Raw genomic sequence first — 1049709 nt, forward strand, 5'->3', positions numbered from 1 at the left:
TCACCTGAGAGGACAGTCATTACGGTGGGTGCCTCCCATGGAGGCAAGTTGGTCACGTTTTTTTTTTGGTCCGTCAGCGGAGCAAGAGAAGAAGAAGACTTTGTGGGACAGTTTTTTTTTTTTTTTCTAATAAAGGACTTGTCCCCAAGCTGTGTCATGTCATTTTTACCATTTTCACATTTTTTTGGTGAAATGGAAGGGGTACATATGTACCCCGTTCCCATTTCACACAAGGGGGAGGCCGGGATCTGGGGGTCCCCTTGTTAAAGGGGGTTTCCAGATTCCGATAAGCCCCGTGCCTGCAGACACCCACAACCACCGGGCAAGGGTTGTGGGGATGAGGCACTTGTCCCCATCAAGGTGTTTTGGGGGTACCCCAAAGCACGCTCCCCATGTTGGGGGAATGTGGCCTGGTACGGTTCAGGGGGGGTGCTCTATTGTCCCCCATCTTTTTCTGCAGCTTGCCAGGTTGCTTGCTTGGATAAGGGTCTGGTATGAATTTTTGGGTGGACCCCACACCATTTTTTTTACATTTTGGTGTGTGGCTCCCCTTAACATCCATACCAGACCTGAAGGGCTTGGTATGAAATTTGGGGGGACCCCCACGCAATTTTTTTTTAAATTTTGGTTCAGGGTTCCCCTTAAAGGGGTGTTCCAGCTGGGAACAAATAAATAAAAGTCAGCAGCTAAAAAAAAGTAGCTGCTGACTTTTAATAATGACACTTACCTTTCCAGGGCGCCCGCGATGCCGAGGCTGACCTATTCATCGGCTCTCGGGTTCCAGCACCGCCTTTATCACTAAGAGAAACAGGCAGTTGAGCCTTGCAGCTTCACTGGTCATTTCCTACTGTGCATACGCGAGTCGCGCAGCGCTTTGTGAATGGGACGCGCTGTCTTAGGAAACACACAGTTCCCAGAACACAGCGTGCCCCATTATCCAGACGACAACGCGAGGAGGAGAGAAGACTGAAAATCACCGCAGAGTAAGAGACAGAGGCAGATTAGAAAGACTGCCTAGTAACAGGGATTTCTGGTAAGGTAAAAAAAAAAATTTTTTTTTTTTTTTTAGGGTGGCCCTCCACTTTAATATTCATACCAGACCTGAAGGGTCTAGTAATTGACTGTGGGGGAATCCCATGCCATTTTTTTCAATGACTTTTATGTGTATTTCCGGGACTGATAATTCATTATAGCCACGAGTACTTTTAAATTACTTTTTTTCCTTTAGAAATGTAATTTTGCTCTCGGACTGTTCACTAAACACGGGAAACATGCAACACTTTACAGGCATACTATAGACACCCCCCAGGTATGAAATTTAAAGGAATATTTCACTTTTATTGTTTCACTTCACTTTTTTTTGCATTGATACATGTCCCCTGGGGCAGGACCCAGGTCCCCAAAAACTTTTTATGACAATAACTTGCACATAAGCCTTTAAAATGAGCACTTTTGATTTTTCATGTTCGTGTCCCATAGACTTTAACAGTGTTTGCGTGTTCGAACAAATTTTTTTCCTGTTCGTATGTTCTGTTGCGAACCAAACCGAGGGATGTTCGGCTCATCCCTACTCAGTACTATGCACCGTAAGTACACTGAACTTTTCCTTTTGATTTATAATTTGTCACTTATATACTAACTTCACTGTATAAATGACCCACCTGGCATGTCAGAAAATGAATTAAATTGACCAGGTAAGAAGGAACATTTTCCCCTATTGTTATCCATTTTAATCAAAAATATGATCTACCCTTTATTTTCACTCTGTAATCTTTTGATGCATATTTTGTAAAGCATCAATTTAGTTAAATACTTCTAGAATCAATTTATTTAAATACTTGAAATAGAAAAAGCAAATAGCAAGTCATTATGAGAAAGTGCTGTAACAATTAAAATCAGTAACAAATGAAGCTGGTTATCTTGGAGTTAGGGAATAAAATCTTAAAGTAGAGATCCAGACAGAACTTTTTTTATGTAGTTTTGGATATAATGGATAATGGGTTAGAACTGCATGCTATGTTTGTAGTGCTGACTATGGCTCCATTGGGGGAGATTTCCCCTTAACGTCTGTTTCTAACAGGAAATAAAGAAATAAAAAAACTTTTACTAGTAGAATTGGGTAAGGATAGAACCTCCATTAGAATTTATTGCTGTATGTGTCTTTGTTGAAGACTTCCCTTTACTTCCTGTCTTGTTTATAGGCCTACATGTTTTTTAAACAGAAAAAACACACTATGGGGGTCATTTACTATAGCGCTGGGAAGTACTGGGTGCTATTACAGGTAATAGCACCCATTTTAGCCAATTAACATACGAACATGCAAATGAAAAAGAGCGCTATTAGCGGCGCACACATGTAAATTCGGTAATCAGTCCTAATTAGCAATTCCACAGATATGCAAATTTCGGTGCAATTGCCGATCACATGTCAAATTACATGCCAAATCACACCAATGTGAACCAGGGCTGACACATACAACACTGCCTATCCACCAGCTGAATTCATTACCTGCAATTCTCCACAGCTGTTATATACAAAGATTCCAACAAAACACCTTTATCATTTACTTTCAGGTGTGCGGAAGAGATTCCTTTTTTTTATGCACTTCCCCAAAACCACCACCCCAAAAACGAATTAAAAATTAGAAAGAAAAGAGAAAAAAACAACAAACCAGTTCAATAATGTACTTTTATTTTGCCAGCAGAAATCAAATTATGCACATTCATTTACTGAAAAACAAATATTATACAGTATATATGGTGCTACATCTAGCAAAACAGTTAGCAATTGGGTTTTAAGGGCCCTACACCTAGGAGCTTACAATCAAAAATGTGTCTAAACCTTAGAGTGGATACAGCTTTACTTTCAGTGCATAATGGGCAATGCATTTCATAGTACAACTACTCACCCACCAACTCACATCATATCTTTATATGAAAGATTATAGAAACATACTTAACAGTCATTATTCTTAGAAAACATTCTAACATAATATTAAAAAATGCACATATTCAAATTATAACACCCCCCACCACCCCACAATCCACACACATACTGTCAGGGAATCCCTGTGAGACCAAAACAATATAATGTAGCGCTAAAACATACTGTGAAAAACACATGTGACAAGTAATAAAGGAAAAAGTGAATAAAGTCCAAATGCTAAGTGAATACAAAGAGTCCTTAGAGTCCTCACAGGACATATGATGTGATATTTCACATAGTATGGAGACTGAAAGGTGATCTTGAAGACACTTTAAAGCAGTGGATTCTAGGTAGAAACAAACAAGATGGGTACTCTTACCAAAACCATAAGGTCATGCATGCATATAGAGATGGATGGATCCCCACGGGGCTATCAGCTGTTGAAGTTACTGTAGATCCTCTGGTCAAAGGAGGAATGATCCGTATCGTCCCCAGGATTCCTATTTCTCCAGGGTCCCTATGGAATGGACGGAAAAAACTCAACTCGAACAAAAACCAAGGATAGTGGGTAAATATGATGCAACAATGTCCACCCTTATCTAGAAGGAGCCAATCAGCATTCTTGAAACTAAACCCAAAAACAACCTAAATGGACCTCCAGCCAATCATAGAGACCTGGAGACAATGACTCACATGTACAAACCCCGCGAAAAACAAACATGTACAAACCCCGTTTTTCGTGGGGTTTGTACATGTGAGTCATTGTCTCCAGGTCTCTACGATTGGCTGGAGGTCCATTAAGGTTGTTTTTGAGTTTAGTTTCAAGAATGCTGATTGGCTCCTTCTAGATAGGGGTGGACATTGTTGCATCATATTTACCCACCATCCTCGGTTTTTGTTCGAGTTGAGTTTTTTTCCGTCCATTCCATCAGGACCCTGCGTCTACAAAATAGGGAATAGTTTTACTGCATTTTTATTATTCATTTTTTTTTTTTTACAAGTAATGGTGGCGCTCTGCAATTATCATGACTGCGACATTGCGGTGGACAGATCGGACACTTTTGACACTATTTTGGGACCATTGACATTTATACAGCCATCAGAGCTAAAAATAGCCACTGATTACTGTGTAAATGTCACTGGCAGTAGATCCTGTCATGTTGCTAGACAGAACAGGGAAATGTCTTGTTTACAAGTTTACAGTCTGCCTCTCCTCACCGCAATTGCGGGCCGATGACGAACATCGAGTCCACAGGACCCACAGGCATGCTCCCGTGGTGCGGAATTTCAAAGGGACGTACAGGTACACCCTTTTGCCTGACCATGCCATTCTGACAATGTAAATCGTCATGCGGCAGTCGGCATTTGGTTAAGGGTGTACACCACATTCTCTAAGTGAAACAGTTTTAGTTATATCTGTTTAATAAGTTTAACAAAATACCTGTAATAAATCTTTTGAGTTGATAATTTTCTGTGGTCTCTGCCTGTGCTGCACTCAGTTGGAATTGTTTCGAGGTGCCTCTGTGGGCTACAGAACACCTCTCACTTCTCTCTTATAGAGAAGAGAAGAAGTAGAATTGCTCTGTAATCCTAAAACACTTCCTGTCCTACAGTAGCAGCATGGCATGTGACAGCATGTGATATTTGTCACTCTTGGACAAGAGGTGGAAAACTGTCAGGATCACCAGGTGAAAATAAAGGAAAAAAACTGAAAAAAAGATGTAGCAACCACATGTAAGGACTGGAAGCTGCAATATATAGAATGTTTGCTTTTGAATTTAGATATACATTTTTGCTTTTAATTTTAGATATGCTTCCCCTTTTTAAGAAATCACCCACAAAACACTGAAGGCTAACACTAAGCTAACCCCTAAACGACTCTCTAACCTTAGGGCTACTACATTTTCACCTTTTCTTGTACTAGGAGTCTGTGCACCAATAGAGGTCTCCCTGATGGTTTGCATGATGGATAAAAAGATCATGAAAATCCCCATACAATACTATTTGAACTTCTAAATGCCAAAATCTCTCGAATTATGATCAATGAATGACTCTTTGCTATTCTTGAGGATAAGATGCCCATATTTGAAAAACATGTGTAGCGACCACAACCCTGTACACACAGTCGGAGATTCTGCCAACCAAATTCGTCGGATTTTGTCCGTTGGATTTAGTCCGACGGATTGTGTCCAAAACTCTTGCATACACACGGTCGGACTAAGTTGTCGAAAAATCCGATCTTTCAGAACGTGATGACGTAATTTCGTTACGATGGGACTACATTCAGGCTAGTAGCCAATAGCTTTGATGTAGGAATTTGATCTGAGCATGCGTGGCACTTGGTCCGATCAAAATTCGCTACACATGATCGGAGTATGTCCGATCGAACCAGTTGGTCGGGAAATATTTCCAACATGTTGGAAAATTGGGTCCGACGGATATTCGGACGGAATCAGTCTGATGCATACCACACACAGTCGGATTATCCGACGACACGGTCCGATAGGACACATTCCGACGGATTCTCCGACCGTGTGTACAAGGGCTAAGAGTTCCCAGAGTTAGTACCCAACAACTTTAGGCGCTGACACCATAAAAGTACTTTAGAAAATGTTTTTATTTGCAGGGGTAACATCCAACAACACAGTCTTGTATGGGAACAGAGAGCAAGGGTGAAGAAACTCAGGCACCTTGAACTGCTAATATCAGGTAGTCTCTAATATCACCCAGAGAGTAGCCACTCGCAGCTGGGTGCCTAAAGGCTGAACAAATCTCTAGCCAGAGATTATGGCAGTCAGCATTTTGATCCAGAACTTGTAATATCTTTGACCTTGAGTAACTGGTAATAGAAGTGAACAGGAACCTTTTTCCGCAGTACCAGGAAAGTTCTCTGTCTCCTTGGTATTACTGGAAAAAGCGTGGATTTGTCAATGTCCTTCACAACTCAGCAGCCAGGCACTTCTCAGGATGCCAGCTTGTTAGCCCTCCTCCGAAGAGTCCTCCCCCGGTCACTTACACAAGCTGCGGTGCTCCTCCAAGCTGAAAGCACACCCGGACGTCTTAAATCCTCACTCAGTTACTGCACCTCGGACCAGCCGGTTCCGAGACTCGGAAACAGACGGATCCTTACCCCAGACCAGGCGGGTCTATTGGGGCTAACCAACTGAAGCATGTTGCGGAGCGACGAACGCTCCCGTGACCGGGACCCCTCGCGGGGCTACCCCAGTCCAGAATCAGGAACAGACCACTAGGACCTCACAAACGAACCTAGAACATGTGATTTCAAAATCTTAAGTACCCTTCCCCAGACTCCCCAGCGGGGCCCGGCGCACCCACTGATTGGCTCCGGGGAAGCTGATACCCAAAACGTCCAACCAGGCCTGGTTCTGAGCCTGTCATGTGCACCTAACTGTACACATGACCAGATGGAACTCTAACACAGCCCAGCCAAACTGATGTTAAAGTTAAAACTACACAATTAACCCTCAGAACCCCTTTACTGTTCGGAGGCAAAAAACGTAATTTATACATGACTGACACTTTGTCCAAAGTGTCATCGCTACACATGGGACCCTTGGATAAAATATTTGAGAGGGTGCTACAGCTTAAATACACTTGGAAGGCCATTGGGACAGATGGGGTACTTCCTGCCTTTTCTAATTTTCTTTCCTCTTCTCGCCTTTTGTACTTTCTCTTTCTTTTTACATGACCTTCCAGTTCATGTGGGAGAGCCACAAGGTCACTGGCTGGCCACCTTGGGTTTTACTACCCCTTCCAGGGGAATGAATAACAGTTTAGAGAATTTTCTTGAATTGCTTATTAGATAGACCATCACGTCCTTGGACCTCGTTTGGGGGACACCCATTCCTTGACGATGCCCACATGTGTTATGTTATGCAGAACTTAGGGAACATTATCACTGTTGTAATTTACCAAAGCATTTGTTTAAAATTGTGATCAGTTTATACAGCTTTGTAATTTGGTACTCTTATTTTCATACTTAAATTCCAATAAGAAGATTGGAAACAAAACTAGAAAAGCTGCTGGTTTCTTAAAGTTTTTTTCTTTCAGGCTGGGTTCACACTAGTGCAAATTGGATGTGGGTTTCCTCGCATCCAATTTGCACAGCAGTAGATTGTGACCAGCTCTCTATGGAGTCAGTTCACATATCTGCGCAGTGGCTGTTGTGCGCTTATTGGGCAAAAATTTGGGCTGAAATCATACCTGAAACGGTGAATGAGGACACACTGGACTCCTGCTGTGTGCTCATATGTGAACTCAGCATTAAAGGGTCCATTTATATATAAGTATGAAGTGGATGTCCACTCTAAATAAGAATTTAGTAAGTAACCTAAATAACTGGCTAGCTACAGTACAGTTAAGAAAAATACTGAAGGCAAGCAATATGGATACAACATGTGAAGGGATGCTTAAATCCCAAGCTCATTTCAAGCTGAGTTCCAGTTGGATTATTCTAGATTAATTTGCCCATCTCTGCTTCTTACTTCTCTAACATATTCTTTTATGTTTCTTTTTTGTGATTTATATTTATTATCGGTTTATTTTAATTCTACAAATGAGGTGTGCCTGTTCTGTTATGCATTCTGTCAGCAGTTTTTTTAAATATCTTAGTCTTTTAGTTCTCTCAGCAAGAGAAAGCTTTCAGATGATTATTCATAGTTCTGACGGTGGGAGGGCTGGGATAATAAAATACTATTATATTTTTCTTAAGGAGTTTAGAAGAAATAGCTAAGCTGGTTACTCCCTTTTATTTTTCTGCATATTTTAGCTTCTAAGAAAAAACAAATACCTCTAGAGAGAAAAAAAATATCAAGGGAATAGAATATAAGCTTGTGATTTAAAACGTATTTACATTTAACTCTATAGGGCTGATTCATGGCCACATAGGTTATTGGGTCAGCATTGCACAATAGGCAGGAATAAATTCACAGATTAAGCTACCTCTATGCATTGAACATTGTGGTGTAGGTATTTTAAAAGCCATTTTGAACTTTTTTTTAATAGATCGTTTTTTGTAGTTTAACCCTTTTGCTGCCATAGCTGTTTTTGTTTGTTTTTGTTTTTCTGCACACATTTAAAAAATAATTTTAGGCTACAAGATAGTTAAAACCCCCAAACCAAAAATATTTTTTGAAAGAAAAAACCCCGGAAAATAAAATAAATAAAAATGTAGCATTTTTTTATGTTATATACTATTTTTAGCCTAGTGACAGTAGCAATTTTAGTGAGATCCTGCTAGTACAAATGTTTATCAAGCACAAATTCTTTGTAAAAAAAAATACACTGAAAATACACTAAAGTTAACATTAGGGCACACAGATGAGGTTGTGCAGAATAAATAGATGCCCAATATGTCCTTAAAACTGTGCATGCCAAAAGGCTAGGTGAGTCCAGGAGACTGGGAAAGCCTTGGCGACTAGGCAACTCCAGGGGACTACAGAAATCTAGAAATCTCAGATGAATGCGAGAGCACATGGGTGGCAGGAGATCCTCTATTGAGTGGCCTGGAAGTGGGCCCATCCTCCACTGTTCTGTGACTACAGGCTGGGTGAGCCAGGAGAGCTAGATGTAATGGTCTGAGGGACCACTGAAAAGTGGAGCGGCCCTGCTGAAGAGGGAGCCAGGTAGTTTGTCCTTATCTTGTGTTGCATGCTTTGATGGTGGAACCTCCTGCATGGGGGTTATTTTTTTAACTTTTACTTTCACGTTTAATAAAAGAGGGTTGACAAGCCCTAAAAAAAAGTTTGTACAAGCAGGATCTCACTAAAATTGCTACTGTCACTAGGCTAAAAATCCCTGAGGTTCACAATATATATTTCCATCTTTGTAAAGTTTCATTACCTTGTTACGCAGGTCTTTTGACTTAACTTTTCTACCTCCTCGTGGCCCAGTATCTAGCCTGCTTAGTGCATCCATGTGAGAGCTAACAAACTTGTTCACTATTCATACACAGACACTAATTGTGATTTAAAAAGCCACACATGTGGGAAATTAACCTTTAAAGTGGTTGTAAACCCTTACAAACCACTTTGACCTACAGGTAAGCCTAGATTAAGGCTTACCTGTAGGTCCAAGAAATATCTCCTAAACCTATACGGTTTAGGAGATATTTGCCTGAAGACAGGCACCGCTGTCTACGGCGCATGCGCCGTAGACAGCGACGCGCAGGCGCACTGAGCGCCGCATTTCCAACAATGGATCTGCCTCGCGTGTCGGCTCCCGTGCGCATGCGCGGTAGCGACGTAATCGCGGCTCCGCCGAATGACAGCGGCGGGGCTGCGAGACGCCACCAGCAAGATGGATGCGGCGGACTACAGGGGACAGCGGCGACTTCGCTGGCTCCTGTGTCAGGTAAGTGACACATAATGGGCTACTATCCGATGCATAGTAGTCCATTATGCTTTGCCTTTGCAGGGAATGAAAGAGGAAGTAAACTCATCAGGGTTTACTTCCTCTTTAATTGCCATTTTAACCTGTGTGTACCACCTTCTGTGTCTGTACCAAGGCCAAACATTCCAGGGTATGTAAACTTTTTATCAGGGCCATTTGGGTGATTTCTTTTATCATTATGATTTAAAAAGGATCCAAAAAACTATGTGATGGGAGGGGGCGGAGCTGCTGGGGGAGATGGCTGTTCCGTAGAGTGAACCCATTGCTGCTGCTGCTGCTGTTTAAGCCTGGTGTATATGGCTGGACGATGAGGACATTACCCTAATATGCCTTGATGAGAGAAAAAGACCCTCAAACACTAGCATACCTGTGGACCAGCAGCGGCTGTCTGTATCTTCCTTCGGGGGGCTGTGCGGACTCTGGAGAAGTGAGCCGAGAGGACCGGAGCCTGCTTGTGAGACTCGTGGAGCCAGCGTGTGGAACACGCCAGCGTGCAGAGCACCGCGGAACGGCGCGAGCCGAGCTGAGCCGAGTCGAGCCGAGTTGAGCCGAGTTGAGCCGAAGAGGTGGAGGAGGTCCGGCGAGGGCATCGGTGCGCGGGTGGAAGCCGGCGTCCGATGCCGATAGCTGTTTGACCATCCACGCGGCAGGGCGGTCCCGGAGGAACCAGCGGGGACCAGGAGAGACCCCAGGGGGAACAGCGGAGGTGCCCATGGTGGAGGGGGAGAGCAGAAACCGCAGATCCTTAGAGGAGCCCCAGATGAGGGATTAAAGCTCCAGAGGGATTCAAAGACACAGCGTGGACACAGCAAGACACAGTAAAAAAATTTTTTTTTTCCCTATCTACCTTTCCTGTTGTTTTGGCTCTAAAGCTCTAAAGATAAGATAAAGATAAATGAATTGTATGAATATTATTTAAAATTACAAAGAAAGAAAGAAGAAGAGAAAAGACCCTGGGAAAAAAAAAAAAAAAAAAGTAAAAGGGAGGAGTTTACTTAAACATAAACATAAAAGTGTTTAAATCTTAGACGGATGTTTGTTGTTGGGTCTAATGCTCTAGTTATGGGAGTTTAATCGTAAGCCAACTAAACCAAAAAAAAAAAAAAAAAAAAAGTTCAAAATGAAAGGACTTGGTATAAGTTAGGAATGACCCATAACGGATTGGTTAACCAGATATACATACAAGAGGATTATATCTAAAGTACTATTGTGATATGCTGGATGGTATACTGGACGGTCGATAAATTATTTAAGGCTACTGCTGATAAACAGTGCAGAGAAAGGGAAGGAAGGGAGAAGGAAAAAAAAACGGTGTTTAGAAAAAGGCCGATACCCCTACAGAAAAGCTCCATAGAAATACTGAAGGATAAAATTTGGCACCAAAAAAGGGTAGCAAAACACCACAAAGCCAAAAAAATAAAAAGGATAAAAAAGAAGGAATTAAAGGTACCACAGAGGCCCAAGCCACTCAAACCACTGATATTAAGGAGCTTTTTCAGCAAATGCATTCACAGAAAGAGATACAGGGTCAATCTCAACCTCAATCTCAATCACCCCAACAAACATCACATATAGGACATACATTACAAATATCGCAGGAAGTACTAGAAATGACAGAAACAGAAACATCAGCGTCTTTGGGGACACTAGGAGAAGAAACAACAAATCACCCCAGGAACAGCTCACCGATAGAGATAACGGGATTATTAACAGAACAAAGGGAAGGGGATAATGAAAGTTGGGACATAAGGACATATATTCGCTCCCTCCCTACTAGGGTGGACATGGATCAATATGTACACAGATTGGAGGATACTTATAGAGCTGAAATACAAGAGGTTAAAACATCCACCCAAAAAACGCAAGAGTCAATGGGTAGATTGGATGTAAGAATGACAAATATGGAGCAAGAGATGTTTCAACTAAAAGAGAGATTACAGGAACAAGAAAAAGAACTATCACAAGCTAGAACTGCTTTAGATGAATATGAAAATAGAAGCAGAAGAAATAATATAAGAATTAGAGGTCTGGATGAAAAGGTGAACTCAAGGGACCTGACCCCGGTTTTACAGGGGATCTTCCAAGGACTGGACGAGGATTTGTCCATAGATGATCTGTTGATCGATCGGGTGCATAGAATAGCTGGAGTAAGAAGAGAAAAATCTGGTGGAACTAGAGACGTTATCTGTAAATTACATTATGCACGAACAAAGGATAAAATAATGATTGCAATAAGACATAAAGAGAATATAGAATACGATGGGAAACAACTGACATTTTTTCAGGATCTATCTAAATATACTTTGGACAAAAGAAGAGCGTTAAAACCGCTGCTGGAACAACTTAGAAAAAGGAACTTACAGTATAGATGGAAATTTCCATTTCAATTACAAGTTCAGTATGAAGGTTTGACAGTAGTCTACAGGAATTTAGAAGATCTACCGGAATTTGTAAAGACTCTTGGTCTCTCATTAGTAGATTTACCAGAATGGCCAAAACCTTACAGAAAATGAAAATGAGTAAAAGATGTATAGGGAGCTGAGGAATGGGGTGGGGGGAGGGGGGAGGGGGAGATTACGAAAGGGAGGCTTGATTTGCGATTTATGGTTTAAATTTTTTTTTTTTTTTTTTTTTTTAAATAAGGGGTTAAAAGGGGATATAGGTTTTAATATGTTGAATATGTGGAATATTTGTAAGCTTTTTTTTTTTTTTTTTTTTTTTTAAGGGGTTAAAAGGATATGTAGGTTTTGATATGTTGAATTAAGGTTAAGAATTTTTTCACAACTAGGGGTAAATTGGGGGAACAGGTTTTCGATATGCTGAAGTATTGTTAATTTAAAAAGGAGAGTGAAGAGAAAGGGGAAGGAAAAAGTTTTTCTTTTTTTTTTTTTTTTTTTTTTTTTTTTTTTTTTGTTGTTGGCCTCACCATAAATAAAGGGATAAAGGAGTGTATAGGTATAGATTTTAATATGTTGTAGTATTATAAATTACCTGCAGGTTTTTTTTTATTTATTTATTTATTTATTTATTTTTATCATTATTATCCACTATAGATAAGGGTAAAAATGGGTGAGTAGGTTTTTAATATGTTAATTATCATCAATTTATGTATGTATTTATTTATTTGGCGTTCCTTTTACCTTTTTTTTTTTTTTTTTTTTTTTTTTTTTTACTGAAGTATCACAGAGGAAGGGAAAAAAAGGGAAAAAGAAAGGAGAATGTTTCTCTTTACTATTTCTTCTTTCTTTTTTATTTTTTTGTTTTTTTTTTCTTTCTATCTCTCACTGTTAATTGATTTAATAGTGAGAGATGGGGGTGTCCTATAGAGTAATAAGGGTGGTATAAAACACGTTTTTTTTTTTTTTTTTTTTCTCTCTCTCTTTTCCTTCCTCTCTTTCACAGGTAAAAGATTAATTAAAAGGGAGGTGGGTATGATCTAAAGAGTAATTGAAGATGAAATAAAAAAAAAAACGATTATTAAAAATAATACATATATATGGGTGTACACACACAGATATAGAATTTAAAAGGGAAAGGAAAAAGAAGGGAAAAAAAGAAATTTTTTATTTATTATCCACTATAAATAGGGGTAAAAATGGGTGAGTAGGTTTTTAATATGTTAATTATCATCAATTTATTTATGTATTTATTTATTTGGCGTTCCTTTTCCTTTTTTTTTTTTTTTTTTTTTTTTTTTTGCCTCTCTCTCCCCCCCTCTTCTTTCCCTCCCCCCTTGCCTCATACTTGTGTCATCTGCTCCCAGAATATAATTGGGAGATCAAGGGCGAGAGGGGAGAGAGAGGAGAGGCCTAGGGATATAAAATAAGGGATAAGGTGATTAGCAATAGAAGCCATAAGTACAGAAATAGATGAGAATAGATAGGTAGCATAAGCGGTATGGGAAAAACTGACGGACAACTAACCTGAACCAGTGGTTCCGATATTCCCCCTCCTAATAGGGACCTTACTTATTAAGTAAGTTAGACTTATTGAAGTCATTAGTTATAGGGAAGTGAATGAGGAGTGAGTGGGGTGGGGAGCGAATGGAGTAGAGATTTAGGGGGTGGGGAGGAAAGTAGGGATAAAGTGTATTAGGTTTAAGTGTGTAGAATAAATATAATTTTTTTTTTTTTTTTTTTTTTTTTTCTTTTTTCTTCTTCTTCTTCCTTCCCCCTCTTTTTAATACTAGAGAGGATCCCCTTGGGGAATAGTACACCTCCTCCTTGAAGTATAAAATGGAAGGGTTAAAAATCTGTTCTTTCAATGCAAGAGGCCTTAACTCTCCCTCAAAAAGAAATCAAATCTTAAACTTCTTCCATAAACAAAAGGTAAAAATAGTCCTATTACAGGAAACGCATTTCCGTTCTGACCACATTCCGAAATTAACTAATAAGAACTATGTTAATTGGATTCACGACACATTCCCATACTCCAAATCAAGAGGGGTATCAATTGCATTTCACAGAGATATGTTACATCAAATAGTTCAGAAATATAAAGGGAAGGATGGTAGGTCTTTAGTGGTAAAGGTTAAATTATTTGAGAGGATGGTTACAATTATCAATCTTTACTTACCAAACTATGAACCAATTAAGACAGGGATAAAAATCCTGAGGGAGGCACTGGACAGTGCAGAAGGAACAATAATAATTGGGGGAGACCTGAATTTTATAATGGATATGAAAAGGGACACCACTAATACTAATTCCCAAAGAAAAAATAAACAACTAAAAGAATTTAAAGAACTATTAGATAAACACCAACTGATTGATATATGGAGGGTACAACATCAAAAGGATAAGAACTACACATACTACTCAAATATTCACGACTCTTATCATAGGATAGACTATTTCTTTTTGAATCAAACTGGGCTATTGATGAATCCAACAACAAACATAGGAGGATTTTTATGGTCTGATCATGCACCGATATATCTAGAATTAGAAATAACAGAATATAAAAAAACAAGAGGAAGATGGAGTTTGAATGATAATCTGCTTAAAGAAAAAAAATGTGTGGAGGATATTCAACAAGCGATAAAGGAATTTCAGCTAATCCATGATAAAGATGATACCTCACTCCCCATGCAGTGGGAAACTTTAAAATGTGTGTTAAGGGGACTGTTCATCAAGCACGGTTGTAGGTTAAAAAGGGAAAAAGAACAAAGGAAAACTCAATTGTTGCTGGAAATCGGGAGATTGGAAAGCAAACACAAACAGAATTTGAAGGCAGAGGATAATATACTCTTAAAAGATAAAAGAATTGAGCTGCAAACCGTGCTTGATGAGGAGTCTCTGCGTATAAGGGACAGGAATAGAACACAATGGTACCAACAAGGAAATAAAACGGGGAAATTATTAGCAAAAACACTGAGGGAACAACAGCCCACAACATCTATAGTAAAGATTTTAAAAACAAACGGGGAAATAACATACGACCCAACTGAAATTATAAAAACATTCCAAAACTATTATGATAAATTATATAATATAGAAATTCAACAAGAAAAGAAAAAAGAGGAAAGGGCGGAAAAGATTGGAAAATACGTTAACGAAACAGCTTTGCCTAGATTCCCTAGAGAAATAATTGAGGAAATGGAAGAAGAAATTTCAGGGGAGGAGATACAGCGGGCAATAGCTGAAATGGCCCTGGGAAAGAGCCCAGGACCAGACGGCTATACAGCAAGATTTTATAAAGAATTTCAAGATTTAATTATACCCTTACTCAAAAAAACATATAATTCTATAACTAAAACGCAAACCTTTGTACCACAAAGTACGGAAGCACATATTATACTTATCCCAAAACCAGAAAAAGATCATACTTTAAGTAAAAACTTTCGTCCTATCTCATTAACAAACATTGACATTAGATTATACTCAAAAATTATCTCTAATAGATTAACTTTAAGAATGCCAGAATATATAAACCTAGATCAAACAGGGTTTATAAAGGGGCGAGAAACCAGGGACAACATAATAAAGACATGCACACTGATGGAGCATGCTCAGAGGGCCGCCGTCCCAGCCTGTTTACTAACTATAGATGCTGAGAAAGCTTTCGATAGGGTGGGATGGCAGTTCTTAGAGGAGGCACTATTACAGATAGGACTAGGCCCTAGAATGTTAGGCAGGATTATGGCATTATATGCCAATTCAAGGGCCAAAGTTAGAATAAACGGGATGTTTTCAGAGTATATAAAAGTGTCAAACGGGACCCGTCAAGGATGCCCTCTATCCCCGTTATTATACATAATAGTAATGGAACATTTAATTAATGCAATAAGGAATAATAAAGATATACAAGGGATTAAAATTAAGGATAAAGAATATAAGTTGGCAGTATATGCAGACGATCTATTGCTATATATAACAAACCCTATTATAACAATCCCTAATATAATAAAAGAACTGGATAGATTTGGGGAACTGAGCAATTTTAGGGTAAATTACGATAAATCAGAAATGATGAATATTACTCTAAAAGAAGAAATGCAATCACTTTTACAAAAAGATTTCCCTTTCAAATGGCAGAAAGAGGCGATCAAATACCTGGGTACTATGATCCCGAGGGATCTGAAACGGTTACAGGAATTAAATCATAATGTGGTTATACGTAAAGCAATAAAACAACTGCAAAAATATGAAAAAATAACATACTCATGGCTAGGGAGAATAAATATAATAAAAATGGAGCTATTACCAAAAATTTTATATATCTTCCAAACACTACCCATTGTTCCACTTAAGAGGATAATGATAGATTTAAAGAAGGCCATAAATAGTTTTATATGGGCAAAAAAAAACTCCCGAATAAAAAGGGAAACGTTAACTAGAACAAAAGAAAATGGAGGTTTAGCACTACCTGATTTTGTAAAATATATGCAGGCGGCCTCATTGGTTAGAATAATAAACTGGCAACACGATGGTAAAAATAAACAATGGGTTGTTTTGGAAGAAGATATTGCGGGGACACAGCTGAAATTTTTGCCGTGGATAAAACCTGAATTAAGGGAAAAAAATAGGGATCTGCCAATTTTTGTAAGAGCTACTTTAAAAATATGGGATGCTGTGTTAAAAAAAGGCAAGCTATCCTCCAGGACTGGACCCTTGTCTCCATTGATGTCCAACCCAGAATTTAAGCCAGCATTGGAAAGCGTCAGATATTTGAAATGGAACAAGATGGAGAATATAAGATTGGTCCAGATACTGGTGGATGGAAATATGCCTAACCTAACTGATTTTGGATTAGAAGTAAAAAAACACTGGCTACAATATCATCAATTAGAAACATTTGTTGAAACAAATAAAAACCTAATAAATAGACCACTAACTAAATTCGAGCAGATAATATTAAAAGAGCAGAATCATAAGAATAAACTATCTAAAGTATATGTATCGCTGTTACCTACAGGAGATATTAGAGATTTAATAGGAATAAGAAAATGGGAAGAAGAACTAGGAGAAATAATTACAGAAGAGGAATGGAAAAAAATCTTAGGAATAATACATAAAACCTCAACGGCGGTAAAATATCAAGAACGAAATTATAAAGTGACAATGAGATGGTATTGGAGTCCAGTGGCATTAAAAAAAATTAACAAAGGAAATACAGAGAACTGTTGGAGGTGTGGGATAGAAAAAGGGACAATGGAACATATTTGGTTCAGCTGTAAAAAACTAAAAAACTTTTGGTTAAATGTTTTTGAGATATATCAAAAAGTGACTGGAAAAAAATTGGCTCCAGATGTGAAGGTAGCATTATTCTCTCTTACATCAGATACCGTGGATAGTATGAAAAATGGGATAATACAACATATGACAACAGCAGCTAGAACAATAATAGCACGTAAATGGAAAGAAACAGTGAGTCCAACAGTGTGGGAATGGGTATGTGAATTGAACGAAATATGTTACATGGAAAAACAAATAAGAGAAGAAGGATATATAAATAATCAGTTACCAATGGTGTGGAAGCAGTGGGAAGAGTTCAGGCTCTCAAATGGACTGAGGGAATATTTATAATGTAAAAAGGGAGGGAGAGGTAAGAGGAGAGAGAAGGGTAAGGTGGATTTTTTTTTTATTTTTTTTTTTTTTTTTTTTATTTTTTTTGTGTGTATGGGGGTATGTTGATGATAATAAAGGTGGTATATATTGAATGGGGTTTATGTATAATGTTGTAAATGTACTAGAATGTATTATGGTTGATTATTTTATTTATTTTTTCTAAAAAATAATAATAAAAGGAAGATTTGAAACAAAAAACTATGTGATAATAAATGGCTTCATGTGCTATCCTTTTTTCTTTATTTTTTTTTTTAATACTTTTTATTGAGTTTTTGTGTGAAAAAGAGGGTTACATAATAAAGCCTCTGGGCATACTCCAGCTTAAACAACATACATTGTAACAGTCCTATAAGATCAAATACATTACATATATATATATATATATATATATATATATATATAAATAACTACAAACAAACTACTCATGTCGTCAAATTGAAGGGATACGGGGAAGGATAATGGATCGTATACTTCAGGTGACCACTTCAGGGAGAGATGCTGGAGTTGGGGATAATGCACCTAGGTGCACCTCCAGATAACCGCAATATTAGGTTTTCACCGCTAAAAGACATTTAGTTAAAGTAAACAAACTAAGGGATCCGGATCCTATTGTGTTGCATTCGTGATGTCTGATTCTAACCACATGTGCCAAATTTTGACAAACGTAGCTGGGCAGCATCTGGCAAGATAGGTCACTTTGTATAGTGGCACTGCTGAGTTGATCAACGATTTCCATGGGTACCTCTGGTTGTTTCCATCTTATGGGTAAAGCTTTCCTACCATAGTTCTGGTTGCTCGACAGCGGGCCAGACTCCAGACACAGCAAGCAGGTCAACACATTCGGGGGAACATGAGTCATGATCAAAGTTTCAATGACGTTTGTGACCTCCGTTCAAAAGGCCTTGATACTGGAACAGGACCATAACATATGGTTGAAGTCAGCATCTGCTTTACCACACTTCCAACAGTTGGAGGAGGAATTTGGGTACATTTTGGATAATCTTTGAGGTGACAAATAAACCCTGTGAATCAGTTTAAATTGTATCAATGGATCTCTGACAGAGATAAGTTGTAGAAAAGCGTCTTCCCAGTCTTCCGAATCCAGATCAGGGATCTCGTCCTGCCCCTCGGAGAACAAATTCTCCAGACCAAAGTGAACTGAGAACAATAAAGCTTTGTAAATGGTAGAGGTGGGTTTGACCAGAGGGACATCCCCTAATGGGGATTCAAGGTTGGACCAAAGGATAAGCACTGGGATGGATCCAAGTTGGGTAGCAAAGGCGTGGCGAATTTGAAGATATCTAAAGAATTGCCGATTAGTAAGCCAAAGTTTCTCCTTAAAGGAATCAAAGGATAGAAGGGAGCCACTAATACAGATATGCTCCAGATTTTGATACCTGTAGCAGCCCAGAACCCTGGATCTGAGACAGTCAGAAACTGATAAATGTGGGTTGAGCCACAAGGGGGTGTCCAGAGATCTAGTGTGAGGGTCCCCTTGGAGTTTACATACCAATAGTTGCCAAACCCTGATCACCTCCTTCATGGAAAGTGTGAGAGGAAAGGGGACACTACAGCAGCTTTGGTATCATCAGAGACTATACAATTATGGGCGTGTGATAGTAGTGCAGCAAATAAATATTTCTGAAGATCCAGGCAGGCTAGGCCACCCTCTGTCCAGGTCCTTTTGAGTATAGATTTATTTATGGGGGGGTTTAGACTTCCACAGAAAGGAGGTTATAGTGGAGTCAAATTTTTAAAAGAAGGCTTTGGGGATCCAAATTGGGGAGTGCCTCAGAGCATAAAAAAACTGGGAATAATTTCATTTTGAATAGGTTTATCCTGCCTATGAGGGATAATGGCAGGTTATTCGAAGCTCAATGTTTTAGTTTGAGTTGGGTGAGTTAGGGATATAGATTTAATTTAGCAAAGTTTGACACCTTAGGGGTGTTAATGCCCAAATATCTGATAGAGGTCCAGGTCAGTGAAACAGAGGGGTCTGCATGAAGTTTTGCCTGAGAGTCAATAGGTAGTGCTTGAGATTTGTCCCAATTGACTCTCAGCCCAGAAATAATATTCAGAGCAGCATGGAGAGAGGATCCCGGGTCATTGAGAAAAAGCATGAGGTCATCCACGTATAGAGTGAGTTTTTCAGTGATAGTGCCTACTTTAATGCCCTTTACTGAGTCTGAGTTCCTGAGGGCCGCAGCCAGGGGTTCCATGACCAGAGTGAACAAAAATGGGGAGAGGGGACACCCCTGCCTGGTACCTGCCTCTACTGGGAAAGGAACAGACAGCAGGCCCCCTAATTTGATGTGTGCTATTGGGGATTTATACAATATATCTATCCACTTGTAGAAAGAGGGACCGAATCCAAAGGCCTGAAGGACTGATTTCATGTATTGCCAGGTTACCATATCAAAGGCTTTTTCAATATCTAATGCAACCATTACACGGGTTTGGGAATGAGAATTTGGAAGCTGCAAATGAGTGAAAACTCTTCGCAGGTTGATGTCAGTGGATTTTCCTGGCATGAACCTGGTTTGAGCAGTGTCAACCAGTTCAGGCAGAACTCTAACCAACCTAGTGGTGAGGATCTTGGCCAGAATTTTTAATTTGTACTTTAATAAAGAAATAGACCTGTAGGAGGCACAGAGTTTTGAGTGTTTGCTCAGTTTAGGGATGAGTATAATGTGGGCACTGTACATAGTGGGTGGTAAGGCGTTAATCTCTAAGCAGTGGGAGAAAAGTAGCTGAAGTTTGGGAGCTATAATCTTGATGTATCTTTTGCCCCAGTCGCCTGGGAGGCCATCTGGGCCAGGGGTTTTTTATTGGGGCATCTAGAGCCCCGATCTCTGCAGATGGCAGGCTGGGGAGATGTAATTTTTATAGTTCAGAATCGATAGTCTCAGGAGCAGGGAAATGGGGTTGTTGATATAAGCTCCTAAAGAAAGCAAAAAATTTGTTGAGGATTGCGTCAGGATCAGTAACACTGGTTCTGGTCCCCGAAAACAATTCGGGGACTATAGTTTGAAGATGCGGGTCAGCCACCAGATTGGCTAGCAGGCGGTAATTTTTATCGCCCTTTTCAAATATTTTACCGGACAACAAACAGATATCAGTTTGGGTTAGAGAGGTATAATATAGAGCTATATTCCTCCTTGCTTGGGCTATTGGAGATTAGGGATGAGCCAAACACCCCCTGGTTCAGTTCGCACCAGAACTTTCAAACGGACCGAAAATCCGTACAAACTTTAGAACCCCATTGAAGTCTATGGGACTCGGATGTTCGAAATAAAAAGTGCTAATTTTAATGGCTAATATGCAAAATATTGTCCTAAAAAGGGTTTGGGGACCTAGCTTTTGCCCCAGGGGACATGGATCAATGGCAATTTTTCTTTTTAAAAACTGAAGTTTTTTCGGGAGTACTGATTTAATGACGATCAAAGTGAAAAAAAGGTGAAATATTCCTTTAAATATCGTGCCTGGGGGTGTCTATAGTATGTGGCCTGTGAAGTGACACGTGTTTCCTGTGTTTAGAACAGTCCCTGCACAAAATGACATTTAGCGGGAAAAAAGTAATTTAAAACTGCTTGCTGTTTTAATGTAATGTCTGGTTCCGGCAATACGGATGAAAATAATTGAGAAAAATGGCATGGGTAGCCCCCCTGCCCATTACCAGCCCCTTTGGGTCTTGTACGGATACTAAGGGGAACCCCGTACCCATTCCGATCGGACAAAGTGCCATGCATGCTCAGATCAAATTCCTAGACCAAAGCTATTGACTACTAGCCTGAACGTAGTCCCCTTGTAACGAAATAACATCATCACGTTACGAACGATTGGATTTTCCGACAACTTTGTCCCACCGTGTGTATGCAACACCAGTTTCAGACAAAATCCGTCCGAAAAAATCTGATGGATTTTGTTGTCGGAATGTCCGATCATGTGTACAAGGGCTAAGACCTTCATTGGAGTGTATTCATTTTTGCAACATGGTCTTGAATAAATTTGATAGGAAAAATTATTTTTTGTGTTAGCAAATGAACAAATCTTGGTTGTAATCCATGGCCCGCATTTGTGGGAGTATTTTGTACTATAGTGTCGCATAGAAAATGTTGATTCTTAAAGGTTTTCTGGCAAATCTCTTGGGGTGTACTAATTTATGCTGAACACTGTATAAATACACTAAGCAAAATTATAAATGCAACACTTTTGTTTTTGCCCCAATTTATCATGAGCTGAACTCAAAGATCTATGACTTTTTATATGTACACAAAAGGCCTATTTCTCTCAAATTTTGTTCACAAATCTGTCTAAAGCTAAAGGCCAGCAGTCTTTATTACAGGCAGCATTGGACCAACTAACAGGTGAGGTTGGAGGCTGGTAGTCTTTTCTGCAGGCAGAGGTGGACAGGCTATCAGGGGAGGGTGGCAGCCATCAGTACGTTGGGGGTCAGTAGTGTTTTTTTTGCAGGCATGCTTTGGACCAGCTATGAAGGGAGGTTGGAGGCTGGTAGTCTTCTCTACAAGAATGTGTTAGGCCGGCTATAAGGAGAGGCTGGAGTCCGGTAGTCTTTTCTGCAGGCAGCATTGGACCAGCTATCAGGGGAGGTTGGCAGCCGCAGTCTCTTCTGCAGGCATGCTTAGGATCGGCTATGAGGGGAGGTTGGTGTTCTCTTCACAGGCATGCATTGGACTGGCTATGAGGGGAGGTTGGCAGCCATCAGTCTCTTCTGCAGGCATGCGTTGGATTGGCTGTGAGGGGAGGTTGGAGGCCCGTAGTCTTTATTGGAGGCAGCATTGGACCAGCTATCATTTGAGGTTGGAGGCTGGTAGTCTTTTATGCTGGCTATGAGGGGAGGTTGGGGATTAGTGGTCTTTTCTGCAGGCATGCTTTGGACTAACTATGAGGGAAGGTTGGCGGCCGGCAGACTCTTCGGCAGGTGTGCATTGGACTGGCTGTCAGGGGAAGTTCAAGGTTAGTGCATTTTTTCCAGGCATGTGAGAGAAGGTGATATCACACGATTGCAAATATATGCAACCAAAACCTCAGTTTTTTAAATGATTTTTTTAAACTAGTTTAGACTTTCAATGTAGGTAGAAAAGAAAGAGATGGCGGCACTTCCAGAGAATAACAGCTTCTTTTATTATGCAAAAATAGAAGTGAGAGACATGTCACACACACTCAACCCACCAGTGATGGCCCATCCATAGGAGGCACATGAGCGCACCCCCCCCCACCTGTAAAAAAAACGTGCCCTTTAAGAGTATCCGGTCACCAGGACACATGGCAGTCTATGGGAAGCTTACCAGCTTGCAATTAGCTGATGCATGTTCAGGGCGCAAATGATGCGCCCACAAACACTGCCACACTACACTGATTTGTCTCTGTCCTCCCTTCCTGTATTTAAATTGCTGGTGATCGGAGAACGGTGGGTGGTGCTTTTTTCACCACACCCGCATCATGTACGGTTTTCCAGCTCACTGCAGTGTGAAGTGGACCCAGATCGACAGACTGAGACTGCCAGCACAGCTCCGTAATGGCAGAGGTAAGCCCCTATGCTGGGAAGCAACAAGGCATGGATGGAGGAGAAGCATATCTGTATAATTGCAGGGGCAAACTTGGAGTTTGAGCAGCTTGTCCTCTCAGTAGCAACAAGTAAATGCAGGGAAGTAAATCTTTTACTCATTCACATGATAACAGAGCTCACTGCACAATAGGCTCAGCCTTATTTATTGCTGGAGAGACACTGATCTGTGACAGGTTGCCTGAGCACTGCTATCTTCACCTATCACTGCACTGTTTGTTGAACTTGTCTCCAGTTACAGAGTTATACTGTCCCAGCAGTAAATAGAGCTGAGGCTGCTATGCAGTGAAGGTTCTGTTATCAGGTGAGGAGGTTAACCCTCTACTTACCTGCATTTTTTTTGTTGGGCTCTCTTATTACCTATGGGAGGTAGGGTATGAGCCCAGGTTCAGACTACTGCGATCTAAGACATGGCATGTGATTCGCACCCGCACCTGCAGTGCTGATCACATGCGATGTCTGTGAGATGCGAGTTCAGCCATATATTTGTATGGCTGAACTCGCATTAGATTCACAGGAAAAACAGCGCCAGGGACTCCCCCCCCCACAATGAAATCAGATCGCATGGGTGTTCTCACCTCTGCGATCGGATTCTGTGCAAGTTCACAGTTCACACTGCGACCTATGAACCAATCTGGGGGTGTCATAAACATTGTAATGACACCTGCAGTGGTTTGCAGAGGGCAGTGTGAACTGCCGGCGGGAGAGATGCAATGCAAGAACCGGAGCTGGAATCTCACTGGTTCCCACATCGCATCAGTGTATTATACAATGATGAGGATGATAATAACAGGTGTCTTATACAATGAGGATGATGATGACGGGTTTATTATACGATGATGAGGATGATGATGACGGGTGTATTATACAATGATGGTGATGATGGGTGTATTATACAATGATGAGGATGATAATGGTGATGACAGGTGTATTATACAATGATGATGATGATGGCAGGTGTATTAAACGATGAGGATAACGATGACTGGTGTCTTATACAATGATGATGATGGGTGTATCATACAATGATGAGGATGATAAAGATGGGTGTATAATATGGGGGTAAGCATAGTGATGATGGGTGTATTATATGTGTGTAATGTGGGGATGACGATGAGCATCAGGGTGTCAGACAATGTCAGTGAGTGTGCCACATCATGTCTCGCTGGCTTCTTTAAAGTGGTTGTATACTCGAATTTTTAACTTTTACCTACAGGAAAGCCTATAATAAGGCTTACCTGTAGGTAAAAAAAATATCTCCTAAACCTGTACGGTTTAGGAGATATTCCCCTCGGTATGCGCCGCTGACTGCAGTGGCGCATGCGCACAAGGGGATACTAGGCCTGAAAACCGGCAGTGGCCGGCCGGCCGGAATGAAATCTCCCGTGCGCATGCGCGGGAGTGACGATATCGCTGCTCCGGCCACTCACAGCACCGGAGCCGCGATACCCGGAAGAAACGCAGAGGGAGCATGTCAGCTCCCTTGGCGTGGATCGGGCCAGATGTCGGGGCCTCGTTCTAAGGTAAGTATTTCATAATGAGCTAGTATGCGGTGCATACTAGCTCATTATGCCTTTTGCTTTGCAGGTTTAAAAAAAAATAAAAAATTTGCGGGTTTACTACCGCTTTAACCACAGCACAAAATGGGCATGGTTAAACTATGCTAAGTATTGGGCATGGCTTAAAGGGGTGTGATTAAATAGAGTTTGAGATGAAAGAGGGGGAGAGGGGGAGAGGGGGAGGGAGAGAGGGGGAGAGAGAGAGAGATTCTCTGCCTTAATTCACTTTGTTCTTTGCAGACAGAGAGAGATTCAGTACAGCCATAATAAACATAATAAAATGTGTTCTTTGTTCTTGCTCACTTCAATCAGTAATGCAGCTGACTTCTTTCCAATGCAGCTCCATACCACAACACGGGCAATACCAGGGCAGTGAACAGTGCACCCATTGCCTGGGAGGCGGTGCAGCCCCCCTCCTGCTATCTCCTCAGCCAGTAGCTGGCTGAAGTTTTCCATGTCATCCCTCTCTCTCCCTCCATCACCCAGTCCACCCAACTTAATATGTGGGCGGCCCTGGATGACTCTTTTGCCGACCATGCTTACTCCGCACAAGGTGACAGTGGAGCGATGCGGCTTTATTATGGGGGATCAGACCCCCTGACCCAGTCCAACCCTGCCCAGGACAAAGCATATTTTGCAGGATTTTGCGTGGGGGAAACGGTCAGACCGGGATATGGGTCTGAATTCCGTGAATGTGCCGGGCAAAACGGGACTGTTGGCAACTATGCAAATGTCACTTACCTCAAAACAGTAACACATCTTGTTGAGGAGTTACAAAATGTAACTACTTCTCTCACTTTAACTCATCAGTAATTATTTCTTACAGAAATTAATGCAGATCAAAATCTTTGTTTAAGCTGGTGGGGTTTAACGATGAAACCAGGGGATCCACCTTTTTTCCCTTTAACAGTAAAACCTAATCACTCACTCTCTTGGGTCTAGGTATCTCATCAATTATAATAAAACTTAAAGTGGAACTTCACTCTCTCAATCAACATTATTTATTTGTAATCCTTATGCTGCTAGCTTAAGTAACTAGATAGGAAAGTACCGTATTTATCGGTGTATAACACGCGCCGGCGTATAACACGCACCCCAAATTTAGGAAGGAAAGCCACGAGAACGGCCGAAAATAGCCGTAAGCAGCCGAAAATAGCCGAAAGCTGCCGAGACCGGGCAAAAATAGCCGAGAGCGCCAGAAAATAGCCGAAAATAGCCGAAAACCGCCGAGACCGGCAGAAAAGGAAGAAGAGCTGACAATCGGCGGGGATAGGCGTATAACACGCACCCACGATTTTCCCCTGATTTTTTTGTAATTCCTTTATTGAATGCAAGAAGAAAAACAGGAGCATGGACAACAGTGATATAACAGACATAGTTCCAAAACATAAACATCCTAATAGCACCTGGGAGGGAGATATAGAGACCATCCCAGACTTAGGCTTAAACATAACCTGAAAGCATTCCCGGACAGGGGGCTAAATTCCCCTCTATGACCTCTGACACCAATAGGCAATATGAACCCACCCAGGTGAGCTGTAATCATCGCATGGCCATGCAGTACAGTGAGATGCACAAATTTTTTGTTATTTTATAAAGAAAGGGAAGAGGAGGGAGATGGGCGATGGGCCGGGCCCCAGGCGGGCAGAGCTTACACTATTAAAAACTAGTCATTTCCGGAGAGGCCCACAACCCACCTCGTCCTACATAGATTAGCTGGCAAAATCTAACTGTGAAAGAAAAAGGACTGAATAGGTGGAGAAATAGAGGGGAAGGGGTTGTTGAAAAAAGGGGACTACAAGGGTGGAAGGGGGGTCAGAGAGAAAGGGAGAGGGACCAGAACAGAGAGACAGAACAAGTATAGGAAACAATAGGAGACTTCAGGCAGGCTGAAGCAAAAGAACCTGACACAAAAGAAAAAAGAGCAGAATAATGGCCGTGGGCGTCATCCGGCCGCAGGGGGGGGGGGGCAGGGGGGCCCAGGAGCCAAAGAAAAGAGACCCTCTCTCAACGGGCGTACATAGCCACCTCCCGGAGATAAGCCTCAGTGTAAGTGAAATGTTGCCATGGTCTCCAGGTCTCTCGGAAGGCCTCCTCCCCATTATGAAGCGTCGCTGTGAGGTCTGCCATATCTCTTAATTCGTTCACTTTAGAGAACCATAGAGACTTAGCCGGTGGGTTCTCCGATCTCCAGCACAAAGGGATGCAGGCCTTCGCCGCATTCAGCAATTGAATAGTCAAAGAGTTCCTATACTTTTTAATGGATCGCTCCGACAGGTGCAGCAGACAGGCCGCAGGGTTCCCCTCCAGGGAGACACCATTCAGGTGACCGTTTCCCCTGATTTTAAGTGCGTGTTATAAATAATATGGTATATCATATTTACTTGTTTACATTTTTTTTTTACATTTCTTCAAATACCTCCTGGTTTCCAGGCCTAAGCAAATGATGTCATACATCCCAGGAGTCTTCAGAGGGAGGGGAGGGGTTTTCTCAGCTAAGCACACCCTCATGCCTGCATGCCTGAGGGCATGACGGATTCCAGTATGTAAATGCTATATGAATCATCTGCCCTTACTCAAAATGACTACAGCCAGAAATGCTAAGGGGTGTTTTTCAAATTGATTTCTTAGCAAAATAAAGCATGAAGGCGTGAATGGGTGGGATAATTTGCTTTGAATCTTAAAAATGAAATAAATAGCATTTTTAGTTTTTGGTGCTCAGATGCTGTGCAGTTCCACTTTAAGATCACTATCCCGATGTTCCTGTTGGTGAAATGTCTAGAAACAGGGAGATTGGGTTGTCTATGTCGTATCAAGCTGATCAAGTATTGTGACTATGAACAAATATGTCTGCAATCTTTGATGTGGTTTGATCCACATACTAGGTGACATTGCAGGGGCATACAATGATATAAATCACAGATGAGGAGTGACAAGTGAAATTATTTTTCATGTGGAATGCCTCATTTGTAATGGGATGCATGAATGTACTGTTTTTTATTAGGAGAGAACACTAAATACATTCAAAGTATGGATAAGAACTGCAATTCTTGGGTCCTGAAAAGTGCTTCTCAGTTGAAACTTTTCTATGAAAGTTAGCTCTAATTAACCTATTCAACAAACTACCATTGCATCTGAATGCCTGAAATGATAGTTTTTTTTTTCATTTCATTTTTATTCTTTTTTAATTTACAGCTTTCATTAGAATAGTACCAGATGATCTTGCCATGATGGCCACTTCAGACACTTCTTGTTATTGCTTGACATATTCCCAATTGTTCTTCTGATTTGACATTCTGTTTAATACATCAGTGTGCAGGAATGTTCTACTTTTGCTACCATTTTGAAGCCATCCTGAATAACAACATGCTACTGCAGCAGGAAGTTGCTGTAAAGATTAAATAGATCAGCAGCACTAAAATGCAAATAAGGGAGGAAAAAAAATATGGCAAATGTTTATTGTACCCAGTGCTTTAGTAAACTGAATGTCATCCAGTTAGGATTTAGATCTACTTTAACCCAGGTCCTGCTGCAATCACCAGACTGTATGCCTCTTGATACTATTTACCATTACAGGGATTTTACCAAGAAGACCGAGAAGCTTTGTCTGAATTTATTATGGACAAGGGGGGATGAGGCAAGAAAACAGAAAATTGAATATCAAATACTTAACGCAAATTTATTTTCCTGACAAGCTCCATGTCAGCCTACCACTGGGTATGCCCCATCCATATTCCCAACTGCAGGACCTAACTCATAAATTTAACTCCCTCTCCTAGCCTGGCATTACGTAACTAGATTTTCGCACCCTGGGTGGGAGTGTGTCCTGACATGGAGCTTGTCAGGAATGGAAAATTGTTGTAATTGTTGTATTTGTTGAAAATTGTTGTAGCCTACCACTGGGTATTAAATAGCTAACCAGGGTGGGATAATGTGGGAACAAAATAGGGTTAATTATGGCCTCTGGCTGAACAGATAACAGTTTTTCCAAAATTAACAGTTATCAAAAATGACGGACCTGCACCATGATGATAAATAAAGGTATGTATGGATCACCACATTGCCGCCTTGCAAATCGACTCCTGTGAGACTCTACAGACAGCTGCTCAGGAGGTTGAGACACTTTTTGTGGAGTGCACTGTTATTCCCTCCAGAAGGACTAACCCTATATCCCCATATGCCAGGGAGATCATTTTCACAATCCAAGAAGAAATTGCTCAACCCAAGGATCTGGCCCACTTAAGTGAACCTCTGAGAATCAGAAACGAGCAACCCAATGACCTGAAGCTCGAGGTGGCATCAATATTAGTATTCTTCTCCCCGACATCCAAAGGTTTTTTTATCCATCTTCCTGATGGAAAGTAGGCAGCCCAATTTTTTGACTTAAATGGAAACTTGGGGCCACTTTTGGAAAAGAATCCAGCATTGGGAGCAGAACAATTCTGCCTGCCAGGAAGGACATATAGGGTTCTTTATACCCTAGAGCCACCAACTCAGAAACCCTTCTGGCTGAGGCTACTGCTACCAGGAAAGCTGTCTTTAATGACAATTCCCATAGCAACAACTCCATCATGGAGTTTTGAAGCACACAGCTAACTGAGTACTATTGTGAGGTCCTGTGTAAAAATGTGGGGGTTGTGGGAGGCCTTATCTTTGACCAGACTTAAATAATTAAAGAATCAATATCAGAGGCCCATTGTGTCTCGGCTGTTCAGACCCATGGCGAGACCTCTTTGAAGATAACTGAAGACATGACATACTCAGGTTTCCTGGAGAAAATTTCCCTGATGTAGCATATTCTTGGAATTTTAGCCAGACTTTGTTCATGCTGCTTTTCCGTGCTCTCATGCGGGTGTCTACCACTCTTGAAGAGCAACCTAAGTCCACGAACCTTCACCTCTCAAAATCCAAGTCACTAGCTTGAGCTTGCCCAGATCCAGATGGAGAACTGGACCTTGGGCCACTGTCTGGCAACATATTTTGTACTATGTGTCTATGAGATATGAATAGATTGGTGCATGTCCACTGTTGAAGAAAATCCTGGAAAGTGTACCTTCCCACTTAATACAAGGACAGGAGAGACCATGGTCCTGATAATCATCAGGCATAATCATCAGGCATGCAAGCTCTGACAGGTGAAGAGAGAATTGCCAGGATAGTTCAGCACCTTACCACCAGTATGTTCTCTAGAAGCAGAGAAAGGCATACTTTAACTGTAATTAGTTGGGCTTCTAATTACAGAAGGACTCTGTAGGGGTCAGAAGACCCTGTTCTTTTTTTTCCAACCAGCCAACCAGCCAAACACCTATCCCATAACCTCATCTGCTGGCATTGGAAATATCATCCCCCTGTTGCTAGAGGAAGGAATTCTTGTAGCACGATCTGAGATAAGAAGGATGGATGGCCTTTCAAATATGGCCTTAAGTGCTTGCCCTGAGGGCCCAAACATCCAAGACCAAGACTGTACCCATTCTGAAAGAGCGGCAACCAAGGATCCTAAGACATGTATGGGTGATACAATCCCAAAATACAGAGAAACACTGTTGCATTGAGAAGTTTGCTGCCTTTTGGATGGTGTGTTGGGGTTCCAGTTTTCCTGGACTCCGAGCCAGGACTGCAAAGTGTAACCATTAAGCTTTTGGCAGGAAGCTAAACCATCCAAAATAACAGAACCTTGCTGTTAATTTAAGCTTCATCTTCTATGAGCAGTCAATGAGTACTTCCTTGAACTTCGAGATACTTGAATTATTCTAAAATGAGCTTTAATTCATTCATCATAGGGAAAGTGCAAAGCCGTCTTTGGAGGCACTGGAAATGCTTTCACTGCATTACTTCTGTCTTAAAGCGGAGGTCTGCCACCGCTGCAAAACTTAAAAACCAGCAGCTACACATACTGCAGCTGCTGGCTTTTAATAATATGACACTTACCTGTCCTGGAGTCCAGTGATGTCGGCACCGCAGCTGATGTTTCCATCAGTTGTCGGAAGCTGCTGCCACCTTTGCGTGTGAGGGAACCCGGCAGTGTAGCCTTGTGGCTTCACACCAGGAACACTACTGCACATGCGCAAAGCTCCGCTCCTCTTTTCTACTGGCTCAGCGGCAGGGGGAAGAGGAGGGAGCCGAGCCATGACATCAATATCCGTGGCTGTGGCTCCCAGAAGTGGGAACAGGATATCTGTCAAAGACAGGTATCCTGTCCCCCTCCCCCAAAAAGGTACCAATTGTGGCACCTGAGGGGGGAGGAAACAAATGAGCGGAAGTTCCACCTTTGAGTGGAACCCCGCTTTAAGTAATCTCACTAGCCTTACAAAGGAGAGAACAAAAACTGGACAAAGGTCATCCTCATCTGCATTATCTTCTATGGAAGAGTCTGAAGAAGGTTGGTTAGCCTAAGAAAGCTCTGAGACCAGTTACTGGTTTTGGAAGGAAAACTGGACCTTCTCAGAAAAGATGACGCGTTTCGTTTAGAGAAGTTTTTCTTTTTTGACTATTTGAAAAAAAAAATACACTATACACAACAGCTGCAGACAAGCTAGATTGCTCTGCTTGGAGTACTCTACCCTCTGCTCTACTGGTCCTTAGGTGTTGGCTTCAAGTAGTCCATGACCAGCTCCACAATCATAGCATACCAAGAAAAAAAGCCACTCTTCTTCATAAAAGCCTGGTATGAAAATTTGACTCAATAATTACGTTCTTGGAGGAGTAAAATGCCAGAGGAGCAATTGGAAATGTCTCTATGCCAGACAGTATTAATATTATTTCATACCAGGCTTTTATGTAGGAGAGCAGCTTCTATACACAACAGCGTGTTGTAGAGCAGTTTGCAATGCGTTGCGCTTTGCATTGGACAAAAAATCAGATTCTGCATTTGTATGCAATGCACACCTACATATTTGTATGAAGTAAACAGGACAAATATAAAACAATTGTTTTCTCAATGACCTTGCATTGAGCCTGTATTGATCAATGCAGATAAATGCAGCTCAACACACCTGGTGTGGAGAAGCCCTTGTTCTTGGTTCTATAATGAAGTTTTGCTTTTAAACATGTATTTTTTCATATTTTAATTTTTTTCACAGTTTAGCTGTTTATGTTTTGTGGGTTTTAAGACTATGGAAAAAAAAACGTTAATTACAGAGAACAGTGGTAAACAACAGATAACATCTGACGGTTGAGGACACATAAATTTACTCCCTAGCAATTGAGAGATTTGTTCAGAGGCAGGAAAGCAATCTCACAGATGCAGAAAGAAAAGTTGATAATGCCATGATACAACACAGACGGCGATCTCTCTTAAGGGAAGAGAAATGCACCATAAACATTCTACAAAATAAGACTGATGATTCTGGGAATGGAACAAGAAGAAATAATTTGTGAAATGTGGAATTTCCAGATGATGCTGAGGGGAGAGACACCATTACTTTCAGAGGACAAATCGGCTGTTATCCTGAATTTGACAATCAAGCCTGCTTTAAGTACCAAGAGATTGCATAGATCTGTCTTCCTCCCTCTGAAAAAATACTGCACATTATTGGCCAGACTTCTCTTCTTCAGCAATGAATTGCTAACAAGCTACCAGCTCTAACAAATGATGTCTGGTTTAAATAGCAAAGTTAATTACTATTAGAGTCTACTGGTTTAATTTCTGCATTTAAGGGGTTTTGCTTTACGTGGACCACTCGCCACTGTTCCCTCTGAGCTAAATGATTTACAAATGATTTTTTCTTTAATCACAGAGAAATCAAATGTATGGGATTACACTAAACAATAGGTTTTATTGCATAACTTCAAAATGAGTTCTTATTAGAATACACTTTAACTTATTTGTTTTCAGATTGGTAATTGGAAAGTAAAAGTCTGATTTGAAGAAAGCACCAATTAGTGCATTCATTACATTTTCTTTCACTTTACTTTTGTAAAATCTTTAGGAAATGTGTAGAGTCATAGAAACTATGAGCTCTGCATAAAAGCAATATGTAATTAGTTAATACATATGTTGAATCAGTTGGTTTACTCCAATGGACACCATGTTATATTATTATTGTTAATAATGATAATGTAGCATATCATATTGTATATATCAAGTTAAACACTGAAAACTTTAAGAGAGCTGTGCAGGGATGGTTTAATAGAGCAAATTACAACATGAACTTAGGAAATAAATGCTAAAGATAAGTTTTATTCAAGAAGATCTAACTTGTTGATGTCCTGATTCACAGGATGATAAAAATAACATAATTATTCCTATTACCTTCCTTTCATCATTCTTAGCACCTGTTTCCATAAATATCGGCACTTTAACCTTGCCTATTTCTAACTATACCCGATGGTCTCCTATTTATTGTATATCTGAATTATTTACTACAACAAAGGCATTCAGGAATGCATACAGTCTAACTGTCCTCAGGGAACATTACTGCCTGGTGAAAAATTAAAAGCTATGAACGCTCTGCACAGATTTCCTTCTGTGGACTGCAGAATGTCTCCCCCTATCTGGGCTAATATAGTACCTGTTCTGTAGTCTAAACACAGTACAAGGAGTATGCATTGTCACCCTAGAAAAGGAAGTGTGTTACTAGCAGGATCACAAAGTGAAAATAAGGGGGAAAAAAAAGAAAATGAATTTAGCCATTACATCTAAGGACTGGTAAGTTGAAAGATATTAAACTATTGTTCTTGGGTTTAGCTACGCTTTAAGTAAAGTCCCAAAAAATCCAGGCCCATTTTCCAATTTAGAACATGTTGGCACTCTTACTTCAGTGATTTGCTGCTTAGGTGTTTAATGTATGCTCATTGGATTATGTTCATTAGATTCTCTAGAGGACATTTTGGCTTTTGGCAGATGTTCCTCTATACACCATGCTGCTTCCTACCCTGCCGAAAGACACTCCATGATTGTCACTAATTTACATAACAAACAAGCTAATGCTACATCATATTTTTTTGTTTTACTGCAGCTGAAGACTGGATAGCAAATGATCACTCCTCCTTTCATGAAAATGAATATTTGTTTCACACAAACCTTTCCATATTTATGATGCAAGCAGTTTATAGATGGATTACCTCTTATATCCTATGGATGCATTATGTCTTCTGTTAGGTAGACTTGTGGACTGCAGATCCCTAGGCAATGATGCATTTTGGGATTGGTGGTTATTCTTGCTCAGCTGGAGGCTCACACAATTTCGTGACCCCCTGTTGAATACAGTGCTTTGCAATCATTGAATATACATGGAATTTTCCCCAGTGTAATTGAAAACGTGCACCGTACTGTTCAAACATAGTGTTATAAGCAAGGATGAAAAGAAATAACACAATGCAAACAAATAAACAAAGTACGGGTGTTTCGTGGGTAAGTAAAGTACAAATAGGTTTGATGTTGGTACTGTGTCAGATATATACTTATTATCACTGCAGGAACGTGCCATTTAGTTGATCATGAATTACTTCTCATGAGCCTGTTTTTAATTGAATCCCTGGTTGGCAGTGGAATTGGAAGTGTTCATGCTGCTGCACCAATGATTTGTATTATCAAAAGACACAGTCACGAGGATGGCTTCCAAGAGAATATAAATGCATCCCATGTTTGAATAGACTTTGCAAAATAAAACTGTAGATGTACAAAATAAAAATGGTCTGACTTTTACACATACCTAGTTAAATTGACAAAAAAGTACAGTTGCCGTGAACATAATGGATGTCAAGGACCATAACAGTGTCATCTGAGTAGTATGGTAATTTTGCTCTGGTAGTTTTGGTGGCAGTCAAAAAATATTTTGAACACCAAAGTATTGGAACAGACATAAAAAATAAAAAAACATTTAATTGTATTTAAAAATTACCATAATCCAACTTCTCAACTTGGACACTTACTCTGATAATAGCTGAAAAACCTAAACTATTTATTTATCTATCTATGACCCATTTTGGAAGATTGCACCTCAGTTTCTTTGAGAGCAGGATAAGAAATGCAAAACAATTGCAAGTGGACCACTAAGGCACATGTGGTCATTAGAATATGACAAAGGTTCTAAACCTTCTCAATTTCCTTAAAAAAGTTTTTGGTCACACTCTGGGGGTTATTTACGAAAGCGAAATCCACTTTGCACTGCAAGTGCAGTCGCTCTAAATCTAAGGGGTAGATCTGAAATGAGTGGAAACTCTGCTGATTATATTATCCAATCATGTGCATGCTAAAATTCTGTTTTTTCTTTCCTTGCATGTCCCCCTCGGATCTACAGCGACTTTACTTCCAAGTGCACTTTCGGTGTAAAGTGGATTTGCCTTTAGTAAATAACCCCCTCTGTGTCCCAACTGAAGGTTTCTTATCACTTCTTGTTCCAACAAAAACAGAATGGGAACACCGACTGCAAATAGAATCCTAGCAGGGATCCTATACTTTCCTGACGTTGTACGAAATAAAAAAAAATATTTAGTGTGGCTTTAAACTAAACCTATTCCATAAAAGGTTTCACAACAATATAAATAGTATCAGGAGAAAATACCAAAAAACTCTAGCAACATGATCTTTGCCTTTATGTTATAAAATCCATCAAACCAAATCTTTATGATGATGAAAACTTAACAGTCAAAAAAAGTCAAGGTCAAAACCAGTGACTGCACATTGAAGTGAAGTGAGCAAGCAGCTGAGGAACAGCAAAGTTAAACAAAAGAAAAAAACAGACTGAAGTCAAAGTAAATATATATATAGTTTGTGTTTGACTATCAGGTACAAAGTGTCTTGGAAATTGGTCAGCACAATAAGAGAGCTTTTCCAAAAATATATAACTACCCAGGTAATGTTGCTGTAAGCTCTCCTCAGCAAAAGTAACAAATTAAGATATAGATGCCTTTAATCACAGATAGGGTATACCCTCCATACTGAGAATGAGGCCATGATGGATTCTGCAGGGAATAAAACAAGCTTTGCTGAGTTTAACTTTCTTCAACACCTTTAATAGCCTGCACTGGGTGCAGGATGGTGAAAATACTAATAAATTAATCTCTGTAGTACATTGATCTTGCCAAATGAAGAGCGCAGAATGCAACACACTACAGTAGTATTGAAAGTAGGATAGTTGCGCGCTATTATGCAAAGAAGTATTTAAACCTGAGATTGCTGCTGCTGTCACTTATGTGCTCCCACAGAAAAACAGTAAATAAAGTGTAAATGAGACAGCGCTGCATAGCTATACAATCACAAAAAAATAATAAAAACTAATAAGAACTAGTGTGCAATATAAGTGTTCAAACAAAAGTCCAATGATATTATATATACAGTTATAATTTCTTCCGCTGACATGAGGGGAGATGTGAAGTGTTTCTTTGCTTAAAATACCCTCCATATGCATAGTGCTCCCGTTACCACATGCAATGCTCGCTCACCTCCTTACAAGACCCTACTAGGGGTCAAACACGCCTTGCACTCTGTGCAACTCTCCCTTCAGGAAATCCACACTGGTTCTTGGTAACCTCTGTTGGACTCTCAAGAAACACGTAGTGATCTATAGCTGATAAGGGTTCCTTCCACTGTGCTACTTCAGACTTGAATCCAGTGTAATCCACATAAGATGCTGGTAGTTTCAAAAATACATGGAAAAAACAGAAGGTGTGTTAGGGTCTTCAGATAGTGAGTCTGACTTAGTGGAAGGGGACCTCTCTTACGGCTCTGGTTCTAGTCTCTCTGGAATGGGAACAGGGAGACTGGAGCGCAGCGGGGTAGGAGAGTCCAGCCAGGTGCAGCAGCAGATGCTAGGTAGATGAGGATCCTCTGGAGCAGGAGCTCTCTGTAGCAAGAAGGCAGCTGGGAGAAGGCCACGGACCGTGGAATCAGGATAGATGGATCTCTGGATGAAGAGGTAGCAGACACAGAAGCAAGCAGGAGCCAGCAGAGGAATCAGGTAACAAGCAGAGGTTCGGCAACAAGAATCAGTCCAAGAAGGGTCAAACAAGCCGGGGTCGGAGCAGGAGAGATCAGCAAGTTAGACGGAGCCGGGTCAGGTATCAGATAGGGTTCAGGCAGAATAGCAGGTAACTTCGGGTACAAGCTGCAGATGAGACAGCACAGAGCCCCTGCAGCTGTGCCTTTAAAAAGGGCCACTGGCGCCAACCGTGCTAACGCTCGCCCGTGCGTGCGTGTACCGCGTGCACATACGAACGACGTGCACCCGCGCGCGTCGGAAGACGCTCGTGCCCACGACGATCCGCGGCACGAACGCGCGTGTGCGTACGGAGAGCCGATCGCACGGAACGGGCGGATTCCTGACATTGCCCCCCCACAAGGGGCAACCTCCGGGTGCCCCTAGTGGCTCTTTTCTCCGGGTGTGCAGCAAAGAAGGCCTGGATTAGTCTATTAGCATGTAAGTTAGTAGCAGGTTCCCATGAATTATTTTCCGGGCCATAGCCCTTCCATTTAATCAGAAACTGACCTTGTCCCCGTCGTCTTCTGAAATCCAGGATGGCCTCCACTTCAAATTCCTCACTGCCATCAATCAGCACAGGGTCAGGTGGCCTTGTTCCTCTACCAGGGAAGGGATCAGGTACAGCAGGCTTAAGTAGAGCTACATGAAAGACTGGGTGTATTCTCATGGAATCAGGTAAGGACAATTCATATGACACCTCGTTAATCCTCCTCTTAACAGGAAACGGGCCCAGAAACTTGGGTGCCAACTTCCTGGAGGGGCATGCTAATTTTAAATTAGAAGAAGACAGCCATACCTGGTCCCCGACTTGAAGGATCAATTCTCCCCTTCTCCCTCGATCGAAGCTCCTCTTGCTGTCAGCCTGAGCCTTGGTTATGGCCTCCTGCAGGGTCCGGTTATTCTGCTGAAGAAAGGATACTGTGTCCTGTACTGCTGGAACATGAGATTCTGTAAGGATATCGGGAAGAAAAGACAGGTTAAAACCGTAATTGGCAAAGAACGGGGACTGCCCAGTGGTAGCATGGCTGGCATTGTTGTAGGCGAATTCCGCCAGAGGTAACAGGGAAACCCAATAGTCTTAGACAAAGGAAGAGAAACATCTGATATATTGCTCGAGGGTTTGGTTGGTGCGTTCTGTTTGCCCATTGGTCTGTGGGTGGTAGGCGGAGGACAGGGCCAATTCTATTTTCAAAGCTTCACATAGAGCTCTCCAGAAACGGGAGGTGAACTGAACCCCTCTATCAGATACAATGTTGGTGGGTACCCCGTGAAGCCTGATTATTTCCTTGATGAAAATGTGGGCAGTCTCGGTCGCGGAGGGGGTTCCCTTTAAGGGTAGGAAGTGGGCCATCTTGGACAAACGGTCACAAACTACAAAGATGGCAGTACAGTTCTCAGAAGGGGGAAGTTCCACGATAAAATCCATAGTAATCATCCGCCAGGGGCGGTCGGGTGCGGGAAGAGGTTTAAGCAGCCCCCAGGCCCGATTTCTGGGGACCTTATTCCGGCTACAGACGGGGAAAGAATTCACGTACTGCTTGCAGAACTCCCTCATGCCTGGCCACCAGAAGGAGCGTTGTACCAGCTCCAAAGTCTTGCGGACACCAAAGTGCCCAGCGAGCAGATTGTCATGGAGGAGACCCAAGACCTTTACTCTTACATCTTCAGGGACGAAGATCAGGTTGTCCTTCCAAAGCAGGCCTTCCCTGGATGCTAATGAAATTCCTGGGGGACAGGAAGATGTGGAGGAAGCACTCTTTAGCAGAGACACTAGGTCTGGTTGGATGAGTAGAAAGGTGTTAGCAGGGAGGATGGTATCCGGGGGTGCGGTGTCCTTGGGGCTGTCAAACATGCGGGAGAGTGCATCTGGCTTTACGTTTCTTGATCCAGGGCGATAGGTTATGTGAAAACAGAACCGGGAGAAAAAGAGGGCCCAGCGGGCCTGCCCAGGTTTTAGGCGTTTAGCGGTACGGAGGTACTCGAGATATGGACCAGCAGATAGAGAGGAGAAGCAGGCGGAACTTACATTGCACAGGAGGGACAAACCAGACTGCTAATGTATCAGGAGTGAGGCATCAACCATGTACGGTCACATCTAGCGCTCCCAGGACGCCGGCTCCGCAGTGTGGGCTTTTTTAACGTGTCCACTGCTGACAATAGTTTTGCCATCTGCAGCCTTTGCAGTCAACGCATAAGTCGCGGTAAGCCCAACACTCACCTAGGGATGATCGCCTTAAGAAAGCACATGAGCTGCCATCACCGAGCCCAGTGGGATCAACGGAACCCACAAAGCCACACTCCAAGCTTTCACCGTCCAGCCTCTTCTACTTCTCTTTCTCCTATCTCCTCACAATTATCCTCCACTCCACCTTCCATCATGCCGTCCTCATGTTTTTCTGGAAAAAGGCAGACTTCCGTGGGCCAAATGTTCGAGCGTAAAAAAATTATGACGCCGGATAACCCTCCTGCCAACAGTTGACCGCTGGCTTGTCAGAACTCATAGCCCGCCAACTACTGCCATATAAACTGGTGGACTCGGAGGCCTTTTGAAAATTTGTGGCCATTGGAACACCACAATGGAAGGTCCCAGGAAGGAAGTATTTCTCACAGAAGGGCATCCCAGAGCTATATGGCCATGTTCAGCGGCAAGTGAATGTATCTCTGGCACACAGTGTCAGTGCCAAGATACATCTGAACACAGACACGTGGTCTAGCAAATACGGGCAAGGAAGGTATATAACTTTTACTGCCCACTGGGTGAACCTTCTGACGGCCATCAAGTGTATAACCCGTGGCACCCGTGTAGATTTGGTTTTACCACCACGGATTGCATGCAGGCCTGGCTCTTCTTCTCCTCCTCCTACTCCATCCTCCCTGTCCTCCTCGTCTGACTCCTCCTTTTCTGCTGCTAGCGTCTCTTCCGCTGCACCGCCCAAGATCCCCAGAACCTATTCGACATGCCAGGTGAGACGTTGCCATGATGTGCTGCGTCTGTTGTGCCTGGAAGCCAAGAGCCACACTGGCCCTGCACTCCTTTCAGCTTTGCGTTCACAGGCAGATCAGTGGCTAACACCGCTCAATTTGACAGTTGGTAAAGTGGTGTGTGACAACGGTGCCAATCTGCTTAGCGCATTGAAACAGGGCAAAATTACACACGTGCCATGCATGGCACTTGTCCTAAACTTGGTCGTGTAGCGATTAGTTGTCAAATACCCTGGGGTCCAGGACATTTTGCGTCAGGCAAGGAAAATCTTGCCCCATTTCAGAAGATCTTACACGGCCATGTCTCACCTTGCTGACATTCAGCGGCGACACAATCTGCCGGTCAGACTTCTTATTCGCGATTAGAGGTCGACCGATATATCGGCCGGCCGATATATTGGCCGACATTTGCAGTTTTTTAATTAATCGGCATCGGCCGATTGCGCTGATAAAAAGGCCGATTTAGAACTACAGCGCGACTTGGAAATGACTTCTGTAATAGAAGTCATTGTAAGTTGCCTGAGTTGTCATAGAAACGACTTTCCTCCTCTCTGGGCAGTCTGCCAAGAAAAGAACAAAAAGATACAATGTTTACACTTGAATGAATGAACTCATCTCAGTGTGTAGAAGTTCTCAGTTTAACCATTTAAACACTAAATCTTTTCTGACACTTGTTGCTTACAAGTAGAAATCCTGTATTTTCTGCCAGAAAATCACTTAGACCCCCCAAAAATTATAAATATATTTTTTTAGCAGAGATCCTAGGGAATAAAATAGTGGTTGTTGCAATATTTTATGTCACACGGCATTTGCACAGAGGTCTTTCAATTGCATTTTTTTGGGAAAAAAAGACACTATTTAAAAAAAATAAAAAAAATTTCGTCCAAAAGTTTTGACTACCTGTTTTTATTTAATATATAGGTTTTTTTTTTTTATCTAAATCATACATACAAGTAAACTGATTGGAGGTTTGTTTTTTTTAATAAATGTTTAAATGTAAGAAATTTTCTGTATCACTTATGAAGGCTGCTTTCACACTGGAGCGGGCAGGCGTTGATGGTAAAATGCTGCAAGTTTTAGCGGCTCTTTACCATCATTTTAGCGGTGCTATTTGGCTGCTAGTGGGGCACATAAAACCCAGCTAGCGGCCGAGGAAGAGGTTAAATGCACCCGTGAAGCACCGCTGCGCATTGCATGCGCTTCGGCAGTGGTGCCCATTCATATCAATGGGCAGGAGTGGTGGAGGAGCGGTTTACACCACTCCAAACGTGCTGCTTGCAGGAATTTTTTTTAAGATCCTGCCAGCGCATCGCCTCAGTGTGAAAGCACTCTGTCTTTCACACAGACTGCAGAGGAGCCACTTTACAGGCGCTATTTTTAGCCCAAAAGCGCCTGAAAAGCGCCCCAGTGGGAAAGGTGTGTTAGATTTTTAGAGATCAAGGGGGATTAAAAAAAGAAAAGGAAAAAAAAATCAAAAAAAAAATCGGCCTAACATATCGGCCCCAAAAAATCGGCATCATATATCGGCCATCGGCCGCCATGATTTCTAAATATCGGCATCGGCATCAGCCAGAGAAAAACCCATATCGGTCGACCTCTATTCGCGATTGCCCGACGCGATGAAACTCAACCTTCTATATGCTTGATAGGCTGCTCCAGCAGAAACGTGCAGTTAATGACTACCTGTACGAACTCTGCGGCAGAACAGGTTCTGGGGAGCTTGGTTTTTTTCACCTCGTCAGTGGCTGCTCATGCGCAACGCATGCAGACTTCTGCGGCCATTTGATGAGATCACCAAACTGGTCAGTCACAGCCATGGCACCATCAGTGACATCGTACCTTATGTCTTCTTTATGGAGCGTGCATTGCGTCGTGTCATTGATCAAGCCATGGAGAAGCAGGAGCAGGAAGATGAGGAAGTCGCAATGCTGGATGAATTCCCAGGGGGGGCTACTTTATCTGAGACAAGTCAACAACAGGAGTCTGAAGAGGAGTCAGAGGAGGATGATGACGGGGCGGATGAGGAGGAGCAAGAAGAGCATGCTTTAAACCTTTCTGGGATCCCTGTTGTTGTCCGTGGATGGGGAGAGGAGAACGAGGAGGACGACATTATCCTGGATGATGAGCAGGAGCCAGGCCACCACACCGCTTCCAGTTTAGTGCAAATGGGGGCCTTCATGTTCCATTGTTTTAACAGGGACCCCGTATAAAAAGCATAAAGGTCAAGGACCAGTACTGGGTGGCAACATACTTAGACCCCTGGTACAAACACAAAATGGTGGAAATGTTACCACCATCAGAGAGGGCTGTCAGAATAGAGCACTTACAGGCCTTGCTTAGAGAAATGCTGCATTCTGCTTTTGCGTGCGCTGGCAGAGGAATTCCCACTCCCAGAGAAAGAGTTGCGGGTACCAATCCAACAGCGCCTGCAAGAAGAGGGCGGTTTGAAGATGTGTTGGTCACTTCAGATATGAGATCATTCTTTCAGCTGACCCATCGACAGGTCTCATCCAGATCCAGCATCAGGGAACGCCTAGACTACATTGGGTTAATGGCCGATGTGGACACTCTGAGAAGTGATGAACCCCTGGACTACTGGGTGGGCAGGCTTGACCTCTGGCCAGAGCTTGCACAATTTGCAATGGAACTGTTGGCTTGCCCCTCGTCCAGTGTCCTGTCCTAAAGGACGTTCAGTGCAGCAGGGGGGATCGTGACTGATAAGCGTACTCGCTTTCTCACGACAGTGTTGACTACCTCACATTTATAAAAATGAATGAGGCATGGATCTTGGAGGAATTCAACACATGTGACCAGTAGACCATGTATATGCATAACTCTATAAACGATTTATATAATCTAGCACACAGACCTTTTTTCTACCTTTGGCTCACTTGTACAAAAAAAGCACGCCGTACTATATGCCCTACCCTCCTGTTTGAAGATGTTGAGCGGTGTCATATTTTTGGGTCCTGCAGTGAGTTGCTGGTATCAGTGTTGGTGTCAGTGATCTCTATCACGGTGCTGATATGGTATCAGTGCTCTCTATCACAGTGCTGGTGTCAGTGCTCTCTATCTCAGTGCTGGTGTCAGCGCTCTCTATCACGGTGCTGGTGTGGTGTCAGTGCTCTCTATCACGGTGCTGGTGTCAGTGCTCTCTATCACGATGCTGGTGTCAGTGCTCTCTATCTCAGTGCTGGTGTCAGTGCTCTCTATCACGGTGCTGGTGTCAGTGCTCTCTATCATGGTGCTGGTGTGGTGTCAGTGCTCTATATCACGGTGCTGGTGTGGTGTCAGTGCTCTCTATCCCGGTGCTGATGTGGTGTCAGTGCTCTCCATCTCTGTGCTGGTGTCAGTGCTCTCTATCACGGTGCTGGTGTCAGGGCTCTCTATCACGGTGCTGGTGTGGTGTCAGTGCTCTCTATCACAGTGCTGGTGTGGTGTCAGGGCTCTCTATCACGGTGCTGGTGGGGTGTCAGTGCTCTCTATCTCGGTGCTGGTGTCAGTGCTCTCTATCACGGTGCTGGTGTCAGTGCTCTCTATCTCGGTGCTGGTGTGGTGTCAGTGCTCTCTATCACGGTGCTGGTGTCAGTGCTCTCTATAACGGTGCTGGTGTGGTGACAGTGCTCTCTATCATGGTGCTGATGTGGTGTCAGTGCTCTCTATCTCGATGCTGGTGTCAGTGCTCTCTATCACGGTGATGGTGTCATTGCTCTCTGTCTCGGTGCTGGTGTGATTTCTATCATCTAACCATGTTCAAACATTGTTCTTGCATGTCCCCCTCATGTCCCCCTCAGGTCTACAGCGACTACACTTCCAAGTGCACTTGCAGTGTACTTGTAGTGTAAAGTGGATTTGCCTTTAGTAAATAAACCCCATTGCATGCTTATTTAACTTCTGGACCCCTAATCCATTATTCCCACTTAAATAATTCTTGTATATAATAAATACCTTTTTTAGGTGTCATTTGGCAGTTCATGTGATATGGAGGATCCGCTTCTTTTTTTATGGCTTATTCCCATTAGCGGGCACTCCTCATGTGACATGGAGAAACCTCTTCTTTTTTGTCAGGAACCATGAATCAAACTGAGACAGAAGTGCAGTAAAAATCATACTATGTTATAAAATGGTATAAACAGAGCAAATGTAGTCAAAACATAGTCAGAGTTCGGAAACAAGGAAGGGAAGTCAGAACAAGCCAGAGAAACAGGAGTAGTCCAGAGATCAGTGAAGTCAGGTGCAGCAAACAGGATCAGTAACCAGAAAGGAAGTCAGCCAAGCAAAAGTCTTTCACAAGAAAACACAGCTGAGAGAGTCCTGATATGTTGACCAAGGCAAATGCACAGAAGATCTGATCAAAGGAGTTTATATAACCAGCAGCTCTAGCTGACGAGTAGGAAATGAAGACCAGATTAGTCACTGTGGAAGGAGGAGTCTTTTACAATTACCAACAGCTGAGCATAGAGCTCTGAGACGGAAGGGCTGAGCCCAGCCCTGACAGTACCCCCTCCCCCCCTCAACAACCCCTCCCCCCCTCAACAACCCCTCCCCCTCGGTTTGAGGGTAAAACGTCTATGGAAGGCATGGAGGAGAACAGGAGCATGTACGTTCAAGGATGAGACCCAAGAGCAGCCCTCCTGGCCATAACCCTTCAAATGAGCCAGGTGTGGTATGTGCCCACGGAAGCTACAGGAATCAGTGATATATTGTATCTCCTATTCCTCATGGTTCTCAACCTGAACTGGATGAGGATGTGGTACCGAATTGGTGAAACGGTTGCATACCAAAGGTTTTAATAAAGAGACATGAAATACATTTGAAATATGCATATTAGAAGAAAGGTCTAAAGGGTAAGACACTGGGTTGATCCCACGGAGAATACAGAAAGGCCCAATAAACCATGGTGCCAGTTTTAATGAGGGAACACGGAATCAGAGGTTGCGGGATGACAGCCAGACCCTGTCCCCAACTTGGTAGGAAGGCACAGGTAGGCACCTGTGGTCCAAATGGAGTCTGTACCTATCATTGGCACGTTGCAACGAGTCTTGGACCTGTACCCAAGTGGAACAAAGACCACAGAGATGCTCTGCCAATGCAGGAATGCTCTGGGGAACAAATGAGTCAGGCAACATGGATGGTTTGAAACCATAATTCGCCATGAATGGAGACAATCAGGAAGCGGTATTGATGGCACTATTGTGAGCACACTCCGCCCAAGGTAGGAGGTCTGACCAGTTGTTATGGTGGTCAGAAATGTAGCAACATAAAAACAGTTTCAAGGACTGGTTGGCTCGTTCTGTGGCCCCATTGGACTGCGGGTGATATGCAGAGGAGAAAGAAAGTTGAATTCCAAACTGTACACAAAAGGCTCGCCAAAACTTGGACACAAACTGGCTACCCCTGTCTGAGACGATCACCTTGGGAAGCCCATGTAAGCAAAAGATCTCGTGAGCAAAAATGGAAGCCAGTTATTTTCGATGTGGGCAACATCTTAAGAGGAGTACAATGAGACATGTTCGAGAACCGGTCAACCACCATAAAGATAACTGTGTTGCCCTGAGATTTGGGTAACTCCACAATGAAATCCATTGACAGGTGGGTCCAAGGCCTCTCTCCATTGGGTATGGTTGTAGGAGGCCCACTGGAATGGGTAGTGGTGTCTTACTCTGAGCACACACAGAGCCAGCAACCAACTACGAAGGCAGCTACATCAGCATGTAGACTAGGCCACCAGAATTGTTGGGAATTGGCCCAAAAGACTTGATTCTTCCCTGGGTGGAGGAAAACTGTAGTGACAAAGCATCGGCCCTTACATTCTTAGTACTGGGTAAGAATGAGACTATGTAATTGAAACTTAATAAGAAAAGAGCCAATCGTGCCCTTCTGGGAGAGAGGCATTTAGCCTCAGACAAGAATGTCAGATTCTTATGGTCTGTCAGAATAAGAAGCGGCACAGTGACCACAACAATGCATAGCGCTCTCAGAGGTAGAACGTTAGGACAGCAGGGCACCAACTTCAATCTCAGATGCATCAAACTCAAGGATGAAAGGTACCATAGGATCAGGATGTACCAACACAGGAGCAGAAGCAAAGGCAGCCTTGAGACTCTCAAAGGCATTATTGGAATCTGGAGACCAATTCTGTAGGTTACCGTCCTTTCTGGTCATATCAGTCAAGGATTTGACCAGGGATGGGAAGTTACATATAAACTTCCGATAATAATTGGCAAAGCCAAGAAAACGCTGCAATGGATGTAAGCCCATGGGTCGGGGCCACTGAAGTACTGCCGAAAGTTCCTCTGAGTCCATCGAAAAACCAGCAGTGGAAATTACATAACCCATGAATTTAACCTGTTCGCAGTGGAACTCGCACTTCTCCAATTTGCAATACAGGTTATTATCTCTCAACCTCTGCAGCAGACGGCAGACATCTGTGTGATGGCTCTCTAGGGACTTGGAAAATATGAGGATATCGTCGAGATAAACCACCAAAGACCAAACAGCATAACTAGGTACTCATAATGGCCTGTTCTGGTATTAAACGTAGTTTTCCATTCGTCGCCCTCCTTGAGCCTCACGAGATTGTATGCCCCTTCGCAAATCAAGCTTCGGAAAAACCATTGCTCCCTTGAGGCGGTCAAATAACTCTGTAATCAAAAGAATCGGATACACGTTCTTAATGGTGAAGCGACCCCTATAATCAAGGTCTCAGTTTACCATTCTTCTTTTTCAGAAAGAAGAAACCAGCACCAGTAGGACACCAGGATTTACAGATGAATCCTCGAGAAAGTGTGTCGCCCACATACTCCTCCATGGCTTTGTCTTTTGACAGACAAAGGGTAGACCCAACCACGGGGTGGGGTATGGCACCAGGTTGAAGGCCAATTGCGGAATCATACGACGGGTGTGGAGGCAAACTATCAGCTTGACCTTTGTCAAAGACATCGCCAAATTTGTGGTACTGCTCCGGCAGGGCGGAGAGTGAAGGGGTACACAAGACCTTAGCCACTTTCAGAAAACATGTCTCCCTGCATTGTGATGACCAGGAAAGAACCTCAGCACAAAGCCAATCAAAAGAGAGGTTGTGCCTCTGTAACCATGGATAACCAATATGAAACTCATATGCAATGTCTTTGTTTCCTGCAAATGGGCAAGTGGCCGCTCAACAATCCTGCAATCAAGGCCCAAAAGAAACGTCCTGGAACAGGCAGGCTCTTCAGGTAGCCCAACTGGCTACCTCACAACTGGACACTTCATGCTGTTGGTGCAAGTGCACCTGGGATCCTCCTCTCAGGCAGGATGACCCCCAACTGGCTGTGGATACCTGGCAAGAACGGTACATCAACCTGGGAGGCAACACCTCTCCCCAGGTCTGATCTATTCCTCTGCATTGTGGTGTCTGACTTGCTCCCAGTCAGACCCTGGTGTCCTTTTCTGATTTTTCCCCAAAGTATGAAGGGGCTAAATGTGCATGTCCAGAGTCACAAGCATAGAATCCAAAGACAAGCAAGGATGCGCATTGCCACATACGTGGAAGCACATTAGCGTGCGCACGCATTCACAGATGCCTGCCTTCAGTGCTGGATTGTCTTCAGCTTTGATTCCTGTGTCCCTGATTCTAATCTATGTTTGCTAACCTTGTTCCTGACCCAGCTACGTCTGACACCTCTCTCTGATCACCCCTGCCTGCTATATCTGCTTTTTTCTTATGTTACCAACCCCGGCTTGGATTTATGGCCACATCTCTGTCTCCTGATTTGGTACCCCACCGCCAGCATGTTACCAACTTCTACCTGTTCCCGACCTTGAAACTGATCCCGATTCTCTACCTGTCTGCCTGGCTCCTGGTGAACAAGGCTTGTGACCAGACTCCACACCACCACTTTAAGGACACCTGTTTCTTCTAGCTACAGCTCACTCCTACAGCTGCCAGGCACCTGCACCCTTCCACTGCCTCAGCAGTCCCTGTCTGCACTACCAGGGGTGCTTGGATGGGAATTGTGCAAGAGGCCACCCTCGTTCCATGGTCAGATATGTGACACTCTCTCTCCCTGAGAGCCTGTGTAATCATGACGGTGGCCGGAGGGAGATGGGGGGCCGTGGGGCACCCACTACATGTGCGTTGTGACTGCAAACTGATATAACTACTATGCTCATGTTTGCACAACATGTCTCGAGAATCTGTGCAGTGACTATAGTTGAACTGTAAGAAACCTTTTCTTTTCCGAGATGATGCTGATGTGCAAAAAGTAGAGTTATCTGCTAGACCTAAATGCACAGTTAAGTCTTCGTTGGAGCTTAAAAAGAATTATGAAATAAACTGGGCATAAATGTCTGATAATTCATTGATTAGATAGAGCAAATTGTTAGTGGAAAGGAGTTTGTATAAATTAACGATAGTGACAAAGAGGTGTCATCCCAATATAATAGATATGGGAAAAGTAGAGTACATATTTGGGACTTTAAATACACCTCTATGTACACTCAAAAAAGGAGAAAAGAAAATTATACCCACTCATAAAAGAAGAAAATATTTTGCCCAAAAACGTTTCTAAAAGAACATAGTTTTATTTTTATACATTTTTAAAAAACGCAAAACTAACATGGCTGCATACATTACATTACAACTATAGGTTCACTAGTCCTTAGGATACGTCAATACATTTTATGGATGCGTCGCTTCTTCAGGACTGCTTAGGTATAGTGCATTAGAGGAGTCTATTGATAATAGTAAAAACAAATCTACAAAAACTAGTAAATCAACTAATTAGACTTAGAAATGTCTCTGCTAGAAAGACTGGAGTTAAACCCACTACAAGTGGTGACAATGAAGAAAAGCAAAAAGGACCCAAACTTCTAGTGTCTGTTTCACAACACCCACATCCTCTCAGAAATCCTAATTCAAGGGAAAGCCCTTTGAAGAGCACAAGGGGTTTAGAAGGGACCCTGACATTTGATTCAGATGTTTCGCTTCCAAAGAGCACTTTGTCAGAGTCTGTAAGGCCACAGTCAAGTGCTTAGAATGTGACAGATACAGATACATATCGGCCTTATAATGAGGCCCCTTCAAATGAGACTCTTCATCCACTAAAGGCAATATATCTCCAACAATCAACAATCATATCTAAACATAGTGAGTTATGTAATGGAAGACTCTTAAAGAAAACAAGGAATAAAATATGCCATGCCCCAGAGGTCGTTAATTCTAATGAAGCACGTCGGTTGGAGTATATGTCAGTGAGGTTCCACACACACCAATCCTGTATAATGGTCAACTGACTTCTAGGATGTCTTGGATCTATTAATGCTTGTTTTATACCAGATGTCTGTGATTTAGCACTGATTTCTTTTAATAAACTATCAAGCAGTTTTACACTATGTGGCTGTTTTATCTTTCCTTCATGGGCCCTAATATGGAGTAAACGTTATCATCAACCATGACAGTACCACCACCTGCATTATAATAGAGGAAGCTTATTGGATCTTCTATGCTTCATCGCCTGTCTAGACTCTTATAGCTTGGAGTCTAGACCTCTGGTAAAGAGGAATTTTTTATTAATATCAGTAGAGGTGCACTGTTGCCAGCAGCCTGTATTTTTATATTCAGTAGTCTGTATAGCTGTATATATATATCTGTATATCTATAGTCTGTATATCTGTGCAGTATTTTTTGTTTTTTCGTTTTTTGTTTATGGAGTACTAAAATATGTCTAGTGAAAGTGTTTCCTCTGGAACAACTGAAGAAAGCTGTTAGAATCAATGCTGCTTTAGAGACCAAAACAGTATTTAATTTGCCAATTCATTTTTAATGTAAGAAGAAAAGCACTGTCTTTCAGCCAGCACACATGTCCTGGCAAAGTAGAAACCACAAGATGAATTGCCCCTGCTAGAGAATTCATAATTTCAGGCATAAAATGAACTGAAAGAATAAATCTTCTTATTTATCGAGTGCAATCCAATAGCTAATGGAAGCGAGGAAATCTTTACACTGGATGCAAGACAAATCTACATATCACGATTAGACGATAATGACAAAATTAGCTTTCTATTGGGAAGAGACATCCCAAGAATGCACAAGGTACAAGGACCAAACAATGTTGTGCCATTATCAGTGCTCCTTTCTCCAGTAAGAGACATAGTTCAATCAGTATGCACACTTGTAGAACTACGAGGGGCCTTTGAAATATTTCTGCACTTTTATATTTTCAATGGAATAGATGAGGGGAGGGTGGGAGGAGTAGTAATTGGTTGTGTCTGAGAGTGTCATGTGACTAGACTGTCTGGCAAGACAGCTGACCTTCCAGTTTAGTATAAGAGTTGTCATGCTGCGGTAAAGATGTTTCAGAAACATATAAATTGCACCAAAGAGGAACAGCGTTCTGTCATACCCTTTTTGTGGGCAGAAGGTGTGCCGATAGCACAAATTACTCTGTGCTCAGTATGGGAATAAAGTTCTCTCTCATAGAGTCGTTTATGAGTGGGAGGTATGGAACACCAAGCTTAAAGTCTGGATTTAGCACCATCTGATTTCCATCTTTTGGGACTGCACAAAGAAGCTTTACGGGGAAGAAGATTTTCATGCGATTATGATGGGAAAGCAGCAGTACATTAGTGGCTACGAGCTCAACAAAAACATTCCAAAAGGTGGTGCAATGCTGGGAAAAATGCATCACAAAGGAAGGTGACTATGTAGAAAAGTGATGTCATTTGTTTTTGAAATTCTTAATAAATAGAGTTAAAAAAAAGTGAGGTAACTTTTTGAAGACCCCTTGTATTTGGAGAGAATTCAAGACATTCCTTTCATCTCTCAAAACCCGTGCTATGGGAACTCAAAAGAGATACTTGCTCCGAAAAATGGACTTCCTGTGGGTGATCAAGTTTACATCTGAGAAATGTCCTACATTAGCAGTGAAACTTCTCAAAGTACTACTGACAGCAACACTGAACTTTCAATAGGTGTCCAGGATTCTTCTAAAACTGAGATTCTGTATGACTATACTGATATTAATCAATTAATGCACTGTGTAACTAGTGACTCTAAATCATCACCTTTTTCAGTAGATACTGCAGAGTTGCTCAGGTGAACCAGCTACACATCTTTGTATGTATTTTCAAAATCTTTTTACAACACAACAGCAGGCAACTAAGAACTTTAGATGTGGGTACTCAATGGCAGACTACTTGCTTTTCAGGTATACTTAAGAGAGGGATTCCACCAAAAAAAAAAATATTAAAAGCCAGCAGCTATAAATACTACAGCTGCTGACTTTTAATAAATGGGCACTCACCTGTCCCGGGTTCCAGCGATGCCGACAATCGAGGCCGATCGATCGCTCAGCTCTCGGCTGCTGCCGCCACCATTCTAGGTGAGGGAATCAGGAAGTGAAGCGAATCGGCTTCACTTCCCGGTTCCCTACTGCGCATGCGCGAGTCGCGCCGCGCAATAGGAAATCTCCGCGCTGTCACTGGGACCCGTGTGTGTCCCAGCAGACAGCGCAGCAGGGCAGGAAATGACGTAGACTCCCACGGGAGTCTATGCCCGGAAGTGGGTGTAAATACCTGTCTTTGACAGGTATCTCCACCCCCCTCCCCCCTGAAAGGTGTCAATTGTGACACCGGAGGGGGGGAGGGATCTGATCAGCGGAGGTTCCACTTTAGGGTGGAATCCCGCTTTAAGCATATCTAAACTCAAAAACATATATTTTTTTTTTTTTACCCGGTGAGCCTAAAAATAACACACTTTCTGTCCCTTCATCTTCACTCACGTCTCTAAAGAAGCTATAGAAGGAGCTATGGTTGTTATATAAGCTGCACTTCTACCATGTCTGCCTTTGCTCATCACCAATACAAACTGGATTGATGAGACCAGTATTTAACACAATACATTTAAATTGTTTGTTCATGTAATTCATTGAAAACCTCTCCTGTTCTCTATGTATTGTTTCTTTATGTGAAATCCCTGGTGATCCTACCAGTCCCTCTACTTCCCTACTGAAAACTGACCGCACTAAGCTGGGGAACACACCATGGTCAGTTCTTTATCTATGCTGGGAACTCAGCCTGCTCTCCTCCAATGATCAGACTTGTACTTAGACGCCCCCCTGCACTGCTGTTTCTCCTCCCCCAGCTCTTATGCAGATAAGAAGAGAGGGAATGTGATTACTTATAAGAATGGGGGAAAACGTATGTATAATGTTTTTTTCATAACCATACACAAATGTTTTGCCTTTTATTTCTATTTTAAACGGAATGGGTTGTTTTACAAGGTGGTCATTTACAATTACTTTAACCACGTCAGCCCCGGAAGGATTTATGCTCTTCCTGCCCGGGCCATTTTTTGCGATATGGCACTGCGTAGATTTAACTGACAATTGCGTGGCTGTGCGACATTGTACCCACATAAAATTTACGTCCTTTTTTTTATCACAAATAGAGCTTTCTTTTAGTGGTATTTGATCACCTCTGTGTTTTTTATTTATTGTGCTATAAAGAAAATATATTTTTTACTTTTTTGCTATAATAAATATCAAAAAAAAGTCTTCATCAGTTAAGGTCAATATGTATTCTTCTAAATATTTTCGGTATAAAAAAATTGCAACAGGCATATATTGATTGGTTTGTGCAAAAGTTTTTTTCTTACTAGTAGTGGAGGCGATCAACAATTTTTATGTGGACTGCGACATTGTGGCAGACACTTTTTTGGGACCATTGACATTTATACAGTGATCAGTGCTATAAAAATGCACTGATTACTGTGTAAATGTCACTGTCAGGGAAGGGGTCAACACTAGGGGGTGATCAAGGGGTTAATTCTGTTCCCTGGGCGTGTTTCTAACTGTGAGGGGATAGGATTAACTAGAGGAGGAGCCAGATCGCTGTTCCTACTTAGTAGGAACAGACGATCTGTCTCTCCTCCCCTGTCAGAACCAGGATTTGTGTGTTTACAAACACAAATCCAGTTCTGGCTTTTGTGCCCACGGGTGGCCGGCGCCGATCACACCTACCGGCCATGCGCAGCAGTCACGCTCCTGCTACAGTTCTTAAAGGAGCCGCCGAAAGGGTACGGCAGTTCACCCAGCGGTGCGATTCTGCTGATGTATTTCGCCGTGAGCTGGTTGGCAAGTGGTTAAGGATGTTTGCATTGTTTTTGTAATTTCATAGAAAATGACAAGGACACTGCATTTCTGTTAATATCAGTATTTTTTTAAGTTGCTGAAAATGTTCTTAGTCTGAGAAATGAAAATGTATGCAGATATAATATATCAGAACTGGAAAGTTGCAATAAATTAACATTTGTCAATGTTTAGATACTTTTTAAACCACTATTTTTTGAACCTTATATTACCCACTAAATAACTTTGTTTCATGGTGCATTTTAGTTAAACCTAAACGTCCCACTGTGCTGTAGAATACTGCATTCATTGTTTAGTTGTTGCGATTTTCATTTTACCTGATATTTATGTTGATTCCTTATTTTATTTTTCTCATTCTATAGCTACATGCGCCACTCTTGTAATAGCTTCATTATACCCTGTGCTGCAATCTAAGGCTTATTTATGCACCTTAGCTCAGCAAGTTGTTTGAATGGCTGTACTTTTATTACACCTTATGTAAAGTGAATGTTTTTTACCAGAAGCAGAAGGATATGTTGGGAATTTTACTATATCCACAACCAGAGTCTGTATTCTGAACACTTTTGCCTTGAAAGACACCCCTTCAAGCATTGTCTTTTATGTGCGTTTTGACAATTTACATTGTCAGCTGCTGAATTTTTCAATGCAGCTATTTCTTTAGGCTTTTTTTTACTGATTACTTGTAGTGGCATTTAGGTAGGATTAACTCTCTCACAATAGAATTGTTTTGCACAGTTGAATAAGAAAGACCAGCAATATTTGTTTAGAACATGTAGGGCAGAGGAGAGAAACCCCCAGATAGCTCAGTGGTTTTGCATTTCAAACCTCAGGGGAGAACCCTTGATTCTGTGTAGGGTCGAGCATATTGGGTGCTAGTAACTTTAGAACATATAGCAGAGTTTATTATTCACAACAAAGGGAAAAAGGGTTAGGGCACAAGATACACAAAGAGTGGAAAAGTGACTCCAGTAATTTCTTTTAGCAACAGTCAATACAGAAAAAAGAACCATCAAGCCAATACCAATAATCTGTACTCTTCAAACTGTTTAGCTGCTTCAGGCTGCACAAAAATGCTTTTCCAGTTGAGCCACCGACAAGGTTCTAGCTTCTCTTCTCCAGGATGCAGGCTCCAGCAAGGCAATGTCCCACACTCTAGCTCACTCTGTTTTATAGCAGACCTAGAAGACAAGGGCTTCCAACACAGCCTCCCTTTCTAGATTCTCTACTCCTGGGTGCAGGCTCCAGCAAGGCACTGCCCCAGGCTCTGGCCCACTCTGTTTTACAGCAGGCCTGGAAGACAAGGGCTTCCAAAACAGCCTCCCTTTCTAGATTCTCTACTCCTGGATGCATGCTCCAGCAAGGCACTGCCCCACACTCTGGCTCACTCTATGTTTTACAGCATACCTGGAAGACAAGGGCTTCCAACACAGCCTCTCTTTCTAGATTCTCTACTCCTGGATGCATGCTCCAGCAAGGCAATGCCCCAGGCTCTGGCCCACTCTATGTTTTACAGCAGACCCGGAAGACAAGGGCTTCCAACACAGCCTCCCTTTCTAGATTCTCTACTCCTGGATGCATGCTCCAGCAAGGCACTGCCCTATTCTCTGGCCCACTCTATGTTTTACAGCAGGCCTAGGAGACAAAGGTTTCCAACACAGCCTCCCTTTCTGGTGACAACCAAGGAGCAATGACACAAGGACAAAATAATCTTTCTGGAGCCTTTTGGAGAATTTATATCCCTCTCCAGTATGCTCCACTGGCAATACACATCCTAGTAGTTGGCCAGGTAGACATAGATATTTATACCTTAGAGTTGTTGGTGTTGATTTAGTATAGACAAATACACTATCCATTTTGAAAGGGAAGCTGCAGTTCCCCAGAGCTTAGGCAATGTGGTGTCATTTCACTTTGCAAAGAACACCCAATCACATGCAAGTAAAATTAAAAAAAAATGTGTTTTGCTTGCACATGAGTGGATATGATGAAAGTGAGCAGAGCTGCACCTTATTCACTAAGCTCTATGGCAAACTCCCTTTCAAAGTGCAACTTCCCTTGCAAAGTAAATTTGCCTTTGTATTTTATTTGTATTGTATTGTATATTTGCCTTTAGTAAATCAACCCCACTGCACCTTCTTGATCTATTGCCAGGCACACTCCTCAACAGCAGGAAGCAGCAAATAACAAACTGAGCTTTAGGGAAACCCAACAACAACAACAGCCTGGACTATAAATACTCTGAGCTCAGGCTGACTGCAGCCTAGCAGCAATGCTATTTTTTTTTCCCCGAAAAAGAAAAACGTTTATTGAAGAAAAGTAAGAGATTCCAGTACAATATACTGTGAAATACAAAATGATACCAATATTACATACAAACAAACTAAACAAAAGATAACAACCCCCTGGTGGCAAGAGGAATATGAAATAAAGCAAAAGAGAATTGCAAAGGCCTGCATAGGTGGCCCTTTTGCTGGCAACAATAAAAAACAAACACATCCCCAAATAACAGAGACATGCTTTCCCCATCCCATCAAAAGTACACAATGCAGGCATACACAAATATCAGTACTTACTACATTACAAGTCAAATACAGAACCCATGTATAAGGCGAGGCTAAGCCCTCAGGTCCTTCAGAACAGGTGTCTGCAGTTTGCAAGCAACGGTCCCAAACTTTATTATATTTTGTAGGGCAATCTCTAATAACATATATTAACTTCTTAAGAGGGAAAGTGTTATTGATATCTGCTATTCACTCCTCCAGTGTGGGAGGAACCCCTGCATCCAATGACGGGCCACCAGTTTCCTGGTGCTAAACAGAGTTTTGTGCAGGAATGCGGTTGGATTTATATCAATGTCTCCAATGAGGTGAGATATACCCTGTGCACAATATAAAGTTTGGCAAGGAGATAAGAGACTTTTGGCAAGGCCTTTTTACAGGAGTCCAGCACCTCCACCCACTTCAATAACCCCTATATCACTCTCCCAGCGAGATTTAATGGTGTAAGGCAAATTGGAGGCCAATGGGATAAGGAAGAACTCAGTGTAGAATTCAATTTATGGGGTTTTGCCCTATAAACACCATCTCTCAGAGAGGGGAGGATTGGGTAGGTGTCAGCGAATTGTACTGTTAAGGCATGCTGCACCTGGAGGTAGGTAAAAAAACATATAATTTGGAAGGAAAAACTCTTGCTTCAGGACATCAAATGATTGGAGTTCCCCATTTGATAATACATGGGAAAGGAGGTATATACACTATATTACCAAAAGTATTGGGACACCTGCCTTTACACGCACATGAGAATGTTATTGCATCCCAGTCTTAGTCTGTAGGGTTCAATATTGAGTTGGCCCAACCATTGTAGCTATAAGAGCTTCAACTTTTCTGGGAAGGCTGAGGTCAGTCAAGTTCCTCCACCTAAAACTCACTCACCCAAATCTTTATGGACCTTGCTGTGTGCACTGGTCCAAATCATTTTGTGGAAGAGGGATTATGATGTGGGGTTGTTTTTCAGGTCTTGAGTTTGGCCCCTTAGTTCCAGTGAAGGGAACTATTAAGGCGTCAGCATACTAAGACATTTTGGACAATTTCATGCTCCCAACTTTGTGGGAACAGTTTGGGGATGGCCCCTTTCTATTCCAAAATGACTGTGCAACAGTGCAGAAACAACTCGATAAAGACATGGGTGAGCAAGTTTGGGAGTTTTTTGCCATTCCACGAGCATGCACAATTTTAAAGTCTTACATGTTAGGTATCTATTTATTTGGCACAACACCATATTTTATATTTCACAAATTTTTTTAAATTAATTAAAGTGTATTCCCCCCCCCCCCCCAAAAAAAATGAAAAACGACTGCGCAAATACTGTGTGACATAAAACATTGCAAAACCCACCATTTCGTTCTCCAGGGCCTCTGTTAAAAAAAAAATATATATATATATATATATATATAATGTGCGAGGGTTCTAAGTAATTTTCTAACATAAAATACAGATTTTTACTTGTAAACAAAAAATTGTCAGAAACAGGCCTGGTCTTCAAGTGGTTAAAGGAACACGAACAAATAACACACCATTGCTAAATTCTTAAGATTAAAAGTTCATTATTACCATTGGCATATCTCTTTGTGTCTAAGCCCAATCAAGGAAAAAACACAATGTTGGGGAGATACATCCATGGCAGTAAAAAATTTCATTTTTAGAATTTAGCTCCGGTGCAGTTATTTATTTATGTTTCTTACTCTGGTTGTTGGATAGGCCATACACTGATTCCCATATATAATAAAAGCCTGCAGTGGTACATAAGACAAAACATTTGTCACTTTTTAACATGTATCTAAACTCGTGGACAAAAATTTAATGTATTTCAGTTTACCTCTCTTTAAATACTGTGGCATTCGTTTTATTTTATTTTTTATAGTTTGACTGGTTTAGGTTAGTAGGCTTAGATTAAATGTTAAGGTAAGGGGGTTGATTTTTAAGAGTTAAGTGCTAGTATTGGGATTTGAAATACATCTAAACCCAAAATAAAAAGCTGAATATATTGCAACTTACCAGTACTTAAATATGGTGGCTGCATTGATTTCCCTGTTTAATGTCTTTTCCTTTTTTTTTTAGCTGGTGATCCTGCCACCAACGCTGTTTCTGTTCTAGGGTGACAACACTCACCATACTGCATCTATGGAAGAGCAGCATTGTCAGCATAGAATAGGAAGTATGTTAGAGCTACAAAATATCTCCCACTCTTCATCTCTATAATGTGTGTGGCAGTATCTTGTAGTTGTCAGAGCTGAATTGGGAAGGGCTGAGAAAACTGAATTTCTGGCATGATTAAGAGTATTTTTTTGCACGTAATAAATTGATTTGAGTATAATTTAGATAAGGTTAGACTCTATCCTAATCTAAATCAATTTTAGATTAACTTTAGATTGCACCTCCAGTCTGAAATCTTCAAAAATGATTGTGTTAAAAATCATTGTCTTAAATGTGTTGTACCCCTACAGTACAGATGCTGGGGTACAACACCATTTAAATATATGTGAAGTTATTATGCAGTCATGGGCAGTGCAAATAATATTTTGGGCAGAAATCTGTAACAGGAGGAGACCATCACTGTCAAAAAAGAGATACCTAAACATCTAGGTGGCGGTGGTGGGAAAGATATTTTTTTGTTAAAGAAAAATTTTCCTTCGCTCAAAAATGGGACTTCTGCTTTACCCCCTGATATGCTACATTTGGCATGTCATTTTTTTTGGGGGGGGGGGCGGTACCCTCTTTTTAGAGGCTCCCAGCTCCCACTTCCTCCCAGCATACCGCGGCACCGGAAGGGAGATCACCTCTCCCCCTCTCCCTCTCGGCAATCATCTGGGACATGCCACAGGTCCCAGATGATTGACCGGCCAGTCACAGCGCACATGTGCAGTGGGTTCCCAGCTGTAAAGACACAGTCAGGCGCCCACAATTACAATGCCGGTGCTGCAGAGAGGAGGGGGAGATGAACAGTGCTCTGTTCACCCCATCGCTGGACCCTGGGACAGGTAAGTGTCCGATTTTTAAAAATCAGCAGCTGCAGTATTTGTAGCTGCTAACTTTTTTTTTTTTTTTTAAGCAGAACTTTTTAAAGTTATTTTTCAGACATAAGCTTTGTGGTTAAAAAAAAAAAAAAAAGATAGCTCTGAGAGCCCACCATCATCTGCTACCCTTAATGCTGTCACTGATTCATCTGTTAGTGTAATATCAAATCACAAAAGATACCAACTATGTATTCCTAGACTTTTGGCCCTGTTCAATATAAAGTTATTTTTCTTCCTTAGCAGCCAATTAGAATTCATTCTGCTGAATTCCAACCAGAAGAACATGATGTGATTGGTTGCTATGGGTTATTGGAGCTAAGAATAGGAGTTTTTTGCTGAATAGGGATGTTTGTCCTATTAATATTCCATATTTCCCATAAGATTTCAGTCAGAAGTCATATTTTCACTAATAAACTGAAAAATATTTTGGAATTGGGACTTTTTTCCAATGTATGAAATAACACCTATTACAATAGCTCAGGGTATATAAACATAGATCAATTTATTTAATCCGTTAGATAAAAACAATATTTTAATAAAAACCTGACACTGCATTCGATTTGTTCACATGCAACAATTTCTACATGATCTGTGGTACAATGTGTTATGCCCTGTACACACGGTCGGACTTTCCGATGGAAAATGTGCGATCGGATTGTGTGGTCGGAAAATCCGATTGTGTGTGGGCTCCATCTGACTTTTTCTGTTAGAATTTCCGAAACACAAAGTTTGAGAGCAGGATCTAAAATTTTCCAACAACAAAATCCGATCGTGTGCAGACAATTCAGACGGTCAAAGTGCCACGCATGCTCAGAATAAATTACGAGACAAAATCTGTTGGCTACTACCCTCTTTATAGTCCAGTCGTATGTGGTTTACGTCACTGCGTTCTGAACGATCTGATTTTCCGATGAGCCGGCTGGCTCTCTCTCACTGCCCGTCGCTTCCTGGACCGATGGGTAATGGTGGTGACGTCAGCATGCCACTCAACCCACATGGGTTATTGAAATAATTGATACAAATGTGATTTGGATTAATCAATATTTTTGCACGGTAGCAGTGGTTAATTATACTGTAATTTGTAGCACTTATTGTCATATAAGTGTGTAGTATATCACGCACACTTATGATTTTTTAGCGCAGCTTTTTCTTTTGAATAGTATTGTATTGTGTGTATCTCACATTAAGTTGCAGCAGAAATCCATTTTTTATATATAATTCTTGTATTTGTTTATTATTATTTATTTTTTAGGATTAATAGACAGCGCTGTTTTCCCACTATTCACATTGCTGGTCCAGGCTCTAAAAAGATCCTGGACATTTAATCGGTATCCACCCAGAAGCCTGGATTGGCACCTGGCTCAGCCTCACGACGATCCTATGAAAGCTTGAGCCAGGCTCTCCAGCCCCTTCACAGCCCAGCACTCCAGTGAGCGCCGGAGGAGAGAGCAGAGTGACGCTGACTAACAGTCATGACTCACTGCTCAGAGCGAAGGGGAGAACTGAGCGATCAGTGGTGTTTGATCGCTCAGTTCTCACTACAGAGCCAGCAGGGAACGGTTGTTGCATCGTACCGATGTTGCATTCACCTAGGTGAGTATAAATGTTTGTAAAACCCTGAACTTCTCTTTTAAGAACCATAGTTTAATAAGCACATTAAATATAAAATATCATTGTAGCCTGGATATGAAGGAGGAATGAGTCGTGTTTGTAAATGGGAAATTTATTGAAACTTTACTTTTATGTATCGTAATTACTTTTCATGAACTAGATGAAAGTCACAATTTTAAAATATTTTTTCTGCTGTGGTGAAATTTAATAGGGATGCCAATGCAGCAATAATAATTGGCTGGGCTCCACTCCTTTGTTCTGTTTCAAAGTGATCTTCACTAATCATTTAATAAGTGAGCAAAACTTGGCTAGGTGAACTATCAGTCTGTAAATGTACTTTAAATTGTTTTTAGAATATTATTTTGTGAGCATAGTGTTAAAGTAAACTTTTTCATTCCCCAAGAATATGAACACATTTGTACATGCATAATCTGCTCCTAAAGCTGTTTCAAATGCAAAACATGCAGCATAAGCAGACTTAACAGCTTTCTTACTGATATGCAAATTTTAACTATTTGTTAAAAGTCAGAAGCTAAGCCTTCATCTCTATCAGTGACATATGGCTGTCATAAGAAGGACAAATGCAAGATAGCAACATCCATATTGAGAATAACTGGGCCTTAGGGAACAGGCTGGATCAGAGTTTTTCTTTACTGATTGTGAACCTAGGAGTTTTTGTAAGTTGTTCATCTGTGACAGCTATTACTGTAAATACTGTGTAGCACTTAACCCCGAAGGAGCTGCTAGTATTTGATTGGGCCTGCACTCTGCTATTACACCCCTAATAACTTGGCTCAATCCCCTTGACATAGCTGTGGTGCAGTGTTGGTGTGAAGCTAATAACAGAGGATGTACAATACAACAGTAGTGTACCTGGGTATCTGTTTCTTCACCTCTGGGAAAAGGACAATACAACAACACTGCACACCAATTGTAATTAACCAAAATGTATTTTACTGAAACTGGTATAAAATAATAATTCCAAAAACTACACCGTCACACAAACGTAATGTGACAGTACAGTGGGTATTTACAACAATTTTAACATGTAAAGAATTCTTAGATAACCCCTACACACGTGTCTCCAAGTGGGACCAATGCTCAGAGTGACAGTGCCTTAACTCCAGGCACCTTCCCACTTCCAGCACGCTGTGAAAAAATACAGAAATGCAAAGCTATCAGCACTATGCAATACAACTGCTAGGGAGCTCCCCCTGCTTTATAATGCAGTCCTTTCCTATAGTAATTGAATGCAAGGCCCTACAATAAAAGATGTAGTCTTTGTTCTTCTGTCTTCTGCTAGCTATTGTATTGAAGTAATTGTAATCCAAAGGGTTTAACAAACAAGAATAATGTAGAATGAATATTGAAACTGTTCTTGTAACTACCTCCAGTGTAGTTGTCTCCAAATCACACAGTGTCAGTTCTCAGTGGAGTATAGGCTTGAGGCCTGCTTGAACTCAGTCTAATGATGTGAAACCTCTTTTGTGGGACTACAGGTCCCAGTGACACTAAGTGTGTAAAAGTGTGTTAAGAGTTATGGGCGCAGCCCTCTCACCAAACCAGGCCTGGAAGAATAGGAAACCTCTGCTCCGGTTGTCTCAGTCCTGCTTTAAGCCAGCACCGTCATGCTGCTTCTGTTCCGCAAGATGACTGGTACCCTCTGAATGTCTCCGTCAGATGTCTCTGGATCCTTCCCGATCTAGACACACTGTCTCTCCAGCACACAGGTATGAGGCAGAGTCACTGGTTGTTCCGCTCCGCAATTGTTGCAGGCCGCTCTCTCTGGAACATCTCCTCACAGATCCTTGCAGGCAGGCCACGCATCCAGAAAAGAAAGAAAATGGCTACGTGGGGCTTTTTATAGCCTATCCAGCATGCAATTCAGTACTGAGTGTTCATGGGTAAGTCACTTGGCATTGTGGGTAGGTAGGTCCTTGTATAATGTAAACAAACAGTCACTTCCTGTAACATTTCTCTATGTTCTTGAAATAAAAAATTAATTAAGTCCATTTCACGTTTAGGCCACTAGATGGTGGCAAATACCAATTTATAACACTGCCCATAGATTAACATTACATAGCACTAACATGCAAAAATACCAGCGTTACACTGAATAAGGAAAGGTTGCTTGCTTTAAGTTATAATTTTAAGGACTTCTGTCAATGTGCATTTGTGAGGTCAGGCACTGATGTGGATGCGAAGGGCTGGCTCAGTGTCTCTGCTCTAATTCATTCCAAAGGTGTTTTATTGGGTTGAGGTCAGTCAAGTTCCTCCATTAAAACTCACTCATCCATGTCTTTATGGACCTTGCTGTGTGCACTGGTCCAAATCATTTGGTGGAGGGGGAGTTATGGTGTGGGGTTGTTTTTCAGGGGTTGGGCTCGGCCCCTTAGTTCCAGTGAAGAGAACTCTTAAGACATCAACATACAAAGACATTTAGGACAAGTTCATGCTCCCAACTTAGTGAATAAAGTGAAATTGTGATTATTTGAAATACGCAATCATATGTACAGGAATTAAAAAAAGAAGAATTTTGCCCTTATTCTGGTTGATTAAAGTAAATACAGCTTCACTAAGACTCTGTGGGTGTGATTTGCTAAAGGCAAATGGGCTCTTCACTTTTCACAAAATGAAAACTAAACTAAAACAAAAAAGCACCAAGGTTGCAGTGGGGCTGTGCTGTTTAACTACTTGTTTAGGCTAGGGCAGTGATGGTGAACCTTGGCACCCCAGATGTTTTGGAACTCCATTTACCATGATGCTCAGCTCCATTGCACAGTGCATGAGCATCATGGGAAATGTAGTTTCAAAACATCTGGAGTGCCAAGGGTCGCCATCACTGAGCTAGGGAATAGGAAAAGCACATTTACATACCCAATCTTCTTCTCCCCCAGAAAAGAGCGCTCCCCTCCATTCTGGAAGTGGACTGTCACTCTGCATCCTCAAGTCCAATGTGGGGCTGTGATATCTGCATCAGTCTTGATTATGTCATTCTATCCACAGGATATTATACATGATAAAACATGTCAATGCTAATTGCTTCATCACCCCCTAACATAGCTATATGGTACAAATAGAAAAAATACTTTTACTAACTACAGATAAATTTCATGTAGCAAAAATTTCTATTCTTGGTAGCCAGTGAGTCTCAATGCGTTTGGTGGTTTGCTCCATGAAGTGAACAAGAAGCAATCAAGGTTAATAACAAGCTGGTGAGTATAAACACAAACAACAGTTAGGCTGGGTTCACACTGAAGCGATGCGGGAACGCCGCAAATCCGCGGCGGGTTCCCACATCGCATGCCTCCAGCCGGCAGTTCACACTGCCCTATGCGGACTGCTGGGAGTGTCAGTGAAACCTTAATGACACCCCTAGATCAGTTTGCATATCGCAGTGCGATCTGCAAACTCGGACAGGAATCGGATCGCATGGTGTGAACACCCATGCGATCCGATTCTGCTGCGGACCAAAAAAAGGGACCTGTGCGAGTTTGCGGCGGGTGCGATGCGAATTCAGCCATACTATCTGTATGGCTGAACTCGCATCGCACAGAGATCGGATGTGATTTGCACTGCAGTGCGGTGCGAATCACATCTGGTTCTCGTAGCTGCTCCAGTGTGAACCCAGCCTTATATAGCCTTTAACCAAAACATAGCTACCATATAGCCATATTAGGTAGTAATGAGGACATTAACGTTGAAAGTTTTATTTTTCTTATGAATAATGTTCTGGGGATATAATGACTCATTACTAGGTCATTCATTTTTTTGTACATGTAATATCAAATAGATTATGATGCATTTTATGTAACAGTTTGTGTGGGGTATGGATTTCAACAATCACTGGTGGAGGATTGTTTATGATCACTGTTTGAATCATTCAACACAGAGGGAGAAGATTGCGGCATTTTGTCATTTCTTCTATTTGAAGAAATAAACCACTGAGTTATTATTATAACCATTTGCTTTTTTGTTTAGACTTATTTTCACAGTTTAATTTGTATCATTTATTTATAGCAATTATTTTTTTTGGATTATCAATTATGGCACTGTTATCTATATATTCACTAAGAATTGTGTTTGTTTATTGCTAGTTGCGCTGTACTAGATGATATGATTTATTTTAGATTGAAATGAGTGAGAAAACTTTTGAGTGTTAAGCAGCAACTGGATTATTTATTTGTATTTATGTGGATATTTTCCGAATATTGAATTTTTGAGATTGTATTATTTATTTGCACTGATTAAGGTAGAGGTATTTTAATGTTTATTACATACAGAACATGGCTGCCTTACGTTCTTGTAAACCTTTACATATACCCAGTGATGTGATTAGATTCAGGTGATACACAGAGATGAAACAAATCTTCCTACATATGTTGCACCTGTTTATCTGCAGCATTCTCTACTCTACAGCAATTCAAAGTGCAGAATTTCTGCAGCTTGTCTGAGCTTTCAGAAAGCAAGGGGTTGGGAACTAAAGTAAAGCTGGCCATACACCTATAGATAATCTGCAGATTTTCTATGGTTAGATGGAAAAAGTGGGAGATTCCTCCATCCACACAGTTTAGCGAACATAGAGAAAAATCAGTTGCACTTTTTCCATCTAACCTTAGAAAATCTGCAGATAATCTATAGGTGTATGGCCAGCTTTACACTCAGTGAGGAGAGCTGAGAGCTGATTGGAGGAAAGGTATACTCCCTTCACACTGCACACAGGAACAGAGCTGGGGCTGTCAATCACAGGCTGTGTACTGGAACTCACTCCCAATCACATTTTTCTCTTGGTGTCATGAAAACTTGCCAGAGGCCTTTCATGGAGATAGCAGAAGAATGGAGTAGCAGACCGAAAAGACACATAATGCTCTGGATTGAGACAAGTGCACGCTATAGAGGGATATGGTTTGTTCATATTTCATGTCTGAGGTTACACCCACTTTAAAAACATTTTGAATCTGACCATCTTGGTACTGACTATTGAATTGTGGGAAAATTAGTATCAAGGTATGAATTCAGAAGACAGGAACACAGTTGAGGATTCAAGTTGAAGTTGGTAATAGCCAGGCAGTGAGGTATAAATTCAGGAGACAGGACCATTGTCGAAAATGTAAGCTTAGGTCAGTAAATGCTGGGTAGCCAAGTTACAAGTCAGGAGTCAAGTCGGGCAGTACATAGGAAGACAGAAATAGCAGGCCATATTGTTTTAAACAGGGACTATCCGAAGACCACTTAGCAATTTCTTCATGCAAAGCTGGAGTTTATATTGTATATGTATATATATTATATTGTCTGTTTGGCACCAACACTAGTGCCAAGTATAGATGCATGCTCACAAACACGCCACAAGGTATGCAACGGTCACATTACATAGTAAACATATGTCTGGTCTGCTTGCGCTGGGACAAACCAGACCTTCTTTACATCCAGCACTGATAATACTGAAAAAGAGCACAGCTGGTTGCTCAGGACTGAGAGCCTCTACTCCCTCAGGCAGATAACCACTAGCACCAGTTGTTTATTCAAGTCCCATTAACTACTAGCATAATGGAGCATATTATTACTGATCACTGACATAGGAGAACTTCAACACTGAACAATGCACCAGGTAGTGTCTGCAATCTCACATCATTGTGCAATTTCATGTAACCTGCCCCAGGTACGCCACTGCAGAGAACTAAGATTATTAAAGATTGAGTGGTCTGTCTGATTGTACCATAGCTACATTTTTCAACTGCAGCATTTAGATATTTAAAGTACTTTTGCTTTCAGAATCAATGTACACAATGCAGCAATCAAAAGCATCAGCAATCAAAGTGGTGAAACACTAAAGTCAAATGAGCCATCCAAAGACTGACGATTAAGTGATGATATATTTTAGTTGCATGGATATGTCTATTTACCATAAAAATTGCATTACATTGAATATAGACAATTTTCATCATTTCATTTGTCTCTTGCATAATGTTAGAGATAAGGTTAGCTTTTTGTCACATCTACCTTAACCTGTATATATTTAGTTACTCTGCTATAGAAATATACAATATATACAGTAAATATCTTACAACCCTAACTACTGTGTAAAAGTAAAAACCATAATTGCCATCAGATGGTGTTTTACTATAAAATTAAGTCACATAATGGTGACTGAAAAATATACCTACACTGTATCCAAAGCCTAACTTTTTTAGGTTTTGAACAGAGTAAAGAAGGATTAGAACCCAAGTCAGATTTTTATTTTTATCTGTGCCCCAGATTGGGAGATTTACCCTTCTTATTTGTCTTAGTGATCATTGTAAAAAGGACTGAAGATAAGGAAAAAACCCAAATTTTAAGTTGTCACCAGAACAGTAGTAGAGCGGAAATTCTCTAATGGGGCCTGTTGCTCTCACTTTGAGGACATTTCCTCTTATTGTGTTTTCAAGATAGGAGGCACAGGAGAAACCTTCCCTATGGGACACAAACCACAAAAAGATATAAGAGGTTTTTAGCCTTCTTTATACAATCCATTTAGGCTCCCACAGAGACACAAAATTCGAATATGCATATGACAGAATAAAACCTTAACCACGGAAAAACCACTAAAATCAGCACCACATCCTTAAATTGAATAGATATATGAATACTTGTGGGATTTTTAAGGCGCATGTACTAATAAAGGAGGTATGTTAAAAATATACATTTTATCTAAACAATGATTGCCAAATGTTCTAAAAACAATTCCACAACAAGTACATAAAGTACAATCCTTATGTATACAGCAGATTTTATGGAGTTCCCAACATGTTTCACCCTCAATATGGGCTTCCTCATGGGGTTCTGTCCACTTGGAGCACAAGCCTTCTAATAGAGAAAAAAAAAAAAAAAAAAAAAAATATATATATATATATATATATATATATATATATAGATATATATATATATATATATGCATTGATATCAAATACAAAGCATTGTTAGAACACCAACAACAGAAAATACAACAACAGCAAAAAACACATAAGGAGGTTGGATTTAAATACATGTACATATTCAACTCTAAGGTATCCCTACTCAACCCAGTATTTAAGACAAATGTGTACACTACAATCAATGATATTTTAAAGAGTCTACAACTGCTACTTAGTACATTCACCTTAAAAATCCAACAAGTATCCCTATATCTATGCATATGACAGAGTTTAAAGTTGAATTCTAGGTGTGGATTTTTTTGCATAATTACACTGTTGCAGTTTGGGTCAAGTCAAGTATGCATTTACGATATCTATGGGATCCCTGTGGAAGCCGAGAATCATTGTATTAGTTGCTGCTACAGTGATAGGTGTTGTCTTCTGAGTTGCCTGCTATCTGAGTAACCCCTTTTACAAAAAGAGCATTCAGCCATTGTCTCTAGGGTGGTTTCAAAGGTGGACCCTCTTTATCAGAACTCTGCTACAGGGATTACTCCCATGCAGTGAACATTCAGCGGGTCTCTTTCTGAAGGTTATTTTATATGACAAAGCATGTTTGCAAAGAATAGTTTGTAAGTATCAGTTTTGAATATTTTCAAATAAAGGTTTAATGAAGGTGTTATAAGATGTGTATGCACTTTATTTTTGTTCCATTGGGACATCATAACCAGATCAAAGGTCATCCCTTTGATCTGCTATGAACCAGCCACAGTACTATGTAGCAAAATAACTTTGATACATTGTAAAGCAGCAAGGTCAATGTCAGTGTGGAGGGGGAGATGTGCCTTTCCTCCAATCAGCTCTCACACAGTAAATGCCCAGACTCCAAACCTGCTGCTGAAACAGGAAACATGATATGCACTTTCTAAATATTGTAGAAAGCTGAAAATAGCAGACATACAAGTAAAACTTATGTAGGGAGATTTGTTTAATCTCTGTGCATCATCTGGGGCTGGAGAAAGAGAGGAGGAAATCCATGATGCTACACATCCACGTAGGTGTTCAGTAGTATAATGACCACCTCAGCCTGGGCTCCCACCAGGCCATGCCCCCAGTGTGTTTCACTCCACCCCTTAGATTCACTTCACTGGGTAAAGGAAATGGTTTGCATCAACTTTTAAAAAAATTGGGTGTGCGTGACATGCTCAAAGACCAAGGCTGGTTAACGTAAACCTTTCATAGGAGAAATTGTTATTGAAGACCTCCTTCTGAAAATGTTAATTGTCTGGCTTTTATGTTGACCACTGGCTTCAATACATTAAAATCAGAACTGGTATGCAGATCAAGAAATTTATATTTCAGTGCAGTTACCTGACCTAGAAATTTGGACCAAGAATTGGAATAAGTGGGTCAGCTGACAAGTGTGTTGGATCACCTGGCACCCCTTCTGGGTGCCTCAACCAAGATACAGCTTCCTCTACTCTGGAACCAGGAATCAGGTAATATAGCTGAATATTGCACCCAAGAACCAGACAACACTAGATTAGGTGCAAACTGGAACTCAGAATTTATACCACACAAAATCAGATGCGAGCTTGGTCAAATTATCCTTAACAATGCAAACTTTAAACAGTGATAAATAAATTATGTGGCGCTGCCTACCTACATAAATAAATTAAAATACATTTTAATATTTTTATGTAGGTAGGTAGTGCCAAATAATTTATTTATCACTATTTACTCACTAGTGCAAAGATCACTATATATGTTGGTAGCTTCCTTTTTTTGATTAGTTTAATTATTTATTCACTTGCACGTTTAGTTTTAAGGTTACCAGTGAAGGGCCGTGCGCAGTAGTACCTTCTTTTATACTTTTAAACTTTAAACAGTGATATTATCAGTACATTTAACAGTACACCTAATGAACAGCTAACATAAACACATAAACATCCCACAATGGTTTGGTAATAAGGTAAAGTGGAAACAATACTAATCACATCAACAGACCCTCTAAATGGGACATTTTAGGGCAAGCACAACTTTATAAAATTTATAAAAAGTACATTTTATTAGTACAATTTAAAACATATAACACAAAAGTTAAATATGAGATGCAATTCAATGACAGATGATCAGTCGAAATACAGATATAATGAGGAAAAAGAAAGTCCAACGCATTTCAAATTTAACAATAAATACAGCTTTTTCTTCTTCAGGGGCAAGTTATTTGTCAAGAAATAGTTATCTACTATATAGAAGTTAATATTAGAATATAATATAATAATAGAATATAATATAATAATTAGAACCATCATAAATTTACCACATTTGTAGTTTAGTAATGGTATATATATATCCACTGACCTGTTAAGGGTAAGAGGATAGAAACACAAGATCACATCAATGATTAAAATTAAATGCTTATCCTTTGCTGCTGAATATCATAAAGAGACCAATAGGGAGGGGGCATGACGCACCCGCTTCTCCAGCCACTGAGGGATAAATGATCCTCACATCTCCACGAGAATTAGCAGACAGACAGAAACAATAGGTGACTCAACAATTACAAAATACAATGAGAGGAAGATACCCTAATAAACAGATTTACACAAAGCAGCAAGAAACACCAGCATCTAGTTGTTTGAACTGATTATAATCTTCTGCTGTGAGTCTCTCAGACTATAAGGGGGGTGAAGCAAGCAAGACTGGCTTGGGCTGCTGATTCCATACCCCAACAAAACACAGGGACTTCAAATCTGTATCCAGGTCTTAGGTTTCCAGAGTCTGTGTGTTTTGGGTAGACATAGACTCAAATCCAAATCAATACCGCTCAAAAGGTCCCCCAGGCACACACCTTCAAAAGAAAAGGGCCCCCCAAAAGCCAGGGCCCATAGCCAGTAGGCAAGAAGCTAACCTGCAGTCCCCTGCAAAAGCCCATGTCCCTGTCAGGTCTATCACAACAAGAAACTTTTTTTTTTTAGAAGAAAAGGTCAACAATAGCCTTCATGTTTTTGTCATGACAGGTTTCCTTTAGGCTTAAGGGCTTATGTATGCAAGCATTATTTTTATGTACTATGAACACTTAGCTTGGGAGAAGAAAGCTGGATGGTGCAGATGTCCTTCCAAAGGTAAAGTCTGGTTGTTGGTCTTGAAAATGTGGCAATTTTTTAAATTTCATGATATGAGCACAGAATGGTTTGCTGAGTATGGGGGTGTTTCTTTCATCATTGGAATTATGCTGAGCACTGTATTTGTTTTGTACTATATTTAACAGTAGAGCACTGGGCTATACTTGAAAATAATCATTTTCTCTGTCCTTAAAAGCACAGGCATTTTATGTTATTTGAGTTCATTGAGTCCTTATTTCTTTATATGCCAACGTTCACAAATAGTAACGTTTCTCTAAATTTCAATCAAGCTCACTGTACCAAGGTGCTGTTTGATAAATTCAAACCCCACTGAAGTCAAAGATGAAGCATATAAGACATCAGTATTGGCCATTTTTTGGGGTAATAGCCAAGGGCTTGACTGAGTTTATTTTCAGCCAGCTTAAAAAGTAACTTGGCTTTGTTGAGAAAAATACATTCTTCTCTGGGTTATCTACTGTACAGTGAGAGAAAAAAAGTATTTGATCTCCTGTTGATCTTGTACATTTGCCCACTGACAAAGAAATGATCAGTCTACAATTTTAATAGTAAGTATATTTTAACAGTGAGAGACAGAATAACAACAACAAAAATATCCAGAAAACCTCATTTCAAAAAAGTTATAAATTGATTTGCATTTTAATGAGTGAAATACGTTTTTAATCCCCTCTCCAACAGCAAGATTTCTGGCTCCCAGGTGTCTTCTATACATGTAACAAGCTGAGATTAGGAAAACTCTCTTAAAGAAAGTGTTCCTAATCTCAGCTTGTTACCTGTATAAAAGACACCTTTCCACAGAAGCAATCAAACCAATTCCAATCTCTCCACTATGGCCAAGACCAAAGAGCTGTCCTAGGATATCAGGGAAAATATTGTAGACCTACACAAGGCTGGAATGGGCTACAATACAATCTCCAAGCAGCTTGGTGAGAGAGTGACAGCAGTTGGTGCAATTATTCACAAATGGAAGAAACACAAAATAAATATCCCTGCAAGATCTCACCACGTGGAGTTTCAATTATCATGAGAATGGTGAGGAATGTTTGTGTCCATGTGGGAAAGTGAGTCTAATGAGAGTGGTTTCATAACTATCAATCAGCTGCAGCACCTGCAGGGCTCTAATGAGGAAAGCTGCTGGGCCTGCATACTTTTAGACATGATTTCCTATAGGGAGTATCTCACCAAAAATGCAATTTTTCTTGCAGGGCATGCCTGAAATCTGACTTGTATCTTAGTGCAGACTTCTGGGAAAATTGGTCAGCCAATCACATAAGCAGGAAATTATGTTTCTGGCGGGCGTGTACAGACTACCTCCAGGTAGCCATATTGCATTGCATTTTCAGAAAATTACAGAGCTGCAAATTGAAAAGGAACTACTGTTATCAGGATCTACTACGGATACAAACAACAAATAATATACACATATGTAGTATCACTGCAATCGTCAGGAACAGGAGAATTTATTTTGGGTTCTTCGTTGGTGATAGGTTATGGTATTAGCAAGAAATATACAGTTAAATAAAAAAAAAATACTCTTTTACTATTTTGGGCCAGATTTCTTTGACAATAAAAAAAATCAGGAGATATCCATTACCACCAAATGAAAGCCTAAATTGTATTGTAAAGACAAAGTATAATCCATTTGGATAGACTAAGCAGTTGCAATAATATGTAGAGTATTATTAGCACATGGAAGGGGTTATATTTAAAACAAAAACATTTATAGCCTTTTTGGAAAGACAGCTATTTCTGGGGGAGAGAGCAGACACATTTTATCATAACATTTAAAAGTAGACATAATCTTTACATAGACATACTATAAATATTGTACACTTATGCCGCAGATAATCTCATCCTTGGTAGAAAATGTTTGAGGCAGAGGTTAGGCTTATTTTAGCCAGTAATAATACAGACACTATATAAACATTGAACATATCTGAGGCAAAGAATCTCATCTATTCAGTACAAGGTAATTTGGCAAGCAGGGTTTAAAAATGTATCAGGTCTAACTCTAAAATTAACATTTAGTTCCGCAAATATTATAAAAAAAATTGGACAGATTTGATGCTCGGAATCTCATCTTTTTCGATCCAAGGAAATGCTAGGAGCAGAAAGAAGCCATAAGTATTGTAATTGTCTGTTTTTTTTTTTCAAAGACACTGTATCATAATGATATAGATGTTCTGCCCTTGATCGCCTCTTTTTTTAGTTGAAGAAAATATTCTTAATACAGCCATAGCAAAAAAAAATGACACAGTAATATATTTTTAGTCAGGTTAAAAATTATAAAGATTTAATGCACAGAATATCTGCCAAAATGTAAAGTTAGGGAATGAGAATGGGTGGTTTCCTATTGAAGAATCACGCCACTTTAAAGAGCATTTATTCAAAAATAATTCTGAACTATGGCAATATACTCAAGCAGAGTCAAAAGATCGATAAAAAAAAACATGTTATAGCCTGCACGTTTCAAAAGAAGAGAACAATGTGGTAACATAAAATGTTGTCCATTTGTAATGACAATGCACTGTAATTAATGGCCAATGCAGTAGCTACCCAGCCAAATAATATGTAAGAAATGTTGTCTTGGGAAACAGCTATGTAAAAATTAGGTTTGCGGTTTATTGGTGAAAGCACACTGTAAAGCAAATACAAATATTCTTGCAGAGAAAGTTACCTGCCCAAAAATGTAACACCTTTGCAACTGTGAAAAGGCTGTGGAAAAATTTGATTTGGGTTGGATGGAGACCTACAACAATGGCAGTGCAAGGCCAGCATAGATTAAGGTGTTAAGTGTTCCTCATGTACCTGCCAGAGGTCAGTTGCAAGACTTTGGCCAATGCCAGTTTTCCATGCATTATGGGATGTTCAGTGAAAGGCCTGAACTTAGGTTTGAACCAAACTCTCAGCTCAACCCTATTTAGCACATTTAATGACAATTATTTTTGAATTTCTTAACCCTATAGATAAAAATTTCACAGTATGATGTGGACAGTTTTTCTAAATATATATTCTATTTATTTTTGAAGCATCACATACCAGACAGTAATATTACCAGACAGTAATAATTTTGTCATTAAACACTGCATAAACTAGATTTACTATTTATCTCTGTCTAACAAACAACATCTTAGTATACAGATTGTTCCCAGAGGTATTCCATTTATGTGGAGTTTTTGAGTTAGACAGATACAAAATAGTTTAGTTAATTCTGCAGCTAATGTTAACATAAACTGTGGGCTAAATGCCTGTGGCAACGGCAAACAATGCAGTTTGAGCATAAAAAGGGTCATTAAATTGTTCAAATAAGGTTAGCAAAGACAGTGACATCAATGCTTGCAGGAAAAAAAAATATACAGAAAACAGTTTCATGTTTTCTGCAAATAGTATAGTTTTTGACACCAATGTCAGATTCTGGGAAAGTTGAATTCAGAGTTGAAACTGTATATATTTACTTTTTCACATCTCAAAAGAATTGTAATCCAGTAAGCTAATGTTGTGATTTACTGGACACATGTGATAACATTATGTCCAATGAACATACTGGAGCTGGAAAATTGACAGTGGAACATGCTAAAACAGGAGTGTGTTGCCTAATATTTTAAATTTTGAAATTCTGGGGGTTATTTACAAAAGGTAAAACCACTTTGCACTGCAAGTGCACTTGAAAGTGCAGTCGCTATAAATCTAATGCCGCATACACACGACCGGACTTTCCGGCAGACTAGGTCCGACGGTCTTCCCGAAAGACTTTCGGCAGAATTCCGACGGACTTTCCGAATGAATGGACTTGGCCACACACATACGGACTAAGTCCGTTCGAAAGTCTGTTCGTTTTGAACGTGATGACGTCTGTCGCACCAGCATACAGACGAATAGTTTTCCCGATAGGAATTGAGTCCGTCGAACAAATTTGAAACATGTTCTATTTCTAGGTCCGTCTGATTTTTTAAATAAAAAATGATTGGATTAGCCCACACACAATCAGATTATCCGACAGACTGATTCCATCGGACCTAGTCTGCCGGAAAGTCTGGTCGTGTGTATGTGGCATAATGGGTAGATCTGAAATGAATGGAAGCTCTGCTGATTTTATTATCCAATTATGTGCAAGCTAAAATGCTGTTTTTTATTTTCCTTGCATATCCCCCTCGGATCTACAGTGACTTTACTTCCAAGTGCACTTGCAGTGCAAGGTGGATTTGCCTTTAGTAAATAACCCCCTTTATGTCCTGTGCACATCTGACTTGCTCTCAATGCCTGTTGGTGCTTCAATGTGCACGACTCATAGCTAAAGAAGCATGCCCCTTATCAAGGACATGCCCAAGGTATACTGCACTACACATTACATGCAGCACTGATAGAAATTAGGCTGGAGCATGGGCACATAAGCTGTAAAACCACAAATAGTGCACGCTACTCCTGCCTAAAGTGATAGTTGCCTTAGGACAGGAAGCTGCAGGAAAAGCTCTTAGTTGAATGATCATGAATTAAAGGAGTTCTATGGCCACAGCATACATTTTTGTTTTATAACATCAGCATTCTAAAACCAATATTAACAATAGCAATTTTTTTGACAATCTAAGGCCCCTTTCACACATGCAGATCCATTTTCATGGACTCTGCTTGCTCAGCAAGGATCGATCTGCTGATCCCCGTTGATCCAGCGGATGACAGGTCCATCTCCGCTCACTGTGTAGAGATGGGCGTGTCAGATCTCTGCTCTCCTCTATGGAGAGTGGAGAAAATGGACCGCCTGTCCGTTTTCATCTGATATGTTCTGCCAGACGGATGGAAAATAGTGTTTCCATCCATCTGGATTTAGCGGAGCAGATCGGATGTCAGCAGACATGTCACAGCTGACATCCATCGCTCCATAGAGGTACATGGAGCGTCCATTCTGGTCCATCTGAAAAAACTGACAGGTGGACCTGAACAGTCCGCATGTGTGAAAGGGGCTGTTATGGAAAATAAGCTTCCCTTTATAAGCAAATAATTCTGTGCGCTAATAAGCACAATCATAGCTCTCTCGTATAATGTCGGGAAAGGGTGCTTGTATATCTCCAAGTAACACAGACCGATGCTGGTATCACATTGAGCTTAGCAAAATCCTCTCTAGCATGATCTGCTGCTTTTACTTATACTGTAAACATGAAAAACAAAGGAAGGTGGTGGCTTCAGAATCAGCTAATCAGACACTTGTATTCTTTCAAAAGAACCAATCACACACATATATATATTCAAATAGAATTCCAGTAGTGACGTGTGCAGAGCATGCGGTCAGCTTCTTGTGAGACATAAAGTGTCTCACAATTTGAACACTACTTACAGGGCTCTGAAAATGATCATGTGCACATTCCCACTACTGCCAATGACATGAGGCTCAATGGGCCATGATTTTTGTATGGTTATGCTATGGTTCCCATGAAAGCAGATCCGTTTGCTAGGAGAATTAATGCAATCGCCATGAGGTGGTCAGTCTCTGAGTCGTATATATGAACATGCCTAAAAGAGCAAACAGATCTGCCACGTCCACAGGAAGGTTTCCGCAGCCAATGGTCTTCCACTAAAGTGTGTATGTGCGAATACGCTCACATGAGCGTATTACAGCAAAACTGACATAGGGGACATCTGACAACATACATTAATAAAAAATTTCACAACAGTCCCTCCTCTTGTCATATGCTTCCATGTGTCCCTCAATGAATTTGAGCTTCTTCTTACACCTGGAAATAAATCAGTCTTTACAGTCCATATGAGTTCATAACACGGCTTGATTTGTAGACTTTGTTCTTCAGGAGAGATGACTTAGAGGGGGACATGAAGGCCGGTCAGTCTGAGATCCTCCGTGTCTTGTATGTGGGTTGGGATTCGGGGCGTCTCATCTTAGCAAGTAAGATGTGGTAATCTGCTCGGGCTCTGTTCACTCGTCCGATCAGGCAACAGGAGCAGGGCATATAGAAGGAATAGAAATAAAAACAACATGAGTATATATACCCCTACTTCCTTCAACCATGATGGAAAATAAAAAATCCCCAAAGTTTCCCAAACCCTTAAAAGGATTCCAATATTCACTAGTTATAGCTCTGGCTTTGCCTTGCAGGGATCTAACCTTATCCATATGGGCCTGAACTTTTTCACTAGTATCCCTGATCCAGGTACAACAATATTTACCTATGAATTCAAAGAAACACCCCTTGGATGCCAACAGATAATCATGGGACACCTTTTAATAGAGGCGTCTTGATCTTCCGTTGTTCCTGTGGGATCTTCCTTGCAGCTTCAACAATTACACTGAACATCCCATCCACACTGGATGAGAAATAGTTCAGTCGTTTCATAAGCTCAAGCCCCCACTTTGTACAAGCAGGAAACCATGCCCAGACCTGGTCGGGGTTGGTGAACAATTCCCTTCTAGCTGTTCCTGCCATTCTTACCTTCTCTCACATCCTCACAACTGACCGCGACATAAGATGCTGGGACGAGTTTCACCAGGACGCATGAACCTCTTGCATTAGGGCTTATAAGCTGTAGACCCACATAAGTAACAAACTAAAGTTGAAGCACATCTGTGGGCTACCTAGTTGTCCTCATACCCAAACTGATAAGAACCAGAGCTCTTGTTAAAACTATAACTAATTTTACCCTCTAGAAATGTATCATTAAGTTCTATTGACAAGTGTCTGTTTGGAGTTGACTTATTTTTTTTTTTAACATTCCTCTTATCAATATGAACATCAAGCTTCTTTAAAATTACCCAGTCACTTGGTTGGAAAGAATGCAAACTGGTTATTGTGTCAGGGTCCAGGAGGGACTCTTGATCCTGTGGTGGACCTTTTGAAGTTCACATTACAGTGACTGCACCCACCCGATCTGGGATGGGAGCCTCCTTCACCGGACTGCTGCTTGCTGATTCAAATTCCATCAAGGAAAGACAGTTGTGGAACATGTCATCCTACTAGGTCACAAACTTGGTTAGAATAAGAGCAGTTAGCATTATTGGTTTGAAAATTGTCATTCTTACCTTTATCCACCCATTTTCTTCCTCATTACAAACCGGAGTAAGAGATGTAAGGTTTAGAATGGTGCAGAAAAAAAAATGAAACAATGAAAACAGCCTATTATACATTTACTTTCTTTTAGGCGTGTGTATTTATGCATGTGTACAGCTATCTACATACACCTGCTTTCTATGTACATACACTTTCAGAAACTCAATGGACCTGAAAAAGATACTTAGAAACAAGAGTTATTACTCTATCCTTCATCTTTAACCTGTGAGGAATGGCAAACAATACAACATTCGTATACATTGGTAAACTGTCACTGACATTCCTCAAAACCAACAACAACAAAACCCCTTGTAATTCTTAGTTTCACGTTCCTACAAAAATATAACAGCTGCGATGCGTAGGAGGGCCACCGTGGTGGGTTCTAACATATTGCTACATACAAACAATGAGAAAACTAAAACATGAGCCCAACATTTAGATATGACTGTGAGGGAGATATGTCATAGTTTCCAAAACAAAAAAAAAAAATAAACAACTGGATGGAATGCTGCCTTCACTCTTTTAGCAATAGAAAAACAATACAATGGAAAATAGGCTCTTCCCCCGGTCCAGATGGTTTTTCGACGGGTTACTATAAGAAGTTTGGTTCCACCTTAGCACCTCACTTGGCCTCTCTATTCAACTCCCTCAGGAAGGGGACACCTCTGAGTTTGGACCTTAATTCGGCCTATATTTCGGTAATACCCAAACCAGGTAAGGACGACAGTGAAGGGGGCAACTACCGTCCAATATCTCTCATAAATAACGACATTAAAATTATGACTAAGATATTGGCCAATAGGTTAGCGAGCTTTATTCCCTCTTACATACATAGAGACCAGGTGGGTTTTATTCCCGGGAGACAAAGCCCGGACCAGATAAGACGGTCCATCGATATCATATCTCTCCTCCATTCCCGATGGGATGGGGGTTCCCCTTAGGAAGGGTTCCTCCTTTCGATCGATCTACATAAAGCGTTCGATTCGATCGACTGGGATTATTTATCGGATATTCTAAGCAGATGGGGCTTTGGCCCGTGTTTTCTTAACCTGATCAACTCACTTTACTCCACCCCTTCCGCTCAGGTTCGCTTGATGGGTAGGTATTCTGCCCCGTGCCACATTAGAAGAGGTACTAGACAGGGATGTCCACTCTCCCCCCTGCTGTTTGCGGTTGCCATTGAAACCCTAGCTATAGCTATCCAAACGAACCCTGACATTCGGGGGGTGGTTTGTGGGGACCAAATTCATAAATGTGCATTATATGCAGATGATCTCCTTCTGTATATTACCTCTCCACTAATTTCTTTACCAATTATCTACAAAGTGTTAGGTAAGTTTAGTGAGATTTCTGGACTTAGAGTAAACATACATAAATCGATGGCATTGAATATTAACATTCCGCCGGACCGCCTTCTGCAGCTTGTTAAAAAATTTGACTTTGTCTGGGCGCCCAAAGAGATCTCTTATCTGGGGATCACACTGACTCCTAACATCAAAGACCTGTTTAATGCAAATTATCCCCCTATGTTATCCAACTGCAGAAGAGATCTGGATCAGTGGTCGAGATGTGGTCTGTCCTGGCTGGGTAGGGTGCATGCTGTCAAAATGACGCTCCTTCCCCTTTCTCTGTACTTGTTTCGGTCTCTTCCCATACCGGTCTGAAAGCAGTTCCTCAACAAATTACAATCTGAGATCATTCGCTTTGTCTGGGGGACAAAGGGTTACCGATGCCCATCTAGAATTTTGCTTCGCTTGAAATCTCAAGGAGGGTTGGGTCTCCCAGATCTTTGGAGCTATTATCTAGCAGCACAATTGTCGCAAATTTCTCTAATCTTCTCCAAAGGCACAAAACCGGATTTGGCTTTCTATGGAGAGGAAAGCCGTCCCCCTTCACACGATCGACTTCCTTCTTTGGTGTGATCCGAAAGTGCGACCAGCCATTATGTCTCCTACACTATCCCACTCTGTAGCGCTTTGCTCGAAGATATTTAAACGTAACACTTTGACCTCTCCATTGAAACCGCTGGCCCACCTATTTCACAATGCAAATTTCCCGCCAGGGTTAAATATTCAGGCTTTCAAATGGTGGACTGACAAAGGGCTATACCGCATAGGCCACTTCCTTTCTCCTGTGGGTCCCCTGTCCCTTTCCCACTGTAGAAAGAAACTGGCAATGCCAGATACGGAATTATTCAGATTCTCCCAAATATCTCATTTTTTAAAATCCATTTGGTCTGATCAACAGACACCCCCCTCCATCACACCTTACGAACAATGGTGTGTTAATACTTCAGACCAGAAAGGCGGCATCGCTCTGATTTACACGGCCCTCCTGACGAGTGTGGGAAAGCCAACGTACGCTCAGGCCTGGGAGGAAGACACGGGAAGTTCATGGTCCCTGACCGAGTGGTTCCAGGCATCTACACGTTCATTCAAAGGTATTTGTAATATTTCATTAATAGAAGCCAGCTTAAAAATTTTATTCCGTTGGTATTATGTCCCCGCTAGATTGGCACGGATTTACCCTGGTACTGCACCCCTATGCTTTAGGGGCTGCGAGTTGGAGGGCACTATGATGCATATTTGGTGGACCTGCCTGCACATCCGTTCATTTTGGCAGAAAATTTTCCGCACTATCAGCATAGTATCCAATACCACTGCACATCCTAACCCAAATGTAGCTCTCCTTAACCAATACATCCTCAACCTATCCAAACATCAACAGAAACTTGCCTTCTTTATCTTGTTGGGAGCTAAAACTACTATAGCGAAAGCCTGGAAGAAGCCTGCGGTCTCCCCCCAGTGTTGTAAAAGGAAAATCTCTTGGATTATGTCACAGGAACACCTAGTGGCTAAATTGCATGATAAGGTTGAGAGTTTTTATGCCACCTGGGATCCCTGGGCTGCATATTGCCACTTTCCCCTTAGACCTGGTATGTAGTGTTGATTATGGATCCACAAGTCCTACCCTCTCTGTCTCTATCCTCCTTTTCGCTCTTTCCTTTCCCACGTTTTCTTCTTTCTTCTTTTGAGGGGTGTTTATACCTCCCTCTCTATATATTCTACAAAACCTGTTCTGGCACCCACACACACTAGGTGGTAAGAGGTGGGTTGGGGGGTTAGGGGGTTACAGTCTGGCCTCCTACCTCTCTGTACTTGTTAAATAGTTTATCTACCTCTGATTCAGATACCCGGGAAGCCCGTTTTGTGGACAAACTTTTCCAGAGGGGGGTGGGTTTGGTTGATGGTTCAGGGGTGATTCCTGGGATTGCTAGGCTCTCACACAGTTAGCTCCCATTGGGGTGGGGGAGCCTGGACTCTCGGGGGTCTCTCTGGAGCCTTATACTAGATCCCCCGTTTCTTCTACTCTTGCTTTTATTATACTTCTGGTTTTCTGGGTTGGGTTGTTCTGAGCTGGACAGGTTTCACCTGACAGATCAGACCATAATGCGGGTGATCATTAATACATTATGTTATCCTCAGTGTTTGGCTGATTCACTGTGTTCTGTATGTTTAAATAGCACTTACTTCACTTATTTGGAGGTACATGTGTACCGGTTGACTTTTTGTTATATGATTCTTTATTATACTTGAGTCATTGCTCTTCTGTTTAACTATGAAAATACAATAAAATATTCTTAAAGTAAAAAAAAACAAAAAAAAAAACAATACAATGGGAAAAACACGAGAGCAGCTCAAAAACCTTGCATGGACCAGCCACACAAAGTTGAAAAACAGGCAGGCGTTTAACCACACAAGTTTGTTCTACACATACAACCCACTCATCATTACAGGTTTCTGCAGCCACAGTCAAGCTATTTCCAAGGTATTTATATACTGGGGTCTCGTTCCTCCAGACATCAAAAGTACCTTCCAAAGGAATACACCTTACTGTACCCTCTGCCCATATAGGCCAATCTTTAAGGGGTCTGATGTCCGGAGGCCCAAACCCAGATCTCATTTTCAGTGCAGCTGTCTGACTGGTGTAGAGCCTGATTTTCTTTCCCTCCAACGCATGGACGGCACATTACCCATGACGATTTGAAATGCTTATGGCATGTCCCTGCATCAAGGGCACCCTTGCACTAGCTTTCGGAGCAGTACTGCCTAGTGCCCAATTTTACAGTATTGGCACCTGGCGTTTCCCGATTATTATACACGGCCTTCAGTATGCTATAATCTACTCCTCCCGTTTATGCTAATTCAATCGAGCACTGGAATTCTGACCATTATACATGGTCCGACCAGTCTCACAATATACAGCCCTCTAAATGTGTTTGGCAGACAACTACAAAGCACCATTAAATCCTCCACTATTCAGAACAATATTATGGTTTCTTTCTACCTGTGATATTTAGAGTGAGGGGCCCTAATTAACCATATGAATACCACTGTGCATGGATAAATATAATACTTAAACCAAAAAACAATGCATAGATATTAACAAAACTGAAATAAAAACAACCAAATCATACTTAATATGAATACTCCATATTCCATACAGAACTCCATTCTCCATACTTAAAAAAAAAGTTCACTAAACCATTTTTAGGTGAAATATATTATTACAAATTTATGGGGACATGTGTCTTGTTTCAGTTAAACAATATACACAACTGACTTGTTTCCCATACATAGGTAATACTCACAATTCATATATTTCTATTTCTCACATACATCACAAACTTATTACACAACATACAGTTACTTATCAACCTGCTCAGTTATAAACAGCATACACTTTAGGTTTGTATTTAATGGAACCAATAGAGGATTTAAATATAGGTACTCCCCCAGTTAATAGACCTACTTACAATGACAAAAATATAACCTACAATTAAAGTCCCACCATTATGCAGAAAGACAAAAAAAACAAAAGGTTAGTTTTCCTAGCAGAACTTACCCCATACAGCAGACAGAGAAATCAAGATCCTGAACACAGAACAGCAAAAATGTTAAAAAAAATAAGAATGGTTGTCCTACCATAGGCCAGCCTTTGCTGCTCTGGTTCTAGATCATTTTTTGCCCCTCGAGGTCCGCTGGATAAGAAATTTCTGTTGGCTCTGAAATACCTGGTCCGCCATCTCTCTTATGGAAATTTTATGAGCTTCTCTTTATAAGCAAATCACTCCATGTGCTAATAAGCATAATCATAGCTCTCTTGTATAATGTCGGGAAAGCGTGTGTTTATATCTCCAAGTAACACAGCCAGACGCTGGTATCAGGTTCAGCTTAGCAAAATCCTCTCTAGCATGATCTGCTTCTTTTATTTAGATTGTAAACATGAATAACAAAGGAAGATGATGGCTTCAGAATCAGCCAATCAGACACTTGTATTCTTTCAAAAGAACCAAATCACGCACACATATATATATTCAAATAGAGTTCCAGGAGTGATGTGTGCAGACGGTCATGTGCAGAGCCATGCGGCCAGCTTCTTGTGAGGCACAAAGTCTAAAAATTTGAACACTACTTACAGGGCTCTGAACACGATCGTGTGCACATTCCCACTGCTACCAATGATGTGAGCCATCCTCTATCATGGCTCAGTGGGCCATCATTTTTGTATGCTTATGTTATGGTTTAACATGTATGCAGATCCGTTTGCTAGGAGCATTAATTGAATCACCATGACATGGCCAGTTTCTTGGCAAGGCATACATGAACATCCCTAAAAGAGCAAGCAGATCTTCCGTGTCCACGGGAAGGTTTCCGCAGCCAATGGTCTTCCACCAATGTCTGTATGTGCGAATATGCTTGCATTAGCGTATTACAGCAAAACTGACACTGAGGGACATCTGACAACATACATTAATAAACATTTCCACAACAGGGGCCTAATATAGATTTACTCCTTCATGTGAGTTCTGCCTATCTGCTGGCCATTTCTTTCCACAACTTCCTGTATTCCCTGCTTGCTTTTTTCCTTTGCTGTTTACATTTGATTTTTAAAGGCTATACATCCCATGATACCTTGCTGTCTGCAAACAGTGATTACTGTACTGACCCCACCTCCTGAAACTCCATCTCCCAGAACCTCTGTATTTCAGAAGGCAGGCTCTGTGAAATATGTGACACAGCAGTCAATATTCACAGGGCATGGTAAATATGTTTAATGAGATTAGAAACATAGAAAAGTGAAGGCAGAAAAAAACTGAGTCCATTGAATCTGCCTGTTTTATTTTTGTTGTTTTTTGGAGGTTGTTTTTCCATTAACCTTGTTGTCTGAGTATAAAACTATGTTTATCCCAAGCATGTTTGAAGCCATTTACTGTTGACTGTCTCTAATCATCAACTACCCTTTCAGTAAAATAATACTTTCTAAGATTTGTTTTGAACTTTCCTCCAGTTGGTTTGAGGTTACCCCGTGTTCTTGATTTTGTTTTCCTATTGAAAAGACTGCCTTCCTGAACCTAATTCACTCCCTTAATGTATTTAAAGGTTTCAGTCATGTCTTCCCTTTCCCTTTTTTCCTCCAGACTGTACATATTAAGTTCCTGAAGTCATTCTCAATATGTTTTATCCCCCAAACCTTTCACCATTTTTGTTACCCGTCTCTGGACTCGTTCTATCTTATCAATATCTTTCTGTAACTGGACACAGTATTCTAAATGAGGTCTCATTAAGATCTATATAGTGGAATTAGGACCTCCTTCTTCCTGCTGGTGTTCCCTCTCGTGATGCATCCTAGTATTCTATTCACTTTTCCTATTGCCTGGTCAAACTGTTTTCTCATTTTGCAATCATCTGAAATAAGCACCCCCAAAACTTTTTCTTCTGTAGTGCTGGCTAACACTGTACCCCCAACGTTGTCATCTCTGAGGGGATTCTTTTTCCCTAGATGCATTATTTTACATTTAGAACTGCTGTCTCCACTGCTTTGACCAATCTTCAAGGAATGCCAAATCATGTTCCATATTGCAGACGCCTCCAGGGATATCAACCCTATTACACACCTTTGTGTCATCAGCGAAAAAGACATACCATATATCACTTACATATAGGTTAAAAAGAGCAGGATCCAGTACAGTACAAATTCAAAAGTAGTAAATGTGTAGGGATCTTCACAAAGTAAGTTTACAAACTTCACTCAGATTAATAGGAGTAGGCAACGAGAAAAAATGTAAATACAATGTGGAAATGAATAGATGATTAAAACAAAAAAACTGAGAAAAAAACTCCCAGGGGCTTTTGGGCAACAAAAAATACAAAATAAGTCAATTGAATATATAAAAAAATATATTTTATTGACACAAAATTACATAACATTTCAAAAAGAAAGTGCAATTATAAAAACATGAGCTCTGGTATATGTGCCCTCTATACTACACAGGATGTCCTAATGGCATAGATAAACAATATTATATACTGTACATTATTTTTTTCAAACTTGATATACTGTTTTTTGAGCGGTATATCAAGTTTGAAAAAAGTTTTTCATGTATATAATTTTGTTGATCTATGCCATTAGGACATCCTGTGTAGTATACATATACCAGAGCTCCTGTTTTTATAATTTCACTTTCTTTTGGAAACTGTCATTTTGTCAATAAAATATATTTTATATATATTCAGTTGACTTATTTTGTATTTTTTGCTTCCTAAAAGCCCCTTGGAGTTTTCTTCTTTGTTTTTGGTTTTGTCACATAATTTGGGGTGAGCAGCACTTTTTCACCCATATGGATGAGCTCCTCTATCTATGAATAGACATTTTAATCATAGATACACAAAATCCCTGCTATCTGGCTCCCACCTGGAGACTTCAGCTAATCAGTTGGCCTAATGAGTCTTTAGACCAGCATGAGGTCCATCTGGCTCTGACACCAGTGCACCACGAGCAGTGACATCAGTGTCAATACTCTAATCAGCCAGTGGGTAGAACAGTGATAGAACTAAGGAGAGGAACAGAGTGTTTAAGCCCCATACACACTATCAGATTGTCTGCTGATTTTTTCCTTCAGATTTACCAAAACCATGTAGTACAAGGGCCTGCCTGATTGCATACACATTGAAACCCCTAAAGTTTGACCTCATATTATATGGTTTTGGTAAATCTGATGGAAAAAATCAGCAGAAAATCTGATAGTGTGTATGGAGCTTTAGAAGACGTGTGGCATTTACTCTCTCCCCCTCTGGCCACCGACAAGATCTGTCCAGATGGGAATCCCTACATGCAGCTTTCTGGAAGCCTGGGAGAAAGATAAGGGGGTGGGGGCAGACTGAGTTCCAGTTATTGTCATTTCCCATGTGTTGTCACTATTCTAACTTTCCTGGTTGTTGCCTGCTGATTTCAACAGTTGCCCATGCATGATTGCCTTTTTGTTATCTGTGATTTGTCATGGTTGCCTGTTTGTTGCCTGTGTATTGTTGTTATTGTCCTTTTATTGATAAAAGCAATAAACAAAATAATTGTGTTGTGCTAACAAAGTGCTAATAAATTAATAATTGAGGAAAAGTCTGGAAAATCAATGCGCTACCAAGTGAGTGTAATAAATAATATGTGAATGAAACTGTGTGCAAGAAAAAATGCAATAATCTATTTAGGAAAGAGCAGCCAATCTCTATAGTGTCACTACATATCTAGATACCAAAATATAAATACATGGGACAGTGCTCAATCTAGTGAGGTGATAAATTGAATAAAAGTAATAAAAAAAGCCCCAATATCATATATCATTTGTGGGAAAACATTAAACTAAAAATAAATAAAAAATCCATATAACATAAAAACAATGATGGCTGACATCAACAAGGGGTGAATGGGGTTAAGTATAACTGTATACTCTTAGTATTAGACACACTCTCTGGCACACAAAGAAAAATAATGAACAGCTATAAGTTATCCCAGAGCTCCTAAATGGAGTTTTACAGTGAATTCCACAAGTAAAGACCTTGTAAAAAAGGTTTATAGTGACACTTTGATGAAAATATTGGTGCTACTGACCACATTAGCTAGTGACTCTGAGAAGTCAGCCTAGATTCTCAGTCGAAAAAAAGTATGCTTATGAAGTGGGGGTAACTGCAGTGCTATCTGCAGGCTGGTGGGCTAATAGTAGTGGAATACAACATAGGGGATAATTGCAATGCACATAGTGCCCTATAACCCACAGGCATGAAGGGGTTGGCACCGCAGTTGTACACGATATTAGGGCTTTTTTTTTACGTTTGTCTGAATTTGTAACAATTGCCATTTTGCTGGCCACCCATTGTCAGAATTTCCTATTTGCTCCCACCATATTGTCGCCTCCATTTTCTGATTGCACATTTGTTGCATGAGTATTGCAATGTGTGGCCATTTATTACATGTGTATAGTAACAGTTGCTTGATTATAACACAGGTATTGTCAGAATTGCCATTTTTGTCTACATAACTGCAATGCCAACCCCTTCATGCCTGTGTTATGGGGCACTATGTGCATTGCAATTATCTTCTATGTTGTATTCCACTGCTATTAGTCCACCAGCCTGCAGATAACACTGCAGTTACCCCTACTTCATAAGCATACTTTTTTCCGAATGAGAATCTTAGCCCTTGTACACATGGTCGGACATTCTGACAACCAAATCCGTTGGATTTTGTCCGATGGATTTTGTCTGAAACTGTTGCATACACACGGTCGGACTAAGTTGTCAGAAAATCCGATTGTACATAACGTGATGACGTTATTTCGTTACGATGGGACTGTGTTCAGGCTAGTAGCCAATAGCTTTGGTCTAGGAATTTGAATGTGAGCATGCGTGGCACCTTGTCCGTCGGAGTAGGCTACACATGATTGGAGTATGTCCGATCGGAGCAGTTTGTCGGAAAATATTTCCGGCAAGTTCGAAAATTTGGTCCGACGGATATTCCGACGGAAACAGTCCGATGCATACCACACACAGTCGGAATATCCGACAAAACGGTCTAATAGGACACATTCCGTCGGAATCTCCGACCGTGTGTACAAGGGCTTAGGCTGACTTCTCAGAGTCACTAGCTAATGCAGTCAGTAGCACCAGTATTTGCAGTAAAGTGTCTCTATAAACCATTTTTTATAAGGTCTTTACTTGTGGAATTCACTGAAAAACTCGATTTAGGAGCTCTGGCATAACTTATAGCTTTTCATTATTTTTCTTTGTGTGCCAGAGAGTGTGTCTAATACTCAGAGTATACAGTTATACTCAACCCCATTCACCCCTTGTTGATGGCAGCCAACTTCTGGAAGATTGGTGATACACTTCTTAGGCACAGCCAAATTCCCAATGGTCAGCAGTGCTTAGCTTTACAGTCAGTACCTTCAGGTGTCATCTACACTAATGCAACACCCTGTGCTGATCTCTTCTGCACTGAGCCAGAGCACCCAGTGGGGGAAAGAACTGACTTGTGTCACTTCCCAACACTTTTGCACTACCACCCAAGAGAAACAACACTCCCGTTGTCTACTGGGTCAGATGTCCAATTGACTACCACCCACAAGTCATATAGTCTGGTAATGAGAAAAAAATAACTCACATATTCAGAGATCTAAACTTATTTTGTATTTTAAGTGACTCTATAGCAGTACATTAACTGAAATAAATGCAGTGTGCTTACTAACTTATGTTAAATAAACATATAGCTGAAGCCAAGTTAAGGTCACAAAGAAAAAAATTGGACACTGAACAACTTAATAAAACCATTAGCCAGTCCGGTATAACCCCTCCCACTCCCATCATGTCTTGTATACATCATGTTTTGTATAAAGCAACGTAGGAGTAGCTAAAAAAATACAGAGGTGTGGGACCTGTGTGCCTTAATGAATTCCAAGAAACATATTTTCAGTAAGAATGTGCAAAAATAAGGTTTTATTTATCATTCATTAAATCATCCAATCGTGTGATCGGCACTGCTCTCTGTGCTAGCAGTGGTTTCATGGAAGAGGAGGGAGCTTTTACAAAGGCTGGCCCATAGCAAGTCTATGGGTGATGTCACCATTCAGCCATTCCAGCTGTTGTCGGATCACTCTCTCCTCTCCCCTCTCTCCCCTGTAGCCGGTGCTGGCTGACACAGGGGAGATGATGTGATTGAACTGGAGAGCACTGAGAATAGATAAGTATAAGCATCTTTCTTCCACAGGGCATTTAATATAAGAGCTTTAAGCTTAGTTAATATATGACCCTGGAATTCTACATTAAAGAAATATACATTGCAAGGATTTTAACCAACTTTGTTGCAGATTCCTACCTTTTGATATTCTGAAGAAATAGCTGTTTGTTTGTCTGTGTCCATGTGCAAAATGAATGTGCATGGGAGTGATGTCATAATTACCAATCAGCTGCTGCACTGCAGGGCTCTAATGAGGAAAACTGCATGGTCTGCATCCTTTTTTACATGATTTCCCTTTGTGAGTATTTTGTTGTAGGGGATGTAAATTTTTTGTTGCAGGGGATGCCAAAAATCTGACTTGTATTCTAGTGCAGACCTCTGGAAAAATCAGTAAATAAATCACACAAGCAAAATTACATATCTGGGGGCTTTCTGTAAACCATTTAAGTACATATCGCCTCCAGAGTGCCATATTGCATTGTATTTTGCAGAAAATTGCAGCGTGCAGACTGAAAAGGAAAGGTAATTTTTAATAACATCAAATTACAAAATGACTTGTTCAATTGTATATGTATAGTATTATTTTTTCATTTCCTTTTTTTTTTTGCCACAAAATTGGAGTTACCCTTTAAGGGAGACAGCATAAGATGTAAATGAGAGACAACTGGAATGTCAAAAAGCATTACAACTGATGGGTAAGTAATCCACAGAGACATCCAAGTCAAGTGGAATTTACACCATGCATGGCCTAGAAAAGTGCAAGCCTGATTAGAGGGCTAGAATAAGAAGGATCAAACAAACAGAAGAAACAAAAGTAAGTAGAGAGTGCCAAGACAATAACCTGGAGCCACAGTTTAGGGCAACAAACACCTGAAGAGGAAAAACTGTACCTAGGAATAATGGGCATTAAACTGTGAAGGAGCGTATAACAGTCCACTTAAAAAAGATACAGTAGGTGGAGTAGTACAACTTCCGAAGAGTGGTAGCAACATGGTCCACATAAAAAACAAGTGTTCAATAGTTATTTGGACACCTGCAGAAGAGACTTAAGCCTAGAAAGCCTAATTGTAGACCTCAGGTGGAGAAACAGAACACGGATGTCTAGATGAAGGTCAAGTGGAGAGCTTGTCAACGCCCGATAGGAAAATCATAACGCTAGAATACAGAGATGAGGAAAAACCATGCAGAAAGATTGTTCTTTAGAAATACCCAGAAACTCTTCAGAGGAAGAGGGTAAAGACATGTCTACCCCTGTAAAACAAAGGGTTAAACAGGAAATGAGGGCAATGAACATTATCCATTCAACACTCAATGAGTAACTGAACACACAAAAGTCCCATTGCTTCTGACATACAGTATGTCCTTTGACTGCATTTAAAGCCAATTAGCAAAGCTTGAAAATTCAACTACTTACATTGCTATCTTCGCCTCTTGCAGAGGCAGTTCACAAAGGTATCTTTAGTGTCTTTTTGGTTTGAGTTTCCAAAAGGCGACATTTAGCCATTCTAGTGCTGCCACCATGTATAAACACAGTTGCAGCACCATGGAGAGCTCCTATAGCCAGATTTACCTAGAGGTTAAATGCCTGTTTACATACAAGATAGATAGATAGATAGATAAATAGATAGATAGATAGATAGATAGATAGATAGATAGATAGATAGATAGATAGATAGATAGATAGATAGATAGATAGATAGATAGATAGATAGATAGATAGATAGATAGATAGATAGATAGATAGATAGTATATATGAACCAAAAATTAATTTCAACAACATTACGCTTGGTATTTTTTCAGATGTATAAAATCACCTAAAATCACAAACAAAACACAGTCACAATAATGTATAGAGAATAAAATGTACTCATATAGAGAAGGATTAATCTTCCCCTGGCTAAGACCCAGGTCTCAAATATCTATGCAATATAAAACAAGTGCAGTATAAAATACAGTATTAGTAAAGTATCAGAGTGACCTTGCTCTAATACCCCTTTCACACTGGGGTGGTGCGGGCGTCGGTGGTAAAGTGCCGCTTTACTGTTGTTTTAGCGGTGGTATGTGCCCGATAGTGGGGTGGTTTTAACCCCCGCTAGCGGCCAAAAAAGGGTTAAAACCCGTATAGCCGCGCTGCCCTATTGATTTCAATGGGTAGGAGCGGTGAAGGAGTGGTGAATACCAGCGCACCGTTCCAGTGTGAAAGCCCTCCGGCTTTCATACTGGAGTGAAAGGAGACTTTTTTTCAGGCGCTATACAGGCGTTATTTATAGCGCTGAAGTGCCTGAAAACTGCCTCAGTGTGAAAGGGGCCTTATAGAAAGAATGCATTTATGAGTGAAAAATGCCAAATATGAGAATAATACAAATGACAATATTAAAAGATTAGTCAGGGGTGTTGGGGAGGGGGGGGGGTGTAAAAAAGAGCAATGTACAAAATGGTTCACTTTGAAGAAAATGTTCAAGCAAAAGTTAAAGAAAAAACAAAACAAATAACAGTCGTTTTTGCTTCTGAAAATCAGCTGAGATTTGCTTTATTCACTAAGCTAAGCTTAGTTTTGCTAGTTGAACATCTCATTTTCCTTTAATAAATTGACCCCACACTGCCTATGGCCTTGGCCCATGATTCCTAAATCAGCACTTTTTCAACAATTGTTCCTTTTATAACTTGAAATAGAACATGGACAAAACAAAAATGTTCCTTTTTTTTTTATGCACAAATCCAAGTCAATGATATCCATGGATTCTGTACATAATATAACACAATATTTTTTATTTTCACAAGTGAATAACCCTTTAGCCTTAAAAAAGTCAAACCTTTAAACAAGCTACTGTATTTTCTATCTATCTCTTGTAGTAAATTATCCATCTGACTTTTCATAATTCCAAACAGGCTCTAGCAAAACAATTTCCAAGTACGTAATACCTTACAAAGCCTTTGAAAAGTCAAAAAAGTCTGCCACATAATATTGACATTAGTATGCACGTCTTGCGAAGATATATAAACTAATGTTGGGTTCAGAAGTATTATTTCATATTTTTCTAGCCAATCAAGCAATGCACCCTTGGCACATTTAGCAACATGATCCTTAAACTAATGAATATTATGGTAGTATAAATTTGTACGGCACTATGAATACGTGCTGCCTATGAGGTCTCTTCACTTTCTGCATCCTGTACAAAATCCCCTAAGAGAAAAACTCTGAATTGCAATGGTATTCATAATTCCTGCTGTGCTCCTATTCCTACCAGGAATTGTGTCTTTTTATTCTGTAGTAGAAGTGAATCAAAGTTAGGATTTTTTTTTTAAAACTGAGCCACAGTTTGACAATGAATGTGTTACCCACAGTCTCCTGATGTTCTAAGTCTTGCACCACACACAAAAAATATAACCAAAACAAATTCACATGTCCAATCAAGTGCAAACTTTTCAAACACTGCTGTATGGATTCCAGTTCATAAAAATACATTTCAAATTAAACACAGGATGATTTACAAAAGGGACAGACTCTGTTTACTGTAAATGTTCACTGAACTTATTAAAATAAACAGAGCTGCATTTACTTCAATCGACCAATCATAAGCTAGAAAAAATCCTGACTTATTATCTCCCTGCGCACAATTGTGATTCAAAGTAGGTACAGCTACACGCTACACCAAATCTACTATCATTCATTTTGTAAATTAGACACATGACTTTTTAAAGACAAAGCATTTGTGTATTTGTAAAAAAAAAAAAAAAAAAATATATATATATATATATATATATATATATATATATATATATATATATATATATATTTAAACATTATAAATAGGGTAATTAAATGCTTTAATGCAATGCACATTAACACATGCAATAACAATTATTACAGCGCCTCACTAATGCAAGTGGACGCTAACTTTGCTAAGTGTGAAGAGCCTCTACTCCTTTAAAAAATGAATGCATATGCAGCACTACCGCTAGAGGCACCACTGAATTGTTTTGTGATTTCTCTGCACACATATAGGTGACACACCTCACTCACCCAGCACTTACCGACACACCTTGAGGTATTTCAAGAACTTATTAGGCCAAGCATAACCTAAAAGAAGAGAGGTTTAGCAAGTGTACTTATATTAACAATCAACAAAACAACAACATTACTTTGAGAGATATGGTTAAACACCTGTAGTATTCTAACAATAATTAACAGAACTGAACTGCATTCACCTAGCAACAGCATATAAAGACAGTCCTCTTGGCTTCTTTGAGTTCAGGCCCAATTTTCATTCATTCAGAAGCAGCTCAGTTCCTTTTTCACATACCTGCTGGCTTCTAGGACCATCCCCTCACATGTTGCACTGTACAGAGTATGATGGCCGCAGCGGTCTCTGATCTGCACTTTTCTCCAAGGCAGCACAGTGACAGATAGCTCCAGTAAACTCTACATGCAACACTGTTTCCCCTTCACTGCAACCTTGTGGTGCACTCTCTTAGCTGCTCAGCACAGGAAAATGTCTGCAGCAGCGTATGGTCCCCACAGTGGCTTCCTCCCTGAATTCTGCTAGTTAGTGACATAACAGCTTCCTTTCTCCAGCAGCCCAGATCACGGGCCCCTTGCTCTGTTTCATCAGCCAATCAGCACCCTCTAGATCCAGTCAACATGGCTGATCCCTGCACTGGAGACACTCCTTAAACGAACATTCCAAAATGGTGTTCTTAAAGATGGCTTCTGCATTTCTGCATTAGAGAATATTCAATTTAAGCTTGTCCACACCAAGGAAGGATAATACAGCAGCAACAAGGGAAGAGGTTCCAGAGCAGTTATCAGCTACAGTTTAGGTTACACATATACCTCTGGGAACTGCTGTGCAATTTCTATGAAAACAGTTAATATTCTGTATCACTAGAAGAATTACCTTGGAGATGGAAATTAGATTAGGCATGCATCTTGTTAATAATTTTGTTAAGGGAATCCCATTACACTTACTTATAACCCTGAATAATATGATGGCCTTTGCAAATCTTTTCCATATTGTGCATGCAGCAGCAAAAATGGAAGATTCATTCTTCACAAATTACATATTTTCTTTAATTATAGTACATTGCCCAATATGGATTGCCTTACGCTTAAAATAAAACTGGAAAACATGCTTTTAATTTATTTTATTTTTCCAAATACACACTAGCATAGCTGAGTTTAGTACCGGTAATTCTCTCACAAGGACAAAAGACTCCTAGTTTCTGGAGAGGCTTATTTTCCAGGTTTATTTCAGAGTCAAAGACACAGAATGAGAGACAACTAATAATAGGAAGATATCTATACTGTAATTCTAAAACCTCCAAGGCAGCTCAATTTTCTGCTGCTAATCTGGGATCTGGAATGACAAATTCCCAGACAAAGGCTCCACTGATGCCAGTATCATGATAGAGACACCAAGGGACACCTTTCTTTATATTGTCTGGTAAAGGGTAGTAGAATATTTGTCTCAGTACTCTTATATTGACTACATGATAAACATAACATTTCCCCAATTCCACAAACAAATTTTAATCTTTTTAAAATCTGCCTTTAAATATATTATGTAACATCAGGTGTCTATAAAATAAGATGCACAATGTCATTCTGGATTTTAGTGATTGCAAACCTGTGCTTATTTTTACCTATGCAAACCAGACTTAATCAAATATTAAGTGCCACATGAAAAGTATATGTGGGTGACTGCAGATTTTAAAAAGTACCAACATACCATAAATTAGTCCATATTCTTTTATAAAATATAATAACAGGAGTTGTGTTTAATTAAACTGAAAACACAATCTGTTAAAGTCACAATATTTATTTTCCCTGACAGACTCCATGGCAGGATACATTTGGGTAGCCCTGCCCTCGCTCATACCCCATAGGACCCCACTACCATAATTTTTCAGGCTAAACCTGCGGCCGTATTCTTTTTTGTCCTCCTCACTCATAGGACCAATTTTTTATGAAGTTTTCCTACCTTTTGGAAGTATCAGCAGCCAGGTCTCATGTGGGACAGGTGTGCGGATGTCAGAAGCGCCCTGTGGTATCCAGAAGTCTTCCAGGATGGCTCAATTGGTAACTGAGTCCCCAGCTATCAGTGGGGGGAGGTGTTATGGCACACATATTCAGAGGATCGAGAGTGGGCCCTGCCATTGGCAGGCATTTGCATTAGCGGGTGGCCGTTAAGTGTGTCCAGCACAGATACAGCAGCTGCGTTCCTGCCTCTGGGATTCTGTTAGGGGGTAACTCCACTTATGTTGAAAAAATAAATAACCAAAATGAAAACATATGGAGATGACTATGCTCTCTGGGTGATCAATGTACATTGCAGCATTTTATCAAAGTTTGGTGCTATCACCTGCCTTTTTTTTGTCTTGAGCTAATAACTGTTTGTTTAAGCAAGGCTTGCTTTCTGTATAGCAGTGGCTGTTTCATTAATCACCTGCTAGGGTTGTGCTCTGATGTGAAAAGTGTCAGTATTCCTTTAGCAGTAGTTAACCCCTTAGGGCTTTTTCTCAACTAGCAAACAGAAACAACCGTTCCATTGTCGTTTTTACCAGGTTAGGAAACATTAGCAGCTGCAGTTTTAATTGGGAATGTTATTTTATAAATTGTACATGTTCTAATATTTTTTTTCTTAACAATGGGGAGTTCTCTCTTAGACCTATTTTATTAAGGATATTTACAACCACTGGTGATGGGTACTCCATCCTTCTTAAAAGATACAAAACATGTTATTAACATTCTAAGTACAGTCAAAAGGAAACCAACATATCTGTTGATAACCGTGGGTGTAACATCCCTATATACAGTGATCTCATATCAATTAGAACATGAGCAGTACAGCATTTTTTGTTTCGGGATTCCACTGGTTGAATTACGCAAGTAATGTTATAATGGAACTGTTGGATTTCTCAATGACACACAATTATTTTTGGCATAGTGGGGCCTATTACCTGCAAATTAAGGGAATGGCCATGGGAGCTAAGTTTGCTCCAAGCATGGCCAATCCCTTCATGTCTAAGTGGGAGGAGGACAGTTTTATGTGAAAGGCATCTGGAGCTTGTCATGTGGAAAAGATTAATCAACTACATACTCTGGATTTGGGATGGCGATGCTCTTTCCATTTGAATAAAACCTGGAGAATAATTCTCAGCTATGAGATAAATCCCACTGAAATTAATTTACTAGATCTGATGATTTCAATTCAGGAAGAAAGAATTGTAACATCTACTTTCTTCAAACCAACGGACAAGAATGGGTATATTCCCTTGGATTCCTGTCACCACGTCGCCACTTCCTAGTTGTTGGCGGTCCCCAAAGGCCAGTTTTTAGAGCTACAGCAAAACTGCACCAATTTGGAGATTCTTAGATAAAGGATATGACAGCAAGACTCTGGACCCTTTGATAGAAGAGATTAGCAATAGAGATCATCAGGAACTCTTAGTTGAGAGACCTCCTTGAGTGAATAACAAAGAGGATTTCTTTCTTTTTTTTTTTTTTTTTTTTTTTTTTTTTTTTTTAAATTTTTCTCAGCCGTAGGCAATTTTTATGGTTGAATTGCATTTTTTAGGAGGGTATTCATAAAGCTTTGTGTACAATTGGACCAAAAGACATAACAGATTGTACATTGTGGTTGTAATGTGCGATGTCTTGGATTCTTTCTAGGGATCCTTGATCTAAACAGTTGCTTCTCCGATTAGGATTCACCTGTAAGTGGATGTAGAATTAAGGAGGCGTGATTTCCTCACACGGGGCACCAAAAAAAAGAAGTGTCGTGATTTCCTCACACGGGGCACCAAAAAAAAAACAAAGACGTGGTGTGATTTCCTCACACGGGGCACCAAAAAAAAAAAAAAGCGGCGTCATTTCCTCAAACGGTGAACCAAAAAAAAATTTAAAAATGGTGTGACTTCCTCACATGGGGCACCAAAAAAAAGAAGTGGTGTGATTTCCTCACACGGGGCACCAAAAAAAAAAAAGAAGTGGTGTGATTTCCTCACACGGGGCACCAAAAAAAAGAAGTGTCGTGATTTCCTCACACGGGGCACCAAAAAAAAAACAAAGACGTGGTGTGATTTCCTCACACGGGGCACCAAAAAAAAAAAAAAAAGCGGCGTCATTTCCTCAAACGGTGAACCAAAAAAAAATTTAAAAATGGTGTGACTTCCTCACATGGGGCACCAAAAAAAAGAAGTGGTGTGATTTCCTCACACGGGGCACCAAAAAAAAAAAAGAAGTGGTGTGATTTCCTCACACGGGGCACCAAAAAAAAAAAAAAGAAGCAGCGTGATCTCCTCAAACGGGGAACCAAAAAAAAATTAAAAATGGTGTGACTTCCTCACATGGGGCACCAAAAAAAAAAAAAAAAGAAGTGGTGTGATTTCCTCACACGGGGCACCAAAAAAAAGAAGTGTCGTGATTTCCTCACACGGGGCACCAAAAAAAAAAAAACAAAGAGGTGGTGTGATTTCCTCACACGGGGCACCAAAAAAAAAAAAAAAGCGGCGTCATTTCCTCAAACGGTGAACCAAAAAAAAATTAAAAAATGGTGTGACTTCCTCACATGGGGCACCAAAAAAAAAGAAGTGGTGTGATTTCCTCACACGGGGCACCAAAAAAAAAAAAGAAGCAGCGTGATCTCCTCAAACGGGGAACCAAAAAAAAATAAAAAATGGTGTGACTTCCTCACATGGGGCACCAAAAAAAAAGAAGTGGTGTGATTTCCTCACACGGGGCACCAAAAAAAAAAAAGAAGCAGCGTGATCTCCTCAAACGGGGAACCAAAAAAAAATAAAAAATGGTGTGACTTCCTCACATGGGGCACCAAAAAAAAAAAAAAGTGGTGTGATTTCCTCACACGGGGCACCAAAATAAAAAAGTGTGACTTCAGTTTCGGGGCTTAGTTTCCAGCCCTCCCATCGTATCCGGTCATTCTGGGAGGGGCGAAGTATAATGGGTTTTGTCTTCTTTCATTTTCCGTATTCTAAAAACCCTTATTACCTGCTTGGAAAACTGTATTTTTATAACGTTCGGTATGACCAAATCCTCCCCCAAGTTTCTCACCTGAAGCCCACCAACCTGCAGACCGCGTCATACACAGGAGCCGCCACCTCCCTCGCCCCCACCGCCCCTCGATTTAACACCTCCCTCAAGAACCCCTCATCAGCTCTAAGTCTCTGGATCTCCTCCCGAATCGGCGTCAGTTTCTCAATAACCGCCTGCGCCACCACCAGCTTGTACTGCGCCGTCTCCAGTCCGCGGCTCTGTTCTACCACGTCCTCTGGCGTCAGCCCCGTCATGGCGCTGTGGATGGCCACTAAGTTGGAGACTCCTGGGCGGCCCTCTGGGTCATAGGTCACCTCGGAGGTGAAGTCCGTGACCGCCTTGCGGAACTTAAGCGAGATTTCGTCCGGCGAGTCCGTCAGGCGCACGGTCGCCAGGTTCTGGGGGTCCGACTTGGACATTTTGGCCGAGGGGTCTCGAAGGGAACGGATCTTCTTGGAGGTGGTCGTCAAGGTTTTGGGAATGGGAAAGAACTGTCCATATCGGTGGTTGAAGATCCGAGCCGTGTCCTGAGTGAGCTCCAGGTGCTGCAATTGGTCATCTCCAACCGGAACGTGGGTGGACTTGTACAGGAGGATGTCGGCTGTCTGGAGAACAGGATATGTAAACAACCCGACGCTGCCTTCGTTCTTCTGGGTCTGACTTTTTATCTTCCACTGAGGCAAATGGCGGATCCGCGGCATCGACGTCAGACAGCCGAGAACCCAACCGAGCTCAGCGTGCTCCGGCACCTGAGACTGCTGGAAGAGGACGCTCTTCTCCGGGTCTATCCCGCAGGCCAGCAGGCAGGCAGTCATGTCCAGGATGCTCTCCCGCAGTCTGTGGGGGTCCTGGGGGACGGTGATGGAGTGCAGGTCCACGATGCTGTAAAGTACCGAGCTGAACTCATCCTGCAGCTTCACCCAGCTCTGGAGTGCGCCCAGGTAGTTCCCCAGGTGAGGGAACCCGGTGGGTTGTATCCCGGAGAAGACGCGGGGGGTGGCATCCTGGGGTCCGGTGGGGCTCTCGGTGCTCACAGCCCGGTGCCCTCTCCGCAACCGGAACACCACCGCACGCCGGAGTATGGGCAGCGCCATCTTGGTGACGTCACGTCGGCGACCCAGAGCGGCCACACCTCCCCCCCCCCCTCGGGTCATGTGACCCGCACAGATCCCCACAGAGCTTCAGAGTTCTAGGATTTCTTTCTTTACTACATACTCCAGCCAGCACTGGGCAATAAACAGAATTATTAGGAGACACTGGCTGGTCATTAAGAATGATCATGTCTTAGGCCCTCTACTGTCTGACTAACCTTGTGTCATCTTTAGGGGTGCTCCTCCAACTTGAGGCAAAATCAATGCCCACAATGGTAGAAAAATAACAGAATTCACCTCAGTTGGCACATACCGTATTAGATCTTTCATTACATGTACAACTAAATGTGTTGTTTACCTTTTGAGGTGTCCTTGTGGGCTTGAATATGTGGGGTGCACCATTCGGATGTTACATGTTAGGTTGGGAGAACATATAGCCAATATTCAAAAATGTTTTGACAAGCACAATGTTTCAAAGCATTATGACCTAAAGCATAACAGAGACCCCAGGGGCACTACTTTCATTGCACTTGAGAAATATATACTGCATTGGCGGTGTAGCAACGGAAGACATACCATATCCAGATCTGAAACAAATTGGATATATAAACTGGGGTCCCATGTGCTGAATGGGGGTGCTAACACACCCAAGTGAGCTCCCATGCACTATTCCATGTGACCTATGGCAGCGTTTCCCCGTTTTGCCAGTGAGGTATTTAATGCGCAGGTGTGGATGTCTGGGCGCACACCTGATGATGTCATATTTGACAAAATGGTCGTCAGGACACTACACACACATGTTCTATACATGCGCAATTGGATTTTAAATGGACCTGTATGTCCGTTTTTCCTTGCAATGACTATTACCGCAATTTTTTATATATTTGCTTTGGAGTTTTTGTACTGCAACTCCTGTGTTTTAATAAAATGTCTTGAGAAGATACTCTATATTATTGGAGCCTTTTTATCTTTTTTATATTATCCTGCTGTTCACATCACTGGGGATTCAAGTGGATGTCCATGGATCCTTCTGGAGAGGAATGCTGAAGTCTCCCATCTACGAATCTTGGATTTCACTAAAAGCGCTGTTTGACCCCCCTGAATAAGGGAGGTCGCAGGCTTTCTGGTAAACCTTTTATCTTAATGAGGTGACGGGAAACATAGTGATGATCACTCAATCTATGTTATATGCTGCACTGTGAAGTCACATATTGGATTTCAGCAATTTATGAACAATTTTTTTCATCTATATCGTTTTGCACTTTCGTACGTTTTTTTATGTGTAGCAGCCATAACCCTTGTCTCCGTAATAGATGTAGCGGCATCTCCCTCAGGAACATCAACAATGACAGGTGTCACCTCTGAGGAAGGCCTCACCAAAGGAGCAAAAACCACCGGTTCATCGGTTATCATACCCATGGCCCAGTCCATGGGGTAGGCCCTTGGTGACCCAATCAGCTGTTCCACCTTGAAAATGTACCCTCCACACTTGCTACATCTAGAGAACGGCCGAGGGTTGGCAACCAGGCCGTCGCACTTCCCGCACAGCATACCCAGGCCATCGATGTCTCCAGTAGTGTAGAGTATGAGCCGCCCCTGCAGCAGCAAACAAAAGCCTGTGTCCGTGAACACTGAACCAAGTGGCTACGTTCCTATGGGACCCCTTCCAATAGGCATCCTGGGTCCTGGAACAAGTTGCACTTCCGGGACACAGTACATTCTGAGGCATTTTCTCTCATACTCAGAGAAAACTGGACTCGCCTCTTCCTTCCGCAACACACACTCACGCGGTGCCTCGTGCGGGGAAAACATCGGCTTAGACTCCTCCCATTGGGCGCTGGCTCCTGTGTATTTTTGCAGGCTTTTAATACAGGCTCCTCCCATAATTACGTACCTCAGTGAAAGTCTCTCCAAAATGGTGCTGATCCTTGTGGCGCAGTTCAAAAACATTCTTCACTCTCTGTTCCAAGGCCCTGCAAAGTAAATGTAAATCCCGGACTGCGAGCCCCCACATGTAGCGGCCATAACCCTTGCAGGGCGGCCATGACTTATTGGGCTTACCGGTTACCTCCGCTTAGCTTGTCCTTCCACGTCTATGGGTTCCCAGGGTTGAGACCCAACAACTTGAACACTGACACAAAAAAAGTCCTTTTGAAAGGTTTTATTTTTCAGTAGTAACATTCAAATAACACAGTCTCTCATGGGAACAGAGGGCACGGGTGAAGAACAGCAAGAGGCACCTTGATCTGCAGGTCTAGCAAAGTCTAATTCCACCCAGAGAGTAGCCACTCGAAGCTGGGTACTTCAAGGCTGAACAGATCTCTAGCCAGAGATCATGGCAGTCAGCACATTGACTCAAAACTTGAAGCAATTCTATGAACGTGTACAAGTTGTAACTAAGGGCAAACAGGAACCTTTTCCTCAGTACCTGGAACATTCCCTGTCTCCTCAATGGTACTGGAAAACGTGAATTCGTCAGTGTCCTTCCCAACTCAGTAACCAGGCACTTCTCAGGATGCCAATTGTCGGCCCTCCTCTGAAGAGTCCTCCCCCAGTCACTTCCACAAGCTGTGGTGCCTCTCCAAACCGGGAGCACATCCGGACACCTTGAATCCTCCCTCAGTTACTGCGCCTCGGACCAGCAGGTTCCGAGACTCGGGAACAGATGGATCCCTACCCCAGACCAGGCAGGTCTATCAGGGGCATCTAACAGGAACATGTTGCGGGATGTTGAACACCCCGTGACCGGGACCCCTCACGGGGCTACCCCGGTCCTGGAACCAGAACAGACCACACGGGCCTCACAAACTCCTCTCTTGAACCACGTGACCCACACTTCTTAAGTACCCCTTCCCAGACTCCTCAGCCAGCCCCAGCACTCCCACTGATTGGTTCCGAGAAGGCTGATACCTAAAACATCCAACCAGGCCTAGTTCTAGCCTGTCATGTGCACCTCACTGTTCACATGACCAGGCAGAACTTCTAACACAGCCTGGCCAGACTGAAGTTAAGAGCAACCTATGTAATGAACCCTCAGAACCCCTACTGTTCTGAGGCAAAAACTAAATTTACATGCATGTGACATTTTGTCCAAAATATCATCTGCTACATATGCGACTGGTTTCGTTCTGCATTGTTGCATGGGACTGCACTAAATTAAATAAAATTAAATTAAATATTTTTGTTGTATATACCAAAATCCATCACATTTGCACTGTATAGTTGCAATTTATTTGAATTTATGCTACTTAAGATTATGGTCACATTACACATCTATTATTGTGTTATATTTTCTTCATATATGTTCTCATTCACAGAGTCTTTTTGTGCACAAACTTAGTGTTGCACTTTAAAATTTGCATATTGTTTGCACTTTTGTGCGTTTTTATGCAACTTTGTTTTCATCTTGAATTTTTCGCATTGGGATCGCATTAAAACGAAAATTTTGGTTGCGTATAATACAATTCATCATATGTGCACTGTTTATGCCCTTTATGTGAATTTATGCTATTTAATGTTTATGGTCATATTGCACTTTATTAATATAGTGTTATATTTACTTTCATATATATTTTTATGCACAGGATCATCTTGTGCTTAAACCTAGCGCTGCACTTTATTTTTTGCATATATGAGTACAGGTATATGAAGAAAATATAGAGGAAAATATAGAGGAACATATAGATAAATGTGTTATAGGTATATAAATGCATATATACATATATATATATGCATATATATATATATACGTCAAAACAAAATATACAATAACTCTTTAGTATATCTTGCTATATATACTCCTCTATACACTTATCCTTTCTTATGTTTAAATAGAACCTGTTGTGGACTATAAAATTAGTGCTTTAGCACTCCATACTCTGTCCATCTCCCACTTGTCTGCTCTCTGCTCTTTCTCCTGGGGGGCTAATTTGCAATATTCCATCGCCTTCTTGATCAGGTGACATTTGCTTTCATTTAAGAGTTTACTGCCCCCCTATTATTCATTTCTTGCTGCCTGCATGCTCCATAGACATTTTTTTTATCACAGTATTCTTGAATCTACTTTTCAAATTTCAATACCAAGTGTTTCATCTGCCTTGGATATTAATCCCAGCAGAACTTCCCTTTTACCTTTGACAGCATTCATATGGATGGTATATATTATATACTATGGTCCCTGCCTATGCATTTATATATACACCTACTCGCTTTATATATGTCAAAATATAATATATAAAAACTCTTTGGTATATCTTGCTATAAATACTCCTCTATACACTCACCCTTTCTTTTGTTTAAATAGAGCATGACAATTTCCATAGTGTTATAAGAAGCCCTCTCCAGTACCTGTGTGCCTTTTGTGGCTGTGCTTCACGCTATGCTGGTGTTGCTGGTTGCTCACTGCTGTTTCCATCTGGAGGACTCTGGATGCACCAATCAGATCATTGTTGGGACATGGCTGCCAAATCACTCTATGGCTGTGACATGTATTTTCATTTATTTTGGCAATATGTAAGTGTTCCTCTACAATTTTCTTCATATACCTGTACTCAGATATGTTTCTGAATAACTAATGGTTGTATATTCTGCATACATGTATATACACATGTTTTTCTGTACATATTATTCATTACCATTTTTTGTCTGTTTTTAAAGATGGAAACAAACTTGCTCTACACAGCCCTGAAGAAGGAGTTTTCTGAAACGCGTTGGGTATGGTCCATGCGACTTACCGTGGTGACCCTATCACGGTAGTCCCTGGACCTCTCTAGAGTTTTGTTCTTCGTTTTTTTGCCATATCTATGTAATCCAGATGTCTCTAGCCACCTATTTCATTCAAATTTTAATTATTTATATTTCAATACATTTTGTATACTCCTTTTACATACTCTTTGTGTACTACTATTTGGGCTATTAAAGTACCATAAGGGGGAGTTCCTTCTCCACACTACTATCTTTTTGGGATGTAGCCCAGCCCATCAGTCAACCTCACCACCCCTCTCTTCTTAATCCAGCTAAGCTGTGGCTGCTGCATGCAGGTTATACCTTTGTTATTGGTGCCGTTTCCTGGATTGGCAGCCCTTCTGCAGGCCTCCTAAAGCTGGTGCATGGGAAGCTGACTAATGAGCACTTGTTAATAAGCCTCTCCAGATCTACATGTATTATGAACACCGTAAACTGGGCCCTTGATGCTCGTGCCTTGGCAGGCAAAGCCCTGTATCAATTTTCTCCTTTGTTCAGGCAGCCAAGGAGGGAGATGACAGCGACAAATAGATTGCCACAGGTAGTCATGGTACTCAAGACACTCTAAATGAGTCTGTTATAACTCTCCCTGTGCAAGGATTCTCTACTCTGACAATGTCAAGCTTTTTCCTTTCAGGACCAGTTAACTGGCCAATTTAAACCTATTCAAATAATTCCTAAAAGGAAGATGTGGAGGAGGATGATCTATATGCAGGTTTTTTGCACCTCCTTTTTGTAAGGCTGTTAGGATGCCTAAAATGTAAGATCCTGCAATGATGATGTTTAAGCTAGAAGCTCGTTCTAGAAGAGTGATGGAAAATGGAACAGAAGGACAGAGAAGCAGAATGTCTTAGTGGTCAGCACCTTGCACCTTGTACCTTGCAGCACTGGGTTGCTCTGCTCAGTTCAAAACCCCAACCAGGACACTTCTACCTGCACTGCAGGATGTTAGATTAGGCACTATGAGAATATATTGCCTCTAGCCTCCTATGCAGCCAATTAGGCACAGATTGGTCTGATCGGCTACTTTTCTGGCTGGCCAGGTAGACAAAGAGCAGTACCAGAAATGACAAAATACTCGTCGTTCCCAGTTTCCGGTGTTACAAAGAGAGAGGAATGATGTCAGTTGCTCTCTCTCTCTCTCTCTGTTCAGTGCAGCAATTGCCGCAGGTCACAGCGCCTAGAGGCGATTCAGTTCGCATTGTGCGCTATACAAGTATTTCATTCATTCATTCACATCACTCCCAGGCTCCACAATGGGACAGTAGAGCCCATCAAAGGCGGCAGCGGATGTGGGAGGGGGGTGGGACCACCTTCCACCACCTGCAGAAGTGATCAATTGGCTAATAAAGTCTCAAATCCCTTCTGGTAGAAAGGTAATCACTGGCTGAAAAGATCCATACTGGGATGATGCTTGTAGGTGTAGGCATCATCCCTGTATAACTATTTTAGCCCGAGGACATCCATGAAAGTTGTCATGAATCTGCAGTAATACTTTCATGCCCAGTCTCTCTGCTTACCTCTGGTTGTGTATCAGCCTTAGGGCCAGCCCTCTCCTACCTGTCTGTGTAAGTAAGTTTCCCTCAAGCATGGCTCCACCCCAGCCTCTAACTGGGAACACTATATTAACCTGTGCACTGAAAGCCAGCCTCGTCGATCAATATTGTGTGTTTGGCTTCCTGTGTGTGTCTGGCCATGTGCTCTATGTCTGATACCGTTTACCGCCTTTGGCTTGTTCTTGACTATCCTTGTCTGCTTCGTACCCTGACCTTTGGCATGTTTTTTGACTACCCCTGTCTGCTCGTTGCACCTACCTTTTGGCTTATCTCCTGACTATCCCTTGTTCCAGTATGCTGCTTCCTCTCTATCCTTCAATAGCCTACTGTGAGCGTGAACTTGGAGACCCCGGGGGCCACGACCTGGAGCCAGTTGCAGTGAAGTCCACCCCCACCACTAGGGGCTCTAGCGTCCCGTGTGTTTCTTGTCAGTACTCCAGAGGACCTGCCTTCCTGAACCACCCAGAGCCCCATCTGTGACAGTCAGCCATAAGGTCCACTACCTTAGCAGTGCAATCTTGAGCCCAACGGCGTGCATCTGTCACCTGGTCTTAGGTGACCTGACAGAAGTCCTACGGGCAGCAAGTAGTTAAGGCTGTTCTGACTCATTGGGAGGTGTAGCTAACTTCCATTTACTGTTAATATCCATCCATAAGGTTTCTGTTGGCTAAGTAGTATGATTGAAACCCTACTTTTCCCACCCTTGTTTTTTATTCTAGTTAGTTCCCAAAAGTATGCTTTCCTTTCCTGATGGACTTCATGGCAGCAGGAGTTTCCTCCCAGTGTCATGAGTAAGCTAGTTGCAGAACACAGCCTTTGGCTCAGCTTGAAAATTTATGTGGGGTGGGGTCCTATGAAGTACGAGCAAGGTCGGAGCTACCCAAACATATGCTTCCATGGAGTCCATCAGGAAAGGAAAATTACAGTAAGCATTCGATAAGAAATTTTCCATTGTTTATCATTAAAAGACCATATAAAAGAGAAAAGAGACATCCATCATATTCTTTCTACACCATGTATGTAAACCTCCTCCTGCTTAATACACTAGCATTCATTTATACTGTACATATAACTTATGTTATATCTAAAGGGACAGTAAAAAGGTCAGTGGTGGAAAGAGCCCTAGTTATCTATGCGTTTCACAGAACATTTGCCCATTTCTTCAAGAGATTAAAAAAAAAAGCTATCATATATATATATAGTGTTAAAGCAATCAATTAAAAAAAAACTCTTGTAGATCTACAGGCATCAATCCAGTTGCAAGAGGGGAACTGCACAAGGCATATTAAGAGCTGCTATCTATCCTATGCATATATGTAGACTGAAAGTACATCCCATCATTAAAATGAAGTATCAAGCCAAAAATCAACCTTATATTGGTCTGATATGGATGCCCAGGTAACATTCCATATCCTCCTAAATAGAGCACCTTCCAGAGCTCACATGAACACTGCTTCCCATTTGTATATAACTATTTAAAACAGATGGTTGGTTGATCAGAGTACAAGGTCTATATAGAGTACATGCATCAAAAAGAATATGATACCTGTTTCTCCCTTTGGGTCTTTTAATGATCTATAAATAAGTATTGTGACTTTTAACACAACGTGTTCTCAATTCATATTGGTACTATGAAATTCCAAGTGTAATGTTTGATAAATGAATATCGATCTGATATTAATCTTACATTAACTATTTAGCAAGCTTTGATTTTCAGCTTTACAACATTGCTCTTTTACATGAAAATCACATTTATGTGTTATTCTTCTATTAAATATCTGGGGCTTTGAGTATGTAGGTTATGTAAAAGGTGCTTTGGGAAGGAATTACACAAAAGGCATCTTTTTAAATGTATAAACTCCTTAAAGCTAATCCATCATCCATTCATATTATATTATTGTATTACTAAGACTTCCGAATTCCACCACCTTCAATAAACAAGCACAATTTTGCTATTGCACTTAATAAAATATTATTCTCTGGTGTCATTAATGTGAATTAGTAGCCCAAGGTGTAAAAATCCATACCTGATAGATTTTTCTTTTCCCTTTTACATAGAGTTCAAAATAACAAGACTGAAGGGAATCTACACAAACCAAGCACAAACAGTCAGGCACTGCCCAACAATCAATACTGTCAGAAGTTCTTAAGTAATTTCTAACAGGTCAAAAAATAATGTAATCTTTAACAAATGTAACAATACATTATTTTATTTTTTTTGGCTTTTTTTCCCTTTATTTTAACCTGTTGGTCTGGCCAGTAAGTCTGTTATTTTTCAACTTTCTTTAACAAACCAAGATGTCCAGTAAAAGTCGATGTTTGAGGGTTGAGATAAACTATTTAACACTGTTAGGCCGCGTACACACGCGGGGACTGTTCGCCCAACTTTGTCCGTCAAACAGTTTCGGCAAACAGTCCGCTCAAAATTAGCATGGACGGACATGGCCACACACGACGGACGAACAGTTTGCTGAAACCGTGCGCGATGACGTGAACGGCACGTACGACGGGACGAAAAATACGACGTCCTATACACTGCATTATAACTTTCGGCGTGAAAATCCTTTCTGAGCATGCGCGCAACTTTGTTTGACGAACAAGCCTACACACGCGGGGACTGTCCGCTGAAACAAGGTTTCAGCGGACAGTTTTTCGGAATTTCCGAAAAACCTTGTTCAGCGGACTGTTCACTGAAACTGTCTGCTGAAAGCCCACACACGAGCGGACTGTCCGCTGAAACTTGGTTTCAGCGGACAGTTTCAGCGAACAGTCCCCGCGTGTGTACGCGGCCTTATGTATGCTGAAAATGGTCATCTTTTATTCGTTTATGTAAACCTTTATCCCAAAAGGAAAAAAAAAAAATGTTGATGTAACTGCTGAAGAAGTGTTACCTTTTTAGTCAAGTCCATCTAAACCTACTAGTGTATCCAACACTACCCTCTCCCAAGATTGACAATGTTGTTATCCAATGGTGTCTCCATTGCTTCTCCATCCAGACAAGAGACAACCTAAGATGAGAAGTGTGTTACTAGTCAGATCATCAGTTGAAAATAAAAAGGAAAAAAAAAAAGCTTAAAAAAAAAAAAAAAAAAAACGTATGCAGCCACCACATTTAAGGAATGATAAGCTGCAGTATTATTGGGGGTTTAATACTTCTTTAAGCTGAACTTTTTAAATTTTATTTTTGACTCCGGGGGTCTACAAATATGTTTTGAAGTCTTAAAGCATTTCATATTCCTGATATGTGTCTCCTGTACCATGTACTTGTATGAGAAAAATCCTGTTCTCCTTGTATTGCTTCCTTTAAGTGAAATACCAGGTGTTCATGCCACTCCCTCTGCTTTCCTATGAAAAACAGACCACACTAAGCAGAAGATCTCATCGTGGTTAGTTCTCTAGCCATGCTCTCCTCCAATGATCAGGCTTGTCCTGGCATGCCCCTGCTGCACAGCCATTCACTGGAAAGCTCAGTACTGTTGCCCCCCCAGCCCTTTTGCAACTGAGAACAGAGGGAATGTGATCACTTATAAAAAAAAAGGGAAAGGGGGTATTTATAATGTTATTTATATCTATAAAAAATGTTTGCATTTCATTTTGCTTTTAAACTGAATGGGTTATTTTACAATGTAATCTTTTACAATCACTTTAAATTACCTATATTCTATGAGAACATAAATCAAAATACTTAATCATTATTCTTTGTGCAATAATCCCATAATCTCATCCCTACCCTAAGCTGTCCGACCATCTCCAACTCTATCCATTTTTAGGCGATCCCAGAGAATGTCTCTCTTCAGAGAAGCCTATCCTGACTCCACCTAACAACTGTACTTTCATTTTCTTTATCAGCTCATCCCCACAGTTTTTACCTTTTGTATCACTTGGCTCTCCCTTTTTTATTGTACAGGGATGGGGCACTGTAAAGTTTTTTTTTTAAAGTTTATTTTATTTTTACACTTTCCCTTTACTTTTTTTTATCACTTATATCAATTACAAGGTATGCAAACATCCCTTGTAATAAAAATAGTGCATGGCAGGTCCTCTTTACAGAGAGATCTGAGGTCTATAAGACCCCACATCTCTCCTCTAGGCTGGAAATCCTGAGATTAAAAAAATAAAAAATATTTTAGCCTTTCCAGCTAAAAACACAGCAGTGTTTACATCTGCCAAGGCCGGAAGTGACATCATAACATCGCACCTGGTCCCCAAAGGTCATAGAGATGGCCAGGGACCATCTGATCCTTGGTCTGCTCTATGGCAAATGGCTGAAACTGACCAATGCATTCTCCAGCTCACTGATCACACAAGAGAGGAGGAAGACGCACCGGAGGGCAACGGGAGGGGGGGGGACAATCAATCGGCTTAACAACTACTATGTACGTTTTTACTTTGCAGGGAATCATCGGCAGAAAAATAAGATATCGGAATCATGCCTGTAGCTGCACCCATCATTCAGATATATCCACTCAAAGTCCAGGACGTCATATGACAGCCTTGGGCAGGAAGTGGTTTTTAATAGAGAGCTTGTATCTGTCATTTGAATGCACATATCCACACAAGCTGTGGGCATACAGAGTAATCCACCCAACATTTTCGGTGTAGTTTCAGTGCTGAATAAGGTCCCTTCCCCTTGGCAAAACAGGGGAGTGAGAACACCTGGCACCACAACTATTCAGGCAGCGGTGACAGTGATGTCCGCTGCCATTAGGACAAACACAAGTCAACAGCACTTGTCTGTGGTACACACTTTTCAGCTCCTAAGAAAATGCAATGAACAGGATAATAAGGTAGAATAGGCTTAAGACCCTTAAGACCCTAAACAGATGCACAAGTCCCTACTCACTGCCATTGCAGCTGCACACACGACCCTGCATACTAGTACAAAACTAAATTAAGCCTCACCCTGATGTACATAACCTGTCTCACTACTAATGCACAGACACACATAGCAAAGCTCAACCTCTCTACCCCTAATGCACGCAACTCCACTTACTGTCACTGCACAGCATGCACTTTACCACTCTCCACCACTGATCCACCATGCCCACTGTATCCTATACGTGCTTTACCCTACTTTCCTCCATTACATCAATCCACACTTTTGCACTCACCATCTATCCTAACCTCCTCCAATTTACTCTCTGTAACTGCCCTGATGTGCCCCTCTTCACTTTCCCCCAGTGCACTAGTGCACACTTCTACAATGACTGCCAATGTACTCACACTTACTTTCATATTCATCTTGTGTTATGGGCGAACACACACTTGCATGAAGTCTGAATTACAAAACTGACATGATATGGTAAGACCCCGCGCTTAGCAAGTAGAATATTCAAACATATTAAACATGAATAAGTGAATCAAACATGTTATACAATATAAAGTTCCACTGGGGAAGTAAAGTGCTTGTGCATAAATAAATGATAAGTGCTGCAATATTCGGTGTTCAGACAGAGGTGCCCCACATGGATGTGCACTCACCCCTAAACATTGAGCACCTATCGCTAGAGTGGTCACTTGCACTTTTTGGGGAGTAAAGACGCCTACATGACTTTATCCAAGGTCAGCTTTGCTTAGGATATTCCTCCATGGATGGGAAGAGAAAATGACAGACGGGGGCTCCCATAGTGTAAAACAGTATTTAATAATAAAAATCAAGAGTTGAAGATAAAAAATGCACTCACATGGTTTAGTGCCTGTGCCTGGCACCCGGTGTGATCGGCATGTGTTTTTTTAGGTAGGGTAATCCAGCACCTCTGTCTAAACACCGAATATTGGAGCACTTATTTATTTATTTATTCACCAGTGGGACGCTTATATTGTATAACATGTTTGATTCACTTATTCATGTTTAATGTAGTGTAAATGTGAGCTGACTAGCGTCACTGAGCAATGAAATGGTAGTACACTGTGCTTAGCAAGTACAAGATTCAAACATATTAAACATGTTTGAATCTTGTACTTGCTAAGCACAGTGTCCTAACATTTCATTGCTCAGTGACGCTAGTCAGCTCACATTTACACTGCTGCTTGCAATTATTTGTTTACAAATGATTTACTTTCTTTGGCGCAAGGTCTTTTTGTTTACAAAACTGACATGTTTACTTTTTACTAAATTATATTCTACCAATTAACAATTGTAGGGATCTGATACCCTCTACTGTCTGAATTTGTAAATGCCTGCAAATATATTATGCACGCACTTCCTGTCCCTGAGTTGTTGGCTTTAAAACCCCAGAAGCAGGAAATGTAGAGAGATAGAAAGTCTCAGCCACATTAACAGCTCATACTGCTACACCCCAAGCCAGATGGGAATATATTAAAACTTTCTAATAGTTTAACTGCAGTTGCTGAGTGCATATCTAAATCCTTGTGACAGACAGAGTGCACCAATGTGCATCTATATACTTATGGTTAATGTTGTATGTACATGCTGGTGGCAGTAGTTTGTCTGTTTACAATTACTTTGTTTGGAATACTGATTAGTTTCCCAGGAAGGGAATCCCCTTTGTTCACAGAGGTCATGTCCTGGTTGGAGGCACTGCCAACTTTGTCAAACCCACTCTTCCACTTAGCTAATGGTTCCAGTTCTCTTATTTATTGACAGGTTTCGCGAAAATAGGTCTACACAATATACACCAAAATACACAAATTGTATTAAAAAGTAGTATACCAATGACAAAGTCTGGTGTTTGTCCAGCATCAAATGCACCAAAACCTCTCTTGTATTAGTATGCTTCTTTATTCCATAAACTTGCGTCTGGTTCATTATAATTGCAAAAAAGAAAATTAACACACAGTTGAAGATGTTAAAGTTTAGAAAATAGTTGAATCTGCACTTTGGGATAATCAAATATTTTATAAATGTGCAATGCTGGTGTGAAGCACTTTCAATAATTATCACTTAATATTGACCATCAGTTTATCAGCAATGTCAAATATTTCACATGCTGCTCCAGGTGAGATATGGTTCCTCACTCCACAATCACATCTCAGGTACTGGCTCAGCTCACCTCCACCAAAGCAATCCTTTGTACCAGCAACAAAAATGCTGCACACTAAGAAGCAAAATAATATTCTTCCTTTATTAAAGTAGCCAGCAGGAACACATTTTATTATTTATGTTCCGTGCTGGGCATAACACTTTCTGAAAAGATTACCAACAGCTACATTGTGACTGTCCAAATTACTTGTCAATTAAGTTCCAGACACATTCATCTAATTTCATTTTTTCTGTAGTTTTATAACTCCAGTGCATAGAAAACAGGATGAAGGGAGAAGGTAGCACAGGATAGTTTGAAACCTGAAGGTTTCTACATTCCTTGGCCTTCTGCACCTCTTTATAACTTTCTGGGTCCCTCTACCACAGCGCTACAGTATAGTGGCAGCACATTTTAAATGTGGCTCCTTGACAACTGAGGTGCTTGTGGTATCTCAGTGTAATGCCGAGTACACACGAACGGACATTCCGACAACAAAATCCATGGGATTTTTCCTGACAGATGTTGGCTCAAACTTGTCTTGCATACACACGGTCATGCAATGTTGTTGGAAATTCCGAATGTCAAGAACGCAATGACATACAACGAGACGATAAAATTGAATTTAAATAGCCAGTGTGGCTCTTCTGCTTGAATCCGAGCATGCGTAGAACTTTGTGCGTCGGAATTGTGTACACTTGATGGGAATTTCCGACAATGTATTTTATTGTCAGAAAATTTGAGATCCAGATGTCAAATTTTGTGTGTCGGAAATTCCGATGGAAAATGTCTGATGGAGCCTACACATGGTCAGAATTTCCAACAACAAGCTCCGATCAAACATTTTCCATCATAAAATCAGACCGTGTGTACGCGGAATTAGTATTCAAAACAGGACAGCATGGAAAGGTTCCTGATTTATTTTTCCACTTACTCAGTCACTCGCGACCTTCAATGTGGGAGAAAGTTGCAGTTTACTTCCTCTAGGCCCAAAGTAGATCTCCATGGCAGATCTCTCAACAACATAAAATACTGCTTTTCACCTTCACAGCTGCTAAGTAAATTATAACCAAGAATGGAAACCCCCTTACAATGGTCTTTTTCAGCCTTCAAAAATGTTTTATCTTTTATGATTGCCAGTGAGATTCTATTTGCTGTCCTTACAGACTCTGTCCCCAAATATATGAAAATATGGTCTCTATGGATAGGTAACCATCTGCCAGCAGACTTTGACAAGAACTTAGTGAACTTAATAACCTTCGAGGCTCTGGTCCAGATTCACACAGTAGACCATGGGACTTTCTTCAAGCCTCACAACCCCTTTCCCCCCTTTAACCCACCCCTTTCCTAATTTGTTCACCTACTGCACCCCTTTTTCCTTTTCTCTGGACATTCCCTCACCTGCTTTCTTGACCCTTTTCACTGCAGTCCACATCTATCTTTATCTGCTCTCATCTATTGTTAAAAAGTTGTTCTGACTCAAACAACCACATTTGATAAAGCCCACAGTAAGAAACATTTAACAATTGACCATACTATACACACAGTCTTTGTACAAAACTTGATGCCTTGGACCATATTATGTATTAAATGACAAAACAACAAGATCCACATACAGATCTCCTCATGAATGATCAACCTTGATGATTGCAACATATTATAATCAATTGTTTAAAATTCTACTAAAAAAAAATTAACAACCGTAAGTACACTCTAAAAGTATGTTATATATATATATATATATATATATATATATATATATATATATATATATATATATACACACACACACACACACACACACACACACACACACAGTATTTAACAAAAGTGAGTACACCCCTCACATTTTTGTAAAAGTACAGCCGCTTTTTCCTGCCGTTGATAGTGGCTTTGCAGCTTTCTTTTTTCTAATGTCCTGTGTGCATGAGGTCTTAATGTGTCTTTGTCTCTATAATAAAGAATTTTTTACATTTTTTAATCTGAAAAAGCCTACTCTGTCTGACTAAGGAAATGGTCATGCACTAATTTGCTCTGCAGACTTCTCTCATATGGGATGTTGCCCAGTTTTGCTGTCCAATGTATAGTTGTTCAGTGTGTGACTAGAATGGATTTATTGAATGAATCGTTCATTATATGACTATATTTTAGTCAATATACAGTATCACACAAAAGTGAGTACGCCCCTCACATTTTTGTAAATATTTTATTATAACTTTTCATGTGACATCACTGAAGAAATTACACTTTGCTACAATGTAAAGTAGTGAGTGTACAGCTTGTATAACAGTGTAAATTTGCTGTCAATTTAAAATAACTCAACACACAGCTATTAATGTCTAAATCACTGGCAACAAAAGTGAGTACACCTCTAAGTGAAAATTAGCCATTTTCCCTCCCCAGTGTCATGTGATTCATTAGTGTTGTAAGGTCTCAGGTGTGAATGGGGAGCAGGTGTGTTAAATTTGGTGTTATCACTCTCACTCTCTCATACTGGTCACTGGAAGGTCAACATGGAACCTCATGGCAAAGAACTCTCTGAGGATCTGAAAAAAAGGATTGTTGCTCTACATAAAGATGGTCTAGGCTATAAGAAGATTGCCAAGACCCTGTAACTGAGCTGCAGCATGGTGACCAAGACCATACAGCAGTTTAAGAGGACAGGTTCCACTCAGAACAGAATTCTCCATGGTCAACCAAAGAAGTTGAGTGCACATGCTCAGATCAGCGTCATATCCAGAGGTTGCCTTTGGGAAATAGCCCTATGAGTGCTGTCAGCATTGCTGCAGAGCTTGGAGGGGTGGGGGGGGTCAGCCTGTCAGTGCTCAGACCATACCCTACACACTGCATCAAATTGGTCTGCATGGCTGTTGTGCCAGAAAGAAGCTTCTTCTATAGATGATGCACAAGAAAACCCGCAAACAGTTTGCTGAAGACAAGCAGAAGGACATGGATTACTGGAACCATGTCCTGTGACCTGATGATACCAAGATAAACTTATTTGGTTCAGATGGTGTCAAGCGTGTGTGGCTACCAGGTGAGGAGTACAAAGACAAGTGTGTCTTGCCTACAGTCAAGCATGGTGGTGGGAGTGTTATGGTCTGGGGCTGCCTGAGTGCTGCCGGCACTGGGGAGCTACAGTTCATTGAGGGAATCATGAATGCCAACATGTACTGTGACATACTGAATCAGAGCATGATCCCCTCTCTTTGGAGACTGGGACACAGGGCAATATTCCAAAATAATAATATAATAATAACGCCAAACACACCTACAAGATGATCACTGCCTTGCTAAAGAAGCTGAGGGTAAAGGTGATGGACTGGCCACATGTCTCCAGACCTAAACCCTATTGAGCATCTGTCGGGCATCATCAAACGGAAGGTGGAGGAGTGCAAGGTCTCTAACATTCACCAGCTCCATGATGTCATCATAGAGGAGTGGAAGAGGACTGGTGAACTCCATGCCCAAGAGGGTTAAGGCAGTGCTGGAAAATAATGGCGGCCACACAAAATATTGACACTTTGGGTCCAATTTTGACATTTTCACTGCGGTTTAGACATTAATGGCTGTGTGTTGAGTTATTTTGAGGGGGCAGCATATTTACACTGTTATACAAGCTGTACACTCACTACTTTAGAGTGTAGCAAAGTGTAATTTCTTCAGTGTTGACACATGAAAAGATATAATAAAATATTTTCAAAAATGTGAGGGGTATATATATATATATATATATATATATATATATATATATATATATATATAGTATTTATTTTTTTTTCAGAACAGAAAGAAAGGGCATTGAACAATTGACCACACTATCTACACTATCTATGTATAAACCTTGATACCTTCAACCATAATTGTATGACAAAACAATGACATCTACTTACAAAGTTCTCCTTATGAATTGTTACCCTTAACAGATATCACTTATTGTAATTTATTCTTTGAAATATAACTAAAAGTATTAAAACAAAAAGTGAGTCCACTGGTAGCACATGTATTGTGTTTTTCAAAGCAAACTGGGCTTTTTTAAGCCGCATTATCTTCCAAAACATATTTTGTTTTCCATGTAATCTAAAAGCACAAAAATATATTTTTTCTAATTTTTATTATTTGGGGTTAGTAAGAGGTTTAATAGGAACCATTCCTTTTCCAAATGATGTGGTTGCCACGCTGACATTATCTTCATTCAAACCAAATTCATCTGATGTGCACATATGAATACTAAATATACTTCAATAATCATATTGTTACATTGTGTGGATAAGTGAAGCCTGCAAAAGCTTTGTGCAGGTTTTATTTGTGCAGGTGCCACTGTCTTCACTCCTGCTTAGAATTCAAGAGAGTATTTTAGCAAAATCTTATGGGTAAAATTGCATTGAATATAAACAAAAGAATAAAAAGGACACTAAGAGCTTGTTATATATCTGTGCTTCAATGCAATTTAACACACTTGAACATTGCATCTACATCTGAAATGCCTCTTTGAATTACTGTAGACTGCAGGCACATGCAGTGTGTTGTAATAGAGTATACCCAACATTATGGATGTAGTTACCAGACTCGGGGGGGGGGGGCTATGTGTGATGTAAACAGCAACAAGTACCCTGGGATACTTCACCAGGGGTTACATTATTGATATTAGCAGAGTATAAAACTACTTACTGGGCAGTATGAATACAGATTCCTCCCAAACTCCAAACTCGCTCATCCATGTCTTTATGGACCTTGCTTTGTGCACCTGTCCAAATCATTTGGTGGAGGGGGGATTTTGGTGTGTGTTTTTCAGGGGTTGGGCTTGGCCCCTTTGTTCCAGTGAAGGGAACCCTTAAGGCAGTGATGGCGAACCTTGGCACCCCAGATGTTTTGGAACTACATTTCCCATGATGCTCATGCACTCTGCAGTGTAGTCGAGCATCATGGGAAATGTAGTTCCAAAACATCTGGGGTGCCAAGGTTCGCCATCACTGCCTTAAGGCATCAGCATACCAAGACATTTTGGAAAATTTCATGCACCCAACTTTGTGGGAACAATTCGGGGATGGCCCCTTCTTTTTCCATAGTGACTGCGCACTAGTGTGCAAAGCAAGGTCCATAAAAACATGGATGAGGGAGTTTGGGGTAGAGGAACTTGACTGGCCTGCACAGAATCCTAACCTCAGCCCGACCGAACACCTTTGGGATGAATTATAGTAGAGACGGCGAGTCAGGCCTTCTCTTCCACATCAGTGTCTGACCTCACAAATGCACTTCTGGAAGAATGGTCAAATATTCCCATAGACACACTCCTAAATGTTGTGGACAGCCTTCTCAGAAGAGTGGAAGCTGCTATAGCTGCAAAGAGTGGTATATTAAGATATTAAGATCATGAGGACGCAAGGTTTGTGAAACGTGTTGACTTCCTGACACAATAGCAAAGAAATACTGTTGGAGTGTAAATATATGGCCTGCATGATCTTGAATGAGCACTGACCTTATGTTTTTATCAGGACAGTACATTTTAAACTTTTTGTAATAAACACTTTTTTTAGGAATTTTTGTGTCATTGTCCTTCTCTGGTACCAGTAAAGTCCGCAAGGTTCTATTTATTCTTTCCAGTAAAAAAAGGCATCATGGACAGGACTTCATTGAATAATTGTCCTTCTAACTATGGGTTTAAAGGGGTTGTAAAGCTTTGTTTTTTATTTTCTAAATAGGTTCCTTTAAGCTATTACATTGTTGGTTCACTTACCTTTTCCTTTCGATTTCCCTTCTAAATGTTTTTTTTTCTTTGTCTGAATTCCTCACTTCCTGTTTCTCCTCAGTAAACTTCACACCATCATCCGAGCGGTGTTTAGTCAGCCAGAACAGCTTACTGAACAGCTTACTGAGGAGGAACAGGAAGAGAGAAATTCAGACAAAGGAAACAAAGAAAAAAAAACATTTAGGCCGCGTACACACGCGGGGACTGTTTCTCCCAACTTTGTCCGTCAAACAGTTTCGGCAAACAGTCCGCTCAAAATTAGCATGGACGGACATGGCCACACACGACGGACGAACAGTTTGCTGAAACCGTGCGCGATGACGTGAACGGCACGTACGACGGGACGAAAAATACGACGTCCTATACACTGCATTATAACTTTCGGCGTGTAAATCCTTTCTGAGCATGCGCGGAACTTAGTTTGACGAACAAGCCTACACACGAGGGGACTGTTCGCTGAAACAAGGTTTCAGCGGACAGTTTTTCGGAATTTCCAAAAAACCTTGTTCAGCGGACTGTTCGCTGAAACTGTAAGCCCACACACGAGCGGACTGTCCGCTGAAACTTGGTTTCGGCGGACAGTTTCAGCGAACAGTCCCCGCGTGTGTACGCGGCCTTAGAAGAGAAATTAAAGGAAAAGGCAAGTGAACCAACAATGCACTAGTTTAAAGGAACCTATTTAGAAAATAAAAAATGAACCTTTACAACCCCTTTAAAGCTGTTCAAAACCATAAGTTTGTTGCTTTTTTAGAAAGAAATGTGCAATTTGAATTTTTCAGTTTAACTGTGAAGTTCATTGTCTGACTGTTGGAATGCCTGAGATTCACTGAGCTGCCACAGTACCTTATCTCAGAGGAATAGAAAATCAGTTAGTGAAAAGGAGATAAGAACATGGTCAGACCAGGCTGTGGGAAGTGTGTCATTTGATCTTATCTAGTAGAGAAGGGCTTATTAAAGAGTAATCAATTCTTAAATACGATTGATGCCGGGAAGAAAAGTTAGTTAATGTTTTACCTAGAACAAATGTAAATTGTAATGGGTCAGCAAAAAGAAATGTATTTACTATCCCACTTACCATTTAAGTTAGACTTTGGTAAATAAAAGTTGTTATATTGTACAAGATGTACCTGCAACAAGTTTAGTATTAGTTCTGCCTCAAATACTATTTCTAAGACATTTAGAAAATCTAAAATAAAATGTGAGACTCTTATTTGCTTCGTACATAACTTCTTCACTTTACCCAGGTGAAGGCTAAAACATATCCGCCATCTTGGGCTGCGCGGCCCCCCCACCCCAAAGCACCTTGTCCCCATGTTGATGAGGTGGTGATGATGTGGTGATGTCCCTATATAAGTCCCTTGTCCCCGTCATTGTGAGCAGAGAGAGCGATGAGGCAACATCTGAAGAGAAGAAGAGAAGAACAGAAGATGTCGACAGCGGCGACAGAAGATCGGACCACCACCTGTAAAAGAGCTAGAAGAAGGCGCGGTGGCCCAGCAAGAAGAACTGAAGAGAGAGACAAGACCCCCGAAGTTGGAAGAAGAGGGCGGCGGCGAAGAAGAAAGCCGGCTCCTCCGCTAGCAAAAGAGCTAGCAGAAGATAGAGGAGGAGTCCGGTGAGAAGACCCCTGAAGACAGACAGAAGACCCTCGGAGCTGTGCAATAAACTATTTTAACCCTTGTGTGTTGTGTTTTTTTTTACTTTTATTTACAGGTGAATGGGTAGGGATACATTGTACCCCATACTCATTCACATAGGGTGGGGGGCCGGGATCCAGGGGCCCCCTTATTAAAGGGGGATCCCGGATTCCGATAAGCCCCCCGTCTGCAGACCCCGACAACCAACGGCCAGGGTTTTCGGGAAGAGGCCCTTGTCCTCATCAACATGGGGACAAGGTGCTTTGGGGAAGGGGGGCCGCGCGCCCCCCCTTCCCCAAGGCACCCCCCCATGTTGAGGGCACGCGGACTGGTACGGCTCAGGAGGGGGGGCGCTCGCTCGTCCCCCCCTTTCCTGGCCGGCCGGGTAGCGTGCTCGGACAAGCGTCTGATGTGGACCTGGGGGGAACCCCAAGCCAATTTTCAGCGTTGGGGTTCCCCTTTAAGTCCATACTAGGTGAGGGGGCCAGCGATGCCTCCTTCGCTGGCCCCGGCTACCTGGAGACGTGCTCAAAACGAGCAGACTTTTCTCCAGGCGGGAAAAGTCAGTTAATTTCAAAAGTACGGTGGACTGGCATACACACGACCGGATTGTCCGCCGAAATGCGAGTCCGACGGAAAGATTGGAGTGCAAAACTACTTTCTAAGTCCACCATACTTTTGGGTAAAAAAAGTCTGCCGGAGGCTACTACACGGGGGGATTGTTTTCTTTTCCACCGGATTGTTTGATCGTGTGTACGCGGCATTAGAAATTCCTAATAGTATATAACTCTTTTTGTGCCAGTTGCAGATATTGTTTAAAATATACTTAAAAGCCCATAAGAATTGCAAGAGTATGAGATACGTAGATGAAAGTCTTAAGGTAGGATTCCAGTTATTCAATTTTTAACATAGTTATATTGGACCAGCTTGTAACTATGCATATAGCATACCTTTGGGATCCCTCTCAAAGCTGGAAATCACTTTAGTACACACCTCTACAGTTGTCTCAACTAGCTTACATGTCCCATGATGAGTTGCATTGTAAACACAGGAGGAGTTTTCATTTTAAATCTTTTCTTAACTATTTAAAACTTGATCTGTAATCTTTAAAGAGTTGTAGCATTTATATCTGTTTAAGTATTATGCCAGTGCTAATAAGTCCACAGCCTAAAAGGTAATGGAGGATCCATAAAAGATGTTTCATGCATGTGATTTAAGTTCTCTGGAAGTTATTAAACCAGATGCTATCAGATCCTAGCAGAATAGCAGCGCTAAAGAGGTGGGTCATTCTGTATAATTACTCAGTTGCAAATTCAAAGTCTTGGTATTCATCCATTAAAAGATCACTCAATGTTACTGATCAGACAGCATCTGATAGCTGTTGTATGACCAGCACATGACTTCAATACTTACTCAAAGTTGCTTCTGTGGTCCTTTTGTCTAGACGTCATATGTTAGATTTACAGTATGTGAAAGTGGCTAAGAAATGTATTTTATCAACTGCAACAGTATACATGTAAATGTCAATGGGGGATGAAGCAAGGGTGAGTTAGGGCTAGTTTACACTTGCTTCAAAACATGGCTTTGGACACGCTTTGTTAAAGCTCTGTGAATACAGGTGAAAGCCCCTTTCACTGAATAAAATGGTTAGCTTACAGTCCTGTTTACACCTCGCATTTTCTTTTCTTTGGCTTTTCTTCAAAAATGATACCCTATGTAGCTTTAGTGGTGCTTCCAAGTGTCTTCAAAGGTCCTATAGAAGTCTAAGGCAAAGCTCGTTTGAAGCGCCTAAAGCTTTTGAGATGCTTTAATTCAGCTTTAGTTTCGCTTTATTTTGGAGAAATTGCAGGTATGAGATATACACACACACACACACACACACACACACACACACACACACACACACACACACACACACACACACACACACACACACACACAATGCACCTGCCAAGCTTCAACAAAGCATCACCAAAGCATCACTGAAGCTTCACCGAGGCATCATTGAAGCCTCGCTGAAGCATCACTAAAGCTTCATCGAAGCACCAGTAAGCATCACTGAAGCTTCACCGAGGCATCATTGAAGCCTCACTGAAGCATCACTAAAGCTTCATTGAAGCACCACCGAAGCATTAAAAACACACCATAAAAGCATGTTGAAGGGGTAGGTGCTTTAATGTGCATTGAAGCTGAAGCAATAGTTAATGAGCCCTAATAGCATTGTAAGTCACTGTAAAATGGAACATGAATTCTCAATAAAAATATTCTTTGTGTGTAGGTGATTAGCTATTGTTATTGACTTAGAAGCAATGGCAAAGGTAGCACCAGAGTGTCGATGGAAAAATCAGCTGTGGTGCTGACATTGTGGGATCCCCTGGACAGGTAAGTGTCCTAATACAGTGGTGTGAAAAAGTGTTTGCCCCCTTCCTCATTTCCTGTTCCTTTGCATGTTTGTCACACTTAAGTGTTTCGGAACATCAAACCAATTTAAACAATAGTCAAGGACAACACAAGTAAACACAAAATGCAATTTGTAAATGAAGGTGTTTATTATTAAAGGTGAAAAAAAAACCAAACCATCATGGCCCTGTGTGAAAAAGTGATTGCCCCCTAAACCTAATAACTGGTTGGGCCACCTTTAGCAGCAACAACTGCAACCAAGCGTTTGCGATAACGTGCAATGAGGCTTTTACAGCGTCCTGGAGGAATTTTGGCCCACTCATCTTTGCAGAATTGTCCTAATTCAGTTACATTAGAGGGTTTTCGAGCATGAACGGCCTTTTTAAGGTCATACCACAACATCTCAATAGGATTCAGGTCAGGACTTTGGCTAGGCCACTCCAAAGTCTTCATTTTGTCTTCATTTTGTTTTTCTTCAGCCATTCGGTGGTGGACTTGCTGGTGTGTTTAGGATCATTGTCCTGCTGCAGAACCCAAGTTCGTTTCAGCTTGAGTACACAAACACATTCTCCTTCAGGATCTCTTGGTAGACAGCAGAATTCATAGTTCCTTTTATCACGGCAAGTCTTCCAGGTCCTGAAGCAGCAAAACAGCCACAGACCATCACACTACCACCACCATATTTTACTGTTGGTATAATGTTCTTTTTATGAAATGCAGTGTTCCTTCTACGCCAGATATACTTGGACACACACCTTCCAAAGAGTTCCACTTTTGTCTCATCGGTCCACAGAATGTTGTCCCAAATGCCTTGGGGATCATCAAGATGTGTTGTGGAGAAATTGAGACGAGCTTTGATGTTCTTTTTGCTCAGCAGTGGTTTTCTCCTTGGAACTCTGCCATGAAGGCCATTTTTGCCCAGTCTTTTCCTGATGGTGGAGGCATGAACGCTGACCTTAACTGAGGCAAGTGAGGCCTGCAGTTCCTTGGACGTTGTTGTGGGGTCTTTTGTGACCTCTTGGATGAGTCGTCGCTGCGCTCTTGGGGTAATTTTGGGCGGCCGGCCACTCCTGGGAAGGTTCACCACTGTTCCATGTCTTCACCATTTGTGGATAATGGCTCTCACTGTGGTTCGCTGGATTCCCAAAGCTTTGGAAATGGCTTTATAACCCTTTCCAGACTGATAGATCTCAATTACTTTCTTTCTCAATTGTTCCTGAATTTCTTTGGGTCTCGGCATGATGTGTAGCTTTTAAGGATCTTCTGGTGGACCTTACTGTGTCAAGCAGCTCCTATTTAAGTGATGCCTTGATTGTGAACAGGTGTGGCAATAATCAGGCCTGGGTGTGGCTAGAGAAATTGAACTCAGGTGTGGACAACCACAGTTATAGTATGTTTTAACAAGGGGGCAATCACTTTTTCACACAGGGCCATGATAGTTTGGATTTTTTTTCACCTTTAATAATAAACACCTTCATTTACAAATTGCATTTTGTGTTTACTTGTGTTGTCCTTGACTATTGTTTAAATTGGTTTGATGTTCCGAAACACTTAAGTGTGACAAACATGCAAAGGAACAGGAAATGAGGAAGGGGGCAAACACTTTTTCACACCACTGTATGTCCTAAGTCAGCAACTATAGTATTTTTATTTTTTTCTGAAGATCGATTGGCAGAGAAAAGCATCTGACATTCCTAGATGGCTTTTGAAAGCATAAAACTAAACAAAGAAGACGTGTATCAAAGGAAAGGTCATGAAAACAGTGATTAGGAATATTCCTGTACTACAGCAAGGATTTAAAGCCTAAGTTTATATAAACCAAAAAAAGTCAAAACCAGCACAAGGGATTTTACTTACTATACCTACATTGTGATATGTCCCTTTGGCTGCTGTCTTATGGCTTGGTAGAAATCTTCTTCTTTCTTCGATGGCCCTCCCCTGGGGCGGTAGGGTGACAATGCTCACTTACTGTACTGTAAGTATAGAGAAGAAACATTGTCACCCCTTAAACAGGAAGTGTGATAGGACTTAAAGCTTGTGGGCCCCCGATGCGAAAGTTGACCTGGGGCGCCCCACTATCACCCGCCTCTTCCACTGGGCGCCAACATAATCCAACATCCCACCAAGATACTCCAAGTGGCTTTCAGATTTCAGAGTTATTTCAAAACTTTATTTACTTATTTACAGGGTAATCCAAAAGACATTGGAAAAACTGTCCACATTTTGACAAACATTTTCAATTCTTTTGAATATCTGTGCAAAGTGTTGCCAGATGCCTGGATAGAGCAGGAGTAGGCAACATTCAAGAGTTGAAGATCTACCTAAATAACATTGGCGAAGTCAAAGATTAACGGGCACAGTGTCACTCAATATCGCCTCCTCACACCTGATTTAAAGCGGTTGTATAGTATATTTTTTTACTTTTGCCTACAGGTAAGCCTATAATAAGGCTTACCTGTAGGTAAAAAAAAATCTCCTAAACATGTATGGCTTAGGAGATATTCCCCTGGCAGTGAGCCGCTGACTACAGTGGCACATGCGCACAGGGGTTTCTCGGCTGGAAGTCAGGCAGACGCCGGACCCTGCCGGAAAGAAATCTCCTAGGAGTGACGATATCGCTGCTCCAGCCACTCACAGCGCTGGAGCCGCGATATCTGGAAGACACGCCGAGAGAACATGTCAGCTCCCTCGGCGTGTATCGGGCGAGATGTCGGGGCCTCATTTTAAGATAAGTATTTCATAATGAGCTAGTATGCGGTCTCTTTTCCCTTGCAGGTATGAAAAAAAAATATTTCAGGGGGTTTACTACCACTTTAAACCTCTAATTGCGACAATATGTGCCACAATCATGTATATTGCATGGAAGTTAAAGGTTCAGATCAGGCTGTGAAGATACAACATATTGCCTCCTCACCAAACACTCTTGGATTGGTTTTCAGAGGAGCAGCAGTGCCTGCTGCTATTGTTAATGAGCCCTTAGTTGCATTCAGTAGCAACATGATGATATGCAAGGATAATAAAACCCTGCAGTTGAGCTGCAGTTTTACCGCCCCCAATCCCCAACCCCTTTAGTTGCAGAGGCAGCAGTCAAGGGTGTACATATGCCACAGCAGGAATTATACCCCCTGACACTTTCTGTGAGTGCTACTGCCCACTAATCACAATCCCTTCAAGTAAATGGGGCCTCTCAGAAAGTACCCCGCAACTACATGCTTATTCACCGGAATGAGTTCTGCTTGTTGGGCTCTACAGCTGCCAAGTGTGACAGGGGTTATAATTCCTGTTGTGGTCGCAACATGTATACAACCCTAGCCACTTCAGTTAAAAGGGGTGTGTGTAAAAACATGACTTAACTGTGGCTTTTTACTACCCCAAACCACAAAGGTAAACAAGCCCTTACTGTTCTGACCCCCTATAATAGTTGATTTCCTGCTTTTAGAAGCTATTACGACCCATCCAATAATGCTTGTGTAAGGCACACTGACCTGAAGAACCTATTAAAGGAGAGAAGAGAGTCCTCTTTCAGTTCAATACAGAGCTTTTTTTAGTTTCTGTCTTGCAGCTGCTTCTAGCACCTCTCTGGATCCTACTAGCAGGGATAAGAGGTGGAGTGCAGTTAATATCACTCTGCCTGGAACTGGGACTGCAGCTGGCACTAACGAGGAGGGATCAGGCTATGTGGCTGCTCTCGGCTCCCTCCGCAGCCGGCGCTGGCTCAGGTGAGCAACACCACTGCCTATATAGCACTGACCGCACTGTGTTAAATTCTCTGTGGACAGTGAGTCATTAAACTGAGGGTGCAATCTACCAGCCACCTGGTCATGATTGACTGGCCCCCTAGAGCACAGATGGGGTCACCATTGTGACCCCTCAAGCTACATACATGATATAACCACAGGACACCTTCCGGTCTTCTGTTCGTCATAACATGTGGGGAGGGGGGACTTCCTGATAAAAAAAATTGACATAACAGTGCAGCGTGCACAGAGCTACACTGGGTTTTTGATAAGATCAATACGTACAGTATATTTGTTAAGTATATTTTGCACTTATCATATATAAAAAAAAAAACACTTTTAAGTATACTTAACAGAAAAAGGGACCTAATAAGAGAACTTCATTCTCATGGCTTACATATACTTTAAATACACTAGCAATGTTTACTAGATAGTAGATGACTTTAACAGTTACTGATTTTCTCCTTAACTCCTTCACGCCTAAGCCCTTGTACACACGGTCGGACATTCCGACGGAAAATGTCCGATCGGACCGTGTTGTCGGATAATCCGACCGTGTGTGGGCTCCATCTGACTTTTTCCATCGGAATGTCCGACCAACAAAGTTTGAGAGCTGGATATAAAATTTTCCGACAACATGATCTGATCGGACAAAGTCCCACGCATGCTCAGATCCAATTACGAGACCAAAGCTATTGGCTACTAGCCTGAATGTAGTCCTATCGTAACGAACCGAACAAACGTCATCACGTTTTGAACTATCAGATTTTTCGACAAATTTGTCCGACTGTGTATGCAACACCAGTTTCGGACAAAATCCGTCTGAACAAATCTGACGGATTTTGTGGTCAGAATGTCCGACCGTGTGTACAAGGGCTAAGGGTAAAACAAATCTTATTGCCTAAGCACAATTTTTCAACTTTGACATGTGCTCTTTGACATAGAAAGAAAAACCCAAAATGAATTCTCCTGCTCCTGATAATCGCAGCGATACCACATATGTGTGTTAGTTGTTATTTGTAACCATAGTATAGCGCAGAAACAATAGTGCACATTTTTTTTATCCTATCTAAAACACACTGACCCTGACACTAACTAACACTGATACTAATAAAAAAAAAATCCTGTCAAAAAAAAATCCTGTCAAAAAAAAATCCTGTCAAAAAAAAATAAAAAAAATACTGACCCTGACCTTGACCCAAACACTAACCCTGGCACTGGCCTAGATCAAACCTTAATCTATATATTTATTTTATTTTATTATTATAAATATTATGTCATTTGTTTACACATACTTTTTTTTTCTCTGCAAGGAGAAAGAGAGAGAGAGACATTGGGGGCCAGCTTTACAGTGACTGATCACTGTGATAGCCAATCAGAGGCTATCACAGCGAACAGGTGACTCCCTGAGATCCAGGTCTCTGTGTGGGGAGCGCAGCGCACTCCCAGCACAAAGGAAGGAGCACAAATATGCATCCCCACAGAAAAAAGCCCAGTCCAATGGGGCCACATATTTGCATATGGTTGACATGAAGGGGTTAATAAAAAAAACTAAGAACAGTGTTGATGTGTAAGTTATGCTCCAAGCCAAGTTGGACATTTGTATACTGTTTGGCCAGGTGCTGGTTGGTTGTTTGCTAGTTTATGGTGTGTTTCTGTTCACTTATCTGCTGCTTACAAATTCTTGCATCTTGCGAAGGTACCTCCTCCAAGCTATTCTCATTGCCCAACCTCAGTTAGTCATGCTCTCAGGCACCCACTACAAAGCCCTGGAAGCATTCTTGCACATAAAAATGCACACTGGCGCATGCTCTGTTTGTTTTTTAACTCTAGTACTATATGTTCAGTCCCAGTATATTAGCTAATAAAAAAAGTAGAGGAACCTAATTACAGATAAAGCTCATGAAGGTGGCTGCAAGAAGGCTGAAAGTTCTTTAAATTAAAACAGTGGCTGACTTTTAGCGTGTCCATAGAATGCTTGATCCTGGACCTTGTCTGTAGCCCTGTACTGAGTTATTGCTTACTGGGGTTTTCAAAATTATAGCAAAATAAGGGTGATGTGGTCATATCTGAGAAACAAGAAACAACAACATGCCAACAAGGATATATCTCCCTTACCATATTTTTTGGGAGGGCATCTGTCCAACTATAGCTTACGTACAAAATCAATCAGATTTACTGTGGTAATGTTCATAAAATAATATTTCTGATACTTAGCTTTTGTTGAATGCACATTGCTATTTGTGCTGCCTTACTAAATTATCTTCCTGATATACAGTATCTCACAAAAGGCAGTACACCCCTCACATTTTTGTAAATATTTTATTATATATTTTCATGCGACAACACTAAAGAAATTACACCTTGCTACAATGTAAATTAGTGAGTTTACACCTTGTATAACAGTGTAAATTTGCTGTCCCCTCAAAATAACTCAACACAATGCCATTGGTGTCTAAACTGCTGGTAACAAAAGTGAGTACATCCCTAAGTGAAAATGTCCACATTGGACCCAAAGTGTCAACATTTTGTGTGTCCACCATTATTTTCAAGTACTGCCTTAACACTCTTGGGCATGGAGTTCACCAGAGCTTCACAGGTAGCCACTGGAGTCCTCTTCCACTTCTCCATGACGACATCACGGAGCTGGTGGATGTTAGAAACCTTGCATTCCTCCGCCTTCCATTTGAGGATGACCTACAGATGCTCAATAGGGTTTAGGTCAGGAGACATGCTTGGCCAGTCCATCACCTTTACCCTCTGCTTCTTTAGCAAGGCAGTGGTCGTCTTGGAGGTGTGTTTGGGGTCGTTATCATGTTGTAATTTTGCCTTGCTGCCCAGTCTCCGAAGGGAGGGGATCATGCTCTGCTTCAGTATGTCACAGTACATGTTGGCATTGAGGGGTTCCCTCAATGAACCGTAGCACTCATGCAGCCCCAGACCATGACACTCCCACCACCATGCTTGACTGTAGACAAAACACACTTGTCTTTGTTTGCGGGATTTTATGTGCATCATCTTTAGGAGAGCCTTCCTTCTGGGATGACAGCAGACCAATTTGATACAGTGTGCGGCGTATGGTCTGAGCACTGACAGGGTGACCCCCCACCCCTTAAACCTCTGTAGAAATGCTGGCAGCACTCATACATCTATTTACCAAATACAACCTCTGGATATGACGCTGAGCACATGCACTCAACTTCTTTGGTCGACCATGGCAAGGCCTGTTCTGAGTGGAACCTGTCCTGTTAAACTGCTGTATGGTCTTGTAGAAAGCAAAGCCAAGTTGTTCCAGGTGAGAGCAATCCCATGCTTTAACCTCATGGTGTAGGTCCAGTCTGCAATCTGGATAGGAGCCACTGGAACAGGAAAATGTTTGACCGCACTCACAGGTTTGAAGCAAAAGTGAAGACTTTATTGAAAATAAAAATCATCAGACAACATCGTAGACATCATGACATCAATGTAGACCTGGCAGAGATTAACAATGTTGTCTGATAATTTTTATCTTCAATAAAGTCTTCACTTTTGCTTCAAACCTGTGAGTGTGGTCAAACCGTTTCCTGTTCCAGTCGCTGTATGTCTTGGCCACCACGCTGCAGCTCAGTTTCAGGGTCTTGGCATTATTCTTATAGCCTAGGCAACTGATGGCTAACCTTGGCACCCCAGATCTTTTCGAACTATGTTTTCCATGATGCTCAACTATACTGCAGAGTGCATGAGCATCATGGGAAATGAAGTTCCAAAACATCTGGGGTGCCAAGGTTTGCCATCACTAGCCTAGGCCATCTCTATGTAAATCAACAATTATTTTTTTTCAGATCCTCAGAGAGTTCTTTGCCATGATGTGCCATGTTGAACTTCCAATGACCAGTATGAGAGAGTGAGAGCTATAACATCAAATTTAACACACCCTCCCCATTCACACCTGAGGCCTTGTAACACTAATGAGTCACATGATATCGGGGAGGGAAAATGGCTAATTAGGACCAATTTGGACATTTTCACTTAGGGGTGTACTCACTTTTGTTGCCAGTGGTTTAGACATTTATGGCTGTCTGTTACGTTCATTTGAGGGGACAGACAATTTACGCTGTTATACAAGCTGTACACTCACTTCTTTACACTGTAGCAAAGTGTCATTTCTTCAGTGTTGTCAAATGAAAATATATACTAAAATATTTACAAAAATGTGAGGGGTGTACTCACTTTTGTGAGATGCTGTACATGATTTATTTTCCCTTAAATATATCATCTCTTTTCACATTGTGTTGCATAAATGCACAGCTATCTCTATTTTAGTTTTGCAGTTTCCACTTCCCCAACCTTGTCTTGCTCAGCTGAAAGCATAGGTCGTGTAATACCATCACTACCACATAGGACAGGATTTGCCAGCTTAGGGTCAATGTATCCTTCACTCAGAACAAGTGATCAATCATTCTTAGAAGAGGTCAGTAGTGTGAATACACAGAAGGCTGAAGCAATATTGACTAAGAAAAAAGAAATAAGATTAGCTCCTCCTAAACCAAACGAAATTCAGAAACCTGCTATGCCTGTAATTGATATTGAAAATAAAGTAGCACAAAAACAGCCTCTAGCGTTCAATAGAAGCAATCGTTTTAACAATAGTTCTGACGACTAGATACCGTAAAGCAAGAGGAGAAGATATATCCTCTTTTATAAAGTTTGAACAACAACATTATTTTAAAATATACCGTTATGGATAATGTCAACATTCAGCAATATACATGCATCTGTGTATATTTCTTCTCTTTAATAATCCTTCCATTCTATAAAGGAACACTAGCCATACTGCTCAGATTTTAGTGCATATGTGATACAAAATAGTTGAACCTATTCTTGCAAAATCCAATAATGCTTCACATTTTTTATCTGTATCAAAGGACTACGAAAAATCAATTCAACTCCTCGAACTCTAAGTCTGGGATCCATATTTATTGCTAGATCATTGCACTTCTCAGTGATTACAAATTTTAGGTAAGCCATTTTATTATTGAGCAATGTTCCATTGTGTGAATGTTTCTTTTCAGGAAGACGCAAGACTAATTTAAACTTATATTCTTGAAGCTGGAGAAAATTACTTATAAAGCAATGTAAACCAATTGGGTGATTTTTTTTTTTTTTTGAGGGGCTAGTATGTGAATAGAATTTTTAGTTACCGCAACAATTTAGCAATCTATCAAAGCACAATACAAAATGCAATTTGAAGAAACAAATTATTGTAAAATCTCTATTGTCTGCTGTTTGTCATGTGATGAGAGTTTCCAGCTGAAATAACTGCTGTTCAGAGGAACAAAGGGGAAATTGTATTAAAGGACTGAGTAAGGTGATGTAGGTAGATTAGTAGATTGCATACTAACATTCACAAACATTTTTATGCCATTGTTTTATTCCTTGTATAGGAATAAAACCCATTTCTTACTTTGTATCTCTATTTGTTATCAGCTGTTACCTACCTATGCTAGGCATACATTGCTTGAATTCTCTCATTCAGCCCCACAGGTAGGGAGATATTAAAGCTGACTTGCTTCTCTGCATGGGTAAATCACAATTGTTGTTTTTTTAGACTGCATCCATATTCTTGATGAAATGTATAAATGCTGCACCAATTATCATGGTTATTATGCTGGGCATATTCTTAGTATACAGTGCCTTGCAAAAGTATTCACCCCCCTTGCCATTTTTCGTGTTTTGTTGCCTCACAACCTGGAATTACATGAATTGTTTGAGGATTTGTATCATTTAACTTACAGAACATGCCCACAACTTTGAAGATTTTTTTTTATTATTGTGAAGCAAACAACAAATAGGACCAAATAACAGAAAAGGGCAATGTGCATAACTAGTGACCCCCCTAAAGTCAATACTTTGTAGAGCCACCTTTTGCGGCTATCACAGCTCCAAGTCGCTTTGCATAAGTCTCTATGAGCTTGTCACATCTTACCGCTGGGATTTTTGCCCATTCCCCTTGCAAAACTGCTCTAACTCTTCCAAGTTGCTCTAGTGAACAGCAATCTTTAAGTCTGACCACAGATTTTCTATTGGATTGAGGTCTGGGCTTTGACTAGGCCATTCCAACACATTTACATGTTTCTCCTTAAATCATTCAAGTGTTGCTTTAGCAGTGTGTTTGGGGTCATCGTTTAGCTGGAAGGTGAACCTCTGTCCTAGCCTCAAATCACACACAGAGTGGTACAGGTTTTGCTCAAGAATATCCCTGTATTTAGCACCATCCATCTTTCCCTCAACTCTGACCAGTTTCCCAGTCCCGACTGCTGAAAAATGCTGGAGATGGTGTTCTTTGGGTGATGTGATATGTTGGGTTTGATGGCCAAAGAGATGAATTTTAGTCTCATCAACCCAGTGCACCTTCCTCCTTACATTTTGGAAGTCTCCCACATGCCTTTTCGCAAACTCAAAACTTGCCATTTTGTTTTTTGCTGAAAGTAATGGCTTTCTTCTGGCCACTATATAAAGCCCAACTCTATGGAGCACACTGTTTGGAGAGTTCCTTGGTCTTCATGGCAGTGTTTGGTTATTGGTGCCTCTTGCTTAGGTGTTGCAGCCTCTGGGGCCTTTCAAAAAAGTGTGTATATGTAATGACAGATCATGTGACACTTATGCCGCGTACACACGGTCGGAGAACCTGTCGGAATGCGTCTTATCGGACCGTGTCGTCAGATAATCCGACTGTGTGTGGTATGCATCAGACTGATTCCGTCTGAATCTCCATCGGACCCAATTTTCCAACATGTTGGAAATATTTCCTGACCAACTGGGCCAGTCGGACGTAATCCGATCATGTGTAGAGAATTTTGATCGGACCAAGTGCCACGCATGCTCAGATCAAATTCCTACATCAAAGCTATTGGCTACTAGCCTGAATCTTGTCCCATCGCAACGAAATTACGCCATCACGTTCTGAAAGATTGGATTTTTCGACAACTTAGTCGGACTGTGTGTATGCAACAGTTTCGGACAAGATCCGACGGACAAATTCCGACGGAGAAAATCCGACGGATTTGGTTGTCGAAATCTCCGACCGTGTGTACAGGAGCTTAGATTGCACACAGGTGGACATAATTACACTAATTATGTGGCCTCTGAATGTAACTGGCTGCACCAGAGCTTTTCATGGGCTTCATAACAAAGGGGGTGAATACATACACACATGCCAATTATCAGTTTATTTCTGAAAAACAGTTTTATGTATATATTTTTCTAATTTTACTTCACCCACTTAAACTATAGTGTTCAGATCCATCACAAATAATTCAGATTAAAATAAACATTGAACTAAAGGCTGTAATGTAACAAAATAGGTAAAAAGCCAAGGGGGGTGAATACTTTTGCAAGGCACTGTATATTGTTATTCATGATTGGACACTGCATGGTACCACATCTTTTATATTACCTCTCACTTTTCTATTGTTTTCTATTGTTTCTTCCTACATCTTACTGCATTTGTATTGCTATTGAATTTAAATAATTACAGTAGGTCCCGATTTTTGCTGCAACGTATGATAATTTCTTAATCACTCTAAAAACCCTATAACCTGTTCTCTTAGATTGCCATTTCTGTCTAGTTATTCTCCATTTATTTGCCTCCTGCTACTGAGACTGTTTGAAAGCAAAGGGAAAAAATTAAGGTGTAGGATTGGGCTGGAAGTGCCTAATGAATATAATACAGGAAGCAGAAATTCTTTAAATTGACACTTAACTCTCAAAAGGGGCTTAGTTCCAATTTAACACCCCTCCCTCCCAAAGCAGAATTGCTTGACAGTTTTAAAGGGTTTTTTCTAGCTTTCTTTTTTTTCACAATTTTTTTGGCCCAATCTTCCAACATTATTTTGACCTAGTAGGGATGAGCCGTTCGACTCAAACATCGGGTGTTCGCCTGTTCGCGAGGGCATGCTTTGGCATGCTGTGAGAGCCATGATTGGCCAAAGGCAGAGTGCCTTCGGCCAACCATGGCCCAGGGGATGGCACATGTGAATGGGTGCTCCTACTCATTGACAAAAAAAGTGTCAAAAAAGTAAAAATGACAGGAGACAGTTTTGGACAAGTCCTTTATTAAAAAATAAAAAGTGTCCTGCGATGTCCATTCATCTTCATTTACAACATCCGATGTTCCAGAGAAAGGCATCCCCACGACTGCAGCTTTTTCACGATGACAGCTGTTATATAGCTGAGGGCTGGGCCACCCGGTGAAGTAAACGAGTTACTCCGGCCCTCTGACATCACGTGACATCACATGACATCAGAAGGGGCAGGGTCACTCAGTTACATCACCTGGTGGCCCTGTCCTGAGCTATATAACAGCTGTCAAAGCAAAAAGACAGCAGTCACGGGGATGTTTTATTCTTGGGATCTTCGGACACTGTGATTGAAGATGAATGGACACCGCGGGACACTTTTTTTAATAAAGGACTTTTTTTAGCCACTTTTTTGTGAGTGAGTAGGGGTACAATGTACCTGATACCCATTCACATGGGGAGGGGGTGGGATCTGGGGGTCCCCTTGTTAAAGGAAGCTTCCAGGTTCCAATAAGCTCCCCGCCTGCAGATCCCTCAACCACTGGGCAAGGGTTGTGGGGATGAGGCCCTTGTCCCCATCAATATGGGGACAAGGTGTTTGGGGGGGACCCCAAAGCATCCTCCCTTGAGGGCATGTGGCCTGGTATGGTTCAGGAGGGGCGGCGCTCTCTCCTCCCCTTCTTTTTCCTGCGGCCTGTCAGATAAGGGTCTGATATGGATTTTGGGGGGATCCCCATGCCATTTTTTTTTTCATTTTGGAACAGGGTTCCTCTTAATATCCATACCAGACCTGAAGGGCCTGGTATAGATTTTGGGGGGACCCCCACACCATTTTTTCAATTTTGGAGCAGGGTTCTTCTTAATATTCATCCCAGGCAAAATATTTAAATGAATATTTAATTTTTATTGTTTCACTTTAAGCATAATTAAAGTCACTGCTTCTGAAAAAAAAGTCAGTTTTTGAAACTTTTTTGCATTGATACATGTCCCCTGTCCCCAGGTCCCCAGGTCCCCAAACACTTTTTATGGCAATAACTTGCATACAAGCCTTTAAAATTAGCACTTTTTTGTGTCCCATAGACTTTAACCACTTGCTGAATGGCTTATGCCGATATATGCAGAATGGCACGGCAGCGCAAAACAACGTATGGGTACATTGTTCTCTTTAAGAGCCTCCGGAGGAGCATGCACGCACCCGCGGCATGGCAGGGGGACCCAATGCGTGTGGGTGGTGGGCGTGGTCACTGCCAGTCACGTGCGATCATGAGCACAAGAGCAAGAGCGAGGAATTTGTGTGTGTAAACCCATAAATCTCTTTTCTGTCAGGGGAGAGGAGACATATGGTGTGTTCCTAGTAAGTAGGAACAGCAATATGTCTCCTCCCCCAGTCAGTCTTATCCCCATACAGTTAGAAACACTAACTAGGGAACACATTTAACCCCTTGATTGCCCCCTAGTGTTAACCCCTTCCCTAGCAGTGACATTTACACAATAATCAGCGCATTCTTTTAGCACTGATTGCTGTATAAATGTCAATGGTCCCAAAAATGTGTCAAAAGTTGCCAATCTGTCTACCACAATTTCACAGTTCTGCTAAAAATTGCAGATCACTCCCAATACTAGTAAAAAAATAAAATAATTAAAATGCCATTTGCAGACACTATAACTTTTGTGCAAACCAATCAACATACGCTTATTGCGATATTTTTTTACCAAAAATATGTAGAAGAATAGATATTGGCCTAAACTGATGAAGAAATTCGTTTTTTTTTTTAATTTTGGGGGATATTTATTATAGTAAAAAGTAAAAAACATTGTTTTTTTTTAATTGTTGCTCTTTTTTTGTTTATAGCACAAAAAATAAAAAACGCAGAGGTGATTACGCCAGCGCTGCGGCCCACACTGTGCTCCATGGAGAGTTACGCTTTGAGCAATCTGGAGGAGAGTGGCTAGTCGTTTCTCTCTTTCATCATGAATTCCAGTTTGCGGATTTTGAGCATTTTACAAATTGATGTCAAGCAATGTTCATGAGCCTTACCTTTTCGCATTGTATGTGAGTTGCCCCCTTTTAATAGAATTAAATAAAATGACGTAAATAAAAGTGTTAATAAATTGTATGAAGATACTATACTTAGAGGCACTTTTCTGCTTTCTATTTGCTTGTGACATACACATGGCCTCTTGCACAATTCCCAATTTTGAAACAGGGTCTACAGGGGTGAAGGAAAGGCACAAGTTCCAAGGTGTAGTCAGGAGTCAGGAACAGGCAGAAGTCAGCAATAATTAGGCAGCAAAGTACAGTCACTAGACAGAAGCGTGGTCAGTAGTCTAACCAGGGATCAGTCGTGGAGACAGACAGCCAATATGAGCAGACAAGGGAAATCTGAGAGCAAGGTCAGAGAGGAAGCAGGGTCAGTAATAGGATCAAGAATGCATATCAGGAACTGGATCACAGGAACGAGGCTGAAGACCATACAGCAAAGAACTAGTGCAGAGTTCAGGTTTAAATAGCCTGATTGGCGGCAGTGTACATGCACGCACGTCTGCTTGTGCACATGTTCATACGTAGGCAATGATGTATGTGCAGAATTAATTGTAAACATAATAAAAGCATGAAGGATTGTTAAAAAAATTGTATATGTGTACACATATTTATATGACCAAGTTGGTTCTGTCAATTCATATTCAAGCCATATGTAAGATTCTCAATGTAAAAATGGGAGTGTAATTCTTGTTTTGACTCATATGTATACACCACAACCCTGTAAAGATATGTGCACACGTGTACATGGACATGCATTATAAAGACCATGCATTGCTGAGAATATCCTTCATACTCAAAAATAAAGATATAAATAAATAAATATATAGTTGGTCTTGCCAATCCATATGCAGGACCATCAATACAAAATGAGAATAAATTACTTGTTTTTAACAGACTAATATACATAAACTCAGTAATATGGAGAGATCATTAGCTCTAGTGGTAGATGTACGTGATTCACATCAGTAAGGAACTATATTTTAAGGGCCTGGCAGCCAGTGTTTATTAAAAAAAGGCAAAAACAAAGCAAAAGTCCAACATATAATGTCTCCCACACAGGGGTTCTTCTCCAGTAAAAATGCACATGAAAATACTAGCCCACTGACTGTCTCTTTAGCAGTACCTCTGCTCTTTTCACTGGTCACACAGACCACAGGTTCTTCAGTGTGGACAACTTCACACTGATATACAACTCCTCTAGCGTGGACGGCTTCACACTAATGTACACAGCTACTCTGGCCTCAGTCCTCAGGCCATTTACTGTCTCTTGCAGAAACACAGGATTTGGCTGCCACATGCAGCCTCTCTGACTCCTGGGGTCCTCCTGTCTCCCTTGGGTGGAGCAGTCATCAACTGGGAGCCCTGAGGTATTCCTAAACCTCCATTATAAGGGCTGTGTTCACCTGAGCATACACCCTGCTGGCCCTCCACCAAATCTGGACACAGGGTTGGAGATTCTGTCCCACCCAAGATGCTATGGAATCTCCAAACTACAGAGCTCCATCCAGGTATACCAAAACTGGAGAAGATGCAAAAGCAGTGTAGCACCCTTTACTTTAGGTAGGTGCTAGAAGTAAGATTTTTGTCAGAGCAGTTAAATTTAGGCAGGTCTAGCTGGAATCTAGGCCTTTTTTTATCTGTGTGAGTGGGGAGTGGCCTAGAGTAACAGCAGGTGACTCACATGCAGCATCACTTCTCATTTACCTCCCTCTGGCTTCTAGAAGGGAGGAGGGGAAGAGAGGTAGAGCTGACTGAGGTGTTTTAAGGTGCTCTGACCAATCCCCAACTTGGATTGGCAGGGGACAGGCTTCCTTAAATACCTAGAGTCAGTCCTACTGGGGAGGAGTTGTCGGGTGGAAGAAGCTGGAGATGGAGCACTAGGTTGTCGGGGCCATTCAGGTGCTCCCCGGTGGGGGGGCTGTGACCTTGGACCTGAGGGGTTCAGGTGCAAGTTGGAGCCTTTCTGAGTAACAAAGAAGGATCTGGACAGGAGGCACAGAGATGAACAGAGGACAACAACGGGAGCTAGTGTTGCCAGGCAATTCTCAAGGAGGGATCCACCGGAGTGCAGCCAGGAGTGCTGGTGAGTGACAGGCACACTTGGGAAAGCTGAGGAGGCATGTCGGAGTGGACTGGCAGAGTGCAGTCTGAGATGGATGTAAAACCAGCAGGAGAGACTGTGATGTCATTGGCAGTAGAGTTAGGCAGCTGCAGCCAGGAGGGCTGGAAGGGCATAAAGAAGTCTGACTGGGAGCAGTAGTCCACCAAAAGGTCAGTTAGCTTTAAAGACTTTCCTGTTTTTGTTGCTACACTAAAAGGAGCCTGCGGTCCCTCCCTGAAAATGGCAGTTGCTAAGGCCTGACAGAGTTAGAGTTGGGCCTACCATGTGCTAGCTGTACCAGGAACAAAGTATCTTACAGGAGAGAGAAGAACACTCTACAAAAAAGCGTTGTGCTGGAGTAGACTGGAGCTCTAGAAGTGTAAATAAAGGTTCCAACTAAATCGATTCTACTATTGATCTACTATTGACTTTGGGCATCCCATAATTTCCATTACCCTACCCAAGTTCAAAATCCCTCAATAAAATACAAAACAAACATATGGACTGTTCATTGTCTCAAGTGTGACTGGGAAATGAATGGCGGGCTGGGCAGGGTGACAGATGGAACACAATATCCAGCAACCCCTACGGGGGTACCGCTACAGAAGTTTTCTCTACTCCATATCTACACTCTGTAGTCCTTCACGGAGCCAATGTGCACACCCTGTGTCCTTTAACTGACCAGTTTTGTAGTGACTGAGTCTCGTCCTGTCACAACAGGTATACCAGTTTCAACTCTTTTGGGAAGGCTGTCCACAAGGTTTAGCAGTGTGTCTATCAGAATATTTGACCATTTTCCCAGAAGCACATTTGGGAGGTCAGGCACTTATGTTGGACGAGAAGGCCTGGCTCGCAGTCTCCACTCTAATTCATCCCAAAGGTGTTTTATCAGGTTGAGGTGCAGGCCAGACAAGTTTCTCCAAACTCGCTCATCCATGTCTTTATGGACCTTGCTTTGTGCACTGGTGCGCAGTAGGGATGAGCTTTATGTTCGTAGCAAATTCGAAAGACACGGAACACCCTTTAAAAGTCTATGGGAGAAATCAAAGTGCTAATTTTAAAGGCTTATATGCATGGTTTTGTCATAAAAAAGTGTTTGGGGACCTGGGTCCTGCCCCAGGGGACATGTATCAATGCAAAATGGCAATTTTTCCGGGAGCAGTGAATTTAATAATGCTTAAAGTGAAACAATAAAAGTGTAATTTTCCTTTAAATTTTGTACCGGGAGGGTGTCTATAGTATGCATGTAGAGGGGTGCAAGTTTCCCATGTTTAGAACAGTCTGACAGCAAAATTACACTTCTAAAGGAAAAAAAGCAATTTAAAACTACTTGCGGCTATAATGAATTATCGGTCCGACAATACACATAACAGTTCATTGATAAAAACGGCATGGAATTTCCCCACAGGGAAACCCCAAAGCAAGATTTAAAAAAAAAATGTGTGGGGGTCCCGCTAAATTCCATACCAGGCCCTTCAGGTCTGGTATGGATATTAAGGGGAACCCCGTGCCAAAATGTAAAAAAATGGCATGAGGTCCCCCTAAAAATCCATACCAGACCCTTATCCGAGCACGCAACCTGGCAGGCCACAAGAAAAGAGGGGGGAACAAGAGAGCGCCCCCTCCTGAACCGTACCAGGCCACATGCCCTCAACATTGGGAGGGGGCTTTGGGGTAGTGACCCCCCCAAAGCACCTTGTCCCCATGTGGTTGTGGGGGTCTTCCGGCTGGGGGCTTATCGGAATCTAGAAACCCCCTTTAACAAGGGGACCCCCATATCTCGCCCTCCCATGTGAATTGGTAATGGGGTACAAATGTACCCCTACCATTTTACAAAAAAAGTGTCAAAAGGGTTAGAAAACACAAGAGACAGTTTTTGACAATTCCTTTATTAATTTCTTCTACTTCCATCTTCTTTCTTCTGGTCTTCCTTCGGTGCTCTTTTTCCTCCATTTTCTTCATCTCCATCTTCTTCCTCCATTTTCTTCGTCTCCATATTCTTCCTCCATTTTCTTCGTCTCCATCTTCTTCTTCCATTTTCTTCGTCTCCATCTTCTTCTCCATTTTCTTCTGCCTCCGCTCTTCTTGTCCCGCATCTTGCTCCAGCTTCTTTTCCTCTCCTTCTGCATGATCCATCTCTGTGGGAGTCTTCTGCCGTGTGATGCTTCTGTTCTTCTGACACTTGTTATATAATGGAGGGCAGGGCCTCTGACACACAGGGACTTCCCTATGGCTTTCCCCATGCATCAGAGGGGGCGGGGTCACTGGGTGGCTCCGCCCTCCATTATATAAGAAGTGTCACAAGAACAGAAGCGTTACACGGTGGAAGACTCCCACTGAGGCGGATCATGCAGATGGAGCAAAGAAAAAGCCAGAGCAAGATGCGGGACGGGATCTGGGGGTCCCCTTGTTAAAGGGGGGTTCCGGATTCCAATAATCCCCCGCCCGCAGACCCCCACAACCATCGGGCAAGGGTTGTGGGGATGAGGCCCTTCTCCCCATCAACATGGGGACAAGGTGCTTTGGTATGGGCCGCTACCCCAAAGCACCCTCCCAATGTTGAGGACATGTGACCTGGTACGGTTCAGGAGGAGAGGGCGCTCTCTCGTCCCCCCCTCTTTTCTTGTGGCCTGCCAGGTTGCGTGCTCGGATAAGGGTCTGGTATGGATTTTAAGGGGACCTCATGCCATTTTTTTAAATTTTGGCACGGGGTTCCCCTTAATATCCATACCAGACCTGAAGGGCCTGCTATGGAATTTAGGGGGACCCCCACACATTTTTTTTTTAAATCTTGCTTTGGGGTTCCCCTATGGGGAAATTCCATGCAGTTTTCTTCAATGAACTGTTATGTGTATTTCATTATAGCCGTGAGTAGTTTTAAATGACCTTTTTTCCTTTAGAAATGTCATTTTGCTGTCAGACTGTTCTTATATTACACTTTTATTGTTTCACTTTAAGCATTATTAAAATTGCTGCTCCTGAAAAAACTGCCATTTTTAAAACTTTTTTTGCATTGATACATGTCCCCTGGGGCAGGACCCAGGTCCCCAAACACACTCTTTATGACAATACCATGCATATAAGCCTTTAAAATTAGATTATGATTTTGATTATTCATGTTCATGTCCCATAGACTTTAACTGTGTTCAAACACATTTTTTGCCTGTTCATAAGTTCTGGATGCGAACCAAACAAGGGGGTGTTCGGCTCATCCCTAGTGCGTAATCATGTTGGAACAGGAAGGGGCCATCCTCAAACTGTTCCCACAAAGTTGGGAGCAAGAAATTGTCCCAAAAGGTCTTTGTATATTGATGCCTTAAGAGTTCCCTTCACTGGAACTAAGGGGCTAATCCCAACCCTTGAAAAACAACCCCCCACCATAATCCCCCATCTACAAAATGATTTGGACCAGGGCACAAAGCGAGGTCCATAAAGACATGGATGAGTGAGCTTGGCGTGAAGGAACTGGACTGGCCTTCTAACCTCAACCCGACCGAACACCTTTGGCATGAATTAGAGTAGAGACTGCAAGTTAGGCCTTCTCTTCCACATCAGTGCCTGACCTCACAAATGCGCTTCTGGAAGAATGGTCAAACATTCCCATAGATACACTCCTAAACCTTGTGGACAGCCTTCTCAGAAGAGTTGAAGCTGCTATAGCTGCAAAGGGTGGACTCAATATTGAACCCTATGGACTAAGACTTGGATGCCATTAAAGTTTATGTACGTGTAAAGGCAGGTGTCCCAATACCTTTAGGTAATATAGTTTATGTGCACCTGTATACAAGCAAATACACATGCATACATGGACATGGGTGAACACGACTGTGCATCAATAAGGAGTTTATACTATTTCCTGAAATAACTTATTATTTTGAGGAAGGAGGAAAGGACAATTGTAAACAAATGTACACAATGAAGTCATAAAGGATTGTTAAAACTTTTTAATATGTGTGTACTCTATATTTGTATAACGGAGTTGGTCAAGCCAATCCAACAAAGAACATATGGAATGATTTGGCTCCAGTTCCAAGAATTAAAGTGTATGATGTATATGCCATCCATCTTTTATGCTCAAGACAGCAGGTCTCAGCCTGATAACTAGCACCATTCTCCTGACAGTAGGTTAGTATGTGTTTTAAAAATATGAGTTGGGGGGGGGGGGGGGGAGTTCGGTACCACTTTCGTTTATTGCAGGGAACAGGCTAATATTAATTGCCATAGTTTTTTTTTGTTTTTTTGTTGGCTCTAGCTGCTCTCTGGTTGTCTATGTTATTCTTGATTCAAAGTATACCACACTTAAAATGAGGTCCATATATGCAAGTGTTCTTTAACCACTTGCCGCCCGCCCTATAGGGAATTGACGGTGGCAAAGTGGTTGCATAATCCTGATCGGACGTCATATGACGTGATCAGGATTATGAGCCGCTGCGCGCCCCCGGGGGCGCGCATCGCTGCGATCGTTGTTGCGGGGTGTAAGTCTGACACCCGGCAACTACGATCTCGGTAAAGAGTCTCCGACGGAGACTCTTTACCACGTGATCAGCCTTGTCCAATCACGGCTGATCACAGTGTAAATGGGAAGAGCCGGTGATCGGCTTTTCCTCACTCGCGTCTGTCAGACGCGAGTAGAGGAGAGCCGATCGGCTGCTCCTCTGACAGGGGGGGTCTGTGCTGATCGATTATCAGCACAGCCCCCCCGAGGATGCCCACACTGGACCACCAGGGACACCACCAGGGAAAAGGTAATCCTCCCTAGACCACCAGGGATGCCAGTCAGCACAATGGATGCCAATCAGTGCCCATAATGGATGCCAATCAGTGCCCACAATGGGCATCACTGATTGGCATGCATTATTGTTTGGCACTGATTGGCATCCATTAGTACAGTATAACACCAATGCCGCCTATTAGTGCCCATCTGTGCCGCCTATGAGTGCCCACCTGTGCCGCCTATCAGTGCCCACCTGTGCCACCTATCAGTGCCCACCTGTGCCGCCTATCAGTGCCCACCCATGCCCATCTGTGCCGCCTATCCATGCCCATCTGTGCCGCCCATCCATGCCCATCTGTGCCGCCTATCCATGCCCATCTGTGCCGCCCATCCATGCCAATCTGTGTCAGCTATCAGTGCCAATTTGTGCCACCTATCAGTGTCCATCCGTGTCGCCCATCCGTGTCGCCCATCAGTGCCGCCTATCAGTGCCGCCTATCAGTGCCACATATCAGTGTCCATCAATGCCACCTCATCAGTGCCACTTCATTGGTGCCACATCATTGGTGCCCATCAGTGCCGCCTTATCAGTGCCCATCAGTGTAGCCCCATCAGTGCCCATCAGTGAAGGAGAAAACGTACTTATTTACAAAGTTTTGAAACTGAAACAAAAAAAAACATATTTTTTTTCAAAATTTTCGGTATTTTTTTATTTGTTTAGCAAAAAATAAAAACCGCAGAGGTGATCAAATACCACCAAAAGAAAGCTCTATTTGTGGGAAAAAAATGATAAAAATTTCATTTGGGTACAGTGTAGCATGACCGCGCAATTGTCATTCAAATTGCGACAGCGCTGAAAGCTCAAAATTGGTCTGGGCAGGAAGGTGTTTAAGTGTCCGGTATTGAAGTGGTTAAGGACTAAAAGTGAAGTTGTGTGTACTGCATTATGTATGCTTTTTTTCTAGAAATTATTGCAGGTTTTTTTTTCTCATTTGCATTGTTTTTTAAACCAGTGAGTTTTCATTTTATTTTAGTACTCCCTGCTTAATTAATTTATTTTTTACTTGGGGGCAATCTTTTCATGGAGAAAATGACAGCAAAGTAAAGACAAAATAATTTTTGTTGTTTTTTTCTAAAAAAAACAAAAAAAAACAACACATATTCTCAGACCTTGATCTCAGGCCCCCACTATCACCTTTTGTAGCGTTAATAAAGCTGTAATAGTGATTCCCCCTGACCTCCTTGATTGTTTCATCTCTCTTTGTCGTTCTGTATACACTGGGGTTGATTTACTAAAACTGGAAAGTACAAACTCTGGTGCAGCTCTGCAAAAAAACAATCAGCTTCCAGGTTTATTTGTCAAAGCTTAAAGTGGTTGTAAAGGCAGACGGTTTTTTATCTTATAAAAGGGGGAAAAAGAACTGTGCTGTATACTAATAATACCTAAATAGCTGCAAACTCTGCTGTTAGACATGCACAAAGACAGTATATATATATATATATATATATATATATATATATATATATATATATATATATAATATATATATAAGAATAGAGTTGCTCTCTAAGCCCTTGTACACACGGTTGGACATTACAACGGAAAATGTCCGATCGGACCCATGATAAATAGGCTATACATAACAATGAACCAGTTATAGCATATGATAAATGTATGATAAACAATATTCCTCAATGATAAACAGTATTCCACAAGGCACATATGACATCATATCCACCAAAAGAATGTAAATGCAAAAAAGTCGGTGAGTGTAAATCCTCCTCGTGATGTATCAGATCACACTGACAAACAAAGTGAGTGTCCACCACAACATACATTTTGTGCTTACCAGCTTACACAAGCTGAATCACTTGTGGCTAATACTCAACTAGGGTTTTTTCCTCACAAGATGTCAGAGAGATAGCACTCAGACCGGGTAGAGTTTCACTGCGCAGAGGAAACTAGATAATCATAACTTTCTACTGGGCATGGGATCGTCACTCAGGCACCGTGATTGTGAACCCGAAAAGATAGAGACTCGCCATAGTGTAAAACTAAACAAATCTTTTAATGAATAAAACGTAATGCAATTACATCAAATTGAATGATACAGAGCAGATTTTGAAAAAAGCCGCCTGGCTGAAACAAACGTCCCGTCCTTCCGGGATAACAAACAACACGGTGACGTCAGCACGTCCCTCCTACCAACGTGTTTTGTCACAATATGATGTCATCCTGTTTTTCTTTTTAACTTAATGCATTCTATGCCATAAGATAAAAAGCCTTCTGTGTGCAGCTCCCCCCTCAGCCTTCCTCATACTTACCTGAGCACCCTCTCGATCCAGCGATGATGCATGAGAGACTTGGCTGTCCGGGACTCTCCCTCCTCATTGGCTGAGACAGTAGCAAAGCGCCATTGGCTCCGACTGTTGTCAATCAAAGTCAGTGAGCCAATGAGGAGAGAGGGGGGCAGGGCTGCAGCTCCGCATCTGAATGGACACAGGGAGTTTCAGCTCGGCTTTGGTGCCCCCATTGCAAGCTGCTTGCGGTGGGGGAACTCAACAAGAGGGCGGTGCCAGGAGCACAGAAGCGGGACCTGAGAAGAGGAAGATCTGGGCTACTCTGTGCAAAACAATTACACAGAGCAGGTAAGTAAAACATGTTTGTTATTTTTAACCAAAAAAAGAGACTTTAGTATCACTTTAATTGAAAAAGCTTAAGGTCTGGTTCACACCCGTGCCGTTTTTAGTGCGTTTTCAGTTTTGCAGAAACACACTACAATCCATTTAACATGGTTTCCTATGGATGTAGTTCACATCTGTGCATTTCATGGAAAAGGCCAGGGACTTTTTTCTGTGTTTTGGTTTCATAGACTTCAATGGATCAAAAGCATGTATTGAAAAATTCGAAATTCACCTGCAATATGCAAACTTTAACCTGCATAGGTGTGAATCAGGCCTAAAGGGGTTGTAAAAGCAGAAAGTTTTTTTATCTCAATGCATTCCATGTCCTGAGACACAACAGCTGAGCCATTGACTCCCACTGCTGTCAATCAAAGTCAGCTAGCCAATCAGGGGAGAGAAGGGGTGGTGGCGGGTTGGGGCTCCATGTCTGAATGGACACATGGAGTAAGCTGCTTGCTGTGGAGGCACTGAACAAGAGGGAGGGGCCAGGAGCACAGAAGAGGAAACTGAGAAGAGGAGGATCTAGGCAGCTCTGTGCAAATCAGCTCTAACAGAGCAGGTAAGTATAACATGTTTGTTATTTTTATAGGAAAAAAAACAAGATTTTACAATCACTTGACGTTAGAAGCGGATTGGCTACCATGCACAGCTGCACCAGATTTTGTACTCTCCAGTTTTATCATCACTATTGTAAAGTCAAACATATTTTGACTTCTCTGCCTATTCCTACTTCCTACTACTTAGTATAAAGTATGAAGTATGAATGAGTGTTCTGTTACAAATAGAGTAATGTAGGAATGTGGAGGAAAGCCTTGACTAGTGATGAGGTTCAGATTCACCACTACTCTTCTGGTTCAAAGCAATCATCTTGCAGGTTTAAGATTTGCCTTCCCGGTTAATGTATGGCAGATCCATCCAGGGAAATTTTTTAAAATCGTAATGCACTGCATAGTTGAACTATTGTAGAAATTTTTACAATTCCATTCAAATCAAAACTGAATGTTAAAAGCAAAAATAGCCCCTGAGAAAGTCATGTGACCGTGACGTAACACGTAGGGCACAGTGGACAGACAGACTGGAAGTGATGTATTAGGAAGTCACACTGGTATTCTTCTCATGGTGTTTACAAGGTTTTAATCAAAGTTATTTTGATGTAAGTGTGTTTTTACCTGAAATACTACACCAGGGCTAGGCAACATCAGCCCTCCAGCTGTTGTGAAACTACCATCATGCCTCTGCCTCTAAGAGTCATGCCTGTGAATGTCAGGGTCTTGCAATGTCTCATGGGACTTGTAGTTTCAAAATAGCTGGAGAGCCCTCAAGGTTGCCTACCCCTGTACTACACTATGGGATGATTTTATATGTTTTCTTAAAACATGGGTGAGGTATTTGGACCAAAAATTAAGAGATTTGAAGGTACCTCACTCCATATTGCCTGAACCATTACTGATTCCACCAAGGGAGACCCTAGTGGACAGGAGGCTTGGAGCTGTCCAACCCAAGGAATGTACTGTGGTTATCAGGGCTGCTGTTAGAAATCATGGGGCCCCATACAGCCTACCTGATGGGGCCCCCTTTAACCATGCCCTTGACCCCACCCCTGCCCCCCGATCCTGGCTTGAAACAAAATGCAGGTTTGTTGCCGTTTACATATGCGTGCGGGGCCAACGCATGCTTTTTCAATCAATAAGCACAAAGGAGTGGGGGGGGGGGCATTTTAAATTCCTTTTAAATTGTATTTAATAAAAAAAAAAACTTACACTGTATCTTTACATTTTTGTTGTTTTTGATAGCATGAGCCATGACAGGTCCTCCTTATGGAGAGATCTGGGGCCTTTTGGACCCCATGTCTGTCCTCTGGCCTTCAAAGACCTGATCAGGGATGTGGAAATATGGGGCAATTTAGGAAACAGCGATCACAGGTCAATTGGCTTCAGTATAAATCACACAAATAGGAAATATAAGGGGAATACAAAGACACTGAATTTCAAAAGAGCCAACTTCCCTAACCTTGTTAGAAGGCACGAATTGGGATAAAATGTTAGGAACAAAGAACACAGAGAAGAGATGAGTTTGCTTTAAAAGCATATTAAATAAGGGCATTAGCCAATGCATCCCATTGGGTAATGAATTTATAAGAGCGAACAAAAGTCCTGGATGGCTTGACTCCAATGTAAAAATGCATATAAAAGCAAAGGAGAAGGCCTTCAAAAATACAAGGTTGAAGGATTATCATCAGCATTCAGACTTTATAAAGAATGCAACAATAAATGTAAGAGTGCAATTAGGGTGGCTAAGATAGAACACGAAAGACACATAGCAGAGGAGAGCAAAAAAAATCCCAATAAATTCTTTAAGTATGTAAACAGTAAAAAAAAGGGAGGACAAACCATATTGGCCCCATAAAGAATGAGGAAGGACATCTGGTTACAAAGGATGGGGAGATAGCGAAGTTATTGAATTTATTCTTCTCCTCAGTCATCACAATCGGGAGGCTTCAGTAACCAAAACTGCAATTCCATGATTAACATAAGACAGAGTTAAAATTAGACTTGGGAAACTTAACGTTAATAAATCACAGGGATCAGATGGCTCAGATAAATCCGAGAGTATTTAGGGAACTAAGTCAAGTAATCGCCAACCATTGTTCCTAATTTTTACTGACAGTCTACTGACTGGAATGGTACCAGGTGATTGGAGAAAAGCCAATGTAGCACCAATATTTAAAAAGGGCCCAAAATACATCCCTGGGAATTACAGACCAGTTAGCCTAAGTTCAATAGTATGCAAGCTCTTGGAGGGGATGATAAGGGACTATATACAAGATTTTAGTAATGAGAACGGTATCATTAGTAGTAATCAGTATGGATTCATGAAAAATCGTTCTTGCCAAACCATTCTATTAACATTCTATGAGGAGGTATGTTGCCATCTAGATAAACAGAGGCCTGTAGACGTGGTGGATCTGGATCTTGCAAAAGCATTGGACACTGTTCCCCATAAACGTTTACTGTACAGAATAAGGTCCATTGGCATGGACCATAGGGTGAGTACATGGATTGAAAACTGGCTACAAGGGCGAGTTCAGAGGGTGGTGATAAATGGGGAGTACTCAGAATGGTCAGAGGTGGATAGTGGGGTCCCCCAGGGTTTTGTGCTGGGACCAATCCTATTTATTTTGTTCATAAACCACCTAGAGGATGTGGTAACAGCTCAATCTCTGTATTTGCGGACGATACTAAGCTAAGCAGGGCAATAACTTCTCTGCAGGATGTGGAAAACTTGCAAAAAGATCTGTACAAATCAATGGGGTGGGCAACTAAATGGCAAATGAGGTTTAATGTACAAAAAATGTAAAATAATGCATTTGGGTGGCAAAAATATGAATGCAATCTATACACTGGAGGGAGAACCTCTGGGGGAATCTAGGATGGAAAAGGACCTGGGGGTCCTAGTAGATGATAGGCTCAGCAATGGCATGCAAAGCAAACAGAATATTGGCATGCATTAAAAAGGGGATCAACTCCAGAGATAAAACAATAATTCTCCAGCTCTACGATACTCTGGTCCGGCCGCACCTAAAGTATGCTGTTCAGTTCTGGGCACCAGTCCTCAGGTAGGATGTACTGGAAATGGAACGAGTACAAAGAAGGGCAACAAAGCTAATCAAGGGTCTGGAGGATATTAGTTAGGAGGAAAGGTTGCGAGCACTGAACTAATTCTCTCTGTAGAAGAGACACTTGAGAGGGGATATGATTTCAATTTATAAATACCGTACTGGTGACCCCACAATAAGGATAAAACTTTTTTGCGGAAGGGAGTTTAACAAGACACGTGGCCACTCATTAAAATTAGAAGAAAAGAGGGTTGACCTTAAACTACGTAGGGGGTTCTTTACTGTAAAGCCCCGTACACACGAGAGGACTTATGTCCGACAGACTTCCGAAGGAGTTCTGTCAGAGTTCTGCCGGAGTTCCGACAGAGTTCTGACGGACTTTTCGGCTGAGCGGACTTGGCCACACACAATCACACTAAACTCCGACGGATTCGAACGTGATGACGTACGACTGGACTCGAATAAGGAAGTTCATAGCCAGTAGCCAATAGCTGCCCTAGCGTCGGTTTTAGTCCGTCGGAATAGCATACACACGAGCAAATTTTTCGAAGGGACCGGGTCCGGCGGAGTTCCTTCGGAAAAATTTGAAGCATGTTCCATATTCTAAAGTCCTTGAGACTTTGGCGAGTCAAAAGTCCGTTGCAGCCCACACACGATCGAATAGTCTGACGGAATCAGTCCGTCGGACTTTGGATGTTGAAAAGGCCGCTCGTGTGTACGGGGCTTTAGAGTGGCAAGGATGTGGAATTCCCTTCCACAGGCGATGGTCTCAGCAGGGAGCATTGATAGTTTCAAAAACTATTAGATAAGCACCTGAACATACAGGGATATACAATGTAATATTGACATATAATCACACACATAGGTTGGACTTGATGGACTTGTGTCTTTTTTCAACCGCACCTACTATGTAACTATGTAACTATCAAACTAAGATCAATTTGATCAGATGCTTGTTCAAGCTGGTAATGGCTTAAGTTAAAAAATCCTCGTCATTTATAGTTTCTGACATCACACAGTGGGAGGAACAATATTCATCCCTCTAACTGTGTCCCAGTAACCAGATGCTACTGGTCACATCTTAAAAGCAGTAAAGGTGGTGGTGGGATCCCCTTCCACTGCCTGTAAAAGTAATCCAGTGGCTTCTTAGCCACTAGGATTACTTTTACTTTGTGCAGAATTGCTGGGGCTAGAAAATTATATCTTGATCATTGCTGTAGTGAAGACCAGGATATCACCATTCCAATCCAGTGAAGTACTGGTACAAATGAAGTGTAAAGTAGCATCTCACTATTTCTTATGATCATCAGCATTATGATAATCACACAGGCAGCACAGGAAGCAGGTGCTCTGCCATGTCTCTGTTATGTCTCTGTGTCACATAGCTTTTGGATGCTGACTTTGTTAACTTATGGCTGTACTGTAAAAGTCAGCACCCAAAAGCAATGTGACCTAGAGCCATGATAGAGCACCTGCTTGCTGTGCTACCTGTGTAATAATTGTAATGCTGATAACCTGCTGTGCTGTGAGATACATAATACGACACAGTGGGGGTTATTTACGAAAGGCAAATCCACTTTGCACTGAAAGTGCACTTGGAAGTGCAGTCACTCTAAATCTAAGGGGTAGATCTGAAATGAGTGGGAGCTCTGCTGATTTTATCATCCAATCATGTGCAAGTTAAAATGATGTTATTTATTTTCCTTGCATGTGCCCCTCAGATCTACAGCGACTTTACTTCCAAGTGCACTTTCAATGCAAAGTGGATTTTCCTTTCGTAAATAACCCCCAGTGAGTATTTTATGCTCCATTCCCCACTCACTGCTGTGTCCAGTGCAGCCACCCTCGCCTCTTGCTCTTCCCTGTCAGCCACTGAACTTCTTCACATCTCGTGAGGACTGCAGCCGGTGTGGTGCCGAGATCGGTTTCCCCAACAAAAAAGGATAGGTTTCCCCTGGCTCTCTGCTGAGCTTGGAACTCCGCCCTTCCAGACCTCTGCACTGATGCTCCTCCTACTCTCCCCCGAATGCTAATCGTCCTTCTACCGCCTCTGTGCGCGTCTCCAGTTTTCTGGGGAAACCTATTTCGGTATAGACACTGGAAGTTCTCCCCGCAGTTCCGCATGTCATCATTATTAGTCCAACAATATCACCTGGAAGGATGAAGACTCTCCTATTGTTATTATTACTCCTCCCACATATTTCTCCTCCCCAATATAGCTTTCATGGCATTTCAAGGGTTAAAATCACTTGTATTTGGTTTCCCTGACTGCTCCATACTCCGTATAGACCATCCTCACACGTCTTTCTTACCCCAGACCCTGTCTGTCCAGGGGAAACTGATTCTGGTAGTAAGCTGACTATTGTTATCAGATCTGGTCCCCCCCCCCCTCCCGAATATAGCTTCCACGGCATTTCACAGGTTAAATTCACATGTATATGGTTTCTCTGACTACCCTACTCTTTGCATTAATCATCCTTAATCAACCACCATCACTCCAAGTTAGAGTATACAGCCATTTAACATCACATGTGCATGTATGTGTGATGCTACAGTATAATGGATGCTATATATCCTATGCATTAAAGTGAAAAAACTTCTGGCAAAAAACACAACCCCTTTAAGACATGTATATAAAACCTAGTTAAAAGAGAAGTGTGTTTATTTAATTTTTTTATTTTCTTTGTTTCATACTTACCTCAGTGGATGTAGCATGGGACCGATGCTGCATTTGTCCCCTGCTGTCTCTACACTGAGAACCGAGCCAAACACCGCCGATGGCTCGGTTCTCTCCCCTCCACGAGCAGAGAGCTGCTACCTGTCAATCAGCAGCTCTCCTGCTCTTCTCCCTCCTCGCTGTGGACGGGTGGGAAGCGGCCATCTCAGCAGCTCGCAGATCTGATAGCAAAGTCAGCTTGCTATGCAAAGTCAGGTATGCTTTGAGTTCCTCTGAGCCCTACACCACATTGGCTTCACATTAATTATGGACTGATTCCCTTCCCTTCTAATACAGGTACATCTTACACCTCATCTTCACTTAATTCTTTATCCATTGAATGTTTCGGTGATGATCTCTTACCATGGTCTCCCACCGTCACTTCTGTTTGGACTTCATTTCCTCACCTTTACATTCATCACTTTTCCTACCAATTTACTCCTTATTCACTGGTTTCACACCCCATACACTCACCCTTCAACATTGTTGTTTTGTTCTTTTGTCGTGGTTTGTTTTTTGTTTCTTGTTTTCAATTATTGTTTTCACTACACCTCACCATTTCCCACATTCACACTAGGGGTGCTCGGAGTTCGCCCAGACGCCTGCCTGTGATGATCGCCGCCCCATACATGCCCTCTCGGCTCCCGACACTGATGCTCTGGGGTGGCTCGAGGTCCTTGGCGCCCTGCCTTCCAGCACACACATATTTGTAAGCCATCTTGCTTTATACAGGCTTTTGGGGGGCTTTATCCATCCTCCCCTACCCTGACTTAGTATACTTACCTACAAATATTTTCCTATTGCAGATATCTTACATGTCTGCTCTTGAAGAGCGGTTTAAAGCCGCGAAACGCATCGAGCTACTGGTGCATGAGCTACACAACCATCATGATATGTGTTTATACTTCTTCTAACATATTTGGGTTTTTAAGCCTATTGACAGTGCAGATGCTATTATCTTAACATATGTATCCAACTATGAGTATGGTGGTCCCTTTTATTTTACCTTGAATATCAATGGTTGTAAACATGTTATTATCAATTATTGCCAGGTTACAAATTGGCACCATGTTATGGGTGCATTTCTGTGTACATGGAATGAATTGTATTTAAACTTGTTTTTACGCATCATTAAACCTTTATTTTCCACCATTTTACTCATCCTGAGCTTCATTTAAAGTCCCACTTTCTTCCTTTTTGTACCACCGCTGCCCCCTGCCGTGGTGAAGCTTTTATTTACAGAAGAAATTGTGTCCACTCTAATGTTACAAAATGAGATCTATTTTATTAAAGCCCACAGGCTTTTTGCCCATCTGCCCCAGTCTACTTTCTCTGTGCTCCCAGCAGAGGTACTAAGCAGCACTGCTCCAACTGCCCCAGGAGACACAGGGCGGACTGGCTCAGCAGCATCTGAAACACTTGCCAGTACTATATTTCTCAACAACATTATCAGAAATACATTGCTCATTAGCATTCCTGACTTCCACAGTTGCTAGGCTAGAATGGCATCCATCTCTGAGCAGTCACCCCTGTCCTAGCTGACTGCAATACAACACTTTCACCACTGTGCACTGACAATGTTTCATTAGCTTGATATGACCCTGCTGTTTCAGCAGGTCGCATTAACCCCTTATTTAACACATCATTTTTAATCTCCTCATTAAGCAACACATTATCAGTTTGAAATGTAACATTTGCCTCCCCACTGAACAGGGCACTGCAGCAAGGCAAGTCCTTTTTAGCACAACCAGTGGATCTCCCATTTGGGGTCACTTCCACTCCTGTGTGGGCAGTCACATAGCCAGTCCGTCACTCCTTCCAGGCACTCAGATCAGGCTCCCAAACTGCAGAAACTGACCTTTGGCTCTTGGCACTTGGCTCCATGCATTGTCAGGGCTTCTTACAATGCATCCGCTTTTAGGCCTCTGCACCTCAGTAACTGGTCTCCTTGTACCAGCATTGCTAGGGGCAACAGCAGCCCTCCTAGGCATCACAGACTCTCGGGTATCCCATTCTTCTTTGTGGGAATAGTGTGCCACCTCTTCATGGCAGCCCCATCATCCAGATGACACTTTGTCCCTTGTTGTCATGGGAGACCACACTCTCCCAGCCAAACTTTTCCAGCACTCTTTACTTGGCTGTAACAGTTCCTCTCAAGCCCACCAGCCATGACTCTCAACAGGATCACTCCTTGTGTCTTTTAGGAGCTTTGACCGCCCCATAGTCACAGCCACTCCAGACCAACTTTGCACAATCCAGCAAAATAAAAAGTAGAGCATTGTCTCTTTAAATCACATTGCTTTTTTCTTGCAGGTTCACCCAGATTGTGCAGTCTCAAGCACTAACACACACAGTTCACATAAACAGATAAACGTCCTTTATTGCAGGGATCTCGGATTCTGCCGAATTCTCCATCAACTTTCAGGGGTTCACTCCAAGTGTAGCACTTTAAGGATACCACCGCTCACTTTTATCCATTTCAGGGCTGGTTTTGCCCACTTCTATTTAAAAGTGGGCACTTTTAAAAATTGAATAGAACATTCAAAACAATACCAGAAGATTCCCTTGCAGGGGTATTCAGTATTTCAGCCCTGTTACCAAAGTAATGATTTTCAGCCCTCCTGGATTGTAAACGCAGCTCTCCAGCTCAGGCCTTACACTTTAGGGCCTTGGTCTGTCTCCCACAAACCAGACACTCAGCACCTCTGTGCATACAGCAAGTAGCCTCATGCTACACTGTCTCCCACCTTTCTCTCCTAGGTGAAGCCCTACTGACTCCCATGCCCAGACCTCCTGTCTGCAGGATGGAGTACTCTCCAACTCCTTGGTCTGGTGATTACTTAAAGCCCAGAACATGGCTGACTCATTAGTGAACTGGCTGTTTATTAGACCTGGATCCTGGCAAGGTACCACCCTGCTACAATATATATATATAATATGTGGGAGAAGTAATAATAATAACAATAGGGGAGTCTTCATCCTTCTAGGTGATATTGTTGGACTAATAATGATGACATAATAATAGGGGCTGCGGGGAGAACTTCCAGTGTCTGTACCAAAATAGGTTTCCCCAGAAAACCGGGGGCGCGTGCGGGAGCAGGGGCAGTAGAAGGATGGTTAGCATTCGGGGGAGAGTAGGAGGAGTAGCAGTGCAGATGGGTTTGAAGGACGGAGTTGTGATCTCAGCTGAGAGCCAGGGGAAACAGATTTTGTTGGGGAAACTGAACTTAGCACAACACCGGGAGCCAAGCGGAGAATAACAGTATTACTCCGCCAGCCGGGACTAATAGAATAGTAGGGCAACATGATGTACATGTGCCCCAAAAATAAAGAAATAGTCCCTCCACTGCACTCCCCTCCGGGCTCCTGTGTTGACCTGATGGGGCCCAGGAAAATTATGTCCCCCCCTCCATAAGCAAGTAGGAGAGGGGGAGGAGTTTTGAAAACTCTTTTTTTTAATGCAGTAATGAACTGTAATGATATCCAGGCCCCACTGTGTAGCTGATGGGGATGGGCCCAGTACAACAGGGCTGGTCATACTGCCCTATCAGCGGCCTTGGTGGTCATCCCAAGGAGCTGAAAGAGGCTGTTTTATCTATTTACATTTTTTAATATGATTCAACTGTTCAAGTAATGGTGTTGTATACTAGCACACAGTTGGTTTATGTAACCCGTTTGTTATGCTGACATTATTTACCACATATATTTACATATTGGATTATTATGTTATTTAAGATTTATATGGTCGCTAGACATTGAGCTGGCAGCGTAGCACTATTTTTATAGTTTATTCTTTGCATTTTGGGAACACGCTTTGTGCTAGCAGCAGCTGGTACCAACAATAATTTATTCACATTGGCTTTATTTATTTATTTTTGTAATTCACAATTATCTATTGATTGATAGCACAGGAGTTATACTTTCACATTTAAATTACCTATGGTAAGTAAGCAGCCTAACAGAGTAATATCAACCTAACTAGCAAACTAACTATATACAAATGGATAACAGAAAAGCAGGGTAAAATTGGAGGTTTGGGGCACATATAGGAAAGGAGAACCAAACTGGGATGAGGAACAAGCAGAAGCAACAGGAGTAGGAACAAAGCAGCAGGGTACAGTGAATAGGTAACGTGCAAAGAGCACAGTCAAGAGCAGGAACAGGATAAATGGGTAGAAGTATCTGGCAGCAAAGCAAAATACTAAACGGAGAGGATAATGTAGAGGAGGAATTAAATACCCTCCCAGTAGCCAGCATCAGGTGGAAATTGACTACTGAGATCTGCTTGCTGCGGGGAGATACCCGCTGGTGGACACCAGAACTACAACCTTCCACTCTGGGTGAACAGTTCCACCAGCAGGTGATCAAGGTCCTAACAGTTCCCCTCCCCTTAAAAAGCATCTCCCCTTGCAAGCAAACTGGGTACCTCCTCTGCCAGGGTCTGAAAGCTGGCTGGGTTCCCTGCTGGACAGATCCCTGAGAAAGTGCAAGGCTGGGAGCTTACAATTCCTAGTTTAAGCATAAGGAAATCAAACAAAACAGCATGATTCTCAATGCTGGGATTTCAATGGCATTCTGAAGACTTAACACTGAAGTCCTTATTCCAAAGTACCCTGATGCCATGGTGTCCCATCACAATTGGACATTCCCCATCCAAGTAGCTACACACTGATTCTCATTTTAACTGCCATTTAGGTCTACCCAAAGCATAGGTTACCCAGCCTGGGTCCCCTAAAGCACCGGGAATCACAGAGATATCACCTAGGTCATGACAAGGTGGTTCAAATGGAACTCTGTCCTTCCCCAGAAGAATTCTACAGATGCAGCTCTCACATTTAAAGTGGGTATCTGGACCTACTGGCCTTAGTGCAGCATGAGCAAATGAGTGAAAAAAGAATTTGGGACAGGCAACATAAAGGATCTTAAATCTAAAAGGTAACCCATACAAGCCACATGAGAACAATGGAAGTTCGCAAGTTTCAGACCCATCAGCAGGTGGAAGCTGAATCCTGTTAACAGAGTCCAGCTGGAAGCAGGTAGGGAATCAGCGGAGTCTGGCTGGGCAGCAGCCTGGGAATCAGTAAAGTCCAGCTGAGCAGCTGGAAGCAGATCACAAGCAGGCATTGCAGTGGAAAGTGAATCACCAGAGGCAGGAACAAGATAAAAGTTGTCTCTGAGGTGGATTCGCCGTGAGATCATGTTTGTCAGCAACGGGAGAGGGCCCCCCTCCGCCACGATCCGGTGCCCTCCTCCGCTTACTTGCTTGTCGGCAGTGGCAGAGGTGATCGGATACTTCTCAGTGCTGTGCATGGAGACGAGTGAGGGGAAGATGGCCCCCACCCATCTCCATGACACTGCAGGGCAGAAACGATGTCATAATGTCACTTCCGCCCATAGCTCTTGAAGGGTCATATTTTTTAAATTTTTTTTTTAAATGACAAATTTTGGTCTTTTTGACCCCAGATTTCATATTTAAAAGGTCCTGTCATGCTTTTTTTTCTATTACAGGGGATGTTTACATTCCTTGTAATAGGAATAAAGGTGAAACAATTTTTCTTTAAAAAAACAGTGTAAAAATAAAAGGTAAAATAAATAAGAATTTTTTTTTTTTAATGCGCCCCGTCCCGCCGAGCTCGCGTGCAGAAGCGAACGCATATGAAAACAGTGTTCAAACCACACATGGGAGGTATTGCCGCAATCGGTAAAGTGAGAGCAATAATTCTAGTCCTAGACCTCCTCTATAACGCAAAACATGCAACCTGTAGAATTTTTTAAATGTCACCTATGGAGATTTTTAGGGGTAAAACTTCCACGAGCGGGCGCAATTTTGAAGCCTGATGTGTTGGGTATCAATTTACTCGGTGTAACATTATATTTCACAATATCAAAAAAATTGGGCTAACTTTACTGTTATTTTTGAATTCAAAAAAGTGTATTTTTTAAAAAAAAAGTGTGCTTGTATGACCGCTGCGCAAATATGGTATGACAAAATGTATTGCAATGACCGCCATTTTATTCTCTAGGGTGTTAGAAAAAAATGTATAATGTTTGGGGGTTCTAAGTAATTTTCAAGCAAAAAAAAAACAGTTTTAACTTGTAAACACCACATCTAAAAAAGAGGCTGGTCTTAAAGTGGTTAAAAGCAAACGGTGGGCGTGGCTTGGCGCCCGAAGAGAGATGGCCGCCTAACTCAGAGCTCCCGGATACAGAGATCCAGTTTTCATCAGCCAGACCCACATCTCACGGTGTAAGATGGGGAGCACACCGCCGAATGCTTCAGTGATCCGCTCCGGGTCGCCACGGAGTGCAGATCCCCCTTCTCAGCAGCACATTCCGGATATATTCCGGTCAAGGACTCGAGGAGCGCATCAGGACGCGCAGGCCACAGCTCACGAGGCCTCGTCACTCGGCAGAACGGCACCTCGTTCCAGAAGCCGCAGCCCTCAGAATCCCCCTGCTGCCTCAGACACACATCATGCCTTGAGCCTGGCTGACCTCCGCGCAGTAGCTGCGGACATCAAATCCGCAATGTCAGCTGCCATTTCAGAGCTAAGGGTGGAGGAGGTGGAAGAGACACAGGCCCGCCATGATGCGGCCCTGTGTCAAGTTCAACAGATCTCCGAATCGCACGCCATTCACCTGCGAGATATGAACAGACATTTGGAGGACCTCGACAATCGCGGCAGGAGGTGCAACTTAAGGGTAAGAGGACTCCCCGAATCCATCGACTCCCCTCAACTTCTGAGATAAGTTACGGCAGTTTTTAATGGCCTGCTCGATCGACCCCCTGATACACCAATATCAATGGAACGTATCCATAGGGCTTTGCGCCCCAGGGGTAGAGAAACTGACCCACCTAGGGATGTTATTTGTTGCCTCAATGACTTTATTCTTAAAGAGGAAATAATGAGGAAAGCTAGAAATACTGGGAGACTGGTACAGATGATCGCATCCCCTAACGCTTCAAGTTCTGCTACAAGTTAAGTAACTCTTTTATGATCCTGACCTTCTGATCATCATCTCATAAGGAATATCTCTGACTTCCTACCATATACTTACCCTCTTTCCTATCGTTTCTCTATTATTGACGACTATGCTTGTCGACCAGATTGTTAGCACGGTGCGCTATGTGATGCCGCTGTCATTTGCTCTCTAATTCCTTCGGATTGACAAGTCTTACCTGGACCGCTCCGCGTACGGAATAACGCAATCTGGTCTTAGGTAGTAACTATGCTTTTGTTACAGGTCTGTGAGAACTGAGAACACGACAAGCGTCAAAAGTATGGGTTTAGTTATTGTATTCGCCCTCTCATTGCTATAGGAGGCTCTGATCTACGAACTGCTTTACCTTGACTAATAGTTGAAATGCAACTTGATCTAATATGATATTGCCGATTCCTGTTTCATGACCACTATCGGAGAATGGTCGGCTGTGTAATGCTCGGCTCCGAATCCTCCCCCTTTCCATTGAGTCATGCATAATACTGCATTTCTTTCACCCACCATAAGTAACCATTAAGCATTAAGGTGCAACTCTATGCATATAAGAGGCCCACACCCTTGTTTGCAGAAAGTTCTGTCTGACCACACTATCCACCTAACATGGAGCCGTGCATTCACAGCGGATCACCGTTTTACAATAGTTTCTTAGTGATATAGCACGCGGTCTGATAAGTATAGGCGACACTTATCAGGCGGTTGAAAGGAAATGTACCGTAGAAATATCTATATTTCTACTGCAACAGTTGACCATATGTCAGAATTCAGGTTAAAACAGGATCAGATGGTTGGTCTACTTTGTTTTGTTAAAGTTCATTTCGTTAGTTATTAAGGAGATTATAACAATTGCATGAAGAACATGGATAACCAGATCTTCCTTAAATTCAAGTCACTTATAACTTTAGACAGTTTATTGTCGTTTACACTCAGGGGGTTATTATCCGTATTCCTTTTTACTTTACGGGTTAGACCCCTCTTAAAGGTTATCATACATACGGTCTCCCACTCCTAGTCCCTTCCACTAGCGAGTGTATGTCCTCCCCCCTGCAAAATCACTAACAGTCTTTTAGTCGGCTCCTCCCCTTATTATTCTGATTCTAATTAATGGGCTGAGGTTCGGTCCCGATATGTAGCATCATAGATCTCTCGGGACTCTAGTCCCTAAACTCACGAACAACTTCTCTTTGTCCGCCAAACACTCCTACACACAGGTGATTCTTCAGTGACTCACCTGAACCTCACTGGGTTTCTTTGTCGGCAAAGTCCGTTTGTGGCTACCGACCCCAGTAATATAAATTCTCCTCCCGGGGGATATCCTTTCCCTCCCTGATCAGATATCCAGTGGGTGGATACCTATCCATCCTAATCCCACTCCCTTTCCTCCCTGTCCTCCATTTCCTCCCCTTCCTTTTCCACTCGTATTTACCCAACCCTTATTCCTCCGTAGGCCCTAAGACGATATATCAAACGACATCTGGGGATAGTTCAGTTTTTAGCTTATTTACCACACTAATCCTAGCTCACCATGGCCTCCTCGACAACCAGGTCTGCTCCTTCCTCTCTGAAACTGATTTCTTTAAACGCTAAAGGTTTAAATCTTCCTGAAAAAAGAACACGTATATTAAACAGTCTAAAGAGTATGCGAGCGGACGTGGTTTTCCTACAGGAGACGCACTTCAGTTCTCAGGCGACACCAAAACTATACAATCGACATTACCCAAACAGCTATCATGCGACAACGCCTAATTCAAAAACAAAAGGGGTCTCTATACTCTTGTCCAAAAATATATCCATACAGGTTACAGATTCGCTGATAGATACTCAGGGCAGATTTCTTTTCTTAAAGGGCACATGGCAAAATAGACCTATAACGTTAGCTAATATTTACAGTCCGAACTCAACTCAAGTTTCCTTTTTTCGGGACACCATTTACCAACTTGCAACGTTCCAGTCTGGAATAGTTATACTTGGTGGAGACTTCAATGTGCCCTTGGAACCCCTAATTGACACCTGGACAGGTACCTCACATTTACCGTACAGAGCTCTCCGCCAAATTAAACTATCCTTACAGTCACTTATGTTACATGACACTTGGCGCACCCTACATCCCACAGACAAAGACTTTTTGTTTTTCTCGGCCCCCCATAACCGGTATTCTCGACTTGACTACATCTTTCTTACCCAATCCGACCTCCCCCTTCTCTCCGCAGCGAGGATCGAACCCATGACCATATCCGACCATCACCCGGTATCGATTACATTGACACTACCTGAGATTCAAGAAAGCACACATATATGGACACTAAACCCACATATCCTCACAGACTCTATTCATGTTGCTGAACTGCAACAATGCTTAAATGACTACTTCAAATGTAACGACACTCCTGACGTATCGCCCATGACACAGTGGGCTGCCCACAAATGTGTAATGAGAGGTAAACTGATTTCCATTTCTGCTAAGATTGCAAAAGACAAAAAAGCATATCTTTCGGATCTTTTTGATAATCTCAAAAAGTTAGAAAAGGTACACAAGCAAACTCTAGCTGCTCAGACTCTCTTAGAACTACAAACGGTCCGTACCTCCATCCAAACAGAATTGAACAAACGTGTAAAGAGAAAATTTCTATTGTCCAAAAAACAATTCTATGAATTTGGTAATAAGAGCGGCCGTCTACTGGCCAGAGCCCTACAAACTCACAACTCCAAATTCAATGTCCATTGTTTGCATTCTCCATCAGGGTCCAAGATCACTAGTAACAAGGCAATCGCAAAAGAATTTGAGAATTTTTATTCACAATTATATAATTTACATGGAACCACCGACTCAACCACGTCACAATCGTCCAGATCACAATTGATGCAACAATTTTTGACACAACATTGCCCACGTTTGACTAATGCTGACCTTATCAATACTTTAGATGATCCCATCAGCAACCTAGAATGGGATAATGCTCTCAAACAAACAAAAGTTGGCAAGAGTCCAGGTCCCGACGGGCTACCGACGGTGTATTATAAGACTTTTTGAGACACCTTGAGAAACCCTTTCGTAAAAGCATTTAATTCCCTAGACACACAAAATCGTATTTTGCCTGAAATGTTAGAGGCCCATATAGTAGTTATACCCAAAAGTGATAAAGACCCCACGCAAACGGCTAATTATAGACCAATATCCTTACTTAATGTAGACGTGAAAATATTTTCTAAAATCCTGGCTAACAGACTTCAAACGATTCTTCCCTCACTAATAACAACGGATCAAGTTGGTTTCGTTCCGGGCAGGGAAGCCCGAGACAATACCATAAAAGCCATCAATATTCACCATATAATCAAGACAACTAAACAGAAAAGCTTTTTTCTGTCCCTGGATGCGGAGAAGGCATTTGACAGGGTAGCCTGGGACTATATGTACGCGGTCTTACGTCACATTGGCCTTGGACCACAATTACTCAACTTTATCCAATCCCTCTATCGACATCCCTCAGCAAAAATTAGAGTCAACCGTACCCTGTCAAATGCCTTCTCCATCGGAAACGGGACAAGACAGGGATGCCCCCTGTCTCCGGTCCTATTTATACTGACGCTTGAGCCCCTACTTAACTGCATAAGACAAAATCCTGACATCACAGGGGTCAATACAGGTGGCAGGGACAGCAAAATAGCCACCTACGCGGATGATATCTTGATGTTCCTTTCGAACCCACATACTACCCTCCCAGTTCTTCTATCAGAGTTTCGCAAATTTGCCCTGATTTCCAACCTTAAAATTAATTTTGAGAAGTCGTATGCACTCAACATTTCCCTAACCCCAGAGATGGTGGCTCTATGTAAAGTCAACTTCCCATTCCATTGGAATGATAGAGACATAACCTACTTAGGCATCAAAATCCCAAAAAATCTTGCTCACCTTTATACTATAAACTACCCGGACATCCTCAAAAAAATTAATATGGATTTAAAACGATGGACTACAATCTCCTTCTCATGGTTTGGCAGAGCTGCTATTATAAAGATGAACGTCCTTCCACGCCTTCTTTATGTATTACAAACAGTACCAATACATCTCCCCCCTGCCTTCTTCAAAACATATAAATCAATTTGCACCAAATTTTTATGGGGTATGCATAGGCCCAGAATTAACTACTCACAGCTTACTCTGCCTAAGCATCTGGGGGGAATAGGATTACCTGACCTACACAGTTACTATGTAGCCACACACTTGACCAGAATTGTAGACTGGAATATTCACGCCCAGATGAAAGACTGGGTAAATTTGGAAATGAACTTTACCAAAATCCCTCTAAGATCGCTCCCGTGGATGAGGTACTCAAATTATAAGAAAGACGTCGAATCACATCCTCTCATTGCTCCAACACTGCAGTGCTTCCGCAACTTATGTGCGAAAAACTTAGTTTCCTCCATACCGGGTCCGCTTACATCGCTTAAGCTGAATCCAGACTTTCCCCCAGGGATGCAAGAAAACTTTCTCCAACAAAATTGGTCTCTTGACCAGATTTTAATACAACACTTTTACTCTACCGGACGACTATTGACGGCCGCCCAATTAGCCACGATTCACCAAAGACCACCCATATCTGTATGGACCTTCCAACAACTGGCACATTACATAAGAGCCACTGCTAAACTCCAAGATTGCTCTAGACCGTTAACACTTTTTGAATCTCTATGTACATCTAAGACACCCCAATCTCACCTAATATCTCAAACATACTCACTTTTATTCCTAAATCTTAAACCCAATACCTCCAAAGCCTGTGCCGTTTGGGAAAAAGAGTTAGGGATAGTTTTGTCGCCTGAGGACTGGGAGAATATCTTTCTAAACATACATAAAGGTTCCCTTAACGTCTCCACCCAAGAGAACGGGTATAAACTTCAATCACGATGGTACAGAACACCAGTGCTCTTACACAAATGGATCCCAAGCAGCCCAGAGACATGCTGGAGGTGCCTTCTATCAAGAGGCACTTTATTACACATCTGGTGGGAATGTCCCAGCATTCAACCATATTGGAAAGATGTCCACAATCTTATACAAAAGATCACTACCTATGATCTACCTTTTACTCCGGCCCAATTTCTTTTACATCATACTACTGTACATAATACATCTTACAGAAAATCATTAATCATTCATCTTATCAACGCAGCAAAACAATGTGTTCCACTATTGTGGAAATCCCAAACTAGTCCTTCCCTCTTCGACCTTTGCATAAGAATATGTGAATTTTACTTACGATTGACTATTCTTTCCTTCTATAATCAACGCCATGTACTGACGATATGTAAAAGGATCGATAAGCTGAAGCTTACTAGCTTAGCTAGAGATGTATTTCACAAGAGAACTGTAATGAATGGAGACCTCACAATAGCATACATGACTCTTCTCCTTTATCCCCTCATTCATCCTTGTTCATGTCACGGATGTAGGGGATATAGTCCGACCTGCAACGCTCTTGAGATTATCTCCTCTACATCTCTGTTTTCTATTCGAAGAGACCAGAAGTCCCATTAGTATCGTCATCAACCTCTACAGGAGGTAGATGACGATAATCCCTCTTCAGTAATGCATATGAAACCTTACTATACCAATATATAACAAATTAATGATGATGTACAATTTCTGTTACTTTGAACATGTTGTTGATTTCAGTTTATGTTTACAATTTGATTTGTAAGTGAATATGTATGCTACCCTTTTTGTTCCAATAAAATCTTTGAAAAAAAAAAAAAAAAAAAAAGCAAACAAAATTTTCATCAAGTCTCAGTTGGCATTCTCAAATGTACTGACATGATTTTTCGTATGAATGTTGGTTTAAAAACCTACTGGTGTATTATCAATTTTGGAAGGGGGCTTTTATTATTATAAAATAGGGGGGCTTTTATTATTATAATATTATAAAATGTGAGGCACAGGGCAGCCTTAAATAGAAGTGCCCATAATGGTGAAGCCATATTGCAATCACATGACATAAAAAAATCCCACGTTATTTTACCTTTGAAAGGATGCACAGAGTGTCCTACTTGGCCCTAAAATATTAGCACCAAGATGTGTCTCCAATATGCCAGCTATATGGAGCTGGGGGGGGGGGATGATTAGCTCTCTCAAATTATATAACAGTTTATCTAGTTGGCCAGGACTGCCCATGACTTACAGCACCCTTGGGCATTGCATGGAGATACATGGGAGGGGCTTAAAACTTGTGTCGACAGTTTTAGTGCCCAGAACTATGTTTCAATTACCGCACCACAAGCAAGCCTAACAAACACCTAAAAACTCAACACAATCATTTGCAAAACAATTACTCTTCTAATTCATACAGTATACTTTTCTGCATGCACATCAACAGCTGACCCCCCCCCCCCCCCAACCTTTTCCCATCCACAGCTCACCCCTGCACTCCTGCACCACAGATGACCCTGCAACTCAGATAAACAGCTTAGCTCTGGTCCCCCATCCACAGCTCACTTCTACATCCCCACCCACAGATCACCTCTTCACTCTTGTTCACAACTCACCTCTGCATCCACCCTAATCCACTGCTTACTTTTTCACCCCCTGTGTACAGCTCCCCTCTGCACATCCACACCACAGCTTACCCCTTCACTTTCTGCCCCCCCCCCCCCCACCCAATGCTCCCTTCTGCACCCTCTGTACACAGCTCACCTCTGCACCCTGGTCCACAGTTCAGCATTGTTGTCCCCTTTTCCCATCCACAGCTCACCCCTGCACTCCTGCACCACAGATGACCCTGCAACTCAGATAAACAGCTCAGCTCTGGTCCCCCATCCACAGCTCACTTCTACATCCCCGCCCACAGATCACCTCTTCACTCTTGTTCACAACTCACCTCTGCATCAACCCTAATCCACTGCTTACTTTTTCACCCCCTGTGTACAGCTCACCTCTGCACATCTACACCACAGCTCACCCCTTCACTTTCTGTCCCCCCCCCCCACCCAATGCTCCCTTCTGCACCCTCTGTACACAGCTCACCTCTGCACCCTGGTCCACAGTTCAGCATTGTTGTCCCCTCCCTAATCCATCACCTCTGCAGCAGCATCCACAGCTTTCCTCACTTCCGCAGCTCATCTGTGCACTTTTCCCACAGCTTACCTCTGAAGTTCTTGAATCCCTCACTCTCCCAACTCTGTCTTAATTCCAGAAGCCAGGCCACCTCTTTTACCTCCTGTTTTGTGAAAATCTCACAGGTGGCACCAGATAGGAGATGCAGGCATTTGTCCTGGGTGCCCAGTGCTAACAAAGCCTGCAGCCTCAACATTATAGGGAGTGTTAAAACTCCCTTATCGCCTCCTGTATCTATGCCTCACTTAAGAAATGTTGGCTTCATTTTGAAGTACCACTCTATGCTGGACGGATTTAACCAATTGTCTGAAAGGGGAAATTATAATGACTATGGGTCAATTTTATTTTCATTTTTGCTATTTTTGCTTTTAGTTGACAAATTGTTAGTGATGATGTTTATCTTTTTTACTTTTATTTTACAATTAAATAGAAAATAGCACATTAATCAACGTAAATTATAAATCCAGCAGATACAAGGAGTGCAGCATTCATAAGGTAAACAATGCCCATTTAAAGCATATAATCGGTTTAATGTTCATGATTTTATCACAGGTTCTTTCTCAGATACTGTAAAACAGTATTTTAGTCTAGTGCCTTTTTTGCAAAACAATTTATTTGTTGTAATGACTCTTTATTCATCCAGCAGTACTGCACATTTTTGAAATCCTACTTCTTATAGAATGTAATCATACCAAACTCGTCCCACTCTTGCTCACAGCACAGTTTTAAATCTACCCATGATCCATTTTCTAACTAATTCCCTTCCATCATTTCTCTTTTACCATTCTCATCTCCCTACATATCTCTTTGCAGCCAGAGACAGTCTATGTATTAATCATGTTAGAGATCACAAATCAGTCTGTCGCAGAGAGCAAGGTTTGGGAAGGAAAGTCATTTGTCATTTTGTCTTATTAAATTGGAAAGGTCATAAAAGGTACATGGTTTTACAGTTCTTTCACCTGTGATAAGTGGAGCTGTACACTGATCTGGTCATCATGTAGCCACCATGTAATTTTTCAAACGTTTCAATTTTAATTGTTGACATATTGGAACATGTGAATATTAAGTGTCAAGATGCAGCATACAATTCCAATTAATAAACATCATTTTAAAGACGTAATGGCAGGCAGTCATACATCATAATCAAGAAAGCATTGGTGAGAGAGCGAGTAAGATTCAAATGAACCCGTTTTTGGACTAAACAGTATATTCAACAAATATCACCACTTTGGCAGCCCCACACATGTATGCATCTAATTAATAGAAGAGCTTTATATTAAAAAGGGCGCAAAGCTAGTAAATGCAGAAATATTTTAATAAGTATAAAACTCCCAATGTTTGCAATGTGATCAGGAATTTGATTTAGAGGAAGAATGCAGTAAGTAGGAGGAAAGCACTGAAAGTGAAAGATTATATATGTGGTGGTGGTTGGGGGGTCATGACACTTCTTGTAAATTCATTGGAAAGGGAAGGGACAGCAAGGAGCACTTGATGCTGCAGCTTATGTTATTTTTATCTAGTAATGCTACATTGTTATGCTTCTGACTCTAGTAATAATGGTGTATCAATAGATAGGATTAGATCAAAGCAAGAGATTATAAGAAGGAAGAGGAAGAACAAAAATAAGTTGGAACACAGTAGCTCATTTACTATTCATGGCCAGCCTTGCCTCTCCTACTAGCAATTGACTAGTTGTCATTCTTCTCGTCCTCCTCTACAACAACCAAAGATGAATTTATTTCCTGCCCAGTTTTTATTTATTGTCTAGTATTCCTATTGTTTGCAAAATAAAATTGTATCTGGCTAAAAGGTTCCTGGTACAGTAAGTACTGTGCCAGTTTTACAAGGTCCTTTCAGAAACATATGTTCCAAGCCTTTCAGAAACTTATTTTCCCAGCCTGGATGTTAGATGTCAGTTTACCATTATTATTTGACAAGGTTTTCCTTGCTTTGGAACCTTACATTGTCAATAACATGGTATTTTACCTGAACTTCTATCTGTATACCAAGACGCATGCTGATGCTGACATCTTGAGCAACATCTACAATAACACAATCTAATTGTCTTTTTGTTTTCTTGTTCAGCAGCAGTGACCAGTAAGCAGCAGTAACAAAACCACACAAAGACAAGAAATGGAACTGATTTCTTGTGTAGCGGTACCCCCAAGGGGACTGCTGAGTGATGTTTCCCACCTGTCACCATGCCCAACCCAGTCCAGCATTCACTTCCCAGGCGCTCCAAGTCTGTTAGCTTTGTTTTTTGTTTTTATTGAGGGATTATAACTTGGATCGGTTTAAGGAATTAATGGGATGCCCAGAAAGATTTTTTTGCATAGCTTGGGACAAATGATAAATTCTCCTCTTCCTTCAGCACAACTCTTGCTACAGACTATACCTTCCTCTTCCTCTAATACAACTCTTCAGGCACAGCTAGCATGTGGTTAGGCCTGACACTGGCTTCAGCCAGGCACTAGCAACAGCCCTTTGCAGGCAGGGGCAGCGGGCCCCTTTGGTGTATCAAAAAGAATGGAAAGTTGTGGTGCTAGCTGTCCTAGGTGGACCCAGTCAGCCCTCATCAGGCCCTGCCAGCCCTTTGCACGCAGGGACAGTGGGCCCCTTTGGTGTATCAAAAAGAATGGAAAGTTCTGGTGCTAGCTGTCCTAGGTGGACCCAGTCAGCCCTCATCAGGCCCTGCCAGCCCTCCTGGCTGCAGCTGCCTGTCTCCACTGCCCATGACACAACAGTCCTCACTGGCTCTACATCCATCTCAGATTGCATCCACCCAATCTGCTCCGGCATGCCTCCCCAGCTTTCCTGGCTGCGTGTCACTCACTGACACCCAGTGGATCCCTCCTGGAGACCCCATCCGGCAGTACTCTCCACTGTCCTCTCCTGATCCTGGTCAGAACACCCCTGGGGTTTGTACGAGGGTCCCTTCCACTCCCGGGGTCCTGGCCTAAGGTCACATCCCAGACTGGGGAGCTTCCTCAAAGGCCACGACAGCTAATACTTCTGAGGCACACCCCAGAGAGACCCACCTCTCTTATCCTCCTTCCTTGTAGAAGCCTCTAGAACCAGAAGAGAGTTAACCAAAATATGATGCTATCTGTGAGTCACCAGCCTACTCTGAGCCATTCCCACAAATCAAAACAAACTGGCCTAGCTTACAGCTAGGCCTGATTAAATTAACCTCTATTGAAAAATATCCTATTACTAGCACCTTCCTAAAGTAAAGGGTGCTATACTTGCATACTGAGAAAAAATTTATTTTCTGTTATGAAAAAAAATATTATTATAACAGTTTTTTTTTTTTTTTTGCATGCGATAAATAAACTTATCTTGATGAATTAGAAGCTGGGGTTTAATTCTCCTCCTTGTTACCTAAAGGAGAAGTTACTTAAAGGAGAAGTACAGCCAAAGCTTGTTACTTAAAGGAGTTGTTACTTAAAGAGAAGTACAGCCAAAGCTTGTTTGTCTGTACTTCTCTTGTGGATCACAGGAGTGCAGATCATTTTGCACTCCTGTGACCCATCCTCAGCAGACAACGGGGTGAAGCTCACTGGTGGCTGGCATCACAGAGCCAGTCCAGGTTCAAGAAAGATCACAGCCATATGGTCGGGATCTGCCCATATGCCTGGGCTGGCACCCGGCTCAACCTCTCAGCAAGCCACTGAGAGCATGATCCAGCCGCTCCCACCAGCTCTCTACTTAGGAAGCAGTGAGAACTGCGCGATCAGCGGTGTTTGATCACTAATTTCTCAGCCTTATAGCCGGCGGGGGGACAGACGCAGCTTTGGTCCGACGTAGAGATATGATTTAAAAAAAATCCAGACTTCTCTTTTTAAAATGGAAGTAAACTCCCCTATCGTTTTCAGCCAAGGAAGCTGCCATCTTTGCCTCTGTTTAATCTTCAACTGCTATGGTGCTGCGCATGTGATTCGTTATGACACCAGCCATTGGATGGTTTGATAGTTTGGCTGAGAGCACAGTTTAAATCGATGGGTTTACTTCCACTTTAAAGTTATAATAACAAAAAACATTTCTGTGATACAGCAAAGAAGAGACCTGGCTCCCTCCTTCTTCAGGCCGGACTCTGCCTGATCTCCTAAGAAACCAGACTATACAGTAGAAGCATCTTCTATGCTGTGACTTCACTGAAAACGGCTGACTGAAGAATGCACTGAGCACAGTGTAAGCAGAGCATATTCCTGGTGATTTTGAAATGTTTTTTTTTTTTTCAGGTGGTTTACAGAATTTTTTCAGCCATGCTCCAAGTATATTACAGGCATTTTATGTTATGTTATTTTTATCTAGTAATGCTACATTGTTATGCTTCTGACTCTAGTAATAATGGTGTATCAATAGATAGGATTAGATCAAAGCAAGAGATTATAAGAAGGAAGAGGAAGAACAAAAATAAGTTGGAACACAGTAGCTCATTTACTATTCATGGCCAGCCTTGCCTCTCCTACTAGCAATTGACTAGTTGTCATTCTTCTCGTCCTCCTCTACAACAACCAAAGATGAATTTATTTCCTGCCCAGTTTTTATTTATTGTCTAGTATTCCTATTGTTTGCAAAATAAAATTGTATCTGGCTAAAAGGTTCCTGGTACAGTAAGTACTGTGCCAGTTTTACAAGGTCCTTTCAGAAACATATGTTCCAAGCCTTTCAGAAACTTATTTTCCCAGCCTGGATGTTAGATGTCAGTTTACCATTATTATTTGACAAGGTTTTCCTTGCTTTGGAACCTTACATTGTCAATAACATGGTATTTTACCTGAACTTCTATCTGTATACCAAGACGCATGCTGATGCTGACATCTTGAGCAACATCTACAATAACACAATCTAATTGTCTTTTTGTTTTCTTGTTCAGCAGCAGTGACCAGTAAGCAGCAGTAACAAAACCACACAAAGACAAGAAATGGAACTGATTTCTTGTGTAGCGGTACCCCCAAGGGGACTGCTGAGTGATGTTTCCCACCTGTCACCATGCCCAACCCAGTCCAGCATTCACTTCCCAGGCGCTCCAAGTCTGTTAGCTTTGTTTTTTGTTTTTATTGAGGGATTATAACTTGGATCGGTTTAAGGAATTAATGGGATGCCCAGAAAGATTTTTTTGCATAGCTTGGGACAAATGATAAATTCTCCTCTTCCTTCAGCACAACTCTTGCTACAGACTATACCTTCCTCTTCCTCTAATACAACTCTTCAGGCACAGCTAGCATGTGGTTAGGCCTGACACTGGCTTCAGCCAGGCACTAGCAACAGCCCTTTGCAGGCAGGGGCAGCGGGCCCCTTTGGTGTATCAAAAAGAATGGAAAGTTGTGGTGCTAGCTGTCCTAGGTGGACCCAGTCAGCCCTCATCAGGCCCTGCCAGCCCTTTGCACGCAGGGACAGTGGGCCCCTTTGGTGTATCAAAAAGAATGGAAAGTTCTGGTGCTAGCTGTCCTAGGTGGACCCAGTCAGCCCTCATCAGGCCCTGCCAGCCCTCCTGGCTGCAGCTGCCTGTCTCCACTGCCCATGACACAACAGTCCTCACTGGCTCTACATCCATCTCAGATTGCATCCACCCAATCTGCTCCGGCATGCCTCCCCAGCTTTCCTGGCTGCGTGTCACTCACTGACACCCAGTGGATCCCTCCTGGAGACCCCATCCGGCAGTACTCTCCACTGTCCTCTCCTGATCCTGGTCAGAACACCCCTGGGGTTTGTACGAGGGTCCCTTCCACTCCCGGGGTCCTGGCCTAAGGTCACATCCCAGACTGGGGAGCTTCCTCAAAGGCCACGACAGCTAATACTTCTGAGGCACACCCCAGAGAGACCCACCTCTCTTATCCTCCTTCCTTGTAGAAGCCTCTAGAACCAGAAGAGAGTTAACCAAAATATGATGCTATCTGTGAGTCACCAGCCTACTCTGAGCCATTCCCACAAATCAAAACAAACTGGCCTAGCTTACAGCTAGGCCTGATTAAATTAACCTCTATTGAAAAATATCCTATTACTAGCACCTTCCTAAAGTAAAGGGTGCTATACTTGCATACTGAGAAAAAATTTATTTTCTGTTATGAAAAAAAATATTATTATAACAGTTTTTTTTTTTTTTGCATGCGGTAAATAAACTTATCTTGATGAATTAGAAGCTGGGGTTTAATTCTCCTCCTTGTTACCTAAAGGAGAAGTTACTTAAAGGAGAAGTACAGCCAAAGCTTGTTACTTAAAGGAGTTGTTACTTAAAGAGAAGTACAGCCAAAGCTTGTTTGTCTGTACTTCTCTTGTGGATCACAGGAGTGCAGATCATTTTGCACTCCTGTGACCCATCCTCAGCAGACAACGGGGTGAAGCTCACTGGTGGCTGGCATCACAGAGCCAGTCCAGGTTCAAGAAAGATCACAGCCATATGGTCGGGATCTGCCCATATGCCTGGGCTGGCACCCGGCTCAACCTCTCAGCAAGCCACTGAGAGCATGATCCAGCCGCTCCCACCAGCTCTCTACTTAGGAAGCAGTGAGAACTGCGCGATCAGCGGTGTTTGATCACTAATTTCTCAGCCTTATAGCCGGCGGGGGGACAGACGCAGCTTTGGTCCGACGTAGAGATATGATTTAAAAAAAATCCAGACTTCTCTTTTTAAAATGGAAGTAAACTCCCCTATCGTTTTCAGCCAAGGAAGCTGCCATCTTTGCCTCTGTTTAATCTTCAACTGCTATGGTGCTGCGCATGTGATTCGTTATGACACCAGCCATTGGATGGTTTGATAGTTTGGCTGAGAGCACAGTTTAAATCGATGGGTTTACTTCCACTTTAAAGTTATAATAACAAAAAACATTTCTGTGATACAGCAAAGAAGAGACCTGGCTCCCTCCTTCTTCAGGCCGGACTCTGCCTGATCTCCTAAGAAACCAGACTATACAGTAGAAGCATCTTCTATGCTGTGACTTCACTGAAAACGGCTGACTGAAGAATGCACTGAGCACAGTGTAAGCAGAGCATATTCCTGGTGATTTTGAAATGTTTTTTTTTTTTTCAGGTGGTTTACAGAATTTTTTCAGCCATGCTCCAAGTATATTACAGGCATTTTATGATCATGTTTGCATATGTAACAATCTATAGAGGTTTTTTTTCTGGGCTGGGTGTGGGGAGGTAGAGAAATTCTACAGATTGAGAGGAATTCTTCAGGCATTTCTGTTAAATTCTATGAAGCCAATTATAGGTTGAGGTGGTTGCCATTTGTTTGTACTGTTGGTAATTGATGAGGGGACACACTGGATATCTTTGCTGCCATTGTGCTATTGCTGGGTGTCCAGTGCATCACTGCACCTTTAAGTAGGAGTGGGCTCCCTCAGGCATACAAGCCCTTAATCTTTCCATTAATATATACATATATATTTGCCAATGTGTGCAAACAAAATCCCTGGTTTTAATGTGAACTGTTAGACAAGGTTAATTCAATCTGTTGCAGACTGGCTTGTAAGTGAGCTGAGATTTTTTTAAAATGTTTTTTGACATGTCGCCCTTCCATGTATTATTTGTTGCAAAGGCCAGTTATAGGTTGGGGTGGTTGCCATTTGTTTGTACTCTATGGAGCCAGAAAACACTTGACTACACTTGAAAAAAAAAATAGAACGCAGGGAGACTGAGCTTGCAAGTGTGAAAAGGGTCAATTAGAAAGAACGAAATTGTGCCTAGTCAAGCATAGGAAAATAAGCAGAAAAATAATCAGGTATTGAATGGGGGCTTAATCTACAACTATGGCTGAACAACTAGTAGGTGAGGTTGAAAAAAGACACAAGTCCATCAAGTCCAACCTATGGACATAACAGTTATCTATTACATTTTGCACTATAAAATATATAAATATTTAATGTCATGGTGGGACCCCCCTTTACATAAATTTTGCAACTAGCCTGTATACCTTATGGGTTTTTACTGGCCATATATTTGAAAATAGAAAAACCAACTTGTTTTAAGATCTTTAGCTTAATAATATTGATACTATGGTACTATTCATGTAAAAAAAATATTTTATAAAGAGGAATGAAAAAATGTGCCTGGGTTCAGTTTGAGGGTTGTTGGCTGAATTCTGCCTCCAAAAATTCCAAACTTATAATTGAACTCCTTTGAAGTCTATAGATGGTGAATCTTGATGATCAGTTCTGGTCATTTCCAAGGCTAATAGGAAAGGTATTGTTAAAAAGGTCATGGGTAGCTGGTCACTGCCATGTGGGACATGTACTGATGCAAAACAAATGTAAATAGAAAAAGTATGACCAATCATAGTGATCACATGATTACATATAAGAAAAACTGTCTTGAATGGCTTCAATTCATGACAGCTTGCTTACCATTATGATGCAGTGATTGGCCTACACCTATCACATGGTACCTAGCGCCCTGTAAAATGTGATTAGCTGTAGCCAATCACATCATCACAATAATAAGCAAGCTGTCATGAATGAAACCAGTCATGCCAGTTAAAACTATTGCTTAAAGAGGAAGTAAACTCTCCCACTCTGATGCTTCTTTTCATTTAGTCTATTATAATAAGTCATTATCAAACTATAGCCACTGTAATCCAGCCCAAATTGCATATTACTTACTGTTTAAAGAAACTTTAAAAAACTTGTTTCCAGGGGTTAGGCAGCACCATCTTAAGTATTGTTTTCTGAGTCCACAGTGGAGTGTATTTCTGCCCTTGCATTGAGCACTTCCTGTACTGTTAACCAAGCCTCCTTCCCAATCCAACGTTTCTATGGCAACCCTGCTTCCCTGTTCATAGCTGACTTGTTTTGTTTCATAGTATTTACTTGTGCTGTGTATTTGCCTGTGTGAGTCCTATCATCTTCAGCTGATAAGACTGCAGTAATTCTGCCCCATTCCCTGCTTTACACTGTATGTGAGGTCACGTGGTCACATGGTGTGTAGGAGGAAGCTCTGAGTGATTAGCAGCCTCCTGGGAGTTCAGTGCTGTGCCGTAGGAAGTCCTGATAACAGATAGATAAGCACATAGAGAGAGTGTCGTAAATCAGGGGAGATCTGGGCATGCTCAGTGACATCATTCTAAAGAACAAAAAAGATAACAACAATACTAAGCAAGTAAGGAGATATCTACAAGCAGTGTCCATTAGGGTTTTTATGCTGATTCACATGGGACAAATTTGTAGGGGAGGGTTTACAACCACTTTAACAATGATCATTGTTACAAGAAATAACAGTGTTACAAAAAATCCCTGATCACCACCCGTCCCCCGCCACCCTGGGTAGTGCAGCATCACTGTGGTAACACTGAACTACTCTGATGACAGTGTGTACAAAAAAATTGTAATAAAAGAAACAAATGTTGAAAAAGATGATTTTTTTTTTATAAAGAAATTGAATGAAAAGTATTTTTTTATTTATTTTTCACATACTGTCACTAGTCAGTATACCTAAAAATGTCCACACCAGTCATATCATGACACTGTACTGCACTACTAACAGCATGTTAAAAAAAACTTGAAAAAACCCTACATTTTATAAAATTTCTTAATTTTCCAAAAAATTGTGACAAAAAAAATGATAGCTTCAAAAACCTTGTTATATCTTTTACTAAATACCTTGGACTATCTACTTTCCAAAAGGGTCCATTTGTACTGTCCTGGCATTTTAGGGTCTCAAGAAATGTACATCAGGACTGATCAATTTTCAAATACTGTATATATATCATAGTTTGCAGACTTTATAACTTTCACACAGACTAAATAATGTATGCTGATTTGTGTTATTTTTACCAAAGAAATGGAGCAAACTACATTTTGGTCTACATTTTTGAAGAAATATTATTTGTTTGCACATTTTTATAACAGAAACTAAGAAAAACGATATATTTATACATTTTCTGTATTTATATAATTTATATAGCACAAGATAAAAAAAAACGTTTTAAATGGTAGTTTACGTTTTTTAATTAAATGTCACCAAAAAAAGCTCTATTTGTGTGAAAAAAAAAGTTCTAAATGTAATTTGCATACAGTGTTGCATGGCCAATTGATTGGCAGTTAAAGTAGCACAGTGCTGATTAGCAAAACATGCTCTGGTTACTATATGAAGTGGGTAAGACCATCTGGAGGTCAAGTGATAATAAAGTAAAACTAAAGCTTTGAACTTTGTACATATGGGCCAAATAGCTCCATAGTATAATTTGTGAGCTTCTTTTTTTCATGGAATCACACTGTATGTCTTAAACATTTATTAAATCTAGAAAAATGTGCACATTCCATGGGAAAGCAATGATTACCTCTGGATGAGAATCAGTGGAGATGAGACTGATATTTAGTGTAGTGAATGTGAGAGTTTATCCCAATTACGCTGAAGACAGGGTGGTAATTGCACAGGGTGGTAATTGCATATGCACTGGGCACAGAAGTAAATTATACTGGATGATTGGTACTACCAGCTGAGGGATTAAAATACATAGGCAAAGAATAGGTGGTGAGAGGTTAAAACACATACATTGAGCGAGGGGCTCAATCTTTTAAAAAATGGTGGATGGACTTCAATGATTTTCAGGTTTAGAAATAAAAAATAAATTAAAAAAAGAATTTGTAATCTGATTTAATAGTCGTTGATACTATTGGTTTTCTCATTTTAAAAACTGAATTAACTCTTTCAATTTCATCACTGGCCACCAATTCTGGTTGAGAAGTGAAAGTTCACGTTGAATCTTTGTTGTGATGCTATAGAATCCATAAGAATCTCTGCTAACAAATAAAATAATTACATAATTTTTTCTTGCATAGCTGGCTATTCTACACATCCCACCTATAAACAAAATAAGGTTTTGTAATTCATGTAGTTCATTATTAGTATGGACCTTTCATAAATCTTCTCCTTGAAGTAAGTCTGATACAATAAATCTCTAACAGTAAAGAATGAATCATGTAAATTATAATTTATTCACATCCAGTAAAGCATTTTCATTGAAATGCAGCTGAACTTTTATGAAGGCAGCGTGTTTTATTAGGGAAATTTCGAATCTGTAATACACTCCTTTTGAAAATATTGTGATCATTCTGCTGGGGTTTGCAAGAATTGTTTGACATTTGCAGATGAGGAACACTACCAAAGACACATTAAAAGTGAGTTTGTAGAGCATATCTCTAATTCTCCAACTACAAATGTGAAGAAGTGATTTATGGCAATTTAGTCCATCAAACAATGCTAGTGGCTGTAAATGTAAGCATGTCAACATAAATAAAACTTTTCGTAAGATCTGTCTTTACAAAGACTGTACCGCAGAATAGTAAAATAAGAAGAAGCTGGAAAACTTTGTACATTGAATGGATAATGAATATGTTATATTAAAAGGTCATCTCAAATTCCTACAGACAACTGAAACATCACCTTTCAGGTGCAAATACAAAATTCTGTCATAGGAAAATGAACTTACAGTAAATCTTTTAAGTAAACTCTGGAAAAAATATAACCTTGTGTGTGTGTATATATATATATATATATATATATATATATATATATATATACTGAAGGAGCATGTTATGCACTGTATTGTCAAAAGTATTGAGACACCTGCTTTTATACGCACATGAATTTTAATGGCATCAGTCTTAGTCCGTGGAGTTCAAATATTGAGTTGGCCAACCCGTTGCAGCTATAACAGCTTCAACTCTTCTGGGAAGGCTGTCCACAAGGTTTAAGAGCTAGAGCGGAGACTGCGAGCCAGGCCTTCTCATTCAACATCAGTGCCTGACCTCACAAATGTGCTTCTGGAAGAATGGTCAAACATTCCTATAGACACACTCCTAAACTTTGTGGACAGCCTTCTCAGAAGAGTTGAAGCTGTTATAGCTGCAAAGGGTGTGCCAACTTAATATTGAATCTACGGACTAAGACTGCAATGCCATTAAAGTTTATGCGTGTGTGTAAAGGCAGGCGTCCCAATACTTTTGAAAATATAATGTATATAAAATGTAATACTGTGTGTGTGTGTGTGTGTGTGTAAGGTCTGATTCACAACATTTCATTTCAATTTAAAATACTACTAAACCCTCCACGTCTATTAAAATACATTTTTTTTTCTCTTCAATAAGTGTGTTAAAAAAGAAAAAGGTATGTGCAGCGTTAATCCAAATTGGAAGTACCTGTAATGCTACAAGGTACAATCTAAAGTGTAAACCAAACCATGTAGTGTCCTTGTGATAAACATAGTGTCATGAGTAGTATATAACCTCATATTCATATATTGCAAACATGTGATCTTGAGGGTTAGATAACCTCATTCAGAAAATATTAGGTGAAAACAAAAGTAATGCGATAAAATCCAATTAAAGTTCAAAGAAGAAAACAAATAGTCAAACAAGTAATCTGAAAGGAGGGAGTCCCAATGCCAACATTAAGAGTCCCCACTGCAGATGCAGAAGATTTAACCACCACCAGCTCCGAAGAGGAACGTGTGGACTAAATTAGGCTTATGCCCAATGAGTCAACACAAGGTGTATGTATACCAGATGGAGCTTCCACACCAATTCTTCCTGGCCACTATAGGGAATGATCCGTCTGTCTGTTCCACGGCTCAATCATGAGACAACTGTGTAGAAATGGCAACCTCAGACCAAAGGGTAGGACAATATCTTCCTTAAACAATTCAAACTGTGTATCCAAAAGAGACAAAAAATGTTCCACATAGTGTAAAACTGTAAGGTATAAAATTTAGTAGTAAAAATTCCAGATCACATTTGAGAAACTGTTTGGAGGCTAAGATGGTAATGCACTGGCACAAAATGGGCAGCCAGGGTGGCCATCTGCCCAGATCGGGACAGAGGCCCAGGGCATCCCTGCAGTCACTACCCACAACCAACCACCGCAGTGGACAACCCGAGATGAGTCGCATGTGTCTCTATGAGTGTAGGGGGAGGGAGAGAGAAAAAAAGGGAAAACTATGTATAAGTGTATCCATATACTGGGCCATTTGATGTGTGATTTTAACTAAATGTCTGTATTTCTGTTCATATCGATGTTGTGCACTCACTGGTTGGTTCGCCAGTGGATGCACTTATACATCGTTTTCCCTTTTTTCTCTCTCCCTCCCCCTTTCACTCATTGAGACACATGGGACTTGCCTCGGGTTGAGACACATGGGACTCGCCTCAGCCTCACCCACTCCTCCTGGAATGGTTACTCTGCGCCGTGTGACACAATCACATCACATGACCACTTCCTCCCACCGTTTGGTATTCTGGTCCCTGTAGGCATGGGCTGGTCCATCAATGTCTAAGTTCTCTGCTGTTTTGAAAACTGGTGGTCCATATATTCCCCTGAAGAAGCTATTGATGGCAAAACATGTAGGGACGTGACACTTATCACTAACCACCTTATGTATACGGATACTATGACCAGTACAACAGTCTGGATTCCCAAAGCTTTGGAAATGGCTTTATAACCCTTTCCAGACTGATAGATCTCAATTACTTTCTTTCTCAATTGTTCCTGAATTTCTTTGGGTCTCGGCATGATGTGTAGCTTTTAAGGATCTTCTGGTGGACCTTACTGTGTCAAGCAGCTCCTATTTAAGTGATGCCTTGATTGTGAACAGGTGTGGCAATAATCAGGCCTGGGTGTGGCTAGAGAAATTGAACTCAGGTGTGGACAACCACAGTTATAGTATGTTTTAACAAGGGGGGCAATCACTTTTTCACACAGGGCCATGATGGTTTGGATTTTTTTTCACCTTTAATAATAAACACCTTCATTTACAAATTGCATTTTGTGTTTACTTGTGTTGTCCTTGACTATTGTTTAAATTGGTTTGATGTTCCGAAACACTTAAGTGTGACAAACATGCAAAGGAACAGGAAATGAGGAAGGGGGCAAACACTTTTTCACACCACTGTACATGGACATTCTTTCTTATAGAAGATTTTTTCTTCTGAATTTATTCACTTGTAGGGCGGCCTTAACTTTTTGGGCTTACCGGTTACCTCCGATTGGCTTGTTTTTCCACGTCAAGGGGTTCCCAGGGTTGATACTCAACAACTTTGGACACTGACACCAATAAAGTCCTTTTTGAAAGGTTTTATTTTGCAGGGGTAACATCCAACAACACAGTCTCGTATGGGAACAGAGGGCAAGGGTGAAGAACTCAGGCGCCTTGAACTGCAGACATAACAAAGTCTCTAGTACCACCCAGAGAGTAACCATTCACAGCTGGGCTCTTCAAGGCTGAACAAATCTCTAGCCAGAGATTATGGCAGTCAGCACTTTGATTCAGAACTTGTAAAATCTCTGACCTTGAACAAGTTGTAACTGAAAGTGAACAGGAACCTTTTTCCTCAGTACCTGGAACGTTCTCTGTGTCCTTGAGCGTACTGGAAAAAGCGTGGATTCGTCAATGTCCTTCCCAACTCAGTAACCAGGCACTTCTCAGGATGCCAGCTTGTTGGCCCTCCTCCCAAGAGTCCTCCCCCGGTCACTTTCACGAGCTGTGGTGGCTCTCCAAGCCGAGAGCACACCCGGACGCCTTGAATCCTCCCTGAGTTACTGCGCCTCGGACCAGCCGGTTTCCGAGACTCGGGAACAGACGGATCCCTAGCCCCGACCAGGCAGGTCTATCGCGGTAACCAACAGAAGCATGTTGCGGAGCGTCGAACCCTCCGTGACCAGGACCCCTCACGGGGCTACCCCGGTCCAGGAAACAGGAACAGACTGCTAGGGCCTCACGAATGAACCCCCCGTAACACGTGACCTCAACTTCTTAAGTACCCCTCCCCAGACTCCTCAGCGGGGCCCGGCAAACCCACTGATTGGTTCCGCGGAAGCTGATACCCAAAATGTCGAACCAGACCTAGTTCTGGCCTGTCATGTGCACCTCACAGTACACATGACCAGGCAGAACTCTAACACAGCCCAGCCAAACTGATGTCAAAGTTAACCTACATAATTAACCCTCAGAACCCCATTACCATTCTGATGCAAAAACTAGATTTACACATGAATGACACTTTGTCCAAAATGTCATCCGCTACGCACTTATTGCACATTGCACTTTATTTGTATGGTGTTGTTATTCATTTTAGTATATACTGTATGTGTTCATGATTACCGTATATACTCGAGTATAGGCCGACCCGAATATAAGCCGAGGCCCCCAATTTACCCCCAAAAAACTGGAAAAAATTATTGACTCGTGTATAAGCCGAGGGTGAGACATGCCTGTCCATCCCTGTGTGTCCGTCCATCCCTGTGGGTCCATCCATCCCTGTGTGTGTGTCCATGCATCCGTGTGTGTGTGTGTCCATGCATCCGTGTGTGTGTGTGTGTGTGTGTGTGTGTGTGTCCATGCATCCGTGTGTGTGTGTGTGTGTGTGTGTGTGTGTGTGTGTGTGTGTGTGTGTGTCCGTGCAGCCTACCTGTGTCCAGCCTGCCTGTGTCCGTCCAGCCTGTGTCCGTCCAGCCTGCGTCCCGTCCAGCCTGCGTCCCGTCCAGCCTGCGTCCCGTCCAGCCTGCGTCCCGTCCCGGCCCGGCCCGTCCCGTCCCGGCCCGGCCCGGCCCGTCCCGTCCCGAGCCGAGCCTCCGTCCTTCAGCTCTTCGTCGGCGGCCATTCTAGGATTCAAAAGCCGCGCCTCCGTCGGTGATAGGCGGAACACTCAATTTCCCACTGACTGCTGTTCCGCCTATCGGATGTCCGTGATAGGCGGAACACTCAATTTCCCAGCAGCCTGTGTTCCGCCTATCACGGGCATCGTCTCATCCTCGTCCGTAGTACGAGGATGAGACGATGCCCGTGATAGGCGGAACACAGGCTGCTGGGAAATTCAGTGTTCCGCCTATCACAGGCGAAGGCGGAGGCGGAGGCGCGGCGTTTGAATGTTAGAATGGCCGCTGTCTGTCTGCTCGATACGCTGATCGAGCAGGCAGACAGCGATGACTCGAGTATAAGCCGAGGGGGGCACTTTCAGCCTCAAAAAAGAGGCTGAAAATCTCGGCTTATACTCGAGTATATACGGTAGCTGTATATTCTTAGCGCTGCATTTTATCACATAATATGTTTTGCACAATTTTCTGTTGGGTTGTTAATGCTAGCTGCTAATTTATTCACATGACCTTTAACACAGTAATTTTTGGGATTTTTATACATTTTGTAAACTTTGGGGATAATAGCTCCGCGGGACTAAGTGCATAAACCGTTTAAATTTGAAACCAAAAGATCTTTATTTATAGCAAATCAAAAATAAGGCTTTCTTCAGCACACAGGTCAAAATATAAAACAAAGTCCGCTTATCTTCAACATAAAATAAAGTACGCTTTTTCTTCATCACAAAGCAAAAATGAAAGAAAAAACACATACAGTTTTGTAGCCCGGTCTCCGCCCCAGAGTTTTGAGAGTCCTTATCGAATCTTTAGCAGCCTCCAAACAGCAACACAGCTCATCAGACAGGTGTAAATCACCTACTCCTCCTCACCACCACCTCTTCACTACTTCCTGTCTTCCTGGAGGCCTTTAACCCCCTGTGTTCTGAATCCCTGTGGTCAGGGAGGGAGGCTCTTTCCCACCCAAATATCAATTCAGAGCCTCCCAAATTCCGGGTCCCAACTAATTCTCTATTAATATAGAGACGACTGCGAGTCAGTCCTCTCCTGATTGACTACACCCGGAATTCTTCACCCATTCTGAGTGATCCCCTGAAGGCTACCATGACTCCCTTAAAGGGACCACAACCCGAATACTGGAATACTACATAGCACCCTTCCAGGAACCAACCTTGGCATCCTGTACATATCCCCCCCTCTGCCTCAACTTGGAGGTGTTGGAGGCACCACTCAACATCATACAATGGACCCGGGAGAGGGCATCGGTGCTCTGATGTTGTCTCCCAGATCTGTGCTCTACCACAAAATTGAACTCCTGGAGAGAAAGGAACCACTTTGTCACCTTGGCATTGGTGTACTTATTTTACCTCATCCAGGTCAGTGGGGCATGGTCGGATACCAGGCAAAACCTTCTACCTAGGAGGAAATACCGTAAAGAGTCCAAAGCCCACTTGATGGCAAGACACTCCCGCTCCACCACCGCGTAGTTTTTCTCTGCTGCCGTCAGCTTCCTACTTATAAAAACTACGGGGTGCTCTTCCCCATTGATCACTTGAGACAGGACTGCTCCTAACCCTTCACTTGAAGCTACTGTCTATACTATAAAATCCTTAGTAAAATCCGGAGCTATGAGCACCGGATCCTGGCACAATGCCGCCTTAAGCTTCTGAAAAGCTTTTTTGGCATCGTCATTCCACTTTACCATCACTGACTTTCTGCCTTTGGTCAGGTCAGTCAATGGTGCAGCAATGGTGGCACCATGTCTTTACCTGCTGCTTGCAGCGTCTTCACCCAAGACATTCCATTTGTACACTGTCTCTTTTAAATGTCAGTTTTTAGTTTCACAGATTCACGTATTGCACATTGCACTTTATTTGTATAGTGTTGTTAATCATTACAGTTTATATATATATATATATATATATATATATATATATATATATATATATATATATATATATATATATATATATATATACAGTATATACATACATATATATATATATATATATATATATACAGTATATACATACATATATATATATATATATATATATATATATATATATATATATGTTCATGATTGGCTATATATTCTTTGCACTGCATTTTATCACATAATAAGATGGTGTCAACTCAGTCACCGCTACCCCCTCCTCTTCAATGTTCTCATCCAATGAATCATCAGCGCTGCCAAGCAACCACTTACTGCTTGTTGTAATAGACTGGGTACTGGAGGCAGAATAGCAAGAGGAAGAAGATGAATTCCTGCAGAGTCAGGGCCTGTGGGATTCTCATCAACTGACCCTATCCCTGTGAGACAGCAGCATACAGAGGAAGAAGAGGGCTGGGGTGCTGGCAGTGAGAATGAGGGCATAGGCCAGGCTTTCAGGGATATCCTTCACCCCTCCCAAACCCCTGGAATTGTATGTGAGTGGAATGGAATAGTTGGGGTCACTGTTTTCCTCAGTGATACAATATTATCGGAAATAAACTTATTCAAGCTGCAGTTCCTGTGCAAGGACCCCAGGATTAGGTCACTGTCGGCAGCAAATGACAAAATATGACAATATATGGGCAATGATGAGCAAACGTGACAATATACAACTTTCAAGCAAAAATGTTTCCTCCCTTCCCCCCTGCAAAAGCCTTCCCCTCTTCCAAGTAAAAATGTGTTCTCTATGTCCCACTTACAAAAAAAAAGTGCTCCCACCACAACATAGAAAAATTTCTACAGTTCCCTATCAAAGAAATCACCCTGTCACCTTCCAAGACCCCCCCCCCCCCCCCTAAAGATCTCACTTCTCCTTCCATACAAAAAACGTGATTTGAAAATTATGCCAAGGATCAATCCTTCGCCTGTACAAGCTACTTGTCTGCAGTGTCTTCATCAGCTTAAGGGTCTTAGATCTATTAACCTTTTTCTTGCTTGAGTCCGCATTTGGATTTTCCAAATGATTAGTTGTTATTTCAGTATATTGAAACTTTAAAGTGACAATATTATCCAGCTGGGACTTTATGCAATACTTGGATATATCCGTACATGTATTCTTCGGTTGGACTTTCCATGCAGGTGGTGGTCATTATTAACAGATAGTGTTGGTCACTGCTGTGCATACATGTTTATTTGCCATTGCATTGTCCATGAGAGCTCTACATAGGGAAATAGTCTTGCAATCACATTAGGGCCAATTCAGGATTAGGGCCCTTCTAGCTCAAAGTTTTCTTTGCCTTTTTGGATTGCAGTTCTACTTTTTGTGATGTGATGTCCTAACCTGTTTGGTGCTATGAGACTTTACCTTGTTTTAATATTGAGTGTAGGAGTATCGTCATATCTTTGCCATTTTTATACTTATATATAAAAATTTTGTATTTTCATAATCTTAAGCCACGTATGTCCTTAGAAGCAGCATTTGTTTTGGGGCCAAGACTTGCTATGGTCTCTCTGTGTGGGTCTATCTGCGAGTGCCACACTGATTTCATGAGTTGGCCTACAATCTTTGATTACCTCTCCAATTTGTTTTTTTGTGAAAAAAGAAAAAAATAGAAACCTCAGAAGCAGGGTGGTGCCCTGCATGTCCTATTAGGCTTTACCTTGGCTTTGGGTCAAGTAATTCATCACAGCTGAGTAGGCATCAAGGGCAATTTTAAGTCACTCTGAACCATTCTGCATTTGAGGGCTGCACATGGCAGGGATATTACCACTAAGCAGGTGGTCCTGCGAAGCCATGGGAAACATTGGACAGAAATTTTCAGGAACCCCTGCATAACAGTAATTTGTGGGGTGGGTATCCCTAACCTGGGACACCTACCTCGTGATCTTATAACACCCCTTAGCTGGCTGTATCCAGGGTAGCACACACCCCTTGCCATGACCTAGTAACACCACTGGAGTGGAGTACAAGGCAGAGCACAGTGCAGGCAATGAGAGTAGAAAAGACAGATAGTACGGGCATAAACCTATAGGAAGAGATAGCTGCCCCAGTTGCAGCCAATAGTGAGAAGATGAAGAAAGTGACAAACTTAGTGCCACCAGTAGGGGGAGATAGTGGTGCAGGTATGGAAGTATATAGAGATTTGTGACAGAACAATTCCACATTAGTTAGGGCTAGACATGAACAATTTTAAAGAACTTGGGTCCTGAAAAAAAGTAAATTGTGGGGATAAAGCATATGCCAAAACACCAGCACCATTTCCCAGGTGAGTACCATGTTTAACTCAGTATCAATTTTAAAGTAAAAATCTCACTGATGCAGTTGATGCAACATAGCTATTATTTAGTGTTGTTCAATTGAGAAATCTATAGCTTTTCCACAACTTCCCTCCAATTTCTGAGCTTGACCTTGGGGCAACCACTAAGGAGGATGTGAGGGCAATATGTAGTTAACCACAGAATATGTCATACATGCTTACCAATGGATTGTGTACGCTATGTGATATGGGGGTTTGTCTGGTGATCAACTTTAAATTATAAAATCGTATCATGGCATAAGATGCCATGTGACCAGAACAACATGACTTCCATAACAGAGGAACCAAAACAAATGTATGTGACCTAATACAGAGAGGTTATATGCTGCAAAACTCAGAATAATGGCATAGGGGCAGCTCACAGGCTTAGCAATTAGCAATTCTGGTTTATATCTTGGCCAGGACATTATCTGATAGCCCTTGTACACACGGTCGGAGATTCCGACGGAATGTGTCCGATCGGACAGCTTTGTCGGATATTCCGACTGTGTGTGGTCTACATCGGACTGTTTCCATCGGAGTATCCGACGGACCAAGTTTTCCAACTTGTTGGTAACATTTTCAGACAAAATGCTCCGATCGGACATACTCTGATCATGTGTAGAGAATTACGATCGGACAAAGTACCACGCATGCTCAGATCAAACTCCTACACCAAAGCTATTGGCTACTAGCCTGAACGTAGTCCCGTCGTAACGAAATAACGTCATCACGTTGGATTTTCCGACAACTTTGTCCGACCGTGTGTATGCAACAATTTCAGACAAAAGCCGTCGGACAAAATGTGGTTGTCGGAATCTCCGACCGTGTGTACAAGGGCTAAGATGTTTGCATGTTCTCCCTGTCCTTGTGTGAGTTTCCTCCGACGCTTCAGACATACTGGTAGGTTAACTGTCGCCTGTCTAAAATGGTCCCAGTATGTATTTGTATGTATTGTACAGTATGTGTGATAGGGACCATAGAACATAAGCTCCCTGGCAGGGCAAGGACAAATTTGAATGTCTAGATTGTTGACTCTATATAAATGCCTATAATAATAATAATAATAATAATAATAATAATAAATAATTGAGTTGCACTGATACCATTCTGTTATTGGGGAGTACGAGTACTGATACTTTCAGTATCACTTTGTATCACTTTGGGATGTGATTGGCGTCAATACAAAAAAATTGGAGCAAAATGCACTGCAAAGAATCGCATGCAATTTGGCCAAGAATACAGTGTGATTCCTGTCTGAATTGCATGTGATTTCCCCCACTGCTCCTGTGTGTGTGTGTGTGTGTGTGTGTGTGTGTGTGTGTGTATAGAAAGGGATAAAAGCAACATCTAGTGGGCAGTTTTTTTAGAACTCACAGTACATATCTGGTGGGACTGCCTTATCTGGTAGGACTGCCTTATGCGACAGAGGCAGAGCTGTTCAACCAGATCTTCCAAACCTGATCAAACATCTTTGGGCAGCGCCTGCTGAAATATGTAGCTTTATAGAACGGAGTCACTTTATTCACAAATTAAGGTAATCTGCAACACTTGCAGATGTGCAAACCCCTAAACATGTAAAGTGAGTGACCCACTGCAACGGTAATGCTGCATCTGCCACAGCCTTAGTGTCAGAGTCAAGAGGGAGAATGGTCGACTTGTCCCAATTCACTTTAAGGCCCGAAAATGTATCCAAAATGTTAAAAAATGCTCACAGAGATGAACCCGGATCCTTCAAAAATAATAACATATCCTCCGCATAGAGTGCCAGCAATTCTCGGAGTCAACCTCCAGTGCACCTGGTCAAGGCCTTTGTAAGATTTTTTAGATCAGCATTGAGGAGGGCTATTGGTCTACATGAGGAGCAACACATATGTTCTTTGCCCAGTTTGGGAAGGAGAACCACATATGCTTCCAACATAGAAGGTGGCAACACTTCATGTTCAAATCAGTATGAGTATAGTGATTGTAACCTAAAGGGCAAGCGTTTCGGAGTACTGTCTATACCACTCCACCAGGAACCCACCAGGGCCCGGAGATTTGTGCGGCTGGAACGAGTGGACAGCTGCCTCTATTTCCTCAAGAATAATGTCTCTATCAAGCCCGGCCCTGTCTTCAGCTTCTAAAGCGGATATGGGATGTCTCATCATATGCAGGTATTTGAGAATATACCCCTTAGTAGTACTCTACATAAATATTCAGGATGGCCCCAGGATCCTTAACCAGCTCCCCTGCCTGAGAAGGAATACAGGGAACACTAATCTGTGCCCTCTGATCCTCCACAAGCATTGCCAATAATTTGCCATTTTTGTCACCCTTTTCAAAAAGAGACTCGGCTCTGTGAAGCAAAGTAGTATGTGCCAAGTTAGTATAAAATAAGGCAAGTTGGTGTTTGGCTCACTTTAGGGCTGCAGTTATATCACCAGGGGCAGCTGCATTTCCCCACACCAGCCTATGTTCTTCAGTCTGCAAAGCCTCCCTCTCTGCATTGTGTTCCTTGCTGACTGCCTTAATGACCGATATGTGTGGTCCCCGCATTACAGCTTTGAATGTGTCCCAAACCACCATATCTGTAGGAGAGGAAGAATTTTTATCCCTAAAGTTTGACATATGTGGTTGTACCTTTGGTATGACCTGGAAGGGGCCTATGTTACCACTGTGTACTGCGGTTGGTGAGAGGAACCACAGCAAGCAGCATGTGATCAGGCCTTTGACACACCCAAAAGGGTGTTGGATGTGGAAGCAGCTCTGGAAGAGAGTAAATATTGGCGGTAAAGCGGAGTTAAATCCAAAAACAAAAATTGCAGCTTGCTAATTCTAAGCCCTTTACACACGATCGGAGATTCCAACGGAATGTGTCCGATTGAAGCGTTTGGTCGGATATTCCGTCTGTGTGTGGTCTGCATCGGACTGTTTCCGTCGCAATATCCGTCGGACCAACTTTTACAACTTGCCGGAAATATTTTCTGACAAAATGCTCCGATCGGACATACTCCGATCATGTGTAGAGAATTCCGATCGGACAAAGTGCCACACATGCTCAGATCAAATTCCTACATCAAAGCTATTGGCTACTAGTCTGAACATAGTCCCATTGTAACAAAATTACGTCATCACGTTCTGAAAGATCGGATTTTCCGACAACTTTGTCCGACCGTGTGTATGCAACAGTTTCGGACAAAATCCGACGGATTTGGTTGTCGGAATCTCCGACCGTGTGTACAAGGGCTTAGATGTGGTGGCTGAATTAGTTTACTTCTTTTTGCTTTATTTTCACATGGTGATCCTGCCAGTAAGTCTGGTATTATTCAGTTTGCTTAAAACAGACCAAGCTTTCTCAACAAAGTAGCAGTTGGAGGGTTGAGACAAACCATTTCACAATCACAGGGGTGCTTACAATGGTCTGTTCTTTTTCATTCAGGTAAAACTTTTATGTTCACTGTAAGGCTGGGTTCACACTGCTGCGGGGGGAGATCCGGATGTGATTCGCACAGCAAATCACATCCGATCTCCGTAGCACTGCGAGTTCAGCCATACAGATAGTATGGCTGAACTCGCAGCTGTCCCGCAGCAAACTCGCACAGGACCCTTTTTTGGGTCCGCAACGGAATCGGATCGCATGGGGGTTCACACCATGCGATCCGATTACTGTGCGAGTCGGCAGATCGCACTGCGATATGCCGACGGATCTGGGGGTGTCATTAACATAACATTGACACCCCCAGCCGTCCGCATAGGGCAGTGTGAACTGCCGGCGGGAGGTATGCGATGCGGGAAAACGCCGCGGATTCGCGGCGTTCCCGCATCGCAATAGTGTGAACCTAGCCTAACTGTTTATAAAGTGTTATGCCGTGTACACACGGCCGGACTTTTCGAAAGCAAAGGATTTGTTCTGTCGGACAATTCAACCGTGTGTGGGCTTCATTGGACCTTTGCTATCGAAAAACCAAATGGACTTTAGATTTAGAACATGTTTCAAAGCTTTCCGACAGACTTGAGTCCGGCCAAAAAATCCGGTAGTCTGTATGCTAGTCCGATTGACAAAAACCAACGCCAGGGCAGCTATTGGCTACTGGCTATGAACTTCCTTATTCTAGTCCGGTCGTACGTCATCACAATCGAATCCGTTGGACTTTGGTGTGATTGTGTGTGGCCAAGTCCATTTTTGTTCGGAAAGTCTATCGGAACTCCGCAGAAAGTCCGTCGGGAAGACCGTCGGACCTAGTCTGCCTGAAAGTCCGGTCGTGCGTACACAGCATTAGATGTAGCTCAGCTTCATTTTGTTAGTCAAGTCCATCTAAATGTACATTTTTGGGGGGGGTTAATACTGCTTTAAGGTCAAGTTAAGTATTAATTTTACTTTTTTACAGGAAACTGCTTTTTACATTTTTTTTAATGGCACCAGATTACCTTTAAAGTGTTTCTTACTATTATATTTTGCACGTAAGTTCCTCTTTTTTTTTATTTATTTTTTTAAATCCTTTTATTGCACATCATTTTTCTCAAAAGAAAAAAAAAAGAAAAACACAGTTTATGTTTAACCATAATTCTATTTTAGGAATTAAGTGGTTGTTTAGTTGTAATCTCTAAATGTAGCTTCCATTATTTATAACTGTAATATTTCTAGACCATATGGAAGTGCAATAACATAATAATGCTTCTCAACAGAGAAGCTGAAAAGATCAGCGAAAAGTTCAGCTCAGCAAGTTGTAGCTCTTGCCCTTTACGTGAATTCCAGAGGGGCTGTATTAAATTACGGACAGAAGCCAGCCAGGCTCCATAGGCATAGTGACCTTGTACCTCTTGTCACTGGTAAACAAATTGAACAATTTCTGCTAGATTTGATATAGGTTACGCATTTTACAGTGGTGGCTTTTATGGGCTGCTGCCTTCTTTAATTGTTTTTGGCAGACCTTCAAAAACAATGTTCATTAAACTAAATGTGACAAACACACAGGAGACAAGAGACAAAATGTAATACTGTGGATCTGTCTGTTATGTGTGTTGCTGTTTTATAAAATGGACAGGAGGAACCTGGCAGGAATGTGATGATAACAGATGGAAGAGAAGAATCATAGTATCATTTAACATTGAAAGCAATATACTGTATACAGTGTTGTGTAATATTCTAATATGCCTTTGATTAGGTTATGACATCTCATGAAAAGAGTTTGGAAGTAGACCTATGTCAAAAGCAGCCTAAATAAATTCCAGCAAAATGGATCAGTGAAGTGATAAAAGCTGGTTTAGTGTGGAATATTAATTGCTCTTGTACTTTCCCTGTTCCCCACTTGAATGTCCCATTATTTTCACTTTACACATTCACTTTAAAATAGGAATGAAAGGCAAAACATTTGTGTGTGTGTATATATAAGAAACGTTATAAACACATTCATTCCCTTTTTTTATAAACGATCACATAATCTCTGTTCTCAGCTGCATAAAGAGCTCAGAGAGCTGGAGGAGGTGAAACTGCAGCACGCTGATCTTCCCCATGAATGACTGGTCGGAGGGGAGGAGGGGGGGCTGTCAAGACAAGTCTGAATATTGGTGGAGAGCAGGCTGAGTTCTCAGGACATGCCTAGTTTTGTCAGTTTTTGATAGTAAAGCAGAGGGACTGGCAGGAACACCAGGGATTTCACACAAAAGGAAGCAATGCAAAGAGAGCAGGATATGTTTTCACACTAAATACATGGTACGACAGGCACATACCAGGAATATGAAACATTGGGTTTACATATTCTTTAGGTTTAGGAACTATTGGTGCCAGTGAGCTGCAAACTTGAAGACTGTAAAATGTAGACACTAAAAGAGAAATTTGTTTTAAAACTTTAACATAAACTTACCATTGTACCTCTAAAGTCGAACCAACCCCTGGCCCTTAATTGAAGTCAACCTCTATAAAAATGCATGTCACCCCTAAACTCAACCAAAACTGAACTCCACATCTATATGCGCAGAAAATATAAAGTTACGTTTTGTATTGCTGTCCACACAGCCGTGCCAGAAAGCACAGGCAGGTTGGTGACTGGTATACACAAGTAAAGATATATAGACTGATGATATATAAGTTCTCAAAAATAATTTCTTGAAACTTTCAATGCCCCCCCCGCTGAGACCACCGCCTATGGAAGGGAATTCCACATCCTTGCTGCTCTTACAGTAAAGAACACTCTATGTAGTTTAAGGTAAACCTATTTTCTTCTAATTTTAATGAGTGGCCATGAATCTTGTTAAACTCCCTTCTGCGAAAAAGTTTTATTCCTATTGTGGGGTCACCAGTATGGTATTTGTATATTGAAATCATATCTCCTCCGAAGCATCTCTTCATCAGAGATAATAAGTTCAGTGCTTGCAACCTTTCCTCATAACTAATATCCTCCAGACACTTTATTATCTTTATTGCCCTTCTTTATACTCGCTCCGTTTCCAGTACATCCTTCCTGAGGACTGGTGCCCAGAACTGGACAGCATACTGTAGGTGTGGCAGGACAAGAGTCTTGTAGAGCAGGAGAATTATCGTTTTATCTCTGGAATTAATCCTCCTTTTAATGCATTCCAATATTCTGTTTGCTTTGTTAGCAGCGGCTTGGCATTGCATGCCATTGTTGAGCCTATCATCTATTAGGACCCCCAGGTCCTTTTCCATCCTACATTACCCCAGAGGTTCTCCCCCTAGTATATAGATTGCATTCATATTTTTGCCACCAAAATGCATTATTTTAAATTTTTCTACATTGAACCTCATTTGCCATGTAGTTGCCCACCCATTAATTTGTTCAGATCTTTTTGCAAGGTTTCCACATCCTGCGGAGAAGTTATTGCCGTGCTTAGCTTAGTATCATCCGCAAATACAGAGATTGTACTGTTTACCACATCCTCCAGGTCGTTTACGAACAAATTAAACAGGATTGGTGCCAGCACAGAACCCTGGGTGACCCCACTACCCACCCCTGACCATTCAGAGCACTCCCCATTTATCACCACCCTCTGAACTCGCCCTTGTAGCCAGTTTTCAAACCATGTACTCCCCCTATGGTCTATGACAATGGACCTTATTTTGTACAGTAAACATTTATGGGAAACTGTATCAAATGCTTTTGCAAAATCCAGATACACCACATCTACGGGCCTTCCTTTATCTAGATGCGCAACTCCCCTCCTCATAGAAGGTTAAGAGTGGTTTGGCAAGAACGATTCTTCACAAATCCATGCTGATTACTGTTAATGATACCGTTCTCATTATTAAAATATTGTATATAGTCCCTTATCATCCCCTCCAAGAGTTTAAATACTATTGATGTTAGGCTAACTGGTCTGTAATTCCCAGGGATGTATTTTGGGCCCTTTTAAATACTGGTGCTACATTGGCTTTTCTCCAATCAGCTGGTACCATTCCACTCAGTAGACTGTAAGTAAAAATTAGGAACAATGGTCTGGCAATTACTTGACTGAGTTCCCTAAGTACACTCGGGTGCAAGCCATCTGGTCCCGGTGATTTATTACTGTTAAGTTTCCTAAGTCTAATTTTGATTCTGTCCTCTGTTAACCATGGAGGTGCTTCCTGTGATGTGTCATGAGGATAAACACTGCCTTTTTGGTTACTGTAGCCTTTCGATTCCCTTGTGAAGGCTAAGGAGAAGAATAAATTCAATACCTTAGCCATCCCCCCATCCTTTGTAACCAGATGTCCTTCCTCATTCTTTATGGGGCCAATATGGTCGGTCGTCCCTTTTTTACTGCTTACATACTTAACCACTTGCTTACTGGGCACTTAAACACCCTTCTGCCCAGACCAATTTTCAGCTTTCGGTGCTCTCACACTTTGAATGACAATTACTCAGTCATGCAACACTGTACCCAAATGAATTTTTTGTCCTTTTTTTCCCACAAATAGAGCTTTCTTTTGGTGGTATTTGATCACCTCTGGGGTTTTTATTTTTTGCGCTATAAATGAAAAAAGACTGAAAATTTTGAAAAAAAAAACGCATATTTCTTTGTTTCTGTGACAGAATTATGCAAATTATTAATTTTTCTTCATAAATTTTGGCCACAATTTATACTGCTACATATCTTTGGTAAAAATAACCCAAATTAGTGGATATTATTTGGTCTTTGTGAAAGTTAGAGAGTCTACAAGCTGTGGTGCGAATCGCACAAAATTGATCACTTCTGATGTACTGGTGGACTATCTCGCTTCTTGTGACCCGAACAAGTCAGGAAAGTACAAATACCCCCCAAATGACCCCTTTTTGGAAAGTAGACATTCCAAGGTATTTAGTAAGAGGCATAGTGAGCTTTTTGATGTTGTCATATTTTTCCCACAATTCTTTGCAAAATTAAGATTTTTCATTTTTTTTTCTCCACAAAATTGTCATTGTAATAGGTTATTTCTCTCACATGGCATGTGTATACCACAAATGACACCCCCCAAAAAATTCTGCTACTCCTCCTTTTTCACAGCTTGGCCACATAGAGAGGCCCAACATGCAGGTAGCGCCATCATGTGTTCTAGGAACATAAATTACACATCTAACTTGTTGACTATTTATTACACTTTTGAAGCACCAGGACAATGACACGTGACACTGATGACAGATGGCACTGATACGTGGCAATGATGACACTTATATGTAGCACTGATGACACGTGGCACTGATGACAGATGGCACTAATATGTGGCACTGATGACAGGTGGCACTAATATGTGGCACTGATGACACGTGGCACTTATACGTGGCACTGATGACACGTGGCACTAATACGCGGCACTGAAGACACGTGGTACTAATACGTGGCACTGATGACAGATGGCACTAATACGTGGCACTAATACGTGCCACCGATGACAGATGGCACTAATACATGGCACCGATGACGTGTGACACTGATGACAGATGGCACTGATAAGTGGCATTGATGACACGTGACACTGACAAGAGATGGCACGTGACACTGACAGGTGGCACTGATGACAAATGGCACTGATACGTGGCACTGATGACAGATGGCACTAATACGTGGCACTGATGACAGATGACACTATGTGGCACTGATGACACGTGGCACTGATGACAGATGGCACTTATATGTGGCACTGATGACAGATGGCACTGGCGACAAATGGCACTGACAACAGGTGGCACTGGGGGCAGGTGGCACTGGGGGCAGGTAGCACTGGCGTGGATGGCACTGGGGGCAGGTAGCACTGGGGTGAATGGCACTGGGGGCAGGTAGCACTGGGGTGGATGGCACTGGGGTGGATGGCACTGGGGCAGGATGGCACTGCTGGGGGAGGATGGATGGCACTGCTGGGGGAGGATGGATGGCACTGCTGGGGGAGGATGGCACTTTTTTTTTTACTTTTTTTTTTTACAAAGCAAAGCAGAACGGCTGCCGCTGCAGCCGTTCATCTCTCCCCTCTCACACTCTGTGTGAGGAGGGAGAGCGGCGCTGAGAGATGATCTCATATGTTTACATATGAGATCATCTCCCATTGGACATGCCGACCACGCTGTAAGCGGCAGCGTACCCGCGGCAGCGCGCCCGCGGCAGCGTGCATTGCGGAAGTAAACAATAGGACGTCCAGGGACGGCCACCCGGACGAACGCGCCTGCTCTACGGCCATCATTCGGCTATAGGGCGGGCGCGAGGTGGTTAAAGAATTTCTTGGGATTATTTTTGCTCTCCTCTGCTGTGTCTTTCATATGCTATCTTACCCGTCCTTATTGCACCCTTACATTTCTTGTTGCATTCTTTATAAAATCTGAATGCTGATGATGATCCCTCAACCTTGTGTTTTTTGAAGGTCTTTTTAGCATTTTTACATTGGAGTTACGCAATCCATGACTTTTGTTTGCTCTTTTAAATTTATTACCCAATGGGATGCATTGGCTAATGCCCTTATTTAATATGCTCTTAAAGAAAACCCATCTCTCCTCCATGTTCTTTGTTCCTAAGATTTTATCCCAATTTATGTATTCTAGCAAGGTTCGTAGTTTAGGGAAGTTGGCTCTTTTGAAATTCAGTGTCTTTGTATTCCCCTTATGTTTCCTATTTGTGTGATTTATACTTAAGCCAATTGACCTGTTATCGCTGTTACCTAAATTGCCCCATATTTCCACATCCGTGATCAGGTCTGTATTGTTGGTAATCAGTAGATCCAGCAACGCTTTATTTCTAGTCTACCATCTGACCCATAAAATTGTCCTGCAAGACATTTAGGAACTGGCGAGCCTTAGATGAATGTGCGGTTCTCTCCGCCCAGTCTAAGTCTGGATAGTTAAAATCCCCCATTGTGACATTTCCCATCCTTGCTGCTAAATCAAATTGTGATAGGAGATCTGTCTCCCCTTCCTCCCTCAGGTTAGGGGGCCTATAGTATACTCCCAGTATTATTTTCCCCTTAGCTTCATCCCTTTGGAGCTCCACCTATAAAAAATTCCACCTCCTCCCTAGCTCCCTTAGTGATGTCATCTCTCACATTCACTTGTACATTAGTCTTGATATATAGCTATACCTCTCCCCCTTTTTTACCCTCTCTATCCTTGTGATAAAGGGTATACCCTTGAATGTTTGCCAGCCTCTGAAATTCTCGCAAAATCCAAATCCTCCTCGTACAACAGTATCTATAGTTCACCCATCTTGTCTGCCAGGCTCCTGGCATTGCTGAACATGTCATGTAGTTTAGACCGGTCCCATATTATCCTCTTATTGGGTGTTGTGAGATTACAACTATGACTTGCTACTATACTTACCTTGGGTTTATGTGTTTTGGTCAACCTACCACTAATGCCCCCAATACTACCCTCTGGAATATGTTCCGCGCTGACTATCTCTACCTCTGGACCCTCCACCCATCGCCTAGTTTAAAAACCCCTCTAACTTTTTGGCATCCTCATTCTCAGCTGATCTACACCCTTCTCATTTACCCTGTTTCCCCTAAAATAAGACCTAGCGTGATTGTCGACGATGGCTGCAATATAAGCCCTACCCCCCAAATAAGCCCTAGTTAAAGTCCTTCTATAGCCCCATACACACTATCAGTTTTTCTGCTGAGTTTTTCCTTCAGATTTACCAAAACCCTATAATATGAGGTCAAACCTTAGGAATTTCAATTTGTATGCAATCAGGCAGGCCCTTGTACTACATGGTTTTGGTAAATCTGAAGGAAAAAGTCAGCAGAAAATCTGATAGTGTGTATGGGGCTTATGTCTTATTCTCAGGGTAGGGCTTATTTTTGGGGAAAAAGGATGGGGTTTATTTGGGGGGTAGGGCTTATATTGCAGCCATCACCGACACTCATGCTAGGTCTTATTTTAGGGGAAACAGGGTAGGTACAGTCCGTCCCTTCTATAGTACTGGTTATCGACTGAGAAGTCAGCCCAGTCCTCCAGGAACCAAAACCTCTCCTTACTAAACCAACTCTTCAGCTACTTGTTTACTTCCCTAATCTCCCTCTGCCTTTCTGGAGTTGTTCAATGTACCGTTAGTATTCCTGAGAATACTACCTTGGAGGTCCTTTTCCTCAATTTAGCTCCCAAGTCCCTAAAATCGTTCTTTAGGAATCTCCATCTGCCTCTGGCTTTGTCATAGTTAGGAGACTCTCAGGTTGGTGACTGGACTGTTCTCCAATGCAGTTAGTATGTTCATGTAGCAGTGTCTGATTGGCACTAGAGAATTCCGGCCAGAAAAAGACAAATGAGAGCTTTTCATCGGAAAATGCGACCGTGTGTATGCGCCATCGGAATTTGGCTGTCCAAATTCCCGCCAGCCAAAAATTTATAGCATGTTCTCAATTTTCCCGACAGAAAATCTTTCTATCGGTAATTCCAATCATGTGTATGCAATTCCGACACGCCAAAAAATCACGCATGCTCAGAATCCAGTATGAGATGGAACCGCTCGGTCTGATAAAACTAGTGTTCATAATGGAGATAGCAGATTCTTCACACTGCAAATTTTTAAATTGTTCAATGCCGCGCATTCTCTTCTTTACATAATGCTAGAAGAAAGAAGTTGTTTTGCTGCTCATATTCACACAGAGTTATCACAAACTTTTTTTTTATTATTTCTAGGTATCTCCTGAATAATCTTTATTTTAATTTAAGCCAGATCTACATAATATAGATTTGTTTTTCATTAATATAAATTTTTGGATTATTGTATTATTTTCTAGTGCTCTCCTTTTTATTTTTTTATGTCACGTTTCCACAACACCATTATTATGTTGTATTTGTAAACCTGTTTGTTGTTGGTGTCCCTTGTTAATTTTGACATTGTATTTTTGAAATGTACCTGTCTACTCACCCAAAAAAATGTATATTTGCTATTTGAAGAAAAACACATAGGCAAGTATTTTCTGAAAAAAAAAACACAATTTATTTAACATCATAAAAACAAAATAAAGATGAAGGCAACGCTGGAGAAAGTGCATGAATATGTGAAGCCTTTGGCCCCCAATGCACACATGAACTTTGTAGCTCAAAAACTTGGTAGCTTGAGAAGTCCATATAGAAAGGAGGTCAATCTGGTCCAGGAATCCCAGAGAACAGGAACAGTAGCAGATGATATATGTACCCAGGCTGTGGTACTACAACAGGCTGTGTGTTCTGTCAGACCAGACTGAAGGCAGGCAATCACTTTCTTGTCTACTGTACAGCCTTCCCTGCAGCCTTTCCTGGAGGCTGTGGCTCTGGAGGTGGACCTGTGGCAAGAGGAGGAGAAGGAGGAGGACGAGGATGGGGGAGGCGCACACAGGTGGTCATCGTCAGTTAGTTCACTACTCAACCCCTTGTGCATGGTTGTAAAAATGAGTTTCTCACATTTGCGCCGTTGGCCCTCCTCGAGGGGGATTTCAGGGCATCATTAGCCTCCTTGATGAGGGCCAGTGCTGCCTCCTCTGTTTTAGTCCCCTTCCTGGGCCTTTTGTATGGAAGGATGAGGGGAGGCACCTGAGACTGGGTGTTACTGGGCCCTGCCACCTCCTGGCTGCCACCTTCCCCCGCCTCCTCCTGTGTGCCACTTGCCAGAGCCTCGTCCTGGCTGAGGTCTTCCTGTGTATGAAAAAGGGACATAGTTTTAGTTTTTTGTTCATCAAACACACACAATTTTCAGCTCATGACTGTTGCAAATTTAACGTTACTATATAGAAAAGACTATCATTCTGAGCCCAGCATTTTAATTCTTGTCCCAATCATTTTTGGCCACTACTGTCTATTGATATGTGAAATACTTTTTTTTAAATCATTCATTTCTTATCAATAATAACATCTAGTTAACAACTGTCATTTTCACATAAAAAAATATGTATAAAAATCCTATACCTGGCTCCAACTGGGCTCCTCAATCTCCTCCTGGATGGAAGGCCCAGGTTGGTCCACGAAAGCCTCAGCTGGGGTTTAGGGAAGACTGGATGGAAGGCTGGAGGGAAGGGGTGCCGTAAGAGTTGAAAGCGATTCCCTGCCCTCAATCTGGTCATCCAGAAAACGCATCCTGTTATAGTTCCACAGACTGGGTACATACACCTGATCTGCTGCTGTTCCTGACCTCAGGGATTGCTGGCCCTTCTGATACTCCATCCTATAGGTGCTTCTCAAGCTACCAATTTATATTTCCAGAGACCTCATGTCTGCATTGGGGGCCCAGGTCTTTTACAAATTCAAGCAGCTTCTCCAGCATTCCCTTCCTAGCTGCTTTATTGTGATATAAGGGGTTTTTCACCTCCCATAATTTGCGCATATCACAATATTTATCCAGGAATTCGCTCAGGAATTCTTGGTCTTTAAATGGATACATTTTCTTTGCAAGACCAAACAAAAGACAAAAACACTCATCTCAGGATAATCTTAAAAGCCAATATCGGCATCAATCTAGATTCAGTATAGTCCGCTCATGTCACCAAAGTTAAAATCTTACCTTCGTTATATCATTTGTCGCTTCCGTTCCTCCTTCTTCTGTACACAGAACGTAGTTACGACACACACGTGTTTAAGCTTTATATACACTGCGAATGCGTGAAACTCCGCCCACGTCGCCCACCCCTTACATTCTTTCTAGAATATTCCTCCCCCCGTCTCTTTCATCACAGTGGGAGAGGAACATGGCGGAGACTAGGGATAAGCTTCGTGTTCGAGTCGAACATATGTTCGACTCGAACATCGGCTGTTCGCCCGTTCGGGGAATTCCGAACGTTATGGGCCGTTCGCGCCAAATTCGTGTGGCGCTCACGGCCCACAATGCACTGTGATGGCGCAGTGCATTGCTGGCTCATGATTGGCCAAGCGTGCACTGTGACCCCGCATGCTTGGCCAATCACAGCGCCGGCAGCGAGGAGAGCCATGATTGGCCAATCATAGCTCAGGCTGTGTAGTACAAGCCCCACACTATATAAGGCCGCCAGTGCGGCCGCCTTGTGTAGTGTGTTGGCGTCTGAAGCAGTTAGTGGGTGTTCTGTGTACCTTCAACACAGTATATACCGATCGTTATCGGACGATTTTTCGTTCTTGTTCTTCTGTAGTGGTTGTTGTCTGCGTGCCCTGACCGCAGTATACACCGCTATATTCACCTATATAGCTAGCGATATATCTATCTTTTATAATAGAGCTTGCAGTCAGTGTTAGGAGCTTGTGCGTGCTGTCTGCGTGCTCTGAACCCAGTATACACCACTATATCCACCTATATAGCAAACTATCTTGCTCGTTTTAAATAGAGCTTGCAGTCAGCGGTAGGAGCTTGTGTGTGCTGTCTGCGTGCTCTGAACCCAGTATACACCGCTATATCCACCTATATAGCAAACTATCTTGCTCGTTTTAAATAGAGCTTGCAGTCAGTGGTAGGAGCTTGTGCGTGCTGTCTGCGTGCTCTGAACCCAGTATACACCGCTATATCCACCTATAAAGCAAACTATCTTGCTCGTTTTAAATAGAGCTTGCAGTCAGCGGTAGGGGCTTGTGCGTGTTGTCTGCGTGCTCTGAACCCAGTATACACCGCTATATCCACCTATATAGCAAACTATCTTGCTCGTTTTAAATAGAGCTTGCAGTCAGCGGTAGGAGCTTGTGTGTGCTGTCTGCATGCTCTGAACCCAGTATACACCGCTATATCCACCTACATAGCTCTTCTCTATTTGAGCCATCTGCAGGAGTTAGTGGAAGTTGTGTGTGCCTCCAGCACAATATACACTACCCAATTGCTGTTTTTCCCAACTCCCTTCAGGCCATTACCATGTCTGGAAGGCCAGCAAGGAGAGTCAGACAGGCGCGAGCCGATAAAAGAGGGCAAGCAGGCTCTGTGTCTAGAGACAACAGTGCTGGTCGTGGACATGGTGCATCGTCATCATCAGCACGTGGCCATGGGACACGCTTGTCCTTCTTTTCGGCAGCTGGACATGTTGAGCCGCAACATGCCAACGACTTGGTAGAGTGGATGACCAAGCCCTCTTCATCCTCCTCATCCTCTCTCACCCAGTCTCAGGGTGCTAGCAAAGCAGCTGCCAACGCATCATCTTCCCTCCTCTCAATGTCATCATCAGTGACTCCTTCCCTAGACCCACCACGTCCTCCTGAGGAGTCTCCTGAACTCTTTGAGCACAGTGTTGGGTACATGCTCCAGGAGGATGCCCAGTGTTTTGTAGGCTCTGATGATGATACTCAGCTAGAGGAAGGCTGTAGCATGAATGCAGAGAGAGGGGATGCTCAAGAAGGACAGCAATCTGGCAGTCGTGTTCCACAAGCTGCAGCATACTGCCAGGTTTGCTCCAGCGATGAAGAGGGAGGGGATGATGAGGGCACTGACTCCACGTGGGTGCCTGGTAGGAGATAGGAGGAGGAGGAGGAGGCACATGTCAAACGAGGCAGGATGCCCTCCGGGGGCCAGCTTAGGGGCAGCACACCGACTGAATCACACCGCAGAGCTCCGCCTGTGCAGGGCGCTGCCTCTGCGCGTTATTCTAAAAGTTCTTTGGTGTGGGCCTTTTTTGAGACGAGTGCATCAGATTGCACCGCTGCTATTTGCAACATATTTACAGTGAAATAATAGTCCTGCAAATCTACCAAAAGAGGCCTTTAAAAGTGCTAAGTGCTAGTGAAAAATAGAAAATATAATATATCTAAAAAATATATATATAGCCTTCCCTCTCTCTCCATGTTTTTTATTATTTATTTGAGCCGCATACCTCTGTGAACGTCTTGCTGGCTACTACAGTATCATTTACATGCATTATATGGCCCCTTTGTGGCCCGGTGTGGAGAACATCGCTTTTTAGCTTACTGCAGTGGAGGACCCCCCTGGTGGCTGGAGACAAGGAGTGGAGTTGGCCAGTTTCTTTCCAATGTGCCTGTTTCTTGTATTGTGAGGTGAGAGTTCTGAGAGCCTATAATCCTGGGATTTTATTACTGCTTTCATCCACCATTTTTTCATCATTTGTGCCTGTTTACTACATTATATGGACTTTTATATTTTTGCTCTATATATATATTTTTTAGATATATTATATTTTCTATTTTTCACTAGCACTTAGCACTTTTAAAGGACTCTTTTGGTAGATTTGTGCAGGACTATTTATTCACTGTAATCTTGCTGGGTAGTTTGTGTACACTATCAGGTTCAGCTGCATTTCTTGCACCTTATGTTTGCATGTGCAAATTTTTGATCATTTATTTATATTTTCCATATTTTGTTTTCACATTGATTTATTGAAGAGGTATTTTTACCCTGTTTATAGTTTTTGGATTAGTAGCGCGAAGGCCTATTTTCACTATTTATTTGCAACATATGTCTCAAGCGTATCTCGCGTGGCCAAAACATCAGCTGCTTGGGCACCACATGCTTGACCAGACATATGTTGACCTGCCATGCAGCTCGTTGGCAAGCGTACCTCAAAGACCCACACCAAAGAACAAAGCGGACCTCTCCTTGCTCCTCAATAGCTGGGATCTCAAACCCCACTAGACCTTCAGTCCTCTCTGAAACCTGCTCTGAGAGGAATGAAGGTGTAGAATTAGGTGTGTCACAGCCAAGTGCTTCCGGGTACTCTGCTAGCAGTACACCCACTTCCGATTATAGCAGGCAAATGTCCCTGCCCCAGCTGTTGGACTGGCGAAAGAAGTTCACTCCCAGCCATCCACATGCCCAGCGGTTGAATGCTAGCTTGGTTAAATTGCTAGCACTTCAACTGCTGCCTTTTCAGTTGGTAGACTCGGCCCCCTTCCGTGAGTTTGTACAATGTGCGGTTCCTCAGTGGCAGGTCCCCAAACGCCACTTTTTCTCACGGAAGGCGATTCCGGCTCTCTACCGGCATGTGGAAGGCAATGTCCTTGCCTCGCTGGACAGGGCGGTCAGCGGTAAGGTGCATATTACCGCTCACTCATGGTCCAGCAGGCATGGACAGGGACTTTTCCTGTCTTTCACGGCCCATTGGGTCACTCTTCTGGCAGCTGGGAAGGATGCAGGACAAGGTGCAGTAGTGTTGGAGGTTGTTCCACCACCATGCCTCTAAAATGCTACTATTGGTTGTGACACACCTCTCTCCTCCACCCCCTCCTCTTCTTCTTCCTCTGTGGCCTCTTCCAGTGCTCTGTCCTCAGAACCAGCGGTGCTCCGTAGGCGTTCCAGGGGCTACGCAAGTACGCAGGCAAAATGATGCCATGCCGTGCTTGCGCTGTTTTTTTTGGGGGACAGGAGCCACACTGGGGCGGATGTTTTGTCAGCTCTGCAGGGGCAGGCCGAGAGGTGGTTGACGCCACGCCAGCTTAAGCCAGGAATGGTGGTTTGTGACAATGGCACCAACCTCCTCTCCGCCCTCCGACAGGGACAACTGACCCATGTGCCCTGTGTAGCTCACGTCCTTAACCTGGTGGTGCAGCGGTTCTTGGGCAGGTACCCCGGCTTACAGGATGTCCTGAAGCAGGCCAGGAAAGTCTGTGTGCATTTCCGCCGATCATTTAATGCCTGGGCTCGGCTGGCTGAGCTCCAAAAGGAGTTGAACCTGCCCAAGAACCGCCTTATATGTGACATGCCCACCAGATGGAACTCAACGTTGGCCATGCTGCAGCGGCTGCACACGCAGCAGAGGGCCATCAATGAGTACCTGTGCGACTACGGCACCAGGACAGGGTCAGGGGAGCTCGGTTTTTTCTCACCACGCCAGTGGGGCATGATCAGGGATGCATGCACTGTCCTGTCACCGTTTGAGGAGGCCACAAGGATGGTGAGCAGTGACAGTGCATGCATCAGCGACACTGTACCTCTTTTCCACCTCTTGGAGCATACGCTGCGTGGAACAATGGACAGGGCACTTGAGGCAGAACAGAGGCAGGAAGAGGAGGACTTCCTTGCCTCTCAAGGCCCCCTTTATCCAGACAGTGTTCCTGCTGTGCCACCCATCACACAGGAAGAGGATGAGGAGGAGGAAGAGTAGGAGGAGGATGATTGTGTCAGCATGGAGGTGGAGGCTGGCACTTAGCATCAGCAGCAGCAGCTGCAGCAGCTGCAGCAGCAGTCTTGTAGGGATGATTTACAGTCCCAAGAAACACGTGCACTTGTACGTGGCTGGGAGGAGGTAGCTGCGTATCATGTTGTCCTTAGTGACCCAGAGGACTCCGGACCGAATGCCTCAGCTAACCTATGCTGCATGGCCTCCCTGATCCTGCAAAGCCTGCGGAAGGATCCTCGTATTCTTCGGATCAGGGAGAGGGACCATTACTGGCTGGCCACTCTCCTTGATCCACGGTACAAGGGTAAGGTTGCCGACCTTATCTTGCCATCGCAGAGGGAGCAGAGGATGAGACATCTCCGGGAGGCCTTGCAGAAAGGTCTGTGCAACGCGTTCCCAGAGACTGGGAGGTTACAAACTCCTGGTCCTGAACAACGTGTTGCTGAGGCATCGGTCAGAAGGAGCGGTGGAGAAGGTGGCCGTCTGACTGATGCTTTCAGACAATTTTTTAGTCCGCAGCCCCAAGGTATGATCGGTTCCAGCACCCATCGCCAGCGTCTGATTTACATGGTGCAGGAATACCTAGGGGCAAGGTCAGACTTGGACACCTTTCCCACCGAAAATCCTCTGGCTTACTGGGTCTTGAGGATGGATCACTGGCCAGAGCTTGCACAGTATGCAATTGAGCTACTGGCCTGTCCTGCATCCAGCGTTCTTTCGGAACGCACCTTCAGTGCTGCTGGTGGCTTTGTTACCGATCACAGGGTGCGCCTGTCCACCGAATCAGTTGATCGACTGACCTTCATCAAGATGAATCAGTCTTGGATCACCCACAGCTACCAAGCACCTGAAGCTGATGTAACAGAATAATTTTTTTTGAAATATCACATCCCTTCAAGACTGCCTATGCTGATGCTGAGTGACTGTCCTGTTATGTTGATTGTCTATCCTCTTCCTCCTCCGCTGATACGTTGGAAGAACATTTCTGGTTCTGGTTGATGCCATCAGCACAATTTTTCTGCCCCTGTTTAACAGGGGCGTTTAAGTACAATTTTTGATGCAATACTTTGCAGCAGGGCTAATTCCTGCAATCAAACAAGAGTATATGGGAGAGGTTGCAGTGTGGTGGCACCAGCACCAGTGCCTAAGGCCCAATTTTTCTGCCCCTGTTTAACAGGGGCGTTTAATTACAATTTTTGATGCAATGCTTTGCAGCAGGGCTAATTCCTGCAATAAAACTAGAGTATATGCAAGAGGTTGCAGTGTGGTGGCACCAGCACCAGTGCCTAAGGCCCAATTTTTCTGCCCCTGTTTAACAGGGGCGTTTAAGTACAATTTTTGATGCAATGCTTTGCAGCAGGGCTAATTCCTGCAATAAAACTAGAGTATATGGAAGAGGTTGCAGTGTGGTGGCACCAGCACCAGTGCCTAAGGCCCAATTTTTCTGCCCCTGTTTAACAGTGGCGTTTAATTACAATTTTTGATGCAATGCTTTGCAGCAGGGCTAATTCCTGCAATAAAACTAGAGTATATGGCAGAGGTTGCAGTGTGGTGGCACCAGCACCAGTGCCTAAGGCCCAATTTTTCTGCCCCTGTTTAACAGGGGCGTTTAAGTACAATTTTTGATGCAATGCTTTGCAGCAGGGCTAATTCCTGCAATAAAACTAGAGTATATGGCAGAGGTTGCAGTGTGGTGGCACCAGCACCAGTGCCTAAGGCCCAATTTTTCTGCCCCTGTTTAACAGGGGCGTTTAAGTACAATTTTTGATGCAATGCTTTGCAGCAGGGCTAATTCCTGCAATAAAACTAGAGTATATGGGAGAGGTTGCAGTGTGGTGGCACCAGCAGCAGTGCCTAAGGCCAAATTTTTCTGCTCCTGTTTAACAGGGACATGTAATTACAATTCTTGATATAATATTTCACAGGAGGGCCCCTTCCTGTGCCCACCCAGAGTAACGGTGAGGACTTATAGTGTTGTGGCACCAGCACCACAACCACCAAAGGTCAATTTTTCTACCACTGTTCAACAATGGCATGTAATTACAATTCTTGATATAATCGTTCACAGCAGGGCGCTCCAGCGCCCACCAAGAGTCACTTTGAGGGCTTACAATGTTGTGGCAAAAACCAACACCTTGTTCCGCCATTTCTGCAGAGTATATAGGGCAGGCCCCTACTTTCAAACATCCAATTTACAAACATCTCCTACTTGCAAACGGAAGGAGACAACAGCAAGTGAGATGAAAAAAGATGGACGACAAAACAAATTATACAGGGGTGATAACCCTTCCCTATGTTTTCCAAAAAGCTTAAAAATAGTTTTTTTGACTGGAGCTACACTTTAAAAATGTACCAGTTGAAAATTACAAACAGATTCAACTTAACACAACAAACCTACACAGTCCCTATCTTGTTTGCACCGCCTGTATACTGCTGTTCTGAGTATATAGGGCCTGGGGGCCACACACATTTCCTTTTTTAATATGGGTACTGGGTTCCCTTTAATATGCGTACAAGACCCAAATAGGCTGGTAATGGGCAGGGAGGGCTACTCATGGCATTTTTCTCAATGATTTTCAACCATATTGCAGGAACCAGATATAACATTAAAACTGCAAGCAGTTTTAAATGGTGTTATTTCTGTTTAATGTAATTTTGTGCAGGGACTGTTCTAAACACAGGAAACACGTGGGACTTCACAGGCATACTACAGACACCCCCCAGGCACCATATTTAAAGGAATATTTCACTTTTTTTTCACTTTAATCGTCATTAAAATCAGTGCTCCCGCCAAAACGGCCATTTTTAAAAACATTTTAGGCATTGACCCATGTCCCCTGGGGCAGGAGCCAGGTCCCCAAACCCTTTTTAGGACAGTATCTTGCATACTACCGTTAAAATTAGCACTTTTAATTTCGAACGTTCGAGTCCCATAGACTTCAATGGGGTTCTAAAGTTCGTTCGAATTTGGGGTCCGTTCGAAAGTTCTGGTGCGAACCGAACCGGGGGGTGTTCGGCTCATCCCTAAACAGGGACATGTAATTACAATTCTTGATATAATATTTCATAGAAGGGCCCATTCTTGTGCCCACCCAAAGTAACTGTGAGGACTTATAGTGTTGTGGCACCAGCACCACAACCACCAAAGGTCAATTTTTCTACCACTGTTCAACAATGGCATGTAATTACAATTCTTGATATAATCGTTCACAGCAGGGCGCTCCAGCGTCCACCAAGAGTCACTTTGAGGGCTTACAATGTTGTGGCAAAACCAACACCTTGTTCCGTCATTTCTGCAGAGCATATAGGGCAGGCCCCTACTTTCAAACATCCAACTTACAAACATCTTCTACTTGCAAACGGAAGGAGACAACAACAAGTGAGATGAAAAAAGATGGACGGCAAAACAAATTATACAGGGGTGATAACCCTTCCCTATGTTTTCCAAAAAGCTTAAAAATAGTTTTTTTGACTGGAGCTACACTTTAAAAATGTACCAGTTGAAAATTACAAACAGATTCAACTTAACACAACAAACCTACACAGTCCCTGTCTTGTTTGCACCGCCTGTATACTGCTGTTCTGAGTATATAGGGCCTGGGGGCCACACGCATTTCCTTTTTTTAATATGGGTGCGGGGTTCCCCTTAATATGCGTACATGACCCAAAAGGGCTGGTAATGGGCAGGGAGGGATACCCATGCCAGTTTTCTCTATGATTTTCAACCATATTGCAGGAACCAGATATAACATTAAAACTGCAAGCAGTTTTAAATGGTGTTATTTCCGTTTAATGTAATTTTGTGCAGGGACTGTTCTAAACACGGGAAACACGTGGGACTTCACAGGCATACTACAGACACCCCCCAGGCACCATATTTAAAGGAATATTTCACTTTTTTTTTCACTTTAATCGTCATTAAAATCAGTGCTCCCGCCAAAACGGCCATTTTTAAAAACATTTTAGGCATTGACCCATGTCCCCTGGGGCAGGAGCCAGGTCCCCAAACCCTTTTTAGGACAGTATCTTGCATACTACCGTTAAAATTAGCACTTTTAATTTCGAACGTTCGAGTCCCATAGACTTCAATGGGGTTCTAAAGTTCGTTCGAATTTGGGGTCCGTTCGAAAGTTCTGGTGCGAACCGAACCGGGGGGTGTTCGGCTCATCCCTAAACAGGGACATGTAATTACAATTCTTGATATAATATTTCATAGGAGGGCCCATTCTTGTGCCCACCCAAAGTAACTGTGAGGACTTATAGTGTTGTGGCACCAGCACCACAACCACCAAAGGTCAATTTTTCTACCACTGTTCAACAATGGCATGTAATTACAATTCTTGATATAATCGTTCACAGCAGGGCGCTCCAGCGTCCACCAAGAGTCACTTTGAGGGCTTACAATGTTGTGGCAAAACCAACACCTTGTTCCGTCATTTCTGCAGAGCATATAGGGCAGGCCCCTACTTTCAAACATCCAACTTACAAACATCTTCTACTTGCAAACGGAAGGAGACAACAACAAGTGAGATGAAAAAAGATGGACGGCAAAACAAATTATACAGGGGTGATAACCCTTCCCTATGTTTTCCAAAAAGCTTAAAAATAGTTTTTTTGACTGGAGCTACACTTTAAAAATGTACCAGTTGAAAATTACAAACAGATTCAACTTAACACAACAAACCTACACAGTCCCTGTCTTGTTTGCACCGCCTGTATACTGCTGTTCTGAGTATATAGGGCCTGGGGGCCACACGCATTTCCTTTTTTTAATATGGGTGCGGGGTTCCCCTTAATATGCGTACATGACCCAAAAGGGCTGGTAATGGGCAGGGAGGGATACCCATGCCAGTTTTCTCTATGATTTTCAACCATATTGCAGGAACCAGATATAACATTAAAACTGCAAGCAGTTTTAAATGGTGTTATTTCCGTTTAATGTAATTTTGTGCAGGGACTGTTCTAAACACGGGAAACACGTGGGACTTCACAGGCATACTACAGACACCCCCCAGGCACCATATTTAAAGGAATATTTCACTTTTTTTTTTACTTTAATCGTCATTAAAATCAGTGCTCCTGCCAAAACGGCCATTTTTAAAAACATTTTAGGCATTGACCCATGTCCCCTGGGGCAGGAGCCAGGTCCCCAAATCCTTTTTAGGACAGTATCTTGCATATAACCGTTAAAATTAGCACTTTTAATTTCGAACGTTCGAGTCCCATAGACTTCAATGGGGTTCTAAAGTTCGTTCGAAATTAGGGTCCGTTCGAAAGTTCTGGTGCGAACCGAACCGGGGGGTGTTCGGCTCATCCCTAAACAGGGACATGTAATTACAATTCTTGATATAATATTTCATAGGAGGGCCCATTCCTGTGCCCACCCAAAGTAACTGTGAGGACTTATAGTGTTGTGGCACCAGCACCACAACCACCAAAGGTCAATTTTTCTACCACTGTTCAACAATGGCATGTAATTACAATTCTTGATATAATCGTTCACAGCAGGGCGCTCCAGCGCCCACCAAGAGTCACTTTGAGGGCTTACAATGTTGTGGCAAAACCAACACCTTGTTCCGTCATTTCTGCAGAGCATATAGGGCAGGCCCCTGGGGGCCACACGCATTTCCTTTTTTAATATGGGTGCGGGGTTCCCCTTAATATGCGTACATGACCCAAAAGGGCTGGTAATGCCATTTTTCTCAATGATTTTCAACCATATTGCAGGAACCAGATATAACATTAAAACCGCAAGCAGTTTTAAATGATGTTATTTCCATTAAATGTCATTTTGTGCAGGGACTGTTCTAAACACGGGAAACACGTGGCACTTCACAGGCATACTACAGACACCCCCCAGGCACGATATTTAAAGGAATATTTCAGTTTTTTTTTCACTTTAATCGTCATTAAAATCAGTGCTCCCGCCAAAACGGCCATTTTTAAAAACATTTTAGACATTGACCCATGTCCCCTGGGGCAGGAGCCGGGTCCCCAACCCCTTTTTAGGACAGCATCTTGCATATTAGCCGTTAAAATTAGCACTTTTATTTTTGAACGTTCGAGTCCCATAGACTTCAATGGGGTTCTAAAGTTCGTACGAATTTGGGGTCCGTTCGAAAGTTCTGGTGCGAACCGAACCGGGGGGGGGGTTCGGCTCATCCCTAGCGGAGACACACCAGGTGCATAATAGCAGTAGCGAGGAGGAGGAAAGCCTGGAACCAGGAACGTCACGATCCCCGAGGAGATTTAAGGCCACAGATATGTCCTTTGCTGAGATGGTGGAGATGGTCGACATCTTGAGGAGGAACGACTATGACGGGAATTATGGTCCATACCCAAACCCAAATCTGAGAAAGGCCAAGATCATGACTAAATTTGTGAAGAGTACAGGAATTTTGGGGTACGACGATCCAAGGATCAATTGAGGAAACGCTGGTCAGACCTCAAATTAAGGGAGCAGGATCAGTATAGAAAGATCAAGAAAGTTCTTTGAAAAAGTAAGTATTTGTCGTGTGTTCCTATTATTATTAATATTGCATGCTGCGCTATGTGTTTTTCTTTATGGTGTTGTATATTTAAAAATGGCTACTTTCATGTTCATACGCACAGTAAGCGGTCGTATGTAAACATCGTTTGTTTCCTAAATAAATACAATGTTTTCCCAGATACCTGATTAAATACATTTGTTCCTGTTATTTTTGAATTTAATAAAAGAGGTTTAGGACATTGTTGTCTAGATGTGTTTGAACCTAGAAGGAATAGCAAACTAGATTATGTGTAATGTATGATGATGACAGTCAGCAGCTGGACTAGGTGCACTAGTGTGGGACACAAGAACAAACTTTTTAGGGTGTCAAACACAGGTACTCCATTGGATACTTGGGGGCCCAAAAAAGGTAAGTAGCTTTAGTAAGGGCATAAATCATGTCTTCAGCTTGTAATTCTGCCCAAACAGACAATTGTACCCCACTTCCAAGCAATGTTTCTCATTCATATTTGTTGCCTCAAATATCTGTGTGCTAAGTATACTTTTTGTTTCATTCTCATAGGGGAGCAAAGAATTGGGAAATATGAGGTCACCAGGGACCCCTCACCTCCTGAACAAGGGGAACAGAGGTCACAACTAGAGGAAGGAGAGGTGGTCGAGATTGAGACCACAACAGGTGAGTGTCGGACACCCCAGCTTCAGGTAATAAGAGATGTATGCTTGCATATTTCTAATACATGGTGTGTTTTATTTTTTATTTTTAGGTGATGTACAGGTTGTGGAAGAACAATCAGATCATTTCACCAGTGACAGTTCCCAAAGGCTTATCCAGGACATCATGTGGTGTAGTCAGGATTTACACATTATCAAACAGAAAACTATGGATAGTGAAGTAAAACTTAAGAACTTGATTGATGTCCTTGGAAGAATTACATTTTCCAAAAAATTGGCACTATTTTGTGTTTTTTCCCAAAATTTTAACATTTTAAAAAAGCCTAATTTTGAAGATGCACACAGTATGTCAACATGTGGTATCTGCCATCAGGGGATATCAATGTACGCGTATTGTGCCTGAAACCCCTTCCTCAAAACTCAAGTAGATGAGAGGAAGAGGTTGCACCCCCAAAATACGTCCATTTGTCCCCCATGATGGGAGATAGCACATGTTGACATTAGGCATGGGATCAGAATGTAAATCCCCAGTTTGACTCCCAATTTGTATGCATCTTCAAAATTAGGCTTTTACAGGGGTGACTTCACCTCAGCTGTTGAAGGCAAGAGCCACACATTTTGGACAATATAATGTGTGATCTTTCCTTTTAAGTTTTTCAGTGTTGAACTTTGTAAGTTCCAGAGATGTTCTGTTTTGAAACATGGCTGTTTGTGTAACCTTAAAACAAAAAAATATGTAGATAACTCAAAATGTTATATTTTTTTACAAAAAAATGTTTTACAACGCACATTTGAATGTGTACGGAGTAAAAAGATTTTTACTCAACAATGTGTGGCTTCTTCTTTCAATGATCAATACCATTTTTTGTGTTTAAATTAGTGTTTACAGTGTCAGTGGGTTTAGATAATAATGTACAAACCACTTGGTACTACAAGTGCACTAGGAGACAGAAAAAAGAAACACAAGCAGGAATTCAAAATCCAGATTTTTGCAGATTAAATGTAAAATGTATTCAACATGTGCTGGCAAAGAAATGCCCCCCCTTCCCTGAAAAATATTGCACATAATTTTGTTGCACTTTGCGGGCGCTTTGGGGGGCAAGCCAGGACGGGCCGCTTCTAGGGACGTCATTGTTTGTTGAAGTCTGGCATCAGGCCCAACTGTGACCACATAATTTGGGTTGTTTCTTTTCATAAAGTTATGCAGGATGCAACAAGATAAGATGATGGTATTAAGTTTGTATTCCGCCATATTAATGGCCGTTTGAAACAGGCAAAACCAGCTGGCCAGAATCCCAAACGCGTTCTCCACAATTCTTCTGGTTCTGGCCAGCCGGTAATTAAAAACCCTCTACTCAGGGGTGAGGGTCCTCTGAGGGAATGGCCTCATGACATGGTTTCCCAGACCGAAAGCCTCATCTGCTACAAAAACAAATGGTAGTCCTTCGACATTCTCCTCCGGGGGTGGCAATCCCAAGCCACCACTCTTAAGACGTCGGTAAAACTCGGTCCAGGTAAATACTCCTCCATCCGACAACCTGCCATTCCTCCCCACATCCACATATAGAAACTCATATGTCGCTGACACCACCGCCATCAACGCAATACTATGAAACCACTTATAGTTAAAATATTATGACCCAGAATGGGGTGGTGGGATGATGTGGACATGCTTCCCATCGATTGCCCCTCCGCAGTTAGGAAAATCCCACCGCTGGGCAAACTGGGAGGCCACAGTCTGCCATTCCTGTGACGTTGAAGAAAACTGTGGAGTCAAACAAAAAAATCTAATTAGTAATTTTGCACAGAAACATTACAAGCAGATTATACACAAACATTGTTGGCCAACATCAGTATAACATTTCTTGTAAAGAGTATTTAAAGGCTAAAATATAAGGTCCACTTATCAGATTCATCACCCCCTCTGATGGCCCCATGAAAATATTTTTTGGGGGGGGCGGGTATGTTTTGGACAGGTAACCACCCTCTCCACTATGTAATGGAGTAATAACAAAGTAATGTGTGTTACTTTGGCCAGCCCCTCCTTAATTACACTATTGGCAGCCCACTGGGCAGTTAATAAGAAGTGGCATCAAAACAAATTAATAAATGGAAGCACATTTGTAGATTCTGGAATTACCTATCAAGATAATAATATGAGAAGAAAAATTTAAACAGTAGCATTTGAAAGTATTCAGGCAGGCCCTTGCACTACATGCTTTGGAGAAATTCATCCATAAATCTGACCACAAAAGAGGTAGGTATAGTGTGTATTGGGTTTGGCAGCAGATAGAGGATTGCTATCAGCTGACTTAGCGGTTGGGGGGAGGGGGGTTCCAAATTATTTTGGGCCCCACAAAAAAGCCTCTCCCACTCTGTATGAATTTAAAGACAACAATAACATTTGTAAACATTTTAGGGGGTCTTTAGGGTAAACCATTACAATGGAGCTGACAAAATACATTGTTAATTGACAAGACTATAGGAGTATATGGGCCTCGGATAGCATGCTGGGGGGGGTTAGTGAAGGCAAATATGCATGAAGGACGAAAAAGGAGCATACAAAAATCCAACATGCATGCGGACAAAGAGGAAATTCCCAGCTTATTACAATTATGTTATTATAAATTATAAATTATAAAATATATAAAAATATTATAAAATGATGAAAGAAATACAATAAATTAGCAAACATTAAATACATAGAATGTGATGTTAAAGGAGAAAACCTACCCTCATATATTCCTTCTGCAGGACCTGTATGATGGCAGAACAGGTCTCTGGGATAATGATTCCCAGAGCCTGGGGGGAGATGCCTGTCGAGAACTTCAGGTCCTGAAGGCTTCTCCCTGTCGCCAAGTACCGCAACGTGGCAACTAGCCTCTGCTCCGGAGTGATGGCTTGCCGCATGCAGGTATCCTGCCTGCTGATATAAGGGGACAGCAAAGCCAGCAGACAGTGAAAAATGGGGTCCGTCATCTGGAAATAATTCCTGAAATCATCAGGATTATTCTCACGGATCTCACGCAGCAAAGGCATATGAGAGAACTGGTCACGCTGGAGCACCCAATTCTTGCTCCATGAACTCCTCCTCACCCTGTTCATGGACCGGGCTTGTGTCAAAGTAAGAACCCCAACACCAAGTCCCCACACAGCACAAACTCTACGACGAGTACGTACACGCAACATGGCTTCAAAACGGTCGGCTGGTCAGAACGGACAACAGAAAGCACTGATAAACAGCAAGGCCTGAAAGAACGAAATGCAAATCAGCAACGAGCAGACAATAAGCACTGAAAATCAAAGTGTGCTATACCAAGATATAGTCCGCAATGACAAACAAATGCGAACTGACTACACGCACTAATAGGCAGATATGCGCCGACAAGCACAAACTGTAGAGTAGGAACGATCTGAAGCACAAGTCTGAAAAGCATGAATCGTCTCTAACCAAACTACTAAACAAGTGATAAACACGAGATCAGCAGAAGGAGCCCAAAGGGTGCCGTAAGTGGTGCTGAACTTCCCTTTTCTAGTCCCATCGTATGTGGAGGACGTCAACGCGTTCTAAACATTTGGAATTTGGTGTGACCGTGTGGAGGCAAGACAGCTTGAGCGGAATTTCGTTGAAATTCCTTCGGGAAAACTATCAGAGCTTCTTCTGACGAGAATTCCGATCGTGTATACGCGGCATTACAGTTTGAGAGCTGCTGAGAGATTTAAGTCAAATTCAGGCATATATGCTAATTGCATTGCAATGACTTTCTTAACAAATAATTATCACATTTATCGGCGTATAACACGCGCCAGCGTATAACGCAGTGCAGCCTTGCCCCAGTGCAGCCTTGCCTCCAGTGTCCATTACAGACTTGTCAGTGCAGCCTTGCCCCAGTGCAGCCTTGTCAGTGCAGCTTTGCCCCAGTGCAGCCTTGCCCCCAGTGTCCATTGCAGCCTTGTCATTGCAGCCTTGGATGAATTTAAAATTGGCGCCACTGAGATCGCCGCCGAGACTGGGCGGAGTGGAGCGAGCACTGCCAAGACTTGCCAGAGCAGAGCAAACACAGCAGAGATCGCAGGGACTGGGTGGAGCTGAGATACACATAGCCGAGTGTACTCGGCTCTTCTTAGCTCCGCTCACAGTCACGCCCAGTCCCGCCCTATGATGGACATAACACAGGTCCAATGGTGGGACTGGGCGGGACTGTGAGCGGAGCCGAGAAGAGCCGAGTAAACTCGGCTATGTGTATCTCGGAGGCGATTGCTCCGCTCCGCTCACAATCAGTGGAGATCGTCGGGGATCAGCGTATAACACACACCCACCATTTCCCCTGATTTTAAGGGGAAAAAGGTGCATGTTATACGCCGATAAATACGGTATATTAATTGGTGTCTTTTATCACCTTTAAACCTAAATGTAATATTTAATCATAACATAAACCTAACCCCAAAACATATGCGTAAACAATACATGTAATCTAAAACCGAATTCTCAAACCTAATCATCAAGTTTTAAGCCTAAGACATTAACCTAAAAACTTAACCTTTACACGAAACTTAACCTAGTAACCATAAACATGAATGTAGAAACTGGCTGGTATGGTGATAATGATGATGGAATTTTACCATAAAAAAAAAAAGAGTGGTAGTGAACTTTGTAATATGAAAAAGATTGACACTTTGGGATATGGAAGACATGCAGAATGTTCAGTGCACTACACCACAATGGGACGTGGCTTATATATTTTATACACTGTACACTGTCTGCAGTTATCGTACCCATTAAATACTCCATAATTCTTGTGCTGCAAGTGAGTTTCACATAAACCTAATATATGTATATGTATATGTATATATATACATATATATATATATATATATATATATATATATATATATATATATATATATATATACAGTCCTGTGCAAACGCTTTAGGCCCCTTTCACACATAATCCTTGTCACTTCCATTTTAATTCATCATAGATGGATGGGCATGGATCTTCTTGCCTTTTACTCTGTGATCAGCTGGAACAACAGCTCCCGACTGCCCTGGAAGGCCCAGGAATGGCAGCAGGCAGCGGCAGAAGATGGGGAGCCCCTTCGTGTCTTGTAGAAGTGTATATATCCAGGTTTTTACAGCAGCATATGATGAGGCAAGAATGGGACAGCATTCCTCTCCCAAAACTCTAGCAACTGGTTTCCTCAGTTCAAGAGTTTACAGAGTGTTGTTAAAAGAAGAGGGGATGCTACACTTTGGTAAACTTGGTCCTGTCCCAACTTTTTTGGAATTTTGGTTGTACTTTGCCAGCTTTTTGTTGTGCCATCCCAACTTTTTTGAGATATGTTACCTTATTTTTTTCCTGAAATTATATATTTTCTCTGTTTAAGCATTTGAATATATATTCTCTTGTGAATAAAATATGAGTTTATGAGATTTGCAAAATCAGTTTTTTTGTAGATCTTACACAATGTCCCAACTTTTTTGAAATTGGGATTGTACAATTGACAGCAGCAATCGCCTGAACTGTCAGTGCAATAATTCCTGGGTCCATGCTGACAGGTTTTAATGGGCCACAATTTAACTGCCATTATGTCATTAGTTCATTAGTTTCACAAATGCAAGCACCAGATGCCGAAAGGTAGACATGTGCAATTTAGTTTTTTGACAAATTTGTTAATTCGGAAACATCCGAATTAACGAAAACCAGTTTAACAAATTTTTCCTTATACTGGTAAATTCATAAATTTGTAAATTTTAAAATTATTATTATTTTCATTATTATTTATTATTAATTTGTTCTATTCCATTTGTTTAGCTGCGGCATTTCTTATTTCGGATAATTCGTAACTTCGGATAAATTTGTTTTCGTTACATTTACTAACAGCCAAATTTGAAAGGAAATTCCAATACCTATAATTTAATAGTTAGTTATTATTAGTTAGTTTGTTAGTTAAAATTTAGAATTTTTGGATTTTTGTTCTTCTGAATTTTTGGATTTTCTTTCTTATTTTCAGATTTTTGAATTTACATATTTTCAGATTTACAAATTAACGAATGACCCCCAAAAAAAAAGGAATGAAACTAAAATAAAAACTAACACATTTTTCGGCAGTGCATGTCTACTGAAAGGAGTATTCTAGCACCAAGAGCAAGGGCGTGGGGTGAGTATGCAGCACCTTGATATTTATTTGAAATCCCCAGGCAGTTCTGCAGAAACCAGGATAGTTGGGAAATATAAAATGTCAGGTGGCCAAGATATTGCACCGAAAACTCCTGATCTATCCTGAAGACCCAACAGTAGCACTATCTGCATGGAGTTTGCATTTGCTTCCCTTGGATGTTTTGGTTTTCTCCCATGAATCAGCAGAGTTTGATCCAAATAGGTCTTATCTATTCTTATTGCATAACTGTAGTAGAAATATTTGATTTTAATCTGCTCCGAAGTATATGATTTAATCTATATACAGCATTGTTTTCTGGCACCATTTAAATGACTAAAATGAACAACATGACCATATATAGCTAGTAATCGGGGAATATACACTTTGCAAAAATTACTTTATTTTCTGGGGTGTCTATGCCCACCCTTTGTATACTGTGATCCTGGCAGCTTCAAGAAATATAATCATATTGTGGACTGGGCTTGTGCAATTTGTTTCGTAACAAATCGAAATTTGGCTCAATTTTGCATCTTTCAGACATTCGGATGCATCCGAATAAAAAAATAATGAATTTCAACTAATACGAAAGAAATTATAGTGGATATAACGAATGAATTCGACATGATTCAGTAATTCTTTAAAGATCTAATGAAACAAAAGGTCAACTCAAAGTAAATCTTAGCCCTTGTACACACGGCCGGACATTCCAACAACAAAATCCGTTGGATTTTGTCCGAAACTTGTGTTTCATACACACGGTCGGACAAAGTTGTCGGAAAATCCGATCGTACGTAACATGATGATGTTATTTCGTTACGACGGGACTATGTTCAGGCTAGTAGCCAATAGCTTTGGTCTAGGAATTTGATCTGAGCATGCATGGCACTTTGTCTGATCGGAATTCTCTACACACAATCGGACAAAGTACGATCGGATCATGTTGTTGGAAAGTTTTATAGCCCAGCTCTAAAACTTTGTTAGTCGGATATTCAGACGGAAACAGTCCAATGGAGCCCACACACAGTTGGATTATCTGACAACACAGTCCGATCGGACATTTTCCGTCGGAATGTCCGACCGTGTGTACAAGGGCTTACAGTCCAATCAGCTGATTAATTTTGTGCTGGAAGTTGGATTACTGGCAAAGTTCACTTCTGAGAACTGAGTGAGAAGGGTGTTGTATTGTATTTGAGCAGAGTAGAAGAGATATTATCATTGTGTGTGTTAATAGATTCAATAAACAAACAACTTTCCAAACTACGAATCATTATAACGAATATATATACATACATATATATCAAATTTTGACGAGAATTACAGCGCATATAACGAATGAATTCGACATGATTCGAGATTCAGTATAAACAAATATCGACAAATATCGAGAAATAACGAATTATCCGAAAACATATTAATGTAACATAACGAATATAACAGAACAAAATTATGTATTTACGAATGACAATGAAACTAAACTAAACAAAAATTTTCGTTGTGCACAAGTCTATTGTGGACCACTACAACTAGCAACTCTCATATAATAATACATAGAGTTTACTATCTATCCAAGCACCCATTTTAAGGTAATTTGACCTCTATCTGGGGAATTTAATTTTATTTGTGCCATTGTCCTAGCTATACAAAGAATATAATCTCTAAACAGCAGACGGCAATATGCTTAATTTCCACAGTATTTTCTGCTAAAGTTCCAGCATCTGCTTCCTGTGTTGCTTGTTAATGTGTGATACGCATTCAGGCATGCAGGTACATATGAGGGAACAGTGAAATGTCAACATTGAGATGAGCTGGCAATAGAAACAGATGGCTCATTCACCTAAACCTGGTGTCTTGTCAACTTTGGTGGAACAAATGGTACTTATGAAATTCCCCTTTCCTACATAAAAATGTGTTTTCTTAAATACGAACACAAAAACGGTCATATCTATTTTCATTTCATTGGCTTTAGATAAAGCTGTTTAATTATGCTCCCACACCTGAATGTTGCTGTCTAGTGTATATGATACATTAATTACTCTATATTAAATAAGACACTGTTGGCAACTTTGCATATGTCAGCATCTAGTAATTTGCAGGATACGACATTTGCAGAGTCTCCTGGGGCTTTTCACTGCTTTGGTAGAGCAACAATTAGCTTCGACATTAAAATTCTGCAGATTTCAATAAAACAACATAAAATTACCTTTGTTTTCATTCTAAGCATGTTATTTTGAAGGAGAAAAGCACTTGGTATAAAGTTAGCAAATCCCAGCTATGGCCATGATCCTTTGCCTGTGGTTGAACACGGGGTAAAAACTAGGGGGACACATGCCTCAGGTGCTGCACCCAGAAGGGTGCAGCCCCCACCCACACTGGGAACCGCTGCTCTAAGGGTGTCACTGCAGCCTGATCAAGTGTAATAGACAGGCAGCGCCTGCTGCATAGTTTGCCAAATACCAGAGAATCAAATAGAAGAAGGGATATTGTACAGGTGCACTAGTGCTGAATCACTCCACTCTTCCTGTCCTGCTATCCTGTAGAAAGGCATTCCAGAGAGACGCTTCAGCTATTGTTTCTACATTGCTAACTGGGAGGAGAGGATTGATTCAGTACTAGTGCGGTCTCCCTTCTATTTGATTCTCCGGTAGTTGTCAAACTATGCAGTGGGCGCTGCCTTATTCATTACACTTGATCAGGCGGCAGTGACACCCTAGAGCAGAGGCATCTGGTGTGAGCAGGAACCCCGAGGAGTGCTGTGAGGTCTCCCTCCTAGTCCTGCCCAGTGCCCAAATGGCCCATGTGTCCAAACAGCCCAGGCTTTTCTCAGTGAGACACCCAAACTACAATACATTTCTATGAGAGAGTCTGCCTAGAATTGGAAGGTATTTATTAGGACAAGGAGGTGGGTTTGTGTGCAGAAGGCCCTGGACTAGAAATGTGGGGTTGGTATGGCAAATGATTGGGGGGCTGGGGAGAGGTGCAGAGAAGGTTCTGGACTGGGGAGGGGGTTGCAGATGAGGTCCTGGCCTGGAGGGGTGCAGTGGAGGCCCTGGGCTGGGGTGAGTGGTGCAGAGGAGGCCCTGAACTGGAGGCATGCAGAAGAGGCCCTTGACTAGGGGGTGCAGTGGAGGCCCTGGGTTGAGAGGGAGTGCAAGGGAGGCCCTGGGCTAGAAAGGGGGAAGGAGACCTTGGACAGAGGGTGCATAGGAGGCCCTGGGATGAGTGGATGCTGGGAGGAGGCCCTGCACTGAGGGAGGAGCAGAGGAGACCCTGGGCTGGGAAGTGCAGTGGAGGCTCTGGGCTGGGGGGGTTCAGGGGAGGCCCTAGACTGGAGGGGTGCAGAGAAGGCCCTGGACTGGGGGGTGAAGAGGGGGTCCTCGACTTGGGGGTGCAGAGGAGGCCCTGGGATGAGGGGGGTGGTGCGGAGGAGGCCCTGAGCTGGTGGAGGGGTGGAGGAGGCCCTGGGCTTGGAGGTGTAGTGGAGGCCCTGGCCTGGGGGGTGCAGAGGAGGCCCTGGATTAAAAAAGGGTTGGTGTGGCAAGACCCTGGACTAGGAGGGGAGTTCAGAGGAGACCTTTTGCTGGGGGATGCAGAAGAGGCCCTGGACTAGGAGGGAAGTACACAGGAGGCCCTGGATTGGGGTGCAGAGGAGGCCCTGGACTAGCAGGGTAGTGCAGATGAGACCCTGGACTGGGGGATGCAGAGGAGGCCCTGGACTAGGAGGGTATAGAGGAAGCCCTGGACTTGAAAAGTGGGGTTGGTGTGGCAAAGGACCGGTATTTGGAGGGCAGGGTGCAGATGAGGCTCTGAACTTGGGGGGGGGGGCTGTAGAGGAGGCGTTGGACTAGAAGGGTGGTGCAGAGGAGGCCATGGACTAGGAGGGGTGCAGAGGAGGCCCTTGACTAGGAAATGTGGGTCTGTGTGGCAAAGGCCCTGGATAAGGGGTGTACAAGAAAGATACTGTACTAGGTAAGATTGGTGCCTGGAGGTTTTCGATTGGGAAGGGGTTGTCTGGAGACCTGGACTAGGACAGCAGGTGTCTGGAGGCCCTGGACTATGAGAGAGGGGTCATAGAGGCCCTCTGGACTAGGAAAGAGGGTGCCTGAAGGATCTGCCAGCTTCAGGGAGAAAGAGCTTGGATCTAAAGCCTGGGCTAAGTTCAGAACATAAATGGGGAAATGTATCTCTATCTGCTGGAAACAATTCCCGACAACAGGCAGAATTAAACAATAATGCTAAATTTGGAAAAGCCCATTGAATACAGAAACAATTAGAGCCCAAACTGACTGCAGCCTAGCTGCAACATTAAATTTAGATTAGAGACAGATTTTGGCCTCTACAACTTCATGCATAATTTTCAATTACTCTACAGCAGGGCTCTCAAAACAGCCCTCCAAGCTGTTGTGAGACTACAAGTCACAAGAGGCATTGCAAGGCTGACAGTTACAAGCATGGCTCCCACAAGCAGAGGCATGATGGGACTTGTAGTTTTGTAACAGCTGGAGGGCCGCCAGTTTGAGATCCCTGCTCTACAGGCTTAATTCACATGGGTGCTGTGGTCTATACAGTTTTTTGTGGCTGGAGCCACCTGAAGATGTTTCTCTACAGGGATGCAGATTATAACTGTTCTAATTTAACAGGCATGAAACAGGTGCAGGTCCTCGAACATGCAATATCTGCATCTGGAGGAGTTACACAACCACTTCTGCATTCCACCCAAGTTAGGACCAGTAACTGTACAGCCATTGAATTCCCATAGAGAAATATAGGCTTCCTGCACACAGCTTCAGCTGCATAAACAAAGTGCTTATTCACACTGCGTGGGCCACAGGTTCGGTGTGAACTGAGCCTTAATTGGGTGGTATGACAGGGCTAAAGAGCATCTTTCCTTGGCTCTATTTCTCTCAGCTTACTCAGCTGCACAGCATCCCAATCCACTTTTCCACTTCCACAATTCTCTTGAGTCTTGAATGTTTGCTAATACTTCATTTGATGTCTGTTATTTCTTTCTACTTTGATTTTTATGGCCTCAATCACTGTCTTTATAACAGGATCCAGCTGTGCATTTCCACTCCAGATCCAAGGTTATAGATTTTAATTTAATCAAAGTTCTTTCAGTAAGCTGTACATCTGTAGGATAGGTGGTCAGTTTGTAACCTAATTTCTACACTATATTCAAAGTGCACATATAGGAATTAGACCAGAACTGAGACAATTTGCTGTCCTGCAAATCCATCTAGCAATCTTTTACCTGTTTCAAGATCCCTCTGTAAAGACCCGTTTTCACCAGCCACTGCCCACAACACTCAGTTATTTTCATTAACATTTTTGCTGTCCTTCTGTCCTGTTTTTTGTTTCATGAACGTTAAATTCTAAAAAATCTATTTTTCCCCAATCGTTTTTTTTTTCCTTTTCTCACATCAAAACTTTGAACTATGAACCCTCATTAACATATACCAAATTTTATGCTCTCTGTTCATGCAACTTGTCCTCTCTGAAAAAGCCAAATGGTGTGTAAAAACTTTACTCACATCCATAATTTTCTTCATTTCTAACACCTTTACTTTCCTGGAACTCACAGAAACAAGATGACCTCCCTTCTCACACTGTCTGACTTGCTGTGCTCTTATTTAAAGATGTGCGTTTCAGCCTTACCCACAGACGTGAAAAAAAAAACATGGTTGTCTGAGCACCTTTCTTCAATCCACTTTCTCTCATACCTCAACTATCTATTTTTTACTTTTTTTTTAAGATTCATTTTTTCTCAAGATTGCAGCAATCAACCATCTTTCTATGTCTAACTACTCATTTCTTCTCATCCTTTCTCATAATTTACTCCAGTTCTTTTCTTACATTGCAGCAATTATTATGGGTAATTTCCTTAATAGCCCCACTGCCACTAAACTTGTCTCACTCATCTCCTTCTTGTGCCTAACACAAAGGTCCCCTACTTCCACTTACAATTATGGATACATGCTTAAAGTGGTTCTGCACCTAAAAAAAAAATATTAAAAGCCAGCAGCTACTAATATTGCAGCTGCTGACTTTTAATAAAATCACACTTACCTGTCCCAGGGTCCAGCGATGTCGGCGGCAGATGACGAGGGATCGCTCATCTCGTTGCTGCCCCCGCCGCCATCCTCTGTCAGGGAATCGGGAAGTGAAGCCTGGCGGCTTCACTGCCCGGTTCCCTACTGCACATGCGCGAGTCGCGCTGCGCTTCTCTTCAGATCCCCCGCTGTGTCCTGGGAACTGTGTGTTTCCCAGAACACAACGGGGGTGGGGCGTCTGCGGGGGTCTGCGGCGGTCTGCCCGGAAGTGGGTGCAGATACCTGGATTATCCAGGTAACTGCACCCCCCTCCCCATTGAAAGGTGCCGATTGTAGCACCGGAGGGGGGGAGGGATCAGATTAGCGGAACTTCCCCTTTAGGGTGAAGAACCGCTTTAAAGAGTATGTAAACCCAACATTTCATATTCCTGATATGTGCCTTCTGAACCATGTACTTGTATGAACAGTATTCTGTTCTCTTTGTTTTGCTTCCTTTTTGTGAAATCCCGGAGCGGAGAACAGAGGGTACACGGTCACTCATAAAAAAAAAATAAAAAAAACAATAACATGCAAGCAAAATAATAAAATAACACTTTTGCTTGCACACGATTGGATGATGGAAGTTAGCAGAGGTCTCCCTCGTTTACTAACCTCTGGAGCAACTGCACTTGCAAAAATACACAGTCTATTTGCCTTTAGTAAATCAACCCTTCTATCTCTGTAGTTTACCAATGAACAGCCTCTAAATTCTGCAGTTTATCTTGGTATCTCTTTCTCCATGCACCCACTTCTCTTCTCCCGCCTCAAGTGCCTTTTCTATTTTTTTGTCATTCTGATGCATGTTTGATGAACTGAAGAAACTTTACTCAAGCTCAGCTGGGCTGTTACCAAATACAGTAGATTTCTGAGGCCCGGTGTTTATAGCTGGAGTGTATGCTCCCAAGGCATCAATCCATAGAAGAAATTAGCAGGTAACCTGGTACTTTCCGTGTTCCAAATTCTTTATTATGCTACATTAAAAGCAGAACAAGATTGCTAACATGTTTCGGCCATGATGGCCTTCTTCAAAGCATAAGTAATAATGAGAAATCACAACATTTATAATTACAAAAAGGTCTGCTCCACAATAAATAATTTAAGAAGACAGATTCCAATTAAGAAAAATTAGCATTATAAAAACAGGAAGGAGGAGAAAAACACAGCATAGTCTCCCTGTGAAAAGCAAGGATCCCCCTCTAAAAAGCGACACATGTTGTCTGCTTGTTGCATAACAAAATATCAAAAATTACTTTAAAAATAAATCAATGTCCCATCTATGGTTAAGACCTGTTGGTGTCTTTGTATCTAGAGTAACTATCCACTGTACTTCTTGCTGGAGTAGGATGCAATATAGGTCGCCCTTCTAGGTAGTCTATTAACCCGCTCTATGCTGGAAAAGAAAACATATCCAAATTACCATTATGCACCTCTCTGAAATCCTTTGGAACATTGTATATACAGTATTTCTGTCCCTGAGGTTATCTCCATATGGGGTGCAGGGGCGCCATCCCCCCAATCCATGCGTCCAGCCCCTAATCTATATGCAGGGCACTGTATGCATGGATTTCAATGTTTTGTTTTTTTTAGAAGCAAATGATTAGAGCCTGAGGCTCTAATTTGCTTAAAAAAGGGTGGGTGGTGGGTCCACCCAGTTGTGTGACATTAGCAAATGAATGTTCGCTAATGTCTTCCTGTTTCTTCTCCCAGCCAATCAGGAAGTGAGTCCTGAGACCCGATTGGCTGGGAGTTCTAAGACCCAATTGACCGTGAGTCCTAAGTCCTGATTGGTTGGGAGGAGAAGCAACTGCTAGGACTCAGGAGGAGACGTAGGGGGAAGGCGCCGAAGGCACGACCTGGATGTGGTAAGTGGCGGGGGGCCTGATGGGCAAATGGAGCAGCGATCTATCGATAAACGGGTGAAATGGATCGATTGCCGAGGGGTGGGGGGTGGTTGGCTGGCTGGGGAATGGGGGGCGGCTGGCTGTGTGGGGGCCATGGGCCGCCCTCCCCCAAAGAAAGTTATGCACCAGCCACCACCGATCATTATAATATTCAGATATTCTCACCCTTAGGGAGTGGGTCGTACATCCTACATATTGCATCCTACAAATGCTGCACTCTTGGTAATGAACAAATTAAGAACTATAATATATATATAGTTTAACTGGATAGCTTTTACCTGTAGAAAAAGATTTAATTTCAGTGCATTTTTTATGTTTTCTACAATACCTTCATGTATTTTTCCCACAGCAATACGATCCTTTATTTGAAAGCCAAATTTTGTGTCCAGGAGTACTTCTGGAATTATATAGGCTAGGAGATAACATGCTGCCCAAACCAGGGACTCGCCTATTGATAAACCCACATCTATTTTTGAGAAATGTTGTGTTTTCTTATATTTAATTATGGTTTGAATGTTACCTATATTGTGCCGCTTTTAATGTAGCCTAATAAAGAATTTGGAACTTGAAGCATACTGGGTTGGTGGCTAATTTCTTCTATAAATTGAGAATAAAATAAAAATTCTCTAGCAATACACACCAAACTGATCATGTGCAGAGTGTGCCATAAGGCTCTGTACTAACAGCAGATGGATTGGGGACAATAAAAGAAGGAGAGAATCAGAGAAGACAGGATCAAGCACTTTTTACACAATGCAGAGGATTAACCCCTCAGGTTTCACAGTGAATATAACAAGCATGCTTTACTGCATATACAGATGAACTGATTTTACTGTTGCAGCTTTAGTAACACTTTAGGGTATCAGTGTCATCAGCATAAAGATGGTATTGTAAGACATAGGAGGGTATCAACTGAACAAGAGACTGCGTTCAGGTAGAAAATAGGCCCCTTTGGGGCCCTTCTGGAAAGAGGGAGTAGTAACAGTAACAGTAACAGTAACTTTAATGTAACTGCCTACTCCCAAACTGTCATTTGAAGTAAAACACACAGCCAAGTATTATTCTCCACAATGTTTTTTATTGTGCATTCAAAAAAGAAAACAAGTAAAATTAGACATGCTATCTGCCAATAGAACTTAACCAAAAATGCATTCTATGCATCCAAAAATATAGAAAATATACCAAATCAAATCATTATTCAACCAAAAAATAAAATAAAAGCCTCATGCATGTGTCCTGCTTCTTAACCACTTGACCACTGGGCACTTAAACACCCTTAATAACCAGACCAATTTTCAGCTTTCGGTGCTCTCACATTTTGAATGACAATTACTTAGTCATGCAACACTGGACCTATAAGAAATTTTTGTCCTTTTTTTCACACAAATGGAGCTTTCTTTTGGTGGTATTTAATCACCGCTCGGTTTTTATTTTTTGTGCTTTAAAAGAAAAAATACAGAAAATTCTGTAAAAAAAAGAATTTTTCTTTGTTTCTGTTATAAAATTTAGCAGATTAGTAATTTTTTCTTCATAAATTTTGGCCAAAATTTATACTACTACATATCTTTGGTAAAAATAAGTACAAATTGGTGGATATTATTTGGTCTTTGTGAAAGTTATAGAGTCCACAAGCTATGGTGCCAATATCTGAAAATTGATCACACCTGAAGTACTGACGGCCTATTTCAATTCTTGAGACCCTAACATGCCAGAAAAGTACAAATACCCCCCAAATGACCCCTTTTTGGAAAGAAGCCATTCCAAGGTAGTGATGGACGAACTTCCGACGGGACGTTTCGCGAACGCGAAATGCGAACGGACCCAAACGTTCGCGAAACCGACCGTTCGCCGCGGGCCCCATTGACTTCAATGGGAGGCGAACTTTGCAAACCTTCATGTCGAATTTGCGGCCACGTGGTAATTATTAGGGGGTAAAACGTAGTCCCACCATCTGGACAATGACATAATACATGTATGAGGTGAATTTGGGATCGATAACTACAAGCATTTTTATTTTATTTGGGAAATTGTTCTAACAATTCAGGACTATGGAGCTAATGAAGGCAATGGAGGAGAGGGAAGGTCAGGGACCAGGGTAGGCAAAGAAGAGGGTGCAGGAGATGATCACCAGCAGCGTGACATACCGGAATGACACATGCACCGTGATAGAGGCATCTGACAGCAGCACCGTAATACAGAGCACTGACAGCAGCACCGTGACATACAGCGCTGACAGCAGCACCGTGACATACAGCGCTGACAGCAGCACCGTGACATACAGCGCTGACAGCAGCACCGTGACATACAGCGCTGACAGCAGCACCGTGACATACAGCGCTGACAGCAGCACCGTGACATACAGCGCTGACAGCAGCACCGTGACATACAGCGCTGACAGCAGCACCGTGACATACAGCGCTGACAGCAGCACCGTGACATACAGCGCTGACAGCAGCACCGTGACATACAGCGCTGACAGCAGCACCGTGACATACAGCACTGACAGCAGCACCGTAAGCAGCCCCAGGAGGAAGTCAGCACAGCACAGGGATGGTGTGATCCCCTCATAATAAGAACCCCCAGGAGGAAGTCAGCACAGCACAGGGATAGTGTGATCCCTTCATAATAAGAACCCCCAGGAGGAAGTCAGCACAGCACAGGGATATCATAAGCAGCCCCAGTAGAAATATGACACCGCTCAACCTCTTCAAAGAGGAGGGTAGGGGCATATAGTACGGTGTGCTTTTTTGGGTCAAGGAAGTGAGCCAAATGAATTAAGAAGGTCTGTGTGCTTGATTAAAAAAATAGTTTATAGACATATACATGGTCTACTGGTCACATGTGTTGAATTCCTCCGAGATCCATGCCTCATTCATTTTTAGAAATGTGAGGTAGTTAACACTGTGGTGAGCTAGGCGAGTACGCTTATCGGTCACAATCCCCCCTGCTGCGCTGAACGTCCTTTCGGACAGGACACTGGATGAGGGGCAAGCCAACAGTTCGATTGCAAATTGGGCAAGCTCTGGCCAGAGGTCAAGCCTGCCCACCCAGTAGTCTAGGGGTTCATCACTCCTCAGAGCGTCCACATCGGCCGTTAACCCAATGTAGTCGGACACCTGACGGTCTAGGCGTTCCCTGATGCTGGATCCGGATGACACCTGTCGATGGGTCGGCTGAAAGAATGACCTCATATCCGAAGTCACCAACACATCTTCAAACCGGCCTCTTCTTGCAGGCGCTGTTGGATTGGTACCCGCAAATCCTTCTCTGGGAGTGGGAATTGCTCCTCTGCCAGCGCACGCAAAAGCAGAATGCAGCATTTCTCGAAGCAAGGCCTGGAAGTGCTGCATTCTGACAGCCCTCTGCGACGGCGGTAACATTTCCGCCATTTTGTGTTTGTACCGGGGGTCTAAGTACGTTGCCACCCAGTACTGGTCCTTGACCCTCATGCTTTTTATACGGGGGTCCCTATTAAAACACTGGAGCATGAAGGCCCCCATTTGCACTAAAGTGGAAGCGGTGTGGTGGCCTGGCTCCTGCTCATCATCCAGGATAATGTCGTCCTCTTCATTCTCCTCTCCCCATCCTCGCACAACAGGGATCCCAGAAAGGTTTAAAGCATGCTCTTCTTGCTCCTGCTCATCCGCCCCGGCACCATCCTCCTCTGACTCCTCATCAGACTCCTGTTGTTGACTTGTCTCAGATAGAGTAGCCCCCCCTGGGAATTCATCCAGCATTGCGACTTCCTCATCTTCCCGCTCCTGCTCCTCCACAGCCTGATCAATGACACGACGCAATGCACGCTCCAGAAAGAAGGCATAAGGTACCATGTCACTGATGGCGCCATGGCTGCGACTGACCAGTTTGGTGATCTCCTCAAATGGCCGCAGAAGTCTGCATGTGTCGCGCATGAGCAGCCACTGGCGCGGTGAAAAAAAAACCAGCTCCCCAGAACCGTTTCTTTCGCAGAGTTCATACAGGTAGACGTTAACTGCACGTTTCTGCTGGAGCAGCCTATCAAGCATATAGAAGGTTGAGTTCCATCGCGTCGGGCAATCGCAAATAAGACGTCTGACCGGCAGATGGTGTCGCCGCTGAATGTCAGCAAGGCGAGCCATGGCCGTGTAAGATCTTCTGAAATGGGCCGAGATTTTCCTTGCCTGCCGCAAGATGTCCTGGACCCCAGGGTATTTGACAAGGAATCGCTGCACGACCAAGTTTAAGACGTGTGCCATGCACGGCACGTGCGTGATTTTGCCCTGTTTCAATGCGCTAAGCAGATTGGCACCGTTGTCACACACCACTTTACCAACTGTCAAATTGAGCGGTGTTAGCCACTCATCTGCCTGTGAACGCAAAGCTGAAAGGAGTGCCGGGCCAGTGTGGCTCTTTGCTTCCAGGCACAACAGACGCAGCACGGCATGGCAACGTCTCACCTGGCATGTGGAATAGGTTCTGGGGAGCTTGGGCGGTGCAGTGGAAGAGACGCTAGCAGCGGAAAAGGAGGAGGCAGCTGAGGAGGAGAGGGAGGAGGATGGAGTAGGAGGAGGAGAAGAAGAGTCAGGCCTGCATGCAATCCGTGGCGGTAAAACCAAATCTACACGGGTGCCACGGGTTACATGCTTGACGGCCGTCAGAAGGTTCACCCAGTGGGCAGTAAAACTGATATACCTTCCCTGCCCGTGTTTGCTAGACCACGTGTCTGTGGTCAGATGTATCTTGGCACCGACACTGTGTGCCAGAGATACATTCACTTGCCGCTGAACATGGCCATATAGCTCTGGGATGCCCTTCTCTGAGAAATACTTCCTTCCTGGGACCTTCCATTGTGGTGTTCCAATGGCCACAAATTTGCGAAAGGCCTCCGAGTCCACCAGTTTATATGGCAGTAGTTGGCGGGCTATGAGTTCTGACAAGCCAGCCGCCAACCGTTGGGCAAGAGGGTTATCCGGCATCATCATTTTTTTACGCTCAAACATTAGGCCCACGGAAGCCTGCCTTTTTGCAGAAAAATGTGAGCTTGGCGTGATGGAAGGTGGAGTGGAGGACAATTGTGAGGAGAGAGGAGAAGGAGAAGTAGAAGACGAGGCTGGACGGTGAGAGCCTGCAGTGTGGCTTTGTGTGTTCCGTTGCTCCCACTGGGCTCGGTGATGGCTGCTCATGTGCCTTCTTAAGGCGGTCGTCCCTAGGTGAGTATTGGGCTTACCGCGACTAACGCGTTGACTGCAAAGATTGCAGATGGCAACGCTATTGTCAGCAGCGGACACGTTAAAAAAAGCCCACACTGCGGAGCCATGTGCCGGTGTCCTGGGAGCGCCAGATGTGACCGTACATGGTCGATGACTCGCTCCTGATACATTTGCAGTCTGCTTTGTCCCTGCTGTGCAATGTAAGTCATTGCTGCTTCTCCTCCCTATCTGCTGGTCCATATCTCCCTCTGAACTCCCCTCCTCTTCCTCTCTTGTGGGCACCCACGTGACATCACTAGACACGTCATCATCAACGTCACCTTCCCCACCGCTATAAGTAGAGATCTCGGAGTAGGCAGCAACACCGGGGACCAACCTCCTCCTTGGGCTGATCTGGGTACTGGCGTCAGACTGCTGAGTAGCGCTTGTTGCTACCTCCTCTTCCTGATCCAATACCAAGAGTGGCTGCGCATCAGAAATGTCCTCTTGATATGGATCGGAAAATAATTCCAGTGACTCAAGCGGAAGGTATGTGGTGGTGGTGGTGGTGGTCGTGTTGTTGGTGGTAGTGTCTTTGGGGGTGCACATAGCAGAGAGTGAAGAAGAGGGTGCAGATCGAGAGGATGAGGAGGGTGCAGAAGAGTAAGGCTGAGCGAGCCACTCAACCAAGTCTGGTGCATCCTTTAAAGTAATTGAACGCACCTTCTGCAACTTCCCACTTTGGCTCAAGCCTGTTGCTCCTGCCCTACCCCTACCACCCCTGCGGAAGGGCCTGCCTCTTCCTCTGCATGTCATTTTTTAAATGACCCTGTGACAAAACTCTTAGTCCCTATACCGCTGAAGGACTGCTGCAGTATAGGTGAGCGGTCAGCAGTGGTGCACGTCAACCCTATCTATTGTGGACCGATAGCGGTCCTTACAGAACAGCAGACTGTACCGCACTCAAGCCTATGTACCGTAGCACCCTATACCAAGTTACCAGTCCTTATAAGAACTTTTGTGGACCAAGCAGGTTGTGTATTAGTGTTTAGCAGACTGTACGTCAGTCCCTATACCGCTGAAGGACTGCTGCAGTATAGGGCAGCGGTCAGCAGTGGTGCACGTCAACCCTATCTATTGTGGACCGATAGCGGTCCTTACAGAACAGCAGACTGTACCGCACTCAAGCCTATGTACCGTAGCACCCTATACCAAGTTACCAGTCCTTATAAGAACTTTTGTGGACCAAGCAGGTTGTGTATTAGTGTTTAGCAGACTGTACGTCAGTCCCTATACCGCTGAAGGACTGCTGCAGTATAGGGCAGCGGTCAGCAGTGGTGCACGTCAACCCTATCTATTGTGGACCGATAGCGGTCCTTACAGAACAGCAGACTGTACCGCACTCAAGCCTATGTACCGTAGCACCCTATACCAAGTTACCAGTCCTTATAAGAACTTTTGTGGAACAAGCAGGTTGTGTGTTAGTGATTAGCAGACTGTACGTCAGTCCCTATACCGCTGAAGGACTGCTGCAGTATAGGTGAGCGGTCAGCAGTGGTGCACGTCAACCCTATCTATTGTGGACCGATAGCGGTCCTTACAGAACAGCAGACTGTACCGCACTCAAGCCTATGTACCGTAGCACCCTATACCAAGTTACCAGTCCTTATAAGAACTTTTGTGGACCAAGCAGGTTGTGTATTAGTGTTTAGCAGACTGTACGTCAGTCCCTATACCGCTGAAGGACTGCTGCAGTATAGGGCAGCGGTCAGCAGTGGTGCACGTCAACCCTATCTATTGTGGACCGATAGCGGTCCTTACAGAACAGCAGACTGTACCGCACTCAAGCCTATGTACCGTAGCACCCTATACCAAGTTACCAGTCCTTATAAGAACTTTTGTGGACCAAGCAGGTTGTGTATTAGTGTTTAGCAGACTGTACGTCAGTCCCTATACCGCTGAAGGACTGCTGCAGTATAGGTGAGCGGTCAGCAGTGGTGCACGTCAACCCTATCTATTGTGGACCGATAGCGGTCCTTACAGAACAGCAGACTGTACCGCACTCAAGCCTATGTACCGTAGCACCCTATACCAAGTTACCAGTCCTTATAAGAACTTTTGTGGAACAAGCAGGTTGTGTGTTAGTGATTAGCAGACTGTACGTCAGTCCCTATACCGCTGAAGGACTGCTGCAGTATAGGTGAGCGGTCAGCAGTGGTGCACGTCAACCCTATCTATTGTGGACCGATAGCGGTCCTTACAGAACAGCAGACTGTACCGCACTCAAGCCTATGTACCGTAGCACCCTATACCAAGTTACCAGTCCTTATAAGAACTTTTGTGGACCAAGCAGGTTGTGTATTAGTGTTTAGCAGACTGTACGTCAGTCCCTATACCGCTGAAGGACTGCTGCAGTATAGGGCAGCGGTCAGCAGTGGTGCACGTCAACCCTATCTATTGTGGACCGATAGCGGTCCTTACAGAACAGCAGACTGTACCGCACTCAAGCCTATGTACCGTAGCACCCTATACCAAGTTACCAGTCCTTATAAGAACTTTTGTGGAACAAGCAGGTTGTGTGTTAGTGATTAGCAGACTGTACGTCAGTCCCTATACCGCTGAAGGACTGCTGCAGTATAGGTGAGCGGTCAGCAGTGGTGCACGTCAACCCTATCTATTGTGGACCGATAGCGGTCCTTACAGAACAGCAGACTGTACCGCACTCAAGCCTATGTACCGTAGCACCCTATACCAAGTTACCAGTCCTTATAAGAACTTTTGTGGACCAAGCAGGTTGTGTATTAGTGTTTAGCAGACTGTACGTCAGTCCCTATACCGCTGAAGGACTGCTGCAGTATAGGGCAGCGGTCAGCAGTGGTGCACGTCAACCCTATCTATTGTGGACCGATAGCGGTCCTTACAGAACAGCAGACTGTACCGCACTCAAGCCTATGTACCGTAGCACCCTATACCAAGTTACCAGTCCTTATAAGAACTTTTGTGGAACAAGCAGGTTGTGTGTTAGTGATTAGCAGACTGTACGTCAGTCCCTATACCGCTGAAGGACTGCTGCAGTATAGGGCAGCGGTCAGCAGTGGTGCACGTCAACCCTATCTATTGTGGACCGATAGCGGTCCTTACAGAACAGCAGACTGTACCGCACTCAAGCCTATGTACCGTAGCACCCTATACCAAGTTACCAGTCCTTATAAGAACTTTTGTGGAACAAGCAGGTTGTGTGTTAGTGATTAGCAGACTGTACGTCAGTCCCTATACCGCTGAAGGACTGCTGCAGTATAGGTGAGCGGTCAGCAGTGGTGCACGTCAACCCTATCTATTGTGGACCGATAGCGGTCCTTACAGAACAGCAGACTGTACCGCACTCAAGCCTATGTACCGTAGCACCCTATACCAAGTTACCAGTCCTTATAAGAACTTTTGTGGACCAAGCAGGTTGTGTATTAGTGTTTAGCAGACTGTACGTCAGTCCCTATACCGCTGAAGGACTGCTGCAGTATAGGGCAGCGGTCAGCAGTGGTGCACGTCAACCCTATCTATTGTGGACCGATAGCGGTCCTTACAGAACAGCAGACTGTACCGCACTCAAGCCTATGTACCGTAGCACCCTATACCAAGTTACCAGTCCTTATAAGAACTTTTGTGGACCAAGCAGGTTGTGTATTAGTGTTTAGCAGACTGTACGTCAGTCCCTATACCGCTGAAGGACTGCTGCAGTATAGGGCAGCGGTCAGCAGTGGTGCACGTCAACCCTATCTATTGTGGACCGATAGCGGTCCTTACAGAACAGCAGACTGTACCGCACTCAAGCCTATGTACCGTAGCACCCTATACCAAGTTACCAGTCCTTATAAGAACTTTTGTGGAACAAGCAGGTTGTGTGTTAGTGATTAGCAGACTGTACGTCAGTCCCTATACCGCTGAAGGACTGCTGCAGTATAGGGCAGCGGTCAGCAGTGGTGCACGTCAACCCTATCTATTGTGGACCGATAGCGGTCCTTACAGAACAGCAGACTGTACCGCACTCAAGCCTATGTACCGTAGCACCCTATACCAAGTTACCAGTCCTTATAAGAACTTTTGTGGAACAAGTGAGTTGTGAATGTTTAGCAGACTGCAGCAGAAGGGCAGCAGTCAAGTATAATATCCTTTCTATATTTGGAAGAAAGAATATTATACATGTACAAGCCTATTACTGTACCACTGATACCAGTCCTGAAAAGAACCTTTGTGGAACTAATAATAACAGCAAGTCTTTAAAATTACCCTCACTGCCTGACAACACTGCTTCCTTCCTGTCCCTATACAAATTGGCAAAAAAAGAGAACGATTAGTGGTTACTGGAACAGCTCTTTTGTGGACCTTGATAGTAACAGCTAATGATGATGATGATGATGATGATGATGAAAGACTAATCTGGCTGTCCCTGTAGCATACACCGTCCTTTCCCTTTCTCTAAACTAACAAAAGACACTCAGGCTGCTGCAAGAATCAGCAGCACAGCAAACCTATCAACACCTAACACCTATACCAGTCCTGAAAAGAACTTTTGTGTACCAAATAGCTAGTGGTTTATCTCTCCCTACTCCACACAGGAACCTGTCCCTATCTTAACAGAAGAAAGAATGTAAAATGGCCACCGGATCGGGTGTATTTATAGGTTAGGGGGAATGTACAAGTGTCCATGTGCTGTCATGTCTCAATTGGCTGTCCTGTATCACATGATAAACGTGTCACCAAAGGTTAAAGTTCTTGTATACATTAAACACGTAAGTCCGCCGCGGCGAACGACGGAAAAAGGCGTTCGAACGTGCGGACCGCGAATGTCGGAAATTCGCCGCGAAACGACCGCCGGGCGAACCGTTCGGCCATCACTATTCCAAGGTATTTAGTAAGAGGCATGATGAGTTTTTTGAAGTTGTCATTTTTTCCCACAATTCTTTGCAAAATCAAGATTTTTTTTACTTTTTTTTTTTTTTCACAAAATTGTCATATTATCAGTTTATTTCTCACACAGCATATGCATACCACAAATTACACCCCAAAACACATTATTCTATTACTCATAAGTACGGCGATACCACATGTGTGAGACTTTTACACAGTGTGGCCACATACAGAGGCCCAACATGCAGGGAGCGCCAGCGTTCTGGACCACCCAGGACAATTCTGACATTTCTCTCCTACATGTAAAAATCATCATTTATTTGCTAGAAAATTACATAGAATCCCAAAACATTATATATGTTTATTTAGTAAACACCCTGGAGAATACAATGGTTGTCATTGCAACTTTTTATCTGGCACGGTATTTGCACAGCAATTTTTTGAATGCTTTTTTTTGGAAAAAAAACAGTTTTGTGCTTAAAAAAAAAACACAGTAAAGTTAGCCCAATTTTTGTATAATGTGAAAGATGAAGTTACGCTGAGTAAATAGATACCTAACATGTCACTCTTCAAAATTGCACACGCTCGTGGAATGGCACCAAACGTCGCTACTTAAAAATCCCCATAGGCGACGATTACATTTTTTTTTACTGGTTATATGTTTTGAGTTACAGAGGAGGTCTAGGGCTAGAATTATTGCTCTCGCTCTAACGTTCGCAGCGATACCTCACATGTGTGGTTTGAACACCGTTTTCATATGTGGGCGGGACTTACGTATGCGTTCGCTTCTGCATGCGAGCACATGGGGACAGGGGCGCTTTAAAAAAATATATATTTTTTTATTGTTCATTTTACTTTATTTATTTTAGTTTGACATTTTTTTCCCCAAAAATTATTTTTTTGATCCCTTTTATTCCTATTACAAGGAATGTAAACATCCCTTGTAATAGGAATATGGCATGACAGGTCCTCTTTACAGTGAGATATGGGGTCAATAAGACCCCACATCTCACCTCTAAGCTGGGAAGCCTGAAAAAAAAAAAAGATTCTGGATTTGATCGTATTGGCGAGTCGGTAGAAGCACCGGAGGGCGGCGGGAGGGGGGGTGTCTATGGCTGGGTATTGCAGGGTATCACCGACTATGGCTGGGTATCTCAGAGTATGGCTGGGTATCTCAGAGTATGGCGTTGCAGAGTATTGCGTTGCAGAGCATTGCAGGATATTGGCGGGTGTTGCAGAGCATTGCAGAGTGTTGCAGGGTATTGGCGGGTGTTGCAGAGCATTGCAGAGTGTTGCAGGGTATTGGCGGGTGTTGCAGAGAATTGCAGAGTGTTGCAGGGTATTAGCAGGTGTTGCAGAGCATTGCAGAGTGTTGCAGGGTATTGGCGGGTGTTGCAGAGCATTGCAGAGCGTTGCAGGGTATTGCAAAGTGTTGCAGGGTATTGCAGAGTGTTGCAGAGTGTTGCAGGGTATTGAAGAGTATTGCAGAGTATTGCAGGGTATTGCAGAGTATTGCAGGGTATTGCAGGGTATTGTAGGGTAATGCAGAGTATTGCAGAGTATTGCAGAGTATTGCAGAGTATTGCAGGGTATTGCAGAGTATTTCAGAATAATGCAGGGTATTGCAGAGTAATGCAGGCTATTGCAGAGTAATGGCAGGGAATTGAGGGGTTAGTTTTCGGTGAGCAGCGATGTGGGCACTGCAGATGCAGCCCACATCGCTGCTGACACCGATCTCTTCCCCCTCCGCTGTTCCGATCGGTACAGAGAGGGGGAGGGAGGAACCGGCGTCAGGTTTGTTTACTAGTGATCACTCCATCATTTGATGGAGAAATCACGTGGTAAACGGCCGCTACGAGCGGCCGTTTACCGTGATCCGTGGATCCGTGATCCGTGATGCGAGTGCGCACCCCAAGGGGCGCGCAAGAGCGGAATTCTGGGAGGACGTCATATGACTGCCAGAGTTAAGAAACCGCCCTGTAGCCGTCATTCGGCTATAGGGCGGTTATTAAGTGGTTAATATAGGGGGTCAACAATTCCAAGAGTTGGTGAAAGCAGGGGTCCATCACCCGGAGATAAATCCTAAAATCATCCGGATTATTCTCCTGGAGTTCCCGCAGCAATGGCATATAACATAATTGCTCGTGATTAAGAAGGCAACTAATTTTTGGTCCAAGAAATCCTCCTCCTATTGTTCCTGGACTGGACTTGGATCAAAGAAATAGCTCCAAGGCCAATAATAACACGTTTTCTCCTCTGATTCCGTAGCATGTCTGGTTGACGAACAGCCAATCAGAAACCATCTGAAAAGCACAAAATGAAAAGCGCAAAATAAAAAGAGCGAATCAACACTCACTAAACTTCTACTAACATGAAATTAGTAGAAGGAGCCAAAAGGGTGGTGCATGACAACTGAACTTCCTCTTTATCAGCTCGTAGTACATCTAGTACGTCACTACATTAGTGTTTATTGGCCGACAATTGTGTACCGTTTGTATGCAAGACAAAATCCAGGCACACGCCTTCTGACAAAAGTCTGACGCTTTGTCTGGGGAAAATCCGATCGTGTGTACGTGGCTTAACTGTGGCTTGGTGGCTCTTTGCAATTTTTCCAATCGGGGTATAAGTACTATATTTATATCATTCCTCTTTGGGGTTTTTGTGTAAGGCTATAAAATATTAATAATAATGATATATGCTATTGTACTTTTCATGTTCTGAGTTTTCAGAGCTGAGTTTTCTGATGGTGGTTCAATATTAAAGCGAAGCTCCACCCTAAAGTGGAACTTCCGCTCATTGGAACCCTCCCCCCCTCCGGCGTCACAATTGGCACCTTTCAGGGGGGAGGGGAGTGCAGGTACCTGTACTGTACAGGTATTTGCACCCACTTCCGGCATAGATATCCGCAGAATCTGTGGATATTTACGCCACTTCCTGCGGGTCCCCCGCTGTCCGCTGGGAAACACACGGATCCCAGAGACAGCGGGGTCCATCCTTATTGCGCAGCACGACTCGCGCATGCGCAGTAGGGAAACCGGGAAGTGAAGCCGCAAGGCTCCACTTCCTGATTCCCATACCCAAGATGGCGGCGGCAGCACCCGAGAGACGATCGAGAGATTGGCTTCGGGTGCCGACATCGCGGGTGTGCTGGGTGGGTAAGTGTCCTTATTTTAAAAGTCAGCAGCTGCAGTATTTGTAGCCTCTGACTTTAAAAAAAAAAAAAACGGTGCTTTAATTTGATGCAATTTTGTTAAACAATAATTTACGTGGATACACATAAGACCAGATAAAAAGTGTGTGTAAGGGCGCTCTGAGTATTAGGACTGAGCAGATAATAGTCCATGTGAAATGGAAAGAAATCTTCATACACTTAAGGCAGCACTTGAAGAGGAGAGAAGACTCTGGTAATTAAATAAACAGAAAGAAGGCACCTCTAAGTGCAGAAATAAAAAACTTTTAATATCCCAAAAGGATTAAAAACACTTACAAAATGGTTGTCTAATAGGGTTGTCTCCCTAGTATCCTGAGAGCCAGATCTTCCATCTTCCAGCCGCTTTGGAACAGTGCTGCCACACAGTTACACCTTTGGATATCCCTGAGACACACTGGGACCACCAGGATGCCGGATCACCTGCCTTAATTTACACATGATGTGCTCCTTTTCATCAACCCTTTTGGTATTGTTTTTAACCCTTTTGGGATATTAAAAGTTTTTATTTATGTGCTTAGAGGCACATAGCTTGGACACACTTAAGAAGATATTTACTGGTCAGGTTGTATCTTAGTCTAGGTTAACACCATGCTAGACTATTGGACTTGACCATTCTGCTTAAAACATTTTTTTACAAAAAGTCCAATAGATGAGGCTTGATAAACTTTTAATAGTTTGTGACTAATATTAATAAATATATATACCGTGCCATAACCCCAGTACTGCTAATGGAAAGAACTACCCAAAAATAAATATATACAGTATATACGAACTCTAAATTTAAAAAAAATAAGTAATTATTGAATTGAATTTGGTACTGCATATAACAATGCCATTGACATCTTCTTCTATAATAATTGGTGGGGGCACCTAAAACAGATTGAAATAGGTAATAGAATTTTGTCTTACATATTCTCCTTAAATCCACTGAACACAAAAGTACAATTTTTGCATTCATTTACCGTATATACTCGAGTATAGGCCGACCCGAGTATAAGCCGAGGCCCCCAATTTACCCCAAAAAACTGGGAAACCTATTGACTCGTGTATAAGCCGAGGGTGAGATATGCCTGTCCATCCCTGTGTGTGTGTCCATCCATCCATCCATCCCTGTGTGTGTGTGTGTCCATCCATCCCTGTGTGTGTGTGTGTCCATCCATCCATCCATCCCTGTGTGTGTGTCCATCCATCCATCCATCCCTGTGTGTGTGTGTGTCCATCCATCCATCCATCCCTGTGTGTGTGTCCATCCATCCATCCATCCCTGTGTGTGTGTGTGTCCATCCATCCATCCATCCCTGTGTGTGTGTCCATCCATCCATCCATCCCTGTGTGTGTGTGTGTGTGTGTGTGTGTGTGTGTGTGTGTGTGTGTGGCCTTGTGTGTCCAGCCTACCTGTGTCCCGAGCCTCCGTCCGGTCCCGTCCCGTCCCGAGCCGAGCCTCCGTCCGGTCCGGTCCCGTCCCGAGCCTCCGTCCGGTCCCGTCCCGTCCCGAGACTCCGTCCGGTCCCGTCCCGTCCCGAGCCGAGCCTCCGTCCGGTCCCGTCCCAGGATCACCGCTCTTCGTCGGCGCCCATTCCCCTGTTCAAATGCCGCGCCTCCCTGTCTGTGATAGGCGGAACACAATTTCCCAGCAGTCTGTGTTCCGCCTATCACGGACATCCTTTCATCCTCGTCCGTAGTACGAGGATGAGACGATGTCCGTGATAGGCGGAACACAGGCTGCTGGGAAATTCAGTGTTCCGCCTATCACAGGCGAAGGCGGAGCCGGAGGCGCGGCTTTTGAATTATAGAATGGCCGCTGTCTGTCTGCTCGACACGCTGATCGAGCAGGCAGACAGCGATGACTCGAGTATAAGCCGAGGGGGGCACTTTCAGCCTCAAAAAAGAGGCTGAAAATCTCGGCTTATACTCGAGTATATACGGTAGTCCATAAGCAAAAATTTTACTTTTGGTCTGCTGTCCCTCCCTGAACACAGGATTACGGGGAAGTGAAAGAGGAGACAGTGGGATCTGATTATGAATGGAATAGAAAGGAGGCAGTAGGACCTGAATATAGATGGAGAAGAGAGGAGAAAGAAAATTTCAGCTTTGCTCTACATGATTCAAAATTTGCCACAGTGTACTGCCTCCTAACTAATACCATCCCCCTATCACTGTCACTGATCCCATTAACCCCCCAGCATTGACACTGATCACCCCCCTCCCCCAGCAGTGCCACTGATCCCAGGAGTCCTAGGATCCCTAGGAGTTTTCTGACTATTGATGGGTCCCTTCACCTCATCAATATTAAAGATGGCCCTGAGGGAGACAGAGGAAGATGTAAGACAAGATTGTGGAGGGGACAGTGGAGAGAAACTGGGGCCTGCATAGTATACATCTCACAATCAGCGAGATTGGATTGCTAGGAGACAAATTGTGGAAGAAAGAGGAAAAAAAGCAATGGCACTGTATTGTGGATGAAGGAAGGTAGAGCGAGGAAATGAAATCAGATTGTGAAAGATGGTAGACAATGGAAAGAAATAAAAAAATGGACGGGTCCACAAGTTCAGATATATATCCTTTGATCCTTTGTAAAACTACAGAAGTGCACAAGTACACATAATGGGCAAGCAGATTAGATGAATCCATTTTATAGGAGCAGGCTGCACAGTCAGCTGCTGGATGTTATATATTTACTTGTTTCCTGTTCAGAGCTGTGAACAGAGGCAAATCTTCAAGCTCTGACTTTGCAGCTCTCTGCATTCAGTCACCGGACATCTTAAAATAACAAAAATACTCAGATCTGGAAGCCTTATGTCCGTCATGGACTGTATCTACAGGTATGAACAGGGAGCAGGTAGCTAAATAACATCTAGCAGGTGTCAAAGACTGCAGTTCTTAAAACCTTAATGAGCCACCAACATCTTATTTGCATTAAAAAATATATATATTAGTGCCTTAAAAAACAAACACACTGGGGTCAACTTACTAAAGGGAAATCCACTCTAGTAGGTGAAGAGGAGAAGCTCTGAAATTAGTGGAAGCTCTGCTGATTTTATCATCCAATCAAGTGCAAGCAAAAATGCTGTTTTTTATTTTCCTTGCATGTCTCCCTCAGATCCACAGCAACTGCTCTTGAATGTGCACTTGTAGTGCAATGTGTATTTGCCTTTCATAAATAACCCCCACTGTGTATATATACCGTATTCAAAAATATATATAAGTGCAGATCCTACCAATGTTTTGCTTAAGCATTCTATAGCAGTTCTCTATGAGTGTATATATCACAAATAAAATTACTGTATTTATCGGCGTATAAAACGCACCGGCGTATAACACGCACCCCAAGTTTAGGAGGGAATTTTAAGGAAAAAAACTTTTAGGAGGGAAGATTAAGGAAAAAAAAAACTTACAAATGCACTAAATGCCCACCAAAATAAAGTCTAAGTGGACATTTTCACTTAGGGGTATACTCATATTTGTTGCCAGCGGTTTAGACATTAATGACTATGTGTTGACTTATTTTGAGGGAACAGCAAATTTACACTGTTATACAAGCTGCACAATCACTACTTTACATTGTAGCAAAGTGTCATTTCTTCAGTGTTGTCACATGAAAAGATAGAATAAAATATTTACAAAAATGTGAGGGGTGTACTCACTTTTGCAAGATACTGTATATATATATATATATATATATATATATATATATATATATATATATATATATTACTGTTTGCTTGGTCAGGATGTACACAATACTTCAACACAGATTCCATTACACAGTTTTTTTTCAATACAAAAAAAAAGGAGACACAAACAGAAAATATGTTGGGTAGGCTAATGGGCCAGAAACTCAATTTCTGTTACATTCTCAGAGGATATATTCCTTAGACCATGGTAAACTACCTAGCCTGATTCGCAGGAGATCAGAACTGTCACATTATGATGACATTCAGGGAGCATCAACTTACATTCTGCTATCTTCTTGAGTGAGCTGCTCAAACAGACTAAATAAACCGAAAGCAACTTGTTGACCTTAAAAAAAAAAGTTAGTTGCATTTTCTCTACAGTATTTGTATGATGCATCGCCGCCAACATGGGGACCACATTGGGACAGTTTGTGTAAACAGAACATATTGTAGAACAGTACAGTACATGGCATTTCAATGTGTATTTCTAATTCAAAGACTTTAAATTGCTACTGATCTAATTCTGGCTACCAAAGACATCGTCATGATGCCGACCTCTGTTCACTATGTAGCTGTTTTTTAACTCGCAGGTCATTTGGTTTATTTTGGCACATGGACATAATTAACTATTTTTGTATAACAATTTCAATCTACTAAAATGTTACTCTACCCAAATAAATATATGAGTGCTAATGGCTTGAATTGGATTTTTAATCCCTCAGAAATTCAAGCAGGATGATCTTCTTTTTTTTTTTAGAAAAAAGTAGTCTAAATGTTTCTTGTGTATTATTCATAATGTAACATTAATTAATATCCCAATAGTATATTGAGTACACACTACGATGCAAACGTCTCTAGACCAGTGCAGTTTCAGAAATATACAAACCCTTTCTATCTAAAACACACACAAGGGAATTCACTAATGCCGCGTACACGCGACCGGTTTTTCCATCAGAATAAACTCGGAGTTCCGATGGAGTTCCTCTGAAATGGAATTGCCTACACACGATCAAACCAAAGCCTGTTAGTTTAGAACGCGATAACGTACGACGGGACTAAAAAAAGGACGTTCAATAGCCAGTAGCCAATAGCTGCCCTTGCATCATTTTTGGTCTTTCGGAATAGCATACAGACAAAGGGTTTTCCCAATAGGAATTGATTCAGTCGGAAAGATTTAAAACATGTTCTATTTCTAGGTCCGTCAGAATTTTTGAAAAAAAAGTCAGATGAAGCCCACACACGATCGGAATATCCGATGAAATTATTCCGTCTGAACTTTTCTGCCAGAAAGTCCGGTCGTATGTACGCGGCATTAAACATTAGAATCACTTTTCTGGTGGTATTGTCCCCCAAAAGGTTTACTGAAACATGTGGCAAATTAAGGTAGTTCCTAAAGTGGTTCAAAACTCTCAAGGTTTTTTTATGCATTCAATGCATGAAGGTAAAAACTTTCTGCGTGCGCCCCCCCCCCCCCAATACTTGCCTTAGCTCCCTTGTGATCCAGAGATGTGCATGAGAGCCTCGGCTCTCTGGGGACTCTTCCTTCTCATTAGCTGACAAATCCCAGCAACAATAGATCCCCCCACAACAAAGTAACCCCCTAGCAACAATAGACCCCTGCCAGCAACAATAAATCTCCCAATAGCCAGCATCCATAAACCCTCTAGCAGCCAGCAACAATAGACCCCTCATTTATTAGTAGATTGCGCTCATCAACAATTGATTGAACTTCAGACCCTACCAGTAGCAGTAAACCTCCCCTGCAACAATAGATTCCCCTAGCAACAATAGCCCCCACCCCAGAACAAAACCAAGCAACAATAGATTCCCTGCAAACAAAATGATCCCCCAGCAACAATTTGTCTCCCAGCAGCCAGCATCTATAGACCCTCCAGCAGCCGAGGGCAACAATAGACCCCTGCCTCAACAGCAGATGGCTTTCAGTAACAATTGATCCCCTAGAACATCAGACTCCACCAGCAACAGTAGACCTGCAACAACAGATCCCCCAGCAGCTAGCATGAATAGACCCTCCAGCACCCCTTGCCATTATATACAGTCAGTGCTGGAGATGCAGCTGAAAAAAGCTCTGCTTCTGACAAGCTTTCCTAACATCAAGAGATAAAAGGTTATGGGGAGGTAACTTCAGCACACAGCCTGCGATTGACAACCTCAGCTCTATTCCTGTGTCCTATGTGAAGTGGGGTGTTTCCCTTCTGTCCAGTCAGCTCTCAAAGCTCTGCAGAGTATAATTTCAGCTAGATGCCCCCTGCTTTCTGAAAGTTCAGACAAGCTGTATAAACTATGGACTTTGAACAGCTGCAGAGAAGAAAACACTGCAGATAAATATGTACAACTTTTGTAGGTGGGTTTGTTTTATCAATGTATATCTGCTGAGGCTAGGCACTTCACTGGGTATATGAAAGGCTTTACAACCACTTTAAAAGGCTTGCTGTCTTTCAAAGCATTACCTTGGATAAGTTGTGACATTGCACTATAAAATAATGTTATTTTATATCTATGTAAATGGTTATAATAATCAAATTATTACAGTTACTGTTTCCAAGTATTAGCATAGTTATCTTTTTACACTGAAAACATGAAATGCCTACTGCTGATTAACTGAATTCACTTGTATTCAGGCAAACATCCTCTAGTTGTTTAGTTCAGTTCACCCTTTCTGATTTTGTGTCATTATCTTGATCTCTGGCAGTATTCATAACATGGCAATGAGAACGGGGAAACACAACGTCTTTTGCAGCTGCTTCTAAATGTCACACAGCTAGCTGCCTGGCAGTGGGAATGGTGAGTCGTTTGGCAATCTCCCCATAGACCATGTGTCACTTGGACTCCAAATCAAGAAGACCCAGGATACAAATTTCTGTGTCAGTTTGGAAATTACTTTTTAAATTCATTTCAGTATGTTAACCAGAAAAGAACTATATAGCAATATGTTTAGATTGATAATAATACACTTATTTTCATGTAGATGAAAAAAAAATGATTAAACTAGGTGGAATAAAATTATCACCAATTATAGTCCTGTGACCTTGGCATGAAAAGACATTTTGAAGCAATTTTTTTTACAAAGGGCAGGATTAGATGACAATGACTGGTTCATCCGCTACAACAGACAGAGCAGCTGCACTCAACTGTAGCGTCAAATTAGTTAAGGAGAGATATCAGTAACAGGCCGTCACACAGCGCCACGCCTGGACTGTCTTGTGTAATTTGCACTATTCATTACATTTATCGCTTTCATAAAGTATTAAAGGAAAAAAAGAGGGACAAGTGAAGTTTTTCTTGCAAAAACTCAAGTGTTAGAGGCGAAATAATATAAACTAAACTGGCTATTTATTTGAATAATTATGGAATATATCATTGTGAGAATAGTCAAAGTTAGCGTTACTATTACTTTTTATTTAGAATTTATGCCATGAAGAAAATTCTAATTGGAATTACTGTGTTTTCAAAAGCATCAATTCTGTCACGTTAGGTTATTCGTTCCATGATACCTGTGCATTGTGTATGTTGACATCAGAAGAGAATCTTTTATTCATTTTAACAAAAGACTGACGTCTGCACCCTAGTGCACCAAGGACACTTATGTGAAAAGAAAGAAACGTATGCAAGTCTATTTTTTTGCCATATTTTTCGTAATTAGCATCTGTTTTTTAAATATCAGTGTTTTGAAGACATCTTATTAACTTTGTTGCACCTTTAAGATTTAGAACAAAACTGTGAATTAATGAATTTCAAAAATTACCTGGAGCACATGAAACTCGAAGCATTCTAAAAGTTAACGTTTGCAGAGGGGTAAGCAAACTTCTCTGCCCCTTGGCACTGAAAATTTGTCCTTTCTGTCAGGGATGGGCTCAGCTCTTCCTTCTCTGAGCTGGCTGCTAAGCTGTTGGCTAATTACCAGCTCCTGTCTCTCCACAGTGACTCACCTGTTGATGATCCTGCTCATCAGTCTTGCCTTCTCAAGCCGTCCAGTCCAGATGATGTCTGCCTTCGCCTTGGTCACATCTCTAGAGATGCTCTCCTGTGTTCCTGTTAAAGACTTGCTTGGCTGACATTCCTTCTGGCTCCCTAGCATCTTGGCTTGTCTGACTATCCATTTCGGTTCCTGAATTCTGGCTATGTTTTGACTATGTTTACTTTTTTTTATTATTATTAAACAAGTGTGATTTAACTGTACTTCTGTCTCAGTCTGATTCATGGTTGCGTCTCAAAACTCAAATTGACTTGAGCTACTCTTTGAAATATTTTAAGTGCTCCAACATACTATGATGGCTGGATGCCAACTCACTGAATGATGGCACGTCTGGGACCAAAGTTTAAGTGGTATCTTGGCAGCAATTTCCCAACATAGGAGAGACGGTTCCAATGTTCAGATTCTCCCTAAGCCAGTCACTCATTACTTCTCTTGAGACTGTTTATTAATTCAGCATCTTGGAGCATTTTTTTGCAAAAGGGGAAAAATCTTTAACACACAACCCCTCTGGGACAAAGCCCAGATATCATAGAGTTCAGCACACAAATGGCAGGAAACCAGGGTACCAAGAGAACTCTCTGGAAGGTTGTCCCAAATATGTAACCTCTTCCCAACCTACACCACTAGAAAACAAATCCTCAAAAATAGGCTTGCTGATAAATATTCATAATTCAAACTGACCCTTCTGACACAGACTAATAAAAATATGCGACAGCAGGTGGCATAAGCAATGAAAAATCTGAACTCAGGCACACGCACGTGAAGGGACATTAAGGCATTATTGCTCCATGCAGACCACAGAATTATTAATGATACTTATTGAATGTAGCCAGATCCCAACACAAATACAATTTTTGGTGGCCACTCTTCTAACATTTTTTATTTTGAGTCACTAGTTAATGACCTCAGGTCTGACTGTTATTAGGATGACACTTTAAAATGGTTATTCTGAGCTTAGTGGAAAACATTGCTATTTAATGTTGCCCAGTGAAAGTTGCCTTTCTAAATCCCCTGTAACCCAATGCCAGATATTACAACTATATTTGCCAAACACTTAGTAGATCAATACCAGGCCAGTCTTTTGGAAGATACAGAGTGACCAATTTCCCCCATCTTTACTACATCTACTGTACCTTTGTGCTTCCATTTACATTGAGACCTTTTTGAACACCCTTTAGCCAATGTAAATTCAGGGCAAGACAGGAAAATAAAGTAATCTGTTTCTGGATAGAAGTAGAGAAAATTGAGTACTGTCCGTGATACTTTTTTTATTTGCACTAACATACAATTTTTCAGGACAAGCTTTCGGGTATGTCCCCTTCTTCAAGGTCCAAGCAGTACTGATTTACAAATTTTTAAGCAGAATGTAAAAACAAAACAAACAAAAAAAATTAATAAATAAAAAAAACACCTCTGAGGGAAAGAAGAGAAAAAAAACAACAAAAAAAACCACATACAAATCAATGGCGATAAAGATAAGAGAAGAGTTAGTGAGATAAGACAAAGGGAGAGCTATGGAATGGAGGGGGGGTTGCTAGTCACAGAGGGGGTTGTAAAACTTTAGTATAATGAGTAAGGAAACCTATATTTAAATTCAGGCCATTATTTTTTGTGTCAAAAAGAACTTTGAACTAAGAATGATAATTCTTTTTGACACAAAAAATAATGGCCTGAATTTAGATATAGGTTTCCTTACTCATTATACTAAAGTTTTACAACCCCCTCTGTGACTAGCAACCCCCCCCCCCCCTCCATTCCATAGCTCTCCCTCTGTCTTATCTCACTAACTCTTCTCTTATCTTTATTGCCATTGATTTGTATGTGTTTTTTTGTTGTTTTTTTTTCTCTTCTTTCCCTCAGAGGTGTTTTTTTGTTTGTTTTGTTTTTACATTCTGCTTAAAAATTTGTAAATCAGTACTGCTTGGACCTTGAAGAAGGGGACATACCCGAAAGCTTGTCCTGAAAAATTGTATGTTAGTACAAATAAAAAAAGTATCACGGACAGTACTCAATTTTCTCTGTCACAATTGCACTAATACGGCTACAATCACATTAAGTATGGATAGAAGTAGATATTTTATTGTTGTCTTTAATTTGTATGCAAGGAAAAACAATAGATTACAAATGTCAGGGGAGCCTCTGCCAGTCACTCATGTCACAGAGCTTTAACAACGTACATAAGGTTCATGACAACAGATTACATCTCTCCTACTCTTCTCTTAGAGGAGATGGATACACTGCAGTACTCATATATCAGGTTCAGTTAATCTTTTATCAAGGTTAAAGATGCAGCATTAAATAATGCAGGAGAAGTAAATTAACTTTATCAGGTGCTATATATCCCATTCTCTTGTACAAAGTGGACACAATCAATAACTTAAGCAGTGTCACAGAAACATAAATCAGAATATGTTTGTGTAATTTATTTGGAATGTAGTTGCTTACATTTTAGACACCTTAGAAAATGTGCCCTAAAGTTGGAATGATTTTAAGTGGACTTATCATCAAAAGTCACACTTTACATAAATCAGTCATGCACTTGTTATTGTAAAGGGTTTTACAAGTACTCTTATAACCACCTGTTCCTTTATTAGAAACTGTGAACACAGAGCTTCTCATTTCTGTCTTCCTCTTCTAAAGTGTTAGTTACCTGATTGTTACGCTGTAAAGGAAATTTCTAAGGTCTGTATATAATTGTATTCTATTTTATATGTATTGCACACTGCACTCACTGCGCACATGGCACTAATAATGTTTTCATTACATGTTTGCATTCTTTCAAGTCCTGATTAGAATTAGCCTGCCTATGTTACGCCCCTTGTTACCATAAAAGTACAATTGTAATATTAATGTAATACCTACGTAATCATGTGTATAAAAACCTTCCATTACGTCAAATATAACAGAACAGTTATTTGGAAAGATACTGAGTGTATATTTTGCATCTGTTCCCTAGTTATTCATTTGGAACCACTAATCAATATGAGGATAGGAGTTACCTATCTATAAAATATCCAGAGCACACGCTAACTCTCTTGTGTCAATACTTTCAGTCACTGGGGTTGATTTATTACAGGCAAATAAGATGTTCACTTTGCAAGGGAAATAGCACTTTCCAAGGGATTTTTCCCCCTAGACCTTAGTAAATGGGGTGAAATTTCACTTTGCAAAGACTACCCAATCAAGTGTAAGGAAAATTTTGAAAAAACAGTTTTGCTTGAACAATTGGATGAAGAAAGTCAGCAAAGCTTCACAACATGCATTAAGCTCTGAGGAAAATTCTCTTGCAAAGTACAAATCCCCTTGCAAAGTGAACAGCCAATTTGCCTTTAGTAAATTAAGCCTATTCACCTGCAACAAGTATGCAACTGGAGTTTTACTTTCTTTGACCTTCTTGATCGATTTCATTCAGGTCAATGGCGGTAGGATCAGGTCAAAAGGTCAGCACAACAACCGGCCAAATAGCATTTTCAAAAGCAATGGCAACCTTAATTTTTTTCTCATGACTTTAATAAGTAAGGTGTACTCTAAATGTAAGTCCATGTTGAAGGTTCTAATTGTTTTAGGATTTGATTGTGTGCTCTCTATGTTACTATATAGACTTGTTTCAAACTTTGATGCATAAAAATGTATCATATAATATTAAATTTCACCTAAAAGCTTTAAATAATTTAAATTGTTCAAATGTGATGGCAACGAAGACTTGTATCAGTAGTTGCCTAGCAAACAAGAATAGCAAGTTCAGTGTGTCATCAGCCTATGCAGCAGTCGACCTAGACCACTTTTGACTGTACTGAATAGCAGTAGATAGGAGGACTTGCTGAAATAGTCACAGCTAGCCTTAGGCTGGCCATACATTTTACAATTTTCTTGTTGAATTTTCTTTAGATTTACCTTAAACTATGTAGTGCAAGGGCCTGCCTGATTGCACACAAATTGAAAGTGTTTAGGTTTGTCCTCATATCATATGATTTTGATAAATCTAAAGGAAAATTATACAAGAAAACTGTATTATGTATGGCCAGCCTTAGTCTGTAAAGAGCATGTAGTGTGTTTTTTTAAGTCTATAGGAAGCAAACCTTAATCACTTCAGCCCCGGAAGGTTTTACCCACTTCCTGACCAGGCCCTTTATTGTGATACGGCACTGCATCGCTTTATCTGACAATTTTGCGGTCGTGCGATGCTCTTACATAAACAAAATTGACATCCTTTTTTTCCCACAAATAGAGCTTTCCTTTGGTGGTGTTTAATCACCTCTGCGTTTTTTATTTTTTGTGCTATAAACAAAAAAAGACTGACAATTTTGAAAAAAATTTTTTTTCAACTTTCTGCTATAATACATATGCAAAAAAAATTTAAATAAAATGTATTCATCAGTTTAAGCTGATATGTATTCTTCTACATATTTTTGGTAAAAAAAAATCCCAATAGGTGCATATTGATTGGTTTTAGCAAAAGTTTACAAACTACAGGATAGATTTAGGGACTTTTATTTCTTTTTATTGTTTTTACTGGTAATGGTGGCAATCTGTGATTTTTTAGCAGGATTGCGACATTGAGGCAGACATATCTGACCTCAAATTACTCTTTTTGGGGGACCAGTGATATTATTACATTGAATAGTGCTATATGCACTGATCAATGTAACAATTACACTGGCAGGGAAAAGGTTAACACAAGGGGTGATCAAGGGGTTAAGTGTGTTTACTCAGTGTGTTCTAACTGTATGGGGGATGGGCTTACTGAAACATGACAGAGATCACTGTTCCCGATCACTGGGAGCAGTAGATCTCTGTCATGTCAGTAGGCAGAATGGGGAAATGTCTTGTTCTGCTTCTCCTCACCGCGATCGTGGTCCACCTGCAGACATTGAGTCCGCTGGAGCCGCTAGCACGATTCCACGGCACGTGGCTGGTGTGCCTGTGCCTGCTATCCTGCTACAGGTATGCCCCTTTGCGCATGAGAGCCATTCTGCAGACGTACATCAGCGTACGCCGGTGTCACGTACCTGGTTGGAGAGCCCAGAATGCAGGGAGCGGCTCCTCGTAAGCCTCCGGCTCGAGAGTCCCTGGAAGTGGGAACAGGGATGCACGAGTTCGGAGGGCACAAGTGCCAGGCCGGGTATGCAGCAGCAGAGATCCACAGAAGCCCAAGAGAGTGGAAACCCGATGGCAGACGGGATGCGGTCACAACGTAGGCACAGGTGGGTGACTGGAACAGCCGGCAGAAGTCCGAGAGAACAGCAGGCACAGGTGGACGGGCTGGAGCAGTCAGCGGGCACAGCAGACACTGGCAATCTGGCAGGAACAGCGGGTACAGCAGGCACAGGCAATCAGGCAGGAACAGCGGGTACAGCAGGTACTGGCAAACAGACAGGAACAGCGGGTGACAGCAGACGAGGTCGGGAACAAGCCGGGTCGGTATCAGGCGGGCAGCAGAAGTACACAGGAGAAGGCGGAGACGTAGTCAGGCAGGCAGGAGGTCGGTGGCAGGCAGCAATCAAACGAAGTCAGGAACAGGCCGGGTACGGTAATCAGGCACAAGCAGGAACAGATAGCAGAAGTCACAGGTAACGCTGTAGGCAGGACAGCAAGAAGGAACAGAAGCTGATTCCTTAAGTAGCCCTTTGGGCGCCAAGAACGGTCGCACGACGAGTCTGCGTGCCCCCGCGGGTAACCGTGCTCCCGTTCGTGACCCCGCGTACCCGCGTACGGCCGTTCACTTCGTCGCGCACCGCGTGCGCTCGTTAGTGCCGACGCGCACCCGCGTACGCCTGTTGGAATCTACATGCACTTGCGTGCGTTCGTTCGCGCTAACACACGTCTGAGGATACCGAAGAGCTCTCCGTAAAGGAAACCTGCGGGCAGGTCTCCCATGTACGACCGGAACGACAGATCGACCGTGACAGCCGGTCGGCAAGTGGTTAATGCAAATTTCTGTCCATTTTCAAGGCTAATAAGCTAGTTATTGTCCAAAAAAGGGCACGAGGAACTGGGCACTATCACAGGGAACATTTAAAAAGCAGGAAAAAAAATTAAATACCATACAGCAGGGGGATGGTTCTGCAAGAGTGACATGGAATAAAACATAAATCCTTTAAATTACATGCTTCAGAGATGCCTTCAATGTGATTCTAAGGGCAAAAGTTTTTTTTTTTATCTTAATGCATTCTCTGTATTGTTAAAAAAACTTCCAATGCCTATCTTCCCCAGCTATCCCTAAACACTTACCTGAGTCTTCTCAATCCAGCTCTGTCCTGTGTGCAGCGCCCTTGCTTCTCTCTCTTCCTGCATTCACAGAAGTCTCTTGGTGGCCATAGGCTTCTGCTGCTGGCAGTAAAATCCTGTGAGTAGGGAGCGGGGGTCTAAGATGAACCAAACTGTGTGTGTCTATGGATGCACACAGACCAGCTCAGGAGCACGCCCACACTAGTGCCCCCTCAGCAAGCAAGCACTTGGACAAGAAAAGGAGCAGAAATCGCCAGCAGGGACACTAGAAGGGGAGGTAAGGGACCACTCTGTGCAATACCATTGCATAGAGCAGGTAAGTACAACATGTTTTAGAATTTTAATGTAAAAAAAAAAGCATTTAAACCACTTTAAGTTGTATGTGGCATTACGGAACAGTACAGTTTCCACAAACAGTACAAGCAACACCCTTTTTCTGGTATAAAATATTTTAGAAGTGGAATACATTTTTAACTTTTACATTTAGCTTGGTTTAAATACGTGAATAAAGTTCCTTTAAGGTGAGGATGGTCCTAACATGGCTTAACCTCCTTGGCGGTATGATTATGTTGTATTTTAGGTGCTGAAAGTGGTACAATTATTTTGCATGGAAATTTGGCGTTTTATATTGTGGGCCTGTAATTCTTAGGAATAACTCATTTAAATATGTCCACACCAGAGTCTAGTAGACATCCCGGGTATGATAAAGTTTGAAACACAAAATCATAAATTATAATATAATATATAACTATAAATAATAACAAATAATATATAATAATAATACATTTTATTCAATACAGTTTAGTCAATAATATAATCAAATCAAAAACACTGAAATTTTTTTGGGCCAAACAATGGTGCAATATTACTAGTCATATTGCTTCAGGAAACATCCCGGGTATGGTAAATTTTGAAACATGGGACTGCACAAAGTCCAACGTCATAATCAGGACAATAAAACCTGGTTTCTTTTTGGAATTTCCTTCCAGTGTCATCACGCTTTGAGCAACAAACTACGCAGATCCTTGTTGGTGCTGCCTTTTTTTCAGCTGGTGGGATGTGGTCCATAAAGTGACGACCAGTGAGGCGTTCTGGGTTGACAACACCAGCAGCACGATGTCCAGCTCTGTTTGCAGCCATTGGTGTTTGGTGGTCCAGAAAGATACGTTCTGCAATTTTCCAAACAAAGTCAGCATGAACCACAGGCTTGTCATTCTTTTTTTTTTATAGTAGAATGAAGGCATTCCATAGGCATTTTTCAAGAAGATCTTTTTATAATTTTTTTTTGTTGTTTTCTCATGGCTGGATAAAATGTCATTGCCTGGTCGGCTCTGTCAACACCTCCCATGGTATTGTTGTATACTATAACCACTTGTGGTTTCATGATGTCTTTCCCACCTTTTGTGTGTACCATGACAGCAGAGGTGTTATGGAATGTACTCATTAAGCACACATCTTTTTTGTCACGCCATCGCAGTGCCATCATTTTGCCTTACTGCGAGGCAACCATTTCTCCCATCTTGAGCTTCTTATTGCCAAAGGTTGGAGGCATGTTACAGAGGTTAGCCATAACGGTTCCATTGGCTATTGGCTACTGCCCTCTTTATAGTTCCGCCATAGGCAGAGCTGGAATCCTACGGGAACGCGTGGGAACGGCATCCCTGCACTTTTTTCACAGCAGGAACGCCGTTCCCTTTGCAGGACTAGAGCCGCCCGAGCCGATCCTTCACTAAGCGGCGATTGCCAGCATCACTGCATAGTGAAGGACGGCGTTCTCCCCTCCCTCGGTCCTCCTCCTCCAGCAGCCGCGGCTATACTATACAGGACCGTGCCTGCCAATCTGCAGAGCTAGCTTCCCGCTGCAATACTGTCATTGGCTGCTAGAACTGCCATTGTCCTAACAACCAATAATATCACCTGTGCTCCCCACCCTCATCAGCATGTTCCTCCGCCTGGCTTTTGCATGCTCCTTCTTCAAGGACTTATCCAAGTACACGTTTTTCTACTTTGTGATGGCTCAGTCACAACTCTGATGGGGAGCTCTGGGGACACTCTGATGGGGATACCTGCTCTCTGATGGGGGGCACTCTGATGGGAACACCCACTCTCTGGTGGAAGGAATAGTCCCCCATTATTGGTGTCAGTGGGAGGAATCGTGCCCCATCATCATCATTGGTGTCAGTGGGAGGATTAGTGCTCCATCATTGGTGTCAGTGGGAGGAATAGTGCCCCACCCATCATTGAGCACAGGTGTGTCAGGTGGAAGGTGTCTGCAGCTCCTCCAGGTGATCGGTGTGAGAGGGGAGTGGTGAGGAAATCTCTCCCAGCTCTCCTGGCCCCTTTCTGGGGAAGCCATGGAGGCCAGCAGGGCCTCTCCTGCTGGAGGTTCTCAGCCTTCTCCTGGGCCGTCGGGTGACATGCCTTCTGGTGGACAAGCGGATCTCTCTGCCCCTGGAGAGGACAAAGGCTCGCATGCCATTCGGGAGCGAGTGGTGGCCGGGATAAAGGTCCTGAATAGGGAGAGGGATAAGCTTTACAAGCTGCGTGCGGAGCTGAAGCGCCCGAGAAGGCAGCGTGAGGGCTTACACAGCCAGAAGCAAGGATCCATGGATCCGGAGATCCAATTGGCTAAAGTCCGTGTGGACCACCAGGAGACCATTGTGGCCATGATGGAAGGTAGAGATGGTCCCTTCAAGGAAAAGTTTGGAAACGACAGGAGGTTTGGAAGGGTGACAAAGATGGAGGTGGAGGAGGAGGAGACCACCAATTCCACCCCCCTGCCCCCCCAGGGAGAGGTAAGCAGCCCCATGCCTTCCCAGGACTCAGGAGGCATGCTGAGGGCCATCCAGGTAATGGAGTCTCCTATGCGGGGGGATCGGTTGGTTTTCAATGAGGAGGACATTACAGACAATGTACCTAATAATGTAAAGCCAGTGAAGCCCCATGTTGTGGACAAGACTGTGTTTGTGTCTTTTACTGATAATGACAATGTGCCTGATAACAGTCAGACTCTTTGCTTTAACTGCGAGCAACAGACCTGCAGCTTCATCACAGTCAGGTGAATTTGAAAGTCTTGTCTCTGAAACTGACATCCTGAATTCACAATGCTGGCTAATCAATGTGGACAGTCCGTGGTTTGAAGATGAAGTGAAGCTGGAGCAGCTTTGCAAAAGATTCCGTCTCAGCTATCTTCCATCCATCTGTGAAGGTTTCAGAGACAACTTTGATAATGGTGGTGAAGAGATTCCCGAAAAGCTGAAACCAGTGGTGACAGCAGCTAACAGTCTTCCACTGACATCCGGTGATTGTGAAAGGGGCTTCAGGACAGTGAATTTGGTGATGTCACCCATTAGGAGTGGGCTTGGCATTGAACGCCTGTCTTCTCTTTTGTTTATTAGTCTCATTGGCCCCCCTGTGCATTTATGGTATCCTTTACCATATGTCACAAAATGGCTGACCACACATCGCAGCGCAGATAATACTAAATCTTGTAAAGTTGATAATCTTGCATGGCAAGGGCAACATTATTTCAGTTTGTGGGATATTTTCTAATGGACCGTGTAACATAGAATTTGTATAATAATTTGGAACAGGGTGTATTTGTGTTAGAAATTCCCTGCAAATTCCCATTATGGTGATTATTCTGTTAGTTTGACAAGTTAACTTTTTGTTTTTGTAAACTAGCACTTTACAATAAATGTTGCACTGTATTTTCTTTGAAATATATATGCGTATGAGCGTATCATTTTTTTTTTTTTTGGTGGGGGAGTAGATCTTGGGTGGAGTTCCCACACTTTTTTCCCCAGGACTTGACCCCTGGTCGTACGTGTTTTACGTCACCACGTTCAGAACGATCGGATTTCTCAACAACTTTGTGCGGCCGTGTGCATGCTAGACAAGTTTGGGCCAAAATCCATTGGAAACAATCTGATGGATTTTGTCATCGGAAAGTCCGACCGTGTGTACAGGGCAATAGAGTTCAGGAGATGTGTAAAAATTGTCTGTAGTTTCACAATAGGCCTGATTCAACAATGGCTCAATCAATGAAACAACTGAAGAGGTTGGCATTCCATAATGACTGTATTTTTGCTTGAATTTGGTTCCTTTACTGGTGTATAGTACAAAATTCCAAATATAACCAGTGCTCGATTCACATAGCATGAAAGATTTTACGACAAATCGTGCCCTCTTTGACGCTATATATTGTATCCAGCTGAGCCTTCCCTTGTAGGCAATTAGACTGTCATCTATGCTGATGTCTCTATCTGGCACATAGCTCTGTTGGAAATTTTTCATAATCATCTGATATACCTCCCAAATCTTCTTGCGTTTGGGAGCTGGATGAGTAGTTTTGTTAAATGTTTCATTATTTTCAAAATGCAAATATTTCCTTATCATCAGGGAAAATTTGTACTCTGACATGACCGTGCCAAAGAATGGAGTGGCTAGTAATTTATTGGTTTACCAATACCACTTCTGCAGGGGTTTCCCCAACATTCCCTGAAGAATTATTAGGCCCAGAAATTTCCAGATGTCTTCTTTGGTCACTGGTTGCCACTTTCTGCTCCTTGAAAACCTGGTGTAGCAGCTTCTTGCTCCTGGTACTGGTTTGTCTCCGTAACAATTTTTTCAATAACCTCATCATTCAAAAGTAGTTGGAGGTATGCCAAGGTGTTGTCATCTTCAACATTCACTTTGATACCAGGTGCTTCAGTAAATGGAAATCTTGGGGGCACTACGTGATCTATGCTGCAGTCCATAGAGCACCAAGTCCGCACACCACTGACGTCAGTCAGAGGATCATCACAGAAATCACTTTCTGTGTCTGGTGATGAACTTTCCCACAAATCGCTATCACTCAATTCTGCAAGTGATTTGGTATCGCTATCGCTGTTTTCCAGCACGTCATAAACCGTTTTTGAGGTAGAGGTGTGCTTTTTTGATGCCATGGTCATTCTACAGTTTCCAGCCAGAAAGTACAGTACAGTACAGGGCACTGGATAAGGCACTGGGGGGGCAAATTGAGGTCAATTTATTAGATACAGTAATGTAATCCACCAAGATTACAATGTATGGTGTGTGTGTTGTGTGTTTACACTTTTTGAATCTGCAGCCGGTTCCACCCCCACGTTGCAATGCTTGCAGGCAAGGGTAGCCGGAACACACAGAGGATGGGGCAGAGGAACCAGTCACCATACACAGGGGGAGTACATCACTGGGTCCCGGGGACAAGGTAAGTAACCTCTTTCAGGATCCAGCAAAGCAATCCCGAGTGTGGCTCGGGGTTGCCGTTAATGGTACTGAAATCTCACCCCGAGCCACACTCAGAAATACCACCAAGGAGGTTAAATATGGCAGCAGCATTTCAGTCTGATTCACTTCAATTGCGAAAAGGGCTTTTTTGGTAGTTTTGGCTGCGACACCTGATTTTTTATCAAGCTATAATAAGCCCAGAAATATGTAGAAGTAGCAATCATAACAGATCTAAAACGTATTTTACTATTTAAAAAAAACAAGCAAAGAAAAAAAAAATAGTAATAATAAAAAACACTGCTTTTCAGGGAGCAGTGAATATAATAATGCAAGTGCAAGATTAAAAATGTATTATTCCCTAAACAATAAAAAAGGGATTGGTGGGTCCCTTATACAATGTAAACAAAACAGTATCAAAGATGACATCAGCTACAAAGGAAAAAAGGTGTTTAAAATGCCACAAATTTACATTTCCCTGCAATCTTCCTTAATTTGGAAATAATGCAGTGGGGATTCACCCAAAATACATATCAGTACCAATCAAGGAGGATGAGGGTTTGGTGTGTACTTTGGGGTAAGGGGTGCCATTGCTTACAGAGTACCCATACTCAGCTACAAAATAAGTTCAGTAAATACACACACACAAGTACTCTAATTTAAAAAAAAATACATAACAAATCCAGCTTTGTAAATCCAGCATAATTTCGTAGTGACACACGTGACAAGAAATGTGCTGGATTCTAAGGGAAGGGCTATGTGAATTAAAAATTATTCATAAAAGGGGTGGTGCCTGAATCATAAATATAATTGAGATATAGTGCCTCCAGTCATTATGGCAAATTTAGAAACTGTTACAATATTAATGAATATTAGGGATAGTTTATTTATATACAAATAATATATACAGTATATATATATATATATATATATATATATATATATATATATATATATATACATACAGTATCCCACAAAAGTGAGTACACCCCTCACATTAAATATATATATATATATATATTTTCATGTGACAACACTGTCTAAACTGCTGGCAGCAAAAGTGAATACACCCCTAAGTAAAAATGTCCAAATTGGGCCCAGTTAGCCATTTGACCTCCTCTGTGTCATGTGACTGATTAGTGATACAAGGTCTCAGGTATGAATGGGGTGTGGGTGTGTTAAATTTGGTGTTATCACTCTCACACTCTCATACTGGTCACTGGAAGTTTAACGTGGCACCTCATGGCAAAGGACTCTCTGAGGATCTGAAAAAAGAATTGTTGCACTACATAAAGATAGCATAGTCTATAAAAAGATTGCCAAGACCTTGAAACTGAGCTGCAGCATGGTGGCCAAGACCATACAGTGGTTTAACAGGAAAGGTTTCACTCAGAACAGGCCTCGCCATGGTCGACCAAAGAAGTTGAGTGAACATGCTAAGTGTCTTATCCAGAGGTTGTCATTGGGAAATAGACGTATGAGTGCTGCCAGCATTGCTGCAGAGGTTGAAGGGGTGGAGGGCCAGCTTGTCAGTGCTCAGACCATACACTGCACACTGCATCAAATTGGTCTGCATGGCTGTCATCCCAGAAGGAAGACTCTTCTAAAGATCATGCACAAGAAAGCCTGCAAACAGTTTGCTGAAGACAAGCAGACTAAGCACATGGATTACTAGAACTTTTTCCTGTGGTCTGATGAGACCAAGATAAACTTATTTGATTGAGATGGTGTCAAGCGTGTGTGGCGGCAACTAGGTGAGGAGTACAAAGACAAGTGTGTCTTGCCTACAGTCAAGCATGGTGGTGGGAGTGTCATGGTCTGGGGCTGCATGAGTGCTGCTGGCACTGGGAAGCTACAGTTCATTACGGAAACCATGAATGCCAACATGTACTGTGACAAACTGAAGCAGAGCGTGATCCCCTCCCTTCAGAGACTGGGCCGCAGGGCAATATTCCACCATGATAATGACCCCAAATACACCTCCAAGATGACCACTATTTTGCTAAAGAAGCTGAGGGTAAAGGTGATAGACTGACCAAACATGTCTCCAGACCTAAACCCTATTGAGCATCTGTGGGCATCCTCAAATGGAAGGTGGAGGAGCACCAGGTTTCTAACATCCACCAGCTCTGTGATGTCGTCATGGAGGAGTGAAAGAGGACTCCAGTGGCAACCTGTGAAGCTCTGGTGAACTCCATGCCCAAGAGGGTTCAGGCAGTGCTGGAAAATAATGGTGGCCACACAAAATATTGACGCTTTGTACCCAATATGTATATTTTCAATAAGGGGTTACACACTTTTGTTGCCAGCGGTTTAGACATTAATGGCAGTGTGTTGAGTTATTTTGAGGGGACAGCAAATTCACACTGTTATACAAGCTGTACACTCACTGCTTTACATTGTAGCAATGTGTAGTTTCTTTAGTGTTGTCACGTGAAAAGATATAATAAAAAGATATAATAAAATATTTACAAAAATGTGAGGGGTGTACTCACTTTTGTGATTTTTTATATATATATATATATATATATATATATATATATATTTATTTATTTATTTATTTTTTAAGAAAATTTTTTATCCATACTTGCCATAATTTTCCTTTCCTGGATCCTCCCCATGTCAGCCTACTATGGGTCAGGTCTGCCCTCTCTGACCCCTCCAGGACCACCTCTTTCTCAGCCCATAAAGGGCGGCTGTCTGCCCACACCAGTGTTCAAAAAATACCCGCCTTGCAACAGATAAACTGGGTGGGAATCCTCCAGCTGAAAATTACGGTAAGTATGGATAACAATTTTCCTTATTTCTGGACCTCCCCATGTCAGTCCACTATGGGATGTACCAAGCAATATTAAGCAGGGAGGGAAGACAAAAACTAAAAAATAAGCCAAACCCTCAATGCAATGCTACTTTTTTAATGGGCAACAGACGCCCTAATAACCATAGACCCAAATGTTTCCTTAGGCGGACAAACTGCATTAAGCCTGTACTGCCTAAAAAGGTGTTGGGCGCGCCTCAGCTTGCTGCTCTGCAAACTACCTCAGGGGCGACCTTTGCATATGCTGCCCAGGATGCTGTCACACCCCTCGTTGAATGTGCTTTGATCTCTGAAGGAGGAGAAAGGCCCAGCATTCTTTATGCAAATATACCTGGTCTTGACAATCCAGGAAGACAACTGTAGATGTTGCTGGCATACCATTTTTAGGCCCCGTTGGGAATACATACAGCTGATCTTGTTTTCAAAAGCTTTACGTCCATTGATACCGCAGAGACTAGGTCTAAGCTACTCCACTCATCATCAGCTGTATCCGTCAGAAAGGCTGGGAGAAAGATCTCCCAGTTCATACGAAATTATGTGGCCACCTTAGGTAGAACACTCGGTACCAGCCTAAGGACTATCTTGTCTGCGAGCACCAAACAATATGGTTCCTTAGATGAGAAGGCGACTCTTCTGGCCTGGGCAATTGCTAGCAAAAAACTAAAAAACTGTTAAAAGAAACAATGAACAAGAGAAAGCTTGATCAAACGGAGGAACCATCAAGGTTCTCAAGACTAGCGTTAAGTCCCATTTTGGAAAAAAAAACAATTTCAAAGGAGGTCTGAATTCTATGGCTGCCCCTAAAAATCAGATCAACAATGAATGTAGAGCACATATTGTACATGACATAGCCGACAAGGCAGGGATTCGGCCCTTCAGGGAATTATAAGATAACCCCTTATCGAGACAACTCTGCAGAAACTCCTGTAGTATTTCAGATCTGGTGATAGGTTATACTCGTGGACCTCTTACAAGCCTGTCATAATGTCTCTACTACACAGCCAGAGAGATCCAAGCCAGTTAAGGCCCCTCTCACTTGCAAGTCATTAACTTCAACCTCCTGGGGTTCAGGTGTCAGGCCGCACTCTGCAGACGGAGATTCTGACAATGAGACAGTGGGATTGGTGAGCCCAACTTTATCCTCCAATCCAGAGGGAACCACGGCTTCCTGAGCCAGTAGCGTAGGACTACTATTGCTGTGACCCCTTCTTGCTGAAAGATTTTGAGAGCCAATGGAAGCGGCAGGAACACATACACCAAGGGGAAGCTCCAAGGCCTGGACAGAGCACCCTGGCCCAATGCCTGTGAATGCCAGGTCCGGGAGAAGAACCAAGGAAGTTGACAATTCTCCTCTGATGCCATAAGATCTATCAAAGGGGTCCCCCAACCATGAAGATCTTGTGTAGGTACTTGGGGTTGAGGCCCCATTTGTTGTGATCCCCAAAGCTTCGACTCAAGCGATCTGCTAAAACATTCTCGGGCCCTGGGAGATAAGATGCTGTAAGAGAGCTGAGATTCTTCTCTGCCCACAGGAAGATTTGACATGGCACTCGAAGGAGAGGGCAACTTCATGTGCCCCCTTGATGAGACACATAAGCCACTGTCGTTTTGTTGTCCGAAAGGATCTTGACAGCTCAACCTTGCAACATAGGTTGGAATGCTAAGGGAGTGCATCTGACAGCATCCAATCCCAGGAAAGTTGACCTCGTTGGGCCACAAAAGTTCCATTGGTCTTGAACCTGCTGTCCCAGGCAGTGTGCCCCCCAGTCTGCCAGACTGGCATTGGTCGTCACCACTACTGGTTCTGAGGCCTTCAACGGAACTCCACGGGAAAGATTGTGATCTTCTGACCATGAACCAGGGACCAGATCATCAGAATTGGCAGACAGATTTTCTGGAACAAGAAGTGACTGAAGAAAAAAGTTGCATTGAAACTTACTTCTCCGCCACTTGACCCATGGGACTATTGGATTCGTGGCTGATAGAACCCCCAGATACTGCATGTATTCCTTCACCATCACAGAAGACCTGGCCATCACTGCTTTTGTCTGAGACTGGATCTCCTGGACCTTCCTTTGAGAAAGAGAAACACGACCCCGATCCGTGTCAAATTGTACTCCTAAATACTCCAACGTTTGGGTCGGAAGCATCTGTGTCTCCCAAAACTTGATCAACCAACCAAACCAAGGTAGTGTTTTGCAGGTGAGATTCACATGAACTAGAAGGAGCTCTTTAGAAGGACCCAGAAGTAGCATGGCGTCTAGATAATGGAATATTTGCACTCCTGACCCTGAGAGACGCGACAACAGCAGATAGTAGCTGCTTTTGCAGGTGAGATTCACATGAACTAGAAGGAGCTCTTTAGAAGGACCCAGAAGTAGCATGGCGTCTATATAATGGAATATTTGCACTGCTGACTCTGAGAGACACGACAACAGCAGATAGTAGCTTTGAAAACTTTCTTGGAGCCATGCAGAGACTGAATGGGAGATATTGAAATTAAAAATGAGAGCCTTCTATGGAAAACCTGAGAAAGCGATGGTTAGATGTGTCTATAGAAACATGAAAATACACATCTGCCAGATCGCTGGAAACCATCCAGTCTCCTGACTCCACAACCGAAATGATCACCATTTTGAATGGTGAAGCCTTCATGTAATGCCCCGTACACACGAGCGGACTTTTCAACATCCAAAGTCCGAAGGACCGAGTCCGTCAGACTATCCGATCGTGTGTGGGCTGCAACGGACTTTTGATTCGCCAAAGTCTGACGGACTTTAGAAATGAAGCATGCTTCAAATTTTCCCGAAGGAACTCCGCCGGACCCGGTCCCCTTCGAAAACTCCGCTCGTGTGTATGCTACTCCGACGGACTAAAACCGACGCTAGGGCAGCTATTGGCTACTGGCTATGAACTTCCTTATTCGAGTCAGGTCGTACGTCATCACGTTCGAATCCGTCGGAGTTTAGTGTGATCGTGTGTGGCCAAGTCCGTTCGGCCGAAAAGTCTGTCAGAACTCCGTCGGAACTCCGGCGGAACTCCTTTGGAAGTCTGTCGGACATAAGTCCTCTCGTGTGTACGGGGCATAAGAATTCCAGACTTTGAGGTCCAAAACTGGTCTGAAACCCCCTGAAGCCTCTGGGACCAAAAACAGAGGGGAACATGCACTTTGACCCAATTCGTGCTTTGGAACCCGAAGGATGGCCCTTGTTGCCAACAGCTCCACTATATATCCTTGCAAACATTGCTTTCTTTCCAAATCCATAGGAAGTCAAATTTCTATGAACAAGGTCTGAGGAGGCCTTGTTCTGAACTCAAGATGATAACGCAATCGAACGCAATCCTCCAGCAGAAGCATAATGTGGCAGGCGAATCTCTGTAATGAAGCATCCACCTTAGGCGTAGTGGCCCAAGGGGTACAGCTTCAATACTCTATTATGCACATTGAACTTCTTCTCAGGCCTAGTATCTCTGCTGTTTCTTTGAAGGCGATAATTCTTCCTGCCACTCCATCACATCCTAAAAAGTCTCCACCAAGGTGGGAACCAGAGCGTATGCGATTCCGAGATCAATTCTGCCTCCGATGGATCCGAATTGCTATTGACTTCAGAGTTAAAACGCACTGAAAACATATGACCCGAATCTGTAGATGCTGAAGATACAGCAGGAGGAGCAGGATTCCTAGAAACACTCTTTAACCCTTCCTTGACTGTGTGCTTAATGAAGGATTTAACCTGGTGTGCTTTCGCAGCATTGTCCCGAGCTGCCCCCTTGAAGCAAGATGCACATACCCGCTTTCCTCTGAGGACCTCAGCTGAGCAGGCCCAACATGATCTTTCTTCTGCCTGGGCTGGCGATGAAGACCTATCCGAAGAAGGATCCTCTTCTGTGTCTGCGCCTGGATTTGATCTTTCTAGAGGCTTTCCGATGTCTTGACCTCTCTTGACTCACATCCGAGCGACTAAAGTGAGGTAAGAGCGAGAGAGATCTGGAATGCCGCAACAACAGGCGTCTATCCATCCACATGCGACTCTGCAATTTGTCATGTCTAGCCTCCTTTTTTATTCCTTTGAGACTGGAATGTTGATTTGGAACCTCTTTGCGGGCATTTATCCCGCACTAGGCCCTTCTCTCTGTAAAACACAGAGGATGGGCTCTCTTTTAACCACTTGCTTACTGGGCACTTAAACCCCCCTCCTGCCCAGACCAATTTTTAGCTTTCAGCACAGATGCACTTTGACAATTGCGTGGCCATACAACACCGTACCCAAATGAAATTTTTATCATTTTTTCCCACAAATAGAGCTTTCTTTTGGTGGTATTTTATTACAGCTGGGAGTTTTATTTTTTGCTAAACAAACAAAAAAAGATGCAAAAAAAAAAAATCATGTTTCATAGTTTGTTATAAAATTTTGCAAACAGGTAATTTTTCTGCTTCATTGAAATGCGCTGATGAGGCGGTACTGGTGGGCACTGATAGGCTGCACTGGTGGGCACTGATAGGCACGGTTAAGGTGGCACGATAGGCACAGATAAGGCGGTACTGATAGGCACAGATAAGGCAGCACTGATGGGCACAGATAAGGCAGCACTGATGGGCAAAGATGGGCATAAATAAGATGGCACGGATGGGTGGCACGGATGGGTGGCACAGATGGGCATGGATGGGCACGGATAGGTACCACTGATAGATGGGACTGATGGGCACTGATAGGTGGCACTGATAGGTGGCTCTGATAGGTGGCACTGCTGGGCACTGATGGGCGGCACTGCTGGGCACTGATGGGCACTGGTAGATGACACTGATGGGCACGGATATGTGGCATATGAGGTGCAGCACTGTTGTTGAGGCAGATTGTGGGCACTGATAGGTGGCACTGTGGGCACTGATGGGTGGCACTATGGGCACTGATGGGTGGCACTAGGGCACTAATGGGGGGCACTATGGGCACTAAGGGGTGGTACTGATGGGTGGCACATTTAATATATATATGTTGCACTGGCAGGGGGCAGGTGGACACTGATGGCTTGGCCATGATCGGGACTGAAGTCCCTCTCACGGCCGCCAGTGATCCGCTTTTTTTTTTCTCCTCGCGCTGTCAGCGCGAGGAGGAAAATAGCCGATTACCGGCTCTGTTGTGATCACATGATTGTCTGATAGCTGATCACGTGGTAAGGGGTCGGAATCGACCCCTTGCTTCGATCCATGATCAGGCGAGTCTCATAGACTCGCTGATCACAGAGCGTGCCTCGTCTTTCAGGAAGCTCAGAGTTGGGCAGGAGAGGTCAGAGGCAGCTTCCTCTTTGGGTTGCCTAGCAAACACCAGAATGCTCATTGCTGATTTGCAGCGTCTATTGACGTCGTCCCGGCAAAGGAGGTCCGCGCTGTAGCTGAGATTCGAGTAGTAGAGCAGTGATGAGTCCTCCTGCACACAGAGTGGCTCAGAGAGTGACCCTAGAGGACAGAGCCTGCTGCAAATCAGCAATGAGCATTCTGGTGTTTGCTAGGCAACCCAAAGAGGAAGCTGCCTCTGACCTCTCCTGCCCAACTCTGAGCTTCCTGAAAGACATCCACATGGGGGGGGGGGTGAACTACCAGTCCCAGCGAGCCAAACCACTGTCTGAACAACAAAAACACGGAAGGAGAGAGTGCCAGCACCTGCCTAAGGAAAGTATATACAGTAATTTATACTGCCAGTGACCTTTGCCAGTAATACACAGTCAATTTACACTGCACCTTAATATCCCAGCACCACAGGAACCCACCTCCTCAGGATATTTACAGCCTATATGGGGGGGTCTTCTGAGACGGGAGAATTGGTGATTTGCAATTTATATACACTATACAAAAATAAAAAATAAATAAATAAATAAATTCTTGTGCATGATCTTTAGAAGAGGCTTCCTTCTGGGACGACAGCCATGCAGACCAATTTGATACGGTATGTATGGTCTAAGCACTGACCGACTGACTACCCACCTCTTCAACCTATGCAGCAATGCTGGCAGCACTCATATGTCTATTTCCCAAAGACAACCTCTGCATATGACACTGAGCACTTGCACTCAACTTCTTTGGCCGACCATGGCGAGACCTGTTCTGAGGGGAATCTGTCCTGTTAAACCGCTGTATGGTCTTGGCCACCATGCTGCAGCTCAGTTTCAGGATCTTGGCAGTCTTCTTATAGCCTAGGCCATCTTTACGTAGAGCAACAATTTTCTTTTCAGATCCTCAGAGAGTTCTTTGCCATGAGGTGCTATGTTGAACTTCCAGTGACCAGTATGAGTGAGAGCGATAACACCAAATTTAACACACCTGCTCCCCATTCACACCTGAGACCTTGTAACGCTAATGAGTCACATGACACCGGGGAGGGAAAATAGCTAATTGGGCCCAATTTCGACATTTTCACTTAGGGGTGTACTCACTTTTATTGCCAGCAGTTTAGACATTAATGGTCGTGTGTTGAGTTATTTTGAGGTTGACAGCAAATTTACACTGTTATACAAGCTGTATATAACTCAAGTGATGTTACAAGTACAGTGTTGCTTAGGCTGCCAAGATGATTTAGGTCATATGGTTACAACAGACATACACTTTCAATATATATATATCAATATTTCAAGATAAGTCCTAAGAAAGAAATAATTTGATATAGAAAAGAGACATACGAGAGAGAGAGAGAGAGAGAAAGAAATAGGGAGAGAGAGAGATACGTTACATGGATTTCCGGTCGCTCCCCATGGTCTAGAACTCAAGAGAGATATCAGCTAATTCTTGCCCTATTTTATATGCATTCTGGGCCAATCAGAAGATGGAACGCACCCATTGGCTCTGAGTTTGCATCATCCTCTTATTGGCCGATTCTCAAGTCTACATGCTGATTGGTTCAGGATGGCTCACACTCTGATTGGTTAATTCTCAAGCTCCCAGAACCATGCCTAGGTCAGGCCTGAACGACCGGTGCCAGCATGTCTAACAGTTTGCTTTTATCGTTAAACCCCAAACAGTTTCGACATTAGCATGTTAATGTCCCCTGGTGGGATGGTGCCTTACTGTCTACACAGGTAAAAGACAAAACAAAAGGGATTATGCTGAACACCTGGGGGCATTTAATGGTTCCCATCAGATAGAAGACACTAAAACTTCTGTATTAAAACCTCTGAAAATATTAAGTCCTACATTCAGAATGGTTTCCTTTAAACTCCTTGCTATAAATATGATATTTCAAAATCGCCACCACAACACTCACTACTTTACATTGTAGCAAAGTGTTTTCTTCAGGGTTGTCACATGATTAGATATAATAAAATATTTACAACATATTTAACTTTAAAACACAGCTACCAATATAAAGAGGAGTTTCAACACTGGCCAGTAATAGAGGTTTACACTGACCACTAATGTAATAGAAGCATTCACAGTAACCACCAATGTAAGGAGGGATTTACACTGACCACCATTGTTAGGGGGACATTCACACTGGCCACTAGTGTGAATGAAAGGATTCTACACCAAGCATCAATGTAATGAGAGGATTGACACTGACCACCAATGTAACTGAGACCAGTGGTGGCCTGGGCGCCCCCCCCCCCCCCCCCCCTGTGTAGTAAAAAAAAAAAAAACATTTTTTTTCTTTAAATTTAACAATTTTTTTTTAAACTGCCCCTTTCAGAAAAAAAAGTCCTTTAAATAAGTGCACTGTGTTCGAGTGCCAGACACAGTGCACTATGGGAAGCGCCACGTCAACGCAATCATGAGATTGCAGACATGGCATTTCATTTGTGGGCATTTAGCCCGCCTTGGGGCGCTTTCTGAAGCGCTGAGTAGCTTCCGTCCGGCGCTCGTAGTATGTATTACTATGGCCGGGCGGTTTGATTGACATCTTACTCAGATGTCACTTCTTGTCTTCTCTCTCCCATTGTGCCCGAGAGAGAAAACAGGAAGTATGAGGAGCGGACTCCTCCATCACCACTGGAAGGACACCACAACACAGTCATCAAGGTTTGCTCCCATGGAGAAGGGGGGAGTATCTGTAACATTTTTTTAAAGCTGCTGGATTTTTTGTGGTTTTATTTCTCTCTCAGAGCGATTGAGCCCACCCCTGCCTGTGTTGCAAAACATTCGGAGCCAACACATAGAGAGAGCTCTGCTGTTCTGATCTGCAGCTTTCCTGGGCAGCGGCAACTTTGCTCTCCCTCCCACACTAACTTAACAGCAAGTAGAAGAGCCATGCGAGTGAGTACACTTGATATCACATGGCTCCAGCCTGTCCATGACAAATCGCCTGCCTGACAAACCTGCAGCCACAAAACAGATGCCTCTGATCCTTCCCATGCGCTCCCCCCTCCTCTCCCTGTGTTTGATAATGGAGGTGAAGTCCTCTCCAGCCAGCTACTGTCTCTGATGTTCTCTCAACTACTGCACGTGCCTCTCTGGTCCCCCCCCCCCCGTACTCTCCCCCTCCTTTACTTGGGCTTGATAACAGAGGTCACTGCAATGGCTCCTTTTCAGCCTCACAGACTGCACACCTCCCATCCCTGCTTTCTCTGCATGCCTGGTTGCTGTTAATCTTCCTGAGATCCCTCAAACACCACAGTAGAAGAGGGGCACATTTAGGGCCGGTTCACACTGCTGCAATGTCAGACATCACATGTGAGTCGCAACCTCACTGCTGTGCAAATTTCATGTGATGTCTGTGTGATGCAAAATTGCATTCGGACCAAACTCACACAGGACCCATTTTTTGGTCCACACCAGAATCGGATCACATGAGTGTTCACACCCATGTGATCCGATTCCTGTCCAAATTCACAGTTCGCACTGCGATATACAAACTTTACTGGAGGTGTCATTACCATTGTATTGACACCCCCAGCAGTTCGCAAAGGGCAGTGTGAATTGCCTTCGAGTTGTATGCTATGCAGGAACCCATACTGAATTTGCAGGGTTCCCGCATCGCTGCAGTGTGAACCAAGCCTAAGAGTACCTGTCTTGCTCGGCAGTAGCCTGGCCTGTCATCACAAATTCTGGCCCTGCTACCCGCACTACCTTCAATTTCTGCATGGAAGCAAGTATCGAGTACTTCTGGCTCCCTTGCCAGCCTGGCCAACCACAACTCACAAATGGCTGTCAGTAAAACACTTTGGGGAAAAAAAATGTATGTGATTCTGAACTGTGCATGCGCAGTCTGAAGCCAGCCATTTAGAAAATGAAAATGTAAAAAACTTAAAAAATCAGACTGGATGGATCCCTGGAGTCCTGGAGAGAGACGCACAGTGGGAGCTAGATCTTTGCAGTGATCCTATGGGGAGGGCTATCTGCCATTTTAACCCCTAATTTGGTTAGAGACTAGTTCTGGCAGTGGTGGCTGGAGTTTATTCTTATTGCACTAGTTCATCTAATAAGTTATTAACTTTCTGGGACTCGGTTTATTTATATTTAATTTCACATGAGCACTTTGTTGGAATTTGTTTATTACACGTAAGGGCCGGTTCACACAGCAGGCGAGGCGAGGCGTCTCCGACTTGCCTCGCCGCGACCTGCGGCGACCTCAGAGGCGACTTGCAGATAACTTCTGTATAGAAGTCAATGCAAGTCGCCCCGAGGTCGCCCAAAAGTAGTACAGGAACTCGAGTCGCTCCTCTCAGAACGGTTCCATTGTACAGAACGGGGGCGACTTGCGGGAGCGAGGCGAGGCGAGTCGTGTCGCCTCGCATCGCCCGCTGTGTGAACCGGCCCTTAGTGTGGATTTCTCACAGTATCGGTTAATTTTATGAAGCCAGCTGGAATATTTTTATTAATTTGGAATACACAAGAGTACTTTATTTTGTTTTTGTTGTTTAATGGTGTTTTAATGTGAAATAATTTCCACTGTAGCACTTTGATAATTTGATCATTTATGTATGAATTTTGAAGTTATTGCACTAGAGCACTTCTATTGAGTGCAGTATGCAGCTTTTTGGTGTTTAACCACTTATGACCAGCGCACGCCGATGTACGTCCTATTTTTGAAGAGGGATATCTCGGTAATGGCAGCAGCTACTTCCACAACCATGATATCCATCTCTTCAGGCGCTGGTCATCTGTACGATACCGGTGGTCTCCGCGGCGGGTTCACCACAAGATCACCGTTATCTGCGGCAGGAGAGGTGCTACCCCCCTCCCGCCGCCCACCCGTGCCTTCCGCCGCTTAATGGAGCCGTCGGTAGTGGCGGAGGCGATCGGGTCCTTTTCCTAGCTGGGTATAGAGACGAGTGAGGCTAAGATGCCCCCACTCATCTCTATACCGTAGGAGGGCGGAAGCGACATCAAAACATCACTTCCGCCCATACCTCTTAAAGGTATATTTTTTTAATGTCATTTTTTCAAATGACTTTTTTTTTTTGCATTTAAGTACAAATATGAGATCTGAGGACTTTTTGACCCCAGATCTCATATTTAAGAGGACCTGTCATGCTTTTTTCTATTACAAGGGATGTTTGCACTCCTTGTCATAGGAATAAAAGTGATCCATTTTTTTTTAAAACAGTGTAAAAATAAATAAAATCAATTAAAATAAATAATAAAAAAAAGGTTTTTAAAAACACGCCATCACGACGAGCTCACGCGCAGAAGCGAGCGCATGCGCGAGTAGCGCCCGCATATGAAAACGACGGTCAAACCACACATGGGAGGTATTGCCACGATCGGTAGAGTGAGAGCAATAATTCTAGCCATAGACCTCCTCTGTAACGAAAAAAATGCAACCTGTAGAATTTTTTAAATGTCGCTTATGGAGATTTTTGAGGCTAAAAGTTTGACACCATTCCACGAGCGGGCGCAATTTTGAAGCGTGACATGTTGGGTATCAATTTACTCGGCGTAACATGTCTTTCACAATATAAAAAAAAATAGGCAAATTTTACTATTGTCTTATTTTTTTATTCAAAAAAGTGCATTTTTTACAAAAAATGTGCGCTTGTAATGCCGCGTACACACGATCAAACAAGCGGGTGGAAAAGTCCGGCAAACTCAAGTCCGCCGGACGATCCCCCCGTGTGTAGCCTCCGGCATACTTTTTTGACCCAAAAGTACGGCGTACTTAGAAAGTAGTTTTGCACTCCAATCTTCCCGCCAGACTCGCATTTCGGTGGACAATCCGGCCGTGTGTATGCAAGTCCGCCGTACTTTTGAAATGAGCGGACTTTTCCCGCCCGGAGAAAAGTCTGCTCATTTCGAGCGGGTCTCCAGGTAGGCGGGGCCCGCGAATGAGACGTCACTGGCCCCGCCGCCTGGTATGGACTTAAAGGGGAATCCCAACGCCGAAAAAAACGGCGTGGGGGTCCCCCCAGGTCCACATCAGACCCTTGTCCAAACACGCTACCCGGCCGGCCAGGAAAGGGGGGACGAGCGAGCGCCCCCCCTCCTGAGCCGTACCAGGCCGCGTGCCCTCAACATGGGGGGTACCTTGGGGAAGGGGGGGCCGCGCGGCCCCCCCCACCCCAAAGCACCTTGTCCCCATGTTGATGAGGACAAGGGCCTCTTCCCGACAACCCTGGCCGTTGGTTGTCGGGGTCTGCGGACGGGGGGCTTATCGGAATCCGGGAGCCCCCTTTAATAAGGGGGCCCCCGGATACCGGCCCCCCACCCTATGTGAATGAGTATGGGGTACAATATACCCCTACCCATTCACCTGTAAAATAAAGTACAAAAAAAACACAACACACAAGATAAAATAGTTTATTGCACAGCACCGGGGGTCTTCCGTCTTCGGGGGTCTTCTCGCCGGACTCCTCCGCTATATTCTTGTAGCTCTTTTGCTAGCAGAGGAGCCCAGCTTTCTTCCTCGCCGCCGGCCTCTTCTTCCGACTTCGGGGGTCTTGTCCCCCTCTTCGGTTCTTCTGCTGGGCCACCGCGCCTTCTTCTAGCTCTTTTATAGGCGGTGGCCCGGTCTTCTGTCACCGCCGCCGCCTTCTGTTCTTCTGTTCTTCTCTTCTTCTTCTTCTTCTTCTTCTTCAGATGTTGCCTCGTCGAGTCCTCCGCTCACAATGACAGGGACCGGCACACGGCGACTTGTATAGGGACAAGGGGCGGGGTCTTCGGTCTACCTGGAGATGCGCTCGAAATGAGCGGACTTTCCTCCGCATGTGTGGACGAGTCCATTCATTTCAAAAGTAGGGTGGATAGTACGACGGACTTAGTACGCCGTATTAGTCCGCTGAAAAAGTGCCGTGTGTGGGCAAGTAGCCCGTTCGGAAAGTCCGACGGACAGTCTGGCGGGAAGTCCGCCAGACTAAGTACGTTGGACAGATGGCTACGTGTGTACGCGGCTTTAGACCGCTGCGCAAATACGGTGTGAAAAAAAGTATTGCAATGACCGCCATTTTATTCTCTAGGGTGAACTGTTTTAAACATGTAAACACCAAGTCTGAAAAAGAGGCCTGGTCCTTAAAGAGGAGGGCCAGCTTTAAAAAAATGTTTTAAAAGTCAGCAGCTGCAAACACTGTAGCTGCTGACTTTTAATAAGCAGACTTACCTGTCCAGGGCGCCCGCGATGTCGGCCGCCTATGGCTGACCCATTCCTCGGCTCTCGGGTCCCGGCGCCGCCATTTCAACGAAGGTAAACAGGCAGTGGAGCCTTGCGGCTTCACTGACCGTTTCCACTGTGCATGCGTGAGTCGCGCAGCGCTTTGTGAATGGGACGTGCTGTGTTCTGGGACACACAGTTCCCAGAACACATAGTGCCCCATTACCCAGAAGACGCCGCACGGAGGAGAGAAGACAGAACATTACCGCGGAGGAGGAAGAGGCAGATTAGGATGATATGCCTAGCAACAGGCATTTCTGGTAAGTTTAAAAAAAAAAATTTCATTTTTTTTTTTCAGATTTTTTGCTAATTTTTAATGTACTTTTGTTTTTCAGGGTGGCCCTCCACTTTAAGTGGATAATTCAGCCTTGTGTCCAGCAGTAGGGATGAGCCGAACACCCCCCGGTTCGGTTCGCACCAGAACTTGCGAACGACCCCCGCGTTCGGTACGAACGTTAGAACCCCATTGAAGTCTATGGGACTCGAACGTTCGAAATGGAAAGTGCTAATTTTAACGGCTAATATGGAAGGTAGTGTCCTAAAAAGGGTTTGGGGACCTGCCTCCTGCCTCAGGGGACATGGGTCACTGCAAAAAAAAGTTTTAAAAACGGCCGTTTTGGCGGGAGCACTGATTTTAATGACGATTAAAAAAGTGAAATATTCCTTTAAATATGGTGCCTGGGGGGTGTCTGTAGTATGCCTGTGAAGTGCCACGTGTTTCCCGTATTTAGAACAGTCCCTGCACCAAATGACATTAAACGGAAATAACACCATTTAAAACTGCTTGCGGTTTTAATGTTATATCTGGTTCCTGCAATATGGTTGAAAATCATTGAGAAAAATGGCATGGGTAGCCCTCCCTGCCCATTACCAGCCCCTTTAGGTCTTGTACGCATATTAACCACTTTCAGACCGGACCATTTTGCTGGTAAATGACCAGAGGTCTTTTTACACTTTGGCACTGCGCTGCTTTAACTGGTAATTGCGCGGTCATGCAATGTTGTACCCAAACAAAATTTGCGTCCTTTTCTTCCCACAAATAGAGCTTTCTTTTGATGGTATTTGATTGCCTCTGCGATTTTTATTTTTTGCGATATAAACGTAAAAAGACCGCAAATTTTGAAAAAAAATGATATTTTCTACTTTTTGTTATTAGAAAAATCCAATAAACTCAATTTTAGTCATACATTTAGGCCAAAATGTATTCAGCCACATGTCTTTGGTAAAAAAAAAGTCAATAATTGTATATTTATTGGTTTGCGCAAAAGTTGTCACATCTACAAACTAAGGTACGTTTTCTGGAATTTACGCAGCTTTTAGTTTACGACTGCCTATCTCATTTCTTGAGGTGCTAAAATGGCAGGGCAGTACAAAACCCCCCCAAATGACCCCATTTTGGAAAGTAGACCCCCTAAGGAAATTGATAAGAGGCATGTTGAGCCCATTGAATATTTTATTTTTTTGCCTCAAGCGATTGAATAATGACAAAAAAAAAATTTTTTTTTTTTTTTTACACAAAGTTGTCACTAAATGATATATTGCTCACACATGCTATGGGCGTATGTGAAATGACACCCCAAAATAAATTCTGCTGCTTCTCCTGAGTACGGGGATACCACATATGTGGGACTTTTTGGGAGCCTAGCCGCGTACGGGGCCCCGAAAACCAAGCACCGCCTTCAGGCTTTCTAAGGGCGTAAATTTTTGAGTTCACTTCTCACTACCTATTACAGTTTTGAAGGCCATAAAATGCCAAGATGGCACAAAACCCCCACAAATGACCCCATTTTAGAAAGTAGACACCCCAAGCTATTTGCTGAGAGGCATGTTGAGTTCATGGAATATTTTATATTTTGCCACAAGTTGCGGGAAAATTACAAACTTTTTTTTTTTTTTTTTTTTTTTCACAAAGTTGTCACTAAATGATATATTGCTCACACATGCCATGGGCATATGTGAAATGACACCCCAAAATAAATTCTGCTGCTTCTCCTGAGTACGGGGATACCACATATGTGGGACTTTTTGGGAGCCTAGCCGCGTACGGGGCCCCGAAAACCAAGCACCGCCTTCAGGCTTTCTAAGGGCGTAAATTTTTGAGTTCACTTCTCACTACCTATTACAGTTTTGAAGGCCATAAAATGCCAAGATGGCACAAAACCCCCACAAATGACCCCATTTTAGAAAGTAGACACCCCAAGCTATTTGCTGAGAGGCATGTTGAGTCCATGGAATATTTTATATTTTGCCACAAGTTGCGGGAAAATTACAAACTTTTTTTTTTTTTTTTTTTTTTTCACAAAGTTGTCACTAAATGATATATTGCTCACGCATGCCATGGGCATATGTGAAATGACACCCCAAAATAAATTCTGCTGCTTCTCCTGAGTACGGGGATACCACATATGTGGGACTTTTTGGGAGCCTAGCCGCGTACGGGGCCCCGAAAACCAAGCACCGCCTTCAGGCTTTCTAAGGGCGTTACAGTTTTGAAGGCCATAAAATGCCAAGATGGCACAAACCCCCCCCAAATGACCCCATTTTGGAAAGTAGACACCCCTAAATTTAGGGGTACACTAGTGAGACTAGGTAATAAATGGCGGGTGCCCTGAAACTATAAAAAAATAACTAACCAACCAGCGTCACCTGTAACAGTTATATGGTGATCACTGGTGAAAGGGTTAACTAGGGGGCAATCAGGGGGCTTTATGCGGTAGTATATGGGGGTCCCTGGCGCTATAAAAAGCTGCGGCGAACCTAAATACCTACCTGCCTAACTAGCGTCACCTGTGACACTAATACAGCGATCAGAAAAACGATCGCTTATTAGGCTGGGTTCACACTGGAGCGATGCGGGAACGCCACGAATGCGCGGCGGGTTCCCGCATCGCATGCCTCCCGGCGGCAGTTCACACTGCCCTATGCGAACTGCTGGGAGTGTCAGTGAAATGTTACTGACACCCCCAGATCAGTTCGCATATCGCAGTGCGATCTGCAAACTCGGATCGCATGGTGTGAACACCCATGCGATCCGATTCTGCTGCGGGCCAAAAAAAGGGTCCCGTGCGAATTTGCGGCGGGTGCGGCGGGTGTGGCGGGTGCGGCGGGTGCGGCGAATGGCTGAACTCGAATCGCACAGAGATCGGATGTGATTTGCACTGCAGTGCGGTGCGAATCACATCCGTTCTCAAACCGCTGCAATTTGAACCCAGCCTTAGTGACACTGGCGACGGGGGGTGATCACGGGGTTAAACCTTTATTGGGGGGGTTAGGGGGGTACCTTAGAACTAAAGGGGGCTAACCCTAACTGCCCTAACAGTTATTAGTCACAAATGACACCCGCCGGGTGATCAGGGGGTTAAACCTTTATTAGGTAATAAATGGCGGGTGCCCTGAAACTATAAAAAAATAACTAACCAACCAGCGTCACCTGTAACAGTTATATGGTGATCACTGGTGAAAGGGTTAACTAGGGGGCAATCAGGGGGCTTTATGCGGTAGTATATGGGGGTCCCTGGCGCTATAAAAAGCTGCGGCGAACCTAAATACCTACCTGCCTAACTAGCGTCACCTGTGACACTAATACGGCGATCAGAAAAATGATCGCTTATTAGGCTGGGTTCACACTGGAGCGATGCGGAAACGCCGCGAATCCGCGGCGGGTTCCCGCATCGCATGCCTCCCGGCGGCAGTTCACACTGCCCTATGCGAACTGCTGGGAGTGTCAGTGAAATGTTACTGACACCCCCAGATCAGTTCGCATATCGCAGTGCGATCTGCAAACTCGGATCGCATGGTGTGAACACCCATGCGATCCGATTCTGCTGCGGGCCAAAAAAAGGGTCCCGTGCGAATTTGCGGCGGGTGCGGCGGGTGTGGTGGGTGCGGCGGGTGCGGCGAATGGCTGAACTCGAATCGCACAGAGATCGGATGTGATTTGCACTGCAGTGCGGTGCGAATCACATTCGTTCTCATAAACCGCTGCAATGTGAACCCAGCCTTAGTGACACTGGCGACGGGGGGTGATCACGGGGTTAAACCTTTATTGGGGGGGTTAGGGGGGTACATTAGAACTAAAGGGGGCTAACTCTAACTGCCCTAACAGTTATTACAGTCACAAATGACACCAATGCAAAAAAAAAAATAAAAAAAAATAAAATGACATTGGTGTCACTGTGACTGGGGGGCAGGGGTAATTGGGGGGGTGATCGGGGGGTAAAGGGGGGGTGTGAGTGTGCCTGGCATGTTCTACTGTGTGTGTAGAGTGTTGGTGCAACTCACCGATCCGCTCTCCTCCGTGTCGGAACGGAAAATACCGACACGGAGGAGAGAATACATCACTTCCTCTCCTGTGTTTACATTACAGGAGAGGAAGTGATGTCACGGGGGATTTCCATTCGTCGAGAGCGATCGCGAGGGGGTGGCCATGAATGAATGGCCGCCCCCTCATCCCGGATCGCTCTCGAAGGAATGCCGACCGCCGCAGGCACCGGGGGGGGGCCCGATCGGGCCCCCCACCCGCGGGCAGGCAGGGACTTATATATACGCCCATATGCCTGCCCGTGCCATTCTGCCGACGTATATCGTCGTGCGGCGGTCGGCAAGTGGTTAAGGGGAACCCCGTACCCATATTAAAAAAAGGAAATGCGTGTGGCCCCCAGGCCCTATATACTCAGAACAGCAGTATACAGGCGGTGCAAACAAGATAGGGACTGTGTAGGTTTGTTGTGTTAAGTTGAATCTGTTTGTAATTTTCAACTGGTACATTTTTAAAGTGTAGCTCCATTCAAAAAAACTATTTTAAAGCTTTTTGGAAAACATAGGGAAGGGTTATCACCCCTGTATAATTTGTTTTGTCGTCCATCTTTTTTCATCTCACTTGCTGCTGTCTCCTTGCGTTTGCAAGTAGGAGATGTTTGTAAGTTGGATGTTTGAAAGTAGGGGCCTGCCCTATATTATAGCGGTATGTACTGGGTACAGAGCACGCAGACAGCACGCAGACAGCACGCAGACAGCACGCACTATCTCCTAACACTACTGACTGCAAGCTCTATTATTAACCACTTGACCACTGGGCACTTAAACACCCTTAATAACCAGACCAATTTTCAGCTTTCGGTGCCCTCACATTTTGAATGACAATTACTCAGTCATGCAACACTGGACCTATAGGAAATGTTTGTCCTTTTTTTCACACAAATAGAGCTTTCTTTTGGTGGTATTTAATCACCTCTCAGTTTTTTATTTTTTGTGCTATAAAAGAAAAAAGACCGAAAATTCTGCGAAAAAATGAATTTTTCTTTGTTTCTGTTATAAAATTTAGCAGATTAGTCATTTTTTCTTCATAAATTTTGGCCAAAATTCATACTACTACATATCTTTGGTAAAAATAAGTACCAATTGGTGGATATTATTTGGTCTTTGTGAAAGTTATAGAGTCCACAAGCTATGGTGCCAATATCTGAAAATTGATCACACCTGAAGTACTGATGGCCTATTTCCTTTTTTTTTTTTTTTTCACAAAATTGTCATATTATCAGGTTATTTCACACACACAGCATATGCATACCACAAATTACACCCCAAAACACATTCTGCTATTACTCCCGAGTACGGCGATACCACATGTGTGAGACTTTTACACAGCGTGGCCACATACAGAGGCCCAACATGCAGGGAGCGCCATCAGGCGTTCTGGAGCACCCAGGCCAATTCTGACATTTCTCTCCTACATGTAAAAATAATCATTTATTTGCTAGAAAATTACAGAGAACCCCAAAACATTATATATATTTTTTTTTTTGCAAAGACCCTGGAGAATACAATGGTGGTCGTTGCAAATTTTTATCTCACACGGTATTTGCACAGCACACGCGTTTTTTTGGGGGAAAAAACAGTTTTGTGCTTAAAAAACAAACAAAAAAAACAGTAAAGTTAGCCCAATGTTTGCATAAAGTGAAAGATGAAGTTATGCTGAGTAAATAGATATCAAACATGTCACTCTTCAAAATTGCACATGCCCGTGGAATGGCGCCAAACGTCGCTACTTAAAAAATCCCCATAGGCGACGCTTTAATTTTTTTTTTACTGATTACATGTTTTGAGTTGCAGAGGAGGTCTAGGACTAGAATTATTGCTCTCGCTCTAACATTCTCGGCAATACCTCACATGTGTGGTTTGAACACCGTTTTCATATGTGGGCAGGGCTTACGCATGCGTTCGCTTCTGCATGCGAGCACATGGGGACATGGGCGCTTTAATTTTATTTTTATTTTTTTATTGTTCATTTTACTTTATTTATTTTAGTTTGACATTTTTTTCCCCAAAAATATATTTTTGATCACTTTTATTCCTATTACAAGGAATGTAAACATCCCTTGTAATAGGAATATGGGGTGACAGGTCCTCTTTACAGTGAAATCTGGGGGTCAATATGACCCCACATCTCACCTCTAGGCTGGGAAGCCTGAAATAAAAAATAAAAAAAAGATTCTGGCTTTGATCGTACTGGCGAGTTGGTAGAAGCACCGGAGGGCGGTGAGGGGTGGGGGGCGTCTATGGCTGGGTATTTCAGGGTATCACCGAGTATGGCTGGGTATCTCCGAGTATGGCTGGGTATGGCAATTTATGGCAGGGTATTGCAGAGTATTGGCGGGGTATTGGCGGGGTACTACAGAGTAATAGCAGGGTACTGCAGAGTATTGGGGGGTACTCCAGAGTAATGGCAGGTTACTGCAGAGTAATGGGGGTTACTGCAGAGTAATGGGGGGTACTGCAGAGTAATGGCAGGGTACTGCAGAGTAATGGCGGGGTACTGCACTGCAGAGTAATGGCGGGGTACTGCAGAGTAATGGCGGGTACTGCAGAGTAATGGCAGGGTACTGCACTGCAGAGTAATGGCGGGGTACTGCAGAGTAATGGCGGGGTACTGCAGAGTAATGGCGGGGTACTGCAGAGTAATGGCGGGTACTGCAGAGTAATGGCAGGGTACTGCACTGCAGAGTAATGGCGGGGTACTGCAGAGTAATGGCGGGGTACTGCAGAGTAATGGCAGGGTACTGCAGAGTATGCACTGGTATTGCAGAGTATTGGCAGGGAATTGAGGGGTTAAATTCGGTGAGCAGCGATGTGGGCACTGCAGATGCAGCCCACATCGCTGCTGACACCGATCTCTTTCCCCTCCGCTGTACCGATCGGTACAGAGAGGGGAGGGAGGAACCGGCGTCATAACATGACGCCGGTTTGTTTACAAGTGATCACTCCGTCATTTGACGGAGAGATCACGTGGTAAACGGCCGCTATGAGCGGCCGTTTACCGTGATCCGTGATGCGCCGGGTCCTGTGGACCCGGCGGTCACGGATGCTCTCGAGTGCGCGCCCCAGGGGGCGCGCGAGAGCAGAATTCTGGGAGGCCGTTAATTAACGGCCTCTCAGAGTTAAACAACCGCCCTGAAGCCGTTAATCGGCAATGGGCAGTTGTTAAGTGGTTAAAGCTAGATCACTAGCTATATAGGTGAGGTGAATATAGTGGTGTATACTGCGGTCAGGGCACAGACAACAACCACTACACAGCAGCAAGATAGTAAATCAGCCAAAAACGATTGGTGTGTAACTGTGTTGAAGGTACACAGAACACCCACTGCTTCAGATGCTAACACACTACACGAGGCCGCCTCAAAGGCGGCCTTATATAGTGTGGGGCGTGCACTACACAGCCTGAGCTATGATTGGCCACAGGCAGGATGCCTGTGGCCAATCATGGCTCTCCTCGCTGCTGGCGCTGCGATTGGCCAAGCATGCGGGGTCACAGTGCATGCTTGGCCAATCATGAGGCAGCAATGCACTGCGCCACCGTAGTGCATTGTGGTCCGCGCGCGCGCCACTCGAATTTTGACGCGAACGGCCAAAACGTTCGGAATTCGCCGAACGCCCGAACAGCCAATGTTCGAGTCGAACGTACGTTCGACTCGAACACGAAGCTCATCCCTATCCAGCAGCATTTGCCTGTAATAGATGATATATTTGTAGCAACTTTCAAGCAATGAAATTATAACAATTTAGGTATTGAGGTTTAGATTACTACAGTTGCCCTTGTGACAATGACGGGTTTAATTAATAACCACTTGGTAAAATTGATGGTGTAATTGACAATGTAATAATAGAAATAATGCGCGTTAATCATCCTGACACCACAACAACCATGGTGACGGGATGATTGAAGTGCTAACACCAGGTGTTTGGAGTATCTTTATGTGCTGATTGTTAAACTTTCTAGAATACACATTTCTAGTGTTGTGTAGGATCTGGGCCTGCTGTCCCTCCCTCTCTCCCTCCCTCTCAGATGCTAACCACACTACCTTAGAGCCACACCCACTATTTCACTGAAACCACGCCCATTTCGCCAAGTGGGAGGGGTCATAAAGGAAGGGCAGGGTCTGGTACCCCCCCATCCAAAAACTGCACCAGCCGCCACTGACTGAGACATTTAGTCTGCGTCCACATTTGTGTGTGTTGGGAAGGTATGGAAAATCACTTTCCCGACACCACAGAAATTGGCTGCCATTTAGCAGATACATAGCAGTGCCATTAATTGTTAATGACACCCTCACGCATCTGCTGACGTGCTGTGGCACCGTGTGATTTTGAAAAAGGTTTGGGACTTTCTTCCATATTTGTAGCGCGTAGAGCAGCCCATTGAGATGAATGGGCTGTCCTACACGTGACCTATATCTTTATCCACCCTGTCAGTACACCTTTGCATCCTAAAACCCCTGCTAACCTCTGCACCCCAAACCTCCCTTATCCTCTCCACTTCAACCCAGCCTCCACTGTTCATCTTTGCACCCACCTTCCTTACCTCTATACATCCCCTCCTAGCTCACCTGTGCACCCCAAACTATAATTCCTTCTCTGCCTACCTCTGCACACCCCACCACCACCAGTTGTAGGCAGGACTTTTGAGCATGCTCCTTTATCTGCCCAATGGGCAGAATTCAGTATAGGTGATGGTGGATATGACCTCAGGGGGGCATGATATACATTTGAATAGCACCTCTATTTACATATGAATGCTGCCAATCCAACCTTATTTACATATGAATTCCGCCACTATTTACATATCAATGCCCGTATTTACATGTAAACACAGGGTCTGCAGGTGAGTCATCTGTACACAACAATAGGGCAGAGCTGGGCAGCATTGGCAACAGAACTTCACACTAAGATATCAGGATATCAGGACACAGCACAGGACTAAAACCTCAAGGGTGGAGGGAATTTAAACTGGGATAGTTGACAAGTATGAGGCAGCTGTTTTGGGCCCCACAACAATGACAGGGCCTTTTGCCCTGCCTTGAAGGTGTATATAAACCAGAAAAAAGGTTTCAGAAAAAGAAAAAAAAGTACATGACCATAGAATTGGGGATATGCCCCAAGAGGAGTACCTTACAGTAATATAATTTGTAATATCATATTAGCTAGGAAAATACCAGGGTTAGTGTATTTCAGAAAAAAAAAATTATCAAATGTAAAAGCGAGAAAAAGAAAAAAAAGTAAAGAAAAGCAGAAAGAAGAATGGAAGGGGATGAAAAAGAAAGGGAGGGGAGGGAAGGGGAGAGGAATACCATGGGACGAACCCGGACAAAACAGGGATCTTAGACATTAGCGGAGATAAAGGAGTCAAAATCAGAAGAATACGAAATGGGACCATTGTGTTGTATCCTCGTATCTGAAATTGGACTATTCTGTCCACATAAGTTTATGTGATTCATATTTATCCTCATCCCATGCGGTCATACGTTCCATGAGCTCAATCCTGTCCAACTCACAAGCCTATTCAGTCATCGATGGAGCCTCTGCCTGGCGCCAACACCTGGCTATCACATAACGGCTGCTGTGATAAAGTGTCTTGCTAATTTTTTTTTTTATTTGTCTGTAAGAGCCTGGCAACATATAACACTATAATATGAGGTTCATTCCAACTGCATAATTTAATGTTGAATGACAGGAAAAGGGAGAGGGCAGTTTCTTGCCCCCCCCTTTTCCTCATGGGAGAGCGGCTGGATCAGCTGTTTCAAGTTCCCCTGCAGAGCCTGTGGCCAGTGGGGAAACAGCTGTTAGTCACATGTTTTTGAGGAGGGGTACAGGTGACCCCTCTTCATGACATGTAAAAAGGCCTGGGAAGAACTGGTTTAAACCAGTTTTCTTGGGGCTATATAAAGGAGGTTCTGCTGAGGGGGCTCATTCGCCTCAGAAGAAGAGCTGTGGTGTTCTCTCTGGGTTCTGCCCTGAACAAACAGTCTCTTCTGAGGCCGGAAGATGAGAGAGGAGGGAAGCCTGGATTCGTCAATGCCTAGACCTACCCGCCCGTTGTGTCAAGAGGCTCTGGTGGGAGCTACACCGCCTGTCAGCCATCCTGGTCCGGAGGAAAGAAGAGGAGAGTGGTCAGCGGTGGAAGCCCGGGAGCCGTCGCTGCGTCAGGAAGAAGCGGATCCCGAAGATGTGGAGGAGGAGCCAGCGCGTCAGCAAGGAAGCGCCGCCCCCGGTTCGGTCGGATGGGGCGGCGAAAAAGAAGAGCAACCCCTGCCGGAGCTATTCGCCTACCTGCCGCGCCCTGCTATTCAGAAGAGCTGGTCCTTCTCAGGACTGTACCAGAGGGCAGGTGGGCGGGGGAAGGCTTGGAGCAGGCAGGCAGAGCGGCCAGCTGAGCGGAAGAGCATCTACGTCTGAAGCGGTGGGTGGGGCCAGAGGTGGTACGGAAGGCGGAGCAACCTCTCTGAGGGAGTGGTCTCCCCCTCCACAGCGTCAGGCATCACCTAGGCAACCGACCATGCTGCCTTTCACTGAAGCAGGGCTTGATAGTGGGCCTGCTTTACATCAAGGGAGTGCAGGTATGTATGAACCTTCTGTTAATGAATTATTAAATGGTGTGGTAGATCTATTATCTAAAGTGTCTAAAGAATTAGCTATTCAGAAATCGTTTTGTCAGCCAGCTATAAGTAATGTTTTAGCCTCTGACGTTTCAGCTATGGAAGTTTGGTCGCCACCTAGTGGCGTCTCTGCTAATGGCACTCCAGCTTTGCCAATTCATTTAGAACAGAATATCAATGTGTATTATAGTAATGCTAAATCACAAAACTTGCTGGAAATTTGTTTAACCACTTCAGGACCGCCGTATTGCCAATGTACGTCAACACAATGGCACAGGCAGGCACAATCACGTAGATCTACGTGATTGCCTTCCAGCGGGTGGGGGGTCCGATCGGACCCCCTCCCGCTGGTTACGGCGGTCCGGTTCGCTCCAGGAGCGCTCCGTGATGAGGGGATGGCCGTTGGTTTTCGGCCACCCCCTCTGGATCGCTCCTGGCCAATGAGAAGCTTCCTCCCACTGTGTATTGTTTACACAGGAAGGAGGAAGTGATGTCATTCTCCTCGGGGCGGTCTTTTTGACCGGACTACGAGGAGAAGACTAATAGTAAGTGTGCACCAACACTACACTGACATGTAGGTACACACAGGCACACAAACCCCCCCCCGATCCCCCCCCGATCGCCCCCCGATCCCCCCGCCCCCCCTCCCCCCCAGTCACAGTGTCACTGATTGCATTGATCATTTCTTTACTGATCAATGCATTCAGTGTCAGTTGTGACAGTAAAAACTGTCAGGACAGTTAGTGTTAGGTCCAGGGTAGCCCCCTATCACCCCCCAATAAAGATTTAACCCCCTGATTGCCCCTAGAGTTAACCCTTTCACCCCCTTTTGCCAGTGTCACTAAGCGATCATTTTTCTGATCGCTGCATGTGTCGCTAGGTAGCTAGTTATTTTTTTAGGTTCACCGCCAGGTTTTTATATCGCTAGGTACCCCGATATACTACCCAATAATGGTTTTAACCCCCTGATTGCCGCTAGTTAACCATTTCACCCCCTTTTGCCAGTGTCACTAAGCGATCGTTTTTCTGATCGCTGCATTAGTGTCGCTACAGTCGCTAGGTAGCTAGTTATTTTTTTAGGTTCACCGCCAGGTTTTTATAGCGCTAGGTACCCCGATATACTACCCAATAATGGTTTTAACCCCCTGATTTCCGCTAGTTAACCCTTTCACCCCCTTTTGCCAGTGTCACTAAGCGATAATTTTTCTGAACGCTGCATCAGTGTCGCTAGTGTCGCTAGGTAGCTAGTTATTTTTTTAGGTTCACCGCCAGGTTTTTATAGCGCTAGGTACCCCGATATACTACCCAATAATGGTTTTAACCCCCTGATTGCTGCTAGTTAACCCTTTCACCCCCTTTCACCAGCGATCACAGTATAAGTGTCACTGGTGACGCTGGTTAGCCAGTTAGTTATTTAGGTTCCCCGTCAGGTTTTTATATAGCGCCAGGGACCCCCATATACTACCTAATAAAAATTTGAACCCCCTGATTGCCCCTAGTTAACCCTTTCACCACTGATCACCGTATAAGTGTTACGGGTGACTCTGGTTAGTTTGTTTTTTATAGCATCAGGGCACCCACCATTTATTACCCAATAAAGGTTTAACCCCCTGATCACCCGGCGGGTGATATCAATTAGGTTTTAGGGTCAGGGTCTGCGTCACCCCAGGCAGCGCTAGGTTAGTGCCAGTACCGCTAACACCCACACGCAAAGCATACACCTCCCGTAGTGGTATAGAATCTGAACAGATCAATATCTGATCTGATCAGATCTATACTAGCGTCCCCAGCAGTTTAGGGTTCCAAAAAAACGCATTGTTAGCGGGATCAGCCCAAATACCTGCTAGCACCTGCGTTTTGCCCCTCTGCCCAGCCCACCCAAGTGCAGTATCGATCGATCACTGTCACTTACAAAACACTAAACACATAACTGCAGCGATCGCAGAGTCAGGCCTGATCCCTGCCATCGCTAACAGGTTTTTTGGTAGCATTTTATATTCAAATCCGGAAGGCAGTGCTTGGTTTTCGGGGTCCCGTACGTGGCTAGGCTCCCAAAAAGTCCCCCACATGTGGTATCCCCGTACTCGGGAGAAGCAGCAGAATTTATTTTGGGGTGTAATTTGACTTCTGCCCATAGCATGTGTGAGCAATATATCATTTAGTGACAACTTTGTGCAAAAAAAAAAAGTTTGTAATATTCCCGCAACTTTTGGCAAAATATAAAATATTCCATGGACTCAATATGCCTCTCAGTAAATAGCTTGGGGTGTCTACTTTCCAAAATGGGGTCATTTGGGGGGGTTTTGTGCTATTTTGGCATTTTATGGCCTTCGAAACTGTGATAGGTAGTGAGGAGTTAAATCAAAAATTTGCACCCTTAGAAATCCTGAAGGTGGTGATAGGTTTTCGGGGTGCCGTGCGCGACTAGACTCCCAAAAAGTCCCACACATGTGGTATCCCCGTACTCAGGAGAAGCAGCAGAATGTATTTTGGGGTGTCATTTCACATATGCCCATAGCATGTGTGAGCAATATATCATTTAGTGACAACTTGGTGCAAAAAAAAAAAGTTTGTAATATTCCCGCAACTTGTGGCAAAATATAAAATATTCCATGGACTCAACATGCCTCTCGGTAAATAGCTTGGGGTGTCTACTTTCTAAAATGGGGTCATTTTGGGGGGTTTTGTGCTATTTTGGCATTTTATGGCCTTCGAAACTGTGATAGGTAGTGAGGAGTTAAATCAAAAATTTGCACCCTTAGAAATCCTGAAGGTGGTGATTGGTTTTCGGGGTGCCGTGCGCGACTAGACTCCCAAAAAGTCCCACACATGTGGTATCCCCATACTCGGTAGAAGTAGCGGAATATATTTTGGGGTGCAATTCCACATATAACCATGGCATGTGTGAACAATATATCATTTAGTGACAACTTTTTGTAAAAAAAAAAATTTTTTTTTTTTTGTCATTATTCAATCCCTTAGGACAAAAAAAAAATAAATATTCAATGGGCTCAACATACCCATCAGCAATTTCCTTGGGGTGTCTACTTTCCAAAATGGGGTCATTTGGGGGGGATTTGTACTGCCCTGCCATTTTAGCACCTCAAGAAATGAGATCGGCAGTCATAAATTAAAAGCTGTGTAAATTCCAGAAAATGTACTCTAGTTTGTAGACGCTATAACTTTTGCGCAAACCAAAAAATATACGCTTATTGACATTTTTTTTACTAAAGACATGTGGCTGAATAAATTTTGCCCTCAATGTATGACTAAAATTTAGTTTATTCGATTTTTCTTATAACAAAAAGAAGAAAATATCTTTTTTTTTCAAAATTTTCGCTCTTTTTCCATTTATATCGCAAAAAAAAAAAAAACGCAGAGGAAATCAAATACCATCAAAAGAAAGCTCTATTTGTGGGAAGAAAAGGACGCAAATTTCGTTTGGGTGCAATATTGCATGACCGCGCAATTACCAGTTAAAGCAGCGCAGTGCGAAATTGCAAAAAGACCTCTGGTCCTTAAGGTGTTTATTGGTCCGGAGCTGAAGTGGTTAAAGGAGTCCATGCCCTGTGATATTTTTCCGTTGGGATTTCATTTGTGTCAGGTTGTTAAGGAAAAATTTGGCGGGGGGGAATTTTTAGATATTCTTTCATTTTTCCTTCCGCTAAAGATTTTATTATTAAAAAATAAATAAAAAATAAGAGGATGACGACAGACGTAGACCTGTATCAAAATTTTTTTTTTAATAACTGGTTACAGGCGTTTTGTATTTTTGCGAGTGTTTTATGTGAAATATCACCTGAAAAAAGTACGGGTTTATTTCAACACTTAGACATTAAGTGGCATGGTTTAATTTTGATTAGGCATTTCGTCAGAAGTAAAAAAAAACAAAAAAAAAAAACAGCAACAAATTTGTAATCTGGAGATTTTTCAAACCGCACACACACCAGTGATATTAGCAAACATGCTCCCATGGCTTCAGGCGTTTCCAGACAAGTTGAAGGCCCATCTTCTCATTGTAGGTTTTAGGGATGGTTTTTTATTGCCTATATTTCAAGGTCAGGGTTGTACCATAGTTAATAATTCAAACCAGTATCTGAATTTCCTCAAGTAGTTTTAGATAAGGTTAATTTTGAAATTTCAGAAGGAAGGGTTGCAACTTTTCTTTCCCTCCATTTTCAAATTCCCCTTTTCTTTCCCTCAGTTTTCAAATTTCAGGATTTCTCCTTTAGGTGTAGTTCCAAAAAATAAATAAATAAATAAATAATTATTTTAGATTAATTCATCACTTATCTTTTCCCAAAGGCAATTCCCTTAATGACCAAATTGATGAGAGTATGTCATCAGTTTCATATGCTTCTTTTGGAGGTGCTCTAGTAAAGTAAAGAATGTTGGGGAAGGGAGCTATTTTAGCAAAGGCGGATGTCAAGTCAGCTTTTCGCTTACTTCCCATTAATCCTTTATCTTTTATTTCCCTTGGGTTTTTTCTTTACTGATGATTTTTATTTTGATAAATGTTTACCTATGGGTTGTTCCTTGTCTTGCTTTTATTTTGAGTCTTTCTCTTCATTTTAGAGTGGGTAGTTTTTGCCATTTCCAGTTCACAATTTTTAATTCATTATCTAGATGATTTTGTTTTTAGGCCCTCCCGATTCTTTCCTTTGTATTAATTTATTACAGAAAAATTTTGAGGTTTGCGACCATTTTGGTATCCCATTGGCTCAGTAGAGGACTATTTGGCCTTCAACTTGTCTGGAATTTCTAGGTATCGTTATTGATACTGGTTAATGGAGTTTAGGTTATCAGAAGAAAAAATTGAGAAAATAGCCTCTTTATTGTTCAAGTTAATAAAAAAAAAAAAGCAGTGATGTGAAGGAGTATTTGCTGGTTTGGTTGCAATTTCTTTCACATTTAACAATGGTAGGGCCTTATGGCAGGGGGATTTCATTCTAGATTCGGATTTCCTTCTCTTCACTGATGAAGCAGGGTTACATGGCTTTGCCGCAATTTGGCAGAAGCATTGGTGCGCTGAACGTTGGCATGTTTTTTGATTAGTAAAGTGTTACATTAAAAACATAGTCTTATTGGAATTATTTCCTATCATTGTTGCACTTGAGCTTTGTTCTTTCTTCCAAAATAAAATAATTTTGATACGTACAGATAATAAAGGAGTAATGTACGCTATTAATTGTCTAACATCCAAGTCTCCGCCAGTCATTGTCCTTATAAGATACCTGATTTTTAAATGCTTACGTTTGAACATATTGGTTAAAGGCTTTACATGTACCAGGTAAGGACAATGATTTGGCAGATGAGTTGTCTCGTTCACAGGTGGAGCGTTTTTTCAAGCTACTTCTGGAGGCGGATCGTGTGGGACACTCCTGTCCAATCAATTTATGGGACCTGGTTTAAGGCCTATTTCTATTTATATTATCAATTCTGCCTGGTTTCTGTATAAAAAAAATAATAATAATAATAATAATAATTTTGAATATGATAGGTGAACCGTTGGGTTCCTTGTCTGAGTTGTTGTTGCTGCCTGAACTGTGGTGGTTAGGCTAGCTTTAAGTTTATTTGTTGTTGCTGCCTGAGCCGTGGTGGCTGGGCTAGCTTTAAGTTTATTTGTTGTTGCTGCCTGAGCCGTGGTGGCTGGGCTAGCTTTAAGTTTGTTACTGTTTATTAAAGTTTCTTGGTTCTGCTTTGCTTCATGACAGCTACAATTTTTATTTTTATTTCCTTATTTTGAATATTATCAATTCTTTGGCACCTTCTTCTTGGGCAGGATATCAATCTGCTTGGTTTATGTATCAAGAATTTTTAAACATATTAGGTGAACCGTTGGGTTCCGTGTCTGAATTGCTGTTATTGAAGTTTGTTGGTTCTTTGTTTGAGCAGAATTATTTCTTGGTCGTACATACATAAAACCCTGTCGGGAATTTATTTTTTCTTGAAATTAAATAACATGCCATCTTGCATGCAGTATTTTTCTATAAAACAAGCTTTAAAAGTTTACAAAAGGATTAATTTTAGGCCTGATTCAAGGAAGCCCATCACTCCTCTAGTACTGGGTGAGCTTTGCTCCGTGACGGATAAAAAAAAAAAAAAAAAAATTCTCATTTTGAATCGGTTCTTTTTTGGGCGGTTTTTTCAGTTATGTTTTTTGCGGTGCTTAGGGTATCTGAGCTGGTTCACATGTCTGAAGTTGTTATTTTTGAAAGTTCATTAAAAATTTTAATTAGCAGATCCAAAACGGACCAGGTAGGTAAAGGTAATTGGTTAACATTAGATATGTGTATGAGTACTAGCATTTGCCCGGTGGCTCTGATACGTCAATATTCATCAATTAGGCCTTTGGGGTTTTCTACATTTTTTCATTCATGAATCAGGGTTACCCCTTACTAAATACCAGTTCTTATGTGTTTTCAGGAGATGTTTGAAGGCCTTAAATTTAGATCAGGAACATTTATCGATGCATTCTTTTCGGATTGGAGCAGCAACAGAGGCCGCTAGATTGGGTTTTGATGTTAGATCTATTAAACATTTTGATAGATGGAAGTCGGATAGGTATTTGCTTTACATTCGTCCTAACGCAATACTATGATTTATTTCAGGTAACACTCTCATTGTGTGGATGATTGGACACTCCTTCATCTATTGGGCGAATTTGAGAGCTTAGCAACGAGTTTATACTAGCAATTTAGGATTGGATGCTTCTAAATTTAAGATTTTTTGGTGTGGAAAGAGGGGAATGTTATGGTCAGACCTAATTTCTTTTATTTCACAGCTTCTTCTTCATTTTCCCTCTCTGGATATCTTAATTATTCATATAAGTGGTAATGATATTGGTTACCATAAAACTTTGGACCTTAATTTTCGGATTAGGGATGATCTACAGAAGATACAGTTATCATTTCCCAATTCAGTAGTTTTTTTTTTTTTTTTCAGAAATTGTGCAGAGGATAGGTTGGCTTTCCTATCCTTCTGTACGTCCTTTTGAAAAAATCAGGAAGAGAGTGAACAGGGCAGTATCCAAGTTGCTATCAAGATTGGGAATGCTATCCTTAAGGCACACGGAGCTGGAAGGGGGTATCCCCGGCCTTTTCAGGCAGGATGGTATCCATCTGTCTGATATTGGCTTGGATATTTTCAATGTAGGTTTAAGTTACTGCGTTGAGATGGCCGCGGGTTGGGGTTCTGTGGGCAGTTGGCCTTAGGTCCTCCTGCCCTTTTGGGTATTTTGTGTTGTTGCCTGAGCCGTAGTGACTGGGCTAGCTTTAAGTTTATTGGATGAGTTTTGATGAGTTATGTACAACATTTTGAAACCAATAATAAACAACCGCGGCCATTATTATCCAAACACCTGTCTGCTTGTCTTATTTCAAAAGTTATTGAATAAAAATTCCAGCCTGCTGTCCCATGACAGGAAAAGGGAGAGGGCAGTTTCTTGCCCCCCCCTTTTTCTCATGGGAGAGCGGCTGGATCAGCTGTTTCAAGTTCCCCTGCAGAGCCTGTGGCCAGTGGGGAAACAGCTGTTAGTCACATGTTTTTGAGGAGGGGTACAGGTGACCCCTCTTCATGACATGTAAAAAAGCCTGGGAAGAACTGGTTTAAACCAGTTTTCTTGGGGCTATATAAAGGAGGTTCTGCTGAGGGGGCTCATTCGCCTCAGAAGAAGAGCTGTGGTGTTCTCTCCTTTCCCTCCCTCCCTAAAAAATAAAAAATTTGTATTTAAATGTATTTTAATTCTGTATGGTTATGTTCATTTATTTTGTCGTGGTTGTTATGTGGTAAGTCACCTTTGCAAAAAATAAAATAAAAAATAATACAGAATTGTAACAGCAAAGGGGGACAAGTTATTATGGCTTTTTACTTATAGTGTTTCAAGTGTTGGGTATTTTGTGTTGCTGCCTGAGCCGTAGTGACTGGGCTAGCTTTAAGTTTATTGGATGAGTTTTGATGAGTTATGTACAACATTTTGAAACCAATAATAAACAACCGCGGCCATTATTATCCAAACACCTGTCTGCTTGTCTTATTTCAAAAGTTATTGAATAAAAATTCCAGCCTGCTGTCCCATGGAATGTACCTTTAAGAGTAGTGTTTGCTTCTTTTTATTTCCAACTAAATCTACTTAAATTCCAGTCGCTTTTACTGGATAGAATTCAAATCCCTTTTAAGTTAAGTGAACCTCTATATATGGCAGTTTGATGAAAAGAAAAATGATAATAGATAGACTTCACTATATAAAAGGATTCCTGCCTGCTGTTGAAGTTTAAATATCCCAGATGGCAATAGTTAAGCTAAAATGCAGCCATATATGAGATAAATGTATTCTATAGGATGACAGTCAAAGCAGAATTTTATAAATTTACATAATTATTCTGCCATGTCTATTAAAATGCCATAATTAATGCCACAATTTTAAGCCGTAAATGTCATAAGTGAAATATTGCCAGCTAACACTCTCAAAATCTTAATATTTACAAGATATTACAATAATAATAAAATGGCAGCACAAGGGAGTTGATACTAATTCTAATATTATATATATATTTTATTATTAGGGAAAATGTAATAAAAAAAAAAATCAAATGAATTAATGAGTATTCTGGTAGTCATTTGCATTTATGCAATTATGTTTTGACAAATTAGCTGTCATTCTGTAAGAACTTTTCTTCATGTTTATTTTTAATAATTATCATCCCTGTAACATCAGTGCTCTCATACAAGACAACATTCTCTTATGCTGTGTACACACGGCCAGACTTTTCAACAGCAAAGGTCCGACGGAACGAATCCGTCAGACAATTCGACCATGTGTGGTCTTCATCGGACCTTTGCTGTCGAAAAATCAGATGGAGTTTAGATTTAGAAAATGTTTCAAATCTTTCCAAAGGACTCGAGTCCAGTCAAAAAATCAGTTTGTCTGTATGCTAGTCCGACGGACGAAAACCGACGCTGGGGCAGCTATTGGCTACTGGCTATGAACCTCCTTATTCTAGTCCAGTCGTACGTCATCACGGTCAAATCCGTCGGACTTTGGTGTGATTGTGTGTAGACAAGTCCAATTCAACGGAAATCTGTCAAAAGTCTGTTGAAAGTCCTTTGAAAAGTCTGACAGAATTCAGCCTGTTGAAAAGTCCGGTCGTGTGTACACTGCATAAGTCTTGTGTGACTTCTAAAACCAACCTGCACTGGAGGAGTGAGAAGCCAAAAATAAAATGTGGCTTTGTGATTCCTGCAGATAGATATCCATGTCTATTTGGTGGCAAACTTGCAACTTTTTCAACAATAAGCAGTGGTTTATCTCCATCTGTGCAATGTATGCAGGGTACAGGGCACTGACTCACTGCACACATTTATGTCATCCTGACTTCTGAGCTGCACCTGTCACCTGTGAACGCAGCTCAAAGGAGATCTGCTAATGGAATATTGGCCATTTGGCAATTGGTAATGGCATAGAGAGACATTTTTTTCTTTCCACTGACATCATTGGGGTGGACATTTTTTCTTCCGGTGACAATACTAACATGACAGCATTTTCCCTTCCAGTGACACTACCAATGCAGGGCCCTTTTTTTCTTTATTTCCACAAATACTTCATGGCATTTTGTTCTTTAAGTGACACCACCAATGCAGGGGCAATTTTTTCTTACAGTGACACCACCAATGCAAGACCATTATTGCCAGGGCATTTCTTTTTCCCCACCTGACTCTGATGCAGGGACATTTTCCCCTTCCATTGATATCAACGCAGCACCATTTTTTCCCTCCAGTGACACCAGAGACATTCATTTCCCACACTGATAATAGGACATTTTTTGCTTCGCCATGGTTAGCATTGTGCTGGGTACAAGGACTGTGGCATATTTGTGCATTGTACTGTATATATAAAATATGAAAAAGCTCTGTTTATCCAGCCCTCTTCAAGAAACGTACATGGCTAGGCACAATTTTGCTATACCCACAGTTCACCATGGCATGCTTTGCATGCTGCAGGACTTATTTCAGATTTTTCACAGGGTGCCCCAGATCTTTCATTATCTTAGTCATACTCACATTTCATCACACTGTATTGACTTTCTAGCTGTAAAGACAAAAAGACAAACAGTTTACTTGTATGGGTATTAATACCAATTTCAAACTGTTTATACTGTTTGAACGTTGACTGAAATTCCCCTGAAAAAAAGCCCCTTTGACACTTTACATTTTTGTTAGAGGGGACATTTGGAACTTACACAAGGTAAGTGAGCCTCTTATACAGCTACAGGCAAAACTGGTAAGGTACTTTTCATCATCCTGCAACTCTGGTGGCCCCTCTGTGATTCCTCCTAGGACACATGAACTCATAAGTATACTGCTCTTTACCTCACCATGGCTTATGACTTTCGACAAGCTCTGGTATACTGGATAATTGCTACCTAAAAAGGTTGCATGACTCCCTTACTAGATATATACAATATATTGTCAAAAGTATTGCGACACCTTCCTTTACACACAAATAAACTTTAATTGAATCCCAGTCTTATGCCCCATAAACGTGGTCGGAAATTCCGACCACAAAATCCGTCTGATTTTTTCTGACGGATTTTGGCCGAAACTAATCTTGCATACACACGGTCGCACAAAGCTGTCGGAAAATCCGATCGCTCGGAATAAGGTGACGTAAAACAAGTACGACGGGACTACATAGAGGCCAGTAGCCAATAGCTTTCGTCTCCAAATTTTTTCTGAGCATGCGTGGCACTTTTCAGAATTCTCTACACATGGAAAAAGTCAGATCGGATTTTGTTGTCGGAAAATTTTAGATCCAGCTCTCAAACTTTTTCAGACAACATAATCCGATCAGACTTTTTCCATCGGAATTTCCGACCATGTGTATGGGGCATTCGTTTGTAGGGTTCAATATTAAGTTGGCCCATCCTTTGCAGATACAACAGCTTCCACACTTCTGGGAAGGCTGTCCACAAGGTTTAGGAGTGTGTCTATGGCAATGTTTGACCATTCTTCCAGAAGTGCATTTGTGAGGTCAGGCACTGATGTTGGACAGGAATGCTTGGCTTGCAGTCTACACTCTAATTTACTCTTATTCATCCCAAAGGTGTTATATCAGGTTGAGGTCAGGACTCTGTGCAGGCCAGTCGAGTTCCTCCACCCCAAACTCACTCATCCATGTCTTTATGGACCTTGCTTTGTGCATTAGTGCACAGTCCTGTTGGAGCAGGAAGGGGCCATCCTCAAACTGTTCCCACAAAGCTGGGAGCATGAAATTGTCCAAAATGTCTTGGTATGCTGCCGCCTTAAGAATTCCCTTCACTGAAACTAAGGGGCCAGGCCCAACTCCTGATAAACAGTCCCATACCAAAATCCCCCTCCACCAAATGATTTGGACCAGTGCACAAAGCACTCAGACCATCTCACCCAGCTTTCCTGGCTCACACAGCCTATAATCATAGCTCTCTGCTGTAAGGACCCACTCCTCTAGATGCCCTCAGCCCCCTGCACTCTCCTAGTTACCTCAGTTCTCCCAGACTCTCTCAACTGTCCCAACTCTCAGCCCAATGGCATGAAATCTCTCCAACATGGAGTACTGTCTCTTCAGCATCTTTGTATCCAGAACAGGATTACACCCCTGCATTCAAATGTGTCCTCCCTCCTGGCTAGAGCTCTAAGTTATGCCCAAGCCTTCTTTATATGCACCTGAACACACACCCACTATTCTTCAACAAGACCTAGACACTGGGTTGGAGATTTTGTCCCTCCCAAAGCACTTTGAAATCTCCAAACTACGATCAATCAGGATTGGGATGACGCAGAGGCAGCAGACATTTCTGTCATTGGTGCTGTGGTAATATCAGAGTGCAGCGGGGATAGGTGCTTATCCTGTCTCTATGTCAGACACCATGAATCAGACCAAGACAGAAGTACAGTTAAATCACACTTGTTTAATAATAAAAGTAATTAGCACAAATGTAGTCAAAACAAAGCCAAAGTTCTGTAACCGGAACAGATAGTCAGACAAACCACTAAGTCAGGAAGCCAGGAATCAGCATACTGGAACAGCAAGGAGCACCTGGAGCCAGAAGGAATGTCAGCCAAGCAAGTCTTTGACAGGAGCACAGGAGAAAGTCTCTTTTATGTTGACCAAGGAGAAGGCAGAGATCATCTGGGCTGGATGGCTTAAGTAAGCAGGACTGATGAGCAGGATATCATCAACAGGCGAGTCACTGTGGAGAGATAGAAGCTGGCAATTGGCCAACAGCTGAGCGGCCAGCTCAGAGAAGGAAGGGCTTAACCCAATCCTGACACTCTATGTGTTGGCTCTGTAGAGGAGATGACTATCGCCAGAGAAGAGACAGATTGTCATGGTTATGCAGTGATCTTCCTGTGTTTGCTTACCTTCCCTCATGTCTTCAGACTAAGAAGCCAGCTACTTCCACCTGGTGGTTTTTATAACCTCTCCTCTAAGCATGGCTCCACCCCAGGCCCTATCAGGGAGCCTATATAAACCTGTGCACTGCAGGGCTCAGTGCTGATCAACCATTGTGTATTCCTTTGTGTATTAGCTTCCTGTTTCCTGTCGTGTGCTCTGCTACTGATTTCCGTTACCGACCTTGGCGTGTTCTGACCATCCCTGCTTGCCTGTGACCCTGACCTATTGGCGTGTACCCGACTATTCTGTTCTGCTTGTGGCCCCGACCTTGGCTTTGTCCCTCACCATCCCTATCCTCCTGTAGCCTACTGTGGGTGTGAGCTGGGGGACCCTGGGGGTCGCGACCTGGAGCCAGTTGCAGCCAAGACCATCTTCACCACTCGAAGCTCTGGTGAACACCAGCTGGCTCTTAGACTCCGCGCCCCAGGGAATCTCACGCTCTATCCCCAGTGGGATCTGTCCCCGTCTGCAGCAGTCAGCCGTAGGGTCCACAACCTCGCGGTGCACTCCGCATCCCTACGGTGTGCACCTGTCACCTCGCCTCAAGGTGACCTGACAGTTTGATCAGCCATGGACCCAGCTGACGTGCCGCTTCCTGCAGATGATCCATTGCAGAGCTTAGTTCGGCGACTTGAGACCCAAGAATCGCATCAGACGCAGGTGATGCAATTCCTTCAGGATTTGGCATCCCGTTTTGAACAGGTTCAGGCCTCATTAGGACCCCCAGTTCAACAACCTCAACCACTATCTGCGACTGCACCTATCGCACCAGTCGCATCCACGCACTCATTAGTACTGCCAGCTCCGTCCCGTTTCTCTGGGGACTCCAAGGCCTGCAGGGGCTTCCTCAGCCAATGCACAATTCATTTTGAACTTCAGCCCCAAAACTTCCTGTCCGATCGGGCAAAAGTCGCATATATCATATCCCTCCTGTCCGGCGAGGCGTTGGCTTGAGCCGCCCCTCTGTGGGAACTGAATGATCCAGTGGTTTCTAGCCTGTCTGATTTCTTGAAACTTTTTCGGAATATCTTCGAGGAACCAGGTCGTGTCTCCTCAGCGGCTAGCGCTCTTTTAAGTCTCCGTCAAGAGGCCGCTTCTGTGGGACAGTATGCTCTTCAGTTCCGTATCCTCTCAGCTGAATTGAGCTGGAATAATGAGGCCCTAGTTGCAACCTTTTTACATGGCCTCTCTGATAGAGTGAAGGATGAATTAGCAGGAAGATCCCTTCCTGCTGATCTGGACAGTGTCATCACCTTGTGTAACCAGATCGATATTCGCTTTCAGGAGAGGGCCCTGGAAAAAAGACGCCAGCACTCCCCGTTCTTTAGGCATCCTGAGTCCCCAGTCCCTTCTCCTCGATTCGAGGAGCACCCCCTGCCTACCGAGGAACCTATGCAGTTGGGCTGGACTAAGCTATCTCCCGAAGAACGCGCTAGGCGCAGAACTCTGGGCCTATGCCTCTATTGTGGGGCTAAAGGTCATTTCCGTGACACTTGTTCTCTTCGTCCAGAAAAATGCTCAGGGCTAATACATCTGGAAGGTGGAGTATTAGACCCTGAAATATCACCTTCACCGTCTCGTCTTCTCCTTTCTGTGTTGCTTCATCTCGGTGCTTCCTCTCGTTCGGTCTCAGCACATCTTGATTCCGGAGCCGCTGCCAATTTCATGGATTGGGAAACTGCATCCTCCATGAGACTTACCCTTTTGCCCCTTACAACACCATTGGTGGTCTTGGCGATTGATGGCACGGTTCTCCCAGGGGGTCCTATCCGCTTCCAGACTATTCCTGTTAAGATGTCAGTAGGGACACTCCACCAGGAGTGGATATCCTTCCTCGTCTTACCTAAGGCTTCATCTCCTATCATATTAGGTCTTCCTTGGTTTCGGCTCCATTCTCCACACGTTGACTGGTCTGCTGGACGGATCCTGGCTTGGGGTTCCTCCTGTTCCTCTTCCTGTCTACTCAAGGGTACCCCAAAGGAGAGACTTCCCGTTACCACCACCCCAGTATCTTCTGCTTTTCCTGCTGTATATGGCGATCTCTGGGACGCGTCCTGCAATAGTCGGACTGGTGCACTCTCTGGGTCATGTGATACTCTGGATGAGGAGCCCACCTATGAACCTGAGTCGATCATTCGCTCCAGTTCGCATAACCATTTACCTCTGCCTGTCCCTAATCTCCCTTGGACGCACAGCCAGGCTAACTTGTCTGCAAGTTCCAGAGTCGCTATGCCTTGTGATGCGATTGAGATGGTCGCTACATCTGACAATACTAATCAGTCGGCCTCCACACCACTTATGCCAGTCCAGCCCATGCCCTATGAGCTTCCTGCTTCTTGTTCAGGACCTTCTGTGACCCAGTCTCACCCTACTACTACTATGTCCGTTCAAACCCATTTAAGAGGCTCAATCCATCCTTTGGATAGAATACCTCATTCGGCCAAGAGGGGTTTTCAATCTTTTTCTCAGGGTTCTGTTTGTGTTTCTGCTATCCAGCTTAAATCTTGCGACATGTCACCCTCTAACCAACCTGACCTCAGGGATCCACTGACCTCTGCCCAGTTTGGTGGTCCTGTGATGGATGCCCAACTCAACTTTAAGGGTGAGGGGGTCCCTGCTCAGACTCCTGATCTTCTCATGCCCTTACCCATTCCTAAAAAGCCTTTAGTCCTCAAGTCCTCTCGTCCTCTCCCTACCTCTGCTTTGGTTTCTGAGGATAATCTAAAATACGAGGTTAGTCAAGTTTTGGATTCCCGGCTCCGTAAAGGCATTCTTCAATACCTCGTACTTTGGAAAGGGTTGGGTCCTGAGGAGAGGTCTTGGATCACTGCATCTGAGGTCTTTGCTCCCTGTCTGTTAAGGAGGTTCCATCTGGAGTTTCCCTTTAAGCCTGGACCCAGGCAGGGAGGGGGGAGGCCTCGTAAGAGGGAGGGTACTGTCATGGTTATGCAGTGATCTTCCTGTGTTTGCTTACCTTCCCTCATGTCTTCAGACTAAGAAGCCAGCTACTTCCACCTGGTGGTTTTTATAACCTCTCCTCTAAGCATGGCTCCACCCCAGGCCCTATCAGGGAGCCTATATAAACCTGTGCACTGCAGGGCTCAGTGCTGATCAACCATTGTGTATTTCTTTGTGTATTAGCTTCCTGTTTCCTGTCGTGTGCTCTGCTACTGATTTCCGTTACCGACCTTGGCGTGTTCTGACCATCCCTGCTTGCCTGTGACCCTGACCTATTGGCGTGTACCCGACTATTCTGTTCTGCTTGTGGCCCCGACCTTGGCTTTGTCCCTCACCATCCCTATCCTCCTGTAGCCTACTGTGGGTGTGAGCTGGGGGACCCTGGGGGTCGCGACCTGGAGCCAGTTGCAGCCAAGACCATCTTCACCACTCGAAGCTCTGGTGAACACCAGCTGGCTCTTAGACTCCGCGCCCCAGGGAATCTCACGCTCTATCCCCAGTGGGATCTGTCCCCGTCTGCAGCAGTCAGCCGTAGGGTCCACAACCTCGCGGTGCACTCCGCATCCCTACGGTGTGCACCTGTCACCTCGCCTCAAGGTGACCTGACACAGATATTAATAAAAACTTCAGTGGCTCTAACCCTTCCCCATTATGTCAAAATCTAAAACTTATTGTCCATTGCATACAGAATTTACTGACATGAAACTTCATATTGGCTACATGACCTCTTATAATCTCTAGTACAATATTTTTGCATAGACTTTTATCATGCTGAAAATGAGAAACTGCAGCTAATGATTTTAAAAATAAACAGAATAATCCCCCCCCCCCCCCCCTTTTCATGAATCAGCTGAAATATGAGCCATGGGTGCCTGTGCTAGCAAAAGTTTGAGAAATTATCAGCTAAACAAACAGTCAATGTTTGGCAGTACTGCAATTATAGTGGAATTGAATAGTCAACCACAATGTCTTCATTGCTTAGGGATCCTAAAGTGTTATCCTCGCAAGTATCTTCAACACTGTCGATTTATACCTTTGTAGGTGGTCAAACTGACATAAGGTGGTCAAACAAACATAAACACGCGCATGCAATCATCTCCTGCTAAAGATGCGCCCACTATCCTCAGGAGTTTAGCCTTACATGGCTGAGTTGCTCTTTACAATGCCTGAAAGAAGTAAAGCTGCCACAGATTTGTCTCCAGCATAGATTGACTCAGGAACACCTTATGCTGTGAGCAATCCCCTTTACCCTCTTCTATCACCTGGCTGGCAGTAGCTGGTTTTATGCAGCAAACTCTTGTTGGATAAATGTTATCATTTATCCAAGGATTGTTATATATTGACCTTGAGTGTTCAGTTGCTTGTGCAGTGTTTTAGTATTAGTTTTGCGCTGATTAAAGCCCCACTTCCATTTTAATTATTATTATTATACAGGATTTGTATAATGCCAACAGTTTGTGCAGCGCTTTATGGTTGCATATATTGCCTGGGGAGTCTCAGGACCCCTGTCTCCCTCCCTGATAGCCTGAGAACAGGCTGACTGACTGTGTCTGACAGGATAAAACCATTAGGCCACTTTCACACTGAGGCGCTTCATAGGCTTTTTAGCACTAAAATAGCACCTGCAAAGTGCCTGTAAAGCGCATCTCCTGTCACTCCGGTGTGCTTGTGGGGCTTTAAAAAAGTCCTGCAAGCAGCATCTTAGGGGTGGTTTAGAAGTGGTGTATACACCTCTCCTAATATTCCCCTGCCCATTGAAATGAACAGGCAACACTGCCCAAGGCGCTTTGGCACCAGCACTACACGGGTGCTACTAACCCCTTCTATGGCCGCTAACGGGGGTTAAAAGTGCCCCGCTAGCTGCCAAAAAGAGCAGCTAAGTCGACAGTAATGCCCCGTACACACGAGAGGGATTAAGTCTGACAGACCTCCAAAGGAGTTCCGCCGGAGTTCCGCCGGAGTTCCGACGGAGTTCTGGCGGACTTTTCGACCGAACGGACTTGACCACACACCATCACACCAAACTCCGACGGAGTCGAACGTGATGACGTACGACTGGATTCGACGTAGGAAGTTCCTAGACAGTAGCCAATAGCTGCCCTAGCGTCGGTTTTAGTCCGTCGGAGTAGCACACACACGAGCGGATTTTTCAAAGGGGACCGGGTCCGGCGGAGTTCCGTCGGGAAAATTTAATGCCCCGTACACACGAGCGGACTTTTCGACATCCAAACTCCGACGGACTGAGTCCGGCGGACTATCCGATCGTGTGTGGGCTGCAACGGACTTTAGCGAAGCTAAAGTCTGACGGACTTTAGAAATGAAGCATGCTTTAAATTTTCCCGACGGAACTCCGCCGGACCCGGTCCCCTTTGAAAAATCCGCTCGTGTGTGTGCTACTCCGACGGACTAAAACCGACGCTAGGGCAGCTATTGGCTACTGTCTAGGAACTTCCTACGTCGAATCCAGTCGTACGTCATCACGTTCGACTCCGTCGGAGTTTGGTGTGATGGTGTGTGGTCAAGTCCGTTCGGTCGAAAAGTCCGCCAGAACTCCGTCGGAACTCCGGCGGAACTCCGGCGGAACTCCTTTGGAGGTCTGTCAGACTTAATCCCTCTCGTGTGTACGGGGCATAAAGCATGCTTCATTTCTAAAGTCCGTCAGACTTTAGCTTCGCTAAAGTCCGTTGCAGCCCACACACGATCGGATAGTCCGCCGGACTCAGTCCGTCGGAGTTTGGATGTCGAAAAGTCCGCTCGTGTGTACGGGGCATAAAGCGCCGCTAAAACTAGCCGCGCTTTACCTCCGACGCTCTCACCACTCAAGTGTGAAACTGCCCTTTCAGGTAAAAAAATCGCTCTCTCAATATATATACATCAATTTTACTTTGGAAAAAGAAGTGCTAATAAGTGATTGTTGGCTCCCTTGTTCATCTTGGAGACTATGTCAGTTTCTACTTGAAGTTTGCTGAGTTTAAAGATCTGTAATCGATATTGTCCTCTCCTTGCTTTGCGGTAGGTCCTGAATTTTAATATAGGAAATTTGCCATGATTAAATAATTAATTACATTTCATGTTTAAATGTATTGAACTATGACTTAATATTAATTATCATTATGAATATTATCACCATTATCATTACTATCGCCATCATTGTTTTATAGACTCCACTTGAGGAAGCCAAATTTAATTTATAAAGAGGGCTCATTAACCATTTGCCCCATGGACGTTTTCCACTATGTTTAGCAGTGAGGACATAAATGTTTCACCACACATTATAAGCTGCAACATAGAAGGTAAATATGACATTAATAACAACACAGGTTTAGCTATGCAAAACTTGTATTTATATTGCAGGATATAATATATATGCCACTACATTACCCTATTGGGATCTTGCAAAAATAAAATGAAAAGTATGATTAATCATTAAAAGCTTTGATATAGAGAAATAGTACCTTGCTAAAATTGCCAGATCATCATTATTATTATTATAATCTCATTTATTAGTTCTTAATATTATTATTTTACTATGACTAAGATATAAAATGATAAGAGTCAGTGATATATTCCTTCTATACTAGGATAAAGTTAACAAACTTCTGCATTCTTTTGCCCCAAATGGAATTGCGACATTAACCACTTCAGCCCCGGAAGGTTTTAACTCCTTAATGACCAGAGCCATTTTTGCGATTCGGCACTGCGCTGCTTTAACTAACAATTGCACAATCATGCGACATTGTACCCAAACAAAATTGACGTCCTTTTTTTTCCCCACAAGTAGAGTTTTCTTTTGGTGGTATTTGATCACCTCTGTGGTTTTTATTTTTTGCACTATAAACAAAAAAAGAGCAACAATTTTGAAAAAAAATAACAATATTCTTTACTTTTTGCTATAGTAAATATCCCACAACAAATGTCTTCATCGGTTTAGGCCAATATGTATTCTTCTACATATTTTTGGTAAAAAAAATCGCAATAAGAGTATATTGATTGGTTTGCGCAAAAATTATAGTGTCTATAAAATAGGGAAAAGATTTATGTCATTTTTATTATTATATTATATATATTGTGAGGGGTTAGCTCGGCAGCGGATGTGTGTGACCCCCTGGATGGGTTCACAACACAAAATCAGGCACAGCAGACAGCGTTGTAGGTGCAAAAAACAAAAGATGCGGTTTATTTATGCTACATGCAGTGAAACATATAACAGCCAAACAAAAATAAAACATGAAAATAAATCCTGGTCAGCTTGACTTCTAATTACACACTTTGATTCCCTGTCTAACAACTGAGTGCAGCCTTGTGCTGCACCAGTCCCTGTCTCTGTTGTAGAGGTTTGCCACACAGGCGTTAACTCACCGCACAGAACAGGTGTCACACTCCCCAGTCTATACAACACAAAACTGGTTCCAGGATGGAGCATCTCCCTAAGCATGCTGGGGTTTTTTATAGAGGTCTTAATGAGCCCACTTACTTCAGCTGGGCTCATTAACTCTTCCCCTCTAATTGTAAAAGTCTGCATAAAGCCTGAATCTAGGGCACACATATTTCCAATCCTGGATACAACCAGGTGACTTTACCTGCGTGCTGCCACATACCCCCCCCCCTCTTGTTTCAACACAAGCAGTCAGACACGCATGTATCCGAGACAAAGCATCCACATTCCCCATTTTAACACCAGGGCGATGCTTAACTGTAAAGTTAAATTCTTGTAGGGCCAGGAACCACCTATTTACCCTCCTATTGGTCTCCTTGTTCTGAGCCATCCACTTTAAAGGAGCGTGATCAGTCACCAGGTCAAAGTGCCTACCTAGCAGATAGTACCGAAGGGAATCTAGAGCCCACTTCACTGCTAAACATTCCTTCTCAATCGTGGCGTAATTTACCTCATGGGACTTCAACTTCCTGCTGAGGTAAATGACTGGGTGCTCTTCCCCGTTCCAGACCTGGGATAACACTGCTCCTAACCCAACGTCTGATGCATCAGTTTGTACAACAAAGTCCTTAGAGAAGTCTGGTGAGTACAACACTGGCTGGCTACATAAGGCTGTTTTTAAGGACTGAAATGCTTCTTCAGCCTCTGGGGACCATTTAACCATAACAGACTCTTTCCCTTTTGTCAGGTTGGTGAGGGGCACAGCCTGAGAAGCAAAATGGGGAATGAATCGTCGATAATAGCCAGCGATTACCAGAAAGGCTCGTACCTGTTTCTTGCTGTTGGGACGTGGCCAACTCTGTATGGCCTCGACTTTATTGACTTGGGGTTTTATCACCCCCCTCCCAATAGTGTACCCAAGATATTTGGCCTCCTCCTGTCCAATGGTACACTTCTTTGGATTGGCCGTAAACCCAGCTTCCCGGATAGAGTCTAGGACTGCTTGTACTTTTGGCAAATGTGAGACCCAGTCTGTGCTATGGATAATCACATCATCCAGGTAAGCTGCAGCATATTTCTGATGGGGCCTCAGAATCTTATCCATTTTCCGCTGGAATGTTGCCGGTGCATTCTGTAACCCAAACGGCATTCTCTTATATTGGAATGCCCCATCTGGGGTTACAAACGCAGTTTTCTCCTTGGCCAACTCGGCCAGGGGAATTTGCCAATACCCTTTGGTGAGATCAAGAGTTGTCATATATCGGGCTGTTCCCAGCCGGTCAATCAACTCATCTATACGTGGCATGGGGTAGGTGTCAAATTTTGTAACTTTATTTAATTGTCGAAAATCGTTACAAAACCGCCAGCTCCCATCAGGTTTGGGCACTAGTACGATAGGACTGGACCAGTCACTCTGGGACTCCTCCATTACACCCAATTCCAGCATCCTTTGAACCTCCCCACGTATTGCCTCCCGTCGGGCCTCTGGTATTCTATAAGGTTTTAGTTTTACCCTTTCTCCTGGCGGGGTGATAATGTCATGCTCTACGCCAGATGTTTGTCCCGGAAGCTCAGAGAAAACCTCTTTGTTACGAAGTACAAACTCTTTAACCTCCTGTTGTTGGGGTTTCGACAAGGTGTCTGCTATTCCAACCTCAGGAACTAAGCAATCAGGCTGTACTTGTGACAAAGTCTCTGCGACTAGGGATTCCCTATCCCTCCAGGCTTTCAGCAGATTGACGTGATATATCTGCTCCGGCTTTCGCCTTCCTGGCTGTCTAACCCTGTAGTTCACCTCACTAATTTTTCCAATTACTTCATATGGACCTTGCCATTTGGCCAGAAATTTGCTTTCAACCGTAGGGACTAGCATCAAGACCCTATCCCCCGGGGAAAAAGTACGGGTCTTGGCCCCACGGTTGTACACTCTCTGCTGTGCTAACTGCGCTTGGGTTAAATGTTCCTTTACAATTGGCATTACCTGTGCAATTCTATCTTGCATCAGGGCGACATGCTCAATCACACTCCTGTGAGGAGAACTCTCATTTTCCCAAGTTTCCTTGGCGATATCCAGCAGCCCTCTTGGGTGTCTCCCATAGAGCAACTCGAAGGGTGAGAAACCCGTAGAGGATTGGGGTACCTCCCTAATGGCAAACATCAGATAGGGTATTAGACAGTCCCAATTCTTTCCATCTCTATCCACCACCTTCTTTAACATTTGTTTTAGGGTTTTGTTGAATCTTTCAACCAGCCCATCTGTTTGGGGGTGATACACAGATGTACGCAATTGCGTCACTTTGTACAACTTGCATAATTCTTTCATAACCCGGGACATAAAGGGTGTACCTTGGTCCGTAAGCAGTTCCTTACAAATACCCACGCGGCTAAAAACAAGAGACAGCTCTTTGGCTATGGTTTTGGCCGAGGTATTTCGGAGAGGAATTGCTTCCGGATAATGGGTGGCATAGTCCAATATAACCAAAATGTACTGATGCCCCCTGGCGGACTTCATTATCGGACCTACCAAATCCATTGCGATCCTTTCAAAGGGGACCTCAATGATAGGAAGAGGTACCAGTGGGTTACGGAAATGTGGCATAGGTGCCGACTTCTGACACACAGGGCAGGAGGAACAATAATTTTCTATTTCCTTCATGACCCCAGGCCAATAGAATCTCTGCAATATCATCTCTCTGGTTTTCTCTGTCCCCAGGTGACCTCCCAGAATGTGCCCATGAGCCAATTCTAACACCAACTTCCTGTAAGATTTGGGCACTACAAGTTGCTCAATGGTTTCTTCTGCCCTTTGAGCCACTCGATACAGCAGGTCCCTTTCCATAGTGAAGTAAGGATAAGTGCAAGTCTTATCTGGGTTCACTAACTCGCCATCTATTTTCACCACATTTTCCCGTGCCTTTATTAGGGTGGGGTCTTTTAACTGTTCTGTGGCAAAATTTTCCCTGTGAACTTCAAGATCCGAAAACTCCACAGACGGCATGTTTTCATCTGAGGATGTTGGCTCCTCCCCAGTTTCTCGAGTTTCCCCCGCCAATACCGACAAGGGAAATTCAGGAGAGTCCTCACCACTCCCAGAGGAATTCTGGCCATCTTCCTGGTTTATAGGGGCACCAGTGGGGGGCTCAGGACAATCCCAGAGTTCCCAGAATTTTGGAAAATCCCTTCCCACAATAGCATCATGTGGTAAGTGAGACACTAACCCCACCTGATGAGAGAGGTTACCTTTGGGGGTCTCAAAAAACACTGAAGTTACAGGATACTCTCGGGTGTCCCCATGCACACAAATAACAGCCACCCTGTTCTTCCCAGAGACCTCTGTAGTAACTAATTCAGCTTTTATCAATGTTACCAGGCTACCTGAATCCAGCAACACATCAACATTTCTACCATTAATACACATTTTACATAAATGTTTCTCAGGTCCCCGAATGGCAGTGCATGCAACTGTCGCAAACAGCGACTGACGTCTCTCCCTTATAAAGTCACATTGCATAGGCTCATCCACAACGGGGCAATTGGCTGCAATATGTCCCTCTTGCCGGCAGCGGTAGCAAATAATCTTTTTCGCTGCCTCTTGCAGCATGGGCTTCCTGGGCTGCTCCCGCCAGACCTTAGGTAGAACACCCACCCACTCACTCTCTCCACCCTCACCCCTTGGAGTCATCTTACCCGCCACTGGGGATGATCTGGTCTTAGGGTAGAAAGTCCGTGAGTCCCTGGAAGAGGTGGTCAGGTTCTCTGTAGCCAAGTACCTCTCAACCAGATCCACAAGTTTATCTGCATTTTCGGGGTCTCCATGGCTTACCCATTTTTGGATGGCAGTAGGAAGAGCTCTCAGGAAACGATCCATAACCACACGTTCCACAATGTTTGGTGCGGTCAAAGTCTCTGGCTGCAGCCACTTTCTGCTCAGGTGAATGAGATCATACATTTGAGACCTGGGGGGTTTTCCAACCTGAAAAGTCCAATTATGCACACGCTGAGCCCGGACGGCCAGGGTGACACCCAGCCGTGCCAATATTTCTGTTTTTAGCACCACATAGTCTTTTGCTTGGTCAGGCTCTAGTTTATAATAAGCTTTCTGCGATTCCCCAGTTAACAGAGGAGCCACTAGTCCAGCCCATTGCTCCTTAGGCCACTTTTCCCTTTCAGCAGTCCTTTCAAATGTGGTCAAAAACACCTCCGGATCATCCTCTCCAGTCATTTTTGTCAGTAAACGGCTCACACCAAAGGATGCGGTATTATTGTAACCACTTGCTTCATTGGTCTGCGGACGTTGCTGTATTAATGTCTCTATTTGCTGTTGAAAACTCTGCTCTTGCTTCTGCAACAGGTCTATAAAGCGGGCTTCAGATTGCTGCTGGGCTTGTTGCTGAGCTTCCAGACTCTGCTGGTGAGCCTTCTGCTGAGCTTCCAGACTCTGCTGCAAAGTTGCATTTGTCTGCTGCTGGGCTGCAAGGCTCTTTTGTAAACCCGCATTTGTTTGCTGCTGATTTGCATTTGCTAGAGCCAGCTGTCTCAGTATCTCCTCCATGCTGGCCTTAACAAAAAAATAAAAAAAAACTGCCAAAATTCTCCACCAACTGTGAGGGGTTAGCTCGGCAGCGGGTGTGTGTGACCCCCTGGATGGGTTCACAACACAAAATCAGGCACAGCAGACAGCGTTGTAGGTGCAAAAAACAAAAGATGCGGTTTATTTATGCTACATGCAGTGAAACATATAACAGCCAAACAAAAATAAAACATGAAAATAAATCCTGGTCAGCTTGACCTCTAATTACACACTTTGATTCCCTGTCTAACAACTGAGTGCAGCCTTGTGCTGCACCAGTCCCTGTCTCTGTTGTAGAGGTTTGCCACACAGGCGTTAACTCACTGCACAGAACAGGTGTCACACTCCCCAGTCTATACAACACAAAACTGGTTCCAGGATGGAGCATCTCCCTAAGCATGCTGGGGTTTTTTATAGAGGTCTTAATGAGCCCACTTACTTCAGCTGGGCTCATTAACTCTTCCCCTCTAATTGTAAAAGTCTGCATAAAGCCTGAATCTAGGGCACACATATTTCCCATCCTGGATACAACCAGGTGACTTTACCTGCGTGCTGCCACAATATATATATTTTAAATGTGATCAGAGATTTTTAGCAGCGGACAGAGTGGACACTTTTGACACTTTTTTGAGACCATTGACGTTTATACAGCTATCAGAGTTAAAAATAGCCACTGATTACTGTATAAATGTCACTGGCAGGGAAGGGGCTAACACTAGGGGGTGATCAAGGGGTTAACTGTGTTCCCTATGAGTGTTTCTAACTGTGGTGGGGATGGGCTTACTGGGACATGACAGAGATCACTATTCCCAACCACTGGGAACAGTGGATCCCTGTCATGTCACCTGTCAGAATGAGGAAATGCCTTGTTAACATTGCATCTCCCCGTTCTGCCTGTGTACAAGGCAATCGCGGGCCGCTGGAGGACATTGAGTCTTCCCAACCCGCGGGCATGCTCCCACAGTGTGCAGTGGGAGTGATTATTTGCCGCCGCCAGCAACTGAGCCTGCGGGAGCCGCCGTACACCTATGGCGATTCACGCAGGAGAGCTATTGTGCTGCCATCACAGCGGCCGGTCCTAAAGCGGTTAAAGTATAAGGTAATCCTTATAATGAATGAAAACTATCCAGAAGACAATTAAGTAATACTATAGGGAGGAGAGAGGGGCTTTTGCGCCCCCTAGAGACATATGTGTGAGCCCATAAGTAGGAACTCATATGTTGAAATCCCTTGGAAATCCATTGAAATGCTATTATATGTAGTGTGTGAATTTTTTTAAATATTTTTTTAATTATTAAAAGTTTGTAATTTCATTTAGATGGTACAAAGTCTATACTGATAGCTGCTGATGAAGAAGACCATGTCCAAGAAATGCGTTGAGATTGAATGACTATCATATGCAATTACCACAGGACTTGGGATTGATTGTTTTACAATTGTATTTTACTATAGTCTGCTAATGTGTGGACCGATTTTGTCTAATTTTAATTGAACCAAATAAATTATATTTAAAAAAAATGCTATGCCTCAAAAGTCACACAAAAGTTTCACTATAAATATAGTTTCAATGCATCAATTATATTAATAATAAAAATAATAATTAATATGGGGATGCAGCATATACATTGAATTATCTTTCTGATTGAATTACCCTATTACATTGATGCTTGCACATAAATTTATGATCAGATTAATGCCGGTCATACACAAGAATTTCCTTTCGAAAATCGTATCTAAGAATTTTCGTACGAATTTCGCACCATTAGTGGGCTGCAGCAACAACCGATTTTCGTGCGGCAATCAAATTTGAGGAGTCGGAAATTTTTTGAAAAACAAACGATTTTCTAATCAATGATGGGAGAATCATGCGAGAAATGTAATAATAATAAAAACACTTAAACTTAATAAAACCGCCAGTAGTTATTTTATTCCCTCAGAACATTAGCACTGGATTTTATATATAATTACTGGATATTTTTGAACATAAAAAAATAGCTACTGGTATCGTAGCCTGAGTGTGCAAAAACTAAATTTGCTACAAAGACTAGAGACAATTGAGTACTGTTCGTGATACTTTTTTTATTTGCACTAACATACAATTTTTCAGGACAAGCTTTCGGGGTATGTCCCCTTTTTCAAGGCCCCAGCAGTACTGATTCTACAAAGACTAGTAAGCTATCACTCTGAGTATAGGCCTTTTCTATTTAACCATTTGTCGACCCCCCACCATTGTTATATGTCAGCTGTTAGAAGAAGAGTATAGTTGTTATGGCAGCAGATAGCTGCCATAACCCCGGTATCCTCTTCTGCGGATGGCTTTCAGATAAAAGTGGTCTCTGCGGCAGATTTGCCGTGAGATCCCTTTTATCAATGGCACTCTTGTGCCCTCCGCTGCTTACCGGAGCCGTCCGTAGTGGTGGAGACGATCGGATCCTTCTCAGTCTGTGGTATGGAGCTGACTGAGGGGAAGACGGCCCCCACTCGGCTCCATACCATTGCAGGGCGGAAGCAATGCCAAAACGTCACTTCTGCCCATAGCTCTTAAAGGGACTTCAAACAACATTTTTGTTTTCTTATCATTGCATTTTAGTGTAAATATGAGATCGGGGGTCTTTTTGACCACAGATCTTATATTTAAGAGGTCCTGTTGTGCTTTTTTTCTATTACATGGGATGTTTACATTCCATGTAATAGGAATAAAAGTGAATTTTTTTTTTTTAAGAACAATGTAAAAATAAATAATATAAAAAGTAAAATAAATAAGAAAAAAAAACTGAGCTTGAATGCGAAGCAAACGCATACGTGAGCAGTGGCAGCATATGAAAACCAGGTTTAAAACGACACATTTTGACGTATCACCATGATCGTTAGAGTGAGAGCAATAATTCTAACCCTAGACCTCCTCTGTAATTCAAAACATGCAACCTGTAGAATTTTTTAAACATTGCCTATGGAGATTTTTAAGGGTAAATGTTTTGTTGTCATTCCACGAGCGGGCAAAAAATTGACATGTTGGATATCAATTTACTCAGTGTAACACTATCTTTCACAATATAAAAAAATTTGGCTGACTTTACTGTTATCTTATTTTTTAATTCGCAATAGTGTATTTTTTCCAAAAGAAGTGCATTTGTAAGACCACTGCACAAATACGGAGTGGCAGAAAGTATTGCAACGACCGCCATTTTATTCTCCAGGGTGTTATAATAAATATATAATGGTTGGGGGTTCTAAGTAATTTTGTAGCAAAAAAAACACAAATTTTAACTTGTAAACACCAAATCTTAAACGAGGCTCTGTCCTTACGTGGTTAATTCTTTTCAGTATAGAAGAAAAGGAAAATCATAAAAACACCATGGAAATAACAAATAAATGTGAAGACTGACTAAAAGTTTAAAAAGTACTCATGTATCCTACATGGCTCTGATGACTTTTAATGCTAGCAAACACTTTATAGGGCTTGTTTGTCAGGGTCCTGTAACAAGCAGCATGAAAAATATCATAGCCAGCTGAAGGCCTAACAAACCTCAGAAACTCCTAAAATTTCAGCTCTGCAAACATTTTAACCTACTACAATGTATTATTATGCTGCCCATTACAGGTACCCTAGAGCATTACTCCCTTACCATGGCTCATTTTGCACTGTGTAGAGGACTCTTGGCGGGGGGGGGCTTTCTTCCTCATGTCAGATCTCCATAAGGAAGTACAGTGAGACAGCAAAGTAGTGACATCAGTGAATCTCACTCCAAATCTATTGAGACTAGCAGTCAGAGGCTGCAGTGCCTTTGATCTCGCACTGCAAAAGTACAGCTATGTAGGTAGTTACAGAAATGCCTACACACTCATAGAAGGAAATGCACTGCTAACTTTCAGAAGGTATTCCAGACAAAGGGTACATTTTGAGGGTACTGTGTGTGCATAATTAACCACTTCAGGCCGGAAGGATTTTCCCACTTCCTGACCAGGCCATTTTTTGTGATATGGCATTGCGTGACTTTAACTGACAATCGAGCGACGATGTACCCAAACACAATTAAAGCGGAGTTCCGCAAAAAAAATATATTTTTTTAAAGTCAGCCGCTACAAATACCGCAGCTGCTGACTTTTAAAATATGGACACTTACCTGTGCAGGACGCCCGCGATGTCGTCACCCGAAGCCGATCTGTCCCTTGGGTGGAGGCGCCACCATCTTTGGTAAGGGAATTCAGAAGTGAAGCCTTGCGGCTCAACAGCCTGGTTCGCTACTGCACATGTGCGAGTCACGCTGCACGATCCCACTGGCCCCTGCTATCTTCTGGGACCTGTGTGGCTCTCAGGAGACAGCGGGAGGGGGGCAAAGAAGGTGCCGGATATGGCATACAGTATCTCACAAAAGTGAGTACACCCCTCCACATTTTTGTAAATACTTTATTATATCTTTTCATGTGACAACACTTAAAATTGACACTTTGCTACGTTGTAAATTAGTGAGTGTACAGCTTATATAACAGTGTAAATTTGCTGCCCCCTCAAAAAAACTCAATACTCAGTCATTAATGTCTAAACCGCTGGCAACAAAAGTGAGTACACCCCTAAGTGAAAATGTCCAAATTGGGCCCAATTCGCCATTTTCCCTCCCTGGTATCATGTGACTTGTTAGTGTTAGTATGAGAGAGTGAGAGCGATAACACCAAATTTACCACACCTGCTCCCCATTCTCACTCTCTCATACTGGTCACTGGAAGTTCAATATGGCACCTCATGGCACAGAACTCTTACTCTGAGTATCTGAAAAAAAGAATTGTTGCTCTACATAAAGATGTCCTAGGCTATAAGAAGATTGCTAAGACCCTGAAACTGAGCTGCAGCATGGTGGCCAAGACCATATAGCAGTTTAACAAGACATGTTCCACTCAGAACAGGCCATGGTTGACCAAAGAAGTTGAGTGCACATGCTCAGCATCATATCCAGAGGTTGTCTTTGGGAAAAATACGTAGGAGTGCTTCCAGCATTGCTGCAGAGGTTAAAGGGGTGGGGGGCAGCATGTCAGTGCTCAGACCATATGCTGCACACTGCTTCAAATTGGTCTGCGTGGCTGTCATCTTCAGCTTCTGAAGATGAAGAACAAGAGAGCCCACATACAGTTTGCTGAAGACAAGCAGACTTAGGACATTACTGGAACTGTCCTGTGATCTAATGAGACCAGATAAAGATAATGGTAAACTCATTTGGTTCAGATGGTGTCAAGTGTTTGTGGCGGCAACCAGGTGAGGAGTACACCTACAGTCAAGCATGGGTCTGGGGCTGCATGAGTGCTGCCAGCACTGGGGAGCTACAGTTCATTGAGGGAACCATGAATGCCAACATATACTGTGACATACTGAAGCAGAGCATGATCCCCTTCCTTCAGAGACTGAGCCGCAGGGCAGTATTCAAACATGATAACGACCAAAAACACATCTCCAAGAGGACCACTCCTTGTTTAAAGAAGCTGAGGGTAAATGTGATGGACTGGCCAAGCATATCTTCAGACCTAAACCCTATTGAGCAGCTTTGGGGCATCCGTAAACTGAAGTTGGAGGAGTGCAAGGTCTCTAACATCCACCAGCTCAATGATGTCATCATGGAAGAGTGGAAGATGACTCCAGTGGCAACCTGTGAAGCTCCGGTGAACTCCATGCCCAAGAGGGTTAAGGCAGTGCTGGAAAATAATGGTGGCCACACAAAATATTGACACTTTGGGCCCAATTTGGACATTTTCACTTATGGGTGTACTCACTTCTGTTGCCAGTGGTTTAAACATGGCTGCGTGTTGAGTTATTTTAAGGGGACAGCAAATTTACACTGTTATACAAGCTGTACAGTCACTATTTTACATTGCAGCAAAGTGTAATTTCTTCAGTGTTGTCACGTGAAAAGATATAATAAAATATTTACAAAAATGTGAGAGGTGTACTCACTTTGTGAGATACTGTAGATATCAGAGGATACTGCAGCTATCTATGCCCAGAAGTGGGAGCAAATGCCTGGATTAGACGGGATTACGAAAAGCGGAAGTTCCATTTTTGGATGGAACTCTGTTTTAATATCCTTTTTTTTCCCACTAATAGAGCTTTTCTTTTGGTGGTATCTGATCACCACAGCGATTTGAATTTTTTGCACTATAAACAAAAAAAAAGACCAAAATTTTGAAAAAAAACAATATTTTTTATTCTCTGCTATAATACATATCCAAAAGAAATATATAAAAAAACTAATTTATTCATCAGTTTACGCCAATATGTATTCTGCTACATATTTTTGGTAAAAATTGAAATAAGCGTATATTAACGTTTATGCAAACGTTATAGCATCTACAAAATAGGGGAAAGATTTAGGGACTTTTTTGTTCTTATTGTTTTTACTAGTAATGGTGGCGGTCTGTGAAACTTTTTGGTGACCAGTGACACCAATACAGTGATCAGTGCTATAAAAATGCACTGATCACTGTATAAATGGCACTGGCAGGGAAGGCGTTAACACTTGTGGTGATCAAAGGGTTAAGCGTTCCCTAGGGAGGTGCTTTCTAACTGTCAGGGGGATGGGCTCGCTGTGAGTAGCGAGAGATCGCTGTTCCAGATCACTAGTAACAGCTGATCTCTCTCTCCTCCCCTGTCAGAACAGGGATCCTCCTTGTTTACAAAGGCAGATCCCCGTTCTGCCTTTCTTTTCGTGCATTTTAATGCACTGCAATTCCCAATAGAATAAGGAAAATGCATGAAAATGGACGTATTACACACGTATGGATGAAAATACAGACACAGATAGCTGTGAACCTGACCCAAGTTTATCTATTACCATGAAAAGTGCAGGGGATTCTCATGAAGTAGGAAATGTCAATTACAGTCTGTAATGCCACGTAAACACAATCGGACTTTCCGGTAAACTTGGTCCGGCGGACCGGAATCTGTCGGACAATTCGATCGTGTGTGGGCTCCAACGGACTTTTTTTTCCCAAAAGTCCGGCGGACCTAGAAATAAAACATGTTTCAAATCTATCAAGTCCAATGGACTAAAAATCGGGAAAACCATTCGTCTGTGTGCTAGTCCGACGGACCAAATACGACGCAAGGGCAGCTATTGGCTACTGACTATTGAACTTTCTTATTTAGTCCCATTTACGTAATCACGTTCAAAATGAACAGACTTTCAAAGGGACTTAGTCTAGTCGTGTGTGTCCAAGTCCATTTCATTCAGAAAGTCTGTCGGACCTCCGCCGAAAGTCCGTCAGGAAGACAGTTGCACCTATTCCGTCAAAAAGTCTGGTCGTGTGTACGTGGCATAACTCAGTTACACACAGGCACGCACACTCAGATTAGTCTTAATGGGGCTTTAACTTCCACTACCTCATTACTTCCTGTTTGTGAATCACTGCTCACTGCACTTCTATTGTTTCAATCATGGGTTTCGATCCATGTTTAGCCAATCCAGAAGACAGACAAAGGGACTGAGGAAATTCCTAAGTCACTTTCTCTGCACACCTTAGCTTCAGTGGACATGAATGAATAGGAAGAGCCTGTTTGTTCACAAGCTGAAGCATTGTAAACACGGCTTACAATTCTTCAGTTATGAATGAACACTGTTTTCATGAATGAAACAAAAGGGCCAGTTAATATAACATATTTATCCTCCCCAGTGTTTTATACTCAAACAATCTCTCTGTGCGCCCTGCACTAGCTGCAGCTGGTGAAAGGTTGAAGAGGAGGAACCAATAGCACTGGGGGGGGTGGGGTTCGGTCAGATATCAGAATAAAGGGAGGTTGGGGATCAGAGCAGCAGGGGATGGGGGAACCGCAGATATTAGAACCGATTTTCCAGGGGGAGCCACAGGAAGATCACTTCCAATGATAAGGTAGTACAGCTGGTCCTCCTGCTTGACAGGTTCCAAGGGTCCCCTGTCAACTTGATGTAGCCTAGTACAGGAAGACTGGCTGTACCCACTTTTTGGCAGCTCTGGGCTGAACGTATTTTAGCAGAGGCACAAAGGGAAGGTAAGTATAAGTGTAGCACCCCCTAGCGTTGCTAGAGTGCTAGTGATAGGATTTTTGTTTTGTTAGCGTAGGTACATTTTCAGGCTTGAGGTTTTCAGGCATAGAGTTCGGGTGGAAGCAGGAGATGGAGTGTTAGGCTGTCGTGGCCCAGGAGCTCCTCAGTCTGGGCAGGGTGACCTTGGGCCTGGGCTCGGGTGCGGACAGGACCCTCTTCAAGAAACACAGAGGTATCCTGGTCAGGAGACACGGAAGCAAGGAGAGGACAACGGGAGAACACTGCCAGGCAAGTCTCCAGGAGGCAAGGAACAGTTAAGAGGGCTGGTGAGTGAAACAGTCAGGAGGACTGGGAGGCATGCTTGAGAGGACTGGGATGGAGCAGTCTGGGATGGATGCAGAGCCAGTCAGGAGGACTGTGGTGGCATGGGCAGGAGAAAGGTACAGCTGCAGCCAGGGGGGCTGGCAGGACCTGAAGAGGTGTTGCTGGGAGCAGTAGCCACGGATAGGACAGATATCACCATAGACTTCTATATTTGCTACACCAAAGGGATCTTCAGCCCCTGCCTGAAAGGGACATTCTGCCAGTTCAGTCTGTGTTTGATCTAGAACCTGTGCTAGATGGACCTAGGAGTAACAGTCTGCAAGCATGTTGTGCTGAAGGTAGAAGAGGAAAGAAAGTGTATACCGGATGTATATAGTTCAAGTCTCTAAAGAGTTCTACTGATCAAATGGGCATCCCATATCAACTCATTACAATTCAAGTTCAATTCCCCTAATAAAAAAAAAAACAAAGCTACAAGGACTGCTTCTTGTCTCTAAAGTGAGTGGAAATTTATGTGCAGGTTGGGAGATGACCATATTCATCAGCAGCCCCTACGGGGGAGGAGCTACATAAGCAAATGGAGAGAGTGGCAGTTATGTGAACTTGTTGCTTTTCCCAGCAAGTACAATGTACATATTCATTTGGATTTGTTTTAAATGCTTTGCTTGAAGACAGGTATTCTATATGGTAAAATGTGAGTATAGCTCTGCTGTAAAGTGCCTGCATATGCAAGATTAACTTTGTCTGATCTGTATATCTATAAACAGTTCCTGACCTTGCCAGACATCTCCTGGGTGAACCTCTCTCGGGAAAGAATGCCAGGTTTGACTTTTTCTGCTAATCACTAACTAGTCTCACTCCTCCCAAACTCTACAAATTCCCATTTGGCTGATCTACATGTGTGTTTGTGGAAAGACTGTTTGCCTGTTACATTATGGATGCACATCTGATTGCAATCAAATACCTGCATGCAGTTTTAAACTTTGGGATTTTTAATAATTCACCCTTGCAGTGCCCCCACCCCAAACTGCAAGGGTGAAATGCTCATTATGTCTAAAAATTTAAGTGCAGGCTGTAGCACATACCTTACAGATACCTACCAACTTTTTGAAATGGGAATGAGGAGACACCTATCAGTAAAAGTATGCATGCATGGGACACACCCCTTGGCACACCCCCTTAAAGGAGAATTGTACAAAAAAACATGATTGGTAAACCTAGAAGTGCTTTAATTACCACTACTATTCCTTTATTTTGTCTTTTGGAATTTACAAATGCAGCAATTTAGAAATCAGATGAAAGGTTTAGCGCTGGAAAACACTTTTTGATAGATAAAAAATGCATTTTATATACATCTATATAGATCAGATCAAAATGAGGGACAAATGAGGAGGAATGAGGGACGGAGGGACATTGACTCCAAATCAGGGACAGTCCCTCGAAATCAGGGACAGTTGGGAGCTATGATCTTACACCCTCATCCCAGCCAGCTCTGGTATTCTCCACCTCTGCTTGAATCTCCAGTCTGTGGATGTAGCCTCAGCATCACTGAATGCAATACAGGAACATTAGCTGTGTATTGTATGATGAGGAGGCCGGGGTGCAACCTGAGGCAGTTGCAGCTTACAGAGCAGGTTGTGGGGGACTAGATGCAGCACTGGAGTGACCCGGCTTAATCGACCCTGCGGGAGTGAGAAATAAGGTGAGTATTTACAGCACATTCACGCACCTTTAGACGTAATAAGCATTTAAAGAATCCAGGTTTGAATATTTTTACATAGTTACATTTGTCAACTTGGACCAATTTAACTATGCATATACCCTACATGTGGGATATTATAACTGTGTTTACCATACTTCAGTTTGTGTATGAACAGGAATCCGCTCAGCACAGAGCACTTCCCATCCATTCACTGTCCAGTGCAGATGAGGCTGCGTCAAAAGGGACTGGAGAATCTCTGTCCTCAATCCCTTTCTCTTTCTCAAAAGTGAGACATCAGGAATTTGTTTAGACTGATATTTCACCAAGGCCCCCAATGGGGCTCCTAAAAAAGTGGTAAAAAAAAGTTATTAAAAAAATATATAATAATAAAAATAAAAAACTACTAACACCATCCCCTGCCCTACTGATATCGTTTACAGCCTTATTGACAAAGTCCACTGCCCTCCTGACATGTCCACTGCTCTACTGACTGACACCATCCACTGTCCTACTGACACCAACCTGACATGTCACTGCTCTAATGGTACCGTCCACTCTCTACTGACACTGTCTGTGTTTTAATACATTTTAAAATGTTTGTTTACATTTATTTATAAAAATGTGTGTGTTTATATATAGCTATATATATATATATATATATATATATATATATATATTTTATACTGTATATATACACATACACATGTGCATTTGAGCGTTAAGGTGCACACCCTAATGCAATAGGCTGCACACACCTATGGTTCCATTTTATTTCTGGTATTGTTCTCACTGTATTCTTTATTTATTTTTAATACTGATTGTATAGTATATGCTGTCACTATCTTAACAATGATACTAAAAAAAAATAGAAAAGCCATAGTGAAAATATTACAAAATAGTATAAAAGAACATGTTTTGTTGTAAAGACTGAGCCTTTGTAACTGCATTACAAATGTACATTTTGTTCTAAACATACCTTCCTAGAAAATGTTCATTCAATAGTAACTTTATGTTCCTCCAAATGTCAGTAATATATTCCACTGGATTTTAGTATCTTAAAAGAGCTAAATAAAGCCTTGTCCCTGCAAGAATTACATTTCAGGGTGAACATGATGGCTTTAAATAAAACTGCCTTCTCTATAAAACAAAGACATTATCAGGGTGTGTACTTGACTTGGTCCAGCTATGGATTAGCTGCTGTACAGCAGACTAATACATTTCTTGTTTTAATGAAATACTGTAAGAGGTAACAAGTAAATGCTGTACATTTTCAGCAATTTAATTGTGGAGCTTCTGTCTGTGCTTGTTCTTACATTCATCACGTATTGTGTTTGAAAAAAAAGCTTGAAAAAAAATACATATTAAGTCAAAAAGCATATTATACTTATAACTGCTATCAGGACCAGATCAGCCATCTGACATTTCTGTCATTTGCCAGGAGGATTTGATGTGTAAAGGAAAACCATTTGCTAAGTTAACTTATCAAATAAACAAGTGTTGAGCTTTCTTTTATGAGCAATGATTTGTAATCCCTGTATATACAGTGGGGCAAATATGTATTTGAGCCCCTGCATGTTTTGTAAGTTTGCCCACTTACAAAGAATTGAAGGGTCTATAATTGTTATCATATGTGTATTTTAAATGATAGAGACAGAATATTAGCCCAGAATCCAGAAAAAACACATGATACAAATGTTATAATTTGAGTTGCAGTTCAGTGAATAAAATACATATTTGATCCCCTACCAACCAACAATAATTCTGGCTCCCACAGACTGGCTACAGTATGTGCTCATATGGTACACAGATTAGTCAGTTTAAGAAGGTACTCCTCGTTATGTGTATAAAAGACACCTGTCCACAGAATCTCTTTCTTCCATTTACAGTAAACCCACCATCATGGGCAAAACCAAAGAGCTGTCAAAGGACATCAGGGCCAAGATTGTAGACTTGCATAAGTTTGGAATGAGCTACAAGTCCATCAGCAAGAAACTTGGTGAGAAGGAGACTTGCTGGAGCGATTATTTGCAAATGGAAAAAATACAAAATAATCATCAATCACCCTAGGTCTGGAGCTCCATGCAATATTTCACTTCATGGGCTAAGGATGATCATGAGAAAAGTGAGGGATCAGCCCAGAGGTACACGGGGGGGGGGGGGCTTGTGAATGATCTCAAGGTAGTTGGGACCACAGTCACCAAACAAACCATTGGTAACACAATACGCCCTTATGGATTGAAATCCTGCAGCACCTGCAAGGTCTCCCTCCTCAAGAAGGCACATGTACAGGTTCATCTGAAGTTTGCCAATGAACATCTAAATGATTCAGAGAAGAATTGGAGGAAAGTGCTGTGGTCAGATGAGACCAAAATTTAGCTCTTTGGCATTAACTTCAATGTGTTTGCAGGAAGAAAAATGCTGACTATGACCCTAGGAACGCCTACAGTCAAATACGGAGGTGGAAACACTATGCTTTGGGGCAGTTTCTCTGTTAAAGGTACAGGCTGATTTTACCGTATTGATGGGCCAATGGATGGGGGCTGGGGCCATCTATTGTAAAATCTTGGATGAGAACCTTCTTCCCTCAGCCAGAACACTGAAGATGGGTCAAAGATGGGTCTTCCAGCATGACAATGAACCAAAACATATTGCCAATGAGTGGCTCAAGAAAAAGCACATTAAGGTCATGCCATGGCCTAGCCAGTCTTCAGACCTTAATCCTATAGAAAATGTGTGAAGGAAGCTGAAATTTTGAGTTGCCAAGCGAAAGCCAAGAAACCTTAAGGAGAAGATCTGTAAAAAAGAGTGGACCAAAATCCCTCCTGAGATATGTGCAAACCTGGTAACCAACTACAAGAAATGTCTTACCTCTGTGCCTGTCAACAAGGGTTTCTCCACCTAGTACTAAATCATCTTTTGTTTGGGGATTTTACTCACTGAACTGCAACTCAAATTATAACATTTGTATGATGTGTTTTTTTAAGATTTTTGGTTGATATTCTGTCTCTATCATTTAAAATACACCTATGATGAAAATTATAGACCCTTAATTTCTTTGTAAGTAGGCAAACTTACAAAATCTGCAGGGGATCAAATAATTATTTTCCACACTGTATTTAAAGCGGATCTTTACCCTCTGAAACGTTATCCCTCCATTTCATCCCTCTTCTAGTCTTCTACATGGATAGAGAACCATTTCTTTTTTTCTTTATTTACTTTTTTTTTTAACACTTCCTTGCACTGTGCTCAGTGTATTAACCACTTTAAGACCAGGCCTTTTTCTGCCATTTGTTGCTTACAAGTAAACATTTTTTGCTAGAAAATTACTTAGAACCCCCAAACATTATATATGTTTTTTTTAGCAGAGACCCTAGAAAATAAAATGGCAGTTGTTGCAATATTTTATGTTACACTGTATCTGCGTAGTGATGCTTTCAGAAGCATTTTTTTGGGAAAAATACATTTTAGTGATTAAAAAAAAACAGTAAAGTTAGTGCAATTTTTTGTATAATGTGAAAGATGATGCTATGCCAAGTAAATAGACACCTAACATGTCATGCTTTAAAATTGCGCACACTTGTGGAATGGCAGCAGACTACGGTGCTCCATAGGCAATGCTTTAACATTTTTTAAAGGTTACCTGTTTAGAGTTACAGAAGAGGTCTTGCGCAAGGATTAATGCTTTAGCTCCAACTTTCGTGCGATACCTCACATGTGGTGTGGTTTAAACACTGTTTACATATTCAGGCGCTTCTGTGTGCGAGCTCGGAGGGATGGGGCGCTTTATTTTATTTTTATTTTTTTACACTGTTCCTTTCATTTTTTTTTTTATTACTTTTATTGTTATTACAAGGAATGTAAGCATCCCTTGTAATAGAAATACGCATTCATGGGTCCTCTTTATTGAGAGATCTGGGGTCAAAAAGAATCTCTCATTTACCTTTAAAAGCAAAAAAATAAAAATTACATTTTGCCTTTAAGGGAAAAATACAAATGGTCCCTTTAAGGCCAAGAGGCAGAAGTGGCGTCAGACATCAAATCCGCCACTGAGACCACTTTAAAATAAAAGCCAGTCGCTAGCTGTAAATTAATATACTGGGGTTATGGCAGCTAGCTGATGTATATTATAGTTAGATGGTTGGCAAGTGGAGTAGAACTATAGGTAAACACATTTTTTTTTCATTTTGGATAGAGTAAGGCAGGGATGTCCAAACTTTTTTCAAAGAGGGCCAGATTTGATGAACTGAACATGCGCGAGGGCCGACCATTTTGCCTGACATTCTTTGAACCATTAAAATTCGGTCTAAGCGTGTCCATCCGAGCACTAATACACGGCCCAACAAGAATTCTCTTGCCTTTGTGGCTGTGTGTGGTGAATAGATGAACTCAAGTGTATTATTTGGATACACCATATTTATTGACGTATAACACGCACCTTCACTTTAAGAGGGAAGCTTCAGGAAAAAAAAACTTAAAATTTTAAATAAAGAACTGTGAAGCAAAACAAGGGTCAGTGTCTATCTGCAGACCCACAATTGCTAGGAATGCAGCGCCCACCATTGCTAGGAATGCAGCGCCCACCATTGCCAGGGATGCACCCACCATTGCCAGGGAATTCACCCACCATTGCCAGGGAATTCACCCACCATTGCCAGGGAATTCACCCACCATTGCCGGGAATGCTGCCACCATTGCCGGGAATGCAGCCACCATTGCCGGGAAAGCAGCCACCATTGCCGGGAATGCAACCAGCATTGCCAGGGAATTCACTCACCATTGCCAGGGAATTCACTCACCATTGCCAGGGAATTCACTCACCATTGCCGGGAATGCAGCCACCATTGCCAGGAATGCAGCCACCATTGCCAGGAATTCACCCACCATTGCCAGGAATTCACTCACCATTGCCGGGAATGCACTCACCATTGCCAGGAATGCACTCACCATTGCCAGGAATGCAGCCACCATTGCCAGGAATGCACCCACCATTGCCAGGAATGCAGCCACCATTGCCAGTTATTTCACCCACCATTGCCGGGAATGCAGCCACCATTGCCGGAAATGCAGCCACCATTGCCGGGAATGCAGCCACCATTGCCGGGAATGCTGCCACCATTGCCGGGAATGCTGCCACCATTGCCGGGAATGCTGCCACCATTGCCGGGAATGCAGCCACCATTGCCAGGTATTTCACCCACCATTGCCGGGAATGCAGCCACCATTGCCGGGAATGCAGCCACCATTGCCGGGAATGCAGCCACCATTGCCAGGGATTCACCCGCCATTGCTAGGAATTCACTCACCATTGCTGGGAATGCAGCCACCATTGCCAGGAATGCAGGCACCATTGCCAGGAATGCACCCACCATTGCCAGGAATGCACCCACCAATGCCAGAAATTCACTCACCATTGCCGGGAATGCTGCCACCATTGCCGGGAATGCTGCCACCATTGTCAGGAATTCCACCCACCATTGCCAGGAATTTCACCCACCATTGCCAGGAATGCAGCCACCATTGCTAGGAATTCACTCACCATTGCCAGGAATGCAGCTACCATTACCATCAGTGCAGCCATGGAGGGCATGACGAGCGCCAAAGACATCTTACAGGAGAATCTCCTGTTTACACAACGGCCTCTTTAAGAGAAAGTCCCGCCTCCTTTGATGGACAGCACAGTCATCCAATGGCAGAGGCGGGACTTCCTATTACAGCTGCCGTGTAAACAGGAAATTCTCCTCCTGTGTGCACAGCACTCGTCCCGCCTCCTCCCTCCGAGGCATCCGGACTATATATCTTTTGTGGCCCCGGCGCTGGGAGATCGCCGGGGGCCACAAAAGATATATGTGTTTAAACAACCAGGCGGGCCGTTCAAAACCAGACCGCGGACATGAATGAATGAATGAATGAAATACTTATATAGCGCACAATGCGAACTGAATCGCCTCTAGGCGCTGTGGCGAGCTTTGATCATCTGCTAAAAGAGGAAGGTCTTGAGTTTTTTCCTAAAAGCCAGGTGATTTTCTTCCAGGCGGATGTTGATTGGTAGAGCATTCCATAGCAGAGGCCCTTGGACAGCGAATCTCCGATCACCCTTGGATTTATACCGGGCTTTGGGCACGAGGAGGAGGTTTTTGTTGGCTGATCGAAGACTGCGGTTTGGTGTGTAATGATTTATTTTCTCCATTAGGTATTGCGGAGCTTCTCTATGCACGCATTTGTGGGTGAGGCAAAGGGTCTTGAACGTGATCCGATTTTTTACGGTTAGCCAATGTAAGCTCCTCAGTGAAGGAGAAATGGATTCCCAGGGTTTTTTTCCTGTTATCAGCCTTGCCGCCGTGTTTTGGATCAGTTGTAATCGCGCAAGTTGATATTGTGGTAATCCTATGTAAAGCGAGTTTGCGTAGTCCAGTCCTGAATTAATGATTGTTCCAACTACCACTGCTTTGTCATTCTTTGGGATAAAAGGGATGAGTCTGCGAAGCATGCGCAGTAGATGGTGAGATCGACTGACTACAGATCCTATTTGCGCATCCATTGACATTTGTGCGTCTAAAATAACCCCGAGACTCTTCGCTTTGGTCTTTGGGGAGATAGTCTGCCCAAAGACGGTTGGTGGAGACCAGGAGGTTTTGGTTGCGGGCTTATGATTTGGGTGTAAGATAAGAAGCTCTGTCTTTGATTGGTTCAGCTGGAGGGAGTTGGTGGTCATCCAGTCCTCTATTGATTTGAGGCAGTTTTCAAGTTGTTGTTGGTGATCTTTTTTTCCATTGATCCGGAAATAAAGTTGCGTGTCATCAGCGTAAGAGTGGAAGCAGAGATCTGAGCATCTGATGATTTGAAGGAGTGGGCGAATGTAAATGTTGAAGAGAACGGGTGACAATGGAGAGCCTTGAGGGACTCCGCAGGTGACTGCCCGAGTTTCGGAGAGGAATTTTCCTAGTTTCACTGTCTGTGACCGATTTCCTAGGAAGGACGCGAACCAATGGAGATCTATGTCTTGGACTCCGGCTACTTCTGTGAGGCGGACGAGTAGAGTATTGTGATCTACTGTATCAAACGCTGCACTTAGGTCTAGCAGTACGCGGAGACACGGCTCTCTGTCATCTGCTGCTTCGAGGGCGTCATCCCAAATCTTGAGGAGAGCTGTTTCTGTTCCATGACCCGGGCGGAAGCCTGATTGCAGCGGGTCCAGGAGTTTGTGAGTATCCAGGTGAAGTTGTAGCTGATGTACTACAGCTTTCTCCATGATCTTAGAAATGGTGTTGAGGCTTGTAATCGGCCTACGGTTGTTTGGATCCTGAGGGTCCAGGTTTGGTTTCTTGAGTAGAGGTTTGACAATGCCTTGTTTGAGGATGCTGGGAACAATCCCTTCGTGGAATGATCGGTTTATGAGGTGGGTTATGGTTGGAGCCACGATGTCGGAGCATTCTTTCAGTAGTTTTGTGGGGATGATGTCAATAGGTGAGGTACTGTCACGCAGTTTATTAATGATGTTTTTTGCGGTGTCTACGGTAATTGGGGATAGTGAAAATTTTGGCGGTTGCGGTATGTTGGTGCGGACATCCTCTTTATGTATTTGCTGGCTGAGGTTGGATGTTTTCTTCTGACAAATTGTTTCCCTGATGGTTTTGACTTTATCGATGAAAAAATCTGACAGTTTGTCACAGTAATCCTGGGATTCGCTTTCTGGGGGTTCTAGGCACACCGGATTCATTGATTGATTAACCAGTTTAAACAGTTCCCGTGGTTGGTTTGCGGCCGTTGAGATTGTATATGAGAAGTGGTCCTTTTTGGCTTTGAAGATTGCTTTCCGATAATTCTCTGTCAGACCTTTGTAGTTAAATAGGTTTTCCTCGGTGGGATTTCTTCTCCATGTTCTTTCCGCTCTTCTGCGTTCTTGCTTTAGTACGGAGAGGGAGCTATTAAACCATCCAGCATTTTTCTTCCTGATGAGAGCCCTGCGTTTTGGTGCTACCGAGTCTGCTGATTGCAGTAATGCCTTGTTCAGGGAGTTAAGTGTTTCCTCCGTAGAGTGGTTTAAGGTTATTGTAGATATTTTTTTGGACAGAGTGGTTTTGAAGGCTTCGGAGTACAGTTTTTTATGCGATCTGGTCCAGTGCGTTGTTACAGGTTTCCGTTTTGCGTTGGTGATGTTGGTAGCGATTTTGAATTTGATGGCGTGGTGATCCGTCCATGGCAGAGTTATGTTGTCGAGTATGTTGACGTCGATGTTCTGTTTGAAAATGAGGTCCAGGGTGTGTCCTGACCCATGCGTGGGAGTCTTTATCAGTTGCTGTAGACCCAGTTCTTCTAGTTGATTGATGCAGGCAGTCGCGATGGGGTCTTTAGGCTCGTTTGCCCAAAGGTTGAAATCTCCGAGTGCCAGGAAATTTTTGAATTTTAGGGTGTGCATTGCAAAGGATTCCGTGAGGGGTGAAAGAAGATTGGACTTTGGTCCCGGTGGTCTGTAGCACAGTAGAATATGAGTGGTGTCATGGGGTGTTGGTTGAAAATGTAGCGTCAGGGTTTCCATAAAAGACACTGGGTTCTGAGCTGATGGTTTAGTGAGATCAAGGTGACCTTTAAAGATCACTGCTAGGCCTCCTCCTTTTTTCCCTATCCGGTGTTCGGTTATGATCCTGTAGTTTTCCGGCACCAATTCGGTGAGGATGGTGTTGCAGTCAGAGATTAACCAGCTTTCGGTGATGAAGAGGCAGTCTACATTGTTCTCGATGATGAAGTCGTGCACTTCCAGTCTATGTTTGACTGCAGACCTGGCGTTAATCAAGGCGCAATCTAATTGTAGTGGTCGTAAGGGGTCTACAACCCCTGTAAGATTTTTTTTTTCATAATCTGTGTCCCATTGCAGGGATTTCCCTTTACTTCCTGTCCCAAACAGGAAGTGAGTGGAAATTCCTGCAAATTAAGGGAATTCCTTAGGGACCCCAAGCTCAGTGTCCCCATTGGAAGATTTCCCCTCTATTACTTTTCTGGGGACAACCAAAGATGTGGGATTTTCTTTTACTTTCACTTTTAATGATACTGGTAAACAGAACAAATAGAGAGGGAGAATCTACCTAACATGGGACAGGCTGCAATAAAAACTGGCAGGTGCTCTAATCCCTCTCCACTCTATACAAAAGTTAAAAAAAAGTTTTGCCTTCATTTATACTTTAAGCCAGGGGTAGGCAACCCTAGAGTGGTGGAGATCTACCTGAACAACATGGGAGAAATCAAAGATCACCAGGCACAATGTACTATTTTTAGGAGCTAACCTATCTAGGCCATTAAAAAGGCAGTTTTGAAGAAAACTTGGGGCCAATTCACTGCAGGATCACATGGTAATGCGCCACATACCACACGTGCCTGTGCATTTCCCACATTTTTCCCGTGTGGTGCAATTTGACAGCCTATTCATTTGAGTTGGCTGCAAATCACACTGGAATGCAGAAAAAGTAATGCATGCATTACTTTTAAAAGCAAACTGCAGCAAACAGCATGGTACTGCGGATATTGTGCCCACAAACGCACTGCATTTGCGATCTGCTTTTGGGGTGCTGTTACCAATACACTGGCACCTGCATGCAGATCGCAAAGGTCATTTGCTCACTGGTAGTGCATGGAATGCGTGTTTCTTGTACCACATTCTGGTATGAACCAGCTCTTAGAAAAATCTAATAATACAAATGTCAATGTAGAAATATGAACTTATCAGGGTCAGGAGTAACTAAAATTCACAGATCAAGAGTATATAGCCCAGCATTACAGATCAGGAGTACATAGCCCAGGATTATAGGTCAGGAGTATATAGCGCAGTGTTCACAGGTCAGGAATATAATGCTCACCTTTAGAGGTCAGGGGTAAACAGCTCAGCATCACAGGTCAGGAGTATACAGCTCAGCATCACAGGTCAGGAGTAAACAGCTCAGCATTACAGATTAGGGGTATACAGCCCAGCATAACAGGTCAGGAGTATACCGCTCAGCAATACAGGTCAGGAGTATACAGCTCAGCATTACAGGTCAGGAGTATACAACTCGGCATTACAGGTCAGGGGTATACAGCTCAGCATTACAGATTAGGAGTATGCAGCTCAGCATTACATGTCAGGAGTATACAGCTCAGCATCACAGGTCTGGAGTATAAAGCTCAGCATCACAGGTCAGGAGAATACAGCTCATCATTACAGGTCTGGAGTATACAGCTCATCATTACAGATCAGAGTATACAGCTCAGCATTACAGATCAGAGTATAAAGCTCAGCATTACAGATCAGGAGAATACAGCTCAGCAATACAGGTCAGGAGTATACAGCTCAGGATTACAGATCAGAGATTACAACCCAGCATCACTGATCAGAGAATACAGCTCAGCATCACAGATCAGAGTATACAGCTCATCGTTATAGATCATGAGTATACAGCTCAGTAATACAGGTCAGGAGTATACAGCCCACTACTGTTTGCCCTTTCCTAACGATTAGTTCCTTACCTGCTTATTCAGACATGCTGCTTTCTGTCCCTCCCTTCACATCTATACAGAGTGCCTGTGTGAGATGTAGAAAATGGACAGGACGGATGTGAGAGGAGGATCATAGAAGTCAGTGAAACCATGCTACAGAGCTGGCTGCTTGTGTGTGCTGCTTTGCTCGGGAATCGGCAAGGAATTGTTTTGACAGCGAGGTTGGCACTGCGGACACAACATGTAGATCGTGATCCAAGGGTTGCCGACCCCCGTTTTAAGGTAAAGAAATGTTGGGGGTTTCATATTATTTTAATTGCAGCAGAGGAAAATCAGGCCACTGTGTAGCCTGTGCAGTGTGCAGAAATTTCAGGACTGGGTGAACAAAAAAAAGTAAAGCATTAAATGTGTTTTAACTGTGTAGCAGTTTGCCCAGGTTTACCTTTAAGTTGACACTTCTTTTGTTCATTATTGAAGAAACCTCAGAAATCTTGTTATAGTGTGGTGGTACAAGTGGAGGAATTATGTGACTCCCTCTGCTCAAAGATGTTTACTAAGAGTACTAAGAGAATCATTTGCGCAGTAATGGTGTGTGAGGTGTTTAGTGGATGTAAAATTACCACACCTCAGCAAGGGTAATGAAGGAAAGTAATCAGCTACAATGACATTAACACAGTAGTAGGCCTTAAAACACTCATACACTGGACTGAAGGCTTGTGCAGAAATTGCCAACCCTGCTGAATTTAAAAAAAAGGTTTTCTGATTTCAGAGGGTGATATAAAATAAATCTAGGAAACAGAGATTTTAGAGAGGCTTTATAGGAAATACTATTTTGTTTTTGTACTTTTTTTTATAAACATAGCACAAATCAGTCCCCAAATTACCTAACACAACCCCTTAAAAGTTGTGAATAAAAATTTTACTTTTTCAGTGTTTTAACTATCTTTAGTTTTTGTAGACTGAAACTTAAATAATAACAATGATGATGGCATATAGTTATATATAAGAGGTTGTTCGGTCATAGTTTTTCTCCAAAAATATAAAAGCAAACAATTTTTTAAGATCCTGACAAGAAATGTAAAACATGTCTGTTGATCACAGGACCCACCTGTTCTGCGAAAGAGAGCATATGGTGACTTACCAGATGTACAGTAGTTAATCAAGAAATGAGGGCAAAGATTGTCAATTTAAGCGCTCATTATATAATATAACCAACCCCAAATGACAGAAGATGTCTACATTAAATGTAACCCTAAAAGACGATTGAAAAACTATCGCTAAACAAAATTAAAAAGTATTAAATGAAAAGCAGGGTATTTTGCCAGAATATAAAATTAAAACTTCAAAATTACTTAAAAATAAATAGTAATGATCAATTAAAAGTAACATTAATGTGTAACTCCATCTGCCATGAATTCAGTTTGCTATATTTTAAAGAAAACTCATTACTATAATTTTTTCTTATGTATAGTAGTACATTTTTTTGGCTGACTATAGAGCGGGAGACATTTCAAAGCATTATCCAAAAAATTATCCACACCTATTGGAATGCTGCCTTTTCTTTAACACTTTTTTTTGTGTATTTGAAACCTTGCTCCTGATATTCTGGGCATCCAGTGAGACCATTTAGCTGCTGTAAGGCAATGTGCAATCTTATAGTAAGTTTGTCTCATATCTGTCTCATAATATTTCTCACTGTTCCTTTTTAGCACTTACGCGCATGTGACAATAGGGCTAAAGTATAACATGGGGCTACAGGTTCAAAAGAAATAACGCAACACCTAAGGTTTTGGTGAAGGCTGAGGAAGGAAGAAATGAAGCAAGGTAGGATGCAAAGAGAAAGATTGAGCTTGGACAGCACTTCTGAAGTAAACTGTAGCAAGAGGTCTCAGGGCTTGTTCACATCATGTGCGGTGCAGGAATGCTTGCAAAATCGTGCATTTTCCCGCACTGCATGAATATATGCTACCTTCTGCAGAAGCGCACCAGTGCCATCTGGAAAATGTCAGGCCTTTGTGCCTGTCAATATGCAGTATACAGTGCCTTGGCATTTTTCGTGTTTTGTTGCCTCACAACCTGGAATTAACATGGATTGTTTGAGGATTTGCATCATTTAATTTACAGAACATGACCACAACTTTGAAGATGTTTTTTTTTTATTGTGAAGCAAACAACAAATAGGACAAAATAACAGAAAAAAATCAATGTGCATAACTATTCACCCCCTAAAGTCAATACTTTGTAGAGCCACCTTTTGCAGCTGTCACAGCTCCAAGTCACTTTGGATAAGTCTCTATGAACTTGCCACATCTTACCACTGGGATTTTTGTCCATTCCTCCTTGCAAAACTGCTCCAGCTCCTTCAAGTTGGATGGTTTGCGCTTATGAACAGCAATCTTTGAGTCTGACCACAGATTTTCTATTGGATTGAGATCTGGGCTTTGACTAGGCCATTCCAATACATTTACATGTTTCCCCTTAAACCACTAAGTGTTGCTTTAGCAGTGTGTTTGGGGTCATTGTCCTGCTGGAAGGTGAACCTCTGTTCTAGGCCTCAAATCACACACAGAGTGGTACAGGTTTTGCTCTAGAATATCCCTGTTTTTAGCACCATCCATCTTTTCCTCAACTTTGACCCGTTTTCCAGTCTCGACTGCTGACAAACATCCCCACAGCTGGGGATGGTGTTCTTTGGGTGATGTGATGTGTTGGCTTTGCGCCAGACATAGCATTTCTTTGATGGGCAAAAAATGAAATTTTAGTCTCATTGGACCAGAACACCTGCCATTTAGTTTTTTGCTGAAAGTAATGGCTTTTTTCTGGCCACTCTGCCATAAAGCGCAACTGTATGGAGTGTACAGCTTATTGTCGTCCTATGTACAGATTCTCCAGTCTCTGCTTTGGAACTCTGCAGCTCCTGCAGGGTTACCTTAGGTCTCTGTGCTGCCTCGCTGTTTAATGCCCTCTTTGCCTGGTCCGTGAGTTCTTGTGTGTGCGGCCATCTCTTGGCTCGTTTGCTGTTGTGCCATGTTCTTTCCTTTTGGTTATGATAGATTTGATGGTGCTCCTAGGGATCATCAAAGATTGGGATATTTTTTTATAACCTAACCCTGACTTGTACTTCTCAACAACATTGTCCCTTCCTTGTTTGGAGAGTTCCTTGGTCTTCATTGCAGTGTTTCTTAAGGGGTGTCTCTTGCTTAGGTTTTGCAGCCTCTGGGGCCTTTTAAAAAGGTGTGTGTATATGTAATGACACTTGACACAGATTGCACACAAGTGGACATCATTTCACTAATTATGTGACTTCTAAAGGTAAATGGTTGCACTAGAGCTTTTTATGGGCTTCCTAACAAAGGGGGTGAATACATACACACATTGTTATGTCTCCAGGATACCTTTCTCTCTCCTAAGATTCAGAAAAGAGAATTCACCTTGTCATTTAATTTGTATATTGTGTTGTTGCATTATTAATGTATAAATTATGTTTGTTCTAGGTTAGCTGTTACGCTTGCGCCGCCTACTGGCCAAACATTAATATAGTTTATGAGAGAGGAAGTGATGTAAAAATTGTCATATCCTCTTTAGTCAGGAAGTGAAACAGCCACAGGGATAAACATGTTCAATCTCATGGCAACAGCCTAGATGTTATCTCTCCCCATCCATGGCATCGGAGGTAAGCAATATTAATTTTCCTCCTCCACAGGCTATCAGGGAAAGGAGTTAGTCATTTTAGTTATTATTTTATATGATGTTTACTATTGTATGGTAATGTTATATTATTCTTGTTGTTTTCAGTTTTACCGCATATCACATGTGTCATTCACTTGTATATTAAATCTGCAATGTGCCAATAAAAGACACAGACAAGAAACAGCAGTCAATTATTGTGTGTGCAGAAAAAGGTTTTATGCCTGGATAGCTACCCATAGACTCCGGGAGTACGGGGGGCGAGGCCAGGACAGTAAAACTCCATCCAGGAACACTACGGATAGTGCAGAAGGGGAAGAGGTTTGGCCACAAGGAAGAGCTACAGTCTGCAATCGACTATACAGCCACTTTCATACAGCCAAGCAACATACAGAGACTGCACCTCTATACATTTACCGCTCCCACAGGCCGCTACTCAGTCAAGCAGCCATGTCACGCAGTAACACATCCTCACTCAAAACCAGATCACGAGTTTACGGTTTCAGTAAGTCGGTGACAGCCAGTGTTGCAGCCGCCATTGCCTGTGGGAAAGCTGAAGCAGCAAAGACGCAAGCTACCTTTGCCGAACAAGAAATGCAGTTGAATGCAGTTGAAGTTAGAAAAGGCCTTGTTAGAAGCCAAGCAAGCGCAAGATAGGGCCGCAATAGAAGCCAAGCAAGCGCAAGATAGGGCCGCAATAGAAGCCAAGCAAGCACAAGATAAGGCTGCAATAGAAGCCAAGCAAGCGCAAGACAGGGCCTCACTAGAAGCCAGGGAAGCCTCTATAAAGCTTGAACAAACACGTCTAGACATCGCACTGGAGAAGCTCACTACAGAAAAGGAAGCTGCAATTGCCATAGCTGAAGCAGAAGCCCTGGAAGCAGCCGTGAGCCTCAGTGGTGAACGCATCAATGTGCTTGGCTCCGAACAAGGAGAGCCGAATCCCTCGCAACGCACTTCAGAGTACTTGCACCAACACTTCAAATCAACCTACGATACCTCTTCTCTACAGGCAATAGATGATGTCCTAGGAGAAACAAACCAAGCACTGCAGGTAACAGAGCATGAGACCAACCAAATTCCTCAGAGCTGCAAGCAGCAGAACTCCTGCCAGCACATTACAGACCCTCAACCTCCAAACCAGCATCAGAATAACCCTTCTACTACACAACAATACGAGACGAGAGAGCCTAAAGCAGAAACTTCTGACAGGTATGGTCGCACACTACACTCCCACTACAGTAGTGAATCGCCAACATGCTCTAACACCAACCATGTTATAACAGACTTTGCCAAGTTATTCGCCAGACATGATTTAATCACAAAAGGACTTGTAAATCGGCCAGAAAATTACAAAGCCTGTCTCACGCCGACGAAATAGACCTCCTAGTCCAATGGCTTGGGAAGGACTCTGCCGAACATGCCAGTAGAATCAGGAACATTAACATAAAACAACCAGAGACTGGTCTTAAAAAGATTTGGAGCAGATTAGTACTATGGCTCGACAGAGACTATAGAGCATGCACTTCTTAAAAGGATTGAGGACTTTCCCAGAATACCTAGCAAGGGTTATCACAAACTACGAGAATTAGCCAACTTGCTAGAGGAACTACTTCTTGCTAAAGAGGAGGGAGACCTGCCGGGTCTCGCCTCCCTGGATGCGGCCAGAGGGATTAAACCTTTAATTCTGAAGCTTCCCTACGACCTACAACAAAGGTGGGTCACATATGGTTCTAAACATAAGAAAAGGCACCAGGTACCATTTCCATCATTCAACGTTTTTGTAGACTTTGTTTCACAGCAAGCTAAATTCCTGAATGATCCCAGCTTTGACTTTATACTGCCATCAGCCACGTCCCCTAGCTTCAAACAGCACAGGATGCCAGTGATAGTGAACAAGTCTCATGTTTCTCCTACAGATTTTTCCTATAGGTCTTCCAACATCGTTCACCCAGAGGACAAAGTCGGAGATACTAGCAAACATTGCCCTCTACACAGGAAGCCACACCCTCTACTGAAATGCAGGACCTTCAGGGAAAAGTCTCTAGAAGATCGCAAAGCCTTCCTAAGAGAGAACCGCTTATGCTTCAGGTGTTGTTCATCCACATCACACTTTGCCAAGGACTGCAAGGTTAGTGTATCATGCACAGAGTGTGACAACACAGACCACAACGCAGCACTACATCCAGGCCCTGCTCCTTGGACCGCCCAGCAAGCTAGCGATACCCACGAGCATGGTGGGGAGCAAGAGAACACTGGTTCAAACATCTCAGTGGTCATCTCACAGTGTACTGAGGTATGCAAAGATCCTGCAGGCGGTAGGTCTTGTTTAAAGATTTGTCTTATTAGAGCTTATCCAATGGGTCACAGGAACAAAGCTGTCAAGATGTATGCACTCTTAGATGACCAAAGCAACCACTCTATGGCTAAATCCACATTCTTTGACAACTTCGGTGTCAGGGGTCCAAGCTCCCCTTACTCCCTAAAGACTTGCGCGGGTACTGTTGAGACGGCGGGGAGAAGAGCCACCGCCTTCTGTGTAGAGTCCATAGACGGTCGGACTCGCCTACCTTTACCCACCATACTCAAGTGCAACCAGATCCCAGACAACCAGTCAGAAATCCCTACACCAGATGCAGCAATTCACCAACCTCATCTAAACGCATGGCCCATCTCCTACCAGAATATGACGAGCAAGCTCAGTTAATGCTGCTCCTGGGAAGAGACATTTTCCAGGTTCATAAAGTAAGGGAACAGATTAATGGTCCCTGCAATGCTCCCTTTGCCCAAAGACTTGACCTGGGGTGGGTCATCGTAGGAGACATCTGCCTAAAGACTGTGCACAGACCCACCACGGTCAGTGGCATGTTCACTAGTGTGCTTGACAAAGGACGTCTTTCTTCCTTGCAACCATGTCACAACAGCTTCATTACAAAAGAACTTCCAGGTGGTATTCACATACCTTGTTCCTCTGTAGACCCAGACACAGTTGACCACGCTTGTGACAGTGACCCAGACCAACTAGGGTGTACAGTCTTTCATAGAACAAAGGAAGACCAGCAGGTAGCAATGTCCTTTGAAGATAGACTTTTCTTGCAAATAATGGAAAGGGAGACAGCCAAGGAAGAGTCAAACAATTGGGTCGCACCTCTCCCATTTAGACCCCATAGACAGCATCTACCTAACAACAAGGAACAAGTCCTTAAACGCTTTTCCTCCTTCAAACGCAATTTCCAGAGAAAACCAGACATGAGAGATCACTTCTTTGCCTTTATGGGTAAGATATTTGAAAATAATCATGCAGAGTTAGCTCCTGCCCTTAAAGACAACGAGGAGTGCTGGTACTTACCTATATTTGGAGTGTATCACCCCAAGAAACCAGGTCAGATTAGGGTGGTGTTTGACTCTAGCTCTAGAAAAGAAGGTGTGTCATTAAATTACATTCTTCTCTCAGGGCCAGATCTGAACAACAGACCCATTGGGGTACTCCTCTGTTTCCGCAAAGACTCTGTGGCATTCATGGCGGACATCCAGCAAATGTTCCACTGTTTTCTCGTTAAAAAGGAACACAGGAACTTTTTGAGATTTTTCTGGTTTAAAGATAACGACTCCAAAGAAATCGTAGAGTATCGCATGAAGGTCCACATATTTGGGAACAGCCCTTCCCCCGCAGTTGCCATTTATGGGCTTAGACGCTTGGCTCACGAAGGTGAATCCATCTACGGGTCTGAAGTGAAACACTTAGTAGAAAAATACTTTTATGTAGACGATTGCTTAAAATCTCTACCCACCGCTGAAGCAGCTATCAGTCTCCTCAAGAGAGCGCAGGAGATGCTAGCCTGTTCCAATTTGAAGCTTCACAAGATCACCTCTAACAGCGTAGAACTGATGAAGGCCTTTCCCTCTCAAGACCACTCGGGTGAGTTCAAAGACTTAGACTTGGGTTCTGACTCTCTGCCAACACAACATAGCCTTGGACTACTCTGGGACTTAAAGTCAGACACCTTAGCCTTCCAGGCTAGTCAGGAAGAAAAACCCTTTACACGCAGAGGCGTTTTGTCAACCATAAACTGTCTGTATGACCCTCTAGGGTTTGTAGCACCATTGAGGGTAAAGCACTTCTCAGAGACCTGACTCAAGAGACAGTGAACTGGGATTATCTACTTCCCCCCCGAGAAAAGAGATCAGTGGACAGTAGACATGCGCATTCGTTTTCGTCCGAATGCATTTTCGTCCGAATTTCAGGTATTTTCGTTTTCGTTTTGACAAACGATAAAGAAAGCACAGAATCCGAAAAACGAAAGATCCGACATTAAATAAATGCTTTATTTTCGTTTTCCTTGTTACAACAGTTCGATATAGAATAGGAGATTCGACGTGACTCTGACAATAACAATCTGTGTCTATAGAACCTGTGGTCGAATGTGCCTAACCTTACCTCTATTAGTCCAAGATTATATAGTGAAAATATTCAACAGAGAAAAAAGATTTGACAGAGAGAAAAGATTCTGCAAGTTACTGTTCTAAAAAGTGTTTGGGAACCTAAGTCCTGCCCCAGGGGACATGGATCAATGCAAAAAAAGTTTTAAAAACAGCCGTTTTTTCAGGAGCAGTGATTTTAATAATGATTAACATGAAACAATAAAAGTGTAATATTCCTTTAAATTTCATAGCTGGGGGGTGTCTATAGTATGCCTGTGAAGGGGCGCATGTTTCTGGTGCTTAGAACTGTCCCTGCACAAAGTGTCATTTATGCAGGAAAAAAGTCCTTTAAAATCACTCGCAGCTATAATGAATTGTCGGCTCCGTAATACAGAGAACACTCATTGAAATTTATTGACAAAATAAATAAATAAATAAATAAAGCGTGTGGGTCCCCCAAATTCAATTACCAGGCCCTTCAGGTCTGGTATGGATATTAAGGGGAACCCCACGTCAAATTAAAAAAAAAATTGACGTGGGGGTCCCCCTAAAAATCCATACCAGACCCTTTATCCGAGCATGCAACCTGGCAGGCCACAGGAAAAGAGGGGGGACGAGAGTGCGCCCCCCCTCCCTCCTGAACCGTACCAGGCCACATGACCTCAACATTGGGAGGATGCTTTGGGGGTCTGTGACCCCTCAAAGCACCATGTTCCCATGTTGATGGGGACAAGGGCCTCATCCCCACAACCCTGGCCGGTGGTTGTGGGGGTCTGCGGGCAGGGGGCTTATCAGAATCTGGAAGCCCCCTTTAACAAGAGGGCCGCCAGATCCCGCCCCCCCGTTTGAAATGGTAAGGGGGTACAAAAGTACCCCTACCATTTCACAGATTTCACTTCCTTGTGCCGTATGGGTGACCCCGCCCCCCTCTGATGTAACGGAAACCTGCCTGTGTTACATCAGAGGGGGACGGGGTCACCCATACATCACGGGGAAGCCTGGGTTTCCCCTTGCGTCAGAGGGGGCGGGGTCAGGTGACGGGTGGCCCCACCCTCCGCATATAACAAACGGCAGGCCACCGGGATCCCCGCAGTGTCTCCTCCGTGGAGACAGAAGATGGATGAATTCGCTGCGCTGGATCAGATCAACCATCGCTGGAGAGATATCATCCGTCGCTGGATAGCAAGAGTGGATTACCACCGCTGGAATCTTTTTGTTTTTTTTTTATTTTTAATAAAGGAATTTTTCAAAAGTGTGTTTGTCTTATTTAACTATTTTTTACACTTTCTTTGTGAAATGGTAGGTGTGCTTTTGTACCCCCTTACCATTTCAAACAGGGGGGCCGGGATCTGGGGGTCTCCTTGTTAAAGGGGGCTTCCAGATTCTGATAAGCCCCCCGCCCGCAGACCCCCACAACCACCGGCCAGGGTTGTGGGGATGAGGCCCTTCTCCACATCAACATGAGGACAAGGTGCTTTGAGGGGTCACAGACCCCCAAAGCATTCTCCCAATGTTGAGGGCATGTGGCCTGGTACGGTTCAGGAGGGAGGGGGGGCGCCTCTCTCGTCCCCCCTGTTTTCCTGCGGCCTGCCAGGTTGCGTGCTCGGATAAAGGGTCTGGTATGGATTTTTAGGGGGAACCCCACGTCAATTTTTTTTTCAAATTTGACGCAGGGTTCCCCTTAATATCCATACCAGACCTGAAGGGCCTGGTAATTGAATTTGGGGGACCCCCACGCTTTTTTTTAAAATGTATTTATTTATTTTTTTATCAATGACTTTCAATGAGTGTTCTCTGTATTACGGAGCCGACAATTCATAATAGCTGCGAGTGATTTTAAAGGACTTTTTTTCCTGCATAAATGACACTTTGTGCAGGGACAGTTCTAAGCACCAGAAACATGCGCCCCTTCACAGGCATACTATAGACACCCCCCAGCTACGAAATTTAAAGGAATATTACATTTTTATTGTTTCACTTTAATCATTATTAAAATCACTGCTCCCGAAAAAACGTCAGTTTTTAAAACTTTTTTTTGCATTGATACATGTCCCCTGGGGCAGGACCAAAACACTGAGTTCTACACTGACAGTAAAGTAGTCCTGGGGTACATTTAAAACGAAACCAGGCGCTTCTACGTCTACGTCAGTAATAAAGTGTTGAAGATTAGGAGATCCGTACACCCAAAACAGTGGCATTTCATTCCACCTAAACACAACCCTGCAGACCTAGCGACCAGAGCTGTCCTGGCCAACTGTCTTAAGGACACAACATGGTTTACTGGCCCTGCATTCCTGTACAATTCAGAACACAACACTTCTGAATTAGAGACCTTTAGCTTGATAGATGCAGTCAAGGATGCAGAAGTTCGTCCACAAGTGTCTGCATTAGTCACGATGGCTTCACAAAACCGACACAGATCTCATCGGTTCTCCAGGTTTTCCACATGGAAATCACTCATTAGAGCCATTAGTTCCTTCCCAAATAGCCCGTTCCTTTGGGGAAAGGGCTAACTGCAAAGGCTGGCACTGCTGTAAAAATACCTACTCAGTGACTGACCCAGAGCAAAACATCTGATCATTTACACTGTGCAACAAGAGACCTTTGCTAGAGAAATTGACTGTATTAACAACAAAAAGCCGATCCCTAAAGACAGCGTCTTAAGGAAACTCAATCCATTCCTCGACAGCAGTAACCTGTTGAGAATAGGAGGGCGCCTTAAAGAATCTACCTTGGAGTACGACTAGAAGCATCCTCTCATTCTCCCAGCTCAGCACCATGTCACTACCCTGCTTGTACAACACTATCACAGTCAAGTTAGACACCAAGGCCGGCTATTCACTGAAAGAGCTTTGAGTTGCTGGACTGTGCATAATAGGAGCAAAAAGATGTGTGAGCAAGTGTATCTTTAATTGCATTACCTGCCACAAACTCCATGGACTCTTACAATCCCAAAAGATGGCTGACCTTCCACCTGACAGACTTAACTCAGATTCTCCCTTTACAAGTGTGGGCCTTGACGTATTTGGTCCTTGGTCCGTTACTACTCGCAAAACCCGGGGAGCTCACGCCAGCAGCAAACACTGGGCAGTTATTTTTACTGTTTGAGCTCTTCACATAGAGTTGATTGAATCAATGGACACTTCCAGCTTTATCAATGCTCGCGGGTGCTTCATTGCCATTAGAGATCCCGTTAAGCACATCCGCTCTGATAGGGGCACCAACTTTGTTGGTGCGGCCAAGGAACTTCAGATCCTTTCCAATCTAGACAACAACAGCATGGAAAGGTATCTCAACCAACAGGGATGTACCTGGACATTTAACCCTCCTCATTCTTCCCATATGGGTGGTGTGTGGGAAAGAATGATAGGCGTAGCCCACAAGATCTTGGATTCTATTTTCCTTCAAATGGGAAATGTCAGACTCACATATGAATGTCTGTCCACCTTCATGGCCGAGGTCTCAGCCATCATAAATGCTAGACCTCTGATCCCAGTTACTAATGATCCAGAAGATCCCATGTTGCTGACACCTGCAACTCTACTGACTCAAAAAACCAACATGGCCAGTGCTCCAAATGGAGAGTTTACCTTTTCAGACGTCAATGGAGACAGGTGCAATGCCTAGCCAACACTTTCTGGGACAGATGGAGGAGCTATTACATCCAAACCCTACAACTCCAAAATAAGTGGCAAGTTAACAAACCAGACCTGAAGTCAGGAGATGTGGTGCTCGTTAAAGACTGCCAAGCACACAGGATTGACTGGCCGTTGGGACTTATCACACAGACATTCCCAAGCAAAGATGTACATGTCAGGAAGGTTGAAGTTAAGATTTCCAAACAGGGTGAAGTAAAGACATTTCTCAGACCAATATCGGACTTGATTTTACTTGTGTCCAATGACGTTGTTAGTGGCGTTGGTTAACGCCAGATGGGGAGTGTTATGTCTCCAGGATACCTTTCTCTCTCCTAATGTTCAGAAAAGATAATTCACCTGGTCATTTAATTTATATATTGTGTTGTTGCATTATTAAGCTAGAAATTATGTTTGTTCTAGGTTAGCTGTTACGCTTGCGCCGCCTACTGGCCAAACATTAATATAGTTTATGAGAGAAATTATCCAGCCACTTAGGAAGTGATGTAAAAATTGTCATATCCTCTTTAGTCAGGAAGTGAAACAGCCACAGGGATAAACATGTTCAACCTCATGGCAGCAGCCTAGATGCTATCTCTCCCCATCCATGGCATCGGAGGTAAGCAATATTAATTTTCCTCCTCCACAGGCTATCAGAGAAAGGAGTTAGTCATTTTAGTTATTATTTTATATGATGTTTACTATTGTATGATAATGTTATAATATTCTTGTTGTTTTCAGTTTTACCGCATATCACATGTGTCATTCACGTGTATATTAAAATCTGCAACGTGCCAATAAAAGACACAGACAAGAAACAGCAGTCAATTATTGTGCTTGCAGAAAAAGGTTATCTGTCGGGATAGCTACCCATAGACTCCGGGAGTACGGGGGGCGAGGCCAGGACACACATGCCAATTATCATTTTTTTATTTCTAAAAAATATGTAATAGGTTAAAAGCCAAGGGGGTGAATACTTTTGCCTTGCGCTGTACATGCATGTGTGTGTATGTATTTTATATATTATATTATATGTATACATGTATTGTGATGTGTTCACATACAGACATTCTAGGACAGGCAATTGACAAATCCACTTTACACATCAAAAGGATGTTAATGTTGTGCAAGGCCACATTTGCTATCTCTTTATCTAATTAGGCATTTTGAAAGGGACTTGTTGATTAAAGAGGAGACTGCCCAAACCAGGTTTACTCTACATATCAAAGGGGACAGATAATGCCTCTTTGCTATGCTAATGTTAATAAAAGACTACCTTGGCCCTGGAGGGTCAATATAATTAGTAGAATGCAAGAATGCAAATTAGGCTGTTTGCGGCTAAGGGTCATTATCTGTCACTCAGAAGGACAAAAGCAGATCAAAGGCCCAATAGAACTGGCCAATCAAATTGCTTGTCCTTGTCACCCATGGGAAAAAAAGGTGTATAAGAGGAGTGAATGTTCGGGTTGGCTAAAATGTGACAGGAGAAACTGGGTTCTCTGAAGGTGTCTGAATGTTGCACGAATAGTCTGTCACCTATCTTGTCTGTACCTCTGTTGGATTCATTCTGACGTTTCAATAAAGTGCATCTCTCTGAAAGAATTGGGTTGCTGATGGAAATGATTTCCATCATACTAATAATTAAATAATCATCATACCTACTACTTAATTGGTGCCATTCAAGGGACCACAGGTGCATTTTTGGACTTAGTAACAGAAGTAGGTCATTGACAACAGTCCTCTGAGGTAGACAGAAGTCTGGTGGAGACCCAAGACCTGTGCTGTGACTCCAAAGTAACAGAAGTAGGTCATTGACAACAGTCCTCTGAGGTCCTCTGTGACTCCAAAGTAACAGAAGTAGGTCATTGACAACAGTCCTCTGAGGTGGACAGAAGTCTGGTGGTAATTTCTCAAGCAAAACACCTGAGCGTGGCAGAATTACTTTGTATCTTGTTTTGGTGACTTAAGAGAGCCTGATATACACATTTAAAACAAGTTTGAAACCCCAGAATTATTGTCTGAAGACTGGAAAATAAACAAAAATACTGCACCCTGTACCAGAAGACCTGAACCGGAAGCCTCAAATACAGTGAGTAAAATATTTCCTTTTGATAATTATTAGTAATATAGTCAAAATGCTTACTCAGAGTGAAGGTAGTGTCAGTTATGATAAAGTGAACAGATGGGTATTAACATGTATTAGACGTCATGGTGGTCCTTATGAAATTCAAGAAAAATTTAAGCAGACGTGGACTTTAATAAAGGAATTTTTAAGAAAATAGTTTTTAAAGAAAATTGTTGACAATATCAACCAGGTCTGTGACATGTTAAGAAACCAATCAGAAACTGAAGCTGTACATTTAAAATTGCATGCAGTTATAACTGGGGGAGTTTTGATTGAGAAATCTAAATGTGATGAATTACCAGAGGAAAATGAGAGATTGAAACTAAGAATTATGGAATTAGAGAAAAGATCTCAGAAATGCAGATATATCAAATCTTGAATTCAGCAATCTGCAGCAATCGATCAATCATTGCCAGCCACACCCACTGTGACTACTACAGTTTACAACAGTAATAATAATACAGGTGAAGTTCAGCTTGTAATGAAACCTTTAAAACCAAAAGAATTATATTCAATTTTCTGACTTAGAAAGAGTTTTGCAACATTCTATAGGAAATGGAATTTGGATGAGAATTAAACAGATCTGTATTCAGCCTCTCAGGACAAGGGACAAGGATCAAGTGTTTATCCTCAAGACACATCACAGGAAGCACCTCCATGAATAACGGAGGACAGAATTAAAATTAGACTTGGGAAAATAAATCACCGAGACCAGATGGCTTGCACCCGAGGGTACTTAGAGAACTCAGTCAAGTAATTGCCAGACCATTGTTCCTAATTTTTACTGACAGTCTACTTACTGGAATGGTACCAGCTGATTGGAGAAAAGCCAATGTAGCACCAATATTTAAAAAGGGCCCAAAATACATCCCTGGGAATTACAGACCAGTTCACCTAACATCAATAGTATGTAAACTCTTGGAGGGGATGATAAGGGACTATATACAAGATTTTAGTAATGAGAACGGTATCATTAGCAGTAATCAGCATGGATTCATGAAGAATCGTTCTTGCCAAACCAATCTACTAACCTTCTATGAGGAGGTGAGTTGCCAGCTAGATGAAGGAAGGCCCGTAGACGTGGTGTATCTGGATTTTGCAAAAGCATTTGACACAATTCCCCATAAACCTTTACTGTACAAGATAAGGTCCGTTGGTATGGACCATTGGGTGAGTACATGGCTTGAAAACTGGATACAAGGGCGAGTTCAGAGGGTGGTGACAAATGGGGAGTACTCTGAATGGTCAGGGGTGGGTAGTGGGGTCCCCCAGGGTTCTGTGCTGGGACCAATCCTATTTAATTTGTTAATAAACAACCTGGAGGATGGGGTAAACAGCTCAATCTCTGTATTTGCACACGATACTAAGCTAAGCAGGGCAACAACTTCTCCTCAGGATGTGGAAACCTTGCAAAAGGATCTGAACAAATGAATGGGGTGGGCAACTACATGGCAAATGAGGTTAATGTAGAAAAATGTAAAATAATGCATTTGGGTGGCAAAAATATGAATGCAATCTATAGGCTGGGGGGAGAACCTCTGGGGGATTCTAGGATGGAAAAGGACCTGGGGGTCCTAGTAGATGATAGGCTCAGCAATGGCATGCAATGCCAAGCTTCTGCTAACAAAGCAAACAGAATATTGGCATGCATTAAAAAGGGGATCAACTCCAAAGATAAAACGATAATTCTCCAGCTCTACAAGACTCCCTATGAATTGTCACACAGAATAGTTACTATTACGGAATTTTCGGTCGGTAATAATCTTGCATTTGAGTCTGGAGGCTTGGTACATATGAGTATGATTCTAGATGCTTTGAATGAGCATATCAGACCAAATATTTTATTAGTAACCCCAAATCCTCATGATTTAAATGACATATTGTTAAGAGCAGATCATTTATGGAGAAAGTCAAATGCACAGGCTGTAAAAGTTGATGTAGCTACATTGTTTAGGACAAATACTGAACATAAAGTTACAAAGATAGTATCTAATCCAAACAGCCAGACGGGAGACGCCAGGTCAAACAGGTGATCTTAATGCGAAAAACAGAGATGATCAAAATAATATTAAGAAAAAGTCCAAGACCTGGATACCATTTAATCAGATAAAACAAGAATATAACCATCTGAAAAATTGAGTATGACAAGACGACAGGGAAACGTGACACATTATTAGAGCAATTAAAGAGGTTATAGGGTTTCATAAATGTGAACAGCAGAAGGTGGGGGTCCTTCAGATCTGTTTTGAATGCAAATTACACTTCTCTGGCAGTGAGGGTAAATTAGCTTCAAATGTAAATAGTACTTTGTTTTAACTTTAAACAATGTTTAAGGACCTTGCTAATGAATCTTTGCTGGAGATTTTCTTGTTTTTCAGATATTGCCGGAGATACTCGTTTGCATGTGAATTACAGAAGCACAGAAGTTTCTGACATTGTTGTTTCATTATGTTTTATCTTTATCTTAAAACCAGAGAGAAGCATTTAAATCTAAAATAATTTTCATAACATCTGTACATATTACAAAATACATATTGATATCAATATATTTGACATCTAAGGTGAAGTGCTGCACAATGGCTTGGCATAGCATGAATAACTGGGTCTCTGAGTATTTGCATACTTAGACTGGATAGAACAACAAAAGTTTAGGATATAGCACGTTGGGTGGTTTCCCCTACATTTATAAGAGGGATGAGTAAAATGTATCAGTCATGATTTGAACTTTGTTGAAACAGTTGTTTAGAATATGCTGAAGGCTATGACATATATGGAGATAAAGAACTTTCTACCTTTTATGGCGAAGACACTTGCAAGAATGTCTACTGCTCCTTTGTCTGGACAGATGATTTGATAAACACTGGTGTCAAGCTGATACTAAACCATCTAAACCATCTTATGGTCCCATTCAGTGGAATTAAGGACAGCATGATCCAAGTAACTGCTCTATTGAAGGCAATGTTGGGTCAACTAAGATACTAAACTGATGGTTAACATCAGCTGTAGTACCAACTTGTCTAAAATCAACCATCATTACTCCAATCCCCAAAACAGCAAATGTGGTTAATCTAAAAGATTATAGGCACTGATCTCGATAGTAATGATTTAAAAGATTGGTGGTAAAGCATATTAAAACAGTTTTGCCAGAGAATCTCAGTCCTCATCAGTCTGCATATAGGGCAAACAGGAGCACAGAGGATGCCATTGCCCTTGCATTGCATGGGGCCCTAAGACATTTAAAGCCCCCTGGCAACTATAATAGGATGCTGTTCATTGATTATAGCTCAGCATTTAATACTGTATTCCTGGTTTATTAGTTGCTAAAATTCTGAAACTAAATTTGCCTGGGTCCCTTTGTTTGTGGACAAGGGATTTCCTGGGAATTGTCGATAAGTGGTCAAATTGGCTAAACATGTCTCCTTCCAATGCATTATTAGCACAGGCGTGTAACATGGTTGTGTATTGAGACATCTTCTCTATTCATTATATACGCATGATTGTGCTCCTTACTTTTCAACAAACAACATCATCAAATTTGTGGATGACACTACCATAGTCAGTCAGATTCAGGGTGGGGATGAGAAGTATTACAGGAAGGAGGCTGGAAGAATGGCAGAGTGGTGTGAGAATAACAACCTGTCCTTAAATAGAGGAAAGACCAAGCAAGTGATACTAGATTTTAGGAAGAAAAAAACTGATTTGGCACCACTCTATATTTTTTTATATTAAAACGTTTTTATTTCTCCAAAAAAAAAAAATTGTACAATTTTCCAATGCACAAAGATTATATCTTTTGTTCAGTGCAATTATTATACATATTACTCACGTAGGTGATAGCCAGAAGTCTCTGGTCAATTATAAAGACAGTTACAATATAGCAATACATTAGATGTATGGGGTATCAATATATAATTTGCTATTATACAGATTTGAAGAGAATGAGCCGTATGGTATAGGTCTAGTAGGATGGTACGCATAAAGAAGAAGGAGATGCGCTCTGCAGCGTTAGACACATGGCAGTTGTGTTTAGCCAACGGTCCCAGACCTTGTTATATTTTGCAGAGCACCCTCTATTAATGTAGACACATTTTTTATAGGGCAATGTGCTATTAACGTCAGATTTCCAGTCAGATAATCTAGGGGGAACTTGTCTCATCCAGCAATAGTTTTCCAGGCAGAAAATAGGGTCTCCTGCATAAAAGTTTTGGTGTATTTGTCAGTGTTCGCATCTGGGAAAATACCCAGTAGGCATGGTTTGGGGTCTAGGGTCAGCAGAGATCCCATATTTTCATGAAGAAAATCTACCACTTGTTTCCAGAAGCCCTGTATGTAGGGGCAGGACCACAGGAGGAGGTAGAATGTGCCTGTTTCTCGACTACATAGTAGACATGTGGAGGGTTGTCCCTGGGTGAATTTTGCTATTCTTATAGGCGTGAGGTATGTGCGGTGAAGGATGGATGTTTGGGTCAGTTTGTCAGATAGCTTGGGTGAACCAGCTTTGCATGCGTCCAATGCTTCACTCCATTCCTCGTCTTCCAGGATTCATAAGTCTCTCTCCCATCTTGATTTTATATTGTAAGCTATTTTAGTGGATGAGGGAGTATGGAACATATTATAGAATATTGATATTAATTTCTGGGGATCTACACTTTTGACGATGTCTATTATAGGATTACAAGTGAGGCTAGGTAATGATTCTGGAAGTTGGAAGCGAATTGCATGTCGGACCTGTAGAAATCAGAAAAACATGCCATGCCACACGGTCGGACATTCCAATAACAAAATCCATCGCATATTTTCCGACGGATTTTGTCTGAAATTGGTGTTGCATACACACGGTCGGACAAAGTTGTCGGAAAATCCCATCATTCGAAATGTGATGACGTTCGTTCATTGCAACGGGACTACATTGCGGCTAGCAGCCAATAGCTTTGGTCTCATAATTTGATCTGAGCATGCGTGGCACTTTGTCCGATCGGAATTCTCTACAAACGATTGGAAAAAGTCTGATCGTATTTTGTTGTCGGAAAATTTGAGGTCCTGCTCTCAAATTTTTTCCGTCTGAAAAAGTCCGATAGAGCCCACACATGATCGGATTTTCCGACAATATAATCCGATCTGACCTTTTCTGTCTGAATTTTAGACCGTGTGTACAGGGCATTAGTATATCAATTGTCTTCAATGTGCCGGCAGTAAGTAAGTGTGATAGGTAGAAGATTCCACTTCTGCACCATGTTTCTGAGTCTGGTATAGTCAAGAATTCCTGTAGTGTCTTATTATGCCAGATGGGAGAATAGTCATTATGTGTAGGAATGTCTAGTTTGATGGATGCCAGTCTCCATATCTTCCTATAGTAGCTTAATAGGGAATTATGCTCCTCTGATTTAGTAGTACCTTCAGCGCCCGCTGCTATAGCGCATATGGGATCATTTGTAAATTGGGCCCAGGTGGGGCATAGCAGCAAAGTAAATCTCTTTCTGTCTGTCTTATCTATATGGAACAATTGGGATGCTAGGTAGTATGAAGCGAGGTCTGGTAGGGCTGTACCGGCCAGGTCAGTGGGGTTTTTAAGTACTCGCCATGCTAATTTATGTTTATTCTTCCCCCAGAAAAAGGGTTTGAGGATTGCATCCATGGTTTTGAAATATTTCAGAGGGAGATACACAGGGGTGTGCCATAAGATATATAGAATTTTAGGGAGGAGTATCATTTTAATAAGGTTGATGCAGGCCAGTACCCCGAGAGGGAGACGCGCCCATATTTGTGTTTTGGATTTGATCAGGGCAAACAATGGTTCCACGCTGAGAGAAGCGTAATCAGTCGGGGACCTATTAACGTTCACACCCAAGTATTTGATTCTGTCTACGTGCTGTAGGGGCAATCTGGTCTGAAATTCAGTCTGGGGAGCAAAATCAAGTGGAAGAATTTGTGACTTCTCCCAATTAATTCTAAACCCCAAAAATGAACCGAAGTGTTCAATAGTTCATATGGTTTCAGCCAGGGAGGGGCCTGAATCTGCTAGATATAGTAATGTGTCATCTGCATACATGCTTATTTCTTCTTCTAGGCCACCCACGCGTTACCAATGGGTATGTTACCTTTCACCCGTGCCATGCGCAGCGTCGTGTCTCAGTCTCTATATAATTCAGCAATTTAGCGATAAAGGTGTGAGGGGATACGCCCTGTGGTGGTGGCCTGGCGGGCATGTGGTGTGCTCTTTCGACTGCAAACGTGGCCAAGAAGGCCTCTCTGCCATACGTTGTGATCATTAAAGGTTCCAGGAATGTAGTAGGGTCTTTCCCCTCCATCCCCTCTGGCAAGCCAATAAAGCGAAGGTTGCACCTATGGAGCCTCTTCTCCATGTCATCTTGCTTTGCCAGGAGTTGGTTGATCTGGTATTGCATGCATTCAGAGGTATTCTGTAATGCCGGGGTCGCGTCCTCCACTTCTCCTAGTCTGGTCTCAGATATCTTAACTCTCTCCTTGAGCTTATGTAGGTCTTGTCGGACCAGGGAGACATCTACCTTCACCTCCTTGATTTTGGTTGTAAGGGCAGCCTGGAATGCAGAGATAGCTTCCAGCACTCTATCCGTATCTGTACCCGCCACCTCCCTCCCCTCCGATGCGGTGCTGCCACCCTCTTCTGGGTTGTCTTTATCATGTTGGCGGTACTTATCAAATTTGGCAGCTGCGTCCGGCTTGGTTTTCGTCTGGGCCATGACTGTTAATAAGAAGTGGTAGATATAGCTGGCTGAGTGGTTTTGGAGGTAGCACAGAGGGTAAGCTGGGCGCTGGGGGAGTTTGGAGGTCAGGAGCAGCAAGATGGGTGCCATACGTGGCACCAAAAGCAGGGCCTCAATCGCCGTTCACCCCCAATGGACCCGAATACCCCCAGCAAACTTGGGTGGGGACAGTGTTCTGGCAGGCTGAGGCACTGAGATGGTCAGCCGGGTCCGGGTCAAGCAGAGGAGAGGTGAGAAAGTCGGGGGTGTCTGTCAGGGAGTATCAAAATGGCTGCCACTCACCTGGAGGATGCAGGAGTCGTCTGTTTGCCCAATCTCTGTGAGGTCCCTGGGAGGGCTGTGGGGAGCGGTATGTGGGCTGGGTAATCCACTATTTTGAGTGCAGAGTCCAGGAAAATAGGGATGCAGTGCTGGAGGGGAGGCCGGGAGCGCCAAGATGGCCAGCGGAGCCTGGGATTAGGCCAAAGCCGTGGCCTGGATTTGGGACTGCCGCTGTGCAGGGGGGTCACCGATCTGCTCAGACCCCTGGTCAGAAGCTCGTGTGTGATGAGGGAGTCATTTACCAGAGAGGACAGAGCAAGGTGCAGAGGCTGGGAGGAGCAAGATGGCCACCGGAGCTCGGACCCAGGTCGCGGCCTGGATTTGGGGCTACCGCCATGCGGGAGGGTATCGCTCCGGTTGTAATCCCATGCAGTAGGTCATAATCCCATGCAGCAGGATCCGCATGCGCCGATGGAGCTAGGCACCAGAGAGGCCGGGACACAGTGCTGGTGGAAAGGCTGGGAGGCGCAAGATGGCCACCGGATCCACTAGCTAGGCCGAAGCCACGGCACAAATTTGTGGCCGCCGCTGTGCGGAGGAGCGTCGCACCGCCCGGTCTGTGTTCAAGGATGTTTCTGTATAACAGGATTAATGTAAAGCAGTAGTAATGGACGGAGCTCGAATCCTCCACGTCCTGCTCCATGCTTTACCAGGCCACACCCCGGCATCACTCTATATTAAAAAAGAATTGGTAGAGCGAGTCCCTGTTTTTAAATCCTTAGGTGTTCATATCACTAAGGATTTAAACCGAGACCTCATCTTGGTCAGTGAACCGCATCTTTATTATCCAGGAGATTTTCCTTAAATGGCGATAAAAGAGAAAGGAGATCAACATACTCACCTCTCCAAATTTTGTTTTTAATAGAAGGCAACAAATGGAAGCCAAGCGGAGAAATCTTACATGCCATGGCCTTTTTAAAACAACTTTCAGGCACTGTATGTGTGGACGGATGTAATTTACACCAGCAGAAATAAAAAAATGTAATTATCTGCAAATAAAACAAAAGAAGACATCCACATATAAAATGCACAGTCAAAATGAGGGTCAGACCCATCAGTAAGCTTTTTAGAAGTAACAAGCAACACTGAGGGAATTTCTTGTGAAGATCGTTTACCATTACCTTTTTTCTTACATTTAGAGGTCCCTGGGTTTCAATCCGGCAGACCGTCTTGTGATTCACTGACCGCTCAATGCCAGTAATGACTGCACATGTGCCGGCTTCCATCGTCAACTCCGGACCAGACACCAAAGCGAATGGAGGCTCGGCCAGTGTCATCAAAGGAGCCCAGGAAACAGCCGGAGGACGAACTGGAGGAGGGGCCCTAGGAGGAAGTGACACACCGGAGGGACCTGAAAGAGAAGCCATAATGGGAGGATGCCGTAGGAGAGAGAGAGGGGGAGAAGGAGGGGAACAAGAAGCTGAGGGGGCCAAAGGAGTTACAGATGAAAGGCAGAACTGCATCCAGGAATCCCAGAGGCCCGTTCCATCATCTGATGCAGCAAATTTTCCATGGTGAGGAGACAGACACAGGAGATGCTTCTTCTTGAAGTGCTGCTGTTAGTCTGACGACCGTTAAATATCTTCTTTCTTCTTATAGGTTCCTCTAGTCACCTGACCTTCTCAAAAACTATCAGAATTTTTTTTAATAAAGTTTATTGTTAACAGGTAAGTGATCAATTATATTAATTTAAATTAACTGCTTTTTTGTTTCAGTCCCTGTTTCAATAGGCAGGGGTCGCTATTGAGCTTCTCCTGCCTTTCATTCCTCGCTGTTTCCTTTTGATATGGTGTACTTGTCACTCTATCATCAACACCCTTCAGGATGGTTACCTAGGAAATCTAGGAAAGCAATCTTATCTGGGTCCAATTGCACAGTAAATTTGAAATCAAAGTCAGTTTGATTCATGGCCATAACACATCTGTTTTAAGACTCAATGGTTCCACTCTATATGACAAAAATGTAATAAATTATTCTAAACCAGGTTAAGATGTTGTCAGTCAGGTCTGTGAGGTCATCATTGGCCAAAAATGATGTTTCCCACTCCCCCAGGCATAGGATGGGGCACAACATGTTCCAGCGGATTCTTTAAGAGGGACAACCCTTTACACATTGCCGATGATGTATGCATTTGGCTCATGCTTTATCATTACAAAGAGAACTTGTGGTGGAGCTGAAAGCAACAAAAGCTGAGCTGTGCACCCTTTATGCCTAGTACATAAGATGAGAAAATCGGATGAAAAATCCTGCTTTCGGAGCAACCTAATCTGATAATCTGATTATTAGAACACAGCTTTCGAGAGCCGATCACGACAGTTCATGCTAAATTATACAAAGGCACAAGCATGAAAATTTTTCTTGTACTATAACAGGACAAATGATTTTCGTTTAATGAGTACAGTATCCGTCCATAAGCAACTGAGTTACTAAGACCACGCATGCTCAGAAACAAAACAGCACATTACAATACAATACAATAGATCATCATGGGAATTTGTATTCTGTCGTATGAAAATTATCATAACTTTTGTAATCTATTTGTATTTTGATTTGAGACTAGTATGCAAAAAAAGGAAGATCATTCGTCCAATACGCCCATCGTGTGTGCAAGGTTTTAGCATCTGAAAAATACATATCAAAGTGATTGACTTAATGTCAGAGGCTCTCTGAATTTAAATTATAAGATATAACTTCTCAATGAGTTATGCTGAACAACCTCTGGGTGAACCTTTTAACACAGAAAACAAAAAGACCCTGAGAAATTGTTGGGAGTCATGGTAAACAAGGTTATTTCTCAAGCAATGACAATGGGTGAGATTTGTCCATAAACAGATAGAAGAAACTCACTTTTACTGAAACTTTTCTACGTTTACCAGGCCTTGTACACTGCAAACACTGACCAGGGTTATTGATAAGAAATATGCAAAGAATTACAGGTGATATCGACATTTGCCTTGTTCCTTATATGTACTTTTTGTAGCTAAAAGGGCGCTGGCTTATTGTTTATGCAACTTTCTTAAGTTCCGAACAAAGCCTAAAGCAATACTTAAAGAACTAGCAGATGTTATCATAATAGGAAACCTTGCAAAGGCACTCTGGATTTGGCAATAAAGCTGACAATGCACCATGAGTCACCAGTGTGCCTTAGCCAATGGCAGGTTGCCAAATACTACTATAAAGTAACTGTGTACATATTTCCTGGTGTGATTTTGCTGTGGAACTCAGTCCTTGCTGGAAGGGTTCTGTTACCCCTTTGTACTGATACATCTGTAATAAATCTGTCTTCTAATCAACATGACCGGAGTTGACTGATCAGTAAGAGAATGGAATTTTACTGACATCATGGTCCTTTTGAGCCGGAAGCAAGGATTAGGTGGTGGATCGAACAGTTCCGTCCAAAATATCGGTGAGTATCAGACTCCCTGCCGAGACCTAGGTTCTCCCACTCAAGTTAAGTGGTAAAAAGAGGCTGGCCGGCTCTGGATCCACACCTAAACTCTGCTATACTGGACTCATTCGATCCAGTCCTCCGAGTCTGTGAAAGGTAAGACAGATCTTCTCTTTTCTCTTCTACTTTGGGTTTTTCAATTTATTGAGTATGCCAGCACTGTGATTGACTGTATAAGAGCTAGGTGACACAGGGGCCGAAGACAGAGGCACTTGGGGGCGTTGCCTATGGTTAATAGACGTAGCCCGCTGTCCAGGACAGATGACAAAAAATTTTGTTGAAGGGTATATAGAACGTCAGAGGTTGATTGCCTGATGATCTAAAAGCTCTAAAAGCAGCTAAGTGATCTAGAAAGATCGCACAACTAATTTTATTCTGGGTGTTTAGTCTTCTTTTGCGTGTTTAACTTTACTGCAGAGAGGGGTTTTCTTTTCTTGTATTCTTATTGTTCTAGTCTGGTGGTTTAAGTTGATAAAAGGCTCCACTTGGAGTATGTCTGCTAAGGCAGTTATATGATCTGTCTGGCTTTAAACTTGTGGTTAAAAAAATTCACTCACCCCTTCCCCCCCACGGACATCTAAGTGCACTTCCTCTTTTGTCTGCGCGTGTGTGTGTAAAAATAATTTCTGATCAGAAGAATAATACTAATATTTATAATATAATATTTATTTTGACCAACCATACTTTGTGGTAAATAAGGTAAAGGTAAAAGTTGTTTTTATATGTGTATATGTATGTGTGTGTATATGTATGTGTATGAATGTATGTGTGTGTATGTATGTGTATAGATATGTATATTTCCTGTTTGGGAAGTTTAGACTTTGCTGTCTTATATAGATTTTGGCATGGTTCGAGAGAATTACCAGTCTTGCATTCTAATAAAAAAAATTAAAAAATGCCAAGCCCAATTGCCCCTAGTGGACAAAGAGGATGATCTCATTTGATACCCCGAGAGACCACCTCCTTATAATGGTCCTTCCCCTCAAGTGCAGGCCACTGCCCAGAGTACCATCCTCCCTGTGACATCCACCACTTTCAGAGGAACCACCTCTGAACAAAACCCCAAGCCCATTTCCCCAATCTCCATAGATGACAGTCAGCTCCAAGCGATGAGCAGATCTATATTAGAGACCTTGACTGACGCATGGTCCCAGGGATGGGGAGTTCCAGAGGGAACTAAGAGACCCAGAAAAACAGTAGATTATAGTGAGGAGGATGTGGAGGATGCTGAAGGGTATCCCCTAATAGAAGTTCCAAACCCTAGAGGTGAACAAAACAGCCAGCCCCTAACTATGACTGTTTTTTAGACCATGGACTGAGAGTGACGTGCAGAAGGCTACCGACCATATTAAACATCCTAAGTTTGGGACCCCAGAATTTAAAATATGGAAGGTCTCAGGAACAGTTATAGGTTGAATGGTGTTGAAGTAGAAAGGGTCTTAAGGAGGGTTCTAGGATAAGATTGGGCATCAGTAAAAGGAAATTGGGACCCCTGTGTAGCCCCAGTGCCCCCTCAACATAAGAGGGGAACCACTGGCCCATGATTGCCAAGATTTGACAGACAGATTGACTGCCTTCTATCAGAGATGCAATCTCCAATGGATACAATGAACTGACTGGCAAAAGATTAATATGACTGTACAGAAAGACAAGGAAAGTGTCAGTGATTATCTGAATAAACATGGTAGACGTTTTTAAAGTGTTTTCCAGGCTCCCGGAAGCTGAAGATATGAATAGTGCATATCAGCAACAGCTAAAGATAGCTTTTGTTAATGGATTAAAACAGGATCATAAGGATTATATTGTTAAAAACATGGTTACTTACCGAACTGCATCAGTTTTAGATGTTTGCAATATGCTAAGCATTCTGAGAAGTATTTGAAAGTGATGAAAAAAAAAAAGTGAAAGTAAAGTTTTTGTGCAAGGTGATGAAGGAAATACCCCCTTAAGAAGGGAGCAGAGGAGGATATAGCCCCGTAATAGACAAACTTTTACAAACAGGGGTGATCATTCCGTGTCCTGATAGCCCCTGCAATACCCCTCTTTTCCTGTTAAGAAGGTTCTAGACATCCTAGTGGCGTCTCCCTCAGAGGAGGTTTGTAGGACTGACACAATGGCCCTGTTGTATTTCCTCCATGACCAAGGGCATATGGTAAATATGGCCAAAATCCTTATTTAGGTATGATACAGTATTGACACATGGAATAACTCATGTGTCAAACAGGGGGGTGACTGAGATGTTAAATAAGGTATGTACAGCCTATGGCTTCACAAACTACTAAAAAAACTTTTTGTTCTCATTGCATTATATGTGCAAGACACAATACTCAGAGAGGCATACGACCACGGAAAGGGAAGTTCCCCACACCGCAATATCCATTCCAACACATTTGCATGGATTTTATTGAATTAGACAAATGTGAAAGGAAGAAATATTGTTTGGTAATCATTTATGCATTGACCAAATGGGTAGAGATATTCCCCACAGGAAGTGCTGACGCCTTAACAGTATCCAAAGCCTTACTAAAAGATATAATTCCACGATTTGGAATACCAGAGAAGATTTATAGTGATAATTGTCCACATTTTGTAAATCAGACCATAAAACACCTAACAGAAGTGATGGGTATAGTAGTAAAGAATCACTGTGCATATCACCCTCAGTAAGCAGGGCTTGTAGAAAGACATAATGTGATACTAAAGAGCAAGCTAAAAAAAGGCTATGGAAGAGACGGAAAAATTGGATGTACTGTCTCTCACTAGTTATTTTAAGCATGCACATCATCCCCCACTAAAGAGGGGCTGAGTCCATTTGAAATTATGTATGTTAGACCTTATAAAATACCGTTATTGCCACATCGAACCCACACAGAGGAAGTGGAGAGAACCTCAGCAGAATACATGCCAAGATCATTAAAATAGAAATAAATTAACCAAGTGTGTTCCATTCCAGAAGGAGAGCCCATAGGAGAAGATAAAGTACAAATCAGAGACTGGGTCCTCATCAAGGTGATCAAAAAGAAACATTGGCACTCCCCTAAGTGGGACAGGCCATATCAAGTACTCCTTACTACTCCAACCGCAGTAAGAATTGCTGAAAGGACTATCTATGTATGGCTTGAATGGTTAATATATACTGCTGACACCCTTAAAAAAGAGAACTGCTTGGTCTGTGCAGGGGCTAGACCCCAGCTAGCTACAGTGCCTTTTCCCTTAAATACCAATACAGATCCAGATGGTTTAGGGTGTATACTGAAGCTGTATCAAAAAACATATAAACCTGACACCAACACTTCCTGTCACACATTAAGTTTGTTGTTTCCCCGAGTTCAGAGACCTCAGATACCCACTGCTGTCACGGCATACCCTGGCAACTTTACTTCTTTTGCACTTCCGGGGGGCTGAGAGTGGCACAGATTTGGGGTCTTTACCGGATGACTACTGCATGGAGAGGATTAACAAAATTGTAAAGGGAGAGGGTGATGAGGGTTGAAACACCCAGAGGGCGCACATCTGGTTCTTATGCGGGCATAAGAGGCTCAGAGCGAATCTCCCAGCCAATTCCCGAAGGGATTGTGCCCTGGTACAGCTGGCAATGCTTCTGCGCTTACTGTCAGAGTCCCCTTGGAAGAAGGGTCACCGGAGGAGCAGAAGGGACACCTCTCCTTCAGGGTCTTTTGACCCCCAGATCTACATAGATGAAATAGGGGTTTCCGCGTGAAGTGCCAAGCGAGTTTAAGGCTAGGAACTAAGTGGCAGCTGGATTTGAGTCTCTTCTCTGGTGGGTGACAGTAAACAAAAATGTTGACTGGATTAACTATATATACACTATAACCAACAAAGGTTTGCAAACTACACCAGGGATGCAGTTAAGGGATTGGCAGAGCAATTAGCCCCTACCTCTCTGATGGCATGGCAGAATAGGATGGCATTAGATATGGTCCTAGCAGAAAGAGGAGGGGTCTGTAAAATGTTTGGCGGTATGTGTTGCACCTTTATTCCTAACAATACAGCTCCTGGAGGAACCGTGACTAGAGCCCTCAAAGGATTGACAGCTTTATCGAATGAATTAGCAGGAAACTCGGGTATTAATGATCCATTCAGAAATTGGCTTGAAGGTTGGGAAATGGACTGGACTTGTCACCTCATGTTTGATCTCTATTGCCGTGGCTTCAGCCATCTTAGTCATTTGTGGATGTTGTTGTATTCCCTGTATTCGAGGACTCTCTCAAAGATTAATTGAGACAGCCATGACCAGGATAATGTACCACGCAGTTCCCCAAGGAGAAGATATCTATGATGATGTGAGTACTCCTCTCAATGAAGTAAGGTCTGAAAACCCAGTTGTGGAACGGACCTGCACTGAAGTAATAAATTGAGGAAGCAAATATAGATATCAGAGAAGGGAATGATAAGAAATATGCAAAGAATTACAGGTGATATCGACATTTGCCTTGTTCCTTATATGTACTTTTTGTAGCTAAAAGGGCACTGGCTTATTGTTTATGCAACTTTCTTAAGTTCTGACCAAAGCCTAAAGCAATACTTAAAGAACCAGCAGATGTTACCATAATAGGAAACCTTGTAAAGGCACTCTGGATTTGGCAATAAAGCTGACAATGCACCACGAGTCACCAGTGGGCCTTAGCCAATGGCAGGTTGCCAAATACTACTATAAAGTAATTGTGTACATATTTCCTGGTGTGATTTTGCTGTGAAACTCCTTGCTGGAAAGGTTCTGTTACCCCTTTGTACTGGTACATCCGTAATAAATCTGTCTTCTAATCAACATGACCGGAGTTGACTGATCAGTAAGAGAATGGAATTTTACTGACAGTTATATGGGGAAAAACATAGAGCATATTTACTTCAATTTACCAAACAAGCAAAGGACAATCCTACACCTGTCTTTCCTGGTCCATCATGGCAGCATACATATGGGTTGTGACTCCCCCACAACCTGATAGGACTGGCTAGCTATAAATCAAAGACAGACTCGGCTCACAGCATTCTCCGTTTTTTCCTCACTTGATCAGGACTGAAATCGTGAGGTATCCCTTAACGTTTATCGCCCCAGTCAGGTTCAGCCTCTCCTGGGTGGAAGTCCTTCCTGTACAGCCTCTAAATGAGCTAGATGGTTGGAGCCCCATTCTGGTGGTCTGGGGGGCATATTGCAGCCTCTCCTGGTGGAAATCCTTCCTGTACAGCCTCTAAATGAGCTAGATGGTTGGAGCCCCATTCTGGTGGTCTGGGCATATTGCAGCCTCTCCTGGTGGAAGTCCTTCCTGTACAGCCTCTAAATGAGCTAGATGGTTGGAGCCCCATTCTGGTGGTGCAGGCTTCTCAAAGAAAGCTTTAAACAAGCTTTGACGTAAGTGACAGCGTTCCCTTTTTTTTATTTCCATATGCTTCTTACTTCTTTTTTCTGTGTTATGGGCGTTTGCCATTCCCAAGATGGCTGCAACAGTGCAAGTATACTCTGAGCATGAGAGGCAGGAAGTGATGCAGCCTCTGTGTTTCCTGGCTAGACCTTTTCCAGGATGGTGATCTGAACAGGCTCAGGCACTGATATCATCAGTAATGGAAAATGTGAGTTTTAAATGGTTTTATGGCATTTTGGCAACAATGGTGGAGCTCTCTACTCATGCATGCTGGATGCTTATGTGGTCATTGTTTGCACATATGTTTTCCCTTTTCTATGGCTTTCACTTATGTTTTTTCCCATCTCCTCTCAGTGTTGCTCTAGGTTCATTGTGCTCTTTATGGCATTCACCTGGGCTCTTCCTATCCCCTTTTCAATGCTTGCTCTGGGATCTCTGTGTTGGGCTCAGTTTCCACTAGTGCGACTTGTCACTGCAAAGTCGCATGACCAGCCGTACCCCAAGATTTCCAATGAGTACCGTTCATATCTGTGTTCATAGACCTTAAGAATACAACAGGCGTTGCTTCAAGTTGCATCAAATTTGTGTCAAAATCATGCGACTTTCAGTTCGCAATAGTGGAGGTTTAGCATTATGCTGTTTTTCATTTCAGTCTGCTGCTTTGCTCTGTTTCTATGGGAAACGCTGTTCATTCAGACCACCCATTGCATTTAAGGTGTAGGGATTAGGTAAGTAGTGAAGATTGAGAAAAAGAGAGCCAATATCTATAGTCCTGTAAGGACTACAAGATGGAGGGAGCCTTCTGACGGTCAAGACAAGTCACCATCTAAGAACAGACATCGAGGCAATGTTGATTAAATCTCATCACCTCACCCCTCATTATCATTGCTCCCCGTTTACAAACATCACAAGTTACCAGCTCTAATGGCTGCTGCATTTTTTGTAGAAAGTCATTGCCTGCCAAGCTAGTATGTCAGATCTGCCTGGAACAAGCACTATACAGCCTTGCAAGGACCTCAAGACGAAGAGAGCCTGTTAAAAGCCAGAACAGTCACTGCTTAAAGCGCAGACATACAGGCAACATTGATCAATGCCATCATCTCACCTCTCATTTTGTTTGCTCCCCGTTTACAAACACCACAGATTGCCAGTCCTAATGGTTGCTGCATTTGTGGTGGAAAGTCATTGCTTGACAAGCTACAGTGCATAAATTACCTAGCATTTCCAACCAGAACCAGTAGGTGGTATCCAAATAGGAAAGTTTGCCATGAGAAGAAAGCGTTAAAGGGGCCACAAGCTTTGAAGATTGCCTTATAGAGACTTTTTGCAAGGGCAGCTACCAAGTCAAGTGGCTACCAAGTCAAGTATGCTCAGTGCAGGTAGTGCCTACCTTGTGTCAAACCAGAGAGGTCTTCATGAATAAGATCTACCTAAGAATATGGGAAAACGATGCAGATCTCACACCGCAAAAGCCTGGAGTACTTTATCACCTAAACCAGCCAAAGTTCCACAGTTCTTACAACTAGTACTGAACAGGTGCCTAGGTTCAAATATGTTTAAAGCTCAAAGTTCAGCTTTGTCTGCATTTGCAGGGGGTGAAGGAGTCCTTGACTTGTGATGTAATTCTTAAAAGGTTTGCATGAAGTTATAGGCCTCCCAGGAAACCATTGTTTCCTATGTGGAACTTGCTTATGGTCCCCATTTCTATCAAGGCCTCATTTCTATCCTACAGAATTGACTACACTCTGCAAACCCTAAAGACTGTATTTATGGTAGCTACAACCTCTGTGAAGGATGTCAGAACTGCAGGCTTTGTACTCAGGGAGCCTCACTTATCATTATACCCGGACAAAACAGAATAGTCCTAAAACTCCAGACTGCTTTTATCCATGGGGTGTCTTTCTCCTTCCGATTTAACCAGGAAGTAAATTTGCTGTCTTTCTTGGTTAAGTGAGAGAACCACATGACCTGGATATTGAACTAATGCTGGTGACCTGCTTGGCAGCTACCTTTCCATTCAGGAAAGCTGAAATATGTTCTTGGTTCCAGCATGGCTTAAGACAGGTACAGTCAGCATCAACACATTTAATCACCTCCTAGATTGTTAAGACAGTTAAAAGAGCCTACTCTTCAGGGCCTTCCTGTTTTGGATATCTTAGGAGCACATTTTAACTAGGGCAGTGCCAGCTCTGTGGACAGCTCAGCGTTGAGTGTCTCCTGAGGTTATCTGCAAGTCAGCAATATTGTCCTCCCAGGACACCTTCATTACACTTTTATAGGTGAACCCGGCTCGCGACAGTAACATTTGGAAAAATCATGGTGCATACTTGTGCTACTGATGATTACAAATTTTTCTTGCACCCTCCCATTTGGCGAGTTAGTCCCCATATGTATGCTGCCATGATACACCAGGAAAACTGAATATTGTATACTCACCTTTCTGTAATTTTGCTTTCCTGGTGCATCTTCATGGCAGCATACAGATGCCCACCCAAATGGTGAGAGTTACAGAGAATGCTGTGAGCCGGGTCTGTCTTTGATTTATAGTTAACCAGTCCTATCAGGTTGTGGGGGCGGAGTCACAACCCTTATGTATGCTGCCATGAAGATGTACCAGGAAAGGAAAATTACGGAAAGGTGAGTATAAAATTTTCAGTTATTCAGCTGCTTGTCATTTTCCCAAGAAAAGTACACAAGAGACAATGAAATAAACTGCCTGAAAAATCTCTACAGATGAGAATGAAACTGTCTATATTTCAATATTACTAGAACAACATAATTTAAACTTCATCATTTTCTATTACAAATAACAACTTTAAAATATTAGGGCATATATATATATATATATATATATATATATATATATATATATATATATATATATATATATATATATAGAGAGAGAGAGAGAGAGAGAGAGAGAGAGAGAGAGAGAGAGAGAGAGAGAGAGAGAGAGAGAGAGAGAGAGAGAGAGAGAGAGAGAAAGTTCAGAGGATGAGGTGCACGTCAGTCGTTGTAACAAGGGCAAGCGATCAAGCTTTCCCTAGGGATTGCTGCACAAAAAATATTTTTATGAAAAAATATTTAAAACATCCAAGAGATACAGGCAGTCATGTTAATGGTTTCGGGTTAGTACAGATCACACGCTTCTTCAACACTTCATGCCTATGCATGACCACATACACAGTACAATTTATATACAGAAAATTCATCTGCATTCTATTAGGTAATCAACCAGCCTGTCTGGAATCAATTAATCACTGGATCACAATTAGCCAAAACATTATAGTAGAGTACAAAATGTAGTATAACATAAAATAATCCTGGATCAACAGATGTAACCGTATTCCCACACTTCACGGATTTTATCAATCAATCAAAAATCCTAAATGATGAAAATGATAATGAAAATAAAAATAAAAATTATAATGAAAATAGCACATATCTGTATATATGTGCATGTGTATGCATTAAAATGCACATACATACACAACAGAATACGTTATACAGAAAATCTGTGCATGATAATAAAAGCATTACCAAACATTTAGAGAAATAAATACAGAACAAAATCAGAGTTTAACCCTTTTGGTTGAAGGGTATCGAGTCAGTGTATTCAATTACCTTCTCTAATTTTCAACTCTAATTCTCTATTACCATCCCGTCTATTTCTTGGTACCCATAATTACCCATTATGATCACCATAAATCTAAGTTGGGAGACCGTTAGAATATTATTCAAAATTCATAATTCGGCACTTATAGGTGTTATAATATATGTATGGCAAGCTTGCAAAACATATTTGGTTTTATGATTAATCATAATAAATAGTATATGACCTTGATCAAGTGTTCAGTGAAACATATCCTCATCTAAAGCGGAGTTAGTAATAAGTTTCTGATGTAGCCAATATGAGTATGACATATATGGTATCTTGGTACAGAATGTCATGAGAAGACAAAAATATGCATGTGTCTATGTAGCTAAAAGCAATAATACATTGTGGATTATATCCTGTTAAAATAAGTTTAGAGTAGTCTCGGTCATATTAATACATATTGGTATAAAGTTACTTAATGTAAAGTTGTTAATATGTGTTCATATTATGTAAATTTTTGGTTATATGACCACACGGACATTTAATAATATAGATGACATAGGTAGACTTACATGTACAGTAATCTCTAATTGGTATATCGTAACCCTTTTGAGGATGAGAGAAGCCCTTGCCCTTCATCATGCTACTACATTGCATGGATGAGAGACAAAGGAAAGATCACTTATTTTTGGGTACCAGGAAGGTCACATGGGAGGGCAGAATACTGGTCCGATTTAACCACTTTATCATAGATGCTCTTGCCCTGACGATACGGTGGTAGTGGAGGGTGGTAAAATTCCAGAACTGATGGATAGCTATTGTTCAAGATAGACCAATTTTTTTTATGATGTTATTTATTTTAGTTGAAAATGGATGGAACTGAGAGATGAAGGGCATTCTGCAACCAAACAAAGGTCTTCCATCTCTCCCAGAGTATCAGGATTACTCACCCTGGCTACTCATTTAAATTGACTGTAAGGTATGGACTTAAATATAAATTCCTGGAGGGTGAAAACTACAAAATTTCAATAACTGATTGTGGTCAGTTGGTTTCCTTTACAGGTCACTGATGAATTTTATTTCTATTTAAAGATACCTATTAGTTGCAGCTTGCTGGAATAGAAATGGGTTCAAATGTGGCACTTCCATAGAGCAGGCATTTATCTACAATTGTACACTTTTCAATAACAATTGTACAGTATGGTACAGGTTCATTGATGATGCCATCGCCATTTGGACAGGCAACCTTGAATCTCTATCTCTGTTCAATAAGTATTTAAATGTATTGTTTCCAGGCCTTAAATTCAATGTCGGTCAACCAGGAGGAGACTCCATTTTTTTAATTTTTTTTAACACAGGTAATGTTTATTAAATGACCTGCACATTACACTTTGAAATAAAAAAAGTACATCATAGACAGGAACACAGTTAAACAGTATATAAATCATGATAGTATAACCTCAGGAGTACAGCTTAGGTAGGGAATCTTTTTATCCAAGTTGCTATCCAGCTAATTCAATGTAAGAACCATCTCCATGGCTAACTTATTCTGCAAGCTTCATATGAGTCAGTGTGGCTTACTTGCAAGGGAGCCAATTTTGAGCTCCAGGATCCTTTTGTAGTAAGGGGGGAAAGGGGGGGGAGGGAAAAGAAGGGGAAGAGGGGAGAGACAGGGGAGGGGGGAAGGGTTCCCACAGGAGAACAAACCGATAACTATCAATCAGAACCATGAGGGAAAAGAAGGGAAAGGGAAAGAAATTAGGGAGAAAGCAGGAGAAGGGGAAAGAGCTGGGCCTAATATTATTCTGCAGAGTATGATGCCTCCATGTGTCTGTGTCTCTTGTAATGAGGGGTAGGGTCAACACACCTGTCCCCAATCAGTTAGTCTCCTAAGGGAGAATATCAGAATTCATTTATAGTGTAAGGTGTCTGGCTTCCACCCAAGCTACCCATATTTTGTCAAACTTCTGGGAGCAGTTTCTGCCCGTGTAGGTGAGTTTGCACAGAGGTAGTATCGCATTAACTTGGGCTCACCACGCCTTTACCATGGGGGGATCAGGTAGCTTCCATCTGAGCAAAATCTCTTTCCTGGCATAATAGACTGTATAAAACACGAACGGTTTTGTATGCTTAATAGTTGCCAGGTTGTCTGTAATACTCAGGAGAAACACAAGTGGATCTATATCTAGATGCAGTCCCGCCACTCCATTTATATCAGCCACCACTGCGCTCCAATAGGTCTAAAGGACTGGGCACGACCAAGCCGCATGAAAGAAAGTCCCCACCGACTGTCTGCATTTGGGACATGTATCCTCCATTCCAGGATAAATAGTGGACAGTCTATGCGGGGTATAGTATACTCTATGCAGAAACTTCAACTGCACAAACCTGTCTCTTGCTGAGATCATAAGTGAAATTCATTGCTGCAATCCCTCTGACCAATCCTCCTCAGTCAGAGCCGGGATATCTAGTTGCCATTTAGTGAACAATGGGAACATTTTGAAGGTGTCTTTACATCTAAGTCTTAGGTACATGGAGGACAGTGAATGATCTATATTTGTAGCCGTAAGCAAGGATTCAACAGAGTGGATGGCGAGTTCTATCCCATTAGGGAACTGCGCTCGGGCAGCAAGCAGATTGGAAGTGCGACATTGTGGGGTCACCCCACAGCGGAGTATATGGAGTGATAGTATTTAGATTATTAAGATGTAGAGTTACATGTTGCCATACCTTCACCGTCACCTTCATGGGTGTAGTAACTTGGGGGCTATATCTTGGACCTCTGTACACCAAATTACTAAGTTCTGAGTATGAGCCTAGAATTGCTGCCTCTAGATTGACTGCCGGGTTAGTGATATCCTGAGTGAACCACCAACGCACAGAGACTAACATCGCTGCCCAGTAGTATTTCTTAAAGTTTGGTAGGGAGAGGCCTCCTTCTGTAAGTGATAACTGCAAGGTGTGTTTAGCTACTCTGGGTGTTGCCCCTGCCCAGACAAAAGAGTTGATAGCTTGATCCAATTTGACAAAGAAAGAGTTTGGGATGGGGACTGGGGTATGATGAAAGGCATATATAAATTTAGGGAGAAACAACATTTTAATTAGGTTCACCATCCCCACCGGGGTCAGTGGAAGTGTTTTCCACACAGAGAAACGCTGAGTAAATTGCTGAAGGATGGGGTACATTATATCAACTAAGTAGCTCTGTAGATCAGTTTGTACCTGGATAACTAGATATTTGAATCTCGTAACCCATTTAAGAGGGGGGGAGCTTGTCGGGCTCGCAATCACAGTAAACATTCTCCTCAGATTAATATCCGTCCCCTTGCCTGGCATGAAGCCGGTCTGATCTCCGTGTATCAGGGACAAAATAACTGTGTTGAGCCAGGTTTCCAAATCCTTTGCAAAGATTTTTGCGTCCACGTTAAGGAGTGAGATGAGCAAAGTTCAGGGTCCTTGCCAGGCTTAGTAATCACCACAATAACAGCTCTGGACATGGAGGGGGGCAGGGAGGCAGAGTCAAAGGAGGCAGACAGGACCTCAAGTAGGCTTACAGCAAGGGTTTCAGCATGTGCCTTGTAGAATTCTACTGGGAACCCATCGTCTCCCGGCGTCTTTCCCAACTGAAGGGAGCTAATGGCATTTTGGAGCTCTTTGAGGGCTAGCGAAGCATCGAGTCCACTACAGGCCACCTCCGATAAGGAGGGCAACTCAATGGCCTCTACGTATGCATGGAGTTCATCGGTAGAGTATCGCACTCTGGATGTATATAAGTCTTCATAGAATGAGGCAAAGCAATTATTTTTGTCTCTGGGATCAGTCAGCAACCATCCCAAGGCATCTTTAATATTGAACACAGAGGTCATCATTGATTGCTCCCTGGACAGCCATGATGGGAGTCGTCTGGTCCGCTCACCCTGCTCGAATAATCGCTGTGATCGGTGTAACAGCAACTTCTTTGTGGCCACTACCCGAAGGAGCATAACTTCACGTACGGCACATTGTAGATCTGCCCTATGAATCCCGTCTCTACTAGCGGAGTATTGGGCCTCTAATTCGGTAGCCCTTCACTCAGCCTGAAGCAATGCCACTCCAGTTTGGCATCGGATGTGACTTATGGCTATCTGGTAATGCTCTCTAGCGTGGTATTTAAAGGTCTCCCAGCTAGATGCGGGTGCTGTAGCAGGTGGGTTGTCAGTCCAGAATTCCTGCATAGCCAACAGCACGATTCACATTCAGCCGGAGCAGGATGGGGGAATGATCAGATATACCCCTAAGTAAGTGAGAGATCTCCTGGACCATAGCAAGAATGGTACCGGTGGCGAACACCAAATCAATATGAGACATGGCTCTATAGGAACCTGATTGACAGGTAAAGGCTCTTAGAAGGGGATTCTTCCACCATGATGCAGTGATGCTGGCGAGAGTAAATAAAGCCCCACTACCACCATAGGCACATTTGCAATAACCGCATGAAGTACTACAAATCTACCCTCAGAATCCAAGTGCAGATCCAACAGTGTAAAGGATAAGGCCTTATGGACTAGTATACTTACCCCCCTGGCATATGAGGAAAAGTTGACATGATAGTAGTGACCTACCCACGTTTTTTTAAGACTAAGGATCTGTCCCTCGGTGAGGTGGGTCTCCTGTAATATGCAAATGTCTGGGCAGTGTAGTTTAAGAAAATTGAACAATAGTGAATGTTTTATTTGGGAGTTCACCCCCCGAACGTTCCATGAAATTAATGTTATGGGGGCCATAGCAAACCTGGGCAGTTCGAGTCAGCCTGTAGGAGGAGTGCACTCGGATCCCCAGGGGGGAGAGCCCGACCCATCCCCCACAGCACATCAAAAAGCATTGCATAGGTTAGTGACCAACATTGTAAACTAAGAAAACAGTACAATTTACATTCCTGTGAATAACATGTGTAACATTTCCCCTTCAAACTTAATCCTCCCCTCCCCTCCCCACACACCCCCAAACCAGGGTATGCCTGTTCCCCAAAACTGGACATGGTCAATGACCAATTGGGTTCATGAACCAGAGAACTGGAAGTAGGTAATGTCTACTCAAGGCACAAAGGTCTAAGTCTGAAGAAGATGCCGCCATCAAGCAGGAATTCACAGAGTTTTCTCCCGGGGGCACATACTTAAAGATTAAACTGTAAATAAACCCCCCAAGACACTCCATTCCAGAATAAGGTGAGTGAGTGAAACAAGACATTGCATCCCTTTATCAAAGAGCCAGAAGGCAGCCTCCCAAATAAACATCAACTAAGGACTGCGATGGCCTAGTCAGCAGCTCCCCCAAACGGTCTTGTAAGGGTCTCTGCCTCCACACCGACACCCCATGGAACAGGGCAGCCGGGTGGCAAAAGTCAGGGCAGTCAATGGAGCTATAGGGTGAAAGGCGGAGATTCACTACCCACAGGTGTGCCATTTACAGTCCCCATCACCTAGTTGTATGGGGGAGAACTACCGAACGGGGGCCCGAGTCTCCACACCGAATACAAGCCTCACCATGAGGAAGCATCACCGCCCGGGCCAAATTAATAGTCGAGGGGATCAATACATGTTAGCATTTGTTGAGTGGGGGTATTGGGGGCAAACCACAGGGCTAGATATCGGAATATCCTCAGGGAGCAGTTAGCAGGTATCAGTCTGATATCTCCACTAGTGATGGGGCAGAGTGTTCAGCCCCGTTGAGGCCTCATTGAGGGAGGTAAAGAACCGGACACTCTCACCATCCTGTACACGGAGTCGGTCAGGAAACAACATACTGTACTGCATTCTCTTGACTCTGAGGGCTTGTGTCACTACATTAAATGACTTGCACTGCCTCTGGTTGTCCACTGAGAAGTCTGGGAAGAACATCAGACGGGCTGCCTTATGTCGGATGTCCGCCATCTTGCGAGATTCACGAAATACCAGATCACGGTCTCTGAAGTTGAGCAACCGAAATATAAATGTGCAGCGTGGAGCCCCTGGAGGGCCCCCGGGCAGGTGGCATCCTGTGGGCCCTCTCGACAGCGAAGTATGTCAAGAAGGTCGCCTGAGGGAAAAGTGATCGGAGCAGCCGCTCCTTATAGGCGGGTGTGTCAGAGCCCTAAGACCCCTCAGGCAGTCCGTTTATCCTCAAATTGTTGTGCCGATTTCGGTTTTCAGAATCTTCTGCTCTCCCAGATGTTTCACCCTCACTTGCAGGGTATGTAAGGAAGCTGAGTGATCCCTGACCACATCCACCGTGTCCGCCACACAGCGCTCCAGCTCAGTAACCCGCTGTTTCACCTTCCAAAAGTCCTGCCTGATGAGGCTAATCTTCAACTGCACAGTGTCTATTTTCATGGTGAGGGTAGACAGGGAAGACTGGCAGCCCGTTATGGCTTGCATTAGGGCAGCAAAATTGCTCTTCTCTGTGAGAGCGGGCTCCGCACCGTCTGTCTGGGTTGCCCTGCTGTTTACTGCTCCCACGTGTGCGGTGGTACATCCGGGACTAATATGAGTATTTCTCAGGTTGCGATCATGACCGCATCCACAGGGGGAGATCAGGCAGTGCTTCAAGTGGTTCAGGAGGTTACCAGAATGGGATAATGGGACAAGTTCCCCGCGATGGCTGCAGAGCCTCTTGACTAAGCGCCCTGCACCATCGCCATCTTGGTCATGCCCCCCCAGGAGACTCAATTTTTACACACATTACTATCGATCAAAGAAGGACACATTGTTAGTGGCCTATACAAGGAACCAGTTGACCGCGATCAGTTATAGAATCTTTGTAGTTTTCACCCACCAGGAGTTTTTAAGTCCATTCCTCGCAGTCAATTAAAATGAGTAGCCAGGATTGTGAGTAATCCTGATACTCGGGAGATTTGACTGGGAGAGATGGAGGACAGGCTGCAACAAAAGGGATACCCTGGAGACGTAGTTCGTAGCGAACGTAGGAGTCTATATGATAATACTAAAATCTCTTTGTCTAGTCGCAGAATGCCCTTCATCTCTCAATTTCACCCATTTTTAACTAAAATAAATAACATCATAATCATCATCACCTTGTGTGACCTTCTTGGGCCCCAAAAAAAAGGGATCTTTCCCTTGTCTATCATGCTTATGTACTATTTACTAGCATGATGAAGGGTTTCTCTCATCCTTAAAAGGGTTACAATATACCGATTAAAGATTACTATACCTGTCAGTCTACCTATGTCATCTATATTATTAAATGTCCGTGTGGTCTCCTCTATGTGGGAGAGACCACACAGAAAATAAAGGACCGTATAGCGAGACATAATTATTCCATTAGGGACAAGTTAGAAAACTTTCCACTATCAAGACATTTTGTAAAAAAAAAGTCATACAGTCTTCCAACTTAGATTCATGGTGATCAATGGGGTACCAAGCAATAGACAGAGTGGTAATAGAGAATTAGAGTTGAAAAAGAGAGAAGGTAATTGGATACACCGACTCGATACCCTTCAACCAAAAGGGTTAAACTCAGATTTTGATCTGTATTTACGGAATGTCTCTAAATGTTTGGTAATGCTTTTAATATCATACACACATTTTCTGTATAATGTATTCTGTTGTGTATGTGTTTGTGTGTGCATTTTTATACATGCACGTGCACATATATAAACATATATGCTATTTTCATTGTCATTTTTATTTTCATTATCATCTTCATCATTTAGGATTTTTGATTGATTGATACAATATGTGAAATGTGGGAGTACGGTTACATCTATTACTCTATCGTTCCAGGATTATCTTATGTTATACTACATTTTGTACTCTACTATAATGTTTTGGCCCATTGTGTTTACAGTGATTCATTGATTCCAGACAGGCTGGTTGATTACCTAATAGAATGCAGATGAATTTTCTCTATATAAATTGTACTGTGTATGTGATCATTCATAGGCATAACGTTTTGAAGAAGGGCATGATCTGTGCTAGCCCGAAACCATTAACTATGACTGCCTGTATATCTTGGATGTTTAAATCCCTCTTGATTTTATATATATATTGTGAGGGGTTAGCTCGGCAGCGGGTGTGTGTGACCCCCCTGGATGGGTTCACAACACAAAATCAGGCACAGCAGGCAGCGTTGTAGGTGGAAAAAACAAAAGGTGTGGTTTATTTATGCTACATGCAGTGAAAAATATAACAGCCAAACAAAAGAAAAGTATGAAAATAAATCCTGGTCAGCTTGACCTCTAATTACACACATAGATTCCCTGTCTAACAACTGAGTGCAGCCTTGTGTTGCACCAGGCCCTGTCTCTGTCTCTGTTGTAGAGGTTTGCCACACAGGCGTTAACTCACCGCACAGAACAGGTGTCACACTCCCCAGTCTATACAAACACAAAACTGGTTCCAGGATGGAGCATTTCCCTAAGCATGCTGGGGTTTTTTGTAGAGGTCTTAATGAGCCCACTTACTTCAGCTGGGCTCATTAACTCTTCCCCTATAGGACTCCCAGTACTCCCCTCTAGTTGTACAAGTCTGCAAAAAGCCTGAATCTAGGGCATACATATTTTCCATCCTGGATATAACCAGGTGATTTTACCTGCGTGCTGCCACAATAAATATATAAATATATATATATATATATATATATATATATATATATATATATATATATATATATATATATATATATATATATATATATTTATGGTCGGAGCCCTCCGCTGTAAGAGATATGAAAGAACACATAAACACGTCACAAGACTAACAACATAAAATAGACCTGAATTGTGCCCTTGGTCTGCTGTAAGGTAAGCCCTGGTGAGCTGGGCGGTGAGCCCTGGTCTGCTGGGCGATATGCCAAGAGAAGGCCGCATACCTTAAGAAAGTAAATGGATGTTTCTGTAGAGAAACGTGTTTTAAGTGAAGTACTCTGAGAAGGGAAATGGGTGGGTGGGTACCTTGCACTGGAACCGACACAGACCGTTGTGGGTGGTCTGATTATATACCCTCCGGGCTCCTTCCATAGTTACGGGCCACCATACTGGCCCTCTTATTTATGGTCGGAGCCCTCCGCTGTAAGAGATATGAAAGAACACATAAACACGTCACAAGACTAACAACATAAAATAGACCTGAATTGTGCCCTTGGTCTGCTGTAAGGTAAGCCCTGGTGAGCTGGGCGGTGAGCCCTGGTCTGCTGGGCAATATGCCAAGAGAAGGCCGCAAAAGAATTGGTTTAGGGAGGTAATTATTAATTTATGTACAACAAGACACTACGGGGCAAAGTTGCTGAAGGCTCGGGACATTTCCACTTGTGGATTGGAGATGTATCGAGTAAAGCAGGTGGATTCCCGCCTGCCCATCTTTGATCGCGTGGACTGGGACCCCGTTTCGTGAGGCTGCTGATGCTGCTCCAATGCGAAAGAATGTCCAAGAAAATGACCAAGGTCCTGGCCTAATTTGCTCAAAAGGAACCTGACGTGACTAATGAACTGGTTGCTGCCTGGGGTACTAATCGGGAACGGTAGTAATGGGCTGTCCTGCGAGGGATCAAACATTTGGGCAAAAAATTGATCTAGGATGGACACGGGGCACCAGGCTTTGAGAGTTTGGAAAGGTTTGATGTCAACCCCTGGACCGGACTATTGTGTTTTGGACACCCTGAGGAGCAAGATGAAGTAAGTCTGATGGCGTGTGAGGTGGCGTCTACGTAACACTTTACAACTGGGATGGTGACAGTATTCACTGGGGCGTAAGAAGCTGTAGAAAGCCAGGTAGATGGCTGCTTGAACGACCAGGCTGAATTTAGCCAAAGGGGAATGTGACAGGATGAAAGACACGTCTCGGAATATGGCGCTGGTGACGGGTAGCCGTTTGATACTGATTTGGGGTCATTGCCTGTGAATACCACACAACATGGTCTTGACCGTATGGGCGGCAAACAAGACGGTTTGTTAGGATCTCATAAGGGGATGAAATACTGGATGTCAGCTGAGTGGGGTCTAAGGTATTGTGTGACAATGCCAACTGTGTGTGGTGGCATAATATGAAGACCAGTATGTGATGGAGAACTCTTGGTATTGCTCTGGGGTTTGAGGCTAGTAACCTGACATAGAACCTCTAGGCTGCACGGTAGGCCTACAGGGTGTTGTGAGATAGTGAAAGATTAATAAGGCAGGTAGCGTCGTGAAAGTGTTGTTTGAATCCGAGGTTAGCTACGACCAGTGTGGGATAAGAGACATGGTCGGGTCGGTTCCAGGTTCCTGCAAAATAATGAAGCAAAGTTAACGGGTAGTGCGTCGGCCAGATTATTGCGTTTGTCTGGGATGTGGACGCATAGGACGTTAGATTGGTGCTGTGGGGATAGTGGCACCAGCCTGCGCAGGAAGGCCACAATGGCAGGCTACTAGGACCTCCTTTATTCATAATACTGGCTGTGGCTTGGTTTTCTGTGGCGAACGTCACTGTTTGTCCTGCCCAGTTGTTGCACCAGACTTGAGCTGCTGCGACAATGGGGTAGAGGTCGAACAAAGAGGAGGACTAACTGAACCCAGGAATCAAGAGAATTTCTGACGGCCATGGCCCTATAAACCCAATTTGGCCAAAATTGAGGCGAGGACCTGTGGAGGCTGTGGTGACCATGACTACCTGAGATGAAGAGAGAGATGCTGAGGGAATACACATTGGCATGCCATTCCAATTTGTGAGAAATTCGACTCCCATGGGCACATATGCTATAGCAAGGGGTTTGCACAGGCATGGGGTTGCATTGGCTACTAACATCTTGGATAAAGTATTTCATATTGGATTAAGTATTGCACTTCTGCTCAGCACTATCTAACATAACTCCTTCTCTCCTCCCACAGGTATGTGTCAGCTCACAACTTCCACCTTTAATTGCAACTAGGAACATCCTGCTAGTTCTGTGTATGTGTCAGCTCACAACTTCCACCTTTAATTGCAACTAGGAACATCCTGCTAGTTCTGTGTATGTGTCAGCTCACAACTTCCACCTTTAATTGCAACTAGGAACATCCTGCTAGTTCTGTGTATGTGTCAGCTCACAACTTCCACCTTTAATTGCAACTAGGAACATCCTGCTAGTTCTGTGTATGTGTCAGCTCACAACTTCCACCTTTAATTGCAACTAGGAACATCCTGCTAGTTCTGTGTATGTGTCAGCTCACAACTTCCACCTTTAATTGCAACTAGGAACATCCTGCTAGTTCTGTGTATGTGTCAGCTCACAACTTCCACCTTTAATTGCAACTAGGAACATCCTGCTAGTTCTGTGTAATGTGCTTTTGGTGATCTATGCTGCTGTCAAATTCTTTACCTCTGTCCATATCAGAATGATGTTTATTTAACTTTCTTATTGTCTCACTATACCTAAAATTTAGGAGATGTTCTTATCTTTATGGCACTGACCTTTTCTGCTCTCTTGCTGTGTCTTGTAGTGAGTCTTGGTGTGAGAAGTTCATTCTGTTAGCCATGTGTTCCTCCTATGCAATCCTGACTAATTAATTGGCAAAACCCCCACCCAAATTCAGTATAAAATCAGGCATACCATAGGGGATGCCCAGGCAAGGGGTTTGCACAGGCATGGGGTTGCATTGGCTACTAACATCTTGGATAAAGTATTTCATATTGGATTAAGTATTGCACTTCTGCTCAGCACTTCAGCGAAAATACACAGCAGACTACAGGTGACCTGATTCTCCAAACTTTTTCTTCTCTTATTCATGCTTCCTCCCAATCTCACCACTCTGTATCATGCACTCTCTATTCTTCCTTCTCACAGTTGCATCGTCTCTGCTTAAATTCTCACTCCTTCACCCACCTTCTCCACCCCACAGCTTATATATATCTCCCTCACTCCTGTCTTCACCTTATTACTGCACTCATCAGCTCCTGCTAACGCTAAATCCTTATACCAATAAAGCCTGCAGGCCATTGGGACGTGTCCCCCCACATAAGTCACACTCCCATATCACCTCTCTCACCCTTCTGCTTCTCCTAACTTCTGGAGATATTTCCCCAAATCCTGGACCACAATCATTTACTTTCGGCCAACATACCCAGCACAGCCCATCCTCTGCTAGCAGCCGCAATCCACACAATCTCATTTCTATTCCTCTTCAGCCTAGAGCCAGCCTCCCCTTCTCCTGTGCCCTTTGGAATGCCCGCTCTGTTTGTAACAAACTCACCACTGTCCATGACCTATTTATCACTAACTCTCTGAACCTACTTGCAATTACTGAGACCTGGATTCAAGAATCTGACCTTCCTTCTCCTGCGTCTCTCTCCTATGGTGGCCTCCTGTGGACTCACTCTCCCAGGCCTAGTGGACGGAAAGGAGGTGGTGTTGGAATTCTCCTATCCCCTCAAAGCACTTTCCAGGTTCTTCATCCACCCCCCTCTCTGTCCCTCTCTTCATTTGAAGCTCACTGTATTCGCCTATTTTCTCCGGTTTCATTGAGAATTGCTGTGATCTATCGCCCCCCTGGACCGGTATCAAACTTCCTTGATGACTTCTCTGCCTGGCTACCCTACTTTCTCTCCTCTGAAATTCCAACACTCATTCTTGGTGACTTTAACATCCCTGTTAATCTTAACACTCCTGCCACTTCTAAGCTGCTGAGCCTAACCTCCTCTTTTGATCTAAAACAATGGACAAGTGCTTCCACTCACTCTGTTGGCAACTGCCTTGACCTTATCTTCTCCTACCTATGCACTCCGCACACCCTTTCCAATATTCCTTTTCCTCTATCTGATCACCACCTTATTAGTTTCAATCTCTCCTTGTCTGCCTCCTCCTTGCCTTCCAACTACCAAACTATTACCCGTAGAAACCTTCGCCATCTTAACCCTTCTCTTCTTTTCTCTGCTACAGACTGTCTCTACGACAAAATCTCCTCCTTGTCCTGCCCCAACTTGGCTACTTCTGTCTACAACAGTTCGCTGTCATCCACCCTGGATACCTTGGCCCCCTTTACTACGCACAGAATCAAGCCCCGGCCGCTGCAACCCTGGCAGACAGACAATACCAGAAGCCTCAAAAAACTTAGCCGTGCTCTTGAGCGTTTGTGGCGTAAAACGAAGTCACAGCAAGATTTCAGCCAATATAAATCTGCCCTCCAAAAATACCATTCCTGCCTGCACGCTGCCAAACAGACCTACTTTATCACTCTCATTAACACCCTCTCACGCAGTCCCCGTCAACTCTTTTCTACCTTTACCACTCTACTTCGTCCTCCATTACCCCCACCCACTAACTTACTCACTGCCCAGGAGATTGCTTATCACTTCAAAAATAAGATTGAGACGATTCGTCTCGAGATCTCCGCTCTACAGACATCTCCCTCACCTTACACTCCCTGTCCTCCTGCACAATCAATACTTTCCTCTTTTGACCCAGCTACTATAGAGGAAGTCACTAAACTTTTTTCTAATGCCCGCCTAACCTCCTGCCCCCTGGACCCTGTTCCTTCTCAAATACTACGGTCACCATCTGACTCAATCCTACACTCCTTAACTCATATCTTCAACCTCTCACTCTCTACTGGCATCTTCCCCAACCCTCTAAAACATGCACTAGTCACTCCCATACCAAAAAAGGCCTCAGACCCCACCAATCTTAACAACTTAAGACCCATCTCTTTACTCCCTTTTGCCTCCAAACTCCTCGAACGTTTAGTCTATAACCGACTGAGCAACCACCTCACTGAAAATAACCTTCTCGATCCTTTTCAGTCTGGATTTCGCCCACAGCACTCCACAGAAACTGCCCTTCTAAAACTCACCAACGACTTACTAACAGCCAAAACCAACGGTCATTATTCCATACTCTTACTCTTGGACCTTTCTGCTGCCTTTGATACAGTTGACCACCCCCTCCTCCTCAAAAAACTCAATTTGCTTGGTCTCCATGACTGCACTCTCCGTTGGTTTGAATCTTACCTATCTCATCGCACCTTCAGTGTCACTTACAACTCCACTTCCTCTTCTCCAACTCCTCTTACCATTGGGGTCCCCCAAGGTTCTGTCCTTGGACCTCTACTATTCTCGATCTACACATCCTCCTTGGGTCAGCTGATAGCCTCCCATGGCTTTCGCTACCATTTATATGCTGATGACACCCAAATCTATCTCTCTACCCCTCAGCTCACCCCATCAGTCTCCTCACGCATCGCTGATCTACTAACAGACATATCAGCCTGGATGTCACACCACTTCCTCAAACTTAATCTATCTAAAACCGAGCTCTTAATATTTCCTCCCCCACGTACCCCTTCACCTGACTTCTCTGTCAAGATCAATGGCACATCTATCAGTCCATCCCCACATGCCAAGGTGCTAGGGGTAACCTTAGACTCCGAACTGTCCTTTCAGGCCCACATACAAGCCCTGTCCAAATCATGCTGCCTTAGCCTCCGCAACATTTCCAGAATACGCCCCTTTTTAACTAATGACACCACCAAGCTTCTAATTCACTCCCTGGTCATCTCTCGCCTCGACTACTGCAACTCCCTCCTCGTTGGATTACCTTTACATAGGCTATCCCCCCTCCAGTCCATAATGAATGCCGCTGCCAGACTCATCCACCTTACCAGCCATTCAGTGTCCTCCACCCCTCTCTGCCAATCCCTGCACTGGCTTCCACTCACCCAACGAATAAAATTCAAAGTACTAACAATAATTTACAAAGCCATCCATAACTCTGCCCCCAGCTACATCACTGACCTGGTCCCAAAATACCAACCAAACCGCCCTCTTCGGTCATCTCAAGACCTCCTGCTCTCTAGCTCCCTTGTCCCCTCCTCCCATGCTCGCCTCCAGGATTTCTCCAGAGCTTCTCCTATCCTCTGGAACTCCCTACCCCAATCTGTCCGACTGTCCCCTAATCTATCCATCTTTAGACGATCCCTGAAAACCCTTCTCTTCAAAGAAGCCTATCCTGCTTCTAACTAACACTGTTTTACTTCCCCCATCAGCTCATCCCCCACAGTAATTACCTCCTGTATCAATTGCCCCTTCCTTTTTAGATTGTAAGCTCTAACGAGCAGGGCCCTCTTATTCCTCTTGTGCCAAATTGTAATGTAAATGTAATGTCTGCCCTTATGTTGTAAAGCGCTGAGCAAACTGTTGGCGCTATATAAAACCTGTATAATAATAATAATAGCTGGCACATCTTAATTTAAGGATTTAGTCAGGGTCTTTACCTGGAAGAGAAACACTAAAAGATGGGAAGTAAAGGATCCCCTTGAGTCTGGCTGCTGCCTTGGCTGAAAATGAGCGGTGATAGTCAAAGGATGGGCACCCTGCGTACTTGTGACCTGCTGCATGCAGATACGGGTCCAATTCTACCCTCCTGTTGGGGTTGCTCTGCCTAGCATGTCTCTGACTGTCCCCAAGGCCAGCACAAACTCTGGGACAGTGAGCTTGCGATTAAGTAAAGGGTCTCTGGCCTTCAGGATGACGGAGACATCTCCCCGCGAATATGATTTGTTCTAGGCCAAGTTGTGTACTGCTATGAGGAGGGATGCTAAGTTAACGTCGTTGTCATCCAAGATGTCCTCCTAGATGCCCTGCTAGGACAAGGTGCGCAGGGAAGACGATGGTGCAGAAGTTGGGTGTATCTGTAAGTGAAGGTACGGGAAGGACGCGGTGACTGGAGCTGGTAGGGGCACGGCTGGGCGTACCTCCAGGGCTGTCACTCTGCTTGGACTTCGGCGACTGCTGTTGACAGTGTGGTTACCCAGGAGTGCAGCTGAGTAGTCGCAAAGAAGATAGACTGAAGTGGTGCCTGGAAGGGCTGCCACTGGCAGTGGAAACAGTAGCCTAAAGGCTTGGTTTCCTGGCTGCGGCAGGGTAGGATATACTCCTGCGACACCGTTCTGCTATGAGTTTTTTTTTTTTTTTTTTATTGGTCCAAGCTCTTGTAAGACTGTAAACCGCCGCTTGCTGAGCCCGTAAAGGGTGATGGCAGGGCTGAGGCAAAGTCCTCACTGTCTGCCTGCGACATGGCGTCAACTAAAAGCAAGGGGGGGTGCGTATGTTTGAGGTAAGTTGCAAAGGTAGGAGGGGATAGTTGCATTGGGTAGATAAGATGAAAGGCGGAAGGAAACAAGAAGAATAGGACAAGGAACGACAGCCATAGTGACAGTTGGTTTGCGCTCGAGCGCTGTTGAGTGTGACTTTAGAAAACTCAAAAGAATGCGTGACAACCGAGGTGAGCCAGGAGGTGACTGGCTAGGTAACCGATAGCTCGGGTGTCAGTCTGTGCTCGGCACAGACTAATGAACCAGAGCGCCCCAGGGCGGACTGGGGTGGGTAGCTGAAGTCTGGTATACTAAGTAGGAATGTTGCGATCTGTAGTTAATTGATGTGGGTTCGGTCTACTAATGCTTGCACTGCCAGCAAGTTTGGAGATTAGGCGACCTTGTCTGCGTATTGAAGGCCTGTGCTTCGAAAACAGAGTGAAGTGCACAGAAGTATGTGACAGTTGCTAACGCCTCAGGAGCAGGTCAAATTCTGTATGTGAAGTAAAAATATGTAGTGAAGGAGTGTTTAAGAGAAAGGGGGAATCCCATTGAACTAAACACCTGACTTAATGCACTAGTTGTGAAGTCGACTGGTTGGGGTCGAGAACTGAGTTGACCGGGAGCCTGTAGTAAGGTGACATGAGAATTTCGTTTTGACAAGGGGGATTTCAAAGAGCTCTTTGGGGCAAAGCTGGCCCCCTGGTGAAGATGCGAGCCCTCGACAATGTTTTTTTTTTTTTTTTTTTGGGAGATACTGTCCAAACCTGGTGCAGGGTGGACTAACTGGTGTTCTAACTGGCCTAAAAAGGGGAAAGCGACAGAGAAAATGATGAGCAGCCATGTTGCTACTGGAGACGATGAGTGGCAGTTTGAGCCACTTGCTGAAATGCTTGCAGCGATTGCAAGGAAGCGGCCTTATTTGAATTATGAGGTGAGAATGAATGAATGGATGAATGAGGTGAGCAGCTGTGTTGCTACTGGAGATGAGTGGCCGTATTAAGCTATTGCAGAGATGCTTGCAGCGATTGCAAGAAAGCAGCTTTATTTGAATCTATAAATTAAATTATAAGTGTGTAGGAATGAGGAGAGCAGCCGTGTTGCTACTGGAGATGAGTGGCCGTATTGAGCCATTGCATTGATGCTTGCAGCGATTGCAAGGAGCTTTGTTGAAAGGCGAAAGAAAAGGTTATAGAGGAAATGTGATTATGTAGGAATGACCGTGCGCAACACTGAGCAAATTGGTGGAGAGAATTGTGTATGATCATGTATGGATAGACTGAGAAAGTCAAACGTAAGTACTGCTGAATTCGTACAGTCGATGTGACTAGTTTGAACTGGGTTATAGCTATGGAATAGTCTGCGAAAGATTTGACTCATTTGAGTCGGAGATGCAACAGGATTCGGCTTGGTTGTTAGAGTTGCGTTTGGCAAGGACTGGAATCGTTGCGCCGATGCTGCGACTAGACTCGAATCCTCCGTAGATGCAACTGAGAGGCTCATATATGGGATCCGACCATATCGCTGAGGATATGGCTGGGTTCGGATTGATTGAATTGTGATGGTGGTTGAAGGGGCTGGTGATTGCCAATGATCCGAAACATAGAAGAGAAGTTGCGACTAGATTCGAATCGGCCGTAGATGTGAGGTGACTACAGGGCTCATATGACAGATCTGCCCTTATTGCCGATGATATGGCTGGGTTTGAATCGACTAAATGGTGATGGTGGTTTGAAGGGGCTTGTGATTGCCGAGGATCCGAAACATAGAAGCGAAGTTGCGACTAGATTCGAATCGGCCATAGATGTGAGGTGACTACGGGGCTCGTATGACAGATCTGACCGTATTGCCGATGATATGGCTGGGTTCGAATCAACTAAATGGTGATGGCGGTTGAAGGGGCTTTGTGATTGCCAAGGATCTGAAACATAGAAGCGAAGTTGCGACTAGATTCGAATTGGCCGTAGACGCGAGGTGAGTAAGGGGCTTGAATGTCGGATTTGACCGCATCGCCATGAAGTGAACGGCTCGAGTAAACCCGCGTTGGGTAGAAAGCATGAAATACATGAAAGATGACATAGAAAGACTTACAGTGGCGTAAGTGCGACTTTTTGCAAAACTAACATAACAAACATGATATCGTAACTACTAGAGTTTAGAGGAGCGGTAACAACAAAGTCCTACCTGCAACAGCGAGTGTGTAGCGGTCTGAGCGTGGGACAATCGATGAAGATATACAACCGATCTCAAAGGTACAACTACGTGGACACGCAGTGAGTTGGCAGAGTCAGCCTGTGCAATGCATTTGACACGAATCAGATGAATCTGATATAAATTGGCAGTAAGGAGTATCTGATACAAATTGGTTGTAGAGTGTATGCCATTCCTTACTGTGAAACCAAACACCTATCAACCACCCATCCCCCCAGGCTAGTCAAGTGCAGGAAAGACATCAGGTGGGTTTAATTACACCCCAATCAGCCACAGAAACCCATACAAACAATACCTGTTTATCTCAAAAAAGGATGAGAACAGTGAATCTTATAACTAGTGAAGCCTATGGCGAGTGATATTGGAGAACGACCGACAGCGACTCGGAGGCTTGGATCTATGAATGAATCATATGTTTGGTAGAAGGAATTTACAAATGTACTATGCCTGTGCCGAAAGATGTCGGGACATGAGTGTCAACAACTCAGAGGTAGGTTTTGCGAAAGGGGTGCCGGATAGTAAGCATGATAAGCCGCAAGTTTGCACATGATATGAAAAGATTCGGATACTACTTATCTGCGACCATGAGCGGGAACCGCCGATGAAGACCACGAATGAAGAAGCCGAAGTGCACCTGCGATTGGACGCACAGATAGTCGACCGTGAGGGAGCTGAGAAGAGTCAACCCCTTGATGTGCAGTACCTTGCACTGGAACCGACACAGACCGTTGTGGGTGGTCTGATTATATACCCTCCAGGCTCCTCCCATAATTACGGGCCACCATACTGGCCCTCTTATATATATATACACACACAGTACACTCACTGACCTCTTTATTAGGTACATCTGTTCAATTACTTGGTAACACAAATTGCTAATTAGCCAATCACATGTCAGCAAATCAATGCATTTTGGGCATCTAGAAGTGGTGAAGATGACTCTAAGTTCAAAACAAGCATCAGAATGGGGAAAAAAGGGGATTTAAGTGACTGAATTTGGCATGGTTGTTGATGCCAGACAGGTTGGTCTAAGTATTGCAAAAACTGCTGATCTACTGGGATTTTCACGCACAATCATCTCTAGGGTTTACAGAGAATGGTCTGAAAAAGAGAAAATATACAGAACATTGGATATATATATATATATATATATATATATAGAACATTGGAAAAACATTGCTTGATCTGATGAGTCTCAATTGTAGCTGCGACATTCAGATGGTAGGGTCCAAATTTGGCGTAAACATCATGAAAGCTTGGATCAATCTTGCCTTGTATCAACAGTTCACGCTGATTGTGGTCATGTAATGGTGGGGGGATTGCTTTTGCCACGCTTTGGGCCCTTTAATACCAACTGAGCATTGTTTAAACGCCACGGCCTACCTGAGTATTGTTGCTGTTCATGTCCATCCTTTTATGACTACAGTGTACCCATCTACCAATGACTACTTCTAGCAGGATAATGCACCACGTGGGTGTACCTAATAAAGTGGTCATTGAGTATATACGTATATATAAGGCATACCAATATACAAAAGGATTCAAGCATGATGAGATAATATTACCATGCTTTTGTTTGATTGTAATCTTTATCATAAGAATTTATTGTGTTTAATCATTTAGACATGCTCTGTAGTGAAATGGAAATGGTATAATGGTATATAAATAAAGGTATATACAAAATATTTTAGGAAGTTAAAAATATATTTTAGAAAGTTAAAAATATATATTCCTATATACGCCTAAATACATATGCCTATAGCCAAGGTTTCATGTTTAGATGTTAATATACCAAAAAATCTTTTGTAGGTATATAGCTATATGCCCTTTAAATAATAATAAATTACATGGATAAAATTTATCCTATAAAGACTGAATCCAATAAAGCTCTTCTCTTCCCAAAAAAATAGATATCTCGTCTCAGAGTGCCATCTGGTGGACAAGTAAGATATTGTCTATACAAAGCATGTAGTTAATTGGTATTATGGCCCTCCAATCAGAGGTGGGTATTACAAGCTAATATCCTCTGGGATGATCCCTAATTAATGTAGTTTCTGGGAGTATAAATGAGAGAGCTCAGAGAGAGAGACCACCATTCATGAGGACAATTAATAGATCAGTATTCATCATCAGCATAAAATGTATATATAGGGCGATCTGAGTTGCAGATTTAGCAGATAAATGCCTTAACTGGAGATAAGCTTCAGACAAGATACATTCATAGGAGATAAAGTTCAGCAACATGGAATCTTAATACACTTAAGGCAGCACTCAGAGGAACAAAGAGATCTCTAGTGACAGGATAAAAATAAAAGAGAGACACCTCTAAGTGCAACATCTTAAAACTTAATATTCCGAAGGGATTAAAAACACTTACAGGATCAAAGTTAAAACGGCTCATCATGTGTGGTAAGGAGGTGATCTGGCATCAGGTTTTGTCCCAGTGTGTATCTCTGGAGTTTCCAGGAATATCCAATAGCAGTGAGAATCCCAAGGAGGGTCATTGATGATCTCACTTCCGTTTGAGGATCACCCTGGTTTTCGGTCCCCTTCCTGTTGACATCACTTCCGGAATCTGCGGTCCAAGTTGTTCCTGGATGTGCGGCTGCACCTTTGGCATTCTTTTAGCAGCAGTTTCCCTCTGTTGGCCTCCTTGGGATTCTCACTGCTAATGCATCACCTCCTCACCACGCACAATGAGCCAGTTTTAGCTTTGATTCTGTAAGTGATTTTAATCCCTTTGGAATATTAAATGTTTTAATATATTGCACTTAGAGGCGCCTCTCTTTTGATTTTATCATAGCATCATCAGCATCACCACTAAGGGTCTCAATATTGAAGTTCAGCTCCATCTGAGATTGACTGTCATGGTTATGCAGTAATCTTTCTCTGTCAGCTACCTCTCCTCATGTGTTCAGACTAAGAGGCAAGCCACTGTGATCTGGCTGTTTTTATAATCTCTTCTCTAAGCATGGCTACACCCCGGCCCTATCAGGGAACCCTATAGTAACCTGTGCACTGCAAACCAGAGGTGCTGATCAACCATTGTGTATTCATTGTGTGTTTGGCTTCCTGTTTCCTGTATGCCGTGTGCTCAGGGCAGGACTTAGGGTGGTGGGGGCCCCTGGGATTGAGTCACTTTCGGGCCCTACCTTCTACAAATTACTTTAAATAGAACAAAATTATATATACACAAGCTATATATTATAAAGATCATGATTCTGAACAAACAACTAAACAAAATTACATAATTTATGTCAATTGCTGAAGTCTATTAAAAATGTTAAATTAATCTGAATTAATTCCTCAATCAAATACACTTGTTTCATAGATGAATCAGCATTTTTGGCACTGATGACACGTGGAACTAATACATGGCACTGATGACAGATGGCACTAATACGTGACACTGATGATAGATGACACTAATACGTGACACTGATGACAGATGGCACTTATACGTGGCACTGATGACACGTGGCACTGATAACAGATGGCATGTGAAACTAACAGATGACACTGATGCGTGGCACTGATGACACGTGACACTGATGACAGATGGCACAAATAGGTGGCACTGATGACACGTGACACTGATGTGGCACTGAGGACAGATGGCACTAATATGTGGCACTGATGACAGATGGCACTAATACGTGGCATTGACAGATGCCACTAATAGGTGGCACTGATGACACGTGACACTGAGGACAGATGGCACTTATACATGGCACTGGGGACAGATGGCACTGACGGGTGGCACTGGGGACAGGTGACACTGGGGACACATGGCACTGACAGATGGCCCTGTGAGCACTTTTTTTTACCTTGACGCTGCAGCCGTTTGCTCTCCCTCCTCACACGCAGCTCGCATTGGGGAAGTAAACAGGAGGATGTCCAGGGACGCCCTACCCGGCAATTGGCATCCATGCTTTGCTGACAGTATAGTTGTGCTGCCCCATTGATTTCACTGGGCACGAGCGCTGTATACACCGCTTCTTCACCACTCCAAAGATGCCACTAGCAGGACTTTTTTTACCGTCCTGCTAGCACACCGCTCTAGTGTGAAAGCCCTTCCCATTGGAGAGACAGCAGCGGCTGTTTCCGGTCAGTTTGCAGGCACTATTTTTAGCACTGTAGCGCCTGCAAAACGACCCAGTGTGAAAGGGGTCATCCAACTGAAGGGGATTTACAAGTATAGCTGGTCAAATGCAGATTATTGTCTGCTAGATTTAGTTATAGTTGGCTATGGTATCTATGAGAGGAAATTAATTATTAAATTCAATATAAGTTCCCGATATCTACACTATATATGGCTGTAAAAAAGTTAGGAATTTGTTGTTGAATATATCTTCATTGTCTGGATTTCAATGTCAGTCTGACTGTTATACATGATTGTTAGTAACTTAAGTGTAAAATAAATCTTTATTTGTTTTTCTAGTTTCGCAGTCTGTAGTTTTACACAATTTTATTGTGCTTAAAAGAAAATCTGCATAGAGCAATGAGTTTCAGGAATAATGAATTCATCAACATAATTATCTTTAAAAAAAAAGTTCATATTGGAGGCACTGTCAGGCATCGATTGAGTAAACAATCAATATCACTGATTTAATTACTCTTCAAACATTCTGATATTAATCACAAGTAATTGTTCTCTGTGCAAGTACTTCTGAACACCAGAAGACAGTTGCAATGTCAGCCTGTATTGCTTTGTACAGGCCTCTCGGTTGCAGGTGTCTGCACACTCCTAGGCTCGCCGCAACAGTTTTTGAGACGATACTTGTCAAACTACAGCCAAGTTAGCCGTGTGAATAAGGCGTAACACCATAATTTGTGCCCCCCACCCCCAGGCAGTCCAAAAAAAAAAAAAAAAGTAAAAAAAAAAACGTCCGTATGTGCACTGTGTGCGATATGTGAAGCTCCAGGTCTATGCAATCACGAGTTTGCACACGAGATGCTTTATTTGGCCCAAAAGAACTCGCTCCTTGTACCAGCTTCCGGCTGTCTGACTGGCCAGGCGAGTGCATAGATTCATTGAGAAGCAGTACTACTAACATCACTCAAGGAAGTGACATTGGCACTTGTCTGCTCCGGTAAGCAGAAGCTCCTGCTGTTGATGTTTGGCATACTTTTAGTTTCTTGGTAGTTAGATGGCAGCAACCCCCCGGTTCTAAACTACTTTATTTTCTTATTGTGGATGACAGAACCCCCATCCCCCCCCCCCCGCTTCTTAACAACATGTTTTTATTTTCTTAATCAGGATGGCAGCAACCCCCCCCCCCGTTCTAAACTACATGGATTTTTTAAATGATTTTGGACGGCAGCAACCCCACCCCCAGTTCTAAACTACATGGTTTATTTTCTTAGTCTGGACGGCAGCACCCCTCACTTCTAAACTACATGTTTTATCCCCCCCCGGTTCTAAACTACATGTATTGTTTTTCTTAGTGGCAGCAAACCCCTCCTGGTTCTAAACTACATGTATTTTTTTCTTAGTCTGGACGGCAGCACCCCCTACTTCTGAACTACATGGATTTTTTTATGATTTTGGACGGCAGCAACCCCCAAACCCCCCCCCCCCGCTTCTAAATGGCATGTTTTTTTTTCTTAGCCTGGATGGCAGCACCCCTCACTTCTGAACTACATGGATTTTTTTATGAATTTGGACTGTAGCACCCCCCCCCTTATCAACTTCATGAATTGGGTTGTATAATGTGCCTGGTATATGATGTGCAGAGCCCTATGTATAATGTGCAGCCTGGTATATGATGTGCAAGCTCTGTGTATAATGTGCAGCCTAGTATATGATGTGCAGAGCCTGGTGTATAATGTGCAGCCTGGCATATGATGTGCAGAACCCTGTGTATAATGTGCAGCCTGGTATATGATGTGCAGAGCCCGGTGTATAATGTGCAGCCTGGTATATGATGTGCAGAGCTCTGTGTAGAATGTGTAGCCTGGTATATGATGTGCAGAGCCCAGTGTATAATGTGCAGCGTGATATATAATGTGCAGCATGATATATAATGTGCAGAGCCCTGTATATAATATGCAGCCTGGTATATGATGTGGATTCTATAGGGGTGTGGCTTATGAGAAGTGGGATGGGCCAAACATGGAGGGGCAGGGTCTTGCGCCCCCCCATCCTAAAACTTCACCAGCCGCCACTGTCACTCATACTTGAGTTGATCACAATCAATGCCTGGCCGTATGGTTTGTTTGGTAAAATTGGAATTGTCTAATCTCAAAACTGACCTTATGTAAATCTAAACTCCAGGTAGATACATAAGATCCCAAAAAATAAAGTCCTTGTACCACAGAGCTCAGACTGGGAGAGAAGCAGCACAATGAGCCAATCAGCTTAAACAACCAGAAAACAGGAGCTTGGGATCATCATTAGCATGACAGTAATAATTTATTCAAAGAAAAAAATTATTAATAATTTATTTATTATAAATGATTAATTTATTACTAATTTACATTTGCTTTGGCTTCAACACACATTAAAGCACATTTTTTTACACAAAGTTGTCCATTTATAAGGTATTTCTAACACATAGCATATTTATAGCAAAAATAACACCCCCAAAACACATTCTGCTACTCTTTCCGAGTATGGCGATACCCCATGTGTGAGACTTTTACACAGTCAGTCCACATAGAGAGGCCGAACATTGAAGTAGTACCTTCAGGCATTGTAGGAGCATAAATTACACATCTCATTTTATTCCTACATATCACACTTTTAAGGTCCTGGAGCACCAGGGCAGTGGAATTACCCACAAAATTACCCCATTTTGGAAAGCAAACACCCCAACGTATATTCTATGAGGCATGGGCTGCAAATAGGTACTCAGGTACTCTGATAGGCTGCAGATAGGTACTCGGTACTCTGATGGGCTGGTGACAGGTACTCCGGTACTCTGATGGGCTGGTGACAGGTACTCAGGTACTCTGATGGACTGTGACAGGTACTCAGGTACTCTGATGGCCTGGTGACAGGTACTCGGGTACTCTGATGGCCTGGTGACTGGTATTCAGGTAATCTGAAGGGCGGTGATAGGTACTCAGGTACTCATATGGACTGTGACAGGTACTCGGGTACAAAGATGAACTGTGACAGGTACTCGGTTACTCTGATGGACTGTGACAGGTACTCGGGTACTCAGATGGACTGCGACAGCTACTCGGGTACTCTGATGGCCTGGTGACTGGTATTCAGGTAATCTGAAGGGCGGTGATAGGTACTCAGGTACTCATATGGACTGTGACAGGTACTCGGGTACAAAGATGAACTGTGACAGGTACTCGGTTACTCTGATGGACTGTGACAGGTACTTGGGTACTCAGATGAAGTGTGACAGGTCTTTGGGTACTCAGATGGACTGTGACAGGTACTCAGGTACTCATATGGACTTTAACAGGTACTCAGATGAACTGTGATAGGTACTTGGGTACTCAGATGAACTGTGACAGGTACTTGGGTACTCAGATGGACTGGGACAGGTACTCGGGTACTCTGATGGACTGTGACAGGTACATTGGTACTCTGATGGACTGTGAAGGTACTCGGGTACTCAGATGGACTGTGACAGGGAATTCATCAAGGCCGATCACGTGGTAAACAGCCATACCCAATGCCAGTTCACCCCCCTCGGTGGCAAGCGGTGTCTCCATGACACACCGCCACCGAAGGAACACGATCACGTGCATTCCCTGTTTAAATGGGAGGACGTCATATGACGCCCTCCCACAACAAGAGCCGCGCCGCCTGCCGTCATTTGACAGCCGGCGGTCGGCAACCAGTTAAAGCCTCTCAAAAGTCGCAGGTGCTTCGAGCGAGCTTTCTCATAGAGTTCCATGGAGGCTTTGGAGATGCTTTGAAGCACCACTAAAGCGACATGGGATATTATTTTTGAAGCAAAGCAAACGCAAGGTGTAAACAGGACTGTAAGCTAACCATTTTATTTAGTGAAAGGGGCTTTGACTGGCATTCAGAGAGCTTTAATGAAGCCTGTCCGAAGCCTTGTTTTGAAGCAAGTGTAAACTAGCCCTTATAGTTTAAGTACTTGACATTCAGCATGAGAGGTCGGATTACCGAGATGGAGACACCGCAAGGCTATGTGTGTGAATCGGCAGTTCTCAATCCCCTGGCCGGCATCAAGGTGAACCACATAGACAGCGGTCAAAAAGGCGCCAATTAGCAGCGTCCATCACCGCTACCACCTGCTTCTTAGCAAGTCACTATACACAAAGAAGCTTCATTGAGCCATGAACCCTCCCTTACACAGCACTAGAAATCTATATTTACTGTATGAAAATAAATATAGCCTGCAACCCAGACATTCACACTACTCACTAAGACCACATTCATACCTTCACATAGAGAGAAGTCACATCCCTGCTCGTGTTTTTTTGCTGAAAAGCATGGCTCAACCGCCTGGTTTTACCTCCCTCTGGATGTTCATATGAACAAGGCCTTAAAGTGGATCTAAACCCTCTCCTATACCCAGTGAAGTGAACAGCCTCAGATAATGCACAGAGATGATACAAATCTCCCTACACACGTTTTACATGCATATCTGCTGTCTTCAGCTTTATAGATTCTTTAGAAAGTGCACATCATGCTACAGATTTTCTCTTCCTGTTTTAGCAGTGGGAGGGGAGTCTGGGCATACACTGTGTGTGAGCTGATTGGAGGAAAGGCACCCCCCATACTGTGTGTGAGCTGATTGGAGGAACGGTACAACACAACCCCCCCCCCCCCACACACACACACACACACACACACACACACACACAAATTAAGGTATGTTTCCTAACTCTATTAAATAAGCCTGATGTACTGTAGGCCTTTGTACACACGGTCGGAGATTCCGTCAGAATCTTTCCTATCGGGCCGTTTTGTCAGATATTCCGACTGTGTGTGGTCTGCATCGGACTGTTTCCGTCGGAATATCCAACGGACCAACTTTTCCAACTTGCCGGGAAAATTTTCCGGCAAAATGCTCCGATCGGACATACTCCGATCATGTGTAGCCTACTCCGTCGGACAAAGTGCCACACATGCTCAGATCAAATTCCTAGACCAAAGCTATTGGCTACAATCCTGAACGTAGTCCCGTCGTAATGAAATAACGTCATCATGTTATGTACAATCGTATTTTCCGACAACTTGGTTCGACCGTGTGTATGCAACATCACTTCCGGACCTCTTCCGGAATTAATCCGTCGGAATAACTCAGACGGATTTGGTTGTCGGAATCTCTGACCATGTGTACAAGGGCTTAGAGTTGTACTGAAAATCACAAACTACATTGCAGAATGCACAGTATGTACCTATGTTTTCAACATTAGTTGTACTCTTTAAAATCTAGTCTATACCTGAATTAGAGTTGCCCTGAAAATAATATACCACTATTATGTGCATTATTGGTATGTGAAAGAAGTGTGAATAAAATTCTATTGGACTTATTATATTAAAAAAAGGAAAAGGGAATAGTAGCATAATTAGCAGTAACCTCAGCAACCAATTACATGTCAGTTTGCTAAATTCAGATCAATACAAGGCCACATGTGATTGGATGCCATAGTACTTTATACATCATCATTCATCCTACATTAAAAAAAAAAAAACGTTTGCGTTAAATCAGTACGAAAAGTTTGTCGTAACAATTTATTTCTAGATGTAATGATCCTTTCACAAAAACAAATGGATGATCGCTTGTGTCAGGTCTCTACATTAATTTCTCTTTAATGAATTACACTTCTAGAACACAGTGAAATAATTTTAATTAGAATGGAACAAGGAACTACTATGTATGCCTTCTTTGTAATCACTTAGCTTGTCCTTGGGGAAAAATTAACTTTGATTTTTTTTTTCTGTAATTAGAAAAGCAGTACGATGCCCAGGCAATAAATTTCAACCTTCCCCTAAAAAGCAAACATGGAGAAATAGTCTGTTATCGTCACCTCAGGAACGACGCAGTGAACAAAGCATTTTATCTGATAACTAAAGTTTAAAGCTGATTACTTTTTATTGTATTGCTTTTCATAGAACTGCAATCGAGATTTATGTGTCAAAAGATTGATGACATATTTGGCATTGTATTATCACAGCGGATATTGGTGTCTCTAGATACATTAAAAAAAGTATTTACATACATGGATTTAGTCACAAAAAGCATCACTATTCATTGTAATATCTTGTGATTTGTTACCATATAAACAGAAAAGCACAAACCAATCTGACATTTGTTCAGAATGTCATAGAAAAAGTGCAAGGTTCTGAAGCCACCCAGGTTTTCCTTCATCGGGCAGGGTACTTAAAATGTAATTGAAGGCAAAACTTTTTTTTTTTATATTATATTGTTAGGTAGAGAGGAATTACAACACCTGACAGGTTTTTATTACTGTATATTGTGATTTCAAATTAATAAAATAGTAGCGGTGTATTCACAAACATTAAATTAATAAAACCTAAATATTATAAAACAAACAATCACCCTGTGAACAAAGTGACCACTGTTATATAAATAGAGTGTCCATAATGTTCAAAAAATGATCACAATCAAGTCCATAAATAATATGTTGATCCATGTAATTAAACTTGAAAATAAATAAATACTCTTCTTAAAGTGACTTGAAAATATTCTACCACACCATATGTGTTCAGTGCCTCGACTCCCTTAAGAAATGCACTCACCAATAGATCATGCCTTGCACTCTCATGCTCGGCAATATCGCTTAGTATCCCCCCAGGGGTATCAAACGAATCCACCGATGCTCCTCAAAAAATGAAATTCCACATGTAAAAATACAAAGTGCTTCCAATATTGAAGTATAGTAAAACTATTTATTAAAACAGCACACGAACTTCAATTATTGCACTTACATCCTTTAAATCAAACAAAGGCACTTCAACGTAAAACTTTCAAAAGTGGGGAGCTTGCAGTGGTACCACGATGTAATGCTGTCTTGGCGGACCCAGATTAAACCTGTGAATCTCACCCTTCACTCAGCCCACTCTCCGTTCCACTCCAAAGCAACTGCACACTCGGTGGCTAGTAAATCCGAACGTCAAACAATCCTGATGGTTGCCGTGTAACCACGCCCAGACATGTTTCGTCAGTAAGACTTAATCTTTGGGATTGTTTGATGTTCGAATTTACCGGGCACCGAGTGTGAAGTTGATTTGGACTGGAACGGAAAGCGTGCTGAGTGAAGGGTGTGATTCACAGGTTTAGTCTGGGTCCGCCGAGACAGCATTACAAGTCACTTTAAGGTTTTACAACCTGGGAATGTTCATTGCAAAGACTGCTGGACATGCTTCCCAAGAATCTTCCTAAGCTTCCCAGAATTGTGCAAAAACCATCATGCAAACCCCCCACCTCTGATAGTACTGATGGTTTTAATCTGAAAGATTGCTGGAAAATGCTTCTTTAAGATGTTCCTAAGCTTCCAATCACTCTGAGAGAACCATCAGATGTTAGAGGGGACAGACCTTCAAGCTGAAGCAGATTGATCTGTAGGCTTAAATTCCTGGGTTGCCAAGGACCTTTAGAACTTCCTGAAACTGAGGGGGTGGAAGAAAACTAGTTAGTATGCAAACTGGAAACTGACTTGGAGGAAAAAAAGGAAAAAAGGAATGTTTGAAACAGGATAAGAGGCTGAAGTAGGATAAGAGTAAGGTAACTGAGCAGGAGAATGTGTTTCCAGCACAATCCCTTCATGCTGGTTCTCGGCACAGAGCACTGTAAATCTTGCGCTGGCTGCAATAGGAAAATGTCACCTTTTCCTATTGCAGCGAGAGTGAGAAAGAAGCGACACTGTCTCCTCTCTAATAAAACCGGCACCGTGTGCGAGGTGCGCGACCACTTATATAGGCATGGGGAGTGGTCACCGGGTGATGTCACACGGTGACCCCACCTCATATGGCGTCACATTCCCAGCATGCCCCGGGACTTGGCATCACACGGTGACCATGCCTCATGCCTATATAAGTGGTCAGGCACATGGTATTACAGCAGGAGAGAGCGTTGTGTCAACATCGGAAGAAGAGAATATGGAAGAAGGACACCGAAGACCGGGTCACCGCTAGTAAAAGAGCTGGAAGAAGATAGCGGAGGAGCCGGCAGAAGAACCGGAGAGTGGGAGAAGAGGCCGGAGAGCACAGAGAAGAACCGGAGAGCGCAAAGGAGTCGGAAGAAGACCCCCGGAGCTGCCTAATAAATTACTTTAAAAACCTGTCTAGTGTGTTTTTTTATTGACACTTTTTTCCCCAGGTGAATGGGTTCATTCACATAGGGTGGGGGGCCGGGATCTGGGGGCCCCCTTATTAAGGGGCAGAGCGCCCCCCTTCCCCAAAGCACCCACCCCCCCATGTTGAAGGCATATGGCCTGGTACGGTTCAGGAGGGGGGGAGCTTGCTGATCCCCACACCCTTTCCTGACCAGCCGGGCTGCGTGCTCAGATAAGGGTCCAATATGAATTTTGGGGGGACCCCACACCGTTTTTTTGGTGTAGGGGGTTCCCCTTAAAATACATACCAGACCTAAGGGCCTGGTATGCTCTTGGAGGGGAACTCATGGCATTTTTTTTATTTTAAATTTGGCGTGGTGTTCTCCCTCAAGATTCATACCAAACACAGTGCCTGGTATTGGCGGGGTTCCAAGTCGGATCCCTGCACCAGTGTGAACCTGGCCTCAATTTCAGCAATGCTTGTCGCTCATTGGGATGGAAAAAACAATTTTTTCCTTTCCCGATGCGAGCCAGCTCAACAGGGTGCCAATCTCGCTGATAAAAGTGGCGAGATTGACACAATATCACGGTCACCTACTGTAGTGCTGATACTTAGTTTAGTGTAGGGTGGGGTAAGTAAGAACTCTTACTCCTTGTTACACTTTTAAACGTAGCACCGGTAATCCAGAAGAGTACACGCTATCTTTGTAAATTTAGTTTTTTCCCCAAGACTATAGTTTGGTCTTGGGGTTAATTTCACTAAATTGTGATTTTGGCATCAGTTTGGCTGGACTGTACTATGTTCTGCCTGGTCATAGGTGCATGTATCATCTCTGACAGGCATTAGAACGCAGTCTAGTTGGACGCATTGGGTACCAATATCTCTATCGGAGCCAATCAGTGGGTGCGTTGTCTCGCTGTGTATTCCGGGAGAGGGTACTTAAGGTGCTGAAGTCACGTGGTTCTGGGTTCCAGTCCAGAAGTATGTTCTGACTCCATGGTCTTGGTCCTCCTGACCAGCCCCCAGAGGCCCTCGTGGCCTGGGGTGTGGATCCATCTGTTTCCAAGTCTCGAGACTGGCTAGTCTGAGGCGCAGTAACTGGAAGGAGGATTTCGAGGTGGTCCGGTGCCATCTTGGGTTTGGAGAGGCCCAGCAACACAAAACACAACCATAGGAGGACTCTCCAGAAGAGGGCCATGCGCCAAGGCTGGCTGCTCGGTAAGAGCCTGGAAGCTGAGCTGAAAGGACACCAAGTAAATCTGCATTCTTATGGTATCACCAGACCAGCTGCAAGATTCTGGTACTGTAAGAAAGTTCCTAATTTCATCCTTCGGTTAAAACTAAGTTCCTGTGAGAGACTTTCTGTGTTTATCTAAAGTTTTACAACCAAGTCTGTGGCAAAGACTTTGCTAAGTTTGAATCACTTGTCGGCTGCTAGACCCATGAACCAGGATTTATCCGACAGTTGAAGTATCCAGTTGCGAGTGGCTATTCCCTGGATCATCTAGAGAGAGACATTTTAAGTGTCAGCAGTTTTCCAAACAAGCAGCTGAGCTTTCCTACCCATACCCTCTATTCCCAACTGAGAGACTGTGTTTTGTTCAACGTTTATGCAAAGTAAAATTCCTCCAAAGGGATTCAAGTGTTGGTCTCTGCAGTTATTGGGCCATCAACCTCGGGAACCCCTAGACAAGAACAATGAGGTGGAGAAGGTAAACGGTAAGCCCAGAAAGCCAGCCGCTCCTTCGGGGGTCAGTGCTACATAAAGATTTCCAACAACAAAGAGCTGAAAAATCAATCTCTTACAGAGGATAGTATTCACAAAGCCTTCTTACACCGTTGATCCACTAACCAGCACTTAAGCCAGATCACCTTTGTGAAAAAATGTATACTTAAGACGTAACACAATTAGGATCCAGCGCTCTGAGAATGAGAACAACCTAAAGCGGGATTCCACCCTAAAGTGGAACCTCCGCTGATCGGATCCCTCCCCCCCTCCGGTGTCACAATTGACACCTTTCAGGGGGGAGGGGGGTGGAGATACCTGTCAAAGACAGGTATTTACACCCACTTCCGGGCATAGACTCCCGTGGGAGTCTACGCCATTTCCTGCCCTGCCGCGCTGTCTGCTGGGACACACACGGGTCCCAGTGACAGCGCGGAGATTTCCTATTGCGCGACGCAACTCGCGCATGCGCAGTAGGGAACCGGGAAGTGAAGCCGATTCGCTTCACTTCCTGATTCCCTCACCTAGAATGGTGGCGGCAGCAGCCGAGAGCCGAGCGATCGATCGGCCTTGGCTGCCGGTATCGCTGGAACCCGGGACAGGTGAGTGTCCATTTATTAAAAGTCAGCAGCTGTAGTATTTATAGCTGCTGGCTTTTAATATTTTTTTTTTTGGTGGAATCCCTCTTTAAATGGAGAAGGGGTTTGTGAGCCTGGGAAAGACTGGCTGCACAGTAGAATACATTTTCAGGTACATCGCAGCAACATCCATAGCTCTCAGTCCTGTACAGCATCCAGATAGAAACAGACATTCATTCCGGTTGACTAAAGATACCAGCACAATTACAGCTAACAGCACTGGCCTTCTAAGTCTATGGACGAATGGGTGACAGATAAGCTTTACAGCTGATCTGTGACAATTAGCAAGACCAGTGGTAAATTATTATACCCTTCACAAAGTGACAAGGCAGCAACTCCTGAATAAAAAAATAAAAAAAACACAGTCTCATGCCAAACATAAGCCCTCTAGGGGCTCACAAATGTAAATCTTCAGAGATTAGAAAAGGAATGCTGGCATAGCTCTGGGCCTTAATAACATGCAACCAGCAACTAGGAAATATGTGCTTTCTTGGCTGTTTGGAGAGAACTCAGGGCTATCACAGAAAGAACAGTAGTATACTTAATGGACTGGGAAAAACAGCTTGTTGGCTGACTGAAGTGACTTTCAGGAATCCATGATCCTACCTGTATCTACAAGCACCCATACCTTGGAAGAGAATTGTCTGCTCTGAAAGCTACTTCTGTCACATCATGCTCCAACACGCCCACTCTTTGCCCCAGGTGGCATTAAAAACACAGTGCTTATGCACAACTATCTCCGGATATTGGATATAAGTGATTGCCACAGTGCAGGCAGCATGCCAACCATGGACGGTAGGAGCAAGGGGTTGGAGAATGACAGCAGAGCAGTATGCTCATTTTACATCATGGGTTAGCAGCCGGGAGAGGAAAGCAGTTCTGCATCGTTACCCTGTGCGCTGGTAGAACCTGTTCCAGTACTGCCAGCAGCTGTTGATAGTAAAAAATCTTACAAACAAAAAACTAGCAAAGGCCACTCTCCTGGCGACAATAATCAAAACTGACTAGGTGTGAGGTGGTAGGAAAGGGTATAGCCTTAATATGACACTGATTTCTTACTATCAACTGCGTCTCTCAATGGACTATTGAAAAATTACTTTTGAATTTACGGTAACATGTTAGAAATTATATGAGATTTTTGTGATTGAGTTTGCATCTACTTTAACCATACAAATTCAATAAGATTCAAAACTTAAAAACACAATTTTAATATGGAAACTTTTGAAAGCAATTAATTTTTCTAGAAAAAAAACAAAACAAGGTTGCTGTTCTCTTCTGTTGTTTGTTAAATAGAAATTACTTATGTATGAAATTATCCTTTAGCTGTTCTGCAAATCCTGCCTATTTACCAGAGCCTCTGTTATGAGCTGCCTTCATTATTTCACACAGTCACACTGTATGATGTTGATTTGAGCCCTGGGTAATGTCAGTGTAATTTAAATTAGAATTTAGGACATAATCGTGTTTTGATTTTCATAATGAACACAATTATTTTATAATATCATTTGTTAATGGAAAACTGTAAAAACGAATGCAATTGTTGAGATAAAAAGACTAAAAGAATGACTTAGTGAAATAGGCATTTATACTATGCCACAATAGTAATTTACTTATAGGAAAAAGAACAACATAAAAAGATAACGGGTATTGTGAAAACAAAGTTCATTATAAAGATATCTATGCTTACAGGAAAAAAATCTACAAATCAGAAACAAAATGAGCTGTTTTTTTAAAATACATTTGTCGGTTATCATAGGAAGTTGCAAGAGTGTTTTTAAACCTTTTAAAGATCTTTAAGACTAATTACAATTATACTTTCCTTTAGTGAACACATTGTAAAGGCATTACAGCCGTAATTAGAAAATGCCCTGACCTGCTGCTATATTGCCCTAACCTGAAACTATACTGCTCTAGCCTGATACTATACTGCCCTAGCCTGATACTATACTGCCCTAACCTGCCACTATGCTGCCACTATACTGCCCTAACCTAACACTATACTGCCACTATACTGTCCAAACCTGCCACTTTACACTGCCTAACCTGCCACTATACTGTCCAAACCTGCCACTTAATACTGCCTAACCTGTCACTATACTGCCATCATCTGACACTGTGTCTTGTGCGGTGGTGCATATATGGGCATCTACCGGGCTCATGACACTCGAGGCTTCCTCATACACTCGTCTGCACATTAGCTGGGGATCTCTCGCCTTCCCTCGACAAGGGTCGTTCTCACATTAGGTAATTAACATTCCTCACTTTTCCCCTCTGCTTTTCACTCTCACTTCCTCACTGTCTTCGGTAGTCACCTCTCTCTTTCTATCCCACCTTCACCCCACCTTCAATTGGCCAGCTCTATGGCTGTCAGTTCCCAACACTCACTCCATTCCCCCAGCACGGCTCCTTCTCACCCACCAACCCACACCTCCCTTCACCCTTAGTGACTCAACTTTGGCTTACCTGTCATTCTCACCTCACATCTAGGTTTGCCTTTTGGTCATAGGCCTGCCCTGGTGGATGCCTGTGGGGTGCCGAGATGTCCACTGCAGCTGGGAGCACTTTCAGATGGCTCGAGTTGCCTGGCACTACACTACCACCTTATGAACTTCAGTGAGTTAACATGCAGTTAGTAGGGGTTCTACCCCCACTCCTGTCCATGGTTGGCCTTTATCATATTATCTAATTCCATATGTTAATTCATAGATGCATCATGTTGCTTGCTCCTGACGAGTGGCCCTCCAGCCACGAAACGCATAGAGCTGACTTATGCCATATCCTTATCCATACCCACATTACATTCAAGCTTCTTGTATACCCTTCTCAGGATCAATGTGAGGATTAGTGATGGCCGAACGGTTCGCCCGGCGGTCGTTTCGCGGCGAATTTCCGACATTCGCGGTCCGCACGTTCGAACGCCTTTTTCCGTCGTTCGCCGCGGCGGACTTACGTGTTTAATGTATACAAGAACTTTAACCTTTGGTGACACGTTTATCATGTGATACAGGACAGCCAATTGAGACATGACAGCACATGGACACTTGTACATTCCCCCTAACCTATAAATACACCCGATCCGGTGGCCATTTTACATTCTTTCTTCTGTTAAGATAGGGACAGGTTCCTGTGTGGAGTAGGGAGAGATAAACCACTAGCTATTTGGTACACAAAAGTTCTTTTCAGGACTGGTATAGGTGTTAGGTGTTGATAGGTTTGCTGTGCTGCTGATTCTTGCAGCAGCCTGAGTGTCTTTTGTTAGTTTAGAGAAAGGGAAAGGACGGTGTATGCTACAGGGACAGCCAGATTAGTCTTTCATCATCATCATCATCATCATCATCATTAGCTGTTACTATCAAGGTCCACAAAAGAGCTGTTCCAGTAACCACTAATCGTTCTCTTTTTTTGCCAATTTGTATAGGGACAGGAAGGAAGCAGTGTTGTCAGGCAGTGAGGGTAATTTTAAAGACTTGCTGTTATTATTAGTTCCACAAAGGTTCTTTTCAGGACTGGTATCAGTGGTACAGTAATAGGCTTGTACATGTATAATATTCTTTCTTCCAAATATAGAAAGGATATTATACTTGACTGCTGCCCTTCTGCTGCAGTCTGCTAAACATTCACAACTCACTTGTTCCACAAAAGTTCTTATAAGGACTGGTAACTTGGTATAGGGTGCTACGGTACATAGGCTTGAGTGCGGTACAGTCTGCTGTTCTGTAAGGACCGCTATCGGTCCACAATAGATAGGGTTGACGTGCACCACTGCTGACCGCTGCCCTATACTGCAGCAGTCCTTCAGCGGTATAGGGACTGACGTACAGTCTGCTAATCACTAACACACAACCTGCTTGTTCCACAAAAGTTCTTATAAGGACTGGTAACTTGGTATAGGGTGCTACGGTACATAGGCTTGAGTGCGGTACAGTCTGCTGTTCTGTAAGGACCGCTATCGGTCCACAATAGATAGGGTTGACGTGCACCACTGCTGACCGCTGCCCTATACTGCAGCAGTCCTTCAGCGGTATAGGGACTGACGTACAGTCTGCTAATCACTAACACACAACCTGCTTGTTCCACAAAAGTTCTTATAAGGACTGGTAACTTGGTATAGGGTGCTACGGTACATAGGCTTGAGTGCGGTACAGTCTGCTGTTCTGTAAGGACCGCTATCGGTCCACAATAGATAGGGTTGACGTGCACCACTGCTGACCGCTGCCCTATACTGCAGCAGTCCTTCAGCGGTATAGGGACTGACGTACAGTCTGCTAAACACTAATACACAACCTGCTTGGTCCACAAAAGTTCTTATAAGGACTGGTAACTTGGTATAGGGTGCTACGGTACATAGGCTTGAGTGCGGTACAGTCTGCTGTTCTGTAAGGACCGCTATCGGTCCACAATAGATAGGGTTGACGTGCACCACTGCTGACCGCTCACCTATACTGCAGCAGTCCTTCAGCGGTATAGGGACTGACGTACAGTCTGCTAAACACTAATACACAACCTGCTTGGTCCACAAAAGTTCTTATAAGGACTGGTAACTTGGTATAGGGTGCTACGGTACATAGGCTTGAGTGCGGTACAGTCTGCTGTTCTGTAAGGACCGCTATCGGTCCACAATAGATAGGGTTGACGTGCACCACTGCTGACCGCTCACCTATACTGCAGCAGTCCTTCAGCGGTATAGGGACTGACGTACAGTCTGCTAAACACTAATACACAACCTGCTTGGTCCACAAAAGTTCTTATAAGGACTGGTAACTTGGTATAGGGTGCTACGGTACATAGGCTTGAGTGCGGTACAGTCTGCTGTTCTGTAAGGACCGCTATCGGTCCACAATAGATAGGGTTGACGTGCACCACTGCTGACCGCTCACCTATACTGCAGCAGTCCTTCAGCGGTATAGGGACTGACGTACAGTCTGCTAAACACTAATACACAACCTGCTTGGTCCACAAAAGTTCTTATAAGGACTGGTAACTTGGTATAGGGTGCTACGGTACATAGGCTTGAGTGCGGTACAGTCTGCTGTTCTGTAAGGACCGCTATCGGTCCACAATAGATAGGGTTGACGTGCACCACTGCTGACCGCTCACCTATACTGCAGCAGTCCTTCAGCGGTATAGGGACTGACGTACAGTCTGCTAAACACTAATACACAACCTGCTTGGTCCACAAAAGTTCTTATAAGGACTGGTAACTTGGTATAGGGTGCTACGGTACATAGGCTTGAGTGCGGTACAGTCTGCTGTTCTGTAAGGACCGCTATCGGTCCACAATAGATAGGGTTGACGTGCACCACTGCTGACCGCTGCCCTATACTGCAGCAGTCCTTCAGCGGTATAGGGACTGACGTACAGTCTGCTAATCACTAACACACAACCTGCTTGTTCCACAAAAGTTCTTATAAGGACTGGTAACTTGGTATAGGGTGCTACGGTACATAGGCTTGAGTGCGGTACAGTCTGCTGTTCTGTAAGGACCGCTATCGGTCCACAATAGATAGGGTTGACGTGCACCACTGCTGACCGCTGCCCTATACTGCAGCAGTCCTTCAGCGGTATAGGGACTGACGTACAGTCTGCTAATCACTAACACACAACCTGCTTGTTCCACAAAAGTTCTTATAAGGACTGGTAACTTGGTATAGGGTGCTACGGTACATAGGCTTGAGTGCGGTACAGTCTGCTGTTCTGTAAGGACCGCTATCGGTCCACAATAGATAGGGTTGACGTGCACCACTGCTGACCGCTGCCCTATACTGCAGCAGTCCTTCAGCGGTATAGGGACTGACGTACAGTCTGCTAATCACTAACACACAACCTGCTTGTTCCACAAAAGTTCTTATAAGGACTGGTAACTTGGTATAGGGTGCTACGGTACATAGGCTTGAGTGCGGTACAGTCTGCTGTTCTGTAAGGACCGCTATCGGTCCACAATAGATAGGGTTGACGTGCACCACTGCTGACCGCTGCCCTATACTGCAGCAGTCCTTCAGCGGTATAGGGACTGACGTACAGTCTGCTAATCACTAACACACAACCTGCTTGTTCCACAAAAGTTCTTATAAGGACTGGTAACTTGGTATAGGGTGCTACGGTACATAGGCTTGAGTGCGGTACAGTCTGCTGTTCTGTAAGGACCGCTATCGGTCCACAATAGATAGGGTTGACGTGCACCACTGCTGACCGCTGCCCTATACTGCAGCAGTCCTTCAGCGGTATAGGGACTGACGTACAGTCTGCTAATCACTAACACACAACCTGCTTGTTCCACAAAAGTTCTTATAAGGACTGGTAACTTGGTATAGGGTGCTACGGTACATAGGCTTGAGTGCGGTACAGTCTGCTGTTCTGTAAGGACCGCTATCGGTCCACAATAGATAGGGTTGACGTGCACCACTGCTGACCGCTGCCCTATACTGCAGCAGTCCTTCAGCGGTATAGGGACTGACGTACAGTCTGCTAATCACTAACACACAACCTGCTTGTTCCACAAAAGTTCTTATAAGGACTGGTAACTTGGTATAGGGTGCTACGGTACATAGGCTTGAGTGCGGTACAGTCTGCTGTTCTGTAAGGACCGCTATCGGTCCACAATAGATAGGGTTGACGTGCACCACTGCTGACCGCTGCCCTATACTGCAGCAGTCCTTCAGCGGTATAGGGACTGACGTACAGTCTGCTAATCACTAACACACAACCTGCTTGTTCCACAAAAGTTCTTATAAGGACTGGTAACTTGGTATAGGGTGCTACGGTACATAGGCTTGAGTGCGGTACAGTCTGCTGTTCTGTAAGGACCGCTATCGGTCCACAATAGATAGGGTTGACGTGCACCACTGCTGACCGCTGCCCTATACTGCAGCAGTCCTTCAGCGGTATAGGGACTGACGTACAGTCTGCTAAACACTAATACACAACCTGCTTGGTCCACAAAAGTTCTTATAAGGACTGGTAACTTGGTATAGGGTGCTACGGTACATAGGCTTGAGTGCGGTACAGTCTGCTGTTCTGTAAGGACCGCTATCGGTCCACAATAGATAGGGTTGACGTGCACCACTGCTGACCGCTCACCTATACTGCAGCAGTCCTTCAGCGGTATAGGGACTGACGTACAGTCTGCTAAACACTAATACACAACCTGCTTGGTCCACAAAAGTTCTTATAAGGACTGGTAACTTGGTATAGGGTGCTACGGTACATAGGCTTGAGTGCGGTACAGTCTGCTGTTCTGTAAGGACCGCTATCGGTCCACAATAGATAGGGTTGACGTGCACCACTGCTGACCGCTCACCTATACTGCAGCAGTCCTTCAGCGGTATAGGGACTGACGTACAGTCTGCTAAACACTAATACACAACCTGCTTGGTCCACAAAAGTTCTTATAAGGACTGGTAACTTGGTATAGGGTGCTACGGTACATAGGCTTGAGTGCGGTACAGTCTGCTGTTCTGTAAGGACCGCTATCGGTCCACAATAGATAGGGTTGACGTGCACCACTGCTGACCGCTCACCTATACTGCAGCAGTCCTTCAGCGGTATAGGGACTGACGTACAGTCTGCTAAACACTAATACACAACCTGCTTGGTCCACAAAAGTTCTTATAAGGACTGGTAACTTGGTATAGGGTGCTACGGTACATAGGCTTGAGTGCGGTACAGTCTGCTGTTCTGTAAGGACCGCTATCGGTCCACAATAGATAGGGTTGACGTGCACCACTGCTGACCGCTGCCCTATACTGCAGCAGTCCTTCAGCGGTATAGGGACTGACGTACAGTCTGCTAATCACTAACACACAACCTGCTTGTTCCACAAAAGTTCTTATAAGGACTGGTAACTTGGTATAGGGTGCTACGGTACATAGGCTTGAGTGCGGTACAGTCTGCTGTTCTGTAAGGACCGCTATCGGTCCACAATAGATAGGGTTGACGTGCACCACTGCTGACCGCTCACCTATACTGCAGCAGTCCTTCAGCGGTATAGGGACTAAGAGTTTTGTCACAGGGTCATTTAAAAAATGACATGCAGAGGAAGAGGCAGGCCCTTCCGCAGGGGTGGTAGGGGTAGGGCAGGAGCAACAGGCTTGAGCCAAAGTGGGAAGTTGCAGAAGGTGCGTTCAATTACTTTAAAGGATGCACCAGACTTGGTTGAGTGGCTCGCTCAGCCTTACTCTTCTGCACCCTCCTCATCCTCTCGATCTGCACCCTCTTCTTCACTCTCTGCTATGTGCACCCCCAAAGACACTACCACCAACAACACGACCACCACCACCACCACCACATACCTTCCGCTTGAGTCACTGGAATTATTTTCCGATCCATATCAAGAGGACATTTCTGATGCGCAGCCACTCTTGGTATTGGATCAGGAAGAGGAGGTAGCAACAAGCGCTACTCAGCAGTCTGACGCCAGTACCCAGATCAGCCCAAGGAGGAGGTTGGTCCCCGGTGTTGCTGCCTACTCCGAGATCTCTACTTATAGCGGTGGGGAAGGTGACGTTGATGATGACGTGTCTAGTGATGTCACGTGGGTGCCCACAAGAGAGGAAGAGGAGGGGAGTTCAGAGGGAGATATGGACCAGCAGATAGGGAGGAGAAGCAGCAATGACTTACATTGCACAGCAGGGACAAAGCAGACTGCAAATGTATCAGGAGCGAGTCATCGACCATGTACGGTCACATCTGGCGCTCCCAGGACACCGGCACATGGCTCCGCAGTGTGGGCTTTTTTTAACGTGTCCGCTGCTGACAATAGCGTTGCCATCTGCAATCTTTGCAGTCAACGCGTTAGTCGCGGTAAGCCCAATACTCACCTAGGGACGACCGCCTTAAGAAGGCACATGAGCAGCCATCACCGAGCCCAGTGGGAGCAACGGAACACACAAAGCCACACTGCAGGCTCTCACCGTCCAGCCTCGTCTTCTACTTCTCCTTCTCCTCTCTCCTCACAATTGTCCTCCACTCCACCTTCCATCACGCCAAGCTCACATTTTTCTGCAAAAAGGCAGGCTTCCGTGGGCCTAATGTTTGAGCGTAAAAAAATGATGATGCCGGATAACCCTCTTGCCCAACGGTTGGCGGCTGGCTTGTCAGAACTCATAGCCCGCCAACTACTGCCATATAAACTGGTGGACTCGGAGGCCTTTCGCAAATTTGTGGCCATTGGAACACCACAATGGAAGGTCCCAGGAAGGAAGTATTTCTCAGAGAAGGGCATCCCAGAGCTATATGGCCATGTTCAGCGGCAAGTGAATGTATCTCTGGCACACAGTGTCGGTGCCAAGATACATCTGACCACAGACACGTGGTCTAGCAAACACGGGCAGGGAAGGTATATCAGTTTTACTGCCCACTGGGTGAACCTTCTGACGGCCGTCAAGCATGTAACCCGTGGCACCCGTGTAGATTTGGTTTTACCGCCACGGATTGCATGCAGGCCTGACTCTTCTTCTCCTCCTCCTACTCCATCCTCCTCCCTCTCCTCCTCAGCTGCCTCCTCCTTTTCCGCTGCTAGCGTCTCTTCCACTGCACCGCCCAAGCTCCCCAGAACCTATTCCACATGCCAGGTGAGACGTTGCCATGCCGTGCTGCGTCTGTTGTGCCTGGAAGCAAAGAGCCACACTGGCCCGGCACTCCTTTCAGCTTTGCGTTCACAGGCAGATGAGTGGCTAACACCGCTCAATTTGACAGTTGGTAAAGTGGTGTGTGACAACGGTGCCAATCTGCTTAGCGCATTGAAACAGGGCAAAATCACGCACGTGCCGTGCATGGCACACGTCTTAAACTTGGTCGTGCAGCGATTCCTTGTCAAATACCCTGGGGTCCAGGACATCTTGCGGCAGGCAAGGAAAATCTCGGCCCATTTCAGAAGATCTTACACGGCCATGGCTCGCCTTGCTGACATTCAGCGGCGACACCATCTGCCGGTCAGACGTCTTATTTGCGATTGCCCGACGCGATGGAACTCAACCTTCTATATGCTTGATAGGCTGCTCCAGCAGAAACGTGCAGTTAACGTCTACCTGTATGAACTCTGCGAAAGAAACGGTTCTGGGGAGCTGGGTTTTTTTTCACCGCGCCAGTGGCTGCTCATGCGCGACACATGCAGACTTCTGCGGCCATTTGAGGAGATCACCAAACTGGTCAGTCGCAGCCATGGCGCCATCAGTGACATGGTACCTTATGCCTTCTTTCTGGAGCGTGCATTGCGTCGTGTCATTGATCAGGCTGTGGAGGAGCAGGAGCGGGAAGATGAGGAAGTCGCAATGCTGGATGAATTCCCAGGGGGGGCTACTCTATCTGAGACAAGTCAACAACAGGAGTCTGATGAGGAGTCAGAGGAGGATGGTGCCGGGGCGGATGAGCAGGAGCAAGAAGAGCATGCTTTAAACCTTTCTGGGATCCCTGTTGTGCGAGGATGGGGAGAGGAGAATGAAGAGGACGACATTATCCTGGATGATGAGCAGGAGCCAGGCCACCACACCGCTTCCACTTTAGTGCAAATGGGGGCCTTCATGCTCCAGTGTTTTAATAGGGACCCCCGTATAAAAAGCATGAGGGTCAAGGACCAGTACTGGGTGGCAACGTACTTAGACCCCCGGTACAAACACAAAATGGCGGAAATGTTACCGCCGTCGCAGAGGGCTGTCAGAATGCAGCACTTCCAGGCCTTGCTTCGAGAAATGCTGCATTCTGCTTTTGCGTGCGCTGGCAGAGGAGCAATTCCCACTCCCAGAGAAGGATTTGCGGGTACCAATCCAACAGCGCCTGCAAGAAGAGGCCGGTTTGAAGATGTGTTGGTGACTTCGGATATGAGGTCATTCTTTCAGCCGACCCATCGACAGGTGTCATCCGGATCCAGCATCAGGGAACGCCTAGACCGTCAGGTGTCCGACTACATTGGGTTAACGGCCGATGTGGACGCTCTGAGGAGTGATGAACCCCTAGACTACTGGGTGGGCAGGCTTGACCTCTGGCCAGAGCTTGCCCAATTTGCAATCGAACTGTTGGCTTGCCCCTCATCCAGTGTCCTGTCCGAAAGGACGTTCAGCGCAGCAGGGGGGATTGTGACCGATAAGCGTACTCGCCTAGCTCACCACAGTGTTAACTACCTCACATTTCTAAAAATGAATGAGGCATGGATCTCGGAGGAATTCAACACATGTGACCAGTAGACCATGTATATGTCTATAAACTATTTTTTTAATCAAGCACACAGACCTTCTTAATTCATTTGGCTCACTTCCTTGACCCAAAAAAGCACACCGTACTATATGCCCCTACCCTCCTCTTTGAAGAGGTTGAGCGGTGTCATATTTCTACTGGGGCTGCTTATGATATCCCTGTGCTGTGCTGACTTCCTCCTGGGGGTTCTTATTATGAAGGGATCACACTATCCCTGTGCTGTGCTGACTTCCTCCTGGGGGTTCTTATTATGAGGGGATCACACCATCCCTGTGCTGTGCTGACTTCCTCCTGGGGCTGCTTACGGTGCTGCTGTCAGTGCTGTATGTCACGGTGCTGCTGTCAGCGCTGTATGTCACGGTGCTGCTGTCAGCGCTGTATGTCACGGTGCTGCTGTCAGCGCTGTATGTCACGGTGCTGCTGTCAGCGCTGTATGTCACGGTGCTGCTGTCAGCGCTGTATGTCACGGTGCTGCTGTCAGCGCTGTATGTCACGGTGCTGCTGTCAGCGCTGTATGTCACGGTGCTGCTGTCAGCGCTGTATGTCACGGTGCTGCTGTCAGCGCTGTATGTCACGGTGCTGCTGTCAGCGCTGTATGTCACGGTGCTGCTGTCAGTGCTCTGTATTACGGTGCTGCTGTCAGATGCCTCTATCACGGTGCATGTGTCATTCCGGTATGTCACGCTGCTGGTGATCATCTCCTGCACCCTCTTCTTTGCCTACCCTGGTCCCTGACCTTCCCTCTCCTCCATTGCCTTCATTAGCTCCATAGTCCTGAATTGTTAGAACAATTTCCCAAATAAAATAAAAATGCTTGTAGTTATCGATCCCAAATTCACCTCATACATGTATTATGTCATTGTCCAGATGGTGGGACTACGTTTTACCCCCTAATAATTACCACGTGGCCGCAAATTCGACATGAAGGTTTGCAAAGTTCGCCTCCCATTGAAGTCAATGGGGCCCGCGGCGAACGGTCGGTTTCGCGAACGTTTGGGTCCGTTCGCATTTCGCGTTCGCGAAACGTCCCGTCGGAAGTTCGTCCATCACTAGTGAGGATCAATGTGGCCATTGGGCCTGTAGGCATTATCATTTATCATATATCATATATATCATGTTTTTACCCAAACCTTGCTTCCGGTGAACTCTCATTAAACTATAGTATAGTCACTTACCAATGTCTTTTGTCAGCTCAATAGTATTGCTTTCCCCTAAACACCCCCTAAAATGTCTACAAATGTTATGTGTGTGCTTCAATTCATGCAGAGTGACTTTTTTTGGGGGGGTTATGCCAAACTCATTAGGAACCCCCCTCCCCCCAACTGCTAGGTCAGCTGATAGCAATCCTCTATCTGCTTACTTTACCAAACCCAATACACACTCTACCTACCTTTTTGATGGTCACATTTATGCTTTGAGTTCACCAAAGCATGTAGTGCAAGGGCCTGCCTCAATACTTTCAAATGCTATAATTTTTTCCCCCTATTATTATCTTGATATGTAATAGCAGAATGTCAAAATGTGCTTCTATTTTTTAAATTTTTTGGTATTATGACACTTCTTACCTGTCCGGTGGGCTGCCAATAGTGTAAGTAAGGAGGGGTTCCCAAAGTATCACACATTATTTAGGAATTCAGCTCTCAATCAAGTGGAAAGGGTTACCTGTCCAAAACATCCCCCTCTCATTTCTTGCAAGGGCCCATCAGATGGGGGGGATGGGGGGGGGGTGATGACTCTGATAAGGGGACCTTATACTTTAGGCTTTAAATACTAATTTCCAGAAATGTTATAATGATCTTGGCCAAAAACGTTGGTGTCTAATCTGCTTGCAATTTTGATGTGCAAACTTACTCATTTTTTGTCTTGTTTCACTCCACAGTTTCCTTCAACGCCACAGGAATGGCAGACTGTGGCCTCCCACTTTACCAGTCGTTGGGACTTTCCCAATTGTGGAGGTGCAATTGATGGGAAACACGTCCGCATCGTCCCACCCCCCAACTCGGGGTCGTACTATTATAATTACAAGGGGTTTAATAGTATCGTGATGTTGGCGGTGGTGTCTGCGACCTATGACTTCTTGTATGTGGACGTGGGGCAAAATGGCCGGATGTCGGATGGTGGAGTGTTCACACAGACGGAATTCTACTGGCGTCTCCAGAGTGGCAGTCTGGGCTTGCCATCCCCAGAGGAGAATCAGGAAGGACTCCCGTTCGTCTTCGTCGCGGATGAGGCATTTGCCCTGGCAAACCATCTGATGCGGCCTTTCCCGATGAGGACCCTCACCCCGGACCAGAGGATTTTTAATTTCCGGCTGGCCAGAGCCAGAAGAGTGGTGGAGAACACTTTTGGAATACTAAAAATACCAAGTTGTACCGGCGCTCAACCTCCCCCTTGCTGTGCTTGAGGGTCCGCTGCAATCCCAGTCTTAGTCTCCCCCCAGAAAAACCAGGGTAAGTGTATGATGTATATATATATCTTTAGGGGATTGCGCCTCCCACTCACTATTTATACTACCCCCTTCTCAATAGAGTATGCTTAATAATACTTATATTCACTAAATAATCACTGTGCCCCCATATTATCCAAAATATATACACAAGACATTAATTTATAATTTCCAAAAATATAGCGTCCTTATTGTGCGATATTTTAATTTGATTGCTCCAACTGTGCCGTCTTAATCACCGATCATCTTCTAATCAAAAGTCCACTTGTGTCAACTAAAATAACCAAAACTGTGCCACCGTCACCAAGCAGAATGGCCACTTACCAGATGTCCCTAATCAGTAAGCCTTCGGTTCATTCAACGGATAACCAATCCACAACGCATTCCTCCCGTTAGCAATTCCTCAACGTCCATATATTCATACAAAATTAAATGGAACCAATATAGTGTAAAACCGTTTTGACTTTAATGGAAAAATCAATAAAAAAACGTATTGCACTCACATTTCAATGTGTCTATTGGCCGACACCAAGCCTTTCCAGCAATGAGAAAACCGTTCTAAAATCGGGCAAGCCACTGATGTTCCCGCAGGTGGTGTTAGTCTCCCTCCACTGGGCCGACCTGTTCCTGGCTTGTATTCAAGGACCGTATGTCTCCCACAACTCCTACGCGTTTTGCATTTGAGCGTCGTCAGGAAGCTTTTTATTGATTTTTCCATTAAAGTCAAAACGGTTTTACACTATATTGGTTCCATTTAATTTTGTATGAATATATGGACGTTGAGGAATTGCTAACGGGAGGAATGCATTGTGGATTGGTTATCCGTTGAATGAACCGAAGGCTTACTGATTGGGGACATCTGGTGAGTGGCCATTCTGCTTGGTGACGGTGGCACAGTATTGGTTATTTTAGTTGACACAAGTGGACTTTTGATTAGAAGATGATCGGTGATTAAGACGGCACAGTTGGAGCAATCAAATTAAAATATCGCACAATAAGGACGCTATATTTTTTGCAATTATAAATTAATGTCTTGTGTATATATTTTGGATAATATGGGGGCACAGTGATTATTTAGTGAATATAAGTATTATTAAGCATACTCTATTGAGAAGGGGGTAGTATAAATAGTGAATGGGAGGCGCAATCCCCTAAAGATACATATATATACTTTTGGAATACTGGCCAGCCGGTTCCGCCTTTTTTAACGCCTATCCACATGGTGGAATATAAAATAAATCATATAGTGCTTGCCTGCTGTGTTCTGCACAATTTCTTAAAAAGACATTCAGCTAACTATGTGGTCTCAGTTGGCCAAGATGCAGACTTGCTTGAAAATGAGAACCTCGCGTCCCTTGAAGCTGCTTGTCCTGGCTTGCCCCCCCAAAGCGCCCGTGAGGTCCGAACCCAATACATGGAGTACTTTGTGGGTAGGGGGGCCATTGATATGCCAGACAATGTCTGAGCGGCATTTTTGTAATAAATTTTTCTTTGAAACTCCAATAATCTTTGTTTTCATTTACTGCTTGGCTTGGTTTTAGGTGTCTCCTAGGTACATTTTTGATTTTTGTTGTTGTGCCTTTTTCTACAACAGTGCAAACCCAAGTTCTGAGCGAGATGAGGGGACAGTCTCTTCTTCAGATAATCTTATTATGTTGTGGGTCTGCTACACACACACCTTGTTTTTGTTAACTAATGTATGTAGTGCATTACTGACCAAAATCTTGCTAATTTTCAGCACCATGACAGAAATATGTGGGGTCATGAAAATGTCATGATTGTGAAAATTGACACATCACTGTGGGTGTTATTTACTAAAGGCACATCCACTATGCACTACAAGTGCACTGCAAAAGTGCACGTCAAACTGTACTTGGAGTGCAAAGTGGAGTTGCCTTTAGTAAATAACACCCATTGTCACCGTAAACAACAATTTTACTTCAAATACTGCTTTTGCGCATTGAAAAAGGAAGCCGCACATTGTTGATAATTTCACTTTTTAATCAAAGCACATTCACATGTGCGTTTAGAAAAGGGTTTTACAACAAACCAACAAATTGGGTGTATCAAAAACATTATTTCAGGTAATTTTTTTGTAACTTGGTGTTTTTGTGTAAACAGTCATGTATCAAAGCGTAACATACAGAACACAGGAACTTACAAAGTTCAACTTTGAAAAGTGAAGACAATATCAGACATGAGTATGTACAAACTGGGCTGATATTGCCTTCATTACATGGGGTGTCACCCTTGGAAAAGCCAAAATTGGAAGATGCACACAGTGTGTCAACATGTGCTATCTCCCATCATGGGGGATCAATGTACATGTTTTGGGGCTGCAACCCCTTCAACTCAGCCACTTTTCACAAAACACGTACATTGATCCCCCATGATGGGAGATAGCGCATGTTGACACACTCTGTGCATCTTCCAAATTTGGCTTTTTGTAAAATACAAAAGTTGTTGTTTAAAAACAAAAAAAGAAAACCCTAGCTAGTTTGGGGTGTTTCACACTCTCCCCAAAACATCAATGATGTTCTTCATTTTATTTTGAACATCATTGATGTTTTGCTGTATATTTTCTAAATCCCGATTGCACCCCATTATCTCCCCAATCAGGATCTGTGCACTTTCACTGGTAAAATGTGATTCTTCTTCCACATCACCTACAAAAAAGCAAAAAACACACCATGTATTATAAATATGCCGACATACATTGATGAGCCTACCGGAAGCTGTGGTCTCCGACACTCACCTGTTGTGGTGACAATTTGTCCAACTTCAACGATCTCACCTTCCTCCTCCTCCTCCTGCTCCACTGCTTCTGGTGTTGGAATTTTGCCTTCTTTGGGAGGGGTGGGGTCCCTGGTGTCCTCAGACTTCCCGAGTCTTCTCTCCCCTATGAGAATGTAAAAAAGGAATAATTAGCCCACAGAGGGCAGAAATAGGAATATGAAACATTGCTTAGAAGTGTTGTACAATTGTGTTTTTTGGCCGAATTCAAAGGTGAGAACATTATTGTGGACACTTTGTTAAGCTGGAATACTTACCTGCAGAACGATGATTCCTACGAACGATTGAACCCATGAACTTAAAAGTGGCCATTTTAAACTGCACAACATGAAATCAAAGCACATGGAGCATGTATGCAAGCAAGAATAATCATATGAACACATGACAACTACTTACTTTTTTGAAGAACACGCTTGATCCTTCTGTACTGATCGTGCTCCCTCAGTTTCAGGTCTGACCAGCGTTTTCTCAGTTGATCCTTGGATCGTCGTACCCCAAAATTCTTCTGAAGACTCTTCACAACTTTAGTCATGATCTTGGCCTTTCTGATATTTGGGTTTGGGTAAGGTCCATACTTCCCATCATAGTCAGTCCTCTTCAATATGTCCACCATCTCCAAAAGACATATTTGAGGCCTTAAATCTTCTCTTCCTGGATCGGGACGTTTCAGACTCCGGGGCTTTCCTCGCCCTCCTCCTCGTTAGTGGAACTCTGATTGCCCACCTGCATTCTCTCCGCCATGTGCTCTCCCCACTGCGCCAAAAGCGTAGGGGCGGGGAATAGCCTAGAAAGAACATCAGGGGCGGGTGTAGTTTCACGCATGCGCACTGTACATAAAACGCAACATGCGTGTGTCGTACGTACGATCTGTGAGTAGAGGAAGGAGGAACTAAAACTCTGATTGTTCAAACAAAGGTACAATTTTAACTTGGTACATCACTAGCCTATACTGCTTCTAGATTGATGCCTATATTGGCACAAGATTATAGAGAGTTTAGCCTGATATTATTAGGTTTTGCCTTGTGTTGTGTCTTGCAGACAAGATGGATCCCTTCAAGGAACCTAATTTTCTAGAACTGATCATTGACATGCTCAGGGAGCTGCCCTGCCTGTGGCAAATGAAAAACCCCCTTTCTAAGGACCTAAGAAAGAGGAAGGCAGCGCTGGAGAAAGTGCTTGATTTGGTTAAGATCATGCTCCCCACGGCAGACATGACCTATGTGATGGCCAAAATTGGTGCCCTGAGGTGTACTTATCTCAGGCAGCGCAAGAAGTTCCAGGATTCCCTGAGATCAGGAGATCCAGATGCCATTTATATCCCCAGGATGATGTACTACGAGAGGCTGCATTTTCTGGCAGACCAGAGGGAACCCAGGCCACCACTCTCCAGTCTTCCTTCAAGGCTTCCTTCATCCCCAACCTGGGCCTTCCAGGCAACAACATGTGGAGAGGCCCAGCTTGAGACAGGTATAGTGATGTTAACTAAATGTTATTATAGATTAGTAAGTTGTGATTTAACAAAGTGGTTTACATCTCAATAGACAGTAGTGACCAAAAATGATTGGGGTAAGAATGAAAAATGGTGGGCTCAGAATGATAGTCTGTTCTATTTGGTAACATTCAATTTGCAACATTCATGAGCACAAAATGGTGTGATTGATGAGCAAAAAACTAAAACTATGTCCCAGTTTCATACACAGGAAGACCTCAGCCGGGGGGAGGCTGTGACAAGTGGCAGCCAGGAGGTCGACCATCGCCCTCCTCCTGCCACAACTACAGGAGCCCAGCCACAGCCTGGAAGGAAGCCTGTTGGGAAATGCCTAAGGAAGACGAGAGAGTGATGGCCTGCGTTCAGTCTGGTCTGACAAAAGATGCAGCCTCTTGAAGAACCACATCCTGGGGACATAGATGGCATCTGCTTTTCCTGATCTCTTGGACTTCTGGACCAGACTGCCTCCCTGAGATATGTACTCCTCAGGCCACCAATTTAGCATTTTCAAATTAGTTCATGTCTGCCCTGGGGGCCAAAGGCTTCGCCAAATTGTCAAGTTTCTCCAGCGCTGCCTCCCTCTTTTTAGTTGTTTGACACCTAAATAAAGGTTTTTTTTTGTTTGAAGAAATACTTGCGTATGTGTTTTTACATTTAAAAAATACAAAGTGAAATGAATAACAAGGGGCACCAACACTAAACAACCTCCTGTAGATTAAAAAAGAAAAAGAAAATACAAAAAAGATAATAATGGTGTTGTGGTAAGTTGACACACAAAACACACCCCGAAAAGTGAAAAGATGAGCAAACTGTCAAAAAAGGAGATGTTGATGAAAAAAACCAAACACAAAATTCCCCCAAAAAAAACAAAAAACAAAAAAAAAAGTGTAGATGTGACGATTTAAAATATTGTATTGCTGAAATGAGTAAAAAAGACTGAAGAAATACGTTCCGGAGAAGTGTGTGTGACTATGAGCATCAAAAGAAGTTCATTCTTGCAGCATTGTAAAGAACAAGAGAATGCGCTTCATGAAAGAATTTTTAACATTGCAGCATGACAAATGTGCTATATCGATTACGAGCAGTAGTTTTACCTGAGCGAGCGCTTCCGTGTCCGAATTTGATTGTGAGCATGCGTGGCACCTTGTCCTTCGGAGTAGGCTACACATGATCGGAGTATGTCCGATCGGAGCATTTTGTCGGAAAATTTTACTGGCAAGTTGGAAAACTTGGTCCGTTGGATATTCCGACGGAAACAGTCCGATGCAGACCACACACAATTGGAATATCCGACAAAACGGTCCGATAGGAAACATTCCGTCGGAATCTCCAACCGTGTGTACAAGGGCTTAGGGGCTTCAATATATAGAACAGTTGTGCTCACATAATGTTTTATGCTCCTTTCAGGATCTGCAAGAATCCTTTCAATTGCCTTCTAGTAACTTCTTTAAATATTTACAATTAATACATGCGATTCAATCTCAGCTTAAACGGGAAAATATAGTGATAAAACCTACGCCACTTATAACACCATTAGCAGGGGGATGGAAAAAAAGGGCTTGTTCTCATCTTTATATGGTCAACTTATTAGATCATATCAAGATAATGATGTTAGCCTAGGTAGAGTAGGGTGGGAGACAGACATATGGGACATTTCAGACGATAACTGGCAAATAATACTGAGAAGGGTACCCTTAGTTACATTATCACCGGCGCAATGCCTGACGCAAATATTTATAATATACAGAGTATATAGAACACCAGTTAAATTATTTAAATGGGGTAGGTGTGATTCTCCGGAATGCCCTCAATGTCAAAAGTCTCCAGCTGACTTACTACACATGATGTGGAAATGTCCAAAATTGGCTAGATATTGGCAAGAGGTGGTGAAATGGTAATTAATGTTACATTTAATACACATATTGATAAGATCCCTAAGACATGTCTACTGGGACACCTTGATGAGGATTGTTTTTTTTTTCCCAAGGAGGTTATGATACCAGTTATTAGAGTATTGTTTATTGCATGAAAGCTAATTGCTCTAAAGTGGATATCTCTGAGTGCACTCTCACTCGAGGACTGGCATCTTCAGGTAAACAAAAACATTCTGAAAGAACAACGAATCTTCTGTAATGAGGGATACCCAATAACCAGACTAAATTATAGAAACTATGGATATCGGACCCATGGTTAGCCCCATTGTCACTACCACCGGGATGGAATGGGGTAGAGGGCTACACCAGAGGGTAGAAAAGAATAGTAATAAAATAAGTTGTCGGCAGAAGTAATCTTTTCCTTTGACCGATTGAGATATATAATTCATTATAGAGGAAACGGTATGGATTTGTCGCCCAGATGTGTGTGGGGTTTTTTTTGGGGGGGGGGGGTTGTGTGTATATGTTTGGGTGTGTATGTTTGAGTGTATATGTTTTTATTATTTGCTAAAGGCTGGGTATGAAATATTTATGATAGAGGTAAGGAAGAAAGAAAAGAGAAAAACTTCAAAATATGTCTTGGATTGACCATTTGAAAGATATACCGTATATACTCGAGTATAAGCCGAGATTTTCAGCCTCTTTTTTGAGGCTGAAAGTGCCCCCCTCGGCTTATACTCGAGTCATCGCCGTCTGCCTGCTCGATCAGCGTGTCGAGCAGACAGACGGCGGCCATTCTACTATTCAAAAGCCGCGCCTCCGTCTGTAATAGGCGGAACACTCAATTTCCCAGCAGTCAGTGGTCCGCCTATCACGGACATCCGCTCATCCTCATACTACGGACGAGGATGAGAGGATGTCCGTGATAGGCGGAACACAGACTGCTGGGAAATTGAGTGTTCCGCCTATCACAGACGGAGGCGCGGCTTTTGAACAGTGGAATGGCCGCCGAGGCGCCGACGAAGAGCGGCGATCCTGGCATGGCAGAAGGACGGAGGCTCGGGACTGGACGGAACGGAGGCTCGGCTCGGGACGGGACGGGACGGAACGGAGGCTCGGCTCGGGACGGAGCGGAGGCTCGGCTCGGGACGGGACGGAGGCTCGGGACGGGACGGAGGCTCGGGACACAGGTAGGCTGGACACACAAGGCTGCACGGACAAACACGGCTGCACGGACACACACACAGGCATGGATGGACACACACACAAGCATGGATGGACACACACACAGGCATGGATGGACACACACACAGGCATGGATGGACACACACACAGGCATGGATGGACACACACACAGGCATGGATGGACACACACACAGGCATGGATGGACACACACACAGGCATGGATGGACACACACACAGGCATGGATGGACACACACACAGGGATGGATGGACACACACACAGGGATGGATGGACACACACACAGGGATGGATGGACACACACACAGGGATGGACGGACACACGGGGATGGACGGACACACAGGGATGGACGGACACACAGGGATGGACAGGCATGTCTCACCCTCGGCTTATACACGAGTCAATAAGTTTCCCTGTTTTTTTGAGGTAAATTGGGGGCCTCGGCTTAAATTCGGGTCGGCCTATACTCGAGTATATACGGTATTGAAATTAGGAAAGTATGTATTAGCTATATAATGAAACAAAGTTATAAAATATATACTGACGATGTAATATGGTCTGTGATATTGAAATATGTTTAATAAAGAAATATTAATTTTAAAAAAACAATAGCTTTCTGTATGCACAGTAGGGTGTTTCATTTTCTAATGGAAAAAAATAAACTGTAAAATTTTTGCAGACTTTGTTTACGCCCTGAGTCTGGTTTCTACATTTTTAGTCATATTTTCCTTAAAAGCCTAAGTAATACATTCATCCAAAAAAGCCAATCCTACGTTTGTTTCTGACAGATATCAAAGGTGTCTCTTAGCAAGTATGAGAGCACATTTTTTGACATCTGCATCTGGGTAAGTGCTCAAAAGCTGTAGCATATCCAAATCATTCTTGGGAGCCCATCGACTTACAATTGCCTCATGCCAAAAGCGAACATATACGAGGCTGGCAAAATGTGCAACCGATTTCATTCCTTCCAATTGTCGTTGAGGAATATTCAACTGTTTAGTGAAGAGGACAATTTTAAGTGCATATATTTGCCATCCACCTTGCTTGATGCAGTGACCCTGGGATCCTGAAACTGAAGTAGTTTTTTAGACCAACCTCCTAGGAGTGAGAGTTGTAATAACTCTTTGTAGTCTTTTCTTGGATGACTTCCGTCTTTTAGGACATTTTGGATGTAGTTAACCATTTTCACTTGTTCTTCTAGAAAGTCTTGAACGGGACTTTCTTCATCCAGCATTGTTGTATATGACTTCTTATCAAGTGAAGCCCACAGACTTTGCTTTGATATAAGTGATCAATGTGTGCAACCCCTAAATATTATCCAAAATTTTCCATATATATCTTTTACATCACTGAGACTTGGGGCGTAAGCAAAGTCATATGAAAATCACATACAGTGGTGTGAAAAAGTGTTTGCCCCCTTCCTCATTTCCTGTTCCTTTGCATGTTTGTCACACTTAAGTGTTTCAGAACATCAAACCAATTTAAACAATAGTCAAGGACAACACAAGTAAACACAAAATGCAATTTGTAAATGAAGGTGTTTATTATTAAAGGTGAAAAAAAATCCAAACCATCATGGCCCTGTGTGAAAAAGTGATTGCCCCCTAAACCTAATAACTGGTTGGGCCACCCTTAGCAGCAACAACTGCAACCAAGCGTTTGCGATAACGTGCAATGAGGCTTTTACAGCGTCCTGGAGGAATTTTGGCCCACTCATCTTTGCAGAATTGTCCTAATTCAGTTACATTAGAGGGTTTTCGAGCATGAACGGCCTTTTTAAGGTCATACCACAACATCTCAATAGGATTCAGGTCAGGACTTTGGCTAGGCCACTCCAAAGTCTTCATTTTGTTTTTCTTCAGCCATTCGGTGGTGGACTTGCTGGTGTGTTTAGAATCATTGTCCTGCTGCAGAACCCAAGTTCGTTTCAGCTTGAGTACACGAACAGATGGTTGGACATTCTCCTTCAGGATCTCTTGGTAGACAGCAGAATTCATAGTTCCTTTTATCACGGCAAGTCTTCCAGGTCCTGAAGCAGCAAAACAGCCCCAGACCATCACACTACCACCACCATATTTTACTGTTGGTATAATGTTCTTTTTATGAAATGCAGTGTTCCTTCTACGCCAGATATACTTGGACACACACCTTCCAAAGAGTTCCACTTTTGTCTCATCGGTCCACAGAATGTTGTCCCAAAAGTCTTGGGGATCATCAAGATGTGTTGTGGAGAAATTGAGACGAGCTTTGATGTTCTTTTTGCTCAGCAGTGGTTTTCTCCTTGGAACTCTGCCATGCAGGCCATTTTTGCCCAGTCTTTTCCTGATGGTGGAGGCATGAACGCTGACCTTAACTGAGGCAAGTGAGGCCTGCAGTTCCTTGGACGTTGTTGTGGGGTCTTTTGTGACCTCTTGGATGAGTCGTCGCTGCGCTCTTGGGGTAATTTTGGGCGGCCGGCCACTCGAGGGAAGGTTCACCACTGTTCCATGTCTTCGCCATTTGTGGATAATGGCTCTCACTGTGGTTCGCTGGATTCCCAAAGCTTTGGAAATGGCTTTATAACCCTTTCCAGACTGATAGATCTCAATTACTTTCTTTCTCAATTGTTCCTGAATTTCTTTGGGTCTCGGCATGATGTGTAGCTTTTAAGGATCTTCTGGTGGACCTTACTGTGTCAAGCAACTCCTATTTAAGTGATGCCTTGATTGCGAACAGGTGTGGCAATAATCAGGCCTGGGTGTGGCTAGAGAAATTGAACTCAGGTGTGGACAACCACAGTTATAGTATGTTTTAACAAGGGGAGCAATCACTTTTTCACACAGGGCCATGATGGTTTGGATTTTTTTTCACCTTTAATAATAAACACCTTCATTTACAAATTGCATTTTGTGTTTACTTGCTTGTGTTGTCCTTGACTATTGTTTAAATTGGTTTGATGTTCCGAAACACTTAAGTGTGACAAACATGCAAAGGAACAGGAAATGAGGAAGGGGGCAAACACTTTTTCACACCACTGTATTTGGACAAATGAAACACCCTAATGCACAGTGAAAAAATGTTGTTTTTAAAACGTTAGCAACCATGCTGAACTCCTTCTCCCATCTGCACTGCACACATCCTGTGGAAAGGCAGCAGAGCTCCTCCTCCCCACACAACACATCAGATTCCCTTACATACAGGCATGATCTGCACAGTGTATAGCTGGCTGCTATGTTGCAGATCTGGCTTGTGAAATTCTCTGGTCAGAATGTCAGCAAGGCTGCAGTAGCCAGTTTCACACTGTACAAATGTGTGTAAGGGAATCCAAACTCAGCTATGTGATGTGTGGGGAGAAGGAGCTCTGCTGCCTGTGCCCAGGCTGTGTGCAGCGTAAGGATGGGAGAAGGAGCTCTGCTGGTTACTCTGCCAGCAGTGTCCCCTGTTCTCTGCTGACTGCCCTGCCAACAGTAACCCCTGTCCTTTGCCCTGTCCTCTGCTCTGACAGAAATTACTCCTGTCTTTGCTTTACCAGCAGTGACACTTGACTTTTGCCTTGCCAGCAGTGAACCCTGTCCTCTGCCCTGCCAGCAGTGATCCCTGTCTTCTGGCCTGCTGACCCTTTTTCTCCACCCTGCTGACCCCTGTCCTCAGCTCTGCTAGCCCCTGTTCTCAGCTGTGCTGACCCTTATCCTCAGCTCTGCTGACCCCTGTCCTCCACCTGCAGACTCATGTACACTGCCCTACAAGCTAATGGCCTCTATATACTGCCCTACAACCTACTGACCCTATCCTCTGCTCTGCTGACCCCCTGTACACTGCCCCGCTGACTTCACATCCTCTGCCTCTCTGACATTTTTTACTACCCCCGCATAATACAGGCTAGATCTGGCGCTGACAACAGCTCACTAATAGAAAAGGATATACAAGTGCCTTGAAAAAAAGGTCTAAAGGTGTAGCCTGCAATCCATGATGCCCCCACATAATGCTTACTGTATCTCTTGCCCACACAGTTAAGGTCCCAGGAGCTCCTAGTATTCATCCCACTTTATCTCCACTGCCTGATGGTTTTCCGCATGCTATCGCAGATGGCGCATCTGATGCAGTCGTCGGGCAGCATGGCCACTGCCACTGAGCAGGCGTAAGAATAGCACTGACTCAGACTCAGAATATTTGGGTTTGTTTGTAAGGGTGGGATTTTTTCAGATTTCTTTTTTAATCCAGAACTTTGCATTAATTTACAGGCACCTTCCGGGCACGCAGGGAAGAAAGGGTCAGAAGTGCAAGTGGAGAGGATGGTGGATGAATCCATCTTCTTCAAATCTGGCCCTTTGCTCTCCTGCAAGAGCTGGATTAAATCCTTTAGTGCTTGTACGTCCTGGACAGAAAAGCAGTTCTATTGCCCAGATAGCTCTTGTTCTGATTGCTTTTTATGGCGATCCTTATCAAACAGTTTACGTGCAAATAAGTTAAGATCTTTAATCTTTTTCAAAATGGGTGGTATTTTTATTGGGATAAAATCTTAGCCCCATTTGTAAAACCTTTACTTCTGATTGAGATAAAGAATAAGAGGAAAGGTTTATAACCTCCAATCTGTCTCCTTTTAGTTCCTTTGTTTAACCACTTCAGCCCCAGAAGGTTTTACCCACTTCCTGACCAGGCCATTTTTTTGCAAAACGGCATTGCGTTGCTTTAACTGACAATTGCACGGTTGTGCGCCGCTGTACACAAATAACATTGATGTCCTTTTTTTCCACACAAATAGAGCTTTCTTTTGGTGATATTTGATCAGCTCTGTGGTCAGGGGTGTACCTATAGCATTTGGCACCTGGGGCGGATCCTATATCTGGCACCCCCCCTTCACTGATCATGCCTGTACACACTCAGCCCCTCTCACACCTGTACACACTCAGCCCCTCTCACACCTGTACACACTCAGCCCCTCTCACACCTGTACACACTCAGCCACTTTGTCACACCTCTACGTACTCACTTCCCCTCACACCTCTACGTACTCAGTCCCCATCACACCTCTATGCATTTAGTCCCTCTCACATGTCTATGCACTCAGTCCCTCTCACATGTCTATGTGCTCAGCCTCCCTCACACCTCTATGTACGCAGTCCCCCTCACACCTCTATGCACTCAGCTGCTTCCCCACACACATACACCTGTACACACTCAGCTGCACCCCCAAATACAGACGTGTATACACTCAGCTGCCCCCACACACCTGTACACACTCAGCTGCCCCCCCCCCCCCCACACACACACCTGTACACACTCAGCTGCCCCATGCACACACACATTCGTTTGGTGGTATTTGATCACCTTTGTGGTCAGGGGTGTACCTAGAGCATTTGGCACATGGGGCAGATCCTATATCTGGCACCCTCCATCTGGAACCCCCCTTCACTGATCATGCCTGTACACACTCAGCCCCTCTCACATCTGTACACACTCAGCCACTTTGTCACACCTCTATGCACTCAGTCCCCCTCACACATCTACACATTCAGTCCCCCTCACACTCTACGCACTCAGTCCCCCTCACACCTCTATGCACTCAGTCCCTCTCACATTTCTACGCACTCAGCCCCCCTCACATGTCTACGCACTCAGCCCCCCTCACACCTCTACACACTCAGTCCTCTTTACAACTCTACGCACTCAGCCCCCCTCACACCTGTACTCACTCAGCCCCTCTCACACATCTATGCACTCAGCCCCCTCACACCTCTACACAATCAGCCCCCCAACACACTCATAGATACTCAACTGCCCCCACACCTGTACATACTCAGCTGCTGTCCCACACACACCTGTACACACTCAGCTGCTCCCCCACACACACCTGAACACACTCAGCTGCCCCCCACACACACCTGTACACACTCAGCTGCCCCCACACACACTTGTACACACTCAGCTGCCCCCACACACATGTACACACTCAGCTGCTTCCCCACACACACGCACACCTGTACACACTCAGCTGCACCCCCACACACACACCTGAACACACTCAGCTGCCCCCCACACACACCTGTACACACCCAGCTGCCCCCACACACACCTGTACACACTCAGCTGCCCCCACACACAGGTGTACACACTCAGCTGCTTCCCCACACACACACACACACACACACCTGTACACACTCAGCTGCACCCCCACACACACAGCTGTAAACACTCAGCTGCTTCCCCACACACACGCACATCGGTACACACTCAGCTGCCGCCACACACATATGTACACACTCAGCTGCCCCCCCCCCCCCACACACACACACACCTGTACACACTCAGCTGCCCCAAACATACACACATTCTTTTGGTGGTATTTGATCACCTCTGTGGTCAGGGGCATACCTAGAGCATTTGGCACCTGGGGCGGATCCTATATCTGGCACCCCCCCCTTCACTGATCATGCCTGTACACAGTCAGCCCCTCTCACACCTGTACACTTAGCAACTTTGTCACACCTCTATGAATAAATCCCCCCTCACACCTCTACACACTCAGTCCCCCTCACACCTCTATGCATTCAGTCCCCCTCTATACACTCAGCCCCCCAATACATCCATAGATACTGAGCTGCCACCCACACCTGTACACACTCAGCTGCTTCCCCACACACATCTGTACACACTCAGCTGCACCCCCCCCCCACACACACACACACCTGTACACACTCCGATGCCCCCCCACACACACCTGTACACACTCAGATGCCCCCACACACACACACCAACACACCCATAGATACTCAGCTGCACCCCACACCTGTACACACTCAGCTGCACCCCCCCACACACACACCTGTACACACTCAGCTGCCCCCCCCCCCCCACACACACACACACACACACCTGTACACACTCAGCTGCACCCCACACACACCTGTACACACTCAGCTGCCCCCCCACACACACCTGTACACACTCTTCTGCCCCCCCACACACACACATGTACACACTTAGCTGCCCCCACACACACACACACCAACACACCCATAGGTACTCAGCTGCCCCCCACACTTGTACACACTCAGCTGCTCCCCCCCCCACACACACACACACACACACACACCTGTACACACTCAGCTGCACCCCACACACACCTGTACACACTCAGCTGCCCCCCCACACACCTGTACACACTCAGCTGCCCCCCCCCCCACACCTGTACACACTCAGCTGCCCCCCCCCCCACACAAAAACATCTGTACACACTCAGCTGCCCCACATACACACAAACACCTGTACACACTCAGCTGCCCCCCCACACCTGTACACACTCAGCTGCCCCCCCACACAAAAACATCTGTACACACTCAGCTGCCCCACATACACACAAACACCTGTACACACTCAGCTGCCCCCCACACACACACATTGATACACACTCAGCTGCCTCCCCGACACACACCTATTCACACTCAGTTGTCCCCACACACACACCTGTACACACTCAGCTGTCCCCCCCCCCCCCACACACACACACATACACACACACACACCTGTACACACTCAGCTGTCCACACACACACACACACACACACACACACACACACACACACACACACACACACACACACACACACACCTGTACACACATAGCTGTCCCCACACACACACCTGTACACACTCAGTTGCCCCCCCCCACACACACACACACACCTGTACACACTCAGCTGCCCCCCCCCCACACACACACACACACACCTGTACACACTCAGCTGCACCCCCACACACACAGCTGTAAACACTCAGCTGCTTCCCCACACACACGCACATCTGTACACACTCAGCTGCCCCCACACACATATGTACACACTCAGCTGCCCCCCCCCCCCCACACACACACAGCTGTACACACTCAGCTGCCCCAAACATACACACATTCTTTTGGTGCTATTTGATCACCTCTGTGGTCAGGGGCATACCTAGAGCATTTGGCACCTGGGGCGGGTCCTATATCTGGCACCCCCCCTTCACTGATCATGCCTGTACACAGTCAGCCCCTCTCACACCTGTACACTTAGCAACTTTGTCACACCTCTATGAACTAATCCCCCCTCACACCTCTACACACTCAGTCCCCCTCACACCTCTATGCATTCAGTCCCCCTCTATACACTCAGCCCCCCAACACATCCATAGATACTGAGCTGCCACCCACACCTGTACACACTCAGCTGCTTCCCCACACACATCTGTACACACTCAGCTGCACCCCCCCCCCCACACACACACCTGTACACACTCCGATGCCCCCCACACACACCTGTACACACTCAAATGCCCCCACACACACACCAACACACCCATAGATACTCAGCTGCACCCCACACCTGTACACACTCAGCTGCACCCCCCCCACACACACACCTGTACACACTCAGCTGCCCCCCCCCACACCTGTATACACTCTGCTGCCCCCCCCCACACACACACACATGTACACACTTAGCTGCCCCCACTCACACACACCCATAGGTACTCAGCTGCCCCCCACACTTGTACATACTCAGCTGCTTCCCCACACACACACACACCTGTACACACTCAGCTGCACCCCACACACACCTGTACACACTCAGCTACCCCCCCCCCCCCCCACACACCTGTACACACACTGCTGCCCCCACACACACACACATGTACACACTTAGCTGCCCACACACACACACACACACCAACACACCCATAGGTACTCAGCTGCCCCCCACACTTGTACACACTCAGCTGCTCCCCCCCCCCCACACACACACACACACACCTGTACACACTCAGCTGCACCCCACACACACCTGTACACACTCAGCTGCCCCCCCCCCCACACACCTGTACACACTCAGCTGCCCCCACACACCTGTACACACTCAGCTGCCCCCCCCCCCACACACACAAAAACACCTGTACACACTCACCTGCCCCACATACACACAAACACCTGTACACACTCAGCTGCCCCCCACACACACACATTGATACACACTCAGCTGCCTCCCCGACACACACCTATACACACTCAGTTGTCCCCACACGCACACCTGTACACACTCAGCTGTCCCCCCCCACACACACACACACACACACACACCTGTACACACTCAGCTGTCCCCACACACACCTGTACACACTAAGCTGTCCCCACACACACACCTGTACACACTCAGTTGCCCCCCCCCCCACACACACACACCTGTACACACTCAGCTGTCCCCACACACACACACACACACCTGTACACACTCAGCTGTCCCCACACACACCTGTACACACTCAGCTGCCCCCCCACACACACACCTGTACACACTCAGCTGCCCCCCACACACACACCTGTACACACTCAGCTGCCCCCCACACACACACACCTGTACACACTCATTGCCCCCCCCACACACACACACCTGTACACACTCAGCTGCCCCCACACACGCACGTACACACACAGCTGCCCCCCTGTACACAAACAGCCTCCTCCCTGCACTTGTACTTACAGCCCCCACTTGTAAGGTGGTCTTCCTAGTCCCTGGTCCTGTTTCTACATGTCTCTGATAACTGGCCTGACAATCCCTCAATGTGTGGTATGCCACTGTCTGCGTTTTTTTTTTTTTTTTTTTTGCACTATAAACAAAAAAAAGCAGCAATTTTGAATAATAAAACATTCCCAATAAAACATTTAAAAAAAATTTAATTCCTTCATCAATTTAGGCCAAGGAAGAGAAAGAGGTGGGTTAACATGGATAGCTCCACAAAAGACCATGTAGCATCTGTGGTGATTAAATCAGTTTAGGCCAATATGTATTCTGCTACATATTTATAGTATAAAAATCCCAATAAGCGTTTATTGATTGGTTTATGCAAAAGTTATCGCGTCTACAAACTATGGGTTAGACTTATGGCATTTTGACAATCAGTGATTTTTAGCAGGACTGCGACATTGTGGCAGACAAATCTGTCCCTAAGTGACACTTTTTGAGGACCACTGACACCAATACAGTGATCAGTTCTATAAAAATGCACTGGTCCCTGTATAAAGGACACTGGAAGGGAAGGGGTTAACACTAGGGGCGATCAAGGGGTTAAGTGTGCCCTAGGGAGGTGCTTTATAACTGTGGGGGGTATTACATTGGAGGAAAACAGAGATAGTGCTTCAGCTCAGCGATCTCTCTTTTCTTCGCTGACAGATCAGCGGTGTGCCTTGTTTACATAGGCACATTGCTGCTCTGTGTCTCCTGTGAATGATCAGCGGGTTACGGCAGTCATCACTGCCCCTGGACCTGTGGATTTGCTCCCACTGTATCCAATCACAGTGGGAGCGCCGCTTCAGCAGCGTGCGCGTGCCCCCCTACACCGCGTGCACAAAACCACGTACAGGTACGGTATATGATTTTGCTCAGCCGCAGTGTATGTACAGTTAAAGCTTTCCTGTCATCCCATGGTAACCAGAAAGACTCACCAGGAAAAAATAATGGGGAAAAGGCTAGAAAAACGAAAAACACGAATGCAGCCACCACATCGAAGGACTGCTAAGCTGAAATATATTACATTTTTTGGGTTATAGCTAAACTTTATAATGTAATTGTTCAAGTGCCACGGAATATAGAATATTTTTTCACAACTCATCGTACTCTTATCGTTTTGAACTTTACTTCAACATTAAAATAAAGAAAAAAACTGCTGATCTATGTCGAATTATTGTTTGTTTCAGCTTAGCTATTTGGTTTCACCTTTTGTAATAGTCAAACATCTTAATTATCTATGAACATGTTACCTTTCTATTATAATAAAAACTGAATTGAATCAGACATTCATTAAGGCTGAGCTTTTGGTAATGTAAAATATGTTCTTTAACCTTGTTTCATATGAAGGAGAATGAAAGAAATAGAAAAAAAGCAGTTATTATGCCCATGCTGGAAATACATTTTGAAGAGCACTTTATATGCTGTTGTAATTATTTTGGTATAGAAAGCACAGCTTTTATAAGACAAAGCGTCCTTTCATTCAGAAATGCAAATATGGATTTTCCAAAGTTTGCACCGTCGTTTAATTTAAAAATGAGGAACTGTAACTTAAATGCCACTTCTGGCCCATGCAATGCCAAACAATATTTTATTAGTCCTATTTTATGGACAAAACAATAGCACATTGGTGTCTGTACAATGAGCTAGAATGGATAGGTTTGGCCTGCACCTTCTGATCTTCAGACTGGAAATACAGAATGTAAATATTAATTGGATGGACTGCAAAAGGAGCTGGCTTAAATAAGGTTAAAACAACATTTAGGGACTGTCACTTGTTTTTCATTTGAATATTTTGGCTAAATGGTGCTGCACATTCTAAGGTGGATGATGGATAGGGCAGTGTAACAGTGACAGGGGGAAGAGCCCGCGGGGCCCCCTATTGGCCAGGGGCCCATGGGCTTGAGCCCAGTCAAGCCCAATGGTAAGTCCAGCCCTGCACATATGAGATGCTGGTAGACAGTAAAGAATTACTGTTTAAACCAATTTTTGGCAGTTATTTGTTCTTACCTTTGATTGGATTAAGAGATCTGTAACAGTCCTGGCAGGAGTAAAGATCTATAAACGAAAGAAAAATGCGTCATAACAGCGCAGTCAGCAAAATCAGTAGAAAGTATCACATCTGTGGCTGTACCATGAAATCGTTGCTGTGCCAGATGATGGAGCTATTGTTACCACAGAAAACAAGCTGTTAAGTCAATTACACCTATTGCTGGAATTTTTCGTAAAGGACTGTGTTTTAATTTTAATGAGGGTCATTGTAAATGGTTTAATCATTATAGATACAAGCACGAATGTGCTCATTGTTCAGGGTCGCACCCAGCTATTTGTTGCTATTCGTTGCTTTAAGGCACTGAGTCAGCATGCACCTTCTGCTTTATGAGATACATTTCTTAAAAGCGGTAACTCCAGTTATATTGGTAAACATGTTACCATGGCTTCTGCTGTACCCAGATCGCAAGAAAGCGGACATGTTAATTGATGGTTTCCATTATGGTTTTCTTTTACCTTCTTTTTCAAGTATTGGTTATGTTGTTTTTCCGAATTTGGCTTCGGTTGCTTTACATAGCTTTGTTGTTCGGGTTAAACTTCATAAGGAGCTTAAAGAAGGGAGGATTGTTGGCCCCTTTGCTCGTCTACCGTTTTATAATTTTATGGTCTCTTCTTCAGGGGTTATTTCAAAAAAGGAACCTGGTTCTTTCCATATTATACATCATTTATCTTTCCCTGATGGCTTTTCTTTGAATGATGAAATTTATTCCGATTTGTGTTCTGTGTCTTAATCCTCCTTTCAAGATGGTTTGATAAAAATCAGAGTTGTTGGTAATTCTGCCTTGTTAGCAAAAGCTAACAGCTAAAATCTGCATTCCGTCTTTTGCCTATACATCCATCTACATTCAATTCTTTAGGTTTTGTTTTTAAAAGTGTTTACCCGTGGGTTGTTCCATCTTCTGTTATTATTTTGAACTTGTTTCTACTTTTCTAAAATGGATGGTTTGTTATCGTTCAAGGTTCTTCTAATTCTATACATTATTTGGATGATTTTTTATTCATAGGTAAGGCTGATACTTTAGATTGTTTATATATTTTCACTGAATTTAACATGATTTGTCATTTATTCGGGGTCCCTCTAGCTCCTGAGATGTCTGTTTCCCCAACCACATGCTTGGACTTTCTAGGTGTTCAAATTGACACTGTGGCCATGTAATTACGTCTCCCTATGGAAAAAAATGTAAAGACCAGGATGTTTTTGGATTTTATTTTGACTAAACAGAAGGTTCAATTGAAGATGATTCAGTCTTTTTAGGTTTATTGGTATTTGCTGCTAGAGTAATACCTATGGGAAGAATTTTCTCAAAATGCCTTAAGAGGGCTATTTCAGATGTTAAATCTCATAGACATTTTATTAGACTCACATCCGAAATTCGTGACGATTTGTTTGTACGGCAAAATTTTTTGTATTCTTTAAATGGATGCTCTTTGTGGCAAGCCCCCTTTTGTATTGCCTCTGCCCCTAATCTTTATATGCTTCTGGGGCTTGCGGATACAGGGCCTTTTGGCAGGGCCCCTGGTCAGCTAATAGATGGCATTCTTCTTGGATCGATAAGGGTTTGGTTGATAATATTGTACTTCTTGAGTTGTTTCCTGTTATCGTAGCTCTTGAATTATGGGGTGAACAGTTTAAGAATAAGAGGATACTTTTGCATTCACATAATAAAGGGGTTGTTTTTGCGATTAATTGTTTAGTTTCTAAATCTCTATCTTTATTTAAATTCTTAGTTATTTAGTGTTTCAGTGTTTAGAATTGAATATCTGGTTGAAAGCAAAATATGTTCCAGGAGTTAATAATATCATTGTTGACTCGTTGTCTTGTCAACAGATGGGCAGATTTCAGGAATTGGTTCCAGATGCAGATAAGATCGGACAGTCATGTCCTCCACATTTGTGGACACTTATCTGATTCCTGTGAAGAATGCTATTCGAAATTCTTTGGCTCCATCTATGTGGGCATGTTATGAAGCCACGTGGGATATGTGACGTTCTTTTCTGCAATGTTACAATGTGTCCAATGACTGCATTACAGAAGATTTCGTTTTGTCTTTTTTAGATGTTTTGATGGCAAAAGAATGCTCTTATTCTCATATTGTGAAGACATTATCTGGAGTGTCCTTTTTTTAGAAAGGTGGTGCCAGATTGCAGATTACCTATCACAAGTGATCTATTGGGTAAAATATGCTCAGCTACTGAAGTAGTGCGTTTTTTTTCGCCTTTTGAAGCATTGTTGTTTAAACTTTCTTTTTGCTTGTGTTTCTATGGAGCTTTCAGGATCTCTGAACTGCTTCCTCCTAATCGATCGGCTAGTTTGGGTCTTCTGCTTTCTTCTGTGGTTCTCCATTCCAGAGTTCTTTGCATTTTGTTACACAGAAGTAAAAATTATCAATTTGGTCATGGACGTTGGATTACTGTCCACGAGCATATAGGTGTGTCCATATGTGCAGTGTCTCTGACTCAAACTTAATTAGCGTTAAGACTACCTCATGATAATGAACAATTCCTTATTCATGCAAACTTTGACCCATTGACGATTTATCAATTTAATGCTGTTTTGAAAAAATGTCTACATAATTTGCAGCTTGATATCTTCCAATTTCGTCACACTCTTTCCGTATCGGCGCTGCTACTACTGCTGCAAATTTAAGCTTTTCAGAATCTGTTATTGGTAGATGGAAATCCAAATTTCAGATTCTCCATTCATCACTTGGATCGTCTGACATTCTTACATGTACTGGTCTCACAGAAGGGCTGAATTCCGCTGTTCTGGTAGTAATCTAGATCTACCTGCATCACGTTTTGCCTTATATTAGTACGGGCATTGCGGCTTAAAATGGACCGATTTATGTAAAGTGTTGTCTTTATTATACTTGAAATGGCCTAATCCTGATATTATTATCTTCCATTTGGCTGGAAACGACCTTGGTCTACGCAAGACTTTAGACATAATCTCCTGTATAAAATCTGATTTGTTGTGCTTCATAATGTACTTCCTAACTGTGTCTTAATTTTCTCTGAGATTACTCCTCGTTTGAGTTGGCTTTCCCCCAAATGGAAGCATTTTGATAGAATACGTAAAAATGTTAATAGAGCTGTTGCTAAGTTTTAGACTGTGTTGAATGGACTGTCTTACAGACATGTAGATTTAGAGGGTGGTATACTAGGTTTTTACCATCCTGAGGGAATCCATTTGTCTAATATTGCACTGGAAATCCTAAATATGGATTTACAATCTTGTGTGGAATTGGCCATGGGCAGGTTGGGGTGGATTGTACATAAGCTCAGCGTGTGGGACTTTATGTTATGGTTTGATTGGCTTGAGCACTTAATACCTAAACTAAAATAAATGTGTTGTTATTGTTGGTATGTTAATATCAGTATTTGTTAATATCAGATAATATACAGTTAATAAATATATATATATACCTATAATAAAAGGCTGCGGCCGCTTATAATTTTAATTATACGTGAACGTTTGATTACATAGTTCTGCCTAGCATAGCAATTTCTTTATAACAAATTCAGGTCATTTGTAATATTTGCTAGGGATCAGAAGTGCTTAGAGTAGCCCCTAAATATCAAAGACTGGTGCTAGAGGTCACTGGACCAAGTAATATTTAACACTCAACCTAAGCCTGAATACCTTTCTAAAGCCACACATACAGGGGAAAGCTATTGTTGCATGATACAGTTAAATCATTTACCTTAATGATTTGTTGACTTTCTAGGACTACAGGAAGACACTTTAAAGAAGGGATGGGATGCTTATAGAGGTTAAGAAGTTAGTTTGGTATAGTTAAAACTAATGAAGTTGGTGATGTTGAAAAAAAATATGAGAAAAATTATGAAAAGAACAAACAGTAGATCACGGTTCCGGAGCAGTGGAAAAAGTCATGGAGAAATTAGTAATGTGTTACACAATTGGATGAGATGTGGGTAGATACAATTAAAAGGTACAGATGGTTTTAAGCGTTCTATTAACAACTAGCTGTGATGATTCCCTGGTGGTCACTAGTAAAGGGGTCCTTTTCACCCCTACCATTTTGTATAACACATGCTTAAAGTGACTGTAAACGATCACCTTGTATAACAATCCATTCCTTTTAAAAGATAAATTAAAGACAAAACATTCTTGTATAAATATAAAAAAACATTATAAATACCTTTTTTCCCTTTTTTTTATAAGCGATCATATCCCCTCTGTTCTCATCTGCATAAGAGCTTAAGAGTTAGGGAGAGGAGAAGCAGCAGCACACTGAGCTTCCCAGTGAATGACTGTGCAGCGGGTACGTGTCAGGATAAGTCTGATAAATGGAGGAGAGTACACTGAATTCCCAAAATAGCTAGATAACTGACCACATTGTGCTCGTCTGCTTAGTGTGGTCAGTTTGTAAGAGGAATGCAGAGGGACTGGCAGGAACACCAGGGATTTCACAAAAGGAAGCAATACAAAGAGAACAAGATACTTTCTTATACAAGTACATGGAACAGCAGCACATATCAGGAATATGAAGTGTTGTGGCAACAAGTGCTTTAAAATTAATCTAAACCTTCTTACACTTTACAACCAAGGAAGCTGCCATCTTATTATTGCAGTTACTGACACCAATACTATGAGTTATTATTTCAGTCACTGATACCAATGCTAGCTGTTATTATTGCAATCACTGACACCAATGCTAGGTGTTATTATTGCATTCATTGACACTAATGCTAGGTGTTATTATTGCAATCACTGACACCAATGCTAGGTGCTATTGCAATCACTGACACCAATGCTAGGTGTTATTATTGCATTCATTGACACCAGTGCTAGGTGTTATTATTGCAATCACTGATACCAATGCCAGGTGCTATTATTGCACTCCCTGACACCAGTGCTAGGTGTTATTATTGCAATCACTGTCACCAATGCTAGGTGTTATTATTGCAATCACTGACACCAATGCTAGGTGTTATTATTGCAATCACTGACACCAGTGCTAGGTGTTATTATTGCAATCACTGACACAAATGCTAGGTGTTATTATTGCAATCACTGACACCAATGCTAGGTGTTATTATTGCAATCACTGAAACCAATGCTAGGTGCTATTATTGCAATCACTGACACAAATGCTAGGTGTTATTATTGCAATCACTGACACCAATGCTAGGTGTTATTATTGCAATCACTGAAACCAATGCTAGGTGCTATTATTGCAATCACTGACACCAGTGCTAGGTGTTATTATTGCAATCACTGACACCGATGCTAGGTGTTTTTATTGCAATCACTAACACCGATGCTAGGTGCTTTAACTAATGTACAAGCACACCTGTAAGATGTGAAGCATCCACCATCCATAAATGATTGGTATAATACCATATATTTTTAAAGAAATAATCTTTACAAAGAGATTTATATGCAGTGAGTTTCAATGCCACTGGTAATTTTCTTTACTCCAAGAAAAATCACCTTTTTTTAAAATAATAAATGAAAGCACATATTGGCTGGCCCAGCAGGATATTTGTTTGTCTGCTGAACACAAAATATCTATTACGAGGCAAATAGACTAATGTTCCAGTTCTCTATAAACCATGTTAAATTTCTCTGGAGCAGCAGAGGATGAAAACACGTCACTTTCATTTTCACTTAATATCAGGAATACACTTTTCTTCAAAGAAAAAAAGGAACATGGTTTGGGATAAACAGGATAACATGATTTGTGTTAAAAAATAAAACAAATTGCTCAGAATGAAACAGTTCAAGTTTGCTCACAGTATATCAAACAATAGCTTAAGAAAATCCAATAGGCTTAAGAAAATCCAAAATAACATTTCATTTCATTATGTATATGCAGTACACATGGAAAATACTTACCGTAGTATTATATAAATTTATTTTACTTAAAAATGTATATAAATGAAGGTAATAATGTCAGGAGACATACTTGTTAAGGACTACATCTTGGTAGTAGACATTCTTACATGTAAGCTGGCGTGAATTAATGGTTGTTTGCACTATCAATAAGCCAAACATACCTGGGTTTAGTTCTTTTATTTATTTTTTTATTATCAGATTTTATTTAGATTTAACATAACAACACAAAAAAAACAAAAAACATATTCCTTATTATTAACATACACATTATATCCTGTTTATCCAGGTTATTTCCCCATAAACAATAAAACATCAAAAAAATAATTAATTAATTAAATAAAAGCAACGAAAGAAGAAAAATAAATAAATAAAGGAGAGGGAAAAACCTCACACCTAAGAGGCCATTCAATATGCTATTCTTCCTATTACAAGTACCTCGTATGAACACATCTTATTATATTGTACAAGGATTGTACTAACTCCAACTAAACCCCAACATCTCCCTGACCAACCTCTATACCTCAACTTTATATTAGCCCATAATATCTATATATGTAGTTCTTATCAGATTCACAGAGCAATACAAAAGTTCAGGTGCTAAATCTGAACCACACTGAAGTCAATGAGAGCTGAATGTTAAAAGATGTAATGCCCATTTTCTAAGTTAATATGCAAGGGATTGGCAAACAAATGACATGGGGGTTGGGCACTGCCCTGGTGGACATGTATCCAAACCACATTTTTTAAAATTCTGTTTGTCAGGGTGCAGCACTTTTAATATAAACAGCTGGGGATTTCCTATATCTAATACCCCTTCCCTAGATGAGGATCTGGTTTCGTTATTAATGGAGAAACACCCACAAAATTAAAACAGCATGGGGTTCCCTCTAAAATTATATACCAGACCCCTATCCTTAACAAGGGTCTGTTTTGAATTTTAAGGGGGACTCTCACACAACAACAAAAAAAAGAGGATAGACCCCGCAAATTTTATACTAGACCCTTATTTCGGTATGTAGCCTGGTGGGCCAGAAAAGAGGTTGGACAAGCATGCAGACCCCAATGAACCATACAAGGTCCTCATTATGTGGAGGGAAGTACCTTGGTGGAGGTGAAGCACATTTCCAGGGGGACATGGCAAAGCACTTTTTCCCCAATTTGATGAGGACAAGGGCCTCTTCCCCACATCCATGACTTATCAGAATCTGGAAACCCCCTTTAACAATAAGGAGGGCACCCAGATAACAACTATTTAATAAATAAGGAGTTCTCATTCCCCCCAAAATTAAACAGTAATAAAAGACATTTACACAGACGCAGGCCTTTATTTAAAAAATCCCGCTGACCAACTGACCGGTCCAGTCCTGTCACTGACTAGCGCCAAATGAAACCTTCTAGGCCCTGCCAATAAAAGTAAACAAAAAAACAGGGTGCACAGCTATATTTAGTCAATGTCATTGCCCAAACTTGGTCATGTGGCCATATTTGATCAATGATATCATACCCCTTTATTTATATGGATTACTGTACTGGTACCTGTTGCTTCTTTACAAACCATTGACCGAAACCTGTCAAAGATAGTAGCAGGAGAAATACCGACACTATATATGTTGTCTGGCTCTTACTGAAAGGGCTTAAAAATCCATCATTCGATTAAACCCCCAAACAGCCAAAATTCATTCTGAACTTGTATAAAAAATTAGACCTGACTTTTCTACATTGCCCACTGTAAGAGTGGTGGAAGGTGAATTTACAGTGGTTGTAAACCCTTACAGACCACCTTGTACTACAGGTAATCCTATAATAAGGCTTACCTGTAACTACCCCGGATATCTCTTAAACCTGCACAGTTTAGGAGATATCCCCTGTATCAGCATGTGTCTATGTCATCGGCACATGCACGCTAAAGCAATGGTGCTTTCATGCCATTTCTTCAGCTAGTTTGCCATTACCGGCGTCTCTCACATCATCGCAGCTCCAGCCAATCACAGTGCCGGAGCCCGCGATACCCAGAAGTAATTATGGGAGCGATACCGGGACCACTATGGGACTTTGATCTAAGGTGAGTATTTCATAATGAGCTAGAAAGCTATACATACTAGCTCATTATGCCTTTGTTTCCAGTGTTTTTTTTTTTTACTAATCTATATAAAATTAGTGCTGCGCTTAAAGGCACCTATTTAAATAGGTGAAAAAAGTTTGTGCATATCTGACAAACAAACAAGTGAATGGAAAGTCCATGAAATATTTAAGATCAGTCCCAAAATTAATCACTCTGGTGCATCTAGAGCTTAGTTAAAGGTCCTCAGATGGCATTCAAGGTTAAATATCTTGTCACGTTCTCAGACTTCAAGGGCTCTTGAAAATGGGTTATAGGTAAGTAGAGAAAGTAGATACTCTTACCAGATGGGTTGGACACATCCACCGTATAGTAGTGTGTCTTGCGAGCTTATGGGGGGGCTCCAGCCACTCACCCCAGTGCGCCGACCAGATGTTATTTTCCTCTCAGGGTTCCTTACGGTATCCAGATGGGGAAGATGAGTAGGGTTTCCATACCATAAACTACTGTAGAGCTTGGTGCCAGAAGTCTCGTGAGGGTTCACCATAAAAGGGACAAAGCATAAAAAACGCCTCGCATGGTGAAATACAACCAATGATGGTTTATTGAAAAAATTCTGATAGACAGAACTTAAAATATAAAATCACGTGATACATAAAAAAAAAAATAGAAACAATAGCAATGTGGGGAGCAAACAAGTGCTGGCCCTACGCGTTTTGACCTCTAAGTCATCAACAGGGGCATGCCCCTCACTTCCTTAAGCTGTATGATTAGCTGCACTCTCAGAGCTGCATCCAGGCCCGGGCAGTGCCACTGCACACTTTGCGATCACACTGTTGTTTATTGTGACATGTTGATAAATAGAATAGAATACTCCACTGATATATTGTATATACGGAGCCTCTCATGGGGCCCCCTACTGGCCCCAGGCCATCAAGAACTGCACGAGTGGTTAATGATCAGTCTGCCCCTGCTTCTGCAGCAAATATCTAAAACAGTTGCTGGGGTAATAATTAGTATTAGGGGTCTGTGTGATTCTGCGAGCAGTTGCTGTGGGGTGAACCTTTAGAAATCTTTATTGTCAATGCCTTGACCAGCAGAGCTGGAGAGAGTCATCCTACCACATAAGGATAAAAACCTGTCTTACTCAGGCTAATATACTAAAGGAGCTGACAGCCTTTACTCCATTCATGTTGAAATCAGATTCCTGTTTACTTATTTCATCTGCACCTGACTGGGTAAAGTGAAACAGTTATGATTTGAAAATTTAAAATTCTCAACTTTTTTTATGTGAATCAGCTCCACTGTATACAGCAGAAAAGCCACTAGGTGGAGATGTGCCTTTTTTGTCTAGTGTCTAGACCAGGGGTGGCCAACCCGCGGCTCCCGAGCCGCATGCAGCTCTTTGCCCGGTTCCATGTGGCTCTTACGTTCATATTGTAGCGTTCTGCCAGACGTGCAAGAATGACGAGAAGTAGTCGAATGAACCTTCATTTATTGACAACAGCAGAACTCCATTACTGTTGGCCGTAACCACGCCAAAACAACACAAACAAAAAACAATCTTCGTTTCTCTTCCTTACTCTTTTCCAGTCGTTCGCCATCCGCTCTCACACACACCTCCGCTCACCCCTCACTCTCACTCCCCCGTCCCCTCGCTCTCACATCCAGGCAGACGCAGTCACAGACCATGGGAAATCACAGAACTCTAACATAAACATTGTAACACTCAACATTACTGCAGGGTCGCTACAGTATTTTTGTCAAATGCACATGTGGGTAGTTTTTCATGTATGTATTGTAAATTGTTCTATTATTGTTTATGGAATTGGTTAAACAGAGTTTGTCTGTGTGAGAGTGCACACAGTGTTCATTGTTGAAAATGACTGGCCTGTGGTCTTTGTAGTGTTAAAACAGTGTGTGACATTTACAATAAATCCAGCTGAGCAAAAGTATGTGTGTATGAGGAAGCGATGGGGTCATGTTCATGTGTGCCCATGCGCATGATGTGGCTCTTTGCGGTAACTTGGTAAAAAATGTGGCTCTTGGTCTTTGTCTGGTTGGCCACCCCTGGTCTAGACAGTGCACATGCCCAGAGTTACAGCGTTTATTAACCCAAGAAAAAGATCTTGTTCCTTTAAAGCAACAAGATTCTGATTGGGTTGTTAGAACACAGGTGTGCCGAATCCCGTAATTAAATTAATAATCGAAAACCCCCTAGGAGTGGGATTTTATTGGCACTACCAAAACACAAATGTATCATACAAAGAAAAAATGATTTATTGTACATAAATACATGCATAAAAATACATTCTATACAAAAAATGTGGATGCATGGTGATACAAACACAAAGAATGGACCTAGACAGAGTGCATCAGCCTGAACCCAACAACGTTTCGGAGATACAACAGATTCATCTTCATCAGGGGTTAGTTGCAGGGAAGAACTATCTATAAAATGCAAATACAAAGTCATTAACCAAAAAAGAGACTATTGTGTTGTATATACATAAACCATAATTTGGTGGTCATTAAAGTATTACATCATAATTGGTACTTACATCCCAGTCACTTAGCAAAGTGTGTCTCAGCATCCAAAAAATTTAAAAAACAACAATAGGATTCAAGCAGCATGGGATTGTCCACAGGTCAAATTGGCCAATTATATAGATCACAAAAAAATTTGAAAAAAAAACACAGCAATGGGGGGCCGCACAAAAAGAGGATAAGCAAATCCCCCTAAGGCCTGTCCCTCTGTCAACCAGGGGCCTAAAATCCGGATCACCAGGAAGTCAGTATGTGCACTGAGGTCCCAAACAGTTTGGAATCTGTAAAAATAAAAAGTAAAAAAATGAGCAAGAAAATAGAAATCCCCATCATAAGTATGGACAAAACACCCACCTAAATCTCAGAATTCATTAGCACACAGGTGAGCAGCAGCGGCGGAGAGAGCCAAGATCCATGGATTAAGGATCTCAACAAGACTGTTTTTCAAGGCAGAAAATTAAGTTCTGAAATATAATACAGAAAGCCCAAAAGGGCGATCATAAGAAAAAAAAATATATATATATTTTATTTTTTAAAAATATTATTTACCTATTAAAGATCCTCCATGGAGCAGACTCCCGGTAGCTGAACAAAATCTCCCTTCCCCTCACCCTGCTCATCCCATACTGACCTAGCCTTAAATAAGGTGATAATGCGCATGCGCAAGCTGGCCCGCACAGAGATATCGGGCGGGGCGGCTGGTGCACAAACAATGACGACACGTGCATGCATATACGCTGCACATGTGCACGGCACGCAAATGCCCCACCTGTCCGGCCGGAAATTCCTGTCAGCAAAAAAAGAAAATGTATTTTCCCAAGAACAGGACACAGGAGGAAAAGGGGCAACGCACATAGGTACAGCCCCAATCCCCCATACATGGCCCTATGTCCAAGGAAAAGGGGCCAAGTGGCCGCACTGGGTGCACAGACTAAGAAAGCTGAAAAAGTAAACAGTAAAAACTGGCACAAATGACTAGAAGTACTATCAAAATCATGAACCCCCTACAACGGGTATACAGACTGCCATAGGGGATTAATAGTGTACCCATGAGTACAGAAGAGGGGGTTCCTTAAATGTATTGGAAAATCAAGAGGTCAGGGGACATGTGAAAAAATTGCAGGCTGCCGATTACATACATAAAGACAAAGAAAAAAAGGATAAAATGGCTACATTTGGGGTACATCATACCCCAAATGTAGCCATTAGTCTGCCTACACGTGCAAATACATACAGACAGACCACATAATCATGACAGTAGACTGGAAAAACGTTACATGAAATGATGTTAATCCAGGAACAAGGACGCAAAGTTTAGGATTCAGAACCTAATTCAGAATGAAACACTATGAAAGCCAAAACAGAAACAGAGAATGATCATGGTTAAGGATTATAATAAAGACAAAATTAAATTATTATTTTTCCATACCCCCTGAATTGAACCTCTCCAAAAAAGGTCTAAAGCACATGGCATCATTCAACCCAGGGGGGTGGGTGGCTCGTAAGGTGTAAATCCACCGCAGCTCAAGTTGGAGGAGGGACTTATTCCAATCCCCCCCTTTCGCTGGGGTGGACACGATCCAGGATCAGGAATTTTATCTTGGGGAATACCCCCTGATGTACTAGAGTGGTATGCCTACCTAAAGGTAAGTTGGGGTCGCAGACCTGCATGCTGAGTATATGGCAATAAGCCCTCTTCCAAAATGGAAGTTTTGTCTTGCCGACATAAAAGCAGCTGCCGCTGCATTTCAGAAAGTAAACAACCCCAAAGGTTTTACAATTGGCAAAATTACGTGCTATGAAGGGATGATCATTCGGTAAAACTGGATGTTTGCTAGTATCCATGAATTTACAGTATCCACACGTACCACACATGTACGTGCCCCTATATTTGCAATGCTCAACATAATTATCCCCTTTGTCTATACTATTTTCTTGCTAATTCTTTTACTTTTTATTTTTTACAGATTCCAAACTGTATGTGCACATACTGACTTCCTGGTGGTCTGGATTCCCGGGCCCCTGGTTGACAGGGGGACAGGCCTTAGGGGGATTTGCTTATCCTCTTTTTGTGTGGCCCCCCATTGCTGTGGGTTTTTTCACATTTTTGGTGATCTATATAATTGGCCAATTTGACCTGTGGACAATCCCATGCTGCTCGAATCCTATTGTTGTTTTTAAAAATTTTTGGATGCTGAGATACACTTTTCTAAGTGACTGGGATGTAAGTACAAATTATGATGTAATACTTTAATGACCACCAAATTATGGTTTATGTACATACAACACAATAGTCTCTTTTTTGGTTAAAGACTTTGTATTTGCATTTTATAGATAGTTCTTCCCTGCAACTAACCCCTGAAGAAGCAGAATCTGTTGTATCTCCGAAACGTTGTTGGGTTCAGGCTGATGCACTCTGTCTAGGTCTATTCTTTGTGTTTGTATCAGCATGCATCCGCATTTTTTTTGTATATAAATTATTTTTTATGTATTTTTCTACTATGTACAATAAATCAATTTTTCTTTGTATGATACATTTGTGTTTTGGTAGTGCCATTAAAATCCCACACCAAGGGGTTTTTCGATTACTGTTCCTTTAAAGCATGTTATATAGCACAGTGCTTGTGTTGTGTCATTTGACCTCTTTTATCACCTGAAATACCTGGCTGATCCTGTCAGTTTCTACCCACTCCTCTGTAAACTGGCCATGCTGAGCCCTGACACCATGGTCAGTTTAAATGCCTCTGTCATGAGTAGCCCTGCTCTCTGCTCTGCCCTGTCCTCTACCCCCGCCCTGCCTGTCAGCGTGTGACAGTGCCTGCCCCCGCAACTCCTGCTGCTCAAATAACATTTATATTGTCATACTATTAGCGCTGTGTCCTAATCCTGTGTCCTCCTGTGTGAGTGGTTTACAGTGCCTTGAAAAAGTACTCATACCCCTTGAAATGTTCCACATTTTGCCATGTTGCAACCAAAAACTTAAATGTATTTTATTGGGATTTTATGTGATAGGCCAACACAAAGAGGCACATAATTGTGAAGTGAAAGGAAAATGATAAATGGTTTTCTAAATTTTTTACGAATAAATATGTGAAAAGTGTGGCGTGCATTTGTATTCAGCCCCCTGAATCAATACTTTGTAGAACCACCTTTCACTGAAATTACAGCTGCAAGTCTTTTTGGGGATGTCTCTACCAGCTTTGCACATCTAGAGCGTGAGATGTTTTCCCATTCTTCATTTCAAAATAGCTCAAGCTCTGTCAGATTGGATGGAGAGCGCCTGTGAACAGTGAACAGCAATTTTCAAGTCTTGCCACAGATTCTCAATTGGATTTAGGTCTGGACTTTGTAACCATTCTAACATATGAATATGCCTTTATCTAAACCATTCCATTGTAGCTCTGGCTGTATTCTTGTTTGTTGTTCTGCTGGAAGGTGAACCTCCACCCCAGTTTTAAGTCTTTTACAGACAGGTTTTCTTCTAAGATTGCCCTATATGGCTCCATCCATCTTCCCATCAACTCTGACCAGCTTTCCTGTCCCTGCTGAAGAAAGGCACTCCCACAACCCGATGTTGCCCCCATCGTGTTTCAAGGTGGGGATGGTGTGTTCAGGGTGATGTTCAGTTCAATTTTAATCTTATCTAACAAGAGCACCTTCTTCCATATGTCCCCCGCGTGGCTTCTCACAAACTACAAATGGGACTTCTTTTGGCTTTCTTTCAACAATAGCTTTCTTATCGTCACTCTTCCATAAAGGCCAGATTTGTTGGGTGCATGACTAATAGTTGTCCTGTGGACAGATTCTCTCATCTGAGCTGTGGATCTCTGCAGCTCCCCCAGAGTTACTATGGGCCACTTTGCTGCTTCTCTGATTAATGCTCTCCTTGCTCGGCCTGTCAGTTTAGGGGTACTTGGTAGGTTTGCAGTTGTGCCATACTCTTTCCTTTTTCGGATGATGGATTGAACGGTGTTCTGTGAGATGTTCAAAGCTTGGGATTTTTTTTATAACCTAAACCTGCTTTAATCGCTTGCCAACCACTGCACAACAATGTACAACAGTAGAATGGCACAGCTGCACAAATAGGTGTACTCATACGTCCCTCCGTTATCGCAGGCTAACGGGCGCACGCCGCCGGCAGCTCGTCCCATGGGAGCATGCCCACGGAGTCGATGTCTGCCAGTGGCCCGCGATCATGGCACAGAGATGTAGAACAGGGAGATGCCTATGTAAACAAGGTATTTCCCTGTTCTTCCTAGTGATCGGGAGCAGTGATCCCTGTCATGTTCTAGTGAGCCCATCCCCTCTACAGTTAGAACACACTGAGGCAACACACTTAACCCCTACCCTGCCAGTGACATTTATACAGTAATCAGTGGCTATTTTAAGCTCTGATTGCTGTATAAATGTCAATGGTCCCAAAATAGTGTCAAAAGTTTCCGATCTGTCCGCCTCAATGTCACAGTCACAATAAAAATCACAGATCGCCACCAATGCTAATAAAAAAAAAGTAATAAAAATGCCATTAATCTATCCCCTATTTTGTAGACGCTATAACTTTTGTGCAAACCAATCAATATACGCTTATTGCGTTTTTTTAATAAAAAATATGTAGAAGAATACATATCAGCCTAAACTGAGGAAGAAATGTTTCTTTTAATTTTTTTGGGATATTTATTATAGCAAAAAGTGAAAAATATTGTTTTTTTTTTTTTTTCAAAATTGTCAGTCTTTTTTTGATTATAGCAAAAAAAAACTAAAAACGCAGAGGTGATCAAATACCGCCAAAAGAAAGCTCTATCCGTTTTTTTTTTTCATAAAGGAGCTTGCAGAGTTAAGTTTATGTTGTATCATTTTTGCCTTTAATGTACTTTGGTGTTGTCATATTACAGTGCCTCAGTGACAGGCAATAAATAATCTATCAAAGCAAGCATTTGTTTTAGAGCATCCATGTAAACAACCACCTGTTATATTTGTTGCATCACTTCTCTTTCTTCAACAACATGCACTTTACCCGTCTCTGTTTTAGGAGTTATGTGTGTAATGCTAGCACCTCACACATTGTTGTCCTTTTCATCTTCAAAGCCAGTCTGTGTAAGTTCCACAAAGGTTTTCTTGTGAAAGCCCAATACAGCCCTGTATAAGCCGTAGACATACAATTTTAAAGATTTCTTATTCTTGAACTTCATGAACTAAAGTATTTACAAATAGCCATTAGAATGTTGTTGTTATTTCCACTCTGGTGACCCAGATAATTTGTAAGAAGCTGTAGGTAGTAAAGTGATTGTAAAGCCTTGTTTTTTTGTTTTCTCCAAAAATAACAAACATGTTATACTTACCTCCTCTGTGCAATGGTTTTGCACAGAGCAGCCTGGATCCTCCTCTTCTCAGGTCCCTCTTCTGTGCTCCTGGCCCCCCCTCCTGTTGAGTGCCCCTACAGCAAGCAGCTTGCTATGGGGGCACCGAGCTGAGTCACAGCTCCCAGTGTCCATTCAGACACGAAGCCCTGATCGGTCCCGCCCCCTCTCTCTCTCCTGATTGGCTGACTTTGATGGCAAAGCAGAGTCAATGGCATCACTGCTGTGTCTCAGCCAATTAGGAGGAGAGTCCCTGGACAGCCAAGGAATTTGTGGACATCGCTGGATAGAGATGGGGCTCAGGTAAGTATTAGGGGATGCTAGAACGGCTGCTACACACAGAAGACTTTTTATCTTAATGCATACAATCCAGGAAGCTATCTGCCAGTGTACACAGCGGATGACTCGGACTCTTCCGGCAGCCGGAATTACTAAGTCACAGTGCACTTTATTTTTATGCTCTTACTGAATGTTTTATGGTACGCATAACTGGATGTGTGTTTTTTTTGGGAATTAATAAAAAGTTGAATGGCATTACACTATGTGGATGTTCCTTTGCCTTTCATATATTTCGGGAAACCTACCTACACACTACTGACATCTGATGGATAGAATCAGGAAAGCAGGGGAAAAGTGGAGAAAAAATATATTATCGGTATCTGGTGCATTGGGGAGCTTTGTTGCTTCACGTGGTGGAATTTGGAGGAAGCTTCATACAGAGTACAGCAAGGCCTTTCTTACTGAGACACTCTTTTACTTCTCCTGTTTTCTGCGACTTTATGGGACTATGTTTATTTAATTTATTTGAGTGTCCACGATCATATGTGGACATAAATAAGCTCTGCTGCAATATTTTAGAGGAACTTTTAGTTTATGAACTCTTTTTTATTGTCTTTTCAAAATAGAATGCATTAAGATAGAAAAAACGTCTTCCTTTACAACACCTTTAAACCTTGAAAGTCCCAATTTGTCCTGATTAAAAAAGGTATAATGCGCCTGGATACACTAAGTAGTTGTGATGATTTGTACAGTTTTAATAACACATGTCAAAGTTGTGAAACTGTGTTCAGGCATTAGGATTTGTTTTACCCACCGTTGTGATGTGGTTAAGGTAATGTCACATTGTCATAATATCTATAGGGCTTCAATCCACAAGTTGAACACCAAGCACTTGTCCTGTTGGGCAACGCATATCAATTTGGCTTTATTAAATTGTATCACAAATTCTTCTCCCCAAAGAAGTAGCCAAATCTTAAATATTCCAATATAATATGTCTAACATATCTATTTCTGCACCAATTACAGTATATATGTCTTAATAAGTATTAATCCATAACAATGAATGCATGTTTACTCCAGTATCTTTTTCCTTTGTTTCCCACATGGAGTAATTTATGAAGGGATAGATCAAACCAAGCACCTCCATAGTATAAACAGGAATACATATTCTTTGACCCTGACCTTAACCTTTGACCTTTACCTGACTCAAACACTAACCCTACCACTGACCTAGTTCAAACCTTGATATAGGTATTTTTCTTTATTTTTTATCCTATTTATTTTTAATATTTTTCCAAACCCTTTTTTTTTCCTTCTGCAAGGAATGAGAAAGATACATTGTATCCTTATTCTCCATTCAGATGAAGAAAAAAACACAGGGACGGGCTTCACAATCAGAGGCTACTACAGTGATCACGTGACCTGGAATCGGGAGATCTCTCGGTGAGACTCCAGTCTCTGTACTGGGAGCCTGCCGTACGGCGTGCTCCCAGCACAAAGGGATAAACACATATATGTGGTCCCATGTAAAGAAATCCCAGTGAAGTGGGACCGTATATATGTGCTACGTTGGTGTGAAGGAGTTTTTGAATGTGTTAAATATCATTAAAAAAATAAATTTAAAAAAATCATATTTACATTTATTGTTGATTTACTGTTTTTTGCATACTTTTCAAAGACTTACACTTCACCAGGGGGAGATTTTTCCATGAACGAAGGCACACAGAATGACTTTGCAACTATAATACAATTCTTAGTGTGCCAGAATTATCTCTCACTGGTGCAGTGATACAAATTATTTACATTCCTGAGCTAAAAGCTGCATTTAGTGCACATTTCCCATACCATGTTCAAAACACACTGCCTTCACGATCTGCTGTGGGTTCAATACAATGGCATGTTAATGGCACCCATAGATGCAAATTGAAAACAAAGTGCATTTACTGGCTCTAGATCCCATGATACCGCAAACTCATGAAATTTGGTGCAGGGTGTTTTTAAAAAGTAGTGCATGCTTTACTTTTTGTGTGTTCTGGGGAGATTTGCATCCCATTAAAATGATGGGCTGACAAATCACAAAGCAGAGGAACATGTAGGAATCGCACCCTATGTGATTCTGGTGTGAACAACAATTACATTTTCACATTGATACAGTGTATTCTTTTAACTTACGAGCAAGTGCAGATGTCAGGAAGCCAATAGTGCACACGCACCAGCACACAGAGTTTGGACCAGTAACCAGAGTGCACTCACACATTGGTGTGTTTGCATCTGCCCACGCAAGTCTAATCTCAAGAGTCACGCTTTTATAGGGTGATAAAAGTGCATTAAAACTATGCCCTATTAAATTGTATGTAACTATTCATACTGAAGGCGCACCGCACTGCACTGCACTGCACCTGAATGTGGCATCTTTGGTGCAGTTTTTTGAAAAATCACTAAAAAGGCTCCTTGCATTGTAAGTCAATGGAAAAGCATCAAAAATGCATCCGTGTGAAAGGGCCTTAAGCTGCACAAAAGCACAACAAAAGCACATTAGTGTGAAAGGTCCTTAGCTACTTGCCGACTGATGCACACTGATATACGTCGGCACAATGGCAGCAGTGGACAAAGGTGTACCTGTATGTCCCCTTGAAGAGGCGGGAATAGCAGGCGTGCATGTCCGCCACATACAGCGTGACTGTGCCCTTTTCTTTTGTTTTTTTTTTATAGCGCAAAAAATAAAAATCGCAGGAGGTGATCAAATACCACCAAAAGAAAGCTCTATTTGTGGGAAAAAAGGACGTCAATTTTGTTTGGGTGCAACGTCGCATGAGCGCGCAATTGTCAGTTAAAGTGACGCAGTGCCATATCGCAAAAAGTGCTCTGGTCAGGAAGGGGGTAAAATCTTCCGGGGCTGAAATGGTTAAAGTAAGTGATAATGTCTGGTAATCACTGGATATTCTTCAGCTTACTGCGTTCATGCTCTTATTATCTGATCTTCTGGATTCTGGCCTCGGCTTGTCTCTGACCATGCTCTGCTGTTTCCCTGGTACTGAACTCAGCCTATTGCTTTATCTTACTTAGTCTTGTTCCTCCATGTATGACCCTGGCCTAGCTACTGACCTTGTCCTTGCTGTCCACCCATGCTGACCCTAGCTTGCCTCTTGACCATGTCTCTGAACCTGATGGGTCCCTGCACTGGCCTCTGACTGAACTGCTTGTCAGCTACCGCTTTCAAGGACCAAATTCTAGGTGCCATCCTGCAGACTGCCAATCATGGTCCTCTCCTGGTGTGCCCCTACTGCTGCTGGCTACAGTCCAGATACCACAGCTATCTGCTACCTGGCTACAGGCACCATTGCTACTTTGTGCCTGCACAAACGTCTCCATAACCAGGAGTGCTTGGACCAGAGCCAAGGGGAAGCCCTTTTTTGTCATTTCAGGTTCCAACCAAGGTACGTGACAACTAAGCTCCTCCATTATTGTTATTTTGTAAATTTCTAAAATCTTGACTTCCCATGAGACATTTTTTTGGGCGTTGTGTTATTGAATTTACTTTATTTGCTATTTAAATGACTTTTACTGTCCATGTGTACTGATTGTGCAATATTTTGCACAAACTCAATATTTTAAATTTAATGAACTCTCTGTTTTTTTAATTATCACGTGCGACAGTTCAAAAAAAATGGTCTGTGACATAAATATTGCTTGCAGTAATGAACAGACCACACTGTAAATGATTAGAAAGTAAAATTATTTGACTCTGTCCCTGTAGATGTCAGTTCAAACTATCTATGGCCTCAAATCTATATACTGTATAGATAGACAGATAGATATACATGTAGCACTACCCCCATAGGGGCTGCAAGTGACAGGGTTCCCACACATCCAGGCACATAGCATCTTCAACTTGCATCCAGACACAGAAAACAGTCCTTTGTTTCTGTTGTTTTATTGAGGGTGGATGGGGATAGAAATTATGGGATACCCGGGCACATGCGCAGATGCCTAGGAGGACGGTAATGCTGGCTTAGAGCTCCGCTCCTGTGATGAACACGCCGGAGGACTACAGCTCACAGAAGTCCCTAATTCTACACAAAACAAGAGAAAAACCTACTACTAAGACTCAGGCACATATAAGTATGGTTTTAAAGGGTACAAAAGCTAAATTTAAAAGTAGAACAAGCAAAGAGAAATTACCTCAGCCGTCCTCCAAGATGGCTGCGGCAGTCTCCTCACAGCCTCATTCTTCACAGCAGGCTAAACCTCCTAAATCCAATATAAACACCACAGAAAATACTGAGGACTCTGACTCTGATTGTGGTGCTTCGGTATTAGAATCAGAGTTTCAATCTGTCACATTTTCTTGAAAACTGACATTTTATTGAAATTTCAAATGGAACAAAGATATCAAAGAAGGAACAATAAGGTACAGGTAATAAAGGTAAGCAGTCACAGACTACAGAACTCCCCGTGACGGGCTGCCCATACCAAACGGGCCGCCGATGCTTCTGTTCAGTAGTGTGGGCATAAGATCCCAGCTCTTTGGGTCCAGAAACAAAATAGCAAAAACAAAGAATACAACATTGCATCAACTCAAGCATTACATTACAATGACGTACAGTTACCGGGGGAGTTAGATCCCTGCAGTCTGCTTCTGATCAATTTAGCAAACCTCCCTGTGACCAAAAGAAAGGAGCGTAAGGAGAGAAAAGGAAGATAGGAAAGGTGAGCAAAAACACGAAGAATCGTGCGAACAGCCCCCGAACGGGAGAGAAAAGGTACAGATTAGATAGAGAAGGAGAAAGAAGTGAAAGGAGAAGGGAAGGAAAGGAAAGTAAAGTAAAGGACGCCCATCCGACCGACCGACCCCGCGCCCCTGCCACCTCCACACTCATAGGGCGAGTGCCTCCATCTTATCCCAAAGGTCCCATACCTTGTTATGTTTGTCGAGCGTGTTATTTAGGGAAGCTGTAAGATATTCCATTCGCCTGACGTCTCTAATTCTAGTATGTAACTCAACTAGCGAAGGAATTTCCCGTTTCTTCCATTTTAGAGCAATTAGACAGCGCCCAGCCGTCCAATCTGTCACATTTAAAAAATTTGAGCCTATTTTACAGAAGGCTTTGAAACAGACATCAGACCATATTACTGACAAACTGACAAGAGAAATTAGAGAGCTGGGTCAGAGAACAGCTGAATTAGAGATACGAGTAGATGATATTGAAAGTCAAACTCAGCACTACATTTCTGAATTTAATAGTCTCAAAGAAAAGAATGTCATATTTCAGTCACTAAGGATCTGTCTCAACCATGTTGGATAGATGTCAGTGTACTGTACAATGGTGTCAATCATCCAAAATGTTTGTATGCATAGCATAATTGAGCAATTATGAGTTTAGTCGGATAAGTGAAGATTTGTGTAGAAAATATGGACCAGGTAAGAACCAGACCCAGCCATTTTTTTTTATAATCTCAAACCAGATTCACTCACACGGACACAATTCAAACTACTTGTTTATTTCAATACGGCAGCTAAATAAACCATAGCGAAGGCATGGAAAACCAAAAATTTAATTGTGGCGGAAGCCAAACACAGACTGAATAAAGCTCTAATTTTTGATAAAATGACAGCTATTGAAAACAATAATATTAGTAAATTTCACATGATTTGGCAACCATGGGTTAAACCTTTCTTTCCTTCTGATTTGGACCTGTCATTGCTGTTCCCACAATAAAATCCTTGTGTATCGCTGTTGTGCTATTGATTAATTTCATGTACCAGGTCACTACCTCGAGAGTTTTCATCTCATCCCTTTTCTTCTCTCTTTTCCTCCTTTTCTATCCTTCTTCTTCTTTTTTTATTCTATTTATGTTTTATCTTTCAAAAGTTGGTTTATTTCTCATCAACATAGAGAATCGATCTCTCTTTTAGAGGGTCTATTCTTCAAAACTTTCTTTAAATACTGGTTGTGCTGAACTAAGGTTAACCAGGAAAAGAGTTTTACTTTTTAATTATAATAAAACCCCCACCTGTTCACAGCTTGGACCCATTTGGGGTGGACAGGTGGTCTGGAGGCATATTTTATTAAATCTCTCATATAGTTTGTTCCTAATTTAGTTCAGTACTTATAATATTATAGTATACAATTTCTATGTTACTTATACTTTCACTTATAACATACCTAATCTATGTGATCAAAACCTGATTATAACTATATTGTTAATTTACGATACTCATGATATGATGCTCGTTATGATCTGTAAACTTCCCTTTTTTTTTCTTGAAATTCAATAAAAAGATTTAACAAGGAATTATGGGAATTATGGGATACCCAACTTGACAGTAACAAAAAGAATCAGGGACAACTACCTCCCTATTTACAGCTTCCACTTTATCCTCTGTACAGCTCTGCTTGATTTACTCCTTTTCTTTTAGAAACGAATAGTCTTGTGTTAGTTTAGTTACAGCCCCTTACAGGCTAGGAATGCTCAAGTCTCTTTATAAAGATCAGTACCGGGATGATGCCTGCAGGTGCGGGCATCATCCCGGTATAACCCCCGGAAGCCGAGTACGCACATCTGCGTACGCTCGGTGGCAAGGGGTTAAGCACATCTCTGTCTTTAAGAGAGTCCTGCTACATATTGCAGTCTCTCCACTTGTCTGTCCCTGCACTGTGCTGATGTACTCATACCATCCTTCTTTCCTCCCACTGGCACCCTGGAAAGCTTCTTTCCAACTTCTTCTATGGTAGAATCCTTCCAGACCAACCACCTGAGCCCTGGCCCAAGGTAAAGCCCTCCCCGGCAAGGGTCCCTCAAGGGCAACCAACAGTCTCCCTTAGCACTGCATCTCCATCTTCCACCCGACTTCCCTGCTGGCATATATAAGAGCTTACTTAGTCCCCTGACAGGCCAACCACCTGGGGATTGGCTAAGTTCTCCTGAATATGTGGGACAACCCTCCTAGCCTCTTCCCTCCCATTTCTAGAACATTCTCGAACCAGGGGGAGACACCAGAAAGCTGCCTGGATGAGTCATCCAGCCTTGAACTTTATTTAACCCTGACCCAGATTCTATGGCTCAGGCTTAGCCCTGAGCCAGCTATGTTTTACCTACACTACCACTATTAGTACACTAGCAGGTGCTACATACACATTATATTCAGCCTATAGGCATGAAATATTATATGATTTGATAATCCAACCATTTTTTGAAAAATTCAGCAACAATTTTATATCTGTGTAGATATGCTGCAAAAATGTAAAACTATTTTGGGCATTCTTTATTCCACTATTGCACAATACAAATATCATTGTTGTGTTCCCTGCTCTTGGTAAGCTCCATACCTTACCCCGAGAGTCTGTACCCTGAGAGAATTGACAACTCTAGCCTTTTTGTTCCATTGTTAGTATTGCCAAGATTGGTGTGCTAAAGCTATTCTCTATGTCCTTCTATTCATCTGATAGTCAGGATAGTACAGGCCTTCATAAACCACTGCAACCAATATATATATATATTGTACATGTTATACATATGGTACCACATCTCACACAGGACAGCAAGGAATATTGCACAATATATACGTCCACTAAGGATCTGTCTCAACCATATTGGATAGATGTCAGTGTACTGTACAATGGTGTCAATCATCCAAAATGTTTGTATGCATAGGCATAATTGAGCAATTATGTGTTTAGTCTGGATAAGTGAAGATTTGTGTAGAAAATATGGACCAGGTAAGAACCAAAATATCAAAAATTCTTTACCATGGTGCAGATTTAATAAAAATGTCTTTAATAAGAGTGTCTGTTCAATCACCAAGGCACACTTCAAGTTGCAAACAAATTCATGGTCCATCTCTTCAATATAGCATCTGGAGAAGTAATAGTAAACAGAGCTGGTAATTTCCACTGTTGTGACTGACAAGATCATAAAGGGCTGAAATTGTTTTCTTTTTGTGTTAGTGAAAATAGCAGGAAGGCTAAAATTAAAGTTCTTATTGACTTTTACAGACAGTTCCTTCACATGCCAAATATTCCGGCAGTGCTTGCAGTCAGTTTTGATTCACTTAACCCTTCCACTGGTAAAACAATCAGTAATGTTATTAAGGCTGTAAGGCATTTGCATGCCAATGTCTATGACACAAATGAGGTGCATGACCAAAACTCACCCATCACAATCTGTGATTTAAAAAAAATGCACAAGGCAAATTAAAAAGTGATTTCCCAAACAGTTGTGATTTGTACTGTATGTGATTGTGTAGCAGTTTGAAGTGTATAATCATATGCATCTGTAGGCGAGACTTACAATATCCTGAGTGATTTTGCCTAATGTCTTGTATATACAGGAGCGCCCTTTATTTTAAAAAAAAGTGTGTACAACCAGTTTAAGCATTTACAAAACAGTAACATTGTTATAAGCTTCTCCAGCTCACTTCTGTGAACTACAACCCCCCTCCCCCTACTATAAAATAGAGATCAGGAGGGGAGGAGGTTTTTGCAGTCCAAAACAGAAGAACAGCATATGGTGAATTATGAACTGTAGCATTTGTTTATGTTTGATATGTATCAGCTTTTAAATAGCAATGTGCTCGCCAATAGAAAATGTCTGGTTTGAATTGCTTCGAGTTGTAATTCCTATACGTAATAATGGAATTCTGTTATCCCAATTATACTATACAGAAACAAATGCAAACTGAGACAGTAGAAAATCTTAAATAAAACGTCCTCCAACCCAAATCACAAGACAAGGTGTTGGCTCTGGTAATTTTAAATGTGGACATTTACTGCAAGTGGACTTTGCAGCAAAAATGCAAGGTATGCCTAATCTATATGGGTCCCCTCCCCCATCATAAATACCCCATAAAACAAACCTATAGGGAAATAATTATTATACAGTATACTTGCCTTTCCTTTGGCTTCTGCTTACACTGCCCTTAGAAAAAAACAATGTGTCGCTCCTTCTAGCAAAATCTGGGGCAATACAGAGTAGCCCACATCTTGTGTAAATACACTCCTTGCACTATGCTATAGCATTATCGCACACTATTTAGTCTATCCTTCATTCCCTGGGATCTTGTCACAACCAACATAATGTCACTCTCTAAAGCGGGTGTCAGCAACCTGTAGAACGTGATCTACCAGTAGGAAAGGTAAGAATATTTATTATATTTAATCCTACATTTTTTTTTTTTTTTTTAAATGAACCTTGCTGCTAGCCCAAGGTCCGCTTAACTCAACTATTTTTTTTATTTGTATATAGGCAAATGTGAACAATTTGTTGCACTGCAATTTGCATAATAACAAAAGTCATTATGTAATTAAAGTACTTGCAAAATTAAAGACAATTACTTCTTTTGTGTTATTAAAAAAAATAAGTATAACATGCTTACAATAAATACATTTGATTGACTACTTTAATTACATATTCTTTAAAGCATATCTGTAAGTGCTTTGCAGTACTTTATCTGTGCTGTCAAAAAACTGTTTATATAAGCAATCTAAAAAAAAAAAAATTTGATTTTAAAATGCTTTCAGTGACTATCTAGAAGGCACAGATAAAGTAATTTAAAACAGTTGACATAAAAGTTTAATATTCTCATCACTTAGTCTAGAGTGAATGGGACACAGTGATTCATTTGATGTGTAACTTCTGAAAATAGCAGCACCTTGAATTTGATAAACATTAGATGGAGAAGGACATTAACGTCCTCTACCCAATACAAAATAGATTGTGCTTTTTATTTATTTTGACAATGACTTTCTAGTTCCTGGCTGCAAATCACAAGACCAAATGCCGTGACCTATTATAACAGAACCAGCAAATCACAAATCTGAGCACTTAAATAACAGGCTGGCTATTAGCTCTTTCTTTTTTTGAAGCTCCTGGGATTTGTTGAGAACATCCACATCAGCTATTGGAATTTAATATTCAAAGTTACAATTAGGAACACTTCTAACAATTAAGTTGAAAGTCAACTTTTTTTTATTGGGGCACAGACTTGACTGGAAAATTTTTGGACACCATAATGTTTCCATGTTTCATTTTGCGTTATGATCATCCCACAGTATCAATTTTCCTACAGGTAGAAGACAATAACGGATTTAAAAAGGCTTGGTCTACCAAATACAAACACTGTCTTACCCTACGATGTCTTGGCTTGAACAGAAGAGTGAATGAATTTGAACAGAAGAGCGAATGAATTTTCACATAATTGCAAAGATTTTGCATCTGCCTAAAGATTTGCAGATATGCATATATTTATTTATTAATTATGATGGTGTGAATCCGGAGTTATGTGATCCACACATCAGATAAATCAGGATGCATTAAGATGAAAAACTTTGAGGGTTTACAACCGCTTTAAAATTTCCGGTGCCTGTCTCTGGATACAGTACCCCCTGAATCAATGATCGAGAATAAGTATGCAGTAGGTAAAAATTAGACACAATAATCTATATCACAGTATATATAAAATAATATGCAAAGTGGTTGGAGGGAAGCTTTAGAATGGCAAAGATGTTTTTTTTACAAATTATGTAGGAGGAAGGCATGTAGGATGAAGCGTGTTCTCTGCTCCTCTTGAAGTAGAACTAATCTTGGGTCTGGGGGGGGGGGGCAATATTGGGTGTGCTTCATATAAACTGACAAGGAACAGGCTGAGAGAAGGAAAACCATAGTGCATCAGAAGATGAGCTCGTAAGTGTATTACATCTCCACTGCTCATTCACATCCTCGGTCCAGGAAGATATGCCTCCATTCAGAAATAATGGGTATTTCCTTTGGCTCCAGGAACCATATGCATTAGCCAGCAAGCAAAGGAAAGGGAAGGATAAGCTGGGAAGAGGTGTAGAATTACAGAAAGCTTGTTGACTTCCTTGAATGGGCAAAGTGACACAATTTTTTTTAAAAGAACAGTGTAAAAATAAAAAATAAAAGGTAAAATAAGATAATTATTTTTTTTTTTTTTTAAATGCATCCAGTCTCGCCGAGCTTGTGTGCAGAAGTGAATGCATACCCGAGTAGCGCTTGCATATGAAAACGGTGTTCAAACCACACACGTGAGGTCTAGCCACAATCGGTAGAGCGAGAGCAATAATTCTAGCCCTAGACCTCCTCTGTAACTTAAAACATGCAACCTGTAGATTTTTTTAAGCGTTGCCTATGGAGATTTTTAAGGGTAAAAGTTTGTCGCCATTCCACGAGCGGGCGCAATGTTGAAGCGTGACATGTTGGGGATTAATTTACTTGGCGTAACATTATCTTTCACAATATAAAAAAAAGTTGGGCTAACATTGCTGTTGTCTTATTTTTTCTTTCAGAAAAGAGTATTTTTTCCAAAACAGGTGCGCTTGTAAGACCGCTGTGCAAATACGGTGTGACAGAAAGTATTGCAATGACCGACATTCTCCGCAGGCCCCCCCTTCCCCAAAGCACCCCCCATGTTGAGGGCACGTGGCCTGGTACGGTTCAGAAGGGGGGCGCTCGCTTGTCCCCACCCCCTTTCCTGACCGGCCGGGCTGCATGCTCGGATAAGGGTCTGGTATGGACTTTGGGGGGACCCCCACGCCATTTTCAGCCTAGGGGTTCCCCTTTAAATCCATACCAGGCGACGGGGCTTGCGAGGTGTCAATCTCGCCAATGGAGACAGCAACATTGACTTCCTTCGCTAGTCCCGTATACCTGGAGTCACGTTCAAAATTAACGGACTTTACTTTGTGTGTGGGTAAGTCCGTTAATTTCACAAGTACGCACATTCCTCTTCTTTCTCGCCCTGCAGCGCTGCTGGCTTCTTCTCCACTCCCTCCAGCTGTGCTGCAGAAGGATCACTTCTACCATACGCGTACCAATCCCCTTGTTTTTTGGGCCTCCGTGTGTGCCCCTTTTCCCTGGAGTGTTCCCAGCTTCCCTCCTCTCCCATCCACAGCTGCTGCAGGCACACAAGGGGATATTTCAGGATGGAGAGAGGTGCTGGTAAGGGTGCCGGTAGGGGCAGGTAAATATGTCATATAATAATGATTTTAGAGTATTTTTTATCAAAAAATATCATTTGATATTATCTGGGGAGTGGGGCCCTGTCATGTGGGCATTATGGGGCCCCATGATATCTTGCAGCAGCCCTGTCCATAGTTCCTGCCACTCTAGTCCTGCTATTGACACCAATAATGGGGCAGTAGTCCTTGCACTGACAATAATGATGGGACACTATTCCTCCCACTAAAATCACAATAGGGTACTATTCCTCCCACTAACACCAATGATCGGACAGTACTCCTTCCACTAATACCAATGATGGGGCACAATTCCTCCCACTAATACCAACTAAGGGGCTCTATGCCTCCTACTGACACCAATAATGGGGCATTATTCCTCCCACTGACACCAATGTTGAAGCACTATTGCTTCTACTGACACTAATAATGGGGTCCTATTCTTCCCACTGACACCAATGATAGGGTACTATTCCCCCCCCCCTGACACCAACAATGGGGCACTAGTCCTCCCAACGATGGGCCACTATTCCTTCCCTAATACCAAAAATGAAGAACTGTTTTCTCCCACTGACACCAGGTCATTTTCTACACCCACTGGCTGTTGTCCGCCCAGGGGCGGTGCGACCACTAGGCAAACTAGTTAGCCACCTAAAGTGCACTGACACCTAGGGCGCAACCGCAGCTGCTCTGTACACAGCTCTCTGATGTGGAGATGACAACAGCCTTGAGGGTAGAGCCGGGGTGTCTCAGTCTGACAGGGCAGACAAATACGAGGAGGTGGGAGGATTGCAGGTAGGGCACAGGTCAGTCACTGGGGCATTTTAATAAGTAGCAGATTTTTGGTAGAGCCGCTCCACACTACAAGTGTATGGTATCAATTTTCGCTCCCCTCCTATGAACAATACACAGGCTAGCCTAGAAGTGGCTTCCACCCAGCTCCTTGTCCTGGGCACTGACACATACACACACTGATAAAGTCCTGTAAATGTCACCCTATACACACCACGGACTCCCGAGTCTTTACATTGCAACACCTGCAGCCCACTGACTGCTCTGCAAACTCAGCCCACCCCATTATATCACACAGTACCCAGTTCCTTCAACTTTCTGCAACTTTTAGGACAGGATAACACCAGCATTTAATTATGTGCCCATTATGAGGCATTCTCCACTGATAGGCTGCATTAATGGGCAGCACTGATGGGCTTGCGCTGATGATCAGTGTCTTGATTATCTGTGTACATATCCCCTGTACAGGGCTGGTGCTACCCATAAGCAAGGTAGGCACCAGCCTAGAACGCACATCAGCCAGGGGAGCCGCTCCGGTGCTTCCTCGACTCCCCCACCACCACCTCAAGGCTCCTACATACGCTGCATGCGTATTATGTGCCGGGCCGTTGACTGACTCCACTCCCCAAAATAGTACCATCATTAAAAAGGTGGGGTATACATGGGCAGGGCAAAGGGGGTGAAGTCAGGGGTGGTGCCAAGGGCGGTGACAAAATGAGGTTGCACCTAGAGTGTCAAAATCCTTGCACCAGCCCTGGGTCCGGCTCCCCTAAAGTGTGAAGGACAGTAAACTGGCCCTTTAATTAGAAAGTTTGGAGACCACTGCTTTAGACACTGAATGTTGTTTGCACCTTCATTTTGTTGATAAGATTGTCCCTTAAGAATATTTTGTGATGTTGCAAATATTGATATTGTAATTAATACTCCACTACTTTTTTTGTGTGTTATGTTTGAGTAGCATAAAGTGGGAACAGCTACTAAGTAACACAGAGCAAGTGTAACGCCCTGTACACACGAACGGAATTTCCGACTGAAAACTCATGGATGGTTTTTCCAACGGAATTCCGCTCAAGCTTGGCTTGCATACACACGGTCACACAAAAGTACTGTGAACTTTCGACCGTCAAGAACGCTGCAATTTTGAACACTACAACAAGCCAAGAAAAGGAAGTTCAATGCTTCCAAGCATGCATAGGAATTTTGCGCATCAGAATTGGTACAGACGATCGGAATTTCCGATCAGAACTTTTTCTGACTGAAAAATAGAGAACATGCTTTCAATCTTTGCTGGCAGGAATTCCGCCAGAAAAAGTCAGATGGAGCATACACACGGTCGCAATTTCCAACCAAAAGCTCTCATTGGACTTTTGCTGGTGGAATTTCCATGCGTGTGTACAGGGCATTAGAGTATAGTAGAACAGAAGTTTTCAAAGCTTTCAATTTCAGCAATGGCATATATCATATTTCTACCCTCATAGGTTAATTTTAAAATTTACTCTAGACTTTAAGGTAAGCACAGTTTTGATTTGTGAAATCACTGCAAAAGCATGGAGGTTTTTTTCTTTAGAAAGCTATGTTTCTTTCTTATTAAAATTGAGCAAACCAAAACCAAGGGCCTTCATCAATGCAGGGAAGAACACTTCTGCGGCCAGAAACACGTGACAAATGTAGGTTAAAGAAAGCATGTAAGCTGTTTCCCACTCTATCAATATGTAGAGATGTTAAAGGGGGGATATGTATGGAAACTTGTGTCTTTTTTCTACTATACTAGGTAATTTTGTAACTACATATTACCTTTCAGGCCCTAGAATTAACCATGGGGAAATCCAAAGCACGTGCAAGATGCAGTGACTAGTGATGGACGAACTTCCGATGGGACGTTTCGCGAACACGGACCGCGAACGCGGCCGATAGTTCGCGAACCGTAACGTTCGCAGCTGGCCCCCTTTGACTTCAATGGGAGGCGAACTTTGCAAACCTACAGGTCAAATTTGCAGCCACAAAATAATTACTAGCTGGGCCAACATAGTCCCACCACATGGCCAATGACATAACACATGTATGAGGTGAATCTGGGATCGACAACTACAAGCATTCTTTTTTTATATGTGAAATTGTTGTGACAATTCAGGACTGTGGAGCGCATGAAGGCAATGGAGGAGAGGGAAGGTCAGGGTAGGCAAAGAAGAGGGTGCAGGAGATGATCACCAGCAGCGCGACATACAGCAATGACACCTGCACTGTGATAGAGGGATCTGACACCAGCACCGTGATAGAGAGCACTGACATCAGAAGCGTGACATACAGCAATGACACCTGCACCGTGATAGAGTGATCTGACACCAGCACCGTGATAGAGAGCACTGACATCAGCAGCGTGACATAAAGCACTGACACCAGCACCGTGATATACAGCACTGACATCAGCAGCGTGACATACAGCAATGACACCTGCACCGTGAAAGAGTGATCTGACACCAGCACCGTGATAGAGCGCACTGACATCAGCAGCGTGACATAAAGCACTGACACCAGCACTGTGATATACAGCACTGACACCAGCACCGTGATAGAGAGCACTGACATCAGCAGCGTGACATAAAGCACTCACACCAGCACCATGATATACAGCACTGACACCAGCACTGTGATATACAGCACTGACACCTGCACCGTAAGCAGCCCCAGGAGGAAGTCAGCATAGCACATGGATGGTGGGAGCCCCTCATAATGAGCATAGCACAATGATGGTGGGAGCCCCTCATAATATGCACAGCAGAGGTACAGCCCCAGGAGGAAGTCAGCACAGCACAGGGATGTTGGGAGCCCCTCATAATAAGCAGCCCCAGGAGGAAGTCAGCACAGCACAGGGATGGTGGGAGCCCCTTATAATACGCAGCCCCAGGAGGAAGTCAGTACAGCACAGAGATGGTGGGAGCCCCTCATAATGAGCATAGCACAGGGATGGTGGGAGCCCCTCATAATAAGCATAGCACAGGGATGGTGGGAGTCCCTCATAATATGCACAGCAGAGGAACAGCCCCAGGAGGAAGTCAGCACAGCACAGGGATGGTGGGAGCCCCTCATAATAAGCAGCCCCAGGAGGATGTCAGCATAGCACAGGGATGGTGGGAGTCCCTCATAATAAGCAGCCCCAGGAGGAAGTCAGCACAGCACAGGGATGATGGGAGCCCCTCATAATGAGCATAGCACAGGGATGGTGGGAGCCCCTCATAATATGCACAGCAGACGTACAGCCCCAGGAGGAAGTCAGCACAGCACAGGGATGGTGGGAGCCCCTCATAATAAGCAGCCCCAGTAGAAATATGACACCGCTCAACCTCTTCAAACAGGAGGGTACGGGCATATAGTACGGTGTGCTTTTTTTGGACAAGGAAGTGAGCCAAATGAAGAAAGAAGGCCTGTGTGCTCTATTAAAAAAATCATTTATAGACATATACATGGTCTACTGGTCACATGTGTTGAATTCCTCTGAGATCCATGCCTCATTCATTTTTAGAAATGTGAGGTAGTCGGGAGTAGAGACTGCTGGCGTTTGGCACCTAAATGGTTGCAGGACTCGAGGGTGGGGGAGGAAGTTTCTCCTAAACTACAACAATACTGGGAGATTAATGAGGACTCAACATCAGCTCAGGTAGTCTGGGACGCATTTAAGGCTAACACCAGGGGAGAATACATCTCTGCGATCAAAGCGGTTGAGATGTCTTGTCAGGTTCAGGCACTTGAGGAGGGGGAGGCTAGAGCGGCCGAGGCCTTCTCTGGCTTGCCGACTCCAGATCATTTCAGTCAGCTAGCTGAGGCGAGGAGAGCTTTGTCTCTGCATCTTGCCGCGGCCACACATCTGGACTTGAACTCTCTGGCCGGGAGGATCTTTGAATCTGGGAATAAAAATGACAAACTCCTAGCAAATTTAGTTGCGGACTCTAGATCACAGACTGTGGTGTCGGAGATCTGTGGGTCTGATGGTCAGACGCTCTCTTCTCCTGAGCTGATTTTGGGTGAATTTAGATCCTTCTATGAAAAACTATATGAAGCAGTCCCTGGCTGGCCTGAGGACCAGCGTAGGGAGTTTTTACACTCTCTGCGCCTGCCCACTCTTTCGCAGGAGGATCTCGAATTCTTAAATAGAGATTTTACCACCGAGGAGATAGAGGCGGCAATTTGCTCGTTTCCCAGTGGCAAAACTCCCGGTCCGGATGGACTTCCTGGTGAGTGGTACAGGATGTATGCCTCATTAATTGCACCGAAACTGCTGAAGGTCTTCTCTGAAAGTAAAAAAAAGATGTTCTTGCCCCCTTCTATGTACCAGGCACACATAGTCCTCATTCCTAAGCCTGGAAAAGACAAATCCCTCTGTACTTCCTATAGGCCGATCTCCCTGCTAAACTATGATCTCAAAATCTTGACAAAAATATTAGCGACCAGGTTGAGGGCGATTCTTCCATCCCTGATCAATATAGACCAGACAGGATTCATGCCGGGGAAGTCAACAGATATAAATCTACGTAGAGTATTCACACATCTTCAGCTGCCTTCCAGTGAGTCCTCCACGAGGGTGGTGGTTTCACTGGACATTGAAAAGGCATTTGATTCGGTAGCATGGCCTTTTATGTCTTCAGTTCTAGAGGTTATGGGTTTTGGTGCAGAATTCCGTAGGTGGATTGATCTTTTGTATAAGGACCCGACAGCGCAAGTAAAACTCAATGGTGCCTTGTCCGCACCTTTTTTGGTTAAAAGAGGGACGAGGCAGGGTTGTCCACTATCGCCGTCTCTGTTTTGCCTGGTGATGGAACCCCTTGCCTCACCCCTTAGGCAGGCTGATGGGGTTAGGGGCATACGGGTGGGAGCCATACATGAAAAAGTAGCTTTATATGCAGATGATCTCATCCTTTTCTTGAATGACCCTGCCCAGTCGCTTCAAGAGACGCTGACCATTCTTTCAAACTTCAGTGGTTGCTCGGGTCTCAAGGTAAACTGGGATAAATCCCAAATTTTACCCATTGATAAGGCTGCAAAGGACGTAGCAGACCCCAACCTCCCCTTGATATGGGCAGACAAAATTAAATATCTAGGCATTCACATCTCCACATCTACCTCTGACTATTATACCCTTAACATGGAGCCATTGATACAGTTGATGAGGAGTAGATTAAAGGCGTGGGCGAATTTGCCCCTCTCTCTAATCGGCAGGATTAATTTATTTAAGATGAAACTCCTACCTACCTTTCTTTATGTCCTCAGACATGCCCCTGTCTGGTTCCCCAAAAAAGTATTTTGCCTGATTAACTCTATTTTATTATCTTTCCTCTGGGGAACCCGTCAGCCGAGGTTCAGACTGACGGTGCTGCAGAGACCTTGGGGGGAGGGAGGCCTGGCTTGTCCCGATCTCCACTCCTATTTTTTGGCGGCTCTGTTATCCCACGCCCACAACTGGCTGGTCTCTGATGAGTCCAATGCAGCGGTGGCTCTGGAAGCAGCACATCTGGGATCATATGAGGCGCTAAGGAATCTACTTTACCGGGGTACCAGGGCTCCTTTCCCTCTTACAACGTCAATGAGAGCGGTCATACGGGCGTGGTTGGTGACAAAATCAATGCGACCCATGCCCGCTGGACATATATCGCCACACAGCCCTCTCTGGTTCAACCCACAATTGCCGGAATTTGGGTCCATTCCTGACCCTAGTGTTTGGGCATGCAAGGGCATTAAATATATAAATCAACTCTGTTTGGAAGGCCGACTGCTGTCATTTGACCGGTTGAAACAACAATATGATTTACCCAACTCACACTTCTTTAGATTCCTGCAGCTTAGGCACGCATTTAACACCCAGTTTGATAATGCTCAGGTTGCTTTTTATACATCAACCCTGGAGACTCTACTCAGGGACGAAGCTCTACCAAAGCCCTTGTCCACTATATATAAAGCGATACTTCCTAACATACACACGGGACTAGAAAACCTCCAGGCAAAGTGGGTGGTCGACTTCCCCTCACTAGACGCTGAGGATTGGGAGGAAATCTGGGAATGTCCTTTTTCACAGCTAGTATCAGCTAGAGATAAATTAGTGCAATTTAAAATAGTACATAGGGTTTATTACACGCCTGCGCGTCTGCACAAAATTTATCCATCTATTCCCGCCTCCTGCTGGAGATGCAACTCGTCCCCAGCAGATTTTATTCACATATTTTGGAGCTGTCCTCAGATCGCAATTTTTTGGTCTGCGGTGACCAACTCTATTACGACCATCACCACGGTACCAGTACCACTGTCTGTAGAGGTATGCCTGCTGGGACTTGTGGAACCATTGGCCCCAGGCCGGGCAATCAGAACCCTGCTAGGATTATTACTTTACTATGCCCGCAAGTCGATAGTACTCAGATGGAAGGCATCATCTGCGCCCTCCTTAAATTTTTGGAAGAGGTTAGTGAATGCGGCTCTACCACTATACAAGGCTACCTACCTGTCCCGCGGTTGTGCCAAAAAATTCCACAAAGTATGGGATATCTGGACGGACTCACTGTCCACTAATGCTGACTCGATGGACGATTAGTATCGTTCCACTAAGTACCCCAATTGTCCAAGTGGCATCTATGGCCTCATAAACCCTCTGGGTTGCTCAACCAATAGTTAGGGGGGAGGGGGGGAGCGTGCATGCAACGATGTAATTATAATGTACACTTTATCTCCTAAGTAATTCGAGTAAGCCTTGTGGGGGATATGTAGAATCGGCAGGTTGATATGAATATTCTACACAGGTGGTTGAGCGTACAGTGGTTTGGGTGGGTATGCATGTTTTTATGTAATGCCTTACCCTTTTGTTTGGTTTTGTTTTTTGTTGTTTTTTGTTTTTGTTTCTCTCTTAGTTGGTAAGTTGTAGTGATCGAGCATGGGTATGCCCAATAGGCTCTGTAGTGTTTTGTTCACATCTTGAAATGTCAATAAAGATAACTTTAAAAAAAAAAAAGAAATGTGAGGTAGTTAACACTGTCGTGAGCTAGGCGAGTACGCTTAACGGTCACGATCCCCCCTGCTGCGCTGAACATCCTTTTGGACAGGACACTGGACGAGGGGCAAGCCAACAGTTCGATTGCAAATTGGGCAAGCTCTGGCCAGAGGTCAAGCCTGCCCACCCAGTAGTCCAGGGGTTCATCACTCCTCAGAGCGTCCACATCAGCCGTTAACCCGATGTAGTCGGACACCTGACGGTCTAGGGGTTCCCTGATGCTGGATCCGGATGACACCTGTCGATGGGTCGGCTGAAAGAATGACCTCATATCCGAAGTCACCAACACATCTTCAAACCGGCCTCTTCTTGCAGGCGCTGTTGGATTGGTACCCGCAACTCCTTCTCTGGGAGTGGGAATTGCTCCTCTGCCAGCGCACGCAAAAGCAGAATGCAGCATTTCTCGAAGCAAGGCTGGAAGTGCTCCTTTCTGACAGCCCTCTGTGACGGCGGTAACATTTCCGCCATTTGTGTTTGTACCGGGGGTCTAAGTACGTTGCCACCCAGTACTGGTCCTTGACCCTTATGCTTTTTATACGGGGGTCCCTATTAAAACACTGGAGCATGAAGGCCCCCATTTGCACTAAACTGGAAGCGGTGTGGTGGCCTGGCTCCTGCTCATCATCCAGGATAATGTCGTCCTCTTCATTCTCCTCTCTCCATCCATGCACAACAACAGGGATCCCAGAAAGGTTTAAAGCATGCTCTTCTTGCTCCTCTTCATCCGCCTCGGCACCATCCTCCTCTGACTCCTCTTCAGACTCCTGTTGTTGACTTGTCTCTGATAGAGTAGCCCCCCTAGGAATTCATCCAGCATTCCGACTTCCTCATCTTCCCGCTCCTGCTCCTCCACAGCTTGATCAATGACACAACGCAATGCACGCTCCATAAAGAAGGGATAAGGTACCATGTCACTGATGGCGCCATGGCTGCGACTGACCAGTTTGGTGATCTTCTCAAATGGCCGCAGAAGTCTGCATGCGTCACGCATGAGCAGCCACTGGCACGGTGAAAAAAAACCCAGCTCCCCAGAACCTGTTCTGCCGCAGAGTTCATACAGGTAGACGTTAACTGCACGTTTCTGCTGGAGCAGCCTATCAAGCATATAAAAGTTTGAGTTCCATCGCGTCGGGCAATCACAAATAAGACGTCTGACCGGCAGATTGTGTCGCCGCTGAATGTCAGCAAGGTGAGCCATGGGCGTGTAAGATCTTCTGAAATGGGCCGAGATTTTCCTTGCCTGCCGCAAAATGTCCTGGACCCCAGGGTATTTGACAACGAATCACTGCACGACCAAGTTTAAGACGTGTGCCATGCATGGCACGTGCGTAATTTTGCCCTGTTTCAATGCGCTAAGCAGATTGGCACCGTTGTCACACACCACTTTACCAACTGTCAAATTGAGCGGTGTTAGCCACTGATCTGCCTGTGAACGCAAAGCTGAAAGGAGTGCCGGGCCAGTGTGGCTCTTGGCTTCCAGGCACAACAGACGCAGCACGGCATGGCAACGTCTCACCTGGCATGTCGAACAGGTTCTGGGGAGCTTGGGCGGCGCAGCGGAAGAGACGCTAGCAGCGGAAAAGGAGGAGTCAGCCGAGGAGGAGAGGGAGGAGGAGGAGAAGAAGAGCCAGGCCTGCATGCAATCCGTGGCGGTAAAACCAAATCTACACGGGTGCCACGGGTTACATGCTTGATGGCCGTCAGAAGGTTCACCCAGTGGGCAGTAAAAGTGATATACCTTCCCTGCCCGTGTTTGCTAGACCACGTGTCTGTGGCCAGATGTATCTTGGCACCGACACTGTGTGCCAGAGATACATTCACTTGCCGCTGAACATGGCCATATAGCTCTGGGATGCCCTTCTCTGAGAAATACTTCCTTCCTGGGACCTTACATTGTGGTGTTCCAATGGCCACAAATTTTCAAAAGGCCTCCGAGTCCACCAGTTTATATGGCAGTAGTTGGCGGGCTATCAGTTCTGACAAGCCAGCCGTCAACCGTTGGGCAAGAGGGTTATCCGGCGTCATCATTTTTTTACACTCGAACATTAGGCCCACGGAAGCCTGCCTTTTTGCAGAAAAACGTGAGCTTGGCGTGATGGAAGGTGGAGTGGAGGACAATTGTGAGGAGAGAGGAGAAGGAGAAGTAGAATACGAGGCTGGACGGTGAGAGCCTGGAGTGTGGCTGCTATTGTGCCTTCTTAAGGCGGTCGTCCCTAGGTGAGTGTTGGGCTTACCGCGACGAATGCGTTGACTGCAAAGATTGCAGATGGCAACGCTATTGTCAGCAGCGGACACGTTAAAAAAAGCCCACACTGCGGAGCCATGTGCCGGCGTCCTGGGAGCGCCAGATGTGACCGTACATGGTCGATGACTCGCTCCTGATGCATTAGCAGTCTGCTTTGTCCCTCCTGTGCAATGTAAGTTATTCCTGCTTCTCCTCCCTATCTGCTGGTCCATATCTCCCTCTGAACTCCCCTCCTCTTCCTCTCTTGTGGGCACCCACGTGACATCACTAGACACGTCATCATCGACGTCACCTTCCCCACCGCTATAAGTAGAGATCTCGGAGTAGGCAGCAACACCGGGGACCAACCTCCTCCTTGGGCTGATCTGGGTACTGTCGTCAGACTGCTGAGTGGCGGTTGTTGCTACCTCCTCTTCCTGATCCAATGCCAAGAGTGGCTGGGCATCAGAAATGTCTTGATATAGATCGGAAAATAATTCCTGTGACTCAAGCGGAAGGTATGTGGTGGTGGTGTTGTTGGTGGTAGTGTCTTTGGGGGTGCACATAGCAGAGAGTGAAGAAGAGGGTGCAGATCGAGAGGATGAGGAGGGTGCAGAAGAGTAAGGCTGAGTGAGCCACTCAACCAAGTCTGGTGCGTCCTTTAAAGTAATTGAACGCACCTTCTGCAACTTCCCACTTTGGCTCAAGCCTGTTGCTCCTGCCCTACCCCTACCACCCATGCGGAAGGGCCTGCCTCTTCCTCTGCCTGTCATTTTTTAAATGACCCTGTGACAAAACTCTCAGTCCCTATACTGATAAAGAACTGCTGCAGTATAGGGCAGCAGTAGTGCACCTCAACCCTATGTACTATAGTACCCTATACCTTACCAGTCCTTATAAGGACCTTTGTGGAACTAGTAGGTTGTGAATGATTAGCAGACTGTACCTCAGTCCCTATACTCATAAAGGACTACTGCAGCAGAAGGGCAGCAGTCAGTAGTAGTGCACCTCAACCCTATATATTGTGGACCTATACCAGTCCTTAAGGAATAGCAGACTGTACCTCACTCAACCCTATGTACTGTAGTACCCTATACCTTACCAGTCCTTATAAGGACCTTTGTGGAAATAGTAGGTTGTGAATGATTAGCAGACTGTACCTCAGTCCCTATACTGATAAAGGACTGCTGCAGTATAGGGCAGCAGTCAGCAGTAGTGCACCTCAACCCTATATATTGTGGACCTATACCAGTCCTTAAGGAATAGCAGACTGTACCTCACTCAACCCTATGTACTGTAGTACCCTATACCTTACCAGTCCTTATAAGGACCTTTGTGGAACTAGTAGGTTGTGAATGATTAGCAGACTGTACCTCAGTCCCTATACTGATAAAGGACTACTGCAGCAGAAGGGCAGCAGTCAGCAGTAGTGCACCTCAACCCTATATATTGTGGACCTATACCAGTCCTTAAGGAATAGCAGACTGTACCTCACTCAACCCTATGTACTGTAGTACCCTATACCTTACCAGTCCTTATAAGGACCTTTGTGGAACTAGTAGGTTGTGAATGATTAGCAGACTGTACCTCAGTCCCTATACTGATAAAGGACTACTGCAGCAGAAGGGCAGCAGTCAGCAGTAGTGCACCTCAACCCTATATATTGTGGACCTATACCAGTCCTTAAGGAATAGCAGACTGTACCTCACTCAACCCTATGTACTGTAGTACCCTATACCTTACCAGTCCTTATAAGGACCTTTGTGGAACTAGTAGGTTGTGAATGATTAGCAGACTGTACCTCAGTCCCTATACTGATAAAGGACTACTGCAGCAGAAGGGCGGCAGTCAAGTATAATATTCTTTCTATATTTGGAAGAAGGAATATTATACGTGTACAAGCCTATTACCATACCAGTCCTGAAAAGAACCTTTGTGGACCTAATAGTAACAGCTACTGATTAAACTGACTGTCCCTCACTGCCACACACAGCTTCCTGCCTGTCCCTATTTAAACTGACAAAACACAGGCTGCTGGAACAATAACTTGAATAGCACTCAAAACTATATCCGGTATTACTTTACGATACCAGTCCTGAAAAGGACTTTTGTGGACCTAATAGTAACAGCTGATGATTAAACTGACTGTCCCTGCTGCACACAGCATCCTGTCCCTCTCTCTACACTGACAAAAGACAGGCTGCTGCAACAATCACTAGCACAGCAGTGCCTCAAACCTATATCCTGAACTACACCTAACACCTATACCAGTCCTGAACAGAACTTTTGTGGACCTAATAGCTAGCGATTTGGGTTACTGCAGTCTCTCCCTGCTCCACACAGCAACCTCTCCCTATAGTGACATACGAAAGAATGTAAAATGGCCGCCGGATCGGGTCTATTTATAAGTTAGGGGGAATGTCCAAGTGTCCATGTGCTGTAATGTCTCAATTGGCTGTCCTGTACCCCATGATGGATGTGTCATCATAGGTCAAAGTTCTTTTACACAGTAAACACGGAAGTCCGCCGGGCGAACGGCGGCAATAGTCCGCCGATCGGGCGGACGGCAAAACAGCCGAAATTCGCCGCAAAACGACCGCCGGGCGAACCGTTCAGCCATCCCTAGCAGTGACACACAAGGCATGAAATGTCCTTTTGTGGAGGATAGTACTATTTGCCAAGTGTTCTTATCCTTTTGTTACAGATTGCCTGGGCATTACTCTGATATATTGAACTAAAAGTGTTCAGGTTCCCTTACATTTTTTTGTGCTGTTCAAAAAGAAAATGATTGATCATAAAGCACATCTAGAATATTAATCCTGGATACTGTCTCGAGTTTTACTTTTTAAACAAAAACATTAAAAATATAAGAAAAAGATTTGATGTTTGACAGACTGATAACAAACAAACCATAGGTCAAAAAGTTTCCCACTGTGTCAAACTAGAATGCCTGTGTGATTAGGCTCTAATTAACCATCCCTATCCCACGTTTCTCATACTAATTCCATTTGTGTAGTAAATACATCAATCAGAGCCCAATCACACAGTTATTTTGCTCAGTGTTAGCCCCTGTACACACGATCGGAGATTTCCACAACCAAATCCGTCGGATTTTGTCCGTCAGATTTAGTCTGACGGATTGTGTCCGAAACTGTTGCATACACACGGTCGGACAAAGTTGTCGTAAAATCCGATCTTTTAGAACGTGATGACATAATTTCGTTACGATGGGACAGGATTCAGGCTAGTAGCCAATAGCTTTGATGTAGGAATTTGATCTGAGCATGCGTGGCACTTGGTCCGATCAAAATTCTCTACACATGATCAGATTAGGTCTGACCGGCCCAGTTGGTCGGGAAATATTTCCAACATGTTGGAAAATTGGGACCGATGGAGATTCGGACGGAATCAGTCCGATGCATACCACACACAGTCGGATTATCTGACGACACGGTCCGATAAGACGCACTCCGACGGATTATCCGACCGTGTTTACGCGGCATAAGAGTCCCTTTAACATTCAAACGTGTTACCATTTAAAATCCTTTATGATGTTCTTATATTCATTATCAGCCTTGCACTTGAGCACACAATATTTTAAACCTGGTTTAATTTAGTAGAAATCAGTTATTTAAAAAAAGAATTGAAAATATCACCTAATATATTTTGCCACTGATGTTCTTTGTTAAACTAAAACAATACAAAGAAAAGAGAAAACACTGAAATTCTATCCATGCCCATAACATTTCTTAAAAAAATTTAATAAATAAAAGGTATGATGATGAGGTATGGGCAACCTCAAAACCAAGTTAGGGCATACCAGCATACTCTTATGTTGAAATTTGCCAAACTGCAAGACATGTTAGACTCAAATTCTGTCTGAAAAGGCAGTGTGGAATGGATTTCATACTACCCCCACACAATTTTAGTCACATGCCAAACAATCATTATCAGTACACTAATAGAACATGGCAGAACCTATTAACCATCTTAGGCCTCATGCACACAGGACATTTTGCCAACTCTCCCAGAAACCTTTCCTCCTGGCAACAGCATTTTGCCATTAAAAACGTCTGACAGTTGTAATAGTGTGAAACGTTTAAGCGAGTTTACAAGCGTTAAGAGCTTGGGCATTAATTCATTTCATTGGCCAGAATAATATTTTTTTCTGTCCATTGAAATTAATGCTCAAGTGCTAAAGAAGCATCAATAATTTTTTCTACCTAAACTCTGTTGCGCCTGGATGCACTGGTAGTGGGTTTTTGCCTGTCTTTAGACACCTCTGCCTCTAAACTCCTCTAAAAGTGTGCGCATGGACACATAGGCTAACAAACAGGGGCATTTTGGCTACTTTCACACTGGGGCATTGGCAGTAAAGCACCGCTATTTTTAGCAGCTCTTTATTGTAGTTTTTGCAGAGATTTTCGGCTGAGGGGCACTTTTAACCCCCGCTAGCGGCTGAAAAAGGGTTAAAACCGCCGCTAAGCCGGCGGTGCTGCCCATTGATTTCAATGTGCAGGGTGCTTTAGGAGCTTTGTATACCCCGCTGCAAAGATGTGGCTTGTAGGATTTTTTTTGGGCATCCTGCCAGCTCACCGATCCAGTATGCGATCACTGGAGTGAGAGGAGAGGCACTTTCCAGCCTTAGAGGAAGGGAAAAAAAATGCCAGACTTCCCTAGGAGCAGCTGATAAAATGTCCAGTATGCATGAGGCCTTAACCATCCATTCATTAACATTACCTGAGCATCTAAGGGAATACAATGTTTTATTAGCTATCAAAGTATTCTAGTTTCCAAGCTTAAGACATTGGTACACTTAAGCAGATGTCCATCCTGGTTAATAGCATTAGGCTGATTCTATTGCCCATATTGCCTCATAAAATAGTTTAAATTGTAGGCAAGCAGGATACACATTTGTGTGCTTATAACAGTACAAGAATAATGACACATTTACCTACAGTGGGAAACATTATTATTTGATCCCCTGCTGATTTTTTAAGTTTACCTACTTACAAATTAAGAGAATTTTTTCATAGGTGTATTTAAAATGATAGACAGAATATCAACCAAAATTCCAGAGAAAAAAACACATGATATAAATTGAGTTGTAGTTCAGTGAGTAAAATAAGTAATTGATCCCCAAGCAAAACATGACTTAGTACTTGGTGGAGAAACCCTTGTGGCCAAGCACAGAGGGAAAACATCTCTTGTAGTTGGTTACCAGTTTTGTAAACATCTCAGGAGGGATTTAGGTCCACTCATCTTTACTGATCTTCTCTAAATCCTTAAGGTTTCTTGGCTGTCGCTTGGCAACTTGAAGTTTCAGCTCCCTCCCTAAATTTTCTATAGGATTAAGGTCTGCAGACTGGCTAGGCCATTCTTTGACCTTAATGTGCTTCTTCTTGAGCCACTCCTTTGTTGCCCTGGTGGTATGTTTTTGGTCATTGTCATGCCTGATCACACGGGACAAATTAGGAAACAGCGTTCACAGGTCAATTCGTTTCAGTATAATTCACACAAATAGGAAACATAAGGGGAATACAAAGACAATGAATTTCAAAAGAGCCAAACTACTTCCCTAAACTACGATCCTTGCTAAAAGATACTAAATGAGATAAAATCTTAGGAACAAAGAAACATGGGTATGCTTTAAGAGCATATTAAAATAAGGGTATTAGCCAGTTCATTCGAATGGGAAATACATTTTAAAAGAGCTAATAAAAGTCCTGGGTGACTTAAAAATGCATATAAAAGGAGAAGGTCTTCAAAAAATAGAAGGCTGAGGAATCATCATCAGCATTCCAACTTTACAAAGAATGCAACAAATGTAAGGGTGCAATCAGGGTGGCTAAGATAAAACACGAAAAGCACATAGCAGAGGAGAGTAAAATAAATTCCAAGAAACTCTTTAAGTATATAAATAGTAAGAAAGGAAGGTCAGATCATATAGGTCCCAGAAAGAATGATGAAGGGAAATTGGTTACTAAGGATGGAGAGACGGTGAAGGTATTGAATTTATTCTTCTCCTCAGTCTTCGAGGGAAAAGGGGGGCTTCAGTAACGAAAACTGCAATGTTTAGCCACATGACATGTCACAGGAACCACCCTCAAGACTAAGAGGATAGAATTAAAAATAGACTTGAAAAACTTAACATTAATAAGTCACGGGGACGGATGGCTTGCACTGGAGGGTCCTTAAGGAACTCAGTCAAGTAATTGCCAGACCACTGTTCCTAGTTTTTACGAACAGTCTACTGACTGGAATGGTACCAGATGATTGGAAAAAAGCCAATCTGGCACAAATATTTAAAAAAGGGCCAAGAAATGACCCTGGAAATGACATACCAGTTAGCCTAACATCAATAGTCTGCAAGCTCTTGAAGGGGATTTTAGTAATGAAAACGGTATGGTTAGCAGTAATCAGCATGGATTCATGAAGAATTGTTCTTGCCAAACAAACCTAATAACCTTCTATGAGGAGGTGAGCTGCCATCTAGATAAAGGAAGGCCCATAGATGTGATGAATCTGGATTTAGTAAAGGCGGGGACATCATCCGGTGATGTACCTATATAAGTCACTGCACGCCGCATGTCCTGTCTAAGTGACTGGAGAGAGCGACGAGGCAACATCTCCAGAAGAGAAGAACAGAAGACGGCGACAGAAGACCGGGCCACTGCTTGTAAAAGAGCTAGAAGGCGGCGCGGTGGCCCGGCAAGAAGAACCCAAGAGGGGGACAAGATCCCCGAAATCGAAAGAAGAGGGCGGCGGCGAAGAAGAAAGCCGGGCTCCGCCGCTAGTAAAAGAGCTAGCAGAAGATAGCGGAGGAGTCCGGCGAGAAGACCCCTGGAGCTGTGCAATAAACTATTTTAACCCTTGTGTGTTGTTTTTTTTTTTTTTTACATGTTTTCACAGGTGAATGGATAGGGGTAAATTGTACCCCATACTCATTCACATAGGGTGGGGGGGCTGGGATCCGGGGGCCCCCTTATTAAAGGGGGCTCCTGGATTCCGATAAGCCCCCCGCCCACAGACCCCGACAACCAACGGCCAGGGTTGTCGGGAAGAGGCCCTTGTCCTCATCAACATGGGGACAAGGTGCTTTGGGGTGGGGGGGCCACGCGGCCCCCCTTCCCCAAAGCACCCCCCATGTTGAGGGCACACGGCCTGGTACGGTTCAGGAGGGGGTGCCCGCTCGTCCCCTCCCTTTCCTGGCTGGCTCGGTAGTGTGCTCGGATAAGGGTCTGATATGGACCTAGGGGGGACCCCCCACGCTGTTTTTTCGGCGTAGGGATTCCCCTTTAAATCCATACCAGGTGACTGGGCCAGCGACGCCTCCTTCGCTGGTCCAGGCTAACTGGAGCCGCGCGCAAAATTAACAGACTTTCCTCCGTGTGTGTGGGCGAGTCCATTCATTTCAAAAGTACGGCGGATAGTCCGGCGGTGTCAGGACCTGGACTTGAACCTGGGACCTCAGCTGTGTCTGGCAATGAATATTCTCTCTGATCTATCTGAGATGCTGGACAGTGCCTTGTCAGACCCTTTAGACAACCCTGCCTTGTACCTCGATTTCAGCTGAACCTTGAACTCTTTGCTCCTCCCATGAACTTCCTGATATAAGCCATGTCTCTGCACTTCCTCCTTGCCAGAATATTGTGCTATCTTCAGCCTGTATCTCGCTCCTGTCTTCCCTGCTGCCGTTTATATTTGCTGCTGCCCGTTATCGACCCTTGGATTGTTCCACGACTACGCTTCTGCCTGACCCCAACCTGCAACAAATTGTTACCGACCTTTTGGCTTGCTTACTGACCACGCTTCTGTTTGATCCTTACCTGCTTATCCGCTACCGAACCCCGGCTTGCTCACCTCCTGGTGGGGCAATCCTGAGGACCACGACTGGTAGTAACACAGCTAAATCCATCTCCACCATCTGGAGCGCTGGTGAAAACAGGTTAGTACTTAGACTCCGCACCTCAGGTGAGCCTGTGTCATCTGCAAGGGTGACTGCCTGTGTTCCTATCCTGCTGGGTAGTGGTAGTCCTGCAACTGCTATAGCAATTGGTCTTGGAGCCTGACCCCTGGTCGTGACAGGCGGACTTAGTCCGCTGTACCTAGTCCACCGTAAAAGTACCGTGTGTGGGCAGGTAGCTCGTTCGGACAGTCTGGCGGTTTGTCTGCCAGATAGTCTGAAACGTGTGTACGCGGCATTAGAGTAAATGACCCTTCTAACCCTTTTTCTACTTGACAAAAGGGTTGAGATCAAACAGCTGGAAAAACCCTTGCTCCGAAGGATCTGCTTCTCAGAAACCAGGCTGTGAGTGCCAGGCTGGCCACTCCTGAATGATTTACCGGGCCTTGTGACAACAGATCATGCCTGAGGGGCAAATGCCAACAAAGCTTGACTGTCAGTCTTAGAACAGTTGAAAACCAGGCCCTTTTTGGCCAAAAGGGCGTGATTAGTATGACTGGTACCTTTTCCTTCAGAATTTTCCTTAAAATTAATGTAATTAACTGAAATGGGGGGAAAGCATAACAAAGACAGGATTCCCATGGCTATGCTAGCCATCTGTCCCTATTGACAAGTCGTTATTGTTCAGGGAGAAGAACTGGGGAACCTGGGCATTCTCTCTTGAGGCGAACAGGTCTACCTCTGGTTGCCCCCACTTCTCGGCAATCATTGCGAAAACCTCTGGGTTCAGAGACCATTCTGCTTCCTGAATAGGGTTCCTGCTTAGGAAATCTGCCACCCTGTTCAGGTCCCCTTTTAGGTGGACTGCTGATAGCGACAACAAATGCCTTTCTGCCCACCGAAGGATTTCCAGGGTTAGTACTTGCAGCAACCTGCTCCTTGTACCCCCTTGCCTGTTTAAATAGGCCACAGCTGTGGCATTGTCTGTTAGGACCTGAATATGCTGGAACTGAAGATCCTGAGCAAACAACTCCAGAGCTAAGGCAATCACCTTGAGCTCTCTCCAGTTTGAGGACCTTATGGCCTCTTCTTTGGACAGGTTTCCTGAGTGAAAGTCTTTCCCCCAGGAACTGGCATCGGTTGTTAGTTTTTTTTCGACTGGAAAAGCCCAGACTAACCCTTCCGATAGAACATCCTGTCTCTTCCACCACCACAGTGACCTTTTCACCTGGGTTGGCACTCTTACCTCTGTCTCTAGGGATACCACTGTGTGATCCCAAGATCTCAGAAGAAAAGCCTGCAGACACCTGAAATGCAGCCTTGCCCACTGGACAGCCGGCATTGTTGAGGTCAGAACATCCAAAGCTGACATAACTTGTCTTACCGTCAGACGCTGGCTGGTCTGCAGCATTGACACTGCACCTTGAATCCTGTCCTTGTCTAAAGGAAGAAAGATCCTTTGATCCACAGAATTGATTAGATACCCTAAAAACAGAATCTCCTGGGATGGGTTTAGGGAAGACTTTTGGAGGTTCAAAATCCACCCCAGAGCCTCCAAATGGTTGCGTGCTCTGCCTAGAATTATTCGCTTGATGGGGCGAAAAATAGCAGATCGTCTAAATAAAGAACAACTGCGATTCCCTGAAGACGCAGCGGAGCCAACGCTTCTGCCATCACCTTGGTAAAAATTTGGGGAGACAATGACAGACCGAAAGGTAAAGCTCTGAACTTAAGATGATGAACCACGCCCCCCCAACCTCACTGCTAGCCTGAGGGACCTCTGAGACTGGGTTGGGATATGCAGATATGCGTCCTTCAAATCTACTGATGCCATGAAGCAACCTGGCGTCAGGAGATTCCTGAATGAGAAAATTGAAACCATCTTGAACCTTCTGTACTTGATGGATTCGTTTAAAGGCTTTAGATTGAGAATCAATCGAAATTTTCCTGTCAGCTTTTTTACCAGGAAGACATTCGAATAAAACCCCTCCTGCTGCTCCTCTAGTGGTACTTGGAATACTACACCTTGCTGCATCAGTTCCTCGAGAGAGGACTTCATAGCCAGGGCCCTTACAGAGTCCTGTGGGGTGTTTGTTATTAAAAGACTTTTTGGGGGCTTTTGGTAAACTTGAGTGTGTAGCCCTGCCAGAGAGTGGTCAGAATAAACTGATTTGAAGTTATCCCTGACCACTGCGGAAGAAAATCTTGCAGTCTTTCGCCCACCCGCAGGGACGAGTCATTGAGATTCCTCATCCTTTGTAGGAGGACAGAAGAGAATTCCGCCGTTACCTTTCAGTTTTGGAGCGGACCAATTTTTCCTTCTCCCCTGAAACTTGCTGTCTTGATCCTGAGTTGTTTTGAGGTCGAAAAAGACATTTTGGAACTTGCTTTTTCTTTTTGACCGGGAAGGATCTCTTTTTGTTGGCCGTCCTGTCAAGAATATTATCGAGGTCAGGGCAGAAAAGAAGGTCACCTGAAAAGGGAATCCCACACAGCTTGCTCTTTGATGCTGAATCCCCTGGCCAGGTTTTAAGCCATAGAGCTCTTCTTGCAGCATTAGTTAAAGCTGCTGACCTAGCTGACATCTTAATTGCCTCAGCTGAGGTGTCTGCAATATAAGCAACTGCAGCGATCAGGATAGGAAAGGAATCTAAGATTTCCTGTTTAGGGGAATCTGCCGCTATATGAGATTTTAGCTGGTTAACCCAGTGTTCCAAATTCCTAGCTACACATGTTGTGGCCATTGCTGGCTGTAAATTGCTCATAACTGATTGCCATGATCTCTTGAGCAAAAGATCCATGCGTTTGTCCATTGAATCTTTTAGAACCCCCATGTCTTCAAAAGACAGGTCTGTGGACCTTGAGACCTGGGAGAAGGCAGCACCCAGCCTGGGCACTTTGTTCCACACTGCAGCAGGGTCCTCCTCAAAAGGAAAACGCCTCTTGTGGGCTTTGGAAAAAAAGGCTCTCTCTGGATCCTGATATTCTTTTTTAATGGCCCCAGAGATGACCGAATGAACTGAGAACGTTCGCCCCTTAGGCTCATCTAACCCAGCATACATGCGGTCATGGAGTGATAATTCCTTTCTTTCCTCACTTAGCCAAGCATAGCATGAATAGCCTTAAGGAGCCCATCTACCTCTTCAAGGGACAGTTTGAACTTAGAGGGGACTGGCTCAGTCTCCTCTTCCGAATCTTTAACGGAAGGAGCAGGGGACTGCTTTTCCTGATCTGAAGGGTCTTCAGGCAGATTCCAACACTGGGATAAAGACCCCTGGGAGGACACTGAAGTCAAAGGCTGATGAGCAGCCTGGTTCACTAGTGAGTTTTTTAGCCTATGAAATTAAGACAAAAAGTGAAAAAAAAACAGGGGACCCTTAGCCTCTGCTTTAAGAAGGATCACCACATAGGTGCACGAAGAAGAAACCAGTCAGCCTCTAGTGCCCAGACAGGCCCCTTGCCACTGGGGGGGGGGGGGGGGGGGGAGGAGAGAGAGACCAAAAGCCCGATATAGGAGAAAAGGCAGACTTTATCCACTGAAAAAGGAATCAGGTAGAATTGGCGCTATACCTTTAAATGAATATATTTATTGCCACTAATCCTCAACTTGTTAGCACTATAAAATTGCTATCATTGTTATACAAATTGTTAAGATATTAGTGTCCATACCCTTTTGCAGGGACCTCCTGCTGAAAAAATATATATGTGTATATATAATAGTGATGATTAAACAGCCCCGAATCGGTGTTTGGAAAAAAGTGAAATTACATATAAAATTGTGATACTACTGAAAAATTCTTAAGCCTCTTGATGACGTCAGCACGATGAAACCGGTAGGCGTGGGTTTAGAGAAGTGACCTCTTTGAATACACCGCAGCAGCTGGTGGTGTGAGGATTTCTTATAGTGAATCTTGCTCTGATAAGATGTGAGTAGTTTTCGGTTTTCAATAAACCTTTCTTAAAGACATACTACACTATGGATTCTCCTCCTTTTTACATGTAACGTTTAAATGAGAATCTAAACTGTGGATGGATGAATAACCAAATTCCCAGGGAGATGCCAGAGAGCGACATGGGCTATACACTGTAAAGGCGGTTTCCCCCCCAGTAGGGGTAAAGATCTGGTGAGCACAATATAATTCATTTTCACCAAAGCGCACTGGGGATTTCCTTTGGATATTTGCACAAGGCACCATTTGGATTATGAACTGTTTAATATATTACAAAGGACTTGTCTGCATTTTATATTTATAGGATAATAATATTGCATTTATTTATTTCAGTATTTTTCACTAGATGTATATTACCAATTTTTTCTTTTTTTTAATTGTTTCACAACCTTTATTGGTATGGATGTATAACTGTTTAATCAATTGCAAGGATTAGGAATAATTTTATTAATTAATAGAGTTCCACACATTGACACACATTTTATTTAAGGGTATAGCGCCAATTCCACCTGACTTTTTTCACAGACTTTAACCGCTGCCTCCTACCTGGACTTTGCTGGTGCCTGTCCCCACTGCTGCAGACGCTGACTCCTCCATAGTAGGCGTGCAGTATTCCACCTGTGGCTTCACACGCCACCTCCGGACTCCCATAGTGCCTCTGCACTGGACCGGAAGTTGAAATAGGCACAAGCTCCTGTCCTTCCTCCTCCCCCCTGGGTCCATGCCGGAAACAAAGTTTTCGCTGACCCAGTGACCCGCTTTGTCACTTCCGGCGCTACCTCCGACAAACATGGCAAGTAAAAAGTCCTGTATACAGATGTTTAAAAAGTGATCGCTCATGCGCAGTGTGTGTGAGTGTGACTACCCGATGATCGTTTCGTCAACAACTGTCATCAAGGGTACAGCATTACAGGCTGTCTGTCCCTGCAGCATGGAGTCCAGGTACAGTTCCCCCAAGGTTTTACCAATCTATAGTTGTACAAGGTGGCAGTGAAAAGATTGAAGAATTCAAAGTAAATAAGAACTAGTTAAGCATAGAAACTTCTCCATAAAAGACAAGAGGTCTATCACCTACAGGTCATGAGTTCTCATGGAATGGAGTCAGGTTATATTGGTAAACCCAAGGGGGGTGTCTAAAAACTTTGCCAGTGTCCAATCACCTGATGTTCACAGCCTACAATCCAGGGTCTGCGAATATCCAATCCTTTGTCTGGTAAGATTAGGATAATAAGCATTTTTCCTTGCATGTGATTGGAAAATGGAAGTCAGCAGAGCTTCATATCTATTACTAAGCTCTGGGGACAAATTGCCTTGGAAAGCAAACAGCCTATTTGTCTTCAGTAAATCCAGGTGCTTTTATTGTTTCCCCATAGCCACATATTTACTTTAATTCTGAGTTCAGAAACATCACACTGACTTATAAAAAGGCATTTTGACCTAAGATCTGTGAGTCACTAACTGGGGAAAAAAAAGCTTAGGTGGTGGTGCACTGATGTCACTGCCAGTTTGCTATTTTTCTTGGCGCTAACAATAGTAACAGCGAAGCCAGAGGATGACCAAAGCGAGTCAGAGAACAAGCATATTATAAGAAAGCAGTCAGTGACATTTCTAATACATGTTTACTCCAATAAACTCATGTCAGTAAGTAAGTGGGATGTGGGGAATTGCTCTTTACAGAAGCATCTACATGTTAAGGAACATTGCATGGTTTTCAAGCCAAACTAGATGAAATGAATATAAGTAAAAGGATAATAAAAATGGACAAGAATTCAAATACAAAAAAAGTTAAGAAGACTGTTGTAGAATATAGTATTCAAATTGTAAACAGTTCATATTTATACTAAATTCAAGGACACCATGTGCAAAGAACATATTTAATCTGCAAAAATTAAGCAGAAACAAATGTTAATTTAATCTTCAAATAAGGAAATGTTGCTATAAGAATTTATTTTAAATTCTATGACATATTTAACAATTAACATTTGACCTTGCATTTGTGTGCTTACAATATGCAACAGTATTTAAACACATGCTCAATAAAAACTCAAATGTAGTAATTTATTTCAGACATTACAAACCAGATGATACACCATTCAGAAAAAAAAATGAACTCAAAATTTTTATTTTTCATGAACAGACCAAATGATTTTCAAGACAGTGTTGAACATGTCAACTATCATCTTGTTTTTCTTACAATAATTTTAGTTTAATACTGAAACAAATAAATCCATTTTTTACTTTTATATCTAAACATTGTTGAAAATCGAAAATCCATACATTTTATCATAAAATGTTAGCAAAAAAAAAAAAATTGACAGTTCAGTCCATAAATGTCACAAGTAGTAAAAACATAGTAAACAGCACAGCAAAATCATTTCTTAAGAATATGTTTTTTTTTTTTTTTTTTTTTTATTGGTTGGAGTTTGTTGGTCCAATAGTTATTACTTTAAGGTTTCACTGTAATTTTATTATATTACATCTTCTACTATTATAACAGTTATAACTCTGCCTAAAAAGAAATACAATAAAAGATAAATTTTATAAACAGAACATATATATATAATGATACAAAATACCAACATGGCTGTGCTTTTGTTTATAAAAAAAAAAGTCTAGTAGTGTGCAGTAGAAATTTTAAAATTACTTAAATATATGATACAGAAACAAAGCTTTTATTTTTAGGACAATCATTCTGGTGACAAATTACAAACATTTCACTAATATCAAATGTAGACATTTATGTAACATTTTAAAAGTGAAAGTTTAAAAAAGTGTAAAAATGTATTTAAATTGCACTAAAATGATGAAACAGTGTGTGGCAGTTTACAGATGATAGTTCTGAGAGTTATTAAACACTACACAGATATACCTAAACATATCGGCAATGGGAAAGCCCATATTTATATGTAAGGGTTTTAAATCATTGACAAAATGTAAACGGAGACAAACACAGTCATTTTTAAAGTTAATGTTACTTAACTGAGAGGAGGCCATTTGCTTGTACATTAAATCAGATCCAATACCGCCTTAACTGCAGATGGCAAAACACATCTGATTTAGCAATCTGTGGAGATGTACCAACTGTGCCCTGGAGACAAAACAGAGACCCTATGTGCAACTCTTTGACATCCCAATCCAGTGCTCAGTGTTGTGCCTGCCTACATGCTTATTCAAAGGTTCACTATAGTGTATCCTGGGAACTATATTGTATGTGGTTTATACTTCCAGTTATAGTGCACATTATAAGAATTCTTTAGTTTCATATGCCTATATTTAAAATTTTCGCCACATATTCACACAGATTCATATGTCCAGCAAGTGACAGTTAAAAACACACAATACTGACACGGTTGCTTAAAATTGTTAAGCTTTTACTCATATGGTTTAAAATTTCCCCCCGCCCCAACAAGAACTTTTCTTTTTTTTAGATTTAACAACTTAAACACACAGTCTGCCTCTCTGAGTCCCATCATCCAACATAAAAACAAAGCAGTTACTGTCAAACAGTGCAGATATTTTCCCAGGTGGGTGGGGAGGTGGGCAAGAGAGCAGTGCGGGAGTGTATGATCAGGCAATTACCGGTGTCCATGGCATTACATTTTTCAGTCACTGACCACCAATGTGGGGGAGAGAGGGCCAAGTAAAACTACCATTGACCATCAAAGTGGGGGGGGGGGGGGGCTTTAATAATACTGACACTAACCACAAATAAGAAGGGTAAATGGCACTACACTAACCACCAGTTGTGTGCAGATTTAGTAGTTGCTGCCACTGACACCAGTGCTGGGTTTGATATTTCAGGCACGGACACCAAAATTGGGGGTTATTATAACTGCCGCTGACACCAATGCTAGGGGTTATTATTGCATTAACGCACATACATGTGGGAAGTTATCGTGGCCACTGATAACAAAACAGAGTTATTATTGCATCCATTGACACCAACGCTGGGGGTTATTTTTGCAACCAGAGACGCGGATACTGGGGGGGGGTTTGAATCCATCTACATTAATGCTGGAGGATATTACTGAGGCCACCCAACAACAAAGCAGGGTGTTACTATTACTGCCACCAATAATGATGCTGGGGTTATTATTGTAGCCACAAACATCAATGTTGGGAATTACTAATCATGCCACATACACCAACAATGGAGCTGATTATAGTCCCCCTTTGTCCTGTGTACATTGTGGAGCACCGCAAAAATGCAGTAGGTCCAAAATGAAGGTAAATTATGACTGGCTGATTTTGAATGGGCTGCCTAACATAATGCAATTCACCTAAACATGCTGCCATTGTGTGACCCTTTGGAAGTGTTGTAGGCCTCGCTTGCGGCCCTCTACATTTTCAAGTTTACCACCACTGGCTAAAATCGTGTTTGCTGGCATTAGGTTTAGTTCTTTTACACATTCTACTTCCGTGCTGTCCCATTTCCTTTTCTATGCATTTAGTTTTGTGATCTTGCTTGCAAATCATATTTGGTACCAGTAAATTGTGTCTTGTCGGGACCACAAACATAGGAAGCTTTTATCTGTAAAGTAGTTGTAATTTAAGTAACCTCTAGTAATTTCATGTACCACAAACTCAGCCTTTGACTGCCTCCTGCACCATTGTCCTCAGTCTCCAAAGCACTCCTGTAGCATGCCCGCTATCTTTGAGCATGTCCTGTAGTAGAATCCGCTTGATGGTTTTCTGTAGTATTAATTACATGAAGCCTTATGTGTAGCATTTTAGTAATGTCAGGGGTAGCACCTGAGAGCCTCTTTACTAAGCTTACCTGAACAATCCATTAAACTTTTGAACTACAAAAGAATCAGCACATATTATATGTGTGTAACTTTATTAGATGGCCTAAACGCATATAGCTCTGGTTTAGGAAAATGTAAGAAAACAGTAATCAGGAGCTTCATGGAGAGCCAATAAACCTAGAATCCATAGATATATGGAAGAGCTTCAAATAGCATTGGTAGAAGTATTTTAAAAGCTGCTGTAGGTTAGCAGAATGTACAATATATCAATGTTGTGATACTGGGTTGAGAAATTTTCAAAGCACAATAGACATATCCGATGAGAAAGTCCACAAGGACCTTTCAGCCTGTTTAACCTGTTCTGGCTGACGATACGCATATTTGCAGCCTCTTGGAATGTGGGCTTTAACGATGAGAGGCAGCATATATGTAAACACATTACTGTGCCGAGTGCACACACCCGACAGAGTAAAGAGCGATCAGGAGCGTTCTGATCATGTGACCGAGGTGACTACCAATCATAGTGGTCACGTGATCAGAATGCCCACCCCTTGGCATTTAGTACCTCCTAAAGGGCTGAAAGGCAGCAGGGGGAAGAGGTTAACTTCAAACATTTTGTGCTGTAACATAGGAAATAATGGGACTTTGCATACATTGTTGTGAATATCAATAGCTTGATTTAATACAATTTCTATGATATTCACACACACTGGATGCCAGATGTCCAATACCTGAGATACCGGCATATCTAGAGTTGTATATTATAATGGGGCAACACTTTCAGATGAAATGTCAGTTTGGCTGGTATTTTTGTTTAACAGACTTTGTTTTTACAGAACAATACAAACTACCATAAAGTGCCTCAATTCACAGCCCATGCATGCTCCACTAACAAATGTGTAATGTCCAAATGTGTTAAGCCTTAGTGGTTTACCAGTCAAAGTAAATGTGTTAAAATGATCATTATGTATTTACATGCAAAATTGCATTATAAAAGGTTAATGTTACTAATTCCACACAAGTACAGTAAATTTGTAAGCTAGAATTACCCACCTCACTCCAAAATAAATACAAAAGGGTAACATAATAAGCATTTGGTAACATGAGGAATGTTTACAGTCTTTTTCAAGAGGATTATGAAAATTGTTTACAATTTCACCGTTGACTGCAGATAGACTAAACTGGTCAAGAAAATTAAAACTTCCCAAATAAATAAACATTTTTTGTATTTTTTAAGCACCCCTACCCTCTTCCGCAAGATTTAGGGATAATTTTGGGAAAATCATTATCAGCAATGTTAAAGTAAAAACACTATACATCTATAAAGTGGAACTTTAATCAGAAGATTAAGTCTTGCCTGGCCCCTTTTACAGGTATAGCTATGTAAAAACATGAAAAACAAGTGTCTATACTGTTTAAAATACAGTAATGCACTGCTCACCCTGCTCTGCATATGCTCAGTTGCTCTCTATTTTTAGGAACTGTCCTGAATTTGTAGAGACCGATCCGGGGAGGCTCTGGGATTCAGCAAAATAGCAGCCTCCAGGAAGAAGCAAAGAGAAGAATACTGGAGGCAATTTAAAGCACACACTCATTTTGGTAGCATTATTAATCTGGGATGTATGTTCCTTGCTAAGGTATATTATTTGTATCAAGTTGTTATGGGTAAAGTTCCATTTTAATGTAAAAGACAAAGATGAACCAAACATTTGTAGTGTCCCTAAACATGCTTAGGCAGAAAGAATGGTGATAATATGGTCTCACATGAGCTAAAAGTATTTATAAACCAAAAGTGACAGTGGAATGGGCCTGGAAATGGAAAAAAAGTTACATGAAAAATTAAAAATTCAGTCATAAATATACAAGGGCTCAGTGCTTACAAATGTATTTCTTAGTCCCTAGATGTAGCATTTACAAGTACAAAAAATAAAAAATAAATAGATTTTTGGTCCTACAGCATGCAATTGCAGGTTGTTCTCTTCAGTGTGCATGTGATGCTACAGTTGACAGGCGCAAAAAACAAAACAAAAAACAACTGAGCGTAAATAAGGTCAGCCAAAACTTTTTTTTTTTTTAAGGTTGGAGTAGTAACTGGTTTGAACCTCTGTAAGGCTTTTACTGTTGACTTGCCTTCCTGTCCCAGTGCCCCCATTTTGGCTGGTGGACCACTTCAAATTATTTTACTATTAACATGGAAACACTTTCAGATTTCCCATATCAGAATGCAACTTTGAAAAAAAAGCAACTAATGCTAAATATAAATAAACAAGTTAAATAGTTCACAGGGATCAATTTTTATTATCTTTACTTTTATTAGCCTTAGATCCATCCCTGGTTGCAGTTTGAATTAGAGACATATGCTTTTAACTTAGCTGCCCAAAGGCTGCTGTGAGAGGCACACATGCTACAAAGGCCATTTCTTGAACACAGAGAATTACTGCTGTTTGAGGAAAAACATCAAAGCTATGTTATCAAGCACTCTGTTGGCTCTGTAGCAGCTTTCAGGGCTCATTTAGGGTGAGGTTCAAGGTGCAACAGGATAAATCCTTAGATGAAAGTGCAAAGTCCCTTTAAATTGAATCTGTATTGCATGTTGTCTGCTAATTTTGGATTTACTATGGAGATTCCATTGGACCGATTTTGTATTTGATGTTTTTCATGTTGCTATAAAGCATTAAAAAAAATTAAAAAATGAACCTGTGTGTAGATCATGCACACTCAAGTATTTGCATGTTTTTCGGACAATTACCTTTATCGTCATTGTGGAGAAATTAAAAGAAACGTTTTATTTTTATTTTTTTTAAGATTCATATTTACCTAGGCGGATGCAGTAACGGTCCAATGCTGCATCTGTCCCCTGACACCGCTACACTGAGAACCGAGTGATCGAACACCGCAGATGGATCGGTTCTCACAGCTTCGTGATCAGAGAGCTGTAGACCATCAGTCACAGCTCTCTGCTCTGCCCCTCCTCACTCATTAGAGCGCTGAGATGTGAAGGGGGTGGCAGGCTCAGGCTCTCAGCAGCGCACTGAGAGGCTGAGCTGGGTGTTGGTCCAGGCACCTGGTGAATCCAGACTCCATTGTCGTGATGATGCAGAACCTGGACCGACTTCTGTGATGTCAGCAGAGAGGGGACTTCAGCCCACTCTCTGTTGAAAACACGTTTGGAGGAGTGCAAAGCGAACTGCCCTCCTGTGATCCAGATAAGTAAGGCCAAACAAGCTTTGGCTGTACTTCTTTAATTTTCAAAAATTCACAACAAAGGCATTGACATCTTTTATTGAGTAGCCCTCTAAACTGTAATTTTTATGGACATTTGAGAATGAATAGCAGCCAAGGGTGAGTGATGGCTTGGTTTAAAGCTATTTTACTGCTTGTAAAACATTTAGAATATTCTGAGCACGTGTGTATTATAAAGGGTTGCATACAATTTTATAGAAAAGGTATGCAGATAGCCTCAAGCGCTAAGTTTAGGCAGGTAATCTTGCTTTTAAACTTCTGTACTTAACTTAGGCAAAGGTATTATTTTTGTGCTCTAAGAGTTTAATGAAATCCTCAGAACATGTTAAAGCTAACTAAAGATTACATATTTAAATAGAGGATGTTATACAAGTGTGCAGAAGCAACTACTCAAACTGCCCATAAACAAACTGCCATGTTAATGACCTGTTTTCAGCCTACTAAACACTAAACTGTATTTCACACATTATAACCTTCAGATCCTTTCTACATTTTTTTCTAGGGTTGCAAAAGAAACTGACATCAACCAAAACAATGGATAACATTGTGTGAACAAGCCCACATAGATTCACCTTGGGCCAAATTCATCTTAAAAATCCCGTATCATGTGCTTATTCTCAATATCCCTTAAGGTGAGTTTTTTCTACACACTACCACACATGAACGTTATGAAAATGACACTAAGAAAATAGTTTTTTTATAAGCCCAGTTTACGTCGTACATGTGTGGCAGTCTGTAGAAAAATGCAGCTCAATGAACATGGTGTAAACAAGCCATAAATGTTTTCATCAGTATGCCAGCATTGTATGATCTAAAAAAAAAAAAAAAAAAAAAAGTGCAGTTCTTAAAGAACATGGAATGCTATACCAAAGTTCTAATTCTTAGTTCAGATTATACATATGGACCCAACATTTCTATTGCACAAGAAGAAAAACAGAGCACAAAGAAATCATGTAAATGCCTAAAACACTAAATAATATGTATCATTAAGTTTGCCTAGAAAATATAGCACTATTCGCTCTAAAGGAGGAGTCTCCAGGGAACCCAAAACTCCTTCAACTAAGTTTTTGCTGCCAAATATTGGCTATGTTTATGTAAACTCCTGTAATGATCCTAAAACCAAATACTTCAGTTGTTCAAATATAAAATAACCAATGACATATTGGGAAGCAATGGATCCACTAAAAGATCAGATTTCGTCATTTGCCTCAAAAAGTACTAATTGGTAGAAAATTTAGATCAGGTAGCAAGCAATTAATCTTGAAATATTGAAAAAAGAAAGCATTTTGGTGATATGATATGAGCTGAAGAAAACAAAAGGGATTCCAGTATTTTCTTTACTGAATCCAATCGTCTGGTTAATGCCATTCATGAGTCAAACACATCAGCTTCTCCATGGCTGTGCAAGTGGCAAATGTTGCAGCACATAAAGGTGAAATTATGTAAATGGTTTATGATGAACTACTGGAACATTTACAGAGGGCATATGAGCTGTTGTGAACATTGGCTGTAAATGTTTTCTCTTTACTGTTTAGCTATTCATTATGTCAAAGTTAGTGGAAAAATGTCATATGAATGGTCACCTCAACAGTCATGACACACTTTAGTTTATTTACTAAGACTGGAGCACTCAGAATCTGGTCTAGCTTTGCATTGTAGTCAATCAGTCTAACTTCAGCTTGTTCAATTAAGTGTTGAAAAAAGCATTGGCCGGTTTATATGCAGTGGTACACTAGATTTTGGACTCCGGTTTTAGTGAATCAACCTCATTGTGTGCTTTTTTTGTTCAATACAGTTTTACCTATCTGCTTAACCTTTTTTTTTAAATAATATTAAAAAAAAAGTCCTCATCTGCCCACAAAGAAACTTAGTAATATGCTTCAAAACAATTGGATGAACATACTATTCAATTTACACCATAATGCACCATTAGGTATACATCAAGCAACTCCTCTTAGGAAGGGACACTCAATATCAGTTTATCCCTGTTGCAGAGGGTAATTGGGAACGGACTGAAAATTTGGAGTCTTTCACGCCTTTCGCATTTGATGCAGGTCTCTAAAGGTTTTTTGATACACGTTAGCCAGCCAGACAATTGATTGGGGCTGATTTACTAAAGAAAAATATACTGTGCACTTGCTCCAGAGCTTAGTAAATGAGGTAAAGCTTCATTTTGCAACAAATACCCAATCACATGCAAGGAAAATAAAAAACAGCATTTTTACTTGTACATGATTGGATGACAGAAATAAGCAGAGCATCCCCTCATATCTAGAGCAAATGTACATGATGTGCACTTGCAGTGCACAGTATTGTTGCCTTTAGTAAAGCAACCTCCCTGTGTGACTCTTGCATGACTACAGCAAGTTGTTAAATAGTACCAAATGCACTACGGTAGATTGCCCTTTTTATTCTTCATGGAAACTTTGCAGTGCAAAGGGCAGCATATGAATAGTTTTAGGCAACAAGAAAAGTACATTTTTTCAGACAGCAGTCTCTCTTCATGTATGACCAGCTTAACTCGCCAATGTAAAAACTAGATCAAGGTAATTTCAGAAAGGGGTTTTATCAATATTAATGACAGGAAGAAGGTGTTGGACAACTGTAGAGGGGGGGGGGGGGTCTGCATTTTATGAATTTTAGTAAAAAGGCACATGCAGTTTGGCTAAACATGAGATTGATTGCAGTATTTGGTAAATGCAGTGTGGTTTATCAAATTGGGCAAACAGAACTACTGTTTCAAAATAAGTCCATCAGTGGGCTGGATACTATGTTATTTTCTTTTTGATCGCAGCTAGCTCTTTTTGCATCTCAATGAACTTTGGCCGATTCTCTGGCTTGTACTCCCAGCATCGCTGCATTATTTTGAACACTTCCTCTGGACACTTCTGTGGAGTGGACATTCGATAACCTAAAAAGTACATAGCAAAAGCATTTTAAGAATGAAATAAACAAGAAAAAAACTGTCTACAAAAAAAGGATCACCAGTAACCAGTGCATTTGGGATTCTGAAATCCAAGATACCCCTGTACTGAAGATCAAGGCAAGTGCCTAAACTTGTATGATTCTGGACCTAAAAAGTTAGTAATACAGATACTGGAATACATTACTATATAGTTATACCCTGTAGCACATACAACCTTTTTTGGCAACTAGGCCATAGCAAACCAGGACTTCTTACTGAGGTGCTTCTCTGCCAGCATCTCTCACTGTAGCTACCCAGGTCTTAGTCCTTGTACACACGGTCGGACATTCTGACAACCAAATCCGTTGGATTTTGTCTGACGGATTTTGTCCAAAACTGTTGCATACACACGGTCAGACAAAGTTGTCGGAAAATCCGATTGTACATAACGTGATGACGTTATTTCATTACGACGGGACTACGTTCAGGCTAGTAGCCAATAGCTTTCGTCTAGGAATCAGATATGAGCATGCCTGGCACTTTGTCCGTCGGAGTAGGCTAAACATGATCGGAGCATTTTGTCAGAAAATTTTACGGACAAGTTGGAAAACTTGGTCCGTCGGATACTCTGACTGAAACAGTCCGACGGAGACCACACACAGTCGGATTATCCGACAAAACAGTCCAATAGGACACATTCCGTCGGAATCTCCGACCGCGTGTACAAGGGCTTACAAACTCCCAGGTCATTACCCTCCTCCTGGTATGCTTTTCTTTGCCATTCACAGGGACTTCACTAATTCTCAAGCTTTACTATAGACAAAACTGAAGTGACATGGTATTACACCGCATACATGGTGCCAAAATATTGTCCTTAAAGTATAAACAAATTGTTTTTATATGAATTTTACTAAGATAATCAACTGTGTGGGAACCTCCACCTTGGTCTTCTTGCCTCCACTAAATGTGGATGCAGTGTAATACCAAATCCCTTCAGTTTTGTCTATAATATTGAATGTCAATATTCACTTTAATTCAACACTTATTTAAGACTGAATGAAATAAATTATTTCATTATTTAGAGCGCTGCATTGACCTCTACTCATTGTTTTGTGTCTATATACCTACACATATTGCACAATGCCACACATTGACCAACCTAATGCTGACACGCAATCTCTTCACAATTCTCAAGCTTGCTACCCCTTAACTAGAGCCTTTCCAGCTGATTATGAACAGATTATCACTAGTGAACAGCATTTTTTTCAGATCTCTCTCTGTGCTTCTCTGGGAAGAAGACTATATATAATTTCCAATATGAAGGCCACCCTAGATCTCTGGTTCTTGCTGCTTCCCAGTGGTCCTGACCAACTCTGCAATCTCCTCCTTTTTGCAGTCTGTGTTAGCCCAGGTGTTTAAAGAGATATCAAGGTCCACACAGTGTATAATCAACTTCTGAGTTTTCTTTACTAAAACATTATTCTATGTATAACAAAAGCGACTCCCAATTTTAAAGTTCAAGTACAGGTCCCACATCGTGATATAAATTTCCACAGGAACACTTCTGTGTATTCTTCAATCACAGTCAATGCCACTTCTTTCTCTCTTTAACTCCACAGATGGGACATGCTTAACAACGCCCTAGGCCAGTGATGGCAAACCTTGGCACTCCAGATGTTTTGGAACTACATTTTCCATGATGCTCATGCACTTTGTAGTGTAGTTGAGCATCATGGGAAATGTAGTTCCAAAACATCTGGGGTGCCAAGGTTCGCCATCACTGCCCTAGGCCAACAAGGCTAGCAAAACCCAGATCACAAATACATGACTCCGCCTCATCCACAGACGTTTTCAGGAGAGACTGAGGACGTGACCTTCCACCCTCTCTAGGTCTGGAAGTACTGCTCAACACCACCCATGATGATGCACTCTCTCAACTAGAGAAATCAACCAATCACTGATAGGGCAGAGTGCACAGGGGACTCCTTAGAGGAGATTAATGACAGTCCCTAAAGTGACAGCAGCCTTTTTCTCACAAAAATAATCAATACACATCCACTATTTAATGACCATGTTTTAGTTAAATTGCTTTTTACTGTTTTCTGCCTCCTTGAAAAGTCCTCCATGAGCAACAGAACAGCCCCTACAATGGGGAAAATAATTATCCGATCCCCTGCAGATTTTAAAAGTTTGCCCACTTACAGAGAAATAAAGTGTGTATAATTTTTAGCATAGGTGTATTTAAATAATAGAGACAAAATATTAACAAAAAATCCAGAAAAAACAATACAAATGTCATAAATTGAGTTGCAGCTGAGTAAAATAAGTATTTGATCCCCAAGCAAAACAGGACTTAGTACCTGGTGGAGAAACCCTTGTTGGCAAGCACAGAGGTAAGAAGTTTCTTGTAGTTGGTTACCAGGTTTGCACACATATCAGGAGGGATTTTGGTCCATCCTTCTTTACAGATCTTCTCTAAATCCTTAAGGTTTCTTGGCTGTTGCTTGCCAACTCAAAGTTTCAGCTCCGTCTCTGAATTTCCTATAGGATTAGGGTCCGGAGACTGGCTAGGCTGCTCCGTGACCTTAGTGTGCTTCTTCTTGAGCCACTGTTGCCTTGGTGGTATGTTTTGGGTCACTGTCATGATGGAAGACCTCTCCACAACCCTATTTTCAGTGTTTTGGCTGAGGGAAGAAGGCTCTCATTCAAGATTTTACAAAACATGGCCCCATCCATTGGCCCCTCAACGTGGCAATGTCAGCCTGTAGCTTTAGCAGAGAAACAGCCCCAAAGCTTAAGTTTTGTACCTCCGTGTTTGATTGTAGGGATGGGGTTCTTATGGTCATAGTCAGCATTTTTCTTCCTTCAAGCACGGCGAGTTAATGCCAAAGAGCTAAATTTTGGTGTCATCTGACCACAGCCCTTTCTCCCAATGGTTCGCTGAATCATTTAGATGTTCATTGGCAAACTTCAGATGGCCCTGTACATGTGCCTTTTTGAGGAGGGGGACCTTGCGGGCGCTGCAGGATTTCAATCCATGGCGACGTATGATGTAACCAATGGTTTGGGGATTATGGTCCCAACTGCTTTGAGATCATTCACAAGCTCCTTCCATATAGTTATGAGCTGATCCCTTACTTTTCTCATGCTTACCCCATGAGTCGAAATCTTGCATGGCACTCCAGACCGAGGGCGATTGATGGTTATTTTGTGTTTCTTTTATTTGCGAATAATCACTCCAACAGTTCTCTCCTTTACACCAAGCTTCTTGCTGATGGTCTTGTAGCCCATTCCAGCCTTGTGCAGGTCAACAATCTTGTCCCTGGCATCCTTAGTCTTTGCTCTTGCCCATGATATTGAGATTTGAATGGAAGAAAACAATTTTGTGGAGAGGTGTCTTTTTTTTTTTTTTTTTACACATAACGAGTTGTCATTAGGAGCACCTTCTTAAATTGACAGGACTAATCTGTGTATCACATGAGCATATACTGTAGTCAGCCTGTGGAAGCCAGAATTATTGTTGGTTGGTAAAGGATCAAACATTTATTTTACTTACTGAACTGCAACTAGAGTTATAAAATTTGTATCATGTGTTTTTTCCTCACTGTATCCTTTTCTCTCTCACTTTCATCTATTTAGAACAGGTAGTGCATGTTGGTTATGGATCATGCACTGTGCCCCCTATAAATTCCATAGCTACCCTCACTTGTTCCTGAGATGGACTATGTTCCTACATACAATAAGACTATGGAGAACAAACATCCTCTAACAGGTAGCTGGATCATAGCAGGCAAACAATTAAAAATTAACATAAAATAAAGTTGGAGGAAGTTAAGAATACAAACTTGAATACATTTTTAAGGATCTCTTTACACTGTCATTCTTAAAAGCAGTAGCACAATTTCACATTTTGTTGCTTTGCAGCCTGGAATAAAAACAGGTGCAGTTTTTGTATTATCCAGCTGTATTTACTTAGTGCAACTAATAACATTCAAGTGAAAGATATACCACCATGTCAGAAAAAAATTAAAATGAAATAAAAAAAAGGATCACAGAGTTGGAAAAAGGATCGCCTCCTTGTGTAAATACAATGTTTAACCACCTTTGCTTTAATTACAGCCTTTAGTCCAGGGGTGCCCAACCAGTGGCCCGCGGAGCCCTCTGATGTGGCTTGCGACCTCCTGCCCTGGGATGGCTGGTTGGCAATCTCAGAGCATCAGTGTTGTGAATGAAGGTGGTGGTAGGGGACGCCTCCTGTCACAGATGGAGTGATACCAAATGCACTCTGTCTGGGACAGCAACAGTTGGCGATACCTGAATGGAAGACTGTTATTATAGTTAAGTTTATTACTAAAATCACAATGTATATCAGGGCGTATCTGTTCTGCAGTGCTTACTGAGCTGCTTTCAAACTGATTGGCAGGTGCAGCGCAGTGCACCTGAAGGTTACCTGCATTGAGCCATAGACTTCTGTTATTACCTGCCGGTTAGGTGTGCTTTTAGAAAGTGCACTTCACCTGCAGGATATAATAGAAGCCTATGGCAAAGTCCAGCTAACCCGCAGGCAAGCCACAAGTGCACTGCGCTGGGGTAAACCCAGCGCATCAGCTTGAAAGCAGCCTTAGACCCCTTTCACACAATTGATCCAACCCAATTAGACCCTCTATTCATCTCTATGGAGCGGCAGATGTAAACAAACTACTGTTTACACCCCCCTAACAGAGTCTGCTCATTGTGGCCCGCGACCAGTTATCAAGTCACTTAAGAGGCCCTCGCTCTTCAAAAGGTTGGGCACCCCTGCTTTAGTCTGTGGGATATGTCTCTACAAAGTTTGCAATATTTGCCCACTCAAGTTAATTTAGTGTGACGGTGACTGTTTGAGGACTGCAGTCCATAAGTCATTCCACAGATTTTCAATGGGGTTTAAGTCTGGGCTCTGACTAGGCGATTCACCTTTTTCTCCTTCAATCGCTGTGCGGTAATTTTTGCTGTGTACTTTGGGTCATTGTCATGTTGGAAGGTAAACCAGCTTTCCATTGACAACTTTCTGGCAGTGGGCAGCAGATGTTCCACAAGAATCCATTTTTCCTTATATCCTGACAAGTGCTTCTGTCCCTACTGCAGGAAAACACCCCCATATAAGGATATTACCACCTCCATGCATACTGTAGGAATGGTGTTATTTGGATGGTAAGCTGTATTGGATTTCCGTTTTATAATATGGTATTGAAGCCAAATACCTACATTTTAGTCTCATCTGACCATAACACCTTTTTCCATGTGGCCCCAGAATCTTAAAGGTGCATTTTGGCAAAGCTCAGTTGTAAATGCATGTGGCCTTTCTTGAGGACTGGCTTTTTTTCTTGCAACCCTCCAATACAAGCCACATTTGTGGAGAATTTGGGGTATTGCTGTCACATGCACACAATGACCACTCTGCCATAAATTTCCTGCAACTGCTTTAGAGTTGCTGTAGGCCTCTTGGTTCCTCTTGGCTCTTTTATCCAGTTTGGAGTGATGTCCTGATTCAGGGAGGGTCTGTGTTGTGTTGAGAATGAAGTTATTCATTCTCAAAGATCACATCAGAGACTAAAGTTGGGTTTGAGTCAGTTTCTTACAGCTTAGAAACCATTGCTGGTGGCTTACTTTAGAAGGCTGACAGGCACTAAGCTCTGCTCGTATAGAAGAAAAAAAAGCTAAGACTTTAATGGTTGTGTTGTGAAATTGTAGAAAACATATTTCTCTACAATTCTTATAGCCCTGGTGCCCAATCTTTGTCCTTTTGACACTTACTGTGCTGACCCATGGAGCCCTAGCAGATGATAGTGTTTGGTGATTACCCAAGTCAGTGAAGGAAAGATATTATTTAGACTATCTTCCACTGGTAAATTGGTTTATTTCTTTGGCACCATCTTTGTATACCTTTTTTCTATTCTATCCATTTTCTCTTTCTAGGTTTTCTTTTACTATGATCTTTTATGACTGATCCTATAAAAATAAATATTAAACGTTGCACATGTAAATTTAGGGGTCTGTAGGGAGCACAATTGTGGAAGCCTACTGTAATAGCAGTACTCTCTAGTAGTCTCATGTAATGTATCTACAGTCTATGACTGTCTTCTGAAGCATATCCCCAGTCTCCAACTCCTATAGCATATCTGCAGTCTTCTAGTATTTTTGTAGCTTTCCTGTAGACTTGTAGACAGTGGGGATCGAAAGTTTGGGCACCCCAGGTAAAAATGTGTATTAATGTGTATAACGAAGCCAAGGAAAGATGGAAAATCTCCAAATGGTATCAAATTACAGATTAGACATTCTTATATGTCAAAAAAAAGTTAGATTTTATTTCCATCATTTACACTTTCAAAATTACAGAAAACAAAAAAATGGCGTCTGCAAAATTTTGGGCACCCTACAGAGTATCACAGCTGGTAAATGCCTTTTGTAGCCAGCCAAGAGTCTTTCAATTCTTGTTCGAGGTATCTTTGCCCATTCTTCCTTACAAAAGTGTTCCAGTTCTTTGAGATTTCAGGGCTGTCTGTCACGCACTGCTCTTTTAACGTCTATCCATAGATTTTCAATAATGTTGAGGTCAGGAGATTGTGAAGGCCATGGCAAAACCTTCAGTTTACGCCTCTTGATGTAATCCCCCGTGGATTTTGAGGTGTGTTTAGGATCATTATCCATTTGTAGAAGCCATCCTCTCTTTAACTTCAGCTTTTTCACAGATGGCATCAAGTTACCATCCAAAATTTGCTGAAATTATTGAATCAATTTTTCCTTCTACTCGTGAAATGTTCCCTGTGCCACTGGCTGCAATACAACCCCAAAGCATGATTGATCCACCCCCATGCTTAACAGTTGGACAGAGGTTCTTTACATTAAATTTTGTGCCCTTTCTTCAAACGTACCTTTGCTCATTCCGGCCAAACAGTTCTATTTTAAACTCATCGGTCCACAGAACTTGTTTCCAAAATGCCTCAGGCTTGTCTATATGTTCATTTGCAAAGTTCAAACGCTGATTTTTGTGGTGAGGACGTAGAAGAGGTTTTCTTCTGATGACTGATTTTTGTGGTGAGGACGTAGAAGAGGTTTTCTTCTGATGACTCTTCCATGAAGACGATATTTGTACAAATATCTCTTTATAGTGGAATAGTGTACCACAACTGCAGTGTCTGCCAGATCTTTCTGGAGGGATCGGGCAGTCAAACGTGGGTTTTGAATTGCTTTTCTCACAATCCTGCGAGCTGTTCTGTCTGATATTTTTCTTGGTCTTCCTGATCTTGCTTTAACTTCCACTGTTCCTGATGACTGTCACCTGATGACTTAATCCACTGTTCCTGATGACTTAATTACATTCTAAACAGAGGATATTGACATGTGAAAACGCTTTGCTATCTTCTTATAGCCTTCTGCAGCTTTGTGAGCGTCAACTATTTTCAGTTTTCTAGACAACTGCTTAGAAGAACCCATGGTGCTGATTGTTGGGACAAGGTCAGATGAGTCTGGCCATTTAAAACGTTTGAGATTGACATCACCTGGTCTTCCCAGACGATGATTGAGAATAATCCATGACACTGGCAGGTCTCAGCTTTGCAAAGGGGGCAGTGCATGCTATAAATTCTGCAGGGTGCCCAAACTTTTGCAGACGCCATTTTTTGGTTTTCTGTAATTTTGAAAGTGTAAATGATGGAAATAAAATCTAACTTTTTTTGACATACAGTGTCTTGCGAAAGTATTCGGCCCCCTTGAACTTTTCAACCTTTTGCCACATTTCAGGCTTCAAACATAAAGATATAACATTTTAATTTTTTGTGAAGAATCACCAACAAGTGGAACGAAATCTATTGGATAATTTAAACTTTTTTAGCAAATAAAAAACTGAAAAGTGGTGCGTGCAAAATTATTCGGCCCCTTTAAGTGCAGCAAACTCACTCCGGAAGTTGAGCGAGGATCTCTGAATGATCCATTGTTGTCCTAAATGACTGATGGTGATAAATAGAATCCACCTGTGTGTAATCAAGTCTCTGTATAAATGAAAATGCTCTGTGATAGTCTCAGGGTTCTGTTGAAAGCGCAGAGAGCATCATGAAGACCAAAGAACACACCAGGCAGGTCCGTAATACTGTTGTGGAGAAGTTTAAAGCTGGATTTGGATACAAAAAGATTTCCCAAGCTTTAAACATCCCAAGGAGCACTGTGCAAGCGATCATTTTGAAATGGAAGGAGTATCAGACCACTGCAAATCTACCAAGACCTGGCCGTCCCTCTAAACTTTCAGCTCAGACAAGGAGAAGACTGATCAGAGATGCAGCCAAGAGGCCCATGATCACTCTGGATGAACTGCAGAGAACTAGAGCTGAGGTGGGAGAGTCTGTCCATAGGACAACAATCAGTCGTACACTGCACAAATCTGGCCTTTATGGAAGAGTGGCAAGAAGAAAGCCATTTCTCAAAGATATCCATAAAAAGTCTTGTCTAAAGTTTGCCACAAGCCACCTGGGAGACACACCAAACATGTGGAAGAAGGTGCTCTGGTCAGATGAAACCAAAATCAAACTTTTTGCCCACAATGCAAAACGATATGTTTGGCGTAAAAGCAACACAGCTCATCACCCTCAACACACCATCCCCACTGTCAAACATGGTGGTGGCAGCATCATGGTTTCGGCCTGCTTTTCTTCAGCAGGGACAGGGAAGATGGTTAAAATTGAGGGGAAGATGGCTGCAGCCAAATACAGGACCATTCTGGATAAAAACCTGTTGGAGTCTGCAAAAGACCTGAAACTGGGACGGATTTATCTTCCAACAAGACAATGATCCCAAACATACAGCAAAATCTACAAAGGAATGGTTCACAAATAAACGTATCCAGGTGTTAGAATGGCCAAGTCAAAGTCCAGACCTGAATCCAATCGAGAATCTGTGGAAAGAGCTGAAACCTGCTGTTCACAAACGCTCTCCATCCAACCTCACTGAGCTTGAGCTGTTTTGCAAGGAAGAATAGGCAAGGATTTCAGTCTCTCGATGTGCAAAACTGGTAGAGACATACCCCAAGCGACTTGCAGCTGTAATCGCAGCAAAAGGTGGCTCTACATAGTATTAACGCAAGGGGGCCGAATAATTTTGCACGCCCCACTTTTCATTTTTTTATTAGTTAAAAAAGTTTCAAAAATCCAATAGATTTCGTTCCACTTTACAATTGTGTCCCACTTGTTGGTGATTCTTAACAAAAAATAAACATTTTATATCTTTATGTTTGAAGCCTGAAATGTGGCAAAAGGTTGAAAAGTTCAAGGGGGCCGAATACTTTCGCAAGGCACTGTATTATAAGAATGTCTAATCTGGATTATAAGAATGTCTACTGTTCGGGATGCGGGGCACTCCCGAGGACATTGTCAACAATGTACAATCTCCTTATCGCCCCGGTCTATGACACTCACTTAACCTTCTTGACTAAATGGGAGAGGGAGCTGAACTGCACATTTACTTCGAGCCAGACTCAACGTATGTTAACCTTTGCCCTACAATCTACCATTTGTACCAAAATACAGGAAACTAACTACAAACTCCTGACGAGGTGGTACTTAACCCCTCAGGTACTGCACTCCTTCTATCCGAACACCTTCGCACTTTGCTGGAGGTGTGGTCAGGGGCAGGGCACAATGTTACACATATTTTGGTCCTGTCCGAAGTTGTCCCATTTCTGGTCTACAGTCAGGTCCATTACCCAAAAGTTCACGGAATACAACGTCCCCGATGACCCGGCCTTTTTTCTCCTACATGATAATACCATGTCTACTAAAAAATACAAAAAGTCCATTCTGTGTCACCTGGTGAATGCAGCCAGAGCCTGCATTCCGCTTCACTGGAAAAGCCAGGCCCCACCGTCGGTGGCGTCCTGGTTTCGAAGGGTGGAGGACGTTAGTAAACTAGAGGACCTGGTGCTATCTGGGAGGCAACAACAGGAAAGATTTAAAACCACGTGGGCTCTCTGGCATCAGTTTATTCTCTCCCCTGAAGGGGTTTCCCTGAGGACCCTGTGAGATAGTTTGCAACCTGGTCCAAGTATGTGACGCGGTGTTCCGGACTGAACCAGATCTCTCCCCCCTTTCCCCCCCCTTTCTTTTTTTTTTTCTTCTCCTCTCTCTCTCTCCCCCAGCCTTCCCCCGCCTTTCTCCCTTGTGTGTCCTTGTCCCCTTTACTGTTAGACTCTGACCTTGGATGTTCGATTGTTTACTGGGGCAATGGGATTCTGGTGTGGGGAAGAGGGGGGAGGCGGCTCAGAATTAGGCGTCTAGTGAGTCCATGGTTACTTCGCGCAGTGCTTCGGCCCACATGGGCTGTGGTAGCCGGAATGATGATGAACGTGACCTTACAAGAACTCATGTTAAATTGAGATGTACTGTATGTAAGTTACGTCTGCCTCCCCCTCTATCCCTGTATCGAACTTACTGGGCACTTTCCCTTCCTTCCCCCCATGTATCCCAACTGTATGTCTTATGTTATATGTGCGCCCAGGTTGGGCATTGTTTAAATAAATAAAGTCTATATTTGAAAAAAAAAAAAAAAAAAAAAAAAAAAGAATGTCTAATCTGTAATTTGATGCCATTTGGAGATTTTTCCAACTTTCCTTGGCTTCGTTATGCACATTAATACACATTTTTACCTTGGGTGCCCAAACTTTCGATCCCCACTGTATATCAAGTTATACAACCACCACTGGATTATGGAAACAAAGATAAAATTAGCTTTTAGGGCTTGTTAATAATATGTAAATACTTTATTATGCATGAATTGGGCACAGGTTCACTTTAATATATATCTAAATCTAAGAACAAACATATAATTTATTGTAACCTATTAAAGCGGGAGTCCACCGGGACTCCGCATTTTTTTTTTTTTTTAAAAGCCAGCAGCTACAAATACTGCAGCTGCTGACTTTTAAAATAGTGACACTTACCTGTCCAGTGCGCCCGCGATGTCGGCACCCGAAGCCGATCTGTAGATCGTATCTCGGGTGCTGCCGCCGCCATCTTGGGTATGGGAATCAGGAAATAGAGCCTTTCGGCTTCATTTCCCGGTTCCCTACTGCGCATGCGCGAGCCGCGCTGCGCAATAAGGACGGTCCCCGCTGCCTCTGGGATCTGTGTGTTTTCCCAGCAGGCAGCGGGGCACTTGCGGGAAGGGGCGGGCACTTGCGGAAAGGGGCGTAATATACGCCCCTTTCCGCAGAGAGCTATCCCGGAAGTGGGTACAGATACCTGTACTATACAGGTATCTGCACCCCCCCTCCCCCCTGAAAGGTGCCAATTGTGGCGCCGGAGGGGGGGAGGGTTCCGATGAGCGGAGGTCCACTTTAGGGTGGACCTCCGCTTTAAAAGTTAGATGTAGTGATTATGTAAGCTTTAATTTTTAAGGCCAAGTACAGAAAAATACTGGTTGATTCTACAGGAAATGTTGTGCCCTTGTTCCCAAATATTCACATTCCTTCTCCGCAATCTGTTTTTAATCAATTTTGTTTTTAGATCTGTTCTAATAGTAGTACTGAGAGGTATACTGCCTCATTATGAAAATCCTAGTTGCCTAGTTGTTTCTGGCTTAAATGCTTCCAGAGTTACTGAACTAGAACAAACATGCAGGTTCTAGTAAATTCAGTACTCATAATCTGAAAAAAACTGGGTTAGAGACAGTAAAAGTTAATATTAAACACTGTACTTAACCTTTTTCTACTTGTTCCCGTGCTTGTTGATTGGTCATTCCTGGATAAGGACACACTCCCAGACTGAAGGTTTCCCAGAGAAGAATGCCAAAACTCCAAACATCACTCTCTGAACTGTATCGTCCTGATGGAGAAAAAAAAAGAAAATTAATTTCTCTGACAATGAACTGTTGTCATTTAGCATTGTTCCCTGCTCTCTGGTCTACAAAATATCACCACCTATTAGAGAGAAGAGAGAGAGAGGTGTTAGGTCCAGGATGTCAGGACCAGTCTGAGCTCCCAGCATAGCTAGAGAACAGACCACGCTGTGCTCTCCCACTTAATGGGAAAGCAGAGGGACTTGAGGAAACTATACAAAGAGAACAGGATACTTTATCTTCAAGTACACGGTACAGCAGGCACATATCAGGAATAACTCTTAAAGTGTAAGTAAACCCCCTATCATTTTCAGCCAAGGAAGCTGCCATCTTTGCCTCTGTTTAATATAAAACTACCATGATGCTGCACATGTGATCAGTCATGACACCAGCCATTGGATGGTTTAACAGTTTGATTGAGAGCACAACCAATGGGAGTGTTACATTTCCGGCATGCCCCAGAAATGAAACTGTTTTGTGGATGGGTTTACTTCCGCTTTAACTCTAAACCAGTGTTTCTCAACTCCAGTCCTCAAGGAGCCCCAACAGGTCATGTTTTCAGGATTTCCCTCACATGAAAAGGCTGTGGTACTTACTAAGGCAGTGAAACTTATTAAATCACCTGTGCAAAATAATGGAAAGCCTGAAGATATGACCTGTTGGGGCGCCTTGAGGACTGGAGTTGAGAAACACTGCCCTAAAGTCTAGGCCACGTGATATGCATAGCATTTCTACAGACAAAAAGCAAAAGTTTCAGAAGCTAGTCCCTATAAATGTCTCATAGGCTTGTTTCATTCATCATCACTAAAAGAATGAATATTGTTTTTGAAAATCTTGCTTTGTAAAACAAAAAATAAAAAATTTGGATGGCTTTCCTTTAGCGTTGCCTTCAATTATGTACCGGTAGTGCAAGGGCCTGCCTGTTTACATACAAAATGAAAGTGTTTTAGGTTTGACCTCATATTATGTGGTTTTGGTAAATCTAAAGGAAAATCCTACAAAATAATTGTAATGGAGGGTCAGCCTTAGATCTGATGGACGCTTTTGTTTTCATTTTTTTCTAATTTCATCTGTTGATCCAGCTAGTTAGTTTGTTGTTTTCAAAAGAATAAGCTCTCCTGCAGATGTATCAGTTACAAGGACTAAACAAACCATTTAAACACAGCAGGGGTACTTACAATGATCAGCTTTTATTTCTTTACGTAAAATCATCCCCATCAAAAAAAAGAAAACCAGTTTGATGTAACTGCTTATAAAGTATTCGCTGGAGTTGAGCTTCAATTTCTTAGTGCATTTAAAACTGCAAGCACAGTACATCTAACACTCCCCTTCCCCCAGACACAATGCTGCTGTTCAAATGTGCCTCCTATGCTCCTTCATCCAGAGTGGGGGGTCACTGCAATATAGGAGGTGAATGACTGGCCAGATCACCAAGTGACAACAGGGATAAGTCTAAAAAAGAAAACAAATGCAGCCCCCACATCAAAGGATTGGTAAACTGCATTTAATTTAATTAAATTGAATTACATTTTGTGTTTAATATTGCCTAAACAAAAACATAACTAAGAATGCAGTTACAATAAATGCAAGGAAAACCCCAGAAGGCAACTGTACTAGGCATATCAATTATGCAGCTGTAGCCAGATTATCACACACAAAAAAAGGGCTACAAAACTAAAACAAATGAGTTTTCAAATAAGAATTCTTCAATTTTAGTGCACCAATAAGCTCATTTTGCACCTTACATTAAATGCAGAAGTTGCAGCAAAATCATGTTAACTTACTTGATGTCAGAGGATTTAGTGCACACTTCAAATATCTTTTCCAGCTGTGCTCAATTAGTTTTCAAGTTTAATAGCCCATAATTAAGCCCATTTAATGTGCAGTTGGAGGTAACATTCATTTACTTGTCTGCTTACCCACTTACTTCAAACTTTGGCAAGCTGTAATTTAACGCTTTCCACTGAAGTAATTTCTTTGATATATAAGTTATATACAATTAAGTTTCTCAAAGCAGCACAAGCGAGGCAAAGAAACTTTAACAATAGTGAGTACAGAAATGTTTACTGAAAAAAATGAATGACACACATATGAACAGGATTTTCAACTGCACTGCCAGTGTTTAATTATTCTGAGTGATATTAAAAGTAGATTTTTTTTCAAAACAAACATGTTATACTTACCTGCTCTGTGCAATGGTTTTGCACAGAGCAGCCCTGATCCACCTTTTCTTGGGTCCCCTACTGAAGCTCCTGGCTCTTCCCTCCTCCTGCCTAGTACCCCCATAGCAGGCAGCTTAATATAGGAGGTCCTGAGCTGCTGCTCTGTGCCCATTCACACAGAGCGTGGCTCGGCCACGCTCTGTCCTCACTGGCTCACTGGTTAGGACTGACAGTGGCAGGAGCCAAAGAGGAGGAAGTGAACAGGGAGAGCCACTGCTTTCATGCACGTCGCTGGATCGAGATGGCGCTCAGGTAAGTATTAGGGGGTTGCACACAGATGGTTTATTTTTTACCTTCATGCAAAGACTGCATGAAGGTAAAAAAAACTTGAGCCTTTGAAACCACTTTAATATTTTTTATTTGAGAGCATTGAAAGAACAAAGGATAAATAGGATTCCCAAGCAAAGCAAACATTTGCAAGCAGACTAAGACCCCTTTCACACTGGGGCTGTGGCTGCGTGCTCAGTTTCAGCAGTGCTTTACTGCTGTTTAAGCAGTGCTTTTTGGCTTCATTTAACCCCACTAACCCTCCAATACTTTGGCTGTAAAGTATTGGAGGGTTTAATTCTGCTTTAAGGTTGTCAGCAGATCAACAGTGTCTAAAAAAGCCTAAAAATAGCAACTGAGCATGTGCAGAGAGGGTGAGAGACAGTGCATTATTGAATTTTAAACAGCACAGAAACTTATTTTAAATGTGTTCACAGATATACCTGCATAAGGGCAAGCCTGAAGTGATCTAAGCAAGACTTCATTATCTAACTAAAATTCCACATTAAGAAAGTAGTTAACAACACTTGGACACTTGCAACTATAGGCAAGCTTAGAATAAAGGATACCTGTAGGTACATGGAATATCTCCTAATTGTGCACTGTTTAAGAGATATTCAGTGTTTCTGCAGCCGGAGACAGTCTGCAGCTGTAGGTCGTGCCCGTGACACTCACGCACATGTGCGGATGTAATTTCATCATGGCTCGACCATCCAGACAGCCAGAGCCAGCGAACCCAGACTGAAGACAGGGTGAAGATGGAAGCCCTTTCAGCTGTGACAGCTTGTCGCAGGAGGATTTCATTTAAAGGAAAGTGTTGGAAGGCAACAAGGTTTAATATCATAGTTCTGGAGTTTCTTTCTGGATGATACAACCATGTTGGAATGCAACAAGTTGTACATCAAAGCTTTGTAGCCTATCAGAATACTCAGAGATCAGGCCTTCATCAAGGCTTGGGTTCTGATCAACTGGTATGATAACATGGAAATCCTCGATTAGCCCTCTGCAAGCAAGCTTCAAAATGACCATAGCTAACAAGATGATTGATGAATGTCCTGCTACAAAGATCAAATGATCAACGGACACGGTATTGACATTGGGCACATAGACATGATACATGGAGAATGCGGCCCCTAGAGGCCAATACAACAGGATGGACAGTAATATAATATATTAAAAGGACTACCTCTTGGCAATATCTTATTGAACAGGCTAGTGGGGGTGGTTACGAGTGGGTCTGAATGAACGTGTAAAAAGTGCACACGGAGGGGAAATAGCCCCTTTTCGCCCTTGGCTTGTGCCTGATGGCTCTCTGAGCCTAACTGCTCTCTCTGTTAACATCATTTTTGAGCCCAGCTGAGGAGACAATATCTAGAGGACAGCCTTGCGATAAGTATATTTGATGTTCTATTGTTATATGCTTTGTAATATCTTCTGTTTGTGTTTTCATGTTCGCATTTTCCTATTTTCTTGAGAAATAAATAAGACGTTGTTTTACTAAGCAGTGTGTTTGTTTTCATAGCTAACCTTATATCATTGTGCTTACCAACAGTAACTATCAGAGTTTTAATAGACTAGCCAACTATAGGAATAGACAAATTAATACATATATAGAATAAATAGAGGAAATCTGGAACCACCCTCGGTATTAATTAGTTTAGAAGTTATTTCAATATCAATATTTATTTCAGCAAGTCTTACATAATGTGCTAATATGCAAAGCACATTACGATATTAAAGCGGAGGTCCACCCTAAAGTGGACCTTCCGCTCATTGGAATCCTCCCCCCCTCCGGCGCCACAATTGGCACCTTTCAGGGGGGAGGGGGGTGCAGGTACCTGTACAGTACAGGTATCTGCACCCACTTCCGGGATAGCTCTCTGCGGAAAGGGGTGTAGATTACGCCCCTTTCCGAAAGTCCCCCGCTGCCTGCTGGGAAACACACAGATCCCAGAGGCAGCGGGTCCATCCTTATTGCGCAGCGCGACTCGCGCATGCGCAGTAGGGAACCGGGAAATGAAGCCGAAAGGCTCCACTTCCTGATTCCCATACCCAAGATGGCGGCGGCAGCACCCGAGAGATGATCGAGAGATCGGCTTCGGGTGCCGACATTGCGGGCGCGCTGGGCGGGTAAGTGTCATTATTTTAAAAGTCAGCAGCTGCAGACTCCCGCTTTAAAACAACAACAAAAAAAAAACTGTGCCAAGTGCTTATAAAACAATTAAATCTGAAATAAGTACTTTCTTCAGCAGTACTCAAAAACACCTAATACTATTGCATAAGTGAATGAAATAAAAAATAAATGTTGCGCTGTGCTGTTAAGATTTTTTTTAAGCAAGATGAAATATAAATGTGGGTGTTGCTGCTATTGCTATAATGCCCTAAATAAGGTCAATCCTGCTGTGTAACACAGTGGATCTTACCACTATTTCAATGATGCAATAGAAATGATAATAAAAAATATATTATTATCATACAGGATTTATATTGCGCTGACAGTTTGCGCAGTGCTTTACAAAATTAGGTCAGACAGTACAAATGCAATACAATTCTGTGCGTTCCTCAAGAACTACAAACATAAATTAAAGTCCAAATGCAAAACTTAAACTTGTGAATTCAAGAGCATTACACGTTTACAAACTGTGTATCCTCCACATGTGATAAAAGGCAAATTACAGCAACAAACTTCACTACCACCACATGCAGCCTCTTACCAACTGAGTAGACCCAAGATTAAAGGTGATCTAAAACGGTTTCAGGGATCATCCCCCCAAGGCTTACGCAATTGGTAAAAGGCTGCAATATACATAAAACTGTTTTAGACAACCTTTAATCTGGGGTCTGATCTCCTTCACCAAGTTTGCCATCCATGTTCTTCTGAGCTCTGTAGTTCCTCTGTAATAGGTTGCTGAACTTGCTGAAAAATCATTATTGTCTGCTGACATCCTATTTGTAAGTCCGCTGGCTTCTATCCCTCTCTAAAGCTCAGCCAGTGGTCTGTTTGTAGTCTGAAAGAATAGGGAGGAAACATTTTGTTGTGGGCAGAAGGGGTCTCACAGCCCCAGTCTGTGCCGTCCATGGAGGAGGTGTACTACTCCTCTCTCCTCCCTGCCAGCAATCCACCCCTCCAATGTACCCGACCCCACCCACCCCCCCGCCTTGAGGACTGGAGTAGAGAAACACTGTTCTAAAGACATCCTTACTGCCAGAAATGATGATGCATTTTTTAAATCACAAAGCAGACTTCCTGAAAATTATATCTCTTAAATGGTAATACATTTCACAAATGTAATAACCGTTTAGTGTTTTTGTGGGAGGGGGGGGGGGTGTACTAAAGGGGGATTTTTTGAAAATCCCGGAGTTCTACTTTAAGAATGTGAAAACAGAAGGCATTTTAATAAACAGAACAGAAACTAAACTGAACTAGGTTGATTTTGTATATCCACCATTTATTCCTTGCAACTCATTCTTTTTCTCATTTGAAAATTGTGCAATAAGGTTACACTAATTGGAGGATGAAGAAAACGTTCAGGGTCCATTGCGGCAACATGCACTAAAACACACGTTTACAAGCGTTGCGCAATACATGACAATACACCTACTCTATGTACAGTACATTGTCATGCCATTATTGTGAATGGCACCCTAATGCACTGTACTGTGAAGCAGAACACACAACAGATTTGTTAAAGAGTCATACATGCACTTTCTTCTGTTGTAGTTTATTAGCATAATGAATAGACTCCCTTAATGCAATAAAGCATGCCACAATGAGTGTCAACGCATTAATGCACTGCAAAGAATCCTTAAAATTGATTGACCTCCAAGTCTCATGTTTGAAGAAAGTTTTAATTTATTTTTTATAATGAAATCGTTTTTTGCCCCCAAAGCATAAATGTGAAGATATTTTACAACAGAAAGGTCACTGGTGAATACAGGGACAGGTTAATACTTGCTAAGCACTGCTTTGACAAGTGGAGCAGAGTTTGAAGTTGTGGCTAAGGGCAAGACTGAACACAGAGATGAGTGACAGCAGCAGTTAAGAGAAACTGTAAAGGCCAAGCCATTCTTGTACTTAAAAATCCCAAACTGCTATAACCATAGAAGTGAGAATAAATATAGCGTTCACAAAATATGACAAAAGCTATGAGTATCAACCGAAATGTATAAGACTGCTGTAACCCTTTCACTGTTATGTGCTTGATCAAATTTTTTCCTCTGACACTTAAACCATTTTTTTTTTTTCATTTTCAAATGCAACAATAAAAAACACACACAAGATATTACATTTCACTAAAGACCCTAACAAATACATATTATATAGAATTAAAAATGATTACGAGTCTGCATGTCCACTGATACATGTTATAATGATACATTTACTAATAAATGCTCAAAAATTGCTATTAGTGAGCACAAACAAAATAAAACATTAGGAATATAAAAGAAAATGTGTTGAATTAACCACTTGCTTACTGGGCACTTAAACCCCCCTCAGTCCCAGACCAATTTTCAGCTTTCAGCGCTGATGCACTTTGAATGACAATTGCACGGGCATACAACACTGTACCCAAATGACATTTTTATCATTTTTTTCCTACAAATAGAGCTTTCTTTTGGTGGTATTTAATTACAGCTGGGAGTTTTATTTTTGCTAAACAAACAAAAAAAGATGCAAAAAAAAAATCATGTTTAATAGTTTGTTATAAAATTTTGCAAACAGGTCATTTTTCTCCTTCATTGAAGCGCGCTGATGAGGCGGCACTGATAGGCTGCACTGGTGGGCACTGATAGGCATAGTTAAGGCGGCACTAATAGGCACAGATAAGGCGGCACCGATGGGCAAAGATGGGCACAGATAAGATGGCACGGATTGGGTGGCACGGATGGATGACACTAAGGGGCACTGATAGGTACCACTGATAGATGGGACTGATGGGCACTGATAGGTGGCACTGCTGGGCACTGGTAGATGACACTGATGGGCATGGATATGTGGCACTGGGGTGCAGCACCTTTGTTGAGGCAGATTGTGGGCACTGCTGAGTGGCACTGTGGGCACTGCTGGGTGGCACTATGGGCACTGCTGGGTGGCACTGACGGGTCACTTATTTTTTTATTATGCTTAGTGATGAGGGGGCAGGTGGGCACTGGCAGGGGGCAGGTGGGCACTGGCAGGGCTGGCCGTGATCGGGACTGATGTCCCAATCACAGCCGCCGGTGATCGGCTCTTTTTTTTTCTCCTCGCGCTGTCAGCGCGAGGAGGAATAATAGCCGATTGCCGGCTCCGTTATATCACATGATCAGCTGTCATTGGCTGACAGCTGATCACGTGATAAGGGGTCGGGATCGACCCCTTGCTCGGATCGGTGATCAGGAGAGTCTCATAGACTCGCCGATCACAGAGCGCGCCACGCGTGCCCCTCAGGCGGCGTGCAGGCCGTTCGTGCACGGGACTACGTCAATAGACGTAGTCCCGGCAAAGGAGATCCGCGCTGTAGCCGTCATTCGGCTATAGCGCGGGTCTCAAGTGGTTAAAGCAGTATTAAACCCAAAAGCAAATATTAATTAAATTGCAGCACACCAATTCTTACAATGTTTTCTTAACCTTTTTAAAAGTTCTTTTGTCTATTTTTATCTGGTGAGCCAGCCAGTTAGTATGTTACTTTGACAGTGGAGAAGGACCATGTAACACCAAAAGTGGTGCTTACAGCGATCAGCTTTTTTTATTATATAAAAAATATTTATCCCAAAAGCAAATAAAACAGTTAGCTGTAACTGATTATAAAATATTAGCTGGAGTTTGGCTTCAGTTCATTACTGTATTTAAATCTGCTAGTACATCCAACACTTCTGACCCCCCAGATTGAAAATGTTACTGTCCAAATCTGCCTCTGCGTATTTTCATCCAGACTGGGGCCACTCTAATACAGGTGGTGTGTTACTGGTCAAATCTCCAGGTGAAAACGAATGCAGCCATCACATCAAATGATCAGTAAGCTGCAATAAATTAATTTTTTTTAGCTTGGGTTTAATACTGCTTTAATAAAAAGGAGAAGTACAGCCAACAGAGCAGAGAGCAGGTGAATGACAGTAAGCATCTCTCTGCTCATGGAGCCCTGAGAACTAAGCAATCAGCGGTGCTTGATCACTCAACTCTTGGTCTTAGGCTTGATGCACACCTATGCATTTTTAGTGCTTTTTGCATTTTGCAGATTTGCACTACAGCCCATTCAACATGGTTTCCCATGGAACACGTTCTGTAGTGCAAATCTGCAAAATGCAAAAAGCACTAAAAATGCATAGGTGTGAATCCAGCCTTAGAGCCCGCGGGGGACCAAGGCTGCATCCACCTAGGTAAGTATGATTTGAGAAAAAAAAAAAAAAAACACTACTCTTAACCACTTGCTTACTGGGCACTTAAACACCCTTCCTGCCCAGACCAATTTTCAGCTTTCGGTGCTCTCACACTTTGAATGACAATTACTCAGTCATGCAACACTGTACCCAAAATAATTTTTTGTCCTTTTTTTCCCCCCCAAATAGAGCTTTCTTTTGGTGGTATTTGATCACCTCTGGGGTTTTTATTTTTTGCGCTATAAATGAAAAAAGACCGAAGATTATGAAAAAAATTGCATATTTCTTTGTTTCTGTGACAAAATTATGCAAATTATACATTTTTCTTCATAAATTTTGGCCACAATTTATACTGCTACATATCTTTGGTAAAAATAACCCAAATTAGTGGATATTATTTGGTCTTTGTGAAAGTTAGAGAGTCTACAAGCTGTGGTGCGAATCATACAAAATTGATCACATCTGATGTACTGGTGGCCTATCTCGCTTCTTGTGACCCGAACAAGCCAGGAAAGTACAAATACCCCCCAAATTACCCCTTTTTGGAAAGTAGACATTCCAAGGTATTTAGTAAGAGGCATAGTGAGCTTTTTGATGTTGTCATTTTTTTCCCACAATTCTTTGCAAAATTAAGATTTTTTTTCCCCACAAAATTGTCATTGTAATAGGTTATTTCTCTCACATGGCATGTGTATACCACAAATGACACCCCCAAAAAAATAATGCTATTCCTCCTGAGTATTACAATACCACGTGTGGGACTTTTTCACAGCCTGGCCACATAGAGAGGCCCAACATGCAGGGAGCACCGTCACGTGTTCTAGGAGCATAAATTACACATCTAACTTGTTGACTACCTATTACACTTTTGAAGGCCCTGGAGCACCAGGACAATGACACGTGACACTGATGACAGATGGCACTGATACGTGGCAATGATGGCACTTATACGTGGCACTGATGACACGTGGCACTAATATGTGGCACTGATACGTGGCACCTATGACAGATTGCACTAATACGTGGCACTGATGACAAATGGCACTAATATGTGGCACTGATGACACATGGCACTGACAGATGGCACTTATACGTGGCACTGGGGACAAATGACACTGACAACAGGTGGCACTGGGGACAGATAGCACTAACAGGTGGCACTGGGGACAGATGGCACTAACAGGTGGCACTGGGGACAGATGGCACTAACAGGTGGCACTGGGGACAGATGGCACTAACAGGTGGCACTGGGGACAGATGGCACTAACAGGTGGCACTGGGGACAGATGGCACTGGGGGAGCATGGCACTTTTTTTTTTCCCTCCCACTTACGGCCACTGCAGCCGTTCATCTCTCCCCTCTCACACGCTGTTTGTGTGAGGAGGGAGAGCGGCGCTGAGAGATGATCTCATATGTTTACATATGAGATCATCTCACATTGGACATGCCGATCGCGCTGTAAACGGCCACTGTGATTGTCCATTTACAGCGATCTGTGTTTGCCTGTCTCCGGGGGACACGGCAAACACAAAACTCCCCCGATGCGCGCCCGCGGTGGCGCGCATTGCGGAAGTAAACACGAGGACGTCCAGGGACGGCCTCCCAGACGAAAGCACCCGCTCTAAAGCCGTCATTTGGCTATAGGGCGAGCGGGAAGCGGTTAATACATATTAGATGTAAAATGGTGATTACTAGCACATGTAAAGTCATGCAAAGCTTGAAACCTCTACAGACAAACTTTTTTTTTAGTATTCTACAAAACGGATTTGAAAACAATTCCCTTCTAATCACTCATGCACAATGTAATGATGCACTGGAAAATATTTTCTCTTGATCCGTGACAACACTGAAGAAATTACACTTTGCTACAATGTAAAGTAGTGAGTGTACAGCTTGTATAGCAGTGTAGATTTGCTGTCCCCTCAAAATAACTCAAAACACAGGCATTAATGTCTAAACCGCTGGCAACCAAAGTGAGCACACCCCTGAGTGAAAATGTCCAAATTGGGCCCAAAGAGAATATTTTGTGTGGCCACCATTATTTTCCAGCACCATTTTAACCCTCTTGGGCATGGAGTTCACCAGAGCTTCACAGGTTGCCACTGGAGTCCTCTTCCACTCATGATGACATCACGGAGCTGGTGGATGTTAGACACCTTGCGCTCCTCCACCTTCCATTTGAGGATGTTCCACAGATGCTCAATAGGGTTTCGATCGGGAGACATGCTTGACCAATCCATCACCCTCAACTTCTTTAACAAGGCAGTGGTCGTCTTGGGGGTATGTTTGGGGTCATCGTTATGTTGGAATACTGCCCTGCTGCCCAGCCTCCGAAGGGAGGGGATCATGCTCTGCTTCAGCATGTCACAGTACATGTTGGCATTCATGGTTCCCTCAATGAACTGTAGCTCCCCAGTGCCGACAGCACTCATGCAAGCCCAGACCATGACACTCCCACCACCATGCTTAAAAGTAGGAAAGACACACTTGTCTTTGTACTCCTCACCTGGTTTCTGCCCCACACGCATGACACCATCTGAACCAAATAAGTTTAACTTGGTCTCATGAGACCACAGGACATGGTTGCAGTAATCCATGTCCTTAATCTGCTTGTCTTCCGAAAATGGTTTTCAGGCTTTCTTGGGCATCATCTTTAGAAGAGGCTTCCTTCTGGGATGACAGCCATGCAGACCAATTTAATGCAGTGTGTGGCGTATGGTCTGAGCACTGACAGGCTACCCCACCCCTTCAACTTCTGTAGCAATTCTGGCAGCACTCATAAGTCTATTTCCCAAAGACAACCCTTGGATATAAACGCTGAGCACGTGCACTCAACTTCTTTGGTTGACCATAGCGAGGTCTGTTCTGAGTGAAACCTATCCTGTTAAACCCCTGTATGGTCTTGGCCACCGTGCTGCAGCTCAGTTTCAGGGTCTTCTCAATCTTCTTATAGCCTAGGCCATCTTTATGTGGAGCAACAATTCTTTTCTTCGGATTCTCAGAGAGTTCTTTGCCATGAGGTGCCATGTTGAACCTCCAGTAACTAGTATGAGAGATTGAGAGCGATAACACCAAATTTAACACACCTGCTCCCCATTCAAACCTGAGATCTTGTAACACTAATTAGCCACATGACACCGGGGAAGGGAAAATTGCTAATTGGGCCCAATTTGGGCACTTTCACTTAGGGGTATACTCACTTTTGTTGCCAGTGGTTAATTAATGGCTGCGTGTTGAGTTATTTTGAGGGTACAGCGGATTTACACTGTTCTACAAGCTGTACACCCATTACTTTACATTGTAGCAAAGAGTAATTTCTTCAGTGTTGTCACATGAAGACATGATATAAAATATTAAATGTGAGGGGTGTGCTCGCTTTTGTGAGATACTGTAAATGTTATACATTGCATAATCAAAAAGAAAATTTGCACCTTTGCCCTGCATCCTCCAATATAGTGGATCTGAATGGTTCTATGGTTTTCTAACAACAAAGCAATAGGTTATTATTCAATGACTAATGTAGAGGTGTAAGGGTGTATATTAAGCACTTATATATTTAGACCTTGATATTATCGTTTTTCTTTGTGTAGGTCTACAGCTTCTACATCTACCAGATTACATCGCCATCACAAAATGGGTACTAGTTGCAATCAAGTTAGGTGGAGAGAATTGACAGATGTAAAGACAATGTTATCTGTTTGAAGATGTAGTCGTTTTCTAGATAAAGAATCAGATACAGGACACTACTGGAACTACATGTAACTGCCAACTACAGAAAGTAAAATACAGTAGATAACATGACAAAGATGACATTCTTCCCTAACGACAGAAGGAAAGATGATAATTAAACACATTTTAGATTGGCTTGCTAGCCATTGTCAGATGACATGGTGGCAGCTTGTTAGCAGCTGTACAAGGGGAAATCAGTCAATTATCTAGAGGATTTCCGATGACAGGTGTTCCTGTCGTGATGTGGTGACAGTTTGGCTTCTGAATGCTTGCAAAAAATTGATGGAAGCACAAGTAAACATAACACCAAACTATAGCCTTGCAATACAGATTAAAATAAAAAAGAACATAAGTTCTCTTAAATAAACAGCATCTGCCAGCTACATACATAAAGACAATCAATGACAATGAAAGAAAATTGGTTAATAATTGGACACGTACATAAAATAATAAAAAAAGATTATGTGTATTGATACACAGATAGAAAGACACAACTTCTCTATTCCTGATATAGAAGTGTCAGATATGACCAGACTGAGGATGGACTTTGCAGTGATGTATTCCTGTTCCATCTTTCTACTACACTAAAAGTACAGTCCTGAAATGCTTGGGGACTTAATAGCCTGGTTAAGAAGCTAGCTGTATTCAAAACTGAGAAACTATTAGATGCCTCTATCATTTGTCTTCAAGAGACACACACGTCAAAACCTTGTTTTTCCTCTCGCCAATGCATCTCTACTCATTCCTCTTATGCCGCATACACACGACCAGACTAGGTCCGACGGTCTTCCCGACCAACATTTGGCTGAGTTACGACGGACTTTCCGAACGAAAGTACTTGGCCACACACGAACGGACTAAGTCCATTCGAAAGTCAGTTAGTTTTGAATGTGATGACGTAAATGGGACTAAACAAGGAAGTTCAATAGCCAGTAGCCAACAGCTTCCCTTGTGTCGTATTTGGTCCGTTGGACCAGCACACAGACGAATGGTTTTCCCGATTTTAGTCCGTCGGAATTGAGTCTGTCGGATAGATTTAAAACATGTTCTATTTCTAGGTCCGTCTGATTTATTTTTTGAAAAAATGATCGGACTAGCCCACACACGATCGGATTGTCCAATGGACTAATCCCTTCGGACCTAGTCTGCCTGAAAGTCTGGTCGTGTGTTCATGGCATTACTCTAAAGGTGTGAGTATTCTCATTCGCCAAGGGACTAATGTGTTTTTATTGTGTACCATACATGGGTTGATTACAGGTGTTTATATTGCTCCACCTTTCTTATCTGAGATCCTCAGGCATGTGGAGAGCTTCATGGTACTTTTTCCAGACACCCTACTTTTGGCAGTTGGAGACTTTAATAATTACTTTGACGCAGAGTGGGATAAATTCTATACTCCCACACACATACCTTCTATGGGTGGGATCCTACTCCTTTTGCTCATCTACTTGTGGAGGATACATCACCCTGCTACTAAAATGTTTTCCTGTCTGCTATTTATGAAGGGTTGAAGGGTTATCTAGAATAAACTTGGGTCTCGGCAATCCTGTGTTACTTCTGCTATTGGGCTCTTCTAATTATGAGGGCAGAAATATTTCTGATCATTCCCTGTTTGGGTTGAGTTGTTAGTACCCAATTTCTCTAAACGTGCTATTGGAAGCTTAACCTCCCTAGCGGTAATCCCAAGTCTGGCTCGGGTTGGGATTTTAGTACCATAAGCGGTAACCCCGAGCCAGACTCGGGATCGCATCTCTGGATACAGGGAGGATACAGGGAGAAGTTAGTTACCTTGACCCCTGGATCCAGCGATGTCCCCGCACTGTGTGAGCTGTCCTCCTCTCGATTCACACAGTGCCTGAATGCCGCCGAGCTAACTCCATCTTTTAAATTATACGTGAAAAACACCATGAAAAATATACATTTGGTAAACAGCTGTGCAAATATTTTGCAATATAAAAAATTGCAACTGCTCCTATTGTTTCGGAGTAAAAAATCCTAATATCCCAATCATACAGTACAGGACACAGGTCAGACGATGGGGCATTCACAAGCAATAAATTAAGGGGTGAGTAACAAAAGTGAAAATGACCCAACCAGCAACCTGGCAAAATTTTTTTTGAAAATGTGAACAGAGGGTCAGGTGCTTGATGAAGAAAAGGCAGAGAAAAGTGCAACAATATTGGCAGCACAGGGCTTTCCAAAACTGAAATTGATGCATGTGCAGAGGCAGTGACAACAGTCACAACACAGAAGACTGCGAATCAGCTGGCATCGTTTTGCAATTCTGAATAAGGAAGCAATATGCGCTGGCAGGATCACCAGATAATGATTATTTTAACCACTTGCCGACCGCTGCATGCTGATATACATCGGCACAATGGCAGCAGTGGGCAAATGGTCATACCTGTATGTCCCCTTTAATTGGAGGGGCTAGCGGGTGCGCACCCACTGCATACAGCGTGACCATGCCCGCAGGACCCGCGGATTCAATGTCTGCCGGTGTCTCGGCGATCATGTCACAGAGCCGCAGAACATGGAGATAATAGTAATAATAATACATTTTATTTATAATGCACTTTCCATCAAAAGACCTCAAAGTGCTACACAGTTACAAAGACAGACAAATAACTTAATTGAAAAAACATTTGCTAAACAAGGCATTTCCCCATTCTGGCTAGTGACATGACAGATCACTGCCCCCTAGCATCGGGAGCAGTGATCGCTGTCATGTGAGTGGTAGCCCATCCCCCCCAGTTAGAATCACTCCCTAGGACACACTTAACCCCTTGATCGCCCCCCCCCCTAGTGTTTAACCCATTCCCTGCCTGTCATTTACACAGTAATCAGTGCATTTTTATAGCACTGATCTCTGTATAAATGACAATGGTCCCAAAATAGTGTCAAAAGTGTCCGATGTGTCTGCCATAATGTTGCAGTTACAAACAAAAATTAATAATAAAAATGCCATAAAACTATCCCCTATTTTGTAGACGTTATAACTTTTGCGCAAACCAATCAATATACGGTTATTTTGATTTTATTTTTACCAAAAATATGTAGAAGAATACATATTGGCCGAAACTGAGGAAAAAAACAGTTTTTTAATATATTTTTGGGGGGATATTTATTATAGCAAAAAGTAAAAAATATTGCTTTTTTTCAAAATAGTCACTCTTTTTTTTGTTTATATCACAAAAAATAAAAAGCGCAGGTGATCAAATATCACCAAAAGAAAGCTCTATTTGTGGGAAAAAACGGACGTCAATTTTATTTAGGTGCAACATCGCACGACCGCACAATTGTCAGTTAAAGCAAAGCAGTGCCGAATCGCAAAAAGTGCTCTGGTCAGGAAGGGGGTAAAATCTTCTGGGACTGAAGCGGTTAATGATCTGTTTTTTTGTTTTACAAATGTTTATCAAACATGCTAAGGAGAAAATACATTTATGAGATTAATGACACTAATTGTAAATGTTTGAACTGTTTTATCTCAGAGATTTGTGTTGTTGTTTAGAAAGTCTTGTGATTCAGATACTGCTACCCTCACATTGCAGTATCCTGTATCACCCGGCCTCTTTGTAGGCCAGAGACTTGGCATCACACTACACGTTCAAGGTACAATAAGATGGTGAGAAAAACAGCCTGCATACATGTATTTTAACAACTTGCCGGCCACCCACCGTCAAATGATGGCTGGGCGGTGTGGCTCTCGTTCTGAGTGGACGTCCCTAGGACACAGTGCGACCCCGATCTGTGTAAAGAGCTGTGGTCGGAGCTCTTTAACCATGTGATTGGCTGTGTCCAATCACAGCCGTTCACATGTAAACATGGAGATTCCGGTAATCGGTGCTTCTCGCCTGACACTGACAGAGCGTGAGGAGAGGAGAACCAATTAGCGGCATCTCCTCATAGGGGACAGCTAGGTATGTAATCAGGGCACTGATCATCGGCGCCCTGATTACAATTAAGTGCCCACCAGTGCCTACAATCAGCGCCCACAAGTGCCAGCAATTAGGGGCCATTAGTAATGCCAGTCAGTGCTTGCAATCAGTGCTGCCCATCAATTTTCATCACTGCTGCACATCAATGCCACCTATCTTTGCCCACCAGTGCCACCTATCTGTGCCCATAAGTGTGGCATATTCGTGCCACCTAATCAGTGCCCATAAGTGCCACCTTGTCAGTGCAGCCTATCAGTGTCCATCAGTGCTGCCTCCATCAGTGAAGGGAAAAAATTACTTATTTACAAAGCTTACTGACAGAAACTTTAAGGAAAAAAAAAAACCCCAGGAGTGATTAAATACTAGAGGTCGACTGATATGGGTTTTTCTCTGGCCGATGTGAATATTTAGAAATCATGGTGGCCGATATATGATGCCGATCCCCCCCCCCCCTTCATCTCATAAAATCTAACAGACACCTTTCCAACTGGGGCGTGTTTCATGCGCTTTTAGGCTAAAAATAGCACCTGTAAAGTGCCTGCAAAACGGCTCCCCTGCAGTCTGTGTGAAAGCCTGAGTGCTGTCACACTGAGGCGATGCGCTGGCAGGATGTTAAAAAAAGTCCTGCAAGGAGTGGTGTATGCCGCTCCTCCACCACTCCTGCCCATTGATATTAATGGGATTTTCTAGCAGAAAATACAGGATTTTTACTTGTAAGCAACAAGTGTCAGAAAAGATTTAGTCTTTACATGGTTAAACTGAGAACTCTACACACTGAGTTGAGTTCATTCATTCAGAAGTGTAAACATTGTATCTCTTTGCTCTTTTCTTGGCAGGCTGCCCAGAGAGGAGGAAAGTCGCTTCACTGAAGACTCAGGCAACTTGCATTGACTTCTATTACAGAAGTCATTTGCAAGTGGCGCTGTAGTTCTAATCAGCCTTTTTATCAGCACAATCGGCCAATGCCTATTAATTAAAAAATGGCAAATATCGGATGATATATCGGTCGACCTCTATTAAATACTACCAAAAGAAGCCTCTATTTGTGTGAAGAAAGTGATAACAATTTCACATGGTTACAGCGTAGCATAACCGCGCAATTGTCATTCAAAGTGTGACAGCACTGAAAGCTGAAAAATGGCCTGGGCAGGAAGGGGGTTAAGTACTCTGTATTGTGATGGTTAAATGTGTAATTAACCCAGCTGTAAAGGGGATTTCCAACTTCACTACCTACAACCAACATAACTTATACAGGTACAGTTTTAATCTTAGTATCCAGTATACCAACTGTGCTGCCTGTTTACAAAAAGATGATGTTTACAATAGCTTCACCTGGACCAGGAGGGCGACAATATCAATAGCCTTAAAGTGGTTGTAAACCCTTTAACACCACTTATACCTACAGATAAACCTATAATGAGGCTTACCTGTAGGTACTGGAATATCTCCTAAACCGTGCATGCGCATTGAAGAAAGGGCCCCTTGCTGTGACCAGCAGCTCCCAGCAACAGCGTCGATCTAAGGTATTTTTTTTATGGGTTTACAACCACTTTAAGACCATGTCCTTGTGTGGCTGCAAGCAAAAAGCAACATTATTAATCACAGCCACAGAATTTCCACAAACAGGTGCCCTCTAAGCAACGTGGATGAGAAATTAGAAATAATTTTAACATTTGCAGTCTGCAATTCACTTTACTACAATAAATTTTTTTTTGAAAGCATGATAATGTGTAATATGTAATATAGTACAGCAAATAAGTAAAATGCATTGATCACAGTTGAAAAAAAATGAGCCTTACCATAGTTAAGAGCTTCTGGGGCTGTCCATTTGATAGGGATCTGCTTTAAACCAGAGGATGAATATATTCCATCATCCTCCTGACGAGACATGCCAAAGTCACTGATTTTCAAAGTATTATTTTCACCTACTAGGCAGTTCCGTGCCGCCAGGTCCCTAGGAAACACAAAAACGTGTTGGAAAGGAATTTAATTTACTTTCAGATTAACAGGAATGCATGAATAATTCTACTGCTTGTAATATATTTTTCCAGAGATATATATGCTATTTCAAAAAAGAAATGGCACCTTGTCAAAACATTCTTTATTAATAAACATTTATTGTTCCTTCACCATTTCCTTCAATGATCAATCATTGCAGGCTCATTCACACGGATGGCAGGCCTTGAAGATATTCCCTTACTTCCTTGTCTGGTGAAATTGTTTTGGTTGAAGGGAAATCTCAACAAAGAGTAGTAAAAACATAACAGGAATTTTAATCTGTCCACATTGTATGTGAAAATACACACACAAAAAAAAAAAATGTAGGCAAAAAAGTATTTGGCTGGACATACACTTTAATCACTTACACTTTAATCACTTAATCTACTGGAGGTGATTTTATCAATGACAAAAAGTGGTGGACAGTTACAGTATCTACCCAATGCATAAAGCACTGTCCTGTGGCTGTTGTGCCGGTTAGTTCCCGTGAACCGAGCTGTAATCAGATGGCGCCGTTTACAGACACAGTGTGCAGAACTGATCCAATCTGTACAATGTCATCACTGCTGAGAGTGTCTGCCATTCCACTTACAATGAAAAAATAAGAATCACTTTTCTTTACTATTTCACATGCCCCCCTTTTCTCTAGAGTACATCTGATCTCCAACTTGCCTCTCTGTGTGACCTGTATTTTAACCCTTCACTTCCTTTACCCCTTTAATGCCATCTTCCTACCGTGTGTGATTTATGCATCAAACCCCACATCTCTTCCTGTGTACACGCTGTATCTAGCGCACCATTACCAATTTCCATGTTTGATCCCCCTCAAAAACAGCATTAAATGAGATCACATTGGGGGGTCAAATCTCCCCAAAAAAATTTAATTTTGGTGGTGTGTTTACTTTTCTGCCTTTTTTTCTTAGCAGAAAGTAAAGCCTACATATTTTTTTTATTTTTTTTTATCCTTGGTCTTTTTTCCGTTAGACTGCTAAATAACAGTGGCTATCAAATATAACCAAAAGGAAGCTGTCTCAAAATGATGTAAGATTTGGATACAGTGATGTGTGACAGTGTCTATGTCAAACTATTACAGCACTGGAAACTAAAAACATTACCCGTTAGACATTTTTTTATTTATTTTTTCTGGAAGCAGAAATATGTTTTTTTACAGGATGGTACTTAAGAGGTTAAAGAAGGAATTTTTTTTTTCAGGGCCACCTGGCAGTTCCTATTTAAAGTGTACCGTTAGCCAAAACCCTTTTTTTCGGATATACAACCCCAATTCTAAAAATGTTGGGACACTAAAATACATGCCCCTAGAATTTTTCCACATTTTGTCATTCTACAACCTAAAAAGTAAATGGATCTTATTGGGATTTTATGTGATAGATCAACACAAAGTGGCAGGAAAATGATAAATGGTTTTCAAAACTTTTACAAATAAATATCTGTAAAGTGTGGTGTGCATTTGTATTCAGCCCCCTCTACTCTGATAACCCTAACTACAGTCTAGTGCAGTGATGGCAAACCTTGGCACTCCAGATGTTTTGGAACTACAATTCCCAGGATACTCATCTACACTGCAGAGTGCATGATCATCATGGGAAATGTAGTTCCAAAACATCTGGGGTGCCAAGGTTCGCCATCACTGGTCTAGTGGAACCAATTGCCTTCAGAAGTCACCTAATTAGTAAACAGAGTCCCCCTGTGTGTAACATAATCTCAGTATAAATACAGCTGTTCTGTGAAGCCCCTCAGAGGTTTGTTAGCGAACAAACAGCATCATGAATACCAAGGAACACACCAGACAGGTCAGGGATAAAGTTGTCGAGAAGGTTAACTACTTAAAGTGGAGTTCCACCCCCAAAAAAATAAGTAATTTATGTGCATTAAAAAAAAACATTTGGAGAAATGTTTTTTTTTTTACTCGCCTCTAAAAGCCTGTTGCTATGGGGTCCCTCATAGCCTGCCTCATTCCACGCCTGGGCTCTTTACATCACTTCCCTTGGTGCAGGAAGGGAGATCAGCTCTGCCCCTTCCCTCTTGTCAATCATCTGGGACACATCACAGTTCCCAGATGATTGCGTGGCCAATCACGGCACCACTCGCAAATGTGCAGCAGGTGCCTGGCTGTGAAGCCAGAGCCGGGCGCCCACAGTTACAATTTCAGGGAGACGAGCGGGGCTTCGATTCCCTGCATTGCTGGACCCTGGGACAGGTAAGTGTCCGATTATAAAAAGTAAGCAGCTGCAGTATTTGTAGCTGCCGACTTATATAAAAAAACATTTTTTAAGCGGGACTCCGCTTTAAGGACCACCCACCGCAGTTGTACATTGGTTGTTTGAAGTGGAATACCGTTGTTATGGCAGCAGCTAGCCACGAGATCACTTTTGATCAGGGGCAGAAGAGGGGCCCCTCCAGCAGCGTTCCCGTGGTCTCCGCCACTTACCGAAGCCGTTGGTAGCGGCGGAGATGATCAGATCCTCTCCCCTCCCAGGCTGGATGCAGAGTGAGGGAAAGATGCCCCCTTGCTCTGCTGTACACCATTGGATGGTGGAAGCAACATCAAACGTAATTTCCACCCAATGGTCTTAAAGGGGAAATTTCCTTTGCAAAAAAAAATAAAAATAAACCAAACATTTAAATTTTTTTATTGTAAATGTTAGATCTGAGGTCTTTTTGACTCCAGATCTCTTTTTTCTATTACAAGGGATGTTTACATTCCTTGTAAAGGGAATAAAGGTGACATGCCCACCGTCCCTTCGTGCTCAGAAGCAAATGCATACCTTAAGTCGTGCTCGCATATGAAACTGGTGCTCAAACCACACATGAGATATCAGCGTGATCGTTAGAGTGAGAGCAATAATTCTAGCACTAGGCCTCTTCTAACTCAAAACTAGTAACCTGTAGAAAATTTTAAATGTTGCCTTTGGAGATTTTTAAAGGGTCAAAGTTTGTCGCCATTTCATGAGCGGGCACAATTTTCAGTATCAATTCACTTGGCGTAACATTATCTTTCACAATATAAAAAAAACTGGGCTAACTTTACAGATTTTTTTTATTTCTTAATTTAACCACTTGCCGACCGCCTCACGCCGATCTACGTCATCAGAATGGCACGGGCAGGCATAAGCACATATATGTACGTCCTTTGCCTCCCGCGGGTCGGGGGCCCGATCGGGCCCCCGCCCGGTGCCTGCGGCGGTCGGTTTTCGTTCGGGAGCGATCCCGGACGAGGGGACGGCCATTCATTCATGGCCACCCCCTCGCGATCGCTCCCGACGAATGGAAATCCCCGGTGACATCACTTCCTCTCCTGTAATGTAAACACAGGAGAGGAAGTGATGTATTCTCTCCTCCGTGTCGGTATTTTTCGTTCCGACACGGAGGAGAGCGGATCAGTGAGTTGCACCAACACATCCCACACACAGTAGAACATGCCAGGCACACTCACACCCCCCCTTTACCCCCCGATCACCCCCCCAATTACCCCTGCCCCCCAGTCACAGTGACACCAATGTCATTTTTTTTTTTTTTTTTTTTTTTTTTGCATTGGTGTCATTTGTGACTGTAATAACTGTTAGGGCAGTTAGGGTTAGCCCCCTTTAGTTCTAATGTACCCCCCTAACCCCCCCAATAAAGGTTTAACCCCGTGATCACCCCCCGTCGCCAGTGTCACTAAGGCTGGGTTCACATTGCAGCGGTTTATGAGAACGAATGTGATTCGCACCGCACTGCAGTGCAAATCACATCCGATCTCTGTGCGATTCGAGTTCAGCCATTCGCCGCACCCGCCGCACCCGCCACACCCGCCGCACCCGCCGCAAATTCGCACGGGACCCTTTTTTTGGCCCGCAGCAGAATCGGATCGCATGGGTGTTCACACCATGCGATCCGAGTTTGCAGATCGCACTGCGATATGCGAACTGATCTGGGGGTGTCAGTAACATTTCACTGACACTCCCAGCAGTTCGCATAGGGCAGTGTGAACTGCCGCCGGGAGGCATGCGATGCGGGAACCCGCCGCGGATTCGCGGCGTTTCCGCATCGCTCCAGTGTGAACCCAGCCTAATAAGCGATCATTTTTCTGATCGCCGTATTAGTGTCACAGGTGACGCTAGTTAGGCAGGTAGGTATTTAGGTTCGCCGCAGCTTTTTATAGCGCTAGGGACCCCCATATACTACCGCATAAAGCCCCCTGATTGCCCCCTAGTTAACCCTTTCACCAGTGATCACCATATAACTGTTACAGGTGACGCTGGTTGGTTAGTTATTTTTTTATAGTTTCAGGGCACCCGCCATTTATTACCTAATAAAGGTTTAACCCCCTGATCACCCGGCAGGTGTCATTTGTGACTAATAACTGTTAGGGCAGTTAGGGTTAGCCCCCTTTAGTTCTAAGGTACCCCCCTAACCCCCCCAATAAAGGTTTAACCCCGTGATCACCCCCCGTCGCCAGTGTCACTAAGGCTGGGTTCACATTGCAGCGGTTTATGAGAACGGATGTGATTCGCACCGCACTGCAGTGCAAATCACATCCGATCTCTGTGCGATTCGAGTTCAGCTATACAGATAGTATGGCTGAATTCGTGTCGCACCCGCCGCAAACTCGCACGGGACCCTTTTTTTGGTCCGCAGCAGAATCGGATCGCATGGGTGTTCACACCATGCGATCCAAGTTTGCAGATCGCACTGCGATATGCGAACTGATCTGGGGGTGTCATTAACATTTCACTGACACTCCCAGCAGTTCGCATAGGGCAGTGTGAACTGCCGCCGGGAGGCATGCGATGCGGGAACCCGCCGCGCATTCGTGGCGTTCCCGCATCGCTCCAGTGTGAACCCAGCCTAATAAGCGATCGTTTTTCTGATCGCTGTATTAGTGTCACAGGTGACGCTAGTTAGGCAGGTAGGTATTTAGGTTCGCCGCAGCTTTTTATAGCGCCAGGGACCCCCATATACTACCGCATAAAGCCCCCTGATTGCCCCCTAGTTAACCCTTTCACCAGTGATCACCATATAACTGTTACAGGTGACGCTGGTTGGTTAGTTATTTTTTTATAGTTTCAGGGCACCCGCCATTTATTACCTAGTCTCACTAGTGTACCCCTAAATTTAGGGGTGTCTACTTTCTAAAATGGGGTCATTTGGGGGGGGGGGGTTTGTGCCATCTTGGCATTTTATGGCCTTCAAAACTGTAACACCCTTAGAAAGCCTGAAGGCGGTGCTTGGTTTTTGGGGCCCCGTACGCGGCTAGGCTCCCAAAAAGTCCCACATATGTGGTATCCCCGTACTCAGGAGAAGCAGCAGAATTTATTTTGGGGTGTCATTTCACATATGCCCATGGCATGCGTGAGCAATATATCATTTAGTGACAACTTTGTGAAAAAAAAAAAAAGTTTGTAATTTTCCCGCAACTTGTGGCAAAATATAAAATATTCCATGGACTCAACATGCCTCTCAGCAAATAGCTTGGGGTGTCTACTTTCTAAAATGGGGTCATTTGTGGGGGTTTTGTGCCATCTTGGCATTTTATGGCCTTCAAAACTGTAATAGGTAGTGAGAAGTGAACTCAAAAAATTACGCCCTTAGAAAGCCTGAAGGCGGTGCTTGGTTTTCGGGGCCCCGTACGCGGCTAGGCTCCCAAAAAGTCCCACATATGTGGTATCCCCGTACTCAGGAGAAGCAGCAGAATTTATTTTGGGGTGTCATTTCACATATGCCCATGGCATGCATGAGCAATATATCATTTAGTGACAACTTTGTGAAAAAAAAAAAAAAAAAAAAAAAGTTTGTAATTTTCCCGCAACTTGTGGCAAAATATAAAATATTCCATGGACTCAACATGCCTCTCAGCAAATAGCTTGGGGTGTCTACTTTCTAAAATGGGGTCATTTGTGGGGGTTTTGTGCCATCTTGGCATTTTATGGCCTTCAAAACTGTAATAGGTAGTGAGGCGTGAAATCAAAAATTGACGCCCTTAGAAAGCCTGAAGGCGGTGCTTGGTTTTCGGGGCCCTGTACGCGGCTAGGCTCCCAAAAAGTCCCACATATGTGGTATCCCCGTACTCAGGAGAAGCAGCAGAATTTATTTTGGGGTGTCATTTCACATACGCCCATAGCATGTGTGAGCAATATATCATTTAGTGACAACTTTGTGTAAAAAAAAAAAAAAAATTTTTTTTTTGTCATTATTCAATCGCTTGAGGCAAAAAAATAAAATATTCAATGGGCTCAACATGCCTCTTATCAATTTCCTTAGGGGGTCTACTTTCCAAAATGGGGTCATTTGGGGGGGTTTTGTACTGCCCTGTCATTTTAGCACCTCAAGAAATGAGATAGGCAGTCGTAAACTAAAAGCTGCGTAAATTCCAGAAAACGTACCTTAGTTTGTAGATGTGACAACTTTTGCGCAAACCAATAAATATACAATTATTGACTTTTTTTTTACCAAAGACATGTGGCTGAATACATTTTGTCCTAAATGTATGACTAAAATTGAGTTTATTGGATTTTTCTAATAACAAAAAGTAGAAAATATCATTTTTTTTCAAAATTTGCGGTCTTTTTACGTTTATATCGCAAAAAATAAAAATCGCAGAGGCAATCAAATACCATCAAAAGAAAGCTCTATTTGTGGGAAGAAAAGGACGCAAATTTTGTTTGGGTACAACATTGCATGACCGCGCAATTACCAGTTAAAGCAGCGCAGTGCCAAAGTGTAAAAAGACCTCTGGTCATTTACCAGCAAAATGGTCCGGTCTGAAAGTGGTTAAAGTGTACTTTTTCCCAAAAAATTGTGCTTGTAAGACCGCTGCACAAATACAGTGTGACAAAGTGTTGCAAAAACCGCCATTTTATTCTCTAGTGTGTCTAAAAGATAAAAGTTTAAGTAATTTTCTAACAAGAAAAAAAAAACAGATTTTACCTTGTAAACACAGTGGTGTAGTGGTTAGCACTCTCACCTAGCAGTAAGAAGGGTCGTTGGTTCAAATCCCAACCACGACGCTACCTGCCTGGAGTTTGCATGTTCTCCCTGTGCCTGCGTGGATTTCCTCCAGGTACTCTGGTTTCCTCCCACAATCCAAAGACATGCAGGTAGGTTAATTGGCTTCTGTCCAAAATTGGCCCTAGTATATGAATGGGGACCTAGGATTGTGGCTCCTTGAGGGCAGGGACTGATGTGAGTGTGCAATGTATGGAGATAGGGACAATTGTAGACACTCACTCAGGTTGAACTGGATGGACTGGTGTCTTTATTCAACCTTACTAACTATGAAACTATGAAACCAAGTCTGAAAAATAAGCCAGGTCTTTAAGTGGTTAAAGTAGGGTTAAGGATAAGAAAAAAGTATCCCAAGCTTTGAACATGTCACGGAGCACTGTTCAATTCATCATTCAAAAATGGAAAGAGTATGGCACAACTGCAAACCTACATAGCCGTCCACCTAAACTGACAGGCCGGGCAAGGAAAACATTAATCGGAGAAGCAGCCAAGAGGCTCATGGTAACTCTGGAAGGGGCTCCAGAGATCCGCAGCTCCGGAAGAATCTGTCCACAAGACAACTAAATTTGTGAACGTCACAAATCTGGCCTTTATCGAAGAGTAGCAAGAAGAAATCCATTGTTGAAAGAAAGCTAGAAGTCGTCCCATTTGCAGTTAAGAGGTGAACAGATATGCCCCAATGAAGAGACAATGCATGCAGGGCAGGACCTAATAGAGAGATATAATGATACTTATGGCTGGATTTTCAAGAAATCTGGGAAGTACACAGAAATGTGTGATTCAAGAATGGAAACATATGGGAATATCAACATTTTGAGTATGTACTGGCTATTTGGGGAAGATTAAGAAGGGAAAAGGTGAAAGCCTAGACAGGAGAGGAGGAGGGGGTGGTTGAGGAATGTTTACAATATCTCACAAAAGTGAGTACACCCCTCACATTTTTGGAAATATTTTATTATATCTTTTCATGTGAAAACACAGAAGAAATGACACTTTGCTACAATGTAATTTTGAGGGGACAGCAATTTTAGTTATACAAGCTGTACATTCACTACTTTACATTGTAGCAAAGTGTCATCTCCTCAGTGTTGTCACATAAAAAGATATAAAATATTTACAAAAACGTGAGGGGTGTACTCACTTCTTTGAGATAGTGTGTGTGTGTGTGTGCGTGTGTGTGTGTGCGTGTGTGTGTGTGTGTGTGTGTGTGTGTGTGTGTGTGTGTGTGTGTGTGTGTGTGTGTATATATATATATAAATAATAATAAATTTTATTTATAATGCACTTTCCATCAAAAGACCTCAAAGTGCTACATAATTACAATAAAAACAAACAAACCGCTTAATTTACAAAACATTTGCTAAAAAGAAAAGTCTTCAACCCCTTTTTAAAATTTTCAGTAGACTGAGAAACCCTCAAACTATCAGGCAAAGCATTCCACAAACGTGGGGCAGCAGCACAAAAGGCCCCATCTCCCATGGTTTTCAACCTAGTTTTTGGAATCTCTAAACAATTCAAATTAGTTGAGCGAAGGGGACGTGGTAGATTTTGCAATCTAAGAAGTTCCTTAAGATAAGGTGGAGCTTGTCCATGTATGCATTGATGGACAAGAAGAGAGACCTTATACTCCATCCTTGTAGAGACCGGCAGCCAATGAAGAGATTTTAAAATTGGAGTGATATGCTCATGCTTCCGCACTCTCATTAGGATCCTCGCTGCAGAGTTTTGAACGTATTGCAACCTCTGCATGCTCTTTCTCGGAATCCCAATGAGAAGTGCGTTGCAATAATCCAGCCTGGAGGAGACAAAGGCATGAATCAACCTTTCAGCATCGGAAAAAGAAAGGATAGGACGAAGTTTAGAGATATTACGAAGGTGGTAGAAAGAAGTCTTGCATACTTGATTTATATGAGCTTCAAAAGTGAGTTGGGAATCCATTTTTACACCAAGATTAGTGACAACAGACGAAACTGGAATTTTAGAGCCTGAAAAGGCAATACTTGTTATCAGCGATGATTTAATCTGGTGAGATGTTCCAATCATAATAAACTCAGTTTTGGAGCTATTTAGTTGCAAGAAATGTTGTTTCATCCACTCCTTTATCTCCTCCAGACAGGCGGTAAGGACTGAAAGGGGTGACTGCACTGAAGGAGTTTCAGCTGCAGCTTTTACATAAAGCTGTGTATCGTCAGCATAACAATGGAAAGAAATATTATAACGATTTATAATATGGCCCAATGGAGTAAGATATAGAATAAATAAAAATCGGGCCAAGCACTGACCCTTGGGGAACTCCGCAGGTAACCACATGCGGTTTAGATTTAAAATGACCCAATGTAGTTTGTTCAATCCTATCTGTAAGATATGACTCGAACCAACTGAAGGCTAAATTTTTTAGTCCAACATTATAACGAAGACTATCTAAAAGAATGCCATGATCGACAGTGTCGAACGCAGCTGACAAATCCAACATAATAAGTAAAGACGGAGAACCGGCATCAGATGACATAAGAAGATCATTTGTAACCCGAACAAGAGCGGTCTCCATACTATGAACAAAACGAAAGCCTGATTGAAATTTTTCAAAAAGGCTGTTATGCTTGAGATGATCCTGAAGATGACTTGCAACTGCTTTCTTAAGTACCTTAGATAAAAAGGGAAGATTAGAAATAGGCCTATAATTAGAAAGGACTTCCGGATCAAAAGTGGATTTTTTAAGCAGTGGTCTAATAACAGCACTTTTTAAAACGGAAGGAACATGGCCAGTTCGAAAAGAGTAATTAACAACAGCAGTAATCAATGGACTTAAAACTGAAACATAAGTTTTTACCAGTGGAGTTGAAAAAGGATCCAAGGAACAGGTTGTGGGCTTCATTCGCTTAACAATACCCTGTACCTCTTCCAACGACACCTCTGGTAAATGATCCATTTGTCGGGCACAAAACAGTTTAAATGGACAGTTTGAGCCAAAGGACCAGACAGAGAGGAATGGATATGATCAATCTTGGATCTAAAAAAATCCATAAATTCATTACACCGCTCTTCCGAAATAGCAGTAGTCGACGGCGAATTTGGCTTAAGCAGTTGATTTATAGTTGAAAAGAGCTGCTTAGAATTTCCTGAACTATTTCGTATAACTTTAGAATAGAACTGCGACCTAGCCTCCTTAAGGGACTGTGCATATAGATGTTGATGCTCCCGGTAAATTTGTTTATGGACAGTGAGGCCAGAGGCTCGAAAATGCCGTTCAAGAACCTGCCCCACTGCCTTCATCTTACGAAGCTCATCTGTATACCACGGGGCTGAGTGAGTAAAAGTAACAGCTCTCGTTTTAAGTGGGGCATAAAAGTCCAACAGACTGCCAAGTTGGCTATTATAATATGCCACTGCATCATCAACAGAGCAAAATTGTGTAGATAGATGCTGAAAATACGTTGCCAAAAGTTCAGGATTTATATTTTTTAAGTTTCTAAAACAAATGTCCCGCTTGGGCTTATAACAACTGGATGGTGATGTCAAATCCATTGAAATAGCCATATGGTCTGACACACCTAGGTCATACACCTGCAAATTAGTCAAAGGAGCAAAATTCGTAATGACCAAATCCAAGGTATGCCCCCTAGTATGTGTGGGGACATCAACGAGTTGTTTTAAATTAAAACAATCCAGCAGCTGAAGAAATTCAGCTGTGGGATGGCACGAAGGGGTATCAACATGAATATTTAAATCTCCTAAAATAATAACATTTACATTTGATATACAAAAGGTTGTTAAAAGATTTGACAACTCAGCAGTAAATGATGAACTAAATTTTGGTGGCCTATAAACAAGAATGAACAACACAGGGAAAGGAATTTTACATTTAAAAGCAAGACATTCAAATGACACTAAATCTGGTACTAATTGCAAAGATATCTCCAAATGGCTGCGATAGATAACTAGCAGACCCCCACCTCGCCCATGTATATATATAAATTATTTTAAGATTGTGGATTATATTAGTGTATAAGTTTGATACTGTTTCTATCGCTATCCTTTTGAAAACCAATAAAACTGTAATATTAACCCTTTCATAACTAAGCCTATTTTTGGCATTTGGTGTTTACAAGTTAAAATCCATATTTTCTGCTAGAAAATTACTTGGAACCCGCAAACATTATATATATTTTTTTTAGCAAAGACTCTAGAGAATAAAATGGCGATTGTTGCAATATTTTATGTCACACGGTATTTGCGCAGCGGTGTTTTAAATGCAACTTTTTGGGAAAAGGGACACTTTCATTTATAAAAAAATAAACGAAATTTTGCATAATGTGAAAGATAATGTTACGCCGAATAAATAGATACCAAACATGTCACACTTTATAATTGCACACACTCGTGGAATGACGACAAAACTACGGTACCTAAAAATCTCAATAGGCGACACTTTAAATGTTTTTTCCGGTTACCAGGTTAGAGTTACAGAGGAGGTCTAGTGCTAGAATTATTGCTCTCGCTCTGACGATCACGGTGATACCTCACGTGTGATTTGAACACCGTTAACATATGCGGGCGCGACTTCCGTATGCGGTTTCTTCACTTCGCAAACTCGCGGGGACGGCGGAAGCTTTAAAATTAATAAATTGTTTTGTTTTTTGATCACTTTTATTGCTGTCACAAGGAAAGTAAACATCCACAGTAATAGGTGGTTACAGGTACTCTTTATGGCGGGATCGGGGGTCTAAAAGACCCCCGATCCCTCCTTTACACTTCAAAGTATTCAGCTCACCGTTTTCGGCGATTCTGAATAGTGTATATATTTTTAAATCCGGCGCCATTGGCAGCCGAGAAAACAGGAAGTGATGTCACGACGTCGCTTCCATTTTTACCATTAGGAGACTGGAATGAAGCCACTTACGGCTTCATTCCAGTCCCTGCCCAGCCTCCGGAGGCATCAGATCGTGCATCAGTGCTCCCGATTGAAGGGGAGCACCGGTAAGAGCGGCGGGAGGGGGGACGCCCCCTCCCGCTCCTCCGGCATAATAGCCGAGCGGCTTTTAGCTGCATCGGTTGTTATGGCTGGAAAGCCAATAGCCAGCTCTAAAAATCAGTACCGGCATTATGCCTGCAGGTGCGGACATCATCCCGGAATAACCCCCAGAAGCGGAGTGGATTCATGCTGATAGCTGAGGTACAAAGCAGCAGACAGAAATTATGATTAATGCTCTTGAGACAGGTACACACTATAGAGGGATATGCTTTTTTCATATTTCATGTCTGAGGTTTAAAAAAAAGAAGAAAAAAAAAAAAGAAGTCCCACTTGCAGTTTGTGAGAAGCCATGTGGGGGACACAATGTACATGTGGAAGATGGTGCTCTGGTCAGATGAAACCAAAATTTTACTTTTTGGCCTAAAAGCAAAATGCGGTGTGTGGCAGAAAACTAACAGTGCACGTCACCCTGAACACACCATTCTCACCATGAAACATGTTGGTGGCAGCATCGTGTTATGGGCATGCATTTCTTCAGCAGGAGCAGGGAATGATCAGAGCTGATGGATGGAGTCAAATACAGAGCAATCATAGGAGGTTCCCCTTCCAGCAGGACAATGACCCTAAACATGCCGCCAGAGCTACAATTGATCAAAGCATATTTATGTGTGTATTTATGCGTTAGATTGGCCAAGTCAAAGACCAGACCCTAAACCCATTTGAGAATCTGTGGCAAGACATGAAAAATTCCGTTCACAGACACTCTCCATCCAATCTGACAGAGCTTGAGCTATTTTGCAAAGAAGTATGTGCAAAAATGTCACTCTCTAGATGTGCAAAGCCGGTAGCGATATACCCAAAAAGACTTTCAGCTGTAATTGCACAGAAAGGTGGTTCTACAAAGTACTGACTTGGGGGGCTGAATACAACTTTTCACATATTTATTTGTAAAAACTTTTGAAAACCATTTAGCATTTATCTTCAACTTCACAATTATGTGCCACTCTGTGTTGGTCTATCGCATAAAATCCCAATAAAATACATTTACGTTTTTGGTTGTAACATGACAAAATGTGCAAAATTTCAAGGGGTATGAATACATTTTCAAAGGCACTGTATACATAAAATCAGAACGCAATGATTTGCAAATCTCATAAACCCATATCTTATTCTCCAAAAAAAAAACAAACACATCAAATCAAGTGATTGAGGGGTTAATGGCTGGTTATGGCAAGTCTGCGAGTGCGTTTGGAGGATAGGAGACATGTCTGGAGAAGATGCTCAGAAGGGGTATCCAAGATCTGTCACAGGCCCCTTCACATTACAGTCCTCACTCCCCCCCCAGCATATTGCCCCAGCCCCCACCACATTACTGTTCTCAGCCCCCATCCCACCTTACAATACTCTCCTTCCACGTTACTGTCTTCAGTAACCTTCACATTACTGTCCCCACATATGGGATGGTGAAATGGACACTGGGATTTAAGCACTGGTATACCTACACCCATTTTGAAGTTACCCAACAGGGGCAGACAATTCCCAGCTACCAGGGCAATCTTATACTTTCACCTGAGCACTGAAAATGAACACAAGACCAACATTTTAAATTAAATAAAAAATGTTTAATCTTACCTGTATTAAGTTAAACGAAACATTTCACTAACTGCTTGCTCCCCTTTAATACCTACCTAAGCCCTGAATCAAGCCAGTGTTGTCCCCACCTGCAGCACTGCTACTCTTTCTTTCTAGTCTCAGAGGGCAGTTTGATAGCAATGGGAGCTATTGGCTCTTGCGGCTGGGAGCAGGGGTGGGGCCAAACCGCAATGTGTGTGTCACAGCGTGGCTCAGGAGTGAGGGTGATGAAGAGTTTTTAAACCGCAAAACAAATGCATTTTGAAACACCTTCTTCTCTTCTCCATAACAGAAAAAGGTGTGTTGCAGTCCATGGAGATAAATGGGGAAACATGTTCACTGATAGCCATTTACAGGTAGAGAGTATAGAGGAAGTTATCAGGTAATAGGATTTTTGGCCCAATCAGCAGCTACTTTTATTTTTGCACTTGTCAAACAGATATTATAGCACAATTTCAATGGTATATTTAGCAAGTCATAAGGGACAAATAGGAGAACTATATAGAGTTTGCACACACATTAAAGCAATGAGGTCAGCATTATACTATGCAAATATCTCCTGTGTAGCCAGAAGAAAAATCTTTACTAAATGGAGAACATTAGCAAAATTAAGATAATTCAGGCATTCAAAGGGTCCTCAAAATAATATGTACTGCATGAAAAACACAAAAGTTGAGTTGGTGGCAGCTATAACTTTAGTGTCCTGCTGTATCACAATTCTAGTAGCAGACCTATTTAGTAACTCTACGGTGATTTTGCTCACCTGCAAAGTCATATTGTCAGTTATTAGAATCATAAAATAGTGGAGAAAATATGTACACGTCAGGATCCAGCACTACAGAGCAAGTTCCTAAGTACAAGCCTTTGAAAAGCAGTCATGAAGAGAACTAAAACTTGAGGTGATCAATCACATACATGCTCAACATATTAATTTCTCTAGAAGCTGAGCACTCTGATATATGCAGTGGCAGACCAAGGATAAAAAAAAAATGCATAGTGTTTACCTGCACATTAATGGCTCTTTCAAGTATGGTACTGAAATAAATATTAAAAATGGCACAAAAGTCATCTTAAATAAGCATAAAAAACTAGGCTGAATGTCAGATTCCCTATATCCAGTTCCAGACCAGCCCTTTTCTGACACCAATTGTTTACATGTAACAATCAGTAATTTTTGCTGGAAAATTACTTAGAACCCAAAAACATTACATTTTTTTTTTTAAAGCAGAGGCCCTAAAGAATAAATTGGTGGGTCTTATAATTTTTTATGTCACTGTATTTGCACAGTGGTTTTAAAAATGCAATTTTTTGGGGAAAAAATACACTTTTTTGAATTTTAATGGAAAAAAAAACAGCCCAGTTAGTTTTGTAAAATATAAAAGATGTTACACCGAGTAAATATAATATTATGATGAATGGTGATTTTTTTTATTACTTTTATTGCGGTCATCACAAGGAATGCAAACATCCTAGTGGCAGCAACAGGCTGCTAAAAAGCCAAGATCTGTATTTTCAAATGCTTTAAAAAAAATGGCACTGTTGACATCTGGGTAAACAAGAAGCGATGCAAAATCTTCGCTTTCGGGCTACCATAGCAGATAGCCAATCCTGGTGGGATGGGAGAGCCCGAGCAAGCTATAGAAAAGGGGGGGGGCAGGAGGAGGGGGAGAGTCCCCTCCTGCTGCTAGTAAAATCAATACAGCTTCTAACTAGCAGCTGCATTGATTCTACAAGGGAGTCGACTGCCAGCTTTAAAACATCATCCAGAACAAAATAGGATTTTTGGTTTACCTGTGAAATCCTTTTGTTGGATTACATCACAGAACACAAAGGAATAGTAATTACTACATAGGAAGTCCAAAAGCAATGAATCTGATGGGGAGGCAACACCCCAACAAGGTCAACTAGACCAAATCCTGAAACAGAAATGGGGGAATCCCTATATAAATCCACTAGCAAGACTCTTTATCTGAAACTGATGTCCAAAAGAGCAAAAAAAATAAAATCAACCTGGTAGAACTTTGTAAACATGGAGAATAACAGGAAACAGAAGCTTGATGCTGAATGGCCCATGATGGTGCTCAAATCCAAGGACATTTCCAGACCAGACTGAAGAAAAGCTGGGATATTCCCCACAAAATATTGTTGAGGATGGAACCTATGAATTCCACGCCATATGAAATAAGCCTTTCAAGTACGACAATATACTTTATGGAGGTTATTATAAACCCGGACATAGCAGACTGGAATAAAAATTAGATAATTTAAAAATCCCTAAAACAGCAGCTAGCACACCTTTAGATACAGATATTATAATATAAACTCAAAAAAACAAAACCGATAACAGTTCAAAGTGTGCATCTATAATAGAATGCAACCAAAAAAGCCCACTGTGAATTAAAGATGATGTAATCATATGGTTAAAAAACAAAAACCCTCAAAATTAAACGCAGTTCATTGTCCCACACCAGTGTCCAAATCAAAGGTTTACTGCAACGGTATGACTCTCACAATGAGAAGTCATATAGCACTTGAAAGTGGTTAGCTCAGATACTGGATATTTGATGTCGCCACTTCAATCTTCAGCTTTCAATTGGCTGTCGGTATATGGTGGACTGAAGTGGCAACATCAAATATCCAGGATCTGAGCTAACCACTTCAAGTGTTATATGACTTCTCATTTTGAGGGTCATACCATTCCTGTAAGCCTTTGATTTGGGAACTGGTGTGGAAGCACGGAATGAGTTGTTTATTTCACTTGGAGTTTTTTTTTGTTTTACAACATATGAAGAATATTTCATCTTTAATTCACAGTGGATTTTTTTTTGTTTGCATGGACAGTCTATTATAAAAAACACACTTTGAAATGTTATCAGTTTTGTTTTAGGAATGCAGCACTTTAGTTTGGGTTTAATACAATTTGGATAGCTGCTGTGCAATGCTCACCAAACATACTAGCTCAAGGAAACTCATACAAAGGGCTCTCCAGCTGGTACATGACCGCCAGGATAGGGTGGAAAAAAATCTGTGATTTAAAAAAAATAAATAAAAAAAAAAATAAAAAAAAGATTTTTTTATCAAATTTATTTAAAAAAATGCTTTTGGAGTAAAAATCTATCTAAAGATAGTTTTCTATTTAGGATAAATGAATAATTTAGTTTATTCAGCATAAAATGGAGCTTAGTTATGTAGCATGAGGCTGTATATTTTGCAATATCTACATTTTTGGTAAGCTTATTCAATGAATCCAAGCTCTGCAAGCTGAGATAACATGCACTGCATTAACGCATTCACACAATTTCACAGTAACCATGAGAACAAAGTTCAGGAATATTCCTTTATCCCATTGTTTTGCAAATCTATGTACACTACAAACTGTATGATTGAATAATTTCAGATATCGCTGTTTTACTAACCTGACAGCTTATTATTCTAAATAGGAAACCTTCAATTGGTTTGCAAAATATTAACGATTCTAACACTTGCCAAGAATAAGTCCTTACATTTAAAGAGCACCTGTCATTTTAGATCCATCATGGCAGCACCTGTTAGCGGGCATGCACTCACCTGCTGCTGCATCACCAGCTGTCCCATTAAAGTGAATGAGACCGTCTTTTAGTCAACAGCGAGTCAGAGGAGGATCCGCCGCTGGACAGAGATAATAGTTACTCTTAAAAATAATAATTTAAATCGAGTTGATTTTGAACAAGCCCTTTTACTAGTGATTTAAATCATGATTTAAATCTACTTGATTTAAATCCAATCCAACCTGGACCACTAAATGTGTCCTCAACGGCCTTTTCGAGGTTGTGAGGAGAGGGGTGTTTTAAACTGGAATTTTGACTATGCACCCAACTAGCCTTAACCACTTGACCTCCATAAGATTTATCCACCTTCATGACCTAGCCTGTTTTTGGTGCTATAAACAAAAAAAGAGCGATGATTTAAAAAAAAAAAAAAAAAAAAAAAAATTATATATATATATATATATATATATATATATACCGTATATACTCGAGTATAGGCCGACCCGAATATAAGCCGAGGCCCCCAATTTACCCCCAAAAAACTGGAAAACGTATTGACTCGTGTATAAGCCGAGGGTGAGACATGGCTGTCCATCCCTGTGTGTCCGTCCATCCCTGTGTGTGTGTCCGTCCATCCATCCCTGTGTGTGTGTCCATCCATCCATCCATCCCTGTGTGTGTGTCCGTCCATCCATCCCTGTGTGTGTATCCATCCATCCATCCATCCCTGTGTGTGTGTGTGTGTGTGTGTATCCATCCATCCATCCATCCCTGTGTGTGTGTGTGTGTGTGTGTGTGTGTGTATCCATCCATCCATCCATCCATCCGTGTGTGTGTGTGTGTGTGTGTGTGTGTGTGTGTGTGTGTGTGTGTGTGTGTGTCCATCCATCCATCCATCCCTGTGTGTGTGTCCGTGCAGCCTTGTGTGTGTGTCCAGCCTACCTGTGTCCTGAGCCTCCGTCCCGAGCCGCCGTCGTCCCGAGCCTCCTCCGTCCCGTGCCTCCTCCGTCCCGTGCCTCCTCCGTCCCGTGTCGTGCCGATGGATCGCCGCTCCAGGATCGCCGCTCTTCTCGGCGGCCATTCTACAATTCAAAAGCCGCGCCTCCGCCTGTGATAGGCGGAACACTCAATTTCCCAGCAGCCTGTGTCCCGCCTATCACGGACATCGTCTCATCCTCGTCCGTAGTACGAGGATGAGCGGATGTCCGTGATAGGCGGAACACTGACTGCTGGGAAATTCAGTGTTCCGCCTATCACAGGCGGAGGCGGAGAAGGAGGCGCGGCTTTTGAATTTTAATGTCCGCCGTCTGTCTGCTCGATACGCTGATCGAGCAGTCAGACAGCGGTGACTCGAGTATAAGCCGAGGGGGCACTTTCAGCCTCAAAAAAGAGGCTGAAAATCTCGGCTTATACTCGAGTATATACGGTATATATATATATTTTTTTTTTTAACTTTCTGCTATAAAACACATCCAATAAAATATTTTGAAAAATCTAATTTCTTCATATAATGTAAGGCAAAACATATTCTGCTACAGCTTTTTGGTAAAAAAATAAAAAAAAAATAAAATTAAAAAAAAAACCAATAACCGTATATCGATTGGTTTACACAAACACTATACAGTGAGGGAAAAAAGTATTTGATCCCTTGCTGATTTTTGTACGTTACGGACAAAGAAATGATCTTAATGTCTAATTTTAATGGTAGGTTAATTTTATGTTCCAATAATTTTTATTAAAGTTATCTTTTTTCCATCAATAACAAGGGTTCACTTCTATACATATTTAGATCACTTTCATAGTACAGTCGTGAATCTCAGATCCATGCGAACAATGCCATAGGTATTCATATTATAACACACATCAACAAACAGGTAAATTATATATCAACCAACCTTTACCTGCCAGGACTATTCAATAAATATCAAACAATATTAACAAAAGCCTTTGTGGTTTACCATAAAAAATTGTCGTGAGTTGGAGATCTGTAAGCTAGATCTGAGTTGTAGGAGTCACGTAATAGTGAGCGCTTGCTGTTTTAGATGCTCCCTAAAGTCCACTTTCACCCATTCGAAATCCAAACTATGGGAGCAAAGTGGCCCTGTTCACAAAAGATAGAGTAAAAGAAGAAAAGAAACAAAAGGAGAAAAGAAAAAAAAAAGTAGAGCAGAAGAAGAAGGGAAAAGAAAAAGGAGTAAAAAAGAGAGAGAGTATATAGACGGTCCCCACGCTCCAGCCCACTAACCCCCCCCCCCTCACGGTGACTGAAGATATCTAACCCAGGGACTCCATGTCTTTTCAAATCGGTTTTGTTGATCTCGGAGAATACTAGTAAATTTTTCATTAATCATGATCCAGGAAATTTTATTTTTGACAAGCGCCAGGTTTACTTGAGGGGTTTTCCATGCTCGCGCTATGGCAATCCTAGCTGCCAAAAAAAATGTAAGAAATAAGGGATCTGAGGTGTTTAGATAGGTTACTTGAGAGGTCAGAAAATAGCGCTGTTTTAACATTTTTAGGTATATTCACTCCAGTCACCGAGTACACCAAATTAAAAATTCTTATCCAGAATCTATTGACTTTTGGACAGGACCACCATATGTGGAACATTGTTCCCTCTTGACTGCACCCTCTGAAGCAGAGGGGCGAAGCCTCTGGGTATATTTTGGCTATCCGCGCTGGCACCAGATACCAACGCGACAGATGGTAGGTTAATTTTAACAGAGAGACAGAACAAAAATATTTAGAAAAAAAGCATTTAAGAAAAAAATTATAAATTGATTGATTGATCCCCTATCAATCAGCATTGTGTCTGGCTCCGAGGTGTCTTCTATAAAGCCAAGATTAGGAGCACTCTCTTAACCACTTATGAACCGCCTGCCATCGTTATATGTTGGAAATATGACATTGAATACCGTTGTTAGGGCCTTAACCTGGTACTTTCTGAAATGGTGGCCGGTCCTCTTTAAAAGTCTCTGTGGCGGATTTGCTGTGAGATCACTTTTATCTGCGGCGGGAGAAGTGCCCCCACAGTGTTTCAGTCCTCTCCGACGCTTACCAGAGGCGTTGTTAGCGGCTGAGATCCAATCTTTTCCCCTCAGAGGCACAAAGTCGAGTGAGGGAATGATGGCCCCCACTTGACTTAAGGACTTTGGATGATGAAAGCAACGTCAAACGTCACTTCTGCCCAATGGCCTTAAAGGGACTGAGTAAAGCGCCCTGTTTCGCAGAGTAAGTCTCGCCAGCATATGTAGACGGTGTTCAAACCACACATGTGAGGTATCGCGCGACACCAATAATTCTAGAAAAAGACCTCCTCTAACTCAAAACTGGTAACCCGTAGAAAATTTTAAACATCGTCTATGTTTAAAAAATTTTTTATACTGTTTGGGGGTTCAAAGTAATTTTCTAGCAAAAAAAATTATTTTAACTTGTAAACAACAAGTTTGAAAAATAGGCCTGGTCCTTAAGTGGTTAGAGGAAGTGCTCCTAATCTCAGCTTGTTACCTGTATAAAAGACACCTGTGCACAGCCTACAAGACCATCGCCAAGCAGCTTGGTGAGAGGATGACCACAGTTGGTGTGATCATTCGGAAATGGAAGAAACACAAAATAACTTTCAATCTCCCTTGGTCTGGAGCTCCATGCAAGATCTCACCTCATGGAGTTTCAATTATAATGCGAACGGTGAAGAATCAGCCCAGGACTACACGGGAGAATCTTGTCAATGATCTTTTTTTTTTTTTTTTTAAATTTATGTTTATTGAAGATTTTTTAACACACATATAACATACAAACGTACAAAAGGGACCCCAAAACAAAACCCCCAAACCCCCACCCCCCACCCAACAAACTCCTCCTTGTGCAGCCCTCCGCTCCACTACTTAGCTCATTTTATGAACACAACCGTATCTCCCATACAACAAAAATGACTCATACCGTAACTGATGATTGGAATACCCAGAATGAAGATGTAGACCAACCCAAATATAGCAGCACCCGCCCCGCCCCTCCCCCACCCCTCAGGGGGGCACCTCCCGCCTAGCAATTAATTCACAGTATCTGCAGCATCAAGCCAGCATCTCCACACCCTCTCAAACTTAGTAGGACACCCTCTACTGAGATAAGTGGCTTTGTATAACGGCAAAGCTTTATTAATTAAACCCTTCCAGTAGGAAATCGTTGGAGGTGCAGGTTTCTTCCAGCATAACAGGATAGCTTTACGTGCATAAAATAACGCCAGAGAAATCAGAGTCCTCTGCACCTTTCGAGGTGCCAACTCCTCCACCAGCCCGAGCAAACACGTCGCGACCGTGACCGGAATCGGCACCGAAAGTACAGACTGTAAGACCTGCGTTACACCCTTCCAGAACTCAACAATCTGCGGACACAGCAACGCCAGCATCCCTCCGCATCCGTACCATAAATTCTGGCCAGTCTAGCCGGGGTGTAATATATTCTATGCAGTAATTTAAACTGAATAAGCCTGTCTCTAGCCGAGACTAGGGTCTGAAACGGGTAGCCCCACATGTCATCCCAATCCTCCCCGTCAAAGTCAGGTACCAAGGCACTCCAGATGTCTCTACATTTTTGGATAGGCTTTGGTCTGTCATGGAACAACAGTCTGTACACTACGGAAAGAGGCTTTTTCAGGTCCTCCGTCCGCAGCGTCTTCTCCAGAGGCGACACTCCCATCTCCACAGCCCCAGTACCGAACTGAGAGAGAAAAGCGTGCCGCAACTGCAGGTATCGAAAGAAATACCAATTTGGAAGATCATATTGAACCTTAAGCTGATCAAACGGTAAAAGTTTCCCCCGTCCTACCACATGTTTCAATTGTTTAACACCAACTTTGGCCCATATAACCGGATCTGGGATTTCTCCAAAGTGCGGCAATTTAGGATTAAACCACAGAGGAGTGTCAGGAGACCAACTCCCCTCTGGTTGTTTCAGCAAGGCCTGCACCTTGTCCCAGGCCCGTATTGTTGCTCGCATCGAGGCCGTCAGCTCCAATGAAGCCTTCGGACCTCTATACACCACATAAGACAAGCTTTCGTACGAGCCCAACAGAGCCGCCTCCAGTACATTTGCCGAATCCCCGTCCTCCCGCGTCAGCCAGCGGCCAGCAACCACCATTTGCCCAGCTAGATAATATTTAAAAAGAATCGGCAGTGCCAAACCACCCTGACCCCATGGCTCCTGCAAAACCCTAAGGCTTATTCTGGGGTGTGTAGCGGCCCATAAAAAGGAGCCAAAAAGACTGTTGACCCGCCGAAAAAACGAACAGGGAACCCAAATTGGAGAATTACGCAGAAAATAGAGAAATACTGGCAGAACCTTCATTTTAAACAAATTAACCCTACCAATGAGGGACAGTGGCAGATGCTTCCAAGCTTCCAACTGAACCTTAGCCCTGGTCAACAAGGGGGAGAGATTCAGAGACATATAATCGCCCACTCTCGGTGAAACCTTGTCAATGATCTTAAGGCAGCTGGGACCATAGGCACCAAGAAAACAATTGGTAACACACTATGCCATGAAAGAATGAAATCCTGCAGCACCCGCAAGGTCCCCTTGCTCAAGAAAGCACATGTATAAGCCCGTCTGAAGATTGCTAATGAACATCAGAATGACTCAGGGGGCAACTAGGTGAAAGTGCTGTGGTCAGATGAGACCAAAATCCAGCTCTTTGGCATCAACGCAACGTGTTTGGAGGAGGAGGAATGCTGCCAATGACCCCAAGAACACGTGCTGTCAAACACGTAGGTGGAAACATTTTGCTTTGAGGTGTTTTTCTGCTAAGGGGACAGGACAACTTCACCACATCAAAGGGACGATGGATGGGGACATGTACTGTCAAATCTAGGTTGAGAACCTCCTTTCCTCAGCCAGGGCATTGAAAATGGGTCGTGGATGGTATTCCAGCATGACAATGACCCAAAACACATGGCCAATACAACAAAAGGAGTGGCTCAAGAAGGAGCACATTAACCGGTTCCCAACCATGTCACGCAGATATACTGCGGCACAATGGGGCTCTCTTGGGAGAAATCCCATATGAGTACTTCCTACCCTTTTTCGGCCATCAGAGGGCACGCGCGAGGGCTACACAGCGGGGGACCCGATGGGCGTGGCTGGTGGGCATGACCAACGCCGGCCACGAGTGCCAAAACAGGGATTTGTGCGTGTATGCACACAAATCCCTGTGCTGTCAGAGGAGAGGAGAAATATTATTTGTTCCTACTGAGTAGGAAAAACAATATCTCTCCTCTCCTAGTCAATCCTAGTTAGAAAATACTGAGGGAACACACAATTAACCCCTTGATCGCTCCCCAGTGTTAACCCCTTCCCTGCCAGTGACATTTACACTGTAATCAGTGCATTGTTATTGCACTGATCGCTGTATAAATGCCAATGGTCCCAAAAAAGTGTCAAGTGTCTCCAATTTGTCCGTCACATTACCACTAAAAATCGCAGATCACCGCCATTACCAGTAAAAAAAATAATAATAAAAATATCAAATCTTTCCTATAGTTTTCAGACCCTATAACTTTTGCGCAAAGCAATCAATATATGCTTATTGTGATTTTTTTTAACCAAAAATATACATGTAGAAGAATATATATATTGATCTAAACTGATGAAGAAATTTGTTTAAAAAAAAAAAAAAAAAGCGGGATATTCTAGCAAAAAAGCAAAAAAAATGTTATGTTTTTCAAAATTGTTGCTTTTTGTTTATAGCGCAAAAAATAGAAACCGCAGAGGTGATCAAATACCACCAAAAGAAGGCTCTATTTGTGGGGAAAAAAAGGGATGCAAATTTCCTTTGGGTACAGCGTTGAACGAACACGCAATTGTCAGTTAATGAGAAGGCATTGCCAAATTTTGGGGGGAAGGGGGTGAAATCTTCCAGCGATGAAGCGGTTAGAGTCCTGGAGTGGCCTAGCCAGTTTCCAGACCCAAACCCATAGAAAATATGTGGAGGGAGCTGAACCTTAATGACTTGAAGTGGATCTGCAAAGAGGAGTGGGACAAAATCCCTCCTGAGATGTGTGCAAACCTGGTGGCCAACTACGAAAAAACACCTGACCTCTGTGATTGCCCACAGGGTTTTTGCCACCAAGTACTAAGTCATGTTTTGTGAAGGGGTCAAATACTTATTTCACTCCTTAAAATGCAAATTAATTTAGAACTTTTTTGAAATGTGTTTTTCTTTAATTTTGTTGTTATTCTGTCTCGGTGTTAAGGTAAACCTACCATTAAAATTATAAACTGATCATTTGTCATGGGCAAACGTAAAAATCAGTAGGGGATCAAACACTTTTTCCATCACTGTACATTTATGGAATTTATATTTATTTTTTAATACCAATAATGGTGGTGACCACCAACTTAGAGTACACCTAGGCTCACTATGATAACCTTTGAGCGTTGATCTATTAGTTCAGCCATGGTTTCAATTCTTTGGTTTTGTTTGGCATAATTAGTGATAGCCACATATGGAACATTTTTAGTTGCTCTAATTTTGTCATTAGGACACACATCTATTAGGATCTTCCATCTGTTACTGTGTGGCCATTATAGTGTTACCATTTACCTTGATTATTCATTTCATTCCATTTCTCCATATGAGTCCCCTCTGCACATTTGTGTATCACTTCCGGTATCCCCTGATGAGATTTTTTTTATCTATATTTTTATACAGCCTTCTTCATACTTATATTCTACTTTGGGAAGTAGAGTTTTTATGAAGCATCTTCGTATTATCTTCATTCCCAGGCCCTCACGCTTTTATTATCTTCATATGCATTTGTGCTCCTCTGGGAAAATGGCCGATCTATTTGTTTCAATAGGAAGACACTTAGAAAATGGCCACCACTATTTAATGCAATGGGAACTTCAACAAAATGGCCACGATACCATACGTTCCTATTAGACTATTTAAGGACATTGTCAGTGCTAGCCTGGTAAGGCAGGCCGGAGACACAGCCCTGTTGCACCTCGCTGACCTCACAAATAGGAAGTTAATGTGGATATCTTCCACCTTCGCCAGGACCTGCACAAACTCCGTGACTGGGTAAAAACAGCTGAAAACTGCCTGAGTGCTGTGGAGGATGCACTCTCGCCACTGCAAACTGAAGCTGATGGCCTGCAAAAACAAATACATCAACTGTTCGACCAAACACGACGAAATGGAGAACAGACTCAGACGCTGCAACCTGAGGCTGATCGGGCTACCAGAGAGAGCAGAAGGGAAGGATCCAGCTGATTTCCTGGAGCAACTGCTGATTACCACCTACGGCAGAGAGAGCCCCGTCACGGACATTTATTGCCCAGATGCTCAACTTTAAAAATAGAGATACAGCCCTACGACTGGCCAGATAAAAAGGCAACATTGAATTTGGCAATGCCAAACTCGCTCTATTCCCGGACTTTTCCGCTGAGGTCCAGCGGCACCGCCGCACCTTCCTTGAAGCTAAGCGCAGACTGCGGATCCACAATTACAAGTATGCCATGATATTTCCAGCTAGACTTCATGTAGAGCATGATGATAAAGTGTCTTTTTTTTGATGAAGCTGAAGATGTGATTACCTGGTTGGAACGTCGTCATGCTGCGGACAAGAGAGACTTGATGCGAGTATAATGTTTGGGATCTTCTCCCTGTGTGGATTATATGGGCCTTTTGAGTATAAGCTTGTTTGCTTTGATTAGTGGATACTAATCCCTACAGCTCACCTGGAGGTGTGGAGTGAAGGGGGGGCGAGGTGAAAGACTATTTTATAGCACCCTGTCATATCTAATGGATGCTCACCAAGCCACCTTGCCGATGTTCACATACATGGAGAGACTACTGCGATACTATTAGGGTCACAGAAATAGTTATTGTTAGTGTTATTCAGTATCCTGCTGTCCTCACGAGGACATGATACTATACTTCATCACGGCAGTGGTGGGAGCCCTGGAAGTGTGTGAGTCCTACCGGACAGCTGTGTTGTGCAGCGAATTATACCCCCACACACAGCCCAGATTCTACTTCACATTGCAGGTGGACATGACGGGAATATGGAGACATCACGATACCTGCTATACTGGGGGAACGGGACATGGTTCTTCTATAAGCTGTTGCAATCAGTAAATATGCTACACGGCACCATGCCAGAACTGAGTAGACCCCGCTGGTTCACTATGAACCTGATTTTTGTTATCCTTTTTGATTTTGGGACAGTTGCATTTGTTTGGTTCTGGGATAATGCCCGCATTCGTTTTGAGAAATGAAGGGTGGGGGGGCTAGTTTTAGTTGTTAGAACAGTGTATACTATCTGTCGAACACGGAGCAAATATAATCACTTACGGTACAGTCGGTCATGCTTTGTAATTCTATGGGTAATGCTACAAACGACATATTTACAATGGAAGCCTAACACTAAAGTTCTCATGGAAAGCCAGGGAGCTCAACTCTATCATATGCTTAGCTGCTTTTTAAAATTTGCCTGTTACACACTATGGTGTCACTGAAGTTTCTTACATGGAACGTGAGAGTGCTGTGAGACAAAATTAAGCGCGCAGCAATTTTCACGATCCTTAAGAAATGCAGAGCGGATGTGGTGGTGCTGGTGGAAACACATGTAGAGGGGAGACTACGGATGGTGCTGCGTCGCCCTTGGGTGGGCTGGGCGTATCACTCGACCCATACGTCCCACTCGGAGGGGGTGTCGGTGTTAATCACCAAATCTGTGCACTTTGAACTGGGGGAAGTAAGTACTGACCCACAAGGCCGTTACATATTTATATATGCAAAATTTTATGGTGAACCCCTGCTCATTCTAGCCTGTTATATTCCCCCACCATTCTGTACATCTGTTATACTAGCTGGTTTTTCCTTTATGACAAAATATGCCACAACGCAAGTAATATGGCTAGGCGATTTTAATGCTACCATGAATAATACTTTGGATCGTTTTCAGCCCACCCATTCCGCAACAGGCCCTACCAGGGGTAATATATTACCAAAGTTGATGACTTCCTTCCACCTGGTGGACTCATGGAGGTACAAGTTTCCCACCACGCAAGCTTTCTCGTGCTTCTCCCCCTCTCATAATACATTGTCCAGGATAGACTATATATTTATTTCACAAGGCCTCACCCCACGCTTGCTAGATGCGTCCTTTGGCCCACGCTCCCTGTCGGGCCATAGCCCATACCAGATCTCCCTTAGCGTTCCCATAAACAAACCAACACGGACGTGGCGTCTGAATCCTTTTTGGCTTGCTTTGTTGCCCGAAGGAGAGGAAGTCAGTAATGAATGGAGGAAATTTTTAGCTGACAACGAACATTCAGCAAATCCCTCGATAGTTTGGGAGGCCTTCAAACTTCAGGCCCGTGCAACTCTGATATCCCGCATTAATAAAATCAAAGAAAAGTCTGTAGAGGAATTGGAAATGGCAGTGGAGAAGCTAGTTGACACAGAAAGAAACTTAGTACAGGATCCCTCAGCCACTAACGCAGCCCTACCCAGACTTCAAACCAGGGTAGTAGATCACATACAGTATGCAAAGGCTAAGCAGAAAGTTTTTTTTCTCAAACAAAAATTCTTTGAATATGGGGAAAGAGCAGGTAAATTACTATCATACCTGGCCCATAGTGAAGACAGATACCCAGTTGTTATAACCCTGCAGGGCCCGGGAGACTCTCAGATTACTGATCCACTAGAAGTGACATGTAAATTTAAGGACTTCTTTTCAGAATTGTACTCATCTACAGTACCCCCTGACTGCGATTCCATGAATGGTTTCCTGGAATTGGTGGACCTTCCTCAGCTAACAGAGGAACAAATTGCTATTCTAGAGGCACCCCTTACCCTGGATGAGATAACCACTGCTATTGCAAGCTTTGCCTGCTCCAAGGCACTGGGCTCAGATGGGCTATCGATAGAATTTTACGCCCAATTCACTGATGTAATCACCCCTAAACTGCTAGCACTCTATAATTATCTCTTTCAGACACTTGAACTACCTGCCTCCATGAGAGGGGCCACTATAGTCCTCATACCCAAGCCGGGGAAGGACCCCCTGTTCCCAGAATCTTATCGCCCCATATCACTACTACAAGTAGATATTAAAATTTTAGCTAAAGTTCTCTCCTTACGCTTAAACCAGGTCATACTCTCACTTGTACATCCCGATCAGGTGGGTTTTATGCCAGGACGCAACATGTCATTCAATTTCAGAAAACTCTTTATTAATCTACAGAAAAGACATGAGGAAGTAGGTACGCGAGTAGTTGTGTCTCTCGACACAGCGAAAGCGGTTGACTCCGTCGAGTGGCACTATTTATGGAGATGTTTGCAGAGTTATGGTTTTGGACCAACTTTTCTAAAATGGGTGCAGCTTCTCTACTACGCTCCGGTGGCTAAGGTGGTGGCAAACGGATGGCCCTCCTCGGTTTTTAGCCTTGGCAGGGGCACGAGACAGGGCTGTCTTTTGTCACCACTCCTATATGTTCTGGCTGCAGAGCCCTTGGCCGTGGCCAATAGAACAGACCCAGAGATAGGGGGGTTGAGAGTGGGGCATATCACAGAGAAAATCAGCCTTTATGCAGATGATACTTTACTGTACCTCTCAGACTTGGACTCCTCCCTAAATAAAGCACTGCTGACTGTTGAGAGATTTGGGACATTCTCAGGCTTAAAAATAAACTGGAGCAAGTCCCAGATATTGCCATTAGATAGTTTCCCACCTTCAGAATCCCAAATCACTCTCCCCTTACAGAGAGTTGCGACAATTAAACACCAGGGGTTATATATATCCAGAGTCCCGAAAGATTATATTGCTCTAAATATCGAACCCCTTTTCTTCATGATTAAAAATAAACTTCACACATGGACCTGTCTACCTTTGGGAGTATGGGGACGCATAAACCTTATAAAAATGACCCTACTACCCAAGGTGTTATATGTCCTCTGGCATTCAGCTATCTACCTTCCGCTAAAATATTTCAAAACGCTAGAAGTTCTTCTAGGTCCCTGTGTTTGGGGTAGAAATAGGCTGCTCTCCTAAGCTCTCCTGGAAGACTTTAAAATGTGCAGGGAGGCCTCAAGCACCTTCTTCCACCTTATATGGTCATGCCCTCGGTTGCAAGGGTTCTGGGAACAAGTAGTGAATTTTCTGTATGACAGCATGGGTACGCCTGTGGGCCTGGACCCCAAGCAATGCCTCTTGGGCATCTATCCAGAGGTGCCCGACAGGCACACTAAAACATTTCTTCAGGAAACTCTGTTCTCATAAAGGAAAACTTATTGCCAGGAAATGGATGAGACCTACACCCCCCAATATTAGCAAAGTGGAAGGCGAACATCAACCTGACCCTGCCATATAAAAAGTGTATTTACATTAATAGAGGGTGTCCGATCAAATACAATAAAGTATGGGACCGATGGCTGAACGACTCAGACAGCTGAGCGTAGAAGCTAATCAGACCTAACATTACAGTCTGAATGACCCTCCTGATAGAATCTTTTGCTGCATTAACTGATAAGTGAGTAATAACACGAAGTATGATTGCCGATGATAAATGTTGATTGTTTTGTATACATTATTCCTGTAACCTGCTGTAAACTCCTTCAATGTGTATTCACATATTGTACGCTGTGTTCTAAATGCATGTACCTCCTTTCAATAAAAAAAGTTGGGGAGCCGCGGTGGAGGAGCGGTGAGTTCACAGCGCCAAAGAAGCTGCTGGCAGGACTTTTTCTGAGGCCCTGAAAATGGCCCTTGGGCTTTCACACTGGAGTGAATGGGGCTGCTTTGTTCAGGCACTATTTTTAGCTCTATAGTGCCTGAAAAAAACAGGTAGTGTGAAAGGGGTCTTAGTATCACTTTAATATCCAGATAAGTAATGCATCTGAAAAAGTAGCATAGCCTCAAACATAAAAAAAAAAAAAAAAAGTTTATTTTAGGCCCATATCCGGTAAAGGTCAACTTTAACTGCTTCCTGACTGCCTCACGCAGATATACTGCAGCAGAAGGGCACGTACAGTCAGATTAATGTACCTGTACGTTGCCCTTTAAGAGGAGGCTTGCGGGCGCGCACCCCCTGGGGGGTGGCTGTGATCACGGGTCCCCACGGACCCGATGTCCATGGGCATACCCACGATCGGTGAGGAAGAACGGGGAGATGCTGATGTAAACAAGCATCCCCCCTCGTTCTGCCTAATGACACTGTCCCCAATCAGCGCTCCCTGTAATAGGGAGCGCTGATCAGTGACATGTCACACATAGCCGCCCCCCCCCCCACGGTTAGAATCACTCCCTAGGACACACTTAATCCCTACAGCGCCACCTAGTGGTTAACCCTTTCACTGCCAGTGACATTTTTACAGTAATCAGTGCAATTTTGTATCATTGATCTCTGTATTAATGCCAATAGTCCCAAAAATGTGTCAAAATTGTCCGATGTGTCCGCCATAATGTCGCAGTCACGATAAAAATGGCTGATCGCCGCCATTACTAGTAAAAAAAAAAAAATCATCAATAAAAATGCCACAAAACTATCACCTATTTTGTAGACGCTATATCTTTTGCACATACCATACACTTATTGCGATTTTTAAAAAAAATATTTTTTGGGGATATTTAGCATATTTTTTAGCAAAAAGTAAAAAAATGTGTTTTTTTTCAAAGTTGACACTTTTTTTTGTTTATAGCGCAAAAAATAATAAACGCAGAGGTGATCAAATACCACCAAAAGAAAGCTCTATTTGTGTTTTGTTTGGGATCCATGTCACACGACCGCGCAATTGTCAGTTAAACCGAATGCCTGCCCGTGCCATTCTGCCGACGTACATCGGCGTGCGCCGGTCGGGAACTGGTTAAACCCCTAGCTAAAGACTATTGTGTAGCTTAAGTCACATTTCTTGAATAGAAAATATGCTTTCTGTCCTTGCTGCTTTATGATAAGAAAATACTTGTTGAAAAAGACTACTATGAAGCTACAGTGCCTTGGGAAAGTATTCGGCCCCCTTGAACTTTTCAACCTTTTGCCACATTTCAGGCTTCAACATGAAGATATAAAATTTTTATTTTTGTGAAGAATCACCAACAAGTGGGACACAAATGTGAAGTGGAACTAAATCTATTGGATTTTTGAAACTTTTTTAACTAATAAAAAAAATGAAAAGTGGGGCGTGCAAAATTATTCGGCCCCCTTGCGTTAATACTTTGTAGAGCCACCTTTTGCTGCGATTACAGCTGCAAGTCGCTTGGGGTATGTCTCTATCAGTTTTGCACATCGAGAGACTGAAATTCTTGCCTATTCTTCCTTGCAAAACAGCTCGAGCTCAGTGAGGTTGGATGGAGAGCGTTTGTGAACAGCAGTTTTCAGCTCTTTCCAGATTCTCGATTGGATTCAGGTCTGGACTTTGACTTGGCCATTCTAACACCTGGATACATTTATTTGTGAACCATTCCTTTGTAGATTTTGCTGTATGTTTGGGATCATTGTCTTGTTGGAAGATAAATCTCCGTCTTAGTTTCAGGTCTTTTGCAGACTCCAACAGGTTTTCATCCAGAATGGTCCTGTATTTGGCTGCAGCCATCTTCCCCTCAATTTTAACCATCTTCCCTGTCCCTGCTGAAGAAAAGCAGGCCCAAACCATGATGCTGCCACCACCATGTTTGACAGTGGGGATGGTGTGTTGAGGGTGATGAGCTGTGCTGCTTTTACGCCAAACATATCGTTTTGCATTGTGGGCAAAAAGTTCGATTTTGGTTTCATCTGACCAGAGCTTCTTCTTCCACATGTTTGGTGTGTCTCCCAGGTGGCTTGTGGCAAACTTTAGATGATACTTTTTATGGATATCTTTGTGAAATGGCTTTCTTCTTGCCACTCTTCCATAAAGGCCAGATTTGTGCAGTGTACGACTGATTGTTGTCCTATGGACAGACTCTCCCACCTCAGCTCTAGTTCTCTGCAGTTCATCCAGAGTGATCATGGGCCTCTTGGCTGCATCTCTGATCAGTCTTCTCCTTGTCTGAGCTGAAAGTTTAGAGGGACGGCCAGGTCTTGGTAGATTTGCAGTGGTCTGATACTCCTTCCATTTCAAAATGATCGCTTGCACAGTGCCCCTTAGGAGCTTGGGAAATCTTTTTGTATCCAAATCCAGCTTTAAACTTCTCCACAACAGTATTACGGACCTGCCTGGTGTGTTCCTTGGTCTTCATGATGCTCTCTGCGCTTTCAACAGAACCCTGAGACTATAACAGAGCAGGTGCATTTATACAGAGACTTAATTACACACAGGTGGATTCTATTTATCACCATCAGTCATTTAGGACAACATTGGATCATTCAGAGATCCTCGCTGAACTTCTGGAGTGAGTTTGCTGCACTGAAAGTAAAGGGACCGAATAATTTTGCACGCACCACTTTTCAGTTTTTTATTTGCTAAAAAAGTTTAAATCATCCAATAGATTTCGTTCCACTTCACAATTGTGTCCCACTTGTTGGTGATTCTTCACAAAAAATTCAAATTTTATATCTTTATGTTTGAAGCCTGAAATGTGGCAAAAGGTTGAAAAGTTCAAGGGGGCCGAATACTTTCGCAAGGCACTGTACCATTTGCACCAGTTCCTGTCATAATCTCCATTAAAATATATCTAAAACATTTTTTCTTAATAGAGCAGCCATGGGTTTCCATCCTGCAAATGTGCAACACAGAACTTTATGTTACAAAAATCATCTTTCCTTCTCAGAGTTCAAGTTTAAAACATCCTATTCAACAAGAAAGTTAAAGCCAATTTTTAGAAAACAACTTCTAAAAATCATGGAACTTTCAAATGCATTAGGAGTAACAAAAATTACAAATCTTTCCAGAAACACTGAATGGGAAGCCATCTACTAGGCGGTCCACTGTTTGGCAAAAAACACATCCTTGTTTGTGAGCTTTATATTATACATACACAAATGTATTTGAGAGGGTATTTATATGCATACACAATAAAAACACCAAAAAAATACACCCACAAAAAACCCCCCATAAAATTGTCCTTTGGATTCACGTAGTATTAAAATCAATACTAGGTATGAGCACTATAGAGGAATGGACAATAAATGTCTCTATCAAAAACACCAATGCTTTGCTAGAATCTACTATCTACCAGTATGACCAAATATACTTTTGTGGTTTCATTAAATAAAAATGTATAACTGCTGTCAGCACAAACAGGAGATTATGTAATGACAGTCACTATCAACTACAAATAATATAAGATGAATATCACACATTTATGAGCTTCCCATTATTGAATTCAGAAAATGTGCTTTGTGAAAACACCAGGAGACATAGCAGACAATTCCAGAATACTAATGAACTTCACCACGGATATAAAAAGATCTTTGAATTTAGAATACTTACAAAGCTTATAAACTTGTAGGATGCATGAACATCAAATGCGTTATTAAAAAAGCTCAGACAGACATAAATACTGCTAAAAAAAACTGGAGCATGCAAAGCATTAAATATTATAAATTTTATAAATGTCACTTGGACCATCTTTTTGGATCAAAACATTTTAAAGATTAAACGTATAAATGTACTTGAGAGCCCCCTGGTCATAACATACAAATTTACTTCTAGGTCATTGTTTTACAGCCATTCATGATGATGTTAAATATGCCACCCTATTATAGATTTTTATTTTTTTTTGTAGAAATCAGACATATAGAATTCAGATCACTCTATTGAAAGTCGGCGTATAATTGGCAAGCCAAGGTCTTTTGATATATCCTGTGAAAGTGAAGGAAAAAATAGCACACTTTAAAGTTTGGGGGCACCGAATGGAAATTTTGGTGCCGAAACCGAAAATGCTGGATGCACTGGCCGAAAAAACTGAAACCAAAAATTACAGTTTTTAAAAAATATTTATATTTTTATATATAGTTACATACTGTAGTTAGTAAGGTTGAATAAAGACACTAGTCCATCCAGTTCAACCTGAGTGTCTACAATTGTCCCTATCCCTGTACATTGCACACTCACATTGGTCCTTACCCTCAAGGAGCCCACAATCTAAGGACCTCATTCATATACTAGGGTCAATTTTTGACAGAAGCCAATTAACCTACCTGAATGTCTTTGGAGTGTGGGAGGAAACTGGAGTACCCAGAGGAAACCCACGCAGGCACAGGGAGAACATGCAAACTCCAGGCAGGTAGTGGCATGGTTGGGATTTGAACCAGCAGCCCTTTTTACTGCTAGGCAAGAGTGCGAGAATTAATATCATTAATTGTTGCCATTATTGGCACCTTTAGTGCAAGAAAGGTCAAGAAAATGCAGTCTGCAGTCTCCAACCATCTCTTGTATCATGACCGCAGTCTCTAACCATCTCTTGCATCATGTCCACGGTCTCTAACCCTCTCTTGTATCAGGTCTGTAATCTCTTACTTAAACACACTGCTAGTAGTATTTGGTGCACCTCTAGCAGGCATGATACAAGAGATCAATGCAGCCTCGCCTGTGCCCGTCAGATGCAGCCTGGCCTGTGCCCACATTTTCGGTGAAACACTACTTTCAAGAAGACCTAGTAAATACCTACCGTATTTTTCGGACTATAAGGCGCACGTAAAAGCCTAAATTTTCTCACAAAATCGACCGTGCGCCTTATAATCCGGTGCGCCTTATATATGACCCGTTGACATCGCTGGAGTTCTTTGGTTAATGCACCCGGAATGATGGCAAGCACCGAATTCGTTTTCTTCACTTGGGCTTTAACAGTATCTGTCAGATGGGCGCGCATGGAGTCACAGATCAATAGGGATGGAGATTCGTGGAAAAAGCCACCCGGTCTCTTACCGTAAACCGACGTACCGTAAACCTCTCTCAGGTTGTTCTACTGCGTGACTGATAGCGATGAGTTTGAAATCCGCTTCGTAAGCATGTCTCTTAACAGGAGCCATTTTTGGGGCAGCGGGTATACCGTAGAAAATGAACGAATGAATGCGCACACCTCCTGACTAAGATGGCCGTAATGCCCAATCCAAGCAGTGCAGCTTCGTGGGCATTACGGCCATCTTAGTCAGGAGGTGTGCGCATTCATTCGTTCATTTTCTATGGTATACCCGCTGCCCCAAAAATGGCTCCTGTTAAGAGACATGCTTATGATGTGGATTTCAAACTGAAGGCTATCAGTCATGCAGTAGAGCATGGAAATAGAGTAGCTGCGAGAGAATTCAACATTAATGAATCAATGGTACGGAAGTGGAGGAAGCAAGAAGATGCCCTGCGCCAGGTAAAGAAGACCAAACTGAGTTTCCGAGGAAACAAAGCAAGATGGCCACAGTTGGAGGACAAAATTGAACAGTGGGTTATTGAACAGAGAACCGCAGGTAGAAGTGTCTCTACTGTCTCTATTCGACTCAAAGCAACAGCGATCGCACGCGACATGGAGATCAACGACTTTCGAGGAGGTCCCTCTTGGTGCTTCCGTTTCATGAAAAGGCGGAATCTCTCTATCCGCACAAGAACCACTATGTCACAGCAACTGCCAAAGGATTACGAAGAAAAGCTGGCCATTTTCCATACCTACTGCAAGAACAAGATCAATGAACAGAAAATCCGACCAGAGCACATCACCAACATGGACAAGGTCCCCCTTACCTTTGATATCCCTGTAAACCGTACTGTCGAGAGAACAGGGACCAGTACGGTATCTATACGCACTACAGGAAACGAGAAGTCATCCTTCACTGTAGTTCTCGGTTGCCAGGCTAATGGCCAGAAACTACCACCCATGGTAATTTTCAAGAGGAAGACTCTGCCAAAAGAAAAGTTTCTGGTTGGCATCATCATCAAGGCTAACCCGAAGGGCTGGATGGACGAGGAGAAGATGAGTGAGTGGCTGAGAGAGGTTTACGTCAAGAGACCGGGTGGCTTTTTCCACGAATCTCCATCCCTATTGGTCTGTGACTCCATGCGTGCCCATCTGACAGATACTGTCAAAACCCAAGTGAAGAAAACTAATTCGGTGCTTGCCATCATTCCGGGTGGATTAACCAAAGAACTGCAGCCACTAGATATAGGTGTCAACAGGTCATTTAAAGTTAAATTGCGAGCTGCGTGGGAGCATTGGATGACAGAAGGCGAACACACATTCACCAACACAGGGAGGCAACGCCGGGCGAGTTACGCCACTATCTGCCAGTGGATCGTGGATGCCTGGGCGAAGGTATCAGTCACCAGTGTAATCCGAGCTTTCAAGAAGTCCGGAATTATCACTGAACAGCTAAGTACCGGTACCGATGACAGCAACGAGACTGACTCGGATACTGATGAGAATGATGAGAGGGATACGGACGTGCTTGATGCCGAAATTGCCCAATTGTTAAACTCAGACACTGAAGATGAAGAATTTGATGGATTTGCGGGAGAAGAATAAAGTGAAAAAGTGAGTGTCTGGTTTTGTACGGTATTCACCGGTAACTGAACAGTGTTAAGAGTTATTGAAGAATAAAGTGAAAAAGTGAGTGTCTGGTTTTGTATTTAATTGAACAGTGTTAAGAGTTATTGTTATAGACCATTTTATGGTTATTGCTAAAGAGTTGAATAAAATTTGACTTACAGTACCGCATCCGAGTTGTGTTTCATTAAATGCGCCTTATAATCCAGTGCGCCTTATAGTCCGATGCGCCTTATAGTCCGATGCGCCTTATATATGGAAATATCCATTATATCAGCCGGTCGTTGCTAGTGCGCCTTATAATCCGGTGCGCCTTATCGTCCGAAAAATACAGTACTAAATATTAAAATATTAAATACCTACTAGTAAAATAATGAATATTCAAGAAAAGATGGGAGCAAGTATGAACAGGAATGCAATCAGAAATACTATGGGGTTGATTTACTAAAATTGGAGAGCAGAATTCAGTGCTTCTGTGCATGGTAGCCAATCAGCTTCTAACTTAAAGCGGAGTTCCACCAATAGGATTTTTGTACTCACCGTGAAATCCTTTTCTATGAAGTTCATTGACGGACACAGCAGCTCTTCTTGACCTTAGGGTTATATCGCCCTTTTAGGAGAGGACTAGGCAGAAAGTGATAAAAACAGCAACACTTGCCCAGTACTGCCCAGGGGGCGGTCCTACTAGCTATAACCCCTCAGACTGCATCCAGCAGCTCAGTTTGTCAAAATCAGTACAAACATAAATAGGAGGGGTGGGTGCCGTGTCCGTCAATGAACGTTAGAGAAAAGGATTTTACAGCGAGTACAAAATCCTATTTTCTCTATCGTTCATTGACAGACACAGCAGCTCTTCTTTACCTTAGGGACGTCCCCAAGCAGCGTCAAAGAAACGAGGGGTGGGAATTTCAAACAACAATAACTCCACCCATAACAACCAGAGCTCCTCAACAGAGGAGTTGCAACCTTAAACAGCCGTCTGCAAAACCTTGTGGCTGAAGCAAGCATCCGAAGGTGCGCTTACATCAACCTTGTAAAATTTTGTGAAAGTGTGAACAGAGTGTGAACAGAGTGTGAACAGACGACCAGGTCAGCGCCTTACACACCTGGGAAACGGATGCTTGATGTTGGAAACCCCAAGAGGCACCAATTGCCCTGGTAGAATGTGCGGTGACAGGAAAGGGAGGTGCCCATCCCCTAATGGCCTAAGCCTGAACCACACCGCCACTTCTTTGGGGTGTGACGGATGGAAGCACAATGTCCTCATTTAGATGAGAGGCCGAAACAACCTTTGGAAGAAACGAAGGCTGCATTCGCAGCACCGCCTTACTCTTGTGGAGGATCAAGAAGAGAGACTTGCAAAACAAGGCCGCCAACTCAGAAACCCTCCTGGCAGATGTAATGGCCACTAGAAAGACTACTTTCTGAGAGACTGGCAATAAGGGAATCTCCCTGTTTTCAAACGGCGGTGCAAATAAGGGAATCTCCCTAATGTTTTCAAACGGCAGTTTCTGAAGCACTGTGAGCACCAGATTCAAATCCCATGGAGGTTGCGGTGGTCAAATTGGAGAGGCCACATGTCGAACACCCTGAACAAACGATTGACGATTTAGGTAGTGCGCTTGCCAGTTTTCTACGCCCGGAATTCACACGGCTGCTCTGCCCACCGCAGGATGTGAGCGACCTCCAGTGCTGCAGCCAAGCTCCTTGTTCCTCCTTGATGGTTGACATACACCACCGCCGTGGCGTTGTCTGGATGCCCCGGCAGCCTCTGTGACCATGTGGAGAGGCATCGCCTGATTGCCCGAAGTTCCAGCACCTTGATCGGCAGGCGGGATTCTTCCTGGGTCCCCCGACCCTAGGCTGACAGTACACCCCAAACTCCCTCCCAACCGGTCAGGCTGGCGTCCGTTGTGATCACCGTCCAATGAAGGAGGAAGGAAAGACTTCCCGGACTGAAGAGCCGGCGACCTCAGGCACCAGAGCAGGGAGTCCCTTATTAGCTGGCTCACAATGGAGATTTGTCCCATCTTGACAGGATCTACTTTTGCAAGACTCAAGTGTGGAACCGAGCATACGGTAGCGCTTCGAAAGTGGTTAACATGGGACCCAGGACTCGCCTGCAAAAACGCAGCGACGACAACCTGTGGGACACCAACAGCTTCATCGCAGCCTGAAGAGTCTGCAGCTTGTCTGAAGGAAGAAAGACTCTCACCTCCGAGGAGTCCAGCAGGCCCAGCTACTCCAGGCATTGAGCACCAATACCGACTTCTGTAAGTTCAGTAACTAAACAAATGCCTGAAGAGTTTGCATGGTGATTGCCACATCCTCCTTGAATTCTGAGGAGGAAGCTGCCCTCAGGAGGTCGTCCAGGTAACCCACAATTGTCATCCCTCGCTGCCTTAGTGAATCGAAAATTGGGGCTAACACCTTTGTGAAGACCATCGGCCAAAAGGGAGAGCTACAAATTGGTAGTACTCATCCCCAAGCATGAATCACAGAGACTTCTGGTGCTTGATGCATATGGGGACATGCAAGTATGCGTCCTTGATGTCCAGGGATGCCAGAAAATCCCTCTGATAGAGTGCAGCGACCACTGAGCGAACTGAGTGAACTGATTCCATCCTGAACCTTTGTACTTTCACAAAGCAGTTGAGGGCCTTGAGGTCCAGGACCGGACGGACCCTTTCCTTCTTTGGAACTACGAACAGATTGGAGTAGAATCCCTGTCGATACATGTACTATTACCCCGGGTAGCATCAGGTCCTGTACTGCCCCAAAACAAGACCTCCCGACGAGCCGGAAGAAGAGGACGGTTGGAGGGAAAAAAAAATCTGTTTGGCGGACAAGAAAGAAACTATCTTGTAAACTGAGAAAAACAGTTTTCAGGCCCACTGGTCTGAAAGTAGGGAGGTCCATCGGGCTGAAAACTTCCGAAGACGACCCCCCAGAATCGGGCAGGGGGCAAACCTTCATACGGTAACAGATTTCACTCTCGATGGCCAGGCTGGGGAGACTACAAGGATCTATATTATCCAGCCTGTCACCCAGCCCGGCTGTTGATTGTAGATCATAGGAAACAAAAATGCAGAAAAAAGAAAAAAATTCCCAGGACCAATGGTCCCACTGGGAGCCAGGTCCTTCTCCTACACTAGGCAGAAAAAAAACTGAGCTTAGCTGCTAGATGCAGTGTGAGGGGTTATAGCCAGTAGGACCACCCCCTGGGCAGTACTGTGCAAGTGTTGCTGTTTTTAACACTTTCTGCCTAGTCCTCTCCTAAAGGGGCGATATAACCCTAAAGTCAAGAAGAGCTGCTGTGTCCGTCAATGAACGAGAGAATTTCATTTTTTGTAAAAGTTAGCAGCTACAAATACTGCAGCTGCTGACTTTTAAAATATGGACACTTAGCTGTCCAGGGCACCCGCGATGTCCTCACCCAAAGCTGTTCTGTCTCTCAGCTCTCGAGTGGAGGCGCCACCATCTTCGGTAAGGGAATTAGGAAGTGAAGCCTTGCGGCTGACCTCTACTGTCTTCTGGGACATGTGTGTCTCCCAGAAGACAGCGAGGGGACGGAGGAGGGGTGGACATAGCTTAGATCACCGCGGAGCCTGCGGCGATCTATACCCAGAAGTGGAAGCAAATACCTGGATTAGACAGGTATCTGCTCCCCCCTGAAAGGTAACAAATGTGACACCGGAGGGGGAGAGGAATCCAGTCAGTGGAAGTTCAATTTTTGGGTGAAACTCTGCTTTAAGCTTGTTCAATTAAGCTTTAAAAAAAAAAAAAAAAACCTGGAAGCCGATTAGTTTCTTCGCAGAGCTGTAGCAGATTTTGCACTCTCCAGTAAATCAACCCCTATATCTGCATCCTTAGAGTGGCAGTTCTCCATAGCTAGACGTAAAGACGCAGTACACTGTCGGACACAGAACTCGGTCCCCAGAAGTAAAAAGCTTTATGGAACACTACTTTCCTTTAAAACAGCATAACACTGCAATAACACATTTAACTTTAAAAATCTAGCACCAAGTTCCGTTTTATCCACTTCCATTTCCTACAGTTAAACTGAAAAAAACACAGAGACCAGAAAAAAGATTATGAGAATTCTAATTTAAAGCCCACCTGACATAAATAGAGATGCAGTCAGAGACTGTAGAAACAACCCTCATTTACAGTCTTCTTTCCTGTAAGTGCCCGTTCACACAGGGGCGACGTGACTTGCAGCGCGTCTCACAGACGCGACCTGCACACGATTTCAGCGGCGACTTGCAAAATGACTTCTGTATAGAAGTCAATGCAAGTCGCCTGAAGTCGCCCCGAAAATACTACAGGAACCTTTTTCTAAGTCGGAGCGACTTGAGTCGCTCCTATTAGAACGGTTCCGTAGTACAGAACGGAGCGCGACTTGTCAGGCGGCTAAGTCGCCTGACAAGTCGCGGTAGTGTGAACCGGCACTTAGAGAATTTGTATGTAAATATGTGAGTGTGCAGTCTAATGGGCATCAAAGTTTGACCCAGTGCTGTCAGTAATTCACACAGACCTCTCCTTCTCTGCATTACACATCTGTGTGAGGGGTATTGGCTGTTAATGTTGCAAATACCACTGCAGGATGAGAGTTGAAAGATGCATTTTAAAGCATTTACAGGCAAAATTACAAACCTCAAAAAACTTATAGTTTAGGACTATAAAGGGATATACAGGTGTGAAATTGGGGGATAGAAGAAACCCATTGATTTAAATGTTTTCCAAAACAGTTGCAATCAAAGCATGACTTGAATGTTAACTGTTACTAGTATGCTTATGTGAGCCCTCAACCAATCTGTCAAGCCATCAAATGACCAGTGTCATAGGTGATCACATGTGCAGCACCATGGTAACTGCAGATCAAACAGAGGCTAAGATGGCAGCTTTGCTAACTGTAAAGGATGCGGGGGGGGGGGGGGGGGTGGTTGTTGCCACTTCAAATGATATGCAGAGATGAAAAGCAAAATACCAAAATCCCCATCTACCTTTCACATTTCATACACAGCTAAAATTAACTAAGATGATGTCAAATGGTTTTGTAGGGTACTTGTAAAACGCTGCATGATTTCAGTATGCGCTAATCAGTATGGGCTAATGCTTGTTACTTCAAGAATGATGGGATTACTGAATACACATGCTAATGCAATCTGTCGTCTAGACATGCTGCTCCATAGAAACCACTAGCAAGCAATAACATTGTATTATTCAATATTTTGTAACCATTTCAACCTTGCATCAGATGACTATAGCAAACAATTACCCTAAGTTCAGACTTCCGCGGGTTGTGCGGGCAATGTTTGCACGGGCACAGCAGCTTATTAAAACGAATGGGTTGCTGTGCCTGCATTTCTGCATGCACCTTTTAAAAAACGTGGCCCCTGAAAAATCGCATGGTCTTTTTGACCATGAGATTTTTCTGCGGTTCCCACACCTGCACATGTGCTGTGTGCTGAGATGTGTGGGGATGGCATTCAGAATGAATGGCAGCCCTCACATCTCCTAAAAGAAGCGTGATTTGGCTGCGGGTGCAAAAACAGATGTGATTCCCACAGCCACACCCATAGGTGTGAACCAAATCTTACACATTATAGAGGACAGATATTGCTACTTGTAGGTTTGATCAACAGTCTCAAAAGTGCACCCAATTTTAATCAATGAATTTCACCAACGGGGGCACCCAACGTGGTGCTGTAGCACTTATGTGAGCACAAGTCAGCAAAAACAGAAACAAAAATCTAACACCTCCAAACAAGACATGCAGCAAAAAAACAAAGGGGTCAAATACTTATTTTACTCACAGAACTGCAACTCAATTTATAACATTTGTATTATGTGCTTTTTCTGTATTTTTGGTTGATATTCATGCTCTATCATTTAAAATTATTATTATTATTATTATTCAGGATTTATATAGCGCCAACAGTTTGCGCAGCGCTTTACAATATGAGGGCAGACAGTACACTTACAATACAATTCAGTACAGGAGGGATCAGAGGGCCCTGCTCGTTAGAGCTTACAATCTAGAAGAACTGCAACTCAATTTATAACATTTGTAAAATACACATATAATAATAATTCAAAACCCTTCATTTCTTTGCAAGTGGGCAAACTTGCAAAATCTGCAGGGGATCGAATAATTATTTTCCCCACTGTACATTCTTGTCCGTTAAGCTCCGATTTTGTAAACGGAAATGCCAACATCCAAACTCGATGAAGTGGAATGGATGTCGTCTGTTTGCATCTGTTTGGTTTAGGTCTGTTTTTAGACCAGAAAGATATTTTTGTTTATACAATTGCCACCTCTAGTTGGTTTCTGCAACAGCCAAAAAAACAGATGCAAAAACAGATTTAGGATGATATAAACTGAAATGATGTAAAGTGAACCCTTTTTTCTTTGAAAAAAATGACTGAACAGATGTCCATATGAAAGGGGCCTAATGATAGGTACACACTATCAGTTTTTTTTTTCCATCCAACCCAGTGGGCTGAACAGAAAAAAAAAAACCTGAAGGGCTTGGGAGGGGCTCACTGTACTAACAATCTGATGTTAGTACCGAGATCTCCCCGCTGAGCTACTGTGTTATGACACGGGGGAATGCCTCCCTGCCAGAACACACCGGTCAGTGCTGATCATATGCTGGCTTTCCAGCATGGCCATTCAACAGGCAGGTTGGTGTACACACGGGCCCAATGTTGGCCACTTTTCTTTTTTGCACCGGATGATATTCAGCTTGTGTGTACCAGGCTTTAGTAAAAAAAAAAAAAAAAAAAAAAAAAAAAAAATCATTTACTGGCTTAGGTTCCTGAATAGTCATGACAGAGAGGAAACACTGGCACACAACAGATCTACTCAAAGACATCTAGATGTTGTAATGCAAAATCATTAGAAATGCAAAAATGATTAATGGAAGAAAGTTCTTTGGACATGTGACCACTCTAAAATAGCCCATTTACTCAGAAATGCTTAGCTATGCATCGGATTGGTAAAGGTAAACAAAGAACATTTTGGTCATACATTAATTTATGAGACATACTGCAGTTTGGATACATTTATCTAAAAAGATGCTAGGAAATATCTTAAGCGTAATGAAGGAGTCTTGTAAATTAATAATTATCTTCAACTTTACACATGTAACACTACATTTTCCAAATGTTATCAACTGTCAAATTGTTCTTCTTGTGGGACCTGCTTAAAGCTAAACTCAAGCTATATAAATTACACAAAATGATACAGGTCTGTAGTTGTGAATGTAGGTTTTTACCTTAGTGCAAACTTCTCTCCAGCCCCACTCCTATACCTACCCGAGCCTAATCTCTATCCAGCCTGTGCCTGTCAGCAGCGTCTCTCTCAATCCTCACTGGACATGAAGGCAGCAAACGTTGGCTCCCGCTGCTCTCAATCTCATCCTGTGAGCAGAGAGTGGGGAGCCAAGCTGAAACACACACAGTATGACTTGAGATCAAACCCACACGAGTGCCCCCACAGCAAGTGGCTTGTTTTAAGGGTAAACAGCAGGGGGGAGGAGCACTGGCAGGAAACACCAAAAGAGGAGGATTGAGGCCGCTCTGTGCAAAACCATTACACAAAGCAGTGAAGAATGACGTTTGTAATTTAAAAAACAAATATGTTTACAATCACTTTAAATGTCTTTTTTTTATTCTTTATTTAATGGTATGCGACAGATACAATAAAAGCTTCTCAAAACATACAATCGGGTGAGGTACTTATGTTCAGCCTGTGTACAGATACATCTAGTTAAGAACAGCATCGCTTAAAATAACAGCAAATGGGTAAGACCATATGTAAATATGCAGCAACGTTGATAATGTAGAAGAGATAAGGACATCTCGGAAGACCCTCCCAAGAGGACCATGCAGATGACAACCCAGGAGTAGAGGGTGGTCCCTCAGACATATATGTGATGATATTAGAACAATGAGAAGACTAGGATCTGGGCATACCATTTAAACAGTATTAAATATTTCCAGCAGTCATTTAAGACAGCATGTGAGAGGCAGAGTCTTGCCTATCAGGACAGGAAGCAAGTATTCCTGTAGATAATGCTTGTAATTTGTGATGACAAGAAAGGTTACGATTCTGCCAAATCTTTGGCTATAGAATCTCTTCTTCAGAAGCCAGGCTGCAAGTCTTTAAGTCCAAACCTGAGAATGCAGAACTGGACCCCAGGAGATCATGCCTGGTCTGTCCAGGGGGAGTACCAACCAGAAAGGAGTGCAGTACAGGACCTATTCCTGAACATTACAGTTTAGTAGACAAGGTGGCAGTTTCGCGGCCCTGGAAAACTTGATAATGATAAGTCCAAGAAACACCAACAGATCTGTTGGCAGGGGGCACTGATAGGGACCCTTTCCTTGAGGGCATAAGCCCTAGAAATGAGCTGCCTGAGCCCCATAAATATGACTGAAGAGGAAGCAGGATAATCCTTCCTGGGACCTTAAGACCCCTTTCACACCACAACACCCTTTGCGTCGGCGGTAAAACGCCGCTATTTTTAGTGGCGTTTTACCTCCGGATTTGCGGCGCATTTCGGCCGCTAGCGGGGCGCTTTTACCCCCCTCTAGCGGCAGCGAAAGGGTTAAAACTGCCGGCAATACGCCGCAATAGCGGCGTTTTGCCGGCGGCATTACAGCGCTGCCCCATTGATTTCAATGGGGAGCAGCGGTGGAGGAGCGGTAAACACACCGCTCCTTCACCGCTCCAAAGAAGCTGCTGGCAGGACTTTTTTCTGACGTCCTGCCAGCGCACCGCTGTAGTGTGAAAGCCCTGGGGGCTTTCACACTACACACAATGGTGCAGCTTCTTAAGGGCAGATTGCAGGCGTTATTTCTAACGCTATAGCACCTGCAAAACGCCCTGGTGTGAAAGGGGTGTAAATGATAAAAATAGAATCAGTAGAAAGATATTGCAGCTAGGTAAATGCTAAACTTGAGTTATACAAGAGTGCACCAGAAAGCTTTCCCAGCAAAACTTTTGCCAGTGTCTATACACTTGAAATTTATGGCATAGAACCCATAGTCTGTGACTACACACCGTGTGGCAAATACTGTATGATTAATATGTGGATTTTTCACCCACAAATCAGATTACATCTGGCTTGGAATGGAAGTTTAAGACCCCTTTAACACATGCCTTCAGTTTGTTTCATCAAAGAAAAGGGATCAGTTTACATCAGTTCTTTAAATCTACTTAACCACTTGAGTAAAACTTTTGGTTTACATGATTAAAAAAATCATTTTAGTCCGGAAGATTACCTAAAGGGGTTGTAAACTCTTATGGTTCTTCACCTTAATGCATAAATGCATTAAGGTGAAAAACCTTCTCTCATGCTGCAGACATGGGCGTCCGCAGCAGGGGGCAACGGGGGTCAAGTGCCCCCCCCTGGAATCCCCAAGGTGTTGCAGCCGCCACCATTCTGAATTTTTTTTACTGAGTCCGCTTGTGGCTGCATCCTCTGCTCTCTCCTCTGGATAACAGCGCTGGCTGGCTCTGTGTTCGGCGTCCGCTCTGTAACACAGTTCCGCCCCTCCAGACCAGTTTGTGTGATAGTAGAGAGAATCAACGTTCTGCCTATCACATGAGCCGGTCTGGGGGGGCGGGACTGTGTTACAGAGCGGCCGCCGCAAAACAGAACCAGCCAGCGCTGTGATCCAGAGGAGGAGATGCCCATCTGTACAGCCCGCCCTGTGTGCCACAGTGCCTGGATAGGAGGATCGGGGGGGGGGGGGGGAGCTGCAGTGCTCTCCTCCACCACCACACTCTCCTGCCCCCCCCCAGTGCTTTCCTCCACCACCACACTCTCCTGCCCCCTCAGTGCTCTCCTCCACCACCACACTCTCCTGCCCCCCCTCAGTGCTCTCCTCCACCACCACACTCTACTGCCCCCCCAGTGCTCTCCTCCACCACCACACTCTCCACCCCCCCAGTGCTCTCCTCCACCACCACACTCTCCTGCCCCTCCCAGTGCTCTCCTCCACCACAACACTCTCCTGCCCCCCCAGTGCTATCTTCCACCACCACACTCTCCTGCCCCCCCCCAGTGCTCTCCTCCACCACCACACTCTCCTGCCCCCCCCCCAGGGCTCTCCTCCATCACCACACTCTCCTGCCCCCCCCCCCAGTGCTCTCCACCACCACCCTCTCCTGCCCCCCCAGTGCTCTCCTCCACCACCACAATCTCCTGCCCCCCTGTGCTCTTCTCCACCACCAACCACACTCTCCTGCCCCCCCCCCAGTACTCTCCTCCACCACCACACTCTCCTGCCTCCCCCAGTGCTCTCCTCCACCACCACACTCTCCTGCCTCCCCCAGTGCTCTCCTCCACCACCACACTCTCCTGCCCCCCCAGTGTTCTCCACCACTACACTCTCCTGCCCCCCAGTGCTCTCCTCCACCACCACACTCTACTGCCCTCCCCAGTGCTATCCTCCACCACCACACTCTCCTGCCCCCCCCCAGTGCTCTCCTCCACTACCACACTCTCCTGCCCCCCCCATGCTCTCCTCCACCACAACACTCTCCTGCCCCCCCGTGCTCTCCACCACCACCACACTCTGCTGCCCCCCCCAGTGCTCTCCCCCACCACCACACTCTCCTCCACCACCACACTCTCCTGCCCCCCGTGCTCTCCTCCGCCACCACACTCTTCTGCCCCCCCCAGTGCTCTCCTCCACCCACACACTCTCCTGTCCCCCCCACAGTTCTCCCCTCCCCTGTTCTTGCTGCCCCCCCTGCTCTCCAGCTCTCCCCATCCTTCTCTAGCCACCATCCCAGTGCTCTCCACTCCCCCATTCACCCTCCAGTGCTCTCCCCCCTGTCCCCCCCAGTGCTTTTCCCCACAGTGCTCTCCACTGGGGGGACGGCTGAAGGTGCAATGAGGACGGCTGAAGGTGCAGGTAGCCAGGGACCACTCCATCTCACAGCAGACAGATCCTCTGGAAGGAGCACCATCCCCATCCAAAACGAGAACAGACCCTACCTGCTGCTGGCCATCATGGATATCCTGCTGGCATACAAGGTACCGTACCGAGCATCAACAACACACCTTCCCACAGACAGGGACTGCAGACTGGGACATGGGGCACAGGAGGGGCTGCAGTGATGGGCACAGTGAGACTGCATTCACGGCACAGTAAAGCTGCATTTGATGGACACAATGAGGCTGCATTTGATGAACACAGTGAGGCTGCATTTGTTGGACACAGTGAGGCTGCATTTGTTGGACACAGTGAGGCTGCATTTGTTGGACACAGTGAGGCTGCATTTGATGGACACAGTGAGGCTGCATTTGATGGACACAGTGAGGCTGCATTTGATGGACACAGTGAGGCTGCATTTGATGGACACAGTGAGGCTGCATTTGATGGACACAGTGAGGCTGCATTTGATGGACACAGTGAGGCTGCATTGGTGGGCACAGAGAGGCTGCATTGGTGGGCACAGAGAGGCTGCATTGGTGGGCACAGTGAGGCTACATTTTATGGGCACTGGTGAGGCTGCATTGAGCTCTTGCATCAAGTCTGTAGTCTCTGACAATCTCCTGTAGCATGTCTGCAGTCTCTGAGGGAGTCTGGAGAGGAGTCAAGAGTGGGAGCACCGCCAGGATGGGGGACATGGGAGAAGTCAGACTTGTATGGACAGGAGACTATAGGATAAAACCAGAGCCACCAAGCTGGAGCCGACTGACTGAGCCCTGCACAGTGCACCTGAGAGGAGGTCAGTGAAAGCACCGCCAGGCCAGTCGGGGGGGATTGCAATACATCTGTTGTTGCCATATTTTTATCTTGATGAAAACTGCCTATACAGTGACAGTATGAGATCAAAATATGGCCACAACAGATGTATTGCAATGTAAAAAGATGTACGTTCTCTAGGCTATATGGGCCTGGAACACAGCCGCCAGAGTAACTTCCAATGCAAAGTGAAGATGAATTATCTGTTATATAACACATATGCATTACCAGTGGAAAGATTTTCATGAGATTTTCGAAAAGGGGCGGAGCATGAGTGGCCTTAAAATGATGCCCCCCCTTGGAAAAAGTTCTGCGGACGCCCATGGCTGCAGCCCCCCAGACCCCCCCGTTTTACTTACCTGAGCCCTGTGTTTCTGGCCTTGGGGACCAGCACACAGTCTATGGATGGTGAACCTTGTCCCGATTCGATAGATTGATAGCAGCACAGCCATTGGCTCCTGCTGCTGTCAATCAAATCCAATGACGCGGGGCCGAGTACTGCTTTCTGTGTCAATACACGTAGAAGCAGGACACAGGAGTGCACCAGCACAGGTGTCATGAAGGAGATTGCTTCTCCGATGGGGCACTCGAGAAGGAGGAGGAGGAGGAGGAGCCAGCAGCGCTGCTGAGGGACCCCGGGAGAGGAGAATCGGGGCCACGCTGTGCAAAACCAACTGCACAGTGGAAGTATGACCTGCTTGTTATTTAAAAAAAAAAGTTTAATTACCCTTTAAAACCCCCCACCATTATATATTTTCTGAAAACAGACCACGCCTAGAGAAAAAATTTGGGGTAGTTCCAAATTTTTATGTCACATGATATTAGCACAACGGTTTATAAAATGCAAAATTTTTGTTAAAAAACCCCAAAATAATGTAAAGGTTAATATTAGGGCACAAACACAATAGTTTTCTCAGTTTTTTTGTCAAATATAAAAGATGAAGTTGCACCAAGTAAATAGATACCAGACATGTCAAGCATTAAAATGGCATGTACCTGTGAAACAGCGAAAAAAACTTCAATACCCTATATTTTCCATAGGTGAGGGGGGAGGGGTAGCGGGAAGGGGCGATAAGAAATAAGTAATGGAAATTTTCTTTTCTTTTTGTATGTAATTAAAAAATGTATGCTTTTTTTGATAATTAAATAAGATATTTCTCAGAATAAACCACGATGATGTGAAAACGAGAAGGGACACATTGAACTGCAAAGTTGAAATAAGTCTCTTGACTCTCAAGAAAATTTTGCTGAAGTGGCAAAGACAAAAAACAAAAAAAACACGTCGTTTCCGCCCATAGCTCTTAAAGGGAGTCTATGCTGTTTCCTGTCCCGTCGCGCTGTCTGCTGGGACACACACGGGTCCCAGAGACAGCGCGGACCATTCCTATTGTGCTGCGCGACTCACGTATGCGCAGTAGGTAACTGAGAAGTGAAGCCGCAACACTTCCTGATTCACTCAGAGAATGGCGGTGGCAGCAGCCTCGGCTGCCGACCTCGCTGGACCCTGGGACAGGTGAGTGTCCATTTATTAAAAGCCAGCAGCTGTAGTATTTATAGCTGCTGGCTTTTAATATTTTTGTTTCCAGTGGAATCCCTCTTTAAGTGTAAATATGAGATCTGAGGTCTTTTTGACCGCAGATCTCATATTTAAGAGGTCCTGTCATGCTTTTTTTTTCTATTACAAGGGATGTATTCATCAAAGAACAGTAAAAATAAAAAGGTAAAATAAGAAAAATACAACACGCACTCTGTCCCGCCAAGCTCGCATGCAGAAGCCAACGCATATGAAAACGGTGTTCAAACCAACAAACCGCTTGTCCATTTGCATCCATTCTGTTTAACAGATGAAAAATAGGGCTTTCATCTGTTAAAAAAAATGCATGAAAATGGATGATCATCCATTTACATCCATTTTTCCACAGGAATGCATTGATGTCCGTTATTCATCCGTTAATGGATGGATAAAAAACAGACGAGCAGTCCGTATGTGTGAAAGGGGCCTAAAACTGAAAGAATGAAGCTGGCATGTAGATGTGCACTTGCATATCATTATATGTACAAAGTGGTGTATGTGAACAGTGTGAAAAACAAAATAAGTATATAAATATAAAAAAGCTACAGCTACAATGCATACCATGTACACCATTACATATCATCCTGTAACACCAAAGTCTGCTTTTGATATAGCGTATATAGATTTAAGATATGGTTTAATGAAAACAAAGCCATAATGGTCAGAATAACACAAACAATAAAGTTTCATGGATCAGTGTCCTGTGTCCAATATGTTACTGGCTGGCTCAGTATGAGCCATTTGGTTAAAATTCCAGAATATCTATCAGTCTTCTACTGTAACTGAATTCTGTTTACTGATGGACAAGAATCTCATTACTATAACTTTAATGGATAGCTTTCATGCCAGGGAAAGAAATGTGAAAAGAACATTGGGTTATGGTGTGCTATTTCTCTTCAACAAAACAGTGCACCTGTCATTACGAACACAAAACATATCCCCAAAGGCAGAACTATATATTCCTAGGCTAGGTGAAAGTAAGCACCATGGATCAGTTTAAATCGTTTTGACATATGGGAGCAATCTACAATCATGGACACAAAAATAATAATAAAAAAAAATTAACATTGGTACTGGTAAGCACAAAAAAATAACTGTCAAAAAACAGTAAATGTGTATTTCTGTGTAGCCTTAAAAGAACGGGCTTATTTTTTGGAATAACATTTTGCTTTTCCTACTTTGTGATCAAGCTGTGCTGTGTGATGAATTGTAATTTTTTTTACAGAGGCTTTAAGTTATATTTTCTTTGGAATGGGATCAAAACTATGTTATATTATGCAATTATGGTGTGCACAGCACAATGGGCATGTAAGTCAAATTTAATACAAATCAGGTACATACATATGCCTGCTTGGTAAATACAGATCAATTTTGTTTGGAATAGTTAGGCTACCAGTAATCAACTACAGTAACATAATAATTCACCCATGATGTGTATATGTCCAGGCCAAATTTAGTGGTATATGTCAGATAACTTAATAATGACTACAGTAATTTATATGTATACTTTTAAAATGACACAAGGGTTTTACGTGGTACACTGCTTCACAAAAAAAAAAAAAAACCCGCTGCTTTTATTAAAGGTTGACAAATAAGGACTTGCGTTACCCCAACACTTCATATTCCTGATATGTGGCTGCTGTACCATGTACTTGTATGAGAAAGTATACTGCTCTCTTTGTATTGCTTCCTTTATTTGAAAAACCTGGTGTTCCTGCCAGTCCCTCTGCTTTGCTATTAAAAACTGACCACTTTAAGCAGAACACACCGTGCTCTAGCTATTCTCCTCCAATGATCAGACTTGTCCTGACACACCCCTGCTGCAAGCCATTCACTGGGAAGATTGGTGTCCTACCGTTTCTCCTTCCCCCAGCTCTTATGCAGCTGAGAACAGAGGGGAAAAAAATATTTATATATATTTTATTAAATATATATTAATATATTTATAATTTTTTTGTATCTATACAAAAATCTTCATTTATATCTTAAACTGAAAGGGTTGTTTTTCAAGGTGATCACTTTAACCACTTCCCACCCGGCCAATGCACATATACGGCCGGGTGGGAGCCGTCTACTCCTGATAGGACGTTCAGGAACGTCCATCAGGAGGAGCGGGATCCCAATGCGCCCGTGTCACCGGGACACGGCGCATCTCAGATCGGCAGGAGGGCTCTGTGATTGGCCCTCCTGATCACATGACGGCCGTGTCCAATCACGGCCGTCATGTGATGTAAACAAACAGCCGGTTGCTAGGCAATCGGCTCCTCCTCTCCTCACACAGAAGTCATCGCTGAGGAGAGGAGAGCAGATTGCTGCAGCCGGCTGATGATCAGTGAGTATGAGCTGTTTTTTACAGCTTTTTACTCACTGATCTTCAGTCTAGTGTAAACACACAACACACCACACAGTGTAAACACAGTCCCCACATATGTCCCCAAAACATACATGTCCCCAAAAAATAAAAACACATGTCCCTAATAATAAAAACATGTCCCCCACATATGTCCCACTAAAATCACTTGTCCCAATGATTATGTGCACACATATGTACGTGATCACCTGCACACATATGTACATGATCATTTGCGTACATATGTCCGTGATCACACAAACCAATTATTATACACTTAACGGAATATTTTTTACCAAAAACATGTAGCAGAATACATTTTGGCTTAAATTTATGACAAAATTTGATTTTATTGGATTTCTTTTAAAATATAAAAAAGAAAATAGTTTTTTTCCCAAATTTCCGCTTTTTTGCGCTTATATCGCAAAAAATAAAAAACGGAGTCGTGAATAAATACCACCAAAATAAAGCTCTATTTGTGCGAACAAAATGATAAAAATTTCATTTGGGTACAGTGTAGCATGACTGCGCAATTGTCACTGAAAGCGCGAGAGCGATGAAAGCTGAAAATTGGGCTGGGAAGGAAGGGGGCGAAAGTGCCCTGTATTGTAGTGGTTAAGGAACTACCTATTTTAGCAGTATAGTATACAGTCTGCTTTAAATCTTGACCATGGGTTATATGCTGCATCCTTCAGGGGAGGACACTGGTAAACAAAGTTGTTAGGATAGCCTATATCCACCAGCTTAGGTCAATTCTTAGCAAGCAAGCAATTAGAGGAAAACGCCAGGACAGAAGGGTAGCCTGCGTTCTGTACTACACTCCAAGTTAAGGATTTTACAGGCAAGTCAAGTTATTTTTTAATCTTATAGTACAGGACACAAACTCCTTTAAATCTTTTTTTTTTTTTTTATATATAATTTTTATTAAAGAATAACAAATAAATCAGGTAGTATCGGATAAAGTCATATACTATTTTACATTGTAACATTTGGCATCAATATACAGTGTAAGACTTGAATGAGAATAATACCGTTATAGCGAGCTAACATTTATCATTATGAATAGTGAATAATAACTGTGTCTACTCCAGCTGGTCAACTCGTCTTGGGTCCCTATCTAGCCCCCCCTGGCGCCCAATGAGGCTAACACTGCCCCAGAGGAGGATAGACATGGGAAGGGGATTTAAAGCTATCATATATCTACTAATAGTGCTATTTGCAATAATGTCTCGGTTTCCTAACCAGTTATCAGACTCCATATTTTAGGAGTATTGTTGTAGAAGAGATATGTGTAGAATATCAAGAAGGGTAGGGTAGGGGAAGTTGGGGGAGGAGAAATAGGGTTATGTTTTCAACGACCGTACCAGTCTTTCCAACAATTCCAGTTTTTGTCAAAAGTTGTGCAAGAATTATTTCTGATCGACAATAGTCTTTCGTAGTGGTAGTTAAGATTCACTTGTGCCATTACTTCTGAGGGGTTCGGGGAGAGGGTATTTTTCCAGTGCCTGGCTATGATAAGTTTTGCAGTGGTTAAGATATGAGTGACCACTGATCTATATTGGGAGGGGTAATTATGTATGCCTATATGAAGGAGTGCTAGTGCTGGATTTGGTGTTTGTAGTATCCCAGTGACATCTGCGAGAATGGTAAAAAAATTTCTCCAGTAGCTGGTTAAGTTCTTACATTGCCAAAAAATATGTAGGATTGTTCCAGGTGTATTGCAATTCCTCCAACATAATATGGAGTGCGTAGGGAACATCCTAGCCAATTGAAAGGGAGTCCTGTACCATTTTGTTAACATTTTTTGGGTTAATTTCCAGTGATTAATGCAGCTTGTGGCCTTATAATTGTATCTCAGTGCTGTACGCCAGTGGCTTGTGTCAAATGTTGTACCTAGGTCTTTCTCCCAGGATAGTATATTTGGGGACTTTATGAATTCTTGTTTAGATCGAAGTAGGTTGTAAATAAGAGATATGCCTCTACACTTATCCTGATTGGTCGTGAAAAAATGCCATGCTTGTGTGTTTATTTCGATTTCTGGCAGGGGGTTTTTGACTAAGAATGAAGAAATTTGTTTGTATAACATGAGATGTGAAGCAGGTAGGTTGTATTTACTTTGTAAGGTCTGAAATGTTAAAGGAATGCCTCTGTCTAGAAGATCATCTACTCTTTCTATTCCTAGATCTGTCCATTTGACGATATGGCTATACGGGAGTAGTGACCCAAGCGTTTGCAAAGGAATTTTTATGGTGGTAGTTGTATTATCAGTATTTGGTTGGGCCAAGAGGTGTCTCCACGCAAGCAGCGTGGCCTTGGTGGTCGGGGACATAGATCTTCGTGACAACGGTTTCCAGGAGTCTGCGCTTAGTAGTAAGCTTAAAGGGTATACTTTGTTAGTAGATGCTTCTATATTTACCCATAATGGAGAAGGAGATGTTTGAAACCAGTGTTTGGCTTGTGCTAGGATAGATTCCCAATAATAATCCTTTATATCCAGGAGACCCATTCCACCTCAGTTTCTATGTCGTATAAGAATTTCGTGGGAACATCGAGCCCTCTTCCCGTGCCATATAAACAATTTGAGAGATTTATTTAATTCTCGGAAGTGGGACGCTGTAAATGGGATGGGAAGGGTTCTGAAGATATACAGAATTTTAGGGAGAATGACAATTTTATATGATGCAATTCTGCCTGCCCGGGATAGTTCCGTTTTGGCCATGGTGTTCAGTGATTTCCGAATGTCTAAAAGCAGGAGTTTGATATTCATTTCAGCTATCTGCGATATTTTGGGCGTTAGTTGGATGCCCAGATAGGGGATAGAATTCTCTGCCCATACATATGGGAATGTTTTTTTTAGGTGTTCTCTAGTAACGTGGTGAACGCCCAGGTCTAGGATTACAGACTTATTAAAATTGACTTTATAGTATGACAGGTTACCGAATTGATTAAGAACTTCATGCGTGAATTGCAGTGAAACAGTAGGGTTAGTAAGAAGGAGTATCACGTCTTCTGCTAAAAAGATTAATTACGTGGGTCGTCTGGTGAAATTTAAAGCCTGCAATATGAGGGTGGGTTCGAATGGTCTCGGCCAGGGGTTCCATCATCAGATTGAAGATAAATGGCGATAACGGACATCCCTGGCGGGTTCCATTCGTGATTTTAAATTCTTTTGATAGTAGGCCTGACGTATAAACTTGTGCTGCTGGGTTCGAGTATAGGGCCAGTATAGCTGATAATGACTCCCCTTGGAATCCAATTTTCTGTAGTACTGCTTCCATATATCCCCAGTGGACTCTATCAAACGCCTTCTCTGCATCTACTGACAGAAGCAGAGAAGGCGTTTTCCGAGTTTCTGCTTGGTGAATGATGTTTAGAAGGCGTCTGGTGGCATCCGATGCCTGGCGCCCTTTGGTGAAGCCCGTGTGGTCTGGCTTCACCAGGTCCGGTATGAGATCATATATTCTGTTAGCTAGCATTTTGGCATAGAGCTTTATGTCGCCATTTAAAAGAGATATGGGGCGAAAATTTGCCGGAACATCTAGGTTTTTGCCTGGTTTCGGTAGTGTGATCACATAAGCTTTGAGCATTTCTGGTGGAAAGGTGCCTTTTTTCCTGGCCTCATTAAATAGTGGTAAAAGGTTTGGAATTAGAATATGACTAAAGGTTTTGTAGTATCCATTGGATAGACCATCCGGCCCGGGGGCTTTGCTGAGGGGGAGGGACTTTATAGCTTTTTCCAGTTCTGTGATGTAGAAAGGGTCGTTTAGAGTTTGAAGTTGGGACTCCGAAAGCAAGGGTAATTTCAATTTGGATAGAAAGCCATCTATGTCTGTTTTACATGGTTGGGTGGTTTTGGGATCGTCTTTCAAATTATATAGTGACGAGAAATAGTCTGCAAAGGCATTTGCAATTTCTTGTGGGTTTTCTACTTTTTTGGAAGAGTAAGGGTAGTGCAAATGGGAAATTACTGTTTTGGACCTACGTTGTTTAAGTCTATTCGCTAAAAATTTACCTGCTTTGTTGTTGTTAGCATAATAGCGTAATTTAAGCTTATTCATATATTGTTCGTGTTGTGTACTGAATAGTTCTCTAAGTTGTAAACGTGTGTTGGCTAGTTTCGAGGCTATAGCTTCAGTAGGTGTATTTTGATTTTCCTTCTCTAGTTTACGAATTGTAGTTGTGAGTTCCGTGACTTTAGCCGAACGTGCTTTGTATACTGCTGCGTTTAGTTTAATAAGGATACCCCGGATATATGCTTTGTGGGCATTCCAATTAGTAAATGGGTTTGTGTCATTGGGAGTATTAAAGTGAAAAAACTCTTTTAGCTGTTGGGCTATCTCTTTTTGAAGTTTAGGGTCTTGAATTAAATAATCGTTGCATCGCCATAGGCGTGCCGTAGCATAGGCTTTCCCACTCTCTATCTGGATGACCACAGGAGCGTGGTCTGACCACATGATATCATGTATAGTAGAGTGGGAAATTCTCTGCAGCAGTATCTTATCTACTAGGAACATGTCTAATCTGGAGTATGAATTGTGTCTAGGGGAGTAGTACGTGAATGATTTATCATTAGCGTTTAAGAAACGCCAAGCGTCATATAACTCCTCTTTTATAATGAATTCCCGGAAATTCGGGCCACGTTGTTTGGTTCGGGAAGAAGTATCTAAGTTATCATTAATAATCATATTGAAATCCCCACACATTAATATGTTCCCCGCTCGCATCTTTGACATTTGTTTGGTAACCCGCTTAACGAATTGTAGTTGATGCGAGTTGGGAGCATATACACACGTTAAGGTCATAAGAAGCTTATTTACAGTACAAACCAGTATAATAAAGCGACCATCCGGGTCAATAAAGGAGTCTTTCAGTTCGAATGCCACGGTATCTCTTATAGCCAGCATGACCCCCCTCTTCTTGGCTGAAGTCGATGACAGGAAAACATGTGGGAAATTTGGGTGGGAGCATCGAGGTGTGGCTGAGCTATGAAAGTGAGTCTCTTGGACTGCTAAGATATCCACTTTATGCTGGGTAGCTTCCTTCCAAAGGGATCTTCTTTTGGCCGGGTGGTTGAGGCCCCTCGCATTGATCGACATAATCTTAACGTTCATTCTGCTCAATGGAATAGGGTGGTGGTCGATGTCTACCTCGTCTGTGGAAGGTATGGCACTGTGTTATTTGTGGTGGAAAGATTCGAGTTATAACGTTGGTAAAGTCAGGAAGTCTGTGGTCAGTTATATAAGGATCAATGGTGAAGTATAAATGATCCCTCAAGGCAGTCAATATCCAGGATGACTGCCAAGAGCAGTGGTTAGGAAATTGCATGGTTGAAAAAACAGTATTGTCTATTTCTTTAGCTGGAGACATACAGAGTAGCATGAGTGTGTACTTAACTGTCGAGTGAAAACATCCAACGAAAACAAAAAACAAAAGGAAGAAAAAAGGAAAAACTATCCAAAAAAAACAGGCGAACAGAGTCCAAATGGACCAAGCAGTATTACTGCCCAACTGGAGGGTGCTACGGTACGGTGGACTGTACCATAGGCATTCGGGGAATTCTAATGAACTTTGCAGGTAGGAACTTGTTCCTTAAATTTAGGTGCGCCTTGAGCTGGATCTTCTTTGCTGTCTGGGTTGCCACTCTGGCTGTAACTTGCCAAGAGGGGATTTGCGTGGTGGAGGCAGATCCGTGGTCGTATCCGAAATTATGATTTGCCATTGTCGGAGAAGTTGTAGCCCATCTTCTAATGAGCTGACTAGGTGAGTGAAGCCCTGGTGCGAGAGGATTAGTTTAGTCGGGTATTTCCACTTATAAACTATCTTGTGGTTTCGCAGTGCTTTGGTAATAGTCGCCATGTTCCGCCGCAACTGCAAAGTGTACTGCGAGAGATCCGGGAGCACTTGTAGATTCGCGGCTGACTCTGGTAAGTTCTCTGCTTTGCGGAAGACGTCCAAGAGAATCTCTTTAGTTTGAAAAAAATGAACCCTGAGTAGCACATCTCTTGGAACTTCCTGTGGTAAAAAGGATGGTTTGGGTACTCTATGGATCCTGTCTATTTTAAGATCTAGCGGAGATAACGATGGTGCTGCCGCATGAAATAGATCCGTAATGTATGACTGGAGTTGTTGTGCTGCCACGTTTTCAGGTATGCCCCGTAGTTTCAAATTGTTCCTGCGGGAACGATCTTCGAGGTCTGCCAGTTTCGCTTGTATTTTGGAGATAGAATCTTGCTGGGACATGTGGGAGTCCACGAGTGCGTTAAAGGATATAGTAACATCCCCCATTCTCGTTTCAACTTGATGCACTCTATCCCCAAGCTCAGTAATCTCTGCTCTGCACTGTTGAAGGCATGACAGCATGTCCGATTGAAGCGATGTTCTTAGGGACATTAGCATTTCCTTTAATGTGATATCTGAGATCGCTTGACCGGTGGTCGGAAACATGGCGATCGGGTCTGCTGGGCAGTGTGCGCCCGAGTCACTGTCATGTGCCCCACTCACCTCCATATCTAGGGCCGAGAACCTGTTGCTGTGCGCGGATATCTCCGGATCCAACCGGGGCTTGGATTTTACAGGGCTCCTTGTGGTGGGCGAGTTGCAGGGAGAGATGGAACCGCTGTCTTGTGTGGTAGGCATGTCAGGTTCAATAGCAGTGTTCCTCTCTCGGCCCGTTCTCTGCGCTCTCGCTGCTGAAGCTGGCACTAGATCACCTGGACTTCGGCTGTGAGTTGGTCTCTCGGCGCCATTTTCCTGTAGTCCGCGGGAGACGGCCGGAAAAAAGTCCGGTAATTTAAGCATTTTTTCCCGTGCGCGGAGCTTTTTCTTCATAGCCCAGAGGCTCCGTGTGTCGGCGGTATTGCTGTGCGCAGCGTCGGCGTTCCTAGCTGCAACCAGGCGGGTGGTAAGCTGGTAATTCCCCTGCAGCCGAGCGGAGCTCTATTCAAGTGTGGCCATCACGGTCAGCGGTCGCCACGCCCCAACTCCTTTAAATCTTAACTATGGGGCATCCCCAAGCAATTAACTGAGGCATGGGAAACACAGCAAACAAAGCTAACAGTCCCAAAACAAGTGAACCGGGTTCTCAATTTATAAAGCTGGCATCAGCATAGGCCTGTACATTACCCTGGTACAACTTCAAAAACGTGAGACTAAGTGGAGACCTTGTAAATATAAGAAACAATGCCTGGTGCTTAAAAAAAAAAAAAAAAAAAAAAAAAAAAAAAAGAAGAAGAGGCGCCAACTAAATGAGTCTTACTATCCTACTATTAAACTATGCAGGGAGATCTCTTTGGGGGCTTTGGTCAAACGAGGCAATTAAATTGAATTAAGTTGAAAAACCACCTTAGGAAGATATGAGGCTTGTGGTCTCAAAACCACATTGTCTTTAGCAAAAACCTAGAAGGATTCTTTACAGGATAAGGCTGTCAGTTCTGAGTAAAGTCTCATGGATAGGATGGCCAAAAGAAAAAAAAAAAAAAAAACAACCTTACTCGTAAGGTCAGCTAAAGGAATATCCCAAATAGATAGGCTTAAATTAAGTTGATAGGACCAAATTAAAAAGGCCAAATGTTGCTCCAACCCAAATTGGAGTGATGGCCAGATACGTCCCATGGAGTATCATCTAGGACAGTGATTGGAAAACTTCCATACCTCACACCATGCTGAGTAAACCTTTTAAATGTGATGAAAGACCTAGCAAAAGGTCAATTTCATAGCTTTAAGCAGCATACAAATAACCTAGTCAGAAAGACCCAAATCTGTCAGGACTTGGGTTTAAAACAACCAAGCTGTAGACCGTAAAGCAGGATGCTAGACTGGCCCTTGAAGCATACATAAATAAAAAAATTAAAATCACTGTGGTCACCACCTCAGCTGGAGATAAAGAGTAGAGTATCCTATAAGATATCTCAAGCACCATCGACCCATACACAATCAAATCCTCCCCATAAAATTATAACAGGGAGTGGATGGTAGCGTTATCGTCTAGATATACAAGCGTATGTTTAAAGAGGACTAAAGGTCCAAAAATAAATCTTCAAAGGGGATCAATCGGTCAATTATAAATAGTTTTATTAAAGTATATTTAGTAAAAAATAACATGAAAAATTGCAAAAACCTCAGACATCACAAAAATTACAATGACAACATTGTCAAAACCAGACAAGAAAGCAGCTGTAGAGTATAATGTGGTTTAACCACTTCAGCCCCGGAAGAATTTACCCCCTTCCTGACCAGAGCATTTTTTGGAATTCGGCACTGCGTCGCTTTAACCGACAATTGCGCGGTTGTGCGACGTGGCACTAAAAACAAAATTGACGTCCTTTTTTCCCCACAAATAGAGCTTTCTTTTGGTGGTATTTGAATCCCCCCTGCGGTTTTTATTTTTTGCGCTAGAAACAACAAAAGAGCGATGATTTTGAAAAAAAATCATTATTTTTTACTTTTTGCTATAATAAATATCCCCCAAAAATATATATTTTTCTCAGTTTAGGCCGATAAGTATTCATCTACATATTTTTGGTAAAAAAAATAAATAATAAAAAAAAAAAAAAAACAGAACGGGGAGATGCTTGTTTACTATAGTATCTCCCCATTGTTCCTTTCCGTGAGGCAATCATGGGTATCCCTGCAGCTAACAAGTCCACGGGACCCAACTCACGGAGCTTCCCGCGGGCGAGCGCCCCCCGCTGCCTCTTAAAGTGTAACGTACAGGTACGTGATTCTGACATATATCGGCGTGAGGTAGTCGGGAAGCGGCTAACCACAGTTAGCCAATCTGCAGTCACCGATTTGTGTGGGTGTCTGCAGTTGCTTTCTTGTCTTATTTTGACAACGTTGTCATTTTATTTCATCCTTAGGCTGACAATTGGTCCGCGGCTTAAGTGGTTAAGTATAATTAGTAAAGAATAGAACATGAAAATTTGCAAAAACCTCAGACAGAACAAAAAGTTAAAGAGGAAGTAAACCCTTCCAAACAACTTGGACCTATAGGTAAGCCTAGATTAAGGCTTACCTGTAGGTCCAAGCAATATCTCCTAAACCTATATGGTTTAGGAGATATTTGCCCGAAAATGGGACAGCGGCGCTCAGGCGCACTAAATGCGGCAAATCCAAGAATGGATTTGCCAAATTTGTCGACTCCCGTGCGCATGCGCGGGAGTGACGTCATCGCGGCTTCGCCGTATGACAGCGGCGGAGCTGCGAGGCGCGACTCCCGTGCGCATGCGCGGGAGTGACGTCATCGCGGTTGCGCCGCTGTGATTCGTCGGAGCTGCGAGACGCCACAAGCAACATAGATGCGGCAGACTACAGGGGACAGCGGCGACTTCGCTGGCTCCTGTGTCAGGTAAGTGACACATAATGAGCTACTATGCGATGCATAGTAGTCCATTATGCTTTACCTTTGCAGGGAAAAAAAGAGGAAGTAAACCCATCAGGGTTTACTTCCTCTTTTTTTCCCTGCAAAGGTAAAGCATAATGGACTACTATGCATCGCATAGTAGCTCATTATGTGTCACTTACCTGACACAGGAGCCAGCGAAGTCGCCGCTGTCCCCTGTAGTCAGCCGCATCCATGTTGCTTGTGGCGTCTCGCAGCTCCGACGAATCACAGCGGCGCAACCGCGATGACGTCACTCCCGCGCATGCGCACGGGAGTCGCGCCTCGCAGCTCCGCCGCTGTCATACGGCGAAGCCGCGATGACGTCACTCCCGCGCATGCGCACGGGAGTCGACAAATTTGGCAAATCCATTCTTGGATTTGCCGCATTTAGTGCGCCTGAGCGCCGCTGTCCCATTTTCGGGCAAATATCTCCTAAACCATATAGGTTTAGGAGATATTGCTTGGACCTACAGGTAAGCCTTAATCTAGGCTTACCTATAGGTCCAAGTTGTTTGGAAGGGTTTACTTCCTCTTTAACTTTTTGTTCTGTCTGAGGTTTTTGCAAATTTTCATGTTCTATTCTTTACTAATTATACTTAACCACTTAAGCCGCGGACCAATTGTCAGCCTAAGGATCAGACAATTTCGCACTGCACTGCTTTAACTGGTAATTGCGCAGTAATGCAATGTTGCACCCAAACGAAATGTGCGTCCTTTTCTTCCCACAAATAGAGCTTTCTTTTGATGGTATTTGATTGCCTCTGCGACTTTTATTTTTTTACGATATAAAAGGAAAATGACAGAAAATTTTGAAAAAAAAAGATATTTTCGACTTTTTGTTATAAGAAAAATCGAATAAACTCAATTTTAGTCATACATTTAGGCCAAAATGTATTTAGCCACGTCTTAAGTAAAAAAAAATGTCAATAAGCATATATTTATTAGTTTGCGCAAAAGTTATAGCGTCTACAAACTAGAGTACATTTTCTGGAATTTACACAGCTTTTAATTTATGACTGCATATCTCATTTCTTGAGGTGCTAAAATGGCAGGGCAGTACAAAAACCCCCCAAATGACCCCATCTTGGAAAGTAAACACCTCAAGGAAATTGCTGAGGGGCATGTTGAACCCATTGAATATTTTTTTTGTCCCAAGTGGTTGAATAATGACAAAAAAAAAAAAGTTTACAAAAAGTTGTCACTAAATGATATATTGCTCACACATGCCATAGTTATATGTGGAATTGCACCCCAAAATATATTCTGCTGCTTCTCCTGAGTACGGGGATACCATGTGTGGGACTTTTTGGGAGCCTAGCCGCGTACGGCACCCCGAAACCAATCACTGCCTTCAGGATTTCTAAGGGTGCAGATTTTTGATTTCACTCCTCACTACCTATAACAGTTTTGAAGGCCATAAAATGCCAAAATAACACAAAACCCCCCCAAATGACCCCATTTTGGAAAGTAGACACCCCAAGCTATTTACTGAGAGGCATGTTGAGTCCATGGAATATTTTATATTTTGCCACAAGTTGCGGGAATATTACAAACTTATTTTTTGCACAAAGTTGTCACTAAATGATATATTGCTCACACATGCTATGGGCATAAGTCAAATTACACCCCAAAATACATTCTGCTGCTTCTCCTGAGTATGGGGATACCACATTTTTGGGAGCCTAGCCGCGTTCGGGACCCCAAAAACCAAGCACTGCCTTCAGGATTTAAATATAAAACGCTACCAAAAAAAACTGTTAGCGATCGCAGGGAACAGGCCTGACTCTGCGATCGCTGCAGTTATGTTTAGTGTTTTCTAAGTGACAGTGATCGATCGATACTGCACTTGGGTGGGCTGGGCGGAGGGGCAAAACGCAGGTGCTAGCAGGTATCTGGGCTGATCCCACTAACAATGCGCTTTTTTGAACCCTAAACTGCTGGGGACGCTAGTATAGATCTGATCAGATCAGATATTGATCTGTTCAGATACTATACCACTATGGGAGGTGTATGCTTTGCGCGTGGGTGTTAGCGGTACTGGCATTAACCTATATAAAGGGGTGGGTCCTGCGCAAATCGTGCCACTCAAATAAAATACACAAATTCAAAATAATATAAATATGTGCATACATACAATGCCGTGAAAAAAAAATATAGTCCAAAAAACAGCACGCATAAAAATATATAAAAAAAAATGGAAAAAAGGTTTAATGATAGAACAATAATAAAATGTCCGCTACTCAAGGCTCCCAGAACTCTCACCTTTAAACGAAGTGAATAAGCAAATCAAACAAACTCCAGGATTCTCTTATTTCATTCATAAATAATAAATAATAGCCATCAGGCAATCCAAAGGAGGGATGCAATGATACAATTCCGCCACTAGAGGGCCAGTCCCAGCTTCCAGAATAGGTGAAATGGATCTTCACTTCTATTTCACAGTGTATGGCTCAAAATAAGAGAGAGGAGGGGGAGAGAGAGAAACAGGAGACTTCCATAGTGTAGTAGTTTAAAAAACGGCAGGTAGATTTATTAAAAAGCAGTAAAGACTCTCACATTTTAATTGCAAAAACAAGCACAATCAGGAAGAGGGTATAATGACAACTTCCTCCCGCCTTACTCTACTTCCGGTTCGTCCTCTGGCCGCCAGAGGACGAACCGGAAGTAGAGTAAGGCGGGAGGAAGTTGTCATTATACCCTCTTCCTGATTGTGCTTGTTTTTGCAATTAAAATGTGAGAGTCTTTACTGCTTTTTAATAAATCTACCTGCCGTTTTTTAAACTACTACACTATGGAAGTCTCCTGTTTCTCTCTCTCCCCCCTCCTCTCTCTTATTTTGAGCCATACACTGTGAAATAGAAGTGAAGATCCATTTCACCTATTCTGGAAGCTGGGACTGGCCCTCTAGTGGCGGAATTGTATCATTGCATCCCTCCTTTGGATTTCCTGATGGCTATTATTTATTATTTATGAATGAAATAAGAGAATCCTGGAGTTTGTTTGATTTGCTTATTCACTTCGTTTAAAGGTGAGAGTTCTGGGAGCCTTGAGTAGCGGACATTTTATTATTGTTCTATCATTAAACCTTTTTTCCATTTTTTTTTTTATATATTTTTATGCGTGCTGTTTTTTGGACTATATTTTTTTTTCACGGCATTGTATGTATGCACATATTTATATTATTTTGAATTTGTGTATTTTATTTGAGTGGCACGATTTGCGCAGGACCCACCCCTTTATATTCATTATTTGATAGTTTGTGCTCACTATTTTGTCCTGCTGCATTTTTTAGTTAGCATTTGCACTTTATATCACTCAGGCTCTTTTTCACAACATCTGTGTTTCATTATATCTGATTTTGGATTTTGTTCCACTTTAGTCACTTATTACCACTTAGCGGCGCGAAGGCTGACCACTTTTATTTTTTTGTACTGGCATTAACCTAGCGCTGCCTGGGGCGACGCAGACCCTATAACCTAACTGATATCACCCGCCGGGTGATCAGGGGGTTAAACCTTTATTGGGTAATAAATGGTGGGTGCCCTGATGCTATAAAAAGCAAACTAACTAACCAGCATCACCCGTAACACTTATACGGTGATCACTGGTGAAAGGGTTAACTAGGGGCAATCAGGGGGTTAAAACCTTTATTAGGTAGTATATGGGGGTCCCTGACGCTATATAAAAACCCAACGGGGAACCTAAATAACTAACTGGCTAACTAGCGTCACCAGTGACACTAATATGTGATCGCTGGTGAAAGGGTTAACTCTAGGGGCAATCAGGGGGTTAAAACCTTTATTAGGTAGTATATGGGGGTACCTAACGCAATAAAAACCTGGCGGTGAACCTAAAAAAAAACTAGCGGCACCAGTGACACTAAGTAGGGGGGGGGGTGATTGGGGGGTGACAGTGCGCCTATGTGTACCTACATGTCAGTGTAGTGTTGGTGCACACTTACTATGTCTTCTCTCCTCGCCGTCCGGTCAAAAAGACTGCCCGAGGAGAGTGACATCACTTTCTCCTGCCTGTGTTTACACTACACAGGCAGGGGAAGCTTCTCATTCGCCAGGAGCGATCGAGAGGGGATAGCCCATCCCCTCATCGCTCCTGAAGCGAAACGGACCGCCGCAGCCAGTGGGAGAGGGTCCGATATGACCCCCCACTTGCTGGAAGGCAGGCATGTACGGGTACGTGCTTGTGCCCGCCCATGCCATTCTGCCGACGTATATTTACATGTGGCGGTCCTTAAGTGGTTAATAAAGAGGTTTATAATTGACCGATTGAACCTCTCTGAAGATTTATCCTTGAGACAACAAGTTTGGTCAGTCCAGAAGTTCATAGAGTGTTTCGTGTTTCCCAGGAGAATATCCACGTACCAAGATCATTCTGGGCCAATTTAGTGACACCAAGATTCAAGATAGTTTAAAAAAAAAGGCCTGGATTCTTTCATAAAAGGAATATAATATAACTGGGCACTAGTATTTATATGTAAAATATCCAATTGCCTATGCTGGAATAAGGAAGGAATTTTCTCCCCCACTGAAGCAAATTGGATCATGCTTTATTGGATTTGTTATTTTTGTTGCCTTCTCTGGATCAGCAGTAGGTATAGGATAGTGTATATGGAGGTTTTCTATTTGTGTGTGTGTGTGTTTTTTTGGGTTGAACTGGATGGACGTGTGTCTTTTTTCAACCAGATTAACTATGTAACTATTCATAGTGGAGGGAAGGTGTATATCAGCTGAAACTGATCCCTCAGGTTTTCCAGCACATCCACTGCTAAGGCTTTTGGTCACCCAACGTTGGATACAAACCTGTCCTCTATCAGCAGTGTGCCCTCTGCTATTGGCAAGGCTGCAGTAAGAACAGTATCTAGTTGAAAGCTAGAGAAAGGGGTGATATAGTAAATATGATAGTATACACTGTAAGTCCAAAAATGATGCATCTTCCTTGAAGATCTGTTTTAATTGTATGGATGTGGACATTATTAATCATAGGCTGGAAAAAGATGGGTAAAATTTCAAACTAAAATTCTTAGGAAAAGAATGTTTTAAGAAAGTTTGTTAATTTTCCTAATTATTAGTGGGTTAAATAGACATTTATTTTCGACCGCAGTGACAAGAAAAGTTGAGGGAACAGGATGGAAAATATTTCTCTAACAAAGGAAATGTCTAATAGGTTATCATTTCGGTAAAGTCCATTCATTTCAAAAGAAAAGTAAAAGCAAACAAAAATCTTTCAAATGACATTTGATTATTCTGGGAATGTTAGTAAGCTTTTTCGTTCTACTTTTTATCCATCTATGGCCAGCTTAAGTCCCCAAGTTTGAAACTTCAATAGGTAAAATATGTAGCACAGTGGGCCTGAGCTATGTTGGACCTTTTTAGTGACCATGGAGCCTTGTGAGCGAGGCTCCTGCAGCAAATTATTATGTGCTTTCTAATGCTTAAGATAATACTCAAATTGAGTCTGTATACATTTTAAGTGTATGACATTTGAAATGAAATATAAAGCTCACATAATATTACACTATCTGGCAAAGTCCATGTTCAAAGTCTCCCTCATATCCAAACTTACTGTATGCCAATTGTAAAAACATTCAACTGTTGTTGGCCAGTCGTTGCACTCCAAATACTATTGAAAAAAAAAAAACACTTAGCCACCCCCCACATGGCTCACTGTCCCAAACTGCTGTAAGCTTAAGACCCCAAGCAAATTTCAATATAGTGAAACAAAAACTTCTCTTGTTTTCACTGGGGTCTACAGAACATGTCCCAGATACTTAAAGCGGGAGTCCACCGGGACTCCGCGTTTTTTTTTTTTTTTTAAAAAGCCAGCAGCTACAAATACTGCAGCTGCTGACTTTTAAATAGTGACACTTACCTGTCCAGCGCGCCCGCGATGTCGGCACCCGAAGCCGATCGCTCGCTCGTCTGTCGGGTCCTGCCGCCGCCATCTTGGGTATGGGAATCAGGAAATGGAGCCTTTCGGCTTCATTTCCCGGTTCCCTACTGCGCATGCGCGAGCCGCGCGGCGCAATCCGGACGGTTCCCGCTGCCTCTGGGAGCTGTGTGTTTCCCAGCAGGCAGCGGGGCACTTGCTGAAGGGGGCGGGCGCTTGCGGAAAGGGGCGTAACGTACTTAACGTACAGAGAGCTAGCCCGGAAGTGGGTGCAGTTACCTGGATTATCCAGGTAACTGCACCCCCTCCCCCCTGAAAGGTGCCGATTGTGGCGCCGGAGGGGGGGGGGATTCCGATGAGCGGAGGTCCATTTTAGGGTGGACCTCCGCTTTAATATTTGCGTTGCAAATTTAGATATACAATTATCAACTCTGCCAACTTGTATGTGTCTTTTTCTATCTGAGCCTTTAATTTTGAAGCTTAGACTTCTCTCAACCTTCCTGTTGTGGACACTGCCTTCCACCCCTCATTGTCCTCTTGTAGAATATTCAATTTCTCCATGTCTCCAAGAGACAGAACTCAGAAGTCCGTTACAGATTGTCAGTCTTTGCTCACATACCACTCTGTTCCTAACTGTTAAAATAAAACATGTCTCCTTATCTTGCCACCTGAGTACTGGTGGGGGAGGTGGACTCTTAAAAGAATATGATGAGCTTTCTCTAAAGCAAAAAGACATGAGAATACATTACCATCCTAAAATGAATCAAGCCATTTCTCCAAAAAGTGCTCTGGTTTTTTACCCTCCATTCTCCCAGGAAAGCTCAATAAATTAATATTGTTCCACCTAAGGTGGGCTTGCATATCTAAATTTGTGTCCATTAATTCTTTCTGGGAATTCCTCACATCTCTTCGAGGTCACTTATGAGATTTTTACATTCTGAATGTCTTGTTTAAGGGAAGATCTACTCTGATCCCATCTATACGCTCTGTGAGAGTGGTTTGACATTGCAGTACGACCACCATTATCTTTGATATTGAAGGTGCTCCTGCTCCCCCAGCCTATCCTTACACCCCATTATCCACCTCTAACAATTCCAGTGGCTTACCCCAAGGTAACAGGCATGAGTGTGGAAAAGTTTTATCTGCCTCTGTGGCCTGCTGTTGTTGGATCTTCTCTGCTGCAGGTTGTGGTTTCAGGTGGTCTCCGCTATCTTGAGGTAGTTCCTTATCAAATTTAGCCAGGTTATCGCTTGATTTTTTTTTTTTAAAGTGCTTATCAGGATCTTTGCAAAATTGATAAGCTCTGTCTCTGTGCTGCTCACATGTTGACTTCTGCTCTGCCCTCCAGGCTAGTAACTTAAGATGTAGCTGATGCAAATAGCTCCAAGTCTATGCAGGTGCAGACTGCGTACAGGCCATGATGGTATACTTAAAGTGTTTTTTAGCCCCAAAAAGTTATATTCCAAATATGTGCACCATATACTTATACCATATACTTGTATGAGAAAGTATCCTGTTCTCTTTGTATGGCTTAATTTATGTGAAATCCCTGGTATTCCTGCCAGTCCCCCTACTTCCCTATTTAAAAAATGACCACACTAGGCAGGGGAACACACCGTGGTGAGTTCTCCAACTATGCAGGGAACCCAGCCTGATACACACACCCCCTCCTCCCCGCACAGAAATTCACTGTAAAGCTCAGCATACTGCTACTTCTCCCCCCAGCTCTTAAGCAGCTGAGAACAGAGGGAATGTGATCACTTTAAACTGAATGTGTTGTTTTACAAGGTGATGGTTTACAATATCCTTAAGTTTTGGAGTTACCTCTGCAGACTGGAACTGCCCTGTACAAACTCCTTAACCACTTCCAGACTGCCGCACGCTTATATATGTCCTAACTTTGAAGAGGAATATCGTTGTTATGGAAGCAGCTAGCTGCCATAATTCTGGTATTGTCTTCTTCGCCAGGCAGTCTGGTTTCCGATAATAGTGGTCTTTGCGGCGGTTTCGCTACAAGATCACTTTTATTGGCGGCGGAAGAGGGGCTCGGATCCTTCTCAGTGTTAGGTATGGAGGAGAGTGCAGGGAAGCCCCCACCCTTCCCCATACCATTGCAGGGTGGAAGCGACGTCAAAAATGTCACTTTCGCCCATAGCTCTTAAAGGGCCATTTTTTTTCAAATGACAACTTTTTTGATTTATTTTTTATTGCATTGTTGTGTAAATGAGATCTGAGGTCTTTTTGACCCAGATTTCACATTTTAGAGGTCATGTCATGCTTTTTTTCCTATTACAAGGGATGTTTACATTGCATATGAAAATGGTGTTCAAACCACACACGTGATGGTAGAGCAAGAGCAATAATTCTAGCCCTAGACCTCCTCTGTAACTCAAAACATGCAACCTATAGAATTTTTTAAACGTCACCTATGGAGGTTTTTAAAGGGAAAAAGTTTGTCGCCATTCCAGGAGCGGGCACAATTTTGAAGAGTGACATGTTGGGTATCAATTTGCTCGGCGTAACATTATCTTTCACAATATAAATTACTGTTGTCTTTTTTTTTTTTTTTTATAAAAAAAAAAAAAAAAGACAAGTATTTTTTACAACAAAAGTGTGCTTATAAGACTGCTGCACAAATACGGTGTGACAGAAGATATTGAAACGACCGCCATTTTATTCTCTGGGGTGTTAGAAAAAAAGGTATAATGTTTGTTGGGGGTTCTAAATAATTTTCTAGCAAAAAAAAAAGTTTAACTTGTAAACAACAAATCACAAAAATAGGCTCGGTCCTTAAGTGGTTAAATAAGTATAAGGTACAATCCTTCTCATCTTCAACTGATTGCACAAAAGCAACTGCAGCCCCAAGAAATTCAGAGGAGACTCTCAAGGAGAGGGCATTGAAGCATGTTTGTGGCCCCATCATTCCGAGTCAGCTGAATGGCTACACATTTTCCCACTCAGTGATAGATAATAGCGGAGAATTCTTCCCTAGATAAAATCTAGGAAGGAGTTATCCCGAACGGGTTAACTAAGGAGTACTACAATTTAAACGGGACAGTGATCTGGGCTAATGGCACCTTTAGCTGATCTTAAGACGGCAAAGCCCCCAGGACTGTGGCCTTTGTGCTTAAATCCACCAAGCACACAGACAGCAATGAATACCCTAAAGAATTTCAAACCTCTCCCTACTCTAGCCAAACATAGAAAAAACTTTTTGCCAACAGATGACCTTGCAGGTATGCTCCCCAACTAAAAGGAGTACTGCTGACTACTACAGCCACCTGATATGCAGTAGAACTGCATGGGGTAAAATAATAGAACATCAAAATCCCTTATTGCCATTAAACAACAGCTTTCAGGGAACGCGCTATATATACACTGCAGCAGATTTATGGACTGATATCTTACTAAAAGTATTAAAAACACTGCTGTGATAGGCATAGAGAAGCTACAAATAGAGATAAACATAGTATATCTAATGAATAACGCTTAATTTACTTTTGGATACAGCAGGTAGTAGTTACAAGACAGTCAGATGTTTTCACTGTGTCCTATTAGGAAGGAAATAATGTTTCTAAGAGACATCAAGTATGTGGAAATCCCCTCTTAAACAGCTTGCCCCTGAAAGGGTGTGCCCTTTGGAAGTTTTTTACTATACTTCTGTTCCTGTGACAAATTTCACATTTTCGAACCCAGCGACAATAAGTGTGCTGAAAGGGTATAATCTCCCCAATGGGAACACAAGGAGCAATAAAAACATGACAGAAGTATTAACATTTTCAAACTCTATACAAAACGAAATTAGTTTTAGTTTTTTTAAGTTCCCTTGTTGCAGCTACAAAAATGAACCTCTTGTTTGCTTTACACAAGAGCTTCCTGATGGGCAAACTGTTAACTTTATAAATGTGTTTGTAGAATGGCTTCAACACTGCAACATACTCCTGAGAAGACTCAAAAATACCTGAATAGAGCTTGAACGATAGTAGTCCATAATCAGTAAAAATGCAAGTGGCATTCAACTGATTAAACTTAGCACAGTGCAATCTCTTGCATTGCCTGTAATTAATATTAATCTGTCTAATTTGGATTTTTTTTTATAAATTGTCTTATACCACATTTAACTGAAAAGCCAGAAGAAAGACGACTTAAACGAAGTTGAGATTAAAAATAAAGTGCTGCAACCTAAATTACAGATACAATATCATATTGTCTTAGTAGCTTTAATAAAAGTTAAAGGCTTCCCTTACATACAAAAAACAAGGATGCCAACCAGTGTGCTCTGAACATGAAGTGGCCTGCTGGAGAAGAGGACCACAACATATTACCACTTGCTATTTTTTAAATGATGTGCCAATCAACATTCAAACTACCACAAAACCCTAAACTCTTTAAAAGGAATTGGAGAGGAGTGTGTCTGAGTCCATGCAGTTAAAGAAACTTCAATTTAAGCTTAAAGAAAACTGCAAATACGTAGCTAAAAACCACTTTGCACTACAAGTGCACTTGGAAGTAAAGTCACCGTAGAGCTGAGGCGAACATGCGAGGAAAATAAAAAACAGCACATGACTGGATGATAAAATCAGCAGAGATTCCACTCATTTCAGATCTACCCCTTAGATTTAGAGCAACTGCACTTCCAAGTGCATTTGCAGTGCAAAGTGGATTTGCCTTTTGTAAATAACCTCCATAGTGTCGATACAACAAAAATGTTATCACCACAACTCCTAAAAATAAAGTCTTATGAACTCCTGACAATTTAACATAAGGTAAAAACACATTCATAAGATAGGTTTGCCTTCCCATAAAACTCCAGGCTGGGAAAAAAATACAAGTAAATTGACACTACATACACTGGTATTATTACAATTACACATGAGTTACTACAAATATAGAAGAGAATATACAAAGGTTTTAGGCAGGTGTGAAAAAATGCTGTACATTAAGAATACTTTCAGAAATACAACTGTTAATAGTTTACTTTTATCAATTAAACTAGAACATAAATGAACAGAAGAGAAATCGAAATCAAATCAATATTTGGTGAGACCACCCTTTGCCTTCAAAACAGCATCAATTATTCAAAATATACATGTAAACTGTTTGTAAAAGAACTCGACAGATAGGTTGTTCCAAACATCTTGGAGAACTAACCAGAGATCTTCTGTGGATGTAGGCTGCCTCAAATCCTTTTGTCTCTTCATGTAATAGCAGAAAAACTTGATAATGTTGAGATCAGGGCTCCATGGGGACCAAGCCATCACTTTCAGGACTCCTTGTTCTTCTTTACACTAAAGATAGTTATTAATGACACTGAATGCATGTTTGGGGTCGTTGTTCTGCCGCAGAATAAATTTGGGGCAAATCACACCCCTCCCTCATGGTATCGCATGATGGATAATTATCTGCCTGTACTTCTCAGCATTGAGGGCACCATTGATATTGACCAAAACTCCAACACCATTTGCAGGAATATAGCCCCCCAAACTCGCAAGAAACCTCCACCATGCTTTACTGTTGCCTGCAGACACTCACTGTACCGCTTTCTGGCACTTTGCGAACAAACTGCCTCCTGCTACAGCGAAATATGTCACATTTTGACTTAGCCTTGTTTCTACGTCTTCTGCACGGATAGAGCTCTGACTTCAACTTTGAGCATATTGCAATTTTAGTGATTTTTATAACATAAACATGGAATAACATTTAAAGACCATGTATTGATTAGAAGCAAAGATTTCACCCATCAATATGCTAACAAACCTGTTGGACTGATTCATGAAGCTCAGGGCAGGAAATGATGCAGCAGGAAGTAGGGGGAGGAGAAAGAGGGCTTGAACATGCGCTTAAAAAAAAAAAGAAAAAAAAAAAAAAGAAAAAAGGAACTGGAGCTAGAGGACTCCAAGAAGCAATCTGAAAAGAGATCCTAGAAGATGACTCCAATGATAAAGAAAGACTGAAAATAGTAAAACTACCTGGGAATGACAAGTATTCTACAAACCAAGTTAAGTAACTGGTAGTGTATCCCTCTCGCATACATTATACATGCAATTTTGCAAGAAAGGTAGCTTGTGCGTGTGTAAACTGTAGGCATATTTTGTAATATATGTCAGCATTGTACTGTAGTCATTTAATTTTAATAGTTTGTATATACATTATATTTAGTAAAAACATATTGATACAGTACAGAGGTTGTATTGCTTCCTCCCTTCCAACGACAAGAACCTTAAAAAATGTAAATCAAAACAGAGTCCGATTGGGATTACATAAAGAGACAGAAGGATTGGAAGCAGACTACATCCACAGCAGATCTACGATTAGCTCTCTAAGATGTTTACAATCTATCTCCTGAGTCCCTTCACAAACTGTGTACCTAGAAGCATTGATTCTGTTTTGATGGTAAAGGGTGGTCACACCAAATACTGATTTGTTAATTGATAAAAAATAAGCTATTAACACTACAATTTTTTTTCATACCTACAACTTTTGCACAGTACTGTGTGTGTGTATATTATATATATATATATATATATATATATATATATATATATATATATATATATATATACACACACACAGTGGATATAAAAAGTCTTCGTGCCCCTGTTAAAATGTCAGGTTTCTGTGATGTAAAAAAAATGATACAAAGACAAATCATTTTAGAACTTTTTTCACCTTTTTTTGGGTCATCATGCTTAAAGATGAAGTTCCTCTTCATGTTCATCTTTCTAGCAGAAGCCTGAAGCTTTTGTGCCAATATTGACTGGTATTTTGAACTGTTCATTATTCCCTCTTCCTTAACTAAGGCCCCTGTTGCAGCAGAAGGAAAACAGCCCCAAAGCATGATGCTGCCACCACCATGCTTCATTGTGGGGATGGTATTCTTTTGGTTATGTGCAGTGTTGTTTTTGCGCCAAACATATCTTTTGGAATTATGGCCAAAAAGTTCATCTTTGGTTTCCTCAAACCATAACACATTTTCCCACATGCTTTTGGGAGACTTCAGATTTATTTTTATTTTTTTACAAAGTTTAGCAGGGCTTGGATGTTTTTCTTTGTAAGAAAAGGCTTCCGTCTTGCCAATCTACCCCATAGCCCAAACATATGAAGATCATGGGAGATTGTCGTCACATGTACCACACAGCCAGTACTTGCCAGTATTCCTGTAGCTCCTTTAATGTTGCTGTAGGCTTCTTAGCAGCCTACCTGACCAGTTTTTGTCTAGTCTTTTCATCAATTTTGGAGGGACGTCCATCTCTTGGTAATGTCACCATTGTGCCATATTGTTCCACTTGATGACTGTCTTCACTGTGTTCCATGGTATAAATGCCTTGGAAATTCTTTTGTATCCTTCTCCTGACTGATACCTTTTAACAAGGAGATCCCTCTGATGCTTTGGAAGCTCTCTGCAGATCATTGCTTTTGCTGTAGGATGTGACTAAGAAAATTTAACAAAAAACTACTAGAACAGCTTAACTTTATTTGGGGTTAATCATAGGCACTTTAAATGATGCCAGGTGTGTACTGAATCCTATTTAACATATGTTTGAATGTATATGCTTAATTCTATACACAGCTACAGCCTCAGTTATAAAAGGATGTGCACACTTACACAACCACATTATTTTATTTTTTTATTTTTACTTCCACCCCTAAAAGATTTCAGTTTGTGTTTCAATTGAGTTGTATAGTATATAGGTCACATTAAAGGTGGAAAAAGTTCTGAAATGATCTATCTCTGTCTCGTTTTTTTTACATCACAGAAACCTGAAATGTTAATGGGTGTGTAGACTTTTTATATCAACTGTGTGTGTGTGTATATATATATATATATATATATATATACACACACATATACACACACACACACACACACACACACACACACATAGTTCCATTAAAGTGTTTTTACCTGTGAATACAATTTTTAGACTCCAAGTATGCCATGCCAGAAGCAGCATCCAATGCAAATTTCACTAATTGTTTAGTTTTCATGTCATCCTTCTTCTTCCTTAAAAATGACAGAAAATCACCACCTAGATAAAAAAAACAGATGGACAGTCAGGATCCAAAAAACAGGACTTTAATGAGTTTCTCATTAGCAACCTAAATAGACTGACAGAAGCAATGAGTACAGTTAACAAAGACAGGAAAATAATTTTTAATAAAAAGGATCCTTTAGTATTTGCCTCATTATTTAAAAAAAAAAAATAGCCATTTCAAACTGTCCTAGAGTAGTTCTCCAAAATAAACTTTTTTCTTCCACAACTATGTAGTAGGTGTACTATTAAAACCTACAGATTTTTACTGTTTAAGTAATAGTGCTATTTGTAGGCTAACGCCGGATGATGTCTACGAATATCATCAAAATGGAGGACTTAATTAGGCTTAGTGTTTTACCAACTGTCTTGCCCTTGTATTTTAATGCGAGAACCACACAACTTTCAAACAAACTGTGAAAATATGGAAAAAAAAAGTCAGCTTTATCTTTATCAGGAATGAAGTCCCACATGATGCAGGCAAGCTGAAAAACCCTCGTAAAAACATCTTTGCTGGGGTGCCAGCAGTGAATATGGTCAGACAGGGACTCGGCCCCCTCCTTTTCTAGATTACACTGCATCTAACACAGTCTCTGAATGGGAGGAGATACAGATGAATGATATGACCTCCCCCCACATTCAGAGATCAGGTTACATGCAGTGACCATTAAAGAACATTTCTCAATTGAGGGGGGAGGAGAGGACGGGATGACCATCTTCACTGCCGTTCTGTCTGGAAACCAGACGCTATTCACCCTCTCTTACACCCCTAAATGCTCTGGACCTTCAGTGACAGGAAGAGGACTGACACGGCTGAACATAAAATTTCTCCAGGATCCAGTAGATACCTCCCTACTGGTAAGTCAGGTCAAAAAAATCGTTTTAAAGAGATGGTGCAAGTGGAACGAACAGACATCCAATTTACAGGCAGAAAAATGAAACCTAATCTTTTCTTAATCATACATCACGAGACACAAAGCCACAGTAATTACTATGTGGGTTATATAGGCCACCTTCAGGTGATGGACACTGGTACACCCTAAACAGGAAGTTGTCTCCCTATATAACCCCTCCTGCTACTGGGAGTACCTCAGTTTTTTTGGTCAGGAGTAAAGATGTGCTGTGCTGAGCTCCACTGCAGCAATCCTTGCTAGGGCTTGTTAAGCAACCAGATCCATTCAAAGTGTCTTTTTAGGCTGAATTGAATGGTACCCAGGCCTTGCAGCGGAAGAAGCGAGGCGCATGCGCCGTAGACAGCGGTGCCTGTCTTTCGGCAAATATCTCCTAAACAGTGTAGGTTTAGGAGATATTTCTTGGACCTACAGGTAAGCCTTAATCTAGGCTTACCTGTAGGTCAAAGTTGTTTTTAAGGGTTTACAACCACTTTAAATTGCATTCCCAACCACGCACTTTATTATATTTTTCTCATGAGCTTAAAGCGGGATTCCACCCTAAAGTGGAACCTCCGCTGATCGGAACCCCCCCCCCTCCGGTGTCACAATTGACACCTTTCAGGGGGGAGGGGGGTGGAGATACCTGTCAAAGACAGGTATTTTCACCCACTTCCGGGCATAGACTCCCACGGGAGTCTACGCCATTTCCTGCCCTGCCGCGCTGTCTGCTGGGACACACACGGGTCCCAGTGACAGCGCGGAGATCTCCTATTGCGCGGCGCGGCTCGCGCATGCGCAGTAGGGAACCGGGAAGTGAAGCCGATTCGCTTTACTTCCTGATTCCCTCACCTCGAATGGCGGCGGCAGCAGCCGAGGCCCGATCGGTCGATCGGCCTTGGCTGCCGACATCGCTGGAACCCGGGACAGGTTAGTGTCCATTTATTAAAAGTCAGCAGCTGTAGTATTTATAGCTGCTGGCTTTTAATTTTTTTTTTTTGGGCGGAATCCCTCTTTAACCAAACCTTCCCATGCTAACAAGCTTTCAGTATAATGCTGATAAAATTAAACATTGACTATGTAGGATTTGAGCCTGCAGCCTTATTACCAGAAACAAAAGAGAATATTGGAGTAAGCTTAATGTGACTGTAAAGGTATTTCTTTTTTTAAACATTGTGTACTTACCTGTTCTGTGCAATTGTTTTGAACAGAGAAGCCCCAATCCTTCTCTTCTCGGGTCGCCAACCAGCACTGGCTCCTCCCCCTTCTGACTGCTCCATAGCTAGCCATTTGCTATGGGGGCACTCATGCAGGCTTGACCACGAGCCACGCGGTTTGTGTTCATTGACACACACAGCTCGACTTGGTCCCATCCACAGCTCTTTCTTCAGACTGTTACTGACTGCAGCAGGAGCCAATAGCTCCCACTGATGCCTTCATGGCCAGTGAGGAGAGAGAGCGTGCGGAGAAAGCTGCTGCTCTGGTGCAAAGTTCTGGATCAAGATTGGGCTCAAGTAAGTATGAGGAGGGGCTTGGGGGGGGGGGGGGCTTGAGTTGAAACAATTTTTTTTTGCCTTAATGCAGAGAATGCAATAGGTAGGAAACCTTATGCCTTTAGAACCACTTTAAAGATCATTGGCTTATAACAAATACTTGAGATTTATTTAAACTTTCAATGTGAATGCAGAGATATGATCTACACAAACATTTTGAGACAAGCTGTACATTCATTTACTACCAAGTCTAAAAATATTTACAGCCCATAAACTCTTGTGCATTACCTCTGTGTATATCATTATATTTTGTGCTAGATTACATATACTTAGTAACCCACTGTGTTATGTGAGTGCTTGAAAACTGCAATAATAGAAATATACATTAGAATTCTCTTACCAAGGAAAAGCTACTTATGTTTCACAGAAAAAAACAAAACAAAACATGATAATGCAGGGTTATTAAGCAGATTTAGGAGCAGACCGACTAAGTCTCCAAGGCTATAACATATTAAGTTGGAGTGTTTGTGAGAAGGATTTGCATTTTAATTGCCGTCATTCTCACTTTTCATCTTTTGTGCCAGTGCAAGATTTTAGGCTTCTTAAGAAACAAAATCTCCTCAGGTGATGACCTTAATGGGTTTCTTTCCTTAATGACAGCTCCTGGTATGTTACACCTGCTTATCCTTAAGCTATTGTTCAGCTGTTAATGTTTGTTGGTTTTAAGAATTTCAGCTATATATTTTATCTCAAGGCAGGCTGTTCTATAAGAAAATAGGAAATTAATTCTGAGCTTAATTTTCATTGTTTACAGAACCATCTACATTAAGCCATTATATGTAAGGCCCCTTTAACACTTGTGCAACCTGAAGGTCTCGTGATTTTGCCGTGACTTTAAGCCCATGTTTTTCAACTCCAGTCCTCAAGGCGCCCCAACAGGTCATGTTTTCATGATTTCCATTATTTTGCACAGGTGCTTGTATCAGTTCCACTGCCTTGGTAATTATCACAGCCGTTTTATCGGAGGGAAATCCAGAAAACATGACCTGTTGGGGCGCCTTGAGGACTGGAGTTGAGAAACATGGCTTTAAGCAAGCCTGCGTAATCTTGAGGTCTATGGACCTCAAGTCGCATCAAAGTCGGACCAAAGTAGTGCAGGGACTAGTTTGAAGTCGCACAGATATGAATGGTACTCATTGCAAATCATGGGGTATGACTTGTTAAGCAACTAAATCAAACAAGTGTGAAAGGGGCCTAATTATGTTGAGTCACGAGCCCATAAAAAGTATGACATACTAGGGGCATTGAAAATGATCGCTGCATCGATGCATCACGATTCTGCCCTTCCCTATTCAGCATCGATGCAGTTAGCCAGCGTAATCGATAATGTATGATGTCATTATGGCCCCTCCCCGCACAACAGTGTCTTTGCTGGTGATGATAATCCACAGATCGGCTTGAGCCTTTCCCCATCAATGGGTGATATAGCCTCAGCATGCTGCCCCCACCCAGGCTCTCCCCCTTTTAGGGATTTGTAGCTGTGGACACTGGACCCCCCTCTCATCTCCCCGATGGGTGGGCGCAGAGCCCCACAGAGCTGTGAGACAGATCACTGTAGCTGTCATCACATCCATGGGAGTGGCGGAACAATCAGGGTTGCCTTAGTCCCTGGAGATCGTGCACTGAGGGGGGACCCCCTCCCCAGGACAGGAGAATCAGTGCGTACATTTAGGGGCCAGTGGCTACAGCTGAGCGTCTGACACTCATCTCAAACAACTTGCCCAGCAAAGTTCACTCCCCTCCCAGCAACGGATGGGAGATGAATGATGCATTGCATACAGCTGCCCCTCCTCCTCCTCTCTCCCCGTGTCTGGGAGAGAGGTCCGCCCACTCTTCTATCCCACGTACAACTGTGAAGGAGAGAGAGGAGGGGATGGGGGGGGGGGGTGCGTGGGAGATATGAAGAACAGTCAGCAGCTATAAATTTCAAGCTGTGTGAAATTCCAGCCTTGTCCCTGAATGAGTGAGCACTGCATTTTTCATTACACATTGATCACTGAACTGTCCCTCCCCCGCTCTGTTCTTCCAAGATCCAGTTAGCACTAAGCCACTTATGCAGCCCATATATTGATCGCTTTTTTTTTGTTTGGTCATTACACTGGAAAAAAAAAATGATGATCCAATGCCCCCATCTACACTTTCCAGGTGGATGGGGGAATCCTCCAACAGTGGACCAGTGGGCGAACAACCAGGGTTGCTTTCCTGGCACCGCTATTGACACAGCTGGTCTCTGTCTACATGGCGGCAGCAGCAGCGCATTAGAACCTAGTGCTTGCTACTTGGCGCATCATGTCTACAGTTTCTGACAATCTCCTGTATCATGTCCGCAGTCTCTGACCATCTTCTGTATCATGGCTACAGTCTCTGACCATCTCCTGTATCAGGTCCGCAGTCTCTGACCATCTCCTGTATCATGTCTGAAGTCTCTGACCAAGTTCTCCTGACTGCTTGAATTTTTTTTATGAAAACCGCGTGCAGTAATCGTGATGCATCGTGGAATTGAATCGTTGGCATGCTAATCGTAATCGAATCGTGAGGCCAGTGAAGATGCGCACCTCTACAAACTACCAGCCCTTATACATAAAACTAGAAGAGGATCTCCAAAAATGGAAGGTATATAATTTCTCACGGATAGGCAGAATTAATGCTGTAAAGATGACCCTATAAAGCAAAGTTAAGTATTTTTTACACTCCTTACTTACTGCAATTGATTGCACTGATGTATTGAAATTCCAATCAAAGATAATACATTTTGTTTGGTGTGAAAGGAACAGTCTAGCATAGTAAGAAAACTTTTCAGTCTCCGTGCATTTAAGATGACATGTGGTCACTCCGTGAAGATGGACAAGAAGCGGTTTCACTTTAAACTGTGTAAAGGGTCCTATACTGTTAAAACAGTAAGGTTATGGAATTCCCTTCCACAAACGGAGGTGTCACCGGGAAAGCATTGACAATTTCAAAAATGTTTTAGATAGGCATCTTAGTGTACACACTATACAGGGGCATGGGAAGTGTTAGAGACAAATACATAAACACACACACAGCCACCCACTCATCCACACAGGTTGAACCTTATCAATGATGTATGAAATCAAAAAAGGTCTTATTTTGCCCAAAATCAAAGGGAGGCCTTGGACTTCCAAATCTTATGCTATATTATCAAGTCGCCCAAATGGCCCAACTGTGTGTGGTATACCCGAGTAAAGAGAAACCAACTGTAGAGCTGTTCGGATCACTTTTACAAGAAAGCCCATTACCTGCGCTAGAAAATTATACCACAATCATGGTTGCAGCCATAATCGTGATATCAGCATTTCCTTCTAAGGACGTATATATACTGTACCATACAGCACATGTGAAGTGGTTAAAATGTAAACTCGCAAAGAAAAGACCACTTAGACTTGTCCAAACGCTGTATAACTACCAAACTGTTGGCACAGTGTGAGACATAACCCGTTATTCTGTTTTATCCATTAGCGCATCCTTTTTTTTATTAACCCGTTTTTTCTCGTGGTCTTGACATGAATTCCTTCAGATAATAGTTGGATAACTGGTTATATAGAATAGGTTATTACGCCTAAAGGACCACTCACCATACAACAGAAAAAATAGAATTGACCCTATATTAAATTTTAGTTTTTATCAAATTTCCCACTTCTTACAATCACTATGACCTGATCTTACTGCAGTTCCAAGACTCACACCCTAAGAAAAATGGTGCATGCATGATTTAGGTCAGAAGGGAAGAATATCTACAATCTATGGGCTCTTACGGATACCCCAAATCAGCTATCCTATATGATGGAGTGGGACAGAAGTCTACCATCTGATAAAGCATTTGATTACTAGCATATCATTTTATGTAGTGTACGCTATTACTCCTAATAAGTGCAGTACAGACGGTCCCCTATTTACAAACATCCGACTTACAAACTATTCCTACTTCCAAACGGAGGGAGACAACAGGAAGTGAGAGGAAATCTACCCCATGGAAGGGAAATTCACTCCTGTAATGGTTATTATGGAAAAAAGGGTACCTCCACTGATGCTTTATCACCAAGGCTTATTTCCGCAACTCAAAACTTTCAAAATTCAATTGTCATTGGGACAGAAAGGGAGGAGATATCTTCTGAACAGGGACATCAACACCGCAAAACAAACCTTATAGAGGTGTTAACCCTTCCCTACGCTATTAAAAAAGCTTAAAAATGGTTTTTTTCGGCTACCCTTAAAAAATGTACCTGTTCCTACTTACAAACAGAACAAACCTACAGACCATATATTGTTTGTAACCCGGGGACCGCCTGTACTATAACTGAAGAAATCACATGTTCGTGATGTAACACGTAGGGCGTGAGTGGCGGCATACAGGATGTGATGTAAGCAGATGTACAGGTCTCGTGTTCGTTATGCTATTTTCAAGTTACTGTAATGTGAGTAAAGCTGTTTTAATAAACCATTTATATGAAACAATATCACGCTATGAGAAATCTTTACATACTTTTGCATACCCTGGGTGAGGAAAAGAACATATATAGGAATATAGAGGGGTGCTATAGAGGACAACCTACCCACCAAACAGACCCTGAATACAGGAGAGAACAACTAGAGGGCCCCTAGTGGAAAGAGGGTATAGGTGGCCCACCTTAGAGGATTATTCCTATATGCCAAAACCGCTTTGTTATTTTTAGCTTAGTAAGTCTATAATAAGGCTTACCTGTAGGTAAAAGGAATATTTCTTCAACCTTTCAGGTTTAGGAGATATTCACTCTGCATGTTGCCACTTATGTCAGCTGCGCATGTGCTCTGAAAGTCTGGCGTACTGTGCCAGAACTTCATAGCTTCTTCCCAGAACTGAGAGTCGTCATCGCGGCTCCAGTTATTCACAGCCCCGGAGCCCGTGATCCCAGGAAGAAAGGACGAGAGAAGAGGTCAGCCCTCACAGCAGTGACCAGGCTTTGTTCTAAGGTATTTCATAATGTATTTTTTTTTTTCAGTACTAAGAAAGTGAGGGTCCAACAAGCACAGTGGTGTCACAGGAATATTTTGGAGACACAGAAGTTTGTATACCTTACGCAGAGGTGACAGGATATAAAGAATACAAGAGACTGTTAATTTACTTTCATCTATTTTTTCCTTTAACCACTTGAGATCCGCGCTATTGCCAAATGACGGCATTAGCGCGGATCTACTTTTCCGGGACTACGTCTATTGACGTCGTCCCGGTTACGAGCGGCCTGCGCGCCCCCTGAGGGGCGCGCGCGGCGCGCTCTGTGATCGGCGAGTCCATGAGACTCGCCTGATCACCGATCCGTGTAAGGGGTCGATCCCGACCCCTTATCACGTGATCAGCTGTCAGCCAATGACAGCTGATCATGTGACAGAACGGAGCCGGTAATCGGCTATTATTCCTCCTCGCGCTGACAGCGCGAGGAGAGAAAAAAAAAGCCGATCACCGGCGGCCGTGATCGGGACATCAGTCCCGATCACGGCCAGCAATACAGCTGACCACCTGCCCCCTGCCAGTGCCCACCTGCCCACCGCAGTGCCATCCTGAATGAAAGTGCCCCCCGTCAGTGCCACCCAGCAGTGCCCATAGTGCCCACAGCGCCACCCACAGTGCCATCCAGCAGTGCCACCAACAGTGCCACCCACAGTGCCCACAATCTGCCGCAAAGGTGCTGCACCCCAGTGCCGCCCATCAGTGCCCAGCAGTGCCGCCCATCAGTGCCACCTATCAGTGCCACCTATCAGTGCCACCTATCAGTGCCCATCAGTCCCATCTATCAGTGGTACCTATCAGTGCCCATCCGTGCCACCCATCCGTGCCATCTTATCTGTGCCCATCTTTGCCCATCAGTGCCGCCTTATCTGTGCCGATCGGTGCCGCCTTATCTGTGCCTATTAGTGCCGCCTTAACTATGCCTATAAGTGCCCACCAGTGCAGCCTATCAGTGCCCACCAATGCAGCCCATCAGTGCCCACCAATGCAGCCCATCAGTGCCCACCAATGCAGCCCATCAGTGCCCACCAATGCAGCCATCAGTGCCGCCTAATCAGCGCACTTCAATGAAGGATAAAAATGACCCGTTTGCAAAATTGTATAACAAACTATTAAAACATGATTTTTTTTTTTTTGCATCTTTTTTTGTTTGTTTAGCAAAAAATAAAACTCCGAGCTGTAACTAAATACCACCAAAAGAAAGCTCTATTTGTGGGAAAAAAATTATAAAAATTTCATTTGGGTACAGTGTTGTATGCCCGCGCAATTGTCATTCAAAGTGCATCAGCGCTGAAAGCTGAAAATTGGTCTGGGACTGAGGGGGGTTTAAGTGCCCAGTAAGCAAGTGGTTAACAAATATCTTATGCATGACTTGATTTGCATGTTATATCATTAGCACCATATGATAAATTATTTACATATATTAAGCTCACTTGATGTGCTTATTAATCATTGGAGAGTTGTACACTTTATGCATCGCACTTTTATTGCTTGTTTTGCCCAATATTTCCAGCGATCTTTTACGCACGATTAAGTAGCGCACCACCATTCATTGTATAGTTAATGGATTACTGGCACAGCTGTTACTGGTCTTTTTAGGTCATTCTAAATATTTTGTTAATTGAAGCAAACATTCAAGGCACTTTGTTCCTTATCTGAAGGAACTTGGAGCTATATTTGAACTCTTCCCTGTTCTGCTTTTGTGGGGGTAATATGCAAGGTACTGTGTACCTATATGTTTGGAGTGTCCTAGGCTTATGGGCTTTTGGAACACAATTTTTGCTTTGCTGAGACGAGTCCCTGGAATTTCACTACAACAATCCCCTCATATTGCTCTTTTGGACTATCTGATTGTAAAATATTCCTCAATCTTTGCCAAGATTGATATTTTTTATTCTCTTAGCGGCTAAATTGACTATAGTCAGATCATGGAGGAAAACCCCAGCTCTCTTATCTCAAGCCATGCAAAAGAAAATCCCTGGCTAACAGCTCACGAAAAGAGCAAGCATTTGGAATGACACTAGCAAGTTCTTTGCGGTGGTCTGGGGCCCCTGTGAAATGTGCATACTTCTTTATAAAACTGTAAGGCAACTGTAAGGCAAAAGAAAAGAATTGAGCTCTGTAATTTCAAAGCCATTGTAACTAATTTTTAGGGACTCAATGACATGAATAGTACTACTGAATTGGCGCAGGGCCAATGTAAGTATAGACCTGTTAGTTTAACTTCAATAGCTGGGAAAATACTGGAAAGATTAATAAAAGACCACTAGTTCTTGCAGGAAAAAAATATTTTAAGCAACAGACAGCATGGATTCATGAAAGACAGAAGTTGTCAGACAAACCTGATTTCTTTTTATGAGGAGGTAAGTAAAGCCTTGGACAGAGGGGTGGCGGTGGACGTGGTATACTTCGATTTTTCAAAAGCATTCGATACAGTTCCGCACGCATGGCTCATGTGTAAGGTAAAGTCTACAGGTCTGGAAATATCAGTTTGTAAATGGATAGAAAACTGGCTAAAAGACAGAATTCAGAGAGTAGTGGTTAATGATTCTTACTCTGAATGGTCTAAGGTTATCAGTGGTGTACCCCAAGGTTCAGTGCTGGGACCCTTACTTTTTAATATCTTTATAAATGATACTGGGTCTGGGATCAAAAGTAACATTTCCGTCTTTGCAGAGGACACCAGCTATGCAGTGGAATAACATCCTTACAGGATGTCACCAATTTACAAGCCAACCTCAATGCTCTGTCCAATTGGGCGATTATGTGGCAGATGAGGTTTAATGTTGAGAAATGTAAAGTTATGCAATTGAGGGCTAAGAATATGCATGTATCATACATACTAGGGGGAGTAAAACTGGGGGAATCCATAGTGAAGAAGGATCTGGGGGTTTTGGAAGATCATAAGCTCAATAATAGCATGCAATGCCCAGCTGCAGTTTCCAAAGCGAGCAAAGTCCTTTCTTGTATTAAGAGCGGTATGGACTCCAGAGAGAGAGATATAATTTTGCCCCTGTTAAAATCATTAGTAAGACCTCATCTGGAATATGCAGTTCAGTTTTGGGCACCAATTCTTAAAAAGGATTTTGGGGAACTGGAGAAAGTGCAGAGAAGGGCAACCAAACTGATAAGAGGCTTGGAGGAGCTCAGCTATGAGTAAAGATTATAGGAACTGAATTTATTCACTCTTAATAAGAGGAGATTAAGGGAGGATATGATCAACATGTACAAATACATAAGCGGTCCATATAGTGAACTTGGTGTTGAGTTATTCACTTTACAGTTAACACAGAGGACAAGGGGACACTCTTTACGTCTAGAGGAAAAAAGATTTCATCTCCAAATACGGAAAGGTTTCTTCACAGCAAGAGCTGTGAAAATGTGTAATAGACTCCCTGCAGAGGTGGTTCTGGCCAGCTGAGTGGATTGCTTTAAGAAAGGCCTGGATTATTTCCTAAGTGTACATAATATAACAGAGTACTAACATTTATAGGTAAAGTTGATCCGGGGGGAAATGCTGATTACCTCTCGGGGGATCAGGAAGGAATTTGTTCCCCTGCTTTAGCAAATTGGATCATGCTCTGCTGGGTTTTTTTTTACTTCCTCTGGATAAACTGTGGGTATAGACTTGGGTATATGGGATTGTATGATATTATTATTTTTTTGTTGTTGAACTGGATGGACGTGCATCTTTTTTCAACCTATGTTTGGATGTTTTTACAGTCCTATGAGTCGTCGATTTCGACTCTTTCTTGCTCCTCTTTCCTTATTCTTTCTTCTTTATCTGTTCCTGAACTTCTCTGAGGTTGTGACTGAGTATTTTGCTGCTAAGAACTGTTACCATTAGGAGCATCATATTCTTTTGAATGCTCAATAACATTTGGTCTGGAGTTGCATGATTTGGAGTCGCGAGACCCGTTACTACATCCAGTGTGATATCAGTACAGTATTGGAACACCGGGAATCGAGGTGTTGTGAGCCTGTTTGACCCACTGCTGTACAGTATGTGTCCATCATATCCGGTAAGAGTAACCAACCTTCCATCTGAACACCTTTCAAGTGTACTTTGACATTCAATCCGTATATCCGGATTTCATGTAAAAATTCCATCTGGAAGTTGCTCCTCTTCAATGCACCTGCTTCTATTTGGACACTTATGTTGACTGTTTGTCACAAATATTTTAACAATAGGACCTCACTTTGACTTTTGTGTTTTCTATTTGTTTTGATGTTTTTCATTTGAACATATCACTTATTTGTTACAGTGTGTTTAAAAAAAACATTTTCAGCTTTACTTTTATTAGCGATTCATTGCCATTAATCCTTGTACTGTGTTCTGATACAATTCACATGGTATAATTCGTTTACAATTAATATTTTCACATATCACTGTGTGCTATTGATTCATAGATGTTCACATATATACGGTTTTATCATTTAGCGCTGCACTCAAGGACATTGGCAAAAACGTGAGGCTTGCTGGGGAGAGAGGGTGAGGTTATACAGAGCAGGTCCATGCAACTTTCATTTTTTACCAGTGCCCTATTGCCTCAAAATAGCTGCTTATAACCCATGGTTATGAATAGGATCCAGTACAGAGTGAATAAGAATTGTTTTTAACTTTTGGTGTGGTTGTAAGGTTATTTTGTACCAATTAATTCAAATATATGATGCTGTAGCCAAACAAAACTGACATCCCCCCGACAAATATAGCTTTCTTTTGGTGGCATTTGATCATCTCTGCGGTTTTTATTTTTTGCGCTTTAACAAAAAAAGAGCGACGATTTTGAAAAAAAATGTATTTTTTTCCCTCAGTTTAGCCCCATATGTATTCTTCTACATATTTTTGGTAATAAAAATCTCAATAAGTGCATATTGATTGGTTTGTGCAAAATTTACAGCATCTACAAAATAGGGGATAGATTTAAGCATTATTATTTTTATTTTTTTTACTAGTAATGGCAGTGATCTGCGATTTTTATAGGGATTGCAACGTTATAGTTGACAGATTGGACACTTTTGACAAATTTTTAGGACCATTGACAATTATAAAGCGATCAGTGCTATAAAAATGCACCGATTACTGTGTAAATGTCACTGAAAGGTAAGGGGTTAACACTAGGGGTGATCTGTGTTCCCTAATGTGTGTTATAACTGTAGGGGGATGGGACTGACTAGAGGAGATGACAGATCGTTGTTCTTAGCTAGTAGGAACTCATGATCTGCCTCTACTCACAGAACAGGGATTTGCACACACATGTCCCTAGTCTGGCTCTCGTAGCCTCGATAGCAACTGCCAGCCATGCGCATCAGCACCCCCACAGTGCAGCGGCACATGTGTCTGCTAGCCCGCTTAAAAGAGCCAACGTACAGCTTTGACGTTTTGTGGGATCGTGCCGACCTGCCGCAGTATAAATGACAGCGGCTGGTTGGCAAGCAGTTAAGAAGTAAAAATACATGTATTCATGGCAAGTCTTAAGAAGCGCTAAGGCTCTGCTTTAAGTGATTGTAAAGTCTTTATTATTATTATTATTATTGTTTTTAAAACGTATTCTATTTATCCTGCTCTGTGCAAAGGAATTGCACAGAACTGACCCGAACCTCCTCTTCTAGGGTCCCCCACTGGTGCATCTAACTATTCCTCCTTTCTGTGTAACCCCATAGCATGTCACTTGTTATGGTGGCACCCATGCAGGCTTGATCCCGAGCTGTATTGGTTGTGTCAATAGACAAATTAGTTTCAACACAACTGGGCACAGCGCTGGATCAAGTGAGGAGTGAGAGGGCAACCTAAACATTCTTTACTTTAATGAAAAGAATGCATTAAGGTAACAAACGTTTAGGCTTTAGAAGCACTTTGAGACTGCATGAATTAAATATTGTTTTGTTTTGAAGAACAAACCGTTCATAAAATGTCTTAAAAGAATAAAGTTCTAATTAATTTTTTGGGTAAAATGCATAACACAGCTATTAAATTCTATATTGCATGATATAATAAAATCTTTTCTTAGTACTACGGTTCCAATTATATTGTATTTAACTATGTGTTTTCGTGTACTTCTAGATGAAAGTCATAAGCAGAAAGAAAATGTCTTACAGACTCAATTTCCCACAAATGACTTTTGCAACAGAATGTTCTCATCTTTTTAGTATTGATTTATTGGCGTTTCCAGCTTTATACTTGGCTGAAATAGCACATGCTATTGAGCAAGGCTGTGTCTTCATAAAAATATAGATCACACAAGCATGATAAAAGCAAAAGTACACCATGGACAGGTCACATGTAATTAAACTACAGTATAGCATCAACATTTTTGAGGAAACTAAAAATCATTATTGGTATAAAGAAATAGTTTCTTCAATAAGTTATTTTCTAGAAATGATTGTCATAGTTTGTACTATAAAAATATATAACGGTAAACCTGAAGAGCCAAAGAAGGGCTGAATTAAAAAAACAAAAGCTAAAAAAAAAAAAATGATGATGTTATCTAGTAGAAGTTATCTGGATAAAGATAAAATCTGTGGCAGTATGAAAAATGTTAAAATGGACACTGTCTATAGCAAGGGGTTAACTTTCCTTTTATATTTTTAAGTATAAAATAACTAGTGATATCTGCCTGCTATGAAAACAGCTGAAATTTTGTTCTTTCCTAGTATTTATATATCGTACTCCTCCATTAAAAAAATAAAAATAAATAAATAAATAAATTTACACCGAGAATTAAATGAAAAAATGCATCAAGTAGAGACTGCCTTAGGTTAAAAGCCACATTTCCCAAGTTCGTCTTTCAGGACAGCCACCTTAGAGAGACACTGGCTTCTCCCCTCTTAGGAAACACTGCCTTCAATCTCACAATTTAAGCCTCCTCATCCCTCCGTCCCTCAGTTATGGTGTTTCTTCCGGTGGGGAGACAACCTTAGCTTAATCAGTTGGCGAGACTTTAGCTATCTGGAGCAGAGCTCTGGCCCCGCTCGGCAGTCCGATCGCCTATCGGACTACTCTCGGCAGTCCGGTCAGCTGGGGAGCTGAATTTTCGTACTGACCATACACTCTAAACTTCGCTTGGGGAAAGCAGGAAGTTTTAGAGGTTCATCCGTTCATTCACCCAGGAGGGTGCTTCAACAGGATAGGCAGTCCGGTCGGCTGGGGAGCTGGATTCTCGTACTGACCTTTTTTACACGCACTCTAAACTTTGCTTGGGGAAAGCAGGAAGTTTGGGGAGGTCCATCCCTTCGTTTCGCCCAGTGGGGCGCTGCAACAAGATGTCCAAGGTCCCCCTGTGTTTCCGTTCGGCTTGGAGCTGGAGGCCGGACCGGATGACGGGCGACGTCAGTTCCTTTGGGGGCGGACATCTTCGTTGTATCCGCGTCTTCCGGACGTGGTCGTGAAGGGGGACCAAGCGTTCGGCTGGTGCAGCCTCTCTTTCTAAGTTGTACAGGCAGCTGTTGGAGGCACGTTCGTACCACTCTTCCTCAACAGGAGAATGTCCGAAGCAGAGGCTTCAAGAGCTCCTGGAGTTAACGGCACCAGCCACTCAAAGTTAAGGAGAACCCTGGGGAGGTGTTCCCTTACTTTATAACCAGTAGCTCCACTGGTGTTCTTTCCCCCTAGGTGGTCGGGGGGGAAGGGCAGTGCGTCTGGGATCCAGGTGGTGATTGATCCTAGGGGGGGGGGCACTCCCGGTGGTCCTCTAAGTAGCGCTGGTGTTTCTTTTCTTTTTAAATTTTATGCTGCTCTCTCTTTTATTTCTGTGTCTCAGAAAGACACGAGTAAGTCCCCCCTTGGTTCCAGGAGGGAGTGTCCTTCATGTAGAGCCTCTTTGGGGAATTCCTGGTTCAAGGCACTTTGTAAGGAATGTATTGAAGGGTTGGTTAGGGAGCAGGCAGCAGAACAGGGTGCAGATCTGGCGGCTTCTGTGAAGGTTCCCTCAGCCCCAGAGCACTCTTTCACCAGCGCAGCAGAGTGTTCCACCTAGCCCAGTGGATGTTTCTCTCGCAGGATAGGGAGAATCCAGAGGGTTCCAGAGAGGAAATTGAGGAAGAAGTTGACAGTGCCGTCTCAGACTCCCAAGGGGAATCTGATGGTGAGGGTTTGGATGGGGAACCCAAAAGAACCTCATGGTATAAACTTCCCCTGGATGAAGTGGATAAGCTCTTGGGAGCTATTCATACCACTTTAGGCATACAAGAGAAAAAGAAGGCATTGTCACTCCACGATCAGATGTACTAGGGCCTGGGGGAAGCGGGTGTTCCCAGTTCATGACGTCTTGATCGATGCCATCAGGAATGGCAGGATCCCGAAAGGAAAACCTTTCTTTTCTGGTACATTAAAACAAAGGTTTCCTTGGGCGGAAGAGGAGGCTCTTGTCTGGAATAAAAACTCCCAGGTTAGATGCTACCTTTTCTCAGATGTCCAGGCACACTGATCTGTCCTTGGGGACATGGGGGTACTTTCAGACCCTATGGTTTGAAGGATGGATTCACTTCTGAATGCCGGGGATTTATCATAAGAAAATCTTAAGCCTGTCATAGCAGCCACAGTGGTGGCTCGTAATATGAAGTATTGGCTTACCCAGATTAATGCGTGAAGCAATGACGGCAGAGGAGACTTTTTCTATCCTCCTTTTCCCATGCTGCATAAGGAGTTAGCATACACTGTGGATGCTTCGGCTCAATCCATGCGATTGTATGCAAGGTCCTCGGCTCTGACCAACTCAGCCTGGAGGGCCTTAAGTCTGAAGACATGGCAGGGGGACAATGCGTCCAAAGCAAAGCTCTGTGGAATACTTTTTACAGGAGACCTGCTGTTTGGGCCAGGTCTTGAAGCAGTTCTAGATCGCACGGCTGATAAGGAAAAGGCCTTTCCCGTTAAAAAGAAATATTGGGAGCAGTCAAAAAGGGGCTTTCCTCCCACAGTGGGAGATGATCACCTCCAATCAGTTTGTATTGGGGATCATCAGAAGAGGTTATCGTTTGGAGTTTTCAGAGCTCCCCCCTTTTGAGACTCCTTGTCACTGAGCTGCCAAAATGTGCCCTTCTTTCCTCTTCAGGAATTAGAGGAACAGGAAGTGGTAGTACGGGTCCCAGCAGGATAAACAGGCAAGGCTTCTATTCTCACATTTTTGTGATTTACAAGCCTTAGGGAAAGTTCAGGCTCATCCTGAACCTGAAGCTTATGTGTGTCTTAGTCACCTACAGAAGGTTTCAGATGGTTTTAGTTACTTGGTGAGGGCACCTCTTCCACCAAACTGTTTCAGGGCATCGATAGTTTCAAGGATGCATACCTGCATATTCCCATCGCAGAGAGCCATCAGCGTTTCCTTAGGGTGGCAGTGATAACCTCTGTAGGGGTGCTACACCTTCAGTTCAAAGCACTTCCCTTTGGGATATCCCCTTCCCCCCCGTACCTTCACCAAAGTGATGGTAGAAGTTCTGACATTCCCGCGTCTCAGGGGAGTCTCGGTGATCATGTATCTTGACGATCTTCTCCTGTTTGCCCCTTCTCCGGCGCAGTTGATTCGGGATCCACAGGTAACAGAAGACCTGTTAGTGAGCCTGGGTTGGCCTCTGAACCTAGAGAAACCCAACTTAATTCCTTCCCAAGGGGTCACTTTCCTGGGGTAGGTGTTGGACTCAACAGAACAAAAGGTCTTCCCTCCTTGGAGAAAATCCAGAAGGTAGACAAAGCACTGTTGTTTCTCCAGGGCAACCGTCAGTACTCTATGAGGAAGGTCAGGTTGGGCTTACTGACATCCACGCTCCCAGCAGTTCAGTGGGCAGGGTTACATTACCGTCCTCTGCAAACTATTCATTTTTAAGGTTTGGGACCACAGCCAGGGGTCTTGGGACTCTTTGGTTTCGGTTCCAACTCAGGTAAGGAATTCCCTTTGGTGGGAAAGGGAGCAAGTTTGTCACAAGGCTTAGAATGGATTTTGCCAATATCCAGGATGGTTACAACCGATGCGAACGGCTCAGGTTGGGGTGCACACCTAGACTCCCGTTTGGTACAGGGTACCTGGGAGAGGAAGGAGTCAAAGAGATCTTCGAATTGGAGGGAGCTGAGGGCAGTAGATCTTGTTCTCAGGACCTTTTCAGAGAGTGCTCCGGGGACATCATGTAAGAGTCAGGTCAGACAATTCCTTGGCAGTGGCTTACGTCAACAAGCCGGGGGCTCCTGGAGCGGATCCTTATGGGCCCTAGCGAAAGCCATCCTCAGATGGGCCGAAGTTAAATTCCTGTCCTTTCCAGTGATCCATTTGAAAGGAGAGCAACGTCAGGTATTAGATTTCCTCAGCTGGAGAACACTGAGAGAAGGCAACCAGGTTCTCAAGCAGGAAGTTTTCGAAATGATCACCCAAAGGTGGGGGATTCCTTCGATAGACCTCTTTTGCCTCAAGGGAAAACACGAAAGAAGCCATCTTCTGTTCCATAAACAGGGGAGATGGGACGTTGGGGGTGGACGCACTAGCACAGAGTTGGGGATTCTCTAGGTGCTATGCTTTCCCCCCCTCCTGTTCTGATTCCTGCAGGGTTAAGGAAGTTTCAGGTGGAGATTACTACCCTTATTCTAATCGCACCTCATTGGCCCAGGAGGCCGTGGTTCTCCATTCTGAAGGGCCTGTCTGTGGAACCCCCCTAGTTTTCCCAATCTAGGAGTGTCTCCTTTCCCAGGGTCCAATCTGCTGTCCCCAGGTGGAACCTTGCAGCTTGGCTACTGAGGAATTGCCGAAGGGCAAAGGGGTCTCAGATCGTTTAGTAGCCACTCTCCTGAATTGCAGGTAAATGGAAACTCAGATCATCTTTTTTTGAAGGTATGGAGGCGGTTCAATAGCTGGTGCTCAGACAACTCCTTCAATGTGCACAGCTCGGTAGCCATTCTAGAGTTCCTGCAGTCAGGGGCAGATAAAGGTTTAGCCCCTGAAACATTGAAGAGTCAGGTATCCGCTTTAAGCGTATTTCTGGAAAGGCATCTAATATCAGACCATTGGATAGTAAGGTTGTTTAGAGCCTTAAGTAGGCAAAGACCAAGCCTTTGGTCGCCCCCTTCCCAGTCGGGATCTTTCATTAGTTTTACAGGTTCTCACAAGAGAACCTTTTGAGCCATTGGAATCTTGCTCGTTAAGTTTGATCACTCTCAAAACTGTGTTTTTTGTGGCGATCACTATGGCAAGGAGAGTGAGTGAACTCGAAGCCCTTTCTGTTAGGGAACTCCTTTTCCGGACCAGTTTTTAAGACGGATCCGGCCTTTTTTCCTATGGTAGCTTCTAGTCTTCATAGAGTCCAGGAGATTGTGCTACCTACTTTTTGTTCAAATCCAGTGAGAGAACAGGAACACATCTTTCATAAATTGGATGTTAGAAGATGTGTCCTTCATTATTTATTTAGATTGCACAAGTCAGTTCAGGAAGTCTGATTCACTTTTTGTGTTATTTTCAGGGGCTAGGAAGGGTTCCAGAGCCTTTAGACGTATGATAGCCAGATGGTCAAGGTCAGCCTTTGGGCAGGCTTACGTGGTAGGGGTGTTAGAGGCCCCAGTTGGAATTAGAGCACACTCAACCAGGGCAGTGGCAACTTCTCAGGCAAAGTGGGCTTGTGCGTCTCCTGAACAGATCTGTAGAGCTGCAACGTGGTCCAGTTTTTCTACGTTCGTGAAGCACTATAGATTGGATCCTCTGTCAGCCAAAGACCAAGCCTTTGGTCGTAAAGTGCTGCAAGCAGTGGTCCCACCCTAAGACAAGGTACTCGCTTATCCTCTCTAAGGTGGCTGTCCTGAAAGACGAACTTGGGAAAAATTGAGTTACGTACCGGTAACATCCTTTTCCTGGAGTCTTTCAGGACAGCACCGGTTCCCACCCAGGTTTTTGGAGATCTTCGGGAACTCATTACATGAGACCGTCAGGTAAGATTAAAAGTTTGGTTGTTTGTTTGACGTGTTCTTGTGTCTCCCCAGTTGGCCGGAGGTACTCTGGAAGAACTGAGGGACGGCGGGAGGAGGAGGCTTAAATTGTGAAATTGAAGGCGGTGTTTCCTAAGAGGGGAGGAGCCAGTGTCTCTCCCGGACAGTATTCCAGTGGCTGTCCTGAAAGACTCCCGGAAAAGGATGTTACCGGTACGTAACTCCATTTTTTAAGTATCAAGCTTGACTCTGCCCCTCCCATATCCCTGACCCTGCCAACTGTTGAATGAAAGTGGACATTAGGGCAATTAGGCAAAACTATTAGGCAATAGTGGAAAGCAGGTGGGTAGAGCCATTCTTTAGCTTTTCTTTACGTCATACTCTTATGCCGCGTACACACGACCGGACTTTTCAACATCAAAAGTCCGACAGAATGATTCCGGCAGACCATTCGATCGTGTGTGGGCTGCAGCGGACTTTTGATTTGCAAAAGTCTGACAGACTTTAGAAATGGAACATGTTTCAAATTTTTCCGCCAGAACTCCGCCGGACCCAGTTCCTACCGAGAAATCCGCTTGTGTGTATGCTAGTCGGACAAAAACCGACGCTAGGGCAGCTATTGGCTACTGGCTATGAACTTCCTTATTCTAGTCCAGTCGTACGTCATCACGTTCGAATCCGTCGGACTTAGGTGTGATTGTGTGTGGCCAAGTCCGTTCATTCGGAAAGTCTGTCAGAACTCCGTCGAAAGTCTGTCTGACCTTGTCCCTCGAAAAGTCCGGTCGTGTGTACGCGGCATTACATTAAATAGTTAGCATTTCAAACTTTGCAAAATAAATAATTTTTATTTATAAAAGTGGTTGTAAAAGTTAAACGTTATTTACCTTAATGCATTCTATGCCTAATGCAGATGCAAATGCAGTCCGTCTAAGAATCCTTCCACTTGACAACCACCCAAGGCATTTTGATATGTGCACAACATCTCCAAAGAGTCAGCCAACTCCTTGCTTGCTATTCCGCCGAGATCTTCTTATGCCCCGCTACCGCTTGGTCACCGCGGTCATGTTGTTTATGACGTCTATAAAGAGGTCTGCTGGCTGTTCCTGGATGAGCAAATTGGCCTCCCGATGATGTGCCACTAGGCCCCCCCTTCCTCAGTAAGGCCTCCTGAGATATATAACGTACATGCAAGGAGGCACAGCACATGAATTTCGCCTAGGAATTTAACCCCTACACTATATGATATATGTTTAACCTCAAATTCACAGTACAGATGGAAAAACCCTGAACTTGGGCATGAAATTTGTAAAAGAAAGTGGTTTAGGAAGAAAACAAATAGTGAACAAAAAAATTAGGAACTGTCATTTTCAACTCTTCACATTAAAATTCTTACAATAACTATTTCATCAACAACATTTTCAGAGAAAACGCGAAAGGGGATAACAACATCACTGTAATGTAGCGTATCATCTCAGGGGCACAGTGCACTATTATCACCGCTATTTAATCTGCCATCAGGTTCTAAAGCCCAGTAAAAGACAAATTAAGGAAATAAGTCTCGTTTTGCAGGATTAATGTGTGTTAGATGTCTGTATAACTGGGCAACTCTAACTATTCCATCCTTGGCTGTTATGGGATGTTAGGCACTAAATGAAACATTACACTAAAAGCACACTTGACTGCTGCATTGTAACAGGAGTTTGAAGAAATGCCCAAATACTTTTAATTTAAAAAGTTTCTGCTGAGATTAAGATGCACATCCAAACAAGGTTACATTTAAAGGGTAATTCCACTTTTGTGGTGAAAAAAAAAAGTAGCAAATGACAACCTGATGGTCTAAGTAAAGGAGCTGTGTCAGTCAGTGAACAAAAGAGAAAAATAATATAGTGTATAAAATATCAAATTGTAATTGACTGTTATAAAAAATTACCTTTCCTTTCCAATCTGCAGCTACTGTAATTTTCAGGAAAATGCAATGCAATATGGCCACCTGGAATTGTTCTGTACACAGAATGTGTACTGGACACACCCCAGAAACATAATTTCCTGTTTGTGTGAATGGCTCACCAATTTTTCCAGAAGTCTGCCTAAGAAACAAGTCAGATTTTGCCTATCCCCTGGAACATAAATTAAATTTTTGGTGAAATACTCCCAATAGGAACACATTTATAGGGATGCAGGCCCAGCAGATTTCCTCATTAGCTGCAGCAGCACAGCTGATTAACCACTTCCCAACCAGCGCGCCGATGTACGTCGGCAGAATGGCACGGACAGGCAAATGGGCGTGCCTGTATGTCCCTTTAAATTTGCCACCGTGCTGTCGTGTGCACTGGCCAGGACCTCCGTGAGTCGGATCACGGGTCCCGCGGACTTGATCGCCATAGGGATACCCACGATCGTCTCACGGGGAGGAAGAACGGGGAGAAGCTAATGTAAACAAGCATCTCCCCATTCTGCTTAGTGAATGTCACTGATCTCTGCTCCCTGTCATCGGGAGCAGAGATCAATGACGTATCACACACAGCCAAGCCCCCCACAGTTAGAAACATGCCCCAAGACACAAAGACAAAGTCCACCTACAAAAATTATTAAAAGCCAGCAGCTACAAATACTCCAGCTGCTGACTTTTAATAAATGGACAATTACCTTTCCTGGAGTCCAGCAACGGCGGCAGCCAAAAAAATCGCCAGGGTCTCAGCTGCTGCCATTCTCGATGAGGGAATCAGGAAGTGAAGTGTTGCGGTTTTACTTCCCAGTTCCCTACTGTGCATGAGCGAGTCGCACAGCGCAATGAGAATGGTACATGCTGTCTCTGTAACCCGAGTGTGTCCCAGCATACACTGCAGCGGAACAGAAAGAGGTGTGGGAGTCTATGCCCGGAAGTGGGTGAAAATACCTGTCTTAGGTATCTGAACCCCTCCCCCCTGAAAGGTGTCAAATGTGACACCGGAGGGGGGGAGGGTTCCGAAAAGAGGAGGTTCAATTTTTGTGTGAACCTCCGCTTTAACCCTTACACTACCACCTAGTGGTTAACCCATTCACTGCCAGTGTCATTTACATGGTAATCACTGCATTTATATAGCAATGATTGCTGTATAAATGACAATGATCCCAAAAATGTCCGATGTGTCTGCCATAATGTCACAGTCAATATAAAAATTGCTGATCGCCGCCATTACTAGTATAAAAAAAATTATTAATAAAAACGCCATGAAACGACCCTATTTTTTAAACGCTATAACTTTTGCGCAAACCAATCAATCGCTTATTGTGATTTTTTTTACCAAAATATGTAGAAGAATACGTATTGGCCTAAACTGAGGGGGAAAAAACGTTTTTTTAAAATATATTTCTGGGGGATATTTTATTATGGCAAAATGTAAAAAATAATGCGTTTTTTTCAAAATTGACGCTCTTTTGTTTATAGTGCAAAAAAAAAAAAAAACACAGGGGTGATTAAATACCACCAAAAGAAAGCTCTATTTGTGGGGGAAAAAAAGGACATCAATTTTGTTTGGGAGGCACGTCACACGACCGCACAATTGTCAGTTAAAGCGACGCAGTGCCGAATCGCAAAAAGTTCTGTGGTCTTTGGCCAGCAAAATGGTCCGGGGATTAAGTGGTTAATAATTATGAAACCACTGCCATTAGACCCACTCAGAACAAAGACACAGAGGAACAAATAGAGATTTCTTCAGAATAACAAAAGGTAGGAATCTGCAACAAAGTGTTATAATCCTTGCAATGTACAAAAATCACCCAGAGGGGAATGTTTTTTTCTCAGCAAATGTTAGTTTAGAGAGTTAAGAGTTAAGCTTTAAAGTATAGATACAATACCAAAATTAATTCACAATGAATAAATAAACCTGAGCTCTAGGAATTCACAGTCACTTTCTAAAATCTGTTGACTTGGTAGGCGTTAAGTACAACAAAACGCATGCCACCTTCACCTCTTTAATTTACTGAGTGCTAGGACTACAGCAATCGCTAAACTGCCAACGCTTTGACAGGAGACACTCTGTCTTCCTATACAACAACCGCTCTGCTTGCCCCTCCTCTTTGCTGCTTATTCATAGAAGACTTTGTATTTTGTGAATGGGTTCACATAGTACAAAGTGCTCTATGATTGAAGAAAAGGAGTGAAGACTCTGCAGCTGCAGGAGCTGAGAACAGAACACCCAGTGTCAAAGCGCCATGGGATAATGCAGGGGATAGCGGTGGGAAGCTGCTGAATTAGTAACATGTTACACCCTGAATAAGGGTGTGACAAGTTACTAAAGGTGAAATAATCCTTTAACCACTTTCAGACCGGACCATTTTGCTAGTCAATGACCAGAGGTCTTTTTACAATTTGGCACTGCGCTGCTTTAACTGGTAATTGCGCGGTCATGCAATGTTGTACCCAAACAAAATTTGCGTCCTTTTCTTCCCACAAATAGAGCTTTCTTTTAAAGGTATTTGACTGACTCTGCGATTTTTATTTTTTGCGATATAAACGTAAAAAGACCGCAAATTTTGAAAAAAAAATGATATTTTCTACTTTTTGTTATTAGAAAAATCCAATAAACTCAATTTTAGTCATACATTTAGGCCAAAATGTATTCAGCCACATGTCTTTGGTAAAAAAAAAGTCAATAACTGTATATCAATTGGTTTGCGCAAAAGTTGTCACATCTACAAACTAAGGTACGTTTTCTGGAATTTACGCAGCTTTTAGTTTATGACTGCCTATCTCATTTCTTGAGGTGCTAAAATGGCAGGGCAGTACAAAACCCCCCCAAATGACCCCTTTTTGGAAAGTAGACACCCTAAGGAAATTGATAAGAGGCATGTTGAGCCCATTGAATATTTTATTTTTTTGCCTCAAGCGATTGAATGACAAAAAAAATATATATTTTTTTTTTTTACACAAAGTTGTCACTAAATGATATATTGCTCACACATGCCATGGTTATATGTGGAATTGTACCCCAAAATGCATTCTGCTGCTTCTCCTGAGTACGGGGATACCACATGTGGTCGACTTTTTGGAAGCCTAGCCACGTACGGGGCCCCGAAAACCAAGCACCACCTTCAGGCTTTCTAAGGGCGTAAATTTTTGACTTCACTCCTTACTACCTATTACAGTTTTGAAGGCCATAAAATGCGAAGATGGCACAAAACCCCCACAAATGACCCCATTTTAGAAAGTAGACACCCCAAGCTATTTGCTGAGAGGCATGTTGAGTCCATGGAATATTTTATATTTTGCCACAAGTTGCGGGAAAATTACAAACTTTTTTTTTTTTTCACAAAGTTGTCACTAAATGATATATTGCTCACACATGCTATGGGCATATGTGAAATGACACCCCAAAATAAATGCTGCTGCTTCTCCTGAGTACGGGGATACCACATATGTGGGACTTTTTGGGAGCCTAGTCGCGTACGGGACCCCGAAAACCAAGCACCGCCTTCAGGCTTTCTAAGGGCGTAAATTTTTGACTTCACTCCTTACTACCTATTACAGTTTTGAAGGCCATAAAATGCCAAGATGGCACAAAACCCCCACAAATGACCCCATTTTAGAAAGTAGACACCCCAAGCTATTTGCTGAGAGGCATGTTGAGTCCATGGAATGTTTTATATTTTGCCACAAGTTGCGGGAATATTACAAACTTTTTTTTTCTTTTTTTTTCACAAAGTTGTCACTAAATTATATATTGCTCACACATGCCATGGGCATACGTGAAATGACACCCCAAAATAAATTCTGCTGCTTCTCCTGAGTACGGGGATACCACATGTGTGGGATTTTTTGGGAGCCTAGCCGCGTACGGGGCCCCGAAAACCAAGCACTGCCTTCAGGATTTCTAAGGGTGTACATTTTTGATTTTACCCCTCACTACCTATCGCAGTTTTGAAGGCCATAAAATGCCAAGATGGCACAAACCCCCCCCCCCAAATGACCCCATTTTGGAAAATAGACACCCTTAAATTTAGGGGTACACTAGTGAGACTCACAGGTAAAAAAGCACCTAGGCTGTCTGCGACTGTATCAAAACGCTACAAAAAAAACTGTTAGCGATCGCAGGGATCAGGCCTGACTCTGCGAACACTGCAGTTATGCGTGTTGTGTTTTGTAAGTGACAGGGATCGATCGATACTGCACTTGGGTGGGCTGGTCTGGGCTTGGTGGAGGGGCTAAACGCAGGTGCTAGCAGGTATCTGGGCTGATCCCGCTAACAATGCGTTTTGGGAAACCTAAACTGCTGGCGACGCTAATATAGATCTGATCAGATACTATATTACTAAGGGAGGTGTATGCTTTGTGCGTGGGTGTTAGCGGTACTGGCACTAACCTGACGCTGCCTGGGGCGACGCAGACCTTATCTGACCCTCAAACTTATATCACCCGCCGGGTGATCAGGGGGTTAAACCTTTATTAGGTAATAAATGGCGGGTTCCCTGAAACTATAAAAAAAATAACTAACCAACCAGCGTCACCTGTAACAGTTATATGGTGATCACTGGTGAAAGGGTTAACTAGGGGGCAATCAGGGGGCTTTATGCGGTAGTATATGGGGGTCCCTGGCGCTATAAAAAGCTGCGGCGAATCTAAATACCTACCTGCCTAACTAGCGTCACCTGTGACACTAATACAGCGATCAGAAAAACGATCGCTTATTAGGCTGGGTTCACACTGGAGCGATGCGGGAACGCCACGAATCCGCGGCGGGTTCCCGCATCACACTGCCCTATGCGAACTGCTGGGAGTGTCAGTGAAATGTTAATGACACCCCCAGATTAGTTCGCATATCGCAGTGCGATCTGCAAACTCGGACAGGAATCGGATCGCATGGTGTGAACACCCATGCGATCCGATTCTGCTGCGGACCAAAGAAAGGGTCCTGTGCGAGTTTGCGGCGGGTGCTATGTGAATTCAGCCATACTATCTGTATGGCTGAACTCGCATCGCACAGAGATCGGATGTGATTTGCACTGCAGTGCGGTGCGAATCACATCCGTTCTCATAAACCGCTGCAATGTGAACCCAGCCTTAGTGACACTGGCGACGGGGGTGATCACGGGGTTAAACCTTTATTGGGGGGGTACCCTAGAACTAAAGGGGGCTAACCCTAACTGCCCTAACAGTTATTACAGTCACAAATGACACCAATGCAATAAAAAAAAAAAATGCAATTGGTGTCACTGTGACTGGGGTTGCAGGGGTGATTGGGGGGGTGATCGGGGGGTGAGAGTGTGCCTGGCATGTTCTACTGTGTAGTGTAGTGTTGGTGCAACTCACCGATCCTCTCTCCTCGGTGCCGGAACGAAAAATACCGACACGGAGGAGAGATTACATCACTTCCTCTGCCTGTGTTTACATTACAGGAGAGGAAGTGATGTCATGCTGCACTTCCATTCGTCAGGAGCGACCGCGAGGGGGTGGCCATGAATGAATGGCCGCCCCCTCATCCCGGATCGCTCCTGAACGGATTCCGACCGCCGCCGGCACCGGGGGGAGGGGGGGGGGGGCGATCGCCTAAAACAAAAACAAAAATAGCACTCACATCCACACCCGTAAGTATATACATATATATATATATATATATATATATATATATATATATATATAAAGTGCTACACGTGCAAATATGTGTGTATAAATATCTCACAAGAAATATATATACCTAAAATAAAAAGTATATACCCATATATGTATACTTAAATATATAAAAAACACTGATTAACCACCGAATATTCCAGTGAAAATAAATTGTGAAAAATATACCAAGTGAAAACAGAAATGATCAAAATGTAAAAATTTCAAATACATCAAAATCAGTGAACCAATAAATAAAAAATATATCAGTCCAAATAAATAGGATCCATATAATAAAGTCCACATGAAAGGTGATAACCAGTGTCAAAATAAATTATTTGCTCCTTCACCACACCATCTGTGACAGTGAAACCCCCGTTGTGGATACACTCACCAGCTGATAAGCCTCACACTCACGTGTTTGGCTAAAAGAGCTTTATATCCTCTAGATGGATTCCCACTGTAAACCATCAGACTTGCGAAGCCCATATATCTTGATCCCTTCTCACCAAATCACATATATATGTACCTTGCGGGAAAATAATAATGGAAGCCTCCAATAGTGTAATACAGTTAAGCACTTTAATCAAATAACAGGTACAATGCTGCCCGACTAATTGTCATTGAAAATGTGAAAGCACTGAAAGGTGAAAATTGGTCTGGTTAGGAAGTGGGTTTAAGTGCCCAGTGGTTAAACATACATGGGGATAGTGTGCACCTGTTTGTTAGCACTTACTCTCTCACACACCTTTTTGTGTGGGTTGAGAACTAAAGCAACTGTGGGGGTTTGGCCTGAAAATGGCAATTGTAATATCTGACCTCCGTGGACTCTCATAGCACTGAAAACATGCCCATGTTTGGGAAGCAGGTCAGGTCAGCCCTGGGCCAGTACTCTGAATCTCAAACCACCTCTAGCTTCCTCTACCAAGGCCACAGAAACTGGTGCTATACCAGAGAGCAACCCAGAAATCAAGCAGCTTCAGCATTCAGGCACTTATACCTCTGGTCTGTTAACCCTGAGGATGGGCCACACACTACATTACCACTTTGGCAAGCAGATGCTTCTGATGATGGCCTTGCTTACTTCCTGTCAGCTTTGGGGAGCCATAGAATCCTATATTTTTCCCCGACTAGAGAGAAACTTATTTCATTTACAGCCCAAATTAAATCAGCATTTAGGAGCAACCATGGCAGAAATCCATCAATAGCTACAAACATTTTCAGACAAGGTTTCTATTCAGGAAATAAACCAATTCACTTTCGAACAACAGGTCACCAAATACTAGGCAGTGTGACACTATAATAAAATAGAACAATATTGTAATATTTAACTCCACCTGACTGACTTAAAGCTACCACCACTACATAAACCTGTGGTGCATGTCCTAGGCTATTGCTGGAGTGGAGCCGCAGAACCACAGACTTAGAACTAATCCAAGAAACATCTTGAAACACGGTGGTTACAAAGGAAAAACAAAGCCATCGTTTAAAAAAAACGGACCTGGCCAAAACCTGTCCCTTAACAGTACTTAAAGCAGAATTTCAGTCCACCTAGTATGGTGGCCCTGGCCCTACCTTGGGCGCCAGCATACCAGCACATGCGTAGATGTTCCCAAGGGAATCTGCTCAGCCTTCTGGTCCCAGCAGAGCATGTCAGCAAATCTGTGCATGTTTTACCGTGCAACACAGGGATGTTTTCAGACTTGCAGATTTACAGGAAACCCCCCACGTGTGCAGACACCTGGGGGACGTGGCACATACAAAGATGCGCCACAAGGATACACCACTCCTGTGGCACATCTGAGCACAAGCGAGGGGGTGGCAAAAAATTCTTCCGGTAGGAGTGCTGCTTTGCAGCACAAATAAAGTGGTTTTAAAAAAAATGATTTGTAAGAGAGGGAGGGGGAAGGTCAACCCAACACTTTAGGGTGAAAATTAGCTTTAAGGCCCAATTCTGGCAAAGCCTCAATTGTAGAAAAGCCAAAGAGCAAGGCATAGAGTCGCATTAACCACCGGCCCATAGCCGAATGACAGCTACAGGGCGGTTGTTTAACTCTGAGAGGCCATCATATGATGTCCTCCCAGAATTCCGCTCGTGCGCCCCCTGGGGCGCGCACTCGAGAGCATCCGTGACCGCAGGGTCCACAGGACCCGGCGCCTCACGGATCACGGTAAACGGCAGCTCATCGGGGCCGTTTACCACGCGATTGCTCCGTCAAATGACGGCGTGATCACTTGTAAACAAACCGGCATCATGTTATGACGCCGGTTCCTCCCTCCCCTCTGTACTGATCGGTACAGCGGAGGGGGAAGAGATCAGTGTCAGCAGCGCTGTGGGCTGCATCTGCAGTGCCCACATCGCTGCTCACCGAATTTAACCCCTCAATACCCTGCCAATACGAGCCAATACTCGGCGATACCCTGCCATACTCGGCGATACTCTGCCATACTCTGCGATACTCTGCCATACTCGGCGATACCCTGCCATACTCGGCGATACCCTGCCATACTCGGAGATACCCTGCAATACCCAGCCATAGACGCTGCCCCCCCCCTCCCACCGCCCTCTGGTGCTTCTACCGACTCGCCAATACGATCAAAGACAGAATCTTTTTTTATTTCAGGCTTCCCAGCTTACAGGTGAGATGTTGGGTCTTATTGACCCCATACCTCACTGTAAAGAGGACCTGTCATGCCATATTCCTATTACAAGAGATGTTTACATTCCCTGTAATAGGAATAAAAGTGATCAAAAAAATCTATTTTTGGGTAAAAAAAAAATGTCAAACTAAAATAAAGTAAAGTGAATAAAAAAAATAAAAAAATAAAGCGCCCCTGTCCCCATGTGCTCGCATGCAGAAGCGAACGCATACGCAAGTCCCACCCACATATGAAAACGGTGTTCAAACTACACATGTGAGGTATCGCTGCGAACGTTAGAGCGAGAGCAATAATTTTTGCCCTAGACCTCCTCTGTAACTCAAAACATGTAACCAGTAAAAAAATTTAAAGCGTCGCCTATAGGGATTTTTAAGTAGCGACGTTTGGCGCCATTCCATAAGCGTTTACAATTTTGAAGAGTGACATGTTAGGTATCCATTTACTCGGCGTAACTTCATCTTTCACATTATGCAAAAATTGGGCTAACTTTAATGTTTTGTTCTTTTTTTAAGCACAAAACCTTTTTTCACAAAAAAACGCGTTTGAAAAATTGCTGCGCAAATAACATGCGAGATAAAAAGTTGCAATGACCACCATTGTATTCTCCAGGGTGTTTGTAAAAATATATATATATATAATGTTTTTGGGTTCTATGTAATTTTTTTAGCAAATAAATGATTTTTTTTACATGTAGGAGAGAAATGCTGTGTAAAAGTTTCACACATGTGGTATTGCCATACTCGGGAGTAATAGCAGAATGTGTTTTGGGGTGTAATTTGTGGCATGCATATGCTGTGTGTGAGAAATAAACTGATAATATGACAATTTTGTGAAAAAAAAAAAGTTAAAAAAAATCTTGATTTTGCAAAGAATTGTGTGGAAAAAATGACAACTTCAAAAAACTCATTATGCCTCTTACTAAATACCTTGGAATGTCTTCTTTCCAAAAAGGGATCATTTGGGGGGTATTTGTACTTTTATAGCATGTCTGGGTCTCAAGAATTGAAATAGGCCGTCAGTACTTCAGGTGTGATCAATTTTCAGATATTGGCACAGTAGCTTGTGGACTCTAACTTTCACAAAGACCAAATAATATCCACCAATTTGTACTTATTTTTACCAAAGATATGTAGTGGTATAAATTTTGGCCAAAATTTATAAAGAAAAATTACTAATCTGCTAAATTTTATAACAGAAATGAAGAAAAATTCTTTTTTTTTTGTTTTCTGAATTTTCGGTCTTTTTTCTTTTATAGCACAAAAAATAAAAAACCCAGAGGTGATTAAAGCGGAGGTCCACCCTAAAGTGGACCTTCCGCTCATTGGAATCCCCCCCCCCTCCGGCGCCACAATTGGCACCTTTCAGGGGGGTGCAGGTACCTGTACAGTACAGGTATCTGCACCCACTTCCGGCGTAGATTCTGCAGAAGGTACGCCCCTTTCCGCAGAATCTACGCCCCTTTCCGAAAGTCCCCCGCTGCCTGCTGGGAAACACACGGATCCCAGAGACAGCGGGGACCATCCCTATTGCGCAGCGCGACTCGCGCATGCGCAGTAGGGAACCGGGAAATGAAGCCGAAAGGCTCCACTTCCTGATTCCCATACACAAGATGGCGGCGGCAGCACCCGAGAGACGATCGAGAGATCGGCTTCGGGTGCCGACATCGCGGGCGCACTGGGCGGGTAAGTGTCATTATTTTAAAAGTCAGCAGCTGCAGTATTTGTAGCTGCTGGCTTTAAAAAAAAAAAAACGTCGGAACTCCCGGCGGACTCTCGCTTTAAATACCACCAAAAGAAAGCTCTATTTGTGTGAAAAAAGGACAAAAAATGTCATATGGGTACAGTATTGCATGACTGAGTAATAGTCATTCAAAATGTGAGAGCACCGAAAGCTGAAAATTGGTCTGGTTATTAAGGGTGTTTAAGTGCCCAGTGGTTAAAGTACCTGTGCTAACACAAGGCAGATTGCCAGATATGATAGTACATTTTTCTGTAGCTGACCCTTCTAGCTTTGAACATTGTGGTAATGACAGTCAAAGATACACCTGTCCCTCGAGACCTTAATTTCAAGTGCCATGCCATTAAAGCCAGTGGTTAAGAAGCAGGATTGAACAGAGAGGGCCATGAGAAAGAAGGTTTGACCTGTTTGGAAGAGGCCAGGGATCACTTCCTTTGAGTTGTTCTGTCTACCAGGTTCTTCTGTGTCATTTTGATGCAGTGAGAATCAGGGATTTCTTCTCTTGCTCTATTTTGGGGCAGACCAGGATTTTAGCAGTAAGATTGTGCACATATGGACAGAAATGAAAGTCAGTCTGGAGATTGGTGTCATGACTTATTCTAACACAAAAGATTAAGACAGAAGACAGAGGTTTGGTCCTGAACACAGGAACCTGTTGGTTGCTGACTGCCCTAATCCAATTAGCTGCAGTCTAGCAAACAGAATTAGCAGCAATAACCAATTGCAGAAATGGGCCTGCAAGGTTAAAGAACTATCTAAAAAACTAAGATTTTCTGTCAACAGACTAATTAAATTAAGGAAATTAAATGAAGGAACATCTTCTACAGACTCAGTAGTATGTTTGTTCAGGGCAGAGACTGTAGGGTATTTTACTAGAACAGACACTTTTTTATTGAGCTCTTTTTCCACTGGATAGAGTTGAGCAATAGTTGTTGAATCCTCACAAATGGCTTATTCTATTTACTTGTGAATGAGTGACATTTTTGTTTTGTTTTTTAAAGAAGATCTCCAAGTATTCAAAGTGGCATGATAGACAGGGCCCTCCGATTTCTCCTGTACTGAATTGCACTTATAGTCTGCCTTTGTGTTGTAAAGCACTGTGCAAACTATTGGTGCTATATAAATCTTGTATAGTAATAATAATGAGACGGGGGAGAACCAGGTGAGGCTATGCCGAGGCTTTTGAGTACAACAGCAGTGAACATAGCTGCACTTGGATAAAATCATAACATTAGATGTAAAGGAACCTGTGGGAGAGAAATCTTCCGCAGCCTCCTGTAACACTACATCAGGATCCTCTTAACCACTTGCCGACTGTCTCACGTAGGAATACAGAGGCAGAGTAGCTCTCCTGTGCTGGATCACGTATCCAATACGTGATCCAGCTCTTCCAGGTAAACTGTGATCAGTCAATCTGATCAGTGGGTTCTGGTCTAATGAATGCCGGTCGGGATTTGCTGATTAGTAAAGAGGATGACAGGACAGAGCCCTGTGAATGTAAACAGTGTGCTGTCCTATCAGCAGGGATGTGTCGGTATTTGTTTCCCTGCAAAGCAAGTAAAAATAAAAAAATAAAATATTGTGGTTGCATAAGTGTGCACATCCTCTTATAACTGGGAATGTGGCTGTGTTCAGAATTAGGCAATCACATTTAAACTCATGTTAAATAGGAGTCCGTACACACTTGTCATTTAAAGTCCCTCTAATTAACAACAAATAAAGTCTAGTTGTTCTGGTAGGTCTTTCCTGACATTTTCTTAGTCGCATTCTACAGCAAAAGCCATGGGCCGCAGCTAGCTCCCAAAGCATCAGAGGATCTGATTGTTAAAAGGCATCAGTCAGAAGAAGGGTACAAAAGACATTCCAAGGCATTAGATATACCATGGAACAGTGAAGACAGTCAACATCGAGTGGAGAAAATATGGCATAACATTGACATTACAAAAGAACTGGACCTCCCTCCAAAACTGATGAAAAGAAGAGAAGAAAACTGGTTAAGGAGGCTGCCCTACAGCAATATTAAAGGGGCTGCAGGAATATCTGGCAAGCACTTGTTGTGTGGCACATGTGACAACAAGCTCCCATATTCTTCATATGTCTGGGCTGGTAGAGTGGCAAGACGGAAGCTTTTTCTTACCAAGAAAAACATCCAAGCCTGGCTAGAATTTTGCAAAAACATATCCAACATCTCCTAAAAGCATGTGGGAAAATGTGTCCTGGTCTGATGAAACCAAGGTTGAACTTTTTGGTCATAATTCCAAAAGAAATGTTTGGTACAAAAACAACACTGCACATCAGCAAAACAACAGCATAACCACCGTGAAGCATGGTGGTGGCCACATCATACTTTGGGCCTGTTTTTCTTTAGCTGGAAAAAGGGCCTTCGTGAAGGATAGAAGAGAGGGAGGAGAGGGACCCCCTAATCGACCTCCCAGGGAATGCCCAGCTTCTCTGTCCCACAGAGGCAGGAAGATCTGTACTTACCATCCGGACGAGCTGGGGACATCCCATCAAAGACCCACACCCGAGCATTACAGGGTGGCTGCTGGCCACGGCACACTGTGACAAGGACATCTGTAGTCTGGTCATATGTGTGCCCCTGGTCATATGTGTGCCCCTGGAGCATGAGGGGCATGTTGTGGCCGACCCAGCGCATAGCTAGGGTCTGAACATGCTCACTGGCCAGGCTGGGGAGACTACAAGGATCTATATTATAAAGTCCGTCACCCAGCCGGCTGTTGATAGCAGATCACAGGATCTAAAAATCTTGCGCAAAAAGACAAAAACAGAAAAAAATACCCAAGACCAATGGTCCTGGCAAGGAGCCTAGGTCCTTCTCCTTCACTAGGCAGAAAAAAAAACTGAGCTGCAGGAAGCAGGCTGAGGGGTTATTACCAGAGGGACCGCCCCCTGGGCAGAACTGTAAAGTTCTGTTTTTCACATGTATTACATGTTCTGCCTAGTCCTCTCCTGAAGGTGGCGTAAAAACCCTACGGTCAAGATTACTGGAGCCGTCGATGAACGAAAGAGAAAAGGCCCTTTAACTTACTGTGGCAGATGTCCTTTAACTCTGGACAGGATGTACTGTATTTTCTGGCGTATAAGACTACCTTTTACACTTAAAAAAAATGCCCAAAAATTGGGGGTCGTCTTATACGCCGGGTATACAATGCTGCCCGATGGATGTCAGCCCCCAAATGTCTGAGCCAATCCCGGCGAGCGATGTATTCTATTAATATATACAGAGCCTGCTTGGATTGGAGTAACAACCTCTGTCAATCTGAGCAGGCTACATAGAGTAGCCTGCTCGGATTGAGAGAGAGAGAGAGAGAGAGAGAGACAGAGACAGAGAGACAGAGAGACAGAGAGACAGAGAGACAGAGAGACAGAGAGAGAGAGAGAGAGAGAGAGAGAGAGAGAGAGAGAGAGAGAGAGAGACAGACAGACAGACAAGGGCTGATGATGCTACAGCCTCTGCTAATCCAAGCAGGCGTTGTATTCATTAAAATAATACACCGCTCACCATACTTCCCTGGGTAAATCCATTCACTGATCTCCTACTACTATACATCCTGCTGTTTGCCTTTGAGGTCCCAGGCACCCAAGAGGGACAGGTAAATCTGGGACATATGACAGGGGGTTTATTAAATGCATTTTGGTGGACAATTCCCATAGAATGTAACCCAAAAGTAGTATAGGTTTGGTTAGTGAAAAATTCTACTTTCCATAGTTGAGGCATTCAATAGATCTCTGTTTGTGTTATTATTGTTTGATTTACTTTATGACATATCACAGCATGGCGGATGAGTAGTTGGCATTCTTGCTTTGTGTTTTTTAATGGTTCTAATGTTTTTTTTAAATGGTGTTGCCTCAGAAGGGGGGTAGTCTTATACCGCGAGTATTGCCCAAAACCTATGTTTTCACTTGAAAAATAGGGGGTCGTCTTATACGCCCAGTCGCCTTATACACCGGCAAATACGGTATATAGGGTCCAGCCACAACCTTGGCTTTGCTCTCCACAATGGACATACCTCTGAATGGAAAAATTGAGAACAAATAGAACTGGAAAAATTTACTTTATAGGCACCACTGATAAAAGACATACATTTTACTAAACACACCACATAAATGTAAAAACAGAATAAAAAAAAAAAAACACAGTAATTTAAAAAACACACAATAGTCGAATATATGTCACCAAGACAACTGTCTACATTAGGCGTGTACTGGTGATAAACCCAAGTATTGTCATGTCAGCTTTGAGCTCCAATTCATATTTTGTAATTAGCAGGTCATGACAATACTTGGTGTTGGCACCAGTGCACCCCTAATGTAGACGGCTGTCTTGGAGATATATTTGACTATTATGTGTTTTCTCAATTACTGTTCTTTTATCTTCTGTTTTTATATTTATGTGGTGCTTAATAAAATGTATATCTTTTGTCAGTGGTATATAAAGTCAATTTTTCCAGTTCTATTTTTTCTCAATTGCTCACTACGATAGGATGTGGTGCTTTGTTATCTTTGTACACCCGCAGTACCATCCTGTGTTGATGTGCTTAGCTTTTTCTTAATACCCCAGAAGGGGTTTTCATGAACAGGGCTTACCTGCTGGTAGATCATATCATTGGACCTGTATAGCACTCTGTGGCTAAATCCACATTATTCACAAGGGTTGTCCCGATAGCGATACTAGTATTGGTACAGATACCGAGCATTTGCCTGATTATTTGTACTCGGGCAAATGCTCCGATGCTTCACCCGATACCTGGACAGTCAGGGTGATCGGTGCGGAGGGTGAGTTACAAGCACCGATCACCCTCTATAGATTTCAATAAAGCCTGACAGCCTTTTCTCTGCTCCCCCCCCCCCACCCAAGCTGCTTTAGTGAAATCTACACAGTGGTGATCTGTGCTTGTAACTGCCCCCAAAGGCGATGCAATCACTGCTGACTGTCCCTGTATCCTCCTCCAGTCCCCCTCTGTTCTCCTCCTCTGCCCCCTCAATCTTTCAGGATGGAGAGTGGAGGTAGGAACCAGTAGTAACTGACTCTGTCCATTCACATAACTGAAACAACGTAACCTGCGTTTACAATGCTTCAGTTTATGAACAAAGAGGAGTCTTTGTCTCCTCTCCATTCATTTTCAGTGCAGGTGAGAAGGGGACTGGAAAACAAGTGTCCTCAGTCCCTCTCCCTGTCCCTGTCTCAAAGGGAAGATTTCAGGGGTCCAAGACCCCTGATATCTTATATCTTACCAAAGTCCCCCAACAGGGCTAATAATAATAAAAAAGAATTGCAATAAATAAGAAATGAATTGTAAAAAATAAAACACTGACACTGTCCACTTCCCCCCTTAAAAAAAAGAAAGAATTCTAAAAAAAATAAGAAAATAAATTGTAAAAACAAAAGCTAATAACACACGTGCCACTGTCACATGACATAAAAAAAAAAAAAAAGTATTGGTAATCCGGTTTGGTGAGTACTTGAAAAAAAAAAAAAAAATTATCGGTACTTGTACTCGGTCTTAAAAAAAAAAAAGTGGTATCGGGACAACTCTACTATCCACCACATGCTCAGGTGAATGTCCACACAGGATGCAGTGCCTGAAACATTACAGGCCGACTCTGCATGTTCTCCAGGAGGGGGATAAAATCCTATCCACTCCCCACAAGGCTTAGCCAAGGTGTCAACTTATCTGCAAGCTGCAGAAAGAAAACGCAGTTGCTCTGACGCCCCTCACTTAAAGCGGAGGTCCACCCTAAAATGGACCTCCGCTCATCGGAATCCCCCCCCCCCTCCGGCGCCACAATCGCCACCTTTCAGGGGGGAGGGGGGTGCAGTTACCTGGATAATCCAGGTAACTGCACCCACTTCCGGGCTAGCTCTCTGCGGAACGGGGCGTACGTTATGCCCCGTTCCGCAAGCGCCCGCCCCCTTCAGCAAGTGCCCCGCTGCCTGCTGGGAAACACACAGCTCCCAGAGGCAGCGGGGACCGTCTGGATTGCGCCGCGCGGCTCGCGCATGCGCAGTAGGGAACCGGGAAATGAAGCCGAAAGGCTCCATTTCCTGATTCCCATACCCAAGATGGCGGCGGGACCCGGCAGCCGAGCGAGCGATCGGCTTCGGGTGCCGACATCGCGGGCGCGCTGGACAGGTAAGTGTCACTATTTAAAAGTCAGCAGCTGCAGTATTTGTAGCTGCTGGCTTTTAAAAAAAAAAAAAAGCGGTGGACTCCCGCTTTAAAGAAGAGGTTCAATAAAAAAAATAATAATAATAATTCAAAGTCAGCAGCTACAAATACTGCAGCTGCTGACTTTTAATAATCAAACACTTACCTGTTCCAGGGTCCAGCGATGCGGGGGGATCAAAGCCCCGCTCATCCCCCCTCCGTTCACCGGTGCCGGCATCACAACTGTGGGCACCCAGGTGTGGCTTCACAGCCTGGCACCCAATTTGCATGCGCGAGTGGTGCCACGCGAAATGATGGGCCGCGCAGTCATCTGGGACCTGTCACATGTCCCAGATGACTGACAGGAGGGAGGGGGCAGAGCTGAGCCCTTCCTGTGCCGAGGGGAAGTGATGTCAACAGCCCAGGCACTGAAAGAGGCAGACTACAAGGTACCCCTTAGCAACAGGCATTTAGAGGTGATTTACATTTTTTTTTCCCCAATTTATTTTTTTTTTTTTAGGAATTTTAATGATTTTTTTTTTTCTGTGGAACACCACTTTAAGAGTTCTAGCAGAAAACTGAGGCTTGCTTGGAGTGGGAGGGGTTATATAGGGGCTGTGCATTCAGATTTTATTTTTGCCATTTTTAAATACCGGAAGGTACAGTGAGGGGAAAAAAAGTATTTGATCCCCTGCTGATTTTGTATGTTTGCCCCCTGACAAAGAAATGATCAGTCTATAATTGTAGTATGTTTATTTTAATAGTGAGAGACAGAACAAAAATATCCAGACAGGCTCACCTCGCAGAGCTTAAAGGGTCGGTGAGGAATCAGCCCAGAACTACACGGGAGAATCTGGTCTGTCTCAAGACAGCTGGGACCATAGTCACCAAGGAAACAATTGGTAACACACAAGAAAGCACATGTTCAGGCCCATCTGAAGTTTGCTAATGAACATCTGAATGATTCAGAAGAGAACTGGGTGAAAGTGTTGTGGTTAGATGAGACCAAAATCAAGCTCTTTGGCACCAACTCAATTCATCATAATTGGAGGAGAAGGAAGAGTAGGAGGAGGAAAGCTGCCTATGACCCCAAGAACACCATCCTCACCATCAAACATGGAGGTGGAAACATTATGCTTTGGAGGTGTTTTTCTGCTAAAGGGACAGGACAATTTCACTGCATCAAAAGAGACGATGGAGGGGTCCATGTACCATCAAATCTTGGGGGAGAACCTCCTTCCCTCAGCCAGGGCATGAAAAATGGGTCGTGGATGGGTCGCATGACAATGACTTAAAACATACAGCCAAGGCAACAAAGGAGTGGCTAAAGAAGAAGCACATTATAGTCCTGGAGTGGCCTAGCCAGTTTCCAGTCCTTAATCCCATAGAAAATATGTGGAGGGAGCTGAAAGTTTGAGTTACCAAACGTCAGGCTCGAAACCTTAATGAGAGGATCTGCAAAGAGAAGTGAGACAAAATCCCTCCTGAGATGTGTGCAAACCTGGTGGCAACCTACAAGAAACATCAGACCTCTGTTTGGCAACAAGGGTTTTGCCACCAAGTACTAAGGCATGTTTTGCGAATGGGTCAAATACTTATTTCAGTCATTAAAGTGCAAATCAATTTATGACTTTTTTGAAATGTGTTTTTCTGGATTTTTTTTTATGTTATTCTGTCTCTCACTATTAAAATAAACCTACCACTAAAATGTTTTTATTTCTTGGTCAGTGAGCAAATGGACAAAATCAGCAGGGGATCAAATACTTTTTCCCTCACTGTAGCTGCATATAACCCATGGTTAAAGACTAAGACCCCTCTCACACTTAGGCTGTTTTTAGGCGTTTTAGCTCTAGAAATAGCGACTGCAAAGCACCTGTAACCTGTCCCCCATTCATTGCAAAGGGTGCTTTCTTCTTTTCAAATATTTTATTGAATATAATGCAATAAAAAGAGTCATACAATAGATTTATAGTTAAGTAGAATGTATAAAAGTGTGAAATAAGGCTTCTCAGTATATTAACAGGAGGTGAATACTATAATAATAGTAATTTAATTTGGGATATATTAGTTTAACACATTTTAGCTAAAGATACGCATGTATAATGTTTAATAACTGTATTAGATGCATAGTAAAAATCGTACTTTCAAAGTTTAGGGTTGGAGGAGATTTGGTATAATATAGGGTAAAAAAAAGGTTGTTACCAGGAAGGTATAGAGAGGTAAGTAGATAATTCAGGGCCAATATCCAACCATGTGGCTTGGTTATTCCCTGAATAAAAGATACTTAATTAACCCCTTCCCGCCGAGCGTACGCAGATCTGCGTACTCGGCTTCCGGGGGGTATACCGGGATGATGCCCGCACCTGCAGGCATCATCCCGGTACCGTTTTTTACAGCGGGCGATTGGCTTTCCAGCCATAACAACCGATGCGGCTAAAAGCCGCTCGGCTGTTATGCCGGAGGAGCGGGAGGGGACGTCCCCCCTCCCGCCGCCTCTCGCCGCTGTTACCGGTGCTCCCGCTCGATCGGGAGCACCGATCAGAGATCCGTCGGCTCCGGCTGCTGCGGAGGAACTGGAACGAAGCCGTAATCGGCTTCGTTCCAGTCTCCTCATCGTAAACACGGAAGCGACGTCATGACGTCACTTCCCGTTTACTCGGCTGCCAATGGCGCCGGTTTTAAATAAATATCCGGTATTCAGAATCGCCGTTTTCGGCGATCTGAATACATTGAAGTGTAAAGGAGGGGTGGGGGGTCTTTTAGACCCCCGATCCCTCCATAAAGAGGACCTGTCACCACCTATTACTGTCACAAGGGATGTTTACATTCCTTGTGACAGCAATAAAAGTGATCAAATTTTTTTTTTTTTTTTTTAAAACAATTTAGTCATTTTAAAATAAATAAAATAAGTAAAAAAATGTAAAAAAAAAATTCAAAGCGCCGCCGTCCCCGCGAGCTCGCGAAGCAAAGAAAAAGCATACGGAAGTCGCGCCCGCGTATGTAAACGGTGTTCAAATCACACATGTGAGGTATCGCCGCGATAGTCAGAGCGAGAGCAATAATTCTAGCAGTAGACCTCCTCTGTAACGCTAACCTGGTAACCGTAAAAAAAATTTAAAGCGTCGCCTATTGAGATTTTTAGGTACCGTACTTTGTCGTCAATCTACAAGTGCGCGCAATTATAAAGTGTGACATGTTTGGTATCTATTTACTCGGCGTAACATTATCTTTCACATTACGCAAAAAAATTGGGCTAATTTTACTGTTTTTTTTTTTTTTATTCATGAAAGTGTCCCTTTTCCCAAAAAGTTGCGTTTAAAACACTGCTGCGCAAATACCGTGTGACATAAAATATTGCAACAATCGCCGTTTTATTCTCTAGAGCCTCTGCTAAAAAAATATATATAATGTTTGGGGGTTCCAAGTAATTTTCTAGCAAAAAATATGGATTTTAACTTGTAAACACCAAATTCCAAAAATAGGCTTAGTCATGAAAGGGTTAAACCATCCCTAAAATCTCCTCTATAGTAATAACATAAGGAAATACATAACTGATTAATTTAGCTTGTACATCTATATATAGTAAAAGGAGAGGGTGTGGGGAAAGCAAGGGTGGGGGAAGCATATATAAGAGTTGTGGAGGGAGGAGACCACTCCGAAAGAAAATGGTATGTTAATAAATTCTACATGTAACATAGGGGTTAAGATATATGTTTGATTAGTTGTTTTATGAGAATATAAGAGATTGGTCTAGACCATGTGGTAAGTAGTGTTCAATACAAGGAAGCCATAATGATTCGAACATGGGAACTTTATCTAGTACGGTCGCCTCTATTTTAGCGTGAATCATGGCTTGCATTACTCTATGTTTGAATGATACCATGCATAAAGTGGGTGTTTGGCACTGGGTGCTTTCACACCCAGGCGGTGCACTTGTGGGACATTAGAAAAAAAAGTCACCCTTGCCTATTGCAATGAATGGGTAGCGCTTCGGAAGCGCCACAACAGGGGAGTTTTTAACAACCTTTTTGGGGTTAAAAATGTCCCACTAGTGGTCGAAAAAGAAAAGCAAAAGCGCTGCTTAAACAGTGGTAAAGCGCCGCTAAAGCGAAATGCATGGGCGGCCCCAGTGTGAAAGGGCTCTAAAGATCCAGTGTCAACTAGAGCAATTGCACAATGTTTCTGTTACCTATAAAATGTTCTCAGTTCCCAAACTCAATTATACCATTCATGGGTTCAGCTCTTTCGCTGCTCTTTAGGGTCAAATATCAAATGCTGCCAGTCAAGTTTTAGGCTGGGTTCACACTGCAGACGGCCGCAGATCGCTTTAGGGGTCCGGTGCGTCCCTGCTCTCTGTTTCAGGGACAAATCAGGGCTGAATCTTTGTCTGAATTCAGCACTAAAATGGAGCCAAAGATACACAGGACTCCTGTGTAAGCCACTCTGCAACCGCCCTGGAGATATGTGAACTGGGTTACAATCTCATGTCATGCGAAATGGATGCGGGGAAACCCGCATTCATTCCGCAATGGTTTTAAACAGCCTTAGTTACAGGAAAATTGTTCACATGAGGCACTTAAGTGGCTACTTCATACAGTTGTGCTCATAAGTTTACATACCCTAGCAGAATTTATGATTTCTTTGCCATTTTTTCAGGGAATATGAATAACACAAAAACTTTTCTTTCACTCATGGTTAGTGTTTAGCTGAAGCCATTTATAATTAAATAAACTGTTTACCCTTTTTAAATCATAACAGAAAATACCAAAATGACCCTGATCAAAAGTTTACATACCTCAGTTCTTAATACCGTGTATTGCCCCCTTTAACATCAATGACAGCATGAATTCTTTGTGGTGTTTGTGGATGTGACTCTTTATCTTCTCAGATGGCAAAACTGCCCATTCCTTTTGCCAAAAGGCCTCCAGTTCATGTAAATTCTTGGGCTGTTTTGCATGAACTGCACATTTGAGATCTCCCCAGGATACTGAGATGGCCACTTCAGAACCTTCACTTTATTCTGCTGTAGCCAATAACAGGTAAACTTGGCCTTGTGTTTTGGATTATTGTCATGTTGGAATGCTCAAGTAAGTCCCGTGCGCAGCTTCCTGGTTGATGAATGCAAATGTTCCTCCAGTATTTTTTGATAACATACTGCATTCATCTTGCCAATTTTGACCAAATTTCCTGTGCCATCCCCAAAACATCAGCGATCCACATCCGTGTTTAACAGAGGGAATGGTGTACCGTTTATCATAGGTCCTGTTGACTCCTCTCCAAATGAAGCGTTTATGGTTGTGGCCTAAAAGCTAAATTTTGGTCTCATCACGCCAAGTGACTTTGCGCCAGAAGGTTTGAGGCTGGTCTCTGTGCTGTTTGGCCTATTGTAAGTGGGATGCTTTGTGGCATTTGCGTAGTAATGGCTTTCTTCTGGCGAGTTAACCATGCAGCCCATCTATCTTCAAGTGCCTCCTTATTGCATCTTGAAACATCCACACCACATGTTTTTTTTTTTTTTTTTAATAAAATTTTATTGAAAAAGGCATAGAACAAATTGTACATAATACAGAGGCGAAAATTTTCTCATTGAAATAGAAAGATCGAGTGAAAACAATCATACAGCTTAGGGTTTGGTAGTAACTAAACAGTGTGTACATAGCTTAAGGGAAGACTAACCATTCTCCCCGAAGAAGGGAGAAGGGGAAGCTTCAACTGGATGGATCTGGAGGTCAGAAGGTAACCTGGTGTGTTTTATAAAAGCGAACTACAGGATAAAATAAAGTATATACTGAATATGAAATAAAATAAATATGAAATAAAATAACCGTGGGGGGGGATTGGTCAGTAGCAGGTGCAGTTCATTGCATAGTGGGGGGGGGGGGAGAGGTGCTGCACAGAGCCCGGCTGTCCATAGAAGGTGAAGAGTCCCCGTGTGGGGGGAGAGAGAGTCAGGAGCACAGAGACCCGCTTGGTACGGTTTCAGGTTGCAGCGATTATCGCCGTTGGCGCGTGTCCCTTATGGATGAAGGAGTGGTCCTCAAGGTGGGCTCGTTCCTGTGGGGTGAGTTTAGATGCCATATAGAAGCCCCATCTGTTGTGAAAACGTAGTTTGGCTTTGGCGTTGAGAAAGCTAGTATTCAATTTGTCCCGGAAGAGGAGATGCATAAGTTCTCTGTCTACTTGTGGAACAGAGGGTTTAGTCGTGGTTGTCCAGTTGGCTAGGATGGTTCTCCTAGCGAGTAACAAGCAGAGCAAGGCCCACTCCTTGCCCAGAGGTGTGGGGGTAGCCGACCAGGGGAGTAGTTTGGGGTCCCAATACCCAAAGATAAGGAGTAGCGGGTCCTTGGGGAGTTTCAGGAGTGTTATCTTGAAAATAAAAGCCAAAATTCCATCCCAGAATGAGGAGATGACCAGGCAAGACCAATAGCGGTGGGTAAGGGAGGGTCTTGGATGCTGGCATAGAGGGCACAAAGAAGCAGCAGATTGACACGAAGGTGAGGAATGTAGAAAAGGTATGTGTGCTCGATGTACAATTTTTAGTTGGGTTTCCCTCCAAGTTTCATTTGGTACCAAATTATAGACTGTTTGGAGTCCGTGTAGGATCTTATCCACAATATCGGTACTTGGGAAATCTTTGGCCCAGTTAGAGACCGAGGAAGATTCCAGAGAGGGTGTAGTATTCAGTAGTAGAGGTTTGTAAATATCAGAGATGCCATAAGAGTCTTTGTGGAGAAGTACTTCGATGAAAGAGGATTGGAATCTTGCATGTTCCGCTCTGCAAGTTTTCTGCAAGAAGCTGAGGCATTGGCCATGGTGAAAAGCGGAGGAATCCGGTAAGGAGAACTTGACAGCTAGCCGGTGGAAGGGAAGTGCTCGACCAGAGTCCGGGTCACATAAGGAGAAGAAGGTGTCGAGGCCCTGTTGACGCCATGTTTCATAGGGTTGGCGGTCCAACCCTGGGGTAAAGTGCGGGTTGCCTTGTATCGGGAGATGTCTAGAAATGAAGGGGGACAGCTTAAGGCTCTTCCGTGTTTCTCTCCAGGCAATAGCCGTGTCTCTCAGTAAAAGGTTGTGTTGCAATGACGGATCTAATTGTTTCCATTTGCAATGGAGAAGAGCAGCTAGGGAGTAAGGATGGGTCATTGCAGCTTCCAGTGGGTAATTAGAGCAGCGGGATTTTTGGGATATCCAGTCTAGACCTACCCTCAAAAGACATGCTAGGTTATACATTCTAAGATTGGGAAGGCTAATACCCCCTTCGCTCCTGGGAAGGTGAAGTTTAGAGAAGGCTATGCGGGGTCTTTTGCCTCGCCACAGGAATTTAGAGATTGCTGAGTTTAAAAGTTTTGTATCCTTATGTCTAAGGAGTAAGGGTATCGTCTGAAGGGGATACAGGAGGCGTGCAAAGCTGACCATTTTTACCAGGTGACACCTTCCCAAGAGCGAAAGAGGCAGATCCATCCAGTTGTCTAATTCCTGTATAAGTTTGGCAAAGAGGGGGGGGGTAGTTCAGGTGATAGAGAGATGAGGGGAGCCTCCCTATCTTAATGCCCAAGTACGTGATATGGGTTCTGGCTACTTTGAAAATGGAGTGGTTTGCCCATGTCGGGGGTGGAAGGGATCCCAGGGGGAGTATTTCGCTCTTGGAGTAATTAATACGCAGTCCCGAGCACTGTCTGAAACGGTCAAATAAGAATTTAATCGTGGGCATGTCTGTTGAAGGGTTGGCGGAGAATATCAAGACATCGTCAGCAAAGAGGGAGGTTCTTAATTCGTGCGACCCGATTTCGATCCCGTGTAGCGGAGCTTTATATTCACCACATGTTTTCATAGAGACCTGTATTTCACAAGCTATTTGTGAGTTTTTCCTTTGCATCCCAAACTATTTTCCTGGCAGTTGTGGCTGAAATTTTAGTTGGTCTATCTGACCGTGGCTTGGTTTCAACAGAACCCCTCATTTTCTACTTCTTGATTCGATTTTGAGCACTGCTGATTGGCATTCTCAATTCCTTGGATCGCTTTCTATATGCCTGTCCTGTCTTATACAGTTTAACTACCGTTTTCTGCAAATCCTTTGACAATTCTTTTCCCATGTCCCCATTCTTCTTGCTTTCCCCATGACTAAGAATCCAGAAACATCAGTGCAGCACTGGATAAAAGATCCAAGGGTCTGTCAGGAGTCCAGAAATTCATTGACCTTTTATAAATACACACACTAATTACAAGCAAACAGATCACAGGTGAAGATGGTTACCTTTAATAGCCATTCAAACTCCTTTGTGTCAACTTGTGTGCATGTTATCAGGCCAAAATCACCAGGGTATGTAAACTTTTGATCAGGATCATTTGGGTAGTTTCTGTTGTCATTAGGATTTAAAAAGAGTAAACACAGTTGATTAATAAAAGGCTTCAGCCAAACACTAACCATAAGTTTCCCTGTTGTGAACTGACCAAACTGTGCCTTAACTGGACAAATATTGCAAGATGTCAGCCCTGCTGTTTTCATATGCTACAAGGGAATACCTTTCCCTCCTCATTCACGCAACATAGTGTGTTCTGTGGTTAAAAGTACGTGAGCTAGGCAGAGCTGATCACATTAACGAAGATTTAAGCTTACTGCACAGCTCTGGCTTTCTTACAGGATTAACGGTTATTTTTTGCACTTATCAAACAGACATCATAAAACACTTTTCAATGGTACATTTAACAGTTCAAAGGGAGCAAAGAGGATAAGTTTAAAGACACTTAACTTACCCGGCACAAGTTCCATGACAATATATATTGGTTGTCGCTGTGTACATACTCCAATGAGTTTCACAATATTGACATGGTCATATTGCTTCAGTATCCTGTGTAAACATAGCAGAACAAAGAAAATATGTTTTATAATTATAGTACCCAAAATTACAGCACGCTCCACTTCTCAACAGGATGTGGCAAAGTCTGGAAACTTGAGGAAGAATTTGCTTGCACAGTCTCATCTATTGGTAGTGTGGTGAAAACAGCCCTACAATACGGGAGGTTGTGCATATAGCTAAAGGTGTGAAGATGCAAAGTAGGGCCTATCATACAAGAAATTCTGGCATTTGACTGACTAAAGCAGTGGTTCCCAACCGCAGTCATTAGGTACTCCCCAACAGTGCAAATGTTCAGGATTTTCTTTACCTTTCATAGGTGCTTTAAATCATAGTCAATGGTAAATTCCCAAAACATGGCCTGTTGGGGAGAACCCGAGTACTGAGGCTGGGAACCTAATTTTCACATTCAAATTTGAAACAGAGTAAAAATCAGTTGGCAAGAAAACTAGGAAGCGATTGTCAAATATACAGACCCTCCTGATTGTGTGATATCTACATAAATATTAACTGGCTGTGGGAATTTACAGCTCCATAATTCTATAGATCAAAAAAATAGGATCTTCATACTCACCTTAAAATGCTTTTCTCTGAAGTTAATTGATGGACACAGCTTCTTCATCTTGACCTTAGAGTTATATCACCCCTTTAGGAGAGGACTAGGCAGATCATCTTTAAAACAGCAAAACTGTACAGTACCGCCCAGGGGGCAGTGCTACCGGTTATGACCCATCACACTGCATCAAGCAGCTCAGTTCGTTAAAAGCAGTACAAAACATAAATAGGAGGGGTGGGTGCTGTGTTCATCAATGAACTTCAGAGAAAAGGATTTTACGGCAAGTACAAAAATCCTATTTTCTCTTTCATTCACTGACGGACACAGCATCTTCACCTTAGGGACGTGCCCAAGCAGTGTAAAAAAAACGAGGGGTGGGAACAGCAAGAAAATAACTCCACCCATAACAATCAGAGCTCCTCAATAGAGGAGTTGCAACTTGCAACAGCCGCTTGCAAAACCTTGCGGCCAAAGCAAGCATCCTTGTAAAATTTTGTGAAAGTGTGAATGGACGACCAGGTCGCCATCTTACACATTTGAGAAACAAACACTTGATGTCGGAAAGCCCAAGAGGCACCAATTGGCCTGGTAGAATGTGCCGTGACAGGAAAGGGAAGCGTCCAGCCCCTGATGGCATAAGGCTGACCCACAATCTGTCTGATCCCCACCGAAAAATGGTTGCCGACGAGACTGCCAGGTCCTTCTTTGGCCAGCCACCAATACAAACAGCGAGTGCGACCACTGAAAAGGAGCAGTAGAAGATGGATACACCTGCAGAGCCCGGACCACATCCAAGGAATGCAAAGCAACCGCTTTGGGATGTGATGGGCGAGGACATAAGGATGGAAGCACAATGTCTTCATTTAGATGAAAGGTAGAAACAACCTTTGGAAGAAACGAAGGCTGTGGGCGCAGCACCGCCTTATCCTTGTGAAGGATCAAGTAGGGAGACTTGCATAACAAGGCTGCCAACTCAAACTCTCCTGGCAGATGTAACTGGCACTAGAAAGACTACTTTCTGAGAGAGTGTCAATAAAGGAGTCTCCTTAATGTTTTCAAAAGGCGGTTTCTAAAGCACTGAGAGCACCAGATTCAAATTCCTATGGAGGCAGCGGTGGTCGAACCGGTGGGACCACACGTGGAACCACCTGAACGTACTTACCAATGAATGAGTGGCCAAGGGTCGCTGAAAAAAAGAAAGATAAATCTGATATCTGCCCCTTAAATGGTGCTTAAGGCAAGTTTCTGATCCACTCCTCTCTGCAAAAACAGCAGGATCCTGGAAATGGAGTATGTGCGCGGACCCCACCCCATCTCCTCACACATGGAGATGTAGGCCTTCCACGTATGATGATAAATCTTCAGAGAAGATGACTTCCGTGCTCTCAGCATAGTGGAGAATACCAAATCTGACAGACCTCGGTCCCTTAGCACCTGGCTTTCAACAGCCATGTGTCACAGATCAGCTGCGGAGCTGATCTGTGTCTCACCTTTACTGCAGTGGGTCGGCTGGCATCTGTTGTCCACTGTCAGGTGTTCTGCTCTGTGCACTCTGCAGCTATGGGCGTCGACGCCCTTTACCTGTTGCCTGATATATGTTTCCTTCCTGCTACTTCCTGTCCAGCCCCTCATGTGCTTCTCTATTTAAATTCCTTCCTACCTAGCTACCATTGCTTGAGTAACGTTTTTAACGCTCCCCTGTGTAAGCTGTTTTACCTGACTTCTCGTGAACCGATCTTCTGTGTACCGACCCGGCATGTTCTGATTACGTTGTCCGCAGCCCGCCCTGACCTTGGCTCACTACCTGGCTTTCCTTGCTTCATCCATCCACCCTTGTCTTCAGTGTCTTCTGGTACTTACCTAGCGAGCAGGGTGAACCCGGGGGTCATGACCTGGGGTCAGCACGCAGCTAAGTCCAAACCTTTGTGAGAGGGTCACTGGCGGAACACTGGCTGACTCTTAGATTCCACGCCCTGGGGGATCCCGTGTCACCAGCTCGCCTGTGGGTTCGCTGTAAGTAGTACCGTGACACCATGCCGTTAAAGCCAGTGATGGTAAAGCAGAATGAAGAAGTATTGGGCCTTGCAACAGAAGGTCCCCTCGCATCGGCAGTCGCCAAGGAACATCCGCCACCATTCGTACTATGTTGGCGTAACCACGGACGCCGAGGCCAATCTGGGGCAATCAGAATCACCAGAAATCCCCTTTGCCTCCACTCTGCGAAGCAGATGTGGTAGACGTTTGAGTTGGGGAAAGGCATAAATCAGCCGATAATGCCCCCATGGAGCCACCAACACGTCTGCCAAGTCCGTCCAGGGATCCTTTGACCTGGCCACAAACCTCTGTCCCTTTCGATTGAGTCGAGAAGCCAGGAGATCCACATCTGGCGTGCCCACCTTAGGCAAAGGAGCTGAAATACATCCGGATGTAGTGACCATCCCACTTGGTCCAGAATCTGACAACTAAGGTAGTCCGCTTGCCAGTTTTCTATGCCAGGAATGTACACAGCTGACAGAGGCGGCACGCTCCGCTCTGCCCACCGCAGGATGTGAGTGACCTCCAGTGCTGCAGCCGAGCTCCTTGTTTCTCCTTGATGGTTGACATACGCCACGGCGTTATCCGACTGGATCCTGACCGGACGCCACTGCAGCCTCTTTGACCATGTGGAGAGGCACAGCCTGATCACCCGAAGTTCCAGCACATTGATCGGCAAGTGGGATTCTTCCTGGGTCCAGCGACCCTGGGCCGACTGTATGCCCCAAACTCTCCCCTAACAGGTCAGGCTGGTGTCCGTTGTGATCACCGTCCAATAAAGAGGAAGGCACGACTTTCCCGACTGAAGGGCCCGAAACCTCAGCCACCAGGGCAGGGAATCCCTGACTATCTGGCTCACCCAAATTTGACAATCCAGGGATTGCAAGACTCGATATAATTGAGCATATGGTACCGCCTTGATGATGGCTACCATGAGACCCAGGACTCACATGCAAAAACGCAGAGACGACCACCTGCGGGACACCAACAACTTCACCGCAGCTTGAAGAGTCTGCAGCTTGTCCAAAGGGAGAAAGACTCTAGCCTCTGAGGAGTCCAGAAGCAAGCCCAGGTACTCCAGGTGTTGAGTTGCCACCAACACCGACTTCTGTAGGTTCAGTACCCAACCAAACTCCCGAAAAGTTTGCATGGGGATTACCACATCCTCCCTTAATTCTGAGACGAAAGCTGCCCTCAGAAGGAGGTCGTCCAGGTAACCCACGATTGCGATCCCTTGCTGGCTTAAAGCCAAAATTGGGGCTAGCACCTTGGTGAAGACCCTCGGTGCTGACGCCAGGGTAAAAGGGAGAGCTACAAATTGGAAGTGCTCGTCCCCGACCGCAAATCGCAGAAACATCTGATGCTTGATGCACACGAGAACATTCAAGTATGCGTCGATGTCCAGGGATGCCAGAAAATCTCCCTGATGGAGTGAAGCGACCACTGAGTAAACTGATTCCATCCTGAACCTTTGTACTTTCCCAAAGCTGTTGAGGGCCTTGAGATCCAGAACCGGACAGACCCCTTGCTTCTTTGGGACTACAAACAGCTCCAAATAGCCTCTCTCTCTGGAAGCGCAAGTCCGCTAGTGCTTTCTTAGATTCCTGGTCCGCAGACCAGCATTTCAGCCAAATCAGGCAACGTAGCACTACTGCTAATACTGAGGCTCTAGAGAGCAAGGGGGTCGTATCTAAGGCCGCATCACAGACATACTTAAGGCCCTGCACCAACTGGTCTGCCAGCTCCATGAAGACCGAGGTAGCCTGTTGCTTCTCCACCTCATAGTGCAACAATTTAGCCCATTCAGTAAGCGTCTGTGACACCAGGGCCGTGGCTAACACTGGCCGCAATGCTCACCCCACCACCATAAACATGGACCGGACAACCTCCTTGAACCTCCTGTCGGCAGGGTCCCTCCCTCTGGAATTATGGTTACCTTATTTAACCTGAATACCGGGGGGGTCAACAATCGGAGGCGATGTCCATTTCTTCAGGAAACTCTCTTCAAATGGGTAACGCACCGCCATGCGTTTCAGCACTGAAAAAAGCCTGCTGCAGTTTTCCCCACTTCTTGTAAATAAACTTATACAAAATAAGTTGGGTAAGGAACACCTTAGCCATGTGGGCCGGCCTGTGGGACCCAAAAGGGACCGACGCTTCTGTAGATGCCCCCGCCGTTTCCTCCATCTTTAGGGTATCTGACACCACTGTGATAAGTGCTCATATAAGCGATTTTTCCTGCGCTGACCCAGACACGGTCACTCTCACTGTCTGAACGGTCCTGGTCCGCATCCTCTGACATGTCAGAACAGGGGCTGCCTGCCACAGCAGGCCCGATTCCAAATCAGAGCTTTCCCCAGAAGACGGCAGGGGAGGGCATTTTTTTAACCCCCTTGCGTCCACACGCCGCTTCCACCCTGGCAACAAAGGTCTCCAGGATCGCAGGTGCAGGGGAACCGGTTGCCATTACAGGGATGTCTGGGGAAGAAGCGCCAGCTTCTGACACCATGCTGACCCACACTCGCCTGTCACTACTTAGGGACCTAAGGCAAGTCACACAAAATGTCCACCCTCCTAGCTGCCACAGACTGAGGGGCCCCACGCAAGACTCACCACCCTGATCCAGGTACTGTGGTATGCTGCTGCTGTCCGCTCTCCCCTGTGTCAGCCACGAGGTGTTCTGTGTAAAAAGTGTGCTGTTCTAGAAGGAAACAAGCACCCAGCGCTAGAGGAAAAACAAGCTGAGGCTACTACAAAATGGCAACTAGACTTCCAAAAAAATGTCTAAAAAGAAAAAAACTGGCGCCCCCCCCCCCCCACATGGCATACACACCAAAACACCCCCCCCCCTCGTGGCCCAAAAACAGGGAAGGGGACGAGTGGACCTCCAAAACCCAACGCAGCCCCCTGCCAGGACCCAGAGCACCCCCCCCGGGAGGACCCCCAGTCGGGTACGTGCACCACACCCCCATGTGCTCAGTCGCACAGTGGCCCATAGCATGGGGAGGAGGAAAGGGACAGGGAGAGAAGAAAGGGAGAGTAAGAGACCCCCTAGTCGACCTCCAAGGGAATGCCCAGCTGCTCCATCCTGCCAAGACAGGTGGAATCATACTTACCCCTCCTGTAGGGACTGCTGGACGCATTCCACGTACAGACCCATCGCCCGAGCAGTATGGGGTGGCTATCGGCCACGTCACACTGACACAGACAGCAGTAGCCCAGTCATATGTGTGCCCCGGAGCATATAGCTCACCGGCCGCCCCTGGATCAGACGGGTCATGTCATGGCCAAACCAGCGCATAGCTAAGGTCTGCTCACACTTGACGGCTGTTGATTGTAGATCACAGGAATCAAAAATGCAGAAAAAAGAAAAAAATTCCCAAGACCACTGGTCCCACCGGGAGCCAGGTCCTTCTCTTACACTAGGCAGTGGATGCAGTGTGAGGGGTTATAGCCAGTAGGACTGGCCCCTGGGCGGTACTGTGCAGTTTTGCTTTTTTTTAAGATGTTCTGCCTAGTCCTCTCCTAAAGGGGTAATATAACCCTAAGGTCAAGATGAAGATGCTGTGTCCATCAATGAACGAAAGAGAAATGTAACCACTTGACCTCCGGAGGGCTTTGGCCTCTTCATGACCAGGACATTATTTTCTGTTCAGTAGCACTGTGCTAATTTACCTAGAAACTTCTTGGTCAGGCAACACTGTACGCTAATGCAATTTACATTATAAATAAAGATTTATTTTGGTGGTATTTAACACGCACAGCCTAAAGCAGAATGATGGCCGGGCAGGGGCCCCATTGTCCTGACAGGACATCACATGACATCTTTCAGAACAAGCCACTGTGCGTGCCCCGGAGGTGTGCAGCGCAGCACACAGCATCCAATCACAGTAAAGAGTCTACTAGTTTCCCATGTGATCGGCTGTGTCCAATCTCAACTGATCACAGTGTAAAAAGGAAGTATCAGGTTATTGGCATTCCTCTATTCACTGCTGATAGGGCGTGAGTATAGGAGAGCCAATAAGCGGCTCAACCAATTTTGGAAGGGGGGGACATCTAGGGTATCAGTGCCACCTACCCATTAGTGCTGCATATTAGTGCCTCAACAGTGCCGCCTCATCAGCGCACATCAGTGAAGCAGAAAAATTACTTATTTACAAAATTTTGTAACAGAAACTAAGAAAAGTTTTTTTTGTTTTTTTCTCATATACTATATACGCTATATACATGCTATGTGTTAGAAATATCTTATAAATTGACAACTTTGTGTAAAAAAAAAAAAAATAGGCGTTTTCAGTTTTTTTTTTTTACACATCTTCCAAAAACTTCTGGAAAAAAATGAACCGTTTAAAAGACTCATTATGCCTCACAGATTATAAATTGGGGTGTTTTCTTTCCAAAATGGGGTCATTTTGTGGGCAATTCCATTGTCCTGGGCCTTCAAAAGTGTAATAGGTGGCTGTGAAATGAGATGTGTCATTTTTGCTTGTAGAACGCCTGAAGGTACTACTGCTCTGTATGTGGCCAGGCTGTGTAAAAGTCTCAAACATGTGGTATCGCCATACATGGGAAGAGTAGCAGAATGTATTTTGCGGTATAATTTGTCATATGCATATGCTGTGTGTGAGAAATAACCTGATAATATGACAATTTTGTAAAAAAATTATAATAAAAAAAATCTTAATTTTGCAAGGAATTGTGGGAAAAAATGACAACTTAAGAAAAACACACCATGCTACTTAATACCTTGGAATGTCAACTTTTTTAAAAGGGGTCATTTGGGGGGTATTTGTACTTTCCTGACTTGTTAGTGTCTCAAGAAATGAGATACACTTGATATACTGAAGGCCTGATCAGATGATCAATTTTCAGTGATTGGCACCATAGTTTGTAGACTCTATAACTTTCACAAAGACCAAATAATATACACTAATATGGGTTATTTTTACCAAAGATATGTAGCAGTATAAATTTTGGCCAAAATTTATGAAGAAAAATTACTAATTAGCAACATATGACAGAAACAAAGAAAAATGCATTTTTTTCACAAAATATAAGTTTTTTTTATTTACAGCACAAAAAAGAAAAAACCCACTAGTGATTAAATACCTCTAAAAGAAAGCTCTATTTGTGTGGAAAAAAGGACGCAAGTTTCATATGGGTACAGTGTTGGATGACTGAGTAATTGTAATTCAAACTGTGAGTGCGCTGAAAGCTGAAAATTGGTCTGGTCAGGAATGGGTGTAAGTGCACTGTATTGAGGTGGTTAAAACACAGTGTATTGCTGTACAATTCAAGCATGTCAAAGGCCTTTTTTTTGTTTACTACAGACTAAACTGAACTCACCTGGCTTCAGATAAGAATTTTATTTTTAGCTCCTGAGGAAGATCTTCCTTACACGTTTTCACAGCAACTGGTGTTTTATCTTTTAAGGTTCCTTTGTAAACTTCACCAAAATTGCCCTATAGCAAATTAAAATGGGTGATATTAGTAAAGATCACATACTGGACTCTTTAACCTCTATGGATAGGCAATCAAGAAGAATGGATTTAAAGAATAAACATTACCTGGGCATTTACAGAATTAAGATTTTTTTGGACATTTCCAGCAGCTTACCATGTCCCTATTTCAAAAATTTTCCTTTGCTCATTAACCACTTAATAAAAGCGGAGGTCCACCCTAAAATGGACCTCCGCTCATCGGAATCCCCCCCCCTCCGGCGCCACAATTGGCACCTTTCAGGGGGGAGGGGGGTGCAGTTACCTGGATAATCCAGGTAACTGCACCCACTTCCGGGATAGCTGTCTGCGGAAAGGGGCGTAGATTACGCCCCTTTCCGCAACTGCCCGCCCCTTTGCGCAAGTGCTCCGCTGCCTGCTGGGAAACACACAGTTCCCACAGGCAGCGGGGACCGTCCGGATTGCGCCGCACGGCTCGCGCATGCGCAGTAGGGAACCGGGAAATTAAGCCGAAAGGCTCCATTTCCTGATTCCCATACCCAAGATGGCGGCGGCAGGACCCGACAGACGACCTAGCGATCGGCTTCGGGTGCCGACATCGCGGGCGCGCTGGACAGGTAAGTGTCACTATTTTAAAAGTCAGCAGCTGCAGTATTTGTAGCTGCTGGCTTTTAAAAAAAAAAAAAAACGCGGAGTCCCGGTGGACTCCCGCTTTAAGGACCAAGCCTCTTTGAGATTAGTTTTTTTTTTTTTTTTTGCTAAAAAATTACTAACCACCCCCGAACATTATATATATATTTTTTCTAATGACCTAGAGAATAAAATGGCAGTTGTTGCAATACTTTCTGTCACACCGTATTTGCGCAGCAGTCTTACAAGTGCACTTTTTTTTTTTAACCACTTCCCGACCAGCGCACGACGATGTACGTCGACAGAATGGCACGGGCAGGCATATTGGCGTACATGTACGTCCAATCTTCAATGCCGCCCTGCCATCGGGAGCGCGCCGCCGGCGGCGCGCTCCCGCGCTGGTCGCGACCCCCGTGAGTCCGGTCGCGGGACCCACGATCGTCTCACGGGACGGCTGAATGGAGGAAATGCTGTGTAAACAGAATTTCTCCATTCTGCCTAGCAACTAGTGACGCTGATCTCTGCTCCATGTGATTGGAGCAGAGATCAGTGTTCACTAAATGAAAGCCCAACCCCCCCACAGTTAGTTACACACCTCTAGGAACACTTAACCCCTACACTGTCAGTGTCATTTACACAGGAATCACTGCATTTATATAGCAGTGATTACTGTATAAATGACAATGGTCCCAAAAATGTGTCAAAAATGTCCGATGGGTCCCCCACAATGTCGCAGTCACAATAAAAATCGCTGATCGCCGCCATTACTAGTAAAAAAAAAAAAAAAAAAAAAAAATTATTAATAAAAATGCTATAAAACTATCCCTATTTTGTAAACGCTATAACTTTTGCGCAAACCAATCAATAATTTTTTATAATAATAATTATTGAGATTTTTTTTACCAAAAATATGTAGAAGAATACGTATCGGCCTAAACTGAGGGAAAAAAATGTTTTGTTTATATATTTTTGGGGGATATTTATTATAACAAAAAGTAAAAAATAATGCGTTTTTTTCAAAATTGTCGCTCTATTTTTGTTTATAGCGCAAAAAATAAAAACCGCAGGGGTGATCAAATACCATCAAAAGAAAGCTCTATTTGTGGGGAAAAAAAGGACGTCAATTTTGTTTGGGAGCCACGTCACACGACCGCGCAATTGTCAGTTAAAGCGACGCAGTGCCGAATCGCAAAAAGTGGTCTGGTCTTTGACCAGCAAAATGGTCCGGTCTGAAAATGAGACAACAGTAAAGTTTGCCCAATTTTTTTTTATATATTGTGAAAGATGTTACGCTGAGTAAATTGACAGTCAACATGTCACACTTCAAAATGGCACCTGCACGTGGAATGGCGACAAACTTTTGCCCTTAAAAAAATCCATAGGCGACGTTTATAACTCAAAGCAGGCAACCTGTAGAATTTTTTAGAGGAGGTCTAAAGCTAGAATTATTGCTCTCGCTCTACCGATCTTGGCGATACCTCACGTTTGGTTTGAGCACCGTTTTCATACGTGGGCACTAATCACGTATGCGTTCGCTTCTGCAAGCGAGCTTGGCAGGATGGGGCACGTTTAAAAAAAAAAAAAAAAAAAAAAAATATCTTATTTATTTTACCTTTTATTTTTACTATTACTACTATAAAAAAAAAATGTAATTTTTATTTCTAGATTGTAAGCTCTAACGAGCAGGGCCCTCTGATCCCTCCTGTATTGATTTGTATTGTAAGTGTACTGTCTGCCCTCATATTGTAAAGCGCTGCGCAAACTGTTGGCGCTATATAAATCCTGAATAATAATAATAATAATAATATTCCTATTACAAGGAATGTAAGCATCTCTGGTAATAGGAAAAACATGACAGACAAAAACAAAAAGACCTCAGATCTCATATTTACACTAAAATGCAATAAAAAAAAAAGGCCCTTTAAGAGCTATGGGCAGAAGTGATGTTTTGACGTCACTTCTGCCCTGCAATGATATGCAGATAGGTGGGAGCCATCTTCCACTCATTCGTCTCCATGTCAGGCTAGGGAGAGGACCCAATCGTCTCCGCTGCTACCGACGGCTCTGGTAAGTGGCGGAGGGCACCGGAGCGATGAAGCGGACCGCCTGCTGAAGAAGAGGATACCAGGGTTATGGCAGCTAGCTGCTGCTATAACAACGATATTCCTCTTCAAAGTACTGACGTATAACGACGGCGGGCGGTCCGTAACTGGTTAAACAGAAAATCAGCATCAGTGCTGCTTAACTGTGCAGTTAGCCATACACCATCAACCATATAGTGAAAGAGTCTGCCTGATTTGATACAAATTGTAAGCATAGTGTATGGCCAGCTTAAAGGTGTTGTAAAGACAGAAGGTTTTTAATGGATTCCATGCACCAAGATAAAAAGCCTTCAGTGTGCAGCAGCCCCATACTTACCTGAGGTTCTCTGTCCAGCGATGTCCATGACTAGTGTCTAGTGTCAAATGTTTTCCAAGGATGAAGGGGACAGGGCCTAATTCTGTGTGTAGTGAGGGGGGCCAGTGTGTCCAATGCGGCTAGAAATGAAGTGTTGTAGAAAGCAGTGGCTAGGTTGGTGCACGACAGGTGTGCGATTTTGTCAGAGGTGGTCAATAGCAGAGTAGAGAAGAGAAGGGTTGAGATAGCGTAGGTTTCTACTGGTAACCATTAGGCGGCTGGAGGGAGAGGAGGTGGAGGAGAGGGAGAGAGTGAAACTAATAAGGTAGTGATCAGAGTGAGGGAAGGCTCACCTATAGGTACAGTAAATATCTCAAAAACGTGCATCGTTTAAAAGACATTTACTTTCGATGTAGCCGGTGACTTCACCGTGTCATGCACTCCGAAGGAATGGCATACCTGTGCCGTAAACGGTGATTCCCACATGGTAGTGCTGTCATCGCGGCTTGGCCATTTAGAAAGTACGACTAAGTGAAGATGGAAGTGCCTTCAGCAGTAACAGCGCACTGCTGGAGGGGTTTGTTTTTAGGGAAGTCTGTCATAATGTGCTATGCCCCCCTGAAGACGTTATTCTAACGAAACGTACGTCAGATGCAGTGCAAGGTCACGCAGGACATCCGTTCGTTCTGGCTAACAACACGAGTGTGTGGAACGCACGCCATCTGTAGTAGACAGCGTGGATACCTTCAGTATCACTCAAGATTAATGCCAGCAGCCCCAGTGCCGGGAGAAAGGCACTTTTTCAAGTAAGGAGCCATTTGGCTGTATATTATTTTAAATTTTTTTAATAAAACTGTATTACGCTATGGAGGCTCTCCATCTGTTTTTTATATACTGTACCTACTGTACTTGTCTGTGGAGGAAGGCTGAATTTTTATTAAAGGTCAAAAGGCATGTGAGCAGGCACAATCCTGCAGAAGCGATCATTGACTTACTTTTTCAGTAAATTGGTCAATAAAATCTGGTAAGCTGAACCATATACCATCACTTATTTGGTGTGGATGATCAAGGCTTTGGTGAAGGATCACGTAAAAAGCTGAGGCCACATTTTTTTTACACAAGAGATTTGTCATCATTTTGTGTGGACTAATCACATCACAGTTATAGAAGAACTTTTCTGATATAGTTCAAATTGCAAGGACTTTAATATTTTAGTTATTGCAAATTGCAGCAAATGCTGCCACTGGGGTGTTATCACATGAATGTGTTTTTTGTTTAATTTGTTGTGTTGTATTCATGATGGCGAATGCACTATGACTATTTGCACATAATTAATACATACCATAAGTAGCAAAATTGATTAATAAGAAGGTTACTGTTCACGTTGGTGATTAATATTCTTGTTAACTAGCATCCCCTGTGTGTTACTTATATTCTGAATCGAGAAGTGTACTATTGTATTCTCTTTTTTTAGGGGAGCAGCATTAGAATATTTTTGAGTGTATATATATATGTATATATATATATATATATATATATATATATATATATATATATATATATATATATATATATTTTTTTTTTTTTTTGACCGGTTTCTTTTTTTTAATTCCGTTTACTACCGCTTTAAGTAAAGGCTAGCAAAAGACAGCCTTGTACATAAGCAACAAAATAAAACCTCTAATGGGTTTAAAATGAGCAGTTTACTAAACAGACAATATAAAACTAGGGTCCAATGGGATCAAGGGCGACCAAATATGTGGAAAGTAACCCCTTACACAAAGTCCCTTACCAAAAAAGAAAATGGGAGGGTCCTCTAAAAAAGAATGGCCAAGGCCAAAATCTGAACCTTGATGGCACTTTAAGCCAAACTCTAGGCTTACATTTCACTTTACATAGATTGGGCAAAGCTGGCCCAAACAATTTCCTTTACTAATTGGTGCAGCTGCTGTAAGTGCAATATAAATTGTATGTAGCATCAGCTACACAGGCATGTGTTCTGGTCTTTCCCTTTTATTTGCTGCTGGAGCAGTTGTAGCTGCAGGTTGAGTGCTTCCCAACCATTCACAGGTAGCCTTGTATTCTCATGAATTATTCATCTTTATGAATACAAGGCTTCCTTTGGAAGGCCAAATAATGCCACAATCTTCACCGCAGCCAGTCAGAGAAAGCCTTGTTTTAATTGATAAAAGGCTTGTGTGTTGAAGGTTGACAAGATGTCATGTTGGGAAAGTCTTGAATGAAATTGGGCAACTGGTACAACCACAAGGCCTAAAAATCTTACGGAGAATTGTGGGGTTCTATTTGACCTCAATTCTCAAGCAAAGGCCCTGAAAAAAGGAATTTTATTTTCTGGAAGGAAAAAAACCTTTGCTGTGGATATGTCCAAGACCAGACCCAAGTAAAATATTCAAAAAGTAGGCAGGAGAGAAAACCCAACAGAAAACATAAGAGCATTTGAATTGACCTGTGGACCTTTGCTGACAGCTAGAAGAGGTGTGTCCTTCAGGATAAGGTCATCTAGATAACCTATGACCTGTGTACCCTGAGTTCAGAAAAGGCCACGATTAACCTTATAAATACTCTGGGAGCAGGAAATAGGCCAAAAGCCAGTGTGACAAACTGGACGTGATTGTAGAAAGAGCTGATGAGATGGATAAATAGGAATATATAGATAAACATCTTGGGGCAATTACCAACCCTGAGGATGCCATGTAAAATTTTTGAACATGAAGGTACAGTATATTAGGAGGTGTTTTAAGTCCAAATGGGACAAATACCCCAGCTGGGCTTTAGCATCATTAACAGGTTTGAGAAAAATCCTTTTGGCACATGTTATGGGACTACTGGCAAAACTACTCCCTGGGACAAAAGATGGTTCAAAGCATTTTGAAAATCTGACTGCCCTTTTGTTGATTTTAAAGAAGAAAAGGGTGACAGGGGTAGAAAAATACGGGAAAGAAAATTGTCCTCCAAAACTGCCTCAATGTCCTTGTCATATCCTTCTGTGTCTGCCTTGTCTTGGGTAGGCAAATCAGTATCCAACTCAGGCAGAGAAAGGGGATTAGGAGAAGAGGCATGGCTTTTTGGAACCCTTGGCAAAGATGGGCAAACACTGAAAAGTAAAATCTGGATATCTGGCAAGTAATTCATTCATTATGCAACAATAAGTTTATATGACTGTTTTGTTACAAATATTCTGTTTAGTGGTAAGACATTGAATGAGTTTGCATCAGTTTATATCTTTTGTATATTGTATACATTTTGCTTATGTTCTATTAAAAGGAAAGAGAAAGCATTTTATCGCTATCCACCCTCTTTACTTACTTTTCCCAGTAATTCTCCTAGTGTCACATCTTCATGATTGAGGATCCACTTTTTATCCTGTGAAAATAACAAAAAAAAAAAAAAATCATATCCCACTGAAAATGAAAAGATCACCCAAATAGCTGAACAAAAACGTAGCGACTATTACAATAACTACCACACAGCCAAAGCCATGTAAAAAGCTTGTAAAGTACATCAGCACTACAGGAAATTAAAAGCAACATAACTGCAGTTTCATTTTAAAGAGTAAAGTCTGCTGCATGATGGTATATTCATAAACACTGCACAGCATGTGCCATTTCGCAATGATCCGGATATGGTACAGTCTGTTTTCAGAAGCTACTTTCATGGCAGTAGATAAGAAAAATGTGTTGAATTTATAAGATATTTTCTTTTGAACTTGAAATGACTACAGTGTTGTTTTTCTTGTTTAATACAAACAAGTTCTTCTATGTGTCACAATCTACATAAAATTGGAATAAATTGTTATTATGAACAAAATAATGGAGAACAATAAATAACAAAAGCAGAAAAAAACAGTGCAAGTTGTCAGTAAGTTAGCTTCTAAAAGTAACTGTTGAGCTCAAGTCCTGTGCCAAGAACGTACAAAGGTTACTCAGTGGGCAACCTAATAAGTCAGCAAAATAGTTACAATTATAACCAGTTTTTATTATTTTAATAAGAAACTTGTACAAATTTGTAAATACATTGGATTTCCACACTCTGCAATTTGGATGCATTTGCAGCTTGTTATCCATACCATAAAGTAGACAAGAATACACACCAAGATAAGATGTAAGACACAAGAAATAATGCTCCCATCAGGAGCTCGGATTTTTAAGGTGCCAATAACACAGTTTTGGAAACACATATTAAAATTCATAATCATTAATTTTGTTAGTTTAAAAATATAGATGTAGCAAAAAGATATACCTTATTTATCGGCGTATAACACGCACTTTTTTCCCCTTAAAATCAGGGGGAAATCGTGGGTGCATGTTATGCACCGATCCCCCACCGATTGTGAGCCTGTGGGCAGCTTTCGGTCCCCTTCGGCCATTCTCGATAGCTTTCGGCCGTTCTCGGCAGCTTCCCGACATTATTGGCGGCCGAAAGCCGCCCGAGAATGGCTGAAGGTGGCCGAAAGCAGGACATCTGGCTCTGTATCTCAGCGGCGCCATTTTTAAATAGCAAAGCTGAAAATGACACTGACAAGGCTGCAAATGACAATGACAAGGCTGCAAATGACACTGACAAGGCTGCAAATGACACTGACAAGGCTGCAGATGCACATTGATAAGGCTGCATTGATGGGCATTTAAATGTAAGTTTTTGTTTTCCTTAATCTTCCCTCCTAAACTTGGGCTGTGTGTTATACGCCAATAAATACGGTATATACACATATATACATAGGAGCACAGTTGTTACATTAGTTAACGAATGTGATCAACGGTTAGTAATAAAGGTGGGGTTATAATAAATTCAGCTTCTTCAGGGTACATTATCACACTGCTGTTCACCATCGATAGACGAACTTATCTAAAAGGAGGAAAATCGAAAAGATCCATATTTAAATATTCAATCAAACTTATCCAGTGTTTTTATCTCAAACGGAGGCTCCCTCAGTAGAAGCCCAAGAATAATCTGGCAGTGGCAACAGATCTGTTTGTCCTCTCTTGCGGCCAGTACATGAATCTACTTGGTGTGCATTCCTCTTTATGTTTGCTGAATATTTAAAGGATCATTTGGATTGTCCTTCTTTTGGAAAAGTACACCTACCAATGGTAAAAAGCGGTGTGATAATTAATTTACACTGAAGAAGCTGACATTGGCGAAACATGTTGGATTTATCACCCCACTTTTATCACTAACAGTTGATCACATTCGTCAACTTCTGCAACAACTTGTGCAGTAAACTTATACTGCGCTCCTATGAATATACAGTAGCTCACAAAGGTGAATACACCCCTAACATTTTTAAAGTATTTTATTAGATCTTTTCATGTGACAACATTGAAGAAATTATACTTTGCCACAATGTATGGTGAGTGTACAGCTTGTATAACAGTATACAATTGCTGTCCCCTCAAAAAAAAACTCAATACACAGCCATTAATGTCTAAACCGCTGGCAAGAAAAAATAATCCCCTAAGGGAAAATGTACAAATTGGGCCCAATTAGCGTTTTTTCCTCCAAGGTGTCACGTGACTTGTTAGTGTTATGCCGCGTACAAACGTAGCCGACTGTCCGCCGGACTTTCCGAACGGGCTATTTGCCCACACACGGCACTTTTTCAATGGACTAATACGGCGTACAAAGTCCGCTGGACTATCCGCCATACTTTTGAAATGAACGAACTCGCCCACACACGCGGAGGAAAGTCCGCTCATTTTGAGCGCGTCTCCAGGTAGCCGGGGCCAGCGAGGGAGGCGTCACTGGCCCTGTCACCTGGTATGGACTTAAAGGGGAACCCCAACGTCTAAAAAAATTGGCGTGGGGGCCCCCCCAGGTCCACATCAGACCCTTGTCCGAGCACGCTAACCGGCCAGCCAGGAAAGGGGGGACGAGCGAGCGCCCCCCTCCGAGCCGTACCAGGCCGCGTGCCCTCAACATGGGGGGGTGCCTTGGGGAAGGGGCGGCCGCGCGGACACCCCACCCCAAAGCACCTTGTCCCTATGTTGATGAGGACAAGGGCCTCTTCCCGGCAACCCTGGCCGTTGGTTGTCGGGTCTGTGGGCGGGGGGCTTATCGGAATCTGGGAGCCCCCTTTAATAAGGGGGCACCCGGATACCGGCCCCCCACTTTATGTGAATGAGTATGGGGTACAATGTACCCCTACCCATTCACCTGTACCTCTTCTTCTCTTCAGACGTTGCCTCGTCGCTCTCTCTGCTCACAATGACGGGGACCGGGCGTGCGGCAACTTATATAGGGACATCACCGGATGATGTCCCCGCCCAGTATGATGTCACAGTCCCAGCGTCCTCTGGGACTGTGACATCATACTGGGCGGGGACATCATCCGATGATGTCCCTATATAAGTCGCCGCGCGCCCGGTCCCCGTCATTGTGAGCAGAGAGAGCGACAAGGCAACAACTGAAGAGAAGAACAGAAGATGGCGGTGGCGTACTTTCAGGTAAAAAAAAGTCTGCCGGAGGCTACACACGGGGGGGGGATTGCCCGGTGGACTTGAGTTTGCCGGACTTTTCCACCCGATTGTTTGATCGTGTGTACGCGGCATTACAAGGTCTCAGGTGTGAATGGGGAGCAGGTGTGTTAAATTTGGTGTGAACACTCTCACTCCCTCATACTGGTCACTGGAAGTTCAACATAACACTTCATGGCAAAGAACTCTGAGAATCTGAAAGAAAAGAATTGTTGCTCTACATAAAGATGGCCTAGACTAGAAGAAGATCGTGAAGACCCTGAAACTGAGCTGCAGCATGGTGGCCAAGACCATACAGTGGTTTAACAGGACAGGTTCCACTCAGAACAGGCCTTGCCATGGTCGACCAAAGAAATTGAGTGCACATGCTCAGCTTCATATCCAGAGGTTGTCTTTGGGAAATAAATGTATGAGTGCTGCCAGCACTTCTGCAGAGGTTGAAGGGGTGGGGTGTCAGCCTGTCAGTGCTCCAACCATTTGTTGCACACTGCATCAAATTGGTCTGCATGGCTGTTATCCCAGAAGGAAGCCTCTTCTAAAGACGATGCACTAGAAAGCCAGAAGTTTGCTGAAGACAAGCAGATTAAGGACATGGATTACTGGAACCATATCCTGTGGTCTGATGAGACCAAGATAAACTTATTTGGTTCAATGGTGTCAAGCGAGTGTGGTGGCAAACAGGTGAAGAGTACAAAGACAAGTGTATCTTTGCCTACAGGCAAGCATGGTGGTCGAAGTGTCATGGTCTGGGGCTGCATGAGTGCTGCCGGTACTGGGAGCTACAGTTTATTGAAGGAACCATGAATGCCAATATGTACTGTAACATACTGAAGCACAGCATGATCCCCCTCCCCTCAGAAACTGGGTCACAGGACAGTATTCCAACATGATAATTACCCCAAACATATTTTCCAAGATGACCTACTGCCTTGCTAAAGAAGCGGAGGGTAAAGGTGATAGGCTGGCCAAGCATGTCTCCAGACCTAAACCCTATTGAGCATCTGTGAGGCACCCTCAAACGGAAGGTGGAGGATTGCAAGGTCTCTAACATCCACCAGCTCCGAGCTGTCACCATGGAAGAGGACTCCAGTGGCAATCTGTGAAGCTCTGGTGAACTATATGCCCAAGAGGGTTAAGGCAGTGTTGGAAAATAATGGTGGCCACAAAAAATATTGACACTTTGGGTCCAATTTGGAAATTTTCACCGAGGGGGTGTACTCACTTTTGTTGCCAGCGGTTTAGTCATTAACCACTTCAGCCTCAGAAGATTTTACCCCCTTCCAGAGTAGAGCACTTAACAATTTGGCACTGACTCACTTTAACTGAATTGCGCCCTTTTTTCCCCAAAAATAGAGCTTTGTTTTGGTGGTATTTGAACACCTCTGCATTTTTTTTATTATTTGCACTATAAACACAAAAAGAGTGAAAACTTTGGGGGAAAAAAAAAACAATATTTTTTATTTTTTGCTATAATAAATATCCCCCAAATTTAAACAGAAAAAAAAAAAAAAATTATTCATCAGTTTAGACCAATATATATTCTTCTACATATTTTTGGTAAAAATAAATCGCAATAAGCATATATTGATTGGTTTGTACAAAAGTTATAATGTCTACAAACTATGGGAAAGCTTTATGGCATTTTTATTATTATTATTTTTTTTTACTAGTAATGCCAGCGACCTGCGATTTTTAGCAGTATTGCTACATTGCGACAGATTGGACAAGTTTGACACATTTTTAGGACCATTGTTATTTATACAGCGATCATTGCTATAAAAATGCACTGATTACTGTGTAAATGTCACTGGCAGTGAAGGGGTTAACATTAGGGGGCAATCAAGGGGTTAAATGTGTGTTACCTCAGTTTGTTCTAACTGAATAGGGATGGGACTGACTAGGGGAGGAAACATACTATTGTTCCTACAAACGATACGTCTTCTCTCTCTCCTGACAGCAGAGGGATGACCATGCTGGCTCTTGTGCACGTGATCGTGCCTGCCATGCATCGGGTCCCCCGCCATGCAGTGCGCGCCCTCTGGCAGCCGCTAAAGGGAGGGACATATCCATATGGTAATTTGACCACGAGAGCCATTCTGCCGCAGTAAATATGCGTGAGCCAGTCGGCAAAAAGTAAAAGGGGTTGTAAAGATAAATTTGTTATTTGCTAAAAAGCTTCCTTTAAGCTAATGCAGTGCTAGTTTACTTAGCTATTCCTTCGATTTCTCGTCTAAATGTCACTAATCCTTGTTTGAAATCCTCACTTCCTGTTGGTCTTCATGGAGCTTGTCACCGTCATTTGAGCCGTTTTGCTTGGTGGTGAGTGATCGTGCTCGCCCTCCCCAGGACTACAGCCCTGCATGGAGACGCGCTCTAGGTATCACAGAGAGACAGGGGCTGGGGGTTAGTGGGCGTGTCTATGCATGTGAACGAGAATGTTGGATGAAATATACATAAAGGGCACTGCACATGCACGGTGCCGCTAAGCACAATGGGAAATGTAGTTCCGTGGTTGCCGTGACGTCACTTTAATGCATGTGCACCGCAAACCCGGAAGTAGAGGAAACAATCGCTGGAGGATAGCAGGACAACGGTTATTACATACAAATTTAACAGATAATAAAATATTTTTGGAGGAAATCAGATTATTAGAAATCATTATGAAACAGAGAGTGGTGGTAATAGGTTAAAGCATTTTAATCTTTACAACCCCTTTAATGGCTGTGTTTTGAGGGGACAGAAAAATTACACTGTTCTACAAACTACACTCACTACTTTGTAGCAAAGTATAATGTCTTCAGTGTTGTCACATGAAAAGGTATAATATAATATTTACAAAAATATGAGGAGTGTACTCACCTTTGTGAGATAATATATGTGTATATAGTAAAAAAAAATATAAAATCTGTACTTGGTGTAAATAAGAAAAAATAGCAGCCACTTAGCAAACTGATACCAGTTAGTAAATTATAAAAGGGGGAAAAAATCCTCCTCCAGTGTAACAATATCTAACATTCAAAATGAAAAGGTGTCCATGTGCAAAATAAAACTGAATCTTAACCACTTGACCACTGAGCACTTAAACACCCTTAATAACCAGACCAATTTTCAGCTTTCGGTGCGCTCACATTTTGAATGACAATTACTCAGTCATGCAACACTGTACCCACATAAAATTTTTGTCCTTTTTTCACACAAATAGAGCTTTCTTTTGGTGGTATTTAATCACTACTGGGTTTTTTATTTTTTGTGCTATAAAAGAAAAAAAAAATTTTTTCTTTGTTTTTGTTATAAAATTTAGCAGATTAGTAATTTTTCTTCATAAATTTTGGCCAAAATTTATACCACTACATATATTTGGTAAAAATAAGTACAAATTGGTGGATATTATTTGGTCTTTGTGAAAGTTATAGAGTCCACAAGCTGTGGTGCCAATATCTGAAAATTGATCACACCTGAAGTACTGACGGCCTATTTCAATTCTTGAGACCCTAATATAATATAAAAGTACAAATACCCCCCAAATTACCCCTTTTTGTAAATAAGACATTCCAAGGTATTTAGTAAGAGGCATGATGAGTTTTTTGAAGTTGTAATTTTTTCCCACAATTCTTTGCAAAATCAAGATTTTTTTTACTTTTTTTTTTTCACAAAATTGTCATATTATCAGTTTATTTCTCACACAGAGCATATGCATACCACAAATTACACCCCAAAACACATTCTGCTATTACTCCAGAGTATGGCAATACCACATGTGTGAGACTTTTACACAGCATGGCCACATACAGAGGCCCAACATGCAGGGAGCACCATCAGGCGTTCTGGAGCACCCAGGACAATTCTGACATTTCTCTCCTACATGTAAAAATCATAATTTATTTGCTAGAACATTACATAGAACCTCAAAACATTATATATATTTTTTTTAGCAAACACCCTGGAGAATACAATGGTGGCCGTTGCAACTTTTTTATCTTGCACGGTATTTGCGCAGCAATTTTTTTACGCGTTTTTTTGGGGGGAAAAAAACTGTTTTATGCTTAAAAAAAGAACAAAACAGTAAAGTTAGCCCAAATTTTGCATAATGTGAAAGATGAAGTTATGCTGAGTAAATAGATACCCAACATGTCACTCTTCAAAATTGCACATACTCGTGGAATGGCGCCAAACGTCGCTACTTAAAAATCCCCATAGGCGACGCTTTCAATTTTTTTACTGGTTACATGTTTTGAGTTACAGAGGAGGTCTAGGGCAAAAATTATTGCTCTCGCTCTAACGTTTGCAGCGATACTTCACATGTGTGTTTTTTTTTTTATTGTTCATTTTACTTTATTTATTTTAGTTTGACATTTTTTTCCCCAAAAATAAATTTTTTGATCACTTTTATTCCTATTACAAGGAATGTAAACATCCCTTGTAATGGGAATATGGCATGACAGGTCCTCTTTACAGTGAGATATGGGGTCAATAAGACCCCACACCTCACCTCTAGGCTGGGAAGCCTGAAATAAAATAAAAAAAGATCCTGGCTTTGATCGTACTGGCGAGTCGGAAGAAGCACCGGAGGGCGGCGGGGGTGGGGAAGATGTCAATGACTGGGTATCTCTGGGTAAGGCAAAGTATTGCAGATTATTGGCAGGGTATTGCAGAGTATTGGCTGGTATTGTACGGCAGAGTATTGGCGGGTACGGCAGAGTATTGGCGGGTATTACAGAGTATTGGCAGGGAATTGAGGGGTTAAAATCGGTGCGCAGCACTGTGAGCAGTGCAGATGCAGCCCACAGCGCTGCTGACACCGATCTCTTCCCCCTCTGCTGTACCGATCGATAACATGACGCCGGTTTGTTTACAAGTGATCACTCCATCATTTGACAGAGCGATCACGTGGTAAATGGCTGCGATGAGCGGCCGTTTACCGTGATAGCGCACGCGAGAGAGGAATTCTGAGAGGACGTCATATAACGGCCTCCCAGAGTTAAGAAACCGCCCTGTAGCCATCATTCGGCTATGGGGCGGTTGTTAAGTGGTTAATAATGCAACACAAAAATTCAAAAATGATTGCAAAACAATCCAATGAAGGAATGATCCATGCAGAGTGAAAGTAAAGGGATATTTCACCAGCAGCACCCTCATACACTGGCTTCTTACCAGAGGTCCAATAAATTATAATGGTCAAACAGGCAGTGGCAAGCTTATCCAGGTGGGTAAACATCATATGGATCACAGATCGTATAAGGGAGACGGACAATGATATAAAAAAAAAAAGGGGGAACTCCCATAGTGAAGCCCATTATGACATAAAAACAATTTATTTTAAAAGATGGCTACAATTACCTTCATACAAAACATAATAAAAACATTTGTTAACAAATGCCTTTTATATTTTCTATGAAAGTAATTGTAGCCATTTTTAAAATAAATAGTTTTCCTGGTGACGGATTCCTTTACTTTCACTCATCAAGGATCATTTCTTCATTGGATTGTTTTGCATTTATGGACTGTTTTTACATTTTTCTGATACAGGGGTGCAGCGATCTTCTCAAGCAAGTCTAAACATGATCTTACAGTAAGAACCAACTTTTTTTCTTAAATTTTAATTTAACGTCTCACCTAGGAACGTCAATTTAAATAGAAGTTTTGCAAAGCAAACTAAATCTAGACTTAGATTACCATCTTTGGCTGCTTACACCCACTTAAACTTTTTAAAAATACCTGATAAATAAAAGGTTATACCTTTGCTTACTCATAATTACCACCCAGTAATTTAGCAAGCACTTCTAAATGCTAAACGCTCCCCAGTGTGGGCTAAGAAAAGCAGAAAAGAGGTTAAAAACTGTCTATAAATACAAATGCTTTTGTTCTAAGATAGTGAAGATGTAATGCTGAAGTTGAAACAAGGTACATATACTTTACAACCAGCAACTCTTCAGAGACACGCAACAAAGTACTGGTCTCTAAGGATCAAACAACAGAATACTAAGCTTTGTGAAAATTTGTTGACTCAACAGTGAATACAACCTATCAGATCAGATTTGGGTATTAAAGGCGCTGCATGTAAAAACAGCAGTTTAAAGTGGTTGTAATGAACACTACTTGCAGATATCTCCTTACTTGCTTAGTATTTTTGTAATCCTTTTTTGTTCTTTAAAATGACGTCACTGAGCATGCCCAGATCACCCATGATTTACGGCACACTCTCTATGTGCTTATCTATCTGTTATCAGGACTTACGGCACACAACACTGAATTCCCAGGAGGCTCCATAATCACTCAGAGCTTCCTCCTACACACCATGTGACATTACATGCAGTGTAAAGCAGGGCATGGGACAGCATTACTGCAGTCTTATCAGCTGCAGGACTCACACAGGCAAACACTAGATAATCAGCACAAGTAAATACTATGAAATAAAACAAGTCAGCTATGAACAGGGAAGCAGGGTTGCCATAGAAACGTTGGATTGAGAAGGAGGCTTGGTTAACAGTACAGGAAGTGATCGATGTAAGGGCTGAAATACACTCAACTGTGAACTCAGAAAACAGATAAGATGGCGATACCTTAGGCCTGGAAACAGGCAAGTGGGCAAAGACACTGTGACAAGGCTGCAAATAACTGGCAAGGCTAAACGGAAGGCTGCACATAACTGACACGGCTGCAATGGAAGGCTGCAAATGACTGACACGGCTGCAATGGAAGGCTGCAAATGACTGACACGGCTGCAATGGAAGGCTGCAAATGACTGACACGGCTGCAATGCAAGTTTTTTTTCCCTTAAACTTCCATCCTAAAAGTTTTTTTCTTTAAAATTCCCGCCTAAACTTGGCGTGCGTGTTCTACACCGATAAATATGGTGATATGCAATTTGAGATGGATTACAGTGGCTATAGTTTGATAATTACTTATTATAATGGACTAAATTAAAAGCATTATCAGAGTGGGAGAGTTTACTTCCTCTTTAAAGCAGTATTAAACCTGAAAGCAAATTTATTATATTGTAGATTACCATTTATTAGATGATATGGCTGCATTAGATTAAGTTTTTAGGCTTTCTTGCTTTTATTTTCATGTAGTGATCCAGCCATTAAGTTGTTATTCAAGACAAAAAGCTCTTTTGTAGTTACAGGGATGAGACTGACAGAGTGCTTCAAGTGGTTATAAAGCCTAAACATTTGTCACCTTAATGTATTCCTTGCATTAAGTAAAAAAAAATAAAAAATATTAAGGAATCAGCATCACCCTCACACACCCTCTTTTTTTTTTTTTTTTTTACTTACCTAAGCCCTCATTCGATCCAGTGCAGTGCATGGCAGGGCTGCTGCAGACACGCACAGTACTGGATCGAGATCTAGCTCAGGTGTGGAGTTACTATTAAAAGGTATTTTTTACCCTAATGCAGAGAATGCATGAAGGTAAAACAAAAACCTTTTACATTTACAACCACTTTGAGGGGAGTTTAGCTTTTATTACACAGTTATTAACTAAATAACCTGTTGCTTAAATGTCAATAAATGATTGTACTGTTCAGTAGGTATTTGGTAGAAAAAGTCAGTTGGATTATGTATATGCATAGCCAGTCAAGAAATTAAAAAACAAAAAACATAAAGGCACCAAGAATAACTACAATTTAAAACTGTCTGAAGTCTTTCTGGGATGGTTATATAAATATGAACAATAAGAGACATGCCAAAATAAATACAGGTTTTCTTTAACTCCTTTACGACCAGCCACCGTTGTTGTATTGCGGCAAGTTGGCTCCCCTGGGCGAACCGACGTAGCTGTACATTGGTTCATCTTTTGACAACTAGAAAGAGCGTGCATGAAACCGCTACGCGATGCCGGAGCTGATGTGCATGTACGGCGGTCGCGATGACCACGGACACCCACAATCGCTCTACACAGAGACAGAACAGAGATATGTCAATGTAAACAGACAGATCTCCGTGCTGTCAGGGGAGAGGAGACATATCTGTTGTTCATACTAAATATGAACAACGATCGGTCTCCTCACCCAGGCAGTCCCACCCCCCCAGTTAGAATCACTCCCTAGGACACACAACCCATTGATAGCCCACTAATGTTTACCCCTTCCCTGCCAGTGTCATCGAAACAGTGCATTTTTATAGCACTTTTCGCTGTATAAATGCCAATGGTCCCAAAAACTTGTCCGATCTGTCCGTCATAATATTGCAGTCACGATAAAAAAAGCTGATCGCTGCCATTACCAGTAAAAAAAATAATAATAATAATATAATAAATGCCATAAATCTTTCCCCAATTTTGTAGACGCTATAACTTTTGCGCAAATCCAATCAATATACGTTTATTGCGATTTTTATTACCAAAAATATGCAGACGAATACATCAGCCTGAACTGAAGAAAAAAAAAAAAAATTTTAAATTGGGGATATTTATTATAACAAAAAGTACAAAATAGTGTTTTTTTTTTCTTCACAAATGTCGGTCTTTTTTTGTTTCTAGTGCAAAAAATAAAAACCGCAGAGATTAAATACCAACAAAAGAAAGCCTTATTTATGGAGAAAAAAAGGACGCAATTCTGTTTGGGTACAACGTCGCACGGCCCTGCAGTTAAAGCGGCACAGTGCCGTATCGCAAAAAATGACCTGGTCATTGAGCAGCCAAATCTTCCGGGGCTGAAGTGGTTAAAATGGTAATTAACACAAAAATGTAATATATTGCAGCTTACTAATCATTAGATGTGGTGATCGCATTAGTACTCGTTTTTTTTTTTGTTGCCTTTTTCTCTTCATTTCACCTGATTATCCAGCTAGTAAGAAAACTACTGTATAAGAGTGCAAAAAAAAATCCCAAAAGAGGAGCCATGCTGGATCATGAAGATGTCTACTTGGGGCAGTTCTGGAGTACATAGAGGACAAATGCTGCTTTACAAAGTAATAAAAAGCAAGGCTAAAATAGTATTTTTTCATCACACTTACCTGTAAAATCCTTTTCTTTTTCATACATCACGGGACACAGGATAATATTCATTACCTGCTTAGACATTCCAAAGCAAAAGCCTTGAAGGGAGGGAGACACTCTGCCAAATAGCCATCAGAACTTATACAGCAGCCCGCAGTACACTGCGGCCGAAAAGCGAATGCTTGGCTGCTCAAACATCCACTTGATACATAACATTTTGTGAAGGTATGCGCTGAAAATCAGGTAGCAGCCTTACAAATCTGAGCCACAGATGCCTGGTGGCGAAAAGCCCAGGAAGTTCCTACACCCCTGGTAAAATGAGCTCTCATCCTAAAGGGAGGAGCTTTATGTTTTAGACCGTAGGCCTGAATGTTCAATTGACGGACACAATTGGCAATGGGAGCCTTGGAAGCTGCCTGCGCCTTCTTGGGTCCTTTTGGTAAAACAAAAAAAAAAACACAAAAAAATAAATAAAAAGTTTGATCCTCGGATCTCCACAGATCTAGACAAATAAACCTTGACTGCCCGGAAAACGTACAAAGAATGCAGTCTCGCTTCCGCCGAACGAGGCTGCGAGAAAAAAAGAGGGCAAAATAATGTCCCAATTTAAATTCCTCATGGTGAAGGATCCAGTATGGTTCCCTGTGCGAACAGGGCGCCAACTCTGACACCCTTCTAGCCGAGGTGATGGCCACCAGGAAGGCTAGCTTGCGTGACAGCAAGTCTGATGCCATTACCTTAATAGGTTCAAATGGTTGCTTCTGTAACACAGACCGCACCAATTTCTAGTCCCAAGGACACATAGGTGACCTAATAGGAGAAGGCAAGCAAGTTGCCCCCTGGAAAAAGGTTTGGATCAGTCAATGGGAGGCTAAAGACCTTTGGAAGAATACCGATAGGGCCGAAACTTGATCTCCGATTGTACTCAAAGCCAAATTTGATTTCCACAGCTGACTGTAGAAAAGAGAAATCTCCCAATCATATATTTCCGAGGATGCCATTTTCTGGCTTCACACCAAGCAATAGAAGTCTTCCAGACAATATGATAAATCTTCCTAGTGACTGCTTTTCTAGCCTTCACTAGGGTGGACAATACTGGTCCCAAAATGCCACGCGTTCCTTCAGCACACTGGATTCAATAGCAATGCCATCCAATTTAAAGACTGTAAATTAGGGTTGGAATATAGGACATTGAGACAGTAGATCAGGCCGACGTGGAAGCATCCAGGAGCCATCTATTGTGGGTCTCAAAATCTCCGGGAACCAGGGCCTTCTGGGCCAGGCTGGTGCCACCAGAATGACTGGAACCCCCGCTCTCCGAATCCTGCACAACAAAATGTGGAAGGAGAGGGATCAGAGGGAAAGCATAATCCAGGGAGTACTGGCTCCATGGAACTATCAGAGCATTTGCTGCAATTGCCAGAGGATCTCTTGTTCTAGACACAAATTACTTAAGTTTGATGTTGAACCTGGATGCCATTAGGTCGACCTCTGGCCATCCCCAGTATTGGCAAATTTCCTGTTACACCTCTGAGTGTAGGGACCATTCCTCCCGGGCAGATCTGCTGGCGGCTGAGGTAGTCTGCCTTCTGCCTGGAAAATCTGCCTGGATTAGAACATTGGATAATCCAGGGCTTTTCCTCTTCTGTTCCAAGCCAACAAGATGTCTTGTTGTAAAGGCATGGAATGGAACTGGGCATAGGGCACTGCCTCAAAGCGGGATACCATCCTCCCTAGAAGGCTCATACAGAGCCGAATGAGGGGTTGTCTGATGCCCCTTATCTGACGCACCTGAACACCCAGGGAGCTGTAGCAAGCCCAAAGGCTAGAGCCACAAACTGAAAATGACATTCCCCTACTGCAAAACGTAGGAACTTCTGATGAGGATGAAAGATAGGTACATGTAAATACGCATCTTTTTTTATCGATGGAGGCTAGAAAGTCCCCCATCTGGAGTGAGGTTACTACTGAAAGGGCTGTACCAATAGATACTTTTCTAGGAATCTTAGCTCCAAAATGGGCCTCATGTCCCTGTTTGGTTTCTGAACCTTAAACAGGTTTGAGTAAAATCATGTGCCCTTTTCGAATACAGGAACCTCTACAATCACTCCTTGATGCACTAGATGATGTAGTGCCTGAAGCAATACGTTTCTTTTTGGAGGATCCGAGGGAACCCTGGGTTTCAGAAAACCTCTGAGGGGAAACCCCCTGCAACTCCAGCTTGTAACCGCAATATATAATTGAGGTGGCCCACTCGCCCTGATTTGTTTTCCAAATGTCCACAAAGTGCAGCAGCCTTCCCCCACCTGATGGAGTGAGGCGTCCCCCTCAAAAGGTGGGCTTGGTGCTGGGTTTAGAAACATTTTGGACCCAGGGCTTTTACTGGACCTGGCCTTGCGGCTTGGTCCTGTTGGCGGAACCTCCTTGAGGAAGCAGTCCCTGAGGTATTAATTGAGTGACGTCTGGTGCGTTTCTTCACAGGAAGTAGAGAACTCTTCCCTCATAAAATCTTTTGGATATATTTGTCCAAATGATCACCAAATAAATGTTTCTCATGAAAAGGGAAACCTGCCAATAACTTTTTACAAGGAAGCTTGGCTGAACAGTTCTTAAGCCATAAAAGTCTGCGCATATGTACAACAAGAGAGCCAAACGAGAAACCTGCTGTATTGAATCCTTTAAGGAGTCAACAGCAAAACATAGCACACAAGGAATATCTGTCTTACTTTCAGGCAGATCATCCTTCTGGTTAGGCCTATTAGGCCACTTGACCTGATCCTTTATGGACTGGAAAATACCAATTGCTGTAACAGCTGACTGAATAGCTGAACTGGCCAAAGAAAGGGAAGCCTTTAATACTAACTCCAATTTCTTGTCAACAGGGTCTTTTAAACCCTGTGCACTATCTACCGGACAAGTCAAGTTCTTGTTTAAGGGAAGAGACATCTATGGCTGGCATTCTCCATTTTTTTTATGAACTTTTCATCCATGGGATATAAAAGGGAAAAACTTTTAGGAGGAGCAAAAATCCTATCAGGCTGTTCCCAATCAGCATACACCACTTGTTCTGACAGGGGGTGTAGGGGGAACACCTGTGCGGCCCAAAGAGGCTTCAGGGATCCCAAAGAGGACCAGGGGGGCTCAATCACCTCTGCAAGAAGCAACTTAAAGGCAGAACGAACCATTTTGGTCAGAGTCAGGATCAAAAGCCTCTGTGACTGGGAGGCAGACATCAACTGGATATCTTGTCCAGATTGCTCGGAAAAACTCATCCACTGTAAAATCCACTAAATCCTGAGTTCAGCGTCTACTCCGTGTCCCACAGCTGCCTTCTGGAAGCACCGAATGCTTAGCCTACACAGCTTAAATAAGCTGGGTGTGTGCCGGAATGTTCTGTGCGGGCATGGCTGTATTCGTGTATAATGTTCAGTGGGGACGGAAAGTATTCAGACCCCTTTACATTTTTCACTCTGTTATATTGCAGCCATTTGCTAAAATCATTTACGTTCAGTTGTTTCCTCATTAATGTACACACAACACCCCATATTGACAGAAAAACAGAATTGTTGACATTTTTGCAGATTTATTAAAAAAGAAAAACTGAAATATCACATCCCAAGTATTCAGACCCTTGGCTGTGACACTCATATTTAAGTCAGGTGCTGTTCATTTCTTCTGATCATCCTTGAGATGGTTCTACACCTTCATTTGAGTCCAGCTGTGTTTGATTATACGGATTGGACTCGATAAGGAAAGCCACACACCTGTCTATATTAGACCTTACAGCTCAAATTGCATAATGGAGCAAATGAGAATTATGAGGTCAAAGGAACTGCCTGAAGAACTCGGACAGAATGGCAAGGCACAGATCTGGCCAAGGCTACAAAAACATTTCTGCTGCACTTAAGGTTCCTAAGAGCACAGTGGCCTCCATAATCCTTAAATGGAACATGTTTGGGATGACCAGAACTCTTCCTAGAGCTGGCCGTCTGGCCAAACTGAGTTATCGAGGGAGAAGAGCCTTGGTGAGAGAGGTAAAGAACCCAAAGATCACTGTGGATGAGCTCCAGAGATGCAGTAGGGAGATGGGAGAAAACTGTAGAAAGTCAACTATCACTGCAGCCCTCCACCAGTTGGGGCTTTATGGCAGAGTGGCCCGATGGAAGTGCAGGACACATGAAAGCCTGTATGGAGTTTGCTTAAAAAAAAAAAAAAAATACCTGAAGGACTCCAAGATGGTGAGAAATAAGATTCTCTGGTCTGATGAGACCAATATAGAACATTTTGGCCTTAATTCTAAACGGTATGTGTGGAGAAAACCAGGCACTGCTCATCACCTGTCCAATACAGTCCCAACAGTGAAGCATTGTGGTGGCAGCATCATGCTGTGGGGGTGTTTTTCAGCTGCAGGGACAGGATCACTGGTTGCAATCAAAGGAAAGATGAATGCAGCCAAGTACAGGGATATCCTGGACGAAAACCTTCTCCAGAGTGCTCAGGACCTCAGAATGGGCCGAAGGTTTACCTTCGAACAAGACAATGACCTCAACCACACAGCTAAAATAATGAAGAAGTGGCTTCACAACAACTCTGTGACTGTTCTTGAATGGCCCAGCCAGAGACCTGACTTAAACCCAATTGAGCATCTCTGGAGAGACCTAAAAATGGCTGTTCACCAACGTTTACCATCCAACTTGAAAGAACAGGAGAGGATCTGCAAGGGGGAATGGCAGAGGATCCCCAAATCCAGGTGTGAAAAACTTGTTGCATCTTTCCCAAAAAGACTCATGACTGTATTAGATCAAAAGGGTGCTTCTACTAAATCAAATCAGTGCAATAATTCTCAAAAAAAAAAAAAAAAAATGATGTGACACGTAGCGCTCAATAGGTGAATGCTTAACCTCACCCTGCCTAAAAATAAAAATAAAGCTAATACCATTCACATGTATACCCGTAAATATATATAAAAAGTGCTAACCATGCATATATATATATATATATATATATATATATATATATATATATATATATATATATATATATCCCAAAAAAGTATATATACCTTAATTATCCAAAATATTACAGTGCAAAAAATAAAAAATATATTAAACAATCTAAATACAGGTACTCAAAATTAGTACTCAAATTTTGCACTGCAATATTTTGGGTAATTATTAAGGTATATATACTTTTTTGGGATATATATATATATATATATATATATTTGCATGGTTAGCACTTTTTATATATATTTACGGGTATACATGTGAATGTTATTGTTGTCTTTATTTTTATTTTTAGGCAGGGTGAGGTTAAGCATTCACCTATGGAGCGCTACACGTGTCACCAAATTTTTTAGTTTTTTTGAGAATTATTGCACTGATTTGTTATAACATTTGTTTAAGTAGCAGCTGAGGGTATAGGAGAGGGTAATTGCAGCGCAGTGGTGATGCACATTTTGGTGGGTATATGAGTGCATCAATTTGGTCTTTTGCTTCTACTAAATACTGAGAAAAGGGTCTGAATACTTAGGACCATGTGATATTTCAGTTTTTCCTTTTAATAAATCTGCAAAAATGTCAACAATTATGTGTTTTTCCTGACAATATGGGGTGCTGTGTGTACATTAATGAGGAAAAAAAATGAACTTAAATGATTTTAGCAAATGGCTGCAATATAACAAAGTGAAAAATGTAAAGGGGTCTGAATACTTTCCGTCCCCACTGTAAATCTTTGTGCGCCCAGAAAGGCTATTGCGCCATGGCTGCCAAACAACTGCTAAGACCAGCGGCACTTTAGCAAATGCACGTGCGCCAAGCCCACAAACTGCTGAGCACAGCGGCGCTTTTGCGAATGCACGTGCCCCATGGCCACCAAACAACTGCTGAGCTCAGCAGCACTCTTGTGAACACCCATGCGCCATGGTGAACCAAGGCAAAATGCAGCCCCGTTGCTCGCCATCATACAGGTAAAAAAATAAATAAATAAAAACAGCCAGACAAGCAAAAAAAATAAAAAAAAGTACACTTTGCAAACACCCACAGCTAGCCCAAAACTCCTCCGTATGGTCACCACACACAAGTGTCCAGCCTTCAGCTAGCTTGACTAATTGTTCCAATCACTGGGACACCCCATAATAATAATAAAGGGGTTTCACTTACCCGTCCAGGAGCAGGACCACTTAGATATTAAGAGCCCAATCTTCACCCTTCAAGGCGGCACTTGAGGACTTTCAAGGACTGGGTAACCTTTTCATGTTTAGCGTCCCCTTTTTGGACTTGTAGAGCACCAGAGCACCCTTCTAGAATGCCTTGAGGCTGCAGTGTCCAGTGCCCAGAGGCCGCATTAAAGGCAAACTTTGCAGGATCTTGAGTCTTCTTTGTGAGGCTCGGGTACCATTTATCTAAGCATATAAAGCCTGTGTCCAATGGATCCGATCGGTCATTCCCTTGATTCATTTAAGAACCGCTTGAGGGATTAGAGACCTGGAGCTAAAACAAACTGTGTCATCCAGCTTGCAGACACTGGTAAAAAACTGAAGTGCTTCCTGTGTGGGAGGGGTTATATAGGGAATCACTTCCTGTCTAAAGACCTTTGGTCTATCAGTGTCCATTCACCTGGAGATGGAGTATAACCAAGCAGGTAATGAATATTAGTCTTACTCTGTGTCCCATGATGTATGAAAAAGAAACACCCTTTAAAATGAAAAAACAAAACAAACAGGATGTTGTTGGGTTGGGCATTAACAATTAACTCTGCTGTGAGCCCTTAGCTTGTCTTTTCTCCCAATGGTTAACCCAATCAAGTCTGACCCTTACCTTAAAGTGGTATAAGAATTAGCCTTTATTAATTCCACTTTAACCCTCAAATAAAACTAAACTCTGACACTAAAACATAACCATAAAAATAATTCCGAACACTAAACAACTTCCACTGTTCAGTCGCATTTTCTTGTGTTGGGACATTTTCACAGCTCTTATAAAAGAGCTTATGTGTATAGACTGCTATTATTTGTGTGCATGGGGACTTTCATATTTGCCCATTAGACATGGCTCTGGTTCCTACTTTTCCCTTTCTCATCCTCCCACTGCAAGTCTAGAGGTCTAGGAGTTGGCCAAATCAGAATATACGATGCATTTCAAGAGTGTACAATATCCTGTTTCAACAGCTGTTAAGCAGAAAAGCTCAGTGATTTTAAATATCTATAAAAGAAGTTTAAGGACATGAGTAAAAATGGGACCATTATAGACAGTTAAAAATACTTAGGAATAATTTAAAAACATACCTGAAAATATATTATACTTTCTCTTTAAAAGGCAAGTTAACCTTTTAAAAAATAAATAATATATATATATATATATATATATATATATATATATATATATATATATATAATCACGTGTTTGCAGGTAAAAAAAAAATCAATTCTAATTCACAGCCATTGTCAGGTGCCTGAAGACACTTTCTATAGTCCCTTCGCAATGACTAAGCTCTGTGGGTGCAATGAAACAGGTTGGGATCATGGCCTGGTTGAAGCGGTCATACACTTTCCTACAAGGTTTTGCAGAGATGTGCCACTTTCAGGACTTTTCCCCTTTTCATTAGATGTCTAGAGCTGGGACGGGCACTGTACTTGTCTGCACTCCAAGTGGTTGCTACATAAAGGTACACAGTAGAGCTTTGAGCTGCACCTGACAATTTAGGTTGGGTCACAAGCTCCAAAGGGTGAATTTAGCCTTAAGTGACGGTTCCCACCAGTGCGCTCTGCGAGATCGCAAGCGATTCCCACCACACTGCAAATCACACGGGATGCAATTTTAGATGCAAGAACGTATGGCTGATATTAAATTGCATTTGGACCAAACCCGCACAGGACCCTTTTTTTGGTCTGCACCAGAATTGGACTGCATGTATGCACACACCCAATACCCCACGCGAAATGATTCATGTCCGTAATGTCAGTTTGCAGTGCGATATGCGAGCTGAAATGAGGTTGTCATTAACATTGTATTGACACTCCCAGCAGTTTGCATATGGCAGCGTGAACTGCCATGTGAGATGGATGTGATGCAGGAACCCGTAGTGGATTTGCAGGGTTCCTGCATTGTACAAGCGTGAACCAAGCCTTAGAGCTAACTTTTAAAAAAGTGCATGCAGAACACGAGTCAAGTCCAACAAGGTACATGCCGCCACCTTGTGAGCTTATCAATATTATATCTGACAGGTTTATTGCACTCCCGGAAGGTCTGAGAGGAGAGAAGTATACACAGCAGCTATGCCCATCCGCCCCGTGCTGCCCATTCACAGAAGCCTTTGTATTTTGTAAATTAGTTGACACTATAAAAATAGGATTTTTAAAACAGCTTACCTGTAAAATCATTTTCTTTGATGTACATCAGGGGACACAGAGCCATAGTAATAACTATGTGGGTTATATCGGCATATCAGGTGCTGGACACTGGCACGCCCCTTAAGGCGTGAACTTCCCCCATATAACCCCTCCCATTACTGGGAGTCCTCAGTTTTGTAGCCAAGCAATCAAAGTATATACGAAGAAGAAGGGAGGGACCTCTGAGAAAATGATTTTACAGGTAAGCTGTTCTAAAAATCCTATTTTCTTTTCTTACATCAGGGGACACAGAGCCATAGTAATAACTATGTGGGATGTCCCATAGCAATGGCAACTGAAGGGGGAGGGGGGGGGGGGGGGGGGGACAGAATTAAGGAAAAAGGAGGCCAGAGGACCTATACTGCAGCCTGTAGTGTATGCTGTGCCCAAAGACAATCTCCTCATGACCTTTAATATCGATTTGAAAATAAAAAAAAATCGGATAAACGTCTGAACCAAAGACCAATGTTGCTGTCTTACAGATCAGAGCCATATAGAGACCTGATGATGCATCACCCAAGAGGCACTAATCGTCCTGGATGAATGTGCTCTTAATATGAGAAGGAAGAATTTTCTTCTTTAAAGTGGAAGTAAACCCATCGATTTAAACAGTTAAAAAAAAAAAAAAAAGGGCATGTCGGAAATGCTAATTGCACATTGGATGTGCTCTCAGCCAAACTATCAAACCATCCAATGGCTGGTGTCATAACGAATCACATGTGCAACACCATAGCAGTTGAAGATTCAACAGAGGCAAAGATGGCAGCTTCCTTGGCTGAAAACAATAGGGGAGTTTACTTCCACTTTAAGCTGAAGTTTGATCAATCACTTGACAAACCCATTTGGAAAATAGTGGATCTTGACGCTGCCTGTCCATATTTTGGACCCTCTGGCAGTACAAACAAAACGTGTGTTTTGCGAACCTGAGCAGTCACCCTTAAATAGATTCTGATCGCTCTTACTACATCAAGAGACTGTAGTGCTTTTTCTTCCCCAGATTAAGGCTTCTGGGGAGAAAGAAGGAAGAATAATATCTTGGTTAAAAATGAAAACCTGTTACCACTTTTGGTAAAAGTTCAGGATGAGGACATCAAATCACCTCGTCCCTATACATCAGGGGTGGCCAACCAGTGGCCCGGGGGCCCCATGTGGCCCACAGAGCCCTCTGATGTGGCCAGCGACCCCCTGCTCTGGAATTGCAGGTTAACAAGCCCAGATCGCAGGTTGCCGACCCATCATACCACAGCATCAGTGTTGTGAATGAAGCTGGTGGTAGAGGAAAAAAGGGGCTGCCTGAGCAGAGCCCCATAAGCTGATGCTTCCTGTACAGCACTGGCTTTTGCCACAGGCAGAGTCTATGTCAAAGTTCAATTAACTCACAGGATAGACACAGGTGCACTACGCGGCACCCGCGGTGTGGGTAAACCGCAGCACATCAGTATGAGTTTTAAGCCCTTTTCCCACAATCGGCCCTACCCAATCGGACCCTCAATTCACTTCTACAGAGCGGAAGATGTAAACAGACTATTGTCCGGTTACTCCTGCCTGCCTCCGATCCTCAAAAAAAAATAAAAAAATCTGGGTGGATCGGATTGGAGGGCCTATAGAGTAGCCGTGACCTGTTGCTCATTGTGACCCGCGACTGGTTACCAAGTTGCTTAAGTGGCCCTCGCTCTTAAAAAAGTTGGACACCCCTGCTATACATGATCAAATATGGCTCTTACAAGACAGAGCCCTTAGTTCCAATACTCTTCTAGCAGAAGAAATGGTAAGCAAAAAAAGATTATCTTTCTTGTCAAAGAACTAAGAGAATTTCTCATAAAGTTCAAACGGCTGATTTAACAAAGCTGAAAAGACCAATTTTAAATCCTAAGGATTTAGAGGTACCTTGATAGGGGGAATAATTCTGTGTTACCCCCTGAATAAGCTAAGCACCAAGAGAGGAAAGCAAGAGGCCGTAGGAAAAGCCTGGAGGGGGCCCCTTAGAGCCCCTATTCTTCGGGGTACTTGTACCTCTTTTACCCATAGTGCAAAGCAAAAAAAGGTAGGGGTACCACACAAAAAAATGCACTGACTGCTGAGCCCTGTAGTTCAGCAACTGCCGCTGCTACTTAAGACTCAATCTGGTGCCTGGGAATGCCTGTGTCTCCCACACTCACATGCACTTGCCAGCTCTGTGTCCCTCCATAGGCTGTGTGCATCTGAAAGAGTGCATTTTAAAGCATGTGTAGCCTAGTGCTCCGCCCCCCCCTCCTCCGACCACTTCCGCCCCCCGCTCGCTTTTAAAAACGAGCGTTTCTCGTGGGAGCAGAGGCTCCAACCCTGCTGGCAAGCATGGAGGGGAGGCTGGGACAGAGGAGAGGGAAGGGCCGGTGGATATGAAGCCACTGTAATGGCGGCGGTGGACAGGGCGGACGGCGGCGGGTGGTGGGGTATATTAGCGCTCTTTGCCCAGGCCTGTCTCAGCCCCGTAATCCGTGGAGGGAGAATCCCAGAAGGAAAAACCCTTACCTTCATCCTTCCTGGAACATGGCTAGAGAATCATAGAGCATAGACAGCAGCCGACAGACAAGGCATGAAAAGGTATGTGCTCTTGGCAGCCCCCGGTGGCGATTATAGGCATTGCATACATTTACTTAAAGTGGAAGTAAACTCCCCTATCGTTTTCAGCCAAGCAAGCTGCCATCTTTGCCTCTGTTTAATCTTCAACTGCTATGGTGCTGCACGTGATTCGTTATGACACCAGCCATTGGATGTTTTGATAGTTTGGCTGAGAGCACAGCCAATGTGCAGTTAGCCAATGTGCAGTTAGCATTCCCGGCATGCCTTTTTTTAACTGTTTAAATCCATGGGTTTACTTCGACTTTAAAAAGGAGAAAACCTAATAGAACTAGAAAAATTCTTGAGGAGTCTCCCTTACCTTATCCAGCTGCAGGGTCTGAATAACAGACTCAATCTTGACCTCTCACGGTGGGCTCCATTAGGAAAAAAAACTTCAGACACTGGGGCCCCCTTAAATAGGGGGATCCGCAGTTCTGGGCCCGTAAAGCACCCTGCCAGGAATATGGCTGAAAAAAAACAAATACTGGATCCCAGGGTCCAGCTCTCTAAAAAGAGAAGCGTAAACAGGTAAAGCCTAGTTTCTTCAGACACGAGGCCCGGGTACTATCCAATTCGGCCTGGAAAAGACACCTTGAATGGATCCGACATAGCTGGCCCCAGTAAGGATATTCCAGTGGAGCTCATCAAAGCACACCTTTACTTGTGACCAACACCTAAGACAGGCGAAAAAAATGAGGACTCCCAGTAATGGGAGGGGTTATATGGGGGAAGTTCACGCCTTAGGGGGCGTGCCAGTGTCCAGCACCTGATATGCAGATATAACCCACATAGTTATTACTATGACTCTGTGTCCACTGATGTAAGATAAGAAAAGGTTTCTGTGATTGTAAAAAATGAAGAAAGGGGCAGATGCATCAACCTTGCACTTGAAGGAGCTGATACCACAGAATTCAGAGCTGAAGCTGTCAGAGGTAAACTAAAGAGATAAGTTCCAGGTGGTACCATTCACTTGGTTGGACTTACCTCATAGTATGCCTGTACTTTATCAAAATTTCTGAATTCCTGGAGTTGAGCTTCAAAACTTCCGAATATTGTGCTATTTTAACCAAAATACACTCTTTTCTGTAATATTTTAATTGCCAAATATATCTATAGCCCATTTAAACCGCTGTTGGCATGCCATTTTCTAACTGTTGCAAAAATTCCGTTTCACCCCATTCAATGCCTATTTCAGTAAAATAATTATTTTAAAAGTAAATAACCAGAGCTCAAACACATGTAAACATTTTTCCTTAATTAAACATTTTGCATTTTGGCAGGCTTCAGAAATGGACAGCATGTCAATTTTCTTTCATATAATTAAAGGCAAAAAAAATTACTATAGATGTAGTCAGAAGAATTTTTTTGCTGATAACTGCTTTTTCTATCACGCAAGGGTTTGCCAGATTACTTAATTGCACACATTTCCCTAACATGCTCTGCACACATCCAGCAGCAGCTCAGGATTATTTAGCACGCGATCAACTTTGTCAAAGCACTTTCAATTTTAAAGCCTTATTGACAAGCACATGCAAATGAGTATTTCTTAAAAAGCAGCTTTACAAGTTTTCAGTAATTCCACGCAAGTTTGAGCAAAATGCAAATAGGCGACATATAATCCAAAAGTTCAGAAACTTTGCATTGCTTATTTATAATGGAAGCTGCTTTTTGATAGTAATATTTTAAATCTATTTTTGCAAGCAAAATAAACAGGCACTTCAGATTTAACTAAAATAGCAAATTACCTCAAGTCTTGAGGGGGCCTACCTTACCTCTTCTGCCCCATACACACGGTCAGACATTCTAACAACAAAATCTGTCGGATTTTTCAAGACGGGTTTTGGCCCAAACTTGTCTTGCGTACACATGGTCGCACAAAGTTATCAGAAAATTCAGTTTGTTCAGAACGCGGTGACGTAGAACACGAATGACGGGACTATAAAGAGGGCAGTAACCAATAGATTTCGTCTCGTAATTTATTGTGAGCATGCGTGGCACTTTTCCATCGGAATTATCTACACACGATCGAGATTTAAGCGATCAGATTTTGTTGTCCGAAAATTTTAGATCCTGCTCTCAAACTTTGTGTGGGAAATTCCGACGGAAAAAGTCTGATGGAGCCCACACACTATCGGATTTTCCGACAACAATATCCAATCGCACATTTTCTGTCGGAAAGTCTGACCGTGTGTACAGGGCATTAGACTCTTGACCACACATTTTTGAGTTTTAAACCCTGGGGAATTTATCTTGTGTGACAGAGCAGATAATCATGTCGACAAAAAAAAAAACTATTACATTTTGCCATGCACTGAACGCTCTTATTTCCCTCCGTTTGTAATGGTTGTTATTTAGATATTAAAACCATCCTTTGGTATATTTCACTAGATGAAACCACTCAATCTGACTGCAGTCATGTTATACATCTCAATGTAAATGTACAGTGAGGGAAAAAGTATTTGATCCTCTGCTGATTTTGTACATTTGCCCACTGACAAAAAAAGATCAGTCAGTCATTTTAATGATCGGTTTATTTTAACAATGAGAGACAGAACAACAAAAAATATCCAGAAAAATGCATTTCAAATAAAGTTCTAGATTGATTTGCATTTAAAATAGTAAAGAGTAAAAGAGTAAAATAAGTATTTAATCCCTTATCAATTAGCAAGATTTCTGGCTCCCAGGTGTCTTCTATGCAGGCAACGAGGTGAGATTAGGAGTACTCGCTTAAAGGTAGTGCTCCTAATCTCAGCTTGTTACCTGTATAAAATACACCTGTTCACAAAAGCAAATCACTCAGATTCCAATCTCTCCACCGTGGCCAATACCAAAAAGCAGTCCATGGATGTCAGGGACAAGATTATAGACCTACACAAGGTTACAATAGGCTACAGGACCATCACCAAGCAGCTTGGTGAGAGGGTAACAACAGTTTGTGTGATTATTAACAAATGGAAGGAAGAGCTGAACTTCGAATTATCAAACCTTAATGACTTGGAGAGGCTCTCAGTAGAGGAGTGGGACAAAATCCCTCCTGAGAGGTGTGCAAACCTGGTGGCCAACTACAAGAAACGCCTGACCTCTGATTGCCAACAAGGGCTTTGCCACCAAGTATTAAGTCATGTTTATCAAAGTGGTCAAATGCTTATTTCACTCATTAATATCCAAATCAATTAATAAAATGGTACTTTTGAAATGCGTTTTTCTGTTTTTTTTTCGTTGTTATTCTGTCTCTCATTGTTAAAATAAGCCTATCATTAAAATTATAGACTGATTATTTCTTTGTCAGTGGGCAAACGTACAAAATGAGATAACCAAATACTTTATTCCCTCACTGCATAACAATTATAATCCCGGTCACAGCATACAAATACCTGCTTCTCTTTGAAGAAACGTTTTTTTACATTACAGCTTACCAATTTTGAGATGTCTGCATTAGTTTTATTATTTATTCTTGCTTTCTTCTATTTTCATCAGGTTAACCAGCTAGTAATCAGTTTACAGGGATATGACACATTAAGGAAATAAACAATCCTACTCCTCTAGATGGCCACAGTACCACTCCCAACTGCGGCTGTTGTTCCCCCGACGTGTCTAAGACCAAGAAATTAGCTTTCAATACTGCTTAGTTATCAGTCTTCAGCCTGCAGAGAGCTGGTGACTGTCAGTCACTGGCTCTCTGCTCTGCCCCTCCAGTGCTCACTGCAGCGCTGGGCTGTTGAGGGGACAGGAGTGACTGGCTTAGTCTCCCAGCAGCTCACTGAGGGGCTGATCCAGCTATTGGTCCAGGCATCTGCATGATTCCCAAATGTAAAGTTACAGAGCCTGGACTGACTGAGCAACGCCAGCAGGGATTAGCTAAAAATGGGTCACAGGAGTACATAAAGAAACCAAACTCCTGTGATCCATGGGAGTATAGCTAAAACAGCTTAGGGTATACTTCTCCTTTAATATTGACAGAGATGCTTACAATGATCAGCTTTAATTTTTTTATTTCTGTAAAAACCTTTATCTCAAAAGGGGAAAAAAAACTATTGTGATAAAGTGTGAGCTGTAGTTTGGCTTTAACTTGTTAGTGTATATAAAAATCTACTAGTACATTTAAGACTCCCCTCCTCCTAGACTGACAATGCAGCTTTTCAAATTTGCCCCTTTGCTTATTCATCCAGAGTGGATGCACTGTAATACAGGTGGTGTGTTAGTAGCCAGATCACCAGTTAAAAGCAGAGGAGAAAAGCCTAAAAAACGAATGGAGTCAACACATCTAATAACTGGTAAGCTGAAATATATTTTATTTTAGCTTCTGGTGTAGCACTACTATAAAATGTATACAAGAAATGTTGAATTCTGTGAGTGGCATGTGCCTATTGATTTACCACATTTTATATTTTCTGTGCATTACTACTCATTCAATAAAAGATGTTTTACTTAAAGATAAACCCTTCTTTTAGAGCGTTCAATAAGGAACACAGGGTTAGCTGGAAATCTGAAAACAATTAGGCTGAAACCTACAAGAGAACTGGCTATTAGTAACAAAACATTGTTGAACAGGCAGGTATAACCCCTGCCACTCCCATCATGCTTCAGTTTTGAACTGGCAGGGTTGCATACCCTCAGCAAAACACAGGAAATCTTTTGAAGCTCAGGCTGACGCCTGCAACAGCCTTAAAGAAAGACAAATAGAGTCAGACTAAGGAAAAGAATATGTAGCTAAGGAAATTGCATATAGCGTGTTCCACATCTATACAATGAATGGGTTAAAAATGATTTGTTACATGGAGGAATTCTTGGGATAGAATTTCCTTGTCCCACAGCAAGTGAAGTACACCTTCTAGGTGTGATGGTTGGCCATGAAAGAAGTCGCTTTCCTAACCTTTAACCCCTTCAGCCCCGGAAGGTTTTACCCCCTTCCTGACCTGAGCACTTTTTACATTTTGGCACTGTATCTCTAACTGGCAATAAACTGTGCGGTCATGCAATGCTGTACCCAAACAAAATTTGCGTCCTTTTTTTGCCCACAAATAGAGCTTTCTTTTGGTGCTAACCTCTGCAGTTTTTATTTTTTGCGCTATACACAAAAATGGTGTAAATTTTGATTGCTATACTAAATCTCCCCAAAAAATGTTTTTAACCACTTCAGCCCTGGAAGGATTTAACCCCATCCTGACCAGAGCGTTTTTGGCGATTCACCACTGTGTTACTTTAATTGACAATTACATGGACGTGCGACGCGGCTCCCAAACAAAATTGGTGTTCTTTTTTTCCTCAAAAATAGAGCTTTCTTTTGGTGGTATATGATCACCTCTGCGTTTTTTATTTTTTGCGCTCTAAACAAAAAAAGAGTGACAATCTTGGAAAAAAAAAACTTTTTTTTTTACTTTTTGCTATAATAAATATCAGCCAAAAATATAAAAAAAACAAACAAACATTTTTTTCCCTCAGTTTAGGCCAATATATATTCTTCTACATATTTTTGGTAAAAAAAAAAAAAAAAAATCTCCATAACCGTTTTATGAATGGTTTGCGCAAAAGTTATAGCATCTACAAAATAGGGGCTAGTTTGTGGCATTTTTATAATTTTTTTTTTTTACTAGTAATAGCGGCGATCAGCAATTTTTATCGTGACTGCGACATTTTGATGGACACATCAGACAATTTTGACACATTTTTGGGACCATTGGCATTTATACAGCGATCGATGCTATAAAATAGCATTGATTACTGTAAAAATGTCACTGGCAGTGAAGGGGTTAACCACTAGGTGGCACTGTAGATTGTAGGGGTTATTAAGTGTTCCTAGGGGCATGTTTCTAACCGTATGGGGGCATGGCTGTGACACCACATTGATCGCTGCTCCCGATGACAGGGAGCAGACGATCAGTTTGTGGTCACTAGGCAAAATGGGGAGATGCTGTTTACATCGGCATCTCCCCGTTCTTGAGCTCCGTGACATGATCGCGGGTATCCCCGCAGCGATCGAGTCCGCGGGACCCACAACCATGGTCACGGAGCTCTCGGCAGGTGCACACACACAGCGAGGAATTCAAAGTAACATACGGGTACATTACTTTACCCATACGTTTATGTGCAGGAGCTGGTCGGGAACCGGTTAAAAAACTAATTTCTTCATCAGTTTAGGCCAATATATACTTCTACATATTTTTGGTGAAAAAATAAATAAATCGCAATAAGCGTATATCGATTGGTTTGTGCAAAAGTTATACCGTCTACAAAACTATGGGAAAGATTTATGGCATTTTTATTATTTTTTTTTTTTTTTACTAGTAAGGGCGGTGATCTGTGATTTTTTTTTTTTTGCAGTATTGCAGCGGACAGATCGGGCACTTTTGACAAATTTTTGGGACCACTGACATTTATACAGCGATCAATGCAAATGCACTGATTACTGTGTAAATTACACTGGTAGGGAAGGGGTTAACAATAGTTTGTTCTAACTGTATGGGGATAAGACTGGGTAGGAGAGGAGACATATCGCTGTTCCTACATAGTAGGAACAAACAACATGTCTCCTCTCCTCTGACAGCACAGGCTGGTGCTCTTGCATGGGAGGCCACCGGCGATCGTGACTGCTGAACACGCTGATCGGGTCCCCCGCCTCGCGACCTCTGGCGGCACTTAAAAGGAACCTGTTACCCTTGCGGGGTTTCCGCACAGGAGAGCCGTTCTGCCCTCGTATATAGACGTGAGCCAGTCGGGAACCAGTTAAGAGAATGGGGATAAAAAAAACCCCATAGGCCATATCTCTCAGGATCTGGGCTTCAATAGCTAAATAATTCAAGAAAGCAAAAGAGAAGCAGGATGCTAGGCCTGCCCATGGTACTGAAGATCTGTACGATCCAGATGAAAGGAACAAATAAGTCAAAAGGGAATTCACGGCGAAGGCCAGAGGATCCCCAATCTGGTGAGAACCTATACCATTTGTTGTTGAACTTGGAAACTAGGAGATTAATGTTTGGTGTCCCTAAAACATTCCCTGGAATCCAGATATTGATGACCAAGGAAGACTTCAGCGCAAGAATGAGCTGGGTCAGCATCTGTTTGAGCTGCACATCTTATTTGTCACGATGGTTGATTTAAGCCATTTCCATAGCATGATATCAGTCACCAGCAGCATTCTATGCGAATTACAGCAGTTTTGTATTGATAGATCGGTCTGTTTGTTTGGCGTGCTGTGTATGCGAGTCTCATAGTGGAATAAACATAAAAAACACTATTACCATATTTGCCAGCTCCGGTGTGAGATTTATTTGCTGTAGCTTGGACTGGTGCTGAGAATTGGAGAGAAGAGCATTGTAGATGAATGCATAGGCTATGTTGGATGACATCTACCTATGATGACATGCTAGAGTTTGGCTACACATTTTCTGGTGAGTGTTCATTTCATGAGGTGGTGGCTGGTGCAAATTTATATTGGAATGAGTCTGGCAAAAATCTGAGTTGTTGGTGTAGGAATTATAATACATGTGTTTTCTGAACTATACAAAACTTTTGCACTATCAGCACTTTTATACAGCGCATTCGGAAAGTATTCACAGCACTTCACTTTGTCCACATTTTTTTTTATGTTACAGCCTTATTCCAAAATGTATTAAATTATTTTCCTTAAAATTCTAGAAATACCATCCCATAATGACAACGTGAAAGAAGTTTGTTGGAAATCTTAGCAAATTTATTAAATGTAAAAAAAAAAAAAAAAAAATCACATTCAAGTATTAACAGCCTTTGCTCAATACTTTGATTAAGCACATTTGGCACCAATTACAGCCTCAAGTCTTTTTGATGCTACAAGCTTGGCACATCTATTTTTGTGCAGTTTCTCCCATTCTTCTTTGCAGGACCTCCCAAGCTCAGTTTGAATGGAGTGTGTCAGTGCACAGCCATTTTCAGATCTCTCTAGAGATGTTTAATCTGGTGCAAGTCTGGGCTCTGGCTGGGCCACTCAAAAACAAAGAGTTGTCCTGTAGCCACTCCTTTATTATCCTGGCTGTGTGCTCAGGGTCGTTGTCCTGTCAGAAGATGAACCTTCACCCCAGTTTGAGGTCCAGAGCACTCTAGAGCAGGTTTTCATCAAGGACGTCTGTACATCACAGCATTCATCTTTTCTTCAATCCAGTCTCCCAGTTCCTGCTGCTGAAAAGCATCCCCACAGCATGATGCTGCCACCACCATGCTTCACTGTAGGGGCAGTATTGGCGAGGCGATGAGCGATGCCTGGTTTCTGCAAACCATGAGACTTGTCATTAAGGCCTTATAGCCTGTACACACGGTCGGAAATTTGAAATTCTGACAGAAAAGGTCAGATCGGTTTATAGTGTCAGAAAATCCGATCGTGTGTTGGCACTTTTTCCATCGGAAATTCTGACTGAAAAAAATTTGAGAGCAGGATGTAAAATTTTCCGACAAAAAAATCCGGTCGGACTTTTTACGATCTTTTGTAGACAATTCCGATGGAGAAAGTGCCACGCATGCTCAGATCAAATTACGAGACCAAAGCTATTGGCTACTAGCCTCTATGTAGTCCCATTGTATGCAACGAACGTCACCACGTTCCGAACGATTGGATTTTCTGACAACTTTGTCTGACCGTGTGTATGCAGATGCTGCAGAAAGTATTCTGTACCCTTCATCAGCTTTGTGCCTTAATACAATCTTGTTTTGGAGGTCTACAGATGATTACGTGGACTTAATGGCTTGGTTTGTGCTCTGACATGCACTGTTAACTGTGGGACAGGTGTCTGCCTTTCAAAATTATGTCCAAAAACAACTCAATTTACCACAGGTGAACAACAATCAAGTTGTAGGAACATCTCAAGAATAATCAGTGGAAACAAGATGCAGTTGAGTTCAATTTTAAGTGTTATGTTATGGTAAAGGCTATGAATACTTATGTACATGTGATATTTTTTGTTTTTTTATTTTTAAAAAGTTTACAAAGATTTCAGACAAACTTTTTTCAAGTTGTCATTAAAGCAGACTTCCACCCAAAGGTGGAACTTCCACTGATTTGTCTCCTTCCCCCTCAGGTTCCACATTTGGCACCTTTCAGGGTAGGAGCGGATACCTGTCTTAAACAGGTATCCCGTTCCCACTTCCGGGAGTCCAGAACGCAGCCCATGAAGTCACTGCTCGGCTCCCTCCTCCTCCCCCTGCCACAGAGCCAGGAGAAAGGATCGGAGCCTCGCACACGCGCAGTAGGGTTCCCGGCGTGAAGCCTTAAGGCTACACTGCCAGGTTCCCTTACCCACAATGGCAGCGCCATGCACCCGACAGCTGATCAAAACATCAGCTGTGGTGCCGGCATCGCTGGACTCCAGGACAGGTAAAAGTCCAATTTTTAAAAGCCAGCAGCTGTAGTATGTGTAGTTGCTGGCTTTTAATTTTTGCAGCGGTGGGAACACCACTTTAGGGGAATGGTTTGTAACATTTTGAGGAAAATATTGCATTTAATCAATTTTGGAATAAGGCTGTAAGATATGTGGAAAAAATGAAGCGCTGTGAATACTTTCCAGATGCACTGTACATATATACTTTGTTATTGTGATATTATCCTGTACTTTAGGATTCATGTATTTGATTTTTGCAATTTATATAGATCTGCGACTAATTTTTGCACTCCAATTGTGCAACTCTGCAGGTGATGATTCCATATGGTTTTTGTATATCAACCTTTCTGCTAGCAGCCCCCTTTATCACAGTATTACATATTAAGAAAAAAACTAAAAATTACATCTATTAGAGACAGAAGTTTATATAGGATGGTGATACCATCATCCAAATGAATCCATTTTCTTTACACCCACATTTTTATTTTTCTTCCTCCCCTTTTTTACCTCTCCCCCTTCATTTTTTTCTTATCAATTCATGGTTAGTATATATATATATATATATATATATATATATATATATATATATATATATATATATATATACATACACACACAGGATATAACAAGTATACACACCCCTGTTAAAATGTCAGGTTTCTGTGATGTACAAAAATGAGACAAAGATACTTTATTTCAACTTTTTCCACCTTTAATGTGACCTATAAACTGTACAACTCAAGTGAAGGGAAGTAAAAATTAAAAAATAAAATAATATGGTTGCATAAGTGTGCACACCCTTAAACTAATGCTTTGTTGCAGCACCCTTTGATTTGATTACAGCACTCAGTCTTTTTGGGAATGAGCCTGTCAGCATGGCACATCTTGACAATATCTTTGCAAAAACACTCCAAATCTGTCAATTGCAAGGGCATCTTCTGTGCGCAGCCCTCGTCAGATCTTTTAATCAAATTCAGGTCTGGGCTCTGGCTGGGCCATTCCAAAACTTGAATCTTCTTCTGGTGAAGTAATTTCTTTGGATGTATGCTTTGGGTCGTTGTCATTGATTCGGATGTATGCTTTGGGTCGTTGTCATTGATTCGGATGTATGCTTTGGGTCGTTGTCATTGATTCGGATGTATGCTTTGGGTCGTTGTCATGCTGAAAGATGAAGTTACTCTGCATGTTTATCTTTCTAGCAGAAGTCTGAAGGTTTTGTGCCAATATTGACTTGCAGCTGTTCATAATTCCCTCTACCTTGACTAAGGCCCCTGTTCCAGCTGAAGAAAAACAGCCCAAAAGCATGATGCTGTTACCACCATGCTTTACTGTGGGTATGGTGTTCTTTTGGCGATGTGCAGTGTTGTTTTTGCGCCCAACATATCATTTGGAATTATGGCCAAAAAGTTCAACCTTGATTTTATCAGACCATAGCACATTTTTCCACACGCTTTTCTGAGACTTCAGATGTGTGTTTGCAGAATTTAACCAGGCTTGGATGTTTTTCTTCATAATAGGTAAGCCATCCATTTTGCCAATCTACCCCATAGCCCAAACATATGAAGAACACAGGAGATTGTTGTGACATGTACCATACAGCCAGTACTTGCCAGAAATTCCTGCAGCTCCTTTAATGTTGCAGTAGGCCTCTTGGCAGCCTCCCTGACCAGTTTTCTTCTAGTCTTTTCATCAATTAAGGAGGGATGTCCAGTTCTTGGTAATGTCACTGTTGTGCCATATTTTCTCCACTTGATTATGACTGTCTTCACTGTGTTCCATGGATTATCTAACACCTTGGAAATTCTTTTGTACCCTTCTCCTGACTGATACCTTTTAACATTGAGATCCCTCTGATGCGTTGGAAGCTCTCTGCAGACCATGGCTTTTGCTGTAGGATGCAACTAAGAAAATGTCATGAAAGACCAACTAGAACAGCTGAACTTTATTTGGTGTTAATCAAATGCAATTTAAATGATGGCAGGTGTGTACTGACTCCCACTTAACAGTAGTTTGAATGTGATTGCTTACTTCTGAACACAGCTACAACCCCAGTTATAAGAGGGTGTGAACACATATGGAACCACATTATTTTAGTTTTACTTCCTCTCCCCAGTGTGTTTTTCAATTGAGTTGTACAGTTTATAGGTCACAATAAAAGGTGGAAAAAGTTCAGAAATGATTTATCTTTGTCTCATTATTTTACATCACAGAAACCTGACATTTTAACAGGGGTGTGTGTACTTTTTATATACACTGTATACGTGTATATATACACTTTGCTACAGAAATTTTATTCATCCATTTCTGAAGACCCTCATATCCGCCGTAGGGAAGTATTGGTAATGTACAGCCATTTGGTAGGTAGGCTAGCGAGTTTAACTGCTAGGTGTTTATGTCCGATTGAGTACTTTTAACTGTTGTAAAAAAAGATTTCACCGTTTTAATACAAAAAAAGGCTATAGCACTGAACAGTTCTGTGGTTATCAAAAACATCACTGCACACCATCTATCATAAATACTAGATTTACAGGCATCATTTCTGCAAACATGCTTATCTACTGATGGCAATGATGGAGAACGACAGACGCATAACTGCTGAAGCAGTTCTATCAAGAAAATGACAAATTAACTGGATACAAAGTGTTTTGCCTCCAAATTCGTGGTGCAACTGATGTTAAAACATGTATTTTGTCATAAACAGTAAAAAGAAATGTACTAATAAAATTAAATTTTACTTCCAAAAACAGTGCTAGTTAGAATCAAGGAGGTGCCCTTAACCAAAGAGATAAATTGAGGACTACAATAAGCATTATAAGTTAGTCTGGGTGAAGACATTTATAAATTGAAAGCACCTGCAAGGTAATAAAGCTAAAATACTATAAAAAAAAAACACTTACCTGTACCCTTACATTTCCAATCATGTAAGGCAAGTTGGTAAACGTTTTACTGCACATTGTAAACTACTATAGGTAAAAATGATCACTTTACCAATTCATATCTTTACTAGAATTTATTTAGGTATACCTGAAGTGCCACAAATTCATAGTAAAACCTGCTATTACATAGATGATGATAAATAAGTTTCACCAGTAGCATACAAATTATAGCCAACAAAAGAAGCACCTGCTTCATCAAAAGATACAGTTCTGCTCACAAGTTTACATACCCTGGCAGAATTTATAATTTCTTGGTCATTTTTCAAAGAATATGAATGATAACACAAAAACGTTTGTTTCACTCATGGTTAGTGTTTGGCTGAAGCCATTTATTATCATTCAACTGTGTTTACTCTTTTTAAATCATTAAGAAAACAGAAACTACCCAAATGACCCTGATCAAAAGTTTACATACCCCAGTTCTTGAAGTGGTTGTAAACCCTTACAAACCACTTTTACCTACAGGTAAGCCTAGATTAAGGCTTACCTGTAGGTCCAAGAAATATCTCCCAAACTTATACGGTTTAGGAGATATTTGTCCGAAGACGGGCACCGCTGTCTACGGCGCATGCGCCGTAGACAGCGGCGCACAGGCGCACTGAGCATGGCATCGTCGATGACGAAGATTCCGCGCGTCTCGGCTCCCGCGCGCATGCGCGGGAGTGACGTCATCGCTGCTCCGGCGAATCACAGCGCTGGAGCAGCAAGACCCACCAAGAAGATGGATGCTCGGAACTACAGGGGACAGCGGTGACTTTGCTGGCTCCTGTGTCAGGTAAGTGACACATAATGGGCTACTATGCGATGCATAGTAGTCCATTATGCTTTGCCTTTGCAGGGAATGAAAGAGGAAGTAAACTCATCAGGGTTTACTTCCTCTTTAATACAGTGTATTGCCCTCTTTAACATCAATGATAGGTTGAAGTCTTGTGGTATTTGTGGATGAGGCTCTTTATCTTCTCAGATGGTAAAACTGCCCATTCCTCTTGCCAAAAAGCCTCCAATTCCTTTAAGTTCTTGGGCTGTCTTGCATGAACTGCACGTTTGAGATCTCCCCAGAGTGGATCAATGATATTGAGGTCAGGAGACTGAGATGGTCACTCCAGAACCTTTAATTTATTCTGCTGTAGCCAATGACAGGTCGAATTGCCCTTGTGTTTTGGATCATTGTCATATTGGAATGTCGAAGTAAGTCCCATGCGCAGCTTCCTGGCTGATAAATGCAAATGTTTCTCCAGTATTTTTTGATATCATACTGCATTCATCTTGCCATCAATTTTGACCAAATATCATTTAGCGTATGCAGTAGAGTAGGGATTTCCCTTTTTTGAGTATATAGGTCGGAAGTAAAACTGGGAAGTAGGTTCAAAGATCTCTGCCTTTAGTGGTAGCTTAGAGGCATCAAAGAAGTGAGTAATCTGAATGCGTGTATAGGCCTCTGAGATGGGGAGGCTAAATTTGGCTAGGAGGCTTTTAAATGGTTTTAGGGAGTTATTGGCATAAATGTCGCTAATAGTTGAGATACCAGCAAGGAACTAATAGGAATAAAGTTACGTCGGAGTGACATGCGGATATTGCCTGTAGGATAATTGGTAGTGATCGGATTGGTGACCCAGTAGGGGAGTTTTTTCCAAGCTGAGAAGGATGCAGAGATTGAAGGATGGGGGTCGCACGGAGGAGGAGAGTGGCCTGCTGTCGAAAGGAGGAGGAGATCTGTTAAGTTGTGGTGTTGGAAGGGTGAATTCTCCAAGAGGGACCATATTTTTTCAGGAGTTGGGTGCCACCAGTAATAAATTTGGTCTGAGATTGAGGCGTAATAGTAATTGCTAATCTGCGGTAGGCCAAATGCCCCCTGGTTATGGGGTCTAGTCAGTATGTAGTTAGGACATCTGGATGGTCTTGAGTCCCAAACAAATTTCAATAGTTGTCTCTGAATGGAGGTAAAGAAGGCTTGGGGGATAGGGACAATCACTGTGCGGAATAGTAAGAGGAGCTTAGGGAGCACTATCATTTTAATAGTGGCAATTCTACCCAACATAGAAAGCCCTGTAGTACGCAGTGAGCGTAAAAGTGAATATGAACCACTATGCCTTTGCATGGAGCTCAATTCTTTCAGTTGATTGGTGCTGAGAGCTAGTTGGATTGCCAGGTAGAGGATGGAATCATTTGCCCAAACAAATGGCAGGTTAGAGTTTAGGCAGTCTTTGTCAAAGCTGGCCCTTCAGCTGTCGGCTAATTGCCAGCTCCTTTCACGCCACAGTGACTCACCTGTTGATGATATTCTGCTAGTCAGTCCTGCCTACTTAAGCCGTCCAGCCCAGATGATTTCTGCCTTCGCCTAGGTCACATCTCTAGAGACAATCTCCTGTGTTCCTGTTAAAGACTTGCTTAGCTGACATTACTTCTGGCTCCAGATCCTACTTGCTGTTCTACTAAGCTCATCTCTGGCTCCCTGACATTTTGGATTGTCTGACTATCCATTTTGGTTACTGAATTCTGGCTAAGTTTTGACTATGTTTACTCGGTTAACCTTTTTTTATTATTATTATTAAACAAGTGTGATTTAACTGTACTTCTGTAAGTCTGATTCATGGTTTCTGACAGTCTATCATCTTTGGGGAGAGGCATAGTACTACAGATTTTGAGGCAGAGTTTATAATATGACACCATGCTAAAATGATGAACGGTTTCCTGCTTGCATCGACTGCTGGGGGTTGGTGACCATGAGGCTTACATCATCTGCAAATAGGCAGACTTTGTGATTAACCCCATTCTAAGGAATACCAGAAATGTGCGGGTTAGATCTAATTTTGGCAGCCAGGGGTTACATCAGAAGGGTGAACATGATCAGGGAATAGGGGCACCCTTGTCGTTTACCATTTGAGAGTTTGAATGGGGTAGATAATAAACGTCCTTTGAAAACTCTAGCTGATGGGTTACAGTATAGGGATAAATCCACAGCCTGAAACCATCCAGTAATAACAAATTTAGGAGGGACTGCTTGTAGGAATCTCCAAAGAACCTTATCTAACGCCTTCTATCCACCCAGAGCCAGTAGCAGAGAAAATGTTGGATCCTGAGTGGCATAGTGGTTAAGGTTAAGGAGCCTTCTGGTAGCATTAGGGGCCTGCCTACCAGGGATAAACCCGACTTGGCCAGGATGTACTAAAGTGGGGATATGTACTATTAACCTGTTGGTGTTCACTTTAGCAAGTAGTTGTCATCTGTGTTCAGGAGTGAGATAGGCCTGTAATTGGCAGTTGAGGTGGGGTCTTTCTCCGGTTTGGGGATGGTAGTAATTAATGAGCGTAGGATATCAGTAGGAAGAGAGCCAGAGGACCCAGCAGCATTGAAGAGGTCAGTCAGTTTCGTAGTTCGGATATCTGCAAATTTCTTATAGAAAGCATTGGAAAATCCGTCTTCCCCGGGGGAGTTGTCAAAGGGGTAGGGTTTTAATCGCCCAAACTGTCTCCTCTGTGGTAAAGCGTTGGCATAGAGATTCTAGTTGTGTTGTTGTGATGGAAGGTAATGAAATAGAAGCTAGGAAGTTTTGGATAGTGTCATCAGTGGGTTTAGGGAATAATTTTTTTTTAAGTTATATAGAGATACATAGTAGTCACTAAAAGCGTTCGCTATTACTTGTGGATTGGTCAGAATTCGTTTAGAAGAGGGATGAGGGAGAGGATTTTGGCTTTTTTTCTTTGTGCTTTAACTTGATGGGCTAAATGGGCTCCTGCTCAATTGCCATGGCATAAAAGTTTGCTTTAGTACAAGTTGTATTTGTATAATAGAGAGCAGAGTTGTTGCCACAACTTTGATAAATCATTGGCCAGCGAGTGGGATGGGGAAAAATAGGATTTTTTATTACAGCTTACCTGTAAAATCCTTTTCTTGGAGTATATCATGGGATACAGAGCCTTAAGTAGTTACTTAATGGGTTATGGGCCACCTTCAGATGTTGACACTGGTAAACCAAACCAAAGGACGTTTGATTGGGTTTACCAACGCCCTATATAAACCCGAACTTCGCCACTGCCTGTCCTTTCTTAGGACCCTCCGGCAGAATAAATAAGACAACGGTCTTACAAATATGACCAGTTTTCTTTAAAATGTATTTTCTCTGCTCTCACCACATCAAGACAATGTAGTGATCTTTCTACTCTGGAACATAGTTTTGGAAAAAGATGGCAGGATAATATCTTGGTTCAAGTGAAAACATGAAATGACTTTTGGGCAAAAAAAACTGTACGAAATATAAAAGTTATAAAAATACTAAATATGGTTCTTTACAAGAAAGAGCAGCCAATTCTGAAACCCTCCTTGCGGAGGATATAGCAATCAAAAATACCAACTTCCTTGTCAGGAGGACTAGGGGAATCTGTTGTATTGGTTCAAATGGCTGTTTTTGTAACACGGACAAAACTAAGTTTAAGTCCCAAGGGTTTAACCCTTTCTGACATTTGGCGTTTACAAGTTAAAATACATATTTTTTGCTAGAAAATTACTTAGAACCCCCAAACATTATATATATATATATTTTTTAGCAGAGACTCTAGAGAATAAAATGGCGATTGTTGCAATATTTTATGTCACACGGTATTTGTGCAGCAGTGTTTTAAAAGCAACTTTTTGGGAAAAGGGACACTTTCATGAATTAAAAAAAAAAACGAAACAGTAAAGTTAGCCCAATTTTTTTGTAGAATGTGAAAGATGATGTTACGGCAAGTAGATAGATACCAAACATGTCACGCTTTATAAGTGCACGCACTCGTGGAATGGCAACAAATTACGGTACCTCAAAATCTCTATAGGCGACGCTTGAATTTTTTTTCCGGTTACCAGGTTAGAGTTACAGAGGAGGTCTAGTGCTAGAATTATTGCTCTCACTCTGACAATCGCGACGATACCTCACATGTGAGATTTGAACACAGTTCACATATGCGGGAGTGACATCTGTATGCGTTTTCTTTGCTGCGTGAGCTTGCGGCGACTGGGGTGCTTTAAAAAAAAAAAACATTTATTTTATTTTATTTATTTTAATATTAATAAATTGGTTTTAAAAAAAACAAATGTTTGATCACTTTTATTGCTGTCACAAGGAATGTAAACATCCCTTGTGACTGTAGTAGGTGGTGACAGGTACTCTTTATGGAGGGATCGGGGGTCTAAAAGACCTCCAATATCTCCTTTGCACTTCAAAGTATTCAGATATCCATTTTTGGCGATTCTGAATACTGTATATTTTTTATATTTTTTTAAACCGGCGCCATTGGCGGCCAAGTAAACGGGAAGTGACGTTATGGTGTCACTTTTGTGGTCACAATCAGGAGACTGGAATGAAGCCGCTTACTAGCCGTTGTAGGCATCGGATGGTTGAACGGGAGGCCTGGTCAGAGTGGCGGTATAGCAGCACGGGATAATAGCCTATGCGTGCCTCTTTTCCGCCCCGCTTCCCGGCACGGTGGGGAGATGCAAATGCCATCTGCGATTCTCCTCAATGCTTGTTTTCCTACAGTTGAGTCCTATTTGGGCCACTGTGGGTGGCCTTCTCCGTGTCGGCGGCATCCCATGATCTCCACCGGACTGCCAGTGACGTTGCGCTTTTGCGTCAGAGGCGATGGCTTAAGCCAGGGCTCATGCCTTCTGCAACGCAGAGGGGACCACGCGGACTACGCCATTTTGGTGCCGCAGACCTGTGGGAGGGTGGATTGGGTGGGGCCTGACACCTATAGACAAATCATGCAGACACTTTAAAACCCCACAGCTCCCAGGAGATCCTGAGGTGTTCCCTGGTAATGCTGTCATACACCAATACAAGACTGATAGAGTGCTTGGTAAGTGCAGCTTTTGACTGGGTAATCTTTGTACTTATGCGACACCCATCTAGTTTCAGTTTCTAACATTGCTATTTAACCTATACAATATTATCCTTTTGTAATATAACCTTAGTCTTATCCTCTTACTTTACGCATATAGTATCCAGTGTCATATCACTTGTGGTTTGGCACCCTAATCCATCTCAATTTCACAATCTTATTTAATCATCCCCCCCCCTCCCTTTTCACGCCACACAAATTCTCCCCTCCCCCCCCCATCAATTTAGGCACTCCACACTCATACCCCCTCTCTAGTTGCCCACACTTTTCACTTTTAATATTTGTTTTTTAGTAGCTTTTTTGTTTTCACTTTCACAACTCTATTGTTCCATTATCAGTCTACCCCAAATCATGCACTTTCACTTCACTAATCACATCACCACACCCCATCCCTCACCCATCTTCTTTTCACTGTTAGCTAATCCCTCTTATAATCAATTCAACCAATGAATAAACTATGCCATATTATGTATAACCAACTTAATTTTTCTATAATATGAATCCATTATTGACCAAGTAACAACAAGCCTACAGCTGCCAAGCACTTCTATATACTCCCCCCAACATTATTTAATGACAACTTACAAGTCTTTGCATGTCCATCTGCAGGTGTTTTACCCCCCATCCTCCTCTCTGGGTCCCAGAACGTGGCCCCCTGCAAGCTCGGTGGACTATGCACCCACCCGGAGGACGCGGGGGGGGAGGCATGTGGCCGCGATGGGATCACTGGACAACTACAATCCTGCAATGCTGGTTTGTGCGATATATCCTCATGTCTTCATCCACCCATTGGTAACTATACCTCTATGTGTACGGAGTTAAAATTTTGCTGAATTTGAAATGCTATACCTATATATATTTTTTATATTGTCCAAAGTCTTTAATTAGATATTTTGTAATTTTCCTAGAATATAGATCCCCCTGAAGAGACTGGAAATCGCAAGGGTCGAAATGCACGGCTTTATGCATGTGGATACATATGCTACAAATACAATTGGCAAACCATGCTTGTACATAGTGTGTTTTTTGCTATGAGTGATGTTCCATGTTTGTTTTTGTGTCGTGCCACCTATATGGATTTATCATTGTTCATTTGAAATTATTATTGTCCGTTAAATGATTTTTTTTTTTTTTTACATCGACCATTTTTATACAAATTCTCTGCTGCTAAAGAAAAAACCCCTGGGGAAACTTCCCGTGTTTTTTGTATACTTTTGGGTTATGCAGCTTTGGGGGCTCCCTTATTGTGTTTTTCTTTCTAGGTATAACAGCCTTTAAGCTGCATTGGTTGTTATTGCTGGAAAGCTGGTCATTGGCTCTAAAAAAAAATAGTACCAGGATGATGCCTGCAGCTGCGGGCATCATCCCGGTATAACCCCCCAAAGCCAAGTACGCACATCTGCGTACGCTCAGCGGCAAAGGGTTAAGGGAGGTTTGACGGGCGGATTAAGCCGCGTCACCCCTTGTATAAAGCCCCAGACTAAAGAATGAGTAGAAATTAGTCTTTTAAATAATACTGATAAAGCTGAGACTTGGTCTTTAATAGTACTTAAGGCCAATTTAATTTCTACCCCTAATTGTATAAAGGCAAGAATTCTGCAGAATAATCATTGGTTTCTCTTCTGATATATCTCTGAGGGTGCCAACCCATGGATTCACAACAGGAAACAAAAGCCTTTCAAACTCTAGAATATATAGTTCTGGAAGCTGGCTTCCTAGCATTATTCAGGGTAGAGATAACTAACCCGGAAAGCCCACATTTTTGTAGAATATGGGCTTCAATAGCCAAGTCATTAAATTTAGAGACCGAAAGGAAGGATGGAATATCGGTCCGTGAGAGAGCAGATCTGGCCATAGTGGGAGGGGACCATAGGCCCTCCACTGGCATCTTTACAATTTCTGAATTTCTGCGTACCATGACCTTCTGAGCAATGCTGGTGCCACCAGAATTATCGGCTTGCTTTCCAGGTTGATCCTGCAAAGAAGTCGCGGCAGCAACTGAATGGGGGGGAATGCATAGATCAGTGAGAATTGATCCATGGGGTCACTAATGCATCCGCTCAGCATGTGAATGAATGCCTTGTTCTGGCCAGAAAGTTGAACAACTTTGTGTCGAACCTAGATGCTAGAAGATCCACATCTGGAGTCCCCCATTTTTGACAAACAGCCTGAAATATGTCGGGGTGAAGAGACCATTCCCCTGGGAATAATTGCTGGCGACTTAAGTAGTCCACTTGACAATTCTCTACTCCCGGAATGAAGATTGCAGAAAGGCATGGAATATTCCTTTCTGCCCAAGTTAGAATATGGCTTACCTCTCTCTGTGCTGAGAGACTTTTGGTGCCCCCTTGGTGATTGATATAGGCCACAGCTGTCGCATTGTCGGATTGAATCGTGACAGGACAATCCCGTAAGTTGAAAGTCCAGGCCTTTAGAGCCAGACATACTGCCTGAATCTCTAGGATATTGATGAGCAAGATTCTTTTGGTTCTTGACAACTGTCCTTGGGCAGTTGTCTTTTTTAGTACTACTCCCCAGCCTGAAAGGCTGGCATCCATCGTTACCACTTTCCAGATGACTGGTCTGAAGGATTTTCCTTTCACCAGATTCTGAGCTAATGACCATCAAGTGAGGATTTGGGCTACTCTTGGGGACAGCCGAATTTGTAAATCTAAAGCTTGAATTGTTTTGTTACAAGCAGACAGATACAGTTTTGCAACAGTCTTGAATGGAACTGGGCATAGGGAACTGCTTTGAATGAAGCTACCATGGTTCCTAGCAACCTCATGTAGAGGCGAATGGAGGGATTGCCATTTGACCTGACCTTCCGCACCAGCTCTCTTATCAAATTGATTTTTGCTTGAGGCAAAAACACCCTTTCCTGGGCTGGGTCTATGATCAGACCCCAGTACTCCAGCCTTTTTAGCGGTATTAAAGAAGATTTATCTAGGTTGAGAATCCAACCCAAACTTTTCAGATAGTTGGTTGTAGTGTGTACGCTTTGCTCCAAATGAGTCACTGATTGATCTATAAGTAATAGCTCATTTAGGTACACTACAACTGTTATGCCCTGTGCCCTTAACCTGGCTAGAGGTGGGGCCAGCATTTTGGTGAACACCCAAGGTGCTGTGGCTAGCCCGAAGGGCAGGGCTACAAATTGGAAATGCTGCTGTTAAACTCAAAGTGCAGAAACTTTTGATGATCAGGAAATATAGGGACATGCAGATATGCACATCACTGATGTCGATTGACGCTAGAAATTCTATTTCTAGAAGGATATTAATTACCGAACTGATTGTCTCCATGTGAAAGCAGCGCATCTTCAGGAATTAATTTAGCTTTCTTATATCTAGAATGGGTCTGACGTCTCCATTTGGTTTTGGTACCATGAAAAGATTTGACTAAAACCCCAGATCTTACCCTTTTGTGGGTATCTGTATGATCACCCCTTGAGATATTAACCCCTTCCCGCCGAGCGTACGCAGATATGCGTACTCGGCTTCCGGGGGTATACCGGGATGATGCCCGCACCTGCAGGCATCATCCCGGTACCGTCTTTTACAGCGGGCGATTGGCTATCCAGCCATAACAACCGATGCGGCTAAAAGCCGCTCGGCTGTTATGCCGGAGGAGCGGGAGGGGACGTCCCCCCCTCCCGCCGCCTCCCGCCGCTGTTACCGGTGCTCCCGCGCGATCGGGAGCACCGATTGCGTGTCCGATGGCTCCGGCCGCTGGGGAGGAACTGGAACGAAGCCGTAATCGGCTTCGTTCCAGTCTCCTCATAGTAAACACGGAAGCGACGTCATGACGTCACTTCCCGTTTACTCGGCTGCCAATGGCGCCGGTTTTAAAAAAATATCCGGTATTCAGAATCGCCGTTTTCGGCGATCTGAATACATTGAAGTGTAAAGGAGGGGTGGGGGGTCTTTTAGACCCCCGATCCCTCCATAAAGAGTACCTGTCACCACCTATTACTGTCACAAGGGATGTTTACATTCCTTGTGACAGCTATAAAAGTGATCAAAAATTTTTTATTTTTTTTTAAACAATTTAGTAATTTTAAAATAAAAAAAAATTTTTTAAAGCGCCCGCCGTCCCCGCGAGCTTGCAAAGCAAAGAAAACGCATACGGAAGTCGCGCCCGCGTATGTAAACGGTGTTCAAATCACACATGTGAGGTATCGCCGCGATCGTCAGAGCGAGAGCAATAATTCTAGCACTAGACCTCCTCTGTAACGCTAACCTGGTAACCGTAAAAAATGTTTAAAGCGTCGCCTATTGAGATTTTTAGGTACCGTACTTTGTCGTCAATCCACAAGTGCGTGCAATTATAAAGTGTGACATGTTTGGTATCTATTTACTCGGCGTAACATTATCTTTCACATTATGCAAAAAAAATGGGATAATTTTACTGTTTTGTTTTTTTTTTATTAATGAAAGTGTACCTTTTCCCAAAAAGTTGCATTTAAAACACCGCTGCGCAAATACCGTGTGACATAAAATATTGCAACAATCGCTGTTTTATTCTCTAGAGTCTCTGTTAAAAAAATATATATAATGTTTGGGGGTTCCAAGTAATTTTCTAGTAGAAAATATGGATTTTAACTTGTAAACACCAAATTCCAAAAACAGGCTTAGTCATGAAAGGGTTAAATTGGTCTAGTGCCTGAAACTGAGATTGTTTTTTCCTCTGGATCTATGGGAACGCTTGATCTCAGGAAACAAGATGGTGGAAATTATCGAAATTCCAGCTGGTACCGCAGCGTTACCGTGCAGATGACCCATCTGTCCTGAATTTTCCAGACTTCTGAAAATTGCAGAAGTCTTCCCCCCACCTTGGTGAGGGGGGATTGCCTCTTCACAATAAGGCTTTAGGATTCTGTTTTGCAGATTTGCTACCCCAGGGCTTCTTTTGAGCCTAGGTCTGACCCTGAGGTTTCCTCTAGAGTCTGACGGCAGAGGCCATTGCCACTGCCTAGAGGCGGAATCCCCTGGCACAGGGGAAAGCCCGTTTAACCACTTTCAGACCGGACAAATTTGCTGGTCAAAGACCAGACCACTTTTTGCGATTCGGCACTGCGTCGCTTTAACTGACAATTGCGCGGTCGTGCGACGTGGCTCCCAAACAAAATTAACGTCCTTTTTTTTCCACAAATAGAGCTTTCTTTTGGTGGTATTTGATCACCCCTGCGGTTTTTATTTTTTGCGCTATAAACAAAAATAGAGCGATAATTTTGAAAAAAAAACGCATTATTTTTTACTTTTTGTAATAATAAATATCCCCCAAAAATATATAAAAAAACATTTTTTTCCCTCAGTTTAGGCCGATACGTATTCTTCTACATATTTTTGGTAAAAAAAATCGCAATAAGCGATTATTGATTGGTTTGCGCAAAAGTTATAGCGTTTACAAAATAGGGATAGTTTTATAGCATTTTTATTAATAATTTTTATTAGTTTTTTTTTTACTAGTAATGGCGGCGATCTGCGATTTTTATTGTGACTGCGACATTGTGGGGGACCCATCGGACATTTTTGACACATTTTTGGGACCATTGTCATTTATACAGTAATCACTGCTATATAAATGCAGTGATTCCTGTGTAAATGACACTGGCAGTGAAAGGGTTAACCAGTGGGTGGCAGTGTAGGGGTTAAGTGTTCCTAGGGGTGTGTTACTAACTGTGGGGGGGTTGGGCTTTCATTTAGTGTACACTGATCTCTGCTCCAATCACATGGAGCAGAGATCAGCGTCACTAGTTGCTAGGCAGAATGGAAAAATGTTGTTTATACAGCATTTCCTCCATTCGGCCGCTCCGTGAGACGATCGCAGGGATGCCCGCGGCGATCGAGTCCGCGGGTCCCGCGACCGGACTCACGGGGGTCCCGACCAGCGCGGGAGCGCGCCGCCGCGCTCCCGATGGCACGCCGGCAACGAATATTTGACGTACATGTACGCCAATATGCCTGCCCGTGCCATTCTGTCGACGTACATCGTCGTGCGCTGGTCGGGAAGTGGTTAAATGAAGGACGTTTATTTTCTTTTGACTGGTAAAAAAGTACTTTTCCCAGCAGAAATTGGAAATCGCAACTTCAATTTCTGGTACTTTCCATCTTTTGAAGAATTTGTCCTCCAGAGGATAGAGAATTGAAAACCTCTTAGGAGGGAGCAAATGTTTATTCGGTTTATCCCATTCCACAAAAATAAGCTGTTCAAGTAATGGATTTGCAGGAAACGCATGCAAAGGATGGGAAGGTTTTACAGAACCCAAGGAAGAAGCCAAGTTTTCATGAGAGACTGTTAGAGGCAGCATGAAAGTGGAACGAACCATTTCTGTAAGAGACTGTATCAGCAATTTTTCAGAATGAGAAGCTGAAAAAGGTTAATCTACTGTTGTTTCCTCTGCAGAAGAAACATTGTTTTTTTCTTCCTGATCGATTTAGGATAAAACCTCATTGTGTGTCCACTGTCCCCCTTGCAAAGCTCAAGGGGGGGAGGGGAACCTAGCACGCTTCCTATCCATTTGAATGGAGGATGCGATTAAAGACGCTAATCTTTCTTCCAGACCAAGAAGGGAAGAGGAAAGGGCATCTCTTTAGTTACGTAAACAGGTGCTGAGATGTGAGAGGCAGATGCACCATCAATTTGCTCCAATGGCTCACCCTGAGTTGCCATAATTGGTAATTCAAGCGAGGATGACAGCATGGAAATACAGCTGGAAATTTCAATGCCTGGGGTGAAACCTTTACTCTTTTGGCTTTTGTGGTGTTTTTTGGCAAGCATAGTCCTAAGTACAAAAACAGAAGTACTATACCAATTGCACTAAATCTCTGAAAATAGTCATGACTTTTAAAGCTGCTGTAAAGTTCAGCCTAGTGCTGGAGAGTGCCCTTCCTGTATCAGGAATGCCAGTTTTGCAAACCATACGTGCCCCACAGCTCCGGTCCCCCTGTGTGCAGGCAGCTTGTTTGCTCCTCATCAGCAGAGGAGAGACTGACACAGCTGTATTTATCTATTAGCATGCCGTGCGTCCCCGTAGACGTTTCACGGCATCTGAGTTAGGGTCCGCCCCCTCCAAATAAACCCGCCCCCTTTTTATTTAAACCATTTCCCACGCCTAAGTAGAGTTTTTCAGATCCCAGACCCAACACGAGGGGGGTGAGGGGCGGCAGAGCCTCCTGCAGTGAGGCACAGACCTATATAAAAATACAGCTTACAGTAACAAACTATAGCGGTAAAATAGCTGGAACTTCCGCATCCCCCACGGGGGGGGGGGGGGGGTTGGGCAGGTTTAATTTAAGGGGGGTGCAGCACTGCTGTCCACCTAACCCTCTGGTACCATCAGGCGGAAGTAAAAATAAATTTTTAGCAGATTTGTTTTTATCTTGCAAAATCTCCTTCCACACGCTGTGCAGCCAGACATGGAACTGATCAAACAGTGAGACAAAAGAGTAAGGTATGTACATAGACTACTAATCTAGTGGAGATTTAAAGGCATGACAATATTTTTTCCTTAAATGAAAGAAAATGCATAGATGTTTTTAATATCCAAGTTTTCTTCCATCACCTTGTCCTCACCACAGGATTTTGCTGAATTAACAGAAAATCCAACGTTCACCCATCAAGGCAGGCAATGTTTATCAAACCTTCAAGGACTGGATCCGTAAAAACGGGGGTCCAACTGCCTTGGACCATGTACAAGCACCCAATCCGGAAGCTTGAGGTAATGCAACAAGACCTAAGCCCTGGGTTCCTGGGGTCCAGCCCTACAAAGAGAGGCATTACAGGCAAAACCTTGTGCTTCAGATACGAGGTCCCAGGTACCATCCATCTTAGGCCTTAGTGACAGTTCTGGATGAAGCTGGCTTCTTTTTATGGTGGAATTTAAATCCAGCATGGATCCCTCCTGGAGCTCCTCAGAGCACCTCTTTCCTTGTTACCAACACCTTAGACACTGGCGAAAAAAGTATGTGCTCCTGGAAGGAGGAGGGGTTATATAGGGAGTAAACTTCCTTTGATTGGGTTTACCAGGGTCAACGCCTGAAGGTGGCCCATAACCCATTAGGTATTTACTTAAGGCTCTGTGTCCCATGATGTACGATACAGAAACTTGTTTTTATTTTTCAAGCTGGGTAATTTGATGAATGACCTCGTTAATTTGACTGGTCTTCTGTCGTTTAGCGCTTTTATCCAATTTAATTAAGATCCCATGAATGTAAGCTTTGTATGATGACCAAAGTGTGAACCTATCAGTCCCCGGAATATCATCAAGTTCAAAAAAGGTTTGATGTTCTGAATTCATTTCTTTTTCGATGGCAGTTTCTGCCAATAGGAACGAGTCAAGCCGCCAGATTCCCGGTGGGCCTTTATTAAATCACTTAAGGAGAACAGATAATAAAAGATTTTCTGGTTCAGAGTTTACACAACTACTTTAACAATTTAAAGTCCAGAGTCCATAGTGTAGGTAGGCACCCTTGGAGAACAGTAGAATCAGGCTTGAAGATGGTATAGGACCAGTTTCGCTGGTCAAACCAGTTTCATTAGAGGCCGATGGCTTACATGAGCTGGGATCTTCCAATAAATGCAGTAAAACTGTGCGCCAGAGACGTGCACAATGAGATCATGATAGACCTGCGTTTCAGGTAGTATAAAACCTCCTGGATAAACATTTAGGCACCATATTTGCTTACTAATGCCTAAGTGAACACTAGATGGTGCAGAAAAGTACAAAACAATAATGGAGGCCGATCCAAATAGTGAATGCCCAGAGACCCACCAGCAATGTAAAACAGACAATAGAACAAAAAAATTCCAATATGAAATATATAGTATATCAAATTTGGTTACATGTAATAGTACCAAATACTATAACATTCCCAGGCTATCATTCAGGCATTGGGAACTCTTGCCCTCCAACTCCCAAATCCACTTAGGCATCCTTTGGCGTACCAACTGTTCACATTTACCCCTCTGAGGTTCTGTAATACTACCTCCAACACCAAACATTTTATTAGGCTTCTGTCCCTCTCATGTACTAGGCAAAAATGCATGGCCACAGGGGATTTTAAATAGTATTTAATAAAAAGCTTAACCTACGCAAGTCTTACTTGAAGGCCTTGATGAGCATAGTAAGTTGAAATATCATGGTCCTGCAAACTCTTGTGAATCATCCTTATTGTCTTGTCTACATAGATGGCTCCCCAGGCCATAGACTGCACCTTCAGTGTTGCAGTCCATGGCCCATCTGCACCTAGGAATTCTCCTAGTACACAAAATAAATCTATCTACCTTAACCATAAAATTGCAGAAGTCGCAGGACTCACAACTCTTCATACCCACATGGCCAGTACAATAAGAAGTTGTCCCAGATATACAACTGTGTACTAAAGTCCCCTAGGGAACATGCCATTCTTAAGATGAATTGTGGGCGTGTAGAGACAAATTTACCCACAGCCTCATCATTTGTCAACAAATACCAGCAGGATATACAATTTTGCTTCACACTCGGTTAAAGGTTTGTGTATTGGGGGCTGAGCCTAGTAGTGGACTTGGTGCTGGGTTTGAGTTCATGACCAAAGACGAGTGTCTTATTATTACTCTCCCTGGCGTCTCTGATGCACTGTACTTTGCAATATTTTATTGCAGCCTCTTTTGGTGAATATTACCTTGAGAGGACGTGTCTACATTTCAAAATCAATCTCCTCTGTACAACTCTGACCAGCTTGCAAATTTTGTGCAGTAGAAATGTTAGCTAAAGCACTGAAAACTGTCAATGTGAAAAATAATTGTAGCTGCCGCAGACCTTCTGTATAATTTGAAAGAAACAAAATGTTACAACAGCTCCACTGCCAATATAAGAGCCCAGGATCTGTGATCCGATGCTCTAGCCAAGCATTCAGGCCCCACAGGTGTAATTCTTGAATCAGGAAGGCTGGCAACTCGGATGCTCTTGAATAAAAGTACTTTATTTGTTACATGGATACACAAGTTCAGGCTATATAATGACGTGTTTCGGCTATGAAGTCTTCATCAAAGCAACTTCTGTATAATTTCATTATGATGGAATGATAATGTCCCAACTGTATTGTCAGATCCGAAAATGTCACTTGTTGGGAATCACACTCACTAGTAAACCTAAGATTATACTGATTAATTGCCAAACAATGCACAAACCCTCAGCCTCCTCCCTTGTCCACAAAAAGAGGATGGTCTCAATGTACCTGAACAAAATCTTGGACAGGTACACTGGGGCAATGACCCCCATTAAAAAGCCTCTCACTGAGATATAAGTTGGGGTATGCCGGGTCACACTCTGTGCCCAGTGCATGCCTTGGTCTTGACAAAATAAACAATGCCCATTGAATTGAAACGTATTATGTGTCAACAGAGAATCAAGATCAACAACTATCAATTTACCAGTTTTACATTTATTCAAAGCTCTGGCTCCGAGAATTTTCTCCACAACCTGTAACCTTCGCATGTGGAGAGTAAGAATATGGTAGCTCGATCTACAAAAGTGAGCAATATGGTGTTTTCAGGAACTAAAAAGTCATGCAAAAGGTAGAACAGATTCTTTGAAAAAACAGAAACATAATAAAATGTAGCTTCTTCGGTTTCTTTTGCCATATAATAAATTTGAGTTCAATGGTCAATTTTTATTTTTTGTCAAGCCCAATGCATGGGCGATGGTTACGAAGTGTACCCCTCCATGCACCAACATACACTCACTGGCCACTTTATTAGGTACAGCTGTTTAATTGCTTGGTAACACAAACTGCTAGATAATATTGGAAGAATTGGGACTGGACTTTATAGGCACTGAGACAAAACACTTTATTTTTAATATTGTGTATTAGATATGGATTTAAAAAAAACGAAAATAAAAACACACTCGGTAAAAAAAAACTTAGCAAAGTAGAGACTCCCTATGTGCTATTACAACATACAACTGTCATGAATCTGCAGTAATACTTTCATGACCTGTACCTGGTCTGAGTATCAGCCTTAGGGCCTGCACTCTCACACCTGCATGGTTATGAAAGCTTCCCTCGGTGTGGCATCACCCTAGCCTCAACAGGAAACACCATTTAACACAGTTTTCACCAAGCCTGCCTTGCCGAGCAATATTGTGTGTTTGGTTACCTGTCTCCTGCTTGCCGTGTGCTCTACGTCTGTTTCTGTTACTGATCTTGGCTTGTTCTTTGACTATCCCCGACTGCTTGTTACTGTGACTTTTGGCATGTTATGTCTATCCTTGTCTGCTAGTTGCTCAGACCATTGGCTTATCTCCTGACTATCCCTTGTTGTCCTGGGCTGGTGCTTCCTCTCTGGGGGCCGCGACCTGGAGCCAGTTGCAGTGCAGTCCATCAACACCACTAGAGGCTCTGGGGAACATCTGCTGGCTCTTAGACTCCGCGCTCTGGGGAATCTTATGCTCCAGTCCCCAGTGGGATCCATGTTGGGGCTCCAGTGGGCCTGCCTTCTGGAACCACCCAGAGTTCCATCCGCAGCAGTCAGCTGCAGGGTCCACTAGCTTAGCCATGCACTCCTGACTCCAACAGTGTGCATCTGTCACATGGACTCAGGTGACCTGACAACCCATACACCAAGGAGTATATTTCTGAATGATAACGATGATGTCCTTGTTGAGGCAACAGTTAATGCTCTATCAGGCTTGGTGTGAGTTGATCATAGCGTGCAGTAACTCAGCTCTACAGGTTACGCTTTCAAAACACTTGTTCAGGAGCTTAGGCATACATTAATATGAACATCGCACAAGAGTTGGTAACAAGGTAGTTAAGTATCCAGGGTGCACCGGATTCTAGACATGCGTCAAATGTATGACTGGTCCATATTATTAAAAACAGTATTGAGCCCCAATTCAGCAGTGATTACAGCAACAACAGAGTATAGCAAAATGGGCAGAGGAGAGGCCTATCGCAGGCCTATAGATCCTATACGACAATCAAAACTTTAAAAAAAATCTCTAGGGAGAATTATGTTCCTCAGTAGCTGCAGCAAAGGGGTACCAAACCTATCACAATCATAGATGTACAGCCACTTCATAAAATCAGCTGCTGCAAAAATCACTCACCACCACAATGTTCAGGAATATACTCCTTGGTGTATGGGTTCTGTGTTGTAATAGCGCATAGGCAATCTCTACTTTGCAAAGTTTTTTAACGAGTGTCTGGTTGTTTCTTTTTTAATCAATTTATAATAAATACTTTTTATTTTTAATATTGCGCATATAAGTGCCTATCAAGTCTAGTACCAATTCTATCAATATTTCCAGATAAAGGGAGGAGGGTCATATATTATTTATTTCAACAAAAATTGCTAATCAGCCAATCACAAGGCAGAAACTCAACGCATTTAGGCATCTAGATGTAATGAAGACGACTTGCTCAAGTTCATACCGAGCAGTAGAATGCGGCAGAATGGGGATTTAAGCAACTTTGCACATGGCATGGTTGTTGGTGCCAGACGAGCTGGTCTGAGTATTTAAAAAAATGCTGATCTACTGGCATTTTCACGCACAACCATCTCTAGTGTTTACAGAGAATGGTCCTAAAAAAAAAAATTCCAATGAGCGGAAGTTGTGTGGACGAAAATGCCTTGTTGATGTCAGAGCAGAATGGGCAGATTGGTTCGAGATGATAGAAAGGCAACAGAAACATAAATAACCACTCGTTACAACCAAGGTATGCAGAAAACCATCTCTGAATGCACAACACATCGAAGCTTGAAGCAGATGGGCAACATCAGCAAAAGACCACATTGGGTGCCACTCCTGTCAGCTAAAAATGGAAACTGAGGTTACATGCTCTCCAAAATTGGAATTGTTGCCTGGTCTGACAAGTCTCAATTTCCTCTGCAACATTCAGAGGGAAGGGGGCAGAATTTGTAAACATGAAAGCATGAATCCATCCTGCCGTATCAACAGTGCAGGCTGGTGGTGGTGGTGTAAGATATTTTCTTGGCACACTTGGGGCTCCTTAGTACCAATTGAGAAACATTTAATCGCTTGCCGCATGCCTACCGTCAAATGACAGAGGGGGTGTGGCTCTCGTTCTGGGATGTCATGCGATGTCGTCCCAGGACAGCTGCCCCCCCCCCTGGGCACGCAGCACAGCGATCGTGGCCTAGCAGTGTCCTAACAACACGGCGTGCAGCATATTTGTGCCTCATCACTGCCACCTAATCAGCGCTGCCTCATTAGTGCCCATAAGTGCCAGTTCATCAGCGCCCATCAGTGCAGCCCATCAGTGCCGCCTCATCAGCACACATCAGTGAAAGAGAAAAAAATACTTATTTACAAAATTTACTGACAAACTAAGAAAAACTTTTTCCCCCATTTTTTTTCTTTTTTTGTAAAAAATAAAAAAGCCAGCAGTTATTAAATAACACCAAAAGAAAGCTCTATTTGTATAAAGAAAAGAAAATTCACATAGTTACAGTGTAGCATGACAACACAATTGTCATTCAAAGTGCAACAGCGCTGAAAGCTGAAAATGGCCTGGGCAGGAAGGGGGTGTAAGTGTCCAGTATTAAGGTGGTTATAACACCATGGCCTACCTGAGAATTGATGCTATGTCCATCCCTTTATGACTACAGTGTACCCATCTTATGATGTCAACCACCAGCAGGATTATGCAGCATGTCACAAAGCTAAAATTCTCTCAAACCGGTTTCTTGAACATAATGAGTTCACTGTACTCAAATAGCCTCCACAGTCACCAGATCTTAATCCATCTTTGAGATGTGGTGAAAAGGGAGATTTGCATCATGGATGTGCAGGCGAAAAATCTGCAGCAATTGTGTGATGCTTTCATGTCAAAATGGACCAAAATCTCTGAGGAATGTTTCCAACACATGTTGAACCTTGTTGAATCTATGCCATGAAGAATTAAGGCAGTTCTTAAGTCAAAAGGGGGTCCAACCTGGTACTAGCAAGGTGTACCTAATAAAAGTGGCCGATGAGTGTATATCTTGGCGATTAGGGGTAGTGGCTTTTTGATGGAGGGATGTTGCCTGTGTATGTGTCCAGGATTTTGTCCTGCTTCAGGTACATTGACAGGCACAAGGGACGAGGCTGTCAAGTTTGTAAATTGTTTGGTAATGAATCAGTATAATCTTAAAGTGATACTAAACACACACAGTTTCATTTACATTATTCATGCTCTTTTTTTGTATGTGTATGTTGGCACTGCAAACATTTTCATATTTTTCTAATCGATATACAGCAGTCATATGACCCAGACCTTTCCCAGCCTGTCTGGAGGTAAACAGTGGCAGGAGGTGCTTCTAGTCCTTTGCTACTGGTCACATGTTCAAAATAGAAAATTTTTTTATTGAAATACTTAGTAAAATTAAATCAGATCATTAAACTGTTTTAAAATGTCATACAAATATATATTTGAAATGACATTTTTATTATTTTTTGGACAATAGCATAGTGTGGGTGGATTACTTCCATTCACAGGCTGTATCACGGCCCTCCAGCCTGAGCATTAGAAAATCAGGGAGGTGAAGCCTCCATCAATCAAGATGTAATATTTCACACCTCTGTTGTGTTTAGCTGGTTAGTGGGTATGAAGGAGGAGGGAGGTAATGTGCTATCATTTACCACTGTATAAATGCCATATTCACTCTACAGTCACATGGGCTGCTCAGCTGTGAAAGGAAGGAAATGTTCTCTCTAGAAATTACACTGAAAACTGAGCATGTGCACTAGCTGCCAACACTGCTCTGTAAAATCCTTAACTGTAGTGGGGACATGAACAGTAGGGGGAGATGGAGAACAGCAGGATCAACCAGGTTTGTTGCAGAATACAAAAAACAAATCCCATAGTGACATGAGTATGAACAGCACCCAATACCATATTGATAGTTTTTAATGATGTGGGTTTGACACTTTAAGTTCACTAGTGTGATTCTTAACAGTAAGACTTAATAGGCTTAATATGGGAGAACACACAATTGCATTAAATAAAATATATATTTATTCAAAAAGCATTAAAATACATCAGTAAAATATAGGCATGAACTGCCTCCGCAAGATCCAGATGTTGACATCCGCCACAGTGATGTAAGCATTGTATGTATTGTACACATCGAGTAACATTTTTCATATAGATTATGTTGTGCTATTGATTTTGTATATTTCCTTATATCTATAGTGCTGCCCTACCAATAGCATTTTGGGTCCTGAGGAAGCCTTGAGCTAGCGAAACATTTACCTGACCACCGAAAATATAAAAACTCCTATATGTACAACCGAACTTTGCTGTAAATACATTTTAATATTCATTTCAAAAGCTATACTGGGGCATAGGATTCTGAGTTTGTCAATAACTGGATCTTTTGGAGGCAGTTCATGTCTAGATTTTATTGATGTACTTTTTCAAATATAGATTTTAAATAATACAATAGTGTGGCCTCCCTTACGAGCCAATAAAGTCTAATCCATATAGGTGGTGTTTGAATAATCTCAGCCTGCAATCTTTTTTTTTCATATATACATGCGGATGTGGCTAAGTGAAGTCAAATCAGTTTTTCCACAGTTGACAAGTGATCATTCAATTAAAACAAAATTATACAGAAAGCCCATTGCAACCAATCTTTTGCACACAGACAGCTTTCACCCGAGTGTATTCGTTCACAATATTCCTACTGGACCATTCTTATGAGCACGTCAGAATTGTGCAGAGAAGACAGATTTCGAAATGAAGGCACATCATCTCATGGAAAGATTCACCAAACAGGGCTAAAAGGACAAAAAAAAGCTAAATACAGCATATCAGAGAGCCAGGGAGAGTAACAAAGAGCTGCACAAGTGTGAACCTAGCCTTAGGTATCCAGATAACTCAAGTTAACCAAGACATGCTCACATTAGTAAATTTGACCTCAGCATCTAGGCAACAAAAACTTCTGATCAAGAAAGGGTTTAGAAAGAGCGCTCTTGTACATTTTCATTTACTTAGACTTACACAGAAATTCTATTTGTTAATTTGGTCAGAGACAAGAGATGCCAGTGGCACAATGTAGTCCTTTGTTGACTAGATTAGGTGACAACCACATGACTTTAGCGTCACTCATACCAGCTGCCATTAAGGTATCTGTACATATGACCACCCCACTTGTGTCTACTGGCACCTTCACTGATAACACTCTAAAAGCACCTTGGATGTTTTTATCAGTACTGTAAAATATATCTACAATACGCAATTCTTTTTCATACAACTACCATGGGTCAAAAGGACAGTGGCTTATGAACTCTAAAAATAGTACAGTTTCCAGCTCACCGTGACAATTACTTTATGTCTGTCCTTTATGAAATTCTTCACATGCTCTTATATCCTGGAAATGCTATTAAAGATAAATGTCAGGGCAGCACAAATAGGTTTAAAACTGAAGAATTAGCAATTACTTTAAAGGGTAACAAAATGCCTTTCTGCAATTGAATATAAAATTAAAATGTAGGACTAATTTCACAAAGCGTTATTCGTACCTTCGTTTACCATAATCCCAATGTCATTTCAGAAAAAGAAAATGTTTACCACCTAGGCAGAAATGCATGTTTTTCACTTCTATACTCAGATAAAAAGATTACATAAATGTACAATTATGCCCCAGTAGGCAAAAGAGAAAACCCACACTGAGGTTAGCTAGTGAAGATCACAGCTGAGCACCAGCAACTCTATATTATAGGGTCTCCATTGCTCCAACAAGGAACAATAACTGGGTTGTCACACAGCCCTTTGGCATGGCAAAGCTGGCCAGGTCTCAACAAAAAATAAAAAACATTATCATTTTTTATACTCAAATGCAACAATCACCCTTTGTAATATATTTAGTAGCTTTCTAGCACGGTCATGTGTTCCCACATCAACCTCATATAGTATCAAGTATAGCGCAGCGCTACTTCAAACCAACATAATTGTAATAACTATATCGAACACATTTCAAACAAAAGTGAAAACAAATTTCCAGAATGCAGGAAGTTTAGATACAATAGTTTTACTAAAAAACAATTCACCAAAACCGTGAAATAATGAAACAAAGTTCAAAAGAAGTCGAATAATAGCGTTCCAATACTGTGGTGTTTGTAATGCCAAATCCAGGAATCAGATCCTCTTAAAGGGGTTATAAAAGTAGGTGTTTTTTCACCCCAATGCATCCTATGCATTAAGGTGAAAAAAAATCTGGGAATGACGCCCCCACCCACTTACCTGAGTTCGTTCACCTGCTGTGCGCTTCCCCCGGCGTCTTCTCCACGTAGTCTGGCCGTTGATTGGATAGATAGGATAGATTGATAGCAGCGCAGCCGTTGGCTTGCGCTGCTGTCAATCCCATCCAATGATGCGGCCGCCGGGGGGCGGGACCGAGTCATGCACTGTGTCTATGGACACAGAGTGTTTGACAGGGAGCGTGTCTGCAAGCTAACCCCCTCGGGATAGTGCTTCCCAGAGGGGGGATTAGCTATTGCAGGGAGGAACCGAGACAGGCGCCAAGGGACCCCAGAAGAGGAGGATTGGGGACACTCTGCAAAACAAACTGCACAGTGGAGGCAAGTATAACATGTTTGTTTTCTTTAAAAACTAACCCATGCAATTCCTTTAAGAAGTCGTGGGTGTGAAGCAGGGTGGAGCTATAAAAAAAAATATATATAAAAAATAAAAACAAATACAGTCACTCTCCACAGACCTCTACTATCATAATCCAAAATGAGATGTTCTTTAAAAAGTCAACCATGGAGATGCAAATGGGAGAACAAGCACGCAGACAACATGGCTGAAACCCATCCCATTTTTCTCCACATTATTCCCCAAAGTAACCCTGTGTTCACTTTAACCACTTGCCTACTGGGCACTTAAACCCCCCCCCCCCCCCTCCTGCCCAGACCAATTTTCAGCTTTCGGTGCTCTCACACTTTGAATGACAATTACTCAGTCATGTAACATTGTACCCAAATGATTTTTTTGTCCTTTTTTCATACAAATAGAGCTTTCATTTGGTGATATTTGATCACCTCTGGGTTTTTTTTTTTTTTTGTGCTATGAATGAAAAAAGACCGAAAATTTTGAGGAAAAAAAAACGCATTTTACTTTGTTTCTGTGATAAAATTTAGCAAATTATAAATTTTTGTTTCATGAATTTTGGCCACAATTTTTACTGCTACATATCTTTTGGTAAAAGATATACTAAGGGACCGACCCAAATTAGTGGATATTATTTGGTCTTTGTGAAAGTTAGAGAGTCTACAAGTTGTGGTGCAAATCATAAAAAATTATCACACCTGATGTCTTGCGACCCTAAAGTGGACCTTCCGCTCATTGGAACCCTCCCCGCCTCCGGCACCACAATTGGCACCTTTCAGGGGGGAGGGGGGTGCAGGTACCTGTACAGTACAGGTATCTGCACCCACTTCCGGCGTAGATTCTGCAGAAGGTACGCCCCTTTCCGCAGAATCGGCGCCCCTTTCCAAAGGTCCCCCGCTGCCTGCTGTGAAACACACGGATCCCAGAGACAGAGGGGACCATCCATATTGTACATAGTTTGATATATGTATAATCTTAGTACATATAGGATATTGTTATCTAAAGACTGCTGCTCTAATAATTCAAGCGCCTTGTTATTTGATTAATGACTGTTGGATATGCACACTCGCTCCCTGTGAGGATGCTAATGATTATTCAAAGCACAGAGTGCGAGCATCCTAATAATGAACTCTGACTATCTGAAGTATGGTGCCACTGTGATATCTTCAATGTTCAATGCTATGATGCACCGATGTGTAATGACAGTATTTTGCCTTGGCGTTGTGAGATGTTGTGACAGTGTTGGTTTCTGACATATTAAAAAGTTATGATATGGTCATGTCGGTAAAAAGTGAAGTGTGTATTTTTTAAAATTATTTATACCATTTCAAGAAAACAGGAATACTTGAGCTACTTATAGGTACACTGAAACTTAAGCCTTTAGATTTACAATTGCCTTTTTTGTCATGCAGAAATGAAATACCCACTTACAATCTCTTGTGGTGGTTTATAAAATTATGATAAACCATTTGAAGGTGATGTACCTGCCTTTGTAAAAGAACTGTCATTTTTCTTTACTCATCAAAACCTAAATAGGGATGCAAAATTGGATTTCATTATTGCATCTGTTGTCTCTAGAACACAAGGCAAACTATGGGAAAATACATTCTGTCTAATGCACTTTATTGCTTTTCTCTCCAAGCTCCTAATGTAATGATCATTCTGCAGAAATCATGTCAATTATAAAACCATTTATCAGTTATAGTCTAAAAAGTCAGGAACACAGCATAATAAAGAAAAGAGTTGCTCATCTAAAACCCTGCAGTGCAGTGAGGTGTTAGTAGCAAGGCTTTTAACTTAAAATTTGTAATATACAATTTTAAGCCAATAAGTGCTACATACTAGGAAACTGTGTCTGGTTAAGCACAGGACAAAAAGATGTTAAAGTTGCAAAGAAACCGAAAGGAGGGAAGAGGGCAGGGATATATACAGAAAATGTCTTGGGCACTATTCGCACAGGCATTTTGCCATGCAGCAAATCCCAACAGCAGGAATCCAGCAAAGGCCAAGAAGCACAAACACTGAAATCATAGGCTCTCGGCAGCAGCAGGTATTCAATCCTGTTGGCATAGCCAGCAATCACTGCAGTTGTCTCTCACAGCTCTGATTACTTCCAAATAAGGAGGGCAATTTCCTTGTGATGCTTCAGGGTAGGGCACAAGGAGGGAAGTAAAATGTCTTCATTAGGATGGAAGGATACCACCACCTTAGGGAGAACAGAGGGTTTTGGATGCAAGGCAAAGTTATCCTTGATGAATTAGGAAAGGCTCTTTACATGCTGTCAACTCAAACATATCTGCCAGCGTGATAGGAACCAAGGCGGCCATTTTGCAAAAGAGATCACCCAAGGGTAGTTGCCCAATAGGTTCAAAAGGGTGCTGTAATGGGGGTCTGATCTGTGAGACACCTCAAACAAAGGTTTTTACAAGTGAGACTGAAGCCAAGGATTTTTGAAATAGAATGAACGAGGTGGAAGACGGTCCCTTAGCACTACTTAGACCCAAGTTTTGGTCAAGTCCCAATTGCAGAAAAGACAGACTATGAAGTACCAAGCCGAGGATAAACTCCCAGTGTTCACATCATATGAAAAAGGATCTCCAGGTACAGTAGTAGATTTTTACTCAAGTGACTCTTCTGGCCTTAAAGCAGAGTTGCACCCAAATGTGGAACTTCTCTTTAAGGCCTCCTCCACGGCTCCTGTTCGTGAAATAAAGCTTTTGGGGGGGGGGCTGCAGGTAGCCGATTATTGACAGGTACCTGCTCCCGCTTCTGTTCCTGTCCCCGTAGGTGATCGGAAGCAGAAGTTCTCCTTTCCCCTTCCCTACGTATTCTGAGTTCTGAGACACATGACAGGTCCTAGAAGACTTCAGGACCAGTCACAGAGTGCAGCGCCGCATGCGCAGTGGGCACCTGGCTGTGAAGCCGCAGGCTATTACAGCCAGGTTCCCATAGTAGAGATGACGGAGCCGCAAAGGGAGGATGGGGGAGGACATGGCTGGGATGAGTGCACCGCTGGATCATGGGACAGAGGAGTGTGTTTATTAAAAGTCAGCAGCTACAGTTTTTGACTTTTAATAAACCAAAAAATTACTGTAACTCCGCCTTAAGTATTATGGAAATGGCAGGGTTATACAAGGCCTGGGCTTCAACAGCCATGCCGTTAAAACCAGTGACTGAGAAGCAGGTTGGAACAGAGAGCCCAGAGACCCAAGGTCTGACCTGTTAGGAAGATTTTCACGGGTGAAAACCTCTTTGGAGAACCCAAATCGTCACAAAAAGCCAATCTTCTTCTTGATGAATTGCAAAGACTTTTTAGACATTGCAGGCCTCTTAATATTCAGAGGAGTATAGCGAGAATGAGAAGAATCAAGTGTACTGCACCAAGGCTTTTGGGGACGGGAGATGTGAACCATATCTACATTGGCAAGCAGACTGCATGAAGCTACAGAATCAGGTGTGTGGCAGACTGGGGGGTGTGAAAAATTCCACAACCTCCTCCAGTTACATCCTTGGGTCATCTTTAAAGTCTCCATATCTACTACTTCTAAGACGGGGGTACAGTAAAAGCCTGGCACATTCAGGCCAAGGACAGTAATGGCTGAATTAAGAGAATTAGCTGTCTGAGTAATTTAAACAGACACAAGGAAAGACACCTTTTTTATTTCAAGTCTGAGATAGAGCTACAAAAGTATACAAGGACAGATGTTAAAATGGGGTCATGTACCAGTGCAAGAAAAGCATCACCACTTTTAAGGGCTTGAGACCTTTGCAGTCCATTGTCAGAGCAAAAATCCACCTGAGCTTTTGCCACATTTCCCTTGTGCCCGATTTCCATCATTCCCATCAGTGAGGATGTTTCTTTGTGGTGTAATCAGAGTAGGGTGAGGAAATGGGGTAGGCGTGTCGAGAGACGATACACAGTAACTCAGGTGTCGACTGTCCTGTGGTGAAGCCCTTGTGGCACAGTGTGGAAGGAAGTGCTTGAGTATCTTATAAAGGCTCTGGGTGAAGTGGTGGTAATAGTGAGACATGTGGTGTGATGCAACACCTAGTCATCCACCTGAGAACAAGCACTGAATATACCACCAAGTTTGAAGCTCTAAACACTACACTGATCCAAATACACTGCTTCTGTTATAGTAGAAGGCAGTTGATTGAAGAATTCAAAGTATACAAGTACTAGTGAAGCATAGAAACATCTCCATAAGTGAAAGAAGGTCCAACACCTAGAGGACTCTAGCAAACAAATTGAGGTCTCATGTTGCTGAGTAGGGTTATAGGTTTGTTGTCAATGGAGTTGTGTCCAAAAGCTTTGTCAGACATGCAGGCAGATTCACGATTCAATGTAGCTTTGCAAACATCATTAAGATATATTTCCAGTAAAAACATTAACAAAGACAAAAATCAGTAAGTCAAATTATGAGGTCTTTACCCAGGAGTTAAGAGTAAATACCATATACAATACAGCAAAGGTGATGTCCAGCAACATAAATGAACAATATGAAATAAACAATTAAAATTGACTGTATATCTAAGGAAGGGTTACAGAACTATCTGTTGTTGGCTAATGCTACGGAAATTATACACTAGATGGTGACAAGTATGGCAACCCTAAATAAGAAAATAAATACATAAATAAATAAGGTAAATAAATTAAACAAATTAGTATTGCAGTTTAGTTTCATTTTAGTTTGATAGTGATGCAATGATTGACAAATCTCATAATCCCATATTATATTCACAATAGAAAATATCTGAAATGTGTACCATTTTAAGAAAAAAACATAGGTCATCTTGAAATTGATGGCAGCAAAATGTCTCAAAAAAGATGGGACAGGGCCAGGTTTTCCATGGTATAGCATCCCCTCTTTTAAAGTGGATGTAAACCCTCACATATACCCAGTGAAGCGAACAAACTCAGAAGATAAACAGGGATGAAACAAGTCTGCCTACAAAAGTTTTACTTGTATATCTGCTGTCTTCAGTATTACCGTATATACTCGAGTATGGGCCGACCCGAATATAAGCCGAGGCCCCCAATTTACCCCCAAAAAACTGGAAAACTTATTGACTCGTGTATAAGCCGAGGGTGAGACATGGCTGTCCATCCCTGTGTGTCCGTCCATCCCTGTGTGTGTGTCCATCCATCCATCCATCCCTGTGTGTGTGTCCGTCCATCCATCCCTGTGTGTGTATCCATCCATCCATCCATCCCTGTGTGTGTGTGTGTGTGTATCCATCCATCCATCCATCCATCCCTGTGTGTGTGTGTGTGTGTGTGTGTGTGTGTGTGTGTGTGTGTGTGTGTGTGTGTGTGTGTGTGTATCCATCCGTGTGTGTGTGTGTGTGTGTGTGTGTGTGTGTGTGTGTGTGTGTGTGTGTGTGTGTGTGTGTGTGTGTGTGTGTGTGTGTGTCCATCCATCCCTGTGTGTGTGTCCGTGCAGCCTTGTGTGTGTGTGTCCAGCCTACCTGTGTCCCGAGCCTCCGTCCCGAGCCTCCTCCGTCCCGTGCCTCCTCCGTCCCGTGCCTCCTCCGTCCCGTGCCTCCTCCGTCCCGTGCCTCCTCCGTCCCGTGCCTCCTCCGTCCCGTGCCTCCTCCGTCCCGTGCCGATGGATCGCCGCTCCAGGATCGCCGCTCTTCTCGGCGGCCATTCTACAATTCAAAAGCCGCGCCTCCGCCTCCGCCTGTGATAGGCGGAACACTCAATTTCCCAGCAGCCTGTGTTCCGCCTATCACGGACATCGTCTCATCCTCGTCCGTAGTACGAGGATGAGCGGATGTCCGTGATAGGCGGAACACTGACTGCTGGGAAATTCAGTGTTCCGCCTATCACAGGCGGAGGCGGAGAAGGAGGCGCGGCTTTTGAATTTTAATGTCCGCCGTCTGTCTGCTCGATGCGCTGATCGAGCAGTCAGACAGCGGTGACTCGAGTATAAGCCGAGGGGGCACTTTCAGCCTCAAAAAAGAGGCTGAAAATCTCGGCTTATACTCGAGTATATACGGTATATATTCTTTAGAAAATGTACATTGTGTTGGATTTTCTCTTCCTGTTCAGCACTGGAAGCGAAGTCTGGGCAAACAGCCACGGCAGCCGATTGGAGGAAAGACACCCCCCCCCCTCCACTAAAGCAGAGACTTGTAAAGCTGTTCTGTGAATAGGTCAGCTCTCTACTAACCTGTTTATAGCAACCTCACTCAACACAAATTTCAGGCTGGTTTTATCTTGGTTGACAAAGAACTTGTCAGAAGTTAACATGCTGATAACAGAGCAACAAAACAGCAGAAAGACACAGGACTTTGGCGAGAGATAAGAAAACACTACAGATATATGTGCTTAGGTCAAATTTCATGAATCGGGTTTTACATCTACTTTAACCACATTCTATAAATGTCTGGGTACTGAGGAGAGCTGGAGTTGCTGGAGATTTGGGAGAGGAATGTTATCACACTCTTGCATAATATCTTTGTTATATTTTGCATTTCCAGATGCACCAAATATTTTCAATTGGTGAAAGGTCTCGAATGCAGGCATGGAAGTTAAGCACCTGGACTCTTCTACTACAAAGCCATTGTCATAGATGCAATTTAGCATTGTCCTGTTGAAATATGCAAGGCCTTTCCTGCAAAAGCCATTGTCTGGATGGGAGCATATGTTGATCTAAAACCTGGATATTCAACAGTTTTCTACTTTGCAAGAGACCATTTTAAATTAGCTTTGGTCCAGAGAAGACATCAGCGTTTCTGGGGTATGTTCAGATATGGCTTCTTTGGACGCTAAGCACGTTACCTGCCATTTCTGGATAGCATGGTGAACAGTGTTCACAGACATTGATTTTTGGAAGTATTGCTGAGCCTATGCGGTGATGCCCATCACAGAATCATGCCTGTTTTTAATGCAGTGCTGCCTGAGGGCCTAAAGATAACAGGTATTCAATATTGCATTTCAGCCTTGTCACTTGCACACAGTTTTCTCCAGATTCAACTTTATATTATATGTATATTATGTATTGCAGATGATGATATATTTACAGTCTTTGCAATTTTACACTGAGGAACATTATTCTGAAATTGATCTTTGAGACATGGACTCTGAGGCTCGGTTCACACAGTACGCGGCACGACTTGCAGCGCCGCGACCTGCACACGATCAGCTGCGACTTGCAAACCGACTTCTGTAGAGAAGTCAATGCAAGTCGCCCGAAGTCGCCACAAAAGTAGTACAGGAACCTTTTTTCTAAGTCGGAGCGACTTGAGTCGCTCCTATTGGAATGGTTCCATAGCAAAGAACGGGGTGCGACTTGTCAGGCGGCGAAGTCGCCTGGACAAGTTGCCCCTGTGTGAACCGAGCCTAAGATGCTCCTTTCATACCCAATCAAGTTACTCATCTGTTCCCAATTAACCTAATTAGCTGTTAAATGGTTCTTCCAGCTTTTGCTTGTTGGTACCACTTACTTTGTCAGGTTTTTGTTGCTCTGTCCCAACTTTTTTACATACCTCCGCTGGTTTGCTTTCGCCACCCACATTGACACACTTGGTACCTTTCAGGGGGGAGCGGGTATCCGTTTTTGACATGTACCCGTCCCTACTACCAGAACTTTGGTCATCCTTCTTCCCCTGCCACTGAGCCACTCACAAAGCACAGCTGCGACTCCGCTTTAAAATAGCACATTTTCTCAGTTTAAACGTTTGATATGTTTTCTAATTTCGATTGTGAATAAGCCCTCCCTATAACTAAAATCCCTGCATTTGCAGACATTCACATTCTAAGACTAACCTATATAGCCCTGTAAATAATAAATCTGTATTAATCGGTATTCTGAAGCTGACCTGACCACACGGCGGAAGCTCTGCAAAGGACACAGCCTACAATGGCTGAAATGGATAGGTTAGTGTTAGATCGTAGAGATCTGTAGATACAGGGATTTTAGATTTAGGGTAGACTTCTACCTCCCTGTTAAAAGTGGAAATGCTGCCATACTCCTCTACACGAACTTGTCTTTGTTTATTAGCAGCAGCCCACTTCCAAGTTAGGTGACACCTTGTTTCAGCAGTGAGGCAGCAATGGCCACACACACTAATGAACTACAGAAGGTTCAGCTATCACAGAGTATGCCTTCAGCTTCTGGCAGAGATGACAAACAAAACTGCTGTCTAACGTGTGTTGCTTCAACCTTTTTACAGTCTACTGCTGCATAAAAGATTAGGATGATTGTGGAGGTAAAATGTCGAAGATGCATGTAAGGAGGAAAAGTTAGCAAGACTATATACAATAGCACTGTGTGAAGGGAGTAGGGAAAAGTATTAGCCATTTGTATATGAGAATACATAATGTTAAATCTATTAAAATCACTGCACTTTGTATAAACATAAACAACGGGTCTATGAGCTACATACCCATAAAAACCAATATATCACTGTGTAAAACAATCATTATGTTCCTGCAGCCGCTTAATTGAATAATAGTACATTAGGAAATCTTCAAAGCAGATTCCAGAGGCAATTACATCAGTTTCTTCAAATAATAAAAACAAACAGTCCCAAAAGAAAATAAAGTGTAATAAAATTGGTGTCAGAGTCCCACATGCAGATCAGTGTTCTTGTGTACACCAAAGCGTTGTTTGCTGAACATTTTTGTAAGGCAAAACCTTCCGGCCGAGTTCGACACATAAAGGGGGTTTTGGTGGGGCACTTTTACTGGTCATTTGTGAAGAGACTGATCTGCACGTGAGACTCTCCATGACACCAATTTTATTACACTATTTTCTTTTGGGACTGTTTTTATTATTTTTTTATCATTTGAAGACAATGGAAATACTCTGCGCCTCTGAAATCAATGTTTTCTAAAGATTTCTTAATGTACTATATGTGAATACATGTTTACATCTTTGAAGCTCCATGCTTTTTTTGTTATTGCAAATATTATAGAGAGTGATAAACTAGCCACTGGCAGAGCTCTGCATTTCACCGATGATACCTGACCTGAGCCTTTAACAACTATAAAGATATCTGCCATACAGAAAGGGCATTGTGAGAAGGGGTAGTAAAGCATACAATGGTGTAGAATTGCAGATACACACAAATAATTGCATGCTATACATAGAAAAATCATGGTCCCTATACATACATAATAAAAAAAACAACACTAATCCCCTCTTATAGGAGTTTTCCACATTTTGTCATGTTACAATCAAAAATGTAAATGTATTTTATTGGGATTTTATGTGATACACCAACACAAAGTGGCACATAATTGTGAAGTGGAAGAAAAATGATAAATGGTTTTTACATTTTTTTTTAAATAAATATCTGAAAAGCGTGCCATGCATTTGTATTCTGCCCCCAATTCAATACTTTGTAGAACTACCTGTCACTGCAACTACATCTGCAAGTCTTTTTGGATATGTCTCTACCAGCTTTGCACATCTAGGATTGTGAAATTTTTGCCTATTCTTCTTTGCAAAATAGCTCAAGCTCTGTCAGATTGGACGGAGAGAGTCTGAACAGCAATTTTCAGGTCTTGCCACAGATTCTCAATTGGATTTAGGTCTGGACTTTGGGCCATTCTAACACATGCATATCCTTTGAGCTAAACCATTCCATTGTAGATCTGGCTGTATGTTTAGGGTTGTTGTCCTGCTGGAAGGTGAACCTACTCCCCAGCCTCAAGTCTTTTGCACACCATAACAGGTTTTCTTCTAAGATTTCCCTGTATTTGGCTCTGTCCATCTTCCCAACAACTGCCAAGCTCCCCTGTCCCTGCTTAAGAAAAGCATTCCCTCAGCATAATGCTGACACCACCATGTTTTAGGGAAGGGTGATGTGCAGTGTTACTTTTCTGCCACACATAGCATTTTGCTTTTAGGCCAAAACTTTAAATTTTGGTCTTAACTGGCTAGAGCACCTTCTTCCACATGTTTGCTCTGTGCCCAACATGGCTTCTCGCAAACTGCAAATGGGCCTTCTTATAGCTTTCTTTCAACAATGGCTTTCTTCTTGCCACTCCTCCAAAAAGGCCAGATTTGTGGAGTGCACGATTAATAGTTGTCCTGTGGACAGATTCTCCCACCTGAGCTGTGGATCTCTGCAGCTCATGCAGCGTTACCACAGGCCTCTTGGCTGCTTTTCTGATTAATTTTCTCCTGGCCCAGCCTGTCAGTTTAAGTGGATGGCCAGGTTTGCAGTTGTGCCATACTCTCAATTTTAAGATGATGGCTTTAACAGTGCTCTGTGAGATGTTCAAAGCTTGGGATATTTCTTTAAAACCTTAACCCCGTTTTAAACTTCTCCACAACTTTATCCTCGACCTGTCTGGTGTGTTCCTTGGCATTCATGATGCTGTTTGTTCACTAAAGTTTTCTAACAAATGGCTTCACAGAACAGCTGTATTTATACTGAGATTAAATTACACACAGGTGGACCCTATTTAGTAATTAGGTTCTGAAGGCAATTGGTTCCATTAGATAATAGTTTGGGGTATCAAAGTAAAGGGGGGCTGAATACTAACGTGCGTCACACTTTTCACATATTTGTAAAAAAAAAAAATTTAAATCATTTGTCATTTTCCTTTCACTTCACAATCATGTGCCAATATGTGTTGGTCCATCACAAAATCCCAATAAACACATTTACGTTTTGGTTGTAACATGACAAAATGTATAAAATGTCAAGGGGTACGAATACTTTTTCAAGGCGCTGTATATTTTCTCAGGCCTTTCCCCCTTATTTTTCACCCAGTAAGCCTATCAAACACACTTCCCGACCTTGGTCGACTACAATCCCTACTCTACACGAACTATGGGGAAAGCAATGGCCGACACCGAGGGTGGACTTCAAATATGGCTGCCTTTGTTCATCTACTTTATGTAGACAATGAGGGGGGATTAGGAGTTTGAACAAATAAAACAATGCCATTTTATAGTTAAGCTCACAAGAAGTAAATATGACTTTCCATTTCTGATAAGTCATCAGGTATTTTCTGCACCTGCTGAAAACGTTCTTTGTCGGAAAAAACGAATGCAGCCACCACATCCAAGGACTGGTTAGCTGCAATAAATTACATTTTTGTTCTTGGGATCAGTTATGACTTCATAATAATCAGAGCAAATAATAAAACTTGATTACCTAACGTTATGTTTAGCACAGCAATGTGTTTACATACCTTTACAACAGGATTCAACAGAACTACTCCTGATTTTTTAGTTATAACTTGCTTTGTTGTATAATGATGTTCTATAAGCTGTGGGATAGTTGGAAATCCAGTGCCTTCAAACCTATATTGATTCTGTTCAAAAGAGATTGGGGTAAGGTGGGGAAGGGGGATGAAAAAAAAAAAAACAAACATGTTACAATTGTGAGGAATGGCAATCAAATGCTAAATTTTTTTTAAAGTAAGGTGGAGCCAATATTAATTCTTCCTCATACCTTCAATATAGCGATTCAAAGACTACAGTAAAGGCTAGTTTGAACAAATTGAAAGATTATATATATATAATTATTTTTATTTTTTAAGTGGGTAGGTACCCACTCCCACTTTTGGGCAAAATTTGCAACTGATATTTTTTTAAACTTAAGTTCCTTTCTAACCTGTACTTGAGGGGAGTACTATTGACTTGACCTCAGGAGAATCCCCCCCCCCCCCCCCCCCCCACACACACACACACACACACACACACACACACACACACACACACACCTTTCAGAACCAGGCCGTTTTTGTAATCCGGCACTGCGTTAACTGAAAATTGCACGGTCATGCAACGCTGTCCCCCAAATAAAATGTATGTCATTTTTTTTTCCAACAAATAGAGCTTTCTTTTGTTGGTGTTTACTTTTTTATGCTATAAACAAAAATCTTTTTTTTACTTTTTGCTCTAAAACATATCCAATAAATAAATTTGAGCAAATATGTATTCTGCTACGTATTTAGTTTTTTGCTAAGAGAAGAGATAGATTATGTTCCCTGCTTTGCAAAAACACAAAATCCATTTCTTCCCCTGGTCAGAACTGATATCTGCCTTGTTTATACATTATATTGCCGATGATTGGCGGGTGCTGACGGACATCCAGTGCCCGACACCCGCAGAAAGTCTTCTGCTGTGAATAAACACAGCAGAGGCAGGGCACACACCCCCTGCAGGCGGAAGTGCATTATTTATAAATATATATATATATATATACACACACACACACATACATATACACACACACAATTCGGCACAGGAGAGGCGCCCTGTAGCAGTAAAATTGCTATGGACAGTGTTAAGGATAAATTAAGTTTGCATATGTAGTAAACAAATAAGGCAGCTCCACATTCATAAATGTTTATCAAATATACAAATCAAAACTGAAATAAAATGGAGCCCACTGATTTAACGGTTTCCCAAATGGAAGTTCAGGTTGGAAATGTTTAATAAATGGTTAATCAAACATACCAGCGTTGTCATCTACAAAACACATTCACAATGCCTATATATGTTTTTTATATATTCAAGGCATGCCTTTAGGGACAACCAGTGTGCTTAAGTCAGGTCTCATCTGAACTTTTAGGCCACCAAATGGCACACTTGATCACATGTGTAAAACCAAATCAACTACATATCTAAATAGAAGTTAGAATGACACAATTTTTGACTGGAGCTCCACTTTAAAAATTAGTCATCATATTTTAAAAAAATCTGTAAAAAAAAAAAAAAAAAAAAGGACTATAATTTCTATTAGAAAAGTGCAATACAAGAAAATAAAGTTATGGAACTAAATACATTTTTGTAAACTGGTAAGTGACTTTTTTTAATGTGTATTTGCTTGCATATTTTCCCTGTACTAAAATATTTTTAAGAGCCCAGTAGAGTAGATGAAATGTGAAATAGAACAAGAGGCCAAAGGATTCTCATTGAAAGAAAGGGCTCTAGTATACAAAAGCTTCTTTGGGAGTTTGTAAAAGTACAATAGGTCTAAAATAGAATATTCACAAAATATGACATCTAAAAGATAAACTGGCAACTTTTGTTTCATCACAGTGCTTCTCAACTCCTGTGTCAAGGAACATGGCCAGGTTATACATTCCAGATTTTTAGGTAGTCAATCAACATGTATGAGACAGTCAAAAGATCAGGAAATATGTCGTCCTTTTAGTCTGAGGAGTAGTTTATTGAACACCTACATCAATGTCAATCAAATTCACTTAAATTCCAAAAATCCATGAACAGGGAAAGACAAAACAGAGTTCAAGGGTTTATGTGGCATAAAGCTACTCATAAATAGCTATACTAGGTAGTAAATGAGGTTGAAAATTGGCCAAACCAGAATAGAAAAAAAAATCACCAACCAACTGAACTTGGACACAGAAATGGACTTAGACACTGAAAGAATGCCTTCGGATTACTGCATCTGTGATCATTTGCACAAATCACTTCAAATAAATGCAACAAAAGGCATTATAATTGACAATATTTACCAATAATTTGAGTTAGACACTCAAATCATTGGCTGACACTGCATAAGTCAGGGAAACATTCCTTAAAGCCAAACTCCAGGGGAGTATTTTAGACTGATTTTGCCAAGTTATTGCTAAAACTGTATACACTACATATACTATACATACTGATGGAGAAGCTAAAAAACCGAAATTGTCTTAATGACATATTTACTATCAGCTTTGATCTTCCAGGCTCTGCTGCTTGACTTGCTATCTGGTACAGAATAGAAGATGTTTTTTGAATAAGTAAGGTGGGAGGGAGAATGTGACTTCTACTACTATACTGTATGAGACAAGGTGTCACAGTAGCAGAGCCCAGAAGATCAAAGCTACAGTTTTTGCATTTTTCTTAGATTTTTGGCTGCTAATCACAAAAACACACATTGTTTTATGGAAATCATCTGCTTTTGTAATGCCCTTGTATATACAGTTACAGTTAGTTAGAAAAAAAGACAAATCCATCAAGTTCAACAAAAAAAAAAAATATATAATCCCATATACACAAACCTACACCCACAGTTGATCCAGAGAAAAGCAAAAAACCCCAACAAAGCATGCTCCAAACAGCTAGAGCAGGGGAAAAAATTCCTTCCTGATCCCCCCAGAGGCAATCGGATTTTCCCTGGATCAACCTTTACCTATAAAATGTTAGTACCCAGTTATATTGTGTACATTTAGGAAAGAATCCAGGCCATTTTTAACTGTTTGCCGACCTGTGCATGCCGATGTACGTCGGCACAATGGCACGGTTGGGCAAATGGGCGTACCTGTACATCCCCTTTAAGACACTGTTTACTGGGCACGCAGCACGTACTCGTGTGTGCCCACGGGGGTCCCACGATCGTGACATGGAGCGGCAGAACAGGGAGATGTAAACAAGGCATTTCCCTGTTCTGTCTAGCAACTTGACAGGCATCTACTGCCCCCTGTCATCAGGAGCAGTACTCTCTGTCATGTTGTAGTGAGCCCATCACCACCAGTTAGAATCACTCCCTAGGAAACACTTAACCCCTTGATCGCCCCCTGGTGTTTAACCCCTTCCCTCCAGTCTCATTTACACAGTAATCAGTGCATTTTTATAGCACTGATTGATGTATAAATGTCACGGATCCCAAAATAGTGTCAAAAGTGTCTGCTGCAATGTTGCAGTCACGATAAAAAAAAAAAAAAAACGCCTATAAATTTATCCTCTATTTTGTAGACACTATAACTTTTCCGCAAACCAATCAATATACACTTATTGCGATTTTTTTTTACAAAAAATATGTAGAAGAATACATAGCCTAAACTGAGAAAGAAATTTGTTTTTTTTATATATATTTTTGGGGGATATTTACTGTAAAGAAACCTTTCTGTATTTGGAGATTAAATCTTTATTCTTCTAGACGTAAAGAGTGCCCCCTTGTCCTCTATGAAGATCTTAAAGTGAATAATTCAACACCAAGTTCTTGATATGGACCACTTATGTATTTGTACATGTTGATCATATCCCCCCTTTATCTCACCCCCTCCTCCTCAAAAAACTTTACTCCCTTGGTCTTCATGACTGTGCTCTTCAGTGGCTCTCATCCTACCTATCCCAACACACCTTCAGTGTCACTTACAATTCTACTTCCTCCACTCCTCTTTCCTTCTCCGTCAGGGTTCCCCAAGGTTCTGTTCTTGGACCTCTTATTTTCAATCTACACCTCTGCCCTGAGTCAGCCAATAACCTCTCATGGCTTTCAATATCATTTCTACTCTGACACACAAATCTATCTCTCCACCCCTCAACTCACTGCATCAGTCTCCTCACGCATCACTAACTTGCTAACAGACATACCTGTATGGATGTCACAACACTTCCTCAAACTCAACTTGTCCAAAACCGAGCTTATAATATTCCCTCCCCCATGTGCCTCCTCCCCTGACTTCTCTGTCAAGAACAATGGCACAACCTTCCACCCATCCCCACATGCCAAGGTTCTAGGTGTTATTCTGGACTCTGAACTCTCCTTTCGGCCCCATATTCAATCACTTTCGAAAGCTTGCCGCCTCAACCTCTGCAACATCTCCAAGCTAAGTCCCTTTCTAAGCAAGAAAACCACAAAGCTCCTGATTCACTCCCTGGTTATCTCTCGCCTTGACTACTGCAACTCCCTCCTCATTGGCTTACCTTTAAATAACCTACGCCCCCTTCAGTCCATCATGAATGCTGCTGTCAGATTCATCCACCTTACAAACCGCTCAGTATCTGCTACCCCTCTCTGTCAATCCCTCCATTAGCTGCCACTTGCCCAACGGATTAAATTCAAAATACTAAAATTAAGTTAGAAAGCCATCCACAACTCTGCCCCCAGCTACATCACTAGCCTAGTCGCCCTCTTCATTCCTCCCAAGACCTCCTGCTCTCTAGCTCCCTCATCACCACCTTCAATATCCGCCTCTAGGACTTCTCCCGAGCCTTGCCCATCTTCTGGAATTCGCTACCCCAATCTGTCAGACTATCTCCAAATTTATCCACTTTTAGACAATCCCTGAAAACTTTACTCTTCAGAGAAGCCTTTCCTGCCTCCATCTAACAACTGCACTATTTTCTCCTTTAGCTCATCTTCCACAGCTATTACCCTTTTGTATAACTTGATTGTAAGCTCTAACGAGCAGGGCCCTCTGATCTCCCCCCTGTACTAAATTGTATTGTAATTGTACTGTCTGCCCTAATGTTGTAAAGCACTGCAAAAACTGTCGGCGCTATATAGATCCTGTATAATAATAATAATCATAATCTCTTCTCAAGAGGGAATAGATTCAGTTCCTCTAATTTTTCCTCATAGGTGAGCTCCTCCATGCCTCTTATTAGTTTGGATGTTGTTCTCTGCACTTTCTCCAGTTCCCTGATATTCTTTTTGAGAACTGGTGCCCAAAACTGAACTGCATATTACAGATGAGGTTTTACAAATGATTTGTACAGGGGCAAAATGTTATCTCTCTCTCGGGAGTCCATACCGCTCAATACAAGAAAGGACTTTGCTTCCTTTGGAAACCGCAGCTTGGCATTGCAAGCTATTATTGAGCTTATGATATACCAAAACACCCAGATCCTTCTTCACCATTAATTCCCCCAGTTGTACATCCTCTAGCATGTGTGATGCATGCATATTCTTAGCCGCCCAAGTGCATAACTTTACATTTATCAACATTAAACCTAATTTCCCACTTAGTTGCCCAATTAGACATCGGATATTAGTGCATTGAGGTTGGCTTGTAAATTGGATACATCCTGTAAGGACGTTATTCCACTGCATAGCTTAGTGTCACCTGCAAAGACAGAAATCTTACTTTTAATCCCAGACCCTATATCATTTATAAATATATTAAAAAGTAAGGGTCTCAGCACTGAACCTTGGGGTACACCACTGATTATTCTTACTAAATGGTCTAAGGTTAATAGGGATGAGCTTCGTGTTCGAGTCGAACGTACGTTCGACTCGAACATTGGCTGTTCGGGCGTTCGGCGAAATCCGAACTCTTGGTCCGTTCGCGTCAAAATTCGTATGGCGCGCGCGGACCACAATGCACTGCGATGGCGCAGTGCATTGCTGGCTCATGATTGGCCAAGCATGCACTGTGACCCCGCATGCTTGGCCAATCACAGCGCCAGCAGCGAGGAGAGCCATGATTGGCCACAGGCATCCTGCCTGTGGCCAATCATAGCTCAGGCTGTGTAGTGCATGCCCCACACTATATAAGGCTGCCTTTGAGGCGGCCTCGTGTAGTGTGTTGGAATCTGAAGCAGTGGGTGTTCTGTGTACCTTCAACACAGTTACACACCAATCATTTTTGGCTGATTTCCTATCTTGCTCTTGTGTAGTGGTTATTGTCTGTGCCCTGACCGCAGTATACACAACTACACTATATTCACCTCACCTATATAGCTAGCTAGTGATCTATCTTTAACCACTTAACAACCGCCCATTGCCGATTAACGGCTTCAGGGCGGTTGTTTAACTCTGAGAGGCCGTTAATTAACGGCCTCCCAGAATTCTGCTCTCGCGCGCCCCCTGGGGCCACAGGACCCGGCGCAGCACGGATCACGGTAAACGGCCGCTCGTCGCGGCCATTTACCACGTGATCGCTCCGTCAAATGACGGAGTGATCACTTGTTAACAAACCGGCGTCATGTTATGACGCCGGTTCCTCCCTCCCCTCTCTGTACCGATCGGTACAGCGGAGGGGAAAGAGATCGGTGTCAGCAGCGATGTGGGCTGCATCTGCAGTGCCCACATCGCTGCTCACCGAATTTAACCCCTCAATTCCCTGCCAATACTCTGCAATACCAGTGCATACTCTGCAGTACCCTGCCTTTACTCTGCAGTACCCTGCCTTTACTCTGCAGTACCCTGCCTTTACTCTGCAGTACCCTGCCTTTACTCTGCAGTACCCTGCCTTTACTCTGCAGTAACCCCCATTACTCTGCAGTAACCCCCATTACTCTGCAGTACCCTGCCATAACTCTGCAGTACCCCGCCATTACTCTGCAGTGCAGTACCCTGCCATTACTCTGCAGTACCCCGCCATTACTCTGCAGTACCCCGCCATTACTCTGCAGTACCCCGCCATTACTCTGCAGTACCCCGCCATTACTCTGCAGTGCAGTACCCTGCCTTTACTCTGCAGTACCCTGCCTTTACTCTGCAGTACCCTGCCTTTACTCTGCAGTACCCTGCCTTTACTCTGCAGTTCCCTGCCTTTACTCTGCAGTTCCCTGCCTTTACTCTGCAGTACCCTGCTATTACTCTGTAGTACCCCGCCAATACTCTGCAATACCAGTGCATACTCTGCAGTACCCTGCTATTACTCTGCAGTACCCCGCCTTTACTCTGCAGTACCCTGCCATTACTCTGTAGTACTCCCCAATACTCTGCAGTAACCTGCTATTACTCTGTAGTACCCCGCCAATACCCCACCAATACTCTGCAATACCCTGCCATAAATTGCCATACCCAGCCATACTCGGAGATACCCAGCCATACTCGGTGATACCCTGAAATACCCAGCCATAGACGCCCCCCACCCCTCACCGCCCTCCGGTGCTTCTACCAACTCGCCAGTACGATCAAAGCCAGAATCTTTTTTTTATTTCAGGCTTCCCAGCCTAGAGGTGAGATGTGGGGTCATATTGACCCCCAGATTTCACTGTAAAGAGGACCTGTCACCCCATATTCCTATTACAAGGGATGTTTACATTCCTTGTAATAGGAATAAAAGTGATCAAAAATATATTTTTGGGGAAAAAATGTCAAACTAAAATAAATAAAGTAAAATGAACAATAAAAAATAAAAATTAAAGCGCCCATGTCCCCATGTGCTCGCATGCAGAAGCGAACGCATGTGTAAGCCCCGCCCACATATGAAAACGGTGTTCAAACCACACATGTGAGGTATTGCCGAGAACGTTAGAGCGAGAGCAATAATTCTAGTCCTAGACCTCCTCTGCAACTCAAAACATGTAGCCAGTAAAAAAAAAATTATGAAGAAAAAATTACTAATCTGCAAAATGTTATAACAGAAACAAAGAAAAATTCATTTTTTCCGCAGAATTTCCGGTCTTTTTTCTTTTATAGCACAAAAAATAAAAAAACTGAGAGGTGATTAAATACCACCAAAAGAAAGCTATATTTGTGTGAAAAAAAGGACAAACATTTCATATAGGTGCAGTGTTGCATGACTGAGTAATTGTCATTCAAAATGTGAGAGCACCAAAAGCTGAAAATTGGTCTGGTTATTAAGGGTGTTTAAGTGCCCAGTGGTCAAGTGGTTAATAATAGAGCTTGCAGTCAGTAGTGTTAGGAGATAGTGCGTGCTGTCTGCGTGCTCTGTACCCAGTACATACCGCTATAATATAGGGCAGGCCCCTACTTTCAAAACATCCAACTTACAAACATCTCCTACTTGCAAACGGAAGGAGACAGCAGCAAGTGAGATGAAAAAAGACGGATGGCAAAACAAATTATACAGGGGTGATAACCCTTCCCTATGTTTTCCAAAAAGCTTAAAAATAGTTTTTTTGACTGGAGCTACACTTTAAAAATGTACCAGTTTAAAATTACAAACAGATTCAACTTAACACAACAAACCTACACAGTCCCTGTCTTGTTTGCACCGCCTGTATACTGCTGTTCTGAGTATATAGGGCCTGGGGGCCACACGCAATTCCTTTTTTTAATATGGGTACAGGGTTCCCCTTAATATGCGTACAAGACCCAAATAGGCTGGTAATGGGCAGGGAGGGCTACCCATGCCATTTTTCTCAATGATTTTCAACCATATTGCAGGAACCAGATATAACATTAAAACCGCAAGCAGTTTTAAATGGTGTTATTTCAGTTTAATGTCATTTTGTGCAGGGACTGTTCTAAACACGGGAAACACGTGGCATTTCACAGGCATACTACAGACACCCCCCAGGCACCATATTTAAAGTAATATTTCACTTTTTTTTTTTTCACTTTAATCGTCATTAAAATCAGTGCTCCCGCCAAAACGGCCGTTTTTAAAACTTTTTTTTGCATTGACCCATGTCCCCTGAGGCAGGAGTCAGGTCCCCAAACCCTTTTTAGGACAGTATCTTGCATATTAGCCGTTAAAATTAGCACTTTCCATTTCGAACGTTCGAGTCCCATAGACTTCAATGGGGTTCTAACGTTCGTAACGAACGCGGGGGGCCGTTCGCAAGTTCTGGTGCGAACTGAACCGGGGGGGTGTTCGGCTCATCCCTAAAGGTTAACAACTACTCTCTGAATTCGGTATTTTAGCCAGATGTCTATCCATTTACAAATTGATCTTTATAAGCCTGTAGACTTTATCTTACACATGAGCCGTGTGTGGGGAACGGTGTCAAATGCTTTTGCAAAGTCCAGGTATACCACATCCACAGCCATCACTCTGTCCAAGGTTTTACTTACCTCATCATAAAAATAAATCAGTTTGACAATTTCTGTCTTTCATTAATCCATGCTGTCTGTTGCTTAAAATATTTTTTTCCAACAAGAACTCATCTATGTGGTCTTTTATTAAACTCTTCACTATCTTCCCAACTATAGAAGTTAAACTAACAGGTCTACAGTTACTTGGTATAAACTTTGATCTCCTTTTAACCACTTCAATACTGGGTACTTATACACCTTCCTGCCCAGACCAATTTTCAGCGCTGTCGCATTTGGAATGATAATTGCTCGGTCATGCTACACTGTACCCAAACTAAATTTTTATCATTTTGTTACCACAAATAGAGCTTTCTTTTGGTGGTATTTGATAATCTCTGGGATTTTTATTTTCTGCTAAACAAATAAAAAATATAAAAAATTAAAGACTGAAGGTTTTGAAAAAAAACATTTTTTTGCTTCAGTTACAAAACTTTGTAAATAATTAAGTTTTCTCCTTCACTGATGGGGCTGGACTGACAGGCACTGATAAAGCAGCACTGAAGGGCACTGATGAGGTGGCATTGATGGGTAATAATATGTGGCACTGATGTACTGTAATGTGTATGGTACTGATGGATGCCAATGAGTGCCAAACAATAATGCCTGCCAATCAGTGATGCTCATTGTGGGCACTGATTGGCATCCATTGTGGGTACTGATTGGCATCCCTGGTGATCTAGGGAGGCATACTTGGTGGTGGGCATCCTCGGGGGGATTGCACTAATAATCGAACAGCACAGACCCCCGTCAGAGGAGCAGCCGATCGGCTCTCCTCTACTCGCGTCTGACAGATGCGAGTGAGGAAAAGCCGATCACCGACTCTTCCCGTTTACACTGTGATCAGCCGTGATTGGACATGGCTGATCACATGATAAAGAGTATGTCAGAGACCTCATTGTACTCAAGTGTCCAGACTCAAGTTTAAATTGAGGGTATGGTGATCCCTCTCGACGCCCTCCTCGTGACTTTGGATGTGGAAGCTTTATACTCCAGCATCCCTCACGAGAAGGGCGTCGGGACGGTACGCATCTTCCTATATGAAGAACCACATATTAGATGGAAATACAATGAATTTATTTTAACCCTTCTTAAATTTGTTCTGACACACAACTGGTTTAGTTTCAATGGTTCCCACTACCTCCAGGTGCAGGGTTTTGCTATGGGTACGTACTGTGCGCCAGCCTATGCGAACCTGTACCTGGGGGGGTGGGAACGTGACATTTTCTCAGATTAATCTCTCTTTGGTTTTACTGATCATGTGATGTCATGGATGCGATACATCAATGACATTTTTATAATTTGGACAGGAACAGCTACAATGCTGACTAATTTTATTGAAATAATTACCATCAACACATACAATTTGAAGTTTACTCTCAATACAAACCCTGAAAAAAATCACCTTTTTGGATATCTTTAAGGATAAAAATAACTGTCTGGCCACTAAACTTTTTCGTAAAGAGACTGCAGGGAACACTCTACTGCATGCAGCGAGTGCCCATCATGCACCCTTGGTTAGGAATATTCCCTATGCACAGTATGTCAGACTACGCAGAAACTGCACTCATGATAAGGATTTCTATAGGGAAGCTTGTCTCCTTCGTACATGTCTGTTAGCTAGAGGCTATAGTAAATCCGTACTACGAAAGGCCTATAATAGGGTTTGCAGAGAACCTAGAAATACCTTATTATATTCTAAGAAAAATCACAGTTCGGAAACAAAAACGGACTTGAGACTTGTTACGCGGTTTTCATCTCAACATGAGGAGGTTCGCAACATCCTTACAAACCATTGGCATATTCTACACCAAGATTCTATAATTAAAAAACATGTAGGAATAAAACCCTGTCTAACATTTAGGCGTACCACCTCACTACGTGACCGTCTGGTATCTAGTTTTTATTCACCAAGTATACAGGACACAAGGAGATGCAATGGATTATACAAATGTGGGAACTGCGATTTCTGCCCCTGGATCAGACAGGGTACAGAAATCGCACTTCCAAATGGAGAGTCTCTTCACTTAAACTTCAGAGCAGACTGTAAAACGCAGGGTTTAATGTATCTAATGATCTGTATATGTGGAGCCTTTTAATGTCGGAAAAACTATTAGATGTCTATGGCAACGCATTAAAGACCACGTTTATGTATCAACAAATGGAAAAATGTTAACGACGATCAGTAGACACATTGACCTATGCCATGCATTTGATGCAACTTGTGTCACGTTCAGTGTACTGGAGACTATACCCAAAGACCCACGTGGGGGTAACTGGGATAAGCGCATTTTACAAAGAGAGACTGTTTGGATTGAGAGACTTAATGCCACTCAAGCTCCAGGCCTGAACGAGACTCAATCATATAAAACATTTCTTTAAATTATTTTCAAACAAAAAAGTAGGTTTTTTTTGTTTTTGTTTTTCCTCTCTTTGTTCGTTTGTCAGACCCCCAGATGTCATTGTGGATATTAGGATATCTAGATATTGTCCTCTAACCCTCAGTGGCTATATATGATATCAGGGTTTATTTAAATTATATATGTTTATGTGATATGAATTTATGTCTAAATATAACTATTTTCAACTGTTATGTCCCCAAATACGGGAATGATTTTGTGTTGATTTGTTAAACCACTCCCAGATGTATTTTTGTTCATTCCTCCCCCTCCTTTTAAAATTCAATTATTTTTTTGTGTCTGTTTGTGGACTGATTTGATTGCAATGTGCGGCCACAAGAGCGCCACCCATGTTGACCCTTTACTTAATGTCCTGGGTCTATGGGATGGTGCTTCCCCAGGGTATGTACCTACCCTCCCGTGTGGGGTTCGCCTCGGGTTGTGTGACCCGGTGGGCTTGGCGGCGGGGAGGAGATTGTGTGGCGCCCCCTTCTCGTTCGGCATGTTTGATTGGTTGGGGGGCGGTGCAGTTGCTCTGCCCTCTCCCGGCGTGCACGCTGACCATGGGGACTCTGCACTTCCTGTCCGCAGCGTTTCTGCCCGGTGTCACCCGAGGGGGCATGGTCGGGTTGGTGAATGTCACTTCCGCTGGCCGAGGAGTGACGTCACTACCGGGACGGCTGTGCATAAGTCGGACGAACTGAACCGGCGTCCATGCACAGCGGTCTGACCTCCCGACAGAGGAAAACACTGTAGGGGCTAGAAGGTCCCCCTTTAAACTTTGAACCAATTGGGATAGGTCGCCTTCATTCCATTCGTTGTTGGAGAAGTTACAGAAACTGGCTACTTGAACCTAAGAGGTGATATACAACATATTAACCCTTGCTTTGTTTTCTTTATCACTATGTTGCTACTAGCACATGTGAGCACAATTCAAACTGTGCACAATTTCCTTTTCAATTATCAATTACACTCCGACACCTAGAATTTGTATCAATTAAATGTGTCTTTTACTGACTATAAAAAGCCCCATCTAAATGATAGACAATTTATATAATCAAGTTCTTTGAACCTGTGCACACTTCTCACACTCAACATTATATTTCCATATATAATGCTTAGTATATACATCTTTCTACACATAAATGAAGACACGTTCATTGTATACAAACAATCTATAAAAATGTTTAATTTTTTTTATTCTTTTCATTTCTATTTATGCAGAATACGGTGTAATATCACCCCTTCCTTTTTTTGCTGCCTCACACTACAAAATATCTGAAGCCCTTATGCAAATTGCAGGCTCCTATACATATTAAAGTGTGGTGTCGAAGTGAAAATCGTTTTATCTGCCTAGAAATATATTTTCTTATTGTCTTCCTTCTCCTTTCTGCATATTTCTTTTGGGGCATCCCCATGAAGAAATTTAAGTAAATCTATTGGAATATATACAATTTTTGTACTAGAATAAAATGTCACACCTGTTCCCATATTGCTTCAAATTATAAAAGTCCTCACGACACACCCCCCACCCAAACCCCCCCCCTTTTTTTTTGGGAGAATAGGTTTATTTTAAGGTGTTATTTTGGTTATTAAATATTTGTTTTTTCTGCTTAGTTTATAAACAGATTATAAATGTATGTGAATTTATGATTTTTGATCTGATTGATACACTTTCTGTATTGTAGAAAATTGCTCCTGAGGAAGCGTTGCCGCGAAACATGTAGAGCGCCAGAACATATCTGAGATCAGTTCTGTAATTGAAATCTTGTCTAGTGTAATCCTTTTCTATTTTTAATACCAATGTACAAGTTGTTATATACAATTAGTAGAAATAGGTATGGATATTGTCTAGAATGTTTTAACACAGACAGGATATAAAGCAGCATCTGATATGCTTTTATTTTTTAAGCTTTTAATTTTATTTTTTATTTAAAAAAAAAAAATTCTATAAATAAATATTTTTGAATATAATTTTTTTTCCTTTGGTATATTTAAAATTGCCTAAAAAGTCCAATACAACCAACACTCTTCCTTGAGGTCTTTTGTGTGTAGGTTTTCCTCCTCTTCCCCGATCCCTTTTCCCTTTATTTTCAATTTGAGTTATAAGGATGTGGCAATTGTTTTTTAGACTTTTGAGTGTATCCACAGAAACCACCCCATGATAGATACACACTTTTGTTTATTGATATTGTAGAACATGTATGGAATTGGTACAATTTGGGCATGCTTAGGTTTAGAGGTCGACCGATATATCGGCCGGCCGATAAAACGGCCGATATTTGCCGTTTTTTAAATAATCGGCATTGGCCTATTGTGCTGATAAAAAGCCGATTTAGAACTACAGCGGGACTTTGAAATGACTTCTGTAATAGAAGTCAGTGTAAGTTGCCATAGAAATGTCTTCCTCCTCTCTGGGCAGGCTGCCAAGAAAAGAACAAAATGATACAGTGTTTACACTTGAATGAATGAAGTCATCTCAGTGTGTAGAAGTTCTCAGTTTAACCATTTAAAGACTAAATCTTTTCTGACACTTGTTGCTTACAAGTAAAAATCCTGTATTTTCTGCCAGAAAATCACTTAGACCCCCCCAAAAATTATATATTTTTTTTTGCAGAGATCCTAGGGAATAAAATAGCGGTTGTTGCAATATTTTATGTCACACGGCATTTGCACAGAGGTCTTTCAAATGCATTTTTTTTTAGGAAAAAAATACACTATTTAAAAAATAAAAATAAAATAAAAGCAGTAAAGTTAGCCCATTTTGTTTTTTTATCTAAATCATACATACTATGATAAGTAAATAATAAGTAAACTGATTGGAGGTTTGTTTTGTTTAATAAATGTTTAAATGTAAGATATTTTCTGTATCACTTATGAAGACTGCTTTCACACTGGAGCGGGCAGGCGTTGATGGTAAAACGCAAGTTTTAGCGGCTCTTTACCATAATTTTAGCGGTGCTATTTGGCTGCTAGTGGGGCACATATAACCCAGCTAGCGGCCAAGGAAGAGGTTAAATGCGCCCATGAAGCACTGCTGCCAAATCGCATTGCATGCGCTTCGGCAGTGGTGCCCATTCATATCAATGGGCAGGAGTAGTGGAGGAGCGGTATACACCACTCCAAACGTGCTGCTTGCAGGACTTTTTTTTTAAAGATCCTGCCAGAGCATCGCCTCAGTGTGAAAGCACTCTGTCTTTCACACAGACTGCAGGGGAGCCATTTTGCAGGCACTTTACAGGCGCTATTTTTAGCCCAAAAGCGCCTGAAAAACGCCCCAGTGGGAAAGGTGTGTTAGATCAAGGGGGATTAAAAAAAAAATTATAAAAAAGGAAAAAAATTAATAAATAAAATAAAATCGGCCTAACATATCGGCCCAAAAAAATCGGCCCAAAAAAATCGGCATCATATATCGGCTATCGGCCGCCATGATTTCTAAATATCGGCATCAGCCAGAGAAAAACCCATATCGGTCGACCTCTACTTAGGTTGGATGGACAATGCCCAGAAAGGCTATAAAAAGCACCTTGCATGCATAGATGCTACTCATTTCGTCAATATCAGTCTTCTTTTATACTGATGTGATTCTTTCAAGACATAGTATTGTCTACACAACTGTAATGTACAAATCAGTTAAATACCACATGACGACAATCTGCCAGTACCAAAGCCAGAAGAGAAATAGAGCGAAGACAAAACAGATCAGGATTCTGAACGGAATGTGTCTGGTGAGCTTCATCTCAAAACAAAGCCACACTTAAAAGACATGGTCAGGGACTTTGTCATAATTAAAAGCAGACCTATTGGGTTTAGGAATGCAAGTACAGTGTTTGCTATCACCAGATATAAAAATGTCTGTCTTTAGAGGTGCCAGGATGGTTTAACACATTTCTTTGCACAGGTTGATAGCCTTGTTTTCTGTACTGACATTGACAGTTTGTTCACAGCTTTGGGTCCTGAGGGTGGCCCACTAGAATAGTGTTTCTTTATTGAATCTTCAGTGTTACACCTTAAGGCTGTCTTGTTGCACAATGGCAATGTACACCCTTAAATACTTATGACTATGCTGCACACGATAGAAACACATGAAACACGGAATTGTTGTTAAAGCACATCCAGTATACCAAGGAAAACTGGAATATCTGTGGAGATTTAAAATTAATGACTGCAGCTGACACACACAAATGGGACATCTGTGCTAAAGGGTTGCATTACACTCACAAAAGACTTGAATTCCGAGGCAAAAAAATACTGCACATGATCCAACTGATGACCCTGCAAAGATGTTTGCATCGGTTTCACATAAAACTCAAGACTGCAGGAAGTATAGAACAAGGAAAGTAAAAGGTTTTCGTTATTTGAGAACAATGTTTCCAAGAATAACGGATACCAAGATTAAAACTGAGATCCACCCTAAAGTGTAACTTCCACTCACCGCATTGCTCCCCCACTCCGGTGCCACAACTGGCACCTTTCAGGGGGGTGCAGATAACTATCTTCACCCATTTCCGGGCATAGATAGCCACAGAATATCTGCAGATGCCCCCCCCCCCCCCGTTGTGTTCTGGGAAACACACAGTTCCCAGAACCAAAACGGGGACCAGTGAAGACGCGCAGCGCGACTCGCACATGCGCAGTAGGGAACTGGGCAGTGAAGACGCAACACTTCATTTCCTGATTCCCTGACCGAGGATGGCGTTGGGGCAGCTGAGAGACGAGCAATTGCTCGTCATCTGCTGCCAACATTGCGGGCACCCTGGACCGGTAAGTGTCCATTTATTAAAAGTCAGCAGCTGCAGTATTTGTAGCTACTGGCTTAATATTTTTAAGGTGGAGCTCCTCTTTAAGATTATTGGAGCCAGAACAAATCGCCTGGAAAGCATTCAAGAATGTCAATGTCAAATATTTTAGGCAATTGCAAGAGCACCAAACTGCATTCAGCTGGTTGAAAAACTTTTTCCAGCATACAAGTCCATACGGTCAAATATGTCATTGAAGATGGGTTCACACTATTGCGAATTGACCCGCATACAATTCTTATGTCAGGAGACTGTTACCAGCTCTCAATACAGTCAGTTAACACGGCTCTGAAACACCTTTGGAGCGAAAAGCACAAGAGTCCTGTGTATCTTCTGGCCCATGTCAGGCCCAAATTCAGCCAACAAATCGGACCTGAAACGGTTAACAGGGACGCACCGTACCCCTGCTGTGAGCCTCTCCGCATGGCAGTGTGAACCCAGCCTAAAGATACATTTTATGCATTCACACTTCAAAGTCTTTCCTGAAGATCTAGGTGCATTGCCAAAATGGAAAAGTATCAGGGCAACTGGAATACATCAATGCTGGCTGACCATTGTTGGACACTGCAGCAAGATGGACGGGACAATGAGCACAAAGGAAAATCAGCAGCAAACTCATGAACTCAAAAACATTATAATCATGAAAAAGTATATTTTTATATTTCTCAAGATTCCTACATGATACAATCACTCTGAAATTATATTTGTGATTAGTTTGAAGGCATCTGTCAAAATCACCAAGCTTTTGAAAATAATTTTGTTCAGTGTATATCAGTCAACAAAACAGATTTTTTGTATCCCCAGCAGCCCTCTGGATGTAGTATACTGTATACAGCTTTGCAGATATTCTTTAACTTTAGATTGATTCAGTTTAGCCAAGTTCACTTTCAGTAACATGTTACACCCACATTCAAGGTTTAACATGTTACTAAAGAAGCAGCACCGCACCACTCTAAAACACCATTGTGACAGCAGGTGGAGGTTCCTCTTCCCACAACAAAAAACTGCGTGGTTTTGCAGGGCTACACACACACACATACACAACCCCATCATTGATTCACACAGATCCTTGAATGAATGCACACCAAGTCCCATCTTTCACCCTGCGCCATACAACCTGTAGTTCTCAAACTGCAAGGGTGCTGGAGCATGTGCTCATAATTAATGGAGTCTTTCTGCTCTTCAGTAACTGTCTGCCTGCCCGGAAGGTATGGGCAGACAGCTGTACAGAGAGCTCTGCAGGTTTCTAAGAAAAAAAATATATAAATGCAAATTTTCTTTTTTGTTACCTTCAAAAATGTGCATTATTATTATTTAAAATTCTTTTTAAAAAAAAATATTTTTTATAACCGCTTACCTGTAAAATCCTTTTCTTTTGAGGTACATCACGGGACACAGAGTCTCAGGAATCACAGATGGTTATCACTAGGTGATTGGACACTGGCACACCCTAGACAGGGAGTTCAACCCCCTATATAACCCCTCTCCTTACTGGGAGTACCTCAGTTTTGTAGCAAAGCAATATAAGTGTATTAGAAGGGGGGAGAAACCTCTGTCGTGTGATGTACCTCAAAAGAAAAGCATTTTACAGGTAAGCTATTAAAATCCTATTTTCTTTCTCGTACATCATGGGACACAGAGTTTCAGTAATCAATGATAGGATGTCCCAAAGCAATGCTATCTGAGGGGAGGGGAACAACAAGTAGGGTGAAATCAGACCTGAGGACCTTGTACCGCTGCCTGCAGCGCACTGCGCCCAAAAGCGATATCCTCATGCCTTCTCACATCCACCTGATAAAATCTGGTGAATGTATGGACTGAAGACTAGGTTGCAGCCTTGCAGATTTGAGCCATAGAGGCCTGGTGATACACTGCCCACGAAGGACTAATAGCCCTTGTGGAGTGTACCTTGATTTGAAAAGGTGGAACTTTCTGCTTCAAATCATAAGCTTGAACAATAACTTGTCTAATCCATTTAGCAATGGTAGATTTTATTTTGACGCTGCCTGTCCTCTGTTAGGACCTTCTGGCAACACAAATAAAACATTCGTATTGCGAATCTGAGCAGTCACTTCCAGATTGGCTGTAGTGAGAGCAGTCAAAGCCTAAGCATGTAGTGACCTTTCTTCTGTAGAACAGGGATCTGGAAAAAACGAAGGCAGAATAATATCTTGGTTTAGATGAAAACCTGAAACCACCTAAGGTAGAAAGCTAGGATGAGGGTGCAATACCACTCTACCCTTGTGCATTATTAAATAAGGCTTTTTACAGGAAAGAGCTGCCAATTCTGATACTTTTGTAGCAGAAGAAATGGCTACCAGAGATATTAACTTCCTAGTAAACGGGAACAAGGGCATTTGACATATCGGTTCAAAAGGCTGTTTCTGTAAAACTGACAGAACCAAATTCAAGTCCCAGGGGTTTAGGGGCTCCTTAACCGGAGGATTAAGGCACGTCACCCCCTGTATAAAGCTTCGGACCAAAGAATGCGAAGCAAGCGGATGCTGAAACAATACTGACAAGGCCGTGACCTGGCCCTTGATGGTAACTCAAGGCCAGCTTCATTTCTTACCCTATTTGCAGAAAGTCAAGAATTCTACTTATGACATTTTCTGGGATGACAACCACTGGATTCCCACCAGGAGGCATAAGCTTTCCAGACTGATAAATCATTCTGGAAACTGGCTTCCTTGCATTAATCAAGGTAGAAATCACAGGGCTTGAAAGCCCACGACTCTTTAGAACGTGGGTTTCAATAGCCAAACCGTCAATTTTAGTGTTTGTAAGGCAGGATGGAAAACTGGACCCTGGGATAGCAAGTCTGGACGTGACGGTAGGGTATACGGGGAACCTACCACCATTTTTACTATTTCTGCATACCAAGCTCTTCTGGGCCATGCTGGGGCCACCAGAAGGACCGACTTCTTTTCCTGTATGATCCACTGAGTCACCAACACATTTGTTCTGCATGCAAGAGGATCCGTTGACACAAAGTTATCGATCTTGTTGAACATGGACACAAAGATCTACATCCAGAATCCCCCATCTTTGGCATATCGCAGAGAAGATGTCGGAATGAAGAGACCATTCCCCTGGGACTAACTGTCGGCAACTTAAGTAGTCCACCTGCCAGTTTTTTATTCCCGGAATGAAGATTGTCGCTATGCACAGCACATGCTTTTCTGTCCAGATTAGGATCTGGTTTATTTCTCCCTGAGCTGCACGACTCCTGGTGCCTCCTTGGTGATTGATATAAGCCACTGCTATGGCATTGTCGGACTGGATCCCGACAAGGCAACCCTGTAACCTGAGTGTCAAGGTCTTTAGGGCTAGATACGCTGCACGGATCTCCGAAATGTTGATGGGTAAGGTTCCTCTCGGTCTTGGACCATTCCCCTTGGAAAGTCGACTGTTCCAGAACTGCCCCCCAAACCATACAACTGGCATCTGTTACTACTCTCCAGGTAACTGGTAAAAAGGATTTTACTTTTTGCAGATTCTCAGGTATCAACCACCAATTGAGGCTCTGACGTACTATAGGAGACAGACGCATCGGAAAATCTAACGCCTGGACTTTTTACATTAGCCTGGATGCTATGATTCTAATCATATTTTGGCAATAAAGTTGAACACATTGGAGTGCAGCTATCCAGCTATATTTTTTCACTTTGATTCCTCTTGCAAACACAGCCGGCACCCTGTGGTTTTGGGAGAGGTCATTAGCTTGGAGCGGTAATCTTTTTGGACTTTTTTGTTCCAGGCAGAGGTCTCTAATGAAATGGAGCATAGGGAACTGCTTCGAGTGAAGCCACCATCTTCCCCAGCAGCCTCATACAAAATCGAATAGAGGGTCCCTTTTTTGCCCTGACTACCCAAATCCCTCTTTTATGGCACTGATGTTTGCCTGGGGAAAAAATACTGGGTATCTATGACCAGGCCCAAATACTCTGGTCTTCTTACTGGTTTTAAAGAAGACTTCTCTAAATTAAGGACCCAACCAGGGTGTTCCAAGTAGTTGAAAGTGGTGATAAATTTTTGGTCCAAGCAGGGCTACCAACCTGTCTAGCAAGAGCAGGTCGTCTAGGTACGCTATAACGGTACGGCAAACCTTGGGCCCTTAATCTAGCTAGAGGAGGGGCCAAGATCTTTGAAAACACCAGAGGTGCAGTAGCTAGTACGAAAGACAGAGCTACAAACTGAAAGTGGCGTTATTCTACTTCGAAACGCAGATACTTTTGATGAGCAGGGAAAATGGGTACCATGCAGGTACGCATCCTTGATGTCTATTGACGCCAGAAGTTCTCCTCCTTGTAGGATGGAGACTGGCGATCGGATTGATTCCATACGAAGGGACCATACTTTAAGGAATCGGTTTAGATGTTTGAGATCTAGAATGGGTCTGACATCTCCATTTGGCTTTGGTACTGTGAAAAGGTTTGAATAAAACCCCAATCCTGCTCTTGCGTGGGAACTACCACAATAACTTTTTGCGTTAAAAGTCACTCCAACGCTAGAGAGAGCGACTTCTTTTTCTCTAGGCCTCTGGGAACATTTGATCTGAGGAAACGAGAGGGGAATTCTCGGAACTCTAGTTTGTAGATCCTGAAAATCCTCCTGCCAGACCCTTGAGAAATGAAGCAGTCTTCCCCCAACTCGTAAAGAGGCTTTAGCGTTTTGTCTTGTAGACTTCCTCCCCAGGACATTTTTTGTCCCAGGGGTTGACTTTGAGATTTAATTCTTGAGCCTGACGGAGGAGGCCGTTGGGACTGCCTGGAGGCTGATGCTCTAGGCACTGGGGAAGGAGCACGTTTAAAAAAGGGAAGTTTACTCCTTTCTTAACTGGCAAGAGGGTGCATTTCCCACTAGAGATCTTTTGGATATAACAGTCCGAGTAACTTAAAATGTGGAGCGGACCAATCTAGCAAGAATTTGCACCAGTAACTTCTCATCCTGAGAAGTTGAAGAGGGCCCTTGTTCACTTGATTCCTTAGAAGAGTAGTCCTCAGTTTCATCCTGATCCTCTGAGGGGGATTCCTCTCCTTTTCCCCAGAGTTCCTCTGTTTGAGGGTCCTGGGTGGAAGAGGGGGACCTAGTGCATTTTTTCTTCCACTGAGTGAAGATGCGATTTAGGCCACTAGTCTTTCCTCTAATCCATTTATGGTTGAGGAAAAAACATCCTGAGTAATGTATACAGGGGCTGGAGTACCAGAAGCAGTTGCAGCCCCTGACCCCGATGGCTCACCCTGGCCAGCCTCCCCAGGTCCTTCAGGGGGGAAGGTGCTGCAGAGGGGGGGGGGGTCCTCAGAGCCTAAGGGAGATCCCTTAGAGCTCCTATTTTTCAGGGTATTTGTATCTCTTCTGCCATTAGTGCCAAGCAACAAGGCAGAGATACTACCAGAATGCACTGACTGTTGAACAATGTAGTTCAGCAACTGCCACTGCTACCAAGTCTCAGTCTGGTGCCTAAGTAAATGTTGCCTGGGAATGCCTGTGTCCCCCACACTCACATGTGCTGTCTGCTCTGTGTCCCGCCATAAGCTGTGTGCATCCAAAAAGAGTGTAGTTTATAGCTTGTGCATAGCCTGCGATGTGGGTGTCTAACCACACTGATGTCGCGTTAACATTCCGTCCCCTCCTCCGCCCCTCTCATCTTTTAAAAAAAATGAAAAAGACCGCTTTTCCTCGCGAGCCGAGGCTCAAAACCTTGGGACAAGTATGGAGGGAAGGCTGGGAGGAGGAGAGAGCAGGGCCGGTGGATGGCAAGCTGCAGTAATAGCTGCGGCGGTGGGCGATATGGTAAACTACCGCTTCCCTGTGTCAACCTAAGCTGTGGGGGAGAATCCTTGCAAGAGAAACCCCCATTCCCACAGCCTACCTGGAGCATGGCTTGGAGGAGCGTACAGCATGGACGCTGAGACAGATAGATCGGGCATGAAAAGGTAATTGCTGTTGACAGTCCCCGGTGGTGACTTTAGGCATAGCCTACGTTTACTTAAAGGAGAAACCTACTAAAATTAGAAAAAATTTGAAGGAGTCTCCCTTACCTTATCCAGCTGCAGGGTTCTGTGTGACAAATCCAATCTTCACCTCTCACGATGGGCTCCGTTTAGAAAAAAACCTGCAGAGACTTGGGCCCCCTTTGTATAGGGGGATCCACAGTATTGGGCCTTTAAAGCATCCCACCAGGAATATGGCTAAAAAAAATTTAAAAAACTGGATCCCGGGGTCCAGCTCTCTAAAAAGAAAAGCATTACAGGTGAAACTTTGTATCTTCGGACACGAGGCCCGGATACCATCCAATTCGGCCTAAAAAGACACCTTGAATGGATCCGGTTGCATAGCTTGCCCCAGTGTAGGATATTCCAGCGGAGCTCAGCACAGCACATCTTTACTCGTGACCAACACCTAAGACACTGGCGAAAAAACTGAGGTACTCCCAGTAAGGGGAAGGGTTATATAGGGGGTTGAACTTCCTGTCTAGGGTGTGCCAGTGTCCAATTATCCAATTATCTAGTGATACCCTATATAACCCATCAGTGATTACTGAGACTCTGTATCCCGTGATGTACGAGAAAGAAAACATATGTTTCCTCGAGTTTGGCTTTAGGATATTAAGAAAAGATGGTAATGGGATCCTTGAACTTATCACCAAGAAAAATAAATGGAAAAACAAACCCCTGCCTGTCCACAATCTGTATTTTGTTGCCCAGCTCGATCAGCCATGCAAAAAAAAAAAAAAAAGAGGTCTCCCAAACTCCCCACCCCCATGAGAGACTGATGAAGGGAAACTCCCCTTGAAACATGTCTCTCTGCATTGGCATCTCAATATCTACGTGTTTAATTAGACAAGGCAGGTTTACACTAACAGTGGCTGGCCTCTTGCATCTGCTTTCCGATTCAGCAGTGGTAGTGTAGCAGTATATTTCCATCCAGGACGGCCAAGCCTCAGCATTCCTGATCCAGCTTACTTAATAGCGACTGGCTGCCTGCTTTCAATTTAGCATGCCCACTCTATATTTTCCTTGAGCATGCATTTTTTATTCCCATTAGTAATAAATGGCACTTTTACTACACTAGGATCTGTTTGTGAAAATTTTGCGATAAACCGTGCACCCTATATACACCAACTATAAATGCAAAATCGTGAACAACCACTAGATGTCTCCAATGCATGACCTAGATTAATTAGCATGGGAAATCTTTAGACAATATAAACACTAAAGTGAATAAGTGCAAATACATGTGTGACTACCACCAGATATCTCCAGCAGTTGTAAATGGGTATGAATTAAAGAATAAAGAAGATAACTAATATTCTTGTATCTCAAGGCAGTTTCTGAATGAATAGCATTGATAATCAGACTGACTTAAAAACAAAGTGTGAGTTTATGTTCACACAGTTGGCATCATAAATACAATGTAAAAAGTATTACAGTTCAGTTTAGGTAAAAATTGATGAAATAGAATAGTTATAAAGCTGTAATAAGCTTATGGAAACGTGTGCTTCATGGCTGCTGCCTTCTGACTCCATGTGGTCTTGTGAGAAGCAGGAAATTACGTTGCCTTCAGTTCCTGAGAGAATGCAGCTGTTCCAATTCATTAAAAGGTTTATGAATAGAACTTCATATGTGGAATTGACAGAAGATTGGACAGACTTCTGTTTGTGTGTACTAGAGGTTGTATGTGTCCTTCAATATTGAAGTGCTGGCTTTATGTGTTACATGTAAACATCATAACCTCACAAAACTCATAACATTGTATGGCACGCATTGTGTCATCCAAGAGGATGTACTAATGCAGAGAAATATATGGACTTTGATTGGCAAGCCCACATGTAACACTCTATACTTGTAGTAATGTGCTGATCATGTAAGATAACCAAACGTCAACTAAAATGAACACATATTAGCAACTTTAAACTACATTAAGTAAATCCATACTATTGTTATTACCGTGTTTCCCCGAAAGTAAGACAGTGTCTTACTTTCTTTTTATCCCCAAAAGCCCCACTATGTCTTACTTTCGGGGTATGTCTTATATTGGAAAAAAATTGTCGAATTTTTTGTTTTAACCATAAAATTAACATCCTATGCCTGGCACCCCCCCCCCCCCCCACCTTAAAATGTAAAAACACCTCACTACAAGTCCTAGCAAGCAAGGCTGCACTGCATTACAGAGGACTACAAGTCCCAGCATGCAAGGCTGCACTATGGAGGACTACAAGTCCAAGCATACAAAGCTGCTATGCTCAGCAGAGGAGAACTGTAAGCCCACACAGCCCGGTATGTTGGGACTTGTAGTCCTCCTCAGATGCATCTTGCGGTTACATACCGGTAATACCGTAAGAGCTGCAGAGAATCTCTTCACACCCCCCCTCCCCCTCCCCCTCCTTGGTCTCTCTCTGTATCAGCACTGACCTGTACCGGGAGGACACAGAGCCAGTGACACCTGTTGTCAGTGATCCGGGACCTGGCGCAATAATCCCCTTCTCTGTGGTTGCGTCGCGCCGTTCTGATCAGTCTCGGGCAGCAGCTGTCACTCACAGCCGAGCAGAGTGAAGCCACCTCCCCATCCTCTTGTATGGCTACACAGTGCTGTGTATGCAGGAGGAGGAGGAGGAGGGGGAGGCGGCTTCAGTGAAGCCGCCTCCCCCTCCTTCTCCTTTATGGACAGCACTGTGTAGCCATACAAGAGGAGGGGGAGGCGGCTTCACTCTGCTCGGCTGTGAGTGACAGCTGCTGCCCGAGACTGATCAGAATGGCGCTGTCTCTTCAGTCGGAGGGGGAGGGCGCTGGCCTGGCACCCCCCCCCCAGGGTGTGGCACCCGGTGCGGCCCGCACCCCCCGTCCCACTCTTAGTACGCCACTGGAGGCAGCAATACCCCCGTGTTTCCCCGAAAGTAAGACATACGTCTTACTTTCGGGGTACGGCTTATATTAGCCGACCCCTCTGAAACTCCCGATACGTCTTACAATCGGGGGTGTCTTACTTTCGGGGAAACACGGTAGATATGACTGAAACTGTGCTAGTCTCAACTTAGTATTTAAACAAATACGTATAATTCCTCTAACTACATAGATGTGTGTCAATTTTTGACCTCCCATGACATGGGATAGCAGTCAGCAGAATTTAAACACAATAAAACCTTGATTGGAAAAATATTTGGCCGCGGCCTTTATTATTGGCTTAAATAAATTAAATATTAAAAGTTACACTTTAGAACGCTTAAAACAGCTCAGCCACTACGGCTTAAGCTGTATAATCAAATAAAGGGGAATCTCCCAAAAGACAGGTGGAAAACCACCTGTAACCCACACCCCATAACCACGGCCTTTTCAATGCATGTGCTAAGACCAGCATTGAGAATGTCCAAACCTGACTCCTTCCCTTCTATACAAACCGGGAAGCCCACCCTCTAATTCTGTGTGCCTATAAGAAACTCAGAGAACTTTAAAACTTTTTATTGCCCGATTACCCCTTTTTCTCACTTTGTCTAAGGGGCATAAGAAATTGGAATTTAACCACTGCAACCTAGGAATCATTTTAGAAAAAAATCACAACTGTCCCCAGGGATGAAAAATGAGACCCTAAAAAAATCGTCACCGATTGTGTAAATTAGATTGAGGTTTTTAACCTTCCCTAAGTCGTTACCTCCCAAATGCAAAATTAAAATATCAGGTGCTAGCCACTTTAGATATAAAATTCCTAACTCATTAAATAAATCTGACCAAACCATTTCACGCTTCCCATGTCACATCACTTTGAAATCTGTCTGCTCTAAAGCCTAGTTCTTAGAATATACTCTCTCATCCACTCTCTTGTTGGCTTAATGTACAAATGAATGTCCGATAATCCAGACTATTTTCTGAGGACCTGAAATTATTCAAACAAAAGAGTTAGGACGAACATATAAGTTTTCCATCTAACTATTTTCTTGATCAAACTTTCACTGAGACCTAGTCTGGGCTGCTTCAGTGGCTGCCCCTATTCTACAGGAATGCAACATCAGACATGCATTATCTAAACCTGAAATACGTTTGTATTTTTTTGAAAACCATTCAAAATTTAAATTTGCTTAAAGGGGAGCCATCAACATGTACAAATAAACTGCCCTTTAACCACTGGCCTATGCTTAAGATAATCTTATAACAATGCAACAGGGCAAATCAGTGAATTACTACAAATATTAAACACTACCCAGGATCCTTTAACAAATTTGATCTGTTTTCGACTGTCACCTCACCTACCAATACGTCTTCCCATTGTAGTCACCCGTTTTTATGCATAGCTGGAGGGACCAGCTCTAAGATTCTTAGAGCAGCAAAGAAGGCTATTGAAAATAACATTTTATATAGCGTCACTTCAAACTCTAACCAACAAACTGTCTCTGCAGCCTTGCAAAGCCTCCCCAGAACTTCAGTTGAGATTGGCTCCCTAGAATCCACAACCTTATTTGCTTTTTTTTATAGCTTTTCAATGCTTCCCTTACCATGAAAAAACTGAAAAGAGGGAAGATTGTTCAATTTAAGAAAGACTCCCGAAAAAAACTTTTTAGTTTGTTCAAAAATAACAGAGCTAAACCTATCAGAGACACCATGATCTTGCAAAAAGGAAGACCAAGCTTATTGGTATCCTGCCATGGTGGAGGGGGCAAATGAGTGCTGCACATTCATTAACCACTTCAATACAGGGCACTTAAACACCTTCCTGCCCAGACCAATTTTGAGCTTTCAGCGCTGTCGCACTTTGAATGACAATTGCGCGGTCATGCTACACTGTACCCAAATGAAATTTTTATCATTTTTTTCCCACAAATAGAGCTTTCTTTTGGTGGTATTTGATCATCTCTACGGTTTTTATTTTTTGCGCTACAAATAAAAAAATACCGAAAATTTTGAAAAAAAAATGTTTTTTATGTTTCAGTTTCAAAACTTTGTAAATAAGTACGTTTTCTCCTTCACTGATGGGCACTGATGGGGCTGCACTGATAAGGCGGCACTGATGGGCACCAATGAAGTGGCACTGGTGGACACTGATAGGCGGCACTGATAGGTGACACGGATGGGCGACACGGATGGACACCGATAGGTGGCACAAATTGGCACTGATAGCTGGCATGGATGGGCGGCACGGATTGGCGGCACAGATGGGCATGGATAGGCGGCACAGATGGGCATGGGTAGGCGGCACTGATGGGCATGGATAGGCGGCACTGATGGGCATGGATAGGCGGCACTGATGGGCATGGGTGGGCACTGATAGGCGGCACAGGTGGGCACTCATAGGCGGCACAGGTGGGCACTGATAGGTGGCACAGGTGGGCACTGATAGGTGGCACAGGTGGGCACTGATAGGTGGCACAGGTGGGCACTGATAGGTGGCACAGGTGGGCACTCATAGGCGGCATTGGTGTTATACTGTACTAATGGATGCCAATCAGTGCCAAACAATAATGCATGCCAGTGATGCCCATTGTGGGCACTGATTGGCATCCATTATGGGCACTGATTGGCATCCATTGTGCTGACTGGCATCCCTGGTGGTCTAGGGAGGATTACCTTTTCCCTGGTGGTCTAGTGGCGTCCCTGGTGGTCCAGTGTGGGCATCCTCGGGGGGGGCTGTGCTGATAATCGATCAGCACAGACCCCCCCTGTCAGAGGAGCAGCCGATCGGCTCTCCTCTACTCGCGTCTGACAGACGCGAGTGAGGAAAAGCCGATCACCGGCTCTTCCCATTTACACTGTGATCAGCCGTTATTGGATATGGCTGATCACATGGTAAAGAGTCTCCGTCGGAGACTCTTTACCGAGATCGTAGTTGCCGGGTGTCAGACTGACACCCCACAACCACGATCGCCGCGATGCGCGCCCCCCGGGGCGCGCAGCGGCTCATAATCCTGATCACGTCATATGACGTCTGATCAGGATTATGAAACCACTTTGCCACCGTCAATTGCCTATAGGGCGGGCGTCAAGTGGTTAAAACCTTCAAATTTGTTTCCATAAGAACTTTGGGCAAGTCAAACCCACTGGGTCCACGTTTGGCAACAGGTTAGTGAAATGTTCCATCTGAAAACGAGATAAAGCATCCAACAAGTCATTTGTTCTGCCACATATAAATTTTGCTTTAATCCAAATGTTCAGACTCAAACATTTAAAAATGAAATGCCTCAGCAGAACAATGACTGGCAGAGACTGAGGATAAGCAATTTAATGCATACATAACACCTTGTCTGTACTAAAGAGGATTTGCCCGTTTTGAAAACAAGTGCCCAAAGTTCAATTGCCACCAAAATAGGGGATTATTCTATCAAAAGTCTTGCACCTTGACCCGTTAAATATTGGTAAAGAAAACCCTGATAAAAACCCTTTAAATAGGAGATGTGCTGTCTGTGTGTCTGGGAATTCCTTGAGCTAAGGGGCCATTACGTGTAGTATCACAGGTGACTCTGCCTTTATAAAAGGATGCCTTATCTGCCAACTGGTTTGAAGATGATAGTTCCTTGAAACACTTGGAGATGGGCGAGTACCTGCACAATATGTGCCTGTACTTACCCGTATTGGCCAACTACAGTGTTTCATTGAGTTAAAACAGACCCATTTTCTATAATTTGAGTGTGATGCCTGGTTTGGGGGGAGCAGCTTGTCTGATAATTGTTGGCCTTTGAGGAGGAAAAAGATTCAGCCATAGGCCAATAGCCTTAGATCCCCATTGTAAAGATGGGTGTACTGCCAATTTTTGCCAAAATGATTCATCAAACAAACCAAGCCGTACCCCCAAAGATTTTTTAAGCCTCCAAATGTTGAAAAATAACCAGGCTTTTCCCCGAATGTCTTTCGCATAGGACGCTAGCAAATGAATGTTTGTTAATCAGCCATCTTCTATACTCTTTAGATTTATTATCTCTTCCACCTGACTTCTGAAGAAACTCTTTTGATGAGGGGAGAAATGATAATATAGCTAAAAATTCCGCTCGCCAAAACTTCTCCTTGATGTTGGTGGACTAATTAAAACCTAAAGGAGACAAGATGCATGGCAATGCTTGCTTTCTACTTGTTTCAGGAACATTAGTGTTTTGTAAAGGAATATCAGCTGCATTAGAAAGCAGTGATTTAACCAAGGAAAAAAACTGAGTTAGCATTACTACCACTGGATGGCGCCCAAACCATGGCCACAGTTTCTTCATTAGCAGATGAGATTATAGGCAAAGGAGCAGTATTGTTCAAAACAGGAGCATGTAAATTAACCTCTGAAACCTCTAACTGCATTCAATTCCCTAACATTCCTGATAAGAACTGAGGAGAATAATTCAACTAAATGTGGAGAAAATTCACCAGTGCCAGGTACAGCAGCAGCAGGACCTGCCTGTTGATCTCTTGAAGTGCAGACCACTGGGATAGGATTTCCTTGGGGTTGTTGCCGAACTCCAGAGGGGCTTGACGCGCCAGCCGGGATCCTCTCTTCCAGCGCCCCAGGCAGCACTATTCTCACTGGGCTCCTTCTTGCGTTGCACTCCCCCACCCTGCTTTCAGTCGAGCTACCCTTGCGCCGAGGGGGACCCCCGCAGCTACGTGAAGAGAGAGTGCAGATCGGTGAGGGGGAGTAACGCTGGCTCCTGTAGCGACGCCTCTTCGCTGCCCCGCCCCCGGTCGGAAGAGTGTGCTTATGTATGCAGCTTTATTTTACACAATAAATCCTACGTATATTTCACTATGGGAGGCAGTCTTTAGATTTAACCTACTTACTCTACTGAACCACTGCAGCATCTACTGAGAGAACATCTGCTGTATCTGACTCCTGTAATGGTAGTCATGTAATTCTAGTGTGTGACAGGTGTTGGTGGAGGAAGACCCATAGTCACTTTCAGCTGGATAAGTCAAGTTATGCACCATCGGAAGATCTTTGATGCAAGTTTATGGACATTACACCTTTAAACGATTGATTTTTCATTCCCATTTACAACCGCTGGAGATATCTGGTGGTAGTCACACATGTCTGTTTGCAGTTTTGCACTTTAGAGTAAATATTGCATGAAGATATCAAATGCTAATTAATCTATGCCATCCACTGGAGACATTTAGTGTTTGTTCAAGATTTTGCATTATAGTTGATGTGTATATAGGGTGTGCGGTTTATCAAACAATGTTCACTTATATAAGGTTTCATCTTCACAACGTGCAGCCCCTAACAAATAACACAATATAACCTTTTGCGCAGGTAAAGAAATTACATCAAAATTCCCCCTTGTTTCCCATTGTGAGATGTTTGTATTGGACTTTTTTTCTCTGATGTGGCTGCATCAGAACTTAGTACTTTTCTTGAGATGTCTACTAATAGGTTTACTCGTGACCTACTAGTTTACTAATATACATGGTTACAGTCATTGAGTTTCTTGTTGAACCTACATCAGGGCCTATTGTTTTATATTAGCTAGTTCACTGAATCGATGATAATCAACACCTAACATCCCATGCACATTTGGTCTGAGCGCTTGTTCATACTTTTGCCCAAAGTTGGCCTGGGCATCTAGGCATCAATGGCCTTTGGTCACAAAAGTGTTAATGTAACACAAATACAGAAGTATGGTAATACAGAGAAACATTATTTCTGATTTGTGAGGATTAATCTATAGTAAAAAAAAAAAAAAATACCCATCAACCCTGACCATCCTGCTCTAGCAAAGAAAATCTTACACACACAGGTTGCCATCGCAGATCTATTCTACTGAAAATCATATCCGGTTGTCATGTTTAGCTTGTAACCCCAACTCTTTCTGCATTGTTGATCTGGTACAAATATGCAGTAAAGGTAAATATGACTATACGTTGCTTTGTTCATGATTCTGTTTCAGGTAGCATAGTCATAAAGAGTGCAGCTAACTTTTACACAAAAAGGTCAGCAGCAGTCTTAAAAACATTTTTTAACACTGGAATTCTTAAACAAAGTGCCTAATTACTAAAGGAAGAGCTCAAATGCTCATCATTAATGCGGAGGTCCACCCTAAAATGGACCTTCCGCTCATAGGAATTCTCCCCCCCTCCGGCGCCACAATTGGCACCTTTCAGGGGGGAGGGGGGTGCAGTTACCTGGATAATCCAGGTAACTGCACCCACTTCCGGGATAGCTCTCTGCGGAAAGGGGCGTAGATTACGCCCCTTTCCGCAAGTGCCCGCCCCCTTCCGCAAGTGCCCCGCTGCCTGCTGGGAAACACACAGATCCCAGAGGCAGCGGGGACCGTCCTTATTGCGCAGCGCAACTCGCGCATGCCCAGTAGGGAACCAGGAAATGAAGCCGAAAGGCTCCATTTCCTGATTCCCATACCCAAGATGGCGGCGGCAGCAGCCGAGTGACGATCTACAGATCGGCTTCGGGTGCCGACATCGCGGGCGCGCTGGACAGGTAAGTGTCACTATTTTAAAAGTCAGCAGCTACAGTATTTGTAGCTGCTGGCTTTTAAAAAAAAAAAAAAAAAAACGCGGAGTCCCAGTGGACTCCCGCTTTAATGAAGCAACCAGTACTACATGTTTACTATGATAAAAGCATTATCATATTGTCACGTGACCTCTACAAAATGTCCAGAGCAAGTGTCACTCAAGCAAAGCTGGACAATAAGAAGCTCTTCCTCAAATCCCATTCTCCATTTCAGCAAAGGTTACATGACCAATACGATGTTATTACTTAACATGATTTGACTGAGATGTGGTTCAATCACTTGATTTAAAAGATAAATATATTATAACTTCTTATACAATCTATACATAGATGTGAGCAAGATGGTATTGACTGGTGGTAGTAGGGTGCTATTTCACAAAAGGCTCACTTAAAGAGACATTTTTTTCAAATACGGAAATTTAAAGTTTTCACAGACGTACATCAGCAAACTGAATGATAAAATGCCGCCTCTGTGAATCTGAAAACACAGAAAGGACATATTCACCAGGTTTCCCATGGCTCTCTCGCACCAAGAAGTCTCCCTGTTGCTTTAGCAGCTCTTGTGCTTCAATTCGGGGAATTGCACCATGATACCAATCCTGTTCAGACAAAGGCTTTTCACTTGTGGAGATGACGTCAAATACCTAAAAAGAAAGCAAGATTTTGGTTACTTTAAACTTGCTTTTAGACTTTTATTTTTATGAGGATCTGTGAAAAAATCCAGGAAATATAAAATCAGTTCTCAGATTGTGGTTGTGGGAATATCTGGCCATGTATGATATCACTAATGGAGTTAGATTTAAGCGCCTTTAGAACACCTATGATTTAGGCCTCTTGCACAATAGAGTAAAACACACACGTTTTTTACCAATTTGAAATGAGGTGCATTGTTGTCTATGAAACCATGAACACAGCTGAGTAAAGATCAGTAACACAGTGTTGAGTACAGAGAAGTAAAATAAAAATGTAAAATGTTACAACTGAGTGCAGCAATTTACTTGCATGCACGTTTAGTTGTTTATTAGCATGAATATTCGAGTTCAAATAAGTATATTACAACACAGCAATTAAGAAAGATTTTACTCGTCTATATGCTTACGGACTTTTACTTGCCCTCGACAATACTCAGGTCTTTACAGTTTTTTTACTCATTACTTACTCTTACTGCATTTTTGTCAACAAGTTACTGAATAAGGCTCCATGCACACTAGAAGCAGAAAAAACTTCAGTTTTTTAGCTTTAAAAATGTGGCATAAAAGACCCAAATTGAGAGCATATTGTACAAAGTTTAGGCGAGTCTATGAAAGTTTAAGAGCATTTTAGTTTATAGGCATTTTTTGCACTACACTCCCCTCTGCAAAAGTTTTACTCCCAAAATAAGCACTTCACAGACTTTTTGCTGGGTGCCATTTTGGACAAAAAGAGCAAAGGATATTGTGAGCAGAGATTCCTGAGCCATCAAGAGCCATGCCACTCTACTCTTCAATTCTACTCTTCCGAATACTCAGGGTGCTCCAGTTCACGCTATCTCCTTCCAGGATTAATTTTTTATAATTATGTCTTTGTAATCTGGGTGAGATTTATCCCAGAGGTTGGCACAGCTGCAATCAATTGATGTTGTGTGACCTCCCTCCTGCTAATGTCTGAATGTGTAGCTCTCTCATAGAAAGATGGAGTTGGACAGGGTCAAAATATACTTCCTGTAAAGCCAGGAAATAATGTACAGTGACGACACACCTTTTTTTTTTCCAAAAAAAAAAAAAACATTTAAACTTGATGTTTAGAAGAGATAAGAGGAGTTTAAACTGACATTTTTACAGCACCTAAACTTCTCCAGAAAACGCGATAGAGAAGGGTTATTTTCCTGCCTCTGAAGGTCCCTGACAGAAAACGCCTGTAGTACTCAATGTAGTAGTGTAAAGTGCAATGTAGTAGTGCAAAGACACATAGAACACAATATAAGTGCTCCTAGAGGCAGGTGAAAAAAAACATCAGACGACTGTAGAATCAACATTTCAGTCCAGTGTTCATGGAGCCTAAACGTAAATGATTGCACCCATGTGAAATTGGCCTTAGAGATCTAGTTGTGAGGGGAGTATATACATTTGAAGAGCACAGAGAAGCATGTTTTCACTTTGGTTATGGGATTGTGTTTGGCACAAGAAATTTTGAAGGAAGAGGATTTCTATCATATGCACAAACCTTTATAAATATTTTTGGGAAACTGATTGTATTGGATAATGTCACCGTTTGATTTTAGGAGGCATGGGTCTGACGTGTGATTTACATAGTTATTTTCACTAAATTAACATATAGGTTTTCACTGTCACTGTATTGATGTTTACAATTGAAATATTGTTTTATTTATATTTGTCTGAGGGGGAAAACCAGTGTGCGAGCTTCCTGACACAATTTTTTATTCTGTACAATTTATTTGCGCAGGGATGTTCAGGATCTTGTTTGGACACTGCAATAAATGGGCTTGCCCAATGCATGCAATGGGACAGGGCTTTGCACGTAGTGTGGATGGGCTAAGAACTTATCAAATATAAGCTAACACATTAGCAGGCAACACAAACACCCAATAAGGTTATTAATTTGGTGCAAAAAATGTACGTTGTAAAGAGTGAAAAGGCATCTTTCTATAAAATGTTACTAAAAAAAAGTGAAGAAAAATTATCAATCACAATAACCAACAAGGTGTTTCATTGCCTCTCCTAACATTCAACTATCTACATAGTTGCTGTAAATCATGGGCAGGCAACCTTAAAGAGGTGGAGATCTACCTTAACAACATGGGAGCAGTCAAAGATCACTGGGAACACCAGATTTAAACCTATAATTGCCATACTACCATGTCAAAAATCATGTGCATTGCACAGCAATCATGGGTTTAAATCAGGTGGTGAGGAGGCTGTACTTGTGAATGAGCCCTTTGTTGCATTCCACAATAACACTCTTAGGGCTTGTTCAAACGTAAAGTTAGGGTGTGGTAAGACACAGAAGGAAGGATACCCCTTGTGACTTTCGGTGAGTGCTACTGCCCATCGACCGTGACCCATTCAAGTAAATGCAGCCAGTCTGCAAGCGTCCCACAACTGGGAGCTTCTGTGGGGTCCAAGCAGCTAGTAAGGAGGCGATACAATGCCTCCTCACAGTCTGCTTTAACCCCTTGGATGCTATACTGCACAAGGCTGCAAGGAAATTGCAGAGCAGCCTCACTCATTTAAATTTGTCATGCTGGGCAGGGGCTACACCCAATAAGTGTGATATGGTGCATCATTAATGCTGCGGCTGCAACATGCTTACATCCCTGGCTACTGCAGCTAAAGGGAGTGTGGTTGGGGGGAGTGATGGTAAAAACAAAGCTCAACTATGGGTTTTACTGCCCCCCATACTGAAAATAAGCTCTTACTGTCCTGAGCACCCAAGAATGTTACTTTCAAAATGACACACCTGCGACTTTCCTGCCAGTCAGCTGAGCTTTGCCTTAGACTTCTGATATCCTGGGAGTTGGCGAGCTTTCTAAAACCGCACCAACACTCCAGGAGCTTTGGTGTACATTCAGGAAGCATACTAAACCGGCAGGATATCATGGAAGTCTATAATGCAGCTAAAGCTGCCAGTACACTGTGGTACACCTGCAGCACATCAGTGTGAAAGTTACCCAATGGTTATTAGCCCTGTTATAGGGGCTAATGAGCCCATATTGTGGCACAATAGCAACTATATGGGCACAACAGCAGCTATATAGGCAGACTAACTTATTTATGCTATTGTGCCCATATAGATGCTATTATGCATCTATATGAGCACAACAGCATACAGATGCTATTGTGCCCATATAAAACTGCTTGTGTCCATATAATGCCAATTGTGGCCATTGCCGTCTCCTATGGTGCCTAGTGACACTAACCTGCACAGTGCTGCTCGGATCACGTGGGCTGCGGCTACCAGACTCAGCTGGCGGAGTGATATGAACAGCATTGCTGAAATTTCAGCCAGGACTTTAGCATAAGCATCTGCTTAGGCAGGCCATACATGGGTTGAATATCAAAAAATGTTTTATAGAAAATCTTATACAAGAATTTTTGTCCGAATTTCACATCATTAGTGGGCTGCAGCAACACCCGGTTTTCGTGCAGCCATCAAATTTGAGTAATCAGGCATGTTGGAAATTTTTTAAAAACTAACGATTTTCTAATCAACGATGGGAGACTCATGCGAGAAATGTAATCGAAAAAGAAATGCACATTTAGTGCAAGAAACAAAAATTCCCGGAAGGAAGATTGACGGCCATGAAAATTATTTTCTGTAGCAACAGGAGGTGAAATTAAAGGCTTGGTTGATCGAATTTCGAAATCAATGGTGGCACCATCGGATCACAAAATGCACAAAATTAAATTGTCAAAAGAAAATACTTTCCAAATTTGACAATGTATGGCCAGGCTTATGTGACCAGTTGATGCATCTGTGGCGCTGTATCATCGGCGGCTGCCGCCATCCGGGAGCATTATTCTGGAAGTAGTTCTCCCCAAGCATGTTTGTCCAGGGCAGGACATGTGTCAGCAGGTAGACAAGCCCAGGCTATCTACAAGTCAGCTTGCCACGATCGACTAGTAGATCGTGGTCCATGGGCTGCCAACACCGCTCACCGCAGTTTCTTACAATTCTGCAACCTTAAAGTGGTAATAAAGGCTGAGCTGCAAACTCCCGCAGGCGGGGGCAAACCTTCATGCAGCAACAGATTTGCTCGCAGGCTTGATTGGCTTGCAAAATTAAGGATGCTTTTGTCCCTCAGCAGGCACTTTGTCGGACTGGGAATGCTTACCTGCCGACCCGGGTGGACGAAAAATCTGCTTCTGAGCGGAAAAGGAGGAAGGCCCTTGACTACGGCATGGCTCCTTACCTTTCCTGGACTGTGGGAGCAACGTACTCTTAACACCAGTAACATTCTTAATAAAGTCATCCAGCGAGGCTCCAAACAGCACCTCTCCTTGGAAGAGCAAATCTGCGGGTGCTTTCTTAGATGCCTGGTCCGCAGACCAGCATTTTAGCAAAATCAGGCGACGTAGCACCACAGCTGATACTGAGGCTCTAGAGCAGTGATTCTCAACCAGAGTTCTGTGGAATCCTAGGGTTCCTCCAGAGGTTGCTAGGGGTTCCTTCAGCATTGGGCCATTTCTGCCTCTTGAATAAGTTCCCACCGACACAATTGATCTTTTTAGCTATCTGTAAGGAGGTAATTCTTCCCAAAAGCCACAAGTGTAAGGACCATTCTTCCCACTGACCATCACACTAATGTATCATGAGTTGTAGATTTATAATTTTTAGCAGGGGTTCCCCGAGACTGGAGAACTATTTCAAGGGTTCCTCTGTGTTGAAAAGGTTGAGAAAGGCTGCTCTAGAGAGCAAGGGGGCCACATCACAGACACAGTTAAGGCCCTGCACCAACTGGTCTGCCAGCTCCATGCAGAGCGGGGAAGCCTGTTGCTTCTCCAACTCACTGTGGGCGGCACAGTGGTGTAGTGGTTAGCACTCTCACCTAGCAGTAAAAAAGGTCACTGGTTCAAATCCCAACCATGACACTACCTGCCTGGAGTTTGCATGTTCTCCCTGTGCCTGCGTGGGTTTCCTCCGGGTACTCCGGTTTCCTCCCACACTCCAAAGACATGCAGGTAGGTAGGTTAATTGGCTTCTGTCTAAAATTGGCCCTAGTATACAACTGGGGATCTTGGATTGTGGCTCCTTGAGGGTAGGGACCAATGTGAGTGTGCAATGTAAAGGGATAGGGACAATTGTAGACACTCACTCAGGTTGAACTGGATGGACTGATGTCTTTATTTAACCTTACTAACTATGTAACTATGTAACTATGTAACTGTGCAACAATTTAGCCCATTCAGTAAGAGTTTGTGACATCAGGGCCGTGGCTAACACTGGCCGCATTGCTGACCAAACCACTGTAAACATGGACCGGGAAACAGCCTCGGCCCTCCTGTCGCCAGGGTCCTTGAAAGCAGGGGTCCCTTCCATCAGAATCGTGGTTACCTTATTTAACCTGGATACCGGTGGTTCAACAAATCGGAAATCTCCATTTCTTCAGTAAACTCTCCTCAAAGGGGTAACGCACTGCCATGCCTCTCGGGACTGAAAAGGCTTCCCCACTCCTTGTAAATAAACTTATCAAAATAATTTGGGTAAGAAAACACCTTAGCCGTGTGGGCCTGGCTTGTGGGAACCCAAAGGGACCGACACCTCTGTAGATGCTCCCGCCGTATCCTCCATCTTTAGGGTATCCCACACTGCTGTGATAAGGGCTCCTACAAGGGTTTTTTCCTACGCTGACCCAGACACTGAGTCATTATCACTGTCCGAACGGTCCTGGTTTGCATCATCTGAAACTTCAGAATAGGGGCCACCTTCCACAGCAGGACCAGAGTCTGAATCAGAAGAAGACGACAGTGGGGGAGGGTTGTTTTTTTTACCCCCCTTGCGCTTGCACTCCGCTTCCACCCGTGAAACAAAGGAACCCAGGACCGCCGTCAGAGCGTCCATAGGCACCACAGGTGCAGAGGAACCAGTTGCAATAACAGCGATGTCTGGGGAAAAAGTGCCAGCTTCTGAAGCCATGCTGACCCCCACTCGCCTGTCACCACTTAGGGACCTAAGGCAAGTCACACAAAAAGTCCACCCTCCTAGCTGCCAAGACTGAGGGGCCCCCGCAGGACTCACCACCCTGACCCAGGTACTGCGCTGTGCTGCTGCCGTCCGCTCTCCCCTGTGTTAGCCACGGGGTGTTCTGTGTAAAATTCATGCTGTTCCATAAAGAAACAGTCACCCAGCGCTAGAGGCAAAACAAGCTGAGGCTACTAGAACATGGGCGTTGGCAGCCTCAGCAAAAAACATCTAAGGGCGCCGGGAAAATGGCCGCCAGACTTAAAGAAAACGTCCGAAAGGGAAAAAAATGGCAGTGGCTACAGAAAAATGGCCGTGGCCTCTGAAAAATGGCCGTTGTCCACACAACGGCCTCCCAACATAGTGCAAACACTAAAACACCCCACCATGGCCCAAGAAACAGGGAAAAGGACAAGCGAACCACCAACACCCAGTGCAGCCCCTGCCAATAATCAGAGCCCCACCCCCCCCCCCCCCCGGCAGAGGACCCCCGGCCACGTATGTGCACCGCACCTCCATATGCCCAGTCACACAGCGGCCCATAGCATGCGGAGGAGGGAAAGGGACAGGGGGAGAAGAAAAGGAGAGTGACAGACCCCCTAGTCGACCTCCCAGGGAATGCCCAGCTGCTCCATCCTACCGAGACAAGTGGAACCATATTTACCTCTCGTGCAGGGACTGCTGGACGCATTCCATGGACAGACCCATCACACGAGCAGTATGGAGTGACTGTTGGCCACTGCATACTGTGGCATGGACAGCAGTAGCCCGGTCATGTGTGTGCCCCAGAGCATGTAGCTCACTGGCCTCCCCTGGATTAGACGGCGCATGTCATGGCCGACTCAGCGTGTAGCTAAGGTCTGCTCACGCTCAATGGCCAGGCTGGGGAGACTACCAGAATCTATATTATCCAGCCTGTCACCCAGCCCGGCTGTTGATTGTAGATCAAAGGAATCAAGAACGCAGAAAGACAAAAGAATTCCTAGGACCAACGGTCCCCACCGGGAGTCAGGTCCTAGGCAGAAAAAAAACTGAGCTGCTGGATGCAGTGTGAGGGGTTATAGCCAGTAGGACCGTCCCCTAGGCAGTACTGTGCAGCTGTTTTTACATGTTCTGCCTAGTCCTCTCCTGAAGGTGGTGATATAACCCTAAGGTCAAGTTGAGAATGCTGTGTCCATCAATGAACGAAACAGAAAGTAGGCCTAGTCAGCCCTTTTGACCAGTGTCTGTGATAGGACCAGCAGCTCATAATAACCCCCCACCAAAGCACAGGAAGAGCATAGCTGCAGAGGTATCCAGGGAAAGAAAATAGGAATGAAGACTTCAAAAGAGAAGACACCAGCACAAGGGACACATCTCCTCTACTGTATTGCCCATAGTAGTGTGTATATAAATATATACTTTTTTTAATATTTACTAAACTTCAGTAACTCCTCAAATACAGCTCTTCTCCAAAAACAAAATTAATGCAATCTGTTTTATTACAATAAAATGAGTTACTTGCCTTAATCTCATAAATGAAAACTTATATTTCCAACTCAAGGCTGTGTACATGAAGGCTTATTTGAATGAATCATCCTCCTTCCCCAGCCTGTAGCTATTGCAATCTGTTGATCACCCCAAAAGACACTAACAGCTTATATCATGGCCATAACTTTTCTTATCAGTTTTTGTCTCACTATTTTACTTTTAATTGCCGACTTCACACTGTGCACCTCTCATTCACTGTTGCTGAAAACAGCCAACGGGATCTATTTTAACTACAAAAGGAGATGCTTTGCTTTATGATCAATAAAAAGTACTCTGTAGAGAGGGTGGGAAAAGTAAATAAAAAAGAATAAAAACATAGAAGCCTTCCTCTGAGCAATTTCTATTTCATCCAGTTTTTTATTTTTATTTGCATAGTGTATGGTCAACTGCATACTGAAATATGAGGAATGCATGAAATAACTGCCAGGCGAAATCTTAAATATTTATTTAGCCCATGCACATTATAACAAGCATGGGCTACACATTAAATCTACTACAGTGTAATTGAAATCAAATTATGAAAAATATACATTAAGATTGACCTAAATAAAAAGCAAACAAATAGAACCAGCTGCTGCCTCATTGACCCAGTCCCTAAAAGGACACATCACACCTCTGACTCCTTTTGTGAAGCACAAGCTGGCTATCAACTAGTAGATTTTTTTAACAAATGTTTTTACAAATATTCATACAAACATTTGTACAAAAATTATTTGTGCATTCTTTTCAATGACTGGACTAATAAAATTTGAAAAGTACTTCAAAATCTTATTTCCTTTTAACATTTAATTTTGGAATTATTGCATTTTCCCAAACAAAAGCCAAATACGCTGTAAGCAATTTGTTTGTACCAGAATAAATGTAAGATCCTGCTACTTTGATCTTTTGTTGTCAATGTAGTGGTAAACGTTTGATCCCACTAACAAATAAATCAATGCAGAGTTCTTAAAGCAGAACATCTCAAAACATATTCTATTAGTGTATAGCCAGCTTAAAACGATGTTCCACCCATTTAAAAGTCAGCAGCTACAAAAAGTGTAGATGCTGACTTTTAATAAACAGATACTCACCTGTCCCACAGTCCAATGATGCGGCCACCCGACACCTCGCTTCTGCCCCCCCCCCCCCGTGCCCCCGGCATTGCAAGTGTGGGTGCCCAGCTGTGGCTTCCCAGAGCGTTATGGCTGGGCAATCTTCTGGGACCTGTGACATGTCCCAGAAGATTATAGGGAGGGAGGGGGGGAGAGGTGAACTTCCCTCCGGCGCCGTAGCGCCAGCAGAGGAAGTGGAAGCTGGGTACCGCCCAAAAAATAACATGCCAAATGTGGCATGTCAGGGGCTCATGAATACTTAAAGCAAAAGTTCAATTTTTGGGTGGAACTCAGCTTTAACCACTTTAAGACCGGACCATTTTGCTGGTAAATGACCAGAGGTCTTTTTACACTTTGGCACTGCGCTGCTTTAACTGGTAATTGCGCGGTCATGCAATGTTGTACCGAAACAAAATTTGCGTCCTTTTCTTCCCACAAATAGAGCTTTCTTTTGATGGTATTTGATTGCCTCTGCGATTTTTATTTTTTGCGATATAAACGTAAAAAGACCGCAAATTTTGAAAAAAAATGATATTTTCTACTTTTTGTTATTAGAAAAATCCAATAAACTCAATTTTAGTCATACATTTAGGCCAAAATGTATTCAGCCACATGTCTTTGGTAAAAAAAAAAGTCAATAATTGTATATTTATTGGTTTGCGCAAAAGTTGTCACATCTACAAACTAAGGTACGTTTTCTGGAATTTACGCAGCTTTTAGTTTACGACTGCCTATCTCATTTCTTGAGGTGCTAAAATGGCAGGGCAGTACAAAACCCCCCCAAATGACCCCATTTTGGAAAGTAGACCCCCTAAGGAAATTGATAAGAGGCATGTTGAGCCCATTGAATATTTTATTTTTTTGCCTCAAGCGATTGAATAATGACAAAAAAAAAATATTTTTTTTTTTTTTACACAAAGTTGTCACTAAATGATATATTGCTCACACATGCTATGGGCATATGTGAAATGACACCCCAAAAAAAATTCTGCTGCTTCTCCTGAGTACGGGGATACCACATATGTGGGACTTTTTGGGAGCCTAGCCGCGTACGGGGCCCCGAAAACCAAGCACCGCCTTCAGGCTTTCTAAGGTCGTAAATTTTTGAGTTCACTTCTCACTACCTATTACAGTTTTGAAGGCCATAAAATGCCAAGATGGCACAAAACCCCCACAAATGACCCCATTTTAGAAAGTAGACACCCCAAGCTATTTGCTGAGAGGCATGTTGAGTTCATGGAATATTTTATATTTTGCCACAAGTTGCGGGAAAATTACAAACTTTTTTTTTTTTTTTTTTTTTTCACAAAGTTGTCACTAAATGATATATTGCTCATGCATGCCATGGGCATATGTGAAATAACACCCCAAAATAAATTCTGCTGCTTCTCCTGAGTACGGGGATACCACATATGTGGGACTTTTTGGGAGTCTAGCTGCGTACGGGGCCCCGAAAACCAAGCACCGCCTTCAGGCTTTCTAAGGGCGTAAATATTTGACTTCACTCCTCACTACCTATTACAGTTTTGAAGGCCATAAAATGCCAAGATGGCACAAAACCCCCACAAATGACCCCATTTTAGAAAGTAGACACCCCAAGCTATTTGCTGAGAGGCATGTTGAGTTCATGGAATATTTTATATTTTGCCACAAGTTGCGGGAAAATTACAAACTTTTTTTTTTTTTTTTTTTTTTTTCACAAAGTTGTCACTAAATGATATATTGCTCACGCATGCCATGGGCATATGTGAAATGACACCCCAAAATAAATTCTGCTGCTTCTCCTGAGTACGGGGATACCACATATGTGGGACTTTTTGGGAGCCTAGCCGCGTACGGGGCCCCGAAAACCAAGCACCGCCTTCAGGCTTTCTAAGGGCGTTACAGTTTTGAAGGCCATAAAATGCCAAGATGGCACAAACCCCCCCCCAAATGACCCCATTTTGGAAAGTAGACACCCCTAAATTTAGGGGTACACTAGTGAGACTAGGTAATAAATGGCGGGTGCCCTGAAACTATAAAAAAATAACTAACCAACCAGCGTCACCTGTAACAGTTATATGGTGATCACTGGTGAAAGGGTTAACTAGGGGGCAATCAGGGGGCTTTATGCGGTAGTATATGGGGGTCCCTGGCGCTATAAAAAGCTGCGGCGAACCTAAATACCTAACTGCCGTCACCTGTGACACTAATACAGCGATCATAAAAACGATCGCTTATTAGGCTGGGTTCACACTGGAGCGATGCGGGAACGCCACGAATGCGCGGCGGGTTCCCGCATCGCATGCCTCCCGGCGGCAGTTCACACTGCCCTATGCGAACTGCTGGGAGTGTCAGTGAAATGTTAATGACACCCCCAGATCAGTTCGCATATCGCAGTGCGATCTGCAAACTTGGATCGCATGGTGTGAACACCCATGCGATCCGATTCTGCTGCGGACCAAAAAAAGGGTCCTGTGCGAGTTTGCGGCGGGTGCGGCGGGTGCGACACGAATTCAGCCATACTATCTGTATAGCTGAACTCGAATCGCACAGAGATCGGATGTGATTTGCACTGCAGTGCGGTGCAAATCACATCCGTTCTCATAAACCGCTGCAATGTGAACCCAGCCTTAGTGACACTGGCGACGGGGGGTGATCACGGGGTTAAACCTTTATTGGGGGGGTTAGGGGGGTACCTTAGAACTAAAGGGGGCTAACCCTAACTGCCCTAACAGTTATTAGTCACAAATGACACCCGCCGGGTGATCAGGGGGTTAAACCTTTATTAGGTAATAAATGGCGGGTGCCCTGAAACTATAAAAAAATAACTAACCAACCAGCGTCACCTGTAACAGTTATATGGTGATCACTGGTGAAAGGGTTAACTAGGGGGCAATCAGGGGGCTTTATGCGGTAGTATATGGGGGTCCCTGGTGCTATAAAAAGCTGCGGCGAACCTAAATACCTACCTGCCTAACTAGCGTCACCTGTGACACTAATACGGCGATCAGAAAAATGATCGCTTATTAGGCTGGGTTCACACTGGAGCGATGCGGGAACGCCACGAATGCGCGGCGGGTTCCCGCATCGCATGCCTCCCGGCGGCAGTTCACACTGCCCTATGCGAACTGCTGGGAGTGTCAGTGAAATGTTACTGACACCCCCAGATCAGTTTGCATATCGCAGTGCGATCTGCAAACTCGGATCGCATGGTGTGAACACCCATGCGATCCGATTCTGCTGCGGGCCAAAAAAAGGGTCCCGTGCGAATTTGCGGCGGGTGCGGCGGGTGTGGCGGGTGCGGCGGGTGCGGCGAATGGCTGAACTCGAATCGCACAGAGATCGGATGTGATTTGCACTGCAGTGCGGTGCGAATCACATTCGTTCTCATAAACCGCTGCAATGTGAACCCAGCCTTAGTGACACTGGCGACGGGGGGTGATCACGGGGTTAAACCTTTATTGGGGGGGTTAGGGGGGTACATTAGAACTAAAGGGGGCTAACCCTAACTGCCCTAACAGTTATTACAGTCACAAATGACACCAATGCAAAAAAAAAAAAAAAAAAATGACATTGGTGTCACTGTGACTGGGGGGCAGGGGTAATTGGGGGGGTGATCGGGGGGTAAAGGGGGGGTGTGAGTGTGCCTGGCATGTTCTACTGTTTGTGTAGAGTGTTGGTGCAACTCACCGATCCGTTCTCCTCCGTGTCGGAACGAAAAATACCGACACGGAGGAGAGAATACATCACTTCCTCTCCTCACAGGAGAGGAAGTGATGTCACGAAGGATTTTCATTCGTCGGGAGCGATCGCGAGGGGGTGGCCATGAATGAATGGCCGTCCCCTCGTCCGGGATCGCTCCCGCACGAAAACCGACCGCCGCAGGCACCGGGCGGGGGCCCGATCGGGCCCCCGACCCGCGGGAAGGCAGGGACGTACATGTACGCCCTTATGCCTGCCCGTGCCATGCTGTCGACGTACATCGTCGTGCGGCGGTCGGCAACTGGTTAAGAAGGATATCACTTAGGCCGGGTTCACACCGCTGCGATGCGGGAACGCCACGAATCCGCGGCGTTTTCCCGCATCGCACGACTCCCGCCGGCAGTTCACACTGCCCTATGCGAACGGCTGGGAGTGTCAATGATATGTTAATGACACCCCCAGATCCGATCACATATCGCAGTGCGATCTGCCGACTCGCACAAGAATCGGATCGCATGGTGTGAACGCCCATGCGATCCAATTCTGTTGCGGACGAAAAAAAGGGTCCCGTGCGAGTTTGCTGCGGGACCGCTGCGAGTTCAGCCATACTATCTGTATGGCTGAACTCGCAGCGCTACGGAGATCGGATGTGATTTGCGGTGCGAATCACATCCGGATCTCCCCCCGCAGCAGTGTGAACCCAGCCTGATGCAGCTTTAAGGCTAAGTTCATCTTTAAAGGAAAAAATAATAAATGCACATTTTCGCAGGGAAAATAAAAATGTGCATTGATACTTTTTTTCCTACAGGAGCATACAAAGCTGAAAAAGGCCCACAAATATCTCCCCACTCTGACAAGAGGAACAAACATGTACTCCCAAAAAAGGGCTGCTACTGAAGGCATTTTTTGCACGGGACCAGCATTTCAGCCAAAGGAACCTCCATATGTAGACATAGAAGAGGCTCATCTGGAGATATGTCAATGGGGACCTACCACACAAGTAATGCAGTGGCTTAAGGCCATAGGTTAAAAAAAACACTTCAGGTGGTGGTGAACATTGATAGAGCTAAAGTATGTAGACTGCAATGATCTAGCAGACAGGCATAGAGGTGGCCAAAGGTTACAAGGCAGGGCCTGTCAAAGAAAGTAGGGGCTTAGCTTGAGTCTATAACCTTTTGTCCCCTGGGTCCCTGAGCACAGAATTATCTTCCAATGGAATTGATCATTTCTGAGTGAACTACAGGAAGCATCCATTTCTGCAGGAACCCCTCTCAAAAGTTTTTTTTCATAGCAATTTTTTAAGTAAAGAGCTTCTCAGTTTTTGACCATGTTAGGGAACTTATGCTGGAGACCTAAAGGTGTGATGAAAGCTCTACTCAAGGTGCCTAATCCTGATCAGATACCTCATACGAAGTAGGGGGAGTCCGCCTCCTCAGGGAGCATATTGGCTGGGAGTAAGCCTGGTGGTAAAATGTTTGAACAGAGTGTACTAGAGCCCTGTGGACAGAGACTACCCCGATTCCTCCACACACACACCCTCCCCACTTGAAGCAATTAAATTGCATGGCCATCTGACACCTAGTTCCTGCTTTTGTAAATTGCCATGTATGGTGCAAAGTGTCCCAAAGGAGTACTTATGACTTTTGCTGCTGTGGAGAGGGAAGAGTGGAATATTGCTGTGCTATCGGAGTGAGGGTCAGGTGTCAGTCGAGAGAGGTGTGCCAACAGGAAGAAAATAGCACGCAGATATTAAGGGTACAATCTTTACCTAATATAGCAGATGTTTTTATTCTCTGGGACAGATTTAAGGAATCGGCTGCAGCAGACCATGTATTTGGACCTGTAAAAGCACCCTCAGGCTGATTCACAGGATCTTGGTTCCTGAAGGGACACTACAAACTGGCCTCAGGTGGGATCCAAGTATGGTCCATCAAGGCTCAGCCATGGAGACACCCCATTCATAAGCTTCAAATAGGGGCACTAGTGGATAGGATGCAGCCAGGTATCTTGATGGAAAATCTTTTTGATAAAAGAAAACTCCATATAAAAAAGTAGCAAGCTATATAGGGGATATTCATGCAGCTTTTTTTCCCCCCCCATTTGTCTAGTCATCTGAAAGTACCTTCTTATAACCCATGGTTAAAATCCTGAGTGCTGTAGTGTATGATCAGGACATTTGTGTTTCTGAATTCTAATATACAGTACAGGTACTTCACAAGATAAAAGCTTATTTTTTGTAAAATGTTAGTGCATCTTAAAGGAATATTCTTACAACATATTACTAACATTATTATTGTTATAAAACACAATTCCAATTTAATTTATCATTACTTCACATCTATTAGCCCTTGTACACACGGTCGGACATTCCAACAACCAAATCCATCGGATTTTGTCCGAAACTGTTGCATACACACAGTCGGACAAAGTTGTCAGAAAATCCGATCGTACTTAACGTGATGACGTTATTTCGTTAGGACGGGACTACGTTCGGGCTAGTAGCCAATAGCTTTGGTTTAGGAATTTGATCTGAGCATGTGTGGCACTTTGTCCGATCGGAATTCTCTACACATGATTGGACAAAGTCCGTTCGGATCATGTTGTTGGAAAATTGTATAGACAAGTTGGAAAACTTGGTCCGTCGGATACTCCGACGGAAACAGTCCAATGGAGACCACACACAGTCGGATTATCCGACAACACGGTCCGATCGGACACCTTCCGTCAGAATGTCCGACCGTGTGTACAAGGGCTTATACTTGATATTTTTTCAAAATATTTACTCCAATGCCACTATACCTTAGGCAGGCCATAGATGGTGCGATTTTCTTTCCTGCTACCACAGGTTGTCGGAAAGAAAATTGCTTGATTACCCCATCAACACAATCCCTCCCATGAAGCTATTGGGATCTCTCAGGAGGGGGGCACGGGGAGCCATCCCTGCTGGTAGAACACAGGGAAAAATGCTATATTTATATATTAGCCATCTACTTTATATAAAATTGCTTTAAAAGCAATCAAAATAGTGGGAAAAATTGTATCTCCACCTTGAGGAAAAAATCCCAGGAAACATCACTGATTCTAAAGAAAATGTTATTCAGCTACCCTACAAGTCTACTTAACCATTTACAGTAAATATTATATTGCGGAACATTTTACTTTTTTAGAACCCCAAATGCAAGTCTGGAATAGTGGAGTGACATTTAGGACACATTCTCATCCTCATTCTTAATATCTCTCAAAGCATATTCAGCATCTTGCAAACATATTAACCCAATTTTATTGAATTACAACCTGCAATTAAAATTGACATTTTGTACACTAATGTAACCCATTTAACTTGAAAGAGCTGGAGCAGTTGTGACTTGAATTAGGGCCAAAAATCAAAAGGGGCAATATGTGCTAAGCTAATAGGCACATACCCCAGGAGACTAGCAGCGAATGGTGGCTCTACAAAATATAGGCTATTTCTTTTTCTTAATTGTTTGTGTCACACTAAAAAAATATTTTGCTGCTTAAAGGTCGAGGCATATGTCCTGGAATTAATAAAGACAGGCACAGATTTTGCTAAAGTGTCTCACTCTCATGTATTCTAAAAGTGGTGAAGAATGCAACAAATTCATGTACCTGTCTAGAACTTGTACTTAAATTTGGAGCATACTGTGCTCCACTTTTAGAATGCCCTCGAGACACTTTTGAAGATCTGTCGGAGCCAGTTTTTCGCTCTGTATGCCAAAAGAGAGTTGGTCTTAATTAGCTCCACTTTGACATTTGGCGTATTCAATGCAACAGTGTGAAAGTGGCGCATTCAATGTGACACAATGTAAAATTGGCGCATAGTAGAACTACCTGAATTTGGTGCACAAGTCGCTGTCAGAATCAAATGTGTCGCAAATGCTTCATTAATTTGGCATAATACAATAGCAAGAGGTACTAAGGTGAGAAAAGTAGAATTATTGAATTCCTCCCATTGTGTATATCACATTGTAAAAAAAAAGTCCTAAAATGAGTAAAGGGGGGAGATTACAGATACATTTCCCAAAAAAACACTTGTACACTAGTAGGCAGGTTATGATAGCTTGATAACCTTGCCTTTTTAGTGCACCATTTCACTGCCAAGTCAGAGTATCTTGGGAAACCCAGAGCATAAAACTGCTAAAGCTTACTGCTAAATTCTACCTGAACAGTTTCCTAACCTGAGTAACCTTGGCATTGCCTCATGGCAAATGTTATTCAATAGCAGTCACATGAATGGACAGTGGACTGATGCAGGACTTGTATTATTGTAAACCTAAAGGTTTAACTACCTTAAAATTATCTTTATGAGTTAAATATTAAAATAACATCCTATGCACTTGTCACTAAAGCTTTGCTTGAAGACAAAAAGAAATTTCATAATAACTCACAGATGAAGATCCCAGCATGGACTTTGGCGATCGTATAATCCCTGCTATTGAATGACGTAATGTATCAAACTTGGATACCCTTTCTTTTTTTTCCTGAAAATGAATTTAAAAAATAATTACAACAAACTGTAGTGGCAGCAATGCAAAAAAAAAAAAATCACTTTGTTAATAAACAGTGTTTCAGCTTATACGTTTCAGTATATATCACATGTGAGTATACTGTATCTTATGAAAACACAGAGGATAGAATAAAAGACTGCATATTTAAACCAAGAGTATAGTAAGGAGCAAATCTATTTCTAGGGGATTGTGAATGAAGTAAATTTACAGCCAACTTGTTTCATAAAGCAACCCAATGCTTTCTAAAAGTTAATGTCAGAGAAACAAAGATCAGTCTAAACTAGTTTTGGACCATTAGACACATCAGGTCAGTGAATGCAGACAGTTAACAGGAGATATGCTGACATGATACATGATAAAGGCTGAGGACATGTGACTGGTACATGAGACTGCCAGAAATCAATGCTAAAAAAGCCCTCTTACAAATCAGCACTTCCACTCCCATTACAGGGTGTTACGGATTGTGGGCCATGAAGTAAATATCCAGGCTGCATAGGTCTCTGACTGCAAGTTGGGCTCCAGTGGTTTTATCAAACCTTTAAAAATAACTCACATTTCTAAACCAGAAAGAGCCAATATGCAAAAACACAACCAAGAATACAAAATAATTTGATGTTTGTACCCTTTCTACCTTCATATGACTGGAAATCCGTAGGAGCTCTACTCTGTCGGTGGGCATCCCCACCATTCACATTTACAAGACAATCTGAAGAGGAACGGCCATGTATAGCTAGGTATTTATCCAACGTCTTCATACAAGTAGCAGGATGGAGACCCGGGGATGTCATAACGTGATTTTTCACATTTATTTTCAGAGGATGTTTTTGTGGAACTGCATTGGAGTTATATTGTAAATAGTGCTTATTATATTGCTGAATACATTAATGTGTTACTAAATAGAGGTCAACCGATATGGGTTTTTCTCTGCCGATATTTAGAAATCATGGTGGCCGATGGCCGATACATGATTTTTGGGCCGTTATGTTAGGCTGACTTTTTTTAATGTTAGATTTTATGAGATGAAGGGGGATAAAAAAAAAAACAGACACCTTTCCCATTGGAGCGTTTTTCAGGCGCTTTTGTGCTAAACAATAGCGCCTGTAAAGTGCCTGCAAAATGGCTCCCCTGCAGTCTGTGTGAAAGACAGAGTGCTTTCACACTGAGGCGATGTGCTGGCAGGATGTTAAAAAAAAAAATCCTGCAAGCAGAACCTTTGGAGTGGTGTATGCCGCTCCTCCACCACTCCTGCCCAGTGATATTAAAAGGGCACCACTGCCGAAGCGCATGCAATGCGATTTGGCAGCGGTGCTTCACTTCCTCTGCGCAAACGCCGTGTGACATAAGATATTTCAACAACCGCTATTTTATTCCCTAGGATCTCTGCTAAAAAATATATATATAATTTTTGAAAGGTCCAAGTGATTTTCTGGCAGAAAATACAGGATTTTTACTTGTAAGCAACAAGTGTCAGAAAAGATTTAGTCTTTAAATGGTTAAACTGAGAACTCTACACACTGAGTTGAGGTGATTCATTCAAGTGTAAACATTGTATCTCTTTACTCTTTTCTTGGCAGACTGCCCAAAGAGGAGGAAAGTCTTCTATGAAGACTCAAGTCATTTACAAGTCGCGCTGTAGTTCTAAATCGGCCTTTTTATCAGCAAAATCGGCTGATGCCGATTAATTAAAAAACAGTTATTATCGGCCAATATATCGGTCGACCTCTATTACTAAACCCACAAAAGTAAAATCAGTCAGTAAAGCATGCGTTTAATACTCCTTGTGAACCTAAGGTGTTAATCCTACGCATTGTGTAAAAAGGTTGCTTGATCCTGTCTTCTCCGATGCTCCCATTCTTCCACTGTCCCTAACCCAACTCCCGATAGTACAAAGCCTTGGGAGCACTCTGCTCATGCTCAGTTTGGTGTGTATTGCTAGGAGAGGTTTTTTTGGGGGGGGTAGGTGCATGTGATCAACACAGGGCCAGTCAGCACTGACCAAACAGAGGGTCAGGGGTCATACAGCCTCTTAAGATAGTCAGAGGAGAATGAAAACTCATCCTACAAGCTATAACCAGTGCTTGGCCAGACACGGATAGAAGTCACAACACTGCTATATACTGCTGATGAGAAAAGGTATTTAGCCACTTATATTTACTAAAAGAATTACATTTGTATGTTATGTATACTGTGGGAGACCAGATATAGTGAATGCAGGGCACTGGGTTTATAAACACTTTAAACATTTTAAAAGGTGACCACATTTCAATAAAATAAGCTTATTTATCGATAGTAACACAACCTAATTAAAAAGACAGGCTGTTGTAAAAAATAACCATTAGGATTTATAAATGCATAAGTGAATATTAGCTCTATGCTAATGGATTTGAGAATACGCCAAGACGCCTAGCACATTATAAAACTCATTACTTGTAAATTAATTAGTTGCTAATGTCTGTTAACAGGTGTCTTTGACAACGGTTGTCAACAAAAAATACATTAAGACAAATCATATGCTATTAAATACTAATCTTTAAAAGACAATACATTGTTCATTGTTGCCCATAAATAAGATCTATGGTGGGCTAGCAGCATGGGGTGGTAAAATAATACAGCATTCATTGTAGTCAATATATTTCTTATTCTAGTCAAGTGAAATGTTTCTATAGGCAGTCCCCAGGTTACAAACTTACAGGTTCTGTAGGTTTGTACTTAAAAGGGGGGAGTCGGCCGGGAGTCCGCGTTTTTTTTTTTTTTTAAAAGCCAGCAGCTACAAATACTGCAGGTGCGGACTTTTAAAATAGTGACACTTACCCGCCCAGCGCGACCGCGATGTCGGCACCCGAAGCCGATCTCTCGATCGTCTCTCGGGTGCTGCCGCCGCCATCTTGGGTATGGGAATCAGGAAGTGGAGCCTTTCGGCTTCATTTCCCGGTTGCCTACTGCGCATGCGCGAGTCGCGCTGCGCAATAAGGATAGTCCCCGCTGTATCTGGGATCCGCGTGTTTCCCAGCAGGCAGCGGGGGACTTTCGGAAAGGGGCGTAGATTCTGCGGAAAGGGGCGTGCCTTCTGCAGAATCTACGCCGGAAGTGGGTGCAGATACCTGTACTGTACAGGTACCTGCACCCCCCTCCCCCCTGAAAGGTGCCAATTGTGGCGCCGGAGGGGGGGGAGGATTCCAATGAGCGGAAGGTCCACTTTAGGGTGGACCTCCACTTTAAGTTGAAACAGGTATATTTTTTAAGTGCAACTCCAGCCCAAAAAATAATTTTTAAGTTTTTTTGTATAGCCTAAGGAAGGGTTAATCGCCTGCAATGTTTGTTTTTTGAAGTCTTTGACCCTGTTCAGAAGATTTCACCTCACCTTCCGTCCCTGTGGCAATTGGATTTTGAAAATTCTGGGTTCTTGTGGAAACAAGAATTGGTGATAAAGCTTCAGTGAACAAATGATGTTAATTGTTACATGATTACTAATTGTAATTATTACATTCACTACCAATAAAAATATATCAAATGTGTGTTGCACAGCCACTGTAAAGTATTCCATAACACCAAAAGTAATATATTCAAATAAAATCAGTGTAGCGCAACACCTAAATCAATAACAAAAATACTACAAAGTCCCACAAGACTGTGTACTAAACATATATCCAGAAAATTCCAGGTAATAAATTAAATACAGTGATGAAAACATATTTAGCATAAACACCCTGTGTCTTTACTATTCATGCATAGTGCACATTCATCAACAACTTAAGGGCCTGCTCACCTCAATGATATTACCAACAAGCTAATCAATCTTTAATCCAGGTACATCTATCATATCCTCCTTGGCCAACACAGGGCATTTGTCCCATCCTCTTGCCAAAGGGCTCCACAGACTCAGCACACATATCATACAAGGCAGAAAGGCACAAACATGGTGTACACCAGGGCTCGACAAAACCCGGGCGCCAGGTCGCATTTGCGACTAGAATTAGCGACCTGGGGCAGCACAGCGTGATAGCGTCGGCCGCGCCGCCGGCGGCTGGTAATTGAGCCCCCGGCTTTGAGGCCTTCTGTGATCGTATGGTTCCTTCTGGAATCTGGCGCCCTCTTGTGGTGGCAGTTGGAATTACAACCAGCAATGCTAATGGAGCTATATATATACAATAATTTAATTAAAAAAAAAAGACAAGACAACAGTAAAGTTAGCCCAATTTTTTTTTATATTGTGAAAGATAATGTTACACCGAGTAAATCGATACCCAACATGTCATGCTTCAAAATTGCGCCCACTCATGGAATGGTGACAAACTTTTACCCTTTAAAATCTCCATAGGCGACGTTTAAAAAATTCTACAGGTTGCACGTTTTGAGTTACAGAGAAGGTCTAGGTCTAGAATTATTGCTCTCACTCTACCGATCACGGCGATATCTCACATGTGTGGTTTGAACATCGCTTTCATATATGCGTTCGCTTATGCACGCAAGCTTGGCGAGACAGGGCGCATTTAAAACATTTTTTTTTCTTATTTTAACTTTTATTTTTATTTTTTTCACTGTTCTTTAAAAAAAAAAAAAAAATGTGTGTCACTTTTATTCCTATTAGAAGGAATGTAAAAATCCCTTGTAATAGAAAAAAGCATGACAGGTCCTCTTATATATGAGATCGGGGGTCAGAGAGACCTCACATCTCATATTTACACTAAAATGCAATTTAAAAAAAAAATCGTCATTTGAAAAAAATAAAACAAATAAAATGTCCCTCTAAGAGCTATGGGCAATGACTTGGAGACGGGGGGGGGGCGGCGGCGCTATCTTCCCCTCACTCGTCTCCATGTCAGACCAGGGACAGGTCCAGATCGCCGTCACGGACCTGGCTCCTAACTTTTTTAGCTGGCTCCTAGATTCCAAGCAAATTTGTCAACCCCTGGTGTACACCATATTGTTTTTATTTAAAATCAAAACGCAATAAAAAAAAACACTTACAAAATGATAATTAAAGCACTAATCAGAGCATTATCTAAAGCCGGCTCATCACCACATACAGTACAACTCTGGCCTGATGTCACAGGCTCAGCTCCTCCCTCCTAGACGCGTTGCACCCTGTGATTGGGCTTCCTCAGTAAGCCTGTGTTTGTTTTCTTTTTTTCTTTACAATTTTATTTTTTATATTTTGAAAAAAACTTTTTTCTTTTGTATGACTTTGGTGAAATGTCAGAGGTTGGAACGACAGCAGGGAGCATATATTTTTATTTGTTTTTTATTCTCTGCTGCTCCCCTGCAGGACATAAATCCGATGGGAGGGCAGAGGAGGGAAGCCAGAACCTGCAGGGATGGATCAGCAGCAGGATCGGTGCAGGGATGGGGGGGGGGGGGGCAGAGAGAGAATCAAAATATGGTTAGGGTGTCCGTTTATGAAGCAGTGATCAGTGGAGATCCAGAGGATTGCCGCTGATCACAGCCCATAAACAGTTTATAAACTAGAGATAATCAGGGGGAGAAGTGTTTGAACTTGTTCTCCCGCCGATTATCTCCACACACTGAGAATACTCATTGAATGACACAGTAACGGCCAGTTTATGAAGCTGGGATCTCAGCGCTTCACTAGCGATCTGTGTCAGAATTCACACTCCCCGATTCACCAGCTCAGAGGTGGAGAATCGGGGAGTGAAGAGAGAATGTGGGGGGATCCGAGGAGGAAAGAGGAAGATTATCAACTTCCTTATGCCTCGTTCAGACCCCCCAACACTGTAACCATGTCCCCCTGTCATATTTATGTGTATACACACACATATATATATATATATATATATATATATATATATATAGTGTGTGTGTGTATATACACACATGTATATATAATGTCGGTGTGTGTGTGTATACATGTATATATTATGTAGGGGGACGCTTTATTTTACTAACATTAATCACACCGTAATTTATCACTGCTTAATAAATTGACATCTCTGTGTATCAGTGAATTTCTAGTACTGTAATCTTGTAAAGTCTCACAAGATTCCAGTATTAGGGGCCGTTCTCCAGTGTTAGAAGCGTTTGTAGATCGCTTCACTCCTCCAAGGGTGAAGCGATCTACTCCGCTTTATAAACTGGCATACAGAGGAGAAAGATCTCCTCTGTGAATGCCGGAGAATTAGGCAGTGAATAGATTTCACTGCTTCATAAAAGGACACCTTAGTGAGGTGTGGATGGGGGGAAAAGAGTGGCAAGGGTGCATTTTAGGTGAGTGGAAGGAGAAAATTTAGAACATAAGCAGCGGTGAGGGGGTTTAGTGGAATAGCTCTGATCAGCAGAATGTTAACTGCTGATCGGAGCTTTTGTTTTGTTCAAAAACGTCTGCTGAACCGTTTTGAAATGAGTTCATGGTCATTTCAGTGACCATGAGCTTATAGCAGGAGGAGGAAGTCAGATCCGTATGGCATATGGACCTGGCCAGGTGGATGCAAGTGCTGTGGGTTCTGGCACAGAAATGTTTAAAAGAAGAATTTTCCAACCTTCATTACTTGTAGTGTTGCACCAATCCCATTATCGGTGTCGCTACTATGCATTTGCACGAGTACTTGTATCTGATACTTTTAAAACAGATACCTTTAAGTCCACACAGACCAATACCAGGTTCACATGTATGGGGTCGGTTTCAGTGCGATTTTTTTACAGAAAGTTAGAGAGATTTCATTCAGCCGCTCTGGTGCAAGTTTTTAAAGTGTGACAGTAGAAATCGCACCTAAAATAGACTAAAAATCAGACCTGACTTTTTTTTGGGAAATTGTACTTTGGCTGACCCACACATAAGTGAACAGGCTTCATAGAAAGACAGTTTGGTTCACATTCTTACATGCCTGGCAGATCCTGCTTTGGTCTGCTGTTTTACATCGTCTCAGCCGGGGTTCCATGCTGCTATCTTTTTTCTTTAATGTCTTTGGGAGGCAGCACTCTGTTCCAGGTTCAGGCAACTGCCACATAAAGACAAGCTGTTGGCCCAGCCACTGTGTTACTGTTCAACAGGCTTGTGGGAAAGGCTGCTGTTAGAAGTCACGGGGCCCAGTACAGCCAACCAGACAGGCCCCCCCCCCCCCCAACTGACAAGGCCTGAGCCTCACCACTAGCCCACAGGCAGCAAGCAGAGAAAAAGGAGGCAGCGTGGACTGTATTCCTTGGAGAAATAAGCATGTGGAAAAACCGAACTAACAGTGGGGCAGAGGGCAGGTGCAGGTATCAGGTGTGTGTATAAAATTACGTATTCTAGACACCTGCATTTTGTAAGTGTACAGAGTGCAAAGGTCAGGACTATGTAACTTACACAATGTAGTTTGAGGAATATGTACTGTACAATTTTCAGGAGTCCGGGGTACGTACATAGTGCAGGGGTCAGGAGTGGATAATGCAGGAAATGCAGGAGTCTGGGATATGCAACGTATAGAATGCAGTGGTTTGGAGGGGGTAATGGCAAAAACGGCAAATTATGGTATAAAAAAAAAAAATATCCAACCCTCCCCAATTATGTTCAGTGGCCAAATGCATCCCACTCCACCGAATGGGGACGCCTCACAAAACGTACAACAAACACAGTTGCAGCGAGGTGGTGCAGGTTTTTAGGGATTAAATCAGGTGCAGAGGAGGCAATATAATGCTTCCTCGCCACCTGTCAAACACCCTCTGAAAAGTGATCCACTTTAGTTCACTCATCAGAGGGCAACACTAGTTCATCCTAATCTACAGCAATGCCCTTAGATGTGGTACTCCAAATGTGCTTGGTATTACCCAAGAGTTCAGTCAACCCTCACCCCCCCCCCCCCCCCCCCGTAACTGGTCCGGGCAGCAGCTTCTACCTGGGGTCTAGATGCAGTGCTTCTCCTGCAAGTGGTTCCTCCTGGAGCTGGGGGGCCCGGGAGAAGCTGAGCACTACTGGTACATCTGGTCCTCATTTCCTCCTGGCAACACCAAGCTGGACAACTAGGGCTGGAGGGAACTGGGGGTGGGGGGCCGGAAGTAGAGCAGGTGGGGACTCCTAAATCCTGTCCACCAATAAGCTCATCATCTGCTGTGCAGCTATTGAGAAAACAAACATCTCCAGACACCCTGTATTCAGTGGGAACTGGGAGACAGTAAGCTGGCAATTAATTTTTGGGTTGAGGCAGATAATTCCACCAGAGCACTCCAGGCCAGCCGGGCTAAAACTGTATAGCATGATGTGGCAGATTAATCTGCTTACTGTCCCCAGGCTCCCGCTGAATAAAGGGGGGCCAGAGACGTTCGTATTCTAAATAGCTGCACAGCGAGGGATTAGCTTATTGGTGAACAGGATTAGGTAGAGACTGCATGCTCTTCCTCCGCCCCCCCCCCCCCCCTACTGAGATGGCAGCTCTGGGCCTAGTATGGGAGGGCTGGTGGTCCCCCCTTATTAGCAGCCCTGCTTCTGGCATATGGAGTTGCAGAGAGGAAAACATTTCTGAAGTAAAGGTCTACTACGAATTCTCTGACACCATATACAGTGACTATAAAAAGTCTACACACCTCTGTTAAAATGTCAGGTTTCTGTGATGTAAAAAAATTAGACAAAGAAATCATTTCATAAGTTTTTTCCACCTTTAATGTGACCTATAAACTGTACAACTCAATTGAACAACAAACTGAAATCTTTGTTGAAATACCTTTTGATTTTATTACAGCACTCAGTTTTTTGGTATGAGTCGATCAGCATGACACATCTTGACTTGGCAATATTTGCCCACTCTTTTTAGCAAAATCTGTCAGATTGTGAGGGCATCTCGTGTGCACAGCCCTCTTCAGATCACCCTACATATTTATCACTCAGATTAAGGTTCGGGCTCTGGCTGGGCCATTCCAAAACTTGAATCTTCTTCTGGTGAAGCCATTCCTTTGCTGATTTGGCTGTATGCTTTGGGTCTTTGTCATGCTGAAAGATGAAGTCCCTTTTCATATTCAGCTTTTTAGCAGAAGCATGAAGTTTTTGTGCCAATATTGACTGGTACTTTATTTAGAACTGTTCATAATGCCTGCTAACTTGACTAAGGCCCCTGTTCCAGCTGAAGAAAAACAGCTTCAAAGCATGATGCTACCACCACCATGCTTCACGGTGGGTGTGGTGTTCTTTTGGTGATGTCCAGTATTGTTGTTGCTCAAAACATCTCTTTTGGAATTATGGCCAAAAAGTTGAACCTTCGTTTCAGACCATAACACATTTTCCCACATGCTTTTGGGAAACTTAAGATGTGTTATTGCAAAATTTAGCCAAGCCTGGATGTCTTTATGCATAAGAAAAGGCTCCCATCTTGCCATTCTAACCCATAGCCCAGACATATGAAGAATACAGGCTATTGTTGTCACATGTACCACACAGCCAGTACTTGTCAGATATTCCCACAGCTCCTTTAATGTTGCTGTAGGCCTCATGGCAGCCTTCCTGACCAGTTTTCTTCTCGCCTTTTTATCAATTTTGGAGGGAAGTCCAGTCCAGTCATGTTACAGTCTTGCCATATTTTCTCCACTGTATTCCATGGTATATCTAATGCCTTGGAAATTAAAGAGGAGGGCCGGATATACGGAAAAAAAAAAAAAGTCAGCAGCTGCAAACTTAATCAACACACTCACCTGTCCAGGGCGCCCGCGATGTCGGCCGCCCGAGGCCGACCCGTCCCTCGTCTCTCGGGTCCCGGTGCCGCCATTCCTTGTAAGGGAAACAGGCAGTGGAGTCTTACGGCTTCACTGCTTCCTACTGCGCATGCGCGAGTCCCGCAGGTACTGCGCATGCGCGAGTCCCGCAGCGCTTTCTGAATGGGACGCGCTGTGTTCTGGAACACACAGTTCCCAGAACACAGCGCGACCCATTACCCAGAAGACGCCGCGACGAAGACAGAAGACAGAAGATCTCTGCGGAGGAGGAAGAGGAAGATTAGGAGAAAGTGCCTAGCAACAGGCATTTCTGGTAAGTAAAAAAAAAATTTTTTTTTCATTTTTTTTTTTTTTTATATTTTTTTGTAATTTTTAATATTTTTTTTGTTTTCAGGGTGGCCCTCCACTTTCATTTGTACCATTCTCCTCCCTGATACCTTTTACTAATGAGATCCCTCTGATGCTTTGGAAGCTCTCTGCGGACCATGGCTTTTGCTGCATTTGACAAAGAAAATGTCAGGAAAGACCTAGAACAGCTGAACTTTATTTTGGGTTGATCAGAGGCACTTTAAATGATGGCAGGTGTGTACCAACTCCTATTTAACATGAGTTTGAATGGGATTGCTTAATTCTGAATATAGCTAAATCCCCAGTTAGAAGAGGGTGTGCACACTTAAGCAACAACTTTATTTTTTTTATTTTTACTTCCCACCCCTAAAATAATTCAGTTTTTCAATGGAGTTGTACAGATTATAGGTCACATTAACAAGGTGGAAAAAGTTCTGAAATTATTTATCTTTGTCTCATTTTTTTTTACGTCACAGAAAACTGACGTTTTAACACAGGTGTGTAAACTTTTTATATCAACTGTACATTTCTGTGGAACAGGGGGAAACTCTCCAACTTCTTTATACAGAAATGAATGTGCCGTTAACAAAATAATTACTGCAGGTCTATCTTTCTGGTACATGTGTTATAAGATATAGTGACCGATTTACCTGCAGTAAATGTTTGATGACTGTCGCATACACTTCAGAATAAATATGCCCCAAATTGTAATTCTTAAGGAGAAATCACTGTAGACAAACATCATGAGACCAAGCATATGAGGCTTACTTTGAACTAAGCAGTTCCTTGCAGGTGGATACTCAAATGTATGAGGGCAGCAAAATTAGCAAACATTTTACCTTCTTACCATCTATTACGCTGAACATGAAATACTGTGGTAATGCACACTATGCCAAAATGCAGTTATTTAGTAATACGAGGAACTTTGATTTCAAATTTATATTTGAAAATCATGTTCTAATATATAATAAATACTCACTTGCTAACTGTAAAAGTTATATCAAATCATATTTGTGATTTTTACTTAACCTTCTGCCAACAATTTGTTTGATGAAAATGGGCTGATAATATAGCTTAGAACTGGGTTACATTTTGGGCAAGTGTCTGAAAGAGAATGCATTATTAGTGGGTAACAAAATGCTTCTCAGTGGCATGGAGAGCAATTTAACTTCCATTTTGATAAGGTACATAGACTTATTTTTTTCTTTTACAGTCCTTGAACATGGGTCACAACATTCTTGAGAAGCAGAAGATTAAAGCCTGAAAGCACATGCTGTGAAAGTCAATGAGTATAAGCCGTGGAGAAAGAGGCTACGAGATAAAAAAAAAAAAAAAGTTTCATTAAATCAATTCTAGAACAGTTAACCCAGCGCAGCTAAGGAAATAACGCTTAGAACACACAGCACTTTCATATGTACTGTATGGCTGAAAACAAATCTACAAGAAAAATAAATATGCTCATTTCTTGATGTATTCATATTTAAAGTACCAACATTTTCCATTGGGTTTTGGAGAACGTTAAACCAAATGTCAGTCTACACTTGAGGGAGCTTAAGCACACACATTTTCATGACAGCAAAAATGGAGGGCACACACCTTCCATACAGATGTAATGGGTATAAAACATATACAAGTTAAAACATAACCAAAACTTACCACTGAGGTGAAAAAAAAAAAAGACGTTCCCTGTTTTTGACAGATCTGAAAGAAGACCCCCAGATGCAAAGAGCACTTCCCTCTAGACCAGGGGTGTCCAAACTTTTTTCAAAGAGGGCCAGATTCGATGAAGTGAACATGTGTGAGGGCCGACCATTTTGCCTGACATTCTTTGAACCATTAAAATTCGGTCATTCGAGCACTCATACCTGGCCCAACAAAAATTCTCGTGCCTTTGTCGCGCTCGTTTGCCTGACACACAGACGAATGCTCTGTTCTTTAGGGGTACCGTTAAGTCTTAATGGTACCCCACACATTGGAAACATGGGGTGCTTTTGGTGCAGCGCAATTAAAAAAAAAAAAAAAAGCTCTGGGGCTTCTTTCCCTGCATTTTTGTGGGTATGGAAGCCCATTGAAATGCATGGGCTGCCCTACACACAGCATGCAGCCATGCAGATGTGAACCAAGGGCTTATTGGAGGGGCAGTAAAACTACATGGTTAAGCTGTTTTTACCACCCCCAACTTCTCCCCCTTTAGCTGCAGAGGGAGCAGCTGGGGGTGTACACATGCTGTGGCTGCAGCTGGAGGTATGCTCAGGGTGAATGGGCCTGCACTGCAACTACCCCGCAACTGTGTAGACTGCACAGTTGCGGTATAGTGATGCTACATTTACGGGCTTAAAACAGGTGGTGAGGAGGCAACATAATGCCTCTTTACCACCTTTCAAATGCCTCTGAAAAGCGATCTGTATATGGATTGCTTTTCAGAGGAGCAGCAGTCCTGGCTGCTATCACACACACAAGCACCACAAAAGCAGTTCTGATGGTACAAGAATGGGGGGGGGTCTGGATTAAAAGTAACACACATGCATACACATACACACAGACATACACACATACAGACACATGCATACACATACAGACACATGCATATACTTGCATACATACAGACACATGCACACACACACATACAGACACATGCACACACATACATACATACAGACATACACGCACATACATACACGCACATACAGACATACAGACATACATACATACAGACACACATACATACATACACACATACATACAGACACACATACATACAGACACACATACATACAGACACACATACATACAGACACACATACATACAGACACACATACATACAGACACACATACATACATACATACAGACACACATGCACACACATGCATACAGACAGACATGCACACACATACATACATACAGACATGCACACACATACATACATACACACATGCACACACACATACAGACACACATGCACACATACACATACAGACACACATACACATACAGACACACATGCACATACAGACACACATGCACATACAGACAGACATGCACATACATACAGACAGACATGCACACATACACATACAGACACACATGCACACATACAGACACACATGCACACATACAGACACACATGCACACATACAGACACACATGCACACACATACATACATACAGACACACATGCACACATACAGACACACATGCACACACACACACATACACATAAATAAAGCCTTTTTAAAAAGAATCTAGCTTGTAGTACAGTACCTTTCCATTCCATTTCCTCATTCAGCCGGGTACTGCACTGTAGGGGGAAGCAGAGAGCACAGCACACTCCTCTGCACTTTACTTTCACTTTTGAAGCCGACGGAGCTTCACACAGTGCCGGGGATCGGCTCATTTGACAGCCCTGATCCCGCAGCACACCAGGCGGGCCGTTCAAAACCGGACTGCGGGCCGCGATTGGCCCGCGGGCCGGACTTTGGACATGCCTGCTCTAGACTCTGATAACTTGGATAGGCTGCCTGACATATGTCATCAACTGGATCCCCAGGGTGAGGTCCAATGCAAAAGACAGATTCTTAATGTGTGTAGTTTCAGGACATTGCTAGGCAACAGATTCCACTTAGGACCAGAGGCCCAGTACTGACAGCTGACCCAAAACCCTTCCCAGCCAAGCAGATTGGCATCTGCCATGCCAATTCAATTTAGGGGCAGTACAGGCTTGCTTGTCAATTGCAATGGGGAAAAAAGCCACAACAGGGAGGGCTTAATTGGACAATGCATGCATATCTGTCTGGCTGTAAAACCCAGGTGTGGTGTTGTGCATACAAAATCACCTTGAAGTTAGAAAACTTAACAAAAGTCTAGAACTTGGAATAAAGTCCACAGGATTTTTTTTTTATAAGAGGAATACCTGAGACACACAGTTGGTTCTGCAAACGAATGTGGACATACAAGTATACATCCTAAATGACATGAAATCCCTGATGTGGAAAGTCTACCACTGAGTAAATGGAATCCATCTTAAATTAAGGGACCCTCTCAGGGGCAATGAGCACCTTGAAGACCTGTCTGCAGGTTTATTTGATTTGTGCTGCTAGGTACGCTTGGGTTCGACAGAAGAGGAGGACTTGAAAGGCTCGAAGCCCTTGATCTGAGTCAACAGACAACCAAAAAAAACACTTGAGAGCAGAAAAAGATGGGCCCTGCTTATGAAATAGCTTTTAGGTTTTTCAAGGTTGAGGTAGAAAGGTATTTTTTTTTTTTTTTTTTTTTAACTTCCATGAGGTCAGTCCCCATGAAATGGCAAGTCTGGCAGGACCTTCTTACAAGTCTGGTACATCTTACACCTAAGCTCAGACCAACAGCCAACAAGTATGCAGCTCAGAACTGCAAACACAGAAAATTCAAGGAATTCAAGGGGTCTATATTCAGTGAAGCATAAAACATGTACCCGAGGCCCTGGACAAATTGGTTCACTCGTTTCAGATAAAATAGGGGGGACACCTTTTTTTTTTACCCATAATTTGATTTTCCCCATTTTGTTAGTGTTTGGGACACTGGGGAGTAACATCATTGGTCGATATCAATACAAAAACAAAGATGGCCACCAGAGCTGGAGCTATAGCAGCAGACACCAGAAGTGCCGCCATCATTCCAGGGTGAGTGCAAGGGCGCAGCAAGTGCCAAACAACCCCTATGTGTTGAGTCACAGAAGGAGAGGAGGAATACTACATATAAAACAGCACAGGGAGGCCATTAGCATACCCGACACTCACCCACTTAGGAGATCAGGCACTTGACATACACCATTCTGCAGAAATGACACACATACTTTCTCCCGGGACAGATGGTCTCCAAAAAGGATGGTGCTGTGGGCCTGGGGTGAAACACTAACAGCCAAGGGTCAGGGAATGCTATCATCCACATTAGCTAGTTGACCACGCAGCTTGACTGTTGTGAAGGTTTTAGAAAAAAACAGAGTAATAAAAAAAATTTTTTTTTTTAGTTATATATATCTACACTAGGGATGAGCCGAACACCCCCCGGTTCGGTTCGCACCAGAACTTTCGAACGGACCCCACGTTCGTTACGAACGTTAGAACCCCATTGAAGTCTATGGGACTCGAACGTTCGAAATGGAAAGTGCTAATTTTAACGGCTAATATGCAAGATACTGTCCTAAAAAGGGTTTAGAGACCTGGCTCCTGCCCCAGGGGACATGGGTCAATGCAAAAAAAAGTTTTAAAAACGGCCGCTTTGGCGGGAGCACTGATTTTAATGACGATTAAAGTGAAAAAAAAGTGAAATATTCCTTTAAATATGGTGCCTGTGGGGTGTCTGTAGTATGCCTGTCAAGTGCCACGTGTTTCCCGTGTTTAGAACAGTCCCTGCACAAAATGACATTTAACGGAAATAACACCATTTAAAACTGCTTGCGGTTTTAATGTTATATCTGGTTCCTGCAATATGGTTGAAAATCATTGAGAAAAATGGCATGGGTAGCCCTCCCTGCCCATTACCAGCCTATTTGGGTCTTGTACGCATATTAAGGGGAACCCTGTACCCATATTAAAAAAAGGAAATGCGTGTGGCCCCCAGGCCCTATATACTCAGAACAGCAGTATACAGGCGGTGCAAACAAGACAGGTGTGTAGGTTTGTTGTGTTAAGTTGAATCTGTTTGTAATTTTCAACTGGTACATTTTTAAAGTGTAGCTCCAGTCAAAAAAACAATTTTTAAGCTTTTTGGAAAACATAGGGAAGGGTTATCACCCCTGTATAATTTGTTTTGTCGTCCATCTTTTTTCATCTCACTTGCTGCTGTCTCCTTGCGTTTGCAAGTAGGAGATGTTTGTAAAATATGAAATGTGAAATATTATATCAAGAATTGTAATTACATGTCCCTGTTAAACAGGGGCAGAAAAATTGGGCCTTAGGCACTGGTGCTGGTGCCACCACACTGCAACCTCTGCCATATACTCTAGTTTTATTGCAGGAATTAGCCCTGCTGCAAAGCATTGCATCAAAAATTTTAATTAAACGCCCCTGTTAAACAGGGGCAGAAAAATTGGGCTGCTGGCATCACCCAGAACCAAAAATGTTCTTACATGTTATTCAACATATCAGCGGAGGAGGAAGAGGATAGAAAATCAACATAACAGGACAGTCACTCAGCATCAGCATAGGCAGTCTTGAAGGGATGTGGTATTTCAAAAAAAATTATTCGGTTACATCAGCTTCAGGTGCTTGGTAGCTGTGGGTGATCCAAGACTGATTCATCTTGATGAAGGTCAGTCGATCAACTGATTCGGTGGACAGGCGCACCCTGTGATCGGTAACAAAGCCACCAGCAGCACTGAAGGTGCGTTCCGCAAGAACGCTGGATGCAGGACAGGCCAGTAGCTCAATTGCATACTGTGCAAGCTCTGGCCAGTGATCCATCCTCAAGACCCAGTAAGCCAGAGGCTTTTCGGTGGGAAAGGTGTCCAAGTCTGACCTTGCCCCTAGGTATTCCTGCACCATGTAAATCAGACGCTGGCGATGGGTGCTGGAACCAATCATACCTTGGGGCTGCGGACTAAAAAATTGTCTGAAAGCATCAGTCAGACGGCCACCTTCTCCACCGCTCCTTCTGACCGATGCCTCAGCAACACGTTGTCCAGGACCAGGAGTTTGTAACCTCCCAGTCTCTGGGAACGCGTTGCACAGAGCTTTCTGCAAGGCCTCCCGAAGATGTCTCATCCTCTGCTCCCTCTGCGATGGCAAGATAAGGTCGGCAACCTTACCCTTGTACCGTGGATCAAGGAGAGTGGCCATCCAGTAATGGTCCCTCTCCTTGATCCGAAGAATACGAGGATCCTTCCGCAGGCTTTGCAGGATCAGGGAGGCCATGCAGCGTAGGTTAGCTGAGGAATTCGGTCCGGAGTCCTCTGGGTCACTAAGGACAACATGATCCGCAGCTACCTCCTCCCAGCCACGTACAAGTCCACGTGTTTCTTGGGACTGTAAATCATCCCTATAAGACTGCTGCTGCTGCTGCTGATGCTGAGTGCCAGCCTCCACCTCCATGCTGACACAATCATCCTCCTCCTCCTCCTCCTCATCCTCTTTCTGTGTGATGGGTGGCAAAGCAGGAACACTGTCTGGATAAAGGGGGCCTTGAGAGGCAAGGAAGTCCTCCTCTTCCTGCCTCTGTTCTGCCTCAAGTGCCCTGTCCATTATTCCACGCAGCGTATGCTCCAAGAGGTGGACAAGAGGTACAGTGTCACTGATGCATGCACTGTCACTGCTCACCATCCTTGTGGCCTCCTCAAACGGTGACAGGACAGTGCATGCATCCCTGATCATGCCCCACTGGCATGGTGAGAAAAAACCAAGCTCCCCTGACCCTGTCCTGGTGCCGTAGTCGCACAGGTACTCATTGATGGCCCTCTGCTGCGTGTGCAGCCGCTGCAGCATGGCCAATGTTGAGTTCCATCTGGTGGGCATGTCACATATAAGGCGGTTCTTGGCCAGGTTCAACTCCTTTTGGAGCTCAGCCAGCCGAGCACAGGCATTAAATGATCGGCGGAAATGCACACAGACTTTCCTGGCCTGCTTCTGGACATCCTGTAAGCCGGGGTACCTGCCCAAAACCGCTGCACCACCAGGTTAAGGACGTGAGCTACACAGGGCACATGGGTCAGTTGTCCCTGTCGGAGGGCGGAGAGGAGGTTGGTGCCATTGTCGCAAACCACCATTCCTGGCTTAAGCTGGCGTGGCGTCAACCACCTCTCGGCCTGCCCCTGCAGAGCTGACAAAACATCCGCCCCAGTGTGGCTCCTGTCCCCCAAACAAACCAACGCAAGCACGGCATGGCATAGTTTTGCCTGCGTACTTGCGTAGCCCCTGGAACGCCTACGGAGCACCGCTGGTTCTGAGGACAGAGCACTGGAAGAGGCCATAGAGGAAGAAGAAGAGGAGGGGGTGGAGGAGAGAGGTGTGTCACAACCAATAGTAGCATTTTGGAGGCGTGGTGGCGGAACAACCTCCAACACTACTGCACCTTTTCCTGCATCCTTCCCAGCAGCCAGAAGAGTGACCCAATGGGCCGTGAAAGACAGGTAACGTCCCTGTCAATGCCTGCTGGACCATGAGTCAGCGGTAATATGCACCTTACCGCTGACCGCCCTGTCCAGTGAGGCAAGGACATTGCCTTCCACATGCCGGTAGAGAGCCGGAATCGCCTTCCGTGAGAAAAAGTGGCGTTTGGGGACCTGCCACTGAGGAACCGCACATTGTACAAACTCACGGAAGGGGGCCGAGTCTACCAACTGAAAAGGCAGCAGTTGAAGTGCTAGCAATTTAGCCAAGCTAGCATTCAACCGCTGGGCATGTGGATGGCTGGGAGTAAACTTCTTCCGCCGGTCCAGCAGCTGGGGAACGGACATTTGCCTGCTATAATCGGACGTGGGTGTACCGCTAGCAGAGTTCCCGGAAGCACTTGGCTGTGACACACCTAATTCTACACCTTCATTCCTCTCAGAGCAGGTTTCAGAGAGGACTGAAGGTCTAGTGGGGTTGGAGATGCCAGCTGATGAGGAGCAAGGAGAAGTCCACTTTGTTCTTTGGTGTGGGTCTTTGAGGTACGCTTGCCAACGAGCTGCATGGCAGGTCAACATATGTCTGGTCAAGCATGTGGTGCCCAAGCGTCTGATGTTTTGGCCACGTGAGATACGCTTGAGACATATGTTGCAAATAGCAGCGGTGCGATCTGATGCACTCGTCTCAAAAAAGGCCCACACCAAAGAACTTTTATAATAACGCTCTGCACAGGCGGAGCTCTGCGGTGTGATTCAGTCGGTGTGCTGCCCCTAAGCTGGCCCCCGGAGGGCATCCTGCCTCGTTGGACATGTGCCTCCTCCTCCTTCCAGGCACCCACGTGGAGTCAGTGCCCTCATCATCCCCTCCCTCTTCATCGCTGTAGCAAACCTGGCAGTATGCTGCAGCTTGTGGAACATGACTGCCAGATTGCTGTCCTTCTTGAGCATCCCCTCTCTCTGCGCTCACGCTACTGCCTTCCTCTAGCTGAGTGTCATCATCAGAGCCCACAAAACACTGGGCATCCTCCTGGAGCATGTACCCAACACTGTGCTCAAAGAGTTCAGGAGACTCCTCAGGAGGACGTGGTGGGTCTAGGGAAGGAGTCACTGATGATGACATTGAGAGGAGGGAAGACGATGCGTTGGCAGCTGCTTTGCGACTACCCTGAGACTGGGTGAGAGAGGATGAGGAGGATGAAGAGGGCTTGGTCATCCACTCTACCAAGTCGTTGGCATGTTGCGGTTCAACATGTCCAGCTGCCGAAAAGAAGGACAAGCATGTCCCATGGCCACGTGCTGATGACAATGCACCGCGTCCACGACCAGCACTGTTGTCTCTAGACACAGAGCCTGCTTGCCCTCTTATCGGCTCGCGCCTGTCTGCCTCTCCTTGCTGGCCTTCCAGACATGGTAATGGCCTGAAGGGAGTTGGGTAAAACAGCAGTTGGGTAGTTTATATTGTGCTGGAGGCACACACAACTTCCAATAACTCCTGCAGATGGCAATTGGGCTCAAATAGAGAACAGCTATGTAGGTGGATTATAGCGGTATGTACTGGGTACAGAGCACGCAGACAGCACGCACTATCTCTTAACACTACTGACTGCAAGCTCTATTATTAAAGATAGATCACTAGCTATATAGGTGAGGTGAATATTGCGGTGTATACTGCGGTCAGGGCACGCAGACAATAACCAGAAAACAGCAGAGATAAAGGGGTATATACAGATGTATACTGTGCTGTGCTGGAGGCACACACAACTTCCAATAACTCCTGCAGATGGCAATTGGGCTCAAATAAAGAACAGCTATGTAGGTGGATTATAGCGGTATGTACTGGGTACAGAGCACGCAGACAGCACGCACTATCTCCTAACACTACTGACTGCAAGCTCTATTATTAAAGATAGATCACTAGCTATATAGGTGAGGTGAATATAGTGGTGTATACTGCGGTCAGGGCACAGACAATAACCACTACACAACAGCAAGATAGGAAATCAGCCAAAAATGATCGGTGTGTACTGTGTTGAAGGTACACGTAACACCCACTGCTTCAGATGCCAACACACTACACGAGGCCGCCTTAATGGCGGCCTTATATAGTGTGGGGCGTGCACTACACAGCCTGAGCTATGATTGGCCACAGGCATCCTGCCTGTGGCCAATCATGGCTCTCCTCGCTGCTGGCGCTGCGATTGGCCAAGCATGCGGGGTCACAGTGCATGCTTGGCCAATCATGAGCCAGCAATGCACTGCGCCATCGCAGTGCATTGTAGGCCGTGAGCGCCACGCAAATTTTGACGCGAACGGACCAAGTGTTCGGATTTCGCCGGACGAACAGCCAATGTTCGAGTCGAACGTACGTTCGACTCGAACACGAAGCTCATCCCTAATCTACACCTACACACACATACATACATACAGTGGGTATAGAAAGCCTACACAACCCAGTTAAAATGTCAGGTTTCTGTGGTGTAAAAAAAAAAAAAAAAATTAGACAAAGATCAATCGTTTCAGAACTTTTCAGCCACCTTTAATGTAACCTATAAACTGTACGACTCCGTTGAAGGTGGGGGGGGGGGGGAATAAAAATAAAATAATGCGGTTGCATAAGTGTGCACACCCTCTTATAACTGGGTATGTAGGGCTGTGTTCATAATTAAGCTGTCACATTCAAACTCATGTTAAATAGGAGTCAGTACACACCTACCATCATTTAACCACTTTCAGACCGGACCATTTTGCTGGTAAATGACCAGAGGTCTTTTTACACTTTGGCACTGCGCTGCTTTAACTGGTAATTGCGCGGTCATGCAATGTTGTACCCAAACAAAATTTGCGTCCTTTTCTTCCCACAAATAGAGCTTTCTTTTGATGGTATTTGATTGCCTCTGCGATTTTTATTTTTTGCGATATAAACGTAAAAAGACCGCAAATTTTGAAAAAAAATGATATTTTCTACTTTTTGTTATTAGAAAAATCCAATAAACTCAATTTTAGTCATACATTTAGGCCAAAATGTATTCAGCCACATGTCTTTGGTAAAAAAAAAGTCAATAATTGTATATTTATTGGTTTGCGCAAAAGTTGTCACATCTACAAACTAAGGTACGTTTTCTGGAATTTACGCAGCTTTTAGTTTACGACTGCCTATCTCATTTCTTGAGGTGCTAAAATGGCAGGGCAGTACAAAACCCCCCCAAATGACCCCATTTTGGAAAGTAGACCCCCTAAGGAAATTGATAAGAGGCATGTTGAGCCCATTGAATATTTTATTTTTTTGCCTCAAGCGATTGAATAATGACAAAAAAAAAAAATTTTTTTTTTTTTTTACACAAAGTTGTCACTAAATGATATATTGCTCACACATGCTATGGGCGTATGTGAAATGACACCCCAAAATAAATTCTGCTGCTTCTCCTGAGTATGGGGATAGCACATATGTGGGACTTTTTGGGAGCCTAGCCGCGTACCGGGCCCCGAAAACCAAGCACCGCCTTCAGGCTTTCTAAGGGCGTAAATTTTTGAGTTCACTTCTCACTACCTATTACAGTTTTGAAGGCCATAAAATGCCAAGATGGCACAAAACCCCCACAAATGACCCCATTTTAGAAAGTAGACACCCCAAGCTATTTGCTGAGAGGCATGTTGAGTTCATGGAATATTTTATATTTTGCCACAAGTTGCGGGAAAATTACAAACTTTTTTTTTTTTTTTTTTTTTTTAACAAAGTTGTCACTAAATGATATATTGCTCATGCATGCCATGGGCATATGTGAAATGACACCCCAAAATAAATTCTGCTGCTTCTCCTGAGTACGGGGATACCACATATGTGGGACTTTTTGGGAGCCTAGCCGCGTACGGGGCCCCGAAAACCAAGCACCGCCTTCAGGCTTTCTAAGGGCTTAAATTTTTGAGTTCACTTCTCACTACCTATTACAGTTTTGAAGGCCATAAAATGCCAAGATGGCACAAAACCCCCACAAATGACCCCATTTTAGAAAGTAGACACCCCAAGCTATTTGCTGAGAGGCATGTTGAGTCCATGGAATATTTTATATTTTGCCACAAGTTGCGGGAAAATTACAAACTTTTTTTTTTTTTTTTTTTTTCACAAAGTTGTCACTAAATGATATATTGCTCACGCATGCCATGGGCATATGTGAAATGACACCCCAAAATAAATTCTGCTGCTTCTCCTGAGTACGGGGATACCACATATGTGGGACTTTTTGGGAGCCTAGCCGCGTACGGGGCCCCGAAAACCAAGCACCGCCTTCAGGCTTTCTAAGGGCGTTACAGTTTTGAAGGCCATAAAATGCCAAGATGGCACAAACCCCCCCCCAAATGACCCCATTTTGGAAAGTAGACACCCCTAAATTTAGGGGTACACTAGTGAGACTAGGTAATAAATGGCGGGTGCCCTGAAACTATAAAAAAATAACTAACCAACCAGCGTCACCTGTAACAGTTATATGGTGATCACTGGTGAAAGGGTTAACTAGGGGGCAATCAGGGGGCTTTATGCGGTAGTATATGGGGGTCCCTGGCGCTATAAAAAGCTGCAGCGAACCTAAATACCTACCTGCCTAACTAGCGTCACCTGTGACACTAATACAGCGATCAGAAAAATGATCGCTTATTAGGCTGGGTTCACACTGGAGCGATGCGGGAACGCCACGAATGCGCGGCGGGTTCCCGCATCGCATGCCTCCCGGCGGCAGTTCACACTGCCCTATGCGAACTGCTGGGAGTGTCAGTGAAATGTTACTGACACCCCCAGATCAGTTCGCATATCGCAGTGCGATCTGCAAACTCGGATCGCATGGTGTGAACACCCATGCGATCCGATTCTGCTGCGGGCCAAAAAAGGGGTCCCGTGCGAATTTGCGGCGGGTGCGGCGAATGGCTGAACTCGAATCGCACAGAGATCGGATGTGATTTGCACTGCAGTGCGGTGCGAATCACATCCGTTCTCATAAACCGCTGCAATGTGAACCCAGCCTTAATGACACTGGCGACGGGGGGTGGTCACGGGGTTAAACCTTTATTGGGGGGGTTAGGGGGGTACTTTAGAACTAAAGGGGGCTAACCCTAACTGCCCTAACAGTTATTAGTCACAAATGACACCCGCCGGGTGATCAGGGGGTTAAACCTTTATTAGGTAATAAATGGCGGGTGCCCTGAAACTATAAAAAAATAACTAACCAACCAGCGTCACCTGTAACAGTTATATGGTGATCACTGGTGAAAGGGTTAACTAGGGGGCAATCAGGGGGCTTTATGCGGTAGTATATGGGGGTCCCTGGCGCTATAAAAAGCTGCGGCGAACCTAAATACCTACCTGCCTAACTAGCGTCACCTGTGACACTAATACGGCGATCAGAAAAATGATCGCTTATTAGGCTGGGTTCACACTGGAGCGATGCAGGAACGCCACGAATCCGCGGCGGGTTCCCGCATCGCATGCCTCCCGGCGGCAGTTCACACTGCCCTATGCGAACTGCTGGGAGTGTCAGTGAAATGTTACTGACACCCCCAGATCAGTTCGCATATCGCAGTGCGATCTGCAAACTCGGATCGCATGGTGTGAACACCCATGCGATCCGATTCTGCTGCGGGCCAAAAAAAGGGTCCCGTGCGAATTTGCGGTGGGTGCGGCGGGTGTGGCGGGTGCGGCGAATGGCTGAACTCGAATCGCACAGAGATCGGATGTGATTTGCACTGAAGTGCGGTGCGAATCACATTCGTTCTCATAAACCGCTGCAATGTGAACCCAGCCTTAGTGACACTGGCGACGGGGGGTGATCACGGGGTTAAACCTTTATTGGGGGGGTTAGGGGGGTACATTAGAACTAAAGGGGGCTAACTCTAACTGCCCTAACGGTTATTACAGTCACAAATGACACCAATGCAAAAAAAAAAAAAAAAATGACATTGGTGTCACTGTGACTGGGGGGCAGGGGTAATTGGGGGGGTGATCGGGGGGTAAAGGGGGGGTGTGAGTGTGCCTGGCATGTTTTACTGTGTGTGTAGAGTGTTGGTGCAACTCACCGATCCGCTCTCCTCCGTGTCGGAACGAAAAATACCGACACGGAGGAGAGAATACATCACTTCCTCTCCTGTGTTTACATTACAGGAGAGGAAGTGATGTCACCGGGGATTTCTATTCGTCGGGAGCGATCGCGAGGGGGTGGCCATGAATGAATGGCCGCCCCCTCGTCCCGGATAGCTCCCGGACGAAAACCGACCGCCGCAGGCACCGGGCAGGGGCCCGATTGGGCCCCCGACCCGCGGGAGGCAAGGGACGTACATGTATGTCCTTATGCCTGCCCGTGCCATTCTACCGACGTACATCGGCGTGCGGCGGTCGGCAACTGGTTAATGTGCCTCTAATTAACCCCTGATAAAGTTCAGCTGTTCTAGAAGGTCTTTCCTGACATTTTATTAGTCGCATCCTAAAGGACCAGCCATGGTCCTCAGAGAGCTTCCAAAGCATCAGAGTGATCTCATTGTTAAAAAGGTAGCAGCCAGGAGAAGGGTACAAAAGAATTTCCAAGGCATTAGATTTACCATGGAACACAGTAAAGACAGCCATCAAGTGAAGAAAATATGGCACAACAGTGACATTACCAAGAACTGCACGCCCCTCCAAAATTGATGAAAAGACAAGAATAAAACTGGCCAGGGAGGCTGCCAAAAGGCCTAAAGCAACATTAAAGGAGCTGCAAGAATATCTAGCAAGTACTGGCTGTGTGGTACATGTGACAACAATTTTCTTTATTCTTCATATGTCTGGGCTATGGGGTAGAGTGGCAAGACGGAAGCCCTTTCTTACCAAGAAAAAGATCCAAGCCTGGCTAAACTTTGCAAAAGCACATCTGTAGTCTCCCAAAAGCATGTGGGGAAATGTGTTCTGGTCTGATGAAACCAAGCTTCAACCTTTTGGCCAGAATTTCCAAAAGATGTTTGGTACAAAAACAACATACTGCACATCACCAAAAGAACACCATACCCACAGTGAAGCATGGTGGTGGCAGTATCATACTTCAGGCTGCTTTTCTTCAGCAGGAACAGGGGCCTTAGTCAAAGTACAGTAAATTATTAACAGTTCCAAAATACCAGTCAATATTAGCACAAAACCTTCAGGCTTCTGCTAGAAAGCTGAACATGAAGAGGAACTTCAGCTTGACAATGAGACAAAGCATACACCCAAATCAATCAGGAATGGCTTCACCATTAGAAAATTAAAGTTTTGGAATGGCCCAACCTGAACTCAGACCTGAAACCGATTGAAAATCTGTGAGATGATCTTAAGAGGGCTGTGCATAGGAGATGCCCTCGCAATCTGACAGCTTTGAAGTGTTTTTGCAAAGAAGAGTAGGCAAACATTGCCAAGTCAATTTGTGTCATGCTGATAGACTCACACCAAAAAAGACTGAGTGCTGTAATAAAACAAAGTATTATTTTAAGGGTGTACCTACTTATGCAACCACATTATTTTATTTTTTATTTTTACTTCCATCTGCCTAAAGATTTCAGTTTGTTTTTCAATTGAGTTGTACAGTTAATAGGTCACATTAATAAGGTGGAGAAAGTTCTGAAATGATTTATCTTTGTCTCATTTTTTTTTCCATCACATTTAAACAGGAGTGTGGAGACTTCTTATAGCCATTGTTTGCCCAATTGACACCAACATTTCTAAATCTGTCCACTAATGGTAAAAATGAATACATACGATAATGTCCCTACTCTAACTTTTCATTTTGCAAAACTTCCTTTTAAAAATAAATATTCAAGGAGAGGCATATGTTGCTAGAAAGGCGAAGTGGCATGCTTTGACAGACCTACATTTATAGAGGCCAAATCAGCCATTTTTTTTATAACTTTTAAGAATCTCAAGAACAAATGAGCTAACCAACACAAAACAGGTATGACTTCAGACAAAAAATACAAAATGAACAGGCCTGCTTTAAAATGAAGGAAGGACAAATTCTTATTCATTTAAATTCAGGATATTAATCAAAAAGTAGATTATAATCAAATTATATCTATCTATATCTTTTTCTTTTTTTTTTTTTAAACTGTAAACGTTTGGTTTCGGCAAAGTGCATCCTGAATTTTCGGTACCAAAATTTCCACTCTGTGCACTTCTTTCAGCTAGAAGCTGACTGGATGCAATGCACAGATGCTCCAGATTCTGACTGTTCCAGTTTTGACAAAATCTCTTTAATGTATTTTTAATATATTTTAAATGTACATGCTTGCGCTATAATCTGTTAATATATTAAATGTAGATTTGTCACTGGAGACAGAGTATATTCCCTAATACAATGACTCTGCCTAACTGCTTACCAGTTGAAATATCAGCCACATAGGGAATGCATTGTCTTCAATAAGCAGACGACTTGCATTTTGGGAAGAAGTAGAAAACACAACTATTGTCTATCGCTGGAAAGCAATAAACGAAGCCTGTGTATGTAGTGAATAAATATGGATACCCACAGACGCATACTTCAAGTGTATGTCTGAGAAAAACACGAGAAAAAAAACTAAGCAAAAGATTTCTGCAATACACACACACACATATTCATGTTTTATTCCTTAAGCATAGCAAGTATATTATGATATAGAAAAATAATAATAATAGTTGGTGATTATGCCAGAAATCCAGCAAGTCAACTTCTTGTTGCATGAGAATCCATCCTCTGCTTAAAGTGGTTCTAAAGGCAGAAGATTTATTTTTATTTTTTATGTGACGCCAGCATATCTATTTTACATCTATGCCTAAAAGAAAAGCATTGATTTGATTACACTTTCTGTATGAACAATCATGTCACATACGAGGTCACCTAACATTCAATTTTTATCTTTTCTCACAGCCTATCAGAAGCCTCCAGCCATGTCAATGTAGAACCTTCATCCCTGTGCTGCCTATGTTGTAGTATCATGAACAGCTGCTACAGCTTGTGGTTGGAGACTTCACACCAGGGGCAGAAATTACATTGCTGCCTCTGGCAATACTAAGAACAATACTAGAGCACTACAGGCAAGGAATCCTACCAAGACAAGAATCTGAAGGTCTTCTGTTTGGCAATTAACATCAGTGTGAAAAGGGCAAGCCCCAACTGTCGTCAGCTTTCAGCTCCTTAATTGGTCATGACAATGATGAGTAGAATAAGACTTGCAAAACTAAATAAAGTCACAGGAATTACCAGGAGAGGCTAAATGTTTTCAAGGTCAAGTGTAAGAGGAAAAAAATGATAGTAAAACAAACCCGACTGCAAATGATCTAAACACCCTAATAACCACTTTGATTATTCTGACATTAATAAATGGATTTCCATTATTTTGCTGGCACTGCTCTGACAGTAATGCAAGCACTGCAGGTAAATGTCTACAATATACTATGTACAATAGGCATTTTTATCACATATCCAGCTGTATTCCAGGTCTGCAGTCTGCATTCATTTACCAATTGATAGAAAATCCTGACAATAGTTTATGGCCAGAGGCTTCATTCTGACAAACGGTAAAGAAGAAATAAGATCGTGAGCATGTTAAGCTGATTAAATCCTGTACATTTTATTTCTTTCTGCTGCATTTTAAATATTCTTCTCTACAATGGGATTCAATGCCATTTTTTTTAAATATTGTCTTTTACAACTCATTTAACCTGGTTTAAATAGAAGTGATGTCAAGTGAAAAAGTGATAAAGCAACGACTGAAATAGCTAACCTAGCCTGATCGTTTCAACGATGGCAGTACACTATCTGGTATGGCTAGCGATAAATACCGCTATGGTTTTTTTTTTTTTATTATTTAGGCTCCATGCACACTGGGGTTTAAATAAAAATGCCAGTTCCCCTGGCAGAAAAAAAAACGCTCATTTAGACAATTTTTATACACAATTTAGGTGAGTTTGGCGTTTTTTCTGCCAAAAAACTCCAATCAGAAATGCAGTAATTATTAAAAATGAACGAATTATTTTTTTTTCCTGCCTCTAAACGCTGAGCTCATATATGCCTGTAATCATCCTAATGTGCACGAACACATAGGATAATATTGATTCACTGCCTCTACAGGAAAAACACAAAACTCCTATAGAAGTAGAGATTTTTTTTTAAACCATTGGGCATGGAGCCTTAACCCTTTCGCTGCCAGGTCGTGCTCCATTTTTATCCTCAGGTGGCCAAGACCATTTTTTCAATATTTCCTTTGCTCTTATAGCTTTCAAAGTTTGTAAAAAACCAACCCCACCCCCAAACCATATATTTTCTACTACTGATTTCTAAGGTCCCATGATATTTGCGCAAATGTTTACCAAAACAATATTTTTACAAAACAAATCCACTAAAATCATGATTAGCAGATAAATTCACAGCAAATTTTACAAAATGCATACTAAAAATAAAAGCTTAACCTGTTTTGAGTTAATAAATTACAAATATTTAAATTTTTTACACTGTGCCTTTTTGCAAAATGGTGAAAATCATACGTACGCAAAAATTTAAATATCTAAATTTCTCTAAAAAAAAATCTGAAGGTTTTAATTTTGCCCTTACAGAAATTTGTGAAAGATACACTAAAACCATTATTAGTAGATAAAAAACACAGCTACTTTTACAAAATTCCTGCTAAATCCCTACTAAAAATAAAAGCTCAACCTGTATGGAGTTAATAAAAAAAAAAAAATATATATATATATATATATATATATATACACACACACATACATTTTTGTGCCTTTTTGCAAAATTGTGAAAATCCAATGCACCCACACATTTCTCAAAAGATCTGTGAGGTTTTAATTTTTCACTTACAGCTTTCGGAAGTTGTAAAAGACGCACCCAAACCATATATTTTCTGAAAGCACATGGCCAGTAGACAGCAGGCCACGAGCAAGCGTGACCAGGGGACACATAACAGGGATGGAGTTTGTTGTCCGATGTGTCCACCATGTCGCAATCACAGTAGAAAAAATAAATAAAAATAATAATAAAAATGCAATAGATCTATCCCCTATTTTGTAGACTCTATAACGTTTGGACAAATCAATGTATGCTTATCGCAATTTCTTTTACCAAAAATATGTAGAAGAATACATATCGGCCTGAACGGAGAATACATTTATTTAAAAAAAAAAAATGGGAATATTATAGCAAAAAGTACAAAATAGTGTTTTTTTTTTAAAATGTCGCTATTTTCTGTTTATAGCGCAAAAAATAAAAACCGCAGAGGCGATCAAATACCACCAAAAGAAAGCTCTATTTGTGGGAAAAAAAATGGAATTACGTACCGGTAATGTCCTTTTCCAGGAGTCTTTCAGGACAGCCACCTTAGAGAGACACCGGCTCCTCCCCTCTGAGGAAACACCGCCTTCAATTTCATAATTTAAGCCTCCTCCTCCCTTCGTTCCTCAGTTCTTCCAGAGTACCTCCGGCCAAACTGGGGAGACACAAGAACACGTCAAACAAATAAACTTTTTAAGTCTTACCTGACGATCTCATGCAATGAGTTCCCGATGATCTGCAACAATTTGGGTGGGAACCGGTGCTGTCCTGAAAGACTCCTGGAAAAGGACATTACCGGTACGTAATTCCATTTTTCCCCAATCGTCTTTCAGGACAGCCACCTTAGAGAGGATAAGCGAGTATATTACCTTAGGGTGGGACTACTGCCTGTAGCACCTTTCGACCAAAGGCTTGGTCTTTGGCTGACAGAAGATCCAGTCTATAGTGTCTCACAAACGTAGAAAAACTGGACCACGTTGCAGCTCTACAGATCTGTTCCGGAGACGCACCAGCCCACTCTGCCTGAGAAGTTGCCACGGCCCTGGTTGAGTGTGCTCTAATGCCCGCTGGAGGATCTAATCCCCCTGCCACGTATGCCTGCCCAATGGCTAACCTTAACCATCTAGCTATGGTACGTCTAGAGGCTTTGGAACCCTTCCTGGCCCCTGAAAATAAAACAAAAAGTGAATCTGTCTTTCTGAACTGACTTGTGCAGTCTAAATAATAAAGAACACATCTTCTAACATCTAGTCTGTGAAACATGTGTTCCTGTTCTCTAACTGGATTTGAACAAAATGTAGGTAGCACGATCTCCTGCATCCTGTGGAAACTAGAAGCTACCTTAGGCAAAAAGGCCGGATCTATCTTCAAAACCAGACGATCCGGAAAAGCCTGAAAAAAGGGAGCCCTGACAGAAAGGGCTTCGAGTTCACTTACTCTTCTTGCTGTAGTGATCGCTACCAAAAACACCGTTTTGAGAGTGATCAGCTTTAATGAGCAAGATTCTAACGGCTCAAAAGGTTCCCCTGTGAGAACCTGTAAAACTAAAGAAAGATCCCAAACCGGGAAGGGGGAGCTTGAAGCTGGTCTTTGCCTACCTAGGGCCCTGAAGAACCTTACGACCCAAGGATCTGACGCTAGATGTTTCTCTAAAAACACGCTCAAAGCGGAAACCTGAGCTTTTAGTGTTCCAAGCGCTAACCCCTTATCCGCCCCTGCCTGTAGGAACTCTAGAACGGCTATAGGGCTATGCACGTTGAAGGAACCCTCTGAACACCAGCTGTTAAACCGTTTCCATACCTTTAAGTAAATGGACTGGGTTTCCTTTTTCCTACAGTTTAGAAGAGTGGCTACCAACCGGTCTGAGAAGCCCTTGGCTTTTAGCAATTCTTCCTCAGAAGCCACGCTGCCAGGTTCCATCGTCCTACCTGAGGGCAGAACACCGGACCTTGAGACAGGAGATCCTCCTGCACTGGGAGAATCCAGGGGGGTTCTACAGACAGGCCCTTCAAGATCGAGAACCACGGCCTCCTGGGCCAGTGAGGTGCAATTAGAATGAGGGTAGTGTTCTCCACTTGAAATTTCCTTAATACTGCTGGAATGAGCACTGGAGGGGGGAAAGCATAGCACCTGGAGAAACCCCAACTCTGTGCTAGTGCGTCCACCGCCAATGCCCCGTCCCCCCTGTTTATGGAGAAGAACGTTGCTACCTTCGCATTTTCCCTTGCGGCAAAGAGATCTATTGCAGGAATCCCCCATCTCCGGGTGATCATTTCGAATATTTCCTGCTTGAGAACCCAATTGCCTTCTCTCAGAGTTCTCCTGCTGAGAAAATCTGCCACCTGATTTTGTTCTCCCTTCAAGTGGACTGCTGAAAGGGACAGGATATTTGCTTCGGCCCATCTGAGGATGGCTTCCGCTAGGGCCCATAAGGACTTGCTCCTGGTGCCCCCCTGTCTGTTGATGTAAGCTACCACCGAGGAGTTGTCCGACCTTACCCTTACGTGATTCCCCCGAAGCTCCTTCTGAAAGGTTCTGAGAGCTAGATCTACTGCCCTCAGCTCCCTCCAATTCGAGGATCTCCTCGAGTCCCTCTTTTCCCAAATACCCTGTATTAATTGGGAGTCTAGGTGTGCCCCCCAACCTGAGCTGCTTGCATCGGTCGTGACCACCCTGGAGGTTGGCATGACCCACTCTAGACCTTGGGACAAATTTGCTCCCTTCCTCCACCACCAGAGGGACCTCTTTACCTGATCTGGAATCGAAACCAGAGAATCCAAAGATTCCTGGCTGTGATCCCAAACCTTCAGCACAAATAATTGTAGAGGGCGGTAATGTAACCCTGCCCACTGAACCGCTGGAAGAGCGGATGTCAGCAACCCTAGCGCTGACATGATCTTCCTTATGGAGATCTGGTGGTTGCCCTGAAGACACAACAGAGCCCTGTCTATCTTTTGAATTTTTTCCAAAGGAAGAAAGACCCTTTGTACTGTTGAGTCCAACTCGTACCCTAGGAAAGTGACCCTCTGGGAAGGGATTAAGTTGGATTTCTCCAGGTTCAGGAGCCAACCCAGGCTTACTAACAGGTTTCTTGTGACCTGTAAATCCTGAATTAATTGTGCTGGGGAAGGGGCAAACAGAAGGAGATCGTCGAGATATGCGATCACCGAGATTCCCCTGAGACGCAGAAATGCCAGAACTTCTGCCATCACTTTGGTGAAGATTCGGGGGGAAGAGGATAGTCCGAAAGGAAGCGCTCTGAACTGAAGGTGTAGTACTTCCATTGGAGTTCTCACTGCCAGTCTGAGAAAACGCTGGTGGGACTCTGCGATTGGAATATGCAGGTATGCATCTTTCAGATCTATTGATGCCATGAAGCAGTTCGGAGGTAGGAGTGCTTTTACTGAGTAGACCGAATCCATCCGAAACCTTCTGTAGGTAACTGAGACATTCAGGGGCTTCAGGTTCAGGATGAGCCTGAACTTTCCCGAAGGCTTGCGAATCACGAAGACGTGAGAGTAGAAGCCTCTGCTTGTCTCTCCTTCTGGAACCCGTACTACCACCTCCTGTTCTTCCAACTCCTGAAGAGAGGAAAGAAGGGCAGATGATTTTTCTGCGCATTTTGGCAGCTCGGTGACAAGGAACCTCAGAGGAGGGAGTTCCGAAAACTCCAAATGGTAACCTCCTCTGACGATCCCCAAGACAAACTGATTGGAGGAAATCATTTCCCACTGTGGGAGGAAGGCCCCCAATCTTCCTCCCACCGTGACCCTGTCACTGAGATTTTTTGGGCTGTTCAGGAGGGCGAAAAATTGCTCCCCCGGGTCCCTTGCTTTTGAGTCCCCAACTTTTCTTCTGCTGAACCGTACGGGGTGGTACAACCCTTTTCTGGGGACGAGTCTTTCTTTTGGCTTGTTCCCCAATTTTCCTTTTAACAGGAAAGGCCTTTCTTTTGTCTGCTGTGCGATCTAGCACCGCTTCAAGGCCTGGTCCAAACAGTAGATCTCCTGTAAAGGGGATTCCACAAAGTTTAAGTTTGGATGCATTGTCTCCAGGCCAGGTCTTCAACCATAAGGCTCTCCTGGCAGAGTTGGTCAGGGCCAAGGACCTTGCCGACATCCTCACGGATTCCGCCGAAGCGTCCGCTATGTAGGCTATCCCTTTAAGAAGCATGGGAAAGGAGGATAGAATAGTCTCCTTTGCTGTCCCTGCTTCAATGTGTGCGCTAATCTGGGTGAGCCAATACTCCATGTTACGGGCCACCACCGTGGATGCCATGGCTGGCTTAAGATTTCCCTGTGACGAATCCCAGGCCTTCTTAAGAAGGTAATCCATCCTTCGATCCATAGGGTTAGACAGTACCCCCATATCCTCAAAAGATAGATCAGTGTGTCTGGACACCTGGGAAAAAGCAGCGTCTAGTCTGGGAGATTTATTCCAGACGAGAGTCTCTTCCTCCGAAAAAGGAAACCTACGTCTTAATGCCCCAGAAAAGAAAGGTTTCCTTTCGGGATCCCGCCATTCCTTCTTGATGGTATCGATCAAGACGTCATGCACTGGGAACACCCGCTTCTTTTGTTCCCCCATGCCCTTGTACATCCGATCATGGAGTGACAATGTCTTAGTTTCTTCTTGAATACCTAAAGTGGTATGAATCGCTCCCAAGAGCTCATCCACATCCTCCAGGGAAAGCTTATACCGCGAGATTCTGCTGGATTCCCCATCCAGCATCTCTGCGTCAGACTCCCCCTGGGAGTCTGAAACGACACTGTCAATTTCCTCCTCAGCTTCCTCCCTGGGACCCTCTGAATTCTCTCCCCTTGCAGGAGGAACATCCACAGGGCTGGATGGTACACTCTGCTGCGCTGGTGTAGGAGTGCTCGGAGGCTGGGGCCACTGAAAACTGGAAAAAAAGTTTTGGAAGGACTGAAAGGTACCAGAGAGTTCCTTCATAGAAGCTACCAGATCTGCACCCTGCTCTACTGCCTGTTCCTTAAGTAAATCCTCAATACATTGTTTGCAAATAGCTTTAGACCAAGAGTCTCCCATAGACGTTCTACACGAAGGGCACTTCTTCTTAGAACCATGGGGGGACTTGCTCGTGGCTTTCTGAAAGACACAAAATACAGGAAGGGGCAGCATGAGCCTAAAAAACAGCAACACCAGCGCTACATAGAGGACCACCGGGAGTGCCCCCCCTAGGATCAACCATCACCAGGATCCCAGACACACTACCCTTCCCCCCGACCACCAAGGAGGAACACCAGTGGAGCTACTGGATACAAGTAAGGGAACACCTCCCCAGGTTTCCTCTTACCTTCGAGTGGCTGGTGCTATTATCTCCAGGAGTTTTTGAAGCCTCTGCCTCGGACATTCTCCCGTTGAGGAAGCGTGGTACGAATGCGCCTCTAACAGCTACCTGTGCAACTGTGAAAAGAGAGGCCGCACCAGCCGAACGCTAGGTTCCCTTTCACGTGCCGCGTCCGGAACCGGAAGACGCGGATCGAACGAAGGGGTCCGCCCCCACCGGAACTGACGTCGCCCGCCTACCGGTCCGGCTTCCAGCTCCCAGCCGGCTGCGTACACAGGGGGGCCCTGGACGCCTTCGTTCAGCACCCCACTGGGCGAAACGCAAGGATGAACCTCTCCAAAGACTTCCTGCTTTCCCCAAGCGAAGATTGGAGTGCGTGTAAAGGTCAGTCGAGTATTCAGCTTCCCCAGCCGACTGGACTGTTTGTTCCGTTGAAACCCCCGCGGGTGAACGAACGGACGACCCCATAAACTTCCCGCTTTCCCCAAGCGGAGTTTAGGGTATATGGACAGTACGAACACTTCAGCTCCCCGCTGATAGGACTGTCCTGGACCGACCGATGAACGGTCGGATAGCCGAACGGGGCCAGGGCTCCGCTCGGGTGGCTTCAGTTTCACCAACCGAATTTAGCCTAAGGTTCCTTGGCGATGTCTCCCCGCCGGAGGAAACACCATAACTGAGGAACGAAGGGAGGAGGAGGCTTAAATTATGAAATTGAAGGCGGTGTTTCCTCAGAGGGGAGGAGCCGGTGTCTCTCTAAGGTGGCTGTCCTGAAAGACGATTGGGGAAAATTATGTCAATTTTGTTTGGGTGCAACGTTGCGCGACCGTGCAACTGTCAGTTAAAACGACGAACAACGCCGTGCTGAATCGTAAAAAGTGCTCTGACAGGAAGGGGGTAAATTCTTCCGGTGCTGAAATGGTAATTTAATGTTATACAATGCAATCACAATGATTTTGAATCCGTTTTCCAAACGTGGTAAAACGAAGGTTACATTTAAACATGTATTATATCCTTCGATAGTGGAAACAGTGCATAAAAAAAAAAAAGGGGGGGAAAGTAAGTAAAATGGCCTCCCTAAAGCAGATATATCTGTGGCGATATAATTAGGTTGTGATATTGAGATTATCACTTGTATATTAATTTCTGATATGAGGTTAACAATTTTAATAATAATATAATTATATTGTAATTAGTTTAAACAACCTTTGGTTGGAAATGAAATCTAGGTTATTGGGAAAATATAGGATATGGGATTCGTTTAGATTAAAATAACAATTTTGTAAATTTACACTTATATAATAAACCCTTATTGAGAGGGGGGGGGGGGGAGAGATTAAGATGATGTTGTTAATTGGAATGCAGCTGCCATAATATTTAAACTAAGCCTAGGTGGATGGGATACAAAAGTTTTTCTACAAAAATGTTATTTAAAGATAATAACTTGATGTGCAGTCCATGATGTGAGAGTAATAAATAAAATATAACAGAAGCATTACATCAAGTCCACACACCCTTAGGATGGATGCCACCTGCAGCCAGCCATTTTATCGTTTTTGATCTGGGTGAGAGCCTTCTGTTCTGTCATATACCGATTACTGGTCCTTTTGTTTTTATTTATTTCTATTTTTGAAATCCAAACCAAAATGTGTGGATTGTGAAACAAACGTGCCCCTTTTCCCTGTAAGTGCAATGGTCAGGCTGAATTTATGAACATCTCTGCATGACCGCACGGCATTGTTATTTATTATGTTATGACATCAAAAAAATTATGTCAGATGAATACTAAGGACTTGTGTTATTTTGCTAAAACCAACAGAGCAAGCAACGAGAATTTATAATATTGCCAGTAAAGTTTTTTTTTTTTTTTTTTTAACAAAAAACTAGAGTTCTTACACAAACAGCATGATAGAAAACAAGCCATTGTAACATATTTATGCAAACTGGACCCAGTAATGAAGGGTTCACCCCAATATATCAAAGTAGTAGCTAATAGCAAAGGTGCTATTAGACAAAGTTAGAGACCTCATTTTGGTAAAATATTTCATTTTTAATGGTCCCACATTCTGCGCAGAAAATATTGCAAACAGCTAAACAAATCCAACAATGAAAAATGCGTACATTTGAATCCAGCCACCTTATTGCCTGTATTGGAGGCTGGAGACAAAGAAAACAACGTGTTAAATTGATGATGTAGTAATCAGCTGCTGTGAACCCAGTGCAGGACACACTCCTTGAAGACACAAATATTTTAGATTGGATCCCGTTTTTTTACTGAGGATGGCAATATCCATACTGAGTATGCAATTTATCACCCAGAAGGACACTGTGTATTCAGTCATTGGATCCTTCTTACCCAGCTCAAGAAGCAGAGATCCATGCTTCAGAAAAGCCTGTGAGCTAACAAAAGAGTATATATTTATACAGATAGTAGGGAATTGGAGAGCTTTTGGTTCCATTTGAAGGGCCAGAAGTTTGGTTTACCTGCCAAAGTAAAAACAATCAAGCATGTTAAGTTAATTGATTCCAGCTTCTTGCTGAGCTAGCCATATTAACTTTAAAACTCACACATGGAAGCAGACAAGGCAACTCTAAGGATGCTCGATTAGAACCCCAGGTACTTGCTGGGTCTGTGCAACTCACAGATGTCATCCTAGTTCTGGCACTGTAGAGCTGGGATTAATAATTCAACTTTAAGGACCCCAGAATGAGAACAACAAGTGGTATACAGGGGGCAACTTCTTATGAAACAGGACTTAGGGAAAAGGTGATCTTGTATGTCTGCCTCCCTCTCTTTTCCCTCCAGTTTGACAAATGGACTGTGTCATCAGTCAAAAAACGTTAAGACTGCCTTAGTAAATGAACGTGGGATGGAGCCAGGGTTCACCACAGTTGTTTTTAGAACATGCAACTTCTTGTTTTACCTGTTACCAAAAGCTGAATACCCCTTCCAGAAATTACAAAAAGAGATATCCAGATGTCCAAGTTAGGATCTTATGAGTATGCATTTTGTCTGTATAGACATGTTTTCTGGATGTCCGGTGGCAAATGCTATTGCAAAGGCAACAGTTAAAGCGTTATCAAAAGTAGTTTGTAAGTACAGAGTGCTAGAATCTACAGAGTAACTGAGGAACTATTTTTTATGGGGGAGTCCTTACTAGAAGTTTTGAGGTTTTATTTTTACACCCTCTACAGTCTACAATGTTGTGGAAGAAGTAGAATAAGAAACTAGAAAACTATTGCCTGAATGTTTTCTTATATTTTATTATGCCCCTAAGGGGATATTGGACTCTCTCCCAATGGGATTTTGTTTGGGAGTGTGTTACTCGCTTATATTTTGTCTCAGCAGCTGAAGTCCTCCATTCTGATCTCACAGAGAATGTTGCTGATCTATTAATGTTTGTGATAAACATATTAATGGGTTTTCTTCCCAATTACAGATCCTAGCACAATTTGGAAGGATCATAAAACTAAAGCCAGGTGACTTGGGCAATGTTTAGAAACCTTTATATATTTAAAGAGGAAGTAAACCCTAATGGGTTTACTTCCTCTTTGTCTCCCTGCAAAGGTAAAGCATAATGGACTTCTATGCATCGCATAGTAGCCCATTATGTTTCACTTACCTGACACAGGAGCCAGCGATGTCACCGCTGTCCCCTGTAGCACGAAGCGTCCATCTTCTTCCGGTTATCACTGCTCCAGCACTGCAAGGGGCCAGAGCAGCGATGACGTCACTCTGGCGCATGCACACGGGAGCCTTGACTTGCGGTGTGCCCAGTGCGCCTGCGCCGTTGTCTACAGCACGCATGCACCACAGACAGTGGTGCCCTATTTTTGGAAAATATCTCCTTAACTGTATAGACTAAGGAGATATTTCTTGGAACTACAGGTAAGCCTTAATCTAGGCTTACCTGTAAGTCAAAGTGGTTTGTAAGGGTTTACAACCACTTTAAAGGAAATGTTTGGAGACTCAATACAGTATCTATTCATGAATAATTTTGAAAAACTTTACGGTAAAATCACCTAGATCTACACCAGATACTGCTAAATAAACAAAATTAAACAACTCTCTGTACCTGATATTTATTCAAATGCTTTAATTGTAAGGGATATAGATATATATCTCATGTGATTTGAAAAGTAGCTCAGCCATGTTTGTCTTTTATACGCCATCCATTTTATGTAGAATTGTCTGTGTACAGTCAACACTCTGTAAATATGTCTTATTACTCATTTGTTTTCCACAATGAAAAGTCATTTTGTAGTGAAAAGGCTGCTCAGCCATCATTCTCCCCAAATGGAGTTTGCCTGATTGGCCAGGACAACCTTAACCTAAGCGTGTGGAGATTTCAGGTTAAAGGTGATAACAGGTTCGGTTAGTGATCAAAATATTGATCAAAAGAGAAGAGTCTGTAAAGAGAATTTTTAAGTTCTGTATATAAAATTGTATTCCATTTTGTATGTACTGCACTCACTGTGCACATGGCACTAATGTTTTCATTATATGTTTGCATTCTTTTGAGTCCTGATTAGAATTAGTCTGCCTATGTTACTCCCCTTGTTACCATAAAAGTACAATTGTAATATTAAAGCGGAGTTCCACCCACTTTTGAGAGGTGGTCTTAAATGAAAGACCACCGCTCGTTTTTGGATAGTTAAAAATGTTGATTTATTCTAACTTACCTTTTTATGAAGTACAGCCTGTACTTCCGATCCATCCGGTGTTTGTAGTTGCTGACTTTTAAAAAAAAAATTAAAATTGGCGGGTGGAACACCGCTTTAAATGTTATACCTACGTAATCATGTGTATAAAATCCTTCAATTGCATCATAATAAAGCAGAAAAGTTTTTTGGAAAGATGCTGAGTTTATCGGTGTCTGTTGCCTACTTCACCAATTGTTCATTTGGAACCACTAATCAATATGAGGAGAAGAGTTGCCTACTCATCTATAAAAGAATCCAGAGCAGATCTAAAATAGAATACATATCTCAAAAAACATTTCTCAAAGGTAACACATGCTTGAATAGATATGGTATTAGAAAAAAAAAATATGTTGCTCATGCTATTAGACAGGAATGGGCTACAAAGCAATTTCTGAGGCTTTGGGATCCTACTAAAGCATTATATGCGTCCCAATTTTCCAAGGGAAAACAGAATTTCAGGAAAAAACTGTCTTTCTAGGTGGACAATGTAAACGTGACAAAGCCATTCTTAACCACTTCCAGTCCGGCGGCCGTCAACTGACGTCTGGGCGGCACAGCTCCCGTTCTGGGTGGACGTCATATGACGGCTCTCCATTACGACCGATCTCGTGCGCTCATGGGGGCGCGCATTGTGACGATCGGTGGTGCGGTGTGTCAGTCTGACACACAGCTACAGCAATCTCGGTAAAGAGTATCTGAGGGAGGCTCTTTACCACGTCACCAGTGTTGTCCAATCACGGCTGACCACAATGTAAACAGGAAGAGACGTTGATCGGCTTTTCCTCACTCGCATCTGACAGACGCGAGTAGAGGAGAGCCGATTGGCTGCTCTCCTGGCGAGGGGGGGGCTGTGCTGATTGTTTATCAGCGCAGCCCGCCCTTGGATTCCCACCCAGGACCACCAGGATGCCACCCTAGACCACCAGGGAAATGCCATCAGTGCCCAGGCAGCTGCCAATCAGTATCCATTCTCAATGCCTGCCAGTGCCATCAATAATGCCTAACAATGCCATCTATCAGTGCCCAGTACCACCTATCAAGGCCCATCAGTGCCACCTACCAGTGTCCACCTTATCAGTGCCGCCTTATCAGTGCCCATCAGTGAAGGCGAAAACGTACTTCTTTTCAACAATTTATAACAAAAACAAAAGAAAAACTTATTTTAAATTTTTTTTAGCAATTTATTTGTTTAGCAAAAACTAAAAAACACAGGAGGTGACCAAATACCACCAAAAGAAAGTTCTATTTGTGGGGGGGGGGGGGGGGGGGGGAGAGAATGATAGAAAATCTGTTTGGGTACAGTGTAGCATTGTCATTTAAACAGCAACAGCGCTGAAAGCTGAAAAATGGCTTGGGCAGGAAGGGGGTTTAAGTGCCTGGTATTGAAGTAGTTAAAGTTATTGTAAATTATATTATTATTATACAGGATTTATATAGCGCCAACAGTTTGCGTAGTGCTTTACAACATGAGGGCAGACAGTACATTTACATTACAATTCAATACAGGAGGAATCAGAGGGCCCTACTCATCAGAGTTAACAATCTAGGGGGGGGGGGGGGGTCAAGTGATACAAAAGGTAATAGCTGTGGGGGAGGAGGTGATGGAGAAAATGAAAGTACAGTTGTTAAGTGGGGGAAGGATAGGCTAATCTGAAAAAAAAAGGATTCTCAGGGATTGTCTAAAAGCAAACAGAGTAGGAGATAATCGGACAGATTGGGGTAGGTAGTTCCATAGGATGGGAGAGGCTCAGGAAAAGTCCTGAAGGTGGGTGTGGGAGGATGTGACAACGGAGCTTGAGAACAGGATGTCTTGGAGAGGAATGAAGAATGATTTGGTTGGTATTTTGAGACTAGGCTAGTGATGTAGCTGGGCAGAGTTGTGGGTGCCTTTGCAAGTTGTTGCTCATATTTTGAATTGAATTTGTTGGGTAAGCAGGAGCCAATGAAAGGATTGACACAGAGGAGTAGCAGGCACTGAGCGGTTGGTAAGGTGGATGAGCCTGGCAGCCACATTTCTAACGGACTGAAAGTGGGGTAGCCTATGTAAAGGTAAACCAATGAGACCTGGTTGCAGTAGTTGAGGTGAGAGATGACCAGGGAGTGTATTAGGAGCTTAGTGGTGTCATTAGTTAGAAAGGGGTGCATTTTGGAAACGTTGAGGAGGCTGAAGCGGCAATTTGGACAGAGATTGATTGTGGGGCTGAAATGATAGTTCAGAGTCCAGGATTACACCTGGGACCTTGGTATGTGGGGATGGGCAGACAGTCGTGCCATCCATCTTGACAGAGAGATCAGGGGAAGGAGCACTTGGGGGAGGGAATATTATGAGCTCGGTTTTGGATAGGTTGAGTTTGAGGAAGTTTGAGGTGTGACATCCAGGAATATGATAGGTCTGTTAGTAAATTAGTGATATGTGAGGAGACTGTAGGAGTGAGCCGAGGGGTAGAGACATTTGGGTGTCATTGGCATAGATATGGTATTGGAAGCCATGGGATGTTATCAACTGACCAAGGGAGGAGGTGTAGATGGAAAATAGGAGGGGTCCAAGAACAGAACCTTGAGGGACCCAGACAGAGGAAGGAGAGGGATCACCTTGTGGTTATAAACCCTTACATTTACCCAGTAAAGTGACCACCCTCAGGTGATGCACAGAGATTAAACAAACCTTCCTATATACGTTGTACCTGTCTACCCGCAGTCTTCTCTTCATCCTTTCAAAGTCCAGAATTTATAAAGCTTATCTGGGCCGTCATAGAAAAAAAAAAAAAAAAAGGAGTGAAAAGCTTTAGTTTAGTGCAGAGCTCAGTGAGGAGAGCTCCGAGATCTGATTGAGGGAAGGAAAACACCCCCAGCACACAGCAACAGGGCTGAGGCTGTCAATCAGCTGGAGGTCCCTCCCTTGTCATCATTTTTCTCTTGGCGACAGGAAAACTTCTAAAAAGTGATTCATGCAAATAGCAGAGGAACAAAGCAGAAGACAGAAATGACACTGTGTGCTCTTAATTAAGACACAATATAGTAAAGAGGAATATACTTTATTAATATTTCATGTCTGAGGTTTACAAAACGACTAAGTTAAAATAGAAGTTTACCCTACAACTAAACTAACCTTCAGAAAAAGGTACGCTTTACGGGGCTAGATTGGTTAGTCTTGGATTGTGGATGCAAGTAGATTTAGATATTTTAGCTTTAGTGTGAACTTCCACTTTAAGTAGGGGAAGGCTACAATCTCTGTTGTGTTCTTTCCCTGCTACAGATGGCCCAAGAACAATAATTAGGGCAACTCTAACTGCCTCAGATAGCTGTAAAACAGAAGTTCGAACATTTCCTCACTATAAGCAAAACTAAAAAAAATTGTTTTGACTATAGATACACTTTAAACATTCAATGAACTGCAGGCTGCTCTTCAAAGCAAAAGTTAACGATCACAACTTCAAAAACAGAAATCACTGCTAATCAAGTAAACCAAAGCTCACCTCTCCTTAGCCAAGAAGCAGCACCAGAATAATCTTCAGTGTTTTGGAAGAATACTTTCAAAACAGAGAATATAAAACTAGAACTTTTTGGATAACATGATCCCCACTATGACTAATTTAACCACTTAAGGACCGCCTTACGTCGACGTACGTTGGCAGAATGGCACGGCTGGGCACAAGCACGTACCTGTACGTTGCTCTTTAAGTGCCCAGTCGTGGGTGGCACGAAACTGACCGTGGCCACGGGACCAGCGGACCCGATCGCCGCTGGTGTCCCGAGATCGGGTCACAGAGCTGAAGAAAGGGGAGAGGTCTGTGTAAACAAACCTCTCCCCGTGCTTCCTACTGTGGCTGTCATCGTCTGTTCCCTGTTATAGACGATCTGTGATGTCATCTGCCAAGCCACACCCACTACAATAAAAAAAACACACACATAACGTCATACATAACCCCTACACTGACACCCCCCAGTGGTTAACTCCTTCACTGCCAGTGTCATCTACACAGGAATCAGTGCATTTAAATAGCATTGCATTGCTGTACAAATGACAATGGTCTCAAAAAGGGGTCAAAAATGTTCGATGTGTCCGCCATAATGTCGCAGTCACAATAAAAATTCGCTGATCCCCGCCATTACTAGTAAAAAAAAAAAATCTATCAATAAAAATGCCATAAAACTATCCCCTATTTTGTTAAAGCTATAACTTTTGCGTAAACCAATCAATAATCGCTAATTGCGTTTTTTTTTACCAAAAATATGTAGAAAAATACATATCGGCCTAAACTAAAGAAAAAAAAAAATTTTTTATATATTTTTTGGGGATATTTATTATAGCAAAAAGTAAAAAATATTGAATTTTTTTCAAAATTGTCACTATTTTTGTTTAAAGCGCAAAAAATAAAAACCGCAGAGGTGATCAAATACCACCAAAAGAAAGCTCTATCTGTGGGAAAAAAAGGATGTCAATTTTGTTTGGGAGCCACTTCGCACGACCGCGCAATTGTCAGTTAAATCGACGCAGTGCCGAATCGCAAAAAGGGGCTTGGTCCTTTGGCTGCAAATTGGTCCGGGGCTTAAAGAGGAAGTAAACCCTAATGGGTTTACTTCCTCTTTGATTCCCTGCAAAGGCAAAGCATAATGGACTATTATGCATCGACAGCGGTGGCATATCGCCGTAGACAGCGGTGGCATATCGCCGTAGACAGCGGTGCCTGTGTTTTGGCAAATATCTTCTAAACCGTGTAGGTTTAGGAGTTATTTCTTGGACCCACAGGTAAGCCTTAATCTAGGCTTACCTGTAGGTCAAAGTGGTTTCTAAGGGTTTACAACCACTTTAAGTGGTTAAACATAACAATCAAAAAAACTGGACTAAACTGCTTGTCATAGGAGACAAAAACAATTTTAAATTAGAGAGCAGAAGATAGCTAGAAGCTAGAAAACTAGTCATGCATCTGTGTGCTGAAGATGAAGTATATCTGAATTATATATCAAGAAAATAATCCAAAACACAAAAACAAAGGCATACCAAAAAGACTGAAGAAAGCTAAAATGTTAATATTGAATTTGCTTAATCATAAGTATAGCCCTAAAACCAATAGAGGTGCAGTAGAACGCAATAGCTTAAAGCCCAACTCTGGGAAATCTAAAAGTCAGCCCAGCAGTAGGGTTTGCCTACACTACAAGGGTTTCTTGTTCATTTCTGTCTAGGGAATGGGAAAAGCAGATGGCGATCCCCTATATTTCAGCAGTGGATTGGCCCTCGATGTCCTCACATCTAGTGCAAAGCTATGGGCCCATCATCAGTCTTAATGATGACAGAGGAGACTAGACTGTCGAGCAGCAGGTGAGAAAAGTATGCAGTGTCCGGTGTAAGAACACAAAGTAGTGTGAGAATGGAGGATCTGATAAGTAAAAGTGCTTTAACCAGTCCTCTGAACACAGACCAGCAGTTAACCACTATAAGTGCAAGGGGAACTTTTAAATTTCCCAGGGTTTGACTTTAAAGATGTACTAACAGTTAAGTTTCAAACACACAATACGAAAATTGGATGAAAAATACCACTTTTGAAGCGTTCGTGCATATGAGCGTATCATGTTTTCTTTATTTTTTGGTGGGGGAGTGGATTTTGGGTGGGAGTTCCCACACTTTTTTTCCCAGGACTTGACCCCTGGATAAGATTACCCCACAGAAATGGGAAAGAATTGTAAGAAAATACAAGAAGCATGGCAGGAAATGTTGGCACAATCAGGTGTGAAATAAGAGAAGCAACTGCTTTTTCACACAGTGCTAGCTGGTGCTAAATAAGGGCTCTTTCACGCAGCCAGTTCAGATCTGCTGATCAGAAGAACTGTGTAAGTCTTTGGACAGGTAAATAGACTTCTGTCCACTTACATCAGAATATCGGAGTCCAAAATAAAAGGAAAAGGTTTGCGTCCTTTTTTGGGGCCTCCTAAGGACAGATTGGAGATAGTCTCATGTATGGCTATCTCTAATAGATAGATCTAATATGGGTTAACCTGTCCTAGATTCTGGGAAGGACATGGTGGATCTCTCTCTCTCAATGAAAGTTTTTTGGACAGACTTAAGGGGAGCCACTTTGGCCTACAGGATTATCACTAAGGACACGTTTACGCTTGCTAAAAAAACATGGCTTTGGACATGCTTTGTTAAAAGCTCCCTGAATGCCAGTCAAAGTCCGTCACACAAAATAAAATTGTTAGCTTACAGTCCCGTTCACACCTTGCTTTTGCTTTGCTTCAGCTTCACTTCAAAAATTATACCCCATGTCACTTTAGTGGTGCTTCAAAGCATCTTGAAAGCCTCCATAAAAGTCTATGGCAAAGCCCTTAAAATGTTTGTTAAGCCACTATAATCTATTCATCCCATCCCCTCTGTTATAAAACAATGTGTTCCAGTGTCTGAGCTAAATAAAAAAGATGCCGATTTGTACCTTACATCAATCAGTGTCTCCTGGCACTCACATGACTTCTTGGCTATCTCCTCTCCAAGGTTAAAAGCTACAGTGGGAGGGGCAGAGAACTCACGCTGAAGCTAGCCATGGAGGAGAGAGAGCAGAGTGGTCACATGAACGCCAGGAGATACTCTGATATAAGATACAAATCTCACTGGGATATATATTGTTATACAACACTAAATAAAATGGTTAACTTACAGTCCTGTTTACACATTGCATTTGCTTGTCTTCAAAAATTATAACCCATGTTGCTTTAGTGGCCCTTCAAAGAGTCTTCAAAGCCTCTATAGAAGTCTATGACAAAGCTCGCTTGAAGCGCCTATAGTTTTTGAGAGGCTTTAATTCAGCTTTATTAAAACACACAGGGCATCAGCCAGGCCTCATTAAAGCTCCATAAAAGCACAGCCGAAGCATCAATGACACAAACTGCATATTATTTTGGTAGGTGCATTAATATGTGTTGAAGTAGAAGCCAGTATAAATGAGCCCTTAACCACTTAAGGACCGGGCCTCTTTTTCAGACCGTTTACAAGTTAAAAACACTTTTTTTGCTAGAAAATGACTTAGAACCCCCAAACATTATGCATTTTTTTCCTAACACCCTAGAGCATAAAATGGTGGTCATTGCAATACTTTTTGTCACACCGTATATGCGCAGCGGTCTTACAAGCGCACTTTTTTTGAATAAAAAAAAATAAGACAACAGTAAAGTTTTTTTTTTTATATTGTGAATGATAATGTTACGCCGAGTAAATTGATAACCAACATGTCACGCTTAAAAAAAAAATCTGATTTATTTTATTTATTTTTAGACTTTTTTTAAATAAAAAATAATAATTTGGGTCACTTTTATTCCTATATTCCTGTAAACATCCCTTGTAATAGAAAAAAGCATGGTCCTCTTAAATATGAGATCTGGGGTCAAAAAGACCTCAGATCTCATATTTGGACTTAAATGAAAAAAAAAAAAAAAGTCATTTGAAAAAAAATTACATTGAAAATGCGATGGTATGGAAACGGGTGGGGGCCATCTTAGCCTCACTCGTCTCCATACCCAGCCACAGATAGGACCCGATCTCCGTCGCTGCTGACAGCTTCGGTAAACGGCGGAGGGCGCGGGAGAGGGGGTGGCATCTCGCCCGCCACCAATAACGGTGATGTGCCGCAGAGACCACCATTATCGTTTGCCGAACTGCCGCCTGAAGAGATGGATGCCTTGGTTATCCGAGATATCCCGCTACAAAAAAGGAACCTACATCGACGTGTGGCGTCGGTAAGTGGCGACATAGGTCAATATTAACTATTCTTACACAGGCCCCCTCTTTCCTACATACCCGGTAAAAATATCTGCACTTGACTATTATTTATTCTGCTCTGGTCTGGTCACGTAATCCTACAGTCAACAAGCGTCTGGAAGGAGGGAGCAATGGGTAATGTCACAACCATTTATTAGTGATCACTTACACAAGGGACACAGAGCTGCAGGATAACGTGACCAGATTTGAGTTGATTAGGCTTTACTAGCACTTAAAACTGATCAGAACTCACAAAAAAAAAGGAAAAAAAAAAGAAAGAAATCAGCCAAGAGATTGCTTTTAAAAGCGAATAGAGCAGCAGAAGTTTACAAAGGCCAGTATTTAAACCCGAGCTCCTGATGAGAGGATGTCACAAGCTGCAGTGAAGGAAGGTGAGAGTCAAATGTGACCCAAAGTCACTTGTTGGAAATACTGCAGCGTATATGAGGAAAAAATAATTATGCACAAAGACCGTCAAGAGTCATCTCAAACCCAGAAAACATTTACTTCCACGGAAAAAATAAAAAAAATGTTCAAAAAAGCTATAATGATCATGCACAATGGCTACCTGCCATTTGTCCAGCTCTGTTTCAGAAGCTACATTTCTTTCACATTATATGAGCCAAAGTACAACACTTTAAAGTAAATAAAAACAAAATGATTTCCTGCAAGCTTCACATTCAGCTATAAAATTGCCTTATGTGACCTAACAGCTAAGTGAAAACATTTAAAGTAAAGGGCAAAAATAGTCGGTAGAAGCAGCAAATATATATTCTGACATTTTGCAAGCCCCAACATTTTACTAAAATAATAAAACATTGTGCTGGCTTACTGTTTATCACACACACACTTTTTCGTACAAGGACACACATTTTGATCTTACACACACAAAATGCTGGGGGGAAAAATGCAATTTGTAGCCATACAGCACCACCTAGTGGTATAAAATCAAAATGGACAGCAGTGCCTTGACTGCATTAATATACTGCATCAAAATGGAAATGTCCCCAAGGGAGTTTTTTTTATTATTATTATTATTATTATTATTATTATTCAGGATTTATATAGCGCCAACAGTTTTTGCAGCGCTTTACAATATGAGGATATATGAGTAATATTTTTAGCAGCAAAATAACCATGAAATGGTAAGCATTTTAAATATTATAAAAAGTGCAAAAACAAATTTTACAAGAATTTTTAAATATGAGCTCTGGTTGGAATATAGAACAAAAAAGATCCAACAATAATAAAAGAATTGCAAATTGAAAAATTGTTGTTGCTTTACATTTGTACGTTACATACGAGTACCCCAATGCATTTCGACCCCTACATTCATGGTCTTCATCAGGAGTGTTTTTTTACTCTAGGAAACGTGTCAAAAAAAAAAAGGAGATTTTTACTTATTGACCTATAGAAATATTATCAAGAGTATGCATAAACATTTATGCATACTCTTCAACGTAGGGGGTCGACATGCATTGGGATACTCTTATGTAATGTACAATTGTAATGCAACAACAATTTTGCAATGTGCATTTCTATTATTATTCATGGATACTTTTTGTTCTATATTCCAACCAGATTTGATTTTACTGTTGTGGGTTTAGTTAAGCTTTCAGGTAAAAAGGTACATACAGCAATATTCAATCAAGTTTCATTTGGCATATTCATTTGGACTTAATACCGTACAGCACATATGAAAGCCATGACCATCACATCCAGTAAGATGTGGACAGTTGCAAACAACTTGATTGAGAATGCCAAAAATACTGTGGAATTGTGTCGCTTTTGGCATTCTGATTTCAACTACAAGTGCCCCGTTGTCAAACTTATAAAAATGTATTATCCCATTTCCAACCTTGCAAACAACGGACTTTATTCGGAAAAACACAGGAACCAGAGCTTCTAACCCGCATCTGTTGCAATTCAAAGTTTATGTAAAATCAAAGTTCACAAATGCACAAAAGTGATTATGTAATAGTGAGGGAAAAAAGTATTTGATCCCCCTGCTGATTTTGTACGTGCACACTGACAAAAAAAAATATGAGTCTAGAATTGTAATTGTAGGTTTATTTTAAACAGTGAGAGACAGAACAAAGAAAAAATATCCAGAAAAACTATACATTGCTTTGTATTTTAATGAGTGAAATAAGTATTTGATCCCCTATCAGCAAGATTTCTGGCTCCCAGGTGTCGTCTATCCAGGTAACAAGCTGAGATTAGGAGCACTCTCTTAAAGGGAGTGCTCCTAATCTCAGCGTGTTACCTGTATAAAAACAAACGGAGTTAAACTTAGTGGTAACTATTTTTCTAGGAGTCTTCCAGGACAGCCTCTAAGACATAGGGCTAGTCCCTCCGGGGCAGGAAGCACATTCAACCAAATGGTTAAAAGGAGGTCCTCCAGGACTTTCCCTTCAGTTTCCACAAGCACCACCGGAAGGCTCTGCAATACTTCATACACTGGCACAACATTAGTATATCCCCTTTTGCTCCAGCTATAAAACTCTGGGTGGGAAACCAGGCTGTCCTGGAAGACTCCTAGAAAGAGTTACAGGTAAGTCTAATTACGGTTTTCTTTTATTGTCTTCCAGGGCAACCTCTGAGATAAGCAAGAAACGTACTCTGTTAGGGTGGGACCACTGCCTGAAGGACCTTTCTCCCAAATGCCTGATCCTTATAAGCGGCCAGGTCCAATCGGTAATGCTTTGTGAACGTGGAGCAGCTGGACCACATCACTGCTCTGCAGATCTTCTCTGGAGTGGCACCTGCCTTCTCTGCCCGCGGAGCTGACACCGCCCTAGTTGAATGTGCCTTAACTAGAGGCGCATGTCTCCCTGCCAACCTGTATGCCTATAAAACCGTCATCCTAATCCATCTGGCGATGGTGGATTTCAATATCTTAAGTCCTTTGCGTGAAAGTCCTTTGCGTGACCCTGCAAAATTCACACAGATATCTTTGCTGATTTTAAATAAACTAAAAGTCTACACCTAACATCAACTAAACTGAGTCCTCCTTCCTCATCACCTTCTGAGGAGGAGTAAAATGTTGGCAGGATAAGGTCTCGAGTTCTGTGAAAAGTAGAAGAAACCTTGGGGAGGAAACTAGGATCTGTTTTAAGCACAACGCTATCCTCCAAAATGAACAAAAAAGGCTCTCTAATGAAGTGCGCATGCGCGGGACTTCCGGGAAGACGTTCTGAACGGGAGCTCCGCACCGCTCCGGCCTTCCGCGGCACTTTCCCAGCGCTTTCTTCAGCGGACACCTTCGGGGAGACCATCCCCGTGCTCCGGAACACTAGGGGCAACTTTCTGAATGCCGGGGAAGACGGCCAAGAAAGACGTAAGCCGCAAACTACACTTCGGCCTGACGGGCCCCCAGCCTCCCAAGATGGCGGCGGCTAAAACAACATGCGGCGAGGCCGCAATCCTCACACACATGACGACTACTGGGACAACTCCTTCTGTACCTGTGAGTAACCCACAGCATCTCTCCCCTTCTCCTGCATCCACAGAATCTCTCCTGGGCAGGCTGCAGACCGAGAATCCTTTCTCTCCGCTGACTAACCCACCCAGCTGCATGGCTGATTCCCCTCAAGCTTCTCCCATTCAGCCCAATTTACCCCCCTGATGTGTCACAGCTCTTGAACAGTTTCTCTGACATGCTGGCAGTGGGTCTGGCCCAGAATGCTGCTCAGATTACAGCAGCTATTAAGGCTGACATCCAGAGCTTGGGAAGCAGAATTGATGTCATTGAGCAGACAATGGATGACAAGGCAGCCCGCACAAATCAGAATACTGCTTGTATCCAGACTCTCCAAGATCAATTAGACACTGCCCTATCGAAAATCGACGATTTGGAGAACAGGAGCAGGCGATACAACTTTCGCATCAGAGGGATCCCGGAATCGCAAGAGGATATACATGACACTGTTAAAGCCCTGATTAAAAACCTTATTCCTGACATCCCGGACCAGAGACTGGAATTGGACAGAGCTCACAGAGTCCTGCAACCCCCCCGTAAAGACGGCCTCCCTCGGGACATTGTGGTCAAGCCACACTACTATGGGGTCAAGGAGGAAATAATGAAAATGTCACGCAACAAGGAAGATATCTTTCTCAATGGCGTCAAAATCCAAATCTTTGCAGACATTTCCCCCAATACAATCCAAAAAAGGAGGGCTCTAAAACCTTTACTTGATGTTCTCTCCCAGTAGATGATTAAATACAGATGGGCCTTCCCCTTCCGCCTACAATTTCACTACAAGGAAAAGTCACACAGCTTCACGGATTTCCAGAGTGGCGAACGCTTGCTCCTCCACTTGGGGCTCATCTCCCAGGACTCGTCACCCGAACAAATGGAGACACGCCCGACCTCATCCAAAAGACCTCCACCGTCGAGCCCACTGACCCCCCTCTGGGTCAAGCAGCAACCTAAGAGACAGCGGGACACGATTCCCCCAAGATGATCATCTTCCACTTCTGACCCTTAAGGGTCTGGCTGATTCTTTACATCCTAACCGGATCTTTTGGAAGTGATGTCCTCACATCCATGACTTTAGAGTCATCTCAGATTGACTTGTTACTCCTCCCACCCCCCCCCCCCCCCCCTCCTGTTTTTTAGTGTTGATTTTCTTTTTTCATTACAGGCCAGGTGAACTTTGGGGTCCCCCCAACTCACTTCTCCTGAAGGGCCACAGCTTCCCTACCCTGCCCACGCCCCCCCCCCCCCTCCAGCTAGGCCCCCCTACCCCTCCCCAGAGGTTGTCCCCATTCCCCTGAATGCCTGTTTTGCAAACAGAATCTCGCTGTTAGTGAACTCTAATATGCCCGCAGGGCATGAGTGACTCTTCCCTAGGGGCCTTCCCCTTTACTATGGTTACTAAGTGTATGTTAAAGTTGCCCTTCCTACATGTTATTCTCGTTATTAATGTTTATAACGTTGTTTTTTTTGCTTTAGGTGTCTTTTTTTTTCCTTTTTAATGGCGAGTGCCGCGCGGCCGGAGCGGGCCTGCTTGCCACTCCACCTGCTGTTACCCTGGGGCCTAACCCCCCCTTGGTGACACCAGGACCGCAACCCAGCTGCGGGTTGCCCTCCTTCCGATCCCTGCAACTCAGAGGGAATCGGAGCAGGTTTGGACCTGCCACCCCCCCTCCCTCTCCTGGGGAATCCGGACATCTCTTCCGTCTGGGCTCTCCCTCTCTTTTCCTCTGTCCTTTCCTTCTTCCTGGTACTTACGGATCTCTTCCCTCTCAGGTGCCTCCAAGGAGAGCGAGTTGGTTTATACCCCTTTGGATACCGGGTCATGATCGGATCCCCCGAGTCGGGACCATTGGTCGCTTGGATCAGGTAAGCAATGCCGGCATGCACTCGCGCTTTTTCCCTCACGCCCATGGCTGATGACGACCCCAAACTACATCCACTTAGGATCGCATCTCATAATACACAGGGCCTAAACTCCCCCATGAAAAGGCGCAAAGCCCTACACAGCTACCATTCTAAGAGCCTGGACATCGTCCTCATCCAAGAGACGCATTTTCCTAAAAGCTTTAACCCCTCCTTCCTGCACCGAAACTACCCTACCTTTTTTCTGGCCAATGCAGATGACAAGAAGAGGGGAGTAGCAGTCCTTATATCAAAACGCACCCCTTTCGCACTGTCCCAAGTTATCAGGGATGAGGAGGGAAGATATATCTTAGTCAAAGGTCATGTCAATGGATCTCTCTTCTCGATCGTGTCTTATTATGCTCCCAACAAGGGCCAAACTCAATTCTTTTCCTCCATGCTAACCTTTCTTTCCCCTCATTTGGAAGGTAAGGTGCTTATAGGTGGCGACTCTAATGTCGCCTTCGATCATGTGCTAGACAAGTCTGCCCCTAATAAAGCCCTCCTGAAAAGACCTCCCAAACAGAGTCTCAGCATTGCTAGACTCTTTCATGCCTTGGGCATGATCGACTCCTGGAGGGAACTTAATCCCTCGTCCCAGGACTATACCCACTATTCTGCTCCACACAGGACATACGCCCGTATAGACCATATCTTCCTACATTCCTCGGATATCCACCAAGCGCTTCACGCTACTATAGTCGAGGTGCCTTGGTCGGATCATTCATTGGTTCTCCTGAAAATCTCGGGCTGCCTTTCCCAAGCGAATACTCCACAATGGCGGTTGAAGGAAACATTGCTATCCAATTCAGCTCATCGTACTGCCCTTGAAAGTGACCTCAAGGAATACTTTCGCATCAACGATATTGAAGGCATATCCCCCGGGGTGTTATGGGGGGCACATAAAGCGGTAATGAGGGGCAAATTTATACAACTCGCCTCGCGTCTTAAACGCGAAAAACATATTGACATTATTAACCTAGAGAAAAATTTCCGGGCATTAAGTAAAGCACACAAGAAACATTCCACGGCCTCCTCCCTGGCTCTGTTGGATGCAGCCAAAATTGCCCTCAACACTGCCCTTACCTCTAGTGCTGAAAGGCATATGCAATGGGTGCAGGGCAGATTTTATCTTAATTCGGACAAATTCGGCCCTCTCCTTGCGGCAAAGCTGTCCCCTAAATTTAGAACCCAGGCCCTCCCTAAAATCAAATCTCTTTCTGGCTCCCTCACACAAAACCCAAAACATATTCTGAATGCGTTCCATGCATTTTACTCGAAGCTCTATTCTAGCCCTGACCCGGACAACACACAGTCATCTAACACCTTCATGGATAACATTCCCCTTCCCAAGATATCGGAAGCACACCGATCAATGATGGAAGCCCCCATCTCAGAAGCTGAAATTAAAGCAGTCATTAAAACCCTTAAGAATGGCTCCGCCCCTGGACCAGATGGGTTCTCCACATCTTACTACAAGACCTACTCTGAGATCCTGTCCCCTTATCTGGCCCGGTTCTTCAATTCCCTGAACCGAGCGTCACCCTTGGACCCTGAAGCCAACTTAGCTTACATCTCAGTCATCCCAAAACCGGGTAAAGACCAGAGCCTGGTCAGCAATTACAGACCTATCTCGTTGATTAATAACGATTTAAAAATAATGACTAAAATTCTCTCGAACCGTTTGGGTTCCTTTATTGGAGCTTATGTCCATAAGGACCAGGTTGGCTTCATCCCAGGAAGGCAGGGACCGGACCAGATAAGAAGAGCGGTTGATGTTATTTCTCTACTTAAATCAGGATGGGACGGGGGATCCTCACAGGAAGGCTTCCTCCTCTCTATAGATTTGCAAAAGGCTTTCGATACTATCACTTGGCCATACCTATTTGGCGTGCTAGAAAGATGGGGCTTTGGCCCGCACTTCATTCTTCTCCTGGAAGCCCTTTATTCACAACCTAGGGCAAGGATCAGACTCCAGGGCCACCTTTCGGAACCCTTTCTGATTCGGAAAGGTACTAGACAGGGATGCCCGCTTTCCCCCCTCCTCTTCGCCATTGGCATTGAAACCTTAGCTATTTCCATTAGGCGCCACCCAGACATTCAGGGAGTTAAATGCGGAACAGCAACACATAAATGCGCTTTGTTTGCGGACGATGTCCTCCTCTTTATAACCTCGCCCCTCACCTCGACTCCTAACATTCTCCAACTCTTCCACAAATTTGGGGAGGTATCCGGGTTGCAAGTTAATATGGCCAAATCGACAGCCCTCAATGTTTCTGTTCCATCAGACCTTGTAAACAGGCTCAAGGAGCATTTCCCATTCTCCTGGAGCACCTCGTCCATTACCTATTTAGGGGTCCAGCTTACGCCCACCATCGAACACTTATATAAACATAACTACCCACCCATGTTTAAGAAACTTAAACAGGACCTGGGGCACTGGTCCCTCCACAAGCTGTCATGGATTGGGAGGGTCAATGCTGTCAAGATGACTCTTCTCCCTAGACTATTGTATCTCTTCCGATCACTACCGAAATCCCACATCCAAACCCTACAGTCAGCGATCATTAGATTCACCTGGGGCAAGTCTAACCACAGAATCCCTAAGACAACGCTATTTAGACCTAGACGGAAGGGCGGCCTTGGGCTGCCTAACCTTTGGTGGTACTACCAGGCAGCACAACTCTGCCAGATTTCTAACGTATATTCTAGAGGTCCAAAGCCTGAATGGCTGGAAATGGAAAGACAAGCTATCCCCAAACACACTATTGATTTTCTGATGTGGCGCCCCCCGAAATCTAGACCCCCGATCATGCCCCCTACCCTCTCCCATTCCTTCGCTCTATGCGACACGCTTTATAAGGCCAACATTCTCACCTCAGAGTGGCGACCTCTTACACATCTCTTCAATAATCCCTCATTCCCACCTGGGATGGATATTAGGGCATTCCAGTGGTGGATAGATAAAGGCCTTTATAGAATAGGGCACTTTCTCAATCCGTCTGGGCCACTCAAACTTGGGCATTGCATCTCTAAACTGGAGATGCCGGACATTTCCCTGATTTACTCTGCTTTGGCCGATCCAAAGGAAAAAGCGCAATACATGCTGAGCTGGGAGCGGGACCTCGATATTGAGTGGGATTTGGACACTTGGCACTCCTGTTTCTCGAGTGCCTTCAGGGGGATCCTTAACATTTCTCTGATGGAGGCAGACGTCAAAGTCCTCTCTCGCTGGTACCTGATCCCGACACGTCTGGCCAAATTTTACCCCCAATCCTGACCCCTATGTTTTAGGGGCTGCGGCCATCTAGGGTCGCTCCTCCATATCCTGTGGGAGTGCCCCAGGATCAGAAACTTCTGGAACAAGACCTTTGGCCTTATTCGTAGAGTCACTGATCTTGCTATTCCGCAATCCCCAGCAATTGCCCTCCTAAATCAAACGATACCCCTAACCACTAAACATAGCCAAGTCCTGATCCACTTTTTCTTCATTGGTGCTAAAATGATGATAGCCAGGTCTTGGAAGTCCCCCAGGGTCTCCTTCCCATTACTTAAACAAAAAATTACTTGGATTATGTTCAACGAAAAAACTTCTCATTCAATTTTGGACAAAATAGACAAATTTAAGCGGGTGTGGGAACCTTGGGCCAACTTTATTGGGATCCTTCTATAAGACCAGACTCAGGGCTCGGTTCATGCTTAGCTCCCAGTTCCAATTTGTATCATGGTCTCCACGGACTCTCCTTGGTCCAGGCACTTCTCTCTGTACACCTATCTCACTCTCTTTTTTCCCCTCTCTCTTTCCTATTCTTTCCTATCTTTCTCTCGTCTACATCATCTCCCTCTTCAAGCCCAGTTGGACTGGGTTTTGGGGAATTTTAGGACTCAGGACAGGTCACAGGAGTTTTTTTTTTTTTCTTGCCTCGTGGCCTTAGACTCACTAGCTTCGCACTATTGGTCCCACCACTCCTGGGCCTTTTCCTCATACGTTGTCTGAAGCTATCTTAGCAGTTGGGACTCTCAGAGGCCTACACCTAGTTCATTGTACGTTCTCTTGATCTATTACTTAACCCAGTCATTTTTCGCTACTGTTAAACATGAAGTCCTCCAGTTACTTGGGCAGGATAGGGGGGTTTCGAGATCCCGGCACAGCGTGCTCCCAGTTGGGGTGTCGGGGCCTCGGTCTTCCTAGAGGTTGTTTCAGCCTGCTCATATGTCTTTGGCGGCCTTTTGTTGGACTCTTTTCGGTTGCCTGGGGGATTTTATTATCCTTCTTTTTGATTTTTGCTCAGAACACTGAATATTACTCATTGGTTGGTCTTGATATTCTCAGACTTAGAGCCTCTTCCTCACCGGGAGGGGTGCCTATCTCGTTTTTGGTCTTTCTTTGTTTTTTTATTTTTTTATTTTGGCTCTCTGAGCTATCATTCCTGTCTTGCATTACCTTTACTGTAATCCCCTGCGCGGGAGCCAAGTATATGTTTTATTTGCTATACTTTAATAAAAATTTAAACTATAAAAAAAAAAAAAACTCACTCACTCTTCTGGCTGAGTCGAAGGGACTCCTTGTAAGAGCACCAAGTACCAAGGCTAAGTCCCAGGAGGGATAGGCTCTGACCTTCACTGGCCTGGACCTGCAGAGGGCTTTAAAGTAATCCTTTAAAAAAACATCTTGCTGCAGGGGGACCTGAAGAAAGACGCTTAAAGAGGCAGCCTATACCTTCAAGGTGCTGACAGAAAGTCCTAATTCCACTCCTGACTGTAAGAAGTCCAGAACTGCCGGAAAATCCTGGATCTTCCTGCCCTTGTTCTACCAACCAAAAATTGAACCTCTTCCACACCTTGGTGTAGATGGCCCTGGTCACTGGCTTACGACATTCTAAGAGTCTTTATGACCCTTTCTGAAAAACCTTGGGCCCTTAACAGCTTTTCCTCAGATACCCCGCTGTAAGTCTGAGGGTCTCTATTCGAGGATGCCGGATAGGACCCTGTGTAACCAGATCCTCCCTTCTCGGAAGATGAATCGGAGGCTATATTGCCAATCTATTTAAGACTGCAAACCAGGCCCTTCTTGGCCAAAACGGGGCTATCAGAATGAGATCTGTTTCCTGGGTCTGAAATTTCTGATGGACCGCTGCAACCAGCCTTACTGGGGGAAAGGCATAGCACAGGTTTATGTGCCATGCACTGGCGAAGGCATCTATCCCTTTGGCTTGATCCTGTGAGTGCAGGGAGAAGAACTGAGCAACCTTCTTGTTGCTTTTTGAGGCAAACAAATCCACCTCTGGTATGCCCCAAGTCCTTACCACCTGCCCTAACACTTCCTGGTTGAGTGACCATTCATCCTGTTTCACACACTGGCGACTGATAAAGTCCGTCAGAGAGTTCTGAACCCCCTTTAAATTAACTGCTGACAGCGACACTAGATTTATCTCGGCCCAAGAGAAAATTTCTCCTGCTATCTTCTGCAAAGCAGGGCTCCTGGTCCCTCCCCCCCCTGCTTGTTTATATAGGCAACAGCTGCATTGTCCGACCTTACTTGAAGGTGTTGTCCCCTTATTTTTTTTCTGGAACGCTACTATCGCCCTCTGTACTACCAGCAATTCTCTCCGATTTGAGGTCCGTCCGGCTTCCACCTGAGACCAGGATCCTTGAGCCAGATCCTTTTCCAGGTGTGCACCCCAGCCGAAAGAGCTGGCGTCTGTTGTCCGTACCAGAGCTGTTGGTCTGAACCACAACAGACCTCTGTCCAACTTCTGACTGGTTCGCCACCACCACAAAGCCCTTTTGACCCTGGTGAGTATCAGCATGGGTTGATCCAAGCCCTGTTGGCTGCCATCCCAGCAACGCAGAAGAGCCTGCAGCGGGTGCCGGTGAATCCTTGCCCAAGGGACTGCTGGAAAACAGGACGTCATTGAGCCCATCACTCATGACATTTCTGACCTGAGCTTCCTGATTCGTCTGAAGCCGTGCTACTGCCAGACCTACCTTCTCTATCTTCTCTGATAGGAGAAAGACCTTCCCCTCCACAGAGGAGATTCTGTAACCCAGATACAGTACTTCCTGGGTTGGGATCAACCGGGACGTGTCCAGATTGATCAACCAACCAAGAGAACACAGGAAGTGTTGTGCCTCCGGAAGATCCTCTTCTAGCTGCTGGTAAGACCGGGCGACAAACAGAAAATCGCCCAAATGGGGATCACTGTAATGGCCCTGACACGCAGCGGAGCTAGGGCTTCTGCCAGGACCTTTGTAAAAAATCTTGGGAGAGGATGCTAGGCCACACGTAAGTGCCCTGAACTGGAAATTGAGAATTTCCGAGTTCACCTTGGCTGCCAACCTGAGGAATTTCTGGAATTCCCGATGTATCAATACATGCAAATATGCGTTCCTGAGGTCGATTGTAGCCATAAAGCAATCAGGAAACAGGAGGTTGGTTATCGTAAAGATTGACTCCATCCTGAACCGCTTGTACCTGATAAACCTGTTCAGGGGCTTGAGCTTGAGGATCACGTGGGAATATACCCCCTGTCTGTGTTCCGCATATGGTACTCGGCTGATGACCTGTTGATCTAACAACTCTCCCAACAGCAGACTCAGAGCTTTTGCCTTCTCCCTGTCTCTGGGTAACTCAGTTACTAGGAAAGGTAGGCGGGGGGAATGGCACTGAACTCCAACTTGTAACCATTTCTTATCATCTCTTATATAGACGGACTTGAAGTTGCGTTGGTCCATTGTGGGAGGAAATCCCCCAGCCTTCCTCCCACTGGAACACAGGAGTCACTGGGATTTTGAGGTGGTCTGAGGAGGATTGAATAGTATTCCCCCTTTGCCACGCCCCTTGTGACCCGACAAGTGTTTTTTAGGCCGACCCTCTCTCTCCTGCTGGGTTTGTTGCCTAAGCCCTCAAAAAGACGTCTGCTCTCAGGCGTCTTCTTTTTCTCTGGAAAGGCTTTCTTCTTGACCTGGGTACGTTCCAGGGCCTTCTGGAGCCCAGGGCCAAAAAGGTGGTCGCCTGAGAAAGGCAATCAACAAAGCCTGAGCTTTGATGCTGCATCTCCCAACCAGGCTTAACCAAAGCCGCAGACCTGGCCGCTAGCTTTACTGACTCTGCAGAAGCATCGGCTAGCAATCCAACTGCCTTAAATAATAAGGGAAAGGATTTCAGCAGCTGTTGTCGGGACATGCTTACAGGAATATGAGAATGTAACAGAGTTAACCAGCATTCTAGATTTCTAGCCACACAGGTGGCTGAAAGTGCAAGTTTGAGTGCAATAGAGGAGGCATCCCAAGCCCTCTAACAGCACATCACCCCTTTTGTCTATTGGGTCCTTAAGGGATCCTAGATCATTGAAAGCCAAATCAGTCTTTTTGGACACCTTTCGCTAGAGGCGCAACCAACTTAGGAACCTTGTTCCAAGGCTGGGCCTCATCCTTCTCAAAGGGAAATCTGCATTTGAGACTGCTCGAAAAGAACGGTCTCCTCTCAGGGTGCTCCCACTAGAGATTTATGCACAGGGAAAACTATGGATTTTTGAGCAGAGACCCCCTGATACATGAGGTCATGCTTAGAAAGCTGTACCGACTCATCTCTGATCTCTAGGGTGTCATAGATTGCTTTTAACAGATCCCCCACATCGTCCAAAGTCAATTTGTACCTGGACCCTCTGGAGAAATCTTCCTCTTCCTCAGAGTCAGACCCTGAGTCCACCTGAGAAGAGGCCAGCGACCTGGGCTCCCTCTTCCTATCTTCCCTATCCTCCTGACTGGGCACAGATAGGGAGGGCAAACTTGCCGCTCTAGATAAGGGCACAGAGGGACCCCGCATCCTATCCATCATTCCTCTAAATGATTTGAAGGTGGATGCAATCTCGTCTTTTACTGACGAAAGGATCTTCCAACACTCTGTCATAGAGTCATCCTTAGACAGATTATTGACACATTCGGAGCAAAGCGGCCTCTCTCAATTGGGCCCAAGTTTTGTCCCACAAACAGCACACTTTCTCCTTGGAGGCTGTATCTGAGATCTGTTCTATGCTTTACCCTGAAAGCAAAAGAAAAGACAGAAAACAAATCATGAATGCCTGTTCCCAACTGTCACCACCACTGTGCTCAGGGGGAAGGAGAGAAGAGCCAGCCCTTCACCTGTGGTTCCCCACCCAAAGAATGGCCTTGGTCACAAGGACCTTACCCCCTCCCAGAGCAAGCCATGGTCTGCCTTCACCACGCTTACCTGAGAGGTGCCGGTGCCAGAAGAACCAGAGTTGACCACCTGAACTGCTGCAGTGCCCTCCATGGATCCTTAGTGTTGTCACAGCCTCTGCTGGATCTACACAGGCTCCGGAGGCCCAACATGCCACACACGCTGTGCCTGGAAACTGGAACCTTTGTTTCCTGGTGCCCCCCTGATAATGCAGTTCCGCCGGAAGCTGCATCACTTCCGTTCGTTGGAACGCAGAAGGCCCTCCTCGGACGCACATACGTTCATAACCATACCCGGAACAGATGTCCCGCATGCCTCATGGACGCCGTTCCCTGTTGGGCGCCGCTCGTTTTTCCGATGAAGGACAACAACCAGTTTGTGTGACAAAAATGGAGGTAGGGGATCCGCTGCTCCTCAGAGGTCCAACTCTCCCCGAGCTTAGAGGCAGCGGTGTACAAGCAGCCCTCTCTTCACTGCACTAGACAGAGGGGCGCTTTGGGCAGAGGAGAAGGTACTTCAGAGGCTCTCCCCAGGACAGTCCTGGAACACGGAGCTCCCCAGGTTCCTCACAGACTTCCTTCTCGTCCGGCAGGAAATACAAAAACTAAAGGGGAAGGCCTGCAGGACCTCCTTTTAACCATTTGGGTGAATGTGTTTCCTGTCCTGGAGGGAGGAGCCCTATGTCTCAGAGGCTGTCCTGGAAGACATTAAGAGAAAAAGACACCTGTCCACAGTAGCAATCAGATTCTAATCTGTCCACCATGGCCAAGACCAAAGAGATGTCCAAGGATGTCAGGGACAAGATTGCAGACATACACAAGGCTGGAATGGACTACAAGGCTATCACCAAGCAACAGTGCAATTTGCAAATGGAAGAACAAAATAACTGTCAATCTCCCTCGGCCTGTGGCTCCATGTAAGATCTCACCTCGTGGAGTTTCAACACAGCACAGGACAACTTCACTGCATCAAAGGAATGATGGACGGGGCCTGTGTACCCTCAAATCTTGGGTGAGAACCTCCTATCCTCAGAAAGGGCATTGAAAATGGGTAGTGGATGGGTATTTCAGCATGACAATGACCCAAAACACACGACTAAGGTAACTAAGGCAACAAAAGAATGTCTCAAGAAGCACATTAAGGTCCTGGAATGGCCTAGCCAGTCTCCAGCTCTTAATCCCATAAAAAATATGTGGAGGGAGCTGAGGATTCGAGTTACCAAACATCAGCCTCAAAACCATAATAACTTGGGAGAATCTGCAGAGAGGAGTGGGACAAAGTCCATCCATGAGATGTGTGCAAACTTGGTGGCCAACTACAAGAAATGTCTGACCTCTGTGATTGCCAACAAGGGTTTTGCCAACAAATACTAAGTCATGTTTTGAAAAAAGGGTCAAATACTTACTTCACGCATTAAAATGCAAATCAATTTATAACTTTTTTGAAATTTGTTTTTCTGTTTTTTTTTTCTTGTTATTCTATCACTCACTGTTAAAAGAAAACCTACCATTAAAATCATAGACTGATCATTTCTTTGTCAGGGGGTAAACATACAAAACCAGCAGGGGATTAGAGAAACGTCTCGGTGTCTCCAGATTAAAAGCCTTCCCTTGTATATATGGGTGGTGGCCTGCCTTTGTATTGCATAAGCAGTCTTGGGTAAGCCCGGCAACATTAGCACATTTAAAATTTTTCCTTTGAAATTCTAGGCAGTTCGTTTATTTACACTTCGCATTAAAAAGGTCAAAGCTAAGGTAAGAAAGCATATTTCAAAGTAGCCAATCCTCAGAGGGCTTATCTACTTTGCCTACTTTATTGATAGGTACTCACCAATTATAGCTGAACAGTGTAAAAGCTGATCTCCAACTTAAGTTTTAGTTTAAATAGTTTGTTCGGGCCAAGCTGGCCCATAGAAACTATTTCCCTCAAAACATGCAGCCGCTGGGGTCTGCTGTATAAACTGTATGTTAAGTGCATACATTAAATTACCACAATGGTTTAACAAATGCATATTTTCAGTAAAAAATACAATAACTTTAGATAAAGTACACACAAAAACAATATTTTACCCACTTTTAGGTCAAATATAAAAACAGTGACTTAGCTTTGGGTAGATAAACATGTCATGCCTTAAAACTGTAAAGGTCTGTGAAACAACTAATCTGACATTTAAAAACATTGATAGGCAATGCTTTAAAAGCCATTATGGATCATAAGTTTAAGACCCCTTTCACACAGAGGGAGTTTTGCAGGCACTATAGCATTAGAAATAGCGCCTGCAAGCCGCCCTTAAACTGCTGCTTCATTGTTTCCAGCGTCAAAGCCCGAGGGCTTTCACACTGGAGCGGTGCGCTGGCAGGACGTCAGGAAAAGTCCTGCCAGCAGCTTCTTTGGAGCAGTGAAGGAGCGGTGTCTTTAACACTCCTCCACCGCTGCTCCCCACTGAAATCAATGGGGCAGTGCTGCAATACCGCCGACAAAACGCCGCTATTGTGACATATTGCGGGCAGTTTTAACCCTCTCTCGGCCGCTAGCAGGGAGTAAAAGCGCCCTGCTAGTGGCCGAATTGCGCTGCAAATCCCACGGTAAAACGCTGCTAAAAATAGCAGCGTTGTACCGCCGACGCCATGGGCGGCTTGGTGTGAAAGCCATCTAAAACCTTTTTTTCAGTAGAAAGGGATTAGATTCTTATTGTTGCCTGTGACCATGTTATGAAGATTAACTCTATTTGTCCTACCGTATTTACCACTAGTATTGAAACAGAAAGCAAAAGAAAATCCCTTGGCTTGTCCCCATAAAAGTTAGGCAGGTTTTCCAGCATCCAACTTGCATGACATGCAAGTGTGACCGACTGTCAATGGAGCTGGTTCACACTTATCCAGGGCAGCCAGTCTTGATTGAAAAATGGTCATGTGCATGCTTAGGTCCGGTTCAGGTGCCAATTCAGGCTAAAATGCAGACCTGAATCGCACCGTATGCCAGGCACTAACCCACAGCCGCACATCTGTGAACTCAGCCTAAAAGCCATCAGAGTGGCCTATTAGCTGCTGGATTGCTTTTACAGGTGACAGAAGAGGTTAGTCGACTTCACCGCCTTATCACTGAGATCATAAAGGACGGGAAGGTCCCCAATGGGCTCTGTGGTACAGAAAACAGGAAGCAAGATAATTTTCCCATTTCCCGGATGTAAACAGCAGCATTTTTAAATGGGCAAAGCATCTGAAAACATTGATCTTGGTGTGATCAGATGCTTTTAGGGTAGAGTGTGACAAATTGCAAAACACACCATTTTATTTACTGGGGCCACTGCTAAAATATTATATATATTTATATTTGGGTGTTCTAAATAATTTTGCAGCAAAAATTACAAATTTGTATCTGTAAAAAAAAGGCCTGGTCTTCAAGTATATGTAACATTTGTAAAGCAATAGTCATCTGCCAGAGTAGTCAAACCTGACGATTGGGTTTACGCATGTATGTGCTTGTAACATGGGGGAGGGGTAGTATGTGTAAATGATGCAAGTGAAAGGGTTAATAGTGGCCCGTGGCAATCTACTATAAGCATTGTTGACCCCTGCCTTTATTAAGAGCAGACTAGAAAGTCCTTGACACTACTAACCTTGAAAAAAAAAGAATACACTTCAAAGAGCACACCGATTATTAAGGGTAAAGGGATAGTCAAATGCTTGTATTCCGTTACCTTTGTTCAACTGATAGTACAACACAGATATGCAAAACATTCTACAGTTATGAAAGAGTTTCCAGTAACTCGCTCACCATAGAAGTTACAGATCTAGCATCTTCCTCATAATTTACTACAGGGGGAGGTTCCTTCCCTTCATTCTCTTGCACCTTTTGATCCAGAAGCTCCTTTTGAGCAGTTAGTTTTGTTTCTGTGCATTTCAGATGTTGGACTGTCTGTTTAAGCTCTTCAAGTGCTTGTTTCCGACTCAAGAGAAGCACAATACTAAAAAAAAAAAAAAAAATTGGAAAAATATATGTTGAATTAAACGAAGAACTAAAAATATAAATAAACTAAAACGGTAACAGGTCTAATTACAAATGGTTTATAAATGGAAGCTATGCAGTACAACACATTACATCAAATTTTAAAGGCTCTATGAATGCGCAGACAGTGGCAAGAATCACTTCAATTATCCAGTCAAGTGAAGTGTGTGTAATTTCAATCATTTTCAGTGTCTCTAGACTCCAGGTGCTACTTGCAGTCAGGCTATTCAAGTCTGCCTGCAGTAGGTACTGCAATCTGAGCAGACAGCATTTACAGCCCACTCTTTGTGCCATGGTGAAGTGACTCCCGTGCGCATGCATGACAGTGACGTCACCTCAGCTCGGTCATTTAAAAGGCCGAAGATTCAGTACCTAGGAGAACCAAGTTAAAATAGAAGTGACGGGGATAAAGGGGAAGCCACGACAGCCCAGAGGTGGAGGGCTCCATATGTAGGCAAGTCTCTTATGCCGCGTACACACGATCGCACGTTCCTACAACAAAATCCGACGGATGTTGGCTCAAACTTGTCTTGCATACACACAGTTGCACAAGGTTGTCGGAAATTCCCAACGTCAAGAACACGGTGATGTACGACGAGCCGAGAAAATTGAAGTTCATCAGCCAGTGCGGTTCTTCTGCTTGATTCTGAGCATGCGTTGAACGTTGTGCGTCGGAATTGTGTACACACGATCTGAATTTCCAACAATGGATTTTGTTGTCGGAAAATTTGAGATCCAGATCTCAAATTTTGTAGGACGGAATTCTGATGGAAAATGTCAGACGAAGCCTACAAAACGGTCGGAATTTCAGACAAAGAGCTCCCATCAAACATTTTCCATCGGAAAATCCAACCATGTGTGCGTGACATTATGATGTATTAGTATGCCGTGCATACCAGTACTTCATGGCTTAGACGTGCGGAGAGGGTGCTTTTTTTCTTCTTCAGGAAACTATACTACTCCTTTAATGTGATTGTAAAGTCTTGTTCCCTCCCGATTGGCTGGCTGACTTTGACAGCAGTGGGAGCCAAAAGCGCTGCGTTGCTGTTTCAGCCAGAGTGTCTTATACAACATCGCTGGAGAGATGGGTCTCAGGTAAGAATTAAAAGGGGCAGCTGCAGACAGAAGGCTGTTTATCTTAATGCATAAAATGCATTAAGATTAAAAAAAAAAACTTCTGCCTTTACAACCACTTTAAGCTTAAAATTAAAAGATAAGTTCACCTTTAGTAACATGTTACACCCATATTCAGGGTGTAACATGTAACCTGTTACAAAAGCACCAGACCCCCACCCCAAGTGCCAGTTTTTCCATTGGAATCTAGATAACCTACTTTTCAAAGGTTTTTGATGCAGAATAAAAGCACTGCACTGCATGGTGCGAAGTCCTAACTCTCGGTAAACTGAACAAAAAAAAAAAAAAAAAGCCAAAGGGCCATTCACACCACATGCAGTCCAGTTGACTTTTGTCTGCATCAAAAATGCATGGAAAGTTGGTTATATGGATTCCAATGACATTCACACCAGTTTGGTCAGTTCCAGAAAAAAAAAAACTGCACTGAAATGTAGCCGAAAGGAAATAAAATGTGTCAAAAATCCGCTGGAACGCATCTAAAACATACCATAACCAAGTACAGTGGAAAAAACAAACAAAAAACAAAACAAAAAGCATCTGGAGTGCATCGGGAAACATACACCAAAAACACACCAGCATGTGTCAAAAACACATTAAAAATGCACATGCAGAAATGCATTCGGGGATCTGTAGTGTGGTTTTTGTGGTGTGAACCAGCCCTTGGTTCACACCACATGCAGCGCAGTGCTTTTGTTTCTGCAGCAAAAACGCATGGAAATTAGTTTACATGGGTTCCATTAGCATAGTTCCCACCAGTGCAGTGCATTCCAGTGCTTTTCAGTTCCAGAAAAGATAAATACAACATGCTGCTTTTTTGCTGCACATCATTGGAACACTGTAAAATTCATCAAAAATGCACCGGACCCAGTGCAGTGAAAAAAAAAAAAGAAAGAAAGATGTAAAAAAAAAAAAAAAAAAGTTACCATGCTACATTGGAAGGATGCCACCCCCCCATCCCCAACGATTAAAACTGTACACCGAATTGTTAATGGGGAACTTCCCAAGTTTAAATTGATATACAAAAGTAGAGCATGCTCAAAAAAATATAAATAAAAAAATGTGGCAACCATGGATGGATGTTTTTAACTAATTTTGGGGTACAGTCCTGTCCTCACAATTGAACCGATCTGCCAGGTCCTTTACCCGCCATCAATTTTAGTGGTTGTATGGGTACTGAGAGAGACTACGGCTGGAATATCATTGTACTTCACTGGTCGTATTGGTCGAATAGATTATTTTTGACCTTTTACTATGTATTATGGGTGCCTTCGTAAGGTACTATTTTGTTTGTTGTGTTTTATGAAAATTTGTAAACACCTTAAAAAAAAAAAAAACAACACGTGCATGCAGAAATGTATCTGGAATGGATATGGAGGACATTTTTGTGATGTGAACTGGCACTTATGTAGTGGCCATAACCTTGGCTGTGCGGCCTTGACTTGTTGGGCTTACCAGTAACCTTCTCTCGACCTACTCTTCCACATCTAGGGGTTCCCAGGGTTGATACCGAACAACTTGAACACTGACACAGATGAAGTCCTGTTTAAAGGGTTTTATTTTGCGGTAATAACTTCCAACTAACACAGTCTCTTAGGGAACAGAGGGCACGGGTGAAGAAATCAGGCACCTTGAACTGCAGGTCTAGCAAAGTCTCTAATTCCACCCACAGAGTAGCCACTCGCAGCTGGGTACTTCAAGGCTGAACAGATCTCTAGTCAGAGATCATGGCAGTCAGCACGTTGACTCAAAACTTGAAACAGTCCCGTTAATATGGACAAGTTGTAACTAAAAGGTGAACAGGAACCTTTTCCTCAGTACCTGGAATGTTACCCGTCTCCTCAATGGTACTAGAAAAGCGTGAATTTGTCAATGGCACTTCCCAGGATGTTACTTGCCGGCCCTTCTCCGAAGAGTCCTCCCCCGGTCACTTCCACGAGCTGTGGTGCCTCTCCAAGCCGAGAGCATATCCAGACATCTTGAATCCTCCCTCAGTTACAGTGCCTCGGACCAGCCGAGTCCGAAACTCGGGAATAGACAGATCCCTACCCCAGACCAGACAGGTCTATCAGGGGCCTTCCACAGGAACATGTTGCGGGGTATCGAACACCCCGTGACCGGGACCCCTCACGGGGCTACCCCAGTCCTGAAACCAGAAAAGACCCAACGGGTCTCAAAAACTCCTCTCCCAAAACACGTGACCCACACTCCTTAAGTACCCCTTCCCAGACTCCTCAGTGGGCTCCATCACTCCCACTGATTGGTTCCGAGCAGACTGATACTTAAACATCCAACCAGACCTGGTTCTAGCCTGTCATGTGCACCTCACCGTTCACATGACCAGGCAGAACTTCCAAACACTGCCTGGCCAGACTGGTGTTAAGACCTAACCTACACAATCAGCCCTCAGAACCCCACTGTTCTGAGGCAAAAACTAAATTTACATGCGTGTGACATTCTGTCCAAAATGTCATCCGCTAAACTTAAATAAAATGCATGAAAACAATAAGGTGCTCAAAGCTTTATTGTTCATTTTATTGTTAAAACTGTCTTAGCCTCAGTAGTAAAGCGGAGTTAGCAGAGATCGGACAACTCCTACAGAGTCAAAACTATAATTCTGAAATCAGAAAGCACATTCCCCTTGCTAATTGGCGAGCTCTAGCTCTGACTCAGCTAGGGGTTTGCTGGATATCAGCAAAGGAACCACTGCTTTCATACACAGATCAAGGGTCCCTCTATGCAGCATGCTGGCAAAAAGGGACAGGCTACAACCACTCAGGCTGTGGCTGATTTTTAAAGAAAAACAAACTATAAAGACATAGCACACATTTTATTCTAAAGCACTTGGAATGTATTTAGCTCATTTAAACTGAAAGAGAGAATCTACATCTCATAGTTCAGTTTTATTTGCTAATTGGGAATTGTTCTTTAATACAATATATACAATATACTCACAAAATAAAGTATGATTCCTCAATGAAATAAGTGAGAAAGAACAGAAAAGACAGTGTTGCATGACTAGACCAACCACCTGTTGTGCAATACAAACTAGACACTTACTCAGACTTTTTTTCACAGGCGTTAGCAGATTCTTCAATATCTTTCTCTTTTTCAGCCAGGAGTTCCTCTTTGTTCACAAGTGACAGCTGCGTCTGTGCAAGCTCCTCAGATGCTGTTTTCAACCTATAAAATAGATTGTGATGTATTCTGGAGATGACACTGAGGGCAACCCGAAACAAGTAAATTGAGCCAGACATCAAATCTCCGTCCACAAAGGTGGCATTTAAACAGAAAACGATAAATCCTATCAAGTTTTAAACAAGAACCAGCAGTAGCTTCCACATTTCATTCTAACAAGGTCACTGGCTAAGAAGCAATAGATATGATCTAATGGGATGGTTGGCAGTCTAATAAATAGCCCAATAAGCTAGCACCTTCCAAATGATAACTTAAAATAAACCCAGCTTGCTCTTTAAACCAATAATGAATGATACAGGTTCCTATCAAATTTAAAACTACTTCCACATTAAATTAAAAAATGTAAGGCTAATTGAAAGGGTACACTCCAACTACGGTTTATTGGAAGGACTGCAAGTGCCAATAAATTACTGTTGCATGAAACAGTCAAGTATCTTTATGCTTCCCATACACAGCTTCATGCTGTGTATGGGAAACTTTTTCGCTATACAGCTAAACACACCTTAAAGGCAGAGTTCAGTTTTTTGTTTTTTTTCCAAATTCGAGCTCCCCAATGTACCAATATAACATTAATGCACTTCTTTTGCAAAAATAAAAGAGCTTTCCATTTATTCTACCCACGCCTACCTCACAGTTTATGGCGGTTTAAAAACACAAATACATTACTTCTGCCTTACTTCCTAAACAAACTTTAGGTCATGACACAGGAAGGCGTTGACCAGCTGACCTCATTAGCACACAGCCTCCATCATCTACCATCAGCTGGTCTGTTCAGGAAGTAAGGTAGAAGTAATGGAGCAGTGTTATTAAACAGCCATAAAGAGAGTGAGGTAAGGGTGTATAGAATGAATGGAAAGCCGTATTATTTTTGCTAAAGTAGTACATTAATGCTATATTGGTACATAAAGGTGCTGGAATTTATAAGAAAAAAAGGGGGGAGGGGGACTTAGCCTTTAACATAAGGGATTCAGTCTCGAGCATACTCTTCCTGGGGAAATCTCAAATACCTTAGGTGCACATCTGATGCTTGCGCATGCACCAGAACCAAATGGTGCATTTTGTTTTACATTATTAGGTAATCTACTAACAGATAGGGGTGTTGAATATAATTGGCGCACCGCGGTACAGCCTTGTTTGATTCTGTATTGATGCAGAGATCAGCTGAATCACTATGTGCGCAGACGTCATCGCGGCTCCTCCCCCTTGTCACTTTCATCTTAATGGCCGTGAGGAACCATGCTGTGTGCACATGATGGTGGGGACATGAGAGCCGGAGCTAAAGGGTGGCTTGGCCTGTCTGTGCCGGCGCTGCAGCTGATGAGAGTGGCAGTGGAGGCGACTGGGCTTGTGGAGCTGAGGGCTGAAGGAGGGATCCCTGGGTGACTGAAGGAGAGGAACAGGGCTTCTGGGTGGCTGGGGGAGCAGCAGAGGACCCCTTGGTGGTTGGGGGGGAAAGGAGAGGACCCCTGGATTGCCATTTGGAGAAGGAGAAGGTCCCTGGGTGGCTGGGGGAGAAGGAGAGGTCCCTTGGTTGTTTGGAGAAGGGGAGAGCCCCCAAGACAGCTGGGGGAGGAGAAGGCCCGCAAGGTTGTTAGAGGAGGAGGAGAGGGCCCTGGGTAGTTGGTTGTACATTGTGTGCTAGCTGCTAACGAATCATACAGTGCCCACTGTATTTTGTTATTAATGTAGATATGAAAGCATGTTCCCCAGCTGGCTGTCAAACTGCCCGATGCCCCCCCCCCCCCCCCCCTCAGTTTCCACTGTCTCTCGCCTAATGCATCCCCCTACCCCCCTTTTATAGGTCTCAAAATGCTCCCGGTCACTAACCCCAGATCATTCAAAATCCACATCAGACACACATGGCTCCCAGACCATTCCTCTTCCACCTCCCTAGTCAAACTAATGGGCAACGCATAACAACCACCCTCACCCGCCCCACCTCCATTCAGTCTCCAACCTCAATCCCCCATCGAATAATATTTGTGGACCCTTCCAGCCTTCCATGCTTACCCTCAGATTGTTACATCCTTTCTTCCTTATTCATGGATTCCTCCTTTCCTATCCCCAGACTCTTCCATTCTCTATCCATGCATTTCACCATCTTCCAATTCTTATCCCTTGACCCCTCCACCCTTTAGTTCCTATCTCCAGAAACATCCATTCTTCCATTCCAATTCATGTTTTCCTGAATCCCTGAAATCTTCCTCACTGTCTCTGGTCTCATCTCTTGCAATGCAATCAACAGCTGCAACAAAAGTGAGTAAACCCCTAAGTGAAAAGTTGCCCAATTAACCATTTTTCCTCCCACCCAATTAGCCATTTTCCTCCTTGGTAGGGGTGTACTCAGTTTTATATTTTGCATTTCTTCAGTGTTGTCACATAAAAAAGATGTAATAAAATATTTACAAAAATGTGAGGGGTGTACTCACTTTTGTGAGATACTTTATATGATGAATTTTGAAGACATCAGTATTACAAGAATGACAGGGGTGAGTCCAGTATGAGATGAACCTTTTGCAAATAGGGGCATCTGACAGCTCCCTTTGGCCAACTGTGAGGAAGAGCAGGACACAGGCAGTTCAAGGGGGCCAAAAGAAGAAGTAGATGCAGTTCCATTGAAGCTGCCAGAGGTGGAAGAATGTCATGGTGAGGTAAAGCAGAGGTTCTTCACGGTTGGAGGGAGGATTTGCCAGGCAACATGCTTCAGAGGAACTACTCCTTTGGCAAGCCCAGAGAGTATGCTATAATGCAATAGTTATTTGTCACAGAGGCAGAGGAAGATTTTATTTTTCAATTACAAGCTTCCTCAAAAGGATATTAGGTCAAATAAATATTTTGCAGTGCTTAACTTTTGTGCTGTCCAGTAACTAAACAGAACAGGCTCAGGAAAGTAGTAAAGCCCCTCAGGGATCTCAAACTTGCAACAGCCCCTGCATCAGCCACAGGCTGTTCTAGTTTTAAAGGCCAAGTTCACCTTTTCTAATGTCCATTCTGCCCAAGCTATCCCACTCTGCCTCTCTCTCAATTATCTAGTCCACAGAAGCTTTGAGTTTTCACCTCTCTGTTCAAAATGTAAAAAAAAAAAAGCTTTCAATGCCCCGACTTCCTGTATCATATGACCTTCCAGGAACTTAATATTCCTTCCACACACTGCCATATTGCATCACAGAATAGGGCCCATTTTACCATTCTGGACCATATACCTATACCACCTTTTTACACCAACTTCCCTACCTCTTTCTTTAAGGTGGCCATACACCATGCAATCTGATTGTGCAATCTCCTTTAGATCTACCACACACTATGTTGTGCAAGGGCCTGCCTGATTTAGTATAATATAATAGGGTCCACCTATGACATAGTTTTGGTATATTTAAAGGAAATTGCACAAAGATTGCATAGTGTATGGCCAGCTTTAAACAAGTGCATGGGAGGGAGACATTAAGCTGTCTATGTTATTGTAATCCAGGTCCTGCTCAGGGAGGGGAAGGGTGTAAACACCAATTTCACTTTCAGGCCTTATTCACCAAACGTAGTGGGAGCGCACTTTTTTTGGTGCGAGTATCCTTCAACGTGCATATTGCAGTGCACTGATATCAATGGGCTGCCCTACGAGGAACAAACAGAACCAAGTAGCTCATGGCGCATTTTGGCACGTTGTGGTTTGTATTTTTTATCCTGCGTTTGGAGTGCCATTAACAATTAATGGTACTGAAAGCACAACTAGTTCATTTTAGGTGTATAAAGGTGGCCATACACTATACAATCCAACTACACAATCTCCTTTAGATTTACCAAAACTTGATTTGAGGACGGCACACCTATTTATCCAATCACTCTGTATCCAAACAAGCATTTTGCAATATATAGTTGATGGTAGATCCAAACGCGATTGTATGATCAAATTATATAGTGTATTGTGAGCTTTACAGACTTCCAGGGACACAATTTTACTTCTAGAAATCCATTGTGCTCCTAACTTCCTTACTGTTCTAAGCGGACATGTTGCTTTACTGCCCTTAAAGTCCAATCAATGCTCTTCAGACATGCTCAACTACAAAATATCTCCCTCTCATCTCAATGACTTAAGAGGGAGGCATCCTGCCTGAATACTTATTCAATGCCGACAACACTGCTTGGAATTTCAGTGCAATAGAGGCAGTGTTGCCAGCTTATTACAGAAAGTTAAAAGTTAACAGGATTTCTTACAGGACTAAAATGTATATATCAGATATTATAGTGCAGAGATGTACTGTAAATATCACCCACCCCCCCCCCTTCCAAGGCATACACCTTAAGGTCAATAAACATCATCATATTTTCATCTGTACTTTCAGGCTGCTCAGATATAAGCGATGCAGGTCACGTTGACCACAGGCACTGAGAATTTGTGTCTCCTGCCTCCTCTCTCCTCTAGATAATTAACAAAATGAACACAACACAGGGCTGTGTGTTTTTGAATGACCTGGAGGAGAGGGAGGCAGATATAAAACCACAGTGTTGGCTTTTGAGACCTTCAGCGGTTATATCTGAGCAGTTTGGAAGTACAGCCAAATACAGTTATGGCTAGAAGTACAATGTCCTGAATTGAGGGGAAAAAAAATTATACCACTTTAGGCGAAAAAGGAAACCCTAGGCTGAAGCATGACCTTATACTTGTGGCCTAACAGGAAAGGCCACAGGATATCGGCCATGGATGCAGCATCCAGAGAGGGAAAGAAAACGCTTTTGTTTTGTGGAGGAGAAGCAAAATGAGGGGGCTACTTGGAGTCTACAGCTGGGAGTATAGTTGCATACCTCTTAATGGAGTCAAAATCTAGGGCTAGTGAAGAGAAACTCTGGGGGGATACCAGTTGAGTACTCCCTTAGTGAGGCTCTGCCAGGGCATGCCTGGTCTACACAGAGAACCTGGAGAGACAGACGGACAGGGAAGCTCCTGCACCAAGCATGGCAGCCTGAAGGAAGAGTATCAAAAAGTGCAATGCTCCTATTGGTCTGGAGGAAGAACAAAGAACTGATGCGCATAGTCATGTGTGGCTTGGTTAATAATGCGTTTCCTGTTACAGGTGAGAGAAGCTCTCTCTCTCTCAGATGTGGCCCTGGAAAAGAACTTGAGAAAACTCAAACTGAGAAAAAACTACAGGATCTAGGACGTAAAGCAACTAATTCATAAAAATAAAAAAATCCATGAAGAGGATTTTCTAGTCCCTTTCTCCCACTGCCCACTACAGGACATGGTACTAATGTAGGGACAGGCTAATCCAGTCACTGAGCAAAATCTTATTCTTTGCAGGGAACAGTTTGTTTTCAATATTTATTTTAGTGAAAGGGATGCTTTAAACATAGGTGCAGTGTCTTCTGGTTAACATTAGTAGTTAATTGACTAGTTTCAGTAAGTGCATGGAAATGTTCTTTAATGGGCCCCAAACTCACACACAGCACAGCAAAAAAAATTGTTCAAACAGGTTTATATAAAAGAAAGAAACACAATAAATCATTCAAGCATGAACATTACAGTTTTTTATCCTCAATGAAAATCTTCTCTTACATTGAATTTAGGCTGTCTGCAGTGAGACTGTTCCACATGATTTCATTTGCCTGCAGGTTTTCAATCTCTTCTAATAATGACACATCAAATTCAATATCCTCTTTCTTCAACTCTGGTGACCTATTATATACAAGGAATTAAAAGAAATCAAGAACATTTTAATTAGTCATTTGAATTAGAATAGAATATTAAAAGATTTGCTGAAGCATCATCCAGTGTGTTTTACTTGAAAGCTAGATAGACAGAGCAGGGAACAGTCCCAAGTAATTTCAGAGCCCAGATATTATTAACTCATATCTATTTTGTGGACCACAATGGGGCAGAGGTCTCTCACAGAACATAAAAGTAATTCTATCCTATGCTCAAGATCACAAAAAGTTGTTTCCAAAAGCCAAACAAAAATTCAAACTACATTATCGTCTTACCCTGTATTGAGTGCCTATAACTGTCAAAATATTAGAACAAGGAGGGGTACTACAGAGCTTTTTGCAATGTTGGGAAGGTACAAGGCACAATTACAGTGCATCCCACAGCAGCTTACAACACAGAGGTCACAAGGCACGTAAGCAGTGTGTTAAAGTTTACTTATAGAACGAACGTCATTGTAGTCAAGGCTATGAAACGTCATCCTCCTAGGCCAGTGATGGCGAACCTTAGCACCCCAGATGTTTTGGAACTACAGTTCCCATGATGCTCATGTACTCTGCAGTGTGGTTGAGCATCATGGGAAATGTAGTTCCTAAACATATGGGGTGCCAAGGTTTACCATCACTGTCCTAGGCGGATCAGAAAGCTATCACAAGTCCTGCCTAAGCAAACTGTATAATACTATAGGAAAAAGATCTGTATCATTTACACTGCAGTTGCATGTGCTCTGCAAAATATGTAGCTTTACCAAATGCTATAATAAAAGTTTGCTTTGGCAGGACTTGTGATAACACTTAGATACACATTCTTGCATTCATACTAACATTTGCTTATGTTATTATTACACTGAAATTACCCATTACCATTTTACAGCCTGCCACAATAGGATTCATGAGAATACTCAGATATATATATTTATATTTACATTGCAGCGTTTATCCCGAATGCTGGGACACATCAGTGGACCCAACTGTCACCATTGAGTCATGTCTGTTCCTCCCATGTTCCCCTGGCGGTTTGCTATCGGCTCCAACACTTCCGTTACCGGGACAAATGCATCCTGTGGCCGCTTCTAGGGGATCACTTTTTGGAACCTCAACAAAATATGTTGTATGCGATATGTACTTGCATACTTTGTTTTTCTAGAGTTGCCACACCTAACGATCTGCTTCCAAAGAAGCGAGTAGTGGCTCGAGAAACGCGTCAAGTTATAGCTGCCAGTATAACTCAATTATACAATACCGTGCATATTTCAAGCAATTTGTCCTCATGCTAACAACTTGGCTTTTAGGTCTATGCATTTACTCAGGCTGTTACTATGTTTTACTCTAATTTGTTGGCCCCCAAGCTTGTCTCATTCAAAGTCCCATGGGCTATTTTCCTTTTGTTGCATTGTTTAGGGATTGAGGTATGTAATGGGTAGTATCAGACTTGTCTCTCTATTAATTATCAATTTCAGGCATTCAGCCACTTTGTAAAATGTGCTGGGTTACGAAGGATTAAATCCAACGATGTGCATGCCACCTTGGGGACTTAGCTGTTTAATTTACAGTTAACATTTTTACCAAGTGCTGGGAGCATAGCTATCACTACACTTATGGAGCTCAGCTTCTGGAGCTGCAGAGGTGCATGCACGTGCTGAGCCTGTACATCCTTCCTCCTCACAGAGCATTTCGTATTATTTGAACCTATCAACAAAACACAAAGCCTTCAATAAAAATACAGCAAAAGGAAGAAGCAAGCAGAGCTGCTGTGTGTGAGAAGACAGGGTATCTCCTGTCAGGCCACCAGGAATATAGCGACAACAGTACTCTCAACGCTCACCACAACAGTCGGTTGAAAATAAAAGATAGACCTTGTTGGATTTAACTCATAGTAAGCCAGCAGATTTTACATAGTGGCTGAATTCCTGGGATTCAGGTTTAAATCCCAGTAAAATAGACCTAAATCAAGCACAGCTACTTGCTTGTCTTCTTGGCGTTAAATGTTGGCCCCCATGTAAGTCTATAGATAATTCTTTACCCAAGAGTAGTGCAGAGACTGAGAACAGGGCTCAGAAATTGTTCACCCCAAAATGAAATCCCCAGCATAGGGGGAACTGGACGCGAAGCAGGGAAGAAGTGTGGAGGTTGAGCTCCACACAGACAAAAACGTATCCACTGCCATCCCTGGTCAAAATCGCCCAGGAGAAAACGCCATCATGACTGATAGCATCCAGGCCTCCTGTGTTGCTCCTCGGCGAACCATTCGCTGGAAGGGGCTGCTCCTAGTAGCATGGAGGCTCTCCTCTGTTTTACAGGACACCCGACGCCATCTTGGGGCCTACAGGCACACCGGACCTCACTACCCTCCGCCACAGCACTCCCGGAGTCGCGCGAAAGCCTCACCCGAGGCCATCATCAAAACCACTGCAGGACATAAAGAGCCAGTGCGGCAGAGAATTGCCACCTGTCGGCCCTCTTGGACAGCTCAGACAGGCTCCATCTCAGGCTTAAAGACCCGGCCTCCTCCATCCCTGGGACGCAGTGAGTAACCAGAAAGCAACCCCCCCTCACAATCAGAACTCCCAGCAGAGATTAAGTTAGTGGGATCCTGCCCTTTATTCTGAACTAGAGGGCCCTGGGCATACACGGAGCAGAGCTCAACTGTGCGGCCTCCTGTACTAGGAAAATCCAAGGCTTCAGCCTATCCACCGAGGACGGCGGACATCTTGCTACTCTTAGTACACCCTACCCCTTCTTAACTTGCTCTGCTCGGGTTATACCCACTAGCGCCAGATCTGACACAACCCTGGGACTACTTCACACACCACACTGTCGCTAAAGCCACCAACTAGCTGGCATACTCAAAAATAGTGGCAATGGCCTGGTGAGCAGCGTACATGGCTGCAATGTAAAAGAGCCCTGGCGACCCGAGGGGTCTGAGATCTGAAAACAGACCACAAAGACGAATATGTCAACACACTTAAGGAGAAGTACACAGCCATACCCTCTGCTCTTTAGGGACCCCTAAAAAAAAAAAAAAAGGCCTCACCCGCAAACCTAAGCAAATTTAAATATTGCGGAGGTGGCAGGAATTCCAAAATGGCACCGCCACAGAGGAACAGCATTGTAGAAGACATGGAAGACTATGAAGTCTCCCTATCAGCATCTGAAAACTCAGCTGCAGTTAATAACAAAACTGACCAACTGCTTACCTACGCTGCTATGACAGATATTGCCGCCGACATTAAAAGCTCTTTCGCTGCCGCAATCACAGACATTAAAACTGAAATAATGAGACTAACAGAACAGTTGGCAATCTCTGACCACGCTGGGAAAAGGAGGGATAGAGCCTTGATCAGACTGGACGACATCATAAACTCACATTCCCAACATTTGATCGATATGAACAGACAAATCCAAGACCTAGACAATAGAGGCAGACGGAACATTATCAGAATTAGAGGAGTACCTGAAACTGTCTCCCCGGATCAAATCAGACCAGCCCTCACCGCCATCTTCAACAACCTCATCGAGCGGCCTGAACAATCCCCCATCGACTTTGACAGAGCACAAGATGGAAACTCCCCAAGAGACATCATATGCTGCCTAGCCAACTACGGTCTGAAGGAAGATATTCTTCAAAATGCAAGGTCTAAAGAACGGATCGTATATAAAGAAGCAATGATTCAACTTTTCCAGGATCTGTCATCCATCACACTTAAAAACAGAAGAGCACTGAGACCACTTCTAGACGTGCTGAGACAAAAAGTAATCAACTATAGATGGAAGTTCCCCTTCGCACTACAAGCAAACTTCATGGGGAAACAACATATGCTAAAAGTCCCTGATGACTTGAAAAAATTCTGTGAAGATCTACAGATCACACCAATAGACCTTCCGGACTGGTATGCTGAATTTCGTACACCGCCGGAAATTAACAACCCACAATTCTTGCCAGGACCATCCCATGCACAGTCTCCCTACCAGCAAGTCAAACATCGCAGAAACGCCGACAGGATCAGCTTTGAGTCTCAGACCTCTACTAAAAGTACCAGGAGCCCGAGAGGGAGGGAAACAAGAGGCTACTGAAATGGCTCCACCTTTTACAAGCTACAACTTTATCTGTTAAAAGTTCTTAGTACCCAGTTAACTGTCTTAATAGTTCCTCAGGAGGCAAAACACCCAGTTTGGAACTGAATTTATCTTATTTCACTTTAGCAGTTATCTCAACTCCTCTCCATTAGAGGGGACCACTACCCCAGAAAATACATTCTAACAACTCATGAATTTATAACATTACCTGCCACACTATACATACTCGAACTGTGACCAACCCCGAAACATGACTTTTCCCTGCATTTGGATAAGAGGCACCATCAACCTGCTATATCGCCGCATACACCAATTTTGTTCCCTACCAACCTCTTCTCTCTTTCTAGGAGTGGGAGTGTTACAGATATTGGACCGCCTGAGGGGTGACCTCCTGGAGCACGACAATCTCCTACGCTCCCTAAGATAACATCTCTCTAAGACCTGCTGAACTGTGAGTAACAATGCTGAACTCCCCAAAACCAAAAAGGGACATTATATCCAGAACACTCACAGAACAGAGAAAAGAGAGGCAAAATCTATGGACACTATTCTTTATACCTTGCCTATATCTTTACACACTTAATTCCGGCAACCCTTTGAAGACTCTTCCTTCTCAACTCACAGTGCGAAGTTATGTTTTCTGACCCTAGGTATGAACAAGGACTTGATGGGAGGGAAAACGACACCGTATCTCCCATGCAGAACTCGATACCTACCTTAACAACATTGCGTAAATCTGCCTGCTTTGTGTGAGAAACTACTTACCCCTAACGGGGTCTCAGTGATTTCAGCATGACTACAGAACTTTACCCCCCCCCCCCCCCCCAACTACTGTGATCTCTCTCACACCCCTAACGCTGTAGATGGTCATATCCGTATAGTCTCACTCAGTCTCCACCTTATAAAAGACATGACTGTCATCATTGGTCCACCTCCCCCCGGTTTCTCTTCTTTTTTTTCTTTTTTTATCACCTAGGGACTCGGTGAACATTGGACCACACGGAGGTGCCTGTCGTCCAGTTTGTAATACAGGGTCTTGAAAGTCTGGCATTCATGTTTTGGGTTAACTGTTTATAGTGACCTAAGTTGGATCTTGTTCAGCTTTATATTTAGTACACTGCTTTTTCTAAAGATTTATAGATTGTTTATAAGGTTTATTCTCCTTGTAAACTGGTTAATAACAAACTACAAGACACCTCGCCTTCCTACCTAACACCTCCCACACCAGACTACTATATAACATAAGTTTATAGATGTTTTCAGAAACTCTAAACACAGACAATTTTTTAACCGGGTACTTGGGCCCCCGGGTCCTGACGGGCCTCCCCGCAGGGTTCCTCCTTCACTGTTACAAAACAAACAATACCGCAAAACTTCACTGTCAGCCTTCCGCTAGCGTGCCTCCCTCTCTCCCCCAAAGGGAAAGGACTACTCCACACCCACATAAATCAGATCCCAAGCTGACTCACCACCCACTGGTGAGCAACCCTTTTTGCCCTATTGCACTTGACCCCACTAGCATACATAGCGCAAGCCACTAATAGACTCATCCTCTTCGGATCCCTTCTAACCTACCTTAAAGTCAAAACATGGCATACGCTTTCCTAGGGAAATCACACTATTATCTCACATAATGTAAACGGTCTGAACATCCATGAAAAAAGGACTAAATTAACCACTTCCCGACCAGCGCACGACGATGTACGTCGACAGAATGGCACGGGCAGGCATATTGGCGTACATGTACGTCCAATATTCGTTGTCGCCGTGCCATCGGGAGCGCGCCGCCGGCGGCGCGCTCCCGCGCTGGTCGGGACCCCCGTGAGTCCGGTCGCGGGACCCGCGGACTCGATCGCCGCGGGCATCCCCGCGATCGTCTCACGGAGCGGCCGAATGGAGGAAATGCTGTATAAACAACATTTTTCCATTCTGCCTAGCAACTAGTGACGCTGATCTCTGCTCCATGTGATTGGAGCAGAGATCAGTGTACACTAAATGAAAGCCCAACCCCCCCACAGTTACTAACACACCCCTAGGAACACTTAACCCCTACACTGCCACCCACTGGTTAACCCTTTCACTGCCAGTGTCATTTACACAGGAATCACTGCATTTATATAGCAGTGATTACTGTATAAATGACAATGGTCCCAAAAATGTGTCAAAAATGTCCGATGGGTCCCCCACAATGTCGCAGTCACAATAAAAATCGCAGATCGCCGCCATTACTAGTAAAAAAAAAAATAATAAAAAATTATTAATAAAAATGCTATAAAACTATCCCTATTTTGTAAACGCTATAACTTTTGCGCAAACCAATCAATAATCGCTTATTGCGATTTTTTTTACCAAAAATATGTAGAAGAATACGTATCGGCCTAAACTGAGGGAAAAAAATGTTTTTTTATATATTTTTGGGGGATATTTATTATTACAAAAAGTAAAAAATAATGCGTTTTTTTTCAAAATTATCGCTCTATTTTTGTTTATAGCGCAAAAAATAAAAACCGCAGGGGTGATCAAATACCACCAAAAGAAAGCTCTATTTGTGGGAAAAAAAGGACGTTAACTTTGTTTGGGAGCCACGTCGCACGACCGCGCAATTGTCAGTTAAAGCGACGCAGTGCCGAATCGCAAAAAGTGGTCTGGTCTTTGACCAGCAAATTGGTCCGGTCTGAAAGTGGTTAAGAGAACTCAAAAAAGCTCAACCCTTAATTGCATTCATACAAGAAACTCACTTCAAAAGACAAGAATATTCCCCAACTCACTGACAAAGTTTTCACAAAAGCTTACCACGCTAACAACCCCCTCGCCAAAACCAAAGGAGTGTCCATCCTAATCAACAAAGACGCACCCTTTCAACTAACACCAACTTACTGCTCCAGAGGGACGATATTTATTCCTTAAAGGCTCATGGGAGGGATCCCCCATAACACTAGCAAATGTGTATTTTCCAAACTCTATCCCATGTATCATTCTGTTACAAAATAATTGAAGAACTTAAATGGTTTGTGGATGGGTGTGAATTTCAACATCCCTCTCTCCCCCCTCAAGGACACCTCAACAGGACACACATGTCAATTACAGGATTCTCAAACTAATAAAATCCTTACTACAGTCCCTGACATTGGTAAATACATGGAGATCCACCCACCCAGCAGAGAAGGATTTCACCTTTTTCTCCGCGCCACATAAAAGATACTCAAGAATTGACCTGATCTTTATCTCACAAAGAGATCTGGTCAATTTACTCTTGGCCGAGATAGGCATTATAGCTCTATCCGACCACGCACCCACGGCTATCTCATTAAAATTGGATACACCTCACCAACCCACATTTAACTGGAGACCCGATTCCACACTCCTCACCGACCAAATAATAAAGGATGACATCCACAGCGCCATTAACAATTACTTTAGCAACAATGCTGAAGCAGATACAAACCCACTAAACAACTGGGAGGCACACAAATCAGTGGTGAGAGGGGAGCTTATAAAATGGGGTGCCAGGAAAAAGAGAGAAAGGGAGGGAGAAATCGCAAAATTATCCCAACAAATTGCCAGTCTTGAGTTACAACACAAACAGTATCAGTCGCTTAGACTAGAAGAGCAGTTGACACAATGCAGAACATCCCTGCGACTTATATTAGATATAAAAATTAAATGATCCCCTTTTTAAAAAAAAAAATATTTTCTACAAACTAGGGGATAAAAGTGGGAAATAATTAGCCAAAGCCCTGAGGGATGCAACAATATCAAGCCACATCCATGCCATAAAGGATAAGGAGGGGGAAGCACAAATCCAAAGAAATGGCAGAACCGTTTCACAATTATTACTCCAAACTATATAACCTACCAGCTCAACACAAGCCATCCCACCTAACACAAACAAAACAAGACATAATCCAAGACTTCCTAAAAGACAGTAAACCACCTCCCCTAGCAAAAGAAGATTCAAACAAACTAGATGATCCCATATCTATACCCAAAATCTCAAACGCAAAATTTAAAAACAGGGAAGAGTCCTGGCCCGATGATTTTACATCGCAGTATTACAAAACTTACACAAACTCTCTCGAGGCCTTTCCAATAAGCCTTCAATTTCCTAGCAAAGAACAGAAACAACTCCAAGTCCTTCCTTATGGTGCAAACAGCTGTAATCCCCAAACCCAACAAAGATCACACTAACTGCGCAAACTTAAGACCCATCTCACTCCTAAATGTCGATCTCAAAATCCTAGTCAAAATATTAGCCAACAGATTAAAACCCCTCCTAGCAAAGATCATTGGCCCTGAGCAAGTGGGGTTCATGCCAGGCAGGGAAGCTCGCGATAACACCACCAAAGCACTGAACTTAATCCATTTTGCTCAAAACTCTAAGGCTAAAAGGAATATTGCTCTCTACCGACGCCCAAAAAGGCTTTCGATAGAGTCTCCTGGGACTATATGATGGCCACATGTGCCCATATTGGTCTCAACGAGAACATGCTATCTTGGGTCTCAGCCCTCTATCGAAATCCCCAAGCCAAAATGAAAGTAAACAATACATTTTCCAAACCCTTAACAATCCATAATGGAACTCGCCAAGGCTGCCCCCTATCACCACTCCTCTTTAGACCCTAGAACCCCTAATAAGAACAATTAACCTGAATAAAGATATCCAAGGATTCACAGTAAACGAGAATACAAAATAGCCGTTTACACGGATGACCTCCTGTTCTTCATCACCAATCTCCATATATCTATACCTAATTTTAAAGTAAACCAATCGAAATCTGAAGCACTCAACCTCACCCTCCCACTCGACCAACTTAAAAAACTGAAAGACAATTATCCTTATAAATGGGAACAAAATGCACGCAAGTATTTAGGAATAAACTTAACTAGCAACTTTGACTCACTATATAACTCCAATTATAAATGTCAACTAGCCACAATAACGAAAGACCTTCTTAGGAGGAACCCAAAAACATTCTCCTGGTTTGGCAGAGCATCAATTCTGAAGATGTCGATACTCCCCAGACTATTATACTTATTTAACGCCCTATCAATAAAAATCACAGAAAACTTTTTCAACACACTCCTTCAAGCACAAAGAAGCTTTCTTTGGGCGGATAGAAAACGAAGAATTCAATTTCAACTACTAACGTTACCCAAGAGCAGTGGAGGTATGGGGTTACCGGATTTTAAGAAATACCACCAGGCTGCACATATCACCAGACTAATAGACTGGCACTGCTATAGCTCGAATAAAGATTGGGTCCAACTAGAAAGCAACTTAGCCCCGCATAAAACACGTTACTACCCATGGTCCCTTCAATCCAAAAAAGATAAACAAATAAGTCACCCACTGATTGCAAACACAATTAATATTTGGCATAAATTAGTGGGCTCACACAAAATTGCCTCAGTCCCAGGCCCACTGACACCACTTGCCAACAACCCTTATTTTATACCAGGTACAGTATGCACCATAAAATACCACAAGATCTTCTTATTCATCATTGCATGACAGATGAATAAATCAAACCTTTTGAAACACTTAGCTCCGAGGTGGGTGAGGCATTTCCTAGCATATGATTTTACACGCAATTGAAGGATTTCTTGGTAAACAGCAAACACAAATCCCAATTCTGCCTCCCAATGACGCAGTTAGAAACCCTATGTTTAAAGAGATCACAAGTAGCAAATACCACATCTCTTGCATACTCTTGGCTAAATCAAACGCCACATGCAGATAACCATAAACACAAAAAGAAGTGGGAACATGATCTCAAAATCAAAATATCTGAGAAGCAATGGGAAAAGGCATGCATCATGACAGGTGTTCCTTAAGCTCCAAATACCAGGAAATATCCCACAAAATCCGCACCCAATGGTATATAACACCACAAAAGGCCAGGAGATGGTTTCACTCTCCCTCTGACATATGCTGGCAATGTAAGACTCATACAGGTTCATTCATGCACATCTGGTGGGACTGTCACCTCATCCTTGTCTATTGGGATGAAATTAAGACTTGGACAAAAACACATAACCGAAACTAAATTAGAATTAAAACGCAGCTACTTGTCTGATTAACTTAGTCCCAACCACTTTAAGCCGCTATAAGAAATAACTCTCCTGACATCTACTTACTGCCGCTAAAACGCTCATACCCATTCATTGGAAAACCTCTAAAGTCCTAGGAGTCAAAGACTGGTTAAATAGAGTACAATATATTTACAAGATGGAAGAAATTGTGGCTATGAAGAAAGAAAACAGCACAAACTTTAACAAAACATGGCAACCATGGTTGGTTTTCACTCTTTCTTCTGAATACCAAACACTTATCAGGTGAAATTCCCACCCTCTACGTTTAACATTGATTGAATTTATAATATATTTGTAATACGCATGCTTAACCTAATGACTAATGAGGCAAACTCAAGTGCTGAGGGCCTACCCCCCCCCCCCCCCCAATATACTAACCTCAACCCCTCTCCCTTTATAATTTATTTTATTTTATTTTTTTTCTTCTGTATGAAAAACCGCACACTTCGCCATTAACTATGTCATAATACAGATATTATATAATTTTATTAACACTTGTATGCAATGTTCATACCATTTGTAACTAGGAGCTAACTGTAAACCTGAACTTGCTTTCAATAAAAAAAACTTTGAGGGGAAAGAAAAAAAATTTGGAGGGGGCATGCATGTAAAGAGGTCTTTAACCACTTCCTAACTGATGTGTGTGTTATATATACATACATACATACATACATACACACACACAGTATCTAACAAAATTGAGTATGCCCCTCAAATCTTTGTTAATATTTTATTATATCTTTTCATGTGACAACACTGAAGAGATGTTACTTTGCTACAATGTAAAGTAGTGAGTGTACAGCTTGTATAACAGTGTAAATTTGATGACCTCTCAAAACAACTCAAAATACAGCCATTGATGTCTAAACCGCTGGCAACAAAAGTGAATACACCCCTAAGTGAAAATGTCCAAATTTGGCCCAGTGTCAATATTTTGTATGGCCACCATTATTTTCCAGCACTGCCTTAATCCTACTGGGTATGGAGTTGACCAGAGCTTCACAGGTTGCCACTGGAGTCCTCTTCCACTCCTCCATGACAACAAGACCTTGTGCTCCTCCACCTTCCGTTTGAGGATGCCCCACAGATGATCAATAGGGTTTAGGTCTGGAGATATGCTTGGCGCATACATCTATTTCCCAAAAACAACCTCTGGATATGACGCTTAGCATATGCACTAAAAACTTCTTTGGTCGATCATGGCGAGGCCTGTTCTGAGTGGAACCTGTCCTGTTAAACTACTGTATTCTTGGCCACCGTGGTGCAGCTCAGTTTCAGGATCTTGCCAATCCTCTTAAAGCCTAGGCCATCTTTACGTAAAGCAACATTTCTTTTTTCAGATCCTCAGAGTTCTTTGCCATGAGGTGCGATGATGAACTTCCAGTGACCATTATGAGAAAGCGAGAGCGATAACACCAAATTTAACACACCTGCTTCCCATTCACACCTGAGATCTTCTAACACCAACAAGTCACACAACACCGGCGAGAAAAAATGGCTAATTAGGCCCAATTTGGACCTATTCACTTAGGGGTGTACTCACTTTTGTTGCCAGCTGTTTAGACATTATTGGCTGTGTGTTACGTTATTTTGAGAGAAGAGCAAATTTCCACTGTTCTACAAGCTGTACACTCACCATTTTAGATTGTATCAAATATTCAGTGTTGTCGCATAAGAAATAAAATACTTACAAAAATGTGAGGGGTGTACTCACTTTCGTGAGATACTGTGTGATTATATATATATATATATATATATATATATATATATATATACACACACATACATACACACACATATACACATATACATATATTAGAGCTGCACGATTCTAACTGTTTTATTTAAAAAATAACAGGCAGGGTATCGCTGAGTATTGGCAGGAAGGGTATTGCAGAGTATTGGCAGGGTATTGCAGAGTATTGCTAGAGTATTGGCAGGGTATTGCAGAGTATTGGTAGAGTATTGCTAGAGTATTGGCAGGGTATTGCTGGTTCTGCAGGGTATGGAGGGATGGCTGCTTCCATCTCTGGATCTCTCCCCTCTACTGTATAGATTAGTACAGAGGGGGAGAGAGGAACTGGCGTCATGACATGACGCCGGTTTGTTTACAAGTGATCGCTCCATCGGAGCGATCACAGTGTAAGCAGCCTGGGTGTAGAAAGATGGCCGCCGCTTCGGAGCCAAGCCAAAGCCGCGGCCTATACTAAGGCCGAGACCGCGGAGCGCTCAGCGGATCGCGGCATGTGCCGATCCGAGCTGGGTGACCCGTTCGGATCACGGATCGGTGATGATTCGAAGCACCCCTACTACTGTGTATAGCAGTGCGCACTCACACTACTGTTTCGCGGCCACTGTACCCGCCCACAACCAGGCAGCGGCACGCCACATCGCACAGCTCCAATGACTGCCGTCTGTTCCGGTGGATGACGTCAGTTCAGATACCCGCCATTTGCATTCCACGCTGGTTACGCGGAACCGACGGCACTAAAAGAAAATCGCGGGTCACCCAGAACTTAGATCGCGTGGGGGGGTGAATCGAGATCCGATCGTTTCACGATTAATCGCGCACCTCTAATATATATATATATATATATATATATATATATATATATATATATATATATATATATATATATATATATATATATATATATATATATATATATATATATAAATATAAATAAAACACACACACACACACACACACGCACACACACACACGCACACACGCACACACGCACACACGCACACACGCACACACGCACATCAGTTGGGAATGCGTGCCACCTCCAAAAATAACTTCATAATTTTGGGCATGAGTAATTTGTGTCATCATTACTTAGAATGGGTCTTACCCATTTCCCCTACACTGAGGGGTGTACTCACTTTTGTGAGATAGTGTGTGTGTGTGTTTTTGTGTTTGTGTGTGTTTATGTTTATATACATACACACACATGCACACATAGTTATACCAGGGAAGTGGTTATACCAGGATTGCAGCTGCAGTCATGATACTTGCATCATTCTTTTCAGCCAATAATTCGCTACAAAAGTAAGATTCTAGCAGCTATACAGCCGCCAGATCAATTTTACAGGAAGCGGCGCTCGGGCCCACTGCCTTTACTGAGCTCTCCCGTTCCACCAGTTAGCTTCAGACCAATGCAAGCTGTCACATCAGATGCACTGTGAGGAGTGGAAAGAATTTAAGTTTCTTCCCTCTTCTGTGACTTCAGAAAGCAGAAGCGACTTTGTAACTTCCAATTTGTTTCTTTACACACAGTTAATGGCTCGTAAAGCAGGTGATCAAAAGAGCTTAGTTTGATTGGCTGCTTTATAGGACAGAGGAGAGATGCAGAGTCTAATAGACCCCAGGCCACTCCATAAAGAGGAAAAGCCACTCCATAAAGTGCAATCAGAAGGGATTTTGCTCAACCCTTGTGATGGCAATAAAGCGCACGCAAACAACTAAAAATAAATTAAAAGAGACAGCGTAAAAAATAATACATTAAAAATTGTATTTTCAAAGTATCCCCAGCCCCTGTGAAAATGTATGTTTGATAAACCAATGGCAAAATATAGTGTGACCTAAAAAAAAAATGGAACACCCACCATTTTATTCTCCAGGAACTTTGCTTTCAGGAAAAAATATATTTGGGGGCCCCAAGTAATTTTCTAGTAAAGAAAAAATGCAGATATTCACTTGTATGTGATAAATGTCACATCTGGCCTGATTTTGTCCTCAAGAGAATTCTGCTTGCAAAATCATTGCTTATTTCAGGTCTTCATCTATCGATGCAAAAGCAAAGCAAATACGTTGCAGCAAACCACAGAGTACACAATTTACTAAAGCTAAAAGCAAACCTGTTTTTCTGAATGAAGTCCTCATACTCCGTGCTTGGGTTTATTTCTTGAACACACACCTCAATTTCTTTGTGCACGGACACAATTTCATCAGACACAAGGCTGGTAATTAGGCAATATTCGTCAAAGATTCCTTTCCTGAAGTAGAACAAAATTTTCAGAATTAAAAAACAAAACAAAAAAAAGTATGGCAAAAAAGGGCTTGTGTCCATTTGAAGAGTAAAAACAAGTTAGCGCTTTTCAAATGTGTCCCATCTTTAGCTGCTGAAGTGTTTAAAACCCATCTTGCATTTACTCAGGCAGCAGACTTTTGCCACTGCCGAATGTCTAGCGCTGAGACTTCTTTTCAATGAACGCAAGGCGCTCTGATTTCAGGTGGCATGGATGCTTGTCACAATCTGGCATCCCTCATTCACAAAATGACTTGCATTCTTTGAAAAAAAAATGCAAAACTTTGCTTGAAAAGAGGACATGACAATTGAGCGATCTACAGTGATCAGTGTACCGAGTACACTGTAGATGGCGCTGAATGCTTCAATGCTGGACATTCAGCATCCATAGATGACTTCTGCCTTGCTAATGGTCAGTGAGGAATTGATCTCAAGCAATGACCATTTAACAAGCTGAGGTAGCAGCCTGAAACATGTCACAAAACTTTGCTACAGAACACTGCATAAGCAGAGGATTTGTAAGCAGTTGCAGTCTATTTTCTCCACTGCAGGTGACGTTCAACCACAGCAGAAATGCAGAGGGAGAGAAAAATCAGGAGAAACAGTGTTCCCCTATAGTTTCCTGGATCACTGGGTTGACTGCAGATTCCCGTAACCCCCGTGGTTACAGGAAATAAAATTTCACACTGTGTATGGCTGGTCTTGGTGGATAGGGGGCTTCTAAATTCATACAACTGGTCACTGACATTTCAGCAATTGCCCAAACTATAGACAGAAATATCCATAAAGAAATCTCTCAGGGAGATAGACAACCCAAATTACTCAGATTTGCATTTTACCTTCAGACCTAATATTCTATGTGGCTGGTATGGAGAGAAACCGATTTGTTAGATCTGTACAATATCTTTAATTTTCTGTAGTTATGCCTAGAATCCTATGGCCTAAAGCTTTGGCGACCAATCCAGCAGCACCCTGGGCTCTCGCTCCTCTAAGATTTACAGATTCGCACAGTCACCTGGACTCAACTCCAAACTAAGAAACCCAATCCACAAATACCAAAACCTACAGAAAGCAGTAAAAACTGTTTTCTCTGGTTGAAGAGATATTCTGGAGTGGCAGGGCACCATGCTCTGTGTATATATGTATATCATTTTTTTTATTCCCCATTTCACCCCCCCCCCCCCCCCCCCCCCGCCCCCAACACTTTATATAAAAGGTAATTTCTTACAGGGCTTTGATCATTTCCTCTTGCATGGTCTGCAGAGAGTCTAAGAGAAGAGGCAGAGTGCAATCATAATACTGGTTCTGGTGCAGCTGGGCTCCTTTCACAGCAAGAACATACTGATTATGGAGCATATGAAGTTTCATAGTAGCTTTGTCATAGCGCTCTCTGGCTTTTTCAGTCTCTTTTCCTATGTGAAACATAATAAAAACCAAACAAATTACAACAGCAAGATATAGCTAATCATCATCGTGACAGAAAAAAAAAAAAACACACAATCCCTCCCTGACCCCATTTTGTTTAGTAGGGATGTCAGGTTAGGAGGTCTCTTTAGGGAAAGACTGATGTGCAAAGTACAATACATTGACAAGTGCAGCATAATAAGCTGGTACTAAATAAATTGTGAAAAAAAAAAAAAAAAAAAACATTTGCAAAGCAAAATAAGCAAAAATGTCCTGTTGTACATAAACTCATCCATGATTACATATTCCCAGTGGCATGCCTATCCCAAAGATAGTTAGATGCAACCAAGATAAACAGATAAATAAATATAAAACACAATGATATAGTATAAACCTCTGCACAATCCAAATATGCAGCCTCCATTCATCTGCCCAGTCATAAATACAATTGCAGCAGATAACTGACAATCTTTCCATTCTTTAGGAGGGGACTGCTTATATTTATTATGGGCGTATATCTTATCAAGGTAGGTCAAAAAAAGGCAGATTTTTACATTACATTTTTAAAATATGAATTACAGTGCCTTGCAAAAGTATTCGGCCCCCTTGAACTTTTCAACCTTTTGCCACATTTCAGGCTTCAAGCATAAAGATATCAAATTTGAATTTTTTGTGAAGAATCACCAACAAGTGGGACACAATTGTGAAGTGGAACGAAATCTATTGGATATTTTAAACTTTTTTAGCAAATAAAAAACTGAAAAGTGGGGCGTGCAAAATTATTCGGCCCCTTTACTTTCAGTGCAGCAAACTCACTCCAGAAGTTCAGCGAGGATCTCTGAATGATCCAATGTTGTCCTAAATGACTGATGGTGATAAATGGAATCCACCTGTGTGTAATCAAGTCTCTGTATAAATGCACCTGCTCTGTGATAGTCTCAGGGTTCTGTTGAAAGCGCAGAGAGCATCATGAAGACCAAGGAACACACCAGGCAGGTCCATAATACTGTTGTGGAGAAGTTTAAAGCCGGATTTGGATACAAAAAGATTTCCCAAGCTTTAAACATCCCAAGGAGCACTGTGCAAGCGATCATTTTGAAATGGGAGTATCAGACCACTGCAAATCTACCAAGACATGGCCGTCCCTCTAAATTTTCAGCTCAGACAAGGAGAAGACTGATCAGAGATGCAGCCAAGAGGCCCATGATCACTCTGGATGAACTGCAGAGAACTACAGCTGAGGTGGGAGAGTCTGTCCATAGGACAACAATCAGTCGTACACTGCACAAATCTGGCCTTTATGGAAGAGTGGCAAGAAGAAAGCCATTTCTCAAAGATATCCATAAAAAGTCTCATCTAAAGTTTGCCACAAGCCACCTGGGAGACACACCAAACATGTGGAAGAAGGTGCTCTGGTCAGATGAAACCAAAATATAACTTTTTGCCCACAATGCAAAACGATAGGTTTGGCGTAAAAGCAACACAGCTCATCACCCTCAACACACCATCCCCACTGTCAAACATGGTGGCAGCATCATGGTTTGGGCCTGCTTTTCTTCAGCAGGGACAGGGAAGATGGTTAAAATTGAGGGGAAGATGGATGCAGCCAAATACAGGACCATTCTGGATGAAAACCTGTTGGAGTCTGCAAAAGACCTGAAACTGGGATGGAGATGTATCTTCCAACAAGACAATGATCCCAAACATACAGCAAAATCTACAAAGGAATGGTTCACAAATAAAACGTATACAGGTCTTAGAATAGCCAAGTCAAAGTCCAGACCTGAATCCAATCGAGAATCTGTGGAAAGAGCTGAAACCTGCTGTTCACAAACGCTCTCCATCCAAGCTCACTGAGCTCGAGCTGTTTTGCAAGGAAGAATGGGCAAGAATTTCAGTCTCTCGATGTGCAAAACTGATAGAGACATACCCCAAGCGACTTGCAGCTGTAATCGCAGCAAAAGGTGGCTCTACAAAGTATTAACGCAAGGGGGCCAAATAATTTTGCACGCCCCACTTTTCATTTTTTTTATAAAAAAAGTTTCAAAAATCCAATAGATTTCGTTCCACTTCACAATTGTGTCCCAGTTGTTGGTGATTCTTCACAAAAAAGAAAAATTTTATATCTTTATGTTTGAAGCCTGAAATGTGGCAAAAGGTTGAAAAGTTCAAGGGGGCCGAATACTTTCGCAAGGCACTGTACATATGTGACAATAACTAGAACTAACAAGTTGATGCAATATAAAGTTTCATTTGTTCCAATGTAGCAGGGTAGCAAAAACATAATCTAATCAGTGATCTCAAAGATAAACTTTCCGTAGAAATAGGAGTTATTTACTAAGAAGCATATTGTACAGCCTACGGACACATAAATAGGTGGTCACTATGATTTATTTGAATTTTATGATGCACAAGACAACATGCTGCTAGTCACAGCAGGCATAATTTATTAGGACTTTGGAATCAGGTTTGTTTTAGGTTTTTCACTGCTCCATTAGTCTGTTTTCAAACAAAAAGACTTAAATAGCCAGCCAACTGGAAACATGTTGCTTCAAGGAATTATTTGCAAGCACAAAAATTCAAGGCCACAATAAAATGAATAATGTGTTGTTCCATTACTGCTGTCAGAACTAGCAGAACACTATTAATTATGTCAAGTGTTCCCTCTTAATCTTGGTTTAGCTCCTTAGCTAGTTTATGACCAAGACCTATTTTAAACACCTTCCCTGGGAAAACAGCCTTTAAAAGCACTTCGGTTATACAACAGTTTCTTTGGGCCAAATTTTCCATTATAGAGCTTTGTGGCTGTATTGCCTACCTACAGTATGTGGTGCTGTATTCTGGCAGCATGGGTGACTTCCCGTCAGCTGCCGAAACAATATGGAGTTAGCTTAACCACTTGCAGACCGGACCAATTTGCTGGTCAAAGACCAGACCCCTTTTTGCGATTCGGCACTGCGTCACTTTAACTGACGATTGTGCAGTCGTGCGACGTGGCTCCCAAACAAAATTGACGTCCTTTTTTTCCCACAAAGAGCTTTCTTTTGGTGGTATTTGATCACCCCTGCGGTTTTTATTTTTTGCGCTATAACCAAAAATAGAGCGACAATTTTGAAAAAAACGCATTATTTTTTTACTTTTTGTTATAATAAATATCCCCCAAAAATATATAAAAAAACATTTTTTTCCCTCAGTTTAGGCCGATGCGTATTCTTCTACATATTTTTGTTAAAAAAAATCGCAATAAGCGATTATTGATTGGTTTGCGCAAAAGTTATAGCGTTTACAAAATAGGGATAGTTTTATAGCATTTTTATTAATAATTTTTTATTCTTTTTTTTTTTACTAGTAATGGCGGCGATCAGCGATTTTTATTGTGACTGCGACATTGTGGGGGACCCATCGGACATTTTTGGGACCATTGTCATTTATACAGTAATCACTGCTATATAAATGCAGTGATTCCTGTGTAAATGACACTGGCAGTGAAAGGGTTAACCAACCAGTGGGTGGCAGTGTAGGGGTTAAGTGTTCCTAGGGGTGTGTTACTAACTGTGGGGGGGTTGGGCTTTCATTTAGTGAACACTGATCTCTGCTCCAATCACATGGAGCAGAGATCAGCGTCACTAGTTGCTAGACAGAATGGAGAAATTTTGTTTACACAGCATTTCCTCCATTTGGCCGCTCCGTGAGACGATGGCGGGGATGCCCGCGGCGATCGAGTCCGCGGGTCCCGCGACCGGACTCACGGGGGTCCCGACCAGCGCGGGAGCGCACCGCCGGCGGTGCACTCCCGATGGCAGGGCGGCATTGAATATTGGACGTACCTGTACGCCAATATGCCTGCCCGTGCCATTCTGTCGACGTACATCGTCGTGCGCTGGTCGGGAAGTGGTTAAAATGCCCCTCCGCCATTCAGGAGAAGCCTTGTATATTTTTTTTTCTGTCAATGTTTATGGATTTTGTTCAAAATTACACATACAACAAAAGAACTGTGGTGGTGCAGTTTCAAGAACAAGGACAAAAGAGAAAGGCTGATGTACACAGTAGCGCAATCACAGAAACAATCGCAATTATACAAAAAAAATTACAAACAAAAAGAAGAACAAAAAAATACAAATGTGTCATATCAAAAGACATCAATGTAGTATTTACTATCCATTCATGGTTTCCATATTTTCATGAATAGCATACAATTATTGATGGTATAGGTGTGCATTTTTTCTCATGAAAATTGCATGTTAGTTGGCAACCAACTCCTCTGAAGTTGTAGATCTAAGTTGTTAGTCCAGTGGCTAGCTATTACTATTTTTGCGGACACCAAAATGTGTTGTCCAACAGTTTACAGACTGTGATGGAAACATTGTTCCTAATTTTTACCGACAGTCTACTGACTGAAATGGTACCAGCTGATTGGAGAAAAGCAAATGTAGCACCAATGTTTAAAAAGGGCCCAAAATACATCCCTGGGAATTACAGACCAGTTAGCCCAACATCAACAGTATGAAAGCTCTTGGAGAGGTTGATAAGGGACTATATATACAAAATTTTAGTTATGAGAACAGTATCATTAGCAGCAATCAGCATGGATTCATTTAGAATCGTTCTTGCCAAACTAATCTATAAACCTTCTATGAGGAGGCGAGTTGCCATCTAGATAAAGGAAGGCCCGTAGATGTGGTGTAGCTGGATTAGCAAAAGCATTTGACACAGTTCCCCATAAACATTTACTGTAGTGTACAAAGTAAGGTCCATTGGCATGGATCATAGAAAACATGGATTGAAAATTGGCTACAAGGGTGAGTTCAGAGGGTGGTGATAAATGGGGAGTACTCAGAATGGTCAGGGGTGAGTAGTGGGGTCTCCTAGGGTTCTGTGCTGGGACAAATCCTGTTTAATTGGTTCATAAACGACCTGGAGGATGGGGTAAACAGTTCAATCTCTGTATTTGCGGATGATAATAAGCTAAGCAGGGCAATAATTTCTCCGCAGGATGTGGAAACCTTGCAAAAAGATCTGAACAAATTAATGGGGTGGCCAACTACATGGAAAATTAGGTTAAATGTCGAAAAATTTAAAATAATGTATTTGGGAGGCAAAAATATGAATGCAAGCTATACACTGGGGGGAGAACCTCTAGGGGATAGCTAGGATGGAAAAAAGGACCTGGGGGTCCTAGTAGATGATAGGCTCAGCAATGGCATGCAATGCCAAGCTGCTGCTAATAAAGCAAGCAGAATATTGGCATTCATTAAAAAGGGGGATTCATTCCAGAGATAAAACGATACTTCTCCAGCTCTACAAGACTCTGGTCTGGCCTCGCCTAGCGTATGCTGTCCAGTTCTAGACACCAGTCCTCAGGAAGGATGTACTAGAAATGAAGCGAGTACAAAGAAGGGCAACAAAGCTAATAAAGGGTCTGGAGGATATTAGTTATGAGGAAAGGTTGCGAGCACTGAACTTGTTCTCTCTGGAGAAGAGACTCTTGAGAGTGGATATGATTTCAATATACAAATAACATACTGGTGACCCCAAAATAGGGATAAAACTTTTTCGCAAAAGGGAGTTTAACAAGACTTGTGGCCACTCTTTAAAATTAGAATAAAAGAGGTTTAAACTACGTAGAGGGTTATTTACTGTAAGAGCAGCAAGGATGTGGAATTCACTTCCACAGGCGGTGGTCTCAGCAGGAGACATTGATAGTTTCAAGCAACCATTCGATAAGCACCTGAACGACTGCAACATACAGGGATATACAAAGTAATAATGATGTATAATCACACACATAGGTCAGACTTGATGGACTTGTGTCCGTCTTTTTTCGACCTCACCTACTATGTAACTATTTATGCACAAGTGTAGGATTAAAAGAGCAGGGTTAGGGTTAGTTAATACACCAGTGGTCTCTGAAAGAATGGTGAAAATATTTCCTCCAAAAGCTGGCAAGGTTTTTGCATGAGCAAAAAATGTGAAGTTGATAGCCCACTTGTCCGCACTCCGTCCAACAAAGAGTGGGTCTTGGAAAAATTCAATATTTGGTACTGTGTTAGGTTCCATTGAGTGAGCAGCTTTTGTGATTGTTCCCCGTGGGCTACACAATGTGCCAATGAGTAGTTGCAACGTATGGCTGTTGTGCACTGGGTCTCAGGGAAAGATGTGCAGAGATTCTCTTCCCACTTAAGCATGAGGGTGTTTTAGAAAAGATCAGTTTGTGTTGCAAAGAGATGTAGAAGAGGGAAGTGCCCTTTTGAGTGGGGGTTAGAGAGGAAAGGAATTACCAGACATGACCACATATTCACAGGCAGGGACGGGGATGTTTGGATAGGAAGCTAGATACTCTCATGTCTGAATAAGAGGCAGATCTAGGGAGGTCATACTCAGCTTGTAGAGAGTCAAAGGTTTTAAGTTGTTTATTGTGGTAGAGGTGCTGATACACCCAGCGTATACCTGCTTCTTCCCTTGTTGAAGAGATATACAAGGATTAAGGAGTTCCAATGATCTTAGTGGGCGGCGGATGCAGTGTAGAAGGGGGCTCTGGGGAAAATGGGAAGTTAACTTTCTCCATGCTAGCACCGATACGCAGGTGGGTAGAGGAAGGGATTTGATGTTTAGAGGTTTCCAGGAGTCTGCCAGTAAGATATGGCAGAGTTGGTCAAAGAGTGAGAGTGCAGATTCAATGTCTGTCCATAGTATGTCTTGTGGGTTTTAAAACCCGTGGCGTAGGGGTGCAAGCTGTCAGGCGTGAAAGTAATGGTCTATATCAGTTAGTCCAAATCCACCTATTCGTCTATGTTTAATAAGGAGTTGGTATTAATACCTGGCTCCTTTACTTTTCCAAAATTATTTCAGTATTGATTTTAGTGATGTGAGATAATGTAAGGGCAATGGGAGCAGGAGAGTACCAAAAATAAACAACATTTTAGGAAGGACTTGAATTTTAAATGCCACCAGCCTTCCGGACCAGGACATCTCAATTTTGGACAGTCGCTGGGTATCCTCTTGCATGGTTTGGATTAAGCGTTTAAGGTTGGCATATGCCAGGTTAGAGGTGGGAGAGGTTAAGGCGATTCCCAGATATGGGATGCCATGGTCAGCCTAGGAATATAGCAGTTGAGATAAAAGGTGATCCCGAGTATCAGTATGGACTCATAAGTCTAAATATAGGATTTTTAAAACAGCTTACCTGTAAAATCCTTTTCTTTGATGTACATCAGGGGACACAGAGCCATAGTAATAACTATGTGGGTTATATCAGCATATCAGGTGCTGGACACTGGCACGCCCCTTAAGGCATAAACTTCCCCCATATAACCCCTCCCATTACTGGGAGTCCTCAGTTTTGTAGTCAAGCAATCAAAGTGTAGAAGAAGGGAGGGACGCTGTGTCCCCTGATGTACATAGAAAAAAAAGGATTTTACAGGTAAGCCATTTTAAAAATCCTATTTTCTTTTCTTACATCAGGGGACACAGAGCCACAGTAATAACTATGTGGGATGTCCCATAGCAATGGCAACTGAAGTGGGGGGAGGGGGGGAGACAGAATCAAGGAAACAGGAGGCCAGAGGACTCATACTGACCTGCAGTGTATGCTGTGCCCAAAGGCAATCTGCTCATGACCTTTAATATCGATTTGAAAAAAAATCGGATAAACGTCTGAACCAAAGACCAATGTTGCGGTCTTACAGATCTGAGCCATAGAGGCCTGATGATGCACCACACAAGAGGCACTAATCGCCCTGGATGAATGTGCTCTTAATATCTGAGAAGGAAGAATTTTCTTCTTTAAGCAGAAGCTTGATCAATCACTTGACAAATCCATTTGTAAAATAGTGGATCTTGGCACTGCCTGTCCCTATCTTGGACCCTCTGGCAGTACAAACAAAACCTGTGTTTTGCGAACCTGAGCGGTCGCCCTTAAATAGATTCTGATCGCTCTTACTACATCAAGAGACTGTAGAGTGCTTTCTCTTCCCCAGATTAAGGCTTCTGGAGAGAAAGAAGGAAGAATATTATATTGGTTTAAAGGAAAACCCGTTACCACTTTTGGTAAGAATTCAGGATGAGGACATCAAACCACCTCGTCCTTATGCATGATGAAATATGGCTCTTACAAGACTGAGTCGTTAGTTCCAATACTCTTCTAACAGAAGAAATGGCAACCAGAAAGATTATCTTTCTTGCCAAAGAACCAAGAGAATTGCTCCTAAGGTTCAAACAGCTGATTTAACAAAGCTGACAAATACCGAACCTTGTGCAAGAAGGTCTGGCTATAATGGCAGAGTCTAAGGACTTCTACTGCCCTCTTTATGAACGATAAGTTAAGATCTTCTGGGACCCGGCTGGGACAACCAGAATCACCTCCTTCTGATCCTGCTTAATCCTGCGGAGAAGGCGCAGAAGTAGCAGAACTGAAGGAAAAGCATAGATCAGTGAAAACTGATCCCCTGGGAAAACGAATGTGTCTGTTCCGCCTGCTAGCGAACCCCTTGTTTGACATAAAGTTGTCAACCTTTTTAATGAATCTTGACGCAAAACGCAAATAGGTCCATGTCCGGAGTACCCCATCTGACATATTGCTAGGAAGATGTCGGGGTGAAGAGATCATTCTCCCAGAAATAATTGTTGGCGTTTCAAGTAGTATGCCTGAAATATTAAAATTGCCGCTAGGCAAGGAGTGTTATGTTCTGCCGAGGCTAGAACATTATTCAGCTCTTTTTTGGGTTGCGCGACTTCCCGTGCCTCCCCTGGTGATTGATGCAAGCCACTGCCATGGCTCGGTCAGACTGAATCCAGTCAGGACAGTCCCATAATCTGACCACCAAGATTCTGTAGCCAGCTGTACTGCCTGAAAAATTCCAACAAAGTTGATAGGCAAGGTCCTCTAACCTGGACCATCTCCCCTGGACAGAATCTTCTTCCAGGGCTGCTCCCCAGCCTAGAAGGCTGGCATCTGTTAACACCTTGCAGGATAAAGATTTTCCCTCCTGCTGGATAACCACCAATTTAGGCTCTGACCTATGTCAGGAGCCAAGCGTATTGAAAATTAACAAGGCCTAAATCTTCTTTGTTCCAGACCGACAGGATGGTGTCTTGAAACAGTCTTTGAATATAACTGTGCATAAGGGACGGCCTTGAAAGAGGCCACCATTTCCCCTAAAAATCTCCTGCAGCCAAAATATAGGAATTTTCCTTTCCTGATAAGCTGAATCAGTCCTACAATGGAACTGATTCATGTCTGGGGTAAGAATAACTTCTTCTGTATGGTATCTATAACCAGCCCCCAAGTAACCTCCTTGATGGTTTTAATGAGAATCTTCCTAGGCTGAGAATCCAACCTAGAGAATTCAGCAATCTACAGCTGAGATCAGACTCTGGTTTTAGACCTGAGACTGAATGATATATTCAAAGTAGATCCTCTAATCTAGGCTAGGACCACGGTGCCTTGAGCCTTTAACCTGGCTAAAGGAGGTGCCAGAATCTTTCAGAACACTATTAGTGCTGTTGCTAAGTCGAGTGGCAGCGCCACGGTTGATAAAAATAACTTTATATTTCAAACCGCAGAGATTTCTTTTAACCAGGAGCAGATATGCAACTCCTCTCCTTGCAGGATGGACACAGCTAATCGAATTATGAAAGGATCGGATGTTTAAGTGCCGATTCAGATCTCCGAGATCTAGAGTGGGTATTACCTCTCTGCTTGGCTCTGGGACCTTAAAAGGTTTGAGCCAAAAAACCCTGTTCCACGAAGGGAATCTCTGATATCACCGACTGGGATAACAGCTGATCCAGAGACCAGAGAGAGACACTTCTCTTCTTTCTTTCTCTTTTTTTTTTTTTTCTCTGGAACCTTAGGAACATTCCTTGAGGAGACGGACACTCTTACATAAAGACTGGCGCATCAGCAGCTCCAAGGACCCCACAGGCAGCACCCAAACAGTACCCGAACCCCGGACCCTCAGATCGAAAGTCGACTGGGCCATCTGGGTTCTTGAAACTCTAGATGTAACCTAGAGAAAAAAAATTGCATAAATCACTGTGCTCTTAACATTGTTCCTGCCAGACCTTGAGAATCGGAGGACCTTTCCCCTCACTCAAACAAGTGGGGGTGCGCCTTCATGAGAAGGCCTTAGCATTCTGCTTCATGGGCTTTCTGCCCCAAGATCCTGGTGCTGCCCCTGTCAAGACCACCTCAACGCAGATACCTCAGGCATTAGGAGAGGCTGCATGATTAAAGGCAAACTGTTTGAACCTCCTTTATTGGTAAAGAGAGCTTTACCCCTTTTGGATGTACTTATCCACTCTAAATAGCCATACCCCAGGAAGGGACAAAGACTGGCTAAGGGTTTTCACCTGGTGCTTCGGCTGATCAATCTCTCAGCCATGGACCTATGCAAAAATGCACTAGTCCAAGTATAAGCCATAGGGCTTAAACGATCGAGTCCTTCATAGTATCTGTGAGATACAGTGCGTCAAATACACCAGCCCCTTGCCGGGCCTACTGATCAGGCAGAACTTTCAGGTATCTCACACCTGTTCCTTAACCCCTTGGAGTCGACATTCCAATGCATTGGCACGACTCAAAATCTCCACCAAAACAGTGGAGCAGACGTTAAAGGGTTAATGGACTGAGCTACTCCAATCGCAGCCAGAACTGCAAAAGACATCTGGTCTTTAAAAGGAAAATCCAACCTTAACTTGCTGGATCCTTTAACATCAGTGCACTATCCACTTGACATGTGTGAATCTGCTCACTAAGGTGATTGCAGCATTAATAGCTGGAACCCCCCCCCCCCCCCCATTTCCTTCATGTGTTTGTATGAAATACACAGGGACAGAAGTGTTCTACCCTTGGCGGCTCATCTGACTAGTTGTATTTTTCTTTTTACCTCTCAGGGAGGAAGACATTCTTTTGGAAGGGTTTTTTAGTTTGTTGTATACCATTAACCCCTTAGAACCCTTAGAGTACTAGGCAGTACCAGCAAAAGAATGTTTCACTTGCTAGGCTATAGTACAGTACAATAACTGCTATTAATCCTAGCTATACAGTACAATGTTGCCAAAAGGAAAATGCCTGTGTCACCAAACCAGACCAGCAACCACTCTGCTCTGTCCCTCCACCGCCAGGCCGTAGCTTCTCTTGCAGAGCTCCAACTACTTCCTACACGTGTGGCCAGCGTCTGACGCCGTTTAGCCACAGCCCCCGTGTGAAAACGCCCACCCCCCCTTCCTGTTTCAAACAGGGAAGCAAATCTCCCACGTGAGCGCCGGCATCAAACACTTTTTTTGTAAGAAAAAGAGGCAGCTGGCTGACATTCAAATAGATCAAAATCTCCAATCTGGGGGCCCAGGAAGTGATCAGACCCCCCTTCATACCGGAGGGCCTGAGCTGGATTGAACGGAGAGGAGAGTAGAGCTTCTGCTGTTTCCAGCGTCAGAATGGTGAGTGCTCCAGTGGTAACACATAGACATGACATGACAACACAATACATGGAAGGAGAGATCATCTCCCCTACCTTTCCTTGCAGCAGGGTTTGTCAGAGATAAAAAAAAAAACAAAAAAAAAAAACAAACAATCTTCGCCCTTCACGGTAGGCTCCGAGACCTTGAAAGGAAACCTTCAGGAACAGGGGTACACTCAGGTAATCCCGCAATCCTGGACCTGCGAGAAGACCCTGTCAGTAAACTTTTAATGGCCTTACTACCAAAAAGTACTGGATCCCAGGGCCCAGCTTTAAAAGCATTCGCAAGCAAAACCTTGTGTCTTCGGATGACGAGGCCCGGGTACCGTTCATTTAGTCCATTACGAAGACATCAGAACGGATCCGGTCAGGATGGCTGGCTCTCAAAGGATTACTGCACACACATCCTTACACATGCCCAACACCTTAGACACTGGAGAAAAAACTGAGGACTGGGAGGGGTTATATGGGGTAAGTTTATGCCTTAACCACTTGCCGCCCGCCCTATAGCAAATAGACGGCGGCAAAGTGGTTGCATAATCCTGACCGGACGTCATATGACGTGATCAGGATTATGAGCCGCTGCGCGCCCCCGGGGGCGCGCATCGCGGCGATCGTTGTTGCGGGGTGCCAATCTGACACCCGGCAACTACGATCTTGGTAAAGAGTCTCCGACGGAGACTCTTTACCACGTGATCAGCCGTGTCCACAGTGATCGGCTTTTCCTCACTCGCGTCTGTCAGACGCGAGTAGAGGAGAGCCGATCGGCTGCTCCTCTGACAGGGGGGGTCTGTGCTGATCGATTATCAGCACAGCCCCCCCGAGGATGCCCACACTGGACCACCAGGGACGCCACCAGACCACCAGGGATGCCAAGGACAAAGTATGCCACCCTAGACCACCAGGGATTCTAGTCAGTGCCACAATGGATGCCAATCAGTGCCCATAATGGATGCCAATCAGTGCCCACAATGGGCATCACTGATTGGCATCCATTAGTGCAATATATTATAATACAATGCCGCCTATCAGTTCCCATCTGTGCCGCCTATCAGTGCCTACCCATGCCCACCTGTGCCGCCTACCCATGCCCACCTGTGCCACCTACCCATGCCCACCTGTGCCACCTACCCATGCCCACCTGTGCCACCTACCCATGCCCACCTGTGCCACTTATCCATGCCCATCCATGCCAATCCGTGCCAATTTGTGCCACCTATCAGTGCCCATCCGTGTCGCCCATCAGTGCCACCCATCAGTGCCGCCTATCAGTGTCCATCAATGCCACCTCATCAGTGCCACTTCATTGGTGCCACCTCATCGGTGCCCATCAGTGCCGCCTTATCATTGCCCATCAGTGTAACCCCATCAGTGAAGGAGAAAACTTACTTATTTGCAAAGTTTTGAAACAAACAAAAAAAAAATTTCGGTATTTTTTTATTTGTTTAGCAACAAATAAAAACCGTAGAGGTGATCAAATACCACCAAAAGAAAGCTCTATTTGTGGGAAAAAAATGATAAAAATTTCATTTGGGTACAGTGTAGCATGACCGCGCAATTGTCATTCAAAGTGCGACAGCGCTGAAAGCTCAAAATTGGTCTGGGCAGGAAGGTGTTTAAGTGCCCGGGATTGAAGTGGGGCGTGCCAGTGTCCAGCACCTGATATGCCGATATAACGCACATAGTTATTACTATGGCTCTGTGTCCCCTGATGTAAGAAAATAAATTAAATATTTATTTTAGAGCTTCTGTTTTTATCAGTGAGTACAAGGCTTCCTCTGATTGGCCAAGGTGGAGAGGCAGGTGGATGACATCACAATTTCACGGCCAAATAAAGGAAGCCTTGTATTCACTGATAAAAAAATGTTAAGGTTTATCTTGAAGGACAGAAGCATTCAGGCTATTTTGTTCAGGCAGCAGACAGGAAATCATGTCATCAAAGTAGTTAAATTAAACCAAGCGGCCCCAAACTGACTTTTTAAAGTCAAATACAATTTTAAATTCTACTTTATGTGTGAACAGCCACACAGCATGACTTTGTGAAATAAAAAGAATGGATCATTTATTTGTACAAATGTTTGCCATTTTTGTAGGATGGCTACTCAATAAATGATCACAACTGGCTGTAAATGCTCATAGTCAAACACAGAGTAAAGGGGATATTTATTGGACTCTATGTGAGACAAGCTATATGAAACAACACAACTTTCAATGAAGAGCCAAGAGAAAAAAAAAAATTTTTAGCTCACCTTTGGTAACCGCTTCTTTAAACTTGTCTTTAGCGTAATTTACTTCCTTTGTTAGCTGCCTGTAATTCAGCTTCAACTTTTCTATTTCTGTTTTTGTTACCTAACCAAAAGAAAAAAAAATTGTTATTTTCAACAACTCTTGACATAGTAACTTTTTTCTAACACATGATACCATCAAGGAGTCTATTTTAATATTTCTCCATCCACAGATAAAGAACAATAATTGTCGAGTGCAAACACAACACTTTAAACTACTATTATTACCTTTAATATTGATGCAGTAAGTTAGCAGAATGGACCAATATCAATCCAAAAATGAAAAGTTGAATAATAATAGAATACATGAGAAATCATTTATATGTCCATTGGCAAACTTCAGATGGGCCTATACATGTGCCCTTGTAATGGATGTGATCATGAGTGTTATAAGTGAAATGCCTATTTCTGGTACTCTTATAGATATATGTGCTTATCTTCCACTATCTGCTATCAACCTTAACCACTTCCCGACCAGCGCACGACGATGTACGTCGACAGAATGGCACGGGCAGGCATATTGGCGTACAGGTACGTCCAATATTCGATGCCGCCCTGCCATCGGGAGCACGCCGCCGGCGGCGCGCTCCCGCGCTGGTCGGGACCCCCTTGAGTCCGGTCGCGGGACCCGCGGACTCGATCGCCGCGGGCATCCCCGCGATCGTCTCACGGAGCGGCCGAATAGAGCAAATGCTGTGTAAACAACATTTGTCTATTCTGCCTAGCAACTAGTGACACTGATCTCTGCTCCATGTGATTGGAGCAGAGATCAGTGTACACTAAATGAAAGTCCAACCCCCCCACAGTTAGTAACACTCCCCTAGGAACACTTAACCCCTACACTGCCACCCACTGGTTAACCCTTTCACTGCCAGTGTCATTTACACAGGAATCACTGCATTTATATAGCAGTGATTACTGTATAAATGACAATGGTCCCAAAAATGTGTCAAAAATGTCCGATGGGTCCCCCACAATGTCGCAGTCACAATAAAAATCGCTGATCGCCGCCATTACTAGTAAAAAAAAAAAGAATAAAAAATTATTAATAAAAATGCTATAAAACTATCCCTATTTTGTAAACGCTATAACTTTTGCGCAAACCAATCAATAATCGCTTATTGCGATTTTTTTTTACCAAAAATATATAGAAGAATACGTATCGGCCTAAACTGAGGGAAAAAAATGTTTTTTTATATATTTTTGGGGGATATTTATTATAACAAAAAGTAAAAAATAATGCGTTTTTTTCAAAATTGTCGCTCTATTTTTGTTTATAGCGCAAAAAATAAAAACCGCAGGGGTGATCAAATACCACCAAAAGAAAGCTCTATTTGTCGGAAAAAAAGGACGTCAATTTTGTTTGGGAGCCACGTCGCACGACCGCGCAATTGTCAGTTAAAGCGACGCAGTGCCGAATCGCAAAAAGTGGTCTGGTCTTTGACCAGCAAATTGGTCCGGTCTGAAAGTGGTTAATCATACTCAGTTAAGATGTCTGCCAGCTTCTCCCTTCATGTGTAACAAAACTGCAAGGGTTAAAAAGAGCAAAGTCAAAAAGAAGATTGTGCCTGTTTTCGGCACCATGAGACTACACCAAAGAGGAAGAAGGTGCTGAAAACAAGACCCTATATAGCTACAATAGTCTGCTTTTCCCTTTTTAAGACATAACCCAGCTAAAAAACGTATACTCCGTCACAATAACGAATATGTATAATTTGTGGTTTGTACACGCTGTCTTTCGTCTAATTTTTGATTTTATAGTGAGATATCCGGCTCATTGTATATCAGCTGGAGTTCAGGAAATAAAATAGAGAAGTATCTGAATACTGAACTGTGTCTGCGTCAGTGTTTGACTTCAAGTGTGCACACTTTTATATTGAAGATTAATTTGGCCAGGGGGGCAGAAACAAAAAAGGTACCGAGCAGTTCTGGTTCGGTCCAAAAACACCCTTCTTGAGGAGGAGGGGCCTGGCAAGAGCTACAGAATTTCAATCCATGTTGGCGTATTGCGTTACCAATGGTTTGTTTTAAGACTGGTCCCAACTGCACTGAGATCATTCACAAGCTCCTCCCATGTAGTTCTGGACTGATCCCTCACTTTTCTCATAAATCATCCTCACCCCATGAGGCAAAATCTTGCATGGAGCTCCAAATCGAGGGCGATTGATGGTTGATTTGTATTTCTTTCATTTGAGAATAAATGGCTCCACCGGTTGCCTCCTTCTCACCAAGCTTCTTGCTGATGGTCTTGTAGCCCATTCCAGCCTTGTGCAGGTCTACAATCTCTTTGGTCTTGCCCATGATGGTGGGGTTTGAATGGAAGAAAGATTCTGTGGATGAGTGTCTTTTATACACATAACAAGTTGTCGTTAGGAGCACCTTCTTAAAGCGGGGTTCCACCCTAAAGTGGAACCTCCGCTGATCGGAACCCTCCCCCCCTCCGGTGTCACAATTGGCACCTTTCAGGGGGGAGGGGGGTGGAGATACCTGTCAAAGACAGGTATTTACACCCCCTTCCGGGCATAGACTCCCGTGGGAGTCTATGCCTCTTCCTGTCCTGCCGCGTTGCCTGCTGGGACACACACGGGTCCCAGAGGCAGCGCGGACAATTCCTTTTGCGCTGCCCGACTCGCGCATGCGCAGTAGGGAACCGGGAAATGAAGCCGATTCGCTTCACTTCCTGATTCCCTCACCTAGAATGGTGGCGGCAGCAGCCAAGAGCCGAGCGATCGATCGGCCTCGGCATCGCTGGACCCCGGGACAGGTGAGTGTCCATTTATTAAAAGTCAGCAGCTGTAGTATTTATAGCTGCTGGCTTTTAATATTTTTTTTGTAGGTGGAATCCCTCTTTAAATTGAAAGGACCTTTTAAAAACAAACTGAAGTGCCCACATTCTGTATTTTTTTTTAAATTTCTCTAAAATCTTCTTGGATATTTACCAAAAAAAAAATTAATCTTGTCTTCTCTACATAGGAAACCTTGTGAACTCAGACTGTGATAAGGGTCAGATAAACACACTTTCTGTATTGCACAACACAATTTCAGCAACATGTAAGGGTTACTGAACTCTACAGAAAACACATTTGCCAAATATGTAAGTGATCCAGTTAAGAGCAGAACTGTATGTGATATTACAATTTGCTGATCACTGCACTGAAAAGAAGGGCAAATGGGATCATGCAAAGAAGCACTATATAGAAATAGTTTAGATGACGGTTCGCGAGTAAAAAATTTAAAGCCCAGCAAAATATTCACATTAACAGTATAGTATAGCTAAACATAAGCATACATTTAAAACTATACCTTGAACATCTCTGCCTCTATCTGCTGGTGAATGCTGTTGTAAGTCTTCTTTACTTGTTGCTTGTCTTTGATCATGACTGTAAGGCGGTGAAGCGGTCCTGCATTGAGTTCCTCTGCATGGTTCTTCATAATTTTACTTAGCTGTTCAGTCTGATGAACCATGTGCAACCAAGACTAATATGAAAAAAAAACAAAATATTTTTTTAGAAGGTGAGCATCGATTTTCAGCATGGTCCTTTAAAGCTGAGGTTTAGGTAGTTATGGCAATATATAGTATTTATATTGTTACTTTGGACTTGTCTCAGAAAGTTGCGCCATAGCTCGAAAGAACTATAGTAGGCACCACTAGTGATCTCCACTAGCTTCCACATCCTGTGCCAAGAACTCTCTGCATTTTCCAACTAAATGCAAGGAGATCTCTGATTGTACGTGGTAGATATCATGTCGGCACTGCTCCTCCACTCCACTCCACCTCGTCCAATCGGAAAACACAAAGCTTTCATTAAGAAAACGCAAAGTGTTCTCTGTATGGAGCACATAGGTCTCACACATAGGTGATTACATGTATATACCATATTCCAGCAAATTCAAGTAAATTAGCACATTTCTGTGGCTAAAACAGGTCTATGTGAACCACAGCAGCCATTCAACCTTCCAATAAGGCAGGTCCTTGCACTTCATAGCCTTTTAAAGAGCTAGAGGAGATTGCACAGTCAGTCTGTCCTAATTTTAAGGCTTTTTCCCTCAATAACCACTAAATAAAAACTGATATATACGTAGGAGTGTATTTTTTCCCCTTTAGATAGTGTGATAGTAGGAGATCCTGTCAAGGTAAAATTGATAGTTTGGGGGACACAGGGTATGCACATTTGCTTGGTGCAAGGCTACAGAGCATAAATGTTGACTGGAGAAAACTGCTTTCGAGCAGGGTGTGTGCTCAGGTGAGCACAGCACATATAATGAGGGTATGGAAGACCTCATGGCTCCCAGTTGGAGACTGCTCCACACCCAGAGAGAGAGGAGGTCTCCAGGAGTCAGAGAGGCTGCAGGAGGCAGCCGGAACATGTGACTGCAGGAGGCAGTGCAATCGGCTTGAGGACTAAGGCCAGAACGGAGCTGTGGGTGCTAAAGTGAAGCCATCCACACTGAGGAATCCTGTGGTCTGTGTGACCAGGATAAAGATCAGAGGTACTGTTAAAGAAAGCCAGGGCTAGCATTTTCTGTTGTGTTTATTTGCTGGAGAAGAACCCCTGCATGGGAAATCCTTATGTTACAGACTTTTATTTGCCTTTTTTTTTTATAAACATGGGCTACCATGCCCTTAAATATAGTTCCTGACTGGCTTGAATCACCGACAAACGCATCTGCCACGAGAGCTAATGTTCCCCGATATTACAAGAGCTAAATACCACTAAAGATTTAACAGATTTAAAAACGAATCCCTATGTGTCCAGCATTATGCAAAAAAGAATAAAAGGTTTAGTGAGAATAAATCCTTTAAATAAAAAATCTTAAAATAAACCATTTTGTTTTTAAGCTGGTACTAAGCTAAGCATTACTCACCACTGCTTTAACAGTCTTATGCTGTCATCTTCTCCCCATCTTCAAACGGGTGCCAGTCTTTGGCCATTTTGATTGATCAGCATGGGCTGACGCAGACACTGGGGTGGAATGTAATTTGAGCTGCACATGCACAGCACAGTGAACATTGTACAGAACACTGAGCAGGTAGGTTAATTTTATTGCAGAAGAGACATTGCATAAAGAGCCTGTCTGCTCCCAGTTTTTTAATATTAGGCCACTTTTACATGGGCGGACCAGATGTTTGTTTTTCATCCATCTGTTTTCGGATGAAAAATGGACATACATGTATCCCTATGGGATAGTGGATGTACATTCGCTGACATCCGATGACATCCGTCTCCGCTATGCTTCGAAAATGACGACAGAGGAAAACCCTATTTTAACATCCGTCTGCGGATCACATGAAAACGGACAGATGGTCCATTTTCATCCGATAACCCCACAGAGGAATGCAGAGATCTAGCCAGTCCGTTTCTGCACAGTGTGCAGAGATGGACTAGTCATCCGCCGGCTCAGCGGGGATCAAAGGAGCGATCCCCGCTGAGCAAGCGGATGTCCAAAAACGGATCCTCCCAGGATCCGCACCATGTGAAAGGGGCCTTAAACTTTAGTTCCACTTCGGGAGGATACAAAAAACATAATAGCTGCCAAGTTAAAGCTGATGTCAAGGTATACTTGCACTTTAGATTTTTGTGGGCCAAGCTGGTCCAAACCAACTATTTCCTTCACTAACATGCGCACTTGCTGGGCGTGCTGTATTAACTTTATGTAGCCTTAGCTACATACAGTATACAGCACTGTCTTCCGGGTACAAGAAAAATACTTCTGGTCATACACTCTCAACGAAATAGCATTGGGCTGAGTGGCACTCTGCCATTCATAGGCGGCTTTTTTGTCCATCAATGAATACAAAGCTTCCTATGTCTGGCCGAGTTGGAGATTTAAGGCAAGAAACAAATGAGTTAACCATGGGTTAACTTGTGCACAGGACTTAGGAAATGAGCACAAATAAGCCCTGAGCTTATTGTTATACAAAATATACTAAACTATTGTCAATGGACATACATACAGGCTGTGTTTCTGTTTCAATGATATGCATTGACCATACCTGTACATCATTTCATGCAATCAATACTCTGGGAGCGTGTGCCCACCTGCCACCTGCAATCGCAGTAGAGAAGTAGAACGGCATTCTGCCTATGCAAGACAAATCACCATTCTGACAGGGGACAATATGGAGATCTACTGTTCCTAGTGATCAGGAACAGCCTAGCCCCTACACAGTTAGAACACATTCAGGGAGCAAAGTTTACCCCTTGATTGCCCCCTAGTGTTAAACCCTCCCCTGCCAGTGTCATTTATACATTGATCAGTGCATTATTTTAGTACTGATCATTGTAATAATGTCACTGGTCTCCAAAGTGTCACTTTGAGTCAGATTTGTCCGCCACAATGTCACAGTCCCAAAAAAAAAGAAAAAATCTATCCCCTATTTTGTAAATACTATAACTTTTGCGATCTTTTTTTTTTACCAAAACAATATGTAGCAGAATACATATTGGCTTAAACTGATGAATTTGTTTAAGAATTTTTTTATTGGATATGTTTCATAGCAGAAAGTGAAAAAAATAGTTTTTTTTCTTTCAAAATTGTCGGCCCTTTTTTGTTTATAGCAAAATAAATAGTATTTTTTTTTTACTTACCGGAAAATCCATTTCTCAGAGTTCATTAACAGACATAGCCTTCTATCTTCGCAAGGATAGGGTTATATCTAGAGGTCGACCGAGATATCAGCCGATATTTGGCGTTTTTTAATTAATCGGCATCGGCCGATTGTGCTAATAAAAAAGGCAGATTATATCTTCAGGGCGACTTGCAAAAGATTTCTGTAATAGAAGTCAATGCAAATTGTCTGAACTTAATCTGTGGAGTGACTTTGCTCCTCCCTGGGCAGTCTGCCAAGAAAAGTTCAAAAAGACACAATGTTTCTTGGTCTTCAGTGGACTGAGCTTGGTGTATAGGAGTTCTCAGTTTAACCATTTACAGACTAAATCTTTTCTGACAATTGTTGCTTACAAGTAAAAATCCTGTATTTTCTGCTAGAAAATCACAGAAACCCCAAAAATTAAATATATTTTTTAGCAGAGACCCTAGGGAATAAAATAGCGGTTGTTGCAATCTTTTATGTCACACGGTATTTGCGCAGCAGTCTTTCAAACTCAATTTATTTTGGAAAAAATACACTAATGATTTATATAAAAAAAGCTCATTTTTTTTCATCCAAAAGTTTTGAGTACCTGTTTTTGTGCATTTAAAAAAATAATAAAAATTATTATATATATATATATATATATATATATATATATATATATATATATATATATATATATATATATATATTAATCTAAATTATACATACAACATACAAGTGAACTGATTGGAGGTATTTTTTTTTTCTTTTTTTTTTTTTTTAATAAATGTTTAAATGTAAGAAATTTTCTGTATCACTTATTACTGAAGGCTGCTTTCACACTGGAGCAGGCAGGCGTTGACATTAAAATGCTGCTAGTTTTAGCACTTACAGTCATTTTATCGGCGCTACTCGGCTGTTAGCGGGGCACTTATAACCCAGCTAATGGACAAGTAAGGGGTTAAATGCGCCCGTGAAGCACCACTGCCAAATCGCATTGCAGGCGCTTCGGCAGCGGTGCCCATTCATTTCAATGGGCAGGAGTGGTGGAGGAGCGGTGTATACCGCTCCAAAGATGCTGCTTGCAGGGGAGCTACTTTATATATATATATATATATATATATATAAATATATTTAAATAAAATCGGCATCATATACCTTTATTGAACATAAAGACTATAAAAATAAAAAAAAGAAGAACAGGCAAAGAAACAGAAAAAAAGGAGGGATGTTATTGACTATAATGAAATGAAGGTGTATAAATGACAAAGCCGAAGCTGCTACATTATCGCAAACCAACCACAATACCACACCCAGACGCAAACCTATACTTAGAACTAGCATTCAGGAAAACACCATGATGGGAAATAGGAGAGAAAATCATCAGGAAACTTCGGAATATGAAATACCCAGGTGTAATATTTCTACTAGAAACCGCTTCTCACCTATACGAGAGTACACATATGACCCATACCCTCAGGATGGTAGGCCATACAAAAGGAGACAAAATTACCCACCTAGGAGATTTATGAGAGAGGAAAGGTATTTTTGCGGAAACAGCCCCCGAGACAGTTCACCGGGGAGATGGATAGCGAGAGTTCCCTACAGAACTCCAAGATGGAGAGGAGAAAATACCTACAGAGGGGAACCCAGAGGGGGCCCCTACAGGAGAGGTGGACACAGGGAAGAATACAGAGAAGAGATGGAACTAAGGACACCGAGAGGGAACTGGAACAACGAATACAGGAGATGACTGGAACCCATACAGAGATATGGAGAAAGAAAAAACAGAATAGGTGATGTCGAGGAGGAAAGAACAAGAAAAAGAAAAACATAATAGGAAAGGGGATATATAATTTAACTCAAGTGGAGTTTAATGAAGATGAAATGAAAATTTTGGATTTAGGGCTAAAATTTGCCCCAGAGAAGCCCATAGACAAATTTGAGACATACATAGACTTAAAAAAATTTATGAGGAAACTCAATTTGAAGAAACATTTTGCAATGAATATTGAAAGCAACGAGAGGCCTGTATCGATTTATACACGAACAGAACTGAAAAAGAAATTGGTTTACAATCCAAATACGCCGGGTAATCCATCTATGGGGACTTTCAGCAAGATGGTAGAGAGACATAATAAGAAAAAAATCAAAGAACATATGGAAAACGATAAAGAAGCTAGGGGACAATAAAGAGGTTGTTATAAGACCAGCTGACAAGGGAGGAGGCCTGGTAATTCTGGACAAAAAAGACCACCAAGAAGAAATGGAAAATCTATTGAAAATAGAAAATACATACAAGGTATTACGAGGCAACCCTAAATCTGGATATGAAGAGAAGCTGAAGAATTATGTGAGGAAAGACCAACAAATGGGCATCCTTATCAATAAGGAAGCAGAATACCTTGTGTCAAATTCGACAAAAACACCTGTCATGTATTATACTCCCAAAATACATAAAAGATTAACTAAACCTCCTGGGAGACCAATCATTAGTGGGATCAACTCAGTCTTCTCACGACTAGGGGAGTATCTGGATACCTTCCTGAAACCCCTAGTTCAGAAAGGAAGATCTTAACTGAGAGATAGTACTCAGCTTATAGAGGAATTATGTAACATCAAAGGGACAGATAGGTACCTATTGACAACTATAGATGTGAACTCAGTGTACACCAGTATCGCACAAGAGGATGGACTGGTAGGGGTAGAAAAAGCCCTGTATGAGCATACGGATATGAAATATGAACAGGTGCAGTATTTTATTGAGGGATTGAGGTTGGCAATGTCTTGCAACTACTTCTGGTATGGACATCACTATTATGTGCAGACCAGAGGAGTTGCTATGGGCGCACGCTATGCCCCAAGTGTTGCCAATCTCCTTTTGAATATGTGGGAAGAAGAATACATATATTTGAAAAACATACCCCAAATAAAGTTCTTTCAGAGATATATAAATGATCTTGTGGTCTTATGGGATGGAACCCCAGAATCATTTGAAGTTTTCCTTGGTAGTTTGGACAATAAATCTATATGGCCTAACCTTTAGTGGCAAATACAACGAGCAGAAAATAGATTTCTTAGATCTAGAGATTTTTTTAAAAGGCGATGGTCTTAACACTAAGACTTTTTTCAAAGAAACAGATAGGAATAGTTATATTCCAACCTCTAGCTGCCATCACCCTAAATGGAAGGGAAATATCCCTAAGGGACAACTCCTAAGGATACGGAGGAATTGTGACTCGCTGGATGACTTCTCCACCCAAGGTGATAGACTTATTACACAATTTGTGGAAAAAGGATACAAATGTGAAAATCTAGAAAAAAAAAAAAAAAAAAAGAGGTTGGAAATATAGATAGGAGTACTTTAATAAAGAAGGCCAAGAAGGAAAAACGTAAAATAGATCTAGCATTCATCACCGTGTATAACACACAATATCATGCGATAGAAAAAAATAGTGAAAAAGTACTGGCCTATTCTCCAGGAGGATAAAGTTCTATCAGCTATTCTTCCAAAAAAAAAAACTAATTTTATATATAGGAGATCCCCTACACTCCGTAACTTCCTGGTACACAATGTGATTGATGCACCTAAACCTATCACATTTTTGGATGAACTAAAAGGCTTCTATAAATGTAACAAAATGTCTGGTCTGCAGGGTCAGTAGGGCTCAACCTCGCAGGAAGGAAGTCTTTAGGTCTAAGACAGACCACAAAGAATACAAAATCAAAGAGCTCATCACGTGCCGGAGCACACACGTGACATATGTCATCAAATGTCCCCGCAATTTGCAATATGAGGGAAGAAGTCACTTTTGACGAAACGACGTAGGGTGAGCGGCGTGCTGACGTCACCGCATTTCCACGTTAATCCGGAAGGGCGGGTAGTGCAAACAAGAGAGAGCCGGCCGGCTCGTTTTTTATACGCTATACGTTTACACTCTGCTGGGAATTCGTGAGTTGTTACTTTACTTTTTATATTTTAATAAATCTTTACGGAATTATGCTATGGGAGCTTTTTTTCTTCTCTCTTTGCCGTACTAAATGATTGTGGTGGAACGAGATATACCATAAAGAGGGAGCAGATAGATTGGTGTTACCAACAGAGCCCAGTGTGGGGACCAGGAACGTAACATTTTACAAGCCCGTATGATCTCCTTAAAAAGAGATCTTGACAGCTGGTAAGCCTCCTCTAATTTGGTGGTGGATAATCTCTTTCTACTCTGGGTGCACCTGCTACGTGTGTAAAGGGTGGTTTTTGAGAGTCACCGAAAATGGACTAAGATTCAGCATCCTATCCATCTTTCCTTTTCTTTGGACTGCTTATATGCCTGGAAATCATTACTTTGGCACTATTTTTGCATGTTTTTGGGATTTTTTGTAAATTAGAAAAATTATGTCACTTTATAATTTTGTTTTATAAGTTTTAGCGCAGCTATATTTTTTGAATGTGGGAAGAACTACCAGGCAATTATGTGTGCGTATACGGGAGCACATTAAGAACATCAGAAAAGGGTTCCCGAAACACAACCTATCAAGGCACTTTGACCTGTTTCACCAGCGAGACCCTTCATGCTTGGTGTTCTATGGAATTGATTGTATTAAAACCACTTCAGCCTCGGACCAATAAATACCTTAAGGACCAGAGGTCTTTTTGCAATTTCGCACTGCGCTGCTTTAACTGGTAATTGCGCGGTCATGCAATATTGCACCCAAACGAAATTTGCGTCCTTTTCTTCCCACAAATAGAGCTTTCTTTTGATGGTATTTGATTGCCTCTGCGATTTTTTTTTTTTGCGATATAAATGGAAAAAGAGCGAAAATTTTGAAAAAAAAAGATATTTTCTTCTTTTTGTTATAAGAAAAATCGAATAAACTAAATTTTAGTCATACATTGAGGGCAAAATTTATTCAGCCACATGTCTTTAGTAAAAAAAATGTCAATAAGCGAATATTTTTTGGTTTGCGCAAAAGTTATAGCGTCTACAAACTAGAGTACATTTTCTGGAATTTACACAGCTTTTAATTTATGACTGCCGATCTCATTTCTTGAGGTGCTAAAATGGCAGGGCAGTACAAATCCCCCCCAAATGACCCCATTTTGGAAAGTAGACACCCCAAGGAAATTGCTGATGGGTATGTTGAGCCCATTGAATATTTATTTTTTTTGTCCTAAGGGATTGAATAATGACAAAAAAAAAAAAAAAAAATTTTTTTTACAAAAAGTTGTCACTAAATGATATATTGCTCACACATGCCATGGTTATATGTGGAATTGCACCCCAAAATACATTCTGCTGCTTCTCCCGAGTACGGGGATACCACATGTGTGGGACTTTTTGGGAGTCTAGTCGCGCACGGCACCCCGAAAACCAATCACCACCTTCAGGATTTCTAAGGGTGCAAATTTTTGATTTAACTCCTCACTACCTATCACAGTTTCGAAGGCCATAAAATGCCAAAATAGCACAAAACCCCCCCAAATGACCCCATTTTGGAAAGTAGACACCCCAAGCTATTTACTGAGAGGCATGTTGAGTCCATGGAATATTTTATATTTTGCCAAAAGTTGCGGGAATATTACAAACTTTTTTTTTTTGCACAAAGTTGTCACTAAATGATATATTGCTCACACATGCTATGGGCAGAAGTCAAATTACACCCCAAAATAAATTCTGCTGCTTCTCCCGAGTACGGGGATACCACATGTGGGGGACTTTTTGGGAGCCTAGCCACGTACGGGACCCCGAAAACCAAGCACTGCCTTCCGGATTTGAATATAAAATGCTATAAAAAACAAACTAACCAGAGTCACCCGTAACACTTATACGGTGATCAGTGGTGAAAGGGTTAACTAGGGGCAATCAGGGGGTTCAAATTTTTATTAGGTAGTATATGGGGGTCCCTGGCGCTATATAAAAACCTGACGGGGAACCTAAATAACTAACTGGCTAACCAGCGTCACCAGTGACACTTATACTGTGATCGCTGGTGAAAGGGGGTGAAAGGGTTAACTAGCAGCAATCAGGGGGTTAAAACCATTATTGGGTAGTATATCGGGGTACCTAGCGCTATAAAAACCTGGCGGTGAACCTAAAAAAATAACTAGCTACCTAGCGACTGTAGCGACACTAATGCAGCGATCAGAAAAACGATCGCTTAGTGACACTGGCAAAAGGGGGTGAAAGGGTTAACTAGCGGCAATCAGGGGGTTAAAAACATTATTGGGTAGTATATCGGGGTACCTAGCAATATAAAAACCTGGCGGTGAACCTAAAAAAATAACTAGCTACCTAGCGACACTAGCGACACATGCAGCGATCAGAAAAATGATCGCTTAGTGACACTGGCAAAAGGGGGTGAAAGGGTTAACTCTAGGGGCAATCAGGGGGTTAAATCTTTATTGGGGGGTGATAGGGGGCTACCCTGGACCTAACACTAACTGTCCTGACAGTTTTTACTGTCACAACTGACACTGAATGCATTGATCAGTAAAGAAATGATCAATGCAATCAGTGACACTGTGACTGGGGGGGGAGGGGGGGCGGGGGGGGGATCGGGGGGGGTTTGTGTGCCTGTGTGTACCTACATGTCAGTGTAGTGTTGGTGCACACTTACTTTTACTGTTCTCCTCGTAGTCCGGTCAAAAAGACCGCCCCGAGGAGAATGACATCACTTCCTCCTTCCTGTGTAAACAATACACAGGGGAGGAAGCTTCTCATTGGCCAGGAGCGATCCAGAGGGGGTGGCCGAAAACCAACGGCCATCCCCTCATCACGGAGCGCTCCTGGACCGAATCGGACCGCCGTAACCAGCGGGAGGGGGTCCGATCGGACCCCCCACCCGCTGGAAGGCAATCACGTAGATGTACGCGATTATGCCTGCCTGTGCCATTGTGCTGACGTACAATGGCAATACGGCGGTCCTCAAGTGGTTAAAAAGAACTGGAGGGGAGGGAATATGACCACCTTGATCTCTCAAAATGAAACTGTTTGGATATATAGATTGGGGTCCCTAGCCCCCAAAGGGTTAAACTTATATAGAGATCTAAACTGCTTTATAGCCAACCCGTAGGCATCTGGAGAAACTATAAGACCTAAATAGATGAAGGTACCAACTATACGGTTGGAAGACATCAACCTCTATAATAAGACATTCCCAAACAGGTACTATGTAAAAGATCCCTTTACATCTGGTTTGGGGATATAACCTGAAGGGCATATGGATTGGCCTGCTGGATAGGAGGATCTTCATACATTATACATGCCTTTTAGGTAGATGTGTGAGGTATGGAAGCACAAGGCGGACGTGGATTCATATGTACCCTGCACCCACCAATGATGTATGATGTTTCTCCTCTGTTCCCGCACGCTATGTATATAAAATTAGATTGGTAATGGTCCCTTGATGTAGGAATTTAAGATGGCTAATATTGACCTTTTATTCACTATCCTCCTTATACAGCTTTTGACTAAGGACTAATGCATTACCTTTTTAGTATGTGAAGTAAGGGGAGATAGTATAAAAATAGGCTAGCACTACTATCATTGTATGTAGGGCTAGAACTTTTACTAACACTAATGGTCTGTATAAGATATTTTGGGGCTATTAACCATATGAAATAAGTGTCTTCTAAGCCCAATTTGGGCATACGTATGGTTCCTCCACCAATATCACCTGGTTTAACAATAAAAAAAACACCCTTCTGGAATTTTACAGGGTAATATCTGGTTTGCAATGTTAGAACTAACCCCAGAGCTAACTCCAATCTAATTTAAGTTAAATAGTTCTAGTATAACTAAGGGAACACTCAAAATATAATTAACTAAATATCCCTCAATTTCTAAATATATATATATATATATATATATATATATATATATATATATATATATATATATATATATATATATATATATATACACACACTAGTTTCCCGAACATAATAAGGATATACAGAATTTCCTTATAATTTAAAACGTATAAATAAATCTTGCCCAAAAGTTTTATAGAGCAATTCTGGATATAGTATACAACACCTGACGCTGTCCATGATAAATTAGGGGATTGGGGTAAGGGTGTTGACCTTAATGTATCACTACTAACAATTTTCAGGTGGGTTTTATGTACAAGATTAGGCTGATAGAATACCCCGGACTGCCTGTAAATATAAGACAGTCAGAAAGAGAGATGTCTCTCGTTTTTATTTTATTTCATTTAGTTTTTCTTTATTGTTCCTATTGCTGGTAGCTCTGTTCGATGTACCTCCTTTTCTTCATTTAGTTTTTCATCCTTTGTCAATATTTCAGCTCCCGTGTCTCCTCCCTGTATTTACCTTAGAATAATTTAAGATCCGGTTACAATCATTGATGCAGGCCACGCCCCCTACCTAGGGATTGGCTAAAACCCTCGGAGAAGGTGGTTCGAAATGCTTCATAGACGATAGTGTGTGGTGGCGTGGTACCGTTGCTGAAGACGTCTATGACGAAACGCGTACAGCGAAACCACACACACTACGTCACTTCCGGTCTGTCGGGTTCGTGTAGCGCATGCCGCTCGCCCACGATACCTGCCGTCAGAGGCAGATTTTCTTCTCATTAGCGCTATGGCGCCATATATACGCTTTTCAGTATATATATTTTTGAACTCATTTTTGAGAAGCGATTTCTTTCAGAACAATATATCTCGAGATTAGGACTATTTGCCCCCACAGTGATCTGGGATCTAGATGACAGTAACCACCTAGCTTTTATATATATTTTTGAAGTGGATACTGTACTAGTGTGGCTATATATATTGGTCCCTTCTCTAGTTTTTTCGCCAAACAGGTTTATGATACAAGCCAACCTGTGAGGCATATGTACCTTACTTTTTATAATTTAGTATGTTTTAATGTCTATATATTTTTTTATTTTATTTTATCTTTTGATTGATTCTTTTAATAGTCCTTTTTGCTGATAAGACATTTTTTTTTTTGTGTACTTTATGAATTTTCCTTTTAGTACCACATATTCCTTAATAAGTCCTATTAAGTATTTGGGAATAGGTGATAAAAGTATTTTACAAATCTTATGGTGACTGACATACTACACTATGAGAGTTGATTTTTTTCTCATCTGAAGAACGACCGTGCTCGCCACAGATCGCTTTCTGATAAAAGGAACATCACCGTGTGGAAAAAAGGAGTACCGGCAGATTGGTGAATCGCTAACAGCAAGGCGCACATTGGTGGAGAGTTTACATGCCTGTTTATAGTTGGATCTGATGAGTGGGGACCCAAAAGGGGAAACGAGCACAGAAGTCAACAAATATACATGATCACGAAAGTCACCTCTTTTTTCACTCTTGAGTTGGGATCCTGAACGCTGTTGAATATTTTAAGAGTCCAGCAGAACTTTACATATTGAGCACTGGTTTTATACACAAAGAACATTTTTTTTCCATTTTTTCCTTTTTTTTTTATATATTTTTTTCATTTTTCACATTTTTTTCATCTTTCTCGTTTATTTCTTATGTGCTTTTTGATGTTTTCATAAGCTTTACAAACCTGATGGTTGAGGATTATTGGACTTGTATTTAATGAAATTTGATTATTTGTTTTGCAATTTTTACACATGATATATGTTCTCTGTATGGTTTAAATTTACCCTATGTGGGGTCCCTAGATTGGGAGCCGTAGGGTTTATTTGCACAAGCATTGTTATTCCTGTTATTCTTGTATTACTGTTGTATTTTTTCACTTTTGTACTATTTTGCACTTTATAACTTTTCACTTTAGCACTTATGCTTCATATGGGTTCATAATTTGGATATGCACTTTATTAGCTTGCAATTTTTGCACATTTGCGCCTAATTTAGGATAGCATCACACGATCCGGACCTGAAACACCCTCTGCGTATACAAACAAGAGGGATTGTGTAGAGGGGAATATTTCTGGGCTCTTAATCCAGAGGAAAGAACGTTGTATATAAATATAGGTTTATCCCATTATCTACCTCTCATTCATTTATCTACTTATGTTGGTTTTTTCCCTTCTTCTTACCCTTTGGTCCATGGTTAATTTTTCCTCAACTTCTGAGGGTTTTTCAATGCATGTTACTGACACTATTAGTGTGTGTAATATATATATATATATATATATATATATATATATATATATATATATATATATATATATATATATATATATATATATATATATATATGACATGGGGTGCACATTTATTGATGTTATCTATCCCTCATAAGTATCTGATAAAGAGTTTGGGTCACTAGATAGAGGCAATATCATTTTAGTAGAAGCCAAAGTAATCCAACAGAAGTAGCGCCAACAGCCTGTACCAATACCTTAAAACAGCTATAAGCCACGGACTTCTAATCAAGCCTAGGGAATTAAAGGGCGGCAGCAACCTTTAAGTGTATTTTTTGGTTCTCCATAAGCGCGGCTATCTGCACACATATTTTCAAATCTATGGATTAGACCCAAGTACTCTAGTCTTCTTACTGGTTTTAAAGAAGACTTCTCTAGGTTGAGGACCCAACCTAGGTATTCCAGGTAGTTGACTGTGGTGACCAAGCCTTGGCCTAAACGTGCTACAAACCAGTCTATTAAGAGCAGGTCATCTAGGTACGCTATAACCGCTATACCCTGGGCCCTTAATCTGGTCCGAGGAGGAGCCAGGACCTTTGTGCAGAACCGAGGTGCAGTAGTTAGATCGAAAGGCAGAGCTACAGACTGGAAATTATGTTTTTCACCTTCGAAACACTGACATTTTTGATGAGCCAGGAAAATAGGTGCACGCAGGTATGCATCTTTGATGTCTATTGATGCCAGAAGTTCTGAGACTACTGATTGGATTGATTCCATGCAAAAAGATCTAATTTTTAGGAACTGATTTAGATCCTTGAGATCTAGGATGGGTCCGACATCTCCATCTGGCTTTGGTACCATGAAAAGGTTTGAATAAAAGCCCAACCCCTGCTCTTGCATGGGAACCACCATGATTACTTTTTTGTGACAAAAGTCGCTCCAACGCTTGACAGAGAGACTTCTTTTTCTCTTGGTTTTTGGCAGGGGTAGGGAACCTATGGCTCACGAGCCAGATGTGGCTCTTTTGATGGCTGCATTTGGCTCACACCCCTCAGATTGCGTGGTGTGCCGATCCGTGGATTGAGCCCATAGGAAAGGCTGCAGCTTCAGCCTAGCTCCGGAGCTGCAGCCATCTTGGTACACCCGGCGGCGGCCTAGGTGGACGGCGTGCTGACGTCATCATCACCCGCCTCAACTGCTGGTGGATCTGCCTGCCTGTGTAGTGGTAAGCAAGCAGACAATCGTTGTGGAGATGTGGATTTATAGTGGGGGAGATGATGTGGATATTCGTTATAATTGAAATTAGTTGATTAATCGATTTAAAAAAAAAAAAGAAATAAATTTTAAACATATCGTATGGCTCTTGTGGAATTACATTTTAAAAATAAGTGGCGTTCATGGCTCTCTCAGCCAAAAAGATTACCTACCCCTGGTCTTTGAGAACATTTGATCTGAGAAAACGAGGAGGCAGGAATTCTCAAAACTCTAGTTTGTAACCTAGAGTTATTGTGGAGATCACCCATCTGTCCTAAAAATCCTCCTGCCATACCCTTGAGAACTGCAGCAGTATTACCCCAACTCAAGCGAGCGGGGGCACCCCTCCACAAAGAGGCTTTAGCGTTCTGTCTTGTAAATTTTCTTCCCCCAGGACTTCGTTTGTCCCTGGGGTTGACTCTGAGTTTTACCCCTTGAGCCTGATGGTGGAGGCCGTCGCGACTGCCTGGAGAAAGAGCACATTTAAATGAGGGACGTTTACTCAGTTTCCCACTTGATATCTTTTGGATATATCTGTCCAAACCCCCAAACAACCTTTCACCGTGGAAAGGGAAGCCAGCCAGGAGCTTTTTGCATGGTGCTTTGGCTGACCAATTTTTCAACCATAGGATACTCTGCATATGCACCAACCCAAGCATAAGGCAAGAGGTCTGAAGCATATAATCTCCAATTGCATCAACTGAAAAACACAAGGCCGCTGGCCACTGAACCTGCCAAGAAAAACATTTTTTTTGTTTTGTTTTTTTTAACAGTTATTCCAATTTTTTATTGGTTGGATCAGTAAGCATTTGAGTGCTGTCAACTGGACAAGTCAATTTTTTATTCAGAGAGGAGATAGCAGCGTCAATTGACGGTATAACCCACATCTTTGTGAATTTTTCTTCCATAGGATAAAGTGTTGAAAACGTTTTAGGAGGGAAAAAATGTTTATCTGGGTGATCCCACTCAGGCCGCGTACACACGCGCGGACTGTTGGCCCAACTTTGTCCGTCCAACAGTTTGAGCGAACAGTCCGCTCAAACTTAGCATGGACGGACATGGCCACACACGACGGACGAACAGTTTGCTGAAACCGTGCGCGATGACGTGAACGGCACGTACGACGGGACGAAAAATACGACGTCCTATACACTGCAATGCAACCTTCCGACGTGGAAATCCTTTCTGAGCATGCGCGAGACTTAGTTGGCCGAACAAGCCTACACACGAGCGAACAGTCCGCTGAAACCTTGTTTCAGCGGACAGTTTTTCGGAATTTCCGTAAGACCTTGTTCGGCCAACTGTCCGCTGAAACTGTCCGCTGAAGCCCCACACACGAGCGGACTGTCCGCCCAAACACTGTTCAGCGGACAAGGTTGGGCGAACAGTCCGCGCGTGTGTACGCGGCCTCAGAATACATAAGCTTTTTCCAGCAAGAATTGAACAGGAAAAGCATGCGCAGCTTAAGGAGGCTTCAGTGACCCAAACTAAAAGTGGGTTTTTCAACTGGCTCCGCTATGGTTAACTTAAATGTACAGCAGACCTTTTCAGTAAGAGAATGCACCAGTAATTTCTCAGCTTGTGAAGCTGAAGAGGGTCCTTCCCCAATTGATTCCTCAGAAGCGGAGTCATGCTCATCTTCTGAGGGGAATCATCTCCCCTTTCCCAGAGTGCCTCTGTTTGGGGGTCCTTGGTAGAAGAGGACCTAATGCGCTTTCTCCCACTTACTGAAGATGCAATCAAGGCCATCAGTCTCCTCTAATCCATTTATGGTTGAGGAAAAAATGTATTATTGAGTAATGTATACAGGAGCTAAAATGCCAGAAGCAGATGTAGCCCCAGACCCTGACGGCTCAACCTGACCAGCCTCCCTATGTCCTTCAGGGGAGATGGTGCTGCAGAGGGGGAGTCCTCAGAGCCTGAGGGATATCCCAGTGAGCCCCTATTTCTTGGGGTACCTGTACCTCTTCTGCTCATAGTGCCAAGCACAAAAGAAGAGATACTACCAGAAATGCACTTACTGCTGAGCAAATAGTCCAGCAACTGTCGCTGCTATCAAGGTTCAGTCTGGTGCTAAGTAAATGTTGACTGGTAATGCCTGTGTCAGCCACACTCACATGCCATCCATCTGCTCTGTGTCCTTCCTTGAGCTGTTAACCTTGTAGCTCTGCATAGCCCGTGCTGTGGGCATTTAAACCACGCCAACGTCATGCTAATCCATTCATTAGCATGATTCAGAACCAAAGTATTTCAGTAATAAACTCTATAAAGATAAATTTAGATATGCAGCAGACTTGTCACCCCTCTGAAAAACAGCCTGCGGTGGATTGCTTTTTAGGGTCATTTGACTGGCAGTTTAGAGGTGATGTTGTACCCATCTCACAACCTATTTTAACCCTGTAAATGCCACAGTACTGCCCCTGCATGCAACACACATAGCTGAAAAATTGAAAAGCAGTTGCAGCATGAGCTTAGTCACTTTAATTGGTTGCATTCAATGGTAGTACTGCCCCAACGTGATCCAAGGTAACATTTTTTTCGTAAGTCATGTCCGGCTGCCTATGTTTTCTGCCAAGCCCTCAAGCGCAAGTGGAAACAAGCCTTAACTCACATAAACATATTAAAAAAATCCTGCAAACTGCACTTAAAACGATTTCTTACATTTCTAAAAGCCACTCAAGACTCTGATCTCATACTTCTTTCTGGCAGCCCAAACTGTCTTACCTAGGGCCTAGAAATCTAACTCACTCTTAGAAGCTAGTGAAACAAAATTAGAGAATTGCATGAGAAATTATTTAGCATTCTACTTGATTAAAAAAACATACACACACTGCATTTCCTGAACCTCAATCATAATCCTTTACCCCAAATACGTGTATTTCAGACCATTACTCTTCCCCTCTTCCCTTCTTTTGTAAGTCTCCAAATAGAAATACAGATATAGTGATTGAGGTGCAAACTTAGAATCAAGTCTATACCTTTTATGTATGCCCATAGTCTCCAAAACCCGTACAGTACTCAAAGGGGGTACACACAATGAGAAAAATCGGAAGAAAAGCGTGACCATTCAATTTTCGTATAGTGTGTACACAATTTTCAACATCCAATCCAGACTTTGCAAACAAAAATTTCCAAATGGACAAACTCCAAAAATGTTTGCGTGCGTGAACAGAGCGGATGATTTTCATTTCATCAGTACCACTATAGTAAGCTTTTCGTACGAGAAAAATCAAGAACATAAGACAAATGCATGATCAGAAACTGCAAACTAAAAAAAAAAAAAGCCTTTGCTGTATGAGAATTTTCATGCAATAGTTCCTTCTTTAATTCCAACTTGCTGTGAAACGAGGACAATTAGATGATCATTCGCCTGATTTTCTCATAGTGTGTACCAGCCTTACAACTCATATGACCTACAATTCTCAAAATATTTCGTTTTTTTAAACAATCATTTGTTATGTGGAAAATCAAATATTAGACATTCCAATCTCCATATTTGTGCAAGCATTAAGTTTAAGAAAAATGCGAAGCTACTTCAGTGGCCACTTTTGCCTGACATAAAATTATTCAAAAATTGTATAAAGAACACAGTTTTTAAAGTGAGAGCAAAGGGCAAGGTTAAGTTTGTCCATCCATGAAAATGAGTAAGATACCAGATAAATTATTCAGGGTTAGCAAGCATTTATTTAATCTTACACCACTATCATCTCTAACAATTACAAAACGTGCTCATGCTTCCTTCTTTGTAGTCTTATCTGAGAACAAAAATGATTACCTTAGACACGCTGCTAATATAGTCAAGCTGCGGAGCGCTCTCCTTATCAACCTGGTTACAGAGGTTCTGTAGTGTTGATGCATAGTCCTTGTCACTCTTGATTCTTAAGGCCATGAACTTCTTCACAGTTTCCAGGAGCCGCAGTTCCCAGTCTTGCAGTTTCAGCAAAGCATCGTGTGAAAATTGAAGATCCTTTCCAAACCCCATCTTCACCAAGGCACTTAAGAGGTCTGGTGAGGACAGAGAATTTGCTCTTGGTCAACACATACCCATATACCTAAAATAATCAAAGCAAGAAGTAATCTTAAAAGCAGAACAGTAAAAATGGCTTCAATATTTCTAAGGATATTTCTAAGGAAAATATTTTGCCCACATCATCCCTCTACAGTGGCAAAAATATAATTATTAGAATTTAAAATAAAGAAACTAAGTACAACTGCTTTCCGTCTGTCGTATATTGCAACATATTGTGAAATGGCTATCGTTTAACATTAGCTGTACTATTTTTTTTTTTACACATTTCAACATAGAAAGAGGAACGCAAAGAGGAAGAGCTAATAAGCCAAATGTATTAATAGCTAAAAAAGAGCTAAGCAAAAAATAAAAAAAAACATAAAAAAGTAAAAATTTGTGAGTTTATGTCTGAATGTATTATGTATATGTCATTAGGCCATTTCACTCTGGATCTGTCAGTTTTTCAGACAGATCCAGACTGAATTTCAATGCATGCCTATGGATGGGCAGATGTAAAGAAATGATCAACCATTTACATCTGCCTACATCTATGTCTTTTTAGGTCTGTTTTTATTTCATTTTTTAAATGGAACAAGACTGCATTCTTGTCAAGTTAAATGGATCTTAACGGATATAAGGGATATAAAAGGGATGTTGTCCATTCCTTATATGTCTGCTTTTAGGGAAGAAATATACTATTAATAATTTTGAAACATACATAGTTACAAAGACCTATGATCAATGTCTTGAACAACTAAAAAGGACGCAAAAACAGATATATACTGATGTAAATGTAAGCGCCACACTACTCACACACTGACCGGGAGTTGCATAGTGTGCAGGCAGCTGTCTGTTTTTGGTTCAGTGGTCAAGGTGAAGAGACAGTGTAATAGCACATCTGGACAGGACGGTAGGGTCCAAGGAGAGCCTACAGCCATCGTCACCATTTCTGCATACCAAGCTCTTCTGGGCCATGCTGGGGCCACCAGAAGCACAGACTTCTTTTCCTGCCTGATCCTGCAAAGAAGTTGTGGCAATAGCAGAATAGGAGGGAATGAATAAATCAGAGAGAACTGATGCCACTGAGTTATCAACGCATCTGTCCCGCATGCAAGAGGATCCCTCATTCTTGACACAAAGTTGTCGATCTTATTGTTGAACCTGGACGCAAAGAGATCTACATCCGGAACACTCCATCTCTGGCATATGGCCAAGAAGACGGGGTGAAGAGACCATTCCCCTGGGACTAACTGTTGGCGGCTCAAGTAGTATGCCTGCCAGTTCTCTACCCCGGAATGAAGACTGCCGATATGCATAGCACACGTCTTTCTGCTCAGATTAAGATCTGGTTTACTTCTCCCTGAGCTGCACGACTCTTGGTGCCCCCTTGGTGATTGACATAAGCCACTGCTGTGGCATTGTCAGACTGGATATTGACAGGGCAACCCTGGAACCTGAGTGTCCAGGCTTTTAGGGCTAGATACTCTGCACGCATCTCCAGAATGTTGATAGGTAAGGACCTTGCGGTCTTGGACCATCACCCTTGGACAGTCGACTGTTCCAGGACTGGGCCCCCCCCCCCCCCCCCAACCCGAAAGACTGGCATCTGTTACCGCTGCCCAGGTAACTTGTAAAAAGGGTTTTTGTTTCCGCAGATTTTCGGGTATCAACCATCAGCTGAGGCTCTGACGCATTGTAGGAGACAGATGCATCGGAAAATCGAACGCCTGAACCTTCTTGTTCCAGGCCGACAGGATACTGTTTTGCAGCAGCCTCGAATGAAGCTGAGTGTAGGGAACTGCTTCAAATGAAGCCACCATCTTCCCCAACAACCTCATACAAAGACGAATAGAAGGACCCTTCTTTGCCCTGACTACCTGAATCAGTTCTTAAATAGCACTGATCTTGGGGTAGGAATACCCTCTGTTGGGCTGTATCTAGGACCAGACCCAAATATTCTACTGGTTTTAAAGTAGACTTCTTTAAGTTGAGGACCCAACCTATGTATTCCAGGTAGTTGATTGTGGTGACCAAATTTTGGTCCAGGCAGGCTACCGACCAGTCTATTAAGAGCAAGTCGTCTAGGTATGCTATTATTGTTATACCTTGTGCCCTAACTCTGGCCAGAGGAGGGGCCAAGATCTTTGTAAACACTCGAGGTGCAGTAGGTACTTCGAAATGCAGGAATTTTTTACGGGCAGGGAAAATGGATACATACAGGTATGCATCCTTGATGTCTAATGATGCCAGAAGTTCTCCTCCTTGCAGGATGGAGACTACCGATCGGATCGATACCATGCGAAAGGATCGTACCTTTAGAAACTGGTTTAGATATTTGAGATCTAGAATGGGTCTGACATCTCCGTTTGGCTTCGGTACCGTGAAAAGGTTTGAATAAAACCCCATTCCCTGCTCTTGCGTGGGAACTACCATGATAACTTTTTGCGACATTAGTCGCTCCAAAGCTAGGAGGAGAGAGACTCCTTTTTCTCTGGGTCTCTGCGTACATTTGAGCTGAGGAAACGAGGAGAATGGAATTCTCAGAATTCTAGTTTGCAACCTAGAGTTATTGTGGAGACCACCCATTTGTGCCAAAATTGCTCCAGCCAAAGCCCTCTCATAAGGAGGTCTTAGCGTTCTGTCTTGAAGACCTTCTCCCCCAGGACTTCTTTTGTCCCTGGGGTTGACTGAGTTTTAACCTTTGAGCCAGATGGAGGAGGCCGTCGTGACTGCCTGGAGGCTGATGCCCCTGGCCCTGGAGAAAGCGCTCGTTTAAAAGGAGGGACGTTTACTCGTTTTCTTGACTGGTAAAAGGGTGCTTTTCCCACTAGAGACCCTCTGGATATAATTGTCCAAATCCTCTCCAAACAGTTTTGCACCATGAAAGGGAAATCCTGCCAGGAGTTTCTTACATGGTGATTCGGCTGACCAATTTTTCAGCCATAAGATTCTACGCATGTGTACCAACCCAAGAGTAAGGCAAGAGGTCTGAAGGATAGAATCAACAGCAAAACACAAAGCCACTGGTAGGTTGGCTAACCCCCCGGGCTTTCTGTTCAGGTAAAGCTTTAAGCACCTGTTTAACATGGTCTCTCAAATATTGACAGACTTCAATTGCCGCCACTGCAGGTCACGCTACTTAACCAGCCAAGGTGAAAAAGTTTTTTAATAGGAATTCCAATTTTTTATCAGTTGGATCCCTAAGCATCTGAGCGTTGTCAACAGGACAAGTCAGGCTTTTGTTTACAGAGGAAATGGCAGCGTCAACTGCCGGTATACCCCACATCTTAGTAAATTTTTCCTCCATAGGATAAAGTGTAGAAAACTTTTTAGGAGGAAAAAAATGTTAATCTGGGTGATCCCACTCAGAATAGATAGCTTTTCCAGTAAAGCATTAACAGGAAAGGCATGTGCAGTTTGAGGAGGTTTCAGTGAACCCAGAGAAGAAGTGGGTTCTTTAACTGACTCAGGTACGAGTAACTTAAATGTGGAGCAGACCAATCCAGCAAGAATTTGCACCAACATCGTCTCATCCTGAGAAGCTGAAGGGGGCCCTTCTCCACTAGATTCCTCAGACTTGGAATCATCAGTCTCCTCCCAATACTCTGAGTGGGATTCCTCTCCTTTATCCCAGAGTTCCTCACTCTGAGGGTCATGGGTAAGAGAGGGACCTAGTGTGTTTTCTTCCACTGAATAAAGACGCGATTAAGGCCACTGATCTTTCCTCTAAACCGTTTATGGTTGAGGAAAAAACCTCCTATGTAATGTATACAATGGCTGAAGTGCAAGAAGCAGCTGCAGCCCCTGACCCCGACAGCTCTCCCTGGCCAGTCTCCACTGGTCCAGCAGGGGGGGGGGGGGGGGTGCTGCAGAGGGGGGGTCCTCAGAGCCTGAAGGGGACCCCTTTGAGCCCCTACTCTTCAGGGTACCTCTTCTACCCATAGTGCAAAGCAACAAAAGGTAGAGGTACCAAAAAAATGCACTGACTGCTGAGCACTGTAGTTCAGCAAGTAAATTCTGCCTGTGAATGCATGTGTCCTCCACACTAACATGTGCCCGTCTGCTCTGTGTCACCATATACCTTTCGGCTGGTTGTGTGCACCTGAAAAAGAGTGCACTTTAAAGCCTGTGTAGCCTAGTGCTCCACACCCGGCCCCCACCCCCGACCACTTTCCCTGATGTTCTCAAACGGTGGTTTCTGTTTGGTGACCAAGAGAGGAACTCTATCTTGTAGCCCGATGAAATCTGTTCGCAGACCCATTGGTCGAACAACCAAGAGGCCCACCGGGCTGCAAATGCCCAAAGGCAACCCCCCACCCGAGTGATGGGCGGGGGCAAACCCTCATGCCGAAGCATTTTTTTGCTCGCTAACTTGCTAGGCTTGCAAGTCCAGGGACGCTTCTGTCCTGGGAGCGTTTAGCCGAAGTCCCGGGCAGACGAAAAAGTCTCTTGAGCGGAAAATAAGGGCCCTTGCCTGCGGCGTGGCTCCTTACTCTTCTTGGCCTGTGGGAGCAAGATGCTCTTCCCACCTGTGACATTGTTAATAATGTCATCCAACAAGGCTCCAAATAGCCCCTCACCAAGGAAGGTAAATCCATCAAGGCTTTTTTAGATGTCCAGCATTTTAGCCAAATCAGGCGCTGCAGCACCACTGCTGACACTGAAGCCCTGGAGAGCAAAGGAAGCGTATCCAGGGCCACGTCACAAAAGTACTTAAGGCCGGGCACTAACTGGTCTGCTAGTTCCACGCAGACAGGAGTAGCCGGCTGCTTCTCCAATTCACGGTGCAAAAGTTTTGCCCATTCAGTAAGTGTCTGCGACACTAATGCTGTGGCCAGTACTGGTCGTATTGCTGACCGCACAAGCGTAACCAAGGAACGGGCCACTGACTCAGCCTTCCTGTCGGTAGGGTCCTTAAATGCACGAGTCCTCTCTACCGGGATCGTGGTTACTTTATTTAACCTGGATACTGGGGGGTCCACGGCCGGAGGAGCCAACCATTTTTTAAGGCAGCTCTAGTCAAAGGGTTAACGTACCGCTATTCTCTTGGGGACCAAGAAAGTCTGCTGTGGGCTTCCCCATTCCTTGTATATGAACTCATCGAAATAAGTCAGATACGCTAACACCTTAGGTGTACTGGCTGGCTTACAGGACCCAAGAGGGGGCGCTACTTCAGCAGAGGATCCTGCTGTATCCTGAATTTTCAGGGTATAGTGCACAGCTTGCGCTGACTTGGACAGGGAATCATCTTCACTGTCCGATCGGTCTTGGTCAGCGTCATGACACATCAGAGCAGGGGACGCCAGTCGCTGCTGGGCCCGAGTTTGAGTCAGAGCTCTCTACGGAGGACGGGGGGTGGGGGTAGCAGGGTCTGTTTTTTACCACCTTTGCGCCCACACACCGCCTACACCCTGGCAACTAATGTTTAAAGGACCACCGACAAAGCGTCCAAAGGCACTGCACTGTTTTGGAGACGGTTGCAATTGCAGGGAGTTCAGGGGAAGAAACACCAGTTTCTGAAGCCACGCTGACCCACCCTGTCTGCCACCCTTGGGGACTTATGACAGAAGCACAATCCCACCCTCCTAGCTGCTGCAGACTGAGGAGCCCCCGCCGCAGGACTCAACAACACGACGAGTGCTGCGCCGTTCTATTACAGGTGCCTGTGTCCGGTATCAGCTCCCAGGTGTCCAGAGCAAAAAAAAAAAAACATGCCATTCTGAGCAACAGGGACCAGCGCTGAGGATTAAAACCACGCTGAGCTACAACAAAATGGCCGCCGGCCACCCTGTATAAGGGACAATCACAGGGAAAATGGCCCCCGACCATGCTTTCCACAGAGACACAAAGAAAATGGCCAACAAGCAACTGTACACAGTGAATGAACAGAGATAATGGTGGGAGAACAGTGCTATGGTGACAGCACATGCAGAGCCTCCAGACACCCAGCGGAGAGATCACAGACACCCAGGCACACACAACCAGAGCAGCCCCCAATCCAAGTTCAGAGCCCCCCGGAGGATCCCTGGCTCAGGTACACACACCGATCAGCAGCCCAGCCATGCAGCATAACCCACGGGGGGGGGGGGGAGATAGGGACAGGGAGAGAAGAGAGGCAGGAGAGGGACCCCCTAATCACCGGCTGCCCCTAAAGCCTGAGGGGCATGTCGTGGCCAACCCAGCGAGCAGCTAGGGACTGCACGCGCTCGATGGCCAGGCTGGGGAGGCTACAAGGATCTAGATTACCCAGCCTGTCACCCAGCCAGCTGTTGATAGCAGATCACAGGTTCTTGCGCAAAAGGTAAAAATCCAGAAATTCCCAGGACCCATGGTCACTAGGCAGAAAAAAAAAAACTGAGCTGCAGGAAGCAGGCTGAGGGGTTAATACCAGAGGGACCGCCCCCTGGGCGGAACTGGAAAGTTATTATTTTTTTCACATATATTACATGTTCTGCCTAGTCCTGTCTTGAAGGTGGCGTAATAACCCTACGGTCAAGATTACTGGAGCTGTGTCCATCAATGAACAAAGGAGAAAGTAGATTTTGATGCTGCCTGTCCTCTCTTAGAACCTTATGGCAACACAAACAAAACATCTGTTTTAAGAATCTGAGCAGTCACCTTCAAGTAGACCTTGACTGCTCTCACCACATCAAGAGAATGTAGTGACCTTTCTTCCACGGAACAAGGTTCTGGAAAAAAAATGAAGGCAGAACAATATCCTAGTTTAAATGAAAACCTGATAATACCTTCGGTAGGAAATTAGTATGAGGACATTACACAACCTTATCCTTGTGAATAATCAAATATGGCTGTTTAACAAGAAAGAGCAGCCAACTCTAAAACCCTTTTTGCAGAAGACATGGCAACCAGAAAAACAAATTTCCTTGTCAAAAGTACCAAGGTAATATCTCGTATCGGCTCAAAAGGCTGTTTATGTTAACGTCGACAGAACTAAATTCAAGTCCCAAGGGTTCAGGGGTGACCTAACTGGAGGATTAATCCACGTTAACACCTGAATAAAGTCTACCAACCAGAGAGTGCGAAGAAAGTGGTCATTGAAAAAATACAGATAAGGCCGACACCTGGCCTTTGATAGTACTCAAGGCCAGCTTCATTTCAAATCCCATCTGTAGAAATTCAAGGATCCTACCTATGACATATTTCCTGGGGTGCAGACTCCTGGATTCACACCAGGAGACATATGTCTTCCAGACTATATAGTATATGACTCTGGAGGCCGGCTTCCTAGCACAAACCAAAGTAGAAACCACTGACTCCTTTAGAATGTAGGTCTTAATAGCCAAACCGTTAAATTTAACGTTTGTACTAATCTGATCTGTACACTTTGTTCATTTGAGCCTTGATTCAGATGTATAACCTGTATTTGCAAGTGTAATATGTAAATGATTCAATAAAGATTCCTTTTCTTAAAAAAAAAAAAAAAATTTAGCGTTTTTAAGTTGGATGGAATACCTTGCAAGAGAAGGCTTGACCGTGGTGGTAGGGTCCATGGGTTCCCTACCGCCATCTTTACCATCTCTGCAGACCAAGATCTCCTGAGCCACAAGAATCATCGCCTTCCCTTCCTGCTTGATCCTGCATACAGAACAGGAGGGAACGCATAAAATCAGTGAAAACTTATCCCACGGAAAAACCAAGGCATCTGTTCTGCATGCCAGCAGATCCTATGCCCTCGATACAAAGTTGTTGATCTTTTTGTTGAACCTGGAGGCAAACAGATCCACGTCCGGCATTCCCCATCTTTGACATATTGATAGAAAGATGTTTCATAGTTAGTTTCATAGTTAGTAAGGTTGAATAAAGACACCAATCCAACCAGTTCAACCTGAGTGATTGTCTACAATTGTCCCTATCCCTTGCACACTCATCGGTCCCTACCTTCAAGGAGCCACAATCCAAGGTCCCCATTCATATACTAGGGCCAATTTTGGACAGAAGCCAATTAACCTACCTGCATGTCTTTAGATTGTGGGAGGAAACCGGAGTACCCGGAGGAAACCCATGCAGGCACAGGGAGAACATGCAAACTCCAGGCAGGTAGTGTCCTGGTTGGGATTTGAATCAGCGACCCTTCTTACTACTAGGTGAGAGTGCCAACCACTACACCACTGTGCCGCCCATGTCAGGATGAAGAGACCATTCCACCGGGAACAATTGTTGGCGATTCAAGTAGTCTGCCTGCCAATTCCCTATTCCTGGAATGAAGACTACCGATAGGCAAGGAATGTTGTCTTCTGCCCAAGATAGGATATGATTCACCTCTCTCTGGCCCGCGTGACTTCTTGTGCCCCCTTGGTGATTGATATAGGCCACTGCTGTGGCATTGTCGGATTGGATCCGGACAGGTAATTACGTAATCTGAGCATCCAGGCTTTCAGGCCCAAACCAGCGTCCGAATCTCTAGAATATTGATGGACAAGGTATTTTCTGGATTTGGACCATCTTTCTTGGACAGATACTTCTTCTAGGACTGCTTCCCAGCCCAGAAGGCTGGCATGTTTTGTTAGCACTTTCTAGGTAACTGGTAGAAAGGATTTTCCTTTCTGGAGATTCTTGGTTATCAACCACTAACTGAGGCTTTTGGGGATAAACGCATTGCGAAGTCTAGAGCTTGGACCTTCTTTTTCCAAGTTGATAGGATACTGTTTTGCAGCAGTCTCAAATGAAACTGAGCACAAGGAATGGCCTCGAATGAAACTACCATCTTTCCCAAATATCTCATGCAAAGTCGAATGGAAGGATTCTTTGCTTTGACCACCTGAATTAGTTCCTTTATGGAACTGATCTTTGCCTGGGGCAAAAACACCCTCTTCTGAGCTGTATCTATGATCAGATCTAAGTACTCCAACCTCCTTGATGGTTTTAAGGAAGATTTCTCTAGGTTGAGAATCCAACCTAGATATTCCAGGTAGCTGATCAAACATTGGTTTAGACAGGCTAACGACTGATCTATTAAGAGTAGATTGTCTAAATAAGACAGAATCGTTATACCCTGAGCCCTTAATCTGGCTAAAGGGGAAGCCAAGACCTTTGTAAACACTCAAGATGCAGTAGCTAGACCGAAAAGCAGAGCTACAAACTGAAAATGAAGATTTTCTATCTCGAAGCAAAGATATTTCTGATGAGCGGGAAAAATAGGTACATGGAGCCAAGCATCCTTGATGTTGATTGACGCTAGCAGTTCTCCACCTTGTAGAATGGAGACCACTGATTGGATTGACTCCATGCAAAAAGAGAACATTCAAAAAACGGTTTAGATCTTTGAGATCTAAAATGGGTCTGACATCCCCGTTTGGTTTTAGTTCCGTGAAAAGGTTTGAATAAAACCCTAATCCTCACTCTTCCATGGGGACCACTGATATCACTTTTTGAGACAAGAGAAGATCCAAAGCCATAAAGAGACACTTTTTATTTTTTTGGATCTCTGGGAACATTTTATCTGAGAAAACTCCCAGAACTCTAGTTTGTACCCCAACGATATTGAGGAAGCCACCCATTTGTCTCGACACTGCTCATGCCAGATCCTTGAGAACTGCAGAAGTCTTCCCCCCAGTAGAGCGAGCGGGGGCGTCCCATCATAAGGAGGTTTTAGTATATTTTTTTTGTGGGTTTCCTCCCCCAGGGCCTCTTTTGTCCCTGGGGTTGAGCCTGAGGTTTACCTCTTAAACTTGACGGTGGAGGCTGATGCTCCTGGCACTAAAGAACCTTGTTTAAAAGAAAAATGCTTAAACCTCTTAACTGGTAAAAGGTTACTTTTTCCATTAGAAATTCTTTGGATGTATTTATCCAGATCGTCCATAAGCAACCAACCATTCACTATGAAATGGAAAACTAGCCAAGAGATTTTGCCCTTCAGCCGACCAATTTTTATACCACTCTACGCACATACACCAGTCCGAGCTTAAGCCGTGAGGGCTGGAGAATAGAAACTCTCATAGCGTCTATTGTAAAACATAACACTTCTGATATCCTAGCCTGCTGATAAATCTTGGGCCTATTTGTAGTAATATTTGGTATATAGTTTGCACTCATCACCTTTTTTTTTTTTTTTTCTGTGCTCCATACAGCCACCAGTGGTGACACTTAGGCATGACACAATTTACTAACTAAAGGAGACATTTCATAAGAAAATTCAAAAATTTCTTAGAAAACTCCACTTAACTTTCCAGCCGCAGGGTTTTCTGTGGTAAAAACCAACAGTCCCAATCTTCATCCTTCACAGTGGGTTCCATTAACAAACCTTCAGGAGACGGGGACCCTCGGAGAACCCACAATCCTGGACCTTTAATAGCATCCCGCCAGTAAAACTTCATGGCCTTAATACCAAAAGTACTGGATCCCAGGATCCTGCTCTCTAAAAAGAGGCGTTACAGGCAAAACCTTGTTTCTTCAGTCATCAGGCCCAGGTACCATTAAATTTGGCCTAAAACACTTTGAATGGATCCGGCTACATAGCTAGCCTAAGCAAGGATTGCTCCAGTGGAGCTCAGCACAACATATCTTCGCTCGTGACCAACACCTTAGACACTGGCGAAAAAAACTAAGGTTCCCCCCAGTAGTGGGAGGGGTTATATAGGGAGTGGACTACTTGTCTTAAGGTGTGCCAATATCCAACACTTGAAGGTGGCCTAAAACCCACATATTAACTTCTATGGCTCTGTGTCCCGTGATGTAGGATAAGAATCAGCTGCTTGGACATAATTTGGAAATGTACACAACTGTCTATATATGATCCTGTAGTCAACAGTGCATGTTGGAGCACAAACCAAGCAACGAAGTGCAAGGAATTATCTGTAGACCTCCAAGACCAGAGTGTATCGAGGCACAGATCTTGAAGCATTTAAGGCCACAATGAACACAGTGGCCTCCATTATCCCTAAATGGAATTAGTTTGGAAACACCAGGACTCTTCCTAGAGTGGGCAGCCTGGCCAAACTGAGGGAAAGGGGGAGAAGGGCCTTAGTCAGGGAATTGACCAAGAATCTGATGGTCACGCTGACAGCGATCCAACGTTTCTCTGTTGCGAGAGGAGAATATTCCAGAAGAACCACCATCTCTGCCGCACTATACCAATCAGGTTTGTATGGTAAAGTGGCCTGTAGGAAACCACTCTTCAGTAAAAAGCACATGACAGCCCGCCTGGACTTTGCCAAAAGGCACCCGAGAGACTCTGAGACCATGAGAAACACAATTCTCTGGTCTGATAAAAAAATGATTCAACTCTTTGGCCTGTATGGCAAACGTCATGTCTGTAGGAAACCAGGCATCGCTCATCACCTGGCCAATACCATTCCTACCGTTTAGCATGCCGGCAGCATCATGCTGTGGGATGTTTTTCCAGCAGCAGGAACTGAGAGACTAGTCAGGATTGAGGTTAAGATGAATGCAGAAATGTACAGAGACATCCTTAATAAAAATCTGCTCCAGGACTACAGACTGGCGTGAAAGTTCATCTTCCAACAGGGCAACGACCCTAAGAACACAACCAAGATGACAATAGAGCGGCTATGGGACAACTCTGGATGTCCTTGAGTGGCCCAGACTTGAACCTGATTGAACATCTCTGGAGAGATCTGAAAATGGCTGTGCACCAACGCTCCCCATCCAACCTGATGGAGCTTGAGAGAAAGAATAATAGGAGAAACTGTCCAAAAATAGGTGTGCCAAGCATCATACTCAAAATGACTTGAGGGTTTAAAGAGGAAGTAAACCCTGATGGGTTTACTTCCTCTTTTTTTCCCTGCAAAGGTAAAGCATAATGGACTACTATGCATCGCATAGTAGCTCATTATGTGTCACTTACCTGACACAGGAGCCAGCGAAGTCGCCGCTGTCCCCTGTAGTCCGCCGCATCCATGTTGCTTGTGGCGTCTCGCAGCTCCGACGAATCACAGCGGCGCAACCGCGATGACGTCACTCCCGCGCATGCGCACGGGAGTCGCGCCTCGCAGCTCCGCCGCTGTCATACGGCGAAGCCGCGATGACGTCACTCCCGCGCATGCGCACGGGAGTCGACAAATTTGGCAAATCCATTCTTGGATTTGCCGCATTTAGTGCGCCTGCGCGCCGCTGTCTACGGCGCATGCGCCGTAGACAGCGGTGCCCATTTTCGGGCAAATATCTCCTAAACCATATAGGTTTAGGAGATATTGCTTGGACCTACAGGTAAGCCTTAATCTAGGCTTACCTATAGGTCCAAGTTGTTTGGAAGGGTTTACTTCCTCTTTAATTGGTGCCAAAGGTGCTTCAACAAAGTATTGAGTAAAGGCTGTGAAAACTCACGTACATGTGATTTTTAACAAGTGTAGAAAGATTTCAAACTTCTTTCATGTTGTCATTATGGGGTATTGTTTGCAGAATTTTTAGGAAAATAATAATTTTAATCTATTTTTGAATAAGGCTGTAACATAAAATGTGAGACAAGTGAAGTGCTGTGAAAACTTTCCAGATGCATTGTATACAGGCGGGTGGGTGCAGTCCAAGGCTAACAAGTACTTTGGGGGAGCAAACATTTTGTCAGGGGGTTTTCAACTTCTATAGAGGAAGACTTGGAACAGCAGGTACACCGGGGGGGTCGCGCTTAGAGGTCACCAAGGTTATGGGCAGATAAGATAAAGAATCTCAAGGCAGGAAGTGTACTTGCCACCTCTGTATTTAGGCCTTATTCACACCATACAATCATAAAAAAAAATGTTCAGAAAAAAAATGAGCAGATTTCATTTGCAGAGACACAAGTTCACATCCAATTTCATGAGCCTTTCAATGAAATTTCTTAGCATGTTGACATCAGTTTTCATGCGTTTCTTTGGTGCCCTGTTCACACCACAGAGTTAATGTCATGTCAGTTTTTTTCCCCACGCAGAATACTACATACACGTTGCATATTCCTGAGCAGACAAAAATCCACATGTGATACTAGTAATGTGGTGTAAACAGAGAACATTAAGGACAATTGTTTTTTTAGCGCACGTGCAGAAAAAAAACTGACGTCTCTGCACATGGCGTGAATGTCTAAGTGTTTGCAAATACCTGCGTGTTATGTGCCACAAAGACTAGCATGACTGTAGTAAAAAAAAAAAAAAAAAAAAGAAAAAAAAAAAAAACACACTCAGGCTAGACTCGCATGGGTGCGCAACAGTGGCGGCCGCTTCATTAGGGGTACAGGTACGCCGCGCCCCCCTAATCCATGCACCCGGCCCCTAATATGCAATGTTTTTTTTTTTCTTTTTTGAAGCACATGATTAGAACCTAAGACTCTGGCTTCATAAAAAGGTCGGCTCAGGGCGCAGAGGACTGAGCCCACCCAGTTATGTGACATTATTGGCTAATTTCTTCCTGCTTCTCCTCCCATCCAATCAAGAAGTGGTTCCCAAGCCATGATTGGCCAGGAAGTCTTAGGACTCCCAGCCAATTGGGTCTCAGGGTCCACTTCTTGTTCGGCCAGGAGGAAAAGCAACGGCCCAGCTCTTACCTCGGTAAGCTGCAGCAGGTGCAGCTTCCAGGAGCCCTATCCCGAATCCAGCAACAGCTCCTAAGGTAAAGGACATGGGTGGGCGCCTTCCAGGCAGGGCAAAAGAGTTAAGGTTTGCTAGTGCATGCGAGGGGGCCAGGGGAAGCTTTCAAGAGCCTGCCCATGTCCAATCAGTACCTTCCCATTCATCAAACGCGGGGGTGGTGAATGTGGGAGGGGGGGTTCCGTTTGTCCCCCAAAATATTGAGCACCAGCCGCCACTGGTGTTCAACGGGTGGCCCTCCAGCTGTTGCGCAACAACAAGTCCCATCATGCTGCTTTCTTGAAGTACCGCAACAGCTGGAGGGTCACAGTTTGAGGAGCCATGGGCTAGAGGGTAGAGGGTAGAGGAAACAGATACACCCAACAGAGCTAAGGGAGACTCAGAAGACGGCATACACTGTAGGAGCAGAGGAAAAGATTCTACACTGCAGACATCAAATCTTTAAATCTTTAATAAAAATTATTAAAAGTTGAGGGCAGTGTTCACTTTTTATTTTTTATTTTGTTTTATACATGTCATAACAAGCCACACGGGCAGTGTCCACTTAAAGCAAACTTGTTATGGGAAAAAAATATCTGGGGAAATATGTGCAGACTGTCAAAAAGGTGAAAAGTCAACATTTTAAAAAATGAATAAAATATGAAGCTTACTGCATTATCCACAATATCCAGAAATGGAGAAAAATAACACAAAAAGAAATAGTGTGGGGAAAATTTTGGCTTTGCTTAATCATGACAGCATAAGAACCACTTAAGTTAGTACCCCAATCAGGGTTATATTTAAGGCTTAGGTAATATAGCTTTACTTATTATTGTTCCCTGGACAATCAGTCTATATATATATATATATATATATATATATATATATATATATATATATATATATATATATAACTTTGGAGAAGAAAAAAAAACATCTAGAATATCAGGTAAATTAAGGGTTGTAATATTACCATAAAATGGGTTGTAGCATCATAAATATGTATAAGTTGGAATGATCTCTTTATGTGGTATATGAATGTATCAGGGTTGGTTCACACATGTGTGAATAAAAAAATGCAGGTAAAAAACTTTTATGCAGTCACTTGCATTTACCTGCATTTTTAGCAGTGTTTTTATGCGCAACTTTGCTTTAAAGCGGTTCTTCACCCTAAACGGGAAGTTCTGCTAATCTGATCGCTCCCCCCCTCCGGTGCCACAATCGCCACCTTTCAGGGGGAGGGGGGTGCAGTTACCTGGATAATCCAGGTATCTGCACCCACTTCCGGGCAGACCGCCGCAGACGCCCCGTCCCTCCCCTCCCGTTGTGTTCTGGGAAACACACAGTTCTCAGGACAAAGCGGGGGACCAGAAGAGACGCGCAGCGCGGCCCGCGCATGCGCAGTAGGGAACAGGGCAGTGAAGCCGCGATGCTTCACTTCCCGATTCCCTGACAGAGGATGGCGGCGGGGGCAGCAGCGAGACGAGCGATCGCTCGTCATCTGCCGCCAACATCGCTGGACCCTGGGACATGTAAGTGTGATTTTATTAAAAGTCAGCAGCTGCAATATTAGTAGCTGCTGGCTTTTAATATTTTTTTTTAGGTGCAGAACCATTTTAAGTGGACACCATTTTGTTATGACATGTATTGTATAAAACGAAATAAAAATAAAAAAATAAAAAAAAAGTGAACACTGCCCTCAACTTTTAATGCGCTTTACCCCTCCAGGGTAAATTTTTCCACTAAGTGTGGAACTGAGAGGGGAGCACGAGTGGAATTCACCTATTTTGCACTTAAGCTGTTTTTGATCCAGGCACAAGACACTTTGGAAGTTATGTCACAGAGACAATATTTTTGTTGCTGTTGGACTGTGAATTACTTGCACCAGAGCAATATATATATATATATATATATATATATATATATATATATATATATATATATATATATATATATATTTTTTTTTTTTTTTTTTTTTTTTTTTAACCACATGAATTTATTTATCAGCTTGATTATTTGAATTATTTAATGGCCACTTTTATCATTTATTCTTTGCACTACTAAGCACATTGCACTTTTTTATATGAATATTTGCATTAGACGATTTTTAGAAATCCATTTCATATTGAGTATACATAGGAAGGAATTGCATAATGCAAGGCACATATACATCTTTTAAATTACATCAATTGGCACATTACATACTACCAACTCCACCTTGTGGAGTTTTTGGGGTAGGCAGCAGCCATATTTATTTATATCTATACACTTTTACCAAAGTGCAGAATAAAAATTTATTTTTTATATATTTTTTTCCGAGTAACCATTACCCAGTCCCTTTCTCTGAAGCCTCAGCTGCACTGCAGAAGAGTAAAAAGGAGATAGAGGCTCCTGGTTAATCTTAAACCAACGCATAGTAAACACAGTTTACAATGCTTTAGTTATGAATGGACATAGGAGCAATCTGTACCGATCACTCACTGTGTTAATTCAGGAGAGAGGAGAGGTAGAGGAGGGAAGCCAGCAGCACTGGGAGGGGAATAGGGGGCATCAAAAGGAGCACACAGGGGGGTCCATGTAGCAGGGGGAATCCAATAGTGGGGGTGATATATGCAATGGGATGGGGGGGTATATTACAAGAACAGATCTCCTTATGCGGCTCTCCATGAAGAAGCTGTCAGATTTACCAAAACAATGTAGTACAAGGGGCTTCCTGATTGTATACAAATTGAAACTCTTAAGGTTTGACCTCATATCATATGGTTTTGGTAAATATCAAGACAAAAATCAGCAAAAAATCTAATAGTGTATATGGGGCTAGCCATATAGGGAGCTTGGTGTGATCAACCAACACAGCTCTCTGCTCTAGTCTGAACGGGCCCCTCAGAGTACGTGAGATCATACATTTTGCCAGCAGCTGGTCCTTGCTATACTAACAATCCACAGCATGAGATTTACTGAAACCAGGGTACTGCAGTATTGCAAAAACAGACAAATTAAATTATAACTTACCGTTTAACACTCCACTATTGGTGCATCGCAGTTCACCATGAAATACAGATAAATAAACAGTTTATGATGTTGCATGCCCAGTCCACTAAAAAAAATAATAATAATAATATTAATGAAAACCATGTGATTGAAATACAGTATCTAAAGTGTACGATTACAATAGTTCTCTTAACTGAAACACTAAGAAAACTACAAAGTGCTCTACAAAGTATTAACGCAAGAGGGCCGAATAATTTATTTATTTTTCTTTTTTTTTATTAGTTAAAAAAAGTTTCAAAAATCCAATAGATTTCGTTCCACTTCACAATTGTGTCCCACTTGGTGATTCTTCACAAAAAATAAAAATTTTATATCTTTATGTTTGAAGCCTGAAAAGTTCAAGGGGGCCGAATACTTTCGCAAGGCACTGTGTATATATATATATATATATGTGTGTGTGTGTGTGTGTGTGTGTGTGTGTGTGTGTGTGTGTGTGTGTGTGTGTGTGTGTGTGTGTGTGTGTGTGTGTGTGTGTGTGTGTGTGTGTGTGTGTGTATGAGAGAGAGAGAGAGATATATATATATATATAGATATATATATATATATATATAATATATTATATACAGTGCCTACAAGTAGTATTCAACCCCCTGCAGATTTAGCAGGTTTACACATTCGGAATTAACTTGGCATTGTGACATTTGGACTGTAGATCAGCCTGGAAGTGTGAAATGCACTGCAGCAAAAAAGAATGTTATTTCTTTGTTTCATTTTTTTTTTAAATAGTGAAAAGTTTATTCAGAGGGTCAATTATTATTCAACCCCTCAATTCAACAGAATTCTGTTTGGTTCCCCTAAAGTATTAAGAAGTAGTTCAGGCACAAAGAACAATGAGCTTCACATGTTTGGATTAATTATCTGTTTTTCCAGCCTTTTCTAACTATTTAAGACCCTCCCCAAACTTGTGAACAGCACTCATACATGGTCAACATGGGAAAGACAAAGGAGCATTCCAAGGCCATCAGAGACAAGATTGTGGAGGGTCACAAGGCTGGCAAGGGGTACAAAACCCTTTCCAAGGAGTTAGGCCTACCTGTCTCCACTGTTGGGAGCATCATCCGGAAGTGGAAGGCTTATGGAACTACTGTTAGCCTTCCACGGGCTGGACAGCCTTTGAAAGTTTGCTCCCGTGCCGAGGCCAGGCTTGTCCGAAGAGTCAAGGCTAACCCAAGGACAACAAGGAATGAGCTCCAGGAAGATCTCATGGCAGTGGGGACATTGGTTTCAGTCAATACCATAAGTAACGTACTCCACCGCAATGGTCTCCGTTCCAGACGAGCCCATAAGGTACCTTTACTTTCAAAGCGTCATGTCAAGGCTCGTCTACAGTTTGCTCATGATCACTTGGAGGACTCTGAGACAGACTGGTTCAAGGTTCTCTGGTCTGATGAGACCAAGATCGAGATCTTTGGTGCCAACCACACACGTGACGTTTGGAGACTGGATGGCACTGCATACGACCCAAAGAATACCATCCCTACAGTCAAGCATGGTGGTGGCAGCATCATGCTGTGGGGCTGCTTCTCAGCCAAGGGGCCTGGCCATCTGGTCCGCATCCATGGGAAGATAGATAGCACGGCCTACCTTGAGATTTTGGCCAAGAACCTCCGCTCCTCCATCAAGGACCTTAAGATGGGTCGTCATTTCATCTTCCAACAAGACAACGACCCAAAGCACACAGCCAAGAAAACCAAGGCCTGGTTCAAGAGGGAAAAAAATCAAGGTGTTGCAGTGGCCTAGTCAGTCTCCTGACCTTAACCCAATTGAAAACTTGGGGAAGGAGCTCAAGATTAAAGTCCACATGAGACACCCAAAGAACCTAGATAACTTGGAGAAGATCTGCATGGAGGAGTGGGCCAAGATAACTCCAGAGACCTGTGCCGGCCTGATTAGGTCTTATAAAAGACGATTATTAGCTGTAATTGCAAACAAGGGTTATTCCACAAAATATTAAACCTAGGGGTTGAATAATAATTGACCCACACTTTTATGTTTAAAATTTATTAAAATTTACCTGAGCAACATAACTTTTTGGTTTGTAAGATATATGCATCTGTTAATAAATCCTGCTCTTGTTTAAAGTTTGAAGGCTCTAACTTATTTGCATCTTATCAAACCTGCTAAATCTGCAGGGGGTTGAATACTACTTGTAGTCACTGTATATATAATACACCAGTGTTTTTCAACTCCAGTCCTCAAGGCTCGCCAGCAGGTCAGGTTTTCAGGATTTCCCTCAGATGAAACAGCTGTGGTAATTACCAAGGCAGTGAAACTGATCAAATCACTTGTGCAAAATAACGGAGAGCCTGAAAAGATGACCAGAAACCCTGTCATACAAATAGACTTATAATTATATTGTGATATGGAAGTAATTAAAGCCGAGTTCCAGCCATTTTTTGTGTTTATTAAAAGTCAGCAGCAACAAAAAGTATAGCTGCTGATTTTTAACCTCCCTGGCGGTATGATTATGTCAGATTTTTGCGTCTGAAAGCGGTACAATTATTTTGCATAGAAATTTGGCGTTGATATTGTAGGCCTGTAATTCTCAGAAATAACACACTTAAATCTGTCCAAACACGAGTCTAATAAACATCCCGGTTATGATGAAGTTTGAAACACAAAATCATAAATTATAAAAAAATATTAATATAATAATAAGAAAATTAATTTCTCCACGATTCACTATCGCTCGATTCTCCAGGTGTTCTCATTTACTATCGCTGTTTTCTTTCTGGTCTAAAACCACTTTTGTCGTAAAGGGCCACATTTTGGTTGCTATGGAAAATCCCTAGTTTCCAGGCAGAAAGAACATTATATATCATGTAAAACTGCATGCAGGGCATTAGACAAAGCACTGGGGACAAAAGGGATGTGAAATAATTTCATGCAATAATGTAATCTGCAAGATTACAGTGTACTGTATTATGATTTTTCACCTTTTTTTAATTTGCCGCCGGGCTCCACCCAGTGCGTCGTGAACCCATGCCAGTCTGAGCTATGGTTTTAGGGCTTGTCACCCACTTTTGTTTTAACAGAAGTCAAACCAAGTGTCCTTTACATAATGGTTTTCCCACGCAGGGGTTTCAGTTTCACACAGCTAAACAGGTAAGCAACAATGCCAAGCCACCTGGCTCCCTCTTTAGTAGTACCATTGTTCTTGTCACTAGTCTCTCAGACCTTCTCACTTGCACTCCTGTCTCTCTGAATTCTCTCCTGGCTCACTGAGCCTTCAGTCAGAGCTCTCTGCTGCACAGGCCCACTTTAGGCAGTTTAATAGGCGTTCACCTGAAACTCCAGGCTCTCTCAGTCCTCTTAGACTTACAGATACCCTCAGCTCCCCTGTCTCTAGCGGTCTCGGCTCTCTCTCAGGTTCCGACTCAATTGGCCGCCTCAACTCCTAGTCCGACAGCCATCGAATGTCTCCAACATTGAGTGCAATCTCCCAAATAGAACACCTGTCTCCAGATAGGATCACATACCTGTCTTCAAACGGGAGCACACCCATCTCACAGCTGGAGCCCTGAGCTATTACCAAGCTTTCATTTGAAGGGCTGTGTGAACCTGGACACACACCTTGCTGATCCACAACAAAACCTGGACACTGGTTTGGATATTTATTCCATAAAAAAGCACTCTAAAATCCTTTAAACTCCAAAACCCAATCCTCGAACACAAAAATCCAGAGAAATCAGTAAAAATAACTCTCTACGCCCAAAAATTGATGTTCAAGGGTCCAGCACTCTGGATAGATGTGAACCCTGTATATGGTCTATAACTATGCTATGCTAACTATGCAGGGCCTTGCACTGAAACAAACAGACGTATGAGTGTCGCTAGCATTGCTGCAGAGGTTGAAGGGGTGGGTCAGCCTGTCATTTGTCAGACCATAGGCCACACACTACATCAAAGTGGTCTGCACGGCTCTCTTCCCAGAACAACGCCTCTTCTAAATATGATGCACAAGAATGCTTGTCTTCAGCAAACTGTATGCAGGCTGACTAGGTACATGGATTACTGGAACCATGTCCTGTGGTCTGATGAGCCCAAGATAAACGTATTTGGTTCTGATGGTGTCAAGCGTGTGTGGCGGTAGCTAGGTCAGGAGTACAAAGACAAATGTGTCTTGCCTACAGTCAAGCATGGTGGTGGGTGTGTCATGGTCTGGGGCTGTATGAGTGCTGCCAGCACTGGGGAGCTACAGTTCATTGAGGGAACCATGGATGCCAACATATACTGTCACATACTGAAGAAGAGCATGATCCCCTTCCCTACGGAGGCTGGACCGCAGTGCAGTATTCCAACATAATGACCCCAAAAACACCTCCAAGACGACCACTGCCTTGCTAAAGACGCTGAGGGTAAAAGGTGATGGACTGGCCAAGCATATCTGCAGACCTAAACCCTATTGAGCATTCTCAAAACGGAAGGTGGAGTGGAGGAGGTCAAGGTCTCTAATATCCTCCAGCTCTGTGATGTCCTCATGGAGGAGTAGAAGAGGACTCCAGTGGCAACCTGTGTAGCTCTGGTGAACTCCATGCCTAAGTGGGTTAAGACAGTGCTGGAAAATAATGGTGGGCACACAAAATATTGACACTTTGGGCCCAGTTTGGACATTTTTACTTAGGGATGTACTCCCTTTTGTTGCCAGCAGTTTAGACATTAATAGCCATGTGTTGAGTTATTTTGAGGGGATACCAAAGCTGTTATAAAACTGTAAACTTACTAGTTTACATTGTAGCAGAGTGTAATTTCTTCAGTGTTGTCACATGAGAATATATAATAAAATATTTCCAAAAATGTGAGGGGTGTACTCACTTTTGTGAGATACTGTACAATATATATTTGAAATAAAAATCTCTCTCGCTCTCTCTCACATACATAAGACCTCAATTTCAAAACATATTTGATGCCGTGCAAAATCTAAATAAAAAACTGAAAAATTATTGGAAGCTCTAATAAAACCATATTTTATTCACAATAGAAAACAAGGCTCAACTAAACAGTTAGCCACCAGGAATGCTGCTAAATAGAAGCCATGGTGGATATGAGCAGCTGTGATCTTCATGGAAAAAAATAGCAAACACTGTAATATACTCGAGTATAAGCAGAGTTTTTCAGCACATTTTTTTAGATTGAAAATCCCCACCCTAGGCTTATACTTGAGTCAATACGTTTCTCATTTTGTGGTAAAATTGGTGCCTTGGCCTATACTCGTGTATATACAAGTTTTCTCCTCATTTTCCTTTTATCTAAGAACAAAATATTGTGGGGGACAAACATGAAAACTAGGGCTGTTTTGTTTGACAGTAACCAACTGTCTGAAGGTAGCTGCATAATCCATAGTCCAAAACTACGAAGATCCTGTGTCCAGTATAATGGGGGAAAAAAAAAGTGGGAGAAATAAAGAGCACACCTTTAATTCTTTTATCTGCTAGGTGATAACAAAGGATAATATTTTGCAATTTACTTCTTTAGCCTAAGTTCACACTAGTGCTGCTACATAATCATGAGTTTTATGTAGCACGTTGTTAAACCCATTTTAATGCTTAATGCATTTTTCTGTAGAAGGTGGAGACAGGTTGACCAACACAAATCCCTGCTAGAAAAGGGGGGGGGGGGGGACATGCATTCTTCATGCCCTCCCATTGAAATCTACAGGGCCAAACACGCTCTATGTTGCACCAAAACAAGCACCTGCATTATTTTGAAATGAGGAAAGAAAACAAAAAAAAACACAAACACTATACGCTATTGAGAATGGACACCATGTACGATTTCCACTATCATGTATTCCAGCATGATGGCAGACATAGGAGAAATCGCAGCAGTGTGTACAGGGACTTAGTCCATAACCTACCATTAGGATAAATAGTTGGTTATCCAGTCAAAAGCATTTAGAGGTTGCAATTTCCTGTACTCCCTGCCTCTGGACTGTTATTATGTTAGTATAGTTTCCAGCTATATCCATGGACTACAAAAGTCTGTCCTCCTGTTATAAAGGAGAGGTAGGTGTTATGCAGTTCCAACACATCCCTGTCCTAGGGTGGCAATGCTGCCCAGTACGATTGTAACTCTAGGGACAAGATAATGACTGGGTAAGCAGGTTAGAAAAAAATAAGTGTGAAAAGACGAGCTGCTATACTAATTTTTGTTCTTGGGTTTAGTTTGCGCTCCAATATTATTAATTATATTAAAGTACTTCATACCTCCCATTTAAAAAATGTAGTGGGGAGCCAGGGACAAGGATTACGGATTACCGTATATACTCGAGTATAAGCCGAGATTTTCAGCCTCTTTTTTGAGGCTGAAAGTGCCCCCCTCGGCTTATACTCGAGTCATCGCTGTCTGCCTGCTCGATCAGCGTGTCGAGCAGACAGACAGCGGACATTCTACCATTCAAACGCAGCGCCTCCGCCTCCGCCTTCGCCTGTGATAGGCGGAACACTGAATTTCCCAGCAGCCTGTGTTCCGCCTATCACGGACATCGTCTCATCCTCGTACTACGGACGAGGATGAGACGATGTCCGTGATAGGCGGAACACAGGCTGCTGGGAAATTCAGTGTTCCGCCTATCACAGGCGGAGGCGGAGGCGCGGCGTTTGAATGGTAGAATGTCCGCCGAGGCGCCGACGAAGAGCGGCGATCCTGGCAAGGCACGGGACGGAGGCAAGGCACGACACGGGACGGAGGCAAGGCACGGCACGGGACGGAGGCAAGGAGGCAAGGCACGGGACGGAGGCAAGGAGGCAAGGCACGGGACACAGGCTCGGGACACAGGTAGGCTGGACACACACACACACACACGGACACACACACACAGGGATGGATGGATACACACACACACAGGGATGGATGGATGGATGGAGACACACACACACAGGGATGGATGGATGGAGACACACACACACACAGGGATGGATGGATGGATGGATGGAGACACACACACACACAGGGATGGATGGATGGATGGATGGAGACACACACACACAGGGATGGATGGATGGATGGACACACACACACACAGGGATGGATGGATGGATGGACACACACACACACAGGGATGGATGGATGGATGGACACACACACACACAGGGATGGATGGATGGATGGACACACACACACACAGGGATGGATGGACGGACACACAGGGATGGACGGACACACAGGGATGGACGGACACACAGGGATGGACGGACACACAGGGATGGACGGACACACACACAGGGATGGACAGGCATGTCTCACCCTCGGCTTATACACGAGTCAATAAGTTTGCCAGTTTTTTTGGGGGTAAATTGGGGGCCTCGGCTTATATTCGGGTCGGCCTATACTCGAGTATATACGGTATGTTTTAAATGCATCAACTGTCACAGTCTTGATGACGATCCTAGATGTAGTTTTAGAAAGTCTGACCACACAAAACAAAGATATTTCAAAAAGAACTTCAAAGGTCTATTTATAGCTAAACTGACAACATAAAATAACCCCAATTTAGTTTTAGCATAACAATTTACCAAAGTGGAGGAAAAGCCTACATTTAACGGCTTAAAAATGTTCCCTCCCCCTCCTACCTAAACTGCAATAAAAAAAAGTTGTATGTACTTTTTAAACTGCTTTGGTCACACACTCCTGCATCTCCCACAAATGGAGTACTTGACAACAATTGTCAATTCAGAGAGCCGTGCTGTCACCTATAGGCTCCCATGGCCCAGTTATTGGCACTCCCTCCTCTCCCCTGCAGCAGCCACTTATTGGCACTGGGAAGCCAAAGCTGTGAGATCCCGTGACCAGAGTAGATTAAAAGTAGGTAACTACACACAACTTTTTTTATACAGGTTAGGCAGGTTAGGTAAGAGGAAGAGGGAAGAAACATTTTTAATTAATGGTTATAGTCACCATAGGTTTTTCTTTCACATTAACCATTACATCTAAAATCACCACATAAATTAACACACCAAACAAATTAATTTCATAATTTACAGTAAACTTTCACAAGGGAGTCTTGAAAAACAGATATATAAAAGCATATATACAGTCAAGATTTAAAATCCTATAATAATTTTCTAATCAGTTATGTATTTTTATATTATTATTATATAATAATAATAATAATACAGGATGTATATAACACCAACAGTAGGAAGGCCCTGCTCACGGAGCTTACAATCTAAAGGGAGGGGGAAGGTGGAACAAAAGTTAACAGTTGCAGGTGATGATCTGATGGCGGTGGCTCAAGTACAGTTCTTAAGTGGAGGTGGGGTAAGCTTCCCTGAATACTGAGTTTTCAAGGATCGCCTAAGAGCTGACATACTGAGGGGCAGGGAGTTCCGGAGAATGGGAGAGGCTCTAAAAAAAAAAAAAAAAAGGAAGGCCTTGAGGCAAGCATGGGAGGATGAACCAAGGGAGCTAGAGAGTAGGAGGTCCTGGCAGGAGCAGAGAGAAAGATTTGGGCATTATCTGCAGATGAGGTTGGTGATGTAGCCGGGGGGGATGGACCTGTACGTTGTGGTTGGTGTTTTGAATTTTATACAATGGGATAGGGGAAGCAGTGAAGAGTCTGGCAGAGAGGAGTAGCAGTCATGGATCAGTTAGTAAGATATATTAGTCTAGCAGCAGCATTCATAATAGACTGAAGGGGGATAGCCTGTGTAAAGGTAGACCAGTGAGGAGGGAGTTGCAAAAAAATAACCAAGAAATGACCAAGTTGTTTTGTGTTGTCATTAGTTAGGAAGGGGCTTGTCAGCGCTGGGCTCAGCCCTTGCTTCTTTGAGCTGACTGCTCAGCTGTCGGCTAAGTGCCAACTCCCATTTCTCTCCATAGTTACTCAGCTGTTGTTGATATCCTGCTCGTCAGTCCTGCCCACTTAAGCCGTCCAGTTCAGAAGGTCTGTGCCTTGGTCAACATCACAAGAAACATCGCCTGCGTTTCTGTTCAACCACTTAACAACCGGCGCATCACATCCACATCCACAGGACCCGGCGCATCACGGATCGCGGTAAACGGCCGCTCATAGCGGCCGTTTACCACGTGATCGCTCCATCAAATGACGGAGTGATCACTTGTAAACAAACCGGTGTCATGTTATGATGCCGGTTCCTCCCTCCCCCTCTCTGTACCGATCGGAACAGCGGAGGGGGAAGAGATCGGTGTCAGCAGCGATGTGGGCTGCATCTGCAGTGCCCACATCGCTGCTCACCGAAAATTAACCCCTCAATTCCCTGCCAACACCCTGCAACACCCACCAATACCATGCAACACTCTGCAATGCTCTGCAAAACCCGCCAATATCCTGCAATGCAATACTCTGCAACGCCATACTCTGAGAAACCCAGGCATACCCAGCCATAGTCGGTGATACCCTGCAATAACCAGCCATAGACACCCCCCCCCCCTCCAGCCACCCTTCGGTGCTTCTACCGACTTGTCAATACAATCAAATCCAGAATCTTTTTTTTTTTTTTTTTTTCAGGCTTCCCAGCTTAGAGGTGAGATGCGGGGTCTTATTGACCCCATATCTCACTGTAAAGAGGACCTGTCATGCCATATTCCTATTACAAGGGATGTTTACATTCCTTGTAATAGGAATAAAAGTGATCAAAAAATTTATTTTTGGGGAAAAAAATGTCAAACTAAAATAAAGTAAAATGAACAATCATTTTTTTTTTTTTTTTAAAGCGCCCCTGTCCCCATGTGCTCGCAGAAGCGAATGCATACCTAAGTCCCGCCCACATATGAAAACGGTGTTCAAACCACACATGTGAGGCATCACTGCGAACGTTAGAGCGAGAGCAATAATTCTAGCCCTAGACCTCCTCTGTAACTCAAAACATATAACCAGTAAAAAAATAAAATAATCGTCACCTATGGGGATTTTTAAGTAGCGACGTTTGGCTCCATTCCACGAGCCTGTGCAATTTTGAAGAGTGACATGTTAGGTATTTACTCGGTGTAACTTCATCTTTCACATTATGCAAAAATTGGGCTAACTTTACTGTGTTTTTTTTTCTTTTAAGCACAAAACTGTTTTTTTTTTTCAAAAAAAAAGCATTCGAAAAATTGCTGCGCAAATACCGTGCGAGATAAAAAGTTGCAACGACCACCATTGTATTCTCCAGGGTCTTTGCTAAAAAAACATATATAATGTTTTGGGATTCTATGTAATTTTCTAGCAAATAAATTATGATTTTTACATGTAGGAGAGAAATGGCAGAATTGTCCTGGGTGCTCCAGAACGCCTGATGGCGCACCCTGCATGTTGGGCCTCTGTATGTGGCCACACTATGTAAAAGTCTCACACATGTGGTATTGTCGTACTCGAGAGTAATAGCAGAATGTGTTTTGGGGTGTAATTTGTGGTATGCATATGCTGTGTGAGAAATAAACTGATAATGACAATTTTGTGAAAAAAAAAAAAAAAACTAAAAAAAAATCTTGATTTTGCAAAGAATTGTGGGAAAAAATTACATTACATTAATTTAAAAAAACTCATCATGTATCTTACTAAATACCTTGGAATGTCTTCTTTCCAAAAAGGGGTAATTTGGGGGGGGTATTTGTACTTTTCTGGCATGTTAGGGTCTCAAGAATTGAAATAGGCCGTCAGTACTTCAGGTGTGATCAATTTTCAGATATTGGCACCATAGCTTGTGGACTCTAACTTTCACAAAGACCAAATAATATCCACCAATTTGTACTTATTTTTACCAAAGATATGTAGTAGTATAAATTTTGACCAAAATTTATGAAGAAAAAATTACTAATCTGCTAAATTTTATAACAGAAACAAAGAACAATTAAATTTTTTTTTACAGAATTTTCTTTATTTTTTATTTTATAGCACAAAAAATAAAAAACCGAGCGGTGATTAAATACCACCAAAAGAAAGCTCCATTTGTGTGAAAAAAAAAAAGGACAAAAATTTCATATAGGTCCAGTGTTGCATGACTGAGTAATTGTCATTCAAAATGTGAGAGCACCGAAAGCTGAAAATTGGTCTGGTTATTAAGGGTGTTTAAGTGCCCAGTGGTCAAGTGGTTAAAGGCTGGCTTTGCTGACATACCTTTCTGGCTCCAGACCCTGCTTGGGATAACTACTCCTCATTGATCCCTGAGTTCTGGCTTGGCTGACTATCTGTTCCGGTTACTGAACTTTGGCTATGTTTTGACTACATTCGTTTTAGTTCTTTTTGCTTTTATTATTAAACAAGCCGATTTAACTTTACTTCTGTCTCGGTCTGGTTTCATGGTTTTTGACAGGGGCAAATTCTGGAAATGTTGTGAAGGTTAAGGTGGCAAGATTTAACCAGTGATTGGATATGGGGGCTGAAGGAGAGGTCAGTGTCTAGGATTACACCTAGCACCCTGCCATGTGTGGAGGGACCAATGGTTGCGCCATTGATCTCAATGTTAAAGTCATAGGGAGGGGATCAGGAAATATTACAAGCTCAGTTTTTGAAAGTGCATATTTTAAGGATTTGTAATCAAAGACGACATGGAGCGCCTTCTCCTGCAGAAAGTTCAGGGAGTAAGAGTCTTCCTCACTACCAGAATTAACAGGATTCATATCCACATGTACTTGCAGCAGACTCGTTCTCTGCATCAGAAGGAGGAAGGGGCATTTTTTAACCGCCTTAGCAGCAAGCGCTTGCTCCTCACATAACACAAATCCTTCCAGTGAGGGTGTCCATTAGAGCTGCACCATTGATCGTTAAAGAATCAAAATTGTGATTCAACTCTCCTCATGATCTTAAAACAGCAATTCCCAATTCAATGTAACAAGTGAGTTCTCAAAAGAAAATCTGCCAGCCTCCCCATTTTATCACAGAGAGATAAAGAAAAACATTTTAACATGTAGTTCTTTAGCTCAAAGGGGTGACTTCTGTCTGTAAATGAGGTCAGTTTAACCACTTAAAGACTAAACCTTTTTCTGACACTTGTTGCTTACAAGTTAAAATCAGTATTTTTTTTCTAGAAAATTAGTTGGAACCCCCCAAACATTCTATTTTTTTTTTAGCAGAGATCCTAGAGAATAAAATGGCAGTTGTTACAATATTATATGTCACACTGTATTTGTGCAGCGGTCTTTCAAACGTGATTTTTTTTTGGAAAAAATACACTTGAATAAAAAAAAAAAAAAAATTAAAACATTAAAAAGTTAGCCCAATTCTTTTGCATAAATCTGAAAGATGTTACGCTGCAAGAAACGTGATCTTTATTCTAAGCAAAAAATAAATAAAATTGTGATTCTCATTTTAGCTAGAAGCTGCCATAGATTGAATGACTGACAACCACCAGGATGCACCAAACTACTATAAGATTGCTAGGAGCAATACCCCAAGCACTGTCTCAAACAGAAACAAACAATGCTGATCGAAAAAATGCACCACATGCAGGGATGGGACGTGGAAACCTGTATGCACCCAGACAAAACCAGTTAAAAAGTTACGATTATTTATTTAGAGTTATTTTTTTATTGTGGTTACTGGTAAAGGCGGCGAGCTGCAATTTTTAGCAGGGCTGTGACATTGTAACTGACAATTCTGACCCCAAGTGACACTTTTTTGGGGACCAGTGACATTATTACAGTGATCAGTGCTAAAAAAAAAAAAAAATGCACTAATCAATGTATAAATGATCCTGCCAGGGAAGGGGTTAACACTAGGGGGGGGGGATCAAGTGGTTAACTGTATTACCTGGGTATGTTCTGTTTGGGGGATGGGCTTACTGGTACAACACCGAGATAGCTGTTCCTCATCACTAGGAACAGCAAATCCCAGTATTGCCCTGTCAGAATTGGGATCCACCTTATTTACATAGGCAGATCCCCGTTCTGCCTCTCTCTACCTCGATTGCAGGTTGCTGGAAGACATAAGAGTCCACCAGACCCACGGGCGCGCACCCCCACTGAATCTCATGCACGGACCAACGTACGGGTAAGTCGGTCACCCAGTAGGGCCGCCCTGCCACAGTATATGGGCGGTGTGGAAATGGTTAATGCACGTTTTGCTTTTAGCAGCGTTTCTCTGCCTCTATTCAAAAACAATGGTTCCCTATGAGAGCCCATTGATTTGAATAGAAGTCACACCTCAAGTTGAAACATGATGAAGGCGAACCCTACACAAAACGAAAAAAATTAATAAAATTGGCGTGGGGTTGCCCTCACCCCCAAGAGCATACCAGACTGTAGGTTTTGGTATGGGTTTTAAAGGGGGAAGAAGAACCGGAGGACAAGAGACATCACCGGAGTCCGAAGAAATAGCAAGGAGAAGAGACGCCGTTGCTGCTTAAGCAAAAAGGGAACTCAACTGCCCAAACTTCTCATCCTGTGGATTCAAAGTGGGTACCGTCTCGCAACAGAGTCATAGGGGGAGAAGCCGTCGGCCTAGGGGGCTCAGGGAACAGAATAGTTATTCAGTCATATGCGTTTCCATGAAGTGACCTCAAACTCACCTGATTCCGCAGAGGGATGTCACAGTAAACATTTATGTACTTAAGAATCACCACGTACTCTATGGCTGAGCTGGAGGGACCTAAATTGCTCTATATTCTCCAGCCTGTCACTCAGCTCAGCTAGTAACTCAAGGCCTCAAACACTAAAATAATTAAAAAAAAAAAAAATTAAAAAAAAATTCCTGGGGCTAAGAAAAAAAAAAAAAAAAAAGGGAGCCAAGATCCCAAAAGGGGTTCGCCGTTAAGTGAAGCTTTTGTTTTGTGCTTCTCAATGAAAGTAGAATGCAAGCAGAGTAGCAAGCTAGACAGATGGGCTTTTCTGCTGGCGTTCTTTCCTACTTTCAGTCACTTTAAATGAATAGGTAATATAAAGTGGTTCTAAAAGCATGGGGTCTCAAACTAGCGGCCCTCCAGCTGTTGTGGAACTACAAGTCCCATCATGCCTCTGCCTGTGGGAATTATCAGCCTTATAAATGCCTCATAGGTTGTAGTTTTGCAATAGATGGGGGGCCGCCAGTTTGAGGCCCCTGTTCTAAAGTCAAAAATGTTTTTTAACTTAATGCATTACCTGCTTTAGTGCACATCTGCAACAGCACTGGTCTCCCTCCCTGCTCTCACAGGCACACAGACAGCAGCGGGGGTCATTAACTGATTCTGATGTCAAACAAATCTTGTGAGGAGGAAGAGTGGGGCTGGGTTGAGTCACACTGTGTGTATGCGTGTCTCTATGGGAGTGTGCCCCTATGACAATAGGCTTGCTATCGTGGCACATGCAAAAGAGGAAGGGTGGGGACACCACAAGAGGAGGTAAGATCGCTCTGTGCAATAACTTTGCACAGAGCAGGTTGAGTATAACATGGTTTCTATTTTGTTTTTGAAGGAGCAGAGAAAGAACTTGAGCAGTTTAAATCTCAACTCCAGGCAAACAGCTACATACAGGTAAAATGCATATATAAGATGTCCAAAAAGGATTTGTATTTTTGTCTAATCAGTTTGGAGATTTACACAGACCTAAAATACAGCAAAAAGTCAGTCTGCTGGCCTTCATTTTCTGTGCAACAATTAAAGCTAGGCTCCCTGCCTGCTCACATCTTGCAATGGGACAATAAGGCCTATTTGTACAGGAGTACAAGAGGCTAGTTGTGTCTAACAACGTTCTGCAAGTGGGAGCGCATCATTTAAAGGGATTGTTAAAGCGGGAGTCCGCCGGGAGTTCCGCCGTTTTTTTGTTTTTTTTAAAGCCAGCAGCTACAAATACTGCAGCTGCTGACTTTTAAAATAACGACACTTACCCGCCCAGCGCGCCCGCGATGTCGGCACCCGAAGCCGATCTCTCGATCGTCTCTCGGGTGCTGCCGCCGCCATCTTGGGTATGGGAATCAGGAAGTGGAGCCTTTTGGCTTCATTTCCCAGCTCCCTACTGCGCATGCGCGAGTCGCGCTGTGCCATAAGGATGGTCCCGCTGCCTCTGGGATCCGTGTGTTTCCCAGCAGGCAGCGGGGACTTTCGGAAAGGGGCGTAATCTACGCCCCTTTCCACAGATAGCTATGCCGGAAGTGGGTGCAGATACCTGTACTGTACAGGTACCTGCACCCCCCTCCCCCCTGAAAGGTGCCAATTGTGGCGCCAGAGGGGGGGGGGGGGAATTCCAATGAGCGGAAGGTCCACTTTAGGGTGGACCTCCGCTTTAAGCCAGAGCTTCCTGATCATATGCACACTGATTGGCTGTCACAGTGATCACGTGTTTAAAATCACATATAATAACATGCATTTGAGTGGTTTGCTTGGACCTTTTGTTGACCAAAGGCTTTATTTATTTAGGTAGCGACTAAAAAGGGATAAATATCTTTAAATGTTTAGTCTCGGTTCACACTGCTGAGTTGCAGGAACCAGCGTGATTCTTGTGCGGATTCCCACATCGCATCTGACGGACAGGCAGTTCACACTCAAATATGTAGTTAATGACACCCCCAAATCAGTTTGCAGAACGGAGTACGAACTGTGGGATCGGATCGCATAGGCCTGAACAGCCATGCAATCCGATTCCAGTGTGGACCAAAAAAACCTGCACCCTTTTGGTATGAATGTCATTTCAGCCATAAAAACTGTATGGCTGAATTTGCATTGCACAGACATGGCATAAGTGTGAACCCAGCCTTATACCCCTCTACTAATTATCTACATGGGACTTACACGTGGTATTAAAGTTTTATTTTTTCTGCATGTCCTCAATTTCGAACCTAATGTGGCAAGGTGGAACTGGTAATGGTTAGATATTTCCAATATTTTTATTTTTAATAAGTGAGGACGTTTTTAAGATTTTAGTGGCTTGATCTACGTGTCAAAATTCTTGTCTAAATAATACTCATCTATAAAGTATTATCAATGAGAAATGGATCAATATCTAGGGCTGCGTGGGAGGCAGGGCCAAGCCAAGTCAGGTCTCTACCACTCAGTCAAGATTTCGGGTGATCAGGCAGTCCAAGTCGTTATGAACACTTACTCCCAATCCACTGAAAGTGCTTTTTAGCGCAGCTCTAAGGGGAATTTGCCCTGAGGCTGGATGGATTGCATTATCCAAGTTGACCGATCTTGGAAGTTTTTGAATCAGCTGGGCATATCTAAGGGCTCCCCAAAGCCAGTCAAAAATTTCTGTACATAACCGACTTACCATTGAAAGCTTTGCATTACATCCTAAATACCAAAAAGGTAAGCAATCAAAAAGGAGGTTAAAGCACAAAAAACCATGACGCACCCTGAACTTTTACTCACTTCCATCAGCTCAGCCCCCCACAGTTAAAACCATTTGTACCACTTGCCCCACCCTATTTGATTCTAGGCTCTTATGAGCAGGGCCCTCTTAGCCCGCCTTTATTTTATTTTAAGGTTTACCCCTTAATGACGAGGCCATTTTTGAATGATACGGCACTGCGTCACTTTAACTGATAATTGCGCGGTTGTGCGACGTTGCGCCCAAAACAAAATTAAGCTACTTTTTTCCCCCACAAATAGAGCTTTCTTTTGGTGGCATTTGATTATTTTTTTTTATAACACAATAAAAAAAAAAAAAAAAAAATTATATATATATATATATATATATATATATTTTACATTTTACTGTAATAAACATAAAAAAAAAAAAATGTCAATTCATGAGTTTAGACCAATACATATTTTCGGTAAAAAAAAACACCTAAACTCTAATATATACATACATACACATATCTATATACAAACACACACACACTTTTTTGTTTTTTTGCTTTGCCTAAAAGTTATAGCGCCTACAAAATCAGGGAAAGATTTTTTCCTTTTTTATTTTTTTTTGTAATTGCGGTGTTCGGCGATTTTCAGCAGGACTGTGACATTGCGTCAGATCGGACACTTTTGACACTTGATTTGGAACCAGTGACATTTAAGCATCAATGCTATAAAAAATGCACAGATTACTGTATAAGTGACACCGGTAGGGAAGGGGTAAACCCAAGGGGGCAATCAAGTGTGTCCTTGGGAGAGGTTTCTAACTGTGGGGGGAATGGACTCACTGGGAGTACAGAGAGATCGCTGTTCCTGATTCACTGGGAACAGACGATCACACTGTACACCCCTGACAGAACGGGGATCCGCCTTGTTTACAGTGGCAGATCCCCGTTCTGTTTCCCTGTGGAGAAATCACTGGTGGCCGGCGACCATTGCAGCCACTGGCATCGGCTCCGGCTCCATGCACGTGCCCACTGTATCCATTACCTGAAGCGATGTACCAGTACGGCGATGCACCCAATAGAGCCGCCCGGCCGCAGTATAAGTGATTAATATTAATAATGTAGTTAGTCCTCTGTTTTTTTTTGTCAACAGCCACATAGGAGTTAAATTAAGTTTATCTATGTTCTCTAACTTTGCAAACTAAAATGCTATCTGCAAATTAATATCTACAAATTAAAGAAAAAAAAACATATTTTTGCGATACAACTTGTAAAGCAATGTCAGTGACATAAAGGATAGAGCTACTGGCTGCAGTAAGAGAACCTGACCAATAACAGAATTACCTGCTTTATTCATTTCCTTGCATGCTGAAGCTGGTGTGTTACGGCCCAGAAGCAACTTGAAGCTGTCGGATACAAACTTCTGTTTGCATGGAATTCCTGTCTGAAGGAAGGAGGAATGCAAGTGTCAGTAACATCCGTTCACAGTGTCTTACTCCAGGCTACACATACACAATACAAGGAACTGATGAAAGATGCCAGAGTGGAAAAAACAGACCATGCTTGATATTTTCAAACCTCGCTACTGTTTACTATACAATCCGTATTATAATAAAAGAAGTTATTTATCTCATTGGCATAATTGTCCACCTATTATAAAAAGTTAAAGGCCTAATCCCGAGATCAATTCACAGTTATTTCCCTCTTAAAATCTGAGGTAAAATAATCATAGCTTTTCTCAAAAATGTTTTTGCAATTCACAAAAAAAAGCTACTAAAATAAAGCGTTATTTCAACAAAACGTGAGGTATTTTATCTCATGTTTTATCTTTTTTTGTGCCAAATTCACAAAGGGTCCTGGTCGCGTAGACTGCGGGTGCAAACCAAATTCCTGTGGTGCAGTGCGAATTTTATCTTAATAGGCTTCAAATGAACTTGCAGTAAACTCATAGCACACAGTTGACATTGCGAATTGTTCACTGTTTGCCTCCTGAAATTCATGGTAAATATTGCCGTAAAGTCTACCTCAAAAACGCAAGGCAAATTCGCTCCTTGCACAGGACCAAAAAAAAAAAAAGGGATCAAATTCATTGAACACTGCACCGCAGTAGTATGAACCTAGGCTAAAGATTACATTTTCACTGCACCTGCAGTCAACACATGTAGGACCCTTTTTCCCTGATACCAAATTTGCAACGCATACAGTGCCTTGCGAAAGTATTCGGCCCCCTTGAACTTTTCAACCTTTTGCCACATTTCAGGCATCAAACATAAAAAGAAGATATAAAATTTAAATTTTTTTGTGAAGAATCACCAACAAGTGGGACACAATTGTGAAGTGGAACGAAATCTATTGGATATTTTAAACTTTTTTAACTAATAAAAAAAATGAAAAGTAGGGCGTGCAAAATTATTCGGCCCCCTTGCGTTAATACTTTGTAGAGCCACCTTTTGCTGCGATTACAGCTGCAAGTCGCTTGGGGTATGTCTCTATCAGTTTTGCACATGTAGAGACTGAAATTCTTGCCCATTCTTCCTTGCAAAACAGCTCGAGCTCAGTGAGCTTGGATGGAGAGCGTTTGTGAACAGCAGTTTTCAGCTCTTTCCACAGATTCTCGATTGGATTCAGGTCTGGACTTTGACTTGGCCATTCTAACACCTGGATACGTTTATTTGTGAACCATTCCTTTGTAGATTTTGCTGTATGTTTGGGATCATTGTCTTGCTGGAAGATAAATCTCCGTCCCAGTTTCAGGTCTTTTGCAGACTCCAACAGGTTTTCATCCAGAATGGTCCTGTATTTGGCTGCATCCATCTTCCCCTCAATTTTAACCATCTTCCCTGTCCCTGCTGAAGAAAATCAGGCCCAAACCATGATTCTGCCACCACCATGTTTGACAGTGGGAATGGTGTGTTGAGGGTGATGAGCTGTGTTGCTTTTACGTCAAACATATCGTTTTGCATTGTGGGTAAAAAGTTCGATTTTGGTTTCATCTGACCAGAGCACCTTCTTCCACATGTTTGGTGTGTCTCCCAGGTGGCTTGTGACAAACTTTAGACGAGACTTTTTATGGATATCTTTGAGAAATGGCTTTCTTCTTGCCACTCTACCATAAAGGCCAGATGTGTGCAGTGTACGACTGATTGTTGTCCTATGGACAGACTCTCCCACCTCAGCTGTAGTTCTCTGCAGTACATCCAGAGTGATCATGGGCCTCTTGGCTGCATCTCTGATCAGTCTTCTCCTTGTCTGAGCTGAAAGTTTAGAGGGACGGCCAGGTCTTGGTAGATTTGCAGTGGTCTGATACTACTTCCATTTCAAAATGATCGCTTGCACAGTGCTCCTTGGGATGTTTAAAGCTTGGGAAATCTTTTTGTATCCAAATCCGGCTTTAAACTTCTCCACAACAGTATTATGGACCTGCCTGGTGTGTTCCTTGGTCTTCATGATGCTCTCTGCACTTTCAACAGAACCCTGAGACTATCACAGAGCAGGTGCATTTATACAGAGACTTGATTACACACAGGTGGATTCTATTTATCACCATCAGTCATTTAGGACAACATTGGATCATTCAGAGATCCTCGCTGAACTTCTGGAGTGAGTTTGCTGCACTGAAAGTAAAGGGGCCGAATAATTTTGCACACACCACTTTTCAGTTTTTTATTTGCTAAAAAAGTTTAAAATATCCAAATAGATTTCGTTCCACTTCACAATTGTGTCCCACTTGTTGGTGATTCTTCACAAAAAATTAAAATTTTATATCTTTATGTTTGAAGTTCAAGGGGGCCGAATACTTTTGCAAGGCACTTTAGATGTGAACCAAAGCCATGGAATACTATGCTTTTTACATGACCTGCAAATCTGTGTGTTCCTTAAAGCATCAAACCAGCTGTAAATTCACATCAGTGTGAAGCCAGGCTCAAAGTTAAACTTTAACCATAACATGATAAAAATGATGTTCTTTAGTAAAGAACATACATTCCACATTGATAATTATGCTACCAAAATCAGAGTGTGCTGTAAATTGCCTCCAGCATTGCTGTTCTGTTTCTTCATGCTGGAGGCTGCCATTTTGCTGAAGAAGGGAGTCCTTGAACAACAGTAAATCATAAATTGGAACAAAATCCATGAATTCAATGGTTTCAAAAGACAGTTACATTCATGGAATGCAAGGATTGCTAACTGTCACATTTGTGTGCTCAACCAAACTGTCAAACCATTAATTGGCTGGTAACATAACTCATCACATGTGCAACACCATGGTAGTTGCAGATCAAACAGAAGTAGCTTCCTTGGCTGTAAGCATAAGAGGGTTTAAAGCGGACCTCCACCCTGAAGTGGAAGTTCCGCTCATCTGATCCCTCATTCACTGGATAATCTAGGTATCTGCACCCACTTCTGGGACAAGCTAGCCGCAGATGCTTCCCCCCCCCCCCCCCCAGGACACAGCGCAGCTTGCGCAGTAGGGAACCGGGCAGTGAAGCCGCAAAGCTTAACTTCCCGATTCCCTGACAGAGGATGGCAGCGGGAGCAGCGGAGAGACTATCGATTGCTCGTCATCTGCCGCCGACATCGCTGGACCCTGGGACGGGTAAGTGTCAATTTATTAAAAGACAGCAGCTGCAATATTTGTAGCTGCTGGCTTTTAATATTTTTTTTAAGGTGCAGCTCTTTAATTTTGCTTTAAGGCTGTTAGCAGATCGGCCTCTACAAATTCAGCGGTGCCTAAAAAGAGAGAGCAACTGAGCATGTGCAGAGCAGGGTGAGGCAGTTTATTACTGAATTTTAAACAGTATAGGCACTTATACATACAGTAGATGTACCTGCAAAAGGAGCCAGCCTGAAGTCATCTAGCAGGACTTAATTGTATGAATACTGACTAAAGTTCCACTTAAAGCAATTCAGCCTCAAAAGAAAGAGCTTATAGAACAAAAAAGGACCTTAAATGGAATGTCAAATGTAAAGATAACACAAGGACATAGCAATGCTTCCTTCTGATACACAACATAACTTCCTATCAGTGGGTGAAAAATGAACATGAACAAAATAGCGTTGATTAGAATCAATATTTTCCAAAATGATTCTTTCTATAAACAGTCAAACTGAAACTTGTACAACTTCCAGGGTGAATAAAAATGTATGATATAAAAACATAAAATAAAATTAAATAATAATAATAATAATATCTAAAAAATATTTTTTTCTTTAAATCACAGGCGGTTGTAAGGCCCCTTTCACACATGCGGACATTATATCCGTATTTCATCCATCCGTTTGCGGATGAAATACGGACATACATGCATACCTACGGGATAGTGGGTGTCTGCGGATGAAAATCCGCAGACACCCGATATCGTCCACCTCCGCAATTGTCCGATTCTACAGACGGAGGAAAATCCTATTTTTCTATACGCCTGCAGAGCGGATCGGATGAACACAGACAGATGATCCGTGCTCATCCGATCCCCATAGAGGAGAGCCGACAGGGCGGTCCCTGCACCCTGTCCGCCACCGGCTCAGCGGGGACAACGGAGCAATCCCCGTTGAGCAAGCGGATCATCACGGGGCGGATCATTACCGATCCGTCACCCCACTAGCGGACGAAAATCGCAGCAAAAATTACAGTAAAATCGGCAGTAAAACTAGCAGCACTTTACCGCCACACAGCCGCAGTGTGAAAGCAGCTTAAGGGATATAACAGTTTTTTAAACAAAAAAACACCACATCCATCCCCACTGACAGGACAGAGCTCTGCATGGTTTACATATGCAGAGCTCTGTCCTGTATTCCTCCTTGCAGAACAGAGGGTGCTGGCGGTGAACTATTGGCCGGCACTCACTAATCGGCTTGTGCTGTGTCTAAACAAACCACAGCTGGCACGCAGCCCATACTTGAAAGTGCCGAATCACATACAGACGTGGCACACTGCACAGAACATGCATGCTTTGCGTTGAAGCCCATTTGTTTGATCAGGCTGCCCTACACTCAACAATCACCCCAAAGAAGATCCAGTAGTAGGAGCGCACATTTTTCGGCTAGTTTTTCCTGCGACATTGATTTCAGTGGGCTGCCCTACACGTGACAAAGCAGCTCAAAGAACATTATGGCATGCTGCACTTTTTACTGTGCGTTTGCTGTGTTTTTCACATGGCAAAATGTATTTGCTTCAATGTTCGGTGTGCCAACAACAATTATTGGCCCCGACAGGGAAAACTAGGTAATTTTAGGTATGTAAAATCTCTACACAATCTACATAACATTTCCCAAAACTATATAATAAGTGCACACACCATCTGTCCAATCACTCTGTATCCAATCAGGCACGCCCTTGCATGGTGGTAGATCTAAACGAGATTGTATAGTGAGTTTACAGAACATACTCCTGTTTCCAATACTACAGCTATACGTATATGCCGTTATCTGATCGCTCAGCTCCTGCACACTCAAATGACCGATGACTGCTTGTGTATCTAGTAAAAACCATATTCACTGCATTGCATTCAGAAAACATGCAGCTGATGATGGGTTATAGTGATCTGCTGGAGTAGGAACGTAGATGATACAGGATGTGTGCTAATGAGGTCATCAAGGTCTAAACCAGTCCCAAGGTCTGTCCAGGAAGTAATAGAGACATTTTTTTCATACAGCCAGCTGGACAGCGAGGTAAGGGGGTGTGTAAAATAAATAAAGAGATGTTTTATTTCTCACTAATGGTATATTGGTACTAGAGCTGCATGATTCTGGTTAAAATTAGAATAACGATTTTTATGCTTAGAATAGAGATCACAATTCTCACCACATAACATTTTTCACATTATACAAAAAATGTGGTTAACTTTACTGTTTTTTTTATAATTCATTGAAGTGCATTTTTTCCCCAAAAAGGGCGTTTGAATGACAGCTGCGCAAATACAGTGTGACAAAAAATATTTGAACAACTGCAATTTTATTCTCTAGGGTCCCTGTTTGTTTGGGGGTTCTAAGTAATTTTAACTTGTAAGCAATAAATGTCAGAAAAAGGTTTGGTCTTTAAAGTGGACCTTTGTTTTGTTTTTTGCGCTGTAAACAAAAAAAAGCATTATTTTGACATTTTGCTGTTATAAATATCTCCCAAAAATATATTTTAAAAAAACATTTTTTTTCTCAGTTTAGGCCGATACTTATTCTACATATTTTTGGTAAAAAAAACAAAAAAATTCAATAAGCGTTTATTGATTTGCGCAAAAGTTATAGCGTTTACAATATAGGGGAGAGTTTTATGGCATTTTTATAAAAAATTTTTTTTACTAGTAATGGCGGCGATCAGTGATTTTTATCATGACTGCGACATTATGGCGGACACATCAGACATTTTTGACATATTTTTGGGATCAATGTCATTTATACAGCAATCAGTCCTGTACAAATGCACTGATTCCTGTGTAAATAACACTGGCAGTAAAGGGGTTAACCACTAGGGGGCAGGGTAAGGGTTAAGTGTGTCCTGGGTGGTGTTTCTAACGGGGGGGGGGGGGGCGTGGCTACATGTGACACGTCACTGATCTCTGCTCCCGATCACAGGGAGCAGAGATCAGCGACACAGTCACTAGGCAGAATGGAGAGATGCTTGGTTACATTAACATCTCCCTGGTCTTACTCCTCATGAGACGATTGTGGGTATCCCCACGGCGATCGAGTCCACGGGACACGCGACCCGACTCACGGAGGTCCCGGGCGGCCGCACGCGATAGCACGCCAGCAAATTTAAAGGGATGTACAGGTACGCCCATTTGCCCAGCCATGCCATTCTGCCGACATACATCGACGTGCGCTGGTCAGGAACCGGTTAAAGGAAAAACTACTAAAGGAGGGTGTTCCACATTATTAAGCAGAGCCCCATTTTCAAGCAATATGAGGAAATAAAAAAAAAAGGATCTCTCTGCTGCCGAAAAGAGTGAAATAGTTCAATGCCTTGGATGAGGTATGAAAATGTGATCATCGCACTATTAAGAGATGTGTGGCCGATTAAGAGCACAGACAGGTTTTGTGCAGATAAAAGGCACATCAAGGAAGATTTCTGTCAGATCCATGCATTGGATCAAGAGAGCAGCTGCTAAAACACCATTACATAGCAGCAAACAGATATTTGAAGCTGCTGGTGCCTCTGGAGTCCCATGGACATCAAGGTGTAAAGTCCTTCAGAGTACTGCAACTGTTCATAAACCTTCCATTAAGTCACCACTAACCAATGCTCACAAACAGAAATGGCTACATTGGGCAGAAAAATACATGAAGACTAATTTTAAAACAGTCCTGTTCACTGATGAGTGCTGTGCAACCCTGGATGGTCCAGATGGATGGATTAGTGGATGGTTAGTGGAAGGCCACCCTGCTCCAAGGCTTTGATATCAGCAAGGCGGTGGTGGAGTCATGTTTTGTGCCGGAATCATGTGAAGAGAGCTGGTCGGCCCCTTTAGGGTGCCAGAAGGTGTAAAGATGACCTTTGCAAAGTATGTGGAGTTCCTGACTGACCACTTCCTTTCCTGGTACAGAAGGAAGAACTATGCTTTCCGTAATCATCTTCATGCATGACAACGCACCATCTCATGCTGCAAAGAATACCTCTGCATCAATGGCTGCTATGGGGATAAAAAGGAGAGTAAGTCATGGTGTGGTCTCCATCATCCCCTGACCTCAATCCTATTGAGAACCTTTGGAGCATCCTCAAGCAAAAGATATATGAGGGTGGGAGGCAGTTTACATCCAAACAGCAGCACTGGGAGGCTATTCTGACATCTTGCAAACAAATTCATGAAGAAACGGTCCAAAAACTCACAAGTTCAATGGATGCCAGACTTGTTAACCACTTAAGGACCGCCGCATGGCAATGTACTTCGGCAGAATGGCACCGACAGGCACAAGCACGTACATGTACGTGCTTGCCTTCCAGCGGGTGGGGGGGTCGGATCGGACCCCCTCCAGCTGGCTGCGGCGGTCCGTTTCGCTTCAGGAGTGATCCGGGATGAGGGGATGGCCGTTGGTTTATGGACATCCCCACTCGATCGCTCCTGGCGAATGAGAAGCTTCCCCCGCCTGTGTAGTGCAAACATAGGCAGGGAGGAAGTGATGTCATTCTCCTCGGGGCGGTCTTTTTGACCGAACTGCGAGGAGAACACAATAGTAAGTGCACCAAACACTACACTGACATGTAGGTACACAAATCACTCCCCGATCACCCCCCTCCCAGTCACAGATTGCAGCGATCATTTATTTACTGATCACTGCATTTAGTGTCAGTTGTGACAGTAAAAACTGTCAGGGCAGTAAGTGCTAGGTCCAGGATAGCCCCCTACCCCCCTAATAAAGGTTTAACCCCCTGATAGCCCCTAGTTAACCCTTTCACCCCCTTTTGCCAATGTCACTAAGCAAACGTTTTTCTGATCGATGCATTAGTGTCACTGGTGCCGCTAGGTAGCTAGTTAATTATTTTTTATGTTCACCGCCAGGTTTTTATAGCGTTAGGTACCCCCATATACTACCTAATAAAGATTTTAACCCCTTGATTGCCCCTAGAGTTAACCCTTTCACCAGCGATCACCGTATAAGTGCCACTGGTGACGCTGGTTAGCCAGTTAGTTATTTAGGTTCCCCGTCAGGTTTTTATATAGTGTGATCACCGTATAAGTGTTACGGGTGACTCTGGTTAGTTAGTTTGCTTTTTATAGCATTAGGGCACCCACCATTTATTACCCAATAAAGGTTTAACCCCCTGATCACCCGGCGGGTGATATCAATTAGGTTTTAGGGTCAGGGTCTGCGTCGCCCCAGGCAGCGCTAGGTTAGTGCCAGTACCGCTAACACCCATGCGCAAAGCATACACCTCCCATAGTGGTATAGTATCTGAACAGATCAATATCTGATCAGATCTATACTAGCGTCCCCAGCAGTTTAGGGTTCCAAAAAACGCATTGTTAGCGGCATCAGCCCAGATACCTGCTAGCACCTGCGTTTTGCCCCTCTGCCCAGCCCACCCAAATTGCATTATCGATCGATCACTGTCACTTACAAAACACTAAACACATAACTTCAGCGTTCGCAGAATCAGGCCTGATCCCTGCGATCGCTAACAGTTTTTTTTGGTAGCGTTTTATATTTAAATCCTGAAAGCGATGCTTGGTTTTTGGGGTCCCATACGTGGCTAGGCTCCAAAAAAAGTCCCCCACATGTGGTATCCCTGTACTCGGGAGAAGCAGCAGAATTTATTTTGGGGTGTAATTTCACTTATGCCCATAGCATGTGTGAGCAATATATCATTAAGTGACAACTTTGTGCAAAAAAAAAAAAAAAAATTTTTAATATTCCTGCAACTTGTGGCGAAATATAAAATATTTCATGGACTCAACAAGCCTCTCAGTAAATAGCTTGGGGTGTCTACTTTCCAAAATGGGATCATTTGGGGGGATTTCGTACTATTTTGGCATTTTATGGCCTTCGAAATGTGATAGGTAGTGAGGAGTGAAATCAAAAATTTGCACCCTTAGAAATCCTGAAGGCAGTGATTGGTTTTCGGGGTCCCGTACGCGGCTAGACTCCTAAAAAGTCCCACATACGTGGTACCCCTGTACTCAGGAGAAGCAGCAGAATATATTTTGGGGTGCAATTCCACATATAACTATGGCATGTGTGAGCAATATATCATTTAGTGACAACCTTTTGTAAACTTTTTTTTTTTGTGTCATTATTCAATCACTTGAGACAAAAAAATATTCAATGGGCTCAACATGCCTCTCAGCAATTTCTTTGGGGTGTCTACTTTACAAAATGGGGTCATTTGCACTGCCCTGCCATTTTAGCACCTCAAGAAATGAGATAGGCAGTCAAATTAAAAGCTGTGTAAATTCCAGAAAATGTACTCCACTTTGTAGACGCTATAACTTTTGCGCAAACCAATAAACATACACTTATTGACATTTTTTTTTACTAAAGACATGTGGCTGAATACATTTTTGCCTAAATGTATGACTAAAATTTAGTTCATTCGATTTTTCTTATAACAAAAAGTAGAAAAAAACTTTTTTTTTTTTTTTTTAATTTTCAGTCTTTTTCCTTTTATATCGTAAAAAATTAATATTGCAGAGGCAATCAAATACCATCAAAAGAAAGCTCTATTTGTGGGAAGAAAAGGACGCAAATTTCGTTTGGGTACAACATTGCATGACCGCGCAATTACCAGTTAAAGCAGTGCAGTGCGAAATTGTAAAAAGACCTCTGGTCCTTAGGCTGACAATTGGTCCGGGGCTTAAGTGGTTAAGCTGTTATCAAATAAGGGGTCCGATGTTGAAATGTAACGTGACCTGTTAAAATGTTGTTCAAAGTTTGATTGAAATAGCTTTTGATTTCAGTTAATATGCTGCAAGCACAACAAGTGACAATTTTCAGTTCTTTACAACCTATAAAGTGTTTTGAAACTTACTGTGCGTAATAATTTGGAACAGTGCATTGTAAGTTTGTTTTTTTTCTTTTGTTTTTTTATAAAAATTATCATTAGGAGGTTTGTTCAATAAAATTTGAATTGTACTCTTAATAATGGATAACATAAGAATTATGCTGACTGTTGTTTACATCAATTATTTAGGTAAATGAGAAAAATATCAGTGGCATCATAATTTGGAACAGGGTGTACAGCCCACTTCTTGTTTCTTGTCTGGTAACAGCCTAGGCTTATGACATCATGCACAGCTCTCCCTCACTCTTGTGAGAGTTTGCCAAGAAGAGGGGGATAAGTCATTGGAGGGCCAATGAGAGCTACAGAGCTGGAGGTTTGTGTCTGTGTAAATCCAGGAAGTGAACAGGCAGCAGATTCAGCTGCCCACAGTTAAAATGCATGCAGCCAGACTTAGTGGAGGAAGATTTCTGTAGCATATATGGCAAGTACAGATCACAGTATAAGTAAAATACCCGTATTTATCGGTGTATAACACGCACCCTCATTTTAAGAGGGAAGCTTCAGGGGAAAAAAAAAAAAAACGCATTTTTTAAATAAAACAACTTTGAATAAAATAAGGGTCAGTGCCCATCAATGCAGCCTCCTCATCTCCCATAAATGCAGCCTGATCAATGCCCATCTGCAGCACATCTCATCAATGTAGCCTGATCAGTATCCCTTTTTAGCCTCAATGATCATCTGCAGTCTCACCACAGGTGCAGCCAGGACAGTGCATCACAAAGCCGTCATCTCCTGTTTACTCGGCTCGGAATTGGCTCACACACACACACTCCTGCCTCCGCCATCCGCATTGGACCAGCTCCTGTGATAGACAGAACACTGGTCCAATACCAGTGGCGGACTGTGTGTGTGTGTGTGTGTGTGTGTGTGTGTGTGTGTGTGTGTGTGTGTGTGTGTCGTGGGAGCTTAATATAGAGCCGAGTAAAGAGGAGATGCAGTCTCGTGAATTCCGGCGGCGTTTGTCTCCCTCCTTCCCCTCCGAGGTACGCTGTAGGCGTAAAAACACGCATCCGTTATTTTCGCAATCTTTTAACGATTAATCGTGTAGCTCTAATTGGTACATAGGGGAAATGGAATTTAGAAAATTCAGAGTGGTCACATTTTGAATAACAATTGCATGGTGATGCAACACTGTACTCATTCAATTTTGGTGGTATTTAATCCCCGCTGGGTTTTTTTATTTGTTTTTTTAGCAAAAAAGAAGAGCATTTTTTTAAGTTTCTGTCAGTGAATTTTGTAAATAAGTAATTATTCTCAAATTTTTCTCATCAGTGCTGCTGATGAGGAAGCACAAATGGGCGCTAAAGGTCACTGAAAGGTGGCACTCATGGTCACTGATCAGTGTGCCGAATACCTGTACAGGTCTCCCCTGCGAGGAGATGTTGCTGATCGGCTCTCCTCTCTCCCACTGTCTGTGGACACAGCCGATCACATGGCTCTTTACTGAGATTGGGGTCATGCAGTGACCGCCTGCCAAAGCAGTGATACTGGGGTGACATCATATGACATCGTCCCAGAACGAGGAGGGAACACGTCCACTGTCATTTTACTATACGTGGGCAGGAGGTTGTTAAATTGGTAGTAAATCTCAGACGTGAAATATGAAAAATATGAAAAAGCATTCCTCATTTAACAACACTGAAGAGATGTTACTTTGCTACAATGTAAAGTAGTGAATGTAGAGCTTGTATAACAGTGTAAATTTGCTGTCCCCTCAAAATAACTCAAAACATAGCCATTAAATGTCTAAGCTTGCAACAAAAGTGAGTACACCCCTAAGTGGAAATGTCCAAATTGAGGCCAATTAGCAATTTTCCCACCCCAGTGGTATGGGACTCGTCTCAGGTGTGAATGGGGAGCAGGTGTGTTAAATTTGGTGTTATCGCTCTCACTCTCTCATACTGGTCACTGGAAGTTCACAATGGCACCTCATGGCAAAGAGCTCTGAGGATTTGAAAAAAAAGAATTGTTGTTCTACATAGAGATGGCCTAGGCTATAAGAAGATTGCCAATACCCTGAAACGGAGCTGCAGCACGGTGGCCAAGACCATACAGCAGTTTAACAGGACAGGTTCCACTCAGAACAGGCCTCGCCATGGTCAACCAAAGAAGCATCATATTCACAGGTTGTCTTTGGAAATAGACATACAAGTGCTGCCAGCATTGATGCCAAGGTTGAAGAGGTGGGGGGGGGCGGGGTCAGCCTGTCAGTGCTCAGACCATAGGCCGCACACAGCATCAAATTGGTCTGCATGGCTGCTGTCCCAGAAGAAAGCCTCTTCTAACAATGATGCACAAGACAAGCAGACTAAGGACATGGATTACTGGAACCTCTGATGAGACCAAGATAAATGTATTTGGTTCAGATTGTGTCAAGTGTGTGTGGCTGCAACCAGGTAAGGAGTACAAAGACAAGTTTGTCTTGCCTACAGTCAAGCATGGTGGTGGGAGTGTCATGGTCTGGGGCTGCATGAGTGCTGCCGGCACTGGGGAGTTACAGTTCATTGAGGGAACCATGAATGCCAACATGTACTGTGACATACTGAAGCAGAGCATTAACCCCTCCCTTCGGGGACTGGGCCACAGGGCAGTATTCCAACATGGTAACAACCTCCAAGACGACCACTGCCTTGATAAAGAAGCTGAGGGTAAAGGTGATGGACTGGCCAAGCATGTCTGCAGACCTAAACCCTATTGAGCATCTATCGGGCATCCACAATCGGAAGGTTGAGGAGTGCAAGGTCTCTAACATCCACCAGCTCGGGGATGTCTTTATGGAGGAGTGGCAGAGGACTCCAATGGCAACCTGTGAAGCTCTGATTAACTCCATGCCCAAGAGGGTTAAGTCAGTGCTGGGAAATAATGGTGGCAACACAAAATATTAACACAAGGGGCCCAATTTGGACATTTTCACTTAGTGGTATTTAGACATTAATGGCTGTGTGTTGAGTTATTTTGAGGGGACAGCAAATTTACACTGTTATACAAGCTGTACACTCACTACTTTACATTGTAGCAAAGTGTTATTTTTTCAGTGTTGTCACATGAAAAGAGAATAAAATATTTACAAAAATGTGAGGGGTGTACTCACTTTTGTGAGATACTGTATGTTTATAATCTGAGGTCAGTCACTTTCCTTCAAGCCCTACTGTAAATTAACAACCTACCAGACAGGATATTGTGTCAGGGGATGTTAAAGAGATGCCAATATTTTACCCATACAGGGAAAAATCACCTGCTCAGAGGGTTGTTGAAAAATCTAACTATGAATGGTCAGCTTTTGAATAATCATGCAAAATGCATTATTGTCTCAACAGCTGTATTTACACACAATAAAACTGTGTTTTTCACATACAAATCTGGAAAACTCTAGCAAAATCTTCCAACGCCGGTTTAGCTACTTTAGCTCCCTGGAATTACGTCCAGCAGTGCCTGTTCGCTGCATTGATGGGAGTTTTTCCGCACTTCTGTCTGGAGCATCAGAGGAGTAATCTGCAAAAAATGCTGACTGTATTTTATCACACAGGAAGGGACCGCACATCACTGTACATAGCACAAAGCACCACGCCGATGTACAGTACAATGAAGTGTCGATTTGTGCACTTTACATAAAGTTCACAGGAAAAAAAAAATACATGACACCACTCCCTACCGCCGGCTCACTGCAGTTGGAACAGACACCTGCCCATATGCTAAACTTTAGTGGCAGTGGAAGTGCCAGCAGCCCTAAAACAAGCTAATGGCTGCAGGAGGAACTTTGTTTTTTTCAGTCGGCTCCTGGATTTAATTTAAAGTGATCAAAACAGTTGTATATTGGTCTGATCACATTTCCAGTACTGGTGGTGTGCCTCATTGCCACTTCCTGGGAGCATTGGACCACAATAAAAGCCTTGAGGATGGCGAGCTGGCAGAGATTGAGAAACATCTGTTCTCTGATCTTCTGTGCTATGTATATTAGTCTTTAGATCTGTCATTTTTCCAACTGCTGTAACTGGGGAAGCACTTTCCGTGCTTGATTAGCTGTAGGAGAGAGTAGAAGAGACACAAAGGATTTATTTTACCCCTGTCGTCTTCATGCCACCTGCCGTCTTGTTATATCAATAATATAATTGTAATAATAATAATAATAATAATAATAATAATAAATAGTTATATCAAGTGTCAAATGTTGAAAAAAAAATAAAAAGATTAAAAGGTATTATATCCAGTTGCCTTGCGTGCACACACAGATGCAAACACATGTATAGGGCTCACACACGTATGTAAACAGCAATTACATATCACTAAAAACGCTGCAGTTAGAGCTCCCAGCAAGATACTACATAAAACCTTATGCCCGTGTGCATGAGCCCAAAGAGAAGACTTACCTACGGGACCCAAAGTGAAGGGAAATGTCCCAAATGGGCTTTAAAACGGATGATAAAATGAAAACCTAACAGAGGTTAATTAACCACTTCAATACCAGAAACTCTCACTCCCTTCCTGCCTAGGCCAATTTGCAGCTTTCAACGCTATCACACTTTGACCGAGTTATTGCAACACTCCGCTCATATGAAATTTGTAGAATTTTCACACAAATAGAGCTTTCTTTTGGTGGTATTTAATCGTCATTGGGATTTTTATTTTTTGCTGTTTATTTAGCAAAACGTTTGTGTTATAACATTTTGCAAATAAATAATCTTTCTTTGTAAATTTAGGCCAAAATGTATTCTGCTACATTTCTTTGGTGAAAATAACCCAAATTAGTGTTTAGTATTTACTCTGAAAAAAACTATGGTATGTGTGTGTGTGTATATATATATATATATATATATATATATATATATATATATATATATATATATATATATATATATATATATATATATACACACATACATATACACACATCTGGAAAAATCGATCACTCCTAATGTACTGACAGCTTCAATTTTGAAAAAGCCAGGACAATATCCCCCAAATTACCCCTTTTTGGAAAGCTGACAGTCCAAGACATTTTGTAAGAGGAATGGCGGGTTTTCTGAAGTTGTCATTTTTTGACACAATTATTTGGAAATCAAAGACATTTTTATTTTTTTAACATACTATTACCAGACCAGTACAGGGTCATCCTGTAACTGGTGTGGCTGTGATCGAGACACAGTATGTAAAAAAATAATAATATTTGTTTCAGTTTTTTTTTTTATTTTTAGGGATGTTTTTAACACACTGACTACAGCAACACAGTGTCAACATAGTAACACTGGGGAAGCAATATGGATTTTTACACTTTATGGATTGCTCATACCAGTGAATTTCGATGGTATAAGCAACCGTTTTTACTGAATGAAACTGATTAATTTAGTGTGTAGTGTTATGATTAGCCACAGCTCATCACATGGTAGAGCTAGACTGTGACTGGACCTGTGTATACCGTGTGATACACACAGTCCCGCTGGGACTTAGTTTGACAGCGTGGCTATTCATATACAACAGGGGTGCCCAACCAGTGGCCCGCAACCTCCTGCTCTGGGATGGCGTGTTGGCAAGCCCAGATTGCAGGTTGCCTACCCGCCGTGCCAGAGCATCAATGTTGTGAATGAAGCCAGCAGCTGTGGAACATAGCTGCATAAGCCAATGCTTCCTGTACAGCACCGGCTCCTGTCATAGGCGAAGTGATATCAGATGCACGTTGTCTGGGACAGCAAATTTATTACTAAAATCACAGTGAATAGATGGACATAGCTGTTCTGCAGTGGTTACTGGGCTGCTTTTAAACTGATCCACAGATGTAGCGCAATGTACCTGCGGCTTACCTGCACTGAGCCGTAGACTTCTGGTTTTACCTGTGGGTTTGGTGCACTTTCAGAAAGTGCATCACACCTGCATGATATAATAGAGTTCTATGGCAAAGTACAGCTAACCTGCAGGAAAGTCACAGGTGCACTGCACCCACAGGGTGGGTGAACCACAAACAATCAGTGTCTGACCCAATAAGATCCTCCATTCACCTCTCTCAAGCGACAGGTGTAAACAGACTTGTGTCCGTTTATACCGGCCTACCTCCAATCGGATCCGCAAAAAAAAAAAAAAAACTTAAACACAGAAGTGTATCCGTCCCTTTCCATTTGATCAGATCAGAGGGCCCATAGAGAAGAGTGGGCTGTGTCTGTGTCCGTGTCAGCTTTGCATAGGCAGAGTGGACGCAGAGCTGTCGTCTGCCCACTCTGCTCATTGTGACCCGCAACTGGTTCAAAGTCGCTTCAGTGGCCCTCGCTCTTCAAAAGGTTGGGCACCCCTGATATACGAGATGCATCTCAGTGGGAGATTCCTGCTCTGCGTGATCCGATCGCCGGATCCTGCCAACTCCCCCCTGCTGCACTGATGGCTAATGATGAGGCGGCGCTGGTGGCCACTCATGAGGCGGCACTCTTAAACTGTGCTGATAAAGCAGAAATGATGAGGCCACACTGATGAGCAACAATGAAGCTGCACTGATAAGGCAGCATTGATATACTGCATTGGTGGGCACTAATGAGACTGTACTGATGGGCACTGATATGCTGTACATTTTGGAACTAAATTCTGTATAAAAGGGGCGTGGCCTGGCAAGCTGTTAGAAAAGTTTTAAATGTTTATTGTGTGACTATTAGAAAAACAATAGTCCTGAGACTGATTTGTTAAAAAGCTTACTTCTGAGCACATTATTGTATTAACTCATTGTATTGTTTTGTCCTAATTAACTCCATAGTAAGTAGGATGATTAGATTTAACTAAATATGATAGCCTAAGAATGTACGGGAATATAGATAGCTAATAAAGGTACTAGTTTGTACCATGACAACGTTATTTATGTTCCCTCAGCCAATAGAAGCATAGAGATGTTATTCTTGTGGGATATGTGAGGGCGGAACACTTTCTTTTGTTGGGACTTTTTTCCTGCAGCTTGTCCTGTAAGCATGTCTCCCTGTTGTGGGCCACATCAGAAATAAATTGTTTGCTTCTCAAGAACACCCGGAGTTTTTACTGATCACAAGGGAAATTCCTAACATTTTTGGTCTTTCGAGCCGGGAGCAACACGCTGGTTTTCAGATCAGACGGCCCGACAAAACTTCGGTGAGTATTGGACTTTGAAGCTCACCGAACGCTTACAAGCCCCCCCAATCAATGTTATTGGTGAAAAAGGGGCGGGGCCACAGATCTGAATTCCACTGTCTGTTTCCGAACCTTGTGTGATCCAGTCCAGGTGTTTGAGAGGTAAGATAATTTAAATTATTCTTAATTCTTTCCAAGAGTCTTTTCTTCTTTCTCTTTGCTTCTGGTTTAATGTGTTGTAATTGCCGACATTGGTATTGATCGTATAATATCTAGATGATCCAGTGCTCGTAGACAGAGACACTTGGAGACGTTGTCTAAGGTAAAAAATTACGTCGCTCGCTGTCCGGACAGATAACAAAAAGATTTGAGGTATACCGAATGTCAGAGGTTGAATGCCTGACTATTTCAGCGCTGTTTAGTTAAGTGATCTACAAAGATCGCAAGGCTATCTTTTTTCTGTGTGTGTTTACTTATCTTTGTTCATGTTTAACCCTTTTTGATTCTCTCGATAGTGTGGGGAGTGCTGATGTTTTTTCTCTTGTATTGACATGTTTTTTGTGCTGGTATTTCTCAGAAGATAAGAAGCCAAGCACTGCTCCCTCTCCCCCTCCCCCTCCCCTCATGGAAGGATTGCTTCTGCAAGAAGTTGTAAAAGTTAACCCTTGATTAGCTATGCCAATACAGAAGGGTTATATTGTAAATATTGAAACTTAGCATAAAAGAAAAAGAAGGTAGATTGCATTTTGGAGTAAATAGAATGTGTAGAATTATCAGGTGACTTGATGAATGTGAAAAGAAGAAGAAAAAAAAAAAAAAAAAGGCTGAGGATGTTTTCATTGCTATTCTCAAGAACACCCGGAGTTTTTACTGATCACAAGGAAAATTCCTAACACAAGCAATGGAGTAAGACGTGCTGTGGGTGAGCTCCCATCCGCCATTAATCCTACTCCCATCCTGAGCACAGAAATCTAACCGAAAGTTGCAGTCTGACTGCTCGCACCCTGGCAGGTTACCGAGTTCAGATGTCGCCCACCAAACGAAACCCGGGGGCCGCAGACAAGCTGGCGCAATTCCGCCGATCGGGAGTGGACCGGCAGGCCGAAGATGGCGCGAGCACATGCGCGGATACAGAGCGCCAGGCCTCGGACACTGCCAAGGTGCTGGACGCCATAGCGGGACTCCAGGGGACACTGACGGCCAAAATAGACGACGTCAAAACAGACCTCCCTACTAAGGCAGGATATGTCCAAGCTCCGGGACAGAGTCACCGAGGCAGAAACGAGGATAGGGGCGGCCGAGGATGTCCTACACCCGCTGAGACACGCCGCGGAGGATATGCAAAGACAGATACACATGCTGCATTCCCACCAGGACGACATGGAGAACCGTTTGAGGAGGTGCAATCTCCGGTTTATTGTCTCCCTGAAAAGATAGAGGGAACAAACCCTGCCAAGTACCTGGAATCCCTCCTTATTAATATGTACGGAAGAGCAGAGTTTTCAGTGATGTTTGCGGTGGAACGCGCGCATCGTATTCCTATGTATTCCTATGAAGCCAGCGCCTCCTGGAGCACCACCCCGCACGTTTATAGCGAAGTTTCTGAACTTTCGCGACCGAGATAAGATCCTGAGACTCACCAGGGAAAAAGGCAACATACAAGTGGAAAACTCCAGAGTGGCAGTGTTCCCAGATTTCTCCGGTGAAGTACAAAGGAAAAGATCCCTCTTTCAGGAAGTCAAGCGGCGTCTTCGTACACAGCATCTCAAATATGCCATGTTGTTTCCGGCAAGGTTGCGGGTCGAGGAGGATGGCCGTGCCCAATTTTTTGACGACCCAGCGGCTGTGACAGCCTGGTTGGACCAGCGAGGCAGGCCGGCCTAGCGTCCGAGCCACCGGAGGTTCCCGTGAGTATCCTTGCCCCTGGCTTGACTATGCCCTACACAGTACCATTCCTCTTCCACTGCAGTCCGCAGGAACCTCCCCTACAAACCTGGAGTAAGATTCAAACTGTCCTATTTTTTGGGGGAGGACTCATAAGCTGAGCCCCATACCGCTATTATATGCCCAAGTCCCCCCGAGGGGATGGAGGGGGGGTATGGGGCAGATGGTCCCCTGCAGATATCCTTTCCCTACACTCAGTATTGCCCCACCGGATCTGTTCCCTGGATAGTTGGAGGAGTGTAACGGACCTGACATGTTACATACTTTATTTACAGGGGGCCTGCAATGAATACGTTTAATGTTTTACTTTACTATGGACAACAGTGCGGGAAGGGGACATACCAGGGCGGGTGAAGTGGTTGGACTCACTTCAACAACACAACCGATATTTTGAAAGGCGGGGGAGCCCACGCGGGGGGATCCCAGGTTCACTGGTCCCTGCCACACCGTGGAGCTCCGCTGATTGACAGCGTGAAGAGCTGCCTCCTGAGGACTGTTCTCAACTAGGTGCAATATGCACAATACTGTTAAATATGGTGTACCTCCAGTTGCGTTTTTCGGGATGATATGCTTTCACCATGTTGGGGCGGTTGGGTTGTATTGTTTGGTTATTATTTACACGGGAAATACCTATTAATTGTATGCTGGATGCGGTATGAACGACCAAAGAAAGGGGGTGGTGGGGTGTGTACGGCCGGGGAGAGGCAAGCGATTTGCGCCACTCCCGGGTTGGCCGCACCGGAGCCGCACCTGCCCCTCGAGTATACGATTGACAGGGCTATGGCATCTATGAAGTTACTGACCTGGAATGTTAGGGGGATGTGTAACAAAATTAAAAGGACTGCTGTTCTGAACTTCCTCAAGACACAGAGGGCCGATGTAATAGTTCTAGTAGAGACGCATATAACAGGCCACCTTCAGGCGGCATTGAGATGGCCGTGGGTGGGATGGGTGTTTCATAACACCCACACAAGCCAATCGCGGGGGTCTCGGTGCTGGTGGCTAAAAAGGCCCCTTTTGAACTGATAGCAATGGAGACAGACCAACAGGGCAGATTCGTGTTTCTGCACGCCCTACTAGGGGGGAGCCCGTTTCTCCTTTTGGCATGTTATGTTCCTCCCCCATTTACGTTTGAGGTGATTACAAAGGGATTGGCGTATATGGCTAAGAACCCCTCGATACCGGCGGTATGGATGGGGGATTTCAACATGACTATGCATCTGGGGCTGGACAGGTCGGGAGGGGGGACACAGCAGTCTGACGGACATAACTTAACCCGATTTGGCAAACTGATGTCGGAATTTGTATTAACAGACGCTTGGCGTCACCAACACCCAACCACCAGAGCATATACCTTCCATTCCACAAGTCATGGTACGATGTCTAGGATAGATCTTATTTTGCTCTCCAATATACTGCTGCCCAGGGTGGGGGGGATCGGGGATGGCACCGCGGACCCTCACGGATCACTCCCCATGCTGGGTGACTATCGTGCTCCCAGGATCAGCGCCTAAGCGGGTATGGCGGCTCAATCCTTTCTGGCTATCTAGCCTACTGGATATAGAGGCCATTGCAGGAGAGCTCAGCCATATACTGTGCGAGACCGGAGTTACATACACTGACCCGACGGAGTGGGATGGGTTTAAAGACCATGTTCGTGGGTTACTGTCCAGAAAAATTGACAGCTTGAAACGCTCTTCGGGCCTAGCTGTGTAGCTATCCACGACCAAATTACAAGAGCTGGAACTAGCCTACAATGCTGACCCCAATGCAGACAAACTACGACAGGTTAAATTACAGTCTAGACTAGTGTCCCAGCTCCATATGGAGAAAGCTAAACAACATATATTCTTCAGCAGACAGCGGGTATTTGAACACGGGGAGAGGGCCGGAAGACTCCTAGCATACCTTTCAAACCTAAAATGACAAACCCCCGGTGGTGGTTTCCTTACGGACTCCACAGGGCGCGGGGGTCACAGACCCCGCCTTTGTGGCCGATATGTTCAGGACTTTCTACCGGGAGCTGTATCGGTCTCACCTTACACACACGAGGCAGGACATACAAGCAGAACTACACGCGATAGATTTCCCGAGGCTCAATGTTGACCAAGTTAAGATGCTGGAAGCCCCTATATCTAGTGAGGAGGTAGCAGAGGCAGTTTCTCAACTAGCCAAGTCCAAAGCCCCAGGCCTAGATGACCTACCCCTAGAATTTTATATAACCTTCTCCGAAGTTCTTACCCCCACTCTGACAAAACTATACCATAACATATTTAGCGAAGGGGTTCTCCCCCTATCTATGCAAGAGGCGCAAATTATAGTACTCCCCAAGCCAGGGAAGGATCCGGGATACCCTGAATCCTACAGACCTATATCCCTGTTACAAGTGGATATCAAGATCTTGGCGAAGATCTTGGCCACTAGGCTAAATCAAGTTATACTGTCTCTTGTCCACCCCGATCAAACCGTATTTATGCTGGGGAAGAACACGGCTATGAACATACTGCGGTTGTTTATGAACCTACAGGCGCGCCATGACAATGCGGGCTCGCGAGTCATTGTGGCATTAGACACAGCGAAAGCGTTCGACTCGGTAGAATGGCCCTACCTGTGGGAATGCCTTGGTAGCTTCGGATTCGGACCCAACTTCCAGAAATGGATACGTATCCTATACCAGTCGCCTAAGGCTAGAGTTTTTGTCAATGGGTGGATGTCAGAGCAGTTCCCACTGGAGAGAGGAACTAGACAGGGATGTCCCCTGTCCCCTGTCCCCTCTCCTGTATGCCCTGGCGGCAGAACCTCTGGCCATGGCTATTAGGGCGTCCCCAGATATAGAAGGCCTGTGTGTTGGAAATACATTGGACAAAATAGGTCTTTACGCGGACGACCCGCTCTTATATTTGGCTGACCAAGGTCCATCTCTCCGGGCTGCACTGACCATCATTGAACGCATGGGCAATTACTCAGGGCTACGTATGAACTGGGATAAGTCTCAAATTCTCCCTATCGACCAGTTTCCACCACCACAGAACACCCCAGAACTTCCTTTGCAGAGGGTGGGGGAGATTAAATACCTGGGGGTGCAGGTCACCAGAGACCTGAGGGACTACTGCACACGTAATATAGAACCCCTATTTATGCTGCTCAAACTTAAGACACATGCCTGGACCAAATTGCCTTTGGGGGTCATGGGCAGGATCAACTTAGTGAAAATTGTACTATTGCCCAAAATTCTATACATGGTCTGGCACGCCCCGCTACGTCTCCCTCTTAGATTATTTAAAAAACTGGAGAGCATCCTCAACACTTTTGTATGGGGTCACAGCCGGCATAAATTGGCCTGGCAGACGCTTAAAAATCCCGCGAACATGGGGGGAGCCTCGCTCCCGGACTTACAAGAATATTACATTGCAGCACAGTTATCCCATCTTCACTATTTTAATACAACAGAGGCCTCTAGATATCGAGCCCTGGTAGGAGACAACCCGGGTAATCCTATAATGACCCCACTGCAGGCCATCTTCAGGGGCGGACAAGTACACAGGCGGCCTTGTAGATATAATGATGGCATGCTGGAACACCATCAAAAAACCTGGGAAACAGCCTTAAGGAAATTAAATATAGGGCACATCTACTCACACACACCACTCTGGGCCAACATCCATTTGGTGGAACTACAACAGCTCCCTGATGCGGGACTTTGGGCTTCATACGGGGTGGTATATTTATATCAGGTGATGACGGAGCTGGGTCCGAAGTCATTTCGCTCTCTCCAGGAGGAATTTGCATTACCGCGGCGCCTACAGTTTGGCTACCTCCATTTGCGCCATGCGTTGAAAGCCCAATTTAGCAATACAGAGCTGTCTCTTACACGCCCCCCGCTCATTGATATACTCCTAGACGCAGACTCCAGAAAACTGATTTCCAATCTCTACTCCACACTTCACCTCCCCAAGACAGTAGCAGTAGTCCAAAAAGCCAAGGCAAACTGGGAACCAGACCTGGGGGACATTACCGACACTGACTGGGATGAAATCCTAGATAATGTCCCGAAGATGTCTCACAAGCTCTCTGATAGACTGACACAACTATACATTATCCACAGATCATACCTCACGCCACAGAAACTTGCTAAATTCAGACCGGACCAATCATCAAGCTGTCCGGCTTGTGGTCACAACCCCGGTACGTTCTATCACCAAATCTGGGAATGTGATAAATTGCAGCCATACTGGCTACAGGTAGTTCAATTCTTACACAATGTCATGGGCTCTCCGGTGGCACCAGGCCCAAGACTATGTATCTTGGGACTGCTGCCAGACATCGATATTGACAAAATCAAGCAACATTTATCCACGAAACCGTGTTTGTAGCAAGGAAGGCAGTAGCCTCTATGTGGATGAGGAGTTCTCCTCCAACTATTGGCGACTGGAAAAGGGATGTCAACAACATGCTGCCGTTTAAAAAATTGATATATCAACACAGGGGCTGTTTACAAAAGTTTTCCAAAATATGGGACAGATGGATAGGTGATGGGGAAACCTGTATGTAAAACTGGATAAATGCATGGGCTAACTACAGCAACGTCAGGATGAATCGGCAATGCGACACAGGGTAAAAAAAAAAGGAAACAGGAAAACTACCTACTTGAAGGGGGGTAGGGGTATGGTATAACAAGTGCATTTTCCCCTGGTCGATCACGGCATGATATGTTAGTTGTGTATTCTGAGGACTCTGTAACATCTGATAGGCTTGTACTGCTATGCCATTACTCTGTTTCATGAGTTTGTTTTACTGAGTGTTGAATATGTTTGTAACCGTATGTACTTAATAAAGTTGGTTTTCCCCAAAAAAATAAAAAATCTGTATAAAACTTCTAACAGTGTAATTTCAGGAGATAATTTACAAGGGCATGTTTAGAGGCGGGACAGGGTAGATGTTGGGTGGGTTAACTGGTGGCGAGTACTGTATATACTTGAGTATAAGTGGAGTTTTTCAGCTGAAACCCCCCCCCCCCCCCTTGGCTTATACTCGAGTGAACCGTACCTTTCATTACTAAAAGAGCATTGTGTTATGCAATCTGCTCGCCCATCTATTGTAAGAAAGCCCCGCCTCCTCCTCGTCAGTGATAGAGGAACACTGATACAATGCTGGGAAACTGTATTAGCGTTCCGTCTATCACTGAAGAGGAGGAGGCGGGGCTTTGTTACAATAGCCGGTCGAACAGACTGCATAACACAGCGGGATACACACTCTGTTTTAGTAATGAAAGGTACAGCTACAGATGGGCACTGCTTACTCAGTAGCTGCTGCATTTTCCCACCCTAGGCTTATACTCGAGCCAATAAGTTTTCCCAGTTTTTTGTGGTAAAGTGAGGTGCCTTGGCTTATACTCGAGTATAAATGGTAACTTTTAAGGTCTGGCTAGCAGCTCAGAACTTAAATTTTGAGACCTGCACTGGGTAATAGACCTGTAATCTATTTTCCATTAATTTTCTCTTACTGTGTTTTTCTGCTTCCTTGCAATGAGCTCTGTAAACTCCTGAACATCTTTTCAACCTCACCTGTTTGGAACAAGCAGCGCACATAAGCTGTGGACATGGGCTCTTCTCTATGCACCCTACTATTCCCATAGTTCATAGCCCCTAGCCCACCTCAAAGAAGCAAGTAAGAGAGGATGAATATGTTCCTATACACAGTGGTACCATGGAGAATAACACACAAACCTCAGCAGCAAATAAAAGATTTGGAGGAGGCTGAGAGCACTATTAGGTACGTTTAAAGTAGTAGTAATCTGTCAGAAAGATGTAAAAATGTGGGCCCCACCTGCAGGTATGCACCACATACGAGCACATTATGACAGACTTACCTGGGCACAGAGCCATCCAGCGCAGCGTTGTCACAGCACCCCAATGCTTCCATATTCACCAGGTCTTTGTCCCGAGTTGACACACTTCAGCTGTATTAATGGCCTGGGGCAACAAAAATGTCATTCCCACGTATGGGTATGCCATCCCTTCAGAGTGCATGCGCCCGTGATGTCACCAGCTGCATGCTGTGTGAATGTATTCTAACCAGTGCAAATTTACAAGACATACACTGTTACCTACAGGTAAGCCTTATTATAGGCTTGCCCTGTAGATACAAGTTAAAATGTGGACTTTACTTCCACTTTGAGAATTCATACCGTATTTTCTGGCGTATAAGACACCCTTTTACACGTAAAAAAACTGGCCAAAAAGCATGAGTCATTTTATACGCCGGGTCAGCCCCTTGGATGCCTGCTGGATGTTTGATAATACTGTATGTAGCTTCGGCTACATACAGCATATACCGCTGAGCAATGTATTCAAATGAATACAGAGCCTGCACGGATTGGAGTAACAACCTCTGCCAACCCAAGCAGGCTACTCTGTAGCCTGCTCGGATTGGGTTTGGGAGTCAGAGAGGCACAGGCCGAGGATGTTGCAGCCTCTGCCAATCCAAGCAGGCTTTGTATTCATTAATAGAATACATTGCTTGCAGTGATTGGCTCCAGCAAAAGCACGAAGAAGCATATGGCGCCAGCTCCAGCAAAAAGGAAGAAATATGAAGCGGAGGCCTCGGAAGGAGGGGGGGGGGGGGTTGTCTTATACGACAAGTACAGGAAAAAAACCGCTTAAAAATCTAAGATTAGGGGGTCGTCTTATATGCCCGGTCGCCTTATACAACGCGAAATAAAAAAAAAAAAAAAAGGTACTTAAACTGAATTTTCATTTTTTAAAACCAGAATGTTGTGTCACTCTAAAGGCTAAGTTAAGCATTTGAAAAAAATAAATAAAATAAAAAAAAAGGAAAAAAGTGCATTTTTTTTTTTAAAAGCCTGCAGAGCATTGCAATGTCTGGCACCTGCAGTGTATAGAAAGATAACCATCTATCCATACATCCAATACCGGCAGGCAGATACCTGAGGAGGAAGATCAATTAGCTATGAGGACAATCACCAGCACCCTAAAAGTTAATTGAGAAATACAAGTGGCCGAGGGTCAGGGTGGATATAAATCAATGATTTAAAAAAAAAAAAAAAAAATCAGATTTTGTTGATTTAAATCAATATTTCTGATTTTATCAAGTTTGTTTTAACCACTTGAGATCCGCGCTATAGTCAAATGACGGCTACAGCGCGGATCTCAATTTCCGGGACTACGTCTATTGACGTCGTCCCCTTTAAGAGCTCCCCGCGCGCTCCCGGGAGCGCGCATCGGGGAAAATCTGTGTTGGCCGTGTCCCCTGGACACAGCCAATCACAGATCGCTGTAAACGGCCAATCACAGCAGCCGTTTACAGCGCGATCGCCGCCTCCAATGGGTGATGATCTCAAATGTAAACAAATGAGATCATCACCCATTGCCGAATGTGTCTCCTCACACAGCGATAGCGTGTGAGGAGACAGATAACAGTGAGTGAGTGGTCTCTACGTGCCAGTGCTAATATAAACCCTGCCAGTGCTAATATAAACGTGCCAGTGCTAATATAAACCCCGCCAGTGCCCAGATCTACCCCGCCAGTGCCCACCTGTGCACCGCCAGTGCCCACCTGTGCACCGCCAGTGCCAATCGGTGCCCATCTGTACCAATCGGTGCCCATCTGCTGCCTTATCAGCGCACATCCGTGCAATAAATCAGTGCCCATCTGCGCCGACTCAGCAGTGCCCATCTGCGCCGACTCAGCAGTGCCCATCTGCGCCGACTCAGCAGTGCCCATCTGCGCCGACTCAGCAGTGCCCATCTGCGCCGACTCAGCAGTGCCCATCTGCCGCCTCAGCAGTGCACATCCGTGCAATAAATCTGCACATCTGTGCCGACCCATCACTGCCCATTTGTGCCACCTCAAAAGCGCCCATCTGTGCCACCTCATCAGTGCTACCATGGCTAAACGTGTCTTTTCCGCTGAGGAGGCGTACCAAATTATTTCCACAGCCGACGAGAGCAACGGGGAGCTCTCTTCAGATTCCTTTTCGGATTCGGATTCTGAAGCCGACGTAAATTATGAGCCAGTCCTCAGCAGTGAAACACTGACTGAATCCGAGGAGGAAGATATCCGGCCCATCAAGCGAAGGCATTCTAGTGAGGCAGTGCCATCCACCAGCACCGCAGTGCCGTCCACCAGCACCGCAGTGCCCCAGCAAGAAAGGCCAAGTACCAGTGGGGTGTCATCTCAGCCCCAAAGGGTTAGGAGCCATGCTGGCCTTCCCTATGCCCTTCAGAACCCCTTGTGGCTTCCTCCTAATTCAGGAGAGGCCAATGTTCCCCCTTTCACCGCCCAGCCAGGAGTCCAGGTGGACACGGAGAATTTTAGCCCTATAGATTTTTTTAATTTAATTTTTACGGAGGACATGTTGGCGTCAATTGTGGCCCAGTGCAAACTGTATGCACAACAATTTATTTTTCAAAATCCGACCTCCTATTATGCCCGTCCCTACGAATGGAGAGACCTAACGGTGGAGGAGTTCAAGCTAATTTTAGGCCTCACATTTAATATGGGACTAAACAAAAAAAATCAATTACGTAACTACTGGTCAACCCACCCCCTCCACCACTCACCGCTCTTCTCCGCGGTAATGCCCAGAACCAGATATCAGATGATCCTGAGGTTCTTACATTTCAGTGACAATTCCCAGTGCCTTCCACGAAATGATCCAAATTATGACCGGCTTTACAAAATTCGACCAATACTAGATTATTTTTCAGAAATATTCCCCAAATTGTTTACCCCGGACCAACACATATGTGTGGATGAGTCCCTTATTAAATTTAGTGGCAGGCTTAGAATGAAGCAATTTATGCCCAGCAAAAGGGCCCGCTATGGGGTGACGGTCTACAAATTATGTGACCGAGCCACAGGGTACACATATTCATTCAAGGTGTACGAAGGGAAGGACACCCAGCTACAGCCCCCTAATTGTCCGGACTACTTAGGATCCAGCGGAAAAATTGTTTGGGACCTCATATACCCCCTACTGGATAAAGGCTACCACCTCTATGTAGATAACTTCTACACATCTCTGCCCCTGTTCCACAACCTTCACCGGAAGAAGACGCCAGCATGTGGCACTGTAAAAAAGAATCGGAAGGGCTTTCCTCAAAGTCTGGTGAACAAGAAGCTGCGGAAAGGAGAAACCGCAAGTCTAAGGCCGCGTACACACGGGCGGACTGTCTGACGGACTTGGTCCACTGAAACGTGTTTCAGCGGACAGTCCGCTCGTGTGTGGGCTTCAGCAGACTTTTTCAGCGGACAGTCTGGCAGACTAAGTCTTTCGGAATTTCCGTAATATTGTCCGTCCAACTTTGGTTTCAGCGGACAGTCCGCTCGTGTGTAGGCAAGTTGGACGGACTAAGTATGGCGCATGCTCAGAAAGGATTTACATGGCCGAAGGTTGCATTGCAGTGTATTGGATGTCGTATTTCTAGTCCCGTCGTACGTGCTGTACATGTCATCGCGCAAGCTTTCAGCGGACTGTCTGTTCATCGTGTGTGGTCAAGTCCGTTCATTCAAAAGTAGGACGGACTGTCTGTCGGATTGTCTGACGGACTTAGTTGGCCAGACAGTCCGCCCGTGTGTACGCGGCCTTAGAAACAAGGAGGTTCTAGCAGTGAAGTGGAGGGACAGAAGGGATGTATACATGTTGTTATCTTCTATCCACAACGATACCTTCGTGGAAATCCCCAGAAGGAATGGCCCCGTAAAGAAACCCAAATGCATTTCCGAATATAATTTGTTCATGGGAGGAGTCGACTTCAACGACCAAATGATGGAACCATATCTGGTCACAAGACGGACATACCATTGGTACAAAAAAGTAGCAATTTATTTTTTTCAATTGGCCATTTATAATTCATATGTCATTTACCGCAACGCCACCCAAAACCCCAAACGTTTCTTTGGCAACCAGGAGGAAGTTTTCACTGCCCTTATTTTCCCAAACGGCCCACCAGAAAATATCAGATCAGACGTTGTTAGTCGACTCTCCGAGCGCCACTTTCCGGATAAAATCCCCCCCAAACCAACAGGCAAAAGACGCCAAAAAAGATGTAAGGTGTGTACCAGAGCAGGAGTCAGAAGAGACACATCTTATTATTGTGCACAATGTCCTTCCCAACCAGGCCTCTGTATAGGCGACTGTTTTCGGCGTTACCATACTTCAATAAATTTTTAGTGAAGTATGGTAAACATAATCCTCAGTTCCTGCCTTCATACACCTTCACACCCCTTATGCCACTGCCTGCTCTGTAACTGACCCTGCCTTGTTATTTGACCACTCTTATACCTGCCGATTCTGTACATACCGCTGCCTGATCTGGAACTGACCCTGGACTGTTATTCGACCATGCTTCTGCCTAACGATTCTGTACATACCTCTGCCTGATCTGGAACTGATCCTGGACTGTTTGACCACGATATTTGCCTGCCTCTTGGACTGATCTTGTATTCTGCAACTGGACTAGTGGGATTCAACACGGGGTCTCACATATGTGAGGGGCTCCAGTATAGTTTTTCTGGAAGAATAAAACAATTTTCTTTGTTTTCTTATTCCTAGATTAGGGTCTGGAGACTCGGAGGCTTCAAAGAGATTTGGGAGGGAGAAGCCTCTACCCCTATCCCCATTCTGTCCTGAACGAGGCTCTACTTCTGTCTGCAGGACTTACTGCCATCATGCCGCACTGACCACACCACAAGGACCTGCCTACTACCAGGACCAATATTTGTGGCACTGCTGACATCTCTGCACTAACCCTGGACTGTAATATGGACAGTATCCCTGCCTGCTGCCTAAAAAACTGTGTTCGCTGTTGCTGACCAAGTCCCTGCCTGCTGCCTGGACCAGTGATATCCTCCTGTGGACAACTGCGCTTCTAAAACCACAGGTAATCTTTTCTTTACCCTTTGCTCAGCATAATGTATTTGGGGGTGTAATTCTTGGTATGTGCAGGCTATGTGTCCCTGGAACGCCGACGGTGTTTCTTGCATGTTGCGCCTCTGTATGTGGCCAGGCTGTGTAAACGTCTCACACATGTGGTATTGCCATACTCAGGAGGAGTAGTAGAATGTATTTTGGGGTGTTATTTTTGCTATGTAAATGCTATGTGTTGGAAATATCTTATAAACGGACAACTTTGTGTAAAAAAAAAAAAAAAAAATGCGTTTTCATTTTTTTTCCACATTTTCCAAAAACTTCTGGAAAAAAATGAACCATTGAAAAGACTCATTATGCCTCATAGATTATACGTTGGGGTGTTAGCTTTCCAAAATGGGGTCATTTTCTGGACGTTTCCATTGCCCTGGTGTTCCAGGGCCTTCAAAACTGTAATAGGTGGTTGAGAAATGAAATGTGTAATTTATGCTCCTAGAATGCCTGAAGGTGCTACTTCAAAATTAGGCCTCTGTATGTGGTCAGGCTGTGCGAAAGTCTCACACATGTGGTATCGTTATACTCAGGAGGAGTAGGAGAATGTATTTTGGGGTGTTATTTGTGGTATGCACATTCCGTGTGGGAGAAATAAGCTATTACAATGAAAATTTTGTGGGGAAAAAAAAAAAATCTTAATTTTGCAAAGAATTGTGGGAAAAAATTACAACTTAAAATAACTAACCATGCCTCTTACTAAATACATTGGAATGTCTACTTTCCAAAAAGGGGTCATTTGGGGGGCATTTGTACTTTCCTGGCTTGTTAGGGTCTCAAGAATGGAGATAGGCCTTAGTACATCAGATGTGATCTTTTTTTGCAAATCTTTATGATTTGCACCATAGCTTGTAGACTCTATAAATTTCACACAGATCATATAATATGCAAAAATTTGGGTTATTTTTACCAAAGATGTGTAGTAGTATAAATTGTGGCCAAAATTTATGAAGAAAAATTGCTAATTTGCTAAATTTTGTCACAGAAACGAAGAAAAATTCATTTTTTTTCAAAATTTTCGGTCTTTTTTCATTTATAGCGCAGAAAATAAAAAACCGAGAGGTGATCAAATACCACCAAAAGAAAGCTCTATTGGTATGAAGAAAAGGACAAAAAAATCATTTGGTTACAGTGTTGCATGACTGAGTAATTGTCATTCAAAATGTGAGAGCACTGAAAGCTGAAAATTGGTCTGGGACTGAGGGGGGTTTAAGTGCCCAGTAAGCAAGTGGTTAATAAAATGCTCTTGGAGTAAAAATCTATCTAAAGATGGTATTCTATTTATGATACATTAATAATTGAATTTATTCAGGATGAAATTGAGTTAAGTTATTTATGTAGCATGAGGCTGAAATTTTTTGTAAACTTATACAAAGAATCCAAGCTGAGATAACGTGCACTGCATTGATGCATAAAACAAAGTTCAAGAATATTCCTTTATCCCAATGTTTTGCAAATGTATGTACACTTCAAACTGCATGACTGAATTGTTTCTTATATCGCTGTTTTACTAACCAGACAGGTTATTATTCTAAAAATAGGAAACTTTAATTTTGTTTGCAAACAGAAAAGATTATGACTACCAGCAAGAATACGTCCTTACATTTAAAGAGAACCTGTCATTTCAGATCCATCATGGCAGCGCCTGTTAGCGGGCATCCATTCACCTGCTGCTGCCACATCCCTCACCTTGTCGTGTCACTGCTGCATCGCCAGCCGTCCCATTAAAGTGAATGCAACTGTCAGTGAGTCAACAGCGGGACAGAGATGACAGTTGCTCTTTTAAAAGTGAAGCGATTGTGAATATTAAAAACATAATGAGTAGTGGTTTAGGTGCTCAATGTTCTTCCACTTTACTGTTTTTTTTTCCCTTTCTAATAATGAGGTGGCAAAGGAAAGACCGCTCCAAGATCATAAGACTAGTAACATGTGAATTTGGCACAGTATCATCGACATATAAACATACATACCCCCGACCAATAAAACGTTAATTGAAAAAAAAAATTATATATTACACACATACACACACACATACATAGCCAAAATAAATATTTTTTTAACCACTTCGCGCCAGAGGGCCGTCCTTGACTTTCCGGGGATATATCTGAATGATGCCTGTAGCTACAGACATCATTCAGATATCGGCTTTTTCAGCCGTCGATTCCCTACACCGTAAGAAAGATCACAGCGGCTGTTCCGCCGCTTGATATTTCTCACGGGTGGCAGGAGGGGACGCCTCCCCCCTCCCGCCGCAATCCGGTGCTTCAACCGACTCACCGCTTCCATCGATGAGTCGGACACAGGATCCACTGGCCCTGGATGGTGATCATAGAGATTTCTGGCGGGCCAGATGGTCGCCAGAGTCTCTATGATCGCTAAGAGGCCGGGCGCGATGTTAGGACGTCATGCCCAGCCTAAGGCCCCCCACATCTCACATCTAGGCTGGGAAGCCGTGATCGTTTTTTTTTTTATTTATTTTTTATTTTAGGCTTCCCAGCCTAGATGTGAGATGTGGGGTCTTATTAACCCCACATCTCACTGCAAAGAGGTCCGATATTCCTATTACAAGGAATGTTTGTAATAGCAATAAAAGTGTTAATTTTTTTTTTATTTTTTAAGTGTCAAACTAAAAAAATAAAACTAAAATTAATAAAAAAAAGCACCCCTGTCCCCGTGAACTCGTATGCAGAAGCGAACACACACATATGAAAACTGTGTTCAAACCACACATGTGAGGAATTGCCGCAAATGTTAGAGCGAGAGCAATAATTATAGCCCTAGACCTCCTCTAATTCAACACATGTAACTAGTAAAAAAAATTTAAGAGTCGCCTATGGGGATTTTTAAGTACCAAAGTTTGGTGCCATTCCACGAGCGCGTGCAATTTTGAAGTGTGACATGTTGGGTATCTATTTACTCGGCAAATCTTCATCTTTCACATTATGCAAACAAATTGGGCTAATTTTACGGGTTTTTTCAAAGCATGAACGTGTTGGAAACATTGCTGCGCAAATACCGTGCGAGATAAAAAGTTGCAATGACCGACATTGTATTCTCTAGGGTCTTTGCTAAAAAAAAAATAATATATAGAATGTTCGGGGGTTGTATGTAATATTCTAGCAAAAAAAAAAGAAAAGAAAAGATTAATTTTACATGTAGGAAAGAAATGTCAGAATTGGCCCGGGTGTGAAGTGGTTAATAAAAATAAATAAATGAATAAAACACAAAAATAACAAAAACTGAGGCTGCTTTCACACTACAGAGTTTTGAATAGCAGGCAGATTTGCTACAAATCTTCCTGCCATTTGACAGCGCCAAGGTAGCAATGACAAAACACGTGACTCGCATTTTTAGACGCCATCCATTTGAATAACCCCTCAAATCGCGATGCGGGTGCGCCACGATTTTGGCACAATAAAACACGCTGCAATCACGGCAACATGCACCAGAAAATCTGTCCGATTCAAAACGCTGTAGTGCGAATGCAGCCTAAAACAAAATCCACTTTTTACAGGAAACCTTGCTGAAAAAAACTGTTTAAAGCAGAGTTCCACTCGGTTTTGTGTTTATTTAAAGTCAACAGCTACAAAAAGCTGCTGACTTAATAAACACACACTCACGTGCCCCATGGTCCCGCGATGAAGCCGCCTAAACTCCCGCTTATCTCCAGCAATCTGCATCACTAGTGTGGGCACCCGTACGTGACAGCTTGAGGCTTCACACACCTGGGCGCGCACTGCGCCATCTCAATGGCTGGGCAATCTTCTGTGACCTGTGATGTGCCCCAGAAAATTGCAAAGAGGGAGGAGGAGAGGAGAACTTCAGCTCGAGTCGCCAAGGTGGACCGAACGCAAGTGGGAGCAGGGTACCTGTCATAACATTATGTGAGCATTGATGCCTCTGCAGCTTTACTCTTAATATTTTGCTAAATCTAAGTGCATCAGTACTGCCTGAGCCTGAAGCTCATCCTGTAAATGTCACTGTAAGGCCTCATTCATATGGCCAAAGCAGCCATGGTATGGCAAGTATGTTGCAAACTGTGCTGAAAAGTACAGTTATGTGTGGACAGCCACAGCCAGTACAAAATGACAACAGGCAGCTGCAGCTGTCTGCAGGTGTTCGGAAGTAAATACACAGGCAGAAATTACCCGTGGTTATAGACAGAGTATCATCCCTAGACACGAGCTGTTGTGTATTACCCAGGGGCGATCATCTGTCCCTAGCTACAGGTAACTGTTTCACTTAATACCCTTCAGCCCTATGTGACTGCGGGCAAAAGGTAAAGAACTCTACATATGCTACAAAGTAACCTTCACCCACCCAGAGATATTCTCCTCCCTGCATCCCGTCCCCCTTTGTTAATTATCACTGGATCCAACCCCTCTACATTCTTTGTCAGTGGCAGATTTTACACAGGGCTATTGCCCTTTGCCCTTTCCATATTTTACAGTGCTTTGCCCTGGTAACTGGACCAAGCACTGCAAACGGGGAGAAGGCAACATGCTCCCCATACATGGAAGGGCTGGGTGTTACCAAGAGCTCAAACACAGCCACAGGACCAAGGGAGTGATGTCTCCCTAGAGCAGTGATGGTGAACCTTGGCACCCCAGATGTTTTGGAACTACATTTCCCATGATGCTCCACTACACTGCAGAGTGCAAGAGCATCATGGGAAATGTAGTTCCAAAACATCTGGGGTGCCAAGGTTCACCATCACTGCCCTAGAGTCTGACGCTGGGGATTTCAGCCCAGGTTCTGGCAGAACAAGACGAGACAGGGGTGCGCTGACAAGGTAAGTATCAGTAAGCCAAGAAGAGACCCATGCACAGTCACTCTGAACTAAATGGGCAGGGTGACAGGGTCTTTAGGTCCTGTAACATAGAATAAAAAGCTAATGGGGTCTCTAACCTGGGTGTTATGCAATGTATTAAACCTAATGGGTGTAACAAATTCAATGGGGGTCCTGTAACATAAAAAGGCAAGTAAGCGTGTTGTAACATAATAAACCACATAGTATGTGGAGTACCACAATACGTAACATAATAAACCCAGTGGGGTGTGAAATACAGTGAAGTCCACAGTGAGATGATGCAACATAATAAACCCTGTGGGGTGTGACGTACGGTGATGACCACCGCAGTGGGGTGTGACGTACGGTGATGACCACCGCAGTGGGGTGTGACGTACGGTGATGACGACCGCAGTGGGGTGTGACGTACGGTGATGATGACCGCAGTGGGGTGTGACGTACGGTGATGATGACCGCAGTGGGGGTGTGACGTACGGTGATGATGACCGCAGTGGGGGTGTGACGTACGGTGATGATGACCGCAGTGGGGGTGTGACGTACGGTGATGATGACCGCAGTGGGGGTGTGACGTACGGTGATGATGACCGCAGTGGGGTGTGACGTACGGTGATGATGACCGCAGTGGGGTGTGACGTACGGTGATGATGACCGCAGTGGGGTGTGACGTACGGTGATGATGACCGCAGTGGGGTGTGACGTACGGTGATGATGACCGCAGTGGGGTGTGACGTACGGTGATGATGACCGCAGTGGGGTGTGACGTACGGTGATGATGACCGCAGTGGGGTGTGACGTACGGTGATGATGACCGCAGTGGGGTGTGACGTACGGTGATGATGACCGCAGTTGGGGTGTGATGTACGGTGATGATGAACGCAGAGGGGTGTGATGTACGGTGATGATGACCGCAGTGGGGGTGTGATGTACGGTGATGATGAACGCAGAGGGGTGTGATGTACGGTGATGATGGCCGCAGTGGGGTGTGATGTAACATAGGTAGATTAGTGAAGATGACACAAAAGGCAGGGTGTGTATTGTTGATAGGTTTGGTGCGGTGGCATTACACGGTTTGCAAAAACTTCGATCTGAGTCAATGACAACATTCACCCAGGACAGTGATAGGTATACATTCACTCTTGAAGAATGTCCTTCCCCAAACACCAGGAACCAGTTGTACAAGGTGCTGCCCTCCACCCTGCTGTGGTGAAGCAGGCACTCCATGCTGACAATAGGGATCTGTGACAGGGACATTGCAGGGACCGGCCTGCACACACAACACTCGGCCACCACCGTGCAGGGTGAGGAGTGAGGGCGGTGCAGCACCTCCTATATCCATTCCCTATAATAGAGAACAATCAGCCCTCTCCCCTCCACCCTCCTCCGGGAACATCCCATTCCCGTCACACAGCACACACCCGAACTTGCCGGTATCCCGCCTCCCCGATCCCAGCTCACCGCCCGGAACCTCCGCCTGTACCGACACCACGGATCCCGACAGGCAGCGCGTCACCGGACAGCAGCGTCAGCGCGCCAGCCAATGAAACGATAGGATAGAGGAGGGGACCGGAGACAACATAGCCAATCAGAGCAGGCGGAGGAAGTCATTTAGCGTCCAGGATGGACAGGGATGGGTCATGTGATTCCCATTGGCTGTGTGTAAACATGGAATGCTGGACGTGCTGCTGCCTGACTCTGCTGGACTTCACAGTGACACCATTGGGGAGTATGAGGGAGGGAAGGAGGCCAGCAGCTGGAATGTGTGCTCAGAAGGGTGCACACCCCTTTACATGATCCAGGTCTAAAGCTCAACTCCAGAGAGAGCACAAATATTCCCTGTTAGCAGTGGCGGCGGGTGCTCAAAATTTTTGGGGGGCGCAAACAAACTGAAAAAAAAAAAACATCAAACGCGGCTACTGTGCACATCAAACGCTGTCACCTTGCCATCAAACACAGCTTCTGTGCCCATCAAACGCTGTCACCTTGCCATCAAACACAGCTTCTGTGCCCATCAAACGCTGTCACCTTGCCATCAAATGCAGCTACTGTGCCCATTAAACGCTGTCCCCTTGCCATCAAACGCAGCCACTGTGCCCATCAAATGCATCCACTATGCCATCAATTGCTTACACTGTGCCCACTGATTTATGCCAATGTGCCCATCAATTGCCACTACTGTTCCCCATCAAATGCTGCCAGAGTGCTCATCAATTGCTGCTACTGTGCCCCAAAAGCCGCCAGTGTGCCCATTAATTGCCGCTACTGTGCCCCATCAATTGCCACTACTGTGCCCCATCAGATGCCACCAGTGTGCCCCATCAGATGCCACACGGCATTTACCTGTTTTTCGGAGCGGGTCAGCGGCGGTCTCCTGCACGTCCTCCATGTCTTCTTCCGTCCTCTCTCAGGCATCCAATCACAGTGCCTGATGTTTCAGCCAATCAGGTGACCAGTAACAGGATTGCCTGAGAGGCAGATTCAGTGTTAGCAAAGCAAATTCCTTCACTTGGCTAACACACAGCTGAGTGAACAGCATTCACCTTTGTGGGCGCCTATTAGAGCCTATGGCTCTAATCAGAAAATGCTTCCAAAAAACACCCCCGCCGCTGTAATTCAGATGCGCGGCATCCAAAAATGCACCTGAACAGGGAGCGTCAGCAGCGACCATGGATAGATTGCATGAATTTATATATGGTGATAGAGCGGTGCAGGAGAGAGGGGCCACGGCCACTGCCTGTTAGGGGAGCTGTCCCTGCACTGCAAGGGTTAAAGGAAAAGCATGGACAAAGCTTTCAGGTTCTACTTCTTTGGTGGGTCACAGGAGTGCACTTACCTTTGCTCTCCTCTGACTAGGGTTGCCACCTTTTTTTCAAGCCAAACAATAACACTTAAGTAGCGTGCTGCATCTTTTTTCTTTTTTTCTAGTATACAAAACCAATGACAAACAAAATGTAGCACAAGTAGAAGCAAACCCTGTACAACTACTTTTTAACTACTTCCAGGCCGCCCACATATACTACAGCAGGGCAGCCCGGCCTCCGTGAAGCAATGTAACTGTACGTTGTTTGCTCTCCCTGGTCTGGGGTGCACGCTACCAGAGACTCCCTACCACTGTGATTGGGCACAGCGGGAGTCAATCAGCGGATCCTGCGATCGTTGTGGGGGAATGGCAGAACGGCGTTCTGTAACAGAGCAAGAGGGATATACGTGATTCCTACTCATCAGGAACACAGATCTCTCTCTCTGTCCAACGTCGGCATCCCCCCCGCACAGTTGGAAAGCATTCCCAGGGAACACTTTTAACCCTTTGATTGATGTTAACCCCTTCCCTGACAGTGTCATTTATACAGTGATCAGTGCATTTTTTTTAGCGGTATTGGTGTCACTGGTTCCCAAAAAGTGTCACTTAATGTCCAATTTGTCTGCTGCAATGTCGCAGTCCTGCTAAAAATCACTGATTGCTACCATTACTAGTTTAAAAAAAAAAAAAAAGGCTCTAAATCTATCTCATAGTTTGTAGATGCAATAACTTTTCTGCAAACGAATCAATATACGCTAATTGGGATTTTTTTTTTACCAAAAAATATGTAGCAGGATACAAATTGGCCTAAACTGATGAAGACATTTGATTGCTTTTACATATTTTTATAGGGAACGTTTTATAGCAGAAAGTAAAAAAATATTGTTTTTTCTTTCCAAAATTGTCTGTCTTTTTTTGTTTAAGCGCAAAATGTAAAAACCACAGGAGGTGATCAAATACAACCAAAAGAAAGCTCTGTTTGTGGGGAAAAAAAAAAGGGACATACATTTTATTTGGGGACAGAGTTGCATGACCACGATCAAGTTAGGTCAAGTTAATAGTATTACCCTCAAGTACAGGCTAGACAGGAACTTAAAGCGGGAGTCCGCCGGGAGTTCCGCCATTTTTTTTTTTTTAAAAGCCAGCAGCTACAAATACTGCAGCTGCTGACTTTTAAAATAATGACATTTACCCGCCCAGCGCACCCGTGATGTCGGCACCTGAAGCCGATCTCTCGATCGTGTCTCGGGTGCTGCCGCCGCAATCTTGGGTATGGGAATCAGGAAGTGGAGCCTTTTGGCTTCATTTCCTGGTTCCCTACTGTGCATGCGCAAGTCGCGCTGCGCAATAAGGATGGTCCCCGCTGTCTCTGGGATCCATGTGTTTCCCAGCAGGCAGCGGGGGACTTTCAGAAAGGGGTGTAGATTCTGCGGAAAGGGGCGTACCTTCTGCAGAATCTACGCAGGAAGTGGGTGCAGATACCTGTACTGTACAGGTATCTGCACCCCCCTCCCCCCTGAAAGGTGCCAATTGTGGCGCCGGAGGGGGGAGGATTCCAATGAGCGGAAGGTTCACTTTAGGGTGGACCTCCGCTTTAAGTTTAAAAATAAATAAATAAAATTAGCAGTTGCAAATTCTGCTCAAATCCTCCCTAAAAAAATAAAAATAAATAAATAAAAATATTTTTAAAGTTTTTTCAAACAATCCCTTACTGTAGTCTTTGCATCGATATATTGAAATTAAAAGGAAGAATTCATATCGGCTCCAGAAAATATTTAGCATTTGATTGCCATTTCTCACAACTGTAACATGTGTTTTTTTTTATCCCCTCTTCCCTACCTTACCCCAATCACTTATGAACAGAATCAATATAAGTTTGAAGGCACTGGATTCCTAGCTATTTCACAGCTTATAGAACATCATTACACAACAAAACAAGTTATAACTAAAAAAATCAGGAGTAGTTCTGTTGAATCCTGTCGTAAAGGTATGTAAACATATTGCTGTGCTAAAAAGGTTTGCTGCAGGTGAATTAGTGCAAAAGCAAAGTGTGTGGTTGTGTCATTAAAAGGTTTGTAAAGAAAAAAAAACACGTTCTATTTAACTGTTCTGTGTAATGTTTTTGCACAGACCACCCCACTCCTCATCTCAGGTCCCCCACCAGCGTGCTGGGCTCCTATTGGTGCATCTCAGCCAATGAGGAAGGAGAGTCAAGGCTCTCATACATATTGCTGGATTGAGATCGGGCTTAGGTAAGTATGGGGGGGGGGCGCTGCACACTGAAGGTGTTTTACCTTTATGCATATAATGCATGAAGGAAAAAAAAAACCTTATGCTTTTAGTACCACTTTAAGATTAATGGCACCACTGCACACCCGCAAAAGGGCCTTTTGTTTTTCTGTCTTACAGGAATGCACAGAATTTTGCACACATTCCTGCAATGCACAACGGTTTACTTAGGGGAAGGGGTAATGAGTTTAAATTCAAGGAGGTCCAGTTGCTAAAGTTTTCTTTCAGCTGGGGTCCGAATTGTTCTCTAATAAAACATAAAAGTATGCCAATCACATCCTTATTTCAAATAAAATAAAACCACCTACATAAGGTGTCCCCATCAGCGTAACGTCCTACATCTGATGTCCCCAACAGAGTACTCCCTTACATCCGCTGTCCACATCAGGGTATGCCTTTAGATTAGTTGCCCCTAGAGTACCCCCTTACATCAGGTATTGCCATCAGAGTACACGCTTAGTTCAGGTGTCCCCAGGGGTCAAGTCCTGGGGAAAAAAAAGTGTGGGAATTCCCACCCAAGATCCACTCGCCCACCAAAAAAAAAAAAATTATACGCTCATATGCACGAACACTTCAAAAGTGGTATTTTTCATCCAGTTTTCGTATTGTGTGTGTGAAGCTTAACTATTAGTACATAAAAAAAAAAAATCCTCAATAAACATAAATACGGTAATTCTCTGAATAATCAGCATTCATTCAATTGTGCTTCCATGCAAATGTGAACATCATGTTCTGATCTTTATTGGGGAATTTTATTTTGTATATAGAGTGTTTATGTGGTGAGTTTACACTTTCCATTGAACAGAGTTTGGATAACACAGGGTTAAACAGAAAGGTCATAAATTAACTGCACATTATCTGGACCGAATGCTTAGGGAGATAGTGATGTATTCCTGCTTGGGAGATGTATGTTAGCTTGGGGGGCTGCAAACTCTGCAGGGCTCCAACACACACTCTCGCTGCTATTCCAACCCTTCACATATTTCCAGATAAACTTCCCTCCTGGAATTAAACTTTGCTAGATATTGTGCTCAGCTTACCACCCCAAACTGATGTTCCTCCCTCAGCTCACCTCTCTCCCTGCATGTCCTGTGAGCAGACTAGCTATGCCCCTCCTTTGGGTTCTCTCATCATATGGCACTGAAGATAGAGGAGGGGGGGATTCGGCGGGACACACAGAGCAAGTATACAGGAGACTGGGGGGAGGGGGGATGAGGAGACAGAAAATCAGGAGGGGCCGACGGGGAGGAGCGCATCAGGAGAGGTCTGACTAAATACAATCTCTTAGCAGCAGGGACCTGATCTACACGTCAGCTAGCTGTGATTGACAGGTAGATCGAAACGGAAGCTGTCATGGGGCCCCCTACTGGCAATGCCTGAATGGACAGGTGTGCGCCACTTACTATTGCGAGCTGTATCGGCGGCTGCTGGTGTAGCACCCCCCACACAGCTTGCATACTTCAAAGTCTTGCAGGACACAGCTGCTAATGGGAACTGAGTTCCTGTTGTGGAAAAAGTACAGGAACCCTATTCCCATGCGTTCCCGCAGGACTTGAGCCCTGGGTGTCCCCATCCGAGTACCTCCTTAGATTAGTTGCCCCCACTAGAATACCCCCTTACATCAACTACGTCCATTTCTGGGTGCCCCTTTACATCCAGGTTTCCCAAGTAGGATACCCCCTTAGATCAGTTGCCACCACTAGTCTGGTCCTTTGCATCTGGTGTCCACATCAGAATGCCATACATTAGGTGTCTCCATGAGAGTAACCCCTTAATTTAGTTGACCCCATCAGAGTGTCCCCTTATAGAAGGTGTCACTATCTGAGTAGTCTCTTATATCAGTTGTTCCCATCAGAGTGCCCCCTTACATCAGGTGTCAACATCAGATTTCCCCCTTAAATGCCCCCATCTGTGGCTCCAGTACAGAGCCCCCTTACAGCAGGTGTCACCAGTAGAATGTCCTCTTACATTAGGTGTCCACATCAGAGTGCCTTTTTACATCTGGTGTCCACATCAAAGTGCTCCCTTACATTAGGTTCCCCCAATAGAGGGATTTTTTATATCTAGTGTGCCCAGTAGAATGTTCCCTTAAATCAGATGTTACCAATAGAGTTCTTTCTTATATCTGGTGTCCCCAGTAGAGTGATCCCTTACATCAGAGTTGTCCCCCCTGTACTCACAGTTTATAAATACTATAAAGAAGGTAGCTCCTCCTTCCTCTTGCCAGTCATGTAATAAGTCGCATGACAAGGGGGAGAGGAAGGACAGTCTGTCTTCATTCCTCAGCAGTGCAGCGTTGAGACTGAGGTGAGTTTTCGGTCTCAGTGCTGTCTCTTTCTATCACCCCCTGCAGGCTGAAAGGAGGAAAATGTCTAATCCTCTCTCCAGCTATGTTAGGGAGCCACGGTCCAGTCTGACCAACGTGTCCAGTTTTAAGGTGGACTAAAAACCGGACACGTGATTTAAAACCTGGACTGTCCAAGCGAATCCCGGACAAGTGGCAACACTACATGTGACCCAGAATCAGCTTATAGTAAGCAATTGTCACCTGAGGAAGTAGAGCAGCTCCAAGCTCTGAAATGATCTTGACAATACTGTCAGGATCCATCTAGCTGCCTGATTGACAGCTGGCTCCACCTCTCAGTGAGAGCGGAGAACCAAAGCCAGCTCTTCTTCTCCAGCCTGGATCTCTCATAAGTCCTGGAGGGGCAGAACTGTGAATGACACTAACCGCTCTCTGCTCGGGCAAACCAAGAGCACATTGATCAGTGGTCATGTGATAAGTCATATCCCGGTCTTAGAGCTGACGTGGGACAGCTATAACATCACACCAATGCTTCAGCGTGGAGGGGATTATTAATGATTTTTATAAACCCCAAACATCTACTTTAAAAGCTCAGTTAGGCCTAAGGAAACAAGAAAAGAAAAAAAAAAAAAACCTCTTGACCATCTCCTTACATAGGTTCTTTCTGTTAGACAACTCCCTGCAGCCTTTTCTCCCCTGTGCTCTGGTGGTCTGAGGTCTATAGGCTTCAGCCCTGCTTTGGAGAAGCATAAGGTAGTGTTTGCTGTTGCGGGAGTGGAGGATCAGGTAAGTAAAGCTGCATTTACCATCCCCTAAATCAGGGGTCTCCAAACTTTCTAAACAAAGGGTCAGTTTACTGTCCTTCAGACTATGGCCAGTATTATTGGAAATCGTCCTGGCATCAGTGGGTTTAAACATCACCATATTTTGAATGTAGGAAAAGTGCCCCATTGTTGGTGTCAGCTGGCAGAATAGTGTCGTGTATCAGTGGGTGGAAGGGCATGATGAAGTCAGTAAGCAAGCCACATTTGGCCCTTGGGTCACAGTTTATAGACCACTGCCCTATACATAAAGAAGCATTGAACTCTTGTGGTGTAAGGCACCCCACTGCAAGATAGGATACTTATTTTATCTGGATCTGGGCTTTAATAAACCTTATTTTAACTATTACCCAGATTGGAGACTTTGCAATGAAATGCTGGCTCAGGCAAATATCCCTGGTTTTAGAAACTGGTCAGCTTCTAAGAAATTACATTTTATTACATTTTTAAAGTAGAATTCCAGGATAAACCTAACTAATCTCTAAAAATACTCCCTCCCCCTCCTAACACCTATGCTAACTAACTTGTGTAGAAAGGATCTACTGTATGTACTAACCTATTTTCATCCCGCTCCTCTCCAGTCACTTTATCTCCCTTGTTCTCAGCCAGGGGCAGCTTTAGGAGAGAGGAGGGAGCACCAACAACTGATGCTAAAACCTGTGGGTGACCCCTCTCTCTCTCCCCTGCAGCCGACCACTGCCTGAGTGTCAGAAACCATGAATCAGACCGAGACAGAAGTACAAATAAATCACACTTGTTTATTACATAAAAATAAAAGATAAATAGAGAAAGCTTAGTCAAAGAATAGCCAGAGTCCAGTAATCAAATCAAGTAGTCAGCCAGGCCAGAGTTCAATAACCAGATCAAGTAATCAGCCAGGCCAGATGTCAGGGATCCAAGTAGAGCAACAGCAAGCAGGATAAGGAGCCAGAAGGTATGTCAGCAAGCCAGTCTTTAAACAGAACCACAGGAGATGGTTTCTTGTGATGTAACCAAGGCGGAGATGAAGTGAGCTGGACAGCTTTAAGTAGGCAGGTCAGACAAGCAGGATCAGGAACAGCTGGTAACTGTGGAGAGAGAGGAGAGCTGGCAAATAGCCAACAGCTGAGCAGCCAGCCCAGAGAAGGAAGGGCTAAGCCAGCCCTGACACTGAGAAGAGGGGAGATCACGTGACAAAAATGGTATGAGTAAGGGCATGAGTAAGTACATCAATTCTTCTTATACAGGTTAGTAAGCACCCCCCCCCCCACCCCATTTAACTGAGTCCTCTCTCAATCCAGCATTGTATCTATCTGTAGAGGCTCTCTCCTCACAGAGGCAGCAGCAGGAGCCATTGGCTTTTGCTGCTGTCAGTCAAATCCTGTGATCAGGATCAAGCCCACAAGTGTGCCCCTATAGGAAGCAGCTTCCCTAAGAAGAGTCGATGCTTGCAGCTCTGACAGGGGACCCCAGGAAAGGATGGTTGGGTCCACTGGTAGGTATAAGATATTTATTATTTAAAAAAAATAAATAAATAGCATTTACAAATGCTTAAAGCAGAACTGTATCCCAAAGCAGACGTTTCAAAAGTACATTTCTTTTGTTGCTAAAAATTGTACACTGGCATAAGGGCATAGGTAAGAAGGGGTTATAGAATACTAAAATTCACCCAAAGCATCTATCCACACTAGAAAGCCCCAGATGTCAGAGGGACTGTGCATGGCAGCAGTCCTGCTCTCCCCTAGCTCGGCACTGGGAGTCTGCCTAACCCCAGCTAAACAGGGAAGGTCACAGGCTGCCCATATCTCTGTAAACTAGCTCGATGAGCTGCAGACCATCAATGGAAGATTCTACTCCCCCTCCCCTCTCAACACTCCAACAAGGTACACAGATCCCTGATCTGTGACAATGAGTAAGTTACTGCTAGAGTAGGGTTGTGTGGGAACTAAGGGGTGCATATTTGGGGATCGAGGTTAAGGACATACACATGGGACACTTCTTTTTATATGTGAACGGTGTAATTAAACTAAATTTAATAAGATCCCACTTTGCGCTCTCCCTAAATTAAGAAAATGAAAAAACACACTATATAGGCTGCTGTATTAAAAAAAAAAAAACTTCAAATAAACAGATATACTACCAGAGTGTATAAGTGAATATACTCCCAATAAAGCACTCAATATTCATAACTAACAAAGAAAATCATCTGTGTAACAGAACACATTGGGGGTTATTTACGAAAGGCAAATACACTTTGCACTGCAAGTGCACTTGGAATTGCAGTTGCTCTAAATCTAAGGGGTAGATCTGAAATGAGGGGAAGCTCTGCTGATTTTATTATCCAATCATGTGCAAGCTAAAATGCTGTTTTTTATTTTCCTTGCATATTCCCCTCGGTTCTACAGCGACTTTACTTCCAAGTGCACTTGCAGTGCAAAGTGGATTTTCCTTTAGTAAATAACCCCCATTGCAACAATTCTATGTTGCTGATAAAGAAAAAGAATATCACAGTTTAAAAACAAACATAAGGCTGCTTTCACACTACTCCATTGAAACAATGGATCAAAAATCATTTTTGATGCATTTCTAATGAGATTTCCATCATGCACCTGTGAAACATGATTTCAAAGACTCATCAATTGGTAAAGTTTTTTTTTGGTGCGGTTTTGAATAGCACAAGCAGGATTTTTTTAAACGCAGTGCAGTGATGTGAAGAGTTACACAGGATTTAAAGGAAAACATTTTTCTAGAGTTGTTTTTACAAGTGTTTTTTAGCCAGGAAAATACACATCACTGTGAAAAGGCCCTAAAGCCTAGTACACACAATCAGAAAATCATACGAAAAATACCACTTTCACAGCAATCGTACAATAATCTGATAGGTAATACACAACTTTCGTCCAAAATTATTTGAAGGGGCAAACGCAAAAATTATTCATGCTACCAGATCATATGACTTTTGTTTTAAGTAGTAGAGTTTTCATCTGAAAATGCAATACAAAACATTACATAACTTCCGAATTGTTATTCTGTCATACAAGAATCTTCGCAACTTAAATAACATCTTCATTTTCTATATGGAGACTAGCATGAAAAAAAAAACAGGCAATCGTTCATCCGATAATCTCATCATGTGTATGAGCCTTGTCAGGGCTGGGCTCTTGCTATTTACTAGCAGTTGCTTCTTTTAGTGCACAGAGGCTGCTCAGCTGTCAGTTAATTACCAGCTATTCATTGTTTCCACAATGACTCACCTGGTTACCATTAAGGATGAGCTCAGGCGTGTTTGCAAGCCGCACGTGCCAAGCCTGCCAGGAAGTCGGCAATGCATAGCGCTAATCACAGGCAGTGAGACATTGAGGTGTATTTACGAAAGGCAAATCCACTTTGCACTGCAAGTGCAGTCGCTCTAAAGCTAAGGGGGTAGATTTGAAATGAGTGGAAGTTCTGCTGATTTTATCATCCAATCATGTGCAACCTAAAATGCTGTTGTTTATTTTCCTTGCATGCCCCGCTCAGATCTACAGCAAGTGCACTTGAAGTGCAAAGTGGATTTTCCTTTAGTAAATAACCCCCATTGTCCCGATGTGCAGCTGCAGAGATCGGGAAATGTCTCACTGCTTGTGATTAGCACTGTCGACTTCCTGGCAGGCTTGACATGCGCAGCTTGCGAACACGCCTGAGCTCATCCTTAGTTACCATTACTTGCCTCATTACTCCAGCCTACAGCCAGCCCTTTTTAGCTATTTCTTAAGCCGCGTACACACGGGCGGACTGTATGGCCAACTTAGTCCATCAGACAATCCGATGGACAGTCCGTCCTACTTTCGAATGAACGGACTTGACCACACACGGATGCACAAACAGTCCGTCGAAAGTTTGCGCGATGACGTGTACAGCACGTACGACGGGACTAGAAATAGGAAGTCCAATACACAGCAATGCAACCTTTCGCCGTGTAAATCCTTTCTGAGCATGCGCCATACTTAGTCCGTCGAACTAGCCTACTCACGAGCGGATTGTCCGCTGAAACCAAAGTACGACGGACAATATTACGGAAATTCCAAAATACTTAGTCCGCCAGACTGCACGCTGAAAAAGTCCGCTGAAGCCCACACACGAGCGGACTGTCCGCTGAAATGTGTTTCGACGGACTAAGTTGGCCAGACAGTCCGCCCGTGTGTACGCGGCTTTACTGTGCCCCAGCATGGTCAACATCTCCAGTGTGTTCCTGTGTATGATGTGGCCTGGCCAACTTCTCTTCTAAATCCTGCTCTTGATTTTTGTCAATGCTGACTTTTGGTTCCCTAATCCTGACTCATCTGATTACCCGCTCTGGCTTCCCAACCCTGGCTTCTGTTTTTGGCTATGTTCCTTATCTGTTGTTATTTTTGCTATTACATTAACTGCTGGTACACGTGTGCACTCTGCGAGATCGCATGTGATTCATATTACAGCGCAAATCATATGCAATGTCCATGCGATGCGATTTCAGCCATACAGATATCGTAGCTGACATTGCATCACATTCGGACCAAACTCGCAAATAACCCTTTTTTTATTTGAATTTTTTTTGGTCCGTCCGCACCAGAATCGAATTGCATAGGTGTTCACACCCATGCAATCTGATTCATGTACGAACTGTTACCTTGCAGTGCGATATGCAAGCTGAAATGGGGGTGTCATTAACGATGTATTGACACTGCCAGCAGTTCATACTGCCATATGTGAATCAGGTGTGATACAAGAACTTACAGTGGATTTGCAGGGTTCCCGCATCGCACAAGTGTGAACTGGCAACAAAGGTGTGATTATTTATTTTTTCTTAAACTGCATTTTCTGTCACTGCCTGGTTTATGATTCCTGAGACTCATGACAAGGCCTTTCGCGCACAACCTGATATCCACCTGATAAAATTTGCAAAGACCTGCACCTCAAATCGGCGATTCTCCCTCTCTCCCCTCTGTGAAAGAACTGGGGAGACTTCAGAGGCACTTGGAAGATGCTTTACTCAGACCCCTTTCACACCAGGGCGTTTTGCTATGGGTTTACCGCTCCTCCACCGCTGCTCCCCATTGAAATCAATGGGGCAGCGCTGTAATACTGCCAGCAAAACGCCGCTATTGCGGTATATTTCCGGCGGTTTTAACCCTTTCTCGGCCGCTAGCGTGGGTCAAAAGTGCCCCGCTAGCGGCCGAAATGCTCTGCAAATCTGGCGGTAAAACGCTGCTAAAAATAGCGGCGTTTTACCGCCCATTCTATGGGCGGTGTGGTGTGAAAGGGGTCTCAGTGTGAAAGTAGCCTTAAAGATGATCATTGCTAGACTTCTGGCTTCTAACTTTTAACAGTAGTCCATCCCCCTCCACCACACCAATGGATGGCAGGTCCTGAAATAGAACAAGTTTACCTTTTATCAGATATTAATTTTATCATTTGGGTTGCATATTTTTAGTTGTTATATATATAGTTTTCTGTATTTGTTATACCAATCATTTTCCATATCTTTTTGATACATATTTGTATGTATTTTTACATATTTTATTTTCATTTCAATTTATTTAGTTAAAAAGCACTATCCGATTTTTTTTATGTGCGTGTTGCTTTCATTTTTTTTTTCCCACCCCAGGTCCAGATACTGGGTGGCTGGGATACTGGTCTCTGGATGCAGGTAAAACAGTTCTGTCTTAAGGTTAGTTGAGATGGATCCAGTGTCTCCTCCCTGGTAAGTTGTGGCCCCACACACACATTTTGTTATTAGTTTGGCTTTGGATATGCTGGTTTCCCTTACAAAGATGCTGGAAGTTTTTTGTGGTCAGGGCTGCCCCTTCCAAGATGGCTCCTTGTCTGTTTTCTGTGGCTGGATGCTGCTTTCAGGGAGGGAGCAGTGAGATGATAATGGGGTAACTTCTGGCCCGCTGTGGCAGTGGCTGCCTGGGAATGGATTGGTGTCCACCTGCCAGGTATGGAGCCTCTCCCATCCCCCTTAGAGCCAGTCAAGGAAGGGTGTTGCACAAAACAGGTAATCGTTCCATGGGCTGTCATGGTGTGTCTGAATCATTATGCTGTTAATATGCAAGCTGCCAAAGTAAATTAAACTGCTGTGTATTGTTCTGTCTGTTTCATTTGCTTCACAGCATTTTTTTTGTATGTCTATAGGACTACTAATGTGCTGCAAAGTTGAGTCTTGCTATTAACTCAGCAATGCCTGGCTTTGCAGGTTTTTGGAGCACTGTAGCAATGCTGTAATGCTTGGATTTGTTGTTTTTAACCTTTACAGGGCAGTTGCCTAGTGTAGGTGATCCTGCCACGTATATTAACCCTTCATTTCTCTGCTTATGATGACAAAATGATGCTTCAGCTTGGATGTAACTGCTATGCATTGTGTTGCTGCTATGCGTTCTAGGGTATGTGTTTAATGATTGCTATGCATTAACCTATTTGTTATGTCTACATGCAAGCATTAAAAAAAATGTTTTTTCTTAGTAACTACCTAAAGCACTGTTACATATCTGTAATTGCTTCTGTCAAAGGGGTTAATCCTTGCTCACAGCATATAGATCCATTTTCTGCTTCAATGTCTGCAATTGATTGTGTGGATGGCCACTGATATTATATTAAGGTTATGTCCTAGCCAGTACTGCCAGTGCCAGGTATTTTATTATTACCACAAACCTGCAGCTCATATCTTGAGCCACACAGAGACCAGCCACGATCAATAAGGTGAGGATCAGGTAGGTATGCTTTCATATACAAAAGAGTGCGTAGGCAGTATAGATTGTAAAACTCTCCAGCCCTTAAGTACCAGCACCACTCCCGAAAGGAAAGTGGCAACTTGTTCTTCCAGCAGTGACAGGTCCTGTTTGGCTCGAAAACTGTTATACATTCAAAGTGCTGCCAGAAGGGGCAGGCTAAAAGAAAGCATAAGGACCATCCTGGGCAGAATGGGGAGTGTGGTGAGTTGACGTGCCCGCCAAGATGCTATGCCAAGTTGCATATCAGGCGGCAGTAAAACACAACGGCAGATGTGTTGACTCAAGTGAAAACTGACTGGGTGGATGTCTAGTCGCTAAGCTGAGTCTGTTTAAAGGGTACCTCCTGTCTCAAAAGACAGCAGGCCAAACAGCATTCAACAGATTGACCAGATGTGTCTTCATGATAGCTGAGGAGGCAAGATCCCCTCTGTAATGCCCAACTCGTACTGCAAAGGCAGTTGGCCAAGTCAAGAAAGCTTCATCAGACCAGCCAGAAGTGCCAGTCTGCCAGCGTATGATGCAATGGCCGTCGCAAAAACATGGAAACAGCAATGGAAATGAAGATTTATGCTACCATTAAGGATTATGGTATAGCCTGTGTTGGAATGCACTAAAGTAGCCAAGGCTATTTGGTTCTCAGCAGACAATTTGAGGGCAAACTTGGCCAGTAATATGCCTCTGTGGTTTTTGGCTCCATGAGTGACATTAGACTGACCAGTGGGGCAGTGTAACCACTATGGAGGCAGCAGGCTGTTCATCTTCCTATTCTGTGGGGTTAGTCAAGCCTTATGTCGTATCCCACGGATGGCATATACCTCTTCTAAGTCGATTGGAATTGGAGACTAATCCCTTAGGCTAGTCACCTAGGCCCAGAACAAAGAGTTGGTGGCAGGGCCTGAGAAAAGCTAGAGAAAGATTGGAAGATCCATGATCGTCTTTAATCACCTAAGCTCAAGTCTGATCCTCTCAAGGAGCAGCAAAGTTCCTTTTCACTCAAATGTGCCCAGTAGGTGTTATATTGCAGAGATGTAATGCAAAGTTGGGCAGGTGACTCAGGATCAGTGGAGCCTGTGCAGCACTTGTCTTTTTGTTGTGATCTGTCTGCAACAAAACCTTGGGACAACAACGGAACATTCCAGGTATTCTGGCAAGTTGCACTTGGTGCAGTAAGGAAGTCAATAGAATCTCTTCCCACGCTTTCAACTCCTCTAATTCCCACTATGGTTCCTAAGAGCAAGCAAGGCTTTAAGCAAATGTTACTAAATCTTGTCCAACGGAAACAATTGGTCCATTGTTGTCAGGCAGGATGTGTAACAAAGGATCAAGTTCCAAAATGTCATATGGAGTCATTGAGAACAATCACTCAAAACTATCTGCTAAAACCGCTACAGTCTAGATCTAGCTGATGTCTAAATGCCCAGTTTGCTACGCCCAGTCTTCTGAGAATTTCACTTCGGGCTCATTCAGCAACCACTGACTTTTCCACATTTTCCAGTAGTGTCTGTCTTCCAGAAGCAAGGGCTTCAGGTTCTTCATGTGGGCAACAGATGCGGGTAGCTCAACACCCTCCCAGGTCCTGGAAAACCCAGATTCAGAGGGAAGGCCAATTAATTGCATTATAATGGCATTTTAGACATTCAGGAGAATACTGTAGAATTGCCTCCACTAAAGTCCTAATAATGTCGCCCTTCATGTGGGCAAGTCCTAGCTCTATCCCATCTGTTTGTATCCCATGGTCTCGAATGGTCAAGAAGATTAAGAACATCCATAAACTGGCCTTCTAAGGTAATGAAAGATTTTGCTTCCTATGCCAGGGAAGATAACCCCACATATGAGATTAGTCCCATTGATGGTGGCTAAGGATAGTTAAGCTTATCAACTTTCATAAACTTCCAGATGTAATAATCATTTAGTCTATTCACGTTGGTGACCTCCTAGCTCAAGTCAATGACATAGGCCAGTGGAGGATGAAGTGTCTAACAGCAGGGGTACAGTGATTCCCAAGTGGGAAAGTCGTTTGGGCAACGCAGCCTGGGAGGCCTCAGGTATGCTCCAAACAGACGGCTATAGGTAATCTCCTATTGTCCTGGCAAGAGGCATATCCTATTCAGGTTGCCAACAGTACAACCTGTCTCATCTCATTGCTCTATGTTCTAATGTCTCGGAACTTCAGATATGGTAAAATACCAAGCCTTGGATGTTAAGGGTGGTCAATAGTTCCCCTTTAAAAGAGTGCTCAGAATGCCACCTTAGAGACAGCTAAAAATATATATTTGTCATGCTGCTGGTTTTGCGAAGTGATGCTGAACCTTTGAACTCTGTAGGCACCATCAAAAAGGTAGTTCATCAGCCGCAGCTCAAGGAAACCCTAGCAACCTCTGGACGAATTCCAGGGGTCCACGGAACACTGGTTGAGATTGGCTTCCCTATACCAACAAGCAGTTAAATTAATCTCAACCTGGCAGTAAACTCAATGGTTAGGAATGGATGTCATTCCTGCAAGAGGAGCTTCCCAGAAGTGGAGCTACTAACATCCAGCTGGGTCAGCAGGTTAGCCTGTATAGCCACCAGACTCGTGATCTCTAAGCTCCTCTTCAGGATCATAGTGCATGGTTGGGCAGGTTGAAAAAGGACACAAGTCTGTCTAGTTCAACCAGGATCCGTAGTCATACAGCTGGGATAAGGACAATGATCTGGTGGCCTTAGAGGCCATGGTGTCCTCAAAGTACAGTCTTTGGCCCAAGTTCCTATTTTAGTCTTCCTGAGATCTCAGACCTTGCACAACAAGTGTATACAAATTCAGCCACCTTACATCTAGCAACTGGGAGATCAAGTTAGAAAGGCTCATTGCGGGAGCTTGCCTTAATTTTAAACCTGGTGGAAGCCGGGGGAACCAGCGGCAAACTCCAGCTATACTAGAACATGGAAAATCTTGCAGAATTTCAGGATGAATCCTCTGCTCCTGACTGCAACTAGGGTCATTCTTCTGAACAATACTACCGCAATAGGTTCAGTGACACCAAAGTAGTATTTCTTAAGGGGATCACGTCTTTGAGAACGCTTTCAGAGATCCAAGCGTCAAGCAGTAAACAACCTTTATTGCTACCATGATCAAACAAAATGGCTCTGATTTCTTCTTCACCAGCACCAGACGACGGTTTCCATCTTTGCTTCTGGGTCAAGACATCACCCTTCCAGCATGTCAAAACTAAGATGTCAAGCGTCACCACAAGCTGGAGTAAGGGACTCTATGTGGAAGAAATACATGGAAGTAGTCTTTCTCTAGAAGGTCAGACAGTGGCCTCTTCAGGCCTGGAAGTATCAGAAGAAGACTTACACTGTTCGCTAAGACATTAGCATTATCTTGGGTCAGAGTAACCTGAAGGGCTTATAGAAGGAAGATAAATTCATCAATCTAGTGCAGAGCTCACTTTATCAGATGGATGTACTCATGGACAAAATTCAGAGGTCCAGAATTTTATAGGATGCCAACCGGGTTCCTAAACTACAAGCCATTTAGTTTTATTTTTTTTTGCCTATTGCAGAGTCAATCGGACAACATTGGAAGCAAGGGAATCGACTTCAGTTCTAGTCTGACGATATGTTGATTCAAATGCTTCAGTATGGCCCTCCCTTATAGGTTTTGTGGGCGTTCTATATCCCATTCGTGTATGCTGTCATGCTTTGTGTCAGGAAAACTAAAATTTTATATTTACCTGATGGTAATTTTCCTTTACTGATGCAAAGCATGACAGCATACAGGTCCTTCCCTTGTGTGTTTCACATATGAGTATAGTGCCTAGGGGGAGGCGACTTATTTAAATATAGTATAACCAGTCCTGATTGGGCAGGGGCGGAGCCTATCCCTTCCGTGTATGCTGTCATGCTTTGCATCAGGAAAGGAAAATTATCGTCAGGAAAGTATAAAATCTTCCGTTATTTATTACAAAAAACCCACACTATTTATAGAAAATTAACTACCATAGAAATTTTATGAGCGGCTTTGTTTATATGCACATTTGAGTCTACATTTGGTCATTTTATATTGAGAGCCCTTTCACACTGACCCGTCTGCTACGTTAGCGGTAAAGCATCACTAGTTTTAGCAGCACTTTACCCTAGTTTTAGCGATGCCTTTTGGCTGCTAGCAGTGCGCTTTTAACACTCACTAGCAGCCGAGGAAAGGGTTAATAGCGCCCTGTAGTGCCGCTGCTGAGGCGCTTAGGCAGCGGTGCCCATTAATTTCAATGGGCAGGGGCGTTGGAGGAGTGGCGTAAGTGGTGTAAGCACTCTGGCTTTCACCCTGGGGAGCATTGAGAGATGTTTTCCAGGTGCTAGTTTTAGCGTTAAAAAGCAGAAAAACATCTCCAACGTGAAAGGGGTCTAAGGAGTGCTTCACTCTTCGTAGGATTACATTCATTACTATTATGTTTATTGCTGTTGCCATAGTGCATCTATCATCTGTGTTAACTCCTGTCCTTGAATCTGCACTCCATTATCTGAATTAGAGAAGTAAGGTAAGATAGTCTAGTCATTCAGATGCTATATACCAGTGATGGTGAACCTTTTTGAGTCTGAGTGCCAAAACTGAAATAAATAAGTTGGTTTTGTGTTGTAAAGTGCCAACACGGCAATTCGCAAGAGAGGGGTGCTGAGCAAAAGAGAGGGGGTGTGTGAGAGAGATGGGGGTGTGTGTGAGAGACATGGGGGTGTGTGTAAGAGAGAGGGGGGTTGTGAGATAGGGGTTTGTGAGAGAGAGAGAGAGAAAGGGGCGTGAGAGAGAGAGAGAGGACACATAGAGAAAGGTGACAGAGTGAGGGGGGGGACAGATGGATAGAGATAGGGGACACACACAGAGAGGGGGAGGGGGGGTCAGAGGGGGAGGGGTGTGAGATGCTGAGATGGGACAGAGAGAGAGATGGGACAGAGGGGGAGAGAGAAAGAGATGGGACAGAGAGAGAGATATGGGACAGATAAAGGGGAGGGCACAGTGAAAGAGAGAGGGGACAGAGAGAGAGAGAGAGGTGACAGAGTGAGGTGGGGACAGATAGATAGAGATGGGGGACACACGGGGGCACAGAGAGAGAGGGGGGAACACAGAGGGGGAGAAGTGTGAGAGATGCTGAGAGAGAGAGGGGGGCAGAGAGAGAGAAATATGGGACAGAGAAAGAGAGGGGGGGCAGAGAGAGAGGGGAGGGCACAGAGAGAGAGAGAGAGGACAGAGAGACGGGGGACACAGAGAGAGAGGGGAGGACAGAGAGAGAGGGGGGGCAGAGAGAGGTGGGACAGAGAGAGAGAGAGAGAGGGGGGACACAGAGAGAGAGAGGGGGGACACAGAGAGAGAGGGGGGGACACAGAGAGAGAGGGGGGGACACAGAGAGAGAGGGGGGGGACAGAGAGAGAGAGAGAGGGGGGGCACAGAGAGGGGGAGCAGAAAGAGGGGGACACGGGGGCTGAAAAAGAGGAGAGCTGAGAGAAAGGGAGACCTATAGCTCTGTCTTTATCTGCAATCCCTGCTCTGCCTCCCTGCCCCAGTCTTTGTCTGCAGGTATTCAGTGTATAATTGTGCCCGGTACCTGTCTCCATCCCTGTTCCATCCAGCGGCTCCCTCACAGCCTGCGCCTCTCTCCTGTCCTTGTCTTCTGGGCCCATGGTCAGTCTGTTCTCCGGGCCTCACTGTTGAAGGAGGTTTGAGGAGTCCAAGCTCCGGAAGGCGCCAGGGATGCTGTGCCCCTCTTCAGCCATACAATGAAGCAGCGAAGCTCTTCTCTCCCTCCCGTGCGTGCTGTCAGGCCTGTAGCCTACCACGCGGAGAATGTGGGGCCACCCACTCACTCATGCAGACAGTTTCCCGCACCTCGCCGCTGCTTGCTTCTCTCCCTCGCGTGCTCTCAGGTCTGTAGCCTTCCGCGCGGAGGCTGCGGAGCCACCCGCCCACTCACTCGTGCAGTTAATTTCCTGCACCTCGCCGCTGTTTGCTGCCATGTTCTCCCCACCGTGAACCAGGACCCTCTCGCGTGCCCACAGAGATGGCTCTGCGTGCCAGCTGTGGAACGCATGCCATAGGTTCGCCATCACTGCTATATACAATATATAGTTGAACATACTAATGCCAAACTATTCCCTTGAAAAAGTTGCTCTATTTATTTTTTACAGGTACCATATATACTCGAGTATAAGCCGAGATTTTCAGCCTCTTTTTTGAGGCTGAAAGTGCCCCCCTCGGCTTATACTCGAGTCATCGCCGTCTGACTGCTCGATCAGCGTATCGAGCAGACAGACGGCGGACATACTACAATTTGAAAGCCGCGCCTCCTTCTCCGCCTCCGCCTGTGATAGGCGGAACACTGAATTTCCCAGCAGCCTGTGTTCCGCCTATCACGGACATCGTCTCATCCTCGTCCGTAGTACGAGGATGAGACGATATCGGTGATAGGCGGAACACAGGCTGCTGGGAAATTCAGTGTTCCGCCTATCACAGGCGGAGGCGGAGGCGGGGCTTTTGAATTTTAGAATGGCCGCCGAGGCGATCCTGGCAAGGCACGGGACGGAGGCAAGGCAAGGCACGGCACGGGACGGGACGGAGGCAAGGCACGACACGACACGGGACGGAGGCAAGGAGGCAAGGCACGGCACGGGACGGAGGCAAGGAGGCAAGGCACGGCACGGGACGGAGGCAAGGAGGCAAGGCACGGGACGGAGGCTCGGGACACAGGTAGGCTGGACACACACACACACACACACACACACACACACACACGGACACACACACATGGACACACACACACAGGGATGGATGGATGGAGACACACACACACAGGGATGGATGGATGGATGGAGACACACACACACAGGGATGGATGGATGGAGACACACACACACACAGGGATGGATGGATGGAGACACACACACACAGGGATGGATGGATGGATGGACACACACACACACAGGGATGGATGGATGGATGGACACACACACACACAGGGATGGATGGATGGATGGACACACACACACACAGGGATGGACGGACACACAGGGACGGACACACACACAGGGATGGACAGGCATATCTCACCCTCGGCTTATACACGAGTCAATAAGTTTGCCAGTTTTTTTGGGGGTAAATTGGGGGCCTCGGCTTATATTCGGGTCGGCCTATACTCGAGTATATACGGTACTTAAAGTATATAGTGTATAGAAAATATATAATATACATATTACACACATTCACATAAGTCCTTGCCCTTAAGAAGCTTACAATCTACGGTCCCCAACTCAGGTTCATATATATATACACATATTAGGGCCAATTTAGAGTTTGGAAACCCACACAGGCACAAGGAGAACATGCACACTCCAGCCAGATAGTGCCTTGGTTGTGATCTGAACAGATGACTCTAGTGTTACCAGGAGAATTCCTCTATGACCAGTTTAAATTGGTTGTAAACGATCACCTTGTAAAACAACCCATTCAGTTTGAATTAGAAATGAAAGGCAAAACATTAAAAATACTTTTTTTTTTTAAATAAGTGATCACATTCCCTCTGTTGTCAGCTGCGTACAAGCGAGGGGAGGAGCAGCAACAGGACACTGAGCTTTCAATGGGAGCCTGTGCGGCGGCGGGGGGGGTAGGGGTCCGTGTCAGGACAAGTCTGATTTTTGAAGGAGAGCACACTGAGTTCCCAGAACGGCTAGAGAGAACTGACCATGCTGTGCTATCCTGCTTAGGGTGGTCAGTTTTAATAGGAAAGCAAAAGGACTGACAGTAAAACCAGGGATTTCCAATTATAGGTGGAGGTCTTTTGCACATTTATGGAATATAGATACTTTGTTGCTTGTATAGGAAGTTTATATGGACTTGCGGTATGTTAGTTTTTAAGTTGTGATAGTATGTTTGTTTATCAGCAACTTTGAATTGTCACTGAGTTCTGTTTTTGACATAGATGTTTTTCTATATTAGTTATTAGTATTAAGTGCTGTACAGGAAGTATATATTCACTTACACACTGTGGTATTATGCGAGTATATGATCTCTATTCATGCAGTCCTTTAAAAAGGACAATGCTGCCACTGTCACTGATGTACATTCCTACAACACACAGGATGGGAATGTAAATCAATTCTTACCCTACTTGTATAGGAAGAGGACATTTTACTGTGTGTTCATGTAATGTATGGAGAATGTAGTGCTAGCCACAAATGAAGCTTTGTGAGCAATCCTTATTTCAGCATACATGTGTCCGCTGTGTGACATAACCAGGTCTGAACATATGTAACTGCATATAATATTTGATACTAGATGGTAATCTTGGTTCCACTGGCCCTTCTGGGGTTATGAGCTCCTCTCCCAAAGGTTGAGACAATGACTGATCTGTTTTAATCTTTAGCACTGGCCCCATAGGGCTTGCTGTGTGTTGACTTCATAGGCTTCTCTCTGGTTACCTGCAGCTAGTTGCTAAGAGTTTCCACGTTGGTGCTAGGGGTTTCCACTTGTCCCACCCTTACTCCTGCTTGCTCTCCACTCTATGACCAGTCCAAGGTGTTTGGGCTTTTTGTATTTTATTTTGGAACTTGAATGGGAGAAGGTGTTAGTGGGGTACCCAAACTGTAACTATTCACAATGGATAAGGATAACTCTCACTTGGCCTCACCTGATTATTTGTGGAATCGGTCTCATTGCTCTAACCATACAGCCACATGTAAGGAGGAATTAAGTCTTCTTGCTCTCACTAGCAGCAGATTTGATGCATTACATTCTCCCAAGGCAGCCATCAGAATTTTTTGTGGCCCTTACTCACCTTTTAGGCCTGCCCCCCCCCCCCCCCCCCAAGCCTGACCACCAACATTCCCTAGGGCTTGCCTATGAGCCATCCCACCGAATCCGCACACCAGCTACCCCACCTGTATACTGTCTCTCCCCCCCCTACACACACACACACACACACACTGTCATGGTGGTCCCCGGAATCCAGTGGCATATGGAAGGCCTGCTCACGGAATCCCCATGTTGAGAACTAACCAGTATCCATGGGCGCGCGTTGGTGTGAACGGACGCACACGGGTGCGTGTTGGTACGAACGGGCGCACGCGGGTGCGCGATGGTACGAACGGGTGCGTGGGGTCACGAACGGGTGCACGGTTTCACGCGGGCGCGCGCAGACACGCCGTGCGACCGTTCTTGGCGCCCAAAGGGCTACTTAAGGAACCTGTTACCGTGCCTCTGTGCTGTCCAGTCTACAGCGTGTCTGGTTATTCTGCCTTCTGCTACCCGATTGTCCCTGATTCTTGTTACCCGGCTTGTTCCTGACGACGTCTGCTTGCTGCCAGCCTCTGACCTCCGGCCTGTCTGACCACGCTTCTGTCTCTTCCTGTGTACCGGCTTGTACTTTGACCTTGCTTCTGCCTCCTGCTGTTCCAGCCAGACTGCCTGTGCCTGCTGTCGTCTGCTGTCTGCTACCAGCTGTTACAGCCTGACCGCCTGTGCCTGCTGTTGTCTGCTGTCCGCTACCAGCCATTGCAGCCTGACCACCTGTACCTGCTGTTGTCTGCTACCTGCCGTTCCAGCCTGACCGCCTGTGCCTGCCATTGTCTGCTACCTGCCATTTCAGCCTGACCGCCTGTGCCTGTACATTTCCAACCCTTCTGTGGTTCCTCCACTACCCAAGGTCCGGACCTGTCCTTCACCAGCTCGGCACTTGTGCCCTCTGAACTCTAGAACTCCTGTTCCCACCTCCAGGCATTCTCGAGCCAGAGGCTTACGAGAGGCCGCTTCCTGCATTCTGGGCTCCTATACCAGGTATGTGACACACACACACACCTGTGTATATATGTCACCTCGCACACACCCGTATATATGTCAGCCCTCCATATACACAAATCTGTAAAACACACAAGTTTCTGGCCTCTCCCTGTACTGTACACAAACAGCCCACCTCCCTTTCCTTCACAGCCCCTACTTGTAAAATACATCTTCCTACCTGGTCCCAGATCATTTTGACAAAGCTGACATGTTGCTGACACGAGCACAGTACAGGCAGTCCCCGAGTTACGAACAGGTTAGGGACTGCCTGTTTGTTCTTAAAAAGGGTTTGTTCGTAATTCGGACGTGCATGCGCAGAACAGCAGTTTCTGATGTTTTTCGCTGTTTTCCAATGTCGTTTTCCGATGTGCCCACCAGCGCCGCCTGCCGTTTGTAACTAGAAGTTGTTCGCAAGTCGGAGGTTCGTAACTCGGGAACCTCCTGTACAGGTAGCTCACATGAGAGGCGCACATGTACTTAGTAGCCAGAGGTGGCAGTAAAGAGCTTGATGTCTAAGCTCAATGACACAGAGCATCAGAAGCTGCGAGATCATTTGTGTACTGCACAATATGGCTCCCCTTCTGCCTTCTCCTGGGCCCAGGGCCCCTTACAGTTGTATCGGCTGTACTCCCCTGATACGGCCCTGCTGGCACTCATCCACTGACTCTTCTAGCTGAAGGGGTTGGCCCTCACTCGACAGGTCCCAAAGATCCAGATCTGTACTTGCAGTAGGCAGAATCAGATCCCTCTTGGTGTCTTCCTTCCAGTCAGCTCTGCGGGACCTCTGGGTTCAGTTTATCACTCTCACTCTCGGCCACCCAAGGCCATACGACCACCTTTGCGGAGGAGTAGATAGCCGACCCTTCCCTCCTGGACTCTGTTCCCTGACTCAACTAACTCTGAGCATATGTACCCTGGGCTCTTATACAGTATCCCAACATGCAATGCAGCAGTTTTCCCCTGCCAGTTGTCAGGACTGTAACAGAGCCTGTGCACTTACTTCTCAGGTCCCCTTCTACTGTCCAATTTGCCTCCTTATTGGACCAGTGGGGGACAGTCAAACAAGCTGAGCTGCGCCTGAGCACAAATGAGCTGACCTAACCAATAGATCCTGCTCCCTGGTAGGCAGAGCACACTTTAAGTTTTACCTGCTCATCTTCCTGGTAAGCAGACCAAAGCTATACTCTATTCTAGCACCTATTTAGGAGATTGCTACATATTTTATAGGCTGATCGGGAGCAGGTTTATTCACATTGCACTCATACTGTGTTTGTGATGTCTGTCAATCCCTCCACTGGCTTTACCTTGGCCAAAGAATAAAATTAAGAAAACGAACAATAACATACAAAGACATTCACAATTCTGCACAGAGCTATATCACCCAAACCGTCCTCTCCACTCCTCCCAAGACCTTCTGCTCTCTAGCTCCCTTGTCTCCTCCTCCCATGCACGTCTCCAGAGCCTCTCCCATCCTCTGGAACGCACTACCCCAATCTGTCCGGCTATCTCCTACTCTGTCCACTTTTAGGAAATCCTTGAAATCTCAGGGAGGCCTATCCTACCTCCAGCTAACAACCAAATTTTCAACTCCCCTCATCAATTCATCCCTCACAATCCCTACCTTTTTTATTTTTTATTTTTTTCACCAGCACCTCCCTCTTAGATTGTAAGCTTACAGGAGCAGGGCTTCTCTAACCCTCTTGTTTTGAATTGTACTGTTAATGTAGTGTCTCCCTACATTTTAAAGCGCTGCACAATCTGTTGGCGCTATATAACTCCTGTATAATAATAATAATATCACTCTCCAGATCAGCCTTTTGCAACCAGGGTGCCTTGAGGTTTCTTCAGGGGTGCCTTGGCAAAATGCCTAAAAACTGGCCAAAAATTTGTACAAGCAAGCAGGAGGACCAAGCTTGCCTTTTGGTTACACAAAGCCACAGTTTTTTATTGTGCACCATTTTAACCTTCCTGCCACTGGCATCCTAATGACTAGTGATGTCATCAGTGTTGATAAGGAGGGTATTGATCACTTACACAGCATTTTCGTTTGACCCTCCCCTGCCCCCCCCCCCTCCTTCAACACTAGGGTCACATTAGCTGTGAGTGATGGAGAGAAACTGAGGGAGAGGAGAAACCCTGGAATACTAGTTGGTACCAGTGTGGAAAAGTATATTTGCTTTGGAACAATAAATCACCTCTAATGTTGAATGTTTGACATGTGTCAATGCTGATGCATTATGTAAAACTATTTAGAATAGTTTTTTTTACATTTTAGAATGGGGTGCCTTGAGACTGTCCATAATTATTAATGGTGCATTGACTGAAAAAAAAAGTTGAGAAACACTGCTCTAGATATACACACTATCTTGATGTTGTAAATATTTCAATCTTAGCACATCTTTCCGTTATAGATAATATCTTACTACCCCCCTTTCCTTTCTACTACTAATATCTTATTACCCCGATCTCCTGAAGAAGTTTCTAAAACGTGTTGAGATCAACCCCACATCCACAATGATTATGCCTAATGAATGTTGAATAATAGATGTTGTATTATGACATTGTGGGGATTGGAGAGATTATTTACATATTTGTCCTTGGTGATATACCACACTTTATTTTCCATAAATTTTTATTCTTTTAAACAGCAATTCGCATGCAAAACATATGAAACATGCTTTTACACATTTAAATTTCTCAAGCAAGTGAAAAAAGAAAAATACAAAAAATAATCCCTTAAAGCGGTAGTAAACCACTGGGTGTTTTTTTTGTTTTTTTTTAACCTGAAAGGCAATGTTATAATGTGCTAGTACATCGCATTCTAGCATATTATGTGAAACATACCTGAAAATTTAGGCCTTCCAGCAACACGCTGTCACCACTGAAGGCTGTTCCATCTTCATCAGGTCTAACTTCTGGGTTCGCAAACTCCAGCTGTGTGAGTGGCCAGGAGTCACGATGATGTCACTCCCACGCATACATGCCGGGGCCGGCGTTTATGCGTAGGACTCTGAAGGAAAAGCGATGAGTATTCTGTTCCTTAACCACTTAAGCCCCGGGCCATTTGGCTGGCCAAAGACCATACCACTTTTTGCGATTCAGCACTGCGTCGCTTTAACTAATCGTACGATGTGGCTCCCAAACAAAATTGACGTCCTTTTTTTTCCCACAAATAGAGCTTTTGGTGGTATTTGATTACCTCTGCGCTTTTTTTTGCGCTATAATCTATAATATTTTGCGCCAATTTTGAAAAATTGCATTATTTTTAAGTTTTTGCTATAATATCCCCCAAAAATATTATATATATATATATATATATATATATATATATATATATATATATATATATATATATATATATATATATAATATAATATAATATAATATATATATTATAAAAAAAAATTCCTCAGTTTAGGTCGATAGATAGGGGCAGTAAAGGGGTTAATACGTATCCTAGGGAATGTTCTAACTGAAGGAGGGATGGGACTGTGCAGGGAAACTAACAGATTGCTGTTCATACTATGTATGAACAGACGATCTGTCCGTTCACAGCTCAGAGAACTGGAAACTGTGTGTTTACACACACAGCTCTCGGTTCTCTGTGTGCCCCGAGCAATCGCGGGAGTCTGTCGGCGATCAAGACCGCCGGGCACTCATATCAGCTCAGGGAGCGGGCCGGGGCGCACAAGCATCCCCTAGTGGGCGTTTATACTACCGACGTAGCATAATGGCGATTTGCGCAGCTGAGCCATGCTGCCGCAGTACAACTTCGGCGGCTGGTCGGCTAGCGGTTAAAGTGGTTGTAAACCCTATTTTTAAACATTCTACAGGTAAGCCTATATTAAGGCTTACCTGTAGCTAACCAGGATATCTCCTAAACCTGCATGGTTTATGAGATATCCCCTGTCCCCTGCATGTGCCGATGACATTGGCACATGCGCACTAGAGCAAACTGGCACCTATGTACCGCTGCATCAGTCTGCGTGCTGATACCGGCATCTCCCGCGTGCACGCAGTGACGTCATCGCGGCTCCGGCCAATCACATCGCCAGAGCCGTGATACCCGGGAGTAATTCCGGGACGACATGTGGGTGGCTGGAGGGGGAGACTAGGACGGCTTCCAGGGCTTCAATCTGAGGTAAGTAATACAGAATGAGCTAGTACTCATTATGCTTTTGTCTTGCAGGTTGTCTTTTTTTTTTTTTTACAAGAATTGACTTCCTCTTTAACCACTTAAGGACTGGGCCTCTTTTTTAGATGTGTTTACAAGTTGAAAACATTTTTTATTTATTTTTTGCTAGAAAATTACTTAGAACCCCCAAACATACAATTTTTTTCTAACACCCTAGAGAATAAAATGGCGGTTGTTGCAATACTTTATGTCACACCGTATTTGCTCAGCGGTCTTACAAGCGCACCTTTTCCAGAAAAAATACACTTTTTTTGAATTAAAAAAAATAAGATAGTAAACTTAGCCCAATTTTTTTTTTATATATATATATATATATATTGTGAAAGATAATGTTACGCTGAGTAAACTGATAACCAACATTTCACGCTTCAAAATTGCGCCCGCTCGTGGAATGGCAACAAACTTTTACTCTTAAAAATCTCCATAGGTGACATTTAAAAAATTCTACAGGTTGCATGTTTTGCATTACAGAGGAGGTCTAGGGCTAGAATTATTGCTCTCGCTCTACTGATCACAGTGATGCCTCATGTGTGGTTTGAACACAGTTTTTATATGCGGGCACTACTCACCTATGCGTTCGCTTCTGCGTGTAAGCTTGGCAGGACGGGGCATGTGTAAACATCCCTTGTAATAGAAAAAAAAGCATGACGGGACCTTTTAAATATGAGATCTGGGGTCAAAAAGCCCTCAGTTTTCAAATTTACACTAAAATGCAATAAAATAAAATACAAATTGTCATTTAAAAAAAAATGGCCCTTTAGGAGCTATGGGCAGAAGTGACGTTTTGTCGTCACTTCCGCCCTGCAGTGTCATGGAGACACATCTTCCCCTCACTCATCTCCATGCAGAGCCACAGTAAGGATCTAATTGCCTCCACCGGCGGAGTGCACTGCATCGCGGTGGGAGGAGGTGCCCTCTCCCACCGCCGATAAAAGTGATCTCGCAGCGAATCCTCCACAGAGACCACTTTTATCTTGTGCTGGAACGGTATTATACAAATCCACCACAGAGACCACTTTTATCTTGTACCAGAGCACTGACCGAACACGGCAATACCGGAGTTATGGCAGCTAGCTGCTGCCATAACAACGATATCCGTCCTCAAAGTGAGGACGTATATTGGCGTGTGGCGGTCTTGAAGTGCACATGCATCAGTAACCTCACTGCTGGCATGTACAGTTAATATCTCCTAAATGGTGCAGGTTTAGGAATATTTACAGTACCTATAGTAAAGCTTACCTATAGGTAAAATTCATGCATGGGAGTTTATTCCCACTTTAAATCAGAAAGACTTGTTATAACCACAACAATGCACTAAACTGTAGCATACAGTATATGAGTAGATATACTGAACATAAGAGAAAAAAAAACTAGAAGAAAAACAAGATAGAGGTAAAATGTATTTTTCCGTTATTCATTAAAAACCCTTTTTATGGTAATGCAGTAGGTTGGCGCGCCTTTTTATTCTTTATAAAAGGAATGGATGGGCTTGGAGGAAGCTTGGAACAAGGGTAACTTTGTGTATTATTTCTCTTCTCTCAAAGAATGTTCCCAGATTGTGATTGCTATTTCTATTAAAATGTAATTGTATTCAATATTTTTCAAGTCTCCGTGCACACTACCATTTTTTCCCCTAATTTGTTATTTTGTTAGTCTTTTACTGTCAACCACCTACAAACCTTTGGGATAAATTTATTACTGCATTAAAATTCATTCTTTTTAATGTTCATATTATGAATAATAATTTTCTTAGAAAACCAAGTTCTGAATGTTGGCTGAATAACTCCGAAATGTGTTGTACCAGATGGTCCTCTGTAAAGAATTGTAGATTATGCTGGCATTTTATATAAACCCAGGCTTCATACAACACTTAGCAAATATAGGATTTATATTGCTTAATGCACTATTGTCCATCTCTCCAGATAGCGATTCGGTTTCATCAACCATTAATTGAATTGCTGATATATTTGATATCACATGTTTGTGTTACTGGTAAAAAGAAACATCATAGCACTTAACCCTTGTAAATCAATGTAGTTTTAGAATGATTTTCAAATAGACAGATATGTTATGAATTTCTACAATATATTTCTGTGCATTGACAGTACCCTGAAAAAATTGCCCTTTGTCTTGAATTCCTCCTGAAAAATAGCAGTACACTTAATGGTTTGTGTGTGTGCCTAGGCACTTCTGTGTTTAAATCCTCACAGTTGTATATCTGCAGTGTGAGAAACAAACCTACTGTTGCCTCTAGCCTCATGTACACAGCTGCTGGTAAATGGACGTTTAGAGACAGTTGGCTGCTTTTTCAGCTGCCCCTGAACTCCTCCAATGTTATCTTATCAGTACATGTAAACAGGTTGTATGTTGCAGATGAGCTTTCTCAAGGTTTCATCCTCAAATCCTCCTCTCCTGCTGGTGCTGGTTTCTTCTTTGTGAAGAAGAACAGTGGTGAACTGAGACCTTGTATTGATTATAGGGGTCTCAATTTGATTGTGTTATTTGATCGCCTCAAGGGAGCAACAGTTTTCATGAAGCTTGATTTGAGGGGGGCATACAATCTCATGAGGATTAAGGAGGGTGATGAGTGTAAAACTGCATTTAATACCAGAACAGGCCATTACGAGTACCTCGTAATGCCTTTTGGCCTTTGTATAGCCCTGGCAGTTTTTTCCAGGAATTTATTAACATTGTTTTCCAAGATTTGTTGCAGTTGTGTGGTGGTTTATCTCGATGATATCCTCATATTTTCCAAGTCCCTGGAGAGCCACCACACAGATGTCTGTTGTGTGCTTCAGAAACTAAAGAGAGAACACTCTCTATTGTAAACTGGAGAAGTGCGAGTTCCAGCGTGAACAGGATAAATTCCTGTCATTTCCACTGCTGGTTTTTGATGGATGCAGAGAAACTTTCAGCAATCCTACAGTGGCCCCGTCCCATGGGGTTAACATCCTCCTGCAGTGTTTCCTGGGCTTTGCCAACTATTATAGGAAGTTTGTTCATAACTTCTTGTCTCTGGTCAAGCCCCTGACTGATATGACTAGAAAGGGTGGTAACCCACAGAGTTGGTCTCCGGAGTCCATTAAGGCCTTTGAGAGTTTTAAGGTTGCCTTTGTTTCTGCTCCTGTGTTGTAACAGAATAAGGATGTGCCCTTTTATCCTTGAGGTTGATGCTTCTGAGACTGCAGTTGGCGCCTTTATGTCTCAACGTCCTACCTCCTGAGAGCACTATGCATCCTTGTGGCTACTTTTCCAAGAAATTGTCACCTGCGGAGTGCAATTATGAGATTGGTGACAGAGAGCTGTTGGTGATGTTTTTAGCCCTAAAAGGATGGAGACATCTCCTCGAAGGTACCACTGTGCCGGTTCTCATTCTTAAAGACCATAAGAATCTCACATTCTTGTCTGAGGCTAAGCGCCTCTCTCCCAGAAAGGTGCGATGTTCTCTTTTCTTGCCACGTTTCAATTACATTGTCTCATACTTACCCGGTACTAAGAATATAAGGGCTAACGCCTTGTCACTACAATTTTCCTCCGCTTCCTTATCAGTTGGAGTCGGTTCCGGTTCCTGTGATTCCTTCCGATTGTATTCTGGCTACGGTTCGCACCAGTCACACTTCTCCTTTGGGTGACAAAAATTCTTACTGCTCCTCCTGCGAAACCCTGTGACTGCTGCTTTGTCCCAGAGTGTCAGGAAGGCCATGCCAGCACCCAAGATGGCTGCCGAAGAAGATGACCTGTTACCTCTGCCCTTGTCAGGATTCCATTGGTGCGCACGCACCATGTGACAGCTTTTGCTGCCCAAACAGGCTATTTAAACTTAACCAGTTTCCAGACTCAGTGCTGTCTGCTCTACAGCGTTCCCTGTGTAACCTGCAGTTACTTACCTGCCTTGTGCTTCTGTTGTGACCTGGCTTGCTTCCTGACGTTCCTGTTTCCTGCCTGCATCTGACCCCGGCTTGTCCCCCACTCCGCACATTCCTGCTCCTTCTGCCACTCCGATGCCAGCCTATTGACAACCCAGCCTGTAATCTGATTCTGCTTCAGCCCCTGTTCCTGTATGACCCAGCCTGCCTGTACCTGCTTTCTCTTCAGCCTTGAGGGTGCCACCATCCCTTCTGCTGCATCTGCACTCCTGCCCGTGAGGACCGGTTGTCTACTTGTTCCAGCTACCTGTCTACCACTGCTCTGGGATTCCTAAAGGCACCTCTACAGCCCGGCCGAGTGCTCCGATCCAGCTCCAGGTTCAGCGATCCTGCCAGGCACTCGTGCAACTGCATCTCAGTGCTTCCTGTCAGCTCTATCAGGGGCTCCAAGTCAGAGTTGTAAGAGAGGCCGTCCTCTGCATATCAGGCTCCATCACCAGGTACGTGAGTGTCTCTTTACTGTCGTGCTCCAGACTTACCATTCTCGCAAGGCTGCTGGCCACCCTGGGAAGAATCAACTCTTTTGGGCCATTGCCCAACAATTCTTGTAGCCTAGTCTACTTGCTGATATAACTGCCTTCGTAGCTGCCTGTTGTGTGTGCTCAGAGTAAGCCCTTGTACACATGGTCGGAAATTCAGACGGAAACGGTCCGATCGGATTATATTGTCGGAAAATCCGATCGTGTGTGAGCTCAATCAGACTTTTTCCGTCGGAAATTCTGGCAGAAAAAATATGAGAGCAGGATCTCAAGTTTTCTGACAACAAAATCTGACTTTTTCCAATCGGACAAAGTGCCACACATGCTCAGATCAAAGTACGAGAGCAAAGCTGTTGGCTACTATGTTAAATTTAGTCCCGTAGGAATGAACGAACGTCATCACGTTCCGAGCGATCAGATTTTCCGACAACTTTGTCCGACCGTGTGTATGCAACACCAGTTTCAGACAAAATCCGTTGGGAAAAATCTGACATATTTTGTGGTCGGAATTTTCGACCGTGTGTACAAGGGCTAAGACTCCACGACATGTTCCAGTGGGCCTCCTACAACCCATACCCAATGGAGAGAGGCCCTGGACCCACCTGTCTATGGATTTCATTGTGTAGCTACCCAACTTCCAGGGCAACACAGTTATCCTTATGGTGGTTGATTAGTTCTCAAAGATGTGTCATTGTATTCCACTTAAGAAGTTACCCACTTCTAAGGAACTAGCTTCCATTTTTGCTCAGGAGATCTTTCGCTTACATGGGCTACCCAAGGTGATTGTCTCAGACAAGGGTAGTCCGTTTGTGTCCCGGTTCTGGCGAGCCTCTTTTGCAGTTGGGAATTCAGCTTGCTTTCTCCTTAGCTTATCACCCGCAGTCTAATGAGGCCTCAGCACGAGCCAATCAGTCCTTGGAGCAATTCCTATGTTGCTATATTTCTGACCATCATAACTGGTCAGACCTATTACCGTGGGCAGAGTGCTCACAACAGTGCCTTGAATTCTGCTTCCCGATTGTCCCCTTTTATGGTGAATTATTATGGTTTCCAACCTTCCATGTTGCCTGACTTTTTTGTTCTGCAGAGTATTCCTGCATTAGAGGAGCATCTCCGTGGTCTTCGTTCCACTTGGGCACAAGTCCAGGAGGCTTTGCGACATGTTAATGATAGGTACAGACTCCATGCTGACCGCAGACCCCTGCCTGCGCCTTCCTACCAGGTTGAGGACAGGGTCTGACTATCATCTCGCAACCTCCGACTTCGTGTTCCCTCATTGAAGTTCACAGCTAACTTTATTGGGCCATTCTGTATTGTAAGCAGGATTAACCCAGTGGCTTGCACATTAGACCTTTCTTGTAATATGCGTATTTCATGTCTCCTTAAAACTTTTGTTCTGCAACCGCTTTACCACCTTGGTGCCACGTCCTCACCCTTTACAGGTTGAGAACCATGGGGAGTATGAAGTACAGTTCATTGTCGACTCCCATAGGTTCCGTGGGTGCATACAGTACTAGTGGAAAGGGTATGGTCCAGAGGAACGCTCTTGGGTCTCATCCTGGGACGTACACGCCCCTGTCCTCCTCTGTGATTTCCATAGACATTTTCCCCTCAAGCCTGGTGGTCCTCTGAGGGGGAGGGGTCATTGAGGAGGGGTTACTGTCAGGGCTGGGCTCAGCCCTTCCTTATCTGAGCTGGTCACTCAGCTGTTGGCTAATTGTCTCTCCACAGTTACTCAGCTGTTGATGATATCCTGCTCGTCAGTCCAGCCTACTTAGGCTGTCCAGTCCAGAGGATCTCTGCCTTCACCTTGGTCAACATCACAGAATCTCCTGTGATCCTGTTCAAGACTTGCTTTGCTAACATCCCTTCTGGCTCCCTGGCTTCTGGCTTGGCTGACTATCCATTCCGGTTACTGAATTTTAGCTTCGTTTGTTCTTTTTACTTTTATTAAATAAATTTGATTTAACTGTACTTCTGTTTCGGCCTGATTTCATGGTTTCTGACAGCAGCTCTGCATAGAAACCAATCAGCTTCCGGTTTTTAAAGGGTTGTAAGCCTTCACTTTTTTTTCACCTTAAAGTGGTTGTAAACCCTTACAACACACTTTGACCTACAGGTAAGCCTAGATTAAGGCTTACCTGTAGGTCCAAGAAATATCTCCTAAACCTATATGGTTTAGGAGATATTTGCCCGAAAACAGGCACCGCTGTCTACGGCACGTGTGCAGGCGCACTGAGCACGGCATCCTCAACGACGGAGCTGTCACGCGTGACTTAATCGTGGCTTTGCCGAATGACAGCGGCGGAGCTGCGAGACCCCACCAAGAAGATGGATGCGCCAGACTACAGGGGACAGCGGTGACTTCACTGGCTCCTGTGTCAGGTAAGTGACACATAATGGACTACTATGCGATGCATAGTAGTCCATTATGCTTTGCCTTTGCAGGGAATGAAAGAGGAAGTAAACTCCATTAGGGTTTACTTCCTCTTTAATGCATTCTATGTATTAAGGTGAAAAACATTTTTCAATGCAGCAGCACCCCCGAGCCCCCTTTATACATACCTGAGCCCTAAAATTTGCACGAAGGGAACGAGCACACCAGCTCTGTCTCGTGTCCCGATTGGATAGATAGCAGTGCAGCCATTGGCGGTAAGTATGATATGATTTTATTTATTTATTTACTTAAAATAACAAACAAAGCCTTACAAGCACTTTAATTGAACAAGCTGAAGTTAGAAGTTGATTGGCTAGTTTTAGTTAATCTACCTTTATAAGTCAACAGTAAAGAAAGGATACAGTTACTAAAGACATGAAAAGACTACCAGCTTTTACTTTTACTGTATGAACTCGGAACAAAATTCCACTTCAAGCAGGAAAAAGCATCTCTTGTAACCATAAGAGAATGTAGCTGCAGGAAATGAATCACAATTTATAGGAAATAAACAAAAATATCTCAATAGTAGAGAAGCTGACATGAATGGATAAACTGAAAGCAGACTTCCACACAAAGCAAATGTTAGACAATGATTATTGTCTGTACAAATAATGTATACATGACTGGTTCATGTTGTGTGGATATACATCATTGCTAAATTATTTTATTTAATATAAATAAATATGTCATAACGCTAAATAAAGTTTGCATTTCATTTTAAAGCGTGTTGATGGAAGTATATGCAATTTTCATTTTAGATTTTTCAGTATCCTTCAGAAGAGAAGGTGTTTTGATAGAAACCACTTTTAACTGGCTTTTTTCTAATAGGATTATGATAGTGTGAAAATCAAATGTTGAAAGCAGATTATTATTTAAGGTACTTGTATAGCGCCATCAATTTACGCAGCGCTTTACATATATATTGTACATTCACATCAGTCCCTACCCTCAAGGTCCCCAACTCACATTCGTATACTAGAGCCAATTTAGACAGAAGCCAATTAACCTCCCAGCATGTCTTTGGAGTGATTACATTTGGAAGTACTTTTGTACAACATTTATCATAAAATTGAATGTGCTAAAAAAAATTTGTACAAATTTTCTTTAACCACTTCAGCCCCAGAATGGTTTACCCCCTTCCTGACCAGAGCATTTTTTACGATACTTCACTGCGTCGCTTTAAGATATTGCACCCAAACAAAATTGACAGCCTTTTTTTTTTCCCCAGAAATAGAGCTTTCTTTTGATGGTATTTCATCACCTCTGCGGTTTTTATTTTTTGCGCTATAAACAATAAAAAGATGAAAATTTTTTAAAAAAAAGCAATATTTTTTACTTTTTGCTATAATACACATCCCCCCAAAAATATAAAAAAAAGAATTGCTTTTTCCTCAGTTTAGGCCGATATGTATTCTTCTACATATTTTTGGTAAAAAAAAAAAATCGCAATAAGTGTATATATAGATTGGTTTGTGCAAAAGTTATAGTGTCTACAAAATAGGGGATGGATTTGATGGCATTTTTATCATTCATTTTTTTTTTTTTATTAGTAATGGTGGCGATCTGCAATTTTTATCGTGACTGCAACATTGCAGCAGACAGAATGGACACTTTTGACACTATTTGGGGACCACTGACATTTATACAGCGACCAGAGCTATAAAATGACTACTGTGTAAATGTCACTGGCAGGGAAGGGGTTGAACACTAGGGGGCAATCAAGGGGTTAAATGTTTTCCCTCAGTGTGTTTTAACTGTAGGGGGGTGGGCTTACTAGATCATGAAAGAGATCACTGGGAGCAGTAGATACCTGTCATGTTGCTAGGCAGAACAGGGATATGCTTTGTTTTTATATAGACCTCTCCGTGTCACGATGGCTGGCCACCGGCGGACGTCGAGTCCGGGACCTGCGTGCACACTCCCACAGTGTTTGGCAGTCGCGCTTGTCTGCTAGCCTGCAATTTAAAGGGGACATACTGGTATGCCCGTTTGCACAGCCATGGCATTCTGCCCATGTACTTTGTCGTGCGCTGGATGGAAAGCGGTTAAAGGCTAACTCCACATTTATGGGGGGGGGGGGGGGGGGAATAGCAATAAAAAAAAAAATACAGAGTATACAATTGCAACACAAGTCATATTGTGATTAAATATTATTAAAAATTACCTTACCTTTTCAATCTGCAGCACTGCAATTTTCTTTTAAAATGCAATATGGCTACCTGGAGGTGAAACTTAATTTCCGGCTTGTGTGATTGGCTTACTGATTTTCCCAGAAGTCTACACTAAGATAAAAGTCAGATTTCAGGCATCCTCTCCAACAAACATGTCATTTTTGGTGACATACTCACAATATGAATTCACATCTAAAGGAATGCAGACCCAGCAGTTTTCCTCATTTCAGCCCTAATTCTGCAAAGCTGTTAGCCGAAGGAAACCTTGCATTGCTCCAATGTTCAGAAATTTGCATAAAAGTATATGCTGATCAGCAAAAGGAGCTTTCTGGTGAACATTCCTTGAGTGGGAGGGGTAATATCAAGAGCTGAGTCTGTTATGTCATGCTCCAGTCTGTGCGAGACCAAGACCTATCAGTTCTGCCACTCTGGTTTTAACTTTACCTCTTGTAATTGTCAAAGTTCTTAGTCTCACCCACATTTGATCACGTGGCCAATCAGGGTGATAGGCCAGCTATTTAAGGTGATTGAAAAATGAAAGGCAAAACAAGTGTATACTGTAGATATATATAAAAAAACAATATAAATACCTTTTTTGTTCCACTTTTTCATAAGTAATCACATAACCTTTCACAGAAGCATACTGTGAAATGCTATGCAGGGTGGTGGGTTAGGGGGTGAGGACAAGTCTGATCATTGGAGGAGAGCATACTGAATTCCTAGCACAGCTGACCATGCTGTGTTCTCCTGCTTAGTGTAGTCAGTTTTTAAAGCAGAGGGACTGTCAGACCTGGGCTCAGTCCTTCCTTCTCAGAGCAGGCGGCTCAACTGTCAGTTAATTGCTAGCTCCAATCTTTTCCACAGTGACTCACCTGATGATGATATCCTGGTTCGTCAGTCCTGCTGGTTAATTAAGCTGTTCAGTTCAGTTCCTCTCTGCCTTCGCCTGGTCGACACATCCAGAGGCTCTCTCCTGTGTACCCATTGAAGACTTGCTTGGCTGACATTTCTTCTGGTTCCTGATCCTGCTTGTTGCCCCACTGTGCTGATTCTCTGGTTCCTTGATGTCCTAGCTTGTCTGACTATCCGTTCCGGTTACCAAACTCTGGCTATGATTTGACTATGTTGCTCTGTTTAACTTTTATTATTATTAATATTATTATTATTAAACAAGTGTGATTTTTACCTGCCTTCTGTCTCTGTCAGATTCATGGTTTCTGACAGGAACACCAGGGATTTAACACAAAGGAAGCAATACAAAGAGTAATAAGTTTTCATACAAGTACATGGGACCGCAGGCCCTTCAGGTCTGGTATGGATTTTTTAAGGGGGACCCCATGTAAAAAAAAAAAATCCATACCAGACCTTTATCCGAGCATGCAGCCCGGCATGCCATGAAACAGGGGAGGATGAGCGAACGCCAGCGGGTAACATGTTGATAGGTGCAAGGGCCTCTTCCCCGCATCCCTGGTCCAATGGTCGTGGGGTATGGGGGTAGCTTATTGGAATCTGGAAGTCCCCTTTGGGAAGGGGGCCCCAAATCCCTCCCCCTAATGTGAATGAGTACTCATTCACCAATTATTTTTCAAAAGTAAGTAAAAACATAAGACAATTTTGACTATTTTTTATTAAAAAATAAATAAAATAAATAAACATGTCCTCCCAAGTAAATCCATTGTCAATCACAATAAACTCTGGCCGATGACCCACAAAACCAATATCGCCCTGTAATTATTTGAATAACTATTAAAAAAAGCCTCTAATCCCTTGTTGCTGGTCACGTGTTCAAAAAAAAACACCATTTGGAACACAGTAAAAATAAATAAAATCAATAAACTGTTTTAAATTGTCCTACAAATACAGTATATATTTGAAATCAAATCTTTATTATTTTTTGGCAACAACACAATATGGGCAGATTACTGCAAGTCACAGGCTGTTTCATGCCCCTCCAGCCTGTGCCTCCATCAGTCTACATGTAATATCCCGCCCCATTGTGTTTAGCTGGTTAGTAGGCATGGAAGAGGAGAAGGGAAGGAGTGGGCTGTCATTATTTACTACTGTGTATATGTGTGCTTCTATAGTCACATGGGCTGCTCAGATGTGATGGGGAGGAAATGCTCTAACAGAAACTCACTGAAAACTGAGCATGTGCAGAGCTGGACAGAAGGGGGGATAGAGAACAGCAGAATCTACCAGTTTTTTTGCAGAATACAGAAGACAAATCTCATAGTGACTGACTATGAATAGCATGTAATACAACATTTATTAATATGTTTTATATGATGTGGTATTAGTGACACTTTAAGTAAACAAAGGGGCATGGCCACCCAGTGATGGCCCTCGGAGACCTCACCCTGTGACAACATGGGGTGGGGTCTCGGGAGGGTGCATGTTTCTTCATAGGGATGGATCCAACCGGTGATGTCACTAGGTGACCCTGCCACTTTGATATCATAGGGTGGAGTCTCCAAATGCTGTCACAGAGGCAGAGTCACCCAGTGGTTTTCCTTTGTTCACTTAGTGGCAGGGAGAAGCGGCACTGTGATTCGGAGAGTTTGAAATGATGAGAGTGGTCCTGTTTGGTGGTCAATGTTTTTTTTCTTTTTTGTGTGGATCATCATGACTGATCATTGTTAGGAAGGTGTCGATTCCTTAACAATTGCAGCAGTAAAAACTCAAATTTAAACATACAAATTGCACCAATTTGCACTGCAGCTGCACTCAAAATCCCAACTTTTTACTGACCTTGGCTTGTGACCGCCTGATGCTAATTCTCTGCTGCATGCATTGACCCTGGCTTGTGCATTCAATGCTCTGCTACCTAAACTGACCTTTGCTTGTGACCCTGATGTTAACTCTGTGCCTTGTGACCTGGACTATTTGATTTCTCTTTCAATAAAAACTGTGCCTAGAATGGTTACCCTCCACTGGTCTCTGCTCTTTAAAGTTACATTTCTAACAAGAAAACATAATGGGACAAATCTCCAGAATAGCTTTAATCTCCATTCACATGCAAATACTCTTATGGCTTGAAGCTTTGGCAGCTAAAGCAGGCTGTAAAAAAAGGTTTTGTCACAAGTTTGCAGTTTCCTGCTTCTGTACTTACCACCTTGCTGCAGTGCTTCTCTACCATGATTCCTTTCACATGTGTGGTTTGGCTGTGCTCACCCATGGGTTTCATCTGCTTTCTGTGGGCTTTTATTTCCTTCCCTTCCATCACTTCCTGGCCTGCCTCCTGGTTTGCTTGTCTATACAAGACATACTCGGTGTAACCCACATTGCCTGAGCAACACCACAGTTCTCTGAGCTCCTGTTTGTGTGTCACTTGTTTATACTGTGTCTGACTACCCGTGTACTGACCCCAGCTTCATTTACCACCTGTGCTTGTTCCCTACCCACCCTGACCTTGTCTACTGAATTCCCTTTTGTCGGCTGCCTGCACTCTGCACATGCAAGTAGTCTCCTCATCTTCAGCTGCGTGTACCTGGGGGCCTTGACCTGGTTCCAGCTTGCTGCAAGTCCATCCCCACCATCAGGGGCTCTGGTGAAGAAGCAGGCTGAGGATTAGACTTCATGCCCTGGGGAACCGCGAGTTGCTGAGCTACAAGGGCTCACTACAACAGACGCTTGACCGGTACCTCACATGAATGTCCCTCCAAAGGAGCCATCTGTATGATGAGACACTACCAATTCGTTAAAGAGGTCACAGGTGGGAAGGTTTTACAGTGGATGATTTCAAAAGCAACCTCCTCAGAAACTTCTTATTCTTTTAAACTGAGAGTACCTGTCTGCTCTAGCCAGGTTTCAACTTCAAAATTTAAGTTCAGCCCTTTCTTTTGTCACAAGCCTTGGTCCACAAAGGCCATCAAACCTTTCCCAATGCCCGCTTCACAATGAAGAGTGCCTTTGTTCTTAAGAGTGTGGGAGGGGGGCATCTGTTATAGTTGCCTCTCTTTAGGTCCCAGACCTGTGTTTTCAATCAGTAGTTTTCAAGGGGTACAAGATAGAATCCAATACTCTACCACCTTACCACTTTATTTTTTTTAATCAGCCAAAAGCTGTATGTAGCGCTGGTACCCCTAACGAGTATGCGCTATATGTTAAATTTATTTTTTTTGCCCCAAAACTGTAATGAGTTTTGGGGCTAATTGTGCTAAATTGTACTTTGGCATCAGTTTGGCTGGGCTGTATAGAAGTTCTGCCTGGTCATAGGTGGGGTTGTACACCTGTGGGAGGCTATTGGGTACCAATCTCTGTCTCTGAACCAATCAGTGGGAGTTTGTCTTGCTGCGTAATCCGGGAAAGGGTACTTAAAGTGCCGAAGTCACGTGGTTCGGGGGGTTCTGGTCCAGAAGTTGTTGCTGACTCTGTGGTCCTGGTCCTCCTGACCAGCCCCCAGGGGCCCTTGGGGCCTGGGGTGTGGATCCATCAATTTCCCTACCTCAGAACTGGCTAGTTCGAGGCACAGTAACTGGAAGTAGGATTCTAAGATGTTCCGGTGCTGTCTCGGGTTTTGGAGAGGTCCAGCAACTCTACATGCGACCAGGGGAGGACTCTTCGGTAAGAGAGCCATGCACAAGGCTGGCTGCTTGGTAAGAGCCTGGAAGCTGAGCTGCCATGGACATTGATTGAATTCACAATTCTTACGGTATCGCTGGACCGGCTGAAAGATTCAGGTACAGTAAGAAAAGTTCCTACTTCTACCCTTCCAGTTGTAACCAAGTTTCCAACCGAGTCTGCGTGAGAGACTTTTAAAAGCTAGAATTACCTGTTGGCTGCTAAACCCAAAACATAAGGATTTATCCAACAGTTAAGGAGTCTAGTTGCGAGCGTCTGTTCCCTGGACTGTGTACATAGAGAGAGACTTTTCTTAAAGTCAACAGTTTCAGGCACCTGGCCTAAACTCCACCCTGATACCCTCTATTCCCAACTTAGAGACTGAATTTGTTCAACCGTTTTATGCAAAATAAAAATCTTAACAAGGAATTCAAGTGTCGGTCTCTGCAGTTACTGGGTTATCAACCCTGGGAACCCCTAGACAAAGGCAATGTGTACGAGCTGGAGGAGGTAATCGTTAAGCCCAGAAAAATTCTCTGCTCTCAGGGTGTTCACAAAAGTGAAGAAAAAACAGCCTCGTTTGCTCTTCTCATAACTCAGGGTATCCAAGTCCCAGACAACCTTTTTCTGAAGGATTTTCTTCACTGAAGCTCTCAGAAAATGTCCACTAGACAGTTCAGCTGCTCTAGGCCTTTGGCTGGGTAATTAATTTCAACAAGTTTGTTCCCCAGCCTTCCCTAAGAATATATGCGTCTGATCCTAAACACATCCCAAGCAAGTCTTTCATCAAGAAACATATTTTTCTAAGAGCTCTTGCTCGACAACTGAGGTCTAAGAGAAATCCAACCGTGAGATTTGCTATGAGAGTTCTAGGCCTAATGGTTGCCTTCTTCAAGGACGTACCTTTTTTTTCCAATTCCATTCAAGAACTCTCTAACTAAACATTCTGCCAGCATGGACTTGCCCATGCTCCTATCCAGTCAAGCAAAAAGTTCCTTGTTTTGGTGGATCATAACCCCAGCTCCAACACTGGGGAAGTCCTTCCTTTGCTATAACTGGAAAGTCCTTACAACAAATGCAAGTCTTTCAGGCTGGGGAGGAGTGTTTCAACTGTTGAGCGTTCAGGGAACATTTTCAATGGAGGAAACCAAACTCCCCATCATCATTTTGGTGTCAACAGTCCCTGGCAGAACAGTCAAGTTGTCCCTGAAGCACTGGATTCCTCTTCTGAATGGACAGCCGATCTGCGTGCAATCAGACAATTACACCACAGTGGCATATATTCACCATTAAGAGGGCATGACAAGCTTGACTGCCTTGAAGAAAGCAAACTGCATTCTCTCAAGGATGGAGTTTCACTTTCTGTGATCCACATCCCAGAAGTATCTCAGCCCAACTCTTAAATCAAGGGGAATGGTCTCTTTATCCAGATGTGTTAAATCTGATATGCCAAAGATGGGGATTCCAGATGTGAATATCCTGGCCTCCAGATTCAACAAGATACCTGTAGCTCTGGCCTTGGATGCCATGATAATCCCCTGGTTTTAGTTCAGGCTAATTCTATTCTTTTCCCCCAATGCAAATTCTGCCTCATCTTCTCCACAAAATAAAGCAAGGTAAAATCAAATTGCTCTAATTTAGGACAGGAGAACCTGGTACACAGACATACTCAGACTTCTAACAAACAGCCCCTGGCCTTGTCCCAACGTTCTAGATCTGCTGTCCTCTATTCTTTCCTGCTTCACAGTCTCTGGCTTTAATGGCATGGCCGTTGAAACCCAGGTGTTAAAAGACAGAGGGATTTCTGAGTCTTATTCTTACCTGGCTGAAGCAAGAAAATCCACTTCCAGGAAGATTTATTATTGCACCTGGAAATCCTATTAATTCAAATTAAGGATGGGTTCAGGCGTGTTCGCAACTCCGCGTGCCCGCGCTCTCCAGGAAACTGACACAGTGCAGCGCTAATCACAGGTAGTGAGACATTTCCTGATCTGTGCAGCTACGGATCAGGAAATGTCTCACTGTCTGTCATTAGCGCTGTGCGATGTCAGCTTCCCGGCGGGCACAGGCACATAGAATTGCGAACATGCCTAAGCCCATCCTTAATCCTAATCTGGTGTGAACGCAGCCAATTCAATCCCATTGATTATTTTGTGCCTTGCATTCTAGCCTTCCTTCAAATAGGTCTTGACCAGAACTTGCACCTTTTTTTAAAGGGCAAGTGTCAGCACCTGACTTCACGCTCACTGATAAAAACCTTTGGTCAAGATGTTTTCTCTCTGTCCCTCCTTGCTGCACCCTGTGCTTTCTTGGGACTCTAAAGTAGAATTCCAGGCTGACACTAACTCGTCTTAAAAGTGTTCCCTCCCTGTTCCTGCTACCTATGCTGCCTATCCTGTGAAAAAAAAAGATGTCAATACTCACCTATTTTTAGCCACGATTCACAACTCCAGCTCCCCTGTTTCTGCCAGGGAATTCTCGTGAGACGTAGGGCTAATAGAAATGCACGTGCACACATAAATCTCTGCAGAATGGCAATCAGAAATGCTCATACGCACAGGAACATGCACAAGAATGCACAGGTGCATGCACAGTGCATGTTGGTGCCAGACAAACTATTTTAAGGATGCTTCTGCCTCTGCTCTAATGCCGACTTGTCTTCAGCTGTTCTGTGTACTTCCAGTGTGCTCCCTTGGTTGCTGCCCCTGTGGCTATAAAAATGCATTGATGACTCTAAAAATGTCACTGGCAGTGAAGGGGTTAAAACTAGGGGGTGATCAAGGGGTTAATATGTTCCCTAGTGTGTGTTCTAACTGAAGGGAGGAGGGGACTGTGCAGGGGAGATGACCGATCGCTGTTCATACTCTGATTCTGTTCTGTGAAAGCTTTTCGTTTGAATGCCTAGGTCTGCATACCTGCTACTACACACTTTGCTTAGACTGCAGCTCCTACATTCACAAAAGGTAAAATTACTAACCGATACTTAACCACATTTTTTTGACACCTCACCATGTCAATACAAATGGGAGAGCTCAACCTCCATGACCCATTTGCAGTGACTGGGTGAGGCACCTGTAAAATGTATTCCTTTCAAAGGATACAAGGGCTTCTGTGATGGACACAGGGAGAGAGTATCATTTTCATGTATCCCATGTCCAATCACAGAGTGCCTTGAATTCTTGGAAAAAGAATACAATTCATTTTCTGAATGGAGGAGCTGCACAGCAAAAAAACAGGCTGTGATCACTGTGCTCCAGCCCTGACTGTCAATTCCACTGCTGGAACTATAGTCGTGACATCACCATCAGAAGCTGCATGCAAGTCACATTTTTCAAGAAAGAAGCAGCAGCCACCAGTGGAGCACACATCATTAGAGATACCTGATTGGTAGCTAGCTAATGGCCAAATAAAGTTTTTTTTTTTCTCACACTTCAGCTTTAACAATAATTATAAGCAATAATTATAAACAATTGCTAATTTTTATTACAAAGTCCACTCAGTGAGGCCCCTTTGACACTTATGCATCGTGCCCTGCGACTTAGGACGGCAAAGTCGCATGACAAGTTGTTCCCCATGATTTCCAATGATAACCATCCATATATGGGTGAATTAAGTCGTGCAGACTTAAAAGTAATCCCTGTACTACTTTGGTCCGACTTTCATGCGAGTTGAGGTCCATAGACCTCAAAGTGGTTGTAAAGGTTTCTGTTTTTTCACCTTAATGCATCCTATGCATTAAGGGGAAATAAATACCTGGCAGTGACCAGCCCTCAGCGCCCCCCCCCCCCTTTTTACTTACCTGAACCCTCAAACTTGTCCCACGGGATGCGCCGTCTCTCGGCTAGGGGCTTCTCAGCTGTTGATTGGATAGATTGATAGCAGCACAGCCATTGGCTCCTGCTGCTGTCAATCAAATCCAATGACAACGCTGCCGGGGGCGGGCAGAGTCCTGCATTCGGCGTCTATGGTCGCCAAATGCTGGACTTGGGAGAGCGCATGCAAGGTAACTCCCCCCCCCCCTAAGAGAGCGCTTCTTCCAGGGGGTTATCTAATGCGGGGAGGAGCCGAGAGAGCCGTCGGGGGCCACTCTGTGCAAAACGAGCTGCACAGTGGAGGTAAGTATGATGTGTTTTGCTATTTAAAAAAAAGGAACCTTTAGTATCACTTCAAGTTTACACAGGCATTCCCTGAAATCTCATCAAAATTGTGGCAAAATTGCACGACTTTAAAAGCAGCAGTGTGAAAGGGGCATTATGAGATGGGATGAATTATCCGAAGCAAGGAGATAAAAAGAATGGCCATAATCAGGGCTTTTTTCTCAGAGGGAACTTGGTGGAACTCTGTTCCACCACCTCTGGCTCACACCCTTGGGGGGGGGGGGGGCTGCTCACCACAATCACTTGTAAACACATTAGTCAGATTTCTGTGTTTACAAGCTCTGCACTCTGTCTGTAATGCAATCCTGGTATTTAATGCCCCTTTTAAGACCCTCCTACTGTTTGTGAAATTTGACTGACCACACCCACGATTTGATTTGAAAGGTGTGTGTGGGTGAAGGGGTTTTGGGGGGTTGTGGTTGAGTTCTAGCACCTATTGTTTGAGGGAAAAAAAAGCCCTGGCTATAACTACAGTATGACTTTCCTATGGTTATTTTTGGCACAGTGCTGTGTCCTTACATATATGGGCACATTCCTATCCTTTTCTTGAGATTGCTGGGGAACTGATTTTTTTCTCGCAACCATCATTTTGTGAAACCTCTCTATGATAAATGACTGCGGCTGCACCCTATAGCTGAGGAGTGCACTGCTGTATGTACAACTCTTCATATTGTTTATACACGCTGTCTATGAGCTCTCCGTGGATTAGATTTCACAGGGCTGCATAGGTCATTTTGATGTGGATGAAGTGTGCAGAAGAAAAACACTGCCTCTTAATATAAACATTTACATAAATGGTATGTGATAATGTAGTAGCACTTAACCCTTGATATTCAAAACCTATTAGTAAAACATTTATCATTACTTAGTTAATTGACACAACACTGGGATGTCAAATAAGCAATATTAGTATATATATCTCAGAAGGTGAAAAGAGAGAAAAACTGACAATAGCAATACAAAAATCACCTTGTGGCACTTAAAAAAAGAAAAAACTGCTGAATAACAGTGTACTACATTGTTCAAAATAAACCACGTGAGAATTATAAACGCATATGCATAAATACAGTACAATAAACATTGAAGTAAATTGTGATTAAATATCCACAAATAATAATAAACAATCACATATGGGCAATGAAGTAAATATGTGACAGAACATAAATAAGTAGAAAAAATAAATGATATTCTACTAGTAGTGATCTAATATCGATGTGAACAATAGTGATCAAAGTCCCAAAAAAATTATTTTTTTCAAAAGTTCAATAATCAAGCAGACACAATTATTTACTGATAAAAAAAAATAACAATTATAGTGGTAGTAGCATTAGTTCAAAACTCCTTTTCCAGTGAAAGTTCTACAGCAAAGTGTCCATAAAACGAAAAACCTCCACCGCACCCTTGGTGTTCGTGCCCCCCTTATTTAGAACACTCACCAGCAGTATTGCCCAGCACTCTCGTGTCGGGCAAAAATCGCTTTTAGTAAATAAAGATGATTACTATTTCTCCAGCCAACTCTTGTGACAGACGTCCCAGCAGAGGGTAATGGTTTAATGTCTCAGAATTACCTCGGGGAGACAAAAGAGACTTCCCATAGTGCAAAATTGCAAAACTGTTTTTAATCTCAATAAAAAATCGAATAAAATCACACTCACATGAATCAAATTAAAAGCAGGCACTTCAAATAGACATTCCACTTATCAATCAAGAGATCCTTCCCTCATAGGCATTGGTAAGCACTCTGGAAGCAGGCTAGGTTAATACCAAAAAGCACCGTCTCTATATAAGGTAGCTGTGTGGTACCTGACAGCAGACAACCAAGTTTGAAAACAGCGCCAAATAGTAATGTCCAGTCCTTCCACTTGTGTGTTCTCCTTCCTCCGCCTTCTCTCTAAACTTTTACTGTGTATGCTGGTCGCGGTATAGCCACACCCCCCGACATGTTTCGTCCAATAGACTTCCTCATGGAACCCAAAGTCATGGAACGAAGAGTCTGTGTTAGGGGTTTCCTTACCCCTAACACCTATGCGGACTAACCTATTTTCGGACTGTTCCAATCTGGTCATGTTATCTCACTTGTGTGATCCAGCAGCGTATGCAGGGCAGAGGAGGGAGCACCAATAACAACTGTGACATGGGAACCTATGGGTGACATCACCTCATCAGGCTTTATCAGCCATTGCCAAGCGCTTTCTCCCCTGCAGCCACTGTTGACTGACACAGGTAAGATCACACGACCAGACCTTAAAATGGTGCCCCCCCCCCGAAAAAAGTTCTGCAGATGCCCGTGAGTAGTAGTTCTCTGCATGCATAGGGGATTGATTTACTAAAACTGGAGAGTGAAAAATATGGTGAAAACTGGAGAGTGTAAAATGTGGTGCAGCTGTGTATGGTAGCCAATTAGATTTTAACCTCAGTTTAATCTATTAAACTTTGACAAAAAACCTTAAAGCTGATTAATTTCTATGCAGAGCTGCACCAGATTTTGCACGCTCCAGTTTTAGTAAATAAAGCTCAAAGTATCAAAGTGACTTTTCTTTACCTCCACGTGGCATGATGTTGACAGATTGACTTTGTCCTATGTGACTATAAAACCCTGCTCTGACCCAGTAGGGGTGTTCCTATTTTCTCATTCTCCTCTTGGACCATTTGGGAGGGAAGCAAATGTAACAGCATCACCGACCTCCAAAGGCCTAATGGTGACCTCCAGAGTCAAGGAGAGCTGACATCCTTCCTTGTAGTGTGGGTTATTAGGCACAGTAGGTGTATTGTAAGTTGGAAACATGGGCGCCAGTCACTTTGAATGCAAGAAAATAGATTTATTGCCTCTTAACCTCCCTAGCGGTAATCCCGAGTCTGGCTCGGGTTGGGAATTTACTGATAGAAGCAGTAACCCCGAGCCAGACTCGGGATCGCTTCGCTGGATGCAGGGGAGGACACAGGGAGACTTACTTACCTTGTCCCCTGGATCCAGCGATGTCCGCCGCGCTGTGTGATCGAGCTGTCCTCCGCTCGATTCACAGTGCCGAATGCCGCCGAGCTCCGTTCCCTGCGGCGTTACGGCGCACGGGAGCGGAGAACGGCGGCAAATTCAAAAAAGTAAAAAGGCACAAAACACACACAGTACTGTAATCTTACAGATTACAGTGCTGTATTACAAAATTACACACCCCCTTTGTCCCTAGTGGTCTGTGCAGTGCCCTGCGTGCACTTTTATATTAAAAATACTGTTTTTTTCTGCCTGGAATTTGGAGATTGTCCATAGCAACCACAAAGTGTCCCTTTTTCAGTGTTTTAGGATTTGATTACATTATTGAATAATTTTTATTATTCTTTATTATATTATAAACTTTATCATACCCGGGATGTCTGCTAGACTCTGGTTTGAAGAGATTTAAGAGCGTTATTCCTAAGAATTACAGGACTACAATATAAAACACCAAATTTCCATGCAAAATAATTGTACCACTTTCAGCACCTAATTTCAGACTGAATCATACCGCCAGGGAGGTTAAACAAACCAATTGGCAGACTCCGAGACAAAATAATAGGCAGACAGCTATACAGGTAGAGAGTCTTTAAGCTGGATGCTGCAACTGTATTTGGAGAACTGCTGTCCCCTATGGCAACTGAGCTTTTCACAGTCAATAGAGATCGATACTCGTAACTAATGGTAACTTATTATAGATCTTTTCTCACATCTCACAGTATACTACTGTAGATCTTCACTCACTGAGCTCGCAGTCTCTCACTAGACTTCAAGATCCCAGATGTCTCTGGATCCCCTGAGCTCTTCCACAGATAAACCTGCTGTAAACTCCTCAAGCTTCACGCATGTTAACCCCTGGGTCCCTGGCTTGGCACTCTGCTGAAGCTTTCTCACTTTTTCACCAACCCCGGCTGGTGAGAAGACTGCTCTGGTACTCAGATTTCCATACACTGGCCTCTGATAACATGAATGGTTGTCCCTTGCTGGCGATTATTTCTCCCTTTACCTCTGGCCTTGATCATCACTTGACCCTGACAAAACCCAGATCACCTGACTCCTGAATAAATAGGTGCTCCCAGCAGGCCAAGGGACTAAAGAAACCCCTTCCAATTGGCTGAGTCAACCTATTCACTCCTAGTCTGGATTCCCTATGCCCTTATCATTCCACTGCCACAGGCAACAATGCCACCTAGTGACCAAAGAGAGGTGCAGCAAATCCCGAGTTAGGGGATTCGCTGGCTTTTTCCCTATCCATCAGCCAGGCTAATTACCACATAGGAAGCTAAATTTGTTAGCAACCCTGGGTGCTACACAAATTTTCTGGGTATGCTGTGGGCCTTTTTTTAGGGGTTAAAGAGCAACTAGGAGCTTAATGCTGTAATATACATATACAGTTGTGCTCAAAAGTTTGCATACCCTGGCAGAAATTGTGAAATTTTGGCATTAATATTGAAAATATGACCGATCATGACAAAAAACTGTCTTTTATTTAGGGATAGCAATCACGTGAAGCCATTTATTATCACATCGTTTTTTGGATGCTTTTTAAATCATAATAACAGAAATCACCCAAATGGCCCTAATAAAAAGTTTACATACCTGGGAAATTTTGGCTTTGGTACAGACACAGAAGGTGGAACACAAAGGTTAAAATGGCAATTCAAGGTTAATTTCCCACATTTGTGGTTTTTTAAATCACAATTAGTGTTTGTGTATAATTTAGTCAATGAGTTTGTTAGCTCTTACATGGATGCACTAAACAGCCTAGACACTGAGCCATGAGGAGGTAGAAAAGAATAGTCAAAAGACCTGCGTAACAAGTTAATCAAACTTTACAAAGATGGAAAAGGATATAAAAAGATATCCAAACCCTTGAATATGCCAGTCAGTACTGTTCAATCACTTAAGAAGAAGTGGAAAATTTGCGGCACACACGGATGCACAACAGTCGTTTTCGTATTCACAAAGCATTTGCGCCTGTAACACAGCGCAATTCCCCATTTACTATTATCATGCCGACGCACGGGAGGCAGCGACCGGTGCGTCACTATAGACATGGCGCATGCATTATTCAACTCAGAATTAAAAGAAGGTGGAAGTGCCAATATTATGGGGGTGATGTGAGGAATTATAGTTATAACTGTCCAAGTAACAAATCTGGCCAAAATAGAATGGAAAAGTAACTTGACAAATCCTTTTATTAAAGTCTTCTTCGTTTCATCTTCTTCGGGTCTTCTTTCCTTCATCCTTCAATTTCTTCCTCCATCTTCTTCTTCCTCTGATCCTCTGCTTCTTGCTCCGGTGCTCTCATCCGGCATCTTCCTCCACGGCGTCTCTTCTTCCCTGCTTCATTCTCGGGCCGCTCCGTGCAATGCGAGGCTCCTGCTGTGTGATGCTTCTCTTCTTCTGACAGTTCTTATATAACGGAGGGTGGGGCCACCCGGTGACCCCGCCCCCCTCTGACGCATAGTTCCGTTATATAAGTGTTAGAAGAAGAGAAGTGTCACACAGAGGGAGCCTTCCATTGTGCGGAGCGGCCCGAGAACAAAGCGAGGAAGAAGAAACACCATGGAGGAAGAGGACGGACGAGTACACCGGAGCAAGAAGCGGAGGATCGGAGGAAGAAGAAGATGGAGGAAGAAGATGGAGGATGAAGGAAGGGAGAAGTTAGAAGACCCAAAGAAGATGAAAAGAAGAAGACTTTAATAAAGGAATTGTCAACTCTGTCTCTTGTCACTTTGTTGGTGAAATGTTAGGCTCCCCTTACCATTTCACACAGGGGGGAAGGCTGGGATCTGGGGGTCCCCTTGTTAAAGGGGGCTTCCAGGTTCCGATAAGCCCCCCGCCCACAGACCTCCACAACCACCGGCCAGGGTTGTGGGGATGAGGCCCTTGTCCTCAGCAATATGGGGACAAGGTGTTTTGGGGGTACCTGAAGGGCCTGGTATACTCTTGGAGGGGAACCCATGGCATTTTTATTTATTAAAGTTGCCTGGCCTTGAGGGCGACTTAGTCGTGTTGTAAGTCACCCCAAGTCTCGCTGTGATTCATACTTAAGTTGTGTCCAAGTTGTCTCCCAAAGTCGCGCTGGAAGTTGTGTTGCCCCTGTGTGAATGGACTGTTAATGATACGGCGTACGCTATTATCAATGGCATATCATTATCGCGTGAGACGGTATATTATCTGTTGCGCTTATGCATGCGCCAGTTCACACGCTCAATTAATATTTTATCTGGCGCACAAATTAAGGTATGAACCGGCGCAGCGCATTCATCTTAGTAAATTACTCCCTTTATTAAAACCAAACCACTCTCAAATCATTGCACTCACATGTGCCCAAAATAAAACATGCCAAACTGTAATCATATCACGGGAAATCCATGCATTGGTAGCTGGGGTTAAAGCGGTCACGGAAGACCCAGGGTGTGCAATTATTATACAACAATCTCACCCAGTGAATCTCGTGAGACCATGCTATGCCCCGCTCCGCTGACACTGGGGCATAGCACGGTGTCACGAGATTCGCTGCATCGGCAGGTCTTTCACAGGGACAAAGAGTGGGTGAGATCGTTGTATAATGATCGCACACCCTGGGTCGTCCGTGACCGCTTTAACCCCGTTTTACATTTGTTGTTAAACACATTCATTTATTGATACATTTTATACAGATTCATTTATATGTATAACATTGTTTCTTTTTAGCTTTAATGATTATTTGCAGACACTGATATTCTGGTTTGTTTGGACTCACACTCAGCACCCATGTGTATGTTTATTTAAGGCTAATACTGTCACTATTTTAGGTGCTTTTAAATTATTTGACCATACTAGTTAGTTTTTTTTGTTTTTGTTTTTTTTGTACACTGCTGAGTGCCATTATTTCTATTTGGCACTATTTTTGAATTAGGAATACTGTTTACATATTTTGATTTATTAAGTGGCAGCTTTTATTTAAATTTTAGGTTCACTTATCCAAAAGCACAGTGGGGTCACATAGGGGAAGGCGTTATATTTGTAGACCATCAGTTTTAGATTTTCAATATTAATGCCAAAATTTCAAAATTTTTGCCAGGGTATGCAATATTTTAAGCATGACTGTATGCACAACTGTATGGTCAAGCGCCACTAGAATCAAATGCTTTTGGACCAGAATTTACCAAATAGAATACTCTGTACTTTTGGTGGCCAATCTCCGCGACAGAGTAAAAACATTTTGGGCTCTGCTCGAACGTTTTCTGTTTTTGGGTAACGTTCCTACACTATCAACTTCACCTAATCTTACTGATTAATCTTTGAAAGGTCCCTTGGAAGGCCCTCCTCCACAAACTCTTCACCACTCGCTGCAGCTTAAAATGGAACTAAACTCTCTTAAAGTGGAACTTTAGTCAGAATACTAATGCCGTGTACACACAACCAAACTTTCCAGCAGACTAGGTCTGACGGTCTTCCCGATGGACTTTCGGCTGAGTTCCGATGGACTTTCCGAACGAATGGACTTGGCCACACACAAACGGACTAAGTCCATTCGAAAGTCCATTCATTTTGAACGTAATAATGTAAATGGGACTAAACAAGGAAGATAAATAGCCAGTAGCCAATAGCTTCCCTTGCATCGTATTTGGTCCGTCGGACCAGCACACAGACGAACAGTTTACCTGATTTTAGTCCGTTGGAATTGAGTCCGTCGGATAGATTTGACACATGTTCGCTGAAATCTGAAAATTGGTCTGGACAGGAGGGGGGTTTAAGTGCCCAGTAAGCAAGTGGTTAAACAATTTTTTTTTCAGTTGCTTCCTGGCCTAAGCCAAACTGATGTTGTACATCCCATGAGTTTTCATCCTTGCTTCCTTCCATTCTTTTTTGTTCTTGGTTTTGTCCTTATAGCTCTGCTATTTGGAGCCATATAGGCAGAACTCCCCCTCCCTTCTTGTACTCTTATTCAGCTTGGCTCATCAGCTATTGTGTGACACGATTCTATGAAAAGTTTGTCCTTATCTGCACAATCCTTTTAACAATCAATACTTAGTCATTCTCATGATATAATGGTGTCTTATGATTTACGGGACCATGATCAATTACTGTACATTTTTGTCCATGTTATTCAACCTGTCACTTTAGTCCTGAAGGTACTCCAATTTAATATATTGTAACTACACATGTAAAATCTAAACTTATACTGTATGCCTATATTAGGAAAAAAAGTTTGGTAATCAAAAAAAATTTGGACTTTAATGCTGTACTCGGTTGTAGCAGGAAGACTGTCTACATCAGTGATGGCAAACCTTGGCAACCCAGATGTTTTGGAACTATATATCCCATGATGCTCATGCACTCTACAGTGTACTGGAGCATCATGGGAAATGTAGTTCCAAAACATCTGGGGTGCCAAGGTTCGACATAACTGGTCTACATCCTTGTCCAGCACGCATGAAGTTGATAACATGTCTTTTGAGAGGCAAATAATGAAAAACTAGGGATGCTAAGAGGAGGCAATAGAGTCCCTTATGAAAGCAAGGAAGCCAAGCATGAACAAGATATATAATCAAATATGGGTTAAGGTTGTTGAGTCCATCAATGTTTCCATCAAATGTTAACATCCAGGTTTGTTCAGTTCCAAATCCATGAGTACACAATGTTTTTGAATCTGTTCAATCAGGCTTGACATTGAGACTCAGCTGGGGTCACTGAAAGTCCAGTTTTCAGTCCTATACAACTTCAATGTGGCACCTTGGGTGTTAAACAGGCTATAGACCAATTCCTAGGCACTGCATTTTGGATGAATCCTTTGTTCCCCTAATGGGATTTGCCATTTATTATGAATTATCTTGCAGAACCTCTCCTTAAACCAATAGAGACTTGCAAATTCTGAAACCTTAAGTTTGTTATTAGCCGCCATCACTTCTATGGTCAGGGTGTTGGAAATCAAGTAGGGATGAGCCAGGTGTTCATTTGTTCTAAAACGAACCGAACATATGGGGCGTTTGCGGGAAGTTTTGAGTGCCGTGGAACAATAACAATAATACACTGCGAGGTCGCAGTGCATTGCTGTATGATTGGCCAAAGCATGCACCTGATCTGCACGCTTTGCTGAGAGAGCCATGATTAGCCAAAGGCAGGGTGCCTTTGGCCAATCGTGGCTCAGGGGGTTAAGTCCATGCCACACACTATATAAGGCTGCTGCTTACACGGCGGCTGTATAGTGTAATCAGGCCTGGACTGGGACAGCCTGACCCCTGGGGGGTGGAGATGGGGGGGGCATTCGCGTGGGTGGTTGTGAGGGGATATTCATCCTGAGAGACATCCCAATCCAGCAAAGAGAGCCTTAGACCAGCAAAGACACCCAGTGGAGCAAAGAGACAGCCTCAGACCAGCAAAGAGACAGCCTCAGTACAGGAAAAAAAACAGCCTCAGACCAGCAAACAGGCAGCACCAATCCACCCCCCTTAACCCCTGCTACGACTTTGGCGGTAACACACTGGATCAGTTCAGTGCACTAACTTTCCTCCCTGTGCACAGTGTGGCAGCCATTGTTAGGAGAGAGGCTGGTATATCTCCAGCGGCTGGCCCGGGAGGTGTCTGTCCCCTGCAGGTACTTCTCTCCCCCTTCTTCTGCACATCTTAGTTTGCTTTGCTTCAGGTATGGCCACATAGTGGGAGGAGAGCGGTGACCGTGGTCTGCGTTAGCCTTGTCCAAACCGCAGTTGCCGCTATTTTTGGTTTCTGATCTAGGGACAAATGAGTGGGCGCTTTTTGGTGGGATCCTCCCTATTACTTCTTGACTCATATACTTCGTTAAAATACAGACTCCCTGGACTTTTTTGGGTATAAAATAACCACGGGGTGGATATTCTATTAAGTATAAGGTAAAGGAAGATATGTCTGTCTACTTACACATAATATACGCTTACACTTATAATTTAGTGAGATTGTAAACTTAGGTATACAATCTAACCCTTTTACTAAATCTCTTACTTTGTTTATATGTTTATTTCCTTTCCCTACTTCTCCTTTTCCCATGTAGATCCTAGTGTTTATCCACGCGATCCCGGTTCGTATCTTTGTGGGGGACCCCCAAACATTTTCCATCACTGCATGCAGCGCCTTTGGGCTTTAAGAGGAGGGGAAGAGGCTTTAGCTTTTTCATCAATTCTACCCTGTCGCTGGGTCCTACCTTCTTGTCCTCACCATATATACAATCCAAATGGTTTGGAGGTTTAGAATTGTACTCGAAGTATACTTTTCTGCCCGTGAGTATGATCAGATATAGAGTTTATATTTAAAAAAAAAAAAACATTTTTTTCTTCTTTTTAGATGTCAAGCACGTCTATATACATTTACATACGTGTTTATGTTTTCTATTGTAGATCTAATCTCTGAATAACACAGAGCTGCATAAATGATGGATCCCTGAAGAAGGAGAAAATCTCTGTAACGCGTAGGACATATCATGTGCAGAGTATTGTTTTAGTCATGTGTGTATAGATGATTATGTCATAGATGGGGCACATCTGTATACGAAAATAATCATTTTCCATTTTTGGGAATAATTTACATTTTTGTATTTTGTTTTATCATGTGTATAATTTTTGACAAATTGTCATAATAAAGTGATTGTAGAATCTTTTATATATGTGTTGTAAGTTTTACAGTCTATGCCTAAAAAGTTCTGCATTTTGAGGGGATTTGCTTTTTGGTAGATTTTCCACACTATTGGGATGTTGGCTACAATAAAGTGAAATGCCTAGAATACCTTCAATTTTTTGATTAGTTTGAAACATTGGCAGGCAGGATACAAAAAAAAAATAAAATAAACATTGGCAGGCTGGCATAGTGTGTCTTAACTTTCTGCCAGTCCTGGCTCTTTCATGACATCAGGCAGAAGGGGTCACCTCGACCTCCTCCTTCACAGTCGCATGACCTGACCTCTTCATTGCCTCCATCCAGAGCTGAATAGGAGGCTGGCCAGAAGGCTGCAGAGCCGGCCGCAGATAACAAACACAAAACAAACAAAAAAGAAACTGAAAACCTCTGCCTCCATGGGAGGCGTCCTGCCTACTGCAGTCTTTTTGCTTTGACAGCTGTTATATAGCCATGGGCTGGGCCACCCTGTGACGTAAAAGTGTCACCCGCCCCCTCTATTGCCCTTGGTAAAGGGGGCTTCCAGATTCCGATAAGCCCCCCGCCCACAGACCCCCACAACCACTGAGCAAGGGTTGTGGGGATGAGGCCCTTTTCCCCATCAACATGGGGACAAGGTACTTAGGGGGGGCCTGAAAGCACCCTCCCCATGTTAAGGGCATGTGACCTTGTACCTTTCAGGAGGGGGGCGCTCTCTCGCCCCCCCCCCCCTTTTCCTATGGTCTGACAGGTTTCATGCTCTGATAAGGTTCTGGTATGGATTTAGGGGGGACCCCACCCCATTTTATTAAAAAATTTCTGTTGGGTTCCCCTTAAAAGCCATACCAGACCTGGGGGCCTGGTATGGATTTTGGGGGGACCCCAATGCCATGTTTTTACAATTTTGTCATGCCATTTTTTTCAATGATTTTTATCTATATTTCCAGGATCCGACAATACATTACAGCCGCAAGCAAGTTTAAATTAAATTTTTCCTTTATAAATGTAATTTTGCTGGGGGACTGTTATGAACATAGGAAAAATGCGCTACCTTATAGGCAGACTAAGGAGACCCCCAAGCACGATATTTAAAGGAATATATACATTTTATTGTTTAAGCATTATTAAACTCACTGCTCCTGAAAAAACTGCAGTTTTTAAAACTTTTTGTATATATTTTTTTTTGCATTAATACATGTCCCCTGGGGCAGTACCCAGGTCCCCATACACTTTTTATGGCAATAGCTTGCATATAAGCTTTTAAAATTACCACTTTTGATTTTTTTACATTCATGTCCCATAGACTTTAACGGTGTTCGCATGTTCGCACAAATTTTTTGTCTGTTCGCATGTTCTGATGCGAACCGAACCAGCTAGGTTACTGTGAATCGTGGCTATGTTTCTTCCTAAATAGGGTGGTCCTCACCCCTGGCTTACACTTCATCCTGATAGTGATGTTATCTTATAACATCAAGCAAGAAATGGTTTTGGAAACATCTGAGATTTTAGAAATACAGCAGACACAGCCATCTATTTGAAGTGGGAAGAGTTTTGAAGGTCTTTTTATAGGCAACAATAGGTTCATATAGTATGATTAAAGGGATCTAACCAACAGTGCGCAGCGCTCTACCTGTTCCAGGGTCTGGCTACCTTCTGGCCAGTGTCATAAAAAGGTTTGATAGACATAACCTGCAAAATAGCTGTTTAGACTACACCTCATACCTTTAGAACACACTACTATGTACATAGACTTATGCCGCGTACACAAAATCGAAATTATGGTCGGAAATAGGTCTGATGGTCTTCTCGATGGAATTCTGACGGAATTCTGCTCATGTTGTCTTGCCTGCACACAGTCACACCAAATTCCGACCATCATGAACATGGTGACGTACAACGGGACTAGAAAAAGGAAGTTCAATAGCCAGTAGCCAATAGCTTCGTAGTTGAATCTGACCATGAATGAGGTTTGCGCATCAGAATTGCATACACACAATTGGAATTTCCGATAAAAAGTTTTTCCGTCAGAAAAATTGAGAACATGCTCTCAAGTTTTTGCTGGCGGGAATTCGGCCAGCTATATTCTGATGGAGCCCACACACGGTCACATTTTCCGATGAAGAGCTCTCATCGGTCTTTTACTAGCCAAAATTCCAGTTTTGTGTACGATGCATTAGGGGTTGATTTACTAAAGGCCAGTGCACTTGAAAATGCAGTCTAATTAGATCTGAGGGGAAGCCCTGAAATGAGGGTAAGCTCTGCTGATTTTATCATCCAATCAAGTACAAGCAATAATGCTGTTTTTTATTTTCCTTGCATGTCCCCCTCAGATCTACAGTGACTGCACTTCCAAGTGCACTTGTAGTGCAAAGTGGATTTGCCTTTAGTAAATCAACCCCTTAGTGTCTGTCACTCCAGTTGACTTTGGATATTAAGTTATGGCTGTGCCCATGATGTAATCCCACACTTTCCTGCTCCCTCTCAGCAGTCCTCCCCTACTCTGCTCAACAGTAGACTTAAGTCCCATACTGGTACTCATGGCGAATTTCGAGCAGAATTGTGTGCTTCAATCCGCAGAGTATACCGTACGCAGTTTTGCTGGGTAGCTATTCTACACCCAGAACAACTCCACACTTTTACTCCCACTGTAAGCATTGGGCAAGTATATGGTGCACAGGTGTTTGCCCACCTCCCCGGACAATGCCTAGAGCTATGCTGCACTAACCGCACACCAGTGACTGTAATGATTCCACCTTCTGCGTTCATCTGGCTTGTCTCCTCTGCTCCGAAACCCTTACTTACATTTGAGAGCTAGGCACTTGAACACAGCCTTTAAAGTGGAATGCCATATTGTAACTTGCCAAAAAACAGAGATGCAGTAGCTGAGTAGACATGTAAATCTTTACAGTTTACAAAACAAAACGTAAAAATGTTCTTACTACCATGAATTTAGTAAAAAAAATAAAAAAATAACTCACAAGAAAGCTAGGTCTACAATGGATAAAAGGCATAGTTAGACTTACCGGTGATGTTATTTCTAAAGCCTTTCAGGACAACCTTGTAGAGAGCGTAGCTCCACCTTTTACACAGGAAACACATGCAGCCTTTAAATCCCTCCTCTTCCACCATGGCCTCAGTTATTGTGGTTTCCGACAAACTGGAAAACAAAGCACAGAAAACCACCAAACAACCATGCTAGATACTTAAAACCACTCTTAAGATAAACAAAGGGAGGGAGTTAACGGTTGTCCTGAAGGCTCTTAGGAATACAGTCACCGGTAAGTCTAACTATGCCTTTCTCAAATCGCTTTTCAGGACAACCTTGGAGAGGATAACCGAGAAACTTACCCTAGGGTGGGACTACTGCCTGCAGTACCTTCCTGCCGAAGGCTGGATCTGTGGCAGACAGTAAATCCAACCAATAGTGCCTGAGAAATGTTGAATAGTTGGACAAAGTAGCAGCCTTACAGATCTGTTCAAGTGTAGCACCAGCTCTTTCTGCCCATGAAATTGCTGTAGATCTTGTAGAATGAGCAGCAATACCTGAATGGGGGTATTTGTCCTTAGGTTGGCAATCACAGAGGCCTATAAAGCCAAAGCCATCTGCCCAGTGTACTTTTGGAAGCTTTTTCTCCCTTGCGTGAACCTGAGAAAACCACAAAGAGCATTCAGTCTTCTGAATTCTTTGATTATTGTAAGAAAATGTAACAAACCTCTCCTCATGTCCAGAGTGTGAAAAGATTCTTCTCCTCGATTGGTCGGAGAAAGTGGGCAGGATTATTTCTCATGAGCGGTGAAAGGTTGAAAAAAAACCTTAGGAAGGAACACTGGGTCTGTTTTGAAGGGCCACTCTGTTGGCAAAAACTTTCAGGAAAGGTTCTGTAACTGTCAGAGCTTGGAGCTTACTGATTCTTCTTGCAGAGGTGATGGCCACCAGAAAAATTGTTTTGAGAACCAAAGGATGCTTCTTGTAAGGGTTCAAATGGAGCTCCCTGCAAAACAATAGACAAATCCCAACTGGGAAAATCTTTAAGGGCTACTGGCCTATTTCATGCGAGTGCCCTGAAAATTCTCTGAATTAAAACTTCCTTAGATAAAGTTCTTTCAAAATAAACATCTAAAGCCGCCACCTGAATCTTCAGGGTGCTGGCTGCCAGTCCCTTCTCCATTCCTTTGATCGGGTAAATGGAATAGCCATTTATTTATGATTATCAAAACATATATTTGGATTAAGCAGATATACTTGTTACAAATGTTAGGAATATGTAGAAGCTGTTTGTGTTTGTGGTCAAATGCCATTCACACCTCCAGCTGTGAAAAGGCATTTTCCCAGAAAACTCAGGAAGTGATATATAGGTGCTAAATGACCATCTGTTTATCAATGTAAATAACCAACAAATTGATTAGAACTTCAAAGAGGCTCACTCAAGGTCCCTCCCCTTCTGTAAAATGTACTGAGGCCCCCATCCTCAGTAAGAACAACTATATTGAATGTCACCATGTACTTACTGTATTGTTTTCCCTGCTTGTGGCTAGCTACAAGCATGAAATATCAAATACATCTTTTTGAATGTGGTTAAGTAGTAAAATTGTTATTGAAAATCCCTAAGTTCTGGAATTTCACTATCAATTGGTCCTTCAAATCTGGAAATGTTAACTCTACAGACATTGCTAAGAAATGGAACAACACAAGCTGGGAATTCACTTCTGCTGGTGAAGGTAAGCTAATGTCAGAAACCATGAAACAGACTGAGACAGAAGTCCAATCAAATCACACTTGATTATTAATAAAAATAAAAAGGTAAATAGAAAAAAAGCGTAGTCAAGCATAGCCAGAGTCCTGTAGCCAGATCGGGTAGTCAGCCAGGCCGCAAGTCAGGGATCCAAGGAGAGCAACCGCAAGCAGGATAAGAAGCCAGGTGGGATGTCAGCAAGCCAGTCTTGAAACAAACAGCAGGAGATGGTTACCTGTGATGTGACCAACGCAAAGGCAAATGGAAAAGTGAGCAGGAAGGCTTTAAATAGGCAGGTCAGACGAGCATCATCGGGAACAGTTGGTAACTGTGGAAAGAGAAGAGAACTGGCAATTAGCCGACAGCTGAGTGGCCAGCCCAGAGAAGGAAGGGCTAAGCCAGCCCTGACAGCTAACAAGGTAACGGGAGCAAGGACACGGGGAGCTGCAGATCAGACAGCACCGCACAAAGTGTACAGACAATTCAAATAGGCCGATTGGCATCAAGTGCCATGCGCGCGCCGATGCACACAGGCTCACGCATGCATGCGCCCACAACCGCACGCTCAGGCGCACACCAGGGCGCCCAGCACTGAGTCCATTCTGGGAAACTTCTCTGACAGTGCCCCCTCCTCAAGGGCAGCCTCCATCTGGGCCAGTCTGGTGCAGTGGGCACTCCTCAAAGCCCTTAAAAGCTCTTCGGCATGCAAATTGCCTTCTGGTTCCCAGGAATTATCTTCTGGTCCATACCCCCTCCACTTAGATATTGGATTTCATTGTTTCTTTTCCTGCAATCCAAGATTGCTTCCACCTCAAATTCTTCCTTGTTAATAATTATGGGTTCTGGTGAACCGGTATTTTGGCCAGTAAAGGGATTGGGAAGAACAGGCTTCAACAGAGCTACATGAAAGATTGGATGAATTTTCAGCGTACCAGGTAAGTCAAGCTCGTAAGTCACATCATTGATTTTCCTCTTAGGAAAGGACCTGTAGTGCCCTGCTCCTGATGGGCAGACGCTATTTTTTATTTTTATTTTTTCAAATTTAGTTGTCTGAAGCTGTAGTTGGCTCAGACGAATTTTCTATAAAGCTCTGATTTCTGTACCAGTCCAGCTGGGTTGTGCTGGTTCCCACTTGAAAGTAGGTGTCGCTGTCACCACCGGTAAGTGTGGAAATGCAGCAGGCTGGATGCATTGAATACTACCTCTTGCTCAGAAATGGCTCAGTGGGAGTGTCTTCCCTGCTGTGCATTCTGGGAGAGGGTATTTAAGGTACCGGCGCCATTTTTGGTGGTTCTTTTGTGGGGTCCGCTATCCCGACTTCAAGGCCCTACTGACCTGGGGTCTGTGCTGCGTGGTTATGCACCTCAGGGCCGGCTGGCTTGAGTCTGTGCAACCAAGAAGGTAGGCCCACAACATTCTTGGGGCCTACTGATCCAGGGGTGGTCCTGTGCTGTCTCGCCTGCGGGGAGAAGCCAGGAAAACTGGAGGATCCAGGGAGGACTTTTCTGGTAGAGGACCGAGCACAAGGCTGGTGTCTCTGGAGGAGCCTGGAAACTCAGAGGACGCAACCCGGATTAACACCCATACAGTATCACCGGGTCGGCTGAAAGAATCTGGTACTGTATGGTAGTTCTTCTAAACTCTCAAGATTTCTTAAGTTTAACTGACAAGTCTGTGGCAAAGACTTTGTTGATCATCTCATAGGCTGCTAGGTCAAGTGAGAGGGGCCTATCTGATGGTTTCTGGATTCAGTCTGTGGAGCTGTTTGTCCGATGGATCTGACCGATACCTCTAACCCACAATTACTAGGTGCCAGAACTCCCCTTTACCCTCTGACACTATTGAAGGATTTTTGTGCTTATCCTGAATAAATGTTTAAAAAAAAAGGACTAAGTGTTGGATTCAACATCATTTGGGCTACTTTCTAACGAAACCCCTGTGCTGGAGAGGCAAGCAGGTGAGGTAACGGCAAGTCCAAATAAAACCAGCAGCTCCTTCGGGGGTTAGTGCTACAGACCCATGAATTTAGGACCCAGTTTCCTTAAGGGACAAGCCATTCTTAAGTTAGTCATGGACAACCAAACCTGGTTGCCAGGTTCTAGGATGAGCACTCCCCACTTCTTCTTGTCAAACATACTCTTGTTGTATTCCTGGATTTTAGCCATGGTTTCCTGTAAAAGTTTATTGTTAGGGAGGAAGAAGTCCATTGTTTTGGAGACTGCGGGGATAGCACACTCGGGTAAGGAACTAGGCAGGAAAGACTGGTGGAAGCCATAATTGGCAAAAAATGGCATTTGCTTAATGGCAGAGTGCAAAGAGTTGTTGTAGGAAAACTTGGCAAGTTGTAGTAGAGAGACCCAATCATCCTTTCAGAAGGCAGAGAAGCAGTGGAGATATTGCTCCAAAGTCTGATTAGTTCTCTCCATCTGCCCATTCATCTGTGGATGGTAGGCAGATGAAAATGCCAGTTCAATTTCAAGGGAACCACAGAGAGCCTTCCAAAACCTGGAGGTAAACTGAGCCCCTCGATCGTATACAATACTTGATGGGACTCCATGCAGAATCACTATTTCCTTGATGAAAACTTTTGCTGTAGACCTTTCATAGGTAGAAAGTGGGCCATCTTGGGCAATCTAGCCACCACAACAAAGATGGTAGAAATACTTATGCAATCTTATGATTGCATTAACGTGGCGCTTCACATAGTGCGGTGTGTCTGGCGCTCTAACACGGTGCACTTAAGCACTTTTTTTCATTTCTTTTTTTCTTTTTTTTAAAGGGCCATTTGAAGAAAAAAAAATTCTAATTTTTTTTGTGACTGACTGCCTGGAGGGGGGCGGCGCCCCCTATGGACGAGCCACCACTGGACCTGATGGAACTTAGCGAGTTTGTAAGTTCCCTTACGGAAGAGAATAAGTCCTTGTACTGCTGGGCCGTTTCTTCCTCAACCAGGTCTTTAATACAGCCTTCTGCCATGAATCTCTAAGGGGGGTTTTGCAAGAAGTACATTTCCTTTTTGGCTTAGTTGATTTACATGCTTATTTTTTCCCAATGCCTTTTCCTGTAATGAAAAACAATTTTAAACCTAGTGTCCCTAAACATAAAAAACACTAGTGTATAGCAAACCTACCACCAAGCCAAAGACGAAACGCTGAAGTGAAGTAACCTCTGACCCTGCAGCTACAGGCTTCCCTCAGGGAGGAAAGAAACCAACAAAGCCCATAGGGATCAGAAAAAAGGCACCACTGTACCTCTTACATGGGCTTGACCAGTGCTAGGGGTGCCTGCATCCACCTTGGCTGTTTTGCTTTCATCCATCTTGTGGAGAAAAATCAGCATCAATAATGAAAAACCACAGGTTTTTTAAATTTTCCCTGTCCCCGCGTCATCAGTAAGGGCTGGAAAGGGAAGCGCCGGTCTACGGACTCGCCCTCTGGTCTCTACGTTCCAGGCATTTAGAACCAACAGCTCCACGCCCCCTCAGGAAGCCACTTTACCGGAAATGATACACTCACAGGCCGGGACCTGGAACCAAGATGTGGGACACGCTGGCCACCAGAGCCATCTCTAGCAGACAAGAAAAAGCGGAATCTGGGCACACAGATGCCGCACCTTCTGAGGGCCTTAACTCCCCTGAGATGGAGAGACTGGGGACACTGGAACACCCCCTGCCCCTGGGGGGGGGGGGGGGGTGGGTGCTGGGATGGTCGCTTAAAGAAAAAAAAAAAAAAAAAGTAAGCCTGACACTCCTCAACCTTGGAGAGAGCACAGCTCCCTGATTGCAGGCACATGCTTCCACCATGGCGGAGTAAGCACAATAACTGAGGCATGGTGGAAGAGGAGGGATTTAAAGGCTGCATGTGTTTCCTGTGAAGAAAGGCGATTTGAGAAAATATGCTGTACATTTTAGAACGTGTATACCAGTAGCTTTGCAGTGTTTTTTGCAATACCGTTTATTAGCTTTTTTTTTTGTTTTTGTTTTTTAAGAAAATATATTTTTTTTTCAATGGATCAAAAACGTTTAACACTGGTGAGCCACATTTTTGAGCGTTTATCGATGTTTATAAGCATTTATGCACGTTTAACATTTTTAAGAATTTTTTGTGGTCAGAAAAACAGCTCCTGAACACGATTGTAGAGCGTTCAGACAACAGCCCATAAACTTCACTGCTGATAAACGTCCAAAACATCCATCCAGCATGGACACATAAGATAACATAGAGAGGAGCTGTTAAAAAAGTACAAACTCCCAAAAAAGTCTGCTTATGAGCTTCAGTGTGCATGGAGCCTTACAAGCATGTGGGTCATGTACAGCACACCAGCCTCCTCTAGTGGAATAAGTTAGTACTGTGCATGTATACTCAACAGTACACATAGAAGATAAACAGAGGTGGTAAGTTGTTGTAAATGTAATTGTTAGCTCAGAAATTCTGATAAAGAAAACAGAAATATTTGTGGATTTTGCATGCTGCGCAATAAAATTGGCTATTTTGATAGCACACTTTCACTTAGTGTACTCTGCTCAGGAGGTCTTTTTTTTTTTTTTTTTTTTTTAAATAATTTTTATTAGGAAAATAAAGAAAATACAAAGATATATGATCAAGCACAATCATTAAAGACAAGATACATATCAAGGTCAAACCCTGGGGTGACAGAGAACCACAAAACATAGAACGTTCCAAGACAGTGATATTACGAAAAACCTAAGCAATAATGACCAGACTGGATAAATCAGCTACTGTTTTGCACCCTAAATAGTGCAGACAGTAACAATAAAAACCAGTACCCCAGGGGCCAAGTGCCTAACTGCAACTTAGAAAGCAACGTGTTGACAGAAATAAAGAGGAAAGAGAGAACAGGGAGGGCCATGGATGGGGGGGGGGGGGTTCAATGGTGAAGTCCGAAAGAGGGTTCCTGGCGTGTGAGAGAATTAAGGAGAGGTTTGAGGAGAGTTTTGAGGGGGATGGTGTCAGCCTCTGCATAAGAGACTCGCATTGGCATCAGGAAGGGAGCGGGACCTTGTAGATAAAAGAGAGTTGATCCAACTCGCGTTGGTCCTGTATAGACACGTTTGTGGTCATGAATAGTTGCCATCTGGCAAGGAAGTCAGCTTTTTGTTTACCATGCGAGAAGTCTGTTGTGAGCCTCTCTGTGTATAGGAGAGATAGAAGGTCTTTGCGGAGTTGGGAGGCTGGAGGGCCAGAGGGCAAGAGCCAGAATCGTAGTATGAGACGGCGGGCCAGCAGTAAGCACAACAAGGTCCAGTCCACTGTAGCTCGTGTGGGAAGAGATCCTGAAGAGGGTCTAGCGCTTGTTGAGGTGGACCAAGGTAGCAGGATGGGATCCCAATAACCAAAGATTAGGAGGAGAGGTTCTTTAGGTAGTTTCATCAAGGTTACATCAAAAATGAAGGCCAGGACCTGGTCCCAAAAGGTAGAGATAACGGGACAAAACCATAAAACGATGAGCGAGGGGTGGCTTCGGGAAATGACAATGTGGGCAGGAGGCCCCATTTGATATTGATTTGGAGGAAAGAAAAGGAATGTAGGCCCTGTGGGCAATCTTAAGCTGGGTTTCCCTCCAGGTTTCATTAGGCGTCAGGTTGAGGACTTTGTTTAGCCCGAGCAGAATTTTTTGATCAAGATCTGAGTCCGGGAAGGCAGAGGACCATTTTGCAAAAGAGGTGGAGGAAGCAGGTGGCTGTGATCGTTGCAGAAGCGGCTTGTAGATGTCCGAAATTTTAAAAGATTAGTTGCGTATCTGCTGATCCAGGAAGCTTGATTGAAATCGACGGGAGGCCTCCTTACAAGTATGAGCAATGTAGCTGATGCATTGTTGGTAGTGGAAGAAATAAGAGGTGGGAATCATGAATGCGTCCATCACTTTCTGAAAGGGGAGCGGTTTGCCAGTGTTCGGGTCGCATAGAGAAGAAAGAAGGGACAGGCCCCGTGCTGACCATTCGGAGAAGGCCTTACAGTGGAGACCTGGAGTAAAACATGGGTTTCCTTGAATGGGTAAATGAATAGATAAGAAAGGCGGAAGTCCGGCCAATTTTCTGGATTCTCTCCATGCTATTGCTGTGTCTCTGAAGACTAGGTTGTGTTGGTGGGGGAGAGGTACCGACTTCCAGCGGCAATGTAACAGAGCAGTCAATGAGAAAGGGCGAGCCATAGCAGATTCCAAATCAAAATTAGAGTATCTGGACGAGTGTGTAATCCAGTCTAGGCTCGTTCTGAGTAAACAGGCTAGATTATACAACCTAACGTCAGGTAGACTTATACCCCCATCGCCCCTGGGAAGGTGTACTTTTTTGAAAGCAATACGTGGTCTTTTGCCGTGCCATAAAAATTTAGAGATAGCAGAATTCAAAGAGGTAACATCTTTGTGTTTGAGCAGAAGAGGAAGAGTTTGCATAGGATATAAAAGTCTGGCAAAGCTGACCATTTTTACAAGGTGGCACCTTCCTAGGAGCGAGAGGGGCAGATCCATCCAATTGGTCAATTCTTGGAATATCTTATTTAACAAAGGGGGATAGTTTAGCTGATACAAAGAAGAAGGCAATTTACCAATTTTGATTCCCAGGTAGGTGATGCATGAAGGAGCTACAGAGAATAAGGAGTCACTGACCCAGGGAGGAGTGGAGAGAGAGCCAATGGGTAAAATTTCACTCTTAGAATAATTAATGCGTAGCCCTGAGCATAACCTAAATTCATCGAAAGTAGTTTTAATGGTGTAAATGTCAAGTGAGGGGTTAGAAGTGAAAATAAGGATGTCGTCAGCGAACAGGGATGTGCGGAGTTCCATTCCTCCAATTTTTATGCCTTGGAGGGGAGCTGAATGAGATAGGTATCTGGAAAGGGGTTAAAGCTATGTTAAAAAGTAGAGGGGAAAGGGGGAATCCCTGCCTGGTACCTTTGTGTAAGGGGAAATTCGGTGAGAGGAGGCCTGCCGCTACCAGACGGGCGGTTGGAGAGGAGTACATTGAGGTTATAAGGTGGCTGAATGGGCCTGAGAAACCTAATTTAGAGAGGGTCATGGATAGCCAGTCGAAACTGACGTTATCGAAGGCTTTCTCAGCATCTAATGTAATAATGGCATAGGAACCATTAGGGTCCTGTTTGGCAGATTCAAGAGCGAGTAAAACTTTGCGTATGTTTAGAGTGGCTGTCCGACCTTTGACAAAGCCCGATTGGGCAGGGTGGATTAGATGGGGAGGATATCAGCTAACCTTGTGGCGACAATTTTGGAGAGGATTTTCACATCTAGATTAAGAAGGGAGATAGGTCTGTAAGAGCCGGGTTGTAACGGATCTTTACCTTTCTTAGAGAGAAGCTTAATTACCGCTTGATTCCCGGAGGGGAGGTAGGGACCCCCCGCCCAAATAGAGGAGTAGACCGAGAGGAGAGTGGGCGCTACAATGTGGATGAGGTTTTTGTAAAAGTCACTAGTGAAGCCATCTGGGCCTGGCGCCTTATGAGAGTGCAGATGACGAATGGTAGATTAAATTTCAGAAAGAGTGATGGGGGCGTTAAGGGTCTCTAATTGCTGTGCTGATAGAGTGGGAAGTGTGACTTTGTCCAAAAAGGCCTGAGCCTTTTCTCGTACTATGGGGTCCGGTGCATAGAGATCAGTGTAGTATTTCAAAATGGTCTCGTTTATGGCTTGAGGGGAAGAATGTGTCTGTCCCGTGTGGTCACGGAGGGATGTGATGTGAGTGGGGCGATGGCCTCCTTTACACAGCCTGGAGAGGAGTTTTCCGGCTTTATTGCCATACTTGTGAAGGGTAGCAACCAAGTGAGCCCTTTTCGAACGTTCAAGAGTGTCAGCCCAAGTATCAAAAGCTGACTTGGCTGCAACCCACTCATCATGATGCATGGTGGAATTGGAGGACGAGCGCTGCCGTTGGGCAGCATGTAGTCTGGCACTGGCTAATTTGTAATGCTTAAGTGTGTTGCGTTTAAGGGATGTGGCATAACAGATAATGCGACCTCTAAGGTACGCTTTCCCCGCATCCCAAAAAAGATTCGGATCAGCCGCATGTAAGGCGTTTGCGGAGGAGTATTCCGCCCAGGCCTTATCCATGAATGTCAAAAAATCTGAATTATTAGCTAAAAAAGCTGGAAAGCGCCAAAGGTTGGGATGCGGGGGAAGATCCAGTCTGTCTAAGGAAATTGCCACTGGGGCATGGTCAGAAACCGCTATATCGTGAATTTCAGACTCGGATACCAAGGTTATGAGGTCATCCGAACCAAAAAAATGGTCAAGTCTGGCCAGGGACTTATGGGGGTTGGAATAGAACGTGAATTCTTTGTCAGTAGGGTGACTGAGACGCCAAAGGTCCCTCATGTGTAGGGAGTCCATGGTGGAGGCAAAGAAAGTAGGGATCATTAAGGTGTCATCTTGCGGTTGTTTTTTTGGGGAGGATCTATCAATCGAGGAGTGCATAACGTCATTAAAGTCACCCCCTACTAAGTGAGGCAAGTGGGTGAATTTAAGTAACCACGACGAAAGTTCAGAGTAGAATTGTTTAGAGGGGTTATTAGGGGCGTAAACATTAGAGATAAACATATCCTTAGTGCCTATCCGTACCTCGGCGGTGAAAAAGCGACCCATGTTATCCGAGAGAGTGGATAGAATTGTGCAGGGAAGGTTTTTGTGAATCAGGAGCAATACCCCGGCCTTCCGACCCACCGACTCGGCTCCATGTACTGATCCCACCCACATTTTTTGCATGCGAGGAAAATCGGATGCGTGTAAGTGGGTCTCCTGTAATAAGGCAATGTCTGCTTTGAGTCTTTTAAGGTGACGAAGGATCTTCATTCTCTTTTGGGGAGAGCGGAAACCCTTCACATTCCAGGAGACTACTCTAAGAGGAGCGGAATCAGTGGGTGTGAATGGCAGGATATGAGATACAGGTGGCTGAGGATATTTAAAATGCCTAGGCCGAGGTCAATGGTGGTACAGGGCATAAGGTGTTGACCAGGGAATCTTGATTGGTAGAGGAGAGAACCCAACAGGTCACGGGGAAAGAACCAGGGGAGGGCAGGAGAAAAAAGGGCTTGGGGGGTAAACAATAATAATAAAAGGATAATACTCAAACAAATAAACACCAGCATGTACTTCTCTTTTTTCCGCATGAGTTCACTGTGCATAGGGGGGGGAAGCTCTCCAGCAGAGCCCCGCGGAAACAGGAGTGAAACGCGGGCAGTGCCGTAATGCCTCTGGAGGCCCGCCGGACTAAGATATGTGTCACAGCGTATCGAGTAAACGGTAGGGGGGTGAAGCAATACACAGTGGAGTCATGCCAAGATCTAAACAGGTAGAGGAACAGAACAAAAGCCGGTATGGCAATGAAATCTTAAACAATAACTTAATCAACGGTGCAAAAATAAAATTATAAACGTAGTATAGTAGAAACCTGAACATTCGTCCAAGGACGCGAGGGTGCTACCGAAAAGAAAAAGGTCATTTGTTGAAAGCTTGCGGCGTCCGTTGTCCAAAGCCTACAGGACCGGCAGAGTATCAGCTCCTGGTGTTAAGTGATGTAAAACTGGGTAAACGGAATGAAAGGGAGATGAAGCACCGTGCCCAAGAGCACGGGGTGCAGACAACTGATACTTAGCACTTTATGGCTTGCAAACCGGGTAGAAGGGGAAAACAAGGAGAAGACATCAAACCGTGGTAGAGATGAATAGAGGTCTTTCAGCGAGGAAAGTTGTGATGCCGATGATCCGGATCCGAAGCTCGGAATCGTTTAGGGGAATCCTTTCTGGGGCTCCTCTGGTCCAGGGCACGGAGAGTTGAAGCAGATTTGGAAGGAGTAGCCGGGGAAGAATCTGAGCGAAGTGAGCGTACAAAAGCTTCCGCTTCAGAGGGGTCCTGGAAGGACAGTTGCTCCCCTTTGGGGGACTTGAGACGAAGCACGGCGGGGAATGCCAGGGAGAACTTAATTTGTAATTTAAACAGTTCCGAGCAGATCGGTTGGAAGGCTTTCCGTTTTTTTGATACTTCGATAGAATAGTCAGCGAAAATTAAGATCTTGACCCCATCGACCTGCACTGAGGAAGACTGCCGGAATGCTTGTAGGACAGCAGCTTTGTCCGCGTAGTTCAGATATTTGGCAATGATAGGACGGGGAGTTTTGCGGTCCGCGTTAAAGGATCCTATGCGGTGGGCCCTTTCCACCGTGAAGGGGCCTGCAAGACCGAGGGCTTCCGGGATGCGTTTCGCGCAAAAGTCGCCCAGATTGGCGTTGGGGAGCGATTCAGAGACACCAACGAAACGCAGATTGGAGCGTCTGGATCTGTTCTCTAAGTCGTCCAACTTTTGGAAGACATATTGAAGCGCTTTTTCCTGAGATCGCTCAGTGGCTTGGGATTGATACAGATCATCCTCTACCTCAGAGATTCTATGTTCAAGGTCATCAAGTCTGGTAGCATGCTCTGTGATTTGGGCCTTGAATTGTTGCATCCCAGCCTGTATGGCTTTCTCCACAGAAGCTGTGATCATGGGAGACAGCAAGGCAGCCACAGCTTGTGCTATGCGATTGGTGTGTCCATCATCCCCCGGGGGTGGCTGGTGTGAATCAGCATTAAGGTTATGAGGGGGCTTTACAGTGTGTCCACGGTGGTGTGGAGGACCTGAGGTAGCTGGGGGTGTTGGGGTGACGACCCCGCTTATCTCCATGTCTGTGTCCGGTCGATCTGCTGCATAGGCCTGAGAAGGTGGAGCGGGATGAGCCGGAGCCGAGTAGGCCGAAGCCGGGGGCTCGATTTGCGGCCGATCCGCGGGCGCCGCCGCGGCCGCGTACGAGCGGGATCCCGTCTTTTCGACGAACCGATCCATAGGAGCGGGGATCGTGGGGGACCACCCGGAGCCTAAGTGGAGCACTGGGGCCGCTGTGGCCGGATTTTCAGGCCGATTTGTGGGGCTCTGCAGTGGGAGCTAGGCGGGAGCGCAGCTAGCTCATGCGGCGCCGGAACCAGAAGTGTCAGGAGGTCTTAAGGTAAACTGTAAACAATCACCTCAATAGTAATCAGTCGCTCAATGGTGTTTAGCTTGACCTATGTATCGAGAGCCCAGCAGGAGCTGCTGCAGGCCCCTTCACACCACCGCCAAATCCTTCTTCTGCAGACTGATACTACAGGGCCATTTTTTTTTTCTTTCCAGTAACAGCACCAACACAGGAACATTTTTCCTTTTAGTAACACCATCAATGCAAGGGCTAATTTTTCCAGTGATAACATGGATGCAGGGGCATTTTTCCTTCCAGTGAAATCACCAATAGAGGGGCATTTTTTTCTATTAGTGATGCCCACCAATACTGTGGCTTTTTTTTTTCTTGTGACACCACAAATGCAGGGGCTTCTTAACTTCCAGGGACACCATGGATGAAAGGTCATTTTTGTATCCAGTGACACCACTGATGGAGAGGTAATTTCTTTCCCACCAGTGATATCACCGATACAAGAACATGTTTTACTTTTAAATGACAACACCAACGCAGATGCATTTTTACCTTCCAGTGACACGGCAGGCACATTTTTCTTTCCTATGACACCACTGTTGCAGAGACATTTATTGCTTTTTAGTGACACCGCTGATGCTGGGGCATGTCTTCAACAGGGGCATATTACCTCACGCCGATGCTGGGGCATTTCTATATCACTACTTACCTATGGGCCCATAGACACAAATTTTAACATGCACAGACACAGATTTAGATGTTGTGATGTATAACCATTGTCAAGTTTGACATCAAATTTTTATTTAGCATTAGTCAAAGGCTTTTGATTAAAGAGCCATTTTAGTCATATTTTAGTCATCCAAATAGCTTTTGTTTTAGTTGTATTTTAGTTAACTAAAAGTTGTGTTAATTTCATTGACAGAATTAAGGCTAAATCATGTGAATTAAGTCGTCTTTATCCCTGTTGCACTTTGTTTCTCTTTCCCCCAACTGAAATAGTTTTACTGGCATTCTATAAACTCTATGAAGAATAAAAAAATATGAGCAAGTCTTTGTGATGCAGAAAATGACACCAAGGGTACAGAACACAATGCTACTTCCCATTTGTCACCCTCAATGACACCCACATCGACCTCCCATTTGCTCCTACAATGCAAATTATCTGACCTGAACCACATGACTAATCATTCCCTTTTTAAGAGTAGATATTCTGATATCCCTAATAAAAGGGTGGTCAATCAGTGTTAAGTTTGTAAGACTAACTTGTGCTTGTAGTGCTTGTTGTAGTTGTAAGTGTAGTGCTACTTCCATAAGACCCACTGCATCACGATCAGGCATCAGAGCTCCTGATGGCGGAGATGGGTTTAGCTGTGTGTTAAAACCAGGTCGCGGTCCTCAGGATCTCCCCACCAAGATGTGAGCAAGCCAGGGTTCAGTAGCAGATAAGCAGTTAGGGATCAAAGACAAATGTGGTAAGCAGGGCAGGACTTAGGGTGGTAGGGGCCCCTGGGCTTGATTCACTTTCGGGCCCTACCTTCTATACATTACCGTATTTATCGGTATATAACGCACCCCAAGTTTAGGAGGGAAGTTTAAGGAAAAAAAACTTAAATTTAAATGCCCATCAATGCAGCCTTATCAGTGTCCATCTGAAGCCTTGCCCATCTGCAGCCTTGTCCAGTGTCATTGCAGCCTTGTCAGTGTCATTTGCAACCTTGCCATTTGTAGCCTAAAAATGGCACCGCCGAGATAGAGTCCTGTATATCTTGGCTCTCGGCGACTCTTGGGTCCTCTCGCAGTCCTGAGCGGAGCCAACAGTAGCCGAGTGTGCTTGGCTCACAGTCATGCCCAGTCCCTGTGTTATGCCCATTAGAGGTCGGGACTGGGCATGACTGTGAGCGTAGTCGAGCCAAATACACTCGGCTATGTATCTCTCGGCGGGGCCCCCTATTGGGCAGGGCCTATGGGCTTGAGCCCAGTCAAGCCCAATGTTAAGTCCAGCCTTGGTGGGAAGTAAACAAGCCAAAAGGTCGGTAACAAGTAGTTGCAGGTAGAGATCAGGCAGAATCGTAGTCGAGGAACAAGCCATGGGTCGATAACGAGTGGTAGCAAAATATGGATGGCAGCAGGGAAGACAAAGGCAGAGAAGAAGTGCAGAGACATGGCTTATATCAGCAAGTTCATGGAAGGAACAAAGAGTTCAAGGTTCAGCAGAAGGCAAGGTACAAGGCACAAGGTAGGGTTGTCTAATGGCTCAGATAGGGTGCTGTCCAGCATCTCAGGTAGCTCAGTGAGAAGAGTCATTGCCAGACACAGCTGAGGTTCCAAGTGCAAGTCTAGGTCCTGACACACTGGCTAAGATGGGTCCTCTGTTCTTTGCCTCACCCTTCATAAGAACTTTAGACCCTCTGCCACACTAGGTTGAGTGTAAAAACCATGTGATATCAAAGAAAATCGCTGAACTATAATATCTGGTAACCAGCAATATTAACCACTTGCTTACTGGGCACTTAAACCCCCCTCCTGCCCAGACCAATTTTCAGCTTTCAGCGCTGATGCACTTTGAATCACAATTGCGCGGCCATACAACACTGTACCCAAATTAAATTTTTATAGTTTTTTTTCCCACAAATAGAGCTTTCTTTTGATGGTATTTAATTACAACGGGGAGTTTTATTTTTTGCTAAACAAACAAAAAAAGATGCAAAATAAAAAAAAAATTAAAATCATGTTTAATAGTTTGTTATAAAATTTAGCAAACAGGTAATTTTTCTCCTTCATTGAAATGCACTGATGAGGCGGCACTGGTGGGCACTGATAGGCACACTTAAGTTCGACACTAATAGGCACAGATAAGGTGGCACCGATAGGCACAGATAAGGTAGTATTGATGGGCAAAGATGGGCACAGATAAGATGCCACTGATGGGTGGCACAGATGGGTGGCACTAAGGGGCACTGATAGGTACCACTGATAGATGGGACTGATGGTCACTGATAGGTGGCACTGATAGGTTGCACTGCTGGGCACTGATAGATGACACTGATGGGCACGGATATGTGGCACTGAGGTGCAGCACTGTTGTTGAGGCAGATTGTGGGACTGATAGGTGGCACTGTGGGCACTGATAGGTGGCACTGTGGGCACTGATGTATGGCACTGATGTATGGCACTATGGGCACTGCTGGGTGGCACTTTTTTTTAATATCTGGGTGGTACTGGCAGGGGGTGATCGGCTTTTTTTTCTCTCCCCCGAAGTCGGAAGAAGGGCAGCGGCGAGGAAGAAAGCCGGACTCCTCCGTTAGCAAAAGAGCTAGAAGAAGATAGCGGAGGAGGCCGGCGAGAAGACCCCCGAAGACGGAAGACCCCCAGAGCTGTGCAATAAACTATTTTTATCCTGTGTTGTGGTTTTTTTTTGTACTTTTTTCACAGGTGAATGGGTAGGGGTACATTGTACCCCATACTCATTCACATAGGGTGGGGGGCCGGTATCCGGGGCCCCCTTATTAAAGGGGGCTGCCGGATTCCGATAAGCCCCTCGCCCGCAGACCCCGACAACCAACGCCCAGGGTTGTCGGGAAGAGGCCCTTGTCCTCATCAACATGGGGACAAGGTGCTTTGGGGTGGGGGGGGCGCGCAGCCCCCCCCTTCCCCAAGGCACCCCCCATGTTGAGGGCACGCAGCCTGGTACGGCGCAGGAGGGGGGGCGCTAGCTCGTCCCCCCCTTTCCTTGTCAGCCGGGTAGCGTGTTCGGACAAGGGTCTGATGTGGAACTGGGGGGGACCCCGCGCCGATTTTTTTCGGTGTTGGGGTTCCCCTTTAAGTCCATACCAGGTGGCGGGGCCAGCGACGTCTCCTTCGCGGGCCCCGCCTACCTGGAGACCCGCTTGAAATGAGCGGGCCTTTCTACGGGCGGGAAAAGTCATTTCAAAAGTACGGCGGACTGGCATACACACGGCCGGATTATCCGCTGAAATGCAAGTCCGGCGGGAAGATTGGAGTGCAAAACTACTTTCTAAGTCCGCCGTACTTTCGGGTCAAAAAAGTATGCCGGAGGCTACACACGGGGGGATTGCCCGGCGGACTTCAGTTTGCCGTACTTTTCCACCCGATTGTTTGATCGTGTGTACGCGGCATTACACAGTATACAGAATGAATTGTATTCACTCTTCTGTCCTTTTGCAGTCATTGATGGTTCTGTACAGTAGCGGCATTGCATAATACTATATATACCTTACTATCAATGGGGATTTTTATATGTTATATATTAAAATTATATTTTTGTAATAAATATGTGTTGACTGTGCCTAAAACATTCAAGCCCCACTTCTGTCTTTTGATATTCAATTCTATAGGACATGGCAATTTGTACCACCACTGTATCCACAGTACCACTCTGTGGCTTGATACAGATCATTTCTCCAGAAGTACAGTTAAATCACACTTGTTTAATAATAACAGTAAATGGAAGAAACGTAGTCAAAACATAGTCAGAGTTCGGGAACTGGAATGGATGGTCAGACAAAGCAAACGTAAGGGAACCAGAGATGAGCGTAGTAAAATAGCAAGCAGGATCTGGAGCCAGAAGGTGAAGGGAATGTAGATTGTCTAAAGGTGATTTCTTAACCCCTTCATGTCTGTCAAAGTGTGATGTTCAATCCCCACACCGGCCTGGGAGATTAGCCCATTGAGACAATGACACAAAACAACAAAGTCTCTCCGAGCAAATCTAATCTTTATTCTTTGGTGTGAATATTTAAAGGGGGCTTTCAGAAAGTACCACCCTTTGAACGTGTCATACAGATTATCCAATCATATACAAGTACAGCCTACAATAAAAGGGAAACTAGCAATTCCTCAAAATCATGTGCTTTCCAAGAAACAAAACAACTAAATAAGATAACAGTAACATGGGAAACGAAACTAGACTAGCAAAACTTGAGCATACATTTTGTGAGGTGGATGTTAGAGAGAGACACAAAATGGAAACCAAATTTCTTAAAGAATGAAAGCGGTTAAGCTAAATATCCCTTCAGAAGGGATGTCAGCCAAGCAAGTCTTTTAACAGGAATGCAGGAGAGTGTCTCTGTGATGTTGATTAAGGCAAAGGCAGAGCTCCTCTGGACTGGATGGCTTAAGTAGGCAGGACTGACAAGCAGGATATCAGCAACAGCTGAGTAACTGTGGAGAGATAGGAGCTGGCAATTAGCCAACAACTGAGTGGCCAGCTCAGAGAAGGAAGGACTTAGCCCAGCCCTAACAGTACCCTCTCAATGAGCCCTCCCCCTCGGAGGACCAAAAAGCTTGAGGGGAAAACGTCTATGGAGATTACAGAGGAGGACAGGGGCATGTATGTCCGAGGGTGGGGCTCCGGACCGTACCCTTTCCAAAGCACTAGGTACTGTATGCACCCTCCTTAATCCTCGCGAGATTGTATGCCCCTCTCAAATCAAGCTTTGTGAAAACCGTTGCACCCTGGAGGCAGTCAAATAACTCTGTAATCAACTGAATCTGATAGACATTCTTAATTGTGAAATGATTGAGACCCCTATAATCAATACAAGGTCTCAGTTCACCACTCTTCTTCACAAAAAAGAAACGAGCATGGCCAATCTTTACCACGGTTATTTGCCACACGGAGGACCATTGCAATGCGGGGTCTTCTCCATTAGGTTTTGCCAATTTGAGAACGATTCCTGTGGGGTCGTCATTGCTTGGCATGGGCTCTTTTATTGTTGCATGGCTATCTGGGTGATATCTAGTTACTATATCTACCATATTACCTGGCATTCATTGCAATAACTATTGATATCCTTTATTTCTACAATTCTCTGTGCTTCCACTGGTTCAACTTGTTGCTTTCAATACATGCCGTATTTATCGGCGTATAACACGCACCTTTTTCCCCTTAAAAATCAGGGGGAAATCATGGGTGTGTGTTATACTTCGATCCCCCGCTGATTGTGAGCCTCTCGGCTGTTCTCAGTGGCCAAGTGCAGCTGAAAGCCGCCGAGAATGGCCGATATCAGCCAAGAGCCGCCGAAAGCCACAGAGAATGGCCGAGAGCTACCGAGCGACACAGATGCACAGGAAATTGGGCTCTGTATCTCTGCGGTGCCATTTTTAAATGGCAAGGCTGCAAATGACACTGACAAGGCTGCAAATGACACTGAAAAGGCTGCAGATGGATACTGACAAGGGTGCAATGATGGACAAGGCTGCAGATGGACACTGATAAGGCTGCATTAATGGGCATTTAAATGCAAGTTTTTTTTCTTAAAATTCCCTCCTAAACTTGGGGTGCGTGTTATACGCCGTCACATGTTATACACCGATAAATACCGTATATTTGCTATCTCATACCAGCTTGGCTGTTCTTATATATGTTGCATCTGTCAGCCAGCATCATTTAACGTTGTTACCAGCCCCCCTTATGACCTGCTGTTCCTTTCTTTTTGGCGTTACCATGCTGTTCTTTTAAAATTTGTATTCCACACCAAGAATTTATGTTTATGATCCTGAAGAAGCATTTATAAACATGCAACGTGTAGAACAGCGCTACTTATCCCTCATCACACCGCTTATCTGTTCCTGAGCCATACTTTTGGACTTACACAGTATACAGAATGAATTGTATTCACGCTTCTGTCCTTTTGCAGTCCTTGTTGGTTCTGTACAGTAGCGGTACAGTAGTAGCGGTACAAAGAAGAAACCAGCACCAGCAAGGGACGGGGATTTCTGGATGAAACCTCGAGAAAGTGCGTCTGCAACATACTGCTCCATGGCCTTATCCTCCAAGACTGACAAAGGGTAAACCCGGCCACGAGGAGGTATAGCACCAGGTTGAAGGTCAACTGCGCAATCATATGGCCGGTGAGGAGGCAAACTACCAGCTTGACCTTTGTCAAAGACATCGCTAAATTTGTGGTACTCCTCCAACAGGGGGGAGAGTGAAGAGGTGCACAGGACCTTGGCTACCTTCTGGAAGCATGTCTTACTGCATTGTGGCAACCAGGAGAGAACCTCAGCACAGAGACAATCAAAAGAGGGGTTGTAACAAACAGATTCACTTGAGGCACCCCTTACCACGGAAGGAATAGACGCCGCAATCTCCAGCTTTGCTAGATCCAAATCCCCTGAATCTGATGGCCTCCCTGTTGAATTTTACTCCCAATTTAGAGAATTACTAACTCCGAAACTGCTTGCACTATTTAATCACCTATTTGAAACCTTCACCCTGCCCCCCTCCATGCGGGAAGTGACAATAGTCCTCATCCCCAAACCTGGGAAGGACCCAGGCTACCCCCGAATCCTATCGTCCTATTTCCCTACTGCAAGTAGATATAAAAATACTAGCTGAAGTACTGCCCCTTTGATTAAACCAAGTCATTCTGTCCCTCATACATGTAGATCAAGCAGGCTTAATGCCAGGCCGCAACACATCCTTTAATCTACGCAAACTGTATATTAACCTGCAGGCTACGCATGCAGAAGTTGGGTCATGGGTGGTGGTGACACTGGACACGGCAAAGGCGTTCCACTCGGTGGAATGGAGCTATCTCTGGAGCTACTTGGAGGGATATGGCTTTGGTCCACGTTTCATCAAGTGGGTTCAACTGCTGTATCAGGCGCCCACGGCCCGGGTGGTGGCCAATGGCTGGCCGTCTCGAATGTTTGACCTCAGCAGAGGCAGGAGACAAGGCTGCCCTCTTTCACCACTATTATACGCCCTGGCGGCGGAACCCTTGGCCATGTCCATCCGAGCTAACCCGGAGATCAGGGTACTGAGCCATGGCGCCCTAACCGAAAAGATCAGCATGTATGCTGACGACACACTGCTATACCTAGCAGACTCGGGCCCCTCTCTGCAGGCGGCTCTTCAGACAATCGAGAGATTTGGGACCTTTTCTGGGTTAAAAATCAATTGGGGGAAGTCCCAAATTCTTCCACTTGACAGCTTCCCACCGACTGAATTTGAGTACAGTCTGCCATTATAACGAGTCAGTGTCATTAAGTATCTGGGGGTGTGTGTCTCCAGATCACCGGCGGACTATACACATTTAAATTTAAGCCCTCTAATTTCCCACGTTCAATCCAAACTGCGGGCCTGGGTCCGTCTGCCGCTAGGGATTTGGGGTCAGATAAATCTTATTAAAATGGTCCTTTTACCCAAGATACTCTATATCCTCTGGCACTTCCCGGTGTCCTTACCTCTGAAGCATTTTAAGTCCCTTGAGGCCCTGCTCAAACCCTTTGTGTGGGGAACCAACAGACACAAATTAGCTTGGCAGGCGCTTAAAAGCCACACGGACCTAGGGGGCACTGCCCTTCCCGATTTTAATCTCTATTATATCGTGTCACAATTATCCCAACTGTATCATATTGACAAGACGGACAGGGAGCGGTTTCTCCAACTGCTCTGCCCGA

At 43.1% G+C, this 1049709-nt stretch overlaps 1 protein-coding gene, 2 long non-coding RNA genes and 1 pseudogene across 6 annotated transcripts; 2 read left to right on the plus strand and 2 right to left on the minus strand.

The window, feature by feature from the left end:
* Nucleotides 1-96700: 96700 nt before the first annotated feature.
* Nucleotides 96701-98105, minus strand: LOC143940682 (tryptophan--tRNA ligase, mitochondrial pseudogene; annotated as a pseudogene).
* Nucleotides 98106-124728: 26623 nt separating this feature from the next.
* LOC143939999 (uncharacterized) lies at nt 124729-135035 on the plus strand. Its single transcript, XR_013263791.1, has 3 exons — nt 124729-124848; nt 129771-129864; nt 134776-135035. It is a non-coding gene; the product is annotated as an uncharacterized LOC143939999 (long non-coding RNA).
* A 343770-nt stretch (nt 135036-478805) lies between these two features.
* Nucleotides 478806-969850, minus strand: FER (FER tyrosine kinase). 4 transcript variants are annotated; one of them, XM_077462308.1, is made up of 21 exons: nt 969766-969850; nt 933397-933496; nt 915864-915948; nt 899104-899380; nt 880713-880886; nt 877374-877473; nt 863490-863673; nt 862092-862229; nt 847912-848031; nt 842226-842348; nt 837804-837993; nt 773697-773789; nt 756748-756951; nt 724400-724522; nt 654386-654442; nt 647919-648034; nt 639882-639976; nt 593507-593630; nt 517834-517988; nt 499386-499508; nt 478806-487668 (listed from the first exon to the last, which is right to left on the minus strand). In XM_077462308.1, the coding sequence occupies exons 4-21, from the start codon at nt 899308-899310 to the stop codon at nt 487526-487528; spliced, it is 2469 nt and encodes an 822-aa protein (XP_077318434.1). In that variant the 5' UTR covers nt 899311-899380; nt 915864-915948; nt 933397-933496; nt 969766-969850; the 3' UTR covers nt 478806-487525. The 4 variants fall into 4 exon arrangements, with proteins under 4 accessions (XP_077318434.1, XP_077318433.1, XP_077318436.1 ...); XM_077462307.1 differs by having other exon boundaries at nt 969726-969826; XM_077462310.1 differs by lacking the exon at nt 915864-915948.
* Nucleotides 969851-982441: 12591 nt separating this feature from the next.
* Nucleotides 982442-1025566, plus strand: LOC143940000 (uncharacterized). The gene is made up of 3 exons (XR_013263792.1): nt 982442-982520; nt 1024988-1025213; nt 1025331-1025566. It is a non-coding gene; the product is annotated as an uncharacterized LOC143940000 (long non-coding RNA).
* The last annotated feature ends 24143 nt before the right edge of the window (nt 1025567-1049709 follow it).

The sequence above is a fragment of the Lithobates pipiens genome, unplaced genomic scaffold (genome assembly GCF_037356315.1).
Source record: "Lithobates pipiens isolate NorthernLeopardFrog02 unplaced genomic scaffold, aLitPip1_a1.2 Scaffold_3, whole genome shotgun sequence".
In the NCBI taxonomy this organism is placed as follows: Eukaryota; Metazoa; Chordata; class Amphibia; order Anura; family Ranidae; genus Lithobates; species Lithobates pipiens.

Coding starts and splice junctions, on each gene's coding strand:
- FER (XM_077462310.1), bottom strand. CDS start 899,310: ATGGGGTTTGGAAAGGATCTTCAATTTTCACACGATGCTTTGCTGAAA. Junction 877,474..880,712: donor TAGAGGCAGAGATGTTCAAG/GTATAGTTTTAA, acceptor TCTTTTGGTTAG/GTAACAAAAACAGAAATAGA. Junction 648,035..654,385: donor TAGGAGAATTACTGGGAAAA/GTAAGTAAAGAG, acceptor AATTTGCTATAG/GGCAATTTTGGTGAAGTTTA.